Source organism: Venturia canescens, chromosome 3, assembly GCF_019457755.1.
Source record: "Venturia canescens isolate UGA chromosome 3, ASM1945775v1, whole genome shotgun sequence".
NCBI classification, from domain to species: Eukaryota; Metazoa; Arthropoda; class Insecta; order Hymenoptera; family Ichneumonidae; genus Venturia; species Venturia canescens.
In genome coordinates this window covers 22,845,196-23,844,065 of record NC_057423.1, presented here as the reverse complement: position 1 = coordinate 23,844,065, position 998,870 = coordinate 22,845,196, and the positions used below count along the sequence as shown (strand labels likewise).

The 998,870-nt window shown below is 39.0% G+C and overlaps 10 protein-coding genes and 2 long non-coding RNA genes across 15 annotated transcripts; 4 read left to right on the top strand and 8 right to left on the bottom strand.

The window, feature by feature from the left end:
* Positions 1–192,363: 192,363 nt before the first annotated feature.
* Positions 192,364–194,310, bottom strand: LOC122408494 (uncharacterized). The gene has a single exon (XM_043415287.1). It carries the CDS (start codon positions 194,308–194,310, stop codon positions 192,364–192,366), a length of 1,947 nt encoding a protein of 648 aa, XP_043271222.1.
* An 18,688-nt stretch (positions 194,311–212,998) lies between these two features.
* LOC122408493 (uncharacterized) lies at positions 212,999–215,072 on the top strand. Its single transcript, XM_043415286.1, has 3 exons — positions 212,999–214,320; positions 214,410–214,740; positions 214,928–215,072. Exons 1-3 carry the CDS (start codon positions 214,317–214,319, stop codon positions 215,070–215,072), a joined length of 480 nt encoding a protein of 159 aa, XP_043271221.1. The 5' UTR covers positions 212,999–214,316.
* Positions 215,073–217,333: 2,261 nt separating this feature from the next.
* LOC122408492 (uncharacterized) lies at positions 217,334–219,936 on the top strand. Its single transcript, XM_043415284.1, has 2 exons — positions 217,334–219,439; positions 219,850–219,936. Exons 1-2 carry the CDS (start codon positions 217,334–217,336, stop codon positions 219,934–219,936), a joined length of 2,193 nt encoding a protein of 730 aa, XP_043271219.1.
* Positions 219,937–223,425: 3,489 nt separating this feature from the next.
* On the bottom strand, positions 223,426–224,091 carry LOC122407800 (uncharacterized). Its single transcript, XR_006260289.1, has 3 exons — positions 224,020–224,091; positions 223,839–223,897; positions 223,426–223,765 (listed from the first exon to the last, which is right to left on the bottom strand). It is a non-coding gene; the product is annotated as an uncharacterized lncRNA (long non-coding RNA).
* A 46,820-nt stretch (positions 224,092–270,911) lies between these two features.
* Positions 270,912–271,395, top strand: LOC122407796 (uncharacterized). Its single transcript, XR_006260288.1, has 3 exons — positions 270,912–270,983; positions 271,106–271,164; positions 271,238–271,395. It is a non-coding gene; the product is annotated as an uncharacterized lncRNA (long non-coding RNA).
* An 11,403-nt stretch (positions 271,396–282,798) lies between these two features.
* On the bottom strand, positions 282,799–284,292 carry LOC122408491 (putative nuclease HARBI1). The gene is given in 4 exon segments (XM_043415283.1): positions 282,799–282,819; positions 282,938–283,470; positions 283,551–283,837; positions 284,198–284,292. Coding segments are annotated over 4 exon segments (936 nt in total).
* Positions 284,293–299,118: 14,826 nt separating this feature from the next.
* Positions 299,119–300,393, bottom strand: LOC122407620 (uncharacterized). Its single transcript, XM_043413952.1, has 2 exons — positions 299,980–300,393; positions 299,119–299,886 (listed from the first exon to the last, which is right to left on the bottom strand). Exons 1-2 carry the CDS (start codon positions 300,005–300,007, stop codon positions 299,189–299,191), a joined length of 726 nt encoding a protein of 241 aa, XP_043269887.1. The 5' UTR covers positions 300,008–300,393; the 3' UTR covers positions 299,119–299,188.
* Positions 300,394–322,489: 22,096 nt separating this feature from the next.
* Positions 322,490–324,029, top strand: LOC122408490 (uncharacterized). Its single transcript, XM_043415282.1, has one exon. It carries the CDS (start codon positions 322,575–322,577, stop codon positions 324,027–324,029), a length of 1,455 nt encoding a protein of 484 aa, XP_043271217.1. The 5' UTR covers positions 322,490–322,574.
* A 1,150-nt stretch (positions 324,030–325,179) lies between these two features.
* Positions 325,180–327,383, bottom strand: LOC122408489 (uncharacterized). Its single transcript, XM_043415281.1, has 5 exons — positions 327,091–327,383; positions 326,738–326,837; positions 326,070–326,631; positions 325,726–325,988; positions 325,180–325,641 (listed from the first exon to the last, which is right to left on the bottom strand). Exons 1-5 carry the CDS (start codon positions 327,234–327,236, stop codon positions 325,180–325,182), a joined length of 1,533 nt encoding a protein of 510 aa, XP_043271216.1. The 5' UTR covers positions 327,237–327,383.
* Positions 327,384–331,460: 4,077 nt separating this feature from the next.
* Positions 331,461–333,704, bottom strand: LOC122407710 (uncharacterized). Its single transcript, XM_043414093.1, has 4 exons — positions 332,383–333,704; positions 331,963–332,293; positions 331,635–331,775; positions 331,461–331,548 (listed from the first exon to the last, which is right to left on the bottom strand). The coding sequence occupies exons 1-4, from the start codon at positions 332,384–332,386 to the stop codon at positions 331,521–331,523; spliced, it is 504 nt and encodes a 167-aa protein (XP_043270028.1). The 5' UTR covers positions 332,387–333,704; the 3' UTR covers positions 331,461–331,520.
* Positions 333,705–353,147: 19,443 nt separating this feature from the next.
* LOC122407504 (laccase-2-like) lies at positions 353,148–931,017 on the bottom strand. 4 transcript variants are annotated; one of them, XM_043413763.1, is made up of 8 exons: positions 930,767–931,015; positions 857,587–858,272; positions 705,580–705,784; positions 681,577–681,764; positions 681,036–681,237; positions 579,973–580,188; positions 484,092–484,322; positions 353,148–353,481 (listed from the first exon to the last, which is right to left on the bottom strand). In XM_043413763.1, exons 1-8 carry the CDS (start codon positions 930,912–930,914, stop codon positions 353,252–353,254), a joined length of 2,106 nt encoding a protein of 701 aa, XP_043269698.1. In that variant the 5' UTR covers positions 930,915–931,015; the 3' UTR covers positions 353,148–353,251. The 4 variants fall into 4 exon arrangements, with proteins under 4 accessions (XP_043269698.1, XP_043269700.1, XP_043269699.1 ...); XM_043413764.1 differs by lacking the exon at positions 353,148–353,481 and adding an exon at positions 471,842–471,966 and having other exon boundaries at positions 930,767–931,017; XM_043413765.1 differs by lacking the exon at positions 579,973–580,188 and having other exon boundaries at positions 930,767–931,017.
* LOC122407505 (uncharacterized) lies at positions 842,801–843,283 on the bottom strand. Its single transcript, XM_043413767.1, has 2 exons — positions 843,195–843,283; positions 842,801–843,108 (listed from the first exon to the last, which is right to left on the bottom strand). Exons 1-2 carry the CDS (start codon positions 843,280–843,282, stop codon positions 842,855–842,857), a joined length of 342 nt encoding a protein of 113 aa, XP_043269702.1. The 5' UTR covers position 843,283; the 3' UTR covers positions 842,801–842,854.
* Positions 931,018–998,870: the final 67,853 nt, after the last annotated feature.

Below are 998,870 nucleotides of genomic sequence, written 5' to 3'. Positions count from 1 at the left end.
GTTTTTCTCTCAATAGTCGTTTCCCCCTCTGAATCGCACGAGCCAATGGCGATCGGCGTTAGAGAGGACAAGAATTGACATGCACATGCGCCTTAACGCTTCATGTTGCATTTACTTCACACGCTTCCGTAAACGTTCACCAGTGTAGCCTCCAATCCTCGGGGGCCTATAAAAGTTTAAAATGAAAAAAAAAATTGTGCAAATTTGTTTCAGTTTTTATTCCTATTTATATTTCTCTCACCTCTGAAGAGTAGCGAAGCGTAGCGTGGCCGAACGATGAAAATACAATAGTTACGTTCGAGAACGCTACTGTACAGATGGCGCCACTATACTTTTGCCGGAACGACGCGCTCCGAAGCTTCGAGAATGCGCCACTCTTGGGCTGGCTGGCCTGACCGGGCAGTCTGAGCACAGGACTGGAAGAGAGCGGACGCGTAATCTTCCGAATAGTGCAACATTAAATAAAATATTTCGAGGACGCGTGCAGTTTTGGAGTACAATCCCATCGGTCTCTGATAGCTTCGTGGTCTCGGTACGTCTGAGCGTAAAAAGACTAGATCACGACGAGATCCTACATTTTCCCTGTGCCAGTATAAAATCCAAAAGAATCGCTTGTTACTTTTTAAGCGAACGTCTGATTGAAAAAGAGTTTTTGGTTTTTGTTTGTTACAGAAAATGGGGAAACCACTCGTCTTCGTGACTGGAAATATAAAGAAACTAGAAGAGGTCGTATCAATATTGGGGAAGAATTTTCCCCGTGAGATCATAAACAAAGACATTGATCTAGCGGAATATCAAGGGGATGCGGATGATATAAGCATAGCAAAATGTCGTGCAGCGTATGAAATCGTAAAAGGTCCGGTGATCATCGAGGATACGTGCTTATGTTTCGACGCGATGAACGGTCTACCGGGTCCTTACATTAAATGGTTCTCGGACAAGCTAGGACCCGATGGACTGCACAAAATGCTAGATGGTTGGAAGGATAAAGGTGCTGAAGCAATATGCACGTTTGCTTACACGAACGGAGACTCGGACGGATCTGTCATCCTTTTCAAAGGTCGTACAAGAGGAACAATCGTCAGTCCAAAAGGTCCCCGGGACTTCGGTTGGGATCCCATTTTTCTTCCAGACGGTTACGACCAAACTTATGCAGAATTACCGAAATCGGTAAAAAATGAAATCTCACACAGACACCGAGCATTAGAAAAATTGAAGGATTATTTTAACGGCAAAGAAACTCTCGTACATTGCAATTAATTTTTTACATATTATATGTTAAACAAATGTACCATCATTAAAATTTCATTTTCAAACACGATCATTATTTTAACGGCTTATTTATTCAATCCCTCGAACCTCTCTCTTTCTCACCTTTTTTCGCTGTCTCTCTCCATCTCTCTCCATCTTTCCATTTCTCTATGTATCAATTCGCTCTATTTCGTTATTCCTCTATATATCTATCTATCTTTCTAAATTTCTATCTTTTTCTATCCCACTCTAACTATCTCTTTCTAACTTCGCTTTGTTATCTCTCTTCGTCACTTCATTTCTCTTTTTCCATCTTTGCATTTCCCTTTCTCTCTATCTTTTTCTGTCACCTTACCACTACCTACCATCTCTCACCGTCTCTCTCGCTCACCGTCTCTCTCTCTCTCACCGTCTCTCTCTCTCTCTCTCTCTCTCTGTCCCTCTCTCTCTCTTTCTCTCTCTCTTTCTCTCTCTCTCTCGCCGTCTCTCTATTTTTCTCTTTCTCTCCCTCTCTCTCTCTTTCACTGTCTGTCTGTCTCCCTCTCTCTCTCTCTTTCTTTCCATCTCTCTCTATCTTTCGATTTTTGTATCTCTTAATTCGTTCTATTTTGTTATCCCTCTAACTCCCGATATCTATCTATCTTTCTATCTCTCTATTTCTTTCTATCCCTCTCTCACTATCTTTTTCTTACTTCGCTTCTATATCTATCTTTGTCTCTTTATTAATCACTCTATCTCTGCGTCTCCCGTTCTCTCTATCTTTATACCTATTAACTATATCTATCCCTAACACCGAAAGTTTTTCTCTCAATAGTCGTTTCCCCCTCTGAATCGCACGAGCCAATGGCGATCGGCGTTAGAGAGGACAAGAATTGACATGCACATGCGCCTTAACGCTTCATGTTGCATTTACTTCACACGCTTCCGTAAACGTTCACCAGTGTAGCCTCCAATCCTCGGGGGCCTATAAAAGTTTAAAATGAAAAAAAAAATTGTGCAAATTTGTTTCAGTTTTTATTTCTATTTATATTTCTCTCACCTCTGAAGAGTAGCGAAGCGTAGCGTGGCCGAACGATGAAAATACAATAGTTACGTTCGAGAACGCTACTGTACAGATGGCGCCACTATACTTTTGCCGGAACGACGCGCTCCGAAGCTTCGAGAATGCGCCACTCTTGGGCTGGCTGGCCTGACCGGGCAGTCTGAGCACAGGACTGGAAGAGAGCGGACGCGTAATCTTCCGAATAGTGCAACATTAAATAAAATATTTCGAGGACGCGTGCAGTTTTGGAGTACAATCCCATCGGTCTCTGATAGCTTCGTGGTCTCGGTACGTCTGAGCGTAAAAAGACTAGATCACGACGAGATCCTACATTTTCCCTGTGCCAGTATAAAATCCAAAAGAATCGCTTGTTACTTTTTAAGCGAACGTCTGATTGAAAAAGAGTTTTTGGTTTTTGTTTGTTACAGAAAATGGGGAAACCACTCGTCTTCGTGACTGGAAATATAAAGAAACTAGAAGAGGTCGTATCAATATTGGGGAAGAAATTTCCCCGTGAGATCATAAACAAAGACATTGATCTAGCGGAATATCAAGGGGATGCGGATGATATAAGCATAGCAAAATGTCGTGCAGCGTATGAAATCGTAAAAGGTCCGGTGATCATCGAGGATACGTGCTTATGTTTCGACGCGATGAACGGTCTACCGGGTCCTTACATTAAATGGTTCTCGGACAAGCTAGGACCCGATGGACTGCACAAAATGCTAGATGGTTGGAAGGATAAAGGTACTGAAGCAATATGCACGTTTGCTTACACGAACGGAGACTCGGACGGATCTGTCATCCTTTTCAAAGGTCGTACAAGAGGAACAATCGTCAGTCCAAAAGGTCCCCGGGACTTCGGTTGGGATCCCATTTTTCTTCCAGACGGTTACGACCAAACTTATGCAGAATTACCGAAATCGGTAAAAAATGAAATCTCACACAGACACCGAGCATTAGAAAAATTGAAGGATTATTTTAACGGCAAAGAAACTCTCGTACATTGCAATTAATTTTTTACATATTATATGTTAAACAAATGTACCATCATTTAAATTTCTTTTTCAAACACGATCATTATTTTAACGGCTTATTTATTCAATCCCTCGAACCTCTCTCTTTCTCACTCTTTTTCGCTGTCTCTCTCCATCTCTCTCCATCTTTCCATTTCTCTATGTATCAATTCGCTCTATTTCGTTATTCCTCTATATATCTATCTATCTTTCTAAATTTCTATCTTTTTCTATCCCACTCTAACTATCTCTTTCTAACTTCGCTTTGTTATCTCTCTTCGTCACTTCGTTTCTCTTTTTCCATCTTTGCATTTCCCTTTCTCTCTATCTTTTTCTGTCACCTTACCACTACCTACCATCTCTCACCGTCTCTCTCGCTCACCGTCTCTCTCTCTCTCACCGTCTCTCTCTCTCTCTCTCTCTCTGTCCCTCTCTCTCTCTTTCTCTCTCTCTTTCTCTCTCTCTCTCGCCGTCTCTCTATCTTTCTCTTTCTCTCCCTCTCTCTCTCTTTCACTGTCTGTCTGTCTCCCTCTCTCTCTCTCTCTCTCTGAGACTGAGATAGTGTCGAAAATTTCTGTCATGTTTAAAGTTATATTTACAAGTGTTTAATTTATGAATTAAAATAGTTAACTGGTCAATATATATTCTATGAACTGTTTACTTTATGTGGTGATAATCATACATAGATATTGTACTACTTTTAATTAATAATTTGTTGATAGAAACTGTGAGTGTGCATTGTGCTGGGATTGCCACCGTCAAAAGTGGCTATTGGACGGCTTTAAAGAGTGACTTTGACATTTTAAGAAGACCTGTTCTATTTCACTTTATGTGCGATTCCTGTTATAAAATATTTTGGACATTGTGAGCTGTAAGCTATTAATCTACTAGTTATTTATTTATCTATGCACCATTTCTGGTGTATGAATTCAATGAACACGCTTTTCCGGAACATTATGTTTCATAACCTAAAACTGTCATTGCTTCGTTTCATCGATTCATTCTATTGATCGAAACTATCAGAGGCCCCGGCAGTTTCGTATGAGTGGCACTCCCTGAAATTTGCCACAACGGAGATCATTTTTCATCGCTCTTCTTTATCGATCGCTGATCACTAGGGATCTTCTCTGGCTGTTTTACCATACGATCTCGTTAGTCATTCTTGAGAACAACTACGATGGCTCAAAAGAAATGTCCATTATGCGCTAAGCTTGCAAAAAATGACGTCATCGTGTGCAAGGGCAAATGCAAGGGAACATTTCACTTAAATTGTGCCTCTGCGGAATTTGAACTTGACGTGCATGATACTGATGCTCTAAATTGTTTTCGATGTGGTCCATGTTGCCTTCAATCACCATCTTCGAATCGAAACACTGCTTCCGCGTCCTCTCAATCAACAGCAATATCACTTGATGCAATAATGAGACAAATGCAGATAAACTCCGATCAAATAAATTCTAATCTTGCGACATTTCAAAATGCAATGACTAATAGATTTGAATCGCTGTCTGAAACTCTAAATGGTGTTGTCAATGATATTTCTCAACTACGCAGTGAAGTTTCAAACTTAACAACCTCACATGAAAATGTGGCATCAGAAGTGACCACCTTACGATCTGATTTCGTCACTCTTGATGATCGTACGGTCAATTTGATGACTGAAAATGCACAGCTCAAATCGTCGTTACAAGTTTTTTCCTCTACGGTAGCGGATCTGAAGGCTGAACTCCATTCACCTGGAATTTTAGTTCGCAATCTACCAGCTACGATTCCAGATTCGCCGAGAACCATGGTCGAAAAAGTTTTGATTGCTCTTGGAGTTCCTGAGTTATCATCTGACATTCTAGACATTCGTACTATCAACAAACAATCCATGAATGCAATTGGTGACAAACCTGGTAGCTCGACTCAAACTCGTTCGCTAACGTACTTAGTCTGCTTCAGGTCGACAGCTGTGCGTGATCATGTGATGTCTAAAAAACGAATAAAAAAGATTCTTTCTATCAGTGAGGTTTTTTCATCGAATATTGCTGGAAATATCACAATCAAGGAGTTCCTACCGCCTAACATCTACAAACTGCTTGACAAAACTCGTTCTGTCACCAAGCAAAAGGGGTGGAAACACGCCTGGGGTACGTCGAAAGGAGTATTTGCAAGGAAAACGGATGGCTCGGAAATTGTTTCCATCGACACAGAGGCAGATCTGGAAAAAATCATCTGACTGGCTCGAAATCTCACTTTAAGTCAACCGTCATCATCACAAGAACCAACGGAACAGCAAGCTACACGTCCTTATAAAAATAACTCCATTATAATCTCTCAATTTAATGCAAACTCCCTATTGGGACACATGGATCAAGTTAAAGCTCATTTTTCTCTACAATTCTCACATATAATTTCTGTCTCTGAAACCTGGTTGCATGCCCGTGTGTCTAATGATTTAGTTGATCTAAAAAATTACGCTCTTATTCGTAATGATAGAGAGGGGAAATCGGGAGGTGGTGTTGCATGCTATATTCATGAGTCACTCAAGGTTAAAATTTTGGCTAGCTCACCATCGCAATTCTCAAACTCACCGGAATATCTTATTCTAGACATTTCCACTACTTCCAATATTTCCCTTCTTTTCATTACAATGTATAGGAGACCAAAAGGCCTCCTTTTTCATGCTTTTTTAAATGATTATCTTCGTTTTGCGCCTTTCTATGAAAACATTATTATCAGTGGTGATCTAAATTGTGATCTATTAAGTAGCAGCTTTGAGTCGAATTACTTGAAAGAACTTGTCTTTTCGCAAGCACTACATATTGTTGATTCAAAAGCAACTCACCACACAAACTACAGTGATTCCTGGCTTGATGTGTTTATTGTGGACAATCAAAATAAAATTCTTTCATTTCTTCAGTCTGAGTCACCTTTTATTGGTGGCCATGACATGCTCACAGTAACATATGATATTCCTCTAAAAGCTGCTACTACACGAACCGTTACTAGACGCTCTCTGAAAAATTTTAACATAAATGCTTATAATGAAACCCTAGAATTACTCTTAGAAACTAATAATCTCACGCGATCCAGAATATATTCATCTACCTATGAGCTTGAAAATTCAGCACAATCTCTATGTACCCAAATTGAAGAATCTTTGAATACTCATGCACCACTCAATACTTTTAATGTTAGTAAACCTCTGGCGCCATGGCTAACAAATGAAATTAAAGCTCGCATAAAATTAAAGAATACCTTATATAAACAGGCAAAAAGATCTGGCAATCTATTAGCCATAGAGATCTACAAGAAATTCAGAAATGAACTTGGCCTTTACATTAAGCAAATAAAAAATGAATATTATCTTGCAAGATTATCCTCAACATCTAACATTTCATCATTATGGCGTGAACTTTCTAATCTCGGCTTAATCAGAACAAACTTCCTGTCACCATTTACATTTTTTTCACCGGATATACTAAATCAATTTTATGCTCAAATATCTTCTACGACTCCGCCCTGTAATTTTATCACACTATTAAGTACTTTAAATCCATTATGTGAGAATAAGCCGGTCTTTGAATTCTCTCAAATCACAGCTGGTTCACTACTCAAATCACTGTCTGCCAAATCCTCTACCTCTCTACAGGCTGGTCCTGATGGTATTTCTCCTTTTGCTCTTAGAAATGGATCAACAAAAGTACTGCCCATACTTGTAGATCTCTTTAACGACTGTCTCCGCCTCTCATATTTTCCATCGATCTGGAAGAGAGCCTATATACGACCTCTTATCAAAGCTACTCCTCCAGCATCACCTTCTGATACTCGACCAATCGCGAATCTTAGTGAACTGTCGAAATTACTTGAACGCTCAGTATTTGATCAACTCTACTCCTTTCTTATAAAACATAGTCTACTTGATTCGAGACAATCGGCGTATCGCATCGGTCACAGTACTCAAACTGCATTATTAAGACTGAATCATGACATTAGGCAGGCAGTTGATAACAGAAAGATTACAATCCTTATTTTGTTTGATTTCAGTAAAGCCTTTGATACTGTACCTCACCATAATTTATTATCTAAACTTCGCAACTTCGGACTTACTGATGAAACTTTACATTTCTTTCATTCCTACCTTTCGGGAAGATCGCAAGCCTGTATTGACAGCTCTGGAAATTGCTCTGACTGGGCTATCACCACCTCTGGAGTGCCACAGGGCTCAGTTTTGGGACCCTTACTATTCTCTCTTTACATCAATGATATTGGGGGGGTATTGTCGAATACTAGTCACTTAATTTTCGCTGATGATATGCAGATATATCGCAGCTGTTTTCCCTCCAGTATCATTGATGAGTTAAATCTCGTTGCTCAGGATGCTCAAGCGATTTCCAACTATGCTGTTGCAAATGGTCTCAAACTCAATCTCAGTAAGTCCAAAGTGCTTATATTAGGCAGTAATAAATTTATCAGTCGACTTGATTTTTCAGTGCTTCCTCCCATTATGATTGATGGAGTTGCTCTTCCTTTTGTCAATGATGCCCGTAATCTGGGGGTGATTATGTCGTCTAACCTCTCCTGGAATAAACATGTTAACAGTATTTCAAGCAAGGTTAACCTAGTGCTTTACCGATTGCGATATCACCGAGCTGCTCTACTGCCACAAACCAAGGCCATGTTAGTCGTTGCTCTCATTTTTCCACCCATTGATTATTGCTGTGCTGTGTACACTGACCTCTCTCAAGAACTTAATAACAAACTTGAAATATTACTTAACAGTGGAATCCGTTTCATCTTTAACCTAAGAAAAGACGAGCATATTACACCTTATAGGAGACAGTTAAGATGGCTAACTGCGAGATCGCGGAGACTTTATTTTGTAGGGATCATGATATTTCGAATATTTAACAATCAGGCTCCTAACTATTTGATTGAGCTATTTCCTAGAATAAATCAGTTACAGAGATCTAATATACGTCGTGAACCAGAGGTTTTTCGTATACCGAATCATCGTACTACCACCCTCCGGAATTCATTTGTTCTGACCTCAATGTATTTCTGGCACTCACTTCCAATGGAAATACGTTGTGCAACAACTATTGATACTTTCAAAACTCGCTTATTCTCACATCTTTTTGATCTTGAGGATCCGAACAATGAACGCATAATGAATTAAATGTGAATTTCATTACCATGAACGTGATCAACCCTATTGTTAATGTCTACAGAGTCTATTTTATTGTTGCGCACTATGCTGCCTTCTCATGTTAAATTTTATTTAAGATTTACATATACCTATTATTATTGCACCACATTATTTGTAAAAAACATATTGTACAAACTTGTATATAACTTTTTTTATTGTTTTTGGCCCTACGGATCTATCCAGGGCAAATATATATATCAATCAATCAATCTCTTTCTCTCTCTCTCTCGCCGTCTCTCTATCATTCTCTTTCTCTCCCTCTCTCTCTCTTTCACTGTCTGTCTGTCTCCCTCTCTCTCTCTCTTTCTTTCCATCTCTCTCTATCTTTCGATTTTTGTATCTCTTAATTCGTTCTATTTTGTTATCCCTCTAACTCCCGATATCTATCTATCTTTCTATCTCTCTATTTCTTTCTATCCCTCTCTCACTATCTTTTTCTTACTTCGCTTCTATATCTATCTTTGTCTCTTTATTAATCACTCTATCTCTGCGTCTCCCGTTCTCTCTATCTTTATACCTATTAACTATATCTATCCCTAACACCGAAAGTTTTTCTCTCAATAGTCGTTTCCCCCTCTGAATCGCACGAGCCAATGGCGATCGGCGTTAGAGAGGACAAGAATTGACATGCACATGCGCCTTAACGCTTCATGTTGCATTTACTTCACACGCTTCCGTAAACGTTCACCAGTGTAGCCTCCAATCCTCGGGGGGCCTATAAAAGTTTAAAATGAAAAAAAAAAATTGTGCAAATTTGTTTCAGTTTTTATTTCTATTTATATTTCTCTCACCTCTGAAGAGTAGCGAAGCGTAGCGTGGCCGAACGATGAAAATACAATAGTTACGTTCGAGAACGCTACTGTACAGATGGCGCCACTATACTTTTGCCGGAACGACGCGCTCCGAAGCTTCGAGAATGCGCCACTCTTGGGCTGGCTGGCCTGACCGGGCAGTCTGAGCACAGGACTGGAAGAGAGCGGACGCGTAATCTTCCGAATAGTGCAACATTAAATAAAATATTTCGAGGACGCGTGCAGTTTTGGAGTACAATCCCATCGGTCTCTGATAGCTTCGTGGTCTCGGTACGTCTGAGCGTAAAAAGACTAGATCACGACGAGATCCTACATTTTCCCTGTGCCAGTATAAAATCCAAAAGAATCGCTTGTTACTTTTTAAGCGAACGTCTGATTGAAAAAGAGTTTTTGGTTTTTGTTTGTTACAGAAAATGGGGAAACCACTCGTCTTCGTGACTGGAAATATAAAGAAACTAGAAGAGGTCGTATCAATATTGGGGAAGAAATTTCCCCGTGAGATCATAAATAAAGACATTGATCTAGCGGAATATCAAGGGGATGCGGATGATATAAGCATAGCAAAATGTCGTGCAGCGTATGAAATCGTAAAAGGTCCGGTGATCATCGAGGATACGTGCTTATGTTTCGACGCGATGAACGGTCTACCGGGTCCTTACATTAAATGGTTCTCGGACAAGCTAGGACCCGATGGACTGCACAAAATGCTAGATGGTTGGAAGGATAAAGGTGCTGAAGCAATATGCACGTTTGCTTACACGAACGGAGACTCGGACGGATCTGTCATCCTTTTCAAAGGTCGTACAAGAGGAACAATCGTCAGTCCAAAAGGTCCCCGGGACTTCGGTTGGGATCCCATTTTTCTTCCAGACGGTTACGACCAAACTTATGCAGAATTACCGAAATCGGTAAAAAAATGAAATCTCACACAGACACCGAGCATTAGAAAAATTGAAGGATTATTTTAACGGCAAAGAAACTCTCGTACATTGCAATTAATTTTTTACATATTATATGTTAAACAAATGTACCATCATTAAAATTTCATTTTCAAACACGATCATTATTTTAACGGCTTATTTATTCAATCCCTCGAACCTCTCTCTTTCTCACTCTTTTTCGCTGTCTCTCTCCCATCTCTCTCCATCTTTCCATTTCGCTATGTATCAATTCGCTCTATTTCGTTATTCCTCTATATATCTATCTATCTTTCTAAATTTCTATCTTTTTCTATCCCACTCTAACTATCTCTTTCTAACTTCGCTTTGTTATCTCTCTTCGTCACTTCATTTCTCTTTTTCCATCTTTGCATTTCCCTTTCTCTCTATCTTTTTCTGTCACCTTACCACTACCTACCATCTCTCACCGTCTCTCTCGCTCACCGTCTCTCTCTCTCTCACCGTCTCTCTCTCTCTCTCTCTCTCTCTCTCTCTCTCTCTCTCCTCTCTCTCTCTCTCTCTCTTCTCTCTCCTCTCTCTCTCCTCTCTCTCTCTCTCTCTCTCTCTCTCTCTCTCTCTCTCTCTCTCTCTCTCTCTCTCTCTCTCTCTCTCTCTCTCTCTCTCTCTCTCTCTCTCTCCTCTCCTCTCTCTCTCTCCTCTCTCTCTCTCCTCTCTCTCTCTCTCTCTCTCTCTCTCCCTCTCTCTCTTTTTCACTGTCTGTCTGTCTCCCTCTCTCTCTCTCTTTCTTTCCATCTCTCTCTATCTTTCGATTTTTGTATCTCTTAATTCGTTCTATTTTGTTATCCCTCTAACTCCCGATATCTATCTATCTTTCTATCTCTCTATTTCTTTCTATCCCTCTCTCACTATCTTTTTCTTACTTCGCTTCTATATCTATCTTTGTCTCTTTATTAATCACTCTATCTCTGCGTCTCCCGTTCTCTCTATCTTTATACCTATTAACTATATCTATCCCTAACACCGAAAGTTTTTCTCTCAATAGTCGTTTCCCCCTCTGAATCGCACGAGCCAATGGCGATCGGCGTTAGAGAGGACAAGAATTGACATGCACATGCGCCTTAACGCTTCATGTTGCATTTACTTCACACGCTTCCGTAAACGTTCACCAGTGTAGCCTCCAATCCTCGGGGGCCTATAAAAGTTTAAAATGAAAAAAAAAATTGTGCAAATTTGTTTCAGTTTTTATTCCTATTTATATTTCTCTCACCTCTGAAGAGTAGCGAAGCGTAGCGTGGCCGAACGATGAAAATACAATAGTTACGTTCGAGAACGCTACTGTACAGATGGCGCCACTATACTTTTGCCGGAACGACGCGCTCCGAAGCTTCGAGAATGCGCCACTCTTGGGCTGGCTGGCCTGACCGGGCAGTCTGAGCACAGGACTGGAAGAGAGCGGACGCGTAATCTTCCGAATAGTGCAACATTAAATAAAATATTTCGAGGACGCGTGCAGTTTTGGAGTACAATCCCATCGGTCTCTGATAGCTTCGTGGTCTCGGTACGTCTGAGCGTAAAAAGACTAGATCACGACGAGATCCTACATTTTCCCTGTGCCAGTATAAAATCCAAAAGAATCGCTTGTTACTTTTTAAGCGAACGTCTGATTGAAAAAGAGTTTTTGGTTTTTGTTTGTTACAGAAAATGGGGAAACCACTCGTCTTCGTGACTGGAAATATAAAGAAACTAGAAGAGGTCGTATCAATATTGGGGAAGAATTTTCCCCGTGAGATCATAAACAAAGACATTGATCTAGCGGAATATCAAGGGGATGCGGATGATATAAGCATAGCAAAATGTCGTGCAGCGTATGAAATCGTAAAAGGTCCGGTGATCATCGAGGATACGTGCTTATGTTTCGACGCGATGAACGGTCTACCGGGTCCTTACATTAAATGGTTCTCGGACAAGCTAGGACCCGATGGACTGCACAAAATGCTAGATGGTTGGAAGGATAAAGGTGCTGAAGCAATATGCACGTTTGCTTACACGAACGGAGACTCGGACGGATCTGTCATCCTTTTCAAAGGTCGTACAAGAGGAACAATCGTCAGTCCAAAAGGTCCCCGGGACTTCGGTTGGGATCCCATTTTTCTTCCAGACGGTTACGACCAAACTTATGCAGAATTACCGAAATCGGTAAAAAATGAAATCTCACACAGACACCGAGCATTAGAAAAATTGAAGGATTATTTTAACGGCAAAGAAACTCTCGTACATTGCAATTAATTTTTTACATATTATATGTTAAACAAATGTACCATCATTAAAATTTCATTTTCAAACACGATCATTATTTTAACGGCTTATTTATTCAATCCCTCGAACCTCTCTCTTTCTCACCTTTTTTCGCTGTCTCTCTCCATCTCTCTCCATCTTTCCATTTCTCTATGTATCAATTCGCTCTATTTCGTTATTCCTCTATATATCTATCTATCTTTCTAAATTTCTATCTTTTTCTATCCCACTCTAACTATCTCTTTCTAACTTCGCTTTGTTATCTCTCTTCGTCACTTCATTTCTCTTTTTCCATCTTTGCATTTCCCTTTCTCTCTATCTTTTTCTGTCACCTTACCACTACCTACCATCTCTCACCGTCTCTCTCGCTCACCGTCTCTCTCTCTCTCACCGTCTCTCTCTCTCTCTCTCTCTCTCTGTCCCTCTCTCTCTCTTTCTCTCTCTCTTTCTCTCTCTCTCTCGCCGTCTCTCTATTTTTCTCTTTCTCTCCCTCTCTCTCTCTTTCACTGTCTGTCTGTCTCCCTCTCTCTCTCTCTTTCTTTCCATCTCTCTCTATCTTTCGATTTTTGTATCTCTTAATTCGTTCTATTTTGTTATCCCTCTAACTCCCGATATCTATCTATCTTTCTATCTCTCTATTTCTTTCTATCCCTCTCTCACTATCTTTTTCTTACTTCGCTTCTATATCTATCTTTGTCTCTTTATTAATCACTCTATCTCTGCGTCTCCCGTTCTCTCTGTCTTTATACCTATTAACTATATCTATCCCTAACACCGAAAGTTTTTCTCTCAATAGTCGTTTCCCCCTCTGAATCGCACGAGCCAATGGCGATCGGCGTTAGAGAGGACAAGAATTGACATGCACATGCGCCTTAACGCTTCATGTTGCATTTACTTCACACGCTTCCGTAAACGTTCACCAGTGTAGCCTCCAATCCTCGGGGGCCTATAAAAGTTTAAAATGAAAAAAAAAATTGTGCAAATTTGTTTCAGTTTTTATTTCTATTTATATTTCTCTCACCTCTGAAGAGTAGCGAAGCGTAGCGTGGCCGAACGATGAAAATACAATAGTTACGTTCGAGAACGCTACTGTACAGATGGCGCCACTATACTTTTGCCGGAACGACGCGCTCCGAAGCTTCGAGAATGCGCCACTCTTGGGCTGGCTGGCCTGACCGGGCAGTCTGAGCACAGGACTGGAAGAGAGCGGACGCGTAATCTTCCGAATAGTGCAACATTAAATAAAATATTTCGAGGACGCGTGCAGTTTTGGAGTACAATCCCATCGGTCTCTGATAGCTTCGTGGTCTCGGTACGTCTGAGCGTAAAAAGACTAGATCACGACGAGATCCTACATTTTCCCTGTGCCAGTATAAAATCCAAAAGAATCGCTTGTTACTTTTTAAGCGAACGTCTGATTGAAAAAGAGTTTTTGGTTTTTGTTTGTTACAGAAAATGGGGAAACCACTCGTCTTCGTGACTGGAAATATAAAGAAACTAGAAGAGGTCGTATCAATATTGGGGAAGAAATTTCCCCGTGAGATCATAAACAAAGACATTGATCTAGCGGAATATCAAGGGGATGCGGATGATATAAGCATAGCAAAATGTCGTGCAGCGTATGAAATCGTAAAAGGTCCGGTGATCATCGAGGATACGTGCTTATGTTTCGACGCGATGAACGGTCTACCGGGTCCTTACATTAAATGGTTCTCGGACAAGCTAGGACCCGATGGACTGCACAAAATGCTAGATGGTTGGAAGGATAAAGGTGCTGAAGCAATATGCACGTTTGCTTACACGAACGGAGACTCGGACGGATCTGTCATCCTTTTCAAAGGTCGTACAAGAGGAACAATCGTCAGTCCAAAAGGTCCCCGGGACTTCGGTTGGGATCCCATTTTTCTTCCAGACGGTTACGACCAAACTTATGCAGAATTACCGAAATCGGTAAAAAATGAAATCTCACACAGACACCGAGCATTAGAAAAATTGAAGGATTATTTTAACGGCAAAGAAACTCTCGTACATTGCAATTAATTTTTTACATATTATATGTTAAACAAATGTACCATCATTAAAATTTCATTTTCAAACACGATCATTATTTTAACGGCTTATTTATTCAATCCCTCGAACCTCTCTCTTTCTCACTCTTTTTCGCTGTCTCTCTCCATCTCTCTCCATCTTTCCATTTCTCTATGTATCAATTCGCTCTATTTCGTTATTCCTCTATATATCTATCTATCTTTCTAAATTTCTATCTTTTTCTATCCCACTCTAACTATCTCTTTCTAACTTCGCTTTGTTATCTCTCTTCGTCACTTCGTTTCTCTTTTTCCATCTTTGCATTTCCCTTTCTCTCTATCTTTTTCTGTCACCTTACCACTACCTACCATCTCTCACCGTCTCTCTCGCTCACCGTCTCTCTCTCTCTCTCACCGTCTCTCTCTCTCTCTCTCTCTCTGTCCCTCTCTCTCTCTTTCTCTCTCTCTTTCTCTCTCTCTCTCGCCGTCTCTCTATCTTTCTCTTTCTCTCCCTCTCTCTCTCTTTCACTGTCTGTCTGTCTCCCTCTCTCTCTCTCTTTCTTTCCATCTCTCTCTATCTTTCGATTTTTGTATCTCTTAATTCGTTCTATTTTGTTATCCCTCTAACTCCCGATATCTATCTATCTTTCTATCTCTCTATTTCTTTCTATCCCTCTCTCACTATCTTTTTCTTACTTCGCTTCTATATCTATCTTTGTCTCTTTATTAATCACTCTATCTCTGCGTCTCCCGTTCTCTCTATTTTTATACCTATTAACTATATCTATCCCTAACACCGAAAGTTTTTCTCTCAATAGTCGTTTCCCCCTCTGAATCGCACGAGCCAATGGCGATCGGCGTTAGAGAGGACAAGAATTGACATGCACATGCGCCTTAACGCTTCATGTTGCATTTACTTCACACGCTTCCGTAAACGTTCACCAGTGTAGCCTCCAATCCTCGGGGGCCTATAAAAGTTTAAAATGAAAAAAAAAATTGTCCAAATTTGTTTCAGTTTTTATTCCTATTTATATTTCTCTCACCTCTGAAGAGTAGCGAAGCGTAGCGTGGCCGAACGATGAAAATACAATAGTTACGTTCGAGAACGCTACTGTACAGATGGCGCCAGAATACTTTTGCCGGAACGACGCGCTCCGAAGCTTCGAGAATGCGCCACTCTTGGGCTGGCTGGCCTGACCGGGCAGTCTGAGCACAGGACTGGAAGAGAGCGGACGCGAAATCTTCCGAATAGTGCAACATTAAATAAAATATTTCGAGGACGCGTGCAGTTTTGGAGTACAATCCCATCGGTCTCTGATAGCTTCGTGGTCTCGGTACGTCTGAGCGTAAAAAGACTAGATCACGACGAGATCCTACATTTTCCCTGTGCCAGTATAAAATCCAAAAGAATCGCTTGTTACTTTTTAAGCGAACGTCTGATTGAAAAAGAGTTTTTGGTTTTTGTTTGTTACAGAAAATGGGGAAACCACTCGTCTTCGTGACTGGAAATATAAAGAAACTAGAAGAGGTCGTATCAATATTGGGGAAGAATTTTCCCCGTGAGATCATAAACAAAGACATTGATCTAGCGGAATATCAAGGGGATGCGGATGATATAAGCATAGCAAAATGTCGTGCAGCGTATGAAATCGTAAAAGGTCCGGTGATCATCGAGGATACGTGCTTATGTTTCGACGCGATGAACGGTCTACCGGGTCCTTAAATTAAATGGTTCTCGGACAAGCTAGGACCCGATGGACTGCACAAAATGCTAGATGGTTGGAAGGATAAAGGTGCTGAAGCAATATGCACGTTTGCTTACACGAACGGAGACTCGGACGGATCTGTCATCCTTTTCAAAGGTCGTACAAGAGGAACAATCGTCAGTCCAAAAGGTCCCCGGGACTTCGGTTGGGATCCCATTTTTCTTCCAGACGGTTACGACCAAACTTATGCAGAATTACCGAAATCGGTAAAAAATGAAATCTCACACAGACACCGAGCATTAGAAAAATTGAAGGATTATTTTAACGGCAAAGAAACTCTCGTACATTGCAATTAATTTTTTACATATTATATGTTAAACAAATGTACCATCATTAAAATTTCATTTTCAAACACGATCATTATTTTAACGGCTTATTTATTCAATCCCTCGAACCTCTCTCTTTCTCACTCTTTTTCGCTGTCTCTCTCCATCTCTCTCCATCTTTCCATTTCTCTATGTATCAATTCGCTCTATTTCGTTATTCCTCTATATATCTATCTATCTTTCTAAATTTCTATCTTTTTCTATCCCACTCTAACTATCTCTTTCTAACTTCGCTTTGTAATCTCTCTTCGTCACTTCATTTCTCTTTTTCCATCTTTGCATTTCCCTTTCTCTCTATCTTTTTCTGTCACCTTACCACTACCTACCATCTCTCACCGTCTCTCTCGCTCACCGTCTCTCTCTCTCTCACCCTCTCTCTCTCTCTCTCTCTCTCTGTCCCTCTCTCTCTCTTTCTCTCTCTCTTTCTCTCTCTCTCTCGCCGTCTCTCTATCTTCCTCTTTCTCTCCCTCTCTCTCTCTTTCACTGTCTGTCTGTCTCCCTCTCTCTCTCTCTTTCTTTCCATCTCTCTCTATCTTTCGATTTTTGTATCTCTTAATTCGTTCTATTTTGTTATCCCTCTAACTCCCGATATCTATCTATCTTTCTATCTCTCTATTTCTTTCTATCCCTCTCTCACTATCTTTTTCTTACTTCGCTTCTATATCTATCTTTGTCTCTTTATTAATCACTCTATCTCTGCGTCTCCCGTTCTCTCTATCTTTATACCTATTAACTATATCTATCCCTAACACCGAAAGTTTTTCTCTCAATAGTCGTTTCCCCCTCTGAATCGCACGAGCCAATGGCGATCGGCGTTAGAGAGGACAAGAATTGACATGCACATGCGCCTTAACGCTTCATGTTGCACTTACTTCACACGCTTCCGTAAACGTTCACCAGTGTAGCCTCCAATCCTCGGGGGCCTATAAAAGTTTAAAATGAAAAAAAAAATTGTGCAAATTTGTTTCAGTTTTTATTCCTATTTATATTTCTCTCACCTCTGAAGAGTAGCGAAGCGTAGCGTGGCCGAACGATGAAAATACAATAGTTACGTTCGAGAACGCTACTGTACAGATGGCGCCACTATACTTTTGCCGGAACGACGCGCTCCGAAGCTTCGAGAATGCGCCACTCTTGGGCTGGCCGGCCTGACCGGGCAGTCTGAGCACAGGACTGGAAGAGAGCGGACGCGTAATCGTCCGAATAGTGCAACATTAAATAAAATATTTCGAGGACGCGTGCAGTTTTGGAGTACAATCCCATCGGTCTCTGATAGCTTCGTGGTCTCGGTACGTCTGAGCGTAAAAAGACTAGATCACGACGAGATCCTACATTTTCCCTGTGCCAGTATAAAATCCAAAAGAATCGCTTGTTACTTTTTAAGCGAACGTCTGATTGAAAAAGAGTTTTTGGTTTTTGTTTGTTACAGAAAATGGGGAAACCACTCGTCTTCGTGACTGGAAATATAAAGAAACTAGAAGAGGTCGTATCAATATTGGGGAAGAATTTTCCCCGTGAGATCATAAACAAAGACATTGATCTAGCGGAATATCAAGGGGATGCGGATGATATAAGCATAGCAAAATGTCGTGCAGCGTATGAAATCGTAAAAGGTCCGGTGATCATCGAGGATACGTGCTTATGTTTCGACGCGATGAACGGTCTACCGGGTCCTTACATTAAATGGTTCTCGGACAAGCTAGGACCCGAAGGACTGCACAAAATGCTAGATGGTTGGAAGGATAAAGGTGCTGAAGCAATATGCACGTTTGCTTACACGAACGGAGACTCGGACGGATCTGTCATCCTTTTCAAAGGTCGTACAAGAGGAACAATCGTCAGTCCAAAAGGTCCCCGGGACTTCGGTTGGGATCCCATTTTTCTTCCAGACGGTTACGACCAAACTTATGCAGAATTACCGAAATCGGTAAAAAATGAAATCTCACACAGACACCGAGCATTAGAAAAATTGAAGGATTATTTTAACGGCAAAGAAACTCTCGTACATTGCAATTAATTTTTTACATATTATATGTTAAACAAATGTACCATCATTTAAATTTCATTTTCAAACACGATCATTATTTTAACGGCTTATTTATTCAATCCCTCGAACCTCTCTCTTTCTCACTCTTTTTCGCTGTCTCTCTCCATCTCTCTCCATCTTTCCATTTCTCTATGTATCAATTCGCTCTATTTCGTTATTCCTCTATATATCTATCTATCTTTCTAAATTTCTATCTTTTTCTATCCCACTCTAACTATCTCTTTCTAACTTCGCTTTGTTATCTCTCTTCGTCACTTCATTTCTCTTTTTCCATCTTTGCATTTCCCTTTCTCTCTATCTTTTTCTGTCACCTTACCACTACCTACCGTCTCTCACCGTCTCTCTCGCTCACCGTCTCTCTCTCTCTCACCCTCTCTCTCTCTCTCTCTCTGTCCCTCTCTCTCTCTTTCTCTCTCTCTCTCGCCGTCTCTCTATCTTCCTCTTTCTCTCCCTCTCTCTCTCTTTCACTGTCTGTCTGTCTCCCTCTCTCTCTCTTTCTTTCCATCTCTCTCTATCTTTCGATTTTTGTATCTCTTAATTCGTTCTATTTTGTTATCCCTCTAACTCCCGATATCTATCTATCTTTCTATCTCTCTATTTCTTTCTATCCCTCTCTCACTATATTTTTCTTACTTCGCTTCTATATCTATCTTTGTCTCTTTATTAATCACTCTATCTCTGCGTCTCCCGTTCTCTCTATCTTTATACCTATTAACTATATCTATCCCTAACACCGAAAGTTTTTCTCTCAATAGTAGTTTCCCCCTCTGAATCGCACGAACCAATGGCGATCGGCGTTAGAGAGGACAAGAATTGACATGCACATGCGCCTTAACGCTTCATGTTGCACTTACTTCACACGCTTCCGTAAACGTTCACCAGTGTAGCCTCCAATCCTCGGGGGCCTATAAATGTTTAAAATGAAAAAAAAAATTGTGCAAATTTGTTTCAGTTTTTATTCCTATTTATATTTCTCTAACCTCTGAAAAGTAGCGAAGCGTAGCGTGGCCGAACGATGAAAATACAATAGTTACGTTCGAGAACGCTACTGTACAGATGGCGCCACTATACTTTTGCCGGAACGACGCGCTCCGAAGCTTCGAGAATGCGCCACTCTTGGGCTGGCTGGCCTGACCGGGCAGTCTGAGCACAGGACTGGAAGAGAGCGGACGCGTAATCTTCCGAATAGTGCAACATTAAATAAAATATTTCGAGGACGCGTGCAGTTTTGGAGTACAATCCCATCGGTCTCTGATAGCTTCGTGGTCTCGGTACGTCTGAGCGTAAAAAGACTAGATCACGACGAGATCCTACATTTTCCCTGTGCCAGTATAAAATCCAAAAGAATCGCTTGTTACTTTTTAAGCGAACGTCTGATTGAAAAAGAGTTTTTGGTTTTTGTTTGTTACAGAAAATGGGGAAACCACTCGTCTTCGTGACTGGAAATATAAAGAAACTAGAAGAGGTCGTATCAATATTGGGGAAGAATTTTCCCCGTGAGATCATAAACAAAGACATTGATCTAGCGGAATATCAAGGGGATGCGGATGATATAAGCATAGCAAAATGTCGTGCAGCGTATGAAATCGTAAAAGGTCCGGTGATCATCGAGGATACGTGCTTATGTTTCGACGCGATGAACGGTCTACCGGGTCCTTACATTAAATGGTTCTCGGACAAGCTAGGACCCGATGGACTGCACAAAATGCTAGATGGTTGGAAGGATAAAGGTGCTGAAGCAATATGCACGTTTGCTTACACGAACGGAGACTCGGACGGATCTGTCATCCTTTTCAAAGGTCGTACAAGAGGAACAATCGTCAGTCCAAAAGGTCCCCGGGACTTCGGTTGGGATCCCATTTTTCTTCCAGACGGTTACGACCAAACTTATGCAGAATTACCGAAATCGGTAAAAAATGAAATCTCACACAGACACCGAGCATTAGAAAAATTGAAGAATTATTTTAACGGCAAAGAAACTCTCGTACATTGCAATTAATTTTTTACATATTATATGTTAAACAAATGTACCATCATTAAAATTTCATTTTCAAACACGATCATTATTTTAACGGCTTATTTATTCAATCCCTCGAACCTCTCTCTTTCTCACTCTTTTTCGCTGTCTCTCTCCATCTCTCTCCATCTTTCCATTTCTCTATGTATCAATTCGCTCTATTTCGTTATTCCTCTATATATCTATCTATCTTTCTAAATTTCTATCTTTTTCTATCCCACTCTAACTATCTCTTTCTAACTTCGCTTTGTTATCTCTCTTCGTCACTTCGTTTCTCTTTTTCCATCTTTGCATTTCCCTTTCTCTCTATCTTTTTCTGTCACCTTACCACTACCTACCATCTCTCACCGTCTCTCTCGCTCACCGTCTCTCTCTCTCTCACCGTCTCTCTCTCTCTCTCTCTCTCTGTCCCTCTCTCTCTCTTTCTCTCTCTCTTTCTCTCTCTCTCTCGCCGTCTCTCTATCTTTCTCTTTCTCTCCCTCTCTCTCTCTTTCACTGTCTGTCTGTCTCCCTCTCTCTCTCTCTTTCTTTCCATCTCTCTCTATCTTTCGATTTTTGTATCTCTTAATTCGTTCTATTTTGTTATCCCTCTAACTCCCGATATCTATCTATCTTTCTATCTCTCTATTTCTTTCTATCCCTCTCTCACTATATTTTTCTTACTTCGCTTCTATATCTATCTTTGTCTCTTTATTAATCACTCTATCTCTGCGTCTCCCGTTCTCTCTATCTTTATACCTATTAACTATATCTATCCCTAACACCGAAAGTTTTTCTCTCAATAGTAGTTTCCCCCTCTGAATCGCACGAACCAATGGCGATCGGCGTTAGAGAGGACAAGAATTGACATGCACATGCGCCTTAACGCTTCATGTTGCACTTACTTCACACGCTTCCGTAAACGTTCACCAGTGTAGCCTCCAATCCTCGGGGGCCTATAAATGTTTAAAATGAAAAAAAAAATTGTGCAAATTTGTTTCAGTTTTTATTCCTATTTATATTTCTCTAACCTCTGAAAAGTAGCGAAGCGTAGCGTGGCCGAACGATGAAAATACAATAGTTACGTTCGAGAACGCTACTGTACAGATGGCGCCACTATACTTTTGCCGGAACGACGCGCTCCGAAGCTTCGAGAATGCGCCACTCTTGGGCTGGCTGGCCTGACCGGGCAGTCTGAGCACAGGACTGGAAGAGAGCGGACGCGTAATCTTCCGAATAGTGCAACATTAAATAAAATATTTCGAGGACGCGTGCAGTTTTGGAGTACAATCCCATCGGTCTCTGATAGCTTCGTGGTCTCGGTACGTCTGAGCGTAAAAAGACTAGATCACGACGAGATCCTACATTTTCCCTGTGCCAGTATAAAATCCAAAAGGATCGCTTGTTACTTTTTAAGCGAACGTCTGATTGAAAAAGAGTTTTTGGTTTTTGTTTGTTACAGAAAATGGGGAAACCACTCGTCTTCGTGACTGGAAATATAAAGAAACTAGAAGAGGTCGTATCAATATTGGGGAAGAATTTTCCCCGTGAGATCATAAACAAAGACATTGATCTAGCGGAATATCAAGGGGATGCGGATGATATAAGCATAGCAAAATGTCGTGCAGCGTATGAAATCGTAAAAGGTCCGGTGATCATCGAGGATACGTGCTTATGTTTCGACGCGATGAACGGTCTACCGGGTCCTTACATTAAATGGTTCTCGGACAAGCTAGGACCCGATGGACTGCACAAAATGCTAGATGGTTGGAAGGATAAAGGTGCTGAAGCAATATGCACGTTTGCTTACACGAACGGAGACTCGGACGGATCTGTCATCCTTTTCAAAGGTCGTACAAGAGGAACAATCGTCAGTCCAAAAGGTCCCCGGGACTTCGGTTGGGATCCCATTTTTCTTCCAGACGGTTACGACCAAACTTATGCAGAATTACCGAAATCGGTAAAAAATGAAATCTCACACAGACACCGAGCATTAGAAAAATTGAAGAATTATTTTAACGGCAAAGAAACTCTCGTACATTGCAATTAATTTTTTACATATTATATGTTAAACAAATGTACCATCATTAAAATTTCATTTTCAAACACGATCATTATTTTAACGGCTTATTTATTCAATCCCTCGAACCTCTCTCTTTCTCACTCTTTTTCGCTGTCTCTCTCCATCTCTCTCCATCTTTCCATTTCTCTATGTATCAATTCGCTCTATTTCGTTATTCCTCTATATATCTATCTATCTTTCTAAATTTCTATCTTTTTCTATCCCACTCTAACTATCTCTTTCTAACTTCGCTTTGTTATCTCTCTTCGTCACTTCGTTTCTCTTTTTCCATCTTTGCATTTCCCTTTCTCTCTATCTTTTTCTGTCACCTTACCACTACCTACCATCTCTCACCGTCTCTCTCGCTCACCGACTCTCTCTCTCTCTCTCTCTCACCGTCTCTCTCTCTCTCTCTCTCTCTGTCCCTCTCTCTCTCTTTCTCTCTCTCGCCGTCTCTCTATCTTTCTCTTTCTCTCCCTCTCTCTCTCTTTCACTGTCTGTCTGTCTCCCTCTCTCTCTCTCTTTCTTTCCATCTCTCTCTATCTTTCGATTTTTGTATCTCTTAATTCGTTCTATTTTGTTATCCCTCTAACTCCCGATATCTATCTATCTTTCTATCTCTCTATTTCTTTCTATCCCTCTCTCACTATCTTTTTCTTACTTCGCTTCTATATCTATCTTTGTCTCTTTATTAATCACTCTATCTCTGCGTCTCCCGTTCTCTCTATTTTTATACCTATTAACTATATCTATCCCTAACACCGAAAGTTTTTCTCTCAATAGTCGTTTCCCCCTCTGAATCGCACGAGCCAATGGCGATCGGCGTTAGAGAGGACAAGAATTGACATGCACATGCGCCTTAACGCTTCATGTTGCACTTACTTCACACGCTTCCGTAAACGTTCACCAGTGTAGCCTCCAATCCTCGGGGGCCTATAAAAGTTTAAAATGAAAAAACAAATTGTGCAAATTTGTTTCAGTTTTTATTCCTATTTATATTTCTCTCACCTCTGAAGAGTAGCGAAGCGTAGCGTGGCCGAACGATGAAAATACAATAGTTACGTTCGAGAACGCTACTGTACAGATGGCGCCACTATACTTTTGCCGGAACGACGCGCTCCGAAGCTTCGAGAATGCGCCACTCTTGGGCTGGCTGGCCTGACCGGGCAGTCTGAGCACAGGACTGGAAGAGAGCGGACGCGTAATCTTCCGAATAGTGCAACATTAAATAAAATATTTCGAGGACGCGTGCAGTTTTGGAGTACAATCCCATCGGTCTCTGATAGCTTCGTGGTCTCGGTACGTCTGAGCGTAAAAAGACTAGATCACGACGAGATCCTACATTTTCCCTGTGCCAGTATAAAATCCAAAAGAATCGCTTGTTACATTTTAAGCGAACGTCTGATTGAAAAAGAGTTTTTGGTTTTTGTTTGTTACAGAAAATGGGGAAACCACTCGTCTTCGTGACTGGAAATATAAAGAAACTAGAAGAGGTCGTATCAATATTGGGGAAGAATTTTCCCCGTGAGATCATAAACAAAGACATTGATCTAGCGGAATATCAAGGGGATGCGGATGATATAAGCATAGCAAAATGTCGTGCAGCGTATGAAATCGTAAAAGGTCCGGTGATCATCGAGGATACGTGCTTATGTTTCGACGCGATGAACGGTCTACCGGGTCCTTACATTAAATGGTTCTCGGACAAGCTAGGACCCGATGGACTGCACAAAATGCTAGATGGTTGGAAGGATAAAGGTGCTGAAGCAATATGCACGTTTGCTTACACGAACGGAGACTCGGACGGATCTGTCATCCTTTTCAAAGGTCGTACAAGAGGAACAATCGTCAGTCCAAAAGGTCCCCGGGACTTCGGTTGGGATCCCATTTTTCTTCCAGACGGTTACGACCAAACTTATGCAGAATTACCGAAATCGGTAAAAAATGAAATCTCACACAGACACCGAGCATTAGAAAAATTGAAGAATTATTTTAACGGCAAAGAAACTCTCGTACATTGCAATTAATTTTTTACATATTATATGTTAAACAAATGTACCATCATTAAAATTTCATTTTCAAACACGATCATTATTTTAACGGCTTATTTATTCAATCCCTCGAACCTCTCTCTTTCTCACTCTTTTTCGCTGTCTCTCTCCATCTCTCTCCATCTTTCCATTTCTCTATGTATCAATTCGCTCTATTTCGTTATTCCTCTATATATCTATCTATCTTTCTAAATTTCTATCTTTTTCTATCCCACTCTAACTATCTCTTTCTAACTTCGCTTTGTTATCTCTCTTCGTCACTTCGTTTCTCTTTTTCCATCTTTGCATTTCCCTTTCTCTCTATCTTTTTCTGTCACCTTACCACTACCTACCATCTCTCACCGTCTCTCTCGCTCACCGTCTCTCTCTCTCTCATCGTCTCTCTCTCTCTCTCTCTCTGTCCCTCTCTCTCTCTTTCTCTCTCTCTTTCTCTCTCTCTTTCTCTCTCTCTCTCGCCGTCTCTCTATCTTTCTCTTTCTCTCCCTCTCTCTCTCTCTTTCACTGTCTGTCTGTCTCCCTCTCTCTCTCTCTTTCTTTCCATCTCTCTCTATCTTTCGATTTTTGTATCTCTTAATTCGTTCTATTTTGTTATCCCTCTAACTCCCGATATCTATCTATCTTTCTATCTCTCTATTTCTTTCTATCCCTCTCTCACTATCTTTTTCTTACTTCGCTTCTATATCTATCTTTGTCTCTTTATTAATCACTCTATCTCTGCGTCTCCCGTTCTCTCTATCTTTATACCTATTAACTATATCTATCCCTAACACCGAAAGTTTTTCTCTCAATAGTCGTTTCCCCCTCTGAATCGCACGAGCCAATGGCGATCGGCGTTAGAGAGGACAAGAATTGACATGCACATGCGCCTTAACGCTTCATGTTGCACTTACTTCACACGCTTCCGTAAACGTTCACCAGTGTAGCCTCCAATCCTCGGGGGCCTATAAAAGTTTAAAATGAAAAAACAAATTGTGCAAATTTGTTTCAGTTTTTATTCCTATTTATATTTCTCTCACCTCTGAAGAGTAGCGAAGCGTAGCGTGGCCGAACGATGAAAATACAATAGTTACGTTCGAGAACGCTACTGTACAGATGGCGCCACTATACTTTTGCCGGAACGACGCGCTCCGAAGCTTCGAGAATGCGCCACTCTTGGGCTGGCTGGCCTGACCGGGCAGTCTGAGCACAGGACTGGAAGAGAGCGGACGCGTAATCTTCCGAATAGTGCAACATTAAATAAAATATTTCGAGGACGCGTGCAGTTTTGGAGTACAATCCCATAGGTCTCTGATAGCTTCGTGGTCTCGGTACGTCTGAGCGTAAAAAGACTAGATCACGACGAGATCCTACATTTTCCCTGTGCCAGTATAAAATCCAAAAGAATCGCTTGTTACATTTTAAGCGAACGTCTGATTGAAAAAGAGTTTTTGGTTTTTGTTTGTTACAGAAAATGGGGAAACCACTCGTCTTCGTGACTGGAAATATAAAGAAACTAGAAGAGGTCGTATCAATATTGGGGAAGAATTTTCCCCGTGAGATCATAAACAAAGACATTGATCTAGCGGAATATCAAGGGGATGCGGATGATATAAGCATAGCAAAATGTCGTGCAGCGTATGAAATCGTAAAAGGTCCGGTGATCATCGAGGATACGTGCTTATGTTTCGACGCGATGAACGGTCTACCGGGTCCTTACATTAAATGGTTCTCGGACAAGCTAGGACCCGATGGACTGCACAAAATGCTAGATGGTTGGAAGGATAAAGGTGCTGAAGCAATATGCACGTTTGCTTACACGAACGGAGACTCGGACGGATCTGTCATCCTTTTCAAAGGTCGTACAAGAGGAACAATCGTCAGTCCAAAAGGTCCCCGGGACTTCGGTTGGGATCCCATTTTTCTTCCAGACGGTTACGACCAAACTTATGCAGAATTACCGAAATCGGTAAAAAATGAAATCTCACACAGACACCGAGCATTAGAAAAATTGAAGGATTATTTTAACGGCAAAGAAACTCTCGTACATTGCAATTAATTTTTTACATATTATATGTTATCAAGTGTACCATCATTAAAATTTCATTTTCAAACACGATCATTATTTTAACGGCTTATTTATTCAATCACTCGAACCTCTCTCTTTCTCACTCTTTTTCGCTGTCTCTCTCCATCTCTCTCCATCTTTCCATTTCTCTATGTATCAATTCGCTCTATTTCGTTATTCCTCTATATATCTATCTATCTTTCTAAATTTCTATCTTTTTCTATCCCACTCTAACTATCTCTTTCTAACTTCGCTTTGTTATCTCTCTTCGTCACTTCGTTTCTCTTTTTCCATCTTTGCATTTCCCTTTCTCTCTATCTTTTTCTGTCACCTTACCACTACCTACCATCTCTCACAGTCTCTCTCGCTCACCGTCTCTCTCTCTCTCACCGTCTCTCTCTCTCTCTCTCTCTCTGTCCCTCTCTCTCTCTTTCTCTCTCTCTTTCTCTCTCTCTCTCGCCGTCTCTCTATCTTTCTCTTTCTCTCCCTCTCTCTCTCTTTCACTGTCTGTCTGTCTCCCTCTCTCTCTCTCTTTCTTTCCATCTCTCTCTATCTTTCGATTTTTGTATCTCTTAATTCGTTCTATTTTGTTATCCCTCTAACTCCCGATATCTATCTATCTTTCTATCTCTCTATTTCTTTCTATCCCTCTCTCACTATCTTTTTCTTACTTCGCTTCTATATCTATCTTTGTCTCTTTATTAATCACTCTATCTCTGCGTCTCCCGTTCTCTCTATCTTTATACCTGTTAACTATATCTATCCCTAACACCGAAAGTTTTTCTCTCAATAGTCGTTTCCCCCTCTGAATCGCACGAGCCAATGGCGATCGGCGTTAGAGAGGACAAGAATTGACATGCACATGCGCCTTAACGCTTCATGTTGCACTTACTTCACACGCTTCCGTAAACGTTCACCAGTGTAGCCTCCAATCCTCGGGGGCCTATAAAAGTTTAAAATGAAAAAACAAATTGTGCAAATTTGTTTCAGTTTTTATTCCTATTTATATTTCTCTCACCTCTGAAGAGTAGCGAAGCCTAGCGTGGCCGAACGATGAAAATACAATAGTTACGTTCGAGAACGCTACTGTACAGATGGCGCCACAATACTTTTGCCGGAACGACGCGCTCCGAAGCTTCGAGAATGCGCCACTCTTGGGCTGGCTGGCCTGACCGGGCAGTCTGAGCACAGGACTGGAAGAGAGCGGACGCGTAATCTTCCGAATAGTGCAACATTAAATAAAATATTTCGAGGACGCGTGCAGTTTTGGAGTACAATCCCATCGGTCTCTGATAGCTTCGTGGTCTCGGTACGTCTGAGCGTAAAAAGACTAGATCACGACGAGATCCTACATTTTCCCTGTGCCAGTATAAAATCCAAAAGAATCGCTTGTTACTTTTTAAGCGAACGTCTGATTGAAAAAGAGTTTTTGGTTTTTATTTGTTACAGAAAATGGGGAAACCACTCGTCTTCGTGACTGGAAATATAAAGAAACTAGAAGAGGTCGTATCAATATTGGGGAAGAATTTTCCCCGTGAGATCATAAACAAAGACATTGATCTAGCGGAATATCAAGGGGATGCGGATGATATAAGCATAGCAAAATGTCGTGCAGCGTATGAAATCGTAAAAGGTCCGGTGATCATCGAGGATACGTGCTTATGTTTCGACGCGATGAACGGTCTACCGGGTCCTTACATTAAATGGTTCTCGGACAAGCTAGGACCCGATGGACTGCACAAAATGCTAGATGGTTGGAAGGATAAAGGTGCTGAAGCAATATGCACGTTTGCTTACACGAACGGAGACTCGGACGGATCTGTCATCCTTTTCAAAGGTCGTACAAGAGGAACAATCGTCAGTCCAAAAGGTCCCCGGGACTTCGGTTGGGATCCCATTTTTCTTCCAGACGGTTACGACCAAACTTATGCAGAATTACCGAAATCGGTAAAAAATGAAATCTCACACAGACACCGAGCATTAGAAAAATTGAAGAATTATTTTAACGGCAAAGAAACTCTCGTACATTGCAATTAATTTTTTACATATTATATGTTAAACAAATGTACCATCATTAAAATTTCATTTTCAAACACGATCATTATTTTAACGGCTTATTTATTCAATCCCTCGAACCTCTCTCTTTCTCACTCTTTTTCGCTGTCTCTCTCCATCTCTCTCCATCTTTCCATTTCTCTATGTATCAATTCGCTCTATTTCGTTATTCCTCTATATATCTATCTATCTTTCTAAATTTCTATCTTTTTCTATCCCACTCTAACTATCTCTTTCTAACTTCGCTTTGTTATCTCTCTTCGTCACTTCGTTTCTCTTTTTCCATCTTTGCATTTCCCTTTCTCTCTATCTTTTTCTGTCACCTTACCACTACCTACCATCTCTCACCGTCTCTCTCGCTCACCGTCTCTCTCTCTCTCACCGTCTCTCTCTCTCTCTCTCTCTCTGTCCCTCTCTCTCTCTTTCTCTCTCTCTTTCTCTCTCTCTCTCGCCGTCTCTCTATCTTTCTCTTTCTCTCCCTCTCTCTCTCTTTCACTGTCTGTCTGTCTCCCTCTCTCTCTCTCTTTCTTTCCATCTCTCTCTATCTTTCGATTTTTGTATCTCTTAATTCGTTCTATTTTGTTATCCCTCTAACTCCCGATATCTATCTATCTTTCTATCTCTCTATTTCTTTCTATCCCTCTCTCACTATCTTTTTCTTACTTCGCTTCTATATCTATCTTTGTCTCTTTATTAATCACTCTATCTCTGCGTCTCCCGTTCTCTCTATCTTTATACCTATTAACTATATCTATCCCTAACACCGAAAGTTTTTCTCTCAATAGTCGTTTCCCCCTCTGAATCGCACGAGCCAATGGCGATCGGCGTTAGAGAGGACAAGAATTGACATGCACATGCGCCTTAACGCTTCATGTTGTACTTACTTCACACGCTTCCGTAAACGTTCACCAGTGTAGCCTCCAATCCTCGGGGGCCTATAAAAGTTAAAAATGAAAAAACAAATTGTACAAATTTGTTTCAGTTTTTATTCCTATTTATATTTCTCTCACCTCTGAAGAGTAGCGAAGCGTAGCGTGGCCGAACGATGAAAATACAATAGTTACGTTCGAGAACGCTACTGTACAGATGGCGCCACTATACTTTTGCCGGAACGACGCGCTGCGAAGCTTCGAGAATGCGCCACTCTTGGGCTGGCTGGCCTGACCGGGCAGTCTGAGCACAGGACTGGAAGAGAGCGGACGAGTAATCTTCCGAATAGTGCAACATTAAATAAAATATTTCGAGGACGCGTGCAGTTTTGGAGTACAATCCCATCGGTCTCTGATAGCTTCGTGGTCTCGGTACGTCTGAGCGTAAAAAGACTAGATCACGACGAGATCCTACATTTTCCCTGTGCCAGTATAAAATCCAAAAGAATCGCTTGTTACTTTTTAAGCGAACATCTGATTGAAAAAGAGTTTTTGGTTTTTGTTTGTTACAGAAAATGGGGAAACCACTCGTCTTCGTGACTGGAAATATAAAGAAACTAGAAGAGGTCGTATCAATATTGGGGAAGAATTTTCCCCGTGAGATCATAAACAAAGACATTGATCTAGCGGAATATCAAGGGGATGCGGATGATATAAGCATAGCAAAATGTCGTGCAGCGTATGAAATCGTAAAAGGTCCGGTGATCATCGAGGATACGTGCTTATGTTTCGACGCGATGAACGGTCTACCGGGTCCTTACATTAAATGGTTCTCGGACAAGCTAGGACCCGATGGACTGCACAAAATGCTAGATGGTTGGAAGGATAAAGGTGCTGAAGCAATATGCACGTTTGCTTACACGAACGGAGACTCGGACGGATCTGTCGTCCTTTTCAAAGGTCGTACAAGAGGAACAATCGTCAGTCCAAAAGGTCCCCGGGACTTCGGTTGGGATCCCATTTTTCTTCCAGACGGTTACGACCAAACTTATGCAGAATTACCGAAATCGGTAAAAAATGAAATCTCACACAGACACCGAGCATTAGAAAAATTGAAGAATTATTTTAACGGCAAAGAAACTCTCGTACATTGCAATTAATTTTTTACATATTATATGTTAAACAAATGTACCATCATTAAAATTTCATTTTCAAACACGATCATTATTTTAACGGCTTATTTATTCAATCCCTCGAACCTCTCTCTTTCTCACTCTTTTTCGCTGTCTCTCTCCATCTCTCTCCATCTTTCCATTTCTCTATGTATCAATTCGCTCTATTTCGTTATTCCTCTATATATCTATCTATCTTTCTAAATTTCTATCTTTTTCTATCCCACTCTAACTATCTCTTTCTAACTTCGCTTTGTTATCTCTCTTCGTCACTTCGTTTCTCTTTTTCCATCTTTGCATTTCCCTTTCTCTCTATCTTTTTCTGTCACCTTACCACTACCTACCATCTCTCACCGTCTCTCTCGCTCACCGTCTCTCTCTCTCTCACCGTCTCTCTCTCTCTCTCTCTCTCTGTCCCTCTCTCTCTCTTTCTCTCTCTCTTTCTCTCTCTCTCTCGCCGTCTCTCTATCTTTCTCTTTCTCTCCCTCTCTCTCTCTCTCACTGTCTGTCTGTCTCCCTCTCTCTCTCTCTTTCTTTCCATCTCTCTCTATCTTTCGATTTTTGTATCTCTTAATTCGTTCTATTTTGTTATCCCTCTAACTCCCGATATCTATCTATCTTTCTATCTCTCTATTTCTTTCTATCCCTCTCTCACTATCTTTTTCTTACTTCGCTTCTATATCTATCTTTGTCTCTTTATTAATCACTCTATCTCTGCGTCTCCCGTTCTCTCTATCTTTATACCTATTAACTATATCTATCCCTAACACCGAAAGTTTTTCTCTCAATAGTCGTTTCCCCCTCTGAATCGCACGAGCCAATGGCGATCGGCGTTAGAGAGGACAAGAATTGACATGCACATGCGCCTTAACGCTTCATGTTGCACTTACTTCACACGCTTCCGTAAACGTTCACCAGTGTAGCCTCCAATCCTCGGGGGCCTATAAAAGTTTAAAATGAAAAAACAAATTGTGCAAATTTGTTTCAGTTTTTATTCCTATTTATATTTCTCTCACCTCTGAAGAGTAGCGAAGCGTAGCGTGGCCGAACGATGAAAATACAATAGTTACGTTCGAGAACGCTACTGTACAGATGGCGCCACTATACTTTTGCCGGAACGACGCGCTCCGAAGCTTCGAGAATGCGCCACTCTTGGGCTGGCTGGCCTGACCGGGCAGTCTGAGCACAGGACTGGAAGAGAGCGGACGCGTAATCTTCCGAATAGTGCAACATTAAATAAAATATTTCGAGGACGCGTGCAGTTTTGGAGTACAATCCCATCGGTCTCTGATAGCTTCGTGGTCTCGGTACGTCTGAGCGTAAAAAGACTAGATCACGACGAGATCCTACATTTTCCCTGTGCCAGTATAAAATCCAAAAGAATCGCTTGTTACTTTTTAAGCGAACGTCTGATTGAAAAAGAGTTTTTGGTTTTTGTTTGTTACAGAAAATGGGGAATCCACTCGTCTTCGTGACTGGAAATATAAAGAAACTAGAAGAGGTCGTATCAATATTGGGGAAGAATTTTCCCCGTGAGATCATAAACAAAGACATTGATCTAGCGGAATATCAAGGGGATGCGGATGATATAAGCATAGCAAAATGTCGTGCAGCGTATGAAATCGTAAAAGGTCCGGTGATCATCGAGGATACGTGCTTATGTTTCGACGCGATGAACGGTCTACCGGGTCCTTACATTAAATGGTTCTCGGACAAGCTAGGACCCGATGGACTGCACAAAATGCTAGATGGTTGGAAGGATAAAGGTGCTGAAGCAATATGCACGTTTGCTTACACGAACGGAGACTCGGACGGATCTGTCATCCTTTTCAAAGGTCGTACAAGAGGAACAATCGTCAGTCCAAAAGGTCCCCGGGACTTCGGTTGGGATCCCATTTTTCTTCCAGACGGTTACGACCAAACTTATGCAGAATTACCGAAATCGGTAAAAAATGAAATCTCACACAGACACCGAGCATTAGAAAAATTGAAGAATTATTTTAACGGCAAAGAAACTCTCGTACATTGCAATTAATTTTTTACATATTATATGTTAAACAAATGTACCATCATTAAAATTTCATTTTCAAACACGATCATTATTTTAACGGCTTATTTATTCAATCCCTCGAACCTCTCTCTTTCTCACTCTTTTTCGCTGTCTCTCTCCATCTCTCTCCATCTTTCCATTTCTCTATGTATCAATTCGCTCTATTTCGTTATTCCTCTATATATCTATCTATCTTTCTAAATTTCTATCTTTTTCTATCCCACTCTAACTATCTCTTTCTAACTTCGCTTTGTTATCTCTCTTCGTCACTTCGTTTCTCTTTTTCCATCTTTGCATTTCCCTTTCTCTCTATCTTTTTCTGTCACCTTACCACTACCTACCATCTCTCACCGTCTCTCTCGCTCACCGTCTCTCTCTCTCTCTCTCACCGTCTCTCTCTCTCTCTCTCTCTCTGTCCCTCTCTCTCTCTTTCTCTCTCTCTTTCTCTCTCTCTCTCGCCGTCTCTCTATCTTTCTCTTTCTCTCCCTCTCTCTCTCTCTCACTGTCTGTCTGTCTCCCTCTCTCTCTCTCTTTCTTTCCATCTCTCTCTATCTTTCGATTTTTGTATCTCTTAATTCGTTCTATTTTGTTATCCCTCTAACTCCCGATATCTATCTATCTTTCTATCTCTCTATTTCTTTCTATCCCTCTCTCACTATCTTTTTCTTACTTCGCTTCTATATCTATCTTTGTCTCTTTATTAATCACTCTATCTCTGCGTCTCCCGTTCTCTCTATCTTTATACCTATTAACTATATCTATCCCTAACACCGAAAGTTTTTCTCTCAATAGTTGTTTCCCCCTCTGAATCGCACGAGCCAATGGCGATCGGCGTTAGAGAGGACAAGAATTGACATGCACATGCGCCTTAACGCTTCATGTTGCACTTACTTCACACGCTTCCGTAAACGTTCACCAGTGTAGCCTCCAATCCTCGGGGGCCTATAAAAGTTTAAAATGAAAAAAAAAATTGTGCAAATTTGTTGCAGTTTTTATTCCTATTTATATTTCTCTCACCTCTGAAGAGTAGCGAAGCGTAGCGTGGCCGAACGATGAAAATACAATAGTTACGTTCGAGAACGCTACTGTACAGATGGCGCCACTATACTTTTGCCGGAACGACGCGCTCCGAATCTTCGAGAATGCGCCACTCTTGGGCTGGCTGGCCTGACCGGGCAGTCTGAGCACAGGACTGGAAGAGAGCGGACGCGTAATCTTCCGAATAGTGCAACATTAAATAAAATATTTCGAGGACGCGTGCAGTTTTGGAGTACAATCCCATCGGTCTCTGATAGCTTCGTGGTCTCGGTACGTCTGAGCGTAAAAAGACTAGATCACGACGAGATCCTACATTTTCCCTGTGCCAGTATAAAATCCAAAAGAATCGCTTGTTACTTTTTAAGCGAACGTCTGATTGAAAAAGAGTTTTTGGTTTTTGTTTGTTACAGAAAATGGGGAAACCACTCGTCTTCGTGACTGGAAATATAAAGAAACTAGAAGAGGTCGTATCAATATTGGGGAAGAATTTTCCCCGTGAGATCATAAACAAAGACATTGATCTAGCGGAATATCAAGGGGATGCGGATGATATAAGCATAGCAAAATGTCGTGCAGCGTATGAAATCGTAAAAGGTCCGGTGATCATCGAGGATACGTGCTTATGTTTCGACGCGATGAACGGTCTACCGGGTCCTTACATTAAATGGTTCTCGGACAAGCTAGGACCCGATGGACTGCACAAAATGCTAGATGGTTGGAAGGATAAAGGTGCTGAAGCAATATGCACGTTTGCTTACACGAACGGAGACTCGGACGGATCTGTCATCCTTTTCAAAGGTCGTACAAGAGGAACAATCGTCAGTCCAAAAGGTCCCCGGGACTTCGGTTGGGATCCCATTTTTCTTCCAGACGGTTACGACCAAACTTATGCAGAATTACCGAAATCGGTAAAAAATGAAATCTCACACAGACACCGAGCATTAGAAAAATTGAAGAATTATTTTAACGGCAAAGAAACTCTCGTACATTGCAATTAATTTTTTACATATTATATGTTAAACAAATGTACCATCATTAAAATTTCATTTTCAAACACGATCATTATTTTAACGGCTTATTTATTCAATCCCTCGAACCTCTCTCTTTCTCACTCTTTTTCGCTGTCTCTCTCCATCTCTCTCCATCTTTCCATTTCTCTATGTATCAATTCGCTCTATTTCGTTATTCCTCTATATATCTATCTATCTTTCTAAATTTCTATCTTTTTCTATCCCACTCTAACTATCTCTTTCTAACTTCGCTTTGTTATCTCTCTTCGTCACTTCGTTTCTCTTTTTCCATCTTTGCATTTCCCTTTCTCTCTATCTTTTTCTGTCACCTTACCACTACCTACCATCTCTCACCGTCTCTCTCGCTCACCGTCTCTCTCTCTCTCACCGTCTCTCTCTCTCTCTCTCTCTCTCTGTCCCTCTCTCTCTCTTTCTCTCTCTCTTTCTCTCTCTCTCTCGCCGTCTCTCTATTTTTCTCTTTCTCTCCCTCTCTCTCTCTTTCACTGTCTGTCTGTCTCCCTCTCTCTCTCTCTTTCTTTCCATCTCTCTCTATCTTTCGATTTTTGTATCTCTTAATTCGTTCTATTTTGTTATCCCTCTAACTCCCGATATCTATCTATCTTTCTATCTCTCTATTTCTTTCTATCCCTCTCTCACTATCTTTTTCTTACTTCGCTTCTATATCTATCTTTGTCTCTTTATTAATCACTCTATCTCTGCGTCTCCCGTTCTCTCTGTCTTTATACCTATTAACTATATCTATCCCTAACACCGAAAGTTTTTCTCTCAATAGTCGTTTCCCCCTCTGAATCGCACGAGCCAATGGCGATCGGCGTTAGAGAGGACAAGAATTGACATGCACATGCGCCTTAACGCTTCATGTTGCATTTACTTCACACGCTTCCGTAAACGTTCACCAGTGTAGCCTCCAATCCTCGGGGGCCTATAAAAGTTTAAAATGAAAAAAAAAATTGTGCAAATTTGTTTCAGTTTTTATTTCTATTTATATTTCTCTCACCTCTGAAGAGTAGCGAAGCGTAGCGTGGCCGAACGATGAAAATACAATAGTTACGTTCGAGAACGCTACTGTACAGATGGCGCCACTATACTTTTGCCGGAACGACGCGCTCCGAAGCTTCGAGAATGCGCCACTCTTGGGCTGGCTGGCCTGACCGGGCAGTCTGAGCACAGGACTGGAAGAGAGCGGACGCGTAATCTTCCGAATAGTGCAACATTAAATAAAATATTTCGAGGACGCGTGCAGTTTTGGAGTACAATCCCATCGGTCTCTGATAGCTTCGTGGTCTCGGTACGTCTGAGCGTAAAAAGACTAGATCACGACGAGATCCTACATTTTCCCTGTGCCAGTATAAAATCCAAAAGAATCGCTTGTTACTTTTTAAGCGAACGTCTGATTGAAAAAGAGTTTTTGGTTTTTGTTTGTTACAGAAAATGGGGAAACCACTCGTCTTCGTGACTGGAAATATAAAGAAACTAGAAGAGGTCGTATCAATATTGGGGAAGAAATTTCCCCGTGAGATCATAAACAAAGACATTGATCTAGCGGAATATCAAGGGGATGCGGATGATATAAGCATAGCAAAATGTCGTGCAGCGTATGAAATCGTAAAAGGTCCGGTGATCATCGAGGATACGTGCTTATGTTTCGACGCGATGAACGGTCTACCGGGTCCTTACATTAAATGGTTCTCGGACAAGCTAGGACCCGATGGACTGCACAAAATGCTAGATGGTTGGAAGGATAAAGGTGCTGAAGCAATATGCACGTTTGCTTACACGAACGGAGACTCGGACGGATCTGTCATCCTTTTCAAAGGTCGTACAAGAGGAACAATCGTCAGTCCAAAAGGTCCCCGGGACTTCGGTTGGGATCCCATTTTTCTTCCAGACGGTTACGACCAAACTTATGCAGAATTACCGAAATCGGTAAAAAATGAAATCTCACACAGACACCGAGCATTAGAAAAATTGAAGGATTATTTTAACGGCAAAGAAACTCTCGTACATTGCAATTAATTTTTTACATATTATATGTTAAACAAATGTACCATCATTAAAATTTCATTTTCAAACACGATCATTATTTTAACGGCTTATTTATTCAATCCCTCGAACCTCTCTCTTTCTCACTCTTTTTCGCTGTCTCTCTCCATCTCTCTCCATCTTTCCATTTCTCTATGTATCAATTCGCTCTATTTCGTTATTCCTCTATATATCTATCTATCTTTCTAAATTTCTATCTTTTTCTATCCCACTCTAACTATCTCTTTCTAACTTCGCTTTGTTATCTCTCTTCGTCACTTCGTTTCTCTTTTTCCATCTTTGCATTTCCCTTTCTCTCTATCTTTTTCTGTCACCTTACCACTACCTACCATCTCTCACCGTCTCTCTCGCTCACCGTCTCTCTCTCTCTCTCACCGTCTCTCTCTCTCTCTCTCTCTCTGTCCCTCTCTCTCTCTTTCTCTCTCTCTTTCTCTCTCTCTCTCGCCGTCTCTCTATCTTTCTCTTTCTCTCCCTCTCTCTCTCTTTCACTGTCTGTCTGTCTCCCTCTCTCTCTCTCTTTCTTTCCATCTCTCTCTATCTTTCGATTTTTGTATCTCTTAATTCGTTCTATTTTGTTATCCCTCTAACTCCCGATATCTATCTATCTTTCTATCTCTCTATTTCTTTCTATCCCTCTCTCACTATCTTTTTCTTACTTCGCTTCTATATCTATCTTTGTCTCTTTATTAATCACTCTATCTCTGCGTCTCCCGTTCTCTCTATTTTTATACCTATTAACTATATCTATCCCTAACACCGAAAGTTTTTCTCTCAATAGTCGTTTCCCCCTCTGAATCGCACGAGCCAATGGCGATCGGCGTTAGAGAGGACAAGAATTGACATGCACATGCGCCTTAACGCTTCATGTTGCATTTACTTCACACGCTTCCGTAAACGTTCACCAGTGTAGCCTCCAATCCTCGGGGGCCTATAAAAGTTTAAAATGAAAAAAAAAATTGTCCAAATTTGTTTCAGTTTTTATTCCTATTTATATTTCTCTCACCTCTGAAGAGTAGCGAAGCGTAGCGTGGCCGAACGATGAAAATACAATAGTTACGTTCGAGAACGCTACTGTACAGATGGCGCCAGAATACTTTTGCCGGAACGACGCGCTCCGAAGCTTCGAGAATGCGCCACTCTTGGGCTGGCTGGCCTGACCGGGCAGTCTGAGCACAGGACTGGAAGAGAGCGGACGCGAAATCTTCCGAATAGTGCAACATTAAATAAAATATTTCGAGGACGCGTGCAGTTTTGGAGTACAATCCCATCGGTCTCTGATAGCTTCGTGGTCTCGGTACGTCTGAGCGTAAAAAGACTAGATCACGACGAGATCCTACATTTTCCCTGTGCCAGTATAAAATCCAAAAGAATCGCTTGTTACTTTTTAAGCGAACGTCTGATTGAAAAAGAGTTTTTGGTTTTTGTTTGTTACAGAAAATGGGGAAACCACTCGTCTTCGTGACTGGAAATATAAAGAAACTAGAAGAGGTCGTATCAATATTGGGGAAGAATTTTCCCCGTGAGATCATAAACAAAGACATTGATCTAGCGGAATATCAAGGGGATGCGGATGATATAAGCATAGCAAAATGTCGTGCAGCGTATGAAATCGTAAAAGGTCCGGTGATCATCGAGGATACGTGCTTATGTTTCGACGCGATGAACGGTCTACCGGGTCCTTAAATTAAATGGTTCTCGGACAAGCTAGGACCCGATGGACTGCACAAAATGCTAGATGGTTGGAAGGATAAAGGTGCTGAAGCAATATGCACGTTTGCTTACACGAACGGAGACTCGGACGGATCTGTCATCCTTTTCAAAGGTCGTACAAGAGGAACAATCGTCAGTCCAAAAGGTCCCCGGGACTTCGGTTGGGATCCCATTTTTCTTCCAGACGGTTACGACCAAACTTATGCAGAATTACCGAAATCGGTAAAAAATGAAATCTCACACAGACACCGAGCATTAGAAAAATTGAAGGATTATTTTAACGGCAAAGAAACTCTCGTACATTGCAATTAATTTTTTACATATTATATGTTAAACAAATGTACCATCATTAAAATTTCATTTTCAAACACGATCATTATTTTAACGGCTTATTTATTCAATCCCTCGAACCTCTCTCTTTCTCACTCTTTTTCGCTGTCTCTCTCCATCTCTCTCCATCTTTCCATTTCTCTATGTATCAATTCGCTCTATTTCGTTATTCCTCTATATATCTATCTATCTTTCTAAATTTCTATCTTTTTCTATCCCACTCTAACTATCTCTTTCTAACTTCGCTTTGTAATCTCTCTTCGTCACTTCATTTCTCTTTTTCCATCTTTGCATTTCCCTTTCTCTCTATCTTTTTCTGTCACCTTACCACTACCTACCATCTCTCACCGTCTCTCTCGCTCACCGTCTCTCTCTCTCTCACCCTCTCTCTCTCTCTCTCTCTCTCTGTCCCTCTCTCTCTCTTTCTCTCTCTCTTTCTCTCTCTCTCTCGCCGTCTCTCTATCTTCCTCTTTCTCTCCCTCTCTCTCTCTTTCACTGTCTGTCTGTCTCCCTCTCTCTCTCTCTTTCTTTCCATCTCTCTCTATCTTTCGATTTTTGTATCTCTTAATTCGTTCTATTTTGTTATCCCTCTAACTCCCGATATCTATCTATCTTTCTATCTCTCTATTTCTTTCTATCCCTCTCTCACTATCTTTTTCTTACTTCGCTTCTATATCTATCTTTGTCTCTTTATTAATCACTCTATCTCTGCGTCTCCCGTTCTCTCTATCTTTATACCTATTAACTATATCTATCCCTAACACCGAAAGTTTTTCTCTCAATAGTCGTTTCCCCCTCTGAATCGCACGAGCCAATGGCGATCGGCGTTAGAGAGGACAAGAATTGACATGCACATGCGCCTTAACGCTTCATGTTGCACTTACTTCACACGCTTCCGTAAACGTTCACCAGTGTAGCCTCCAATCCTCGGGGGCCTATAAAAGTTTAAAATGAAAAAAAAAATTGTGCAAATTTGTTTCAGTTTTTATTCCTATTTATATTTCTCTCACCTCTGAAGAGTAGCGAAGCGTAGCGTGGCCGAACGATGAAAATACAATAGTTACGTTCGAGAACGCTACTGTACAGATGGCGCCACTATACTTTTGCCGGAACGACGCGCTCCGAAGCTTCGAGAATGCGCCACTCTTGGGCTGGCCGGCCTGACCGGGCAGTCTGAGCACAGGACTGGAAGAGAGCGGACGCGTAATCGTCCGAATAGTGCAACATTAAATAAAATATTTCGAGGACGCGTGCAGTTTTGGAGTACAATCCCATCGGTCTCTGATAGCTTCGTGGTCTCGGTACGTCTGAGCGTAAAAAGACTAGATCACGACGAGATCCTACATTTTCCCTGTGCCAGTATAAAATCCAAAAGAATCGCTTGTTACTTTTTAAGCGAACGTCTGATTGAAAAAGAGTTTTTGGTTTTTGTTTGTTACAGAAAATGGGGAAACCACTCGTCTTCGTGACTGGAAATATAAAGAAACTAGAAGAGGTCGTATCAATATTGGGGAAGAATTTTCCCCGTGAGATCATAAACAAAGACATTGATCTAGCGGAATATCAAGGGGATGCGGATGATATAAGCATAGCAAAATGTCGTGCAGCGTATGAAATCGTAAAAGGTCCGGTGATCATCGAGGATACGTGCTTATGTTTCGACGCGATGAACGGTCTACCGGGTCCTTACATTAAATGGTTCTCGGACAAGCTAGGACCCGAAGGACTGCACAAAATGCTAGATGGTTGGAAGGATAAAGGTGCTGAAGCAATATGCACGTTTGCTTACACGAACGGAGACTCGGACGGATCTGTCATCCTTTTCAAAGGTCGTACAAGAGGAACAATCGTCAGTCCAAAAGGTCCCCGGGACTTCGGTTGGGATCCCATTTTTCTTCCAGACGGTTACGACCAAACTTATGCAGAATTACCGAAATCGGTAAAAAATGAAATCTCACACAGACACCGAGCATTAGAAAAATTGAAGGATTATTTTAACGGCAAAGAAACTCTCGTACATTGCAATTAATTTTTTACATATTATATGTTAAACAAATGTACCATCATTTAAATTTCATTTTCAAACACGATCATTATTTTAACGGCTTATTTATTCAATCCCTCGAACCTCTCTCTTTCTCACTCTTTTTCGCTGTCTCTCTCCATCTCTCTCCATCTTTCCATTTCTCTATGTATCAATTCGCTCTATTTCGTTATTCCTCTATATATCTATCTATCTTTCTAAATTTCTATCTTTTTCTATCCCACTCTAACTATCTCTTTCTAACTTCGCTTTGTTATCTCTCTTCGTCACTTCATTTCTCTTTTTCCATCTTTGCATTTCCCTTTCTCTCTATCTTTTTCTGTCACCTTACCACTACCTACCGTCTCTCACCGTCTCTCTCGCTCACCGTCTCTCTCTCTCTCACCCTCTCTCTCTCTCTCTCTCTGTCCCTCTCTCTCTCTTTCTCTCTCTCTCTCGCCGTCTCTCTATCTTCCTCTTTCTCTCCCTCTCTCTCTCTTTCACTGTCTGTCTGTCTCCCTCTCTCTCTCTTTCTTTCCATCTCTCTCTATCTTTCGATTTTTGTATCTCTTAATTCGTTCTATTTTGTTATCCCTCTAACTCCCGATATCTATCTATCTTTCTATCTCTCTATTTCTTTCTATCCCTCTCTCACTATATTTTTCTTACTTCGCTTCTATATCTATCTTTGTCTCTTTATTAATCACTCTATCTCTGCGTCTCCCGTTCTCTCTATCTTTATACCTATTAACTATATCTATCCCTAACACCGAAAGTTTTTCTCTCAATAGTAGTTTCCCCCTCTGAATCGCACGAACCAATGGCGATCGGCGTTAGAGAGGACAAGAATTGACATGCACATGCGCCTTAACGCTTCATGTTGCACTTACTTCACACGCTTCCGTAAACGTTCACCAGTGTAGCCTCCAATCCTCGGGGGCCTATAAATGTTTAAAATGAAAAAAAAAATTGTGCAAATTTGTTTCAGTTTTTATTCCTATTTATATTTCTCTAACCTCTGAAAAGTAGCGAAGCGTAGCGTGGCCGAACGATGAAAATACAATAGTTACGTTCGAGAACGCTACTGTACAGATGGCGCCACTATACTTTTGCCGGAACGACGCGCTCCGAAGCTTCGAGAATGCGCCACTCTTGGGCTGGCTGGCCTGACCGGGCAGTCTGAGCACAGGACTGGAAGAGAGCGGACGCGTAATCTTCCGAATAGTGCAACATTAAATAAAATATTTCGAGGACGCGTGCAGTTTTGGAGTACAATCCCATCGGTCTCTGATAGCTTCGTGGTCTCGGTACGTCTGAGCGTAAAAAGACTAGATCACGACGAGATCCTACATTTTCCCTGTGCCAGTATAAAATCCAAAAGAATCGCTTGTTACTTTTTAAGCGAACGTCTGATTGAAAAAGAGTTTTTGGTTTTTGTTTGTTACAGAAAATGGGGAAACCACTCGTCTTCGTGACTGGAAATATAAAGAAACTAGAAGAGGTCGTATCAATATTGGGGAAGAATTTTCCCCGTGAGATCATAAACAAAGACATTGATCTAGCGGAATATCAAGGGGATGCGGATGATATAAGCATAGCAAAATGTCGTGCAGCGTATGAAATCGTAAAAGGTCCGGTGATCATCGAGGATACGTGCTTATGTTTCGACGCGATGAACGGTCTACCGGGTCCTTACATTAAATGGTTCTCGGACAAGCTAGGACCCGATGGACTGCACAAAATGCTAGATGGTTGGAAGGATAAAGGTGCTGAAGCAATATGCACGTTTGCTTACACGAACGGAGACTCGGACGGATCTGTCATCCTTTTCAAAGGTCGTACAAGAGGAACAATCGTCAGTCCAAAAGGTCCCCGGGACTTCGGTTGGGATCCCATTTTTCTTCCAGACGGTTACGACCAAACTTATGCAGAATTACCGAAATCGGTAAAAAATGAAATCTCACACAGACACCGAGCATTAGAAAAATTGAAGAATTATTTTAACGGCAAAGAAACTCTCGTACATTGCAATTAATTTTTTACATATTATATGTTAAACAAATGTACCATCATTAAAATTTCATTTTCAAACACGATCATTATTTTAACGGCTTATTTATTCAATCCCTCGAACCTCTCTCTTTCTCACTCTTTTTCGCTGTCTCTCTCCATCTCTCTCCATCTTTCCATTTCTCTATGTATCAATTCGCTCTATTTCGTTATTCCTCTATATATCTATCTATCTTTCTAAATTTCTATCTTTTTCTATCCCACTCTAACTATCTCTTTCTAACTTCGCTTTGTTATCTCTCTTCGTCACTTCGTTTCTCTTTTTCCATCTTTGCATTTCCCTTTCTCTCTATCTTTTTCTGTCACCTTACCACTACCTACCATCTCTCACCGTCTCTCTCGCTCACCGTCTCTCTCTCTCTCACCGTCTCTCTCTCTCTCTCTCTCTCTGTCCCTCTCTCTCTCTTTCTCTCTCTCTTTCTCTCTCTCTCTCGCCGTCTCTCTATCTTTCTCTTTCTCTCCCTCTCTCTCTCTTTCACTGTCTGTCTGTCTCCCTCTCTCTCTCTCTTTCTTTCCATCTCTCTCTATCTTTCGATTTTTGTATCTCTTAATTCGTTCTATTTTGTTATCCCTCTAACTCCCGATATCTATCTATCTTTCTATCTCTCTATTTCTTTCTATCCCTCTCTCACTATATTTTTCTTACTTCGCTTCTATATCTATCTTTGTCTCTTTATTAATCACTCTATCTCTGCGTCTCCCGTTCTCTCTATCTTTATACCTATTAACTATATCTATCCCTAACACCGAAAGTTTTTCTCTCAATAGTAGTTTCCCCCTCTGAATCGCACGAACCAATGGCGATCGGCGTTAGAGAGGACAAGAATTGACATGCACATGCGCCTTAACGCTTCATGTTGCACTTACTTCACACGCTTCCGTAAACGTTCACCAGTGTAGCCTCCAATCCTCGGGGGCCTATAAATGTTTAAAATGAAAAAAAAAATTGTGCAAATTTGTTTCAGTTTTTATTCCTATTTATATTTCTCTAACCTCTGAAAAGTAGCGAAGCGTAGCGTGGCCGAACGATGAAAATACAATAGTTACGTTCGAGAACGCTACTGTACAGATGGCGCCACTATACTTTTGCCGGAACGACGCGCTCCGAAGCTTCGAGAATGCGCCACTCTTGGGCTGGCTGGCCTGACCGGGCAGTCTGAGCACAGGACTGGAAGAGAGCGGACGCGTAATCTTCCGAATAGTGCAACATTAAATAAAATATTTCGAGGACGCGTGCAGTTTTGGAGTACAATCCCATCGGTCTCTGATAGCTTCGTGGTCTCGGTACGTCTGAGCGTAAAAAGACTAGATCACGACGAGATCCTACATTTTCCCTGTGCCAGTATAAAATCCAAAAGGATCGCTTGTTACTTTTTAAGCGAACGTCTGATTGAAAAAGAGTTTTTGGTTTTTGTTTGTTACAGAAAATGGGGAAACCACTCGTCTTCGTGACTGGAAATATAAAGAAACTAGAAGAGGTCGTATCAATATTGGGGAAGAATTTTCCCCGTGAGATCATAAACAAAGACATTGATCTAGCGGAATATCAAGGGGATGCGGATGATATAAGCATAGCAAAATGTCGTGCAGCGTATGAAATCGTAAAAGGTCCGGTGATCATCGAGGATACGTGCTTATGTTTCGACGCGATGAACGGTCTACCGGGTCCTTACATTAAATGGTTCTCGGACAAGCTAGGACCCGATGGACTGCACAAAATGCTAGATGGTTGGAAGGATAAAGGTGCTGAAGCAATATGCACGTTTGCTTACACGAACGGAGACTCGGACGGATCTGTCATCCTTTTCAAAGGTCGTACAAGAGGAACAATCGTCAGTCCAAAAGGTCCCCGGGACTTCGGTTGGGATCCCATTTTTCTTCCAGACGGTTACGACCAAACTTATGCAGAATTACCGAAATCGGTAAAAAATGAAATCTCACACAGACACCGAGCATTAGAAAAATTGAAGAATTATTTTAACGGCAAAGAAACTCTCGTACATTGCAATTAATTTTTTACATATTATATGTTAAACAAATGTACCATCATTAAAATTTCATTTTCAAACACGATCATTATTTTAACGGCTTATTTATTCAATCCCTCGAACCTCTCTCTTTCTCACTCTTTTTCGCTGTCTCTCTCCATCTCTCTCCATCTTTCCATTTCTCTATGTATCAATTCGCTCTATTTCGTTATTCCTCTATATATCTATCTATCTTTCTAAATTTCTATCTTTTTCTATCCCACTCTAACTATCTCTTTCTAACTTCGCTTTGTTATCTCTCTTCGTCACTTCGTTTCTCTTTTTCCATCTTTGCATTTCCCTTTCTCTCTATCTTTTTCTGTCACCTTACCACTACCTACCATCTCTCACCGTCTCTCTCGCTCACCGACTCTCTCTCTCTCTCTCTCTCACCGTCTCTCTCTCTCTCTCTCTCTCTGTCCCTCTCTCTCTCTTTCTCTCTCTCGCCGTCTCTCTATCTTTCTCTTTCTCTCCCTCTCTCTCTCTTTCACTGTCTGTCTGTCTCCCTCTCTCTCTCTCTTTCTTTCCATCTCTCTCTATCTTTCGATTTTTGTATCTCTTAATTCGTTCTATTTTGTTATCCCTCTAACTCCCGATATCTATCTATCTTCCTATCTCTCTATTTCTTTCTATCCCTCTCTCACTATCTTTTTCTTACTTCGCTTCTATATCTATCTTTGTCTCTTTATTAATCACTCTATCTCTGCGTCTCCCGTTCTCTCTATCTTTATACCTATTAACTATATCTATCCCTAACACCGAAAGTTTTTCTCTCAATAGTCGTTTCCCCCTCTGAATCGCACGAGCCAATGACGATCGGCGTTAGAGAGGACAAGAATTGACATGCACATGCGCCTTAACGCTTCATGTTGCACTTACTTCACACGCTTCCGTAAACGTTCACCAGTGTAGCCTCCAATCCTCGGGGGCCTATAAAAGTTTAAAATGAAAAAAAAAATTGTGCAAATTTGTTTCAGTTTTTATTCCTATTTATATTTCTCTCACCTCTGAAGAGTAGCGAAGCGTAGCGTGGCCGAACGATGAAAATACAATAGTTACGTTCGAGAACGCTACTGTACAGATGGCGCCACTATACTTTTGCCGGAACGACGCGCTCCGAAGCTTCGAGAATGCGCCACTCTTGGGCTGGCTGGCCTGACCGGGCAGTCTGAGCACAGGACTGGAAGAGAGCGGACGCGTAATCTTCCGAATAGTGCAACATTAAATAAAATATTTCGAGGACGCGTGCAGTTTTGGAGTACAATCCCATCGGTCTCTGATAGCTTCGTGGTCTCGGTACGTCTGAGCGTAAAAAGACTAGATCACGACGAGATCCTACATTTTCCCTGTGCCAGTATAAAATCCAAAAGAATCGCTTTTTACTTTTTAAGCGAACGTCTGATTGAAAAAGAGTTTTTGGTTTTTGTTTGTTACAGAAAATGGGGAAACCACTCGTCTTCGTGACTGGAAATATAAAGAAACTAGAAGAGGTCGTATCAATATTGGGGAAGAATTTTCCCCGTGAGATCATAAACAAAGACATTGATCTAGCGGAATATCAAGGGGATGCGGATGATATAAGCATAGCAAAATGTCGTGCAGCGTATGAAATCGTAAAAGGTCCGGTGATCATCGAGGATACGTGCTTATTTTTCGACGCGATGAACGGTCTACCGGGTCCTTACATTAAATGGTTCTCGGACAAGCTAGGACCCGATGGACTGCACAAAATGCTAGATGGTTGGAAGGATAAAGGTGCTGAAGCAATATGCACGTTTGCTTACACGAACGGAGACTCGGACGGATCTGTCATCCTTTTCAAAGGTCGTACAAGAGGAACAATCGTCAGTCCAAAAGGTCCCCGGGACTTCGGTTGGGATCCCATTTTTCTTCCAGACGGTTACGACCAAACTTATGCAGAATTACCGAAATCGGTAAAAAATGAAATCTCACACAGACACCGAGCATTAGAAAAATTGAAGGATTATTTTAACGGCAAAGAAACTCTCGTACATTGCAATTAATTTTTTACATATTATATGTTATCAAGTGTACCATCATTAAAATTTCATTTTCAAACACGATCATTATTTTAACGGCTTATTTATTCAATCACTCGAACCTCTCTCTTTCTCACTCTTTTTCGCTGTCTCTCTCCATCTCTCTCCATCTTTCCATTTCTCTATGTATCAATTCGCTCTATTTCGTTATTCCTCTATATATCTATCTATCTTTCTAAATTTCTATCTTTTTCTATCCCACTCTAACTATCTCTTTCTAACTTCGCTTTGTTATCTCTCTTCGTCACTTCATTTCTCTTTTTCCATCTTTGCATTTCCCTTTCTCTCTATCTTTTTTTGTCACCTTACCACTACCTACCATCTCTCACCGTCTCTCTCGCTCACCGTCTCTCTCTCTCTCACCGTCTCTCTCTCTCTCACCGTCTCTCTCTCTCTCTCTCTCTCTCTCTCTCTCTCTCTCTCTCTTTCTCTCTCTCTTTCTCTCTCTCTCTCGCCGTCTCTCTATCTTTCTCTTTCTCTCCCTCTCTCTCTCTTTCACTGTCTGTCTGTCTCCCTCTCTCTCTCTCTTTCTTTCCATCTCTCTCTATCTTTCGATTTTTGTATCTCTTAATTCGTTCTATTTTGTTATCCCTCTAACTCCCGATATCTATCTATCTTTCTATCTCTCTATTTCTTTCTATCCCTCTCTCACTATCTTTTTCTTACTTCGCTTCTATATCTATCTTTGTCTCTTTATTAATCACTCTATCTCTGCGTCTCCCGTTCTCTCTATCTTTATACCTATTAACTATATCTATCCCTAACACCGAAAGTTTTTCTCTCAATAGTCGTTTCCCCCTCTGAATCGCACGAGCCAATGGCGATCGGCGTTAGAGAGGACAAGAATTGACATGCACATGCGCCTTAACGCTTCATGTTGCACTTACTTCACACGCTTCCGTAAACGTTCACCAGTGTAGCCTCCAATCCTCGGGGGCCTATAAAAGTTTAAAATGAAAAAACAAATTGTGCAAATTTGTTTCAGTTTTTATTCCTATTTATATTTCTCTCACCTCTGAAGAGTAGCGAAGCGTAGCGTGGCCGAACGATGAAAATACAATAGTTACGTTCGAGAACGCTACTGTACAGATGGCGCCACTATACTTTTGCCGGAACGACGCGCTCCGAAGCTTCGAGAATGCGCCACTCTTGGGCTGGCTGGCCTGACCGGGCAGTCTGAGCACAGGACTGGAAGAGAGCGGACGCGTAATCTTCCGAATAGTGCAACATTAAATAAAATATTTCGAGGACGCGTGCAGTTTTGGAGTACAATCCCATAGGTCTCTGATAGCTTCGTGGTCTCGGTACGTCTGAGCGTAAAAAGACTAGATCACGACGAGATCCTACATTTTCCCTGTGCCAGTATAAAATCCAAAAGAATCGCTTGTTACATTTTAAGCGAACGTCTGATTGAAAAAGAGTTTTTGGTTTTTGTTTGTTACAGAAAATGGGGAAACCACTCGTCTTCGTGACTGGAAATATAAAGAAACTAGAAGAGGTCGTATCAATATTGGGGAAGAATTTTCCCCGTGAGATCATAAACAAAGACATTGATCTAGCGGAATATCAAGGGGATGCGGATGATATAAGCATAGCAAAATGTCGTGCAGCGTATGAAATCGTAAAAGGTCCGGTGATCATCGAGGATACGTGCTTATGTTTCGACGCGATGAACGGTCTACCGGGTCCTTACATTAAATGGTTCTCGGACAAGCTAGGACCCGATGGACTGCACAAAATGCTAGATGGTTGGAAGGATAAAGGTGCTGAAGCAATATGCACGTTTGCTTACACGAACGGAGACTCGGACGGATCTGTCATCCTTTTCAAAGGTCGTACAAGAGGAACAATCGTCAGTCCAAAAGGTCCCCGGGACTTCGGTTGGGATCCCATTTTTCTTCCAGACGGTTACGACCAAACTTATGCAGAATTACCGAAATCGGTAAAAAATGAAATCTCACACAGACACCGAGCATTAGAAAAATTGAAGGATTATTTTAACGGCAAAGAAACTCTCGTACATTGCAATTAATTTTTTACATATTATATGTTATCAAGTGTACCATCATTAAAATTTCATTTTCAAACACGATCATTATTTTAACGGCTTATTTATTCAATCACTCGAACCTCTCTCTTTCTCACTCTTTTTCGCTGTCTCTCTCCATCTCTCTCCATCTTTCCATTTCTCTATGTATCAATTCGCTCTATTTCGTTATTCCTCTATATATCTATCTATCTTTCTAAATTTCTATCTTTTTCTATCCCACTCTAACTATCTCTTTCTAACTTCGCTTTGTTATCTCTCTTCGTCACTTCGTTTCTCTTTTTCCATCTTTGCATTTCCCTTTCTCTCTATCTTTTTCTGTCACCTTACCACTACCTACCATCTCTCACAGTCTCTCTCGCTCACCGTCTCTCTCTCTCTCACCGTCTCTCTCTCTCTCTCTCTCTCTGTCCCTCTCTCTCTCTTTCTCTCTCTCTTTCTCTCTCTCTCTCGCCGTCTCTCTATCTTTCTCTTTCTCTCCCTCTCTCTCTCTTTCACTGTCTGTCTGTCTCCCTCTCTCTCTCTCTTTCTTTCCATCTCTCTCTATCTTTCGATTTTTGTATCTCTTAATTCGTTCTATTTTGTTATCCCTCTAACTCCCGATATCTATCTATCTTTCTATCTCTCTATTTCTTTCTATCCCTCTCTCACTATCTTTTTCTTACTTCGCTTCTATATCTATCTTTGTCTCTTTATTAATCACTCTATCTCTGCGTCTCCCGTTCTCTCTATCTTTATACCTGTTAACTATATCTATCCCTAACACCGAAAGTTTTTCTCTCAATAGTCGTTTCCCCCTCTGAATCGCACGAGCCAATGGCGATCGGCGTTAGAGAGGACAAGAATTGACATGCACATGCGCCTTAACGCTTCATGTTGCACTTACTTCACACGCTTCCGTAAACGTTCACCAGTGTAGCCTCCAATCCTCGGGGGCCTATAAAAGTTTAAAATGAAAAAACAAATTGTGCAAATTTGTTTCAGTTTTTATTCCTATTTATATTTCTCTCACCTCTGAAGAGTAGCGAAGCCTAGCGTGGCCGAACGATGAAAATACAATAGTTACGTTCGAGAACGCTACTGTACAGATGGCGCCACAATACTTTTGCCGGAACGACGCGCTCCGAAGCTTCGAGAATGCGCCACTCTTGGGCTGGCTGGCCTGACCGGGCAGTCTGAGCACAGGACTGGAAGAGAGCGGACGCGTAATCTTCCGAATAGTGCAACATTAAATAAAATATTTCGAGGACGCGTGCAGTTTTGGAGTACAATCCCATCGGTCTCTGATAGCTTCGTGGTCTCGGTACGTCTGAGCGTAAAAAGACTAGATCACGACGAGATCCTACATTTTCCCTGTGCCAGTATAAAATCCAAAAGAATCGCTTGTTACTTTTTAAGCGAACGTCTGATTGAAAAAGAGTTTTTGGTTTTTATTTGTTACAGAAAATGGGGAAACCACTCGTCTTCGTGACTGGAAATATAAAGAAACTAGAAGAGGTCGTATCAATATTGGGGAAGAATTTTCCCCGTGAGATCATAAACAAAGACATTGATCTAGCGGAATATCAAGGGGATGCGGATGATATAAGCATAGCAAAATGTCGTGCAGCGTATGAAATCGTAAAAGGTCCGGTGATCATCGAGGATACGTGCTTATGTTTCGACGCGATGAACGGTCTACCGGGTCCTTACATTAAATGGTTCTCGGACAAGCTAGGACCCGATGGACTGCACAAAATGCTAGATGGTTGGAAGGATAAAGGTGCTGAAGCAATATGCACGTTTGCTTACACGAACGGAGACTCGGACGGATCTGTCATCCTTTTCAAAGGTCGTACAAGAGGAACAATCGTCAGTCCAAAAGGTCCCCGGGACTTCGGTTGGGATCCCATTTTTCTTCCAGACGGTTACGACCAAACTTATGCAGAATTACCGAAATCGGTAAAAAATGAAATCTCACACAGACACCGAGCATTAGAAAAATTGAAGAATTATTTTAACGGCAAAGAAACTCTCGTACATTGCAATTAATTTTTTACATATTATATGTTAAACAAATGTACCATCATTAAAATTTCATTTTCAAACACGATCATTATTTTAACGGCTTATTTATTCAATCCCTCGAACCTCTCTCTTTCTCACTCTTTTTCGCTGTCTCTCTCCATCTCTCTCCATCTTTCCATTTCTCTATGTATCAATTCGCTCTATTTCGTTATTCCTCTATATATCTATCTATCTTTCTAAATTTCTATCTTTTTCTATCCCACTCTAACTATCTCTTTCTAACTTCGCTTTGTTATCTCTCTTCGTCACTTCGTTTCTCTTTTTCCATCTTTGCATTTCCCTTTCTCTCTATCTTTTTCTGTCACCTTACCACTACCTACCATCTCTCACCGTCTCTCTCGCTCACCGTCTCTCTCTCTCTCATCGTCTCTCTCTCTCTCTCTGTCCCTCTCTCTCTCTTTCTCTCTCTCTTTCTCTCTCTCTTTCTCTCTCTCTCTCGCCGTCTCTCTATCTTTCTCTTTCTCTCCCTCTCTCTCTCTCTTTCACTGTCTGTCTGTCTCCCTCTCTCTCTCTCTTTCTTTCCATCTCTCTCTATCTTTCGATTTTTGTATCTCTTAATTCGTTCTATTTTGTTATCCCTCTAACTCCCGATATCTATCTATCTTTCTATCTCTCTATTTCTTTCTATCCCTCTCTCACTATCTTTTTCTTACTTCGCTTCTATATCTATCTTTGTCTCTTTATTAATCACTCTATCTCTGCGTCTCCCGTTCTCTCTATCTTTATACCTATTAACTATATCTATCCCTAACACCGAAAGTTTTTCTCTCAATAGTCGTTTCCCCCTCTGAATCGCACGAGCCAATGGCGATCGGCGTTAGAGAGGACAAGAATTGACATGCACATGCGCCTTAACGCTTCATGTTGCACTTACTTCACACGCTTCCGTAAACGTTCACCAGTGTAGCCTCCAATCCTCGGGGGCCTATAAAAGTTTAAAATGAAAAAACAAATTGTGCAAATTTGTTTCAGTTTTTATTCCTATTTATATTTCTCTCACCTCTGAAGAGTAGCGAAGCGTAGCGTGGCCGAACGATGAAAATACAATAGTTACGTTCGAGAACGCTACTGTACAGATGGCGCCACTATACTTTTGCCGGAACGACGCGCTCCGAAGCTTCGAGAATGCGCCACTCTTGGGCTGGCTGGCCTGACCGGGCAGTCTGAGCACAGGACTGGAAGAGAGCGGACGCGTAATCTTCCGAATAGTGCAACATTAAATAAAATATTTCGAGGACGCGTGCAGTTTTGGAGTACAATCCCATAGGTCTCTGATAGCTTCGTGGTCTCGGTACGTCTGAGCGTAAAAAGACTAGATCACGACGAGATCCTACATTTTCCCTGTGCCAGTATAAAATCCAAAAGAATCGCTTGTTACATTTTAAGCGAACGTCTGATTGAAAAAGAGTTTTTGGTTTTTGTTTGTTACAGAAAATGGGGAAACCACTCGTCTTCGTGACTGGAAATATAAAGAAACTAGAAGAGGTCGTATCAATATTGGGGAAGAATTTTCCCCGTGAGATCATAAACAAAGACATTGATCTAGCGGAATATCAAGGGGATGCGGATGATATAAGCATAGCAAAATGTCGTGCAGCGTATGAAATCGTAAAAGGTCCGGTGATCATCGAGGATACGTGCTTATGTTTCGACGCGATGAACGGTCTACCGGGTCCTTACATTAAATGGTTCTCGGACAAGCTAGGACCCGATGGACTGCACAAAATGCTAGATGGTTGGAAGGATAAAGGTGCTGAAGCAATATGCACGTTTGCTTACACGAACGGAGACTCGGACGGATCTGTCATCCTTTTCAAAGGTCGTACAAGAGGAACAATCGTCAGTCCAAAAGGTCCCCGGGACTTCGGTTGGGATCCCATTTTTCTTCCAGACGGTTACGACCAAACTTATGCAGAATTACCGAAATCGGTAAAAAATGAAATCTCACACAGACACCGAGCATTAGAAAAATTGAAGGATTATTTTAACGGCAAAGAAACTCTCGTACATTGCAATTAATTTTTTACATATTATATGTTATCAAGTGTACCATCATTAAAATTTCATTTTCAAACACGATCATTATTTTAACGGCTTATTTATTCAATCACTCGAACCTCTCTCTTTCTCACTCTTTTTCGCTGTCTCTCTCCATCTCTCTCCATCTTTCCATTTCTCTATGTATCAATTCGCTCTATTTCGTTATTCCTCTATATATCTATCTATCTTTCTAAATTTCTATCTTTTTCTATCCCACTCTAACTATCTCTTTCTAACTTCGCTTTGTTATCTCTCTTCGTCACTTCGTTTCTCTTTTTCCATCTTTGCATTTCCCTTTCTCTCTATCTTTTTCTGTCACCTTACCACTACCTACCATCTCTCACAGTCTCTCTCGCTCACCGTCTCTCTCTCTCTCACCGTCTCTCTCTCTCTCTCTCTCTCTGTCCCTCTCTCTCTCTTTCTCTCTCTCTTTCTCTCTCTCTCTCGCCGTCTCTCTATCTTTCTCTTTCTCTCCCTCTCTCTCTCTTTCACTGTCTGTCTGTCTCCCTCTCTCTCTCTCTTTCTTTCCATCTCTCTCTATCTTTCGATTTTTGTATCTCTTAATTCGTTCTATTTTGTTATCCCTCTAACTCCCGATATCTATCTATCTTTCTATCTCTCTATTTCTTTCTATCCCTCTCTCACTATCTTTTTCTTACTTCGCTTCTATATCTATCTTTGTCTCTTTATTAATCACTCTATCTCTGCGTCTCCCGTTCTCTCTATCTTTATACCTGTTAACTATATCTATCCCTAACACCGAAAGTTTTTCTCTCAATAGTCGTTTCCCCCTCTGAATCGCACGAGCCAATGGCGATCGGCGTTAGAGAGGACAAGAATTGACATGCACATGCGCCTTAACGCTTCATGTTGCACTTACTTCACACGCTTCCGTAAACGTTCACCAGTGTAGCCTCCAATCCTCGGGGGCCTATAAAAGTTTAAAATGAAAAAACAAATTGTGCAAATTTGTTTCAGTTTTTATTCCTATTTATATTTCTCTCACCTCTGAAGAGTAGCGAAGCCTAGCGTGGCCGAACGATGAAAATACAATAGTTACGTTCGAGAACGCTACTGTACAGATGGCGCCACAATACTTTTGCCGGAACGACGCGCTCCGAAGCTTCGAGAATGCGCCACTCTTGGGCTGGCTGGCCTGACCGGGCAGTCTGAGCACAGGACTGGAAGAGAGCGGACGCGTAATCTTCCGAATAGTGCAACATTAAATAAAATATTTCGAGGACGCGTGCAGTTTTGGAGTACAATCCCATCGGTCTCTGATAGCTTCGTGGTCTCGGTACGTCTGAGCGTAAAAAGACTAGATCACGACGAGATCCTACATTTTCCCTGTGCCAGTATAAAATCCAAAAGAATCGCTTGTTACTTTTTAAGCGAACGTCTGATTGAAAAAGAGTTTTTGGTTTTTATTTGTTACAGAAAATGGGGAAACCACTCGTCTTCGTGACTGGAAATATAAAGAAACTAGAAGAGGTCGTATCAATATTGGGGAAGAATTTTCCCCGTGAGATCATAAACAAAGACATTGATCTAGCGGAATATCAAGGGGATGCGGATGATATAAGCATAGCAAAATGTCGTGCAGCGTATGAAATCGTAAAAGGTCCGGTGATCATCGAGGATACGTGCTTATGTTTCGACGCGATGAACGGTCTACCGGGTCCTTACATTAAATGGTTCTCGGACAAGCTAGGACCCGATGGACTGCACAAAATGCTAGATGGTTGGAAGGATAAAGGTGCTGAAGCAATATGCACGTTTGCTTACACGAACGGAGACTCGGACGGATCTGTCATCCTTTTCAAAGGTCGTACAAGAGGAACAATCGTCAGTCCAAAAGGTCCCCGGGACTTCGGTTGGGATCCCATTTTTCTTCCAGACGGTTACGACCAAACTTATGCAGAATTACCGAAATCGGTAAAAAATGAAATCTCACACAGACACCGAGCATTAGAAAAATTGAAGAATTATTTTAACGGCAAAGAAACTCTCGTACATTGCAATTAATTTTTTACATATTATATGTTAAACAAATGTACCATCATTAAAATTTCATTTTCAAACACGATCATTATTTTAACGGCTTATTTATTCAATCCCTCGAACCTCTCTCTTTCTCACTCTTTTTCGCTGTCTCTCTCCATCTCTCTCCATCTTTCCATTTCTCTATGTATCAATTCGCTCTATTTCGTTATTCCTCTATATATCTATCTATCTTTCTAAATTTCTATCTTTTTCTATCCCACTCTAACTATCTCTTTCTAACTTCGCTTTGTTATCTCTCTTCGTCACTTCGTTTCTCTTTTTCCATCTTTGCATTTCCCTTTCTCTCTATCTTTTTCTGTCACCTTACCACTACCTACCATCTCTCACCGTCTCTCTCGCTCACCGTCTCTCTCTCTCTCACCGTCTCTCTCTCTCTCTCTCTCTCTGTCCCTCTCTCTCTCTTTCTCTCTCTCTTTCTCTCTCTCTCTCGCCGTCTCTCTATCTTTCTCTTTCTCTCCCTCTCTCTCTCTTTCACTGTCTGTCTGTCTCCCTCTCTCTCTCTCTTTCTTTCCATCTCTCTCTATCTTTCGATTTTTGTATCTCTTAATTCGTTCTATTTTGTTATCCCTCTAACTCCCGATATCTATCTATCTTTCTATCTCTCTATTTCTTTCTATCCCTCTCTCACTATCTTTTTCTTACTTCGCTTCTATATCTATCTTTGTCTCTTTATTAATCACTCTATCTCTGCGTCTCCCGTTCTCTCTATCTTTATACCTATTAACTATATCTATCCCTAACACCGAAAGTTTTTCTCTCAATAGTCGTTTCCCCCTCTGAATCGCACGAGCCAATGGCGATCGGCGTTAGAGAGGACAAGAATTGACATGCACATGCGCCTTAACGCTTCATGTTGCACTTACTTCACACGCTTCCGTAAACGTTCACCAGTGTAGCCTCCAATCCTCGGGGGCCTATAAAAGTTAAAAATGAAAAAACAAATTGTACAAATTTGTTTCAGTTTTTATTCCTATTTATATTTCTCTCACCTCTGAAGAGTAGCGAAGCGTAGCGTGGCCGAACGATGAAAATACAATAGTTACGTTCGAGAACGCTACTGTACAGATGGCGCCACTATACTTTTGCCGGAACGACGCGCTGCGAAGCTTCGAGAATGCGCCACTCTTGGGCTGGCTGGCCTGACCGGGCAGTCTGAGCACAGGACTGGAAGAGAGCGGACGAGTAATCTTCCGAATAGTGCAACATTAAATAAAATATTTCGAGGACGCGTGCAGTTTTGGAGTACAATCCCATCGGTCTCTGATAGCTTCGTGGTCTCGGTACGTCTGAGCGTAAAAAGACTAGATCACGACGAGATCCTACATTTTCCCTGTGCCAGTATAAAATCCAAAAGAATCGCTTGTTACTTTTTAAGCGAACATCTGATTGAAAAAGAGTTTTTGGTTTTTGTTTGTTACAGAAAATGGGGAAACCACTCGTCTTCGTGACTGGAAATATAAAGAAACTAGAAGAGGTCGTATCAATATTGGGGAAGAATTTTCCCCGTGAGATCATAAACAAAGACATTGATCTAGCGGAATATCAAGGGGATGCGGATGATATAAGCATAGCAAAATGTCGTGCAGCGTATGAAATCGTAAAAGGTCCGGTGATCATCGAGGATACGTGCTTATGTTTCGACGCGATGAACGGTCTACCGGGTCCTTACATTAAATGGTTCTCGGACAAGCTAGGACCCGATGGACTGCACAAAATGCTAGATGGTTGGAAGGATAAAGGTGCTGAAGCAATATGCACGTTTGCTTACACGAACGGAGACTCGGACGGATCTGTCGTCCTTTTCAAAGGTCGTACAAGAGGAACAATCGTCAGTCCAAAAGGTCCCCGGGACTTCGGTTGGGATCCCATTTTTCTTCCAGACGGTTACGACCAAACTTATGCAGAATTACCGAAATCGGTAAAAAATGAAATCTCACACAGACACCGAGCATTAGAAAAATTGAAGAATTATTTTAACGGCAAAGAAACTCTCGTACATTGCAATTAATTTTTTACATATTATATGTTAAACAAATGTACCATCATTAAAATTTCATTTTCAAACACGATCATTATTTTAACGGCTTATTTATTCAATCCCTCGAACCTCTCTCTTTCTCACTCTTTTTCGCTGTCTCTCTCCATCTCTCTCCATCTTTCCATTTCTCTATGTATCAATTCGCTCTATTTCGTTATTCCTCTATATATCTATCTATCTTTCTAAATTTCTATCTTTTTCTATCCCACTCTAACTATCTCTTTCTAACTTCGCTTTGTTATCTCTCTTCGTCACTTCGTTTCTCTTTTTCCATCTTTGCATTTCCCTTTCTCTCTATCTTTTTCTGTCACCTTACCACTACCTACCATCTCTCACCGTCTCTCTCGCTCACCGTCTCTCTCTCTCTCACCGTCTCTCTCTCTCTCTCTCTCTCTGTCCCTCTCTCTCTCTTTCTCTCTCTCTTTCTCTCTCTCTCTCGCCGTCTCTCTATCTTTCTCTTTCTCTCCCTCTCTCTCTCTCTCACTGTCTGTCTGTCTCCCTCTCTCTCTCTCTTTCTTTCCATCTCTCTCTATCTTTCGATTTTTGTATCTCTTAATTCGTTCTATTTTGTTATCCCTCTAACTCCCGATATCTATCTATCTTTCTATCTCTCTATTTCTTTCTATCCCTCTCTCACTATCTTTTTCTTACTTCGCTTCTATATCTATCTTTGTCTCTTTATTAATCACTCTATCTCTGCGTCTCCCGTTCTCTCTATCTTTATACCTATTAACTATATCTATCCCTAACACCGAAAGTTTTTCTCTCAATAGTCGTTTCCCCCTCTGAATCGCACGAGCCAATGGCGATCGGCGTTAGAGAGGACAAGAATTGACATGCACATGCGCCTTAACGCTTCATGTTGCACTTACTTCACACGCTTCCGTAAACGTTCACCAGTGTAGCCTCCAATCCTCGGGGGCCTATAAAAGTTTAAAATGAAAAAACAAATTGTGCAAATTTGTTTCAGTTTTTATTCCTATTTATATTTCTCTCACCTCTGAAGAGTAGCGAAGCGTAGCGTGGCCGAACGATGAAAATACAATAGTTACGTTCGAGAACGCTACTGTACAGATGGCGCCACTATACTTTTGCCGGAACGACGCGCTCCGAAGCTTCGAGAATGCGCCACTCTTGGGCTGGCTGGCCTGACCGGGCAGTCTGAGCACAGGACTGGAAGAGAGCGGACGCGTAATCTTCCGAATAGTGCAACATTAAATAAAATATTTCGAGGACGCGTGCAGTTTTGGAGTACAATCCCATCGGTCTCTGATAGCTTCGTGGTCTCGGTACGTCTGAGCGTAAAAAGACTAGATCACGACGAGATCCTACATTTTCCCTGTGCCAGTATAAAATCCAAAAGAATCGCTTGTTACTTTTTAAGCGAACGTCTGATTGAAAAAGAGTTTTTGGTTTTTGTTTGTTACAGAAAATGGGGAATCCACTCGTCTTCGTGACTGGAAATATAAAGAAACTAGAAGAGGTCGTATCAATATTGGGGAAGAATTTTCCCCGTGAGATCATAAACAAAGACATTGATCTAGCGGAATATCAAGGGGATGCGGATGATATAAGCATAGCAAAATGTCGTGCAGCGTATGAAATCGTAAAAGGTCCGGTGATCATCGAGGATACGTGCTTATGTTTCGACGCGATGAACGGTCTACCGGGTCCTTACATTAAATGGTTCTCGGACAAGCTAGGACCCGATGGACTGCACAAAATGCTAGATGGTTGGAAGGATAAAGGTGCTGAAGCAATATGCACGTTTGCTTACACGAACGGAGACTCGGACGGATCTGTCATCCTTTTCAAAGGTCGTACAAGAGGAACAATCGTCAGTCCAAAAGGTCCCCGGGACTTCGGTTGGGATCCCATTTTTCTTCCAGACGGTTACGACCAAACTTATGCAGAATTACCGAAATCGGTAAAAAATGAAATCTCACACAGACACCGAGCATTAGAAAAATTGAAGAATTATTTTAACGGCAAAGAAACTCTCGTACATTGCAATTAATTTTTTACATATTATATGTTAAACAAATGTACCATCATTAAAATTTCATTTTCAAACACGATCATTATTTTAACGGCTTATTTATTCAATCCCTCGAACCTCTCTCTTTCTCACTCTTTTTCGCTGTCTCTCTCCATCTCTCTCCATCTTTCCATTTCTCTATGTATCAATTCGCTCTATTTCGTTATTCCTCTATATATCTATCTATCTTTCTAAATTTCTATCTTTTTCTATCCCACTCTAACTATCTCTTTCTAACTTCGCTTTGTTATCTCTCTTCGTCACTTCGTTTCTCTTTTTCCATCTTTGCATTTCCCTTTCTCTCTATCTTTTTCTGTCACCTTACCACTACCTACCATCTCTCACCGTCTCTCTCGCTCACCGTCTCTCTCTCTCTCTCTCACCGTCTCTCTCTCTCTCTCTCTCTCTGTCCCTCTCTCTCTCTTTCTCTCTCTCTTTCTCTCTCTCTCTCGCCGTCTCTCTATCTTTCTCTTTCTCTCCCTCTCTCTCTCTCTCACTGTCTGTCTGTCTCCCTCTCTCTCTCTCTTTCTTTCCATCTCTCTCTATCTTTCGATTTTTGTATCTCTTAATTCGTTCTATTTTGTTATCCCTCTAACTCCCGATATCTATCTATCTTTCTATCTCTCTATTTCTTTCTATCCCTCTCTCACTATCTTTTTCTTACTTCGCTTCTATATCTATCTTTGTCTCTTTATTAATCACTCTATCTCTGCGTCTCCCGTTCTCTCTATCTTTATACCTATTAACTATATCTATCCCTAACACCGAAAGTTTTTCTCTCAATAGTTGTTTCCCCCTCTGAATCGCACGAGCCAATGGCGATCGGCGTTAGAGAGGACAAGAATTGACATGCACATGCGCCTTAACGCTTCATGTTGCACTTACTTCACACGCTTCCGTAAACGTTCACCAGTGTAGCCTCCAATCCTCGGGGGCCTATAAAAGTTTAAAATGAAAAAAAAAATTGTGCAAATTTGTTGCAGTTTTTATTCCTATTTATATTTCTCTCACCTCTGAAGAGTAGCGAAGCGTAGCGTGGCCGAACGATGAAAATACAATAGTTACGTTCGAGAACGCTACTGTACAGATGGCGCCACTATACTTTTGCCGGAACGACGCGCTCCGAATCTTCGAGAATGCGCCACTCTTGGGCTGGCTGGCCTGACCGGGCAGTCTGAGCACAGGACTGGAAGAGAGCGGACGCGTAATCTTCCGAATAGTGCAACATTAAATAAAATATTTCGAGGACGCGTGCAGTTTTGGAGTACAATCCCATCGGTCTCTGATAGCTTCGTGGTCTCGGTACGTCTGAGCGTAAAAAGACTAGATCACGACGAGATCCTACATTTTCCCTGTGCCAGTATAAAATCCAAAAGAATCGCTTGTTACTTTTTAAGCGAACGTCTGATTGAAAAAGAGTTTTTGGTTTTTGTTTGTTACAGAAAATGGGGAAACCACTCGTCTTCGTGACTGGAAATATAAAGAAACTAGAAGAGGTCGTATCAATATTGGGGAAGAATTTTCCCCGTGAGATCATAAACAAAGACATTGATCTAGCGGAATATCAAGGGGATGCGGATGATATAAGCATAGCAAAATGTCGTGCAGCGTATGAAATCGTAAAAGGTCCGGTGATCATCGAGGATACGTGCTTATGTTTCGACGCGATGAACGGTCTACCGGGTCCTTACATTAAATGGTTCTCGGACAAGCTAGGACCCGATGGACTGCACAAAATGCTAGATGGTTGGAAGGATAAAGGTGCTGAAGCAATATGCACGTTTGCTTACACGAACGGAGACTCGGACGGATCTGTCATCCTTTTCAAAGGTCGTACAAGAGGAACAATCGTCAGTCCAAAAGGTCCCCGGGACTTCGGTTGGGATCCCATTTTTCTTCCAGACGGTTACGACCAAACTTATGCAGAATTACCGAAATCGGTAAAAAATGAAATCTCACACAGACACCGAGCATTAGAAAAATTGAAGAATTATTTTAACGGCAAAGAAACTCTCGTACATTGCAATTAATTTTTTACATATTATATGTTAAACAAATGTACCATCATTAAAATTTCATTTTCAAACACGATCATTATTTTAACGGCTTATTTATTCAATCCCTCGAACCTCTCTCTTTCTCACTCTTTTTCGCTGTCTCTCTCCATCTCTCTCCATCTTTCCATTTCTCTATGTATCAATTCGCTCTATTTCGTTATTCCTCTATATATCTATCTATCTTTCTAAATTTCTATCTTTTTCTATCCCACTCTAACTATCTCTTTCTAACTTCGCTTTGTTATCTCTCTTCGTCACTTCGTTTCTCTTTTTCCATCTTTGCATTTCCCTTTCTCTCTATCTTTTTCTGTCACCTTACCACTACCTACCATCTCTCACCGTCTCTCTCGCTCACCGTCTCTCTCTCTCTCACCGTCTCTCTCTCTCTCTCTCTCTCTCTGTCCCTCTCTCTCTCTTTCTCTCTCTCTTTCTCTCTCTCTCTCGCCGTCTCTCTATCTTTCTCTTTCTCTCCCTCTCTCTCTCTCTCACTGTCTGTCTGTCTCCCTCTCTCTCTCTCTTTCTTTCCATCTCTCTCTATCTTTCGATTTTTGTATCTCTTAATTCGTTCTATTTTGTTATCCCTCTAACTCCCGATATCTATCTATCTTTCTATCTCTCTATTTCTTTCTATCCCTCTCTCACTATCTTTTTCTTACTTCGCTTCTATATCTATCTTTGTCTCTTTATTAATCACTCTATCTCTGCGTCTCCCGTTCTCTCTATCTTTATACCTATTAACTATATCTATCCCTAACACCGAAAGTTTTTCTCTCAATAGTCGTTTCCCCCTCTGAATCGCACGAGCCAATGGCGATCGGCGTTAGAGAGGACAAGAATTGACATGCACATGCGCCTTAACGCTTCATGTTGCACTTACTTCACACGCTTCCGTAAACGTTCACCAGTGTAGCCTCCAATCCTCGGGGGCCTATAAAAGTTTAAAATGAAAAAAAAAATTGTGCAAATTTGTTTCAGTTTTTATTCCTATTTATATTTCTCTCACCTCTGAAGAGTAGCGAAGCGTAGCGTGGCCGAACGATGAAAATACAATAGTTACGTTCGAGAACGCTACTGTACAGATGGCGCCACTATACTTTTGCCGGAACGACGCGCTCCGAAGCTTCGAGAATGCGCCACTCTTGGGCTGGCTGGCCTGACCGGGCAGTCTGAGCACAGGACTGGAAGAGAGCGGACGCGTAATCTTCCGAATAGTGCAACATTAAATAAAATATTTCGAGGACGCGTGCAGTTTTGGAGTACAATCCCATCGGTCTCTGATAGCTTCGTGGTCTCGGTACGTCTGAACGTAAAAAGACTAGATCACGACGAGATCCTACATTTTCCCTGTGCCAGTATAAAATCCAAAAGAATCGCTTGTTACTTTTTAAGCGAACGTCTGATTGAAAAAGAGTTTTTGGTTTTTGTTTGTTACAAAAAATGGGGAAACCACTCGTCTTCGTGACTGGAAATATAAAGAAACTAGAAGAGGTCGTATCAATATTGGGGAAGAATTTTCCCCGTGAGATCATAAACAAAGACATTGATCTAGCGGAATATCAAGGGGATGCGGATGATATAAGCATAGCAAAATGTCGTGCAGCGTATGAAATCGTAAAAGGTCCGGTGATCATCGAGGATACGTGCTTATGTTTCGACGCGATGAACGGTCTACCGGGTCCTTACATTAAATGGTTCTCGGACAAGCTAGGACCCGATGGACTGCACAAAATGCTAGATGGTTGGAAGGATAAAGGTGCTGAAGCAATATGCACGTTTGCTTACACGAACGGAGACTCGGACGGATCTGTCATCCTTTTCAAAGGTCGTACAAGAGGAACAATCGTCAGTCCAAAAGGTCCCCGGGACTTCGGTTGGGATCCCATTTTTCTTCCAGACGGTTACGACCAAACTTATGCAGAATTACCGAAATCGGTAAAAAATGAAATCTCACACAGACACCGAGCATTAGAAAAATTGAAGAATTATTTTAACGGCAAAGAAACTCTCGTACATTGCAATTAATTTTTTACATATTATATGTTAAACAAATGTACCATCATTAAAATTTCATTTTCAAACACGATCATTATTTTAACGGCTTATTTATTCAATCCCTCGAACCTCTCTCTTTCTCACTCTTTTTCGCTGTCTCTCTCCATCTCTCTCCATCTTTCCATTTCTCTATGTATCAATTCGCTCTATTTCGTTATTCCTCTATATATCTATCTATCTTTCTAAATTTCTATCTTTTTCTATCCCACTCTAACTATCTCTTTCTAACTTCGCTTTGTTATCTCTCTTCGTCACTTCGTTTCTCTTTTTCCATCTTTGCATTTCCCTTTCTCTCTATCTTTTTCTGTCACCTTACCACTACCTACCATCTCTCACCGTCTCTCTCGCTCACCGTCTCTCTCTCTCTCACCGTCTCTCTCTCTCTCTCTGTCCCTCTCTCTCTCTTTCTCTCTCTCTTTCTCTCTCTCTCTCGCCGTCTCTCTATCTTTCTCTTTCTCTCCCTCTCTCTCTCTCTCACTGTCTGTCTGTCTCCCTCTCTCTCTCTCTTTCTTTCCATCTCTCTCTATCTTTCGATTTTTGTATCTCTTAATTCGTTCTATTTTGTTATCCCTCTAACTCCCGATATCTATCTATCTTTCTATCTCTCTATTTCTTTCTATCCCTCTCTCACTATCTTTTTCTTACTTCGCTTCTATATCTATCTTTGTCTCTTTATTAATCACTCTATCTCTGCGTCTCCCGTTCTCTCTATCTTTATACCTATTAACTATATCTATCCCTAACACCGAAAGTTTTTCTCTCAATAGTCGTTTCCCCCTCTGAATCGCACGAGCCAATGGCGATCGGCGTTAGAGAGGACAAGAATTGACATGCACATGCGCCTTAACGCTTCATGTTGCACTTACTTCACACGCTTCCGTAAACGTTCACCAGTGTAGCCTCCAATCCTCGGGGGCCTATAAAAGTTTAAAATGAAAAAAAAAATTGTGCAAATTTGTTTCAGTTTTTATTCCTATTTATATTTCTCTCACCTCTGAAGAGTAGCGAAGCGTAGCGTGGCCGAACGATGAAAATACAATAGTTACGTTCGAGAACGCTACTGTACAGATGGCGCCACTATACTTTTGCCGGAACGACGCGCTCCGAAGCTTCGAGAATGCGCCACTCTTGGGCTGGCTGGCCTGACCGGGCAGTCTGAGCACAGGACTGGAAGAGAGCGGACGCGTAATCTTCCGAATAGTGCAACATTAAATAAAATATTTCGAGGACGCGTGCAGTTTTGGAGTACAATCCCATCGGTCTCTGATAGCTTCGTGGTCTCGGTACGTCTGAACGTAAAAAGACTAGATCACGACGAGATCCTACATTTTCCCTGTGCCAGTATAAAATCCAAAAGAATCGCTTGTTACTTTTTAAGCGAACGTCTGATTGAAAAAGAGTTTTTGGTTTTTGTTTGTTACAAAAAATGGGGAAACCACTCGTCTTCGTGACTGGAAATATAAAGAAACTAGAAGAGGTCGTATCAATATTGGGGAAGAATTTTCCCCGTGAGATCATAAACAAAGACATTGATCTAGCGGAATATCAAGGGGATGCGGATGATATAAGCATAGCAAAATGTCGTGCAGCGTATGAAATCGTAAAAGGTCCGGTGATCATCGAGGATACGTGCTTATGTTTCGACGCGATGAACGGTCTACCGGGTCCTTACATTAAATGGTTCTCGGACAAGCTAGGACCCGATGGACTGCACAAAATGCTAGATGGTTGGAAGGATAAAGGTGCTGAAGCAATATGCACGTTTGCTTACACGAACGGAGACTCGGACGGATCTGTCATCCTTTTCAAAGGTCGTACAAGAGGAACAATCGTCAGTCCAAAAGGTCCCCGGGACTTCGGTTGGGATCCCATTTTTCTTCCAGACGGTTACGACCAAACTTATGCAGAATTACCGAAATCGGTAAAAAATGAAATCTCACACAGACACCGAGCATTAGAAAAATTGAAGAATTATTTTAACGGCAAAGAAACTCTCGTACATTGCAATTAATTTTTTACATATTATATGTTAAACAAATGTACCATCATTAAAATTTCATTTTCAAACACGATCATTATTTTAACGGCTTATTTATTCAATCCCTCGAACCTCTCTCTTTCTCACTCTTTTTCGCTGTCTCTCTCCATCTCTCTCCATCTTTCCATTTCTCTATGTATCAATTCGCTCTATTTCGTTATTCCTCTATATATCTATCTATCTTTCTAAATTTCTATCTTTTTCTATCCCACTCTAACTATCTCTTTCTAACTTCGCTTTGTTATCTCTCTTCGTCACTTCGTTTCTCTTTTTCCATCTTTGCATTTCCCTTTCTCTCTATCTTTTTCTGTCACCTTACCACTACCTACCATCTCTCACCGTCTCTCTCGCTCACCGTCTCTCTCTCTCTCTCTCACCGTCTCTCTCTCTCTCTCTCTCTCTGTCCCTCTCTCTCTCTTTCTCTCTCTCTTTCTCTCTCTCTCTCGCCGTCTCTCTATCTTTCTCTTTCTCTCCCTCTCTCTCTCTCTCACTGTCTGTCTGTCTCCCTCTCTCTCTCTCTTTCTTTCCATCTCTCTCTATCTTTCGATTTTTGTATCTCTTAATTCGTTCTATTTTGTTATCCCTCTAACTCCCGATATCTATCTATCTTTCTATCTCTCTATTTCTTTCTATCCCTCTCTCACTATCTTTTTCTTACTTCGCTTCTATATCTATCTTTGTCTCTTTATTAATCACTCTATCTCTGCGTCTCCCGTTCTCTCTATCTTTATACCTATTAACTATATCTATCCCTAACACCGAAAGTTTTTCTCTCAATAGTCGTTTCCCCCTCTGAATCGCACGAGCCAATGGCGATCGGCGTTAGAGAGGACAAGAATTGACATGCACATGCGCCTTAACGCTTCATGTTGCACTTACTTCACACGCTTCCGTAAACGTTCACCAGTGTAGCCTCCAATCCTCGGGGGCCTATAAAAGTTTAAAATGAAAAAAAAAATTGTGCAAATTTGTTTCAGTTTTTATTCCTATTTATATTTCTCTCACCTCTGAAGAGTAGCGAAGCGTAGCGTGGCCGAACGATGAAAATACAATAGTTACGTTCGAGAACGCTACTGTACAGATGGCGCCACTATACTTTTGCCGGAACGACGCGCTCCGAATCTTCGAGAATGCGCCACTCTTGGGCTGGCTGGCCTGACCGGGCAGTCTGAGCACAGGACTGGAAGAGAGCGGACGCGTAATCTTCCGAATAGTGCAACATTAAATAAAATATTTCGAGGACGCGTGCAGTTTTGGAGTACAATCCCATCGGTCTCTGATAGCTTCGTGGTCTCGGTACGTCTGAGCGTAAAAAGACTAGATCACGACGAGATCCTACATTTTCCCTGTGCCAGTATAAAATCCAAAAGAATCGCTTGTTACTTTTTAAGCGAACGTCTGATTGAAAAAGAGTTTTTGGTTTTTGTTTGTTACAGAAAATGGGGAAACCACTCGTCTTCGTGACTGGAAATATAAAGAAACTAGAAGAGGTCGTATCAATATTGGGGAAGAATTTTCCCCGTGAGATCATAAACAAAGACATTGATCTAGCGGAATATCAAGGGGATGCGGATGATATAAGCATAGCAAAATGTCGTGCAGCGTATGAAATCGTAAAAGGTCCGGTGATCATCGAGGATACGTGCTTATGTTTCGACGCGATGAACGGTCTACCGGGTCCTTACATTAAATGGTTCTCGGACAAGCTAGGACCCGATGGACTGCACAAAATGCTAGATGGTTGGAAGGATAAAGGTGCTGAAGCAATATGCACGTTTGCTTACACGAACGGAGACTCGGACGGATCTGTCATCCTTTTCAAAGGTCGTACAAGAGGAACAATCGTCAGTCCAAAAGGTCCCCGGGACTTCGGTTGGGATCCCATTTTTCTTCCAGACGGTTACGACCAAACTTATGCAGAATTACCGAAATCGGTAAAAAATGAAATCTCACACAGACACCGAGCATTAGAAAAATTGAAGAATTATTTTAACGGCAAAGAAACTCTCGTACATTGCAATTAATTTTTTACATATTATATGTTAAACAAATGTACCATCATTAAAATTTCATTTTCAAACACGATCATTATTTTAACGGCTTATTTATTCAATCCCTCGAACCTCTCTCTTTCTCACTCTTTTTCGCTGTCTCTCTCCATCTCTCTCCATCTTTCCATTTCTCTATGTATCAATTCGCTCTATTTCGTTATTCCTCTATATATCTATCTATCTTTCTAAATTTCTATCTTTTTCTATCCCACTCTAACTATCTCTTTCTAACTTCGCTTTGTTATCTCTCTTCGTCACTTCGTTTCTCTTTTTCCATCTTTGCATTTCCCTTTCTCTCTATCTTTTTCTGTCACCTTACCACTACCTACCATCTCTCACCGTCTCTCTCGCTCACCGTCTCTCTCTCTCTCACCGTCTCTCTCTCTCTCTCTCTCTCTCTGTCCCTCTCTCTCTCTTTCTCTCTCTCTTTCTCTCTCTCTCTCGCCGTCTCTCTATCTTTCTCTTTCTCTCCCTCTCTCTCTCTCTCTTCCAACGCGTGAAGACGTGTGAAAAATCGCTCCTGTAAATCATCAAATTATTGAGAGAGGTGTTTTCCTGTTTTTAATCATATCACGACGAAGAATAGTCAAATACGCAGTGAATCGTTTCTAAGTGAGAAAAGAGCTAAACCGTGACATTTTAAGTGGTGAATATTGTGAATTTGTTTCTGATTCATTCCAACGTGCTAAAAGTGAGCGGCCATTATACGCTTGTACTCGTGTCAACGGACTTGTGAATTTCCGATATCACTGTGTGTTTTCGCCCTCGTTTTTCCGTCGGATATTATCTGGCTAATGATATTAATTCACTAAATTCAAGCCTCATCGAAAATTTTTCATCATCAGTGATTAGTGATTAAACTGAAATCATTATTTAACAAAGTTTTTAAAGGTTGAAACTCAGTGGTTCATATGTCTTTCAAGCATTGAGCATTTTCTATTACTCGAGCAAGAAATATTGGCCGTGTTATTACTTGTGTGCTTCTGATTTTTCCACTATTACCACCAATCCGTTATCTCTACATCTTGTCATCGCTGTACTTATCCAACACATCTAACGCTGAGGCACTGTTTACAAGCTCACTCCATCTCTGTCTACCAAATTTAGTGTGGCACGATATCCATCTGACCACCTCTGTCGATCACTACGCATATCTTTGCGCTTTTATGAAGACACCTATCCTGTCGTCTCTCATTTTCTTCTGTTTCATCGTCCTGCTCACAGCTGTTTCAACTTCTACTGACATCTCTTCGCAACCACAACAACTACATCTATTTCTTGTAATTATAGTACTAAAATTGTCTTATATTTTATCATTAGTAGAAATTATATTTTCATGCCTCGCTGCTTCAAATGCAAAAGCAATATTGCGACAAGAATTTTAACCTGTAATGATTGTTCTCGGGTGTTTCACCCAGGTTGTGGACTGAGTCACATTAAAAATAAATCGGCTAACGAGTGTTGCGTTATAAACTTCTCGAACGAATCTGCAATTTCTGAAATACAGAGTAGTACTAATTTTACATCAGAAATTATGATGCAACCGGTCACTCTCGAGGCCATTATGGCCCAATTAAAAAATTCCGAATCAAATTTTGCGTCTTTTGTCAACGAGCAACGACAGGCTGTAAGCAATATCAATACAACATTATCTGAATTACCAAAATTTTTTCAAGCTGTTCATCAAAATACTGCGAATATCACAGTGCTCGAAAACAAATTAGAATCTGTAACGAATACTGTATCCACTGCATTAGCCGAGATCAATGCTAAAATCGATAAGATTGAAAACATCGAAAGTTGCAAGCTTGAAAATTCCAATGAACTTATCATTGCGGGTCTTCCTGAGGGTTTATCCATTGCTCCGTATGATATTGTGAAACATTTATTCTCTTCACTTGGTCTCGACCATTTAGTTAATCATATTATTGCTGTTCGAACTGTTAACAAGAAGACTACTAGTGCAACTGGCGTTAACTCTGTAAGCTCGGCAACTAACATGCCCACCCGTGTCACGTTCTCACTTATCACGACGCTCACTTCTCTGTCAGTTATCAAGGCAGTTATAAAAGCAAATAAAAATCGCAAATTTCTTAATGCCTCCCAACTATTTGGCAAAGAGTTCATGGGCAACATCTATATTAAGCGAATGTTACCGCAACCAACCTACAAACTCTTACGTGAAACTCGTATTAAATCTCGGGAGGCATCCTTTAAGTACTGCTGGCACGATGATAATCTTAACATTTTCATTCGAAGAACGGATACGACTGATCGAATACAAATCAAATCCATCCAAGATCTTAGCGATTTAACCACATGACTTGGATTTTCAAATGATGCGTCAAATCACGCAATATTGTCTACGAATTGCAAGAAAAGTATTAATTCCTCTTGTCTAAAGATTGCACAACTGAATGCCAACTCTCTTTTAGCCCATATTGATCAGCTTCGTATCTACTTTCAAACAAATTTTTTCCACGTTATATCTATTTCGGAAACCTGGCTCCACAGTCATATTCATGATGAATTAATCAATATCGATAATTATTTTATTCTAAGGAATGATCGTGAAGGTAAAGAAGGAGGTGGCGTAGCATGTTACATTCATGATTCACTTAAAGCAAATATTTTACATTCTTCTCCATGCCACTACTCAAATTCTCCTGAATTTTTGTTAATTGATATACTTCTATCGGACGGCGAAAAAATACTTTTTACATCAATGTATAGAAGACCTAAAGGGCAACTTTTTGATGATTATATAGCTATTTTAACAAGATTCTCGCATGCCTATAAAAATATTATTATAGCAGGTGATCTAAACTGTAATTTATTAACTAAGAACTTTGAATCACAGTATCTGATGGAATTTGTCGAATCGCATTCGCTCTTTCTTGTACCGTCTGATGCAACTCACCACACACAATACTCTAATTCTTGGCTCGATGTATTCATTCTTGATTCTGATGGCAAACTATTGTCCTATAACAAATCTTCTACTCCATTTATTGCCGGGCATGATATCCTTCATCTTGATTACAAACTTGACACTCTACCTATTGCTACTCGTCAAATCACCAGAAGATCTGTAAAACACTTTGATCATGAAAGTTATAAGCATTATATCTCGACTCGCCTGCATGATTTTGACTTCACTGCGTTAAATTGTAATAATACTGAATTAATTGATCTCGAAGTGAATACCATTACCAACATTTTACGCAATGCACTCGATCTATATGCGCCTCTAAAAACCTTTGAGGGTTCTAGAAAATCACTGCCTTGGGTTACCACTGAACTTAAAAATCTGATTCGTGAACGAAATAAATTATATAAACAAGCACGACGCTCTCAAGACCTCTTGGCTTTTGAGATATTTAGAAACTTTCGAGATCAGGTCACCAAAATCATAAGAATCACCAAAAATAATTATCTATACAATAAATTATACAACATAAGTGACTCGTCTCGTTTATGGAGAGAATTGAGTAATCTTGGATTAGTAAAGCCGACTAACCCATCACCTTTACACTTTTTCTCGCCTGATCAGCTGAATTCATTTTATGCGTCTATTTCTAACACACATCAACCGGTGTACTTTGCAGATCTAGACAGAGAACTCAAAAATCTCACTATTACTCTACCTCCTTTTGATTTTTCGTTGATAACAGCTGATGAGGTTTCCAAGCAACTATTTTCTCTAAAATCCTCTTCACTCACAGCAGGATCAGATGGTATTTCAGCCTTTGCAATCAAAAATGCACACTCTTCTCTTATTGGCTATCTTACCAAGTTATTCAATGATTTGATCTCACTTTCTATTTTTCCATCGTCATGGAAACGAGCTTTCATCAAACCATTGTCAAAGGTTAAGTTGCCTGTATCACCAGCTGATACTCGTCCTATTGCTAATCTGCCTGACTTGTCAAAATTATTTGAGAAACTCATTTTTTCTAGAATATATGAATATGCTACTCTTAATAACATATTGGACCCTTTTCAATCCGGCTATAGGCGCTCGTTCAGTACTCAAACGGCTCTCTTGAAAGTAATCGAAGACACGCGTGCCGCTTCTGATATGGGCAACTTAACTGTTTTGGTCTTATTTGATTTTAGCAAGGCTTTCGATACAGTACCGCATTTAAACCTATTACTCAAATTAGCTCGAATGGGCTTTCATTCTAGAGCTTTAAAGTTGTTTTGGTCATATCTCTCTGAAAGACAGCAAGCAGTTGTGGATAGAAACGGTATAAGTTCGAATTGGCTAAGCGTTACGGCTGGAGTGCCACAAGGTTCTGTTCTCGGGCCCCTCCTTTTTACGCTATACATCCATGATATTGGAGTAAACTTACGATACTGTAAAAGAATGCTTTTTGCTGACGATACTCAAATTTATATACATTGCAAACCCTCTGATTTAAATCAAGCCATAGCAAAAATCACATACGATTCTAATATCATAGCTGAGTTTGCTCATATCAATGGTCTGTCTTTAAATGTACGTAAATCTGCGGCTTTAATTATTGGTAGTAATTCATATATTCGTAAAATTGATCTATCAACTCTCCCTCTAATACATGTGGATGGATCACTGCTAAATTTCACCTCCGAAGCCAAAAATCTTGGGGTGCATCTTCGATCTGATTTGTCCTGGAAGAAACATGTTCTGTTTATTTGTCAAAAGGTAAATGGCATTTTACATAAGCTTAAATATCATAAAAATTCTCTTTCGGTGCTCCTTAGAACAAAATTGATTACGACTCTGATTCTGCCACATATTGATTACTGCTGCTTGGTATACCATGGTCTTACAGATGAGCTTAACACTCGATTGCAAAGGCTTGTTAATTCTTGTATTCGGTTCATATTCAATCTTAAACGAGACGAGCATATTACTCCGTATAGAAAGCAATTAAATTGGTTATCTGTTGAAAACAGAAGGCTTTATTTTCTTGGGATCATTGTATATCGTAGGCTATTCTTAAACGTTCCGGACTATATTAAAGATCTACTCCCTGTTGCTACGCAATCGCAAAGAAGATCTTCGCGTCTTAGGGGATCCGAAAATTTCAGTATTCCTATACATAGAACCACCAGATATCATAATGGGTTTAGACTATCTGCAGCCTATTTTTGGCACTCTTTACCTCACGATATCACTAATGCGTCATCTTTGCCCACCTTCAAAACTAAACTTCTTTCGTTTCTGCGGAGCTCTGAGATGTAAAATGAACAAATTGTGAAATGAACAAATGTATTCAAAAGATCTCTAGATATTAAGTGATAGCGTTATCGAATTATCGATTTATTCATATAAACTTGAATTGTATGCTACTGAACGGTGTATATTCTTTAATCTTAAGTTATTGAAGCATTGCGTGTATACACAATAGTTTTGCTCACATAACTGTGATCATAAGTTCTACTCGTCTTATTTTTACTTTTTATTTTTGTTTCTATTTTTGTTCTTGTTTTTGTTCTTATTTTTATTTTTATTTTTATTTTGTATTCTTATTGTATCTCACTCTTATAATTTTTGTGTACATCACTCTGTATTCATTTTTTGCCCCATAGCGTAGCTAGGGCATAATAAATTATCTATCTATCTATCTATCTATCTCTCACTGTCTGTCTGTCTCCCTCTCTCTCTCTCTTTCTTTCCATCTCTCTCTATCTTTCGATTTTTGTATCTCTTAATTCGTTCTATTTTGTTATCCCTCTAACTCCCGATATCTATCTATCTTTCTATCTCTCTATTTCTTTCTATCCCTCTCTCACTATCTTTTTCTTACTTCGCTTCTATATCTATCTTTGTCTCTTTATTAATCACTCTATCTCTGCGTCTCCCGTTCTCTCTATCTTTATACCTATTAACTATATCTATCCCTAACACCGAAAGTTTTTCTCTCAATAGTCGTTTCCCCCTCTGAATCGCACGAGCCAATGGCGATCGGCGTTAGAGAGGACAAGAATTGACATGCACATGCGCCTTAACGCTTCATGTTGCACTTACTTCACACGCTTCCGTAAACGTTCACCAGTGTAGCCTCCAATCCTCGGGGGCCTATAAAAGTTTAAAATGAAAAAAAAAATTGTGCAAATTTGTTTCAGTTTTTATTCCTATTTATATTTCTCTCACCTCTGAAGAGTAGCGAAGCGTAGCGTGGCCGAACGATGAAAATACAATAGTTACGTTCGAGAACGCTACTGTACAGATGGCGCCACTATACTTTTGCCGGAACGACGCGCTCCGAAGCTTCGAGAATGCGCCACTCTTGGGCTGGCTGGCCTGACCGGGCAGTCTGAGCACAGGACTGGAAGAGAGCGGACGCGTAATCTTCCGAATAGTGCAACATTAAATAAAATATTTCGAGGACGCGTGCAGTTTTGGAGTACAATCCCATCGGTCTCTGATAGCTTCGTGGTCTCGGTACGTCTGAACGTAAAAAGACTAGATCACGACGAGATCCTACATTTTCCCTGTGCCAGTATAAAATCCAAAAGAATCGCTTGTTACTTTTTAAGCGAACGTCTGATTGAAAAAGAGTTTTTGGTTTTTGTTTGTTACAAAAAATGGGGAAACCACTCGTCTTCGTGACTGGAAATATAAAGAAACTAGAAGAGGTCGTATCAATATTGGGGAAGAATTTTCCCCGTGAGATCATAAACAAAGACATTGATCTAGCGGAATATCAAGGGGATGCGGATGATATAAGCATAGCAAAATGTCGTGCAGCGTATGAAATCGTAAAAGGTCCGGTGATCATCGAGGATACGTGCTTATGTTTCGACGCGATGAACGGTCTACCGGGTCCTTACATTAAATGGTTCTCGGACAAGCTAGGACCCGATGGACTGCACAAAATGCTAGATGGTTGGAAGGATAAAGGTGCTGAAGCAATATGCACGTTTGCTTACACGAACGGAGACTCGGACGGATCTGTCATCCTTTTCAAAGGTCGTACAAGAGGAACAATCGTCAGTCCAAAAGGTCCCCGGGACTTCGGTTGGGATCCCATTTTTCTTCCAGACGGTTACGACCAAACTTATGCAGAATTACCGAAATCGGTAAAAAATGAAATCTCACACAGACACCGAGCATTAGAAAAATTGAAGAATTATTTTAACGGCAAAGAAACTCTCGTACATTGCAATTAATTTTTTACATATTATATGTTAAACAAATGTACCATCATTAAAATTTCATTTTCAAACACGATCATTATTTTAACGGCTTATTTATTCAATCCCTCGAACCTCTCTCTTTCTCACTCTTTTTCGCTGTCTCTCTCCATCTCTCTCCATCTTTCCATTTCTCTATGTATCAATTCGCTCTATTTCGTTATTCCTCTATATATCTATCTATCTTTCTAAATTTCTATCTTTTTCTATCCCACTCTAACTATCTCTTTCTAACTTCGCTTTGTTATCTCTCTTCGTCACTTCGTTTCTCTTTTTCCATCTTTGCATTTCCCTTTCTCTCTATCTTTTTCTGTCACCTTACCACTACCTACCATCTCTCACCGTCTCTCTCGCTCACCGTCTCTCTCTCTCTCACCGTCTCTCTCTCTCTCTCTCTCTCTGTCCCTCTCTCTCTCTTTCTCTCTCTCTTTCTCTCTCTCTCTCGCCGTCTCTCTATCTTTCTCTTTCTCTCCCTCTCTCTCTCTCTCACTGTCTGTCTGTCTCCCTCTCTCTCTCTCTTTCTTTCCATCTCTCTCTATCTTTCGATTTTTGTATCTCTTAATTCGTTCTATTTTGTTATCCCTCTAACTCCCGATATCTATCTATCTTTCTATCTCTCTATTTCTTTCTATCCCTCTCTCACTATCTTTTTCTTACTTCGCTTCTATATCTATCTTTGTCTCTTTATTAATCACTCTATCTCTGCGTCTCCCGTTCTCTCTATCTTTATACCTATTAACTATATCTATCCCTAACACCGAAAGTTTTTCTCTCAATAGTCGTTTCCCCCTCTGAATCGCACGAGCCAATGGCGATCGGCGTTAGAGAGGACAAGAATTGACATGCACATGCGCCTTAACGCTTCATGTTGCACTTACTTCACACGCTTCCGTAAACGTTCACCAGTGTAGCCTCCAATCCTCGGGGGCCTATAAAAGTTTAAAATGAAAAAAAAAATTGTGCAAATTTGTTTCAGTTTTTATTCCTATTTATATTTCTCTCACCTCTGAAGAGTAGCGAAGCGTAGCGTGGCCGAACGATGAAAATACAATAGTTACGTTCGAGAACGCTACTGTACAGATGGCGCCACTATACTTTTGCCGGAACGACGCGCTCCGAAGCTTCGAGAATGCGCCACTCTTGGGCTGGCTGGCCTGACCGGGCAGTCTGAGCACAGGACTGGAAGAGAGCGGACGCGTAATCTTCCGAATAGTGCAACATTAAATAAAATATTTCGAGGACGCGTGCAGTTTTGGAGTACAATCCCATCGGTCTCTGATAGCTTCGTGGTCTCGGTACGTCTGAACGTAAAAAGACTAGATCACGACGAGATCCTACATTTTCCCTGTGCCAGTATAAAATCCAAAAGAATCGCTTGTTACTTTTTAAGCGAACGTCTGATTGAAAAAGAGTTTTTGGTTTTTGTTTGTTACAAAAAATGGGGAAACCACTCGTCTTCGTGACTGGAAATATAAAGAAACTAGAAGAGGTCGTATCAATATTGGGGAAGAATTTTCCCCGTGAGATCATAAACAAAGACATTGATCTAGCGGAATATCAAGGGGATGCGGATGATATAAGCATAGCAAAATGTCGTGCAGCGTATGAAATCGTAAAAGGTCCGGTGATCATCGAGGATACGTGCTTATGTTTCGACGCGATGAACGGTCTACCGGGTCCTTACATTAAATGGTTCTCGGACAAGCTAGGACCCGATGGACTGCACAAAATGCTAGATGGTTGGAAGGATAAAGGTGCTGAAGCAATATGCACGTTTGCTTACACGAACGGAGACTCGGACGGATCTGTCATCCTTTTCAAAGGTCGTACAAGAGGAACAATCGTCAGTCCAAAAGGTCCCCGGGACTTCGGTTGGGATCCCATTTTTCTTCCAGACGGTTACGACCAAACTTATGCAGAATTACCGAAATCGGTAAAAAATGAAATCTCACACAGACACCGAGCATTAGAAAAATTGAAGGATTATTTTAACGGCAAAGAAACTCTCGTACATTGCAATTAATTTTTTACATATTATATGTTAAACAAATGTACCATCATTTAAATTTCATTTTCAAACACGATCATTATTTTAACGGCTTATTTATTCAATCCCTCGAACCTCTCTCTTTCTCACTCTTTTTCGCTGTCTCTCTCCATCTCTCTCCATCTTTCCATTTCTCTATGTATCAATTCGCTCTATTTCGTTATTCCTCTATATATATATCTATCTTTCTAAATTTCTATCTTTTTCTATCCCACTCTAACTATCTCTTTCTAACTTCGCTTTGTTATCTCTCTTCGTCACTTCATTTCTCTTTTTCCATCTTTGCATTTCCCTTTCTCTCTATCTTTTTCTGTCACCTTACCACTACCTACCATCTCTCACCGTCTCTCTCGCTCACCGTCTCTCTCTCTCTCACCGTCTCTCTCTCTCTCTCTGTCCCTCTCTCTCTCTTTCTCTCTCTCTTTCTCTCTCTCTCTCGCCGTCTCTCTATCTTTCTCTTTCTCTCCCTCTCTCTCTCTTTCACTGTCTGTCTGTCTCCCTCTCTCTCTCTCTTTCTTTCCATTTCTCTCTATCTTTCGATTTTTGTATCTCTTAATTCGTTCTATTTTGTTATCCCTCTAACTCCCGATATCTATCTATCTTTCTATCTCTCTATTTCTTTCTATCCCTCTCTCACTATCTTTTTCTTACTTCGCTTCTATATCTATCTTTGTCTCTTTATTAATCACTCTATCTCTGCGTCTCCCGTTCTCTCTATCTTTATACCTATTAACTATATCTATCCCTAACACCGAAAGTTTTTCTCTCAATAGTCGTTTCCCCCTCTGAATCGCACGAGCCAATGGCGATCGGCGTTAGAGAGGACAAGAATTGACATGCACATGCGCCTTAACGCTTCATGTTGCACTTACTTCACACGCTTCCGTAAACGTTCACCAGTGTAGCCTCCAATCCTCGGGGGCCTATAAAAGTTTAAAATGAAAAAAAAAATTGTGCAAATTTGTTTCAGTTTTTATTCCTATTTATATTTCTCTCACCTCTGAAGAGTAGCGAAGCGTAGCGTGGCCGAACGATGAAAATACAATAGTTACGTTCGAGAACGCTACTGTACAGATGGCGCCACTATACTTTTGCCGGAACGACGCGCTCCGAAGCTTCGAGAATGCGCCACTCTTGGGCTGGCTGGCCTGACCGGGCAGTCTGAGCACAGGACTGGAAGAGAGCGGACGCGTAATCTTCCGAATAGTGCAACATTAAATAAAATATTTCGAGGACGCGTGCAGTTTTGGAGTACAATCCCATCGGTCTCTGATAGCTTCGTGGTCTCGGTACGTCTGAGCGTAAAAAGACTAGATCACGACGAGATCCTACATTTTCCCTGTGCCAGTATAAAATCCAAAAGAATCGCTTGTTACTTTTTAAGCGAACGTCTGATTCAAAAAGAGTTTTTGGTTTTTGTTTGTTACAGAAAATGGGGAAACCACTCGTCTTCGTGACTGGAAATATAAAGAAACTAGAAGAGGTCGTATCAATATTGGGGAAGAATTTTCCCCGTGAGATCATAAACAAAGACATTGATCTAGCGGAATATCAAGGGGATGCGGATGATATAAGCATAGCAAAATGTCGTGCAGCGTATGAAATCGTAAAAGGTCCGGTGATCATCGAGGATACGTGCTTATGTTTCGACGCGATGAACGGTCTACCGGGTCCTTACATTAAATGGTTCTCGGACAAGCTAGGACCCGATGGACTGCACAAAATGCTAGATGGTTGGAAGGATAAAGGTGCTGAAGCAATATGCACGTTTGCTTACACGAACGGAGACTCGGACGGATCTGTCATCCTTTTCAAAGGTCGTACAAGAGGAACAATCGTCAGTGCAAAAGGTCCCCGGGACTTCGGTTGGGATCCCATTTTTCTTCCAGACGGTTACGACCAAACTTATGCAGAATTACCGAAATCGGTAAAAAATGAAATCTCACACAGACACCGAGCATTAGAAAAATTGAAGAATTATTTTAACGGCAAAGAAACTCTCGTACATTGCAATCAATTTTTTACATATTATATGTTAAACAAATGTACCATCATTAAAATTTCATTTTCAAACACGATCATTATTTTAACGGCTTATTTATTCAATCCCTCGAACCTCTCTCTTTCTCACTCTTTTTCGCTGTCTCTCTCCATCTCTCTCCATCTTTCCATTTCTCTATGTATCAATTCGCTCTATTTCGTTATTCCTCTATATATCTATCTATCTTTCTAAATTTCTATCTTTTTCTATCCCACTCTAACTATCTCTTTCTAACTTCGCTTTGTTATCTCTCTTCGTCACTTCGTTTCTCTTTTTCCATCTTTGCATTTCCCTTTCTCTCTATCTTTTTCTGTCACCTTACCACTACCTACCATCTCTCACCGTCTCTCTCGCTCACCGTCTCTCTCTCTCTCACCGTCTCTCTCTCTCTCTCTCTCTCTCTCTTTCTCTCTCTCTTTCTCTCTCTCTCTCGCCGTCTCTCTATCTTTCTCTTTCTCTCCCTCTCTCTCTCTTTCACTGTCTGTCTGTCTCCCTCTCTCTCTCTCTTTCTTTCCATCTCTCTCTATCTTTCGATTTTTGTATCTCTTAATTCGTTCTATTTTGTTATCCCTCTAACTCCCGATATCTATCTATCTTTCTATCTCTCTATTTCTTTCTATCCCTCTCTCACTATCTTTTTCTTACTTCGCTTCTATATCTATCTTTGTCTCTTTATTAATCACTCTATCTCTGCGTCTCCCGTTCTCTCTATCTTTATACCTATTAACTATATCTATCCCTAACACCGAAAGTTTTTCTCTCAATAGTCGTTTCCCCCTCTGAATCGCACGAGCCAATGGCGATCGGCGTTAGAGAGGACAAGAATTGACATGCACATGCGCCTTAACGCTTCATGTTGCACTTACTTCACACGCTTCCGTAAACGTTCACCAGTGTAGCCTCCAATCCTCGGGGGCCTATAAAAGTTTAAAATGAAAAAAAAAATTGTGCAAATTTGTTTCAGTTTTTATTCCTATTTATATTTCTCTCACCTCTGAAGAGTAGCGAAGCGTAGCGTGGCCGAACGATGAAAATACAATAGTTACGTTCGAGAACGCTACTGTACAGATGGCGCCACTATACTTTTGCCGGAACGACGCGCTCCGAAGCTTCGAGAATGCGCCACTCTTGGGCTGGCTGGCCTGACCGGGCAGTCTGAGCACAGGACTGGAAGAGAGCGGACGCGTAATCTTCCGAATAGTGCAACATTAAATAAAATATTTCGAGGACGCGTGCAGTTTTGGAGTACAATCCCATCGGTCTCTGATAGCTTCGTGGTCTCGGTACGTCTGAGCGTAAAAAGACTAGATCACGACGAGATCCTACATTTTCCCTGTGCCAGTATAAAATCCAAAAGAATCGCTTGTTACTTTTTAAGCGAACGTCTGATTGAAAAAGAGTTTTTGGTTTTTGTTTGTTACAGAAAATGGGGAAACCACTCGTCTTCGTGACTGGAAATATAAAGAAACTAGAAGAGGTCGTATCAATATTGGGGAAGAATTTTCCCCGTGAGATCATAAACAAAGACATTGATCTAGCGGAATATCAAGGGGATGCGGATGATATAAGCATAGCAAAATGTCGTGCAGCGTATGAAATCGTAAAAGGTCCGGTGATCATCGAGGATACGTGCTTATGTTTCGACGCGATGAACGGTCTACCGGGTCCTTACATTAAATGGTTCTCGGACAAGCTAGGACCCGATGGACTGCACAAAATGCTAGATGGTTGGAAGGATAAAGGTGCTGAAGCAATATGCACGTTTGCTTACACGAACGGAGACTCGGACGGATCTGTCATCCTTTTCAAAGGTCGTACAAGAGGAACAATCGTCAGTCCAAAAGGTCCCCGGGACTTCGGTTGGGATCCCATTTTTCTTCCAGACGGTTACGACCAAACTTATGCAGAATTACCGAAATCGGTAAAAAATGAAATCTCACACAGACACCGAGCATTAGAAAAATTGAAGAATTATTTTAACGGCAAAGAAACTCTCGTACATTGCAATTAATTTTTTACATATTATATGTTAAACAAATGTACCATCATTAAAATTTCATTTTCAAACACGATCATTATTTTAACGGCTTATTTATTCAATCCCTCGAACCTCTCTCTTTCTCACTCTTTTTCGCTGTCTCTCTCCATCTCTCTCCATCTTTCCATTTCTCTATGTATCAATTCGCTCTATTTCGTTATTCCTCTATATATCTATCTATCTTTCTAAATTTCTATCTTTTTCTATCCCACTCTAACTATCTCTTTCTAACTTCGCTTTGTTATCTCTCTTCGTCACTTCGTTTCTCTTTTTCCATCTTTGCATTTCCCTTTCTCTCTATCTTTTTCTGTCACCTTACCACTACCTACCATCTCTCACCGTCTCTCTCGCTCACCGTCTCTCTCTCTCTCACCGTCTCTCTCTCTCTCTCTCTCTCTGTCCCTCTCTCTCTCTTTCTCTCTCTCTTTCTCTCTCTCTCTCGCCGTCTCTCTATCTTTCTCTTTCTCTCCCTCTCTCTCTCTTTCACTGTCTGTCTGTCTCCCTCTCTCTCTCTCTTTCTTTCCATCTCTCTCTATCTTTCGATTTTTGTATCTCTGAATTCGTTCTATTTTGTTATCCCTCTAACTCCCGATATCTATCTATCTTTCTATCTCTCTATTTCTTTCTATCCCTCTCTCACTATCTTTTTCTTACTTCGCTTCTATATCTATCTTTGTCTCTTTATTAATCACTCTATCTCTGCGTCTCCCGTTCTCTCTATCTTTATACCTATTAACTATATCTATCCCTAACACCGAAAGTTTTTCTCTCAATAGTCGTTTCCCCCTCTGAATCGCGCGAGCCAATGGCGATCGGCGTTAGAGAGGACAAGAATTGACATGCACATGCGCCTTAACGCTTCATGTTGCACTTACTTCACACGCTTCCGTAAACGTTCACCAGTGTAGCCTCCAATCCTCGGGGGCCTATAAAAGTTTAAAATGAAAAAAAAAATTGTGCAAATTTGTTTCAGTTTTTATTCCTATTTATATTTCTCTCACCTCTGAAGAGTAGCGAAGCGTAGCGTGGCCGAACGATGAAAATACAATAGTTACGTTCGAGAACGCTACTGTACAGATGGCGCCACTATACTTTTGCCGGAACGACGCGCTCCGAAGCTTCGAGAATGCGCCACTCTTGGGCTGGCTGGCCTGACCGGGCAGTCTGAGCACAGGACTGGAAGAGAGCGGACGCGTAATCTTCCGAATAGTGCAACATTAAATAAAATATTTCGAGGACGCGTGCAGTTTTGGAGTACAATCCCATCGGTCTCTGATAGCTTCGTGGTCTCGGTACGTCTGAGCGTAAAAAGACTAGATCACAACGAGATCCTACATTTTCCCTGTGCCAGTATAAAATCCAAAAGAATCGCTTGTTACTTTTTAAGCGAACGTCTTATTGAAAAAGAGTTTTTGGTTTTTGTTTGTTACAGAAAATGGGGAAACCACTCGTCTTCGTGACTGGAAATATAAAGAAACTAGAAGAGGTCGTATCAATATTGGGGAAGAATTTTCCCCGTGAGATCATAAACAAAGACATTGATCTAGCGGAATATCAAGGGGATGCGGATGATATAAGCATAGCAAGATGTCGTGCAGCGTATGAAATCGTAAAAGGTCCGGTGATCATCGAGGATACGTGCTTATGTTTCGACGCGATGAACGGTCTACCGGGTCCTTACATTAAATGGTTCTCGGACAAGCTAGGACCCGATGGACTGCACAAAATGCTAGATGGTTGGAAGGATAAAGATGCTGAAGCAATATGCACGTTTGCTTACACGAACGGAGACTCGGACGGATCTGTCATCCTTTTCAAAGGTCGTACAAGAGGAACAATCGTCAGTCCAAAAGGTCCCCGGGACTTCGGTTGGGATCCCATTTTTCTTCCAGACGGTTACGACCAAACTTATGCAGAATTACCGAAATCGGTAAAAAATGAAATCTCACACAGACACCGAGCATTAGAAAAATTGAAGGATTATTTTAACGGCAAAGAAACTCTCGTACATTGCAATTAATTTTTTACATATTATATGTTAAACAAATGTACCATCATTAAAATTTCATTTTCAAACACGATCATTATTTTAACGGCTTATTTATTCAATCCCTCGAACCTCTCTCTTTCTCACTCTTTTTCGCTGTCTCTCTCCATCTCTCTCCATCTTTCCATTTCTCTATGTATCAATTCGCTCTATTTCGTTATTCCTCTATATATCTATCTATCTTTCTAAATTTCTATCTTTTTCTATCCCACTCTAACTATCTCTTTCTAACTTCGCTTTGTTATCTCTCTTCGTCACTTCATTTCTCTTTTTCCATCTTTGCATTTCCCTTTCTCTCGATCTTTTTCTGTCACCTTACCACTACCTACCATCTCTCACCGTCTCTCTCGCTCACCGTCTCTCTCTCTCTCACCGTCTCTCTCTCTCTCTCTCTCTCTCTCTCTCTGTCCCTCTCTCTCTCTTTCTCTCTCTCTTTCTCTCTCTCTCTCGCCGTCTCTCTATCTTTCTCTTTCTCTCCCTCTCTCTCTCTTTCACTGTCTGTCTGTCTCCCTCTCTCTCTCTCTTTCTTTCCATCTCTCTCTATCTTTCGATTTTTGTATCTCTTAATTCGTTCTATTTTGTTATCCCTCTAACTCCCGATATCTATCTATCTTTCTATCTCTCTATTTCTTTCTATCCCTCTCTCACTATCTTTTTCTTACTTCGCTTCTATATCTATCTTTGTCTCTTTATTAATCACTCTATCTCTGCGTCTCCCGTTCTCTCTATCTTTATACCTATTAACTATATCTATCCCTAACACCGAAAGTTTTTCTCTCAATAGTCGTTTCCCCCTCTGAATCGCACGAGCCAATGGCGATCGGCGTTAGAGAGGACAAGAATTGACATGCACATGCGCCTTAACGCTTCATGTTGCACTTACTTCACACGCTTCCGTAAACGTTCACCAGTGTAGCCTCCAATCCTCGGGGGCCTATAAAAGTTTAAAATGAAAAAAAAAATTGTGCAAATTTGTTTCAGTTTTTATTCCTATTTATATTTCTCTCACCTCTGAAGAGTAGCGAAGCGTAGCGTGGCCGAACGATGAAAATACAATAGTTACGTTCGAGAACGCTACTGTACAGATGGCGCCACTATACTTTTGCCGGAACGACGCGCTCCGAAGCTTCGAGAATGCGCCACTCTTGGGCTGGCTGGCCTGACCGGGCAGTCTGAGCACAGGACTGGAAGAGAGCGGACGCGTAATCTTCCGAATAGTGCAACATTAAATAAAATATTTCGAGGACGCGTGCAGTTTTGGAGTACAATCCCATCGGTCTCTGATAGCTTCGTGGTCTCGGTACGTCTGAGCGTAAAAAGACTAGATCACGACGAGATCCTACATTTTCCCTGTGCCAGTATAAAATCCAAAAGAATCGCTTGTTACTTTTTAAGCGAACGTCTGATTGAAAAAGAGTTTTTGGTTTTTGTTTGTTACAGAAAATGGGGAAACCACTCGTCTTCGTGACTGGAAATATAAAGAAACTAGAAGAGGTCGTATCAATATTGGGGAAGAATTTTCCCCGTGAGATCATAAACAAAGAAATTGATCTAGCGGAATATCAAGGGGATGCGGATGATATAAGCATAGCAAAATGTCGTGCAGCGTATGAAATCGTAAAAGGTCCGGTGATCATCGAGGATACGTGCTTATGTTTCGACGCGATGAACGGTCTACCGGGTCCTTACATTAAATGGTTCTCGGACAAGCTAGGACCCGATGGACTGCACAAAATGCTAGATGGTTGGAAGGATAAAGGTGCTGAAGCAATATGCACGTTTGCTTACACGAACGGAGACTCGGACGGATCTGTCATCCTTTTCAAAGGTCGTACAAGAGGAACAATCGTCAGTCCAAAAGGTCCCCGGGACTTCGGTTGGGATCCCATTTTTCTTCCAGACGGTTACGACCAAACTTATGCAGAATTACCGAAATCGGTAAAAAATGAAATCTCACACAGACACCGAGCATTAGAAAAATTGAAGGATTATTTTAACGGCAAAGAAACTCTCGTACATTGCAATTAATTTTTTACATATTATATGTTAAACAAATGTACCATCATTAAAATTTCATTTTCAAACACGATCATTATTTTAACGGCTTATTTATTCAATCCCTCGAACCTCTCTCTTTCTCACTCTTTTTCGCTGTCTCTCTCCATCTCTCTCCATCTTTCCATTTCTCTATGTATCAATTCGCTCTATTTCGTTATTCCTCTATATATCTATCTATCTTTCCAAATTTCTATCTTTTTCTATCCCACTCTAACTATCTCTTTCTAACTTCGCTTTGTTATCTCTCTTCGTCACTTCGTTTCTCTTTTTCCATCTTTGCATTTCCCTTTCTCTCTATCTTTTTCTGTCACCTTACCACTACCTACCATCTCTCACCGTCTCTCTCGCTCACCGTCTCTCTCTCTCTCACCGTCTCTCTCTCTCTCTCTCTCTCTCTCTCTCTGTCCCTCTCTCTCTCTTTCTCTCTCTCTTTCTCTCTCTCTCTCGCCGTCTCTCTATCTTTCTCTTTCTCTCCCTCTCTCTCTCTCTTTCACTGTCTGTCTGTCTCCCTCTCTCTCTCTCTTTCTTTCCATCTCTCTCTATCTTTCGATTTTTGTATCTCTTAATTCGTTCTATTTTGTTATCCCTCTAACTCCCGATATCTATCTATCTTTCTATCTCTCTATTTCTTTCTATCCCTCTCTCACTATCTTTTTCTTACTTCGCTTCTATATCTATCTTTGTCTCTTTATTAATCACTCTATCTCTGCGTCTCCCGTTCTCTCTATCTTTATACCTATTAACTATATCTATCCCTAACACCGAAAGTTTTTCTCTCAATAGTCGTTTCCCCCTCTGAATCGCACGAGCCAATGGCGATCGGCGTTAGAGAGGACAAGAATTGACATGCACATGCGCCTTAACGCTTCATGTTGCACTTACTTCACACGCTTCCGTAAACGTTCACCAGTGTAGCCTCCAATCCTCGGGGGCCTATAAAAGTTTAAAATGAAAAAAAAAATTGTTCAAATTTGTTTCAGTTTTTATTCCTATTTATATTTCTCTCACCTCTGAAGAGTAGCGAAGCGTAGCGTGGCCGAACGATGAAAATACAATAGTTACGTTCGAGAACGCTACTGTACAGATGGCGCCACTATACTTTTGCCGGAACGACGCGCTCCGAAGCTTCGAGAATGCGCCACTCTTGGGCTGGCTGGCCTGACCGGGCAGTCTGAGCACAGGACTGGAAGAGAGCGGACGCGTAATCTTCCGAATAGTGCAACATTAAATAAAATATTTCGAGGACGCGTGCAGTTTTGGAGTACAATCCCATCGGTCTCTCATAGCTTCGTGGTCTCGGTACGTCTGAGCGTAAAAAGACTAGATCACGACGAGATCCTACATTTTCCCTGTGCCAGTATAAAATCCAAAAGAATCGCTTGTTACTTTTTAAGCGAACGTCTGATTGAAAAAGAGTTTTTGGTTTTTGTTTGTTACAGAAAATGGGGAAACCACTCGTCTTCGTGATTGGAAATATAAAGAAACTAGAAGAGGTCGTATCAATATTGGGGAAGAATTTTCCCCGTGAGATCATAAACAAAGACATTGATCTAGCGGAATATCAAGGGGATGCGGATGATATAAGCATAGCAAGATGTCGTGCAGCGTATGAAATCGTAAAAGGTCCGGTGATCATCGAGGATACGTGCTTATGTTTCGACGCGATGAACGGTCTACCGGGTCCTTACATTAAATGGTTCTCGGACAAGCTAGGACCCGATGGACTGCACAAAATGCTAGATGGTTGGAAGGATAAAGGTGCTGAAGCAATATGCACGTTTGCTTACACGAACGGAGACTCGGACGGATCTGTCATCCTTTTCAAAGGTCGTACAAGAGGAACAATCGTCAGTCCAAAAGGTCCCCGGGACTTCGGTTGGGATCCCATTTTTCTTCCAGACGGTTACGACCAAACTTATGCAGAATTACCGAAATCGGTAAAAAATGAAATCTCACACAGACACCGAGCATTAGAAAAATTGAAGGATTATTTTAACGGCAAAGAAACTCTCGTACATTGCAATTAATTTTTTACATATTATATGTTAAACAAATGTACCATCATTAAAATTTCATTTTCAAACACGATCATTATTTTAACGGCTTATTTATTCAATCCCTCGAACCTCTCTCTTTCTCACTCTTTTTCGCTGTCTCTCTCCATCTCTCTCCATCTTTCCATTTCTCTATGTATCAATTCGCTCTATTTCGTTATTCCTCTATATATCTATCTATCTTTCTAAATTTCTATCTTTTTCTATCCCACTCTAACTATCTCTTTCTAACTTCGCTTTGTTATCTCTCTTCGTCACTTCATTTCTCTTTTTCCATCTTTGCATTTCCCTTTCTCTCGATCTTTTTCTGTCACCTTACCACTACCTACCATCTCTCACCGTCTCTCTCGCTCACCGTCTCTCTCTCTCTCACCGTCTCTCTCTCTCTCTCTCTCTCTGTCCCTCTCTCTCTCTTTCTCTCTCTCTTTCTCTCTCTCTCTCGCCGTCTCTCTATCTTTCTCTTTCTCTCCCTCTCTCTCTCTTTCACTGTCTGTCTGTCTCCCTCTCTCTCTCTCTTTCTTTCCATCTCTCTCTATCTTTCGATTTTTGTATCTCTTAATTCGTTCTATTTTGTTATCCCTCTAACTCCCGATATCTATCTATCTTTCTATCTCTCTATTTCTTTCTATCCCTCTCTCACTATCTTTTTCTTACTTCGCTTCTATATCTATCTTTGTCTCTTTATTAATCACTCTATCTCTGCGTCTCCCGTTCTCTCTATCTTTATACCTATTAACTATATCTATCCCTAACACCGAAAGTTTTTCTCTCAATAGTCGTTTCCCCCTCTGAATCGCACGAGCCAATGGCGATCGGCGTTAGAGAGGACAAGAATTGACATGCACATGCGCCTTAACGCTTCATGTTGCACTTACTTCACACGCTTCCGTAAACGTTCACCAGTGTAGCCTCCAATCCTCGGGGGCCTATAAAAGTTTAAAATGAAAAAAAAAATTGTGCAAATTTGTTTCAGTTTTTATTCCTATTTATATTTCTCTCACCTCTGAAGAGTAGCGAAGCGTAGCGTGGCCGAACGATGAAAATACAATAGTTACGTTCGAGAACGCTACTGTACAGATGGCGCCACTATACTTTTGCCGGAACGACGCGCTCCGAAGCTTCGAGAATGCGCCACTCTTGGGCTGGCTGGCCTGACCGGGCAGTCTGAGCACAGGACTGGAAGAGAGCGGACGCGTAATCTTCCGAATAGTGCAACATTAAATAAAATATTTCGAGGACGCGTGCAGTTTTGGAGTACAATCCCATCGGTCTCTGATAGCTTCGTGGTCTCGGTACGTCTGAGCGTAAAAAGACTAGATCACGACGAGATCCTACATTTTCCCTGTGCCAGTATAAAATCCAAAAGAATCGCTTGTTACTTTTTAAGCGAACGTCTGATTGAAAAAGAGTTTTTGGTTTTTGTTTGTTACAGAAAATGGGGAAACCACTCGTCTTCGTGACTGGAAATATAAAGAAACTAGAAGAGGTCGTATCAATATTGGGGAAGAATTTTCCCCGTGAGATCATAAACAAAGACATTGATCTAGCGGAATATCAAGGGGATGCGGATGATATAAGCATAGCAAAATGTCGTGCAGCGTATGAAATCGTAAAAGGTCCGGTGATCATCGAGGATACGTGCTTATGTTTCGACGCGATGAACGGTCTACCGGGTCCTTACATTAAATGGTTCTCGGACAAGCTAGGACCCGATGGACTGCACAAAATGCTAGATGGTTGGAAGGATAAAGGTGCTGAAGCAATATGCACGTTTGCTTACACGAACGGAGACTCGGACGGATCTGTCATCCTTTTCAAAGGTCGTACAAGAGGAACAATCGTCAGTCCAAAAGGTCCCCGGGACTTCGGTTGGGATCCCATTTTTCTTCCAGACGGTTACGACCAAACTTATGCAGAATTACCGAAATCGGTAAAAAATGAAATCTCACACAGACACCGAGCATTAGAAAAATTGAAGAATTATTTTAACGGCAAAGAAACTCTCGTACATTGCAATTAATTTTTTACATATTATATGTTAAACAAATGTACCATCATTAAAATTTCATTTTCAAACACGATCATTATTTTAACGGCTTATTTATTCAATCCCTCGAACCTCTCTCTTTCTCACTCTTTTTCGCTGTCTCTCTCCATCTCTCTCCATCTTTCCATTTCTCTATGTATCAATTCGCTCTATTTCGTTATTCCTCTATATATCTATCTATCTTTCTAAATTTCTATCTTTTTCTATCCCACTCTAACTATCTCTTTCTAACTTCGCTTTGTTATCTCTCTTCGTCACTTCGTTTCTCTTTTTCCATCTTTGCATTTCCCTTTCTCTCTATCTTTTTCTGTCACCTTACCACTACCTACCATCTCTCACCGTCTCTCTCGCTCACCGTCTCTCTCTCTCTCACCGTCTCTCTCTCTCTCTCTCTCTCTGTCCCTCTCTCACTCTTTCTCTCTCTCTTTCTCTCTCTCTCTCGCCGTCTCTCTATCTTTCTCTTTCTCTCCCTCTCTCTCTCTTTCACTGTCTGTCTGTCTCCCTCTCTCTCTCTCTTTCTTTCCATCTCTCTCTATCTTTCGATTTTTGTATCTCTTAATTCGTTCTATTTTGTTATCCCTCTAACTCCCGATATCTATCTATCTTTCTATCTCTCTATTTCTTTCTATCCCTCTCTCACTATCTTTTTCTTACTTCGCTTCTATATCTATCTTTGTCTCTTTATTAATCACTCTATCTCTGCGTCTCCCGTTCTCTCTATCTTTATACCTATTAACTATATCTATCCCTAACACCGAAAGTTTTTCTCTCAATAGTCGTTTCCCCCTCTGAATCGCACGAGCCAATGGCGATCGGCGTTAGAGAGGACAAGAATTGACATGCACATGCGCCTTAACGCTTCATGTTGCACTTACTTCACACGCTTCCGTAAACGTTCACCAGTGTAGCCTCCAATCCTCGGGGGCCTATAAAAGTTTAAAATGAAAAAAAAAATTGTGCAAATTTGTTTCAGTTTTTATTCCTATTTATATTTCTCTCACCTCTGAAGAGTAGCGAAGCGTAGCGTGGCCGAACGATGAAAATACAATAGTTACGTTCGAGAACGCTACTGTACAGATGGCGCCACTATACTTTTGCCGGAACGACACGCGCCGAAGCTTCGAGAATGCGCCACTCTTGGGCTGGCTGGCCTGACCGGGCAGTCTGAGCACAGGACTGGAAGAGAGCGGACGCGTAATCTTCCGAATAGTGCAACATTAAATAAAATATTTCGAGGACGCGTGCAGTTTTGGAGTACAATCCCATCGGTCTCTGATAGCTTCGTGGTCTCGGTACGTCTGAGCGTAAAAAGACTAGATCACGACGAGATCCTACATTTTCCCTGTGCCAGTATAAAATCCAAAAGAATCGCTTGTTACTTTTTAAGCGAACGTCTGATTGAAAAAGAGTTTTTGGTTTTTGTTTGTTACAGAAAATGGGGAAACCACTCGTCTTCGTGACTGGAAATATAAAGAAACTAGAAGAGGTCGTATCAATATTGGGGAAGAATTTTCCCCGTGAGATCATAAACAAAGACATTGATCTAGCGGAATATCAAGGGGATGCGGATGATATAAGCATAGCAAGATGTCGTGCAGCGTATGAAATCGTAAAAGGTCCGGTGATCATCGAGGATACGTGCTTATGTTTCGACGCGATGAACGGTCTACCGGGTCCTTACATTAAATGGTTCTCGGACAAGCTAGGACCCGATGGACTGCACAAAATGCTAGATGGTTGGAAGGATAAAGGTGCTGAAGCAATATGCACGTTTGCTTACACGAACGGAGACTCGGACGGATCTGTCATCCTTTTCAAAGGTCGTACAAGAGGAACAATCGTCAGTCCAAAAGGTCCCCGGGACTTCGGTTGGGATCCCATTTTTCTTCCAGACGGTTACGACCAAACTTATGCAGAATTACCGAAATCGGTAAAAAATGAAATCTCACACAGACACCGAGCATTAGAAAAATTGAAGGATTATTTTAACGGCAAAGAAACTCTCGTACATTGCAATTAATTTTTTACATATTATATGTTAAACAAATGTACCATCATTTAAATTTCTTTTTCAAACACGATCATTATTTTAACGGCTTATTTATTCAATCCCTCGAACCTCTCTCTTTCTCACTCTTTTTCGCTGTCTCTCTCCATCTCTCTCCATCTTTCCATTTCTCTATGTATCAATTCGCTCTATTTCGTTATTCCTCTATATATCTATCTATCTTTCTAAATTTCTATCTTTTTCTATCCCACTCTAACTATCTCTTTCTAACTTCGCTTTGTTATCTCTCTTCGTCACTTCGTTTCTCTTTTTCCATCTTTGCATTTCCCTTTCTCTCTATCTTTTTCTGTCACCTTACCACTACCTACCATCTCTCACCGTCTCTCTCGCTCACCGTCTCTCTCTCTCTCACCGTCTCTCTCTCTCTCTCTCTCTCTCTGTCCCTCTCTCTCTCTTTCTCTCTCTCTTTCTCTCTCTCTCTCGCCGTCTCTCTATCTTTCTCTTTCTCTCCCTCTCTCTCTCTTTCACTGTCTGTCTGTCTCCCTCTCTCTCTCTCTTTCTTTCCATCTCTCTCTATCTTTCGATTTTTGTATCTCTTAATTCGTTCTATTTTGTTATCCCTCTAACTCCCGATATCTATCTATCTTTCTATCTCTCTATTTCTTTCTATCCCTCTCTCACTATCTTATTCTTACTTCGCTTCTATATCTATCTTTGTCTCTTTATTAATCACTCTATCTCTGCGTCTCCCGTTCTCTCTATCTTTATACCTATTAACTATATCTATCCCTAACACCGAAAGTTTTTCTCTCAATAGTCGTTTCCCCCTCTGAATCGCACGAGCCAATGGCGATCGGCGTTAGAGAGGACAAGAATTGACATGCACATGCGCCTTAACGCTTCATGTTGCACTTACTTCACACGCTTCCGTAAACGTTCACCAGTGTAGCCTCCAATCCTCGGGGGCCTATAAAAGTTTAAAATGAAAAAAAAAATTGTGCAAATTTGTTTCAGTTTTTATTCCTATTTATATTTCTCTCACCTCTGAAGAGTAGCGAAGCGTAGCGTGGCCGAACGATGAAAATACAATAGTTACGTTCGAGAACGCTACTGTACAGATGGCGCCACTATACTTTTGCCGGAACGACGCGCTCCGAAGCTTCGAGAATGCGCCACTCTTGGGCTGGCTGGCCTGACCGGGCAGTCTGAGCACAGGACTGGAAGAGAGCGGACGCGTAATCTTCCGAATAGTGCAACATTAAATAAAATATTTCGAGGACGCGTGCAGTTTTGGAGTACAATCCCATCGGTCTCTGATAGCTTCGTGGTCTCGGTACGTCTGAGCGTAAAAAGACTAGATCACGACGAGATCCTACATTTTCCCTGTGCCAGTATAAAATCCAAAAGAATCGCTTGTTACTTTTTAAGCGAACGTCTGATTGAAAAAGAGTTTTTGGTTTTTGTTTGTTACAGAAAATGGGGAAACCACTCGTCTTCGTGACTGGAAATATAAAGAAACTAGAAGAGGTCGTATCAATATTGGGGAAGAATTTTCCCCGTGAGATCATAAACAAAGACATTGATCTAGCGGAATATCAAGGGGATGCGGATGATATAAGCATAGCAAGATGTCGTGCAGCGTATGAAATCGTAAAAGTTCCGGTGATCATCGAGGATACGTGCTTATGTTTCGACGCGATGAACGGTCTACCGGGTCCTTACATTAAATGGTTCTCGGACAAGCTAGGACCCGATGGACTGCACAAAATGCTAGATGGTTGGAAGGATAAAGGTGCTGAAGCAATATGCACGTTTGCTTACACGAACGGAGACTCGGACGGATCTGTCATCCTTTTCAAAGGTCGTACAAGAGGAACAATCGTCAGTCCAAAAGGTCCCCGGGACTTCGGTTGGGATCCCATTTTTCTTCCAGACGGTTACGACCAAACTTATGCAGAATTACCGAAATCGGTAAAAAATGAAATCTCACACAGACACCGAGCATTAGAAAAATTGAAGGATTATTTTAACGGCAAAGAAACTCTCGTACATTGCAATTAATTTTTTACATATTATATGTTAAACAAATGTACCATCATTAAAATTTCATTTTCAAACACGATCATTATTTTAACGGCTTATTTATTCAATCCCTCGAACCTCTCTCTTTCTCACTCTTTTTCGCTGTCTCTCTCCATCTCTCTCCATCTTTCCATTTCTCTATGTATCAATTCGCTCTATTTCGTTATTCCTCTATATATCTATCTATCTTTCTAAATTTCTATCTTTTTCTATCCCACTCTAACTATCTCTTTCTAACTTCGCTTTGTTATCTCTCTTCGTCACTTCGTTTCTCTTTTTCCATCTTTGCATTTCCCTTTCTCTCGATCTTTTTCTGTCACCTTACCACTACCTACCATCTCTCACCGTCTCTCTCGCTCACCGTCTCTCTCTCTCTCACCGTCTCTCTCTCTCTCTCTCTCTCTGTCCCTCTCTCTCTCTTTCTCTCTCTCTTTCTCTCTCTCTCTCGCCGTCTCTCTATCTTCCTCTTTCTCTCCCTCTCTCTCTCTTTCACTGTCTGTCTGTCTCCCTCTCTCTCTCTCTTTCTTTCCATCTCTCTCTATCTTTCGATTTTTGTATCTCTTAATTCGTTCTATTTTGTTATCCCTCTAACTCCCGATATCTATCTATCTTTCTATCTCTCTATTTCTTTCTATCCCTCTCTCACTATCTTTTTCTTACTTCGCTTCTATATCTATCTTTGTCTCTTTATTAATCACTCTATCTCTGCGTCTCCCGTTCTCTCTATCTTTATACCTATTAACTATATCTATCCCTAACACCGAAAGTTTTTCTCTCAATAGTCGTTTCCCCCTCTGAATCGCACGAGCCAATGGCGATCGGCGTTAGAGAGGACAAGAATTGACATGCACATGCGCCTTAACGCTTCATGTTGCACTTACTTCACACGCTTCCGTAAACGTTCACCAGTGTAGCCTCCAATCCTCGGGGGCCTATAAAAGTTTAAAATGAAAAAAAAAATTGTGCAAATTTGTTTCAGTTTTTATTCCTATTTATATTTCTCTCACCTCTGAAGAGTAGCGAAGCGTAGCGTGGCCGAACGATGAAAATACAATAGTTACGTTCGAGAACGCTACTGTACAGATGGCGCCACTATACTTTTGCCGGAACGACGCGCTCCGAAGCTTCGAGAATGCGCCACTCTTGGGCTGGCTGGCCTGACCGGGCAGTCTGAGCACAGGACTGGAAGAGAGCGGACGCGTAATCTTCCGAATAGTGCAACATTAAATAAAATATTTCGAGGACGCGTGCAGTTTTGGAGTACAATCCCATCGGTCTCTGATAGCTTCGTGGTCTCGGTACGTCTGAGCGTAAAAAGACTAGATCACGACGAGATCCTACATTTTCCCTGTGCCAGTATAAAATCCAAAAGAATCGCTTGTTACTTTTTAAGCGAACGTCTGATTGAAAAAGAGTTTTTGGTTTTTGTTTGTTACAGAAAATGGGGAAACCACTCGTCTTCGTGACTGGAAATATAAAGAAACTAGAAGAGGTCGTATCAATATTGGGGAAGAATTTTCCCCGTGAGATCATAAACAAAGACATTGATCTAGCGGAATATCAAGGGGATGCGGATGATATAAGCATAGCAAAATGTCGTGCAGCGTATGAAATCGTAAAAGGTCCGGTGATCATCGAGGATACGTGCTTATGTTTCGACGCGATGAACGGTCTACCGGGTCCTTACATTAAATGGTTCTCGGACAAGCTAGGACCCGATGGACTGCACAAAATGCTAGATGGTTGGAAGGATAAAGGTGCTGAAGCAATATGCACGTTTGCTTACACGAACGGAGACTCGGACGGATCTGTCATCCTTTTCAAAGGTCGTACAAGAGGAACAATCGTCAGTCCAAAAGGTCCCCGGGACTTCGGTTGGGATCCCATTTTTCTTCCAGACGGTTACGACCAAACTTATGCAGAATTACCGAAATCGGTAAAAAATGAAATCTCACACAGACACCGAGCATTAGAAAAATTGAAGGATTATTTTAACGGCAAAGAAACTCTCGTACATTGCAATTAATTTTTTACATATTATATGTTAAACAAAGGTACCATCATAAAAATTTCATTTTCAAACACGATCATTATTTTAACGGCTTATTTATTCAATCCCTCGAACCTCTCTCTTTCTCACTCTTTTTCGCTGTCTCTCTCCATCTCTCTCCATCTTTCCATTTCTCTATGTATCAATTCGCTCTATTTCGTTATTCCTCTATATATCTATCTATCTTTCTAAATTTCTATCTTTTTCTATCCCACTCTAACTATCTCTTTCTAACTTCGCTTTGTTATCTCTCTTCGTCACTTCATTTCTCTTTTTCCATCTTTGCATTTCCCTTTCTCTCTATCTTTTTCTGTCACCTTACCACTACCTACCATCTCTCACCGTCTCTCTCGCTCACCGTCTCTCTCTCTCTCACCGTCTCTCTCTCTCTCTCTCTCTCGTTAAGGTAATGTAATGTTCGCATAAATGTGAGAATATGTAAAAACGAAACTGTAAATATCAAATTATACTACCTATTGTATTTATATTGGCCCTGCTATAAGCAGTAGTAGCTGATGAGCTAAATAAACCATATCAATCAATCAATCTCTCTGTCCCTCTCTCTTTCTCTCTCTCTTTCTCTCTCTCTCTCGCCGTCTCTCTATCTTTCTCTTTCTCTCCCTCTCTCTCTCTTTCACTGTCTGTCTGTCTCCCTCTCTCTCTCTCTTTCTTTCCATCTCTCTCTATCTTTCGATTTTTGTATCTCTTAATTCGTTCTATTTTGTTATCCCTCTAACTCCCGATATCTATCTATCTTTCTATCTCTCTATTTCTTTCTATCCCTCTCTCACTATCTTTTTCTTACTTCGCTTCTATATCTATCTTTGTCTCTTTATTAATCACTCTATCTCTGCGTCTCCCGTTCTCTCTATCTTTATACCTATTAACTATATCTATCCCTAACACCGAAAGTTTTACTCTCAATAGTCGTTTCCCCCTCTGAATCGCACGAGCCAATGGCGATCGGCGTTAGAGAGGACAAGAATTGACATGCACATGCGCCTTAACGCTTCATGTTGCACTTACTTCACACGCTTCCGTAAACGTTCACCAGTGTAGCCTCCAATCCTCGGGGGCCTATAAAAGTTTAAAATGAAAAAAAAAATTGTGCAAATTTGTTTCAGTTTTTATTCCTATTTATATTTCTCTCACCTCTGAAGAGTAGCGAAGCGTAGCGTGGCCGAACGATGAAAATACAATAGTTACGTTCGAGAACGCTACTGTACAGATGGCGCCACTATACTTTTGCCGGAACGACGCGCTCCGAAGCTTCGAGAATGCGCCACTCGGGGAGTAAACACGTTCGTGATCTTAAAAACTAAATAATTAACGAATCCATAACAAAAATACAGAATCGTTCACGGTCAAAAACACATATCACAACTAAACAACAAGAGCGATCGTGTCAAAATAAAACACATATATATTTATTACCTCTTATCAATATACATTAGTGAATACTGCTCCGAATACGAAAAGCAGCACGCAACCTGCCGGGACAGCCATCTTCCAGCATCGACCCACATGCTCTCCACGTGGCTGCGATCCGGAAATGGATGAACAACACGGTCGTAATAAATAAATAATTTACTTCATAACGTCTCCTAAATTACAAAATAATAGTGGATATTTAGCGTGAAAGCCAAAATAAATTAATAAAGCACCCGGTAATAAATATTAAGAGAACTTTTGGAGTTTACTCCGCTTTTCTTTCTCTCTATGACGTTAGCATTCTGTCTTCCCGACTCTGTAGTCTCTTGTCAATAATCTCAGATAGCCACAAGCTATACATTTGTATCTATTGTAAATGAGTTAAAGTCAAGACATATCGAAGGCACGATTTATAATTTTAACTATAATCAGACGAGCCCAAATATGGTAGAAATTAATATAGATTTAAGCAAAACGAATAGTGACTCCATAAATGAAATCATCTTTGGATCTCAAAATTTTGAGCCGCTTCAATCTATGAGGCGGAAGAAAAGAAAAAACGTTCCCATGGAGGCCGGACTCCCAAGCCCGGAAAAAGTACCAGGAACGTTTCCAGTCGCTCATCCATCTAGCGAACCGGCCCCAAAGAGAAAAAGAGAGTATCTTCGGAGTTTCAAGGAAAGGAAGAACAGGTATACAGAAAAGGCTGAGGAACCATATGTAGTTTTAATCTCCCAACTTACAAGCCCCTATGTCTCAAATACCCCAGAAAACATGGTCAATAGCAAACCGAATGACAAAGAAAATAACTTAAAGGATTCCCGTCATCAAAAAGGAATCGGAGCGATCCACCCCATGATCGTAGGCAAAAAGCTAAAAAACTGGAGTAAATCCATAAAAGAGATAAAAAGAAAAGGCAGAAATCTCGTCGAGATTAAATTACACTCCTACCAAGAAGCTAATAAATTGATTGACGCCCAAGAATCGCTATTACCCGATTCCTGGAAAGCTTACATACCCGATAGTAAAATCTCAAGGTTAGGAGTAGCTAGTGATATCGACCCTACACTAACAGAAACAGAAATCTTAGAGGGCATAGAATGGCTCAGCCAACCTACACGAATTCTAAAAATAGAAAGAATCATGAAAGTCTCAAAAGATAGTAACAATAGAATAAACTTGACTCCCACTAACTCAGTAAAAATTAGTTTTGAGGGGAATGCACTACCAGAAAAAATAATTATCTACAAAACAAGAGTAACAATATCCCCTTTTGAGCAGCAAATAAGAAGATGCTCAAACTGTCAACGGTTTGGGCATTTATCAAAGCAATGCCGAGGCTCTCAAAGGTGCACTTTTTGCGGTGGCAATCACCATCAAACGGAGTGCAAGAGCACAAAACCAATCTGTGCCAACTGTGGCGAATCCCACCCAGCTAACGATACCAAATGTATAACTTACATAAAATTAAAAATCACCAACAAACTTAAAGCGCTACTTAATATTGACAGAGAAGAAGCTCTAGAAATTATTAAGAAAAATCGCCTAGATAACTTATACCGCTTGGAATCGTGGCTCCAAAAAAGAACAGAAAGTCAGCCCCTTTTGACGAGAAACGAATGGTTCATAACACCCCGAATCACGAAAGAATTTGCAAGCAAATTCCCTTCTTTGGAAGAAGGGGAAAGAAGCACTGAGTACAAAAAGAAAACTAAATTTCATCAAAACAGTTCGTACATAACACGAAGGAAAATTCCAAAGAAAAACAATCACTAATCAAACACAATTCCTATCAGGACTCTTCTAACAATAGCATTGGCAATTTTTCAGGCGAAGAGAAAGAGGAAACCCTCGACCGCTCGACAAACGAAAAACAAAAAAAGGTCACCGTCCCAGAAAAGCGAGCTCCTGAAGAATTCTCACCATGGGATGTCCTGCCAACTCATCAACCCGATGAAACCTTCAATGTGGCTAACCCATCTTGTACGTCTAGCCCCAATGCCTCCCAAAGCAAAATTACTAACAATAAAAAACAATCCAATTCTAAAGCTCATACACCTTCAGAACAAAGTAACAATACCACAAAGATATCTCAAAAAGCATTCAATTGATTTACAGACTTTGTGTGAATACCTCTGTCCAAAATATTCTAAACCAGACCCGCTAAAATGTATTTTATTTTAAAAAGTAAATAATTGTTCCCACAAAATGGCTCAAAAAAACATAACAATCGCCCAATGGAATTGTAGAGGCCTGAGAGGTAAAGCACACGAAATCCCAGCACTTATTAATAATAAAGATATCCTAATTCTCTCCGAAACTTGGCTACACCCCAACATCCCATTTAAAATCCCTGGTTTTCATATCGTTAGAAAAGATCGTCCTATTGGTATGTTTGGTGGAGGAGTAGCCATAGGCATTAGACAAAACCTTAACTTCGAATTACTCCCACTCGATAAGTATAACTGGCAACAGAACGAACTAGAATCAATTGCTATTGAACTCAAACTCCAAAACAATGATAAAATTATAATTACAAGCAGCTATAAACCACCACAAATAAATCTCTCACAGAAAACCTGGAGCACCTTCCTTGAAAACATCCTTTCCCTTAACAAAAAGTGTAACAAATTTCTAATAGGAGGAGACTTCAATGCAAAGTCTTCCTCGTGGGGAAGCAGAGTCAATAACTCGAGTGGAAAAATACTGGATAGAATAATCAGCAACTTTGACCTAGTCCCTCTAAATAACAACTCTCCTACGTACCTTCACGGGAATACGAACTGGGACGTGCTAGATATTTCTCTTGCAAGCGCCAGTCTGACCCCCTTTTGCCAATGGAAAGTACTGGATGAAAACCTAGGAAGCGATCACCAGGTAATAGAAATTGAAATCTTTGGACACAATATGTCTAATAAAAATCGTAGACCGTCTATAGTAACAAAAAAAGTCGATTGGGAAAAATTTACGAAATCCCTGAATGAATTAACCCCAGTAGGCCCCATAACGAATAAAAATCTCTTTGATAAGTACAAAGATATGTATAACGCGATCATCCAAAGTCTGAACGAAAATGGAGCTATCCATAGCGAAACTATATCTCATATCAACCCATGTAGATACCAGAAAAAAATTTGGTGGTCCCAAGAATGTGACAAAGCCATAGCTCAAAGAAGGGAAGCCTTTAAAAAATATAAGAAGAACATGAACCGAGAAAACTTGGAGTCATGGATTCGAAAAGACGAAGAGACAAAAAAATTCCTTAAAAAAACCAAGAGAGAATCTTTTAAAGATTTTGCATCTAGCATCAACATGAACACGCCGATAAAAAAAGTCTGGGACACTGTGAGGAGCTTTAGCGGTTTTCATAATTCATCCCCTCAGTTAACAAATAGCGAGTCAGGGCATAAAAAGACAGAAGAAATTGAAAAATGTATAAATAAAATTGCTCCCCCATCTGCCTTTATACCACCGAATATTAACCTAGTTGAAAGAAGCACTTCCAAAAATATTTGGCACCCTTGTTCATACAAGGAACTAGAAATCATTATTAAAAATCTGAAGCCAAGATCAGCAGCTGGCAAAGACCGAATAAACAATAAGATGATCAAAGCGTTTCCACGCAAAATGATTGAACTCTTGAGAAAGATGTTTAATAAAATCATGTATAGCGGATTAGTACCGGCCGACTGGAACTTTTACGAGGTATGTCTAATAGCTAAACCCAAAGGAGGCTTCAGGCCGATCTCGTTAGCATCGTGTTTGTTAAAAATATTCGAAAGGTTCATTAAGAACAGGCTAGAATATCTTTTGGAAACTGACTTCGCTATACCTAACACCCAATACGGATTCAGGAAGACTCGCTCTTGCCTAGATAATATACTAATCCTTAGCACTGACATTATCAATACCTTTGCAAAAAGAGAAAATGTAGTGGCCATATTTTTGGATTTGGAAGGGGCATACGATAAGGTGATCCCTAATGTACTCATAGCAAATTTGAGCGAACTAAAAATTCCGGCATATATAATAAGACTAATAGCGAACCTCATCGCTAAACGAAAAATCGACTTCTATGAAAACGGATCCCTCCTAGAATGCAGAAATGTGGATCGAGGCCTTCCGCAGGGTTCGGTTCTAAGCCCAATACTATTCAACGTTTACTTGAGGGAAATAAACAAAAACATAGGGAGTGAATGCACGTCACTCCAATATGCGGATGATATTATAATCTACTCAAGAGAAAAGAACGTTGATGAAGGAATCAAAAAGTTAGAAACGGCGACCGAAACTTTGTTAATATGGCTGAAAAATCTTGGGCTAAACGTAAGTATAGCCAAAAGTAAATTCATTATTTTTAGTAAGAAAAAAATTAATCTAGAAGAAAAATCCATTAAAATCAGTGGAACTCGAATCAGGAACAATAAAAATGCCACATTCTTGGGAGTGCGTATGGACACCAAACTCAATTGGAAAACTTTTATCCAGGAAACAAAAAACAAAGCGCAAAAAGGGATCAACATAATAAAATCACTAGCGACCAAATCATGGGGGGCCCACCCCTCCACCCTCCTAACCGTATATAGAGGACTGATCAGAGCCCGGCTAGAGTGGGCGATAACGTGCTCTAGCTCGGCGGCTCCCTCATACTTTCAGCCACTCATCACCTCGCAATACGCCGCTCTCCGTAATATACTAGGATGCTTCCGCTCAACCCCGACAAATATACTCCTAGACCTGGCAAAAGATCAGTCCCTAGTAAGCAGAGCCCAGATACTAACAATAAGATACCTCGCCAAGACATACTCTTATAGAAAGCACCCTTTGATCCCAAAATTAAAATTGTCAGAGAGAGTCCTCAACCAAAGAGGTAACGCTCCCCCTGAATGCCTTCGCTCCATGACATACAAAATGTGGACGAAATATAAAGACACATTAGCCCTTATAAAAAGAACGGATATCATCCCTTGCTTCGAAACGCCGCTTCTTCCTCAACTCACAGCCATCGAGCCGGTCTTAGATATTGGCAAAAAAATCTTACCTGAAAACAAAATAAAGTCAAATCTGATCTTTAACAAAGAAATAAAAAACATCTTAGACGGAAACCACAAAAACTTTATCTCAGTTTACACAGACGGCTCAAAAATGGAAGATGCCGATTTTGTTGGATATGCATACCTCATTCCCGAACTCAACTCTAGCGGCAGTTTTAAAACATCTAAATCGGCAAACATTTTTGAAGCAGAAGCCAGTGCAATCATAGAAGCTCTAAAATTTTTAAAAAATAAAATAACACACAGAAACATACTTATAATAACAGACTCTCTTAGCGTTCTTATGGCCCTTGATGACGCAGGGATCAACGCAAAAATGCATCCTCTTTGCCTTGAAATAAAATCTCTCTTCTCCCGAATGACTTTAGGAAAGAGGAATATAAAATTCATCTGGTGCCCCTCACACCGAGGAATTCTCGGCAATGAAAAAGTAGATAATCTAGCAAAAAAAGCAACAACTGAAGGATTATATAGAGAGTATACCATAACAGCAAAATCCACAGCCCAAAACATACAGACAATTATAGAGGCAGAAGAACAAACAAATTTAACAATCTCGTTTGTTAATAAAGGTTTAATATATAATAAACTACGTAAAGCACATACAAAATCGAGAACTCCATGGTGGAAGGGTCTCAACCTACAGCGAAATGCCATATCCCTCATAAATAGGATCCGATCAGGACACTTAGGTACCAGAGAGCATTTATGCAGAATGGGCTTAGCGGACTCTGAGATGTGTCCATGCGGCCCCTTCATTCAAGACATTAACCACGTTTTCTGGGCATGTGATCTTCTCAGAGCAAGCACTTCAATTCTGTATTCTACCTTGAGATCACTAAAACAGTTTCCACCCTATGAAGTACGAAGCCTAGCCTTTTCGAGCTCCGAAGATATCCTCAATGCTCTAGTAAAATTTACACAAGAAATTAAAGAAATCATAGACTTAATGTATTAATACCACAAGCTCTTCTTTATCACTGGATTTAGAAAATTTAACCATCTTGGAATGCAAAATTCGACAGACGAGTCAATACTATGGAGTCACTAGACGGAGAGAAAAAATAAAAATAAAAATAGACAACAAAAAAAAATAAATAAATAAATAAAATAAAATAGAATAAAATATACAAAATAAAAACAAAAATAAATAAATAAATAAATATATGCGGAAGGCAGAATGGGGGATAGAACTATGGAGTGACGAAGTTTATTCCGGTTAAGCTTGACTTAATTTGCAAACAAATATACGGAACAGCGAAAAAAAAAAAAAAAAAAAAAAAAACAATAAGTAAATAAATAAATAAATAACTAAATTAAAAAACTAAAAGAAACTAACCGAATGGATAAAAACCCACGTACGCAAACAGGAGTCAAAAAAAAAAAAAACAAACAAACACCCAGGATCCCTAACCACAAACATACATAATCGAACATTGGCCGATGCGGTTGATACCAGTGGCCAGGCTAGCCTCACGGATTTGGTGCGTGAGTCTAGCCAAACGGAAAAAGAAGAAGAAGAAGAATGCGCCACTCTTGGGCTGGCTGGCCTGACCGGGCAGTCTGAGCACAGGACTGGAAGAGAGCGGACGCGTAATCTTTCGAATAGTGCAACATTAAATAAAATATTTCGAGGACGCGTGCAGTTTTGGAGTACAATCCCATCGGTCTCTGATAGCTTCGTGGTCTCGGTACGTCTGAGCGTGAAAAGACTAGATCACGACGAGATCCTACTTTTTCCCTGTGCCAGTATAAAATCCAAAAGTATCGCTTGTTACTTTTTAAGCGAACGTCTGATTGAAAAAGAGTTTTTGGTTTTTGTTTGTTACAGAAAATGGGGCAACCACTCGTCTTCGTGACTGGAAATATAAAGAAACTAGAAGAGGTCGTATCAATATTGGGGAAGAATTTTCCCCGTGAGATCATAAACAAAGACATTGATCTAGCGGAATATCAAGGGGATGCGGATGATATAAGCATAGCAAAATGTCGTGCAGCGTATGAAATCGTAAAAGGTCCGGTGATCATCGAGGATACGTGCTTATGTTTCGACGCGATGAACGGTCTACCGGGTCCTTACATTAAATGGTTCTCGGACAAGCTAGGACCCGATGGACTGCACAAAATGCTTGATGGTTGGAAGGATAAAGGTGCTGAAGCAATATGCACGTTTGCTTACACGAACGGAGACTCGGACGGATCTGTCATCCTTTTCAAAGGTCGTACAAGAGGAACAATCGTCAGTCCAAAAGGTCCCCGGGACTTCGGTTGGGATCCCATTTTTCTTCCAGACGGTTACGACCAAACTTATGCAGAATTACCGAAATCGGTAAAAAATGAAATCTCACACAGACACCGAGCATTAGAAAAATTGAAGGATTATTTTAACGGCAAAGAAACTCTCGTACATTGCAATTAATTTTTTACATATTATATGTTAAACAAATGTGCCATCATTAAAATTTCATTTTCAAACACGATCATTATTTTAACGGCTTATTTATTTAATCCCTCGAACCTCTCTCTTTCTCACTCTTTTTCTCTGTCTCTCTCCATCTCTCTCCATCTTTCCATTTCTCTATGTATCAATTCGCTCTATTTCGTTATTCCTCTATATATCTATCTATCTTTCTAAATTTCTATCTTTTTCTATCCCACTCTAACTATCTCTTTCTAACTTCGCTTTGTTATCTCTCTTCGTCACTTCATTTCTCTTTTTCCATCTTTGCATTTCCCTTTCGCTCTATCTTTTTCTGTCACCTTACCACTACCTACCATCTCTCACCGTCTCTCTCGCTCACCGTCTCTCTCTCTCTCACCGTTTCTCTCTCTCTCTCTCTCTCTGTCCCTCTCTCTCTCTTTCTCTCTCTCTTTCTCTCTCTCTCTCGCCGTCTCTCTATCTTTCTCTTTCTCTCCCTCTCTCTCTCTTTCACTGTCTGTCTGTCTCCCTCTCTCTCTCTCTTTCTTTCCATCTCTCTCTATCTTTCGATTTTTGTATCTCTTAATTCGTTCTATTTTGTTATCCCTCTAACTCCCGATATCTATCTATCTTTCTATCTCTCTATTTCTTTCTATCCCTCTCTCACTATCTTTTTCTTACTTCGCTTCTATATCTATCTTTGTCTCTTTATTAATCACTCTATCTCTGCGTCTCCCGTTCTCTCTATCTTTATACCTATTAACTATATCTATCCCTAACACCGAAAGTTTTTCTCTCAATAGTCGTTTCCCCCTCTGAATCGCACGAGCCAATGGCGATCGGCGTTAGAGAGGACAAGAATTGACATGCACATGCGCCTTAACGCTTCATGTTGCACTTACTTCACACGCTTCCGTAAACGTTCACCAGTGTAGCCTCCAATCCTCGGGGGCCTATAAAAGTTTAAAATGAAAAAAAAAATTGTGCAAATTTGTTTCAGTTTTTATTCCTATTTATATTTCTCTCACCTCTGAAGAGTAGCGAAGCGTAGCGTGGCCGAACGATGAAAATACAATAGTTACGTTCGAGAACGCTACTGTACAGATGGCGCCACTATACTTTTGCCGGAACGACGCGCTCCGAAGCTTCGAGAATGCGCCACTCTTGGGCTGGCTGGCCTGGCCGGGCAGTCTGAGCACAGGACTGGAAGAGAGCGGACGCGTAATCTTTCGAATTGTGCAACATTAAATAAAATATTTCGAGGACGCGTGCAGTTTTGGAGTACAATCCCATCGGTCTCTGATAGCTTCGTGGTCTCGGTACGTCTGAGCGTAAAAAGACTAGATCACGACGAGATCCTACATTTTCCCTGTGCCAGTATAAAATCCAAAAGAATCGCTTGTTACTTTTTAAGCGAACGTCTGATTGAAAAAGAGTTTTTGCTTTTTGTTTGTTACAGAAAATGGGGAAACCACTCCTCTTCGTGACTGGAAAAATAAAGAAACTAGAAGAGGTCGTATCAATATTGGAGAAAAATTTTCCCCGTGAGATCATAAACAAAGACATTGATCTAGCGGAATATCAAGGGGATGCGGATGATATAAGCATAGCAAGATGTCGTGCAGCGTATGAAATCGTAAAAGGTCCGGTGATCATCGAGGATACGTGCTTATGTTTCGACGCGATGAACGGTCTACCGGGTCCTTACATTAAATGGTTCTCGGACAAGCTAGGACCCGATGGACTGCACAAAATGCTAGATGGTTGGAAGGATAAAGGTGCTGAAGCAATATGCACGTTTGCTTACACGAACGGAGACTCGGACGGATCTGTCATCCTTTTCAAAGGTCGTACAAGAGGAACAATCGTCAGTCCAAAAGGTCCCCGGGACTTCGGTTGGGATCCCATTTTTCTTCCAGACGGTTACGACCAAACTTATGCAGAATTACCGAAATCGGTAAAAAATGAAATCTCACACAGACACCGAGCATTAGAAAAATTGAAGAATTATTTTAACGGCAAAGAAACTCTCGTACATTGCAATTAATTTTTTACATATTATATGTTAAACAAATGTACCATCATTAAAATTTCATTTTCAAACACGATCATTATTTTAACGGCTTATTTATTCAATCCCTCGAACCTCTCTCTTTCTCACTCTTTTTCGCTGTCTCTCTCCATCTCTCTCCATCTTTCCATTTCTCTATGTATCAATTCGCTTCATTTCGTTATTCCTCTATATATCTATCTATCTTTCTAAATTTCTATCTTTTTCTATCCCACTCTAACTATCTCTTTCTAACTTCGCTTTGTTATCTCTCTTCGTCACTTCATTTCTCTTTTTCCATCTTTGCATTTCCCTTTCTCTCTATCTTTTTCTGTCACCTTACCACTACCTACCATCTCTCACCGTCTCTCTCGCTCACCGTCTCTCTCTCTCTCACCGTCTCTCTCTCTCTCTCTCTCTCTGTCCCTCTCTCTCTCTTTCTCTCTCTCTTTCTCTCTCTCTCTCGCCGTCTCTCTATCTTTCTCTTTCTCTCCCTCTCTCTCTCTTTCACTGTCTGTCTGTCTCCCTCTCTCTCTTTCTTTCTTTCCATCTCTCTCTATCTTTCGATTTTTGTATCTCTTAATTCGTTCTATTTTGTTATCCCTCTAACTCCCGATATCTATCTATCTTTCTATCTCTCTATTTCTTTCTATCCCTCTCTCACTATCTTTTTCTTACTTCGCTTCTATATCTATCTTTGTCTCTTCATTAATCACTCTATCTCTGCGTCTCCCGTTCTCTCTATCTTTATACCTATTAACTATATCTATCCCTAACACCGAAAGTTTTTCTCTCAATAGTCGTTTCCCCCTCTGAATCGCACGAGCCAATGGCGATCGGCGTTAGAGAGGACAAGAATTGACATGCACATGCGCCTTAACGCTTCATGTTGCACTTACTTCACACGCTTCCGTAAACGTTCACCAGTGTAGCCTCCAATCCTCGGGGGCCTATAAAAGTTTAAAATGAAAAAAAAAATTGTGCAAATTTGTTTCAGTTTTCATTCCTATTTATATTTCTCTCACCTCTGAAGAGTAGCGAAGCGTAGCGTGGCCGAACGATGAAAATACAATAGTTACGTTCGAGAACGCTACTGTACAGATGGCGCCACTATACTTTTGCCGGAACGACGCGCTCCGAAGCTTCGAGAATGCGCCACTCTTGGGCTGGCTGGCCTGGCCGGGCAGTCTGAGCACAGGACTGGAAGAGAGCGGACGCGTAATCTTTCGAATTGTGCAACATTAAATAAAATATTTCGAGGACGCGTGCAGTTTTGGAGTACAATCCCATCGGTCTCTGATAGCTTCGTGGTCTCGGTACGTCTGAGCGTAAAAAGACTAGATCACGACGAGATCCTACATTTTCCCTGTGCCAGTATAAAATCCAAAAGAATCGCTTGTTACTTTTTAAGCGAACGTCTGATTGAAAAAGAGTTTTTGCTTTTTGTTTGTTACAGAAAATGGGGAAACCACTCCTCTTCGTGACTGGAAAAATAAAGAAACTAGAAGAGGTCGTATCAATATTGGAGAAGAATTTTCCCCGTGAGATCATAAACAAAGACATTGATCTAGCGGAATATCAAGGGGATGCGGATGATATAAGCATAGCAAGATGTCGTGCAGCGTATGAAATCGTAAAAGGTCCGGTGATCATCGAGGATACGTGCTTATGTTTCGACGCGATGAACGGTCTACCGGGTCCTTACATTAAATGGTTCTCGGACCTGCTAGGACCCGATGGACTGCACAAAATGCTAGATGGTTGGAAGGATAAAGGTGCTGAAGCAATATGCACGTTTGCTTACACGAACGGAGACTCGGACGGATCTGTCATCCTTTTCAAAGGTCGTACAAGAGGAACAATCGTCAGTCCAAAAGGTCACCGGGACTTCGGTTGGGATCCCATTTTTCTTCCAGACGGTTACGACCAAACTTATGCAGAATTACCGAAATCGGTAAAAAATGAAATCTCACACAGACACCGAGCATTAGAAAAATTGAAGGATTATTTTAACGGCAAAGAAACTCTCGTACATTGCAATTAATTTTTTACATATTATATGTTAAACAAATGTACCATCATTAAAATTTCATTTTCAAACACGATCATTATTTTAACGGCTTATTTATTCAATCCCTCGAACCTCTCTCTTTCTCACTCTTTTTCGCTGTCTCTCTCCATCTCTCTCCATCTTTCCATTTCTCTATGTATCAATTCGCTCTATTTCGTTATTCCTCTATATATCTATCTATCTTTCTAAATTTCTATCTTTTTCTATCCCACTCTAACTATCTCTTTCTAACTTCGCTTTGTTATCTCTCTTCGTCACTTCGTTTCTCTTTTTCCATCTTTGCATTTCCCTTTCTGTCTATCTTTTTCTGTCACCTTACCACTACCTACCATCTCTCACCGTCTCTCTCGCTCACCGTCTCTCTCTCTCTCTCACCGTCTCTCTCTCTCTCTCTCTCTCTCTCTCTCTGTCCCTCTCTCTCTCTTTCTCTCTCTCTTTCTCTCTCTCTCTCGCCGTCTCTCTATCTTTCTCTTTCTCTCCCTCTCTCTCTCTTTCACTGTCTGTCTGTCTCCCTCTCTCTCTCTCTTTCTTTCCATCTCTCTCTATCTTTCGATTTTTGTATCTCTTAATTCGTTCTATTTTGTTATCCCTCTAACTCCCGATATCTATCTATCTTTCTATCTCTCTATTTCTTTCTATCCCTCTCTCACTATCTTTTTCTTACTTCGCTTCTATATCTATCTTTGTCTCTTTATTAATCACTCTATCTCTGCGTCTCCCGTTCTCTCTATCTTTATACCTATTAACTATATCTATCCCTAACACCGAAAGTTTTTCTCTCAATAGTCGTTTCCCCCTCTGAATCGCCCGAGCCAATGGCGATCGGCGTTAGAGAGGACAAGAATTGACATGCACATGCGCCTTAACGCTTCATGTTGCACTTACTTCACACGCTTCCGTAAACGTTCACCAGTGTAGCCTCCAATCCTCGGGGGCCTATAAAAGTTTAAAATGAAAAAACAAATTGTGCAAATTTGTTTCAGTTTTTATTCCTATTTATATTTCTCTCACCTCTGAAGAGTAGCGAAGCGTAGCGTGGCCGAACGATGAAAATACAATAGTTACGTTCGAGAACGCTACTGTACAGATGGCGCCACTATACTTTTGCCGGAACGACGCGCTCCGAAGCTTCGAGAATGCGCCACTCTTGGGCTGGCTGGCCTGACCGGGCAGTCTGAGCACAGGACTGGAAGAGAGCGGACGCGTAATCTTCCGAATAGTGCAACATTAAATAAAATATTTCGAGGACGCGTGCAGTTTTGGAGTACAATCCCATCGGTCTCTGATAGCTTCGTGGTCTCGGTACGTCTGAGCGTAAAAAGACTAGATCACGACGAGATCCTACATTTTCCCTGTGCCAGTATAAAATCCAAAAGAATCGCTTGTTACTTTTTAAGCGAACGTCTGATTGAAAAAGAGTTTTTGGTTTTTGTTTGTTACAGAAAATGGGGAAACCACTCGTCTTCGTGACTGGAAATATAAAGAAACTAGAAGAGGTCGTATCAATATTGGGGAAGAATTTTCCCCGTGAGATCATAAACAAAGACATTGATCTAGCGGAATATCAAGGGGATGCGGATGATATAAGCATAGCAAAATGTCGTGCAGCGTATGAAATCGTAAAAGGTCCGGTGATCATCGAGGATACGTGCTTATGTTTCGACGCGATGAACGGTCTACCGGGTCCTTACATTAAATGGTTCTCGGACAAGCTAGGACCCGATGGACTGCACAAAATGCTAGATGGTTGGAAGGATAAAGGTGCTGAAGCAATATGCACGTTTGCTTACACGAACGGAGACTCGGACGGATCTGTCATCCTTTTCAAAGGTCGTACAAGAGGAACAATCGTCAGTCCAAAAGGTCCCCGGGACTTCGGTTGGGATCCCATTTTTCTTCCAGACGGTTACGACCAAACTTATGCAGAATTACCGAAATCGGTAAAAAATGAAATCTCACACAGACACCGAGCATTAGAAAAATTGAAGGATTATTTTAACGGCAAAGAAACTCTCGTACATTGCAATTAATTTTTTACATATTATATGTTAAACAAAGGTACCATCATAAAAATTTCATTTTCAAACACGATCATTATTTTAACGGCTTATTTATTCAATCCCTCGAACCTCTCTCTTTCTCACTCTTTTTCGCTGTCTCTCTCCATCTCTCTCCATCTTTCCATTTCTCTATGTATCAATTCGCTCTATTTCGTTATTCCTCTATATATCTATCTATCTTTCTAAATTTCTATCTTTTTCTATCCCACTCTAACTATCTCTTTCTAACTTCGCTTTGTTATCTCTCTTCGTCACTTCATTTCTCTTTTTCCATCTTTGCATTTCCCTTTCTCTCTATCTTTTTCTGTCACCTTACCACTACCTACCATCTCTCACCGTCTCTCTCGCTCACCGTCTCTCTCTCTCTCACCGTCTCTCTCTCTCTCTCTCTCTCGTTAAGGTAATGTAATGTTCGCATAAATGTGAGAATATGTAAAAACGAAACTGTAAATATCAAATTATACTACCTATTGTATTTATATTGGCCCTGCTATAAGCAGTAGTAGCTGATGAGCTAAATAAACCATATCAATCAATCAATCTCTCTGTCCCTCTCTCTTTCTCTCTCTCTTTCTCTCTCTCTCTCGCCGTCTCTCTATCTTTCTCTTTCTCTCCCTCTCTCTCTCTTTCACTGTCTGTCTGTCTCCCTCTCTCTCTCTCTTTCTTTCCATCTCTCTCTATCTTTCGATTTTTGTATCTCTTAATTCGTTCTATTTTGTTATCCCTCTAACTCCCGATATCTATCTATCTTTCTATCTCTCTATTTCTTTCTATCCCTCTCTCACTATCTTTTTCTTACTTCGCTTCTATATCTATCTTTGTCTCTTTATTAATCACTCTATCTCTGCGTCTCCCGTTCTCTCTATCTTTATACCTATTAACTATATCTATCCCTAACACCGAAAGTTTTTCTCTCAATAGTCGTTTCCCCCTCTGAATCGCACGAGCCAATGGCGATCGGCGTTAGAGAGGACAAGAATTGACATGCACATGCGCCTTAACGCTTCATGTTGCACTTACTTCACACGCTTCCGTAAACGTTCACCAGTGTAGCCTCCAATCCTCGGGGGCCTATAAAAGTTTAAAATGAAAAAAAAAATTGTGCAAATTTGTTTCAGTTTTTATTCCTATTTATATTTCTCTCACCTCTGAAGAGTAGCGAAGCGTAGCGTGGCCGAACGATGAAAATACAATAGTTACGTTCGAGAACGCTACTGTACAGATGGCGCCACTATACTTTTGCCGGAACGACGCGCTCCGAAGCTTCGAGAATGCGCCACTCTTGGGCTGGCTGGCCTGGCCGGGCAGTCTGAGCACAGGACTGGAAGAGAGCGGACGCGTAATCTTTCGAATTGTGCAACATTAAATAAAATATTTCGAGGACGCGTGCAGTTTTGGAGTACAATCCCATCGGTCTCTGATAGCTTCGTGGTCTCGGTACGTCTGAGCGTAAAAAGACTAGATCACGACGAGATCCTACATTTTCCCTGTGCCAGTATAAAATCCAAAAGAATCGCTTGTTACTTTTTAAGCGAACGTCTGATTGAAAAAGAGTTTTTGCTTTTTGTTTGTTACAGAAAATGGGGAAACCACTCCTCTTCGTGACTGGAAAAATAAAGAAACTAGAAGAGGTCGTATCAATATTGGAGAAAAATTTTCCCCGTGAGATCATAAACAAAGACATTGATCTAGCGGAATATCAAGGGGATGCGGATGATATAAGCATAGCAAGATGTCGTGCAGCGTATGAAATCGTAAAAGGTCCGGTGATCATCGAGGATACGTGCTTATGTTTCGACGCGATGAACGGTCTACCGGGTCCTTACATTAAATGGTTCTCGGACAAGCTAGGACCCGATGGACTGCACAAAATGCTAGATGGTTGGAAGGATAAAGGTGCTGAAGCAATATGCACGTTTGCTTACACGAACGGAGACTCGGACGGATCTGTCATCCTTTTCAAAGGTCGTACAAGAGGAACAATCGTCAGTCCAAAAGGTCCCCGGGACTTCGGTTGGGATCCCATTTTTCTTCCAGACGGTTACGACCAAACTTATGCAGAATTACCGAAATCGGTAAAAAATGAAATCTCACACAGACACCGAGCATTAGAAAAATTGAAGAATTATTTTAACGGCAAAGAAACTCTCGTACATTGCAATTAATTTTTTACATATTATATGTTAAACAAATGTACCATCATTAAAATTTCATTTTCAAACACGATCATTATTTTAACGGCTTATTTATTCAATCCCTCGAACCTCTCTCTTTCTCACTCTTTTTCGCTGTCTCTCTCCATCTCTCTCCATCTTTCCATTTCTCTATGTATCAATTCGCTTCATTTCGTTATTCCTCTATATATCTATCTATCTTTCTAAATTTCTATCTTTTTCTATCCCACTCTAACTATCTCTTTCTAACTTCGCTTTGTTATCTCTCTTCGTCACTTCATTTCTCTTTTTCCATCTTTGCATTTCCCTTTCTCTCTATCTTTTTCTGTCACCTTACCACTACCTACCATCTCTCACCGTCTCTCTCGCTCACCGTCTCTCTCTCTCTCACCGTCTCTCTCTCTCTCTCTCTCTCTGTCCCTCTCTCTCTCTTTCTCTCTCTCTTTCTCTCTCTCTCTCGCCGTCTCTCTATCTTTCTCTTTCTCTCCCTCTCTCTCTCTTTCACTGTCTGTCTGTCTCCCTCTCTCTCTTTCTTTCTTTCCATCTCTCTCTATCTTTCGATTTTTGTATCTCTTAATTCGTTCTATTTTGTTATCCCTCTAACTCCCGATATCTATCTATCTTTCTATCTCTCTATTTCTTTCTATCCCTCTCTCACTATCTTTTTCTTACTTCGCTTCTATATCTATCTTTGTCTCTTCATTAATCACTCTATCTCTGCGTCTCCCGTTCTCTCTATCTTTATACCTATTAACTATATCTATCCCTAACACCGAAAGTTTTTCTCTCAATAGTCGTTTCCCCCTCTGAATCGCACGAGCCAATGGCGATCGGCGTTAGAGAGGACAAGAATTGACATGCACATGCGCCTTAACGCTTCATGTTGCACTTACTTCACACGCTTCCGTAAACGTTCACCAGTGTAGCCTCCAATCCTCGGGGGCCTATAAAAGTTTAAAATGAAAAAAAAAATTGTGCAAATTTGTTTCAGTTTTCATTCCTATTTATATTTCTCTCACCTCTGAAGAGTAGCGAAGCGTAGCGTGGCCGAACGATGAAAATACAATAGTTACGTTCGAGAACGCTACTGTACAGATGGCGCCACTATACTTTTGCCGGAACGACGCGCTCCGAAGCTTCGAGAATGCGCCACTCTTGGGCTGGCTGGCCTGGCCGGGCAGTCTGAGCACAGGACTGGAAGAGAGCGGACGCGTAATCTTTCGAATTGTGCAACATTAAATAAAATATTTCGAGGACGCGTGCAGTTTTGGAGTACAATCCCATCGGTCTCTGATAGCTTCGTGGTCTCGGTACGTCTGAGCGTAAAAAGACTAGATCACGACGAGATCCTACATTTTCCCTGTGCCAGTATAAAATCCAAAAGAATCGCTTGTTACTTTTTAAGCGAACGTCTGATTGAAAAAGAGTTTTTGCTTTTTGTTTGTTACAGAAAATGGGGAAACCACTCCTCTTCGTGACTGGAAAAATAAAGAAACTAGAAGAGGTCGTATCAATATTGGAGAAGAATTTTCCCCGTGAGATCATAAACAAAGACATTGATCTAGCGGAATATCAAGGGGATGCGGATGATATAAGCATAGCAAGATGTCGTGCAGCGTATGAAATCGTAAAAGGTCCGGTGATCATCGAGGATACGTGCTTATGTTTCGACGCGATGAACGGTCTACCGGGTCCTTACATTAAATGGTTCTCGGACCTGCTAGGACCCGATGGACTGCACAAAATGCTAGATGGTTGGAAGGATAAAGGTGCTGAAGCAATATGCACGTTTGCTTACACGAACGGAGACTCGGACGGATCTGTCATCCTTTTCAAAGGTCGTACAAGAGGAACAATCGTCAGTCCAAAAGGTCACCGGGACTTCGGTTGGGATCCCATTTTTCTTCCAGACGGTTACGACCAAACTTATGCAGAATTACCGAAATCGGTAAAAAATGAAATCTCACACAGACACCGAGCATTAGAAAAATTGAAGGATTATTTTAACGGCAAAGAAACTCTCGTACATTGCAATTAATTTTTTACATATTATATGTTAAACAAATGTACCATCATTAAAATTTCATTTTCAAACACGATCATTATTTTAACGGCTTATTTATTCAATCCCTCGAACCTCTCTCTTTCTCACTCTTTTTCGCTGTCTCTCTCCATCTCTCTCCATCTTTCCATTTCTCTATGTATCAATTCGCTCTATTTCGTTATTCCTCTATATATCTATCTATCTTTCTAAATTTCTATCTTTTTCTATCCCACTCTAACTATCTCTTTCTAACTTCGCTTTGTTATCTCTCTTCGTCACTTCGTTTCTCTTTTTCCATCTTTGCATTTCCCTTTCTGTCTATCTTTTTCTGTCACCTTACCACTACCTACCATCTCTCACCGTCTCTCTCGCTCACCGTCTCTCTCTCTCTCTCACCGTCTCTCTCTCTCTCTCTCTCTCTCTCTCTCTGTCCCTCTCTCTCTCTTTCTCTCTCTCTTTCTCTCTCTCTCTCGCCGTCTCTCTATCTTTCTCTTTCTCTCCCTCTCTCTCTCTTTCACTGTCTGTCTGTCTCCCTCTCTCTCTCTCTTTCTTTCCATCTCTCTCTATCTTTCGATTTTTGTATCTCTTAATTCGTTCTATTTTGTTATCCCTCTAACTCCCGATATCTATCTATCTTTCTATCTCTCTATTTCTTTCTATCCCTCTCTCACTATCTTTTTCTTACTTCGCTTCTATATCTATCTTTGTCTCTTTATTAATCACTCTATCTCTGCGTCTCCCGTTCTCTCTATCTTTATACCTATTAACTATATCTATCCCTAACACCGAAAGTTTTTCTCTCAATAGTCGTTTCCCCCTCTGAATCGCCCGAGCCAATGGCGATCGGCGTTAGAGAGGACAAGAATTGACATGCACATGCGCCTTAACGCTTCATGTTGCACTTACTTCACACGCTTCCGTAAACGTTCACCAGTGTAGCCTCCAATCCTCGGGGGCCTATAAAAGTTTAAAATGAAAAAACAAATTGTGCAAATTTGTTTCAGTTTTTATTCCTATTTATATTTCTCTCACCTCTGAAGAGTAGCGAAGCGTAGCGTGGCCGAACGATGAAAATACAATAGTTACGTTCGAGAACGCTACTGTACAGATGGCGCCACTATACTTTTGCCGGAACGACGCGCTCCGAAGCTTCGAGAATGCGCCACTCTTGGGCTGGCTGGCCTGACCGGGCAGTCTGAGCACAGGACTGGAAGAGAGCGGACGCGTAATCTTCCGAATAGTGCAACATTAAATAAAATATTTCGAGGACGCGTGCAGTTTTGGAGTACAATCCCATCGGTCTCTGATAGCTTCGTGGTCTCGGTACGTCTGAGCGTAAAAAGACTAGATCACGACGAGATCCTACATTTTCCCTGTGCCAGTATAAAATCCAAAAGAATCGCTTGTTACTTTTTAAGCGAACGTCTGATTGAAAAAGAGTTTTTGGTTTTTGTTTGTTACAGAAAATGGGGAAACCACTCGTCTTCGTGACTGGAAATATAAAGAAACTAGAAGAGGTCGTATCAATATTGGGGAAGAATTTTCCCCGTGAGATCATAAACAAAGACATTGATCTAGCGGAATATCAAGGGGATGCGGATGATATAAGCATAGCAAAATGTCGTGCAGCGTATGAAATCGTAAAAGGTCCGGTGATCATCGAGGATACGTGCTTATGTTTCGACGCGATGAACGGTCTACCGGGTCCTTACATTAAATGGTTCTCGGACAAGCTAGGACCCGATGGACTGCACAAAATGCTAGATGGTTGGAAGGATAAAGGTGCTGAAGCAATATGCACGTTTGCTTACACGAACGGAGACTCGGACGGATCTGTCATCCTTTTCAAAGGTCGTACAAGAGGAACAATCGTCAGTCCAAAAGGTCCCCGGGACTTCGGTTGGGATCCCATTTTTCTTCCAGACGGTTACGACCAAACTTATGCAGAATTACCGAAATCGGTAAAAAATGAAATCTCACACAGACACCGAGCATTAGAAAAATTGAAGGATTATTTTAACGGCAAAGAAACTCTCGTACATTGCAATTAATTTTTTACATATTATATGTTAAACAAAGGTACCATCATAAAAATTTCATTTTCAAACACGATCATTATTTTAACGGCTTATTTATTCAATCCCTCGAACCTCTCTCTTTCTCACTCTTTTTCGCTGTCTCTCTCCATCTCTCTCCATCTTTCCATTTCTCTATGTATCAATTCGCTCTATTTCGTTATTCCTCTATATATCTATCTATCTTTCTAAATTTCTATCTTTTTCTATCCCACTCTAACTATCTCTTTCTAACTTCGCTTTGTTATCTCTCTTCGTCACTTCATTTCTCTTTTTCCATCTTTGCATTTCCCTTTCTCTCTATCTTTTTCTGTCACCTTACCACTACCTACCATCTCTCACCGTCTCTCTCGCTCACCGTCTCTCTCTCTCTCACCGTCTCTCTCTCTCTCTCTCTCTCGTTAAGGTAATGTAATGTTCGCATAAATGTGAGAATATGTAAAAACGAAACTGTAAATATCAAATTATACTACCTATTGTATTTATATTGGCCCTGCTATAAGCAGTAGTAGCTGATGAGCTAAATAAACCATATCAATCAATCAATCTCTCTGTCCCTCTCTCTTTCTCTCTCTCTTTCTCTCTCTCTCTCGCCGTCTCTCTATCTTTCTCTTTCTCTCCCTCTCTCTCTCTTTCACTGTCTGTCTGTCTCCCTCTCTCTCTCTCTTTCTTTCCATCTCTCTCTATCTTTCGATTTTTGTATCTCTTAATTCGTTCTATTTTGTTATCCCTCTAACTCCCGATATCTATCTATCTTTCTATCTCTCTATTTCTTTCTATCCCTCTCTCACTATCTTTTTCTTACTTCGCTTCTATATCTATCTTTGTCTCTTTATTAATCACTCTATCTCTGCGTCTCCCGTTCTCTCTATCTTTATACCTATTAACTATATCTATCCCTAACACCGAAAGTTTTACTCTCAATAGTCGTTTCCCCCTCTGAATCGCACGAGCCAATGGCGATCGGCGTTAGAGAGGACAAGAATTGACATGCACATGCGCCTTAACGCTTCATGTTGCACTTACTTCACACGCTTCCGTAAACGTTCACCAGTGTAGCCTCCAATCCTCGGGGGCCTATAAAAGTTTAAAATGAAAAAAAAAATTGTGCAAATTTGTTTCAGTTTTTATTCCTATTTATATTTCTCTCACCTCTGAAGAGTAGCGAAGCGTAGCGTGGCCGAACGATGAAAATACAATAGTTACGTTCGAGAACGCTACTGTACAGATGGCGCCACTATACTTTTGCCGGAACGACGCGCTCCGAAGCTTCGAGAATGCGCCACTCGGGGAGTAAACACGTTCGTGATCTTAAAAACTAAATAATTAACGAATCCATAACAAAAATACAGAATCGTTCACGGTCAAAAACACATATCACAACTAAACAACAAGAGCGATCGTGTCAAAATAAAACACATATATATTTATTACCTCTTATCAATATACATTAGTGAATACTGCTCCGAATACGAAAAGCAGCACGCAACCTGCCGGGACAGCCATCTTCCAGCATCGACCCACATGCTCTCCACGTGGCTGCGATCCGGAAATGGATGAACAACACGGTCGTAATAAATAAATAATTTACTTCATAACGTCTCCTAAATTACAAAATAATAGTGGATATTTAGCGTGAAAGCCAAAATAAATTAATAAAGCACCCGGTAATAAATATTAAGAGAACTTTTGGAGTTTACTCCGCTTTTCTTTCTCTCTATGACGTTAGCATTCTGTCTTCCCGACTCTGTAGTCTCTTGTCAATAATCTCAGATAGCCACAAGCTATACATTTGTATCTATTGTAAATGAGTTAAAGTCAAGACATATCGAAGGCACGATTTATAATTTTAACTATAATCAGACGAGCCCAAATATGGTAGAAATTAATATAGATTTAAGCAAAACGAATAGTGACTCCATAAATGAAATCATCTTTGGATCTCAAAATTTTGAGCCGCTTCAATCTATGAGGCGGAAGAAAAGAAAAAACGTTCCCATGGAGGCCGGACTCCCAAGCCCGGAAAAAGTACCAGGAACGTTTCCAGTCGCTCATCCATCTAGCGAACCGGCCCCAAAGAGAAAAAGAGAGTATCTTCGGAGTTTCAAGGAAAGGAAGAACAGGTATACAGAAAAGGCTGAGGAACCGTATGTAGTTTTAATCTCCCAACTTACAAGCCCCTATGTCTCAAATACCCCAGAAAACATGGTCAATAGCAAACCGAATGACAAAGAAAATAACTTAAAGGATTCCCGTCATCAAAAAGGAATCGGAGCGATCCACCCCATGATCGTAGGCAAAAAGCTAAAAAACTGGAGTAAATCCATAAAAGAGATAAAAAGAAAAGGCAGAAATCTCGTCGAGATTAAATTACACTCCTACCAAGAAGCTAATAAATTGATTGACGCCCAAGAATCGCTATTACCCGATTCCTGGAAAGCTTACATACCCGATAGTAAAATCTCAAGGTTAGGAGTAGCTAGTGATATCGACCCTACACTAACAGAAACAGAAATCTTAGAGGGCATAGAATGGCTCAGCCAACCTACACGAATTCTAAAAATAGAAAGAATCATGAAAGTCTCAAAAGATAGTAACAATAGAATAAACTTGACTCCCACTAACTCAGTAAAAATTAGTTTTGAGGGGAATGCACTACCAGAAAAAATAATTATCTACAAAACAAGAGTAACAATATCCCCTTTTGAGCAGCAAATAAGAAGATGCTCAAACTGTCAACGGTTTGGGCATTTATCAAAGCAATGCCGAGGCTCTCAAAGGTGCACTTTTTGCGGTGGCAATCACCATCAAACGGAGTGCAAGAGCACAAAACCAATCTGTGCCAACTGTGGCGAATCCCACCCAGCTAACGATACCAAATGTATAACTTACATAAAATTAAAAATCACCAACAAACTTAAAGCGCTACTTAATATTGACAGAGAAGAAGCTCTAGAAATTATTAAGAAAAATCGCCTAGATAACTTATACCGCTTGGAATCGTGGCTCCAAAAAAGAACAGAAAGTCAGCCCCTTTTGACGAGAAACGAATGGTTCATAACACCCCGAATCACGAAAGAATTTGCAAGCAAATTCCCTTCTTTGGAAGAAGGGGAAAGAAGCACTGAGTACAAAAAGAAAACTAAATTTCATCAAAACAGTTCGTACATAACACGAAGGAAAATTCCAAAGAAAAACAATCACTAATCAAACACAATTCCTATCAGGACTCTTCTAACAATAGCATTGGCAATTTTTCAGGCGAAGAGAAAGAGGAAACCCTCGACCGCTCGACAAACGAAAAACAAAAAAAGGTCACCGTCCCAGAAAAGCGAGCTCCTGAAGAATTCTCACCATGGGATGTCCTGCCAACTCATCAACCCGATGAAACCTTCAATGTGGCTAACCCATCTTGTACGTCTAGCCCCAATGCCTCCCAAAGCAAAATTACTAACAATAAAAAACAATCCAATTCTAAAGCTCATACACCTTCAGAACAAAGTAACAATACCACAAAGATATCTCAAAAAGCATTCAATTGATTTACAGACTTTGTGTGAATACCTCCGTCCAAAATATTCTAAACCAGACCCGCTAAAATGTATTTTATTTTAAAAAGTAAATAATTGTTCCCACAAAATGGCTCAAAAAAACATAACAATCGCCCAATGGAATTGTAGAGGCCTGAGAGGTAAAGCACACGAAATCCCAGCACTTATTAATAATAAAGATATCCTAATTCTCTCCGAAACTTGGCTACACCCCAACATCCCATTTAAAATCCCTGGTTTTCATATCGTTAGAAAAGATCGTCCTATTGGTATGTTTGGTGGAGGAGTAGCCATAGGCATTAGACAAAACCTTAACTTCGAATTACTCCCACTCGATAAGTATAACTGGCAACAGAACGAACTAGAATCAATTGCTATTGAACTCAAACTCCAAAACAATGATAAAATTATAATTACAAGCAGCTATAAACCACCACAAATAAATCTCTCACAGAAAACCTGGAGCACCTTCCTTGAAAACATCCTTTCCCTTAACAAAAAGTGTAACAAATTTCTAATAGGAGGAGACTTCAATGCAAAGTCTTCCTCGTGGGGAAGCAGAGTCAATAACTCGAGTGGAAAAATACTGGATAGAATAATCAGCAACTTTGACCTAGTCCCTCTAAATAACAACTCTCCTACGTACCTTCACGGGAATACGAACTGGGACGTGCTAGATATTTCTCTTGCAAGCGCCAGTCTGACCCCCTTTTGCCAATGGAAAGTACTGGATGAAAACCTAGGAAGCGATCACCAGGTAATAGAAATTGAAATCTTTGGACACAATATGTCTAATAAAAATCGTAGACCGTCTATAGTAACAAAAAAAGTCGATTGGGAAAAATTTACGAAATCCCTGAATGAATTAACCCCAGTAGGCCCCATAACGAATAAAAATCTCTTTGATAAGTACAAAGATATGTATAACGCGATCATCCAAAGTCTGAACGAAAATGGAGCTATCCATAGCGAAACTATATCTCATATCAACCCATGTAGATACCAGAAAAAAATTTGGTGGTCCCAAGAATGTGACAAAGCCATAGCTCAAAGAAGGGAAGCCTTTAAAAAATATAAGAAGAACATGAACCGAGAAAACTTGGAGTCATGGATTCGAAAAGACGAAGAGACAAAAAAATTCCTTAAAAAAACCAAGAGAGAATCTTTTAAAGATTTTGCATCTAGCATCAACATGAACACGCCGATAAAAAAAGTCTGGGACACTGTGAGGAGCTTTAGCGGTTTTCATAATTCATCCCCTCAGTTAACAAATAGCGAGTCAGGGCATAAAAAGACAGAAGAAATTGAAAAATGTATAAATAAAATTGCTCCCCCATCTGCCTTTATACCACCGAATATTAACCTAGTTGAAAGAAGCACTTCCAAAAATATTTGGCACCCTTGTTCATACAAGGAACTAGAAATCATTATTAAAAATCTGAAGCCAAGATCAGCAGCTGGCAAAGACCGAATAAACAATAAGATGATCAAAGCGTTTCCACGCAAAATGATTGAACTCTTGAGAAAGATGTTTAATAAAATCATGTATAGCGGATTAGTACCGGCCGACTGGAACTTTTACGAGGTATGTCTAATAGCTAAACCCAAAGGAGGCTTCAGGCCGATCTCGTTAGCATCGTGTTTGTTAAAAATATTCGAAAGGTTCATTAAGAACAGGCTAGAATATCTTTTGGAAACTGACTTCGCTATACCTAACACCCAATACGGATTCAGGAAGACTCGCTCTTGCCTAGATAATATACTAATCCTTAGCACTGACATTATCAATACCTTTGCAAAAAGAGAAAATGTAGTGGCCATATTTTTGGATTTGAAAGGGGCATACGATAAGGTGATCCCTAATGTACTCATAGCAAATTTGAGCGAACTAAAAATTCCGGCATATATAATAAGACTAATAGCGAACCTCATCGCTAAACGAAAAGTCGACTTCTATGAAAACGGATCCCTCCTAGAATGCAGAAATGTGGATCGAGGCCTTCCGCAGGGTTCGGTTCTAAGCCCAATACTATTCAACGTTTACTTGAGGGAAATAAACAAAAACATAGGGAGTGAATGCACGTCACTCCAATATGCGGATGATATTATAATCTACTCAAGAGAAAAGAACGTTGATGAAGGAATCAAAAAGTTAGAAACGGCGACCGAAACTTTGTTAATATGGCTGAAAAATCTTGGGCTAAACGTAAGTATAGCCAAAAGTAAATTCATTATTTTTAGTAAGAAAAAAATTAATCTAGAAGAAAAATCCATTAAAATCAGTGGAACTCGAATCAAGAACAATAAAAATGCCACATTCTTGGGAGTGCGTATGGACACCAAACTCAATTGGAAAACTTTTATCCAGGAAACAAAAAACAAAGCGCAAAAAGGGATCAACATAATAAAATCACTAGCGACCAAATCATGGGGGGCCCACCCCTCCACCCTCCTAACCGTATATAGAGGACTGATCAGAGCCCGGCTAGAGTGGGCGATAACGTGCTCTAGCTCGGCGGCTCCCTCATACTTTCAGCCACTCATCACCTCGCAATACGCCGCTCTCCGTAATATACTAGGATGCTTCCGCTCAACCCCGACAAATATACTCCTAGACCTGGCAAAAGATCAGTCCCTAGTAAGCAGAGCCCAGATACTAACAATAAGATACCTCGCCAAGACATACTCTTATAGAAAGCACCCTTTGATCCCAAAATTAAAATTGTCAGAGAGAGTCCTCAACCAAAGAGGTAACGCTCCCCCTGAATGCCTTCGCTCCATGACATACAAAATGTGGACGAAATATAAAGACACATTAGCCCTTATAAAAAGAACGGATATCATCCCTTGCTTCGAAACGCCGCTTCTTCCTCAACTCACAGCCATCGAGCCGGTCTTAGATATTGGCAAAAAAATCTTACCTGAAAACAAAATAAAGTCAAATCTGATCTTTAACAAAGAAATAAAAAACATCTTAGACGGAAACCACAAAAACTTTATCTCAGTTTACACAGACGGCTCAAAAATGGAAGATGCCGATTTTGTTGGATATGCATACCTCATTCCCGAACTCAACTCTAGCGGCAGTTTTAAAACATCTAAATCGGCAAACATTTTTGAAGCAGAAGCCAGTGCAATCATAGAAGCTCTAAAATTTTTAAAAAATAAAATAACACACAGAAACATACTTATAATAACAGACTCTCTTAGCGTTCTTATGGCCCTTGATGACGCAGGGATCAACGCAAAAATGCATCCTCTTTGCCTTGAAATAAAATCTCTCTTCTCCCGAATGACTTTAGGAAAGAGGAATATAAAATTCATCTGGTGCCCCTCACACCGAGGAATTCTCGGCAATGAAAAAGTAGATAATCTAGCAAAAAAAGCAACAACTGAAGGATTATATAGAGAGTATACCATAACAGCAAAATCCACAGCCCAAAACATACAGACAATTATAGAGGCAGAAGAACAAACAAATTTAACAATCTCGTTTGTTAATAAAGGTTTAATATATAATAAACTACGTAAAGCACATACAAAATCGAGAACTCCATGGTGGAAGGGTCTCAACCTACAGCGAAATGCCATATCCCTCATAAATAGGATCCGATCAGGACACTTAGGTACCAGAGAGCATTTATGCAGAATGGGCTTAGCGGACTCTGAGATGTGTCCATGCGGCCCCTTCATTCAAGACATTAACCACGTTTTCTGGGCATGTGATCTTCTCAGAGCAAGCACTTCAATTCTGTATTCTACCTTGAGATCACTAAAACAGTTTCCACCCTATGAAGTACGAAGCCTAGCCTTTTCGAGCTCCGAAGATATCCTCAATGCTCTAGTAAAATTTACACAAGAAATTAAAGAAATCATAGACTTAATGTATTAATACCACAAGCTCTTCTTTATCACTGGATTTAGAAAATTTAACCATCTTGGAATGCAAAATTCGACAGACGAGTCAATACTATGGAGTCACTAGACGGAGAGAAAAAATAAAAATAAAAATAGACAACAAAAAAAAATAAATAAATAAATAAAATAAAATAGAATAAAATATACAAAATAAAAACAAAAATAAATAAATAAATAAATATATGCGGAAGGCAGAATGGGGGATAGAACTATGGAGTGACGAAGTTTATTCCGGTTAAGCTTGACTTAATTTGCAAACAAATATACGGAACAGCGAAAAAAAAAAAAAAAAAAAAAAAAACAATAAGTAAATAAATAAATAAATAACTAAATTAAAAAACTAAAAGAAACTAACCGAATGGATAAAAACCCACGTACGCAAACAGGAGTCAAAAAAAAAAAAAACAAACAAACACCCAGGATCCCTAACCACAAACATACATAATCGAACATTGGCCGATGCGGTTGATACCAGTGGCCAGGCTAGCCTCACGGATTTGGTGCGTGAGTCTAGCCAAACGGAAAAAGAAGAAGAAGAAGAATGCGCCACTCTTGGGCTGGCTGGCCTGACCGGGCAGTCTGAGCACAGGACTGGAAGAGAGCGGACGCGTAATCTTTCGAATAGTGCAACATTAAATAAAATATTTCGAGGACGCGTGCAGTTTTGGAGTACAATCCCATCGGTCTCTGATAGCTTCGTGGTCTCGGTACGTCTGAGCGTGAAAAGACTAGATCACGACGAGATCCTACTTTTTCCCTGTGCCAGTATAAAATCCAAAAGTATCGCTTGTTACTTTTTAAGCGAACGTCTGATTGAAAAAGAGTTTTTGGTTTTTGTTTGTTACAGAAAATGGGGCAACCACTCGTCTTCGTGACTGGAAATATAAAGAAACTAGAAGAGGTCGTATCAATATTGGGGAAGAATTTTCCCCGTGAGATCATAAACAAAGACATTGATCTAGCGGAATATCAAGGGGATGCGGATGATATAAGCATAGCAAAATGTCGTGCAGCGTATGAAATCGTAAAAGGTCCGGTGATCATCGAGGATACGTGCTTATGTTTCGACGCGATGAACGGTCTACCGGGTCCTTACATTAAATGGTTCTCGGACAAGCTAGGACCCGATGGACTGCACAAAATGCTTGATGGTTGGAAGGATAAAGGTGCTGAAGCAATATGCACGTTTGCTTACACGAACGGAGACTCGGACGGATCTGTCATCCTTTTCAAAGGTCGTACAAGAGGAACAATCGTCAGTCCAAAAGGTCCCCGGGACTTCGGTTGGGATCCCATTTTTCTTCCAGACGGTTACGACCAAACTTATGCAGAATTACCGAAATCGGTAAAAAATGAAATCTCACACAGACACCGAGCATTAGAAAAATTGAAGGATTATTTTAACGGCAAAGAAACTCTCGTACATTGCAATTAATTTTTTACATATTATATGTTAAACAAATGTGCCATCATTAAAATTTCATTTTCAAACACGATCATTATTTTAACGGCTTATTTATTTAATCCCTCGAACCTCTCTCTTTCTCACTCTTTTTCTCTGTCTCTCTCCATCTCTCTCCATCTTTCCATTTCTCTATGTATCAATTCGCTCTATTTCGTTATTCCTCTATATATCTATCTATCTTTCTAAATTTCTATCTTTTTCTATCCCACTCTAACTATCTCTTTCTAACTTCGCTTTGTTATCTCTCTTCGTCACTTCATTTCTCTTTTTCCATCTTTGCATTTCCCTTTCGCTCTATCTTTTTCTGTCACCTTACCACTACCTACCATCTCTCACCGTCTCTCTCGCTCACCGTCTCTCTCTCTCTCACCGTTTCTCTCTCTCTCTCTCTCTCTCTGTCCCTCTCTCTCTCTCTTTCTCTCTCTCTTTCTCTCTCTCTCTCGCCGTCTCTCTATCTTTCTCTTTCTCTCCCTCTCTCTCTCTTTCACTGTCTGTCTGTCTCCCTCTCTCTCTCTCTTTCTTTCCATCTCTCTCTATCTTTCGATTTTTGTATCTCTTAATTCGTTCTATTTTGTTATCCCTCTAACTCCCGATATCTATCTATCTTTCTATCTCTCTATTTCTTTCTATCCCTCTCTCACTATCTTTTTCTTACTTCGCTTCTATATCTATCTTTGTCTCTTTATTAATCACTCTATCTCTGCGTCTCCCGTTCTCTCTATCTTTATACCTATTAACTATATCTATCCCTAACACCGAAAGTTTTTCTCTCAATAGTCGTTTCCCCCTCTGAATCGCACGAGCCAATGGCGATCGGCGTTAGAGAGGACAAGAATTGACATGCACATGCGCCTTAACGCTTCATGTTGCACTTACTTCACACGCTTCCGTAAACGTTCACCAGTGTAGCCTCCAATCCTCGGGGGCCTATAAAAGTTTAAAATGAAAAAAAAAATTGTGCAAATTTGTTTCAGTTTTCATTCCTATTTATATTTCTCTCACCTCTGAAGAGTAGCGAAGCGTAGCGTGGCCGAACGATGAAAATACAATAGTTACGTTCGAGAACGCTACTGTACAGATGGCGCCACTATACTTTTGCCGGAACGACGCGCTCCGAAGCTTCGAGAATGCGCCACTCTTGGGCTGGCTGGCCTGGCCGGGCAGTCTGAGCACAGGACTGGAAGAGAGCGGACGCGTAATCTTTCGAATTGTGCAACATTAAATAAAATATTTCGAGGACGCGTGCAGTTTTGGAGTACAATCCCATCGGTCTCTGATAGCTTCGTGGTCTCGGTACGTCTGAGCGTAAAAAGACTAGATCACGACGAGATCCTACATTTTCCCTGTGCCAGTATAAAATCCAAAAGAATCGCTTGTTACTTTTTAAGCGAACGTCTGATTGAAAAAGAGTTTTTGCTTTTTGTTTGTTACAGAAAATGGGGAAACCACTCCTCTTCGTGACTGGAAAAATAAAGAAACTAGAAGAGGTCGTATCAATATTGGAGAAGAATTTTCCCCGTGAGATCATAAACAAAGACATTGATCTAGCGGAATATCAAGGGGATGCGGATGATATAAGCATAGCAAGATGTCGTGCAGCGTATGAAATCGTAAAAGGTCCGGTGATCATCGAGGATACGTGCTTATGTTTCGACGCGATGAACGGTCTACCGGGTCCTTACATTAAATGGTTCTCGGACCTGCTAGGACCCGATGGACTGCACAAAATGCTAGATGGTTGGAAGGATAAAGGTGCTGAAGCAATATGCACGTTTGCTTACACGAACGGAGACTCGGACGGATCTGTCATCCTTTTCAAAGGTCGTACAAGAGGAACAATCGTCAGTCCAAAAGGTCACCGGGACTTCGGTTGGGATCCCATTTTTCTTCCAGACGGTTACGACCAAACTTATGCAGAATTACCGAAATCGGTAAAAAATGAAATCTCACACAGACACCGAGCATTAGAAAAATTGAAGGATTATTTTAACGGCAAAGAAACTCTCGTACATTGCAATTAATTTTTTACATATTATATGTAAAACAAATGTACCATCATGAAAATTTCATTTTCAAACACGATCATTATTTTAACGGCTTATTTATTCAATCCCTCGAACCTCTCTCTTTCTCACTCTTTTTCGCTGTCTCTCTCCATCTCTCTCCATCTTTCCATTTCTCTATGTATCAATTCGCTCTATTTCGTTATTCCTCTATATATCTATCTATCTTTCTAAATTTCTATCTTTTTCTATCCCACTCTAACTATCTCTTTCTAACTTCGCTTTGTTATCTCTCTTCGTCACTTCATTTCTCTTTTTCCATCTTTGCATTTCCCTTTCTCTCTATCTTTTTCTGTCACCTTACCACTACCTACCATCTCTCACCGTCTCTCTCGCTCACCGTCTCTCTCTCTCACCGTCTCTCTCTCTCTCTCTCTCTCTCTCTCTCTCTCTCTCTCTCTCTCTCTCTCTCTCTCTCTCTCTCTCTCTCTCTCTCTCTCTCTCTCTCTCTCTCTCTCTCTCTCTCTCTCTCTCTCTCTCTCTCTCTCTCTCTCTCTCTCTCTCTCTCTCTCTTTCTCTCTCTCTCTCGCCGTCTCTCTATCTTTCTCTGTCTCTTTCTCTCTCTCTCTCTTTCTCTCTCTCTCTCGCCGTCTCTCTATCTTTCTCTTTCTCTCCCTCTCTCTCTCTTTCACTGTCTGTCTATCTCCCTCTCTCTCTTTCTTTCTTTCCATCTCTCTCTATCTTTCGATTTTTGTATCTCTTTATTCGTTCTATTTTGTTATCCCTCTAACTCCCGATATCTATCTATCTTTCTATCTCTCTATTTCTTTCTATCCCTCTCTCACTATCTCTTTCTTACTTCGCTTCTATATCTATCTTTGTCTCTTCATTAATCACTCTATCTCTGCCTCTCCCGTTCTCTCTATCTTTATACCTATTAACTATATCTATCCCTAACACCGAAAGCTTTTCTCTCAATAGTCGTTAGCCCCTCTGAATCGCACGAGCCAATGGCGATCGGCGTTAGAGAGGACAAGAATTGACATGCACATGCGCCTTAACGCTTCATGTTGCACTTACTTCACACGCTTCCGTAAACGTTCACCAGTGTAGCCTCCAATCCTCGGGGGCCTATAAAAGTTGAAAATGAAAAAAAAAATTGTGCAAATTTGTTTCAGTTTTTATTCCTATTTATATTTCTCTCACCTCTGAAGAGTAGCGAAGCGTAGCGTGGCCGAACGATGAAAGTACAATAGTTACGTTCGAGAACGCTACTGTACAGATGGCGCCACTATACTTTTGCCGGAACGACGCGCTCCGAAGCTTCGAGAATGCGCCACTCTTGGGCTGGCTAGCCTGACCGGGCAGTCTGAGCACAGGACTGGAAGAGAGCGGACGCGTAATCTTTCGAATAGTGCAACATTAAATAAAATATTTCGAGGACGCGTGCAGTTTTGGAGTACAATCCCATCGGTCTCTGATAGCTTCGTGGTCTCGGTACGTCTGAGCGTAAAAAGACTAGATCACGACGAGATCCTACATTTTCCCTGTGCCAGTATAAAATCCAAAAGAATCGCTTGTTACTTTTTAAGCGAACGTCTGATTGAAAAAGAGTTTTTGGTTTTTGTTTGTTACAGAAAATGGGGAAACCACTCGTCTTCGTGACTGGAAATATAAAGAAACTAGAAGAGGTCGTATCAATATTGGGGAAGAATTTTCCCCGTGAGATCATAAACAAAGACATTGATCTAGCGGAATATCAAGGGGATGCGGATGATATAAGCATAGCAAAATGTCGTGCAGCGTATGAAATCGTAAAAGGTCCGGTGATCATCGAGGATACGTGCTTATGTTTCGACGTGATGAACGGTCTACCGGGTCCTTACATTACATGGTTCTCGGACCTGCTAGGACCCGATGGACTGCACAAAATGCTTAATGGTTGGAAGGATGAAGGTGCTGAAGCAATATGCACGTTTGCTTACACGAACGGAGACTCGGACGGATCTGTCATCCTTTTCAAAGGTCGTACAAGAGGAACAATCGTCAGTCCAAAAGGTCCCCGGGACTTCGGTTGGGATCCCATTTTTCTTCCAGACGGTTACGACCAAACTTATGCAGAATTACCGAAATCGGTAAAAAATGAAATCTCACACAGACACCGAGCATTAGAAAAATTGAAGGATTATTTTAACGGCAAAGAAACTCTCGTACATTGCAATTAATTTTTTACATATTATGTGTTAAACAAATGTACCATCATTAAAATTTCATTTTCAAACACGATCATTGTTTTAACGGCTTATTTATTCAATCCCTCGAACCTCTCTCTTTCTCACTCTTTTTCGCTGTCTCTCTCCATCTCTCTCCATCTTTCCATTTCTCTATGTATCAATTCGCTCTATTTCGTTATTCCTCTATATATCTATCTATCTTTCTAAATTTCTATCTTTTTCTATCCCACTCTAACTATCTCTTTCTAACTTCGCTTTGTTATCTCTCTTCGTCACTTCATTTCTCTCTTTCCATCTTTGCATTTCCCGTTCTCTCTATCTTTTTCTGTCACCTTACCACTACCTACCATCTCTCACCGTCTCTCTCGCTCACCGTCTCTCTCTCTCTCACCGTCTCTCTCTCTCTCTCTCTCTGTCCCTCTCTCTCTCTTTCTCTCTCTCTTTCTCTCTCTCTCTCGCCGTCTCTCTATCTTTCTCTTTCTCTCCCTCTCTCTCTCTTTCACTGTCTGTCTGTCTCCCTCTCTCTCTTTCTTTCTTTCCATCTCTCTCTATCTTTCGATTTTTGTATCTCTTAATTCGTTCTATTTTGTTATCCCTCTAACTCCCGATATCTATCTATCTTTCTATCTCTCTATTTCTTTCTATCCCTCTCTCACTATCTTTTTCTTACTTCGCTTCTATATCTATCTTTGTCTCTTCATTAATCACTCTATCTCTGCGTCTCCCGTTCTCTCTATCTTTATACCTATTAACTATATCTATCCCTAACACCGAAAGTTTTTCTCTCAATAGTCGTTTCCCCCTCTGAATCGCACGAGCCAATGGCGATCGGCGTTAGAGAGGACAAGAATTGACATGCACATGCGCCTTAACGCTTCATGTTGCACTTACTTCACACGCTCCCGTAAACGTTCACCAGTGTAGCCTCCAATCCTCGGGGGCCTATAAAAGTTTAAAGTGAAAAAAAAAATTGTGCAAATTTGTTTCAGTTTTCATTCCTATTTATATTTCTCTCACCTCTGAAGAGTAGCGAAGCGTAGCGTGGCCGAACGATGAAAATACAATAGTTACGTTCGAGAACGCTACTGTACCAATGGCGCCACTATACTTTTGCCGGAACGACGCGCTCCGAAGCTTCGAGAATGCGCCACTCTTGGGCTGGCTGGCCTGACCGGGCAGTCTGAGCACAGGACTGGAAGAGAGCGGACGCGTAATCTTTCGAATAGTGCAACATTAAATAAAATATTTCGAGGACGCGTGCAGTTTTGGAGTACAATCCCATCGGTCTCTGATAGCTTCGTGGTCTCGGTACGTCTGAGCGTAAAAAGACTAGATCACGAGTAGTAAGGCTACGCCGGTTCTGGCTCAAATGGGGGCGAGGGGGGAGCGGTGTGCGGGGAAGCGCCAGGGCCAGAGGGGGACAGCGAAGGGGGAAGCCGCGCGCCGTAGGGCCGTGTGTGTGTGTCGCACACATTCTCGCGGCCCTTGAAAAAGAAGGAGAGATAGAGCCGATGGTGAGTGTGAGAGAGATGGAATGAGAAAAATCGTGTTAATTTATGACCAGTGCGTTACGGATTTGTCTTCGCCTCGGATGCAGATAAGGGAGGGGAGGGGGGGCATAACGAAGGGTCTGCCGTTGGAGAGAGAGAGGTGTGAGAGAGATAGAATGACCGTAGAGAGCAAAAGCATGAGAGAGACGGAGTGAACGAGAAAAAATATTCTCTAAGAGTTTTGAACTCTGGGTGTATGTCGAGATGTAAACATTCAGTTTGAAATGCCACTGATTCGTCATCGCTCATGTGCGGGCCGGATAGGGAAGGGTCTGCAGCAAAATTATTCTACAATAATTCTATAAGAGGTCTCAAGATTTTTTTTCGACATTTTGTTGTTTTTTTTTTTTTTTCAAGACTTCAGTATGAAAAGTATTCTCAAGATGGATAGATGTGCGAGTATGTATGCGATCCATCCGTTGAAAGAACATTGGATGCTGACTAAAAATGAACTCGAATCAATTCCTAAGATTCTGCTCATAAAATATTATGGTAAATTCATTCCATCGCTATGGGATCGATTACCTGAACATTTGAAGAGTGATAGTGAAGTTCAGTCTTATCAATATTGTCACGATCATTTTAATCCACCGTGGATGTCGACTCATATTGATGCTCTAGGACCAATACGTCGAGAGTGTGAAAAATGTTGGATCATGGAACAGCTAGTGAATATTTATGCAATTTATTGTATACGGAGCCCTCGTGAAATGACGGCGGAAGAACTCCTCATTATATCACCATCAACGTTCAAGAAATATTTCAGTGACTTTACGGATGTTTTGTGGGAGCGTTTTCCATATTACTACAAATCCGACGTTGAAATTCAATCGTTGCGTCGATGCCATGATCATTGGAATACGTCTTCGATGGAAGATCACATTGATGCTCCGGCCCCTCTACGGAAAAATTGTAGAAAATGTCGGGAGAGGGAGGACATGCATGAGGTAGAGGGGGAATAACCCTAAAAATTCAAGAGAAATCGAGAGCAACGTCGTCGTCGTCAGTCAGCTGCTGCATTAGTTCGAGAGCAGACGAGAAAAAAAAATCACTCTTCAAAAATGGAGTTTACATCTTTGAACAAAGTTGCCACGCTGGAAAACAACATACCAACGAAGAAGCTGATTGAACTTGAGGTCGGGACTGATCATCCAATTCATCATATTCGATCGGTGAAAACGAAATTTGGAAAACGATACATCGCCAACATCGGAGGTCAATTCATGGTTTTTCTACCGGGGAGACTTTCCGAGGCTTTCGACCAAGACGAGGATGAATTCAAAAAGCTGTTGGAGGCGGCTCAAGCGAGAGAACTCTACATGGAAACGTTTGCCGACAAGTGGAGTAAAATTTTGTTCAAACATATTCCAAAATCTTCGTGAAGAGAAAAAAATGTATAATTGTGATCATTATTGAAAAATCATACTAATAATAGTAATAATAATATGAAATATTGTAGACTAATTGGAGGAGGAGGAGGAGGAGGAGGAGGAGGGCTTGCAATAAAAATATGGAAAAAGTCTCATCGTAGAAATGTTTTGTTTATTTGAAAATCCCTCGTTCACACAATGCTAGATATACATATAACCAACTTCTGAGCGATTTCACATTCGCATTCGCACAATTGTATTTCGGATTGTTATGGTGATGGTGAGGACAATCGAGGCGACTTTTCGGCAACTTCTGCAACGATGGGCAGTCCAGAGTCTCCATATCGATAATTTCCGATGACAGATCCAAGAAATTCTTCAGCCACAAAGACTTTTCGCTCCCTTTCACGTATATAGCACGAGCTCGTTGTAAGATTGTTTGAATGATTATTTTCGCTGTTTTGTATGGTAGACCCTCATAGTCCCATGAAATCCCGTGAACATTTCGTTCCAACCATTTGTTTGTTATTTTATATCGACCGGGTAGCGCGTCCCAAGTACATGGTGATTTGAAGAACAGCGTTAGAGGTTTATAAATTTTGTCGTTGGCTCGAATAATTGATATTTCTTTCGGAATAAATTCATTGCGTGAGCCCTTAAAACCCTGGAGATCAACGATAAAGTCCATCTCGACTGACGATTAGTAAAATCATCACCATGACTTTATACCAATTTTTTCACCCCACCACTCACAGGATTGTATTCAACGTTGCGATCGTGTAGAATGAGACAGTATGCGCATGTTTGAGCAGGAATATTTGTGCTTGTTTCAAATTCAAGGCGTACATCAACAGGCCCAGACTTGAGAGAATCGTTCTGCTTCGAGCAGTCAACCACAATGAGAGGAGCATATTTGAGAAAATCCGTTTTTGTAAGCCACGGTTCGGCCTCCTTATTGTAGTACATCGGTTGAAAGTTTGTATACATATCGTATAGTACTGCATATTGATTTTGCGGTATATTCAAATTCATGTTACCATAGGGATAACATTGTGAATTTAAGTATAATTTTACATCGGTAACATTGCAATGATCAAAATTGCTCGCATTTTGCCTTTTAACGCTCTTTCGTCCTGTTTGGAACGCCAGGATCACATATCGAGGTTTTTCCAGCTGTGTGGATGTCTTGACAGACCACACGTGTTTCGATGTCGCTGGTAACATTGGATATTCATACAATTCCCACGTACGAAAACTCATTGGAATTGGAGTATCTTTGGCGATGAATTTCAACAGTTGAATTTTCCGTTTATCTGCCACGGTGACGTATGGAACGAGCCATTCAATTTTTCGTAGTGTAATTTTATAATCTTCAGCGGCTGCTTGAACTATTGCATTATCATCGGAACGTGATCCAGTCAAGATCAATTCGTGTTTTGCATTCACCACCACTTTTCGATAATCTTCAGCAAATCCCAGCAGCATGCTCAGTGGTATGCATACGTCAAAGTTGCCTGCTACGTCTACAATTTGTTGAGTCTCCTCAACATCGAGCCAACCGGTGTTCTCAAGCATTGCACTTCTCGCCGACGAATGAGATGTATATCCTTTGATGAGAGATGTGATTCCCACATTTTTATTACGATCGATTTCAACTGCGTTAAGTTCATAACGCACCTCCTCGAATAAATGACAAATGGCATTGTTGACGAGGCTCGTTGCAGCTAACGCTGTACCATCCGCCTTTGTCAGTTTACCGCAAATGTGAATTGAACTTTTGCTCGGTAAAATTGATAAATCTTGATGTTGGATTGAAATACGTATTTCATCACTATTGTTGTATGTTGACGATGCGTATGGTTGATGAGCATGAACCTCATAATGTATGATGGATTCGTCAAACATGACGGGTGTCTGGATGTTTATGATTTCTTCCTCCATCGCAAGCAGCAAATGCACAACATATAATTTCTCACACGGCAACTCCACGAATTTTGAGACCCAAACTCTTTAATAGAAGAAGGTTTTGAGGTGTTAACGCTTTCAGCGTCGTTCGACGACTGGTGGTTTCGTAATCCCATGTTGGCTTATTAATATTGCCAATACGGTGATTGTAAATTATCCCCATCGAGATTTTATATGAAGTCTTATGGTGATTACTTCGCCGCGAAAATTTATCAAATCTCCGTCCTGATCAACAATACGAAGTTGTATATTGTCAATTCGCCGATTTGTGATTGGTAGATAAATGACACTCGATGGTACTTCGATGATTTTATAGCCAGCCGGTACAGATGGAAAAAATTCATGAATTGTGTGAACTTTTCGTCCGTTGATGTATGCACCAGTTGTTATGTTACACTCGACTCGGATGGCGTTCACTTTGATAATGGATACCGGCAAATCAGACACGTGTCTTTTATTGGGTTCCAATCGACGCGATGTAAAACCCAAAAGAGGTCCAATAGAATTGTTCGATGTAAAATCAATCGATTGATTACACTCAATTTCACTACGTAGCGTATAATTATTCGGCTTAAGCTGAATTTGTATGTTTGTCAACTGAGCTTTCAAATATTTTTCAATATCTTCAATTTCATAGCTGCCCGTTGGAATGGTCAACACTTGCGTTCCAACATGAAATTCATTGCAACCAATGTCAATATTTGGAATTGAATTGAACGTGAGCAGCTCGACGAGTCCAAGAGTATAATTTTTGTCGGGCGATAGTTCGATGGGTGGAAAAAATTGTGCTTCGAGTATGGAGGATGTGCCAGTGATGGTAATAGTTAAACTATCATCCATGATGCTCGCAACTTTAGAACTAAACACATAGCTCCATAATCTTTATTTATATAGTTTATAATTGTCTCGCCGATTCAGTTGATTACACAAAAATTTTAAACATAAATGTCCACATATTATCGTGTCATATTCTTGATATTTTTTATAATTATATTTCACGCTACCAACATTAAAGTATTTCATGAGTTCGGGTGGAGGTGGCAGATTGCCAAAGCTGTCAAAGTATGTGATTCCTCGGCCAGATTTTTTATAAGCAACCCAGTGTGTACCAGGTCCCACATTATCATCCAAATTAACGATTGCTGATTCTTGCTCGAGTGGTCCGTCCGCAGGTAAAGTGTCACGCATGAAAACACCGCGAAAGTTACGAATTTTCATGGCTCCCGCATATTTTAGCAGATCGATGTCGGTGAGTGGTTGATGTGGTAGCGTGATTATACGTTTTTTGACCCGAGGTAAAGACCCAAACCCTGTTTGTATGGTTTCAAGTGTAAACCTTTACCCAAAGCGATGGCCTCGAGTGTTCGATTATGACGCTTACGTTCGTCCAATTCCTTTTTAGCCGCTTGAGCAGCATTTACAGCTTTGACTATTGCAGCACTGCCACCCGACAATGCTCCAACAGCGCTAAGACCGGCAAAGATGGGTACGAGGAAGGGTAATAAACCGCCGGTTTTTTGAGGAACAGGTAGAATCCTAGGCGTGCGTACTTTAACGCCCTTTACACCAGCTCGCGCACCTTTCAGTGCAGACATTACGACTTTACGAGAATCATCACTACGTATCATTGCTTTCTTCGCAGCACCGATAATCTTTTTCAGGCAAACACTTTTCGGGCGTTTCATACCCAATCCAAATTTCCTCTTAGTCTTCATAATGTTCGTCACAGCCCAAGCACTTGCTCTTTCACCGAGACTCGCGTCTTTCGAGGTTACACGCTTCCAAGCTTGTTCAGCCAAAACTTTATCCGCCAAATGTCTTGCTTCCAAATTGTCGCGATTTTTCGAATATGCGATATCGTGCTGTTTGCAAGCTGCGTCCAGCGGATTTATACCTGGATCACCACGAGCAAGACGTTTGGCCAATTTTGTGCCAGGTCCACAATATTGATAGCCTGGTAGATGCAATTCCACCGGGAGATTGTTAATTAGACTGTTGACAAGACCTTTGCCATGCACAATCATTACCACGCGGTGGTCGCAATACGACTGATCAGTATTATATTATAAAGTCGCATTTATATGATTTTTTCAATCAGTAGCATGCGCGATGAAGATGAAGAAACAAGGTGGTCAACTTCCCGTAATAAATTTCGATGAACTCGTAGGTGATGCAAAGAAAGTGAAGCGTCATGGGAACATACTACCTAGTAGCATTCGTGCCGTGTTTTGTGGACCATCGAATTGTGGAAAAACGAATGCTCTACTTACGCTCCTGATACATCCAAACGGTTTGAGATTCGAGAACATTTATCTCTACTCGAAATCGTTGAAACAGCCGAAATATCGACTTCTCGAGCAAATGCTCAAACCCGTGAAAGGAGTGGAATTTTTCCCATTTAACGAGCATGAACAAGTTGTGGCCCCCAGTGAAGCTCGACCAAACTCAATATTTATCTTTGATGATATAGCATGCGAAAAGCAGGATAATGTGAGAGCATTTTTTTCCATGGGGAGACATGAGATTGTGGACAGTTTTTATCTATGTCAAACGTATACCCGTATCCCGAAACATCTTGTGAGAGATAATGCAAATTTTGTTGTACTATTCAAGCAAGACGATATGAATCTAAAACATGTGTATAATGACCATGTGAATACTGATATGACTTATGCGTGCTTCAAAAACATGTGTATAAAGTGTTGGAAGTCGGACAAGTATGGATTCATCACGATTGACAAGGAGAGTGAATTGAATGCTGGAAGATATAGAAGAGGATTTGATTCCTTCCTCACCGTCGATGATAAATGATTGTTCTTTCAGTTTTAAAGACAGTCTAGAGTCTGACTTGCATACGTCAACATGAAGAGCAAAGAACTTTTAAGGGAGAAGGCTGTATTGAGCGAACTTGCCAAGGCAAGTGATGCAATCAGACGGAAACATCGAATGTTGAAAAGTGGACGTGATAGTGCTCAGCAGAGAATGCAAGATGTGTTTAAACCGATTGTCGAACCATTAGAGGAGCTAGTTTCGTATACGAAAAAACCGAAAATTAAGAGTGAACGTATGAATGTTAAGAAGGAGGAGGAGGAGGAGGAGGAGGAGGAGGAGGAGAAGGAGGAGTCTCCAAATTTCGGAGAAAATAGCATGCAGCAAGATATTTCTTTCAAAGACGATATTTGGCATGATGCAATTACTGATGAGAATGTCGATGTATCCGTAACTAAAAATAATGATAATCATGATGATGATGACGATAATTTGGAATCATCTGAAGATGTTGATAATTTGATACGTGAATATTTGGGTCTACTGCGTAGTAATAACAAAACAAGATTAGATGGCTTGTATGGAGTACGAAATCTCGCTCAAAACAGATTAATGATTGGTGATTCACCGATTCATTTCGAACTCGATCATATAGTGGTTGGAGATGAAAAGTATCCCAAAAGTATTGGCTTGGTGGAACTGTTGTTTAAAAAAGAGCCTGAACTCAAATATATAACTCCAAATGACTTGGAGAAATATCAGAAAATTGTCATTACAACGAATGCTCATAAAAAATTTTATAAACGCACGGGTGCAGTACGTCAGGATAAAAATAGTAAATTCAAAAATTATATATCCCACATGCTGCGTAGCAACGATAAGAAGGGTGGTGCTCTGCCCCAGTACAAGGTAGCACAAAAGCATACTTCTATCGACTATGTTTATTGGGATGATCCGTATATTGGGATAACGTATATAATAGAACTGTGGATGGGGAGAAACCAGCAAAATTCAAAATTGGCGATAAAGTACGCATAAGTAAATTTAAGAATGTATTTGAGAAAGGTTATACGCCAAATTGGACAACGGAAATTTTTACAATATATCGAGTGAGAAAAACTAATCCAGTTACTTATAATATAAAAGATTATCAAGAGGAGCCCATCGCAGGTGGTTTCTACGAGCATGAGCTGCTTCGAACAAAAAATCCCGACACGTATCTAATTGAAAAAGTGTTGAAGAAGCGTGGCAGTCAGTTGTTTGTGAAATGGCTAGGTTTCGACAATACACACAATAGTTGGATAAGTAAGGATGATTTGTGAACAATAAAGATGAAAAATTCAAAGTCTGGTTTATTTTAACGACCTTTCCCCCACGAACAGCAGATTCGAAGGAAAAAGAATGACAGAGATTCACAAAAAATTTTATTTTACATCAATTACAAATGTACAAGTTTTTGAGGAAAATTCCTCTCTTACAGAATTTTCTTATTTCGTATAAATGTCCTCACTCTCACAATTTTTTTTTTTTTTTCGCCTTCAATATACTCTTAATCTCCAACACTCGTAAGCACACATTCACAATGCCTCCATAGCTTCTGAAAATTCGGGAATACTGTAATGGCCCCATGGCAACGTGTCTACCGTTCCAGGTATAACATAGCGCTTGTCATCGTGTGGACTTAGAGCGATTTTCGTCTCCGTGATCGTATAGACATTATGTAATGTTGAGCGAATTGAAGATTGACAACGCTTCATTTCAATCTGCTCACCGAGGCATTTCACATAATCGTCGAATGTTATGGTTCTCGCAACAACATTACTCTTGACTCCTTTAGCTTTTTTAACATCGTTCTTGCCCTCAACTCGCGTCGCATACATTTTCGATCTCAATCCAACGAATTCAGTCATTATGGCCCCATTGTTCTCATCCTTCATGAGACCCGGGACCTTTTTGTTCACAAGCGGTATGCCATAGACGTTGTCTGGGGGATAGTCACTGGTATCATATTTGTCGAGATTACATTTCATGTCCTCATATGCATCTTCACACTCAATATGGTAAATTAAACTATCAGTATCTGTATACATGACTTTACATTTATTCTGATACGTCGGCATCATGAATTCGTGATGGAATTCATATAAACAAGTTTTTGAAATATCTAAAATGGACATGCCAACATATATCGGTTTGTTAAACATGACTTGGAGATTTCGCAACTCTACAGCGATTAAATTTTCCGCAAAAATACTTCGACTGTGAAAGTTAGATTTAGCAATCATAGCTTCTGCTCCGTATCGACCTGCCCATTTCGTTAAAAGTTTAACTTGAACGTGACTACGAACATCCTCCATGGTTTTTCCAAACACAGCATTATTCATTAATTTGAACAGATTTTTTTCAAAATCATTTTTCGCACGTGTACGAAACTGTGTATTCAAATCAATGTATGTTTTGAGCCAGGAAGATTGCTTAAACTTCAAGACTCTGTGTATTTTTGTGATTTTCAAACCATGTTTCAAACACTGCTGCAATGCACGATAGTGTATGACATATCGTTTTTTCGCATTCACCGTTGCAAGAAGCTTCTCTTGCTTCGTGCCCGGAGGTTTATCATGCGTTGGACAAAATGGCAAATCACTATGTGCATCGTGCAAGTGTTTTGGATATTCCAAATCAACCTCCAGTATATAACCAATTTCAGAGTCAAGTGGATGAGACTCGATGTTGAAGTTTGCAATGTCTTCAATCCATTCGAAATCTGCATAAGGCAGTGGTTGACTCATTGCCCATCCATACAAATTGTTCACATCAAAATACATCAAGTATGACGATGGAATAGATGGATCATACGAGTTCATGTACTTGTTATTGGCACGGGCATGTCTTTTGGAGCATTGACTAAGACCACCTCGAATACCTCTCTCCACGAACAATACCATATCAATGTCTGTGAGCAATTCAAACTTTACTTTGGTATATTTCATCATGGCATCCCAGGTATATCCGGGGAGAGTGTAGTAAAACGCAGGGTCAAGACCATAACTTTTTAGACAAGTATCGCGGAAATTCTCAAAGATATCGGCTAATAGTAATACGTCAGTCTTTAAGTATAAATCGCTGTATTCACCGAGCGTTCGCGTTGAAAATCGTTCCCATACATTTTTCGCATGTGCATACTCCTTTTCGGAGACTGTTGAATCAGTTAAAGAGCTGTGAAATGCTTCCCGCGGTGGAAGCTCCGTTTCATTCAACTTTTCAAAGCTATCAATATACTCGTACGGGAAGACACCTTTCCGCGTTAATAAATGAAAATGGTCTACATCTTGAAATTGTGATTTTAACGTTACGAGTTTGTCGGCAGTTAAAAAAGATGCTAATTTATCGAGACTCGTATTGAGAAATCTGAAAGAGTCGATGAAACGTAATTTTATATTTTTCCGCGTGTCTTTGCCTGTTTGAACCGTTTTCGAGAAGGAGATGTACTTTTCTTTTGTTATCGGAAGCAAATCGATTTTCCCCGCGAACGCAGTTGCAACTTCTTTTATGATGAAATGCGCGTCATAACCGGATAAATTATGAAAAATTATTGGCATGAAAAACGAATTTTGATAGTTTAAATTACAATTTGAATGAGCCGGACCTCTGAATTGGCCTGTCAGGTGGCAATGATCGCGAACACGCTCATCACCCTCGACAAAAGGTTTCTCGCAAATATGACACTCTTTGTCTTCCCGAAATTTTTTCCACTCTTGCGGAGTCAATTGTTTCATTGGAATGTTCGTTAGGAGAATTTTTTCAACGCGCAAAGCTAATTGTTTTAGTTCTTCGACGAACCATTCCACACAGTCCTCACCTCGGCGCTCGTGATATCCCGATAATGAATCATCGTAAGAGCACTTTACGTAATATCCAACGCTGAAGACGCGATGATGTTGGATCTTGTTTTTCTCTCTCTCTTCAGCGCTGGTCTTCTCCAAGATACACTCGAGATCGGCGTATACCACGAACGGGAGACGCTCCTTCCGATTGGCGTTCGTGAATTCTAGCCATTTGTCGTTTTCACCCGGTAGTCGAACAGCACAATCGTTGAGTACGCCGCAATCCACCTCATGTGACTGCAGCTTTTCGATGGTTGCGAAGTAATGGAGGCATCTGTAAAATTTCAAATTCTTTTTAATATTTTGTCACAATTATAAAGGGGAAAAGAAGTACACTCGTATAACAATTTACTTACCGATCGCAAACGTATTTCCGGTGCTCATTAGTATTGAGTTGTGAGCTGACGAGCCGAGATAAATTCTTGATGTAAGCAAAGTGTCCAATTCCACATTCTGACACGTCTTCGACGTAAAGCAAGTTGACATGTCGCTCTTTCTTCTCCTTGCTCACCCGCACTGGCAGAATCACATCCTTCTTCTCGCTATACACATTGATTGAGAGATTATTTAATTTTTCAAATCTCCCAATTTGATCCAACGTCATAGGAAATTTGATGCCTTGGAGATTAAATATCGTCGAATAATGTGGATATGAAGATATGCGATCACTGTTTTGTTCTGCTGGATGAAGTGCAGCAGTCATTGCCCATCCGAAACACGCATTATCTCGTGATTTCACATTAACGACTGCTTTCTTCAAGAGTATGCGTTTCGCCAATGGAATGTGACATCCCGCACGCAAAGCATTGTACTTGTTGATGTTCACTGTTAGATTGGTTATTGATGTTAGGGTCCAGCCACTGTCACTCTCCTGGAACTCCTCGAGCGATTTCAGAGTTGGCTCCACGACTCGCTTCTGATACCACTCTCTCAGATCCGATGTTGTAAAAAGTTCAACATTTCCCGTGTTGATACTTTTATTCGCCCGCTTATCACCCACGCTGAACTCTCCATTGAACGAAGTGTTCACTTTAATGCTGCTATACTTGCGTATATGAGCACTCACTTGTTTTTCAACAAGTTCAAATGCATCCAGTAAGAACTTCCGTGGGTCGATGTGATCACGATTAATTACAGCCCCGGTTGACAAGCGATTTCCGAATGCGCTCTCGATTTCTCGCCATATTAATCCACAATCATTCGATACTCCGCCGCCCCAATGTATGAAGCGTTGACGTGTTACCTGCTTCAAACATTCGAGACGTAAGATTTGCGAAGTGATTGCGTGGTGCCATCCCAGTCGTGATTGCTTCAATCGAACTTGCGCCTCTAACGATTCGATAAGTGTATCACACTGGTGTTCCCACACCAAATATTGCTCCAACGTCCGAAGAAGCGTTGCTTGCATACGCAGCAATTGCTCTGTAGCAACGTCGGTGACCAGAGACATGATGCGTTGATGTCGAGTTTTACGATAGAGTCATTCTCAAGTTATCTCGTCGTGTTGACTCTTTCGGGGTTCGATACTTACTAACTAGTCAAGCCAAAGATTCAGCCCTTTTCGGAAGCATCGACGGAAGTCGCTTTTGGTCATTTAGATTTAAATATGGAAGGGAGGGAGAGATATGATGGACAGAAAAAGGATTTCTCAGAGTTTTCGAGTTCACTACAGCATCTCAGATCATAAATTGTTTCGACTCGCGGCCATCTTTTTTCGTGACACCAAATATCGCTCCAACGTCCGAAGAAGAGTCGCTTGCATACGCAGCCATTGCTTCGCGTAGCAACGTCGGTGACGAGAGACATGACCAAATATTGCTCCAACGTCCGAAGAAGAGTCGCTTGCATACGCAGCCATTGCTCCGCGTAGCAATAACGTCGGTGACGAGAGACATGATGCGGTCGAGTTTTACGACACAGTCCCTCTCGTGTTTACTCTTTCGGACTTAATAGTCAAACTGAAGATTGAGCCCTATTCGGGAGCATCGCTGGGAGTCGTCGTTTTTTGCTCATCTAGATTTAAATATGAGAGAGAGAGAGAGAGAGAGAGAGAGAGAGAGAGAGAGACTTTTAAATGTTCAGGTAATCGATCCCATAGCGATGGAATGAATTTACCATAATATTTTATGAGCAGAATCTTAGGAATTGATTCGAGTTCATTTTTAGTCAGCATCCAATGTTCTTTCAACGGATGGATCGCATACATACTCGCACATCTATCCATCTTGAGAATACTTTTCATACTGAAGTCTTGAAAAAAAAAAAAAAAAAAAAAAAAAAAACAACAAAATGTCGAAAAAAAATCTTGAGACCTCTTATAGAATTATTGTAGAATAATTTTGCTGCAGACCCTTCCCCATCCGGCCCGCACATGAGCGATGACGAATCAGTGGCATTTCAAACTGAATGTTTACATCTCGACATACACCCAGAGTTCAAAACTCTTAGAGAATATTTTTTCTCGTTCACTCCGTCTCTCTCATGCTTTTGCTCTCTACGGTCATTCTATCTCTCTCACACCTCTCTCTCTCCAACGGCAGACCCTTCGTTATACCCCCCCCCCCCTCCCTTATCTGCATCCGAGGCGAAGACAAATCCGTAACGCACTGGTCATAAATTAACACGATTTTTCTCATTCCATCTCTCTCACACTCACCATCGGCTCTATCTCTCCTTCTTTTTCAAGGGCCGCGAGAATGTGTGCGACACACACACACGGCCCTACGGCGCGCGGCTTCCCCCTTCGCTGCCCCCCTCTGGCCCTGGCGCTTCCCCGCACACCGCTCCCCCCTCGCCCCCATTTGAGCCAGAACCGGCGTAGCCTTACTACTATCACGACGAGATCCTACATTTTCCCTGAGCCAGTATAAAATCCAAAAGAATCGCTTGTTACTTTTTAAGCGAACGTCTCATTGAAAAAGAGTTTTTGGTTTTTGTTTGTTACAGAAAATGGGGAAACCACTCGTCTTCGTGACTGGAAATACAAAGAAACTAGAAGAGGTCGTATCAATATTGGGGAAGAATTTTCCCCGTGAGATCATAAACAAAGACATTGATCTAGCGGAATATCAAGGGGATGCGGATGATATAAGCATAGCAAAATGTCGTGCAGCGTATGAAATCGTAAAAGGTCCGGTGATAATCGAGGATACGTGCTTATGTTTCGACGCGATGAACGGTCTACCGGGTCCTTACCTCGGACCTGCTAGGACCCGATGGACTGCACAAAATGCTTGATGGTTGGAAGGATAAAGGTGCTGAAGCAATATGCACGTTTGCTTACACGAACGGAGACTCGGACGGATCTGTCATCCTTTTCAAAGGTCGTACAAGAGGAACAATCGTCAGTCCAAAAGGTCCCCGGGACTTCGGTTGGGATCCCATTTTTCTTCCAGACGGTTACGACCAAACTTATGCAGAATTACCGAAATCGGTAAAAAATGAAATCTCACACAGACACCGAGCATTAGAAAAATTGAAGGATTATTTTAACGGCAAAGAAACTCTCGTACATTGCAATTAATTTTTTACATATTATGTGTTAAACAAATGTACCATCATTAAAATTTCATTTTCAAACACGATCATTGTTTTAACGGCTTATTTATTCAATCCCTCGAACCTCTCTCTTTCTCACTCTTTTTCGCTGTCTCTCTCCATCTCTCTCCATCTTTCCATTTCTCTATGTATCAATTCGCTCTATTTCGTTATTCCTCTATATATCTATCTATCTTTCTAAATTTCTATCTTTTTCTATCCCACTCTAACTATCTCTTTCTAACTTCGCTTTGTTATCTCTCTTCGTCACTTCATTTCTTCCTTTCCATCTTTGCATTTCCCGTTCTCTCTATCTTTTTCTGTCACCTTACCACTACCTTCCATCTCTCACCGTCTCTCTCTCTCACCGTCTCTCTCTCTCTCTCTCTCTCTCTCTCTCTTATAGGAAATATATGGAAATATATCTTATAGGAATATATAAATATATATATGGAAATAACTTAACAGCGTATACGAGATGTATTATTTATAAAGCAATCATAGCACCTCATTTCGATTACTGTGGTACGATATTATTGAATATGGGGGAAACAGAATTGGATCGCTTGCAAAAAGCCCAAAACAGAGCGATGCGAACTATACTTCAAGTTAGTAAATACACTAGGATTAATGAAATGCTTGAAGTACTCGGATTTATGTCGATTAGAGAATGACTGAAATATAATGTTAGTGTCTTTATTCATAAAGCACTCCATAATATGCTACCGACTACAATTAAAGAAAAACTCATACCTGTTGGCAGAAGAGAAGGGGTGTCCACAAGACAAGTCTTAAATGTAAGAACAACTGCCTGGAGAACAACGAGTGCGCAAAAAAGCTTAATGTATAAAGGAATAAAATTATATAATGCTTTACCGGGCAATATAAAGAATACGGATGACATTCGTGCGTTCAAAAGAGATATCAAAATACATATTTTGGAGGCAAGAAGGCGGCATCTACAATAAACAAATTAACCTTTTAAGCGGCACAACCAATTCGCCTCATAGTGCCTAAAATGCGGGAAAAAAAAAGTATTCAGATTGTTACGAAATTTAGTACTCGGAGGTTTTTGGGGTCGCTGATTACGAATCCGCTCTCAAAATTTCGAAATTCAAAATGGCGGATTCAATATGGCGGCCGAAAATAAAAAATTCGTTTGAATCGGGTAAAAATTGGTACTCGGGGGTTTTTGGGGTCATCGATTACGAATCCGCCCTCGAAATTTCAAAATTCAAAATGGCGGATCCAATATGGCGGACGAAAATGAAAAATTCATTTGAATCGGATAAAAATTGGTACTCGGGGGTTTTCGGGGTCACTGATTACGAATCCGTCCTCAAAATTTATAATTCGAAAACAATATCTCATATGCCGACCATGCACGGGGCAATTTTGAATAGTATTTGTGTTACATTTATTCACATATAAAACTTGAAAAACTCAGGGTTAATATAAAATCAATATGAAGAGAAAGGTGCCATTGCAAAAATTTTACATGATCAATTCATATGTGTCATAGAGAATCTTCTATTTTCAATTTATATACTCCGTAATCAGCGACCCCGAAGAATACTAAATTTCGACCGATTCAAATGAATTTTCGGATTTTTGACCACCATATTGGATCCGCCATTTTGAATTTCGAAATTTCGAGGGCGGATTCGTAATCAGCGATCCCGAAAACCCCTGGAATGCCAATGCCTATCCGATTCGAGAGAATTTTTGCATTTTCGGCTGCCATATTGGATCCGCCATTTTGAATTTCGAAATTTTGAGGGCGGATTCGTAATCAGCGACCCTAAAAACCCCCGAGTACCAATTTTTATCCGATTAAAATGAATTTTTAATTTTCGGCCGCCATATTGGATCCGCCATTTTGAATTTCAAAATTTTGAGAGCGGATTCGTAATCAGCGACCCCGAAAACCCCCGAGTACCAATTTTTACCCGATTCGAATGAATTTTTGCATTTGCGGCCGCCATATTGGATCCGCCATTTCGAATTTCGAAATTTTGAGAGCGGATTCGTAATCAGCGACCCCAGAAACCCCCGAGTATCAAATTTGGTGATAATTGATTGACTTAATCACGAGATAATCGATGTGCGCCATATGGCGTCATTGCCGCTTTGGGCCCAGAAAAAATGTGCGCCATATGGCGTCATTGCCGCTTAAAAGGTTAACGCGAAGACTGAATAAAATGAGGCAATTGTAAAACGTCAAAATGTAAATTCTTTAATAGCCAAAGGGCTAAATAAAGTAAATCAATCAATCAATCAATCTCTCTCTCTCTCTCTCCCTCTCTCCCCCCCCCCCCTCTCTCTCTCTCTCTCTCTCTCTCTCTCTTTCTCTCTCTCTCTATCTCTCTCTCTCTCGATCTCTCTCTATCTTTCCATTTCTCTATCTCTCAATTCGCTTCATTTCGTTATTCCTCTATCTATCTATCTATCTATCTTTCTATATTTCTATCTTTTTCTATCCCTCTCTAACTATCTCTTTCTCAATTCGATTTGTTATCTCTTTTCGCCACTTCATTTTTCTCTCTCCATCTTTGCATTTCCCTTTCTCTCTATCTTTTTCTGTCACCATACCACTACCTACCATCTCTCACCGTCTCTTTCTCTCTCTCGCCGTCTCTCTCTCTCTCTCTCTCTCTCTCTCTCTCTCTCTCTCTCTCTCTCTCTCTCTCTCTCTGTTAACTATCTAACTCTGTTAACCATTAATGATACAATTGTTAACCATTAATGATAATGCGTACAAGTGCATGCATTGTATCTATACGATGAACTGCACAAATTCATTTTCAACATTACACACAAGCTTGGCGTGCATGGTTTTCAATCGGAAGCTCGGGAAGAGACAATTGTTCAAATTTACTATGAAAACAATAATTAATTAGAATTGTATGAACGAGTAGGAAAAAACCGATCCCCCAATAAAATAAGAGGGGCCCTGTTATATAATGATTTGGTAAACAATACAGATGGGTGAAATTTGTGGATAAAATTGAACAATTAAACGAACGGATAAAGAAATGAAATCAATCAATGCCTTTATATGCCTTTATCTTGTACGGATAGATACGGCCATTCTTTCATGCCCATACGCATTTTAATTTATCCACGCGTCACTTTCACTCGTTTGTCCGTACACTCTTTTTTTTACCAAATGGGCAGATGATTGGATGAATTACACAAGTATTGAAATGGATGAACAAAGAAGTAAGCTGTGTAAACATTGATTTGAGAAAAGAAAATGCGTTGAATACGAAACATTTGGAGTAATGAATTTATCAGTCAAACTAGTCAAGAATAGATATTTTTCTTTGTGTACACAGCGCGGGATCTCACGTCGAACTACTCAATAAAATAGTTGGATGGAAAAGGGATGGCAAATTAAAAAACAATTACATGAGAGGATCATCAAGTTTTCTTCAAATATATGGACGGATGAGGCATTCCTTCGCCGAGCTTCCGATTGAAAACCATGCACGCCAAGCTTGTGTGTAATGTTGAAAATGAATTTGTGCAGTTCATCGTATAGATACAATGCATGCACTTGTACGCGTAAACTGTTTTAAGTTTATAACCCGAGCTAGCATAAAAACAGATGATAATCTCTTAATAATTGCAGAATCATTCGAGAAACCTTTGTTGCTCTGTGACGTTTGCTGGACAATTTTTCTGAATAAGTGAGAGATTAGGGCTAAAAGTGTACACGAATGAATTCCACAAGAACCTTAATTCATTCACTGTACTTGGCTACGTTAGAAAATGATCTCATTTTTTTTTATTTCCAAAATTCAGATTCCCTACAGAAAACGTAATTCATTCACTGAATATGTTACAATAGATCTCATATTTTTTCACAGTTAAACATTTTTTAAAATTTATTTATTGACAATGCGAATATAGAAAATCATTTAAAACGACGGTCACGACCTTTTAATACTTGGCGTGCCTTTTTTACTTTTTGAAGTTTTAATATTTACTGATTTCACTTCTTTTTGCGAGACGTGACAACTATATAGGAATCGTATTTCATTCACTATATTTGTCAACTTCAGAAAACGATCTCATTTTTTTTTTATATTTTAAAGTTTTTTATTGATAATGCAAATATAGAAAATTATTGGAAACTACGGTCGCGACCTTTTAATAATTGGCGTTCTTTTTTTACTTTGTCAATTATTTTTTTTTCTAATTTAGCTTATTTTTTAGAGGCGTGACAATATTTACTTAAGAAAAAAAATACATTCCTCGTCTTCGACGAAAATTTTTAAAACGATTTGTTTCAAGTTGAGTGCTTTTCTCTATGTGCCAAAAGCAATCGACACAGCCAATTTTTCTATGTAGACGGACGAAAACTGTGCGGTTATGTTCATGTGAGTTGAAACCTTTTACAAGCAATAATGGTGACGATTTTGATTATCCATTCAGCAAATCGAATTTTCCAATGAAAGATTGGGAAATACCTATGCAATGGGATGATATTTTCATTTTCTATTCCTTTTTTTGAAAAGCTCCACTTGTTTACTTGGAAAAATGATTTTTGAAACTATCTTCTTTTCATTCATGGATTCCATGTTGACATGGATACTGTCAATGGTTTGCAATGTCCAAGGAGATGTTTCCATGGTATTCAATGTCTAAGACCACAGCTTTATGGTTATTGGTGTCCAGTGATATTTTTTCATGGTCTTCTGTAACGTCTGAACCTGCCTCGTCAATGCAAACTATTAAATCGCAGATCTAGATATCGATAACTATGAGGAAATATATCGTAAACCATTGCACCGTTTACCTAAATATCGGGAAATATAAAATTGTCGAATATATATTGAAAAATACGAAGGCATCCACCTAGACATCGAAAACTATAGAGCCGACGACCTAGATATCGAAAACCTTAGAAAAACTCACCACACTATCGGAAACTATGGAGCCATTGACTTTCATATCGGGAACCATGGACAAATTCACCTTAACATCGGAAACTATGGAGCTATCGACCGGGATAGTGAAAACTATGAAGTCGTCAACCTAGTCCACGAAAACAATGGGAAAACATACCTGGACATTGAAAACTACGGAGCCGTTGATCTAGACCTCGAAAAGCATGAAAAAACATACCAGCACGACGGAAGCCATGGAGAAATATACCTAGCCATCGAAAACCATGGAGCTGTCGACGTAGACATCGAAAACAATGGAACCGTCGACCTAGACCATGAAAACCATGGAGAATCATAACCAAACATCGAAAACTATGGAATTGTTGACCTAGCATCAAAAGCCATGACGGAATATACCTGGACCACAAAAACCATGAAGGAACATACGTAGACATTTAAAACTATGAAGAAATATACCTGGACATCCAAAACCATGGAGGAATATACCTAGACATCCAAACCCATGGAGGAATTATCCTCGACCACGAAAACCCGAGAGTAACATACCTGGACATCGAAAACTGTGGAACCGTCGACCTCGACTACGAACACCATGAAGAAACATACCTAGACCACGAAAACCATGGAGGAATCTACCTACACCGAGACAACCATGGAGGAATATACCTGGATGACGAAAATCATGAAGGAACATGCCTAGACATTGAAAACCATGAAGAACCGTACCTAGACCACGAAAACCATGGAGGAATATACCTGGACCACGAAAACCATGAAGGAACACGTCTAGACATTGAAAACCATGAAGGAATATACCTAGACATCAAAACCCATGGAGAAATTATCCTAGACCACGAAAATCATGGAGAAACATACCTAGACATCGAAAACTGTGGAACCGTCGACCTCGACCGCGAAAACCATGAAGAGACATACTTAGACCACGAAAACCATGGAGAAATATACCTTAGACATCAAGAACTATGGAGAAATACACCTGGACATTAAAAACTATGGAGAAATACACCTGCACATCAGAAACCATAGAGGAATATATCTGGACATAAAAAACTATGGGGTCGTCCACCTAGAAATCGAAGTTCGCGATAGAATGTACCTAAACCTAGTCCTCCAAAACCCATGATCTATCGCCCTAGACATCCTCGAAAAATCCAGCGGCGTCGACCAGAATTTTATATTTTTTTATTTTTATTATTTATTATTTAATGTTATTTGTATTATTCAATTTTTTGTTTTATTATATTATTATCATTTTATATTATATATTGTATAATATAATATATATACTATATTATATATTAATTATAATAAAATATTTATTATAATAATATTTTATTATTAATTAATATTAATAAATAAAATATATATTATATAATAATTATATACATATTTTATGCGCAAACCAGGAGTTGGTATTGCCCCCGCTGTGCGCCCATTCTCTGTCTCTCTCGCTCGGCGACGCAGAAGGAGAGGGGGTAGCCGCGTTCAGCGTAGTGCGTGACGTAGAGTGTGACAAAAGTAAGAAATCGTGCAAAGGACGTAAGTCCAAATGTAAACAAGCGTAACTTACGCCCCTCTGTCTCTAAGAAAATGAAAATCCCGAAATGATGGATTTTAAATCACTAACGTTACATATCTCAGGATCTACTGGACGGATTTACTTGCAACAAAGACCAAGGAAAGAGAAAAATCGAAAAAAAATCGTCACAAATTTTCAAGTTCTTTTATGAAATGGTTTATTTGTGAGAGCCATTTGAAAATTCTATGACGTCATAAAACCGGCATATTCGCGTATATAAGAGTAGCGGCAGGGCTCGCGCTGGCTTTTCTTTTGCGCTGCAGTTTTTCCTTTTAATACTTGGCGTCGAGCCGCTACCGCGTCTCTTGATAAAATTATATAATGCTTTACCGGGCAATATAAAGAATACGGATGACATTCGTGCGTTCAAAAGAGATATCAAAATACATATTTTGGAGGCAAGAAGGCGGCATCTACAATAAACAAATTAACCTTTTAAGCGGCAGAACCAATTCGCCTCATAGTGCCTAAAATGCGGGAAAAAAAAAGTATTCAGATTGTTACGAAATTTAGTACTCGGAGGTTTTTGGGGTCGCTGATTACGAATCCGCTCTCAAAATTTCGAAATTCAAAATGGCGGATTCAATATGGCGGCCGAAAATAAAAAATTCGTTTGAATCGGGTAAAAATTGGTACTCGGGGGTTTTTGGGGTCATCGATTACGAATCCGCCCTCGAAATTTCAAAATTCAAAATGGCGGATCCAATATGGCGGACGAAAATGAAAAATTCATTTGAATCGGATAAAAATTGGTACTCGGGGGTTTTCGGGGTCACTGATTACGAATCCGTCCTCAAAATTTATAATTCGAAAACAATATCTCATATGCCGACCATGCACGGGGCAATTTTGAATAGTATTTGTGTTACATTTATTCACATATAAAACTTGAAAAACTCAGGGTTAATATAAAATCAATATGAAGAGAAAGGTGCCATTGCAAAAATTTTACATGATCAATTCATATGTGTCATAGAGAATCTTCTATTTTCAATTTATATACTCCGTAATCAGCGACCCCGAAGAATACTAAATTTCGACCGATTCAAATGAATTTTCGGATTTTTGACCACCATATTGGATCCGCCATTTTGAATTTCGAAATTTCGAGGGCGGATTCGTAATCAGCGATCCCGAAAACCCCTGGAATGCCAATGCCTATCCGATTCGAGAGAATTTTTGCATTTTCGGCTGCCATATTGGATCCGCCATTTTGAATTTCGAAATTTTGAGGGCGGATTCGTAATCAGCGACCCTAAAAACCCCCGAGTACCAATTTTTATCCGATTAAAATGAATTTTTAATTTTCGGCCGCCATATTGGATCCGCCATTTTGAATTTCAAAATTTTGAGAGCGGATTCGTAATCAGCGACCCCGAAAACCCCCGAGTACCAATTTTTATCCGATTCGAATGAATTTTTGCATTTGCGGCCGCCATATTGGATCCGCCATTTCGAATTTCGAAATTTTGAGAGCGGATTCGTAATCAGCGACCCCAGAAACCCCCGAGTATCAAATTTGGTGATAATTGATTGACTTAATCACGAGATAATCGATGTGCGCCATATGGCGTCATTGCCGCTTTGGGCCCAGAAAAAATGTGCGCCATATGGCGTCATTGCCGCTTAAAAGGTTAACGCGAAGACTGAATAAAAAAACAGCATGAGTGCTGTAAAAAAATTGGAGACAAGTACATTTATGTTTTATGTAACCTCGACTGATGAATGAAACCCGACGTGTTACTCGTGTAGTCCAAAAAATAAATGCTCGATGATTTATAAGAAGTTGTTCGATCTATTCTCTGGAAACTTGCTTCAATAATGAGCAATTCATTACTAAAGGTTATAAAAAAAAACTATTTCAAACGTAATGAATAAAAAAAATGAATCTGTTAAATCTTGGTAATGTATGAAAAACATTTGGTTCAAAGGAACAAAAGGTTGTCAAATAAATGCAAAAGGGACGAGTACATCGGATGACGAATAGACAAAATTTTTAACATAATGGTATGTAAAAAAAATTACGAAACCAACTGTGTTTGAATAAAACAATTAAGAAAAGCTTTCACAAATCATGAAAAAACATTATATTAAAAAAAATAAAAATCTGGAATTATTTTGTAAAGGAAAAAAAAATCAAATAGAACGTGAAAAATTCATTCTTACGGGAAGTATCCGGAACTTGAGAAAGTTCTAAAACTTGCTTCAAATGAGCAATTCATTACTAAAGGTTATAAAAAAACCATTTCAAACGTAATGAATAAAAAAAATGAATCTGCTAAATCCTGGTAATGTATGAAAAACGTTTGGTGTTCAAATGAACAAAACGTTGTCAAATAAATGCAAGTGACGAGTACATCGGATGGCGAATGAAAAAAATTAAAAACATAATGGTATGTAAAAAAAATTATGAAACCAACTGTAAATAATTTCAACAACACAATTAAGAAAAGCTTTCACAAATCGTGAAAAAAATATTATATTTAGAAGAAATACAAATCCGTAATTATATTGTAAAGGAAAAAAAAATTCAAATAGAACGTGAGAAATTCATTCCTACGGGAAGCATCCGGAACTTGAAAAAGTTCTAGTGAATCAAAAAGTTACCAAAAAATCGCATCAAAGGTAAAAGTCATTTGTTACTCTATGGTGACACATACTTAGAAGAAAATCGATTCTTCTCAGACTTTCAGGATCCCTTGGTATTCACAATATTCAATGTCGATTTCGTGTCGGTACAAATTATGTTTAAATATGTGCTAAAAGTACTTGTCCGGCCCATCACTTTTCATTCAAATTGCTCATTCAAATAAAAATCAGGGCTCTTTTAGATCTAATGGATCATATGTATGCCTACAGAGGGAATTGAGAAAATTATCTCCAAGAGATTTTAACTTAATTGCATTCAATTTTTTTGTAATATACAAGAGATATTATTGTGTATTGATGAAAAAATACCCTTCGGACGATAAAAATTGTCAAGCTTCCAAATTAACTCTCCAGTTTATATTGAAATGACGGCAATTTTTACTTCACATTTCCTTCTTCAACCGAATTTTATTTGTTATAGCAACTAACCTATTCAATTACTGAAGATATTCAACTGATAATAGATCCTGAAAGTCTGAGAAGAATCGATTTTCTTCTAAGTATGTGTCACCATAGAGTAACAAATGACTTTTACCTTTGATGCGATTTTTTGGTAACTTTTTGATTCACTAGAACTTTTTCAAGTTCCGGATGCTTCCCGTAGGAATGAATTTCTCACGTTCTATTTGAATTTTTTTTTCCTTTACAATATAATTACGGATTTGTATTTCTTCTAAATATAATATTTTTTTCACGATTTGTGAAAGCTTTTCTTAATTGTGTTGTTGAAATTATTTACAGTTGGTTTCATAATTTTTTTTACATACCATTATGTTTTTAATTTTTTTCATTCGCCATCCGATGTACTCGTCACTTGCATTTATTTGACAACGTTTTGTTCATTTGAACACCAAACGTTTTTCATACATTACCAGGATTTAGCAGATTCATTTTTTTTATTCATTACGTTTGAAATGGTTTTTTTATAACCTTTAGTAATGAATTGCTCATTTGAAGCAAGTTTTAGAACTTTCTCAAGTTCCGGATACTTCCCGTAAGAATGAATTTTTCACGTTCTATTTGATTTTTTTTTCCTTTACAAAATAATTCCAGATTTTTATTTTTTTTAATATAATGTTTTTTCATGATTTGTGAAAGCTTTTCTTAATTGTTTTATTCAAACACAGTTGGTTTCGTAATTTTTTTTACATACCATTATGTTAAAAATTTTGTCTATTCGTCATCCGATGTACTCGTCCCTTTTGCATTTATTTGACAACCTTTTGTTCCTTTGAACCAAATGTTTTTCATACATTACCAAGATTTAACAGATTCATTTTTTTTATTCATTACGTTTGAAATAGTTTTTTTTTATAACCTTTAGTAATGAATTGCTCATTATTGAAGCAAGTTTCCAGAGAATAGATCGAACAACTTCTTATAAATCATCGAGCATTTATTTTTTGGACTACACGAGTAACACGTCGGGTTTCATTCATCAGTCGAGGTTACATAAAACATAAATGTACTTGTCTCCAATTTTTTTACAGCACTCATGCTGTTTTCACGGTTTGATTTGACTACTTTTTGTGCACTGTGAACTTGAAAAAAATTCACAGGCCATGTTACGACACAACTATTATCATTAATTCATTTTTTTGTTCGTTCCAAGAAATACACATAACTATTCGTGGCGTTTCTCGGCCAACTTCTTTTTTCGACCTTAGCATCATCAGCAAAAACCCATGACGTACCAGATCTTAACATGTTCTTATAATGCCCTTCAAATACTGTTCGATCATGATGGAAAATAGCACTATTGACTTTATATTTTTCGCCGCAAACAGTAACTACAGCGGATGGAATACCTTTAATACTAAAATCAATCTTTGAAAGTTTCATAGTTTTTTCATCTATAGATAATATTAAAAGTTGAAGAATCAAAACGCCTTGAACAGTTGATAGCGAAGTTTTTGTTAAGAGTGTTCCCATTCCGCCACAAGCATTGCACTGATGACCTTCAATCGGATTCCACTGAGACAAACTATGTTCGATTAATTCCTGTAACGTAAAAGCTTTTTTAACACGCGGAAAGCTCAAAACTAGTATATTATTTGCTTGTTCATCTGTGGTCGTATATTGACAAGCTTTACATCGAACTTTAATAATCAATTTATGTTCTACAGCATTTTGAAGTAAATCAGATTTTTTGCAGATTCCCATGAAAAATTCAGAAACGTCGTGGTGTTTTTTTTTGAATAAACGATTCTCCTACATATTCTCTTACAACGCATGAACTCACTGATTTATTTCTTTCCACATAAGACCGAAGTAAAAGAGGTATAGGATTTTCTTTCTCCTCCGAAGTTCTGAAAAATTCTTCCCTAAGAGGTTTGCAATTGAAAATACATTGTATAATAGAATTAGCATAACACAAAACACCATCCGTATTGGTTAATCCGTTAATAGACCAGGAGCTCATATTTTTCCATTCACTTGCCGCTGATTGACACTCCATAACATTTTTGGATATAGCCCAAACAAAATCTGGAATTTTGGGAGCCCATTGTTTGGCAAACTTTATGAGGACAAGATCTGTACGAAACTTCTGTCTGAGACGATTGTATTCCCTTATAGCTAACTCATCTGCTTTTACAGAATGGGGATCGAAATTGATTAAATGTAGTCCGTCTAAGGTAGTAACACGAGAAAGACCGACATAAGTCTGTCCACAAGTGAATATAGAATTTCCTGCATTATAATTATTACCTATCAGTGTATTCGGAAAAATTTTTAATTAATAAAATAGATTTTTAGTTTCCCTACCTTGGAAATTTTTTAAAAAATTCCCTGCCTCATTGAAAGAGAAAAATATATCAAATTACGGCTAATAAAAATTCCAGATAACGCGATATTGAAAATCCAACTTACACAGAATTAGTTTTTTTGAAAAATCATTTTATTATACATTAAAGTTGTTTTAAGTACTATACAGCCAAACAAACATGCGCGCGCATATTTTATTTCCAACTTAAATTTTACTTTGTTCGATTAAAAATCATCAATACTTTCGAATAGTCTGTTATGCGGTTACAAATTCAGCGCCATTTTCTAAATTATCAAGAATTCCATCAACGCCCTCATAAATTTCTTCTCCAACCCCATTGACTCCTGAATTAACGAGTCAGAGCAAATTTCAAAATGGACCATATTTTTTACCAAAATACATTAAGCAAACTCGTTTCTGAAAAACACGATGAACCAAGCCACAAGTCCGTAACTTCTTATCAGCAACAACGAGGAAAACTGCAAAAAACGTAAATATATATATATATATATATATATATAACGTATAATACATAGGTTTTATACGTATTATACGTTTCATACGTATTATACGAAGGAAACTACTCGCAGCGCCAATTTGCCCAACCCTGCTTGAGATAAGAGCATCTGTTTTCGGGACTCGTGGGAAACGCGAGTCTCGGAACGCATCTCTGGAATTTTGTGTGGATTTAGGAAATGCTGCATTGATAATAAATTCAAGGATAGGAAATCGGTCTTGGAGTGTTTATTTCTGGTTTTCCGTGCTCGTCTTGTAGGATTATTTATGGCGCCGGAACGTCGGGGAGAGTCTAGGGCACGCGTTGTGAGTGTTTAAAGAATGGACAGTTGAGGAAAAAAATATGTGCGAGCGCCGAGTGTCTCGCAGGATGTATTTGTTATGGATGGTCTGGATACGCTCTGTGTTTATATATATTCTTAGATACGAACTATGTATCGACAAATGATGATAAAGGTTAGGAATATACTCGTGATAGCGTTTGAGTTGAAGAGAAAAAGTGAGGGGCGTTTAGCGTAATGCTAGGACGTAACAATGTAACAACTCAAGTGAATATATCTATGCATTTACATGGCCCAAAGATTTTTCAAAACTTGGGTGTATGAACAAGCAATCATGAAGGCTTTTTGTTATAAATATTTCAAATTATCTTGTTGAAATTAATATAAAAAAATAGAAATACGAATATCTCTCGTATTGTCTGGAGAACAAATAGAAATTGGTATGACAATACACTGTAAGCTAAGGAGGTGGAAAAAAGGGACCGGTGAACACAGCCAAACTAAATGAAAGAAATTATGACAACAATACATTGAATTACTTGACCAAAGTTTTTTAAAATTTATTTGAATTCGTTTACACACAACCATCCACCTCTTTCTTTAATGTAATTACACAACATAGAATTTTTGTTTGGAAAGAACGTTTTAGAGGTTATAATGAACGAACGTTTTTTTTCTCATTGTTATTATTATTATTATTATTCAACACTAATTAGTCACGTCATTAATAATATCGATTCCTTCCACTTTTCAATAACCACTTTTATTTTTCTACACTCTGCACGCAACAGCACTCCGGCGGTCATAACCTCAAACGTCAACATGACGCGAAATCTTGCAAATTTGCTATCTATGTATATATTACGATATCGAAGTAGAATAGATAATTCTTAATTTTCACGACACACATTATTCACGTTTTCACTTCTCAACATTTTACTCACTCTCTGTACACTGTATGAGATCAATTAATCCACTTTTGAGGTTTTATTTATTATAGATATTATTGTTGTAAATTGGGCTCGAAACTTATTGAAACTTCTTTTATGAAAAAAATAAAATTGATTATATCCACTGCTATTTCCAATAATGTTTTATTTATTTAAACGAAATTTGCAAATCTTGCACCGTTGATCCACGGGGCTACGATCGCAATCACTTTATAATAACAGAACAGACGATAACAGACGGTATACAAGAAAACATTGAGGACTATCAGAAACTTTCTCATCGGCGATTGGTCGAGACGGATAGATTCTCACCGGTGATTGGTTATGATGGGCATCAAGAAGCCCTTGTATGTATCGGTCTGAACCCATATACGAATACGTCAGCTGCGTAAATGTGTTGGTACTTTTTGCATAATCTTGAGCCCGTGCAAAGTTTTTTCTCAGCAATTACGCCACCGATCATGCTGATTTTGGGCGCAATCGAAAGAGAATTTCTTAATTAGCTGAAAGTTCAATTTTCAAAGTCGTACATAACTCATAGGCTTCGCAATTAAAGAAAATCACATGCCAATTTTACCCCCACCACCGCGAATCGTTTTATTCAGAGAAAGTATAGTCTCGGCGAGAGTCTCGGGCCAGCAGACGACAGGGCTGTCAATGTACTTGTCCCGAGACTCTGCCGAGTCTCTTGATATACAGACACATAAATTTTTGAATGTGTTGGTAACTTTTGCAAATCTTGAGCCCGTGCAAAGTTTTTTCTCAGCAATTACGCCACCAATAATGCTGATTTTGGGCTCATTCGATAGAGAATTTCCCAATTAGCTGAAAGTTCAATTTTCAAAGTCGTACATAACTCATAGGCTTCGCAATTAAAGAAAATGACATGTCGATTTTACCCCCACCACCGCGAATCGTTTTATTCAGAGATAATATAGTCTCGGCGAGAGCCTCGGGCCAGCAGACGACAGGGCTGTCAATGTACTTGTCCCGAGACTCTGCCGAGTCTCTTGATTTATGTTTTGACGACTATATAATTTTAATTTTAAGTTCTATGAATTATTTACGATTTAATGCTCGTAACATTGGTTTCCACGAAAAAAGACCTATTTTTCAACAAAATTGTACTGGAAATATTTCGTCACAGGTCTATCCTTGGACTTTGGCGATTTTTTTCCTTGTACTCTAATATGTTTTGACAATTAGGAACCCAAGAGCATAGTGGAAAGCAGGTTGGAAGCCGAGATATGATTTTGGCTTGTAACATCTGATTCGTCGAAAAAAGACTGATACCGCACAATCAGTATACTAGTGAAGAGTATTATACACGAATGCTGTAGGATTGTAATATATTTGATATTTTCTTACGGTTCGAAATCATTTTCGTTGTGTGACTTAAGAAGTTTTGTTTACATTCTTTATGGTGTAATAAGAAAACGGGCGATCATCAATGCAATTGTCCAAATTTTTTTTCTCCGAGTGAGGATTTTTACGGCTTGATATCAAATCTTTTTTCTATGGCAGTTCTAAACGACAAAAAATATTCTTAAATAAGATTTTCTAAAGTTAACCAATGTTTCTATTGTGATATTTTAAAATAAGTTCTCCAATGATTTTCTTTAAGTTTTGTACAATTTATAACAGTTTGATATTCTTCGAATGTTTCAAGTGATACCCTCAATTTTTCAACTATTTCGAATGTGTCCATAATTTTGTGGGATTAAAATCATATTCCGTAAGGTTTTTCAATATTTTGTATCATTGTGGAATTTTCCCCCGTCATTTATAAATTTTGTTTTCAATAGTTTTGATGAAATCATTGTGAATAAAGAAAATATGAAGATTTTTCAATGAAATGAATTTTTTGATTGATTTTCTTTAAAATTGGATAGAAGGAGAAAGAAAAAAATATATACAATGTTCACCAAGTCCACCAAAATTCGCAATTTTCACATATGTTTATTGAATTGTAATGCTACCAATTTTTATTTCATTAAAAAACGTGTTTCCAAGGACTTTTTGAAGCAATCTTTTTCATTCGTACTATCATACCCAGAGATAAAAGTTGACACACCCACGTCGATGCACAAAATTTTTAAACTCTGCATGTAGCCACCAAGGTTCAACCGGACAAAAGATAAACTATGAAGTGCGTCAAGACCAATAGAATTGCTTATTTATTAATATGTCCATTGCATTTTGAAAACATAACTTCTTATGTCATTCCTAAATAGGCGATCGCTGACTTCTTGTATCATTTATCATTATTTTGAGTTATTTATTACTAGTAATCCATATCGTCATTCTATAATTCTTCTACAATTTTTATTAATTGTAAGTATCCATATTTCATAATCAAAAATAGGAAGTGCTAATACCTAGCGTGCATGTCAATACACAGAATTTTCAAAGTTTGCAAGTATCCGCTGCGATTTATTCATCTAAATTTTGACTCTTGGGAAAAAAAGGTTGGGACAAGTACATTGATGGTCCCTTGTTTCCGGATGACATAGAAAAAAAAATCAGAACCACGAAAAAAATTCTATAGAAATAATAAACGAAAAATTGTTAAGTTCAAAAAAATTCAACAATAAACAACAATCGAAAAAAATTCTCTAAAGAAAAATAAAATTTTTCAAAAAAATTCACAAATATTGAACAAATTGAAAAATGTACTATCCAAGTTACATGCAGTATAAAAATGTCTGATATCAATTAGAGGCCAAGTTTTTATTGATAATTTGGAATATTTATTGAACAAATCGGAAACTTTAATTGAAACTCATGATAATTATTTTCAAGAAAAAAGTTAATGAAAAAAAGTCATAACGGAAGTTACGTGCAGTACTAAAATATATTATATCAATCCGAGGTCAAGTATTTATCAGTTATTCGAAATATAATCTCCGGCGACAAATGAGCGTTGAGAATCCTTGTCGGGCTCACAAAGTTTTATCAAAATTACTCAAAAATTAATGGAAATGAAATCATTCAAAATTCACATGAAAGTCATTCGTTACTTCAACAAGGTACATACTTTAAAGAATCGATTCCCCTCCGATTTTCAGGATCCCCTGGTATTATTCACAACATTCAACTTCGATTGGATCGGTACAAATTATGTTCAAATACGTCTTAAACGTACTTGTCCGGCCCATCACTTTTTATTCAAATTGCTTATTCGAAAACAAATCAAAAACAAAGTTAATGCATGTGTTAATATTAAGGAACAGTAATTCCCGAGGAAATAATTTTCCTTCGAATCGCTCTTGTTAAAATGAAACCAAAATGAAAGATAAAGTTGATTAATCTATTTATATCATCCAAAGTTTGCAAGTGGCCGCTGAAGTCCAATTATCCACAGTTTGATAGTTGCTGAAAAAAAGTACCCGAAAACTTCTAACATTTATTATGCCAGAACTCAAAGCAGCAAAAAAACTAAGCGAACTTAATTCAGCGGAGCAACAGAATTCAAAGACGTTTAAGGTACCTGCATTGGTTTTGGAGGAAAACCATTTCAGGACAATTCAGAAATCAATTTAGAAATTCAAAAACTCAGAATAGAGTAGAAAAAGGAAAATTGAAGTATTTAGGAAAGCGGCAGACTTTTGTGATGAATTTTCTAGATTACATGATACGGTTGGAGTAAATGATTTGAATGATTGGCACACATGCTGTAACACAGAAATATCAAAGTTTGGAAGTATTCGCTGTATATCAGTCATATAAACTTCAATACTATTTGAAAAGGAACACTTAAAAGCTTGCCGAACCAAGTTCTATTATATATTACCATAATCAAAGATAAGGGGTGATCCGTCGCATATATATTTATCCAGAGAAATTTCAGAGTTCGCAGGTATCTGCTGCGGTTCAATGTATCTGCGCAATGAGCTTCGAAAACAGCAATTTCAAATCTATCCATAAATGAGCAACTGAAGACTTTTATAATCAATTTTTTTATTAGAATAACTACACACTATACCAAGACCAGATTTTTTTTTGAAAATCTGATTTATAAAATGTGCAATTGAAGATCATGGTTAGAAACCTCTCGAATCATGTTACCACAATCATCATGAAGGAGTAGAAAATCATAGGACACATATTAGGGAACGAATTAATAATATGAATCGATCCGCTGCAAACTGATGGGGTGAAAACAAGGATTGGAGAGGGCAGAGCCAAACTGAATATCAAGCAAAATATGGGGATGTTTAAAAATAATGATATGACAAGATGTAAATTAGAAAACATTTATTCAATTAAAGTTACTAATATCATTCTAACAGTTGCGTGTATTTTAGTTCTATTTATTCGTATATACAACCTTGACATATAACCACGCCACTGACGATATATTCGCACTGGACAATATTTCTCATACTCTGGTTTAATTGAAGGATTATATCAGTTAACACTTATTTCCAATCGAACGAAATAATGAAATCTTGAAAAGTTTCGTTGACATATGCATCGCGCATTTTTTATATTCTTTTTCACACACACATCACAGACTACATTTAAGCGGCCGCTTTGATACCGGTTTAATATATCACAAATAACAACATAAATAGTAATCTGCACTTCTTTAGATGATGAAAATTATTTTTTTATTTATCCCGCACGCACTTCGTAATGTCGAAACTCTATTATTACGATCAAAAACTGACACATGGTTTGTACTCATATATATATATTGAGACGATCCAGACGGGTCGATAAAATAGTTATCGGACGTACCGATTAAGTAGAGCGCGGTGCGACAATCAATCAATCGAGGCGCCAGCGCCTGGGCTCGCGTATCGACCCACCTCGCATCGATCATACACGTTAACTATCTCGTTAAAATTCACTTAAATAAATTCAATCGTCTGACATGAAAATATTTGAAACTTAAGAAAGAATTAGGGAAAATTAGGAAGGTGGAAATCTCACAGTAAAAGCACTTACAAATTGAAGAAATTTTACAATATCAAACAACTCGGGTAAATTCAAATTCAAATGTACTTCGCGCGCTTCAGAGAACAAGCACACATTCGCCAATCAAAAGATCCGACCAATGCGAAACTTTCAAGAACAACGAATTAAGAAATCATTCACTGATAATTGGCACAACGAAGTGTCGCGTTTGCGCGTCGCTGAAACTCCGAAAAAAGGCATTGGTTCGAACCAATCGACCAATAGCAAAGAACATACGACACAAAATTTAACCAATCGGGTTATTTAAGAAGGTTTGAGATTAACTTGATTGGTGAATGGGCGTAATTGTCGCAATGCGACAAAATTATTATGATGGTTGGTCGTTGTTTCGCGCGAGTATAAAGAGGCCATGGAAACTGATCTCAGGAGCCAGTCTAGTCCTCATCACGCTAGACCCGCTGTCACTAGCCGATTTCGAGACTCGCAACTCGGATCCGCATTACGCAAACTAGCCGACTCTGGCCTAGGAAACCAGAGCCCGCTTTACGCATAAAAAAGAAATATCGCTCAGGAAGCACCCTTAATCATATACCACCGACTCATGCTGACAGGGTGGGCCCCATTCGATTTCGTTTGGGTTCAGGATTGTCAGTGTGGGGCACCGATCTAGTCAGGAGGGCGGGGATGGTTCGATTTCGTTCCGTCTGAAGATTTCTGGCTAGATTACCTATTCCTTGTCTGCCAAGAGGGAGGTGATCGTTCGGCTTCGTTCGATCAAAAGATTCTTGGTGGATTCCTCTCACTCATGCCAGGAGGGCGGGGACAGTTCGATTTCGTTCTGTCTGAAGATTCCTGGGTGGGTTCTAATCCTTAAAAAAAAATCTCTTTTTGGCTTCCTGAGCTCAAGTAGAGTCCATTTAAAAGTTATTGAACAAACATTTTTTACGAATCCAAATTAATTTGCGAATCAATCAGAACTATCGAATCATTTTGCGAAACACTAAATTTTATTTTCGAAACACTAAATTTTATTCTCGAAACACTAAGTCATTTAGGAAATATAAATTGTATTTGCGAAACACTAAATCATTTACGAAACACTAAATCATTTTGCGAAACATCACATTTCATTTGCGAACATTAAGTCATTTTGCGAAACACTAAATTATCTTGTGAAATATAAATTATTGTGTGAAATATAAATTATTGTTCAAGTCACTATGCGAAAGACTGAAATATTATGATATTCATTTGCGAAACCCTGATCGAGTTATATTGCGAGACATCTGATAGTGTGCAGACTTAGAATCATTTGCGGTAAAAGAAATTAATAGAAAATTATTTTGCGAATCTAAGAATTATTTTAGAAATCATTTAGAATCTATTGGCGAAACATAAATTATCAAGAGCGATTGATGAGGATCAAATTAAATTTATGGCGAACCTTTTTGCGAATGAATAAAAAACATCAATGCGGTCAAATTATTTTGCGACATTTATACTAAAGGTAATTGCGAACTAGAAATCAATTCTTTCATTTTGTTAAATTATTATACGAGGCAGACCTATTTGCGAACTATTAATTTGGAAAGACTTCAAAAGGAAAGGTGCTGAGATTTTTTACCCAAACAAGACATCGAAAACAACAAACAAACATTGAATAAAAGTTTTTTTTGGTTTATTTTGACATTACTTTGAGTTGACTCTTGTTTTTCTTTCATACCTGCTCCTTTTATTCATAAGAAGCTCGAATTCACGCGTAACGGGGTGTTCTGTCGCCGTCGTACCGTTACAATATGTATATCGATTGATTTATGACTGCTGTTACCAGCTGTGCTGCGCCGTGTGCTACGTTCTGAAGTTGACGTCATATATATTGTACATTCATAGTCAGTACTGAAATGCACATGCTATATGCTTGCGCATGCCATTTCAAACTTTGATGTAATTGGCCTAGGATTTTTTTCATTGCTCATTGGTTGGAACAAGAATATTCTCACCGGGGATTGGTGATCATGGGGGCCAAGGAGCCTATGCTTGTAGCGGTCAGAGTACACGTATACAGATACGTCGAATCCCCAATGTGTTAGTAACTTTTGCATAATCTTAAGCCCGTGCAAAGTTTTTTCTCAGCAATTACGACACCGATTATGCTGATTTTGGGCTCATTCGACAGAGAACTTCTCAATTAGCTGAAAGTTCAATTTTCAAAGCCGTACAGAACTCATGAGTTTCGTAATTAAAGAAAATCGCATGCCAATTTTACCCCCACCACGGCGAATCGTTTTATTCAGAGAAAATATAGTCTCGGCGAGAGCCTCAGGCTAGCAGACGACAGAGCTGTCAATGTACTTGTCCCGAGACTCTACCGAGTCTCTTGATACAGAAAGAAAAAATTGCCACCGATTCATAAAATTCATTATGCCAAAACTAAAAGGAAAAAAGACAGCGCACTTCAAAGTGAACAGAACTCAAAATTGTTTCATGTATCTTCGTTTATATATTGCAGTCGGAACCAAAAAGTGAAAAGATTGGCACACCTACGCTTCACAGAAATATCAAAGTTCATAGATATTTGCTGCATACCAGTAATACAAACTTTGGTGCTATGGGGCAAACCACTTCAAAATTCCATGAACCACATTCTTGAAACTTATTATGTCACATTCAAGAAAAAAAGTGACAGATACGCTGCATGTTGAAGCAAGCAAAATGCTGTTTTTCTGTATGTCTCCATGGTTATACGCAGACAAAATATTTGATCACATCCAAAAATTATCAGACGTAGACTTACACACATGAATTTTTCAACCCATGATGCCAATCGCAAACATGGTCTGGAAATACTCAACATACATGTCGCTTCATGAGTTTGTCGCACTTTAGAGGTGTTCATTGCATTTCGAAGATACGATTTTGATATCATGAAAATTAACCACCCAATGACTTATTGAAAAAAATTTCCAAATTCATTATGCAATAACTCAAGTGAATATATCTATGCACTTACATGGCCCAAAGATTTTTCTAAAACTCGGGTGTATGAACAAGCAATCATGAAAACTTTTTGTTATGAATTTTCCAATTTATTGAAATCAATATGAGGGAATAGAAATACAAAAGTTACTCGAATTAAATTGATATGGATATACTGTAAGCTAAGGAGGTGGAAAAATTAAAGGGGCCGGTGAACACAGCCAAACGAAATGAAAGAAAATATGACAACAATACAATGAATTAGACACTTACTTGACCAAAGTTTTTCAAACTTTATTTGCATTCATTTACATACAACCACGCAAATTTTTTCTATAATGTAATTACACAACATAAATTTTCTGTTTTTAAAGAACGTTTGAGAGGTTATAATGAGCGAAAGTTCTTTTTTCTCACATAACTCCCGTTGAAAATGTTTAAAGAACCAGAACCAGGATTGCAACAAAATTATGTCATAAATAAACGTAAAATCAAAGAATTTGTACAAGAAGAAATTTCCCAATACTAATATATGTCCTATATAACAAATACTCGCGAACCGATTGCGATGAGGGTAAACTAACCCACATGGTTTTCACAAAACTTACATAACATTTTTTTTTATAGTCATATAAGAATTTTGAATACAGCTCGCACGGTTTCTCCGAAATTTTATCATTTAGATCGCTGTTGCTATTAATTTGATCATGCCATCAAAAACTGACAGATGGTTGAACAATATATCACGCCAAAGTCACTATATATCTGGTTTTCGTAATACACTACATGTATAACACCACATACCACTACTTTGAATAAAATAAATACATATTGAACACTTGATTAGATGAAAAATATTTTTTTTTCACGCCGCACTTCGTAATGTCGGAAATCCGATTATTATAACATCAAAAGCTGACAACTGACTGATGGGATTGTATATATAGGTATATATTCATAAACTTTATTCCGCTGGAACGGTACAGCGAGTATCCTGACCAATCACAACTCATTATTTCTGTAGCCGGGATCCCAGGACTCGAGCTTCCATAGAAATGGGTTATAGCTGGCATCAAGAGGCCTTTGATGGTGTTCTGTACAGACACGGCAAATCCTTAAATGAGTTAGTAACTTTTGCATAATCTTGAGCCTGTGCAAAGTTTTTTCTCAGCATTCACGCTACTGATCGTGTTGGTTTCGTGCTCATTTGAAAGGGATTTTGAAAATTAGTCTCCAAACCAATTTTTGATTTATAAAAAATCTCCTGAGCTCTGCAATTTTAGAAAATGACATGCCAGTTTTACCCCCTCCACCGCGAATCGTTTTATTCAGAGAAAGTATACTCGGCGAGCCTCGGGCCAGCAGACGACAGGGCTGTCAATGTACTTGTCCCGAGACTCTACCGAGTCTCTTGATAAATATCGCTTACATACGGAGCAAGCTGTAAAGGGAAATATAAGCGACAGAAACAAACGAGTCGCTCTCTTCTTACTTATCTTTTTGACAAGCAATATACCCTCCAGATCTTGGTGAAAATCAAGGTAAGAAAATCAGACTTGGTCATGCTCGAGCACGGCAGTCCCGGATTCCTCCGAGATTGAGTGAAGAAGCTCCTGTGAGACGACCAAGTCAGATTGTTCCTTAAAAATAGGGCTATTTCACACAATTCGTGGATGAGGAGGAGTGAAACAAAAATTGCGGTAGTTACGTCGACCGGTCGTTCCTGGGCTGCTTCGCTTCCGTAGCTGTTGTCCCAGGAAAACCTGCCAGGGGATATCAAATAGATTTATAAACCAAATGAAAAAAAAGTACAATCTAGTCACAGTACCGCAACCCTGAACCTGGCTCAAAAGTAGGGAGTAGGGCAGCGTTACATAAGATCGAAGAATTTATGGAAATATGAAGGGAAGGAGATTTTGGATTGATACCCAATAATTACACGGAAAACCTGGATTCGGGAAAATAAGCACGGGAACTCAGAATGAAAAACTTGTGATCGGTATCACTGCTCACTATCCAGCACCGTATAACAATACACATGAAACAGTTAATTTAAGAAATATTCGCAAAGAAATTTATAATTTATTTTGCGTTGTCACGGAACTAATTCGTAAAAGATTCACACATCAACACTGTCAAGCGCGGCCATATTGTTAACAAGCACATCGAATAGCTGTCATGAAATTTGGCAAATTACGCGACATTACACACCACGCGGTGGAAACAAAAACTAAACACATGTAAGTGTGGATAATCACGAGATCGAAGTGAGACAGAAAATTAGCTTATAAGACAAAGAAATACTAGAAATTATAGACGGTGAAATTCATCACTGATATCACTGGTCAACTTCCGAACACAGAATCCGAGAGCGAGAAAACATATAACTAAGTCGATTTAAGAAACACTTACAAAACAAAGCGTCATTCTAAATTTACATTTAATTCACTTTGCGTTCACACCAAAGTAATTGCTAACGCATTCACACATCAGAACTGCCGAGCGCGGCCATATTGCGAGCACCTACATCGATCAGCCGTCACGAAATCGTACGAGTGACGCGCTACTATATCATTGCGATCGGGACGTCAACCCACCACACGTTCCTGTCGATAAGTCAGAAACCTCGCGAGACCTAAGGCAAGACGGTGTCGGTAAAATCGTGCACAGGGATACAAATAACACCGGCACACAAAAAAAAGTGGTAAGTACCTAGAACCGGACCCATCAATCTCTACGTATTTTGGCCCGCTGAATCCAAATCCGGGGTCAGATTGGCCAATATACCTCCAAAATTTTGAGTAAATTCCAAAAAACCGCAAAAATTGCGAAAAATCGCTGTTAAGAGCATAATAAAAGTTCCCTTCGTCTTATGCGGGGGTGTTTTTTATGTAATTTGACGCACTGAATCTAAATCGAGGGTTACAATCACTGATACACCCCCAAAATTTTTAGTAAATTTCAAAAAACCGCAAAAATGATGGAAAGTTGCTGTTTAAAGTATGATAAAAGTTGTCTTCAACCTTATTCGGAGGTGTTTTTTTATGTAATTTGATGCGCTGAATCTGAATCTGGAGTCAGATCGGCTGATATACCCGCAAAATTTTGAGTAACGGAAAAATCTCTTAAAATGGGTCAAAATCGCTACCATGGGTAGAAGAAGAGTTTTATTGATCTAAATCGAGTACGCTCCTTTTGTATTTTGATGCGCTGAAACTGAAACCGGGCGTCTATTTTAACTCGTACCTCTCCAAAATTTTGCTTCCATGGAAAAAACCGCCTAAAATTGTTCTTTACGAATTTGTTCTTTACGAAATGTTCTTTACGAATCTTTACGGTTCTTTACGAATCTTTAAAATTGTTCTTTACGAATTTCGAGCAGCTCAATCTGAATCCAGTAGCTAGTAGTCGCGATCATACATACTTCGGTCGAAGATCATTAAAAATAACTAAAAATAGCAATAAAAACGTCAAAAAATAGTTTTCTGAATGATTTACATATGCATGATTCATCTTAAACTGTACACAAATAAAAAGATCTATATATTCTGTATGCAATAAACTAGAAACTGGGGAAAATTGTATAAAAAACTTGAATATCAAGAGACTCGGTAGAGTCTCGGGACAAGTACATATATACTTTCTCTGAATAAAACGATTCGCGGTGGTGGGGGTAAAATTCGCCTGTGATTTTCTTTAATTGCGAAGCTCATGAGTTATGTACGGCTTTGAAAATTGAACTTTTAGCTAATTAAGAAGTTCTCTGTCGAATGAGCCCAAATTCAGCATGCTCGGTGTCGTAATTTCTGAGAAAAAACTTTGCACGGGCTTAAGATTATGCAAAAGTTACTAACACATTCAGGATTTGACGCATCTGTATACGCGTACTCCAACCGCTACAAACATAGGCCCCTTGGCCTCCATAATCACCAATCCCTGGTGAGAGAAATTTTGTTGCAACCAATGAAAGGTGAGAGAATTTTTAGGCCAATGACATTCAAGAAAAAGAGCAAGGAAGTTTGGCGGAAAGCTGAAGAGTTCGGAGGTCGAGAGCTCGAAAGTACTCGAAAGTCACCAGCCGAAGTTTCACGTCATGTTGACGTTTGTGGTTATGATGTTATTAAGTGCGTGCGGGAAAATAAAAATGATTTTCGCGTCATGTAACGAAGTGCATATTAATATTTATTTTATTAAAATTTGTGGTATACTAAACCGCTATAAAAGCGGCCGCGTAAATGTAGACTGTGATCTGTGTGTGAAAATAAAAAGTATAAAAAAAATGCGCGATGCATATGTCAACGAAACTTTTCAAGATTTCATTATTTCGTTCGATTGGAAATAAGTGTCAACTGAGATAATCTTTCAATTAAACCAGAGTGCACCGAATATTGTCCAGTGTAAATATATCAGTTGCGTGATTATCAAGAGACTCGGTAGAGTCTCGGGACAAGTACATTGACAGCCCTGTCGTCTGCTGGCCCGAGGCTCGCCGAGTATACTTTCTCTGAATAAAACGATTCGCGGTGGAGGGGGTAAAACTGGCATGTCATTTTCTAAAATTGCAGAGCTCAGGAGATTTTTTATAAATCAAAAATTGGTTTGGAGACTAATTTTCAAAATCCCTTTCGAATGAGCACAAAACCAACACGATCAGTAGCGTGAATGCTGAGAAAAAACTTTGCACAGGCTCAAGATTATGCAAAAGTTACTAACTCATTTAAGGATTTGCCGTGTCTGTACAGAACACCATCAAAGGCCTCTTGATGCCAGCTATAACCCATTTCTATGGAAGCTCGAGTCCCGGGATCCCGGCTACAGAAATAATGAGTTGTGATTGGTCAGGATACTCGCTGTACCGTTCCAGCGGAATAAAGTTTATGAATATATACCTATATATACAATCCCATCAGTCAGCTGTCAGCTTTTGATGTTATAATAATCGGATTTCCGACATTACGAAGTGCGGCGTGAAAAAAAAATATTTTTCATCTAATCAAGTGTTCAAAATGTATTTATTTTATTCAAAGTAGTGGTATGTGGTGTCATACATGCAGTGTATTACGAAAAACAGATATATAGTGACTTTGGCGTGATATATTGTTCAACCATCTGTCAGTTTTTGATGGCATGATCAAATTAATAGCAACAGCGATCTAAATGATAAAATTTCGGAGAAACAGTGCGAGCTGTATTCAAAATTCTTATATGACTATAAAAAAAAATGTTATGTAAGTTTTGTGAAAACCATGTGGGTTAGTTTACCCTCATCGCAATCGGTTCGCGAGTATTTGTTATATAGGACATATATTAGTATTGGGAAATTTCTCCTTGTACAAATTCTTTGATTTTACGTTTATTTATGACATAATTTTGTTGCAATCCTGGTTCTGGTTCTTTAAACATTTTCAACGGGAGTTATGTGAGAAAAAAGAACTTTCGCTCGTTATAACCTCTCAAACGTTCTTTAAAAACAGAAAATTTATGTTGTGTAATTACATTATAGAAAAAATTTGCGTGGTTGTATGTAAATGAATGCAAATAAAGTTTGAAAAACTTTGGTGAAGTAAGTGTCTAATTCATTGTATTGTTGTCATATTTTCTTTCATTTCGTTTGGCTGTGTTCACCGGCCCCTTTAATTTTCCCACCTCCTTAGCTTACAGTATATCCATATCAATTTAATTCGAGTGACTTTCGTATTTCTATTCCCTCATATTGATTTCAATAAATTGGAAAATTCATAACAAAAAGTTTTCATGATTGCTTGTTCATACACCCGAGTTTTAGAAAAATCTTTGGGCCATGTAAGTGCATAGATATATTCACTTGAGTTATAGCATAATGAATTTGGAAATTTATTTTAATAACGCATTGGGTGGTTAATTTTCATGATATCAAAATTCGTATCTTCGAAATGCAATGAACACCTCTAAAGTGCGACAAAGTCATGAAGCGACATGTATGTTGAGTATTTCCAGACCATGTTTGCGATTGGCATCATGGGTTGAAAAATTCATGTGTGTAAGTCTACGCCTGATAATTTTTGGATGTGATCAAATATTTTGTCTGCGTATAACCATGGAGACATACAGAAATACAGCATTTTGCTTGCTTCAACATGCAGCGTATCTGTCACTTTTTTTCTTGAATGTGACATAATAAGTTTCAAGAATGTGGTTCATGGAATTTTGAAGTGGTTTGCCCCATAGCACCAAAGTTTGTATTACTGGTATGCAGCAAATATCTATAAACTTTGATATTTCTGTGAAGCGTAGGTGTGCCAATCTTTTCACTTTTTGGTTCCGACTGCAATATATAAACGAAGATACATGAAACAATTTTGAGTTCTGTTCACTTTGAAGTGCGCTGTCTTTTTTCCTTTTAGTTTTGGCATAATGAATTTTATGAATCGGTGGCAATTTTTTCTTTCTGTATCAAAATTTAGATGAATAAATTGCAGCGGATACTTGCAAACTTTGAAAATTCTGTGTATTGACATGCACGCTAGGTATTAGCACTTCCTATTTTTGATTATGAAATATGGATACTTACAATTAATAAAAATTGTAGAAGAATTATAGAATTACGATATGGATTACTAGTAATAAATAACTCAAAATAATGATAAATGATACAAGAAGTCAGCGATGGCCTATTTATGAATGACATAAGAAGTTATGTTTTCAAAATGCAATGGACATATTAATAAATAAGCAATTCTGTTGGTCTTGACGCACTTCATAGTTTATCTTTTGTCTGGTTGAACCTTGGTGGCTACATGCAGAGTTTAAAAATTTTGTGCATCGACGTGGGTGTGTCAACTTTTATCTCTGGGTATGATAATACGAATGAAAAAGATTGCTTCAAAAAGTCCTTGGAAACACGTTTTTAAATGAAATAAAAATTGGTAGCATTAGAATTCAATAAACATATGTGAAAATTGCGAATTCTGGTTGACTTGGTGAACATTGTATATATTTTTTTCTTTCTCCTTCTATCCAATTTTAAAGAAAATCAATCAAAAAATTCATTTCATTGAAAAATCTTTATATTTTCTTTATTCACAATGATTTCATCAAAACTATTGAAAACAAAATTTATAAATGACGAGGGAAAATTCCACAATGATACAAAATATTGAAAAACCTTACGGAATATGATTTTAATCCCACAAAATTATGGACACATTCGAAATAGTTGAAAAATTGAGGGTATCACTTGAAACATTCGAAGAATATCAAACTGTTATAAATTGTACAAAACTTAAAGAAAATCATAGGAGAACTTATTTTTAAATATCACAATAGAAACATTGGTTAACTTTAGAAAATCTTATTTAAGAATATTTTTTGTCGTTTAGAACTGCCATAGAAAAAAGATTTGATATCAAGCCGTAAAAATCCTCACTCAGAGAAAAAAAAATTGGACAATTACATTGATGATCGCCCGTTTTCTTATTACACCACAAAGAATGTAAACAAAACTTCTTAAGTCACACAACGAAAATGATTTCGAACCGTAAGAAAATATCAAATATATTGCAATCCTACAGCATTCATGTATAATACTCTTCACTAGTATACTGATTGTGCGTTATCAGTCTTTTTTCGACGAATCGGATGTTACAAGCCAAAATCATATCTCGGCCTCCAACCTGCTTTCCACTATGCTCTTGGGTTCCTAATTGACAAAACATATTAGAGTACAAGGAAAAAAATCGCCAAAGTCCAAGGATAGACCTGTGACGAAATATTTCCAGTACAATTTTGTTGAAAAATAAGTCTTTTTTCGTGGAAACCAATGTTACAAGCATTAAATCGTAAATAATTCATAGAAATTAAAATTAAAATTATATAGTCGTCAAAACATAAATAAGGAACTTTCGAGAAAAAAGACGTGATATCAAATCATAAACTTCCCCTAGGGAAAAAAAGGTTGGGACAAGTACATTGATGGTGTCGTGTTTGCTGATAATTCCATCCATAAAAAAAACTTAGAAACCGATGCCTCTTTCTTCTTATTTGATTCGAACAGCTAAATCAATTGAAAAAAAATTCATCTTATTTACGTGCAGCATTAAAATTTATTATATCAATTCGAGGCCAAGTATTTTCTAATGAATTAAAATAAGTTACCACTTGAATTACGTGCAGCACTAAAATTTGTGATATCAATCGGTGGACAAGTATTTTATTAGTAACTTCAAAGTTGAACATTATGGAATTGTTCTAAGAAGCTTTTAAATCCAAAAATATCACATGCAAGCTAATCATTTCTTGCTCTATGGTGGCAGAGACTTATAAGAAAATCGATTCTTTTCAGACTTTCAGGAGCTTCTGATATTATTCACAATATTCGACGTCGATTGGATCGTTACAAATTATGTTTAAATATGAGTTAAAAGTACTTGTCCGGCCCATCACTTTCCATTAAAATTGTTTATTCAAATAAAAATCAGGGCTTTTCTAGAACTGATGGAGCACAAATATTCATGCAGAGGGAATTTAGAGAGTTATCTTCAAGTAATTTTCCCTCAAGTGCACTAATTTAATAAGAATGGAAACGAATTGTCCTGTACTATACAAGGGATGTATTTGTGCATCGATAAATAAAAAACATTATGCACATTAAATATGTTCAAGTTTACAAAAATAACTCCCCAGTTTGTATTGGAATGACGGCAATTTTTACTTCTCACTTCTTCCAGCGAACGAATTTCATTCGGTATAACTAACCTATACTATTATTAAGAACATTAAACTAATAATAAATCGCATTTCAATACATTTTTAACCGGATTCTGCCGTACAATTTCGTTTTTTTATGATTAATTTTTATTTCAATAAATAGTGATGGGCCGGACAAGTACTTTTAACTCATATTTAAACATAATTTGTAACGATCCAATCGACGTCGAATATTGTGAATAATATCAGAAGCTCCTGAAAGTCTGAAAAGAATCGATTTTCTTATAAGTCTCTGCCACCATAGAGCAAGAAATGATTAGCTTGCATGTGATATTTTTGGATTTAAAAGCTTCTTAGAACAATTCCATAATGTTCAACTTTGAAGTTACTAATAAAATACTTGTCCACCGATTGATATCACAAATTTTAGTGCTGCACGTAATTCAAGTGGTAACTTATTTTAATTCATTAGAAAATACTTGGCCTCGAATTGATATAATAAATTTTAATGCTGCACGTAAATAAGATGAATTTTTTTTCAATTGATTTAGCTGTTCGAATCAAATAAGAAGAAAGAGGCATCGGTTTCTAAGTTTTTTTTATGGATGGTATATCATGTGTAATAATGTAGGTTATATATACGAGTTCCCTTTGATAGCTGTGTGGTAACGAACCAGCCGGGGTTTGACGTTACGAAGTGCGGGACAAATGTAACAAACGTTCGCATAGTTAGTGAATAATATAAATACGGCAAATCAGTTTATCAAAAATAGGTCTGGAAGTTGTAAGGAAAAATGTTCGTCAACCTATAACGTCAAATTTTCTTTTTGCGATCTGAAATATTATGGTTGATAAAATAAAACAAGAACACACGGAACTGTTAGTGTATAATGTGAGAAACTCCAATCAAATAAATATTTTCTAATTTATTTCTTGTGTCATCATTATTTTCGAATATTCCCATATTTTGCTTCCTATTGAGTTTGGCTCTGCTCTTTCCGATCCTTTTTTTGACTCTATCGGTTGGCAGTGGATGGATACATATTATTAATTGGTTGCCTAATATGTGTCCTATGATTTTCTACTATTTCTTCATGCTGATTGTGGTAACGTGATTTAAGAGGTTTCCGACTATGATCATCAATCGAACATTTTGTACATCAGATTCTCAAAACAGTTTCTGGTCTTGATATAAGGGTAATTATTCTTTTTCCACCTGGTCTGTCGAGTAATAAATTTTGAAACTTGTTCCAAAAAGTCTTTGGATGCTTTTTTTTTTGCTGATAATATGAAAAGTTGAATCTTTGGAATGCGGTAGGCAAACACAAATTTTGACAACAATACTTATGAAATAACGTGTATGTTGAGTATTCCTACTCCGCAAACTGCAAATGTGGAATTATTGGTGAAAACATTCATTATGATAAGTCTACAGTTGCTCAGTTTTGGATGCAATTAAGTATAATGCCTACCAACATTATGGAAACCTACAGAATTTTTGAATGTTATGTGCGCTATGTCATTTTAATGTAACAACATGAGTTCTAACAACTTTTCACTGTAATACTATAGATTTGGATAATTGAAATACAGCAAAAATCTGCAAACTATAAAATTTATATACTGTGCCATTCATTTTATTTTTTGACTCTCACCGTAACATAAATATGAAGTGAAAAATTCATTACAAAAGTCCTCAGTTGCTCATTTGTGGATGGATTTGAAATTGCTGTCTTCCAAACTCATTGCGGAGATACATTGAATCGCAGCAGATACCTGCAAACTCTGAAATTTCTGTGGATAATTATAGGTGCTAACAATTAGCATTGTATGCGCGAGATCAATGTACTCACCCCCCTGGCCTGGGACGACAAATTCTATCGGTGAATCATCCGTCAGCGATGAGATTGGTTTGTAGTATGCAGAGTGTGTCCTCTCGATCGTTGTCTGGGTTGGCGGTAATGAAAATAATTCAAGCTCCGACTTAGGACACTCGCACGAGTGCACGTGTAGGAACGCCATTTTTCAGAGCGCAGTTTAAGCAAAAATATCCGTCACTGTTCTTGGTTTCTTGTTACGTCTCGTGACGCGTGGTTTAGCCGATGATCTTCTACCTCTCACAGCCTTCTTCCTCTTCTTAACACACTTCGTTCTCGCGCCACCGCCGCTTGAACGTTTTCGTGATTGCACTGCCTTTCTTTTCACAGAGTTGCGCCGTGATACGCTCCCCGCAGCAGAATGCATCAGTTTATTAATTTTGCTGCCTTTATAGCCGGAGCCCTTCATGAGCGATGTAATTTTTTCCTCAGCTTTACGCCTCAGGTTTTGTCCTGATTCGCGCAGGCGCGTTTGAAACGCTTCTCTCGGTTGTATGCCGGACTTAACGACATCAGAGGCCATGTTAATCCCCAAGCGAAGCGCCTCTCTACCAACAGTCCGAGGCCCCTGTTTCAAGAGAGGTATGATACGTCGAAAGAGACCCCCTAAAAAACTTCCAATACCATGATCTCGCTGGTTTGGTGAGCCGATATACACATGGCTGATACCGCCATAGCCAGTTCGAGCCCCACTCCCCGTTTGCATGTCGAAGTACTCGTCATAGTAATCCATTGTAGATACACCCAGGTCAGTCTATACGTTTGAACTGTAGCGTCACCGTCAGCGTCCCGTGCTCGAATGGTATTGGCTCGCCAAACTCATCCCTTATATCAATGGTTATTGTTTGAAAACTAGTATGTAGTAAGGGAATATAACGCGGTGGCGAGAAACTTCTTATCCTCACAGATCCGTAATTATGGGTATCGGCGATAGCAACAGGCACAATACGTAGCAATGGTGTGCGAACATCACCGGTAATATAGGGTTCACAGATATCGGTATAAACGTACATCATGTTCGGGGTCCCGTTGGCTAAATTGGCAGGCCTCTGAGCAGTGTATCCTCCACGGGGTACTTACTACGCCTCCTGTTTCGGTGAACCCTAAAACCTTGCTCAGTACGTCGGAGAAAAAAAAGGCATGCTCCAGGTTCTTACAGGATTCGCAGACGCGCTTCACCGTCACATACCCGTTGCGGGCGTACTTGAATTTCAAATGGCCCGTGACATAAGGTATTTCGTTAATAGCCTCGAGCAATGTCCCTATCCTATGGTATACGTCGGGCGGCACACAGGCGTTATCTTCCTTAAAAGCAAACGCCGTTGAAACACCGGCCGCCAACTCGCGCTCGATAGGCACGTACTTCACCGGGGTACCAGCAGGCTGCCTCGTTGTCACACTCAGGAGGTTTCGCGCGCCCTCGACAGGTACGTACTTCGTTGAGATACCAACCGCTTGCTCCGTTGTCATATTCAGAAAGTACCGCTTGCCATCGGTAGGCACGTGTAAAATGGTTGCGGGTATATGGATCTCAGCTAATGAAACAGCCCAACTACCGTGAAGAGACATACGCTGCGGTAGATGTGTGGTATACCGTGTTGTTACATTATCGGGATAATAATCCACCTAGGGAAAAAAAAGGTTGGGACAAGTACATTGATGGTCCCTCGTTTGCTGATAATTCCACCCATAAAAAAAACTTTAAAAAAAATTTTTTTTTAATTGTAAAAAAAATTATTTCATAAAAAAAAATACAGAACAATTCGAAAAAAATTTTACAAATCTTGAAAAAACGTTATATTAAAAAAAAAACTAATCTGCATCTATTTTTTAAAGTGTCAAAAGAATCAAATAACAAGTAAAAAATAATAAACCGAAAAATCGCCCTTGAAATCATTTTGGAAACCGATGCCTCATTCTTCTTATTTGATTCGAACAGCTAAATCAACTGAAAAAAAGTCCATCTAATTTACGTGCGGCATTAAAATTTATTATATTAATTCGAGGCCAAGTATTTTCTAATGAATTGAAAAAAGTTACCATTTGAATTACGTGCAGCATTAAAATTTATGATATCAATCGGTGGACAAGTATTTTATTAGTAAATCCAAATTTTGACATTATTAAATTCTTCTAAGAAGCTTTTAAATCCAAAAAAATCACATGAAAGCTAGTCATTTCTTACTCTATGGTGGCAGAGACTTATAAGAAAATCGATTCTTCTCAGACTTTCAGGATCCTCCGGTATTATTCACAAAATTCGACGTCGATTGGATCGATACAAATTATGTTTAAATATGTGTTAAAAGTACTTGTCCGGCCCATCACTTTCCGTTTAAATTGTTTATCCAAATAAAAGTCAGGGCTTGTCTAGAACTGATGGATCACAAGTATTCATGCAGAGGGAATTGAGAGAATTATCTTCAAGTAATTTTTACTTAATTGCACTAATTTAATAAAAAAAGGAAACAAATTATTCTGCAATATAGAAGGGATATTATTGTGCATCGATAAATGAAAAAAATTGTACATAATGTATATGTTCAAGCTTCCAAAATAACTCTGCAGTTTACATTCGATGACGGCAATTTTTACTTCCCACTTATTCTTCCAGCGAACGAGTTCCATTCGGAATAAGAACTAACCTATACTAATATTAAGAACATTAAATTTCAACAAACTTTTAACGAGATTCTGCCGTGCCATTTCGTTTTTTTATGATTGATTCTTTATTGAATGAATAGTGATGGGCCGGACAAGTACTTTTAACACATATTTAAACATAATTTGTATCGATCCAATCGACGTCGAATTTTGTGAATAATACCGGAGGATCCTGAAAGTCTGAGAAGAATCGATTTTCTTATAAGTCTCTGCCACCATAGAGTAAGAAATGACTAGCTTTCATGTGATTTTTTTGGATTTAAAAGCTTCTTAGAAGAATTTAATAATGTCAAAATTTGGATTTACTAATAAAATACTTGTCCACCGATTGATATCATAAATTTTAATGCTGCACGTAATTCAAATGGTAACTTTTTTCAATTCATTAGAAAATACTTGGCCTCGAATTAATATAATAAATTTTCATGCCGCACGTAAATTAGATGGACTTTTTTTCAGTTGATTTAGCTGTTCGAATCAAATAAGAAGAATGAGGCATCGGTTTCCAAAATGATTTCAAGGGCGATTTTTCGGTTTATTATTTTTTACTTGTTATTTGATTCTTTTGACACTTTAAAAAATAGATGCAGATTAGTTTTTTTTTTAATATAACGTTTTTTCAAGATTTGTAAAATTTTTTTCGAATTGTTCTGTATTTTTTTTTATGAAATAATTTTTTTTACAATTAAAAAAAAATTTTTTTTAAAGTTTTTTTTATGGGTGGAATTATCAGCAAACGAGGGACCATCAATGTACTTGTCCCAACCTTTTTTTTCCCTAGGGGAAGTTTATGGTTTGATATCACGTCTTTTTTCTCAAAAGATCCTTATTTATGTTGAGATGACTGTAAGATTTTAGTTTAAATTTCTATGAATTGTTTATAATTTTCGGCGTATAACATTGGTTTTCACGAAAAAAGACCTATTTTTCGTCGAAATTGTACTGAAAATATTTCGATAGAGGTTTAGTCTTGGACTTTTGTGATTTTTCTCCTTGTCTTCTAATATGTTTCGTCCATTGGGAACTCAAGAGCATGGAGCAATGCGTGTTGCGGGCCGAGATATGATTTTCGGCTGATAACGTTAGGAAAAAGAAAGGAAAAGAGGAAAGATACATCAAATTCAAGACACAACATATCCAACAGAATTGGCCCTTTTTAAATGTTGCTTTTGCATTCTGAATCTAGACATTTTCGTGTCATTCAAAACGTGTCCCCGATGAAATATATTTCCAAAGTTTGCAAGTGGCCGCTGAGATCCAATTATCTAGTTTGATAGTTGCAGAAAAAAGGCACCCGGAAACATTTATTATGTCAGAACTCAACGAAGCAAAAAAAACTGAGCGTACTTAATTCAACAGAGCAACCGAATTCAAAGACGTTTAAGGTACCTGCGCATTGGTTTTGGAGAAAAACAATTTCAGGAGAATTTAAAAATGAATTTAGAAATATAAAAACTCAGAATAAAATAGAAAACGGAAAATTTAGGAATTTAGAGAAGCTGAAGACGTTTGTGATGAATTTTTGAGATTACATGTTACGGTTGGAGTAAAGAATTTAAATGATTGGCACACATGCTGCGACACAAAAATATGAAAGTTTGGAGGTATTCGCTTCATACCGCAGTAATACAAACTTCAATAGTATTTGAAAAGAAATACTTTAAAACTTACTAAACCAAGTTCTATTACTCATTCTCATAATCAAAGATAGGGGGTGATACTTAACACACATATTTATGCACAGAAATTTCAGAGTTCGCAGGTATCTGCTGCGATTCAATGTATCTGCGCAATAAATTTTGAAGACAGCAATTTAAAATCTATCCATAAATGAGCAACTGAAGACTTTTATAATCAATTTTTTACTTCATATATATGTTACGGTTAGAGTCAAAATGTAAAATGAATGGCACAGTATATAAATTGTATAGTTTGCAGATTTTCGCTGTATTTCAATGATCCGAATTATAATGAAAATTTGTCAAAAGTCATGATGTTGCATTAAAATGACATAGCGCACATTGCATTCAGAAATTCTGTAAGTTTCTGGGGATGTTAGTATGCATCATATTTGATCACATCCAACACTGAGCAACTGTAGACGTAGCTTAATGAATCTTTTCACTAATAATTCCACATTTGTAGTTTGCAAAATGAGAATACTCAATATTACCATAATTAAAGATAGGAGGTGATACTTAGCACATATATTTATCCACAGAAATTTTAAAGTTCGCAGCTATCTGCTGCAATTCAATGTATCTGCGCAGTGAGTTTGGAAAACAGCAATTTCAAATAAAATTTCAAAGCATAAATGAGCAACTGAAGACTTTTCTAATGAATTTTTCACTTCATATTTATGTTGCAGTGAGAGTCAAAAAGTAAAATGAATGGCAAAGTATATAAATTTTATAGTTTGCAGATTTTTGCTGTATTTCAATGATCCAAATCTATATAGTATTATAGTGAAAAGTTGTTCAAAGTCATGATGTTACATTAAAATGACATAGCGCACATAACATTTAGAAATTCTGTAGGTTTCCATGATGTTGGCAGGCATTATACTCAATCGCATCCAAAACTGAGCAACTGTAGACATATCGTAATGAATGTTTTCACCAATAATTCCACATTTGCAGTTTGCGGAGTAGGAATACTCAACATACACGTTATTTCATAAGTATTGTTGTAAAAATTTGTGTTTGCCTACCGCATTCCGAAGATTCAACTTTTCATACTATCAGCAAAAAAAACATCCAAAGACTTTTTGGAACAAGTTTCAAAATTTATTACTCGACAGACCAGGTGGAAAATGTATAACTACACTTATATCAACACCAGAAACTGTTTTGAGAATCAGATATACAAAATGTGCGATTGATGATCATAGTCGGAAACCACTTGAATTACGTTACCACAATCAGCATGAAGAAATATTAGAAAATCATAGGACACATATTAGGAAACCAATTAATAATATGTATCCATCCGCTGCAAACTGATGGGGTGAAAACAAGGATCGGAGAGGGCAGAGCCAAACTCAATAGGAAGCAAAATATGGGAATATTCAAAAATAATGATGATATACGAAATAAATTAGAAAACATTTATTCAATTGGAGTTTCTAACATTATACTAACAGTTTCGTGTGTTCTTGTTTTATTAATTATCAACCATAATATTTCAGATCGCAAAAAGAAAATTTGATGTTATAGGTTGACGAACGTCTTTCCTCACAACTTCCAGACCTATTTTTGATAAACTGATTTATGTATTTATTCACCTTATTTATATTATTCACTAACTATGCGAACGTTTGATACATTTGTCCCGCACTTCGTAACGTCAAACCCCGGCCGGTTCGTTACCACACAGCTATCAAAGGGAACTCGTATATATGATCTACATTATTACATATGATATGTTATCACGCAACTGATGATACATTTACACTGGACAATATTCCGCGAACTCTGGTTTAATTGAAAGATTATCTCAGTTGACACTTATTTCCAATCGAACGAAATAATGAAATCTTGAAAAGTTTCGTTGACATATGCATCGCGCATTTATTTATATTTTTTAGCACACACAGATCATAGTCTACATTTACGCGGCCGCTTTTATACCGGTTTAGTATACCACAAGTTTTAACAAAATAAATATTAACCACTTTTCACTAACCATTTTCATTTATTAATTAGAGTCTGCACACAACAGCACTTTGGGGATTATAACCTCACCTGTCAAAATGACGTTCAGTATGAAAACAAGTTTCAGGTGGTTTCGGATGTGCGTATCGATGTATTGATATCATATAACCTATTTACAAATGATATAAATGATAAACTTATTTTCAGTCAAACGAATTAATGAAATCTTAAAAAGTTTCGTCGACATACATTTCATTTTTATTTTATTCTTTTTCACACACAGATCACAGACTACATTTACGCGACTGCTTTTATACCGGTTTAGTTTAGCATTCCACAGGTTTTAATACTATGCACTTCGTTAGATGACGAAAGTTTTTTTTATTTATCCCACACGCATTCCATAGTGTCAAAACTCTGTTTTTTTATACGATGATCGAAAACTGACACATGGTTTATATATATATATATATAATATAATTTTCACGGACTCTGAGCGCGGTCGGGGTAAGACTCAATAGTTAGAAGGCCTAAAATGGCGAACAGGCATTCTGTATAACGCATATATAGATATACAGAATGCCTGTTCGCTATTTTAGGCCTTCTAACACTTGAGCCTCACCCGCGGTCGGCCTAGCAGCTGGAGGAGCCGACATCGTTGAGCCAATCAGAATGCGTAGAGGCAACAACTCTACTACTACTAACTACGTCAAAACGCGTATACGTATACGTCGAACTCGTGATGTGTCAGTAACTTTTGCATAATCTTGAGCCCGTGCAAAGTTTTTTCTCAGCAATTACGCCACCGATCGTGTTGATTTTGGGCGCAATCTAAAGAGAATTTCTTAATTAGCTGAAAGTTCAATTTTCAAAGCTTTAGATGACTCATAACTTCGGTAATTCAAAAAAATCACTTGCCAATTTTACCCCCACCACGGCGAATCGTTTTATTCAGAGAAAGTATACTCGGCGAGAGCCTCGGGCCACAGACGACAGGGCTGTCAATGTACTTGTCCCGAGACTCTACCGAGTCTCTTGATACTACTATTGCTAAGCAAAACCATGTAAAACTCGTCTTTCATTTTAACGCCCGCTGTTTAACCTGCTTTGTTTGCACTCTCGATAGCTCGGGCTCATAAAATATACCATCAATATCCTCGTCGTGGAGATCGCGCAGGAAGTATACCGCAGGGCAAATGCCGAACGACACACGGTGAATCTTGAATAGCTCGCTACTCCAGCCACCTTCGTAACCTTTTGCAAAGGCCGCCTTCGCGCTACTGATACGCACAATGTCACCCACCTTATATTTAGGGAGACAATGCTCTGGTCTTTTGTATCGCTGTATCAGGTTATTCCGAGCCTTAGCGGCTGTAGCAAACGTCACGGAGACGGGATTCATTTTTATAGCGCTATGCGTAGAGTTGTTGTATGCTGAAACAATGCTCTGTAGAACGTCGAGGTAGCGTTTTTGCGCGGAATACGTGAAATAGCGCCACATTCTCTCTTTCAGTGTTCTATTGAATCTCTCGACAATAGCCGCTTTGATATCGGGGTTTCTCGCAATGCGAAACTGTATGTTTTTTTTCTTTAAGAAATCCTGAAACGCAGCACCTACGAATTCTTTACCTCTATCCGTCTGCAGATAAACGGGTGATCGACCGTTGCTATTTTTCTTAGACAAGATAAGATTAAACGCTTTAGCCACAGATGCGGCAGATTTGTCGCGTGGAGGTTGAACCCATGCGAATTTACTGAGAGTGTCTATCACAACGAGTAGATAAACATAACCGTCGTTATAATCTTTAATTGAGCGAAGATCTACCAGATCAGCTTCCCAAAAGTCATCAATGTTCCGTACGTTATAAAAACGTCGCGGAAAGTGCTGTCGCACGGGTTTGTGTTTCGTGTAAGCATCCTGTCCCTCAAGCCACTGCAGAGTCTTCGTACTGGATACTTTTTTTCTGACGTGCCAGACGTAGCAGTTTAGTAGCACCTGAAAACGATGCTTCATGGGATGGATTAAAATACACTTTTTTCAACGTTTTCATATTTATAATTTGAGGTTAGCCCAGGTTACATGTCTTTTCTTATGATATTTATTAGGATAACCGTTGCCGCTCTGCCCTGCGTTATCTGATTTGCTATCGCGGCCGCTGAAGAACGGCGACTGACTCGTCGCACCTGTACTGTCTCTGTTTGTACTGCTGTTGCTGCTCTCCTCGAGCTGCGACGGTCGTAGCGTTGAATTGGCCCTTGTCTCCTGCCACAACGCGTCATTGCCGATGAACTCCCGCGGTGTCTGTATTGCTCTCAGAAATTTAGCGAAAGCACCACGCCCCGCCGGTTTAGATATTTTTCTAGCTCTCATGGCGTCGTTCACAAGATCAACAATATTCGAGTCCTGAATCGGGCTAACCTCAATCGATACGACTCCTCCGGAATCCCAAGAAAAATTGCTGCGTGGTGCCTCATGTAAACGGCGGAGCAGCAACTTCGCTTTAGTGCGATATTTGGCTGGTATGCTTTCAATTATGACAGAATCGTTCATGCCGTTACGAGTTTCTCCTTTTTCACTTTTATCATAATTAGACGTCGTTGCATGGTCGTTCTTCAAAAGATCGCTGTGTTGTCGAGCTCTCTCGTCATCAGAAAAATGCAGATAACGCTGTAGCACAACCAGGTACGCTGTCCATTTTTCCCTCTCATTCTTGTAGGTATTAGAGTTCAAAATTTCATTCATCTCCGCGTCCAGTCTGGATAATACGGTATCAGTAGATTGTGGCGGTTGTGCCGAGGCGTTCCAGCCGGCCGTTGGCTGTCTCTGGTTTTGCATGCCCAGCTGTGCCACATGCTCCTCAGGGATAAGAACCATTTTTCTCGCGTGCTCCATCATCCCCGTCCGCCAATCAGGCTCGATAGAACAGTGCCTAGTATCGGTGCTAGTAGGAGCGGTAGAAACCCGCCGCACTGGATAACAAAACGTTTTTTACTTTTCCAGCAGCCTTTTTTCGCGGCTAAACGACGGAGAGCGGGAGCGTGTCGTCGTAGCTTTTTTCGCTGTCCAGCCTTCAAAGGAACGTTACCGCAAAGAACGTTCAAGGCACACTCGCAGATACAGCGGACGATGCTTGGGTCCGCTTTACGCAGGACAGCCTCGCGTTGCCCTTTATTGAGATACTGAAGAGCCCGTAGTATCGTCACGTGCTTTTTACAGAGCGGTGCACCGTTTCGCTCCATTACGCCTGTCAAACTGTCTAACCTCTCGACGTATCGCCCCTTTTAGCCGATTTTTTCGACCTATAGGGATGGGGGGTAGCGGTGCCTTTAAGAATATACCACACGCATAGACCAATACAATAATAAGGGTGGGAGGTGTTTCCACAGGTGCTGGGTCCTTGCGTTATCTTGTTAGCTCGCTGAAGTGCGCTCAAAACGATCATGCATTTATCACAGTACGATAACCCTTTGGGCGCCATTACATGCGCTGAACTGGTAATTCACCAGCATTGCATCCGCTTTTAAACTTTTTCCGCGGCACGTAGACAAAATGATGGGGGTCGTCGGGAAAAATACAGGTACGGAATCTACAGTTGTCAGGCGTCGATTGTTTCAGGTCGAGTAGCAAATAATCGTGCGGCTTGGATGTTGCGTGGTGGTACGCCTCCTGTAGGAAACGCGGGTTTTCAGGATATACCTGTCGCGCGAGATGCTGAATTTGAGCACGATCACGGGGATTTTTGAAAATCACTATATAGTTGGCATTCAGCGAGATATCTCGCTGGCCGTGTCCTTAATGGAATAAGTTCTGGGTAATAAAAATAACGCTCAGATTTTTATGATGACTGCCTTTGATGAAAAGGTCCACAACATTGTTGTTAGACGCCTCGCGCATCAAATCATCGATTATGAGAAGTTTTGCGCGAGGGTCGTTAGCATAATCAGCACTCTGAGGTAGACCCTCGTGGAACTCTATTGATTCACCATACTCCGTGTACGCTGACTGCCACTCGGAGTAATAGAAAATGACTCTCTCAAACGGCTCACTGTTCATCCGTGAAATAAACTTTAAAAACTTTTTTACAAAGTTCGTTTTACCGCAGCCTGTGGGACCACAGATCATTGAGGTCCAGGGATGCTTCCACCGTACATCCATCTGCACGAATGACCACGTTTCCTGCGGGGCGGTATAATATAAAGAATTCGAACAGTTGAAACATGTATAGAGATTTTATTTTCCGGTAACAGTATCAAGAGACTCGGTAGAGTCTCGGGACAAGTACATTGACAGCCCTGTCGTCTGCTGGCCTGAGGCTCTCGCCGAGACTATCTTTTCTCTGAATAAAACGATTCGCGGTGGTGGGGGTAAAACTGGCATGTCATTTTCTAGAATTGCGGAGCTCAAGAGATGTTTTGTTAAGCGAAAATTAGTTTGGAGACTAAATTTCAAAATCTCTTTCGAATGAGCCCGAAACCAACACGATCAGTAGCGTAATTGCTGAGAAAAAACTTTGCACAGGCTCAAGATTATGCAAAAGTTACTAACACATTTAGAAATTTGACATGTCTGTATATAATACCATCAAAGGCCTCATGTCCCTCGGTCTAACTTCGCGGCGGTGTCGCGGACTGACGTCACATGCCGAGAGCTCGAAAGTCACCAGCCGAAGTTTCACGTCATGTTGACGTTTGGGGTTATGATGTTATGAAGTGCGTGCGGGATGACTAAAAATAATTTTCGTCATCTAACGAAGTGCATATTACTATTTATTTCGTTAAATTTTGTGATATACTAAACCAGTATCAAAGCGGCCGCGTAAATGTAGTCTGTGATATGTGTGCGAAAAAGGATATAAAAAATGCGCGATGCATATGTCAACGAAAACTTTTCAAGATTTCATTATTTTGTTCGACTGGAAATAAGCGTTAACTAAAGTAATCTTTCAATTAAATCAGAGTGCGAGAAATATTGTGCAGTGTAAATATATCGTCAGTAGGCTAGGTTATATATATGAAGGCGTCAGATTATATATATGAATAAATACAACAAAAACACACAGAACTGTTAGAATGATGTTGTAAACTTTAATTGAATAAATGTTTTCTAATTTATTTCTCATGTTTCCCATATTTTGCTCATATTCAGTTTGGCTCTGCCCTCTCCGATCCTTGTTTTCACTCCATCGGTTTGCAGCGGATCGATACATATCATTAATTAATTGCCTAATATGTGTCCTATGATTTTCTACTATTTCTTCATGCTGATTGTGGTAACGTGATTCAAGAGGTTTCCAGCTATGATCATCAATCTCACATTTTGTACATCAGATTCTCAAAACAGTTTCTGGTCTTGATATAAGTGTAGTTATTCTTTTTCCACCTGGTCTATCGAGTAACAAATTTTGAAACTTACTCCAAAAAGTCTTTGGATGCTTTGTTTGCTGATCATATGAAAAGTCGAATCTTTGGAATGCAGTAGGCAAACACAAATTTTGACAACAATACTTATGAAATGACATGTATGTTGAGTATTCCCACTTTGCAAACTACAAATGTGGAATTATTAGTGAAAAGATTCATTACGCTAAGTCTACAGTTGCTCAGTTTTGGATGTGATCAAATATAATGCCAGCTAACATCCATGGGAACATACAGAATTTCTGAATACAATATTCGCTATGTCATTTCAACGTAACATCATGACTTTTGCCAACTTTTCTCTATAATACTATAGATTTGGATTTTTGAAATACAGCAAAAATCTGCGAATTATAAAATTGATATACTGTGCCACTCATTTTACTTTTTAAAACTAACTGTAACATATATATGAAGTAAAAAACTCATCACAGAAGTCCTCAGTTGCTCATTTATGGATAGATTTTAAATTGCTGTCTTCAAAATTTATTGCGCAGATACATTGAATCGCAGCAGATACCTGCGAACTCTGAAATTTCTGTGCATAAATATGTGTGTTAAGTATCACCCCCTATCTTTGATTATGAGAATGAGTAATAGAACTTGGTTTAGCAAGTTTTAAAGTATTTCTTTTTAAATACTATTGAAGTTTGTATTACTGCGGTATGAAGCAAATACCTCCAAACTTTCATATTTTTGTGTCGCAACATGTGTGCCAATCATTTAAATTTTTTACTCCAACCGTAACATGTAATCTCAAAAATTCATCACAAACGTCTTCAGCTTTTCTAAATTCCTAAAGTTTCCGTTGTCTATTTTATTCTGAGTTTTTAAACTTTTAAATTCATTCCTGAATTCTCCTGAAATTGTTTTTCTCCAAAACCAATGCAGATACCTTAAACGTCTTTGAATTCCGTTGCTCTGTTGAATTAAGTACGCTCAGTTTTTTTTGCTTCTTTGAGTTCTGACATAATAAATGTTTCCGGGTGCCTTTTTTCAGCAACTATCAAACTGTAGATAATTGGATCTCAGCGGCCACTTGCAAACTTTGGAAATATATTTCATCGGGGACACGTTTTGAATGACACGAAAATGTCTAGATTCAGAATGCAAAAGCAACATTTAAAAAGGGCCAATTCTGTTGGATTTGTTGTGTCTTGAATTTGATCTATCTTTCCTGTTTTCCTTTCTTTTTCCTAACGTTATCAGCCGAAAATCATATCTCGGCCCGCAACACGCATTGCTCCATGCTCTTGAGTTCCCAATGGACGAAACATATTAGAAGACAAGGAGAAAAATCACCAAAGTCCAAGAATAAACCTCTATCGAAATATTTTCAGTACAATTTCGACGAAAAATAGGTCTTTTTTCGTGAAAACCAACGTTATACGCCGAAAATTATAAACAATTCATAGATATTTAAACTAAAATCTTATAGTCATCTGAACATAAATAAGGATCATTTGAGAAAAAAGACGTGATATCAAACCATAAACTTCCCCTAGGGAAAAAAAGGTTGGGACAAGTACATTGATGGTCCCTCGTTTGCTGATAATTCCACCCATAAAAAAAACTTTAAACAAAATTTTTTTTTAATTGTAAAAAAAATTATTTCATAAAAAAAAATACAGAACAATTCTAAAAAAATTTTACAAATCTTGAAAAAACGTTATATTAAAAAAAAACTAATCTGCATCTATTTTTTAAAGTGTCAAAAGAATCAAATAACAAGTAAAAAATAATAAACCGAAAAATCGCCCTTGAAATCATTTTGGAAACCGATGCCTCATTCTTCTTATTTGATTCGAACAGCTAAATCAATTGAAAAAAATTCCATCTAATTTACGTGCAACATTAAAATTTATTATATCAATTCGAGGCCAAGTATTTTCTAATGAATTGAAAAAAGTTACCATTTGAATTACGTGCAGCACTAAAATTTATGATATCAATCGGTGGACAAGTATTTTATTAGTAACTCCAAATTTTGACATTATTGAATTGTTCTAAGAAGCTTTCAAATCCAAAAGAATCACATGCAATCTAGTCATTTCTTACTCTATGGTGGCAGAGACTTATAAGAAAATCGATTCTTCTCAGACTTTCAGGATCCTCTGGTATTTTTCACAAAATTCAACGTCGATTGGATCGATACAAATTATGTTTAAATAAAAGTACTTGTCCGGCCCATCACTATCCATTCAATAAAAAATCAATCATAAAAAACGAAATTGTACAGCAGAATCTGGTCAAAAATTTATTGAAATGCGATTCATTATTAGTTTAATATTCTTAATAATAGTATAGGTTAGTTCTTATTCCGAAATGAATTCGTTCGCTGGAAGAATAAGTGGGAAGTAAAATTTGCCATCATTGAATATAAACTGGAGAGTTATTTTGGAAGCTTGAACATATATATTATGTATAATTTTTTTCATTTATCGATGCACAATAATATCCCTTGTATATTGCGGAACAATTTGATTACGTATTTTATTAAATTAGTGCAATTAAGTAAAAATTACTTGAAGATAATTCTCTCAATTCCCTCTGCATGAATACTTGTGATCCATCAGTTCTAGACAAGCCCTGATTTTTATTTGGATAAACAATTTAAACGGAAAGTCATGGGCCGGACAAGTACTTTTATTTAAACATAATTTGTATCGATCCAATCGACGTTGAATTTTGTGAAAAATACCAGAGGATCCTGAAAGTCTGAGAAGAATCGATTTTCTTATAAGTCTCTGCCACCATAGAGTAAGAAATGACTAGATTGCATGTGATTCTTTTGGATTTGAAAGCTTCTTAGAACAATTCAATAATGTCAAAATTTGGAGTTACTAATAAAATACTTGTCCACCGATTGATATCATAAATTTTAGTGCTGCACGTAATTCAAATGGTAACTTTTTTCAATTCATTAGAAAATACTTGGCCTCGAATTGATATAATAAATTTTAATGTTGCACGTAAATTAGATGGAATTTTTTTCAATTGATTTAGCTGTTCGAATCAAATAAGAAGAATGAGGCATCGGTTTCCAAAATGATTTCAAGGGCGATTTTTCGGTTTATTATTTTTTACTTGTTATTTGATTCTTTTGACACTTTAAAAAATTGATGCAGATTAGTTTTTTTTTAATATAACGTTTTTTCAAGATTTGTAAAATTTTTTTAGAATTGTTCTGTATTTTTTTTTATGAAATAATTTTTTTTACAATTAAAAAAAAATTTTGTTTAAAGTTTTTTTTATGGGTGGAATTATCAGCAAACGAGGGACCATCAATGTACTTGTCCCAACCTTTTTTTCCCTAGGGGAAGTTTATGGTTTAAATATTTTACAGTAATAACATAGATATTTTACAACGCTGCTTAACAATGTTTAAAGCGAGAGTTTTTATAAACTGTTATTTGTAGCCGTAAGGGAGCGAGCCGTATTCGCCATCACGTCTTCGCTTGACGTTCAGAGGCATGCACGATTTCTTTTCGGGTCGTGTGACAACCTGGTGGAACGGCGTACGACGTATTGAATCAAACTGTAGCACAACAGGATTTTCTCTCTCACCTATTATAAATGACAGTATTGATTCGTAATTTATCAGCGAGCTGTTTGCGTAATTCAACGTTATGCCTTTAACCTTGCAAACCTCGCTTTCCGCGCCACTCGGTGTATTAACTATGAAAGAATAAAATTTAGGGCCGCCTGAGATGAAAGACTTAATGTAACTGCCCTCGCCGTAAGAGCTTAGCTTGTCGGTTAAATCCCCTAGCAATTGACCCGTTGGCGGTTCATACTCTCCAGGCTCTTTTCTCGTGACATAAATAACGGAATCGGTGTCGCAGTACAGAGCACGCTTACCCAGCGGTTCGAGATAGGTGTAAAGTTTTAAACGGGCTTGGGCTGTGGCGTATGCAGCTATGACAGTATTTGCTATATTAGACGGTATTACAGCATCATCCGTTTTCGTATAATTAACATACAGCACCTGGTTGTTAACAGGTAGCATACCAGTGATCTCGTGCTCGGGGCTGTTTAGCAACTCCATAAGTTTTTCGCGTGTCGACACTATTTCTGTTTGTGGTAAATTTTCGCGTTGTCCAAATTTACCCCAAAAGGAGTTAAGACAAAGTTTGGCTACCGAGCGCAGCCCCGGGTTTTTCGCTACCGCACCCCGCTCCAGCTGAACCCCTTCGGCTGTCTTAAAAGAAGTTATATAACGCTCTTGGGCAGCCTCGTCACCTGTATAACCCTCGGGCCAACCGCTAGCCTCTTGTTTGATTTTAAGAAAAGTGTTTATGTACCCGGTGAAAAGGCCCCCCTCCTGTGTATCGCGGTTGTACTGCGTTATCTCATACTGCCAAATCTCGCTCACGGTTAATATTTTATACACGCACGCAATAGCTTTTCGCAATTCATCCACCACCCAAGTACCGCTAAATACACGCTCCGCGGGGTCTTCATGAGGACACGCGTCCTGGTTCATTGTTTCGCAGCAGCTACGACATAACCCGAATAACAAGCGCTGGTGCATTCGCACCGGCAGCACCGGATGATAAAGATTTTGCGGTGGAAGCACTGTACATTTAACAAAGCCCTCGACGCGGGAAAGACTGATATTATTTTCGGGACCTGTCAGCGCCCTGCACTCGTCGCCGACGTATACCGTTGGATGGCCCACCGGATATTTACCGTACTTGCAGATGTATGGGTACAAAGAGCAAACGTCAACATATCGTATCTGCTCCCCGTCTTTCACATCGTACAGAGTGACCATGTTTTCCGTGCGACCACCGAAAAAAGCATCGCGCGGATTGAGAGGCTCCGCTCGAACCAGAGGGTGATCACTCACAAAAGCGCTCATCTCTAAATCTGTTTTTATCATCCGGTCATACGCGCACTCCCAAATCTCGGTTAACGTGTAGCCGCTTGAGCGGATTCTCTGCGATATAGCGTTTGTTCTCTCGAGACGCTCGTTCAATGTATCACCGTCGCTTTGTGCACGGTCTCTGTTTACAGTGAAACAGCTCAAGCACCCGTGCCAATAGCAACCGTGAAACTGTAACACGTGGGTTGAATCAGGTGTTTTGTAGTAACCGTCTACTAATAAATTTTGAAGCAATTTAAACTCGCGCGAGCGTCCTGCGTGAATGATACGACGATTTAAAGAATGCTCCATCCACACGAGCCAAGAGATCGCTTTTTTTGACTGATTGTGAGCCCATCTGTAACCACCCGTAGGTATAATACCGATCGTGTTAGGTTTTAAAAAATTTTTTCGAAAGATTTGAAAGCAGGCGGACGCGATTGTTGTGTTTTCGCTAAACGGGCAAACGCGTCCGCTGTCCATGAACATTTTCCGGAAAACCACACAAGCCTGTCTCAATATCGTAACGTCGTTTTTACAATAGGTTATGAGCTCGTTTGAAAAGTTAAATACATAAGAGGCATTCTTTAACGCGTTATACCATACAAAAAAACGCTCGCGTTCCTCCGGGCGCATAGTGTCGGGAGAGTAATCGGCTGCGGGCGGCATCGGCCCAATATATAGGGCTGCTGCGATTTACACGTTTTACAGAAACCCTCCCCGCACACATGCGTCTTTTTCTCTAAAGGTCTTATCGCGCGAAAGCAGTTACGGCACCGCTGAAGAGACTCGCAAACAGTGTTTACCCTGCGTTTACGACGGATGGAATAGCCCTGTGATTTTCTAAACATTGTTCCCCAAAAAAATCGCGGTTACATGTCTCGCATCTGATCGCGGCAGCTGCGCCCAGAGCGCAGGGCGGTGCTTGAAGGCAGCGAGGGCATTTCTTTTTTAAACATCTATGATCCCGACGAGAACGGGTGTTACAGATTGCGCAGAAGTTTAAGCTGCCTACAGCACCACGCAGATTCAAGATAGGCTGGAAATTATGCGACCGCTCATAATACAGAATGTATAACGTGTGCCGGACTGAGCCTACTGTATCCATAACCGTCTGTGTACCGTCAAACACCGGTCTTTCGCGTCGCCCCAAAGTCAAAAACTCGAAAATCACGATAGCTAACCCCTCGCGAGCCAAATAATTCTGGTATATAGCAATTTCGCGCATACCACAGCCAGCGGGCTGTATAACAACATTTGCGCTTCTCGTGAGCTCAAGCGCCGCCTCTTTTTGAAGCGACCCGTTAATCTGTCGTATACGCTGCTATCTAGAATGCAGAGCCCCCCAACGTATCTCACCCCTTTCCGCGTACGCGCGTGCTGTTACTAACGAGCGCGGTAGACACAGATTGTCGGTATTTCGAATCGTTAAAATTGATTTTTTAGCAACGCCCTCGTGTGTCAAACCTTTTCGCCCCCTACCCTCCAAACCTTTAACGATACATCAAGAGACTCGGTAGAGTCTCGGGACAAGTACATTGACAGCCCTGTCGTCTGCTGGCCTGAGGCTCTCGCCGAGACTATCTTTTCTCTGAATAAAACGATTCGCGGTGGTGGGGGTAAAACTGACATGTCATTTTCTTGAATTGCTGAGCTCAAGAGGTGTTTTGTTGAGCGAAAATTAGTTTGGAGACTAACTTTCAAAATCTCTTTCGAATGAGCCCGAAACCAACACGATCAGTAGCGTAATTGCTGAGAAAAAACTTTGCACAGGCTCAAGATTATGCAAAGTTACTAACACATTTAGAAATTTAACATGTCTGTATATAATACCATCAAAGGCCTCATGTCCCTCGGTCTAACTTCGCGGCGGTGTCGCGGACTGACGTCACATGCCGAGAGCTCGAAAGTCACCAGCCGAAGTTTCACGGTTTCACGTCATGTTGACGTTTGGGGTTATGATGTTATGAAGTGCGTGCGGGATAACTAAAAATAATTTTCGTCATCTAACGGAGTGCATATTAGTATTTATTTTGTTAAAATTTGTGATATACTAAACCGGTATCAAAGCGGCCGCGTAAATGTAGTCTGTGATCTGAGTGTGAAAAAGAATATAAAAAATGCACGATGCATATGTCAACGAAACTTTTCAAGATTTCATTATTTCGTTCGATTGGAAATAATAAGTGTCAACTGAGATAATCTTTCAATTAAAACAGAGTGCGCGGAATATTGTCCAGTGTAAATATATAGTCAGTTGCATGATTATATATCATGTGTAATAATGTAGTTTATATATACGAGTTCCCTTTTATAGCTCTGTGGTAACGAACCGGCCGGGGTTTTTGACGTTACGAAGTGCGGGACAAATGTAACAAACGTTCGCATAGTTAGTGAATAATATAAATAAGGTGAATAAATACATAAATCAGTTTATCAAAAATAGGTCTGGAAGTTGTGAGGAAAGACGTTCGTCAACCTATAACATCAAATTTTCTTTTTGCGATCTGAAATATTATGGTTGATAATTAATAAAACAAGAACACACGAAACTGTTAGTATAATGTTAGAAACTCCAATTGAATAAATGTTTTCTAATTTATTTCGTATATCATCATTATTTTTGAATATTCCCATATTTTGCTTCCTATTGAGTTTGGCTCTGCCCTCTCCGATCCTTGTTTTCACCCCATCAGTTTGCAGCGGATCGATACATATTATTAATTCGTTGCCTAATATGTGTCCTACGATTTTCTGCTATTTCTTCATGATTGTGGTAACGTGATTCAAGAGGTTTCTAGCTATGATCATCAATCGCACATTTTGTACATCAGATTCTCAAAACAGTTTTTGGTCTTGATATAAGTGTAGTTATTCATTTTCCACCTGGTCTGTCGAGTAACAAATTTTGAAACTTATTCCAAAAAGTCTTTGGATGCTTTGTTTGCTGATCATATGAAAAGTCGAATCTTTGGAATGCGGTAGGCAAACACAAATTTTGACAACAATACTTATGAAATGACGTGTATGTTGAGTATTCCTATTCTGCAAATTGCAAATGTGGAATTATTAGTGAAAAGATTCATTACGATAAGTCTACAGTTGCTCAGTTTTGGATGCGATTAAGTATAATGCATGCTAACATCATGGAAACCTACAGAATTTCTGAATGTTATGTGCACTATGTTATTTTAATGTAACATCATGACTTTCAACAACTTTTCACTATAATACTATAAATTTGGATCATTGAAATACAGCAAAAATCTGCAAACTATAAAATTTATATACTTTGCCATTCATTTAACTTTTTGACTCTCACTGTAATATAAATATGAAGTGAAAAATTCATTGCAAAAGTCTTCAATTGCTCATTTATGGATGGATTTGAAATTGCTGTCTTCCAAACTCATTGCGCAGATACATTGAATCGCAGCAGATACCTGCGAACTTTGAAATTTCTGTGGATAAATATATGTGCTAAGTATCACACCCTATCTTTGATTATGGTAACATGTAATGGAACTTTGTTCAGCAAGTTTTAAAGTATTCCTTTACAAATACTATTGAAGTTTGCATTACTGCGGTATGAAGCGAATACCTTCAAACTTTCATATTTTTGTGTCGCAGCATGTGTGCCAATCATTTAAATTTTTTACTCCAACCGTAACATGTGATCTCAAAAATTCATCACAAACGTCTTCAGCTTTTCTAAATTCCTAAATTTTCCGTTTTCTATTTTATTCTGAGTTTTTGAACTTTTAAAATCATTCCTGAATTCTCCTGAAATTGTTTTTCTCCAAAACCAATGCAGATACCTTAAACGTCTTTGAATTCCGTTGCTCTGTTGAATTAAGTACGCTCAGTTTTTTTTGCTTCTTTGAGTTCTAACATAATAAATGTTTCCGGGTGCCTTTTTTCAGCAACTATCAAACTGTAGATAATTTGATCTCAGCGGCCACTTGCAAACTTTGGAAATATATTTCATCGGGGATATGTTTTGAATGACACGAAAATGTCTAGATTCAGAATGCAAAAGCAACATTTAAAAAGGGCCAATTCTGTTGGATTTGTTGTGTCTTGAATTTGATCTATCTTTCCTCTTTTCCTTTCTTTTTTCTAACGTTATCAGCCGAAAATCATATCTCGGCCCGCAACACGCATTGCTCCATGCTCTTGAGTTCCCAATCGACAAAACACATTAGAAGACAAGGGGAAAAATCACCAAAGTCCAAGAACAAACCTCTATCGAAATATTTTCAGTACAATTTCGACGAAAAATAGGTCTTTTTTCGTGAAAACCAATGTTATACACCGAAAATTATAAACAATTCATAGAAACTTAAACTAAAATCTTATAGTAGTCTGAACATAAATAAGGATCTTTTGAGAAAAAAGACGTGATATCAAACCATAAACTTCCCCTAGGGAAAAAAAAGGTTGGGACAAGTACATTGATGGTGTCGTGTTTGCTCATAATTCCACCCATAAAAAAAAATTCAAACAAAATTTTTTTTTAATTGTAAAAAAAATTATTTCATAAAAAAAATAGAGAACAACTCGAAAAAAATTGCACAAATCTTGAAAAAACGTTATATTAAAACAAAAAACTAATCTGTATCTATTTTTTAAAGTGTCAAAAGAATCAAATAACAAGTAAAAAAAAAAAAAAACCGAAAAATCGCGCTTGAAATCATTTTGGAAACCGATGCTTCATTCTTCTTATTTGATTCGAACAGCTAAATCAATTGAAAAAAATTCCATCTAATTTACGTGCAACATTAAAATTTATTATATCAATTCGAGACCAAGTATTTTCTAATGAATTGAAAAAAGTTACCATTTGAATTACGTGCAGCACTAAAATTTATGATATCAATCGGTGGACAAGTATTTTATTAGTAACTTCAAATTTTGACATTATTTAATTGTTCTAAGAAGCTTTCAAATCCAAAAGAATCACATGCAAGCTAGCCATTTCTTACTCTATGGTGGCAGAGACTTATAAGAAAATCGATTCTTCTCAGACTTTCAGAATCCTCTGGTATTATTCACAAAATTTGACGTCGATTGGATCGATACAAATTATGTTTAAATATTTGTTAAAAGTACTTGTCCGGCCCATCACTATTCATTCAATAAAGAATCAATCATAAAAAAACGAAATGGTACGGCAGAATCTCGTTAAAAGTTTGTTGAAATGGGATTCATTATTAATTTAATGTTCTTAATAATAGTATAGGTTAGTTCTTATTACGAATGGAACTCGTTCGCTGGAAGAATAAGTGGGAGTAGACTACATACAGGTATGGCGCCCCCCACTCCTATCCCCACTCCTTCCCCCACCACAACACCTACCCACTCCAAGCTATTTTTTCCCACTCCACAGGTAAATAGCTTGGTGGACAGGTGTGAGGGGGGAAGGAGGGGGATAGTGTGAGAAGTACCATACCTGTATGTTTTTCTACTTTTTTCTTTTTTTCTCTTTGGGAGTAGTGGGTCGAATAACACTGTTGAATACATTTAAATTGTTTTTTTTTTATTTTTCACTCATATTCTAAATACATTAATGGTTTACAAAATATTTAAAAGAAACCCGCATATTTATTAGGATTACAATATTGTTTATGGAGTTGACGCGCTGCATTCTTTTATCTACGCGTACAGCACCTTTGTGTACAAGCAAATCTACGATCCGTGAAACTACCACCACCACCACTCATCATATCATTTTTACGAACACTGTTATTTATCCGACGGGATGCGAAGGCTTTATAATATTGACGCACTATTTCATCATTTTTTCGGGGATTATCAGAGAAGAGATTGTTGAATTTATCCATACCAAAACCACAAGACATAAGGTGCAAAAAAATAACACAAAATTGGCCACAAACGTCTGAAGAATCACTTTGGAGTTGCTTAACGTTGAAACGGAAGAACTTGCAATTTCTCCGGAGTCGTTCGAGGTGTTGTGGAATGATTGGTGGTAATCCGTAACTATCGAAGTACCATCCGCTTCCATTTCGATCGACGTACATTGCGACCCAGTGCTCGCCAGGTTTTGAGTGTTCATCTGTGTTCACAATTATTCCAGCAGGCCTTGTCCAAGTACGAGGAATTTCATCAGCCGGAAATACTCCAGTAGTCGCAATCGGTAAATAACGTAGAGCGTCTCGAATTTGTTGTGTGTTCATGCTCCGTTAGCAAATTGAAGAATGGTGAAAAGATATACTTTTTCACTTTATATCTGAATTCATAACAGAGGCATATCGCAGAGTTATAATGCTCATGAATAGTTTCTATTCCTTCAAATGAGAACTTCGTTTTGAGGAAAATTTATACAGGGGAAGCAGCTCATAAATGAATCTTCACTCTTGTCGTCCGTTTCTGGATTTTTTTTCTCCTCCTCTGGAAGTACGGTGACAGGTACTTGATTATTCATCCGTAGGATAAATTTTTTCAACATGAGGGCCTGCGTTAATGCACAACGATTCGTAGGCTTCACAGCACCCAAACTATGTCGCAGACATCTACTGCGTGACGTGGATAATTTTTTGAATCCTGGGCATCCCCATTCCGGTTTTTCGAGATCGTTGATTTCTCGCGTAATTACATGGCTCAATAAATCGGCTTTTTCGTGACCGCGCGTCCAAATAGTTTTTGCATGCCGTGCTATTTCACGCAAATTGGCATAAAGTTGTTTACAGGAGACATCGCCCTCGTACCATTCCAATCCATGGTGATGAAGAGTCAAAATTTGATTCTCGTGACGTATTATGCTGGGGAGTTCGTGAAATGCGTATGGAGGAGAAACAATCCAATGCATGGTGAAAGGTTGATTTAGAGCAACGACGGCAACTTCTTTCGGTAAAAAACGATGCTCTCTATCACGCATTCCCTGAATGTCGATGATTATTTCCATTTTTTACGTCCGTACTGAACAGCGGCGCGCGATGAACTGACTTGTTTTCTCTCCAAAATCCAATTCTCCGTCGAAAAGACGAACGACGAATGCAGAGTAATCTGACACCTGCTTTTTCTTGAAGTTCAACCGCTGAAGTCAGCAATTACTTGACGCGAGGCATCGATCTCCAGAACATTATCATATTCTGCATATACTATACAATTTACAGTAGAAGCGAGTGCCTCGGCAAATCGTACCTCGATTCTCACACTTCCATGTTTCACTAAATTCCAATGCGAACTGGTATTCGCGGAAAGATCAGGTGTCAAGTCAAATGCGAAGAGACAATAACCCTTTGGATAATTTTCTCGATTGATTGAGTTACCCTCGTTCAAAAAATGTATTCCTGTACCAGAAAATAATGTATGATAGGCATCAATGTAAAGATTATTTTGGGTGAAATCAGGTTGCAGAGGTCGAGAAGGTACTTGCGCCCCATCCACATATAATGAGAGGTAATTGATTTTATAGTTTTGAAAATTGAACGGATTCATTTGAACGTTTCCATTATATGCTCGATTATCGACAAATCCGATTATGATTCGTTTTGGAAGTTGCCCAAGCACGATGTTGTCAATCGTTTCTCCATGCACTCCTCCATGTAGCGAAATGGCTTTAACTTCAACGCGTGTAAGAGGGTATTTTGCTGTTGTTTTTGCCAATGCACGAGCATGAGAGAGTAAAACTCCTGGTGCAATTTTTGTTCGTCTTACTAATAATGTAGCTTCGCTTATATTCAAGCCACATGAAATATCCGGTTGAGAGCTCATTAGACAAAACGAGTCTCTTGCTCTCACAAGTCGCAGACGCATTTCTACACCATTTAAAAGGAAACGTTCTTGATTGAAAATATCACAATGTAAATGTCCAATTAAATCGACTGTTTTTCCAGCTGATAGTAGTTTTGCTCTTTCTCGCAAGCCGATATTATTTTTAAAACTCGTATCATCCATTTTCCCTGGAGTATCATCACTCCATAAAACGGAAGTCAAGTGAGATTTTTTGGCCGCAGGCCCATAATTTAACAATGTTTCTATGTAAGCACGGTATGCATAAGCGTTATTCGGTGGTGAAACGAGTTTTTGATTTAAATACACATCCACTTGATTAAACATGGAGTGTAGTAAATTGTTTACAGGGGCAATTTCTGGTAATTCCTCGGGCGCATCTTTCGATCCTTCAGCTTGCAAAGAGGTAGATGGAGTTTTTATTTGCACACGAAGACTTAACATGGTATGAGCGAGATCGATGTACTCATCACCTTGTCCGGGAACGACGAATTCTATCGGAGAATCATCTGTTAGAGAGGAAATAGGCTTATAGTGCACCCAATTTGATCCCTCGATCGTAGTTTGCGTAGGTGGTAGCGAAAAAAGTTCGAGCTCAGATTTTAAACATTCGCGTGAGTGTGTATGTAAGAAAGCCATGTTCGCTGTATTCCGAACGATCTCTTATGCAAATATATCAGCTACGCTACGATAATTTCTCCTTTTTTTCGTCGTTTTCCTCCGTTTGTTAGTCGGTTTCTTCTTAGTTTTCTTTTTCGTTTTAGCACTTTTCTTCTTTTTCTGAGCGGTTCGTCTCGTTCCACGGCCACTGAGAGAATGACCAGATGACGCTGTTTTCCTCATTTTATAGCCCGCGCCCGTCATTAATTTATCTATTTTTTCCTCAGCTTTCCGTTTTAAATTATTACCAGATTCGCGTAGTCTGGTATGAAATGATTCCTTCAAATTCATATTATTTCTGACGACATCAGATGCGATATTGGCACCTGTGCGAATAGCTTCTTTACCGATCGCAGCAGCTCCTTTTCGTAGAAGCGGTAATACACGACGAAAGAGTCCTCCCAAAAAACTTCCGATTCCGTTTCCTCGTTGGTTTGGGGCACCGACATAGACGTGACTGATTCCACCATAGCCGCGACGCCCATATTCCAGCAGAGCATCCTCGTCGTCGAAGTAATGTTCCATCAGTTATTTATTGTAAGCGCTTAAAATGTAGCGTCACGGTCAACGTCCCCTCCTCGAATGGAATTGGTTGTCCAAATTCGTCTCTTATATCGATTTCGATCGTGTGGATTTCATGACGTATAAGAGGGATGTATCGTGGAGAAGGGAAGTGTACAGTTCTGTTCGCTCCATAAACATATTCATCTTCGACTTCTATGGAAACTTTTGATAATAATGGTGCTTGGACGTCTCCAATTATATAGGATTCGCAAATATCTGAGTATACGAACAGACTATGCGGGATTGCACGAGCTAGAGACGCAGGGCGATAACCTTTATACGGATGTTTAAAACTGATACCTTTTCCCTCCTCAGTAACTTCACCGAATCCTAACATTTTTGCAATCGAAGGAGACATACGAAACCCGTGGTACCTCGGCTCATCACATTTTCGCGAAACTTTAACGTATCCATTATGTTCTTGGGTAAATTCTAAATGTTCCATTATACAAGGTAAATTATTTATCGTATCAAGCAAAGTGTTGATAGTACGATACACGCCGCTCGGAATAATATCCGTTTCTTCTAAACGTTTACTATGATCACTGCGACCAGATTTATCATAATCACCGTGTTCAAAAGTTACAGTATGCGGAGTTCGCGGAACGTGATAGAAACTCATTGGATAACTTATTTCTTTGACAGCTACTCCCCATACGCCATCTAGGTGAAGATGGCGTGGTAACTTAGTGTTGAATTTTGTAGGGGCATTGCTAGGAAAATATCGTGTACTGCTGTTACTAGGCAGTACGACGAAGAAAAATTCTTTGTCTCTAAAATTCATTTTGCAGAGTCAGCAATTTTAGAATTTCGTTATTCCGAACGAACGCGAGATAATTCTTGCGAGTAAAAGATTCCGTCAATGGGCTCGTTGTTTAAATCGTGTAAAATATATACGACTGGATGACGGTTCCTTGATATTCGCTGTATTTTGAATATCTCTCGAGTCCATCCACTTTCGTAACCTTTCGCGAACGCGGCTTTTGCACTACTGATACGCACCAAGTCTCCTACACTGTATTTAGGCAATTCAATATTTAATTTTTTTCTCGAAGAATTATATCGGTGCGCGAGATTTTCACGAGCTAGGCTAGCATTTTCTAAAGTCACTTCAGAAGGTCGCATTCGTGTGCCAGAGTGACGCGACTGATTGTACGCATGTGCGAATTTTTGCAAAACATCGATATAACGCTTGTTTCGCGTGTATGTAAAGTATCGCCACATTCGATTTTTAAGTGTGCGATTGAATCGTTCAGCAATCGATGCTTTGATATCGGGATTACGCGCTGTACGGAAATTAATTTTTTTTTGTGCTAAAAAATGTTGGAATGGAGATCCCGTGAATTCTCGTCCGCGATCTGTTTGTAAAAGAAGGGGAAATCTAGGATTTGAGCGTGAAAGTACCCGTGCAAACCCCTGAGACACACTTCCGCATGTTTTATCACGCAGCGGCTCGATCCAGGCAAATTTACTCAACACATCGATTACAACTAAAATATATTTGTAGCCATCGTTGTATGTCGCGATAGAACGGAGGTCCGCCAGATCAGCTTCCCATACATCATCAATATTATTCACATTATACGTACGTCGAGGAAATCGACGTCGGATGAGCCGATGTCTGGTATAAGCGTCTTGAGTCTCTAACCACGGCTCGACTTTATTTTTGTCAATACCTTTTACGTTTTTCAAATTTTCAGCGTTAGAAAAGGATGCAGGGTGGGAGGGATTATAATAGATCGATTTGAATCGTTTCATAGTTTTAACGATCTCCAAATAATTCGTTTTTTACTCGAGCGGCCACGTCCTTGTTGAAACCCAGTTGCGTCCGTCTCCTCGTACTCACTACTACTTGTATCTGAAGTTATATCAGCAATCTCTGGGGAGATGACGCGTTTACGGGGCGTTGATGCTTCGATGATTGTAGGCTCTTGAAGTACCTCAGGGTTACCAATAAATTCTCGAGGCATCTGTATCTTTCGGAGATGTTCAGCGAAATGAGCACGACCCGTCGGTTTAACTCGTTTTCTAGCACGCATCGCATCATTGATGAGATCAACAATATTGGAATTAGGAATTCTGGTACCACCTATAGATACCACGCCGTTCGCATCCCAACTCATTCTTTTTGAGGGTGAGGTATTTCTATGAAGATTGCGCAATAACATTTTAGCCTTTGGGTGAAATTTTTTTGGAACACTGTCGATAATAAGAGTGTCGTTTAATCGCGATCTCATCTCAGCTGATTGTTCCGATGTATCATGATCTTCATCCGCAGCCATTTCATGTTTTTCCGAAGTTTCATCCGTTTTTGCGGAAGTATTCAATTTATTTTTCTCATCGTACTTTGAATGTGAAGTGAGATTCAGATATCTATGTAAAATCTGTAGATATGCTGTCGATTTATCTCTATCACTAGCATACGATGTAGAATTCAAAATTTCAGCCATTTCGGAGTCCAAACGAGAAAGAGGAGTTCCCCTCGTTTGAACACTGCTCAGAGATGTTGTTAGAGGAGGAGAAAGCGTTTCGTCAGTGGATTTCTGTTGTTTTTCTCCAAGACGATGTAGATTATCATGTGGAATGAGAACCATTTTCCTCGCGTGTTCCATGCTCAAAATATTTCAATACCGGAACAAGGAGAAGCTTGAGAAAAGCAGTACAGCGATTGATGATGAAACGTCTTTTAGTTTTCCAATTTCCTCGTTTTTCAGCTAAGCGGCGAATCAATACTGCATATTTTCGCAGCCGACGTCTTTCACTAGTTTTGAGGTTCACATTACCGAGCAATACATTGAGCGCACATTCACAGATTATCCGGATTAATGCTGGTTCGATTATTCGTAAGATCTGACGTAGTTGATTTTGTGTAAAGTAGCAAAGTGCTCGTAAAATTATAACATGTTTTTTACCGAGACTTCCTCGCGCTGCCATTACAAACGCATTACTGGAACATCGCGAGATGTGTCGCGCGTTTTTATTTCTTTTTTTGGTAAATAAACGTAATTATATTGGTCATCAGGAAATACGCATGCGCGAAATCGGCAATTATCGGGTGTCGATTGTTTGAGATCGAGTAATAAATAGCCATGAGGGGCAGACGTAGCATCAAAATATACTTCTTGCAAAAAACGAGGATTTTCTGGATAAACCTGCCTGGCAAGATGTTGTATTTGGGCGCGGTCTCGAGGATTTTTAAAAATAACGATATAATTCGTGTTTAAAGAAATATCTCTCTGTCCGCGTCCTTGATGAAATATGTTTTGAGTTATGAAAATGACGCTCAGATTTTTATGATGACTCCCCTTTGTGAATAAATCTACAATGCTATTATTTGAGGCCTCACGCATTAAATCATCGATCACAATAAGTTTAGGACGCTGATCTGCTGAATAGTCACCAGATTGCGGTAATCCCTCGCGAAATTCGATTTTATTACCATACTCTGAATAACCAGGTTGCCATTCAGAGTAATAAAAAAGTATTCGATCGAAACGAACGTCAGCCATTTCGTGAATGTATTTGAAAAATTTTTTTACGAAAAAAGTTTTGCCACAACCAGTAGGCCCGCAAATTATGGAGGTCCATGGATGTTTCCACCGCGGATCCATAATGAGAAATGATTGTCAAAATCGAATGCTTTATATTTATATTCGTTCACGTTCATAAAAACAAGAATAAAAAATGTTAATCTGAATGACTTTCTTAAAAAGTAACCTGATTTTTTTTTCTATTAACTTTTGGAATAACAATCAGAATTATGTTAATAAACAATAATTATTACTCTTCGTTCATTATTATTTATACTAGCTATTTTTTTGAAAAATCTCATAGTCTTCATTACCTTTTTGGAGTGTGAGAGATCGCCTTTTACCTTTTTCTTCTCAGCATAAAAATAATAAGGAAATAACAGACAATCTTCTGAAGAATTCATTATTCAGACATGCTAAGAAATAATATCCGTCCTTCGGAAGAATTCAAGATAACAACTGTAGCGAAGCCAGGTCTTTAAACCTGAGGTGTAAAATAGCTAGCCGCGAGATAATGTCCAGCCTTCGAAAGAATGCGAAGTGTCAGGTGTAATGGAGTAAGGCCTTTTTACCCACGATGCAAAATGAAGCCCTGTGGATGGTAGAGTAGAACAAGGTCTCTTTACCCTACACGCCAGAGCTAGACGCAAAATAATATTCATTTTCGAGAGAATATGGAATTCCGTTGTGTCACCGCAAAAACTTTATCTTCTAAGATGGAAAAAGAAGGAAGGCGCAATTTATTTCCGTAAACATACATAAAAATAAAGTTCACCATTTTTATTAAACGTTATCGCAGTATTTTTTTCATTACAAAACTGTACATAATTTTTTCTATTATAAAATTAAACAATAAAAATATGATAATACTAATCCCATTTTTTTCTTTTTTTTACACCCTATATTAATATTTTATTACTCAATTCACATTCATACCGTTGTTCGAACAAAACCGTAGGGTAGGGTACAATATTCTCTATCCTGTTGACGTTTTACACTCACTGGGGCGCAAGACTTAGTTTCTTCGCGTGAAATTACATGATGGAATTCGGTACGTCTTATTGCATCGAATTTCAAAACGATTGGTGCACTCCTTTCTCCCGTCACAAATGAGCGAATCGTTTGATAATTTATTTGTTGACTATTTTGAAAGTTCAACGTGATACCTTTAACTTTACATACTTCTACAGTGGTACCATCAGGTTTACGCACAATAAAAGAATAGAATTTTGGTCCACCCGACACAAACGAAGTGATGTATGAACCATCTCCGTACGCACTTAACTCGTCAGTCAGATCTCCGAGAAATTGTCCGACGGGAGGCTGGTATTCATCACTTCGTTCGTGACTTACATAAATGCACGAGTCGGTGTCACAATACAACACGCGACGACCAAGTCCCTCCAAATATTCATACAGTTTGAGCCGCGCCTGTGCTGTCGTGTATGCAGCAATTACAACATTAGCTGTAAGCGATGGTCGAATAGCCTCATCAGAGTTTTTGTAATTTACGTACATAATTCTATGATTTACAGGTAAGATTCCTGTAATTTCAATTTCTGGACTTGTTAGTAAATCCATGAGCTCTACACGCGTAGAAATAATCAAAGTATTAGTTTGATTTTCACGCTGTCCAAATTTTCCCCAAAAAGAATTGAGAGCGAGTTTGGCAAGCGAACGAAGACCCGGGTTGAAATCTATAGCATTTGCATCAAGCACGACTCCTTCTGCATTTTTATAATCGTCGATGTATTGTTGCATCGCTTCAGGATTCCCAACACAATTCGTTGGTGCTCCGCTGGCTTCTTGTTTGATTTTTAGGAAAGTATTTATATAATCTGCAAAAAGACCTCCGCTTCGAGTTAGAGGGTCGTAGCGTGTAATTTCGTACTGCCAAATTTCGTCTACGTGTAATACAGTATAGCCTAGTGAGATCGCTTTCCTCAATTCATCGACAACCCATGTACCGTTGAAAGCACGGTCTTCTGGATTTTCATGCTCGCAATTCCCATTTGTATCTAAATTCAGACAGCATGATTTACATAAAGCAAATAACAATTTTCCATGAGCTCGAAACGGTAAAACCGGAAAATACAAATCACGAGGGGGTAAAACGGTACACTTGACCAGGCCCTCAACACGCTCTAAAGAATTATTTTGGCCAATGAGAACGCGACACTCCTCACCGACGTACACTTTAGGATGACCTATTGGAAATTTTCCAGTTTTACATACCCATGGATATAATGAGCATACATCTACATATTTTATTTTTTCACTTTCTTTTACTTCGTACATATTTACAAAATTTTCCGTTCTTCCTCCAAAAAATGCTTCACGCGGCTCAAGCGGTTCTGAAATCACCATAGGGTGATTTTTCACAAATTCAGCCATTTCATCATTATTTTTCAACATAGCATCATATTCGCATTCCCATATTTCTGTTAGTAAAAATCCCTGCTCTTTAATTCGTGCTGATATCGTAACAGTACGCTCGTATCGCTGATCCATTGTATCATCACAACGCATTCGTTTGTCTCTATTTATACGAAAGCAACGTTTACATCCATGCCAATAACAACCATGGAATTGCAAGACGTGACGAATATTGTTCTCCTCGTAATATCCGTCTACTGGAGGTAAGCCCAGGGGTAAACGCTGCTCTCGTGTGCGACCAGCGTGTGTGATAATAATACCTTTTTCTCGCTCAAGCCATACGAGCCACGAAACAGCTTTACGAGATTGTTTATCAGCCCATCGATAACCTCCAGGGGGTAATAGTGCAATTTTATCCGCTGTTAGGAAGTTTTTGCGATATACTAATGAACATGCTGATGCTATTGTACAACTTTCAGCAAACGGGCAAACTTTACCGCATTGGATAAATAATTTACGAAAAGCTAAGCATGCTCGACGTAGCACTGATACATCATCGCGACAATATCGCAAAAATTCCTCAGCAAAATTAAAAATATATCCAGAGTCACTCGTTTCTTGGTACCATGCCATGAACCGCTTACGTTCCGCAGTAAACATTTTGTCAGGAGAATAAAAGTGCAGAGCTGGTAACGATCCGATATAATTTTGATTTTCTGGAGTGTTGAACAGATGAGGAAATGTACCTTTTGTCACAATATCATCAAATCCGAATGCTTTCGGTAGCGCACTGAGAGACATTGGCAAATAATTCAAACTATCGAGAAAACAGATTTTTCCTACTCTCATGGAAATTATTTTTGTTCCTCTCATTATCAGTGTAGGCATTTGAGTTTTTTGATCTTCAATGAGATAACGAAGTATGAATTGACCGTCAAATCCTCGAGCGTTATGAGCTATGCAAATTATTTTCTCGAATTTTGAATTAATAGTCAATTTCACAAGATTTCCTACTGGGTCGTCGGGAAATACAAATTCTCTCTGGCCACAAACTTCGCATTCATTTTCTATGATTTCATCGCTTAAACACGAGAGGCAAACACGTTGAGCTACACAGAGATTTGGTTCATGAACACGAGAAGAATTATCTCCTCGTAAACGTGTATGCTGTTGCGTTTCGAAATCATAGAAAATAAATTGCAACACTAAATTTTTTCGTTCCGTTGATTCTTTCCGTTCAAATGATTTAATTTTCAACGGAGCAATATAACAATTATGCGATGTGGGGCGTACGCGTTTGCATGTTTTACAAAACGACACTCCACATTCGTGAGGTGTTTTGCACCAGCTTTTAATAAGTCTAGAACAAGAGCGACAAATTTTCAACATTTCGCAAACGCTAGATTCTTGCTTATTTTTACATCCTCGGACTTTACGAGCTCTAGCTTTTTTATGCAACTCGAAACACTGTACTCCAAAAAATGAACGATTGCAGTCATTACACTGGGTGAGTGGCTCGCCATTACCCCTACATTCTACTGATTTACAGCGTGAGCATTCTTTGGAGCACCGATGTTCGATCGCACGAGTATATCCGGTGTTGCATAATGCACAAAATCCTCGACTTCCGAGAGCTCCGACTAGATTTAAAATCGGTTGAAAATGTCGGGAACGCTCGTAATAAATTATGAACAAAGTATGCTTTATTCGACCGAACTCTGAAATAACATTTTCTCTTCCATCAAACAACGCGGGGGTACGTTTTCCGAACGAAAGAAATTCGTAAACTACGATGGCAACACCTTCGCGAATAAAATATTTTTGAAACAATTTTATTTCGCGTAGCCCGCATCCGCGCGGTGGAATTTGGATGTGAGCTTTTTGCACTAGTTTTAATGCCTCAGAGCGCTGATATTCTCGTCGGGAATCGCGTATTTTTTGCCAATTTTTATGTAATTCTCCTGTACGCAATTCTCCTCGATCAGCGTAAGCATATGCAGTGACAAGTGATCGAGGTAAACATAAATTATCGCGATTATCTATATGTAGAATTGAGCGTTTAGCTACCTCTTCGTGAGAGAGAGGAGTGCCCCCACGACCGCCGCCCTGAACGCCGCGAACGATACACATTTTTATTTCTAACGAGTCATCAACTATTCTAAACTCACGGGCGCTTTGTGAAATATCGTTGATCAATTTCCAAATATCATCGAGCGAGAAGTCGCGTACTGGACGAAAGGATAGCCACGCAGCTCCTTGAGAAAACCCTGGTGAATTGATTTCCAATCCAGCGTAATCGTGAGGTTCGCATGATTCCGTGAGATGAGTCATTACATCTCGCATTGCCCCCTGAATCCAAGAAAACTGATCCGTGTTTTCTGGAGGTTTCTTTAGTTTCAACACAATTTCGCGTCCTCGTGTCTTGAAACGACGGAAGTAGCGTGCCCTCTCGCTAATGATTTGGAAACGATGCCCAGGAGGTAAAATATTTCCCCATTTTTCTTCTTCTCCTCCTCCTCCTCCACCGATTTGGTATGCTGAAAATGAAAAACAAGGAAATTAGTATCGTCATCATGTAAAATCAAATAAATAGTAAAACATGCGGAAAAAAAGTTACGATTACTAACAAAAAATTCTCTACTCCGTCTCATCATCTTCAGATGTTTCCAATCTCTCTAGGAGCCATTCAGCATTGAAAAGACGCCTATCGACTTCCCGAAAAAACGCGTCCTCGTGTAAATTTTCATTCTCCCCGGAAAAATACCCTGGATTTTTTTTTTTTTCAATTGTCGTTATATAGATCGGATTATACAATGGACCACGCAATTAACAAGATAGTTGTATTTTACAAAAAATTTTTTTTTGGTTCTCACCTGAATCTGCTTCAGAAGTTTCAGAAGCGTCAGAAACTTGTTCCTCGTCGTCGTCTTCCCACGCAATTCGTGCCAATTCATCATCAGTCTCTTCATTATCGTGAACAGATTCTTCTTCTTCTTCTTCTTCTTCTTCTTCTTCTTCTTCCTCGCTACTGCTACTACTGCTGCTACTGTCGCTGCTAGATTCGCTGGTTTCAAAATTGAGACGGCGAACTCCAGATGTTCTAGCGATTCCTGAAGGTCCTGCAACTGCCTCATCCCCTATTTCATCGTTATCAAAACGATACGATGGACCCGTTATCCTGATGTCCGAGGGGTTTATCACGTTCGGGGCACGTGTATCGATCCAACAATCGGTTTTCGGGCGACCTTCGACACCCGGATTATCATCCATATCATGGTCATCGGAATCAGTGCGTCCTTCTTCATTAAAATTGTAACGCTCCTCTTCGCTACATAGTTCCTGGTATCGACGCACTGTACACACGATCATTTTTTGAAAATTCAAATTTCATACACTCTCACTCACTCGTATTCCCACACTCACTCTCGCTATCAGAAATTCTTTGATACTTACCCCTCTCGGCAAATATCCCGGCTAACTCGGGGTCATCACCCCATCCTCGACGACGTATCACCCTGACGACTGAATCGATCAGAGGAGTCGCATGAAAATACCCCGTCCTCCATCCGTATATAAGATCTCGTTTGGATAAATCTAATAAAACGCCACGAATTTTTCGAAGCACTACACTTGAAGGTAAATGATACATCATTTCCTTCTGTTTCGCCTCCGTCCATCTTGAGGCTAAACGCGGTACACGTCGCACCAAAAACTTGAACAATTCACCCAACAAATATCGCGGAATAACTCGAGACATTTTAACCGAACGAACTCTTTGAACGTCAGAAATCGAATGAAAGATTTTCAAAGGAGTTCTTCGGTATTTTAATAGATTGAAAAATTCCACTCGTTGCATCTCGATATGATACCAACGAGGTATAGGAAAAAGAGAGGGGTAGAGTGAAAAAATAATTCGCAGGGGTTCATATTCACCGAAGAATATCACGTGAATATAAGGATAAAATGCTGATCGAGTTCCGCTCACACTATTTGAACTTAAATCGAAATACAAAAAGTAAAAAATTTCCATCACACTCCCGCGCATTCTATCGAGCCTAATGCGGAGTAGAACGGATGTGAAGGATCAAGTTCGGTTATCAAAGTTGCCTGGTGAGCACAGAGATTCTGCATATTTCACTAAAAACGTGGTAAACCGGCAGGTCGATATTTTTGTATTCATTTTTTTTCTCTTTCGAGGAAAATAACGTTGACGTTGCATTTTTGCACGTGCGCTCGAAAAAAATTCAGGAGACTTCTGTCTCCAGGTGCGAGCATGTGAGTAGGTATGAGAATGTGTATATATGAATATATGAGAGTATATATAACAGATATATGTATATATTACCACAAAAACGGAGGCGGTGTTTGACCTCGAAAAATAATTATGAAAATACAATTTTTTTATCCAATCATATAGTGATTGAGACGGTGAGAGGTGGGGGAAAATATATAAATCGGAATTTTTTTCCGATCTGCTATCATTATTTCAAGTGTCTATAAACCTGAAGCATCGAAGAAATGGAGTATACCGGAACAATGACGGAGGTGCAACGTGTTTCATCATCGTCATCTCAACTCGTGATGGGAGTTGTTTACGGAATGAATAATTCATTCGGAAAAATAATTGCATCGGGTTTTGAGCTTTCTCCTAAAACCGGAATTCTTACGCCAACCATCAAATTATTGACAAATTCTTTCATCGGAGTAACTCTCAATATCGAGGGATGGCAAAGTTTTAAATCGGACTACGATCGAATTTCGCATTATTTTGGAGGGCCACGCTGGGACGCTGAAAGAATGCTTGGAACAAAAATCGTTCATGGATCGCATTGCACTGTTTTTACCTCCTGCTTTCAACAATCAGCAGTCTGCTTCAGCAACACTAGTATGCCAGCAATTGGAGAGGTTCCCACCGGAGTTCGACAGTGCAATATTATCCTACAGGGATCGACCTTCAAGAAGTTGAAAGAAGTCAGCAAGTGCATCGACGCTCATGTACAAAAACTTGAGCGTGAGAGTGCAGCAGTAAATATGTGTGTGACCATCATAATCTCCACCACCCATGATCTCCACATTGCAAGCGGCGGGCAGCAGGATGTAATGCGAATCCTAGAGACAGAAGACTACTTGGGAAAAATAATGAAAGAAACTCGGGAAAAAATGGATGAACAATACCCTGATTTCGTTCGAAATTCGATGGAAGCAGTGATTTCTGAAATCACAACACTGTTCCGATTTGAAATTTGTCAACTCGTAACAGTCTACGACGGAAAATCTCTTTAAATTTCTTGGAAATAATTTTTAGTTGTAAGATTTCATCAATAAGCGGCTGAAAATAAAAATACTAGCATAACTTTACATATAAATTTTTTCATCGTTACGCGTATAAACGGGTAAATCTCTTCAAGTAAAAACTCAAGTAAAAAAAAGATAGCAGCACGAACCCGAATCCTGGTGTCAGCGTGGGACTGAAGCTAAGACATGAAATCGAAGATTCAGCAGAAAAAAGGAGTGGGGAAAAACCATCCATCCCGATGAGACTGACGATCTAGAGCTCATTAACAATTCTGCTTCCAAAGTGCACGAGTAGAGTGAAAAAAACTTCAAAAAATGAGTAAGTTGAAAGTTTAAAAAAATAGTGAAGGTGAAAAATAAAAAGTTTTAATGTGAGATCGTAATTCATTTCTTGTTTTTTCGCTCTAGCTCTGTACTACGAGGATTATGTGTCACCATCGGACCCTTTACCTCATGTGGAATTGAGGGTTTATGTGACGGATGGTGTAAGGCGGGTGGAATTGGTGTATGACGACACCATCCACGATCATTACCAGCATCATCAGCGAGATTGGACGAGGGTGCAGCAATATCGTCGGGGGGCAACGGAGATCGAGCGTCGGGAGAACGCCGCACGTTCTCGAGCCCTGAAGAAAAGAAGGGAAGCAAAAAAGCTCCTCAAGCGAAAAGCTGAACCGTCCTCGTGGATCGACGTGACGTTTCCAAAAAGAAATAGAAGTGATATGGACCTCGTGGAACGGTGAGTTTATTTTTCTAGTATTATTCCACAAACGTTTGTTATTTTTAAATATTGAACATACAATTTTTTGTAATTAACATAAATTTGAAAATCGTGAAAAAATTATTTGATTTGATCGTTTTCTAAATTTGTTCTATATTATTTACGTATGCAGTATTTTTAATATCTCGTTTTTTAAATTTTTCAGGGAGGAAAAAAAGAAATTGAAATGGAGGCTTATACCCTTCGATTTCGAATCTCCACGCCCTCCAAATATACGACGATTAGAGAATGAGTTGAAGAGAGTGGCTATTCTAGAAAGCGATGAAGAAGCAGAAGAAGAAGACCCGTAAGTATAAGTTTGCTTAAAACATGAAAACCTCCTTCATCGAAACAAGAAAGTATATTTAAAAAAATTGGTTTTCTCGGTTTCAGGAGAAAGAAGAAGAAGCGGAACGAATAAAAATAATTTCCAATCGAATTAAAATCAATAAAATTCCTGTAATATTTAAATTCAGCTGCAAAAAAAAATAAAGTAAAAAATCTTAAATCTACACGTTTTTCAGAAAAAAATTATTACCCCCCCATAGTCATTCGTCATCCTCATCATCATCATCATCATCGTCATCATCATCATCATCATCATCATCATCATCATCATCATCATCATCATCATCATCATCATCATCATCATCATCATCATCATCATCATCATCATCATCATCATCATTATCATCTTCATCTTCACCTTAATTAATAAGGTAAACGCATAAAAAAGTAGAAAACATACAGGTATGGTAGTTCTCGCACTATCCCCACTCCTGCCCCCCCTCACACCTGTCCACCAAGCTATTTACCTGTGGAGTGGGAAAAAATAGCTTGGAGTGGGGAGGTGTTGTGGTGGGGGAAGGAGTGGGGATAGGAGTGGGGGGCGCCATACCTGTATGTAGTCTACTAGTGGGAAGTAAAAATTGCCGTCATCGAATATAAACTGCAGAGTTATTTTGGAAGCTTGAACATATACATTATGTACAATTTTTTTCATTTATCGATGCACAATAATATCCCTTCTATATTGCGGAATAATTTGTTTCCGTTTTTTATTAAATTAGTGCAATTAAGTAAAAATTACTTGAAGATAGTTCTCTCAATTCCCTCTGCATGAATACTTGTGATCCACCAGTTCTAGACAAGCCCTGACTTTTATTTGGATAAACAATTTAAACGGAAAGTGATGGGCCGGACAAGTACTTTTAACACATATTTAAACATAATTTGTATCGATCCAATCGACGTCAAATTTTGTGAATAATACCAGAGGATTCTGAAAGTCTGAGAAGAATCGATTTTCTTATAAGTCTCTGCCACCATAGAGTAAGAAATGGCTAGCTTGCATGTGATTCTTTTGGATTTGAAAGCTTCTTACAAGGAAAGTCTTTCCGCTGTCCCCCTCCGATTTTAATGAAACTTGAATATGTTATTCTACATCAAAATCTAAGAGACACGTATTTTTTTTTATCGGCGGAAAAACGTTTCTAGGGGGTGAAATCATCCCTTGAAGTTGAGACCTCCGAGGGGTACTTTTCAGGTTTCACCTATTTCCACTTGAGATAATCGAATGCACCCAAATGGATAATTACCTTAATGATAAACGATGAAAAATGCAACTGGTTTCACATCGGGGGGTTGCATAAGAAAAAAGTTATAGGGGTTGAAATTCACAAAATCGTTATAACAAAAAAACTATTGCACCTATCTCGATGAATTCAATTGCATTTTGAAGAGGGTAAAAAAATAGTAGATACGGGTTTTTGCGTTTTCCTCGCAAATCAAGTTAAGGGGGTGAACTACCCCTATGTATGTTTACGCTTAATCTCAATCAAACGGCAGTAATTCTTTTTTTTCTTGTTTCCTCTCCTCGTAATACGTTTTTTCTTCAAATTTACAACATCCACATATCAACAGATGGATGGATTTTTCCTGCAATTACATTTTCCTAACTGGTGAAAGTGATAGAACCCAAAGTATGCGTCCAATCTTAATGGTTTGTTTTTTATTTGAAGGCATTTTGAGACTCTTCTAGTTATACTTAAAAGATTCTATTCAAAATTTATTTAAACAATGGATTTGATCTACTTGAGCAAGGAAAATTGGAAAAAATCGAATTTTTCCGTTGAAAATTCTACCATTTTATGAATTCTTTATTTTTTGTAACTTTTTACGGTATTCATACGAATTACATCCATAGTTTAAAAGAATTCACTTTATTATTTTTTCCGCGAAAAATTGTAGATTGGATAACTTTTACGAATAACAATTTTTTTTATTAGTTAATAATGAATAAACCACGATGTTCATACTAGGGCTTGGTTATGTGCGAGTTGGTAGCCCTGTAAATGAGGAGATCGAGGCACCACTGGGGGATTGAGAAAAGATGGCGACGAGTGAGCAACGAGTGAGCATCAAGGCGTCGCTCGCTCTATCAAAATATTAAAGTATTCTTCTAACTAACAAGCTAATTGTGTGTTATTATCACCCCGATCAAAACATTGGCGCCCAAGTGTTTGACCCGCTTGGTTTGATAGCGCCGTTACTGATAAACGGGAAAATAATAATGCAGCGACTATGGTTGTTCGATATCGATTGGGATCAGAGTCTGCCGGAGGAATCCCGGACCGCCTGGGAAAGTTACTACGCCTCTCTGTCGAGAATCAATGAGCTACGAATTCCAAGAAACGTCGTACCAGGAAACTCGTCCGATAAATTCGACATTTTTGGATTCGGCGACGCGTCGGAGACAGCTTTCGGAGCGTGTTTATACGCGGTGAGTCGTGACGACGAAGGGAACATCCACTCCCACCTCATTTGCTCGAAAACAAAGGTTGCACCGTTAAAAACGATTTCGATGCCTCGTTTGGAATTAGAAGCGGCTCTGCTCCTCGCAAAACTTTATACGACAGTAAAAACAGCGTACGGAGAGCGTCTCAAGGACGTCAAATTGTGGAGCGATAGTACAATCGTTCTAGGCTGGCTCAAGACGTCGCCAAACGCAATGAAGACTTTCGTAGCGAATCGAATTTCGAAAATTCAAACTCTCACAAAGGCAACGGATTGGTACCACGTCCCATCGGAAGACAATCCCGCTGACATGCTGTCGCGAGGAATCACGGTCGAACGATTGATCGAGGACAAACTGTGGTGGCATGGACCGCCGTGGCTGACGCAGGAGGAGCCGTGGCCGAAAAACATGAGGAAACCGGACACAGAATTACCGGAATTAAAGCCAGTGACCGTCACTCTGACGACAATCACCGTATCGAGCATTCTCGAGAAATTTAAGTCATACCGCAAATTAATGCGTGTTATCGCCTACTGTCTTCGCTGGAGAAATCGAAAAAATCCGTCTAAGAATCGAGCACTCACCGTCCAGGAGCTCGACCGAGCAGAAAAAGCCATAGCAAGAATGGTTCAACACGAAAGATTCGCGCAAGAAATTCGCGACCTTGAGAACAAAAACGAGATACATCGCAAAAGCCCGCTTCGAGCACTGACCCCCGTGTTGGACGACGAAGGTTTGCTCCGAGTCGGAGGACGACTCAGGAATGCAGAATTGTCTGAGGATCAAAAGCACCAGATAATTCTCCCGGCGAAACATTTCGTTACAACGTTGATATTGAAAGAGGAACATTTGCGTTTACATCACTGCCCTCCGATGCAAATATTGCACTCAGTGCGGCACAAATTCTGGCCTTTGAGCGGCCACAGGGAGACGAAAAAGATAGTAAAAGCGTGTCTCCCCTGTTTTCGATTTCGCCCGAGCTTTCCCGAGGTGAAGATGGGCGATTTACCCGCGCAACGAGTCTGTGGATTCGTGCGACCGTTCGTGACAACTGGCATCGACTACGCTGGCCCGATACAAATTCGTGAGAGCCGCCGTCGTGGAAGGATTCACGTCTGCAAGGGTTACATCGCAGTTTTTACCTGTTTTAGCACAAAAGCTGTGCATTTGGAACTCGTGACAGAACTCACGACCGAGGCATTCTTGGCCGCGCTGCGTCGTTTCACCGCCCGGCGAGGTGTCTGTTCACAGCTGTTCTCTGATAACGCAACGAATTTTGTCGGCGCCGCCCGCGAACTCAAAGAAATTTATGAGTTTCTCGAAAAAGAAAAAACCGAGATAGAAAACAATCTCGCGAACCAGCGCATTCAATGGAATTTTATTCCACCCCGAGCCCCGACGTTTGGCGGCTTATGGGAGGCGGCCGTAAAAGTCGCGAAAAAACATCTGTATACAATGACACGAGGCTTGACCTTGACATATGAAGAGTACAGCACGCTCTTAACTGAAATCGAGGCAATTCTAAATTCCCGACCCCTGACCCCCTTGTCCAGCGATCCAGCTGATCTATCCGTGCTCACCCCTGCCCATTTCCTTGTTGGCGATTCACTTTTTCAGCCTGTGCAGCACGATCTTCGGGAGACGCCGGATAATCACCTATCACGGTGGGAGCACCTGCAGAAAATTCGTCAAAAGTTATGGCGAAGATGGCAGGACGAGTATCTACAAGAGCTTCAAAAACGAAGCAAATGGAGCAAAAACGGAGCAAATATCGAGGTCAACACAGTTGTCTTGCTCAAGGACGATAACGTATCACCCCTTCATTGGGCGCTTGGCAGAATTGTCGAGCTTTTCCCGGGTCCGGACGGCGTCGTACGGGTCGTGAGTGTGCGAACTCAGACTGGCATTTTTAAGAGAGCCGTTCGCAACCTGTGCCCTATCCCGAGGGACGAATCTCCGGACGTCGAAGGCGACGCGAAGAAAGAAGAAATTATCGTCGATTCGAAAAATTGAAACTTGAATAGCTTAGTTTTATTTTGTTTGTCAAACACAAAACTCTAAAGTATGATTTGTTGTCAAACGCGAAAAGTCTCGCGTATTATTTGTTTGCCATGCGATTTTCTATTAATTTATCTAACGTTAATTATTAAAAGCAATTCATATACTTATTGTTACAGTAGCCTCCGTTAAATGAGAAAGAAAGTTTTGTTTTGTTTTTCTTCTCTTCAAAATGTAAAGAGATATAACTTTGTTTTGCATTTGTAACCGAAATATTGAAAGGTTCTTTCAAGGGAGGCGGAATGTTCATACTAGGGCTTGGTTATGTGCGAGTTGGTAGCCCTGTAAATGAGGAGATCGAGGCACCACTGGGGGATTGAGAAAAGATGGCGACGAGTGAGCAACGAGTGAGCATCAAGGCGTCGCTCGCTCTATCAAAATATTAAAGTATTCTTCTAACTAACAAGCTAATTGTGTGTTATTATCACCCCGATCAAAACACACGAGATAAATTAAAAAATATGTATTTCTTATACTTTTCACAAAAATTTCGTAAATACTGACGTATTTTCATAGTTATCATATCTCCCCCCTTTACTTGACGGTGTTATTTCGGAGTGACTTCTGTCCGGTCTGTGACTCGCTCCCAAAATTAGGTTTGAAATACGACGCAGAAGCAGTGATAAAACTGCGATCGCGGAATGTATTCACCACAGTCAGTTATTTTTATTTTACACAAAAGAAGTGCCTTACAATTCGAGACTATTTAAAACAAAGTTGCAAGTATTAATCAAAATGAAGATAAATCCTTTGAACGTTATTAGAATGCTTCTCGCAACTTTTGAAGTTATGCGTTTACCGGATTCGCCAGTGAATAACGATGAAATACAGTTGAAAGAAAACATTGAAAATATTTTGTTGACTGCAATAAACGAATACAGTGGTTTCGACATGGTAGAAGAAAATTCTTTGCATTTTGAAGAACCATTTAAGGATCGGGAAATGGAAATTGTTGAAGATCAAGAATGGGCAGACGCCCTGCATGAACCAGAACTTCCGCCTGATACATGCACTCGTGATGACGAAGACTTATCTTACGAGTACAAATTAAGGGCCGTTGAGTATTGGCGCAGCGGGAAGACAGGAAATTTAGGTTTGGGAAGTGTTAAACAAAAGTTCAAGAAAGTGTAATCTATACGACAGTTGCGGCGGTGGGCCCACAATTTGAACAAGGGGGGGACATACAATAAAAAATTAGCACGAATTTGTGGATACACTTTGGAAAATTTCAAAGCTGTTGTGGATGCTGGTTTAATAGTGCACGATTCCGATTTAAAAAAATGGGCCTTGCATGCTCAAAAAGAAGTAGGGCATACTGATTTTCGTTTCAAAGCATCTCGTACGTGGATAAACTCATTCAAAGCAGCTCATCGTATCGTATCGAGAAAAATTAATAAATTCATTACATCCAAAACAATTGAAGATGGAAAAGTCTTGGAACAACAAAGTCAAAAATTTTTCTATGACGTAAAGCAAAATATTAGAACGTACGAATTGTCAAATAAATTTAACGCAGATCAGAGTGGCTTCCAACTAGAAATGCATTCAGGAAGAACTTTAGCGATCGAAGGAGAAAAGCAAGTACAATGTCTTGTACAATCAGTCTCTTCTACGACTCACAGTTACACTATTCAGCAGACTATATCAGCTGACGGCAAGCTGCTATCTCCTCTATTTTTAGTTTTAAAAGAACCAACTGGCAAGATTGGTCCATTAGTGGAGAAAACGCTTTTCAGACCCGATAATGTGTACATAGAAGTATCCAAGTCTGGGAAGCTTACTTCAGGTATAAATTACATCCACTGTTTTTGTGTAAACATTTTTTCGATTGAAAAAATAATACGTTTTTCTATTTTCAGATCATTTTAAAATTTGGTTGGAGCATGTATTTTTCCTGAAAGTTGGCCCAAAATCATTATTACTGATTGATTCTTGGACTGGATACTGTCCCCAAGCTGTACTTGATGTGAAACCTTCAAATAGAGATGTGAAAGTAATGATTATACCTAAAGGAACTACCGGAAAAATCCAACCCCTCGATGTTTTTGGATTCCGAATATGGAAAAATTTTGTTAGACATTTTTCTGATAATTGTCTTTTGATGAATTATGATATTAATTTGCATTTGAGAAACAATATCATAAAGCTGCAATCACTCGTTCATAACCAACTGTCGTCACCACGTTATATCGATCTTTTCAAATATTCTTGGTACAAAAGTGGTTACATAGAAGAAATACCTGCGAATTTTGAGAATCCTGTAGATTTTGCATTTGGAGATTCCTGCAACTCACATTGTGAAGTTCCAGGATGCGAAAATGTTGCTATTGTTCCTGGTGCAAAAAGTCGCTATGTTTTAAACACTTTTTCGATGATTATCATTACTGCAGTACTTACAACGGTTAATAGAGCACACCATTATATGTTCCCTTCTATTTATCGCTATAGTGATTATTTTGTTAGACTGTTGACATATTATTAATAAAAGATATAAGCATATTGTACACTTTTTTTTACTCGACTATGTAGTTTTTCTATACGTCATCCCAAAACTTGGTCTTATCAACCGGAACGAATATGAGTATATGTGTAAGCGCTTATCGTATGCCTATGTTATTATCTAATTGCCAAATATAAATCGGTCAGAATTATCGATAAGTCAGATATAAATACTTTTCCATCTGAAGATTCACCTATAAATAAGTTGGCATTTAGATAAAATCGTTCATTGAATGGTATATCCGCAACATTGTTGTTGTAAATTTGAAGAAAAAACGTATTACGAGGAGAGGAAACAAGAAAAAAAAGAATTACTGCCGTTTGATTGAGATTAAACGTAAACATACATAGGGGTAGTTCACCCCCTTAACTTGATTTGCGAGGAAAACGCAAAAACCCGTATCTACTATTTTTTTACCCCCTTCAAAATGCAATTGAATTCATCGAAATAGGTGCAATAGTTTTTTTGTTATAACGATTTTGTGAATTTCAACCCCTATAACTTTTTTCTTATGCAACCCCCCGATGTGAAACCAGTTGCATTTTTCATCGTTTATCATTAAGGTAATTATCCATTTGGGTGCATTCGATTATCTCAAGTGGAAATGGGTGAAACCTGAAAAGTACCCCTCGGAGGTCTCAACTTCAAGCGATGATTTCACCCCCTAGAAACATTTTTCCGCCGATAAAAAAAAATACGTGTCTCTTAGATTTTGATGTAGAATAACATATTCAAGTTTCATTAAAATCGGAGGGGGACAGCGGAAAGACTTTCCTTGTTAGAACAATTAAATAATGTCAAAATTTGAAGTTACTAATAAAATACTTGTCCACCGATTGATATCATAAATTTTAGTGCTGCACGTAATTCAAATGGTAACTTTTTTCAATTCATTAGAAAATACTTGGTCTCGAATTGATATAATAAATTTTAATGTTGCACGTAAATTAGATGGAATTTTTTTCAATTGATTTAGCTGTTCGAATCAAATAAGAAGAATGAGGCATCGGTTTCCAAAATGATTTCAAGCGCGATTTTTCGGTTTTTTTTTTTTTTTTACTTGTTATTTGATTCTTTTGACACTTTAAAAAATAGATACAGATTAGTTTTTTGTTTTAATATAACGTTTTTTCAAGATTTGTGCAATTTTTTTCGAGTTGTTCTCTATTTTTTTTATGAAATAATTTTTTTTATAATTAAAAAAAAATTTTGTTTGAATTTTTTTTTATGGGTTACTTTTATATGGAAAGAATCATCAATATCCAGAGACGCTGCACTTTGAGCTATGTTTGTTATTAATTGACAGATATCTACAAATGTATAGGCGCGGACAGGACGGAATGAAAGCCAGACGGGGCCGTGCGCTAAGCAGCTCGCGGAGAACGAGATCCCCGCGTAGTCACCACCCTCACAGTGACTCGTGAGATGCGTCAGAAGATCGCGGAATGCTCCTTCAAGCCATGTTGTCACGTTTGCGCCAGCGTGAGGTTGGCGGATACGCAATGTTATCTCCCGACCACGTAGTTGAAAACGTTTTAAATAACGGGCTGTATCGTGCGTGATGATGATCCGCCCTCCCGGGGGTTGCACATCCCCGAAAGCCTCGTTCCCCTGTGTATTGCGTGTTCTTCCCCCGCCCGTTTGTATATCTGTAATCAAACAAAGGCGTGAGTTATAGAGTAGAGATCGCCGATAAAAAGGCATATTGTAACTTTAGTGTACCTCGTACTAATCGCGGTACGCCAATAACGAGTCAGCTGACGAGTCAACTGACGAGTACCCTGTGGTAAATATAATAAAGCCTTTTAAACATGTCCTGCATATACCGCAAGGGCTAGTGATAAAGAGAGAGAAAGCGTGCGAGTGAGGGAGAAAGAGAGAGAAGACGTTATTATTTCTTTACCTGAATCACACTCCATCAGCTCTTGAAACCATAGGGCGAAGCGTCTAGCTTCTAATCGCTCCTCGTTTATACGCTCCTCCTTCTCCTCCTCCTCCTGTTGAGCATCCATCGGATACACCCCCAGCTGATTCTCGGGCTGTACGAGGTCATCTTCCTGCTGACGATGGTGGTGATACGATGGACCCGCTATCGCTCCGTCGTCATCGTTTGCTCTGGCTTGCCGGTACACAGCTGTTTGGGTTATTTCATAATTTCTGTTTATTAACGCGGTTTATTTTTATTTTATTATCACTGTACGACTATGCTTACACAGTATATCAGACCGATCGCTAAACATCAAGGAGGGGTTGAGAATAGTCGACGCCTCGTCGTCATCAGACGCGGGCTGCAGCGGTATCGGTTCGGCCGATGCTGCCGAGGTGCTCGCCCTAGGCTCTTCCTCAACCCTCTCCTCATGCTGCGGTTCTGAAAAAATACCGCTCCAGTAGTTTTTATATCTAAAACGAAAATCGAGGATAATAAGGCCAAAACAGAGCTGAATACGTACGGTAAAGGGCGGTTTGATGCTCTAGATCCGCTTCCTCCACAGCTCTCGTCGCCTCAGCGAGAGCCTCTTCTTCTTCGTCGCTCACCGCATCGTAAAACTGCCGATAGCCTATGGTGAAATCCTGCGGTATCGGCTCGGCCGGGGCTGCCGAGGTGCTCGCTCTAGGCTCTTCCCCTACCCCCTCCTCATGCAGCGGTTCTGAAAAAATACCACCCCCCAGTAGTTTTTATGTCTAAAAACGAAAATCGAGGGTAATAACGCCAAAACAGAGTTGAATACGCACGGTAGAGGGCGGTTTGACGCTCTAGAGCCGTTTCCTCCACAGCTCTCGTCGCCTCAGCGAGAGCCTCTTCTTCGTCACTCCCCGCATCGTAAAACTGCCGATAGCCTATGGTAAAAATAACTGCTGTATTGCTAACCGCCAACAACAGTGATTTATCGAGATAATGGTACTTACATCTGATTTCATCGACAAGGCCTCTTACGCGGGGAGCTTCTAAAACACCGCGGCGCTGTAACTCCTCATACACAACACCCAGCACTCGTTGACCACTTAATATGCCTCTGTTATAGGCCACCACTAGAGCGCGTAAAGGGGCCCACCAGATTACGTATTTAAGTCTGTTCACGAGTCGATCACCCGATAAATGCAGCAGCTCGTAACACCATAGATCATTACACCGACGTCTCAGCTGAGCGCTATGCGGTTTTGTTAGACGTAAAAGACCCAAAATACAAGAACGCACTGATTCATCCGACATTGTAAGGGGTAATCGTTAAATACCGCTCTATATGACGGTTGAATCGCTACTGACATATCTCGAGCGAGAAGATAGGTGTGAATCATAATTAAAATGCTACCGATACTTTTTTCAAGACAGCAAAGGAGCAGTCGCTGAAGTTTAACAGTACTCTGCATGGTCCCCGGTGTTTGCGTGAAAAAGCACGCGCACGAGTGAGACAGTTTTGTTTATGTCTGCAAGCATATTTCCGAGCATATTGCTCCATCTCCTGTATAGCATCTTCTCCCGAAGACCGAGCTGTGTCTTTAGCCCTCGGAGATACTCCCTTCATAAGTGAATCGGTTGAATCCGCAAAAATAGCATATAATAAAGAATATATATCGGTGGGGTTTGTTTAGAGGTATCAAGAGGCTGCAGCCGTATGCGTCGTTTTGACAGCTCTGTATAAAGCATCGCGTCTCACGGGAGAGCGAGAGAGAGGATTGCTCGCTAAAGGATCGGTGTGATGAGAGCGAGCGAGACGGTATATGGTATCACTGCTACAACTCTGAAGCGCTGTACCTCTACATCTAGCGAAAGAGCGAGTGAGAGAATGCACGGTGTCGCGAGTGTGAGCGAGAGGGCATAGGCTGTTGCTGCTGCTCTCGCGCTCGTGCGCTTCACAAGAGAGAGAGAGTGAGCGAGAAAATGTATCATGTCTCCAGGTGTGGGCGAGAGGCTGTGCTCTATTCTCGTTACAGCTCTGGAGCTCTCGGCCGATGCACGTGCAATTCTGATGACGCTGCACGACGACGTCGCGAGAGCGCAGGGCCTCGCTTCTCATGAGAGAGCGAGCGAGAGGGTTTATCACGGCACGGGTGCGAGCGAGATAGCATGCGCTATCATTGCCATAACTCTCAAATGCTCGAGTATTGTGCCTCACGAGAGAGAGAGAGAGAGAGAGAGGATGTACCATACCGTTGGAGCGAGCGAGACGGTATATGCCTTCGCTGCTGGCTGCTGCTTAAAGAACCAGCGACTTAAGGTCAATGCTACGATGACGTACTCCCCCGCCTGCTTAGAGGCTGTGCACGGTGAGCGCGAGGTATCGCATCTCAAGAGAGAGCGAGCGAGAGCGTATACGTTGACGCGTATGCTAGCACGAGAGCGAGTAAGAGGGTGTACGTCGTCGAGATTGCAGCCACGTGCAGTTTTGATGAAGCAGCGAATACCTCAAGCTCTCGCGAGGCATCGCGCCTCGCGAGCGGCCTTATCTAAGCGTGAGAGTGAGTGTGAGGGCATGTGTGAATCCTTTGCCCCTATACGAGGATGACTGCATCGAGCCGAGGTGCCAGCTGTTTTACACCCCTCCTGTCCTTCTTTTGCCCCTGCACTGATATGCTCATCATAAGCACGTATTTGCATAAACGTCTTAGCCTCTTCTCCCATCAGTCTTCAACCGAAACGCGCGCGAGCATCTCATCCCGGTCACACTTATATTCTGTCCCTCTACAAGTTTTTTCTTTTTTTTTTTGTTTTTTGCTTCAAAATGTATCCACGCTACCGCTATTACGAATTTCTGTGTCGTTCATTTACGTGCCGCGTCATGCGGTTGTTGAGCGTTGCGTCCCTGTACATCCGTACCGACGCTCTAGAACAATTGTATCTCCACGTGGTAGATTTAATGCATAGCGAGTTTATAGACAGGAGGTTGGGCCGACCCATCCAAAGCGAGGAGGCAACGCCGGGCGTGAACTGTGTGGTGGTGCTGCGGGGCTCGCGTATTGCGTACCGTGGGGAAATCGTATACCGTGATAGCGGTGATTTTGTTGAGGTGTATCTGGTGGACAATGGTGACAGTGAATTTTACGACCTAAACTGTCTCTACCACCCCTCACCGGCATTAGAGGCGATACCGGGGCTCGTGATAGAGTGCTCCCTCCACAGCCTCGCCTACTTAGAGGCTTTTCATTATCCCATCCATGAGATGGAAGCGCTGTGCGAGGGGCCTCTTACGGCTATGGTCATGAGCCCTCCTATACGTCACCCCCTGAGCATCCAGCTGTTTGCTGAGGACGGCCGGGATCTCGGGGGTGTTCTCACGAGCTGCCGGCCGACTATCACGGTTACGACTATCACGGTTACGACGAAGGGGTTGAAGACGGGCTCCTCGGCGTTTGGTCAACGTGTGTGACCAAGACACGTTGACCAAATTTGTGACCGTAATTTTGAGTTTTCGTTATTATTTCTTTATTTTCCGTGGTCACAAAACTCCTCGCTCACCTTTCCACCGATTTTTTCCCGTGGGCGCCAGTCGCTGAGCGACTCGGTGGAAAAAGAAGAGAGAGAGAGACTGCTTGCCGGCTGGCTGTAGCGGGTAGGGGTGGGCGAAAGGAAGAATAACTCGACTATTCTCAAGGTTTAAATTCAAGTTACGATTAATCACACTTGGTTTATTCGTTAATTATTATTGGAGTCAGTTCTTATCAATTACTACAAAATTTATTCACACGAATTTACGCGGGTGAGAATACAACGGGACTAATACGTTCGATTCGGGGAAAACGTCGCGAATCTTACTCACTCGCAATCGATCGGGATTTTCATTCCTTACAATCGCTTTTTCCGAGCTCGTTTCATCCTTTCACGGACCTACTCGTGGTCAGGGAATTAGTCCATTTAGGTGTTACTCATTATCACGGGATAAAAGAAATGAGCCCCCGCTATTCGGTTACTAAGCCGAGCTGTTCCCATCGCACGCGTACGCGATCCCGATCCACTCGCCCTTTCTCACTCACACTCACACTTATTCCCGACACTTTCCCGCGAATCAACTACGATTATTACAACACGGAGATTTTTCGCGCACGGCCACGCAAGCTAAACATTTAATCTATTGAAATTTTATTTCGAAAAACCCACTTCGCTAGCTGGGAACGCGGGCTCGAATGAAAAATACGAAACTCTAGGCTTGTATCAAAATCGCGAGGCGAAGCCGTCGCCGTGACCGTATTTCTCGACTTGTTTGGCTCTTTTGACGGGATATTTTTATTCTTTAATTTTCCGTTGCGACGATTACACGACTCGACGCATTTCTGATTTCTTTTTTTCTTTACGGGAATAAAAATCAAGAGTTCAAAGACTACAAGACGATGACAGAAAGGGTGGACTCACAGTACACTCTTTAGCTCTCGATGATCCGTCCGGCCTGCTCGATACTTCGCGAAAATCTGCCGAAATCGATCACCGTCACACAGTACGTTACCGCTCTTCTCTCTCCCCTTTCTTCGATCTATGTTCGCCCTATGACAGGTGCGTGACATGAATTATGCTCGTGGGGCGTTAGACGGGGCCCCGAATTTTCATGGGAACAATTAATTGGTTCTTTATGATGTGAATTAACCCCTGGCCCGATTATAACGACGATGGATATTTTTATGACGGGAGGAAAAGAGATTTTTCATATTACGAATTACGATACTGCCGATGATTTTTATATTTCCTAAGGGTGAGACGCCCCTCTTGACGGGACTCCCCTGATGTCGCGATGTACGACGTCGCTGATTTCCCAAAATTCCAAATTTCGAATACTCTCGAGCCTTCGAGAACATTCGACGACGGTTTTGTGCGAGTTGGTGTGCGTGTGTTGTATGTGTGAGTGTCCATGTGTTGTGTACGAGCCCTGCTCGAAGTACACCGACGTTGTGAGTGTGATTTTTTTTTTCTTTTCTTTAAGATTGATTTCGGGGACGGCTCGCATGAAAATAAAGAAAATAAATTGCGTATCTTAATTTCTCTTATAATTATTATTATTTCTGCTCTATAAAAGGTTTGCGTGGTCGTGTGTGCCTGAAATACCGAGCGAGCGGGACGGGTGTGATTTTTCTCGAGTGTTGCACTCGGAAATCTTGACTTGTGACATGTCGAAAAATAAAACTGTCACAACACTCCCCTTCCAGACATTGACCGTCCCGGTCAATGAACTCTTGAAATTTTCCAAGATTAATTCAAATAAGTTTACCAAAATGTCACAGCTACGACTCCTTACTCACGCAAAGCTTCCATAGAGTAAAAAAAAGAAAGACAGCAAAAAAAATATTCAGGTATTCTTCACGACTCTCGTTGACACTCGACTGGACTGAACGGACATTACAACCAAAGACAACACAAACGAACAGAGATATCGGAATGGGAGAAGGAAGATTGTCCTGTGTCTGCTTACTGTTTAATCTGTTTTTTTAATTCTCACAATATAAGAGGCAATATAAAATTATTCCGTATTACGGGAGAATCGATATACCAAAACATTTCGTAGTGAAGGGTGTATGATATAGTTTTCTGCATTAACTATCAAAGTAATAAGCTTATTATTTGTAATTAACAGGAGAACGAGAAAGAGAGAACTTAGATTTACGAGTCTTCAGATAGTCGAATTTTTAGTCAACTAGATCTTAGTAATTAAAATTGTAAGAGAGTGAAAAATGATTCAAATCAAGAAAAGAGAAGGAAAGACAAAAAAAAAACAATCGGGATATTTAATGCCGACGAGGAGCTAGAGGGCCTCCCTCTGCCAACCACATCGCTCGACAATTGGGGCAAGTACGCATAGTAACCTTGCGTTTCCCGCACCCATAACAATACTGAGCGGTACTTTTTGGCTCCGGGCATTGTGGACGACGATGTCCGAGTTTTCCACAGTTCCAACAAGCTCGTGGATCGCGAAGTTCGATAAATTGGTCCCAACAAGGAGGAGGAACATTATTAATTCCCTGTTTTTCTTCGGGAATCTTAGCTTCTAGGGCTCTTTCCAGTTCCAACTCTGGAGAAGGATCCACCGTATCTACGACAACATATTCCTCTGGGGAAACTTCATCGGGAACTTCCTCAAGTTCTTCTTCGGAATCGGAGCGATCATTTTGTCGAGATAGCTCTACCTCTAGTTCCAACACACGTTCCCGTGTGTCTTCCATTCGTATCACTCGTTTCCAAGCCTCTGTGATGACACCTGAAGTCTTCTGAAGCCTTTCGTCCTGCTCCTGTTTTTGAGCCTTTAAAGTCCAGTTCTCATACTCGTTCACCATTTCCTGTGCGAGTTCTCGCGGCCTGTTAACCGTCGGGTTCCCCGAACACTTCTCCAAGGTCCTGGCAAGGATATGACCCAGCAGGGAAGCTATCAACTTCTCCACGCTCATTTTCGGGATCTAAATCATCAATACGACGGGGATCATAATACCTTTTCAAATCGGCAATTGCTACTTTCGGGACTTTGGTTCCATCATCCGCAACTAACTCAACAACCACTGGCGAAATAACTCTACTGACTCTATAGGGACCCTGATAACGTGGAGCAAGTTTTGCTGCAATATGTTGAGATGACGAGGACAAAATTCGTTGTCTTCTTAATACTTGATCACCGACTTTAAATGAAATTATATGGCGATGTTTGTTATATTGTCTAGCCTCCTTCTGATATGCTTCTTCTAAATCGTATTGAACCCTATTTCGTAATTCTGTTAACTTCTTCATATGTTCCGACCACTGTTCTACGGGGAGAGGAAGAATCTCTTCAACCCCACCAACAATTCTTCGACGATAAAAATTATGTGGTTTTGGAACTCGACCTGAGTTAAGATATTCCGGACTACAACCAAGGACTGAATGATGAGCGGTGTTATAAGCGTATCTGAAATCGGGAAGGTAAACATCCCATGCGCGGTGATCGTCTTCTAAGAATGATACTATCATTGTTTTAAGAACGCGATTAACTCTTTCTACGGGATTGGCTTGTGGGTGATACGGAGGAGTCGTAGTATGTAAAATACCCTTGTCCTGTATCCAAGTTTCGAGAGCGTGATTCACGAATTCCGTGCCATTATCTGTCAAGATAACGTCAGGCGTTCCATGTCTACACACAACGAAATCATTGAGTTTTTCTTGTATTGCCTTCCCGGTAGCTTTTCGTAATGCACAACATTCGATGTATTTCGTAAAGAGATCTTGGATTACTAAAACGTATGCAAATCCGGCTCTACTGGGTGGAAATGGTCCCATGATATCAGTGGCGACCACCCCCCAAGGTTTTTCGATTACTCTCCTACCCAACAATCCATTTGGCGGGGCTTGCACGACTTTCGTACGTTGGCAAGTATCACATTTTCTTACATATTTTGCTAAATCATAAAAGAGGTGTGGCCAAAAGTAGGAAGTTACTACACGCTGAAAAGTTTTGTCGATACCCAGATGACCAGCTTGGGGTACGTCATGACACTCATAAATGATTCTATTCCGTTCTTGTTTGGGAATTACTAACTTCCATTCTAAATCTTCATCATTTTCAGGAATCGTTCTTATGATTCGACGTCGTACATACAACCTATCCTCTACTATTTTCCAATCGGGAAAACAAGCTGGGTTAGCTCTTACGTCTAACCACCACCTTGAATACCATCTATCGGCGACAAAAGGCAATTGTGGACCAATCTCAGCAACATCTACGTCCAACACTGGCAAAATCATTTCGGGAAACTCGTCTTGCAGAGTGTCAGCAGGAATATTTGGTTTTTCAGACTCATACATTCGAGACAAAGCATCCGGGACGTGATGTAATGCTCCTTTCCTATGTTTAATTTCAAAATCATATTGCATCATCTGCAGAGCCCACCGTGCAAGTCTGCCCTGCGGATCTTTTAAGGACTTTAGCCACGTTAAACTATTATGATCGGTAATCACGGTGAACGAATAACCCTCAAGATAGCCTCGGAATTTTCGTATTGACCATAAAATCACCAAACACTCTTGTTCGGTGACAGTATAGTTCCGTTCAGTATCTGATAGGGTACGACTGGCATACGCTACTGGATGTTCCACACCACCCTCTGCATGGGTCAAATCTGCACCAATACCAAAAGAGCTTGCGTCGGTTTGCAGAGTAAATGGCTTTGAAAAGTCGGGACGAGCTAGAGTTGGCGGCTCGATTAGAGCATGTTTTAGATAATCCATCGCCTTCTGCTGTTCACTCTCCCATTTCCATGAATTTTTCTTTTTTAACAAGCGAGTTAGGGGTTCAGCAACCGTGGCAAAAGCCGCTATAAAGCGTCGATACCATGACGTCATGCCTATAAATCTTCGAAGTTGAGGAATATTAATTGGAGCGGGAAAATCACGAATCGATTCGGTTTTTGCCGGGTCGACCTGTAATCCTTTCCGATTAATTAAGAATCCTAAGTATTTCACCTCCGAACAACAAAACTCGCATTTCTCGGGATTGATAAGGAGACCAGCTCCGCGAATCCGATCTAAAACCTTCTTCAGCCACGGGAGATGTTCTTCAAAAGTCTCTGTTAACACAATTATGTCATCCAAATATGCAAACGAGTGCGGTTCCATCTCGGGACCAATCAATTTATCTAAGAGACGCTGAAAAGTAGCTGGAGCGTTCGTAAGGCCAAATGGCATCCTTTGGAATTGAAACAGTCCTCTTCCCGGGACCGTGAAGGCTGTAATTTCTCGAGAAGATTGTTCGAGTGAAATTTGATGAAAGGCCTGACTCAAGTCGATGGTGGAAATATACTTGGCGGATCTTAATTTGTCCAAAATATCGTCCATGTGAGGAAGAGGATACGCATCCTTCTTAGTCACAGCATTCACTCTCCGGAAATCAAGACAGAAACGATATGTGTTGTTTGGCTTTTTGACCATCACAATAGGGGTACTCCAGTCACTTTTAGATTCCTCAATGACTTTTGCTTCGAGCATACGATCTACTTCTTTATAAATCGCATCTCTAACAATTGGAGTCACGGGATAATATCGTTGTTTGATAGGAGCGTTATCCCCGACGTCGATTACATGTTCTATCAAAGGTGTTTTTCCGGGAGCTCTCGACATCAACGGAATCTCAGTCGACAAGAATTCGTCAAGTCGGCTGGACTCATCAATAGTTAACTCAGAAAGAGCAGTGCAGATATCCAATTTGTCTAACATGTCAGCGGATTGAAATTGATATTCAACCTCAGGATAGCCTGTAAAATGCCAAGTTCGTTTATGGTGGTCTATTACTAGCTTGAAACTATCTAACGTATCTAAACCTAAGAGTAAAGGAACTGGGAGACTTGAGAACACTCGTGCTACTATTGTGCGACTCCTACTCTGGATGTTTATTGGAAAGACTACTTCCTCATTACAAATGATTTGTTCGCCATTCGCTATGATACTCGGTCGTTCCGGGATTTTATTTCTAAGAAAACCCAATCTGGCAACTAACAAAACTCCTTCAGGACCGATGTAAGTACAAGTCGATCCACTATCGATCATGGCTGAAAGTTTATGACCTCGAATCTCTATTTGGATCGCTAAAATTGACTTTACTCCCATATCTTTTGATACCATACAAAAATCGTGAATTGACCTTCGATTAATAGAATGACAAAAGAGTGGGGCCAATGGTGAATGTACGGGAGTCGTATCGGCCCTTAGTTCCGACTCCGGTTGGCATTTCCCGGGCAACTATGTTCATTTCGGGTTGTCACACCCGATTTTCCACAACGATAACAATGAAGGGTTCGAGGTCCTTGGCATTCACGAGATATATGTCCTGATTTCTGACAATTCCAACACACTTGATCTTTCTTTGATGTTGAAAATGGTTGGGTACTACTGTCACTACTTTTAGAGGGTAGATTCTGTTGCGAGGGAATAGCCGATCTCGGAGCGGGGCGATTCGGCGTAGAAGACGGTATCGACCTCCGGAAAGATGGAAAATGTTGTTGTTTTTCCCCTGATGCGTTCGGAACAATAGCAAAGTTTACCGACTTTTTATTGGATTCCAACCGAGGTGGTTTATAGGCCAAATCAGGGAATACAAATTTTTCCGGCGGGATAGGAGCTATCTCCTCCGTTTCATAGCTACGTTCAAGTTCTACTGCGGTTTCTTCTAATTCATCCATAGTCGACAAAGTTTTCCGACGAATTAATACTCGTAATCGGGACTGGAGGTTGTGGTGTGCATAACTCACCCGTTCTTGTTCTCCCATAGGTGGTACGACTCTATCAAACATGGTGCGCATGCAAGTTAAATAATTTGCAACCGACTCCAATTCCCCTTGGCGACGACGCGTTATTTGATCTCGCAAGGTAAACTGAAAATTTGGGTCTCCAAACCGAACACGTAATGCCGTGACACATTCCGTCCAGGATTTCCATAAATGTTTCTTATTCCTATACCAATGGATAGCAATTCCCCCTAAAAATGTCGGGAGACAATTCAGCAAATCACGATCAGAGACAGCTACCATTGCACGTCGTTCTTCAATTTGAACTAATAAGGTTTCTATATCCTCCCCCACTGAACCCGAAAATGACAAATTCCATTTCCGAATTATATCGTACGCAGGGCGGGATGCTACCGTTAAATCATGTGGTTCAGCCGTTACCGGTGTTGATTGATGAGCGTGCTGGAAGTCGTTGTTTATCGGGAGTGGTTCGGGCCACTCCACATTTGCGTTGTTTATTGTGCGGGGTATGGCACCTTGCTTGGTGTAACCACTTGACATAATCATACTAGTAGCCTGAGTCGTATGTGCAGAAGTAGAGGTAGCATTGACATAATAACTGGAACTAGGAAAATTATTGATCAACGATGGAATTGACGGGATATTAGAACCTACTCCCGAATCTATGTTTCTATTTTCATGTTCCGTAGGTATTGTTATTCTGACTGAATCGTTCATACGATCAGATTCAATATCAGTACTCGCGGGAGGGTATCTGAAACTGACCCTATAACGTGAGGTAGAGTTGGGAGCCTCCATACTATGATTTGATCGATTCAAAATCATTGAACGAACTCGAGGATCGTATGCAAGATCTAATGCGTTGCGAGCATGCCATTGTGTGAAACCGGTCTCATCATATTCGGGACTAAACGGTCGCCGAATGAGGTAACGCAACCGACCCAACAATTCCTCCCGATTTCCTTCTGTCGAAGCATTTCGTCGAGTCAACTCAGCTCGAATACTTTCATCTGATAATTCGTCTAAAGATCTAACCGAATAGATTCCTTCCCGTTGTGCCATTTTAATTCCCGAAGTTGTTCCTCCAAAAAGGTTAATTATATTTTGCAAGATTACTGCCCAATCGGCTATAAAAATTATCTAAATCGCCAGTGGTTAATGTTAAAATGAGGGAACCGAAATGGTAGAAACCATACATCCACTTTCGAGAATATCACAAAAATAATAACAGATAATTCAAAAGAAAAATAAATAACACAAATAAATAACAACAAATTTTCACTAACTAACCAGATACTAGGCAGCGATATTCCGCGCCACAAGTATTCCCTAACTATCGTTCGAACGATCTAAATTTTTTTTTTTTTTAACCTAATTATGGCCATAAATCTCAATCTCAACTACCAATAACCGGGAGAATTTTCAAATAAATAACTAAACGTTTAATCATTGAGTATGTTCCCCGATTCGCAACACAATACCAAAAAGCGCTTTACCAAAAATTCCAAAATTTCGCAAAAATTTACCACAATAATGCAACACCAAAACGCGAAGTAATAATCAGGCGTGATTCAAATCCCAAATTTTTCTAAACTTATTTTTAGTCCTTTGAACATTCCCGTTATCTCAAAATTAATCCACTTAGATCAAATCGACAGAAATAATTCACTCGAAAAAAAATAGATAACTAAAATTGCTGCAGTAAACTCAAAAGAAAGTAACTAGAATATTTTAAATAATTGGTTCTACATTATCGGCTAAATTGTTGAATTTCGAAATTTCATTTAACACCCAAAAAAAAATGTCGATTGTAAGGAATGAAAATCCCGATCGATTGCGTGTGAGTTCTGCGACGCCCACCGCGGGCGTCGCTAGCTCGCGGGCTCGGGAATTCGGGAAACGTGAGACAACGGGCTTTTCGTGCTCCAGTTCTCACGCTCTCGCGGGGGGTCAGCACGTACTGGACACGCAATTCGGGCGTGGTCGACGCGACGTGGGGCGCATGCCCACGGCGCGCCTTCATCGATCTCCATATTGATTGACTAGTCTAGATCCGGTCGTTCAGCGTGCTGACGTGCTTCTCCGTTCAAGGTTAACTTTCGGCTAAATCTCTCCGGTAATTACGGGGTTTCACCAAAAATACTTCGCTCAAGATCTTTAGGACATTCACGGGAACAAATTGGACTACTCATTCGGACTTTTCTCTCATTGATTGCGGGTATTTCTCACGATAACTATCGGGCACGCGAAAGCACGCTTCGAGCGCTCCTCGTAGCTTCGTCGAACGAGCCTCGTTCGACGTTGACCGGCTCTTCTCACTCGGGTAATCTGCATCGGTTCGGGTGTATTTTCAATAGTGGGCATACTGTCCACGTCACTCTACGAGCAATAAAACCATTTTTTACACTTTTATCCCGCCACGCATTGTGTCATTTATTTTCTCCCCACCAACACCAGATCCTTCACGCAACACTAGGGAAAATAAGATTGGGAAAAGTACATTGAAGGTCCCTTATTTGCTGATAATTTCATGAAAAAGATTATCCCATAAAAAATGTTGGTATGAGAATGGAATCTATAAAAATGTACTAAGCAAATAATTCATAGAAATTTATACTAAAATCCTATAACGGTCATAACATAAATGAGGAACTTTTGAGAAAAAAGGCAAGATATCAAACCATAAACTTCCCCTAGGGAAAAAAAGGTTGGGACAAGTACATTGATGGTCTCTTGTTTCTGGATGACATAGAAAAAAGATTTAGAACCAGGAAAAAAATTCTATAAAAATAATAAACGAAAAATTGAAAAGTTCAAAAAAATTCAACAAAAATAAAAAACAATCGAAAAAATTCTGTAAAGAAAAATAAAATTTTTCAAAAAAATTCATAAATATTGAAGACATTGAAAAATGTACTATCCAAGTTACATGTAGTATAAAAATGTATGATATCAATTGGAGGCCAAGTTTTTATTGATAATTTGGAATATTTATCGAACAAATTGGAAACTTTAATGAAATTCATGATAATTATTTTCAAGAAAAAAGTTAATGAAACAAAAGTCATAACGGAAGTTACGTGCAGTACTAAAATGTATTATATCAATTCGAGGTCAAGTATTTATCAGTTATTCGAAATATAATCTCCGGCGACAAATAAGCGTTGAGAATCCTTGTCGGGCTCACAACATTTTATCAAAATTACTAAAAAATTAATGGAAATAAAATCATTAAAAATTCACATGAAAGTCATTCGTTACTTCAACAAGGTACACACTTTAAACAATCGATTCGCCTCCGACTTTCAGGATCCCCTGGTATTATTCACAACATTCAACTTCGATTGGATCGGTACAAATTATGTTCAAATACGTCTTAAACGTACTTGTCCGGCCCATCACTTTTTATTCAAATTGCTCATTCGAAAACAAATCAAAAACGAAGTTAATGCATACAATTCCATTTTTTCATGATTGATTTTTATTTAAATGAATAGTGATACGCTGGACAAGTACTTTTAACACATATGTAAACATAATTTCTATCGATCCAATCGACGTCGAATTTTGTGAATAATACCAGAGGATCCTGAAAGTCTGAGAAGAATTGATTTTCTTATAAGTCTCTGCCGCCATAGAGTAACATATGACTAGCTTTCATGTGATTTTTTTGGATTTAAAAGCTTCTTAGAAGAATTTAATAATGTCAAAATTTGGAGTCACTAGTAAAATACTTGTCCACCGATTGATATCATAAATTTTAATGCTGCACGTAATTCAAGTGGTAACTTTTTTCAATTCATTAGAAAATACTTGGCCTCGAATTAATATAATAAATTTTAATGCCGCACGTAAATTAGATGGAATTTTTTTCAGTTAATTTAGCTGTTCGAATCTAATAAGAAGAATGAGGCATCGGTTTTCAAAAACATTTCAAGACCGATTTTTCGGTTTTTTTATTTTTTACTTGTTATTTGATTCTTTTGACACTTTGAAAAATAGATACAGATTAGTTTTTGTTTTAATATAATATTTTTTCAAGATTTGTGAAATTTTTTTCGAATTGTTCTGTATTTTTTTTATAAAATAATTTTTTTTACATTTTAAAAAAAAATTTTTTTCAAGTTTTTTTTATGGATGGTAATTCTTTGGGTAGTATACACTGAAGAGATCGGAAATATCTGTTGTTTGCTTACATGCCTCGATTAATAATCGTTCGAGTTGTCTCAATTTTTGTCTTATCATGTCGTAAAAGTGTGGGTCCTTATATTTTTGGCAAAGCTTGTTACCAAAAAGAATTACGAGATGATCGTATCGTTTCGCTTTCACGATTGCGTCTTCTTTCATCGTAGGGAAAACTTGTTGACGCAAAACATTACTAGCTGCGTGGTGAATGCGACCTGTCTTGGCTTTGGAACCTATCATTATGTCTCTCCGAGTTTTGTCTCTATTTTTTAAGCATCGTCGAACATGGTGGCGTAACGACGTTTTCGCGTAGTCCCCTGAATAGCCTGGACACGTTGCGAAATCGGTAGCTTTTTTATAATACCGAGCATTTGGCCTTCTTATTACTTTTCTCTCTCCAGTATTTAAAGCTCGATTTGTGTTGTATGCGAACAATTCCTTTTTGCGTATAACCCCCATAATGTGTTTCCTTTCGATGGAGCCCTTCTCGTATGATAAAAATTCAGCAACTTTTTCTTCGAATTTATGTTTTCGCACTACGTGGCGACTAAGCTTCACTTGTTGCGTGTTACAATAATAACAAAAATCCTTTTTCGATCCTGACTCTGCCGTTTTAACGACTAACTCTTCGTCATCTGGAGCACTATATCCCTCAATATTAATACTTTGTGAAAACGTATGTGCTGTGGTATTGGTTGAGTCGATAGAATTGTTGGTACGATTATTCAATGAAAGATTTTCTTCATCATTGCCTTCGTTTTCATCACTCTCATCCGCTGAACTAAGATCAGGGACGAAGTCAGGATCGTCAACATCGCTATTTTCTTCGTTTCTCGGGACAACGTCTTCAAATTCGCATTCTGAAAAAGTTGCATTCACTTAGAATATTAAGATCAAGAGACGCGGTAGCGGCTCGACGCCAAGTATTAAAATATTTCATAAGCAAATTCGTGGTTATTGTGTCCATACATTTTTTTCATAAAAAAAATTCTCTACGTACGTTGCAATTTCCATAAATTAACTTAAATTGTAAACAATGAACATGCATCAAGAGATATAAATACCTTCTTTATTCATTAATATAGAAGACTGAACGGTAATATTTTCCGACTGGTGAGAGTGCCTGGTGATGAGTAAAACAAGGGATCAAGAAGTTGTGCAAATAACTGAACATTATCCAATCGTTAGCCGTTTAGGAAATGAAAATATTATTTACGTACATTTTATTTTCAGATGGAACGCTATCAGTAGCATTTTTTACACTACTTGGGCATTTTTCAGAGAGAACGTTATCCCAAAATAACTCGTCGGCATTTATCAAAACTTGTGCTGCTTCGTTGAGAGACTCGCTTAGTTCTATAAACAATATTACACATCAAGGTGAGTAGTAGGTGGTGCACTATGGCGACCCCCACTCCTATCCCCACTCCTTTCCCCCACTAGGCCGAGCAGCCGGCGTTGTGGGTGAGAGGTTTGCGGGTGTGCGGAGGGGGGATGAGCGTGTCGCCATAGTGCACCATCGTTTTTTCCAGTGTATATATATTAGGGTGTGCGGAAAAAAAACGATATTTTTTTTTTACTTTGCATCCAGCCGAAAAAGGTGATTCAAGGTGAAAAAAAAAGAATCCCAGAAGGAGAGCTCACCAAAAAATTTTTTCGAATGGCGCTTTGCGTTTGAAGATTTTCCATAAGAATAACCCAGGAAATGATTGAGACCTCCGATCATTGTATCATAACTCTTCAGGAAAAAATCGCACAAAACCGACAATGATATGTTTTTATAGAAAATCGATTCCCCTACAAAAAAAGTCCTTATGAACATTTAGCTTGGAGCAACCATTCTCGTGCTATCACCCTTCGAAGTTGGATCGATAGAAAAAAAATTTTCATAAAACTATCGAAATCAAATTTTTCGTTTCACAAACAAACTTCTAGGAACTTATTCGTAGAAAATTACTTGCTCTTTTAGAAAATCGTTATTATTATTCGAATTTTATAATTTGAATAAAATTACTTATTTTTTATGATTTTCATTAAATTATTGTAAACATGTTTCGTGCTTGGTTTCCATAGGATAACAATGATTACCACTAAAAAACTCTTAAATATAAACTTTCCATCTCGTTTTCATTACAATTGGGTATGAAACGAAATAATAAAAGAAACGACGTTTATCAATAATCGGGTTTCAAAAGTTTTTACTTTTTGCCATGATTTTTTTTCACCCGGTATCATACATAAAATTACAAATGAGGTATATATAAAATTACAAATTAACCCTTTTGCTTACACGAGGTAAGATTAAATAATACTCATTGCTATTTTTAAGTGTGCGTTTATTGCAATTGGAGTATTTTTGACGATGAGCTTGCATTATTTTCAATAAATATTGTAACTGCTCTTCGTTTTTGGTCAATGAACCGTTGTAGGCTTCTATCAAAGCGATGCCATTAGTCATGTCATTGACAATTTTCAAATTAAAAAAAAAAATCTAAGCAGCTTAAATAACTGGCATTTTCAGGCAATAAGTCCATATTTACCCTCAGTCATGGGGTAAATTAATTTGGTTGAAAAGGAATAAGGATTCTTGTGTGACGCAATATCCTTTGAAAGCAACGTTTTGTGTAATCACTTTTTTCAATGATTACTCGCTCTGAAGGAATTTTAGATTTTGCTCGAGATTGCAACATTTTAGCCTTCACACTAACTGGCACAGCATTGTCGAAAAGAGCATTGTTCGAATAATAATAACGATTTTCTAAAAGAGCAAGTAATTTTCTACGAAAAAGGTCCTAAAAGTTTGTTTGTGAAACGAAAAATTTGATTTCGACAGTTTTATGAAATTTTTTTTTCTATCGATCCAACTTCGAAGGGTGATAGCACGAGAATGGTTGCTCCAAGCTGAATGTTCATAAAGACTTTTTTTGTGGGGGAATCGATTTTCTACAAAAATATATCATTATCGTTTTTGTACGATTTTTTTCTGAAGAGTTATGATGCAATGATCGGAGGTTTCAATAATTTCCTGGGTTATCCTTATGGAAAATCTTGAAACGCGAGGCGCCATTCGAAAAAATTTTTTGGTGAGCTCTCCTTCTGAGATTCTTTTTTTTTCACCTTGAATCACCTTTTTCGGCTGGATGCAAAGTAAAAAAAAAATATCGTTTTTTTTCCGCACACCCTAATATATATATATATTAATTTTATTTTTAAAATGAATAAAAAAATAAAAAAAAATAAAAAATAAAAAATATATATTGAAAAACTCACCAGGGTGACACGTCAGTAGTAGGTGGTGCACTATGGCGACCCCCACTCCTATCCCCACTCCTATCCCCACTCCTTTCCCCCACTAGGCCGAGCGGCCGGCGTTGTGGGCGAGAGGTTTGCGGGTGTGCGGAGGGGGTGAGCGTGTCGTCATAGTGCACCATCGTTTTTTCCGGTGTATATTTTTTTATTTTATATTTGTAAAAAATATAAAATAAAAAAATCTCTCTTTCTCTATACATATAAATTTTATTTTTAAAACGGGTAAAAAAAAAAATCAAAAAAAAAAATTAAAAAGAAAAAATAAAAATAAAAATAAAATAAAATAAAAAATATATATCGAAAAACTCACCAGGGTGACGCGTCTCTCTCTGTCCCCGATCCAGGCTCCACGACGCTGTCTCGTGCACCATTGTTTTTCACGCGCACACAAACACACACACACACACACACACACACACACACACACACACACACACACACACACACACACACACACACACACACACACACACACACACACTACTCTGCAGGGTCGTCCGGGGCGGCAGCAACGCCGAGGAGCCCGTCTTCAACCCCTTCGTCGTAATCGGGATAGGCGGCCTGCAGCTCGTTCACGAGAACACCCCCGAGATCCCGGCCGTCCTCAGCAAACAGCTGGATGCTCAGGGGGTGACGTGTAGGAGGGCTCATGACCGTAGCCGTAAGAGGCCCCTCGCACAGCGCTTCCATCTCATGGATGGGATGGTGAAAAGCCTCTAAGTAGGCGAGGCTGTGGAGGGAGCACTCTATCACGAGCGCCGGTATCGCCTCTAACGCCGGTGAGGGGTGGTAGAGACAGTTTAAATCGTAAAATTCACTGTCACCGTGGTCCACCAGATACACCTCGACAAAATCACCGCTATCACGGTACACTATTTCCCCACGGTACGCAATACGCGAGCCCCGCGGCACCACCACACAGTTCACACCCGGCGTTGCCTCCTCGCTTTGGATGGGCCGGCCCAACCTCCCGTCTATAAACTCACTATACATTAAATCTACCACGTGGAGATACAATCGTTCTAGAGCGTCGGTACGGATGTACAGGGACGCAACGCTCAACAACCGTATGACGCGGCACGTAAATGAGCGAGACAGAAACTCGTAATAGCGGTAGCGTGGATACATTTTGAGGGAAAACAAGAAAAAAAGAAAAAACTTGTAGACAGACAGAATATGAGAGTGACCGGGACGAGATACTCGCGCGCGACTCGATTGAAGACTGATGGGCGAAGAAGGCTAAGACATTTATGCAAATACGTGCTTATGATGAGCACATCATTGCGGGGGTAAAAGAAGGACAGGAGGGGCCGTAAAAACAGCCGACACCTCGGCCCGATGCAGTCATCCTCGTATACGGGGCAAAGGATTCACACATGCCCTCTCGCTCACTCTCACGCTTAGATAAGGCCGCTCGCGAGGCGCGATGCCTCGCGAGAGCTTGAGGTATTCGTACCTTCATCAAAACTGCACGTGGCTGCAACCTCGACGGCGTACACCCTCTTACTCGCTCTCGTGCTAGCATACGCGTCAACGTATACGCTCTCGCTCGCTCTCTCTTGAGATGCGGTACCTCGCGCTCACCGGGCACAGCCTCTAAGCAGGCGGGGGAGTACGTCATCGTAGCATTGACCTTAAGTCATAGCATCGCGCTGGTTCTTTAAGCAACAGCCAGCAACGATGGCATACACCATCTCGCTCGCTCCAACGTCATGATACATCCTCTTTCTCTCTCGTGAGGCACAATACTCGAGCATTTGAGAGTCGTGACAATGATAGCGCATGCTATCTCGCTCGCACCCGTGTCGTGATAAAGCCTCTCGCTCGCTCTCTCATGAGATGCGAGGCCCTGCGCTCTCGCGACGCCGTCGTGCAGCGTCATCAGAATTGCACGTGCATCGGCCGAGCGCTCCAGAGCTGTAACGAGGATAGAGCACAGCCTCTCACCCACACCTGGAGACATGATACATTTTCTCGCTCACTCTCTCTCTTGTGAAGCGCACGAGCGCGAGAGCAGCAGCAACAGCATATGCCCTCTTGCTCACACTCGCGACACCGTGCATTCTCTCACTCGCTCTTTCGCTAGATGTAGAGGCACAGCGCTTCACAGTTGTAGCAGTGATACCGTATACCGTCTCGCTCGCTCCAACGTCATGATATATCCTCTCTCTCTCTCTCTCTCTCTCTCTCTCTCTCTCTCTCGTGAGGCCCAATACTCGAGCATTTGAGAGTCGCGGCAATGATAGTGTATGCTATCTCGCTCGCGCCCGTGCCGTGATAAACCCTCTCGCTCGCTCTCTCATGAGATGCGAGGCCCTGCGCTCTCGCGACGCCGTCGTGCAGCGTCATCAGAATTGCACGTGCATCGGCCGAGCGCTCCAGAGCTGTAACGAGGATAGAGCACAGCCTCTCGCCCACACCTGGAGACATGATACATTTTCTCGCTCACTCTCTCTCTTGTGAAACGCACGAGCGCGAGAGCAGCAGCAACAGCATATGCCCTCTCGCTCACACTCGCGACACCGTGCATTCTCTCACTCGCTCTTTCGCTAGATGTAGAGGCACAGTGCTTCAAAGTTGCAGCAGTGATACCATATACCGTCTTGCTCGCTCTCATCACACTGATCCTTTAGCGAGCAAACCTCTCTCTCGCTCTCCCGTGAGACGCGATGCTTTATACAGAGCTGTCAAAACGACGCATACGGCTGCAGCCTCTTGATATCTCTAAACAAACCCCACCGATATATATTCTTTATTATATGCTATTTTTGCGGATTCAACCGATTCACTTATGAAGGGCGTATCTCCGAGGGCTAAAGACACAGCTCGGTCTTCGGGAGAAGATGCTATACAGGAGATGGAGCAATATGCTCGGAAATATGCTTGCACAGGCATAAGCAAAGCTGTCTCACTCGTGCGCGTGCTTTTTCACGCAAACACCGGGGACCATGCAGAGTACTGTAAAACTTCAGCGACTGCTCCTTTGCTGTCTTGAAAAAAATATCGCTAGCATTTTAATTATGATTCACACCTATCTTCTCGCTCGAGATATGTCAGTAGCGATTCAACCGTCATATAGAGCGGTATTTAACGATTATCCCTTACAATGTCGGATGAATCAGTGCGTTCTTGTATTTTGGGTCTTTTACGTCTAACAAAACCGCATAGCGCTCAGCTGAGACGTCGGTGTAATGATCTATGGTGTTACGAGCTGTTGCGTTTATCGGGTGATCGACTCGTGAACAGACTTAAATACGTGATCTGGTGGGCCCCTTTACGCGCTCTAGTGGTGGCCTATAACAGAGGCATATTAAGTGGTCAACGAGTGCTGGGTGTTGTGTATGAGGAGTTACAGCGCCGCGGTGTTTTAGAAGCTCCCCGCGTAAGAGGCCTTGTCGATGAAATCAGATGTAAGTACCATTAGCTCGATAAATCACTGTTGTTGGCGGTTAGCAATACAGCAGTTATTTTTACCATAGGCTATCGGCAGTTTTACGATGCGGGGACTGACGAAGAAGAGGCTCTCGCTGAGGCGACGAGAGCTGCGGAGGAAACGGATCTAGAGCGTCAAGCCGTCCTCTACCGTGCGTATTCAACTCTGTTTTGGCGTTATTATCCCCGATTTTCGTTTTTAGACATAAAAACTACTGGGGGGTGGTATTTTTTCAGAACCGCTGCATGAGGAGGGGGTAGGGGAAGAGCCTAGAGCGAGCACCTCGGCAGCCCCGGCCGAGCCGATACCGCAGGGTTTCACCATAGGCCATCGGCAGTTTTACGACGCGGTGAGCGACGAAGAAGAAGAAGAGGCTCTCGCTGAGGCGACGAGAGCTGTGGAGGAAGCAGAGCATCAAACCGCCCTCTACCGTGCGTATTCAGCTCTGTTTTGACGTTATTATCCTCGATTTTCGTTTTTAGACATAAAAACTACGGGGGCGGTATTTTTTTTCAGAACCGCAGTATGAGGAGAGGGCTGAGGAAGAGCCTAGGGCGAGCACCTCGGCAGCATCGGCCGAACCGATACCGCTGCAACCCGAGTCTGATGACGACGAGGCGTCGACTATTCTCAACCCCTCCTTGATGTTTAGCGATCGGTCTGATATACTGGGTAAGCATAGTCGTACAATGATAATAAAATAAAAATAAACCGCGTTAATAAACAGAAATTATGAAATAACCCAAACAGCTGTGTACCGGCAAGCCAGAGCAAACGATGACGACGGAGCGATAGCGGGTCCATCGTATCACCACCAGCGTCAGCAGGAAGATGACCTCGTACAGCCCGAGAATCAGCTGGGGGTGTATCCGATGGATGCTCGACAGGAGGAGGAGGAGGAGGAGGAGGAGGGGGAGCGTCTAAACGAGGAGCGATTAGAAGCTAGACGCTTCGGCCTATGGTTTCAAGAGTTGATGGAGTGTGATTCAGGTAAAGAAATAATAACGTCTTCTCTCTCTTTCTCCCTCACTCGCGCGCTTTCTCTCTCTTTATCTCTAGCCCTTGCGGTATATACAGGATATGTTTAAAAAGGCTTTATTATATTTACCACAGGGTACTCGTCAGCTGACTCGTCAGCTATCTCGTTATAGGCGTACCGCGATTAGTACGAGGTACACTAAAGTTACAATATGCCTTTTTATCGGCGATCTCTACTCTATAACTCACGCCTTTGTTTGATTACAGATATACAAACGGGCGGGGGAAGAACACGCAATACACAGGGGAACGAGGCTTTCGGGGATGTGCAACCCCCGGGAGGGCGGATCATCATCACGCACGATACAGCCCGTTATTTCAAACGTTTTCAACTACGTGGTCGGGAGATAACATTGCGTATCCGCCAGCCTCACGCTGGCGCAAACGTGACAACATGGCTTGAAGGAGCATTCCGCGATCTTCTGACGCATCTCACGAGTCACTGTGAGGGTGGTGACTACGCGGGGATCTCGTTCTCCGCGAGCTGCTTAGCCCACGGCCCCGTCTGGCTTTCATTCCGTCCTGTCCGCGCCTATACATTTGTAGATATCTGGCAATTAATAACAAACATAGCTCAAAGTGCAGCGTCTCTGGATATTAATGATTCTTTCCATATAAAAGTATGTATCGTTAAAGGTTTGGAGGGTAGGGGGCGAAAAGGTTTGACACACGAGGGCGTTGCTAAAAAATCAATTTTAACGATTCGAAATACCGACAATCTGTGTCTACCGCGCTCGTTAGTAACAGCACGCGCGTACGCGGAAAGGGGTGAGATACGCTCGGGGGCTCTGCATTCTAGATGGCAGCGTATACGACAGATTAACGGGTCGCTTCAAAAAGAGGCGGCGCTTGAGCTCACGAGAAGCGCAAATGTTGTTATACAGCCCGCTGGCTGCGGTATGCGCGAAATTGCTATATACCAGAATTATTTGGCTCGCGAAGGGTTAGCTATCGTGGTTTTCGAGTTTTTGACTTTGGGGCGACGCGAAAGACCGGTGTTTGACGGTACACAGACGGTTATGGATACAGTAGGCTCAGTCCGGCACACGTTATACATTCTGTATTATGAACGGTCGCATCATTTCCAGCCTATCTTGAATCTGCGTGGTGCTGTAGGCAGCTTAAACTTCTGCGCAATCTGTAACGTCCGTTCTCGTCGGGATCATAGATGTTTAAAAAAGAAATGCCCTCGCTGCCTTCAAGCACCGCCCTGCGCTCTGGGAGCAGCTGCCGCGATCAGATGCGAGACATGTAACCGCGATTTTTTTGGGGAACAATGTTTAGAAAATCACAGGGCTATTACCATCCGTCGTAAACACAGGGTAAACACTGTTTGCGAGTCTCTCCAGCGGTGCCGTAACTGCTTTCGCGCGATAAGACCTTTAGAGAAAAAGACGCATGTGTGCGGGGAGGGTTTCTGTAAAACGTGTAAATCGCGGCACCCCTATAATCGCCTGTGCTATATGAGGCCTATTCGCGTCGATGAGAGGCCAAAAGAGAACATATTCATATTCTATGATTTTGAAACGCAGCAGTGTACCCCTGTAAAAGGTGATCCTACAACGCGCGTTCACGAACCGAATCTTTGCGTAGCTCAACGTGTCTGCACCAAGTGCTGCGATAATGCTTCTATAGACGAGCCGTGCGAGCATTGCGGGGATCACGAGTTTATATTTAGGACGAACCCTGTGTGTCAACTTGTGGAGTTAGCCATACAGAGTATGCCGGGCTTCTCTCACATATTTTTAATAGCCCATAACGCCGGTGGTTTCGACGCCCAGTTTATCCTGCGCTACTTCATCGAGGAGAAAAAAACGCAGCTCCCGTCTTTAATAATGAACGGCACTAAAATCATCACAATGCGCGTTGGCAAACTCGTGTTTCTCGACAGCTTGAACTACTTTCACATGCCTCTGAGTGCACTGCCTAAATCTTTCGGTCTAAAAACTGCTCTCGCCAAAGGATCTTTTCCGCATCTGTTCAATAGACCCGAGAATCAAAATTATATTGGGCCGATGCCGCCCGCAGCCGATTACTCTCCCGACACTATGCGCCCGGAGGAACGCGAGCGTTTTTTTGCATGGTATAACGAGTTAAAGAATGCCTCTTATGTATTTAACTTTTCAAACGAGCTCATAACCTATTGTAAAAACGACGTTACGATATTGAGACAGGCCTGTGTGGTTTTCCGGAAAATGTTCATGGACAGCGGACGCGTTTGCCCGTTTAGCGAAAACACAACAATCGTGTCCGCCTGCTTTCAAATCTTTCGAAAAAAATTTTTAAAACCTAACACGATCGGTATTATACCTACGGGTGGTTACAGATGGGCTCACAATCAGTCAAAAAAAGCGATCTCTTGGCTCGTGTGGATGGAGCATTCTTTAAATCGTCGTATCATTCACGCAGGACGCTCGCGCGAGTTTAAATTGCCTCAAAATTTATTAGTAGACGGTTACTACGAAACACCTGATTCAGCCCACGTGTTACAGTTTCACGGTTGCTATTGGCACGGGTGTTTGAGCTGTTTCACTGTAAACAGAGACCGTGTACAAAGCGACGGTGATACACTGAACGAGCGTCTCGAGAGAACAAACGCTATATCGCAGAGAATCCGCTCAAGCAGCTACACGTTAACCGAGATTTGGGAGTGCGCGTATGACCGGATGATAAAAACAGATTTAGAGATGAGCGCTTTTGTGAGTGATCACACTCTGGTTCGAGCGGAGCCTCTCAATCCGCGCGATGCTTTTTTCGGTGGTCGCACGGAAAACATGGTCACTCTGTACGACGTGAAAGACGGGGAGCAGATACGATATGTTGACGTTTGCTCTTTGTACCCATACATCTGCAAGTACGGCAAATATCCGGTGGGCCATCCAACGGTATACGTCGGCGACGAGTGCAGGGCGCTGACAGGTCCCGAAAATAATATCAGTCTTTCCCGCGTCGAGGGCCTTGTTAAATGTACAGTGCTTCCACCGCAAAATCTTTATCATCCGGTGCTGCCGGTGCGAATGCATCAGCGCCTGTTATTCGGGTTATGTCGTAGCTGCTGCGAAACAATGAACCAGGACGCGTGTCCTCATGAAGACCCCGCGGAGCGTGTATTTAGCGGTACTTGGGTAGTGGATGAATTGCGAAAAGCTATTGCGTGCGGGTATAAAATATTAACCGTGAGCGAGATTTGGCAGTATAAGATAACGCAGTACAACCGCGATACACAGGAGGGAGGGGGGCCTTTTCACCGGGTATATAAACACTTTTCTTAAAATCAAACAAGAGGCTAGCGGTTGGCCCGAGGGTTATACAGTTGACGAGGCTGCCCAAGAGCGTTATATAACTGCTTTGAAGACAGCCGAAGGGGTTCAGCTGGAGCGGGGTGCGGTAGCGAAAAACCCGGGGCTGCGCTCGGTAGCCAAACTTTGTCTTAACTCCTTTTGGGGTAAATTTGGACAACGCGAAAATTTACCACAAACAGAAATAGTGTCGACACGCGAAAAACTTATGGAGTTGCTAAATAGCCCCGAGCACGAGATCACTGGTATGCTACCTGTTAACAACCAGGTGCTGTATGTTAATTATACGAAAACCGATGATGCAGTAATACCGTCTAATATAGCAAATACTGTCATAGCTGCATACACCACAGCCCAAGCCCGTTTAAAACTTTACACCTATCTCGAACCGCTGGGTAAGCGTGCTCTGTACTGCGACACCGATTCCGTTATTTATGTCACGAGAAAAGAGCCTGGAGAGTATGAACCGCCAATGGGTCAATTGCTAGGGGATTTAACCGACGAGCTAAGCTCTTACGGCGAGAGCAGTTACATTAAGTCTTTCATCTCAGGCGGCCCTAAATTTTATTCTTTCATAGTTAATACGCCGAGCGGCGCGGAAAGCGAGGTTTGCAAGGTTAAAGGCATAACGCTGAATTACGCAAACAGCTCGCTGATAAATTACGAATCAATACGGTCATTTATAATAGGTGAGAGAGAAAATCCTGTTGTACTACAGTTTGATTCAATACGTCGTACACCGTTCCACCAGGTTCTCACACGACCCGAAAAGAAATCGTGCATGCCTCTGAGCGTCAAGCGAAGACGTGATGGCGAATACGGCTCGCTCCCTTACGGCTACAAATAACCGTTTATAAAAACTCTCGCTTTAAACATTGTTAAGCAGCATTGTAAAATATCTATGTTATTACTATAAAATATTTATACTGTTACCGGAAAATAAAAGCTCTATACATGTTTCAACTGCTCGAATTCTTTATATTATACTGCCCCGCAGGAAACGTGGTCATTCGCGCAGATGGATGTACGGTGGAAGCATCCCTGGACCTCAATGATCTGTGGTCCCACAGGCTGCGGTAAAACGTACTTTGTAAAAAAGTTTTTAAAGTTTATTTCACGGATGAACAGTGAGCCGTTTGAGAGAGTCATTTTCTATTACTCCGAGTGGCAGTCAGCGTACACGGAGTATGGTGAATCAATAGAGTTCCACGAGGGTCTACCTCAGAGTGCTGATTATGCTAACGACCCTCGCGCAAAACTTCTCATAATCGATGATTTGATGCGCGAGGCGTCTAACAACAATGTTGTGGATCTTTTCACCAAAGGCAGTCATCATAAAAATCTGAGCGTTATTTTTATTACCCAGAACTTATTCCATCAAGGACACGGCCAGCGAGATATCTCGCTGAATGCCAACTATATAGTGATTTTCAAAAATCCCCGTGATCGTGCTCAAATTCAGCATCTCGCGCGACAGGTGTATCCTGAAAACCCTCGTTTCCTACAGGAGGCGTACCACGACGCAACAGCCAAGCCGCACGGTTATTTGCTACTCGACCTGAAACAATCGACGCCTGACAACTGTAGATTCCGTACCTGTATTTTTCCCGACGACCCCCATCATTTTGTCTACGTACCGCGGAAAAAGTTTAAAAGCGGATGCAATGCTGGTGAATTACCAGTTCAGCGCATGTAATGGCGCCCAAAGGGTTATCGTACTGTGATAAATGCATGATCGTTTTGAGCGCACTTCAGCGAGCTAACAAGATAACGCAAGGACCCAACACCTGTGGAAACACCTCCCACCCTTATTATTGTATTGGTCTTTGCGTGTGGTATATTCTTAAAGGCACCGCTACCCCCCATCCCTATAAGTCGAAAAAATTGGCTAAAAGGGGTGATACGTCGAGAGGTTAGACAGTTTGACACGCGTAATGGAGCGAAACGGTGCACCGCTCTGTAAAAAGCACGTGACGATACTACGGGCTCTTCAGTATCTCAATAAAGAGCAGCGCGAGGCTGTCCTGCGTAAAGCGGACCCAAGCATCGTCCGCTGTATCTGCGAGTGTGCCTTGAACGTTCTTTGCGGTAACGTTCCTTTGAAGGCTGATCAGCGAAAAAAGCTACGACGACACGCTCCCGCTCTCCGTCGTTTAGCCGCGAAAAAAGGCTGCTGGAAAAGTAAAAAACGTTTTGTTATCCAGAGCGGCGGGTTTCTACCGCTCTTACTAGCACCGATACTAGGCACTGTTCTATCGAGCCTGATTGGCGGACGGGGATGATGGAGCACGCGAGAAAAATGGTTCTTATCCCTGAGGAGCATGTGGCACAGCTGGGCATGCAAAACCAGAGACAGCCAACGGCCGGCTGGAACGCCTCGGCACAACCGCCACAATCTACTGATACCGTACTATCCAGACTGGACGCGGAGATGAATGAAATTTTGAACTCTAATACCTACAAGAATGAGAGGGAAAAATGGACAGCGTACCTGGTTGTGCTACAGCGTTATCTCCATTTTTCTGATGACGAGAGAGCTCGACAACACAGCGATCTTATGAAGAACGACCATGCAACGACGCCTAATTATGATAAAAGTGAAAAAGGAGAAACTCGTAACGGCATGAACGACTCCGTCATAATTGAAAGCATACCAGCCAAATATCGCACTAAAGCGAAGTTGCTGCTCCGCCGTTTACATGACGCGCCACGCAGCAATTTTTCTTGGGATTCCGGAGGAGTCGTATCGATTGAGGGTAGCCCGATTCAGGGCTCGAATATTGTTGATCTTGTGAACGACGCCATGAGAGCTAGAAAAATATCTAAACCGGCGGGGCGTGGTGCTTTCGCTAAATTTCTGAGAGCAATACAGACACCGCGGGAGTTCATCGGCAATGACGCGTTGTGGCAGGAGACAAGGGCCAATTCAACGCTACGACCGTCGCAGCTCGAGGAGAGCAGCAACAGCAGTACAAACAGCGACAGTACAGGTGCGACGAGTCAGTCGCCGTTCTTCAGCGGCCGCGATAGCAAATCAGATAACGCAGGGCAGAGCGGCAACGGTTATCCTAATAAATATCATAAGAAAAGACATGTAACCTGGGCTAACCTCAAATTATAAATATGAAAACGTTGGAAAAAGTGTATTTTAATCCATCCCATGAAGCATCGTTTTCAGGTGCTGCTAAACTGCTACGTCTGGCACGTCAGAAAAAAGTATCCAGAACGAAGACGCTGCAGTGGCTTGAGGGACAGGATGCTTACACGAAACACAAACCCGTGCGACAGCACTTTCCGCGACGTTTTTATAACGTACGGAACATTGATGATTTTTGGGAAGCTGATCTGGTAGATCTTCGCTCAATTAAAGATTATAACGACGGCTATGTTTATCTACTCGTTGTGATAGACACTCTCAGTAAATTCGCATGGGTTCAACCTCTACGCGACAAATCTGCCGCATCTGTGGCTAAAGCGTTTAATCTCATCTTGTCTAAGAAAAATAGCAACGGTCGATCACCCGTTTATCTGCAGACGGATAGAGGTAAAGAATTCGTAGGTGCTGCATTTCAGGATCTCCTAAAGAAAAAAGACATACGGTTTCGCATTGCGAGAAACCCCGATATCAAAGCGGCTATTGTCGAGAGATTCAATAGAACGCTGAAGGAGAGAATGTGGCGCTATTTCACGTATTCCCGGCAAAAACGCTACCTCGACGTTCTACAGAGCATTGTTTCAGCATACAACAACTCTACGCATAGCGCTATAAAAATGAAGCCCGTCTCAGTGACGTTTGCTACAGCCGCTAAGGCTCGGAATAACCTGATACAGCGATACAAAAGACCAGAGCATTGTCTCCCTAAATATAAGGTGGGTGACATTGTGCGTATCAGTAGCGCGAAGGCGGCCTTTGCAAAAGGTTACGAAGGTGGCTGGAGTAGCGAGCTGTTCAAGATTCACCGTGTGTCGTCCGGCATTTGCCCTGCGGTATACTTCCTGCGCGATCTCCACGACGAGGATATTGATGGTATATTTTATGAGCCCGAGCTATCGAGAGTGCAAACAAAGCAGGTTAAACAGCGGGCATTAAAATGAAAGACGAGTTTTACATGGTTTTGCCTAGTAATAGTAGTATGGATTATTATCCCGATAATGTAACAACACGGTATACCACACATCTACCGCAGCGTATGTCTCTTCACGGTAGTTGGGCTGTTTCATTAGCTGAGATCCATATACCCGCAACCATTTTACACGTGCCTACCGATGGCAAGCGAAACTTTCTGAATATGACAACGGAGCAGGCGGCTGGTATCTCAACGAAGTACGTACCTGTCGAGGGCGCGCGAAACCTCCTGAGTGTGACAACGAGGCAGCCGGCTGGTACCCCGGTGAAGTACGTGCCTATCGAGCGCGAGTTGGCGACCGGTGTTTCAACGGCTTTTGCTTTTAAGGAAGATAACGCCTGTGTGCCACCCGGTGTATACCATAGCATAGGGACATTGCTCGAGGCTATTAACGAAATACCTGATGTCACGGACCATTTGAAATTCAAGTACACCCGCAACGGGTATGTGACGGTGAAGCGCGTCTGCGAATCCTGTAAGAACCGGGAGCATACCTTTTTTTTCTCCGACGTACTGAGCAAGGCTTTAGGGTTCACCGAAACAGGAGGCGTAGTAGTACCCCGTGGAGGACTGCTCAGAGGCCTGCCAATTTAGCCAACGGGACCCCCAACATGATGTACGTTTATACCGATTTCTGTGAGCCCTATATTACCGGTGATGTTCGCACACCATTGCTACGTGTTGTGCCTGTTGCTATCGCCGATGCCCATAATTACGGATGTGTGAGGATAAGAAGCTTCTCGCCACCGCGTTATATTCCCTTACTACATACTAGTTTTCAAACAATAACCATTGATATAAGGGATGAGTTTGGCGAGCCAATACCATTCGAGCACGGGACGCTGACGGTGACGCTACAGTTCAAACGTATAGACTGACCTGGGTGTATCTACAATGGATTACTATGACGAGTACTTCGAGATGCAAACGGGGAGCGGGGCTCGAACAGGCTATGGCGGTATCAGCCATGTGTATATCGGCTCACCAAACTAGCGAGGTCATGGTATTGGAAGTTTTTTAGGGGGTCTCTTTCGACGTATCATACCTCTCTTGAAACAGGGGGCTCGGACTGTTGGTAGAGAGGCGCTTCGCTCGGGGATTAACATGGCCTCTGATGTCGTTAACTCCGGTGTACAACCGAGAGAAGCGTTTCAAACGCGCCTGCGCGAATCAGGGCAAAACCTGAGGCGTAAAGCTGAGGAAACAATTACATCGCTCATGAAGGGCTCCGGCTATAAAGGCAGCAAAATTAATAAACTGGTGCATTCTGCTGCGGGGAGCGTATCACGGCGCAACTCTGTGAAAAGAAAGGCGGTGAAATCGCGAAAACGTTCAAGCGGCGGTGGTGCAAGAACGAAGTGTGTTAAGAAGAGGAAGAAGGGTGTGAGAGGTAGAACATCATCGGCTAAACCACGCGTCACGAGACGTAACAAGAAACCAAGAACAGTGACGGATATTTTTGCTTAAACTGCGCTCTGAAAAATGGCGTTCCTACACGCGCACTCGTGCGAGTGTCTTAAGTCGGAGCTTGAATTATTTTCATTACCGCCAACCCAGACAACGATCGAGGGGACACACTCTGTATACTACAAACCAATCTCATCGCTGACGGATGATTCACCGATAGAATTTGTCGTCCCAGGCCAGGGGGATGAGTACATTGATCTCGCGCATACAATGCTAAGTATACGCGTTAAGATAGATGCCCCAGATTATAAAAAGACAGGGGGGTGAGAGGGCGTATCACCCGATGTAGGACCTGTCAATAATCTCCTACACTCAATGTTCAGCCAGATCGATGTATTTTTGAATCAAAAACTAGTGTCTCCTCCTAACAATGCTTATGCTTATAGAGCTTATATTGAAACTCTGTTGAACTACGCGTACGCCGCGAAGACCTCGCATATTACGAGCGCTTTATGGTATAGCGATACAGAAGGAGCAATGGATGATAAGGGCGATGGTAACAAAGGCCTTGTAGAGAGACGGGGTGCGTTAGGCAAGGATAGAACGATCGATCTTCTTGGACATCTGCATTGCGATATCTTCAATCAGGAAAGGTTTTTGCTGAACGGTGTTGAGATGCGTTTGCGACTCGTGCAGAACAATAGCGCTTTCTGTCTCATGACTGATTTGAAAAACTGTAAAATCCGCATTACAGAAGCATCGCTAATCGTGCGACGCGTTAAGATAGCGCCCGGTATACTCCTGTCTCATGCGAGAGCTCTGTCTAAATCCACAGCAAAATATCCGCTGACGCGTGTCGAGGTTAAAGCTATATCAATGCACGCCGGAATACACGGCGATACTCTTGATAACGTCATACTGGGCCAACTACCAAAACGTATAATAATTGGTTTTGTCGATAATAAGGCTTTCAACGGTGATTATGGTAAAAATCCGTTCAATTTTCACCACTACTCGATCAATTATCTTTCTTTATATGTAGACGGCCAACAGATACCGTCAAAACCCCTGCAGACAGACTTCACAGATAGTAATATGTATGTGGATGCATATCACACGTTATTTTCTGGCTCGGGTATTCACTTTCTCAACGACGGTAATTGTATCTCGCGTTTGAACTACCCATACGGCCATTGCCTTTTCGCGTTTGATCTGACACCCGATCTCTCTGCTAATAGCAGCACCCACTGGAATCTGGTGAGGCATGGCAGCGTGAGGATAGAAGTACGCTTCGCGGGGTCTTTACCTACAACGATTAACTGTATTGTGTACGCTCAATATGATAATGTGCTTGAGATTGACTCATCCAGACAGGTCATCGTAGATTTCAGCGGTTGATGAGCGAGAGAGAGAAGCACCCTCAGTTTTCACTGACAAGGAAAGGTACTTTAGTGTCCGCCTCTGATTTTGATAATTTTTTTCTATGTTATAGTCCATCCAAATATAAGAGACACGTATTTTTTTTTATCGGCCGAAAGTTATTTTTAAGGGGTAAAATCAACCCTCAAAGTTCGGCATGTTTTGCATCTGGTAGAGTGTTTCAAATAGAAGCACTCAACCGATCGAAACGAAACCAATTGCAAAATGTTCGGCTTGTCAAATAACCTATATGACATGTCCAACTTCTTATGCACCCTTACGGCAAGGGGGTGAACCACCCCTGAATATTCAGAATTTTTTCGTTTAACAAAAATTTACTATCCGATTTTAATAAAACAAACGCCATTTTGCAGAGCAAAAAAAAATAAAATCGACGTGTTTTCGGGTTTTCCTCAGATCAAAAAAATTAAGGGGGTAAGACACCCTTAAAATGTCAAATTTTGTTTTGAGCACTGGCCCCTTCCAATTTTAGTATTCTTTCCATAGAATGTAGCTTATCAAAAAATAAGAAACACGTATTTTTTTTTATCGGCCGAAAGATATTTTTAAGGGGTGAAATCAATCCCCAAAGTTGGGCATGTTTTGCATCTGGTAGAGTGTTTCATATGGAAGCACTCAACCGATCGAAACAAAACCCATTGCAAAATGTTCTACATGTCAAATAACCTATATGACATGTCCAACTTCTTATGCACCCTTACTGCAAAGGGGTGAACCACCCTCGAATATTCAGAATTTTTTCGTATAATAAAAACTTACAATCCGATTTTAATAAAAGAAATGCCATTTTGCAGAGCAAAAAAATAAAATGGACGTGCTTTTTGGTTGTCCTCGGATCAAAAAGATTAAGGGGGTAAACCAGTCCTAAAATCTTGAATTTCACTTTGCGCATCGAAATGTTGACATTCAATTCATATGGTTCCTTTATCATTGCGTATCGACTTATATGTTGAATAATATTTATTTCACATATTCATTGGCTGACATCATAATCGTATAGAGAATCGAATACTTTGACATGCTTTACGTGAGAAGTGTTAGTTTTCGTTCTACAGGTTCTACTATGACATCTTTAAACGGTTCTTGAACATCTAATGTCGTATCTTCCACGATTTCTAACCGATCGAACTCTGCCATAGAAGCCTTCAGAATTCTCTCGAAACTTTCTTTCAATTCCACCTCATTATTGTTAACAGGACTGTCAGGAATGTTTATTACTTCAAATGTAAGAAGCAACAGTCTTATTACGTTCATTGGGTTGATAGACATGTTCATAACAATACGTTATTCACAATAACGGACACGATAGTGACAGATAAACAATCAAACAGCAACTAAACTTCTGGAGTAATATAAAGTCAGTCTTAGCTTCTTCATCTTGAGTGGGTGGCTTAATCCGACATCATCACAAAAACAGATTTTTTTATTTTTTCGGATATCTCTCAAGCATTGGGCTGAGCGAGCTGGCTTTTTTAGGAATACATGGCTACGAGCCGCTATAGCGATTCTTGATATGAATAAGAATATGGCAAGGCTTGAGTCAGCTTTGTTTGCCTTCTGGGCGGGGAATTGTCGATGCGACTCTCGATATTTGAGTTTTATTTTGTTTTCGTAAATCATACAAAATAGAAACTTATATAAATAGAACGAAAGCTAACACTTCTCACGTAAAGCATGTCAAAGTATTCAATTCTCTATACGATTATGATGTCAGCCAATAAATATGTGAAACAAATATTATTCAACATATAAGTCGATACGCAATGATAAAGGAACCATATGAATTGAATGTAAACATTTCGAAGCGCAAAGTGAAATTCAAGATTTTAGGACTGGTTTACCCCCTTAATTTTTTTGATCCGAGGAAAATCAAAAAACACGTCCATTTTATTTTTTTTTTACTCTGCAAAATGACATTTCTTTTATTAAAATCGGATTGTAAGTTTTTATTATACGAAAAAATTCTGAATATTCGGGGGTGGTTCACCCCTTTGCAGTAAGGGTGCATAAGAAGTTGGACATGTCATATAGGTTATTTGACATGCAGAACATTTTGCAATGGGTTTTGTTTCGATCGGTTGAGTGCTTCCATATGAAACACTCTACCAGATGCAAAACATGCCCAACTTTGGGGGTTGATTTCACCCCTTAAAAATAACTTTCGGCCGATAAAAAAAAATACGTGTCTCTTATTTTTTGATAAGCTACATTCTATGAAAAGAATACTAAAATTGGAAGGGGCCAGTGCTCAAAACAAAATTTGACATTTTAAGGGTGTTTTACCCCCTTAATTTTTTTGATCTGAGGAAAACCCGAAAACACGTCGATTTTATTTTTTTTTGCTCTGCAAAATGGCGTTTGTTTTATTAAAATCGGATAGTAAATTTTTGCTAAACGAAAAAATTCTGAATATTCGGGGGTGGTTCACCCCTTTGCCGTAAGGGTGCATAAGAAGTTGGACATGTCATATGGGTTATTTGACAAGCCGAACATTTTGCAATTGGTTTCGTTTCGATCGGTTGAGTGCTTCTATATGAAACACTCTACCAGACGCAAAACATGCCGAACTTTGAGGGTTGATTTCACACCTTAAAAATAACTTTCGGCCGATAAAAAAAAATACGTGTCTCTTATTTTTGGCTGGACTATAACATAGAAAAAAATTATCAAAATCGGAGGCGGACACTAAAGTACCTTTCCTTGTGAGCATTCAAAGAGTGACGGTCAATTAAAAAAGACGGCATCATGTATATTGTTATTGATGTGCAGGGCGTGAGAGGTAGAGATAACCAGTTTATACCTAAAGAAGTAGCCGTCGTATCGGTAAAAACTGAAGACTATGGTCACTGGATTGTAAAGCCACCCTATACGGACGATAACTTGCCAGTCTTTGTGAGACGTCAAAATATGTGGCTACGCGATAATGTCCATGGTATAGAATGGTCTAAAGGCGATACATCGCTACAAGCGTTGGAGACAAATCTGAAAAGGATTGCGGGTCAGGCGACACGGATTTTCACGCGCGGCTCTGACAAATCATCGTATCTGGCGCAACTCACGGGCTATTTTATTATAAATTTAGAAGATGATGAAGAGGCTCCTTCATTACGTCAGCTACCTCGAAGCGACGCATGCTGTATGCACCACCGCGTCGCAAATCACAGACAGGCCTACAGATGCGCCCTGAACAACGCTATGAGAATCAAAGCCTGGCTCTGTCAAAGCGAACGGATTACCTCCTTATCGGAGTATAGGACTACCACGTCGTGGAGCATTGGTATGTCTGAGGCCAGGACCGTGGAGGAAAAAGAACCCCCGAATCATGAACAGTCTTCAGATCTTACAATCTCTCAAAAACATAAAGGAGCATGCTATAGGCGTCTACCCGGCCGATCGTATCCCGAAGGTGTGGACGAAACCGACGGCATTCGTGGTTAACACCGATGGATACAAACGCCCAGGGGCCCACTGGGTCGCCATGTACGTCGATCGAAATGGACACGGATGGTTCTTCGACAGTTACGGCCTACCTCCAATCATCCCACAGCATCGCGCGCGTCTCCGAAGAAACTGTCGACTCTTCCGTTGCAACACGGTTCAACTCCAGGGCCCTAATTCGCAGTGTTGTGGACAGTATTGTGTTATGTTTCTTCATTATATGGCTACTGGTCTCGGTATTCAACGATTTAGAGATGTTTTTTCGCATGATTTGCAGCGAAACGATAAAATAGTTCATGAGTATTATAATGCGTATAGCAGCAAGGGTGGTAAATCTAAGGGTGTGGTTTCCGATACAGATGACTGTATCGGCAGGGGTTATAGGATTAAGCATTTACATTGTATACAGCACTGTTGCTCTCGTTCTCGGTAATCACATGCTAATAAAATTTTAAATGCTACTTCTAACGACTGTCTCGTTGCTTTCAACAAGAATCACACGTGCCGTTTTAAAATCCTGTGTCTGTCTCCTATCCCGTTTCTTTCGGCGAAAATTGTACGAGTGGTGACGGGGGCCGGATATCAGATTTCGCTGACGATCAGCGCTGTTGTCTCTATGCAGCTGCAGAGCGTTCAACGCTCATCGTCAGTCGGCGCTCAAGGCTTGAGACTTTACGTCGGTCGGGAGGCATCATGAACATCGTCGTTGATATACAAGGCCTGAAGGATAAATATAATAACTTCGTGCCTAAAGAAATTGCCGTGGTCTCTGTGAAAATATCTTACTTAGCACACTGGGTCATATCACCGCCTCACGCTTATAGCGTACTGCCTCCTAGTGTGAAACGACAAAACACGTGGCTAAAGTGCAATCATCACGGTATAGACTGGTCCGAGGGTGAAACACCTTTACGTGCGGTCGAAGCTGCTTTAAAGCAAATCGCGGTACAATCCGATCGCCTGTTTACAAGAGGGTCTGATGCAGCCGCATATTTGGCACAGCTAACAGACTGCTTCGTTATAAATCTAGAGGAGGACAAAGAACCACCGTCTCGTAACCTCCCCGAGAGCAGTACTTTTTGCATATTTCACGGCTTACTACATAAAAATACCTCGTTCAAGTGTGCTCTCAACGGCGCTGTGAGGTTAAAAAAATGGCTTTCTCATAACGATCGCTCCATCGCCTTGTGGGAGTACAGAACCACCACGTCCTGGACTGCTGGCTTATTAACGGTGGCACAGCGGGAGGCGGGAAAAGCAACCGGTATCAAAAAATCATCCTCGTAAAGACGCGCATTGCCGCTGATCTCATCCTCACATTTCATTATTTTATAAATGCTGACTTATGCTAGCGACGGTCGGGACCATGGTAAACCAATACCTCCGCCAAGGTATTGTCGGATTTCTCCCACCACTGCCACCCTGTGGTGGGAGATGCTGCATCAAAAGATTGTTGTCAGCTCTTTTCTGCATTCGAGGTAGGGATATGAATCTACCAAACAGGAGGTTTAAATCATTTGAGTTCTCTGATGATCAGACAGTGCTCCCAAGCCGCCGTATGAGTAAACGACGTGAATTGAAAGTACGCTTAGATCTCTTTTTGCACGATATTGCAACGTTTAAAGCCAGAATACGCGACATATCAGAACTCCGCGCTTTAACAGTGGCCATAAAAAAACTCGATCTGAACAATGGATTTCACGCTCGTCAATCAAACAGGCCTTTTGGAGTCCTTCCTCCCCGTCAAAAAACTGACCGAGCTTGAACTCGCCAAAGAATACCGCGTCACCTGTATCCGTGTCGTCGAAACGAAATGGGGCAAGCGAATTGCCATGGACGTGGACAGCACATTTACATGCTTCCTGCCGGCAAGATTCGTCAAAGTTTTCGAAGATAAGAGCAGTTTATTCCAGCAGATGTGCGAAGCGGCCTCAAACAAAAACTTAATCATGCTGTACCACGGCACGAAACTCAACAGACTGGAGTTCAAACCTGCTGAAGAATGATCATAAACAGGTATGGGACAAAACTTATTTATCAGCCATCTGAACACTCTCAAACGCACACGAACCTCTCTCACATTATGGTGTCTCTATCGGCCCTGTTACAGCATCGTCTGACCATCTAAGCAGCACACCCCGTAAACCACCGCTCCATGGTCATCGACGCCGTCGTGAAAACGAACGAAAATCCAAAAATATCCACAAAAAAAATACCCCCCTACTACTATATGTATTGTGAATTATATGCCATATTACAACCAAATTTGTAAAATTAATAAGAGCTGAAATATATATATACGGAGAAAAATAAAAAAAAAAAAAAGTGGTGCGCTATGGTGACACGCTCATCCCCCTCCGCACACCCGCAAACCTCTCGCCCACAACGCCGGCCGCTCGGCCTAGTGGGGGGGGAAAGGAGTGGGGATAGGAGTGGGGGTCGCCATAGTGCACCACCTACTACTCACGTCTCTCTCTCCCCGATCCAATCTCCACGACGTTGTCTCGCGCACCATCGTTTTTCACGCGCGCGCGCACGCACACACACACACACACACACACACACACACACACACACACACACACACACACACACACACACACACACACACACACACACACACACACGCACGCACGCACGCACGCACGCACGCACGCACACACACACACACGCACGCACGCACGCACGCACACACACACACACACACAATCTATTCTTCGGCACCGGCCGGGGTGTTGACAACGTCGACGAACCCGTCGTCGTCGCCCCCCTCGTCGTACCCGTGATAGCCGACGGGTACCAGCAGCTCGTTCACGAGTACACCTCCGAGATCCCGGCCGTCCTCAGCAAACAGCAGGACGCTCAGGGGGTGTCGTGTAGGAGGGCTCATAACGATGGTCGTAAGAGGCCCCTCGCACAACGCTTCCACCTCGTGGATCGAGTAATAATACTCATCCAAGTAGGCGAGGCCGTGGAGGGAGCACTCTATCGCGAGCGCTGGTATCGCCTCTAATATCGGTGAGGGGTGCTACAAACAGTCTAAGCTGTAAAACGCGCTGTCACAATGGTCCACCAGATACACCTCGACGTAATCGTAGCTATCACGGTGCACGATCTCCCCACGGTACACAATCTGTGAGTGCCGCAGCACCACCACACAACTCACGCCCGGCTCTGCCTCCTCTCTCTGGATAGGCCTGCCCAGCCTCCTGTCTATGAACTCCCTGTTCATTAGGCCCACCACGTGTAAGAACATTTGCTCTGGAGCGTCGGTACGCGCGTACAGCGACGCAACGCTCAGCAGCCGTATGACGCGACACGTAAACGACGCACCGAGAAACTCATAATTCCGGTAACGCGGATACATTTTTGAGGAAAAATAAAAAAGAAAAACTTGTAGAGGGACAGAATAACAATTCGAAAAAAAATTCACAAATCTAGAAAAAACATTATGTTTAAAAAAAAAATATTCTGTATCTATTTTTTAAAGTTCAAAAAAATCAAATAACAAGTAAAAAATAAAAAACCGAAAAATCGCGTTTGAAATCATTATGCAAACCGATGCCTCATCCTTCTTATTTGATTCGAACAGCTAAATGAATTGAAAAAAATTCCATCTAATTTACGTGCAGCATTAAAATTTATTATATCAATTCGAGGCCAAGTATTTTCTAATGAATTGAAAAAAGTTACCACTTGAGTTACGTACAGCACTAAAATTTATGATATCAATCAGTGGACAAGTATTTTATTAGTAACTCCAAATTTTGACATTATTAAAATGTTCTAAGAAGCTTTTAAATCCAAAAAAAATCACATGAAAGCTAGTCATTCGTTACTCTATGGTGGCAAAGACTTATAAGAAAATCGATTTTTCTCAGACTTTCAGGATCCTTTGGTATTATTCACAAAATTCAACGTCGATTGGATCGATACAAATTATGTTTAAATATGTGTTAAAAGTACTTGTCCGGCCCATCACTTTCCGTTTAAATTGTTTATCCAAATAAAAATCAGGGCTTGTCTAGAACTGATGGTTCACAAGTCACAAGTATTCATGCAGAGGGAATTGAGAGAATTATCTTTACGTAATTTTTACTTAGTTGCACTAATTTAATAAAAAACGGAAACAAATTATTCCGCAATATACAAGGGATTTTATTCTGCATCGATAAATGAAACAAATTGTACATAATATATATGTTCATGCTTCCAAAATAACTCTCCAGTTTATATTCAATGATGTCAATTCTTACTTCCTACTTATTCTTCCAGCGAACGAATTCCATACGGACTAAGAACTAACCTCTACTATTATTAAAAGCATTAAACTAATAATGAATCGCATTTCAACAAATTTTTAACCAGACTCTGCCGTACAATTTCATTTTTTTATGATTGATTTTTTATTGAATGAATAGTGATGGGCCGGACAAGTACTTTTAACACATATTTAAACATAATTTGTATCGATCCAATCGACGTTGAATTTTGTGAATAATACCAAAGGATCCTGAAAGTCTGAGAAAAATCGATTTTCTTATAAGTCTTTGCCACCATAGAGTAACGAATGACTAGCTTTCATGTGATTTTTTTTGGATTTAAAAGCTTCTTAGAACATTTTAATAATGTCAAAATTTGGAGTTACTAATAAAATACTTGTCCACTGATTGATATCATAAATTTTAGTGCTGTACGTAACTCAAGTGGTAACTTTTTTCAATTCATTAGAAAATACTTGGCCTCGAATTGATATAATAAATTTTAATGCTGCACGTAAATTAGATGGAATTTTTTTCAATTCATTTAGCTGTTCGAATCAAATAAGAAGGATGAGGCATCGGTTTGCATAATGATTTCAAACGCGATTTTTCGGTTTTTTATTTTTTACTTGTTATTTGATTTTTTTGAACTTTAAAAAATAGATACAGAATATTTTTTTTTTAAACATAATGTTTTTTCTAGATTTGTGAATTTTTTTTCGAATTGTACTGTATTTTTTTTTTATAAAATAATTTTTTTGACAATTTTTAAAGAAAATTTTTTTTAAAGTTTTTTTATGGATGGATTTATTAGCAAACGAGGGACCATCAATGTACTTGTCCCAACCTTTTTTTTCCTAGGGGAAGTTTATGGTTTGATATCACGTATTTTTTCTCTAAAGTTCCTTATTTATGTTCAGTTGACTATAGGATTTTAGTTTAAATTTCTACGAATTATTTATGATTTTCGGCTTATAACGTTGGTTTTCACGAAAAAAGACCTATTTTTCGTCAAAATAGTACTGAAAATATTTCGTCACAGGTCTGTCCTTGGACTTTGAGGATTTTTTTCCATGTACTCTAATGTGTTTTATCAATTAGGAATCAAAGAGCACGGTCGAAAGCGGGTTGGAGGCTGCGATATGATTTTCGGCTTATATCGTTAGTTTCCACAAAAAAAAGACCTATTTTTCGTCAAAAATGTACTGCAAATATTTCTTCACAGGTCTGTTCTTGGACTTTGGCAATCTTTTTCCTTTAACTCTAATATGTTTTGTCAATTAGGAACCCAAGAGCACGGTGGAAAGCAGGTTGGAGGCCGAGATATGTTTTTCGGCTTGTAACTTTGGTTTCCACGAAAATAGACCTATTTTTCGTCAAAATTGTATTGGAACTATTTCGATAGAGGTTTGTTCTTGGACTTTGGTGATTTTTCTCCTTGTCTTCTAATATGTTTTGTCCATTGGGAACTCAAGAGCATGGAGCAATGCGTGTTGCGGCCCGAGATGTGATTTTCAGCTTATAACGTTAGAAAAAAGAAAGGAAAAGAGGAAAGATAGATCAAATTCAAGACTCAACAAATCCAACAGAATTGGCCATTTTTAAATGTCGCTTTTGCATTCTGAATCTAGACATTTTCGTGTCTTCCAAAACGTACCCCCGACGAAATATATTTCCAAAGTTTGCAAGTGGCCGCTGCGATCCAATTATCTACAGTTTGATAGTTGCCGAAAAAAGGCACCTGGAAACATTTATTATGTTAGAACTCAAAGAAGCAAAAAAAACTGAGCATATTTAATTCAACAGAGCAACGGAATTCAAAGACGTTTAAGGTACCTGCATTGGTTGTGGAGGTAAACAATTTAATTTCAGGATAATTTAGAAATAAATTTAGAAATTCAGAAATTCAGCATAGAATTTAGAAAAAGGAAAATTAAGTTAATTAGTAAAGCTGAAGACTTTTGGGATGAATTTTTGAGATTATATGTTACGGTTGGAGTAAAAAATTTAAATGATGGGCACACATGCTGCGACACAAACATATGAAAGTTTGCAGGTATTCGCTCCATACCGCAGTATTGGCACACATGCTGCGCCACAAAAATATGAAAGTTTGAAGGTTTTCGCTCCATACCACAGTAATACATTTTCAATACTATTTGAAAAGAAACACCTTAAAACTTGCTGAACCAAGTTCCATTACATATTACCATAATCAAAGATAAGGGGTGATCCGTAGCATATATATCTATCCACAGAAATTTCAGAGTTCGCAGGTATCTGCTGCGGTTCAATGTATCTGCGCAATGAGCTTCGAAGACAGCAATTTCAAATCTATCCATAAATGAGCAACTGAAGACTTTTATAATCAATTTTTTACTTCATATATATGTTACGGTTAGAGTCAAAATGTAAAATGAATGGCACAGTATATAAATTGTATAGTTTGCAGATTTTCGCTGTATTTCAATGATCCGAATCTACAGCATTATAATGAAAAGTTGTCAAAAGTCATGATGTCCCATTAAAATGACATAGCGCACATTGCATTCAGAAATTCTGTAAGTTTCTGGGGATGTTGGTAGGCATTATATTTGATCACATCCAAAACTGAGCAACTGTAGACTTATCGGAATGAATTTTTTTTATAATAATTCCATATTTGTAGTTAGTTTCCAAATTTATCACTCGACAGACCTAATGGGAAAAGAATAACTACCCAGTATACCAAGACCAGAAATTTTTTTGAAAATCTGATTTACAAAATGTGCAATTCAAGATTATGGTTAGAAACCTCTCGAATCATGTTACCACTATCATCATGAAGAAGGAGTAGAAAATCATAGGACACATATTAGGGAACGAATTAATAATATGTATCGATCCTCTGCAAACTGATGGGGTGAAAACAAGGATCGGAGAGGGCAGAGCCAAACTGAATATCAAGCAAAATATGGGAATGTTTATATATAATGTTGACACAAGAAATAAATTAGAGAACATTTATTCAAGTAAAGTTTCTAATATCATTCTAACAGTTCCGTGTGTTTTTGTTCTATTTATTCGTATGTATAACCTATTTACACATGATATATAACCACGCCAGTGACGATATATTCGCACTGGACAATATTTTGTAATCTGGTTTAATTGAAGGATTATTTCAGTCAACACTTATTTCCAATCGAACGAAATAATGAAATCTTGAAAAGTTTCATTGACATATGCATCGCGCATTTTTTATATTCTTTTTCACACACACATCACAGACTACATTTACGCGGCCGCTTTGATACTGATTTAATATATCATAAATTTTAACAAAATAAATAGTTATATGCACTTCTTTAGATGACGAAAATTATTTTTTTATTTATCCCGCACGCACTTCGTAATGTCGAAACTCTGTTCATGCGATCAAAAACTGACACACGGTTTGTATTGGTTTGTATATATATATGTATATCGATCGAATTTATGACTGCTGTTACCAGCTGTGCTGCGTCGTGTGCTACGTTATGAAGTTGACGTCAGATTTCCAATCATCAACAACTAATTTCAACAACCAATCACAACGTCTAAAAATGGATGTCGTCAGATCCAACCAATCAGAAACTCGATAGCATCAAAGTGCCTTTGATGGTGTTATACTATAATATACAGACACATAAATTTTTGAATGTGTTCGTAACTTTTGCATAATCTTGAGCCCGTGCAAAGTTTTTTCTCAGCAATTACGCCACCAATAATGCTGATTTTGGGCTCATTCGATAGAGAATTTCTCAATTAGCTGAAAGTTCAATTTACAAAGTCGTACATAACTCATAGGCTTCGCAATTAAAGAAAATCACATGCCAATTTTACCCCCACCACCGCGAATCGTTTTATTCAGAGAAAGTATAGTCTCGGCGAGAGCCTCGGGCCAGCAGACGACAGGGCTGTCAATGTACTTGTCCCGAGACTCTACCGAGTCTCTTGATAAGGGTGACCGGGACGAGATGCTCGCGCGAGATTCGATTGAAGACTGATGGGAGAAGAGGCTAAGACGTTTATGCAAATACGTGCTTATGATGAGCATATCATTGCAGGGGCAAAAGAAGGGCAGGAGGGGTGTAAATCAGCTGGCACCTCGGCTCGATGCAGTCATCCTCCTATACAGGGCAAAGGATTCACACATGGCCTCTCGCTCACTCTCACGCTTAAATAAGGCCGCTCGCGAGGCGCGATGCCTCGCGAGAGCTCGAGGTATTCGCTGCTTCATCAAAACTGCACGTGGCTGCAATCTCGACGACGTACACCCTCTTACTCGCTCTCGTGCTAGCATACGCGTCAACGTATACGCTCTCGCTCGCTCTCTCTTGAGATGCGATACCTCGCGCTCACCGTGCACAGCCTCTAAGCAGGCGGGGGAGTACGTCATCGTAGCATTGACCTTAAGTCGCTGGTTCTTTAAGCAGCAGCCAGCAGCGAAGGCATATACCGTCTCGCTCGCTCCAACGGTATGGTACATCCTCTCTCTCTCTCTCTCTCTCTCTCGTGAGGCACAATACTCGAGCATTTGAGAGTTATGGCAATGATAGCGCATGCTATCTCGCTCGCACCCGTGCCGTGATAAACCCTCTCGCTCGCTCTCTCATGAGAAGCGAGGCCCTGCGCTCTCGCGACGTCGTCGTGCAGCGTCATCAGAATTGCACGTGCATCGGCCGAGAGCTCCAGAGCTGTAACGAGGATAGAGCACAGCCTCTCGCCCACACCTGGAAACATGATACATTTTCTCGCTCACTCTCTCTCTTGTGAAACGCACGAGCGCGAGAGCAGCAGCAACAGCATATGCCCTCTCGCTCACACTCGCGACACCGTGCATTCTCTCACTCGCTCTTTCGCTAGATGTAGAGGCACAGTGCTTCAAAGTTGCAGCAGTGATACCATATACCGTCTTGCTCGCTCTCATCACACTGATCCTTTAGCGAGCAAACCTCTCTCTCGCTCTCCCGTGAGACGCGATGCTTTATACAGAGCTGTCAAAACGACGCATACGGCTGCAGCCTCTTGATACCTCTAAACAAACCCCACCGATATATATTCTTTATTATATGCTATTTTTGCGGATTCAACCGATTCACTTATGAAGGGAGTATCTCCGAGGGCTAAAGACACAGCTCGGTCTTCGGGAGAAGATGCTATACAGGAGATGGAGCAATATGCTCGGAAATATGCTTGCAGACATAAACAAAGCTGTCTCACTCGTGCGCGTGCTTTTTCACGCAAACACCGGGGACCATGCAGAGTACTGTTAAACTTCAGTGACTGCTCCTTTGCTGTCTTGAAAAAAGTATCGCTAGCATTTTAATTATGATTCACACCTATCTTCTCGCTCGAGATATGTCAGTAGCGATTCAACCGTCATATAGAGCGGTATTTAACGATTACCCCTTACAATGTCGGATGAATCACTGCGTTCTTGTATTTTGGGTCTTTTACGTCTAACAAAACCGCATAGCGCTCAGCTGAGACGTCGGTGTAATGATCTATGGTGTTACGAGCTGCTGCATTTATCGGGTGATCGACTCGTGAACAGACTTAAATACGTAATCTGGTGGGCCCCTTTACGCGCTCTAGTGGTGGCCTATAACAGAGGCATATTAAGTGGTCAACGAGTGCTGGGTGTTGTGTATGAGGAGTTACAGCGCCGCGGTGTTTTAGAAGCTCCCCGCGTAAGAGGCCTTGTCGATGAAATCAGATGTAAGTACCATTATCTCGATAAATCACTGTTGTTGGCGGTTAGCAATACAGCAGTTATTTTTACCATAGGCTATCGGCAGTTTTACGATGCGGGGAGTGACGAAGAAGAGGCTCTCGCTGAGGCGACGAGAGCTGTGGAGGAAACGGCTCTAGAGCGTCAAACCGCCCTCTACCGTGCGTATTCAACTCTGTTTTGGCGTTATTACCCTCGATTTTCGTTTTTAGACATAAAAACTACTGGGGGGTGGTATTTTTTCAGAACCGCTGCATGAAGAGGGGGTAGGGGAAGAGCCTAGAGCGAGCACCTCGGCAGCCCCGGCCGAGCCGATACCGCAGGATTTCACCATAGGCTATCGGCAGTTTTACGATGCGGTGAGCGACGAAGAAGAAGAGGCTCTCGCTGAGGCGACGAGAGCTGTGGAGGAAGCGGATCTAGAGCATCAAACCGCCCTTTACCGTACGTATTCAGCTCTGTTTTGGCCTTATTATCCTCGATTTTCGTTTTAGATATAAAAACTACTGGAGCGGTATTTTTTCAGAACCGCAGCATGAGGAGAGAGTTGAGGAAGAGCCTAGGGCGAGCACCTCGGCAGCATCGGCCGAACCGATACCGCTGCAGCCCGCGTCTGATGACGACGAGGCGTCGACTATTCTCAACCCCTCCTTGATGTTTAGCGATCGGTCTGATATACTGTGTAAGCATAGTCGTACAGTGATAATAAAATAAAAATAAACCGCGTTAATAAACAGAAATTATGAAATAACCCAAACAGCTGTGTACCGGCAAGCCAGAGCAAACGATGACGACGGAGCGATAGCGGGTCCATCGTATCACCACCATCGTCAGCAGGAAGATGACCTCGTACAGCCCGAGAATCAGCTGGGGGTGTATCCGATGGATGCTCAACAGGAGGAGGAGGAGAAGGAGGAGCGTATAAACGAGGAGCGATTAGAAGCTAGACGCTTCGCCCTATGGTTTCAAGAGCTGATGGAGTGTGATTCAGGTAAAGAAATAATAACGTCGTCTCTCTCTTTCTCCCTCACTCGCACGCTTTCTCTCTCTTTATCACTAGCCCTTGCGGTATATACAGGATATGTTTAAAAGGCTTTATTATATTTACCACAGGGTACTCGTCAGTTGACTCGTCAGCTGACTCGTTATTGGCGTACCGCGATTAGTACGAGGTACACTAAAGTTACAATATGCCTTTTTATCGGCGATCTCTACTTTATAACTCACGCCTTTGTTTGATTACAGATATACAAACGGGCGGGGGAAGAACACGCAATACACAGGGGAACGAGGCTTTCGGGGATGTGCAACCCCCGGGAGGGCGGATCATCATCACGCACGATACAACCCGTTATTTCAAACGTTTTCAACTACGTGGTCGAGATAACATGCGTATCCGCCAACCTCACGCTGGCGCAAACGTAACAACATGGCTTGAAGGAGCATTCCGCGATCTTCTGACGCATCTCACGAGTCACTGTGAGGGTGGTGACTACGCGGGGATCTCGTTCTCCGCGAGCTGCTTAGCGCACGGCCCCGTCTGGCTTTCATTCCGTCCTGTCCGCGCCTATACATTTGTAGATATCTGTCAATTAATAACAAACATACCTCAAAGTGCAGCGTCTCTGGATATTGATGATTCTTTCCATATAAAAGTATGTATCGTTAAAGGTTTGGAGGGTAGGGGGCGAAAAGGTTTGACACACGAGGGCGTTGCTAAAAAATCAATTTTAACGATTCGAAATACCGACGATCTGTGTCTACCGCGCTCGTTAGTAACAGCACGCGCGTACGCGGAAAGGGGTGAGATACGTTCGGGGGCTCTGCATTCTAGATGGCAGCGTATACGACAGATTAACGGGTCGCTTCAAAAAGAGGCGGCGCTTGAGCTCACGAGAAGCGCAAATGTTGTTATACAGCCCGCTGGCTGTGGTATGCGCGAAATTGCTATATACCAGAATTATTTGGCTCGCGAGGGGTTAGCTATCGTGGTTTTCGAGTTTTTGACTTTGGGGCGACGCGAAAGACCGGTGTTTGACGGTACACAGACGGTTTCCTACAGGAGGCGTACCACGACGCAACATCCAAGCCGCACGGTTATTTGCTACTCGACCTGAAACAATCGACGCCTGACAACTGTAGATTCCGTACCTGTATTTTTCCCGACGACCCCCATCATTTTGTCTACGTACCGCGGAAAAAGTTTAAAAGCGGATGCAATGCTGGTGAATTACCAGTTCAGCGCATGTAATGGCGCCCAAAGGGTTATCGTACTGTGATAAATGCATGATCGTTTTGAGCGCACTTCAGCGAGCTAACAAGATAACGCAAGGACCCAGCACCTGTGGAAACACCTCCCACCCTTATTATTGTATTGGTCTATGCGTGTGGTATATTCTTAAAGGCACCGCTACCCCCCATCCCTATAGGTCGAAAAAATCGGCTAAAAGGGGCGATACGTCGAGAGGTTAGACAGTTTGACACGCGTAATGGAGCGAAACGGTGCACCGCTCTGTAAAAAGCACGTGACGATACTACGGGCTCTTCAGTATCTTAATAAAGAGCAGCGCGAGGCTGTCCTGCGTAAAGCGGACCCAAGCATCGTCCGCTGTATCTGCGAGTGTGCCTTGAACGTTCTTTGTGGTAACGTTCCTTTGAAGGCTGATCAGCGAAAAAAGCTACGACGACACGCTCCCGCTCTCCGTCGTTTAGCCGCGAAAAAAGGCTGCTGGAAAAGTAAAAAACGTTTTGTTATCCAGAACGGTGGGTTTCTACCGCTCCTACTAGCACCGATACTAGGCACTGTTCTATCGAGCCTGATTGGCGGACGGGGATGATGGAGCACGCGAGAAAAATGGTTCTTATCCCTGAGGAGCATGTGGCACAGCTGGGCATGCAAAACCAGAGACAGCCAACGGCCGGCTGGAACGCCTCGGCACAACCGCCACAATCTACTGATACCGTATTATCCAGACTGGACGCGGAGATGAATGAAATTTTGAACTCTAATACCTACAAGAATGAGAGGGAAAAATGGACAGCGTACCTGGTTGTGCTACAGCGTTATCTCCATTTTTCTGATGACGAGAGAGCTCGACAACACAGCGATCTTATGAAGAACGACCATGCAACGACGCCTAATTATGATAAAAGTGAAAAAGGAGAAACTCGTAACGGCATGAACGATTCCGTCATAATTGAAAGCATACCAGCCAAATATCGCACTAAAGCGAAGTTGCTGCTCCGCCGTTTACATGACGCACCACGCAGCAATTTTTCTTGGGATTCCGGAGGAGTCGTATCGATTGAGGGTAGCCCGATTCAGGGCTCGAATATTGTTGATCTTGTGAACGACGCCATGAGAGCTAGAAAAATATCTAAATCGGCGGGGCGTGGTGCTTTCGCTAAATTTCTGAGAGCAATACAGACACCGCGGGAGTTCATCGGCAATGACGCGTTGTGGCAGGAGACAAGGGCCAATTCAACGCTACGACCGTCGCAGCTCGAGGAGAGCAGCAACAGCAGTACAAACAGCGACAGTACAGGTGCGACGAGTCAGTCGCCGTTCTTCAGCGGCCGCGATAGCAAATCAGATAACGCAGGGCAGAGCGGCAACGGTTATCCTAATAAATATCATAAGAAAAGACATGTAACCTGGGCTAACCTCAAATTATAAATATGAAAACGTTGGAAAAAGTGTATTTTAATCCATCCCCTGAAGCATCGTTTTCAGGTGCTACTAAACTGCTACGTCTGGCACGTCAGAAAAAAGTATCCAGAACGAAGACTCTGCAGTGGCTTGAGGGACAGGATGCTTACACGAAACACAAACCCGTGCGACAGCACTTTCCGCGACGTTTTTATAACGTACGGAACATTGATGACTTTTGGGAAGCTGATCTGGTAGATCTTCGCTCAATTAAAGATTATAACGACGGCTATGTTTATCTACTCGTTGTGATAGACACTCTCAGTAAATTCGCATGGGTTCAACCTCTACGCGACAAATCTGCCGCATCTGTGGCTAAAGCGTTTAATCTCATCTTGTCTAAGAAAAATAGCAACGGTCGATCACCCGTTTATCTGCAGACGGATAGAGGTAAAGAATTCGTAGGTGCTGCGTTTCAGGATTTCTTAAAGAAAAAAGACATACAGTTTCTCATTGAAAGAAACCCCGATATCAAAGCGGCTATTGTCGAGAGATTCAATAGAACGCTGAAGGAGAGAATGTGGCGTTATTTCACGTATTCCCGGCAAAAACGCTACCTCGACGTTCTACAGAGCATTGTTTCAGCATACAACAACTCTACGCATAGCGCTATAAAAATGAAGCCCGTCTCAGTGACGTTTGCTACAGCCGCTAGGGCTCGGAATAACCTGATACAGCGATACAAAAGACCAGAGCATTGTCTCCCTAAATATAAGGTGGGTGACATTGTGCGTATCAGTAGCGCGAAGGCGGCCTTTGCAAAAGGTTACGAAGGTGGCTGGAGTAGCGAGCTATTCAAGATTCACCGTGTGTCGTTCGGTATTTGCCCTGTGGTATACTTCCTGCACGATCTCCACGACGAGGATATTGATGGTATATTTTATGAGCTCGAGCTATCGAGAGTGCAAACAAAGCAGGCTAAACAGCGGGCGTTAAAATGAAAGACGAGTTTTACATGGTTTTGCCGAGCAATAGTAGTATGGATTATTATCCCGATAATGTAACAACACGGTATACCACACATCTACCGCAGCGTATGTCTCTTCACGTTAGTTGGGCTGTTTCATTAGCTGAGATCCATATACCCGCAACCATTTTACACGTGCCTACCGATGGCAAGCGAAAGTTTCTGAATATGACAACGGAGCAGGCGGTTGGTATCTCAACGAAGTACGTACCTGTCGAGGGCGCGCGAAACCTCCTGAGTGTGACAACGAGGCAGCCGGCTGGTACCCCGGTGAAGTACGTGCCTATCGAGCGCGAGTTGGCGACCGGTGTTTCAACGGCGTTTGCTTTTAAGGAAGATAACGCCTGTGTGCCACCCGGTGTATACCATAGCATAGGGACATTGCTCGAGGCTATTAACGAAATATCTGATGTCACGGACCATTTGAAATTCAAGTACACCCGCAACGGGTATGTGACGGTGAAGCGCGTCTGCGAATCCTGTAAGAACCGGGAGCATACCTTTTTTTTCTCCGACGTACTGAGCAAGGCTTTAGGGTTCACCGAAACAGGAGGCGTAGTAGTACCCCGTGGAGGACTGCTCAGAGGCCTGCCAATTTAGCCAACGGGACCCCCAACATGATGTACGTTTATACCGATATCTGTGAGCCCTATATTACCGGTGATGTTCGCACACCATTGCTACGTGTTGTGCCTGTTGCTATCGCCGATGCCCATAATTACGGATCTGTGAGGATAAGAAGCTTCTCGCCACCGCGTTATATTCCCTTACTACATACTAGTTTTCAAACAATAACCATTGATATAAGGGATGAGTTTGGCGAGCCAAGAACAGTGACGGATATTTTTGCTTAAACTGCGCACTGAAAAATGGCGTTCCTACACGCGCACTCGTGCGAGTGTCTTAAGTCGGAGCTTGAATTATTTTCATTACCGCCAACCCAGACAACGATCGAGGGGACACACTCTGTATACTACAAACCAATCTCATCGCTGACGGATGATTCACCGATAGAATTTGTCGTCCCAGGCCAGGGGGATGAGTACATTGATCTCGCGCATACAATGCTAAGTATACGCGTTAAGATAGATGCTCCAGATTTTAAAAAGTCAGGGGGGTTAGAGGGCGTATCACCCGATGTAGGACCTGTCAATAATCTCCTACATTCAATGTTCAGCCAGATCGATGTATTTTTGAATCAAAAACTTGTGCCTCCTCCTAACAATGCTTATGCTTATAGAGCTTATATTGAAACTCTATTGAACTACGCGTACGCCGCGAAGACCTCGCATCTTACGAGCGCTTTATGGTATAGCGTTACAGAGGGAGCAATGGATGATAAGGGCGATGGTAACAAAGGACTTGTAGAGAGACGGGATGCATTAGGCAAGGATAGAACGATCGATCTTCTTGGACATCTGCATTGCGATATCTTCAATCAGGAAAGGTTTTTGCTGAACGGTGTTGAGATGCGTTTGCGACTTGTGCAGAACAATAGCGCTGTCTGTCTCATGACTGATTTGAAAAACTGTAAAATCCGCATTACAGAAGCATCGTTAATCGTGCGACGCGCTAAGATAGCGCCCGGTATACTCCTGTCTCATGCGAGAGCTCTGTCTAAATCTACAGCAAAATATCCGCTGACGCGTGTCGAGGTTAAAGCTATATCAATGCACGCCGGAATACACGGCGATACTCTTGATAACGTCATACTGGGCCAACTACCAAAACGTATAATAATTGGTTTTATCGATAATAAGGCTTTCAACGGTGATTATGGCAAAAATCCGTTCAATTTTCACCACTACTCGATCAATTATCTTTCTTTATATGTAGACGGCCAACAGATACCGTCAAAACCTCTGCAGACAAACTTTACAGACAGTAATATGTATGTGGATGCATATCACACGTTATTTTCTGGCTCGAGTATTCACTTTCTCAACGACGGTAATTGTATCTCGCGTTTGAACTACCCATACGGCCATTGCCTTTTCGCGTTTGATCTGACACCCGATCCCTCTGCTAATAGCAGCACCCACTGGAACCTGGTCAGGCATGGCAGCGTGAGGATAGAAGTACGCTTCGCGGGGTCTTTACCTACAACGATTAACTGTATTGTGTACGCTGAATATGATAATGTGCTTGAGATTGACTCATCCAGACAGGTCATCGTAGATTTCAGTGGTTGATGAGCGAGAGAGAAGCACCCTCAGTTTTCGCTGAGCATTCAAAGAGTGACGGTCAAATAAAAAAGACGGCATCATGTATATTGATGTTGATGTGCAGGGCGTGAGAGGTAGAGATAACCAATTTATACCTAAAGAAGTAGCCGTCGTATCGGTAAAAACTGAAAACTATGGTCACTGGTTTGTAAAGCCGCCCTATACGGGCGATAACTTACCAGGCTTTGTAAAGCGTCAAAATATGTGGCTATGCGATAATGTCCATGGTATAGAATGGTCTAAAGGCGATACATCGCTACAAGCGTTGGAGTCAAATCTGAAAAGGATTGCGGGTCAGGCGACACGGATTTTCACGCGTGGCTCTGACAAATCATCGTATCTAGCGCAGCTCACGGGCTATTTTATTATAAATTTAGAAGATGATGAAGAGGCTCCTTCATTACGTCAGCTGCCTCGAAGCGACGCATGCTATATGCACCACTGCTTCGCAAATCACAGACAAGCCTACAGATGCGCCCTGAACAACGCTATGAGAATCAAAGCCTGGCTCTGTCAAAGCGAGCGGATTACCTCCTTATCGGAGTATAGGACTACCACGTCGTGGAGCATTGGTATGTCCGAGACCAGGACCGAAGAGGAAAAAGAACCCTCGAATCATGAACAGTCTTCAGATTTTACAATCTCTCCAAAACATAAAGGAGCATGCTATAGGCGTCTACCCAGCCGATCGTATCCCGAAGGTGTGGACGAAACCAACGGCATTCGTGGTTAACACCGATGGATACAAACGCCCAGGGGCCCACTGGGTCGCCATGTACGTCGATCGAAATGGACACGGATGGTTCTTCGACAGTTACGGCCTACCTCCAATCATCCCACAGCATCTCGCGCGTCTCCGAAGAAACTGTCGCCTCTTCCGTTGCAACACGGTTCAACTCCAAGGCCCTAATTCGCAATGCTGTGGACAGTATTGTGTTATGTTTCTTCATTATATGGCTACTGGTCTCGGTATTCAACGATTTAGAGATGTTTTTTCGCATGATTTGCAGCGAAACGATAAAATAGTTCATGAGTATTATAATGCGTATAGCAGCAAGGGTGGTAAATCTAAGGGTGTGGTTTCCGATACAGATGACTGTATCGGCAGGGGTTATAGGATTAAGCATTTACATTGTATACAGCACTGTTGCTCTCGTTCTCGGTAATCACATGCTAATAAAATTTTAAATGCTACTTCTAACGACTGTCTCGTTGCTTTCAACAAGAATCACACGTGCCGTTTTAAAATCCTGTGTCTGTCTCCTATCCCGTTTCTTTCGGCGAAAATTGTACGAGTGGTGACGGGGGCCGGATATCAGATTTCGCTGACGATCAGCGCTGTTGTCTCTATGCAGCTGCAGAGCGTTCAACGCTCATCGTCAGTCGGCGCTCAAGGCTTGAGACTTTACGTCGGTCGGGAGGCATCATGAACATCGTCGTTGATATACAAGGCCTGAAGGATAAATATAATAACTTCGTGCCTAAAGAAATTGCCGTGGTCTCTGTGAAAATATCTTACTTAGCACACTGGGTCATATCACCGCCTCACGCTTATAGCGTACTGCCTCCTAGTGTGAAACGACAAAACACGTGGCTAAAGTGCAATCATCACGGTATAGACTGGTCCGAGGGTGAAACACCTTTACGTGCGGTCGAAGCTGCTTTAAAGCAAATCGCGGTACAATCCGATCGCCTGTTTACAAGAGGGTCTGATGCAGCCGCATATTTGGCACAGCTAACAGACTGCTTCGTTATAAATCTAGAGGAGGACAAAGAACCACCGTCTCGTAACCTCCCCGAGAGCAGTACTTTTTGCATATTTCACGGCTTACTACATAAAAATACCTCGTTCAAGTGTGCTCTCAACGGCGCTGTGAGGTTAAAAAAATGGCTTTCTCATAACGATCGCTCCATCGCCTTGTGGGAGTACAGAACCACCACGTCCTGGACTGCTGGTTTATTAACGGTGGCGCAGCGGGAAGAGGGAAAAGCAACCGGTATCAAAAAATCATCCTCGTAAAGACGCGCATTGCCGCTGATCTCATCCTCACATTTCATTATCTTATAAATGCTGACTTATGCTAGCGACGGTCGGGACCATGGTAAACCAATACCTCCGCCAAGGTATTGTCGGATTTCTCCCACCACTGCCACCCTGTGGTGGGAGATGCTGCATCAAAAGATTGTTGTCAGCTCTTTTCTGCATTCGAGGTAGGGATATGAATCTACCAAACAGGAGGTTTAAATCATTTGAGTTCTCTGATGATCAGACAGTGCTCCCAAGCCGCCGTATGAGTAAATGACGTGAATTGAAAGTACGCTTAGATCTCTTTTTGCACGATATTGCAACGTTTAAAGCCAGAATACGCGACATATCAGAACTCCGCGCTTTAACAGTGGCCATAAAAAAACTCGATCTGAACAATGGATTTCACGCTCGTCAATCAAACAGGCCTTTTGGAGTCCTTCCTCCCCGTCAAAAAACTGACCGAGCTTGAACTCGCCAAAGAATACCGCGTCACCTGTATCCGTGTCGTCGAAACGAAATGGGGCAAGCGAATTGCCATGGACGTGGACAGCACATTTACATGCTTCCTGCCGGCAAGATTCGTCAAAGTTTTCGAAGATAAGAGCAGATGTGCGAAGCGGCCTCAAACAAAAAATTAATCATGCTGTACCACGGCACGAAACTCAACAGACTGGAGTTCAAACCTGCTGAAGAATGATCATAAACAGGTATGGGGCAAAAACTTATTTATCAACCATCTGAACACTCCCAAACGTACACTAACCTCTCTCACATTATGGTGTCTCTATCGGCCCTGTTACAGCATCGTCTGACCATCTAAGCAGCACATCCCGTAAACCACCGCTCCATGGTCATCGACGCCGTCGTCAAAACGAACGAAAAACCAAAAATATCCACAAAAAAAAATACCCCCCTACTACTATATGTATTGTAAATTATGTGCCATATTATAACCAAAATTGTAAAATTAATAAGAGCCGAAATATATATATATACGGAGAAAAATAAAAAAAAGGTGGTGCGCTATGGTGACACGCTCATCCCCCCTCCGCACACCCGCAAACCTCTCACCCACAACGCCGGCAGCTCGGCCTAGTGGGGGAAAGGAGTGGGGATAGGCGTGGGGGTCGCATAGTGCATCACCTACTACTAAAGTGTGATCCTAATTTTTACACATTGTAAATTTGTATTTATATATTTTGAACATACCATCTCCAGGTGAAATCGCAGTATGTATTAGTGGCGAACTAGCTATACAATTATTTTTTTTCTACATTTTTAATCTTCGTTGGAAACACCAAACTCAGACCTTTTGCTTGAATGATGTCGCGAACATCTATAATTTGGTCATCAACTATAGTCAAGAGACTCGGTAAAGTCTCGGGACAAGTACATTGACAGCTCTGTCGTCTGCTGGCCTGAGGCTCTCGCCGAGACTATCTTTTCTCTGAATAAAACGATTCGCGGTGGTGGGAGTAAAATTGGCATGTCATTTTGTTCAAATACGAAATTCATAAGTCATCTGAGGCTTCGAAAATTGAACTGGAGATTAATTAACAAATTCTCTTTCGATTCCGCCCAAAATCAGTATGATCGGTGGCGAAATTGCTGAGAAACAACTTTGCACGGGTTCAAGATTATGCAAAAGTTACTGACACATTACGAGTTCGACGTATACGTATACGCGTTTTGATGTGATTTAGTGCTAGTAGAGTTGTATCTCAACGCATTCTGATTGGCTCACTCCATCTGACCGACCACGTTTAGACTCCATAAACGTATCCAACGGTCAGATTCCATGAACGTAACCACGTTCAGACTTCGTCAACGTATATAGGTACAACCATCTGTCAGTTTTTTATAGCATCATGAAGAAACGTAGTTTCGACATAACAAAGTGCTGTCTAAATTTAATTTTAAAAAATGTTCGTTGTTTAGTGGAGTGCATAATATTTATTATTTTAATAAAAATAGTGATGTGGTGTCATAATATTAACAAAACCAGTCTTTAGTGAATTAAACCGGTATAAAAGCGGCCGCGTAAATGTAGTCTGTGATCCGTGTGTTTTAAAAAAGTGGGTGATGCAGATTTTATTATTTCGTTCGATTGGAAATAAGTTGGGCGGGTTGTTCCAACTGACTATTTAACTGCCAGTTAACTATCTGTCAGATACGTTTAACCGGAAAGTTTATCGATCACTTTTTTTCCAGCGTTGTTCCACGAAATTTATCCTAAAGATAATAACCTAGCGATATATTTCGATTGTGACTTCCGGAAACGCTAGCGACTGTGTTCATGTGTAAACAAAATACTGCGCCCGATTCGAAACTGCATTTTTACCGTTTCCGCGATGCATAACGCAATTTTGTTCTTCGCAATCGCAAAATGTAAGTACGATATAAACTATAATATGAAAGTTTTGTTATGAGAAAGTTAATTGAATGCCGCTTCTATCGGTACAATTCGAACATTTGGTTTAATTTTTGATATATTGATTTGAGATCATACGGATTGAGGTTAAGGTTCAAATAACACGTTGAAGAAAGTGACCTGAATTGTTGCAACAAAGTACTAAATGATTAATTTTTAATTCAATTTATTAGATGGCCGAATCAATGAAAATGAAAAGGGAACGAGGCGCGAATTTTTCAGGTGAAGAAATAAACACTCTAGTGGCAATAATCGAAGAACATAAAAGCGTAATTGAATGCAAGCAAACCGATGGAGTAACATGGCGTGAAAAGGATAAAACTTGGGATTTAATTACTGCATCATTCAATGCTTGTAATTCGATACCACGTACGAAAAAAAATTTAAGGGCTAAATACGACGATCTGAAAAAAAATTTTAGAAAAAAAATGCTCATAATAAAATGGAATTATTCAAAACTGGTGGTGGTCCAGGAAATCTCCTCCAATTCACCGCAGCTGAGCAATCTATAATGTCCTTTATGGCATCGTCCGTAGACGGAGAACCATCTTATTGGGACAGTGACAAGCCATTAGGTAAGACAAAAAATTTTCACTATTCCAAATCAACACTCACTTTTTCTACATAAAATTTTCTAATCTCAGAGGGATCACTCGAAGAAACTTCGATAATTCACCCGACCAATGTTCCTTCGGATGATATTAATGCAGAAGTTGTACGTATACATTTGTGGGCAATAAATATTTTGAATCACCTAGCAGAATAACAATGTGATTATTTTTAAACAGGAAGCATATTGCAACCTTGAATACTTGGAAGATAATGGAAACAAGCAAGAACCCATTCAAGAAGAATCGAAATTAATGCTTGAACCTTCTCGTAAGGGCATTACGCTCTTGAGAAGTAAGAAATCGCCAGAAATGAAGGCTGCAAAAAGGGTGAGACGAACTCTTTCAGTTGAAGAAAAACGTGATGAGGAGCGAAAGGAGGAGCTATTTCAAATGAGGATGGAAGTTCTCCAAAAAGAGCTTGAGATTAATGACGCTCGCTTGAAAGCTGCCAATCTCGATGTAGAGATCAAAATACTGCAAAAACAAGCTGAAGAGGCCGAACTAACAAAGTATTAAAATAACTATTTGAATAAAAATATGCGTTATTTTTTTGTGTTTATTATAAGTTTGTTTAAACAATGTTATAATAACGAAAAAAAATTTGGTATTTTTTTGCGGTTGACCAAAGAGAAAATTAAAATGATCATTCGAATTTTATTACATAGTTTATTAAAAATGTTGTTAAAGTAATGTTATCATTACTAATAAACATATATCATAAAAAATTACAATGATTGACTGACTATATATTCAACTTTATATTTTCCAAGTAAGTTTGGACCATATTCCTACTGGAAAAATTAGCTGCGATCGTTGTATCGCAAAAATTATCGTTTATGACTTTACCGAACAAGTCTGTAAAAGAAATGTATAGAAGTATCGTTTAGATATCATATGTATAGACGTAGCTTCAATATTAAATAAGTAAAAAAAATCACCTTGAAAAATAAGTATCAATTAACAATCCTCGTACATTAGCATTTTCGACACTATTATGCACATTATCTGGAGCAACTTCTAATGCTTGTAGAGCTTCTATGAAATCCGCATCAACGGATGGTTCAGGATCATTTGCCTCTAGCGCAATGTTCTGAAGAACAGCTGTTGCAACTATTACTGCTTAAGCAAATTCAGGCTGCATCCCCAATCCAAATGCCAGAGCTGGGAACCTCCGTTTCCATGCCCCAAATGCTCTTTCAATAACGTTTCGAGTACGGATGTGTGACTCATTATAAAGTTCTTGCGCTCGAGTATTTGTTTGCAGCAATGGCGTTAATATGATGTTAGAACACGCATATCCACCATCACCAAGTAGTATTGCATTGCGTATTTCTCCATTAATAAATCGTGCTCGCACTCTACTTGCATTGAATATAGTGGAATCATGGCTTGAACCGGGCCACCGTGCCACAATGTCCAAAAATTGTAGCTTGCTGTTGCATACTGCCTGCACGTTTAAAGTGAATATCCCTTTTCTATTTCTAAATATCTCAGGATATTCTCCTCCTATATATAAATTGATATCATTTATACTATACCTATTATATTATTTCCATAATATATATTTGATTAGATTAAACATGAACCTGGTGATTGAAGTTTAATGTGGGTACAATCAATAGCACCCAAAACTCTAGGAAAACGAGCAATGTTGTAAAAGCCGGCTTTGATATGTCTTTGGCCCTCATTAGTAGCTGGGAATTGTATATACAATGGTAAGAGTGAAGCAATGGCTTCAGTAACTCTTCTTATTATTCGACAAACTGTTGACTTGTGGATGCCACCTAAATCGCCAATAACTGCTTGAAATGTTCCAGTTGCGTAATACCTTAGTGTCAATGGTAGTTGGTGGGCCGGTCTTACAGCATGATTTCTGTAACACAAGAAATCTTTTTGCAAAGAATATTGACGGTCATGTTGTAAAACATAAAAATCCACTTTTATTATCTTTTGATACGAATGGAAAACATAATAGTAAGTGCATGAAAACTGAAACATAACCTCTAAAATAAACAAGTCATTGGTGTTATACTCAAGTAGTAGGTGGTGCACTATGGCGACCCCCACTCCTATCCCCACTCCTTTCCCCCACTAGGCCGAGCGGCCGGCGTTGTGGGCGAGAGGTTTGCGGGTGTGCGGAGGGGGGTGAGCGTGTCGTCATAGTGCACCATCGTTTTTCAGGTATATATATATATATATATATATATATATATAAACAGAGTAGGATTCTAACCTCACAATATTATCCAAACAAATCAAATAAATCCATCGCATCGTCGTTGTCAATGTTATCATCATCGAGTGTAATCGGATATTCTCATGATTCATGAGTAGTAAGGCTATACCAGTTCTAACCCATGGGGCTCTCAGGGGGGAGCGGGGACGGGGGAGCGCGCGGACCGTTGCGGGGCTGCACGGCATGTGGAGGGGAGGGTTCTCGCACAGCGGGGGTGCGGCGGCACTTTGAAGAGACAAAAGATTTTTTTACACCCTCCAATGACTGATTTATGTTTCCGGTATATCAGATTGAACGGAATTTTCTTTTTAAAGTGCTCTTGCCGAAGATGATCTTAATTATCGGACTCCGTGACGAAAGATGTTTACATGTCACACTAATGACAAATGTATTGTGGCGCAAGTTCCGACAAGATTTCTTTTTCAAAATGCCCCTCCCCCAATTTTTGCTTAGAGGAATATATTGTTTTTTTCTGAGAAAATATGAAAGTTTGCATCAGACTGGAAGTATTTGCTCTCAATGACAGATTTATGTGTCCTGTGTTACATTCCTGAGATGGCGATTTCTTTTTTCAAAATGCCCCTCCCTCGACAAATTTATGTGTCCTGTATTGCATCTTTTGTATTCCTGAGGTGGTACAATTTTCGACGAGATTTCTTTTTTCAAAATTGGATCATTACTGAAGTCGAGGTCGAGATGGAAAGATGTGCAAGTATGTATGCTATCCACCCGGCGAAACATCCATTGGCATTAACAGCAAATGAACTTGAATCATTACCGAAGGCTTTGCTTTTGAAGTATTATAGTGCATTCATTCCTGTTTTATGGAATCGTTTACCCAAGTATTTGCAGTGTAATAGTGAAGTGCAATCATATCAATTGTGCTACGATCATTTTAATCAACCCTGGCTACATACGCATATTGATTCTTGTAGACCTAAACGTCGAGATTGTGAAAAGTGTCACATAATGGAACGACTTGTGAATATCTATACGACTCTACGCATAAAAAATCCCTGTGAAATGACATCGGAGGAGCTTCAAATTATATCTCCTACCGTCTTTAAACAATGTTTTAGTGAATATACAGATATTCTGTGGGATCGTTTACCCGAATATTACAAATCCGATAGTGAGATTGCATTATTACGTCGTTGCGTTGAACATTGGAATGTATCATCGATGGATGACCATATTGACGGTCCTGCTCCACAACGTCGAAATTGTAGGAAATGCTGTGAACGTGTTTGAACAAGTTTAGAATGCACGTGTTCATAACGTCGGCGGAATCGAAGAGCCTGTACAGAAAAAAGGACCACCGGAGGAGATTGCATCGATTTTAATATAGATCACGTTTGAACTTGTTTGAAAGCGTGTGGAAGGGGATGATCCAGTTTTGGGGTAGGGATAGATGGAAAAACTACAAATAGCAGAGTCCAGAAGAAAAAAGCATCACTTCACGTCTTCGTAAAGTTGAGTCAAGACTTGCTCTTTAAAGAAAATCTCAAAAACTATATCCATAATGGAGTTCTCCGCCATCAACAATATCATCGCAAAGTCAGAGTATCTCCCTGCCAAGAAGCTGAAAGAACTTCAAGTCAACGAAGAATATCGCGTCTCGGACGTGAGGACAGCAAATACCAAATGGGGAAAAAGATACGTCGCCGAAATCAGGAATGAATTCACCGTATTCCTGCCACCGCGAGTTGTCAAGGCATTCGATCAGAATCCAGCGGTATTCCAGAAACTTCTGGAAACGGCTCATTGTGGACAACTATACATGGAATATCTCGGTGGTGATTGGAACGCTATTGAATTTTCTCAAAGAGATTTCTAATATTCTCAACGCAAAAATGTATATATCTGAATCACCGATGAAATGTATGTTGAAGGAGGAGGAGGAGGAGGAGGAATATTGTATAAATAAAATTACACATTTATGAAAATTTGTTTTGTTTATTCCAAGATCCCTCTATTACATAATGCATGATATACGTATAACCAGCTTTGCAAAGATTTTACATTCTTCGTTGCACAATTAAATTTCGATTCGTTGGTGTGGTGGTGATGGTCGCAATTCGATGGACTTTTCGGCAGTTTTTTCAACGATGGGCAGTCCAAAGTCTCCAAATCGACAATCTCCGTTGACAGATCCAAAAAGTTCGTCAGCCATAAAGACTTTTCGCAGCCTTTTACGAAGATGGTATGAGCGCCGCGTAAGATAGTTTGAATTATTCCTCTTGCTGCATCGTATGGTATAACACCAAAATCCCATGACAATCCATGAAAATTACGTTCCAGCCATTTGTTTGTCGTTTTATACTTTGTGGGCAGAGAATCCCATGCATACGGTGGTGCGAAGAAAAGTGTGAGAGGTTCAGCATTCTTCACGTCCGCACGAATGATTGAAATTTCTTTGAGTATAAACTCATTGATGGGTCCTTTGAAGCCTTGTAGATCGATGACAAAATCCATGATGACTGTTGGCCGAAGAAGTTGATGGTACGGTTTTATACCAATTTTCTCACCCCACCACTCACAGGATTGTATTCAACGATGCGATCGTGTAGAATGAGGCAGTATGCGCATGTTTGTGCTGGAATATTTGTGCTTGTTTCAAATTCGAGGCGCACATCAACAGGTCCAGACTTGAGAGAATCGTTCTGCTTCGAGCAGTCAATCACAATGAGAGGTGCAAATTTGAGAAAATCCGCTTTTGTAAGCCATGGTTCGGCCTCGTTATTGTAGTACATCGGTTGAAAGTTTGTATACATATCGTACAGTACTGCATACTGATTTTGTTCTATATTCAAATCTAGAGTCGCGGTAGCGACTCTGAGACAAGTACATTTATGTATGACGAGTCGCTTCCAGAGAGTCTTTACCGGAGCGAGAGTGTTTTTCAGCTGTTTTCGATAACACTCAAAATTTATTTCTTTAATAACTGAATAATTACAGTATTCCAAAGAATCCTGCAAGATGACGTATTTTTTATTTTTTTTTATCTTTCGATCGCGACCTCTACGAACTCTGTAGCTTAACGCATTGAAAAGATATTAATTATTTATTTTTTAATTTCATCAAAAAATGTTGCATTTTTTCGCACACATTTTTGATGTTTATTTGTTTTTTCTTTAGTGACAAATCTGGTGCCATAATACATTTTATATATCTATATATTTTTTTCTGGTGTCATAATACAAATTGTATACCTATATATTTCCATGAATCTGTTCATGCTTCAAAAATTTGGAAAGTGACAGTTCCCCGTTGTATTCAAAATTTAAGCTGTCAATTTCACGAAATGTTATCGAATCATTCAGAGATTAAAGGATACCACATGTTCGTTTTACCAAGAAATCTGAGTCACGTATTGTGGCCGAATCTTTTTTTTAATGTTCTTTTAGTCGGTGTGATGCTATCGTTTAATGTTCTTTTAGTAGGTATGATGCTATCGAGTAAATCGTTGGATTGGGCTTTTTTTTACTCGTGTTTATCGTTGATGATAAGCATTGGAGTGAATTTAAGTGAAGAATGCGCCAAATATACATTCGTACATTCTTTATTTTTTGTATGAGCAAAACTTGCAGGAAAAAAATAATTACGCGCGTCATCGTACGAGGTTAGAATGATGTGTCGGTGCATACGCAGTAGAGAAACGATCTCGACCCCTTTTCACCAAGGGCACAAGCAAAATCCATCTCTCGTAGGTGGCTTGATAGTTTTTTCTAGGTCGACGGCTCCATGGTTTTCGATGTCTAGATAGATTTCTCCCAGGTTTTCGAAGTCTAGGTCGACAGCTCCATGGTTTTCGATGTCTAGATAGATTTCTCCCAGATTTTCGAAGTCTAGGTATATTTCTCCATGGTTTTCGATGTCTAAGTATATTTCTCCACGATTCTCAATGTCTAGGTCGACGGCTCCAAGAATTTCGATGTCTAGGTCGATGGGTCCGTAGTTTCCGATGTCTAGGTATATTTCCTCATGGTTTTCGATGTCCAGGTATATTTGTCCATAGTCTTCGATGTCTACGTATATTTCTCCATAGTTTTCGATGTCTAGGTATATTTCTTCATGGTTTTCGATGTCTAGGTATGATTCATGATAGTCGTTGCCATTCACATCGACGGCTTCATAGATTTCGACCCTAGGTATATTTCTTAACGGCTTTTGATGTCTAGGTCGACAGCTCTATGGTTTTCGATGTCTAGGTCGAAGGCTCCATGGTTTTTTATGTCTAGGTCGACGGTTCCATGGTTTTTGATGTCCAGATCGACGGCTCCATAGTTTTCGATATCTAGGTCGACGACTGCAAGGTTTTCGAGATTTAAGTCGGCGCCTCCATAGTTTTCGATGTCCAGATATATTTCTTCATGGTTTTCAATGTCTAGGTATATTTTTTTCCACTGTTTCCGTTATCCAGGTCGTCGGCGCTATAGTTTTTAATGTCTAGGTATACTTCTCCATGTTTTTCGATGCCTAGGCATATTTCTCCATGGTTTTTCATGTCCAGGTATAGTTCTCCATAGTTTTCGCTATCCCGGTCGACAGTTCCATAATTTTCCATGTCTAGCTATGTTTCTCTACGGTTTGCGATGTCTAGGTTGATGGATCCATGGTTTTCAAAGTTTGGGTCGATAGCTCTATAGTTTTCGATGTCCAGGTCGACGGCTCCACAGTTTTTGATGTCTAGGTATTTTCCCCGTAGCTTTCGATGTCGAGGTCGATGACTCAATGGTTTGCGATGTCTGGATATATTTCATCATGGTTATCGATATCCTGATCGAAGACTCCATGGTCTTCAATAACAGGGGAGATTTCAAGAACCCAGAATATCGTGAATAAATATCACCGGACACTGATAAACATGAAACTGTCAATCTAGATACTGGAACCTAATGAAACATGATACGAGATGAAAAAGATAATGAAACATGGAAACGTCCTCTCAAACATCGAAAAACAATGACAATAACAGTGTTAACATGGTAATCATTGAGAGATTGTTCTCGACCCCATAAACTACAGCGACCTAAATATCGAAAACTATGGAGCCGTTGACCTCGCCATCGAAAGCCGTAGAGAAATATACCTAGACATCAAAAACTCTTGAGAAATATACCTGGACATCGAAAACTATGGAGCCATCCCCCTGTACTCCTGTTTATTCTTATTGAACTGCTTCAAGATTGGTGGGCTTGAAGACGCTGTTGCAATAAAAGTAGCGCTGCAGCGCTACAAGAAAACTATTCACACGCTTAATCGCACGGAATGCACCCTAGTTCGGAATAAATTTTCAAATAAAATGTATTGTGTATGATATAAATATTGAATCCAAACGGAAATGTGTAGAATTGAATTGAATATTATAGATGGGTATATTTGTTGAATATATCTATTTTTACAATAATTCAATTTAACACATTACATTTTTGATTCTTTATTCAATTCTCATGGAAAACATTTTATTTAATAACAAATGAAGAATTTATATTCGTCTACGATATTTGTTTGATTATATACTCAGATTTCAATTCCCTACACATTTCATTTTCGTTTCATTTGTTATATCATATGGAAAACATTTTATTCAATAATTCACGAGAAATTGGTTTTTAAATATCCTTTTACATTTTAAAGGAGATTTAAATAAATAAATAAATCCATGCCTCTGCATCTTTGTCATGGCGACAATTTTCATCAGCTCTCCAAAATTGAATATTATCAGATTTGTAGATGATCATTATCATTTTCATTATGCTATTTTATCAAAAATTGGATAGATTCCATTGAAAAATATAAATAAAATAACCCAAGATAGGAGTGACGAATAAGATCAAGGACTACAAAAATATCTACCGAAGAAGCAAACCCATTGTATGGAAAAACACTAAGAAAGTTTAATTCTAGTCAAGGGCTCGACGCATTGAGAAAATTTCTGGTGGTCTGAAAAGAAAATGATGATAGAGATCTTGCGATTGTAATTGCATACGTACAAGCTGGTGACAATGGTTTTGAAATTCTCAGACTTTTGGATACTTCTATAAAAAAATGTTAATAATGCCTGTGCTGTGTGTTCTGCCGTGTAGTTTATGGTTGTCAAGTAAGCAGAAAAATGTTCATTATTGACTTGAATTTAAAGAGAACTTTTAAAAGTCTTACGACTATTGGATGGAATCAAATCATTTGAAATGTCATTTATGATTAAAAGATTTTCTGATAAACGTTTTTCCAAAGTAAAACAGTAATTGCATGTTTTCGATTGCAGAATCTTGTAACAATACGAGCCGCTACCGCGTCCCTTGATCCCCAGTGCTGATAAATGTGGAAGAGGCTTGTCGCAGCTTCACTATTTCTCATTCGTCATTTATTCATGGTATGCTATCGAGTCAGAGCAATGTCAGATGGTTCCGCTTGGTGGTATTTTTCATTTCACACAGAAGTTTTGGAGACTTTGTCGTAACGAACCAAGCTCATGGATTCCCAAAGTATTAGAACTTGTTACGTACACTTTATACTCGCTTTTCTTGTGGAAGGTCATTCCTCGGTCATTCGAGCTTTACTCGACGGACAGGGAATTATTTCTTGTATTTTCCTCGAGTTGACATATTATTTTCACACCACCGTTCATTTCGTCCTCGACACCGCGAAATCTTGGGTTTTTGAAAATTCAGCCATAGCAAAACTAATGCGTGTTTTTTTTTTCGTTTCCGGTCTTGCAGAGTCTTGTTTCGCGGTACAATAATAGGAAGGGACCCGGAAATTTGCCTGGTTCAAAAGCAAAACAGGCAAACGAACCGGCAAACATTTTGTTAATCCGAAAGAAGGAGTGATAAAAACGTTGTATTCATCATTTTTAATCATTACCTTTTGATAAAACATCCTAAAACAGAATATAAACTGCACAACTGATAAACTCGTTTAGCGTCATGTTCAATTTTAATTAAAATTCTACAGTCAATTGATTTCTGAAGTAATATTCAAGTTTCAATTCGATTTTTTGACGTCGATAGATTTTGCAGTGGAAAGGGTGCACAATTTCCTAATAATACTTTTAACTTCAAACCGATACGGAGTGATTTTCTACGATCGCAATATTGGTACATCTGTTCGGAAGAACAAAATCAATTGGTCAACATGGTTTTACAAAGTCTCGGGTGCCTCATGGAAATATTCCAAGCTTTTGGACCTCATAATAAAAATTCTCATCGCTTGTCCAGATTGTGTGAAATCTCAACTGATTCATACCAAGACATTCCTTGAGCCAGGGGCTTCAAATATATAAGTGGATACTGACAATGAGATTCATGGGTCACTTGTGAGAATCGAAAAATCCGAAATATTGTCTGAAACCTTGTTTATCAGAACTTTCGAAAAACACGAGAAACATTCTAGATTTAGGTCAACAAAATTTTGCTCAACGACCATTTTTCGCAATTTTCACCTATTTTCACGGTATTTTGGAATTCGGCTTCAGCATGTCAAAATAAATATATAGAGAGAGATGGGTGTAGGTGAATATATAAACTGCTTTATTGGGTGATCAGATGTTTCAATTTTATGATCATTATTTCAATTTTTCAATGTATCCCATAAAATTTCAGATTTCGAGTACACAAAAAGTCGTCAAATAAACCTGCAACACAGCACGAATGCTGTAAAAAAACTAGAGACAAGTACATTTATGCCCTCTGGGAAGTCATCTGTAAAATCATGGAAATCAATGGTCGTAAGACTTTAAATCCAAGAAACAAAACGTTGTTAAATAAATGCAGAAGTTGCCGAGTACATCGCACTACGAACAAAAGAATTACAAAAGAAGAAAAATAGGACACAACAAATTACAACCACAAAGAATACAAAGACAAAACATTACAAAAACAAATTGCGACTAAAATAAATTAAGATCATAAAAATTTTAAATAAATTACCCACGGAAAAAAATTATATACCAAAAAATTGAAACAAAAAAAATTTGGCCGTTGTACTTGGCGTTTTACTCGACTTTCGAATTTGTGAGTATAAGATACAGGTAAATTAGATAATATTAGCTAGAAAAAAAACGCCAAGTACAACGGCCAAATTTTTTTTGTTTCAATTTTTTGGTATATAATTTTTTTCCGTGGGTAATTTATTTAAAATTTTTATGATCTTAATTTATTTTAGTCGCAATTTGTTTTTGTAATGTTTTGTCTTTGTATTCTTTGTGGTTGTAATTTGTTGTGTCCTATTTTTCTTCTTTTGTAATTCTTTTGTTCGTAGTGCGATGTACTCGGCAACTTCTGCATTTATTTAACAACGTTTTGTTTCTTGGATTTAAAGTCTTACGACCATTGATTTCCATGATTTTACAGATGACTTCCCAGAGGGCATAAATGTACTTGTCTCTAGTTTTTTTACAGCATTCGTGCTGTGTTGCAGGTTTTCATATTACCATAAGGATAACATTGTGAATTCAAGTATAATTTTACATCAGTAACGTTGCAATGATCAAAATTACTCGCATTTTGCCTCTTATTATTCTTTCGTCCTGTTTGGAATGCCAGGATCACATATCGAGATTTTTCCAGCTGCGTTGATGTCTTGACTGACCACACGTGTTTCGATGTCGCCGGTAACATTGGATATTCATACAATTCCCACGTACGAAAACTCATTGGAATTGGGGTATCTTTGGCGATGAATTTCAACAGTTGAATTTTCCGTTTATCGGCCACGGTGACGTATGGAACGAGCCATTCAATTTTCCGTAGTGTAATTTTATAATCTTCAGCGGCTGCTTGAACTATTGCATTATCATCGGAACGTGATCTAGTCAAAATCAATTCGTGCTTTGCATTCACCACCATTTTTCGATAATCTTCAGCAAATCCCAGCAGCATGCTCAGTGGTATGCATACGTCAAAGTTGCCTGCTACGTCTACAATTTGTTTAGTCTCCTCAACATCGAGCCAACCGGTGTTCTCAAGCATTGCACTTCTCGCCGACGAATGAGATGTATATCCTTTGATGAGAGATGTGATTCCCACATTTTTATTACGATCGATTTCAACTGCGTTAAGTTCATAACGCACCTCCTCGAATAAATGACAAATGGCATTGTTGACGAGGCTCGTTGCAGCTAACGCTGCACCATCCGCCTTTGTCAGTTTGCCGCAAATGTGAATTGAACTTTTACTCGGTAGAATTGATAAATCTTGATGCTGGATTGAAATACGTATTTCATCACTGTTGTTGTATGTTGACGACGCGTATGGTTGATGAGCATGAACCTCATAATGTATGATTGATTCGTCAAACATGACGGGTGTCTGGATGTTTACGATTTCTTCCTCCATTGCAGGCAGCAGATGCACAACGAGCAAAGCAGATAATTTCTCACACGCGAACTCCACGAATTTTGAGACCCAAACTCTTCAATAGCAGAAGGTTTTGAGGTGTTAGCTCTTTGAGCGTTGATCGACGACTGCTTTCGCGATCCCATGTTGGCTTATTAATATTGCCAATACGATGATTGTAAATTATGCCCATTGAGATTTTATATGAAGTCTTACGGTGATGACTTCACCGCGGAAATTGATCAAATCTCCGTCTTGATCGACAATACGAAGCTGTATATTGTCAATGCGACGAGTTGTGATTGGTAGATAAATGACGCTCGACGGTACTTCGATGATTTTATAGCCGGCCGGTACAGATGGGAAAAATTCGTGAATTGTATGAACTTTTCGCCCGTTGATGTATGCACCAGTGGTTATGTTACACTCGACTCGAATGGCGTTCACTTTGAGAATGGACACGGGTAGATCGGACACATGTCTTTTATTGGGCTCCAATCGACGCGACGTAAAACCCAGCAAAGGTCCAATCGAATTTTTGGATGTAAAATCAATCGATTGATTGCACTCAATTTCACTGCGTAGCGTATAATTATTCGGCTTAAGCTGAATTTGTATGTTTTTAGATGCCAACTCAGTTTTCAAATATTTTTCAATATCTTCAATTTCATAGCTGCCCGTTGGAATGGTCACCACATGATTTCCAACGTGAAATTCATTGCAACCAATGTCGATATTTGGAATCGAATTGAATGTGAGCAGCTCGACGAGTCCAAGAGTATAATTTTTGTCGGGCGATGGTTCGATGGGTGGAAAAAATTGTGCCTCGAGTATGGAGGATGATCCAGTAATGGTGATCGTCAAACTATCATCCATGATGCTCGCAGATTTAGAACTAAACACGCAGCTCCATAGTCCTCATTTATATAGTGCATAATTGTCTCGTCGATTTAGTTGTCCACACAAAAATTTCAAGCATAAATGCCCGCATATTATTGTATCGTATTCCTGATACTTTTTATAATTGTATTTCACGCTACCAACATTGAAGTATTTCATGAGTTCGGGTGGAGGTGGGAGATTACCGAAGCTGTCAAAGTATGTGACTCGTTGACCATTCTTTTTATATGCAACCCAGTGTGTTCCAGGGCCCACATTTTCATCCAAATTCACTATTGCTGATTCTTGTTTGAGTGGTCCATTTTCAGGCAAAGTGTCACGCATGAAAACCCCACGAAAGTTACGAATTTTCATGGCTCTCGCATACTTTAGCAGATCGATGTCGGTGAGTGGTTGATGTGGTAGCGTGATTATACGTTTTTTGTCCCGAGGTAAAGACCCAAACCCTGTTTGTATGGTTTCAGATGTAAACCTTTACCCAAAGCGATGGCCTCGAGTGTTCGGTTGTGACGTTTACTTTCCTCCAATTCCTTTTTAGCCGCTTGAGCAGCATTTACAGCTTTGACTATTGCAGCACTTCCACCAGACAGTGCACCAACGGCGCTAAGGCCGGCAAAGATGGGTACGAGAAAGGGCAATAAACCGCCGATTTTGCGAGGTACAGGTAGAACCCGAGGCGTGCGTACTTTAACACCTTTAACACTGGCACGCGCACCTTTCAATGCTGACATGACGATTTCACGGGGGTCACCACTACGAATCATGGCTTTCTTTGCGGCACTAATGATCTTTTTCAGGCAAACACTTTTTTTGGTCCTTTTCGTCACTCGTTTCATACCTAGACCAAATTTCTTTTTCGCCTTCATAATGTTTGTCACGGCCCAAGCACTTGCTCTTTCACCAAGACTTGCGTCTTTCGAGGTTACACGTTGCCAGGCTTGTTCAGCCAAAATTTTATCCGCCAGATGTCGTGCTTCCAAGTTTTCACGATTTTTCGAATATGCGATATCGTGTTCTTTACACGCAGAGTCCAGCGCGTTTATACCAGGATTACCACGAGCAAGACGTTTGATCAATTTCGTACCAGGTCCACAATATTGATAGCCCGGTAGATGTAGTTCCACGGGGAGATTGTTGATTATACTGTTTACCAAACCTTTACCAGGTTTATCATGTACAATCATCACTCTGCAGTGATTACAACTCGACTGACTATTCCAACATTATAAAGTTGCATTTATATGATTTTTTCAATCAGTCGCACGCGAGATGAAGTCGAAGAAACAAGTTTCGAGCGGTCAACTCCCCATAATAAATTTCGATGAATTTATTGTTGGAGCGGGTAGTGTGAAGAAGCGTCATGGAAACTTACTACCTAACAGCATTCGAGCCGTATTTTGTGGCCCCTCGAATTGTGGAAAAACGAATGCCTTACTCACGCTCCTAATACATCCAAATGGTTTGAGATTTGAGAATATATATCTATACTCGAAATCGTTGAAGCAGCCTAAATACCGATTGCTCGAGCAAATGCTTAAACCTGTGAAAGGAGTGGAATTTTTTCAATTTAACGAGCATGAACAAGTTGTGGCACCTAGTGAAGCTCGCCCAAACTCCATATTCATCTTTGACGATATAGCGTGTGAGAAACAGGACAACGTGAGAGCATTTTTTTCCATGGGAAGACACGAGATTGTGGATAGTTTTTATCTCTGTCAGACGTATACTCGTATTCCGAAACATCTCGTGAGAGACAATGCAAATTTTATAGTGCTATTCAAACAAGATGATATGAACCTCAAGCATGTATATAATGATCATGTCAATACGGATATGACTTATGCAAGTTTCAAAAAAATGTGTGTCAAGTGTTGGAAATCGGACAAGTATGGATTCATCACGATTGACAAGGACAGTGAGTTGAATGCTGGAAGATATAGAAGGGGATTTGATTCTTTCCTCACTGTCGATGATGATGATGATGATGATAAATAATAGTTCCCCTGGATTTTACAAGGCAGTCTAAAGTCTGACTTACTCGTGTCAACATGAAGCGCAAAGAACTTTTAAAGGAGACGGCTGTATTGAGTGAACTTGCCAAGGCGAGTGATGCAATCAGACGAAAACATCGAATGTTGAAAAGTGGACGTGATAGTGCTCAGCAGAAAATGCAAGATGTGTTTAAACCGATTGTTGAACCATTAGAAGAACTAGTTTCATATACGAAAAAACCTAAAATTAAGAATGAACGTGTAAATGTTAAAAAGGAGGAAGAGGAGGAGGAGGAGGAGAAGGAGGAAGAGTCTCCAAATTTTGGAGAAAATAGCATGAAGCAAGATATTTCTTTCAAAGATGATATTTGGCATGATGCAATTACTGATGAGAATGTCGGTGTACCCTTAACTAAAAATAGCGATAATGATATTCATGAAGATAATAATAATGATGATGATGAGGACGATGATAACTTGGAATCATCTGGAGATGTTGATAATTTGATACGTGAATATCTGGGCTTACTGCGTAGTAATAACAAAACAAGATTAGATGGCGTGTATGGAGTACGAAATCTCGCTCAAAACAGATTAATGATTGGTGATTCACCAATTCATTTCGAACTCGATCATATAGTGGTTGGAGATGAAAAGTATCCCAAAAGTATTGGCTTGGTGGAACTGTTGTTTAAAAAAGAGCCCGAACTCAAATATCTAACACCAAATGACTTGGAGAAATATCAGAAAATTATCATCACAACGAATGCTCATAAAAAATTTTATAAACGCACGGGTGCGGTACGTCAGGATAAAAATAGTAAATTTAAAAATTATATATCCCAAATGCTTGGTAGCAACGATAAGAAAGGTGGTGCTCTGCCTCAGTATAAGGTAGCACGAAAGCATACCTCTGTCGACTATGTTCATTGGGATGATCCAAATGAGCTGGTAGATCGTCTTCGCTTATTGCTCGCATCGCAAGCTGCTGGAAATTCATCACATTCGAATGAAATTATATCGATTATCGAGGAGTTGCGTGAAGCTGAAATCATTTATTAACATGTGATGGCTTGCTTTCATCCACATTCCCAACATGAGCGTCGATGTGTTTGGACGAAAGTTGAGTAGACGTGGTGCAGGTCCTCCGGGTAAACCAGGTGCTGGATTCAAAATTACATCGGACGGTCATTACGACTTGGAACGAAAACGACTGAGCAACGTTGGTGAGCCAGTAAATGCTCGAGATGTTGTAACACTCGGTGCATTCAGCAAACACATTCATTCTATAACTCATAGTGTGACTCATACAACGAATCAAAAGTGTGAATCGAATGTGGCGGCTGCAGAAAAGCGTGTGAGAACCGAGCTCGCCTATCTCCGTGAAAAAATTGATAATGTAAAGAGAGAAATCTCAGAACTTCATGATGATATGAAGTTTTTACGAGATCATCTAATGATAAGTCAGTGAAAAATCCTCCAGACTCTTATCTTCTGCAATTGATGAGGACCGTGGGGGGGAGAAGAAAAAATGAGTGAAAAGAAGCTTGCGGTGGTTGAAGAACTGCATAAGCCAGCTCGGCGGAATTATCCACGTCGACATGTGGATATACGTGGCCTGGATGAGACTTGGCAAGCTGATCTTGTAGATATGTCTGCATATGCACAACGCAACTCCAACCATAAATTTCTCCTCACCGTCATCGATATATTCTCCAAATTCGCCTGGGCCGCACCGTTGAAGAGTAAAAGTGGAAAAGATGTGAGTGCTGCAATGGAGACGATTCTCAGCAAAGGACGCATACCGAAAAATCTTCACGTCGATCGAGGAAAAGAATTTTATAATATGAACTTTAAGGCTTTGATGAAAAAGTATAATATACACTTGTATTCTACATTTAGTAATTTGAAAGCATCAATTTGTGAGCGCTTCAATCGTACACTTAAGAATAAAATGTGGATTCAATTTAGTTTTCGCGGAAACTGGAAATGGATCGATATTCTCGATACATTAATTATAAAATATAATGATACATTACATCGTACGATAAAAATGAAACCGAAAGATGTGAACGCTGAGAATAAAAAACAATTATTGCACAATGTATACAATAGATCTGAAGTAGGAAACCAAGCAAAATTAAAAATCGGCGATAAAGTGCGCATAAGTAAATTTAAGAATGTATTCGAAAAAGGTTATACACCAAACTGGACAACTGAAATTTTCACAATATATCGAGTGAGAAAAACTAATCCAGTTACATATAATATAAAAGATCATCAAGATGAGCCCATCGCAGGTGGTTTTTACGAGCAAGAGCTGCTTCGAGCAACATATCCCGACATATATCTCATTGAAAAAGTGTTGAAGAAACGTGGTAGTCAGTTGTTTGTAAAGTGGCTAGGTTTCAACAAAGCACACAATAGTTGGATAAATAAAAATGATTTGTAAACGATAAAGATGGAAAATTCAAAGTCTGATTTATTTTTACGACCCTTTCCCAATTAAGTTCTCCGCACGAAGAGCAGATTGAAGGAAAAAGAATGACAGTTTCACAAAAAAATTTATTTAACATCAATTACAAAATATATATATTCCAAATGTACAAATTTTTGAGGAGAAAAGTCCTCCATTACAGAATTTTTATTACAATGTATAAATGTTGAGAACAAGTTCCCACTCTCACAATTTTTTTCGCATTCAATGTACAAATATATTCTCTCAATCTTTAACACTCATGAGCACACATTCGTATGATCTATGACTCCATAGCTTCTGGAAATTCAGGAATACTGTAATGGCCCCATGGCAACGTGTCTACCGTTCCAGGTATGACATACCGCTTGTCATCGTGTGGACTTAGAGCAATTTTTGTCTCTGTGATGGTATAGACATTGTGTAATGTCGAGCGAATTGAAGATTGAGAACGTTTCATCTCGATCTGCTGATTAAGGCATGTCACGTAATCCTCAAATCTTATGGTTCTCGCAACAACATTACTTTTTACTCCTTTTGCTTTTTTAACATCGTTCTTACCTTCAACTCGCGTCGCATACATCTTCGATCTAAGTCCAACGAATTCAGTCATTATGGCCCCATTGTTTTCATCTTTCATGAGACCCGGGACCTTTTTGTTGACTAGCGGTATACCATAGATGTTGTCATGGGGATAGTCACTAGTGTCATATTTGGTAGGAGCACTTGACATAATATCCAACGCTGAAGACACGATGATGTTGGCTCTTATTTTTCTCCCTCTCATCAGCGTTGGTCTTCTCCAGGATACATTCGAGGTCGGCATATACCACGAACGGGAGACGCTCCTTACGATTGGCGTTCGTGAATTCCAGCCATTTGTCGTTTTCGCCCGGTAGTCGAACAGCACAATCGTTGAGTACGCCGCAATCAACCTCATGAGACTGTAGCTTTTCGATGGTTGAAAAGTAATGCAGGCATCTGTAACAATAAAATAAATTTCAAATTTTTAAAAACGTTTCATCATTATCGCAACGAATGAAATTTTTTACAGTTGTATATTAATTTACTTACCGATCACAGATATATTTCTTGTGCCCATCAGTATTAAGTTGAGAGTTGACTAGTCGGGATAAATTCTTGATCCACGCAAAGTGTCCAATTCCACATCCCGACACGTCTTCAATGTACAGCAAGTTGATGTGGCGCTCTTTTTTCTCCTTGCTCACGCGGACTGGTAAAATGACTTCCTTGTTCTCGCTATAGACGTTGATTGAGAGATTATTCATCTTTTCAAATCTCCCAATCTGGTCCAACGTCATAGGGAAGTTGATGCCTCGGAAGTCGAATATCGTCGAATAATGCGGGTAAGAAGATGTGCGATCGCTGTATCGGTCTACCGGATGAAGAGCAGCAGTCATTGCCCATCCAAAACACGCATTATCCGTCGATTTCACATTCACCACCGCTCTTTTCAACTGTATCCATTTTACCAATGAAACATGACATCCTGCACGTAAGGCATTATATTTGTTGATGTTCACTGTTAGATTGGTTATGGATGTCAAGGTCCAGCCGCTGTCACTCTCTTGGAACTCCTCGAGCGATTTTAGAGTCGGCTCCACGACTCGCTTCTGATACCACTCACTCAGGTCCGATGTTGTGAAAAGTTCAACATTTGCCGTGTTGACACTTTTATTCGCCCGCTTATCACCCACGGTAAACTCTCCGTTAAACGAAGTGTTCACTTTGATGCTATTGTGTTTACGAATATGAGCCTGCACTTGTTCTTCAACAAGCTCATACGCATCCAATAGAAACTTTCGTGGGTCGATATGATCACGATTAATCACAGCGCCAGTTGACAAGCGATTCTCAAATGCGCTGTCAATTTCGCGCCATGTTAATCCGTGATCATTTAATCCTCCGCCCCAATGTATGAAGCGTTGGCGTGTTGCCTGCTTCAAACATTCGAGACGCAAGATTTGCGAAGTGACCGAGTGGTGATATCCCAGTCGTGGTCGTTTCGATCGAACTTGCTCCTCCAACGATTCGATGAGGGTATCACATTGGTGTTCCCACACCAAAAATTGCTCCAACGTCCGCAGGAGAGTTGCTTGCATACGCAGCAATTGCTCGGTAGCAATGTCGACGGTGAGAGACATGATGCACTGAACGGAATTTGACTCGTAACTGTTACGTCGTCTCAACAGAGTCTGGACCTTCCTCAAAATTGTTTCATTTTATATACGCGTTTTTTTTCGGTTCTGAGGTGGGGATGAGTAGGAGGGAGGAAAAATCTTGACTTTTCTGGAAACTCGAATGTGATTCCCAAGATCTAATCGAGAAAGTGGAGGAAGTGCGGTTGACTTCAAAAAATCCCTTCTTACACTTTTTGAGAAATGCCTCTGCAGGTTAAAAAATGTGCAACAGCGAACACATAAATCTGTCATTGTGCATCTCTGTAAAGATTTCTAGTCCAATGTGAAAATTTTTATAGTTTTTCTCGGAAAACATTCTTCTTGACAACTTTCAAGCTGAAAATGGGTGGGAAGGCAGGCGCATTTCCCAAAGAAATCTCATTGCCTTCTCAGGAATGTAGCACAGGACACATAAATCTCGCATTAGGGGTCTCCTTCGTCACGGATACCAATAATTGAGAACACTTTTCGTCTCAACTGACTTTTCTATGCAGGAAACATAAATCTGTTATTGGGCATCAGCGAATTCTTTTTTCCTCGAATATACTTTTGTCTATGCAATGCCGCAAGCAGGACCACTGCATCCCCCCTTCACTTCCTCACTACCCTGAGGACCTTCACACAGCCCCCGCAACGCACTCCCCCTGAAATCTCTGAGTTAAAACTAGTTTTTGAAAAAAAGAAATCTCGTCGAAACTTGTACCACCTCAGGCATACAAAAGATGCAACACAGGACACATAAATTTGTCGAGGGAGAGGCATTTTGAAAAAAGAAATCGCCATCTCAGGAATGTAACACAGGACACATAAATCTGTCATTGAGAGCAAATACTTCCAGTCTGATGCAAACTTTCATTTTTTCTCAGAAGAAAACAATATATTCCTCTAAGCAAAAATTGGGGGAGGGGCATTTTGAAAAAGAAATCTTGTCGGAACTTGCGCCACAATACAAAATACGTAACACCGGACACATAAATTTGTCATTAGTGTGACATGTAAACATCTTTCGTCACGGAGTCCGATAATTAAGATCATCTTCGGCAAGAGCACTTTAAAAAGAAAATTCCGTTCAATCTGATATACCGGAAACATAAATCAGTCATTGGAGGGTGTAAAAAAATCTTTTGTCTCTTCAAAGTGCCGCCGCACCCCCGCACCTTAGTAGAGAAGCTAGGAGAGAGCTGGACCAGGGATCTCAGGGGGGTGCGGGGACGGGGGAGCGCGGGGTCTGTTGCGGGGCAGGGTGAGCTGTGTGGAGGGGGAATTCGGAGGTGCGTGAAGGAGATGGGAATCTCAGGGGGGGTGGGGGAACGGGGGGAGCGCGGGGTCTGTTGCGGGGCAGGGTGTGGAGGGGGAACCGTTGTGGAGGTGAGTGGAGGGGATGGTCAGAGAAAGAGGCTGCTGGCAAGGGGTTGGGGGGATTATTATTATTCACGATTAAGTGAACATTTCTTATTTTATTCCTATATCTAAGTACATTTTTTTTTTTTCTTCATGAATCTATACAAAACCAATTTTATTCTAAATCTATATACTTATACAATTTTTTTATTATTAATTTCAAAACTATTTTCAAACGTCCCCCTGCAACAGAAAAAAAAACCCCAAAAATTCTTAATTTTTTCATTTAGTATAGCTAAAATCGTGTGTAAATGAAAGATAACTCACCATCACTTCATGCATATTCTGCACATTGCGTGGGCGATGAACACCGATAGCGATCTGCCGCAGTTGCTACACCACCGATCGTCCAAGATGTCATACCTCCCCCTCAGGTGGGTGAAGTGGGCGGTGACTCGCCCATAGACTTCCGGGTCCTTTACAAAGCAGCCTGTGCAGACCCAGAATTCGCGATCATCCGCGTAGAACGATTGGATGCGGCAAATCTCCGTCATCGGGGTCAAGTTTACCGCCGATTCCGGACGCCGCATCATGTCCAGCCAGGAATCACTCGAGTATTCATACGGCGACACAGCACGATCACATGAAAGTTCTTCTACATCATCATCATCATCATCATTTTCGTCTCCATGAGTGAGGTCGACGATTTCACGCACTCCAGAGTGATCGGCATCCAGCTCATAATTGGGCGACGCACGCGAATCATTTTCATATTCTGAGCAGTCTATGTCAGTTCCATAATCGGGTAATTCAGATCTATTCCGATATAATTGGAACTCTTCATAGAGGCCTAAATCATCCTCGGTATCGTAGTTTTCGATACTCAAAGATTCTTCACTTGCACTTTGAACACTTGCAATTTCAATGATTTCAATATTCGAATCAACTTCACCACTACCACCACACTCATTTTCAACAACATCCTCAATTGTGAGGTCGATAATTTCAATATGAGACATGATGTATTATTTTTCGTGATAAGGTTTCGCGAACTTCGAAACAAAACTTCGATGAGTCAGAAGAGACGTAGAGAGCAGAATGATCTTCCTCATGAGAAAAATACCCTTTTAACTCTTCGTAGAAAAACAGAACAAGAGGGAGGATTCCGCATACTCTAACACTTCAACTAATGGCGAGCATTGAATCCCCTCCAACGACTTTCCACCAAAAATTAGAAAATGTACAACTGAACTTTTCCAGCAAAAAAAAAAACTTCTACTGCGGGGACAAAAAATCTAAGGACCCGCAATGACCTGCGAGTGAGGAACGAAAAGGAGCGGAAGTTTTTTTCAACCATTTCAAAGTACCCATGAAATTCATAATCAAATTTATGACATTCGAAGTATGTCGAATATCCACCATGGTGTAACTAACTAAGATTTACTGACACTGAAAAAAAGTGTTTCGAAAACTTTCTACGGAAATGCCCACCCACGCAACTTTTCTCAAACCAGATTTATCTTGATCACTTAATGAGTTTTTAGGGGGACGGAGTATTAAAAAAATATATCATGAAATGATTTGGGGTAGTAGAACGGAAATTCTAGTGATGAAAGTGGGGAGGGAAATATTTAAAAGACATTGGAATAAAAAAAAATGGGATCATTTCTGAAGTCGAGGTCGAGATGGAGAGGTGTGCAAGTATGTATGCTATCCACCCGGCGAAACATCCATTGGCATTAACAGCAAATGAACTTGAATCATTACCGAAGGCTTTGCTTTTGAAGTATTATAGTGCATTCATTCCTGCTTTATGGAATCGTTTACCCAAGTATTTGCAGTGTGATAGTGAAGTGCAATCATATCAATTGTGCTACGATCATTTTAATCAACCCTGGCTACATACGCATATTGATTCTTGTAGACCTAAACGTCGAGATTGTGAAAAGTGTCACATAATGGAACGACTTGTGAATATCTATACGACTCTACGCATAAAAAATCCCTGTGAAATGACATCGGAGGAGCTCCAAATTATATCTCCTACCGTCTTTAAACAATGTTTTAGTGAATATACAGATATCCTGTGGGATCGTTTACCAGAATATTACAAATGTGATAGAGAGATTGCATTGTTACGTCGTTGCGTTGAACATTGGAACGTATCGTCGATGGATGATCATATTGACGGTCCTGCTCCTCAACGACGACATTGTTGGAAATGTTGTGAAGGCCCGAACGTGTTTGAACAAGTTTAGAATGCAGGTGTTCAAAACGTGTTCGATCAAGTTTAGAATGCACGTGTTCATAACGTCGGCGGAATCAAAGAGATGACCCGTCTGAGCCTGTACAGAAAAAAGAACCACCGGAGGAGACTGTATCGATCACAATATAGATCACGTTTGAACCTGTTTGAAAACGTGTGGAAGGGGATGATTCAGTTTTGGGGTAGGGATAGATGGAAAAACTACAAATAGCAGAGTCCAGAAGAAAAAAGCATCACTTCACATTTTCATAAAGTTGAGTCAAGACTTGCTCTTTGTGGAAAAATCTCAAAAACTATATTCATCGTAAAATGGAGTTCGCTGCAATAAACGACATCATCGCAAAGTCCGAATATCTTCCTACTAAGAAGTTGAACGAGCTCGAAGTCGATGGGGAATATCTCGTCTCGGATGTCAGGATCGCAAACACCAAGTGGGGCAAAAGATACGTTGCCGAAATCAAGAATGAATTCAACATATTCCTGCCGCCACGAGTCGTAACGGCATTCGATCAGCATCCTGCCACATTCAAGAAACTCCTGGAAACAGCTCATAACGGGGAACTTTATATGAAGTATCTTGGTGGCGATTTGAAGGCCATCAAATTTTGTCAAAGAGAAGTTTAATGTTTCTCAACAAATAGAAAAAATGTAAATAGTATATGTAAATCTTCGATGAAGTGTGAGTAATGTTGAAAGAGGAGGAGGAGGAGGAAGAGTATTATATAAAATAAAAAAAAAAACACACACACTCATATATGGAAAAAATGTTTTGTTTATTCAAAAATCCCTCGTTTGCACAATGCATGATATACATATAACCAGCTTTTCAAAGATTTTACATTCATCGTTGCACAATTAAATTTCGATTCGTTGGTGTGGTGGTGGTCGCATTTCGATGGACTTTTCGGCAGTTTTTTCAACGATGGGCAGTCCAAAGTCTCCAAATCGACAATCTCCGTTGACAGATCCAAAAAGTTCGTCAGCCATGAAGATTTTTCGCAGCCTTTTACGAAGATGGTATGAGCGCCGCGTAAGATAGTTTGAATTATTCCTCTTGCCGCATCGTATGGTATTACACCAAAATCCCATGATAATCCATGAAAATTACGTTCCAGCCATTTGTTTGTCGTTTTATACTTTGCCGGTAGAGAATCCCATGCATACGGTGGTGCGAAGAAAAGTGTGAGAGGTTCAGCATTCTTCACGTCCGCACGAATGATCAAGAGACTCGGTAGAGTCTCGGGACAAGTACATTGACAGCCCTGTCGTCTGCTGGCCTGAGGCTCTCGCCGAGACTATCTTTTCTCTGAATAAAACGATTCGCGGTGGTGGGGGTAAAACTGGCATGTCATTTTCTAGAATTGCGGAGCTCAAGAGATGTTTTGTTAAGCGAAAATTAGTTTGGAGACTAAATTTCAAAATCTCTTTCGAATGAGCCCGAAACCAACACGATCAGTAGCGTAATTGCTGAGAAAAAACTTTGCACAGGCTCAAGATTATGCAAAAGTTACTAACACATTTAGAAATTTGACATGTCTGTATATAATACCATCAAAGGCCTCATGTCCCTCGGTCTAACTTCGCGGCGGTGTCGCGGACTGACGTCACATGCCGAGAGCTCGAAAGTCACCAGCCGAAGTTTCACGTCATGTTGACGTTTGGGGTTATGATGTTATGAAGTGCGTGCGGGATGACTAAAAATAATTTTCGTCATCTAACGAAGTGCATATTACTATTTATTTCGTTAAATTTTGTGATATACTAAACCAGTATCAAAGCGGCCGCGTAAATGTAGTCTGTGATATGTGTGCGAAAAAGGATATAAAAAATGCGCGATGCATATGTCAACGAAAACTTTTCAAGATTTCATTATTTTGTTCGACTGGAAATAAGCGTTAACTAAAGTAATCTTTCAATTAAATCAGAGTGCGAGAAATATTGTGCAGTGTAAATATATCGTCAGTAGGCTAGGTTATATATATGAAGGCGTCAGATTATATATATGAATAAATACAACAAAAACACACAGAACTGTTAGAATGATGTTGTAAACTTTAATTGAATAAATGTTTTCTAATTTATTTCTCATGTTTCCCATATTTTGCTCATATTCAGTTTGGCTCTGCCCTCTCCGATCCTTGTTTTCACTCCATCGGTTTGCAGCGGATCGATACATATCATTAATTAATTGCCTAATATGTGTCCTATGATTTTCTACTATTTCTTCATGCTGATTGTGGTAACGTGATTCAAGAGGTTTCCAGCTATGATCATCAATCTCACATTTTGTACATCAGATTCTCAAAACAGTTTCTGGTCTTGATATAAGTGTAGTTATTCTTTTTCCACCTGGTCTATCGAGTAACAAATTTTGAAACTTACTCCAAAAAGTCTTTGGATGCTTTGTTTGCTGATCATATGAAAAGTCGAATCTTTGGAATGCAGTAGGCAAACACAAATTTTGACAACAATACTTATGAAATGACATGTATGTTGAGTATTCCCACTTTGCAAACTACAAATGTGGAATTATTAGTGAAAAGATTCATTACGCTAAGTCTACAGTTGCTCAGTTTTGGATGTGATCAAATATAATGCCAGCTAACATCCATGGGAACATACAGAATTTCTGAATACAATATTCGCTATGTCATTTCAACGTAACATCATGACTTTTGCCAACTTTTCTCTATAATACTATAGATTTGGATTATTGAAATACAGCAAAAATCTGCGAATTATAAAATTGATATACTGTGCCACTCATTTTACTTTTTAAAACTAACTGTAACATATATATGTAGTAAAAAACTCATCACAGAAGTCCTCAGTTGCTCATTTATGGATAGATTTTAAATTGCTGTCTTCAAAATTTATTGCGCAGATACATTGAATCGCAGCAGATACCTGCGAACTCTGAAATTTCTGTGCATAAATATGTGCGTTAAGTATCACCCCCTATCTTTGATTATGAGAATGAGTAATAGAACTTGGTTTAGCAAGTTTTAAAGTATTTCTTTTTAAATACTATTGAAGTTTGTATTACTGCGGTATGAAGCAAATACCTCCAAACTTTCATATTTTTGTGTCGCAACATGTGTGCCAATCATTTAAATTTTTTACTCCAACCGTAACATGTAATCTCAAAAATTCATCACAAACGTCTTCAGCTTTTCTAAATTCCTAAAGTTTCCGTTGTCTATTTTATTCTGAGTTTTTAAACTTTTAAATTCATTCCTGAATTCTCCTGAAATTGTTTTTCTCCAAAACCAATGCAGATACCTTAAACGTCTTTGAATTCCGTTGCTCTGTTGAATTAAGTACGCTCAGTTTTTTTTGCTTCTTTGAGTTCTGACATAATAAATGTTTCCGGGTGCCTTTTTTCAGCAACTATCAAACTGTAGATAATTGGATCTCAGCGGCCACTTGCAAACTTTGGAAATATATTTCATCGGGGACACGTTTTGAATGACACGAAAATGTCTAGATTCAGAATGCAAAAGCAACATTTAAAAAGGGCCAATTCTGTTGGATTTGTTGTGTCTTGAATTTGATCTATCTTTCCTGTTTTCCTTTCTTTTTCCTAACGTTATCAGCCGAAAATCATATCTCGGCCCGCAACACGCATTGCTCCATGCTCTTGAGTTCCCAATGGACGAAACATATTAGAAGACAAGGAGAAAAATCACCAAAGTCCAAGAATAAACCTCTATCGAAATACTTTCAGTACAATTTCGACGAAAAATAGGTCTTTTTTCGTGAAAACCAACGTTATACGCCGAAAATTATAAACAATTCGTAGATATTTAAACTAAAATCTTATAGTCATCTGAACATAAATAAGGATCTTTTGAGAAAAAAGACGTGATATCAAACCATAAACTTCCCCTAGGGAAAAAAAGGTTGGGACAAGTACATTGATGGTCCCTCGTTTGCTGATAATTCCACCCATAAAAAAAACTTTAAACAAAATTTTTTTTTAATTGTAAAAAAAATTATTTCATAAAAAAAAATACAGAACAATTCGAAAAAAATTTTACAAATCTTGAAAAAACGTTATATTAAAAAAAACTAATCTGCATCTATTTTTTAAAGTGTCAAAAGAATCAAATAACAAGTAAAAAATAATAAACCGAAAAATCGCCCTTGAAATCATTTTGGAAACCGATGCCTCATTCTTCTTATTTGATTCGAACAGCTAAATCAATTGAAAAAAATTCCATCTAATTTACGTGCAACATTAAAATTTATTATATCAATTCGAGGCCAAGTATTTTCTAATGAATTGAAAAAAGTTACCATTTGAATTATGTGCAGCACTAAAATTTATGATATCAATCGGTGGACAAGTATTTTATTAGTAACTCCAAATTTTGACATTATTGAATTGTTCTAAGAAGCTTTCAAATCCAAAAGAATCACATGCAAGCTAGTCATTTCTTACTCTATGGTGGCAGAGACTTATAAGAAAATCGATTCTTCTCAGACTTTCAGGATCCTCTGGTATTTTTCACAAAATTCAACGTCGATTGGATCGATACAAATTATGTTTAAATAAAAGTACTTGTCCGGCCCATCACTATCCATTCAATAAAAAATCAATCATAAAAAACGAAATTGTACAGCAGAATCTGGTCAAAAATTTATTGAAATGCGATTCATTATTAGTTTAATATTCTTAATAATAGTATAGGTTAGTTCTTATTCCGAAATGAATTCGTTCGCTGGAAGAATAAGTGGGAAGTAAAATTTGCCATCATTGAATATAAACTGGAGAGTTCTTTTGGAAGCTTGAACATATATATTATGTATAATTTTTTTCATTTATCGATGCACAATAATATCCCTTGTATATTGCGGAACAATTTGATTACGTATTTTATTAAATTAGTGCAATTAAGTAAAAATTACTTGAAGATAATTCTCTCAATTCCCTCTGCATGAATACTTGTGATCCATCAGTTCTAGACAAGCCCTGATTTTTATTTGGATAAACAATTTAAACGGAAAGTCATGGGCCGGACAAGTACTTTTATTTAAACATAATTTGTATCGATCCAATCGACGTTGAATTTTGTGAAAAATACCAGAGGATCCTGAAAGTCTGAGAAGAATCGATTTTCTTATAAGTCTCTGCCACCATAGAGTAAGAAATGACTAGCTTGCATGTGATTCTTTTGGATTTGAAAGCTTCTTAGAACAATTCAATAATGTCAAAATTTGGAGTTACTAATAAAATACTTGTCCACCGATTGATATCATAAATTTTAGTGCTGCACATAATTCAAATGGTAACTTTTTTCAATTCATTAGAAAATACTTGGCCTCGAATTGATATAATAAATTTTAATGTTGCACGTAAATTAGATGGAATTTTTTTCAATTGATTTAGCTGTTCGAATCAAATAAGAAGAATGAGGCATCGGTTTCCAAAATGATTTCAAGGGCGATTTTTCGGTTTATTATTTTTTACTTGTTATTTGATTCTTTTGACACTTTAAAAAATAGATGCAGATTAGTTTTTTTTAATATAACGTTTTTTCAAGATTTGTAAAATTTTTTTCGAATTGTTCTGTATTTTTTTTTATGAAATAATTTTTTTTACAATTAAAAAAAAATTTTGTTTAAAGTTTTTTTTATGGGTGGTTGAAATTTCTTTGAGTATAAACTCATTGATGGGTCCTTTGAAGCCTTGTAGATCGATGACAAAATCCATGATGACTGTTGGCTGAAGAAGTTGATGGTACGGTTTTATACCAATTTTCTCACCCCACCACTCACAGGATTGTATTCAACGATGCGATCGTGTAGAATGAGGCAGTATGCGCATGTTTGTGCTGGAATATTTGTGCTTGTTTCAAATTCGAGGCGCACATCAACAGGTCCAGACTTGAGAGAATCGTTCTGCTTCGAGCAGTCAATCACAATGAGAGGTGCAAATTTGAGAAAATCAGCTTTTGTAAGCCATGGTTCGGCCTCCTTATTGTAGTACATCGGTTGAAAGTTTGTATACATATCGTAGAGTACTGCATACTGATTTTGTTCTATATTCAAATTCATATTACCATAAGGATAGCATTGTGAATTCAAGTATAATTTTACATCAGTAACGTTGCAATGATCAAAATTACTCGCATTTTGCCTCTTATTATTCTTTCGTCCTGTTTGGAATGCCAGGATCACATATCGAGGTTTTTCCAGCTGCGTTGATGTCTTGACTGACCACACGTGTTTCGATGTCGCCGGTAACATTGGATATTCATACAATTCCCACGTACGAAAACTCATTGGAATTGGGGTATCTTTGGCGATGAATTTCAACAGTTGAATTTTCCGTTTATCCGCCACGGTGACGTATGGAACGAGCCATTCAATTTTCCGTATTGTAATTTTATAATCTTCAGCGGCTGGTTGAACTATGGCATTATCATCGGAACGTGATCTAGTCAAAATCAATTCGTGCTTTGCATTCACCACCATTTTTCGATAATCTTCAGCAAATCCCAGCAGCATGCTCAGTGGTATGCATACGTCAAAGTTGCCTGCTACGTCTACAATTTGTTTAGTCTCCTCAACATCGAGCCAACCGGTGTTCTCAAGCATTGCACTTCTCGCCGACGAATGAGATGTATATCCTTTGATGAGAGATGTGATTCCCACATTTTTATTACGATCGATTTCAACTGCGTTAAGTTCATAACGCACCTCCTCGAATAAATGACAAATGGCATTGTTGACGAGGCTCGTTGCAGCTAACGCTGCACCATCCGCCTTTGTCAGTTTGCCGCAAATGTGAATTGAACTTTTACTCGGTAGAATTGATAAATCTTGATGCTGGATTGAAATACGTATTTCATCACTATTGTTGTATGTTGACGATGCGTATGGTTGATGAGCATGAACCTCATAATGTATGATGGATTCGTCAAACATGACGGGTGTCTGGATGTTTACGATTTCTTCCTCCATTGCAGGCAGCAGATGCACAACGAGCAAAGCAGATAATTTCTCACACGCGAACTCCACGAATTTTGAGACCCAAACTCTTCAATAGCAGAAGGTTTTGAGGTGTTAGCTCTTTGAGCGTTGATCGACGACTGCTTTCGCGATCCCATGTTGGCTTATTAATATTGCCAATACGATGATTGTAAATTATGCCCATTGAGATTTTATATGAAGTCTTATGGTGATGACTTCACCGCGGAAATTGATCAAATCTCCGTCTTGATCGACAATACGAAGCTGTATATTGTCAATGCGACGAGTTGTGATTGGTAGATAAATGACGCTCGACGGTACTTCGATGATTTTATAGCCGGCCGGTACAGATGGGAAAAATTCGTGAATTGTATGAACTTTTCGCCCGTTGATGTATGCACCAGTGGTTATGTTACACTCGACTCGAATGGCGTTCACTTTGAGAATGGATACGGGTAGATCGGACACATGTCTTTTATTGGGCTCCAATCGACGCGACGTAAAACCCAGCAAAGATCCAATCGAATTTTTGGATGTAAAATCAATCGATTGATTACACTCAATTTCACTGCGTAGCGTATAATTATTCGGCTTAAGCTGAATTTGTATGTTTTTAGATGCCAACTCAGTTTTCAAATATTTTTCAATATCTTCAATTTCATAGCTGCCCGTTGGAATGGTCACCACATGATTTCCAACGTGAAATTCATTGCAACCAATGTCGATATTTGGAATCGAATTGAATGTGAGCAGCTCGACGAGTCCAAGAGTATAATTTTTGTCGGGCGATAGTTCGATGGGTGGAAAAAATTGTGCCTCGAGTATGGAGGATGATCCAGTAATGGTGATCGTCAAACTATCATCCATGATGCTCGCAGATTTAGAACTAAACACGCAGCTCCATAGTCCTCATTTATATAGTGCATAATTGTCTCGTCGATTTAGTTGTCCACACAAAAATTTCAAGCATAAATGCCCGCATATTATTGTATCGTATTCCTGATACTTTTTATAATTGTATTTCACGCTACCAACATTGAAGTATTTCATGAGTTCGGGTGGAGGTGGGAGATTACCGAAGCTGTCAAAGTATGTGACTCGTTGACCATTCTTTTTATATGCAACCCAGTGTGTCCCAGGGCCCACATTTTCATCCAAATTCACGATTGCTGATTCTTGCTTGAGTGGTCCATTTTCAGGCAAAGTGTCACGCATGAAAACCCCACGAAAGTTATGAATGTTCATGGCTCTCGCATACTTTAGCAGATCGATGTCGGTGAGTGGTTGATGTGGTAGCGTGATTATACGTTTTTTGTCCCGAGGTAAAGACCCAAACCCTGTTTGTATGGTTTCAGATGTAAACCTTTACCCAAAGCGATAGCCTCGAGTGTTCGGTTGTGACGTTTACTTTCCTCCAATTCCTTTTTAGCCGCTTGAGCAGCATTTACAGCTTTGACTATTGCAGCACTTCCACCAGACAGTGCACCAACGGCGCTAAGGCCGGCAAAGATGGGTACGAGGAAGGGCAATAAACCGCCGATTTTGCGAGGTACAGGTAGAACCCGAGGCGTGCGTACTTTAACACCTTTAACACTGGCACGCGCACCTTTCAATGCTGACATGACGATTTCACGGGGGTCACCACTACGAACCATGGCTTTCTTTGCAGCACTGATGATCTTTTTCAGGCAAACACTTTTTTTGGTCTTTTTCGTCACTCCTTTCATACCTAGACCAAATTTCTTTTTCGCCTTCATAATGTTTGTCACGGCCCAAGCACTTGCTCTTTCACCAAGACTTGCGTCTTTCGAGGTTACAGGTTGCCAGGCTTGTTCAGCCAAAATTTTATCCGCCAGATGTCGTGCTTCCAAGTTTTCACGATTTTTCGAATATGCGATATCGTGTTCTTTACAAGCAGCGTCCAGCGCGTTTATACCAGGATCACCACGAGCAAGACGTTTGATCAATTTCGTACCAGGTCCACAATATTGATAGCCCGGTAGATGTAGTTCCACGGGGAGATTGTTGATTATACTGTTTACCAAACCTTTACCAGGTTTATCATGTACAATCATCACTCTGCGGTGGTTACAACTCGACTGACTATTCCAACATTATAAAGTTGCATTTATATGATTTTTTCAATCAGTCGCATGCGAGATGAAGTCGAAGAAACAAGTTTCGAGCGGTCAACTCCCCATAATAAATTTCGATGAATTTATTGTTGGAGCGGGTAGTGTGAAGAAGCGTCATGGAAACTTACTACCTAACAGCATTCGAGCCGTATTTTGTGGCCCCTCGAATTGTGGAAAAACAAATGCCTTACTCACGCTCCTAATACATCCAAATGGTTTGAGATTTGAGAATATATATCTATACTCGAAATCTTTGAAGCAGCCTAAATACCGATTGCTCGAGCAAATGCTTAAACCTGTGGAAGGAGTGGAATTTTTTCAATTTAACGAGCATGAACAAGTTGTGGCACCTAGTGAAGCTCGCCCAAACTCCATATTCATCTTTGACGATATAGCGTGTGAGAAACAGGACAACGTGAGAGCATTTTTTTCCATGGGAAGACACGAGATTGTGGATAGTTTTTATCTCTGTCAGACGTATACTCGTATTCCGAAACATCTCGTGAGAGACAATGCAAATTTTATAGTGCTATTCAAACAAGATGATATGAACCTCAAGCATGTATATAATGATCATGTCAATACGGATATGACTTATGCAAGTTTCAAAAAAATGTGTGTCAAGTGTTGGAAATCGGACAAGTATGGATTCATCACGATTGACAAGGACAGTGAGTTGAATGCTGGACGATATAGAAGGGGATTTGATTCTTTCCTCACTGTCGATGATGATGATGATAAATAATTGTTCCCCTGGATTTTACAAGACAGTCTAAAGTCTGACTTACTCGTGTTAACATGAAGCGCAAAGAACTTTTAAAGGAGACGGCTGTATTGAGTGAACTTGCCAAGGCGAGTGATGCAATCAGACGAAAACATCGAATGTTGAAAAGTGGACGTGATAGTGCTCAGCAGAAAATGCAAGATGTGTTTAAACCGATTGTTGAACCATTAGAAGAACTAGTTTCATATACGAAAAAACCTAAAATTAAGAATGAACGTGTAAATATTAAAAAGGAGGAAGAGGAGGAGGAGGAAGAGTCTCCAAATTTTGGAGAAAATAGCATGAAGCAAGATATTTCTTTCAAAGATGATATTTGGCATGATGCAATTACTGATGAGAATGTCGGTGTACCCTTAACTAAAAATAGTGATAATGATATTCATGAAGATAATAATGATGATGATGAGGACGATGATAACTTGGAATCATCTGGAGATGTTGATAATTTGATACGTGAATATCTGGGCTTACTGCGTAGTAATAACAAAACAAGATTAGATGGCGTGTATGGAGTACGAAATCTCGCTCAAAACAGATTAATGATTGGTGATTCACCAATTCATTTCAAACTCGATCATATAGTGGTTGGAGATGAAAAGTATCCCAAAAGTATTGGCTTGGTGGAACTGTTGTTTAAAAAAGAGCCCGAACTCAAATATCTAACACCAAATGACTTGGAGAAATATCAGAAAATTATCATCACAACGAATGCTCATAAAAAATTTTATAAACGCACGGGTGCGGTACGTCAGGATAAAAATAGTAAATTTAAAAATTATATATCCCAAATGCTCGGTAGCAACGATAAGAAAGGTGGTACTCTGCCTCAGTATAAGGTAGCACGAAAGCATACCTCTGTCGACTATGTTCATTGGGATGATCCAAATGAGCTGGTAGATCGTCTTCGTTTGTTGCTCGCATCGCAAGCTGCTGGAAATTCATCACATTCGAATGAAATTATATCGATTATCGAGGAGTTGCGTGAAGCCGAAATCATTTATTAACATGTGATGGCTTGCTTTCATCCACATTCCCAACATGAGCGTCGATGTGTTTGGACGAAAGTTGAGTAGACGTGGTGCAGGTCCTCCGGGTAAACCAGGTGCTGGATTCAAAATTACATCGGACGGTCATTACGACTTGGAACGAAAACGACTGAGCAACGTTGGCGAGCCAGTAAATGCTCGAGATGTTGTAACACTCGGTGCATTCAGCAAACACATTCATTCTATAACTCATAGTGTGACTCATACAACGAATCAAAAGTGTGAATCGAATGTGGCGGCTGCAGAAAAGCGTGTGAGAACCGAGCTCGCCCATCTCCGTGAAGAAATTGATAATATAAAGAGAGAAATCTCAGAACTTCATGATGATATGAAGTTTTTACGAGATCATCTAATGATAAGTCAGTGAAAAATCCTCCAGACTCTTATCTTCTGTAATTGATGAGGACCGTGGGGGGGTGAGAAGAAAAAATGAGTGAAAAGAAGCTTGCGGTGGTTGAAGAACTGCATAAGCCAGCTCGGCGGAATTATCCACGTCGACATGTGGATATACGCGGCCTGGATGAGACTTGGCAAGCTGATCTTGTAGATATGTCTGCATATGCACAACACAACTCCAACCATAAATTTCTCCTCACCGTCATCGATATATTCTCCAAATTCGCCTGGGCCGCACCGTTGAAGAGTAAAAGTGGAAAAGATGTGAGTGCTGCAATGGAGTCGATTCTCAGCAAAGGACGCATACCGAAAAATATTCACGTCGATCAAGGAAAAGAATTTTATAATACGAACTTTAAGGCTTTGATGAAAAAGTATAATATACACTTGTATTCTACATTTAGCAACTTGAAAGCATCAATTTGTGAGCGCTTCAATCGTACACTTAAGAATAAAATGTGGATTCAATTTAGTTTTCGCGGAAACTGGAAATGGATCGATATTCTCGATACATTAATTATAAAATATAATGATACATTACATCGTACGATAAAAATGAAACCGAAAGATGTGAATACTACGAATGAAAAACGACTGTTGCGTAACGTATACAATAGATCCGAAGTTGGAAACGAAGCAAAATTTAAAATCGGTGATAAAGTGCGCATAAGTAAATTTAAGAATGTATTCGAAAAAGGTTATACACCAAACTGGACAACGGAAATATTTACAATATATCGAGTTAGAAAAACTAATCCAGTTACTTATAATATAAAAGATCATCAAGATGAGCCGATCGCCGGTGGTTTCTACGAGCAAGAGCTGCTTCGAGCGAAAAATCCCGACATATATCTCATTGAAAAAGTGTTGAAGAAGCGTGGCAGTCAGTTGTTTGTGAAATGGCTAGGTTTCGACAATACACACAATAGTTGGATAAGCAAGGATGATCTATGAATAAAGAAAATGGACAAGGAAACGTTTCGACTCTGTGTTTTTTTTTTTTTTTTTTTTTTATGACCACTCCCTATACATGCAGCGGAGCTTGAAACATAGCAGGTATAAGAAAAAAAGGACACATTGAGCTTGGTCGGAGATTTTTTTTTTTTTTTTTTTATTTCACTTCCAATGTACAAACTCTCTCTCGCTCTCACCCACTCATACTTATTTACATCGCTTTCAAAGACATTATGGAATGTCACGATGACCCCATGGCAAAGTATTCACTGTGCCAGGAATAATGTAGCGCTTGTCGTCATGCGGACTTAGAGCTATTTTTGTTTCCTTAATAGTATATACATTGTGTAAAGTAGATCTAATCGATGCTTGAGTGCGTTTCATCTCAATTTCCTCATTCAAACATTTAGTATAATCGTCGAAAGTTATAGTTCGCGCTACAACATTACTACTAACACCCTTGGCTTTTTTTACATCATTCTTACCTAAAACTCGTGTTGCGTACATTTTTGATCTAAGTCCCACGAATTCGGTCATAATAGCCCCGTTATTCTCATCTTTCATGAGACCGGGTACTTTTTTATTAACTAGCGGTATATTATATTTATTATCGATGGGATAATCGCTTGTATCATACTTATTAAGATTGTTCTTCATATCATTATATACATCATCACATTCAATGTGATATATTAAACTATCGGTGTCAGTGTACAATATTTTACATTTATTCTGATATATCGGAGACATGAATTCGTGATGAAACTCATACAAACATGTTTTCGATATATCTAGAATTGACATTCCAACGTATATCGGCTTATTAAACTTGACCTGCATGTTCCGTAGCTCTACAGCAATTAAATTTTCAGCGAAAATACTACGGCTATGAAAGTTGGGTTTCGCAATCATGGCTTCGGCACCAAATCTTCCTGCCCATTCCGTCAAAAGTTTCACTTGAACATGACTTCGAACATCTTCCATCGTTTTCCCAAAAACCGCATTGTTCATTAGTTTAAACAGATTTTTTTCAAACTCATTCTTGGCATTTGTTCGAAACTGGGTATTCAGGTCGATATATTTCTGAAGCCATGATGATTGCCTAAATTTCAAAATCCGATGTATTTTCGTGAGTTTTACACCGTGTTTTAAGCATTGCTGTAATGCGCGATAGTGAATGATGTACCGCTTTTTCGCCTGCAGTGAAGCAATGAGCTTCTCGTGCTGTTTACCCGGAGGTTTTTCGTGGCTCGGACAGAATGGTAAATCACTATGGATATCATGTAGGTCTTCTGGATATTCTAAATCGACCTCAAGCAGATAACCATGTGTACCATTCAATGGAATCGATTCTACATCGAAATTCTCAACATTTTCAATAAACTCAAACTGATCGTAGGGCAATGCTTGGCTCATTGCCCATCCATATAAATTATTAACATCATAATACATTAAAAACGTGGACGGTTCTGATGGATCATACGATGGCATGTATTTATTATTGGCGCGGGCATATCTACCACTGCATTGGCTGAGACCCCCCCGAATGCCCCTTTCTACAAATAAGACCATGTCAATATCTGTGAGCAATTCGAATCTGATCTTTGTGTATCGCATCATTGCATCCCAGGTGTATCCAGGAAGTGTATAATAATATGCGGGATCAAGACCGTAACTTTTCAAACAAGTGTTACGAAAGTTTTCAAAAATGTCAGCTAGTAATAAAACATCGGTTTTCAAATACAAATCACTGTATTCGCCAAGCGTTTGAGTGGAAAACCGCTCCCAAACGGTTAAAGCATGAGCATACTCACTTTCCGATACCGTTGAATCGGTTAAAGAACTATAGAATGATTCTCGCGGTGGAAGTGCCGTTTCCTCCAGTCTGTCAAAACTATCGATGTACTCGTATGGGAATACACCTTTTCGCGTTAGCAGATTGAAGTTATCGGTATCTCGGAATTCAGATTTTAAAACCGTGAGTTGATCATGAGTCAAGAAAGATGCCAATTTATCAAGACTTGTGTTCAGAAATCTATATGAATCAATGAAGCGCAACTTAATATTTTTCCTATAATCCTTCGAAGTTATAACGGTTTTCGAAAAAGAAATATACTTTTCTTTCGTTATGGGTAGTAAATCGGTTTTTCCCTCAAACGCTGTAGCTACTTCTTTTATAATAAAATGAGCATCATAGCCCGACAAATTATGGAAAACTATGGGGATGAAGAATGATTCTTGATATTTTAAATTACAGTCCTGGTGCGCTGGACCTCTGAATTTGCCTGTTAAATGGCAATGATCGCGTACTCGAATATCACCCAGTACGAATGGTTTCTCACAGATATGACATTCCGTATTTTCTCGGAATTTTCGCCACTCTTGTGGAGTCAATTCTTTCATCGGAATGATGGTATATAAAATGGTTGCTACTTGTTTCGCCAATTGTTCTAATCTACGTACGAACCATTGAACGCAGTCCTCGCCCCGATGTGTGTGATACCCTGACAATGATTCGTCATACGAGCAGTTGACGTAGTATCCCACGCTGAAGACTTGGTGATGTTGATATTTATTGCGGTCCATATCTTCAGCCGTGGTTTTTTTCAAAATGCACTCGAGGTCGGCATACACGATAAACGGTAGAAGCTCCTTTCGATTCACGTTCTTGAATTCCAACCATTTGTCATGTGCGTTCGGCAGCAGAATCGCGCAATTATTCATCTCGCCACAATCCACCTCATGTGATTGGAGCTTCTCATGAGATGAAAAATAATGCAGGCATCTATGAATGAGCAGAAAAAAGAAACATTTTTTTTGATTACCCACAAATCTTTATTATATTTTTAAAATCTTTATATATAGTAGTATACTGATATCACTTACCGATCACAGATGTATTTTCGACCATTGTGAGTATTCAGTTGCTTGCTCACTAAATGGGAAAGATTTTTAATCCATGCGAAGTGTCCCACATTTGTACCCATCACATCTTCTATGTACAGCAAATTGATGTGTCGCTCCCTTTTTTGTTTACTCAATCGAATAGGTTGAACAACATCATTCGGTGCACTATATATATTTATCGAGAGATTGTTGAGGCTCTCAAATTTATTTATTTGATCTAAAGTCATGGGGAAGTTGATACCCGCAAGATTTAAGATCGTTGAGTAGTGTGGATATGATGATGAGCGATCACTATGATTGGCGGCGGGGTGGAGGGCCGCAACGATCGCCCAGCCGAAACACGCGTTATCATTAGATTTCACATTGATCACTGCTTTTTTCAATCTAATGTGTTTTGATAATGTTATATGACAACCCGCACGCATAGAATTATATTTATTAATGTTCACAGTTAAATTCAAAATTGAACTTAATGTCCAACCACTATCACTTTCTTGAAATTCATCGAGGGATTTTAGCGTTGGCTCAACAACATGATTTCGATACCATTCGCTTATATCACATGTTTCGAGCAGTGCAACTGTCTTTGTAATTATACTTTTATTTGCATACCTGCCATTCACCGTGAACTCGCCATTAAATTCGGTATTAACTTTTATGCTGCTATGTTTGGAAATATTGTCCACCACTTGCAATGCCACCAAGTCGTATGAGTCTTGAAGGAATTTTCGTGGATCGATGTAATTTTTATTAATTACAGCACCGGTTAGCACACGATTTCCAAACGCTGTGTCGACTTCACACCACACCAAGTTTCGATCATTTAGCCCATCACCCGTGTGAATGAATTGGGAACGGGTTGTTGTTTTCAAAGTTTCTAAACGTATAATTCGCGCAATTAATGACCGTTGTGATGCTATATTCAATCGAGCACGTTTGGAAGAATTTTCGCCACTCAACGATGCGATAAACGCATCACACTGTTCTTCCCACGCAATATATTCTTCCACCGATTGTAACGAAGCCGCACGATCACTTAAAAACTTTTCCATATCATCAACATCATTGACGTCTGCCATGGTGATGAGGAGAATATGAAACTAAACTTCGATGTGGACTCGAAGAAAACTCGATCCCGAATGTCTCGATTTTTGAAATCATCTCGACAAAATTAACATCATCCCTCCAAACTTTTTCCCAATAGTTAACTTTTTTCTAGGAGAGGGGGTGTATATGAGAAGTGTATATGTGAGGGTTGAAACCTGTCGGCATTTCTTTTACATATTCCCATGATTACTCTAGATCGATGTTAGGAAAAAAATGCGGGTGGGCGAAAATTTTTTAAGAGGAAAAACTTAAAGACATCTTTTGCGGAAACAATGGGTCAATCATGAACAAGCAGGTGCATGCACTCCTGTCGATTATAGCGTGAAAGTCGGTCCCTAACTCAAAGACATCTTTATTACTTTAACGTTTCGTTACACCCCCACGGATCGACATCTTTCTTTTAAACTATCCTTTTACCAAGTATGATGTAAGAATCGAATATACGAAGATGACAATCTATTAGTAGGTATTTCTTCGAAATGATAATATCAGTAACCAAGCTCGGGAAAAATTGTGGGTGGGCGGCTATTCGGAGAAAAAACCTAGGAGACATCTTTTTCGGAAACAATGTCGTGTAAATGCAGGTGCTCCTGACTTTACCATACCGTGAAAAAGCCTTTTTGCCGAAAGACTTAATTAAAGACGTTATGGATGACGATCGAATTTCTTTCCAGAGTTTCACGAAAAACCCAGAGGACATATTTTTCGGGAACAATGGACCAGTCGTGGGAATGCAGGTGCTAGTAATTCTGAATCTTGGAAACGTACAAGTCGGTTCCCCCTTTTTTTCATGACTTAAAATTAATTAGGAAACGTCATGGCCATCTTGCAATGCTCGAGACAAATCTCTCGTTTCGGAGGTCATAAATCCTATACTTTATTACTACCGCACAGGTTGCTGCTGTTTCTTAGGGATGAAGCCATGATTGACTTCTCCTTTGAAAAAAAACCCTGTGTGAAAGTTCATGTGAAAAAAAAACCATTGTTCAAAAACTCTTGCTAAAAGTTATAAATTTTATTGTCTCACTCCCTCTCTCGCACCCTCCACTTGACCATTACCCATCCTCTCACTCCGCGTCGCCACTACCCTCATCCTCTCTCTGACCATTCCCTCCACATACCTCCGAGTTCCCCCTCCATACCCTACAACAGACCCCGCGCTCCTCCGTCCCCGCACCCCCCTGAGATTCTCATCTCCTTCACGCACCTCCGAATTCCCCCTCCACACAGCTCACCCTGCCCCGCAACAGACCCCGCGCTCCCCCGTCCCCGCACCCCCCTGAGATCCCTGGTCCAGCTCTCTCCTAGCTTCTCTACTCACCTTCCCCTCCACATGCCGTGCAGCCCCGCAACGGTCCCCGCGCTCCCCCGTCCCCGCTCCCCCCTGAGAGCCCAATGGGTTAGAACTGGTATAGCCTTACTACTTTCATGATACGTTTTATATAGAAAAATAAGATTGGTAACGAAAATATACGGATATTTTACTTTTATTTAGATTCAGATATTAGATATTGCAATGGATATTGACTTTTTATTTTTACTTCTTCAGATTGAATGATGAATGCATCCTCTACAGGAATCAAACGCGGCATCATTAAACGTTCGCATTCTGATTCGGACGATGCAATTGATTTGGCTCTAGCCAAATTTTTCTTCGGCTGCAATGTGTCATTCAATGTTATCGAATCTGAAGTATTCAAGAGCTTCATACATCTTGTCAAACCGGATTATAAGATTCCATCAAGAAAAAAACTATCCACTCATTTGTTGGACAAGGTTCACAATGAAGTAATGTCGAAATCTGTAAAACAAACTGAAACCACAGGTGTATTGTTGATTGATGGTTGGAAAAATTCTGCTGCAAATACTAAACTGGTTGCCTGCACAATACATACAGTGACGGAAGGCAGTTTGTATCTCAATTCATGGGACTTGACAGGCTTCAAAGAAACAGGAAATGCATTGGCAAAAATTGTGGATGAAGCAACAGAGATCGCTCGGACCAGATACAACATTTCTATTTATGCAGTTGTATCAGACAACGCTTCTGCCATGCTGCTAATGGGGAACTTGGTGAACTTGTGGCATGTTACCTGTGCTAGTCACAGTGCTAATTTATTAGCAAAGTCGTTGGTGGATGCCAATTTTGCAGAATCCATAAATAAATTATTAAGGCGATTCAAGCAGTCAGGTCCAGAAAAGGAAATCATAAAAAATGGAGGACAAAAAATAATTTTAGCATGTGAAACTCGGTGGTGCAGCTACAGAGATGCATTTCGCTGTTGCTTACGAAATTTGACGATTATGCGTGAAATGGTGAAAAATGAGAAAATTACCCTCAAGAATGATATATCAGAAATATTGTGCAGTAAAGACTTTGAACAGACGCTACAGAATTACATTATGATATTTGATCCTGTGTGTGAACTAATAAATAAATGCCAACGATCTGAAACCAACATCGCCGATGCCTGTGAAGAGTGGTTCAAATTAAGACTACCAACGGTTGATGATGGCTATGAAAAAATAATCGAGGAAAGACTAAAAAAAGTCCTGAAACCAGCCATCTTGACTGCAAATTTTCTGCATCCAGTTTACAAAGGTAAACGTTTCATGCATCAAGAGGAGTATCGCGACGAGGTCCACAACTTCCTGAAGAAAGAATTGAGGGCGGAGAACCTCCGTGATCATTTTGGCGTACAGTCGTTTCTCGATTGCAAAGGCATTTTCCAGACTTTAAATACGAAAAATCTTACTTCTCCTCAAACGTATTGGTTTTTAATTGAAAAACAGTATCCTGATTTAGCCAATTTGGCACAGAAATTATTGAAAATTCCATCATCCTCAGCTGAAATCGAACGTTTATTTTCACATTGGTCTTTCGTTCATTCTGATATACGAAATCGATTAACCATTGAGCGGTCACAGAAACTCATCCAGATATATTATTCAATGAAGACGATGGATAAATTGCACGGTCACGATGATGACGACTTTGATTGTGTTTAAAAAACCAATTCAAATAGAAAATCCATTGCAAACTTTATATTAGATATTAGATACTTTGGAAATAAAACGTACGTTTATTACAGTTTTTGTGAATTTATTAACCCAACATATTCCTTTCGATTTTTTCCTTACAAAAATACGAAACAGTTTAGACTAATTTAAAAGTCATAAATGTGAGGTACTATAGTATTTTATTTTTGTCAACAGAAAATAATAATGTTACGCGAAGCAACATTTTAAGGCTCTAGATATTTGTTACTTAAAAACGAATTAATTTGAATACAGCTTCTAACGACAATAACAGAAAACTTGAAATTTTTATTAATTTTTGTCTATCTGTTAAGCATTAAACAATGATGAGATCAGCGATGTATTTCCGATGTATTCAATATTTGTTTCGATACTAGTTTTACATTCGTTTTGTTATATATGTACACCGTTTATCAACAACGGCTTCACGCAAATTTTGGTCAATAAACATGGAGACCGATGTTTTCGCCGTTTATCAACAACGATTTCACACGAATTTCAGTCAATAAAAGTAGAGATCGATATTTTCAATATCGTAATTAACGTTTCTGCCAGTTGCCATTAATTAGCAGTAATTTCATCATAACTGATGCAGGAACATGTGCAATTCAAGTTTTATCTACTTGTAATGGAAACTATTATCTAATTTCATATTCATTCTTCATATACAACGTTTCGACGATCAATCAAATAGTCATGTCAGAATTCATATTGTTACCATTATTTGACTATTATTTGGCTGTGATTTCATTTTTACAACTGAAGCAAGAAGCGCTATTGTTTTAATTTCTCTCACTTTTGATTAAAAAAGACTATAACTAGTTCCATTTTATCTAATTTCATATTCATTATTTATATATAACATTGTGACTTGTGACAACCAATCAATTATTTGTCAAAATTCATATTATCACCATTTTCACGATGATTTCATTCTTTCGACTGGAGCAGAAACTGCTATTATTTTAATTTTATTCACTTTCGATTTTATACGACTAACTAGCTGCGTTTCAGTTACTCGAATAATAAGTTAAAGTACGACAGCTTAAGAGAAAGCATCCCATATTCTTGTGGTTCAAATTTTTTCATAAATTCATATTTTCCAACAATCTCTTATTATCTAATATTTATCCGTTATATTATCGTCTTGAAGTTTTAATCGATAATAGAGCTCAACCATCATATTATCCTTCTCGATATCATTGCCACTAATTGACTGTAATTTTAACTTGACTACTGAGGCCGGTACTCTTATTAATTTTTTTGCAATATTGGCGAGCGTTGGATACTTTTTTTGGGCGAAATCCCAATATATTTCTGCATCTTTGATTTGACGTGCTTCGAGTTTTTCGAAAAGTCCCTTTTTGTTGGAAAATTCATAAAACTCATCGAGTCCTTGATCATCCAAGATCGTCAACAAGTATTCGAGGACCATCACATTTCGTTCTGCATTATTTGCAAATGTCAATCCTCTATAAGCCGGATGAAAGTTATTTGCTACTATTGATATCGGGGACAGAATAGTAGGAATTTGATTTTTGATTGTAGCTAATCTGCCATTTTCACTGAGCAGTGATTCAATCTGTAGCCATCGCTCAATCATGTCACACATCGTTGAAGATGGACGTTGACATTCGGAGTTAAGGTAATTAAAATGCTCACTTACAACAATAAATTTTTGTAACTCTTCCTCAAATGAAGTGGCAGACATTGAAGACAAAATCTCAAGCGCGTTTTCCGGTACATTGAATACATTTTCGCTCACAATGTCATGAAAGATGCTTTGATTTTTCAAACAATTCGTGAACATGTCTTTAAGTGAAACGATGGATGCCTCATCGTCTGCTACTTCAATTTCGACACCCCCACGACTTATAACCTCTTCTCTCAATCGAGGGGTTTGAAAGGCTCTTAATATGCTTCGAACATCTAAGATGAACCGAACATTTTTAAAAGAGTTTATCATTTTCTCAACAATTGTTGTTTGGCATTTAAAAACCCAAAGCTCACGACAGTCGTGGTCCGATGAAATGGAAAAATCATCAGTAGCTATCACGGCGTAAATGATCACGTTGAATTCCTCCTTGGATATTTGTATTGCTTCCTTAACGATGTCTGTTATGTCCGTTTCATTCTTTGGAATTGACCAAATTTTAAGATGGAAAACCCCTTGAGGTGTTCTGTGAACGATTCCAAGAACGTATTTCAAATCCACAGTTTCACCCATCAATTCCGACATCATTAATACTCCATCTGATGATTCTTGAGATGTTGAAGAATGTGCCGTCACTTCCTGGTACACTGAATTCAAGAGATTGTTGTTGACATCTTGCGTAGAGGGAACGTCATAGGCTGGTCTTAACAATGTCATAAAATTTTTGAAATGTGTCGAATTCAAAACTTCAAGAGGAATGTGACATCCACACAAAAACTTTATCAGCTTGGTGTCAAGTGTTGTTTTTTCTACCAACGACATCCGATCGAAGAATGCATCAAGCCGTTTTCTTTTTTTGTACGGCAGAGCTTTTTTATTTCCATCGTTGTTGTAGTTGTTAGCATTCGTCTCAGCAACCTGTATAATAATTCCATATATATCATTTCGAAAAGCAAGCAATACCAATATGCATGTTGTTATTACGAGCTCACCACTTTTTTTTAATTAAAGATTCAATACGTACAGGTGTAGTAATGGGTGCAGGATTGAAAGCAACGTTTTCATCAATTTCGTCGGTTTCGTCTTCCACACTCTCTACAGTAAGCAGACCTTGACAAAATTTTCTGAAATTAAAAATCTATCATCAATAACCCATAATTGTGAATATCTTAATTATGAAGTTATACTAAATTAAAAAGCTAATGGCCGTTTTCTCCGACGTGATTTAAACTCAGTTCAACTTTTTTCATAGTTTCGACATAGGATGAACTGATTTCAAACTTAGATTAATGTTGGAGAAAACGGGCATAACATACGTAACCTCTAACCGATAACCAAACAAAAAATTATGCCACAAAATCTATCGTATGTACGTACCTATGATCTCTAAGCCTGCGTTCAGCGGAATGTCGAATTGTTTTGTTACACACTTGACAAAGAGCGAAAAGTTTTTTATTTTCGTAAACTTTTTTGAAATTCCCTTCAATCCAATACCGATGTGAAGGCCTGCCTCCTCGATTCATTTTTTTTAAGACACTGACAATTGACAATACTGACGTCTGACGTTACTGAGTGAGTAGTTCTTCCTCATTTTTAAAAAAATTGTCGGTTAATTTGCCTACGCAGGCGCACAGCGCACAGTGTGTAGATAGTGGCGCCATCTCGGTTACGTATTATACATTGATGAAACATTGCATGTATTATACAGAGTTTTATCCATGTAACATACCTATGTACAATACATCATGTATAATACTCGCCCAACCCTGATCTCAAGTGCAACACGTGCACATCTCAGAACTCCGCTCAACACACTTTCCCTAATTCTAAGAAATCTCGAGCGACTTTTCCTCCAATCATATCTCCGGAAAAGTCTCCCCCATATTCAAATCCAATCATCAAATCAGACGATACTTTTTACCCAATCCAAACTAAAAAATCACAGAGAACAAACCCCCTCTACAGCATCGTACCCCCAAAAAAACACATCCTCCTCTCGAACTCTAACTAGGCTAAGAATCTTAGTTGTTAGTTAGTTAGCAGCGAACCTCGAAACAATTAAGATCGGAGAACTCTCCCTCTCTAATCCAAAATCACTTGGGAGAACTCTGTCATAATCGCTAACTCAAAAGTACATAAAAAAACATTTCAATTTCAAAGTGTAAATAAGTGTAATAGTCAATCAATAAATTCATCAATATATTTTGTAGTGAACAAAATATCATCGCATACACTTATTTCGCGAAGCCTTCGACACCGCTCAACAATTGGAAAATCCTTCCAATTCGCGGGCACAACCTCAATAAAAAGGTCACGTATACCTGAAAATATAGTATATGTTCTCGGGCCTCGCACAAGTCCCAAAGAAGACTCACTGGCAGAGGTACTCAACGTACACTCTGCTTCTCTAAATCGGCGACTGTGCGCCCCCAACTAATCCTCCCTCCTGGGACGTAACAACAGATTGTGAATTTTTTTCCCTCGATGAATGAGAGTCCCCAGCACAAACTGATGATTTTAATGATTTTTTCTTACTTGTCGATGGTCGCTCAATATCGCTGAGATTAGAACAAGACTCTTCGGACAGATCACAGCGATGATCAGAACTTGATGATGAAGCTAAATAATGAATATAATTCATATAAATATATATTCATTTTATATAACTTTATTATTTCAATTCAAATATTAAAAACAAAAAAATTTACCGGACATAAAAAGTTAACTATATCAAATTGCGGAAAGTCACCCTCACGTTCGACTCGGATAACAAACCATAGTTGAATATAGTCTTTTTTCAATTTCCACAGAAACAACAAAAAGTTGAACTACCGCAGAGGTCCGGTGAAAAATAATATCTCGACTAAACTACGTTAAACATTCAAAAGTTCTACAGCACAACGATTGTGCAACACTAATTCAAAAAAAAGAAAAAAAACCAAAAGTAGCTCGAAAAAAACTCGTTACAAATAATTATTAAAAACTTACACATAACTGTGAATCATAAATCCTGAATAAATCCTGTTCAACAAATAAGACACAATCTGTAACACGTGCAAAAATTTGAGGTTAGTGAAGTCATGCAAGCAGAAAAAAAGAAAAAATATAAATTTTATTGAAATTTTTATACATAAAATTGAGAAAAAATTTACCTGGCAAAATAATGAACCAATTCTGAATTGAGTATTACTTTTTAATTTATTAATCACTCGAACAATTTTTTTCACAAACACCGGCGACAATCAACAATGCCTTTTTGCGCGCAAATCGTACAAATGTAACGACGCAGTCATACGCAATGCGCATGCGTGAAAACAATTCGACAAACACAACGCCGCCGACGCCCTGTGCCAAACATATAAAACATAAACATGCTTATCGATATATTTATATATAAATGACAGTACGAATAACTAATCGTACGGTTAACAGTACGGCTAGCCACTCCGAAACAGTTTCTGGTCTTGATATAAGTGTAGTTATTCTTTTTCCACCTGGTCTGTCGAGTAAGAAATTTTGAAACTTGTTCCAAAAAGTCTTTGGATGCTTTTTTTGCTGATAATATGAAAAGTTGAATCTTCGGAATCCGGTAGGCAAACACAAATATTGACAACAATACTTATGAAATGACGTGTATGTTGAGTATTCCTATTCTGCAAACTGCAAATGTGGAATTATTGGTGAAAACATTCATTACGATAAGTGTACAGTTGCTCAGTTTTGGATGCGATTAAGTATAATACCTGCCAACATCATGGAAACCTACAGAATTTCTGAATGTTATGTGCGCTATGTCATTTTAATGTAACATCAAGACTTCTAACAACTTTTCACTCTAATACTATAGATTTGGATCATTGAAATACAGCAAAAATCTGCAAACTATAAAATTTATATACTGTGCCATTCATTTTATTTTTTGACTCGCACCGTAACATAAATATGAAGTGAAAAGTTCATTAGAAAAGTCTTCAGTTGCTCATTTATGGATGGATTTGAAATTGCTGTCTTCCAAACTCATTGCGCATATACATTGAATTGCAGCAGATACCTGCGAACTTGGAAATTTCTGTGGATAAGTATATGTGCTAAGTATCACCCCCTATCTTTATGGTAATATGTAATGGAACTTTGTTCAGCAAGTTTTAAAGTATTTCTTTTCAAATAGTATTAAAGTTTGTATTACTGCGGTATGGAGCGAATACCTTCAAACTTTGATATTTTTGTGTCGCAGCATGTGTGCCAATTATTTAAATTTTTTACTCCAACCGTAACATGTAATTTCAAAAATTCATCACAAAAGTTTTCAGCTTTACTAATCATCTTAATTTTCCTTTTTCTAAATTCTATGCTAAATTTCTGAATTTCCTAATTTATTTCTAAATTATCCTGAAATGAAATTGTTTTCCTCCACAAGCAATGCAGTTACCTTAAACGTCTTTGAATTCCGTTGCTCTGTTGAATCAAGTACGCTCAGTTTTTTTTACTTCTTTGAATTCTGACATAATAAATGTTTCCGGGTGCCTTTTTTCTGCAACTATCAAACTGTAGATAATTGGATCTCAGCGGCCACTTGCAAACTTTGGAAATATATTTCATCGGGGCCATGTTTTGGATGACACGAAAACGTCTAGATTCAGAATGTAAAAGCGACATTTAAAAATGGCCAATTCTGTTGGATTTGTTGTGTCTTGAATTTGATCTGTCTTTCCTCTTTTCCTTTCTTTTTTCTAACGTTATAAGCCGGAAATCACATCACAGCCCGCAACACGCATTGCTACATGCTCTTGAGTTCCCAATGGACAAAATATATTAGAAGACAAGGGGAAAAATCGCCAAAGTCCAAGAACAAACCTTTATCGAAATATTTCCAGTACAATTTTGACGAAATTTAGGTCTTTTTTCGTGGAAACCAACGTTATAAGCCGAAAATCATATCTCGGCCTCCAACCCGCTTTCCATCATGCTCCTTGGTTCCTAATTGACAAAACATATTAAGGTACAAGGAAAAAAATCGCCAAAGTCCAAGAACAAACCTGTGACGAAATATTTCCAGTTCAATTTTTACGAAAAATAAGTCTTTTTTAGTGGAACCCAACGTTATAAGCCGAAAATCATATCCCGGCCTCCAACCCGCTTGCGGCCGTGCTCTTGGGTTCCTAATTGACAAAACATATTAGAGTACAAGGGAAAAAATCGCCGAAGTCCGAGGACAGACCTGTGACGAAATATGTCCAGTACAATTTTGACGAAAAATAGGTCTTTTTTCGTGAAAACCAACGTTATAAGACGAAAATCATAAATAATTCATAGAAGTAGACTACATACAGGTATGGCGCCCCCCACTCCTATCCCCACTCCTTCCCCCACCACAACACCTCCCCACTCCAAGCTATTTTTTCCCACTCCACAGGTAAATAGCTTGGTGGACAGGTGTGAGGGGGGGCAGGAGTGGGGATAGTGCGAGAACTACCATACCTGTATGTTTTCTACTTTTTTATGCGTTTACCTTATTAATTAAGGTGAAGATGAAGATGATAATGATGATGATGATGATGATGATGATGATGATGATGATGATGATGATGATGATGATGATGATGATGATGATGATGATGATGATGATGATGATGATGATGATGATGACGATGATGATGATGATGATGAGGATGACGAATGACTATGGGGGGGTAATAATTTTTTTCTGAAAAACGTGTAGATTTAAGATTTTTTACTTTATTTTTTTTTGCAGCTGAATTTAAATATTACAGGAATTTTATTGATTTTAATTCGATTGGAAATTATTTTTATTCGTTCCGCTTCTTCTTCTTTCTCCTGAAACCGAGAAAACCAATTTTTTTAAATATACTTTCTTGTTTCGATGAAGGAGGTTTTCATGTTTTAAGCAAACTTATACTTACGGGTCTTCTTCTTCTGCTTCTTCATCGCTTTCCAGAATAGCCACTCTCTTCAACTCATTCTCTAATCGTCGTATATTTGGAGGGCGTGGAGATTCGAAATCGAAGGGTATAAGCCTCCATTTCAATTTCTTTTTTTCCTCCCTGAAAAATTTAAAAAACGAGATATTAAAAATACTGCATACGTAAATAATATAGAACAAATTTAGAAAACGATCAAATCAAATAATTTTTTCACGATTTTCAAATTTATGTTAATTACAAAAAATTGTATGTTCAATATTTAAAAATAACAAACGTTTGTGGAATAATACTAGAAAAATAAACTCACCGTTCCACGAGGTCCATATCACTTCTATTTCTTTTTGGAAACGTCACGTCGATCCACGAGGACGGTTCAGCTTTTCGCTTGAGGAGCTTTTTTGCTTCCCTTCTTTTCTTCAGGGCTCGAGAACGTGCGGCGTTCTCCCGACGCTCGATCTCCGTTGCCCCCCGACGATATTGCTGCACCCTCGTCCAATCTCGCTGATGATGCTGGTAATGATCGTGGATGGTGTCGTCATACACCAATTCCACCCGCCTTACACCATCCGTCACATAAACCCTCAATTCCACATGAGGTAAAGGGTCCGATGGTGACACATAATCCTCGTAGTACAGAGCTAGAGCGAAAAAACAAGAAATGAATTACGATCTCACATTAAAACTTTTTATTTTTCACCTTCACTATTTTTTTAAACTTTCAACTTACTCATTTTTTGAAGTTTTTTTCACTCTACTCGTGCACTTTGGAAGCAGAATTGTTAATGAGCTCTAGATCGTCAGTCTCATCGGGATGGATGGTTTTTCCCCACTCCTTTTTTCTGCTGAATCTTCGATTTCATGTCTTAGCTTCAGTCCCACGCTGACACCAGGATTCGGGTTCGTGCTGCTATCTTTTTTTTACTTGAGTTTTTACTTGAAGAGATTTACCCGTTTATACGCGTAACGATGAAAAAATTTATATGTAAAGTTATGCTAGTATTTTTATTTTCAGCCGCTTATTGATGAAATCTTACAACTAAAAATTATTTCCAAGAAATTTAAAGAGATTTTCCGTCGTAGACTGTTACGAGTTGACAAATTTCAAATCGGAACAGTGTTGTGATTTCAGAAATCACTGCTTCCATCGAATTTCGAACGAAATCAGGGTATTGTTCATCCATTTTTTCCCGAGTTTCTTTCATTATTTTTCCCAAGTAGTCTTCTGTCTCTAGGATTCGCATTACATCCTGCTGCCCGCCGCTTGCAATGTGGAGATCATGGGTGGTGGAGATTATGATGGTCACACACATATTTACTGCTGCACTCTCACGCTCAAGTTTTTGTACATGAGCGTCGATGCACTTGCTGACTTCTTTCAACTTCTTGAAGGTCGATCCCTGTAGGATAATATTGCACTGTCGAACTCCGGTGGGAACCTCTCCAATTGCTGGCATACTAGTGTTGCTGAAGCAGACTGCTGATTGTTGAAAGCAGGAGGTAAAAACAGTGCAATGCGATCCATGAACGATTTTTGTTCCAAGCATTCTTTCAGCGTCCCAGCGTGGCCCTCCAAAATAATGCGAAATTCGATCGTAGTCCGATTTAAAACTTTGCCATCCCTCGATATTGAGAGTTACTCCGATGAAAGAATTTGTCAATAATTTGATGGTTGGCGTAAGAATTCCGGTTTTAGGAGAAAGCTCAAAACCCGATGCAATTATTTTTCCGAATGAATTATTCATTCCGTAAACAACTCCCATCACGAGTTGAGATGACGATGATGAAACACGTTGCACCTCCGTCATTGTTCCGGTATACTCCATTTCTTCGATGCTTCAGGTTTATAGACACTTGAAATAATGATAGCAGATCGGAAAAAAATTCCGATTTATATATTTTCCCCCACCTCTCACCGTCTCAATCACTATATGATTGGATAAAAAAATTGTATTTTCATAATTATTTTTCGAGGTCAAACACCGCCTCCGTTTTTGTGGTAATATATACATATATCTGTTATATATACTCTCATATATTCATATATACACATTCTCATACCTACTCACATGCTCGCACCTGGAGACAGAAGTCTCCTGAATTTTTTTCGAGCGCACGTGCAAAAATGCAACGTCAACGTTATTTTCCTCGAAAGAGAAAAAAAATGAATACAAAAATATCGACCTGCCGGTTTACCACGTTTTTAGTGAAATATGCAGAATCTCTGTGCTCACCAGGCAACTTTGATAACCGAACTTGATCCTTCACATCCGTTCTACTCCGCATTAGGCTCGATAGAATGCGCGGGAGTGTGATGGAAATTTTTTACTTTTTGTATTTCGATTTAAGTTCAAATAGTGTGAGCGGAACTCGATCAGCATTTTATCCTTATATTCACGTGATATTCTTCGGTGAATATGAACCCCTGCGAATTATTTTTTCACTCTACCCCTCTCTTTTTCCTATACCTCGTTGGTATCATATCGAGATGCAACGAGTGGAATTTTTCAATCTATTAAAATACCGAAGAACTCCTTTGAAAATCTTTCATTCGATTTCTGACGTTCAAAGAGTTCGTTCGGTTAAAATGTCTCGAGTTATTCCGCGATATTTGTTGGGTGAATTGTTCAAGTTTTTGGTGCGACGTGTACCGCGTTTAGCCTCAAGATGGACGGAGGCGAAACAGAAGGAAATGATGTATCATTTACCTTCAAGTGTAGTGCTTCGAAAAATTCGTGGCGTTTTATTAGATTTATCCAAACGAGATCTTATATACGGATGGAGGACGGGGTATTTTCATGCGACTCCTCTGATCGATTCAGTCGTCAGGGTGATACGTCGTCGAGGATGGGGTGATGACCCCGAGTTAGCCGGGATATTTGCCGAGAGGGGTAAGTATCAAAGAATTTCTGATAGCGAGAGTGAGTGTGGGAATACGAGTGAGTGAGAGTGTATGAAATTTGAATTTTCAAAAAATGATCGTGTGTACAGTGCGTCGATACCAGGAACTATGTAGCGAAGAGGAGCGTTACAATTTTAATGAAGAAGGACGCACTGATTCCGATGACCATGATATGGATGATAATCCGGGTGTCGAAGGTCGCCCGAAAACCGATTGTTGGATCGATACACGTGCCCCGAACGTGATAAACCCCTCGGACATCAGGATAACGGGTCCATCGTATCGTTTTGATAACGATGAAATAGGGGATGAGGCAGTTGCAGGACCTTCAGGAATCGCTAGAACATCTGGAGTTCGCCGTCTCAATTTTGAAACCAGCGAATCTAGCAGCGACAGTAGCAGCAGTAGTAGCAGTAGCGAGGAAGAAGAAGAAGAAGAAGAAGAAGAAGAAGAAGAAGAATCTGTTCACGATAATGAAGAGACTGATGATGAATTGGCACGAATTGCGTGGGAAGACGACGACGAGGAACAAGTTTCTGACGCTTCTGAAACTTCTGAAGCAGATTCAGGTGAGAACCAAAAAAAAATTTTTTGTAAAATACAACTATCTTGTTAATTGCGTGGTCCATTGTATAATCCGATCTATATAACGACAATTGAAAAAAAAAAAAATCCAGGGTATTTTTCCGGGGAGAATGAAAATTTACACGAGGACGCGTTTTTTCGGGAAGTCGATAGGCGTCTTTTCAATGCTGAATGGCTCCTAGAGAGATTGGAAACATCTGAAGATGATGAGACGGAGTAGAGAATTTTTTGTTAGTAATCGTAACTTTTTTTCCGCATGTTTTACTATTTATTTGATTTTACATGATGACGATACTAATTTCCTTGTTTTTCATTTTCAGCATACCAAATCGGTGGAGGAGGAGGAGGAGAAGAAGAAAAATGGGGAAATATTTTACCTCCTGGGCATCGTTTCCAAATCATTAGCGAGAGGGCACGCTACTTCCGTCGTTTCAAGACACGAGGACGCGAAATTGTGTTGAAACTAAAGAAACCTCCAGAAAACACGGATCAGTTTTCTTGGATTCAGGGGGCAATGCGAGATGTAATGACTCATCTCACGGAATCATGCGAACCTCACGATTACGCTGGATTGGAAATCAATTCACCAGGGTTTTCTCAAGGAGCTGCGTGGCTATCCTTTCGTCCAGTACGCGACTTCTCGCTCGATGATATTTGGAAATTGATCAACGATATTTCACAAAGCGCCCGTGAGTTTAGAATAGTTGATGACTCGTTAGAAATAAAAATGTGTATCGTTCGCGGCGTTCAGGGCGGCGGTCGTGGGGGCACTCCTCTCTCTCACGAAGAGGTAGCTAAACGCTCAATTCTACATATAGATAATCGCGATAATTTATGTTTACCTCGATCACTTGTCACTGCATATGCTTACGCTGATCGAGGAGAATTGCGTACAGGAGAATTACATAAAAATTGGCAAAAAATACGCGATTCCCGACGAGAATATCAGCGCTCTGAGGCATTAAAACTAGTGCAAAAAGCTCACATCCAAATTCCACCGCGCGGATGCGGGCTACGCGAAATAAAATTGTTTCAAAAATATTTTATTCGCGAAGGTGTTGCCATCGTAGTTTACGAATTTCTTTCGTTCGGAAAACGTACCCCCGCGTTGTTTGATGGAAGAGAAAATGTTATTTCAGAGTTCGGTCGAATAAAGCATACTTTGTTCATAATTTATTACGAGCGTTCCCGACATTTTCAACCGATTTTAAATCTAGTCGGAGCTCTCGGAAGTCGAGGATTTTGTGCATTATGCAACACCGGATATACTCGTGCGATCGAACATCGGTGCTCCAAAGAATGCTCACGCTGTAAATCAGTAGAATGTAGGGGTAATGGCGAGCCACTCACCCAGTGTAATGACTGCAATCGTTCATTTTTTGGAGTACAGTGTTTCGAGTTGCATAAAAAAGCTAGAGCTCGTAAAGTCCGAGGATGTAAAAATAAGCAAGAATCTAGCGTTTGCGAAATGTTGAAAATTTGTCGCTCTTGTTCTAGACTTATTAAAAGCTGGTGCAAAACACCTCACGAATGTGGAGTGTCGTTTTGTAAAACATGCAAACGCGTACGCCCCACATCGCATAATTGTTATATTGCTCCGTTGAAAATTAAATCATTTGAACGGAAAGAATCAACGGAACGAAAAAATTTAGTGTTGCAATTTATTTTCTATGATTTCGAAACGCAACAGCATACACGTTTACGAGGAGATAATTCTTCTCGTGTTCATGAACCAAATCTCTGTGTAGCTCAACGTGTTTGCCTCTCGTGTTTAAGCGATGAAATCATAGAAAATGAATGCGAAGTTTGTGGCCAGAGAGAATTTGTATTTCCCGACGACCCAGTAGGAAATCTTGTGAAATTGGCTATTAATTCAAAATTCGAGAAAATAATTTGCATAGCTCATAACGCTCGAGGATTTGACGGTCAATTCATACTTCGTTATCTCATTGAAGATCAAAAAACTCAAATGCCTACACTGATAATGAGAGGAACAAAAATAATTTCCATGAGAGTAGGAAAAATCTGTTTTCTCGATAGTTTGAATTATTTGCCAATGTCTCTCAGTGCGCTACCGAAAGCATTCGGATTTGATGATATTGTGACAAAAGGTACATTTCCTCATCTGTTCAACACTCCAGAAAATCAAAATTATATCGGATCGTTACCAGCTCTGCACTTTTATTCTCCTGACAAAATGTTTACTGCGGAACGTAAGCGGTTCATGGCATGGTACCAAGAAACGAGTGACTCTGGATATATTTTTAATTTTGCTGAGGAATTTTTGCGATATTGTCGCGATGATGTATCAGTGCTACGTCGAGCATGCTTAGCTTTTCGTAAATTATTTATCCAATGCGGTAAAGTTTGCCCGTTTGCTGAAAGTTGTACAATAGCATCAGCATGTTCATTAGTATATCGCAAAAACTTCCTAACAGCGGATAAAATTGCACTATTACCCCCTGGAGGTTATCGATGGGCTGATAAACAATCTCGTAAAGCTGTTTCGTGGCTCGTATGGCTTGAGCGAGAAAAAGGTATTATTATCACACACGCTGGTCGCACACGAGAGCAGCGTTTACCCCTGGGCTTACCTCCAGTAGACGGATATTACGAGGAGAACAATATTCGTCACGTCTTGCAATTCCATGGTTGTTATTGGCATGGATGTAAACGTTGCTTTCGTATAAATAGAGACAAACGAATGCGTTGTGATGATACAATGGATCAGCGATACGAGCGTACTGTTACGATATCAGCACGAATTAAAGAGCAGGGATTTTTACTAACAGAAATATGGGAATGCGAATATGATGCTATGTTGAAAAATAATGATGAAATGGCTGAATTTGTGAAAAATCACCCTATGGTGATTTCAGAACCGCTTGAGCCGCGTGAAGCATTTTTTGGAGGAAGAACGGAAAATTTTGTAAATATGTACGAAGTAAAAGAAAGTGAAAAAATAAAATATGTAGATGTATGCTCATTATATCCATGGGTATGTAAAACTGGAAAATTTCCAATAGGTCATCCTAAAGTGTACGTCGGTGAGGAGTGTCGCGTTCTCATTGGCCAAAATAATTCTTTAGAGCGTGTTGAGGGCCTGGTCAAGTGTACCGTTTTACCCCCTCGTGATTTGTATTTTCCGGTTTTACCGTTTCGAGCTCATGGAAAATTGTTATTTGCTTTATGTAAATCATGCTGTCTGAATTTAGATACAAATGGGAATTGCGAGCATGAAAATCCAGAAGACCGTGCTTTCAACGGTACATGGGTTGTCGATGAATTGAGGAAAGCGATCTCACTAGGCTATACTGTATTACACGTAGACGAAATTTGGCAGTACGAAATTACACGCTACGACCCTCTAACTCGAAGCGGAGGTCTTTTTGCAGATTATATAAATACTTTCCTAAAAATCAAACAAGAAGCCAGCGGAGCACCAACGAATTGTGTTGGGAATCCTGAAGCGATGCAACAATACATCGACGATTATAAAAATGCAGAAGGAGTCGTGCTTGATGCAAATGCTATAGATTTCAACCCGGGTCTTCGTTCGCTTGCCAAACTCGCTCTCAATTCTTTTTGGGGAAAATTTGGACAGCGTGAAAATCAAACTAATACTTTGATTATTTCTACGCGTGTAGAGCTCATGGATTTACTAACAAGTCCAGAAATTGAAATTACAGGAATCTTACCTGTAAATCATAGAATTATGTACGTAAATTACAAAAACTCTGATGAGGCTATTCGACCATCGCTTACAGCTAATGTTGTAATTGCTGCATACACGACAGCACAGGCGCGGCTCAAACTGTATGAATATTTGGAGGGACTTGGTCGTCGCGTGTTGTATTGTGACACCGACTCGTGCATTTATGTAAGTCACGAACGAAGTGATGAATACCAGCCTCCCGTCGGACAATTTCTCGGAGATCTGACTGACGAGTTAAGTGCGTACGGAGATGGTTCATACATCACTTCGTTTGTGTCGGGTGGACCAAAATTCTATTCTTTTATTGTGCGTAAACCTGATGGTACCACTGTAGAAGTATGTAAAGTTAAAGGTATCACGTTGAACTTTCAAAATAGTCAACAAATAAATTATCAAACGATTCGCTCATTTGTGACGGGAGAAAGGAGTGCACCAATCGTTTTGAAATTCGATGCAATAAGACGTACCGAATTCCATCATGTAATTTCACGCGAAGAAACTAAGTCTTGCGCCCCAGTGAGTGTAAAACGTCAACAGGATAGAGAATATTGTACCCTACCCTACGGTTTTGTTCGAACAACGGTATGAATGTGAATTGAGTAATAAAATATTAATATAGGGTGTAAAAAAAAGAAAAAAATGGGATTAGTATTATCATATTTTTATTGTTTAATTTTATAATAGAAAAAATTATGTACAGTTTTGTAATGAAAAAAATACTGCGATAACGTTTAATAAAAATGGTGAACTTTATTTTTATGTATGTTTACGGAAATAAATTGCGCCTTCCTTCTTTTTCCATCTTAGAAGATAAAGTTTTTGCGGTGACACAACGGAATTCCATATTCTCTCGAAAATGAATATTATTTTGCGTCTAGCTCTGGCGTGTAGGGTAAAGAGACCTTGTTCTACTCTACCATCCACAGGGCTTCATTTTGCATCGTGGGTAAAAAGGCCTTACTCCATTACACCTGACACTTCGCATTCTTTCGAAGGCTGGACATTATCTCGCGGCTAGCTATTTTACACCTCAGGTTTAAAGACCTGGCTTCGCTACAGTTGTTATCTTGAATTCTTCCGAAGGACGGATATTATTTCTTAGCATGTCTGAATAATGAATTCTTCAGAAGATTGTCTGTTATTTCCTTATTATTTTTATGCTGAGAAGAAAAAGGTAAAAGGCGATCTCTCACACTCCAAAAAGGTAATGAAGACTATGAGATTTTTCAAAAAAATAGCTAGTATAAATAATAATGAACGAAGAGTAATAATTATTGTTTATTAACATAATTCTGATTGTTATTCCAAAAGTTAATAGAAAAAAAAATCAGGTTACTTTTTAAGAAAGTCATTCAGATTAACATTTTTTATTCTTGTTTTTATGAACGTGAACGAATATAAATATAAAGCATTCGATTTTGACAATCATTTCTCATTATGGATCCGCGGTGGAAACATCCATGGACCTCCATAATTTGCGGGCCTACTGGTTGTGGCAAAACTTTTTTCGTAAAAAAATTTTTCAAATACATTCACGAAATGGCTGACGTTCGTTTCGATCGAATACTTTTTTATTACTCTGAATGGCAACCTGGTTATTCAGAGTATGGTAATAAAATCGAATTTCGCGAGGGATTACCGCAATCTGGTGACTATTCAGCAGATCAGCGTCCTAAACTTATTGTGATCGATGATTTAATGCGTGAGGCCTCAAATAATAGCATTGTAGATTTATTCACAAAGGGGAGTCATCATAAAAATCTGAGCGTCATTTTCATAACTCAAAACATATTTCATCAAGGACGCGGACAGAGAGATATTTCTTTAAACACGAATTATATCGTTATTTTTAAAAATCCTCGAGACCGCGCCCAAATACAACATCTTGCCAGGCAGGTTTATCCAGAAAATCCTCGTTTTTTGCAAGAAGTATATTTTGATGCTACGTCTGCCCCTCATGGCTATTTATTACTCGATCTCAAACAATCGACACCCGATAATTGCCGATTTCGCGCATGCGTATTTCCTGATGACCAATATAATTACGTTTATTTACCAAAAAAAGAAATAAAAACGCGCGACACATCTCGCGATGTTCCAGTAATGCGTTTGTAATGGCAGCGCGAGGAAGTCTCGGTAAAAAACATGTTATAATTTTACGAGCACTTTGCTACTTTACACAAAATCAACTACGTCAGATCTTACGAATAATCGAACCAGCATTAATCCGGATAATCTGTGAATGTGCGCTCAATGTATTGCTCGGTAATGTGAACCTCAAAACTAGTGAAAGACGTCGGCTGCGAAAATATGCAGTATTGATTCGCCGCTTAGCTGAAAAACGAGGAAATTGGAAAACTAAAAGACGTTTCATCATCAATCGCTGTACTGCTTTTCTCAAGCTTCTCCTTGTTCCGGTATTGAAATATTTTGAGCATGGAACACGCGAGGAAAATGGTTCTCATTCCACATGATAATCTACATCGTCTTGGAGAAAAACAACAGAAATCCACTGACGAAACGCTTTCTCCTCCTCTAACAACATCTCTGAGCAGTGTTCAAACGAGGGGAACTCCTCTTTCTCGTTTGGACTCCGAAATGGCTGAAATTTTGAATTCTACATCGTATGCTAGTGATAGAGATAAATCGACAGCATATCTACAGATTTTACATAGATATCTGAATCTCACTTCACATTCAAAGTACGATGAGAAAAATAAATTGAATACTTCCGCAAAAACGGATGAAACTTCGGAAAAACATGAAATGGCTGCGGATGAAGATCATGATACATCGGAACAATCAGCTGAGATGAGATCGCGATTAAACGACACTCTTATTATCGACAGTGTTCCAAAAAAATTTCACCCAAAGGCTAAAATGTTATTGCGCAATCTTCATAGAAATACCTCACCCTCAAAAAGAATGAGTTGGGATGCGAACGGCGTGGTATCTATAGGTGGTACCAGAATTCCTAATTCCAATATTGTTGATCTCATCAATGATGCGATGCGTGCTAGAAAACGAGTTAAACCGACGGGTCGTGCTCATTTCGCTGAACATCTCCGAAAGATACAGATGCCTCGAGAATTTATTGGTAACCCTGAGGTACTTCAAGAGCCTACAATCATCGAAGCATCAACGCCCCGTAAACGCGTCATCTCCCCAGAGATTGCTGATATAACTTCAGATACAAGTAGTAGTGAGTACGAGGAGACGGACGCAACTGGGTTTCAACAAGGACGTGGCCGCTCGAGTAAAAAACGAATTATTTGGAGATCGTTAAAACTATGAAACGATTCAAATCGATCTATTATAATCCCTCCCACCCTGCATCCTTTTCTAACGCTGAAAATTTGAAAAACGTAAAAGGTATTGACAAAAATAAAGTCGAGCCGTGGTTAGAGACTCAAGACGCTTATACCAGACATCGGCTCATCCGACGTCGATTTCCTCGACGTACGTATAATGTGAATAATATTGATGATGTATGGGAAGCTGATCTGGCGGACCTCCGTTCTATCGCGACATACAACGATGGCTACAAATATATTTTAGTTGTAATCGATGTGTTGAGTAAATTTGCCTGGATCGAGCCGCTGCGTGATAAAACATGCGGAAGTGTGTCTCAGGGGTTTGCACGGGTACTTTCACGCTCAAATCCTAGATTTCCCCTTCTTTTACAAACAGATCGCGGACGAGAATTCACGGGATCTCCATTCCAACATTTTTTAGCACAAAAAAAAATTAATTTCCGTACAGCGCGTAATCCCGATATCAAAGCATCGATTGCTGAACGATTCAATCGCACACTTAAAAATCGAATGTGGCGATACTTTACATACACGCGAAACAAGCGTTATATCGATGTTTTGCAAAAATTCGCACATGCGTACAATCAGTCGCGTCACTCTGGCACACGAATGCGACCTTCTGAAGTGACTTTAGAAAATGCTAGCCTAGCTCGTGAAAATCTCGCGCACCGATATAATTCTTCGAGAAAAAAATTAAATATTGAATTGCCTAAATACAGTGTAGGAGACTTGGTGCGTATCAGTAGTGCAAAAGCCGCGTTCGCGAAAGGTTACGAAAGTGGATGGACTCGAGAGATATTCAAAATACAGCGAATATCAAGGAACCGTCATCCAGTCGTATATATTTTACACGATTTAAACAACGAGCCCATTGACGGAATCTTTTACTCGCAAGAATTATCTCGCGTTCGTTCGGAATAACGAAATTCTAAAATTGCTGACTCTGCAAAATGAATTTTAGAGACAAAGAATTTTTCTTCGTCGTACTGCCTAGTAACAGCAGTACACGATATTTTCCTAGCAATGCCCCTACAAAATTCAACACTAAGTTACCACGCCATCTTCACCTAGATGGCGTATGGGGAGTAGCTGTCAAAGAAATAAGTTATCCAATGAGTTTCTATCACGTTCCGCGAACTCCGCATACTGTAACTTTTGAACACGGTGATTATGATAAATCTGGTCGCAGTGATCATAGTAAACGTTTAGAAGAAACGGATATTATTCCGAGCGGCGTGTATCGTACTATCAACACTTTGCTTGATACGATAAATAATTTACCTTGTATAATGGAACATTTAGAATTTACCCAAGAACATAATGGATACGTTAAAGTTTCGCGAAAATGTGATGAGCCGAGGTACCACGGGTTTCGTATGTCTCCTTCGATTGCAAAAATGTTAGGATTCGGTGAAGTTACTGAGGAGGGAAAAGGTATCAGTTTTAAACATCCGTATAAAGGTTATCGCCCTGCGTCTCTAGCTCGTGCAATCCCGCATAGTCTGTTCGTATACTCAGATATTTGCGAATCCTATATAATTGGAGACGTCCAAGCACCATTATTATCAAAAGTTTCCATAGAAGTCGAAGATGAATATGTTTATGGAGCGAACAGAACTGTACACTTCCCTTCTCCACGATACATCCCTCTTATACGTCATGAAATCCACACGATCGAAATCGATATAAGAGACGAATTTGGACAACCAATTCCATTCGAGGAGGGGACGTTGACCGTGACGCTACATTTTAAGCGCTTACAATAAATAACTGATGGAACATTACTTCGACGACGAGGATGCTCTGCTGGAATATGGGCGTCGCGGCTATGGTGGAATCAGTCACGTCTATGTCGGTGCCCCAAACCAACGAGGAAACGGAATCGGAAGTTTTTTGGGAGGACTCTTTCGTCGTGTATTACCGCTTCTACGAAAAGGAGCTGCTGCGATCGGTAAAGAAGCTATTCGCACAGGTGCCAATATCGCATCTGATGTCGTCAGAAATAATATGAATTTGAAGGAATCATTTCATACCAGACTACGCGAATCTGGTAATAATTTAAAACGGAAAGCTGAGGAAAAAATAGATAAATTAATGACGGGCGCGGGCTATAAAATGAGGAAAACAGCGTCATCTGGTCATTCTCTCAGTGGCCGTGGAACGAGACGAACCGCTCAGAAAAAGAAGAAAAGTGCTAAAACGAAAAAGAAAACTAAGAAGAAACCGACTAACAAACGGAGGAAAACGACGAAAAAAAGGAGAAATTATCGTAGCGTAGCTGATATATTTGCATAAGAGATCGTTCGGAATACAGCGAACATGGCTTTCTTACATACACACTCACGCGAATGTTTAAAATCTGAGCTCGAACTTTTTTCGCTACCACCTACGCAAACTACGATCGAGGGATCAAATTGGGTGCACTATAAGCCTATTTCCTCTCTAACAGATGATTCTCCGATAGAATTCGTCGTTCCCGGACAAGGTGATGAGTACATCGATCTCGCTCATACCATGTTAAGTCTTCGTGTGCAAATAAAAACTCCATCTACCTCTTTGCAAGCTGAAGGATCGAAAGATGCGCCCGAGGAATTACCAGAAATTGCCCCTGTAAACAATTTACTACACTCCATGTTTAATCAAGTGGATGTGTATTTAAATCAAAAACTCGTTTCACCACCGAATAACGCTTATGCATACCGTGCTTACATAGAAACATTGTTAAATTATGGGCCTGCGGCCAAAAAATCTCACTTGACTTCCGTTTTATGGAGTGATGATACTCCAGGGAAAATGGATGATACGAGTTTTAAAAATAATATCGGCTTGCGAGAAAGAGCAAAACTACTATCAGCTGGAAAAACAGTCGATTTAATTGGACATTTACATTGTGATATTTTCAATCAAGAACGTTTCCTTTTAAATGGTGTAGAAATGCGTCTGCGACTTGTGAGAGCAAGAGACTCGTTTTGTCTAATGAGCTCTCAACCGGATATTTCATGTGGCTTGAATATAAGCGAAGCTACATTATTAGTAAGACGAACAAAAATTGCACCAGGAGTTTTACTCTCTCATGCTCGTGCATTGGCAAAAACAACAGCAAAATACCCTCTTACACGCGTTGAAGTTAAAGCCATTTCGCTACATGGAGGAGTGCATGGAGAAACGATTGACAACATCGTGCTTGGGCAACTTCCAAAACGAATCATAATCGGATTTGTCGATAATCGAGCATATAATGGAAACGTTCAAATGAATCCGTTCAATTTTCAAAACTATAAAATCAATTACCTCTCATTATATGTGGATGGGGCGCAAGTACCTTCTCGACCTCTGCAACCTGATTTCACCCAAAATAATCTTTACATTGATGCCTATCATACATTATTTTCTGGTACAGGAATACATTTTTTGAACGAGGGTAACTCAATCAATCGAGAAAATTATCCAAAGGGTTATTGTCTCTTCGCATTTGACTTGACACCTGATCTTTCCGCGAATACCAGTTCGCATTGGAATTTAGTGAAACATGGAAGTGTGAGAATCGAGGTACGATTTGCCGAGGCACTCGCTTCTACTGTAAATTGTATAGTATATGCAGAATATGATAATGTTCTGGAGATCGATGCCTCGCGTCAAGTAATTGCTGACTTCAGCGGTTGAACTTCAAGAAAAAGCAGGTGTCAGATTACTCTGCATTCGTCGTTCGTCTTTTCGACGGAGAATTGGATTTTGGAGAGAAAACAAGTCAGTTCATCGCGCGCCGCTGTTCAGTACGGACGTAAAAAATGGAAATAATCATCGACATTCAGGGAATGCGTGATAGAGAGCATCGTTTTTTACCGAAAGAAGTTGCCGTCGTTGCTCTAAATCAACCTTTCACCATGCATTGGATTGTTTCTCCTCCATACGCATTTCACGAACTCCCCAGCATAATACGTCACGAGAATCAAATTTTGACTCTTCATCACCATGGATTGGAATGGTACGAGGGCGATGTCTCCTGTAAACAACTTTATGCCAATTTGCGTGAAATAGCACGGCATGCAAAAACTATTTGGACGCGCGGTCACGAAAAAGCCGATTTATTGAGCCATGTAATTACGCGAGAAATCAACGATCTCGAAAAACCGGAATGGGGATGCCCAGGATTCAAAAAATTATCCACGTCACGCAGTAGATGTCTGCGACATAGTTTGGGTGCTGTGAAGCCTACGAATCGTTGTGCATTAACGCAGGCCCTCATGTTGAAAAAATTTATCCTACGGATGAATAATCAAGTACCTGTCACCGTACTTCCAGAGGAGGAGAAAAAAAATCCAGAAACGGACGACAAGAGTGAAGATTCATTTATGAGCTGCTTCCCCTGTATAAATTTTCCTCAAAACGAAGTTCTCATTTGAAGGAATAGAAACTATTCATGAGCATTATAACTCTGCGATATGCCTCTGTTATGAATTCAGATATAAAGTGAAAAAGTATATCTTTTCACCATTCTTCAATTTGCTAACGGAGCATGAACACACAACAAATTCGAGACGCTCTACGTTATTTACCGATTGCGACTACTGGAGTATTTCCGGCTGATGAAATTCCTCGTACTTGGACAAGGCCTGCTGGAATAATTGTGAACACAGATGAACACTCAAAACCTGGCGAGCACTGGGTCGCAATGTACGTCGATCGAAATGGAAGCGGATGGTACTTCGATAGTTACGGATTACCACCAATCATTCCACAACACCTCGAACGACTCCGGAGAAATTGCAAGTTCTTCCGTTTCAACGTTAAGCAACTCCAAAGTGATTCTTCAGACGTTTGTGGCCAATTTTGTGTTATTTTTTTGCACCTTATGTCTTGTGGTTTTGGTATGGATAAATTCAACAATCTCTTCTCTGATAATCCCCGAAAAAATGATGAAATAGTGCGTCAATATTATAAAGCCTTCGCATCCCGTCGGATAAATAACAGTGTTCGTAAAAATGATATGATGAGTGGTGGTGGTGGTAGTTTCACGGATCGTAGATTTGCTTGTACACAAAGGTGCTGTACGCGTAGATAAAAGAATGCAGCGCGTCAACTCCATAAACAATATTGTAATCCTAATAAATATGCGGGTTTCTTTTAAATATTTTGTAAACCATTAATGTATTTAGAATATGAGTGAAAAATAAAAAAAAAACAATTTAAATGTATTCAACAGTGTTATTCGACCCACTACTCCCAAAGAGAAAAAAAGAAAAAAGTAGAAAAACATACAGGTATGGTACTTCTCACACTATCCCCCTCCTTCCCCCCTCACACCTGTCCACCAAGCTATTTACCTGTGGAGTGGGAAAAAATAGCTTGGAGTGGGTAGGTGTTGTGGTGGGGGAAGGAGTGGGGATAGGAGTGGGGGGCGCCATACCTGTATGTAGTCTACTCATAGAAATTTAAACTAAAATCCTATAGTCAACTGAACATAAATAAGGAACTTTTGAGAAAAAAGACGTGATATCAAACCATAAACTTCCCCTAGGAAAAAAAAGGTTGGGACAAGTACATTGACGGTCCCTCGTTTGCTGATAATTCCATCCATGAAAAAAACTTTAAAAATATTTTCTTTTTAAATTGTCAAAAAAATGATTTTATAAAAAAAAATACAGAACAATTCGAAAAATTTTCACAAATCTTGAAAAAACACTATCTGTAAAAAAAACTAATCTGTATCTATTTTTTAAAGTGTCAAAAGAATCAAATAATAAGTAAAAAATAAAAAACCGAACAATCGCGCTTGAAATCATTTTGGAAACCGATGCCTCATTCTTCTTATTTGATTCAAACAGCTAGATCAATTGAAAAAAATTCCATCTAATTTACGTGCAGCATTAAAATTTATTATATCAATTCGAGGCCAAGTATTTTCTAATGAATTGAAAAAAGTTACCACTTGAGTTACGTGCAGCACTAAAATTTATGATATCGATCGAAGGACAAGTAATTTATGAGTAACTCCAAATTTCAACATTATGGAATTGTTCTAAGAAGCTTTTAAATCCAAAAAAATCACATGCAAGCTAGTCATTTCTTACTCTATGGTGGCAAAGACTTATAAGAAAATCGATTCTTTTCAGACTTTCAGGAGCTTCTGATATTATTCACAATATTCGACGTCGATTGGATCGATACAAATTATGTTTAAATATGAGTTAAAAGTACTTGTCCGGCCCATCACTTTTCATTTAAATCAAATAAAAATCAATCATAAAAAAACGAAACTGTACGGGAGAATCCGGTTAAAAATTTATTGAAATGCGATTTATTATTAGTTTAATGTTCTTAATAATAGTATAGGTTAGTTATACCGAATGAAATTCGTTCGCTGGAAAAAGTGCGAAGTAAAAATTGCCGTCATTCCAATACCAACTGGGGAGTTATTTTTGGAAGCTTGAACATATTTAATGTGCAAAATGTTTTTTATTTATCGATGCACAATAACATCCCTTGTATAGTATAGGACAATTCGTTTCCATTCTTATTCAATTAGTGCAATTAAGGGAATATTACTTGAAGATAACTCTCTAAATTCGCTCTGCATAAATATTTGTGCTCGATCAGTTCTAGAGAAGCCCTGATTTTTATTTGAATAAACAATTTTAATGGAAAGTGATGGGCCGGACAAGTACTTTTAACTCATATTTAAACATAATTTGTATCGATCCAATCGACGTCGAATATTGTGAATAATATCAGAAGCTCCTGAAAGTCTGAAAAGAATCGATTTTCTTATAAGTCTTTGCCACCATTGAGTAAGAAATGACTAGCTTGCATATGATTTTTTTGGATTTAAAAGCTTCTTAGAACAATTCCATAATGTTGAAATTTGGAGTTACTCATAAGTTACTTGTCCTTCGATTGATATCATAAATTTTAGTGCTGCACGTAACTCAAGTGGTAACTTTTTTCAATTCATTAGAAAATACTTGGCGTCGAATTGATATAATAAATTTTAATGCTGCACGTAAATTAGATGGAATTTTTTTCAATTGATTTAGCTGTTAGAATCGAATAAGAAGAATGAGGCATCGGTTTCCAAAATGATTTCAAGCGCGATTTTTCGGTTTTTTATTTTTTACTCGTTATTTGCTTCTTTTGACACTTTAAAAAATAGATACAGATTAGTTTTTTTTACACATAATGTTTTTTCAAGATTTGTGAAAATTTTTTCGAATTGTTCTGTATTTTTTTTTATAAAATCATTTTTTTGACAATTTAAAAAGAAAATATTTTTAAAGTTTTTTTCATGGATGGAATTATCAGCAAACGAGGGACCATCAATGTACTTGTCCCAACCTTTTTTTTCCTAGGGTATGGAATTATTATAAAAAAAATTCATTCCGATAAGTCTACAGTTGCTCAGTTTTGGATGTGATCAAATATAATGCCTACCAACATCCCCAGGAGCTTACAGAATTTCTGAATGCAATGTGTGCTATGTCATTTTAATGCAACATCATGACTTTTGACAACTTTTCATTATAATGCTGTAGATTCGGATCATTGAAATACAGCGCAAATCTGCAAACTATACAATTTATATACTGTGCCATTCATTTTACATTGTGACTCTAACCGTAACATATATATGAAGTAAAAAATTGATTATAAAAGTCTTCAGTTGCTCATTTATGGATAGATTTGAAATTGCTGTCTTCGAAGCTCATTGCGCAGATACATTGAACCGCAGCAGATACCTGCGAACTCTGAAATTTCTGTGGATAAATATATATGCTACGGATGACCCCTTATCTTTGATTATGGTAATATGTAATGGAACTTGGTTCAGCAAGTTTTTAAGTGTTTCTTTTCAAATAGTATTGAAGTTTGTATGACTGATATACAGCGAATACTTCTAAACTTTGATATTTCTGTGTTGCAGCATGTGTGCCAATCATTCAAATCATTTACTCCAACCATATCATGTAATCTAGAAAATTCATTACAAAAGTCTTCAGCTTTTCTAAATACTTTATGAATACTTCAATGTTCCTTTTTCTATTCCTTTCTGAGTTTTCGAATTTCTAAATTCATTTCTAAATTGTCTTGAAATGGTTTTCCTTCAAAACCAATGCAGGTACGTTAAACGTCTTTGAATTCCGTTGCTCTGTTGAATAAAGTTTGCTTAGTTTTTTTTGCTGCTTTGAGTTCTGGCATAATAAATGTTAGAAGTTTACGGGTACTTTTTTTCAGCAACTATCAAACTGTGGATGATTGAACCTCAGCGGCCGCTTGCAAACTTTGGAAATATATTTCATTGGGGGCACGTTTTGCATGAGACGAAATCTCTAGATTCAGAATGCAAAAGCGACATTTAAAGTGGGCAAATCTGTTGCATTTTTCGTGTCTTGAATTTGATCTATCTTTCATTTGAATTTTGAAGAAAAGGGATAAATAAAATCTGTTCTATTAAGAAAATCTTTACGTCAGTTCTTTCTTGGTATGAAGACTTGGAAAAAATCGCCAAAGGCCACGGACAGACCGGTGACGAAATATTTCCAGTACAATTTTGATGAAAAATAGATCTTTTTTCACGGAAACCAACGTTATAAGCCGAAAATCATATTACAGCCCACGAAACGCATTTTTTCACACTCTTGGGTTCCTAATACACAAAACATATTAGAAAATGAGGGGGAATATTACCGACGTGCAAGAACAAACCAGTGCCGAAATATTTCCAGTATAATTTTGATGAAAAATCGGTCTTTTTTCGGGGAAACCAACGTTATAAGCCGAAAATCATATTACGGCCCACAACACGCATTTCTTCATGCTCTTAGGTTCCTAATAGACAAAACATATTAGAAGACAAGGAGAAAAATCACCATAGTCCAAGAACAAACCAGTGCCGAAATATTTTCAGTACAATTTTGAAGAAAAATTGGCCTTTTACGTGGAAACCAACATTATAAACCGAAATTCATTTCTCGGGCCTCATCCCGGATTCCTGCATGTTGTTGGGTTCCTAATAGGCATAACATATTAGAGTATAAGGAAAAAATCGTCGAAGTTCAAGGACGGACTTGTGACAAAATATTTTCACTACAATTTTTACGAAAAATTGGTCTTTTATGGTGGAAACCAACTTTATAAGCCGAACATCATACCCAGGGAAAAAAAGGTTGGGAAAAGTACATTGATGGTTCCTTATTTGCTGATAATTTCATAAAAAAGATTATACCATAAAAAATGTTCGTATGAGTATGGAATCTATTAAAATGTACTAAGCAAATAATTCATAGAAATTTAAACTAAAATCCTATAGCCATCATAACATAAATGAGGAACTTTTGAGAAAAAAGGCGTGATATCAAACCATAAACATCCCCTAGGGAAAAAAGGTTGGGACAAGTCCATTAATGGTCCCTTGTTTGATGATATAGAAAAAAGATTCAGAACCAGGAAAAAAATTCTATAGAAATAATAAACGAAAAATTGTTAAGTTCAAAAAAATTTACAGAATAGTACATTTTTCAATTTGTTCAATATTTATGAATTTTTTTGAAAATTTTTTATTTTTCTTTACAGAATTTTTTCGATTGTTTTTTATTTTTGTTGAATTTTTTTGAACTTAACAATTTTTCGTTTATTATTTCTATAGAATTTTTTTCCTGGTTTAAGGAACTTTCGAGAAAAAAGACGTGATATCAAACCATAAACTTCCCCTAGGGAAAAAAAGGTTGGGACAAGTACATTGATGGTGTCGTGTTTGCTGATAATTCCATCCATAAAAAAAACTTAGAAACCGATGCCTCTTTCTTCTTATTTGATTCGAACAGCTAAATCAATTGAAAAAAAATTCATCTTATTTACAAGCAGCATTAAAATTTATTATATCAATTCGATGCCAAGTATTTTCTAATGAATTGAAAAAAGTTACCACTTGAATTACGTGCAGCACTAAAATTTGTGATATGAATCGGTGGACAAGTATTTTATTGGTAACTTCAAAGTTGAACATTATGGAATTGTTCTAAGAAGCTTTTAAATCCAAAAATATCATATGCAAGCTAATCATTTCTTGCTCTATGGTGGCAGAGACTTATAAGAAAATCGATTCTTCTCAGACTTTCAGGATCCTCTGATATTATTCACAATATTCGACGTCGATTGGATCGTTACAAACTATGTTTAAATATGAGTTAAAAGTACTTGTCCGGCCCATCACTATTTATTGAAATAAAAATCAATCATAAAAAAACGAAATTGTACGGCAGAATCCCGTTAAAAATGTATCGAAATGCGATTTATTTTTAGTTTAATGTTCTTAATAATAGAAATCAGTTTCAGAAAAGCCCTGATTTTTATTTGAATAAACAATTTTAATGGAAAGTGATGGGCCGGACAAGTACTTTTAACTCATATTTAAAAATAATTTGTAACGATCCAATCGACGTCGAATATTGTGAATAATATCAGAAGCTCCTGAAAGTCTGAAAAGAATCGATTTTCTTATAAGTCTCTGCCACCATAGAGCAAGAAATGATTAGCTTGCATATGATATTTTTGTATTTAAAAGCTTCTTAGAACAATAATGTTCCATAATGTTCAACTTTGAAGTTACTAATAAAATACTTGTCCACCGATTGATATCACAAATTTTAGGGCTGCACGTAATTCAAGTGGCAACTTTTTTCAATTCATTAGAAAATACTTGGCCTCGAATTGATATAATAAATTTTAATGCTGCACGTAAATAAGATGATTTTTTTTCAATTAATTTAGCTGTTCGAATCAAATAAGAAGAAAGAGGCATCGGTTTCTAAGTTTTTTTTATGGTTTAAATTTTCCCTTTTGTTTGTTAACTTAGGAACTTAATGATTTGTAATTATACTTATTATTGTTACTAATGTTTATTTGCTTTTACAGGTTAACTGGTAGATAGCACCAGGGATATGATTTCGAGCTCTTGCACGTATCCTACCGTTACAATACATTTGTACAATAAAACCGTTCACTATCATGTTTATTATTCAAGTAAAGATCTTTTTAACAGTTCTATAGTTAAATTTGAATTGAAAATTTTCTTTTCCCCATTTTTTGTTTAGATTTTTTCATAGGAAAAGCTCTCCGCATAATTTTGGAAGGCCTTGAGGATCTCTTGACCGTTGCTGTATTTTCGTAGCGTTTTTTGCGACACAGGTGGCATAAAGTTTCCACACTGAGGAAAGTTCGTCGGTGTTGGAGGTAAGTGCTCATCATTACCCACACGAAAGATGACCATCATACCTGCGGCCATGTGGAACAAAAAATGACAATGGAATAGCCAGTAACCTGAAAAGTCAAATCCAAAAAATTACATTAAATCTAAATAGAAGTTAAATGAAAGTGGAATCCACATCATTAAGGAGTTTCGGTACAGGCGATACAATGTTGCAATGCTAAACCATGCTAAAAACATAAAAAATTTTAAAAAGTTCAGAATTTTATAAAATTTGGTGAACATATTCTTTAGTGCCAAATTTCACAATACAAATTTTTTAAGATTTTTCTTCTACACAGTTATCGAGTAATTGATCACTAAAGTTCACGTGTATAAGCATAGCGTTTCCATATATATGGGTACCCCTAGGGAAAAAAGGTTGGGACGAGTACATTGATGGTCTCGTGTTTCCTGATAATATCGCGAAAAATGTAAAAAAAATCCATAAAAAAATTATCAAACCAAGTGTAAGTAATTTCAACACAAGAATTCGAAAACAATTTTACAAATCATGAAAACCATATTTAAAAAATACAAATCTGTAGTTATTTTTTAAAGTGTCAAAAAAATTCAAATAACACGTAAAATTCATAACACAAGAAATAAGAAACCGAAAAATCGCGTTTGAAATTATTTTGGACATCGATGCCCCATTCTTCTTATCTCAATCTAACAGATTAATCAATTGAAAAAAAGTCAATCTAAGTTACGTGCGGCATTAAAATTTATGATATCAATTCGAGGCCAAGTACTTAATAGTAAATCGGAATATTTATTCATATAGGGACCAACAGGAACTTGAGAAAGTTCTAATGAATCAAAACAGTTATTATTTGAGTTATGTGCAGCACTCAAAATTTATGATACTGTTCTGTGTGGGCGTACTAGTAATAGTCAACTCGTACTCTCTCTCTCTCTCTCTCTCTCTCTCTCTCTCTCTCTCTCTCTCTCTCTCTCTCTCTCTCTCTCTCTCTCTCTTTGCCATGCTCTTTGCCGACGACCTTCAGATCTACTTGAGTTGCGTACCTTCTAACTTGAACGATGCTCTTTTGAAAATTAAAATTGATGTAAATGCGATTGCGGAATTTGCTTTGAGGAACGGGTTGAAACTAAATCTATCTAAATCTAAAGTCATCTTATTGGGTAGTCCTGCGTATATTAATCGTATTGACTTAAATTCGCTTACTCCAATTATTATTGATGGCCAATCAATCCCGTTTGTCAATGAGGTGCGGAATCTGGGTGTAATTATGAACTCGAATCTTTCTTGGAACAAACAAATTATGTCACTTTCGAAACGTGTTCATTTTGTTCTCTACAAATTAAAATATCATAAAGTTGCGTTATCGTTCAAACTTCGCACTACATTGGTCACTACTTTAATTTTTCCCATTATTGATTATTGCTGTCTAGTTTTTAATGATCTAACTGATGAGCAAAATACTACTCTTCAGCGTGCTCTGAATTGTGCTATCCGCTTTATTTTTGACCTGCGTCGCGATACCCATATTACCCCTTATAGACGTCATCTTGGTTGGCTTAGCCTGCAGTCACGTCGTCGCTACTTCTTAGGCATCAGCATGTTCCACGTGGTCAACGGCACTGTGCCTATCTATTTGAGTGAGCTTTTCACTCGTGTTCCTCCTCCTCTACGCCCGACTCGACAAATTTTACCTCCCACGTTCATGATTCCTCATTTCAGAACGTCCACTCTTCGTAACTCTTTTGCCTTTTCGGGTGCTTACTTTTGGCATTCCCTACCTCTCTCTATTACCTCCTCGGTTACTCTCTCATCTTTTAAAACGAGACTTTTCAAGTTTCTTTTTGATTATGATTTATGATGCAAACCTTATTACTTTTCTTTTCCTTCCTCTTGTCTGTTCGGATGTTTCATGGGTATCTCCAGTTTACTGTTCGCTGACTTTCGCGCAATTATACTTTATTTGTCTTCGTACTTTATCTCTACTCATTTGCTCTACTTATTCGCTTATATTTACTTTATTACGCTTGTATTTACTTAGTTTAGTTTAGGTACGTTACTAGTCTAACGAGCTTGTCATTCTTTTAATTTTAGGCTATTATGCACTACACGCAAATATTGTTACTTTTGAATCTTTATTTCTTTTATTATTTACTTTTCACTTATTTTCTTACTTCGTTTTATTCTTGTTTTATGCTATTTGTTATTCTTTGTACCCTGTGCCCCATAGCTTTGCTAGGGCATAAATATATTAATCAATCAATCAATCAATCAATCTCTCTCTCTCTCTCTCTCTCTCTCTCTCTCTCTCTCTCTCTCTCTCTCTCTCTCTCTCTCTCTCTACTGGTGAGTACGCTAGTCACGTTTTTCTTCGAGCTGTCACTTTTAAACTCTTTACTGCCAAGAAACTGCCTTCGGGCGCTTTGTTACAGATCTGAAGCACGCTACCTATTGCTTTTCACCTTTCTGCAAAATCTCTCATTGATTGCTTGGGTGCACTGCAATATTTTTATGGATTTGTTGTGGGCAAAAATTCACCAAATTGTCATATTTTCCACCGGCTGATTTCATTACAAGTACGCGCATGCGTGGCCCGCGCTGACGGATGGACTACACCTGCTCTGCTACTCATCGAAGCACTTACACTACTGTAATCGGTCATTGGCCTCTCAACGCTACTAGACGAATTTCTTGATCACTTATCTGCGCATGCTTCGACGATCTCCCTCGTACATCCACGATCTTGCCCGAGACTTACTCATATTGCTGCCAACTACACGTCAACCTAGCAGTCCATGTTATGATCTGGTGTATCGTGAGTTTTTCATCGAATTGCCGAGTCAACGATAATATTTCACACATACACACACACATACACACATTGTGCCCAGCGTATTATCTCACTCACATTGCGCCTGTCAGCTCTATTACGTATAACTGATTCCGACGTATGCCTACGATGCCTCTCGCATGCTTTAAGTGCGAGCGTAATATTGCGTTAACTGCACACACGTGTCCAGACTGTGATCGCTCCTTTCATCCTGGATGCATCTCTGGATATCTCCAGTCCCGCAACGCCTTAGTTTGTTGTTCTAATTCGCTCGTGAATATCTCACAGTCTGTTACGCAGCCTACTATGCAAGGTACTCCTTCCAATGCAACAGCTGATTTCTTAAACTCCACGCTGGCTTTTTCGCAACCCCTCACATCTACTAATAATGCACAGACGTCACCTGCTGACACTATGCTTGCGCAAATTTTGAGCAAACTCGAATCGACGGAAGCTAAACTTGATTTATTTAGCGAACGCCAACGAGCAACAAATGAGGATTTTCGTACAATTCTTGAAAGAATCCCTGCATTAGAAGCTCTGTTAAGTGATCAATCTGCTCGCGTAGATCGACTTGAACAAGAGAATCGCTTACTCAAAAACGAGATTCGTAATCTTAAATCAGACAGCAACAACAGACTTCCTTCGAGTAATCATCTCACTGAATTCAAAATGTCCGGAATTCCTTCTAATGCAGCTGTCTCGCCCTATGACATTGCTTCGCGTATTTTTGATTTACTTGGTATTACTAACCTTATTCCACACATTCTTTCGGTTCGTGCCTTACCTCGCAAATCACAAGCTCAATCTGACAGCTCTCCGTCTAACTCTACTGCAACATATGTTGTCGCCTTAACATCTGGCTCTGTGAGAAACATTGTTCTCGAGAAAAAACGTGCAAAGAAGATCGTACTCCGTTCTGATGTAATCGAAATCTGCTCACCCAGTACTTCTAATTTACACCTAGGGAAAAAAAGGTTGGGACAAGTACATTGATGGTATCGTGTTTGCTGATAATTCCATCCATAAAAAAAAACTTGGAAATCGATGCCTCATTCTTCTTATTTGATTCGAACAGCTAAATCAATTGAAAAAAATTCCATCTAATTTACGTGCAGCATTAAAATTTATTATATCAATTCGAGGCCAAGTATTTTCTAATGAATTGAAAAAAGTTACCACTTGAGTTACGTGCAGCACTAAAATTTATGATATCAATCAGTGGACAAGTATTTTATTAGTAACTCCAAATTTTGACATTATTAAATTGTTCTAAGAAGCTTTTAAATCCAAAAAAAATCACATGAAAGCTAGTCATTCGTTACTCTATGGTAGCAAAGACTTATAAGAAAATCGATTTTTCTCAGACTTTCAGGATCCTTGGTATTATTCACAAAATTCAACGTCGATTGGATCGATACAAATTATGTTTAAATAAGTGTTAAAAGTACTTGTCCGGCCCATCACTTTACGTTTAATTTGTTTATCCAAATAAAAATCAGGGCTTGTCTAGAACTGATGGTTCACAAGTCACAAGTATTCATGCAGAGGGAATTGAGAGAATTATCTTCAAGTAATTTTTACTTAGTTGCACTAATTCAATAAAAAACGGAAACAAATTATTCCGCAATATACGAGGGATTTTATTCTGCATCGATAAATGAAACAAATTGTACATAATATATATGTTCAAGCTTCCAAAATAACTCTCCAATTTATATTCAATGATGTCAATTTTTACTTCCTACTTATTCTTCCAGCGAACGAATTCCATAAGGAATAAGAACTAACCTATACTATTATTAAAAGCATTAAACTAATAATGAATCGCATTTCAACAAATTTTTAACCAGATTCTGCCATACAATTTCGTTTTTTTATGATTGATTTTTTATTGAATGAATAGTGATGGGCCGGACAAGTACTTTTAACACTTATTTAAACATAATTTGTATCGATCCAATCGACGTTGAATTTTGTGAATAATACCAAGGATCCTGAAAGTCTGAGAAAAATCGATTTTCTTATAAGTCTTTGCTACCATAGAGTAACGAATGACTAGCTTTCATGTGATTTTTTTTGGATTTAAAAGCTTCTTAGAACAATTTAATAATGTCAAAATTTGGAGTTACTAATAAAATACTTGTCCACTGATTGATATCATAAATTTTAGTGCTGCACGTAACTCAAGTGGTAACTTTTTTCAATTCATTAGAAAATACTTGGCCTCGAATTGATATAATAAATTTTAATGCTGCACGTAAATTAGATGGAATTTTTTTCAATTGATTTAGCTGTTCGAATCAAATAAGAAGAATGAGGCATCGATTTCCAAGTTTTTTTTTATGGATGGAATTATCAGCAAACACGATACCATCAATGTACTTGTCCCAACCTTTTTTTCCCTAGGGGAAGTTTATGGTTTGATATCACGTCTTTTTTCTCGAAAGTTCCTTATTTATGTTTTAATGAATATATAATTTTAATTTAAATTGCTATGAATTATTTACGATTTACTGCTTATAACGTTGGTTTCCACGAAAAACGACCTATTTTTCGTCAAAATTGTGCTACTTTGGCGATTTTTTTCCTTGTATTCTAATATGTTTTGTCAATTAAGAACCAAAGAGCATGGTGGAAAGCGGGTTGGAGGCCGAGATATAATTTTCGGCTTATAACGTTGGTTTTCACGAAAAAAGACCTATTTTTCGTCAAAATTGTACTGGAAATATTTCGTCACAGGTCTGTTGTTGGACTTCAGCGATTTTTTTCCTTGTACTCTAATATGTTTTGTCAATTAGGAACCCAAGAGCACGGTGGAAAGCGGGGTGGAGGCCGAGATATGATTTTGGCTTGTAACATCTGATTCGTTGAAAAAAGACTGATACCGCACAATCAGTATACTAGTGAAGAACATTATACACTAATGCTGTAGGATTGTAATATATTTGATATTTTCTTACGGTTCGAAATCATTTTTGTTGTGTGATTTAAGAAGTTTTGTTTACATTTTTTGTGGTATAATGCGAAAACGAGCGATCATCAATGTAATTGTCCAAATTTTTTTTTCTCCGAGAAAGGATTTTTACGGCTTGATATCAAATCTTTTTTCTGTGGTAGTTCTAAACCACAAAAAATATTCTTAAATAAGATTTTCTCAAGTTCTCCAATGTTTCTATTGTGATATTTAAAAATAATTCTCCTTTCTCCAATGATTTTCTTTAAGTTTTGTACAATTTATAACAGTTTGATATTCTTCGAATGTTTGAAGTGATATCCTCAATTTTTCAACCATTTCGAACGTGTCTATAATTTTGTGGGATTAAAATCATATTCCGTAAGGTTTTTCAATATTTTGTATCATTGTGGAATTTTCCCCCTTCATTTATAAATTTTGTTTTCATCTGTTTTGATGAAATCATTGTGAATAAAGAAAACATGAAGATTTTTCAATGAAACGAATTTTTGGATTGATTTTCCTTCAAATTTGACAGAAGGAGAAAGAAAAAAATATATATAATGTTCACCAAGTCCACCAGAATTCGCAATTTTCACATATGTTTAATGAATTCTAATGCTAGTTATTTTTATTTCATTAAAAAACGTGCTTCCAAGGACTTTTTGAAGCAATCTTTTCCATTCGTATTATCATTCCCAGAGATAGAAAGTTGACGCACCTACGTCGATGCACAAAATTTTCAAACTCTGCATGTAGCCACCAAGGTTCAACCGGACAAAAGAAAAAGTATGAAGTGCGTCAAGACCAACAGAATTGCTTACTTTTTAATATGAGCATTGCATTTTGAAAACATAACTTCTTATGCCATTCATAAACAGGCCATCGCTGACTTTTTGTATCATTCATCATTATTTTTTATTATTGATTATTATTTATAATCCATTTCCAAATCCTATAATTCATGTATAATTTTTATTATTTGTAGATATCCATATTCCATAATCAAAAAAAGGAAGTACTAATACCTGGCATGCATGTCAATACACAGAATTTTCCAAATTTGCAAGTATTTGCTGCGATTTATTCATCTAAATTTTGGTACAGACAGAAAAAATTACCACCGATTCATAAAATTTATTATGCCAAATCTAAAAGGAAAAAAGACAGCGCACTTGAAAGTGAACAGAACGCATAATTGTTTCATGTATCTCATTCATATATTACAGTTGGAACCAAAAAGTGAAAAGATTGGCACACCTACCGCTTCGCAGGAATATCAAAGTTCATAGGTATTCGCTGCGTACCAGTAATACAAACTTTGGTGCTATGGGGCAAAAAACTTTAAAATTACCCGAACCACATTTTTGAAACTTATTATGGCATATTCAATAAATAAAGTGACAGATACGCTGCATGTTGAAGTAAATCAAATAGTGTAAAAAGTGACAGACAGATACGCTGCATGTTGAAGTAAATCAAATAGTGTAATTTAGTATGTCTCCATGGTTATACACAGACAAAATATTTGATCACATCCAGAAATGATCAGGCGTAGACTCACACACATGAATTTTTTAATCCATAATGTCAATCGTAAACATGGTCTGGAAATACTCAATATACGTGTCGCTTCATCATGTTGTCAAACTTAAGATGTGTTCATTGCATTTGGAAGATACAAATTTTGATATCACGAAAAATAAGTAACCAATGACTTATTGAAATGAATTTCCAAATTCATCATGCAACAATTCAAGTGAATATCTATGTATTTACATGGCCCAAAGATTTTTTAAAACTCGTGTTTGTAAACAAGCAATCATGAAAACTTTTTGTTATGAATTTTCCAATTTATTGACATCAATATGAGGAAATAGAAATACGAATGTCACTCGAATTGTCTAGAAAATGAATAGAAATTGGTATGGATACACTGTAAGCTAAGGAGGTGGGAAAAAGGGCCTGGTGAACACGGCCAAACGAAATGAAAGAAAATATGACAACAATACATTGAATTAGACACTTCTACTTGACCGAAGTTTTTCAACATTTATTTGCTTTCATTTACATACAATCACGCATATTTTTTCTATAATGTAATTACACAACATGAAATTTCTGTTTGGAAAGAACGTTGGAGAGGTTATATAATGAGCGAAAGTTTATTTTTCTCACATAACTCCCGTTGAAAATTTTTGAAGAACCAGAACCAGGATTGCAACAAAATTATGTCATAAATAAACGTAAAATCAAAGAATTTGTACAAGGAGAAATTTCCCAATACTAATATATGTTCGATATAACAAACACTCGCGAACCGATTGCGATGAGCGTAAACTAACCCACATGGTTTTCACAAAACTTACATAACATTTTTTTTTTATAGTCATATAAGAATTTTGAATCGAATTCATACAGCTCGCACTATTTCTCCGAAATTTTATCATTCAGATCGCTGTTGCTATTAATTTGCTCATGCCATCAAAAACTGACAGATGGCGATGTACTATATATCACGTCAAAGTCACTATATGTCTGGTTTTCGTAATACTGTATGACACCACATACCACTATTTTTAATAAAATAAATACATATTTAACACTTTATTAGATGAAAAATATTTTTTTGTCACCCCGCACTTCGTAATGTCGAAAATCCGTTTGTTATAACATCAATAACTGACGGCTGACTGATGGTCTTGTATATATATTCATAAACTGTATTCCGCTGGAACGGTACAGCAAGTGTCCTGACCAATCACAACTCATTATTTCTGTAGCCGGGATCCCGGGACCCGAGCTTCCATAGAAATGGGTTATAGCTGGCATCAAGAGGCCTTTGATGGTGTTCTGTACAGACACAGTAAATCCATAGATGTGTTAGTAACTTTTGCATAATCTTGAGCCCGTGCAAAGTTTTTTCTCAGCAATTACACCACCGATCGTATTGATTTTGGACGCAATCGAAAGAGAATTTCTTAATTAGCTGAAAGTTCAATTTTCAAAGTCGTACATAACTCATAGGCTTCGCAATTAAAGAAAATCACATGCCAATTTTACCCCCACCACCGCGAATCGTTTTATTCAGAGAAAGTATAGTCTCGGCGAGAGCCTCGGGCCAGCAGACGACAGGGCTGTCAATGTACTTGTCCCGAGACTCTACCGAGTCTCTTGATTAACATTAATGAAATGCTTTCTCCGATCACTCACAAGCTTTACTCAGATGCACGCGCTAAAGCTAAGGAGTTAGGCATCAATTATATTTGGCTGCGCAATGATACTGTTTATGCACGTAGAACGGATGGGGATACTAGTCGTAAGATAAACTCACTGAAAGACCTTGATGAGATTCTGTGACTTTATTCTTCGCCAATTACGCGAAATCCTCGCTCTGACAGTAGGTTACACTCTTATGTTTCGCAGCCAAATGTAAATATAAATACTTTCTTATAAATTGCACACTTGAATGCAAATTCCTTACTCGGCCACTTTGAGCTGCTTGTGGCACACTTGTCGTGCCATTTTTATCATATCATTGCTATTTCGGAAACCTGGTTACATTCGAATATTCCGACTATTCTGTTTCCTTACCAAATTTCATTCTTATACGTCATGATAGACTTTGTGCTAGGGGTGGAGGCGTTGCTGTCTATATCCATGAGTCCTTGAAGGCGACTGTACCAGAATTGTCTGACAATGAACTTATTATTGCCCCCGAATTTTTAATTCTTCGATTGGCCTGTGAACAGCAAACCATTCTATTTGCAGTCATCTATAGACGGCCAAAAGGTCTGCTCTTTTCATCTTTTATTGATGCTTTTGCTCGCCACTTATTTGCGTATAACAACATAATTATCACTGGTGATCTCAACTGCAATCTTTTAAGCAATAATTTTGAAGCCGGGTTTCTCAAGCAATTAGCTAAATCACTGTCTCTACACATTGTTGAATCTAAGCCAACGCATCATACTGCCACTTCCGATTCATGGCTAGACGTTTTTATCTTAGATAATTATGATAAACTCATTAGATATAAGAAATCGGAATCCCCGTTTATTGCCGGTCATGATCTTATTGAGATAGATTATGCTTTCGATTCCAAACTACAATCTGAACGAGTAATATGTAGTCGCAAATTTGTAAATTTTGATTTAACAGAATTTCAATCGTCAGTGGAAACCACTATCCAGAATACCTTCCCTTCTAACTCTGACACTTCTCAAAACTTGGTTGATGTTGATCCTATGCTTGCGATTATTAATAATGCACTTCTCAATGCACTGGATGTTTCTGCTGTATTCTATTGTAGATTAGTTTAGTTTAATTTTAAGTTATTTTTATACATTACATGTAATGCGAATGTCCAGCTCGGCATATTGTAAGCGAACTGGACTTTACTTCTCTTTCTACTTACTGCCTAACAGATGTTCTAAGGCAAATAAACAAATCATCATCATCATCATCATCTCTCTCTCTCTCTCTCTCTCTCTCTCTCTCTCTCTCTCTCTCTCTCTCTCTCTCTCTCTCTCTCTCTCTCTGTAAGTACGCTTGGACGTGTTTCATATCGCCTGTCATTTTTGGACCTATTTCTGCTGGTTTCTGCCTTCGGGCGTCTTGTTACAGATACAAAGCACGCTCAATTTTCTGTTTTGCACCTTCTACCGTAATTGAAACTTGGTTTGCTGGTGCATCTTGGCAGAAACTGTAGATTTTCAAGTGAAAATTTTTCACATCACCATCGAATTTTCTGGTCTCAACATTCTGTCGGCTCTCTCCTGCGCATGCGTTTCCCGCGCTTAATCACTCACACTGTCTCACTGTCGTTATTCGGATTCACACCGTCACCAGGATACGATAGACTGTTCATCGATCGTTCTTCTTGTTGATCTTGCTGATCTTGGCTGGCAGAGCCCTGGGTCTGCGTGCGCACCTTTTCTTGACGTCACCGACTTCTACTAGCGCGCGTTCGTAACAACATCTACGTAACCAGGCATTAATGCATAGTACATCCACATCAGTGATCATACATCGTACATACAACGTCTACAGCGAGTTATCAGACGCCCTCTCCATCCATCGCGAGTTTCATTACCCCACTCGGCGTGCCGTCTCCTACCACTTGCGACGAACAGCATTACTTCTGCCTTGCTTTTCGGTGACGTATTGACTCTGTGTTTACTCTTACAGCTTACACATACATTTGAAGCCTTTGTGTTTTTCGTGACAGTTCAAGTGCTTGTGTGAAATAGTGAGAGTCCATACTATAACATCGCGCTGTCGATCGTGGCTACACATACTTATGCTAATTTTCGCATGCTACATCGCGCACTACGTGTCGTCAGTTTTTCTTTTTCCTATACTGACTCATCGAATATTTGACATTTCCGAGCCATTTTCAATATTTTGTGTCATATTGTGAACTGGTGAAACCTCACATCACTATGACAAATCGTTGTGCTTCTTGTAACAAATTTTTTGGCAAATCTGATACTCTTATTTGCTCGGGTGACTGTAACCGCGCATTTCATGCACCATGCGCTATTAAGGATTTCAAGTTACAGCTGAACAGTCTTATAAACGGAGAATCGTTCTTTTGTGATTTGTGTTCGACCCATGCTTCTCATACGAAGCGTCGTGTAATTCTTGACTCTTCTGAAGTAAGCATGAGTGAAAATCGTGCTGTTCCGTCACAACAGCATTCACTCATTACCTTGAATGATATCATGCAGAGGATTCAATCACTCAATGCCTCTACTTCCGCTCAAATTCAGGGCTACAGTACATCAACCAACACACATCTTGAGTCGATTCAGAATGCGCTTACAACAGTTGGAAACAATTTGTCTGACAAGGAAAGTCTTTCCGCTGTCCCCCTCCGATTTTAATGAAACTTGAATATGTTATTCTACATCAAAATCTAAGAGACACGTATTTTTTTTTATCGGCGGAAAAACGTTTCTAGGGGGTGAAATCATCCTTGAAGTTGAGACCTCCGAGGTCACCCTTTTCAGGTTTCACCCATTTCCACTTGAGATAATCGAATGCACCCAAATGGATAATTACCTTAATGATAAACGATGAAAAATGCAACTGGTTTCACATCGGGGGGTTGCATAAGAAAAAAGTTATAGGGGTTGAAATTCACAAAACCGTTATAACAAAAAAACTATTGCACCTATCTCGATGAATTCAATTGCATTTTGAAGAGGGTAAAAAAATAGTAGATACGGGTTTTTGCGTTTTCCTCGCAAATCAAGTTAAGGGGGTGAACTACCCCTATGTATGTTTACGCTTAATCTCAATCAAACGGCAGTAATTCTTTTTTTTCTTGTTTTCTCTCCTCGTAATACGTTTTTTCTTCAAATTTACAACATCCACATATCAACAGATGGATGGATTTTTCCTGCAATTACATTTTCCTAACTGGTGAAAGTGATAGAACCCAAAGTATGCGTCCAATCTTAATGGTTTGTTTTTTATTTGAAGGCATTTTGAGACTCTTCTAGTTATACTTAAAAGATTCTATTCAAAATTTATTTAAACAATGGATTTGATCTACTTGAGCAAGGAAAATTGGAAAAAATCGAATTTTTCCGTTGAAAATTCTACCATTTTATGAATTCTTTATTTTTTGTAACTTTTTACGGTATTCATACGAATTACATCCATAGTTTAAAAGAATTCACTTATTTATTTTTTCCGCGAAAAATTATAGATTGGATAACTTTTACGAATAACAATTTTTTTTATTAGTTAATAATGAATAAACCACAAGATAAATTTAAAAATATGTATTTCTTATACTTTTCACAAAAATTTCGTAAATACTGACGTATTTTCATAGTTATCATATCTCCCCCCTCTACTTGACGGTGTTATTTCGGAGTCACCTCTGTCCGGTCTGTGATTCGCTCCCAAAATTAGATTTGAAATACGACGCAGAAGCAGTGATAAAACTGCGATCGCGGAATGTATTCACCACAGTCGGTTATTTTTATTTTACACAAAAGAAGTGCCTTACAATTCGAGACTATTTAAAACAAAGTTGCAAGTATTAATCAAAATGAAGATAAATCCTTTGAACGTTATTAGAATGCTTCTCGCAACTTTTGAAGTTATGCGTTTACCGGATTCGCCAGTGAATAACGATGAAATACAGTTGAAAGAAAACATTGAAAATATTTTGTTGACTGCAATGAACGAATACAGTGGTTTCGACACGGTAGAAGAAAATTCTTTGCATTTTGAAGAACCATTTAAGGATCGGGAAATGGAAATTGTTGAAGATCAAGAATGGGCAGACGCCCTGCATGAACCAGAACTTCCGCCTGATACATGCACTCGTGATGACGAAGACTTATCTTACGAGTACAAATTAAGGGCCGTTGAGTATTGGCGCAGCGGGAAGACAGGAAATTTAGGTTTGGGAAGTGTTAAACAAAAGTTCAAGAAAGTGCAATCTATACGACAGTTGCGGCGGTGGGCCTACAATTTGAACAAGGAGGGGACATACAAAGAAAAATTAGCACGAATTTGTGGATACACTTTGGAAAATTTCAAAGCTGCTGTGGATGCTGGTTTAATAGTGCACGATTCCGATTTAAAAAAATGGGCCTTGCATGCTCAAAAAGAAGTAGGGCATACTGATTTTCGTTTCAAAGCATCTCGTACGTGGATAAACTCATTCAAAGCAGCTCATCGTATCGTATCGAGAAAAATTAATAAATTCATTACATCCAAAACAATTGAAGATGGAAAAGTCTTGGAACAACAAAGTCAAAAATTTGTCTATGACGTAAAGCAAAATATTAGAACGTACGAATTGTCAAATACATTTAACGCAGATCAGAGTGGCTTCCAACTAGAAATGCATTCAGGAAGAACTCTAGCGATCGAAGGAGAAAAGCAAGTACAATGTCTTGTACAATCAGTCTCTTCTACGACTCACAGTTACACTATTCAGCCGACTATATCAGCTGACGGCAAGCTGCTATCTCCTCTATTTTTAGTTTTAAAAGAACCAACTGGCAAGATTGGTCCATTAGTGGAGAAAACGCTTTTCAGACCCGATAATGTGTACATAGAAGTATCCAAGTCTGGGAAGCTTACTTCAGGTATAAATTACATCCACTGTTTTTGTGTAAACATTTTTTCGATTGAAAAAATAATACGTTTTTCTATTTTCAGATCATTTTAAAATTTGGTTGGAGCATGTATTTTTCCCGAAAGTTGGCCCAAAATCATTATTACTGATTGATTCTTGGACTGGACACTGTCCCCAAGCTGTACTTGATGTGAAACCTTCAAATAGAGATGTGAAAGTAATGATTATACCTAAAGGAACTACCGAAAAAATCCAACCCCTCGATGTTTTTGGATTCCGAATATGGAAAAATTTTGTTAGACATTTTTCTGATAATTGTCTTTTGATGAATTATGATATTAATTTGCATTTGAGAAACAATATCATAAAGCTGCAATCACTCGTTCATAACCAACTGTCGTCACCACGTTATATCGATCTTTTCAAATATTCTTGGTACAAAAGTGGTTACATAGAAGAAAAACCTGCGAATTTTGAGAATCCTGTAGATTTTGCATTTGGAGATTCCTGCAACTCACATTGTGAAGTTCCAGGATGCGAAAATGTTGCTATTGTTCGCTGTTCCTGGTGCAAAAAGTCGCTATGTTTTAAACACTTTTTCGATGATTATCATTACTGCAGTACTTACAACGGTTAATAGAGCACACCATTATATGTTCGCTTCTATTTATCGCTATGGTGATTATTTTGTTAGACTGTTGACATATTATTAATAAAAGATATAAGCATATTGTACACTTTTTTTTACTCGACTATGTAGTTTTTCTATACGTCATCCCAAAACTTGGTCTTATCAACCGGAACGAATATGAGTATATGTGTAAGCGCTTATCGTATGCCTATGTTATTATCTCATTGCCAAATATAAATCGGTCAGAATTATCGATAAGTCAGATATAAATACTTTTCCATCTGAAGATTCACCTATAAATAAGTTGGCATTTAGATAAAATCGTTCATTGAATGTTATATCCGCAACATTGTTGTTGTAAATTTGAAGAAAAAACGTATTACGAGGAGAGGAAACAAGAAAAAAAAGAATTACTGCCGTTTGATTGAGATTAAACGTAAACATACATAGGGGTAGTTCACCCCCTTAACTTGATTTGCGAGGAAAACGCAAAAACCCGTATCTACTATTTTTTTACCCCCTTCAAAATGCAATTGAATTCATCGAGATAGGTGCAATAGTTTTTTTGTTATAACGATTTTGTGAATTTCAACCCCTATAACTTTTTTCTTATGCAACCCCCCGATGTGAAACCAGTTGCATTTTTCATCGTTTATCATTAAGGTAATTATCCATTTGGGTGCATTCGATTATCTCAAGTGGAAATGGGTGAAACCTGAAAAGGGTGACCTCGAAGGTCTCAACTTCAAGCGATGATTTCACCCCCTAGAAACATTTTTCCGCCGATAAAAAAAAATACGTGTCTCTTAGATTTTGATGTAGAATAACATATTCAAGTTTCATTAAAATCGGAGGGGGACAGCGGAAAGAGCTCAGAACTGACGTAAACAACCTTGCTTCCTCTCACAATTGTCTTGTTGAAAAAGTCAATGTACTTGAATCGGAACTTGCAGCTGTCAAGTTTGATTCCGCATCTCTAAGAGAGGAAAATCGATTACTCAGTCAACGCCTATCTGATGGCTTTAATATCTCTAATAATCCTAGCAATAAATTTATGTCCGAAATTATTGTTTCGGGTATTCCGTCATCATTTTCTGAGTCTCCACGTGACACAGTTCGCAAGGTCTTCGATGCTCTCAACGTTCCTGAACTCATGAGTGACGTCTTTGACATTCGAAAACTGGTAAAAAAACTACCCAGTAATGTGGGTGACCGTACCTCTTCTCGGGAAAAAGCACCTGTTACGCGTATTTCGTTTATAGTAACTTTCAAATCTCAGCTCATACGAAATCATATTTTGTCAAAAAAGCGTGAACATCGTGATCTTATGACTGAAGACATTTTCGGATCGAATTTTAAAGGTAGAATCTTCGTTAATGAGTGCCTTCCGTCCAACATTTATAAATTATTACGTCTTGTACAGAATAAGCGTAAGGAACTTGGTTTTGAGGCTGTGTGCCATCTTCTGACTGCGTTAACGTTCGCAAATCAAGTGGTTCGCCTGTCATTAAGCTTTTCAATGACTCTGACCTCTCTAAATTGAATTGACAAGCGTTAGAAACATTTTCTACTAATGACAAAGTTAAATCTGCTTCTATATCGAATAACTGCTTATCATCTAGAACCATTAACGTTGCTTGCTTTAACGCTAATTCTCTTCTTGGTCACATTGACGATATCAGGACTTATTTTACTGACTCCACCTTTCATGTTATAGGTGTATGTGAGTCATGGCTACATCCTTTGATATCAGATGACCTAGTAAAACTTGAAAACTACTCTTTAGTCAGGCATGATAGACATGTAAGGCGAGGGGGCGGAGTCGCTTGTTATGTACATAACTCTCTTAAATATAAAGTTTTGGCAAAGTCTGAGGGTGTTGACGTGAATTCGCCAGAATTTCTTATACTTGATCTGCGTACTACCACTGGTGAATCGTTATTTTTTACATATATGTACAGACGTCCCAAAGGACACTTATTTAATGTTTTCGCGGATTTTTTCTCTCGTTTTTCTTTTTCGTATGAAAATATTATACTGTGTGGTGACCTAAATTGTAATCTGCTTGGTTCGAGCTTTGAGGCAACCTATCTAAAAGAATTCGTGAACTCTTCGTCACTTAGTATAGTTGAATCGGCACCGACTTTTCACACTACTACATCTGACTCGTTACTAGATGTTTTTATTATTGATAATCTGAATAAGCTTGTAAGTTTCTCTAAATCTGACACTCCGTTTATAGCGGGACACGATCTACTAACTCTTAGTTATGCTTTTCCAGCCCCTTTGATTCGACATCGCACTATTACACGTAGACAAACAAAATTTTTTGATCAAGCCTCTTTCCTGGATACTTTTAGTACGCGTTTGAATGAAGAGACTATCAATATTCCTGACAATATTATTTCTTCAATAGAAACTGATCACCTTACTGATACTATTCGATGCGTCTTAACTGAGACCCTCGATCTTCATGCTCCATTTCGAACTTTTAGTGTGCGAAGAAATCTGTCACCTTGGGTTACTGAACAACTCAAGGCTCGAATTAAGCAGAGAAGCGTCTTGTATAAGCGAGCGAAGAGATCAGGATCGATTCTCGCGCGTGCTATCTATAAACAATTCAGGGATGAGCTCTCGGCTGATTTAAAGACTGCTAAAAATGAATATTATCAACATCGATTGACGTTAGCATCCAATCCCAACGCTCTCTGGAGAGAGCTTTCTTCTCTCGGTCTCGTCAGATCTGTGCCCTCATCACCTTTCACCTATTTTTCTCCTGATCAACTGAATACTTTCTTTGCTGCCATTTCAAACAAACGTCCACCTTGTCGATGGATCGACTTCATCGAGCAAGTGGCGGTACTGCAGTCACCCTTTCCTGAATTTAATTTTTCTCCGGTCGCTTCTTCGGAAATTGTTTCTATGATTAGTTCTTCGCCCTCAGCGTTTACTGAAGGACCTGATGGAATTTCGCTTTTTGCACTCCGTAATGCTCTTCCAAAACTTGCTCCCTATCTGACGGCTCTTTTTAATCTATCTTTTGCTTCCAAACATTTCCCAAATGCTTGGAAGTGAGCCTATATTCGACCTCTTTTGAAAGCAACACCTCCTCAAACCGAGTCTGACTGCCGTCCCATTGCCAATTTGTGCGAGATGTCGAAATTTCTTGAGAAGATTGCTTTAAATCAAATCATGAATCATCTGCAATCACTCGATATATTGGACTGCCGTCAGTCTGGCTATAGAAAGAGTTTTTCTACTCAGACTGCTCTTTTGCGCATCTGTTCTGATGTGCGAAGGGCTGTCGATGAGAGAAAATTAACAGTTTTAGTTCTCTTCGATTTCAGCAAGGCCTTCGATACGGTACCTCACTTAAACTTGCTAATGAAGCTACGAAACCTTGGTTTTTCGGTTGATGCACTTACCTGGGTCCTCTCTTATCTCACAGAGCGTTCTCAGGCTGTCATTGACAATGATAGGAACTGCTCTGACTTTATTCGCACGTCAACTGGAGTGCCTCAAGGGTCTGTATTAGGACCCCTTTTGTTCACCTTGTTTATTAATGACATAGCCAGAGATTTGCGTTATTGTCAGCACATGGTATACGCTGACGACACCCAGATTTATCTATCTTGTCTGCCATCTGATTTAATTTCTGGTCTCGAACGTGTTGCACATGATGTTGATATTATTGCAAGTTATGCAGAGTCGAACGGTCTTGATCTCAATCTTAGCAAAAGTAAAATTCTGATTCAGGGGAGCTCTGCATATATAAATAAAATTGACTTTCACGATCTTCCTGCAATATCTGTAAAGGGTGTTAACCTTGAATATGTTAAAGAGGCCAAGAATCTGGGTGTTGTTATGACGTCCAATTTATCTTGGCACAATCACATAGCGCTAATCTCTCGGAAGGTGCATTTCTCATTGTACAAACTGAGTTACCGTGGAAAGGCCTTGCCGCCCTCCGTAAAGATCACGGCAGTCAAATCCTTAATCTTTCCTATTCTCGATTATTGTTGTCTTGTTTATAGTGATTTGACCGATGAGCAGAACAAAAAACTCCAGAGGCTTATGAACTCGGCAATCAGATTTATTTTCAATCTGCGGCGTGATCAGCATATCACACCTTATCGGAGACGCTTAGGCTGGCTGTCGGTTGAATCTAGGAGATTATATTTCTTGGGCATCACTGTTTTCAATATCCTCAAAAATAATGCACCTTCGTACATCCTGGACCTATTTATTCGCACAACTCCATCTGCTCGTCCTATGCGTAATCATATCCCTGAAACGTTTCTAATTCCACAACATCGCACGTCGACCTTCCGAAACTCTTTTCCATTAGCATCGATTTATTTTTGGCACTCGCTTCCTTTGAATATTATGTCGTCTTCCTCTTTAACTACCTTTAAACCGCTTTTATACGCCTATCTGTTTGACCGTGAGTTGAATCTTTCTTCTTGAGCTTTTATTTATATAAATATATAGTTTTAAATATTATTTGCATAACTGGAAAGTCTTTAATTTCTCGCCCTGCGCTATCTCATAACTACTCCTTATCGCATTAATGCGTATACTTTAATCTGCACATGTAAATCTGTATTGTGTTAATCATGTATTTTCTAAGCACCTCTTCAAATCTTGTACAATATGCGATTTACATTTTTCTGAGCCTTTTTCATATAACAGAAACGCTATAGGAAGAATTTTTCTGCTTGTTACTATTGTTTTTAACTTGCGCTTGTATTTATGCTATTTACATTGTTATTATTTGTCGTATTGTTTGTTTTTCTAATTTTGGTATATCACTATTATTATTTTATTTTTATCATTATGTTTCATCTCTTTTGGTTTTTCTCTGTTGAAAATTTTATGTATGATCATTGTATCATTATTTCTATGTAGCCTCAATAGGCACTACTGTTTTCTGAACTTTGCCCAATGGATATTTCATCCGTGGCTTAATAAATTAACCATTCATTCATTCATTCATTCTCTCTCTCTCTCTCTCTCTCTCTCTCTCTCGTATATTCGTGAGCTATTCCCTCGTGCGCTTCCTTCGTCTCGTCCCCCCCGTAATCGTCTCCCAGATACCTTTCTTGTCCCTCATCATCGAACCTCTACCTATCGCAACTCCTTCACTCTTGCCTCAATTTACTTCTGGCATTCTCTTCCCTCCCACATTTCTTCTGAGAGCTCCTTCTCCTCTTTTAAATCTTTGCTCTACTCCTACCTTTTTGAATTGGATGGCTTGCACTAATTTTGTTCACTTATTTTTGTTCAATACTCCTCTGCTCTTCTTCAGACACTATTTACTGTTCACTTTTCCCCTTTCTTTTTGGCCTGATCTCGTTCTCTGCCGCTGTGCTTTTTAGCTTACACTTTTTCTCTATCTGATTTTCTTTGTGTATCGCTTCACTTTTCCTTCATTACATATTTCTCTATCTTAGTTTGTAGTTTATAGTTTTTAGTATTAGTTCTAGTTTTAGTTATATCATAATCTGGATTGTATCGCTTCTACCACACTTCACTTGTATACTTTACGCGTTATTATTCTGTTTTCTCATCGCTTGTAGCCTTTTCTGGCAATTTATGTTCAATTTCCTGTTGTTTTTGTGCTTTTTGCCCATTGGATTGTGTTCCGCGGCATAATAAACTTTATCATATCATCTCTCTCTCTCTCTCTCTCTCTCTCTCTCTCTCTCTCTCTCTCTCTCTCTGATAGAGGGAAGTCGAACATTATTTCGCTCCGTATTTATTCGAATTTACAAGTGGTAATCTCATAAGTATTCCTCAGAATTGTGATATCATTGAGTCTTTTAAATTTTTCTGTGTTCATGGTGGTATAAATTTGTGTTCCAGTGCCCTAATCACATCGCAGTTGCCATTTATCTCACCGTCACCGCTATTTCCAAAGTTTCGCCCGGTTCACACCGTTGTGTGAACTTTGTGACTTACAGCGACTACTGTTGTGCTTGTGTGACGCCTGTCAGTTTTCGCCAACTGCTTGTCAAACATTTTTCACTGTTTCGTCGTGCTTCATTGACTCATACAGTGCTCCGGAACTGATCTGTATTGATTTTTGATTATGAAAGAGCAGTATTATGCGAGGAAATCGTAATTTCTCTGACAATTGGGCATTTTCACACACACACACACACACACACACACACACACACACACACACACACACACACACACACACACACACACACACACACACACACACACACACACACACACACACACACACACACACACACACACACACACACACACACACACACACACACACACACACACACACACACACACACACACACACACACACACACACACACACACACACACACACACACACACACACACACACACACACACACACACGCACACACACACACACACACGCACACTCTCAGTGAGCCTCGTGTCCAGTATCATTTTGAGCGCTAAACTGAATCACGTTAATTACGTAATTGTGCTATGGTCACTTCTTATCATCTATCTGAAGTTAACTGCTGTGTAACATCGATCTACTCATCTGTTTTACCATTGGTTGATAACCAATCAACCAGTCACTGCTACTCCAGCTCAAATTTACCGACTGATCGATCGTCTCTACGATAACTTACCATCTCATATTACACCAACTATCAATGCGAGTCGTCAATATTTTTTCATCATGACTAAACGCTGCTCTATTTGCAATAGACTGGCCAAGAACGACGTCATTATCTGTACTGGAATATGCAAGGAATCTTTCCATATTAATTGTGCGTCTACAAAATTTGAGCTCGACCTCAATAACTCTGCATCCTTCAACGATTTTTTATGTGGTCCTTGTATGCTCAAATCTGCCGCCAATATCACAGCCGAACCAATGGCCAGTTCCTCAACGCAAAATAACGATGTACCATCGGAACATATTCCTGGGACAATAACTCTTAATGAAATTATGCATCAAATGCAGATCAATACTCAAATTATCAACACTAATCTATCAGCCTTTCAAGATTCTATGTCTAATAGATTTGAAACGATATCACTATCATTAGATGGAGTATTGAATGATTTGTCTGAACTTCGCTCTGAAGTCGCCGGATTGGCTTCCTCTCAGACATCTATGTCACGAGAGATGTCAACTTTTCAAACCAGCCTCACCACCCTCGATGACAGAACGACTACACTTTCCAACGAAAACACTGCTTTAAGAGCCGATATCAACACCATCACACAAACGGTTTCAAACCTTGTCTCCGAAATACACACACCGGCAGTTCTGATCCGAAACTTACCTGCGTCACCTGAGGAATCGCCGCATAGCTTAGTTGGAAAAGTTCTCTCTGCACTGGGAATTCCTCAAATAGCTGCTGACATCTTTGATATTCGTGATTTCTCCAAGAAAACACCTAATACTATTGGTGATCAACAAAATACCCGGCTTCGCAAATCCATCACACTTTTGGTCCAATTTAAATATCCTGCTGCCCGTGATCAAGTCATGGCGAAGAAACGTTCCAAACGAATCATTTCGGTTCGGGAAACTTTTGGAATGAATGTGGATGGAAACATCATTATCACGGAATTTCTACCACCGCAGCTCCACAAGCTTCTTAACCTAACTCGAAGTATTGCTAAAGAATGTGGCTGGAAATACTGTTGGGCCACAACTCGTGGAGTTTTCGCACGAAAAACAGATGCCTCAGACATCTTGCACATTCAATCTGAATCTGATTTCGTCAAGATCATCTGACTGACCCCACACACTCGTTCAACACCAACTTCAACTTCAAACAAGAAATCACTGTTGTCAGCAAACACGGTTCATAATATCAATTCCATTACAATTACTCAAATTAATGCTAACTCATTATTATCACATATCGATCTCTTAAAAACCCATCTAAATTCCAATTTTTCTCACATCATTTCAATCTCAGAAACTTGGTTACACTCACATATTTCTAATGATCTAATAACTTTAAATAATTACACCTTATTCTGTAACGATAGAGAAGGAAAGCAAGGTGCAGGCGTTGCATGTTATATCCACAATACTTTGAAGCCAAAGATTCTAGCATGCTCTCCATCACTTTTTTCAAACGCGCCCGAATATTTGATTATTGATATCCGTACTGACACTACAACGCCGCTATTATTTATCTCGATGTATAGAAGACCGAAAGGACGCCTCTTTCATGCCTTCCTCGAAGATTTTGATAGGTTTTCTCAACTTTATGAAAACATTATTATAGCGGGTGATCTAAATTGTAATTTGCTGAGTGACAACTTTGAGGGAAACTCTTTAAAAGATCTTGTACATAGTCAGGCTCTACATATTGTAAATTCTATTGCGACTCACCACACATCTACTTCTGACTCTTTGTTGGACGTGTTCATAATTGATAACCAAAGTAAAATTGACTCCTTTTCACAATCTCAATCTCCTTTTATCGCAGGTCATGACCTCATTTCTCTTTCTTACAAATTTCCCACTAAAGTCGTCACTCAACGCACCATTACTCGGCGTACTCTGCGGTACTTCGAAGATACTCAATATGCCCTTACTTTAAGAACGCTTCTTTCACAATACGATCTTAACCTTCTACGTACTTATACTTCTAATGATGATCTCGAAAACACTGTTATTCAACTAAACGATAGTATTATTGCAGCACTCAATGTAAATGCTCCACTTCGCACATTCAATGTCAATCGGCAAATAGCACCATGGGTCACTGACGAACTAAAAGTAAAAATAAAAATGAAAAACACTATGTATAAAGAGGCCAAACGTTCCGGGAACGTCTTAAATATGGCTCTTTTCAAGCAATTTAGAAACGAATTGTCCACACGCATAAAAGAAGTTAAAAATCAATACTACCTTAACCGAATCACAACAACTACGAATCCCTCATCACTCTGGCGTGAATTATCAAACTTAGGTATTGTACGACCATTCTCTCTATCACCGTATACATTTTTCACACCCGATGAACTCAACTCTTTTTATGTTAAAGTTTCTAACTACCTATCGCCACCCTCCTTCAGCGAATTCTCCAATACCTTATGTACTCCACTACTCAGTCACCCAACGTTCACGTTCTCTACAATCACAACCTGCAGTCTGTTAAAGTCTTTCATGACTAAGTCCTCAACATCGCTTTCAACTGGACCTGACAATATCTCTCCATTTGCAATAAAAAAGAGTCTCCCTGAAATCTTACCACTACTAGCTTCTGTGTTTAACAATTGCCTCTTGCTATCTTACTTTCCTTCAGTTTGGAAACGCGCATATATCAAACCGCTTCTAAAATCACAATCTCCCCAGTCTCCCGCAGACACGCGACCAATTGCTAACCTCTGCGAACTTTCCAAATTATTCGAACGTGAGGTTTATAACCAAATTACGACATTTCTCAATGAGTATAATCTCCTAGATCCTCGTCAATCTGGATATCGCGTTGGCTTTAGCACCCAAACTGCACTACTGCGTTTAAATCAAAACATCCGCCAAGCTGTTGACGATCGTAAAATAACTATACTGATTCTGTTCGATTTCAGCAAAGCTTTTGATACTATACCGCACATGAAACTACTTGCCAAATTGTATCAGTTCGGGTTTCCGACTAGTGTGTTAAAATTTTTTTATTCGTATCTCACCGCAAGAACGCAGGCGTGTGTCGATCGAACAGGCAGTCGTTCGGGTTGGGCAAAAACTTATGCAGGAGTACCACAAGGCTCTGTACTTGGTCCCTTATTGTTTTCAATGTACATTAATGATATAGGCAATGTTCTTACCCACACTGAGCATCTCATTTTTGCAGATGATACTCAAATTTACCGAACCTGTCTTCCCTCAAACATTACAGCTGAGCTTAATTTAATATCACAAGATGTTCTAGCTATTTCCAATTATGCAAAAATAATGGTCTCAAACTCAATCTCTCTAAAACCAAGATTATGATCCTTGGTAGCAACAAATTTATCAGTCGACTCAATTTTGACACATTGCCAATGATCGAAATTGATGGCATCACACTTCCTTATGTAAATGAAGCCCGCAACCTCGGAATTGTAATGACATCGAATTTATCGTGGAATAAGCAAGTTAACTGCATGTCAAGTCGGACAAATTGTGTCTACCACCGACTGAAATATCATCGAAATGCTTTAACAACCGAAGTCGAAATTATTCTAATCTCATCTTTTGTTTTTCCCATCCTCGATTACTGTTGTGCAGTTTATAACGATCTCACCAATGAACAAAATCAAAGATTAGAAGTACTACTCAACTCTGGCATCAGATATATTTTTAACCTTAAACGAGACACTCACATAACTCCTTATCGTAGGAAACTGCGTTGGCTGACTGTACGATCACGAAGACTGTATTTCATTGAAATAGTAACCTATCGAGTAGTCAACAATCAAGCTCCTCATTACTTAACTGAACTTTTTCATCACGCTCCTCCATCTGCTCGTGAAATCAATCGGCGGGTACCTGATGTATTTCGTATCCCAAATCAACGAACATCATGCCTTAGCAAATCATTTGTTATAACAGCAATGCAGCTCTGGCATTCGCTTCCAATCGTTATACGGTCTTCTTCATCAATTGACATTTTCAAATCTCACCTCTTCTCTCACATCTTTGCGTCAGAAGACCCCTTTTTATCATAAATTTATCATAAATGTGTTATCTTTTATACTACTATATCAAATTCTACCACTACAACTTACTATAACATTATAAATTAACTTTAAGATCGTCAACCATTACATTATAAGTTATCTTTAAGATTGTCAATTTTTCACTTACTGTATTTTCTAAATCTTTCATATCACATTGTAATTCGAATATGTTACTCATGCCTTACGGATTCATCCTAGGCAAAATATACTATCAATCAATCAATCAATCTCTCTCTCTCTCCCTCTCCCCTCCCCCCCGTGTGTGTGCGTGCGTGCGTGCGTGCGTGCGTGCGTGCGTGTGCGTGCGTGCGTGCGTGCGCGCGTGCGTGCGTGCGTGCATGCGTGCGTGCGTGAGAGAGAGAGAGAGAGATTCATTGGTTGATTGATTAATTGATATTTATTAGCTTTCTCAGCTATTTGTAATACATTTCTTTACATATTTCTTAAATCTATATCTTATTTTACTGTAGTGTAACGAAACGCTCTTGCCGACCTGGCCTGAACGCCGCCACGCGTCGGTTCGAGCAACCTTAATAATAAGAAGCAGGTATGAAGGAAAACGCGGAAACCAAGAATTCTTGTGGAAAATTAAAATAATCAAATTTATTCAAATAACTGATCGAGTTTTGACAAAAATAAAAAGCCTCGCGATTGCTTTTGATGATTTAAACAGTTTGGTGTTTTTGTTTCTATATTGTCTTGCGTTGTTTTACCGGATCAGGCGAGAGAAAGACCCGAAAGACCCGAAAACGTTGCAAATTTTCTGTCTGAGAAATTTTAAGTTTCTCAATTTTCGAATTTTAAAGTGTACAAAGAAAAATCTGTTTTTTATTAAAATCGCGAAAAATCCGAAAATCAATGTCTACCGCACGCTGTAATTCGCGAAACTCAATCTTCCCGATGTCCTGTCACGCTTGTTTTTCTTTTTTTTTTTTTTTAATGAATCCAAGAGGATCTCTTTGCTTTTACAATTTTTCAATTTTGTTTTGACTCGATATAATTTTAACTCGACCTATCGCCTCTTGGACTTCTGCTAATTTACTAATTGGGTTAGGTCTCCGTACCAGACCAATTCGGACAAGATTTTTATTATCCAATTTGAACTTGAAATATTAATTTACAAAATTGTTTACAGCTGTGCCCTTAACGATCATAAAAAGACAAAATAGAATCTACTATGGAATATGACAGGATAGCGTAGACCACAGGCTCTGGGATTGAAACGTCACCGAATCGCTCCGAGATTCCAGGCATCCAGGAAAATTTGGAAAGGAATTTATGAATATTGTACTTGGTCAGTGTTGTCAGAGAGAGAGGTCCTAGTTGATCCTTGAGGCAGGGAGAACTAACTGCCGAATGAGTCGCGCAGCGCTTCTTATACCCCGTTCCCCACCATGAAATTCTCGAGCGCCGAGAATCTCCGTTTTCGACCGGTTCTGCGCATCAACTTGTAACGCCTTCTCAGATTGGCCCGTTGCCATGATTCGAGCTCGCCCGTTGGTCGAGCGGGCTAACATACGATGCGCGGACTACCGCTTTTCATAATTTTCAGCTTTATGCGATGTTCACATAACAAAAACTTCAATCTAATCAATTATTATTCAATTTTTTCTTGAATTTGGCATCGTTACTTTGTTAAATACGATTCGAATAATTACAATTGCTAAAAGTCACGTACGCGTCCTATAGCCCATCAACGCTCTGCTCGCGCATGCGTAGCAGTCGATTTGTACATTTTTTTGTTTGTGATTAGATTTTATGTTATTGATTTGACTTATAATCATTTTTCTTAAACTCGTGTTATTTTTCTGGTAATCTTGATTGTAATTACGTGCTTGGGCGACTTAAAATAACAAATTACGAAAAGAATTGATTTCCGAAAAATATAGCGCGGCGAAGTTCAGAGCGGTGTCGGTTGCCCCACTGGGGCTCATGCCTACCGGCCTAAGATGGCCGCCACCTGTCAACAACGACGAGCGTGGTCGCCGCGATGTTTTGTCCGCGATCTAAAGATCGCGGAGTTTCGTTAGTTTCGACGGGCTCGGGCCGTCGCGCGAGTGTTTCGTCACAATAGATACAATGAATTCCTTCGCCATATACTTAAATTGCACTAGTCGCTCACAATTTTTAACATCAACGGGTAACGCGTTATACATTTTTATCCCTTTATAAAATAAACTTTTTTGTGCACTCCGCGTTTTACGAAAACGTATCGCAATGTTACCAGTCTGCCGTGTGATTCTATCGGTATTCATTCCAAGAACTTGCAGTTTGCTTTTTATTTGTCTAGGTAGTAAGTTTCTTACAGCTTTGAAAATAAATACACACACATTATAGTTCAACCTCTGTCTTACGGACTCTTGTCGCATATCATCCACCTTTGTATACCTGTCGCATTGTAATATGACTCTCATCGCCCGATTTTGCGATATCTGCAGTTTATTCAACTCAGTTTCGCCCATACCAATTAGCAGCGTTGCACAATATTCGAAATGTGGGGCAATAATTGCTTTATATACCATACATCGGGTATATGCTGACAAGTACTGACCTACTCTATTTAAGAAACTTATTTTTTTCCCAATCTTTTTCAGGATGTATTCGCAGTGGTCACTAAATCGTAATTTATTATCAATAATTATTCCTAAGTATTTCATAGTTTCCACTTGTTGCAGTTTGGTACCATCTAGGCATCGTACTCATTTGATATTCCCTCATCCGTACCTCTCTTCTTTGGAAGCCCCATGTCTATCTTTTCAAGATCCTCTACGCTTACGGTCTCAAAACTTTTCATTATACGCTGATCATCTAGACCACTTCCCAGTAGTATTCTTCTTCTGGTCGAGCTTCCGATCACGTCGTTCCCAATCGTATCTACTATACTCGCAATGCTTTTAACATAATATTCATTAAATTTATCAGCTATGTTTTTTCCTGCCACTTCTTGCAATATTTCAAAACTATATCTTCCGATTCTTTTTTAGCCATATTCTCCCCCCTGATTATTTCTTTCAAGGTTTTCCATAGTTTTGCTGGGTCTTTATTGTTACATTAAATTAATAATGAATCGCATTTCAACAAACTTTTAACGAGATTCTGCCGTACCATTTCGTTTTTTTTATGATTGATTCTTTATAGAATGAATAGTGATGGGCCGGACAAGTACTTTTAACACATTTAAACATAATTTGTATCGATCCAATCGACGTCAAATTTTGTGAATAATACCAGAGGATCCCGAAAGTCTGAGAAGAATCGATTTTCTTATAAGTCTCTGCCACCATAGAGTAAGAAATGGCTAGCTTGCATGTGATTCTTGTGGATTTGAAAGCTTCTTAGAACAATTCAATAATGTCAAAATTTAGAGTTACTAATAAAATACTTGTCCACCGATTGATATCATAAATTTTAGTGCTGCACGTAATTCAAATGGTAACTTTTTTCAATTCATTAGAAAATACTTGGCCTCGAATTGATATAATAAATTTAATGTTGCACGTAAATTAGATGGAATTTTTTTCAATTGATTTAGCTGTTCGAATCAAATAAGAAGAATGAGGCATCGGTTTACAAAATGATTTCAAGCGCGATTTTTCGGTTTTTTTTTTTACTTGTTATTTGATTCTTTTGACACCTTAAAAAATAGACCCCTAGGAAAAAAAAGGTTGGGACAAGTACATTGAGGGTCCCTCGTTTGCTAATAAATCCATCCATAAAAAAACTTTAAAAAAAATTTTATTTAAAAATCGTCAAAAAAATTATTTTATAAAAAAAATACAGTACAATGAGAAAAAAATTTCACAAATCTAGAAAAAACATTATGTTTAAAAAAAAAATATTCTGTATCTATTTTTTAAAGTTCAAAAAAATCAAATAACAAGTAAAATATAAAAAACCGAAAAATCGCGTTTGAAATCATTATGCAAACCGATGCCTCATCCTTCTTATTTGATTCGAACAGCTAAATCAATTGAAAAAAATTCCATCTAATTTACGTGCAGCATTAAAATTTATTATATCAATTCGAGGCCAAGTATTTTCTAATGAATTGAAAAAAGTTACCACTTGAGTTACGTACAGCACTAAAATTTATGATATCAATCAGTGGACAAGTATTTTATTAGTAACTCCAAATTTTGACATTATTAAAATGTTCTAAGAAGCTTTTAAATCCAAAAAAAATCACATGAAAGCTAGTCATTCGTTACTCTATGGTGGCAAAGACTTATAAGAAAATCGATTTTTCTCAGACTTTCAGGATCCTTTGGTATTATTCACAAAATTCAACGTCGATTGGATCGATACAAATTATGTTTAAATATGTGTTAAAAGTACTTGTCCGGCCCATCACTATTCATTCAATAAAAAATCAATCATAAAAAAATGAAATTGTACGACAGAATCTGGTTAAAAATTTGTTGAAATGCGATTCATTATTAGTTTAATGCTTTTAATAATAGTAGAGGTTAGTTCTTAGTCCGTATGGAATTCGTTCGCTGGAAGAATAAGTAGGAAGTAAGAATTGACATCATTGAATATAAACTGGAGAGTTATTTTGGAAGCATGAACATATATATTATGTACAATTTGTTTCATTTATCGATGCAGAACAAAATCCCTTGTATATTGCGGAATAATTTGTTTCCGTTTTTTATTAAATTAGTGCAACTAAGTAAAAATTACGTAAAGATAATTCTCTCAATTCCCTCTGCATGAATACTTGTGACTTGTGAACCATCAGTTCTAGACAAGCCCTGATTTTTATTTGGATAAACAATTTAAACGGAAAGTGATGGGCCGGACAAGTACTTTTAACACATATTTAAACATAATTTGTATCGATCCAATCGACGTTGAATTTTGTGAATAATACCAAAGGATCCTGAAAGTCTGAGAAAAATCGATTTTCTTATAAGTCTTTGCCACCATAGAGTAACGAATGACTAGCTTTCATGTGATTTTTTTTGGATTTAAAAGCTTCTTAGAACATTTTAATAATGTCAAAATTTGGAGTTACTAATAAAATACTTGTCCACTGATTGATATCATAAATTTTAGTGCTGTACGTAACTCAAGTGGTAACTTTTTTCAATTCATTAGAAAATACTTGGCCTCGAATTGATATAATAAATTTTAATGCTGCACGTAAATTAGATGGAATTTTTTTCAATTGATTTAGCTGTTCGAATCAAATAAGAAGGATGAGGCATCGGTTTGCATAATGATTTCAAACGCGATTTTTCGGTTTTTTATATTTTACTTGTTATTTGATTTTTTTGAACTTTAAAAAATAGATACAGAATATTTTTTTTTTAAACATAATGTTTTTTCTAGATTTGTGAAATTTTTTTCTCATTGTACTGTATTTTTTTTATAAAATAATTTTTTTGACGATTTTTAAATAAAATTTTTTTTAAAGTTTTTTTATGGATGGATTTATTAGCAAACGAGGGACCCTCAATGTACTTGTCCCAACCTTTTTTTTCCTAGGGGAAGTTTATGGTTTGATATCACGTATTTTTTCTCTAAAGTTCCTTATTTATGTTCAGTTGACTATAGGATTTTAGTTTAAATTTCTACGAATTATTTATGATTTTCGGCTTATAACGTTGGTTTTCACGAAAAAAGACCTATTTTTCGTCAAAATAGTACTGAAAATATTTCGTCACAGGTCTGTCCTTGGACTTTGAGGATTTTTTTCCATGTACTCTAATGTGTTTTATCAATTAGGAATCAAAGAGCACGGTCGAAAGCGGGTTGGAGGCTGCGATATGATTTTCGGCTTATATCGTTAGTTTCCACAAAAAAAAGACCTATTTTTCGTCAAAAATGCACTGCAAATATTTCGTCACAGGTCTGTTCTTGGACTTTGGCAATTTTTTTCCTTTAACTCTAATATGTTTTGTCAATTAGGAACCCAAGAGCACGGTGGAAAGCAGGTTGGAGGCCGAGATATGTTTTTCGGCTTGTAACTTTGGTTTCCACGAAAATAGACCTATTTTTCGTAAAAATTGTATTGGAACTATTTCGATAGAGGTTTGTTCTTGGACTTTGGTGATTTTTCTCCTTGTCTTCTAATATGTTTCGTCCATTGGGAACTCAAGAGCATGGAGCAATGCGTGTTGCGGCCCGAGATGTGATTTTCAGCTTATAACGTTAGAAAAAAGAAAAGAAAAGAGGAAAGATAGATCAAATTCAAGACTCAACAAATCCAACAGAATTGGCCATTTTTAAATGTCGCTTTTGCATTCTGCATCTAGACATTTTCGTGTCTTCCAAAACGTACCCTCGACGAAATATATTTCCAAAGTTTGCAAGTCGCCGCTGCGATCCAATTATCTACAATTTGATAGTTGCCGAAAAAAGGCACCTGGAAACATTTATTATGTTAGAACTCAAAGAAGCAAAAAAAACTGAGCGTACTTAATTCAACAGAGCAACGGAATTCAAAGACGTTTAAGGTACCTGCATTGGTTGTGGAGGTAAACAATTTAATTTCAGGATAATTTAGAAATAAATTTAGAAATTCAGAAATTCAGCATAGAATTTAGAAAAAGGAAAATTAAGTTAATTAGTAAAGCTGAAGACTTTTGGGATGAATTTTTGAGATTATATGTTACGGTTGGAGTAAAAAATTTAAATGATGGGCACACATGCTGCGACACAAACATATGAAAGTTTGCAGGTATTCGCTCCATACCGCAGTATTGGCACACATGCTGCGCCACAAAAATATGAAAGTTTGAAAGTTTTCGCTCCATACCACAGTAATACATTTTCAATACTATTTGAAAAGAAACACCTTAAAACTTGCTGAACCAAGTTCCATTACATATTACCATAATCAAAAATAGGGTGTGATACTTAGCACACATATTTATGCACAGAAATTTCAGAGTTCGCAGGTATCTGCTGCGGTTCAATGTATCTGCGCAATGAGCTTCGAAGACAGCAATTTCAAATCTATCCATAAATGAGCAACTGAAGACTTTTATAATCAATTTTTTACTTCATATATATGTTACGGTTAGAGTCAAAATGTAAAATGAATGGCACAGTATATAAATTGTATAGTTTGCAGATTTTCGCTGTATTTCAATGATCCGAATCTACAGCATTATAATGAAAAGTTGTCAAAAGTCATGATGTCCCATTAAAATGACATAGCGCACATTGCATTCAGAAATTCTGTAAGTTTCTGGGGATGTTGGTAGGCATTATATTTGATCACATCCAAAACTGAGCAACTGTAGGCTTATCGGAATGAATTTTTTTTATAATAATTCCATATTTGTAGTTAGTTTCCAAATTTATCACTCGACAGACAGGGAAAAGAATAACTACCCAGTATACCAAGACCAGAAATTTTTTTGAAAATCTGATTTACAAAATGTGCAATTCAAGATTATGGTTAGAAACCTCTCGAATCATGTTACCACTATCATCATGAAGAAAGAGTAGAAAATCATAGGACACATATTAGGGAACGAATTAATAATATGTATCGATCCTCTGCAAACTGATGGGGTGAAAACAAGGATTGGAGAGGGCAGAGCCAAACTGAATATCAAGCAAAATATGGGAATGTTTATAAATAATGTTGATACAAGAAATAAATTAGAAAACATTTATTCAAGTAAAGTTTCTAATATCATTCTAACAGTTCCGTGTGTTTTTGTTCTATTTATTCGTATGTATAACCTATTTACACATGATATATAACCACGCCAGTGACGATATATTCGCACTGGACAATATTTTGTAATCTGGTTTAATTGAAGGATTATTTCAGTCAACACTTATTTCCAATCGAACGAAATAATGAAATCTTGAAAAGTTTCATTGACATATGCATCGCGCATTTTTTATATTCTTTTTCACACACACATCACAGACTACATTTACGCGGCCGCTTTGATACCGATTTAATATATCATAAATTTTAACAAAATAAATAGTTATATGCACTTCTTTAGATGACGAAAATTATTTTTTTATTTATCCCGCACGCACTTCGTAATGTCGAAACTCTGTTCATGCGATCAAAAACTGACACACGGTTTGTATATATATATGTATATCGATCGAATTTATGACTGCTGTTACCAGCTGTGCTGCGTCGTGTGCTACGTTATGAAGTTGACGTCAGATTTCCAATCATCAACAACTAATTTCAACAACCAATCACAACGTCTAAAAATGGATGTCGTCAGATCCAACCAATCAGAAACTCGATAGCATCAAAGTGCCTTTGATGGTGTTATACTATAATATACAGACACATAAATTTTTGAATGTGTTGGTAACTTTTGCATAATCTTGAGCCCGTGCAAAGTTTTTTCTCAGCAATTACGCCACCAATAATGCTGATTTTTGGCTCATTCGATAGAGAATTTCTCAATTAGCTGAAAGTTCAATTTACAAAGTCGTACATAACTCATAGGCTTCGCAATTAAAGAAAATCACATGCCAATTTTACCCCCACCACCGCGAATCGTTTTATTCAGAGAAAGTATAGTCTCGGCGAGAGCCTCGGGCCAGCAGACGACAGGGCTGTCAATGTACTTGTCCCGAGACTCTACCGAGTCTCTTGATACAGATTAGTTTTTTGTTATAATATAACGTTTTTTCAAGATTTGTGAAATTTTTTTCGAATTGTTCTGTATTTTTTTCATGAAATAATTTTTTTTACAATTAAAAAAAAATTTTGTTTAAAGTTTTTTTTATGGGTGGAATTATCAGCAAACGAGGGACCATCAATGTACTTGTCCCAACCTTTTTTTTCCCTAGGGGAAGTTTATGGTTTTTTAAGTTTTCTTCAAATATATGGTCGGATGCGGCATTCCTTCGCCGAGCTTCCGATTGAAAACCATGCACGCCAAGTTTGTGTGTAATATTGACAATAAATTTGTGCAGTACATTGCATAGATACAACGCATGCACTTGTACACGTATTTGCGCTTTTCTTTATAAAAGGTTCTTGTATCATATTGTGTAAAATGTTTTAAGTTTATAACCTGAGCTAGCATAAAAGCAGATGATAATTTCTTCAAAATTGCAGAATCATTCTGAAATCTTTTGTTGCTCTGTGACGCTTGCTGGAAAATTTTCCTGAAGAAGTGAGTGCTTAGGGCTAAAAGTGTACACGAATGAATTCCACAGGAACCTTATTTCATTCACTGTACTTGGCTACGTTAGAAAATGATCTCATTTTTTTTTATTTTCAAAGTTCTGAATTCCTACAAGAAAAGTAATTCATTCACTGTATATGTTACAATAGATCTCATGATTTTTCATAGGTCATAATACAATATACAATATAGTGCGGTAACATCAGCTAAAGGGTAATGTGATGATAAAAGCGATTTTTAACCCATATTTAATAATAATTAATAATAATTCATATCATAGCGTAGACTAATTATTCAGATCTTCACGCTCAAATAAATAGGTGAACAGTCTAGATTTGAAAATAGGTAGTGAAGAAGCTGAGCAAAGTTCGTTAGGAAACTGATGCCAAAAATGCATGGCTTTTATAACAAATGAATTTTGAAACGTGGTGGTTCGCACATTAGGTATTTGAAAAACATCAGGACAGCGTTTATTGTTAGCTCGTATACGGTTAGCGGCCGGAATGAATAGGTCACACAAGTATAGTGGAGCATCACCATTAACAATTTTATATGTTATAATGCCGATAAAATACAGTCTTCTAGACTTAACAGTAAGCCATCTCAATCTCCTCCGAAACGGCGTAACATGTTCATCTCTCCTTAGCCCAAAGATATAACGGATGCCTGTATTTAAAAGTATTTCAAATTTGACATTAAGTTCATTCGTAAGATCATTATAGACCACACAGCAATAATCGATGATTGGGAAGACAAACGAAGTGACAAGCATAGTTTAACTGATTGAGTCAAGAGATTACGGGAATATCGCAGTCGATAGAATACAAAATTTGCTTTGCTAGAAATACTATTGACATGTTTGCCCCATGAGAGATTGGAAGTCATGATAATACCCAGATTTCGTGCTTCACTTACATATGGAATAGTAACTCCATCAATAGTGATGGATGGTAGTTCGTCGAGATTAATACTGTTAACATATTTGTTGCTTCCAAGTATCATAACCTTAGATTTTTTCAAGTTACGCTTCAGACCATTCAGTGTAATGTTTTTCGAAACCGCTTGAACATCAAGTGAAATAACCTCAAGTTGCAATGTCAGAAGGAAAATATTTAGAGTAGATTTGCGTGTCATCAGTAAAAATAAGATGATCAGTATGATGTAGAACATTGCCGATGTCATTGATATAGAAAGAAAAAAAGTAGTGGACCTAGAACAGAACCTTGAGGAACTCCGCATGAGGTTGCTGCCCAGTTAGAACAATTTCCTGAATTATCAATGCAGGCTTGAACTCTACCCGTAAGATAAGAGTGAATTAGTCTGAGAGCCTTTCCCGAAAAACCAAAGTCTCGAAGTTTAGATAGCAATTTCTCATGAGGCACTGTATCAAACGCTTTGCTAAAATCGAATAGTATTAGAATTGTTACTTTTCGTTCATCTACAGCTTGTTTTATAAAATGGTTTAAACGCAAAAGTGCGGTTTGAGTACTAAATGATCTGCGATATCCCGATTGCATCGGATCAAGTAAATTAAATTCATTTATGAAAAAATAAATTTGATCAAATAAAATTCGCTCACACAGTTTGGATTCTTCACAAAGATTAGCTATGGGCCGAGTATCAGAAGGAGCAATCGGAGGATGAGATTTTATGAGCGGTCTAATGTAGCTCCGTTTCCATGTAAAAGGAAAGTGAGAAAGCATGATACAGCTATTGAAAATAGAAAGTAAAATAGGCAGTATTTCTGGTGAACTCTTACGTAAAACAAACGGTGAAATGTTATTAGGACCAGAGATAAAAGAAGTCGAGGTTTTAGACAATAATAGCATAGACAAACCTCTGTCATTATTTCAGAAAAAACAAAGACTGGTCGATTATCATTAATATGTGGTAATGTGTTCAAGAAAGTGTTGAGATCACACGGCGGATGTGAGTTTGAGACCAGAACATAAAAATTATTAAGCCCATCTGGTGTGAAGAAAGTAAACGGAGACGATAGTTTAGATCTAACTAAATTTGAAAGTTCACGCCATAGTATTGATACGTTCGATGAGGAAAGTATTATATTGTAATAGAAATCATTCTTAGCCGATTTTATTTTCTGAGACAGCTCATTACGGTGTTGTTTGTAAATCGCTAAGGCCAAAACGCTTCCTGATCTTTTTGCATTTTTATACAAAGAATTTTTTATTTTAATACAAGATTGAAGTTCATCAGTTAGCCAGGGAGTGTTTCGAAAAGTGCCTAGTTCGCCGTTCTCACGCGTGAGGCCCTCAGTCGACGGTTGGTCTCTCGCTTGAGCTCGGCGGTGCTGTGCACCTCTGCGCGCGCTCCACTCCCCTCGTGCTACGCATGCCGGGAGCGACATGCGTAGCACGTCTTCGCGCTCCCTTCCTCGTGGATCGTGAAACGGACCGGTTCTGTCTCTTCGTCACGATTCTCAGTTTTTCTTGTATAACTGGGAAATATTCTTTTGCTATCGGTAAAAAGCTGCGTAGCTCACGTGGTAGAGTTGTCGCGATTTACAACCGTGTCACCAAACTACACAGTTCGGTTTTCCACGGTTCACTTCTCGGCTTTTAATTTTTCTCGGACAGTCTTCGAAATTCAGTCATTGTGCGACTCTAAATCTTCGGTGAATCTCAGGGTTAATGCGAATCGGGGTACTTCGCAGACATTACGTCAGCATACTACGTACCAACAATTGTACTCTCCGACCAATAAACCTGTGATATTTTTGACGATTATTTTTTCCACGGAACACTTCGCTTTCAACTTCTTTATTTTTCCTGGCAATCCAAATTCTCCACATTCGCAGACTCACAAACGGAAATCCTCTCAAAAAATAACAGGGAGCTAACTGTTTGCTTACATTAAACGTACGGAGAGGAGCATGTATATCCAGAGATGCTATTAGTTGATCATTTAGATTTGCCACATTAAAGTCTAACACATCAGTAGAAGAGGCCAAGACAGAAGGAAGCAAATTATTTGACACAAGCAAAGACTTTACTGTTTGAAGAAATTGTGAATCATTAAAGTCTTTGAGTGAGCGCCTGGTTATAGACCTGCTAGTAGACACTTTTTCAGGAAATTTATATGATAATTCCAAGAGGTCATGTCCAGCAATAAAGGGAGACTCAGATTAAGTATACAAAACAACCTTATCTGCATTGTCTATAATAAAAACGTCTAGCCATGAATCTGCGGAGTCAGTGTGATGAGTGGCTGTGGAAGGAACTATATAAAGAGAATTAGAAAAAGCAAGATCTTTCAGATAATTTCCTTCAAAATTTGCACTCAGGAGATTACAATTTAAATCACCACATATTATTATATTTTCATAGAAAGGAGAAAATCGTAGAAAGTCATTTAAAAATGTGTGAAAGAGAAGCCCTTTCGGTCTCCTGTACATAGAGACAAAAAGAAGCGAAACAGTATCAGTAGGAGAGATTTCCAATATAAGATATTCTGGAGAGTTCGAAAATTCAGATGGGGATGAAGCAAGAATCTTGACTTTTAACGATTGATGCACATAACAGGCAACACCACCACCTTGTTTACCTAATCTATCATTGCGAATGAGAACATAATTATTGAGAATAATCATGTCATCAGTAATAAGTGAATGCAGCCATGTTTCAGAAATAGATATGATGTGACAATTTTGAGTGGAAAAATGTGCTCTTAACAGATCGATATGACTTAGTAATGAATTCGCATTTAACTGATAAATATGAAGCGTGTGAAGATCGTTGTTGGAACCAATGAATCATGATGATGAATTGTATGCCGATTGTGAATTGGACTTGGTGGATGGTTGTTGTCAGATTATTTTCGCAAAACCAGACTCCGAATTGATGCAGAGAATTTCCGAACCATCAGTTTTTCGCACAAAAATACCACGAGCAGAGCCCCAGCAGTATTTCCAACCCTTATTTTTAGTAATTTGTCTGGTTTTTTTCAAGTAGGTTATGAATGTGTTGGGGTAGAAATTCTTTCATAATGATATTGACGTCACTGTTGACAGAGAAGACATCACGAACGGAAAGTGTTTTCTTAGCACGTTTTTTTATCAAAATATGATCTCGTACAGCTGGTGATTTGAAGCAAACCAGTAAAGAAGAAGCTTGAAAACGAGTCACTTGCTGACTTCCTATGGTGCTTTGAGTTTTCGTTGGAAGTGGACGAATATCATAAATATCAGACGACAGTTCTGAAACACCCAAAGCATTGAGAACTTTCTCAACCATATTACGTGGAGTGTCTTGAGAGTGATTGGCAAGTTACGAATCACTATGCCCGGAGAGTGAATTTGAGAGCTGAGGCTCGCAACAGTGGATATGACGTTGTTCATAAGAGAATTCAGGTGTGAATTATCATTTCTTATCTCAGTCGCTTCCGTTCTCAATTCGGTGACGTCAGTTTGTAGTGTAGAGATGTCTTGGGCCATGATGTTTTGAGAAGAAACCAGACTCGATACATCCGAACGAAGATCATTGATGTTACTGACCGCTCCATTTAAGGTATCCGAGAAAGTTGCAAACTGATCTGTTACAGTAGCTTGAATGGAGGCTAAACTGTTGTCAAGCTTAGACGTCATTTCTTCACGAAAAGCATTTATAGTAGAGCTGACAAATTCAGCATTAGCTCGAAGCTGTCTCATGATATCATCCAAGGTAATAGACGATCTGGTGTTAGTGGATAGTACATTAGAAGCAACTATTGGCATGGGCTGTAATCCAGTGACCGAAGAATCAGTTGGTGTATTTAGCTGATTGAGAAGACACGGCCCGCATAAAAATTTTTGGATAGCGACAGCGTCGTGAAGGTCAATCGCAAATCTTTCAGATGCACAATTTATATGGAAAGTTGAATTGCAATTTCCAGTATAGGCAATGGTGTCTTTTCTTGCAACACGCTTACAAATTGCACAGTGTTTAGTCATGTTGGAAATATATAGTAATATCGGCCAAAGATTCAAGGTAAAGATCGCTGCACTGAAATTAAGATAGTTCAGATCGATAAAACAGTTGAAAGAATTTTTACAATGACAGTGATAGGTTAGCTGCAGTTGGTAATGAAGAGCAAGTGTATTGGCGGAGATGAGCACAAGAGTGATAACTCACTAATCTATAATGAGGTGCCCACTATCACTTGTTTCGTAGATCGATGACCGAGATAGATAATATCGCTGAGCAGCATATACGCTCACATATAAAAGTCTATGTGAATATATCAGTTAAGAGTCAGTGAGACTACTCATAACAACATATGTACGATGTTATATCAGGAACTTTGCAGAAATATGCCAATTTGTTTCTTTTACAGTATAGAAAATATACAACCAATATAACATCAGGAAATAAAACAATTATCTGACAGGTAACTTAAACAACAACTGAATACAGTCATAGCACAACACGTAGTCAACTGTCACAAGTGTTATGTAACACAGCAGTTCACTGATGTCTTGATCGATGAAAAATTCTCAACAGAGATTGATTGATTGATATTTATTTTGCCCTGGAACAAGATCCATGGGGCATTATTTACAATAATCTTTAGATTTATCAGTGGACAAGAGTATAATGATATAAATCGATTAATACAATAAAGAAATAGTAAATTAATATAAATGAAATTACAAGTAGTAACATAACGTAAACGCAGCTTGATATAATAGCTAGACATGAATAATTACAAATAAATAATTATGACTAATTGTACATAATGAAGTAGAACAAGCTTAGAATAGAAAATGTTGCTTAACTTATAAAGAGAAAGCATGCTCTATGGTAACTGAAGCATAGCCATTGATGCTGAAGTGGGATCTTCACACTGATATAAATAAGTAAAACAACGTGATTTAAAGATTGGTAGTGAAGGCGCGGAGCGTATGTCAATCGGAAGCTGATGCCAAAAATAGATAGCTGTTATTACGAATGACTTTTGGAAAGTAGAAGTACGTAGCTTAGGTATATAGAACACTTCAGGTGTCCTTCTACTGTTTGAACGTGCTGAGTTAATGGCAGGAATAAAAAGTTCTCGCAAATAAAAAGGAGCATCACCATTGATAATTCTGTGAGTCATAACGCCTATAAAATAAAGTCTCCTAGATTTAACTGTGAGCCATCCCAATCTCCTTCGAAACGGTGTAATATATTCATCTTTCCTAAGCCCAAATATGTAGCGAATACCTGTATTTAGAAGTATTTATAATTTGGAATTTAATTCACTCGTAAGATCATTATATACCGCGCAACAATAGTCAATGATTGGAAAAACAAACGAAGTGACAAGCATGGTTTTCACAGATTGAGTTAGAATATTACGAGAATATCGTAGTCGACAGAACACAAAATTGGCTTTACTCGAAATACCATTTACATGTTTGCTCCATGAAAGATTTGAAGTCATAGTGACTCCTAAATTACGAGCTTCAGTAACGAATGGAAGAGTAACACCATCAATGGTAATTGATGGTAATAGATCGATGTTAATACTATTGACATATCTGTTGCCACCAAGTATCATAACCTTGGATTTTCCTAAATTGAGCTTCAAACCATTGCATGCCGTATATTCAAAGATTGCACGAACATCAAGCGAAATAAGCTCTAACTCAGTTACTATAGCAGAGGGAAGACATTTGCGATAAATTTGTGTATCATCAGCGAAAATAAGGTGGTTACTGTATTGTAAAACTTTGCCTATATCATTTATGTATAATGAGAAAAGTAACGGACCAAGAACAGAGCCTTGAGGTACTCCACATGAGGTAGCAGCCCAATTTGAACAGTTTCCTGCGTTATCAATGCAGGCTTGAACTCTATCAGTAAGATAAGAGTGAATTAATTTGAGAGCTCCATCAGAAAAACCAAAGTCACGAAGCTTGGCTAACAATCTATGATGAGGAACAGTGTCAAAAGCTTTACTAAAATCAAATAGTATCAAAATCGTAGTTTTTCGCTCATCTACAGCTTGTTCAATGTCATGATTTAGGCGTAAGAGTGCCGTTTGAGTGCTAAAAGATCTGCGATATCCCGTTTGCATCGGATCAAGCAAATTGAACTCATTAATAAATGAAAAAATCTGATCAAACCGAACTCGTTCAAATAGCTTGGATTCCTCACAAAGATTAGCAATGGGTCTGATGTCAGAAGGTGTGGTAGGAGGTAAAGATTTGATGAGTGGTCTAATATAGCTTTGTTTCCAAGACGAAGGAAAGTGAGAGAGCGAGATACAGCTGTTAAAGATTGAGAGCAGTACTGGCAATATTTCAGATGAACTCTTACATACAACGAACGGTGATAAATTGTCTGGGCCAGTAATAAGTGATGTTGAAGTTTTGGACCGTAGTAGCATTGACAGACACTCCAAAGTTATTTCAGAAAAGGCAAAAACTGGTTGATTTTCATTAGGACGAGGTACAGTGTCAAGAAAAGTGTCTAAATCGCATGATGGGTGTAGATTGGAAACCTGAACATAAAAATTATTGAGTTCATCAGGTGTAAAAAAAGAAAATGGTGATGAAGATTTCGATCTAACCAGTCCTAAGTTTGAGAGTTCACGCCAAAGGTTCGACGAATTCGATGCAGAAAGTAATCTCCTTTGATAATAATCATTCTTTGCTGCTTTAATCAGTATCGATAACTCATTTCTGTGTTGCTTATAAATCGCCATAGCTAGAACGCTACTAGATCTTTTTGCATTCTTATAAAGAGTGTTTTTTAATTTAATGCGAGCTTTAAGATCAGCAGTTAGCCAAGGAGCTAACTGTCGCTTGACAATAAATGTACAGAGAGGAGCATGAATATTTAGAGACAATATTAGTTGATCACGCAATTTAAGGACACTGGAGTCAAGCATATCAGTAGTAGAGATCAAAGTAGACGGAAGCAAATTATTACATATGAGTAAAGATCTTACAGTTTCAAGAAACTCCAAATCATTAAAATGTTTGAGTGTGCGTCTTGTTAAAGTTCTGCAAGTGGAAACTTTGTGCGGAAATTTATACAGAAGTTCAATAATATCATGCCCAGCTATAAAGGGAGAATCAGACTGCATATACGAAGCAACCTTGACAGCATTATCAACAATAAATACATCTAGCCATGTATCCGAGGTATCGGTATGATGAGTAGCGCCTGATGGAACAATATGTAGAGCATTCGAATATACAAGATCTTTTAAGTAACATCCTTCGAAGTTACCACTCAGCAGATTACAGTTTAAGTCACCGCTTAAGTAAGAGAGCTATGGGGATTCTGGACCAAGTGGCGGCGAGGGGGGAAGCGGTGCGGGGGGACCCCGCGCCGCTTCCCCCCTCGGCCCCTCCACTTGATCCAGAATCCCCATAGCTCTCTTACTATAGCGTGTTCCCCCCCCGCAACCGAGGGTCCCCGTGCGTTCAGTTGACCTGTCTGTAGGTTCGGCGGGAGGGGGAAGGGAGGTGTGAAAAAGAGAGGGATAGTTAGAAAGATGGTAAGTGTAAGAGAGGGATGGATAGATCAGTATGAATGAATAGAAAATGCATTTTATGTATCGTTTTTTTCATAGAATAATCATTTCCAAAGTAGATTTCAAAATGGATAGATGTGCAAGTATGTATGCAGTCCATCCGTCAAAAGAGCCGTGGTTACTGACAAAAAATGAACTTGAATGGATTCCCAAGGCTTTGCTTGTAAAATATTATAATAAATATATTCCCGTTCTATGGGATCGATTGCCTGAACATTTGCAAAATGATAGTGAGGTGCAGTCATATCATTGGTGTCAAGATCATTTTAATCCTCCATGGGTACGAACTCATATTGATGCTCCATGGCCTATACGTCGCAATTGTGAAAAGTGTTACATGATGGAAGAACTTATGAATATATATGTGGTTTATTGCATTCGAGATCCTAGTGAAATATCGTCTGAAGAACTTCAAATAATATCGCCAACAATGTTTAAGAAATATTTCAGCGACTTTACCGACATATTGTGGGAGCGTTTGCCTGAATATTACAAATCTGACAGTGAAATTAAATTTTTTCGTCGATGCTATGAACATTGGAATACCAATTCGGTGGGCAATCATATAGATGGTCCTGCACCTCTACGTCGAAATTGTAGAAAATGTAGAGAAGAGAGTGAAGAGTCTAACTGAGCTCAAGTCAATATCTTTGTAGGGAAAAGTATATAAATGGAGACAAAGAAGAAAATCCAAGAAAGTGGAAAAAAACCTGTTTTCCCGAGCCGTATTATGATAACGATGGGTGCGAGATGTGGAGGTGGAAGTTTGGTGATATGTTTGAACCTGCGCATCGAGAAGGTGGAGGGGGAGCGGAAATGGATGATTTTGAAAATGAAAAAGGGAATCGAGAGCTTTGTCATTCAGCCTGTACATCAGCTCCGAGTTGGACGTTAATCTCACTCTCGCTCACAATCTTTTTAACTCTTCGAAAAAAAAAAGAAAATGGACTTCAAATCTCTGAACAAAGTTGCCACATTGGAGAATCTACCGTGGAAGAAGTTGATCGAGCTTGAAGTTAAAACAGATTATCCAATCCACAATATTCGATCGGTGAAAACCAAATTTGGCAAACGATACGTCGCTGACATCGGAGGCGAGTTCTCAGTCTTTCTACCTGGACGACTTGCCGAGGCTTTTGACCAGGATGTGGAGGGATTCAATCAATTGTTGGAGGCAGCTCGTTCAAGGGAACTCTATATGGAAACATTTGCCGACAAGTGGAGTAAAATTGAGTTTAAACATATTGCAAAATCTTCAGAGTGAAAACAGGAGAAGAAGTGTATCATCGTTGTGAATAATCTTAATAAACATAATATTGTATGCTACGCTGATGAGAAGGGAGTTGATAATAAAAACGAAGAAAAGTCACATATTATCATCGGAAAAAAATGTTTTATTTTTCATTGAAGAATCCCACGTTCACATAATGTTAGATATACATATAACCAACTCCTTAGAGATTTCACATTTTCATTCGCACAGTTATATTTTGAATTTTCATTTCGGCGGTGGTGGTGGTGGTGGTGGTGGTGGGGACAATTGACGTGAACTTTTGGCAACTTCTGCAGCGATGGACAGTCCAGAGTCTCTAAATCGATAATCTCCGTTGATAGATCCAACAAACTTTTCAGCCACAAAGATTTTTCACATCCTTTCACATATATTACTCGGGCTCGTTGTAAGGTGGTTTGAATTATAACTTTTGTTGTATCATATGGTAGATTTCCATAGTCCCATGATATTCCATGATAGTTTCGTTCCAACCATTTGTTCATTGTCTTATATTTAGCTGGTAGAGTATGCCATGCATATGGCGATTCGAAGAATAATGTAAGAGGTTCAGCATTTTTGTCGTTAGCACGAACAATTGATATTTCTTTGAGGATAAAGTCGTTGGTGGGCCCCTTGAAACCTTGTAGATCCACGATAAAGTCCATCGCGACTGATGTTTAGTCAACTCGTAACAATGATCTTATACTAATTTTTTTACCCCACCACTCAAGGGAGTGTATTCGACGATACGATCATGCAGTATGAGGCAGTATGCACACGTTGACGCTGGTACATTTTCCTTCATTTCAAATTCGAGTCGTACATCGACAGGTCCAGACTTGAGAGAATCATTTTGCTTTGAGCAGTCAATGACTATGAGAGGAGCATATGTCAAAAAATTTGCTTTCGTCAGCCACGGCTCAGCCTCCTTATTATAGTACATCGATTGAAAATTTGTATACATGTCATAGAGCAATGCATACTGATTTTGTGCTATATTTAGATTCATATTGCCATAAGGATAACATTGTGAATTGAGGTATAATTTCACATCGCTCACGTTGCAATGATCAAAATTACTTGCATTCTGCCGTTTATTATTCTTCCGACCTGTTTGAAATGCCAAGATTACATATCGAGGTTTCTCCAGCTGTGTCGATGTCTTAACAGACCATACATGTTTCGTTGTAGCAGGTAGCATCGGATATTCATACAATTCCCAGGTGCGAAAGCTCATTGGAATTGGCGGGTCTTTAGCGATGAATTTTAAAAGCTGAATTTTTTTCTGGTCTGCTATGGTAACATACGGAACAAGCCATTCGATTTTTTGTAGAGTAATTTTATAATCCTGCGCAGTCGTTTGAATTACTGCATTATCATTGGAACGTGATCTCGTTAAAATCAATTCATGCTTTGCATTCACAACCATTTTTCGATAATCTTCAGCAAAGCCCAGCAGCATACTCAGCGGTATGCATATGTCAAAGTTGCCCGCCGCATCTGCAATTTGTTTCATCTCCGCAACATCAAGCCAACCGCTGTTTTCAAGCATTGTACTCCTCGCCGACGAAAGCGAGGTGTATCCTTTTATGAGGGATGTAATACCCACATTCTTATTACGATCGATTTCAACTGCATTAAGTTCATAACGCACCTCCTCGAATAAATGACAAATGCCGTTGTTAACGAAATTTGTTGAAGTTAACACTGCTCCATCTGGCTTTGTCAATTTTCCACAAATGTGAATAGAACTTTTGCTCGGTAGAATTGATAAATCTTGATGTTGGATTGAAATACGTATTTCATCACTATTGTTGTATGTTGATGACGCATATGGTTGATGAGCATGAACCTCATAATGTATAATGGATTCATCGAACATTACGGGTGTTTGAATGTTTACAATTTCCGCTTCCATTTCACACAACAGATGCACAATGCACAAAGTAGATAATTCTTCACACGCGTAGCCCACGAACTCTGAGACCCAAATTCTTCAAGAGTAGACGATTTTGCGGTGTTAGCGCTTTGAGCGATGATCGATGACTGATTCTGCAATTCCATGCCGGTGGCTTATTAATATTGTCCACTCTATTGTAAACTATGCCCATCGAGATTTTATGTGCAGTCGTACGGTGATGATTTCTCCGCGAAAATTTACCAAATCACCGTCTTGATCAACAATACGAAGTTGTATATTGTCGATTGAACGAGTTGTAATAGGTAGATATATGACGCTTGATGGTACTTCAATGATTTTATAGCCTGGCGGTACAGATGGGAAAAATTCATGAATTGTATGCACTTTTTGTCCGTTAATGTAAGCACCAGTGGTTATATTGCACTCGACTCGTATGGCGTTCACTTTGAGAATGGATACTGGCAGATCAGACACATGTCTTTTATTGGCTTCCAATGAGCGCGATGCAAAGCCCAGCAGGGGTCCAATCGAGTTTTTAGATGGAAAATGTATAGGTTGATCACACTCCAGTTCACTGCGTAGTGTATTATTATTCGGTTTGAGCTGAATTTTTATGTTTTTACGAGTTAGTTCAGATTTTAAGTAATTTTCAATGTCCTCTATTTCATAACTACCCGTTGGTATGATCAATGTATGTGGTCCAACATGAAACTCATTCGAGCCAATGTCGATATTGGGAATTGAATTGAATGTGAGTAGCTCAACGAGGCCGAGAGTATAATTTTTGTCGGATGATAGCACGATAGGTGGAAAGAATTGCGCCTCGAGAACAGATGACGATCCAGATATGGTGATTGTTAAGCTATCATCCATGATGCTTACAAATTAGAACTAAACTATTAGACTTGTATTCCTCATTTATATAGTGTGTATTTGCCTCGACGATTCAACTGACCACACAAAAATTTTAAACATAAATGACCGCATATTACGGTATTATATTCTTGATATTTTTTATAATTATATTTCACGCTACCAACATTGAAGTATTTCATGAGTTCGGGTGGAGGTGGGAGATTTCCAAAACTGTCAAAATACATGATTTTCCCACCAGTTTTTTTGAAAGCAACCCAATGCGTGCCAGGACCAACATTTTCATCCAAATTCACAATGGCAGATTCGCGTTTCAGTGGTCCACTCGCAGGTAGAGTATCTCGCATGTAAACTCCTCGAAAATTTGAAATTTTCATGATTCTCACATACTTTAGTAGATCATGATTGGTGAGTGGCCGATGTGGTAGCGTGATTATGCGTTTTTTTTTGGTGAAATATGAAGGCCCAAACCCTGCTTAAATGGTTTCATTACTAAACCTTTGCCCAAAGCAATCGCCTCGATGGTTCGATTATGACGTTTGTTTTCTTCCAATTGTTCTTTAGCCGATTGAGCATTATTCACAGCATTTGTTATTGCGGCCGCACCACCAGACAAAGCACCTGCAGCGCTGAGGCCGGCAAAGATTGGAATGAGAAAGGGTAGCAGACCCCCGGTTTTCGGGGGAACAGGTAACACTCGAGGTGTGCGTACTTTGACACCTTTCACGCTGGCACGAGCCCCTTTTAGTGCGGACAAGACCACGTTACGAGGATCATCACTTCGAATCATAGTTTTTCGTGCTGCACTAATGACCTTCTTCAAGCAAACACTTTTTGCCGCAGTTTTTCTCGTCTTCTTCTTCTTCTTATTCAACGACTCCATGCCCATACCGAATTTTCTTTTCGCCTTCATAATGTTCGTTACTGCCAAAGCGCTTGCTCTCTCACCGATACTAGCGTCTTTTGCGATGACTCGTTGCCACGCTTGTTCAGACAAAACTTTGTCGGCCAAATGCCTCGCTTCTAAATTATGTCGATTTTTCGAGTATGCAATATCGTGCTCTTTGCAAGCTGTATCCAGCGGGTTTATTCCAGGATCACCACGCGCAAGACGTTTGACCAACTTTGTGCCAGGTCCACAATATTGATAGCCCGGTAAATGTAATTCTATGGGAAGATTGTTGATGAGATCGTTGATTAAACCTTTACCCGACTTATGATGTATGATCATCACCGTTGGACAGGTCGTTCTTAACTGATCATTGCAGATGTTATAATGGTGTATTTATAGGGTTTTCAATTAGTCGCGTATGAGATGGTGCCCAAGAAACAAGTTTCAGGTGGTGGTGGTGGTGGTGGTGGTGGTGGTGGTGGTGGTGGTGGTGGTGGTGGTGGTGGTGGTGGTGGTGGCGGTCAACTCCCCATCATAAATTTCGATGAATTTGTCGTTGGAGCGGGTGCGGGTGTGAAGAAGCGTCATGGAAATCTACTACCCAACAGTATTCGCGCCATATTTTGTGGACCATCGAATTGTGGAAAGACCAATGCATTACTCACGCTACTAATACATCCAAATGGTCTGAGATTTGAAAACATTTATCTCTACTCCAAATCGTTGAAGCAGCCAAAATATAGATTGCTTGAGCAAATGCTTCAACCCGTGGATGGAGTGAAATTTTTTCCTTTCAACGAGCATGAACAAGTCATTGCACCAAATGATGCTCGACCAAACTCAATATTTATCTTTGACGATATAGCATGTGAAAAGCAGGATAATGTGCGAGCATTTTTTTCCATGGGGAGACATGAGATTGTAGACAGTTTTTATCTATGTCAAACGTACACGCGTATCCCGAAACATCTTGTGAGAGATAATGCAAATTTTGTTGTGCTGTTCAAGCAAGACGACATGAACCTCAAACATGTGTATAATGATCATGTGAATACCGATATGACTTATGCATGCTTCAAAAACATGTGTATAAAGTGTTGGAAGTCGGAAAAGTATGGATTCATCACGATTGACAAGGATAGTGAAATGAATGCTGGAAGATATAGAAGAGGATTTGATTTCTTCCTCACTGAGGATGATAATGATGATAATAAATGATTGTTCTTTAGTGTTTATAGAACAGTCTGAAGTCTGACTTGCTCATGTCAACATGAAGAGCAAAGAACTTTTAAAGGAGAAGGCTGTATTGAGTGAACTTGCCAAGGCAAGTGATGCAATCAGACGGAAACATCGAATGTTAAAAAGTGGACGAGACAGTGTTCAGCAGAAAATGCATGATGTGTTTAAACCGATTGTTGAGCCGTTAGAAGAGCTAGTGTCATATACAAAAAACCCAAAAGATAAAATTAAAAAGGAACGTGTGAATGTTAAGGTGGAGAAGAGGGGTGAAGAGGAGCCTCAAATCTTTGAAAAAATACAAGACAACATGTTACACAACATTTCTCCAAAATATGATGATGATGATGATGATGAATGGCATGATGTAATTGTCGATGAGAATGTGCCCTCAACTAATAATAATGATGATGATAATGAAGATAATGATAATGATGATGATGATGATGATGATGAATCATCTAAAGATGTTGATGAGTTGATAAATGAATATTTGAGTTTACTACGTGGAAATAACAAGACGAAATTAGACTGCTTGTATGGTGTACGAAATCTCGCTCAGAATAAATTGATGATTGGCAATTCACCAATTCATTTTGAACTCGATCATATAGCAGTTGGAGCGGAAAAGTATCCAAAAAGTATTGGTTTGATCGAATTATTGTTTAAAAAAGAGCCTGAGCTCAAATATTTAACACCAAATGACTTGGAGAAATATCAAAAAATTATTATTTCAACGAATGCTCATAGAAAATTTTATAAACGTAATGGTGCAGTACGCCATGATAAAAGTAATAAATTCAAAAATTATATATCCAATATGCTGCATAGCAATGGTGGATATAAAAAAGGTGGTGGTGGGGGTGATAGTGTTGGTCTGCCCAAGTATAAGGTGGCACGCAAGCATACCTCTATCGACTACGTGCATTGGGACGATCCGAATGAACTAGTGGATCGTCTTCGCTTATTACTCGCATCGCAAGCAGCCGGAAACTCATCGCATTCGAATGAAATTATTTCAATTATTGAAGAATTGCGCGAAGCTGAAATCATTTATTAACATGTGAGGGCTTGCTTTCATCCGCATTCCCAACATGACAGTCGATGTGTTTGGACGAAAGCTGAGTAGACGTGGTGCAGGTCCTCCGGGTAAACCAGGTGTTGGATTCAATAAAACCCCAGACGGTCATTTTAATTTGGAACGAAAACGATTGGGAAACGTTGGCGACCCAATAAATGCCAGAGATGTTGTAACACTCGGTGTATTAAGTAAACACATTCATTCTATAACTCATGGTGTGACTCATATAACGACGCAAAGGTGCGAATCGAATGTGGCTGCTCTAGAGAAGCGTGTAAAAGATGATCTCACCACTCTACGCAAGGAGATGAAAAATTTGGAAAATGCGATCGCGAAGCAAATAAAAGATGATCTCCCCATCCTGTTAAAGGAGATGCAAAATTTGGAAAGTGCAGTTGCAAAGCTTAAAAGTGACTTCAAAATTTTACAATCAAACTGAAGTGAAACGATCGAAGAAAAAGCCAACAATACTCAATCATGAAGATGTGGTAAGACGTGTTGCGACTGACGAGAGAAAATGAGTGATAAGAAGCGTGCCGTGGTGGAGGAGCTGCATAAGCCAGCTCGACGAAATTATCCACGTCAACGAGTGGATATACGCGGCCTGGATGAGACTTGGCAAGCTGATCTTGTGGATATGACCGCATACGCACAATACAACTCCAAGTATAAATTTTTACTTACCGTCATCGATATTTTCTCCAAATTCGCCTGGGCCGCACCGTTGAAGAGTAAGAGTGGGAAAGATGTCACCGCCGTTATGGAATCAATTTTCCGCAAAGGACGTGTACCGAAAAATCTTCATGTCGACCGTGGCAAAGAGTTTTACAATACGGACTTTAAGAATTTAATGAAAAAATATAATATAAATTTATATTCAACATTTAGCAATTTAAAAGCTTCGATTTGCGAACGCTTCAATCGCACACTCAAAAATAAAATGTGGCTACAATTTAGTCTTCGCGGCAATTGGAAATGGTTAGATATTCTTAGTACTTTAATTAAGAATTATAATAATACTACTCATAGTACGACAAAAATGAAGCCGAAAGATGTTAACATCGCGAATGAAGAACGACTTTTACATAGCGTTTATAGCCGAATAGAGGTGGTGAAAAAACGAGCAAAATTTAAAATAGGTGATAAAGTGCGTATAAGTAAGTTTAAAAATGTTTTCGATAAAGGTTATACGCCAAATTGGACAACTGAAATATTTACCGTCTCCCGTGTAAGAAGAACTAACCCAATAACTTACCATTTAAAAGATTACCAAGACGAGGTCATTGCCGGCGGTTTTTACGAGCATGAACTTTTAAAGGTGAAATATCCTGATATTTATCTCATAGAAAAAGTAGTTAAGAGGCGTGGCAATAAGATATTTGTAAAATGGCTCGGTTTTGACGATAGCCAGAATTCATGGATTGATGCTGGTGCAATAAAATGAAATGAAAAAAAAAGGAAAAGTGCCCCACAGTTTTTCCTTTTCTATGTATCTCTCCCCTCTCTCGCTCACTCCCTTTACACAGTCCTTTCCCTCGGATGGTGCAGGTAATTTTCTTATTCTTCTCTCTCTCTCGCGTTCTACCTCACTCGTTTTCACGTTGACTTGAAATTACTAACTGGGAGGGAGATATATTGGAGTAGTAAATAAAAAAATGACTCGGAGACAGGCTTATTATGTTTTTTGGATATTAGATTTTATTATTTTTATTAAGAAAAAATATTTCATGAAAAATATATTTTGACAAAATATATGAAAGGTTATCAACAATATAATACACACACACACACACACACACACACACACACACACACACACACACACACACACACACACACACACACACACACACACACACACACACACACACACACACACACACACACACACACACACACACACACACACACACACACACACACACACACACACACACACACACACACTTTTTTCTTCAACATAAGTCGATGGAATTGTCGGAGTCACTAGCCTCTTCCTCCTCCTCCTCCTCCAACATTGGTATTTCCAACACACCCCATTGTTGAAGGAATCGGATTTCCTCGGGATGCATTGGTGGTGCCCTCAAGTTATCGTCCTCCTCCTCCTCCTCCTCGCCCGCTGCCATCGCGTCCATCTCCTCTTCTTCCAAGTCGAAATTTAACCACATATCATCATCGTCATCAAACAATGATATCTGGTCATCTGCATCACCAACTGGATGAGTTCCATCATCATCATCATTATCCTCACCATTCGCGAAGTTAGCAAATTTGTTAGTTTGCTCATATACGCTGCAGAACCACGATCCTGCAGCAGCAAACTCGAATGGTGTCGTGTCGTTGGATTTTCGACCAGCTGAGAGGCTGTAAACGAGATCGACATAGTCGATGCGTTCGTCCGGGTCCTCCGAATTTTTTATGAGCCGTCCCCACACTGCATCGGTGTTGGTTTCCTCTTGTGATATTTCAAGAGTTCAGCCGACACCTTTAATCGCTGCATCAACACTCTCGATGTGTAATGGTTCATAGTCCACACCAATCGGTCCAATGCCACGGATCCCACACACTACCGCCTGATATGGCACTTCGAATGTCCATCTTGGTGGTGTGAAAAGTTCATTGATTTTCACCATGATTTCGAAGCCATAATCACCGAGCCAAACAATCACATTATCCACTCCCGCTCGGCGGATGACCGTGGCCCGATAATGTGTTATTTCCTCCTCACGATAGAGAAGAGCCTTCCCCGGGTACACCTCTTCCTCGAGAATGGGATGAACCTCTGCATGATCAAGGGGTATATCGTTGACTGCTTCCAACACTCGATGCACTAAACTGTTGTCTTCACCGAATATATGAACACACACTTGGCTCGGATTGAGCACGCTGGAAATGCGTACATAATGATATGGTCCGACCAACTTGTCAGTATTGAATTTTTCATAATACATGATGAATACTTTTTTGAGATGGATGATTTGAAAAGATTGCGAAACGTACTGTGGTGAGTACTACGGTTGAATGAGGGAAGTTTTTCTTTCCAAAATTTTCTCTCCCTGAAAAATTTTTTTCCCCAAAAAACAATGTGAATGGGGGATAAGAGTGGGAAAAAATGGGTAGTGTATCCTCCTAATGAGTAAAAAAAATTGTAGAAAGTAAGGAAGAGAACTGCGAGAAGAAGGGTATGTGGGGAGATGCGGAAAAAGGCAAACGTTAAACAACGCAGATTTTGAACCTTAGGCATCATCCTAGCCTGAGCAGGTGCCTCAGTCATTTTAATCTTTCTCTCTCTGGCCCACTCTTCGAATGTGTTGAAAGCTTAACCGTTCCCCAGGTTGGAAACGTGAGCAGGTATCGATGGTCTGTCAAAGGAAAACGTTTTGGTATTTTATATGAAAAAATACCATGGGAAATTTATCCTGAAATAACATCATGTGTTAACATGCTCTGGGTCTGGAAAAACTGCTAATTGATAGAAAAAAGAGGAAACATCAATGGTTTGATAAAACTATTTTTATTATGTGTGAAAAATATACAGGAAATGTACATTAGATATCACTACACTCTCGCTCTCTCTCTCTCACTCTCTCGCTTTCATGACTTTCCTTAAGCTATTATTTACAATGGCACTCGATAATGTCCCCATGGTAGAGTTTGTACACTTCCTGGAATGATATATCGTTTATCGTCGTGAGGACTCAGAGCAGTTTTTGTCTCTGAAATTGTATATACCTGATGTAAAAATGATCTTATACAAGACTGACTACGAGTTATTTCAATATCATGCTCTAAGCATTTCATATAATCGTCAAAGGTTATTGTTCTAGCGACAACATTACTCTTCACTCCCTTCACCTTTTTCGTTTCTTTTTTACCCTCCACGCGTGTTGCATACATTTTAGATCTAAGGCCCACGAATTCAGTCATAATAGCCCCATTGTTCTCATCTTTCATGAGACCTGGGACCTTTTTATTGACCAACGGGATTTCATATACATTATCACTTGGATAGTCGCTCGAGTCAAATTTTTCAATATTTCGCTTCATATCCTCATATACATCTTCACAGTGAATGTGATATATAAGACTATCAGTGTCTGTATACAAAACTTTACACTTGTCATGATATAATGGAACCATAAAATCATGATGAAATTCATACAAGCATGTCTTTGAAATGTCCAAAATCGACATTCCAACATATATAGGCTTGTTGAATTTCACCTCGAGATTACGCAATTCCACTGCGATGAGATTTTCAGCGAATATGCTGCGACTATGAAAATTTGGCTTTGCAATCATTGCCTCTGCACCATATCGACCATCCCATTGCGTTAGAATTTTCACTTGTACATGCGTGCGTACGTCTTCCAGTGTTTTGCCAAACACCGCATTGTTCATCAATTTGAACATTGTTTTTTCAAATTCGTTCTTCGCTTGAGTTCGAAAATACGTATTCAATTCAATGTATGATTGAAGCCAGGGGGATTGCTCGAATTGCAATATTCGATGGATTTTTGTAATTTTCAATCCATGATCTAGACACTGTTGTAAAGCACGATAGTGAATTACATAACGCTTTTTTTCATGGACCGTTGCAAGCAACTTTTCCTGCTTCTTACCCGGAGGTTTATCATGTGTTGGACAAAACGGTAAGTCGACGTGTGTATCATGTAAATTCTCAGGGTATTCTAAATCAACTTCGAGGATGTAGCCGATTGGTGAATCTGCAGCGATCGATTCAATGTTAAAATTTGTAATATCAGAAACCCACTGAATCTTAGAATGAGGCAAACATTCCGTCATTGCCCATCCATACAAGTTATTCACATCATAATACATTAGATATGATGAGGGTTCCGATGGATTGAACGATTTCATGTACTTATTATTTGCTTTCGCATACCTGCAAGAGCATTGACTCAAACCTCCTCGTATACCCCTCTCAATGAATAGCACCATGTCAATGTCCGTGAGTAACTCGAATTTAATCCCCGTTTTTTTCATCATTGCATCCCAGGAGAATCCGGGAAGCGTATAATAATGTGCTGGATCGAGAGTATATCTTTGTAGGCATGTATCACGAAAATTTTCAAATATATCAGCTAATAGAAGAATATCCGTCTTTAGATACAAATCGCTGTATTCACCGAGCGTTCGAAGTGAAAATCTCTCCCACACATTTTTCGCGTGTGCATACTCTGAATCATTGATTGTCTCGTCAGTCAATGAACTATAAAATGCACCTTGAGCTGGAAGACAGGTCTCATCTAATTTTTCCATACTATCAATGTACTCATATGGAAATACTCCTTTTCGAGTCAAGAGCATGAAATCATCTGCGGATAAACTTTGAAATTGAGATTTTAAAATTTTGAGTTTATCTATGGTTAATAGTGATGCTAGTTTGTCTAGACTTGTGCTTAGAAATTTGAAAGAATCAATGAAGCGCAGTTTTACATTCTTCCGTGTGTCTTTCGATGTCTGCACGGTCTTTGTAAATGAAATGTATTTTTCTTTTGTCAGGGGGAGAACGTCAACTTTCCCCGCGAATGCAGTGGCCACTTCTATGATGATAAAATGAGCATCGTACCCTGACAAATTGTGAAATACTATCGGAATGACGAAGGAATTTTGATAATTTAAATTACAATTAGAGTGTGCTGGACCTCTGAATTGCCCCGTTAGATGGCAATGATCACGCACACGTTGCTCTTGTTTTTCGAACGCTTTCTCACAAATATGGCAATTCCTATCCTCACGAAATTTTTTCCATTCAGCCGGTGTTAACTCATTCATGGGGATCGTGCGCAATAAAATTTTCTCCACTTTCAATGCCAAGTCTCTCAACTCCTTTACAAGCCATTCTATACAATTACTACCGCGATGAGAATAATAACCCGACAATTTTTCATCGTATGAACAGCTTACATAATATCCAGCGCTGAATGCCCGATGGTGTTGTTTTTTCTTCTCTTCATCTTCAGTCTTCATGAGGATGCACTCCAGATCTGCATAAACGACAAATGGATGTCGCTCTTTTCGGTTGGTGTTTGTGAAACTTAACCATTTGTCAAGTTCGTTGGGCAGTTTCACAGCGCATTCATTCAATTGACCGCAATCTATTTCATGCGAGTGTAGTTTCTCAATCGATGGGAAATAGTGTAGACAGCTGTAAAATTGAAAAATTATTGATTATATGTTTTTCAAGATCTATGATTAAAATTTATCTCCACTCCTTTTCACAACTTACCGATCACAGATGTATTTGCACGACCGATGTTTGCTTAAACTCGAGCCCACCAGACGAGCTAGATTCTTTATCATCGCATAGTGTCCAATGTCGCCAGGATGTTGATCTTCAATATACAGCAAGTTCACATGCCTATCCTTCTTATTAGATGTTACATGAATTGGTGCCACCGTATCCTTTTTCATTCCATATACGTTTATCGAGAGATCGTTAAGTTTTTCAAATTTTTTCACGCGGTTCACGGCTACGGGGAAAGAAATCCCGGCTAAATTCAACACTGTGGAGTAGTGGGGGTATGACGCTGTTCGGTCGCTGTGACTCTCTGCTGGATAGAGAGCGGCCACCACGGCCCAAGCAAAACATGCATTGTCTTGAGATTTTACATTGACAATTGCCTTCTTCGAGGCTATATGTCGTGGCAATCTAATGTGGCATCCCGCACTCAAAGGTTTATATTTATTAATATTAACTGTTAGATTTAATATGCGAGTTAAAGACCACCCACTGTCACGTTCTTGAAATTCATCAAGCAAAGTCAATGTAGGCTCAACAATATGTTGAGCATACCACTCACTCAAATCAGATGTTTTGAAAAGTTCTACATTTCGCGTATTTATGCTTTTATACATTTGTTTTTCCCCTGTCGAGAAATCACCGTTGAATAGCGTATTCACTTTCACAAAATCATGTTCAGCAATGAAGTTTTGCACTTTTTCAATAACAATTTCACCTGCGTCTGAGAGGAAGAGTCTTGGATCAATGTGTTTTTGATTGATCACAGCACCGGTTATCAAGCGATTTGCGAATGCACTCTCCGTCTCTCGCCAGATTAATCCATTATAATTGCCCGCACCAATGTGGCTAAAACGTTGACTCGTCACATGTTTTAAACCTTCCAAACGCATAATTTGAGCCGCCACATATTGATAATAACCAAGTCTCAATCGTATACGTTTCACCTGAGATTCCGCTTTCAGTAAATCAATCAAATCATCACATTTCTTTTCCCAAGCAGTATATTCTTCTATTGAACGAAGCGATGCAGCTTGCTCACACAAGTTCTTCTCTTCTCCCGCAAAAGCCATGGGTGCGAAGCACTAAAATTTTATTGAAGTACAAGCAGGACAACTACCTGACTAAAACTATGATACTTCTCGATGAGCCCTCAGAATAAAAACCTTCTGATTTATCTCTATGTGGGGAAAAAGTGATTTTTCTCACCAATAGAGAAGAAGAAAAGTTAAAGTAATTGTGAAGGAGAGGGGGAGCGGGGGAGGTGCTACAAGATTGAGCCTCCCTTATCGGTCGAGATGATGCTGATGAGTTTTGAAAATATTTGGAAATGTCGTTGGAGCTCTTCAAGATAATAAACTCGAATATATTGACCATGTTCCCTTTCATCAGAAACATCCGGCATCGTCAGTATGCTATACAGGTATATGTTGACGAAAATGGTTTGGACCTCCATGACGTCTGCTAAGACACCCTTTGCGGCGTGGATTTTTCCCCCCAAAAATTGTGTGGGAAAAAACACTTTTTTCCGCCATAGCACCTAGCAAAAAATTATCTGAGGATGGGAGGGGGGAGATGAGGGAAATACTGAGCTTCATCAAAATTTTAAACTCCACTCATTAGTCTTCAGACATTTTCCCGAGCGAGTCGAGCAAGGGTATAATCATCGGACTACCTGAAACAATTCCATGTGAATAGTTTTTGCTTGTTATAAGCATTTTAACAATAAATTTGTGAGGGTGAAAAAAATATTCTTGAAAAACAGTAAAAAAAAAAAAAAAAATGAGTGAAAACTGTGAATCAAAAAAAATTAAGCGTGTGTTCAGTGAGGAGCAAAAAAATGCTCTTGACCGCACATCTGAAATTTGCGCAATCTCCGTATATTATAAGGCCGAACGTGGAGAAAAACTGTGTGGTGTCTGTATCTTGGAAATTGGTGGAGATCGCTTTTCCATCCTTTCAATCACCCGTAAACATGAGCGTGGTTCTTATGACGCGCTTTCCGTTGGATATTGCGAAGACTGCGGGACCCGACTCTTTCAACTCATAACACAAGAGATTTGTCCGGATTGCAATCAGTTGTAACGAAAAGTAAGTATGATCTTTTCCACATATTCTCATTGTTTTTGAGAAATTTGTGACTCAAAGTTTCTTTTTCTTTTAATCTGTTTCAGAAAACAGACAATCACCATTAAGAAGAAAAAACTCATAGTTTTAAAAATTAAGCGTTAAAATTAATTCTAGATGTATTTTGTCATTATAATATAAAAATTGATTGATACAATGAATCATTCTTTTTTCATTACCATCTTTCCTCAGTTTTTGACAATCCTTCTCTATCACTCTCCTCATTATTCTCGATTTAACCATCTTTCTTTTTCTCTCTCACCCCAATACTTTACCCTCTAAGTCTATAGCAAGATCTCTGCTGAGTTGTATGATTTTGCGGGAGGGGGGGACTCTGTTGCATAGAACATGCTATACATAAAATACATTTTCTATTTATTCATACTGATCTATCCATCTCTCTCTCTCTCTCTCTCTCTTACACTTACCATCTTTCTAGCTATCCCTCTCTTTTCTCACCTCCCTTCCCTCTTTCCGAACCTATAGGCAGGTCAACTCATGGCACGGGGACCCTCGGTTGCGGGGGGGAACACGCTATAGTAAGAGAGCTATGGGGATTCTGGATCAAGTGGAGGGGCCGAAGGGGGAAGCGGCGCGGGGTCCCCCCGCACCGCTTCCCCCCTCGCCTCCACTTGGTCCAGAATCCCCATAGCTCTCTTACTCGCTTATTATTATATTTTCATAGAATAAAGAATAACGCAAAAAATCGTTTAAAAAGACATGAAAAAGAAGTCCTTTTGGTCTACGATACATGGAAATAAAAAGAAGCGAGACAGAATAAACAGGAGAGATTTCCAGAATGAGATATTCAGGAGCATTAGAAAATTCTGATGGAGAAGACGCAAGAATTTTGACTTTCAACGATTCATGAATATAACAGGCTACACCACCACCTTATTTGCCAATTCTGTCATTGCGAATAAGAATATAATTATCAAGTGAAACCATGTCATTGGTAATAAGTGAATGTAGCTCTGCAAAATCCACCCCTACGTCCGAGATTTCTCACGTGCAGGGCGGGCAACGTGTGCTTTTGCACACGGCTAACAGGGCTCTGGTCACACACACACACACACACACACACACACACACACACACACGCAAACACTCATACGCACACGTCCTTTGACAAACCGGGGAGGTGAATGCTCGGTGACCCTATAAACGGGTCTTACCGAAAAGCGAATGTCCGGGGACTTCTATAAACGGAGTCGCCCGTAAGCGAGTGAAGGGGATCCCTATAAACGGGCTCTCCCCATGAATGAAACCCGGTTTGTCATTACGGGAACCCACACTCACGCACACTCTACAGGGGGGAACACAGAACCCACAGGGAGAGGGGGGGGACCTCAGGGGCCGTGCCTTGTCCCAGCGCGGTTCGTGGAGTCGCGACCACGAGGGACCCGTAGCACGATGGGACAAACAAATATGGAAATGCACAACAAAAACACTGACTTACCTCAGGTGGTAACCCCTTCTCAGGGGGAATCCACCCCAGGTTCCGATCGGGTGAAAGCCCCGATGGCCACGGGCAGCGGCATGGATTCTGAGGGCCGCAACTTGTGCACGGTGACAAGGAGGACGAGACGAAACAACGACACGAACAAGACGTTACTTAACTTACCGAGACGAAACAGGACGGACAGCGTATCTAGCGGGAGCAGCGCGGCAAGCTATGCTTCCGCCGTAGAGAACGCGCTACTGACGACGAAACAAACAGCCACAACGACAAGCAACAAACGAGACTTGACAGAACTGCTTCGGCTCATCCACGAGACGGCGACGAAAATGACCGAAGCAGCAAACGTTCAGAAAAACATGAACATGACTGTCAAGACGGGAATCAAGACGATCCTCGAGACCGCGGACATTGCACTGCACATGCAGTCCGAAACGGCCTCCAAGGGACGTCTTGTAGACACTAACAAGACAGTGACGGGTACAAACAACAGCGAAGAGACGCCACGCACGAAACGGAAACGTTCGTCGAACGGATCCACGCCGGAGTCCTCCCAAAAGAGGCCTCCGACGATGGGACCGCCCACAGACTGGCAGACCGTTACAAAGACAAACAAGGACAAAACAAAAAAGAAAACGGACGCAAAGACTCGAGCTGACCAGAGCGGCCCGGCCCCCCGGAAACGGGGACTGGCTGTCCTGGTCAAAGCGGGCACAGACACGACGTACTCGGACATAGTACGAAAAATACGGACGACGATCGATCCAAAGGAGAGTCACGTGCAGGTGACGACCATGAGGAACGACCTGACGGACGCGATGCAGGCCGGAGGGGGTCTCTCCGACCTGCAGTTCGGTTTCAGGAGGGGTCGATCGACTATTGGAGCAATCCAAAAGGTGGTCGACTCTTTCCTGGAGCTGGGCAGACACTGCCATGCAGCTCGACCTATCGTGCTGCTGGCGACACTGGACATCAGGAATGCTTTCAACTCGGCTAGGTGGGTGGATATCTTGGAGGCGCTTAACGGCAATTTCGGGATTCCACCATATCTGGTCCGGGTTGTGGAGGATTACCTGAACAACAGACGGATAACGTACGAGACGATCGAAGGACAGGTAACGAGACAGATCACCGCTGGGGTTGCCCAGGGGTCGATACTGGGACCTGACTTCTGGAACGGTTTATACGACAGCTTGCTTAGGCTGGAGATGCCGCTCGGAGTGATCCTCGTCGCTTACGCTGATGACGTAGCGGCGGTGATTACAGAGCGATCTCCGGAACTAGCACAGTTGAAGTTGAACCAAACCATGAGACGAGTTGGACGTTGGATGACGGACCACGGATTGCAACTCGCAACAGAAAAGACGGAACTGACGCTCCTTACGAGAAGACGCATACAGACGATACTGCCCATGAGAGTGGGGGCACACGAGACGGAGACCAACGGGGAAGTCAAGTACCTTGGGGTAACCCTTGATACGAAGATGACCTTCTGGCCTCACATACAGAAGACGGCCCAGAGGGCGGCAGAGAGGATAGCATCCTTGAGCCGCCTGATGGCAAACACGACGGAACCGAGACCGGGGAAACGGCGACTGTTAATGGCGACAGCTCACTCGATCCTCCTATACGGTGCGGAGATCTGGACAGACTCCCTGAAGACAAAGAAGTACTGCAAGACGATGACGATGGTACAGCGACAAGGAGCGCTGCGAATCGCTTGCTCCTACCGGACAGTCTCTGCACAAGCTGTTCTGGTGGTGGCGGGCGTAATTCCCGTGGATCTCCTTGCGTTTGAGCGTAAGAGGATCTACGGGAGCAGCGCGGACATAGGACGAAAGAACGCGGCAATTGCCGAGCGCGAAAGGACGATAGACACTTGGCAAGGACGGTGGACAAACGGAAACGATGGTAACTGGACGAGACGACTTATACGGGACCTGAGGCCGTGGCTCGGAAGGAAGTTCGGGGACGTGAATTTTTACGTTACCCAGCTCTTGTCGGGGCACGGTTACTTCCGACGGTACCTCCACAGAATGAACAGAGTACGGACACCTGACTGTAAGTACTGTGGACATGAACGAGACGACGCGGAACACACGTTTTTCGTGTGTGACCGCTGGACGAGACAGAGACAAGAACTGGAAATAACAGTTGGCAGTATTACCCCGGAGAATATCGTCGGGGTAATGCTGCACGAACCCGAATGGTGGTGCTTAGTCGCCACCTACACGGAAACGATACTGCGACGTAAGAACGCGGACGGCTGCTTGACGGATGACTGAGCAGACGGAGTGACGCGACGTAACGATAGCGGTGGGACAGAACGGACGAACGAACACAGACAGAACCCCCAGTCAGAAGTAATATCAACATAGTCCCTGACTGGGGGGAAGGACAACAAGGAGGTGGCGGTTTTAGTGGGTAGGCCTATTTTTTTTTGGGAGTCCCACATACCCATGTAGTCCGTAAGACTACATGGAATCCGTAAAAAGGATTTCCGCAACTCCTTGGTAAAAAAAAAAAAAATAATAAGTGAATGTAGCCAAGTTTCAGAAACAGAAATAATATGAGGATGATGAGAAGAAAAATAAGCTCTTATCATATCAATGTGACCAAGCAATGAGTTTGCATTTAACTGGGTAATTTGTATCGCGTTGTGATCATTACTAGCATCAATTCGACGTTTTGAAGAGTCGAAAGTAGATTGTGAATTAGACTGAGATAAGGATGGTTGTCAGATTATTTTTCCAAGATCAGATTCCGAGTTGATACTGAGAATCTCAGAGCCATCTGTTTTCCGGACGAAAACACCACTCGAAGTTCCCCAGGAGTATTTCCAGCCTTTCTGTTTAGCCATCTGTCTTGCTTGCGAGAGTAGTTTGTTGATGTGCTGGGGTAAGAATTCTTTAACAATGATGTTTAAGTCACTGTTAATAGAAAAAACTTCACGAATGGAAAGTATCTTCTTCGTGCGTTTCTTCAGCAAGATGTGATCTCGTACAGCCGGTGACTTAAAACAAACCAATAGAGAAGAGGATGAAGTATGGCTAGTTTGTTGTCCTCCGATGATGCCCAGTGATTTCTTTGGAAGTGGACGAATATCGTAAATGTCCGATGATAGTTCATGCACTCCCAGCGCGCCAAGAACCTTCTCCACCATTTCTCTCGAACTATCATTAGGAGTAATTAGTATATTACGAATTACTAAACTTGGCGAGTGAATTTGTGAGATGATACTCGCAACTGTAGATGAGACTCCGCGATCACAGAATTCAGAGACGAATTATCAGTCCTTATATCCGTAGCCTCGGTTCGCAATTCAGTAAAATCAGCACGTAAAGTTGCGATGTCTTGAGCCACGTCGTTTTGGGAAGAAACTAAATTAGAGACTTCAATACGAATGTCATTCATGTTGGTAACTACTCCGTTTAACGTATTGGTGAAAGTAGACAACTGATCAGATACAGTGGTTTGAATAGAGGCTAATTTATTGTCAATCATAGATGTCATTTCTTCACGAAATGTATTGAGGGTTGAGTTAACAAATTCAGCATTAACTCGAATCTGTCTCATGATATCATCAAGAGTGATAGTTGATTCCGTATTAGACGATGATCTATAAGATGTCACCGGCTGTGATTCAGTACCTTGAGATCCCGATGGAGGATTTGGTTGGCAGAGACGACACGGTCCACACAAAAAATTGCGAAAAGTATCAGCATCATGAAGATCAGTTTCAAATTCAGTTGACGGACAATTAATGTGAAATGCAGAATTGCATTCACCAGTACAAACTATGATATCATTTTTGGCGACACGCTTATTGTTCGGGAATTAGCGAGGCTTCGGTGCTGGCGAGCGCTCTCGGGCTCGAGTGCTCGCCCCACCGCGGGCGTCGCTAGCTCGCGGGCTCGGGAATTCGGGAAACGTGAGACAACGGGCTTTTCGTGCTCTAGTTCTCACGCTCTCGCGGGGGGTCAGCACGTACTGGACACGCAATTCGGGTGTGGTCGACGCGACGTGGGGCGCATGCCCACGGCGCGTCTTCATCGATCTCCATATTGATTGACTAGTCTAGATCCGGTCGTTCAGCGTGCTGACGTGCTTCTCCGTTCAAGTTTAACTTTCGGCTAAATCTCTCTGGTAATTACGGGGTTTCACCAAAAATACTTCGCTCAATATCTTCAGGACATTCACGGGAACAAATTGGGTTACTCATTCGGACTTTTCTCTCATTGATTGCGGGTATTTCTCACGATAACTATCGGGCACGCGAAAGCACGCTTCGAGCGCTCCTCGTAGCTTCGTCGAACGAGCCTCGTTCGACGTTGACCGGCTCTTCTCACTCGGGTAATCTGCATCGGTTCGGGTGTATTTTCAATAGTGGGCATACTGTCCACGTCACTCTACGAGCAATAAAACCTTTTTTACACTTTTATCCCGCTACGCATTGTGTCATTTATTTTCTCCCCACCAACACCAGATCCTTCACGCAACATTTTGGTCCTTCGAGCCGGATCTGGTGGGTGGCACAGTGCAAACAGTGATACAGAGTGTGTGAAGTGGTTTTTTTTGAGTGGACTCGTTCGGGACTTTGGAACTTTTCATCGGGAATTGGACATTTTTCATCGGGTCTCGACGCGTCGCAGTGGGCTCCACGTGCTTCGCTCACACGGCGGCCATCTTGAGACGCTCTCGCTCACGGGTACCGGCGTTCGACTCGGACTCTCAACCGCTTCGTCAACCATACTGGTGAGTCTCATACGATTTTTTGGGTCACGCGAAAAAATTCAAGTGCGCTTCCGTTGAATTGCGGAGAACATTGTTCGGTGCACGATAATTCGGTTCTTCGAGCTCATTCTAAACGAACAGTGTCGGGTGTTCGGGCTCAACGGGGAGCGTCACATTACCGGGACTTGAATTTTCGGTCGCGGCGCTCCGTGGCGCGAGTTTACGGTGCTAGTAGTGACTTTTCTCGGTTTCCTCGGGCCGCACGGTGCATCTTTCGGGACATTTTCGCGGGCATTGTGCGGGTTATTCATACGTGTGTCCGGGTTTCTCCGTATTTCAGCCGGGTTCAGCGGGGGTGACGCGGAATGTCCGACAGTGAAATTCACATCGGGAAGGTGGAGGAGGGAGACGATTCGGGAGCATCACCCGGCGTACCATCGTCGGTATCGCTGGCTCCCCCCCCTTCCAGCGGGCACCACGCGCCGGGAACGGTCTCCGGGCGCGGAGTCGCAGGGCAAACGGGGCTCGTCACGCGACAACTCACCGGGAAATTCGGGCAAACGGCCGTCGGGCTCAGTCGCTCTTCTGGCAGCGACTCAAGCGGCGCGGATACGGCTGTTGGGGGCCATATTCGAACGGGTTTGTGCCGTGGACGTCGGGAATACTTCCGTGGCCCAGCTCGACGGGTTTCTCTCAAATGCCAAGGACCTTTGGGGTAAATTCAGCCTCATGCACGACTCCATACTGGAGAACAGCACGGACGACTTCCTCCAGGATGAATACTTCACGGAGGACTCGTACTCTCGGGCCTTCACGCTCTTTGGCGACATCACCGAGCAGGTGGCAGTGCTGAAGGCCGGGATTCAGCATCGCGATCGGGAACGGGCGGGAGCACCCTCATTCGATACGAGCGTGGCAACGGGAGACAGATCATACCTGCCAAAAATCGAGCTACCATCATTTTCCGGGGAGTATACTCAGTGGATATCGTTTCGGGATCTGTTCACTTCGCTCGTCATCAATAATCGGGCCCTCTCAGATGTCGAGCGGATGCATTACTTACGGGCGTCAACCACGGGTGAAGCCGCGAAGCTGACCGCCAGCATGGCGATCGAAGCGGACTCCTTCTCAACGGCCTGGAAGACTCTTACAGAGCGCTACCAGAACGATCGGGTTTTGGTCACTTCTCATCTCGACACGCTCTTCAAAACAGCGGTGATCACTCCTCGCTCGGCTCGGGATCTCCACGCGCTCGTACACAGCATCACCGAGTCGTACAACTCACTTCGGGTGTTGGGCGCTCCTATAGAGCATTGGGACTGGGTGCTTGTGTACCTCATTGCCAGACGTCTCGACCCTGGGACTCGGGAGCCGTGGGAGCTCAGGACCGGGCAATCTAAAGTTCCCCCGTCATTCACGACACTGCGGGAATTTCTGGGTCACCGAGCTCGTGCATTGGAGGGAGCGGGCGTCGGGACTATCTCCACCCCAAAATCGGGCCCGGGCAAGGAGAGTACGCAGAGGAATACTTCCTCTCGCGTACATGCAGCCACGTCGGGTGGCGGGACAACCTCACAAGCTTGTGCCTTCTGCCAGGAGAAGCACTACGTTGCCGTGTGCCCCAAGTTCAGGCAGTTGTCTCCAGAGGCGCGTCGGGGCGAAGTACAGAAACTCAAACTGTGCTTCAACTGCTTGGGCCGGCACAACGTCAACGCGTGCAACATCGCTACGCGATGCAAGGAGTGTGGGCGCAAGCACCACACGATGATTCATACCGGGTGGTCCAAATACGGGGATGCAGCCAAGGGTACGGGAGCCCCCTCAACATCGGGCGGCCAGCAGGCCAACTCTGGGGACGCAGGCGCGTCAACATCGGGTACTTCTCAATGAGATACGGCGGCATTGACTTGCGCGATTACGGGAAGTGCACGAACAGCGGTGCTCTTGGCGACGAGCCAGGCGCTTCTCATCACCAACTTCGGAGCTGCTCATCGGGTACGAATGCTGCTGGACTCGGGGTCCGAGTTGTCCCTCATCTCTGACAAACTCGTTCAGCGGCTCAAACTTCGTCGGGAATCTTCCTCTATCTCAATCATCGGGATCGGCGGGATTTCATCGGGTCACACTCGCGGGATGGTCTCATGCACACTTCGCTCAATTCACACCACGGATTCTCTCTTAATAAAAGCATTTATTATCCCCAAGTTAATGCCAACTCTGCCTTCATTCTCTATTTCGCACCCCCACTGGCCTCATTTACAGGGTATTCCTCTAGCGGATCCAGATTTCTCAGTTCCGGATACGGTGGATCTCATACTTGGCGCAGATGCATACGGGAAACTGGTACGTTCTCAAATTCGACGCGGGTCCCCTGAGGAACCCATCGCACAAAATACGATATTCGGGTGGGCCATATTCGGGCCCTGCAACGAAGCTCACAATTCGTCGGGTTGGGTACAGCATGCCGCTGTCGATCACGGGTTTCAGGCTCTCCAGGACCTCTTCGCGCAATTCTGGGTGCAAGAGGAGGTGCCAGTGCAGTTCGGATCGGATCTCACACCGGAAGAGCAAGAATGTGAGGCTCACTTCGTTGCTACACATTCTCGGGACAATTCGGGTCGATATATCGTTCGGTTGCCTCTTCGGTCGTCCGCAATCCAGCTCGGTCAGTCGTTTCATACGACGCACGTTTGCCTCAATCGGCTCGTACGAAAGCTCGACCGGGACTCTTACTACAAGGGACTTTACGACACATTTCTCGGGGAGTACGAGTCCCTCGGGCACATGTCGCGGGTGCGGGACGACGAGGTCGGTCGGGATCGGGTCTATTATCTCCCTCATCACGGGGTCTTGACGACAAAACTTCGGGTAGTGTTCAACGGGTCGTGTAACACGGATTCCGGGACCTCATTAAACGATCTTATGCACACGGGCGCCAAATTACAAAAGGACATTTCGGATGTTCTCCTCTGGGCACGGCGCCACCGATTCATTTTCGCGACTGACATAGTCAAAATGTTTCGGCAAATTCGGGTTCATCGGGACGATTGGGATTTACAACGAATTCTTTGGGTGGATGAAAACGGGAACACGGCTCATTATCACCTGACTACAGTCACCTACGGGACACGGTCAGCTCCGTTTCTCGCGGTACGGGTGCTACTCCAACTGGTAGCAGACGAAGGGGAGAAATATCCGGCCGCAGTCGCTCCTCTTACAATGGGGCGATATGTGGACGATATTTACGGGGGGGCTGACCAAATTTCGGAACTTCTCACCCAGGCGCGACATCTCATCGGGATTTGCACGGCGGGCGGCTTCCCGCTGGCAAAATGACAGAGCAACAGTCCGGCCTTACTCACAAATCTGGGGTTCGGGTCGAGTCCGGAGGATTCACGCTCATTCGACGAGTCCGAAACAAAAGTTCTCGGGCTCGCATGGTTTCCGGGGCCGGACGTCTTCAAATTCACCTCACTTCCGTACACGGGCGGGCAAAGCATTACCAAACGGGTCATACTCTCGGAAATTGCTCAGATCTACGATCCTCTCGGGTTCCTCTCACCGGTGGTCATTCGGGCAAAAATCCTTCTACAACGGTTGTGGCTGGAAAAACTCGCTTGGGACGACCCCGTATCCACGGAGGTCGGGAAATCATGGGTCACATTTCGTCACGATCTGGCTCACCTCGGGAACATCGCGGTTCCGTGGTGGCTCAACATAACCTCGGATTCCACCGTCGAGATTCACGGGTTCTCTGACGCCTCACAGTTGGCAATGGGTGCGGTCGTGTACGTTCGGGTTACGGGTCCGGGAAAGAGCACCAGAACCGCGCTGGTCTGCTCGAAAACGAAAGTCGCGCCGATCAAACGGCTCACCATTCCGCGGTTAGAGCTCGCCGCCGCGTTATTGGTCGCCAAACTCGCGAAATACGTTCGGGATACGTTGCAACTCCGGGATTCGCGGGTATATCTGTGGACGGACTCCACAGTCACGCTTACATGGGTCACCTCTCATCCTTCACGATGGAAGGATTTCGTTCGGAATCGGGTATCCTCAATTCAAGAGCTCATTCCTCAGGGTCAATGGAGATTCATTCCCGGGCGGGACAATCCGGCGGATTGTGCTTCACGGGGACTAACCGTCTCTCAGCTCGAGCAATTTCAATTATGGTGGAACGGGCCACACTGGTTAGTCAAATCATCCTCACATTGGCCAACTCATTTCACCGGGACGGCAGATTCAGCGGCGCTCGAAGAGCGGCCAGGTCTTACGCTCACTGTCTCAACGCAACCCTCACCGGTCTTCGACCTCATTCATCGGTATTCCTCCCTCACCAGGCTGTTGAGAATTACTTCATTACTTTTCAAGGCGCTTACAAACCTGAAAGGTGCGGGTCAGGATTCATCGGGCTCACTCCTCACACCGGGCGACCTGGAACACTCACAACAATACTGGGTCAAGGCAATTCAAGGGGCCTACTTCGCGACGGAGCTCAAGATTCTCTCGGCGTCCGAAGTCGCATCCATTCACACGACTTACGGCGTTCATTGATTTTCACGGGACCATCCGGGTGGGGGGACGGTTGAAGCTCTCAGCCTTACAACCTGAGAGCAAACATTCAGCCATCCTCCCGCGGGACTCACCACTCACGCGTCTACTCATCACGGACGCTCACACGCGCACGCTACACGGGGGAACGCAGGCAACTCTGGCGTTTCTGCGCCAGCGGTACTGGATAATCGGAGGTCGGGCCCCGGTTCGTTCCTTCATACTGCGATGCGTGCATTGCGTGCGCTTTCGGGCGCATCGGGCACAGCAACTCATGGGCCAGCTGCCTTCAACACGGGTCACTCCAGCACGGGCTTTCTTATTCACCGGCGTCGATTACGCCGGGCCAGTCTCTCTCAGGAGCTGGCGGGGACGCGGGCACAAGACTTATAAAGGCTGGCTGTGCATCTTCGTCTGCTTCACCACTTCGGCGATGCATCTCGAGGTCGTAACTGACTCCACCACTGACACATTCATCGCTGCATTCCGCCGTTTCACCGGGAGACGGGGTCATGTGCATACACTGTACAGTGACTGCGGAAAGAATTTTCAAGGCGCGGATGCAGAGTTGCGGAGACTTTTCAACGGCGGGACTCGGGAATCGCAACAGCTGGCGCAGTTACTGACCAACGACGGGACAAGTGGGTTTTCAACCCCCCGGGCGCACCTCATATGGGCGGGAAATGGGAAGCAGCGGTGAAATCGGTCAAGTTTCACCTTCGGCGGACGCTTCGGGAGACCAGCCTCACGTTCGAAAAACTTACAACTCTTCTTACGCAAATCGAGGCTGCGCTCAACTCACGACCGCTGCAACCACTCTCGGAAGATCCGGACGATCTCTCCGTACTCACCCCCGGGCACTTCCTCATCGGGGACGCACTCACGGCTATACCTGAGCCATCACTTCGGGATGTGAACCTCACTCGGCTGGCACGGTGGCAACTCATCCAGGAACGGGTCCAATACTGTTGAGAGCATTGGTCATCGGGTTATCTCCAGCAGCAGCAATCCATCTCCAAATGGCATCACCCCTCTCACCAAATCCGGGTTGGTACAATGGTGCTGCTGACTGACGAGAGTCTACCTCCGCTCAAATGGCCACTGGCACGGGTGGTCGACGTTCATCCGGGACCGGACGGGCTCATTCGGGTCGTCACCATTAAGACGGCGACCACAACACTCATGAGGTCGATCGCCAAACTAGCGGTCCTGCCAATTCATCCGGGAGATTAATCGACAGCACGGCTGCCGATGGCGGGCGGAATGTTCGGGAATTAGCGAGGCTTCGGTGCTGGCGAGCGCTCTCGGGCTCGAGTGCTTGCCCCACCGCGGGCGTCGCTAGCTCGCGGGCTCGGGAATTCGGGAAACATGAGACAACGGGCTTTTCGTGCTCTAGTTCTCACGCTCTCGCGGGGGGTCAGCACGTACTGGACACGCAATTCGGGTGTGGTCGACGCGACGTGGGGCGCATGCCCACGGCGCGTCTTCATCGATCTCCATATTGATTGACTAGTCTAGATCCGGTCGTTCAGCGTGCTGACGTGCTTCTCCGTTCAAGTTTAACTTTCGGCTAAATCTCTTCGGTAATTACGGGGTTTCACCAAAAATACTTCGCTCAATATCTTCAGGACATTCACGGAAACAAATTGGGTTACTCATTCGGACTTTTCTCTCATTTATTGCGGGTATTTCTCACGATAACTATCGGGCACGCGAAAGCACGCTTCGAGCGCTCCTCGTAGCTTCGTCGAACGAGCCTCGTTCGACGTTGACCGGCTCTTCTCACTCGGGTAATCTGCATCGGTTCGGGTGTATTTTCAATAGTGGGCATACTGTCCACGTCACTCTACGAGCAATAAAACCTTTTTTACACTTTTATCCCGCTACGCATTGTGTCATTTATTTTCTCCCCACCACCACCAGATCCTTCACGCAACACTTACAGATTGAGCAACGTTTAGTCATGATGGAAATGACTAAATTGATAGTTCAAATGATTTACCTCGGTGCTCAATATACACAATCAATGAATCAGATCGGTAAAACAGTGATAAAATTTTCAATGACGCTGAACAGTTAGCAGCAGTTGGTAAAGAAGGACAAGCGACCATGTAAAGACAAAGAGATAGTGAGCAACTTCAGAGTTAGCACATAAGTGGCTGCTATCATATATTTACGGCCGTTTTCTCCAAGGCGGTTTAACTTTTAAACTGAGATTAAACTCAGTTCATTTTATTTTTCGTTTCCTCCAACGACCAAGACGCGGTGATCGCTGAATGATCGCCGTTTAACTTGAACGCCGGATTTCGACCGTTCAACGTATTGAACTTGGTTCAAAGTATAATAGTGTTGTATTCGTGTGACGAGAAATGGGGTTCGACGTATGTCAAATGACTTTGAGGAATTGGACGACATTGAATTCCAAATGCGATTTCGATTACGAAAACAAACAGTTGTCTCATTGCTCGACGAAATACGACAATTTTTAAAATTTCCATCAAATAGGTAGGTATGGTAATGTAATGAACAGTCTTAAAATAATAATCGATGCCTGATAATTATAATTTTTTGTAGAAATAATCCAGTATCGCCAATGAATCAGTTGTTGCTTACTTTGAGATTGTTTGCAACGGGATCTTTCTACGTATCGGTCGGAGATTTTATGGGTGTCAGTACAACCACCGCACATCGTATTACATCTCGTGTAACCAACGCAATTGCAAGTTTAAGACCACGCTTTGTTAAATTTCCTTCGATGATACCAGAAATTCGTCGTCAACAAGCACAGTTTTATATGATTGCTGGCTTCCCAAAAGTCATTGGCTGCTTAGATTGTACACATATTCGGATACAATCATTTGGTAAGCATGTACATTTTTTTTCTTTCAAAGCTGAAGTCTATGCGGAATTTCGATGTTGGAGGTCTGAATTGATTCAAAGAAATTTTCCATAATTCCAAATTACAAAATATTGTTATTAAATATATTAATGAATTTGCTAAAATCCAGAGTTACCACAAACAAGTAACAATATATTTGATATATTATTCTTGTCTGAAATAAAACCCTCTCACGTTACGTACTTAAATAATGCGAATTTCAATGACACATTGTGTTCTGAGTATTTTGGGTTTTCCGAAACTGCTTTTTCTTGATTGAAGTTTTCAAAACCAGTGCATAAGATCAGCGAATGAATGTTCAAGCAGTCACCAATGCAAATTTGGAAATTACAAATATCGTTACTCGGTGGCAAGGGTCAGTACATGACAGCACAATTTTTAATAATAGCCGACTGTGCAAATTTTGAAGCAGATCATTATGGAGATGCCATTTTGCTTAGCGACAGCGGTTATCCACTAAAACCATATTTATTAACCCCTGTTCTAAATCCACAAAATGCATCAGAAGAACAATATAATCGAGCTCATATCCACACCAGAAATACCGTGGAACGAATGTTTGGAGTTTGAAAAAGAAGATTTCCCATATTATCCCTCGGAATACGATATTCAATTGAAAGAACTATGAGCACTATCGTAGCTGCAGCAGTGTTGCACAATATAGCGCGTCGTAATGCAGATCCTTTGCCGTCATTGGACTTGGATATTAATTTGCCTTCGAATTGGGATCATCTTCTCGAATATAGTGATATTCCTACGTTCATTTCAGAGGAACCGAGGGCGCAAAATGCATTTGTGCGCCGTAATATTATAAATAACTATTTCAATACGTAAATTTAGAACATATATTTCCTAGTTCATGGCATGACACCAACAGTGCTACACCATAATTTTGAAATTACTGGAGATATCTGTGCAAAATTTTATACGCTGATTTTTGTGTTCTCTGTAAAATAATTATTTGTATAATATTTTTAGAATATTGAATTGTATAAAAAATAATATTGAATATTTTGGAAGTATTTTATACTCTATACACGCATGTACAAAAACATGAACTTTTGTTCATGATGTCAATAACGAAAACTTCGTTTTTAAAACATTACTTGAACACATGCCGAAATTCATCTCAACAATGAAAGGCACGACAAAAATCATTGTTCTTCATAACTATGATCTAGTTCAGGTCATTAACAGAAATTGTTTGTGGAAGAAAAATAAAATCTATAATTATGTATTACAATTAATCTTTATTATAATACATCCTTGTATATTCATGAGACTTTTCTCGATTCAAAATAGATTTTTTAATTTCAAGCTCGACTTTTTTAATCTCCAATTCCGTATTTTTTATGTTCATTTCCACTTGTTCTTTAGCCAATCTCTGTTGTGCTATTGCCATTTCGATAGCGTGTCTTTCTTCTTCGTGCGTCAACAACTTTTCACTCAAGGCTGTTTTTGATTTTTCCATATTTATGAATTCTTCTGTTTTGTTTTTGCTGCGATCTCCCGTAATCTTTTGCCTGGCCGATATAAACCGACTTCGTTTATTTTCTTTATTCGTAATCCCATTGCTCTTCCTTTTCCGGTTGGTAGAACATTTTGATGTCTCATCAATGAAAATAGTTTCCTCATCGCTTTTAGATGAGACATAGCCTTCTTTTTGTTGGTTAGTTGAAGATTTTAATGTTGTATCTATAAAAATCTCTTGCACATATTCAGTCGGGCTATCCTCTTCACTCAAAAACTCGTCAGAAAGTTGTCCAGAGTTCACCCCAGCAAGAGAATCATCATCATAGATATTTGTTAAACCATCCACCGAAGGCTGAATAAATTCTTTTGCTTTGTTCAGCATTCCATTTTCAGCAAAACAACATTGTCCTCCACCTATAATTTCATTCAATCAGCAATATATATTCGATATTTCTTATGCTTTTTTCACATACGTTTTTATAAATATAAAATGTTACAATTTTTGCTCTCAATAAGAATATTCATTATGACAAAAAAACATTTATTGTTGTAGAGAATTTGTAGAGAATACAGTAATGAATTTCTTACCGGTTTTGTATAGTTCCTTATTTTGTTCGGCAAAATGTTTTTTCGTGCGCTTTTTGATGTTTTCTCAACAATTCCGAAGACACTTTGATGTTCGTGGGTTACTTGAAGCACTATTAAATTTTTTGGTTATTTCCTCCCAAATTTTATCTTTGAGAAAAATTGATTCACTGTTAGTTTGCTTATTTTCTAATATCTGTTTATTTTCTGAAATCAAATCAACGAGAAGCGTTTTTTCGATGGACTGATGGACTGACGTGAGATTGACCAATCACAGATGAAGATCCCGATTTATTTCGAATAAGGTATAGGTTCTGCTGAACGAACCTCCTTGATGCTTGGAGAAATGCACCATCTGTTGAACTAAGATTAAACCGAGTTCTGATTTGAACGCTGTTTAACTAAACGTTGAGTTGATCGACGTTGGAGAAAACGGGCCTTAGTCAATCAATGATTAAGTTCAATAACACAACTGAACAGCACATTGATTGATCGATACGAAATATGAGAGTGTGTGAGTAATGCTCTAATATGGCGAATGAATCTGCGTATGTGTGATAATATATCATGCAGTAGCAGAAAAATGTCTGTTTCATATTTTGAGTCAAGACAAAAAAGAAAAACTCAGTTTAACACACACGATCAAATGAAATTGTTAGATTGAAAAACTATAGGCATATACACTAGAGTGTCTCAAAAAAATCGAAGGTTTTTTTTTTTTAAAGAACATTGAAAAATCGTCAGAGTACCTCTAGAAAAAGAGCCTCTGTAAATATGAGCCCTTAATATTAATATTTAGAGGTGGCGCTTTGTAATTTTCTATTTCCCATTTAAATAACATGGGAAAACTTTTTTTCAAACTTTGGAATTTTGTAACCTGATAACGAGCTACTTTATAAGTAAGACAAAATCAGTCCTTATAGGAAATCGAATGCTCTACAAAAAAGGTCTGATTGACATTTTTCGTAAGTCAAGCCGTTTCAACGATATCGAGCCTCAAACTTCACATTGTATAAATTTATGCTTTGTTTTTTACTTAAACACAAAAAAAAGTCAATTTTTATGTATTAAAAGCCCAATATTATTAACTTGACAGTAAAAATGTGCATATATTTGATAAAATGCAGATCCAAAATTTTTAATAATTTGACAAATGATCATTTTTATAGATTTTTAGCAAAAAATATTTACTTACCTAAAAAATATGACAGAGATTTATTAGAAATTTATCCATATTATGTATCAATAACGAATTTTAATTAATAATAATGGATTTATTGCCTTTTTAATACATTAAATAATAATAACAATACAAAATAAAAATACAAGATCTGTTGAAACATTTTTGGTTAACTTCTTCGCAGTACGATTTACAATAAATTTTTTTTCTTACAGTTTGGATAATCTTGTCGATGTTTTTTCACAGTTTGTAACAAACTTTGGAACTGTTCCTCATCTTTAGTAAAACGTTGGTTGTATTGGGAAATTAACGCAATATTTCTTTCAGCAACGTCATTTACAACTTTTAATGAATTGAAAAATTGAAGATTATTTTGAAAGCTTTCGTGAGTAGGCCATGAAGTTATTTCTACATCAAGAAAATCGGTACACAAACCAAACCTTTCAAATTAAACCAAAGATTTTTTAGATACAAAGTTGCTTAAATCGTTTTTTAATAATGTTTTTAAGTTTTTGTCTTGTATTTGAAAACGCTTTTTATTCATAATTATGCCTTCATTAGATTTGAAAGCTGTAACCATTTTTTTTTTAATTGCTGGCGAGACACTCGTGTCAAATAATGACAGAGCAGCTAATTCCTCTGAGAGGTACCACAAATGCTTAGCCATTTCTGTCAGTTACATTGGCACGATCAAGTGCACTAGCAAGTAGAGGTGTCATTATGTCCTTTTTTTTTGGCTGTTGCGATAACTTAACATTTTCTTCATAATCAGAAATTGAGTATGAAGTTCGACTAAGACTGGAATCCGTTTTTTGACTTAAGAAGCTGGTATCGTTGAAAGTAGACTGATTTTTTTCTGTAAAATATTTAAAATTTCAATTCAATTCTCAAAATAATCCGAAATTTTAAGCGCGAAAGAAAATAAAAACTAAAACTTTATAAATGATATATAAAAACTTGGCTTTGATATTTCAAGATTCGTTAAAACATTTTAGCAATTTTTTGGACACAAATTAAAAATGTTAATGAACTTAAACTTTTATATTCTTTGTATCTTCATAATCTTCAAGGGTACTAAAAAACTTTTGAAATAGCTAGAATCACAAATGAAAAAGAAAAGTCTATTGATAAAGAGAAAATTCAAAAAAATCATTTCTTATTATCTTAGAAATAATGAAGTTAAATATTTTGAAGTTTTTGAGAAATGAAGAAAATGCATGATTTAAAAGTGAACGATTTTCTATATAATTTGTATGTAAAAGTTACCCAAGATTGCGAAAAAGAATAACAACACTTACCAGTTTCATTTGGTTGATTTACATCACTATCTGATATCACATCAATTTCCATATCATTTTGAGGATTAACATTAATAAAACCTCGTCGATTCGATTGCCGTTGGCCTTGTAAAAATAACTTTTTATCTTCATCAATAAGTTTCGTTGCATTACGATGGGCAACGTCAAACAACTTTTCAATTATTACACGAAAATATGTTTTTTTGCGAGACTGCTTCTTATTTTTATTTTTTACCAAACATTTCCACAAAGTATGATAGCGAATAAGCTTTCTTATCGCAGAACTTTTGGTGTACGTCGGAATTCCAGCTTTAGCCCATAACTCAAAAACATTTTCGATCGTCAATAATGCACTTTTGTTAATTGGCAATCTCTGAGAGCTATGATAATGGAAAAAAAGAGACATAACCTCTTTTAAACACGGTAGGTTATGTCCCACAAATTTTGTTATTTGGCAGCCAATTAAACCCATAAAAAAAACTTTAAACAAATTTTTTTTTTAATTGTAAAAAAAATTATTTCATAAAAAAAAATACAGAACAATTCGAAAAAAATTTTACAAATCTTGAAAAAACGTTATATTAAAAAAAACTAATCTGCATCTATTTTTTAAAGTGTCAAAAGAATCAAATAACAAGTAAAAAATAATAAACCGAAAAATCGCCCTTGAAATCATTTTGGAAACCGATGCCTCATTCTTCTTATTTGATTCGAACAGCTAAATCAATTGAAAAAAATTCCATCTAATTTACGTGCAACATTAAAAATTATTATATCAATTCGAGGCCAAGTATTTTCTAATGAATTGAAAAAAGTTACCATTTGAATTACGTGCAGCACTAAAATTTATGATATCAATCGGTGGACAAGTATTTTATTAGTAACTCCAAATTTTGACATTATTGAATTGTTCTAAGAAGCTTTCAAATCCAAAAGAATCACATGCAAGCTAGTCATTTCTTACTCTATGGTGGCAGAGACTTATAAGAAAATCGATTCTTCTCAGACTTTCAGGATCCTCTGGTATTTTTCACAAAATTCAACGTCGATTGGATCGATACAAATTATGTTTAAATAAAAGTACTTGTCCGGCCCATGACTTTCCGTTTAAATTGTTTATCCAAATAAAAATCAGGGCTTGTCTAGAACTGATGAATCACAAGTATTCATGCAGAGGGAATTGAGAGAATTATCTTCAAGTAATTTTTACTTAATTGCACTAATTTAATAAAATACGTAATCAAATTGTTCCGCAATATACAAGGGATATTATTGTGCATCGATAAATGAAAAAAATTATACATAATATATATGTTCAAGCTTCCAAAATAACTCTCCAGTTTATATTCAATGATGGCAAATTTTACTTCCCACTTATTCTTCCAGCGAACGAATTCATTTCGGAATAAGAACTAACCTATACTATTATTAAGAATATTAAACTAATAATGAATCGCATTTCAATAAATTTTTGACCAGATTCTGCTGTACAATTTCGTTTTTTATGATTGATTTTTTATTGAATGGATAGTGATGGGCCGGACAAGTACTTTTATTTAAACATAATTTGTATCGATCCAATCGACGTTGAATTTTGTGAAAAATACCAGAGGATCCTGAAAGTCTGAGAAGAATCGATTTTCTTATAAGTCTCTGCCACCATAGAGTAAGAAATGACTAGCTTGCATGTGATTCTTTTGGATTTGAAAGCTTCTTAGAACAATTCAATAATGTCAAAATTTGGAGTTACTAATAAAATACTTGTCCACCGATTGATATCATAAATTTTAGTGCTGCACGTAATTCAAATGGTAACTTTTTTCAATTCATTAGAAAATACTTGGCCTCGAATTGATATAATAAATTTTAATGTTGCACGTAAATTAGATGGAATTTTTTTCAATTGATTTAGCTGTTCGAATCAAATAAGAAGAATGAGGCATCGGTTTCCAAAATGATTTCAAGGGCGATTTTTCGGTTTATTATTTTTTACTTGGTATTTGATTCTTTTGACACTTTAAAAAATAGATGCAGATTAGTTTTTTTAATATAACGTTTTTCAAGATTTGTAAAATTTTTTTCGAATTGTTCTGTATTTTTTTTTATGAAATAATTTTTTTTACAATTAAAAAAAAATTTTGTTTAAAGTTTTTTTTATGGGTGGAATTATCAACAAACGAGGGACCATCAATGTACTTGTCCCAACCTTTTTTTCCCGAGGGGAAGTTTATGGTTTGATATCACGTCTTTTTTCTCAAAAGATCCTTATTTATGTTCAGATGACTATAAGATTTTAGTTTAAATATCTACGAATTGTTTATAATTTTCGGCGTATAACGTTGGTTTTCACGAAAAAAGACCTATTTTTCGTCGAAATTGTACTGAAAGTATTTCGATAGAGGTTTATTCTTGGACTTTGGTGATTTTTCTCCTTGTCTTCTAATATGTTTCGTCCATTGGGAACTCAAGAGCATGGAGCAATGCGTGTTGCGGGCCGAGATATGATTTTCGGCTGATAACGTTAGGAAAAAGAAAGGAAAACAGGAAAGATAGATCAAATTCAAGACACAACAAATCCAACAGAATTGGCCCTTTTTAAATGTTGCTTTTGCATTCTGAATCTAGACATTTTCGTGTCATTCAAAACGTGCCCCCGATGAAATATATTTCCAAAGTTTGCAAGTGGCCGCTGAGATCCAATTATCTACAGTTTGATAGTTGCTGAAAAAAGGCACCCGGAAACATTTATTATGTCAGAACTCAAAGAAGCAAAAAAAACTGAGCGTACTTAATTCAACAGAGCAACGGAATTCAAAGACGTTTAAGGTATCTGCATTGGTTTTGGAGAAAAACAATTTCAGGAGAATTCAGGAATGAATTTAAAAGTTTAAAAACTCAGAATAAAATAGACAACGGAAACTTTAGGAATTTAGAAAAGCTGAAGACGTTTGTGATGAATTTTTGAGATTACATGTTACGGTTGGAGTAAAAAATTTAAATGATTGGCACACATGTTGCGACACAAAAATATGAAAGTTTGGAGGTATTTGCTTCATATCGCAGTAATACAAACTTCAATAGTATTTAAAAAGAAATACTTTAAAACTTGCTAAACCAAGTTCTATTACTCATTCTCATAATCAAAGATAGGGGGTGATACTTAACGCACATATTTATGCACAGAAATTTCAGAGTTCGCAGGTATCTGCTGCGATTCAATGTATCTGCGCAATAAATTTTGAAGACAGCAATTTAAAATCTATCCATAAATGAGCAACTGAGGACTTCTGTGATGAGTTTTTTACTTCATATATATGTTACAGTTAGTTTTAAAAAGTAAAATGAGTGGCACAGTATATCAATTTTATAATTCGCAGATTTTTGCTGTATTTCAAAAATCCAAATCTATAGTATTATAGAGAAAAGTTGGCAAAAGTCATGATGTTACGTTGAAATGACATAGCGAATATTGTATTCAGAAATTCTGTATGTTCCCATGGATGTTAGCTGGCATTATATTTGATCACATCCAAAACTGAGCGACTGTAGACTTAGCGTAATGAATCTTTTCACTAATAATTCCACATTTGTAGTTTGCAAAGTGGGAATACTCAACATACATGTCATTTCATAAGTATTGTTGTCAAAATTTGTGTTTGCCTACTGCATTCCAAAGATTCGACTTTTCATATGATCAGCAAACAAAGCATCCAAAGACTTTTTGGAGTAAGTTTCAAAATTTGTTACTCCATAGACCAGGTGGAAAAAGAATAACTACACTTATATCAAGACCAGAAACTGTTTTGAGAATCTGATGTACAAAATGTGAGATTGATGATCATAGCTGGAAACCTCTTGAATCACGTTACCACAATCAGCATGAAGAAATAGTAGAAAATCATAGGACACATATTAGGCAATTAATTAATGATATGTATCGATCCGCTGCAAACCGATGGAGTGAAAACAAGGATCAGAGAGGGCAGAGCCAAACTGAATATGAGCAAAATATGGGAAACATGAGAAATAAATTAGAAAACATTTATTCAATTAAAGTTTACAACATCATTCTAACAGTTCTGTGTGTTTTTGTTGTATTTATTCATATATATAATCTGACGCCTTCATATATATAACCTAGCCTACTGACGATATATTTACACTGCACAATATTTCTCGCACTCTGATTTAATTGAAAGATTACTTTAGTTAACGCTTATTTCCAGTCGAACAAAATAATGAAATCTTGAAAAGTTTTCGTTGACATATGTATCGCGCATTTTTTATATCCTTTTTCGCACACATATCACAGACTACATTTACGCGGCCGCTTTGATACTGGTTTAGTATATCACAAAATTTAACGAAATAAATAGTAATATGCACTTCGTTAGATGACGAAAATTATTTTTAGTCATCCCGCACGCACTTCATAACATCATAACCCCAAACGTCAACATGACGTGAAACTTCGGCTGGTGACTTTCGAGCTCTCGGCATGTGACGTCAGTCCGCGACACCGCCGCGAAGTTAGACCGAGGGACATGAGGCCTTTGATGGTATTATATACAGACATGTCAAATTTCTAAATGTGTTAGTAACTTTTGCATAATCTTGAGCCTGTGCAAAGTTTTTTCTCAGCAATTACGCTACTGATCGTGTTGGTTTCGGGCTCATTCGAAAGAGATTTTGAAATTTAGTCTCCAAACTAATTTTCGCTTAACAAAACATCTCTTGAGCTCCGCAATTCTAGAAAATGACATGCCAGTTTTACCCCCACCACCGCGAATCGTTTTATTCAGAGAAAAGATAGTCTCGGCGAGAGCCTCAGGCCAGCAGACGACAGGGCTGTCAATGTACTTGTCCCGAGACTCTACCGAGTCTCTTGATAAATTTCTTTTTCCATATTTAATACTTGATTAATAAACTTAATTCTTTGAAAATTAATAAATAAACAGTTAACTGAAATAATTATCGAAATAAAACGTAATCAGCAACGTAATGATACGAGAAGAGACGTATTGGGAACTCAAGAACGGAGCCATGACATCTGGTGGGGAAATTTGGTATCAACGGACTAATACTCGTGCGATGTCAGCACTTGAGTTCACAAAATAGTACAAAAGCTTGGAAGGAACTCATGTGCAATAACAGGTAGAGGGCGCAAATAACAATTGTATGATCAATCCTACAGAAATTAGAACTACCGGTTCACTTAAATCAGTAGATAACAGAAAAAATTGATATACAGTGAAATGGACTATTAACACAATAGTATATATGAATATCGAACCGCTACCGCGTCTCTTGACCATATAATCAGTAAATATATTATTGATACATAATATGGATAAATTTCTAATAAATCTCTGTCATATTTTTTAGGTAAGTAAATATTTTTTGCTAAAAATCTATAAAAATGATCATTTGTCAAATTATTAAAAATTTTGGATCTGCATTTTATCAAATATATGCACATTTTTACTGTCAAGTTAATAATATTGGGCTTTTAATACATAAAAATTGACTTTTTTTGTGTTTAAGTAAAAAACAAAGCATAAATTTATACAATGTGAAGTTTGAGGCTCGATATCGTTGAAACGGCTTGACTTACGAAAAATGTCAATCAGACCTTTTTTGTAGAGCATTCGATTTCCTATAAGAACTGATTTTGTCTTACTTATAAAGTAGCTCGTTATCAGGTTACAAAATTCCAAAGTTTGAAAAAAAGTTTTCCCATGTTATTTAAATGGGAAATAGAAAATTACAAAGCGCCACCTCTAAATATTAATATTAAGGGCTCATATTTACAGAGGCTCTTTTTCTAGAGGTACTCTGACGATTTTTCAATGTTCTTTAAAAAAAAAAACCTTCGATTTTTTTGAGACACTCTAATGTATATATTACGATATCGAAGTAGAACAGATAATTCTTAATTTTCACGACACATTATTCACGTTTTCACTTCTCAATATTTTACTCACTCTTAGTACACTGTATGAGATCAATTAATCCACTTTTGAGGTTTTATTTATTGTAGATATTATTGTCGTGAATTGGGCTCGAAACTTATTGAAACTTCTTTTATGAAAAAAATAAAATTGATTATATCCACTGCTATTTCCAATAATGTTTTATTTATTTAAACGAAATTTGCAAATCTTGCACCGTTGATCCACGGGGCTACGATCGCAATCACTTTATAATAACATAACAGACGATAACAGACGGTATACAAGAAAACATTGAGGACTATCAGAAACTTTCTCATCGGCGATTGGTCGAGATGGATAGATTCTCACCGGTGATTAGTTATGATGGGCATCAAGAAGCCCTTGTATGTATCGGTCTGAACCCATATACGGATACGTCAGCTGCGTAAATGTGTTGGTACTTTTTGCATAATCTTGAGCCCGTGCAAAGTTTTTTCTCAGCAATTACGCCACCGATCATGCTGATTTTGGGCGCAATCGAAAGAGAATTTCTTAATTAGCTGAAAGTTCAATTTTCAAATTGCGACATAACTCCTGAGCTTCGCAATTCAAGAAAATGACATGTCGATTTTACCCCCACCACCGCGAATTGTTTTATTCAGAGATAATATAGTCTCGGCGAGAGCCTCGGGCCAGCAGACGACAGGGATGTCAATGTACTTGTCCCGAGACTCTACCGAGTCTCTTGATATGTAATATTGAGCATAATATAAATGGGGAAACTATGTAAGGTGAACAAAAACTCGGCGCTGGAGATCTTGACTTTAAATTTACATTTTTCATTCCTCACGTGAAAAAAGATAGTTGTGCAAGGCACTCTTAAAAATTGGGAGGGAGTGAAGTCTGGTAATGTGTGGTGGGAGCGAATGCCAGAATTTTACGGCGGATAGGAGGAAAGAGTTATCAAAGAGAGAGAGAGAGAGAGAGAGAGAGAGAGAGAAAGAGAGAGAGAGAGCGAGAGATAAATTTATTATGCCCTAGCAGCGGTATGTGGAAAAGAAGGAATACAAATTAAAGTTTACAAAATCTAGATTCAATTATAATTAGAATAAGATTAAAACAGTATCAATATACAGAGTTCAGTCTGACTTACTAGACAGCTGTAAATGAGTTCGCATAATGAGTGATCGTTAACTCATTACGATATCTTAAAAATAATAAGAATACAGTAGTTTAAATATTAAGCAAAAATAATAACTGCGATAGAAACCATTAGCATAGTTCAATTTATCTAAACGTGATTACTAATTACGATATTGCGTATATAGATTAGAATCAGCATATCATATTTCAGAGTTGAACAAAAATGTGAACAGTTTCGACTTGAAAATATTCAATGACGAAGCATTAATAATTTCATGTGGTAAAGAATGCCATAAATATGCCGAAGACAGCCTAAAACCATTATGCAAACGTGACGTTCTGTGAATCGGAATACTGAAGATTTCGGTTCTCTCTAAACGCGATGACCTTCGCTCAATGTGATTTGCAAGAGGAAGCAACTCATTTATATAATTCGGAACTGTTAATAATAGTCTACGATACACAATAATTTCAAGAAAATAGCGTCTTCTGTTTTCGACAGTCAGCCATTTTAATTTCTTACGATACTGAGTTATTCGCTCGTCTCATTTAAGGTTAAATATGAATCTAATGCAGGAATTAAGCAACCGTTGTAGTCGAGTATTTAACTCCTCAGTGAGATCATGATATACTAAACAACAATAGTCAATGTGTGGTAGAATGAGAGTAGTAGCCAGTTTTGTTCTAAGCGGTACGGATAATGAATTACGGTAATACTTGAGTTTATATAAAATACCATTTACTTTCTGCGAGATAAAAAGGACGTGCTTTCTCCAAGACAAATCAGATCTGACAAAAACACCAAGGTTTTTAGCTTCATTTGTAAAATTTAGTGGCAAACCGTTTACATATATTTTAGGTAGAATAGATAGATCAATTTGAATCATAAGCGATTTTTGTTAAAGCATGATTTAGTTCGGAAGGTTTACAGTGTAGGTAAATTTGAGTATCATCTGCGAAAAGCATTTTTTTTGGAATAACGAACGTTTTTACCAATGTCATGAATGTATAACATAAAAAGGAGTGGTCCGAGAACAGATCCTTGTGGTACATCAGAAGTTATATTTGACCAATTCGAAGTTTTACCATTTTCATCAATAACTGCCTGTGATCTATTTGAGAGATATGACAGAAACCAATTTAAGGTATTATTTCGGAAACCAAGTCTAGCAAGTTTTAGTAATAAGTTAAGATGAGACACCGTATCAAAAGCTTTACTGAAGTCAAATAAGACTAAAACGGTTAGGTAACCCTCCTTAGATGCAGCTCTGGAATCTTCAACGACGTTTAAGAGAGCAGTTTGCGTCCTGAAAGAACGCCTGTAGCCCGATTGAAAAGGATAGAATATGTTGTTTAGTACAGCATGGTCGTAAGTTCTCGAAAAGATAAGTTTCTCGAATATTTTTGAGAAGTCTGGTAAGTTAGCAATAGGATGTGTATCCGCAGGTGAAAGTGGCAGCTTAACTTTTGACAGAGGTTTAATAATTGCACGCTTCCATCGCGAAGGAAAAATAGAATGCGTAAGATATAGATTGAATAGTTTAGTAAGATGAACTATTAGAGAGGGATTCGCATTCTTTATACTGAGGTGCTATCGGACCCTGGTTCAAGAGATGAAGATTTTATTCCGTTTAGTTGTCTAGAAACTTCAACTTCAGTTATAGGAGAAAACTCGAAAAATGGATGAGTCACTGTGAGATCATTCAGTTCCCTCACCAGATCAGTCGATGACACTGATAAAGGTACATTGGAAACAGAAGCATAGAATGAATTCAACTGATCAGGTGAAAAAACCGAAATGGAGAAGGATTTGTCGATTTCACTAACCGCAGACAACTCAATTCCTTCCCCAAACGAGACGAATCAGTAATATTCTCTAATTTTTATTATATAAATAATCATTCTTTGTGTTTCTAATAGTAGTAGTAACATAATCACGAAAACTTCTATATATCTCAAATGCTAAGAGATCTTGAGTGCGTTTGGCATGCTTGTATAACCTGTTCTTTTTTCTAATCATGTCTTTTAATTCATTGGTTACCCATGGTAACGATTTTTTGGTGCTAACGAATGTTTTTAAAGGTGCATGAAGATCAATTGCATCCGATAGGATGTTAGTAATAATGTTTACGTGATGATCGATAAGATCCTTACTATTGTAATTGAGTATAGAAAAATCGTAGCTTTGTAGACAGAAAGATATATAATGGTTATAATTTTCTCGGTTAAAATTTTTCACAGATCTTCTGTTGATCCGACGAGAATTTGTAAAAGAGCAGTCTAGTTTATATTCGAGTTGCAATAGATCGTGGCCAGCAATAAATGCAGCAGCAGATTTTTTATACGGAAGTAATTTATCCTCAGAGTCAAATATAAATACATCGAGCCACGAGCCGGAGTGTTGTGTATGATGAGTTGCCAAGGATGGTACAAGAAAAAAAGCATGTGATTCAATAAATTCGGTCAAATGCTGTGATTCGAAATTTGTAGAAAGTAAATTATAGTTCAGATCACCAGCTATAATTATATTTTTGTACGCATGAGAAAACCTTGCTAGAATTGACCTATAGTTATCAAAAAGTTGACCTTTAGGACGTCTATACATAGAAGTAAATAATATGGATTCACCACCTGGTTGAAAAATATCAATTAGTAGAAAGTCAGGTGAATTAGAGAATTGACTTGGCGAACTATGTAAGATATTTGCTTTAAGAGACAAATGGATACCACCTCCTTCCCTACCCTCACGATCATTTCTAAGGATAAAATAATCATCAATTCATCGCGAATATGGCTGTGCAGTTGTGCAGCCACGTTTCAGAGATAGAAATAATATGAAAAAAATGTGTTTGTAGATAAATACGAAGCTGATTAATGTGGGCAAGGAGAGAGTTAGCATTTAATTGAGCTACTTTTAAATTACTTATTAAGGTGAGACCATTAGCTTTTCTATTTAGAATAGACTCGACAGTTTGTAATTCGAGTCACGCAATAATGTTTACAAGATCATGAGAAGTTTTTATAAGAATACGATCATCTTTTTCAGATTTACGAATGTAAATATTCAGATCATCATCATGCCAGCAATATTTGAAAGAAGCTTGACGAGATTTACTTTTTGTTTTACGAAGCAGTTTATAGACAGATTTTGGCAACATTCGTTTGATATAAATATTACCCATGAACTTATCGCCAAATAATTGAGTGGCATTCAAGTATTTGTGAGTTTTATTGGATCTGATAACAGCTTTGATGATCGATAGAGATGTGAGCGTCGCAACAAGAGAATACGTAATGCGAGTTGATGCGTTGAGTCCAGAACTCGAGGCATTTTCATTAGCAGGATTCGAAGACTTTTTCTTCATAACATGTACTGCGATTATGTGATTGATCGAATAATCAAGGCCAAGTGATGAGAACAGTAGCTTCATGATGTCGTACGGTGCAATAGATAGGCCATCCGGAAGACCAGCAATGATAAGTTCATTGGGTTCATTGAGTTGTCGATTTTCCATTTTTTTAATTTTGTCGATTTTCGAATTAATCTCTGCCAATGCCATTAAAAAATTGTTTGTGAAAGAGTCAAGCTTTTTATCAAGTGCAGTAATATTCGCTGTATTCTGATGAACGGCTTGATCAAATTTAGGCAGTTCACTTAATGTGGAATTGATGTTATTAATGGCTAGCCTTTGTTCATTTACGAAGGATGTAAAATTTGATTCAGAATTTTTTGGTTAAGCCATCATGGCTTCCAGAGTGACCGGTTGCATATTTGAAAATGTAGATTTAGTGTCAATCGTAGTGTCGCATAATTCGGATAATTCGGAGTGGTGAGAGAAATTTGTAACACAGCATTCGTTCGCCGTTCTGTATTTGATGTAACTCACACTACAATCAGGATGAAACGTTCGGGAACAATCTTGACACGTGAGAGTTTTCGAAGCCATATTACATTTACATTTAAAGCAGCGCGGCATGAAATGAGCTTTCTGCTGACATATAATTGGGAATAATTGAATTTCAATCGATATATGTAGTTGAAAAGTTCTCCACAATTGCCAAGAGATGTCCGTAGCGGTATGATTTGCTTTACACTGCCAACACGTGAATAACAACAGACAGAGATAGAGCAGTATCGAAAAGATCGTAGCGCCACAGCTGATAAGATTCGTAGCGCAAGCGTAGTATCGTCATATAATCAATAAGAGAGATAATAGCGATGACACAATCTCTCACTTCGATGGAAAGAACTTAAAAAGTTTCTATTAAGCCTAGCTGGTATTGAAGACGTTGATTATGATGAGAGAGAGAGAGAGAGAGAGAGAGAGAGAGAGAGAGAGAGAGAGAGAGAGAGAGATTGATTATATATTTCGGCCCAAGCAATGTACAGGGCGCATACTAAAAGAATACAGTAAGTAACAGTAAGTAAGAGTAATTAACAGAGATAGAAATTAAAGCGATGAGAGCTAAGAAAAATACAATATAAAAAATTAAAAATAAAATTTTAAATTAAAAATAAAAATAAACCTTAATGCTAACAAGGAAACATAGGGAGGTCGACCCCTCCGATTTTGATCTAATTTATATATGTTGTAGTACATCGAAAACTAAGAGACACGTATTTTTTCTTATCGGCCCATAAACGGTTTAACGGGGTGAAAACAACCCCCGAAGATGGGCACCTCACGGGGTGGTTTCTCAGTTTTGCATATAAGCGCTTTATGTATTTGAATGAAACCAACGCTAAAATATTTTGTGACGTGACATTTTGCCCCGCCACTCGTACGAACCGTGTCGACCAGTGGACCGGGTTTGCGGCCCATTTTGACGCCACGTCGACTCGTCGGGCGATGTTCGGAACGAGACTCACTGCTACGTAATGTTAAGCTTTAGTTTAAGAATTCGCGCCTATAATCTGTTGCGCGACAATTACCTTTTGTTTTACCTATTCCCGGCCCGTGTTGGGAAGAGAGAGAAAGAGTTCAGTTTTCGTGAGTTACCTTGATTACAATATTTCAGAAATCTACCGTAGTTTCCGAGGTTTGGCCCTGCCTCCGCCACGCTGGACCGAGCGCATCGCTAATTTATACCTCCCGCACTACCTCGCTGTTCAAACCGATCTCGTCCGCGGGGAGCACCCTTCTCACATTGTCTTCGAGCTTCGAACATCACTCTCGACCTGCGGACGGCTGAGAGGACACGCTGGCATAGGCCATCCGTTGAACGCCGCCCGTGCCTCTCCCGCCGTAGCAACCGAGAGTTGCACCGTCCGCACAGCTGTGAATTCGGGTGCCACGGTCCGTGCAATACGGCGCCTCGGTCGGTGGGATTCGGGGGAGTTTCCTGGAGGAGAGGTGCTGCAATTGCCTGGTGGCTTATCGTCGTGGGCCCACCGTGATTTCATGACGTCTGGAGTCATGAGGGAGGCCTCCCCTCTGCCTTTTCAGAGATGCCCGCCGGATCCCCAAGAGGAAAGGCACTCGGATCACAGCCATTTAGTCGGGAGGAGCGTTTCACGTGGGCGGAAGAGGCGAGAGCAGCGAGGAACATCGTGCAATTAAGAATAGCGTAAAAGCGGTGCGGAAAGTAATTTCCGTACGCGCTTCACTTTTGAATTTCCCGCGAATACGCGAGCCGGGAGGCCGAACGCGAGTTCGCGCCCGGCGTGTGAGCGCTGCGGTGCTGGGTCCGAGTGGTGGGGAGAGCGCCGAACACCGAGGACCGCTCGCACGCACAATCAGTCTAATTCCGAGCACCGTACTGACGAGTCTGCGTTCCGGCGAACACCACCAAGCCTTTCCTTTGTGCGGCGAGTTGGATCCCTCGGTAAGTCCGTTCTTTATCTCCCCGAATCGTTTGTCTTGTTGAGCTTTCATGTTTTTCTTTTTCGGAATCTAGTTCCGAGTTTTAGTTCAGATTTATATGGCGTTTCGAGAGACTTACGAGTCGAAGTATCGTGCGAGATTGCGGCCGATACTTCCCGGGTCTCGAATTTTGATAAAGTAACGCTCAACTAGGCAAATCGATTCCTTCAAGTTGGTTCAATAATTTCGCGCATTCAATTCCGTAAAATTGTCGTTATTAGAATTATATCCTTTGAGTTTTTCGTTTTGTGAAGGCGTTGAATATAACGCGCAATATCTTTCGAGTACCTCTGTCTCTCTCTCCTTGCACGCGCCGAGGGCTCTAGCGAGCGCGCCCGGTCGCGCGATGTTTTCGTGCTTTCTCTCTCGTACTTGTTGTCGCGCTACGGACTATACGGCGGTTAGTTGCGTTCGCGTTTATTTTTATATTTCGTTCCTTTCTTCTGTATCGCGTGTTATTGTTCTCTCGTAGTTTAACCGACGTGCGACGTATTACCGTTTTCCGATACCTTATTCTTTTATTACGTTAACTATTACTTAAATTATTTATCAGTCCGTCATTACCTTGTCGCTCGCATTTTCTCACACTAGTACTTTACCTTCGGCCTTTGCCGCCGTTTACCTCGTACCTATGCGTTACCTACAGTCTTCGCGACTGATTAATTTTACCTACAGTCCTCGCGACTGATTAGCTTTACCTGCAGTCCTCGCGACTGACGACTAGTTTTACCTACAGTCCTCGCGACTGATTAACTTTACCTACAGTCCTCGCGACTGATTAATTTTACCTACAGTCCTCGCGACTGATTAATCGTACCTCCAGCCCTCGCGGCTGATGAACTTTACCTGCGCATTACCTACGGTACTTGTTACCGGTTACCTTTTACCTACAGCCCTCGTGGCTGATTAATCGTACCTCCAGCCCTCGCGGCTGATGAACTTTACCTGCGCTTTACCTACGGCCCTTGCGGCTGGTTACGTGTTACCTGCGTTTACCTGAGACACTCAATTCGTGGGTGTCGAATAACGAATGTGAGGCGTGCGAATATGCGAAGCGACAGATCAGTTCCATTATTTTCATTATCCAGATTCTACCCGTCACTTGTATTATATGGCTTGAACTTATGTCCGATCATTAAAATTTACCGAATCGCGTATTTGATTATTTTATCCTCGATTGTTCACGGCGTTCAATGTTAATGTCTTTCTTGTGACTTTACGCGTCGTCAGGGAGTTGAATAAATTGTGAATATTTTGTCAAATTACTAACTTGTGTCGATTATGTTATTTTGCGTCCCTGATTGCTACTTTTCCCCAAGGATCCCCCCCTCTACCTTCTGTATCTCAGTTTGAGCTGAGTAGCCGGACCGTCCTCGGTCACTCGTGTCTCTCGCGCACTCTGAGTATCGTGATCTGTTGGCGTTACCATCGTAGAGAGTGAATAAAATTAAAGTCGAGTAATCGACGGTACTTCGTACCTGGCGCCCAATTCACTCTCGGGGCCGGAGAGTCGTGCGAGCCGACGAGACGGGTGAGCCGAGAAGGGACCAATCGTACCCTCGCGGGGAAAATTGCGTTACAAATGGCGCCCAACGTGGGGCCCGAAAAGTAGTAATTTATTAGAATCCAGAATGTTGTAATGTTGAATTTTGATTCCGTATTTCGTGTTTCGCGTTTTTCGCTGCGATATATTTTTCGGTAACCATTACGCCGTGGATCCGTTTAGCCCGCGTCGAGAAATTTCGATCTATTTTGGCGTTGAGTTTGGAAACATTTTTTTTGCGATATAGAGACCTCGACGTGCTGGGAGATCTTGAGAGATTTTGATCTTTTGTTTCTTATTCTGACTTCTCGGAATATTTCGTATTATTGTGTTTAGCGGACACTCCCGAGAACAGAGGCGTTGTTATTGTGGTGTGACCAAATAAAATTTGTTTTTCCCTTTTACCTCTCGTGTGACTACGATATAGTTTTCTGACAAAGTATTATTGCGATTTCTTTTGTACGCACTTTGTATTGACCTGGTACGCTACCAGCCGTATTAACTTCTCGCCTTATTTACATTTTTTTTCTCTCACCGCTTCTGCCTCAGTACCTCTATTGTGCCGCTTAACCTGTGCTTTGTTTAAATATCGTGTTTCCTAGTCGTAAGAAATTCTGCGTATTTCTGGTGCTTGTGTACTATATCATTTACCTCTCCTAATCCCTTGTGTCATCGGTGAACATATTGGCTTGGTCGAACTGTTTTGGATTTGACTCGACCGGTTGCCCCGTACTGTCGCCTCGCGTAAGAGGGCATAAGACCAACGTTTCTAATGCGTAGTGTAGAAGCCTACGTTGTTGGCAGTTAGCCCCCGGAAAGTCAACACTCGCATCGCGAACGAGGGCATAAGCCCGATACCAAGAACTCGTGCCGCCTGAACGTACGAGATCGGCAGTTAGCCCCGCCCAACCATGTAAACAGTGCCTCTATTGTTCCGTTTAGAGGACTCAAAATCATCCACGCGTGAGCTGTGTCAGTAACGGGATATTATCGCGATAATCCGTCATCTCTCGCAAAAACGTTAATCCGGTATTTACGTCGACCGTGTCGAACTGCGAAAAATAATTTTTTTGGAAATCGGACGATTCACGGATTATCCCCACTTATCACCGACACCGAGCGAGGGGGGAGCCACCTGGTCGACTCAGCCGACAAGCGCCATTCGTCGAGTATCCGCGTCAGTGAACGGTTCAATCACTAATCGATCCCGATCGTTAACCCGTGTACTCGTATTATTAACTGCATTTCGAATAATCGACTCATCTTTCGCGCTCCGGTATTTATTTCGGAACATTTAATTCCCCTTGGCGCTAACGTACCGCGCATTGCCGCCCGAGTTGAGCCGTGACTCCTTTTCACGAGCCTGTTGGTTTGGCGTTTGGCGGAAGTACCGGGAATTCGAGCAAGCCCCAGCATCTATAAGATCTGTTTACCTTGTACCTGACGAATTACGCGTCGCTTTCCGCCGCCACCAATTCGTCTTTAATTTACGGTTGCTCCGGTTTTCTCCAACGCGACGAGTTTGATTTCGTATATATTACCTTAGGAATTTGAATCCTTACCTGTTCATCGGATTCAAATTCTTACCAGTTACCTCGCGGAGTTGAATCCTTACCTATTACCTGCCGAATCTGGATTCGTCCAAATTCGAGTTACCTTCGGATTCAACCCCGCGCCTATTACCTTTCGAAGTCAAACTCTTACCTTGCTCTTCCGTTATTTGCCTCACTTAATCGGTCGATCCTGCGGCGCAAACTCGAAGTCGCGAACTCGCGACGCGGTGTATCTCGGGAGATCTATTGGCCCCGTTATCTGTGTCGGAAATACCTTTCGTTTTAGTTGGCGACTTACTTACCTGGAGGTTTCGCGAGCTCGCGCAGTCTCAGTTTCCTTCGTATCCGACCCGGAACCGATCCGCGTCGAAAATCGCTGCGTCGTTCCGACTCGCGCTTAGCCGTTTCGTACCGCGTACACCCGGTTGCGTGCCGTCATGCCGGAAGGGAACCGGGACGGTTCACCGAAATTCGGTGAGGGCCCGCAACGTACCTCTTCCCCTCCGCCCGCGGGCGCTGAGGGGGGCGAAAAGGGGACATTCGAGGTCGACCCGCGAGTACGTGACGCCCCGCCCGTCTGCGGCGCGGCTGGATATGACTCCGGTATGGGGCATACCTTGCCACCCGAGGACGGATCGAGCTTGTCCTATGCCTGGCCCGGGGACACCACCCGAATCACGGGCAGTTTCCAAGGGCCGGTCATGACGGCCATGGGAGCGAGTGGCGGACCGTTCGAACCTCCACGCGGGCCGGAACAACCCGGCCACCCGGAGATCTGGTCGAGGGTACTCCACCACGGCCCGAATCTCGGTCCCGGCCCCCTAAACCATCAACCGTGGACGGGACTTCCCACGAATACGCCGCCCAGGCCAACGGGCGCCCGCCCACGCACCGATCGCTCTAGAGGCCCGAACCAGCCCGGAATCCACCCCGGTCACGATCCACTAACGGGTACCAGTGAACATTTCCAAGGCGGACGAGGACCTCCTCACCATTATGCCACCCCAACGGTTAACGAACCCAGGTCAGTATATGAGCCGCCTCCGCGTGTAACTACGGAGTATTCTCACTCGCGTGCACCGATCTCTCCGTCCGCGGTATTACACCTGATGAGAAAATGGAACATCTCTTTCTCTGGGAAACGGGGGGAAGATGTCGACACTTTTCTCACGCGTATCTCGGAGGGCCGCGCCCTCGTACCGGTATCAGACACCGATTTAATCCGCTGCATTCCCTTCTTCCTAAATGGGGTCGTCCTTCAGTGGTTCCGAAACGACCACGATCGCTGGAATACCTGGGCGGAATTCGCGTCCGCTTGTCGTTTGCGTTTCGGGGACCCCGACTACCAATATGCGCTTCGGGAAGAAATTATGCGTAGGACCCAAGGATTAGACGAGCCAGTCGCGGACTACCTAACATGCCTTCGGGGATTATTTAATCGTCTCCAACCTCCCTGGAGCGAGTCAGAGCAGGTCCAGTACGCGCACCGTAACTTGATCCCGCGACTTCATATCGCTATCCACCGGGACGATTTATTTGACTTCGATTCGTTCGAGCATATCGCCGTCCGGGTAGAGAAAAGTTTTGCCGTCTCGCGCACCTATCGCGCCCCACCAGCTCCGAACCAGTCTCTGTGTCCGGAACTGGCCTATCGCGGCTCTAAAACCTTCCCTAACAACCCCGGCCGCAAATTATTCGCGGCGGTAGAAACGTGGCCAGAGCTAGACGGCGGGAACGAAACGTCTGCCGAAAGGCCCCCCGAATCGAACGAGTCAAACGACTCGGACTCGACCCCAGTTCTCGAGAGCGTAAACGCCGCGCAACAAGCCCCGAATCCTCCCCGAAGACGACGTAAGACAGTATCCAACGCGACTACCGGAACCGCGCCGAAACTCAACGCTACCGCGGAACCACTACGTTCATTAAACCCGTTCCTCGATGCGATGCCTTCCCCTGGCGGAAACAACCCTGCCCCGAGCAACGCCGCAGCCCAACCGCGACCACCTACTTGCTGGAATTGCGGAAAACCCGGACACCGGTTTAATGCATGCGGAGAAGCTCGAGTCGTATTTTGTTACCGCTGCGGGCGCCGAGGCCAAAAATCAACCGAATGCTCGTGTGCGGGAAACCGCTGAAGGCGGGTCCGGGACATATTTTAGTGGAACCCGCCGAAATCGTCAGTTTACCTCGCGAAACACCTGCTGCGTCTCGCGAGTTACCTTGTACCTCCTCGCATTCGAATGACGGGCCATCTCGCGGATTACCTTGTACCTTCTTGCATTCGGAGGATGAGCCATCTCACGAATTACCTGCCGCGTCTCGCGAGTTACCTTGTACCTTCTCGCATTCGGATGACGAGCCATCTCGCGAATTACCTGCCGCGTCTCGCGACTTACCTCGTACCTCCTCGCATTCGAAGGACGCGTTGCCTCCCGTTTTACCTAATACCTCGCCACGGGACGCCGAAACTATCCGGTGCGGTACCGTCCAAACGGAAGAAAGCCCCACCGCGTTTTTCGTGACGTTCACTCTCCAAGGCCACCCGGTGAGAGCACTATTCGATTCCGGTTCAAGTCGCACGTTTTTCGGCCCCCTCGCGATCCAATGGGTCGACAACCTGGGCATCCCGAGGGAGCGCTGCCGCCCTCGCGGTGTAGAGATGGCTGGCGGTCAAAAGGCCATCGCGAGTGAGGTCGTCAACCCCGTCATGTACCTAAACGGTCGGCCCTTCCGTTTGACCGCGTACCTGTTACCTGTATTGGTGTTACCTTGCATCTTGGGCCTCGACTTCATGCGCGCGGCCCACTGGGTTGTCGACTTCGCGAGCGGAAAATGGTTCAGTTGGTTCGAGCCTCAACGCGTACATTCCTTCGAAGCCCAGATGAGCCCATCTACAGTCCATTACCTTTGCGGCGGGCTACAGATTCTCACACCCGACCAAGACACTACCCTAAAAACTCTCGTGAGCCAGGAAATACCGAAACCTCCCGAAAAACCAGGCTGCACTTCTCTGACAGAACACCACATTGACGTGGGAGGGCATACCGCGATCAAACAGCGTTACTACGCCGTCTCACCAGCCATCGAGAAGGCGATTCACGAGGCGGTTCGAGAGATGCTCGCGGACGAAATTATAGAACCGTCCGTCAGTGATTGGTCTAGCCCCATAGTCATGGTCAAAAAGCCCAACGGGAAGTTGCGATTCTGTCTTGACTTTCGAAAGGTCAACGAAGTGACTAAAAAGGACGCGTACCCGATACCCTTGATGAATAGCATTTTAGATCGGCTGCGGCAAGCAAATTATATTACCACCCTCGACCTCAGCCAGGCGTATTTTCAAATCCCGCTAGCAGAGAAAAGTCGCGAAATCACAGCTTTTACCGTCCCGGGAATGGGTTTGTTCCAATTTCGTCGCATGCCGTTTGGATTAACCAACGCGCCGGCCACATTCCAACGGTTGCTCGACCGCCTTATCGGTCCTGAAATGCAACCCCACGTTTATGTCTACCTCGACGACATAATTATCGTGACTGCCACTTTCAAAGAACACCTTGAATGGCTACGCCGCGTGTTGACCAAAATTCGAAACGCGGGTTTAACCATCAACCCCGATAAAAGTGAGTTCTGTCGGTCGGAAGTTAAATACCTCGGCTTCTTAGTGAATCGCGACGGTCTACAAATCGACCCGGAGAAAGTCGCGCCCGTAGTCAATTATCCGGCGCCGCGAAATATCAAACAACTTCGTCGTTTTCTCGGCATGGCATCGTGGTATCGTCGATTCATCCCGGCTTTCGCGACGCTAGCCAACCCGCTCACTTCTCTATTGAAGAAGACAGCCACCTGGTCCTGGGGAGCCCCTCAGCGCGAAGCCTTCCGAGAGATTCGCGAGCGTCTATCTACCTCACCTACCTTAAGTTGCCCCGATTTTGAGTTACCTTTCGTTCTGCAAACAGACGCCAGTAGCGTAGGCCTTGGCGCCGTCTTAACACAGACCGTCGACGGCGTGGAGCACGTAATCGCCTATGCGAGTCGCGCGCTGATCGCCGCCGAAAGAAATTACACGACCACCGAACAGGAATGCCTCGCCGTTATTTGGGCGGTACGGAAATTCCGCTGCTACCTGGAAGGTTATTATTTCACCGTGATAACCGACCACTCCAGCCTACGGTGGTTGCATAATCTCAAAAATCCCTCCGGTCGTTTAGGACGCTGGGCCCTGGAGCTCCAGGAGTATAACTACCAGATTATTCATCGGAAAGGTGCGTTGCATCATGTGCCTGACGCCCTTTCCCGCATCCCCGAGGATTCGTGTGCCCTGCTTCTACCTTCCCCCGAAAGTCAAGACCGGTGGTACAACCGCAAATTCCGCGCCGTCCGCAGAGCGCCGGACCAATATCCTGATTGGCGTTGCGAGGACGATCGCCTTTACCACCATCGTCCCCCGCGATTTCCGGCCCTCGAGGTCGTTGACTTGGAGGCGTGGAAACTCGTATTACCGTTCGAACGTCGGCAACAAGCGTTGTTCAACTCCCACGATGTTCCGCAAGCCGGTCACCTGGGAGTTGAAAAGACATTCCACCGTCTCAGTCTTCGGTATTACTGGCCGAATATGTTCCGCGATGTTGTCAAGTACGTTCGTAGGTGCGCCGTGTGCCAGCGGTGTAAGGTAGAGCAAGCCACTCCCGTCGGTCTTATGGGAAAACGAATTCTAGAGCAACCGTGGGATATAGTTGCCGGAGATGTCATGGGCCCCTTACCTACCAGTAAAAGCGGGTTTACCTACGTCCTCGTTCTCCAGGATTTGTTCACGAAATGGATCGAAATAGTCCCCCTCCGGAAAGCTACCGGTAAGAAAATCGCGGAGGCTGTCGAAAACGAAATCGCGTGCCGCTGGGGTCACCCTCGCATTTTCCTCACAGATAACGGAACCGAATTCGTCAACCGCGATATCCGAGCGCTGACCGAACGGCTAGGCGTCCGACACCAGACTATCGCCCCGTATCACCCCCAGGCAAATCCCGTCGAACGGGTTAATAGAGTCATCAAGAGTATGATAGTTTCATACCTCGGTCCGGACCATCGCGAGTGGGACGTACACTTACCTGCCCTCCGTTTCGCGTATAATACCGCTTATCATACGTCCATTCAGGCGAGCCCGGCCTACCTGAATTACGGGCGCGAACCGAAGCCCCCGCATCGTCTACTCCCGGAAGGGCCGGGGACCGAATCTCACACACCTCAATCCTGGGTCGAACGCATGAAACAATTGGAAACCGTGCGCCGACTCGCCCGAATCGCGATTACCGAGGCTCAGGAACGACAAGCTCTTTATTACAATCGCAAGCACCGCGACCGCGATTATCGGGTAGACGACTTAGTGTTAAAAAAGCAACATGTCTTGTCATCGGCGACTCAACACGTGGCCGCTAAACTAGCCACCAAATTCCATGGCCCCTTTATCATTCGGAGGAAAATTTCTCCGGTGGTCATGGAACTGTCGAATTTGGAAGGGACCTGGAGTGGGAAAATTCACGTGCAGGACCTCAAGCCCTACGTGAATTGACCGAGCCAGTGTCTCAATAGCATTGACACACCCCAACCTTTTGCGTCCTCACTTCGCTTCCTTCTTCACACTCCCGGACCTACCTTTGTCGCCACCCTGCCCGCTTGTTTGCTCTGTGCTTAAATGTTCTTTCTGGTGTGCTTTACGTTCCACAGCTTCGCATGTACCTCCGACGCTTCGTACCTAAATACCTGCCATTAGTACCTAGTACCTTGTACCTCGCCTCGCTCAACGATTACCCCGACATTACCTTGGACCCGTACCTGCTTACCATCATCGTTACCTCCCACCGGGCACCACCGCTACCTCAGCTGTATCTACGGACTGTACCTTATTACCTGCGACTCGGCCTCCATCGCGTTCCCCGTCGGGACCCCGTCGTCAAGTCCCCCCGGAGATACTCTCGGTACGTACCACTCACGCCACGACATGAGCGCACCCCCTCCACCCATTATCAAAATGGAAATTTCCTCATCGTCAGAAGGGGATAGCGACGACTCGTTCCCCTCGCTGCCCGAGATAGACCCGGGAAGCGAGACCGAAGACGAGTTACTCCGAGACCCCGACGAGAGAAGAACACCTCCTCAGCGGAGACGATCTTCGACGGCACACCGGCGATCACCTCAACCAACCTCGGCCGAGTCCCGGGATCGATCACCTCGCTCTCCCCGGCGGGTTCCATCCGAGACGAGATATTCGCCTTCGCGGGACCCCTCCCCCAACGAGCCAAGATCGAACCCACGTCGCACTCAACCACCACCGCCGCGTTCCCCAGCGCCAATGGAGATTCTAGAGGAGTTGTTGGAAGCTCTGGATCGGCAGGAACCCTTCGGAGTGGACGACAATCCGGTGTTCGACAACATCCGCCCGTACGCACCCCTGCTGGCAGCAGGAGAATTCGTGCGCCCAGGGTTCCTCGACGCTCTAATCGGCTTGATACGAGCGCTAACGCACCGCCGCTCCGGGTATTGCCCGATTGCGGAGGGGCTCCAGCACCCGCGGTCCATGGGGTCCTCGGCGACGATCAAGGCGTTCCCCCCGACTCGAGACGCCTCCTCCCAGACTACCCACTCGGCAGTACGGGAAGTCGCCAGCCAAACCGAACCACCGACCGCTGGCGATACGAGCAGCCAGACCAACCCGCCGACGGCACGCGACGTGAGCGTCAGCTGTCAACGCCACAAGAACCCGAGGGAGAAGGCACAGCCCCAGCTTCAGAGGCAGGCCGACAAAGAGAGCGACCCCGTGAACAACGCACCTACGGGAGGGGCACATCCTCGGCGCAACCACCAGCCCCCACGAAACCGCACGGAGGAGAATACCGGACGGCGAATCGATCCGCAGGACCCAGGGCCCCCAGAGGTAGGGGAGTGGCCCCGAACAACCCCGCCCCACCCGCTACCACGGCGACCACGAAAGCTCCAGAGGTCCCGCCGAAACCATCAGGGCGGCAAGAGTCCACTTCTCGATATGGCCGGTGCTTCAACTGCGGGAGCGCCTCTCACCGACGACAAACCTGCACCCAGCCGCCACGCCAGTTTTGTTTCCGATGCGGGGAGCTGGATGTCACGGTTCGGACCTGCCCGAAGCACGGCTCCGCTTACGAAAAGGAAGAACCCTGGAACTGGAACCGCCGATAACGGGTCCCGCGGGATCACCGTACCTGCTCGCCGCGGATCAGACTCCACCTACCTTCCACCCCCCTGTTTACCTAACACCTGCGTGGATGGCCTAATGCTTCACCGCGGCTAGTACCTAGCTGTCCTAGTTAAGAATCCGTCACCTTTAATCTTAAGTCAACCGATTTTCGGGTTGCTCCCTCCCCGGTGAACTTCTTTTGGTTTGTGTTTTAGTTTTGCTCGGAGGAATCGGTTCAGAACGCCCAAGCGTTTATGGGCCCAAAGGCCAGGCAATGGAGGGCTATCCCCATTGGTTTCCCTTGGTTCTGTCTCTTTGTTTTTTTTGTCCTTTGTCTTTCTTTTTTTTGTTCTTTTTTTTTTTTCTTTTCTCTCCTCGTTCTCTGAGTGAGTTTCGGCAAGATAGCCGAGCATCTGAACCGAGTACCTTTCGCAGGAAGGATTCCTGTCGCAAGAGCGTTACCTTTCACTTTGTTAATCTTTCCATTTATAATTATTAGCCTTAAGTAAACTTACCTCAAAGACAGGGTATGACCATTGTTCCGCTATGCTAGAGTAAACCTATTAAAGACTACGTAATTCCTGTTAAATCTCGTTTTATTATTGCATGTCACACCCCAATTTCACCTTCGCCTGTCTTCGTGGAGTCGTCCGCGACACTTCGTGTGGAGTGCGTGTTGCTTCGCGGTGCAGCCTTCTGCTGGAGTCCGAGAACGTATTGAGTTCCTTCTTTTTTTTTTTTCTTTGTCGTATTGAACCAAATTAATGTGGAGATGGAGCACGCGTAAGGCGTGGAGGACGGTTGAAATCTGGGCTCCGTGGAGAACGAGCCGAGGGAGCCAACTTTGTTTCAGATCGAACACCCTTGGCCATTCGGGAAGCCGGGAGACACGTTCGTGCGAGTGGGCACCGAGAGAAGTCACCCGAAGGAAGCACAACATCGCCCACCACCCATCGCCGACATCGTCGAGTGTCACCCATCACCGAGACAAGCAAATTCTGGGGTGGAGGTTTGTGACGTGACATTTTGCCCCGCCACTCGTACGAACCGTGTCGACCAGTGGACCGGGTTTGCGGCCCATTTTGACGCCACGTCGACTCGTCGGGCGATGTTCGGAACGAGACTCACTGCTACGTAATGTTAAGCTTTAGTTTAAGAATTCGCGCCTATAATCTGTTGCGCGACAATTACCTTTTGTTTTACCTATTCCCGGCCCGTGTTGGGAAGAGAGAGAAAGAGTTCAGTTTTCGTGAGTTACCTTGATTACAATATTTCAGAAATCTACCGTAGTTTCCGAGGTTTGGCCCTGCCTCCGCCACGCTGGACCGAGCGCATCGCTAATTTATACCTCCCGCACTACCTCGCTGTTCAAACCGATCTCGTCCGCGGGGAGCACCCTTCTCACATTGTCTTCGAGCTTCGAACATCACTCTCGACCTGCGGACGGCTGAGAGGACACGCTGGCATAGGCCATCCGTTGAACGCCGCCCGTGCCTCTCCCGCCGTAGCAACCGAGAGTTGCACCGTCCGCACAGCTGTGAATTCGGGTGCCACGGTCCGTGCAATACGGCGCCTCGGTCGGTGGGATTCGGGGGAGTTTCCTGGAGGAGAGGTGCTGCAATTGCCTGGTGGCTTATCGTCGTGGGCCCACCGTGATTTCATGACGTCTGGAGTCATGAGGGAGGCCTCCCCTCTGCCTTTTCAGAGATGCCCGCCGGATCCCCAAGAGGAAAGGCACTCGGATCACAGCCATTTAGTCGGGAGGAGCGTTTCACGTGGGCGGAAGAGGCGAGAGCAGCGAGGAACATCGTGCAATTAAGAATAGCGTAAAAGCGGTGCGGAAAGTAATTTCCGTACGCGCTTCACTTTTGAATTTCCCGCGAATACGCGAGCCGGGAGGCCGAACGCGAGTTCGCGCCCGGCGTGTGAGCGCTGCGGTGCTGGGTCCGAGTGGTGGGGAGAGCGCCGAACACCGAGGACCGCTCGCACGCACAATCAGTCTAATTCCGAGCACCGTACTGACGAGTCTGCGTTCCGGCGAACACCACCAAGCCTTTCCTTTGTGCGGCGAGTTGGATCCCTCGGTAAGTCCGTTCTTTATCTCCCCGAATCGTTTGTCTTGTTGAGCTTTCATGTTTTTCTTTTTCGGAATCTAGTTCCGAGTTTTAGTTCAGATTTATATGGCGTTTCGAGAGACTTACGAGTCGAAGTATCGTGCGAGATTGCGGCCGATACTTCCCGGGTCTCGAATTTTGATAAAGTAACGCTCAACTAGGCAAATCGATTCCTTCAAGTTGGTTCAATAATTTCGCGCATTCAATTCCGTAAAATTGTCGTTATTAGAATTATATCCTTTGAGTTTTTCGTTTTGTGAAGGCGTTGAATATAACGCGCAATATCTTTCGAGTACCTCTGTCTCTCTCTCCTTGCACGCGCCGAGGGCTCTAGCGAGCGCGCCCGGTCGCGCGATGTTTTCGTGCTTTCTCTCTCGTACTTGTTGTCGCGCTACGGACTATACGGCGGTTAGTTGCGTTCGCGTTTATTTTTATATTTCGTTCCTTTCTTCTGTATCGCGTGTTATTGTTCTCTCGTAGTTTAACCGACGTGCGACGTATTACCGTTTTCCGATACCTTATTCTTTTATTACGTTAACTATTACTTAAATTATTTATCAGTCCGTCATTACCTTGTCGCTCGCATTTTCTCACACTAGTACTTTACCTTCGGCCTTTGCCGCCGTTTACCTCGTACCTATGCGTTACCTACAGTCTTCGCGACTGATTAATTTTACCTACAGTCCTCGCGACTGATTAGCTTTACCTGCAGTCCTCGCGACTGACGACTAGTTTTACCTACAGTCCTCGCGACTGATTAACTTTACCTACAGTCCTCGCGACTGATTAATTTTACCTACAGTCCTCGCGACTGATTAATCGTACCTCCAGCCCTCGCGGCTGATGAACTTTACCTGCGCATTACCTACGGTACTTGTTACCGGTTACCTTTTACCTACAGCCCTCGTGGCTGATTAATCGTACCTCCAGCCCTCGCGGCTGATGAACTTTACCTGCGCTTTACCTACGGCCCTTGCGGCTGGTTACGTGTTACCTGCGTTTACCTGAGACACTCAATTCGTGGGTGTCGAATAACGAATGTGAGGCGTGCGAATATGCGAAGCGACAGATCAGTTCCATTATTTTCATTATCCAGATTCTACCCGTCACTTGTATTATATGGCTTGAACTTATGTCCGATCATTAAAATTTACCGAATCGCGTATTTGATTATTTTATCCTCGATTGTTCACGGCGTTCAATGTTAATGTCTTTCTTGTGACTTTACGCGTCGTCAGGGAGTTGAATAAATTGTGAATATTTTGTCAAATTACTAACTTGTGTCGATTATGTTATTTTGCGTCCCTGATTGCTACTTTTCCCCAAGGATCCCCCCCTCTACCTTCTGTATCTCAGTTTGAGCTGAGTAGCCGGACCGTCCTCGGTCACTCGTGTCTCTCGCGCACTCTGAGTATCGTGATCTGTTGGCGTTACCATCGTAGAGAGTGAATAAAATTAAAGTCGAGTAATCGACGGTACTTCGTACCTGGCGCCCAATTCACTCTCGGGGCCGGAGAGTCGTGCGAGCCGACGAGACGGGTGAGCCGAGAAGGGACCAATCGTACCCTCGCGGGGAAAATTGCGTTACAATTTATATTGATAAATCATCGAAAACGCGCCCAAGACTTTTTAGGGGAAAGGGTTTTTAAGGGGTGAACAACCTCTAATTCGAAAATTTTATTCTGTACCATAAAAACTATTCTTCCGATTCGAACGGTACCAATTGCATTTTGTAGAGGTCGAAAAATTAGTCGATACGTGTTTCGGGGTTTTTCGGAAAAATTCGCTTTTAAGGGGGTAAATCACCCCTTTCGTCGTAATACCTTATATCATTATAAAGACATTTTTATTCTTAATTATATTGTTGTACGGTAGCACAACCACTTATATATATTATTGGAATGTCTTCAAACTCGAAAATAAGTTTACCTTTGACCATATTTCTACGCGAGATCATCCCCGTATCGATCATTTCCACATCGCCCCTTTGTGAGTTACGATTTATTTATTATGAAGGAAATAAAGCATAGATTTAAATGTGATAAGCTATAGACCATAGAATGTTGTACATTCGAAAGGAATTCCTGCCGCAGAGCCCCGTTCAGAAAAATATAGAAAATTAGATTTAATTATAAAGTATAGTATGTATATCCATATTAAATGATGTGAACACTCCATGCTACGCTCTGTAAATTTATATAAAGAAGATGGATCAGTCGGTATATCGCAACCGTGAGTGCGAGAGAGATAGCTGCAAATTTCGAAATCGAAATTCTTTGACACAGTTTGACCGATTAAAAAAAGACTCTGTCAGTCGATTTTTGTCATCGCTCTGCGTAGGCTGACAGAGCCTTTTTTTAATCGATCAAACCGTGTCAGAGAATTCCAATTTCAAAAATTCCAAGTGAGGTTAGTCGACTGATCCATACTCTTAAATGATACATCAGAGTGCAACGGAATAAAAATATCACGGCCTTGATATCCATCGCCGATTACCAAACTCCAAAGTATCTTAATCGTGATTTTATCGTGATATGACTGTTATTCGGAAGATAGATATGTGCGTAGTTATAGTTGTGCGTAGGTTGTAGCCTTGTGCCATCTGTCTCCTTGTTTATCCTTCTGCCAAGCGTGCTTATCTGGCTTGGGTGTTGCGTATATTTTCCTATTCCTCAAAGCAATTTTTGGAGACAAATATCAGTTCGTCACGGGATATTCAAGTGAAATATACACCGCTATTGCACGCGTAATACAAAATGATTGTAAATCCATTAAATGTTATACGACTTTTATTGATCACGTTTGAAGCGATGAACATTGCTGAAAGCCCAATCAATAATAAAGAGCGGGAATTGAAAGAAAATATCGAAATATTTTTACTGCAAATATGCAAGATTTTACCGGAATGGAATATATTGAAGAAAATACTTTAGATTTTCAAGAGCCTAATAAAGAGTGTGAGGCGAATCCTATAGAAGATAATGCGATGGAATGGAGTCGTGGAACACCATACGATACATGTTCGGCCGATGAAGAAGATTTGAGCTATGATTATAAAAGAAGAGCAGTTGAATTTTGGAGGAGCGGAAAGAAAAAGAACTTAAGCGTAGACACTGTTAAACACCGATTCAAAAAAGTGACATCTAAAAGTTAATTAAAACGTTGGGCTCATCAATTCAACAAAGGTGGAACATACATGGAAAAACTAGCTCCCATTTCTCAATATACATTGGAAAATATGAAGAGTGCTGTTGATGCCGGCTTAATTGTTCATGATGTGGATCTTCGGAGGTGGGCCCTACAAGCACAAAAAGACATGGGATTTGAAGACGCTGGGAGTTCAAGGCTTCCGATTGGTGGTTGTTGAAATTTAAGAAAGCACACCGTATAACATCTCGAAAAATTAACAAATTTGTAACCCGAAAAACTGTAGAGGAAGGAGCAGATTTGCAAAGAGATGCAGATAACTTCGTTAATGAAATTAAATCTCTTCTTGAACAATATGGTTTACAAAAGATATACAATTCAGACCAAAGTGGGTTTCAATTAGAAATGCATTCAGGACGAACATTGGCAGTAGAAGGCACAAAACAAATCGAATGCCTTGTGCAGTCAGTGTCTTCGACAACTCACAGCTACACTATACAGCCCACAATATCTGCAGAGGGAAAATTACTATCGCCACTTTTCATTGTTTTGAAAGAACCTTCCGGAATATTTGGACCAATTATAGAGACGACCTTATTCAAACCAAGTAATATCTTTTTGACTGCTTCCAAGTCAGGAAAATTCACTTCAGGTATTTGTGTACCCTACCTTCTTTTGTATTTTCAGCTATAAGAAAAAAAAATTGTTTCAAAATCTGTCAATCCTACATATGCAAAGAAAAATTAAAACAAACGTTATCTTGAATTTTGCAGATCACTTTAAGATGTGGCTGGAAAAGGTCTTTTTCCCTAACATCGGTTCAAAAAGCGTACTTTTGATAGATTCATGGAATGGACATTGCACACAAGTAGTCAGGCAGGTTACACCGATTGGAAAAAGCATCAAAACAATGATCATACCAAAAGGTACAACCGGAAGGAGTCAACCACTCGATGTATATGGATTCAGAATATGGAAGAATTTTGTTCGACATTTTTCAGACGCTGTCTTGTTACTCGATTATGATCTCAAACTACTTTTAAGAAATAATATAATCAAATTGCAATCTTTATCTCATAATCAGTTATGTTCTCCAAGGTATCAAAATTTGTTTCGATATGCTTGGTACAAAAGGGGTTTACAAGCGATAAAACTGAAGAATTTGTCAAGCCTGTCAAATTTTCTTTCGGACTATCATCGAGACCTCAATGTGATGTTCAAGGTTGTGAGAAATTGGCAATAATAAGATGTTCGTGGTGTAAGAAATTACTTTGCTTACAACACTTTTTTGATGAATACCATTACTGCACGGACTATAAAAACTAATAATAATCTGAAAACTATATTAACGTATTATGATGGTAGTTGAATATGTATTTTTGAGTTTGAACACATTCCAATAATATATATAAGTGGTTGTGCTACCGTACAACAATATAATTAAGAATAAAAATGTTTTTATAATGATATAAGGTATTACGACAAAAGGGGTGATTTACCCCCTTAAAAGCGAAAATTTTCGAATTAGAGGTTGTTCACCCTTTAAAAACCCTTTCCCTTAGAAAGCCTTGGGTGTGTTTTCGATGATTTATCAATATAAATATTTTAGCGTTGGTTTCATTCGAATACATAAAGCGCTGATATGCAAAACTGAGAAACCACCCCGTGAGGTGCCGATCTTCGGGGGTTGTTTTCACCCCGTTAAACCGTTTATGGGCCCATAAGAAAAAATACGTATCTCTTAGTTTTCGATGTATTACAACATATATAAATTAGATCAAAATCGGAGGGGTCGACCTCCCTATGTTTCCTTATGAGTCGGTTTGGAGCAAGAACGGGCGGCCATATAGATATTCGAAAAATTTTCGTACGCCAAATACGATTGCGAGCCCCTCTTTGTCGAGGTGTGTATAGTTTTTCTCGGCAGCCGCGAGAGAGCGGTTAGCGAAACAGATGGGGGGATCGAACCCCGATTCGTCTCGATGGGCTAGTACTGCGCTTATACCGTACGGAGACGCGTCGCATGTGAGAACTGTTTGTTTATTGGGGTCAAAGTATATCAAAATTTGTTCGGAGGTGAGCTCTTTTTTTATTCCTTCGAATGCTGCGTTGCAACTCTCATTCCAATCAAATTTATCTTTTTCCAGGCACGCGAAAAGGGGCTTCAATTTGTGAGCCATATGTTCGATAAATCTCCCGTAGTAATTTATTGACCCCAAAAAACTTCTTAGTTCCGATACGTCTTTTGGTCGCGGTGCGTCTATTACGGTTTCGATTTTTTTCCGCAGTGGTCTGATACCCTCTTTGTTTATTCGAAACCCCAGGTAACAAACTTCATCTTTCAAGAATTTACATTTTTCGAATTTTAATCTGAGTCCCGCATCGTTCAATCGTTTAAATACCTCGCGCGCTCTTTTTAGATGCTCCGTTACGTTCGGCGCTGATATTATAATATCGTCGATGAGTACTACCGTACCCGGGACACCCAGCAATAGTGAGGCCATTATTCTTTGAAAAGACCCTGGTCCCGTGGAAACCCCGTACGGGAGCCGGTGATACTTGAATAACCCGATATGCGTACTAATAACAACTAGTTTCTGTGAATCGCAGCGATAGCGGTAGTTGCTGATAGGCCTCCGAGAGGTCTAATTTAGTAAAAAATTTTCTCCCTCTTAAAGACTCTAGCACCTCTTCTACCCGAGGGAGCGGGTATCGAACTACTTTGAGATATCTGTTTAAGGTGGCTTTATAGTCTCCGCAAAGTCGGATCGAGCCGTCGTTTTTAAACACCGGCACGACCGGTGTCCCCCAATCCGAGAATTCGACCGGCGAAATAATGTTTAAGTTTTTTAATCTCGATAGTTCCGTTTCGACTTTATCGCGGAGTGCCCAGGGTATTTTTGTCGGTTGTATGAACTTGGGGCGCGCCTCTTCCACCAAACTGAGCTTTAATTCCCCTTTTGTGAACTTACCGATCCCCGGTTCAAAAACCCCCGGAAACTCCTCCCGAAATTTTTGAGTTTCGATGCTGATTTGTTCGCGTCCGATGAACTTCTGACTCGACGTTGTGTTGTTTACTTGTAATCTCGGTTTACTTATTTTATTTTTGAGTGATAATGGCCACATCCCAAATTCATGCCACCAAATTCGACCGATTATCGGTTTCCCCCTCTTTTCAACGACGTACAATTGTTCTTTTATTCTCGTTTCGTCTATTTCGGCTTGAACCGGAATGTACCCCATGACTGGTAATTTCTGCTTGTTGTACGTGCGTAGTGAAATCTTTGACACTTCTATCGGCGTTTTAGAGAAGAATTTCTCGTAATATTCTTTTGAAATGACAGAGACGTCCGCGCCGGAGTCTACCTCCATTTTTAACTCGCTTTGGTCTGCGTCGGTGGCCCGCACTGAGTAGAAATCGCTGTTGAAACGACCGTCGTCGGATGTCCCTCCGTCGTCGTCGTTCCCTTCGGATAACTCGTCGGCTTGGAGGTGGTTCTGGCTTCGGGTTGTCCCTTGGTTCCCCGCTTCGTTCCTGCGTCGACACATTTTATAGATATGTCCTTTCGATCCACATTCTCTGCAGTACTTATTGCGTAACGTACATTCTGATTTAATGTGGTTCTGTCCCCCACAACAGTAACAAATGTGTGGGCGTTCCCCGTCCTCTTGAATATACTCGAAAATTCGTGTTTCTCTTTCTATCGTCGTTCGCTGCTCCGAAATGCCTCGATTGTATGGCGTGTACCTCGATTGTGTCTGTTGTCACTTGCTCGCTTTGTTTACTTTGCGTCGTCTTCTCGCTGTTCTTCGCCCCGAGCCCCGCTGCCTTGGAGCCGGCTAGTTCCACTATTTTCGCCAACTTGATCACCTCATCGAGCGAGGTGTCACCTGATGTTTTCAATAACTCGTATCTTACTTTTTGGTTGTGAACTCCCGTTATAAATTGATCCTTGAGCTGGCTATCCCTCTCCGTGGCCCCGAACTGGCATTTCAGAGCTAACTTTCTCAAAGCTGTTATAAAATCTTGAATCGACTCGTTCGTCTGCTGTTTCCGGTCGCGAAATATGAATCTCTGTAACTGCTTATTTGGCGCTGGATTATAATGCTTTTTTAATCTTCCCTTTAATACGTTGTATTCCAAGTTTAACGGTGCCTCATTTTCGCAGATTGCTGGTATTTCGGCGAATATTTCTTGCGAAACTTGGGTTAATAGGAGAGCCGTTTACTTTTCTTCGCTTACTCCATTTAGCTGTATGAATGCTTCCAATTGCTGTACAAATGCGCTCCAGTTACCTCCCTTCCGGAATGGTTCGATGTTTCCTAACCACGTGGCCATCACGTCGCAATTTCCGCGTTCTCGAATATCCACTTTTATTTCTTTCAGGAGCTGTACAAACGGACCGCGCTCTCTTACGAAGCTTGCTACTTTACTTCGAACAATATCTATTGGTTTGTCTTCACTTCCGTCGAGTTGAAATTCCTCACAAATTTCTAATAATTTCGTCTTTGGTAATGTGTACACCCACGAGGTTTTTCCACTGTATACGAGCGGATTGATTATTTCCCAATCTATTTTTTTACTGCTCATAGCACTCCACATTTTTTTTTATTTCGATGGATCCCATCCCCGTCGCCAGTGTTGAATAATTACACACGCGAGATGTACGCTTTTCTTTTTACAATTTTTATGTTTTTGATCGCTTTGATGCTATACAAACTCTAATCTTACCGTAGCCTCTTGAATTAATGCTCTTATTCGCTTTTTTATTCGTTTTTATTTAATTATAATTTGTTAAGTGATTTATTTCGACTTTGGTGTCGTATAATGGCCCAAATGGACAACGGATTATTGAATTATTCAATTCATAATTGATTCTGATTCTAATTAGTTCGTTTAACCCAACCAAATCAGATAAATTTCACAACAATCTTGAATGTAATAACATTAAATCATAAAATCACCTATTTATTGCCATTATTCTCAATAAACCCAAAAAATGCTAGGTGGAAAGTTTGTGCTTGACCACGGGCCTCAAACGTCGCTGAATGGCGGCAATGTTCAAAACACAAGACAGGTTAGGATGTGAACCCCAGACCACGGGCTCGATACGTCGCCGAGTCTCGCCAATGTCCTGAGCATTCACTAGGTTAGGTAATTTTTGCCCACGGACCACGGGATCGATACGTCACCGAGTCTCACCAATGTCCGGTGCGACGAAAATTCGAAAGTTTTTTAGGTTCTTTGGAATGGACCCTGGACTACGGAATCGATACGTCGCCAAGTCTCACCAATATCCCAGGCATCCAAAGGAAAAAATAGGAAAAAGGATTTTTAGGTTATACCAGAATAGAGTGTATTTTTCTATTTTAGTTAGGTCTAGTTCTTCTAGGAGATCGGAGTTGGTTTTAGAGGTAGGGTGAACTGCCTCTCGAATGAGCCGTGCACCGACTCTTATACCCCGTTCCCTACTCTAAAATCTCTCAAATGCCGATTTTCCCTGTTTCGGACGTGTTCTGCGCATTCTCTTGTAACGGGCTTCTCTATTGGCTCTTTGCCATGATTCGCGCCTTGTTATTGGCTGATCGCTATTATGCCCGATGCGCTGAATTCCGCTTTTAATGATTTTCAGCTTATTATTCCATTGAAATGATCAAAACGTGATGACAATTGTTATTATTTAATTTTCTGATCCCTTTTGCTTTATTATTTCATTTAATCTTGTTTCAATTGAGTTTATTCGGATAATTGAAATCAGTCACGTTCGGGTTCCTATAACCCATGAACGGTTACCCCCGCGCATGTGCCGTGAATACGCATCTCGCTCTATTTGAAATCATACAAATTTTTTAGAAGATTTAACCTTTTCTTTAATTTTCTTCGGTAGCGGCTATTTTTCCCGACATTTTGAGCCTAATTACGCTCATATTAATTCATAAAAGGATTGAAAACAATTAAAAGAATAAAATATAATTATAGTATGATTTTTCGTCAAGTGGCGCTGTTCAGAGCGTTGCCCGCCAGCTCGCTCGGGCCTTTGTATCAGTAGCCAAGATGGCCGCCGGTTGGGACGTACGCCTGACCATCGCTCCGCGATGTTTTGTGTTCGCGTAGTATTCGAGAGTTCGAGCGAATTCGGGCCGCTCCGCGGGCGTTACGTTTCAGTATATTGAGTATTGTCAGATCATGTTTGTGATTGGCATCATGGGTTGAAAAATTCATATCTGTAAGTCTACGCCGTTATTGTATATCTACGTGATCAAATATCTTGTCTGCGTATAACCATGGAGACATACAAAATTACAGTATTTTGCTTGCTTCAACATGCATCGTATCTGTCACTTTTTTTCTTAATTGTGACATTATAAGTTTCAAAAATGTGGTTCAGGTAATTTTGAAGTGTTTTTCCCCATAGCACCAAAGTCTGTATGACTGGTCCATAGCGAGTACCAATGAAATCTGTTGGTCCAGACAAACTTCACACTTTTTCTTTCTCTGATTGGAACTCAGTGGCTACATGCAGAGTTTAAAAATTTTGTACATCGACATGTGTACATCAACTTGATATCTCTGGGTATGGTAATATGATTTGAAAAGAATCCTTCAAAAAGTCATTGGAAGCACATTTATTAACCTCTAAAGGACCGGAAAGCCGATATATCGGCTCACCCTTGAAAAGTGCTCAAATTAGTATCGGGTATCATGTATCAACTATATAAAAAGTTCATATCACAGGGTGAGCCGATTTATCGGCTTTCCGGTCCTCTAGAGATTAATGAAAAATTCTATAAAAATAATAAACGAAAAATTGAAAAGTTCAAAAAAATTCAACAAAAATAAAAAACAATCGAAAAAATTCTGTAAAGAAAAATAAAAAAATTTCAAAAAAATTCATAAATATTGAAGACATTGAAAAATGTACTATCCAAGTTACATGTAGTATAAAAATGTATGATATCAATTGGAGGCCAAGTTTTTATTGATAATTTGGAATATTTATCCAACAAATTGGAAACTTTAATGAAATTCATGATAATTATTTTCACGAAAAAAGTTAATGAAAAAAAAGTCATAACGGAAGTTACGTGCAGTACTAAAATGTATTATATCAATTCGAGGTCAAGTATTTATCAGTTATTCGAAATATAATCTCCGGCGACAAATGAGCGTTGAGAATCCTTGTCGGGCTCACAACGTTTTATCAAAATTACTAAAAAATTAATGGAAATAAAATCATTAAAAATTCACATGAAAGTCATTCGTTACTTCAACAAGGTACACATTTTAAAGAATCGATTCCCCTCTGACTTTCAGGATCCCCTGGTATTATTCACAACATTCAACTTCGATTGGATCGGTACAAATTATGTTCAAATACGTCTTAAACGTACTTGTCCGGCCCATCACTTTTTATTCAAATTGCTCATTCGAAAACAAATCAGGGCTGTTCTATAATGACAAATATAATAAAATGGATAGAAATAAAAATAATATCTCCAAGTAATTTGAACTTGATTGTTCGCAAGTTCGTATAGCAATATCCACTTCTCATTTTCTTCAGTGAACACATACCATTCGGTAAGAACCAATGAAAATGAGAAATAATCAGGCGCATTACTAGAAATTTTCGAACCTACTCAGCCATGCAATGTTTTTTTTTCTATAGTCACGTACACATTTTGATAAATATCACTAGTCGAGTACGACACGTGGATTCCTGGAATTTGTAGAAAAATGATTTTGTTGTGAATTATGACTCCATATAATATAAATAGATTAATCAACTTCATCTTTCATTTTCGTTTCATTTTGACAAGAGCGATTCGAAGGAAAATTATTTTCTCGGGAATTACTGTTCCTTAATATTAACACATGCATTAACTTCGTTTTTGATTTGTTTTCGAATGAGCAATTTGAATAAAAAGTGATGGGCCGGACAAGTACGTTTAAGACGTATTTGAACATAATTTGTACCGATCCAATCGAAGTTGAATGTTGTGAATAATACCAGGGGATCCTGAAAGTCAGAGGGGAATCGATTCTTTAAAATGTGTACCTTGTTGAAGTAACGAATGACTTTCATGTGAATTTTTAATGATTTTATTTCCATTAATTTTTTAGTAATTTTGATAAAACGTTGTGAGCCCGACAAGGATTCTCAACGCTCATTTGTCGCCGGAGATTATATTTCGAATAACTGATAAATACTTGACCTCGAATTGATATAATACATTTTAGTACTGCACGTAACTTCCGTTATGACTTTTTTTTCATTAACTTTTTTCGTGAAAATAATTATCATGAATTTCATTAAAGTTTCCAATTTGTTGGATAAATATTCCAAATTATCAATAAAAACTTGGCCTCCAATTGATATCATACATTTTTATACTACATGTAACTTGGATAGTACATTTTTCAATGTCTTCAATATTTATGAATTTTTTTGAAATTTTTTTATTTTTCTTTACAGAATTTTTTCGATTGTTTTTTATTTTTGTTGAATTTTTTTGAACTTTTCAATTTTTCGTTTATTATTTTTATAGAATTTTTTTCCTGGTTCTAAATCTTTTTTCTATGTCATCCAGAAACAAGAGACCATCAATGTACTTGTCCCAACCTTTTTTCCCCTAGGGGAAGTTTATGGTTTGATATCACGCCTTTTTTCTCAAAAGTTCCTCATTTATGTTATGACGGTTATAGGATTTTAGTATAAATTTCTATGAATTATTTGCTTAGTACATTTTTATAGATTCCATTCTCATACGAACATTTTTTATGGGATAATCTTTTTCATGAAATTATCAGCAAATAAGGGACCATCAATGTACTTTTCCCAATCTTATTTTCCCTAGGTATGATGTTCGGATTATAAAGTTGGTTTCCACCATAAAAGACCAATTTTTCGTAAAAATTGTAGTGAAAATATTTCGTCACAAGTCTGCTCTTGAACTTTGGCGATTTTTTTCCTTATACTCTAATATGTTATGCCTATTAGGAACTCAACAGCATGGAGGAATCCGGGATGAGGCCCGCGAAATGAATTTCGGTTTATAATGTTTGTTTCCACGTAAAAGACCAATTTTTCTTCAAAATTGTACTGAAAATATTTCGGCACTGGTTTGGTCTTGGACTTTGGTGATTTTTCTCCTTGTCTTCTAATATGTTTTGTCTATTGGGAATCCAAGAGCATGAAGAAATGCGTGTTGTGGGCCATAATATGATTTTCGGCTTATAACGTTGGTTTCCACGAAATAAGATCTATTTTTCGTTAAAATTGTACTGGAAATATTTCGTCACAGGTCTGTCTTTGGACTTTGGCGATTTTTTTCCTTGTACTCTAATATGTTTCGTCTATTTGGAACCCAAGAGCATGGGGAAAAGTGTGTTGCGGGCCGAGATATGATTTTCGGCCTATAATGTGGGTTTCCACGAAAAACAACAAATTTCTCGTCAACATTGTACAGAAAATATTCCGTCACAGGTCTGTCCATGGAGTTGGGCTATTTTTTTTCTTCTACTCTAATTTGCTATGCTTATTGGGAACCCAAGAGAGTGGTAGAAAGCGGGTTGGGGCCGAGATATAATTTTCGGCTTATAACGTTGGTTTCCACGAAAAAGGACCTATTTTTCGTCAAAATTGTACTGAAAATATTTCGTCACCTGTCTGTCCTTGGCCTTTGGCGATTTTTTCCAAGTCTTCATCCCAAGAAAGAACTGATGTAAAGATTTCCTTAATAGAACAGATTTTATTTATCCCTTTTCTTCAAAATTCAAATGAAAGATAGATCAAATTCAAGACACGAAAAATCCAACAGATTTGCCCATTTTAAATGTCGCTTTTGCATTCTGAATCTAGAGATTTCATTTCATCCAAAACGTGCCCTCAATGAAATATATTTCCAAAGTTTGTAAGTGGCCGCTGAGGTCTAATTATCCACAGTTTGATAGTTGCTGAAAAAAAGTACCCGAAAACTTCTAACATTTATTATGCCAGAACTCAAAGCAGCAAAAAAAACTAAGCGAACTTAATTCAACAAAGCAACAGAATTCAAAAACGTTTAAGGTACCTGCATTGGTTTTGGAGAAAAACCATTTCAGGACAATTCAGAAATTAATTTAGAAATTCGAAAACTCACAATGGAGTAGAAAAAGGAAAATTGAAGTATCTAGAAATGCGGAAGACTTTTGTGATGAATTTTCTAGATTACATGATACGGTTGGAGGAAATGATTTGAATGATTGGCACACATGCTGCAACACAGAAATATCAAAGTTTGGAAGTATTCGCTGTATATCAGTCATACAAACTTCAATACTATTTGAAAAGGAACACTTAAAAACTTGCCGAACCAAGTTCCATTGCATATTACCATAATCAAAGATAAGGGGTGATCCGTCGCATATATATTTATCCACAGAAATTTCAGAGTTCGCAGGTATCTGCTGCGGTTCAATGTATCTGCGCAATGAGCTTCGAAGACAGCAATTTCAAATCTATCCATAAATGAGCAACTGAAGACTTTTATAATCAATTTTTTACTTCATATAGATGTTACAGTTAGAGTCAAAATGTAAAATGAATGGCACAGTATTTGAATTGTATAGTTTGCAGATTTTTGCAGTATTTTAATGATCCGAATCTACAGCATTATAATGAAAAGTTGTCAAAAGTCATGATGTTACATTAAAATGACATAGCGCACATTGCATTCAGCAATTCTGTAAGTTTCTGGGGATGTTGGTAGGCATCATATTTGATCGCATCCAAAACTGAGCAACAGTAGACTTATCGGAATGAATTTTTTTTATAATAATTCCATATTTGTAGTTTGCAAAGTGGAAATACTTAACATACATGTCATTCTATAAGTTTTGTTATCAAAATTTGTGTTTGCATACCGCATTCCTAAGATACGACTTTTCATATCATTAGCAAAAAAAGCATCCAAAGGCTTTCTGGAAAAGTTTCCAAATTTATCACTCGACAGACCTAATGGGAAAAGAATAACTACACACTATACCAAGACCAGATTTTTTTTTGAAAATCTGATTTACAAAATGTGCAATTCAAGATCATGGTTAGAAACCTCTCGAATCATGTTACCACAATCATCATGAAGGAGTAGAAAATCATAGAACACATATTAGGGAACGAATTAATAATATGAATCGATCCGCTGCAAACTGAGCGGGTGAAAACAAGGATCGGAGAGGGCAGAGCCAAACTGAATATCAAGCAAAATATGGGGATGTTTAAAAATAATCACGACACAAGAAATAAATTAGAAAATATTTATTCAATTAAAGTTTCTAATATCATTCTAACAGTTGCGTGTATTTTTGTTCTATTTATTCGTATATATAACCTATGTACACATGATATATAACCACGCCACTGACAATTTATTCGCACTGGACAATATTTCTCGTACTCTGGTTTAATTGAAGGATTATTTCAGTTAACACTTATTTCCAATCGAACGAAATAATGAAATCTTGAAAAGTTTCGTTGACATATATGCATCGCGCATTTTTTATGTTCTTTTTCACACACACATCACAGACTACATTTACGCGGCCGCTTTGATACCGGTTTAATATATCACAAATAACAAAATAAATAGTAATATGCACTTCTTTAGATGACGAAAATTATTTTTTTATTGATCCCGCACGCACTTCGTAATGTCGAAACTCTGTTCATACGATCAAAAACTGACACATGGTTTGTACATATATATATGTATATCGGTCGAATTTATGACTGCTGATACCAGCTGTGCTGCGCCGTGTGCTACGTTCTGAAGTTGACGTTAGATTTCCAATCATCAACAACTAATTTCAACAACCAATCACAACGTCTAAAAATGGATGTCGTCAGATCCAACGAATCAGAAACTCGAGAGCATCAAAGTGCCTTTGATGGTGTTTATAAATACAGACGCATAAATTCTTGAATGTGTTGGTAACTTTTGCATAATCTTGAGCCCGTGCAAAGTTTTTTCTCAGCAATTACAACACCGATCATGCTGATTTAGGGCGGAATCGAAAGAGAATTACTCAATTGGCTTAAACTTCAATTTTCAAGTTGCTAAATGGCTCCTGAGCTTCGTAATTCAATAAAATCACATGCCAATTTTACCCCCACCACGGCGAATCGTTTTATTCAGAGAAAGTATAGTCTCGGCGAGAGTCTCGGGCCAGCAGACGACAGGGCTGTCAATGTACTTGTCCCGAGACTCTACCGAGTCTCTTGATAAACATTTCTGGCATTAGAGTTCAATACACATATCTGAAAATTGCGAATTCCGGGGGACTTGGTGAGCATTATATACATTTTTTTCTCTCTTCTTCTGTCAAATTTTACGGAAAATCAATCAAAAAATTCGTTTCATTGAAAAATCTTCATATCTTTTTTATTCACAACGATTTCATCAAAAAAATTGAAAATAAAATTTATGAATGACGGGGGAAAATTCCACAATAATACAAAATATTTATAAACGTTACGGAAAATGATTTTAATCCCACAAATTTGTGGGCACATTCGGAATCGTTGAAAAATTGGGAGGATGACGTCAAACATTCGAAGAATATCAAACTGTTATAAATTACACAAAACTTGATGAAAATCATTGGATAAATTATTTTTAAACATCATAATAGAAACATTGAAAAACTTTCGAAAACCTTATTCAAAAATTTAGAACTACCACAGAAAAAAGATTTGATATCAAGCCGCAAAAATCCTCTCACGGAGAAAAAAAATTTGTACAAATACATTGATGATCCCTCGTTTTCGAATTATACCACGAAAAATGTAAACAAAAATTCTCATACCTTGGAATAAAAATTATTTTAAACCCTGAAAAATATTCAAATACATTACAATAGCGCAGCATTAGTGAATGATATTATCAAGAGACGCGGTAGCGGCTCCACGCCAAGTATTAAAAGGAAAAACTGCAGCGCAAAAGAAAAGCCAGCGCGAGCCCTGCCGCTACTCTTATATACGCGAATATGCCGGTTTTATGACGTCACAGAAACTACTAATATACCCGTGGGATGCAGTGATTAGACGTGATTCCACGCTTCAGCGATCGGATCAAGACTGAGGAATCAATCATGGAGATCGATGAAGAAGCCCCGCGCACATATGCGGTGTGCTTCCCCGGTCCCGTGCTAATTGCTGCCCAGGAGGTGGCGACGTCCCCGTAAGCGCGTGAAACGAGCACCCCGCTGCTCTAATTGCACGCGCTCAAAATGTCCGAACCCGAGAACTGGCGACGCCAGCGGTGGGGCGCGAGAGCCCGGCCCGAATTCACTCGCGTTACCGTCGAGGCCTCGCTCAATCCTGAACAAGCGTTTAAATCCATAAAAAATGACATCAAAGGTATAGTAATTTGTTACACTATGGTGGCAGAGACTTGGAAGAAAATCAATTCTTCTCAGACTTTCAGGATTCCCTGGTATTATTCACAAGATTCGACGTCGATTTTAGATCGGTACAAATTATGTTTAAATATGTATTAAAAGTACTTGTATATTACAGGACAACTCATTTCCATTTTATTAAATTGGTGCAATTAAGTGAAAAATATTTGGAGATAACTTCCTAAATATCCGCTGCATGAATGTAAGTGCTCCCTCAGTTCTCGAAAAGCCCTGATTTTTATTTGAATGAATAGTGATGGGCCGGACGAGTATTTTTAACTCATATTTAAAAATAAATTTTATCGATCCAATCGACGTCGAATATTGCGAATAATACCAGAAGTTCCTAAAAGTCTGAAAAGAATCGATTTTCTTATAAGTCTCTGCCACTATAGAGTAAGAAATGACTAGCTTGCATGTGATTTTTTTGGATTTAAAAGCTTCTTAGGCCAATTTAATAATGTCAAAATTTGAAGTTACTCATAAATTACTTGTCCTTCGATTGATATCATAAATTTTAGTGCTGCACGTAACTCAAATGGTAACTTTTTTCAATTGATTAGAAAATACTTGGCCTCGAATTGATATAATAAATTTTAATGCTGCACGTAAATTAGATGGATTTTTTTAAATTGATTTAGCTGTTCGAATCAAATAAGAAGAATGAGGCATCGGTTTCCAAAATGATTTCAAGCGCGATTTTTCGGTTTGTTTATTTTTTACTTGTTATTTGATACTTTCGACACTTGAAAAAATAGATACAGAATAGTTTTTTTTTTAAACATAATGCTTTTTCAAGATTTGTGAAATTTTTTTCGAATTGTTCTGTATTTTTTTTTATAAAATAATTTTTTTGACAATTTGTTAAAAAAATTTTTTTTAAAGTTGGAATTATCAGCAAACGAGGGACCATCAATGTACTTGTCCCAACCTTTTTTTTCCTAGGGTAGTAGCTTTTGCATAATCTTGAGCCTGTGCAAAGTTTTTTCTCAGCAATTACGCTACTGATCGTATTGGTTTCGGGCTCATTCGAAAGGGATTTTGAAAATTAGTCTCCAAACTAATTTTCGCTTAACAAAACATCTCTTGAGCTCCGCAATTCTAGAAAATGACATGCCAGTTTTACCCCCACCACCGCGAATCGTTTTATTCAGAGAAAAGATAGTCTCGGCGAGAGCCTCAGGCCAGCAAACGACAGGGCTGTCATGTACTTGTCCCGATACTCTATCGAGTCTCTTGATATGGTTAATTGACAGAACGTTTTGGATCAATTGAAAAATTTCCAATTGGCAATATCTCCTGCATTCAATGGAAATTGGTTGGTCAATTGGCTGTATCTCCTCCACGAATTGGAAATTTTTCGTCAATTGGTAATATCTCCTCCATCAATTGGAAATTGGTCGGTCATTTGACAATATTTTCTCAACCAGTTGGAAATTTTTCGTCAATTGGTAGTATCTTCTCCATTAACTAGAAATTGGTTGATCAATTGACAATGTAATTTGTAATAATTAATGATTTTTAATCAATCGATAATAACAATGTTTGCAATGTGCATTTTTGATCAGTTTAAAAATGAGAAATGAAAAATTTTTTTTGCCGATCTCTGGCTCAAACACGGTTTGGTACGCCGGTAAAAAAATTTCCGTGTTTCTGGTCTATTACCTACATTGTTATATACGATTTTTTCTCCGCTTCGTAATGCATTTTAATTGATTATCTTACTAATTGGAACTCAAAATTCAAATTGCTAATCAATATGAATATTTAAAGGTCGCTCGAAACAGAAAAATTTAAGTATACAAAAATTAAAATGAATTTTAAGCGACCTTTTAAAATGAATATTTTGAGTTTAAAATTTCAGAAACTCATTGGTTTTTTCAGTACAAAATTTCGCTGTATTGAGCAAGAAAATTTTTAAAATAAAGAAGTCAAATTTTGGATATTTTTGGAATTTATAAAAATCTTGAGCGACCTTTAAAAAAAATTTTTTTGAGCTGATTTTTGGAGGGGGCTCTTGAAACATGATAAATTAACATATTTTCATAGGAGACCCTGAAAAAAAAATAGTCTATTTTTTTGCGCCATCCTAATATAGATAGGGTAATATGGGGCAAAATGGATACATAGGGCAAAACGGACACAGTGTCCATTTTGCTCCATAAAGTTGAATTCCGGGGCAAAACGGACTTTCCCAAAACTGAAATTTCATAAAATGCATAAAATTTTTTTTTCGGTTCCAAATCATGTCCTGACCATAAATCATGGTAAATTGTTGAATTTCACGGTAACATCCCCAAAAAATTCAAGTTTCAGAGCAAAATAGATCCCCAACTACTTTCTCACTATCTATTCGCTTTTTTGACTTATTTTTAAAAACCACAATAGTAATCAAAGTACGAATAAGGAAAAAAGGTTTTTTATTACTCATAGTTGACATTTTCGTCTTCAACAATTGTACACAAGGTGTGTGCCCATTTTTTACATGTTACACAGGAAATCCAATCTTCGGAGGACGACGAATATATAACCCTTCGCAAAAAATGCAAGAAACGTCTTCAAAAGACGAGGACATTAGAAATTCCGGAAACTAGGACCATGAATCATTGGTGGGACTCCGATATAGTGCGAACACCAAATATACCCTAACACGATGGACCCAAAGTTGATTTTTTGCATACCTCAAAAACATGACAGAAATGGGATATAAGATTTGACTCATTTTTTTTCATTTACATCCAAGGAATGGAGCCTGAGCGGTCCCATTTCTTTTCCCATATTACCGAGTTGACATTCTGTTCGATAAGAGTCGCTTGGAACGGCTGTATTTCGAAAAATGTCGGTTTTTCGATTTTTATGCTTCTGAGGGGCTGTGTCCGTTTTGCCCTGAAATTTTTTTTTTACAAAATTCGGGAAACAAGGACTGGGCATCAATTTTGGGACTCAAAAATAGTTGAAAGACCATATCAATGAAACTTGCTCATCAATGAAACTTGCTTAAATCCTTAAGTGTCCATTTTTCCCTAAATTACCCTATATATTGTACATTCATAGAGTCATGCTTTGAAACGATGATTAAGCTCGAAAGTAGGTTATGTTTCAGTTTTATTTTCGAAGAATAATATATTTGAGAACTCGGAGAGTTTCGATCACACCATTGACACTTTTCACATCGAAGTTACTAGGACGACCAGTTTTCATAATATTATGACACCACACCATCATTTAAAATAAATAAATAATAAAATAATAGATATTATATGCACTTCACTAGACGACGAATTTTTTTTAAATTTATACCGAGTTTCGTTAGTTTTCGTTATGTCAAAACTGCTTTTGTTCATTAATAACATACCGCACTTCGTTATGTCCGGAATAACGTTTGTTATAAATATATAAACTTTCGTAGAGTCTGAACGTGGTCGGTCAGCTAAAGTGCTAAACGTTAGGCCCGCTACACACGGTCAATAACATTGCGCAATATAGGTGATTGCATAATATTATTGAACGTGTAGATGTAGTATTGAAATATTGCGCAATTGCAATCATTGAATAGAAGTATGAGCGATCTTAAATTTATGGCCCGCTACACTCCATACAAATTTATCGTGCAATATTATAGTGCAACATTATTGACTGTGTGTAGCAGGCCTTATAGAGCTTGAACGTGGCCGGTGAGCTGGATTGAGCCGAGATCGGAGAGCCAATCAGAATGCGTTGAGACACAACTCTACTACCAGTAACCTACGTCGAACGCGTATACGTATACGTCAAATCTGTGATGTGTTAATAACTTTTGCATAATCTTGAGCCCGTGCAAAGTTTTTTCTCAGCAAATACGCCACCGAGCATGCTGATTTTGGGCTCATTCGACAGAGAACTTCTTAATTAGCTAAAAGTTCAATTTTCAAAGCCGTACATAACTCATGAGCTTCGCAATTAAAGAAAATCACATGCCAATTTTACCCCCACCATCGCGAATCGTTTTATTCAGAGAAAGTATAGTTGCGGCGAGAGCCTCGGGCCAGCAGACAACAGGTCTGTCAATGTACTTGTCCCAAAACTCTACCGAGTCTCTTGATACATTTAATGAGGTAGTGCACATTTTATTTGATTAATACGACGCAAATTATGATCGCTAAACACGATTTTAGACATGATGAGGGCAACGCATTCTCCCGCGGAGGGGTAGCAGAATGTAAAAATGTATGTATAGTGGAAGAAATTTTCAATCGTGAAATTATGGCTCCTTATTTTTACAACTGTTAAACCAAATCCTATCATCTCATAATGTAGTTGTACTTCCGTTTTTTTTTCACCGGATCAATCTTCTGCCAACGGTGACCACTTCAACTTTACAAGTCAGGGGAAATTAACTAATCTCGAATACAGATACGCTGCCTGTATTACCTCGCTTCGACAAGCCTATAAAGTATATAGTTGGATTTGAACATCGGAATACCATCTGAAATAACCGAGCACATAAGTAAGGTTCTGTCTGATGGTTATTTATCACTACCATTAAGAATGTTTCTGAAGCCATGTCAATATCAACTTTATATATGATGTGAGTATAACTTTCTTTTTAATTCTTCCACTCATTTTATAATATATGATTTTTTTCAATATGGTTTTTATATCGCCCTAAATTCCATTGAAGCATAATTTATTTGATCGATTATGATCAAATTCATCATTCCATCGTGACTTTCCTCATTGACCATCCTCATTAACCTAATGAGCCATGAACTTGATTAAATTAATGACAACCTAGGGAAAAAAAGGTTAGGACAAGTACATTGATGGTCTCTTGTTTCTGAATGACATAGAAAAAAGACTCAGCACCAGGAAAAAAATTCTATAGAAATAATAAACGAAAAATTGAAAAGTTCAAAAAAATTCAACAAAAATATAAAACAATCGAAAAAAATTCTGTATAGAAAAATAAAAAATTTTCAAAAAAAATCATATATATTGAACAAATTGAAAAATGTACTATCCACGTTACATGCAGTATAAAAATGTATGATATCAATTGGAGGCCAAGTTTTTATTGATAATGTGGAATATTTATCGAACAAATTGGAAACGTTAATGAAATTCATGATAATTATTTTCACGAAAAAAGTTAATGAAAAATAAGTTATAACGGAAGTTACGTGCAGTACTAAAATGAATTATATCAATTCGAGGTCAAGTATTTATCAGTTATTCAAAATATAATTTCCGGCGACAAATGAGCGTTGAGAATCCTAGTCGGGCTCACAACGTTTTATCAAAATTACTAAAAAATTAATGGAAATAAAATCATTAAAAATTCACATGAAAGTCATTCGTTACTTCAACAAGGTACACACTTTAAAGAATCGATTCCCCTCCGACTTTCAGGATCCCCTGGTATTATTCACAACATTCAACTTCGATTGGATCGGTACAAATTATGTTCAAATACGTCTTAAACGTACTTGTCCGGCCCATCACTTTTTATTCAAATTGCTCATTCGAAAACAAATCAAAAACGAAGTTAATGCATGTGTTAATATTAAGGAACAGTACTTCCCGAGAAAATAATTTTCCTTCGAATCACTCTTGTCAAAATGAAACGAAAATGAAAGATGAAATTGATTAATCTATTTATATTATATGGAGTCATAATTCACAACAAAATCATTTATCTCCAAATTCCAGGAATCCACGTGTCGTACTCGACTAGTGATATTTATCAAAATGTGTACGTGACTATAGAAAAAAAAACATTGCATGGCTAAGTAGGTTCGAAAATTTCTAGTAATGAGCCTGATTATTTCTCATTTTCATTGGTTCTTACCGAATGGCATATGTTCACTGAAGAACATATGCCATTCGGAAAAAACAATCAAGTTCACAGAAGAAAACATCACAGAAAAAACAAACAAGTTCAAATTACTTGGAGATATTATTTCTATTTCTATCCATTTTATTATATTTGTCATTATATAACAGCCCTAATTTGTTTTCGAATGAGCAATTTGAATAAAAAGTGATGGGCCGGACAAGTACGTTTAAGACGTATTTGAACATAATTTGTACCGATCCAATCGAAGTTGAATGTTGTGAATAATACCAGGGGATCCTGAAAGTCGGAGGGGAATCGATTCTTTAAAGTGTGTACCTTGTTGAAGTAACGAATGACTTTCATGTGAATTTTTAATGATTTTATTTCCATTAATTTTTTAGTAATTTTGATAAAACGTTGTGAGCCCGACTAGGATTCTCAACGCTCATTTGTCGCCGGAAATTATATTTTGAATAACTGATAAATACTTGACCTCGAATTGATATAATTCATTTTAGTACTGCACGTAACTTCCGTTATAACTTATTTTTCATTAACTTTTTTCGTGAAAATAATTATCATGAATTTCATTAACGTTTCCAATTTGTTCGATAAATATTCCACATTATCAATAAAAACTTGGCCTCCAATTGATATCATACATTTTTATACTGCATGTAACGTGGATAGTACATTTTTCAATTTGTTCAATATATATGATTTTTTTTGAAAATTTTTTATTTTTCTATACAGAATTTGTTTCGATTGTTTTATATTTTTGTTGAATTTTTTTGAACTTTTCAATTTTTCGTTTATTATTTCTATAGAATTTTTTTCCTGGTGCTGAGTCTTTTTTCTATGTCATTCAGAAACAAGAGACCATCAATGTACTTGTCCTAACCTGTTTTTCCCTAGGGGAAGTTTATGGTTTGATATCACGCCTTTTTTCTCAAAAGTTCCTCATATTATATATAACCTATACTCCTATAACCGTCATGTTGTGACGGTTATAGCATTTTAGTATAAATTTCTATGAACTATTTGCTTAGTACATTTTTATAGATTCCATTCTCATACGAACATTTTTTATGGGATCATCTTTTTCATGAAATTATCAGCAAATAAGGGACCATCAATGTACTTTTCCTAATCTTATTTTTCCTGGGTATGATGTTCGGCTTATAAAGTTGGTTTCCACCATAAAAGACCAATTTTTCGTAAAAATTATAGTGAAAATATTTCGTCACAAGTCTGCCTTTGAACTTTGGCGATTTTTTTCCTTATACTCTAATATGTTATGACGATTAGGAACTCAACAGCATGAAGGAATCCGGGATGAGGCCCGAGAAATGAATTTCGGTTTATGATGTTGGTTTCCACGTAAAAGACCAATTTTTCTTCAAAATTGTACTGAAAATATTTCGGCACTGGTTTGGTCTTGGACTTCGGTGATTTTTCTCTTTGTCTCCTAATATGTTTTGTGTAATAGGAACCCAAGAGAGTGAAGAAAGGCGTCTCGTGGGCTGTAATATGATTTTCGGCTTATAACGTTGGTTTCCGCGACAAAAGATCTATTTTTCGTCAAAATTGTACTGGAAATATTTCGTCACCCGTCTGTCCTTGGCCTTTGGCGATTTTTTCCAAATCTTCATACCAAGAAAGAACTGACGTAAAGATTTCCTTAATAGAACAGATTTTATTTATCCCTTTTATTCAAAATTCAAATGAAAGATAGATCAAAATCAAGACACGAAAAATCGAACAGATTTGCCTACATTAAATGTCGATTTTGCATTCTGAATCTAGAGATTTCATTTCATCCAAAACGTGCCCCCAATGAAATATATTTCCAAATTTTGCAAGTGGCCGCTGAGGTCCAATTATCCACAGCTTGATAGTTGCTGAAAAAAAGTACCCAAAAACTTCTAACATTTATTAAGCCAGAACTCAAAGCAGCAAAAAAAAACTAAGCGAACTTAATTCAACAGAGCAACAGAATTCAAAGACGTTTAAGGTACCTGCATTGGTTTTGGAGGAAAACCGTTTCAGGACAATTCAGAAATGAATTTAGAAATTCGAAAACTCACAATGGAGTAGAAAAAGGAAAATTGAAGTATTTAGAAAAGCGAAAGACTTTTGTGATGAATTTTCTAGATTACATGATACGGTTGGAGTAAATGATTTGAATGATTGGCACACACGCTGCAACACAGAAATATCAAAGTTTGGAAGTATTCGCTGTATATCAGTCATACAAACTTCAACACTATTTGAAAAGGAACACTTAAAAACTTGCCGAACCAAGTTCCATTTACATATTACCATAATCAAAGATAAGGGGTGATCCGTCGCATATATATTTATCCACAGAAATTTCAGAGTTCGCAGGTATCTGCTGTGGTTCAATGTATCTGCGCAATGAGCTTCGAAGACAGCAATTTTAAATCTACCCATAAATGAGCAACTGAAGACTTTTATAATGAATTTTTTACTTCATATAGATGTTACAGTTAGAGTCAAAATGTAAAATGAATGGCACAGTATTTAAATTGTATAGAATGCAGATTTTTGCAGTATTTTAATGATCCGAATCTACAGCATTATAATGAAAAGTTGTCAAAAGTCATGATGTTACATTAAAATGACATAGCGCACATTGCATTCAGCAATTCTGTAAGTTTCTGGGCATGTTGGTAGGCATTATATTTGATCGCATCCAAAACTGAGCAACAGTAGACTTATCGGAATGAATTTTTATTATAATAATTCCATATTTGTAGTTTGCAAAGTGGAAATACTCAACATACATGTCATTCTATAAGTTTTGTTATCAAAATTTGTGTTTGCATACCACATTCCTAAGATACGACTTTTCATATCATCTGCAAAAAAAGCATCCAAAGACTTTTTGGAACAAGTTTCAAACTTTATTACTCGACCGACCAGGTGGAAAAAGAATAACTACACTTATATCAAGACCAGAAACTGTTTTGAGAATCTGATGTAAAAAATGTGCGATTGATGATCATAGTTGGAAACCTCCTGAATCACGTTACCACAATCAGCATGAAGAAGTAGTAGAAAATCAGAGGACACATCTCAAGCAACGAATTAATAATACGTATCGATCCGCTGCAAACAATGGAATAAAAAACAAGGATCGGAAAGAGCAGAGCCAAACTCAATAGGAAGCAAAATATGGGAATATTCAAAAATAATGATGACACAAGAAATAAATTAGAAAACATTTATTCAATTGGAGTTTCTCACATTATATACTAACAGTTCCGTGTGTTCTTGTTTTATTAATTATCAACCATAATATTTCAGATCGCAAAAAGAAATCTTGACACATTATAGATTGACGAACATTTGTCCTTACAACTTCCAGACCTATTTTTGATAAACTGATTTGCCTTATTTATATTATTATTCACTAACTGTGCGAACGTTTGTCACATTTGTCCCGCACTATTCGTAACGTCAGACTCCGGCCGGTTCGTTACGACACAGCTATCAAAGGGAACTCGCATATATAACCTACATTATTACACATGATATATAATCACGCAACCGACGATATATTTACACTTGAAAATATTCCGCGCACTCTGGTTTAATTGAAAGATTATCTCAGTTGACACTTATTTCCAATCGAACGAAATAATGAAATATTTAAAAGTTTCGTTGACATAAGCATCGCGCATTTTTTTATATTTTTCATTTTCACACACAGATCACAGTCTATATTAACGCGGCCGCTTTTATACCGGTTTAGTATACCATAAATTTTGACAAAATAAATATTAGTATACACTTTGTTAGATGACGCGAAAATTATTTTTATTTTCCCGCACGCACTTCCTAACATCATAACCCCAAACGTCAACACGACGTGAAACTTCGGCTGGTGACTTTCGAGTGATTAGTGATTTCGAGCTCTCGAGCTCCTCAGCTTTCCGCCAAACTTCCTTGCTCTTTTTATTGAATGTCATTGGCTCAAAAATTCTCTCACCCTTCATTGGTTGCAGCAAAATTTCTCTCACCAGGGATTGGTGATCATGGGGGCCAAGGGGCCTATGTTTGTAGCGGTTGGAGTACGCGTATACAGATGCGTCAAATCCTGAATGTGTTAGTAACTTTTGCATAATCTTAAGCCCGTGCAAAGTTTTTTCTCAGAAATTACGACACTGATCATGCTGATTTTGGGTTCATTCGACAGAGAACTTCTTAATTAGCTAAAAGTTCAATTTTCAAAGCCGTACATAACTCATGAGTTTCGTAATTTAAGAAAATCACAAGCGAATTTTACCCCCACCACCGCGAATCGTTTTATTCAGAGAAAGTATAGTCTCGGCGAGAGCCTCAGGCCAGCAGACGACAGGGCTGTCAATGTACTTGTCCCGAGACTCTACCGAGTCTCTTGATGGTCTAGTATTATACAACTTGATGTTTGTTAAATATGTTTATGTTTGTATTGCCAAATTCAAAAAGAAATTATATCCCCATAAAAAACTTTTTAAAAGTAAAAAAAATTACACCAAGTATAAAAAGTGCAGCCTTGTTTATAATAATATTTATTATATTTTTCCCTCTAATTATTTATTCCGTTTCTTTGGTAAAATATAATCATATCAATATACTCAAGCCAAGTACTAGTGATGTTTTTTTTTTTATTATTTGAATTACAAATTAAAAAAAAAAAACTCAAGCTTTTGAACAAAAACTTGGCGTGCATGGTTTTTCAAACTAATAAGTGTTCAAATTAATTTCCGTAAATAAACTCCTCATAAGCCTGTGCTAGCAGCGACTTTATAGAGCTTTCTATTCCATTTAAATAAACGTTAAATTCAGAAAAATGAAAGTTGAATACAAAATATAGTATAGTAAAAACGAAAGTAATCAAATATCATATGATAAGAAAAAACTCCCTTCAAATATAAGCAGAAGTTTGAATATCCAAAAAAAACTAATAAACTTGTTTCAATCGGCGTACTATTTAGTCCTTAGATTTAAAAAATCACAGACACGAGGTTAGATGCATGTATACACGTGTACCTATGTATGCAATTGAATTAAAGTCATTTTCAATTTGCCTCCGATACAGGGTAATGGAAAGCATCCTCACCCAACTCATTTGGATTGGAAGGAGCAAGAGCAACAAAAAGAATGTAAAATAGCCAAATTCGAGAAACCAGTGTACATGGTTTATTTGGGTGTATACTTCGGTCTATTTTGAACAATGAGAGGATTGGGAGACGAAAGAAAAACAAGAAGAACCTAAAATAGCAAAAATTTGAATACTGGTGTGCATTGTTCATTTAGGTACATTTTGAAAAACCATGCACGCCGAGTTTTTGTTTAAAAGTTTGAGTTTTTTTTCTAAATGTGTAATGCAAATAATAAAAAGCAAACATCACTAGTACTTAGCTTGATTAAATTGATATGATTATATTTTTCCAAAGAAACAGAATAAATAATTAGAGAGAAGAATATAATAAATATTATTATAAACAAGGTTGCACTTTTTAATACTTGACGTAATTTTTTTACTTATAAAAAGTTTTTTATGGGGTACACTGACACTCGTCTTTCGATCAAAATTATGTCTATTGTTACGTGCTATATCTTTTTTAAATGTCTGCTGTGCTACCGTGCTACGTTCTGATGTTGTTGTCAGAATTTCAATCATCAACAACCAATTTCAACAACCAATGATAACATCTAAAAATCATCAGATCCAACTAATCAGAAACTCGAGAGCATCAAAGTACCTTTGATGGTATTATAATATACAGACACAGAATTTATTAATTAGTCTCCAGTTCAATTTTCAAAGCCTCAGATGACTCAGAAGTTTCGTAATTCAAAAAAATCACTTGCCAAATTTACCCCCACCACCGTGAATCGTTTTATTCAAAGAAAGTATACTCGGCGAGAGCCTCGGGCTAGTAGCAGATGACAGGGCTGTCAATGTACTTGTCCTGAGAGTCTACCGAGTCTTTTGATACATTCCGGGCATAAGAAATCTGCTTTAATGCGTAATTACTTTATAATTAAGTAGAAGAAAATTTTGAAAAAAATTGTGTTTTTGCATTTGATGTTGAAGAACATTATCACCAAATTTGATAAATTTCTTAATATTTAAATTTCTGTACCGAAACTCCTTAAAGCAAAATATTATTCGAATTTTTACTTTTATCACCACATATATTGAAAGAAATCATTACCAGGATTATTTGCGACCATTCGAATTATAGTGAACCCGTTGTTAGGCACGGCATAAGTATCTTTAGATGGTGGACGTGAAAGATGCCTTTCCATCTTTCCATCCTGATCAAGCTGCTTGGCTATGTCGACATCGATGCTCGTGATATTATACTCAGAGGCACACCCTTGACCAATTATGTAGAAAGAATGACCGTGCAAATGGAAAGGATGCGACATTCCAGGAATTTGAGCTGAAAGTGAGAATAGTGAAATTTTATATTAAATTGACAATCGGACTACAATGTGGATCATTTTCAACTCCCGACTGCTCGCACGGGCAAAAAGCCGGGAGTTATGCGTTTGACCACGATCAGCTGATTTTTATAAATTTTTCATGCAGAATGTTTATCCAAACTGCAAAACATCACTTACCAATTTTGAAATGTGAGGGGTTCTCTGTTGAACCGGCCACTTTTTTTCGACCATCTCAGATCTAACCCATAACTGGTTATATCAAAGTACTACTAAAAAGCACTATATGTGAATTTTTTCAGATATTTAAATTCATAAATTTAGAAAATACCGTTCCTTTCGAATGAATATATTTCGAAAACTTTACGTAACTGAAAAAAAATATTATCACATAAAAGTTGTAATGTCGTGTTAGCTTTCGAGCGGATGACTCAAAATAATTTTTACGTTCTGGTAACGATGTTTTTTTACGGGAAAAGGCGGGAATAAAAGGAAAATAAAAAAAATGAAATCACACAAATTAATTTTTTTATACCGGTACCTCGATCTGGCGATTTTTTCACGAGATCATCAAACATACTGAAAGACTCTGTAATTTTTTCAGTCAAAAACGACTGGCTGTTTTTGAATTAAAAAAAAATAATTTTTGTGATTTAATTTTTTTTACCCTAGAACCTCGATCCGTGCCACTCTGGCAATTTTTTTGCGATATCGTCAGACATATTGGAAAAAAGTGATTTTTTCAGCCAGAAAAAAATAGCTGTGTCTGAATAAAAAAAAAATTCCCCCTTCTATCGGTAAAAAAATCATCGTTACAAGAACGGAAAAATTAATTCGAGTCGTCCGCTCGAAAGCTAACACGAAACTACAACTATTATGTGATAACATTTTTTTTCAGTTACTTCAAGTTTCCGAGATATATTCATTTGAAAAAAACGGTATTCTCTAAAATTATGAATTTAATAATCTGAAAAAATTTACATAGAGGGTTTTTTAGTAGTACTTTGATATAACGAGTTATGGGTTAGATATGAGATGGTCGAAAAAAAAAGTGGCTGGTTCGACAGAGAATTCCTCATATAGCGGTTTGTTGAATTTTACTTAGAAATTTCACAACTCTACAGATATTAAAAATCTCAAAAATTCCCCTAGGAAAAAAAAGGTTGGGACAAGTCATTCATGGTCCCTTGTTTCCTGGTCATGTCACGAAAAGTATAAAAAAAATTATAAAATCAAGTGTAAATAGTTTCAACAGAAAAATTCGAAAAAAATTTCACACCGATGCCCCATTCTTTTTATTTTATTCTAAAAGGTAAATCAATTAACAAAAAATTCCATCTAAGTTACGTGCAGCATTAAAATTTATGATATCGATTCGAAGCCAAGTATTTACGGGTAATTCGGAATATTCATTTTATGGGGAACCATCAGGAACTTAAGAGAGTTCTAACGAATCAAAAAAGTTACCATTTGAGTTACGTGCAGCACTAAAATTTATGATATCAATCGAAGGAAAAGCGTTTTATTAGTAATTCCGAGTTTTAATATTATGAAATTGTTCTATGGAGCGTTTGAATAAAAAAAATCAGATCAAAGGTATTGTAATTTGTTACTTTATGGTGGCAGAGATTTAGAAGAAAATCGATTCCTCTCAGACTATCAGGATCCCCTGGTATTATTGACTATATTGGACGTCAATTTTGGATGGGTACAAATTATGTTTAAATATGTGTTACAAGAACTTGTCCGGCCCATCACTGTTCAATTGAATTTTTTATTAAAAAAAGAAAAAACGATTATTTCTGAAAATTTTATTTATTCTAGCATATATGGCAGAGTATTACTCGATAGATCGACCAATGTTTCATCTTCACATTCCACACTCTGTTAATTTCTGTTATAGAGTTGATGAATAGTTACATAAGATCAAGTTACATAAGATGAAAGAGAGTTTTTTACTATTACGACTTTTTCTTACCTACTTATAGACAATTTCTTCTCAATTTTGCAAAACAAATAGGTAAGCAGTAAGGAGGTACAAGAATATATCGATGTAACGGGTACTTTTGTCTCGTACGTGAACATTTGTTAAAAGATTGCTAGAATAAAATTTTTAATTTTCTGATCGTAGAGTATATAGTTTTTATTTTTATTTTTTGCACTCAGCGTGATTGATCATCGTTAGCTCAGCTTAATTTAACCCGAAAAACAAGATTGCAGAACTTTTGAGAAAAAAGACGTGATATCAAATTTGTAAAATTCCCCTAGAGAAAAAAGGTTGGGACAAGTACATTGATGGTTCCTTATTTCCAGATCATATCTCGAAGATGTGAAAATAAATTCCATAAAAAGAATGATTAAACCAACTGTAAATAATTTCCATAGAAATATTCGAAAGAAAATCCACAAATCATGAAAAAAACATTACATTAAAAAAAAAAAACAAATCTGTAATTATTTTTTAAAGTGTCAAAAACTCCTAATAAAAGGTAAGAAATAAAAAAAAATCAAAACGATAAAAAAAACAATTGAAAAAAATTTTCATCTAAGTTACGTCCAGCATTAAAACTTATGATATTAATTCGAGGCCAAGTATTTAATGAAAGTTTGGAATATTTATTCCTACGGGTACCATCAGGAAATTGAGAAAGTTCTTATGAATCAAAAAATTACTATTTGAGTTACGTGCAGCACTAAAATTTATTATATTAATCGGAGAACAAGCGTTTAATGAGTAATTTCGAGTTTTAATATTATGAAATTGTTCTATGGAGCGTTCGACTAAAAAAAATCACATCAAAGGTATTGTAATTTGTTACTTTATGGTGACAGAGATTTAGAAGAAAATCGATTCCTCTCAGACTTTCGGGATCCCCTGGTATTATTCACAATATTCGACGTCAATTTTAGATCGGTACAAATTATGTTTAAATATGTGTTAAAAGTACTTGTCCGGCCGATCACTATTCATTTAAATAAAAATCAATTATGAAAAAACGAAATTGTACGACAGAAACCGGTTAAAAATTTATTCAAATGCGATTTATTATCAGTTCAATGTTTTCTTAGTGTGAGAAGTAGAAATTGCCGTCATTGCAATACAACCGGGGGGGGGGGGGGGGTTATTTTGAAAGCTTAAACATAATTATTCTGGAAAATTCTTTTCATTTGACTATGCACAATAATACCCCTTGTATATGTTGTGACAGATTTTTTTTAACACGGTGCCACAAAATCGTTCTTTCTCTCATACGTCAATTTATTTATTTGGGCGCCAGTCGTAAAACGAGTCAACGATGAGAGAGAAAGAAAGATATTGACCCAGCTAATTCTGTGGGATGGGCGGGGTGAAGGTTGAAAATAATCGAGTTCGAACGACAAGAATGCAGGAAAAATATATAAATCGTTTAATAATGTTATTTTGCGCAGGATTATAAATGATATAACTCTGAGCAAACGGGAAACAAATTACAAAATCAAATCACAGGAAAATATCGCTACGAAATAATAATACAATCGCACGTTTCCAAAATACGAGATAGAAAGATCGTCGAATCCAAATTACGTCACACCGGCCGAAACCCTACGCACACGTTACAATTTATTTCGAGCTCTTGTACCTATTCGCCGCGGAACTACTCACGTACGGGAGGAAAGAAATCGTTCTTTGTATTCTCAATAATTATCCCCGAGACCCCGATAGGCGGTTACCCGGTCGGGCTTTATAAATTCACGGGATTCGTTTCGGCCCAAGCACTCAATTTTCACTCACACACATCCGATTCATATCATTCCACGATCTTTCATTCCCGCTTTCAAAAGAAAAGAGTTTAACGTTAATCGGAGATAATTTCAACAATACGATACGACAGATTTTCACTTATAACCACGGCTCAAAGTTATTCGCGATCTGTTTCCGGAAAATTTCAAGGATACGCGAGTCTGAGCGATAGAAGAAAAATGGCAAGCCACGAGACAGAACCACTGACAGTATGCTGACAGTAGTACAGCTATGCTGACTCCGCCCCATGTAGGAATCTACCTTACCGACCGTCGGTAAAGTAGATTCCCTGCTCAAAACCATACAAACCCAAACGGTCGGTAATAAAGTTGGCCGCCCAAACCCAAACGGCCGGTAATAAAGATGGCCGCCCAAACCCAAACAGTCGGTAATAAAGATAGCCACTCTAACCCAAACAAACCCAAACATCGAACTGGGCTCAAACCCAATCAAACCCAAACAACCCCAACATGTGATCGAACTGAGCTCAAACCCAAACAAACCCAAACATGTAATCGAACTGAGCTCAAACCCAAACAACCCCAAACATCGAACTGACAAGGAAACATAGGGAGGTCGACCCCTCCGATTTTGATCTAATTTATATATGTTGTAGTACATCGAAAACTAAGAGACCCGTATTTTTTCTTATCGGCCCATAAACGGTTTAACGGGGTGAAAACAACCCCCGAAGATGGGCACCTCATGGGGTGGTTTCTCAGTTTTGCATATAAGCGCTTTATGTATTCGAATGAAACCAACGCTAAAATATTTATATTGATAAATCATCGAAAACACGCCCAAGGTTTTCTAGGGGAAAGGGTTTTTAAGGGGTGAACAACCTCTAATTCGAGAATTTTATTCTGTACCATAAAAACTATTCTTCCGATTCGAACGGTACCAACTGCATTTTGTAGAGGTCGAAAAATTAGTCGATACGTGTTTCGGGGTTTTTCGGAAAAATTCGCTTTTAAGGGGGTAAATCACCCCTTTCGTCGTAATCCCTTATATCATTATAAAAACATTTTTATTCTCAATTATATTGTTGTACGGTAGCACAACCACTTATATATGTTATTGGAATGTCTTCAAACTCGAAAATAAGTTTACCTTTGACCATATTTCTACGCGAGATCATCCCCGTATCGATAATTTCCACATCGCCCCTTTGTGAGTTACGATTTAATTATTATGAAGGAAATAAAGCATAGATTTAAATGTGATAAGCTATAGACCATAGAATGTTGTACATTCGAAAGGAATTCCTGCCGCAGAGCCCCGTTCAGAAAAATATAGAAAATTAGATTTAATTATAAAGTATAGTATGTATATCCATATTAAATGATGTAAACACTCCATGCTACGCTCTGTAAATTTATATAAAGAGGATGGATCAGTCGGTATATCGCAACCGTGAGTGCGAGAGAGATAGCTGCAAATTTCGAAATCGAAATTCTTTGACACAGTTTGACCGATTAAAAAAAGGCTCTGTCAGTCGATTTTTGCCATCGTTCTGCGTAGGCTGACAGAGCCTTTTTTTAATCGATCAAACCGTGTCAAAGAATTTCAATTTCAAAAATTCCAAGTGAGGTTAGTCGACTGATCCATACTCTTAAATGATACATCAGACTACAACGGAATAAAAATATCACGGCCTTGATATCCAGCGCCGATTACCAAACTCCAAAGTGTCTTGATCGTGATTTTATCGTGATATGACTATTATTCGGAAGATAGATATGTGCGTAGTTATAGTTGTGCGTACCTTGTAGCCTTGTGCCATCTGTCTCCTTGTTTATCGTTCTGCCAAGCGTGCTTATCTGGCTCGGGTGTTGCGTATATTTTCATATTCATCAAAGCAATTTTTGGAGACAAATATCAGTTCGTCACGGGATATTCAAGTGAAATATACACCGCTATTGCACGCGTAATACAAAATGATTGTAAATCCATTAAATGTTATACGACTTTTATTGATCACGTTTGAAGCGATGAACATTGCTGAAAGCCCAATCAATAATGAAGAGCGCGAATTGAAAGAAAATATCGAAATATTTTTACTGCAAATATGCAAGATTTTACCGGAATGGAATATATTGAAGAAAATACTTTAGATTTTCAAGAGCCTAATAAAGAGTGTGAGGCGAATCCTATAGAAGATAATGCGATGGAATGGAGTTGTTGTGCCCGTACATCGCACTCCTAAAATAAAGAGTATATAAATTAAGCGTTCTCAGCATAAATGCATCGACGGCGAAATATCGACGTTCCCGAACGAGCGCATCGACCCTCGATGTCATCACCGAAACTTCGAGAAAGAATATCACGCCATATTGTCGCGAGAGGGGGAAAAACCCCCAAGTCTATAAATTTACCAACTAACCAAAATTCGACAGTCTTTGACGAGAATTGTAACGATCGGTCTCGAGGCAATAAAACCTCGAATTTGTAACTTCTTAAATAAACTTATTGTTAACTTGTTGTAAAAGTATCGAGTTGGAGTTCAGCTCTTTTGGCCTAAATCCCTTAAATACTCATCCTTGATAACTCGTCCCTTCGCGACGGTCTTCGCGGACACAACATTGGTGGCAGCGGTGGGATAACCACTACTCGAGAAACCCGACACGTCTACGATAGTCAAACGGAAGGAACTCAAATTGCTGAGGAGGACCGATAATTCTAGAAAAGTCGATATATCGAACGGACGTTCGATCACCGATCATCGCATCCAAGGCAGACCGATCTACGTCAAGATTCAACCCAAAATACGACTGGAGCTGGAGCGGAAGAAATTCAACACGACAACAAATCCGAACATCATGTTAGCGATCATCTTACTGTAAGTGACGGAACATTATTAAATAACATTGTAATCCGCCAAAGCCAGATCGTATATAAAAATCTATATGTCAGACGACGAGTACGCTGAACGTCTCAAATTACCGGGCGTAAGCACTATTTCGCGTTCGCTCAATTCATTTTTCGACGATAAACTCGACTACAATCGCGAAAGAAAAAACGAAATCACCTCGCAAAGCAGAAGGCGACGAAGTAGCGCCCAATCTTTAAATCGATCTCCGACATCGGAAGACGATTATTTAGACGCGGAAAATACGCCGGAAAATTCGGTAGTAGAAACAACAGATCCTTTAGTATCAACAATGGTCGAAACAGTAAATTTAGACACAACGGGAGATAATCAGAATTCCGGAAACCCCGGAAATAGTCGAAATAATAATCCCGGAAACCCTGGAAATAATGGCGAAAATAATAGAGGAAATAGTTCTCAAAATTCCTCTCCAAATCACTCGCGAACTAACAGACTTCGAGGCTCAATGTCTCTTAAAGAAGCGCGTAGTTTAATTCCTCGATTCGACGGTTCAAAACCGGAAGAAGCGCGAGAACTTGTAGATTCTTTTGCTCACGTCAACAAACATATTTTAGAGGAGGACCAAGAGATCCTCCTAGAATCAGTGTTAACTACTAAATTAACTGGTAAAGCTCGAGCAGAAGTACGATATAAAAATATTCCAGATTTTGAAACGTTTAAATCCGTTATGCTAGAAATATTCTGCGGTACGAGAACCGTAGGAGCCCTTCAAACAGAGCTGTATTCTTGTCGACAGAAATTTAACGAATCAGTAAAAGAATTCGGAAGAAGAATAGAAGACACAATGATGGAATTAATTGATGCAAGCATAAAAAAGCACTCGACAATGATCGAACAAATGGCGGTAGAAAAACACATACGCGAAGTAGCCCTTTTGAGTTTCGCTCAAGGTCTCAAACGCGAATATCAAACAATTATTAAAGCTAGGGCATATCCAACCCTCAACGAAGCTATCACAGCCGCGATCGACGAAGAAAAGATACAACAAGGAACTCGTAGAGAACCTGGAAACACGACTATTTGCAGTAAGTGTAATAAGAAGGGTCACTTTGCGCGCGACTGTAGAAGCTCAGGGAATAAAAACGGTTATAACGGTAATAATGGTAACTACAATCAGTCTAACCAAAATAAAAGCATAAATTCAGTCTTCTGTAATTATTGCAAAAAACCAGGTCACGTATATGACGATTGTTGGAATAGAAAAAATAGAAATGGTAACCAAGGAAATAATAGTAATAATGGAAATCAAGAAAATCGTGGAAATCAAGGAAACAGAAGCAGAAATAGAGGTTATCAAGATAATAGACAACAGAATAACGGTCAAAATAACAGTCAAGAAAACAATCAAGATAATAACCAAAATTCGAATCAATCGAACAACGGGAATGCGGAAGAAAAGAAAACAATAGGGTCGCTGAACCTCAGTCTCCTCGCGCGAACGGCTGAGCGAAAAAATGCGCACGTTAGCTGTGTGGAGGCTAAGCGAGCTACCGGCTCGAATGCACATGTCGTGAAACCCAAAACAAAATTCGTAATTAATTCGATCGGTTCCTGGGGAATGGCTAGCGACTTTTATATCACATCACCGCACGCAATAGATTCAGCTCTCCTCTTGAAAGTTGACACGGGAGCTCAATGTTGCATAATAAAAAGAAATGCTCTAAGAAAAAATACAGAAATAATCAATGAAACAGTCGAATTGACAGGCGTCGGAGGAAAACCCTTCAATGCCCTATGTAAAGTAATCCTCGAAATCGAAACACCCGCCGTCAAAATTCTTCATGAATTTTTCGTCGTCGATAACGACGTTCCAATCAAAACAGACGGAATATTGGGACTCGATTTTATTAAAAAACACAAGGTCGACATTCTAGGTGGCCGCATAATCAAATTGTATGGTCACGTCGAGCCTTTGGTGAACGGTTCGGAGAAACTACAATCCCGTTCCGAGAGCATCCACTACGTAAAAGCAAAAAATTTAGCGGTAGGATGTTTATCAGCCCGCAAAATTAAAAAAGGAGTAAAAATAGAGCAAGGAATAGTTCCGGAAAAAAGAATGACTTCTCCAATCATGTTTTTAAATACCTTAGATCAGGAAGTCTCAAGAGAAAGGCCGACAGTCGAAATAGAAGAAATAGAAAGCGATCACAAACAAAAACAAATAGAAAAAATTGAAGTTAAAAACTCTCCAGGCAAGGAAGAATACACTTACAGAATTGAATATAATGAAGGAAAAAGGAATACAAATGCTGACGCGCTGAGTCGCATATACGCGATCACGCTCGATCAGAATGAAACCACTGATCAGCTGGAAAAAAGGGGGAAAGAAAGAACGCGTAAAGTCATGAACGACGCGTTTTCATCTTCTTCAACAACTACAGCCTCCTCGGAGAATCGGTCCATCCCCAATTATAATGGCCGACTTGATAATCAACCGAGTGCGGCTGAAGATAAAAATGAGATGCCCATAGAGGACAGCGACGAAGGCGATAACGAGAGTGAAACCGAACACCTCGACTCTGACGCGACGAACCTGTCAGAGAAAGACAGAAAAACAATACTACGAGAGTACCACGACACGGCCCACGGAGGACACCCCGGAGTAAAAAGAATGACTCAACGAATTCAAGAAAAGTATCGTTGGTCAGGAATGAAAAAGGAAATAAAGAAATATGTAGAAAAATGCGACAAATGTCAGAAAACCAGAAGAAAAAGTAGCAAGAGCATTGACCACACGGATCATTTGCCAACATGGACCTCCCCAAACCATTCTTTCCGATCAATTACTAATTTAATCGAAAAAAAAAAAAATTATTCCAGATTTTGAAACATTCAAATCCGTTAAGGAACGAATTTTCTGAGCGACGTTTTTAAAGAAACGTGCAAATTATTACGCATTAAGAAAATTCAAACGACCGCATATCACCCAAACAATTAATTAACTACTCAACAAAAGCAATTCTTCACATTACTAAACTTTTAAACTTTCCAACAAACATTAAAAGTAGCGAAATGACTAACCTATTAAAAACCGCAGAAATTACTAGCTACACAACAGAACTACGATTTGTTCTAATCATAAAATTTCCTTTGATCGAAAATTCTATGCTAAAAATCTACAAAGTCTACCCACTACCAACAAAAATCGATGAAAATCAGTTCCAGTTCATAGAAACTACATCGAAAATAATAATCGTAGATAATTACAAAAGAATGTATACAGGATTACTGGCTTTGGACGGAAAATGTTCCGCCACATCAATTAATTTTCAATTCTTTTCTTTAAATGAACTACGACAAAATCAATTTATAATATATGTACCACTATTTAATCTAACAAATGCGATTGGAATGGTAAACGCTAATCACCCAATTTTCAATTACAGCGTACCATCAAAAATAATTACTAATCCACTGGAAACGAATAAATTAGGCGAACAAATTGAATTTCTTAAGCAAAAACTAAAAGAAGAACCGAATATTTGGGCACATCCTTATCACATAATTGGAAATTACTCTCTAAGTGCCATTAGCATGACTGTGATCATTATAATAATTATCATTTTAACAATTTTTAAAGCTAAACATTGTCAAAGAGTTCGATTAATACAACAAACTAATGATATTGAACTAGCCCCGACTTTCGTGGCAAGACCAAAAATCATAGAAGAACTTGCATCTAGATCTACTGATGATAAAATTTACATAACTAATGCACGCCCAAAAAACAAAAATAATGCCACACAAAACGCTTCATTATAACCTAAACATAATCCTACTAAAAGTGGAAAAGGAATTAAAAAGGGAAAGCATATTCAAGTTTCACACAGATTTAATTATTTTATTCCGTGCGAAAAAGTAGCCGAAATGAATTTCGTCTCCCGAAGGGGGGAGGGATGTTGTGCCCGTACATCGCACTCCTAAAATAAAGAGTATATAAATTAAGCGTTCTCAGCATAAATGCATCGACGGCGAAATATCGACGTTCCCGAACGAGCGCATCGACCCTCGATGTCATCACCGAAACTTCGAGAAAGAATATCACGCCATATTGTCGCGAGAGGGGGAAAAACCCCCAAGTCTATAAATTTACCAACTAACCAAAATTCGACAGTCTTTGACGAGAATTGTAACGATCGGTCTCGAGGCAATAAAACCTCGAATTTGTAACTTCTTAAATAAACTTATTGTTAACTTGTTGTAAAAGTATCGAGTTGGAGTTCAGCTCTTTTGGCCTAAATCCCTTAAATACTCGTCCTTGATAACTCGTCCCTTCGCGACGGTCTTCGCGGACACAACAGAGTCGTGGAACACCATACGATACATGTTCGGCCGATGAAGAAGATTTGAGCTATGATTATAAAAGAAGAGCAGTTGAATTTTGGAGGAGCGGAAAGAAAAAGAACTTAAGCGTAGACACTGTTAAACACCGATTCAAAAAAGTGACATCTAAAAGTTAATTAAAACGTTGGGCTCATCAATTCAACAAAGGTGGAACATACATGGAAAAACTAGCTCCCATTTCTCAATATACATTGGAAAATATGAAGAGTGCTGTTGATGCCGGCTTAATTGTTCATGATGTGGATCTTCGGAGGTGGGCCCTACAAGCACAAAAAGACATGGGATTTGAAGACGCTGGGAGTTCAAGGCTTCCGATTGGTGGTTGTTGAAATTTAAGAAAGCACACCGTATAACATCTCGAAAAATTAACAAATTTGTAACCCGAAAAACTGTAGAGGAAGGAGCAAATTTGCAAAGAGATGCAGATAACTTCGTTAATGAAATTAAATCTCTTCTTGAACAATATGGTTTACAAAAGATATACAATTCAGACCAAAGTGGGTTTCAATTAGAAATGCATTCAGGACGAACATTGGCAGTAGAAGGCACAAAACAAATCGAATGCCTTGTGCAGTCAGTGTCTTCGACAACTCACAGCTACACTATACAGCCCACAATATCTGCAGAGGGAAAATTACTATCGCCACTTTTCATTGTTTTGAAAGAACCTTCCGGAATATTTGGACCAATTATAGAGACGACCTTATTCAAACCAAGTAATATCTTTTTGACTGCTTCCAAGTCAGGAAAATTCACTTCAGGTATTTGTGTACCCTACCTTCTTTTGTATTTTCAGCTATAAGAAAAAAAAATTGTTTCAAAATCTGTCAATCCTACATATGCAAAGAAAAATTAAAACAAACGTTATCTTGAATTTTGCAGATCACTTTAAGATGTGGCTGGAAAAGGTCTTTTTCCCTAACATCGGTTCAAAAAGCGTACTTTTGATAGATTCATGGAATGGACATTGCACACAAGTAGTCAGGCAGTTTACACCGATTGGAAAAAGCATCAAAACAATGATCATACCAAAAGGTACAACCGGAAGGAGTCAACCACTCGATGTATATGGATTCAGAATATGGAAGAATTTTGTTCGACATTTTTCAGACATTGTCTTGTTACTCGATTATGATCTCAAACTACCTTTAAGAAATAATATAATCAAATTGCAATCTTTATCTCATAATCAGTTATGTTCTCCAAGGTATCAAAATTTGTTTCGATATGCTTGGTACAAAAGGGGTTTACAAGCGATAAAACTGAAGAATTTGTCAAGCCTGTCAAATTTTCTTTCGGACAATCATCGAGACCTCAATGTGATGTTCAAGGTTGTGAGAAATTGGCAATAATAAGATGTTCGTGGTGTAAGAAATTACTTTGCTTACAACACTTTTTTGATGAATACCATTACTGCACGGACTATAAAAACTAATAATAATCTGAAAACTATATTAACGTATTATGATGGTAGTTGAATATGTATTTTTGAGTTTGAACATATTCCAATAATATATATAAGTGGTTGTGCTACCGTACAACAATATAATTAAGAATAAAAATGTTTTTATAATGATATAAGGTATTACGACGAAAGGGGTGATTTACCCCCTTAAAAGCTAATTTTTCCGAAAAACCCCGAAACACGTATCGACTAATTTTTCGACCTCTACAAAATGCAGTTGGTAACGTTCGAATCGGAAGAATAGTTTTTATGGTACAGAAAAAAATTTTCGAATTAGAGGTTGTTCACCCCTTAAAAACCCTTTCCCCTAAAAAGTCTTGGGCGCGTTTTCGATGATTTATCAATATAAATATTTTAGCGTTGGTTTCATTCGAATACATAAAGCGCTTATATGCAAAACTGAGAAACCACCCCGTGAGGTGCCCATCTTCGGGGGTTGTTTTCACCCCGTTAAACCGTTTATGGGCCGATAAGAAAAAATACGTGTCTCTTAGTTTTCGATGTCCTACAACATATATAAATTAGATCAAAATCGGAGGGGTCGACCTCCCTATGTTTCCTTGTGAGCTCAAACCCAAACAGTCATTAAGGCAGTTTTCCCAAACAGTCATTAAGGTTACCAAACAGTCATTAAGGCAGTTTTCCCAAACAGTCATTAAGGTTCCCAGACAGTCGTTAAGGCAGTTTTCCCAAACAGTCATTAAGGTTCCCAAACAGTCATTAAGGTTCCCAAACAGTAATTAAGGCTCCCAAACAGTCATTAAGGTTCCCAAACAGTCATTAAGGCAGTTTTCCCAAACAGTCGTTAAGGTTCCCAAACAGTCGTTAAGGTTCCCAAACAGTCATTAAGGCAGTTTTCCCAAACAGTCATTAAGGTTCCCAGACAGTCGTTAAGGCAGTTTTCCCAAACAGTCACTAAGGTTCCCAAACAGTCATTAAGGTTCCCAAACAGTCATTAAGGCTCCCAAACAGTCATTAAGGCTCCCAAACAGTCATTAAGGTTCCCAAACAGTGATTAAGGCAGTTTTCCCAAACACATTCGCGAGACCGCTTCGAAGTGTGCCTGGGGATAGCCGCTGGCAACTATCAGGATGGCCAACTGTCGGGAGTTGCGGCCGCTATGGCGATTCAAACCCAGTGCTCAAACCTAAACAGTCGGTAATGCAGATTTTCAAAGAGCTGCAGATTCTCGAACGGTCGGCGATTCTGCATTACCGGGAACCCGATGGAATTCGGTAAACTATTGAAATACTTCGAGTCGACTATCGGAATCGGTAACTAGCGAAAAAGTTAGGATAGTTAAAAAATCGGAATAGTCAACGCGGTTGACTGGTTCATTGTTTACAACCCAAACGTGGGTAAAAAAGGACGCCTACTCAAACCCAAACTGAGCTCAAACATTCAAAATCCCGCGCGCCGATAGATGGCGATCTGGCTAGTGGAGATCTCGTGTGCGGAGTCACGGCTCACCGAGCATATAAGGCAGCGAGTAGCGCTTGGATTTCGTGGAGCGACTATGGTAAGTATATCCCATAATAATTCTCTCATGTACCTTTTTGGTCTTTTACAGGTGTGGTGGCCACGAGTGGGCCCCTCGCTTGGCCGCGGTCAGTTATAAAGATGGCCGCTCGACGAATCGGTGGTCCGGTCGACTGGATAGTCTGCTCCACCTGTCGGTAAAAGAGATTCCTCGGTGGGAGATTTTAACCCTGTAGTTTTGGCGGGAAATTTGAACTGTGTAGTTTTGGCGGGAGATTCGAACGGTGTATTTTTGGCTGGACATTTGAACTCTGTTATTTTGGTGGGGAGATTCGAAAGCTGTATTTTTGGCGGGACTTTTGAACTCTGTTATTTTGGTGGGGGAGATTCGTTCGCTATGTTTTTGGCGGGGGCGTTGGACCTCTATAGTTTTGGCGGGAGATTCGAACGCTGTATTTTTGGCGGGACATTTAAACTCTGTAGTTTTGGCGGGAAATTCAAACTCTCTATTTTTGGCGGGACGTTGAACTTTGTTATTTTGGTGGGGAGATTCGAACGCTACGTTTTTGGCGGGGCATTTGACCTCTATAGTTTTGGCGAGAGATTTGAACTGTGTAGTTTTGGCGGGAAATTTGAACTGTGTAGTTTTGGCGGGGGAGATCCGAACGCTGTATTTTTGGCGGGACTTTTGAACTCTGTTATTTTGGTGGGGGAGATTCGTTCGATATGTTTTTGGCGGGGCATTTGACCTCTATAGTTTTGGCGGGAGATTCGAACGCTATAGTTTTGGCGGGAAATTTGAACTGTACAGTTTTGCCGGGAGATTCGAACGCTATAGTTTTGGCGGGAAATTCAAATGTTTTGGCGGGAACTCGAACTGTCAGTCACTAAAATTTTTTACTCTGTTGTTTCGGCGGGAGATTCAAATGTTTTGACGGGGGTCCGAACTATCAGTAACTAAAACCCCAGACTGTTGGTTAGTCAGCTGTCACGATAGTTGAGGTTAGGATAGTCACGATAGTTGAGGTTAGCCAACTGTCAGGTAAGAATAGGCACGAGCGGGAAATTCAAAGTGCAGGCTATTTGTCGTCAATGGCCCACCAAAGGGCGGAATCCCATTGGGGGAGACACGAACAGAATCTGATTGGCGGAGGCCCAGGGCAGAATCTCATTGGCGGAGACACGAACCCACCGTCGGAATGGTCTAACGTGTGGTGGGGGTTCGGCTATCGGGAATGCAGATTCCACACCCCCCCCCCCTCCCGATAGAACTGTGGCGAACACTGCAGCGGGAGATTCGAAGTATTGGCGATCGGGTCAAAATAACCAGGATAGTTGGGTGAGTATAGTCAACCATCTGGATAGTCAGCGATCAGAATAGACAGCTATCAAGATGGCCGACTAACGATCAGGGATAGCCAACCCACTGTCGCCTACCGAACGAATCCCATTGGTCGACAGCGAACCCAGATCCCATTGGTGGACGGCGAATCCCATTGGTGGACCGTCGGAATAGCTGCAGTCACGTGGTGGGGACAGTCGGAATACTCAGGTGGACTTCCCCCATCCGATTCCACGCCCCCCACCCGATAGAGCCAACTGTGGAGACGCTCCTGCGGCGCGATCAGGTTAGCCAATTATGAGAGTAGCTGGAATACTCAATCGGCAACCATCTGGATAGTCAACGATAAAGATGTCCAAACACAGATGTTCGAACGGTGGGAATATCAGGGATGAGGATAGCCAACTGGCGCCTACCAAACGAATCCCATTGGTGGACAGCGTCTCCAGAGCAGAATCCAATTGGGGCCAACTATCGCGTTAATCGAGGTTAGGATCGGGGTCGCGGGTAGTTCCACTTATCTGCTGCGCAAGCATACGAGAGATAGCCGGGAGGAGAAATTCGAGCATACAGCCAGCACTGCTGTCCGGATAGTTGATTCGAGATCACCCTCTGAGTGGTGACTCTTTTCCGGTGCTGCCAGGATAGCCGGGTGTCAGGATAACCGAGTGTCAGGATAGCCGAGTGTCAGGATAGCCGACCGTCAGGATAGCCAACTATCGAGATAGTCAACTATCAGCCTAGTCAGCGATCAGGGCAGCCGAGTGTTGGCTGACATGACCCGATCCTAACCGAAAGTTAAATCCCGTTGAAGGAAATCCCAGTGGTGAAAAACCCAGCGACCTAACGTTAAAGTGAACTATCAGAATAGTTGGAGTTAACTATTGGAATAGTTGAAGTTGACTATCAGAATAGTTGGAGTTAACTATTGGAATAATTGGAGTTAACTATCGGAAATGTTGAACGCATTAGGTTTCAGCGGATTGTACAACCGACAAAATATTCATTTATTGAAAAATCGACATACATGTTAGGCTCGTAGAACCCAATGGGCCGCTTTGTGTTTGGTAATTCATGTTGTTGCTATGTGACCGGACTCGCGTAACTCCTCGATGATCGAGGCGATCTCGTCGACGTCGGCCGATCCCTCGGCTAGCAGCAGACGCAGACGATCGACCAACTCGTTCGGATCGTCCCAGTACACGTAATCCATTCGCGTGTCCCTTTGCGTGACCTTGTATCGTGGCAAGGCACCACCAGTCTTCTGCTCTACGAAGGGTGCCACGTAGTCCTTGTACTTGCTGCTTTTTTGCTTGCGTATATCCTCGTCCGGACTGTAGTGTTTCTTGTAAGCGCTCGTGCTTTGCAGGATCGTTCCGTAGGTGTTCCGATCCTCCGCGCTAACGAGACGAGAGTCCGGCTCCTTTCGGAAGAGCGGGGAGAGTACGATTTCCGAGGCGCCAAGATTTGACGATTGATTCTTTATATTTCGACCATTCTAAAACGAATTACAAGAATAAAATTTTTGCGTATTCGGCTTCCTTAAGGAGTTATGACCATTTGAAGTTGAAAAAAAGTGTTTTTTTGGCTATTGATGATAAATTTCTAACGCACGCGAATACGTGAGGGTATTAATATCTTGCGTTGAAATGATTTTTCGAAGTATAAAATAGTATTTTTAATAGTGTTTCAATGCCGTATTAAAACATTGCGCCTTGATTTTCAAAATGTGTGCGCTAAATTGCAGACTATTAGCGTAACCCGGAAAACACCACGTGGAGGTTGTGTTGTTGTGTTGTTGTGTTGTGTTGTTTACCATCTCCTGTTTCAATTTGCGTTATATTGTTTATTTGGCAGTATAAGCGAACATTGTTACAAAATATAACTTCAATTCATTGGGGAAAGTATGATTTCGGATGCGCCAAGATTTAACGATTGATTCCGCACACACATCGGAAGTGCTTCAAACCCACCCAACGATTCCGCGCACACATCGCAGGTGTTTCAAACCCGTTCAACGATTCCGCACACACATCGAAGGTTCTTCAAACCTACCCAACGATTCCGCACACACATCATAGGTGTTCCAATCCCGCCCAACTATTCCGTACACACACCGAAGGTGCTTTAAACCCACCCAACGATTCCTCACACACATCAAAGATGTGTCGAATGGAGAAATGAATTTCAACATTTTTATAAATTAAAAAAAAAAACACGCCTCAACGTTACAAACCCTATTGAGTGATGTTCCGGACCCACCCAAAAATCAAAAACAGTATTTCTAACGAGTTTTCGACAAATTTTCAAAGGATTGTGATTCAATGAATTGTGATTCGACGAATTGTTTACGACGAATTTTCCCCAAATCACCGTTCCACCCCCTTAAATTTTTTTATTTTTTTTAATTTTGATTTTCATTTTACTGCAAAATAGTATCATTTCCGATAAAAAAAAAGGGCGCTACATGGTCCAAATTAGGGAGCATACACATCATAATGATACTTCAACTTTCAACCCCCCGTTTCACCCCCTTAAAGGCAAAATTTCGATTTTTTTTACTCTTGAAAAACATCTTATTTTGGGCTAATTATGAAGACTGCCTAGTCAAAACTTGGCGCCTCGGAAATCGTACTCTTGCCGGAAGAGCAGTTCGAACAAGCCGATGCTCGATTGATACTTCTTGTCACCCACGATGACGCTCCCCTTCTCGAAACGAATCGATGAGTCTCCGATCATTGATCCACCGTCCGGCAGTTTTCGAACTCCGTAAGTCGTGTCGAGATACTTCTTCCTGTTCGTGTTGAGCATGTGAAGATATTTGCTGACCTCCGGTACTTCTTCCTCCGGCACGTCGTCGCCTGAATCAGCTGCAGAACTCTGCCCGCATGGATCAGCGGAACTGTGTGGGCTGAGTCTAGGCGAATATTCGCTGCGAGCCTCGTGTCGTTGACGCCATTCACCGACTGCGGGACTCTGTTTGGGTGCAGGACTCTCGCCGATTGCTGGGCTGCGAGCCTCGTGTCGTTGAAGCCATTCATCGACTGCGGGACTCTGTTTGGTTGCGGGCCATTCAGCCGGCTCCGACCACTCTTCCGCATCGTAGTAGGCAGTTTTGAAAGAATTTTCCATCTCATTAGGCTCCTTACTTGCATTAACAAGACGTTCGAGCGGCTCGACGATTGGTTTGAATGTTTCGGTGAGAGTTCTCTCCCTCGATTGTTTATCCGCCATCTGGATCATGTACTTGCGTTTAACAGCATCTCTTATCTTTTCCAGCTGGCTGAGCGTTCGTTTTATACGACGGAACTCGTCGCTTCGACCAACCATGATGAACTGCGCAAAGTCACGCAGTGCCCGGTATATATATATCAAAACCGGTCAGGTGCGCTTTCACGGTCCGTTTCTTAACTATTCCGATAGTTCCCTTTAACGTTAGGTCGCTGGATTTTTCGCCACTGAAATTTCCTTCAACGGGATTTAACTTTCGGTTAGGGTCATGTCAGCCAACACTCGGCTGCCCTGATCGCTGACTAGGCTCATAGTTGACTATCTCGATAGTTGGCTGTCCTGACAGTCGGCTATCCTGGCAGCACCGGAAAAGAGTCACCACTCAGAGGGTGATCTCGAATCAACTATCCGGACAGCAGTGGCGCTATGCTCGAATTTCTTCCCCCCGGCTATCTCTCGTATGCTTGCGCAGCAGATAAGTGGAACTGCCCGCGACCCCGATCCTAACCTCGATTATCGCGATAGTTGGCTGTCCATTCTGCTCTGGAGATGCTGTCCACCAATGGGATTCGTTCGGTAGGCGACAGTTGGCTATCCTCATCCCTGATATTCCCACCGTTCGAACACCTGTGTTTGGACATCTTTATCGCTGACTATGCAGACGGTTGCCGATTGAGTATTCCAGCTACTCTCATAATTGGCTATCCTGATCGCGCCGCGGGAGCATCTCCACAGTTGGCTCTATCGGGTGGGGGAAGTCCACCTGAGTATTCCGACTGTCCCCACCACGTGACTGCAACTATTCTGATGGTCCACCAATGGGATTCGCCGTCCACCAATGGGGATCTGGGCTCGCTGTCCACCAATAGGATCTGGGTTCGCTGTCCACCAATAGGATTCGTTCGGTAGGCGACAGTTGGTTGGCTATCCCTGATCGTTAGTCGGCCATCTTGATAGCTGTCTATACTGATCGCTGACTATCCTGATGGTTGACCATCCTCGCCCAACTATCCTGGTTATTTTGACCTGATCGCCAATACTTCGAATCTCCCGCTGCAGTGTTCGCCACAGCTCTATCGGGAGGGGGGGGGGGGGGGTGTAGAATCTGCATTCCCGATAGCCGAATCCCCACCACACGTTAGACCATTCCGACGGTGGGTTCGTGTCTCCGCCAATGGGATTCTGTTCGTGTCTCCGCCAATCAGATTCTGTTCGTGTCTCCCCCAATGGGATTCCGCCCTTTGGTGGGTCATTAACGACAAATAGCCTGCACATTGAATTTCCCGCTCGTGCCTATTCGAACCTGACAGATGGCTATCCTAACCTGTTGTGACAGCTGACTAACCTCAACTATTGAGACAGCTGACTAACCTCAACTATTGTGACTATCCTAAGCTCAACTATCCTAACCTCAACTATTATGACAGATGACTAACCTCAACTATCCTAACCTCAGTGACAGCTGACTAACCTCAACTCTTGTGACTTTCCTAACCTCAACTATCGTGACTAACAGAACAGTGCCCCAGCGTCCGCCCCTAGCGTCTCCGGGATATCCCGTACGGATTCGGGGTTTCCCCTAGAGGCAGTCGTTAATGCAGGACGCTGGCTGGAGATGCGCACGGGTCTGCATATTCCGATAGTTAAGTCATCACCGCTAAGATCGTTCGAGCACTTTCAGTCTCGACTTGTTTTGACTCGTTTGTATCGGCTCATCCTCCAACAATCTGGGGTTTTAGTTACTGATAGTTCGGACCCCCGTCAAAATATTTGAATCTCCCGTCGAAACAACAGAGTAAAAAATTTCAGTGACTAACAGTTCGAGTTCCCGCCAAAACCTTTGAATTTCCCGCCAAAACTATAGCGTTCGAATCTCCCGGCAAAACTATACAGTTCAAATTTCCCGCCAAAACTATAGCGTTCGAATCTCCCGCCAAAACTATAGAGGTCAAATGCCCCGTCAAAAACATATCGAACGAATCTCCCCCACCAAAATAACAGAGTTCAAAAGTCCCGCCAAAAATACTGCGTTCGAATCTCCCCACCAAAATAACAGAGTTCAAATGTCCAGCTAAAAATACAGCGTTCGAATCTCCCGCCAAAACTACACAGTTCAAATTTCCCGCCAAAACTACAGGCTTAAAATCTCCCACCGAGGAATCTCTTTTACCGACGGGTGGAGCAGACTATCCAGTCGACCGGACCACCGATTCGTCGAGCGGCCATCTTTATAACTGACCGCGGCCAAGCGAGGGGCCCACTCGTGGCCACCACACCTGTAAAAGACCAAAAAGGTACATGAGAGAATTATTATGGGATATACTTACCATAGTCGCTCCACGAAATCCAAGCGCTACTCGCTGCCTTATATGCTCGGTGAGCCGTGACTCCGCACACGAGATCTCCACTAGCCAGATCGCCATCTATCGGCGCGCGGGACTTTGAATGTTTGAGCTCAGTTTGGGTTTGAGTAGGCGTCCTTTTTTACCCACGTTTGGGTTGTAAACAATGAACCAGTCAACCGCGTTGACTATTCCGATTTTTTAACTATCCTAACTTTTTCGCTAGTTACCGATTCCGATAGTCGACTCGAAGTATTTCAATAGTTTACCGAATTCCATCGGGTTGCCGGTAATGCAGAACCACCGCACGTTCGAGAATCTGCAGCTCTTTGAAAATCTGCATTACCGACTGTTTAGGTTTGAGCACTCGCCGTAGCGGCCGCAACTCCCGACAGTTGGCCATCCTGATAGTTGCCAGCGGCTATCCCCTGGCACACTTCGAAGCGGTCTAGCGAGTGTGTTTGGGAACCTTAATGACTGTTTGGGAACCTTAATGACTGTTTGGGAGCCTTAATGACTGTTTGGGAACCATAATGACTGTTTGGGAGCCTTAATGACTGTTTGGGAACCTTAATGACTGTTTGGGAAAACTGCCTTAATGATTGTTTGGGAAAACTGCCTTAATGACTGTTTGGGAAAACTGTCTTAATGACTGTTTGGGAACCTTAATGACTGTTTGGGAAAACTGCCTTAATGACTGTTTGGGAAAACTGCCTTAATGACTGTTTGGGAAAACTGCCTTAATGACTGTTTGGGAAAACTGCCTTAATGACTGTTTGGGAAAACTGCCTTAATGACTGTTTGGGATCCTTAATGACTGTTTGGGGAAACTGCCTTAATGACTGTTTGGGATCCTTAATGACTGTTTGGGAAAACTGCCTTAATGACTGTTTGGGTTTGGGAAACTGCCTTAACGACTGTCTGGGTTTGTTTGGGTTTGTTTGGGGTTGAGCTCAATTCGATGTTTGGGTTTGTTTGGGTTATGCGGCCATTTTTATTACCGACCGTTTTGGATCTTTATTACCGACTGTTTGGGTTTGAGCTCAGTTCGATGTTTTGGGTTGTTTGGGTTTGAGCTCAGTTCGATCACATGTTTGGGTTTATTTGGGTTTGAGCTCAGTTCGATCACATGTTTGGGTTTGTTTGGGTTTGTTTGGGTTTGAGCTCAGTTCGATGTTTGGGTTTGTTTGGGTTAGAGTGGCTATCTTTATTACCGACTGTTAAGGTTTGGGCGGCCATCTCTATTACCGGCCGTTTGGGTTTGGACGGCCATCTTTATTACCGACCGTTTGGGTCTGTTTGGGTTTGAGCAGGGAATCTACTTTACCGACGGTCGGTAAGGTAGATTCCTGCATGTGGCGGAGTCAGCATAGCTGTACTACTACTGACGTGATCGAATTTCTCGAGTTTTAATTTAGAACGATGTCACCTTAAATAATTTAATCGGGACCGCGGATCTCAGCAAACCAAATTAGTTTCGACAACGGGATGTAATATCGAACTCACAACCGAATGAGAAAGTGAAAGTACAGTGAACTTATCGATATTCAATTGATGATCCCGGGACGTCCGTCCTACTCGATACTTCGCGAAAATCTAGCGACAGCGAGAGTCGTACGACGGTCAGTGGGCTTCCCCCCCTCTAATTTCGAATATTCCCGAAGTGATGGACAGGTCCGTCGCGTGAGAATAATGGGTAAGCGTGAGACAGGGCTCCGAAAAATTACAAATATCGGGAGTTTTCTTTAACTCATGCCCCTAGCTCGGTTGTTTAACATTCACTGCGAATGACGGACTTTAATTTCTTCAAAATTTCGAACCTTTTAATATCTGGGGATAATTCATGTCGAATTATTTTAGACAGCTATGGGAAAATAGTTTTCAACGAAGAATTTGACTATTGGCAGGCGTATGGATTGGTACTGCCCTGGCTATCTTCCTTCTTTGAACACGAAACGATCGATGGTGATAACCGGCGATGTTCCAACTGTCAAAGTTTCCCAAAATGCTTCGTGGTTCGACGTTTTCCTCAGAAGCTTTGATGATGGAATATTCGTACAGGAGGCCGCACAGGAAGAAATGATCCTGATTATAAGTTTTGGCTGGAAATGGATGTGATACAATAACGATTGATTTTCCTTCTGATCCGCTCTCCAATCTAGACTTCCCATCTCGGTTGGAACTCGTAAAATACTTCAAAAAAGTAAAAAAAGAACGCCAAGTATTAAAAAACCGCCCCTCTAGTTTCGAATGATCTTTACTATATTTTCAGTAAATGAAAAATTTCCTTACCCATTATTTATTGCTAAAATGACATAGTAGGATGATCAAGATAAGAAAAAAAATATGAGATCATTTTAGCATAGCCAAGGATTTTGAATAAATTTCTATTTCTGGAAAGAATCATGTTACACCTCCAACTGTACTGGCTAAAGAGTTTTGTGACTTCAAGCGTTCCCAGAATGATTTTGCGATTAAGATATTGTTATTCTAATTTAATCCACAAATTCACTGTCAAAATTACACACAAACTTGGCGTGGATGGTTTTCAAATGGAAGCTCGGGAAGACACGATTGATCAAATATACTATTCAAAATTAATGGTTTGATGAATAAAATAGATTCCTGAGATAGTGTATAGATGAAAGAGATTAATGAAGAAAATAAAATAATTAGCAAATATGAATGATTTAATGAATTATTACACAATAAATATCCAGGCGAATGGTTTAAATTATTGAATCAACAAACGAATAGAATGTGGAGAAAGTATGGTTTTAGGAATAAAAGAAGTAGACAATCTGGTGAATGAATCAGAGAATGGGATACAGAATACTTGTGATGAACCAGTATATGGATAGGTAGACAAGTAAAAAATTCATACGTGGCTGGATGAAGGATAACGAAATAAGAAACAAATGAATTAGTGGGCATTGAAATTCGCTCTAGATGCAGACGGATGGAGCATTAGCATTCCTTCGCCGAGCTTCCATTTGAAAACCATCCACGCCAAGTTTGTGTGTAATTTTGACAGTGAATTTGTGCATTAAATTAGAATAACAATATCTTAATCGCAAAATCATTCTGGGAACGCTTGAAGTCACAAAACTCTTTAGGCAGTACAGTTGGAGGTGTAACATGATTCTTTGCAGAAATCAAAATTTATTCAAAATCCTTGGCTATGCTAAAATGATCTCATATTTTTTTTCTTATCTTGATCATCCTACTATGTCATTTTAGCAATAAATAATGGGTAAGGAAATTTTTCATTTACTGAAAATATAGTAAAGATCATTCGAAACTAGAGGGGCGATTTTTTAATACTTGGCGTTCTTTTTTTACTTTTTTGAAGTATTTTTATAGTGATTTCGCTTTTTTTTTTTAGAAGAGTGACAATTAGTAAATATTTTGGAAAATTATACATTTTTTCTTATCTCCAAAAAATTTTTTACAAATGATTTGTTTAAAGTTGAGTAACTACCTTCAGATGGCGAAAGCAATCAACGCTACTAAATATTTATTTTTTCTATGTTGACGGACAAAAACTGTTTAGTCAATTTCAAATGATGTAAATCGTGTCTATATTAGAATGGTCTTATATTTTTTTTCCCTATCATGAAACAAATAATGAGAAAGAAAATTTCAAATTAACAATGATAATATGTGAAGATCATTCAAAACTAAGGTTGCGGTCTTTCAATATTTGTCGCGCTTTTTTTTTTTACTTTTTTTCAAGTGTTTTCACTACCGAAGAAAAATTTCCGAATAAAAGACCAAAAATGTTCCGCGCTCTTTTTTCTTCTACTAGGCCACTGGTTTAGATCTCGGATGCAAGAAGGAGCATTTTAAAGGGAAGAGCTTACTTTGGTTTATTTTGGTTTACTTTGGTTTATTCGAAAAGTCATTACGACCCTTTTTACGGGTGCTACGTCATTTCGAAAGATGTTGATTTTTGGTTTGTTGGATTCCCCTTTCAATTGGACCGCGTTTTCACATGAAATTTTTTCTCCTCAATTCTACGAGCGAATCCTCAAAAGTTGAGGTTTTAGATTCATTTTTTTTATTGGAAACGATTTTTTCGCTCAATCATCGCGTTTTTAGCAAAAAAAAAAATTTTGAAAATTCCCGCGTATCGCGAGAAATATTAAATTTCATACGATATTTCAAGCGTAAAAAGAGTCGCGTCAGCGATTGTTTATTCACTAAATTTTTTTTAACATTTTCCGCCATGCAATTTTCAGTGAAACTTCAAGTACCTCGATTGTCGTAACTCTGAAACAATGAGGTTTTTTAATGAAATTTGAAGGAAAAGTTTTACCTTTTATTCAATTTCAGCTCATGGGAATGATATCAGATTTTTTTAATTTTTTACTTCAAACAGTTATGGATTGATCTAGGTTTTTCGAGAATCATGAAGTCGTATTAGAATATTCAACGTAGAAAAAGTGTCATTTTTGCTTTTGAATTTTTTATTGATCGATTTCTTTATAATAAGACATGGCACGAAACACTGAAATGCATTCTTGAGAAACTCATAGAAAAAATACTGTGAATTGTGTAAAAAGTACTCATAAAATGTTTGTCTCATATCAAAGAAACTACCTTTGGTGTACAGCACTTTTTTTCACAATTCACGAAATTCACAAGTTTTTAAAAAACGAGCATTGGCACCTCATACCACGTATTCGCTCTGTGTACGTGGGCGGAGCCAAAAATCTAATACTACTGCACTAATAGTATTAGTGTATTCATGCATACTGCCAGCACCACCGTAAATGGAACTCGGGCGTTTTTGGGGGAACACGTATACACGACACACGCTCGCACTTTCAAAGTAGTGCGAGCGCACTACTTTACGCGCACGGAGCGAATAACCTGTTGACTGGTATATACAAACAAAGTCGGGTCAGTTCTGGTAATAATGTATGATATGCGTACATATTGAAATCTTGTTTTAAATTTTTAACCGATTCCGATGAAAAAGGGTTTACAAGGATTTTTTGTGTTGCCAAATCGACTTCCGGGCTTAATTTTCACCTTGAAAGAGGTGAAAATCGAGCGTTAAGGCTAACATTGTTAGATTTTTCAATGGAAAGTTATTATGCGATATTACCCGAAAATTCCAAGTTCCACACTAGACTCTTTTGTCGAAATAGAACTAAATTCACTATCTTCGAAGAAATTAAAAATAAGGGTTGGGGTGAAATTTTCAGATTTTTCAATGGGAAGTTCTTATGCTATATTACATAAAAAGTATTCGTTTTTGAGGATACCAGATTCTTTTATCGAAATAAAATAAAATTCACCACCCGCGAAAGGATGAAAAAAAAGAGTTGGGGGTGAAATTTTCAGATTTTTCAATGTGAAAGTTTTTTACATTACATGAAAATTGCAAGTTTTTTAGGACACGAAACTCTTTTATTGAAATGAAAAAAAAATCACTATTCCTTAAGGGGTGAAAAATAAGGTTTGAGGGTGAAATTTCCAGATTTTTCAACGAGAAATTTTATGCTTTTCTACATAGAAACTGTATGTTTTTTGTAGAGCATGAACGTCCTTTATCGAAATAAACCAAAACTCCCGATCTGCCAAGGGGTGAAAAATGAGGGTTGGGGGTGCATTTCAATAGAAGAGTCTAGTGTTCTAAAAAACTCAGAATTTTCATCTAATATAGCACAAAAACTCCCTATTAAGAAATCTAAAAATTTCATCCCCAAACCTTATTTTTCACCCTTTCGCAGGTAGCGAATTTTATTTTACTTCGATGAAAGAATCTGGTACCCTCAAAAACGAACATTTTTTATGTAATATAACGCAAAAATTTCCCATTGAAAAATCTGAAAATTTTACCTCTAACCCTCATTTTTCACCCCCTCGGGGATAGTGAATTTTATTCATTTTCATCCTAAAAAATTTGGATTTTCCATGTAATATAACATAAAAACATGCCGCTAGCAAATCAGAAATATTCACTTCCAACCCTTATTTTCATCCTTTTCGAAGGTAGCTACATGAAAATTAAGATTGGGAATGAAATCAGCAACCTCGAAAATCCCAAGAAACAAATTTTCATGTATTTCGGTAATTTATTGACTCGTGCCAGTTTTGGCACGAAAACCAGAAAAAAAAGCTTACTAGTCAACCGGTTAATAATAAAAAATCAAAAGTAAAAATGAAATTTTTTCCACTCTGTATATTCTAATACGGCTCCACAGTTCTCGAAAATTCCAGATCAATTTATTAACGTACCATGTAGAAATTTTTAGTTGACAAAAATTAGCAAAAAAATCTGATAAAATTTGAATGTGTTGGAATTGAAGAAGAAAAATTTTTTCTCTCCGAATTTTCCAAAAAACCTCATTGTTTTACTACAGTTACCACAATCAATGTACTCGAGGTTCCGCTGAAAAAAAAAAATATATATATCGAAAATTGAGGAGACAAATTGTTTTATCTGAACTTGCGGCCCAGTTGAAAAAGAAATCAAACGAACGAAAATATCAATGTTTGTTGAAACGATGTAGTACCCGTAATGAAAGTCGTAGAGACTTTTCGAATACACCAAAGTAAAGCTAAATGTCTTCTCTTCAAAATGCGCCTTGTTGCATCCAAATATCTAAACCAGCGGTGCAGTAGCATTAAAAAGAACGTGAGAACATTTTTGGATATGCGTATAGATCTCTCGCCACGCTACGACGAGTGGGAGAGAGAGGGAACGAGTCTTCGCGCGCTGTCTCTCGCGCTCAATCGGGCGCGAGTAGAGGGGATATCGCGTTCAGTGGACTGGGCGAAACGAAACGGGACAAAAGTAACGTTTCGTGCAAAGGACGTATGTCCAAAGGTAAACAAACGCTACTTAAGTCTTTCTGACTCCAAGCGACTAGAGCGTACCGAAACATTCGATTTTAATTGCTTAAATCATCATATCTCGGGATTGAGTAAACGGATTTACTTGCAATAAGGATCAATTCAAAGAGAAAAATCGAAAAAAAATTATCACTAATTTTCAGATTTTTAACTACAATGGTTTATCCGTGAGAACGGTTTGAAAAACGTTATGACGTCATAAATCGACATATTCGCGTATATAAGAGTGCGGCAGGGCTCGCGCTGACTTCTCTTTTACACTTTCGTTTTTTTTTTTAATACTTGGCGTCGAGCCGCTACCGCGTCTCTTGATGAAAAAGAAATAAATTCGAGATCGGGACGCAATCAATAATATTTCTAGAAAATTCTCCTTCTAAGCAAATCCTACGAGGCCGAGCCGTGGTGCGAGTATCGAGGAGGATGGACGGAGGTGAATTCCTCCTCTTGTATTGTTTAATCGACGATCAGAAATAAAAACCCGTCACAATGTATACAGAACTTTCTTGAAAATAACTTTCCTAATTTTCTCAGTACGCATACTTATGATACATCAGTTCTAGAAAGGACCTTATTTTTATTTGAATAAACAATCTAATTAAAAAATGATGGGCCGGACAAGTACTTTTAACACATATTTAAACATAATTTGTACCGATCTAAAATTGACGTCGAATATTGTGAATAATACCAGGGGATCCTGAAAGTCTGAAAAGAATCGATTTTTTTCCGAGTCTCCAACATAGAGTAACAAATTACTAAACATATACAGTGAATGAAATACGTTTCCTGTAAGAATTCAGAATTTTGGAAATAAAAAAAAATGAGATCATGTTTCTAACGTAGCCAAGTACATTGAATGAATTAAGGTTCCTGTGGAATACATTCGCGTACAGTTTTAGCCCTAATCACTCACTTCTTCAGGAAAATTTTCCAGCAAGCGTCACAGAACAACAAAGGTTTCAAAATGATTCTGCAATTATTACGAAATTATCATCTACTTTTATGCTAGCTCAGGTTATAAACTTAAAACATTTTACACAATATGATACAAGAACCTTTTATAAAGAAAAGCACAAATACGCGTACAAGTGCATACATTGTATGTATGCATACTTTATATACATCGTACCAATAAAAAAAAATTTTAAACAAAATTTTTTTTTAATTGTAAAAAAAATTATTTCATAAAAAAAAATACAGAACAATTCGAAAAAAATTTTACAAATCTTGAAAAAACGTTATATTAAAAAAAAACTAATCTGCATCTAGTTTTAAAGTGTCAAAAGAATCAAATAACAAGTAAAAAATAATAAACCGAAAAATCGCCCTTGAAATCATTTTGGAAACCGATGCCTCATTCTGCTTATTTGATTCGAACAGCTAAGTCAATTGAAAAAAATTTCATCTAATTTACGTGCAACATTAAAATTTATTATATCAATTCGAGGCCAAGTATTTTCTAATGAATTGATTAAAAAAACTCCCGACTGAAAAAACCGTATTGCGTATTGAATGAAAATAAAATGAAGTCGAGAAAACGAAATGTTTAAAAACATTAAAAAAACTCCCGACTGAAAAACCGTATTGCGTATTGAATGAAAATAAACTGAAGTCGAGAAAATAGAAGTAAACTTCAAAAAAATATTTAAAAAAAACACTAAAAAAACTCCCGACTTAAAAATCATATAGCGTATTGAAAATAAAATGAAGTCGGGAAAAAAATAAATGTTAGAAAGAAACACCATTGTAAAACAGATATGCATTTTCAGAACATAATTTATCTTTAAACTCTTTTTCTTAGGAAAATAGCAGTAAACTTGAAAAACACTGAAATAAAATAGATGAAATATAATTAAGATAGATAAGAAACCATTTAATTGTTAAATACTACTCCCTCGAGATTCGATTCCTATGGATATTATTGATTGTCTCTAATTCTTTCTTGATGATTTGATTAGAGACGTCTCCCGACGAAAAATTAAATTCCATTATCTTTATAATATATTTTGGTTTTTTGTGAGATTACATTTTTTTTTATTATCACCTTTATTCCTTGTGCAATCATTCAACTTCAACAATTATAATAAAAATTTTATTTTGTATATAAATACTTACCTACCATCAATCAATAATATCCATAGGAATCGAATCTCGAGGGAGTAGTATTTAACAATTAAATGGTGTAACGAAACACACGCGCGACGGCCCGAGCCCGTCGAAACGAACGAAACTCCGCGATCTTTAGATCGCGGACAAAACATCGCGACGATCACGCTCGTCGTTGTTGACAGGTGGCGGCCATCTTAGGCCGGTAGGCATGAGCCCGAGCGGGGCTACCGGCGCCGCTCTGAACTTCGCCGCGCTATATTTTTGGAAATTAATTCTTTTTGATTTTTATTATTTTAAGTCGCCCGAGCACGTAATTACGATCAAAATTTTCAGAAAAATAACACGAATTGAAGAAAAATGATCACAAGTCAAATTAATAACATAAAAACTGATCACAATGAAAAATGTAAAAAGCGACTACGACGCATGCGCGGGCAGAGCGTTGATGGGCTATAGGACGCGTACGTGACTTTTAGCGATTATAATTTTACGAATCATATTAAAACAAATAAAAATGCCTAATTGAAGAAGAAATTAAGTAATATTTGATCAGATTGAAGTTTTTACTGTTTAACATCGTAATAAGCTGTAAATCGTCTGCGCATCGTATGCTAGCCTGCTCGACCAACGAGCGATCGCGAATCATGGCAACGGGTCAATCGGAGAGGGCGTAACAGGTTGATGCGCAGAACCGAGCGAAAACGGAGATTCTCGGCGCTCGAGAATTTTATGGTGGGGACACGGGTATAAGAAGCGCTGCGCGACTGATTCGGGAGACAGTTCTCCCTGGCTAAAGAATCAACTCGGACCTCTCTCAGTACATCAGCCTCAGCAATACTACACCTATCCTCAAAATTTTTGGGGTTCCCGTAGCGCGGACTCTCGGATCGACTCGGTGACGTCTCGATCCCATAGCCCGTGGACGGTGAATTGCCTATTTCCTTGGATGCCTGGATTCTCGGAGCGACTCGGCGACGTCTCGATCCCATAATCCAGGGTCCACACCTAACCTCTAAAAAAAATTTCCGGCTTTCCGTTGCACGGAGTTCTCGGATCGACTCGGTGACGTCTCGATCCCATAACACGTGGACGGAGGGTTACCTCTACCCTGTAAATGCACGGACTCTCGGAGGGATTCGGTGACGTTTCTATCCCATAGCCCGTGGTTTGCATCCTACCTTTTAACGTTTTATTTCTTTCTTATTGTTGAGGAGAATTAAAAATTCATCTTATTATCAAAAATTAAATTCACGTTTGAAAAACATTGTCCGAGGTGGTCCTGGTAGGGAGATCTAGACCCATTTAGAAAATAATCCAAGAAACGATAGTTGAAAATAGATTTTATATCGAGTAAAAAGAAATTCAAAATTGTAAAAGCGAGCAATATTCTTGGATTCACTTATTCTTAGAGCTAATGTAACAGGACATCGGGAAAATTAAACTTTGCATTTATAGCGAATTTTTAGGGTTAAGGCGTGTCGAAAATACAAGACAAAAGCGTTAATTAGAATAAAAACAAATTTTTTTTTTATTTGTTGATTTTGTACAATTAAATTCCGAAAATTGAGAAATTAAAAATTATCTCAGACAGAGAATTTGCAACGTTTTCGGGTCTTTCGGGTCTTTTTCTCGCCAGATCCGATTAAACAAAGCAAGACAATATTAAAATCAAAATACAAATTTTATTTTCCGCGAGCCAAAGTGCTAAAACTTCTTTATTTTTGTTAAATATCGATCAAAATTGAATAAAATCGATTATTTTATTATTTTCACAAAATTAACGGTGTCCGCGTTTCCTTCATACCTGCTCCTTATTATTGAGGTTGCTCGAACCGACGCGTGGCGGCGTTCAGGCCAGGTCGGCAAGAGCGTTTCGTTACAATGGTTTCTTATCTATCTTAATTATATTTCATCTATTTTATTTCAGTCTTTTTCAAGTTTACTGCTATTTTCCTAAGAAAAAGAGTTTAAAGATAAATTATGTTCTGAAAATGCATATCTGTTTTACAATGGTGTTTTTTTCTAACATTTATTTTTTTTCTCGACTTCATTTTATTTTCAATACGCTATATGATTTTTAAGTCGGGAGTTTTTTTAGTGTTTTTTTAAAACATTTTTTTGAAGTTTACTTCTATTTTCTCGACTTCAGTTTATTTTCATTCAATACGCAATACGGTTTTTCAGTCGGGAGTTTTTTTAATGTTTTTAAACATTTCGTTTTCTCGACTTCATTTTATTTTCATTCAATACGCAATACGGTTTTTTCAGTCGGGAGTTTTTTTGATGTTTTTAAACATTTCGTTTAAAGATTTTTAAATATTTCGTTTGAAGTTTTTTTCCAATGTATTTTTTTAAATATTTTGTTTAAAGGTTCTTTTCAACGTTCTTTTTTAAATATTTCGATTAAAGTTTTTTTCCAATGTTTTTTTTGAAACATTTCGTTTAAAGTTTTTTTCCAATGTTTTTTTTGAAACATTTCGTTTGAAGTTTTTTTCCAATGTTTTTTTGAAACATTTCGTTTAAAGATTTTTAAATATTTCGTTTACAGTTTTTTTCCAATGTTTTTTTTGAAACATTTCGTTTAAAGTTTTTTCAATGTTTTTAAACATTTCGTTTAAAGATTTTTAAATATTTCGTTTAAAGTTTTTTTCCAATGTTTTTAAACATTTCGTTTAAAGTTTGTTTCCAATGCTTTTTTGAAACATTTCGTTTAAAGTTTTTTATCAATGTTTTTACTAATTAAACTCAAGACAAAATTACCATCATTCGGTTTTATGATTTTCAGCGACAAACGTGATGATCCTCTTGAAATGGGAAAAAAAAGCCTGATTCGTTGTATTTTTTTTATTATTAATTTGTATTTCCTTATGATTTACTAATAAATTATATTTTACTAATAAAAAAAAAATACATAAAAACACAATGGAATTTTTTTCGTCGGGAGATGTCTCTAGTTCTTACTTAATAATGATTTGATTAGACATTACATTTTTTTTTTATTATAACTTTTTTATTATAACTTTCAGGCTCAATAAATTATATATAGATATTCCCCGCCGTTGTACGATCGCGAATGATATATCCATCGATATATCTGTATATAGTGTAGAGTTCACACACTTGGCCGCCACGCCGCCACTATCGAGTTGGGACCCTACCGTGAAAACAACAGCTCAAAGTGAAAGTAGCAGCGCAAAACTGTGTGAAGTTGTTGATAATCGAGCACTACGGTTGATTCGATATGGAAAAATAAGTTTAAACGTAAATCTTAGTTTTCTAAGCGAGTTCACCATAGATTTTAACAAACTATGTCTAAGAACACAGTCCGTCACATGTAGAAAATACGAACAAAAATTGGTCAAGACAAGTGTGACCGTTCCAGAGAAAAGTTGCCTCAAAGAAATCCCCCCTATCAGCTGATCGCAGTGAAACGCATAACTCCCGTCTTTTTTCCCTGCGGGCAGTCGGGAGTTAAAAAATTTGTGAAAAATTACATGCGAGCTAGTCATTTCTTACTCTATGGTGGCAGAGACTTATAAGAAAATCGATTCTTCTCAGACTTTCAGGATCCTCTGGTATTATTCACAAAATTCGACGTCGATTGGATCGATACAAATTATGTTTAAATATGTGTTAAAAGTGCTTGTCCGGCCCATCGTTATTCATTCAATAAAGAATCAATCATAAAAAAACGAAATGGCACGGCAGAATCTCGTTAAAAGTTTGTTGAAATGCGATTCATTATAAATTTAATGTTCTTAATAATAGTATAGGTTAGTTCTTATTCCGAATGCAACTCGTTCGCTGGAAGAATAAGTGGGAAGTAAAAATTGCCGTCATCGAATGTAAACTGCAGAGTTATTTTGGAAGCTTGAACATATACATTATGTACAATTTTTTTCATTTATCGATACACAATAATATCCCTTCTATATTGCGGAATAATTTGTTTCCGTTTTTTATTAAATTAGTGCAATTAAGTAAAAATTACTTGAAGATAATTCTCTCAATTCCCTCTGCATGAATACTTGTGATCCATCAGTTCTAGACAAGCCTTGACTTTTATTTGGAGAAACAATTTAAATGGAAAGTAATGGGCCGGACAAGTACTCTTAACACATATTTAAACATAATTTGTATCGATAAAATCGACGTCGAATTTTGTGAATAATACCAGAGGATCCTGAAAGTCTGAGAAGAATCGATTTTCTTATAAGTTTCTGCCACCATAGAGTAAGAAATGACTAGCTTGCATGTGATTCTTTTGGATTTGAAAGCTTCTTGGAACAATTCAATAATGTCAAAATTTGGAGTTACTAATAAAATACTTGTCCACCGATTGATATCATAAATTTTAGTGCTGCACGTAACTCAAGTGGTAACTTTTTTCAATTCATTAGAAAATACTTGGCCTCGAATTGATATAATAAATTTTAATGTTGTACGTAAATTAGATGGAATTTTTTTCAATTGATTTAGCTGTTCGAATCAAATAAGAAGAATGAGGCATCGGTTTCCAAAATGATTTCAAGCGCGATTTTTCGGTTTTTTTTTTAATTTTACTTGTTATTTGATTCTTTTGACACTTTAAAAAATAGATACAGATTAGTTTTTTGTTTTAATATAACGTTTTTTCAAGATTTGTGAAATTTTTTTCGAATTGTTCTGTATTTTTTTTATGAAATAATTTTTTTTATAATAAATAATAAAAATAATTTTTTTTATAATAAATAATAAAAATAATTTTTTTTATAATAAATAATAAAAATAATAAAAAAAAAATTATTTCATAAAAAAAATACAGAACAATTCGAAAAAAATTTCACAAATCTTGAAAAAACGTTATATTAAAACAAAAAACTAATCTGTATCTATTTTTTAAAGTGTCAAAAGAATCAAATAACAAGTAAAATTAAAAAAAACCGAAAAATCGCGCTTAAAATCATTTTGGAAACCGATGCCTCGTTCTTCTTATTTGATTCGAACAGCTAAATCAATTGAAAAAAATTCCATCTAATTTACGTGCAACATTAAAATTTATTATATCAATTCGAGGCCAAGTATTTTCTAATGAATTGAAAAAAGTTACCACTTGAGTTACGTGCAGCACTAAAATTTATGATATCAATCGGTGGACAAGTATTTTATTAGTAACTCCAAATTTTGACATTATTGAATTGTTCTAAGAAGCTTTCAAATCCAAAAGAATCACATGCAAGCTAGCCATTTCTTACTCTATGGTGGCAGAGACTTATAAGAAAATCGATTCTTCTCAGACTTTCAGGATCCTCTGGTATTATTCACAAAATTCGACGTCGATTGGATCGATACAAATTATGTTTAAATATGTGTTAAAAGTACTTGTCCGGCCCATCACTATTCATTCCATAACGAATCAATCATAAAAAAACGAAATGGTACGGCAGAATCTCGTTAAAAGTTTGTTGAAATGCGATTCATTATTAATTTAATGTTCTTAAGAATAGTATAGGTTAGTTCTTATTCCGAATGGAACTCGTTCGCTGGAAGAATTTTGTTTGAAGTTTTTTTTTATGGGTGGAATTATCAGCAAACGAGGGACCATCAATGTAGTTGTCCCAACCTTTTTTTTCCCTAGGGGAAGTTTATGGTTTGATATCACGACTTTTTTCTCAAAAGATCCTTATTTATGTTCAGATGACTATAAGATTTTAGTTTAAATTTCTATGAATTGTTTATAATTTTCGGTGTATAACGTTGGTTTTCGCGAAAAAAGACCTATTTTTCGTCGAAATTGTACTGAAAATATTTCGATAGAAGTTTGTTCTTGGACTTTGGTGATTTTTCTCCTTGTCTTCTAATACGTTTCGTCCATTGGGAACTCAAGAGCATGGAGCAATGCGTGTTGCGGGCCGAGATATGATTTTCCGCTGATAACGTTAGAAAAAAGAAAGGGAAAGAGGAAAGATAGATCAAATTCAAGACACAACAAATCCAACAGAATTGGCCCTTTTTAAATGTTGCTTTTGCATTCTGAATCTAGACATTTTCGTGTCATTCAAAACGTGTCCCCGATAAAATATATTTCCAAAGTTTGCAAGTGGCCGCTGAGATCGCATTTTGATAGTTGCTGAAAAAAGGCACCCGAAAACATTTATTATGTCAGAACTCAAAGAAGCAAAAAAAACTGAACGTACTTAATTCAACAGAGCCACGGAATTCAAAGACGTTTAAGGTATCTGCATTGGTTTTGGAGAAAAACAATTTCAGGAGAATTCAGGAATGAATTTTAAAGTTTAAAAACTCAGAATAAAATAAAAAACGGAAAATTTAGGAATTTAGAAAAGCTGAAGACGTTTGTGATGAATTTTTGAGATTACATGTTACGGTTGGAGTAAAAAAACAAGTAAAAAATAACAAACCGAAAAATCGCCCTTGAAATCATTTTGGAAACCGATGCCTCATTCTTCTTATTTGATTCGAACAGAAAAATCAATTGAAAAAAATTCCATCCAATTTACGTGCAGCACTAAAATTTATGATATCAATCGGTGGACAAGTATTTTATTAGTGACTTCAAATTTTGACATTATTGAATTGTTCTAAGAAGCTTTCAAATCCAAAAGAATCACATGCAAGCTAGTCATTTCTTACTCTATGGTGGCAGAGACTTATAAGAAAATCGATTCTTCTCAGACTTTCAGGATCCTCTGGTATTATTCACAAAATTCGACGTCGATTGGATCGATACAAATTATGTTTAAATATGTGTTAAAAGTACTTGTCCGGCCCATCACTATTCATTCAATAAAGAATCAATCATAAAAAAACGAAATGGCACGGCAGAATCTTGTTAAAAGTTTGTTGAAATGGGATTCATTATTAATTTAATGTTCTTAATAATAGTATAGGTTAGTTCTTATTACGAATGGAACTCGTTCGCTGGAAGAATAAGTGGGAAGTAAAAATTGCCGTCATCGAATATAAACTGCAGAGTTATTTTGGAAGCTTGAACATATACATTATGTACAATTTTTTTCATTTATCGATGCACAATAATATCCCTTCTATATTGCGGAATAATTTGTTTCCGTTCTTTATTAAATTAGTGCAATTAAGTAAAAATTACTTGAAGATAATTCTCTCAATTCTATCTGCATGCATGAATACTTGTGATCCATCAGTTCTAGATAAGCCCTGACTTTTATTTGGATAAACAATTTAATTGGAAAGTGATGGGCCGGACAAGTACTTTTAACACATATTTAAACATAATTTGTATCGATCCAATCGACGTCGAATTTTGTGAATAATACCAGAGGATCCTGAAAGTCTGAGAAGAATCGATTTTCTTATAAGTCTCTGCCACCATAGAGTAAGAAATGACTAGCTTGCATGTGATTCTTTTGGATTTGAAAGCTTCTTAGAACAATTCAATAATGTCAAAATTTGAAGTCACTAATAAAATACTTGTCCACCGATTGATATCATAAATTTTAGTGCTGCACGTAAATTGGATGGAATTTTTTTCAATTGATTTTTCTGTTCGAATCAAATAAGAAGAATGAGGCATCGGTTTCCAAAATGATTTCAAGGGCGATTTTTCGGTTTGTTATTTTTTACTTGTTATTTGATTCTTTTGACATTTTAAAAAATAGATGCAGATTAGTTTTTTTTTAATATAACGTTTTGTCAAGATTTGTAAAGATTTTTTCGAATTGTTCTGTAGTTTTTTTTATGAAATAATTTTCTTTACAATTAAAAAAAAATTTTGTTTAAAGTTTTATTTATGGGTGAAATTATCAGCAAACGGGGGACCATCAATGTACTTGTCCCAACCTTTTTTTTCCCTAGGGGAAGTTTATGGTTTGATATCACGTCTTTTTTCTCAAAAGATCCTTATTTATGTTCAGATGACTATAAGATTTTAGTTTAAATTTCTATGAATTGTTTATAATTTTCGGCGTATAACGTTGGTTTTCACGAAAAAGACCTATTTTTCGTCGAAATTGTACTGAAAATATTTCGATAGAGGTTTATTCTTGGACTTTGGTGATTTTTCTCCTTGTCTTCTAATATGTTTCGTCCATTGGAAACTCAAGAGCATGGAGCAATGCGTGTTGCGGGCTGAGATATGATTTTCGGCTGATAACGTTAGGAAAAAGAAAGGAAAAGAGGAAAGATAGATCAAATTCAAGACACAACAAATCCAACAGAATTGGCCCTTTTTAAATGTTGCTTTGCATTCTGAATCTAGACATTTTCGTGTCATTCAAAACGTGTCCCCGATGAAATATATTTCCAAAGTTTGCAAGTGGCCGCTGAGATCCAATTATCTACAGTTTGATAGTTGCTGAAAAAAAGCACCCGGAAGCATTTATTATGTCAGAACTCAAAGAAGCAAAAAAAACTGAGTGTACTTAATTCAACAGAGCAACGGAATTCAAAGACGTTTAAGGTATCTGCATTGGTTTTGGAGAAAAACAATTTCAGGAGAATTCAAGAATGACTTTAAAAGTTTAAAAACTCAGAATAAAATAGAAAACGGAAAATTTAGGAATTTAGAAAAGCTGAAGACGTATGTGATGAATTTTTGAGATTACATGTTACGGTTGGAGTAAAAAATTTAAATGATTGGCACACATGCTGCGACACAAAAATATGAAAGTTTGGAGGTATTCGCTTCATACCGCAGTAATACAAACTTCAATAGTATTTAAAAAGAAATACTTTAAAACTTGCTAAACCAAGTTCTATTACTCATTCTCATAATCAAATATAAGGGGTGATACTTAACACACATATTTATGCGCAGAAATTTCAGAGTTCGCAGGTATCTGCTGTGATTCAATGTATCTGCGCAATAAATTTTGAAGACAGCAATTTAAAATCTATCCATAAATGAGCAACTGAAGACTTCTGTGATGAGTTTTTTACTTCACATATATGTTACAGTTAGTGTTATAAAGTAAAATGAGTGGCACAGTATATCAATTTTATAATTCGCAGATTTTTGCTGTATTTCAATAATCCAAATCTATAGTATTATAGAGAAAAGTTGGCAAAAGTCATGATGTTACGTTGAAATGACATAGCGAACATTGTATTCAGAAATTCTGTATGTTCCCATGGATGTTAGCAGGCATTATATTTGATCGCATCCAAAACTGAGCAACTGTAGACTTAGCGTAATGAATCTTTTCACTAATAATTCCACATTTGTAATTTGCAAAGTGGGAATACTCAACATACATGTCATTTCATAAGTATTGTTGTCAAAATTTGTGTTTGCCTACTGCATTCCAAAGATTCGACTTTTCATATGATCAGCAAACAAAGCATACAAAGACTTTTTGGAATAAGTTTCAAAATTTGTTACTCGACAGACCAGGTGGAAAAAGAATAACTACACTTATATCAAGACCAGAAACTGTTTTGAGAATCTGATGTACAAATTGTGAGATTGATGATCATAGCTGGAAACCTCTTGAATCACGTTACCACAATCAGCATGAAGAAATAGTAGAAAATCATAGGACACATATTAGGCAATCAATTAATGATATGTATCGATCCGCTGCAAACCAATGGAGTGAAAACAAGGATCGGAGAGGGCAGAGCCAAACTGAATATGAAGCAAAATATGGGAAACATGAGAAATAAATTAGAAAACATTTATTCAATTAAAGTTTACAACATCATTCTAACAGTTCTGTGGGTTTCAGTTGTATTTATTCATATATATAACCTGACGCCTTCATATATATAACCTAGCCACTGACGATATATTTACACTGGACAATATTTCTCGCACTGTGATTAAATTGAAAGATTATTTTAGTTAACGCTTATTTCCAGTCGAGCAAAATAATGAAATATCTTGAAAAATTTTCGTTGACATATGCATCGCGCATTTTTTATATCCTTTTTCGCACACATATCACAGACTACATTTACGCGGCCGCTTTGATACTGGTTTAGTATATCACAAAATTTAACGAAATAAATAGTAATATGCACTTCGTTAGCAGATGACGAAAATTATTTTTAGTTATCCCGCACGCACTTGATAACATCATAACCCCAAACGTCAACATGACGTGAAACTTCGGCTGGTGACTTTCGAGCTCTCGGCATGTGACGTCAGTCCGCGACACCGCCGCGAAGTTAGACCGAGGGACATGAGGCCTTTGATGGTATTATATACAGACATGTCAAATTTCTAAATGTGTTAGTAACTTTTGCATAATCTTGAGCCTGTGCAAAGTTTTTTCTCAGCAATTACGCTACTGATCGGGTTGGTTTCGGGCTCATTCGAAAGAGATTTTGAAATTTAGTCTCCAAACTAATTTTCGCCTAACAAAACATCTCTTGAGCTCCGCAATTCTAGAAAATGACATGCCAGTTTTACCCCCACCACCGCGAATCGTTTTATTCAGAGAAAAGATAGTCTCGGCGAGAGCCTCAGGCCAGCAGACGACAGGGCTGTCAATGTACTTGTCCCGAGACTCTACCGAGTCTCTTGATTTATTATATCAATTCGAGGCCAAGTATTTTCTAATAAATTGAAAAAAGTTACCATTTGAGTTACGTGCAGCACTAAAATTTATGATATCAATCGAAGGACAAGTAATTTATGAGTAACTCCAAATTTCAACATTATGGAACTGTTTTAAGAAGCTTTTAAATCCAAAAAAATCACATGCAAGCTAGTCATTTCTTACTCTATGATGGCAGAGACAATCGATTTTTTTCAGACTTTCAGGAGCTACTGATATTATTCACAATATTCGACGTCGATTGGATCGATAGAAATTATGTTTAAATATAAGTTAAAAGTACTTGTCCGGCCCATCACTTTTCATTTAAATCAAATAAAAATCAATCATAAAAAAACGAAACTGTACGGGAGAATCCGGTTAAAAATTTATTGAAATGCGATTTAGGTTAGTTATGCCGAATGAAATTCGTTCGCTGGAAGAAGTGAGAAGTAAACACTGCCGTCATAGCAATACAAACTGGGGAGTTATTTTGGAAGCTTCAACATATTTAATGTGCAAAATGTTTTTTATTTATCGATGCACAATAACATCTTTTGTATATTACAGGACAATTTGTTTCCATTCTTATTAAATTAGTGCAATTAAGAGAAAATTACTTGAAGATAACTCTCTAAATTCCCTCTGCATGAATATTTGTGCTCCAACAGTTCTAAAAAAGCCCTGATTTTTATTTAAATATAATAAGTTTAATGGAAAGTGATGGGCCGGACAAGTACTTTTAACTTATATTTAAACATAATTTCTATCGATCCAATCGACGTCGAATATTGTGAATAATATCAGTAGCTCCTGAAAGTCTGAAAAAAATCGATTGTCTCTGCCATCATAGAGTAAGAAATGACTAGCTTGCATGTGATTTTTTTGGATTTAAAAGCTTCTTAAAACAGTTCCATAATGTTGAAATTTGGAGTTACTCATAAATTACTTGTCCTTCGATTGATATCATAAATTTTAGTGCTGCACGTAACTCAAATGGTAACTTTTTTCAATTTATTAGAAAATACTTGGCCTCGAATTGATATAATAAATTTTAATGCTGCACGTAAATTAGATGGAATTTTTTTTAGTTGATTTAGCCCTTCTAATCAAATAAGAAGAATGAGGCATCGGTTTCCAAAATGATTTCAAGCGCGATTTTTCGGTTTTTATTTTTTACTTGTTATTTGATTCTTTTAACACTTTAAAAAAGAGATACAGTTTAGTTTTTTTTAAAGATAATGCTTTTTCAAGATTTGTGAAATTTTTTTCGAATTGTTCTGTATTTTTTTTATAAAATAATTTTTTTGCCCATTTTTTATAAAAATTTTGTTTTAAAGTTTTTTTCATGGTTTATATTATATGGAGTCATAATTCACAACAAAATCATTTTTCTTCAAATTCCAGGAATCCACGTGTCGTACTCGACTAGTGATATTTATCAAAATGTGTACGTGACTATAGAAAAAAAAACATTGCATGGCTGAGTAGGTTCGAAAATTTCTAGTAATGCGCCTGATTATTTCTCATTTTCATTGGTTCTTACCGAATGGTATGTGTTGTAACGCAATTTTCCCCGCGAGGGTACGATTGGTCCCTTCTCGGCTCACCCGTCTCGTCGGCTCGCACGACTCTCCGGCCACGAGAGTGAATTGGGCGCCAGGTACGAAGTACCGCCGATTACTCGACTTTAATTTTATTCACTCTCTACGATGGTAACGCCAACAGATCACGATACTCAGAGTGCGCGAGGGACACGAGTGACCGAGGACGGTCCGGCTACTCAGCTCAAACTGAGATACAGAAGGTAGAGGGGGGAATCCTTGGGGAAAAGTAGCAATCAGGAACGCAAAATAACATAATCGACACAAGATAGTAATTTGGCAAAATATTCACAATTTATTCAACTCCGTGACGACGCGTAAAGGTACAAGAAAGACATTAATGGGGATCGACGCAAACATTCGAGAACAAAATAATAAGATACGAGATTCGGTGAATTTTTAAGGATCGGTCACGATTTCAAACGATATAATACAAGTGACGGGTAGAATCTGGATAATGAAAATAATAGAACTGATCTGTCGCTTCGCATATTCGCACGCCTCACATTCGTTATTCGACACCCACGAATTGAGTGTCTCAGGTAAACGCAGGTAACACGTAACCAGCCGCGAGGGCCGTAGGTAAAGCGCAGGTAAAGTTCATCAGCCGCGAAGGCTGGAGGTACGATTAATCAGCCACGAGGGCTGTAGGTAAAAGGTAACCGGTAACAAGTACCGTAGGTAATGCGCAGGTAAAGTTCATCAGCCGCGAGGGCTGGAGGTACGATTAATCAGTCGCAAGGACTGTAGGTAAAGTTAATCAGTCGCGAGGACTGTAGGTACAATTAACCAGTCGCGAGGACTGTAGGTAAAATTCATCAGTCGCGAAGACTGGAGGTAAAATTAATCAGTCACGAAGACTGTAGGTAACGCGTAGGTACGAGGTCAACGGCGGCAAAGGCCGAAGGTAAAGTACTAGTGTGAGAAAATGCGAGCGACAAGGTAATGACGGACTGATAAATAATTTAAGTAATAGTTAACGTAATAAAAGAATAAGGTATCGGAAAACGGTAATACGTCGCACGTCGGTTAAACTACGAGAGAACAATAATACGCGATACAGAAGAAAGGAATGAAATATAAAAATAAACGCGAACGCAACTAACCGCCGTATAGTCCGTAGCGCGACAACAAGTACGAGAGAGAAAGCACGAAAACATCGCGCGACCGGGCGCGCTCGCTAGAGCCCTCGGCGCGTGCAAGGAGAGAGAGACAGAGGTACTCGAAAGATATTGCGCGTTATATTCAGCGCCTTCACAAAACGAAAACTCAAAGGATATAATTCTAATAACGACAATTTTACGGAATTGAATGCACGAAATTATTGAACCAACTTGAAGGAATCGATTTGCCTAGTTGAGCGTTACTTTATCAAAATTCGAGACCCGGGAAGTATCGGCCGCAATCTCGCACGATACTTCGACTCGTAAGTCTCTCGAAACGCCATATAAATCTGAACTAAAACTCGGAACTAGATTCCGAAAAAGAAAAACATGAAAGCTCAACAAGACAAACGATTCGGGGAGATAAAGAACGGACTTACCGAGGGATCCAACTCGCCGCACAAAGGAAAGGCTTGGTGGTGTTCGCCGGAACGCAGACTCGTCAGTACGGTGCTCGGAATTAGACTAATTGTGCGTGCGAGCGGTCCTCGGTGTTCGGCGCTCTCCCCACCACTCGGACCCAGCACCGCAGCGCTCACACGCCGGGCGCGAACTCGCGTTCGGCCTCCCGGCTCGCGTATTCGCGGGAAATTCAAAAGTGAAGCGCGTACGGAAATTACTTTCCGCACCGCTTTTACGCTATTCTTAATTGCACGATGTTCCTCGCTGCTCTCGCCTCTTCCGCCCACGTGAAACGCTCCTCCCGACTAAATGGCTGTGATCCGAGTGCCTTTCCTCTTGGGGATCCGGCGGGCATCTCTGAAAAGGCAGAGGGGAGGCCTCCCTCATGACTCCAGACGTCATGAAATCACGGTGGGCCCACGACGATAAGCCACCAGGCAATTGCAGCACCTCTCCTCCAGGAAACTCCCCCGAATCCCACCGACCGAGGCGCCGTATTGCACGGACCGTGGCACCCGAATTCACAGCTGTGCGGACGGTGCAACTCTCGGTTGCTACGGCGGGAGAGGCACGGGCGGCGTTCAACGGATGGCCTATGCCAGCGTGTCCTCTCAGCCGTCCGCAGGTCGAGAGTGATGTTCGAAGCTCGAAGACAATGTGAGAAGGGTGCTCCCCGCGGACGAGATCGGTTTGAACAGCGAGGTAGTGCGGGAGGTATAAATTAGCGATGCGCTCGGTCCAACGTGGCGGAGGCAGGGCCAAACCTCGGAAACTACGGTAGATTTCTGAAATATTGTAATCAAGGTAACTCACGAAAACTGAACTCTTTCTCTCTCTTCCCAACACGGGCCGGGAATAGGTAAAACAAAAGGTAATTGTCGCGCAACAGATTATAGGCGCGAATTCTTAAACTAAAGCTTAACATTACGTAGCAGTGAGTCTCGTTCCGAACATCGCCCGACGAGTCGACGTGGCGTCAAAATGGGCCGCAAACCCGGTCCACTGGTCGACACGGTTCGTACGAGTGGCGGGGCAAAATGTCACGTCACAAACCTCCACCCCAGAATTTGCTTGTCTCGGTGATGGGTGACACTCGACGATGTCGGCGATGGGTGGTGGGCGATGTTGTGCTTCCTTCGGGTGACTTCTCTCGGTGCCCACTCGCACGAACGTGTCTCCCGGCTTCCCGAATGGCCAAGGGTGTTCGATCTGAAACAAAGTTGGCTCCCTCGGCTCGTTCTCCACGGAGCCCAGATTTCAACCGTCCTCCACGCCTTACGCGTGCTCCATCTCCACATTAATTTGGTTCAATACGACAAAGAAAAAAAAAAAAGAAGGAACTCAATACGTTCTCGGACTCCAGCAGAAGGCTGCACCGTGAAGCAACACGCACTCCACACGAAGTGTCGCGGACGACTCCACGAAGACAGGCGAAGGTGAAATTGGGGTGTGACATGCAATAATAAAACGAGATTTAACAGGAATTACGTAGTCTTTAATAGGTTTACTCTAGCATAGCGGAACAATGGTCATACCCTGTCTTTGAGGTAAGTTTACTTAAGGCTAATAATTATAAATGGAAAGATTAACAAAGTGAAAGGTAACGCTCTTGCGACAGGAATCCTTCCTGCGAAAGGTACTCGGTTCAGATGCTCGGCTATCTTGCCGAAACTCACTCAGAGAACGAGGAGAGAAAAGAAAAAAAAAAAGAACAAAAAAAAAGAAAGACAAAGGACAAAAAAAACAAAGAGACAGAACCAAGGGAAACCAATGGGGATAGCCCTCCATTGCCTGGCCTTTGGGCCCATAAACGCTTGGGCGTTCTGAACCGATTCCTCCGAGCAAAACTAAAACACAAACCAAAAGAAGTTCACCGGGGAGGGAGCAACCCGAAAATCGGTTGACTTAAGATTAAAGGTGACGGATTCTTAACTAGGACAGCTAGGTACTAGCCGCGGTGAAGCATTAGGCCATCCACGCAGGTGTTAGGTAAACAGGGGGGTGGAAGGTAGGTGGAGTCTGATCCGCGGCGAGCAGGTACGGTGATCCCGCGGGACCCGTTATCGGCGGTTCCAGTTCCAGGGTTCTTCCTTTTCGTAAGCGGAGCCGTGCTTCGGGCAGGTCCGAACCGTGACATCCAGCTCCCCGCATCGGAAACAAAACTGGCGTGGCGGCTGGGTGCAGGTTTGTCGTCGGTGAGAGGCGCTCCCGCAGTTGAAGCACCGGCCATATCGAGAAGTGGACTCTTGCCGCCCTGATGGTTTCGGCGGGACCTCTGGAGCTTTCGTGGTCGCCGTGGTAGCGGGTGGGGCGGGGTTGTTCGGGGCCACTCCCCTACCTCTGGGGGCCCTGGGTCCTGCGGATCGATTCGCCGTCCGGTATTCTCCTCCGTGCGGTTTCGTGGGGGCTGGTGGTTGCGCCGAGGATGTGCCCCTCCCGTAGGTGCGTTGTTCACGGGGTCGCTCTCTTTGTCGGCCTGCCTCTGAAGCTGGGGCTGTGCCTTCTCCCTCGGGTTCTTGTGGCGTTGACAGCTGGCGCTCCAAGGTATCTCGCGGCCCGTCGACGGGTAAGGTTTGGCTGCTCACGTCGCGTGCCGTCGGCGGGTTGGTCTGGCTGCTCGTATCGCCAGCGGTCGGTGGTTCGGTTTGGCTGGCGACTTCCCGTACTGCCGAGTGGGTAGTCTGGGAGGAGGCGTCTCGAGTCGGGGGGAACGCCTTGATCGTCGCCGAGGACCCCATGGACCGCGGGTGCTGGAGCCCCTCCGCAATCGGGCAATACCCGGAGCGGCGGTGCGTTAGCGCTCGTATCAAGCCGATTAGAGCGTCGAGGAACCCTGGGCGCACGAATTCTCCTGCTGCCAGCAGGGGTGCGTACGGGCGGATGTTGTCGAACACCGGATTGTCGTCCACTCCGAAGGGTTCCTGCCGATCCAGAGCTTCCAACAACTCCTCTAGAATCTCCATTGGCGCTGGGGAACGCGGCGGTGGTGGTTGAGTGCGACGTGGGTTCGATCTTGGCTCGTTGGGGGAGGGGTCCCGCGAAGGCGAATATCTCGTCTCGGATGGAACCCGCCGGGGAGAGCGAGGTGATCGATCCCGGGACTCGGCCGAGGTTGGTTGAGGTGATCGCCGGTGTGCCGTCGAAGATCGTCTCCGCTGAGGGGGTGTTCTTCTCTCGTCGGGGTCTCGGAGTAACTCGTCTTCGGTCTCGCTTCCCGGGTCTATCTCGGGCAGCGAGGGGAACGAGTCGTCGCTATCCCCTTCTGACGATGAGGAAATTTCCATTTTGATAATGGGTGGAGGGGGTGCGCTCATGTCGTGGCGTGAGTGGTACGTACCGAGAGTATCTCCGGGGGGACTTGACGACGGGGTCCCGACGGGGAACGCGATGGAGGCCGAGTCGCAGGTAATAAGGTACAGTCCGTAGATACAGCTGAGGTAGCGGTGGTGCCCGGTGGGAGGTAACGATGATGGTAAGCAGGTACGGGTCCAAGGTAATGTCGGGGTAATCGTTGAGCGAGGCGAGGTACAAGGTACTAGGTACTAATGGCAGGTATTTAGGTACGAAGCGTCGGAGGTACATGCGAAGCTGTGGAACGTAAAGCACACCAGAAAGAACATTTAAGCACAGAGCAAACAAGCGGGCAGGGTGGCGACAAAGGTAGGTCCGGGAGTGTGAAGAAGGAAGCGAAGTGAGGACGCAAAAGGTTGGGGTGTGTCAATGCTATTGAGACACTGGCTCGGTCAATTCACGTAGGGCTTGAGGTCCTGCACGTGAATTTTCCCACTCCAGGTCCCTTCCAAATTCGACAGTTCCATGACCACCGGAGAAATTTTCCTCCGAATGATAAAGGGGCCATGGAATTTGGTGGCTAGTTTAGCGGCCACGTGTTGAGTCGCCGATGACAAGACATGTTGCTTTTTTAACACTAAGTCGTCTACCCGATAATCGCGGTCGCGGTGCTTGCGATTGTAATAAAGAGCTTGTCGTTCCTGAGCCTCGGTAATCGCGATTCGGGCGAGTCGGCGCACGGTTTCCAATTGTTTCATGCGTTCGACCCAGGATTGAGGTGTGTGAGATTCGGTCCCCGGCCCTTCCGGGAGTAGACGATGCGGGGGCTTCGGTTCGCGCCCGTAATTCAGGTAGGCCGGGCTCGCCTGAATGGACGTATGATAAGCGGTATTATACGCGAAACGGAGGGCAGGTAAGTGTACGTCCCACTCGCGATGGTCCGGACCGAGGTATGAAACTATCATACTCTTGATGACTCTATTAACCCGTTCGACGGGATTTGCCTGGGGGTGATACGGGGCGATAGTCTGGTGTCGGACGCCTAGCCGTTCGGTCAGCGCTCGGATATCGCGGTTGACGAATTCGGTTCCGTTATCTGTGAGGAAAATGCGAGGGTGACCCCAGCGGCACGCGATTTCGTTTTCGACAGCCTCCGCGATTTTCTTACCGGTAGCTTTCCGGAGGGGGACTATTTCGATCCATTTCGTGAACAAATCCTGGAGAACGAGGACGTAGGTAAACCCGCTTTTACTGGTAGGTAAGGGGCCCATGACATCTCCGGCAACTATATCCCACGGTTGCTCTAGAATTCGTTTTCCCATAAGACCGACGGGAGTGGCTTGCTCTACCTTACACCGCTGGCACACGGCGCACCTACGAACGTACTTGACAACATCGCGGAACATATTCGGCCAGTAATACCGAAGACTGAGACGGTGGAATGTCTTTTCAACTCCCAGGTGACCGGCTTGCGGAACATCGTGGGAGTTGAACAACGCTTGTTGCCGACGTTCGAACGGTAATACGAGTTTCCACGCCTCCAAGTCAACGACCTCGAGGGCCGGAAATCGTGGGGGACGATGGTGGTAAAGGCGATCGTCCTCGCAACGCCAATCAGGATATTGGTCCGGCGCTCTGCGGACGGCGCGGAATTTGCGGTTGTACCACCGGTCTTGACTTTCGGGGGAAGGTAGAAGCAGGGCACACGAATCCTCGGGGATGCGGGAAAGGGCGTCAGGCACATGATGCAACGCACCTTTCCGATGAATAATCTGGTAGTTATACTCCTGGAGCTCCAGGGCCCAGCGTCCTAAACGACCGGAGGGATTTTTGAGATTATGCAACCACCGTAGGCTGGAGTGGTCGGTTATCACGGTGAAATAATAACCTTCCAGGTAGCAGCGGAATTTCCGTACCGCCCAAATAACGGCGAGGCATTCCTGTTCGGTGGTCGTGTAATTTCTTTCGGCGGCGATCAGCGCGCGACTCGCATAGGCGATTACGTGCTCCACGCCGTCGACGGTCTGTGTTAAGACGGCGCCAAGGCCTACGCTACTGGCGTCTGTTTGCAGAACGAAAGGTAACTCAAAATCGGGGCAACTTAAGGTAGGTGAGGTAGATAGACGCTCGCGAATCTCTCGGAAGGCTTCGCGCTGAGGGGCTCCCCAGGACCAGGTGGCTGTCTTCTTCAATAGAGAAGTGAGCGGGTTGGCTAGCGTCGCGAAAGCCGGGATGAATCGACGATACCACGATGCCATGCCGAGAAAACGACGAAGTTGTTTGATATTTCGCGGCGCCGGATAATTGACTACGGGCGCGACTTTCTCCGGGTCGATTTGTAGACCGTCGCGATTCACTAAGAAGCCGAGGTATTTAACTTCCGACCGACAGAACTCACTTTTATCGGGGTTGATGGTTAAACCCGCGTTTCGAATTTTGGTCAACACGCGGCGTAGCCATTCAAGGTGTTCTTCGAAAGTGGCAGTCACGATAATTATGTCGTCGAGGTAGACATAAACGTGGGGTTGCATTTCAGGACCGATAAGGCGATCGAGCAACCGTTGGAATGTGGCCGGCGCGTTGGTTAATCCAAACGGCATGCGACGAAATTGGAACAAACCCATTCCCGGGACGGTAAAAGCTGTGATTTCGCGACTTTTCTCTGCTAGCGGGATTTGAAAATACGCCTGGCTGAGGTCGAGGGTGGTAATATAATTTGCTTGCCGCAGCCGATCTAAAATGCTATTCATCAAGGGTATCGGGTACGCGTCCTTTTTAGTCACTTCGTTGACCTTTCGAAAGTCAAGACAGAATCGCAACTTCCCGTTGGGCTTTTTGACCATGACTATGGGGCTAGACCAATCACTGACGGACGGTTCTATAATTTCGTCCGCGAGCATCTCTCGAACCGCCTCGTGAATCGCCTTCTCGATGGCTGGTGAGACGGCGTAGTAACGCTGTTTGATCGCGGTATGCCCTCCCACGTCAATGTGGTGTTCTGTCAGAGAAGTGCAGCCTGGTTTTTCGGGAGGTTTCGGTATTTCCTGGCTCACGAGAGTTTTTAGGGTAGTGTCTTGGTCGGGTGTGAGAATCTGTAGCCCGCCGCAAAGGTAATGGACTGTAGATGGGCTCATCTGGGCTTCGAAGGAATGTACGCGTTGAGGCTCGAACCAACTGAACCATTTTCCGCTCGCGAAGTCGACAACCCAGTGGGCCGCGCGCATGAAGTCGAGGCCCAAGATGCAAGGTAACACCAATACAGGTAACAGGTACGCGGTCAAACGGAAGGGCCGACCGTTTAGGTACATGACGGGGTTGACGACCTCACTCGCGATGGCCTTTTGACCGCCAGCCATCTCTACACCGCGAGGGCGGCAGCGCTCCCTCGGGATGCCCAGGTTGTCGACCCATTGGATCGCGAGGGGGCCGAAAAACGTGCGACTTGAACCGGAATCGAATAGTGCTCTCACCGGGTGGCCTTGGAGAGTGAACGTCACGAAAAACGCGGTGGGGCTTTCTTCCGTTTGGACGGTACCGCACCGGATAGTTTCGGCGTCCCGTGGCGAGGTATTAGGTAAAACGGGAGGCAACGCGTCCTTCGAATGCGAGGAGGTACGAGGTAAGTCGCGAGACGCGGCAGGTAATTCGCGAGATGGCTCGTCATCCGAATGCGAGAAGGTACAAGGTAACTCGCGAGACGCGGCAGGTAATTCGTGAGATGGCTCATCCTCCGAATGCAAGAAGGTACAAGGTAATCCGCGAGATGGCCCGTCATTCGAATGCGAGGAGGTACAAGGTAACTCGCGAGACGCAGCAGGTGTTTCGCGAGGTAAACTGACGATTTCGGCGGGTTCCACTAAAATATGTCCCGGACCCGCCTTCAGCGGTTTCCCGCACACGAGCATTCGGTTGATTTTTGGCCTCGGCGCCCGCAGCGGTAACAAAATACGACTCGAGCTTCTCCGCATGCATTAAACCGGTGTCCGGGTTTTCCGCAATTCCAGCAAGTAGGTGGTCGCGGTTGGGCTGCGGCGTTGCTCGGGGCAGGGTTGTTTCCGCCAGGGGAAGGCATCGCATCGAGGAACGGGTTTAACGAGCGTAGTGGTTCCGCGGTAGCGTTGAGTTTCGGCGCGGTTCCGGTAGTCGCGTTGGATACGGTCTTACGTCGTCTTCGGGGAGGATTCGGGGCTTGTTGCGCGGCGTTTACGCTCTCGAGTACCGGGGTCGTGTTAGAGTCGTTTGACTCGTTCGATTCGGAGGGCCCTTCGCCAGACGTTTCGTTCCCGCCGTCTAGCTCTGGCCACGTTTCTACCGCCGCGCATAATTTGCGGCCGGGGTTGTTGGCGAAGGTTTTAGAGCCGCGATAGGCCAGTTCCGGACACAGAGACTGGTTCGGAGCTGGTGGGGCGCGATAGGTGCGCGAGACGGCAAAACTTTTCTCTACCCGGACGGCGATATGCTCGAACGAATCGAAGTCAAACAGATCGTCTCGGTGGATGGCTATATGGAGTCGCGGAATCAAATTACGGTGCGCGTACTGGACCTGCTCTGACTCGCTCCAGGGAGGTTGGAGACGATTAAATAATCCCCGAAGGCATGTTAGGTAGTCCGCGACTGGCTCGTCTAATCCTTGGGTCCTACGCATAATTTCTTCCCGAAGCGCATATTGGTAGTCGGGGTCCCCGAAACGCAAACGACAAGCGGACGCGAATTCCGCCCAGGTATTCCAGCGATCGTGGTCGTTTCGGAACCACTGAAGGGCGACCCCATTTAGGAAGAAGGGAATGCAGCGGATTAAATCGGTGTCTGATACCGGTACGAGGGCGCGGCCCTCCGAGATACGCGTGAGAAAAGTGTCGACATCTTCCCCCCGTTTCCCAGAGAAAGAGATGTTCCATTTTCTCATCAGGTGTAATACCGCGGACGGAGAGATCGGTGCACGCGAGTGAGAATACTCCGTAGTTACACGCGGAGGCGGCTCATATACTGACCTGGGTTCGTTAACCGTTGGGGTGGCATAATGGTGAGGAGGTCCTCGTCCGCCTTGGAAATGTTCACTGGTACCCGTTAGTGGATCGTGACCGGGGTGGATTCCGGGCTGGTTCGGGCCTCTAGAGCGATCGGTGCGTGGGCGGGCGCCCGTTGGCCTGGGCGGCGTATTCGTGGGAAGTCCCGTCCACGGTTGATGGTTTAGGGGGCCGGGACCGAGATTCGGGCCGTGGTGGAGTACCCTCGACCAGATCTCCGGGTGGCCGGGTTGTTCCGGCCCGCGTGGAGGTTCGAACGGTCCGCCACTCGCTCCCATGGCCGTCATGACCGGCCCTTGGAAACTGCCCGTGATTCGGGTGGTGTCCCCGGGCCAGGCATAGGACAAGCTCGATCCGTCCTCGGGTGGCAAGGTATGCCCCATACCGGAGTCATATCCAGCCGCGCCGCAGACGGGCGGGGCGTCACGTACACGCGGGTCGACCTCGAATGCCCCCTTTTCGCCCCCCTCAGCGCCCACTGGCGGAGGAGACGAAGTACGTTGCGGGCCCTCACCGAATTTCGGTGAACCGTCCCGGTTCCCTTCTGGCATGATGGCACGCAACCGGGTGTACGCGGTACGAAACGGCTAAGCGCGAGTCGGAACGACGCAGCGATTTTCGACGCGGATCGGTTCCGGGTCGGATACGAAGGAAACTGAGACTGCGCGAGCTCGCGAAACCTCCAGGTAATTAAGTCGCCAACTAAAACGAAAGGTATTTCCGACACAGATAACGGGGCCAATAGATCTCCCGAGATACACCGCGTCGCGAGTTCGCGAATTCGAGTTTGCGCCGCAGGATCGACCGATTAAATGAGGCAAATAACGGAAGAGCCAGGTAAGAGTTTGACTTCGAAAGGTAATAGGCGCGGGGTTGAATCCGAAGGTAACTCGAATTTGGACGAATCCAGATTCGGCAGGTAATAGGTAAGGATTCAACTCCGCGAGGTAACTGGTAAGAATTTGAATCCGATGAACAGGTAAGGATTCAGATTCCTAAGGTAATATATACGAAATCAAACTCGTCGCGTTGGAGAAAACCGAAGCAACAGCAAATTAAAGACGAATTAGTGGAGACGGAAAGCGACGCGTAATTCGTCAGGTACAAGGTAAACAGATCTTATAGGTGCGGGGCTTGCTCGAATTCCCGGTACTTCCGCCAAAGGCCAAACCCACAGACTCGTGAAAAGGAGTCACGGCTCAACTCGGGCGGCAATGCGCGGTACGTTAGCGCCAAGGGGAATTAAATGTTCCGAAATAAATACCGGAGCGCGAAAGATGAGTCGATTATTCGAAATGCAGTTAATAATACGAGTACACGGGTTAACGATCGGGATCGATTAGTGATTGAACCGTTCACTGACGCGGATACTCGACGAATGGCGCTTGTCGGCTGAGTCGACCAGGTGGCTCCCCCCTCGCTCGGTGTCGGTGATAAGTGGGGATAATCCGTGAATCGTCCGATTTCCAAAAAAATTATTTTTCGCAGTTCGACACGGTCGACGTAAATACCGGATTAACGTTTTTGCGAGAGATGACGGATTATCGCGATAATATCCCGTTACTGACACAGCTCACGCGTGGATGATTTTGAGTCCTCTAAACGGAACAATAGAGGCACTGTTTACATGGTTGGGCGGGGCTAACTGCCGATCTCGTACGTTCAGGCGGCACGAGTTCTTGGTATCGGGCTTATGCCCTCGTTCGCGATGCGAATGTTGACTTTCGGGGGGGCTAACTGCCAACAACGTAGGCTTCTACCCTACGCGTTAGAACGTTGGTCTTATGCCCTCTTACGCGAGGCGACAGTACGGGGCAACAGGTCGAGTCAAATCCAAAACAATTCGACCAAGCCAATATGTTCACCGATGGCACAAGGGATTCGGAGAGGTAAATGATATAGTACACAAGCACAAGAAATGCGCAGAATTTCTTACGACTAGGAAACACGATATTTAAACAAAGCACAGGTTAAGCGGCACAATAGAGGTACTGAGGCAGAAGCGGTGAGAGAAAAAAAATGTAAATAAGGCGAGAAGTTAATACGGCTGGTAGCGTACCAGGTCAATACAAAGTGCGTACAAAAGAAATCGCAATAATATTTCGTCCGAAAAATATATCGTAGTCACACGAGAGGTAAAAGGGAAAAACAAATTTTATTTGGTCACACCACAATAATAACGCCTCTGTTCTCGGGAGTGTCCGCTAAACACAATAATACGAAATATTCCGAGAAGTCAGAATAAGAAACAAAAGATCAAAATATCTCAAGATCTCCCAGCACGTCGAGGTCTCTATATCGCAAAAAAAATGTTTCCAAACGCAACGCCAAAATAGATCGACATTTCTCGACGCGGGCTAAACGGATCCACAGCGTAATGGTTACCGAAAATATATCGCAGCGAAAAACGCGAAACACGAAATACGGAATCAAAATTCAACATTACAACATTCTGGATCCTAATAAATTACTACTTTTCGGGCCCCACGTTGGGCGCCATTTGTAACGCAATTTTCCCCGCGAGGGTACGATTGGTCCCTTCTCGGCTCACCCGTCTCGTCGGCTCGCACGACTCTCCGGCCACGAGAGTGAATTGGGCGCCAGGTACGAAGTACCGCCGATTACTCGACTTTAATTTTATTCACTCTCTACGATGGTAACGCCAACAGATCACGATACTCAGAGTGCGCGAGGGACACGAGTGACCGAGGACGGTCCGGCTACTCAGCTCAAACTGAGATACAGAAGGTAGAGGGGGGAATCCTTGGGGAAAAGTAGCAATCAGGAACGCAAAATAACATAATCGACACAAGATAGTAATTTGGCAAAATATTCACAATTTATTCAACTCCGTGACGACGCGTAAAGGTACAAGAAAGACATTAATGGGGATCGACGCAAACATTCGAGAACAAAATAATAAGATACGAGATTCGGTGAATTTTTAAGGATCGGTCACGATTTCAAACGATATAATACAAGTGACGGGTAGAATCTGGATAATGAAAATAATAGAACTAATCTGTCGCTTCGCATATTCGCACGCCTCACATTCGTTATTCGACACCCACGAATTGAGTGTCTCAGGTAAACGCAGGTAACACGTAACCAGCCGCGAGGGCCGTAGGTAAAGCGCAGGTAAAGTTCATCAGCCGCGAAGGCTGGAGGTACGATTAATCAGCCACGAGGGCTGTAGGTAAAAGGTAACCGGTAACAAGTACCGTAGGTAATGCGCAGGTAAAGTTCATCAGCCGCGAGGGCTGGAGGTACGATTAATCAGTCGCAAGGACTGTAGGTAAAGTTAATCAGTCGCGAGGACTGTAGGTACAATTAACCAGTCGCGAGGACTGTAGGTAAAATTCATCAGTCGCGAAGACTGGAGGTAAAATTAATCAGTCACGAAGACTGTAGGTAACGCGTAGGTACGAGGTCAACGGCGGCAAAGGCCGAAGGTAAAGTACTAGTGTGAGAAAATGCGAGCGACAAGGTAATGACGGACTGATAAATAATTTAAGTAATAGTTAACGTAATAAAAGAATAAGGTATCGGAAAACGGTAATACGTCGCACGTCGGTTAAACTACGAGAGAACAATAATACGCGATACAGAAGAAAGGAATGAAATATAAAAATAAACGCGAACGCAACTAACCGCCGTATAGTCCGTAGCGCGACAACAAGTACGAGAGAGAAAGCACGAAAACATCGCGCGACCGGGCGCGCTCGCTAGAGCCCTCGGCGCGTGCAAGGAGAGAGAGACAGAGGTACTCGAAAGATATTGCGCGTTATATTCAGCGCCTTCACAAAACGAAAACTCAAAGGATATAATTCTAATAACGACAATTTTACGGAATTGAATGCACGAAATTATTGAACCAACTTGAAGGAATCGATTTGCCTAGTTGAGCGTTACTTTATCAAAATTCGAGACCCGGGAAGTATCGGCCGCAATCTCGCACGATACTTCGACTCGTAAGTCTCTCGAAACGCCATATAAATCTGAACTAAAACTCGGAACTAGATTCCTAAAAAGAAAAACATGAAAGCTCAACAAGACAAACGATTCGGGGAGATAAAGAACGGACTTACCGAGGGATCCAACTCGCCGCACAAAGGAAAGGCTTGGTGGTGTTCGCCGGAACGCAGACTCGTCAGTACGGTGCTCGGAATTAGACTAATTGTGCGTGCGAGCGGTCCTCGGTGTTCGGCGCTCTCCCCACCACTCGGACCCAGCACCGCAGCGCTCACACGCCGGGCGCGAACTCGCGTTCGGCCTCCCGGCTCGCGTATTCGCGGGAAATTCAAAAGTGAAGCGCGTACGGAAATTACTTTCCGCACCGCTTTTACGCTATTCTTAATTGCACGATGTTCCTCGCTGCTCTCGCCTCTTCCGCCCACGTGAAACGCTCCTCCCGACTAAATGGCTGTGATCCGAGTGCCTTTCCTCTTGGGGATCCGGCGGGCATCTCTGAAAAGGCAGAGGGGAGGCCTCCCTCATGACTCCAGACGTCATGAAATCACGGTGGGCCCACGACGATAAGCCACCAGGCAATTGCAGCACCTCTCCTCCAGGAAACTCCCCCGAATCCCACCGACCGAGGCGCCGTATTGCACGGACCGTGGCACCCGAATTCACAGCTGTGCGGACGGTGCAACTCTCGGTTGCTACGGCGGGAGAGGCACGGGCGGCGTTCAACGGATGGCCTATGCCAGCGTGTCCTCTCAGCCGTCCGCAGGTCGAGAGTGATGTTCGAAGCTCGAAGACAATGTGAGAAGGGTGCTCCCCGCGGACGAGATCGGTTTGAACAGCGAGGTAGTGCGGGAGGTATAAATTAGCGATGCGCTCGGTCCAACGTGGCGGAGGCAGGGCCAAACCTCGGAAACTACGGTAGATTTCTGAAATATTGTAATCAAGGTAACTCACGAAAACTGAACTCTTTCTCTCTCTTCCCAACACGGGCCGGGAATAGGTAAAACAAAAGGTAATTGTCGCGCAACAGATTATAGGCGCGAATTCTTAAACTAAAGCTTAACATTACGTAGCAGTGAGTCTCGTTCCGAACATCGCCCGACGAGTCGACGTGGCGTCAAAATGGGCCGCAAACCCGGTCCACTGGTCGACACGGTTCGTACGAGTGGCGGGGCAAAATGTCACGTCACAGTGTTCACTGAAGAAAATGAGAAGTGGATATTGCTATACGAACTTGCGAACAATCAAGTTCAAATTACTTGGAGATATTATTTTTATTTCTATCCATTTTATTATATTAGTCATTATAGAACAGCCCTAATTTATTTTCGAATGAGCAATTTGAATAAAAAGTGATGGGCCGGACAAGTACGTTTAAGACGTATTTGAACATAATTTGTACCGATCCAATCGAAGTTGAATGTTGTGAATAATACCAGGGGATCCTGAAAGTCGGAGGGGAATCGATTCTTTACAGTGTGTATCTTGTTGAAGTAACGAATGACTTTCATGTGAATTTTTAATGATTTTATTTCCATTAATTTTTTAGTAATTTTGATAAAACGTTGTGAGCCCGACAAGGATTCTCAACGCTCATTTGTCGCCGGAGATTATATTTCGAATAACTGATAAATACTTGACCTCGAATTGATATAATTCATTTTAGTACTGCACGTAACTTCCGTTATGACTTTTTTTTCATTAACTTTTTTCTTGAAAATAATTATCAAGAATTTCAATTAAAGTTTGCGATTTGTTCGATAAATATTTCAAATTATCAATAAAAACTTGGCCTCCAATTGATATCATACATTTTTATACTGCATGTAACTTGGATAGTTTATTTTTCAATTTGTCCAATATTTATGAATTTTTTTGAAAATTTTTTATTTTTCTTTACAGAATTTTTTCGATTGTTTTTTATTTTTGTTGAATTTTTTTGAAGTTTTCAATTTTTCGTTTATTATTTCTATAGAATTTTTTTCCTGGTTCTGAATCTTTTTTCTATGTCATCCAGAAACAAGAGACCATCAATGTACTTGTCCCAACCTTTTTTTCCCTAGGGGAAGTTTATGGTTTGATATCACGCCTTTTTTCTCAAAAGTTCCTCATTTATGTTATGACGGTTATAGGATTTTAGTATAAATTTCTATGAATTAATTGCTTAGTACATTTTTATAGATTCCATTCTCATACGAACATTTTTTATGGGATAATCTTTTTCATGAAATTATCAGCAAATAAGGGACCATCAATGTACTTTTCCCAATCTTATTTTCCCTGTGTATGATGTTCGGCTTATAAAGTTGGTTTCCACCATAAAAAACCAATTTTTCGTAAAAATTGTAGTGAAAATATTTCGTCACAAGTCTGCCCTTGAACTTTGGCGATGTTTTTCCTCATACTCTAATATGTTATGCCTATTAGGAACTCAACAGCATGGAGGAATCCGGGATGAGGCCCGAGAAATGAATTTCGGTTTATAATGTTGGTTTCCACGTAAAAGACCAATTTTTCTTCAAAATTGTACTGAAAATATTTCGGCACTGGTTTGGTCGTGGACTTTGGTGATTTTTCTCCTTGTCTTCTAATATGTTTTGTCTATTGGGAATCCAAGAGCATGAAGAAATACGTGTTGTGGGCCATAATATGATTTTCGGCTTATAACGTTGGTTTCCACGAAATAAGATCTATTTTTCGTCAAAATTGTACTGGAAATATTTCGTCACAGGTCTGTCTTTGCACTTTGGCTTTTTTTTTCTTCTACTCTAATATGCTATGCTTATTGGGAACCCAAGAGAATGGTAGAAAGCGGGTTGGGGGCCGAGATATGATTTTCAGCTTATAACGTTGGTTTCCGCGACAAAAGATCTATTTTTCGTCAAAATTGTACTGGAAATATTTCGTCTCCTGTCTGTCCTTGGCCTTTCGCGATTTTTTCCAAGTCTTCATACCAAGAAAGAACTGATGTAAAGATTTCCTTAATAGAACAGATTTTATTTATCCCTGTTCTTTAAAATTCAAATGAAAGATAGATCAAATTCATAACACGAAAAATCCAACGGATTTGCCCACTTTAAATGTCGCTTTTGCATTCTGAATCTAGAGATTTCATTTCATCCAAAACGTGCCCTCAATGAAATATATTTCCAAAGTTTGCAAGTGGCCGCTGAGGTCCAATTATCCACAATTTGATAGTTGCTGAAAAAAAGTACCCGAAAACTTCTAACATTTATTATGCCAGAACTCAAAGCAGCAAAAAAACTAAGCGAACTTAATTCAACAGAGCAACAGAATTCAAAGACGTTTAAGGTACCTGCATTGGTTTTGGAGGAAAACCATTTCAGGACAATTCAGAAATGAATTTAGAAATTCGAAAACTCACAATGGAGTAGAAAAAGGAAAATTGAAGTATTTAGAAAAGCGGAAGACTTTTGTGATGAATTTTCTAGATTACATGAGACGGTTGGAGTAAATGATTTGAATGATTGGCACACATGCTGCAACACAGAAATTTAAAATTTTGGAAGTATTCGCTGTATATCAGTCATACAAACTTCAATACTATTTGAAAAGGAACACTTAAAAACTTGCATTTACCTTACATATTACCATAATCAAAGATAAGGGGTGATCCGTCGCATATATATTTATCCACAGAAATTTCAGAGTTCGCAGGTATCTGCTGCGGTTCAATGTATCTGCGCAATGAGCTTCGAAGACAGCAATTTCAAATCTATCCATAAATGAGCAACTGAAGACTTTTATAATCAATTTTTTACTTCATATAGATGTTACAGTTAGAGTCAAAATGTAAAATGAATGGCACAGTATTTAAATTGTATAGTTTGCAGATTTTTGCAGTATCTTAATGATCCGAATCTACAGCATTATAATGAAAAGTTGTCAAAAGTCATGATGTTACATTAAAATGACATAGCGCACATTGCATTCAGCAATTCTGTAAGTTTCTGGGGATGTTGGTAGGCATCATATTTGATCGCATCCAAAACTGAGCAACAGTAGACTTATCGGAATGAATTTTTTTTATAATAATTCCATATTTGTAGTTTGCAAAGTGGAAATACTCAACATACATGTCAATTTATAAGTTTTGTTATCAAAATTTGTGTTTGCATACCGCATTCCTAAGATATGACTTTTCATATCATCAGCAAAATAAGCATCCATAGGCTTTCTGGAAAAGTTTCCAAATTTATCACTCGTCAGACCTAATGGGAAAAGAATAACTACACACTATACCAAGACCAGATGTTTTTTTGAAAATCTGATTTACAAAATGTGTAATTCAAGATCATGGTCAGAAACCTCTCGAATCATGTTACCACAATCATCATGAAGGAGTAGAAAATCATAGGACACATATTAGGGAACGAATTAATAATATGAATCGATCCGCTGCAAACTGATGGGGTGGAAACAAGGATCGGAGAGGGCAGAGCCAAACTGAATATCAAGCAAAATATGGGGATGTTTAAAAATAATGACGACACAAGAAATAAATTAGAAAACATTTATTCAATTAAAGTTTCTAATATCATTCTAACAGTTGCGTGTATTTTTGTTCTATTTATTCGTATATATAACCTATGTACACATGATATATAATCACGCCACTGACAATATATTCGCACTGGACAATATTTCTCGTATTCTGGTTTAATTGAAGGATTATTTCAGTTAACACTTATTTCCAATCGAACGAAATGATGAAATCTTGAAAAGTTTCGTTGACATATGCATCGCGCATTTTTTATATTCTTTTTCACACACACATCACAGACTACATTTACGCGGCCGCTTTGATACCGGTTTAATATATCACAAATAACAAAATAAATAGTAATATGCACTTCTTTAGATGACGAAAATTATTTTTTTATTGATCCCGTACGTACTTCGTAATGTCGAAACTCTGTTCATACGATCAAAAACTGACACATGGTTTGTACATTATTATATGTATATCGATCGAATTTATGACTGCTGTTACCAGCTGTGCTGCGCCGTGTGCTACGTTCTGAAGTTGACGTCAGATTTCCAATCATCAACAACTAATTTTTCAACAACCAATGACAACGTTTAAAAATGGATGTCGTCAGATCCAACCAATCAGAAACTCGAGAGCATCAAAGTGCCTTTGATTGTGTTGTAAATATAGACGCATAAATTCTAGAATGTGTTGGTAACTTTTGCATAATCTTGAGCCTGTGCAAAGTTTTTTCTCAGCAATTACGCCACCGATCATGCTGATTGTGGGTGGAATCGAAAGAGAATTTATTAATTAATCTCCAGTTCAATTTTCAAAGCCTCAGATGACTCAGGAGTTTCGTAATTGAACAAAATGACATGCCAATTTTACCCCCACCACCGCGAATCGTTTTATTCAGAGAAAAGATAGTCTCGGCGAGCTCGGGCCAGCAGACGACAGGGCTGTCAATGTACTTGTCCCGAGACTCTACCGAGTCTCTTGATTAAAATGATTGGCACACATGCTGCGACACAAAAATATCAAAGTTCGAAGGTATTCGCTCCATACCGCAGTTATACAAACTTCAATACTATTTGAAAAGAAACACTTTAAAACTTGCTGAATCAAATTCCATTACATATTACCATAATCAAAGATAGGGTGTGATACTTAGCACATATACTTATCCACAGAAATTTCAAAGTTCGCAGGTATCTGCTGCGATTCAATGTATCTGCGCAATGAGTTTGGAAGACAGCAATTTCAAATCCATCCATAAATGAGCAATTGAAGACTTTTGCAATGAATTTTTCACTTCATATTTATATTACAGTGAGAGTCAAAAAGTTAAATGAATGGCAAAGTATATAAATTTTATAGTTTGCAGATTTTTGCTGTATTTCAATGATCCAAATTTATAGTATTATAGTGAAAAGTTGTTGAAAGTCATGATGTTACATTAAAATAACATAGTGCACATAACATTCAGAAATTCTGTAGGTTTCCATGATGTTAGCATGCATTATACTTAATCGCATCCAAAACTGAGCAACTGTAGACTTATCGTAATGAATCTTTTCACTAATAATTCCACATTTGCAATTTGCAGAATAGGAATACTCAACATACACGTCATTTCATAAGTATTGTTGACAAAATTTGTGTTTGCCTACCGCATTCCGAAGATTCAACTGTTCATACTATCAGCAAAAAAAGCATCCAAAGACTTTTTGGAACAAGTTTCAAAATTTATTACTCGACAGACCAGGTGGAAAAAGTATAACTACACTTATATCAACACCAGAAACTGTTTTGAGAATCTGATATACAAAATGTGCGATTGATGATCATAGTCGGAAACCACTTGAATCACGTTACCACAATCAGCATGAAGAAATAGTAGAAAATTAATGGACACATATTAGGCATGAATTAATAATACCCCTAGGAAAAAAAAGGTTGGGACAAGTACATTGATGGTCCCTCGTTTGCTGATAATTCCATCCATGAAAAAAACTTTAAAAATATTTTCTTTTTAAATTGTCAAAAAATGATTTTATAAAAAAAAGTACAGAACATTCGAAAAAATTTTCACAAATCTTGAAAAAACATTATCTGTAAAATAAACTAATCTGTATCTATTTTTTAAAGTGTCAAAAGAATCCAATAACAAGTAAAAAATAAAAAACCGAAAAATCGCGCTTGAAATCATTTTGGAAACCGATGCCTCATTCTTCTTATTTGATTCGAACAGCTAAATCAATTGAAAAAAATTCCATCTAATTTACGTGCAGCATTAAAATTTATTATATCAATTCGAGGCCAAGTATTTTCTAATGAATTGAAAAAGTTACCACTTGAGTTACGTGCAGCACTAAAATTTATGATATCAATCGAAGGACAAGTAATTTATGAGTAACTCCAAATTTCAACATTATGGAATTGTTCTAAGAAGCTTTTAAATCCAAAAAAATCACATGCAAGCTAGTCATTTCTTACTCTATGGTGGCAAAGACTTATAAGAAAATCGATTCTTTTCAGTCTTTCAGGAGCTTCTGATATTATTCACAATATTCGACGTCGATTGGATCGATACAAATTATGTTTAAATATGAGTTAAAAGTACTTGTCCGGCCCATCACTATTCATTCAAATAAAAATCAATCATAAAAAAAACGAAATTGTACGGCAGAATCCGGTTAAAAATGTATTGATATGAGATTTATTATTAGTTTAATGTTCTTAATAATAGAATAGGTTAGTTATACCGAATGAAATTCGTTCGCTGGAAAAAGTGAGAAGTAAAAATTGCCGTCATTCCAATACCAACTGGGGAGTTATTTTTGGAAGCTTGAACATATTTAATGTGCAAAATGTTTTTTATTTATCGATGCACAATAACATCCCTTGTATAGTACAGGACAATTCGTTTCCATTCTTATTCAATTAGTGCTATTAAGGGAATATTACTTGAAGATAACTCTCTAAATACGCTCTGCATGAATATTAGTATTAAAGCTATGAGAGTTCTGGACCAGTGATCTCAGGGGGGTGCGGGGACGGGGGAGTGCGGTTGCGGGGCAGGGTCCGTTACGGGGCAGGGTCCGTTGCGGGAGGGGGAACCGTTGCGGTGTGTGGAGGGGATGGTCAGAGAGATGGAAGAGGGTTGTTCTGGGTAGGGGATTTTAGGAAAGATTTTTAATGAGATGAAATCGATATAATTCTATTTATTCTTAAAACTAGTTACACTCTTTTAATAATGTAGATAAAAAAAAACGAAAAAAATATTTTAAACAAAAATAATATTGTCCTAGGTTAATATAAATTTTACATGTAAATTAGAAATTATAATTTTTCTTATTATTATAATAGCTGATGATCTGCAACAAAAAAAAAACCCAAAAATTCTTAATTTTCAATTTCATCAGTCTATAAAATTTATATATAAGAATGACTTACCATCAAAATCCGGATCCATTGGACATATATCCATCGGACTCCTCATCACTTGGTTCCGGTGCCGCCATTAATCCCCACTGAACTCTCCAATTGATCTCGTCGGGTGTTAATACTTCTTGGAAGTCTTCCTCTTCTTCTCCCGCATCTTCATGACTCCATCTTTCTTCATCACTCACACTTGATCGACTGGAGGTTTCGTCTACTCCTCGTGCATGGATAAATTCGTGCGAAAAATTTCTGAATTTCGCCTCGTGTTGTTCGGCACTACAATAGACGAGGCCCGTCGTTTGAAACTCAAATGTACTTTTTTTCTCGGACTTGCGGGCTGCTCCCAGAGCTCGCATAAGTTCCGTATATTTTAAAGTTTCATTTGAGTTTTCAATTTTTAAATGGAGATTTCCCCATATCGCCTCTGAACATGGCCCTTGTTCTGTTATTTCCAAGGTCCATTTCTCGTTCCGGGCGAATTCGACAACAATTTTCGAATGTTTCGAGCTATATCGCCTCTTTTTAGGCTCTAACCCTTTAATTCCACATATAATAACTTGATATGGAGCTTCAAAGGTCCACCTTGGAGGCGTATATAGCGATTCCTGGCTCGTTGTATATTGTAATCCATAATCTCCCAAATACACGTTTACCTCAGTGCCATTTTTTTCGGTAATCGTTCCTCGAAAGGATGCGGGTGCGTCTCCGTCGTCTTCTTCCAAATATAGCACAGGTTTTCCCGGGTACAACTCTTCCTCCATGAGCATATGCACTTCAGGATGGTCTTTCTTGATTGCATTTATTGTAAACAATAATCGCTCAGTAAATTGATCTTCTCGAGGAATATACAGGCACAATTGTTCCGGGTTTATTACACTCGCGATTTTCACATCTTTATACGTTCCAATAAGATCACTAGTGTTATAGTTTTGAAAATACATTTTTTTTGTGGTTTTTTCGCGAGAAAATAAAATCAAGAGTAACGAGACTGGTAAGTCTTCGACGGTTTTTGAAGGACTAGATTTTTCTTCTGGGAAAAATTGTCCTCAAGTCTTTGCAGAAAGAAAAAAAGAGGGATTTCGCATACCCTTGATACTTCTTCAACTAATGGCAATCCCCTCCAATGACTTTAACCCAAAATTTGAGGATATATATATATTTTTTTACTACAGCGAAAATCTGTACCTGCAATGACCTGCGGAGACGTGACGAGGAACGGAAAGGAACGAAAATTTTTTTTGACCGTTACAGATATCATATGAGATCATGCATGACCTTTTTAAGTCTTACGGCAAAAAACAGGACTGACTTTTTTCATGACGTAGTTTAGAAGGTTAGGGAAATGTGAGCTGATTTATGGCTTCCCAAACTCTAAGTTTTTTTTTTCTCCAGAGCAGGAGCCCAGCCACATTTTTTTTCTTCACGCTATAATCGACAGGATCGGGAAAAATGCACGCACGTGCCCATGATTGACTTATAGTTTCCGTAAAAAGATATCTTCAAGATGTTCTCCCTCAAAAATGCTCGCCCACCCAACATTTTTTCCCCGACTGAAGTTAATCTAGAGCAGTAATATGAATATGTAAAGGAGAGACGGTGATAGATTTTTACAACCACTACATTTTCAATTCTCACATACACCCCCCCCCCTCTACCAGAAAAAAGTTAACATTTGGGGAAAAAAGTTTGGAGGGATGATGTAAATTTTGTCGAGATGATTTCAAAAATCGAGACATTCGGGATCGAGTTTTCTTCGAGTCCACATCGAAGTTTAGTTTCATATTCTCCTCATCATCATGGCAAACGTTAATGATGTTGATGATGTGGAAAAGTTTTTAAGTGTTCGTGCGGCTTCGTTACAATCGGTGGAAGAATATATTGCGTGGGAAGAACAGTGTGATGCGTTTATCGCATCGTTGAGTGGGGAATATTCGTCAAAACGTGCCCGATTGAATATAGCAGCACATCGTTTATTAATTGCGCGAATTATACGTCTAGAAACTTTGAAATCAACAACCCGTTCCCAGTTTATTCACACGGGTGATGGGTTAAATGATCGAAACTTGTTGTGGTGTGAAGTCGACACAGCGTTTGGAAATCGTGTGCTAACCGGTGCTGTGATTAATAAAAATTACATCGATCCACGAAAATTTTTACAAGACTCATACGACTTGGTGGCATTACAAGTGGTGAACAATATCTCCAAACATAACAGCATAAAAGTTAATACCGAATTTAATGGCGAGTTCACTGTGAACGGCAGGTATGCAAATAAAAGTATAATTACAAAGACGGTTGAACTGCTCGAAACATGTGATATAAGTGTTTGGTATCAAAATCATGTTGTTGAGCCAACGCTAAAATCCCTCGACGAATTTCAAGAAAGTGATAGTGGTTGGACATTAAGTTCAATTTTGAATTTAACTTTGAACATTAATAAGTATAATGCTATGCGCGCGGGTTGCCATATAACTCTATCAAAACACATTAGATCGAAAAAAGCAGTGATCAATGTGAAATCCAATGATAACGCGTGTTTCGGCTGGGAGATCGTTGCGGCCCTCCATCCCGCCGCCAATCATAGTGATCGCCCATCGTCGTATCCACATTATTCTACAATCTTGAATCTTGAGGGTATCAACTTCCCCATGACTCTGGATCAAATAAAAAAATTTGAGAACCTCAACAGCATCTCAATAAATATATATAGTGCACCGAATGATGTTGTTCAACCTATTCGCTTGAGCAAACAGAAAAAAGAGAGACACATCAATTTGCTGTACATAGAAGATGCGATGGAAATAAATGTGGGACACTTTGCGTGGATTAAAAATCTATCCCATCTAGTGAGCAAGCAACTGAATACTCGCAATGGTCGAAAATACATCTGTGATCGGTAAGTGGTATCAGCATATCACAATATATATATATATATATATATATATATATATGAAATGAATATAAGATATGTTAAAATGTTTGTTTTTCTTCATAGATGCCTTCACTATTTTATATCTCATGAGAAGCTCCAAACACATGAAGTGGATTGTGGTGAAATGAATGATTGCGCAATTCTACTGCCAAGCGAACGTGACAAATGGTTAGAATTCAAGAATGTGAATCGGAAGGAGCTTCTACCGTTTATCGTGTATGCTGACCTTGAATGCATTTTGAAAAAAACCACGGCTGAAGATATGGATCGCAATAAATATCAGCATCACCATGTCTTCAGCGTGGGATACTATGTTAATTGCGCATATGAAAAATCACTGTCGGGATACTATGCATATCGGGGCGAGGACTGCGTTCAATGGTTCGTACGTCAACTAGAACAATTGGCGAAACAGGTAGCAACCATTTTATACACCGTCATTCCGATGAAAGAATTGACTCCGCAAGAGTGGAGAAAATTTCGAGAAAATAAGGAATGTCATATCTGCGAGAAACCATTCGTAGAGGGTGATATCCGAGTACGCGATCATTGTCATTTAACAGGCAAATTCAGAGGTCCAGCCCACCAGGACTGTAATTTGAACTATCAGGAGTCTTTTTTCATTCCCATAGTTTTCCATAATTTGTCGGGCTATGATGCTCATTTTATTATAAAAGAAGTAGCTACGGCGTTCGAGGGGAAAATCGATTTACTACCCATAACAAAAGAAAAGTATATTTCTTTTTCGAAAACCGTTATAACTTCGAAAGATTATAGAAGAAATATTAAGTTGCGTTTCATTGATTCATATAGATTTCTGAACACAAGTCTTGATAAATTAGCATCTTTCTTGACTCCTGATCAACTCATCGTTTTAAAATCTGAATTCCGAGACACCGATAATTTCAGTCTGTTAACGCGAAAAGGTGTATTCCCATACGAGTACATCGATAGCTTTGACAGACTGGAGGAAACGGCACTTCCACCGCGAGCATCATTCTATAGTTCTTTAACCGATTCAACAGTAACGGAAAATGAGTATGCTCATGCTTTGACCGTTTGGGAGCGGTTTTCCACTCAAACGCTCGGAGAATACAGCGATTTGTATTTGAAAACCGACGTTTTATTGCTAGCTGACATATTTGAAAATTTTCGCAACACTTGCTTAAAAAGTTACGGTCTTGATCCGGCATATTATTATACCCTTCCTGGATATACCTGGGATGCAATGATGCGTTACACAAAGATCAGATTTGAATTGCTCACAGATATTGACATGATCTTATTTGTAGAAAGAGGCATTCGTGGTGGTCTCAGCCAATGCAGTGGTAGATATGCCCGTGCTAATAATAAATATATGCCATCTTATGATCCGTCTGAACCGTCAACATATTTAATGTATTACGATGTCAATAATTTATATGGATGGGCAATGGACCAAGCATTACCGCAAGAGGAGTTTGAATGGATTGAGAATGTTGAAAATTTTGATGTAGAATCAATTCCATTGAATGGTACACATGGTTATCTGCTTGAGGTGGATTTAGAATATCCAGAAAACCTACACGATATCCATAGTGATTTACCATTCTGTCCAAGCCACGAAAAGCCTCCCGGTAAAAAGCAGGAGAAGCTCATTGCTTCACTGCATGCGAAAAAGCGTTACATCATTCATTATCGTGCATTACAGCAATGCTTAAAACACGGTGTAAAACTCACGAAAATTCATAGGATTTTGAAATTTAAGCAATCATCCTGGCTTCAGAAATATATTGACTTAGATACCCAATTTCGAAAAAATGCGAAGAATGAGTTTGAGAAAAATCTCTTCAAATTAATGAACACTGCGGTTTTTGGGAAAACTATGGAGGATGTTCGAAGTCATGTACAAGTGAAACTTTTGACGGAATGGGCAGGAAGATATGGTGCTGAAGTCATGATTGCGAAGCCCAATTTTCATAGCCGTAGCATTTTTGCTGAAAACTTGATTGCTGTAGAGCTGCGGAACTTGCAGGTACGGTTTAATAAGCCAATATATGTTGGAATGGCAATTCTAGATATATCGAAAACATGTTTGTATGAGTTCCATCATGAATTCATGTCCCCGTTATATCAGAACAAATGTAAAATCTTGTACACTGACACCGATAGTTTAATCTATCATATTGAGTGTGACGATGTATATAATGATATGAGGAATAATCTTAGTAAATACGATACAAGCGACTACCCCATCGATAATAAATATAATATACCACTAATTAATAAAAAAGTACCCGGTCTCATGAAAGATGAGAATAACGGGGCTATTATGACTGAATTCGTCGGACTTATGTCAAAAATGTATGCAACACGAGTTGTAGGTATGAATGATGTAAAAAAAGCAAAGGGTGTTAATAGTAATGTTGTAGCGCGAACTATCACTTTTGACGATTATACTAAATGTTTAAATGAAGAAATTGAGATGAAGCGCACTCAATCATCAATTAGGTCTACTTTACACAATGTATATACTATTAAGGAGACAAAAATAGCTCTAAGTCCGCACGCCGATAAGCGATACATTATTCCTGGCACAGTGAATACATTGCCATGGGGTCACCGTGACATTCCGTAATGTCTTTGAAAGCGATGTAAATAAGTATGAGTGAGTGAGAGCAAGAGAGTTTGGATATTTGGAAGTGAAATGAAAAAAAAAATCTCCGACTAAGCTCAGTGTGTCCTTTTTTTTTCTTATACCTGATATATTTCAAGCTCCGCTGCATGTATAGGGAGTGGTCATAAAAAAATTTAAAAAACCCAGAGTCGAAACGTTTCCTTTTCCATTTTCTTTATTCATAGGTCATCGTTGCTTATCCAACTATTGTGTGTATTGTCGAAACCTAGCCATTTTACAAACAACTGACTGCCACGCTTCTTCAACACTTTTTCAATGAGATATATATCAGGATATTTTGCTCGAAGCAGCTCTTGCTCGTAGAAGCCACCGGCGATGGGCTCATCTTGATGATCTTTTATATTATAAGTAACTGGATTAGTTTTTCTAACTCGATATATTGTAAATATTTCCGTTGTCCAGTTTGGTGTATAACCTTTTTCGAATACATTCTTAAATTTACTTATGCGTACTTTATCACCGATTTTAAATTTTGCTTGGTTTCCAACTTCTGATCTATTGTATACATTACGCAACAGGCGTTTTTCATTCGCAGTGTTCACATCTTTCGGTTTCATTTTTATCGTACGATGTAATGTATCATTATATTTTATAATTAATGTATCGAGAATATCGATCCATTTCCAGTTTCCGCGAAAACTAAATTGAATCCACATTTTATTCTTAAGTGTACGATTGAAGCGCTCACAAATTGATGCTTTCAAATTACTAAATGTAGAATACAAGTGTATATTATACTTTTTCATCAAAGCCTTAAAGTCAGTATTATAAAATTCTTTTCCTTGATCGACGTGAAGATTTTTCGGTATGCGCCCTTTGCTGAGAATCGTCTCCATTGCAGCACTCACATCTTTTCCACTTTTACTCTTCAACGGTGCGGCCCAGGCGAATTTGGAGAATATATCGATGACGGTGAGGAGAAATTTATGGTTGGAGTTGTGTTGTGCATATGCAGACATATCTACAAGATCAGCTTGCCAAGTCTCATCCAGGCCGCGTATATCCACATGTCGACGTGGATAATTCCACCGAGCTGGCTTATGCAGTTCTTCAACCACCGGAAGCTTCTTTTCACTCATTTTTTCTTCTCCCCCCCCCACGGTCCTCATCAATTGCAGAAGATAAGAGTCTGGAGGATTTTTCACTGACTTATCATTAGATGATCTCGTAAAAACTTCATATCATCATGAAGTTCTGAGATTTCTCTCTTTATATTATCAATTTCTTCACGGAGATGGGCGAGCTCGGTTCTCACACGCTTTTCTGCAGCCGCCACATTCGATTCACACTTTTGATTCGTTGTATGAGTCACACTATGAGTTATAGAATGAATGTGTTTGCTGAATGCACCGAGTGTTACAACATCTCGAGCATTTACTGGCTCGCCAACGTTGCTCAGTCGTTTTCGTTCCAAGTCGTAATGACCGTCCGATGTAATTTTGAATCCAGCACCTGGTTTACCCGGAGGACCTGCACCACGTCTACTCAACTTTCGTCCAAACACATCGACGCTCATGTTGGGAATGTGGATGAAAGCAAGCAGTCGCACGTTAATAAATGATTTCAGCTTCACGCAACTCCTCGATAATCGATATAATTTCATTAGAATGTGATGAATTTCCAGCAGCTTGCGATGCGAGCAATAAGCGAAGACGATCCACTAGTTCATTCGGATCATCCCAATGAACATAGTCGACAGAGGTATGCTTTCGTGCTACATTATATTTGGGAGAGCACCACCCTTCTTATCGTTGCTACCGAGCATTTGGGATATATAATTTTTAAATTTACTATTTTTATCCTGACGTACCGCACCCGTGCGTTTATAAAATTTTTTATGAGCATTCGTTGTGATGATAATTTTCTGATATTTCTCCAAGTCATTTGGTGTTAGATATTTGAGTTCGGGCTCTTTTTTAAACAACAGTTCTACCAAGCCAATATTTTTGGGATACTTTTCATCTCCAACCACTATATGATCGAGTTCGAAATGAATTGGTGAATCACCAATCATTAATCTGTTTTGAGCGAGATTTCGTACTCCATACACGCCATCTAATCTTGTTTTATTATTACTACGCAGTAAGCCCAGATATTCACGTATCAAATTATCAACATCTCCAGATGATTCCAAGTTATCATCGTCCTCATCATCATCATTATTATCTTCATGAATATCATTATCACTATTTTTAGTTAAGGGTACACCGACATTCTCATCAGTAATTGCATCATGCCAAATATCATCTTTGAAAGAAATATCTTGCTTCATGCTATTTTCTCCAAAATTTGGAGAATCTTCCTCCTTCTCCTCCTCCTCCTCCTCCTTCTCCTCCTCCTCCTCCTCTTCCTCCTTTTTAACATTTACACGTTCATTCTTAATTTTAGGTTTTTTCGTATATGAAACTAGTTCTTCTAACGGTTCAACAATCGGCTTAAACACATCTTGCATTTTTTGTTGAGCACTATCACGTCCACTTTTCAACATTCGATGTTTTCGTCTGATTGCATCACTCGCCTTGGCAAGTTCACTCAATACAGCCGTCTCCTTTAAAATTTCTTTGCGCTTCATGTTGACACGAGTAAGTCAGAATTTAGACTGTCTTGTAAAATCCAGGGGAACAATTATTTATCATCATCATCATCATCATCATCATCATCATCATCATCATCGACAGTGAGGAAAGAATCAAATCCCCTTCTATATCTTCCAGCATTCAACTCACTGTCCTTGTCAATCGTGATGAATCCATACTTGTCCGATTTCCAACACTTGACACACATTTTTTTGAAACTTGCATAAGTCATATCCGTATTGACATGATTATTATATACATGCTTGAGGTTCATATCATCTTGTTTGAATAGCACTATAAAATTTGCATTGTCTCTCACGAGATGTTTCGGAATACGAGTATACGTCTGACAGAGATAAAAACTATCCACAATCTCGTGTCTTCCCATGGAAAAAAATGCTCTCACATTGTCCTGTTTCTCACACGCTATATCGTCAAAGATGAATATGGAGTTTGGGCGAGCTTCACTAGGTGCCACAACTTGTTCATGCTCGTTAAATTGAAAAAATTCCACTCCTTCCACAGGTTTAAGCATTCGCTCGAGCAATCGGTATTTTGGCTGCTTCAACGATTTCGAGTATAGATATATATTCTCAAATCTCAAACCATTTGGATGTATTAGGAGCGTGAGTAAGGCATTCGTTTTTCCACAATTCGAGGGGCCACAAAATACGGCTCGAATGCTGTTAGGTAGTAAGTTTCCATGACGCTTCTTCACACTACCCGCTCCAACAATAAATTCATCGAAATTTATTATGGGGAGTTGACCGCTCGAAACTTGTTTCTTCGACTTCATCTCGTATGCGACTGATTGAAAAAATCATATAAATGCAACTTTATAATGTTGGAATAGTTAGTCGAGTTGTGGCCACTGCAGAGTGATGATTGTACATGATAAACCTGGCAAAGGTTTGGTAAACAGTATAATCAACAATCTCACCGTGGAACTACATCTACCGGGCTATCAATATTGTGGACCTGGTACGAAATTGATCAAACGTCTTGCTCGTGGTGATCCTGGTATAAACGCGTTGGACGCTGCGTGTAAAGAACACGATATCGCATATTCGAAAAATCGTGAAAACTTGGAAGCACGACATCTGGCGGATAAAATTTTGGCTGAACAAGCCTGGCAACGTGTAACCTCGAAAGACGCAAGTCTTGGTGAAAGAGCAAGTGCTTGGGCAGTGACAAACATTATGAAGGCGAAAAAGAAATTTGGTCTAGGTATGAAAGGAGTGACGAAAAAGACCAAAAAAAGTGTTTGTCTGAAAAAGATCATTAGTGTCGCAAAAAAAGCTATGATTCGTAGTGGTGGCCCCCGTGAAATCGTCATGTCTGCATTGAAAGGTGCGCGTGCCAGTATTAAAGGTGTTAAAGTACGCACGCCTCGGGTTCTACCTGTACCTCGAAAAATCGGCGGTTTATTGCCCTTCCTCGTACCCATCTTTGCCGGCCTTAGCGCCGTTGGTGCATTATCCGGTGGCAGTGCTGCAATAGTCAAAGCTGTAAATGCTGCTCAAGCGGCTAAAAAGGAATTGGAGGAAAGTAAACGTCACAATAGAACACTCGAGGCCATCGCTTTGGGTAAAGGTTTACATCTGAAACCATACAAACAGGGTTTGGGTCTTTACCTCCGGTCAAAAAACGTATAATCACGCTACCACATCAACCGCTCACCGACATCGACCTGCTAAAGTATGCGAGAGCCATGAAAATTCGTAACTTTCGTGGGGTCTTCATGCGTGATACTTTACCTGAGAATGGACCACTCAAGCAAGAATCAGCAATCGTGAATTTGGATGAAAATGTAGGTCCTGGAACACACTGGGTTGCATATAAAAAGACTGCGCAACGAATCACATACTTTGATAGTTTCGGCAATCTCTCACCTCCACCCGATCTCATGAGATACTTCAATGTTGGTAGCGTGAAATACAATTATAAAAAGTATCAGGAATATGATACAATAATATGTGGACATTTATGTTTGAAATTTTTGTGTGGACAACTAAATCGACGAGACAATTATGCACTATATAAATGAGGACTATGGAGCTGCGTGTTTAGTTCTAAATCTGTGAGCATCATGGATGATAGTTTGACGATCACCACTACTGGATCATCCTCCATACTCGAGGCACAATTTTTTCCACCCATCGAACTATCGCCCGACAAAAATTATACTCTTGGACTCGTCGAGCTGCTCACATTCAATTCGATTCCAAATATCGACATTGGTTGCAATGAATTTCACGTTGGAAATCATGTGGTGACCATTCCAACGGGCAGCTATGAAATTGAAGATATTGAAAAATATTTGAAAACTGAGTTGGCATCTAAAAACATACAAATTCAGCTTAAGCCGAATAATTATACGCTACGCAGTGAAATTGAGTGCAATCAATCGATTGATTTTACATCCAAAAATTCGATTGGACCTTTGCTGGGTTATACGTCGCGTCGATTGGAGCCCAATAAAAGACATGTGTCTGATCTACCCGTGTCCATTCTCAAAGTGAACGCCATTCGAGTCGAGTGTAATATAACCACTGGTGCATACATCAACGGGCGAAAAGTTCATACAATTCACGAATTTTTCCCATCTGTACCGGCCGGCTATAAAATCATCGAAGTACCGTCGAGCGTCATTTATCTACCAATCACAACTCGTCGCATTGACAATATACAGCTTCGTATTGTTGATCAAGACGGAGATTTGATCAATTTCCGCGGTGAAGTCATCACCATAAGACTTCATATAAAATCTCAATGGGCATAATTTACAATCATCGTATTGGCAATATTAATAAGCCAACATGGGATCGCGAAAGCAGTCGTCGATCAACGCTCAAAGAGCTAACACCTCAAAACCTTCTACTATTGAAGGGTTTGGGTCTCAAAATTCGTGGAGTTCGCGCGTGAGAAATTATCTGCTTTGCTCGTTGTGCATCTGCTGCCTGCAATGGAGGAAGAAATCGTAAACATCCAGACACCCGTCATGTTTGATGAATCCATCATACATTATGAGGTTCATGCACATCAACCATACGCATCGTCAACATACAACAATAGTGAAGAAATACGTATTTCAATCCAGCATCAAGATTTATCAATTCTACCGAGTAAAAGTTCAATTCACATTTGCGACAAACTGACAATGCCGGATGGTACAGTGTCAGCTGCAACGAATTTCGTTAACAATGCCATTTGTCATTTATTCGAGGAAGTGCGTTGCGAACTTAACGCCGTTGAAATCGATCGTAATAAGAATGTGGGAATCACATCTCTTATGAAAGGATATACATCTCATTCGTCGGCGAGAAGTACAATGCTTGAGAACACTGGTTGGGTCGATGTCGATGAGACGAAACCGATTGTGGACGCAGCAGGCAACTTTGACGTATGCATACCACTGAGCATGCTGCTGGGATTTGCTGAAGATTATCGAAAAATGGTGGTGAATGCAAAGCACGAATTGATTTTGACTAGATCACGTTCCGATGATAATGCCATAGTTCAACCAGCCGCTGAAGATTATAAAATTACACTACGAAAAATTGAATGGCTCGTTCCATACGTCACCGTGGCGGATAAACGGAAAATTCAATTGCTAAAATTCATCGCCAAAGATACCCCAATTCCAATGAGTTTTCGTACGTGGGAATTGTATGAATATCCAATGTTACCGGCGACATCGAAACACGTGTGGTCAGTCAAGACATCAACGCAGCTGGAAAAACCTCGATATGTAATCCTGGCATTCCAAACAGGACGAAAGAATAATAAGAGGCAAAATGCGAGTAATTTTGATCATTGCAACGTTACTGATGTAAAGTTATACTTGAATTCACAATGCTATCCTTATGGTAATATGAATTTGAATATAGAACAAAATCAGTATGCAGTACTCTACGATATGTATACAAACTTTCAACCGATGTACTACAATAAGGAGGCCGAACCATGGCTTACAAAAGCGGATTTTCTCAAATTTGCACCTCTCATTGTGATTGACTGCTCGAAGCAGAACGATTCTCTCAAGTCTGGACCTGTTGATGTGCGCCTCGAATTTGAAACAAGCACAAATATTCCAGCACAAACATGCGCATACTGCCTCATTCTACACGATCGCATCGTTGAATACAATCCTGTGAGTGGTGGGGTGAGAAAATTGGTATAAAACCGTACCATCAACTTCTTCGGCCAACAGTCATCATGGATTTTGTCATCGATCTACAAGGCTTCAAAGGACCCATCAATGAGTTTATACTCAAAGAAATTTCAATCATTCGTGCGGACGTGAAGAATGCTGAACCTCTCACACTTTTCTTCGCACCACCGTATGCATGGGATTCTCTGCCGACAAAGTATAAAACGACAAACAAATGGCTGGAACGTAATTTTCATGGATTATCATGGGATTTTGGGGTAATACCATACGATGCGGCAAGAGGAATAATTGAAGCCATTTTACGCGGCGCTCATACCATCTTCATAAAAGGCTGCGAAAAATCTTCATGGCTGACGAACTTTTTGGATCTGTCAACGGAGATTGTCGATTTGGAGACTTTGGACTGCCCATCGTTGAAAAAACTGCCGAAAAGTCCATCGAAATGCAACCACCACCACCACCACACCAACGAATTGAAATTCAATTGTGCAACGAAGAATGTAAAATCTTTGCAAAGCTGGTTATACGTATATCATGCATTATGTAATAGAGGGATCTTGGAATAAACAAAACAATTTTTTCATAAATGTGGAATTTTATTTATACAATATTCCTCCTCCTCCTCCTCCTTCAACATACATTTCATCGGTGATTCAGATATATACATTTTTGCGTTGAGAATATTAGAAATCTTTTTGAGAAAATTCAATAGCGTTCCAATCACCACCGAGATATTTCATGTATAGTTGTCCACAATGAGCCGTTTCCAGAAGTTTCTCGAATACCGCTGGATTCTGATCGAATGCCTTGACAACTCGCGGTGGCAGGAATACGGTGAATTCATTCCTGATTTCGGCGACGTATCTTTTTCCCCATTTGGTATTTGCTGTCCTCACGTCCGAGATGAGATATTCCTCGTTGACTTGGAGTTCTTTCAGCTTCTTGGCGGGGAGATACTCTGACTTTGCAATGATATTGTTGATGGCGGAGAACTCCATTATGGATATAGTTTTTTGAGATTTTCTTTAAAGAGCAAGTCTTGACTCAACTTTACGAAGACGTGAAGTGATGCTTTTTTCTTCTGGACTCTGCTATTTGTAGTTTTTCCATCTATCCCTTCCCCAAAACTGGATCATCCCCTTCCACACGCTTTCAAACAAGTTCAAACGTGATCTATATTAAAATCGATGCAGTGTCCTTCGGTGGTCCTTTTTTTTCTGTACAGGCTCTTCGATTCCGCCGACGTTATGAACACGTGCATTCTAAACTTGTTCAAACACGTTCACAGCATTTCCTACAATTTCGACGTTGTGGAGCAGGACCGTCAATATGGTCGTCCATCGATGATACATTCCAATGTTCAACGCAACGACGTAATAATGCAATCTCACTATCGGATTTGTAGTATTCGGGTAAACGATCCCACAGAATATCTGTATATTCACCAAAGTATTCCTTGAAGATGGTTGGAGATATAATTTGGAGCTCCTCCGATGTCATTTCACAGGGATTTTTTATCCGCAAAGTCCCATAGATGTTTACAAGTCGTTCCATAATCGAGCACTTTTCACAATTTCTACGTCTGGGTCTAACTGAATCAATATGAGTTCGCACCCAGGGTTGATTGAAATGATCGTAGCAATATTGATATGATTGTACATCAGCATCACACTGCAAATACTTGGGTAAACGATCCCATAACGTAGGAATGGAATTACTATAATGCTTTAAAAGCAAAGCCTTCGGCAATGACTCAAGTTCATTTTCCGTTAATGTCGATGGATGTTTCGCCGGGTGGACCGCATACATACTTGCACATCTCTCCATCTCGACCTCGACTTTAGAAATGATCTTATTTTTTCTTTCCAATGTCTTTTTGAAAATTTCCTTTCTTCACACGTCTATCATTGGAATTTTCTTATGAGCCGTTTATACTCTATCCCTTAAATCTATTCATATATGTGGTTAAGAGGAATCTAGATTGGGAAAAATGATGTGGGTGGTCATTTCTGTAAAAAGTTGCTGAAATACATTTTTTTTTTTTTCTTCAAGTGCTCGTAAATCTCTATCTGGTAGTTACTATGGGTAAGGTTTCACATCCTGCCTAAGTCGTAAATTTGATTATGAATTTCATGGGTAATTCGTAACGGTTAGAAAAAAACTTCCGCTCTTTTCCATCTCGTATTACGGTTCCGCAGGTCATTGTAGGTATGAATTTTCCCCGCAGTAAAAGAATATAGACTTTCTGTTGGAAAAGTTTAGTTGAGGATTTTACAAATTTTGGAGGAAAGTCGTTGGAGGGGGGATTCAATGCTTGCCATTAGTTGAAGTGTCAAGAGTATGCGAAATCCTACCACCCTCTTTTTTTTCTTCCTGCGAAGACTTGAAAAGGACATTTTTTCCACGAGAAAAATCATTCTATCTTCAACAAGTCGTCAACGATACATCAAAGTTTTTTGAAACAAAGTTTGCGAAACCTTATTAAGGAAAAAAAAACATAATGTCTCATATCGAAATTATTGACCTTACAATTAAGGATGTTGTTGAAAACAAGTGTGGTGGTAGTGGTGAAGTTGATTCCGATGTTGAAATCATTGACATTAAAAGTGTTAGAAGTGAACGTGAGGAATCTTCAAGTATCGAAAACTACGATACTGAGGATGATTTAAGTCTCTATGAAGAGTTCCAATCATATTGTAGTCGATCTGCGTCACTCAATTATGGTACTGACGTAGGCCACTCGCAATATAAAAATGATTCGCGTCTGACGATGAAAAAACATCTTGAATCGGTGGTGAATATAACACCAATGTCTGAAATTTGTCGGATTCAATCTTTTTACGCCGATGATCGGGAGTATTTCGTCTGCTCGGGCTGCTTCGTGCAAGACCCCGAGGTTTACGGGCAGGTAACTGCCCAATTCACACATCTGCGGGGACCGTATGACCAGCTAGATGATCGGTGGTGCAGTAATTGTGGGAAATCACTCTCACTGTTCGTAGCAGATGGAATGTGCGGAATATGTATGCACTAATGGTAAGTTATTTCTTTTATATGTATATAAATTTTGTCCAAAAATTGAAAATTAAGATTTGTTTTTTTTTTTTTGTTGCAGGATACTACCCCACGATGCAAAAATAATAATAAGAAAAAAATTAAATTGTTAAAATATGTATAGACCTAGAGATAGTCAACATTATTATTTTTGTTGAAACATTTTTTTCATTTTTCTTTCTCAATCTTTATTATAAAAATGTAACTAGTTTTAAGAATAAATAGAATATATCGATTTCATCTCATTAAAAATCTTTCCTAAAATGCTCTCCCCAGAACAACCCTCTTCCATCTCTCTGACCATCCCCTCCACACACCGCAACGGTTCCCCCTCCCGCAACGGACCCTGCCACGCAACGGACCCTGCCCCGCAACCGCACTCCCCCGTCCCCGCACCCCCCTGAGATCCCTGGTCCAGAACTCTCATAGCTTTAATACTAATATTTGTGCTCGATCAGTTCTAGAGAAGCCCTGATTTTTATTTGAATAAACAATTTTAACGGAAAGTGATGGGCCGGACAAGTACTTTTAACTCATATTTAAACATAATTTGTATCGATCCAATCGACGTCGAATATTGTGAATAATATCAGAAGCTCCTGAAAGACTGAAAAGAATCGATTTTCTTATAAGTCTTTGCCACCATAGAGTAAGAAATGACTAGCTTGCATGTGATTTTTTTGGATTTAAAAGCTTCTTAGAACAATTCCATAATGTTGAAATTTGGAGTTACTTATAAATTACTTGTCCTTCGATTGATATCATAAATTTTAGTGCTGCACGTAACTCAAGTGGTAACTTTTTCAATTCCTTAGAAAATACTTGGCCTCCAATTGATATAATAAATTTTAATGCTGCACGTAAATTACATGGAATTTTTTTCAATTGATTTAGCTGTTCGAATCAAATAAGAAGAATGAGGCATCGGTTTCCAAAATGATTTCAAGCGCGATTTTTCGGTTTTTTATTTTTTACTTGTTATTTGATTCTTTTGACACTTTAAAAAATAGATACAGATTAGTTTATTTTACAGATAATGTTTTTTCAAGATTTGTGAAAATTTTTTCGAATTGTTCTGTATTTTTTTTTATCAAATAATTTTTTGACAATTAAAAAGAAAATATTTTTAAAGTTTTTTTCATGGATGGAATTATCAGCAAACGAGGGACCATCAATGTACTTGTCCCAACCTTTTTTTTCCTAGGGGAAGTTTATGGTTTGATATCACGTCTTTTTTCTCAAAAGTTCCTTATTTATGTTCAGTTGACTATAGGATTTTAGTTTAAATTTCTATGAATTATTTATGATTTTCGTCTTATAACGTTGGTTTTCACGAAAAAAGACCTATTTTTCGTCAAAAGTGTACTGGACATATTTCGTCACAGGTCTGTCTTCGGACTTTGGCGATTTTTTTCCTTGTACTCTAATATGTTTTGACAATCAGGAACACAAGAGCACGGTCGAAAGCGGGTTGGAGGCCGGGATATGATTTTCGGCTTATAACGTTGGGTTCCACTAAAAAAGACTTATTTTTCGCAAAAATTGAACTGGAAATATTTCGTCACAGGTTTGTTCTTGGACTTTGGCGATTTTTTTCCTTGTACCTTAATATGTTTTGTCAATTAGGAACCAAAGAGCACGATGGAAAGCGGGTTGGAGGCCGAGATATGATTTTCGGCTTATAACGTTGGTTTCTACGAAAAAAGACCTATTTTTCATCCAAATTGTACTGAAAATATTTCGTCACAGGTCTCTCCTTGGACTTTGGCGATTTTTTTCCTTGTACTCTAATATGTTTTGTCAATTAGGAACCAAAGAGCACGGTGAAAACCAGGTTGTAGGTTGTGATATGATTTTCGGCTTATAACGTTAGTTTCCACGAAAAAAGACCTAAATTTCGTCAAAATTGTACTGGAAATTTTTCGATAGAGGTTTGTTCTTGGACTTTGGTGATTTTTCTCCTTGTCTTCTAATATGTTTTGTCTATTGGAAACTCAAGAGCATGTAGCAATGCGTGTTGCGGGCTGAGATATGATTTCCGGCTTATAACGTTAGTGAAAAGAAAGGAAAAGAGAAAAGATAGATCAAATTCAAGACACAACGAATACAACAGAATTGGCCATTTTTAAATGTCGTTTTTGCATTCTGAATCTAGACATTTTCGTGTTATCCAAAACATGCCCCCGATGAAATATATTTCCAAAGTTTGCAAGTGGCCGCGGAGATCCAATTATCTACAGTTTGATAGTTGCAAAAAAAAGGCACCCGGAAACATTTATTATGTCAGAATTCAAAGAAGTAAAAAAAACTGAGCGTACTTGATTCAACAGAGCAACGGAATTCAAAGACGTTTAAGGTACCTGCATTGGTTTTGGAGGAAAACAATTTCATTTCAGGATAATTTAGAAATAAAGTAGGAAATTCCGAAATTTAGCATAGAATTTAGAAAAAGGAAAATTAAGATAATTAGTAAAGCTGAAAACTTTTGTGATGAATTTTTGAAATTACATGTTACGGTTGGAGTAAAAAATTTAAATAATTGGCACACATGCTGCGACACAAAAATATCAAAGTTTGAAGGTATTCGCTCCATCCCGCAGTAATACAAACTTTAATACTATTTGAAAAGAAATACTTTAAAACTTGCTGAACAAAGTTCCATTACATATTACCATAATCAAAGATAGGGGGTGATACTTAGCACATATACTTATCCACAGAAATTTCCAAGTTTGCAGGTATCTGCTGCGATTCAATGTATCTGCGCAATGAGTTTAGAAGACAGCAATTTCAAATCCATCCATAAATGAGCAACTGAAGACTTTTGTAATGAATTTTTCACTTGATATTTATGTTACGGTGCGAGTCAAAAAATAAAATGAATGGCACAGTATATAAATTTTATAGTTTGCAGATTTTTGCTGTATTTCAATGATCCAAATCTATAGTATTAGAGTGGAAAGTTGTTAGAAGTCATGATGTTACATTAAAATGACATAGCGCACATAACATTCAGAAATTCTGTAGGTTTCCATGATGTTGGCAGGTATTATACTTAATCGCATCGAAAACTGAGCAACTGTACACTTATCGTAATGAATGTTTTCACCAATAATTCCACATTTGCAGTTTGCAGAATAGGAATACTCAACATACACGTCATTTCATAAGTATTGTTGTCAATATTTGTGTTTGCCTACCGCATTCCGAAGATTCAACTTTTCATATTATCAGCAAAAAAAGCATCCAAAGACTTTTTGGAACAAGTTTCAAAATTTATTACTCGACAGACCAGGTGGAAAAAGTATAACTACACTTATATCAAGACCAGAAACTGTTTACAGAATCTGATGTACAAAATGTGCGATTGATGATCATAATTGGAAACCTCTTCAATCACGTTACCACAATCAGCATGAAGAAATAGTAGAAAATCATAGGACACATATTAAGCAACCAATTAATAATATGTATCGATCCACTGCAAACCAATGGAGTCAAAACAAGGATCGGAAAGAGCAGAGTCAAACTCAATAGTAAAAAAAATATGGGAATATTCAAAAATAATGTTGACACAAGAAATAAATTAGAAAACATTTATTCGATTGGAGTTTCTCACATTATACACTAACAGTTCCGTGTGTTCTTGATTTATTAATTATCAACCATAATATTTAATATCGCAATAAGAAATTTTGACACATTATAGATTGACGAACATTTTTCCTTACAACTTCCAGACCTATTTTTGATAAACTGATTTGCCTTATTTATATTATTCACTAACTATGAGAACGTTTGTTACATTTGTCCCGCACAACATCAAACCCCGACCGGTTCGTTATTACCACACAGCTATCAAAGGGCACTTGTATATATAACCTACATTATTACACATGATATATAATCACGCAACTGATGATATATTTACACTGCACAATATTCCGCGCACTCTGGTTTAATTGAAAGATTATCTCAGTTGACACTTATTTCCAATCGAACGAAATAATGAAATCTTGAAAAGTTTCGTTGACATATGCATCGCACATTTTTTTATATTTTTTATTTTCACACACAGATCACAGTCTACATTTACGCGGCCGCTTTTATACCGGTTTAGTATTCCACAAGTTTTAACAAAATAAATATCAATATGCACTTCGTTAGATGACGTGAAAATTATTTTTATTTTCCCGCACGCACTTCATAACATCATAACCCCAAATGTCAACATGACGTGAAACTTCAGCTGGTGACTTTCGAGTACTTTCGAGCTCTCGAGCTCTTAGCTTTTCGCCAAACTTCCTTGCTCTTTTTCTTGAATGTCATTGGCCCAAAAATTCTCTCACTTATCATTGGTTGCAACAAAATTTCTCTCACCAGGGATTGGTGATCATGGGGGCCAAGAGGCCTATGTTTGTAGCGGTTGGAGTACGCGTATACAGATACGTAAAATCCTGAATGTGTTAGTAACTTTTGCATAATCTTAAGCCCGTGCAAAGTTTTTTCTCAGAAATTACGACACCGAGCATGCTGATTTTGGACTCATTCGACAGAGAACTTCTTAATTAGCTAAAAGTTCAATTTTCAAAGCCGTACATAACTCATGAGCTTTGCAATTAAAGAAAGTCACATGCCAATTTTACCCCCACCACCGCGAATCGTTTTATTCAGAGAAAATATAGTCTCGGCGAGAGCCTCAGGCCAGCAGACGACAGGGCTGTCAATGTACTTGTCCCGAGACTCTACCGAGTCTCTTGATATATATATGAAGTAAACACTCATCACAGAAGTCTTCAGTTGCTCATTTATCGATAGATTTTAAATTGCTGTCTTCAAAATTTATTGCGCAGATACATTGAATCGCAGCAGATACCTGCGAACTCTGAAATTTCTGTGCATAAATATGTGTGTTAAGTATCACCCCCTATCTTTGATTATGAGAATGAGTAATAGAACTTGGTTTAGTAAGTTTTAAAGTATTTCTTTTTAAATACTATTGAAGTTTGTATTACTGCGGTTTGAAGCGAATACCTCCAAACTTTCATATTTTTGTGTCGCAGCATGTGCGCCAATCATTTAAATTTTTTACTCCAACCGTAAAATGTAATCTCAAAAATTCATCACAAACGTCTTCAGCTTTTCTAAATTCCTAAATTTTCCGTTTTTCATTTTATTCTGAGTTTTTAAACTTTTAAATTCATTCCTGAATTCTCCTGAAATTGTTTTTCTCCAAAACCAATGCAGATACCTTAAACCTCTTTGAATTCCGTTGCTCTGTTGAATTAAATACGCTCAGTTTTTTTTGCTTCTTTGAGTTCTGACATAGAAAATGTTTCCGGGTGCCTTTTTTCAGCAACTATCAAACTGTAGATAATTGGATATCAGCGGCCACTTGCAAACTTTGGAAATATATTTCATCGAGGACACGTTTTGAATGACACGAAATGTCTAGATTCAGAATGCAAAAGCAACATTTAAAAAGGGCCAATTCTGTTGGATTTGTTGTGTCTTGAATTTGATCTATCTATCCTCTTTTCCTTTCTTTTTCCTAACGTTATCAGCCGAAAATCATATCTCGGCCCGCAACACGCATTGCTCCATGCTCTTGAGTTCCCAATGGACGAAACATATTAGAAGACAAGGAGAAAAATCACCAAAGTCCAAGAACAAACCTCTATCGAAATATTTCCAGTACAATTTTGACGAAATTTAGGTCTTTTTTCGTGGAAACCAACGTTATAAGCCGAAAATCATATCACGACCTACAACCTGGTTTTCACCGTGCTCTTTGGTTCCTAATTGACAAAACATATTAGAGTACAAGGAAAAAAATTGCCAAAGTCCAAGGAGAGACCTGTGACGAAATATTTTCAGTTCAATTTTTGCGAAAAATAAGTCTTTTTTAGTGGAACCCAACGTTATAAGCCGAAAATCATATCCCGGCCTCCAACCCGCTTTCGACCGTGCTCTTGTGTTCCTGATTGACAAAACATATTAGAGTACAAGGAAAAAAATCGCCAAAGTCCGAGGACAGACCTGTGACGAAATATGTCCAGTACACTTTTGACGAAAAATAGGTCTTTTTTAGTGGAACCCAACGTTATAAGCCGAAAATCATATCCCGGCCTCCAACCCGCTTTCGACCGTGCTCTTGTGTTCCTGATTGACAAAACATATTAGAGTACAAGGAAAAAAATCGCCAAAGTCCGAGGACAGACCTGTGACGAAATATGTCCAGTACACTTTTGACGAAAAATAGGTCTTTTTTCGTGAAAACCAACGTTATAAGACGAAAATCATAAATAATTCATAGAAATTTAAACTAAAATCCTATAGTCAACTGAACATAAATAAGGAACTTTTGAGAAAAAAGACGTGATATCAAACCATAAACTTCCCCTAGGGAAAAAAAAGGTTGGGACAAGTACATTGATGGTCCCTCGTTTGCTGATAATTCCACCCATAAAAAAAACTTTGAACAAAATATTTTTTTAATTGTCAAAAAAATTATTTTATAAAAAAAAATACAGTACAATTCGAAAAAAATTTCACAAATCTAGAAAAAACATTATGTTTAAAAAAAAAATATTCTGTATCTATTTTTTAAAGTTCAAAAAAATCAAATAACAAGTAAAATATAAAAAACCGAAAAATCGCGTTTGAAATCATTATGCAAACCGATGCCTCATCCTGCTTATTTGATTCGAACAGCTAAATCAATTGAAAAAATTCCATCTAATTTACGTGCAGCATTAAAATTTATTATATCAATTCGAGGCCAAGTATTTTCTAATGAATTGAAAAAAGTTACCACTTGAATTACGTACAGCACTAAAATTTATGATATCAATTGGTGGACAAGTATTTTATTAGTAACTCCAAATTTTGACATTATTGAATTGTTCCAAGAAGCTTTCAAATCCAAAAGAATCACATGCAAGCTAGTCATTTCTTACTCTATAGTGGCAGAGACTTATAAGAAAATCGATTTTTCTCAGACTTTCAGGATCCTTTGGTATTATTCACAAAATTCAACGTCGATTGGATCGATACAAATTATGTTTAAATATGTGTTAAAAGTACTTGTCCGGCCCATTACTTTCCGTTTAAATTGTTTCTCGAAATAAAAATCAGCGCTTATCTCGAACTGATGGTTCATAAGTATTCACGCAGAGGGAATTGAGGGAATAATCTTCAAGTAATTTTTATCTAATTGCACTAATTTAATAAAAAAAACGGAAAAAAATTTTTCCGCAATATACAAGGGATATTATTCTCCATCGATAAATAAAAAAAACTGTACATAATATATATGTTCAAGCTTCTAAAATAACTCTCCAGTTTATATTCAATCATGGCAGTTTTTACTTCCCACTTATTCTTCCAGCGAACGAATTCCATTCGGAATAAGAACTAACCTATACTATTATTAAGAACATTTAACTAATAATGAATCGCATTTCAACAAATTTTTAACCGGATGCTGCCGTACAATTTCGTTTTTTTTATGATTGATTTTTTATTGAATGAATAGTGATGGGCCGGACAAGTACTTTTAACACATATTTAAGGTTGATCCTCTGCGACAGCCCCAACCAAAAGTTATGTACTGTCTGCATATTAAAAGGCTTGATAATTCGTTCGGATCGTAATCAATAACTTTGTAAAGACCCTATATACGTACTCGGTGCCAGCAGATATAGTACAAATATCATTTGCTTTCGTAAAATTTATTCTAAAAGTATTTTTGATGCGACATCGTGAGTAAATTTTTTGACGGAACTATCCAGGTTACGCTTCAACACACAGAAAAGGTTGTCTATACAGACGACATTCGCTAGTTCGCTTGCAAAATATATCGTATGCAGCCTAAACCTTCGTACTTCTCGAGGCTATATCTGTCAAACTAGATGGTCAATCACCTTGATTTTTTTTCACAATATCTGTGATATCCTGCTCTAACTCCTCCTCGTTTTTTATAAACTTCCTAATTTTAGTACTAGCGGTAGAATTAATAATGTGTCGTTTGCTTATGCATGGTCCATATGTTACGTGTTAATTGAGTCAACTTCAATTACATATATCTCGGGTTCGGGATGGTGAAACTTGTTAAAATTTTATAGAGGTGTTGTTCATATGTTAAACAATACGTATGCCAAATTTAAATAATTTCCTAATATAACTGTCTCGTGGAGGAACCACCTTAAACATAATTTGTATCGATCCAATCGACGTTGAATTTTATGAATAATACCAAAGGATCCTGAAAGTCTGAGAAAAATCGATTTTCTTATAAGTCTCTGTCACCATAGAGTAAGAAATGATTAGCTTTCATGTGATTTTTTTTTGGATTTTAAAGCTTTTATAGAAAAATTTAATAATGTCAAAATTTGGAGTTACTAATAAAATACTTGTCCATCGATTGATATCATAAATTTTAGTGCTGCACGTAATTCAAGTGGTACCTTTTTTCAATTCATTAGAAAATACTTGGCCTCGAATTGATATAATCAAGAGACTCGGTAGAGTCTCGGGACAAGTACATTGACAGCCCTGTCGGCTGCTGGCCCGAGGCTCTCGCCGAGACTATACTTTCTCTGAATAAAACGATTCGCGGTGGTGGGGGTAAAATTGGCATGTGATTTTCTTTAATTGCGAAGCCTATGAGTTATGTACGACTTTGAAAATTGAACTTTCAGCTAATTGAGAAATTCTCTATCGAATGAGCACAAAATCAGCATTATTGGTGGCGTAATTGCTGAGAAAAAACTTTGCACGGGCTCAAGATTATGCAAAAGTTACCAACACATTCAAAAATTTATGTGTCTGTATATTATATTATAACACCATCAAAGGCACTTTGATGCTATCGAGTTTCTGATTGGTTGGATCTGACGACATCCATTTTTAGACGTTGTGATTGGTTGTTGAAATTAGTTGTTGATGATTGGAAACCTGACGTCAACTTCATAACGTAGCATACGGCGCAGCACAGCTGGTAACAGCAGTCATAAATTCCATCGATATACATATATATATGTACAAACCATGTGTCAGTTTTTGATCGCATGAACAGAGTTTCGACATTACGAAGTGCGTGCGGGATAAATAAAAAAATAATTTTCGTCATCTAAAGATGTGCATATTACTATTTATTTTGTTAAAATTTGTGATATATTAAACCGGTATCAAAGCGGCCGCGTAAATGTAGTCTGTGATGTGTGTGTGAAAAAAAATATAAAAAATGCGCGGTGCATATGTCAACGAAACTTTTCAAGATTTCATTATTTCGTTCGATTGGAAATAAGTGTTGACTGAAATAATCCTTCAATTAAACGAGATTACGAGAAATATTGTCCAGTGCGAATATATCGTCACTGGCGTGGTTATATATCATGTGTAAATAGGTTATACATACGAATAAATAGAACAAAAACACACGGAATTGTTAGAATGATATTAGAAACTTTACTTGAATAAGTGTTTTCTAATTTATTTCTTGTGTCATCATTATTTTTAAACATCCCCATATTTTGCTTGATATTCAGTTTGGCTCTGCCCTCTCCAATCCTTTTGTTTTCACCCCATCAGTTTGCAGCGGATCGATACATATTATTAATTCGTTCCCTAATATGTGTCCTATGATTTTCTACTCCTTCTTCATGATGATTGTGGTAACATGATTCGAGAGGTTTGTAACCATAATCTTGAATTGCACATTTTGTAAATCAGATTTTCAAAAAAATTTCTGTTCTTAGTATACTGGGTAGTTATTCTTTTCCCATAGGTCTGTCGAGTGATAAATTTGGAAACTTGTTCCAGAAAGCCTTTGGATGCTTTTTTTGCTGATGATATGAAAAGTTGTATCTTCGGAATGCGGTGTGCAAACACAAATTTTCATAACAAAACTTATGGAATGACATGTATGTTGAGTATTTCCACTTTGCAAACTACAAATATGGAATTATTATAAAAAAAATTCATTCCGATAAGTCTACAGTTGCTCAGTTTTGGATGTGATCAAATATAATGCCTACCAACATCCCCAAAACTTACAGAATTTCTGAATGCAATGTGCGCTATGTCATTTTAATGCAACATCATGACTTTTGACAACTTTTCATTATAATGCTGTAGATTCGGATCATTGAAATACAGTGAAAATCTGCAAACTATACAATTTATATACTGTGCCATTCATTTTACATTTTGACTCTAACCGTAACATATATATGAAGTAAAAAATTGATTATAAAAGTCTTCAGTTGCTCATTTATGGATAGATTTGAAATTGCTGTCTTCGAAGCTCATTGCGCAGATACATTGAACCGCAGCAGATACCTGCGAACTCTGAACTTTCTGTGGATAAATATATATGCTACGGATCACCCCTTATCTTTGATTATGGTAATATGTAATGGAACTTGGTTCAGCAAGTTTTTAAGTGTTTCTTTTCAAATAGTATTGAAGTTTGTTTGACTGATATACAGCGAATACTTCTAAACTTTGATATTTCTGTGTTGCAGCATGTGTGCCAATCATTCAAATCATTTACTCCAACCGTATCATGTAATCTAGAAAATTCATTACAAAAGTCTTCAGCTTTTCTAAATACTTCCATGTTCCTTTTTCTATTCCTTTCTGAGTTTTCGAATTTCTAAATTCATTTCTAAATTGTCCTGAAATGGTTTTCCTTCAAAACCAATGCAGGTACGTTAAACGTCTTTGAATTCTGTTGCTCTGTTGAATAAAGTTCGCTTAGTTTTTTTTGCTGCTTTGAGTTCTGGCATAATAAATGTTAGAAGGTTACGGGTACTTTTTTTCAGCAACTATCAAACTGTGGATAATTGAACCTCAGCGGCCGCTTGCAAACTTTGGAAATATATTTCATTGGGGGCACGTTTTGCATGAGACGAAATCTCTAGATTCAGAATGCAAAAGCGACATTTAAAGTGGGCAAATCTGTTGGATTTTTCGTGTCTTGAATTTGATCTATCTTTCATTTGAATTTTGAAGAAAAGGGATAAATAAAATCTGTTCTATTAAGGAAATCTTTACGTCAGTTCTTTCTTGGTATGAAGACTTGGAAAAAATCGCCAAAGGCCACGGACAGACCGGTGACGAAATATTTCCAGTACAATTTTGACGAAAAATAGATCTTTTTTCACGGAAACCAACGTTATAAGCCGAAAATCATATTACAGCCCACGAAACGCATTTCTTCACACTCTTGGGTTCCTAATACACAAAACAGATTAGAAAACAAGGGGGAATATCAGCGACGTGCAAGAACAAATCAGTGCCGAAATATTTCCAGTATAATTTTGACGAAAAATCGGTCTTTTTTCGGGGAAACCAAAGTTATAAGCCGAAAATCATATCTCGGCCTCCAACCCACTTTCCACCGTGCTCTTGGATTCCTAATAGACAAAACATATTAGGAGACAAGGGGAAAAATCACCGAAGTCCAAGAACAAACCTGTGCCGAAATATTTTCAGTAAAATTTTGACAAAAAATAGGTCCTTTTTCGTGGAAACCAACGTTATAAGCCGAAAATCATATCTCGGCCCTCAACCCGCTTTCTACCGTTCTCTTGGGTTCCCAATAAGCATAGCATATTAGAGTAAAAGAAAAAAAATCGCCCAACTCCATGGACAGACCTGTGACGGAATATTTTCTGTACAATGTTGACGAGAAATTTGTTGTTTTTCGTGGAAACCAACGTTATAGGCCGAAAATCATATTACGGCCCACAACACGCATTTCTTCATGCTCTTGGGTTCCCAATAGACAAAACATATTAGAAGACAAGGAGAAAAATCACCAAAGTCCAAGACCGACCCAGTGCCTAAATATTTTCAGTACAATTTTGAAGAAAAATTGGTCTTTTACGTGGAAACCAATATTATAAACCGAAATTAATTTCTCGGGCCTCATCCCGGATTCCTCCATGCTGTTGAGTTCCTAATAGGCATAACATATTAGAGTATAAGAGAAAAAATCGCCAAAGTTCAAGGGCAGACTTGTGACGAAATATTTTCACTACAATTTTTACGAAAAATTGGTTTTCTACGGTGGAAACCAACTTTATAAGCCGAACATCATACCCAGGGAAAATAAGGTTGTGAAAAGTACATTGATGGTCCCTTATTTGCTGATAATTTCATGAAAAAGATTATCCCATAAAAAAATGTTCGTATTAGAATGGAATCTATAAAAATGTACTAAGCAAATAATTCATAGAAATTTAAACTAAAATCCTATAACCGTCTTAACATAAATGAGGAACTTTTGAGAAAAAAGGCGTAATATCAAACCATAAACTTCCCCTTGGGAAAAAAAGGTTGGGACAAGTACATTGATGGTCCCTTGTTTCTGGATGACATAGAAAAAAGATTCAGAACCAGGAAAAAAGTTCTGTAAAGAAAAATAAAAATTTTCAAAAAAATTCATAAATATTGAACAAATTGAAAAATGTACTATCCAAGTTACATGCAGTATAAAAATGTATGATATCTATTAGAGGCCAAGTTTTTATTGATAATTTGGAATATTTATTGAACAAATCGGAAACTCTAATTGAAACTCATGATAATTATTTTCAAGAAAAAAGTTAATGAAAAAAAAGTCATAACGGAAGTTACGTGCAGTACTAAAATGTATTATATCAATTCGAGGTCAAGTATTTATCGGTTATTCGAAATATAATCTCCGGCGACAAATGATCGTTGAGAATCCTTGTCGGGCTCACAACGTTTTATCAAAATTACTAAAAAATTAATGGAAATGAAATCATTAAAAATTCACATGAAAGTCATTCGTTACTTCAACAAGGTACACACTTTAAAGAATCGATTCCCCTCCGATTTTCAGGATCCCCTGGTATTATTCACAACATTCAACTTCGATTGGATCGGTACAAATTATGTTCAAATACGTCTTAAACGTACTTATCCGGCCCATCACTTTTTATTCAAATTGCTCATTCGAAAACAAATCAAAAACAAAGTTAATGCATGTGTTCATATTAAGGAACAGTAATTCCTGAGAAAATAATTTTCCTTCGAATCGCTCTTGTCAAAATGAAACGAAAATGAAAGATAAAGTTGATTAATCTATTTATATCATATGAAGTCAGAATTCACAACAAAATAATTTTTCTCCAAATTCCAGGAATCCACGTGTCGTACTCGACTAGTGGTATTTATCAAAATGTGTACGTGACTATAGAAAAAAAAACATTGCATGGCTGAGTAGGTTCGAAAATTTCTTGTAATGTGCCTGATTATTTCTCATTTTCATTGGTTCTCACCGAATGGTATGTGTTCACTGAAGAAAATGAGAAGTGGATATTGCTATACGAACTTGCGAACAATCAAGTTCAAATTACTTGGAGATATTATTTTTATTTCTATCGATTTTATTATATTTGTCATTTTAGAGCAGCCCTGATTTGTTTTCAAATGAGCAATTTGAATAAAAAGTGATGGGCCGGACAAGTACGTTTAAGACGTATTTGAACATAATTTGTACCGATCCAATCGAAGTTGAAGATTGTGAATAATACCAGGGGATCCTGAAAATCGGAGGGGAATCGATTCTTTAAAGTGTGTACCTTGTTGAAGTAACGAATGACTTTCATGTGAATTTTTAATGATTTCATTTCCATTAATTTTTTAGTAATTTTGATAAAGCGTTGTGAGCCCGACAAGGATTCTCAACGATCATTTGTCGCCGGAGATTATATTTCGAATAACCGATAAATACTTGACCTCGAATTGATATAATACATTTTAGTACTGCACGTAACTTCCGTTATGACTTTTTTTTCATTAACTTTTTTCTTGAAAATAATTATCATGAGTTTCAATTAAAGTTTCCGATTTGTTCAATAAATATTCCAAATTATCAATAAAAACTTGGCCTCTAATTGATATCATACATTTTTATACTGCATGTAACTTGGATAGTACATTTTTCAATTTGTTCAATATTTATGAATTTTTTTGAAAATTTTTATTTTTCTTTACAGAATTTTTTTCCTGGTTCTGAATCTTTTTTCTATGTCATCCAGAAACAAGGGACCATCAATGTACTTGTCCCAACCTTTTTTTCCCAAGGGGTAAATTTTAATGCTGCACGTAAATTAGGTGGAATTTTTTTCAATTGATTTATACATATTTTATGCGCAAACCATGAGCTGGTATTGCCCCCGCTGTGCGCACATTCTCTGTCTCTCTCGCTCGGCGACGCAGAAGGAGAAGGGGTAACCGCGTTCGGCGTAGTGCGTGACGTAGCGTGTGACAAAACGTAAGAAATCGTGCAAAAGACGTAAGTCCAAATATAAATATGCTTAACTTACGCCCGTCTGTCTCTAAGAAATTAAAGTTCCCCAAATGATGGATTTTAAATCACTAACGTTACGTATCTCAGGATCGGCTGGCCGGATTTACTTGCACCAACGACCAATAGAAAGGGAAAAATCGAAAAAAAATCATCTCCCATTTTCAGGTTCTTTTGTAAAATGGTTTGTTTGTGAGAGCCGTTTGAAAATTCTGTGACATTATAAAACCGGCATATTCGCGTAAGAGTAGCGGCAGGGCTCGCGCTGGCTTTTCTTTTGCGCTGCAGTTTTTCCTTTTAATACTTGGCGTCGAGCCACTACCACGCTTGTTCTCCGATTAATGTCATAAATTTTAGTGCTGCACTCAACTCAAATGGTAACTTTTTGATTCATAAGAATTTTCTCAAGTTCCTGATGGTACCCGTAGGAATAAATATTCTAAACTTTCATTAAATACTTGGCCTCGAATTAATATCATAAGTTTTAATGCTGGACGTAATTTAGATGGAAATTCTTTTCAATCGTTTTTTTTTTTATTTTTCGTTTTGATTTTTTTTTATTTCTTACGTTTTATTAAAATATTTTGATACTTTAAAAAATAATTACAGATTTGTATTTTCTTTTAATGTAACGTTTTTTTCATGATTTGTGGATTTTTTTTCGAATATTTCTGTGGAAATTATTTACAGTTGGTTTAATAATTCTTTTTGTGGAATTTATTTTCCCATTTTCGAGATATGATCAGGAAACAAGGAACCATTAATGTACTTGTCCCAACCTTTTTTTCCCTAGGTGGTATATTACATGAAAACTTGAAGTTTTTTAGGACACTAGACTCTTTTATCGAAGTAAAACAAAATTCACTATTCCCAAAAGGCGGAAAAATAAGGGTTAGGAGTGAAATTTTTAGATGCAAACATAGCTAGCAAACTTATGATTTTTATTATTTATTAAGTTCTTAGTCCTGTAGAATGATTCTAAGTAGTATTTTTCTCCTATTGATAAGGTTATATTTTCTGCTTAAATTCGTGACCTATCGTGTAGAAATGAATATTTCGAAATATTAATAATTACTTGGCCTCGAATGAATATCATTTATTTTGGGTCGTTGCACGGAATTCAGATCGTAACTTTTACACATCATTTTTAACTCCATTAATTGTTTCTTCGTCAGAATAAAATTAGAAGGATCAAGCATCAGGTTTTGAAATGTTTCTGAGCGCAGCTTTTGGATATTATAGGATCAGAATGTTTTAGAGTGGTGCATTTGATTTTTTTTTTACCTTTTAAAATAATTTTCGGTAAATCTAGGGAATTTTTTGGTGCAATTATGTGTTATAATGCGGGAACGGGGAATCAGACTTGTCCATCTGTTTTTTCCCCTTAGAGGGGGTGTAATTTTTTGAAGGAATATTTCCTGATTTGTGAGGATGGGAATCTGCAGATTTGTATTGCCGGAAAGAAATAACTGAAAACGAAGGCGAAGTATTCCGTGTAAAAATAATAAAAAATATCACAGATTTTAGTGTCGAAGAGTTCACAATGTTAGTATGGTGTCGAAGCCATCGAAGTAAGCCGGTTTTGAAATAATTTCCGAAGAGAGAATTCCACGAAGTTGAAATAATCAATATTGGAGCAAATTCTCGGACTTCAGAGCTCGGTGTACCAAAAATGACGTGGTTGTAAGTCGCGGCTCTCCCGATCACTTTGATATGAAGTAGGGCGAACAGAAAAAGAATACTCCCGAAACTTGAAAGATAGAATCGTGATGAAGGTATCGATCTATTGCGTGTTACCGAGCTCAAACGAGAGACCAACCGTCGACTGAGGGCCTCACACGAGAGAACGGCGAACTATGCGCTTTTCTGAACAGGGGGTTTTTTATGATTTTCTTAAATATCACCCTTGAACTGTCTGAAAATTAGAGCAAACATTGGAAATAATGCTAAATTGGGATCTTACAAAGAGATTCAAAGAAATGATTTTGTGTGCGATAAAAAATCTGTGACATATGATTCACCAGATTAAGACAAGTGTCAGAAACACGGCAAAGCCGTCAATCAAAAATATCTTTATGAAACTCATTGTTTAATTAATAGATCGAATAATTTTTTGGCCAAGCGTACCTTCGTCAACGAGAACGATTTCGATTATTGCTCCCAAAGGAAGTTCTTCGACGTGTGTACATTCACAAAATTCCGCACTTTTACATCTTGCAGGTAAGTCAGTTGAAGAACAAATTTCGGTCTCAGGTATATCTTTTCTTTGAGTGAGAAGTGGAGAAACTGGCAAAACATTCGCAATATTCGCTACCAGACCAACTGTTTCGGTTCCACCAGCAACTATAAAAATAATATGTGTTAATAAAATATGCATACCCTAAAGCTAGAAGCACGTACAGCAGCATGATCAATTGAACACTCGTTGTCATATTGAGAAAGCGATTAATGGTGGATCAATACACGAGCTCCCAGACAGGGGTGCAGAGAGGAGAGTAGCAAAAAGACAGAATTTCAATGATTAAATTGTGAGATAGAATCATTATAAAATTGTAGATAGTCAAGATATAGGTAATCAATATTTTACCAAGTGCGCCAGATGCATATTTCAAAAAAGTTAATGAATTATAAATAAGTTCATCATTTTTAAACCATTATTAAAAATATATTAATACAATGAAGGATAAAAGATAAAATGAGACAAAAGATCTTTACTAGCTATACTAGCCTTTCATTCTATTTCAGTCAATGACAATTATAAAAAAACGAAATTTTACGGCAAAATCCGATTGAAAATTAAGTGAAATGCGATTTATTATCAATTTGATGTGCTCAATAAGAGTATAGGATAGTTCTTATACCGAATAGAATTCGTTCGCTGGAAGAAATGAGGAGTAAAAATTGCCGTCATTGCAATATACACTGGGGTTTATTCTAGGAGCTTATACATATTTGTTGTGCAAAATGTTTTCCATTTATCGATGCAAAATAATGATACGAGTCGATATTGCCATACGACTTAGTGAGCCATATACCCTACCAAAAGTCAGTCGCGATTAAGGTAATTCTATCACCAGGCTTAGTTCATAAGATTAAAAAAAAAAAAAAAATACGCTGTACTTAAACTTTTAATAAAGGGCTGTGTAAAATTTCAGAATCGGTTACCGACCTAATTTCAGAGAAATTAATTATTAAAATTGGTGGTTTTCGTGAAGGAATTTCAAAACAACATACAAAAACCTAACTTCCGGTTGCTACAAAAGGGCCTAGAAATCCATGAAATTCTGGAAAAAACTGCAATTCATATACTTAACACTTGTAGTAATCTAATACCCCCAAAAAAAGTTGCCCTTATCGGCCTATTTTTTACGGAATATTAAGTTTAATTTGAACTTCCGGCATTGGATTTCCTACGACTCGCTATGATAAAGAGATATGACAGTAAGGCATCAGCTGACAAGGAAACATAGGGAGGTCGACCCCTCCGATTTTGATCTAATTTATATATGTTGTAGTACATCGAAAACTAAGAGACACGTATTTTTTCTTATCGGCCCATAAACGGTTTAACGGGGTGAAAACAACCCCCGAAGATGGGTACCTCATGGGGTGGTTTCTCAGTTTTGCATATAAGCGCTTTATGTATTCGAATGAAACCAACGCTAAAATATTTATATTGATAAATCATCGAAAACACGCCCAAGGTTTTCTAGGGGAAAGGGTTTTTAAGGGGTGAACAACCTCTAATTCGAAAATTTTATTCTGTACCATAAAAACTATTCTTCCGATTTGAACGGTACCAACTGCATTTTGTAGAGGTCGAAAAATTAGTCGATACGTGTTTCGGGGTTATTCGGAAAAATTCGCTTTTAAGGGGGTAAATCACCCCTTTCGTCGTAATACCTTATGTCATTATAAAAACATTTTTATTTTTAATTATATTGTTGTACGGTAGCACAACCACTTATATATATTTTTGGAATCTGTTCAAACTCGAAAATAAGTTTACCTTTGACCGTATTTCTACGCGAGATCATCCCCGTATCGATAATTTCCACATCGCCCCTTTGTGAGTTACGATTTATTTATTATGAAGGAAATAAAGCATAGATTTAAATGTGATAAGCTATAGACCATAGAATGTTGTACATTCCAATGGAATTCCTGCCGCAGAGCCCCGTTCAGAAAAATATAGAAAATTAGATTTAATTATAAAGTATAGTATGTAAATCCATATTAAATGATGTGCACACTCCATGCTACGCTCTGTAAATTTATATTAAATTATACATCAGAGTATAACGGAATAAAAATATCACGGCCTTGATGTCCAGCGCCGATTATCAAACTCCAAAGTGTCTTGATCGTGATTTTATCGTGATATGACTATTATTCGGAAGATAGATATGTGCGTAGGTATAGTTATGCGTAGGTTGTAGCCTTGTGCCATCAGTCTCCTTGTTTATCGTTCTGCCAAGCGTGCTTATCTGGCTTGGGTGTTGCGTATATTTTCATATTCCTTAAAGCAATTTTTGGAGACCAATATCAGTTCGTCACGGGATATTCAAGTGAAATATACACCGCTATTGCACGCGTAATACAAAATGATTGTGAATCCATTAAATGTTATACGACTTTTATTGATCACGTTTGAAGCGATGAACATTGCTGAAAGCCCAATCAATAATGAAGAACAGGAATTGAAAGAAAATATCGAAAAATTTTTACTGCAAAGTATGCAAGATTTTACCGGAATGGAATATATTGAAGAAAATACTTTAGATTTTCAAGAGCATAATAAAGAGTGTGAGGCGAATCCTATAGAAGATAATGCGATGGAATGGAGTCGTGGAACACCATACGATACATGTTCGACCGATGAAGAAGATTTGAGCTATGATTATAAAAGAAGAGCAGTTGAATTTTGGAGGAGCGGAAAGAAAAAGAACTTAAGAGTGGACACTGTTAAACACCGATTCAAAAAAGTGACATCTAAAAGTCAATTAAAACGTTGCGCTCATCAATTCAACAAAGGTGGAACATACATGGAAAAACTAGCTCGCATTTCTCAATATACATTGGAAACTATGAAGAGTGCTGTTGATGCCGGCTTTATTGTTCATGATGTGGATCTTCGGAGGTGGGCCCTACAAGCACAAAAAGAGATGGGATTTGAAGACGTTCGGTTCAAGGCTTCCGATTGGTGGTTGTTGAAATTTAAGAAAGTTCACCGTATAACATCTCGAAAAATTATCAAATTTGTAACCCGAAAAACTGTAGAGGAAGGAGCAGATTTGCAAAGAGATGCAGATAACTTCGTTAATGAAATTAAATCTCTTCTTGAACAATATGTATGGTTTACAAAACATATACAATTCAGACCAAAGTGGGTTTCAATTAGAAATGCATTCAGGACGAACATTGGCAGTAGAAGGCACAAAACAAATCGAATGCCTTGTGTAGTCAGTGTCTTCGACAACTCACAGCTACACTATACAGCCCACAATATCTGCAGAGGGAAAATTACTATCGCCACTTTTCATTGTTTTGAAAGAACCTTCCGGAACATTTGGACCAATTATAGAGACGACCTTATTCAAACCAAGTAATATCTTTTTGACTGCTTCCAAGTCAGGAAAACTCACTTCAGGTATTTGTATACCCTACCTTCTTTTGTATTTTCAGCTATAAGAAAAAAAAAATTGTTTCAAAATCTGTCAATCCTACATATGCAAAGAAAAATTAAAACAAACGTTATCTTAAATTTTGCAGATCACTTTAAGATGTGGCTGGAAAAGGTCTTTTTCCCTAACATCGGTTCAAAAAGCGTACTTTTGATAGATTCATGAAGTGGACATTGCACACAAGTAGTCAGGCAGGTTACACCGATTGGAAAAAGCATCAAAACAATGATCATACCAAAAGGTACAACCGGAAGGAGTCAACCACTCGATGTATATGGATTCAGAATATGGAAGAATTTTGTTCGACATTTTTCAGACGCTGTCTTATTACTCGATTATGATCTCAAACTACCTTTAAGAAATAATATAATCAAATTGCAATCTTTATCTCATAATCAGTTATCTTCTCCAAGGTATCAAAATTTGTTTCGATATGCTTGGTACAAAAGTGGTTATACAAGCGATAAAACTGAAGAATTTGTCAAGCCTGTCAAATTTTCTTTCGGACAATCATCGAGACCTCAATGTGATGTTCAAGGTTGTGAGAAAGTGGCAATAATAAGATGTTCGTGGTGTAAGAAATTACTTTGCTTGCAACACTTTTTTGATGAATACCATTACTGCACGGACTATAAAAACTAGTAATAATCTGAAAACTATATTAACGTATTATGATGGTAGTTGAATATGTATTTTTGAGTTTGAACACATTCCAATAATATATATAAGTGGTTGTGCTACCGTACAACAATATAATTAAGAATAAAAATGTTTTTATAATGATATAAGGTATTACGACGAAAGGGGTGATTTACCCCCTTAAAAGCGAAAATTTTCGAATTAGAGGTTGTTCACCCTTTAAAAACCCTTTCCCTTAGAAAGCCTTGGGCGTGTTTTCGATGATTTATCAATATAAATATTTTAGCGTTGGTTTCATTCGAATACATAAAGCGCTTATATGCAAAACTGAGAAACCACCCCGTGAGGTGCCCATCTTCGGGGGTTGTTTTCACCCCGTTAAACCGTTTATGGGCCGATAAGAAAAAATACGTATCTCTTAGTTTTCGATGTACTACAACATATATAAATTAGATCAAAATCGGAGGGTCGACCTCCCTGTTTCCTTGTGAGTGTAGTCCTAACCTCAATTTGACAGATCAACAGAAAAGGGGTTAATCACTCACGAGTGGTCGAGTAGAAAAAGACGGAGAGAACCGGTGTTGCCAAACGTAAACCTGGGGATACTACGTAAATCGTTGGACAAACTTTTTTTTAATTTTTATATTTCAGTAGGGTCATTCATTTAAAGGATTACATATGGAAAATTTTACTTATAAGAAATGGTTTTTTTTCCATATGTCAATAATATTAATTACTATAAGTCTTAACTATTAGCAGTGGTATGACTAGACTGAAGCGATAAAGAAATAATGAAAACAAACTTGAAGAGGCTACGAGGCAAGACCATACGCTCGAGCGCAAAACGGAAGTATCAGGTGGTTCGCGCCGAAAAATAGAGCAGTGATATAAATATAGCCGCTATCCACTCCAGCTTTGCATTAAACGAAAATAATTTTTTCCTCTAATTTTGATAATTATTGTCAATTGATTAAAAATCAGTAATTATTCCAAATTGCATTATCAATTGACCAAATAATTGGTAATTGATAGAAACTTCATTGACAAATGATGATTCATTTTCCAATTGATGGAAGAGATATTACCAAACGACGAAAAATTTCCATTTGATAAAGAAAATATTGTCCATTGACCAACCAATTTCCAATTGATGGAGGAGATATTACCAATTGACGAAAAATTTCCAATTGATGGCGAAATCATTGTCCATTGACCAATAAATTTCCAATTGATGCAGGAGATATTGCCAATTGACGAAAATTTTTCAATTGATCCAAAATGTTCTGTCAATTGACCATATATAATTCAATTCTAGAGAGACTTCCGTTTCCGGTGACAGTGGGGAAACAGTGGAGAAAAGTGAGGTGCGGGAAATAAAGGGAAAGAGAGCAAAGAAACAGTGTGGGGAGAGAAAGTGAGGGTGGAAAAGTGGGGAAGAGCGGTGGTAAGAGTGTGGAGGGCAAAAGAGCGTAAGTGGAAGGTGGGGGAAGAAGTGAAAAAACCGAGGATAAAAAGGGGACGAAAAGATAGAGGTTAGAGTGGCTTAGGGTGAAGTAGGTAGAGAGTGAGGTGTGAGAAGTTGGGAGTAAGCGAGCGAGGAAAAGTAAGTCAGCGGCGTGTGGAGAACGGCGAAAGTAAGAAAGAGGAGCAGGTTGGTAAGGTAGAGGCGGGATAGGTAAGGTAGGAATGAAAGGATAAAGAAGGAAATAGAGAAGGAGAGTGGAGATAGTGGATATAAGGGAAATGAGTGAGCAGAGTAAGAGAGGAATGGGGGACGGGGTAATGAGAGTGAGGAGCATGGGGGGGGGGGGAAGAGCGAGTAGTGTAGGGAATATAATGGAAGCGATTCTGGCAGGGGACAGGAAGAAGAGGGAAAGGGAGGAAGGAATGGCGAGAGGGGAAGACGGGGGGGAGGTGGAGGCGTTTAAGAGAAGTAGAAAAGTGGTGAGGTCGCCGGAGAGAGAGGAGGGAGAGGCAGACGAGATAGTAAGAAGGGTAGGGGAGATGATGAAGGAGTTGTTGAAGCAGGAGTTAAGGCAAGAGTGTGGGAGAATAGAGAGTAAGGTGGACAGGTGGGCGGAAGAGGTGAGAAAGGAGCATGATGAGATGAGAAGGCAGTGGGGAGAGGAGAGGGAAATGTTCAAATAGAAAATTGAGGAATTGGAGCGAAAAGTGGAGGTACTGGAGAAGGAAAGAGGGGAGGGGGGAGAGGGAGGGGAAAGGATCGGGAGAAGAGTGAGGGAGGTGGAAAAAGAGCTGGAGAGGAGAGAAAGGGAGGAAAGGAGAAACAATATAGTGGTGAGAGGGGTGAATGTGGCGGAAGGGGTGGAGTGGGAGAGGGAGATAGAGAAGATATGGGAGAGATTAGGAGTGGAAGGAGGCAGGAAAGAGATGAGAAGAATAGGGAGGGTGGATGAGGGAGGGAGGGGGATGGTGTTAATAAGGCTGGAGGGAAGGGAGAAGAAGATGGAAATAATGAAAGCGAAAGTAAAGCTGAGAGGGAATAGAGAAAGGATAGAGGATGATCTGACAAAAGAGGAAAGGAGAATGAAATGGCTGGTAGAAGGGCAGGCATATGAGGAGAGGAGGAAAGGAAAGAGGGTGAGGGTAGGATATATGAGGATGTGGGTGGATAGAAAGGTATTGGTGTGGAATGAGGGAGAGGGGAGGTGCACGGAAAGTGTGGGAAACGAATGAGGGAAAGGGACGGGGGGGAGGCCAGGGGAGCAGTCAAAAGAAGGGGGAACGTGGTGAGAGAAAGCAAAATAGAAGAGGTATATAAATTGGGATTTTGGAATGTGGCGGGGGTGATGAATAAGGTCGAGGAGTTCTGGGAGGGTATAAAGCGATGGGATGGTGTCACGTCAAAATAACACTGCGACAAAATAACTGGACAAAATAACATTCGTCAAAATAACATAACGACAAAACAACATTCGTCACAATAACATGAAGACAAAATAACATACGATAAAATAACACAAATGATACAAAAAAAACACATTTCACAAAATTAGGTGAAAAATATTGGAATTAGATGATATTGATAATATATATATATATATTTGAAAACTCAAAATACAATTATAACGTTGGCTCCATCACAGAGAAGTATTAGATTTTAAGATTGTGAGCTATTCCTTTTAAATAATCGATGTAATCAACATTCGGCTTGTAATCTTCAACACATCTCTGTAGCCTTGTGTCGAGATCGCGGTATGTTTTTCTTTTATTTGATGTTATGATTCGACGAGCCTCATGTTGCTCCCACATGAATTCGGTAGTTGCTTGTTCATTCTTCAAGGCGTTGATGAATTTCCCCATTTGCACGTGAGTTCTCGTGACTCGGTCATTAAAGGCGTTATGCCAGCCTTCTACAGAATTGTTAGTGCGCGGTTCGTTGTTTTTAACCGCTGCATAACAGTTCCAAACCTCGATTGGGAACAGAGGTGGGCGTTGTCGGTTGCGCAATTTCACTCCAATCCATGTTTCGGAAAAATAGCTGATAATTCCTTTCAGGTCCTCGCTATTTTTTTCATAGAATCTACTACTCGTGAGGGCTTTGAATGCATCACCTACGCTTTCAGGTGGAATGAATGCCAATGCAATTAACATTTTGATGTTTAATGCAACTTCATCATCTTTTGTGTAGCGTTTCTGCAATCCACACTCTTGGACGTGGCGCCACACGCTTTGGCCAAAATGAAAATGGCATCCACGAATTCCTCCCATTGGAAATATTGCTTGAGCCGCACTCATGAGGGCTTTGAGCATGCTCAAGCAGGGCTTGAGCCCTGCTCAAAGTCCGTAATAATCATTTCCGGATTCAACCGCGGTTCCATTTCCTTCAGGTGTTCCGGAATTGACCGGTACAACTTTTCTTTTTTACTTGGAGCCAAAATGAACACAAATGGAATTGTCTTTCCGTCAACCATTCCATGGATTGTATAGAGTTGTAAGAAAATTTTAGGAACCGACCGAAAAGTTCCATCACAAAACCAGTGTGTGCATTGTGCCAAACGTTCTAAGTTTTTGTCGGTTGCAAAAATTAAAAATCTATTTTTATCGCCGTTGTTGTCGTAATACAAAAAATTGTCTCCTTTCAATGTTTTCGTATAGATTTCAGGAAGTTTTAATTCTTCACGAGTTGATGGTGTAGCCAACTGTGGGTTTTCTGCGGCCCTTGTTCTCTGCACTGTACGTGATAAATCCGATATGCTTGGAAGCTGCGCTGCCGTGCTGGCTGACGTACAAGCAATGTTGGCAGTTACTATATTGCGTGTGATCTCAGTAGAATTTTTCGCGCGGGTTTTAATTTTTTGTATTACTTTCCGAGCGTTGATGGCAGCAGCATCAGAAGTATGATTATGCTCTTTAACTGTAATTACTGAACCTGTAATCAATGAAGAACTGTTTGGGTTTGTTTGTTTGTTTGTTCGTTTATTTGTTTGGGATTGTTTGGGTTTGTTTGGGTTCGTTTAGAGTATTTTGAAAAATAAACTTACCGGTTTTCTCTGCCGATGTTGTTGTAATTGTAGCACAACATTTATTTGGTCGATGATATTCCACACAACGCCATGTTATATGTTCTTTATTAACACGCAGTTTTTGATATATATACTTTTTATAGAGTAGCATTGGCTTTCCTTTCTGACTTAGTATAAAGTGCAGCGGCATTTCTATTACATTCGTCACTGGATTTAATCGAATTTTAATTTTGATATAATTACCGCTTACCGATTCACTCTGATAACCGTTTCAAATCAGGCGTTCTGCTCGACTGGCTCAGAATAATGTATAGCAAATCGTTGGCCGATTTCTTCATCATAGCATAGTTTTCGCAAATCAACAACTTCATTCTCACCTATACATACATATATATTTTCATATATATGTACCTATACATTCGGAACGAGTAAATTAAAGTAGATTCGTCGTCGGCTGTGTTCTAGACATATTAAAATATATATATATGAGTGTTATTTTGTCGTGTGTTATTCTGTCGTGTGTTATTTTGTCTTCGTGTTATTCTGTCGTGTGTTATTTTGTCCGGTTATTTTGTCGCAGTGTTATTTTGACATGTAACCGATGGGATGTGGTGGTTATGTCGGAAACGTGGGCAACGGAGGAGGGGTGGGGGGCGATAAGGGAAGGATGGAAGAAGGGATTCAGGTGGGTGATACAGGGAGCGAAGAGAGGGAAGGGAAGGGGAAGGGCGAAGGGTGGAATGGCGTTCGGGGTGAAGGAAGAGATCGAGGAAGAAGAAGGGGGGACAGAGCTGGGGGAGGAAGGATGGATGGAAAGAAGGGTGAAGTTGGGGACGGAGTGGTGGATGATAGTGGGGGTGTATGTAAACGGGGACATGGAGAGGAAAAAGGAGCTGATGAGCCGGTGGATGGAAAGAGCAGGGGGGGGGGGGAAGGTGGTGATTGGGGGAGATATGAACGTGAGAACTGGAAGGGAAGGCGGAGGTTGGGACGGATGGCGGGTAGGGGAGAGGGAAGCGGTGAGGAGTTCAAGGGACGAGATAGTGACGAAGGAAGGAAAAGAATGGTGCAAGTTCGTGAATGAGAGAGGATGGAGGATAGTGAATGGAAGTGTGGAGGGGGATAGAGAGGGGGAGTGGACGTTTGTGGGGGGAAGGGGTAAGTCGGTAATTGATTACGTGGTAGTGGGGGAGAAAGTGTGGGAAAGAGTGAGGAAATTGGAAGTGGTGAGTAGAGTGGACTCCGACCACATGCCGGTGGTAGTGTGGCTCAAGGGGAGGGGGGGAAGAAGAGGGGCGAGTAAGAAGGGAGTGGGGAAGAGGAAGGAGGGAAGAGGAGTGTGGACAGAGAAGGGAGTGGAGAAGTTTCGAGAGGAATTTGGGAGATGGGAATGGGATACAGAGGGGGTAGAAGAAGGATGGGAGGAAATGAGGGGGAGAATAAAGAGGGCGATGAGAAAGACTGAGGAAGAGCGGGCGGAGGGGCAGAGTGGGGGATGGTGGGATGAGAAATGTAGAAGGGCAAAGGAAGAGGCGAGAAGGGAGCTGGAGAGGTGGAAGAGAGAGGGAAAAGGAGAGGAAAGGTACAGGAGAAAGAAGAGGAAGTTCAGGAGAATATGTGAAGAAAAGAAAATGAAGGAGAGGGAAAGGTGGGAAAGAGAGATAGAGGAGATAAGGACGGAGGGTCAGGTATGGGAGGTAGTCAATAGGGGGAGGAGGAGGAGAAAGGGGGTGAATAAAAAGATAAGAAGAGAAGAATGGGATAGGTACTTTAGAGAGGGGCTGGGAGGGATAACAGAAAGAAGGGTGAGACTGGGGGAAATGAGGAGGGAAGGGGAGGACGAAAAAGAAACGGTGATAACAACGGAAGAGGTGAAGAAGGCTATAAGGAAGTTAAAGGACAGAAAAGCGATGGGGGGGATGGAATTCCGAACGAAGTGTGGAAGTACGGAAGGGAGAGGGTAGTGAATAGCCTGAAGAGGATGTGCGAGAAGGTGTGGAAGGGGAAAGGGTGGCTGGAAGGTTGGAAGGAAGGGATAGTGGTGCCAGTAGTGAAGAAGGGCGAGGGGAAAAGGGTAGAGGAATATAGGGGGGTGACTCTAACGCAAACGGCGTATAAGGTGTACGTAGGGATACTGGCGGAAAGATTGAGGATAGAGGTGGAGGGGAAGGGGATGATGCCAAGGAGTCAGGCGGGATTCAGGGAAGGTATGGGAACAATGGATAACGTATACGTACTGAACTATTTGATAAATAGGGAAATAACGGAAAGGAGGGGAAAGGTGGTGCTGCTGTTTGTTGATTTGAAGGCGGCCTTCGACTTGGTGGATAGGGCGAAGCTGGTGGAGAGTATGAGGAAGAGAGGGGTAAGGGAGTGGCTAATTGAGAGGTGCGAGGAGGTGATGAAGGAGACGTATGCGAGGGTGAAGGTGGGTGGGGAAAAAGGGGAGAAGTTTTGGACAGAGAAAGGGGTTAGGCAGGGGTGTCCGCTGAGCCCGCAGCTATTCACGCTGTTGCAGGCGGACATGGATGAAGAGCTGGAAAAAGGGCGGTGGGGAAGGGTGAAGCTGGGGGGTGAGGGGAAGGTATATTCGCTGGCGTATGCGGATGATGTGGTGTTGTTGGCGAAGGATGAGGACGAGATGAAGGGGATGATAAGGACGTTGGAGAGGTACATAGAGGGGAAAGGGCTGGAGGTGAATACGGGAAAGACGAAGGTGATGAGGTGTAGGGTGGGAGGGGGAAGAAAAAGAAAGGTGGTATGGCAATGGGGAGGAGTAAGGATAGAAGAGGTGAATAGGTATACGTACTTGGGTTATGTGGTGAGAGCGAATGGAAGTCAGGAGGAGCAGGTGAAGGAGAGGGTGATAAAGGCGGCGAAGATAATGGGGAAGGTATGGGGGATAGGGAAAAATAAGTTTGGTAGCGATTGGGGAAGGAGAGTGTGGCTTTTCGATAAGTTGGTGTGGCCAGTAGTGGGTTATGGAGTGGAGATTTGGGGGTTGAAGGGAAGGGAGATAGTAGAGAGGCTGCAGGAAAGGTATTTAAGATGGGTGCTGGGGGTGTCGAGAGGGGCGGCGGGGTATATGGTGAGGGAGGAACTGCAAAGGGATAAGCTGGAGGTGCGAGCGGGGATGAGAGCATGGGGATACGAGAAGAGATTGGAGACGGGGAAGGGGGGAGAATTGGCGAGAAGATGTAGGGGTGAGATGAAGAGAAGGGCAGGAAGAAGGCAGGAAGCAGGAGGATGGGAGAGTGAAAGGAAGGAGTTTTACTTAAGGATGGGATGGGATCTGGAGGAGGTGGAGAGGAGATGGGAAAGTGGGGATATGAAGGGGGAGAATATAGTGAGGGAGGAGAGAGTAAGGCAGGAGGAAGGGAGATGGGAGAGGATAATTAAGTCAAGGAGTAACAGGGATTACAAGTTTGTGAAGGAGAGAGGGATCCCGGGATATTTGAAAAAGGGGTGGAAGGAGGAGAGATGGGGGAGGGTAGCCAGGTTCAGGCTAGGGGACGAGATGAGAGGGGGGAGGTACTGGGAGCAGAGGGAAGGGAGGGAGTGTAGGATGTGCACGAGTAGCAGGGAGACGTGGGAGCACGTGATGGAGAAATGTACGGGATGGGGGGCGGAGGAGGGTTGGCAAAGTATGAGGGAAGAGGTGTTGGGAGGGGAGGGTCAAGGGGAGGAGTGGATGAAGAAGATTGAGGAGTGGAGAGGGTAGAAGGGAGGGAGTAAAAAAGGTGCAGCGAAAACGGCAGGGTGTCAGTTGGACACCGTGCAATTCTCCATCGTGGCATTTGCCCCGTGCTATTCTCCACTGTGTAACTCTCCTACTGTGTCATTTGCCCCCGGTGCCAAATGCCCAACCGGGCATTTGCCCCGTAGTTCTATTGACCACCGTAGCAGTTCGACATTTCCCCGACGCTCAAGTATTCCCACTTTTCGCACCGCCAGGCTCAGCCATCCCCACCATGCCCGATATGCCTTCGTTGTACATCCCCTCTACTGTGGCAATTGGACACCGTGGCAAATGCCCAACCGTGCATATGCCCCGTAGGACTATTAGCAATTCGGCATTTTCCCAACTCACAGATGTCCGTATTCCCTATCAGCTGTACTTTCCGAATAGAATCACCCGTACCCGATGAAAAACGTTATTCGCGAGAAAATAGAAAAATTTTATCGTTTAGTAACGATTAAGAACACATCCTAGGCAAAGTATTGTTCACTTAATAAAAAGAATTGGCAAGTCATGGAAAGATCGTGTGAGAAGAAAATTGTTTGACGAATAACTGGAAAATTATTTATTGTCATTAGACATGAAATTATATTTCGTAAAAGGATGCTGGATTCTTTTTTGAATTTCTTTCGACTATCAACTTATTTTGAAGTGTTTGTGCAATAATGTATGCAAAATAAAAAATTTTCCTCTATTGAATTTTTTGCAAAATTTTGTAATCAACTTTTGAACCAATAATATTCCGTATGATAATTTACAAGAAATTTACTTCATGGAACGATTAGTAATTAAGATTTTTTAAAATATTCTTTATATGTAGAAAATCAAATTAGAAATGAAACCATTATAAAAATATGCAGAAGCTCTGTGAAAATCACAGAACCACGAAGGTTCATGCGTACTTTTTGAACGCGAATTAATCTTTACAAATCTTGAAAATTGCACGACCTTCTGGTATTTTTCCTCAATTGTCCTTCAATAGTTGAAAATTATTCTTCGTCAATGAATTTTTTTTATAATCAATTTCAAACCATTACGCGGTATCGTAGAAACCGTTTCAAAGTCTGGCAAACTACTTTGAAAAAGAGGGCAGACTATTTTTTTTTTACATTAGAGGTTGCAATAGCAATCAAGTTATGGGACAAAAATGGTTACGGAAAGTTCAAGTCCTCGTTGCAAACGAACAACGTACAAGCATCTTCATCAGCAGAATCTTGCAAAAAATTTTCTTATACCAATCAATGAAATACTTTGGCTCGTATTCGTCAACTAAACACTAAAGGAAACTGGATTTATGAATAAACGGATTGATGCGGAATTTTTGTTCATACTCGTGATTTATTAATATTCAACTCTTTTGAAATGTTCACAACCGTTTCAGACTTTGAATACATTTTTTAAATGAAATAAATAAGAATCTGATCACATGTTTACCGCCATTTCAGCATTTTTTTTCGAACTACATTTTACAAAATCAATATATAGTTCTTTTCGCGTGTTCAAAGCTTTTTCAGCGTCGATGCGTTTTTTAAATATTAGTTATTAACAAATATTTTATATATATACATATATATATATATAGGTCAGACGGCAGATTCCAGGACATATTTCAGTTTTGAGGACAATTCTGGAATTTTTTTTAGTAACACGGATGGCAAACGTTGCGCTCCTTGGCTGGGCTACTCCGGGGATTTTGACCTAAAAATTCCGTCTCTCCGGCGCGAAGCGCCGGAGAGACCCACCCATTTACTTCTCAAGAATTTTCTTTTTTCTTTGTTCAAATTTAAAAAATTGAAAAAAAAAAATTCTTAAAAAGTAAATGGGTGGGTCTCCCCGGCGCTTCGCGAAGCGCCGGAGAGACGGAATTTTTAGGTCAAAAACCCCAGAGTAGCCCAGCCAAGGAGCGCAACGTTTGCCATCCATTCTATTAAATGGGTTCCAGGACTGTCCTGGAACCTGCCAAATGTCTCGGTAAACACCGTGATAAACATATAAATGTCCTGGAATCTGCCGTCACATCTACATATATTTTTCTATATAAATTATATATTCAGTCTTATAAAGCTCAGTCCGTTGAACAATAAATATTACATCTTACAGGATTCATCGAACATCATTAAGTGCTATCAGCGTTTAAAAAAAATAAATATAGCTCTTTTCGCGTGTTCAAAGCCCTTTCATAGTCGATGGTTTTGAATATTAATTATCAATAAATATGTTATATAACATGAATAGAAATAAACATCTGTTCAGTCTTTAATAAATATCATTATGCGCTATTAATACTTGTTTACTCACAGCCACTTGAGCGTTGACTTTTGTATGATTGGTTATCAATAAGCATATTATAGGTTGAACATTTTTTTCAACATTTTTCTGAAGCTCAACCTGTTGATGAACATATTTGATATGTATCACGGTTGCTCGACGACTATCAACCGTTGATGATATTCTTATGAAATAAATGATAAATGGATAAGAACTTCAAACCACGTGTGCATCGCGGTGAGTTAAAAAGAAAGTTTTCTTCAGTAAAATATGAATTTAAAATTTGTATGAAAGCACATACGAAAAATTGATTTTCAGACAAAAGAGAGAGTACGGTGTAAAGAGAATGTTGCATCACCTCCGCAATGTTATTACACTGCGAAAATGATGTTAGATTTTGGTGTTGATACATTCGTAAAACTGTTTTATGGGAACCATATTTTGATGGCGGTCGTGAACGGATGGCGGCAAATTGGGCAAGTTGCCGCCATTGGCCGTGCATAATCTTCGACATCTATTACAAAATTGTTAAAAAAATTTGCCTCGTTTTGTGCCCGAACCGCGTTCATTCGCTCGTAGCATGTTTCGCAGAAGGCTAAATGTCCGCACGGGACAAATGCCATCACCGGTCGAGCCGCCATACACCCCCGACACGACTGAATGGAATAAACTGGATTTCCTTCCTCATCCAGTTGCCCTCTTGATTCTTGCTCCACATGAACGGGCGGTGCATTGGGTAGTCCTCCGTATATCCCGATTTCTGGAACTGCTTGAATTTACATACAACAATATTAAAAACATTCGATTACCACATTTTTCAATGTTGTTATTGAACGACAATTTGTTGGTACGTACCGATATTCTGTTCATTGAGCCCAATTTCTTGATAAATTGGCGATTCCTCGTACTGAGGAACCAGCTCTCCGTGGACCGCGTCATTGTTGAACGAGTTTTGCGGAACCACCGGCGGTACGTGGACATCTGCTTGAACTGCTTAAATTTACATACAACATCATTAAAAACATTCGAATAGCACATTGTCCAGCGTTGTTAATAAACGATAATTTGTTGGTACGTACCGATGTTCTGTTCATTGAGCCCAATTTGTTCATAAATTGGTGGTACCTCGTACTGAGGAGCATGTTCTACCTGGACCACGTCATTGTTGATCGGGTTTTGCGGAACCACCGGTGGTACGCGTACATCTGCTTGAACTGCTCGAATTAAAATACAACAATAGAATAAATTCTCGTACTATATAATAGTTTATCGTTTTTACTAACCAACAACTTGTTATTACGTACCAATGTTTTGTAGCGCAGGTGGCAATTCTTCCCGGTTGTCGTTCTCTGTAAATAAAATACAGTTAAATAGTGTTATCTTTGTGTGCATACGCGCACATATGCCGAAACACACAAACGCATGTAACAAAAATTCAAAAATTCTTACGTTGTAAAACAACGTCGTAGTTGTGAATCACAATACGTTGACGTTGTTCCACGACGGTTCGCATGAAATCCTTCATGGTATATCTGAAATTATACTCATGATAAAACGTGACGAAAAATATTAAAATTCGAATCTTCGATAATTATAATGAGAAAATATTCAAAATTATCAATAGCAACCTCCCAGACGCAAGTCTTTCCTGGGCAGCGAGAATTCGCGCGTCCTCCTTTAATTGGGCGTCACACTCGCGCCGTCTCGGATTCAATCCCGCGGATAACTGCTGAAATTTGACATCTTCGATCTGTATCAATTTTTTCAGTTTATCTGCAATTCAAAACCATTATATTTTTTCATGAGTATATACGCGGGTTTGCACATAATGCAAAAATCATGAGGATTATTTACCGCAAAACTTCCACGCGTGACCATGAACACCCCCTAACCGAGCGATAACGTGGCGGTTGAAAGTTTCCGCAATGTTGTTTGTACGTACAGGACTCCCGGAAACTGTAAGGATAGCTGCCCGGGGTACCCATTGCTGCTGCAAATAGCGAACGAAGCGATCGACGAAGGGATATTCGTTCGCAATAAGGTCCGAAGCGTCCCTTATCACGGCTATCCCTTCGTTTAGCCTTTCGGCTGGAATCAACGGGAGCGCCATAGCCATCCATAAAACCTCTTCCGAGACTGCGTTTGTTGGCCGTAGTTTTCGCCACTTGCGATAAACAGCCTGAAACACCGGTATATTTCTTTAGTTACACTGTCAAATTGATCATCATTTCATTCCTAATATCCTTTCAGTGCAAACAAAATTTCGATTACAGTTGAAGATACTCGCAAACAGAGAAGAGAAGAGAAGAATCTCCTCTCGCTAAAAATATTGACCGATGATGAATTTGCAATTTTTTTCTCAGTGCAGAAATTTTATGTGTGTCGAAAAATTCCAGCACTCTCGAAATGAAAAAAAAAGGAACTTTGTTGGTACTCTCACATTCGTTAACCATAAACTAAAACAGCTACGTATTTATACACTCTGTCTATTTTCCTTTGTTTTTTTTTTTACTTTTTTTGAACTCTTGAAAAATCTTCCCACAATTGATAACAACCACGTGCTACTGCTCCAGCAGCCATCATTAAAAATCGGAAATTTTAAAGACGACTAAGAAAAATATGACGCCATTCATCGCAAACTTTTTTTAAAGCAATGTGTTCAGGATTATTTAAATATATTCATTTGTCCTAGCAATGTTCGTATCATACGCAAATCAATTAGATTTTATCAAACTTTTTGCGAACCATAAAATTTTAAAATTTTAACAATAAAAAATAATCGACATGGATGTGTGGGTTATGCACACACAATTAAAAAATAACGACCTCATTTGAAAAAATCTGATTCAATCAATCATAGTTTAATATATGGATAAAATGTTATTACTTGGGTGAAATGAAACCAGCAGCCGCGAACGCGCGTTGTCGGCAAACATCTATGGACCGATGTAATAATGGCTTGTTCAAAGTCCGATATCACAGTTTCCAAATTCACTTGCACGTTTGGAGCTAGTTGAAACAGCTTTTCCCATATTTTTTCGTACATTTCTGTTGTACGCTCCTCGCACAAAATATTGACATCTGCGAAACCCTGTAAGTTACCATTTCATTAAATCCTACGACTCATATTATTGCAATTATTGAAATACTGCTGAACTCACTTTGTCTGCGAATCTAATATGAATCGTCAGCAATTGCGCTATCGCTGGACGACTTGGTACCACCTGCAAACATATATACATCTCTTTAATATGTATCATTGTAAAGAGATCATTCAAAAGCAGAATAGAGATTTTTGTGGCTTTTATTTTACCTTGAACGTGCCATCCACGTGTATCTCCCGCGCTTTATCCAGCTCTGCGAGCATCAGATCCGACGCGAAAAAAAGCGCAGCTTTACCGCGGCACGTCGTTGCGTAGCCACGAAAGAAATCCCTCAGGGAATTGTAATTTTCGAGGGCAATTCCGAAAGAAAGTAGAGTTTGTGGGATCACCGGCCAACCTTTCGTTCTTTCCCGGTGGAGCGTCGAGCGTACAGACTCGTACGTTACTTCTAACGCGGCTCTCGCGAATCTATAACCAATGCCAATTTAGTATTAATTCATTTTTTTTTTATTTTCGTCATACAAAATCTGTTATGCTCAAAAATGTATTTAGCTGGAACCTTGGATCCAGGCAGACGGAATCATAAATCATTTTCAACTGCATGTCCGGATCTTGCGCCATTCGTCGCATTTCCGATATCATCGCGATCCGCTCCTCTTCAAAAACATTAGCGATGTGGCTGTGGACATGTTTTTCTAAAACCGTCCCATCTTCTTGAACGGTAACACTGCCCAGGCAGTTGAGCTTCGTCCTTCTTTGTGCACATCGATAGACCCCCTTCACTTGATCCAAGTGGTACGAATAACCGGCATATAAATACCGTGCGGTATTCGGCCTTCGTCCAGGAAGTTTTAATATCTGCAATGAAGTATTACTTAAAAACAACCGAACTCCCATATTTCATTCAGTAAACTAATTGCACCGGTATGCAGCCACTCATGTACATCCTGACCAATAATTTGAATCCTATTTTCAAAATTCTATATAAATATTGCAGACGAGGAAAATCTTTTTTTAAGCTCATACGTAGCGAGGGTACGTGCACCTTCTACGAGAAAGGATATATATGTGCAACAGTACGGCAGGGCTCGCGTCGGCGATTTTTGCGCTCGGCGTCGAGCTGCTGCCGCGATTTTCGGTACTTAGTACAGCAATAATTCTTTTTCGTTGTACTTACAATGATAGAACACTGAACCTTCAATGTATATACAGTTTTGCGCAAAAGCGTCCCAATTTTTACTATACTAAACACACACACACACACACACACACACACTTGTACACTACGGATAAACTACAAATACTAAATATTATCTAATTGACTAGCACGATTCAATACTCGATAAAAAACAAAGGTAAAAATGTAATGAAATTATGTTCAACGGTAAACGTTAAAATAATTTCACATAATAAACTACAGATAAAAAAATAACTCTCTACGAAATAAATAATACACACGAATAATATCGTAGATACACGTATGTATGCGTAAGATAAAAATCGGTAACACTTGTAACGCACGCAAGGGTGGTCAAAGGCGATATGCTAAAGATGGAAGGCGTATACGAATTAAGAAGGAGGGAAGAAGCCTCCCTTTTTTCGTTTTTTTACTGCTTTTGGAAAAACCTGAGCTGGTGGCATAGGAGTGACACTAGATATCGGCTGTTTTATGACGATACAGGTGTGCGAGCGTGGGAGGTTACAGGTGCCCTTTGCTACCAGCTCAGGTTTTTCCGATTTTGGGGTTTATTTGGGTTTCGTGACGCTTTGGCGCCAAGAGCCACCAGCTAAAATATGAGTTTATGGCGTCTTGTAATTCCCCACACTCGCGCACCTGTATCGTCATGAAACAGCTCATATTCATTATCGCCCCTGTGCCACCAGCTCAGGTTTTTCCAAAAGCAGTAGCACAGGGGCGATAATGAATATGAGCTGTTTCATGACGATACAGGTGCGCGAGTGTGGGGAATTACAAGACGCCATAAACTCATATTTTAGCTGGTGGCTCTTGGCGCCAAAGCGTCACGAAACCCAAATAAACCCCAAAATCGGAAAAACCTGAGCTGGTAGCAAAGGGCACCTGTAACCTCCCACGCTCGCACACCTGTATCGTCATAAAACAGCCGATATCTAGTGTCACTCCTATGCCACCAGCTCAGGTTTTTCCAAAAGCAGTAAAAAAACGAAAAAAGGGAGGCTTCTTCCCTCCTTCTTAATTCGTATACGCCTTCCATCTTTAGCATATCGCCTTTGACCACCCTTGCGTGCGTTACAAGTGTTACCGATTTTTATCTTACGCATACATACGTGTATCTACGATATTATTCGTGTGTATTATTTATTTCGTAGAGAGTTATTTTTTTATCTGTAGTTTATTATGTGAAATTATTTTAACGTTTACCGTTGAACATAATTTCATTACATTTTTACCTTTGTTTTTTATCGAGTATTGAATCGTGCTAGTCAATTAGATAATATTTAGTATTTGTAGTTTATCCGTAGTGTACAAGTGTGTGTGTGTGTGTGTGTGTGTGTTTAGTATAGTAAAAATTGGGACGCTTTTGCGCAAAACTGTATATACATTGAAGGTTCAGTGTTCTATCATTGTAAGTACAACGAAAAAGAATTATTGCTGTACTAAGTACCGAAAATCGCGGCAGCAGCTCGACGCCGAGCGCAAAAATCGCCGACGCGAGCCCTGCCGTACTGTTGCACATATATATCCTTTCTCGTAGAAGGTGCACGTACCCTCGCTACGTATGAGCTTAAAAAAAGATTTTCCTCGTCTGCAATATTTATATAGAATTTTGAAAATAGGATTCAAATTATTGGTCAGGATGTACATGAGTGGCTGCATACCGGTGCAATTAGTTTACTGAATGAAATATGGGAGTTCGGTTGTTTTTAAGTAATACTTCATTGCAGATATTAAAACTTCCTGGACGAAGGCCGAATACCGCACGGTATTTATATGCCGGTTATTCGTACCACTTGGATCAAGTGAAGGGGGTCTATCGATGTGCACAAAGAAGGACGAAGCTCAACTGCCTGGGCAGTGTTACCGTTCAAGAAGATGGGACGGTTTTAGAAAAACATGTCCACAGCCACATCGCTAATGTTTTTGAAGAGGAGCGGATCGCGATGATATCGGAAATGCGACGAATGGCGCAAGATCCGGACATGCAGTTGAAAATGATTTATGATTCCGTCTGCCTGGATCCAAGGTTCCAGCTAAATACATTTTTGAGCATAACAGATTTTGTATGACGAAAATAAAAAAAAAATGAATTAATACTAAATTGGCATTGGTTATAGATTCGCGAGAGCCGCGTTAGAAGTAACGTACGAGTCTGTACGCTCGACGCTCCACCGGGAAAGAACGAAAGGTTGGCCGGTGATCCCACAAACTCTACTTTCTTTCGGAATTGCCCTCGAAAATTACAATTCCCTGAGGGATTTCTTTCGTGGCTACGCAACGACGTGCCGCGGTAAAGCTGCGCTTTTTTTCGCGTCGGATCTGATGCTCGCAGAGCTGGATAAAACGCGGGAGATACACGTGGATGGCACGTTCAAGGTAAAATAAAAGCCACAAAAATCTCTATTCTGCTTTTGAATGATCTCTTTACAATGATACATATTAAAGAGATGTATATATGTTTGCAGGTGGTACCAAGTCGTCCAGCGATAGCGCAATTGCTGACGATTCATATTAGATTCGCAGACAAAGTGAGTTCAGCAGTATTTCAATAATTGCAATAATATGAGTCGTAGGATTTAATGAAATGGTAACTTACAGGGTTTCGCAGATGTCAATATTTTGTGCGAGGAGCGTACAACAGAAATGTACGAAAAAATATGGGAAAAGCTGTTTCAACTAGCTCCAAACGTGCAAGTGAATTTGGAAACTGTGATATCGGACTTTGAACAAGCCATTATTACATCGGTCCATAGATGTTTGCCGACAACGCGCGTTCGCGGCTGCTGGTTTCATTTCACCCAAGTAATAACATTTTATCCATATATTAAACTATGATTGATTGAATCAGATTTTTTCAAATGAGGTCGTTATTTTTTAATTGTGTGTGCATAACCCACACATCCATGTCGATTATTTTTTATTGTTAAAATTTTAAAATTTTATGGTTCGCAAAAAGTTTGATAAAATCTAATTGATTTGCGTATGATACGAACATTGCTAGGACAAATGAATATATTTAAATAATCCTGAACACATTGCTTTAAAAAAAGTTTGCGATGAATGGCGTCATATTTTTCTTAGTCGTCTTTAAAATTTCCGATTTTTAATGATGGCTGCTGGAGCAGTAGCACGTGGTTGTTATCAATTGTGGGAAGATTTTTCAAGAGTTCAAAAAAAGTAAAAAAAAAAACAAAGGAAAATAGACAGAGTGTATAAATACGTAGCTGTTTTAGTTTATGGTTAACGAATGTGAGAGTACCAACAAAGTTCCTTTTTTTTTCATTTCGAGAGTGCTGGAATTTTTCGACACACATAAAATTTCTGCACTGAGAAAAAAATTGCAAATTCATCATCGGTCAATATTTTTAGCGAGAGGAGATTCTTCTCTTCTCTTCTCTGTTTGCGAGTATCTTCAACTGTAATCGAAATTTTGTTTGCACTGAAAGGATATTAGGAATGAAATGATGATCAATTTGACAGTGTAACTAAAGAAATATACCGGTGTTTCAGGCTGTTTATCGCAAGTGGCGAAAACTACGGCCAACAAACGCAGTCTCGGAAGAGGTTTTATGGATGGCTATGGCGCTCCCGTTGATTCCAGCCGAAAGGCTAAACGAAGGGATAGCCGTGATAAGGGACGCTTCGGACCTTATTGCGAACGAATATCCCTTCGTCGATCGCTTCGTTCGCTATTTGCAGCAGCAATGGGTACCCCGGGCAGCTATCCTTACAGTTTCCGGGAGTCCTGTACGTACAAACAACATTGCGGAAACTTTCAACCGCCACGTTATCGCTCGGTTAGGGGGTGTTCATGGTCACGCGTGGAAGTTTTGCGGTAAATAATCCTCATGATTTTTGCATTATGTGCAAACCCGCGTATATACTCATGAAAAAATATAATGGTTTTGAATTGCAGATAAACTGAAAAAATTGATACAGATCGAAGATGTCAAATTTCAGCAGTTATCCGCGGGATTGAATCCGAGACGGCGCGAGTGTGACGCCCAATTAAAGGAGGACGCGCGAATTCTCGCTGCCCAGGAAAGACTTGCGTCTGGGAGGTTGCTATTGATAATTTTGAATATTTTCTCATTATAATTATCGAAGATTCGAATTTTAATATTTTTCGTCACGTTTTATCATGAGTATAATTTCAGATATACCATGAAGGATTTCATGCGAACCGTCGTGGAACAACGTCAACGTATTGTGATTCACAACTACGACGTTGTTTTACAACGTAAGAATTTTTGAATTTTTGTTACATGCGTTTGTGTGTTTCGGCATATGTGCGCGTATGCACACAAAGATAACACTATTTAACTGTATTTTATTTACAGAGAACGACAACCGGGAAGAATTGCCACCTGCGCTACAAAACATTGGTACGTAATAACAAGTTGTTGGTTAGTAAAAACGATAAACTATTATATAGTACGAGAATTTATTCTATTGTTGTATTTTAATTCGAGCAGTTCAAGCAGATGTACGCGTACCACCGGTGGTTCCGCAAAACCCGATCAACAATGACGTGGTCCAGGTAGAACATGCTCCTCAGTACGAGGTACCACCAATTTATGAACAAATTGGGCTCAATGAACAGAACATCGGTACGTACCAACAAATTATCGTTTATTAACAACGCTGGACAATGTGCTATTCGAATGTTTTTAATGATGTTGTATGTAAATTTAAGCAGTTCAAGCAGATGTCCACGTACCGCCGGTGGTTCCGCAAAACTCGTTCAACAATGACGCGGTCCACGGAGAGCTGGTTCCTCAGTACGAGGAATCGCCAATTTATCAAGAAATTGGGCTCAATGAACAGAATATCGGTACGTACCAACAAATTGTCGTTCAATAACAACATTGAAAAATGTGGTAATCGAATGTTTTTAATATTGTTGTATGTAAATTCAAGCAGTTCCAGAAATCGGGATATACGGAGGACTACCCAATGCACCGCCCGTTCATGTGGAGCAAGAATCAAGAGGGCAACTGGATGAGGAAGGAAATCCAGTTTATTCCATTCAGTCGTGTCGGGGGTGTATGGCGGCTCGACCGGTGATGGCATTTGTCCCGTGCGGACATTTAGCCTTCTGCGAAACATGCTACGAGCGAATGAACGCGGTTCGGGCACAAAACGAGGCAAATTTTTTTAACAATTTTGTAATAGATGTCGAAGATTATGCACGGCCAATGGCGGCAACTTGCCCAATTTGCCGCCATCCGTTCACGACCGCCATCAAAATATGGTTCCCATAAAACAGTTTTACGAATGTATCAACACCAAAATCTAACATCATTTTCGCAGTGTAATAACATTGCGGAGGTGATGCAACATTCTCTTTACACCGTACTCTCTCTTTTGTCTGAAAATCAATTTTTCGTATGTGCTTTCATACAAATTTTAAATTCATATTTTACTGAAGAAAACTTTCTTTTTAACTCACCGCGATGCACACGTGGTTTGAAGTTCTTATCCATTTATCATTTATTTCATAAGAATATCATCAACGGTTGATAGTCGTCGAGCAACCGTGATACATATCAAATATGTTCATCAACAGGTTGAGCTTCAGAAAAATGTTGAAAAAAATGTTCAACCTATAATATGCTTATTGATAACCAATCATACAAAAGTCAACGCTCAAGTGGCTGTGAGTAAACAAGTATTAATAGCGCATAATGATATTTATTAAAGACTGAACAGATGTTTATTTCTATTCATGTTATATAACATATTTATTGATAATTAATATTCAAAACCATCGACTATGAAAGGGCTTTGAACACGCGAAAAGAGCTATATTTATTTTTTTTAAACGCTGATAGCACTTAATGATGTTCGATGAATCCTGTAAGATGTAATATTTATTGTTCAACGGACTGAGCTTTATAAGACTGAATATATAATTTATATAGAAAAATATATGTAGATGTGACGGCAGATTCCAGGACATTTATATGTTTATCACGGTGTTTACCGAGACATTTGGCAGGTTCCAGGACAGTCCTGGAACCCATTTAATAGAATGGATGGCAAACGTTGCGCTCCTTGGCTGGGCTACTCTGGGGTTTTTGACCTAAAAATTCCGTCTCTCCGGCGCTTCGCGAAGCGCCGGGGAGACCCACCCATTTACTTTTTAAGAATTTTTTTTTTTCAATTTTTTAAATTTGAACAAAGAAAAAAGAAAATTCTTGAGAAGTAAATGGGTGGGTCTCTCCGGCGCTTCGCGCCGGAGAGACGGAATTTTTAGGTCAAAATCCCCGGAGTAGCCCAGCCAAGGAGCGCAACGTTTGCCATCCGTGTTACTAAAAAAAATTCCAGAATTGTCCTCAAAACTGAAATATGTCCTGGAATCTGCCGTCTGACCTATATATATATATATGTATATATATAAAATATTTGTTAATAACTAATATTTAAAAAACGCATCGACGCTGAAAAAGCTTTGAACACGCGAAAAGAACTATATATTGATTTTGTAAAATGTAGTTCGAAAAAAAATGCTGAAATGGCGGTAAACATGTGATCAGATTCTTATTTATTTCATTTAAAAAATGTATTCAAAGTCTGAAACGGTTGTGAACATTTCAAAAGAGTTGAATATTAATAAATCACGAGTATGAACAAAAATTCCGCATCAATCCGTTTATTCATAAATCCAGTTTCCTTTAGTGTTTAGTTGACGAATACGAGCCAAAGTATTTCATTGATTGGTATAAGAAAATTTTTTGCAAGATTCTGCTGATGAAGATGCTTGTACGTTGTTCGTTTGCAACGAGGACTTGAACTTTCCGTAACCATTTTTGTCCCATAACTTGATTGCTATTGCAACCTCTAATGTAAAAAAAAAATAGTCTGCCCTCTTTTTCAAAGTAGTTTGCCAGACTTTGAAACGGTTTCTACGATACCGCGTAATGGTTTGAAATTGATTATAAAAAAAATTCATTGACGAAGAATAATTTTCAACTATTGAAGGACAATTGAGGAAAAATACCAGAAGGTCGTGCAATTTTCAAGATTTGTAAAGATTAATTCGCGTTCAAAAAGTACGCATGAACCTTCGTGGTTCTGTGATTTTCACAGAGCTTCTGCATATTTTTATAATGGTTTCATTTCTAATTTGATTTTCTACATATAAAGAATATTTTAAAAAATCTTAATTACTAATCGTTCCATGAAGTAAATTTCTTGTAAATTATCATACGGAATATTATTGGTTCAAAAGTTGATTACAAAATTTTGCAAAAAATTCAATAGAGGAAAATTTTTTATTTTGCATACATTATTGCACAAACACTTCAAAATAAGTTGATAGTCGAAAGAAATTCAAAAAAGAATCCAGCATCCTTTTACGAAATATAATTTCATGTCTAATGACAATAAATAATTTTCCAGTTATTCGTCAAACAATTTTCTTCTCACACGATCTTTCCATGACTTGCCAATTCTTTTTATTAAGTGAACAATACTTTGCCTAGGATGTGTTCTTAATCGTTACTAAACGATAAAATTTTTCTATTTTCTCGCGAATAACGTTTTTCATCGGGTACGGGTGATTCTATTCGGAAAGTACAGCTGATAGGGAATACGGACATCTGTGAGTTGGGAAAATGCCGAATTGCTAATAGTCCTACGGGGCATATGCACGGTTGGGCATTTGCCACGGTGTCCAATTGCCACAGTAGAGGGGATGTACAACGAAGGCATATCGGGCATGGTGGGGATGGCTGAGCCTGGCGGTGCGAAAAGTGGGAATACTTGAGCGTCGGGGAAATGTCGAACTGCTACGGTGGTCAATAGAACTACGGGGCAAATGCCCGGTTGGGCATTTGGCACCGGGGGCAAATGACACAGTAGGAGAGTTACACAGTGGAGAATAGCACGGGGCAAATGCCACGATGGAGAATTGCACGGTGTCCAACTGACACCCTGCCGCGGAAACGGAGGTCGCGCGCGGCGTGCAATGGTGTAAGAGGAGTGAGGAATGTGTGTGGGTGTGAATGTTCTCTCTCTCTCTCGAATTGGAGCGTGTATAGGTTAAGGGCGAGAAGGCAAATAGGCTAAAGAGAAGAAGGGTGTAGAATAAGGAAATGTGTAAATTATGTGTAAATTATGTATATCGAGAAATGTAAAAAGGTGTAAAAATGGAATGTTAAGGAAGTCGAGCTGTAACCCGAAAGGGAAAAATAAAGGCTATATTATTAATTCAATTCTAGAAAATTTTTTGGCCAATTGGTGGCTTATCCAATGTCGATCCGGGCGATACCAGCGCCTGGTTTACGCATACATAGCATGCGATACGTCCGTGAAGATCTTCTTCGATGCTTATTAGGTCAACGGCTCCATGGTTTTCGATGTCTAGGACAACAGATCCATGGTTTCCAATGTCTAGGTCGACGGCTTTATGGTTTTCGATGTCTAGGTCGACGGGTCCATGGTTCCGATGTCTAGGTCGACGGGTCTATGATTTGCAATGTCTAGGTCGACGGCTCCATGGCTTTCCATCTCTAGGTCGACGGCTGCATGATTTTCGATGTTTAGGTATATTTCTCCATGGTTTTCGATGTCTAGACAGTACGCAGAAAATTTTCCGAAAACAATTTCCCGAAAAACAATTCCTCGAAAACAATTGCCCGAAAACAATTTCCCGAAAAAACAATTTCTCGAAAACAATTCCCCCAAAATACAATTTCCCGAAAATACATTTTCCCGAAAACAATTTCCCGAAAATACAATTTCCGGAAAAAACATTTTCCCGAAAAAACATTTCCCGAAAACAATTCCCGGAAAATACAATTTCCCGAAAAACAATTCCCCGAAAATACAATTTCCCGAAAAAATATTTCCCTGAAAATAATGTCCTGAAACAACATTTGTTCAGAAATAGTACCATAAAAAAAAAACTTGGAAATCGATGTCTCATTCTTCTTATTTGATTCGAACAGCTAAATCAATTGAAAAAAATTCCATCTAATTTACGAGCAGCATTAAAATTTATTATATCAATTCGAGGCCAAGTATTTTCTAATGAATTGAAAAAAGTTACCACTTGAGTTACGTGCAGCACTAAAATTTATGATATCAATCAGTGGACAAGTATTTTATTAGTAACTCCAAATTTTGACATTATTAAATTGTTCTAAGAAGCTTTTAAATCCAAAAAAAATCACATGAAAGCTAGTCATTCGTTACTCTATGGTGGCAAAGACTTATAAGAAAATCGATTTTTCTCAGACTTTCAGGATCCTTTGGTATTATTCACAAAATTCAACGTCGATTGGATCGATGCAAATTATGTTTAAATAAGTGTTAAAAGTACTTGTCCGGCCCATCACTTTCCGTTTAAATTGTTTATCCAAATAAAAATCAGGGCTTGTCTAGAACTGATGGTTCACAAGTCACAAGTATTCATGCAGAGGGAATTGAGAGAATTATCTTCAAGTAATTTTTACTTAGTTGCACTAATTTAATAAAAAACGGTAACAAATTATTCCGCAATATACAAGGGATTTTATTCTGCATCGATAAATGAAACAAATTGTACATAATATATATGTTCAAGCTTCCAAAATAACTCTCCAGTTTATATTCGATGATGTCAATTTTTACTTCCTACTTATTCTTCCAGCGAACGAATTCCATACGGAATAAGAACTAACCTATACTATGTAACGCAATTTTCCCCGCGAGGGTACGATTCGTCCCTTCTCGGCTCACCCGTCTCGTCTGCTCGCACGACTCTCCGGCCACGAGAGTGAATTGGGCGCCAGGTACGAAGTACCGTCGATTACTCGACTTTAATTTTATTCACTCTCTACGATGGTAACGCCAAAAGATCACAAATGCCCAGAGTGCACGAGAGACACGAGTGACCGAGGACGGTCCGGCTACTCAGCTCGAACTGAGATACTGACGGTAGAGGGGGTGGTCCTTGGGGAAAAGTAGCAATCAGGAACGCAAAATAACATAATCGACACAAGATAGTAATTTGGCAAAATATTCACAATTTATTCAACTCCGTGACGACGCGTAAAGGTACAAGAAAGACATTAATGTGGATCGCCGCAAACAATCGAGAACAAAATAATAAAATACGAGATTCGGTAAATTTTTAAGGATCGGCCATGATTTCAAACGATATAATACAAGTGACGGGTAGAATTTGGATAATGAAAATAATAGAACTGATCTGTCGCTTCGCATATTCGCACGCCTCACATTCGTTATTCGACACCCACGAATTGAGTGTCTCAGGCAAACGCAGGTAACACGTAACCAGCCGCAAAGGCCGTAGGTAAAGCGCAGGTAAAGTTCATCAGCCGCGAGGGCTGGAGGTACGATTAATCGGCCACGAGGGCTGTAGGTAAAAGGTAACCGGTAACAAGTACCGTAGGTAATGCGCAGGTAAAGTTCATCAGCCGCGAGGGCTGGAGGTACGATTAATCAGTCGCGAGGAATGTAGGTAAAATTAATCAGTCGCGAGGACTGTAGGTAAAGTTAATCAGTCGCGAGGACTGTAGGTAAAATTAATCAGTCGCGAGGACTGTAGGTAAAATTAATGAGTCACGAGGACTGTAGGTAAAGTTAATCAGTCGCGAGGACTGTAGGTAAAGTTAATCGGTCGCGAGGACTGTAGGTAAAGCTAATCAGTCGCGAGGACTGTAGGTAAAACTAATCAGTCGCGAGGACTGTAGGTAAAACTAATCAGTCGCGAGGACTGTAGGTAAAACGCAGGTACGAGGTAATCGGCGGCAAGGGCCGCAGGTAAAGTACTAGTGTGAGAAAATGCGAGCGACAAGGTAATGACAGAATGATAAATAATTTAAGTAACAGTTAACGTAATAAAAGAATAAGGTATCGGAAAGCGGCAATACGCTGTACGCCTGTTCAACTACGAGAGAATAATAATACGCGATACAGAAGAAAGGAACAAAATATAATAATAAACGCGGACGCTACTAACCGCCGTATAGTCCGTAGCGCGACAACAAGTGCGAGAGAGAAAGCACGAAAACATCGCGCGACCGGGCGCGCTCGCTACAGCCCTTGGCACGTGCAAGGAGAGAGAGACAGAGGTACTCGAAAGATATTGCGCATTATATTCAGCGCTTTTACACAACGAAAACTCAAACGGAAACTTACGGAATTTAATGCATGAAATGATCGAACCAACTTATTAAAGGAATCGATTTGTCTAGCTGAGCATTACATCCTCAAAATTCGAGACCCGGGAGGTATCGGCCGCAATCTCGCACGATACTTCGACTCGTAAGTCTCTCGAAAACGCAAAATAGAGCTACTAAAACCCGGAACTATATTCCGAAAAAGAACACACGAAAAAGCTCAACAAGACAAACGATTCGGGGAGATAAAGAACGGACTTACCGAGGGATCCAACTCGCCGCACAAAGGATAGGCACGATGATATTGGCCGGAACGTGGACTCGCCAGGACGGTGCTCGGAATTAGACTAATTGTGCGTGCGAGCGGTCCTGGGTGTTCGGCGCTCTCCCCACCACTCGGACCCAGCACCGCAGTGCTCACACGCCGGGCGCGAACTAGCGTTCGGCCTCCCGGCTCGCGCATTCGCGGTAAATTCGAAAAGGGAAGCGCGTACGGAAATTACTTTCTGCACCGCTTCCATGCTACGCTTCCTGGCATGATTTCCTTCGCTGTTCTCGCCTCTCCCGCCCACGTGAAACGCTCCTCCCGACTAAATGGCTGCGATCCGAGTGCCTTTCCTCTTGGGGATCCGGCGGGCATCTCTGAAAAGGCAGAGGGGAGGCCTCCCTCATGACTCCAGACGGCATGAAATCACGGTGGGCCCACGACGATAAGCCACCAGGCAATTGCAGCACCTCTCCTCCAGGAAACTCCCCCGAACCCCACCGACCGAGGCGCCGTATTGCACGGACCGCGGCACCCGAATTCGCAGCTGTGCGGACGGTGCAACTCTCGGTTGCTACGGCGGGAGAGGCACGGGCGGCGTTCAACGGGTGGCCTATGCCAGCGTGTCCTCTCAGCCGTCCGCAGGTCGAGAGTGATGTTCGAAGCTCGATGACGATGTGAGAAGAGTGCTCCCCGCGGGCGAGATCGGCCAGAACAGCGAGGCAGTGTGGGTGGTATAAATTAACGATACGCTCGGTCCAACGTGGTGGAAGCAGGGCCAAACCTCGGAAACTACAGCAGATTTCTGAAATATTGGAATCAAGGTAACTCACGAAAACCAAACTCCTTCTCTCTCTTCCCAACTCGGGCTGGGAATAGGTAAACAAAAGGTAATTGTCGCGCAACAGATAACATGGGCGAATTCTTAAACTAAATCTTAACATTACGTAGCGGTGAGTCTCGTTCCGAACAGCGCCCGACAATTCGAAGTGGTGTCAAAATGGGCCGCAAACCCGGTCCACTGGTCGACACGGTTCGCACGAGTGGCGGGGCAAAATGTCACGTCACAACTATTATTAAAAGCATTAAACTAATAATGAATAGCATTTCAACAAATTTTTAACCAGATTCTGCCGTAGAATTTCGTTTTTTTTTGATTGATTTTTTATTGAATGAATAGTGATGGGCCGGACAAGTACTTTTAACACTTATTTAAACATAATTTGTATCGATCCAATCGACGTTGAATTTTGTGAATAATACCAAAGGATCCTGAAAGTCTGAGAAAAATCGATTTTCTTATAAGTCTCTGTCACCATAGAGTAAGAAATGATTAGCTTTCCTGTGATTTTTTTTTGGATTTAAAAGCTTCTTAGAACAATTTAATAATGTCAAAATTTGGAGTTACTAATAAAATACTTGTCCACTGATTGATATCATAAATTTTAGTGCTGCATGTAACTCAAGTGGTAACTTTTTTCAATTCATTAGAAAATACTTGGCCTCGAATTGATATAATAAATTTTAATGCTGCACGTAAATTAGATGGAATTTTTTTCAATTGATTTAGCTGTTCGAATCAAATAAGAATGAGACATCGATTTCCAAGTTTTTTTTTATGGATGGAATTATCAGCAAACACGATACCATCAATGTACTTGTCCCAACCTATTTTTCCCTAGGGGAAGTTTATGGTTTGATATCACGTCTTTTTTGTCAAAAGTTCCTTATTTATGTTTTGATGAATATATAATTTTAATTTAAATTGCTATGAATTATTTACGATTTACTGCTTATAATGTTGGTTTGAACGAAAAACGACCTATTTTTCGTCAAAATTGTGCTAGAAATATTTCGTCACAAGTCTGTCCTTGGACTTTGGCGATTTTTTTCCTTGTATTCTAATATGTTTTGTCAATTAAGAATGAAAGAGCATGGTGGAAAGCGGGTTGGAGGCCGAGATATAATTTTGGCTTGTGACATCTGATTTGTCGAAAAAAGACTGATACCGCACAATCAGTATACTAGTGAAGACTATTATACACGAATGCTGTAGGATTGTAATATATTTGATATTTTCTTACGGTTCGAAATCATTTTTGTTGTGTGATTTAAGAAGTTTTGTTTACATTTTTTGTGGTATAATGCGAAAACGAGCGATCATCAATGTAATTGTCCAAATTTTTTTTTCTCCGAGAAAGGATTTTTACGGCTTGATATCAAATCTTTTTTCTGTGGTAGTTCTAAACGACAAAAAATATTCTTAAATAAGATTTTCTAAAGTTCTCCAATGTTTCTATTGTGATATTTAAAAATAATTTCTCCAATGATTTTCTTTAAGTTTTATACAATTTATAACAATTTGATATTCTTCGAATGTTTGAAGTGATACCCTCAATTTTTCAACCATTTCGAACGTGTCCATAGATTTGTGGGATTAAAGTCATATTCCGTAAGGTTTTTCAATATTTTGTATCATTGTGGAATTTTCCCCCGTCCTTTATAAATTTTGTTTCCAGTTGTTTTGATGAAATCATTGTGAATAAAGAAAATATGAATATTTTTCAATGAAACGAATTTTTTGATTGATTTTCTTTAAAATTTAACAGAAGGAGAAAGAAAAAATATATATTGAAGCGAAACACACTCTTAAACACTTATTTCGACGACATGGCACGCACGAGTGTTTACACCGGCGGCTATGTTGAAAAACTGTCACTTCGCGAAGCGGCGCTCGGGAAGTGAGGCGCTCAGCGCTGCCAACTCAATTTCATTTTACCAAAACTCCCTAGATTCTCAAAGTTCTTGATTTTATTCAATTTCAATTAAATAAACTCTTTCTTATTGAAAATAATGATGCGGATTGTTAAAGAAACGTATTGTGGACAATTTGGTGAAAATTTCAGATTAAAATTATTTAAAAACTTAAGAAAACTTTTCTTTTATAGATCGAGCGTGCACAGTGCGCATGCGCGATGACCTACTTTCAGCAGGCACGTGCAAGAACGTGGCTTTCGGCAAATTAATGAATAAAATCAAATAAAAATAATCTTGTGAACAGAATCAATAGAAAACAAAATCAAATAATAGAAGAAGACTTAAAAGGGATAAAAATCGATCCAAAATTCATTTTATTAAATTTTATTGAATTCTTGCACATGCGCAGTGTGACTGCAGCTCGACTCGGCAAATTGGGACCCACGCGGGGGAGTTAGCGCACCAATCAGAGAATTTAGAGGGGGAGTCCCTGGTTCGAGATTAAGTCGCGCAGCGAATTGGAGTAAGGGACAAAGTCCAAGCGCGTTATTATTATTATTTCCTTTGTTCGGGAGAGTATAAAAACCCGAGCGCAGAAGCTCCGGGTGCTTGTCTCATATCGAATCTCGCCACGCTAGGAGCCAGTCACGTCTCGAATCCCTGAGAGCTGGACTCGCATGCCATAACCAAAAGCCAGTCTTGCCTCCGGATCTCGCCGCGTGAACTCGCCCAAATTTAAAGAATAAAGAAACATAGAATTTTCACTCATTTCAAAAATAGCTCTAAAAACAAAGAGCAAAATAACATCGCTATTATCCCACTCAGAATTCAAACAGAATAACACCTTTCCTCTCTCACGCTAAGAGGGCCGGGTTCATTCGATTTCGTTTGAACTCAAGATTCTTAGGTGAGAGTTTCCGATCTATCCAGGAGGGCCGGGACAGTTCGATTCCGTTCTGTCTCAAGATTCCTGGTAGATTTCCTATCCTTTTTCTATCCAAGAGGGCCGTGGCCATTCGATTTCGTTCGGTCACAAGATTCTTGGGTAGGACTCCTACCTTTCCACGCCAGAGGGGCCGGGACAGTTCGGGTTCGTTCTGTCTCAAGATCTCTGGGTGGATTCTTTTCCATCAATGAGTTATTGTTTTCTGAGTGGTGATCAAATTCAGTAGAAATCATAAAATCAAACAAATTTTCTTTATTCTCAAAACGAGACAATTTCGAGTCATTTATCATTTTGAGCTAAATAAATTATTCAAAACAAATTTAACTCACTGAAAACAATTTATTTGAATTATATCGAGTCAAAAGAGTGAGATCGATCAGAAAAATCCACTCGAACAATTAATTTGGATTGTATAGAGTCAAAAAGTGAGTTTCTAAGAATTATAGCTCAATTATCAATTTATCAAATGATCGAATTATCAAACAAAATTAATTAAAAATTTATCAAGACCAGCGTTGGCGAGAATTATTGAATTATTATTATTGCAAGCGAAACTATCATTATTCGAATAAAAGCGAGCTTAAATTCATTGCGAAATTCATCATAATTAATTCTGCGAAAATTATTTTCTTTTTGTGTGGAGAAAAATACCGGAAATAAAATTTTACATGCGATTAAAATAAAGCGGAAAAACTCGAGTTCAAATAACAAGCCTTTATTTTTGTAATTTGGTTTAAAACAATTAAAAATTGAATAAAACATTTGTCATTTCAATCTAATTTTATTTTACTTTTGTTTTTCCTTCATGCCCGCTCTTCTTTATTATAGAATTGCTCGAATCTTGGCGTGACGGTGTGCACAAGCACAAACGTACCGTTACAATATAATGTTCACCAAGTCCATCAGGATTCGCAATTTTCACATATATTTATTGAATTCTAATGCTAGCAATGTTTATTTCATTTAAAAACGTGCTTCCAAGGACTTTTTGAAGCAATCTTTTCCATTCGTATTATCATGCCCAGAGATAGAAAGTTGACGCACCCACGTCGATGCACAAAATTTTCTAATTCTGCCTGTAGCCACCAAGGTTCAACCGGACAAAAGAAAAAGTATGAAGTGCGTCAAGACCAACAGAATTGCTTACTTTTTAATATGAGCATTGCATTTTGAAAACATAACTTCTTATGCCATTCATAAACAGGCCATTGCTGAATTTTTGTAACATTTATCATTATTTTTTATTATTGATTATTATTTATAATCCATATCCAAATCCTATAATTCATGTATAATTTTTATTATTTGTAGATATTCATATTCCATAATCAAAAATAGGAAGTACTAATACGTGGCGTGCATGCCAATACACAGAATTTTCCAAGTTTGCAAGTATCCGCTGCGATTTATTCATCTAAATTTTGATACAGACAGAAAAAATTACCACCGATTCATAAAATTTATTATGCCAAAACTAAAAGGAAAAAATTCAGTAAACTTAAAAGTGAACAGAACTCATAATTGTTTCATGTATCTCATTCATATATTACAGTTGGAACCAAAAAGTGAAAAGATTGGCACACCTACCGCTTCGAAGGAATATCAAAGTTCATAGGTGTTGCGTGAAGATCTGGTGTTGGTGGGAAAATAAATGACGCAATGCAGGTCGGCGTAAAACGTGTAACAAGGTGGTGCTTTATTTGATGTCGATGGTAAAGTAACAATAAAGGAATGTCCCGACAATAAATGATAGGCCCGAAATATTAGCCCGGTGAGAAGGAACACGTGAGAAGTGACCCGGTCGTCGTCGTCGAACGCACGTTCGACGATGCCGTAAGGATAGCCGACGCGTGCTGGCGCTTGCCCGAACGATAATCCCGAAATATATGAGGAATTCCGCGGTTATAGGTCCCGTAAAATGTGTCAACTTGTAGCAGATAATGTCCGGAATGCGTTGAGCACAATATTTTTAGAATAGCGCCCGAAATGTGTGAAATGTTGCCAAAAGAAAGATGAAGAACACGGAGCACATCAGCACGCTGTACGACCGGATCAAAGACTAATCAATCAATATGGAGATCGATAAAGACGCGCCGTGGGCATGCGCCGCACGTCGCGTCGATCGCGCCCGAATTGCGTGTCCAGTACGTGCTGACTCCCCGCGAGAGCGTGAGAACTAGAGCACGAAAAGCCCATTGTCTCTCGTTTCCCGAATTCCCGAGCCTGCGAGCTAGCGACGCCCGCGGTGGGGCGAGCGCTCGATCCCGAAAGCGTTCGCCGGCACCGAAACCTCGCTAATTCCTGAACAATAGGTATTCGCTGCGTACCAGTAATACAAACTTTGGTGCTATGGGGCAAAAAACTTTAAAATTACCCGAACCACATTTTTGAAACTTATTATGGCATATTCAAGAAATAAAGGGACAGATACGCTGCATGTTGAAGTAAATCAAATAGTGTAATTTAGTATGTGTCCATGGTTATACACAGACAAAATATTGGATCACATCCAGCAATGATCAGGCGTAGACTCACACACATGAATTTTTCAATCCATAATGCCAATCATAAACATGGTCTGGAAATACTCAATATACATGTCGCTTCATCATGTTGTCAAACTTAAGAGGTGTTCATTGCATTTCAAAGATACAAATTTTGATATCACGAAAAATAAGCAACCAATGACTCATTGAAATAAATTTCCAAATTCATCACATCAAGTGAATATCTATGTATTTACATGGCCCAAAGATTTTTTAAAACTCGGGTTTATGAACAAGCAATCATGAAAACTTTTGTTATGAATTTTCCAATATATTGAAACCAATATGAGGAAATATAAATACGATTGTTACTCGAATTGTCTAGAGAATGAATAGAAATTGGTATGGATATACTGTAAGCTAAGAAGGTGGGAAAAGGGCCCGGTGAACACAGCCAAACGAAATGAAAGAAAATATGACAACAATACATTGAATTAGACACTTTCACTTGACCAAAGTTTTTCAAAATTTATTTGCATTCATTAACATACAACCACGTATATTTTTTCTGTAATGTAATTACACAACATAAAATTTCTGTTTGGAAAGAACGTTTGAGAGGTTATAATGAGCGAAAGTTTTGTTTTCTCACATAACTCCCATTGAAAATTTTTAAAGAACCAGAACCGGGATTGCAACAAAATTATGTCATAAATAAACGTAAAATCAAAGAATTTGTACAAGGAGAAATTTCTCAATACTAATATATGTCCTATATAACAAATACTCGCGAACCGATTGCGATGAGGGTAAACTAACCCACATGATTTTCACAAAACTTACATAACATTTTTTGTTATAGTCATATAAGAATTTTGTATCGAATTCACACAGCTCGCACTGTTTCTCCGAAATTTTACCATTTAGATCGCTGTTGCTATTAATTTGCTCGTGCCATGAAAAACTGACAGATATGGTTAAACCAAAAACTGACAGATATCACGCCAAAGTCACGATATATCTGGTTTCCGTAATACACTGCATGTACAATACCACATACCACTATTTTTAATAAAATAAATAGATATTGAACACTTTATTAGATGAAAATTTTTTTTTTTCACCCAGCACTTCGTAATGTCGGAAATCCGTTTGTTATAGCATCAAAAACTGACGGCTGACTGATGGCATTGTATATATAGGTATATATTCACCACCCATAAAAAAAACTTTAAACAAAATTTTTTTTTAATTGTAAAAAAAATTATTTCATAAAAAAAAATACAGAACAATTCGAAAAAAATTTTACAAATCTTGAAAAAATGTTATATTAAAAAAAAACTAATCTGCATCTATTTTTTAAAGTGTCAAAAGAATTAAATAACAAGTAAAAAATAATAAACCGAAAAATCGCCCTTGAAATCATTTTGGAAACCGATGCCTCATTCTTCTTATTTGATTCGAACAGCTAAATCAATTGAAAAAAATTCCATCTAATTTACGTGCAACATTAAAATTTATTATATCAATTCGAGGCCAAGTATTTTCTAATGAATTAAAAAAAGTTACCATTTGAATTACGTGCAGCACTAAAATTTATGATATCAATCGGTGGACAAGTATTGTATTAGTAACTCCAAATTTTGACATTATTGAATTGTTCTAAGAAGCTTTCAAATCCAAAAGAATCACATGCAAGCTAGTCATTTCTTACTCTATGGTGGCAGAGACTTATAAGAAAATCGATTCTTCTCAGACTTTCAGGATCCTCTGGTATTATTCACAAAATTCGACGTCGATTGGATCGATACAAATTATGTTTAAATATTTGTTAAAAGTACTTGTCCGGCCCATCACTTTCCGTTTAAATTGTTTATCCAAATAAAAGTCAGGGCTTGTCTAGAACTGATGGATCACAAGTATTCATGCAGAGGGAATTGAGAGAATAATCTTCAAGTCATTTTTACTTAATTGCACTAATTTAATAAAAAACGGAAACAAATTATTCCGCAATATAGAAGGGATATTATTGTGCATCGATAAATGAAAAAAATTGTACATTATGTATATGTTGAAGCTTCCAAAATAACTCTGCAGTTTACATTCGATGACGGCAATTTTTACTTCCCACTTATTCTTCCAGCGAACGAGTTCCATTCGGAATAAGAACTAACCTATACTATTATTAAGAACATTAAATTAATAATGAATCGCATTTCAACAAACTTTTAACGAGATTCTGCCGTGCCATTTCGTTTTTTTATGATTGATTCTTTATTGAATGAATATTGATGGGCCGGACAAGTACTTTTAACACATATTTAAACATAATTTGTATCGATCCAATCGACGTCGAATTTTGTGAATAATACCAGAGGATCCTGAAAGTCTGAGAAGAATCGATTTTCTTATAAGTCTCTGCCACCATAGAGTAAGAAATGACTAGCTTGCATGTGATTCTTTTGGATTTGAAAGCTTCTTAGAACAATTCAATAATGTCAAAATTTGGAGTTACTAATACAATACTTGTCCACCGATTGATATCATAAATTTTAGTGCTGCACGTAATTCAAATGGTAACTTTTTTTAATTCATTAGAAAATACTTGGCCTCGAATTGATATAATAAATTTTAATGTTGCACGTAAATTAGATGGAATTTTTTTCAATTGATTTAGCTGTTCGAATCAAATAAGAAGAATGAGGCATCGGTTTCCAAAATGATTTCAAGGGCGATTTTTCGGTTTATTATTTTTTACTTGTTATTTAATTCTTTTGACACTTTAAAAAATAGATGCAGATTAGTTTTTTTTTTAATATAACATTTTTTCAAGATTTGTAAAATTTTTTTCGAATTGTTCTGTATTTTTTTTTATGAAATAATTTTTTTTACAATTAAAAAAAAATTTTGTTTAAAGTTTTTTTTATGGGTGGAATTATCAGCAAACGAGGGACCATCAATGTACTTGTCCCAACCTTTTTTTTCCCTAGGGGAAGTTTATGGTTTGATATCACGTCTTTTTTCTCAAAAGATCCTTATTTATGTTCAGATGACTATAAGATTTTAGTTTAAATTTCTATGAATTGTTTATAATTTTCGGCGTATAACGTTGGTTTTTACGAAAAAAGACCTATTTTTCGTCGAAATTGTACTGAAAATATTTCGATAGAGGTTTATTCTTGGACTTTGGTGATTTTTCTCCTTGTCTTCTAATATGTTTCGTCCATTGGGAACTCAAGAGCATGGAGCAATGCGTGTTACGGGCCGAGATATGATTTTCGGCTGATAACGTTAGGAAAAAGAAAGGAAAAGAGGAAAGATAGATCAAATTCTAGACACAACAAATCCAACAGAATTGGCCCTTTTTAAATGTTGCTTTTGCATTCTGAATCTAGACATTTTCGTATCATTCAAAACGTGTCTCCGATGAAATATATTTCCAAAGTTTGCAAGTGGCCGCTGAGATCCAATTATCTACAGTTTGATAGTTGCTGAAAAAAGGCACCCGGAAACATTTATTATGTCAGAACTCAAAAAAGCAAAAAAAACTGAGCGTACTTAATTCAACAGAGCAACCGAATTCAAAGACGTTTAAGGTATCTGCATTGGTTTTGGAGAAAAACAATTTCAGGAGAATTCAGGAATGAATTTAAAAGTTTAAAAACTCAGAATAAAATAGAAAACGGAAAATTTAGGAATTTAGAAAAGCTGAAGACGTTTGTGATGAATTTTTGAGATTACATGTTACGGTTGGAGTAAAAAATTTAAATGATTGGCACACATGCTGCGACACAAAAATATGAAAGTTTGGAGGTATTCGCTTCATACCGCAGTAATACAAACTTCAATAGTATTTAAAAAGAAATACTTTAAAACTTACTAAACCAAGTTCTATTACTCATTCTCATAATCAAAGATAGGGGGTGATACTTAACACACATATTTATGCACAGAAATTTCAGAGTTCGCAGGTATCTGCTGCGATTCAATGTATCTGCACAATAAATTTTGAAGACAGCAATTTAAAATCTATCCATAAATGAGCAACTGAAGACTTCTGTGATGAGTGTTCACTTCATATATATGTTACAGTTAGTTTTAAAAAGTAAAATGAGTGGCACAGTATATCAATTTTATAATTCTGAGATTTTTGCTGTATTTCAATAATCCAAATCTATAGTATTATAGAGAAAAGTTGGCAAAAGTCATGATGTTACGTTGAAATGACATAGCGAACATTATATTCAGAAATTCTGTATGTTCCCATGGATGTTAGCAGGCATTATATTTGATCGCATCCAAAACTGAGCAACTGTAGACTTAGCGTAATGAATCTTTTCACTAATAATTTCACATTTGTAGTTTGCAAAGTAGGAATACTCAACATACATGTCATTTCATAAGTATTGTTGTCAAAATTTGTGTTTGCCTACTGCATTCCAAAGATTCGACTTTTCATATGATCAGCAAACAAAGCATCCAAAGACTTTTTGGAATAAGTTTCAAAATTTGTTACTCGACAGACCAGGTGGAAAAAGAATAACTACACTTATATCAAGACCAGAAACTGTTTTGAGAATCTGATGTACAAAATGTGAGATTGATGATCATAGCTGGAAACCTCTTGAATCACGTTACCACAATCAGCATGAAGAAATAGTAGAAAATCATAGGACACATATTAGGCAATTAATTAATGATATGTATCGATCCGCTGCAAACCGATGGAGTGAAAACAAGGATCGGAGAGGGCAGAGCCAAACTGAATATGAAGCAAAATATGGGAAACATGAGAAATAAATTAGAAAACATTCATTCAATTAAAGTTTACAACATCATTCTAACAGTTCTGTGTGTTTTTGTTGTATTTATTCATATATATAATCTGACGCCTTCATATATATAACCTAGCCTACTGACAATATATTTACACTGGACAATATTCCTCGCACTCTGATTTAATTGAAAGATTATTTTAGTTAACGCTTATTTCCAGTCGAACAAAATAATGAAATCTTGAAAAGTTTTCGTTGACATATGCATCGCGCATTTTTTATATCCGTTTTCGCACACATATCACAGACTACATTTACGCGGCCGCTTTGATACTGGTTTAGTATATCACAAAATTTAACGAAATAAATAGTAATATGCACTTCGTTAGATGACGAAAATTATTTTTAGTTATCCCGCACGCACTTCATAACATCATAACCCCAAACGTCAACATGACGTGAAACTTCGGCTCGTGACTTTCGAGCTCTCGGCATGTGACGTCAGTCCGCGACACCGCCGCGAAGTTAGACCGAGGGACATGGGGCCTTTGATGGTATTATATACAGACATGTCAAATTTCTAAATGTGTTAGTAACTTTTGCATAATCTTGAGCCTGTGCAAAGTTTTTTCTCAGCAATTACGCTACTGATCGTGTTGGTTTCGGGCTCATTCGAAAGAGATTTTGAAATTTAGTCTCCAAACTAATTTTCGCTTAACAAAACATCTCTTGAGCTCCGCAATTCTAGAAAATGACATGCCAGTTTTACTCCCACCACCGCGAATCGTTTTATTCAGAGAAAAGATAGTCTCGGCGGCGAGAGCCTCAGGCCAGCAGACGACAGGGCTGTCAATGTACTTGTCCCGAGACTCTACCGAGTCTCTTGATAAACTTTATTCCGCTGGAACGGTACAGCGAGTGTCCTGACCAATCACAACTCATTATTTCTGTAGCCGGGATTCCGGGACCCGAGCTTCCATTAAAATGGGTTATAGCTGGCATCAAGAGGCCTTTGATGGTGTTCTGTACAGACACGGTAAATCCATAAATGTGTTAGTAACTTTTGCATAATCTTGAGCCTGTGCAAAGTTTTTTCTCAGCATTTACGCTACTGATCGTGTTGGTTTCGTGCTCATTCGAAAGGGATTTTGAAAATTAGTCTCCAAACGAATTTTTGCTTTACAAAACATCTCCTGAGCTCTGCAATTTTAGAAAATGACATGCCAGTTTTACCCCCACCACCGCGAATCGTTTTATTCAGAGAAAGTATACTCGGCCAGCCTCGGGCCAGCAGACGACAGGGCTGTCAATGTACTTGTCCCGAGACTCTACCGAGTCTCTTGATATGTTATGCTTATTGGGAACGCAAAGAGCACGGTGGAAAGCGGGTTGTAGGCCGTGATATGCTTTTCGGCTTGTAACTTTGGTTTGCACGAAAAAAGACCTATTTTTCGTCAAAAGTGTATCGAAAATATTTCGTCACAGGTCTGTTCTTGGACTTTGATGATTTTCCCCTTGTCTTCTAATATGTTTTGTCCATTGGGAACTCAAGAGCATGGAGCAATGCGTGGTGCGGGCCGAGATATGGTTTTCGGCTTATAACGTTAGAAAAAAGAAAGGAAAAGAGGAAAGATAGGTCAAATTCAAGACACAACAAATCCAACAGAATTGGCCATTTTTGAATGTCGTTTTTGCATTCTGAATCATTTTTGAATTCTGAATTGCATTTTCGTGTCATCCAAAACGTGCCCCGATGAAATATATTTCCAAAGTTTGCAAGTGGCCTGCTGAGATCCAATTATTTTCAGTTTGATAGTTGCAGAAAAAAGACACCCGGAAACATTTATCATGTGAGAACTCAATGAAGCAAAAAACCTGAGCGTACTTAATTCAACAGACCAACGGAATTCAAAGACGTTTAAGGTACCTGCGCATTGGTTTTGGAGAAAAACAATTTCAGGAGAATTTGAAAATGAATTTAGAAATTTAAAAACTCAGAATACAATAGAAAAAGGAAAATTTAGGAATTTAGAAAAGCTGAAGACGTTTGTGATGAATTTTTGAGATCTTATGTTACGGTTGGAGTAAAAAATTGAAATGATCGGCACACATGCTGTGATACAAAAATATGAAAGTTTGAAGGTATTCGCTCCAAACCGCAGTCATACAAACTTCAATATGAAAAGAAACACTTTAAAACTTGCTGAACCGTGTTTCATTACATATTACCATAATCAAAGATAGTGGGTGATACTTAGCACATATACTTATACACAGAAATTTCAAAGTTCGCAGGCATCTGCTGTGATTCAATGTATCGGCGCAATGAGTTTGGAAGACAGCAATTTCAAATCCATCCATAAATGAGCAACTGAGGACTTTTGTAATGAATTGTTCACTTCATATTTATATCAGGTGAGAGTCCAAAAGTAAAATGATTGGCACAGTATATAAATTTTATAGTTTGCAGATTTTTGCTGTATTTCAATGATCTTAATCTATAGTATCATAGTGAAAAGTTGTTAAAAGTCATGATGTTACATTAAAATGACATAGCGCACATAGCATTCAGAAATTCTGTAGGTTTCCATGATGTTGGCAGGTATTATACTTAATCGCATCCAAAACTGAACAACTGTAGGCTTATCATAATGAATGTTTTCACCAATAATTCCACATTTGCAGTTTGCAGAATAGGAATACTCAGCGTACACGTTATTTCATAAGTACTGTTGTCAAAATTTGTGTTTGCCTACCGCATTCCGAAGATTCAACTTTTCATATTATCAGCAAAAAAAGCATCCAAACTTTTTGGAACAAGTTTCAAAATTTATTACTCGACAGACCAGGTGGAAAAAGAATAACTACACTTATATCAAGACCAGAAACTGTTTTGAGAATCTGATGTACAAAATGTGCAATTGATGATCATAGTTGGAAACCTCTTGAATCATGTTACCACAATCATCATGAAGAAGTAGTAGAAAATCAGAGGATACATCTCAGGCAACGAATTAATAATATGTATCGATCCGCTGCAAACCAATGGAGTCAAGACAAGGATCGGAAAGAGCAGAGCCAAACTCAATAGGAAGCATGATATGGGTATATTTAAAAACACAAATCTTGAAAAAACATTATATTAAAACAAAAACTAATCTGTATCTATTTTTTAAAGTGTCAAAAGAATCAAATAACAAGTAAAAAATAAAAAACCGAAAAATCGGTCTTGAAATCATTTTGGAAACCGATGCCTCATTCTTCTTATTAGATTCGAAAAGCTAAATCAACTGAAAAAAATTCCATCTAATTTACGTGCGGCATTAAAATTTATTATATTAATTCGAGGCCAAGTATTTTCTAATGAATTGAAAAAAGTTACCACTTGAATTACGTGCAGCATTAAAATTTATGATATCAATCGGTGGACAAGTATTTTATTAGTAACTCCAAATTTTGACATTATTAAATTCTTCTAAGAAGCTTTTGAATAAAAAAAAATCACATGAAAGCTAGTCATATGTTACTCTATGGTGGCAGAGACTTATAAGAAAATCAATTCTTCTCAGACTTTCAGGATCCTCTGGTATTATTCACAAAATTCGACGTCGATTGGATCGATACAAATTATGTTTAAATATGTGTTAAAAGTACTTGTCCGGCCCATCACTATTCATTTAAATAAAAATCAATCATGAAAAAATGGAATTGTATGGCAGAATCCGGTTAAATATTTATTGAAATGCGATTCATTATTAGTTTAATTTTCTTAATACTAGTATAGGTTAGTTCTTATTCCGAATGGAATTCGTTCGCTGGAAGAATAAGTGAGAAGCAGAAATTGCCGTCATTGAATACAATTGAAGAGTTATTTTTTAAACTTGAACATATATATAATGTACAATTATTTTCATTTATCAATGGACAATAATATCACTTGTATATTGCGGAACAATTTCTTTGCCTTTTTTATTAAATTAGTGCAATTACGTAAAAATTAGTTGAAGATAATTCTCTCAATTCCCTCTGCATGGATACTTGTGATCCATCAGTTCTAGACAAGCACTGATTATTATTGGGATGAACAATTTAAACGGAAAGTGCTGGGCCGGACAAGTACTTTTAACACATATTTAAACATAATTTGTATCGATCCAATCGACGTCGAATTTTGTGAATAATAGCAGAGGATCCTGAAAGTCTGACATGAGAAGAATTGATTTTCTTATAAGTCTCTGCCACCATAGAGTAACATGTGACTAGCTTTCATGTGATTTTTTTGGATTTGAAAGCTTCTTAAAAGAATTTAATAATGTCAAAATTTGGAGTTACTAATAAAATACTTGTCCACCGATTGATATCATAAATTTTAATGCTGCACGTAATTCAAGTGGTAACTTTTTTCAATTCATTAGAAAATACTTGGCCTCGAATTAATATAATAAATTTTAATGCCGCACGTAAATTAGATGGAATTTTTTTCAGTTGATTTAGCTGTTCGAATCTAATAAGAAGAATGAGGCATCGGTTTCCAAAATGATTTCAAGACCGATTTTTCGGTTTTTTATTTTTTACTTGTTATTTGATTCTTTTGACACTTTAAAAAATAGATACAGATTAGTTTTTTTTACAGATAATGTTTTTTCAAGATTTGTGAAAATTTTTTCGAATTGTTCTGTATTTTTTTTATAAAATCTTTTTTTTGACAATTTAAAAAGAAAATATTTTTAAAATTTTTTTTATGGATGGAATTATCAGCAAACGAGGGACCATCAATGTACTTGTCCCAACCTTTTTTTTCGTAGAGGAAGTTTATGGTTTGATATCACGTTTTTTTTCTCAAAAGTTCCTTATTTATGTTCAGTTGACTATAGGATTTTAGTTTAAATTTCTATGAATTATTTATGATTTTCGTCTTATAACGTTGGTTTTCACGAAAAAAGACCTATTTTTCGTCCAAATTGTACTGAAAATATTTCGTCACAGGTCTGTCCTTGGACTTTAGCAATTTTTTTCTTTGTACTTTGATATGTTTTGTCAATTAGAAACCCAAGCAAACGGTCGCAAGCTGGTTGGAGGCCGGGATATGATTTTCGGCTTATAACGCTGGTTTCCACGAAAAAGGACCTATTTTGCGTCTAAATTTTACTGGAAATATTTCGTCACAGGTCTGTTCTTGGACTTTGGCGCTTTTTTTCCTTGTATCCTAATATGTTTTGTCCATTGGGAACTCAAGAGCATGTAGCGATGCGTGTTGCGGGATGAGATGTGATTTCCGGCTTATTACGTTAGAAAAAAGAAAGGAGAAGAGGAAAGACAGATCAAATTCAAGACACAACAAATCCAGCAGAATTGGCCATTTCTAAATGTCGCTTTTGCATTCTGAATCTAGATGTTTTCGTGTCATCCAAAACATGCCCCCGATGAAATATATTTCCAAAGTTTGCAAGTGGCCGCTGAGATCCAATTATCTACAGTTCGATAGTTGCAGAAAAAAGGCACCCGAAAACATTTATTGTGTCAGAACTCAAAGAAGCAAAAAAAACTTAGCGTACTTAATTCTACAGAGCAACGGAAATCAAAGACATTTAAGGTACCTGCATTGGTTGTGGAGGAAAACAATTTCGTTTCAGGATAATTTAGAAATAAATTTAGAAATTAAGAAATTTAGCATGGAAATTAGAAAAAGGAAAATTAAGTTAAATATTAAAGCTGAAAACTATTGTGATGAATTTTTGAAATTACATGTTACGGTTGAAGTAAAAAATTAAAATGATTGGCACACATGCTGCGACACAAAAATATCAAAGTTTGAAGGTATTCGCTCCATACCGCAGTAATACAATCTTCAATACTATTTGAAAAGAAACACTTTAAAACTTGCTGAACAAAGTTCCATTCCATATTACTATAATCAAAGATAGGGCCCGGGATGATACTAGCACATATACTTATCCACAGAAATTTCAAAGTTCGCAGGTATCTGCTGCGATTCAATGTATCTGCGCAATTAGCTTGGAAGACAGCAATTTCAAATCCATCCATAAATGAGCAACTGAAGACGTTTCAATGAATTTTTCACTTCATATTTATGTTACGGTGAGAGTCAAAAAGTAAAATGAATGGCACAGTATATAAATTTTATAGTTTGCAGATTTTTGCTGTATTTCAGTGATCCAAATATCAAGAGACTCGGTAGAGTCTCGGGACAAGTACATTGACAGCCCTGTCGTCTGCTGGCCCGAGACTCTCGCCGAGACTATACTTTCTCTGAATAAAACGATTCGCCGTGGTGGGGGTAAAATTGGCATGTGATTTTATTGAATTACGAAGCTCAGGAGCCATTTAGCAACTTGAAAATTGAAGTTTAAGCCAATTGAGTAATTCTCTTTCGATTCCGCCCTAAATCAGCATGATCAGTGTTGTAATTGCTGAGAAAAAACTTTGCACGGGCTCAAGATTATGCAAAAGTTACCAACACATTCAAGAATTTATGCGTCTGTATTTATAAACACCATCAAAGGCACTTTGATGCTCTCGAGTTTCTCATTCGTTGGATCTGACGACATCCATTTTTAGACGGTGTGATTGGTTGTTGAAATTAGTTGTTGATGATTGGAAATCTGACGTCAACTTCAGAACGTAGCACACGGCGCAGCACAGCTGGTAACAGCAGTCATAAATTCGACCGATATACATATATATATGTACAAACCATGTGTCAGTTTTTGATCGTATGAACAGAGTTTCGACATTACGAAGTGCATGCGGGATCATTAAAAAAATAATTTTCGTCATCTAAAGAAGTGCATATTACTATTTATTTTGTTATTTGTGATACATTAAACCGGTATCAAAGCGGCCGCGTAAATGTAGTCTGTGATGTGTGTATGAAAAGGAATATAAAAAATGCGCGATGCATATATGTCAACGAAACTTTTCAAGATTTCATTATTTCGTTCTATTGGAAATAAGTGTTAACTGAAATAATCCTTCAATTAAACCAGAGTACGAGAAATATTGTCCAGTGCGAATAAATTTTCAGTGGCGTCGTTATATATCATGTGTACATAGGTTATATATACGAATAAATAGAACAACCATACACGCAACTGTTAGAATGATATTAGAAACTTTAATTGAATAAATATTTTCTAATTTATTTCTTGTGTCGTCATTATTTTTAAACATCCCCATATTTTGCTTGATATTCAGTTTGGCTCTGCCCTCTCCGATCCTTGTTTTCACCCGCTCAGTTTGCAGCGGATCGATTCATATTATTAATTCGTTCCCTAATATGTGTTCTATGATTTTCTACTCCTTCATGATGATTGTGGTAACATAATTCGAGAGGTTTCTAACCATGATCTTGAATTGCACATTTTGTAAATCAGATTTTCAAAAAAAAATCTGGTCTTAGTATAGTGTGTAGTTATTCTTTTCCCATTAGGTCTGTCGAGTGATAAATTTGGAAACTTTTCCAGAAAGCTTTTGGATGCTTTTTTTGCTAATGATATGGAAAGTCGTATCTTAAGAATGCGGTATGCAAATACAAATTTTGATAACAAAACTTATAGAATGACATGTATGTTGAGTATTTCCACTTTGCAAACTACAAATATGGAATTATTATAAAAAAAATTCATTCCGATAAGTCTACTGTTGCTCAGTTTTGGATGCGATCAAATATGATGCCTACCAACATCCCCAGAAACTTACAGAATTGCTGAATGCAATGTGCGCTATGTCATTTTAATGTAACATCATGACTTTTGACAACTTTATATTATAATGCTGTAGATTCGGATCATTAAAATACTGCAAAAATCTGTAAACTATACAATTTAAATACTGTGCCATTCATTTTACATTTTGACTCTAACTGTAACATCTATATGAAGAAAAAAATTGATTATAAAAGTCTTCAGTTGCTCATTTATGGATAGATTTGAAATTGCTGTCTTCGAAGCTCATTGCGCAGATACATTGAACCACAGCAGATACCGGCGAACTCTGAAATTTCTGTGGATAAATATATATGCGACGGATCACCCCTTATCTTTGATTATGGTAATATGTAATGGAACTTGGTTCGGCAAGTTTTTAAGTGTTCCTTTTCAAATAGTATTGAAGTTTGTATGACTGATATACAGCGAATACTTCCAAACTTTGATATTTCTGTGTTGCAGCATGTGTGCCAATCATTCAAATCATTTCCTCCAACCGTATCATGTAATCTAGAAAATACATCACAAAAGTCTTCCGCATTTCTAGATACTTCAATTTTCCTTTTTCTACTCCATTGTGAGTTTTCGAATTTCTAAATTAATTTCTGAATTGTCCTGAAATGGTTTTTCTCCAAAACCAATGCAGGCACCTTAAACGTCTTTGAATTCTGTTACTTTGTTGAATTAAGTTCGCTTAGTTTTTTTTGCTGCTTTGAGTTCTGGCATAATAAATGGTAGAAGTTTACGAGTACTTTTTTTCAGCAACTATCAAACTGTGGATAATTGAACCTCAGCGGCCGCTTGCAAACTTTGGAAATATATTTGATTGAGGGCACGTTTTGGATGAAATGAAATCTCTAGATTCAGAATGCAAAAGCGACATTTGAAGTGGGCAAATCTGTTGGATTGTTCGTGTCTTGAATTTGATCTATCTTTCATTTGAATTTTGAAGAAAAGGGATAAATAAAATCTGTTCTATTAAGGAAATCTTTACATCAGTTCTTTCTTGGTATGAAGACTTGGAAAAAATCGCCAAAGGCCAAGGACAGACAGGTGACGAAATATTTTCAGTACAATTTTGACGAAAAATAGATCTTTTGTCGCGGAAACCAACGTTATAAGCCGAAAATCATATTACAGCCCACGAGACGCATTTCTTCACTCTCTTGGGTTCCTATTACACAAAACATATTAGAAGATAAGGGGGAAAATCACCAACGTGGAAGAACAAACCAGTGCCGAAATATTTCCAGTACAATTTTGACGAAAAATAGGTCCTTTTTCGTGGAAACCAACGTTATAAGCCGAAAATCATATCTCGGCCCCCAACCCGCTTTCTACCATTCTCTTGGGTTCCCAATAACCATAGCAAATTAGAGTAGAAGAAAAAAAATAGCCCAACTCCATGGACAGACCTGTGACGGAATGTTTTCTGTACAATGTTGACGAGAAATTTGTTGTTTTTCGTGGAAACCAACGTTATAGGCCGAAAATCATATCTCGGCCCGCAACACACTTTTCCCCATGCTCTTGGGTTCCAAATAGACGAAACATATTAGAGTACAAGGAAAAAAATCGCCAAAGTCCAAAGACAGACCTGTGACGAAATATTCCCAGTACAATTTTAACGAAAAATAGATCTTATTTCGTGGAAACCAACGTTATAAGCCGAAAATCATATTATGGCCCACGACACGCATTTCTCCATGCTCTTGGATTCCCAATAGACAAAACATATTAGAAGACAAGGAGAAAAATCACCAAAGTCCAAGACCAAACCAGTGCCCAAATATTTTCAGTACAATTTTGAAGAACAATTGGTCTTTTACGTGGAAACAAACATTATAAACCGAAATTCATTTCGCGGGCCTCATCCCGGATTCCTCCATGCTGTTTAGTTCCTAATAGGCATAACATATTAGAGTATAAGGAAAAAAATCGCCAAAGTTCAAGAGCAGACTTGTGACGAAATATTTTCACTACAATTTTTTCGAAAAATTGGTCTTTTATGGTGGAAACCAACTTTATAAGCCGAACATCATACCTAGGGAAAATAAGATTGGGAAAAGTACATTGATGATCCCTTATTTGCTGATAATTTCATGCAAAAGATTATCCCATAAAAAATGTTCGTATGAGAATGGAATCTATAAAAATGTACTAGGCAAATAATTCATAGAAATTTATACTAAAATCCTATAACCGTCATAACATAAATGAGGAACATTTGAGACAAAAGGCGTGATATCAAACCATAAACTTCCCTTAGGGAAAAAAAGGTTGGGACAAGTACATTGATGGTCTCTTGTTTCTGGATGACATAGAAAAAAGATTTCGAACCAGGAAAAAAATTCTATAAAAATAATAAACGAAAAATTGAAAAGTTCAAAAAAATTCAACAAAAATAAAAAACAATCGAAAAAATTCTGTAAAGAAAAATAAAAAATTTTCAAAAAAAATCATAAATATTGAACAAATTGAAAAATGTACTATCCAAGTTACATGCAGTATAAAAATGTATGATATCAATTGGAGGCCAAGTTTTTATTGATAATTTGGAATATTTATCGAAAAAATTGGAAACTGTAATGAAATTCATGATAATTATTTTCACGAAAAAACTTAATGAAAAAAAAGACATAACGGAAGTTACGTGCAGTACTAAAATGTATTATATCAATTCGAGGTCAAGTATTTATCAGTTATTCGAAATATAATCTCCGGCGACAAATGAGCGTTGAGAATCCTTGTCGGGCTCACAACGTTTTATCAAAATTACTAAAAAATTAATGGAAATAAAATCATTAAAAATTCACATGAAAGTCATTCGTTACTTCATCAAGGTATACACTTTAAAGAATCGATTCCCCTCCGACTTTCAGGATCCCCTGGTATTATTCACAACATTCAACTTCGATTGGATCGGTACAAATTATGTTCAAAAACGTCTTAAACGTACTTGTCCGGCCCATCACTTTTTATTCAAATTGCTCATTCGAATACAAATCAGGGCTGTTCTATAATGACAAATATAATAAAATGGATAAAAATAAAAATAATATCTCCAAGTAATTTGAACTTGATTGTTCGCAAGTTCGTATAGCAATATCCACTTCTCATATTCTTCAGTGAACACATACCATTCGGTTAGAACCAATGAAAATGAGAAATAATCAGGCGCATTACTAGAAATTTTCGAACCTACTCAGCCATGCAATGTTTTTTTTTCTATAGTCACGCACACATTTTGATAAATAGAACCAGGAAAAAAATTCTATAAAAATAATAAACGAAAAATTGAAAAGTTCAAAAAAATTCAACAAAAATAAAAAACAATCGAAAAAATTCTGTAAAGAAAAATAAAAAATTTTCAAAAAAAATCATAAATATTGAACAAATTGAAAAATGTACTATCCAAGTTACATGCAGTATAAAAATGTATGATATCAATTGGAGGCCAAGTTTTTATTGATAATTTGGAATATTTATCGAAAAAATTGGAAACTGTAATGAAATTCATGATAATTATTTTCACGAAAAAACTTAATGAAAAAAAAGACATAACGGAAGTTACGTGCAGTACTAAAATGTATTATATCAATTCGAGGTCAAGTATTTATCAGTTATTCGAAATATAATCTCCGGCGACAAATGAGCGTTGAGAATCCTTGTCGGGCTCACAACGTTTTATCAAAATTACTAAAAAATTAATGGAAATAAAATCATTAAAAATTCACATGAAAGTCATTCGTTACTTCATCAAGGTATACACTTTAAAGAATCGATTCCCCTCCGACTTTCAGGATCCCCTGGTATTATTCACAACATTCAACTTCGATTGGATCGGTACAAATTATGTTCAAAAACGTCTTAAACGTACTTGTCCGGCCCATCACTTTTTATTCAAATTGCTCATTCGAATACAAATCAGGGCTGTTCTATAATGACAAATATAATAAAATGGATAAAAATAAAAATAATATCTCCAAGTAATTTGAACTTGATTGTTCGCAAGTTCGTATAGCAATATCCACTTCTCATATTCTTCAGTGAACACATACCATTCGGTTAGAACCAATGAAAATGAGAAATAATCAGGCGCATTACTAGAAATTTTCGAACCTACTCAGCCATGCAATGTTTTTTTTTCTATAGTCACGCACACATTTTGATAAATAGAACCAGGAAAAAAATTCTATGAAAATAATAAACGAAAAATTGAAAAGTTCAAAAAAATTCAACAAAAATAAAAAACAATCGAAAAAATTCTGTAAAGAAAAATAAAAAATTTTCAAAAAAAATCATAAATATTGAACAAATTGAAAAATGTACTATCCAAGTTACATGCAGTATAAAAATGTATGATATCAATTGGAGGCCAAGTTTTTATTGATAATTTGGAATATTTATCGAAAAAATTGGAAACTGTAATGAAATTCATGATAATTATTTTCACGAAAAAACTTAATGAAAAAAAAGACATAACGGAAGTTACGTGCAGTACTAAAATGTATTATATCAATTCGAGGTCAAGTATTTATCAGTTATTCGAAATATAATCTCCGGCGACAAATGAGCGTTGAGAATCCTTGTCGGGCTCACAACGTTTTATCAAAATTACTAAAAAATTAATGGAAATAAAATCATTAAAAATTCACATGAAAGTCATTCGTTACTTCATCAAGGTATACACTTTAAAGAATCGATTCCCCTCCGACTTTCAGGATCCCCTGGTATTATTCACAACATTCAACTTCGATTGGATCGGTACAAATTATGTTCAAAAACGTCTTAAACGTACTTGTCCGGCCCATCACTTTTTATTCAAATTGCTCATTCGAAAACAAATCAAAAACGAAGTTAATGCATGTGTTAATATTAAGGAACAGTAATTCCCGAGAAAATAATTTTCCTTCGAATCGCTCTTGTCAAAATGAAACGAAAATGAAAGATGAAGTTGATTAATCTATTTATATTATATGGAGTCATAATTCACAACAAAATCATTTTTCTACAAATTCCAGGAATCCACGTGTCGTACTCGACTAGTGATATTTATCAAAATGTGTACGTGACTATAGAAAAAAAAACATTGCATGGCTGAGTAGGTTCGAAAATTTCTAGTAATGCGCCTGATTATTTCTCATTTTCATTGGTTCTTACCGAATGGTAGTAGATATACAAGGCCGGTTCTGGATACTTTTTTGCTGAGTCATTGTCACGATGACGTCATCATTTCGAACGTTCTAGAACGATGACGTCATCATTTCGAATGTTCTGGAACGATGACGTCATCATTTCGAAAATTCTGGATACTTTTTTGCTGAGTCATTGTCACGATGACGTCATCATTTCGAATGTTCTGGATCTTGCGGGGTAATGCGATTCACCTAACGAAGCGAGTCAGAACCTTCGAGAACGTTCTAGAACGATGACGTCATCATTTCGAAAGTTCTAGATCGATGACGTCATCCTGTAAGAAAAAGTACTTTGTGCACGGTGTGATGACATACGTGGATCAATTGAGATTATATACAAACATGTTCGCAGCTTACGCCGTGATATGGAGAATTTGAAAGAATTTGTAGAGATAATTGCTAATGAAGTAATAATGTAACAAGAATAAAAAAAAAACACATGAAAACTCATTGTTTTTTATTTATCCTTAAACATTTTCGAACGTTTCTAATTAAATTTTATAATTTGATCATGTAAATGCGGGTGTTTGGGACGGAAAATAATCAATTCCAAGAATTCCTTGATTTTTTTTCATAAAAAAATTTTACATTTTATTAGATTCGATAATACACAAATTATACCAGTTTCTTAACATTGCCACTTATTGGATTATATTCAATAATTCGATCATGTAGAATCAAGCAATATGCTGCGGTTTGAGCTGGAAAAGCACCTGCTGATTCAAATTCCAAACGTATATCCACTGATCCTGATTTCAGAAACTCGTTTTGTTTCGAACAATCAATCACATTGAGTGGAGGGTATTTAATAAAATCAGCTTTGTTCAACATCGGTTCAGGCTCTTTACCATAATAGGAGGCCTGAAAGCTCGTATACATATCGTACAATAGAGTGAATTGATTATGAGCAATGTCAAGATTCAAATTTCCGTAAGGATAACATTGAGAATTTAGAAATAGTTTAACGTCTCGAAGGTTACAATGATCAAAATGACTCGCGTTTGCATTAGCAGTGCTTTTTCTCGCTGTTTGAAATCCTACTATGACATATCGAGGTTTTTCAATATGGGTCGATGTTTTAACGACCCACACGTTTTTTGACGTCATGGGTAGTAGTGGATACTCATACAATTCCCATGTTCGAAAACTCAGTGCTATTGGTGGATCCTTTGCAATAAAGTTGAGTAATGAAATTTTTCGTTGGTCTGAAATTTTTATGTACGGTACCACCCATTCGATTTTCAGCAATGTGATTTTGAATTGCTCAGCTGGAGGAGTCTGCACAACGGCATTGGTATCGTTATTTGATCTCGTGAGAATCAGTTCATGTTTAGCATTAATGATGATTTGATTATAATCCTCAGCAAATCCCAGTATCAATGACAATGGAATACATAGGTCAAAGTAACCATCATTATCGATTAATGTACTCTCATCGTTACTCAACCAACCAGCATTTTCCATCACAGACATTTGTTCAGGACTCTGAGACACGTAATTCTTCATAAGTGTTGTGAGACCGACATTTTTGTTACGATCAATTTCAATAGCATTGAGTTCATAACGTATTTCTTCGAACATATGGCAGATGGCGTTGTTAACTAATTTTGTATTTTGAACAGCATTTCCATCAACTTTCGTTAGTGTACCATAAACATGTAGAAAGCTTCTACTTGGTAGGAGACACAAGTCCTGATGTTGAACGGCGATTCGAATTTCATCGTTGTTATTAAAAGTTGCCAATGCGAATGGTTGATGTGAGTGAAGTTCATAGTGCGCGATAGATTCATCAAAGATAATAGGTTTCTGTATTTCTAGAATTTTCGCCATGGTACAAAGCAAACTACAATAACACCGCAGATATGAATTTTTACTTTTCTCTTCTTCCAACTGCTCGAATTGTCAGACCCAATTTTTTCAGAAACTGAATGTTTGGACGTGTTAGATTTTTGAGAGATCTTGGGATTGGTTCTCTCGGATGTGTAACCGTCTTGAGAGATGTTCGATGACTGATTGTTTCTCGACATCTTGATTCACTCTTATAGTTTCGTACAACTCTTGTATCAATAACTATTCCCATTATGCTGATTTTACATGTAATCGTATTGTTATAATTTCTCCTCGAAAATTTACCAATTGACCGTCTTGATCCACAAGTTTAAGTTGTAGATGATCTATTGACTGTACGGCTATTGGAAGATAAATGACGTGTGACGGTACTTCAACGATCTTATATCCCGGTGGAACGACTGGGAAAAATTCATGGATCGTATGCACTCGTTGTGCATTGATATATGCACCCGTGCTAATGTTGCACTCGACTCGTAGCGAATTAATTTTGAGAATCGTTACCGGTAACTCTGATTTGTGTATTTTATTGGCTTCTAGTCTGCGTGGGGTGAAGCCTAGCAGACGCCCAATCGAATCATTGAGTATAAAATTGATTTGTTGATTGCACTTGATCTCGCTGCACAGAGTATTGTTGTTCGGTCTTAGACTAATGGAGATATTCTTATCTGAAAGTGTACTTTGTAAGTAACGCTCGATGTCCTCAATTTCATAGCTCCCAGTGGGTATTGTGATGACTTCCTGCCCTACATAAAATTTGTTATTCCCCACATCGATATTGGGAATTGAGTTAAATGTGAGCAGTTCTACGAGCCCGAGAGTGTAGTTCTTGAATGGTGATAGTTCAATAGGTGGGAAATAGTGAACCTCTAGAATAGAGCTCGTTCCCGAGAGAGTCAATGTGAAAGAATCACTCATGATAGTTGACGTTTAACTGGTACTTCACGTATTGTGAGATACTTTTTATAGTTCATTATTAAGAAATTTAAGACACAGGTGACCACACACCACTGTATCATAATCTTGATAATTTTTATAATTGTATTTGACAATGCTACCAACACCGAGATATTTCATGAGATCTTGCGGTGGTTGAAGATTTCCAAAGCTATCAAAGTAAACGACGTTATGATTGATTTTTTTGTATGCAACCCAGTGTGTGCCAGGACCATACTTATCATCCAAATTGACAACGGCAGATTCGTACTTTCGTGGTCCATTCCGTGGTAACGCGTTTCTCATATAAACTCCACGGAAATGTGGAATTTTCATAGCTTTGGCATATTTTGTGATATCTGTATCGGTGAGTGCTCGGTGTGGTAGCCGTATAGGTTTTTTGTTGGGTAGGGTTTCAGATGCAATCCCAGACCTTTTTTGTAGGGTTTCAGGTAGAGTCCTTTACCCAAAGCAATAGATTCCATAGTCTCATTGTGTCGTCTACTTTCTTCCAATTGACGTTTCGCAGCTCGCGCATCATTTATGGCTTTTGTTATACCCGCTGCACCCCCCGCAAGAGCCCCTGTTGCACTTAGCCCAGCAAACAGTGGTATGAGAAATGGTAGCAAACCCCCAATTTTCTCGGGTACTCGTAGGATCCGAGGTGATTGAAATTTGTTCTTTCCACCCGCTTTTTTCACAACATCACGAGCACTTTTTAGTGCCGTTCTGATAGGATCAACCGTCCCAGGACGTATTGACATTTTAGCTGCATCAACGATCCGTTTGAACGCTATCTTTTTCTTATTAGGTTTCACTTGCATCCTCTTTGCACCTGGACTGAATGTCCGCCCCTTCACACCCAGACCGAGTTTGGTTTTAGCCTTCATGATATTCGCAACGCCCAAAGCTGCAGCTTTTTCACCGAAATTTGCGTCTTTTGCAAAAACACGCTGGTAAGCTTTGTCATGGAGTACTCTGTCCGCTGCGTGTCGAGCGTCGATGTTTTCTCGATTTTTCGAATACGCAATGTCGTGCTCTTTGCAAGCCGCGTCGAGCGCATTAATTCCCGGATCACCTCGTTCGAGTCTCTGTTTCAGTTTAGTACCAGGACCACAATATTGATAGCCAGGTAAATGTAGTTCAACCGGAAGTTTATTGATGAGATCGTTGATAAGTCCTTTTCCACGTTTCTTCCGACGCTCGATCATTACTGAGGAGATACCGTTTTTAGACATCCTATTTATACTTTTTTTTCTCATCACCTACTGCACCATATTTTCCGGGCTGAACGCTTCCTGAAAATGGCTTACTGCCTGTTATTGTTTTAGCTTCCCAGTGAGATTTCTTAGTTCCACGATAAAATTGATCTTTCAAGTATTCCTTCATGCTCTGAGTTATGGGATTTTTATCTCGATTATCCATTTTCGTGTGTATGTATCGAAAGTTCGATGACAACTGAGAAATGTCTTTATAAGCGACGTACTTATACCTATTTCGCTCAGTCATGATCATGATGAGGTTTAATAATCAACCAATCAAATTATCTATAAAGAATTTTGATGAGTTCGTGCAACACGATGCTAAGAATAAACGTCATGGGGAGCTGTTACCAAGTAGTATACGTGCAGTATTTTGTGGTCCATCGAATTGTGGCAAGACCAACGCGCTTCTCACCCTCATTACACATCCCAACGGTTTGAGATTTGAGAATGTGTACGTGTACTCAAAGTCTTTGAATCAGCCAAAGTACATATTTCTCAAACGCTTACTCGAATCTGTGCAAGGAGTGAAATATTTTCCCTTCACCGATCACGAGCTAGTAATCAAACCGGAAGAAGCTCAACCAAATTCCCTCATGATTCTCGATGATATCGCTTGTGAAAAACAGGACAATGTGAGAGCATTTTTCTGCATGGAACGACACAAAGACGTAGACTGCTTTTACCTCTGCCAAACGTATGCACGTATCCCAAAACATCTCGTTCGTGATAATATCAATTTACTGGTTATTTTTAAGCAAGATGAAATGAATTTGAAACATATATACGATGATCACGTAAATACCGACATGTCTTACAAACAATTTAAAAGTTTATGTTCAAAGTGCTGGAATGATAATAAATATGGGTTCGTGGTAATAGACAAGGATAGTGAATTGAACAAGGGTCGTTACAGGAGAGGATTCGATTGCTTTATATATTTGTAATTTCAAACTTTATCGCACAGTTGAAATGCAACCTTAAAAGTGTGAATATGCACAGAGCCGAGCTGAATAAGGAAAAAAACATTTTACGCCGAATCGCCAGCGCGAGCGATGCGATTCGACGGAAACACAAAATGTTGAAATTGGGGAAAATGACGGCTGAGAAAGCCATGAGTGAAATTTTCAAACCCGTAATGAATCCTTTGGAGAAGTTGGTTGATCAGTCAGTAAAACAGGAATCAGCTATCAAGAAAGAACCGAATGAGGAGTCTTCCGTGAAAAAAAGAAGATGAATTTATCGATAACGAAGATGATGAATTCGAACGTTCGTTTCAAACGGCTCACGGGGATATCTCGGAAGAGGATATTAGTTTTGAGGATGATGATAGTATTAAACGTGATGATTTGTCTCAAAATTACTTAAATATGTTTGACACGGTGGAAAAGAAAGAGCTGGATACATCGTATGGAGTACGAAAATTACAGGAAAATCGTTTAATGATCGGAAATTCACCAATTACGTTTGAGCGAAATATTATTCGTATCGGTGATAAGACTTTTGATCAAAGTGAGGGTTTATTGGAATTGCTGTTTAAAAAATCCCCCGATGAATCTCGAATAACGACTAACGATAGAGAAAATTATCGCAAAATTCTCAATTCGACAAACGCTTATAGAAAACATTATATTCATGATCACGCAATTCGCAATGATAATAGTAGAAAATTCAAAAATATAATTGCTCAAATGATTGATTCACCGATGAGAAAATCCTCACCAACGCGACACTCGGAACGATTGGGTAAAAGCTTACCGCGGTATAAAATTTTCAAAAGAAATAGTACCCTGGATTACGTTTATTGGGATGACCCTAATGAGCTGGTTGATAGACTGCGTCTTCTTTATGCTTCACAAGTTGCAGGCAATGCAAGTCATGTCAATGAAATAATTTCCATCATCGAGGAATTGCGTGAAGCTCAAATTATTTATTAGGTAGTACACACACTACTCGAGTTCAGTTAAATCATGAGTATCGACGTGTTTGGACGACAATTGTCGAATAAGAGTGTTTCTCCGGGGAGCCGTGGTCCTCCTGGTAATGGATTTAAAATTACGCTCGATGGTCAATATGATATAGATAATAAGAGATTGTGTAATCTTGCTGAGCCTAAACTCGAGAATGATGCTGTTACTGTACGATTAATGCAAAATTTTGTTAAACAAGAAGTACGTCTCGTGTATACAATTACATCTTCCATGCGAAACCAGCTGGATGATCATGAAACCATGATTCGAGCTCTCGAAAACAATTTTAATGACAACTTAAACACCCAACGTATTAATCAGGATACACTAGCAGAATTGACGATGCGTAATTCTGAAATCATTGCACAATTGGAAGACAGACTGATAGCATTGGAAAAAATCCATAATATAAGCCAAAAACATCGAGTTGATGATAGCGAACTTTCAGACAAAAATAAACGAGAAACGAATCGTGAATCCGAGCATTTCGCAATTTTCAAGTAATTTTGGACCAACGCACTAGAATGAGTGAGAAGAAAAGAGTGGTGGTGGAAGAGCTTCACAAACCTGCCAGAAGAAACTATCCTCGTCGTCGTGTGGATATTCGAGGATTAGATGAAACTTGGCAGGCAGATCTCGTGGATATGACTGCGTATGCGCGATACAACAACGGTTACAAATATTTACTTACGATCATTGATATATTTCCAAAGTATGCTTGGGCGATGCCGATCAAGAGTAAGAATGGCAGAGATGTATCGAATGCTCTAGCAACTATACTTGCCGAGGGTCGCGTACCAAAAAAATTACATGTCGATCGTGGTAAAGAATTTTATAATAATGAATTCAAAGCCCTCCTACAACGTTATAATATTAAATTATACTCTACATTTAGCAATATGAAAGCATCAATATGCGAACGTTTCAATCGCACCGTGAAAAGTAAAATGTGAAAACAATTTAGTTTGCGAGGTACGTATAAATGGATAGACATTTTGGATGATCTGATTTCAAGTTACAATGACAGCAAACATCGAACAATAAAGATGAAACCTAAAGATGTAAACGTTCAAAATGAGAAAAAAATTCTACGCAATATTTATGGAGTTTATCGCGTGAGTGGTACGCAAAAAGTAAAGTTTAAAGTTGGTGATAGAGTCCGAATCAGCAAGTACAAGCATGTTTTCGAAAAAGGTTATACACCCAACTGGACAACCGAAATATTTACCATAAGTATGATACAAAATACCGATCCTGTTACATATAAACTTGTGGACTACCAGAATCAACCAATTGAAGGTGGTTTCTATCAAGAAGAGCTCACAAAAGTCAAATATCCGGATATTTACCTTGTGGAAAAAATAGTGCGAAAACGTGGAAATAAACTGCTCGTCAAATGGCTAGGTTTCGACAATTCACACAATACATGGATAAATGAATCAGATTTGTAAAGGTTTTTTGAATAAATACACACACACACACATACAAAAATGAGTTTTTTTTATTTTTTCTTATAACCATATGGTACAGTGTCCGTTGTGTGAGGTAACAGAATTCTTTTATCATCTTGCCAGCTCAGAGCTAATTTTTTCTGTTTTATCGTATAAACCTCATGTTTCTGACTCTGAATTAAATATTGATGTTTTATCGAATCGTGGTGATCAAATAAACATTTTTTATAATCTTCAAATGTTATTGTTTTCAATGTTGATCCTTTAATTCCTTTAGCCTTCTTTCTATCCCCATTCTCACTGAAAACCTTAAATGCGTATAATTTCGCTCGTAATCCAATAAATTCCTCGATTATTTTACCATTCATTTCGTCTTTCATCAAACCAAGAACTTTTTTATTCACTAGAGGAATTCCATAAACGTTATTGCTGGGGTAATCAGAAGTGTCAAATTTTTGCAAATCTTGTTTGATATAATCATAAATGTTAGGAACAGTGAAATGATATAGAAGACTATCTGTATCGGTATACATGAGCTTTGCTTGATTTCCGAATGTTTTCTTGATATAATTGTAGTGGAAATCGTAAATGTATGTTTTCGATAGATCGAGAACTGAAAATCCAACGTAAATGGGTTTATTGAAAAGTACTTTGGTGCGATCCATCTCGATTATAACCATATCATTGTCAAATACTGTACAACTATGGAAATTTGGTTTTGCAATGAGAGCTTTTGCTCCATACCTTCCCTCCCACTTTGTCACGATTCTTACATCTTTATGTTTTCTCACATTTTCCATTGTTTTTCCAAAAACTACGTTGTTCATTAATTTATAAAAGTTTTTTTCAAATTCATTATTGGATTTTTTTCGCAATTCTGTATTTAAATCTATGTATTTTTTCAGCCATGGGGCTTGGTTAAATTTTAGAATTCTGTGAATTTTGGTTAGTTTCATTCCCAGGTTTAAATATTGTTTTAAATTTCGATAATGTAGTATATATCTATGCTTGGAATGAAGTGTCGTTATCAATTTTGATTGTTTACTATTGGGTGGTGTGTAATGTTCCGGACAAAGTGGGAGATCTTTATGTAGCTCGAAAAGTCCTTCAGGGTATTCCAAGTCTACTTCGAGTATGTAACCAATAGGCGAATCATCTGGAACGTTGAATATATCTATATGTGATATCCATTCGAAACCATCATAGGGTAAAAACAGACTCATAGCTCCACCGTAGAGATTATTCACATCAAAGTACATGAGATATGTTTCCTCTTTGCTTGGATCGAATTTTTCATTCATGTATCTATTGTTTGCTTGAGCATATCGGTTCGAGCACTGTGCTACTCCACCGCGAAGACCACTCTCGATAAATAAAATTTTCTCAACATCAGTGAGAAGCTCAAGCTCCACCCCGGTACACTTGAGCATCGCATCAAAAGCAAGCCCCGGAGCCGTGAAATAATGCAGAGGGTCCAATTTGTAAGTAGAAAAGCAGTTGCGTCGAAAATTTTCAAATATGTCAGACAAAAGCAGTACATCAGTTTTCAAATATAAATCCGAATATTCAGCTAATGAGGTGATTTTGAACGCATTCCAAACTTTCATTGCATGATCGTAGTCTTGGTCGGAGATTTCCTCGTTGTTGAGTTTTGAATAAAAATGCTCTTTTGATGGCAACTGCTTTTCATCGAGTTTTTCCCAAGAATCAATGTATTCATAAGGAAATACTCCCTTTCTTGAGAGCATTTTGAACTCCTCCACACTATTACAGTGTTTTCGGGTAATCGATTTATCATGGTCATTCAGGTAAGATGACAATTTGTCAAGACTGCTTGGCATGAACCTGAATGAATCGATGAAGCGTAAATTTACATTTGTGCCTGAGACGTATTTTGTGAAAGAAATATATCTATCTTTATTAATTGGAAGAAGTTTAACCGAACCATCGAATCGTGTAGCCAGAGATTTAATGAGAAAATGTGAGTCGTAGCCGGAGAGATTGTGAAAAACTATTGGAATGGTGTGGGACTTGGTATAGTTCAAATTACACCCTTGATGCGCAGCACCGCGATACTTACCAGTAAAATGACAATGATCACGGTGCTTCACATCAGTGTGAGTGAATGGCTGCTCACAGATATGACACATTTCAGCATTTTTATACGCTATTTTTTCGTCGGTTGTGAGCGGTTTCATAGGCAAGATATTATTCACACGAGAATCAACCATTTGCGCTATTAACAATAATTGATCGATGAACCACTCGATACAATCAGATCCACGTTTTATTGCAAAATTTGAGAGCGTCTCGTCAAAGGCACATTGTAAATAATACGCTACACTGTGTGGGACATGCTTTTGACACTGTATATCATTTCCAGTTGGTTCGAGAATACTCTCGAGATCGGCATACACAACGAATGGTACTGATTCTTTGTACCGATAATTTTTGAATTTCAATATTTTGTTTTCTTCGTCCGGTAACACCATTTTCGCCGTATTTAGACTCAAGCAATCGCGTTTATGATTTTCAAAAGAACTTTGCAGTTTGAAGTGATTCAAGCAGTTATCACAGAACCATGTGCGTTTATCATAGTTTGTTACCTGTGAACTCAGTAGACGTGACAAATTACGAATCCAAGCAAAGTGATAAATTGGTTGGAAATTGTTCTCATCATCCACTTCCATACCAATATTACTCGCCACCATGAGAAGGTGAATCGTTGGTTTTTCCGATTTATTTTTGCTCAAGTATAACGGTACAATTTCACTTTTTTGTTTGCATTTTTCAATACCATATACGTTGATTGTCAAATTATTCATTTTTTCAAATTTAGGAATACTGTTTAAGGTAATTGGAAAGTTTATACCGTCATGCTTGAGCTCTGATAAATATTGGGAGTATGAACTAAGTTTATCTACATTCTTATGCATTGGATGAAGGGCTGCTGTCACAGCCCACAGAAAACAAAATTCATCATCGTTTTTTATATTTACGACAGCCTTCTTCTTCTGTATGTCGTGAGGCAACGTAACAAATGTTGACAAAGCTCCACGCAACGGTGAGTACTGATTGATATTGACTACGAGGTTTATGATTTCACGTAACGACCAACCGGAATCACGTTCTTGAAAATCCTCGATTTTCGTCAACAGCTGATCCGTTACATTTTCATCGAACCATCTTTTAATGTCTGTAGCGGCGAGGATTGCTTCATTTCTCGTATTGAAAAATTTCTTCTCTTCGATTATTTCACCATTTTTCATTGTAGAAAATTCACACGCCAATACAACGTTCACTTTCAGATTTCCCACTTTTTGTATTAAATTTGCTAATCTTTTAACTGTGGATACTTTTGCATCATACAGGAATGATCTCAGATCCTTGTGAAGGAGATTCACCACTGCACCGGTTCGGATACGACTGTTAAAAGCTGTTTCGAGATCTACCCAGCGAATACGATCAGTCGTTTTTTCACGCGCGCCAATATTTCCACCACGTCTCTGATCATTCTTGAATTTTTCACGCAATGATATGAGCAATGATATAGTTGTTTGAATTTTCGTTTTTTCACCACTCGATAGATCACAATTTTTCAATATTTTATTTAATAATTTGATATTACGAGTTCCATATTTCATCCATTTATCTACTTGATCACCGGATGCATTTTTTAATAATTTATAGGCTTTTTTCATCAAGCTTATTAGTTGCAAACACTTTTTTGATTCCATTGTGTATAGATCGTAATTGTGCACAGGTTAGGAAATCAATGAAAAATCACACGAGTACCGCTCTATTTATACTCGAGCATGAGCAGAGATTTCAATGGAAAAATGATTCACCGAAAAAAAAAATTCAAGCAATAATCCTTATCTGATTAGTATATTCCAGAATGTGCGAGTAGATGGCAGCATTCACGATGGAAAATATAACTCATGATAAATAATATCAATAGAGTATTCTGGATCATTCGGGATAGATGATGTCATTCAGAAAAAATTCAGGGAGAAGGGGTAGATGAGTATAAAAGGCTGAATTTTTCATGAAGTCCATCAGTCAAATGCGAGATCGAAATAAGGATCGTCGAGAGTTAAAAACGAGAATCGAATTATTTTTGAAAAATATTCAAGAACTTCGAAAGCTCATTCAATTGAAAAGTGATACAAATAATCTCACAAGAAAGTTGTCACAATTATATTTATATCAAGAACAGTGATCTCAGTAATATGGATTTGTCGGTAATCAACAAAGTCAGTCGCATGGATAATTTCCTGCCAACGAAGAAGTTCGTAGATTTGGAGCCTGGAAAAATCTACAAAATCACCGGGTTGAAGCAAATAAATACAACATTCGGAGGACAAATCACAATGGAACTTGAGAGCGAATTTCAAGTATTTCTACCAGCCAGAATCACCAAAGCATTCCAAGAACATCCTGAGGAATTTCAAAAAATGACTCAAGCATCTATCGAAAATCATCTTCATGTGCGCCCTTTGGGTGGAAAATATAATCAGTGTGAATTTATTTATATGTAAAAACATTTATTTTCATGTAAACATTTTTATTTCCATGCAAAATTGTTGAAAAATGTATAACAACAATCAACGAATAAAAATGTAAAAAACATATTTTCGTATTAACTTTTTTTTAAACTTTATGTGTAAAAATATTTACGATTTGAGTTAATTGGTTGGCATACTGTGAGAAAAATATATTTATTGAATTGTTTAATAGAAAACTGGGCTCTGAAAATATGAGATCGAGTAAAAAGAATAAGAGAATGTTGAACTCTCGATCGACGTGCCGAATGTTCCATGCTGGTGTGCGTGGAGCACACGAGTACGACTTGATTTCTTCTTCTCACATGGACACGAAATTAGATATATTTTAGTTATGATTATTTTCTGAGTCAGAATGTGAAACGTATCGTCAATCGAACATGCAGAAAGGGAGTGAGGCAGGTCAGCGCGAAATAAAGAAAATACAAGAAATTATAGATCGTCCGTTTATTCGAGAAATAAAGTGTTGTTACAGAGAATGCAGAAGAGAAGCTTCTGTCCGCTGAAACGCGCAATTCCCTACAATAAACGAGAGAAAATACTTCGTAAAATTCATAGACGAATTTATCCAAAGATCGGGTTACAGGGTTCCACTACGGAAACATATGTGTTATAAACGTTCGCAGGTAATAATTTCAAATTTTTTCTTGGATCATAGAGCAAACTTATTTCGCGTCACTCGGTGACCCAGAAAAAAATAAATAATTATTACGTGGCTGGCTCCGCAGAGCATCATGTTACAAGCATGCTCGAACTATCACGGATTTGTTGTTCTGTAGTGCGGCTCATAACTGATGTCATATTTGAAAGATGAGTTATTTTCTTTCTTAATCAGTAATTGATATTTCTCTCTTTTTATCAGCACTATTGTTAGATTTCAAAAACTTGAAAACATTTATGTATATTCATCATACAGATTTTCAGAAAAAAATTGACATTTGAGACAATTTATGATTAACGGTATAGGTCCATCGAATTCGTCGGTATCCGTTTTTTGATAGTGTTTTCGACATCGGCGATAACTCATGAAATGCTCATCGATGCGCCATTCTTTAGGAAGTCTGTCCCATACGTCGTCAATGTCCTTCCATGCATAAGTTAGAATAAATTCTTGAGGAAGACAAGCGATATCCTCCGTCTTCATTGCTCTCAGACTTCCCAATGTAGCGAAGATTCTTAAGGATCGTGGAAATGATGAATTTTCAACACCATGCTTCAAATACCATTCCTTCAAACGTTGAACATTTTCAAAGGCACAATTGTATTCGCGTACCCCATTGTGATACTTGTAATGCTGATATATTGGCGTGGGTAATTTTCGCAATGCGGGGCAACCCAAATCCTCCATATTAATGATCAACTTTGAATCTCCTATAATATCTGTGATCCATTGCTGTTTTTCCAACCCTTTCACATAAACTAAATTCACATTTTTTAAAATAATGTCAAATACGTTCTTTAATTCATCATAAGGAATATCACCAGCATTCCATGGGATACCGTGATGGTTACGTTCACACCACTTATTCTGACTCTTATATTTGGCTGGCAAACTATCCCATTCACATGGAGGCTTAACTAGAAAGCATCCAAACTCCTCGTAAGCTTCCGCACTGGGATAAATTTTAATGACGGCTAGCTCTTTCAATACGAAATTATTGATAGGCATCTTGAAACCTTGCAAATCTAAAATGGCTTCCATTGCTCAGCTTATTTTTTACAGTATCGTAATGCTCAAGGGTACAGCATAAAGTGACGATGAGGGGTAAAATCTCCTTTTATAGGATACACCCCCACTATGACACACATTTTTCCAGAATTTTAAAATCGGGATGACGTCATCAATCAGATTTAAAAATTCTTGGAATGTATCAGGAGCGACTATTAGCTGTGACATCTATGATTCCAACATTTTTCCGAAATTTTCAGTCGGTAAAACAGGAAATGGTGTCTCATAGAATATTTTGAAATGACGTTCTATAACTTTCGAAATGACGTCATCGTTCTAGAACGTTCGAAATGATGACGTCATCGTTCTAGAACGTTCTCGAAGGTTCTGACTCGCTTCGTTAGGTGACTCGCATTACCCCGCAAGATCCAGAACATTCGAAATGATGACGTCATCGTGACAATGACTCAGCAAAAAAGTATCCAGAATTTTCGAAATGATGACGTCATCGTTCCAGAACATTCGAAATGATGACGTCATCGTTATTTTCGAAATGATGACGTCATCGTTCCAGAACATTCGAAGTGATGACGTCATCGTGACAATGACTCAGCAAAAAAAGTATCCAGAATTTTCGAAATGATGACGTCATCGTTCCAGAACATTCGAAATGATGACGTCATCGTTCTAGAACGTTCGAAATGATGACGTAATCGTTATTTTCGAAATGATGACGTCATCGTTCTAGAACGTTCGAAATGATGACGTCATCGTGACAATGACTCAGCAAAAAAGTATCCAGAACCGGCCTTGTATATCTACTAATGGTATGTGTTCACTGAAGAAATTGAGAAGTGGATATTGCTATACGAACTTGCGAACAATCAAGTTCAAATTACTTGGAGATATTATTTTTATTTTTATCCATTTTATTATATTTGTCATTATAGAAGAGCCCTGATTTGTTGTCGAATGAGCAATTTGAATAAAAAGTGATGGGCCGGACAAGTACGTTTAAGACGTTTTTGAACATAATTTGTACCGATCCAATCGAAGTTGAATGTTGTGAATAATACCAGGGGATCCTGAAAGTCGGAGGGGAATCGATTCTTTAAAGTGTATACCTTGATGAAGTAACGAATGACTTTCATGTGAATTTTTAATGATTTTATTTCCATTAATTTTTTAGTAATTTTGATAAAACGTTGTGAGCCCGACAAGGATTCTCAACGCTCATTTGTCGCCGGAGATTATATTTCGAATAACTGATAAATACTTGACCTCGAATTGATATAATACATTTTAGTACTGCACGTAACTTCCGTTATGTCTTTTTTTTCATTAACTTTTTGCATGAAAATAATTATCATGAATTTCATAAAAGTTTCCAATTTGTTGGATAAATATTCCAAATTATCTATAAAAACTTGGCCTCCAATTGATATCATACATTTTTATGTACATGTAACTTGGATAGTACATTTTTCAATGTCTTCAATATTTATGAATTTTTTTGAAATTTTTTTATTTTTCTTTACAGAATTCTTTCGATTGTTTTTTATTTTTATTGAATTTTTTTGAACTTTTCAATTTTTCGTTTATTATTTCTATAGCATTTTTTTCCTGGTTCTAAATCTTTTTTCTATGTCATGCAGAAACAAGAGACCATCAATGTACTTGTCCCAACCTTTTTTTCCCTAGGGTAGTACCTTTCGAGCGACAATTTACTAAGTCTAATAACCGTTACCTTTTACCTCGGTGCAAGGAAGAGAGAAATTCTTGATTGTTTAATTTTGAGTTTGATGAAGTTTCCTTTTGACTATTCCGTTTGTTTTTTGAGAGATTTAGTGTTTACTTCACCACATTGGTCCCCGCGAGCATTATTTATTTGACGATACTTTCCTACTGTTCGAGCCGATATCGCTCGCGAGAATCATCCCTTTCACGCCGTCTTCGAGTACCGAAGTACATTCTCGACCTGCGGGCGGTTGAAAGAGCACGCTGGCATAGGCCATTTATTGAACGCCGCCCGTGTCTTTCCCGCCATAGCAACCCAGAATTGCACCGCCCGCAATACCGTGAATTCGGGTGTCAAAGTCCGTGTGAACCGGTGCCTCGTCAGGTGGGGTCTGGGGGAGTTTTCTGGAGGCGAGGTGCTGTTCTTGCCTGGTGGCTTATCTTGTGGGCCCACCGCGACATCCGGAGTCGTGAGGGAGGCCTCCCCTCGTCCTTTCAGAGCTGCCCGCCGGATCCTCAAGAGGAGAGACACCCGGATCACGGTCATCTAGTCGAGAGGAGTGTTTCGAGTAAGCGGGAGAGGTGAGAGCAGCAGAAGGGTAATTATTGCGATATTGGGTAAAGAAGCGTAACGGGAATTATCCTCCGTACACGCTCCCTTGTTTTGAGTTTCTCGCGAAAGCGCGAGCAAAGACTCTGTACTCTAGTTCGCGCCTAGCGCGTGAGCGCCGTTGTGCATGGGCCTAGTGGTGGGGAGAACGCCGAATCTGGAGGACCGCTCGTACGCACTATCAGTCTTCTTCCGATCACCTCACCGGCGAATCACCAATACCTCCCGATCATCGAGGTTCCTTTGTTTTTCGGCGTGCGACGAGCTGGTTCCTCGGTAAGCCCTTTCCCTTTCTCCCCGAATGATTAATGGAGTTGAGCATTTTGAGTTTCGGAATTTAGTTCCGGTTTATTTGGCGTTTCGGGGAACATGTGTGTCGAAGTTTCGAGCGAGATTGCGGCCGATACTTCCCGTGTTCCCAAATTTTGTAGTTTTGCGGCTCAGCTCCACTAATCCATTCGATATTAATTTGGGTCCATTCAGTATAGTTTATTTGACGTAATCCTGTTGCGCATTAATTAATTAAGTTGAGTTTTGTGATGTCGAATTTTTGATATCGAATTTTGGTAGTACGCGCTGGAATATTCCACGCAGCTGCGTTTCTCTCTCTCCCTGCACGCGTTGAGGCTCTCTAGCGAGCACGGTCGTTCGCGCGATGTTTTCGCTCTGTCTCTCTCGCACTTATTGTCGCGCGTCGTCTGTACGGTGATTTATTCTATCTTTTGTATTGCATATTTTTCAACCGTTCCTTTTGCGTTCGTATTTATTTCCTTTTCTCTATTTCGTGACGATCGCATCATTTTGCGTTTCTTTATGACGAATTATCTTACGGCACCCGTCCGTTACCTATGTTACCTCTTCAAAAATTACCTTGCTATTAGTTTCTATGATTTATTTTATTGTATAACGCCGCTACCTTCGTATTATTATACTGATCGTTCGGGAATTTCGGTGTTACCTCGCGCTTGGCCGAAAGTCGCTTCACTATTCACCTTCGATTACCTTTCGTCGCGTATCTTCGAGTTTCTCTTGCGGCCGAGAACTCATGTAGGGAATTACCTAGCGTCAATTACCTTGCCTATGTTGCCTATGACGCTCTCGCGAGTTACTTTAGGGTTACCTGGTGTCGATTACCTTTTATCTGAATTTACCTAAGACACCGGTTGTTCTGGCGTTGGTTACCTTTTATCTGAATTTACCTAAGACACCGGTTGTTCTGGCGTTGGTTACCTTTTACCTGTTACCTAAGGCATCTGCTCGTCAGATCGCTGATTATCTTTTACCTACAATGCCAGAGCGTCGGCCGTCGATTACCTACGACACCCGCGAAATTGCGATGCGATTACCTATTACCTGAATTACCTGATGAATTCGAGTAAGCCGCGCGCCGAAACCGCGTTGTCGTCCGATGCGTATTGGCCATGCGATTCTAGCGAGCCGTAAATTGAATTTCCTTTTCAACTCTTATTTTATGTAGAATCCAATCTCGCGAGTATTCATCTTTTCTTGTACTTTTGTTTATTTGAATAAATTGTTAATCTTTTCTGAATCTTCTGTCTGTGTCGATTATTTGCTTTGCATTGTGAATTGCTACTTTTCCTCAAGGATCCCCCCTTCTACCTTTTGTATCTCAGATGAGCTGAGTAGTCGGACCGTCCTCGGTCATTCGTTCCCCTCGTGTACTCTAAATTCTAGTTTTGCGTTGCGTTACGATCGCGAGAATCGACGAAAATAAAGTCGATTAATTCGACGGTACTTTGTACCTGGCGTCCAGTTCATTCTCGCAGCCGGAGAGTCATACGGGAAGGAGCGGGTGAGCCGAGACGGGACTGGATCGTACCCTTGCGGGGAAAATCTACGTTACAAGACATACTTTGATTGGTAGTCGATGTTGTTCTCGGAGTTCCTTCATGTGCATATTGCAGATCGTAGAAAAAATAAGGAAACAGTTGCAACACATTCGATCGCGATCGTGTCAGATAAATTTATTTAGTGACATAAGAGTGAAGTGATGGAGTCATTTAGAAAGAGTGATCTTACGCAATTACTATTCGACCGTAAGTACCGTGATTTTTGCAATGATCTATTAGAAACAATAGTCCCAAGTAATATTTTTATTTAAAAAGTGTTAAAACAATTAAAGACTAGTGCGTGCTTGCGCGCGCGGTAACCCTAGTATCACAAAAAGTGTAAAAAAAATTCTATAAAAAAAGTTACGAAACAGACTGTAAATGATTTCTACATAACAATTTAGAAAAAATTTTACAAATCTTGAAAAAACATTATATTAAAGAAAAATAAATAAAAAATATTCTATAAAAAAAATTGCGGTACCGACTGTAAATAATTTCTGCATAATAATTCAGAGAAAATTTTACAGATCATGAAAGAACATTAATACCTAGGGAAAAAAAAGGTTGGGACAAGTACATTGATGGTCCCTTGTTTCTGAATGGAAAAGAAAAAAAAATTCAAAACCAGGAAAAAAATTTATATGAATAAAAAAAAATAAAAAACAATCGGAAAAAAGTCTATTAATAAATAAAAAAATGTAAAATAAAAATTTTTTTTAAATCAATTGCAAAGAATTTCCATCTAAGTTTTGTCCAGCATTAAAACTTATGATATCAATTTAAGGCCAAGTATTTAATGATAGCTTAGAATATCTAGAGTCGCGGCAGCGACTCTGAGACAAGTACATTTATAAGATATGACGAGTTGCTGCCAGAGACTCTTTACCGGAGCGATAGCGTTTCCAATTGTTTTCGAAAATTTTCAAAATTTGTTTCTTCAATAATTAATTAACTATATCATTTCGGAGAATATTATACGTTGACATATTTTTTATTATTTTTTTTCTTTCGATTGCGACCTCTTCGAACTCTGTAGCTTGACGCGTTGAAGAGATATTAATTATTTATTTGTCAATTGCATCAAAAAATGGGTCGGATTTTCGCACACATTTTTGATGTTTATTTGTTTTATATCTAGTGACAAATCTGGTGCCATAATACATTTTATATACCGATATATTTTTTTTCTGGTAACCAATATATATCTATATATTTTCGTGTCGTATGACGTATGGTGTGTTGTTTATGCTGGTAGATGATGAGGTTATAAAGATCGCGAATTTGACAGTTCACCGATATCCCGGTCGGTAGTACAAGTATATACCTATATATTTCCGTTATGATATGACGTATGGTGTGTTATTTCAATGCTAACTAAATGAGGTTATAAAGATCGCGAATGTTACAATTCACCGAAACTGTTCCAATTTTTTCCGGTTCTATAGAAAATAAATAAAAGCAGTACAATGTTTTAGTGAAAGTGGTGAGAAAAAAGTGAAGAAGAAAGAGATAAAGACCGAGGAATCCAAGAGTGTTGTGTAATGGAAAAAAAAACGAAAATTGTCAACAACGTTCAGATTGATGGTAAAAAAATTTAGAAAGGTTAGAGATTTTTTCTATATATATCTTGAGATGTAGTCCGGATTCTGAAACATTAGAAATAAAAATCCATGCCTCCGCTCTTTCTCATCAGCTCTCTCTGATTGTATCATCAAACTTGTCGATGTTTGTTATTGCAGAATATCTAAACACGCGGCATCGTCTTGTAATAAAATAACCCAAAACAGGAATGACGGAAAAGAGCCAGGGACTACAAAAATATAGAAAGGCAGAATAATCGCATTGTCTGTAAACGTATAACAGACTATTCGAAAGTGCTTGATTACAAAATTTCTATTGGCAAATCGAAACTGAGGCAATCAGTATTTTTTTCATTTTGCATTGGTGGAAATTTTTTCATCAAAAAGACTAAATTGATAATCACGGAGAGTTTTCACTTCAATTCCAACAAAGTAAAATTTAAGTTCGAAATAAAATATGTCCGTATATGTGTGTATTAGGGTGGTCGTTATTTGGGGTCTTTTAAAACAATGCTTAACCCTCGACCATGCGGGTTGAAGTTTTCCGTTTAAAATACATGGAATTTTTCTGCGTCTATGGTCACGGTTTTACTGTGGGCCTCAATACGTTTGGAAAATCTTGAAATTTTCAGAAATTATTTTACAAGCATGTTGCTACACGGAAAAAATTTTCAAAGCTCCTATCCTTAAAATGTTGTATAGCATCATCATACTAACCCATTAATGCACAAAACGATATTTTTGGACACACAATTTCAAGTACGCAGTTTTGACTGAAAAACAAAAGAAAAATTCTCCAAAATCTGATATAGGGGGTTTTTGAGGGTGCTCTTTCAGAACCTGGCGTTTATTTTTTAAAATTAAATCAAAATCTTCATTATTTTTGCGTTTTGAATTGGAAAGTCAAAAATTTTGAACGTTTTTTTCCCTCAAATCGATTTCCGTTACTGTTGCTGCACTCAAATAACCATATTAAGGCCAGCAAAAGTGTTTTCAATGTCTGACCTTTCCAGAACATTGGTTATAACCAGTATTTTTCTCGAAAGACTCAACAAAGAAATGTAACAGAACAAAAAGTGTTGAGAATCATCTAAAGAATACGCCTGATTTTTTTCAAAAATTTTCTAGCTAGTTTTGTATTTTGCAATTTCGATTAATTTTGTAAAATTTTTGAAGTTCTGAAAAGATTCACACGCATTCTTCGGATGATTCTAAACAATTTTTGTTATATAATTTTTTTGTAAAGTTGAAACTTTTTGAAAAAAAAATTATTTTCCATCGAATAATAAATAGGTTCATAATTTTCTTCTTAAAAAGTTTCAACTTGAAAAAAAAAATTATATAACAAAAATTGTTTAGAATCATCCAAAGAATGTGAATCTTTTCAAAGATTTTAAATATTTTAAAAATTTATCGAAATTGAAAAATACAAAAGTAGCTAGAAAATTTTTGAAAAAAATCACACGTATTCTTTAGAAGATTCTCAATACTTTTTGTTCTGGAACATTTCTTTGTTATGTCAAGACTTTCGAGAAAAAAAATCATACAGATTTTCATCATGCTGTTTTGCAAAAGCCGCCATTATGCAAAAACTGAGTAAGAAAAAAGTGTTTATAACCAGTGTTCTGGACTCGTCAGACCTTAAGAACATCTTTGCTGACGATAATATGGTTATTTGAGAGCAGCAACAGTAAGGGAAATCGCTTTGAAAAAAAAAATGTTAGAAAATCTTGACTTTTCAATTAAAAACGAATAAATAATGAAGATTTTGATTTAATTTTACAAAATAAATGCAAGATTCTGAAAGAGCACTCTCAAAAACCCCCTATATCAGATTTTGTTCTTTAGTTAAAACTGCGTACTTGAAATTGTGTGTCCAAAATTGTCGTTTTGCGCATTAATGGGTTCTTATAGTGATGCTATACAACATTTTAAGGGTAGGAGTTTTGAAATTTTTTTTCGTGTAGCAACATGCTTGTAAAACAATTTATGGAAATTTCAAGATTTTCCAAATTTATTGAGGCCCACTGCATAATCGTGACCACAAACGCAGAAAAATTCCATGTATTATGAACAGAAAACTTCAACCCCCATGGTCGAGGGTTGAGCATTGTTCTACAAATCTGACAAAATTACAGCATTACTTTTTATGTATTTCGAACCAATTTAGGGGGCGAAAAGGGTAAAATAAATTTGATCCCAAATAACTACCACCCTAGTGGGTATTAAAATACCTAAAACAACTTGCATGCATAATAAAACGATTTTTATTTTCAAAAAAACTGATTCGGCTTGAGGAGGTCACCCCCCATGGCAGCCGCATTTTTTGGGGTTTCCTCGATTTTTTGCGACGAGAAAAAAACACACACTTAAAATTTAAAGAGTTTATTCATTGGTTTCAACTTTCATTCAACTTTATGATAGAATTTTTTAACTCTGATGTCTCGAGTTAATTCCGTGTAAAATTAATCCACAGGATCCCATATGCTTCTCCATGGTGTCCACGATTCCCGGGGGTCCCGTTTATCTGCGATCAAAAAACCGAGGAGCGTTTTGATTTGTAAAGCAGTGGGCTATTGCCTGAACTAAAATCATACAGAAATATCGAAATTGAAGGATTATTGAGCTATGCAACATTTTGAAAAATTGAAATAAGGTTTTTCTAAACGGAAAAATCCTTCAATGTTTAATATTTCTGTATAATTTTAATTCAGGTGATAACCACTGCTTTACTAATCCAAACGCTCCTTGGTTTTTTGATTTCAAATAAACCGATCCCCTGGAATCGTGGAGACTATGAAGAAACATATAGGTTCCTGTGGAGTAGCTTTACACCGAATCTACCAGAGATATCAGAGTTAAAAAATTCTACCATCGAGTTGAAATACCATTGAATAAACCCTTTAAATTTCAAAAGTCTATGTTTTTTTTCTTTGCCGCAAGAAAATTGCGAAAAAACCGTACAAAATTCGGCCGCCATGCGGGGTGACCCCCTATGTTGGATTTAATTATTCCAATCGATCAGTATCGCGTTATCTTGAAAAAAGATTCGAGTGCCTTAGTCATTGAAATCCTGTCGTAATTTAACGACATTGAAATTTATTATTCGTTTTAATATTTTGAGTTTTTAAATAAATTAGCCGTAATTTGATTAAAAAATTTTTGTTTCCTTTTTTTTGATTGATTGACAGGGAATAATTTTAATTAAAAAATTTTTCAATAAATGTTTTTTCGCAAGTACACTCTGATGGGTGATAATATGATCATTACATCTGAACGGTAGCTCAGTGAATAAACCCTACATATATGCTACTCATACATGTAGTGTGCATTTCTTGGTACGAACAAAAAATGAATTAACAATAACAGAATGTCATCTACATTGTGCCCTAACATGAAGAATTTGCTTTTCCAATATCCTGTAAAATTTTTTCAAGTTCACAGTGCACAAAAAGTAGTCAAATCAAACCATAAGTAACAGCACGAATGCTGTTAAAAAATTGGAGACAAGTACATTTATGTTTGATGTCACCTGGACAGTAGTCTCAGTGAAACCCTATGTGACACTCATGAAGTTCAAAACACGAATGCACGATGATTTATAAGAAGTTGTTCGATCTGTTCTCTCAAAACAAGCTTCAAATGAGCAATTCATTACTAAAGGTTATAAAAAAAAACCATTTCAAACGCAATGAATAAAAAAATGAATCTGTTGAATCATGGTAATGCGTGAAAAACGTTTGGTTCAAAGGAACAAAACGTGGTCAAATAAATGCAAAAGTGACGAGTACATCGGATGACGAGTGAAAAAAATTCAAAACATAATGGTATGTACAAAAAATTACGAAACCAACTGTAAATAATTTCAACAAAACAATTAAGAAAAGCTTTCACAAATCATGAAAAAATATTATATTAAAAAAAATACAAATCTGTAATTATATTGTAAAGGAAAAAAAAAATTCAAATAGGACGTGAGAAATTCATTCTTACGGGAAGCACCCGGGACTTGAGAAAGTTCCAGTGAATCAAAAAAGTTACCATCTGAGTTATGTGCAGCACTACAATTTATGGCATCAATCGGAGGATAAGTATTTTATTAGTATATAATACATAATTTTTCACAATATGAAATTGTTCTGAGAAACGTTCAAATCCAAAACAAAATCGCATCGAAGGTAAAAGTCATTTGTTACTCTATGGTGGCAGAGACTTACTTAGAAGAAAATCGATTCTTCTCAGACTTTCAGGATCCCCTGGTATTCACAATATTCGACGTCGATTTCGTATCGGTACAAATTATGTTTAAATATGTGCTAAAAGTACTTGTCCGGCCCATCACTTTTCATTCAAATAAAAATCAAACTAGACGTTAATTTCTGCGTTATTTTTATGGAACTAGCATTAACGCTGCTACACGCCCACTTGAATTTGGACATCATTCCACATATGCTCGGCGGCAACTATCTCTTCGCAACAATTCATGGCATCGAATAAACAAAACCATTGCAACGGATAGAGGCTTTACATTCCGATATATCGAAAATTTTTTTTTAAGAAAGGGTATATAGTAATACACTAGGGAATCACTTTTCATCGAATTTCAAGAAATGCCCGTGTCGCACTCATTTTTTAATGTTGATTTCAACAAAGTGCAATTGTGTACGTGACCATAAAAAAACGAAATTGTACAGACGAATCTGCTCGAAAATTTATTGAATTGCAATTTATTATCAGCTGAATATCTTCAGTAATAGAATAGATTAGTTGCTATAACGAATAAAATTCGATTGAAGAAGAAAACGTGTAGTAAAAATTGCCGTCATTTCAATATAAACTGGGGAGTTAATTTGGAAGCTGGACAATGCTTATCGTGCGAAGGATACTTTTTCATAAATACGCAATAATATCTCTTGGATATTACAGAAAAATTTGTTTGCATTTTTTTATAATGAATGCAATTAAGTTAAAATCTCTTGGAGGTAATTTTTTAAATTCCCTCTGTTTCCCTCTGTACGCATAGATGTGATCCATCAGATCTAGAAGAGCCCTGATTTTTATTTGAATGAGCAATTTGAATGAAAAGTGATGGGCTGGACAAGTACTTTTAGCACATATTTAAACATAATTTGTACCGATAAGAAATCGACGTCGAATATTGTGAATACCAGGGGATTCTGAAAGTCTGAGAAGAAACGATTTTCTTCTAAGTAAGTCTCTGCCACCATAGAGTAACAAATGACTTTTACCTTCGATGCGATTTTTTTTTGGATTTGAACGTTTCTCAGAACAATTTCATATTGTGAAAAATTATGTATTATATACTAATAAAATACTTATTCTCCGATTGATGCCATAAATTGTAGTGCTGCACATAACTCAGATGGTAACTTTTTTGATTCACTTGAACTTTCTCAAGTTCCGGGTGCTTCCCGTAAGAATGAATTTCTCACGTCCTATTTGAATTTTTTTTTTCCTTTACAATATAATTACAGATTTGTATTTTTTTTAATATAATATTTTTTCATGATTTGTGAAAGCTTTTCTTAATTGTTTTGTTGAAATTATTTACAGTTGGTTTCGTAATTTTTTTTACCATCCATAAAAAAAACTTAGAAACCGATGCCTCTTTCTTCTTATTTGATTCGAACAGCTAAATCAATTGAAAAAAATTCCATCTAATTTACGTGCAGCATTAAAATTTATCATATCAATTCGAGGGCAAGTATTTTCTAATGAATTGAAAAAAGTTACCACTTGAATTACGTGCAGCACTAAAATTTGTGATATCAATCGGTGGACAAGTATTTTATTAGTAACTCCAAAGTTCAACATTATGGAATTGTTCTAAGAAGCTTTTAAATCCAAAAATATCACATGCAAGCTAATCATTTCTTGCTCTATGGTGGCAGAGACTTATAAGAAAATCTATTCTTTTCAGACTTTCAGGAGCTTCTGATATTATTCACAATATTCGACGTCGATTGGATCGTTACAAATTATGTTTAAATATGAGTTAAAAGTACTTGTCCGGCCCAACACTATTTTATTGAAATAAAAATCAATCATAAAAAAACGAAATTGTACGGCAGAATCCGGTTAAAAATGTATTGAAATGCGATTTATTATTAGTTTAATGTTCTTAATAATAGTATAGGTTAGTTATACCGAATGAAATTCGTTCGCTGGAAGAAGTGAGAAGTAAAAAAGTCATTCCAATACAAACTGGGGACTTATTTTTGGAAACTTGAACATATTTAATGTGCAAAATGTTTTTTATTTATCGATGCACAAAAACATCCCTTGTATAGTACAGGACAATTCGTTTCCGTTCTTATTAAATTAGTACACTTGAGGGAAAATTACTTGAAGATAACTCTCTAAATTCCCTCTGCATGAATATTTGTGCTCCATCAGTTCTAGAAAAGCCCTGATTTTTATTTGAATAAACAATTTTAATGGAAAGTGATGGGCCGGACAAGTACTTTTAACTCATATTTAAACATAATTTGTAACGATCCAATCGACGTCGAATATTGTGAATAATATCAGAAGCTCCTGAAAGTCTGAAAAGAATAGATTTTCTTATAAGTCTCTGCCACCATAGAGCAAGAAATGATTAGCTTGCATGTGATATTTTTGGATTTAAAAGCTTCTTAGAACAATTCCATAATGTTGAACTTTGGAGTTACTAATAAAATACTTGTCCACCGATTGATATCACAAATTTTAGTGCTGCACGTAATTCAAGTGGTAACTTTTTTCAATTCATTAGAAAATACTTGCCCTCGAATTGATATGATAAATTTTAATGCTGCACGTAAATTAGATGGAATTTTTTTCAATTGATTTAGCTGTTCGAATCAAATAAGAAGAAAGAGGCATCGGTTTCTAAGTTTTTTTTATGGATGGAATTATCAGCAAACACGACACCATCAATGTACTTGTCCCAACCTTTTTTTCCCTATGGGAAGTTTATGGTTTGATATCACGTCTTTTTTCTCGAAAGTTCCTTATTTATGTTTTGACGACTATATAATTTTAATTTTAATTTCTATGAATTATTTACGATTTAATGCTTATAACATTGGTTTCCACGAAAAAAGACCTATTTTTCGTCAAAATTGTACTGGAAATATTTCGTCACAGGTCTATCCTTGGACTTTGGCGATTTTTTTCCTTGTACTCTAATATGTTTTGTCAATTAGGAACCCAAGAGCATAGTGGAAAGCAGATTGGAGGCCGAAATATGATTTTGGCTTGTAACATCTGATTCGTCGAAAAAAGACTGATACCGCACAATCAGTATACTAGTGAAGAGTATTATACACGAATGCTGTAGAATTGTAATATATTTGATATTTTCTTACGGTTCGAAATCATTTTCGTTGTGTGACTTAAGAAGTTTTGTTTACATTTTTTGTGGTATAATAAGAAAACGGGCGATCATCAATGTAATTGTCCAAATTTTTTTTCTCCGAGTGAGGATTTTTACGGCTTGATATCAAATCTTTTTTCTATGGCAGTTCTAAACGACAAAAAATATTCTTAAATAAGATTTTCTAAAGTTCTCCAATGTTTCTATTGTGATATTTAAAAATAAGTTCTCCAATGATTTTCTTTAAGTTTTGTACAATTTATAATAGTTTGATATTCTTCGAATGTTTGAAGTGATACCCTCAATTTTGCAACCATTTCGAACGTGTCCATAATTTTGTGGGATTAAAATCATATTCCGTAAGGTTTTTCAATATTTTGTATCATTGTGGAATTTTCCCCCGTCATTTATAAATTTTATTTCCAATAGTTTTGATGAAATCATTGTGAATAAAGAAAATATGAATATTTTTCAATGAACCGAATTTTTTGATTGATTTTCCTTAAAATTTGACAGAAGGAAAAAGAAAAAAATATCTACAATGTTCACCAAGTCCACCAGAATTCGCAATTTTCACATATGTTTATTGAATTCTAATGCTAGCAATTTTCATTTCATTAAAAAACGTGCTTCCAAGGACTTTTTGAAGCAATCTTTTTCATTTGTATTATCATACCCAGAGATAAAAGTTGACACACCCACGTCGATGCACAAAATTTTCAAACTCTGCATGTAGCCACCAAGGTTTAGCCGGACAAAAGATAAACTATGAAGTGCGTCAAGACCAACAGAATTGCTTATTTATTAATATGTCCATTGCATTTTGAAAACATAACTTCTTATGTAATTCATAAATAGGCCATCGCTGACTTCTTGTATCATTTATCATTATTTTGAGTTATTTATTACTAGTAATCCATATCATCATCCATAATAGTAATCCATATTGTATCATTTATCATTATTTTGAGTTATTTATTACTAGTAATCCATATCATCATCCATAATAGTAATCCATATTGTATCATTTATCATTATTTTGAGTTATTTATTACTAGTAATTCATATCGTAATTCTATAATTCTTCTACAATTTTTATTAATTGTAAGTATCCATATTTCATAATCAAAAATAGGAAGTGCTAATACCTAGCGTGCATGTCAATACACAGAATTTTCAAAGTCTGCAAGTATCCGCTGCGATTTATTCATCTACATTTTGATACAGAAAGAAAAAATTACCACCGATTCATAAAATTCATTATGCCAAAACTAAAAGAAAAGAAGACAGCGCACTTCAAAGTGAACAGAACTCAAAATTGTTTCATGTATCTTCGTTTATATATTGCAGTCGGAACCAAAAAGTGAAAAGATTGGCACACCTACGCTTCACAGAAATATCAAAGTTCATAGGTATTCGCTGCATGCCAGTAATACAAACTTTGGTGCTATGGGGCAAACCACTTCAAAATTCCATGAACCACATTCTTGAAACTTTTTATGTCATATTCAAGAAAAAAAGTGACAGATACGCTGCATGTTGAAGCACGCGAAATGCTGTATTTTTGTATGTCTCCACGGTTATACGCAAACAAAATATTTGATCACATCCAAAAATTATCAGACGGAGACTTACACACATGAATTTTTCAACCCATGATGCCAATGGCAAACATGGTCTGGAAATACTCAACATACATGTCGCTTCATGACTTTGTCGCACTTTAGAGGTGTTCATTGCATTTCGAAGATATGAATTTTGATATCATGAAAATCAGACACCCAATGACTTATTGAAATAAATTTCCAAATTCATTATGCAATAAGTCAAGTGAATATATCTATGCACTTACATGGCCCAAAGATTTTTCTAAAACTCGGGTGTATAAACAAGGAATCATGAAAACTTTTTGTTATGAATTTTCCAATTTATTGAAATCAATATGAGGAAATAGATACAGAAGTCACTCGAATTGTCTAGAGAATGAATAGAAATTGGTATGGATATACTGTAAGCTAAGGAGGTGGGAAAAAGGGCCCGGTGAACACAGCCAAACGAAATGAAAGAAAATATGACAACAATACATTGAATTAGACACTTTTACTTGACCAAAGTTTTTCAAAATTTATTTGCATTCATTTACATACAACCACGCATATTTTTTCTATAGTGTAATAACACAACATAAAATTTATGTTTGGAAAGAACATTTGAGAGGTTATAATGAGCGAAAGTTTTTTTTTCTCACATAACTCCTGTTGAAAATTTGTAATGAACCAGAACCACGATTGCAACAAAATTATGTCATGAATAAACGTAAAATCAAAGAATTTGTACAAGGAGAAATTTCCCAATACTAATATATGTCCTATATAACAAATACTCGCGAACCGATTGCGATGAGGGTAAACTAACCCCATGGTTTTCACAAAACTTACATAACATTTTTTTTTATAGTCATATAAGAATTTTTAATCGAATTCATACAGCTCGCACTGTTTCTCCGAAATTTTATCATTTAGATCGCTGTTGCTATTAATTTGATCATGCCATCAAAAACTGACAGATGGTTGAACAATATATCACGCCAAAGTCACTATATATCTGGTTTTCGTAATATACACTGCATGTATGACACCATATACCACTATTTTGAATAAAATAAATACATATTGAACACTTGATTAGATGAAAAATATTTTTTTTTCACCCCGCACTTCGTAATGTCGGAAATCCGATTATTATAACATCAAAAGCTGACAGCTGACTGATGGGATTGTATATATAGGTATATATTCATAAACTTTATTCCGCTGGAACGGTACAGCGAGTATCCTGACCAATCACAACTCATTATTTCTGTAGCCGGGATCCCGGGACTCGAGTTTCCATAGAAATGGGTTATAACTGGCATCAAGAGGCCTTTGATGGTGTTCTGTACAGACACGGCAAATCCATAAATGTGTTAGTAACTTTTGCATAATCTTGAGCCTGTGCAAAGTTTTTTCTCAGCATTCACGCTACTGATCGTGTTGGTTTCGTGCTCATTCGAAAGGGATTTTGAAAATTAGTCTCCAAACCAATTTTTGATTTATAAAAAATCTCCTGAGCTCTGCAATTTTAGAAAATTATATGCCAGTTTTACCCCCACCACCGCGAATCGTTTTATTCAGAGAAAGTATACTCGGCGAGCCTCGGGCCAGCAGACGACAGGGCTGTCAATGTACTTGTCCCGAGACTCTACCGAGTCTCTTGATACCAGTATGTTTTGAATTTTTTTCACTCGTCATCCGATGTACTCGTCACTTTTGCATTTATTTGACCACGTTTTGTTCCTTTGAACCAAACGTTTTTCACGCATTACCATGGTTTAACAGATTCATTTTTTTATTCATTGCGTTTGAAATGGTTTTTTCTTATAACCTTTAGTAATGAATTGCTCATTTGAAGCAAGGTTCGAGAGAACAGATCGAACAACTTCTTATAAATCATCGTGCATTCGTGTTTTGAACTACATGAGTGTCACATAGGGTTTTTATTCTTACGGGTACCATCAGGAAATTGAGAAAGTTCTTATGAATCAAAAAAGTTACCATTAGAGTTACGTGTAGTACTAAAATTTATTATATTAATTGGAGAACAAGCGTTTTATTGGTAATATCGAGTTTTAACATTATAAAATTATTTCTAGAAGCGTTTAAATCCAAAAAAAAGCACATCAAAGGTATTTCGTGTGCTCTATGGTGGCAGGGACTTGGAAGAAAATCGATTGTTCTCAGACTTTCAAGATCCCCTGGTATTATTCACAATATTCGACGTCGATTTTAGATCGGTACAAATTATGTTTAAATATGTGTTAAAGTACTTGTCCGGCCCGTCACTATTAATTCAAATTATTTGTTTCAAATTGGGCCCTTTTTTCCATCTCCTTAGCTTACAGTATATCCATACCAATTTCTATTCATTCTCTAGAAAATTCGAGTGACATTCGTATTTCTATTCCCTCATATTGATTTCTATAGATTGGAAAATTCATAACAAAAAGTTTTCATGATGGCTTGTTTATAAACCCGAGTTTTAAAAAATCTTTGGGCCATGTAAATACATAGATATTCACTTGAATTATTGCATGATGAATTTGGAAATTTATTTCAATAAGTTATTGGTTGCTTATTTTTCGTGATATCAAAATTTGTATCTTTGAAATGCAATGAACACCTCTTAAGTTTGACAACATGATGAAGCAACATGTATATTATGGATTGGAAAATTCATGTGTGTGAGTCTACGCCTGATCATTTTTGGATGTGATCAAATATTTTGTCTGTGTATAACCATGGAGACATACTAAATTACACTATTTGATTTATTTCAACATGCAGCGTATCTGTCACTTTATTTCTTGAATATGCCATAGAAAGTTTCAAAAATGTGGTTCAGGTAATTTTGAAGTGTTTTGCCCCATAGCACCAAAGTTTGTATTACTGGTATGCAGCGAATACCTATGAACTTTGATATTTCTGTGAAGCGGTAGGTGTGCCAATCTTTTCACTTTTTGGTTACACCTGTAATATATGAACGAAGATACATGAAACAATTATGAGTTCTGTTCACTTTCAAGTGCGCTGTCTTTTTTCCTTTTAGTTTTGGCATAATAAATTTTATGAATCGGTGGTAATTTTTTAAGTCTGTATCAAAATTTAGATGAATAAATCGCAGCGGATACTTGCAAATTTGAAAAATTCTGTGTATTGACATGCATGCCAGGTATTAGTATTTCCTATTTTTAATTATGGAATATGGATATCTACAAAAAATAAAAATTATACATGAATTATAGGATTTGGATATAGATTATAAATAGTCATCAATAATAAAAAATAATGATGAATGTTACAAAAATTCAGCAATGGCCTGTTTATGAATGGCATAAGAAGTTATGTTTTCAAAATGCAATGCTCATATTAAAAAGTGAGCAATTCTGTTGGTCTTGACGCACTTCATACTTTTTCTTTTGTCCGGTTGAACCTTGGTGGCTACATGCAGAGTTTGAAAATTTTGTGCATCAACGTGGGTGCGTCAACTTTTATCTCTGGGTATGATACTACGAATGGAAAAGATTGCTTCAAAAAGTCCTTCCAAGCACGTTTTTTATTGAAATAAAAATTGCTAGCATTAGAATTCAACAAACATGTGAAAATTGCGAATTCTGGTGGACTTGGTGTACATTATATATATTTTTTTCTTTCTCCTTCTGTCAAATTTTAAGGAAAATCAATCAAAAAATTCGTTTCATTGAAAAATCTTCATATTTTCTTTATTCACAATCATTTCATCAAAACAATTGGAAACAAAATTTATAAATGACGGGGGAAAATTCTAAAATGATACAAAATATTGAAAAATCTTACGGAATATGATTTTAATCCTACAAAATTATGGATACGATCAAAATTGTTGAAAAATTGAGGGTATCACTTCAAACATTTGAAAAATATCAAACTGTTATAAATTGCACAAAACTTAAAGAAAATCATCGGAAAAATTATTTTTAAATATCATAATAGAAACATTGGAGAACTTTAGAAAATTTTATTTGAGAATATTTTTGTCATTTAGAACTGCCACAGAAAAAAGATTTGATATCAAGCCGTAAAAATCCTCTTTCGGAGAAAAAAAATTTGGACAATTACATTGATGATCGCCCGTTTTCGCATTATGCCACAAAAAATGTAAACAAAACTTCTTAAATCACACAACGAAAATGATTTCGAACCATAAGAAAATATCAAATATCTACAATCCCACAGCATTCGTGTATAATATTCTTCACTAGTATACTGATTGTGCGGTATCAGTCTTTTTTCGTGGAATCCAACGTTAGAAGCCGAGAAACATATCTCTGCCTCCAACCTGCTTGCGACCGTACTCTTGGGTTTCTAACTGACAAAACATATTAGAATACGAAGAAAAAAATTGCCAAAGTCCAAGGACAGACCTGTGACGAAATAATTTCAGTACTATTTTGAAGAAAAATAGGTCTTTTTTCGTGAAAACCAACGTTATAAGCCAAAATTCATAAATAATTCATAGAAATTTAAACTAAAATCCTATAGTCAACTGAACATAAATAAGAAACATTTGAGAAAGAAGACGTGATATCAAACCATAAACTTTCCCTAGGAAAAAAAAGGTTGGGACAAGTACACTGATGGTCCGTCGTTCGCTGATAATTCCATCCATAAAAAAAATCTAAAAAAAATACGGAACAATTCGAAAAAAATTTCACAAATCTTTAAAAAACATTATCTTAAAAAAAACTAATCTGTGTCTATTTTTTAAAGCGTCAAAAGTATCAAATAACGAGTAAAAAATAAAAAACCGAAAAATCGTGCTTGAAATCATTTTAGAAACCGATGCCTCATTCTTCTTATTTGATTCGAACAGCTAAATCAATTTAAAAAAATTCCATCTAATTTACGTGCAGCATTAAATTTTATTATGTCAATTCGAGGCCAAGTATTTTCTAATAAATTGAAAAAAATTGAAAAAACTTACCATTTCAGTTACGTGCAGCACTAAAATTTATGATATCAATCGAAGGACAAGTAATTTATGAGTAACTCCAAATTTCAACATTATGGAATTGTTCTAAGAAGCTTTTAAATCCAAAAAAAATCACATGCAAGCTAATCATTTCTTACTCTATGGTGGCAGAGACTTATAAGAAAATCGATTCTTCTCAGACTTTCAGGAGCTTCTGATAATATTCACAATATTCGACGTCGATTGGATCGATACAAATTATGTTTAAATATGAGTTAAAAGTACTTGTCCGGCCCATCACTATTCATTCAAATAAAAATCAATCATAAAAAAACGAAACTGTACGGCAGAATCCGATTGAAAATTTATTGAAATGAGATTTATTATTAGTTTAATGTTATTAATAATAGTATAGGTTAGGTATGCCGAATGAAATTCGTTCGCTGGAAGAAGTGAGAAGTAAAAACTACCGTTATTGCAATACAAACTGGGGAGTTATTTTGGAAGCTTCAACATATTTAATGTGCAAAATATTTTTTATTTCTAGATGCACAATAACATCCCTTGTATATTACAGGACAATTCGTTTCCATCCTTATTAAATTAGTGCAATTAAGGGAAAATTACTTGAAGATAAGTCTCTAAATTCCCTCTGCATGAATATTTGTGCTCCATCAGTTCTACAAAAGCCCTGATTTGTATTTGAACAAACAATTTTAATCGAAAGTGATGGGCCGGACAAGTACTTTTAAATAATATTTAATCATAATTTGTATCGATCCAATCGACGTCGAATATTGTGAATAATATCAGAAGCTCCTGAAAGCCTGAAGAGAATCGATTCTCTTCCAAGTCTCTGCCACCATAGAGTAAGAAATGGCTAGCTTGCATGTGATTTTTTTGGATTTAAAAGCTTCTAAGAACAATTCCATAATGTTGAAATTTGGAGTTACTCATAAATTACTTGTCCTTCGATTGATATCATAAATTTTAATGCTGCATGTAATTCAAATGGTAACCGTATGTAATTGATTAGAAAATACTAGGCCTCGAATTGATATAATAAATTTTAATGCTGCACTTAAATTAGATGGAATTTTTTAAATTGATTTAGCTGTTCGAATAAAATAAGAAGAATGAGGCATCGGTTTTCAAAATTATTTCAAGCGTGATGTTTCGGTTTTTTATGTTTTACTTGTTATTTAATGCTTTGGAAATATGTAATGGAAATTGATTCAGCAAGTTTTAAAGTGTTTCTTTTCAAATAGTATTGAAGTTTGTATTACTGCGGTATGGAGCGAATACCTTCAAACTTTGATATTTTTGTTTCGCAGCATGTGTGCCAATCATTTTAATTTTTTACTTCAACCGTAACATGTAATTGCAAAAATTGATCACAAAAGCTTTCATCTTTATTATTTAACTTAATTTTCCTTTTTCTAAATTCCATGCTAAATTTCTGAATTTCTAAATTTATTTCGAAATTATCCTGAAATAAAATTGTTTTCCTCCACAACCAATGCAGGTACCTTAAATGTCTTTGAATTCCGTTGCTCTGTTGAATTAAGTACGCTCAGTTTTTTTTGCTTCTTTCAGTTCTGACATAATAAATGTTTTCGGGTGCCTTTTTCCTGCAACTATCAAACTGTAGATAATTGCATCTCAGCGGCCACTTGCAAACTTTGGAAATATATTTCATCGGGGGCATGTTTTGGATGACACGAAAACGTCTAGAGTCAGAATGCAAAAGCGCCATTTAAAAATGGCCAATTCTGTTGGATTTGTTGTGTCTTGAATTTGATCTGTCTTTCCTCTTTTCCTTTTTTTTTTCTAACGTTATAAGCCGGAAATCATATCTCAGCCCGCAACACGTATTGCTACATGTTGTTGAGTTCCCATTGGACAAAACATATTAGAAGACAAGGGGAAGAATCGCCAAAGTCCAAGAACAGATCTGTGACAAAATATTTCCAGTACAATTTTGACGAAATTTAGGTCTTTTTTCGTGGAAACCAACGTTATAAGCCGAAAATCATATCCCGGCCTCCAACCCGCTTTCGACCGTGCCCTTTGTTTCCTAATTGACAAAATATAAAAGTACGAAGAAAAAAATTGCCAAAGTCCAAGGACAGACCTGTGATGAAACATTTCTAGTAACATTTTGACGCAAAATAGGTCCTTTTTCGTGGAAACTAGCGTTATAAGCCGAAAATCATAAATAATCCATAGAAAATCAAACTAAAATCCTATAGTCAACTGAACATAAATAAGGAACTTTTGAGAAAAAAGACGTGATATAAAACCATAAACTTCCCCTAGGAAAAAAAAGGTTGGGACAAGTACATTGATGGTCCCTCGTTTGCTGATAATTCCAACTTTAAAAAAAAATTTTTTAACAAATTGTGAAAAAAGTCATTTTATAAAAAAAAATACAGAACAATTCGAAAAAAATTTCACAAATCTTGACAAAACATTATGTTTAAAAAAAAAACTATTCTGTATCTATTTTTTCAAGTGTCAAAAGTATCAAATAACAAGTAAAAAATAAAAAACCGAAAAGTCGCGCTTGAAATCATTTTGGAAACCGATGCCTCATTCTTCTTATTTTATTCGAACAGCTAAATCAATTTTTAAAAAATCCATCTAATTTACGTGCAGCATTAAAATTTATTATATCAATTCGAGGCCAAGTATTTTCTGATCAATTGAAAAAGTTATCATTTGAGTTATGTGCAGCACTAAAATTTATGATATTAATCGAAGGACAAGTAATTTATGAGTAACTCCAGATTGTGACATTATTAAATTGTTCTAAGAAGCTTTTAAATCCAAAAAAATCACATGCAAGCTAGTCATTTCTTACTCTATGGTGGCAGAGGATTATAAGAAAATCGATTCTTTTCAGACTTTCAGGAGCTGCTGATATTATTTACAATATTCGACGTCGATTGGATCGATACAAATTATGTTTAAATATGAATTGAAAGTACTTGTCCGGCCCATTACTATTCATTCAAATAAAAATCAATCATAAACAAACGAAATTGTACGGCAGCATCCGATTAAAAATTTATTGAAATCCGATTTATTATTAGTTTAATGTTCAGTTTAAAATTGAACTAATTAATAAATTCTCTTTCGATTCCATCCAAAATCAGCATGATCGGTGGCGTAATTGCTAAGAAAAAACTTTGTACGGGCTCAAGGTTATGCAAAAGTTACCAAACTTTCAAGAATTTATGTGTCTGTATATTATAACTCCATCAAAGGCACTTTGATGCTATCGAGTTTCTGATTGGTTGAATCTGACGACATCTATTTTCAGATGTTATGATTGGTTGTTGAAATTGTTTGTTGATGTTTGGAAATCTGACGACAACTTCAAAACGTAGCACGGCAGCACAGCAGACATTAAAAAAGACATAGCATGGTAACAGCAGTTATTGACTACGTTAACACGGCCCTCTTATTCCGGTTTTGTATATACAGACGGGTATATTTATATATAAAGATAGATATGCATTTTGTATATCTATATTGATATAACTAAACCGGAGTAAGGGGGCTGTGTAAACGTAATCATAATTTCGATCGAAAGGTGAGTGTCGAGATATTAATTGCAATATGGATGGTAAAATTCAGTAAGGTTTATTCCAACATGGATATGATAGAGTATTCCATATTTTTCATATCCAAAACAAGTTACTTATAAAGTTACTTGCATTATCTGATCATTGTGAGGATTTTTACCACGATTGTTAGTTACTTTTAAATAACACGTGGTCATTTACACCATAAGAATCACATGTTTTGATGATCATGACAGATATAGTAGCAGCAACCACTGCTTTTTTTCTCGACAATGTCCGCAAAAAATACGAGAAAAAACATTCACTATCTAATCGGAATTAAATCGAAAAAATGAACTGAAAACAAATTACCGAATATTCCGAATGTTCTGATAACAAATTATCTGAATTGGAAATTAAAAATTTTGATTAAAACAAAATTACAAGACCGTGTATTCAATGTTCTTAACATCACAAAAGGTATTAAAAGAAAATTCTATGGCTATGGAAAAATTTCCTAGAACATTTATGCGTAAAATATATCTTGAGCTCACGTCAGTCGTGAAAGGTTTCATATAAAATTTTCATTTACGATATCTTTAAAAATCAGTCGAGAAGTAGATTTAAACACATGTTTTCATCTAAAATTCGTTTTGAATAGTAATAGTTCGGAAACAGTTGACTTGGACGTTTCCTGTCAGAGGACTTTTTTTTTAGCCAATTCAATTTTCTACAAAAACTCACCCACACAACCCCACGATATGAAATCGGACTGAGAAATACCAATACCAATGAAAGGATGCACATTTTCAATGTTATTTAAATGGGAAAACTATAAGGCCGATGATGAACCTCTAAATATTTTTCAACAGCGTTCTCCTTTCGCGACAATTTTTTTTTTTATGTATAAACTGAAGATTTTTGAGTGAGCACCTGAAAAAAAATGTTGCCCTGAAATGACACACCCTAATATAAAATGAATAAATTACGTTTCCTGTAGGAATTCAGAATTTTGGAAATAAAAAAAATGAGATCATTTCCTAACGTAGCCAAGTACAGTGAATGAATTAAGGTTCCTGTGGAATTCATTCGTGTACACTTTTAGCCCTAATCACTCACTTCTTCAGGAGAATTTTCCAGCAAGCGTCACAGAGCAACAAACGTTTCTAGAATGATTCTGCAATTATTCAGAGATCATCATCTGCTTTATGCTAGCTCAGGTTATAAACTTGATACATTTTACACAATACGATACAAGAACCTTTTATGAAGAAAAGCACAAATACGCGTACAAGTGTATGCATTGTATCTATACGATGTACTGCACAAATTCATTGTCAACATAACACATAAACTTGGCGTGCAATGTTGTTTTTTTATGATTGATTTTCATTTGAATGGAAAGTGATGGGCCGGACAAGTTCTTCTAACACATATTTAAATATAATTTGTATCGATCCAATCGACATCGAAATTTGTAAATAATACCACAAGATCCTGAAGGTCTGAGAAGAATTGATTTTCTTATAAGTCTCTGCCGCCATTTAGCTTTCATGGGATTTTTTTGGATTTAAAAGGTTCTTAGAACAATTTAATAATGTCAAAATCTGGAGTCACTAATAAAATGCTTGTCCACTGATGGATATCATAAAAGGGACCATCAATGCACTTGTCCCAACCTCTTTTCCCTAAGTATATAAATTAGATCAAAATCGGAGATGCCATTTTGCTCTGCAAAATGGCATTTCTTTTATTAAAATCGGATTGTAAGTTTTTATTATACGAAAAAAATCTGAATATTCGGGGGTGGTTCACCCCTTTGCAGTAAGGGTGCATAAGAAGTTGGACATGTCATATAGGTTATTTGACATGCAGAACATTTTGCAATGGGTTTTGTTTCGATAGGTTGAGTGCTTCCATATGAAACACTCTACCAGATGCCAAACATGCCCAACTTTGGGAGTTGATTTCACCCCTTAAAAAAAACTTTCGGCCGATAAAAAAGAATACGTATTTCTTATTTTTTGATAAGCTACATTCTATGAAAAGAATACTAAAATTGGAAGGGGCCAGTGCTCAAAACAAAATTTGACATTTTAAGGGTGTTTTACCCCCTTAATTTTTTTGATCTGAGGAAAACCCGAAAACACGTCGATTTTATTTTTTTTTGCTCTGCAAAATGGCATTTGCTTTATTAAAATCAGATAGTAAATTTTTGTAAAACGAAAAAATTCTGAATATTCGGGGTGGTTCACCCCTTTGCCGTAAGGGTGCATAAGAAGTTGGACATGTCATATGGGTTATTTGACAAGCCGAACATTTTGCAATTGGTTTCGTTTCGATCTGTTGAGTGCTTCTATATGAAACACTCTACTAGACGCAAAACATGCCGAACTGTGAGGGTTGATTTCACCCCTTAAAATTTTTCGTATAATAAAAACTTACAATCCGATTTTAATAAAAGAAATGCCATTTTGCAGAGCAAAAAAAAATAAAATGGACGTGTTTTTTGGTTTTCCTCGGATCAAAAAAATTCAGAGGGTAAACCAGTCCTAAAATCTTGAATTTCACTTTGGGCATCGAAATGTTGACATTCAATTCATATGGTTCCTTTATCATTGCGTATCGACTTATATGTTGAATAATATTTATTTCACATATTCATTGGCTGACATCATAATCGTATAGAGAATCGAATACTTTGACATGCTTTACGTGAGAAGTGTTACTTTTCGTTCTATTTTATTTTTTTGCTCTGCAAAATGGCGTTTGTTTTATTAAAATCGGATTGTAAGTTTTTGTTATACGAAAAAATTCTGAACATTCGGGGGTGGTTCACCCCTTTGCCGTAAGGGTGCATAAGAAGATGGACATGTAATATGGGTTATTTGACATGCCAAACGTTTTGCAATTGGTTTCGTTCCGATCGGTTGAGTGCTTCTGTATGAAACACTCTACCAGACGCAAAACACGCCGAACTTTGAGGGTTGATTTCACCCCTTGAAAATAACTTGCGGCCGATAAAAAAAAATACGTGTCTCTTATTTTTGGATGGACTATAACATAGAAGAAAATTATCAAAATCGGAGGCGGACACTAAAGTACCTTGTCAGTACCTAGAACCGGACCCATCATTTCTACGTATTTTGGCCCGCTGAATTCGAATCCGGGGTCAGATTGGCCAATAAATATACAAAATTTTTAGTAAATTCCAAAAAACCGCAAAAATGGCGGAAAATTGCTGTTAATAACATGATAAAAGTTGTCTTCGACCTTGACCCTCTCGGACCGTATGTTGCTTCTACGCAACACTATTTCCATCAAGCAAGGTTAGATTGCACCATAAATACTTCTAAATCAAGAGATAAACTGCTGTATATACTCGAATAGGAGCATATACAGGGTGTCCCATTTTAATCTTACACCTGACTTTTCTCGGAAAATATTGCTCGTATCAAATATTGTGTGGAACAAAACTTTTAGGGGTTGAAGGGGGACGTTTGATAAAATATGGTTTGTGGATCCAAAATTCAAAATGGCGGCGTTAAAATGGCCAACATGTTTTTTTCGAATGGAAACGTAACTTTTTTTCATCACCAAAAAATTTTTCAGCGCAAAACCAACAACTTTGGTTGGAAAAATTTTTTGATTAAGTTGATATTTTTTAAGTGAGAACATCATTTTCAACTATTTTAGAGGTATCCAGGATGCACCGCGAAGAGATCTTTAACGTACCAAGTGCAAGTGCGTTTGCGTGTGCGTCTGCATATGCGTACATACGTGGAGGTGTATGTGTGTGTGTTTTTTATTTTCATTTTATTTTTCAACTTTTTTTAAAAAGAGGGGCATGCAATGCCTTTATGCCCTGTGACGATTTTTTTATTTTGACTAAAGAAGATGAACGAAAATTAAGAGATGACACAAATGTCCTCCCGTCCGTTTCGTTCGATGCTTCGGCCACGCAACGATTCCGCAAAGATTTCTGTGGGACCTCGTTAAGAGAAAAAGAATATTTGATTTATTTGTCGATTTAATTATTCCATGTAAATCGGGAGAGTCGAATCCGAATTAGGAGGAAGGCCAATCGTCGTTGACAATGTATTTCGAGCAGGACTCATGCGTTTGGCCGTCTTCCCATGAGAAATGGAACAAGGGAAAGATTCGAAGAAGGACGAAAACATCTAACGTCGGCATACTTCGAGCAGGGCTCGTACGCATCAACACAATTACACCACACCGACACACACACAAACAGGGTGGTCACTGTAGAACGTTCCCGAAGGTCCGAGAAATTCGAAATTTCCAACGATCGAGAAGTGATCTACATCGATATTGCGCAGGGGAGTCCCGTTAAAAGGGGCGTCAGACCCTATAAAGTTGGAGGATTTTTATCCCGTAATTAAAAATGTGACTCGAAACAATTACTCTTTTGTCGTTGCTCATATTGTAATCATCGATATTCTTGGGCCAGGGGTTATTTTTTTTTGTAACATCGAGAGATAAATAAATGTTCCCGCGAAAATTCAGGGCCCCGTCTAAGGCCCGTTAGAGAGAATAGATGCGACGCACCTGTTACTGGACAGTGGAAAATTGGGGAAAGAGGGGCGATAACGCGCTATGTAACGAGGATCGATATCCTCAGATTTTCGGGGAGTATCGAGCGGACCAGACGTGCGATCTTGGGGAATCAGTCACACACGCCGTAAGTCCAACCTTTCGTTACTCGTTTCGGTCGGTGGACTCTTATTCGAATCGAATTTTCCCGTGGGATAATTGATATCATTTCATCACATTTTATTTTGTGATTTTGCCCGTTCTAGTAATTTGAAGTCTCGAGTAAACGTGTCACGGCGGCGGTTCTACCCCGTATAAAGTCGGCTTTCATTTTCCCTGTAACCCGCGTTCTGATAACTCGGGATAGAAAAGTAAAGTTGGATAAATTCTTAGTTGCGTAGCCATACTCGGAAATCTCAAAATTTAGTGTAATAATAGTTCGAGAAAAGTCGTGGGAAAGAGTCGGGAAGAAGCGTAGAAGTGTGAGTGAGAAGGAATGAGTGGATCGGGATTGCGAACGCGTGTGACAGGTAATAGCTCGGCTGAGTAACCGAATATCGGGGGCTCAGTAATTTCATTCGTCCCGTAATTATTTGTCATTGAATTTTCCGTCTTAAATAATTGTCTGACCACGAGTAGATCCGTGACAGAAAAGAACGAGCTCGGCATAATTTATAGTGAGTGTAGGATCCCGATCGATTGTGTGTGAAGATTGTAGTGCGAGTTCGCGACTTTTTCTCCCGTCTTTATTTTGCGGTCCTCCCGGTAAATTCTCATCGAGATTTGATTATTGTAATTTTGAAAAGTGATTGTTAAATAATAATTAAGATATCATCCATTTAACAATTTTTGGTTTTGCCAGTTATTCTCCCGTTCACCCCGCCCATTCCGCTGCAAGCCAAGCCGGCAAATCATCATTTCCCTCCGATCATACTATGTCACTTCGGTGGCTGGCGCCCACGAGAATAAGAACTGTTCTCGAAAACATAAAATAGTATGAGCGGAAGAATTTGATTTTGTGGCACTTGAAAAATCGGTCACAGCCCATAGGTACGAGCTCACAAGGATTAGGTCTCTGCGGTTCGTCACTACCGCAGTATTTTCGGACTCCAAACCCTCCTTGTGAGTGTACTCTGATCACTCCCTAGAGATGTTCAAAGATCCCTCCATTCATGTTTAAACATGCCTGAACTCTTCTCTCAAAATCATCAACTGTGCGTAGGAGAACATCTCTCGGGATCGCACGGCAGGCAGCTCTTATCCGCTCCTTCATGTTCTCTCGTGTTGTTGGAGCTTGACGGTAGACAGCGTCTTTTAAGTACCCCCACAAAGAGAAATCAGGAGACGTAAGATCTGGTGACCTTGGAGGCCAATTTACAGGACCGTCTCGACCAATCCACCGTTGACCAAATGTTGTATCCAGATGATTTCGAACAACATGAGCCCAGTGAGCGGGTGCACCGTCTTGCTGAAACCACATCTGTTGACGTGTTTCCAAATCCAGATCTTCTAGCAAAAGAGGCAGTTCATTTTGTAGAAAATCAAGGTAACGGACAGAGTTCACATTTCCCTCGAAAAAATGGGGGTTTATTAATTGCCCGTTCACAATACCACACCATACGTTCAAACTCCATCGATGCTGGTTATCGATCTGTCTCAACCAATGTGGATTCTGATCAGGCCAATACCGAAAGTTCCATCGGTTCACTTGACCACGGTTGTTGAAAGTGGATTCATCACTGAACATAACGTATCGAAAAAAGTCCCTGGATCGCTCGATTTGTCTCAACGCCCACCGACAAAACGCCACCCTTCGCAACGGATCTGGATTAGGAGTGTCTTGGTGGAATTGTAGTCGGTACGGGTGAAGTTTCGCATCTCTCAATACACGGTGCACTGTCGATTTGGGAAACCCCAGTCGTTCCGAGATCACTTTGGCACTCAAATGAGGATCAATTGCTATCATGGCTAAAATAGCCATGTTTCGGGCTTCACGCAATCCACCAAAATTATTGACGTTTGGGAAATGTCGACGGTGGCGGATCATCCGACCTGCCCTCGCTCGCTGCTCAAGGGTTCGGATTGTCTGCCGTGATGGGTGACGACGATCAGGATATTCACGTCGATACAAATTTTCAGCTCGGAAGTAATTGCCCCGACACCTCCCTAAAATAAGGAGCATATCAACGATTTCGTTGGGACTGAAATCAGCCATTGTTGCTAATTTTCAGAATTTTCCTCTAATTTAAGAACTTTTAAAAATTTCGAGAATCAAGAATTTTTCTCTGATTTCAGAACCTTTACAAATGTTTGATTTCGTCTCTTGCTAATGGCTGCGGAGTCAGAAGATAAACGTTTCAATTAATTTTTCATCCGTGGGCGATCACAATGACTTCTAAAATAAAAAATTCTTCTCTGATTTACAACTCAAAAGTAGGCGTAAGTCTCGCTTACGTGAACTTATCTTTAAGCGTAAGCCTCGCTTGCGTGTACTTATCTTTAAGCGTAAGCCTCGCTTACGATTAAAGGTAAATTCACTTTGTAAGAGATTAAAGAAAACATCATTGGTAGTACTGACGTAGTCTGACTTTGCGTAGTTCTCTTACTTTAGAGTTTTGAATCAGAGAAGAATTTTTTATTTTAGAAGTCATTGTGATCACCCACGGATGAAAAATTGATTGAAACGTTTATCTTCTGACTCCGCAGCCATTAGCAAGAGACGAAATCAAACATTTGTAAAGGTTCTGAAATCAGAGAAAAATTCTTTATTCTCGAAAATTTTAAAAGTTCTTAAATTAGAGGAAAATTCTGAAAATTAGCAACAATGGCTGATTTCAGTCCCAACGAAATCGTTGATATGCTCCTTACACGCAAACGCACTTGCACTTGGTACGTTAAAGATCTCTTCGCGGTACATCCTGGATACCTCTAAAATAGTTGAAAATGATGTTCTTACTTGAAAAATATGAACTTAATCAAAAAAATTTTTCAACAAAAGTTTTTGGTTTTGCGCTGAAAAATTTTCTGGTGATAAAAAAAAGTTATGTTTCCATTCGAAAAAAACATGTCGGCCATTCTAACGCCGCTATTTTGAATTTTGGATCCACAAACCAATTTTTATCATACGTCCCCCTTCAACCCCTAAAAGTTTTGTTCCACACAATATTTGATCCGAGCAATATTTTCCGAGAAAAGTCAGGTGTAAGATTAAAATGGGACACCCTCTATGTTTCTGTTGTGGAGTGGAACGGATTTGAGACTTCTTTTTGACGAATCAATGAAGAGTCTCTACTGGTCGTTTTTGCATATGTTCGGTTTGAATTATCTTTGAATTTATTTTTGCTGGTTTCTGCACTGGGAACATTGGCATATACAATTTTACTTCTGGAATTTTTCATGAAACCAGTAATGTCGGTCATACAAAAATAGCAAATCTCTTGACCTATCGGTGCAGACCGTATCATAGGTTTTGTGAATTGCAGGGACTCTTGCTTTCTGGACTTATTCCATTGTGTCAACATTGTCTTACACCGACCATAAACTGTATGTGGTATTCAGTTCGCATTCCAGTCTACTATTATAATACCGATGTAAACTTCATACAAGGATTTTTAATCATGCCTGCGATTCAAGTTTTTTATATAATTTTCCCCAGTTTCTAGTTTATTGTATACTGAATATACAAATCTTTTTTTTGTGTACAGTTTAAGATGAATCATGCATGTATAAAACATTCAAAAAATTATCTTTTGACGTTTTTTTTTGCTATTTTTTTGTTATTTTTAACGATCTTCGACCGAAGTATGTATGATCGAGACTACTAGCTACTGGATTCGGATTGAGCTGCTCGAAATTCGTAAAAATTAATTTTAGTCGGTTTTTTCCATGAAAGAAATATTTCGGAGATGTACGAGTTAAATAGATGCCCAGTTTCGGTTTCAGCGAATCAAAATACAAAAAGAGCGTACTCGATATAGATCAATAAAACCTTTCCTTTACCCATGCTCCCGATTTTGATCCATTTTTAGCGATTATTGCAGTTTACTCAAAAATTTTCGGGTATATCAGCCAATCGAACTGCAGATTCAAATTTAGCACATCAAATTTCATAAAAAACACCCCCGATTAAAGTCGCAGACAACTTTTATCATGCTGTTAACAGCGATTTTCCGCCATTTTTGCGGTTTTTTGGAATTTACTTAAAATTTTGGAGGTATATTGGCCAATCTGACCCCGGATTCGGATTCAGCTCGCCAAAATACGTAGAGACTGATGGGTCCGGTTCTAGGTATTGAGCACTTTTTTCAAAAAACCGCTATTTTTTCGGTTTTGTGAAATGTACTCAAAATTTTGGGGATGTATCAACCAATCTGACCTCAGATTCAGATTCAGCGCATCAATCTACATAAAAAAAAAACCCCGGGTAAGATCAAAGACAACTGTTATCATGTTTTTATCTGCAATTTTCCGCCATTTTTGCGGTTTTTGGAATTTACTAAAAATTTGGGTGGTATATTTGCCTACCTGACCCCGGATTCGAATTCAGCGGGCCAAAATACGTAGAAACAGATGGGTCCGGTTCTAGGTACTGAGCAGTTTTTTTTGTGTGCCAGTGTTATTATATGACGGATTCAAAACTAAATTGATCACAAAACGAAAAAAATGACAAACTTCAGTGGAAAACAGTGCATTCAAAATCTGGAGGCTATTTCACGCGTGATGGCAATAGCGGTATTCGAGTACTTTTGGTCAAAATCTAGTAATTTTAAAGCTACATTGCTTGGCCTTCAACCCTTCGGAGGACGCATGTGGTTGGAATACTAACCAATACCAATATTATTAATGGGCGCATCGTAGGGTTTCTAGACTGAGATGGCTTCCAAGGTTTATTTCGCCATCGCAAAGGCTTTAAACAACATTTAAAGGAAGCTTCTTCATTATTCTACGAATTAAATTCATCTATAACTATATCCTATCATCTATTTACTTAAGCATGAAACACATTTACACTGCAACCCCTAAACGCGTAAACTCTCAAAACGTAAGTTCCCCACTATAAGCTGAATATCGATCGACATAGGTGGTAGTGGAAGAACGGCCAGGGCCCTCACGGCATTGTTACCAGCAACGTCTCCTGCGCGGTACCCGCTTTTGAGCAGTTTGCGCAATATTCTATATTTATAAGTACCATGTGGACGTGGTCGCTCTGACGTTTTTAGAGGTCGTAGAGTACCTTTTGCTAAACAAAACTTCATACCTAAAAACCGCCGATATTGCCCAGATTCAAAAGCAACATCTTGTGAGTAATCGTAAAAGTTTATGGGCATATATAATCGAACATCGGGCTCCGCCTTGATAATATTCGAATCTATAGGTCGGGCATTTCTCAGGTTACTAACACATAACGTATGTGGAGAAGAATTCGCGTCATTGCATTGAACGTTCAACTGATTGAGAACCTGAAACCGAAGAGAAAAAATTTATGAATTTATAAAAAGTCATGTCATGAATAGTCTTATTAAATCAAAAAGAAAAAAATAGTATATTGAACGCCTAGGGAGGGAAAGTAAACTACTTCAAACCGCGGGCAGAATTGTCACCCGAGCCGATAGCGAGGTTCTGCCCGCGGTTTGAGGTGATCTAATTTCATTCCCGTGGAGTGTATACTATTTTTCACTACACATGCACCGAAAATTCAACCTTCCGATTTCGAAAAGTTGAACTTTCGGCGCATGTGTGGTGAAAACTTAGTTATTTTTCGCATAGTTCAATGCATTCATGAGTCTCTCCAGACTTACAAGTCCAAACTTAATACCCTTCTCGTATGTTGGTCGCTTGTTCGATTTAGTATGCTTGGTAGTAGAAATATAACGGAGAATTCCGAGTTGTTGAATTTCTCTGTCCGCGCACTCACCGAGCCCGCGAGCTTGGATCCAGTAATTACGAGATTTCTTATCCGTGGTGATAATGAAGTCGTATCGTTCAGCTGTAAAAACATAAATAAATTGATGAAAATTGTTAAAATCAAAGGAAGCTCTATTAAACTAGCTCATTGCAGGAAATCAATTTTCAACTTAATTTTTTAAATAGTTATGTGAATTTCTGACAAAGTAACAAAGCTATCGAACCCAGTCGGAAAAAAATCGTTTTTTTGGGGAGACTTCTGAAAAGCTGGTAAACTGCCGATTTGTTTCAAATTTTATACAGACTTTCTGGCTACTTTCAGTTCAGTTTGCCTACTTTTTCGAAAATCAAGGGAAGACATTTTTTTTAGCATAGACGGCTCCGATTAGTTACCATTGATGATATTTTGTCGGGGCCGGCTAATAGTTTCCATAAAAACCATGTGTTATGGGGTTTTGAAGGTGTTGAAAAAATATGACGAAATAGGGTATATTTGAATATTTTAGAGTTCACAACAGGACAGGTGCACGCGCCACACACGCTCGCACGCACGCATGCACGCACATACGCACGCATGCACAGGCACACGCACCCCGGTCTGTTTGTTTTCCGACGAAAGCTATGGTCTTGTAGAATTAAAATAAGGTAATAATGTCGAACGACGAAGTTTGTTTTGATTTCCGCACTCACACGCTCATAGCAATTTTACCTCACATGAATATTTTCAAAAGAATTGAAGTAACAGAAACTGATATCAGTCTTCGTTCTGTCGTGAAAAATATTACACGTAGCTTGAAAATGAATTGCGTTCATTGCTCATACGGATTACGTCAATTTCACCAATTGTGCGGGGACGGCGAACGGATCGATACATATTATTAATTGGTTGCCTAATATGTGTCCTTTAATTTTCTACTATTTCTTCATGCTGATTGTGGTAACGTGATTCAAGTGGTTTCCGACTATGATCATCAATCGCACATTTTGTATATCAGATTCTCAAAACAGTTTCTGGTGTTGATATAAGTGTAGTTATACTTTTTCCACCTGGTCTGTCGAGTAATAAATTTTGAAACGTGTTCCAAAAAGTCTTTGGATACTTTTTTTGCTGATAATATGAAAAGTTAAATTTTCGGAATGCGGTAGGCAAACACAAATTTTGACAACAATACTTATGAAATAACGTGTATGTTGAGTATTCCCATTCTGCAAACTGTAAATGTGGAATTATTGGTGAAAACATTCATTACGATAAGTCTACAGTTGCTCAGTTTTGGATGCGATTGAGTATAATGCCTGCCAACATCATGGAAACCTACAGAATTTCTGAATGTTATGTGTGCTATGTCATTTTAATGTAACATCATGACTTCTAACACCCTTTCACTATAATACTATATAGATTTGGATCATTGAAATACAGCAAAAATCTGCAAACTATAAAATTTATATACTTTGGCATTCATTTTACTTTTTGACTCTCACTGTGACATAAATATGAAGTGAAAAGTTCATTAGAAAAGTCTTCAGTTGCTCATTTATGGATGGATTTGAAATTTCTGTGGATAAATATATGTGCTAAGTATTACCTCCTATCTTTGATTATAGTAATATGTAATGGAACTTGATTCAGCAAGTTATAAACCGTTTCTTTTCAAATAGTATTGAAGTTTGTATTACTGCGGTATGGAGCGAATACCTTCAAACTTTGATATTTTTGTGTCGCAGCATGTGTGCCAATCATTTAAATTTTTTACTCCAACCGTAACATGTAATTTCAAAAATTGATCACAAAAGTTTTCATCTTTACTATTTAACTTAATTTTCCTTTTTCTAAATTCCATGCTAAATTTGTGAATTTCTAAATTTGTTTCTAAATTATCCTAAAATGAAATTGTTTTCCTCCACAACCAATGCAGGTACCTTAAACGTTTTTGATTTCCGTTGCTCTTTTGAATTAAGTAGGCTCAGTTTTTTCTGTTTCTTTGAGTTCTGACAATAAATGTTTCCAGGTGCCTTTTTTCTGCAACTATCAAGCTTTAGATAATTGGATATCAGCGGCCACTTGCAAACTTTGGAAATATATTTCATCGGGGGCATGCTTTGGATGACACGAAAACGTCTAGATTCAGAATGCAAAAGCGACATTTAAAGATGGCCAATTCTGTTGGATTTGTTGTGTCTTGAATTTGATCTATCTTTTCTCTTTTCCTTTCTTTTCACTAACGTTATAAGCTGGAAATCATATCTCAGCCCGCATCTCTTGTATTCCTGATTGACAAAACATATTAGAGTACAAGGAAAAAAATCGCCAAAGTCCAAGAACAGACCTGTGGCGAAATATTTCCAGTTCCATTTTTACGAAAAATAGGTCTTTTTTCGTGGAAACCTACGCTATAAGCCGAAAATCATATCCCGGCCTCCAACCCGTTTGCGGCCATGCTCTTGAGTTCCTAATTGACAAAACATATTAGAGTACAAGGGAAAAAATCGACAAAGTCCGAGGATAGACCTGTGACGAAATATGTCCAGTACAATTTTGACGAAAAATAGGTCTTTTTTTCGTAAAAACCAACGTTATAAGCCGAAAATCATATCCTGGCCTCCAACCCGCTTTCGACCGTGCTCTTTGGTTCCTAATTGACAAAATACATTACAGTACGAAGAAAAAAATTGCCAAAGTCGAAGGACAGACCTGTGACGAAATATTTTCATTACAATTTGGACGAAAAATCAAGAGACTCGGTAGAGTCTCGGGACAAGTACATTGACAGCCCTGTCGTCTGCTGGCCCGAGGCTCTCGCCGAGACTATACTTTCTCTGAATAAAACGATTCGCGGTGGTGGGGGTAAAATTGGCATGTGATTTTCTTTAATTGCGAAGCTCATTAGTTATGTACGGCTTTGAAAATTGAACTTTAAGCTAATTAAGAAGTTCTCTGTCGAATGAGCCCAAAATCAGCATTCTCGGTGGCGTATTTGCTGAGAAAAAACTTTGCACGGGCTCAAGATTATGCAAAAGTTACTGACACATCACGAGTTCGACGTATACGTATACGCGTTTTGACGTAGTTAGTGGTAGTAGAGTTGTGCCTCTACGCATTCTGATTGGCTCAACGATGTCGGCTCCTCCAGCTGCTAGGCCGACCGCGAGTGGGGCTCAAGAGTTAGAAGGTCTAAAATAGCGAACAGGCATTCTGTATATCTATATATGCGTTATACAGAATGCCTGTTCGCCATTTTAGGCCTTCTAACTTTTATGTCTTACCTCGATCGCGCTCAGACTCCGTGAATATTATATATATATATAAATCATGTGTCAGTTTTCGATCATCGTATAAACAAACGGAGTTTTGACATTATGGAATGCGTGTGGGATAAATAAAGAAAACTTTCGTCATCTAACGAAGTGCATAGTACTAAAACCTGTGAAATGCTAAACTAAACCGGTATAAAAGCCAGTCGCGTAAATGTAGTCTGTGATCCGACGTGTGTAAAAAAGAATAAAATAAAAAAATACGCGGTGCATGTCGACGAAACTTTTTAAGATTTCATTAATTCGTTTGACTGAAAATAAGTTTAACTTATATATGATTTGTAAATAGGTTATACGATATCAATACATCGATACGCACATCCGAAACCACCCGAGACTTGTTTTCATACTGAACGTCATTTTGACAGGTGAGGTTATGATCCCCAAAGTGCTGTTGTGTGCGGACTCTAATTAATAAATGAAAATGGTTAGTGAAAAGTGGTTAATATTTATTTTGTTAAAACTTGTGGTATACTAAACTGGTATAAAAGCGGCCGCGTAAATGTAGACTGTGATCTGTGTTTGCAAATAAAAAATATAAAAAATGCGCGATGCATATGTCAATGAAACTTTTCAAGATTTCATTATTTCATTCGATTGGAAATAAATGTCAACTAAGATAATCTTTCAATTAAACCAGAGTGCGCGGAATATTGTTCAGTGTAAATATATCGTCAGTTGCGTGATTCTATATCATGTGTAATTATGTAGGTTATATATACGAGTTCCTTTTGATAGCTGTGTGGTAACGAACCGGCCGGGGTTTGACGTTACGAAGTGCGGGACATATGTAACAAACGTTCGCATAGTTAATGAATAATATAAATAAGGCAAATCAGTTTATCAAAAATAGATCTGGAAGTTGTAAGAAAAAATGTTCGTCAACTTATAACGTCAAATTTTCTTTTTGCGATCTGAAATATTATGGTTGATAATTAATAAAACAAGAACACACGGAACTGTTAGTATATATAATGTGAGAAACTCCAATCGAATAAATGTTTTCTAATTTATTTTTTGTGTCATCATTATTTTTGAATATTTCCATATTTTGCGTCCTATTGAGTCTGGTTCTGCTATTTCCGATCCTTGTTTTAACTTCATCGGTTTGCAGCGGATCGATACATATTATTAATTGGTTGCCTAATATGTGTCCTTTAATTTTCTACCATTTCTTCATGCTGATTGTGGTAAGCTGATTTAAGTGGTTTCCGACAATGATCATTATTCGCACATTTTGTATATCAGATTCTCAAAACAGTTTCTGGTGTTGATATAAGTGTAGTTATACTTTTTCCATCTGGCCTGTCGAGTAATAAATTTTGAAATTTGTTCTAAAAAGTCTTTGGATGCTTTTTTTGCTGATAATATGAAAAGTTAAATCTTCAGAATGCGGTAGGCAAACACAAATTTTGACAACAATACTTGTATTGAATGAAATAACGTGTATGTTGAGTATTCCTATTCTGCAAACTGCAAATGTGGAATTATTGGTGAAAACATTCATTACGATAAGTCTACAGTTGCTCAGTTTTGGATGCGATTGAGTATAATGCCTGCCCACATCATGGGAACCTACAGAATTTCTGAATGTTATGTGCGCTATGTCATTTTAATGTAACATCATGACTTCTAACACCCTTTCACTATAATACTATATATTTGGATCACTGAAATACAGCAAAAATCTGCAAACTATAAAATTTATATACTGTGCCATTCATTTTACTTTTTGACTCTCACCGTAACATAAATATGAAGTGAAAAATTCATTAGAAAAGTCTTCAGTTGCTCATTTATGGATGGATTTGAAATTGCTGTCTTCCAAACTAATTGCGCAGATACATTGAACCTAGGGAAAAAAAAGGTTGGGACAAGTACATTGATGGTCCCTCGTTTGCTGATAATTCCACCCATATAAAAAACTTTAAACAAATTTTTTTTTTAATTGTAAAAAAAAATTATTTCATAAAAAAAAAATACAGAACAATTCGAAAAAAATTTTACAAATCTGGAAAAAACGTTATGTTAAAAAAAAACTAATCTGCATCTATTTTTTAAAGTGTCAAAAGAATCAAATACCAAGTAAAAAATAATAAACCGAAAAATCGCGCTTGAAATCATTTTGGAAAGCGATGCCTCATTCTTCTTATGAGATTCGAACAGCTAAATCAACTGAAAAAAATTCCATCTAATTTACGTGCGGCATTAAAATTTATTATATTAATTCGAGGCCAAGTATTTTCTAATGAATTGAAAAAAGTTACCATTTGAATTACGTGCAGCACTAAAATTTATGATATCAATCGGTGGACAAGTATTTTATTAGTAACTCCAAATTTTGACATTATTGAATTGTTCTAAGAAGCTTTCAAATCCAAAAGAATCACATGCAAGCTAGTCATTTCTTACTCTATGGTGACAGAGACTTATAAGAAAATCGATTCTTCTCAGACTTTCAGGATCCTCTGGTATTATTCACAAAATTCGACGTCGATTGGATCGATACAAATTATGTTTAAATATGTGTTAAAAGTACTTGTCCGGCCCATCACTATTCATTCAATAAAGAATCAATCATAAAAAAACGAAATGGCACGGCAGAATCTCGTTAAAAGTTTGTTGAAATGCGATTCATTATTAATTTTATGTTTTTAATAATAGTATAGGTTAGTTCTTATTCCGAATGGAACTCGTTCGCTGGAAGAATAAGTGGGAAGTAAAAATTGCCCGCATCGAATGTAAACTGCAGAGTTATTTTGGAAGCTTGAACATATACATTATGTACAATTTTTTTCATTTATCGATGCACAATAATATCCCTTCTATATTGCGGAATAATTTTTTTCCGTTTTTTATTAAATTAGTGCAATTAAGTAAAAATTACTTGAAGATAATTCTTTCAATTCCCTCTGCATGAATGCTTGTGATCCATCAGTTCTAGACAAGCTCTGACTATTATTTGGATAAACAATTTAAACGGAAAGTGATGGGCCGGACAAGTACTTTTAACACATATTTAAACATAATTTGTATCGATCCAATCGACGTCGAATTTTGTGAATAATACCAGAGGATCCTGAAAGTCTGAGAAGAATCGATTTTCTTATAAGTCTCTGCCACCATAGAGTAAGAAATGACTAGCTTGCAAGTGATTCTTTTGGATTTGAAAGCTTCTTAGAACAATTCAATAATGTCAAAATTTGGAGTTACTAATAAAATACTTGTCCACCGATTGATATCATAAATTTTAGTGCTGCACGTAATTCAAATGGTAACTTTTTTCAATTCATTAGAAAATACTTGGCCTCGAATTAATATAATAAATTTTAATGCCGCACGGAAATTAGATGGAATTTTTTTCAGTTGATTTAGCTGTTCGAATCTCATAAGAAGAATGAGGCATCGCTTTCCAAAATGATTTCAAGCGCGATTTTTCGGTTTATTATTTTTTACTTGGTATTTGATTCTTTTGACACTTTAAAAAATAGATGCAGATTAGTTTTTTTTTAACATAACGTTTTTTCAAGATTTGTAAAATTTTTTTCGAATTGTTCTGTATTTTTTTTTATGAAATAATTTTTTTTTACAATTAAAAAAAAAATTTGTTTAAAGTTTTTTTTTATGGGTGGAATTATCAGCAAACGAGGGACCATCAATGTACTTGTCCCAACCTTTTTTTTCCCTAGGGGAAGTTTATGGTTTGATATCATGTCTTTTTTCTCAAAAGATCCTTATTTATGTTCAGATGACTATAAGATTTTAGTTTAAATATCTATGAATTGTTTATAATTTTCGGCGTATAACGTTGGTTTTCACGAAAAAAGATCTATTTTTCGTCGACATTATACTGAAAATATTTCGATAGAGGTTTATTCTTGGACTTTGGTGATTTTTCTCCTTGTCTTCTAATATGTTTCGTCCATTGGGAACTCAAGAGCATGGAGCAATGCGTGTTGCGGGCCGAGATATGATTTTCGGCTGATAACGTTAGGAAAAATAAAGGAAAAGAGGAAAGATAGATCAAATTCAAGACACAACAAATCCAACGGAATTGGCCCTTTTTAAATGTTGCTTTTGCATTCTGAATCTAGACATTTTCGTGTCATTCAAAACGTGTCCCCGATGAAATATATTTCCAAAGTTTGCAAGTGACCGCTGAGATCCAATTATCTACAGTTTGATAGTTGCTGAAAAAAGGCACCCGGAAACATTTATTATGTCAGAATTCAAAGAAGCAAAAAAAACTGAGCGTACTTAATTCAACAGGAGCAACGGAATTCAAAGACGTTTAAGGTATCTGCATTGGTTTTGGAGAAAAACAATTTCAGGAGAATTCAGGAATGAATTTAAAAGTTTAAAAACTCAGAATAAAATAGAAAACGGAAAATTTAGGAATTTAGAAAAGCTGAAGACGTTTGTGATGAATTTTTGAGATTACATGTTACGGTTGGAGTAAAAAATATAAATGATTGGCACACATGCTGCGACACAAAAATATGAAAGTTTGGAGGTATTCGCTTCATACCGCAGTAATACAAACTTCAATAGTATTTAAAAAGAAATACTTTAAAACTTGCTATACCAAGTTCTATTACTCATTCTCATAATCAAAGATAGGGGGTGATACTTAACACACATATTTATGCACAGAAATTTCAGAGTGCGCAGGTATCTGCTGCGATTCAATATATCTGCGCAATAAATTTTGAAGACAGCAATTTAAAATCTATCGATAAATGAGCAACTGAAGACTTCTGCGATGAGTTTTTTACTTCATATATATGTTACAGTTAGTTTTAAAAAGTAAAATGAGTGGCACAGTATATGAATTTTATAATTCGCAGATTTTTGCTGTATTTCAATAATCCAAATCTATAGTATTATAGAGAAAAGTTGGCAAAAGTCATGATGTTACGTTGAAATGACATAGCGAACATTGTATTCAGAAATTCTGTATGTTCTCATGGATGTTACCAGGCAATATATTTGATCGCATCCAAAACGGAGCAACTGTAGACTTAGTGTAATGAATCTTTTCACTAATTATTCCACATTTGTAGTTTGCAAAGTGGGAATACTCAACATACATGTCATTTCATAAGTATTGTTGTCAAAATTTGTGTTTGCCTACTGCATTCCAAAGATTCGACTTTTCATATGATCAGCAAACAAAGCATCCAAAGACTTTTTGGAATAAGTTTCAAAATTTGTTACTCGACAGACCAGGTGAAAAAAGAATAACTACACTTATATCAAGACCAGAAACTGTTTTGAGAATCTGATGTACAAAATGTGAGATTGATGATCATAGCTGGAAACCTCTTGAATCACGTTACTACAATCAGCATGAAGAAATAGTAGAAAATCATAGGACACATATTAAGCAATTAATTAATGATATGTATCGATCCGCTGCAAACCGATGGAGTGAAAACAAGGATCGGAGAGGGCAGAGCCAAACTGAATATGAAGCAAAATATGGGAAACATGAGAAATAAATTAGAAAACATTTATTCAATTAAAGTTTACAACATCATTCTAACAGTTCTGTGTGTTTTTGTTGTATTTATTCATATATATAATCTGACGCCTTCATATATATAACCTAGCCTACTGACGATATATTTACACTGGACAATATTTCTCGCACTCTGTTTTAATTGAAAGATTATTTTAGTTAACGCTTATTTCCAGTCGAACAAAATCATGAAATCTTGAAGTTTTCGTTGACATATGCATCGCGCATTTTTTATATCCTTTTTCGCACACATATCACAGACTACATTTACGCGGCCGCTTTGATACTGGTTTAGTATATCACAAAATTTAACGAAATAAATAGTAATATGCACTTCGTTAGATGACGAAAATTATTTTTAGTTATCCCGCACGCACTTCGTAACATCATAACCCCAAACGTCAACATGACGTGAAACTTCGGCTGGTGACTTTCGAGCTCTCGGCATGTGACGTCAGTCCGCGACACCGCCGCGAAGTTAGACCGAGGGACATGAGGCCTTTGATGGTATTATATACAGACATGTCAAATTTCTAAATGTGTTAGTAACTTTTGCATAATCTTGAGCCTGGGCAAAGTTTTTTCTCAGCAATTACGCTACTGATCGTGTTGGTTTCGGGCTCATTCGAAAGATATTTTGAAATTTAGTCTCCAAACTAATTTTCGCTTAACAAAACATCTCTTGAGCTCCGCAATGCCAGAAAATGACATGCCAGTTTTACCCCCACCACCGCGAATCGTTTTATTCAGAGAAAAGATAGTCTCGGCGAGAGCCTCAGGCCAGCAGACGACAGGGCTGTCAATGTACTTGTCCCGAGACTCTACCGAGTCTCTTGATCGCAGCAGATACCTGCGAACTTTGAAATTTCTGTGGATAAGTATATGTGCTAGTATCACCCCCTATCTTTGATTATAGTAATATGGAATGGAACTTTGTTCAGCAAGTTTTAAAGTGTTTCTTTTCAAATAGTATTGAAGTTTGTATTACTGCGGTATGGAGCGAATACCTTCAATCTTTGATATTTTTGTGACGCAGCATGTGTGCCAATCATTTTAATTTTTTACTCAAACCGTAACATGTAATTTCAAAAATTCATCGCAAAAGTTTTCAGCTTTACTATTTAACTTCATTTTCCTTTTTCTAAATTCCATGCTAAATTTCTTAATTTCTAAATTTATTTCTAAATTATCCTGAAATGAAATTGTTTTCCTCCACAACCAATGCAGGTACCTTAAACGTCTTTGATTTCCGTTTCTCTGTAGAATTAAGTACGCTCTGTTTTTTTGCTTCTTCGAGTTCTGACACAATAAATGTTTTCGGGTGCCTTTTTTCTGCAACTATCAAACTGTAGATAATTGGATCTCAGCGGCCACTTGCAAACTTTGGAAGTATATTTCATCGGGGGCATGTTTTGGATGACACGAAAACGTCTAGATTCAGAATGCAAAAGCGACATTTAAAAATGGCCAATTCTGTTGGAATTGTTGTGTCTTGAATTTGATCTGTCTTTCCTCTTTTCCTTTCTTTTTTCTAATGTTATAAGCCGGAAATCACATCTCAGCCCGCAACACGCATTGCTACATGCTCTTGAGTTCCCAATGGACAAAACATATTAGGGTACAAGGAAAAAAATTGCCAAAGTACAAGGACAGACCTGTGACGAAATATTTTCAGTACTATTTTGACGAAAAATAGGTCTTTTTTCGTGAAAACCAACGTTATAAGACGAAAATCATAAATAATCCATAGAAATTCAAACTAAAATCCTATAGTCAACTGAAAATAAATAAGGAACTTTTGAGAAAAAAGACGTGATATCAAACCATAAACTTCCCCTAGGAAAAAAAAGGTTGGGACAAGTACATTGATGGTCCCTCGTTTGCTGATAATTCCATCCATAAAAAAAACTTAAAAAAAATTTTTTTTTAAATTGTAAAAAAAATTATTTGATAAAAAAAAAATACAGAACAATTCGAAAAAAATTTCACAAATCTTGAAAAAACATTATATTAAAACAAAAACTAATCTGTATCTATTTTTTAAAGTGTCAAATGAATCAAATAACAAGTAAAAAATAAAAAAACGAAAAATCGGTCTTGAAATCATTTTGGAAACCGATGCCTCATTCTTCTTATTAGATTCGAACAGCTAAATCAACTGAAAAAAATTCCATCTAATTTACGTGCGGCATTAAAATTTATTATATCAATTTGAGGCCAAGTATTTTCTAATAAATTGAAAAAAGTTCCCATTTGAGTTACGTGCAGCACTAAAATTTATGATAACAATCGAAGGACAAGTAATTTATGAGTAACTCCAAATTTCAACATTATGGAATTGTTCTAACAAGGAAACATAGGGAGGTCGAACCCTCCGATTTTGATCTAATTTATATATGTTGTAGTACATCGAAAACTAAGCGACACGTATTTTTTCTTATCGGCCCATAAACGGTTTAACGGGGTGAAAACAACCCCCGAAGATGGGCACCTCACGGGGTGGTTTCTCAGTTTTGCATATAAGCGCTTTATGGATTCGAATGAAACCAACGCTAAAATATTTATATTGATAAATCATCGAAAACACGCCCAAGACTTTTTAGGGGAAAGGGTTTTTAAGGGGTGTACAACCTCTAATTCGAAAATTTTATTCTGTACCATAAAAACTATTCTTCCGATTCGAACGGTACCAACTGCATTTTGTAGAGGTCGAAAAATTAGTCGATACGTGTTTCGGGGTTTTTCGGAAAAATTCGTTTTTAAGGGGGTAAATCACCCCTTTCGTCGTAATACCTTATATCATTATAAAAACAGTTTTATTCTTAATTATATTGTTGTACGGTAGCACAACCACTTATATATATTATTGGAATGTGTTCAAACTCAAAAATACATATTCAACTACCATCATAATACGTTAATATAGTTTTCAGTTTATTATTAGTTTTTATAGTCCGTGCAGTAATGGTATTCATCAAAAAAGTATTGTAAGCAAAGTAATTTCTTACACCACGAACATCTTATTATTGCCAATTTCTCACAACCTTGAACATCACATTGAGGTCTCGATGATTGTCCGAAAGCAAATTTGACAGGGTTGACAAATTCTTCAGTTTTATCGCTTGTAAACCTCTTTTGTACCAAGCATATCTAAACAAATTTTAATACCTTGGAGAAGATAACTGATTATGAGATAAAGATTGCAATTTGATTATATTATTTCTTAAAGGTAGTTTGAGATCATAATCGAGTAACAAGACAGCGTCTGAAAAATGTCGAACAAAAGTCTTCCATATTCTGAATCCATATACATCGAGTGGTTGACTCCTTCCGGTTGTACCTTTTGGTATGATCATTGTTTTGATGCTTTTTCTAATCGGTGTAACCTGCCTGACTACTTGTGTGCAATGTCCACTCCATGAATCTATCAAAAGTACGATTTTTGAACCGATGTTAGGGAAAAAGACCTTTTCCAGCCACATCTTAAAGTGATCTGCAAAATTCAAGATAACGTTTGTTTTAATTTTTCTTTGCATATGTAGGATTGACAGATTTTGAAAGAATTTTTTTTTCTATAGCTGAAAATACAAAAGAAGGTAGGGTATACAAATACCTGAAGTGAATTTTCCTGACTTGGAAGCAGTCAAAAAGATATTACTTGGTTTGAATAAGGTCGTCTCTATAATTGGTCCAAATGTTCTGGAAGGTTCTTTCAAAACAATGAAAAGTGGCGATAGTAATTTTCCCTCTGCAGATATTGTGGGCTGTATAGTGTAGCTGTGAGTTGTCGAAGACACTGACTGCACAAGGCATTCGATTTGTTTTGTGCCTTCTACTGCCAATGTTCGTCCTGAATGCATTTCTAATTGAAACTCACTTTGGTCTGAATTGTATATGTTTTGTAAACCATACATATTGTTCAAGAAGAGATTTAATTTCATTAACGAAGTTATCTGCATCTCTTTGCAAATCTGCTCCTTCCTCTACAGTTTTTCGGGTTACAAATTTGTTAATTTTTCGAGATGTTATACGGTGAGCTTTCTTAAATTTCAACAACCACCAATCGGAAGCCTTGAACCGAACGTCTTCAAATCCCATCTCTTTTTGTGCTTGTAGGGCCCACCTTCGAAGATCCACATTATGAACAATTAAGCCGGCATCAACAGCACTCTTCATATTTTCCAATGTCTATTGAGATATGCGAGCTAGTTTTTCCATGTATGAACCTTTGTTGAATTGATGAGCCCAACGTTTTAGTTAACTTTTAGATGTCACTTTTTTGAATCGGTGTTTAACAGTGTCTACGCTTAAGTTCTTTTTCTTTCCGCTCCTCCAAAATTCAACTGCTCTTCTTTTATAATCATAGCTCAAATCTTCTTCATCGGCCGAACATGTATCGTATGGTGTTCCACGACTCCATTCCATCGCATTATCTTCTATAGGATTCGCCTCACACTCTTTATTAGGCTCTTGAAAATCTAAAGTATTTTCTTCAATATATTCCATTCCGGTCAAATCTTGCATACTTTGCAGTAAAAATTTTTCGATATTTTCTTTCAATTCCCGCTCTTCATTATTGATTGGGCTTTCAGCAATGTTCATCGCTTCAAACGTGATCAATAAAAGTCGTATAACATTTAATGGATTTACAATCATTTTGTATTACGCGTGCAATAGCGGTGTATATTTCACTTGAATATTCCGTGACGAATTGATATTTGTCTCCAAAAATTGCTTTGATGAATATGAAAATATACGCAACACCCGAGCCAGATAAGCACGCTTGGCAGAACGATAAACAACTAGACAGATGGCACAAGGCTACAAGGTACGCACAACTATAACTACGCACATATCTATCTTCCGAATAATAGTCATATCACGATAAAATCACGATCAAGACACTTTGGAGTTTGGTAATCGGCGCTGGATATCAAGGCCGTGATATTTTTATTCCGTTGTACTCTGATGTATCATTTAAGAGTATGGATCAGTCGACTAACCTCACTTGGAATTTTTGAAATTGAAATTCTCTGACACGGTTTGATTGGTTAAAAAAAGGCTCTGTCAGCCTACGCAGAACGATGGCAAAAATCGACTGACAGAGCCTTTTTTTAATCGGTCAAACTGTGTCAAAGAATTTCGATTTCGAAATTTGCAGCTATCTCTCTCGCACTCACGGTTGCGATATACCGACTGATCCATCCTCTTTATATAAATTTACAGAGCGTAGCATGGAGTGTTTACATCATTTAATATGGATATACATACTATACTTTATAAGTAAATCTAATTTTCTATATTTTTCTGAACGGGGTTCTGCGGCAGGAATTCCTTTCGAATGTACAACATTCTATGGTCTATAGCTTATCACATTTAAATCTATGCTTTATTTCCTTCATAATAATTAAATCGTAACTCACAAAGGGGCGATGTGGAAATTATCGATACGGGGATGATCTCGCGTAGAAATATGGTCAAAGGTAAACTTATTTTCGAGTTTGAAGACATTCCAATAATATATATAAGTGGTTGTGCTACCGTACAACAATATCATTGAGAATAAAAATGTTTTTATAATGATATAAGGGATTACGACGAAAGGGGTGATTTACCCCCTTAAAAGCGAATTTTTCCGAAAAACCCCGAAACACGTATCGACTAATTTTTCGACCTCTACAAAATGCAGTTGGTACCGTTCGAATCGGAAGAATAGTTTATATGGTACAGAATAAAATTTTCGAATTAGAGGTTGTTCACCCCTTAAAAACCCTTTCCCCTAACAAGTCTTGGGCGCGTTTTCGATGATTTATCAATATAAATATTTTAGCGTTTGTTTCATTCGAATACATAAAGCGCTTATATGCAAAACTGAGAAACCACCCCATGAGGTGCCCATCTTCGGGGGTTGTTTTCACCCCGTTAAACCGTTTATGGGCCGATAAGAAAAAATACGTGTCTCTTAGTTTTCGATGTACTACAACATATATAAATTAGATCAAAATCGGAGGGTTCGACCTCCCTATGTTTCCTTGTTAGAACAATTCCATAATGTTGAAATTTGGAGTTACTCATAAATTACTTGTCCCTCGATTGTTATCATAAATTTTAGTGCTGCACGTAACTCAAATGGGAACTTTTTTCAATTTATTAGAAAATACTTGGCCTCAAATTGATATAATAAATTTTAATTATTCACGTATATTAGATGGATTTTTTTTTCAATTGATTTAGCTCTTCGAATCAAATAAGAAGAATGAGGCATCGGTTTCCAAAATGATTTCAAGCACGATTTTTCGGTTTTTTATTTTTGACTTGTTATTTAATTCTTTTGACACTTAAAAAAATAGATACAGATTAGTTTTTTTTAAAGATAATATGTTTTAAAGATTTGTGAAATTTTTTTCGAATTGTTCTGTATTTTTTTTTATAAAATAATTTTTTTGACTATTTGATAAAAAATTTTTTTTTAAGTTTTTTTTACAGATGGATATATCAGGAAACGAGGGACCATCAATGTACTTGTCCCAACCTTTTTTTTCCTAGGGGAAGTTTATGGTTTGATATTACGTCTTTTTTTTCAAAAGTTCCTTATTGATGTTCAGTTGACTATAGGATTTTAGTATGAATTTCTATGGATTATTTATGATTTTCGTCTTATAACGTTGGTTTTCACGAAAAAAGACCTATTTTTCGTCAAAATAGTACTGTAAATATTACGTCACAGATCTGTCCTTGAACTTTGGCAATTTTTTTCGTTGTACTCTAATATGTTTTGTCAATTAGAAACCGAAGCGTACGGTCGCAAGCTGGTTGGAGGCCGGGATATGATTTTCGGCTTATAACGCTGGTTTCCACGAAAAAGGACCTATTTTGCGTCAAAATTTTACTGGAAATATTTCGTCACAGGTCTGTTCTTGGCCTTTGGCGCTTTTTTTCCTTGTACCCTAATATGTTTTGTCAATTAGGAACCAAAGAACAGGGTGAAAACCGGGTTGGAGGCCGAGATCAAGAGACTCGGTAGAGTCTCGGGACAAGTACATTGACAGCCCTGTCGTCTGCTGGCCCGAGGCTCTTGCCGAGTATACTTTCTCTGAATAAAACGATTCGCCGTGGTGGGGGTAAAATTGGCAAGTGATTTTTTTGAATTACCGAAGTTATGAGTCATCTGAGGCTTTGAAAATTGAACTTTCAGCTAATTAAGAAATTCTCTTTCGATTGCGCCCAAAATCAACACGATCGGTGGCGTAATTGCTGAGAAAAAACTTTGCACGGGCTCAAGATTATGCAAAAGTTACTGACACATCACGAGTTCGACGTATACGTATACGCGTTTTGACGTAGTTAGTGGTAGTAGAGTTGTTGCCTCTACGCATTCTGATTGGCTCAACGATGTCGGCTCCTCCAGCTGCTAGGCCGACCGCGGGTGAGGCTCAAGTGTTAGAAGGCCTAAAATAGCGAACAGGCATTCTGTATATCTATATATGCGTTATACAGAATGCCTGTTCGCCATTTTAGGCCTTCTAACTTTTGAGTCTTACCCCGACCGCGCTCAGACTCCGTAAATATTATATATATATATAAACCATGTGTCAGTTTTCGATCATCGTATAAACAAACGGAGTTTTGTCATTATGGAATGCGTGTGGAATATATAAAAAAAACTTTCGTCATCTAACCAAGTGCATAGTACTAAAACCTGTGGAATGCTAAACTAAACCGGTATAAAAGCAGTCGCGTAAATGTAGTCTGGTGTGTGAAAAAGAATAAAATAAAAAAATACGCGGTGCATGTCGACGAAACTTTTTAAGATTTCATTAATTCGTTTGACTGAAAATAAGTTTATCATTTATATCATTTGTGAATATAGGTTATAAGATATCAATACATCGATACGCACATCCGAAACCACCCGAGACTTGTTTTCATACTGAACGTCATTTTGACAGGTGAGGTTATGATCCCCAATGTGCTGTTGTGTGCGGACTCTAATTAATAAATGAAAATGGTTAGTGAAAATTGGTTAATGTATATTTTGTTAAAACTTGTGGTATACTAAACCGGTATAAAAGCGGCCGCGTAAATGTAGACTGTGATCTGTGTGTGCAAATAAAACATATAAAAAAATGCGCGATTCATATATATGTCAACGAAACTTTTCAAGATTTCATTATTTCGTTCGATTGGAAATAAGTGTCAACTGAGATAATCTTTCAATTAAACCAGAGTTCGCGGAATATTGTCCAGTGTAAATATATCATCAGTTGCGTGATTACATATCATGTGTAATAATGTAGGTCATATATACGAGTTCCCTTTGATAGCTGTGTGGTAACGAACCGGCCGGGGTTTGACGTTACGAAGTGTGGGACAAATGTAGCAAACGTTCGCATAGTTAGTGAATAATATAAATAAGGCAAATCAGTTTATCAAAATAGGTCTGGAAGTTGTAAGAAAAAATGTTCGTCAACCTATAACGTCAAATTTTCTTTTTGCGATCTGAAATATTATGGTTGATAATTAATAAAACAAGAACACACGGAACTGTTAGTATATATATAATGTAAGAAACTCCAATCGAATAAATGTTTTCTAATTTATTTCTTGTGTCATCGGTATTTTTGAATATTCCCACATTTTGCTTCCTATTGAGTTTGGCTCTGCTCTTTCCGATCCTTGTTTTGACTCCATCGGTTTGCAGCGGATCGATACATAGTATTAAATGGTTGCCTAATATGTGTCCTATAATTTTCTACTATTTCTTCATGCTGATTGTGGTAACATGATTCAAGTGGTTTCCGACTATGATCATCAATCGCACATTTTATATATCAGATTCTTAAAACAGTTTCTGGTGTTGATATATATGTTGTTATACTTTTTCCACCTGGTCTGTCGAGTAATAAATTTTGAAACTTCTTCCAAAAAGTCTTTGGATGCTTATTTTGCTGATGATATGAAAAGTCGTATCTTGGGAATGCTGTATGCAAACACAAATTTTGATAACAAAACTTATGGAATGACATGTATGTTGAGTATTTCCACTTTGCAAACTACAAATATGGAATTATTATAAAAAAAATTCATTCGAATAAGTCTACTGTTGCTCAGTTTTGGATGCGATCAAATATAATGCCAACCAACATCCCCAGAAACTTACAGAATTGCTGAATGCAATGTGCGCTATGTCATTTTAATGTAACATCATGACTTTTGACAACTTTTCATTATAATGCTGTAAATTCGGATCATTGACATACTGCAAAAATCTGCAAACTATACAATTTAAATACTGTGCCATTCATTTTACATTTTGACTCTAACTGTAACATATATATGAAGTAAAAAATTGATTATAAAAGTCTTCAGTTGCTCATTTATGGATAGATTTGAAATTGCTGTCTTCGAAGCTCATCGCGCAGATACATTGACTCTGAAATTTCTGTGGATAAATATATATGCGACGGATCACCCCTTATCTTTGATTATGGTAATATGTAATGGAACTTGGTTCGGCAAGGTTTTAAGTGTTCCTTTTCAAATAGTATTGAAGTTTGTATGACTGATACACAGCGAATACTTCCAAACTTTGATATTTCTGTGTTGCAGCATGTGTGCCAATCATTCAAATCATTTACTCCAACCGTATCATGTAATCTAGAAAATTTATCACAAAAGTCTTCCGCTTTTCTAAATACTTCAATTTTCCTTTTTCTACTCCATTGTGAGTTTTCGAATTTCTAAATTCATTTCTGAATTGTCCTGAAATGGTTTTCCTCCAAAACCAATGCAGGTACCTTAAACGTCTTTGAATTCTGTTGCTCTGTTGAATTAAGTTCGCTTAGTTTTTTTTGCTGCTTTGAGTTCTGGCATAATAAATGTTAGAAGTTTTCAGGTACTTTTTTTCAGCAACTATCAAACTGTGGATAATTGGATCTCAGCGGCCACTTGCAAACTTTGGAAATATATTTCATTGGGGGCACGTTTTGGATGAAATGAAATCTCTAGATTCAGAATGCAAAAGCGACATTCAAAGTGGGCAAATCTGTTGGATTTTTCGTGTCTTGAATTTGATCTATCTTTCATTTGAATTTTGAAGAAAAGGGATAAATGAAATCTGTTCTATTAAGGAAATCTTTACGTCAGTTGTTTCTTGGTATGAAGACTTGGAAAAAATCGGCAAAGGCCAAGGACAGACCGGTGACGAAATATTTCCAGTACAATTTTGACGAAAAATAGATCTTATTTCGTGGAAACCAACGTTATAAGCCGAAAATCATATTACGGCCCACAACACGCATTTCTTCATGCTCTTGGGTTCCCAATAGACAAAACATATTAGAAGACAAGGAGAAAAATCACCAAAGTCCAAGACCAAACCAGTGCCGAAATATTTTCAGTACAATTTTGAAGAAAAATTGGTCTTTTACGTGGAAACCAACATTATAAACCGAAATTCATTTCTCGGGCCTATCATCCCGGATTCCTCTATGCTGTTGAGTTCCTAATAGGCATAACATATTAGAGTATAAGGAAAAAAATCGCCAAAGTTCAAGGGCAGTCTTGTGACGAAATATCTTCACTACAATTTTTACGAAAAATTGGTCTTTTATGGTGGAAACCAACTTTATAAGCCAAACATCATACCGAGGGAAAATAAGATTGGGAAAAGTACATTTATGGTCCCTTATTTGCTGATAATTTCATGAAAAAGATTATCCCATAAAAATTGTTCGTATGAGAATGGAATCTATAAAAATATACTAAGCAAATAATTCATAGAAATTTATACTAAAATCCTATAACCGTCATAACATAAATGAGGAACTTTTGAGAAAAAAGGCGTGATATCAAACCGTAAACTTCCCCTAGGGAAAAAAAGGTTGGGACAAGTACATTGATGGTCTCTTGTTTCTGGATGACATAGAAAAAAGACTCAGAACCAGGAAAAAAATTCTATAGAAATAATAAACGAAAAATTGAAAAGTTCAAAAAAATTCAACAAAAATAAAAAATAATCGAAAAAAATTCTGTAAAGAAAAATAAAAAATTTTCAAAAAATTCATAAATATTGGACAAATGGAAAAATGTACTATCCAAGTTACATGCAGTATAAAAATGTATGATATCAATTGGAAGCCAAGTTTTTATTGATAATTTGGAATATTTATCCAACAAATCGGAAACTTTAATTGAAATTTATGATAATAATTTTCAAGAAAAAAGTTAATGAAAAAAAGTCATAACGGAAGTTACGTGCAGTACTAAAATGTATTATATCAATTCGAGGTCAAGTATTTATCAGTTATTCGAAATATAATCTCCGGCGACAAATGAGCGTTGAGAATCCTTGTCGGGCTCACAACGTTTTATCAAAATTACTAAAAAATGAATGAAAATAAAATCATTAAAAATTCACATGAAAATCATTCGTTACTTCAATAAGGTACACACTTTAAAGAATCGATTCCCCTCCGACTTTCAGGATCTCCTGGTATTATTCACAACATTCAACTTCGATTGGATCGGTACAAATTATGTTCAAATACGTCTTAAACGTACTTGTCCGGCCCATCACTTTTTATTCAAATTGCTCATTCGAAAACAAATCAAAAACGAAGTTAATGCATGTGTTAATATTAAGGAACAGTAATTCCCGAGAAAATAATTTTCCTTCGAATCACTCTTGTCAAAATGAAACGAAAATGAAAGATGAAGTTGATTAATCTATTTATATTGTATGGAGTCATAATTCACAACAAAATCATTTTTCTCCAAATTCCAGGAATCCACGTGTCGTACTCGACTAGTGATATTTATCAAAATGTGTACGTGACTATAGAAAAAAAAAACATTTCATGGCTGAGTAGGTTCGAAAATTTCTAGTAATGTGCCTGATTATTTCTCATTTTCATTGGTTCTTACCGAATGGTATGTGTTCACTGAAGAAAATGAGAAGTGGATATTGCTATACGAACTTGCGAACAATCAAGTTCAAATTACTTGGAGATATTATTTTTATTTCTATCGATTTTATTATATTTGTCATTATAGAACAGTCCTGATTTGTTTTCGAATGAGCAATTTGAATAAAAAGTGATGGGCCGGACAAGTACGTTTAAGACGTATTTGAACATAATTTGTACCGATCCAATCGAAGTTGAATGTTGTGAATAATACCAGGAGATCCTGAAAGTCGGAGGGGAATCGATTCTTTAAAGTGTGTACCTTATTGAAGTAACGAATGATTTTCATGTGAATTTTTAATGATTTTATTTTCATTCATTTTTTAGTAATTTTGATAAAACGTTGTGAGCCCGACAAGGATTCTCAACGCTCATTTGTCGCCGGAGATTATATTTCGAATAACTGATAAATACTTGACCTCGAATTGATATAATACATTTTAGTACTGCACGTAACTTCCGTTATGACTTTTTTTCATTAACTTTTTTCTTGAAAATTATTATCATAAATTTCAATTAAAGTTTCCGATTTGTTGGATAAATATTCCAAATTATCAATAAAAACTTGGCTTCCAATTGATATCATACATTTTTATACTGCATGTAACTTGGATAGTACATTTTTCCATTTGTCCAATATTTATGAATTTTTTGAAAATTTTTTATTTTTCTTTACAGAATTTTTTTCGATTATTTTTTATTTTTGTTGAATTTTTTTGAACTTTTCAATTTTTCGTTTATTATTTCTATAGAATTTTTTTCCTGGTATGATTTTCGGCTTTTAACGTTGGTTTCTACGAAAAAAGACCTATTTTTCGTCCAAATTGTAATGAAAATATTTCGTCACAGGTCTGTCCTTCGACTTTGGCAATTTTTTTCTTCGTACTGTAATATATTTTGTCAATTAGGAACCAAAGAGCACGGTCGAAAGCGGGTTGGAGGCCGGGATATGATTTTCGGCTTATAACGTTGGTTTTTACGAAAAAAGACCTATTTTTCGTCAAAATTGTACTGGACATATTTCGTCACAGGTCTGTCCTCGGACTTTGTCGATTTTTTCCCTTGTACTCTAATATGTTTTGTCAATTAGGAACTCAAGAGCACGGCCGCAAGCGGGTTGGAGGCCGGGATATGATTTTCGGCTTATAGCGTAGGTTTCCACGAAAAAAGACCTATTTTTCGTAAAAATTGAACTGGAAATATTTCGTCACAGGTCTGTTCTTGGACTTTGGCGATTTTTTTCCTTGTACTCTAATATGTTTTGTCAATCAGGAACACAAGAGATGCGGGCTGAGATATGATTTCCAGCTTATAACATTAGTGAAAAGAAAGGAAAAGAGAAAAGCTTTTAAATCCAAAAAATTCACATGCAAGCTAGTCATTTCTTACTCTTTGGTGGCAGAGACTTATAAGAAAATCGATTCTTTTCAGACTTTCAGGAGCTTCTGATATTATTCACAATATTCGACGTCGATTGGATCGATACAAATTATGTTTAAATATGAGTTAAAAGTACTTGTCCGGCCCATCACTATCAATTCAAATAAAAATCAATCATAAAAAAACGAAATTGTACGGCAGAATCAGGTTAAATTTCTATTGTTATTATTTATTGTTTACGATTTATTATCAGTTTAATATTCTTAATAATAGTATAGGTTAGTTATGCCGAATGAAATTCGTTCGCTGGAAGAAGTAAAAAGTAAAAATTGCCGTCATTGCAATACAAACTGGGGAGTTTTTTTGGAAGCTTGATCTTATGTAATGTGCAAAATGTTTTTTATTTATCGATGCACAATAACATCCCTTGTATATTACAGGACAATTCGTTTCCATTCTTATTAAATTAGTGCAATTAACGGATAATTACTTGAAGATAACTCTCTAAATTCCCTCTGCATGGATATTTGTGCTCCATCAGTTCTAGAAAAGCCCTGATTTTTATTTGAATAAATAATTTTAATGGAAAGTGATGGGCCGGACAAGTACTTTTAACTCATATTTAAACATAACTTGTATCGACCCAATCGACGTCGAATATTGTGAATAATATCAGCAGCTCCTGAAAGTCTGAAAAGAATCGATTTTCTTATAAGTCTCTGCCACCATAGAGTAAGAAATGACTAGCTTGCATGTGATTTTTTTGGATTTAAAAGCTTCTTAGAACATTCCATAATGTTGAAATTTGGAGTTACTCATAAATTACTTGTCCTTCGAGTGATATCATAAATTTTAGTGCTGCACGTAACTCACATGGGAACTTTTTTCAATTTATTAGAAAATACATGGCCTCAAATTGATATAATAAATTTTAATGCTGCACGTATATTAGATGGATTTTTTTTCAATTGATTTAGCTCTTCGAATCAAATAAGAAGAATGAGGCATCGGTTTTCAAAATGATTTCAAGCACGATTTTTCGGTTTTTTATTTTTGACTTGTTATTTGATACTTTTGACACTTAGAAAAATAGATACAGATTAGTTTTTTTTAATGATAAAGTTTTTTAAAGATTTTGGAAATTTTTTTCGAATTGTTCTGTATTTTTTTTATAAAATAATTTTTTTGACAATTTCTTAAAAAAATTTTTTTTAAAGTTTTTTTATAGATGGAATTATCAGCAAACGAGGGAACATCAATGTACTTATCCCAACCTTTTTTTTCCTAGGGTATATTTGCCTAAAAAAACCTTCTAGAACCCGCGCGTAGCGCGCGCCTATACTCGTTATTATAAATGGTGGAAACTGTAATAGTTGGAAAATCTTTTGATGCCCTCCACACGTTCTTCGAATGCGAAGAATGGAGAGTGTGGAAGGCCCATTGGAGGAAAAGTACGGGAGCATAACTCTGAATAACATCGTCGGGGTTATGCTCCTGGACGAAGAAGCTTGGGCGGAGGTTGACCTTTTTGTCGAGGTCATCCTCCGCTGCAAGTGGGACCTTGTGGAGGATGGGGAACCCTAAGGGGCGTCAAGGGAGATCGAGCGCCGACTTGAAATAATGCGAAAGTAATGCATTTTCCCTATCCTCGGTATACAATTTGAAAAAAAAAAATAGTTTGAAAATGTACTTGAGTGTTTGTATCAATACATTACCAGAAAGCGATACAATACTGTCCACCAAAACGGGTTCAATGTTCTCTCCATCAGTTGCTATAACCATAAGTCTGTGTTCCTCTACACTCAGCATAATAGGGCATGTCATAGTGCATGCATTGATCATACGGAAGCGATAACGATGGCCTTTTTTTACAGTGAATTCAGCTAGGGGTACATCAGTCGTGTTTCCAGAAACAGGATCCTATGTACAAAAAATAAATATATATATATATATACAAGCAATGTGTGAGTGAGAGAAAGAGAGAGAGTACATTATTTAGTTTGCGGTGCGGACGATGGGTATGATAGCACTACTAGTCAGTCTACGTAGAGCACCAGCGAACACGAGTCAAAATACTTTTTTCCAACATTCAATCTGTTTTTCTATATCAAGAGACTTGGTAGAGTCTCGGGACAAGTACATTGACAGCCCTGTCGTCTGCTGGCCCGAGGCTCGCCGAGTATACTTTCTCTAAATAAAACAATTCGCGGTGGTGGGGGTAAAACTGGTATGTCATTTTATAAAATTGCAGAGCTCAGGAGATTTTTTATAAATCAAAAATTGGTTTGGAGCCTAATTTTCAAAATCCCTTTCGAATGAGCACGAAACCAACACGATCAGTAGCGTGAATGCTGAGAAAAAACTTTGCACCGGCTCAAGATTATGCAAAAGTTATGGATTTGCCGTGTCTGTACAGAACACCATCAAAGGCCTCTTGATGCCAGCTATAACCCATTTCTATGGAAGCTCGAGTCCCGGGATCCCGGCTACAGAAATAATGAGTTGTGATTGGTCAGGATACTCGCTGTACCGTTCCAGCGGAATAAAGTTTATGAATATATACCTATATATACAATCCCATCAGTCAGCTGTCAGCTTTTGATGTTATAATAATCGGATTTCCGACATTACGAAGTGCGGGGTGAAATAAAAATATTTTTCATGTAATCAAGTGTTCAATATGTATTTATTTTATTCAAAATAGTGGTATGTAGTGTCATACATGCAGTGTATTACGAAAACCAGATATATAGTGACTTTGGCGTGATATATTGTTCAAGCATATATAGGACATATATTAGTTTAGTATTGGGAAATTTCTCCTTGTACAAATTCTTTGATTTTACGTTTATTTATGACATAATTTTGTTGCAATCTTGGTTCTGGTTCTTTAAACATTTTCAACGGGAGTTATGTGAGAAAAAAAAACTTTCACTCATTATAACCTCTCAAACGTTCTTTCCAAACAGAAAATTTATGTTGTGTAATTACATTATAAAAAAAATATGCGTGGTTGTATGTAAATGAATGCAAATAAAGTTTGAAAAACTTTGGTCAAGTAAGTGTCTAATTCAATGTATTGTTGTCATATTTCCTTTCATTTCGTTTGGCTGTGTTCACCGGTCCCTTTAATTTTCCCACCTCCTTAGCTTACAGTATATCCATACCAATTTCTATTCATTCTCTAGACAATTCGAGTGCCTTTCGTATTTTTATTCCCTTATATTGATTTCAATAAATTGGAAAATTCATAACAAAAAGTTTTCATGATTGCTTGTTTATACACCCGAGTTGTAGAAAAATCTTTGGGCCATGTAAGTGCATAGATATATTCACTTGAGTTATTGCATAATGAATTTGGAAATTTATTTCAATAAGTCATTGGGTGGTTAATTTTCGTGATATCAAAATTCGTATCTTCGAAATGCAATGAACACCTCTAAAGTGCGACAAAGTCATGAAGCGACATGTATGTTGAGTATTTCCAGACCATATTTGCGATTGGCATCATGGGTTGAAAAATTCATGTGTGTAAGTCTACGTCTGATAATTTTTGGATGTGATCAAATATTTTGTCTGCGTATAACCATGGAGACTAGGGTGCTTTTTTTTCAGCAACATTTTTTTTTTTCACTCCCATCTCGCCTTTTTGTAGGGAATACCTTAAAAAAAAATCCCTGAAAATTTGAGCCCTTAATATTAATTTTAAGTACTCGACCAAGGCGTACAAAGATTTCCCCTTTAAAATACACGTAAAGTTCGATTTTTCTTCTTAAAAGTTCTACAGCTCAGAGGCATTTAATGGTACAACCTTGGTCGATGAGCGGATTTATTCAGAATTAAATGCTCCACAAAAGTGTCCATTGTGGCGTAAGTGTAACTCGAACTGGCGAGGTCGTAGAGGTCACTCAACCCAATTTTTTCATGAAATTCTCGTTTTTTTGCCTCTATCTCGTAAATGACAAGAGCTACAGAAAAAATGGGAATGACAAACTTGGAGGAAATTCAATTTCCTACAAAAAAGTATTCAAGCACCAAATCGCTAACATCGATATTTCTTGAGATATTGGGCTTTTAAGTTGAGGTAGTATGGAATTTTCATGAATTATTGAGCTAAATTGTATAAGTTGTTAATTTATTATTCTTTATTGTCACTTAAATCATCAACTATTTATTTGTTAAGTTGCAAATGATTAAAAAGTTGAATAACTCAACGTTTTGAAACTGAAATTCGAAAAAAAAAACATTTTCAAAGTGCTTAGATTTTTTTTTTTACTTTTCACGAATTTTTCAATTGATTTTCCCCTGATTCTTCGAATTTATTTACCAGTCATTGAATACCGATAAAGTTCTAGTTGAAAATATGTTATATATAAGCAAGACAAGATATATAGATATAAAATAATATTGAAATATTTTGCGTATATACAACATATTTTCAACTAGAACTTTATAGGTATTCAATTACTGGTAAATAAATTCGAAGAATCAGGGGAAAATCAATCGAAAAATTCGTGAAAAGTGAAAAAAAAATTTTTAAGCACTTTGAAAATGTTTTTTTTTTTCCGAATTTCAGTTTCAAAACGTTCAGTTATTCAACTTTTCAATCATTTGCAACTTAACAAATAAATAGTTGATGATTTAAGTGACAATAAAGAATAATAAATTAACAACTTATACAATTTAGCTCAATAATTCATGAAAATTCCATACTACCTCAACTTAAAAGCCCAATATCTTAAGAAATATCGATGGTAGCGATTTGGTGCTTGAATACTTTTTTGTAGGAAATTGAATTTCCACCAAGTTTGTCATTCCTATTTTTTCTGTAGCTCTCGTCATTTACGAGATAGAGGCAAAAAAACGAGAATTTCATGAAAAAATTGGGTTGAGTGACCTCTACGACCTCGCCAGTTCGAGTTACACTTACGCCACAATGGACACTTTTGTGGAGCATTTAATTCTGAATAAATCCGCTCATCGACCAAGGTTGTACCATTAAATGCCTCTGAGCTGTAGAACTTTTAAGAAGAAAAATCGAACTTTACGTGTATTTTAAAGGGGAAATCTTTGTACGCCTTGGTCGAGTACTTAAAATTAATATTAAGGGCTCAAATTTTCAGGGATTTTTTTTTAAGGTATTCCCTACAAAAAGGCGAGATGGGAGTGAAAAAAAAAAATGTTGCTAAAAAAAAAAGCACCCTAATGGAGACATACAAAAATACAGCATTTTGCTTGCTTCAACATGCAGCGTATCTGTCACTTTTTTTCTTGAATGTGACATAATAAGTTTCAAGAATGTGGTTCATGGAATTTTGAAGTGGTTTGCCCCATAGCACCAAAGTTTGTATTACTGGTACGCAGCGAGTACCTATGAACTTTGATAGTCCTGTGAAGCGGTAGATGTGCCAATCTTTTTACTTTTTGGTTCCGACTGCAATATATAAACGAAGATACATGAAACAATTTTGAGTTCTGTTCACTTTGAAGTGCGCTGTCTTTTTTCCTTTTAGTTTTGGCATAATGAATTTTATGAATCGGTGGTAATTTTTTCTTTCTGTATCAAAATGTAGATGAATAAACAGCAGCGGATACTTGCAAACTTTGAAAATTCTGTGAATTGACATGCACGCTAGGTATTAGCACTTCCTATGTTTGATTATGAAATATGGATACTGAAGCGAAACACCGACTCGAGAACTTTATTTCAACGACATGGCACGCGCGAGTGTTTACAGCGGCGGCCATGTTGAAAAACTGTCACTTCGCGAAGCGGCGCTCGGGAAGCGAGGCGCTCAGCGCTGCTGCAATTTCGATTCCACAAAATTCCCTAGATTCGTGAAAGTCTTTATTTTATTCAATTTTAATTAAATAAACCTTTTCTTGTTCAGAAAATTAATGCGGATCATTAAAGAAACGTCTTTTGAACAAATGGGTGAAAATTTCAGGATAAAATTATTTAAATTTTTAAGTAAACTTCTCCTTGCGAGATCGAGTGCTCAGTGTGCATGCGCGATGACCTACTTTCCATAGGTACGTGCAATAGACGCAATTACGATTGAATAATTAATTAAAAGGAAATAAAAGCTTTGTTATTGGGAAAATCAATTAAAAATAAAGCAGAATAATTCAAAAAGACACAAATTGGGCATAAAGGCAATAAAAATTGATTTCATTAAATTTTATTAAATTCTCGCACATGCGCAGTGCGACTACGGCTCGACTCAGCCAATTGGGACCCACGCGGGGGAGTTAGCGCACCAATCAGAGAATTTAGAGTGGGAGTCCCTGGTTCGAGATTAAGTCGCGCAGCGAATCAGAGAAAGGGACAAAGTCCAAAAGTATTATGATCATTATTTCCTTTGTTTCAACGGGTATAAAAACCCGAGCGCAGAAGCTCCAGCAGCTAGTCTCGTCTCGAATCTCGCCACGCTAGGAGCCAGTCACGTCTCGAATCCCTGAGAGCTCGACTCGCATGCCATAACCAAAAGCCAGTCTTGCCTCTGGATCTCGCCGCGTGAACTCGCCCAAATTTCAAGAATAAAGAAACATAAAATTTTCGCTTATTTTCAAAATCGCTCATAAAAACAAAGAGCCAAATAACATCGCTGATATCCCACCCAGAATTCAAATAGAATAACACCTTTCCTCTCTCACGCTAAGAGGGCCGGGTTCATTCGATTTCGTTTGAACTCAAGATTCTTAGGTGAGAGTTTCCGATCTATCCAGGAGGGCCGGGACAGTTCGGCTTCGTTCTGTCTCAAGATCTCTGGGTGGATTCTTTTCCAACGAATCATTGTTTTCTGAGTGGCCATTCAATTAATTAAATTCATTAAAATTTATTAAAACCGACCAAGTTTCTTTATTCTCATAACGAGACAATTGCGAGTCATTTATTATTTTGAGCCAATTAAATTATTCCAAAAAGCGAAATATCTCACTAAAAAAAAAAAATCATAATTTGAATTATATCGAGTCAAAAGAGTGAGATCAACCACAAAAATCCACTCGAACAATCAATTTGTATTGTACAGAGTCAAAAAGTGAGTTTCTAAGAATTATAGCTCAATTATCAAATTATCAAGTGATCGAATTATCAAACAAAATTAATTAAAAATTTATCAAGACCAGCGTTGGCGAGAATTATTGAAAAATTATTATTGCAAGCGAAACTATCATTATTCAAATAAAAGCGAGGTTAAATTCATTGCGAAATTCATCATAATTAATTCTGCGAAAATTATTTTCTTTTTGTGTCGAGAAAAATACCGGAAATAAAATTTTACATGCGATTAAAATAAAGCGGAAAAACTCGATTTCAAATAAAAAGCCTTTATTTTTGTAATTTGGTTTAAAATAATTAAAAATTGAATAAAACATTTGTCATTTCAATCTAATTTCATTTTACTTTTGTTTTTCCTTCATGCCCGCTCTTCTTTATTATAGAATTGCTCGAATCCAGGCGTGACGGTGTGCACAAGCACGAACGTACCGTTACAATACTTACAATTAATAAAAATTGTAGAAGAATTATAGAATTACGATATGGATTACTAGTAATAAATAACTCAAAATAATGATAAATGATACAAGAAGTCAGCGATCGCCTATTTAGGAATGACATAAGAAGTTATGTTTTCAAAATGCAATGGACATATTAATAAATAAGCAATTCTGTTGGTCTTGACGCACTTCATAGTTTATCTTTTGTCCGGTTGAACCTTGATGGCTACATGCAGAGTTTAAAAATTTTGTGCATCGTCGTGGGTCTGTCAACTTTTATCTCTGGGTATGATAATACGAATGAAAAAGATTGCTTCAAAAAGTCCTTGGAAGCACGTTTTTTAATGAAATAAAAATTGCTAGCATTAGAATCAATAAACATATGTGAAAATTGCGAATTCTGGTGGACTTGGTGAACATTGTATATATTTTTTCTTTCTCCTTCTGTCAAATTTTAAGGAAAATCAATCAAAAAATACGTTTCATTGAAAAATCTTCATATTTTCTTTATTCACAATGATGTCATCAAAACTATTGAAAACAAAATTTATAAATGACGGGGGAAAATTCCACAATGATACAAAATATTGAAAAACCTTACGGAATATGATTTTAATCCCACAAAATTATGGACACATTCGAAATAGTTGAAAAATTGAGGGTATCACTTGAAACATTCGAAGAATATCAAACTGTTATAAATTGTACAAAACTTAAACAAAATCATTGGAGAACTTATTTTTAAATGTCACAATAGAAACAGTGGTCAACTTTAGAAAATCTTATTTAAGAATATTTTTTGTCGTTTAGAACTGCCATAGAAAAAAGATTTGATATCGAGCCGTAAAAATCCTCACTCGGAGAAAAAAAATTTGGACAATTACATTGATGATCGCCCGTTTTCTTATTACACCACAAAAAATGTAAACAAAACTTCTTAAATCACACAACAAAAATGATTTCGAACCGTAAGAAAATATCAAATATATTACAATCCTACAGCATTAGTGTATAATGTTCTTCACTAGTATACTGATTGTGCGGTATCAGTCTTTTTTCAACGAATCAGATGTTACAAGCCAAAATCATATCTCGGCCTCCACCCCGCTTTCCACCGTGCTCTTGGGTTCCTAATTGACAAAACATATTAGAGTACAAGGAAAAAAATCGCTGAAGTCCAACAACAGACCTGTGACGAAATATTTCCAGTACAATTTTGACGAAAAATAGGTCTTTTTTCGTGAAAACCAACGTTATAAGCCGAAAATTATATCTCGGCCTCCAACCCGCTTTCCACCATGCTCTTTGGTTCTTAATTGACAAAACATATTAGAATACAAGGAAAAAAATCGCCAAAGTAGCACAATTTTGACGAAAAATAGGTCGTTTTTCGTGGAAACCAACGTTATAAGCAGTAAATCGTAAATAATTCATAGCAATTTAAATTAAAATTATATATTCATTAAAACATAAATAAGGAACTTTCGAGAAAAAAGACGTGATATCAAACCATAAACTTCCCCTAGGGAAAAAAAGGTTGGGACAAGTACATTGATGGTATCGTGTTTGCTGATAATTCCATCCATAAAAAAAAACTTGGAAATCGATGCCTCATTCTTCTTATTTGATTCGAACAGCTAAATCAATTGAAAAAAATTCCATCTAATTTACGTGCAGCATTAAAATTTATCATATCAATTCGAGGGCAAGTATTTTCTAATGAATTGAAAAAAGTTACCACTTGAATTACGTGCAGCACTAAAATTTGTGATATCAATCGGTGGACAAGTGTTTTATTAGTAACTTCAAAGTTCAACATTATGGAATTGTTCTAAGAAGCTTTTAAATCCAAAAATATCACATGCAAGCTAATCATTTCTTGCTCTATGGTGGCAGAGACTTATAAGAAAATCGATTCTTTTCAGACTTTCATGAGCTTCTGATATTATTCATAATATTCGACGTCGATTGGATCGTTACAAATTATGTTTAAATATGAGTTAAAAGTACTTGTCCGGCCCATCACTATTTATTAAAATAAAAATCAATCATAAAAAAACGAAATTGTACGGCAGAATCCGGTTAAAAATGTATTGAAATGCGATTTATTATTAGTTTAATGTTCTTAATAATAGTATAGGTTAGTTATACCGAATGAAATTCGTTCGCTGGAAGAAGTGAGAAGTAAAAATTGCCGTCATTCCAATACAAACTGGGGAGTTATTTTTGGAAACTTGAACATATTTAATGTGCAAAATGTTTTTTATTTTATACTGTCTTTTTATATAACGCTCTCGGCGACCTGGCCTAAATGCTATCATGCGTTGATTCCAGCTGCCTTTCAAGAGACGCGGTAGCGGCTCGACGCCAAGTATTAAAAGGAAAAACTGCAGCGCAAAAGAAAAGCCAGCGCGAGCCCTGCCGCTACTCTTATATACGCGAATATGCCGGTTTTATGACGTCACAGAATTTTCAAATGGCTCTCACAAATAAACCATTTCATAAAAGAACTTGAAAATTTGTGACGATTTTTTTTCGATTTTTCTCTTTCCATTGGTCTTTGTTGCAAGTAAATCCGTCCAGTAAATCCTGAGATATGTAACGTTAGGGATTTAAAATCCATCATTTCGGGATTTTCATTTTCTTAGAGACAGAGAGGCGTAAGTTACGCTTGTTTACATTTGGACTTACGTCCTTTGCACGATTTCTTACTTTTGTCACACTCTACGTCACGCACTACGCTGAACGCGGCTACCCCCTCTCCTTCTGCGTCGCCGAGCGAGAGAGACAGAGAATGGGCGCACAGCGGGGGCAATACCAGCTCCTGGTTTGCGCATAAAATATGTATATAATTATATAATATATATTTTATTTATTAATATTAATTAATAATAAAATATTATTATAATAAATATTTTATTATAATTAATATATAATATAATATATATATTATATTATACAATATATAATATAAAATGATAATATTATAATAAAATAAAAAAATTGAATAATACGAATAACATTAAATAATAAATAATAAAAATAAAAAAATATAAAATTCTGGTCGACGCCGCTGGATTTTTCGAGGATGTCTAGGGCGATAGCTCATGGGTTTTGGAGGACTAGATTCAGGTACATTCTATCGCGATTTTCGATTTCTAGGTGGACGACTCCATAGTTTTTTATGTCCAGATATATTCCTCCATGGCTTTCGTCGTCTAGGTATGTTTTTTCATGGTTACCGAGGTCTGGGTCGACGGCTCCTTAGTTTTCGATGTCCAGGTATGTTTCTCCATGGTTTTCGTGGTCTAGGATAATTCCTCCATGGGTTTTGATGTCTAGGTATATTCTTTCATGGTTTTGAATGTCTGGACATGTTCCTTCATGGTTTTCGTGGTCCAGGTATATTCCTCCATGGTTTTCGATGTATGGATATGTTTGTCCATGGTTTTCGTGGTCTAGGTACATTGCTCCATGGTTTTCGTGGTCTAGGTAGATTCCTCCATAGTTTTCGTGGTCTAGGTAGATTCCTCCATGGTTTTCGTGGTTCAGGTATATTCCTCCAGGGTTTTCGATGTCTGGATATGTTTTTCTATGGTTTTCGTGGTCTACGTAGATTCTTCCATGGTTTTCGTGGTCTAGGTATGTTTCTTCATGGTTTTCGCAGTCGAGGTCGACGGCTCTACAGTTTTCAATGACCAAGTATGAAGGACCACGAAAACCATGTTCCTTCATGGTTTTCGTGGTCCAGGTATATTCCTCCATGGTTTTCAATGTCTAGGCATGTTTCATCATGGTTTTCGTGGTTCAGGTATATTCCTCCATGGTTTTCGATGTCTGGGTATGTTTCTCCATGGTTTTCGTGGTCTAAGTTGATGGTTCCACAGTTTTCGATGGCTAGGTCTGAGTTTCCATAGTTTTTGTTCTCTAGGTATATTTCTTCATCATTTCCGCGATCTAGGTCGATGACTCCATACTTTTCGATGTCTAGGTATGTGTCTACATATTTTTCAATGTCTAGGTATATTCCTCCATGGTTTTGGATGTCCAGGTATATTTCTTCATAGTTTTAAATGTCTACGTATGTTCCTTCATGGTTTTCGTGGTCCAGGTATATTCCGTCATGGCTTTTGATGCTAGGTCAACATTTCCATAGTTTTCGACGTTTGGTTATGGTTCTCCATGGTTTTCATGGTCTAGGTCGACGGTTCCATTGTTTTCGATGTCTACGTCGACAGCTCCATGGTTTTCGATGGCTAGGTATATTTCTCCATGGCTTTCGTCGTGCTGGTATGTTTTTTCATGCTTTTCGAGGTCTAGATCAACGGCTCCGTAGTTTTCAATGTCCAGGTATGTTTTCCCATTGTTTTCGTGGACTAGGTTGACGACTTCATAGTTTTCACTATTCCGGTCCATAGCTCCATAGTTTCCGATGTTAAGGTGAATTTGTCCATGGTTCCCGATATGAAAGTCAATGGCTCCATAGTTTCCGATAGTGTGGTGAGTTTTTCTAAGGTTTTCGATATCTAGGTCGTCGGCTCTATAGTTTTCGAAGTCTAGTTTGGCGACTATAGAGTTTTCGATGTCTAGGTGGATGCCTTCGTATTTTTCAATATATATTCGACAATTTTATATTTCCCGATATTTAAGTAAACGGTGCAATGGTTTACGATATATTTCCTCATAGTTATCGATATCTAGATCTGCGATTTAATAGTTTACATTGACGAGGCAGGTTCAGACGTTACAGAAGACCATGAAAAAATATCACTGGACACCAATAACCATAAAGCTGTGGTCTTAGACATTGAATACCATGGAAACATCTCCTTGGACATTGCAAACCATTGACAGTATCCATGTCAACATGGAATCCATGAATGAGATGAAGATAGTTTCAAAAATCATTTTTCCAAGTAAACAAGTGGAGCTTTTCAAAAAAAGGAATAGAAAATGAAAATATCATCCCATTGCATAGGAATTTCCCAATCTTTCATTAGAAAATTCGATTTGCTGAATGGATAATCAAAATCGTCACCATTATTGCTTGTAAAAGGTTTCAACTCACATGAACATAACCGCACAGTTTTCGTTCGTCTACATAGAAAAATTGGCTGTGTCGATTGCTTTTGGCACATAGAGAAAAGCACTCAACTTGAAACAAATCGTTTTAAAAATTTTCGTCGAAGACGAGGAATGTATTTTTTCTCTTAAGTAAATATTGTCACGCCTCTAAAAAATCAGCTAAGTTAGAAAAAAAATAATTGACAAAGTAAAAAAAGAACGCCAATTATTAAAAGGTCGCGACCGTAGTTTCCAATAATTTTCTATATTTGCATTATCAATAAAAAACTTCAAAATATAAAAAAAAAATGAGATCGTTTTCTGAAGTTGACAAATATAGTGAATGAAATACGATTCCTATATAGTTGTCACGTCTCGCAAAAAGAAGTGAAATCAGTAAATATTAAAACTTCAAAAAGTAAAAAAGGCACGCCAAGTATTAAAAGGTCGTGACCGTCGTTTTAAATGATTTTCTATATTCGCATTGTCAATAAATAAATTTAAAAAAATGTTCAACTGTGAAAAAATATGAGATCTATTGTAACATATACAGTGAATGAATTACGTTTCCTGTAGGAATTCTGAATTTTGGAAATAAAAAAAAATGAGATCATTTTCTAACGTAGCCAAGTACAGTGAATGAATTAAGGTTATTGTGGAATTCATTCGTGTACACTTTTAGCCCTAATCCCTCACTTATTCAGAAAAATTTTCCAGCAAACGTCACAGAGCAACAAAGGTTTCTCGAATGATTCTGCAATTATTAAGAGATTATCATCTGTTTTTATGCTAGCTCGGATTATAAACTTAAAACAGTTTACGCGTACAAGTGCATGCATTGTATCTATACGATGAACTGCACAAATTCATTTTCAACATTACACACAAGCTTGGCGTGCATGGTTTTCAATCGGAAGCTCGGCGAAGGAATGCCTCATCCGTCCATATATTTGAAGAAAACTTGATGATCCTCTCATGTAATTGTTTTTTAATTTGCCATCCCTTTTCCATCCAACTATTTTATTGAGTAGTTCGACGTGAAATCCCGCGCTGTGTACACAAAGAAAAATATCTATTCTTGACTAGTTTGACTGATAAATTCATTACTCCAAATGTTTCGTATTCAACGCGTTTTCTTTTCTCAAATCAATGTTTACACAGCTTACTTCTTTGTTCATCCATTTCAATACTTGTGTAATTCATCCAATCATCTGCCCATTTGGTAAAAAAAGAGTGTACGGACAAACGAGTGAAAGTGACGCGTGGATAAATTAAAATGCGTATGGGCATGAAAGAATGGCCGTATCTATCCGTACAAGATAAAGGCATATAAAGGGATTGATTGATTTCATTTCTTTATCCGTTCGTTTAATTGTTCAATTTTATCCACAAATTTCACCCATCTGTGTTGTTTACCAAATCATTATATAACAGGGCCCCTCTTATTTTATTGGGGGATCGGTTTTTTCACACTCGTTCATACAATTCTAATTAATTTTTGTTTTCATAGTAAATTTGAACAATTGTATCTTCCCGAGCTTCCGATTGAAAACCATGCACGCCAAGCTTGTGTGTAATGTTGAAAATGAATTTGTGCAGTTCATCGTATAGATACAATGCATGCACTTGTACGCGTAAACTGTTTTAAGTTTATAATCCGAGCTAGCATAAAAACAGATGATAATCTCTTAATAATTGCAGAATCATTCGAGAAACCTTTGTTGCTCTGTGACGTTTGCTGGAAAATTTTTCTGAATAAGTGAGGGATATAAAATAACAGGTATAAAAGAGTTATGAGAACGCGGAATCTGAATTTTGGAAAATTCTATGCAGCAATATTATACAATGTTAAGCGATTTTCACACAGTAATTTGTTTCTTTTTATTTTAGTTAAAAATTCGCTATCGCCGATTATCGATAACTGGATTTCGCTCGCGGTTCTAAATTATATTATATTTTAACTTGTTTCAGAATTAAAATGACAAAAATTCAAATAATTTGATAATACAGAATGTTGAAAGTCCAGATGCAAAAAAATTGTAGTGAGACGAAGTCAATAATGTAATGCAACATAGTAAAGAAAGTGAACAACGCGGACTTTAGAATTCTACCTAGCAATGTCCGTGCGAATCCAGCGATGTCGTCGGCAGGAAAGGTAAGTAGGTAAGGTGGGTATAGGTAAGTAACCTTTTGATTGATTTTTTTTTATTTTTGTTTTGTTTTTGTGCTTGTTTTTGGTTTTTTTTTGTTTTTTTAGGATTTTTTACCGTATTATTTTGGGTTTCAGGGTTCTGGGAATTGGAGAGGATTTAGTTCAACTCCGGCATATCCGCTGCGTTTTCCCCACTCGGTCCGGACGATGGTGTTAGAGAGACCTCTACGAGAACTCGGGCCAATGACGATCGCGGAGGAACGTTAACGCTTCGCTTTGTAAGAGGGACGGTTTGAATGCGCTTCCATAGGGTTACGTCACTGACCACCTTCGGCCTTTTTCGCGGTGGTTCTTCTCGCGGCCCCTGTTTTCTCTAAAGCCTTCAATTCATTAATAATCTCCTGAAAGGCGCGATCTGGAGGAGGGAGCGGTTGTGACATAACCCGGTCGAAGAGATCGTCAAACTTATCTTTTGACTGCACGTAGATGAGGAAGGATTTAGGTAGAAGAGCTTTCGGAGGCTGAGAGAGAGAGGTTGTAGAAATTTGAACTCTGACGCGTGGTTGTTGTTATGCTGGCTATGGTTTTTTTTATTGTTCTCAGTCTGGTTGTTGATTTGAAATACCTTTTGTACTTTCTTAAACTTAGAGAAAAACTCCTTGCAAATCGGAGCACTTGGAGGATCGCATCCCGTCCGGGTGACGGTTACGTCCGGGGTGTTAGAACTCTTGTAGAGTCGTCGTTACGCACGCATACGGTTACTCCGGTTATGTTTTTTGGGCATCGAAGATGTGAAAATAAAACTGTTGAAACTGATTTTAATTATGTTACGTCCCGAGAGGGAAGATTAGGTGGGGACGCACAGTCGCCGATTTAGAGAGGCAATGTGTACTTTTGAGTACCGCTGCCGGTGAGTCTTCCTTAGGACTAGTGCGGCGCCCGAGGACACACGTTATATTTTCAGGTATACGTGACCTTGTGAAGACGCTGTGCTCGTGAATTAGAAGAGGTTTCTAATCACGGAGCGGTGTCGAAGGCTTCACGAAATAAGTGTTTGCGATGATATTTTGTTCACTATAAAATATTGTAACGGTACGTTTGTGCTTGTGCACACCGTCACGCGTGGATTCGAGCAATTCTATGTTAAAGAAGAGCGGGCATGAAAGAAAAACAAAAGTGCAATGAAATTAAATTGAAAGTAACATATTATTTATTAAATTTTGAATATTCATGGATCAAATGACAAAAATAAATGAATTTTGTTTTGCCTGTGAATTGTGTTTTATTAGATTTTATTTCGCATGAATAATTTTATTTCCGGTATTTTTCTTGATAATACTTAATTTTTATTGAAATTTCGCGATAATCCAATTTTTCGAAATTATAATAATTATTATCTCGCATGAAGGAATTCGTTTTTAATGTCAAATTTCTAATATTTCTCGCAATTATAACAATAATAATCTCGCCAACGCTGGTTTTGATAAATTTTTAATTAATTTTATATGATATTTGATAATTGAGCTCTAATTCTTAGAAACTCACTTTTTGGCTCGATATAATAAAAATTTGATTGTTCGAGTGGATTTCTTGCTGATCTCACTCTTTTGACTCGATATAATTCATATATTTTTAGTGAGTTAAATTGGTTCTGCATAATTTAATTAGTTCAAAATAATAATTGACTCGAAATTGTCTCGTTTTGAGAATAAAGAAAACTTGCTTGGTTTTAATAATTTTGAAAGAATTTGATCACCACTCAGAAAACAATGATTCGTTGATGGAAAAGAATCCACCCAGAGATCTTGAGACAGAACGAAGCCGAACTGTCCCGGCCCCTCTGGCGTGGAAAGGTAGGAGTCCTACCCAAGAATCTTGTGACAGAACGAAATCGAACTGTCCCGGCCCTCCTGGATAGATCGGAAACTCTCACCTAAGAAACTTGAGTTCAAACGAAATCGAATGAACCCGGCCCTCTTAGCGTGAGGAGGAAAGGTGTTATTCTATTTGAATTCTGAGTGGTATAATATCGATGTTATTTTGCTCTTTGATTTTAGAGCGATTTTTAAAATGAGTGAAAAATTTGATGTTTCTTTATTCTCGTTTTAATGGCAAGTACACGCGGTGAAATCCGGAGGCAAGACTGGCTTTTGGTTATCGGCATGCGAGTCGAGCTCTCAAGGATTCGAGACGTGACTGGCTCTTTGTCTGCTCAGTGAGCGTTGTTGCTTTAGCGAGTCTAGCGTGGCGAGATTCAAGACGAGACTAGCTCCTAGCGTGGCGAGATTCGAGACGAGACTGGCTCACGGAGCTTCTGCGCTCGGGTTTTTATACTCTCTCGAACAAAGGAAATAATAATAATAACGCGCTTGGACTTTGTCCCTTTCTCTAATTCGCTGCGCGACTTAATCTCGAACCAGGGACTCCCACTCTAAATTCTCTGATTGGTGCGCTAACTCCCCCGCGTAGGTCCCAATTGGCTGAGTCGAGCTGTAGTCACACCGCGCATGTGCAAGAATTCAATATAATTCAATAAAACAGTTTTTTGATCAATTTTAATTCATTTTATGACTTTCTCCATTATTTTGTTTTATTTTCTATCAATTCTGTCCATAAGATTATTTTTATTTTATTTTATTCACAAATTTGCCGAAAGTCACGTTCTTGCACGTGCCTGTTGAATGTAGGTCATCGCGCATGCGCACTGTGCACGCACGATCTTTCAAAGAAAAGTTTTCTTAAATTTAAAAATGATTTTACTCTGAAATCTTCACCCATTTATTCAAAATATATTTTTCTAACGATCCGCATTAATTTTCTGAACAAGAATAATATTATTTAATTAAAATTGAATAAAATCAAGAATTTTGCGAGTCTAGGGAATTTTGGTGAAGCGAAATTGAGTTGGCAGCGCTGAGCGCCTCGCTTCCCGAGTGCCGCTTCGCGAAGTGACAGGTTTTCAACATGGCCGCCGATGTAAACACTCGTGCGTGCCATGTCGTCGAAATAAGTGTTTAAGAGTGTGTTTCGCTTCAATATATTGATGAATTTATTGATAGACTAGAACACTTATATACACTTGAAATTGAAATGTTTTTACTACGTATTTTTGAGTTAGCGATTTAGACAGAGTTCTCCTAAATGATTTGGATTAGAAAGGGAGAGTTCTCCGATCTTAAATGTTTCGAGGTTCGCTGCTAATTGACTGAAAACTAGAGTCTTTTTGACTTGGTCGGAGTTAGAGGATGGATGCTGTATAGGGGAGTTTTTCTACCATAAAAAAAAACTTGGAAATCGATGCCTCATTCTTCTTATTTGATTCGAACAGCTAAATCAATTGAAAAAAATTCCATCTAATTTACGTGCAGCATTAAAATTTATTATATCAATTCGAGGCCAAGTATTTTCTAATGAATTGAAAAAAGTTACCACTTGAGTTACGTGCAGCACTAAAATTTATGATATCAATCAGTGGACAAGTATTTTATTAGTAACTCCAAATTTTGACATTATTAAATTGTTCTAAGAAGCTTTTAAATCCAAAAAAAATCACATGAAAGCTAGTCATTCGTTACTCTATGGTAGCAAAGACTTATAAGAAAATCGATTTTTCTCAGACTTTCAGGATCCTTGGTATTATTCACAAAATTCAACGTCGATTGGATCGATACAAATTATGTTTAAATAAGTGTTAAAAGTACTTGTCCGGCCCATCACTTTCCGTTTAATTTGTTTATCCAAATAAAAATCAGGGCTTGTCTAGAACTGATGGTTCACAAGTCACAAGTATTCATGCAGAGGGAATTGAGAGAATTATCTTCAAGTAATTTTTACTTAGTTGCACTAATTCAATAAAAAACGGAAACAAATTATTCCGCAATATACGAGGGATTTTATTCTGCATCGATAAATGAAACAAATTGTACATAATATATATGTTCAAGCTTCCAAAATAACTTTCCAGTTTATATTCAATGATGTCAATTTTTACTTCCTACTTATTCTTCCAGCGAACGAATTCCATACGGAATAAGGACTAACCTATACTATTATTAAAAGCATTAAACTAATAATGAATCGCATTTCAACAAATTTTTAACCAGATTCTGCCATACAATTTCGTTTTTTTATGATTGATTTTTTATTGAATGAATAGTGATGGGCCGGACAAGTACTTTTAACACTTATTTAAACATAATTTGTATCGATCCAATCGACGTTGAATTTTGTGAATAATACCAAGGATCCTGAAAGTCTGAGAAAAATCGATTTTCTTATAAGTCTTTGCTACCATAGAGTAACGAATGACTAGCTTTCATGTGATTTTTTTTGGATTTAAAAGCTTCTTAGAACAATTTAATAATGTCAAAATTTGGAGTTACTAATAAAATACTTGTCCACTGATTGATATCATAAATTTTAGTGCTGCACGTAACTCAAGTGGTAACTTTTTTCAATTCATTAGAAAATACTTGGCCTCAAATTGATATAATAAATTTTAATGCTGCACGTAAATTAGATGGAATTTTTTTCAATTGATTTAGCTGTTCGAATCAAATAAGAAGAATGAGGCATCGATTTCCAAGTTTTTTTTTATGGATGGAATTATCAGCAAACACGATACCATCAATGTACTTGTCCCAACCTTTTTTTCCCTAGGGGAAGTTTATGGTTTGATATCACGTCTTTTTTCTCGAAAGTTCCTTATTTATGTTTTAATGAATATATAATTTTAATTTAAATTGCTATGAATTATTTACGATTTACTGCTTATAACGTTGGTTTCCACGAAAAACGACCTATTTTTCGTCAAAATTGTGCTACTTTGGCGATTTTTTTCCTTGTATTCTAATATGTTTTGTCAAATAAGAACCAAAGAGCATGGTGGAAAGCGGGTTGGAGGCCGAGATATAATTTTCGGCTTATAACGTTGGTTTTCACGAAAAAAGACCTATTTTTCGTCAAAATTGTACTGGAAATATTTCGTCACAGGTCTGTTGTTGGACTTCAGCGATTTTTTTCCTTGTACTCTAATATGTTTTGTCAATTAGGAACCCAAGAGCACGGTGGAAAGCGGGGTGGAGGCCGAGATATGATTTTGGCTTGTAACATCTGATTCGTTGAAAAAAGACTGATACCGCACAATCAGTATACTAGTGAAGAACATTATACACTAATGCTGTAGGATTGTAATATATTTGATATTTTCTTACGGTTCGAAATCATTTTTGTTGTGTGATTTAAGAAGTTTTGTTTACATTTTTTGTGGTATAATGCGAAAACGAGCGATCATCAATGTAATTGTCCAAATTTTTTTTTCTCCGAGAAAGGATTTTTACGGCTTGATATCAAATCTTTTTTCTGTGGTAGTTCTAAACCACAAAAAATATTCTTAAATAAGATTTTCTCAAGTTCTCCAATGTTTCTATTGTGATATTTAAAAATAATTCTCCTTTCTCCAATGATTTTCTTTAAGTTTTGTACAATTTATAACAGTTTGATATTCTTCGAATGTTTGAAGTGATATCCTCAATTTTTCAACCATTTCGAACGTGTCTATAATTTTGTGGGATTAAAATCATATTCCGTAAGGTTTTTCAATATTTTGTATCATTGTGGAATTTTCCCCCTTCATTTATAAATTTTGTTTTCATCTGTTTTGATGAAATCATTGTGAATAAAGAAAACATGAAGATTTTTCAATGAAACGAATTTTTGGATTGATTTTCCTTCAAATTTGACAGAAGGAGAAAGAAAAAAATATATATAATGTTCACCAAGTCCACCAGAATTCGCAATTTTCACATATGTTTAATGAATTCTAATGCTAGTTGTTTTTATTTCATTAAAAAACGTGCTTCCAAGGACTTTTTGAAGCAATCTTTTCCATTCGTATTATCATTCCCAGAGATAGAAAGTTGACGCACCTACGTCGATGCACAAAATTTTCAAACTCTGCATGTAGCCACCAAGGTTCAACCGGACAAAAGAAAAAGTATGAAGTGCGTCAAGACCAACAGAATTGCTTACTTTTTAATATGAGCATTGCATTTTGAAAACATAACTTCTTATGCCATTCATAAACAGGCCATCGCTGACTTTTTGTATCATTCATCATTATTTTTTATTATTGATTATTATTTATAATCCATTTCCAAATCCTATAATTCATGTATAATTTTTATTATTTGTAGATATCCATATTCCATAATCAAAAAAAGGAAGTACTAATACCTGGCATGCATGTCAATACACAGAATTTTCCAAATTTGCAAGTATTTGCTGCGATTTATTCATCTAAATTTTGGTACAGACAGAAAAAATTACCACCGATTCATAAAATTTATTATGCCAAATCTAAAAGGAAAAAAGACAGCGCACTTGAAAGTGAACAGAACGCATAATTGTTTCATGTATCTCATTCATATATTACAGTTGGAACCAAAAAGTGAAAAGATTGGCACACCTACCGCTTCGCAGGAATATCAAAGTTCATAGGTATTCGCTGCGTACCAGTAATACAAACTTTGGTGCTATGGGGCAAAAAACTTTAAAATTACCCGAACCACATTTTTGAAACTTATTATGGCATATTCAATAAATAAAGTGACAGATACGCTGCATGTTGAAGTAAATCAAATAGTGTAAAAAGTGACAGACAGATACGCTGCATGTTGAAGTAAATCAAATAGTGTAATTTAGTATGTCTCCATGGTTATACACAGACAAAATATTTGATCACATCCAGAAATGATCAGGCGTAGACTCACACACATGAATTTTTTAATCCATAATGTCAATCGTAAACATGGTCTGGAAATACTCAATATACGTGTCGCTTCATCATGTTGTCAAACTTAAGATGTGTTCATTGCATTTGGAAGATACAAATTTTGATATCACGAAAAATAAGTAACCAATGACTTATTGAAATGAATTTCCAAATTCATCATGCAACAATTCAAGTGAATATCTATGTATTTACATGGCCCAAAGATTTTTTAAAACTCGTGTTTGTAAACAAGCAATCATGAAAACTTTTTGTTATGAATTTTCCAATTTATTGACATCAATATGAGGAAATAGAAATACGAATGTCACTCGAATTGTCTAGAAAATGAATAGAAATTGGTATGGATACACTGTAAGCTAAGGAGGTGGGAAAAAGGGCCTGGTGAACACGGCCAAACGAAATGAAAGAAAATATGACAACAATACATTGAATTAGACACTTTTACTTGACCGAAGTTTTTCAACATTTATTTGCTTTCATTTACATACAATCACGCATATTTTTTCTATAATGTAATTACACAACATGAAATTTCTGTTTGGAAAGAACGTTTGAGAGGTTATATAATGAGCGAAAGTTTATTTTTCTCACATAACTCCCGTTGAAAATTTTTGAAGAACCAGAACCAGGATTGCAACAAAATTATGTCATAAATAAACGTAAAATCAAAGAATTTGTACAAGGAGAAATTTCCCAATACTAATATATGTTCGATATAACAAACACTCGCGAACCGATTGCGATGAGCGTAAACTAACCCACATGGTTTTCACAAAACTTACATAACATTTTTTTTTTATAGTCATATAAGAATTTTGAATCGAATTCATACAGCTCGCACTATTTCTCCGAAATTTTATCATTCAGATCGCTGTTGCTATTAATTTGCTCATGCCATCAAAAACTGACAGATGGCGATGTACTATATATCACGTCAAAGTCACTATATGTCTGGTTTTCGTAATACTGTATGACACCACATACCACTATTTTTAATAAAATAAATACATATTTAACACTTTATTAGATGAAAAATATTTTTTTGTCACCCCGCACTTCGTAATGTCGAAAATCCGTTTGTTATAACATCAATAACTGACGGCTGACTGATGGTCTTGTATATATATTCATAAACTGTATTCCGCTGGAACGGTACAGCAAGTGTCCTGACCAATCACAACTCATTATTTCTGTAGCCGGGATCCCGGGACCCGAGCTTCCATAGAAATGGGTTATAGCTGGCATCAAGAGGCCTTTGATGGTGTTCTGTACAGACACAGTAAATCCATAGATGTGTTAGTAACTTTTGCATAATCTTGAGCCCGTGCAAAGTTTTTTCTCAGCAATTACACCACCGATCGTATTGATTTTGGACGCAATCGAAAGAGAATTTCTTAATTAGCTGAAAGTTCAATTTTCAAAGTCGTACATAACTCATAGGCTTCGCAATTAAAGAAAATCACATGCCAATTTTACCCCCACCACCGCGAATCGTTTTATTCAGAGAAAGTATAGTCTCGGCGAGAGCCTCGGGCCAGCAGACGACAGGGCTGTCAATGTACTTGTCCCGAGACTCTACCGAGTCTCTTGATAAGGTTTTTCAGTTTGGATTGGTTAATAGGTCGTAAAGCGAGTGGTCTGACTTGGTGATTGGATTTGAATATGAGGGAGACTTTTCCGGAGATATGATTGGAGGAAAAGTCGCGCGAGATTTTCTCAGAACTAGGGAAAGTGTGTTGAATGGGGTTTCTAAGATCTGCACGTGTTCCACTTGAATATGGAGCATGCGTTTTCGGGATTCGTGAGGAACATAACTTTCGAAACGCAGATGTGGAGTTTTCGCGTGAGTTTGGAAAATGTTGGGTAGGCTAATAACTTGGAGATAAGGACTGTTTATTATTTCCAGTACTGGTCCTGTAGTTTTAGTGGCGACTGAGAGTCGCGGAGCGTCTGGGGTGCACCTGCGTTTCGAAGAATTTGGGAAAATGGAAAGTTAAAGAAAAAAAAGGGTATGCGATAGCATCCAGAGTCTTACAGGATGTATCGGTTTACAATCCATGTATTATTCTGGGGTGGTTCATCACTGTAAAAAAAATCTGTATTGGAATTAATATAAAAGTGTAGGAAGTCTTTTTACAGATACCGTTTATTAATTTTAATATTGTCGTCTGAAAATCAATGCCCTGCTTTTGGAATGTCTAATAATCGTTTAGTAATATCCCAACACTTAAGTACTGGAAAAATCATATACACTGTAAAAAATTTCTGTATGAAAATTAATATACATGAATAGGAAGTTCTTACGCGGACACGGTGTTGTTAATGTAGCTAAAGATACATCGAAAAAAATATTATTTTATCAATTGAAAAATTATTTTTCACTACCCGTGATGGTCATCACAATTTCTGGTACCTCTAGAATCATTTTATTTGAAGAAAAATTCCTACCTACATGGGGGATTCGTTCCGATCTACCTACCTACCTACATATTTCTAACTACGCACGCTACCAACTACACTACCACGACATTGGTAGATGTAAGCCAAAAAGGCATTATATAAGTTTTGTGACTTAACTCTTTAAGTTAGAAATGTTTCGTCTGCACCGATTTTGATAAAAATTGGTATCCGAAAGTTTTTGGAGTCGCTTACTACGAATCCGATTACGGATTTTCAAAATTTTCTAAATTAAAAATGGCGGATTTAATGACAGACTACTTGTTTGAAAATCGATCCAATTGGCCTGAAATTTGTTACTTTTACGGGGTCACTATTCACAAATCTGGTATAGATAGTTTTTTATTTAAAAGAAAAAAAAACAACAAACAAATTGAAAAAAAAATTGGATTAGTGTTCTGTGTTCTGCTCTCCGTGGATGATCTTGGGAACTACGAATTTGTATGCGAATTGGAGTAAAAATTGACAGGATTTGTAATTGTCAATAACAAAAACCCTAGAGTAATCACTTTCATGGGCATAGATCCACTTTCTTCTTTTTTTGACCGCCATTTAGAATATTCAGAAAACTAGCATCGAATTCATAATTATGCAGCATCCTCGGAAACTCTCAAGTATTTATTGTTATGAGCGTATTAAATCCATTTTTGAAGTTACGAATTTTTTAAATTTGACATCGAGTTCAGAAATCGACGAAAATTGCGTTACTATAAAAAAAGTCGGGACTGAAAGGATTAAAAACTTGATTACGAATCCGGCATTAGATTTTTAAAATTCAAAATGACGGTATCAATATGGTGGCAGTCAAATTCTAAAATCTCCTCAATATTTTTAAAACTCTGAACCTAGGGGTTTGCGGTGTTACAATTACAAAAAAAATGTGTGGCAAATCTATTGAAGAGTTCATAATATAATTTTTGACCGTGTATATTAATTTTTGTTTCTTATTCTCGTTTAGCATTTTTGAAAGGTCATAGTTGGAACCACAAATCGCGCATATGCTGAAATTCAACTTCATATGTATATCATTTCCCAAACACCTGCAAATAAATTTCAAAGTTGTACTGTATTTTTAATGTTTTGTTTCCGACAGGTGGATTCATATACAAATGTTGTAATTTCCAATTAACAATATGGGATATTACATCACTAGTTCGAAAAATTCTCAAACCTGTTTTGAATATTGATTATCATGTATTGTAAATTTCATACCAGTTATAGGAATGTAGAATACTGTTTTAAATTTACCACACAAGTATATTAATTTTCATTTCATATACCCAGTTTGTAAAGTTCATACACCGCTGTATTGTAAATTTCATAACATTTTTTACAGTATGTTTCTGCCACCATAGAGTAACAAATGACTAGCTTTCATGTGATTTTTCTTGGATTTAAAAGCTCCTTAGAACAATTTAATAATGTCAAAATTTGGAGTTACTAATCAAATACTTGTCCACCGATTGATATCATAAATTTTAGTGCTGCACGTAATTCAAGTGGTAACTTTTTTCAATTCATTAGAAAATACTTGGCCTCGAATTGATATAATAAATTTTAATGCTGCACGTAAATGAGATGGAATTTTTTTCAATTGATTTTAGCTGTTCGAATCAAATATGAAGAATGAGGCATCGGTTTCCAAGTTTTTTTTATGGATGGAATTATCAGCAAACACGATACCATCAATGTACTTGTCCCAACCTTTTTTTCCCTAGGGGAAGTTTATGGTTTGATATCACGTCTTTTTTCTCGAAAGTTCTTTATTTATGTTTTGATGACTATATAATTTTAGTTGAAATTTCTATGAATTATTTACGATTTACTGCTTATAACGTTGGTTTCCACGAAAAAGGACCTATTTTTCGTCAAAATTGTGCTGGAAATATTTCGTCACAGGTCTGTCCTTGGCGACTTTTTTCCTTGTACTCGAATATGTTTTGTCAATTAGGAACCCAAGAGCACGGCGGAAAGCGGGTTGGAGGCCGCGATATGATTTTCGGCTTATAACGTTGGTTTCCAAGAAAAAATACCTATTTTTCGTCAAAATTGTACTGGAAATATTTCGTCACAGGTCTGTCCTTGGACTTTAGGGATTTTTTTCCTTATACTCTAATATTAAAACTTCAAAAAGTAAAAAAGACACGCCAAGTATTAAAAGGTCGCGACCGTAGTTTTAAAAATGATTTTCTATTTTTGCATTGTCAATAAAAAAATATGAAAAAATTATTATCTATGGAAAAGTATGAGATCTATTGTATCATATAGAGTGAATGAATTTCGTTTCCTGTAGGAATTCAGAATTTTCGAAATACAAAAAAAATGAGATCATTTTCTAACGTAGCCAAGTAAAGTGAATGAATTAAGGTTCTTGTGGAATTTTCGTGTACACTTTTAGCCCTAATCACTCACTTCTACAGGAAAATTTTCCAGCAAGCGTCACAGAGCAACAAAGGTTTCTAGACTGATTCTGCCATTATTAAGAAATTATCATCTGCTTTTATGCTAGCTCAGGTTATAAACTTGAAACATTTTACACAATATGATACAAGAACCTTTTATAAAGAAAAGCGCAAATACGTGTACAAGTGCATGCGTTGTATCTATGCGATGTACTGCACAAATTCATTGTCAATATTACACACAAACTTGGCGTGCATGGTTTTCAATCGGAAGCTCGGCGAAGGAATGCCTCATCCGACCATATATTTGGAGAAAACTTGATGATCCTCTAATTTAATTGTTTTTTAATTTGCCATCCCTTTTCCATCTAACTATTTTATTGAGTAGTTCGACGTGAGATCCCGCGCTATGTACACAAACAAAAATGTCCATATTCAATAAGTTCGACTGATGAATTCATTACTCCAAATGCTTCCTATTCAACGCAATTTCTTTTCTCAAATCAGTTTTTAGACAGCTTACACGTTTGTTCATCCATTTCAGTACTTGTGTAATTCACCCAATCATCTGCCCATTTGGTAAAAAAATAAGTGTACGGACAAACGAGCAAAAGTGACGTGTGGATAAATTAGAATGCGTATGCGCATGAATGACTGGCCGTATCTATCCGTACAAGATTAAGGCGTATACAGGGATTAATTCGTTTCATTTCTTTATCGGTTCGTTTGATTGTTCAATTTCATCCATAAATTTCACCCATCTATATTGTTTGCCAAATCATTATATAACAGGGCCTCTCTTATTTTATTGGGGGATCGGTTTTTTTCACAATCGTTTATAAAATACTAATTAATTATTGATTTCATAGTAAATTTGAACAATTTTCTCTTTCCGAGCTTCCGATTGAAAACCATGCACGCCAAGTTTGTGTGTAATATTGACAATGAAAGTGCAGTACATCGCATAGATACAACGCATGCACTTGTACACGTATTTGCGCTTTTCTTTATAAAAGGTTCTTGTATCATATTGTGTAAAATGTTTTAAGTTTATAACCTGAGCTAGCATAAAAGCAGATGATAATTTCTTGAAAATTGCAGAATCATTCTGGAATCCTTTGTTGCTCTGTGACGCTTGCTGGAAAATTTTCCAGAAGAAGTGACTGCTAAGGGCTAAAAGTGTACACGAATGAATTGCACAGGAACCTTATTTCATTCACTGTACTTGGCTACGTTAGAAAATGATCTCATTTTTTTTTATTTCCAAAGTTCTGAATTCCTACAAGAAACGTAATTCATTCACTGTACATGTTACAATAGATCTCATGATTTTTCATAGTTAGAAATTTTTTCATATTTTTATATTGACAATGCAAAAATAGAAAATCAGTTTTAAAACTACGATCGCGACCTTTTAATACTTGGCGTGCCTTTTTTACTTTTTGAAGTTTTAATATTTACTGATTTCACTGCTTTTTGAGAGACGTGACAACTATATAGGAACCACATGTCATTCACTGTATTTGGCAACTTCAGAAACCGATCTCATTTTTTTTTTATATTTTCAAGTTTTTTATTGATAATACAAATATAGAAAATCATTGGAAACTACGGTCGCGACCTTTTAATACTTGGCGTTCGTTTTTGACTTTTTCAATTATTTTTTTTCTGAATTCCCTTATTTTTAAGGAGCGGGACAATATCTATTTAGGAAAAAAAATACATTTCTCGTTTTCAATGAAATTTTTAAAAATGATTTGTTTCAAGTTGAATGCTTTTCTCTATGTGACAAAAGCAATCAACACTATTGTACAGCCAATTTTTCTAAGTAGACGGACGAAAACTGTGCGGTTATGTTCATGTGACTTGAAATCTTTTACAAGCAATAATGGCGACGATTTTGATTCCCATTTTAATCTTACACCTGACTTTTCTCGGAAAATATTGCTCGGATCAAATATTGTGTGCAACAAACCTTTTAGGGGTTGAAGGGGGACGTTTGATAAAAATTGATTTGTGGATCCAAAATTCAAAATGGCGGCGTTATAATGGCCGACATGTTTTTTTCGAATGGAAACATAACTTTTTTTCATCACCAAAGAATTTTTCAGCGCAAAACCAACAACTTTTGTTGGAAAAATTTTTTGATTAAGTTGACATTTTTTAAGTGAGAACATCATTTTCAACTATTTTAGAGGTATCCAGGATGCACCGCGAAGAGATCTTTAACGTACCAACTGCAAGTGCGTTTGCGTGTGCGTGTGCATATGCGTGCATACGTGGAGGTGCATGTGTGTGTGTTTTTTATTTTCATTTTATTTTTCAACTTTTTTTAAAAAGAAGGGCATGCAATGCCTTTATGCCCATAGGTACGAGCTCACAAGGATTAGGTCTCTGCGGTTCGCCACTACCGCAGTATTTTCGGACTCCAAACCCTCCTTGTGAGTGTACTCTGATCCCTCCCTAGAGATGTTCAAAGATCCCTCCATTCATGTTTAAACATGCCTGAACTCTTCTCTCAAAACCATCAACTGTGCGTAGGAGAACATCTCTCGGGATCGCACGGCAGGCAGTTCTTATCCGCTCCTTCATGTTCTCTCGTGTTGTTGGAGCTTGACGGTAGACAGCGTCTTTTAAGTACCCCCACAAAGAGAAATCAGGAGACGTAAGATCTGGTGACCTTGGAGGCCAATTTACAGGACCGTCTCGACCAATCCACCGTTGACCAAATGTTGTATCCAGATGATTTCGAACAACATGAGCCCAGTGAGCGGGTGCACCGTCTTGCTGAAACCACATCTGTTGACGTGTTTCCAAATCCAGATCTTCTAGCAAAAGAGGCAGCTCATTTTGTAGAAAATCAAGGTAACGGACAGAGTTCACATTTCCCTCGAAAAAATGGGGGTTTATTAATTGCCCGTTCACAATACCACACCATACGTTCAAACTCCATCGATGCTGGTGATCGATCTGTCTCAACCAATGTGGATTCTGATCAGACCAATACCGAAAGTTCCATCGGTTCACTTGACCACGGTTGTTGAAAGTGGATTCATCACTGAACATAACGAATCGAAAAAAGTCCCTGCATCGCTCAATTTGTCTCAACGCCCACCGACAAAACGCCACCCTTCGCAACGGATCTGGATTAGGAGTGTCTTGGTGGAATTGTAGTCGGTACGGGTGAAGTTTTGCACCTCTCAATACACGGTGCACCGTCGATTTGGGAAACCCCAGTCGTTCCGAGATCACTTTGGCACTCAAATGAGGATCAATTGCTATCATGGCTAAAATAGCCATGTTTCGGGCTTCATGCAATCCACCAAAATTATTGACGTTTGGGAAATGTCGACGGTGGCGGATCATCCGACCTGCCCTCGCTCGCTGCTCAAGGGTTCGGATTGTCTGCCGTGATGGGTTGTAATATGTGGAATTTGTGTATTTAAATGTACCGCGTTGCGAGCATCCCTTCCCGGACTGAGAGAGGGGATCATCGGCTTTCCGAGCGAGGGATCTCATCGATCAACGAAATAATAAGAAATCTACTGGTGGTCAATCGAGAAAGACGTGTGCCGGTGATCAGATTCTGGATATCAGTCTCCGTGTACATCCATCGATAGCCCAGGCCTGGCATCAGGAGAACACCAGATAAGCGATCACCATTTTTATACACACGTAGATCCATATTATTCTCGCGAAATCAAGTATATACATACATAAGAAATAAATAAATCAATAAAAAAAAAGAAGAAAACAAAAATAAAATTTATTCTCGATATATTCGAAGGAAATAATTTTACATTTGGCGCCCAACTCGCTGGCACGACACACGTAGCCGTTGATTATATCTATATAACTTCATAAATAAAGACAGTACGAATAATGTTCACAAATAAAAACAAAATTGAGTAAAAAAAAAAAAAAAAGATCATTCGCCTAAGTCACATGCATTACCATCGTCGCGCATAACCCGATCAAATTCATCGATAATTAGTGAGCCACACCCAAATACGATCTCAATTTTGCAAAGAAAGCGCAAAGGTATATTATCATCGCCTAAAATTGTTAACAAGAAAAGAAATATTGAAATCGTTACCAATATTAGCAAACAGAAGAAAACCAGACAAATGGCTGAAGGCGGAGAGGTACAGCGAAATATCGAAGAGGAATGGCAAAAAATAAGAGAGGAGCGGCAACGGCTTCTCGAAGACCGTATCGAGTGTGAAAGACTCCGAACGGAACATCGAACAAATTATCCGCCACAACAACAACAAATCGATCGAAACCAACCGCTAATCCAGCCTGCGAACGAAAATAACGACACAGACGGGGAATTGGTAAATGGACTCGTGTCACATCTTCGAAATCTGCACATAAATATAGGTATGCCGAAATTTAATGAAGACAATAATCCGCTAGAATACTTGGAGGAGGTCGAGCGATACTTTAGAGTAAAGAATGTTCGTAACGAGCAGAGACTGTTCCTAATCGAAAACATAATAGAAGGGAGAGTAAGAACATGGTATGAAGCCACCAAAGACTCGATAAAAACGTTCGAAGCCTTCAAACAGTCATTTAGAGAGGAATTTTATTCGATTCCCGAGAGAGTCCGTTTCAAAAATAACTGGTCGTTTAGAAAATATAAATCCGCTGACGGAAGTATGCATACATATTTTTACAAACAAATCAAGGAATCGCGTTATTTCGAGCCCCCATTGACTCCATATGAAATAAATTTCACAATTGTTCAGCAGTTTCCACCTCGCGTACGTTCAAGTTTAGCTACAATAAATTATAATGATAGCAGTCTCATAGCTCAGGCGCTCTCACAGTTAGATCTCGCCCAAGAAGATTTTATCCGTCAGAAGGAATCTCGAACACAATTCAAATCACAGCCACACGTCATAAATAGTGTACAGTGTTTACAATCAAATCAAAGAAAACGTAATAACACAAATAATTCGTACCGTTATTCCAACGAGTACGACGAACGAAATATGAGAAAAAATTATTATCAGAGATCAAGTAGCAAACAACACCCGCAAAGTCATCAATACAGCTATCCACGATACGATAATCCGCAGACACTAAACACAAATAATTACAATCACCAAGATCGAAATAATGTCCCCGCGGTACCATGTTTACCTGACTTTCGTTTCCCCCCACCCAACGTTCAACCAATTCAACATCAAAACAATTATAGCGATGAGATGAGAAATTTAAACTGAGCAAAGGCACGTTACATAATGGTCCATCCACGTGCCGTAAGATTTTCGATTTTGTAAAGGACCTACAAGAAGAAATTGAAGGAAATAGTTCACCAACAGCTCAAGTAAATGTAACGGTTCAACATTGTCCGCACATAAGACTGACGCTGGGGGATAGTTTAGAAAAAGTATTAGTTGATACCGGCAGTCAGATTACATGTGTATCGGAAGAATTGTATAAAAAGTTAAAACGATGGAAAAATTTTCATGAATTACCAGTAACTAATGTATCTGTATCAACAGCCGTGCGAAAGAAATCGAGTACGGTCAAACGGCAAATTTTATGTCAAATAATAATTGGTGAGCAGACGCTCCAATACATATTTTTAGTGATTCCATTTCTTACATCGCCATGTATATTAGGCAGTGATTGGCTTCATGAGAATAGAGGAATTATAAATTATAGAGACAAAACGATCAGTATACAGGGAAGAGTTTTAGACCATGACTCGGTGACGTTCGACGGAAATTTTGCACAGAGGCTACAAGTGAGTAAAATCGAAGGAAAGACTCACATTGATATAATTGAAATGGAAGATATTAAAAACGACGATAATAAAAAAAAATAGACAATTGATGAACAATGCGAAGAATATTGGAAGTGATATGGATCGTAACATGATCTTGGTTAACCGTCAAAAGGAAGTGCGATCGTGTCAAATGTATAAAATTCACAATGATATTGAAAGTAGACTAACCAAAAGAACTATAAAAGATTACGAGATTGAAGATATTAAACGGGCAACAAATAACACAAATAATTTGAATGTTGCATATGCGTGCGGTGAGATACAAAGAGAAACATCCGCGAAATCGGAAGCGGGTACAATCTCGAGCAGTAGTGTCAAGATTAACGAAATTAAGAACACAGAATTGTATAAGAAAGGCGCGAATGGGGTAGCACGCGATCATTTACACTACCAAAACGTTGCAACGGGCGAGGGGGGAACGATACTAAATGAGAACGAACGGGAATGGGCCAAATCCGTGAAAATTCAGTCTCGCTCGTTGACCTCGCTAGGAAAAACTCGCGCTGATGCAATTGTGAAGTTGATTCACAAATATAAATCTGTTTTCTCAGAAAAAGCCGGATTGACGCAGGTGTATGAGCATGAGATAAAGTTGTTGGAAAATAAACCGGTATCCTATCACTCTTATCCAGTGCCCATTCACCTGCGAGAGGCGGTAAAAAAGGAAATCAGATATATGTGTGAATCGGGAATAATCGAAAAGGCTAGTCCATATTGCAATCCGTTGCGCGTCGTTAAAAAGAAAGATGGGGGGGTCAGAGTGTGCCTCGACGCACGATATCTTAACGCGATAATCGAAGGGGATAGTGAATCTCCTCCAATTATTAGTAAGCTAATGCAAAAACATAACGGCAAGTCCTGTCTCTCCACTCTCGATTTGACGCAAGGTTATTGGCAAATACCCCATGCGAGCTCCTCCCGGAAGTATACAGCGTTTTTGTTCGAAGGAAATGTGTATCAGTTCAAGGTCGTTCCATTCGGATTAAAAACTGCAGGGAGCGGATTTATTCGTGCATTGGATCGGGTATTTGGGGACGAGTTTTCCTCCTTTTTAACGTATTATATAGACGATTTGTTAATTGCGTCGGAAAATTTTGCTCAGCATCTGGTCCACCTCGAGAAAGTTTTTGCGAAACTCGCACAATACAATTTCACGTTGCGTCTGAATAAAGCTTCTTTCTGTAAAGGATCGGTTCCGTTCCTAGGGTTTATCCTGTCGTCTCATGGAATTGTACCAGATCCGGCAAAAATCGATGTCATAATAAATTTTGAAGAGCCCCAAAATAAACAACAACTGCAGAAATTTCTCGGGATATGTAATTATTACCGACAATTCAGTGTAAACCATGCACAATATGTAGAGCCTTTGAGATCATTGCTGAAAAAGGATGCGCGATGGGCGTGGTCGGCTACACATGCAGAAGCATATAAAAATTTGAAAAATCATTTCAAGCGTACTGTCGAGCTCGCGCATTATAGAGCCGATCAAACGTTTTATTTACAGACGGACGCATCAGATAAAGGAATTTGCGGGATTCTCTTTCAATTAGACGATAACGGAGATAAAAGGGTCATTTCTATTGTAAGTCGAGGCCTTACGCAACCCGAATTGAATTATACAACAACAGAGAAGGAGCTTCTCGCTATTGTATATTCGATTTTGAAGTTTCGTATATACTTGCTCGAACGCCCATTTATAATCGTCACGGATCATCAAGCCCTTACATTTATTAACAAAACGCAATTTCAAACCGCGCGAATTAGTCGGTGGCTCTTGCTAATACAAGAATACACGTTCAATACTGCAAAGGGCGAGATAATTTAGTGGCTGACTTCTTTAGTCGCAATCCGCGTGGAAGATTTGAGGTTGAGGAGCCTGAGAGACTGATCATATCGAACCTCGTGTTGTGTGCAATTGATGATTCCCCCGGGATTATAAATGATGGTTTGATTATGATTAGTCAGCTCGAACTTGATCCTTATTTTAAAGAAGAACTAAAACATCTGGGTAAATTACAGAGCGAAGATGATTCTCTGATGCAATACATTCGTAATTATGAAAGAGAACGCTCCGATGAAATTCAGCAGTATAATGGTATATGATTTTGTAGAGTTGCGAAATCCCTGCATTGGAGTATTCTCATACCCTTAAGATTGAGAGACCTCGTGATTAAATCGGAGCACGAACGAATGGGACACTCAGGAGTGTGTAAAACGTTGTCTCATCTGAAAAGGTTTTTTCATTGGAGGGGTATGCAAAGCGATGTCAAACGGCTCGTATTGAGCTGCGATTTATGCCGGCGCGTGAAGTACTTACAGCGAACCATGGAAGGGGAATATTGCCACGTGAGCTCCGATCGTCCGGGCGATCTCGTGACGGTAGATTTCTATGGGCCGTTGCCAAAGTCGGTAGGCGGAGTACAGTATATTTTTGTAGTAATGGATGCGTTCTCTAAGCTCGTCAAACTCTACGCGGTAAAAAGAGCCACTGCGAATATCGTTGTTAAAAAAATCTTAGAGGACTATTGCGAGAAAGTTGGCACCCCGCGTAAAATTCTATCGGACAATGGGTCCCAGTTTACAGCAAAAATTTGGAAAGAAGCATTGAACAAGGCGAACATTAAGGTCGTGTTTTCCTCAATTAGACACCCCCAGTCGAATCCGACTGAACGCGTCATGAGAGAATTGGGAAAACTCTTCCGAATATTCTGCTCCGAACAACATACGCGATGGGCAAAGCACCTACCCGAGATGGAAACCTTGCTGAATAATACAGTTCATAGTAGTACGGGCTTTGTTCCCGTGGAGTTGCATTGGGGATCGAAACCACCGGACGAAATTTCGAAAGTTGTTAGATTTCCGGATGAGGACGAGCAAACGCATGAACGAAAAATTTTCTTAGCTAAAGATCGATTGTGTGAAGGTTTCGAACGTCGGAAACGGATGCAGAAAACATTTTCTAAAGTAGTGTTAAATATCGGCGATAAAGTGTTGCTCAAAGTCCCCCACATCTCTAAAAATAGTGATCGAGTTGTCAGTAAATTTTTTCATATATATGAGGGCCCGTTTAAGATAATCGGTATGAAAGGGCCGAATGCTTTTGTTCTGACAGAATTGAACGATAAACAGAGGGTGAAAGGCACCTATAACCGTGCTAGCTTGCGAAAATATCACGAGTCCAGTAAACAATAAACCGTCGGTAGTAAATGACAAGAATATACCTTTCATAAGAATGTTAGTGACAAATTTGCTTATTTGGAATGTAACTATGTAAAATTCAAATTTTGCGCTTTATGACGACCCCGTGTGGATGAATGAATGAGTTAAAGGAGAATATTGTTTAGGACGAGACCCTTCGAGGGGTGGAGTCAAGTATGAGTGTTCTGTGGAATGGGATATGAGTGGCGCGATCGAGTGAGTGGTAATTTTGTGTTTCGGCGTTGCTGGCAACACAAAATTAGGGGGATAATGTAATATGTGGAATTTGTGTATTTAAATGTACCGCGTTGCGAGCATCCCTTCCCGGACTGAGAGAGGGGATCATCGGCTTTCCGAGCGAGGGATCTCATCGATCAACGAAATAATAAGAAATCTACTGGTGGTCAATCGAGAAAGACGTGTGCCGGTGATCAGATTCTGGATATCAGTCTCCGTGTACATCCATCGATAGCCCAGGCCTGGCATCAGGAGAACACCAGATAAGCGATCACCATTTTTATACACACGTAGATCCATATTATTCCCGCGAAATCAAATATATACATACATAAGAAATAAATAAATCAATAAAAAAAAAGAAAAAAAACAAAAATAAAATTTATTCTCGATATATTCGAAGGAAATAATTTTACAGGGTGACGACGATCAGGATATTCACGTCGATACAAATTTTCAGCTCGGAAGTAATTGCCCCAACACCTCCCTAAAATAAGGAGCATATCAACGATTTCGTTGGGACTGAAATTAGCCATTGTTGCTAATTTTCAGAATTTTCCTCTAATTTAAGAACTTTTAAAAATTTCGAGAATCAAGAATTTTCCTCTGATTTTAGAACCTTTACAAATGTTTGATTTCGTCTCTTGCTCTTGGCTGCGGAGTCAAAAGATAAACGTTTCAATTAATTTTTCATCCGTGGGCGATCACAATGACTTCTAAAATAAAAAATTCTTCTCTGATTTACAACTCAAAAGTAGGCGTAAGTCTCGCTTACGTGAACTTATCTTTAAGCGTAAGTCTCGCTTGCGTGTACTTATCTTTAAGCGTAAGCCTCGCTTACGATTAAAGGTAAGTTCACTTTGTAAGAGATTAAAGAAAACATCATTGGTAGTACTGACGTAGTCTGACTTTGCGTAGTTCTCTTACTTTAGAGTTTTAAATCAGAGAAGAATTTTTTATTTTAGAAGTCATTGTGACCGTCCACTGATGAAAAATTGATTGAAACGTTTATCTTCTGATTCCGCAGCCATTAGCAAGAGACGAAATCGAGAATTTGTAAAGGTTCTGAAATCAGAGAAAAATTCTTGATTCTCGAAATTTTTAAAAGTTCTTAAATTAGAGGAAAATTCTGAAAATTAGCAACAATGGCTGATTTCAGTCCCAACGAAATCGTTGATATGCTCCTTACACACAAACGCACTTGCACTTGGTACGTTAAAGATCTCTCCGCGGTACATCCTGGATACCTCTAAAATAGTTGAAAATGATGTTCTTACTTGAAAAATAAGAACTTAATCAAAAAATTTTTCCAACAAAAATTGTTGGTTTTGCGCTGAAAAATTTTTTGTGATGAAAAAAAGTTATGTTTCCATACGAAAAAAACATGTTGGCCATTCTAACGCCGCCATTTTGAATTTTGGATCCACAAACTAATTTTTATCAAACGTCCTCCTTCAACCCGTAAAAGTTTTGTTCCACACAATATTTGATCCGAGCAATATTTTCCGAGAAAAGTCAGGACTCATTGTGCACGATATCGATCTGCAAAGGTGAGCGTTACAGGCGAAAAAATTAATCGGACACGAAGATGTGCGTTTCAGCGCATCCCCTACATGGATTAAAAATTTTAAAAAGTTCATCGAATAACAAGTAGAAAAGTTAATAGATTCATAACGAGGAAGACCCTCGAATACAAGAAAGAATTACAAAACCTTGCTCATAAATTCGTGTCTGAAGTTCACTTAAAAATTAAGGAGAATGGCTTGAAAAACATTTATAATTCCGATCAAAGTGGATTCCAATTAGAAATACATTCAGGACGAACTTTAGCAGATGAAGGTACAAAACAAGTGGAATGCCTTGTACAATCCGTTTCAGCGACTAATCATAGCTATACCATACAGCCAATAATTTCCGCGGAAGGAAAATTGCTGTCACCACTTCTTATAATTTTGAAAGAGCCTTCTGGACGGTTGGGACCGATCGTACAGCAAACCATTTTTCAACCTTCCAATGTCTTCATAAGTGTATCGAAATCTGGCAAGGCAACATCAGGTACGTATACTTTGATTGTGAAAAATAGATCTGCTACTTATATTAAATGCATTTGTTTACAGAACATATCAAAACGTGGCTTCAAGAAGTGTTTTTCCCAAACGTCGGTGAGAAAAGTGTCCTTTTGATTGACTCTTGGAGTGGACATTGTCCCAGAGTTGTCGACGAAGCTACACCGCGTAGTAAAGAGATTGTTACAATGATTATACCAAAAGGGAGGACGGGAAATATTCAGCCCCTCGATGTTTTCTTCTTTAGAATTTGGAAAAATTATGTCAGACGTTTTTCCGACAGTGTCATGTTACTTGATTATGTCAGATATTTTTCCGACAGTGTCATGTTGCTTGATTATGATTTGAATCTACAGTTACGAAATAATATAATCAAACTGCAGTCTCTAGTACATAATCAATTATCATTTCCGAGGTACAAAAATTTATTTCGATATGCCTGGTTCAAAAGTGGGTATATTGAAGAACGACCTGAGCATTTCGAAAACCTCATTGAATTTGCTTTCGGTATGTCATCCCAAACTCAGTGTTAAATGAACGGGTGTACAAATGTAGCCGTAATAAGATGTTCATGGTGTATAAAGTCCTTGTGTTTCAAACATTTTTTCGAAGAATATCATTACTGTTCAAATTATGATCAATAAATAAATGTAGGAATGACAATTGAGATGGACGTACGAAGTGAAACTTATTATTCCTATATGAAAATTCTATCGTCTGTGCTAAATGATATGGGTGGCTTAATCTGACATCATCACAAAAACAGATTTTTTTTGTTTTCGGATATCTCTTAAGCATTAGGCTGAACGAGCTGGCTTTTTTAAGAATACTTGGCTACGAGCCGCTATAGCGGTTCTTGATATGAATAAGAATATGGCAAGGCTTAAGTCAGCTTTATTTGCATTCTGGGCGGGAAATTGTCGATGCAACTCTCGATATTTGAGTTTTATTTTGTTTTCGTAAATCGTTCAAAATAGAAACTTATATAAATAGAACGAAAACTAACACTTCTCACATAAAGCATGTCAAAGTATTTGATTCTCTATACGATTATGATGTCAGCCAATGAATATGTGAAATAAATATTATTTAACATATAAGTCGATACGCAATGATAAAGGAACCATATGAGTTGAATGTAAACATTTCGATACGCCAAGTGAAATTCAAGATTTTAGGACTGGTTTAAACCCTTTATTTTTTTGATCTGAGGAAAACCCGAAAACACGTCGATTTTATTTTTTTTGCTCTATAAAATGGCGTTTGTTTTATTAAAATCGGATTGTAAGTTTTTGTGATACGAAAAAATTCCGAATGTTCGGGGGTGGTTCACCCCTTTGCCGTAAGGGTGCATAAGAAGTTGGACATGTCATATGGGTTATTTGACATGCCGAACATTTTGCAATTGGTTTCGTTTCGATCGGTTGAGTGCTTCTATATGAAACACGCTACCAGACGCAAAACATGCCTAAATTTGAGGGTTGATTTCGCCGCTTAAAAATAAATTTCGGCCGATAAAAAAAATACGTGTACCTTATTTTTGGATGGACTATAAAATAGAAAAAATTATCAAAATCGGAGGCGGACACTAAAGTACTTTTCCTTGTCAGTCGTACTTAGCGTGACTAATTTTTGTCTTTGCGAAGACCAAGAAACGGTACCGTTCACGAAAGTAAAGACGAACCCGGAGAAACCCATGTGCTCCGGCTCGCTACCGCCGCTTGCATACTTGATCCCGAGACTCGAGGTACCTATCAAATACTTGAAAATACGCTTCACCGCGTTCCAATGATCGTTGTTGTGTTTGTTTAAGTGTCGACTAACCGCGTTGACTGCGAACGCGATATCTGGACGCGATACCGCCGAAATGAAGACGAGAGAACCGACGACTTCGCGATAGGGCACGTTCGCCTGTTCATCATCGCTCTCGAACGGCGAGAGCGCCACGTGCGGATCGGCCGGCACGCTGACGGCTTTTGCGTTCGACATTTCGAACTTTTCGATCGTTTTCCGTATGTACTGTGACGTGACATTTCTGCCCCGCCACTCGTACGGACGTTGTCGACCAGTGGACCGGGTTTACGGCCCTTTTGACGCCCCTCGACTCGTCGGGCGATGTTCGGACTGAGACTCAGCACCACTTAGCTCTTAAGTTTAGCTTAGAATGCGCCTATATTACCGACCGAGCGTTAATTACCTTCTGTGACTACCTTTTACCTCTGAGTGCAGGGCGGAGAGAGAATTTTAGTTTGCCTCTTTTTGAGTAATCATGACATTGCGTTTTGACAGTGGAGTTCGATATTGGAACGAGTTGGTGTTGTCGCTGCCACAGGGGCCTAGCCATTAAAACTTGTCGGCTGTCTCTCCGGCTGCTCGAGCCGATCTCGCTCGCAAGAACCCGTCCTCCCACACCGTCTACGAGCACCGAAAAACAATCTCGACCTGCGGGCGGTTGAAATAACACGCTGGCATTGGCCATTTCATGAACGCCGCCCGTGTATTTCCCGCCGTAGCAACCCCGAGTTGCACCGCCCGCACTACCGTAGATTCGGGTGTCAAAGTCCGCGGGAACCGGCGCCTCGTCAGGTGGGATCTGGGGGAGTTTTCCGGAGGTGAGGTGCTGTTTTGCCTGGTGGTTATTTTGTGGGCCCACCACGCATCCTAGACGTCAGGAATCGTGAGGGAGGCCTCCCCTCAGCCTTCCGGAGCTGCCCGCCGGATCCCCAAGAGGAAAGACACCCGGATCACGGTCATCTTGTAGGGAGGAGTGTTTCGAGTAAGCGGGAGAGGTGAGAGCAGCGGAGGAGTCAGTATTCGATACGATCGTGCAACAAACGTAACAGCAATTACGACTCTGACGCAATCCCCGTTTGAAAATCCCGCGCGGCAGCGCGAACCCCGAGTTCGCGCTCGGGTTCGCGCCTAACGCGTGAAGCGCTGCAGTACCTGGGCCTCGTGGTGGGGATAGCGCCGAATCGCGAGGACCGCTCGCACGCACCAATTAGTCTTTCTTCGAGCATCGTTACGACGAGTCCACAACCAAGCCTTCCCAGAGTCGAGTTTTCATGGTCCTGGTGCGGCGAGCGTGTTCCTCGGTAAGTCCACGTCTCTTTCTCCATCGAGTTCGTTAGATAAGTCGAGCCCTTTTTGAGTTTCGGAATATAGTTCCGGTTTTGTAGAGTTCTTCTGTTTTGGCCGTTGTAGTCGGGCACGGGGCCGAAGTATCGAGCGAGATTGTGGCCGATACTTCCCGTGCTCATTCTTTAGTACGGCAGTTTTGCGTGGCTCGGCTTGACTATCGAACTCACAGTCCATTTGGTCTTCGCGTTAATTAATTAAAGTCCTGTTCGTTCCAATATTTCGAAAATATCGAGTTCAAGTCCGATGTAATGTAGTATTAAGCGCTGGAACTTTCCACGCAGTTACGTTGTTCTCTCTCTCTCTCTCTCCCTGCACGCGCTGAGGCTCTCGCCGGCCGGTTCGTTCGCGCCTTTGTTTTCGTTCCGTCTCTCTTGCTCGCGTGGTCGCGCGTCGTTTCTACGGCAGTACCTATTAGCTTTTGCGTTGAATATTTCTTGAGTTTTTCTTTTGCCTGAGCCTTCACGCTACGATGTCTACTGCGTGTCGTATTTCGATCACTTTCCGATATATTTTTGCGAGCGGCGTTACGCCCTAAATTTCAATCCGTTCTCACATCATCTCGATGTTAATTTTTCTAGTACTTTATTCTCTAACCCCCTCTCGATCGACCGGGTGCCGCTACCTTTTGCCTTGCATTACCTGCGACACCGTTCGTTCTGACGTGGGTTATCTTTTGCCTATTACCTCCAGCCCCGCTTGTCGGGTTACTGGCTACCTGTTACCTGCCATGTCAGAGCATCGGTTGTCGTCTATCTACGGCACCTGTGAGATCGCGGGGCGAATCGCTAATCGTTTTCACCCGGCGGGTTCGCGCCCGCCGTACGCGAATTTCCATCGTCGCGGCGCAAGACCTAACCGTTGTACGCTCGGACTCGGTAGCGACTTACTTCCCCCCGTTTTTGTTTTATATCGCATCCACTCTATTTCTAATATATCTCTCGCTGTATTCTGGCTTTCGAATAAAATTGTGAAACCTTTTCTGAATTACTTGATTTGTGTCGGCTATATTTTTTTGTTGCGTTATGAATTGTTACTCTCTCCCAAGGATCCCCCCCTCTACCTTTTGTACCTCAGCTGAGCTGAGTAGCCGGACCGTCCTCGGTCACTTGTTTCCCTCGTGCTCTCTACATTCTAATTTTGCCAGACGTTACCATCGCGAGATCCGACGAAATTCAAGTCGATTCATTCGGCGGTACTTTGTACCTGGCGCCCAGTCCGTTCTCGCAGCCGGAGGGTAGCGCGAGGCGAGGTGAGTGAGCCGGGAAGGGACGAATCGTACCTCCCCGGGAAAAATTCGTTACAAATGGCGCCCAACGCGGGGCCCGAAAGTAACAATTTATTAGAGTTTCGCGAATTTTAATGTCGACTTTCGATTTCCGCTATAACCTTTTTCGTTGTGATTTATTTTTTTTCAACGGCTACGCCGAGGATTCGCGTCCAGCCGCGTCGAGAAATTTCGATTGACCCTGTCGTGTATTTGTACTGTTTTTTTTTTGTTTTGCGCGAAAGAGAGACCTCGACGTGCTTGGAGAGATTGAGAGATTTATAGAGTATTTTTCTTTCTAGCTATTGTGAGTATTTCATAGATTATTGTGCTTAGCGGATACTCCCGAGAACAGAGGCATGGTTGGTAGAAGGTGCCCGAATAACTTTGTTTTTTTTCTTTTACCTCTCGTGTGACTACGAGAGATTTTGCTGTTGAAATATTCGTACACCCTGTGTCGGGCCCTGATATATTGCCCGTAATAATAACTTCTCCGTTTGTTTACATTTTTTTTCTCTACTGCTTATCGCTTGTGCTTCCGACCACTCTGTCATGCCGCTTAGACTAAGCTATATTTGCGTCTCCTGTTTCCTAACTAGAAGAAATTACCTCGAATCCTTGTGCCTGTTTCGATATCTTGTGTCTTTTCCCTAATCCTTTGCGTCATCGGCGGATAGTATTGCGTGGCCGAGCGGCGCGAAGTCGTGTTGTCCCGTACGATTGCCTCGCGCAAGAGGGCATAAGACCAACGGGTCGAACTCAAACCACGTTGGCAGTTAGCCCCAACGTAAACAATTCTCGCGACCGAGGGCATAAGACCCCCTCTCGAACTCGCCCCGCTGAAGCGTACAAGGTTGGCCGTGAGCCCCGAACATGTAAACAGAGTCTCTATTGTTCGTACAGAAGACTCGAAATCACTCACGCGTGAGCCATCAACGTTACCGGGAAGATTATGTCGACATTCGTTCGCCTTCCGCGAAGCGCTAATCCGTTGTTTACTTCGACTCGAGCGGTTTCTCGAAAACAATTTTTTTTGGGAGTCGAGCGTTCGGCAAGTCCCCTCCTCCTACCACCCCGGAAGGGGGAGAGCGGGCGCTCGCCAGTTGACTCGTCCGGCACAGCCATTCTTCGAGTACTCGCGTTAGCGAACGGTTCATCTTTCGACTCGCCACTATCGTTAACTCGGTTACTCGTATCACCGTCAGCTTTCCGCATTATTAATTCTTATTTACGTTCGGTACCCAGTTCGCAATACCCTAGTACCAATTTCGCGGACGTGCTACGCCGCGAGGCAAACATCGTTCAGTCATTCCCTGGTACTAAAACTGCGTTGAGCTCGAGTACGCGTCGGCTACTACGGCATTATTTTGTGGGGTACTTCTCCTAATTTTGACGAACCTGAACATTACGTGAAATTCTTTGACGTAATCAGGCGTCTTTATTTTTTTTCTCTCCGACGAGTTCGATTCCTTACCTTTTACCTAGCGGAGTTGAATTCTTACCTATTACCTTTCGAATTTGGAGTCATTCAAATTTGAACCACCTTCGGATTCAAACTCTCGCTTACTCTCTTCGGAATCGAATTCTTTCCCAGTACCTATCTGACTAATTCGAATCATTACCTATTACCTTCGGACTCGAGTTCTTACCTACCAAATCGGACTCGAGGCCGTGCTTACCGGGTTCGAATTTTTCAGTCCTATCTTGGCGTTTATTCTTTTCTTTCTTTCGTTCACTCCCCGCTTCCTGATTACCTGGTGAATTTGAATTCGTACCTATTCTCTGGAATTCAAATTCCCTCCCTCCCTGACGTTTACATTTTTTTTTGGGGTAATAATTTTGGGTCCCGTGCGCGGCGCTGCCCGAGCTCTCGTAGTTAACCATTCGGAAGTTTTTTTTGGGGAACGGCCCCGGAATAATTCAGCATTCGACTCATTCGCCGAAATTCGTCACTCGGACCGCGTGCACCCTATAACGTCTCGAACTTATACCCGGTTGGTTTCGTGCGTGCGTGGCCCCTATTTCCCGTGACTACACGCCCCGGCGGCCCCGCGTACATTTTCTTCAGTGGCGCTACACGTCGCGGATCGCAATATCTTTTGTCTTAATTGCCGGGATGCCGCAAGAAAACCGTAACGGCTCCCAGAAATCCGGCGAAGGCCCACCGCGTACGTCCTCCCCTCCGCCAGCGGGCGCCGAGGGTGGAGAGAATTTGACGTTCGGCACCGACCCGCGGATATCTGATATTCAATCGATCCCCGGCCTGGCCGAAATGGACTCCGGCATGGGTCGTACCCTGCCGCCGGAAGACGGATTGAGTGCATCGTACCCGTGGTCCGGCGACTCGACCAGAGTCACGGAAAGCCTTAAAGGCCCGATTACATCGGCAACGAGAGTGAACGGCGGCCAGCCCGAACCGCAGTTGGGGCCGGAGCGATCCAGCCACCAAGAGATCTGGACTCGGTTGATCCACGCGGGAACCAACCTAGGCCCAGGCCCGCTAAATCACCAGCCGTGGATGGGACTCCCCGCGAGCACTCCTCCCACGCATACCGGCGCACGGCCACGTACCCAAACGTCGGTGGGTGCGAACCATCCGTCCGGGAGCCATCTTAGCGGCGATCCACGCTTTCGAACCGGCGAACACTCCCTCGGCGGACGAGCGCCTCCACATTATACCGCCCCCACCACCGGCGAACCAAGGTCAGTATACGAGCCACCCCCTCGGCATAATTCAGAGTCCACCCATGCCCGCGCGCCCGTCTCCGCCGCTCCTGTATTGCATCTAATGAAGAAGTGGAACATTTCGTTCGCGGGACGGCGAGGCGAGGACGTAGACACGTTTCTAACCCGTATCTCGGAAGGCCGCGCACTAGTGCCTGTCGGCGACACCGAACTAATTCGTTGTATTCCCTTTTTCCTAACCGGTGTCGCCCTACAGTGGTTTCGTAACGATAGCGACCGTTGGAGCACGTGGGCGGAATTCGCGTCCGCCTGTCGCGTACGATTCGGAGACCCCGATTATCAATACGCCCTGCGAGAGGAGATCATGCGTCGAACGCAAGGTCTAGACGAACCCGTCGCCGATTTTCTCACCTGTCTCCGGGGACTGTTTAATCGCCTCCAGCCTCCCTGGAGCGAATCGGAGCAAATCCAATACGCGCACCGAAATCTAATCCCCAGACTACACATCGCTATCCACCGAGACGACGTCTTTGACTTTGATTCGTTCGAACACATCGCCGTGAGGATTGAGAAGAGCTTCGCTGTCTCTCGCACGTACCGCGCCCCACCCGCTCCAAACCAGTCTCTTTGCCCAGAATTAGCCTACCGGGGAACGAAAAACCAGTCTAACGGCCCCTCGCGAAAGCTATTCGCCGCGGTAGAGACCTGGCCGGAGGTAGAGGACGAAGACGCCCCTCCCCTCGCGGTAGAATATCGGTCGGACGATCCCGACAACACCCCGACCTCGGAGAGGGTCAACGCCGTACAGAAGACCGCGAAGAAACCTTCACAACGACGCAGGGAACCCCCTAAAGCGACCGGGTCACCGTCGCCGAAACCGAGCGCGACCGCAGAGCCCCTCCACTCGCTAAACCCGTTCCTGGACCCCCCTCCGTCCAACGAGGGAAACGCCGCGACTAACCCACGACCGGCGAACTGTTGGAATTGCGGGAAACCAGGCCACCGTTTTAATTCGTGTGGAGAGCCCCGAGCCGTATTTTGCTATCGCTGCGGACGCCGGGGTCAAAAATCGAACGAGTGTCCGTGTTCGGGAAACCGTTGAGGGCGGGTCCTCTGAAAGCTCGAAAGGTACCCGCCGTTACCGCTGAAATACCTTCTGCCTTACCGTCTTCGAACGACGAATTACCGCGCGAAATACCTTCTGCCTGGTCGTCTTCGAACGACGAATTACCGCGCGAAATACCTTCTGCCTTACCGTCTTCGAACGACGAATTACCGCGCGAAATACCTTCTGCCTGGTCGTCTTCGAACGACGAATTACCGCGCGAAATACCTTCTGCCTTGTCGTCTTCGAACGAAGAATCACCGCGCGAATTACCTTCTGCCTCCCCGCGGTTGAATGACGAGCTACCCCGAACGCCCCTCAAGCGGACGCCGCGTGACGGCGAAACCATCTGGTGCGGAACCGTCCAGACGGGGGAAAGTCCGACTGCCTTCTTTGTAACTTTCACCATCCAAGGGCATCCGATACGAGCATTATTCGATTCCGGCTCCAGCCGTACCTTTTTCGGCCCCCTCGCGATCCAGTGGGTCGACAACCTGGGAATATCAAGGGAACGTTGCCGCCCGCGAGGCGTAGAAATGGCCGGCGGACAGAAAGCCATCGCGAGCGAAGTCGTGAGCCCCACTATTTACCTAAACGGCAGCCCCTTTCGTTTGACGGCGTACCTATTACCTGTATTAGTATTACCTTGTATCTTGGGGTTGGACTTCATGCGCGCCGCCCATTGGGTTGTCGATTTCGCAAGCGGGAAATGGTTTAGTTGGTTCGAACCGCGTCGCGTCCACTCTTTCGAGGTCCAAATGAGCCAGGCCGCGGTCAATTACCTTTGTTGTGGGCTAAGAGTCTTAACACCCGACCAGGACGCCACCTTGAAGGCGCTAGTTAATCGAGAAATACCGCGACCCCCCGAAAAACCCGGTTGCACCTCCCTGACGGAACACCACATCGACGTGGGCGGACACGCCGCGATCAAGCAACGTTATTACGCCGTCTCGCCAGCTATCGAGAAAGCCATTCACGACGCGGTCCGAGAAATGCTGGCAGACGAGATAATAGAACCATCTAGCAGCGATTGGTCCAGCCCGATCGTCATGGTCAAAAAGCCTAACGGTATATTACGATTCTGTCTCGACTTCCGGAAAGTCAACGAGGTAACGAAGAAAGACGCGTATCCCATCCCATTAATGAACAGTATTTTAGACCGATTACGTCAAGCGAATTATATCACCACCCTCGACCTCAGTCAGGCGTATTTTCAGATCCCGTTAGCGGAGAAAAGTCGTGAGATCACCGCCTTTACGGTCCCCGGAATGGGCCTGTTCCAGTTCCGCCGTATGCCGTTCGGTCTGACCAACGCGCCCGCGACCTTTCAACGGTTGCTCGATCGGCTTATCGGTCCCGAAATGCAACCCCACGTCTACGTCTACCTCGACGACATAATAATCGTAACCGCGACGTTCGAAGAACACCTGGGATGGTTACAGCGCGTGTTGGCGAAAATCCGTAATGCCGGGCTAACCATAAACGCGGACAAGAGCGAATTTTGCCGGTCGGAGGTGAGATATCTCGGGTTCCTAGTCAACCGCGACGGGTTACAGATCGACCCCGAGAAGGTCGCGCCGGTCGTGAATTACCCCGCGCCGCACAACATCAAACAACTCCGTCGTTTTCTCGGTATGGCGTCGTGGTACCGCCGTTTCATTCCCTCGTTCGCGACTTTAGCCAACCCGCTCACCTCCTTGTTGAAAAAGACGTCAGCTTGGTCCTGGGAAGCCCCTCAACGAGAAGCGTTCAAAGAAATTCGCGCACGGTTGTCCACCTCTCCGACCCTGAGTTGCCCCGATTTCAACTTACCTTTTGTCTTACAAACCGACGCCAGTAGCGTGGGTTTAGGAGCCGTTCTAACTCAGACCGTGGACGACGTAGAACACGTGATCGCGTACGCGAGTCGCGCTCTCATAGCCGCCGAGAGGAATTACACAACCACCGAGCAGGAGTGCCTCGCCGTCATTTGGGCGGTGCGAAAATTCCGATGCTACCTGGAAGGTTACCACTTTACCGTGATAACCGACCACTCGAGCTTACGGTGGCTGCATAATTTAAAAAACCCCTCCGGGCGTCTTGGACGCTGGGCTTTGGAACTCCAGGAATATAATTATCAAATCATTCATCGGAAGGGTGCTCTGCACCATGTGCCCGATGCCCTTTCACGCATCCCGGAAGAGACCTGTGCCGCGCTTGGCCCTCCTCTCGAGAGTAAAGATCGGTGGTACAATCGAAAATTCCGTACCGTCCGCCGAGCGCCCGACCGCTACCCAGACTGGCGTTGTCAGGATGACCGCCTGTACCACCACCGCCCCCCTCGATTTCCAGCCCTCGAAGTTGGGGACTTAGACGCCTGGAAACTCGTGCTACCGTTCGAACGCCGACAGCAGGCTCTATTCAATTCTCACGATGTCCCGCAGGCCGGACACTTAGGCGTGGAAAAAACCTTCCACCGCCTTAGTATCCAATATTACTGGCCCAATATGTTTCGCGACGTGGCCAAGTACGTGCGGAGATGCGCGGTTTGCCAGCGGTGTAAAATTGAACAAGCCGCCCCGGTTGGCCTCATGGGCAAACGCGACCTCGAGCAACCCTGGGACATCGTTGCCGGCGATGTTATGGGACCTTTACCCCCCAGTAAAAGTGGGTTTGCCTACGTGCTCGTCCTCCAGGACCTGTTCACTAAGTGGATCGAAATCGTCCCTCTCCGCAAAGCGACCGGAAAGAAAATCGCGGAAGCCTTCGAGAACGAAATAGCGTGCCGCTGGGGCCACCCTCGCGTCTTCCTCACGGATAATGGTACCGAATTTGTCAATCGCGATATCAGGGCGCTCACGGAGCGGTTGGGGGTAAAACACCAGACGATCGCCCCGTACCACCCGCAATCTAACCCCGTCGAGCGTGTCAACCGCGTCATAAAAACCGTGATCACGTCCTACCTCGGTCCGGACCATCGTGAATGGGACGAACACCTACCCGCGCTGCGTTTCGCGTATAATACCGCCCACCACACGTCGATTCAGGCGACTCCCGCGTATTTGAACTACGGGCGGGAGCCGCAACCTCCGCGCTACCTTTTGCCTCCGGACGGCCAAGGACGGGTGCCCCACACCCCACAGTCCTGGGCCGAACGTATGGAAAACGTGGAAGAGTTGCGGAGACTCGCGCGGATCGCGATCGACGAAGCCCAAGAGCGTCAGGCCCTATACTATAACCGGAAACGCCGCGATCGCGATTATCGAGTCGAAGACCTGGTCCTTAAAAGACAGCACGTGCTATCCTCCGCGACGCAACACATAGCCGCAAAACTAGCGACCAAGTTCCACGGCCCCTTCATCGTTCGGAGAAAGGTATCCCCAGTAGTCCTGGAGCTATCGAACTTGGAGGGAACGTGGAGCGGGAAAATCCACGTGCAGGATCTCAAGCCTTACGTGGAGTGACCGCCCGCGCTTGACACAACCTTTTTTGTTTCCGCTTTCTCCTGGTCCCCGCACAAGACATCGCCATGCTTGTCGGAGCGGCGCCTAATCGTTGGTTTTGGGTTCGTTTGTTAGTTCACAGCTACCTATTCACTCCTGCCTTGCCTTATCTGTTTGTTCTACCTGCTACCTTCTGCCTGAGTTTCGGCAGACCCGACTCGAGTCTGTCCCCTGCCCCAACGCCGACAAGCCTTCAACCCGAGCCGAGCTTAACGGGACATGGGCCCTCGCCGTCCACCTCATCGCGGCTACCCCAGGGACGGATCGTCGTCGTCCGAGGAAGAGCACGGGTGCACCACGGGGTCGAGTCCCGTCCCCACCGTGGATTTGGGCAGCACCACCGAGGAGGAGCTACTGCGAGACTCAGACGCGGAGCCATCGCCACCGTCGACTCCGAGAACCCGTCGCCGCCGGCCGCATCGAACATCACCTCCGTGGTCTCCACGGGACCGATCACCAAGGTCACCGCGCCGAAACAGGCCGACCTCGTCAACCCCTCGACCCCACAGGAAACCCACGGCCGCCCACAGGCGCGGTACCGCACCATCTCACCGGCAGTACGCGGACGCCATGGACTTGGTGGACGAGCTGATCCAGGCCATGGAAGGGCAGGACTTTCTCGACATCGACGACAACCCCATCTTCGACGCCATGCGGCCCTATTCCAACCTGTTGGCCGCATGCGACTATGTGAAACCGGGTTTCCTGGAGGCCCTGGCGAATTTGATTCGGGCACTCGCACATCGGTCCTCGGGGTTCTGCCCTATCTACGAGGGTCTCCGCCACCCCCGCTCGATGGGCTCGTCCGCAACAATAAAGGAGTTCCCGACCACGCGGGAAGCCACCACACAGACCTCGGGTCGCGCGACGAGCGACGCGGAAGCCCAAACCACAGCGGTGGATTCCCTCCGGGAAGCACTGGAGCACTTGGTCGCCACCACGCTGAGGCCAACTGGTGAGCGAACACCCGGGGAGTTGGCCGCGAGCCCCCAACCAGCGCCGCCGCCAGAGCCCGCGGGGCCCGCCGGTCCGTCGAACGCGCCTGAGCCAGCCACCCGCCGCGAAACCCCGGACCATGAAGAGAACGACACTCCGGGGTCCCGTTTCGGCCGGTGCTACAATTGTGGCAGCACCTCCCACCGCCGCCAAGCGTGCAACCAGCGACCCCGAGTGTTCTGCTTTAAGTGCGGGAAGTTGAACGTCACCGTCCGGACCTGCCCGGCTCACGGCGCACTGTACGCAGAGGAAAACCGGCGCCGAAAGAAGCAACGCTGAACCCCGGGCCCTGCCCCACCAAAGACCACATAGGGCCTCCCTGGACTCGCTAAACTGTTCCTTTTTTTTTCCTTCTTTTTCTTGGTCCCGGTTTTGTTTTTTTTGCTGTTTTTTTTGTTTCTGTTTCTCCTTGCTTTTCTCTTTGTTTCCCTTTTGCCTTGTGCCTCCATTCACTTTGTGCCCCTACTGATCACGGCGGACTTACCTATTAAACTTAATGGCGTTGGTTAAAACCTGGTGTGTTAATTCTATGGAACCCGTATTCCCCTCTGTCTTCGCGTCGAGGAGCAGTCCGCTATCGTTCCGGGCGAAGCGAATTTCGCGTTCGTTGAGCCCGGACGTCGTTAACTTTCGCATCCTTCTTCAGAGCTCAGCCTGTCGGCTATAGTCTCGTTGTCGTTTTGAGTTTCTTTTATGTCGTTTCCGGACCAAATTGTGATGGAGATGGAGCACGCCTACGGCGTGGTGGACTGGTAAAATCTGGGCTCCGAGAAGGGCGAGCCGAGGAACTAGCTCTGTTGCAGATTCAGCACACCAGGCCAATTCGGGAGCAGGAAGACACGTTCGTGCGAGTGAGCCACCAGTCAAGTCACCCGAAGGAAGGACGACCTCGCCAACCACCCATCGCCGTCATCGCGGAGCGTCGCTCAGCACCAAGCCAAACAAATTCTGGGGTGGGGGTTTGTGACGTGACATTTCTGCCCCGCCACTCGTACGGACGTTGTCGACCAGTGGACCGGGTTTACGGCCCTTTTGACGCCCCTCGACTCGTCGGGCGATGTTCGGACTGAGACTCAGCACCACTTAGCTCTTAAGTTTAGCTTAGAATGCGCCTATATTACCGACCGAGCGTTAATTACCTTCTGTGACTACCTTTTACCTCTGAGTGCAGGGCGGAGAGAGAATTTTAGTTTGCCTCTTTTTGAGTAATCATGACATTGCGTTTTGACAGTGGAGTTCGATATTGGAACGAGTTGGTGTTGTCGCTGCCACAGGGGCCTAGCCATTAAAACTTGTCGGCTGTCTCTCCGGCTGCTCGAGCCGATCTCGCTCGCAAGAACCCGTCCTCCCACACCGTCTACGAGCACCGAAAAACAATCTCGACCTGCGGGCGGTTGAAATAACACGCTGGCATTGGCCATTTCATGAACGCCGCCCGTGTATTTCCCGCCGTAGCAACCCCGAGTTGCACCGCCCGCACTACCGTAGATTCGGGTGTCAAAGTCCGCGGGAACCGGCGCCTCGTCAGGTGGGATCTGGGGGAGTTTTCCGGAGGTGAGGTGCTGTTTTGCCTGGTGGTTATTTTGTGGGCCCACCACGCATCCTAGACGTCAGGAATCGTGAGGGAGGCCTCCCCTCAGCCTTCCGGAGCTGCCCGCCGGATCCCCAAGAGGAAAGACACCCGGATCACGGTCATCTTGTAGGGAGGAGTGTTTCGAGTAAGCGGGAGAGGTGAGAGCAGCGGAGGAGTCAGTATTCGATACGATCGTGCAACAAACGTAACAGCAATTACGACTCTGACGCAATCCCCGTTTGAAAATCCCGCGCGGCAGCGCGAACCCCGAGTTCGCGCTCGGGTTCGCGCCTAACGCGTGAAGCGCTGCAGTACCTGGGCCTCGTGGTGGGGATAGCGCCGAATCGCGAGGACCGCTCGCACGCACCAATTAGTCTTTCTTCGAGCATCGTTACGACGAGTCCACAACCAAGCCTTCCCAGAGTCGAGTTTTCATGGTCCTGGTGCGGCGAGCGTGTTCCTCGGTAAGTCCACGTCTCTTTCTCCATCGAGTTCGTTAGATAAGTCGAGCCCTTTTTGAGTTTCGGAATATAGTTCCGGTTTTGTAGAGTTCTTCTGTTTTGGCCGTTGTAGTCGGGCACGGGGCCGAAGTATCGAGCGAGATTGTGGCCGATACTTCCCGTGCTCATTCTTTAGTACGGCAGTTTTGCGTGGCTCGGCTTGACTATCGAACTCACAGTCCATTTGGTCTTCGCGTTAATTAATTAAAGTCCTGTTCGTTCCAATATTTCGAAAATATCGAGTTCAAGTCCGATGTAATGTAGTATTAAGCGCTGGAACTTTCCACGCAGTTACGTTGTTCTCTCTCTCTCTCTCTCCCTGCACGCGCTGAGGCTCTCGCCGGCCGGTTCGTTCGCGCCTTTGTTTTCGTTCCGTCTCTCTTGCTCGCGTGGTCGCGCGTCGTTTCTACGGCAGTACCTATTAGCTTTTGCGTTGAATATTTCTTGAGTTTTTCTTTTGCCTGAGCCTTCACGCTACGATGTCTACTGTGTGTCGTATTTCGATCACTTTCCGATATATTTTTGCGAGCGGCGTTACGCCCTAAATTTCAATCCGTTCTCACATCATCTCGATGTTAATTTTTCTAGTACTTTATTCTCTAACCCCCTCTCGATCGACCGGGTGCCGCTACCTTTTGCCTTGCATTACCTGCGACACCGTTCGTTCTGACGTGGGTTATCTTTTGCCTATTACCTCCAGCCCCGCTTTTGGGGTTACTGGCTACCTGTTACCTGCCATGTCAGAGCATCGGTTGTCGTCTATCTACGGCACCTGTGAGATCGCGGGGCGAATCGCTAATCGTTTTCACCCGGCGGGTTCGCGCCCGCCGTACGCGAATTTCCATCGTCGCGGCGCAAGACCTAACCGTTGTACGCTCGGACTCGGTAGCGACTTACTTCCCCCCGTTTTTGTTTTATATCGCATCCACTCTATTTCTAATATATCTCTCGCTGTATTCTGGCTTTCGAATAAAATTGTGAAACCTTTTCTGAATTACTTGATTTGTGTCGGCTATATTTTTTTGTTGCGTTATGAATTGTTACTCTCTCCCAAGGATCCCCCCCTCTACCTTTTGTACCTCAGCTGAGCTGAGTAGCCGGACCGTCCTCGGTCACTTGTTTCCCTCGTGCTCTCTACATTCTAATTTTGCCTGACGTTACCATCGCGAGATCCGACGAAATTCAAGTCGATTCATTCGGCGGTACTTTGTACCTGGCGCCCAGTCCGTTCTCGCAGCCGGAGGGTAGCGCGAGGCGAGGTGAGTGAGCCGGGAAGGGACGAATCGTACCTCCCCGGGAAAAATTCGTTACAGTACGCTTCCTGATGCACCATCAACGACTTTTCCGCGCGATTTCGAACTATTTGCATACCCACGTACACTTTCGCGTCGCTTACGGTTATCTTGAACGCTTCGCTTAATCGATTAATGATATAATCTAGTGTATCAATATTGTTCGATGCTAATAGGCCATCATCGACGAATAAGGCGAGATGGATTATCTCTCGCCCTTGCACTGACTCACGAAAACACACTTGTCGGCCGCGCACTCAGTAAACTCGAAAACGCTTAGGAATTTTGTGAACTTCTGATTCCAACACCGGGGTGCCTGTTTAAGGTCGTACAACGAATTTTCGAGCATACATACGACACTTTTATTTTCTTTCACTCTTCCTCTGATGTCGAGTCCCTTCGGTGGTTCCATAAAGATGTCCTCATCGATGTTTCCGTATAAGAACGCCGTCTGGACGTTGAATTGTCGGATTTCGAAATCTCTTTGAGCCACCATGACAAGAAAGACTCGTAATGAGTCATACCTAACTACTAGCGCGAACGTCTCATTGAAGTCGATTCCGTAACGCTGTTGAAAACCTCTTGCCACGAGTCTCGCCTTGAAACGATGCGTAGTTCCTTCGGAATTGGATTTTACTCGAAAAACCCATCTCTAGTCAATCGTTTTCATCTCTGAGCGTTTCGGTACCAATGACCACGTGCCATTCTCCGCGTGAGACTGCAACTCGCTGTCGATCGCTTCTACCCATCGTGTGGCATCGTTTCCACTCGTTACCTCTTCATACAAGTTTGGTATTTGCTACTCAGCTACGTCGGCAGGGTCCCAGCTGTGTCCCGGGCAACCGTGGATCGTGTCAACTGTACCGGGCATCCAACTCTCGGAGCAATTCTCCACCCGTAGCAAGTCTATTCTGTCTCAAGTGTGGATCGTGTCAACTGTACCCAGAGCCAGCTCTAATCCGTGCGAGCCCGACATTTCTCCGCCGCTCACTTATCCCCACTCTTTGCCGTCTCTACAAGAAACGAACCGGGTAAGTCCCTATTGTGTCAACCGTTCCAGCGGGCATCTCGCCACCGTCGCAAGTCTCCAAGTGTGTTAACTGTACCCTGCACCAGCTCGGCATTACCCCCACGTTCGCGCATCCTCACTCTATACCGCTTCTCGAATATACATTGGATACATAATTTATATAGAAGAAAAATTCCTCTTAAATCGCAAGCGGGCGGTAGTCTCATGGTTAACGTGCTCACCGGTAGCATCTATGGTCTCGGGTTCGAGATTCGGCAACATTAATTTTTTTTATTTTCAATAAATTTTTACAAAGTCCTCGACAGATGTCGATCTATTTGATTTTGTCAACAACTTGATATTATTTTAAAATTTAGTAGTTTTTGTAATGTATATGTGCAGTCTTGTCAACGGTTTGCTTAAAAATGACGCGTATGAAAAATAATTTGTATATCAAGAGACTCGGTAGAGTCTCGGGACAAGTACATTGACAGCCCTGTCGTCTGCTGGCCCGAGGCTCTCGCCGAGACTATACTTTCTCTGAATAAAACGATTCGCGGTGGTGGGGGTAAAATTGGCATGTGATTTTCTTTAATTGCGGAGCCTATGAGTTATGTACGACTTTGAAAATTGAACTTTCAGCTAATTGAGAAATTCTCTATCGAATGAGCCCAAAATCAGCATTATTGGTGGCGTAATTGCTGAGAAAAAACTTTGCACGGGCTCAAGATTATGCAAAAGTTACCAACACATCCAAAAATTTATGTGTCTGTATAGTATATTATAACACCATCAAAGGCACTTTGATGCTATCGAGTTTCTGATTGGTTGGATCTGACGACATCCATTTTTAGACGTTGTGATTGGTTGTTGAAATTAGTTGTTGATGATTGGAAATCTGACGTCAACTTCATAACGTAGCACACGGCGCAGCACAGCTGGTAACAGCAGTCATAAATTCGATCGATATATATATATATATATATATGTACAAACCATGTGCCAGTTTTTGATCGCATGAACAGAGTTTCGACATTACGAAGTGCGTGCGGGATAAATAAAAAAATAATTTTCGTCATCTAAAGAAGTGCATATTACTATTTATTTTGTTAAAATTTGTGATATATTAAACCGGTATCAAAGCGGCTGCGTAAATGTAGACTGTGATGTGTGTGTGAAAAAGAATATAAAAAATGCGCGATGCATATGTCAACGAAACTTTTCAAGATTTCATTATTTCGTTCGATTGGAAATAAGTGTTGACTGAAATAATCCTTCAATTAAACCAGATTACGAGAAATATTGTCCAGTGCGAATATATCGTCACTGGCGTGGTTATATATCATGTGTAAATAGGTTATACATAAGAATAAATAGAACAAAAACACACGGAACTGTTAGAATGATATTAGAAACTTTACTTGAATAAATGTTTTCTAATTTATATCTTGTGTCATCATTATTTTTAAACATCCTCATATTTTGCTTGATATTCAGTTTGGCTCTGCCCTCTCCGATCCTTGTTTTCACCCCATCAGTTTGCAGAGGATCGATACATATTATTAATTCGTTCCCTAATATATGTGTCCTATGATTTTCTACTCCTTCTTCATGATGATTGTGGTAACATGATTCGAGAGGTTTCTAACCATAATCTTGAATTGCACATTTTGTAAATCAGATTTTCAAAAAAATTTCTGGTCTTGGTATACTGGGTAGTTATTCGTTTCCCATTAGGTCTGTCGAGTGATAAATTTGGAAACTTGTTCCAGAAAGCCTTTGGATGCTTTTTTTACTGATGATACGAAAAGTCATATCTTCGGAATGCGGTGTGCAAACAAAAATTTTGATAACAAAACTTATGGAATGACATGTATGTTGAGTATTTCCACTTTGCAAACTACAGATATGGAATTATTATAAAAAAAATTCATTCCGATAAGTCTACAGTTGCTCAGTTTTGGATGTGATCAAATATAATGCATACCAACATCCCCAGAAACTTACAGAATTTCTGAATGCAATGTGCTCTATGTCATTTTAATGCAACATCATGACTTTTGATAACTTTTCATTATAATGCTGTAGATTCGGATCATTGAAATACAGCGAAAATCTGCAAACTATACAATTTATATACTGTGCCATTCATTTTACATTTTGACTCTAACCGTAACATATATATGAAGTAAAAAATTGATTATAAAAGTCTTCAGTTGCTCATTTATGGATAGATTTGAAATTGCTGTCTTCGAAGCTCATTGCGCAGATACATTGAACCGCAGCAGATACCTGCGAACTCTGAAATTTCTGTGGATAAATATATATGCTACGGATCACCCCTTATCTTTGATTACGATAATATGTAATGGAACTTGGTTCAGCAAGTTTTTAAGTGTTTCTTTTCAAATAGTATTGAAGTTTGTATGATTGATATACAGCGAATACTTCTAAACTTTGATATTTCTGTGTTGCAGCATGTGTGCCAATCATTCAAATCATTTACTCCAACCGTATCATGTAATCTAGAAAATTCATCACAAAAGTCTTCAGCTTTTCTAAATACTTCAATGTTCCTTTTTCTATTCCTTTCTGAGTTTTCGAATTTCTAAATTCATTTCTAAATTGTCCTGAAATGGTTTTCCTTCAAAACCAATGCAGGTACGTTAAACGTCTTTGAATTCTGTTGCTCTGTTGAATAAAGTTCGCTTAGTTTTTTTTGCTGCTTTGAGTTCTGGCATAATAAATGTTAGAAGTTTATGGGTACTTTTTTTCAGCAACTATCAAACTTTGGAAATATATTTCATTGGGGGCACGTTTTGCATGAGACGAAATCTCTAGATTCAGAATGCAAAAGCGACATTTAAAGTGGGCAAATCTGTTAGATTTTTCGTGTCTTGAATTTGATCTATCTTTCATTTGAATTTTGAAGAAAAGGGATATATAAAATCTGTTCTATTAAGGAAATCTTTACGTCAGTTCTTTCTTGGTATGAAGTCTTGGAAAAAACCGCCAAAGGCCACGGACAGACCGTTGACGAAATATTTCCAGTACAATTTTGACGAAAAATAGATCTTTTTTCACGGAAACCAATGTTATAAGCCGAAAATCATATTACAGCCCACGAAACGCATTTCTTCACACTCTTGGGTTCCTAATACACATAACATATTAGAAAATAAGGGGGAATATTACCGACGTGCAAGAAAAAACCAGTACCGAAATATTTCCAGTATAATTTTGACGAAAAATCGGTCTTTTTTCGGGGAAACCAACGTTATAAGCCGAAAATCATATCTCGGCCGCCAACCCACTTTCCACCATGCTCTTGGGTTCCTAATAGACAAAACATATTAGGAGACAAGGGGAAAATTCACCGAAGTCCAAGAACAAACCTGTGCCGAAATATTTTGAGTAAAATTTTGACGAAAAATAGGTCCTTTTTTGTGGAAACCAACGTTATAAGCCGAAAATCATATCTCGGCCCTCAACCCGCTTTCTACCGTTCTCTTGGGTTCCCAATAAGCATAGCATATTAGAGTAGAAGAAAAAAAATCGCCCAAATCCATGGACAGACCGGTGACGGAATATTTTCTGTACAATGTTGATGAGAAATTTGTTGTTTTTCGTGGTAACCAACGTTATAAGCCGAAAATCATATTACGGCCCACAACACGCATTTCTTCATGCTCTTAGGTTCCTAATAGTCAAAACATATTAGAAGACAAGGAGAAAAATCACCAAAGTCCAAGAACAAACCAGTGCCGAAATATTTTCAGTACAATTTTGAAGAAAAATTGGTCTTTTACGTGGAAACCAACATTATAAACCGAAATTCATTTCTCGGGCCTCATCCCGGATTCCTGCATGTTGTTGGGTTCCTAATAGGCATAACATATTAGAGTATAAGGAAAAAATCGTCGGAGTACAAGGACGGACTTGTGACAAAATATTTTCACTACAATTTTTACGAAAAATTGGTCTTTTATGGTGGAAACCAACTTTATAAGCCGAACATCATACCCAGGGAAAAAAAGGTTGGGAAAAGTACATTGATGGTCCCTTATTTGCTGATAATTTCATAAAAAAGACTATCCCATAAAAAATGTTCGTATGAGAATGGAATCTATAAAAATGTACTAAGCAAATAATACATAGAAATTTAAACTAAAACCCTATAGCCATCATAACATAAATGAGGAACTTTTGAGAAAAAAGGCGTGATATCAAACCATAAACTTCCCCTAGGGAAAAAAAGGTTGGGACAAGTCCATTGATGATCCCTTGTTTGATGATATAGAAAAAAGATTCAGAACCAGGAAAAAAATTCTATAGAAATAATAAACGAAAAATTGAAAAGTTCAAAAAAATTCAACAATAAAAAACAATCGAAAAAAATTCTGTAAAGAAAAATAAAAATTTTCAAAAAAATTCATAAATATTGAACAAATTGAAAAATGTACTATCCAAGTTACATGTAGTATAAAAATGTATGATATCAATTGGAGGACAAGTTTTTATTGATAATTTGGAATATTTATCGAACAAATCGGAAACTTTAATTGAAAAATTGACGTTTTATGCATAGGAACCACTAATCATTCATGATAATTATTTTCAAGAAAAAAGTTCTTGAAAAAAAAGTCATAACGGAAGTTAAGTGCAGTACTAAAATGTATTATATCAATTCGAGGCCAAGTATTTATCAGTTATTCGAAATATTATCTCCGGCGACAAATGAGCGTTGAGAACCCTCGTCGGGCTCAGAACATTTTATCATAATTACTAAAAAATTAATGGAAATAAAAAATCGCAAAATCTTTCTTTCGAATAATAAGAACGATGTCAAACCATTTCTTTTTAACCAGACCTTATAAAAATCGTTAAAAATTCACATGAAAGTCATTCTTTACTTCAACAAGGTACAGACTTTAAAGAATCGATTCCCCTCCGATTTTCAGGATCCTCTGGTATTATTCACAACATTCAACTTCGATTGGATCGGTACAAATTATGTTCAAATACGTCTTAAACGTACTTGTCCGGCCCATCACTTTTTATTCAAATTGCTCATTCGAAAAAAAATCAGGGCTGTTCTATAATCCCAAATATAATAAAATGGATAGAAATAAAAATAATATATCCAAGTAATTTGAACTTGATTGTTCTCAGGTTCGTACAGCAATATCCACTTCTCATTTCCTTCAGGGAACACATACCATTCGGTAAGAACCAATGGAAATGAGAAATAATCAGGTACATTACAAGAAATTTTCGAACCTATTCAGCCGTGCAATGTTTTTTTTTCGATAGTCATGTACACATTTTGATAAATATCACTAGTCGAGTACGACTCGTGGATTCCTGGAATTTGGAGAAAAATGATTTTGTTGTGAATTATGACTCCATACAATATAAATAGATTAATCAACTTCATCTTCCATTTTCGTTTCATTTTGACAAGAGCGATTTCAAGGAAAATTATTTTCTCGGGATTTACTGTTCCTTAATATTAACACATGGATTAACTTCGTTTTTGATTTTTTTTCGAATGAGCAATTTGAATAAAAAGTGATGGGCCTGACAAGTACGTTTAAGACGGATTTGAACATAATTTGTACCGATCCAATCGAAGTTGAATGTTGTGAATTATTTTCAAGAAAAAAGTTCTTGAAAAAAAAGTCATAACGGAAGTTATGTGCAGTACTAAAATGTATTATATCAATTCGAGGCCAAGTATTTATCAGTTATTCGAAATATTATCTCCGGCGACAAATGAACGTTGAGAATCCTCGTCGGGCTCAGAACATTTTATCAAAATTACTAAAAAATTAATGGAAATAAAAAACCGCAAAATCTTTCTTTCGAATAATAAGAACGATGTCAAACCATTTCTTTTTAACCAGACCTTATAAAAATCGTTAAAAAATCACATGAAAGTCATTCGTTACTTCAACAAGGTACAGACTTTAAAGAATCGATTCCCCTCCGACTTTCAGGATCCTCTGGTATTATTATCATGAATGATTAGTGGTTCCTATGCATAAAACGTCAATTTTTCAATTAAAGTTTCCGATTTGTTCGATAAATATTCCAAATTATCAATAAAAACTTGTCCTCCAATTGATATCATACATTTTTATACTGCATGTAACTTGGATAGTACATTTTTCAATTTGTTCAATATTTATGAATTTTTTTGAAAATTTTTATTTTTCTTTACAGAATTTTTTTCGATTGTTTTTTATTGTTGAATTTTTTTGAACTTTTCAATTTTTCGTTTATTATTTCTATAGAATTTTTTTCCTGGTTCTGAATCTTTTTTCTATATCATTAAACAAGGGATCATCAATGGACTTGTCCCAACCTTTTTTTCCCTAGGGGAAGTTTATGGTTTATATCATGTGTAATAATGTAGGTTATATATACGAGTGCCCTTTGATAGCTGTGTGGTAATTACGAACCGGCCGGGGTTTGATGTTGTGCGGGACAAATGTAACAAACGTTCGCATAGTTAGTGAATAATACAGGGTGTCCCATTTTAATGTTGCACCTGACTTTTCTCGGAAAATATTGCTCGGATCAAATATTGTGTGGAACAAAACTGTTAGGGGTTGAAGGGGGACGTTTGATAAAAATTGGTTTGTGGATCCAAAATTCAAAATGGCGGCGTTAGAACGGCCGACATGTTTTTTTCGAATGGAAACATAACTTTTTTTCATCACCAAAAAATTTTTCAGCCCAAATCCAACAACTTTTGTTGCAAAAATTTTTTGATTAAGTTCATATTTTTTAAGTGAGAACATCATTTTCAACTATTTTAGAGGTATCCAGGATGCACCGCGAAGAGATCTTTAACGTACCAACTGCAAGTGCGTTTGCGTGTGCGTGTGCATATGCGTGCATACGTGGAGGTGTATGTGAGTGTGTTTTTTATTTTTATTTTATTTTTCAACTTTTTTTAAAAAGAGGGGCATGCAATGCCTTTATGCCCATAGGTACGAGCTCACAAGGATTAGGTCTCTGCGGTTCGTCACTACCGCAGTATTTTCGGACTCCAAACCCTCCTTGTGAGTGTACTCTGATCACTCCCTAGAGATGTTCAAAGATCCCTCCATTCATGTTTAAACATGCCTGAACTCTTCTCTCAAAATCATCAACTGTGCGTAGGAGAACATCTCTCGGGATCGCACGGCAGGCAGCTCTTATCCGCTCCTTCATGTTCTCTCGTGTTGTTGGAGCTTGACGGTAGACAGCGTCTTTTAAGTACCTCCACAAAGAGAAATCAGGAGACGTAAGATCTGGTGACCTTGGAGGCCAATTTACAGGACCGTCTCGACCAATCCACCGTTGACCAAATGTTGTATCCAGATGATTTCGAACAACATGAGCCCAGTGAGCGGGTGCACCGTCTTGCTGAAACCACATCTGTTGACGTGTTTCCAAATCCAGATCTTCTAGCAAAAGAGGCAGCTCATTTTGTAGAAAATCAAGGTAACGGACAGAGTTCACATTTCCCTCGAAAAAATGGGGGTTTATTAATTGCCCGTTCACAATACCACACCATACGTTCAAACTCCATCGATGCTGGTGATCGATCTGTCTCAACCAATGTAGATTCTGATCAGACCAATACCGAAAGTTCCATCGGTTCACTTGACCACGGTTGTTGAAAGTGGATTCATCACTGAACATAACGAATCGAAAAAAGTCCCTGCATCGCTCAATTTGTCTCAACGCCCACCGACAAAACGCCACCCTTCGCAACGGATCTGAATTAGGAGTGTCTTGGTGGAATTGTAGTCGGTACGGGTGAAGTTTTGCACCTCTCAATACACGGTGCACCGTCGATTTGGGAAACCCCAGTCGTTCCGAGATCACTTTGGCACTCAAATGAGGATCAATTGCTTTCATGGCTAAAATAGCCATGTTTCGGGCTTCATGCAATCCACCAAAATTATTGACGTTTGGGAAATGTCGACGGTGGCGGATCATCCGACCTGCCCTCGCTCGCTGCTCAAGGGTTCGGATTGTCTGCTGTGATGGGTGACGACGATCAGGATATTCACGTCGATACAAATTTTCAGCTCGGAAGTAATTGTCCCGACATCTCCCTAAAATAAGGAGCATATCAACGGTTTCGTTGGGACTGAAATCAGCCATTGTTGCTGTTGTGTCCGCGAAGACCGTCGCGAAGGGACGAGTTATCAAGGACGAGTATTTAAGGGATTTAGGCCAAAAGAGCTGAACTCCAACTCGATACTTTTACAACAAGTTAACAATAAGTTTATTTAAGAAGTTACAAATTCGAGGTTTTATTGCCTCGAGACCGATCGTTACAATTCTCGTCAAAGACTGTCGAATTTTGGTTAGTTGGTAAATTTATAGACTTGGGGGTTTTTCCCCCTCTCGCGACAATATGGCGTGATATTCTTTCTCGAAGTTTCGGTGATGACATCGAGGGTCGATGCGCTCGTTCGGGAACGTCGATATTTCGCCGTCGATGCATTTATGCTGAGAACGCTTAATTTATATACTCTTTATTTTAGGAGTGCGATGTACGAGCACAACATCCCTCCCCCCCTTCGGGAGATGAAATTCATTTCGGCTACTTTTTCGCACGGAATAAAATAATTAAATTTGAATCATTTCGTAGTTATGTTTGTTTTCTAGTTCCCTGTTTAATGTAAGTTTTTTTTTTTTTGAGGTTACAATGAGCCATTTTTGTTTGCGTTTTTCGATTTTACTTTTCTGATGACAATTTTGTCGTTAGTAGATTCAGATGCGAGTTCTTCTATAATTTTTGGTCTTGCCACGAAAGTCGGGGCTAGTTCGATATCATTAGTTTGTTGTATTAATCGAATTCGTTGACAATGTTTAGCTTTGAAAATTGTTAATATGACGATTATTAAAATGATCATAGTCATGCTAATGGCACTTATAGAATAATTTCCGATTATGTGATAGGGATGTGCCCAAATATTTGGTTCTTCATCTAGTTTTTTCTTAAGGATTTCGATTCTTTCTCCTAATGCGTTCGTTTCTAGTGGATTGATAATTACTTTTGATGGTACGCTGTAATTGAAAATAGGGTGATTAGCGTTTACCATTCCGATTGCGTTCGTTAAGTTATATAATGGTACATATGTTATAAATTCATTTTGTCGCAGTTCATTTAAAGAAAACAATTGAAAATTAATTGATGTGGCGGAACATTTTCCGTCCAAAGCCAGTAATCCTGTATTGTGAATTATTTCGTGTGTCGTAGACTTATTTTTACAATCGATTCTAATATTTTCGGGTTTTGGGGCTACGAATAGCCATCTACCTTCTTTTCTAGTGCGATTATTAATGTTTTTTCGATTTTTACAATTCATTGATTACGTGACAATTTTTCGGGATTATTTCCTAAATAAATCGCTATTTTGCATGATGTATTATCGCTTATTGTTTGCAGTGATTGCTTAGGTTTGTAATAATAGATGTTGTCAACTTTTTTCGCATCGTTTAAATCTTCTTCAGTCATTATTAAATACGTTCTTTTGTAATTATCCACAATTATTATTTTGGAAGTGGTTACTATAAATTGGAATTGTTTTTCATTAATTTTTGTTGTTAGTGGATAGACTTTGTTGACTTTCAATATTTTTAAATAATTATTATTATTATTAATTTTTTCGTTCGGATTATAATTTATTTATTTATTTCGTGTTATTATACACGTTCCGTATTATTCGTTTCGTTCTGTTTATTATTTTTGTATTTATTTTCGTATTTTTTTTGTATATTTAATTTCTTTCTTCATATTTCAATTTTATATTTGTTCTTCTATCGTTTTTGTACATTCTCTTTTGTTTATTTGCTGTAATACCGGCAAGGCTCACTGCGATCGGCTAAAGGGTAACGTAGGGCTTGATCCGCTCTACGTGAACTCGAACAGTTTTGCGTCCCTTGTCGATGCTGTAGTTTACCGGTGAATCTTTACTTTTGATTTCAAACGGTCCTGTCCATTTTGGCGTTAATTTCGCTGACCTGCCTCGACGAACTGTTGGGTCGAGCAGCAGTACTTTATCGCCAACGCAATATTCGGTGTTTTTTGCAGTTTCCCATTGTTTTTCCGCTATTTTCTCCTTTTTTTCCATTAATTTTTCTCTCGCGACTTGCCAAGTCGCCCTGAGTCGTTCTCGAAGTTCGGCTGCATAGTCGTCGTACGAGTATGTGGTTCTCGGCGGCTCTTTGAGTGCAGTTGGTAACACAGGTTTTTGACCATACCTCAATTCATACGGGGTGAATCCTGTAGATGAGTGAGGTGTTGTATTGTATGTATACATGGCGTATGGTAGCCATAAATCCCAATCCCTTTGATCCTCTTGAACAAAATATTTTAAATATTCTGCCAGAGTGCGATGGGATCTTTCTAATGCTCCGTTTGATTGTGGATGATATGCGGTTGTTTGAATTTTCTTGATGCGTAATAATTTGCACGTTTCCTTAAAAACGTCGCTCAGAAAATTCGTTCCTTGATCGGAAAGAATGGTTTGAGGAGGTCCATGCTGGCAAATGATCCGAGTGGTCAATGCCCTTGCTACTTCTTGTGCCTCCTGATTTTCCAATGGAATTGCTTCGGAAAATTTTGTTAATAAACATTGTGCTGTTAGAATATATTTATTTCTCCGGTCGGTTTCGGGTAGAGGTCCTACTATATCGACCGCGCATTTTTCAAATGCTCTTTCTGGAGTGTCGGTGATAATCATCGGTGCTCGATTTAGCTTCGTTACTTTATTCTTTTGACATTTGTCGCATTTCGCTACGTATTCTTTTATTTCCTTTTCCATTCCCGGCCAACGATACTTTTCTTGAATTCGTTGAGTCATTCTTTTTACTCCGGGGTGTCCTCCGAGAGGCGTGTCGTGATACTCTCGTAGTATTGTTTTTCTGTCTTTCTCTGACAGGTCCGTCGCGTCGGAGTCGAGGTGTTCGGTTTCACTCTCGCTATCTCCTTCGTCGCTGTCCACTATATGCGTCTCATTTTTATCTTCAGCCACACTCGGCTGATTATCAAGTCGGCCATTATGATTAGGGCTGGACCGATTGTCCGAGGAGGCTGGTGTTGTTGAAGAAGATGGAGTCGCGTCGGCTCTGATTTTTCGCGGCCTTCCTCTTCCTTCTTTTTGCAGCTGATCTGTGTTTTTGTTTTGACTGCGCGTGATTGCGTATATGCGGCTCAGTGCGTCAGCATTAGTGTTCTTTTTGCCTTCTTTATATTCAATTTTGTATGTGTATTCTTCTAATTTTATTCTCCACCGCATTAGTCTGGAGCCTGGATCTTTTACGTTGAATAACCAGGTGAGGGGTTGATGATCGGTAACGATAGTGAATTTCGTTCCATAAATGTACGGGCGAAACTGATGTACAGCCCAAATTATTGCCAGCATTTCCTTTTCCGTTCCTGAGTAGTTTCTTTCCGCTTTGTTTAGCGTTCTGCTCGCATAACAAATTGGTAGATCTTCCCCTACTTTTCCCTGTGATAAGATAGCTCCGATTGCCTTGTCCGATGCGTCGGTGGTGACGACGAACGGCTTCGTGAAGTCGGGATATTGAAGTATTGGTGCGGTGCTGAGTGTTTCTTTTAACGTCTCGAACGCTGCCTGCGTATGCTCGTTCCACTCGAATTTTCTGTCCTTTTTTATCAGCTCTGTTAATGGTTTTGCGAGTTTTGAAAAATCTTGAATGAATTTCCTGTAGTATCCTGCGAGTCCCAGGAATGATTGGACTTCTTTAACATTTTTTGGTGAAGGAAAATTTTTTACAGCTTTGATTTTCTCCGGATCGGGTTTCACTCCCACTTCTGTGATGATGTGACCCAAATATTGCGTTTCTTTTCTCAGAAATTGGCATTTCTTCGGTTGCACTTTTAATTGAGCTTCTCTCAACCGTTTGAAGACATCTCGTAGTCGTTCGTTGTGTTCCTTGAAACTTGATCCGTGTATTACGATATCGTCCAGGTAAACGTAACATTTGAGACCTTGAAGACCTGCTAAAACAGCATCCATCAATCTTTGGAAAGTCGGTGGTGCGTTTTTTAATCCGAAAGGCATTCGATTGTATTCGTAGTGGCCCAACGGAGTTGAAAAGGCAGTTTTTTGTTTGTCTTCTTCCGCCATCGGAATTTGATGAAATCCAGAGGCAAGATCAAGTGTGGTGAAGTACTTTGCTTTTCCCAATTGATCCAAGATCTCTGTGATATTGGGCAGAGGGTAAGAATCTCCCTCGGTGACCTCGTTCAATTTTCTGAAGTCAACTACGACTCTCTTCTTGACGTTACCTTGAGCGTCTGCTTTTTTAGGAACGACCAGTAATGGCGCGTTCCACGGACTTCTGCTTGGCCTAATTATTCCGGCTTTAAGCATTTCCTGCGTCTGAGTCATCACTTCTTGTTTGTGATTCTCGGGCAGTCGGTACGGTCGAATATTGACTGGTACGGTGTCCTTTTTCGTGTAGATGCGATGTTCTACTAAGCTCGTATTTCCTAAAGATTCTCCTTCCAGGTGGAATACATCTCCGAATTCCTGGCAAAATTCTTGTAGAAATTTTTCTTCCTCTTTGTTGAGGTGCGAATGTTCACCAATTTGCATCATTATTCGACTTACTCTGTTACCTTTTTCTTCGGCGTTGGTGACGTAGATTTCTTCCTTGGCTGGACCGCTCGCCGTTTCGCCTGTTTCCGTTTGATTTTGTTCTTGGACGCTTCCTATTTCTTCGATTTCGACCGTCGGTCTTTCGATCGAGACTTCCTGGTCTAACGTGTTTAGAAAAGATATGGGGAAAATCATACTTTTTTCGTGAACCGTCCCTTGTCCTATTTTTATTCCTTTTTCAATTTCTCTGGCTGCTACGCATCCGATTGCCAGTTTTTTTGCTTTCACGTAGTGAATACTCTCAGAACGGGGGGGTAATTTTAATTTCTCCGAACCGTTCACCAAAGGCTCGACGTGACCATATATTTTGATTATACGGCCACCCAATATGTCGACCTTGTGTTTTTTCATGAAATCGAGTCCCAGGATTCCGTCTGTTTTGATTGGAACGTCGTTGTCGACGACGAAAAATCCGTGAAGAATGTTGACGGCGGGCGTTTCGATCTCGAGTATGACTTTACACAGGGCGTTGAAGGCTTGTCCTCCGACGCCAGTCAGTTCGACGGTTTCGTCGATTATTTCGGTATCTTCTTTTAGGGCACCCCTTTTAATTATGCTGCATTGGGCTCCCGTATCAGCTTTCAAAAGGAGAGCTGAATTTATAGCGTGCGGTGACGTGATATAAAAATCGCTAGCCATTCCCCAGGAACCGAAAGAATTTATTTCGAGTTTTATTCGCGTTTGGTTTGCCTGAGGTGTGGGTGAGCCTGTGGCTCGCTCGGCCTCCAAACAGCTGACGTGCGCGTTCTTTCGCTCGGCCGTACGTGCAAGGAGACTGAGGTTCAGCGACCCTATCGTTTTCTTTTCTTCCGCGTTACCTGACTGATTTTGAGACTGATTTTTATTTTGAATATTTGGATTATTATTTGGACCGTTATTTGGTCTATTATTTTGATAACCTCTGTTTTTACCCCTGCTTCCCTGATTTTCGCGATTATTTTGATTATTATTATTTCTTCTGTTTCCTTGATTTCTATTTTGGTTATTCCGATTATTTCCTCTTTGATCGCCGTTTTTATTTTTCCTGTTCCAGCAGTCATCATAGACATGACCTGGTTTTTTGCAATAATTACAGAAGACTGAATTTATGCTTTTATTTTGGTTATACTGATTGTAGTTACCATTATTACCGTTATAACCGTTTTTATTCCCTGAGCTTCTACAGTCGCGCGCAATGTGACCCTTCTTATTACACTTACTGCAAATAGTCGTATTTCCAGGTTCTCTACGAGTTCCCTGTTGTATCTTTTCTTCGTCAATTGCGGCTGTGATTGCTTCATTAAGTGTTGGATATGCCCTAGCTTTAATAATGGTTTGGTATTCGCGTTTGAGACCTTGCGCGAAACTCGAAAGGGCTACTTCGCGTATGTGCTTTTCTACCGCCATTTGTTCGATCATTGTCGAGTGCTTTTTTATACTTGCATCAATTAATTCCATCATTGTGTCTTCTACTCTTCTTCCGAATTCTTTTACTGATTCGTTAAATTTCTGTCGACAAGAATACAGCTCTGTTTGAAGGGCTCCTACGGTTCTCGTACCGCAGAATATTTCTAACATAACGGATTTAAATGTTTCGAAATTTGGAATATTTTTATATCTTACTTCTGCTCGGGCTCTACCAGTTAGTTTCGTTGTTAACACTGATTCCAGGAGAATCTCTTGGTCCTCCTCTAAAATATGTTTGTTGACGTGAGCAAAAGAATCTACAAGTTCTCACGCTTCTTCCGGTTTTGAACCATCGAATCGAGGAATTAAACTACGCGCTTCTTTAAAAGACATTGAGCCTCGAAGTCTGTTAGTTCGCGAGTGATTTGGCGAGGAATTTTGAGAATTATTTCCTCTATTATTTTCGCCATTATTTCCAGGATTTCCGGGATTATTATTTCGACTATTTCCGGGATTTCCGGAATTCTGATTATCTCCCGTTGTGTCTAAATTTACTGTTTCAACCATTGTTGATACTAAAGGATTTGTTGTTTCTACTACCGAATTTTCCGGCGTATTTTCCGCGTCTAAATAATCGTCTTCCGATGTCGGAGATCGATTTAAAGATTGGGCGCTACTTCGTCGCCTTCTACTTTGCGAGGTGATTTCGTTTTTTCTTTCGCGATTGTAGTCGAGTTTATCGTCGAAAAATGAATTGAGCGAACGCGAAATAGTGCTTACGCCCAGTAATTTGAGACGGTCAGCGTACTCGTCGTCTGACATATAAATTTTTATATACGATCTGGCTTTGGCGGATTACAATGTTATTTAATAATGTTCCGTCACTTACAGTAAGATGATCGCTAACATGATGTTCGGATTTGTTGTCGTGTTGAATTTCTTCCGCTCCAGCTCCAGTCGTATTTTGGGTTGAATCTTGACGTAGATCGGTCTGCCTTGGATGCGATGATCGGTGATCGAACGTCCGTTCGATATATCGACTTTTCTAGAATTATCGGTCCTCCTCAGCAATTTGAGTTCCTTCCGTTTGACTATCGTAGACGTGTTGGGTTTCTCGAGTAGTGGCTATCCCACCGCTGCCACCAATGTTGTGTCCGCGAAGACCGTCGCGAAGGGACGAGTTATCAAGGACGAGTATTTAAGGGATTTAGGCCAAAAGAGCTGAACTCCAACTCGATACTTTTACAACAAGTTAACAATAAGTTTATTTAAGAAGTTACAAATTCGAGGTTTTATTGCCTCGAGACCGATCGTTACAATTCTCGTCAAAGACTGTCGAATTTTGGTTAGTTGGTAAATTTATAGACTTGGGGGTTTTTCCCCCTCTCGCGACAATATGGCGTGATATTCTTTCTCGAAGTTTCGGTGATGACATCGAGGGTCGATGCGCTCGTTCGGGAACGTCGATATTTCGCCGTCGATGCATTTATGCTGAGAACGCTTAATTTATATACTCTTTATTTTAGGAGTGCGATGTACGGACACAACATTGCTAATTTTCAGAATTTTCCTCTAATTTAAGAACTTTTAAAGAGAGAGAGATCTGCGGAGTCAGAAGATAAACGTTTCAATTAATTTTTCATCCATGGGCGATCACAATGACTTCTAAAATAAAAAATTCTTTTCTGAATTACAACTCAAAAGTAGGCATAAGTCTCGCTTACGTGAACTTATCTTTAAGCGTAAGCCTCGCTTGCATGTACTTATCTTAAAGCGTAAGCCTCGCGTACGATTAAAGGTAAGTTCACTTTGTAAGAGATTAAAGAAAACATCATTGGTAGTACTGACGTAGTCTGACTTTGCGTAGTTCTCTTACTTTAGAGTTTTAAATCAGAGAAGAATTTTTTATTTTAGAAGTCATTGTGACCGTCCACTGATGAAAAATTGATTGAAACGTTTATCTTCTGATTCCGCAGCCATTAGCAAGAGACGAAATCGAGAATTTGTAAAGGTTCTGAAATCAGAGAAAAATTCTTGATTCTCGAAATTTTTAAAAGTTCTTAAATTAGAGGAAAATTCTGGAAATTAGCAGCAATGGCTAATTTCAGTCCCAACGAAATCGTTGATATGCTCCTTACACGCAAACGCACTTGCACTTGGTACGTTAAAGATCTTTTCGCGGTACATCCTGGATACCTCTAAAATAGTTGAAAATGATGTTCTCACTTAAAAAATATGAACTTAATCAAAAAATTTTTTGGTGATGAAAAAAAGTTATGTTTCCATTCGAAAAAAACATGTTGGCCATTCTAACGCCGCCATTTTGAATTTTGGATCCACCAACCAATTTTTATCAAACGTCCCCCTTCAACCCCTAAAAGTTTTGTTCCACACAATATTTGATCCGAGCAATATTTTACGAGAAAAGTCAGGTGTAAGATTAAAATGGGACACCCTGTATAAATAAGGCAAATCAGTTTATCAAAAATAGGTCTGGAAGTTGTAAGGAAAAATGTTCGTCAACCTAAAACGTCAAATTTTCTTTTTGCGATATGAAATATTATGGTTGATAATTAATAAATCAAGAACACACGGAACTGTTAGTGTATAATGTGAGAAACTCCAATCGAATAAATGTTTTCTAATTTATTTCTTGTGTCAACATTATTTTTGAATATTCCCATATTTTTTTTCCTATTGAGTTTGGCTCTGCTCTTTCCGATCCTTGTTTTGACTCCATCGGTTTGCAGCGGATCGATACATATTATTAATTGGTTGCCTAATATGTGTCCTATGATTTTCTACTATTTCTTCATGTTGATTGTGGTAACGTGATTCAAGAGGTTTCGAATTATGATCATCAATCGCACATTTTGTACATCAGATTCTGAAAACAGTTTCTGGTCTTGATATAAGTGTAGTTATTCTTTTTCCACCTGGTCTGTCGAGTAATAAATTTTGAAACTTGTTCCAAAAAGTCTTTGGATGCTTTTTTTGCTGATAATATGAAAAGTTGAATCTTGGCAATGCGGTAGGCAAACACAAATTTTGACAACAATACTTATGAAATGACGTGAATGTGGAGTATTTTTATTCTACAAACTGCAAATGTGGAATTATTAGTGAAAAGATTCATTACGATAAGTCTACAGTTGCTCAATTTTGGATGCGATTAAGTATAATACCTGCCAACATAATGGAAACCTACAGAATTTCTGAATGTTATGTGCGCTATGTCATTTTAATGTAACATCATGACTTCTAACAACTTTTCATTCTAATACTATAGATTTGGATCATTGAAATACAGCAAAAATCTGCAAACTATAAAATTTATATACTGTGCCATTCATTTTATTTTTTGACTCGCACCGTAACATAAATATGAAGTGAAAAATTCATTACAAAAGTCTTCAGTTGCTCATTTATGGATGGATTTGAAATTGCTGTCTTCCAAACTCATTGCGCAGATACATTGAATGGCAGCAGATACCTGCGAACTTGGAAATTTCTGTGGATAAGTATATGTGCTAAGTATCACCCCCTATCTTTGATTATGGTAATATGTAATGGAACTTTGGTCAGCAAGTTTTAAAGTATTTCTTTTCAAATAATATTAAAGTTTGTATTACTGCGATATGGAGCGATACCTTCAAACTTTGATATTTTTGTGTCGCACCATGTGTGCCAATTATTTAACTTTTTTACTCCAACCGTAACATGTAATTTCAAAAATTCATCACAAAAGTTTTCAGCTTTACTAATTATCTTAATTTTCCTTTTTCTAAATTCTATGCTAAATTTCTGAATTTCCTAATTTATTTCTAAATAATCCTGAAATGAAATTGTTTTCCTCCACAACCAATGCAGGTACCTTAAACGTCTTTGAATTCCGTTGCTCTGTTGAATCAAGTACGCTCAGTTTTTTTTACTTCTTTGAATTCTGACATAATAAATGTTTCCGGGTGCCTTTTTTCTGCAACTATCAAACTGTAGATAATTGGATCTCCGCGGCCACTTGCAAACTTTGGAAATATGTTTCATCGGGGGCATGTTTTGGATGACACGAAAATGTCTAGATTCAGAATGCAAAAACGACATTTAAAAATGGCCAATTCTGTTGGATTCGTTGTGTCTCGAATTTGATCTATCTTTTCTCTTTTCCTTTCTTTTCACTAACGTTATAAGCTGGAAATCATATCTCAGCCCGCAACAAGCATTGCTACATGCTCTTGAGTTTCCAATGGACAAAACATATTAGAAGACAAGGAGAAAAATCACCAAAGTCCAAGAACAAACCTCTATCGAAATATTTCCAGTACAATTTTTACGAAAAATAAGCCTTTTTTAGTGGAACCCAACGTTATAAGCCGAAAATCATATAGCGGCCTCCAATCCGCTTTCGACCGTGCTCTTGTGTTCCTGATTGACAAAACATATTAGAGTACAAGGAAAAAAATCGCCAAAGTCCAAGAACAGACCTGTGAAGAAATATTTCCAGTTCAATTTTTACGAAAAATAGGTCTTTTTTCGTGGAAACCTACGCTATAAGCCGAAATTCATATCCCGGCCTCCAACCCGCTTGCGGCCGTGCTCTTGGGTTCCTAATTGACAAAACATATTAGAGTACAAGGGAAAAAATCGCCAAAGTCCGAGGACAGACCTGTGACGAAATATGTGCGGTACAATTTTGACGAAAAATAGGTCTTTTTCGTGAAAACCAACGTTATAAGACGAAAATCATAAATAATTCATAGAAATTTAAACTAAAATCCTATAGTCAACTGAACATAAATAAGGAACTTTTGAGAAAAAAGACGTGATATCAAACCATAAACTTCCCCTACGAAAAAAAACAAGGGACAAGTACATTGTTGGGACAAGTACATTGATGGTCCCTCGTTTGCTGATCAAGAGACTCGGTAGAGTCTCGGGACAAGTACATTGACAGCCCTGTCGTCTGCTGGCCCGAGGCTCGCCGAGTAAATTTTCTTTGAATAAAACGATTCGCGGTGGTGGGGGTAAAACTGGCATATCATTTTCTAAAATTGCAGAGCTCAGGAGATTTTTTATAAATCAAAAATTGGTTTGGAGACTAATTTTCAAAATCCCTTTCGAATGAGCACGAAACCAACACGATCAGTAGCGTGAATGCTGAGAAAAAACTTTGCATAGGCTCAAGATTATGCAAAAGTTACTAACACATTTATGGATTTGCCGTGTCTGTACAGAACACCATCAAAGGCCTCTTGATGCCAGCTATAACCCATTTCTATGGAAGGTCGAGTCCCGGGATCCCGGCTACAGAAATAATGAGTTGTGATTGGTCAGGATACTCGCTGTACCGTTCCAGCGGAATAAAGTTTATGAATATATACCTATATATACAATCCCATCAGTCAGCTGTCAGCTTTTGATGTTATAATAATCGGATTTCCGACATTACGAAGTGCGGGGTGAAAAAAAAATATTTTTCATCCAATCAAGTGTTCAATATGTATTTATTTTATTCAAAATAGTGGTATGTGGTGTCATACATGCAGTGTATATTACGAAAACCAGATATATAGTGACTTTGGCGTGATATATTGTTCAACCATCTGTCAGTTTTTGATGGCATGATCAAATTAATAGCAACAGTGATCTAAATGATAAAATTTCGGAGAAACAGTGCGAGCTGTATGAATTCGATTCAAAATTCTTATATGACTATAAAAAAAAATGTTATGTAAGTTTTGTGAAAACCATGGGGTTAGTTTACCCTCATCGCAATCGGTTCGCGAGTATTTGTTATATAGGACATATATTAGTATTGGGAAATTTCTCCTTGTACCAATTCTTTGATTTTACGTTTATTCATGACATAATTTTGTTGCAATCGTGGTTCTGGTTCATTACAAATTTTCAACAGGAGTTATGTGAGAAAAAAAAACTTTCGCTCATTATAACCTCTCAAATGTTCTTTCCAAACATAAATTTTATGTTGTGTTATTACACTATAGAAAAAATATGCGTGGTTGTATGTAAATGAATGCAAATAAATTTTGAAAAACTTTGGTCAAGTAAAAGTGTCTAATTCAATGTATTGTTGTCATATTTTCTTTCATTTCGTTTGGCTGTGTTCACCGGGCCCTTTTTCCCACCTCCTTAGCTTACAGTATATCCATACCAATTTCTATTCATTCTCTAGACAATTCGAGTGACTTCCGTATCTATTTCCTCATATTGATTTCAATAAAATGGAAAATTCATAACAAAAAGTTTTCATGATTCCTTGTTTATACACCCGAGTTTTAGAAAAATCTTTGGGCCATGTAAGTGCATAGATATATTCACTTGACTTATTGCATAATGAATTTGGAAATTTATTTCAATAAGTCATTGGGTGTCTGATTTTCATGATATCAAAATTCATATCTTCGAAATGCAATGAACACCTCTAAAGTGCGACAAAGTCATGAAGCGACATGTATGTTGAGTATTTCCAGACCATGTTTGCGATTGGCATCATGGGTTGAAAAATTCATGTGTATAAGTCTCCGTCTGATAATTTTTGGATGTGATCAAATATTTTGTTTGCGTATAACCATGGAAACATACAAAAATACAGCATTTCGCGTGCTTCAACATGCAGCGTATCTGTCACTTTATTTCTTGAATGTGACATTGTCACGTCCCGCGTGCGTTAGGGCACATCCGCGGGGCGTGACGACGCTCTTGAGACTTGGCAACAGAGCGACCTTGGCTCGACCTCTGTGCGTCGCCTTGTGCCGTCGCGAGTTGTGGGCCTCGGAATCCGCTGGCTCAGCATCGCCTGACCCGGGTTTCGAGGAGGAATATCCTTGGGTGCGACCAGGGTGCTGACGGCGCGGGAATATCACGCCACGACGATCGCTTTCGAGCAATCGTCGCCGTGGCTGATATTCTCGGCCTTAGTTCCGTTTGATCTTCTCAGACACTCGGTCGTCAAGTTAAGTAAAACCTGAAATAAAGGTGAAACCGCACAGAGGTCGTCAGCCTAACTTTCGTTAATAACGCGTAGTGAGCAACGCACTGCCTCTTGCCTCACGGACGTTCTGTTGCCGAGTCTTGCAGACTCTTGTGTGCACCCCTCTATCAATCTTCTCTCACTTTTCATAATTTTTCGTTATTTCCCTTCGGTGTGTGTGTAAGCGTGTGAGACCACCGCGCGTCAATTGTAGCGCGGTGCTGCGGTGTGCAAGAGTGGAAAAGGGAGGGGAGAATTATCCCCTCAAAACCGATAACTGTAAGTTTCTATTTTCTGTTCATGTTCTACGTTTCTCACTATTTTCTTACTTTCAATAAATTTGCACTATTTGTTCAATAAATTACAAGCAATAAACTGTCCGAGTTCTATTGACACCTTGAGCGTTCCCGTCAACTTTCCCCGGGGCCCGTACGGGACCATAGGCGAATCTAAAATCTCGTGAAATCCTACGCTTCACGTAGGTTGGTGGCAGCACTACACATAGACCGTCTCAGATAATCATCATCTTTGTTCGTCCCTTCTGGACGTAACAATTTGGTGGCAGCGGTGGGATATCGTTGCCTATACCACGCTCTCCGTGGTTGATTGGTTCGCTCAAAGTATCAAAATTTTCTACTTTAAACTTCACTTCATAAACAACTTATTCCTGGGTATTTCCGATTCGTTGTGTATCGAACTTTCCGTTTCCACTGCCTTTTCGTTATAAACCGGTCCACGATGCCGGACGGTAACGCAGATCGTACGCTCAATAATAGCGCGTTGAACATCTCCGCCGCGGAGATGTCGATCGTTCTCAGTGGGTTGCACTTGACCAACAAGTTAGCTTCTGTGCCGGAATTTGACGGTGTAACTCCGCCTCTCGGAGATTTCCTCCAAAACGTTCAGAATGCCGCCGCGTTCGTCGGAGAGTCCCAGCTCCCCGAGTTTATTACGGGGGTATTGAGTCGTTTGCATGGGCAGGCACGAGCGTGTGTACAGGGCATGACATTCCGGACAATCGAGGAACTAGTCGTCGCGTTACGCGAGGGCTTAGCCCCGTACAGAAGTCTAAACTCGTGTTTAGACAGAATTTATGAAGTCCGGCTCCGTCAAGGGGAAACTCCGCGGGAGCTCTACCTTCGAATTCAAGTGTTAATGAGTATAGCTCGCGCTGCGTGGAAAGAAGAGCGGCGCCCAGAGTTGGGTGCCGACGGCAATGATACCATAGCCGTTTGGGGTTTCGCTGCGTTCCGTCGGGCGCTGCCTGACAAGCTAAGCGAAATGATCTTCGTTAAGGGCGCGACTACATTGAAGGAAGGGCTCTCCGTCGTAGAAAAATATATGGCGGAGGTACCCAGTGCAAGTCCGAATCCGCTAGCTGATTTAAAACCCACAGCTTCCATCGGCGAGGTCCTGGCCCTTATGGCTAAGGGGGCCGCGAAGTCTGACTCGCGTTCCGATTCCCCCGCTCCGAAGGATGACAGATATCGCGAGAATGATCGCTCATCGCGTCGATCGGAACGATCGGAACGATCGGAACGATCGGAACGATCGGAACGGTCAGAGAGATCGGAGCGATCGGAGAGACCCGAGCGACCGGAGAGACCCGCACGCTCGGAGAGATCGGAGCGTTCGGGCCGCCCCGAGCGCTCGGATCGCTCGGAGAGTCCGAGACCGTCGGGCATCCTCAAACGACAGGACGAAGGCCCGCGTCCCCGGTCCCAGTCACCTCGAAGGGGGTGCACAAACAGGTATTGTTGCATGCGCGGATCAGGTTGTGGTTGCTGTCCCTGGTCGAGAACACCGGATTACTATCGCAAAGGGGGAGGGTGTAACTTACGTTACTGTTGCGCGTACGCGTACGGTTGTATGTGTTGCCCGTGGTCGACTCCCGTGGTACAGTATAGCCGTGAATCCTCGCGCGCGTCGTCTCCCGATGGTCGTCCCAATAACCGTTCGTCTTCATCGCCGTCTGAGTCTTTAAACTCTCAGGGGGCTCGTCGGCGGGAGCTGGCGAGCCCACCTCCGTCGCCGGCGATAAACGACCGACGGTCCGTGAAGTTTCAGGACGAAAGGCGGTAGAAAGGACATCCCCTCCCAAATCGATTTCCGAGCTTAAAATCGCTCTATCGGAAGTCGAGGAGGAGGTCGAAACTCCGGTGGTAAAATTAAAGGCCCCGGAGCTTGTCAACGGATCGGATGAATTTTTCTGTGATTCCGGTTCGGGTCTAAATTTCATCAAAGTCAAGGCGCTTCACGCCGACGTCCCGTTCGACGCGTCTCAGTCGTGCGAATTTACCGGCCCGTCGGGTGAGAAGGCGAAATCCTTGGGAACCGTCACTCTAACGATCAACGATCGGCCCCATACTTTCCACGTGGTGAAGGAATTTGTCACAAAAAGTAATGGGCTGCTCGGTAGACCGTTTCTGTGGAAGGAAAGGGCGGAACTGTCCTTCCATCACCGTTCCCTCGCGCTGGAGAGTGACCCAGTGCGCCCTCGCCCTTTTCTAACGGGTGATACTCAGCCGTGGCTTTCGCGATCAAATAAAAATGTCTGTTTGATCAGAGCTCGTACGCGTCGCCCGATAGCTTTTGCGGTCACGAACCCCGAGTTGAAAGAGGGCTACCTGCCGCGAATCAAGACCGAACCCGGATTATACATCGGCGATGCATTAGTGTCGCAGGACAACGGAATAAGTCATGTGCTCGCGATTAACACACTAGATCGCGACGTAGAAATTGAAGTCTCGCCTCAGGAATTATTGCCGTTTGAATTGTACCGGGGTGATGTAATCTCGGGTAGCGAGTCGTCTGACGACGATGCCCCTCCCCCGGTTGATCGCGTCCCTGCGATCATGAAAGCTTTGCGTTTGGATGCTCTGAACGAAGTAGAGCAGATGTGTGTTCAGCGTATCGTCGAGGAAAACCCGATGCGGTTCAAACTCCCAGGCGATAAGCTGCCCTGCACGAGCCTCGTGTCTCACAGGATCCCGACGGAAAGCGATCTGCCGGTTAACACTCGCCAATACCGGTTTCCTTCCATTCATCGAGATGAAGTACAGTCACAGGTTGACAAGAAGCTCGATAATGGAATAATTGTGCCGTCGCAGTCCCCGTACAATTCTCCGGTATGGATCGTACCAAAAAAACCCGACTCTCAGGGTAGACCGAGGATGCGTATGGTCATAGATTTCAGGAAGTTGAATGAGAAGACCATCTCGGACGCCTACCCCCTGCCCAATATCTTAGATATATTGGACCAGTTGGGAGAGGCGCAATACTTCTCGACCTTCGACCTGGCGAGTGGATTTCAGCAGATCCCGATGGATCCGAGTGACAGCGCGAAGACCGCTTTCTCCACGATCAATGGCCACTACGAATACGTTCGTATGCCGGAGGGTTTAAAAAACGCTCCGGCTACCTTTCAGCGATTGATGGATACAGTACTGCGAGGCCTTCAAGGTGTCGAACTGTTCGTATACCTTGACGACATCGTTGTATTCGCTAAATCGTTGGAAGAACACGAAACGAAGGTCCGACGGTTAATGAATCGTTTGGAGATGGCGAATCTCGTGCTGGAGCCGGACAAATGCGAATTCCTGAGGAAGGAAGTGTGTTATCTCGGCCACATTATCGGCCGGGAGGGGTTGCGCCCCGATCCCCGGAAAATCGAAGCGGTCCGACATTTTCCGCACCCCACTACTGCCAAGAATATCAGGCAGTTCTTAGGGCTCGCGGGGTACTATCGGAGGTTCATCAAAAACTTCTCCGGCGTTGCCAAGCCGCTCTCTGACCTCCTAAAGAAGGGGGCAAGATTCGATTGGGGATTGGCGCAGCGGCGGAGCTTTCGAAAATTGCGGAAAGCTCTGTACCGCGAACCCATTCTACAGTATCCCGACTTTGATCGTGCCTTCGCGCTCACCACGGATGCGTCAGATCACGCGGTGGGGGCCGTATTAAGTCAAGACCATGATGGCTTCGACCTACCAGTGGCCTACTTCTCTCGTATACTCCTCCCAGCCGAGGTGAACTATGGCACGACCGAGAAGGAGTGTCTCGCGGTCATTAAAGCTTTGGATCATTTTCAACCGTACTTGTATGGACGGAAGTTCAGGCTCGTGTCGGATCATGAGCCTCTTAAATGGATCGGTTCCATGAACGACCCAGGTAAGAGACTCGTCCGGTGGAGACTGGCTCTCCAAAATTACGATTACACGTTTGAATATAAACCTGGGAAGCTGAATGTGAACGCGGATGCTCTTTCCCGTAACCCAGTAAGTACGATATCCTCATCAACTGACTCGTCGACCGACTCGGATTCGCATGAGTCGGAGGCGGGGAGCAAGCCGACAATGGTACTCCCTATAGATAGCAGTAAACGGCGACCGATCCCCGCTCCCCAGTCAACTCGCTCCGCGCCTCGAAATCCTAGGCGCCCCGACCCGGCGGTCAGGAGCCCGATAGCCTCTCGCACCCGACGTCAAACCGCTGGTGGTGGGGTGACGGCCGCTCCGAACTACGCCGAGTCGTCCGAGGCTAGCTCGGGAGAGGAGAGACGGCCCATACAACGACTGAGTCGTAGCATGCTTCCGACCCCTCTCCTTCCCCCGAAACGCATCCTAAAGAGACCACCGAAGCCATCAGCTGGGCAGACGGCGGTCGACTCGACTAATAACGATAATAATGATGCTTCGGGGGCATCAAATATCCCGAGCCCTGGACGTCCCGCACTTGAATCGCTGGTGTTGCTGGACGCGCCGCCGAGCGATTCTGAGGATAGCACGGTCGTCGAAGAATTACTCCCGAATGAGAAACTACGTGAGCCTCTTCGAGTAACGTTTGAGCGATTCGACGAATCCCTGCGTGCTCTCGAGGAGAAGTTCAACGGTTCTGGAACGGGGCCAGACTGTGTTGAGGTCGACCTGCCCGATCATGTATCGGATGGAGCTGAAGTTGACGAGGAGACTCGTGAGGCTCTCTCGGAAATGGACCCTATCCAAGGTAGGGACGATCGGGTATTGACGCAACGACTGGAGAAATTAACGCAGCGCTTTCGGGAAGTCCCGGAAAGCGAGCTGCTGCGTAGGGTCAGCTTGACGGGACCTAATATGTCCCGTGCGAGCGAGCGAGACAGCGAGGCGGACGACGAGGGCGACGCCTTGGAAAACCCTGTGGCAGCCTCAACGCTCTTGCATGAGTCTGCTATAGAGAGAGATAGTCGGCGCTCCGACTCCTTCCCGCGCCCCTCGCCCGGCCCACAAGCCCCTCGCGACGCGCTGGCTCCCGAGGCCCGTTCCTCGCCCCCGCGCGCTCCAGTCACTGAATCCCCTCAGCCGGCTAGTACCCCTCCCCGAGCCCCTCCGCTGGCGCACCGACGGTCAACGAGACTGTCGCCTGTTGCGGAGAGGGAGGAGGTAGCGTCGGGTTCTCCACGTGGTCGGACGTTGCTAGGCAACGTTGGCCGCACGAATAATATGGAGATTCCCGCGGTGACGTACGAACCGTACCTTGATGTATGGGACGTTCCAACTCCAAAAGCCGCCGCTCCTTCCGAAGTAGAGACTCGCTCCAATATAGTGGGAGATCGCGAGAGTCTCACGTATAAAATGGATAATTATGTACATTTTATTTCATCTGACGGTGAGATTGTCACCCCGATCGGTAGGCTTCTGCTCGACCTGGGATTAATCGACCCGGTCGCCTTGAAGGCTAGAAACCTGGCGGTCGGCCAGATTGCTCTGACGCGATCCGGTCGGCGCAGGATTTTCAGTGTCGTAATCAAATCCAAATATTACGACCGTACCGACCCTAAAAAAATATGGTGCGGGCTCAGGAGTTTGGAACGAGAATTCGCTCGTTTAAAACTGTCGTCTTTCCGAATTTCTAGGCACGGCGATTTTACAGATGAATTGGCCCCCGAAGAATTGGTCTCGATGATTCAGTCCTTATTTGAAAATAAGGGCATGAACATCGCGATTTGCTACGGGAAGGCCCAGATACCTGCATCGGAATTAAGGGAGGGAATAGTAAGAGAAGCTCATACGAGCCTTATAGGTGGACACAAAGGCGTGACCAAGACCTATAGGCGCATCCGAGAGCGCTTTTACTGGCCCACCCTTAAAAACGAAGTGCAGAATTTCATTCGTAGCTGTAAAGGGTACCAAGAGCAGAAACTCGTGCGGGTGAAAACTCGTGAACCGATGCTGATTACTGACACACCCGTAGATACTTTCGACAAAGTGTCCCTCGACACCGTAGGCCCACTGCCTGTCACTCCGCACGGAAATAGACATATTTTAACAATGCAGTGCGGCCTGTCGAAGTATATAATGGTGGAGGCAATCCCCGACTTAAAAGCGACGACTATCGCCGAAGCGCTAGTCCGTCGGATATACAATGTCCATGGGGCCCCCCTCGCCATCCTCACGGATCGGGGTGCATCGTTCGTGAGCGGGCTATTGCACGAGGTTTCTCGGTTGTACAAGATAGCCCATGTGACTACTTCGGGCTACCGTCCTCAAACCAATGGGTCGTTAGAGCGTAGTCACATTGTCTTGACAGAGTACATTAAGCACTACGCCAACAGCTGCGACGATTGGGACCGACTCCTGGGATACGCTGAATTTTCCTATAACACCAGTGTACATGAGGCGACGAATTTTACGCCGTACGAAGTGGTGCACGGGAAGGTTGCCAGACAACCGAGTGAATTTCCGTCCGGAGAAAAATTAGCAACGTACAGCGCGTTCGTGGCCAGCCTAATAAAACGATTAAGCGAAATCCGTGAAATTGTGGGGAAAAACTTGAACCAGGCGAAAGAACGCGCTAAGGGCTATTACGATCGCAAAAGCCATCCGTTCACAGGCAGAGTCGGTGACCAGGTATACGTTCTAAAGGAACCAAAAAAGGGAAAGTTCGATAGGCAATACCACGGCCCATACACCATAAAATCTGTCACCGACAAACACAATGTTATCCTCGAGACATCCACCGGCGAGCGGTTCGCAAAACATGTGGACAAAATTAAAATCGCATATGTTTAGCCGCTGGTCGATGTGCCGGGGAACCAAGCTAGTATGTTAGAACTAGTGTAGTATGTTAATGCATGAATGTCTTTTCCGAAAGAAAAACAGCTTAAAGATGCTAGGACTCGTGTGCATGCTGCTTCTCCCCGTCGGTGTACTCCTTCTCAACCCGTCATCTGAGAGTTTATACCGCGTGAACAAGTTCGACGGTAATGCGGGCCTGTACTACGAACATGAAGGCCCCATACAACTACAGCGTGCAGATTGGAGGATAACCCTTCACATCGACTACTATAAATTCATATCATCTGTTCCGAACGAGCTCGCGAACATCGAGCGGGTCGAAGAGGAGTGCCGGCGCTACAATAGTCACTTCGGGTGCGAACAACTGCTTCGGAAAGCCTATATCCTGGCTCGACAGAACCGCGCGCACGATGTGGTCGCCGAGCTCTGGGCGATTACCGGGCGTCAAGATATCCGCGTCGGAACACAGCCGCTCAAAACGATCAAGAAACGCGCGGCGCCGTTCGGGTTCGTCGGGAGTATTAGCAGGTCTCTTTTTGGTACCGCTACCGAGGAAGATGCTGCGTATTTATCCAGCCAAATCGATCGGCTGTTCGCGGACCAGAAAAGAACCATCCACCTCCGCGATAAACAGATGCACATCGTGGACGCTAAGCTCCAGGACTTGCATAACGAGCACGTCGCTGAAGTCCAGCGCGTGAAGGACGTTTATCGCTTCGTAGCGGAGATGCACGCAGAACTACGCGAGCTTGCAAACCACTCTGCTATCGCGCATTATAATCTGACGATCATTGATTACGGAAACCGTGTCATTAATCAGATCGAGAATTTCATTCGCGCGGGCGAGAAATACATCTCGATAATCGGTTCCGCGATAAACGGTCGATTCGATCCCAGCGCGATTTCTCGATCTCAGCTCGTCGATATCGCACACGAAGCCCAAGCACACGGGGGCGGACTGGAATTTCCGTACCCGGTTTCCTATCTGCGACCAGAAAATTTAGTGCACCTCGCGCGCACCGACATCCTATCACAAGAGTCACGGGTCATCATTATCGTCCATATACCACTGTTGGACCACTCGGTATATGATCTTTACCGAGTCATGCCGTGGCCGGTGCCCCAACGCTTTCACAATGGTAGCGGCTCCGCCAGCGTTGCCCCTTCTTCCCCTTACATCGCTCTCGCTAGAGACCGCCGGACCTTCTTCCTCGCGGAAGGAGAGTATGTGACGCAATGTAAGCTAAGCGGGGAACGCCGGCTTTGTTCTGGCGGAATCCCGGTGCTTGACGTCACCATGGACGTGTGTGAACTCCGAATGCTCATAAATCCGTCTCGAGAAGCGTTGCGTGTGTGTGACATACGCCTACATAGTAGCCCCCTCGAGTATTGGAGCTATTTACCTACTCACGGCGGATGGTTATTCTCCATCACTAACACCATCAAGCTCCGTATCGCATGCCTACACGGCCCGACGCAGGAGATCCCGATGAGCGGGATGGGAGTGTTGCAGTTGGAAACGAACTGTGTGGGAACGACACCAACGACCACACTCTCGGGCTTACGTACATACACCAGCAAGAATATATATTATTACGAGCCGGGTATTACGTTGAATATTTTGTCGGTCGCTCCCACACTAGATCAGCACGGGTTCGTTCCCAAGCTCGGACCGAGCTCGTTCACGTCGAGCGATAAGGAGCGCGCCGCGAGCGGTAACCCGATCCTGGGAGATAAGGCCGGCGAGTCGTTGCTCGCCGTGGAGAAAGAGCTGAAGATCATCGGCAAGCATAAGAGAGAGAAAGAAGAACAGCACTTTCTCACTCTGACCAGTTTCTTTGGCCAGGCAGGTCTACTAGGCTTATTCATCGTCTACGCTTCGAGAGGTTGGCTGTCCTTTTTGCTCTTAGGAGTATGGAAGCGGCTATGCTGTCGGCCGAAGAAAACGTCGTCAAGGGTGGAGCGGGGTTCCCACTCCACTCCAGATATTGGGCTTAGCCTTTCTGCACGTGTCGACGGACTCGACGGGGAGGGGGGCAGCTCGACGCCGGCCACTCGGGCCGAGCTACACAATAGCCTGCCCTGTATCCTCTACACCCCTCCACGTCACGTCCCTCGCCAGGAAATGTGCGTGTGACAAAGTAGCTCGGACGAATTCAATTACGCCCGAGTCCTCGTGCTTGAAACATCCTTCGCGCGTGCTCTCTCGTTCTATTCTAAATTCCGAGATTGAATTTTCCAAAACTATAAATCGAAGTTCTAACAGTGTTAACAAGTGAAAGTGGTGAATTCGTCACGAACCGAACCTAAACTAATAAAAAAAAAAAAAAAAAAATATATATATATAAAAAAAAAAAAAGGGGAAAAATAACTGTGCGCGATTATAAAATGCAGGCCGTCGTTGCTCGATATATTCGTCGCCGTGAATGCCCAGTGTGCGCGCTATCCATCGCGGAGTGTCGGGACCTGTTCCTGTGTTTGCACGGGTTCCGTCGTCAACGGACGCTGGACGGGCTACCCGATTGGTGTCCCCTCTGCGATATGGTGGGTGACGATAGCCACGTGTCATCGTGCTTTAGAAAATTCCGCGTCTTGGTGTACATAGAGGCGCGGGACCGCAAGGAGGTGCTGGACCACGCCGGGTCGCGCGAGAAATACCTCGAGGACGCTGCGGCGGAGGTGGATTCTATCCCAGCGGCTCGCAGATTCATCATCTCCACCCGCCCCGTCACGCCCCTCGTGCAGGCTCCGCTCCCTGGGCCCTCTCGGCTTCCTCCCGGCGTGGAAATACAATTGGAAGGAGTGGCGGTCACACCAATCGGCCCCACCGGCCCCCCCGCGCCGCCATCGTCAACAGAGTGCCCGGTTTGTGGGAAACGCCGCGGATGCCCGGGGGTGGCCGCGTGTCTGGAATCGAGTGTCGCCCGGTTATCCCGGAGGAAGGGCAAGGTGGCCTGCCCCCTGTGCGGTGTATACGTGCAGGGGGAAGCCTTCGCGAGACACACCGGCGGGTGCCTCTCGCGCTGGGAATCTAGGGGTCAAGCCACGCAGTCGGCGCCCCAGATACGCGCGCGAGCTCACGCAGGCGAGCCCGCTCGCCCAGCGACGCGTTACACCGCTGCTTCGCCGGTACTCATCGCTGCGCCGCCGATAACGTCGAGAGCGACCGTAGCACCGGCCGGAGCTACACGACCTGCGGCACCGACAATGCGAGATACAACGGTGGCTCTCCGGGCCCGGGTGGCGGCACAGCCAGCCGCAAGTCACCCCGCCCCCGCGCCGGTGACTAGTATGGAGACCCCCACCCCATCAGCGCGCATGGAGCAGCTGGGTGAGCTGCTCCTCAACGCCATGAGCGACGGAGGACCAAGTACAGCCGAACTCGGTCAGCTGACGGCCGTGCTGCTGCGGAAGATGCGGGAGAAGTAGCGCCGCATCCACGTTCGGTCTTTACAATTACTCATTATTTTATAATTACATACATTACTAATTGTCCATATGACTTCGTGGTTTATACTGGGTTACCCTATTTCCTCTTTGTTTTTTTTTCCCTCTCTCTTCCCTTTATTTCTCCTTTACTATACTCTTTTCTCCATGTTCCACTTCAATTTCACGTTCATCGAGGACGATGAAAGACCCCTAGGGGGGGGTGGGTGTCACGTCCCGCGTGCGTTAGGGCACATCCGCGGGGCGTGACGACGCTCTTGAGACTTGGCAACAGAGCGACCTTGGCTCGACCTCTGTGCGTCGCCTCGTGCCGTCGCGAGTTGTGGGCCTCGGAATCCGCTGGCTCAGCATCGCCTGACTCGGGTTTCGAGGAGGAATATCCTTGGGTGCGACCAGGGTGCTGACGGCGCGGGAATATCACGCCACGACGATCGCTTTCGAGCAATCGTCGCCGTGGCTGATATTCTCGGCCTTAGTTCCGTTTGATCTTCTCAGACACTCGGTCGTCAAGTTAAGTAAAACCTGAAATAAAGGTGAAACCGCACAGAGGTCGTCAGCCTAACTTTCGTTAATAACGCGTAGTGAGCAACGCACTGCCTCTTGCCTCACGGACGTTCTGTTGCCGAGTCTTGCAGACTCTTGTGTGCACCCCTCTATCAATCTTCTCTCACTTTTCATAATTTTTCGTTATTTCCCTTCGGTGTGTGTGTAAGCGTGTGAGACCACCGCGCGTCAATTGTAGCGCGGTGCTGCGGTGTGCAAGAGTGGAAAAGGGAGGGGAGAATTGTCCCCTCAAAACCGATAACTGTAAGTTTCTATTTTCTGTTCATGTTCTACGTTTCTCACTATTTTCTTACTTTCAATAAATTTGCACTATTTGTTCAATAAATTACAAGCAATAAACTGTCCGAGTTCTATTGACACCTTGAGCGTTCCCGTCAACTTTCCCCGGGGCCCGTACGGGACCATAGGCGAATCTAAAATCTCGTGAAATCCTACGCTTCACGTAGGTTGGTAGCAGCACTACACATAGACCGTCTCAGATAATCATCATCTTTGTTCGTCCCTTCTGGACGTAACAACATAATAAGTTTCAAGAATGTGGTTCATGGAATTTTGAAGTGGTTTGCCCCATAGCACCAAAGTTTGTATTACTGGCATGCAGCGAATACCTATGAACTTTGATATTTCTGTGAAGCGTAGGTGTGCCAATCTTTTCACTTTTTGGTTCCGACTGCAATATATAAACGAAGATACATGAAACAATTTTGAGTTCTGTTCACTTTGAAGTGCGCTGTCTTCTTTTCTTTTAGTTTTGGCATAATGAATTTTATGAATCGGTGGAAATTTTTTCTTTCTGTATCAAAATGTAGATGAATAAATCGCAGCGGATACTTGCAGACTTTGAAAATTCTGTGTATTGACATGCACGCTAGGTATTAGAACTTCCTATTTTTGATTATGAAATATGGATACTTACAATTAATAAAAATTGTAGAAGAATTATAAAATTACGATATGGATTACTAGTAATAGATAACTCAAAATAATGATAAATGATACAATATGGATTACTATTATGGATGATGATATGGATTACTAGTAATAAATAACTCAAAATAATGATAAATGATACAATATGGATTACTATTATGGATGATGATATGGATTACTAGTAATAAATAACTCAAAATAATGATAAATGATACAATAAGTCAGCGATGGCCTATTTATGAATTACATAAGAAGTTATGTTTTCAAAATGCAATGGACATATTAATAAATAAGCAATTCTGTTGGTCTTGACGCACTTCATAGTTTATCTTTTGTCCGGTTGAACCTTGGTGGCTACATGCAGAGTTTAAAAATTTTGTGCATCGACGTGGGTGTGTCAACTTTTATCTCTGGGTATGATAATACAAATGAAAAAGATTGCTTCAAAAAGTCCTTGGAAGCACGTTTTTTAATGAAATGAAAATTGCTAGCATTAGAATTCAATAAACATATGTGAAAATTGCGAATTCTGGTGGACTTGGTGAACATTTTATATATTTTTTTCTTTCTCCTTCTGTCAAATTTTAAGGAAAATCAATCGAAAAATTCGGTTCATTGAAAAATATTCATATTTTCTTTATTCACAATGATTTCATCAAAACTATTGGAAATAAAATTTATAAATGACGGGGGAAAATTCCACAATGATACAAAATATTGAAAAACCTTACGGAATATGATTTTAATCCCACAAAATTATGGACACGTTCGAAATGGTTGCAAAATTGAGGGTATCACTTCAAACATTCGAAGAATATCAAACTATTATAAATTGTACAAAACTTAAAGAAAATCATTGGAGAACTTATTTTTAAATATCACAATAGAAACATTGGAGAACTTTAGAAAATCTTATTTAAGAATATTTTTTGTCGTTTAGAACTACCATAGAAAAAAGATTTGATATCAAGCCATAAAAATCCTCACTCGGAGAAAAAAAATTTGGACAATTACATTGATGATCGCCCGTTTTCTTATTACACCACAAAAAATGTAAACAAAACTTCTTAAGTCACACAACGAAAATGATTTCGAACCGTAAGAAAATATCAAATATATTACAATTCTACAGCATTCGTGTATAATACTCTTCACTAGTATACTGATTGTGCGGTATCAGTCTTTTTTCGACGAATCAGATGTTACAAGCCAAAATCATATTTCGGCCTCCAATCTGCTTTCCACTATGCTCTTGGGTTCCTAATTGACAAAACATATTAGAGTACAAGGAAAAAAATCGCCAAAGTCCAAGGATAGACCTGTGACGAAATATTTCCAGTACAATTTTGACGAAAAATAGGTCTTTTTTCATGGAAACCAATGTTATAAGCATTAAATCGTAAATAATTCATAGAAATTAAAATTAAAATTATATAGTCGTCAAAACATAAATAAGGAACTTTCGAGAAAAAAGACGTGATATCAAACCATAAACTTCCCCTAGGGAAAAAAAGGTTGGGACAAGTACATTGATGGTGTCGTGTTTGCTGATAATTCCATCCATAAAAAAAACTTAGAAACCGATGCCTCTTTCTTCTTATTTGATTCGAACAGCTAAATCAATTGAAAAAAATTCCATCTAATTTACGTGCAGCATTAAAATTTATCATATCAATTCGAGGGCAAGTATTTTCTAATGAATTGAAAAAAGTTACCACTTGAATTACGTGCAGCACTAAAATTTGTGATATCAATCGGTGGACAAGTATTTTATTAGTAACTCCAAAGTTCAACATTATGGAATTGTTCTAAGAAGCTTTTAAATCCAAAAATATCACATGCAAGCTAATCATTTCTTGCTCTATGGTGGCAGAGACTTATAAGAAAATCGATTCTTTTCAGACTTTCAGGAGCTTCTGATATTATTCACAATATTCGACGTCGATTGGATCGTTACAAATTATGTTTAAATATGAGTTAAAAGTACTTGTCCGGCCCATCACTTTCTATTAAAATTGTTTATTCAAATAAAAATCAGGGCTTTTCTAGAACTGATGGAGCACAAATATTCATGCAGAGGGAATTTAGAGAGTTATCTTCAAGTAATTTTCCCTCAAGTGCACTAATTTAATAAGAACGGAAACGAATTGTCCTGTACTATACAAGGGATGTTTTTGTGCATCGATAAATAAAAAACATTTTGCACATTAAATATGTTCAAGTTTCCAAAAATAAGTCCCCAGTTTGTATTGGAATGACGGCAATTTTTACTTCTCACTTCTTCCAGCGAACGAATTTCATTCAGTATAACTAACCTATACTATTATTATGAACATTAAACTAATAATAAATCGCATTTCAATACATTTTTAACCGGATTCTGCAGTACAATTTCGTTTTTTTATGATTGATTTTTATTTCAATAAATAGTGTTGGGCCGGACAAGTACTTTTAACTCATATTTAAACATAATTTGTAACGATCCAATCGACGTCGAATATTGTGAATAATATCAGAAGCTCCTGAAAGTCTGAAAAGAATCGATTTTCTTATAAGTCTCTGCCACCATAGAGCAAGAAATGATTAGCTTGCATGTGATATTTTTGGATTTAAAAGCTTCTTAGAACAATTCCATAATGTTGAACTTTGGAGTTACTATTAAAATACTTGTCCACCGATTGATATCACAAATTTTAGTGCTGCACGTAATTCAAGTGGTAACTTTTTTCAATTCATTAGAAAATACTTGCCCTCGAATTGATATGATAAATTTTAATGCTGCACGTAAATTAGATGGAATTTTTTTCAATTGATTTAGCTGTTCGAATCAAATAAGAAGAAAGAGGCATCGGTTTCTAAGTTTTTTTTATGGATGGAATTATCAGCAAATACGACACCATCAATGTACTTGTCCCAACCTTTTTTTCCCTAGGGTAATTCCATCCATAAAAAAAACTTTAAAAATATTTTCTTTTTAAATTGTCAAAAAAATGATTTAAAAAAAAAAATACAGAACAATTCGAAAAAATTTTCACAAATCTTGAAAAAACATTATCTGTAAAAAAAACTAATCTATATCTATTTTTTAAAGTGTCAAAAGAATCAAATAACATGTACAAAATAAAAAACCGAAAAATCGCGCTTGAAATCATTTTGGAAACCGATGCCTCATTCTTCTGATTTGATTCGAACAGCTAAATCAATTGAAAAAAATTCCATCTATTTTACGTGCAGCATTAAAATTTATTATATCAATTCGAGGCCAAGTATTTTCTAATGAATTGAAAAAAGTTACCACTTGAGTTACGTGCTGCACTAAAATTTATGATATCAATCGAAGGACAAGTAATTTATGAGTAACTCCAAATTTCAACATTATGGAATTGTTCTAAGAAGCTTTTAAATCCAAAAAAATCACATGCAAGCTAGTCATTTCTTACTTTATGGTGGCAAAGGCTTATAAGAAAATCGATTCTTTTCAGACTTTCAGGAGCTTCTGATATTATTCACAATATTCGACGTCGATTGGATCAATACAAATTATGTTTAAATATGAGTTAAAAGTACTTGTCCGGCCCATCACTTTCCATTAAAATTGTTTATTCAAATAAAAATCAGGGCTTCTCTAGAACTGATCGAGCACAAATATTCATGCAGAGCGAATTTAGAGAGTTATCTTCAAGTAATATTCCCTTAATTGCACTAATTGAATAAGAATGGAAACGAATTGTCCTGTACTATACAAGTTATGTTATTGTGCATCGATAAATAAAAAACATTTTGCACATTAAATATGTTCAAGCTTCCAAAAATAACTCCCCAGTTGGTATTAGAATGACGGTAATTTTTACTTCTCACTTTTTCCAGCGAACGAATTTCATTCGGTATAACTAACCTATACTATTATTAAGAAAATTAAACTAATAATAAATCGCATGTCAATAAATTTTTAACCGGATTCTGCCGTACAATTTCGTTTTTTATGATTGATTTTTATTTGAATGAATAGTGATGGGCCGGACAAGTACTTTTAACTCATATTTAAACATAATTTGTATCGATCCAATCGACGTCAGTAGTAAGGCTATGCCAGTTCTAACCCACGGGGCTCTCAGGGGCGAGCGGGGACGGGGGAGCGCGGGGACCGTTGCTGGGCTGCACGGCATGTGGAGGGGAAGGTTCTCGCACAGCGGGGGTGCGGCGGCACTTTGAAGAGACAAAAGATTTTTTTACACCCTCCAATGACTGATTTATGTTTCCGGTATATCAGATTGAACGGAATTTTCTTTTTAAAGTGCTCTTGCCGAAGATGATCTTAATTATCGGACTCGGTGACCAAAGATGTTTACATGTCACACTAATGACAAATTTATGTGTCCGGTGTTACGTATTTTGTATTGTGGCGCAAGTTCCGACAAGATTTCTTTTTCAAAATGCCCCTCCCCCAATTTTTGCTTAGAGGAATATATTGTATTTTTCTGAGAAAAAATGAAAGTTTGCATCAGACTGGAAGTATTTGCTCTCAATGACAGATTTATGTGTCCTGTGTTACATTCCTGAGATGGCGATTTCTTTTTTCAAAATGCACCTGCCCCTCCCTCGACAAATTTATGTGTCCTGTGTTGCATCTTTTGTATTCCTGAGGTGGTACAAGTTTCGACGAGATTTCTTTTTTCAAAAACTAGTTTTAACTCAGAGATTTCAGGTGGAGTGCGTTGCGGGGGCTGTGTGGAGGTCCACAGGGTAGTGAGGAAGTGGAGGGGGGATGCAGTGGTCCTGCTTGCGGCATTTCATAGACAAAAGTATATTCGAGGAAAAAAGAATTCGCTGATGCCCAATAACAGATTTATGTTTCCTGCATAGAAAAGTCAGTTGAGACGAAAAGTGTTCTCAATTATTGGTATCCGTGACGAAGGAGACCCCTAATGCGAGATTTATGTGTCCTGTGCTACATTCCTGAGATGGCAATGAGATTTCTTTGGGAAATGCGCCTGCCTTCCCACCCATTTTTAGCTTGAAAGTTGTCAAGAAGAATGATTTCCGAGAAAAAAAAATTTTCACATTGGGCTAGAAATCTTTACAGAGATGCACAATGACAGATTTATGTGTTCGCTGTTGCACATTTTTTAACCTGCAGAGGCATTTCTCAACAAGTGTAAGAAGGGATTTTTTAAAGTCAACCGCACTTCCTCCACTTTCTCGATTAGATCTTGGGAATCACATTCGAGTTTCCAGAAAAGTCAAGATTTTTCCTCCCTCCTACTCATTCCCACCTCTGAACCGAAAAAAACGCGTATATAAAATGAAACAATTTTGAGGAAGGTCCAGACTCTGTTGAGACGACGTAACAGTTACGAGTCGAATTCCATTCAGCGCATCATGCCTCTTACTGTCGACATTGCTACCGAGCAATTGCTGCGTATGCAAGTAACTCTCCTGCGGACGTTGGAGCAATTTTTGGTGTGGGAACACCAATGTGATACCCTCATCGAATCGTTGGAGGAGCAAGTTCGATCGAAACGACCACGACTGGGATATCACCACTCGGTCACTTCGCAAATCTTGCGTCTCGAATGTTTGAAGCAGGCAACACGCCAACGCTTCATACATTGGGGCGGAGGATTAAATGATCACGGATTAACATGGCGCGAAATTGACAGCGCATTTGAGAATCGCTTGTCAACTGGCGCTGTGATTAATCGTGATCATATCGACCCACGAAAGTTTCTATTGGATGCATATGAGCTTGTTGAAGAACAAGTGTAGGCTCATATTCGCAAACACAATAGCATCAAAGTGAACACTTCGTTTAACGGAGAGTTTACCGTGGGTGATAAGCGAGCGAATAAAAGTGTCAACACGGCAAATGTTGAACTTTTCACAACATCGGACCTGAGTGAGTGGTATCAGAAGCGAGTCGTGGAGCCGACTCTAAAATCGCTCGAGGAGTTCCAAGAGAGTGACAGCGGCTGGACCTTGACATCCATAACCAATCTAACAGTGAACATCAACAAGTATAATGCCTTACGTGCAGGATGTCACGTTTCATTGGCAAAATGGATACAGTTGAAAAGAGCGGTGGTGAATGTGAAATCGACGGATAGTGCGTGTTTTGGATGGGCAATGGCTGCTGCTCTTCATCCGGTAGACCGATACAGTGATCGCACATCTTCTTACCCGCATTATTCGACGATATTCGACTTCCGAGGCATCAACTTCCCTATGACGTTGGACCAGATTGGGAGATTTGAAAAGATGAATAATCTCTCGATCAACGTCTATAGCGAGAACAAGGAAGTCATTTTACCAGTCCGTGTAAGCAAGGAGAAAAAAGAGCGGCACATCAACTTGCTTTACATCGAAGACGTGTTGGGATGTGGAATCGGACACTTCGCGTGGATCATGAATTTATCCCGGCTCGTCAACTCACAACTGAACATGAATGGGCACAAGAAATACATCTGTGATCGGTGAGTAAATTAATATAAACAACTGTAGTCATTTCTTTTTTTCACCATTATGATGAAATATTTAAAAAAGAATTTGAAATTATTATTGTTACAGATGCCTCCATTACTTCTCAACCATCGAAAAGCTGCAGTCCCATGAGGTGGATTGCGGTGTTATCAACGATTGTGCCGTTCGACTACCAGCTGAGAACGACAAATGGTTGGAGTTTACCAACGCGAATCGGAAGGAGCGTCTCCCGTTCGTGGTATACGCCGACCTCGAATGCATTCTGGAGAAGACCAGCGCTGAAGAGAGGGAGAAAAACAAAAACCAACATCATCGTGTCTTCAGCGTTGGATATTATGTAAAGTGCTCCTATGATGATTCGTTGTCAGGATATCACGAACGCCGAGATGAGGACTGCGTGGAATGGTTCGTGGAAGAACTGAAACAATTAGCTTTGCGCGTTGAAAAAATTCTTCTAACGAACGTTCCGATGAAAACATTGAGTCCGCAAGAGTAGAGAAAATTTCGGGAAGACAAAAAGTGTCATATTTGCGAGAAACCTTTTGTCGAGGGTGATGAGTGTGTCCGCGATCATTGCCACCTGACAGGACAATTCAGAGGTCCAGCTCATTCAGATTGCAATTTAAACTATCAAAACTCTTTTTTCATGCCAATAGTGTTTCATAATTTATCCGGTTATGACGCGCATTTTATAATAAAAGAAGTAGCAACTGCGTTCGCGGGGAAAGTTGATTTGCTCCCGATAACAAAAGAGAAGTACATCTCCTTCTCGAAAACTGTTCAAACATCTGAAGACACGCGGAAAAATATAAAATTATGTTTCATCGACTCTTTCAGATTTCTCAATACAAGTCTCGATAAACTAGCTTCATTTTTAACTGTGGACAAACTCTTAACCTTAAAATCACAATTTCAAGATTTAGACCATTTTCATTTATTAACACGAAAAGGTGTCTTTCCATACGAATACAGTGATAGTTTGGAAAAGTTGGATGAAACGGAGCTTCCACCGCGAGAAGCATTTTACAGCTCTTTAACTGATTTAACAGTTTCCGAAAAGGATTATGCACATGCGAAAAATGTGTGGGAACGATTTTCAACGCGAACGCTCGGTGAATACAGTGATTTATACTTAAAGACTGACCTGTTACTTTTAGCCGATATCTTTGAGAATTTCCGCGATACTTGCCTGAAAAGTTACGGTCTTGACCCTGCGTTTTACTATACTCTCCCCGGATATACCTGGGATGCCATGATGAAATATACAAAGGTAAAGTTTGAATTGCTCACTGACATCGACATGGTATTGTTCGTGGAGAGAGGTATTCGAGGTGGTCTTAGTCAATGCTCCAAAAGACATGCTCGTGCCAATAACAAGTACATGAACTCATATGACCCATCTATTCCATCATCATACTTGATGTATTTTGATGTTAACAATTTGTATGGATGGGCAATGAGTCAACCATTGCCTTATGCAGATTTCGAATGGATTGAAGATCTTGCAAACTTCAATGTTGAATCTCTGCCATCAGACTCTGAAATTGGTTATATACTTGAAGTTGATCTGGAATATCCAAAACACTTGCACAATGCACATAGTGATTTGCCATTTTGTCCAACGCATGATAAACCTCCGGGCTCGAAGCAAGAGAAGCTTCTTGCAACGGTGAATGCGAAAAAACGATATGTCATACATTATCGTGCATTGCAGCAGTGTTTAAGACATGGTTTGAAAATCACGAAAATCCACAGAGTCTTGAAGTTTAAGAAATCTTCCTGGCTCAAAACATACATCGATTTGAATACACAATTTCGTACACGTGCGAAAAATGATTTTGAAAAAAATCTATTCAAATTAATGAATAATGCTGTGTTTGGAAAAACCATGGAGGATGTTCGTAGTCACGTCCAAGTTAAACTGTTAACGCAATGGGCAGGTCGATATGGAGCAGAGGCTATGATCGCTAAACCTAACTTTCACAGTCGAAGTATTTTTGCGGAAAATTAAATCGCTGTAGAGTTGCGAAATCTTCAAGTTATGTTTAACAAACCGATATATGTTGGCATGTCTATTTTAGACATTTCAAAAACTTGTTTATATGAATTCCACCACGAGTTCATGATGCCGATGTATCAAAATAAATGTAAAGTCATGTATACGGATACTGATAGTTTAATTTACCATATTGAATGTGAAGATGTGTACGAGGACATGAAATGTAATCTCGACAAATATGACACTAGTAACTATCCCCATGACAACATCTATGGTATACCGCTAGTCAACAAAAAGGTCCCGGGTCTCATGAAAGATGAAAACAATGGGGCCATAATGACTGAATTCGTTGGACTTAGATCGAAGATGTATGCGACGCGAATTGAAGGTAAGAACGATGTTAAAAAAGCAAAAGGAGTAAAAAGTAATGTTGTTGCGAGAACCATAAGATTTGAGGATTACGTGACATGCCTTAATCAGCAGATCGAGATGAAACGTTCTCAATCTTCAATTCGCTCGATATTACACAATGTCTATACCATCACAGAGACAAAAATTGCTCTAAGTCCACACGATGACAAGCGGTATGTCATACCTGGAACGGTAGACATGTTGCCATGGGGCCATTACAGTATTCCTGAATTTCCAGAAGCTATGGAGTCATAGATCATACGAATGTGTGCTCATGAGTGTTAAAGATTGAGAGAATATATTTGTACATTGAATGCGAAAAATTGTGAGAGTGGGAACTTGTTCTCAACATTTATACATTTTAATTAATTATACATTTATACATTGTAATAAAAATTCTGTAATGGAGGACTTTTCTCCTCAAAAATTTGTACATTTGGAATATATATATTTTGTAATTGATGTTAAATAAATTTTTTTGTGAAACTGTCATTCTTTTTTCCTTCAATCTGCTTTTCGTGCGGAGAACTTGATTGGGAAAGGGTCGTAAAAATAAATCAGACTTTGAATTTTCCATCTTTATCGTTTACAAATCATTTTTATTTATCCAACTATTGTGTGCTTTGTCGAAACTTAGCCACTTTACAAACAACTGACTACCACGTTTCTTCAACACTTTTTCAATGAGATATATGTCGGGATATTTTGCTCGAAACAGCTCTTGCTCGTAAAAACCACCTGCGATGGGCTCATCTTGATGATCTTTTATATTATATGTAACTGGATTAGTTTTTCTCACTCGATATATTGTGAAAATTTCAGTTGTCCAGTTTGGTGTATAACCTTTTTCGAATACATTCTTAAATTTACTTATGCGCACTTTATCGCCGATTTTTAATTTTGCTTGGTTTCCTACTTCAGATCTATTGTATACATTGTGCAATAATTGTTTTTCATTCTCAGCGTTCACATCTTTCGGTTTCATTTTTATCGTACGATGTAATGTATCATTATATTTTATAATTAATGTATCGAGAATATCGATCCATTTCCAGTTTCCGCGAAAACTAAATTGAATCCACATTTTATTCTTAAGTGTACGATTGAAGCGCTCACAAATTGATGCTTTCAAATTACTAAATGTAGAATACAAGTGTATATTATACTTTTTAATTCATCAAAGCCTTAAAGTTCATATTATAAAATTCTTTTCCTCGATCGACGTGAAGATTTTTCGGTATGCGTCCATTGCTGAGAATCGTCTCCATTGCAGCACTCACATCATTTCCACTTTTACTCTTCAACGGTGCGGCCCAGGCGAATTTGGAGAATATATCGATGACGGTGAGGAGAAATTTATAGTTGGAGTTGTGCTGTGCATATGCAGACATATCTACAAGATCAGCTTGCCAAGTCTCATCCAGGCCACGTATATCCACATGTCGACGTGGATAATTCCGCCGAGCTGGCTTATGCAGTTCTTCAACCACCGCAAGCTTCTTTTCACTCATTTTTTCTTCTCCCCCCCACGGTCCTCATCAATTGCAGAAGATAAGAGCCTGGAGGATTTTTCACTGAATTATCATTAGATGATCTCGTAGAAACTTCATATCATCATGAAGTTCTGAGATTTCTCTCTTTATATTATCAATTTTTTCACGGAGATGGGCGAGCTCGGTTCTCACACGCTTTTCTGCAGCCGCCACATTCGATTCACACTTTTGATTCGTTGTATGAGTCACACTATGAGTTATAGAATGAATGTGTTTGCTGAATGCACCGAGTGTTACAACATCTCGAGCATTTACTGGCTCGCCAACGTTGCTCAGTCGTTTTTGTTCCAAGTCGTAATGACCGTCCGATGTAATTTTGAATCCAGCACCTGGTTTACCCGGAGGACCTGCACCACGTCTACTCAACTTTTCCAAACACATCGACGCTCATGTTGGGAATGTGGATGAAAGCAAGCCATCATATGTTAATAAATAATTTCAGCTTCACGCAACTACTCGATAATCGATATAATTTCATTCGAATGTGATGAATTTCCAGCAGCTTGCGATGCAAGCAATAAGCGAAGACGATCTACCAGCTCATTTGGATCATCCCAATGAACATAGTCGACAGAGGTATGCTTTCGTGCTACCTTATACTGAGGCAGAGCACCACCTTTCTAAACGTTGCTACCGAGCATTTGGGATATATAATTTTTAAATTTACTAGTTTTATCCTGACGTACCGCACCCGTGCGTTTATAAAATTTTTCATGAGCATTCGTTGTGATGACAATTTTCTAATATTTCTCCAAGTCATTTGGTGTTACATATTTGAGTTCGGGCTCTTTTTTAAACAACAGTTCCACCAAGTCAATACTTTTGGGATACTTTTCATCTCCAACCACTATATGATCGAGTTCGAAATGAATTGTTGAATCACCAATCATTAATCTGTTTTGAGCGAGATTTCGTACTCCATACACGCCATCTAATCTTGTTTTGTTATTACTACGCAGTAAGCCCAGATATTCACGTATCAAATTATCAACATCTCCAGATGATTCCAAGTTATCATCGTCCTCATCATCATCATTATTATCTTCATGAATATCATTATCACTATTTTTAGTTAAGGGTACACCGACATTCTCATCAGTAATTGCATCATGCCAAATATCATCTTTGAAAGAAATATCTTGCTTCATGCTATTTTCTCCAAAATTTGGAGACTCTTCCTCCTTCTCCTCCTCCTCCTCCTCTTCCTCCTTTTTAACATTTACACGTTCATTCTTAATTTTAGGTTTTTTCGTATATGAAACTAGTTCTTCTAATGGTTCAACAATCGGTTTAAACACATCTTGCATTTTCTGCTGAGCACTATCACGTCCACTTTTCAACATTCGATGTTTTCGTCTGATTGCATCACTCGCCTTGGCAAGTTCACTCAATACAGCCGTCTCCTTTAAAAGTTCTTTGCGCTTCATGTTGACACGAGTAAGTCAGACTTTAGACTGCCTTGTAAAATCCAGGGGAACAATTATTTATCATCATCATCATCATCATCATCATCATCATCATCATCATCATCATCATCATCATCATCATCATCATCATCATCATCATCATCATCATCATCATCATCATCATCATCATCATCATCATCGACAGTGAGGAAAGAATCAAATCCCCTTCTATATCTTCCAGCATTCAATTCACTGTCCTTGTCAATCGTGATGAATCCATACTTGTCCGATTTCCAACACTTGACACACATTTTTTTGAAACATGCATAAGTCATATCCGTATTAACATGATCATTATATACATGCTTGAGGTTCATATCATCTTGTTTGAATAGCACTATAAAATTTGCATTGTCTCTCACGAGATGTTTCGGAATACGAGTATACGTCTGACAGAGATAAAAACTATCCACAATCTCGTGTCTTCCCATGGAAAAAAATGCTCTCACGTTGTCCTGTTTCTCACACGCTATATCGTCAAAGATGAATATGAAGTTTGGGCGAGCTTCACTAGGTGTCACAACTTGTTCATGCTCGTTAAATTGAAAAAATTCCACTCCTTCCACAGGTTTAAGCATTCGCTCGAGCAATCGGTATTTTGACTGCTTCAACGATTTCGAATATAGATATATATTCTCAAATCTCAAACCATTTGGATGTATTAGGAGCGTGAGTAAGGCATTCGTTTTTCCACAATTCGATGGGCCACAAAATACGGCTCGAATGCTGTTAGGTAGTAAGTTTCCATGACGCTTCTTCACACTACCCGCTCCAACAATAAATTCATCGAAATTTATTATGGGGAGTTGACCGCTCGAAACTTGTTTCTTCGACTTCATCTCGGGTGCGACTGATTGAAAAAATCATATAAATGCAACTTTATAATGTTGGAATAGTCAGTCGAGTTGTAACCACTGCAGAGTGATGATTGTACATGATAAACCTGGTAAAGGTTTAGTAAACAGTATAATCAACAATCTCCCCGTGGAACTACATCTACCGGGCTATCAATATTGTGGACCTGGTACGAAATTGTTCAAACGTCTTGCTCGTGGTGATCCTGGTATAAACGCGCTGGACGCTGCGTGTAAAGAACACGATATCGCATATTCGAAAAATCGTGAAAACTTGGAAGCACGATATCTGGCGGATAAAATTTTGGCTGAACAAGCCTGACAACGTGTAACCTCGAAAGACGCAAGTCTTGGTGAAAGAGCAAGTGCTTGGGCCGTGACAAACATCATGAAGGCGAAAAAGAAATTTGGTCTAGGTATGAAACGAGTGACGTAAAAGACCAAAAAAAGTGTTTGCCTGAAAAAGATCATTAGTGCCGCAAAGAAAGCCATGATTCGTAGTGGTGACCCCCGTGAAATCGTCATGTCAGCATTGAAAGGTGCGCGTGCCAGTGTTAAAGGTGTTAAAGTACGCACGCCTCGGGTTCTACCTGTACCTCGCAAAATCGGCGGTTTATTGCCCTTCCTCGTACCCATCTTTGCCGGCCTTAGCGCCGTTGGTGCACTGTCTGGTGGAAGTGCTGCAATAGTCAAAGCTGTAAATGCTGCTCAAGCGGCTAAAAAGGAATTGGAGGAAAGTAAACGTCACAACAGAACACTCGAGGCCATCGCTTTGGGTAAAGGTTTACATCTGAAACCATACAAACAGGGTTTGGGTCTTTACCTCGGGACAAAAAACGTATAATCACGCCACCACATCAACCACTCACCGACATCGATCTGCTAAAGTATGCGAGAGCCATGAAAATTCGTAACTTTCGTGGGGTTTTCATGCGTGACACTTTACCTGAAAATGGACCACTCAAACAAGAATCAGCAATCGTGAATTTGGATGAAAATGTGGACCCTGGGACACACTGGGTTGCATATAAAAAGAATGGTCAACGAGTCACATACTTTGACAGCTTCGGTAATCTCCCACCTCCACCCGAACTCATGAAATACTTCAATGTTGGTAGCGTGAAATACAATTATAAAAAGTATCAGGAATACGATACAATAATATGCGGGCATTTATGCTTGAAATTTTTGTGTGGACAACTAAATCGACGAGACAATTATGCACTATATAAATGAGGACTATGCAGCTGCGTGTTTAGTTCTAAATCTGCGAGCATCATGGATGATAGTTTGACGATCACCATTACTGGATCATCCTCCATACTCGAGGCACAATTTTTTCCACCCATCGAACTATCGCCCGACAAAAATTATACTCTTGGACTCGTCGAGCTGCTCACATTCAATTCTATTCCAAATATGGACATTGGTTGCAATGAATTTCACGTTGGAAATCATGTGGTGACCATTCCAACGGGCAGCTATGAAATTGAAGATATTGAAAAATATTTGAAAACTGAGTTGGCATCTAAAAACATACAAATTCAGCTTAAGCCGAATAATTATACGATACGCAGTGAAATTGAGTGCAATCAATCGATTGATTTTACATCAAAAAATTCGATTGGACCTTTGCTGGGTTTTACGTCCCGTCGATTGGAGCCCAATAAAAGACATGTGTCCGATCTACCCGTGTCCATTCTCAAAGTGAACGCCATTCGAGTCGAGTGTAACATAACCACTGGTGCATACATCAACGGGCGAAAAGTTCATACAATTCACGAATTTTTCCCATCTGTACCGGCCGGCTATAAAATCATCGAAGTACCGTCGAGCGTCATTTATCTACCAATCACAACTCGTCGCATTGACAATATACAGCTTCGTATTGTCGATCAAGACGGAGATTTGAACAATTTCCGCGGTGAAGTCATCACCATAAGACTTCATATAAAATCTCAATGGGCATAATTTACAATCATCGTATTGGCAATATTAATAAGCCAACATGGGATCGCGAAAGCAGTCGTCGATCAACGCTCAAAGAGCTAACACCTCAAAACCTTCTACTATTGAAGAGTTTGGGTCTCAAAATTCGTGGAGTTCGCGTGTGAGAAATTATCTGCTTTGCTCGTTGTGCATCTGCTGCCTGCAATGGAGGAAGAAATCGTAAACATCCAGACACCCGTCATGTTTGACGAATCCATCATACATTATGAGGTTCATGCTCATCAACCATACGCGTCGTCAACATACAACAACAGTGATGAAATACGTATTTTAATCCAGCATCAAGATTTATCAATTCTACCGAGTAAAAGTTCAATTCACATTTGCGGCAAACTGACAAAGGCGGATGGTGCAGCGTTAGCTGCAACGAGCCTCGTCAACAATGCCATTTGTCATTTATTCGAGGAGGTGCGTTATGAACTTAACGCAGTTGAAATCGATCGTAATAAAAATGTGGGAATCACATCTCTCATCAAAGGATATACATCTCATTCGTCGGCGAGAAGTGCAATCTTTGAGAACACCGGTTGGCTCGATGTTGAGGAGACTAAACAAATTGTAGACGTAGCAGGCAACTTTGACGTATGCATACCACTGAGCATGCCGCTGGGATTTGCTGAAGATTATCGAAAAATGGTGGTGAATGCAAAGCACGAATTGATTTTGACTAGATCACGTTCCGATGATAATGCCATAGTTCAACCAGCCGCTGAAGATTATAAAATTACACTACGGAAAATTGAATGGCTCGTTCCATACGTCACCGTGGCCGATAAACGGAAAATTCAACTGTTGAAATTCATCGCCAAAGATACCCCAATTCCAATGAGTTTTCGTACGTGGGAATTGTATGAATATCCAATGTTACCGGCGACATCGAAACACGTGTGGTCAGTCAAGACATCAACGCAGCTGGAAAAACTTCGATATGTGATCCTGGCATTCCAAACAGGACGAAAGAATAATAAGAGGCAAAATGCGAGTAATTTTGATCATTGCAACGTTACTGATGTAAAATTATACTTGAATTCACAATGTTATCCTTATGGTAATATGAATTTGAATATAGAACAAAATCAGTATGCAGTACTGTACGATATGTATACAAACTTTCAACCGATGTACTACAATAAGGAGGCCGAACCATGGCTTACAAAAGCGGATTTTCTCAAATTTGCACCTCTCATTGTGATTGAATGCTCGAAGCAGAACGATTCTCTCAAGTCTGGACCTGTTGATGTGCGCCTCGAATTTGAAACAAGCACAAATATTCCAGCACAAACATGCGCATACTGCCTCATTCTATACGATCGCATCGTTGAATACAATCCTGTGAGTGGTGGGGTGAGAAAATTGGTATAAAACCGTACCATCAACTTCTTCGGCCAACAGTCATCATGGATTTTGTCATCGATCTACAAGGCTTCAAAGGACCCATCAATGAGTTTATACTCAAAGAAATTTCAATCATTCGTGCGGACGTGAAGAATGCTGAACCTCTCACACTTCTCTTCGCACCACCGTATGCATGGGATTCTCTGCCGACAAAGTATAAAACGACAAACAAATGGCTGGAACGTAATTTTCATGGATTGTCATGGGATTTTGGGTGTTATACCATACGATGCAGCAAGAGGAATAATTCAAACTATCTTACGCGGCGCTCATACCATCTTCGTAAAAGGCTGCGAAAAGTCTTTATGGCTGACGAACTTTTTGGATCTGTCAACGGAGATTGTCGATTTGGAGACTTTGGACTGCCCATCGTTGAAAAAACTGCCGAAAAGTCCATCGAATTGCGACCATCACCACCACACCAACGAATCGAAATTTAATTGTGCAACGAAGAATGTAAAATCTTTGCAAAGCTGGTTATACGTATATCATGCATTATGTAATAGAGGGATCTTGGAATAAACAAAACAATTTTTTCATAAATGTGTAATTTTATTTATACAATATTCCTCCTCGTCCTCCTCCTTCAACATACATTTCATCGATGATTCAGATATATACATTTTTGCATTGAGAATATTAGAAATCTCTTTGAGAAAATTCAATAGCGTTCCAATCACCACCGAGATATTTCATGTATAGTTGTCCACAATGAGCCGTTTCCAGAAGTTTCTCGAATACCGCTGGATTCTGATCGAATGCCTTGACAACTCGCGGTGGCAGGAATACGGTGAATTCATTCCTGATTTCGGCGACGTATCTTTTTCCCCATTTGGTATTTGCTGTCCTCACGTCCGAGACGCGATATTCTTCGTTGACTTGAAGTTCTTTCAGCTTCTTGGCAGGGAGATACTCTGACTTTGCGATGATATTGTTGATGGCGGAGAACTCCATTATGGATATAGTTTTTTGAGATTTTCTTTAAAGAGCAAGTCTTGACTCAACTTTACGAAGACGTGAAGTGATGCTTTTTTCTTCTGGACTCTGCTATTTGTAGTTTTTCCATCTATCCCTACCCCAAAACTGGATCATCCCCTTCCACACGCTTTCAAACAGGTTCAAACGTGATCTATATTGGAATCGATGCAATCTCCTCCGGTGGTCCTTTTTTCTGTACAGGCTCTTTGATTTCGCCGACGTTATGAACACGTGCATTCTAAACTTGTTCAAACACGTTCACAGCATTTCCTACAATTTCGACGTTGCGGAGCCGGACCGTCAATATGATCGTCCAGCGATGATACATTCCAATGTTCAACGCAACGACGTAATAATGCAATCTCACTATCGGATTTGTAATATTCGGGTAAACGATCCCACAGAATATCTGTATATTCACTAAAACATTGTTTAAAGACGGTAGGAGATATAATTTGGAGCTCCTCCGATGTCGTTTCACAGGGATTTTTTATGCGTAGAGTCGTATAGATATTCACAACTCGTTCCATTATGTGACACTTTTCACAATCTCGACGTTTAGGTCTACAAGAATCAATATGCGTATGTAGCCAGGGTTGATTAAAATGATCATAGCACAATTGATATGATTGCACTTCACTATCACACTGCAAATACTTGGGTAAACGATTCCATAAAACAGGAATGAATGCACTATAATACTTCAAAAGCAAAGCCTTCGGTAATGATTCAAGTTCATTTGCTGTTAATGCCAATGGATGTTTCGCCGGGTGGATAGCATACATACTTGCACATCTTTCCATCTCGACCTCGACTTCAGTAATGATCCAATTTTGAAAAAAGAAATCTCGTCGAAACTTGTACCACCTCAGGAATACAAAAGATGCAACACAGGACACATAAATTTGTCGAGGGAGGGGCAGGTGCATTTTGAAAAAAGAAATCGCCATCTCAGGAATGTAACACAGGACACATAAATCTGTCATTGAGAGCAAATACTTCCAGTCTGATGCAAACTTTCATTTTTTCTCAGAAAAATACAATATATTCCTCTAAGCAAAAATTGGGGGAGGGGCATTTTGAAAAAGAAATCTTGTCGGAACTTGCGCCACAATACAAAATACGTAACACCGGACACATAAATTTGTCATTAGTGTGACATGTAAACATCTTTGGTCACCGAGTCCGATAATTAAGATCATCTTCGGCAAGAGCACTTTAAAAAGAAAATTCCGTTCAATCTGATATACCGGAAACATAAATCAGTCACTGGAGGGTGTAAAAAAATCTTTTGTCTCTTCAAAGTGCCGCCGCACCCCCGCTGTGCGAGAACCTTCCCCTCCACATGCCGTGCAGCCCCGCAACGGTCCCCGCGCTCCCCCGTCCCCGCTCCCCCCTGAGAGCCCCATGGGTTAGAACTGGCATAGCCTTACTACTGACGTCGAATATTGTGAATAATATCAGAAGCTCCTCAAAGTCTTAAAAGAATCGATTTTCCTATAAGTCTTTGCCACTATAGAGTAAGAAATGACTAGCTTGCATGTGATTTTTTTGGATTTAAAAGCTTCTTTGAACAATTCCATAATGTTGAAATTTGGAGTTACTCATAAATTACTTGTCCTTCGATTGATATCATAAATTTTAGTGCTGCACGTAACTCAAGTGGTAACTTTTTTCAATTCATTAGAAAATACTTGGCCTCGAATTGATATAATAAATTTTAATGCTGCACGTAAATTAGATGGAATTTTTTTCAATTGATTTAGCTGTTCGAATCAAATAAGAAGAATGAGGCATCGGTTTCCAAAATGATTTCAAGCGCGATTTTTCGGTTTTTTATTTTTTACTTGTTATTTGATTCGTTTCACAAGTTAAAAAATAGATACAGATTAGTTTTTTTTACAGATAATGTTTTTTCAAGATTTGTGAAAATTTTTTCGAATTGTTCTGTATTTTTTTTTATAACATAATTTTTTTGACAATTTTTCTTCTTATTTGATTCGAACAGCTAAATCAATTGAAAGAAATTCCATCTATTTTACGAGCAGCATTAAAATTTATTATATCAATTCGAGGCCAAGTATTTTCTAATGAATTGAAAAAAGTTACCACTTGAGTTACGTGCAGCACTAAAATTTATGATATCAATCGAAGGACAAGTAATTTATGAGTAACTCCAAATTTCAACATTATGGAATTGTTCAAAGAAGCTTTCAAATCCAAAAAAATCACATGCAAGCTAGTCATTTCTTACTCTATGCTGGCAAAGACTTATAAGAAAATCGATTCTTTTCAGACTTTCAGGAGCTTCTGATATTATTCACAATATTCGACGTCGATTGGATAGATACAAATTATGTTTAAATATGAGTTAAAAGTACTTGTCCGGCCCATCACTATTCATTCAAATAAAAATCAATCATAAAAAACGAAATTGTACGGCAGAATCCGGTTAAAAATTTATTGACATGCGATTTATTATTAGTTTAATGTTCTTAATAATAGTATAGGTTAGTTATACCGAATGAAATTCGTTCGCTGGAAAAAGTGAGAAGTAAAAATTGCCGTCATTCTAATACCAACTGGGGAGTTATTTTTGGAAGCTTGAACATATTTAATGTGCAAAATGTTTTTTATTTATCGATGCACAATAACATAACTTGTATAGTACAGGACAATTCGTTTCCATTCTTATTCAATTAATGCAATTAAAGGAATATTACTTGAAGATAACTCTGTAAATTCGCTCTGCATGAATATTCGTGCTCGATCAGTTCTAGAGAAGCCCTGATTTTTATTTGAATAAACAATTTTAATGGAAAGTGATGGGCCGGACAAGTACTTTTAACTCATATTTAAACATAATTTGTATTGATCCAATCGACGTCGAATATTGTGAATAATATCAGAAGCTCCTGAAAGTCTGAAAAGAATCGATTTTCTTATAAGCCTTTGCCACCATAAAGTAAGAAATGACTAGCTTGCATGTGATTTTTTTGGATTTAAAAGCTTCTTAGAACAATTCCATAATGTTGAAATTTGGAGTTACTCATAAATTACTTGTCCTTCGATTGATATCATAAATTTTAGTGCAGCACGTAACTCAAGTGGTAACTTTTTTCAATTCATTAGAAAGTACTTGGCCTCGAATTGATATAATAAATTTTAATGCTGCACGTAAAATAGATGGAATTTTTTTCAATTGATTTAGCTGTTCGAATCAAATAAGAAGAATGAGGCATCGGTTTCCAAAATGATTTCAAGCGCGATTTTTCGGTTTTTTATTTTGTACTTGTTATTTGATTCTTTTGACACTTTAAAAAATAGATACAGATTAGTTTTTTTTACAGATAATGTTTTTTCAAGATTTGTGAAAATTTTTTCGAATTGTTCTGTATTTTTTTTATAAAATCATTTTTTTGACAATTTAAAAAGAAAATATTTTTAAAGTTTTTTTTATGGATGGAATTATCAGCAAACGAGGGACCATCAATGTACTTGTCCCAACCTTTTTTTTCGTAGGGAAAGTTTATGGTTTGATATCACGTCTTTTTTCTCAAAAGTTCCTTATTTATGTTCAGTTGACTATAGGATTTTAGTTTAAATTTCTATGAATTATTTATGATTTTCGTCTTATAACGTTGGTTATCACGAAAAAAGACCTAACATAGAAAAAAAATTCAGAACCACGAAAAAAATTCTATAGAAATAATAAACGAAAAATTGTTAAGTTCAAAAAAATTCAACAATAAAAAACAATCGAAAAAAATTCTGTAAAGAAAAATAAAATTTTTCAAAAAAATTCATAAATATTGAACAAATTGAAAAATGTACTATCCAAGTTACATGCAGTATAAAAATGTCTGATATCAATTAGAGGCCAAGTTTTTATTGATAATTTGGAATATTTATTGAACAAGTCGGAAACTTTAATTGAAACTCATGATAATTATTTTCAAGAAAAAAGTTAATGAAAAAATAGTCATAACGGAAGTTACGTGCAGTACTAAAAAGTATTATATCAATTCGAGGTCAAGTATTTATCAGTTATTCGAAATATAATCTCCGGCGACAAATGAGCGTTGAGAATCCTTGTCGGGCTCACAACGGATTATCAAAATTACTAAAAAATTAATGGAAATAAAATCATTAAAAATTCACATGAAAGTCATTCGTTACTTCAACAAGGTACACACTTTAAAGAATCGATTCCCCTCGGACTTTCAGGATCCCCTGGTATTATTCACAACATTCAACTTCGATTGGATCGGTACAAATTATGTTCAAATACGTCTTAAACGTACTTGTCCGGCCCATCACTTTTTATTCAAATTGCTCAAGTTAAGTGTCAAGCGAAGACGTGATGGCGAATACGGTTCGCTCCCTTACGGTTACAAATAGCCGTTTATAAAAACTCTCGCTTTAAACATTGTTAAGCAGCATTGTAAAATACCTATGTTATTACTGTAAAATATTTATACTGTTACCGGAAAATAAAAGTTCTATACATGTTTCAACTGCTCGAATTCTTTATATTAATACCGCCCCGCAGGAAACGTGGTCATTCGTGCAGATGGATGTACGGTGGAAGCATCCCTGGACCTCAATGATCTGTGGTCCCACAGGATGCGGTAAAACGTACTTTGTAAAAAAGTTTTTAAAGTTTATATCACGGATGAACAGTGAGCCATTCGAGAGAGTCATTTTCTATTACTCCGAGTGGCAGTCAGCGTACGCGGAGTATGGTGAATCAATAGAGTTCCATGAGGGTCTACCTCAGAGTGGTGATTATGCTAACGACCCTCGCGTAAAACTTCTCATAATCGATGATTTGATGCGCGAGGCGTCTAACAACAATGTTGTGGACCTTTTCACCAAAGGCAGTCATCATAAAAATCTGAGCGTTATTTTTATTACCCAGAACTTATTCCATCAAGGACACGGTCAGCGAGATATCTCGCTGAATGCCAACTATATAGTGATTTTCAAAAATCCTCGTGATCGTGCTCAAATTCAGCATCTCGCGCGACAGGTGTATCCTGAAAACCCGCGTTTCCTACAGGAGGCGTACCACGACGCAACATCCAAGCCGCACGGTTATTTGCTACTCGATCTGAAACAATCGACGCCTGACAACTGTAGATTCCGTACCTGTATTTTTCCCGACGACCCCCATCATTTTGTCTACGTGCCGCGGAAAAAGTTTAAAAGCGGATGCAATGCTGGTGAATTACCAGTTCAACGCATGTAATGGCGCCCAAAGGGTTATCGTACTGTGATAAATGCATGATCGTTTTGAGCGCACTTCAGCGAGCTAACAAGATAACGCAAAGACCCAGCACCTGCACAAACACCTCCCACCCTTATTATTGTATTGGTCTATGCGTGTGGTATATTCTTAAAGGCACTGCTACCCCCCATCCCTATAGGTCAAAAAAATCGGCTAAAAGGGGCGATACGTCGAGAGGTTAGACAGTTTGACATGCGTAATGGAGCGAAACGGTGCACCACTCTGCAAAAAGCACGTGACGATACTACGGGCTCTTCAGTATCTCAATAAAGAGCAACGCGAGGCTGTCCTGCGTAAAGCGGATCCGAGCATCATCCGCTGTATCTGCGAGTGTGCCTTGAACGTTCTTTGCGGTAACGTTCCTTTGAAGGCTGATCAGCGAAAAAAGCTACGACGACACGCCCCCGCTCTCCGTCGTTTAGCCGCGAAAAAAGGTTGTTGGAAGAGTAAAAAACGCTTTGTTATCCAGAGCGGCGGGTTTCTACCGCTCCTACTAGCACCGATACTAGGCACTGTTCTATCGAGCCTGATTGGTGGACGGGGATGATGGAGCACGCGAGAAAAATGGTTCTTATCCCTGAGGAGCATGTGACACAGCTGGGCATGCAAAATCAGAGACAGCCAACGGCCGGCTGGAACGCCTCGGCACAACCGCCACAATCTACTGATACCGTATTATCCAGACTGGACGCGGAGATGAATGAAATTTTGAACTCTAATGCCTACAAGAATGAGAGGGAAAAATGGACAGCGTACCTGGTTGTGCTACAGCGTTATCTCCATTTTTCTGATGACGAGAGAGCTCGACAACACAGCGATCTTATGAAGAACGACCATACAACGGCGTCTAATTATGATAAAAGTGAAAAAGGAGAAACTCGTAACGGCATGAACGACTCCGTCATAATTGAAAGCATACCAGCCAAATATCGCACTAAAGCGAAGTTACTGCTCCGTCGTTTACATGACGCGCCACGCAGCAATTTTTCTTGGGATTCCGGAGGAGTCGTATCGATTGAGGGTAGCCCGATTCAGGGCTCGAATATCGTTGATCTTGTGAACGACGCCATGAGAGCTAGAAAAATATCTAAACCGGCGGGGCGTGGTGCTTTCGCTAAATTTCTGAGAGCAATACAGACACCGCGGGAGTTCATCGGTAATGACGCCTTGTGGCAGGAGACAAGGGCCAATTCAACGCTACGACCGTCGCAGCTCGAGGAGAGCAGCAACAGCAGTACAAACAGCGACAGTACAGGTGCGACGAGTCAGTCACCGTTCTTCAGTGGCCGTGATAGCAAATCAGATAACGCAGGGCAGAGCGGCAACGGCTATCCTAATAAACATCATAAGAAAAGACATGTAATCTGGGCTAACCTCAAATTATAAATATGAAAACGCTGGAAAAAGTGTATTTTAATCCATCCCATGAAGCATCGTTTTCAGGTGCTACTAAACTGCTACGTCTGGCACGTCAGAAAAAAGTATCCAGAACGAAGACGCTGCAGTGGCTTGAGGGGCAGGATGCTTACACGAAACACAGACCCGTGCGACAGCACTTCCCGCGACGTTTTTATAACGTACGGAACATTGATGACTTTTGGGAAGCTGATCTGGTAGATCTTCGCTCAATTAAAGATTATAACGATGGTTATGTTTATCTACTCGTCGTGATAGACACTCTCAGTAAATACGCATGGGTTCAGCCTCTACGCGACAAATCTGCCACATCCGTGGCTAAAGCGTTTAACCTCATCTTGTCTAAGAAAAATAGCAACGGTCGATCACCCGTTTATCTGCAGACGGATAGGGGTAAAGAATTCGTCGGTGCTGCGTTTCAGGATTTCTTAAAGAAAAAAGGCATACAGTTTCGCATTGCGAGAAACCCCGATATCAAAGCGGCTATTGTCGAGAGATTCAATAGAACGCTGAAGGAGAGAATGTGGCGCTATTTCACGTATTCCCGGCAAAAACGCTACCTCGACGTTCTACAGAGCATTGTTTCAGCATACAACAACTCTACGCATAGCGCTATAAAAATGACGCCCGGCTCTGTGACGCTTGCTACAGCCGTTAGGGCTCGGAATAACTTGATACAGCGATACAAAAGGCCAGAGCGTTGTCTCCCTAAATATAAGGTGGGTGACATTGTGCGTATCAGTAGCGCGAAGGCGGCCTTTGCAAAAGGTTACGAAGGTGGCTGGAGCAGCGAGTTATTCAAGATTCACCGTGTGTCGTCCGGTATTTGTCCTGTGGTATACTTCCTGCACGATCTCCACGACGAGGATATTGACGGTGTATTTTATGAACCCGAGCTATCGAGAGTGCAAACAAAACAGGTTAAACAGAGGGCGTTAAAATGAAAGACGAGTTTTACAGGGTTTTGCCTAGCAATAGTAGTATGGATTATTATCCCGATAATGTAACAACGCGGTATACCACACATCTACCGCAGCGTATATCTCTTCACGGTAGCTGGGCTGTTTCATTAGCCGAGATCCATATACCCGCAACCATTTTACACGTGCCTACCGATGGCAGGCGAAACTTCCTGAATATGATAACGGAGCAGGCGGCTGGTATCTCAATGAGGTACGTACCTACCGAGGGTAGGCGAAACCTCCTGAGTGTGACAACGAGGCAACCGGCTGGTACCCTGGTGAAGTACGTACCTATCAAGAGCGAGTTGGAGGCCGGTGCTTCAAAGGCGTCTGCTTTTAAGGAAGATAACGCCTGTGTGCCGCCCGGCGTATACCATAGCATAGGGACATTGCTCGAGGCTATTAACGAAATACCTTATGTCACGGGCCATTTGAAATTCAAGCACGCCCGCAACGGGTATGTGACGGTGAAGCGTGTCTGCGAATCCTGTAAGAGCCTGGAGCACACCTTTTTTTTCTCCAACGTACTGAGCAAGGTTTTAGGGTTCGCCGAAACAGGAGGCGTAGTAGTGCCCCGTGAAGGATACACTGCTCAGAGGCCTGCCAATTTAGCCAACGGAGCGCCCAACATGATGTACGTTTATACCGATATCTGTGAGCCCTATATTACCGGCGATGTTCGCACACCATTGCTGCGCGTTGTACCTGTTGCTATCGCCGATGCCCATAATTACGGGTCTGTGAGGATAAGAAGCTTCTCGCCACCGCGTTATATTCCCTTACTACATACTAGTTTTCAAACAATAACCATTGATATAAGGGATGAGTTTGGCGAACCAATACCATTCGAGCACGGGACGCTGACGGTGACGCTACAGTTCAAGCGTATAGATTGACCTGGGTGTATCTACAATGGATTACTATGATGAGTACTTCGGCGTGCAGACGGGGAGTGGGGGTCGAACAGGCTATGGTGGTATCAGCCATGTGTATATCGGCTCACCAAACCAGCGAGGTCATGGCATTGGAAGTTTTTTAGGGGGTCTCTTTCGACGTATCATACCTCTCTTGAAACAGGGGGCTCGGACTGTTGGTAAAGAGGCGCTTCGCTCGGGGGTTAACATGGCCTCTGATGTCGTTAACTCCGGCATACAACCGAGAGAAGCGTTTCAAACGCGCCTGCGTGAATCAGGCCAAAACCTGAGGCGTAAAGCTGAGGAAAAAATTACATCGCTCATGAAGGGCTCCGGCTATAAAGGCAGCAAGATTAATAAACTGATGCATTCTGCTGCGGGGAGCGTATCACGACGCAGCTCTGTGAAAAGAAAGGCAGTGAAATCGCGAAAACGTTCAAGCGGCGGTGGCGCGAGAACGAGGCGTGTTAAGAAGAGGAAGAAGGCTGTGAGAGGTAGAAAATCATCGGCTAAACCGCGCGTCACGAGACGTAACAAGAAGCCAAGAACGGTGACGGATATTTTTACTTAAACAGCGCTCTGAAAAATGGCGTTCCTACACGCGCACTCGTGCGAGTGTCTTAAGTCGGAGCTTGAATTATTTTCATTACCGCCAACCCAGACAACGATCGAGGGGACACACTCTGTATACTACAAACCAATCTCATCGTTGACGGATGATTCACCGATAGAATTTGTCGTCCCAGGCCAGGGGGATGAGTACATTGATCTCGCGCATACAATGCTAAGTATACGCGTTAAGATAGATGCTCCAGATTATAAAAAGACAGGGGGGCTAGAGGGCGTATCACCCGATGTAGGACCTGTCAATAATCTCCTACACTCAATGTTCAGTCAGATCGATGTATTTTTGAATCAAAAACTTGTGTCTCCTCCTAACAACGCTTATGCTTATAGAGCTTATATTGAAACTCTATTGAACTACGCATACGCCGCGAAGACATCGCATCTTACAAGTGCTTTATGGTATAGTGATACAGAGGGAGCAATGGATGATAAGGGTGATGGTAACAAAGGACTTGTAGAGAGACGGGATGCATTAGGCAAGGATAGAACGATCGATCTTCTTGGACATCTGCATTGCGATATCTTCAATCAGGAAAGGTTTTTGCTGAACGGTGTTGAGATGCGTTTGCGCCTTGTGCAGAACAATAGCGCTTTCTGTCTCATGACTGATTTGAAAAACTGTAAAATCCGCATTACAGAAGCATCGCTAATCGTGCGACGCGTTAAGATAGCCCCTGGTATACTCCTGTCTCATGCGAGAGCTCTGTCTAAATCTACAGCAAAATATCCGCTGACACGCGTCGAGGTTAAAGCTATATCAATGCATGCCGGAATACATGGCGATACTCTTGATAACGTCATACTGGGCCAGCTACCAAAACGTATAATAATTGGATTTGTCGATAATAAGGCTTTCAACGGTGATTACGGAAAAAATCCGTTCAATTTTCACCACTACTCGATCAATTATCTTTCTTTATATGTAGACGGCCAGCAGATACCATCAAAACCTCTGCAGACAGACTTCACAGATAGTAATATGTATGTGGATGCATATCATACGTTATTTTCTGGCTCGGGTATTCACTTTCTCAACGATGGTAATTGTATCTCGCGTTTGAGCTACCCATACGGTCATTGTCTTTTCGCGTTTGATCTGACACCCGATCTCTCTGCTAATAGCAGCACCCACTGGAACCTGGTGAGGCATGGCAGCGTGCGGATAGAAGTACGCTTCGCAGGGTCTTTACCTACAACGATTAACTGTATTGTGTACGCTGAATATGATAATGTGCTTGAGATTGACTCATCTAGACAGGTCATCGTAGATTTCAGCGGTTGATGAGCGAGAGAGAAGCACCCTCAGTTTTCACTGAGCATTCAAAGAGCGACGGTCAAATAAAAAGACGGCATCATGTATATTGTTATTGATGTGCAGGGCGTGAGAGGTAGAGATAACCAGTTTATACCTAAAGAAGTAGCCGTCGTATCGGTAAAAACTGAAGACTATGGCCACTGGATTGTAAAGCCGCCCTATACGGGCGATAACTTGCCAGCCTTTGTAAAGCGTCAAAATATGTGGCTATGTGATAATGTTCATGGTATAGAATGGTCTAAAGGTGATACATCGCTACAAGCGCTGGAGACAAATCTGAAAAGGATTGCGGGCCATGCGACACGGATTTTCACGCGTGGCTCTGACAAATCATCGTATCTGGCGCAGCTCACGGGCTATTTTATTATAAATTTAGAAGATGATGAAGAGGCTCCTTCATTACGTCAGCTACCTCGAAGCGACGCATGCTGTATACACCACTGCGTCGCAAATCACAGACAGGCCTACAGATACGCCCTGAACAACGCTATGAGAATCAAGGCCTGGCTCTGTCAAAGCGAGAGGATTACCTCCTTATGGGAGTATAGGACTACCACGTCGTGGAGCATTGGTATGTCCGAGACCAGGACCGAAGAGGAAAAAGAACCCTCGAATCATGAACAGTCTTCAGATCTTACAATCTCTCGAAAACATAAAGGAGCATGCTATAGGCGTCTACCCAGCCGATCGTATCCCGAGGGTGTGGACGAAACCGACGGCATTCGTGGTTAACACCGATGGATACAAACGCCCGGGAGCCCACTGGGTCGCCATGTACGTCGATCGAAATGGACACGGATGGTTCTTCGACAGTTACGGGCTACCACCAATCATCCCACAGCATCTCGCGCGTCTCCGAAGAAACTGTCGACTCTTCCGCTGCAACACGGTTCAGCTCCAAGGCCCTAACTCGCAGTGCTGTGGACAGTATTGTGTTATGTTTCTTCATTATATGGCTACTGGTCTCGGTATTCAGCGATTTAGAGATGTTTTTTCGCATGATCTGCAGCGAAACGATAAAATAGTTCATGAGTATTATAATGCGTATAGCAGCAAGGGTGGTAAATCTAAGGGTATGGTTTCCGATACAGATGACTGTATCGGCAGGGGGTATAGGATTAAGCATTTACATTGTATACAACACTGCTGCTCTCGTTCTCGGTAATTACATGATAATAAAATTTTAACAAGAATCACACGAGCCGTTTTAAAATCCTGTGTCTGTCTCCTATCCCGTTTCTTTCGGCGAAAATTGTACGAGTGGTGACGCGGGTCGGATGCCAGATTTCGCTGACGATCAGCACTGTTGTCTCTAATGCAGCTGCAGAGCGTTCAACGCTCATCGTCAGTCGACGCTCAAGGCTTGAGACTTTACGTCGTTCGGGAGGTATCATGAACATCGTCGTTGATATACAAGGCCTGAAGGATAAATATAATAACTTCGTGCCTAAAGAAATAGCCGTGGTCTCTGTGAAAACATCTTACCTGGCACACTGGGTCATATCACCGCCTCACGCTTATAGCGCGCTGCCTCCTAGTGTGAAACGACAAAACACGTGGTTAAAGTGCAATCATCACGGTATAGACTGGTCCGAGGGTGAAACACCTTTACGTGCGGTCGAAGCGGCTTTAAAGCAAATCGCGGTACAATCCGATCGCCTGTTTACAAGAGGATCTGATGCAGCCGCATATTTGACACAGCTAACAGACTGCTTCGTTATAAATCTAGAGGAGAACGAAGAACCACCGTCTCGTAACCTCCCTGAGAGCAGCACTTTTTGCGTATTTCACGGCTTACTGCACAAAAATACCTCGTTCAAGTGTGCTCTCAACGGCGCTGTGAGATTGAAAAAATGGCTTTCTCATAACGATCGCTCCATCGCCTTGTGGGAGTACAGAACCACCACATCCTGGACTGCTGGTTTATTAACGGTGGAGCAGCGGGAAGAGGGAAAAGCAGCCGGTATCAAAAAATCATCCTCGTAAAGACGCGCATTGCCGCTGATCTCATCCTCGCATTTCGTCATCTTATAAACGCTGACTTATGCTGACGGCTGTCAGGGTCATGGTAAACCAATACATCAGCCAAGACATTGGCTGATTTCTCCCACCACTGCCCCCTGCGACAATGGCGGGAGATGCTGCATCAAAAGATTGTTGTCAGCTCTTTTCTGCGCTCAAGGTAGGGATATGGATCTGCCGAACAGGAGGCTTAAATCGTTCGAGTTCTCTGATGAGCAGACAGTACTCCCGAGTCGTCGCATACGTAAACGCCGTGAATTGAAAGCACGCTTAGATATCTTTTTGCACGATATTGCAACGCTTAAAGCAAGAATACGCGACATATCAGAACTCCGCGCTTTAACAGTGGCCGTAAAAAACTCGATCTGAACAATGGATTTCTCGCTCGTCAACCAAACAGGCCTTTTGGAGTCCGTCTACCCCGTCAAAAAACTGGCCGATCTTGAACTCGCCAAAGATTACCGCATCACATGTATTCGGTTCGTCGAAACGAGATGGGGCAAACGAATCGTCATGGACGTGGACAACTCGTTTACATGCTTCCTACCGTTAAGATTCGTGAAAGTTTTCGAAGATAAGAACGTTTTATTCCAGCAGATGTGCGCTGCAGCCTCAAACAATAAATTAATCATGGTGTACCACGGCACGGAATACAACAGACTGGAGTTCAAACCTGCTGAAGAATGATCATAAACAGGTATGAGGCAAAACCTTATTTATCATAAATCTGAACACTCCCAAATGTACACGAGCCTCTCTCTCACATTATGGTATCTCCGTCACCCTCGTTACAGAATCGTCCGACCATCTAAGCAGCACACCTCACAAGCCGCCGCTCCATGGTCATCGGTCCCGTCGTGAAATCGGCCGAAAACCAAAAAATATCCACAAAAAATACCCCCCTACTACTATATGTATTGCGAATTATGCACCATATTATATATGTACGGAGAAAAAAATAAAAAAAGGTGGTGCACTATGGTGACACGCTCATCCCCGCTCCGCACACCCGCAAACCTCTCACCCACAACGCCGGCCGCTCGGCCTAGTGGGGAAAGGAGTGGGGATAGGAGTGGGGATAGGAATGGGGGTCGCCATAGTGCACCACCTACTACTCACGTCATATCATAAGTATTGTTGTCAAAATTTGTGTTTGCCTACCGCATTGCCAAGATTCAACTTTTCATATTATCAGCAAAAAAAGCATCCAAAGACTTTTTGGAACAAGTTTCAAAATTTATTACTCGACAGACCAGGTGGAAAAAGAATAACTACACTTATATCAAGATCAGAAACTGTTTTGAGAATCTGTTGTACAAAATGTGCGATTGATGATCATAATTGGAAACCTCTTGAATCACGTTACCACAATCAGCATGAAGAAATAGTAGAAAATCATAGGACACATATTAGGCAACCAATTAATAATATGTATCGATCCCCTGCAAACCGATGGAGTCAAAACAAGGATCGGAAAGAGCAGAGCCAAACTCAATAGGTAACAAAATATGGGAATATTCAAAAATAATGTTGACACAAGAAATAAATTAGAAAACATATTTATTCGATTGGAGTTTCTCACATTATACACTAACAGTTCCGTGTGTTCTTGATTTATTAATTATCAACCATAATATTTCATATCGCAAAAAGAAAATTTGACGTTTTAAGTTGACGAACATTTTTCCTTACAACTTCCAGACCTATTTTTGATAAACTGATTTGCCTTATTTATATTATTCACTAACTATGCGAACGTTTGTTACATTTGTTGCGCACTTCATAACATCAAACCCCGGCCGGTTCGTTATTACCACACAGCTATCAAAGGGCACTCGTATATATAACCTACATTATTACACATGATATATAATCACTCAACTGATGATATATTTACACTGCACAATATTCCGCGCACTCTGGTTTAATTGAAAGATTATCTCAGTTGACACTTATTTCCAATCGAACGAAATAATGAAATCTTGAAAAGTTTCGTTGACATATGCATCGCGCATTTTTTTATATTTTTTATTTTCACACACAGATCACAGTCTACATTTACGCGGCCGCTTTTATACCGGTTTAGTATTCCACAAGTTTTAACAAAATAAATATCAATATGCACTTCGTTAGATGACGTGAAAATTATTTTTATTTTCCCGGTTGGAGTACGCGTATACAGATACGTAAAATCCTGAATGTGTTAGTAACTTTTGCATAATCTTAAGCCCGTGCAAAGTTTTTTCTCAGAAATTACGACACCGAGCATGCTGATTTTGGACTCATTCGACAGAGAACTTCTTAATTAGCTAAAATTCAATTTTCAAAGCCGTACATAACTCATGAGCTTTGCAATTCAAGAAAATCACATGCCAATTTTACCCCCACCTCCGTGAATCGTTTTATTCAGAGAAAATATAGTCTCGGCGAGAGCCTCAAGCCAGCAGACGACAGGGCTGTCAATGTACTTGTCCCGAGACTCTACCGAGTCTCTTGATGAGGCATCGGTTTCCAAAATGATTTCAAGCGCGATTTTTCGGTTTTTTATTTTTTATAACCTCTAAAACGTTCTTTCCAAACAGAAATTCTATGTTGTGTAATTACATTAAAGAAAGAGGTGGTATGGTTGTGTGTAAACGAATTCAAATAAATTTAAAAAAACTTTGGTCAAGTAATTCAATGTAGTGTTGTCATAATTTCTTTCATTTAGTTTGGCTGTGTTCACCGGTCCCTTTTTCCCACCTCCTTAGCTTACAGTGTATTGTCATACCAATTTCTATTCATTCTCCAGACAATACGAGAGATATTCGTATTTCTATTTCTTCATATTGATTTCAACAAGATAATTTGAAATATTTATAACAAAAAGCCTTCACGATTGCTTGTTCATACACCCAAGTTTTGAAAAATCTTTGGGCCATGTAAATGCATAGATATATTCACTTGAGTTGTTACATGATAAATTTGGAAATTTATTTCAATAAGTCATTGGGTGCTTAATTTTCATGATATCAAAATTTGTATCTTCGAAATGCAATGAACACCTCTAAAGTTCGACAAAGTGATGAAGCGACATGTATATTTGTTTGAGAATGCGTCTCGTCGTCAGGCGAGTCGCTCTTCTTGGACTGGCCACTCGCGGCAGCACCTACTGGACGCTCTCAGGCACGCTACGGGGCTCACGAGCACGGCTCGTTGCACTCATCTTGTTTCACTCATGTAATAAGTAATTAAACTCACGGGAACTCATCTAGCGATTGATCCACGCGGGGACAATTTGCATAAACTTTAAAAAAGGTGCATCATCATTTGGGAAACACTCATCTCACCTCGTGGCAGCGCCGACGCCACGTGTCTTTCTTTCTCATCGGGCCACTCGAGGCATTCACGAGTGTATTAATATAATCTCTCGTGAAACAAAGGTGCTCATAGATTCATATATTCGCTCATCATACAAATTCATAATCGCAGAACATTTTGCACTCATCTTCATTATTATTTGGTGCTGTGAATAAAATACGTGTTATAGTATTAGTGAAGAAACTCGTGTGTGTTGCCTCAATTGATTTCGCCCACCCGTGTCGCTATCCCCTTCCACCCGGCAAAATCTTTTCTACGTTATTTCTCAAAGATTGTGTCGCCTGCGATTGACTCTTGAGTGTGAACTCAACAGGCAATCGCGTCGGTGAGTTTCTTCGGAGAGTGCGGGTTCCTCCGGTATTTCCACTCCGAATATTTCCAGACCATGTTTGCGATTGGCATTGTGGGTTGAAAAATTCATGTCTGTAAGTCTACACCTGATCATTTTTGGATGTGATCAAATATTTTGTCTGCGGATAACCATGGAGACATACAAAATTACAGCATTTTGCTTGCTTCAACATGCATCGTATCTGTCACTTTTTTCTTAAATGTGTCATAATAAGTTTCAAAAATGTTGTTCAGGTAATTTTGAAGTGTTTTTCCCTATAGCACCAAAGTCTGTATAACTGGTACGTAGCAAGTACCTATGAACTTTGATATTTCTGTGAAGTAGCAGGTATGCCAATCTTTTAACTTTTTGGTTCCGACTGGAATATATTAACGAAGATATTCATTACTAAAGTCTTCACCTACTTATTTCTGAATAGGTCTGAAATTACTGTCTTCAGAAACTAATGCACAGATACATGAAACAATTTTGATTTCTGTTTTCTTTCAATTGCGCTGTCTTTTTTCTTTTTAACTATGGCATAATTAATTTCATGAATCTGTGGTACTTTTGTCTGTCTGTATCATAACGTAGATGAAGAAATTGCAGCAGATACTGGCAAACTTTGAAAATTCTGTGTTTACACTTGTGCGCCAAGTATTAGCACTTCCTATTTTTGATTATGGAATATGGGTATATATAAATTATGAAAATTATTAAAAAATTATAGAATATGGTAATACATAAATAATAAATAATTCAAAATGGTACAAAAAGTCAGCGGTGGCCCATTTATGATTGGCATAAGAACTTATGTTTTCAAAATAGATATATATTAAAAAATAAGCAAATCTGTTGGTCCTGACACACTCAATACTTTTCATTTCTCTGATTGGAACTCAGTCGCTACATGCAGAGTTTAAAAATTTTATACATCGACATGTGTACATCAACTTGATATCTCTGGGTATGATACTGTGAATAGAAAAGAATGCTTCAAAAAGTCACTGGAAGTTTCCTGGTGGACTTGGTGAGAATTATATATATTTTTTCTCTCTCTCTTTCTGTTAAATTTTACGGAAAATCAATCAAAAAAATCGTTTCATTGAAAAATTTTCATACCTTTTTTATTCACAACGATTTGATTAAAAAAATTGAAAATAAAATTCATAAATGAGGGGGGGGGGGGGGGGGGGGAAATTCCTCAATAATACAAAATATTCGTAAACGTTACGGAAAATAGTTTTAATCCCACAAAATTGTGGACACATTCGAAATCGATGAAACATGAGGGGATCATCGTGTTTCATCATCATCATCACCATCATCATGAGGGAAACATGAGGAAACATCAAACATTCGAAGAATATCAAACTGTCATAAGTTGCAGAAAACTTAACGGAAATCATTGGATAAATTATTTTTGATTGTCATAATAGAAACAGTGGAAAACTTTCGAAAACCTTATTTGAAAATTTAGAACTACCACAGAAAAAAGATTGGATATCAAGCCGCAAAAATCCTCCCTCGGAGAAAAAAAATTTGGACAAGCCCTAGCGGATTGTACTTTTTTTGACCAATCGTTACATTCGTTAGGGAGTACATTGATGATCGCCCGTTTTCGCATTATACCACGAAAAATGTAAACAAAAATTATCAAATTTCGCAATGAAAATTATTTTAAACCGTGAAAAATATTCAAATACATTAAAACCCGGCAGTATTAGTGAATAATTTATCCACTAATATACTGATTATCGCGGTATTTTCAACGTTAATAAGAGTTTTCAATTGAATTTCAAGCATTGGACACATGAAACAAATATCTAGAGTTTAAATTGTTGACTATAATTATTTGTCAAAATACGGCTTTCGATTTATTATTTGAAAACAATAAGAAAGAGATTATTTGCAAAAATTCAATTTATTCTAGCATACATGACATAGTATTCCTCGATAAATCGACCAATGTTTCAATTTCGCATTCCACACTCTGTTGATATTCGTTCTTGAGTTCATAAACAGCAAGTTACATGAGATAAAAGAGAATTTTTTACTATTACAACTTTTTCTTGCCTACTAATAGTCAATTGTTTTTCTTAATTTTTCAAAACAAATAAGTAAGGACATACATGAATATATGGATGTGACGAGTACTTTTGTATCGTATGTGAATATTTAAAAGCAAAGTGAATAATTAAAAGATTGGTTCTATAAAGTTTTCAATTTTCTGAACGTAGAGTATATAGTTTTTATTTCTTTCTTAACCCAGCGTGATTGTGCATGGTTAGCTCAGCTTAATGTAATCCGAAAACCAAGATTACCGAACTTTTGAGAAAAAAGATCTGATACAGAATATCAAAAATTCCGCTAGGGAAAAAAGGTTGGGACAAGTACATTGATGGTCCCTTGTTTCCTGATCATATCACGAAAAATGTGGAAAAACAATTCCATAAAAAAATTATTAAACCAACTGTAAATAATTTCAACAATACGTATAAACAAAAATTCACAAATCCTGAAAAAACATTACATCAAAAAAATACAAATCTGTAATTATTTTTTAAAGTGTCAAAAAAATCAAATAAAACATAAGCAATAAAAAAACGCCAAATAAAAAAAAGTTTTTTTCAAATCAATTGAAAGAAATTTCCATCCAAGTTATATCCAGCATTTAAACTTATGATATCAATTCGAGGCCAGGTATTTAAAGATAATTCATCATATTCATTCCTACGATATAATACCTTAAAATTGTCAATTCTGTTGGATTTGTTTTGAATTTTATTTATTTTTCGTCAAAAATCGCTCAAGTCTAGGGATAGATCTGTGCCGATAATTTTTTACATCAAATTTTACGAAAAATAAGTCTTTTTTCGTCGAAACCACAGTGATAAACCGAAAATCATATCTCGGCCTCCAACGCGCATTCCTCCGTGCTCTTGGATCCCCAACGAGCATAACATATTAGAGTACAAGGGAAAAAATCGCTGGACAAGTACGTTTAAGACGTATTTGAATATAATTTGTACCGATCCAATCGAAGTTGAATGTTGTGAATAACACCAGGCGATCCTGAAAGTTGGAGGGGAATCGATTTTTCAAAGTCTGTACCTTCTTGAAGTAACGAATGACTTTCATGTGAGTTTTTACCGATTTTCATATGTTCTGGTTAAAAAAAAGGTTGCTATCGATCTTATTATTCAAAAGGAAGATTCTGCAATTTTTTATTTCTATTAATTTTTTAGTAATTTCAATGAAACGTTCTGAGCCCGATGAGGATTCTCAACACTTATTTGTTGCTGGAGATTATATTTCGAATTACTGATAAATACTTGGCCTCGAATGGATATAATCAATTTTAGTACTGCACGTAACTTTCTTTATAACTTTTGCTTCATCAGCTTGTTTTTCCTCGAAAATAATTATTATGAATGATTAGTGACTCCTATGCATAAAACGACATTTTTTCAATCAAAGTTTCCGATTTGTTGGGTAAATATTCCAAATGATCAATAAAAACTTGGCCTTCAATTGATATCATACATTTTTAAGTTGCATGTAACTTGGATAGTACATTTTTCAATTTGTTTAATATTTATGATTTTGTTTGAAAATTTTTTAGTTTTTCTTTATAGAATTTTTTTCAATTGTTTTCAATTTTTGTTGAATTTTTTGAACTTTTCAATTTTTCGTTTTTTGTTTCCATAGAATTGTTTTCCTGGATTTGAATATTTTTTCTATGTCATTCCCAATATTCGACGTCGATTGCATCGATACAAATTATGTTAAAATAAGAGTTAAAAGTACTTGTCCGGCCCATCACTTTTCCGTTTAAATTGTTCATCCCAATAATAATCAGTGCTTTTCTAGAACTGATGGATCACAAGTATCCATGCAGAGGGAATTGAGAGAATTATCTTCAAGTAATTTTTACTTAATTGCACTAATTTAATAAAAACAGCAAAGAAATTGTTCCGCAATATACAAGGGATATTATTGTGCATCGATAAATGAAAATAATTGTACATAATATATATGTTCAAGTTTAAAAGAAAACTCTCCAGTTTGTATTCAATGACGGCAATAGTAGTAAGGCTATACCAGTTCTAACTCAGTGATCTCAGGGGGGAGCGGGGACGGGGGAGCGCGGGGACCGTTGCAGGGCTGCATGGTATGTGGAGGGGGAAGGTTCTCGGACAGCGGGGGTGCAGCGGCACTTTGATGACAAAAGATTGCCGCACTCCTCGAATGACTGATTTATGTTTCCGATGTTATCATCAGATTGCACATTGGACGGTATTTTCTTTTGAAAAAGTTACCTGCTCTTTTCAAAAATGATCTCAATTATCGTACCAAAGCACTACTCTAGTGACAAATTTATGTGTCTTACATATTTTTGCATTCCTGAGATGGTGCCAGTTTCCATGAGATTTCTTTTTGAAAATGCCCCTCCCCCGACTTTTCACTTGAGACTTGTATCTTTAAACAGATATATTATTATTCCGAGAATTGCACGTCACACGACGTCTAATGATAAAAGTCCGGTGTTACATATCTCCACATTCCTGAGATGGCGCAAGATCCGACGAGATTTCTTTTTCAAAATGCACCTCCCCCCCCCCCCCCCCCCTCCCCCTCGCCGCTTATCCTGATTGCTTTGAAAATGCACCTGCCCTTCTCCGAACTTTTGACTTGAGAGTTGTTTAAATGTTTTCCGAGAAAAAAAAAAGTTTTCATCGAACACTTATTCTGAAAGTAAACGTCATGGAAAGGTGTGCGAGTATGTATGCTATTCATCCAGCGAAAGATCCATCGACATTAACGGAAAATGAACTTGAGTCATTACCGAAGGCTTTGCTTTTAAAGCATTATAGTAATTCCATTCCTTCGTTGTGGGATCGTTTACTCAAGTATTTGCAGTGTGAGGCTGATGTGCAATCATATCAATTGTGTTTCGATCATTTTAATCAACCCTGGGTGCGAACTCATATTGATACAGTTAGAACCAGACGTAGAAATAGTGAAAAGTGCTCGATTATGGAACGACTTGTAAACATCTATGGGACTTTACGGATAAAAAATCCCTGTGAAATGACATCGGAGGAGCTTCAAATTATATCTCCAACAATCTTCAAAGAATACTTTGGTGAATAGCGTGTGGAAGGGGATGATTCAGTTTTGGGGTAGGGATAGATGGAAAAACTACAAATAGCAAAGTCCAGAAGAAAAAATCATCATTCCACATCTTCGTAAAGTTGAGTCAAGACTTGCTCTTTGTGAAAAAAATCTCAAAAACTACATCCATAATGGAGTTCTCCGCCATCAACAATATCATCGCAAAGTCAGAGTATCTCCCCGCCAAGAAGCTGAAAGAACTCCAAGTCTACGAGGAATATCTCGTCTCTCCGTTGACAATCCAAATCGACAATCTCCGTTGACAGATCCAAAAAGTTCGTCAGGCATAAAGACTTTTCGCAGCCTTTTACGAAGATGGTATGAGCGCCGCGTAAGATAGTTTGAATTATTCCTCTTGCCGCATCGTATGGTATTACCCCAAAATCCCATGATAATCCATGAAAATTACGTTCCAGCCATTTGTTTGTCGTTTTATACTTTGTCGGCAGAGAATCCCATGCATACGGTGGTGCGAAGAAAAGTGTGAGAGGTTCAGCATTCTTTACGTCCGCACGAATGATTGAAATTTCTTTTAGAATAAACTCATTGATGGGTCCTTTGAAGCCTTGTAGGTCGATGACAAAATCCATGATGACTGTTGGCCGAAGAAGTTGATGCTACGGTTTTATACCAATTTTCTCAGCCCACCACTCACAGGATTGTATTCAACGATGCGATCGTGTAGAATGAGGCAGTATGCGCATGTTTGTGCTGGAATATTTGTGCTTGTTTCAAATTCGAGACGCACATCAACAGGTCCAGACTTGAGAGAATCGTTCTGCTTCGAGCATTCAATCACAATGAGAGGTGCAAATTTGAGAAAATCCGCTTTTGTAAGCTATGGTTCGGCCTCCTTATTGTAGTACATCGGTTGAAAGTTTGTATACATATCGTACAGTACTGCATACTGATTTTGTTCTATATTCAAATTCATATTACCATAAGGATAACATTGTGAATTCAAGTATAATTTTACATCAGTATCGTTGCAATGATCAAAATTACTCGCATTTTGCCTCTTATTATTTTTTCGTCCTGTTTGGAATGCCAGGATCACATATCGAGGTTTTTCCAGCTGCGTTGATGTCTTGACTGACCACACGTGTTTCGATGTCGCCGGTAACATTGGATATTCATACAATTCCCATGTACGAAAACTCATTGGAATTGGGGTATCTTTGGCGATGAATTTCAACAGTTGAATTTTCTGTTTATCCGCCACGGTGACGTATGGAACGAGCCATTCAATTTTTCGTAGTGTAATTTTATAATCTTCAGCGGCTGGTTGAACTATTGCATTATCATCGGAATATGATCTAGTCAAAATCGATTCGTGCTTTGCATTCACCACCATTTTTCGATAATCTTCAGCAAATCCCAGCAGCATGCTCAGTGGTATGCATGCGTGAATATTGCCTGCTGCGTCCACAATCGGTTTCGTCTCATCGACATCGAGCCAACCAGTTTTCTCAAGCATTGTACTTCTCGCCGACGAATGAGATGTATATCCTTTCATAAGAAATGTGATTCCCACATTCTTATTACGATCGATTTCAACGGCGTTAAGTTCATAACGCACTTCCTCGAATAAATGACAAATGGCATTGTTAACGAAATTCGTTGCAACTAACACTGTACCATCCGCCGTTGTCATTTTGCCGCAAATGTGAATTGAACTTTTACTCGGTAGAATTGATAAATCTTGATGCTGGATTGAAATACGTATTTCATCACTATTGTTGTATGTTGACGACGCGTATGGTTGATGTGCATGAACCTCATAATGTATGATGGATTCATCAAACATGACGGGTGTCTGGATGTTTACGATTTCTTCTTCCATTGCAGGCAGCAGATGCACAACGAGCAAAGCAGATAATTTCTCACACGCGAACTCCACGAATTTTGAGACCCAAACTCTTCAATAGTAGAAGGTTTTGAAGTGTTGGCTCTTTGAGCGTTGATCGACCACTGGTTTCGCGATCCCATGTTGGCTTATCAATATTGCCAATACGATGATTGTAAATTATGCCCATTGAAATTTTATATGAAGTCTTATGGTGATGACTTCACCGCGGAAATTGATCAAATCTCCGTCTTGATCGACAATACGAAGCTGTATATTGTCAATGCGACGAGTTGTGATTGGTAGATAAATGGCGCTCGACGGTACTTCGATGATTTTATAGCTGGCCGGTACAGATGGGAAAAATTCGTGTATTGTATGAACATTTCGCCCGTTTATGTATGCACCAGTGGTTATGTTACACTCGACTCGAATGGCGTTCACTTTGAAAATGGACACGGGTAGATCACACACATGTCTTTTATTGAGCTTCAATCGACGCGACGTAAAACCCAGCAAAGGTCCAATCGAATTTTTGGATGTAAAATCAATCGATTGATTGCACTCAATTTCACTGCGTAGCGTATAATTATTCGGCTTAAGCTGAATTTGTATGTTTTTAGATGCCAACTCAGTTTTCAAATATTTTTCAATATCTTCAATTTCATAGCTGCCCGTTGGAATGGTCACCACATGATTTCCAACGTGAAATTCATTGCAACCAATGTCCATATTTGGAATAGAATTGAATGTGAGCAGCTCGACGAGTCCAAGAGTATAATTTTTGTCGGGCGATAGTTCGATGGGTGGAAAAAATTGTGCCTCGAGTATGGAGGATGATCCAGTAATGGTGATCGTCAAACTATCATCCATGATGCTCGCAGATTTTGAACTAAACACGTAGCTCCATAGTCCTCATTTATAGGGTGCATAATTGTCTCGTCGATTTAGTTGTCCACATAAAAATTTCAAGCATAAATGCCCGCATATTATTGTATCGTATTCCTGATACTTTTTATAATTGTATTTCACGCTACCAACATTGAAGTATCTCATGAGTTCGGGTGGAGGTGGGAGATTGCCGAAGCTGTCAAAGTATGTGACTCGTTGAGCAGTCTTTTTATATGCAACCCAGTGTATCCCAGGACCCACATTTTCATCCAAATTCACGATTGCTGATTCTTGCTTGAGTGGTCCATTTTCAGGCAAAGTATCATGCATCAAAACGCCACGAAAGTTACGAATTTTCATGGCTCTCGCATACTTTAGCAGATCGATGTCGGTGAGTGGTTGATGTGGTAGCGTGATTATACGTTCTTTGTCCCGAGGTAAAGACCCAAACCCTGTTTGTATGGTTTCAGATGTAAACCTTTACGCAAAGCGATGGCCTCGAGTGTTTGGTTGTGACGTTTACTTTCCTCCAATTCCTTTTTAGCCGCTTGAGCAGCATTTACAGCTTTGACTATTGCAGCACTTCCACCGGATAATGTGCCAACGGCGCTAAGACCAGCAAAGATGGGTAAAAGGAAGGGCAATAAATCCCCGATTTTGCGGGGTACAGGTAGAACCCGAGGCGTGCGTACATTAACGCCTTTAATACTGGCACGCGCACTTTTCAACGCTGACTTGACAATTTCACGGGGGTCACCACTACGAATCATGGCTTTCTTTGCAGCAGCGATGATCTTTTTCAGGCAAACATTTTTTTGGTCTTTTTCGTCACTCCTTTCATACCTAGACCAAGTTTCTTTTTCGCCTTTATAATGTTTGTCACGGCCCAAACACTTGCTCATTCACCAAGACTTGCGTCTTTCGAGGTTACACGTTGCCAGGCTTTTTCAGCCAAAATTTTATCCGCCAGATGTCGTGCTTTCAAATTTTCACGATTTTTCGAATATGCGATATCGTGTTCTTTACAAGCAGCGTCCAGCGCGTTTATACCAGGATCACCACGAGCAAGACGTTTGAACAATTTCGTACCAGGTCCACAATATTGATAGCCCGGTAGATGTAGTTCCACGGGGAGATTGTTGATTATACTGTTTACTAAACCTTTACCAGGTTTATCATGTACAATCATCACTCTGCAGTGGTTACAACTCGACTGACTATTCCAACATTATAAAGTTGCATTTATATGATTTTTTCAATCAGTCGCACGCGAGATGAAGTCGAAGAAACAAGTTTCGAGCGGTCAACTCCCCATAATAAATTTCGATGAATTTATTGTTGGAGCGGGTAGTGTGAAGAAGCGTCATGGAAACTTACTACCTAACAGCATTCGAGCCGTATTTTGTGGCCCATCGAATTGTGGAAAAACGAATGCCTTACTCACGCTCCTAATACATCCAAATGGTTTGAGATTTGAGAATATATATCTATATTCGAAATCGTTGAAGCAGTCAAAATACCGATTGCTCGAGCGAATGCTTAAACCTGTGGAAGGAGTGGAATTTTTTCAATTTAACGAGCATGAACAAGTTGTGACACCTAGTGAAGCTCACCCAAACTCCATATTCATCTTTGACGATATAGCGTGTGAGAAACAGGACAATGTGAGAGCATTTTTTTCCATAGGAAGACACGAGATTGTGGATAGTTTTTATCTCTGTCAGACGTATACTCGTATTCCGAAACATCTTGTGAGAGACAATGCAAATTTTATAGTGCTATTCAAGCAAGATGATATGAACCTCAAGCATGTAAATAATGGTCATGTTAATACGGATATGACTTATGCAAGTTTCAAAAAAATGTGTGTCAAGTGTTGGAAATCGGACAAGTATGGATTCATCACGATTGACAAGGACAGTGAATTGAATGCTGGAAGATATAGAAGGGGATTTGATTCTTTCCGCACTGTCGATGATGATGATAAATAATTGTTCCCCTGGATTTTACAAGATAGTCTAAAGTCTGACTTACTCGTGTCAACATGAAACGCAAAGAACTTTTAAAGAAGACGTCTGTATTGAGTGAACTTGCCAAGGCGAGTGATGCAATCAGACGAAAACATCGAATGTTGAAAAGTGGACGTGGTAGTGCTCAGCAGAAAATGCAAGATGTGTTTAAACCAATTGTTGAACCGTTAGAAGAACTAGTTTCATATACGAAAAAACCTAAAATTAAGAATGAACGTGTAAATGTTAAAAAGGAGGAGGAGGAGGAGGAAGAGTCTCCAAATTTTGGAGAAAATAGCATGAAACAAGATATTTCTCTCAAAGATGATATTTGGCATGATGCACTTACTGACGAGAATGTCGGTGTACCCTTATCTAAAAATAGTGATAATGATATTCATGAATATATCAATGATGATGAGGACGATGATAATTTGGAATCATCTGGAGATGTTGATAATTTGATATGTGAATGTCGTGAATTTGATACGGGTTTACTACGTAGTAATAACACATCAAGATTAGATGGCGTGTATGGAGTACGAAATCTCGCTCAAAACAGATTAATGATTGGTGATTCACCAATTCATTTCGAACTCGATCATATAGTGGTTGGAGATGAAAAGTATCCCAAAAGTGTTGGCTTGGTGGAACTGTTGTTTAAAAAAGAGCCCGAACTCAAATATGTAACACCAAATGACTTGGAGAAATATCAGAAAATTGTCATCACAACGAATGCTCATAAAAAATTTTATAAACGCACGGGTGCAGTACGTCAGGATAAGAATAGTAAATTTAAAAATTATATATCCCAAATGCTCGGTAGCAACGATAAGAAAGGTGGTGCTCTGCCTCAGTATAAGGTAGCACGAAAGCATACCTCTGTCGACTATGTTCATTGGGATGATCCGAATGAACTAGTGCATCGTCTTCTTTTGTTGCTCGCATCGCAAGCTGCTGGAAATTCATCACATTCGAATGAAATTATATCGATTATCGAGGAATTGCGTGAAGCTGAAATTATTTTTTAACGTGTGAGAGCTTGCTTTCATCCACATTCCCAACATGAGCGTCGATGTGTTTGGACGAAAGTTGAGTAGACGTGGTGCAGGTCCTCCCGGTGAACCAGGTGTTGGATTCAAAATTACATCGGACGGTCATTACGACTTGGAATGAAAACGACTGAGCAGCGTTAGTGAGCCAGTAAATGCTCGAGATGTTGTAACACTCGGTACATTAAGTAAACACATTCATTCTATAACTCATAGTGTGACTCATACAACGAATCAAAAGTGCGAATCGAATGTGGTTGCTGCAGAAAAGCGTGTAAGAACCGAGCTCGCCTATCTCCGTGAAAAAATTGATAATACAACGAGAGAAATCTCAGAACTTCGTGATGATATGAAGCTTTTAAGAGATCATATACCTAATCATAAGTCAGTGAAAAGTCCTCCAGACTCTTATTTTCTGTAATTGATGAGGACCGTAGGGGAGAAGAAGAAATGAGTGAAAAAAAGCTTGCGGTGGTTGAAGAACTGCATAAGCCAGCTCGGCGAAATTATCCACGTCGACATGTGGATATACGTGGCCTGGATGAGACTTGGCAAGCTGATCGTGTAGATATGTCTGCATATGCATAACACAACTCCAACCATAAATTTCTCCTCACCGTCATCGATATATTCTCCAAATTCGCCTGGGCCGTACCGTTGAAGAGTAAAAGTGGAAAAGATGTGACCGCTGCAATGGAGTCGATTCTCAGTAAAGGACGCATACCGAAAAATCTTCACGTCGATCGAGGAAAAGAATTTTATAATACGAACTATAAGGCTTTGATGAAAAAGTATAATATACACTTGTATTCTATATTTAGCAACTTGAAAGCATCAATTTGTGAGCGCTTCAATCGTACACTTAAGAATAAAATATCGATTCAATTTAGTTTTCGCGGAAACTGGAAATGGATCGATATTCTCGATACATTAATTATAAAATATAATGATACATTACATAGTACGATAAAAATGATACCGAAAGATGTGAAAACTGCAAATGAAAAACTCCTGTTGCGTAATGTATACAATACATCAGAAGTTGGAAACCAAGCAAAATTTAAAATCGGCGATAAAGTGTGCATAAGTAAATTTAAGAATGTATTCGAAAAAGGTTATACACCAAACTGGACAACTGAAATATTTACAATATATCGAGTTAGAAAAACTAATCCAGTTACTTATAATATAAAAGATCATCAAGATGAGCCCATCGCCGGTGGTTTCTACGAGCAAGAGCTGCTTCGAGCCAAATATCCCGATATATATCTCATTGAAAAAGTATTGAAGAAGCGTGGCAGTCAGTTGTTTGTAAAATGGCTAGGTTTCGACAATACACACAATAGTTGGATAAGTAAAAATGATTTGTAAGCAATAAAGATAAAAAAATTTCAAATTCTGATTTATTTTTACGACCTTTCCCCAACTAAGTTCTCCGCACGAAAAGCAGATTGAAGGAAAAAGAATGTCAGATTTTCACAAAAAAAAAATTTATTTTACATCAATTACAAAATATAATTACAAATGTACAAGTTTTTGAGGAAAAGTCCTCTCTTACAGAATTTTTATTACAGATCAATGTTGAGAATAAGTTCTCACTCTCACAATTTTTTTCACGCTCAATGTACAAATATACTCTCAATCTCTAACACTCATAAGCATACATTCGCATTTACAATGATCTATGCGTCCATAGCTTCTGAAAATTCGGGAATACTGCTAATGGCCCCATGGCAACGTGTCTATCGTTCCAGATATAACATACCGCTTGTCATCGTGTGGACTTAGAGCAATTTTAGTCTCCGTGATGGTATAGACTGTAACGAGATTTTTCCCCGCAAAGGGTCCAACCTGTCCCTTCTCGACTCACCTGACCCGCTAAAGGGTGGCGGCGTACCGGCGAGGTCGGGCTGGGCGCCAGGTACCGAGGTACTGTCGGAATACCGACTTATTTTTCACCCTACCTCGCCCAATACGACCTTCCGAGCCACCCGACACAGGTGACCGAGGACGGTCCGGCTACTCAGCTCCAACTGAGGTACGAAGTGGTAGAGGGGCTGGCCCAAGATGAGAGTAACAACACGGGGTAACATAAAAGGTCCAAAAGAGATACTCAACGCGTAATTATTTCAACTTAAAAATGCGGTTTATTAGTCGGAGGTAGTCGTGACTCGCAAACAATAATACAGGAAATAAGAACAAAATTGGCTCCGAGCGAATCGGTAAACAAAATAATAAAGAAACGAGATCGGCTATCGGATCAGCCGTACACGAGGAAAGAAGTTCCGCTAAAGAAAATCCGGAGTCGCCGCTGCGAGGTAGTCCAAGCTGGATAGGTAAGCAGCGGCGCGTCGTGGCTTGTAGGCAACTTGACGCCTCCATTTACACAAAATTAATATGACATAATGACGCAATAATCGCACGCGAGAGAAATAAATCGCGATAGCGAAAGTCTGGAATCACCGCTGCGAGGTAGTCCGAAACGGATAGGTAAGCAGCGGTGCGTCGTGGCTTGTAGGCAACTTGACGAATTCCATTTACAACAGAAAATATAATAACGTAATAATCGCACACGAAATAATCAAACCCGATAAAGAAAAATATGGAATCACCGCTGCGAGGTAGTCCGAAACGGATAGGTAAGCAGCGGTACGTCGTGGCTTGTACGCAACTTGACGAATTCCATTTACAACAGAAAATATAATAACGTAATAATCGCACACGAAATAATTAAACCCGATAAAGAAAAATATGGAATCACCGCTGCGAGGTAGTCCGAAACGGATAGGTAAGCAGCGGTGCGTCGTGGCTTGTAGGCAACTTGACGAATTCCATTTACAACAGAAAATATAATAACGTAATAATCGCACACGAAATAATCAAACCCGATAAAGAAAAATATGGAATCACCGCTGCGAGGTAGTCCGAAACGGATAGGTAAGCAGCGGCACGTCGTGGCTTGTAGGCAACTTGACGGATTCCATTTACAACAGAAAATATAATAACGTAATAATCGTGCGCAAAAGAATAAATCCCGACGAGGTAATAATGTTTCGCCAGGGATTCTCGACCACGGAAAATATAGAACAGAATACGCCGGAGCATAAGATAACGAAATCGGCTTGGAGATAGCCCGCGCGGCGAGCGCGAAGCGCCAGAAAAAAGGTAAACACGCGAGGACCACGCTGGCCTTGAGCGCGCGCTGAGAGAGAGACTGAGGCGAACCCGGTGGTTCGCAAACACGATATTACAAAATCGGGGAAAAGTACGACGCAATATTCATCGTACCATACCCGCAAAATTCTCACACAAAATATTTGAATAGTATTGAAGTAATTAAGAATAAAGGGGGACCGATTCGGATCGTGATTGTCCTCCCCCGTGATTCTCCAAACTCATAATTATTGCCACGCGGAGATGAACGCGAGACTATCGCAACAGATCATGATCGCGTGGCTTGCCAAAGAAAATATAACAAACGCCACAGTAATTCTAGAGGAAACGACAAATAATTGGAGAATCACGGGGTCGAACACGACAATGGAGAAAAAGAGGAACGAGCTCACCGAGAGTTCCTCCGAATCAGCCAAGACCAGCAAGGTAATCCAAAAGGGCACTTACACTTGACTCACGGCACCGATTATCGATCGTAGACTGGTGATCCCTCGCCTCGTTCGTAGGCAAGAGCTCCCGAATTCGCGCTATCTCCATCACTCATTACCCCCCACGAAGGGCCACGCGCCCGCGTCCCAGCACTGGATTATTCTCTATTTCTCTCGTTCTCACGCCTCACGTGGTATTTCGGAGTTCTTTGCGTATTGCGTTGGAATGTTATCCCCACTCCGATCCAGCGAACGAGGATCGATGTGGCTGATACGGTTCTCAAACCCCGCGCTCGAGTACAGGTCCTTCCAAATGATCGTTCCTTGGTCGCCTTCCTCTAGGGCCATCCGGCGTTCGTCTCCGGAAAGAGGGGAGGCCTCCCTCGTGAATCCAAGCGTCCCTGAATCCACGGTGGGCCCACTCTTAAACCACCAGGAAATTCAGCACCTCCAACTCGGAAACGAACCCGAACCCCATTAGACGAGGCGCCGATTTGACTCGGACCGCGGTTCCCAAGGATACGATGGTGGGGTTGCAACTCTTGATTGCTACGGTAGGAGGACTAGCGGGCGGCCACTGACAATGGGCCTTTTTCCGGCGCTAGTCCTTGACACCCACTCACAGATTTCGATGACTAAACCCGGAATACGGATCCGCACTCGAGCACGCGATTTAACCCAGAAAGATATTTTTACGAACGGTGCTGAAACGCTAGCGCGTTTTCCGCGCGAGGGCAACGACGTGGGGTGAAATGGGCCAAAGTGCAATAACAAGAAAATTATACGATTCAATTATTAGGCTCTAACTCTCTCAGTCTCCTCTCTCGACACACTCTCGACCGCGTTCACACGTTTTCGCGGGTTACGTGATGAAATTACATGCGTTTCGCCGAAGAGACAGAATCATACTTAATAAACTAAAACCAACTAAAATACTTCGCCTCTGCGCCAGTTGAGTCCCCGATCGTTCCAGCCCCGTGAGTCGGCGTGCGTCGGTCAAGTAGGACCGTAAATCCGGTCCACTGGTCGACACGGAACCGTACGAGTGGCGTGGCTCAAAATGTCACGTCACAAGACATTGTGTAATGTAGAGCGAATTGAAGATTGAGAACGTTTCATCTCGATCTGCTGATTAAGGCATGTCACGTAATCCTCAAATCTTATGGTTCTCGCAACAACATTACTTTTTACTCCTTTTGCTTTTTTAACATCGTTCTTACCTTCAACTCGCGTCGCATACATCTTCGATCTAAGTCCAACGAATTCAGTCATTATGGCCCCATTGTTTTCATCTTTCATGAGACCCGGGACCTTTTTGTTGACTAGCGGTATACCATAGATGTTGTCATGGGGATAGTCGCTGGTGTCATATTTGTCGAGATTACATTTCATGTCCTCGTACACGTCTTCACATTCAATATGGTAAATTAAACTATCAGTATCCGTATACATGACTTTACATTTATCCCAGTACATCGGCATCATGAACTCGTGGTGAAATTCATATAAACAAGTTTTTGAAATATCTAAACTAGACATGCCAACATATATCGGTTTGTTAAATTTCACTTGGAGATTTCGCAACTCTACAACGATTAAATTTTCCACAAAAATACTTCGACTGTGAAAGTTAGGTTTAGCAATCATAGCTTCTGCTCCGTATCGACCTGCCCATTCCGTTAACAGTTTTACTTGGACGTGACTACGAACATCCTCCATGGTTTTTCCAAACACAGCATTATTCATTAATTTGAATAGATTTTTTTCAAAAACATTTTTGGCACGTGTACGAAACTGTGTATTCCAATCGATGTATGTTTTGAGCCAGGAAGATTGCTTAAACTTTAAGACTCTGTGTATTTTAGTAATTTTCAAACCATGTTTTAAACACTGCTGTAATGCACGTTAGTGTATGACATATCGTTTTTTCGCATTCACCGTTGCAAGAAGCTTCTCCTGTTTGGTGCCCGGAGATTTGTCATGCGTTGGACAAAATGGCAAATCACTATGTGCATCGTGCAAGTGTTTCGGATATTCCAGATCAACCTCAAGTATATAACCAATTTCAGAGTCTAATGGTAGATTTTCAATGTTGAAGTTTGCCACATCTTCCATCCATTCAAAATCTGCATAAGGCAAAGGTTGACTCATTGCCCGTCCATACAAATTGTTAACATCGAAATACATTAAATATGACGATGGAATAGATGGGTCATACGAGTTCATGTACTTGTTATTGGCACGGGCATGTCTTTTGGAGCATTGACTAAGACCACCTCGAATACCTCTCTCCACGAACAATACCATATCAATGTCTGTGAGCAATTCAAACTTTACTTTGGTATATTTCATCATGGCATCCCAGGTATATCCGGGGAGAGTGTAGTAAAATGCAGGGTCAAGACCATAACTTTTCAGGCAAGTATAGAAGAAATTCTCAAAAATATCGGCTAATAGTAATACGTCAGTCTTCAAGTATAAATCGCTGTATTCGCCGAGCATTCGCGTTGAAAATCGTTCCCACACATTTTTCGCATGTGCATACTCCTTCTCGGAAACTGTTGAATCAGTTAAAGAGCTGTAAAATGCTTCCCGCGGTGGAAGCTCCGTTTCATCCAACTTTTCAAAACTATCAATATACTCGTACGGGAAGACACCTTTCCATGTCAATAAATGAAAATCGTTTACATCTTGGAATTGTGATTTTAACGTCGCGAGTTTATCTGCAGTTAGGAATGATGCTAGTTTATCGAGACTTGTATTGAGAAATCTGAAAGAGTCGATGAAACGTAATTTTATATTTTTTCGCGTGTCTTTAGATGTTTGAACAGTTTTCGAAAAGGAGATGTACTTTTCTTTTGTTGTCGGGAGCAAATCGATTTTCTCCGCGAACGCAGTCGCAACTTCTTTTATGATGAAATGCGCGTCATAACCGGATAAATTATGAAAAATTATTGGCATGAAAAACGAATTCTGGTAGTTTAAATTACAATTTGAATGAGCCGGACCTCTGAATTGGCCTGTCAGATGACAATGATCGCGAACACGCTCATCACCCTCGGCAAAAGGTTTCTCGCAAATATGACACTCTTTGTCTTCCCGAAATTTTTTCCACTCTTGCGGAGTCAATGCTTTCATTGGAATATTCGTTAGTGAATGTTCCAATGAATTGAGTTCTTCTACGAACCATTCCACGCAGTCCTCATCTCGGCGCTCGTGATATCCCGACATCGAATCATCGTAAGAGCACTTTACATAATATCCAACGCTGAAGACACGATGATATTGGCTTTTATTTTTTTCCCTCTCTTCATCGCTGGTCTTCTCCAGGATACATTCGAGGTCGGCGTATACCACGAACGGGAGACGCTCCTTCCGATTGGCATTGGTAAACTCCAACCATTTGTTGTTCTCAGCTGGTAGTCGAACTGCACAATCGTTGATAACGCCACAATCCACCTCATGGAACTGCAGCTTATCAATGGTTGGGTAGTAATGAAGGCATCTATAACAATAAAAAATTTCAAATATTTACAGTATATTATCATAATCGTAAAGAAATGTATACAGTTGTATATTAAAAATACTTACCGATCACAGATGTATTTCTTGTGCCCATCAGAATTGAGTTGTAAGCCGGGATAAATTCTTGATCCACGCGAAGTGTCCAATTCCACATCCCGATACGTCTTCGATGTAAAGCAAGTTGAAGTGTTGCTCTTTCTTCTCCTTGCTCACGCGGACTGGTAAAATGACTTCCTTCTTCTCGCTATAGACATTGATTGAGAGATTATTCATCTCTCAAATTTCCTAATCTGGTCCAACGTCATAGTTGGACCAGATTGGGAAATCAACGTGGACTAATCTGGTCCACGTTGATGCCTTGAAAGTTGAATATCGTTGAATAATGTGGGTAAGAGGATGTGTGATCGCTGTTTTTTTCTGCTGGATAAAGTGCAGCAGTCATGGCCCATCCAAAACACGCATTATCCGCCGATTTCACATTTACCACCGCTCTTTTCAACTGTATACGTTTCGCCAATGAAACGTGACATCCCGCCCGCAAAGCGTTGTACTTGTTGATATTCTCAGTTAAATTTTTTATTGATGTTAATGTCCAGCCAATGTCACTCTCCTGGAACTCCTCGAGCGATTTCAGAATCGGTTCCACGACTCGCTTTCGATACCACTCACTCAAGTCCGATGTTGTGAAAAGTTCAACATTTCCCGTGTTGACACTTTTATTCGCCCGCTTATCGCCCACGGTAAACTCTCCATTAAACGAAGTGTTCACTTTTATACTATTATATTTGCGAATATGAGCCTGCACTTGTTCTTCAACAAGCTCATACGCATCCAATAGAAACTTTCGTGGGTCGATATGATCACGATTAATCACAGCACCGGTTTACAAGCGATTTTCAAATGCGCTGTCAATTTCACGCCATGTTAATCCATGATCATTTAATCCTCCTCTCCAATGTATGATGCGTTGGCGTGTTGCCTGCTTCAAACATTCGAGACGCAAGATTTGCGAAGTAACCGAGTGGTGATATCCCAGTTGTGGTCGTTTCGGTCGGACTTGCTTCTCCAACGATTCGAATCACATTGGTGTTCCTACACCAAAAATTGCTCCAACGTCCGCAGGAGAGTTGCTTGCATACGCAGCAATTGCTCGGTAGCAATGTCGACGGTGAGAGACATGATGCGCTGAACGGAATTTGACTCGAAATGTAACTGTTACGTCGTCTCAACAGAGTCTGGACCTTCCTCAAAATTGTTTCATTTTATATACGCGTTTTTTCGTTTCAGAGGTGGGGATGAGTAGGGGGGAGGAAAAATCTTGACTTTTCTGGAAACTCGAATGTGGTACTCAGGATCTAATCGAGGAAGTGCGGTTGACTTCAAAAATCCCTTCTTGCGCCTTTTTGAGAAATGCCTCTGCAGGTTAAAAAATGTTCAACACCGGACACATAAATCTGTCATTGAGCGAGTGCATCTCTGTAAAGATTTCTAGTCCAATGTGAACATTTTTTTTTTTCTCGGAAAACATTCTTCTAAACATCTCTCAAGTTAAAAGTTGGAGGGAAGGGCAGGTGCATTTTTAAAGAAATCTCATCGCCATCTCACGAATGTAAAAATATGTAATACGGGACACATCAATTTCTCATTAGGGGTCTCCTTCGTCACGGATTCCAATAATTGAGAGCACTTTTCTTCTCAACTGACTTTTATTAAAATTCCACAGGAAACATAAATCAGTCATTCGAGGGGGGCATCTACGAGTTCTTTTTATTCCTCAAATTATGCTTTGTCTATGCAATGCCGCAAACAGGACTGCTGCATCCCCTCTCCCCCTCTTCGTTACCCTGAGAACCTCCACACACCATGCAACCCCCGCAACGCGCTCCTCCGTCCCCACACCCCCCTGAGAGCATTAGAACTGGTTTTGAAAAAAGAAATCTCGTCCGAACTTGCGCCACCACACGAATGTAAAAATATGTAACACAGGACACATAAATTTGTTATTAGTGTAACATGCAAACATCTTTAGTCATGGAGTCCTATAATTGAGATCATTTTTGGTTTCAAAAGAAAATTCCGTCCGGTGCAATCTGATATACCAGAAACATAAATCAGTAGCAAAAAAAATCTTTTGTCCCAAATTGTTTGTCTCTTCAAAGTGCCCCCGCACCCCCGCTGTCCGAGAACCTTCCCCCTCCACATACCATGCAGCCCCGCAACGATCCCCGCGCTCCGCCGTCCCCGCTCCCCCCTGAGATCCCGGAGTTAGAACTGGTATAGCCTTACTACTGGCAATTTTTACTTCCCACTTATTCTTCCACCAAACGAATTCCATTCGGAATAAGAACTAACCTATACTATTATTAAGAACATTAAACTAATAATGAATCGCATTTCAATAAATGTTTAACCGGATTCGGCCATACAATTCCATTTTTTCATGATTGATTTTTATTTAAATAAATAGTGATGGGCCGGACAAGTACTTTTAACACATATTTAAATATAATTTGTATCGATCCAATCGACGTCGAATTTTGGGAATAATACCAGAGGATCCTGAAAGTCTGAGAAGAATTGATTTTCTTATAAGTCTCTGCCACCATAGAGTAACATATGACTAGCTTTCATGTAATTTTTTTGAATTTAAAAGCTTCTTAGAAGAATTTAATAATGTCAAAATTTGGAGTTACTATTGAAATACTTGTCTACCGATTCATATCATAAATTTTAGTGCCTAAATTTAGTGCTTATTATAATTTTAGTGCTAAATTTAGAGCATAAATTTAGTGATATCATAAATTCAAGTGGTAACTTTTTTCAATTCATTAGAAAATACTTGGCCTCGAATTGATATAATAAATTTTAATGCCGCACGTAAATTAGATGGAATTTTTTTCAGTTGATTTAGCTGTTCGAATCTAATAAGAAGAATGAGGCATCGGTTTCCAATATGATTTCAAGCGCGATTTTTTCTTTTTTACTTGTTATTTGATTCTTTTGACACTTTAAAAAATAGATACTGTAACGAAACGCTCTCGCCGACCTTGCCTGAACGCCGCCACACGTCGGTTCGAGCAACCTTAATAATAAGGAGCAGATATGAAGGAAACGCGGACACCGTGAATTTTGTGAAAAAAATAAAATAATCGATTTTATTCAATTTAGATCGATATTCAACAAAAGTAAAGAAGATTTAGCGCTTTGGCTCGCGGAAAATAAAATTTGTATTTTTATTTTAATATTGGCTTGCTTTGTTTCATCGGATCTGGCGAGAAAAAGACCCGAAAGACCCGAAAACGTTGCAAATTCTCTGTCTGAGATAATTTTTAATTTTTCAATTTTCGGAATTTAATTGTACAAAAATAATAATTAGAAATAAAACAATCTTAAATTAAATGGTCGCGTTCGTTCTAATCTTTCGTTACGCCTCGAACTAAAAAACCTCTCGATTCGATGCTTCGTGCTATTAGACGCGGTTTTTCCGATGTCCTGTTACGCTCGCTTTTAAAATCAAATAAGAGTATTTCTCACTTTTACAATTCTTATTTCCTTTTTTTGATCCGATATAAATTCTAGTATTATCTATCGCCTCTTGGATGGTTATTTTCTAAATCGGTCTAGATCTCCCTACCTGGACCACCTCGGACAATGTTTTTCAAATGAGAATTTAATTTTTGATAATAGGATAAATTTTGATCCTCCTCAGCAATAAGAGAAAAATAAAATGTGAAACGGTAGGAAGTAGACCGCGGGCTATGGGATCGAAACGTCGCCGTATCTTTCCGAGAGTCCAAGCATCTACAGGGTAAAGGTAACTTCCCGTCCACGTGTTATGGGATCGAGACGTCACCGAATCGATCCGAGAACTCCGTGCAACGGAAAGCCGGAAATTTTTTTTAGAGGTTCGGTGCGGACCCTGGATTATGGGATCGAGACGTCGCCGAGTCGATCCGAGAGTCCGCGCTACGGGAACCCCAGAAATTTTGAGGATAGGTTTATTATTATTGAGGCTGATGTAGAGGTGAACTGAGAGAGGTCCGAGTTAATTCTTTAGCCAGGGAGAATTGTCTCCCGAATGAGTCGAGCAGCGCTTCTTATACCCGTGTCGCCACAACAAAATTCTCGAGCGCCGAGAATCTCCGTTTTCGCTCGGTTCTGCGCACCTTTCTGTAACGCCTACTCTGATTGGCTCAATGCCATAATTCACGCTCGCCCGTTGGTCGAGCGGGCTAACATACGATGCGCGGACTACCGCTTTTTATGTTTTTCAGCATATTTCGATTTTTAACAATAAAAACCTGAATTTGATCAATTGTTATTTAATTTAATCTTTGATTTGGCGTTATTACTTTGTTTAATCTGATTCAAATAATTATAATCGCTAAAAGTCACGTACGCGTCCTATAGCCCATCAACGCTCTGCCCGCGCATGCGTCGTAGTCGATTTTTACATTTTTTATTGTAATTGGATTTTACATTATTAATTTGACTTGTGATCATTTTTCTTAAACTCGTGTTATTTTTCTGAAAATTTTGATAGTAATTACGTGCTCGGGCGACTTGAAATAACAAAATGCAAAAGGAATTAATTTCCAAAAAATATAGCGCGGCGAAGTTCAGAGCGGTGCCGGTAGCTCCACTCGGGCTCATGCCTACCGGCCTAAGATGGCCGCCACCTGTCAATAACGACGAGCGTGGTCGTCGCGATGTTTTGTCCGCGATCTAAAGATCACGAAGTTTCGTTAGTTTCGACGGGCTCGGGCCGTCGCGCGAGTGTTTCGTCACAATACAGATTAGTTTTTGTTTTAATATAATGTTTTTTCAAGATTTGTGTAATTTTTTTCGAATTGTTCTGTATTTTTTTTATAGAATAGTTTTTTTACAATTTTTTTTTAAGTTTTTTTTTATGGATGGAATTATCAGCAAACGAGGGACCATCAATGGACTTGTCCCAACCTTTTTTTTCCTAGGGGATATGTTTTTCGGCTTGTAAATTTGGTTTCCACGAAATGAGACCTATTTTTCGTCAAAATTATTCTGGAAATATTTCGTCACAGGTCTGTTCTTGGACTTTAGCGATTTTTCCCCTCGTACTCTAATATTTTTTTTCAATTAGGAACCCAAGAGTACGGTTTTTTTCGTAAAAATTGTTCTGGAAATATTTCGATATAGGTTTGTTCTTGGACATTGATGATTTTGCCCCTGAACTTCTAATATGTTTTGTCCATTGGGAACTTAAGAGCATGGAGCAATGCGTGTTGCGGGCCGAGATATAATTTTCGGCTTATAACGTTAGAAAAAAGAAAGGAAAAGAGAAAAGATAGATCAAATTCAAGACACAACAAATCCAACAAAATTAGCCATTTTTAAATGTCGCTTGAGCATTCTGAATCTAGACATTTTCGTGTCACCCGAAACGTGCCCCCGATAAAATATATTTTCAAAGTTTGCAAGTGGCCACTGAGATCAAAAGGCCAAACGTGCCTTTTTAAATGTACGGAAACTTGAAAAAACAAATCGAAATTTTTCGAAAATTTTGGTTATTTTTTCTTTCTTTGTTTTTTAAATTTCGGCGATATTTGATGTGAAGTTGTAATAAAAGTGAACGAAAAGTCGTCTTTTTCATTTTACTAATGCTTGTGTCATTAGAGGCCCAGTAGTCGTGTTCCTTTAATGTTTTGCAAAACTTTAATCTCTCGGGGCAGAAAAACGGTTCGCCCAATCAACTTGCAAATTGGTAGAGTTATCGAGCTATAAAAATGATGCTTCACATGAGTGATTTCATTGATATTCGTAAATTTGCAGTCGATTTTCTGAACAGCTGTAAAAAACCATTTTTTTACTTTTTTTCAAATGAATATTGAGAATAGAACAATAGGAATTTCTTCATGATTAAGGTAAGCATTTCATAGTGCGTTCATTCAAGTTTCCAAAACCGTCCTTGGAATTACTGTGCGATGGTTTTTCGCTGAGATATCAATGATTCAATACGAAAATATCTTTTTTTATTCAACCATCAGTATCTCCGGAATAAAAAATCGTACGGAGACTTCTAAAAAACGAAATTGAAGGTCAATGAACAAGCTACTCGATGCTTATATTAATTTGGGTTGCAAAATTTTTTTCAATACTGTGCACACTGGGGAAAAATATTAAAAAATATGCAGATATTTTCTCTCGAGATATTTCATGAAATTCCTCAGTATCCACAATTTGTGAGTAAAAAATGGCCGGATATTTTCAAAGTCAAAGAACAAAGCTTAAAAATGCTTCTTTATTTATCGTGATATGACTATTTTTGACTGAGATACAGCCTTTCAAGTATTGGGAATAAATTGACGGAAATTTCTTGTTCCTTTAATTTTTTTCAAGTAGTGTATAACCTACATTATTACACATGATATATAATCACGCAACTGACGATATATTTACACTGGACAATATTCCGCGCACTCTGGTTTAATTGAAAGATTATCTCAGTTGACACTTATTTCTAATCGAACGAAATAATGAAATCTTGAAAAGTTTCGTTGACATATGCATCGCGCATTTCTTTTTATTTTTTATTTTCACACACAGATCACAGTCTACATTTACGCGGCCGCTTTTATACCGGTTTAGTATAACACAAGTTTTAGTAAAATAAATATTAATTAGCACTTCGTTGGATGACGCGAAAATTATTTTAATTTTCCCGCACGCACTTCATAACATCATAACCCCAAACGTCAACATGACGTGAAACTTCGGCTGGTGACTTTCAAGTGCTTTCAAGCTCTCGAGCTCCTTAGCTGTCCGCCAAACTTCCTTGCTCTTTTTCTTGAATGTCATTGGCCCAAAAATTCTCTCACCCTTCATTGGTTGCAACAAAAATTCTCTCACCAGGGATTGGTGATCATGGGGGTCAATGTTTGTAGCAGTTGGAGTACGCGTGTACAGATCCAGCAAACGTCACAGAGCAACAAAGGTTTCTCGAATGATTCTGCAATTATTAAGAGATTATCATCTGTTTTTATGCTAGCTCGGGTTATAAACTTAAAACAGTTTACGCGTACAAGTGCATGCATTGTATCTATACGATGAACTACACAAATTCATTTTCAACATTACACACAAGCTTGGCGTGCATGGTTTTCAATCGGAAGCTCGGGAAGAGACAATTGTTCAAATTTACTATGAAAACAATAATTAATTAGAATTGTATGAACGAGTGTGGAAAAAACCGATCCCCCAATAAAATAAGAGGGGCCCTGTTATATAATGATTTGGTAAACAATACAGATGGGTGAAATTTGTGGATAAAATTGAACAATTAAACGAACGGATAAAGAAATGAAATCAATCAATCCCTTTATATGCCTTTATCTTGTACGGATAGATACGGCCATTCTTTCATGCCCATACGCATTTTAATTTATCCACGGGTCACTTTCACTCGTTTGTCCGTACACTCTTTTTTTTACCAAAAGGGCAGATGATTGGATGAATTACACAAGTATTGAAATGGATGAACAAAGAAGTAAGCTGTGTAAACATTGATTTGAGAAAAGAAAACGCGTTGAATACGAAACATTTGGAGTAATGAATTTATCAGTCAAACTAGTCAAGAATAGATATTTTTCTTTGTATACACAGCACGGGATCTCACGTCGAACTACTCAATAAAATAGTTGGATGGAAAAGGGATGGCAAATTAAAAAAAAATTACATGAGAGGATCATCAAGTTTTCTTCAAATATATGGACCGATGAGGCATTCCTTCGCCGAGCTTCCGATTGAAAACCATGCACGCCAAGATTGTGTGTAATGTTGAAAATGAATTTGTGTAGTTCATCGTACAGATACAATGCATGCACTTGTACGCGTAAACTGTTTTAAGTTTATAACCCGAGCTAGCATAAAAACAGATGATAATCTCTTAATAATTGCAGAATCATTCGAGAAACCTTTGTTGCTCTGTGACGCAATGGGATGATATTTTCATTTTCTATTCCTTTTTTTGAAAAGCTCCACTTGTTTACTTGGAAAAATGATTTTTGAAACTATCTTCTTCTCATTCATGGATTCCATGTTGACATGGATACTCTCAATGGTTTGCAATGTCCAAGGAGATGTTTCCATGGTATTCAATGTCTAAGACCACAGCTTTATGGTTATTGGTGTCCAGTGATATTTTTTCATGGTCTTCTGTAACGTCTGAACCTGCCTCGTCAATGCAAACTATTAAATCGCAGATCTAGATATCGATAACTATGAGGAAATATATCGTAAACCATTGCACCGTTTACCTAAATATCGGGAAATATAAAATTGTCGAATATATATTGACAAATACGAAGGCATCCACCTAGACATCGAAAACCCTATAGTCGCCAAACTAGACATCGAAAACTATAGAGCCGACGACCTAGATATCGAAAACCTTAGAAAAACTCACCACACTATCGGAAACTATGGAGCCATTGACTTTCATATCGGGAACCATGGACAAATTCATCTTAACATCGGAAACTATGGAGCTATCGACCGGGATAGTGAAAACTATGAAGTCGTCAACCTAGTCCACGAAAACAATGGGAAAACATACCTGGACATTGAAAACTATGGAGCCGTTGATCTAGACCTCGAAAAGCATGAAAAAACATATCAGGACGACGAAAGCCATGGAGAAATATACCTAGCCATCGAAAACCATGGAGCTGTCGACGTAGACATCGAAAACAATGGAACCGTCGACCTAGACCATGAAAACCATGGAGAACCGTAACCAAACATCGAAAACTATGGAATTGTTGACTTAGCATCAAAAGCCATGACGGAATATACCTGGACCACGAAAACCATGAAGGAACATACGTAGACATTTAAAACTATGAAGAAATATACCTGGACATCCAAAACGATGGAGGAATATACCTAGACATTGAAAAATGTGTAGACACATACCTAGACATCGAAAAGTATGGAGTCATCGACCTAGATCACGGAAATGATGAAGAAATATACCTAGAGAACAAAAACTATGGAAACTCAGACCTAGCCATCGAAAACTGTGGAACCATCAACTTAGACCACGAAAACCATGGAGAAACATACCCAGACATCGAAAACCATGGAGGAATATACCTAAACCACGAAAACCATGATGAAACATGCCTAGACATTGAAAACCATGGAGTAATATACCTGGACGACGAAAAACATGGAGGAATATACCCGGACCACGAAAACCATGAAGGAACATGGTTTTCGTGGACCTTTATACTTGGTCATTGAAAACTGTGGAGCCGTCGACGTCGACTGCGAAAACCATGAAGAAACATACCTAGACCACGAAAACCATGGAAGAATCTACGTAGACCACGAAAACCATAGAAAAACATATCCATACATCGAAAACCATGGAGGAATATACCTGAACCACGAAAACCATGTAGGAACATATCCAGACATCAAAAACCATGAAGGAATATACCTAGACATCAAAACCCATGGAGGAATTATCCTAGACCACGAAAACCATGAAGAAACATACCTAGACATTGAAAACCATGGAGGAATATACCTAGACATCGAAACCCATGGAGGAATCTACCTAGACCACGAAAACCATGGAGCAATATACCTAAACCACGAAAACCATGGAGAAACATATTCATACATCGAAAACCATGGAGGAATATACCTGGACCACGAAAACCATGAAGGAACGTGTCCAGACATTCAAAACCATGAAGGAATATACCTAGACATCAAAACCCATGGAGGAATTATCCTAGACCACGAAACCATGGAGAAGCATACTTGGACATCGAAAACTGTGGAGCCGTCGACCTCGACCGCGAAAACCATGATAAAACATGGCTAGACATTGAAAACCATAGAGGAATATACCTAGACATCGAAACCCATGGAGGAATTATCCTCGACCACGAAAACCCGAGAGAAACATACCTGGACATCGAAAACTGTGGAGCCGTCGACCCCGACTGCGAAAACCATGAAGAAACATACCCAGACCACGAAAACCATGGAGAAACATATCCAGCCATCGAAAACCATGGAGGAATATACCTGAACCACGAAAACCATGATGAAACATGCCTCGACATTGAAAACCATGGAGGAATATACCTAGACATCGAAACCCATGGAGGAATCTACCTAGACCACGAAAACCATGGAGCAATGTACCTAGACCACGAAAACCATGGAGAAACATATCCATACATCGAAAACCATGGAGGAATATACCTGGACCACGAAAACCATGAAGGAACATGTCCAGACATTCAAAACCATGAAGGAATATACCTAGACATCAAAACCCATGGAGAAATTATCCTAGACCACGAAACCATGGAGAAGCATACTTGGACATCAAAAACTGTGGAGCCGTCGACTTCGACCGCGAAAACTATGGAGAAATATACCTTAGACATCAAGAACTATGGAGAAATACACCTGGACATTAAAAACTATGGAGAAATACACCTGCACATTAGAAACCATAGTGGAATATACCTAGACATTGAAACCCATAGAGGAATTATCCGAGACCACGAAAACCATGGAGAAACATACCTGGACATCGAAACCTGTGGAGCCGTCAACCTCGATCGCGAAAACCATGGAGGAATATACATCAAGAACTATAGAGAAATACACGTGGACATGAAAAACTATGGAGAAATACACTCGTACATCAGAAACCATGGAGGAATATACCTAGACACAGAAATCCATGGAGGAATTATCCGAAACCATGAACATCGCTTTTTTTATTAAATTAGTGCAATTACGTAAAAATTACTTGAAGATAATTCTCTCAATTCCCTCTGCATGGATACTTGTGATCCATAAGTTCTAGACAAGCACTGATTATTATTGGGATGAACAATTTAAACGGAAAGTGATGGGCCGCACAAGTACTTTTAACACATATTTAAACATAATTTGTATCGATCCAATCGACGTCGAATTTTGTGAATAATACCAGAGGATCCTGAAAGTCTGAGAAGAATTGATTTTCTTATAAGTCTCTGCCACCATAGAGTAACATATGACTAGCTTTCATGTGATTTTTTTGGATTTAAAAGCTTCTTAGAAGAATTTAATAATGTCAAAATTTGAAGTTACTAATAAAATACTTGTCCATCGATTGATATCATAAATTTTAATGCTGCACGTAATGCAAGTGATAACTTTTTTGAATTCATTAGAAAATACTTGGCCTCGAATTAATATAATAAATTTTAATGCCGCACGTAAATTAGATGGAATTTTTTTCAGTTGATTTAGCTGTTCGAATCTAATAAGAAGAATGAGGCATCGGTTTCCAAAATGATTTCAAGACCGATTTTTCGGTTTTTTATTTTTTACTTGTTATTTGATTCTTTTCACACTTTAAAAAATAGATACAGATTAGTTTTTGTTTTAATATAATGTTTTTTCAAGATTTGTGAAATTTTTTTCGGATTGTTCTGTATTTTTTTTTATAAAATAATTTTTTTTACAATTTAAAAAAAAAATTTTTTTAAGTTTTTTTTATGGATGGAATTATCAGCAAACGAGGGACCATCAATGTACTTGTCCCAACCTTTTTTTTCCTAGGGGAAGTTTATGGTTTATACATATTTTATGCGCAAACCAGGAGCTGGTATTGCCCCCGCTGTGCGCCCATTCTCTGTCTCTCTCGCTCGGCGACGCAGAAGGAGAGGGGGTAGCCGCGTTCAGCGTAGTACGTGACGTAGAGTGTGACAAAAGTAAGAAATCGTGCAAAGGACGTAAGTCCAAATGTAAACAAGCGTAACTTACGCCCCTCTGTCTCGAAGAAAATGAAAATCCCGAAATGATGGATTTTAAATCACTAACGTTACATATCTCAGGATCTACTGGACGGATTTACTTGCAACAAAGACCAATGGAAAGAGAAAAATCGAAAAAAAATCGTCACAAATTTTCAAGTTCTTTTATGAAATGGTTTATTTGTGAGAGCCATTTGAAAATTCTGTGACGTCATAAAACCGGCATATTCGCGTATATAAGAGTAGCGGCAGGGCTCGCGTTGGCTTTTCTTTTGCGCTGCAGTTTTTCCTTTTAATACTTGGCGTCGAGCCGCTACCGCGTCTCTTGATACGTCAAATCCTGAATGTGTTAGTAACTTTTGCATAATCTTAAGCCCGTGCAAAGTTTTTTCTGAGAATTTACGACACCGATCATGTTGATTTTGGGCTCATTCGACAGAGAACTTCTTAAATAGCTAAAAGTTCAATTTTCATAGCCGTACATAACTCATGAGCTTCGCAATTAAAGAAAATCACATGCCAATTTTACCCCCACCACCGCGAATCGTTTTATTCAGAGAAAGTATAGTCTCGGCAAGAGCCTCAGGCCAGTAGACGACAGGGCTGTCAATGTACTTGTCCCGAGACTCTAGCGAGTCTCTTGATGTCTACGTCGCTACGCTCTTCTCCGCTCATGCGGAACCACACCCTTAGCACAGGATTGGGATAATGCAAGCGAGCTACAAATAAACAATGGAAACGTTCGTCAGAACGGAAATGGTGGATGTGTTGAGGGAAATTGTAAGAGAGTTTTCTGGGATTAAGGAAGAATTAATGGTCAGGAATGTGATAATGAAAAGAATTACGAGGTTGGTTGACGGCAAGTGGAGAAAAGAACGAGAAAACGGGCAAGCGAGTGGAAAAGACGGAGAGAGAGTGCGGAAACAAAAAAATATTTTTAATGAAAAAAGAAAACGAATGGAAGGGAAGAGAGGGAAGTGAGGAGCCAGGAATAATGAAGAAAGGTGAGAATGAAAGGGGAAAGAAGGAAAGTAAGAATTAGCGGAGACGAAGAAGATAATCGCGTAGCGAAGGGGAGGAGAAAATTGGTGGAGAAAAACAAAGGAGCGGAAATGGAAGAGGTAAGAAAGGAGGACGGAGGTAAGGAGATAAGAAGGGCAGAACAAGGTGAGAAAAGTAGTAAAGAGGATGGAGTGTGGAGGGGAAAATGAGTACGCGGGAGAAGAAACGAGAAGAGCGGTACATAATGATGGACGTGAGATGAAAGGAAAAGCAGAGGAAACGAAAGTAGATTAGATAAAAGTGATGGAGGAGAAGAAAGAGGAAGAAAAGAAGAAAACTGGAAACAGCGTGAGAGGAAAAGGAAATAACACAAGTAAGAAAGGGGGGGCGTGAAAAGAGCAGCATGCGAAAGGTGTAGGAGTGAAGAAAAGTAGTGAAAAGAGGGAAGGAGCAGGAAAGGAAAGAAAGAAATAGGAGGAGCGAGAGAGAGGAGGAGCAAAAAAGAACGAAATTCAGAGGAAAAAGAAGGAAATTCAGAGGTACGAAAAAACTATGCGAAAGGGTAAAAGATGACGACAGGGAAAAGTGAGGTTAGGAAAAGCGCGGAAGAGGGGCAGGGGGAGGAGGAAAGAGAAAAAATGCGGGAACAAGAGTGCCGAAGAAGAACGAGTCGGTCCGAGTCGGCGCATAACGTGCACGGAAGAGAGAGGAAAGGGAAGGAGGAAGGCAACGGAGAAAAAGAGGATGGGCTACAGTTTCAAAGCAGGCGATAGAGGAGGAAACAAAGAAGAAAAGGGCTGAAAGAGAAACGGAGAATGAATGGTGACAAGAGCTGGCTAAGAGGGAAAATAGAAAAAGTAACGTATGCTTGAGAGAGCAAGGTAAAGTAGAGAGAATTGATGTGGCAGAGGTGGAGGAAACATGTAAAAGGGGAATGTCAAGAAGAATGAAGGTAAAGAAAATCATAAAAGAGATGGAAATGAGAGATGCGAATAGGGGAACAGGCAATGGTAATCGTCTAACTACAAGTTGAGGGACAGATAAAGTTTACGGAACACGCCGGAGGTAAAACGAAAGAATGGAAAGATAGCAAAATGAGATCGGTGAGGAAGAAGATAGAAATGGGGAATCCGAAAAGGAGAAGAGAAAAGAAGAAAAGAAAGACGACAGACCTGGGTAGCAGAAGAGAGCAGACGGAAAGATTAAGGAAGGGAGAGGGAAGACTTTATGGAAACAAAATGTTCGGGAAATGTATCTGAGTTACTGTATAAAAGGACGTTGCCTAAACTGAAAAAACAAGGGCGTCCGAATATGAATAAAACATAAAACGTGAGCCTGCAAATTAAAAAATATACGAGAAGCGCACGAAATAAATAAATTTGCTTCATTCATTCCAATAGTTTTTTTTTGAAAATCAAATCATATTCAATTTTTGTTGCATATTTTTTCGGTATAATTTTTGAAATATATTTCTCGCGTTACTCGCTTTCTCTTACATATCTGCGAAACAGCATATCGTTACAGTGCATTCACTAATTATGCATTCGGTATTAATAAATTTCAAACATGTTTTCCAGCAACGAAATGTCCTCTGTCCTCTATAAATTTAAAATTTGCTGAAATATCTCGTACATACTAAAACTTACCGTATACTGGCCCATGCCATTAATAAGGAAAGTGTCAGGACGCTGTCCATTTCGACGAACCAAAGTACCAGGATAATGTTCGGCGGCAGAATCATGGAGCCAATCATTGAGGAATATGACATTATTATAATGATCAAAATCCCAGAGATTTGCATTGGGTTCGACAGTTCTAGAAGTACGGACGATCAAGGAACCATCGAGACCTTCCGCTTTGTGAAGACCAGAATGTGCATGCCAAAAATGGGTGCCCGCGTTATTTGCTTGCCATTGGTATCTGAAGGTCGAACCTTCCTGAATTGGACACTGGGTAACAAATGGAACACCGTCATAATGCTGATATCCATTTTGATAGATTCCGTGCCAATGAATTGTTATTCCACTTCCAATTACGTGATTAAGCACGTCAACGACAACGTAATCGTGTAAGCAAACTTGTATTGATGGTCCAGGATGCATCCTGTTTGCGGTAATAATTCCTGATTTTTCGAAACCATCGGCCATTATGCACTGACAATCTTCGGTTAGAATATTTGTCGAGTTCGTACGACATAAATTACAGGCAGATGACATTGTTGTATAATATTCCACCGTGAAATGATAATAACATGTCTTTGGCTCAGCGCCGAATACGCATTCACGAGCGCATTCTTCCGGGGTTGACATTGTTTTCTCTTTTCTTCTCGAATCTGTATAATCATTTAAAAATTAACTGTTATATTTGGGCTGAAATTTGAATTAACAAAGAGATTTTGATTAAAAAAATTGAATACAAGAATGACTAATGAAAAAATGTTGAGTCAAAATGTTAAGGTTCGAGCATACTTTGTTTCCGAGAAAAAAATTACAAAAGATTCTCAAAATTAACACGGTCCCGTATGGGTTTCAGTGGTTTTCCCGTCTTTATATACTTTGCAAAAGTAAATGTAACGCCAAGTATTAAAAGTCAGTATCTTAAGTTGAAACAGATTTTCAAAAATTAATTTTTAAAGTGAACAAAAGGAATTTTTAAAATGAGGAATAGACAATTTAAACAGTATCTCTTCTCATTCGAAATTTCCACTCGTGTATGGGAAAATTGAATTTGCGGAATGGATAATCAAAATCGTTACTATTGCTTGCAAATAAAAAACTTTGAAAAAGTAAAAGTAACGCCAAGTGTTAAAAGTCTGTATCTTGAGTTGAAGAATATTTTCAAAAATCAATTTTCGAAGTGAACAAAAGAAGCTTTTAAAAAAAAGAATAGAAAATTTAAACAGTATCTCTCCGCATTCGAAATTTCCATTCTTACATTGGAGAATTGAACTTGCTGAATAAATAATCGAAATCGTTGCTATTGCTTGTAAAGAAAATAAAATTTTCATTGTATGAGAAGTCTTTAGTTTCTAAATTGATGGATCGAACTCGCCGAAAAATAATCTAAATCGTAATCCTTGCTTGGAGCCAAGAATCGGAAGCTTTGATTAATGCTTTCATTGGTTGGTATTATCGACCATGCACCGTTATTTGTTGCGATTGATCAGAGTTCTAACGGTTCCTGGACGTCTGTTGAGCTGCAATAACAAAACAAAAACTTGGCGTGCATAGTTAAGTAAAAAAGTGTGACGAAGAAATATCTCGTTTTTGTTATCAACAGTCGCAACATGCACGCGGAAAGTAGCAACATGATGTCATGCATTGAAAAAAAAATCATCGTTAACCGTGCCGCATTTCTTCATCATGGAATTTTATATGCATTCTTCATCCCGCTATCCTTCCCTACTCTATACTCTTTTTCTAGGTGTCTGGTTAAAAGACCCTGAAACAAAATATCCGATGCCAAAATATCCTCGAACAAAATATCCTCGGATCAAAAAATCCTCGGGTCAAAATATCTTGGTATAAAATATCCTGGGACAAAATATCCAGGAGTCAAAATATCCTAATGACGTACTATCCTTGATTTGGAAATATCCTACACTTGTAAGACCGAATGTTTTGGATATTTTTATCTCTGTTAATCAAGATAATTATTATTATTATTATTAACGAAACTATATTGGAACTTCAACCCTCCTTGAACCCTCCGTGTGTGTGTTTGGTTGTGTGCTTGTGTGTGTTGTGTGCGTGGGTGTGTGTGTGTGTTTGTCTGTATGTATGTGTGTTCTACTTCCCTGCGTGCCCGCAAATTATGGAGGGTATTGTGTCTCAAGACATTTAATTCCGGGGATATTTTGTCCTGGGACCTTTTGTCACGTAACCTTTTTCTACTACTACTCTTTTTCGGCGAGTTCGATTCATTAAGGAGTTTCGGTACAGTAAACCAAAATGCTTAGGTTATTTTGAAATTTTTTCCATATGTTCGTCGATAATGTCAAGGCTCACCTGCAAAAATTGAGATTGGTTCACAACACAGTTTTTGAGAAATACATTTTTTTTACGAATCATTTTAACACGGAATTAGATGGCACAAATCATATTTTTTTTGTCATAATTTAAAAAATGCTTACACATTAAAAAGAAAAACACCAACTTTCACGTTGTATTAAACTGATAATTGTGTCAAATTTTCAAAAAGTTTCTCTGCATAGTTTGTTAGATTTTCATAAAAACAAATTACTGAACTGCTCATTTTCCATCGACTCGCCACGGTCGAAGAAAGTAACGGCAACGTTGCATTATGTCAGGATCGGCGCGAAATTTCAAACAGTCAAGTGGAGTGGATGGATAAGGTTATGTGTATCGTATGAAACCGAACAATATTCATATTTTGTTCAGCCTCTGTCTGTTTCACTCTTTTATCATGAACAGCTTCGATCACCCATTTGCCTTTCCACCGTTTTCTTGGCACCATTACGATAATAACAAAAAAACAATTCAACACTACTGACAAAATGATCGCGAGGTTGAAACTTCGAGACCGAGGTTAGATTGCTCACACAGCTGTTCGAGAGGACCTGTCAACAGAGCAGACCGGCCACTACACGCGAAACGAAACACGACGGAGCAATACCGCGGTTGTCACGTTCGTGTCACATTTTTCGATAATTTTTAGAAATAACATAAAAAATATCTATAATATGTAAAGTAAACCATAACATTCATCATTACAGAAAATATGGATGGATACATAATTACACACATATTATTAATAATAAAACCTACTCTTAATAATTAAAAGTTAGAGTGTGGAAGTTGGCGCCCTGCTAGAATAGAACGGATTTGCCAAGCTGATGCCCCCCAAAGATAAGCTGTACCGATACTCCTTAATTTAAAAACTAAAGATTTCTCATACAAAGAAAATTTTATTTTCTTTAGAAGCAATAGCAACGATTTTGATTATTCATTCAGCAAGTTCAATTCTCCTATGCAAGAGTGGAAATTTCGAATGCGGAGAGATACTGTTTAAATTTTCTATTCCTTTTTTTAAAAGCTTCTTTTGTTCACTTTGAAAATTGATTTTTGAAAATATTCTTCAACTCAAGATACGGACTTTTAATACTTGGCGTTACTTTTACTTTTTTAAAGTTTTCAAAAGATCTTATTTCTTATTGGAAAACGAAACATAACGGCATTTTGATTTGGACCTGATGAAAAAAGTTTTACTTAAGTTTACACAATATTCCAATTGCGCACATTTCATTTTCGATTCAATAATCATGTCATATAAAAAAAATTTAATTTGAAAATAAATTCTTAATGAATTTTTAAATAAAACGTTTTCCATATGATATGATAATTAAATCGAAAATGAAATGTGTTGCGAATTGTAATGTTGTGAATAGTACATTGTATATCAAGGAGGCAAAGTGGATCTTTTACACCGAGCGCGATGTTTTTAGTACGAGTTGTAACCGAGCGCGCGCGGCAGCGCGCGAGGCGAAGACGAGACTTTTAACCCCTAGGAGTTAAAAGTGGTGTTTTACATACTCCTCATCACTAATCTACTTCAACAGTCGGTAAAACACTTACTTTGCGAACCGCCGGCAAGCTCGAAAAGCGAAGAAAACGTGGTTGCGTTACATAAAATATATATTGTAACGTCACGCCCTCCTGAACGACCCGAATCGACTAGAACCCGAACCTAACCTCGAAAAACATCGCGACGCGGCGTGATGTTATTGACCGAGCGCGCACAACGACCGGTGAGACGCGTCACTGCTGGCCGGCAGCGGCCGTACTGGTGGGCAATACAAAGGCATGATACAAGCGGCGGAGCGCGACACTAGCGGCGCCGCGTATTAAAAACTTGAACTATTATATTTTTTTGTTTTGTTAATTAAAATTCAACGCGATTTCGTAAAATATTGTAACTAGGCTCAAATGAAGCAGAAAATTATAATGAATCGAAGAAAAGTAATGAAAAGATTATTTCTTTTAGAAAATTGGTGTCAATTCAAATAAAACAAGACGCGTGTTTATGACGCATGCGCGGGTAGAGCGTTAATGGGCTATAGGACGCGTACGTAACTTTTAGCAATTGTAATTATTCGAATCATATTAAACGAAGTAACAATGCCAAATTAAAGAAGAAAATAAATAATAACGAATCAAATGGAAGTTTTTATTGTTAATAATCAAGTAGTAAGACTACGCCGGTTCTGGCTCAAATGGTGGCGAGGGGGGAGCGGTGTGCGGGGAAGCGCCAGGGCCAGAGGGGGGCAGCGAAGGGGGAAGCCGCGCGCCGTAAGGCCGTGTGTGTGTGTCGCACACGTTCTCGCGGCCCTTGAAAAAGAAGGAGAGATAGAGCCGATAGTGAGTGTGAGAGAGATGGAATGAGAAAAATCGTGTGTGACATTTAATTAATTTATGGCCAGTGCGTTACGGAGTTGTCTTCGCCTCGGATACAGATAAGGGAGGGGAGGGGGGGGGGGCATAACGAAGGGTCTGCCGTTGGAGAGAGAGGTGTGAGAGAGATAGAATGACCGTAGAGAGCAAAAGCATGAGAGAGACGGAGTGAACGAGAAAAAAATATTCTCTAAGAGTTTTGAACTCTGGGTGTATGTCGAGATGAAAACATTCAGAAGGGTCTGCAGCTCAAGAGCAAAATTATTCTACAATAATTCTATAAGAGGTCTGAAGATTTTTTCGACATTTTTCTATAAGAGGTCTGTCCGCTCAAGATTTTCGAAATTTAGTTATTTTTTGATATCCGATAGTTGCCGAGTGTAGGAGAGAGAGAGATGGGTGGTTTCAATAGGCTGAAATAGACTTTACTCAATTAGATTGAATTTATTGTGTATTTTACAGAAAACGAATTCTATAAAAAAGTTTATGCGTTTTATCAATAATGTCTGCTTTCCGATCGATGCTGGTACTGAAACAGATCAAGGTAAAAGTTTGAATAAGAATTTTCAAATCTATGCAAAAAATTTTGCTCATCAATGCTTTCTTGCGGACGAAAAAAAAGATGGCCGTGAGTCGAAACAATTTATGATCTGAGATGCTGTAGTGAACTCGAAAATTCTGAGAAATCCTTTTTCCTTCCATCATATCTCGAAGAAAAAGTCTCTCTCTCTCTCTCTTCCATATTTAAATCTAGATGAGCAAAAAACAACGACTTCCGTCGATGCTCCCGAATAGGGCTCAATCTTCGGTTTGACTATTAAAACCCGAAAGAGTAAACACGAGAGGGACTGTGTCGTAAAACTCGACCGCATCATGTCTCTCGTCACCGACGTTCCTACGCGGAGCAATGGCTGCGTATGCAAGCGACTCTTCTTCGGACGTTGGAGCAATATTTGGTGTCACGAACACCACACAATTTTTCGCCACGTTCGGTGCGGTAATATACCAAGACAATGCACACTCTCGATTTTTCACTCAAATTCAGTTTTTCTCCTTCAGTGAATGTACACCACACTTTTCCATATACATCATATGTTGAACTAGTGGATCGTCTTCGTTTATTGCTCGATAATCGATATGATTTCATTCGAATGTGATGAGTTTCCAGCAGCTTGCCCAAAAGAGTAAACACAAGAGGGACTGTGTCGTAAAACTCGACCGCATCATGTCTCTCGTCACCGACATTGCTACGCGGAGCAATGGCTGCGTATGCAAGCGACTCTTCTTCGGACGTTGGAGCAATATTTGGTGTCACGAAAAAAGATGGCCGCGAGTCGAAACAATTTATGATCTGAGATGCTGGATTGAACTCGAAAACTCTGAGAAATCCTTTTTCTTTCTATCATGTCTTTCCCTCCCTTCCATATTTAAATCTAAATGACCAAAAACGACTTCCGTCGATGCTTCCGAAAAGGGCTGAATCTTCGGCTTGACTAGTTAGTAAGCATCGAACTCCGAAAGAGTCAACACGACGATATAACTTGAGAGAGTCTCTATCATAAAACTCGACATCAACGCATCATGTCTCTGGTCACCGACGTTGCTACGGAGCAATTGCTGCGTATGCAAGCAATGCTTCTTCGGACGTTGGAGCAATATTTGGTGTGGGAACACAAGTGTGATACACTTATCGAATCGTTGGAGGCGCAAGTTCGATTGAAGCAATCACGACTGGGATGGTACCACGCAGTCACTTCGCAAATCTTACGTCTCGAATGTTTGAAGCAGGTAACACGTCAACGCTTCATACATTGGGGCGGCGGAGTATCGAATGATTGTGGATTAATATGGCGAGAAATCGAGAGCGCATTCGGAAATCGCTCGTCAACCGGGGCTGTAATTAATCGTGATCACATCGACCCACGGAAGGTCTTACTGGATGCATTTGAACTAGTTGAAAAACAAGTAAGTGCTCATATACGGAAGTATAACAGCATTAAAGTGAACACTTCGTTCAATGGAGAGTTCAGCGTGGGTGATAAGCGGGCGAATAAAAGTATCAACACGGGAAATGTTGAACTTTTTACAACATCGGATCTGAGAGAATGGTATCAGAAGCGAGTCGTGGAGCCGACTCTGAAATCGCTCGAGGAGTTCCAGGAGAGTGACAGTGGCTGGACCCTAACATCAATAACCAATCTAACAGTGAATATCAACAAGTACAATGCTTTGCGTGCGGGATGTCACATTCCAATGGCGAAACGCATACTCTTGAAGAAAGCAGTCGTGAATGTGAAATCACGAGATAATGCGTGTTTCGGATGGGCAATGACTGCTGCACTTCATCCAGCAGAAAAAAACAGTGATCGCATGTCTTCATATCCGCATTATTCGATGATATTTAATTTCCAAGGCATCAACTTTCCTATGACGTTGGATCAAATTGGGAGATTTGAAAAATTAAACAATATCTCAATCAATGTGTATAGCGAGAAGAAGGATGTGATTCTGCCAGTGCGGGTGAGCAAGGAGAAGAAAGAGCGACATGTCAACTTTCTTTACGTCGAAGACGTGTCAGAATGTGGAATTGGACACTTTGCTTATATTAAGAATTTATCTCGACTCGTCAGCTCACAACTCAATACTAATGAGCACCGGAAATACGTTTGCGTTCGGTAAGTAAATTGTTATACGAGTGTACTTCTTTTCCCCTTTATAATTGTGACAAAATATTGAAAAGAATTTGAAATTTTACAGATGCCTCCATTACTTCGCAACCATTGAAAAGTTATAGTCACATGAGGTGGATTGCGGTGTACTCAACGATTGTGCTGTTCGACTACCAGGTGAAAACGACAAATGGCTGGAATTCACGAACGCCAATCGGAAGGAGCGTCTCCCGTTCGTGGTATACGCCGACCTCGAATGTATCCTGGAGAAGACCAGCGCTGAAGAGAGAGAGAAAAACAAGATCCAACATCATCGCGTCTTCAGCGTTGGATATTATGTAAAGTGCTCTTACGATGATTCACTATTGGGATATCACGAGCGCCGAGGTGAGGACTGTGTGGAATGGTTCATCGAAGAACTAAAACAATTAGCTTTGCGCGTTGAAAAAATTCTCCTAACGAACGTTCCAATGAAACAATTGACTCCGCAAGAGTGGAAAAGATTTCGGGAAGATAAAGAGTGTCATATTAGCGAGAAACCTTTTGTCGAAGGTGATGAGCGTGTTCGCGATCTTTGCCATATGACAGGCCAATTCAGAGGTCCGGCTCATTCAAATTGTAATTTAAACTATCAAAATTCGTTTTTCATGCCAATAATTTTTCATAATTTATCCGGTTATGACGCGCATTTCATCATAAATGAAGTTGCAACTGCGTTCGCGGGAAAAATCGATTTGCTTCCGATAACAAAAGAAAAGTACATCTCCTTCTCGAAAACGGTTCAAACAGGCAAAGACACGCGGAAAAATATAAAATTACGTTTCATCGACTCTTTCAGATTTCTCAATACGACTCTCGATAAATTAGCATCATTTTTAACTGCCGACAAACTCGCAACGTTAAAATCACAATTTCAAGATGTATACCATTTTCATTTTTTAACGCGGAAAGGTGTCTTCCCGTACGAGTATATTGATAGCTTTGAAAAGTTGAATGAAACGGAGCTTCCACCGCGGGAAGCATTTCACAGCTCGTTAACTGATTCGACAGTCTCCGAAAAGGAGTATGCACATGCGAAAAATGTATGGGAACGATTTTCAACGCGAACGCTGGGTGAATACAGCGATTTATACTTGAAGACTGACGTATTACTATTAGCCGATATCTTTGAGAATTTCCGCGATACTTGTCTAAAAAGTCTTGACCGTGCGTTTTATTACACTCTCCCCGGATATACCTGGGATGCCATGATGAAATATACCAAAGTAAAGTTTGAATTGCTCACAGACATTGATATGGTATTGTTCGTGGAGAGAGGTATTCGAGGTGGTCTTAGTCAATGCTCCAAAAGACATGCCCGTGCCAATAACAAGTACATGAAGTCGTATGACCCATCTATTCCATCGTCATACTTGATGTATTTTGATGTGAACAATTTGTATAGATGGGCAATGAGTCAATCACTGCCTTATGCAGATTTCGAATGGATTGAAGACATTGCAAACTTCAACATCGAGTCTCATCCACTTGACTCTGAAATTGGTTATATACTGGAGGTTGATTTGGAATATCCAAAACACTTGCACGATGCACATAGTGATTTGCCATTTTGTCCAACGCATGATAAACCTCCGGGCATGAAGCAAGAGAAGCTTCTTACAACGGTGAATGCGAAAAAACAATATGTCATACACTATCGTGCATTGCAGCAGTGTTTGAAACATGGTTTGAAAATCACAAAAATACACAGAGTCTTGAAGTTTAAGCAATCTTCCTGGCTCAAAACATACATTGATTTGAATACACAGTTTCGTACACGTGCGAAAAATGATTTTGAAAAAAATCTGTTCAAATTAATGAATAGTGCTGTGTTTGGAAAAACCATGGAGGATGTTCGTAGTCACGTTCAAGTTAAACTTTTGACAAAATGGGCAGGTCGATACGGAGGAGAAGCTATGATTGCTAAACCTAACTTTCACAGTCGAAGTATTTTTGCGGAAAATTTAATCGCTGTAGAGTTGCGAAATCTCCAAGTCATGTTTAACAAACAGATATATGTTGGCATGTCCATTTTAGATATTTCAAAAACTTGTTTATATGAATTCCATCACGAGTTCATGATGCCGACGTATCAGAATAAATGTAAAGTCATGTATACAGATACTGATAGTTTAATTTACCATATTTAGTGTGAAGATGCATATGGGGACATGAAATGTAATCTCGACAAATATGAAATTCGAAAAAAATTTCTCAAATCTTGAAAAAAAATTATCTTCAAAAATAACTAATCTATATCTATTTTTTAAAATTTCAAAAGAATCAAATAACAAGTAAAAAATAAAAAACCGAAAAATCGTGCTTGAAATCACTTTGGAAACCGATGCCTCATTCTTCTTATTTGATTCGAACAGCTAAATCAATTGAAAAAAATTCCATCTAATTGACGTGCAGCATTAAAATTTATGATATTATTCGGTGGACAAGTATTTTATTAGTAACTCCAAATTTTGACATTATTAAATTTTTCTAAGAAGCTTTTAAATCGAAAAAAATGACATGAAAGCTAGTCATTTTTTACTCTATGGTGGCAAAGACTTATGAGAAAATCGATTCTTCTCAGACTTTCAGGATCCTCTGGTATTATTCACGAAATTCGACGTCGATTGGATCGATTCAAATTATGTTTAAATATATGTTAAAAGTACTTGTCCGGCCCATCACTTTCAGTTCAAATTGTTTACCCAAATAAAAATCAGGGCTTGTCTAGAACTGATGAGTCACAAGTATTCATGCAGAGGGAATTGAGAGAATGATCTTCAAGTAATTGTTACTTAATTGCACTCATTTAATAAAAAACGGAAACAAATTGTTTCGCAATATACAAGGGATATTATTGTGCATCGATAAATGAAAAAAATTGTACATAACATATATGTTCTAGCTTTCAAAATAACTCTCCAGTTTATATTCAATAACGGCAATTTTTACTTCCCACTTATTCATCCAGCGAACGAATTCCATTCGGAATAAGAAATAACTTATACTATTATGAAGAACATTAAATTAATAATGAATCGCACTTCAACAAATTTTTAACCAGATTCTGCCGTACAATTTCGTTTTTTTATGATTGATTTTTTACCAAATGAATAGTGATGGGCCGGACAAGTACTTTTTACACATATTTAAACATAATTTGGATCGATCCAATCGACGTCGAATTTTGTGAACAATACCAGAGGATCCTGAAAGTCTGAGAAGAATCGATTTTCTTATAAGTCTCTGCCACCATAGAGTAACAAATGACTAGCTTTCATGTCATTTTTTTCGATTTAAAAGCTTCTTAGAACAATTTAATGAGGATCCTGAAAGTCTGAGAAGAATCGATTTTCTTATAAGTCTCTGCCACCATAGAGTAACAAATGACTAGCTTTCATGTCATTTTTTTCGATTTAAAAGCTTCTTAGAACAATTTAATAATGTCAAAATTTGGAGTTACTAATAAAATACTTGTCCACCGAATGATATCATAAATTTTAATGCTGCACGTAAATTAGATGGAATTTTTTTCAATTGACTTAGCTGTTCGAATCAAATAAGAGGAATGAGGCAACGGTTTCCAAAATGATTTCAAGCACGATTTTTTGGTTTTTTATTTTTTACTTGTTATTTGATTTTTTCGAAACTTTAAAAAATATATATAGATTAGTTATTTTTAAAGATAATGTTTTTTCAAGATTTGAGAAATTTTTTTCGAATTGTTCTGTATTTTTTTTTGTAAAATAATTTTTTTTACAATTAAAAAAAAAAATTTTTTCAAGTTTTTTTTATGGATGGAATTATCAGCAAACGAGGGACCTTCAATGTACTTGTCCCAACCTTTTTTTCCTAGGGGAAGTTTATGGTTTTATGAAAATCGAAAGTAATTTATCCAATGATTTTCGTTAAGTTTTCTGTAACTTATAACAGTTTGATATTTTTCGAATGTTTGATGTTTCCTCATGTTTCCCTCATGATGATGGTGATGATGGTGATGAAACACGATGATCCCCTCATGTTTCATCGATTCCGAATGTGCCCACAATTTTGTGGGATTGAAACTATTTTCCGTAACGTTTATGAATATTTTATATTATTGAGGAATTTCCCCCCCTCATTTATGAATTTTATTTTCAATTTTTTTAATCAAATCGTTGTGAATAAAAAAGATATGAAAATTTTTCAATGAAACGAATTTTTTGATTGATTTTCCGTAAAATTTGACAGAAAGAGAGAGAGAAAAAATATATATAATGCTCACCAAGTCCACCAGGAAACTTCCAATGACTTTTTGAAGCATTCTTTTCTATTCACAGTATCATACCCAGAGATATCAAGTTGATGTACACATGTCGATGTATAAAATTTTTAAACTCTGCATGTAGCGACTGAGTTCCAATCAGAGAAATGAAAAGTATTGAGTGTGTCAGGACCAACAGATTTGCTTATTTTTTAATATATATCTATTTTGAAAACATAAATTCTTATGCCAATCATAAATGGGCCACCGCTGACTTCTTGTACCATTTTGAATTATTTATTATTTATGTATTACCATATTCTATAATTTTTTAATAATTTTCATAATTTATATATACCCATATTCCATAATCAAAAATAGGAAGTGCTAATACTTGGCGCACAAGTGTAAACACAGAATTTTCAAAGTTTGCCAGTAACTGCTGCAATTTCTTCATCTACGTTATGATACAGACAGACAAAAGTACCACAGATTCATGAAATTAATTATGCCATAGTTAAAAAGAAAAAAGACAGTGCAATTGAAAGAGAACAGAAATCAAAATTGATTCATGTATCTGTGCATTAGTTTCTGAAGACAGTAATTTCAGACCTATTCAGAAATAAGTAGGTGAAGACTTTAGTAATGAATATCTTCGTTAATATATTCCAGTCGAAACCAAAAAGTTAAAAGATTGGCATACCTGCTACTTCACAGAAATATCTAAGTTCATAGGTACTTGCTACGTACCAGTTATACAGACTTTGGTGCTATAGGGAAAAACACTTCAAAATTACCTGAACAACATTTTTGAAACTTATTATGACACATTCAAGAAAAAAGTGACAGATACGATGCATGTTGAAGCAAGCAAAATGCTGTAATTTTGTATGTCTCCATGGTTATCCGCAGACAAAATATTTGATCACATCCAAAAATGATCAGGTGTAGACTTACAGACATGAATTTTTCAACCCACAATGCCAATCGCAAACATGGTCTGGAAATATTCAATATACATGTCGCTTCATCACTTTGTCGAACTTTAGAGGTGTTCATTGCATTTCGAAGATACAAATTTTGATATCATAAAAATTAAGCACCCAATGACTTATTGAAATAAATTTCCGAATTTATCATGTAACAACTCAAGTGATTATATCTATGCATTTACATGGCCCAAAGATTTTTCAAAACTTGGGTGTATGAACAAGCAATCATGAATGCTTTTTGTTATAAATATTTCAAATTATCTTGTTGAAATCAATATAAAGAAATATAGAAATACGAATATCTCTCGTAATGTCTGGAGAACGAATAGAAATTGGTATGACAATACACTGTAAGCTAAGGAGGTGGAAAAAAGGGACCGGTGAACACAGCCAAACTAAATGAAAGAAATTATGACAACAATACATTGAATTACTTGACCAAAGTTTTTTAAAATATATTTGAACCCTAGGAAAAAAAAGGGTGGGACAAGTACATTGATGGTCCCTCGTTTGCTGATAATTCCATCCATAAAAAAAACTTAAAAAAAATTTTTTTTTAAATTGTAAAAAAAATTATTTTATAAAAAAAAAATACAGAACAATTCGAAAAAAATTTCACAAATCTTGAAAAAACATTATATTAAAACAAAAACTAATCTGTATCTATTTTTCAAAGTGTCAAAAGAATCAAATAACTAGTAAAAAATAATAAACCGAAAAATCGCCCTTGAAATCATTTTGGAAACCGATGCCTCATTCTTCTTATTAGATTCGAACAGCTAAATCAACTGAAAAAAAATCTATCTAATTTACGTGCGGCATTAAAATTTATTATATTAATTCGAGGCCAAGTATTTTCTTATGAATTGAAAAACGTTACCGCTTGAATGACGTGCAGCACTAAAATTTATGATATCAATCGGAGGACAAGGGATTTATTAGTCACTCCAAATTTTGACATTATTAAATTGCTCTAATAAGCTTTTAAATCCAAAAAAATCACATGAAAGCTAGTCATTTGTTAGTCCATGGTAGCAGAGACTTATAAGAAAATCGATACTTCTCAGACTTTCAGGATCCTCTGGTATTATTCACAAAATTCGACGTCGATTGGATCGATACAAATTATGTTTACATATGTGTTAAAAGTACTTGTCCGGCCCATCACTATTCATTTAAATAAAAATCTATCATGAAAAAATGGAATTGATGGCAGAATCCGGTAAAACTTTTATTGAAACGCGATTCATTATTAGTTTAATGTTCTTAATAATAGTATAGGTTAGTTCTTATTCCGAATGGAATTCGTTCGCTGGAAGAATAAGTGAGAAACAAAAATTGCCGTCATTGAATACAAACTGGAGAGTTATTTTTTAAACTTGAACATATATGTTATGTACAATTATTTTCATTTATCAATGGACAATAATATCCCTTGTATATTGCGAAACAATTTCTTTGCTTTTTTTATTAAATTAGTGCAATTACGTAAAAATTACTTGAAGATAATTCTCTCAATTCCCTCTGCATGGATACTTGTGATCCATCAGTTCTAGACAACCACTGATTATTATTGGGATGAACAATTTAAACGGAAAGTGATGGGCCGGACAAGTACTTTTAACACATATGTAAACATAATTTGTATCGATCCAATCGACGTCGAATTTTGTGAATAATACCAGAGGATCCTGAAAGTCTGAGAAGTATCGATTTTCTTATAAGTCTCTGCTACCATGGACTAACAAATGACTAGCTTTCATGTGATTTTTTTGGATTTAAAAGCTTATTAGAGCAATTTAATAATGTCAAAATTTGGAGTGACTAATAAATCCCTTGTCCTCCGATTGATATCATAAATTTTAGTGCTGCACGTCATTCAAGCGGTAACGTTTTTCAATTCATAAGAAAATACTTGGCCTCGAATTAATATAATAAATTTTAATGCCGCACGTAAATTAGATAGATTTTTTTTCAGTTGATTTAGCTGTTCGAATCTAATAAGAAGAATGAGGCATCGGTTTCCAAAATGATTTCAAGGGCGATTTTTCGGTTTATTATTTTTTACTAGTTATTTGATTCTTTTGACACTTTGAAAAATAGATACAGATTAGTTTTTGTTTTAATATAATGTTTTTTCAAGATTTGTGAAATTTTTTTCGAATTGTTCTGTATTTTTTTTTATAAAATAATTTTTTTTACAATTTAAAAAAAAATTTTTTTTAAGTTTTTTTTATGGATGGAATTATCAGCAAACGAGGGACCATCAATGTACTTGTCCCACCCTTTTTTTTCCTAGGGGAAGTTTATGGTTTGATATCACGTCTTTTTTCTCAAAAGTTCCTTATTTATTTTCAGTTGACTATAGGATTTTAGTTTGAATTTCTATGGATTATTCATGATTTTCGTCTTATAACGTTGGTTTCCACGAAAAAAGACCTATTTTTCGTCAAAATAGTACTGAAAATATTTCGTCACAGGTCTGTCCTTGGACTTTGGCAATTTTTTTCTTTGTACTCTGATATGTTTTGTCAATTAGAAACCCAAACGCACGGTCGCAAGCGGGTTGGAGGCCGGGATATGATTTTCGGCTTATAACGCTGGTTTCCACGAAAAAGGACCTATTTTGCGTCAAAATTTTACTGGAAATATTTCGACACAGGTCTGTTCTTGGACTTTGGCGCTTTTTTTCCTTGTACCCTAATATGTTTTGTCAATTAGGAACCAAAGAGCACGGTGAAAAGCGGGTTGGGGGCCGAGATATAATTTTCGGCTTGTAACGTTGGTTTCTACGAAAAAAGACCTAAATTTCGTTAAAATTGTACTGGAAATATTTCGTCACAGGTCTGTTCTTGGACTTTGGCGATTTTTCCCCTTGTCTTCTAATATATTTTGTCCATTGGGAACTCAAGAGCATGTAGCAATGCGTGTTGCGGGCTGTGATGTGATTTCCGGCTTATAACGTTAGAAAAAAGAAAGGAAAAGAGGAAAGACAGATCAAATTCAAGACACAACAAATCCAACAGAATTGGCCATTTTTAAATGTCGCTTTTACATTCTGAATCTAGATGTTTTCGTGTCATCCAAAACATGGCCCCGATGAAATATATTTCCAAAGTTTGCAAGTGGCCGCTGAGATCCAATTATCTACAGTTTGATAGTTGCAGAAAAAAGGCACCCGAAAACATCTATTGTGTCAGAACTCAAAGAAGCAAAAAAAACTGAGCGTACTTAATTCTACAGAGCAACGGAAATCAAAGACGTTTAAGGTACCTGCATTGGTTGTGGAGGAATACAATTTCATTTCAGGATAATTTAGAAAGAAATTTAGAAATTAAGAAATTTAGCATAGAATTTAGAAAAAGGAAAATTAAGTTAAATAGTAAAGCTGAAAACTTTTGTGATGAATTTTTGAAATTACATGTTACGGTTGGAGTAAAAAATTAAAATGATTGGCACACATGCTGCGACACAAAAATATCAAAGTTTGAAGGTATTCGCTCCATACCGCAGTAATACAAACTTCAATACTATTTGAAAAGAAACACTTTAAAACTTGCTGAACAAAGTTCCATTCCATATTACTATAATCAAAGATAGGGGGTGATAGTAGCACATATACTTATCCACAGAAATTTCAAAGTTCGCAGGTATCTGCTGCGATTCAATGTATCTACGCAATTAGTTTGGAAGACAGCAATTTCAAATCCATCCATAAATGAGCAACTGAAGACTTTTGTAATGAATTTTTCACTTCATATTTATGTTACGGTGCGAGTCAAAAAATAAAATGAATTGCACAGTACATAAATTTTATAGTTTGCAGATTTTATTTTTGCTGTATTTCAATGATCCAAATCTATAGTATTAGAGTGGAAAGTTGTTAGAAGTCATGATGTTACATTAAAATGACATAGCGCACATAACATTCAGAAATTCTGTAGGTTTCCATGATGTTGGCAGGTATTATACTTAATCGCATCGAAAACTGAGCAACTGTACACTTATCGTAATGAATGTTTTCACCAATAATTCCACATTTGCAGTTTGCAGAATAGGAATACTCAACATACACGTCATTTCATAAGTATTGTTGTCAATATTTGTGTTTGCCTACCGCATTCCGAAGATTCAACTTTTCATATTATCAGCAAAAAAAGCATCCAAAGACTTTTTAGAACAAGTTTCAAAATTTATTACTCGACAGACCAGGTGGAAAAAGAATAGCTACACTTATATCAAGACCAGAAACTGTTTTGAGAATCTGTTGTACAAAATGTGCGATTGATGATCATAATGGAAACCTCTTGAATCACGTTACCACAATCAGCATGAAGAAATAGTAGAAAATCATAGGACACATATTAGGCAACCAATTGATAATATGCATCGATCCGCTGCAAACCGATGGAGTCAAAACAAGGATCGGAAAGAGCAGAGCCATAGTTAAAAAGAAAAAAGACAGCGCAATTGAAAGAGAACAGAAATCAAAATTGTTTCATGTATCTGTGCATTAGTTTCTGAAAACAGTAATTTCAGATCTATTCAGAAATAAGTAGGTGAAGACTTTAGTAATGAATATCTTCGTTAATATTTTCCAGTCGGAACCAAAAAGTTAAAAGATTGGCATACCTGCTATTTCACAGAATTATCAAAGTTCATAGGTACTTGCTACGTACCAGTTATACAGACTTTGGTGCTATAGGGAAAAACACTTCAAAATGACATGAACCACATTTTTGAAACTTATTATGACACATTCAAAAAAAAAGTGACAGATACGATGCATGTAGAAGCAAGCAAAATGCTGTAATTTTGTATGTCTCCGTGGTTATCCGCAGACAAAATATTTGATCACATCCAAAAATGATCAGGTGTAGACTTACAGACATGAATTTTTCAACCCACAATGCCAATCGCAAACATGGTCTGGAAATATTCAATATACATGTCGCTTCATCACTTTGTAAAACTTTAGAGGTGTTTATTGCATTTCGAAGATACAAATTTTGATATCATGAAAATTAAGCACCCAATGACTTATTGAAATAAATTTCCAAATTTATCATGTAACAACTCAAGTGAATATATCTATGCATTTACATGGCCCAAAGATTTTTCAAAACTTGGGTGTATGAACAAGCAATCATGAAGGCTTTTTGTTATAAATATTTCAAATTATCTTGTTGAAATTAATATAAAAAAATAGAAATACGAATATCTCTCGTATTGTCTGGAGAACAAATAGAAATTGGTATGACAATACACTGTAAGCTAAGGAGGTGGAAAAAAGGGACCGGTGAACACAGCCAAACTAAATGAAAGAAATTATGACAACAATACATTGAATTACTTGACCAAAGTTTTTTAAAATTTATTTGAATTCGTTTACACACAACCATCCACCTCTTTCTTTAATGTAATTACACAACATAGAATTTTTGTTTGGAAAGAACGTTTTAGAGGTTATAATGAACGAACGCTTTTTTTTTCATTGTTATTATTATTATTATTCAACACTAATTAGTCACGTCATTAATAATATCGATTTCTTCCACTTTTCAATAACCACTTTTATTTTTCTACACTCTGCACGCAACAGCACTCCGGCGGTCATAACCTCAAACGTCAACATGACGTGAAATCTTGCAAATTTGCTATCTATATGTATATATTACGATATCGAAGTAGAATAGATAATTCTTAATTTTCACGACACACATTATTCACGTTTTCACTTCTCAACATTTTACTCACTCTCAGTACACTGTATGAGATCAATTAATCCACTTTTGAGGTTTTATTTATTATAGATATTATTGTCGTGAATTGGGCTCGAAACTTATTGAAACTTCTTTTATGAAAAAAATAAAATTGATTATATCCACTGCTATTTCCAATAATGTTTTATTTATTTAAACGAAATTTGCAAATATTGCACCGTTGATCCACGGGGCTACGATCGCAATCACTTTATAATAACAGAACAGACGATAACAGACGGTATACAAGAAAACATTGAGGACTATCAGAAACTTTCTCATCGGCGATTGGTCGAGACGGATAGATTCTCACCGGTGATTGGTTATGATGGGCATCAAGAAGCCCTTGTATGTATCGGTCTGAACCCATATACGGATACGTCAGCTGCGTAAATGTGTTGGTACTTTTTGCATAATCTTGAGCCCGTGCAAAGTTTTTTCTCAGCAATTACGCCACCGATCATGCTGATTTTGGGCGCAATCGAAAGAGAATTTCTTAATTAGCTGAAAGTTCAATTTTCAAATTGCGACATAACTCCTGAGCTTCGCAATTCAAGAAAATGACATGTCGATTTTACCCCCACCACCGCGAATCGTTTTATTCAGAGATAATATAGTCTCGGCGAGAGCCTCGGGCCAGCAGACGACAGGGCTGTCAATGTACTTGTCCCGAGACTCTGCCGAGTCTCTTGATTCGTTTACACACAACCATCCACCTCTTTCTTTAATGTAATTACACAACATAGAATTTCTGTTTGGAAAGAACGTTTTAGAGGTTATAATGAACGAACGTTTTTTTCTCATTGTTATTATTATTATTATTCAACACTAATTAGTCACGTCATTAATAGTATCGATTCCTTCCACTTTTCAATAACCACTTTTATTTTCCTACACCCTGCACGCAACAGCACACCGGCGGTCATAACCTCAAACTCAACATGACGCGAAATCTCGCAAATTTGCTATCTATGTATATATTACGATATCGAAGTAGAACTGATAATTCTTAATTTTCACGACACATTATTCACGTTTTCCCTTCTCAACATTTTACTCACTCTCAGTACACTGTATGAGATCCATTAATCCACTTTTGAGATTTTATTTATTATAGATATTATTGTCGTGAATTGGGCTCGAAACTTATTGAAACTTCTTTTATGAAAAAAATAAAATTGATTATATCCACTGCTATTTCCAATAATGTTTTATTTATTTACACGAAATTTGCAAATCTTGCACCGTTGATCCACGGGGCTACGATCGCAATCACTTTATAATAACATAACAGACGATAACAGACGGTATACAAGAAAACATTGAGGACTATCAGAAACTTTCTCATCGGCAATTGGTCGAGACGGATAGATTCTCACCGGTGATTGGTTATGATGGGCATCAAGAAGCCCTTGTATGTATCGGTCTGAACCCATATACGGATACGTCAGCTGCGTAAATGTGTTGGTACTTTTTGCATAATCTTGAGCCCGTGCAAAGTTTTTTCTCAGCAATTACGCCACCGATCATGCTGATTTTGGGCGCAATCGAAAGAGAATTTCTTAATTAGCTGAAAGTTCAATTTTCAAATTGCGACATAACTGCTGAGCTTCGCAATTCAAGAAAATGACATGTCGATTTTACCCCCACCACCGCGAATCGTTTTATTCAGAGATAATATAGTCTCGGCGAGAGCCTCGGGCCAGCAGACGACAGGGCTGTCAATGTACTTGTCCCGAGACTCTACCGAGTCTCTTGATAAATTACTTGTCCTTCGATTAATATCATAAATTTTAATGCTGCACGTAACTCAAATGGTAACTTTTTTCAATTAATTAGAAAATACTTGGCCTCGAATTGATATAATAAATTTTAATACTGCACGTAAATTAGATGGAAGTTTTTTTAATTGATTTAGCTGTTTAAATCAGATAAAAAGAATGAGGCATCGGTTTGCAAAATGATTTCAATCCCGATTTTTCGGTTTTTTATTTTTTACTTGTTATTTCATTCTTTTGACACTTTAAAAAATAGATACAGATTAGTTTTTTTGTAAATATAATGTTTTTTCAAGACTTGTGAAATTTTTGTCGAATTGTTTTGTATTTTTTTTTATAAAATAATTTTTTTTACAATTTAAAACAAAAATTTTTTAAGTTTATTTTATGGGTGGTTGTTTTATTCAGAGAAAATATAGTCTCGGCGAGAGCCTCAGGCCAGCAGACGACAGGGCTGTCAATGTACTTGTCCCGAGACTCTACCGAGTCTCTTGAACTATTGGCCCGGATTGAGTGTTCCTCAATTTTTTCCTTCAAATGTGTTTTAACTTAAAATGTTTGACACATAATCACTGATTTTTTGGAATTTTTTTCAGATTTTTGAAAACGAGCGGTTTTTGGATTTTTTTTCAATAATAGCTATTCGAAAAAATCTGAAAAAAGTAACGGTGTCTTTTAGACTGGATATAATTATATAAAATAAACTCGACCAAATTGGTGGGGGTCAGGGAAAAAGTCCGCCAGTCTTACATTGAATACCTCATGTAATATATTCTAAGAGGGGTCATTTAAAAGCAAAGAATTTTGCTTTTAGCTTGTATAGAAGAAAAGATTTTTCTGCTATACTAGCTCGATAATCTTTAGTTCAAATCTAAAAAAGCACCATGTCAAAGAAAGTCTGTATGGAAAAATAGTTGAAGATCGCTCAACGATATTGAAGTTTCCCGTTCAAAAAAAATATTCAAAGAATTTTTCTTGCCATTGTCATCACACTATTACGATTTCTTGCAACATTTTCTAAGGAACTCTTTATAGCAAATTCAATGTTTCTTCAAAGAGTCCTTTGAAACAATTTTCTAAATTCAATAATTTCGTAAATACTAATGATGAAAAACAATTTTCTGTAATATTCAAATAATTGTAGCATCTGAACTATTAAGAGACGTGACAACGGCTTCTTGAGTATATAGGAAAATTTGAGACGTAATACTCGCGCAGCGGCCCGAGCCCGTCCAAACGACCGATATATTGCGCGACTATGAAAAATCGCGGAGCGATGTACAGGCGTGCGTCCCAACCGACGGTCATCTTGGCTACTGGTACGACGGCTCGAGCGAGCCAGTGTGCAACGCTCCAAACAGCGCCACTTGACAAAAGTTGATACTAGAATAATATTTTTCATTTGGATTGTTTTCAATCGTTTTATTAACCAAAATGAGCGTAATTAGGCTCAAAATGTCGGTAAAAATCGCAGCTATCAAGAACAGTTAATGAGGAGTCCATTTCTTATGGAAATTTTGTATAAAACTAAATAAAGCGAGATGCGTGTTTACGACGCATGCGCGGCGAAGAGCGTTCATGGACTATAGGAACCCGAACGTGACTTTTTTCAATTTTCCCAATAAAATTAATTTGAATGAGATTAAATAAATGTGGGAACGGGTTCCCAGGGCTCAGGACTACGAGCCTGAGGGGCCAAGGATTGGGCGATGGAGGAGAAGGGGAGTTAGTCGAACAACGTCGAGCACCGTGTCAACGTCGCGTTTCTTAACGATTATTATCAAATCTCATAATTTTCATAATATTAATCATCTCTTTGAATAAAGTTTAACTTTTTTGATTTAATATTTCGCACTATCCTAAACCCACATAAATTAGCGGAGTCAAATGATTCAAATAATTAAATAATTACAATCCTTATCGAATCCTTATCATTTTAGTGGACCATAGGGCTATAAAACATGGAAAGCGGAATTCAGCGCATCGGGCAAAATCGCGATCAGCCAATAGAGAGGGGCGGATCATGGCAGCGAGCCAATAGCGAGTCTCGTTACTACAGAATGCGCAGAACGTGTCCGAAACCCGAAAATTCGGCGATTGAGACATTTTAGAGTGGGGAACGGAGTATAAGAGTGGGTGCATAGCTCATTCGGCAGGCAGTTCACCCTACCTAAAGAACCGATTCGGATCTCTTAGAGAACTCAACTAGCCTAGACTCTACAAGAATACACTCTATTCTAGTATAACCTAAAAATCGTTTGTCCTACTATTCCTTTGGATGCCTGGGTATTGGTGTGACTCGGCGACATTTCGATCCCGTAGTCCAGGATCCACTCAAAATAACCTAAAAATTTCCAAATTTTGTGCATGGGACATCGGTGAGGTTCGGTGACGTATTGATCCCGTGGTCCATGTACTATAAATTTACCGAACCTAGTAAATGCTCAGGACATTGGCGAGACTCGGCGACGTATCGAACCCGTGGTCTGGGATTCACATCCTAACCTGTCTTGCGTTCTTGGACATTAGCGCCATTCGGCGACGTTTGAAGCCCGTGGTCAAGCGCAAACTTTCCACTTTTCATATTTTGGGTTTGCTTAGAATAGAGGCGGTACATAATTGATTTTATGATTCATTTTTACTAAATTCAAGATTGTTTTAATTTTTGTCCAAATTGGTTAGGTGAAATAATTTAATTAACTTAAGAATCAGTTAATAATTAATAATTCAATAATTCGTTGTCCACTAGGGCCATCGTACGACACAAGAGTCGAAATAAGTTACACAGCAAGATCCAAATTCAACAAAATAGAGCCAAATAAAGGCAAATTAAAAGCGGAATCCAAGGGGCTGCGGTAAGACTCGAGTTTATATAGCGTCAAAGAGAATAAAAGGAAAAATTGTTATAAGAAAATGTAAAAGCATACGACACTCTTGGATTGACAGGTAGCATTAAAATTCAACTACAAGCGGTCAGGTATCCAGGACATCTCGATTGTCAATCAATTTAATGGCGAATATTATTTTTTGTTTTCAAATTTCATGCAAAGCGTGCGGGAAATAGGAGGAATAAGCGGAAACGCGACGAATGAATAAAGCGTTCTTTATTGTACAAATAAAAATTAAACAAATTGAAAATTCAATAAAGGAATTTCACACAGAAAAACGCTCCGTTTTTCCGGGTCTTTCGAGTTTTCTCTCGCCTGATTCAGTAAAACAACGCGGACAAACCAAATAAAAATCACAAACTCGAACCGACTCGTGGCGAAGTTCACGCCGGGGTCGGTAGAGCGTTACGTTACAATACTAATGATGAAAAACAATTTTCTGTAAAATATCGTATTCAAATAATTGTAGCATTTGGACTGTTAAGAACCGTGATAATGGCTTCTTGAGTATATAGGAAAATTTGAAAGATAGTTTTATAGAGAAACGAATATTGAATAAAAAAGTGTCATGTTCTTAAGCTCTAGATTCACTTCTTCCAAATGTATAGGCAATTAAAGGTGATATTGTAAACCACTCTTATTCTGTATTTATCAAATTCCATTTTTCAGTAAGCGTGTCAAATTTTATTTTTATCTAGAGTCGCGGCAGCGACTCTGAGACAAGTACATTTATGTTATGACGAGTCGCTGCCAGAGAGTCTTTACAGGGGCGATAGCGTTTCCAATTGTTTTCGAAAATTTTCAAAATTTGTTTCTTTAATAGTTAAATAATTACAGTACTTCAGAGAATACTATAAGTTGACGTATTTTTTATTGTTTTTGTCTTTCGTTTGCGACCTCTTCGAGCTCGGTAGCTCAACGCATTGAAAAGATATTAATTATTTATTTTTTAATAGCATCAAAAAACGGGTCAAATTTTCGCACACATTTTTGATATTTATTTGTTTTTTATTTAGTGACAAATCTGGTGCCATAATACATTTTATATACTTATATATTGATTTTCTGGTGCCATAATACAAGTATATACGTTGTGACCGATTTTTCAAATGCCACAAAATCAAATTCTTCCGCTCATACTACTTTATATTTTCGAGAAAAGATCTTATTCTCGTGGGCGCCAGTCACCGAAGTGACACAGTATGATCGGAGGAAAATGATGATTTGCCGGCTTGGCTTGCAGCGGAATGGGCGGGGTGAACTGGAGAATAACTGGCAAAACAAAAATTAAATGGATGATATTTTAATTACTAATTAACAATCACTTTTTCAAAATTCTATAATACTTAAATCTCGATGAAAATTCTACCGGGAGAACCGCAAAATAAAGACGAGAGAAAAAGTCGTGAACTCACACTACAATCTTCACACACATTCGATCGGGAGCCTACACTCACTATAATCTATCACGAGCTCGTATTTTCTGTCACGGTTCTACTCGTGGTCAGAAATTCGTTAAAGATGGAATACGATGACAAATAATTACGGGATGAATAAAATTACTGAGCCCCCGATATTCGGCTACTCAGCCGAGTTACTACCTGTCACACGCGTTCGCAATCCCAATCCACGCACTCTTTCTCACTCAGACTCTCTCACACATATTCCCGACCTTCCTCTCAACTTTACCAGAAACGAACGATTACTAGACAAAATTTGAGATTTTCGCGTCGGCCACATAACTGAAAATTTATTCGGCTTTACTTTTCTACCCCGAACTTTACGAAACGCGGGCAACAAGGAAATCAAAAGCCGACTGTCTACGGGACAGAGCCGCCGCCGTGACACATTTTCTCGATATTCAAACTGATTAGACCGAGCGAAATTTCACAATAACATGAAATGAATTATGCAATATTAATCCACGGGAATAATTATTCAAAGAGACCGAAACGAACAACGAAAGGTTGGACTTACGGCGTGTGAGACTGATTCCCAAGATCGCACGTCCAGTTCGCTCGATATTCCACGAAAATCTAAGGATATCGATCCTCGTTACGCAGTGCATTATCATCCCTCCTTTCCCTCTTCGCTCCAAATTTTCATACGCTACAGGACAGGTACGTCGCACGAAATCTTTACCATGGGCGTTAGACGAGGCCCCGAATTTACGCGGGAATAATTATTTATTCGATGATCAATGACATTATTTTAATTATAATAACCCCTAGCCCAGATTCGATGTTTACTATAGTGAACAATAACGGGAAGGAGGAATATTCCAACGTCATATCTCGAATTTTTGTCGAAGATCCTGAAACTCTCAAAAGGTCTGACGCCCCTCTAGACGGGACTCCCCTGAGTTTTCGATGTAGCGGTGTTGATGACTCCTTGCGAATTTGGAATCTCCGATCTTCTCGAACTTTCGAGAATATGGTGCGTGTCACTTGTAATTGTGTGTGTGTTGGTGTGACGTGATTGTATTTTGCGTACGAGCCCTGCTCGAAGTACGCCAACGGTTCAAATGTTCTGTCCTCCAAATTTGAATTCGACTCTCCCAAATTACATGAAATAATAAAATTAACGTATAAATTAAATAATGTTTTTCTTTAAACAAGGCTCTACGGAAATCTTTGTGGAATTGTTGCGTGGCTGAAGCATCGAGCGAAACGAACGGGAGAGCGTCCATGTCAGCTCTTTTATTTGCTTATTATTTTTCGTCCAAAATAAAAAATCGTCACAACCTATATATTTTCGTTATGATATGACGTATGACGTGTTGTTTAAATGCTAACTAGATGAGGTTATAAAGATCGCGAAAGTGACAATTCATCGACACTGTTCCAATTTTTTCCGGTTCTGTCGAAAATCGATAAAAACAGGACAATATTTTAGTGAAAGTGGTGAGAAAAAAGGGAAGAAGAATAAAAGAGAAATAAAGGCGAGAAAAAAACCCGAAAAACCCGAAAACGTTGCAAATTCTCTGTCTGAGAAAATTTCAATTTTCTCAATTTTCAAATTTCAATTGTACAAAAATAATAATTAGACAAAAAACAATTTTAAAATTAATGGTCGCGTTTGTTCTAATCGTTCGATACGCCTCAAACTTAAAAACCGCTCGATTCAATGCATCGTGCTATAATTCGATAGACGCGATTATTCCGATGTCCTGTTATGCTCGCTTTAAAATTAAATAAATCCAAGAGTATTTTTCATTTTTACAAATTCTTAATCTTGTTTCTTGGCTCGATATAAATTCGAGTACTATCTATCGCCTCTTGGATGATTATTTTTCTAAATGGGTCTAGATCTCCCTGCCTGGACCACTTCGGACAATATTTTTCAAATGAGAATTTAATTTTTGATGATTGGACAAATTTTAATCCTCCTTAACAATAAGAAAGAAAAAAAATGTGAAAAGGTGGGAAATACACCGCGGGCTATGGGATCGAAACGTCGCCGAATCTTTCCGAGAGTCCGAGCATCTACAGGGTAGAGGTAACCTCCCGTCCACGTGTTATGGGATCGAGACGTCACCGAATCGATCCGAGAACTCCGTGCAACGGAAAGCCGGAAATTTTTAAGGTTAGGTGTGGATCATGGATTATGGGATCGAGACGTCGCCGAATCGCTCCGAGAATCCAGGCATCCAAGGAAATAGGCAATTCACCGTCCACGGGCTATGGGATCGAGACGTCGTCAAATCGATCCGAGAGTCCGCGCAACGGGAACCCCAGAAATTTCGAGGATAGGTTTATTATTGTTGAGGCCGAAATAGAGATGTACTGAGAGAGGTCCGAGTTGATCCTTTAGCCAGGGAGAACGGTCTATCGAATGAGTCGCGCAGCGCTTCTTATACCCAGTTCCCCACCATAAAATTCTCGAGCGCCGAGAATCTCCGTTTTCAATCGGATCTGCGCACCTTTCTGTAACGCCTTCTCTGATTGGCCCATTGCCATGATTCACGCTCGCCCGTTGGTTGCGCGGGCTAACATACGATGCGCGGACTACCGCTTTTAATGTTTTTCCGCTTTGTGTGATTATTAACCCTCTCAGACCGAGACCTATTTCACGTTGACGGAAAATGATTCCCTTTATAATTTTATCTCAAAATACTTTCTAGTTTGCGAATCCATTGTGACATTTCAGTTTTTTTGTTGGGAAATATGAATTTTTGAATGTTCGCTGCGTGCAGCACCAGGTCCTTGGGGAGCAAAATCAGGAAAATTTACGAATGAATCTAGCACCGATTACCTTAAATACATAATATCAGCTTCCCTTTAAAAGGAAATAACGTTTGGAGTACGAAAAAAATATGTACTCACTTTTCTTTTGTGATTAACTAAAGCACCTTTTAACACAACGCCAACTCAACATGAAACGCCGACTTCATATTGATATTTCTATGGGTTAAAGCGGTTTATCTTTTGGTTTAGGAGTATCTATGGTGCTTGATGGAAATGGGCAGTTAGAACCCCAACCTCACTGATCGATGCAGTTTTATTGGGCCTGGAAGCGCGTGTTGCATAGAAGCAACAATCGGTCCGAGAGGGTTAACAATAAAAACTTCAATTTGATCAGTTATTATTTAATTTTCTCTATAATTCGGCACTGTTATTCAGTTTAATGCGATTTGGATAATTATATTCGCTACAAGTCACATACGCGTCCTATAGCCCATTAACGCTCTCCCCGCGCATGCGTCGCAGTCTATTTTTACATTTTTCATTATTAATTTATTTTTGTTCAGGATTGAGCGAGGCCTCGACGGTAGCGCGAGAGAATTCGAGCCGGGCTCTCGCGCTCCGCCGCTGGCGTCGCCAGTTCGCAGGTTCGGACATTTTGGGCGCGTGCAATTAGAGCAGCCGGGCGCTCGTTTCACGCGCTCACGGGGGGCGTCGCTACCTCCTGGACAGTAATTAGCACGAGACCGGGGAAGCACACCGCGCAGGTGCGCGGGGCTTCATCATCGATCTCCATGATTGATGCCTCAGTCTTGATCCGGTCGCTGAAGCGTGCAATACGGCTAATCACTGCATCTCACCTTCTCACCAGTTTCGGTATCAAATTCGGGTTCTCTTATTCATTTTCGGTTCGAATCATTACACGGACTCTGCGCATTTAACGGAACATTCTCTCGGACTCATTTTAACGGTATATCTCTAAAAATCATCGGGTTCTTTCTCACGAGCACGCTTCGGTCGTTCATTTTGTTCGTCTCACACGTGCTCGACGAACACCGGGTCAACTCGCATTTTCATCATCGGGCTACTCGCCGGGCTCTTTCTCAACAATTATCGGGACTCATTGTACGGCATCATCGGGAGTTGTCTCACAAATAAATCTACTTATAATTTTTTCTCTATTCTCCGCCGCATTTATTATTTGCCACCTACACCAGACTCCTTGCACAAACAATTTTTGTTACGTTGATTTAACTTGTGATCATTTTTCTTTAATTCGTGTAATTTTTGCGATCATTTTGATCGTATTTACGCATGCACGCTACTTAAAATATTGAAATGCGAAAAGAAATAATTTTTGTAATAATACGGCGTGGTGTAGTTCAGAGCGGTGTCGGTTGCCCCACTCGGGCCCATGCATACCGGCCTAACATGGCCGCCACCTGTCAACAACGACGAGCGTGGTCGCCGCGATGTTTTGTCAGTTTCGACGGGCTCGGGTCGTCGCGCGAGTGTATCGTTACAATATCTTGAGATGTAATCCGGATTCTGAAACATTAGGAAAAAAATCCATGCCTCCGCTCTCTCTCTCTCTCTCTCTCTCTCGAATTGGCCATAGAATTACTAGCACAATGGTTGATGAAAATCCCATTAGTACAAACAATAGCTCTACACCTGATGCAATGAATCAGTCAGTCTCTGCTTCACTTGAAACGATTGTTGCTCTTCTCAAAAAAACAGATGAGAAATTTACAGCACTGCATTCAGCATCAGATGCCAAACTCTCAGCGTTCATGGAAGAGCAGCGTGAAGCCATCAGGAATATCAACACAACGCTTGCTGACATTTCCGTACTCATCAATAATGTCGCCTTAAATTCTGAAAGAATTGATAGCCTGAACTCAAAAACCGATCAACTGAATGAAAAATTTGACCGAGAAATTTCATTCCTCAAGGCAGAACTTAAAAACATTACAACTCCACCAAAATCAGCACTAGATCCTTATTCAGATGAAATTATCATAAACGGATTACCGAACAGCGAATCAGTTTCGGCGAAAGAACTCGTTCATAAAGTATTCGATGCTCTTGAAACTACTGAACTTAAAGGCCACATAATGCGAGTTAGAGTGTTAGAGAAGAAAAAACAGCAGAAAATGTTCAAAGCAGTACTACGCAACAGGAGAGCATTGTACAGCGAATGCATTTCTCTGTCACTGTTACTCTCGCGTCAGCAAGAGCACGTGCGATTGTGATCGATGCTAAACGGAAAAAACGTGATTTACTCACTCAGGAAATCTTTGGAAACAACGTTCGAGGCAAGATATTCATTAATGAGCTCCTACCCCCTGACACTTACAAGCTGCTATTAGATACGAAAGCTGCAATTGCAAAGGCGGGTCATGATAAAAGAGCAGTTTGGCACTACAACTTCAATATCTACGTTCGCATCAAGCCAGGGCAGCAGGCCATACATGTTCGCACGCACGAGGATCTCACCAACATCTGACTAACATCGTCGCATTTGGATCCAGGAGCCTTATCGCCAAGTCTGTCACACAATTCTCAACCGGATATATCTTCTTCCCAGCACACTCTTAAGATCGCTTATTTTAACGCTAATTCACTACTAGCCCATATGGAGCAAACGAGGCTATTTCTTGAAACGAACTTTTTTCACGTTGTGGCCATAACGGAAACTTGGCTTCATTCTACGATACAGGATGAGTTGATAAACATTAAAGACTATTTTATTTTAAGGAATGATCGTGAGGGCAAAGCCGGTGGTGGTGTCATGTATTATATCAAGAGACTCGGTAGAGTCTCGAGACAAGTACATTGACAGCCCTGTCGTCTGCTGGTCTGAGCTCGCCGTCATCATTATCTCTGAATAAAACGATTCGTGGTAGTGGGGGTAAAATCGAAATGTTATTTTGTACAATAATGAAACTCAGGAGTCATTTCGCAACTTGAAAATTGAAGTTTAAGCCAATTAATAAATTCTCTTTCGATTGCGCCCAAAATCAGTATGATCGGTGGCGTAGTTACTGAGAAAAAACTTTGCACGGGCTCAAGATTATACAAAAAGTACCAACAAATTTACAGAGTTGACGCGTCTGTATATGGGTTTAGACCGATACATACAAGGGCCTCTTGATGCCCATCACAACAAATCACCGGTGAGAATATATCCGTCTCGACCAATCGCCGATGAAAGAATTTCTGCTAGTCCTCAATATTTTCTTGTATACCGTCTGTTATCGTCTGTTAGGCCCGCTACACACGGTCAATAATATGCACAGTAATAAAAATACACAATAAGTTTGTATGGCGTGTAGTGCGCCATAAATTTAAGATAGCTCAAACTTCTGTTCAATGATTGCGCAATGTTTCAATACTATATCTTCACGTTCAATAATATTGTGCAATCTCTTATATTGCGCAATATTATTGACAATATAAGAGTGTGTAGCAGGCCTTATGTTATTATAAAGTGATTGCGATCGTGGTGCAAGATTTGCAAATTTCGTTTAAATAAATAAGACATTATTGGAAATAGCAGTGGATATAATTTATTTTTTTCATAAAAGAAGTTTCAATAAGTTTCGAGCCCAGTTCACGACAATAATACATATAATAAATAAAACCTCAAAAGTGGATTAATTGATCTCATACAGTGTACTGCGAGTGAGTAAAATGTTGAGAAGTAAAAAAGTGAATAATGTGTTGTGAATTAAGAATTATCTGTTCTACTTCGATATCATTAAAACACGGTACAGTGATATCAAATCGAAACAATGACGTCAACACGAATGAGGTTAACCAAGCAACATTGCGATACATGCTTCTAGGAAAATTATAACAAATTCAAAAATGTAGTTTTTGTGACATGAGAAGGACAGACCTAATAATGTAGGTTATATATGCGAGTTCCCTTTGACAGCTGTGTGGTAACGAACCGGCCGGGGTTTGACGTTACGAAGTGCGGGACAAATGTAACAAACGTTCGCATAGTTAGTGAATAATATATCTAAGGCAAATTATTTATTATAATTATAAGGCAAATTAGTTATCAAGAGACTCGGTAGAGTCTCGGGACAAGTACATTGACAGCTCTGTCGTCTGCTGGCCTGAGGCTCTCGCCGAGTATACTTTCTCTGAATAAAACGATTCGCCGTGGTGGGGGTAAAATTGGCATGTCATATTGTTCAAATAAGAAACTCATAAGTCATCTGAGGCTTCGAAAATTGAACTGGAGATTAATTAATAAATTCTCTTTCGATTCCGCCCAAAATGAGCATGATCGGTGGCGTAATTGTTGAGAAAAAACTTTGCACGGGCTCAAGATTATGCAAAAGTTACTGACACATTACGAGTTCGACGTATACGTATACGCGTTTTGACGTGAGTTAGTGGTAGTAGAGTTGTATCTCAACGCATTCTGATTGGCTCACTCCATCTGACAGACCACGTTTAAACTCCATAAACGTATCCACGGTCACACTCCATGAACGTAACCAAGCTCAGACTTCGTCAACGTATATATGTACAACCATCTGTCAGTTTTTGATAGCATCATGAACAAACGTAGTTTCGACATAACAAAGTGCGGTCTAAATTTAATTTTAAAAAATGTTTGTTGTTTAGTAGAGTGCATAATATTTATTATTTTAGTAAAAATAGTGATGTGGTGTCATAATATTAAGAAAACCGGTCTTTTAGTGAATTAAACCGGTATAAAAGCGGCCGCGCAAATGTAGTCTGTGATCCGTGTGTTTTTGGGTAATGCAGATTTTATTATTTCGTTCGATTGGAAATAAGTATTAATTCCTTCAATTGAACCAGTGTGCGAGGGATATTGTCCAGTGTAAATATATCGTCAGTTATAGCGTGGTTATATGTCATGTGTGTAATTAGATTATGTATACGAGTTCGCTTTGATAGTTGTGTGGTAACGAATCAGCCGGCGTTTGACGTTACGAAGGCGCGACAAATGTAACGAACGTTCGCATAGTTGGTAAATAATATAAACTTGATAAGTCAAATCAGTTAATCGAAAAGAGTTCTAAAAGTTCAAAGTTGTGAGGAAAAACGTGCGTCAACCTATAACCTCAAATTTTCTTTTTGATCTGAAATGACATGGTTGATAAATAATTAATAAAACAAAAACACACGGAACTGTTAGTATGATGTTAGAAACTTCAATTGAATAAATGTTTTCTAATTTATTTCTTCTGTCATCATTATTTTTGAATATTCCCATATTTTGCTTCCTATTGAGTTTGGCTCTGCTCTTTCCGATCCTTGTTTTGACTCCATCGGTTTGCAGCAGATCGATACATAATATTAATTGGTTGCCTAATATGTGTCCTATGATTTTCTACTATTTCTTCATGCTGATTGTGATAACGTGATTCAAGAGGTTTCCAGCTATGATCATCAAACGCACATTTTGTACATCAGATTCTCAAAACAGTTTCTGGTCTTGATATAAGTGTAGTTATTCTTTTTCCACCTGGTCTGTCGAGTAATAATTTTGAAACTTGTTCCAAAAAGTCTTTGGATGCTTTTTTTGCTGATAATATGAAAAGTCGTATCTTCGGAATGCAGTAGGCAAACACAAATTTTGACAACAATACTTATGAAATGACGTGTATGTTGAGTATTCCTATTCTACAAACTGCAAATGTGGAATTATTAGTGAAAAGATTCATTACGATAAGTCTACAGTTGCTCAGTTTTGGATGCGATTAAGTATAATACCTGCCAACATCATGGAAACCTACAGAATTTCTGAATGTTATGTGCGCTATGTCATTTTAATGTAGCATCATGACTTCTAACAACTTTTCACTTTAATACTATAGATTTGGATCATTGAAATACGGCAAAAATCTGCAAACTATAAAATTTATATTCTGTGCCATTCATTTTACTTTTTGACTCTCACCATAACATAAAAATGAAGTGAAAAACTCATTACAAAAGTCCTCAGTTGCTCATTTATGGATAGATTTGAGATTGCTGTCTTCGAAACTCACTGCGCAGATACATTGAATCGCAGCAGATACCTGCGAACTTTGAAATTTCTGTGGATGAATATGTGCTATGTATCACCCCCTATCTTTGATTATGGTAGTATGTTATGGAACTTGGTTGAGCAAGTTTTAAAGTGTTTTTTTTCAATAGTATTGAAGTTTGTATTACTGCGATATAGAGCGAATACCTTCAAACTTTCATATTTTTGTGTCGCAGCATGTGTGCCAATCATTTAAATTTTTTACTCCAACCGTAACATGTAATCTCAAAAATTCAACACAAACGTTTTCAGCTTTTCTAAATATCTAATTTTTCCTTTTTCTATGCTATTGTAAGTTTTGAAATTTCTAAATTCTCCTGGAATTGTTTTTCTCCAAAACCAAGTATTTTCTAATAAATTGAAAAACTTACCATTTGAGTTACGTGCAGCACTAAAATTTATGATATCAATCGAAGGACAAGTATTTTATGAGTAACTCCAAATTTCAACATTATGGAATTGTTCTAAGAAGCTTTTAAATCCAAAAAAAATCACATGCAAGCTAGTCATTTCTTACTCTAGGGTGGCAGAGACTCATAAGAAAACCGATTCTTCTCAGACTTTCAGGATCCTCTGGTATTATTCACAAAATTCGACGTCGATTGGATCGATACAAATTATGTTTAAATATGTGTTAAAAGTACTTGTCCGGCCCATCACTATTCATTCAATAAAAAGTCAATCATAAAAAAACGAAATTGTACAGCAGAATCTGGTAAAATATTCATTAAAATGCGATTAATTATTAATTTAATGTTCTTAATAATAGGATAGGTTAGTTCTTATCCCGAATGGAATTCGTTCGCTGGAGGATAAGTGGGAAGTAAAAATTGCCTTCATTGAATATAAACTGGTGGGTTATTTTAGAAGCTTGAACATATATAATATATACCAATTTTTTTCATTTATCGATGCACAATAATATCCCTTGTATATTGCGGAACAATTTGTTTCCGTTTTTTATTAAATTAGTATAATTTAGTAAAAATTAATTGAAGATAATTCTCTCAATTCCCTCTGCATGAATATTTGTGATCCATCAGTTCTAGACAAGCCCTGATTTTTATTTGGATAAACAATTTAAACGGAAAGTGCTGGGCCGGACAAGTACTTTTAACACATATTTAAACATAATTTGTATCGATCCAATCGACGTCGAATTTTTTGAATAATACCAGAGGATCCTGAAAGTCTGAGAAGAATCGGTTTTCTTATGAGTTTCTGCCACCCTAGAGTAAGAAATGACTAGCTTGCATGTGATTTTTTTTGGATTTAAAAGCTTCTTAGAACAATTCCATAATGTTGAAATTTGGAGTTACTCATAAAATACTTGTCCTTCGATTGATATCATAAATTTTAGTGCTGCACGTAACTCAAATGGTAAGTTTTTCAATTTATTAGAAAATACTTGGCCTCGAATTGATATAATAAATTTTAATGCTGCACGTAAATTAGATGGAATTTTTTGACAATGATTTAAGTGTTCTAATGAAATAAGAAGAATGAGGCATCGGTTTCCAAAATGATCTCAAGCGCGATTTTTCGGTTTTTCATTTTTACTTGTTATTTGATTTTTCTGACACGTTGAAAAATAGATACAGATTAGTTTTTTTTTAAATATAATTTTTTTTCAAGATTTGCAAAATTTTTTCCGAATTGTTCTGTATTTTTTTTATAAAATAATTTCTTTCACAATTTTTTTTTATTTTTTTCAAAGTTTTTTTTATGGATGGAATTATCAGAAAACGAGGGACCATCAATGTACTTGTCCCAACCTTTTTTTTCCTAGGGGTACATGTATCTCTCAAAGTGCGCATTCTTGAAACATCACCGTCTTTATTTTCTAACTCGCCTGAGTATTTAATATTTGAAATTGCCTGTACTTCTCAAGAAAAATTAATGTTTACGTGTATGTATAGGAGACCAAAGGGACAATTGTTTGCCAACTTTTTAAATGCATTCAATCGACATAGTTTTGCTTATGAAAATGTAATTATTACAGGCGACCTGAATTGCAACTTATTTGTCGATAGCTTTGAGACTCTTGCATTGAAGGAATTGATCACTTCTCAAGCATTATTTCTTGTCCCTTCAACCGCTACGTATCACCAGTGGCGGACTAAGGGTGGGGCGGTGGGGGCGGTCCGCCCCGGGCCCCGTGGCCCTTGAGGGCCCGCTTTGGTTACGATCAGATTACATTTAAATCTGTTTTTCAAGATAGCTCTATTTTTTCCAAGTTTGTTTTTAGGATTTTTACTAAGTTTTACTGAAAAAACTGTATAGAGCAGTTTTGATAAACCGATGGATGTACGAATATCCTCAAATGAATGATATTGTTATTAAATGTTTAAAAAAATATATTCGAGCTTAATCATCTACTCCATAACATTTGGGTATATCAAGCGGCACTTATAACTCGCTACCATTTTCTGCCAATAATTCTTTAGGTTCGTTGATGGAACATTGGTTCACTGCTACGCTCACACTTCGGAGATCGTGCGTTCGATCCCACCGTCCAATGTTTTTTTTTTTTTCAATTTAATGAATATGTATTAATAATATTATGGGGACAATTGTTTTTCTCTAATCATCAAAGAAATATAGTATTATTAATTAATTATTGTTATTAATAATTAATTATTGGCTGATTCAAGTTTTGCGCTGTAGAAAGTAAGTGAGTGGGAGCATTGAGGAAATTTTGAGGGAGAACCTGGGAAAAGTTTGTACTGATATAAACAACAATTATATTTTTACCGAGCTTGTCTTGGAGTCTTGGATTGCTCCGAGAAAAACTTACAAAAACTGTGAGCGATCGACGCATAGCTGGTCGTAAATTTGCTAATTTTTCCGATTTATAAAAAGTACCCAAAATTCTAATACATTGTAAGCAACATTATTGCAGTATAGTCAGCTTACAGCGAGAAATATTATGTTGTATGCGTTTTCGGTAGCATTCTGCTTCACGTAGCGAAATTCAGTTAAATTAGTAGAGTTTTCGTGTTTGCATAGTTTGCATAGTATTAGAATTTCAATCGTTGGCACTCAATGGGAAATTCGGAAAATTCTTTCATATTCATCACAGCTTGATTTTTTTGGGTTCCCCCTGATTTTCTGCGCATCTTCATTTTATCGATCTGTCTTAGTTTTATTAGCCTAAACAGCGAATAATTTTTGTGCGCTACTAACAAAAAAAATCATTGTAATTCAGTACGGGTACTGAAGCAAATTTCAAAGCTATCAGTTTTAAGTGTTTACTTCTTTTGGAAAAGACATGTTGGATGACGACATGTGAAAATAGTTAATGTTTTCGTATACCCATTAAACCTTCATGCAGCGGCAGAGATAATAATGTCGTCAACGTAATTCTTTGTCATTTGTATTGGCAAGTATTTTCTCTGTGATAGCTCATATTAAAATAAGTAAGTATGAAAAAAGTAATACTTCACATAGCTGTTATTCCTTTCAGAAATACATTTTTCCTTACGTTCGACTTACTTGAAAGTTCGCATGCATAGATTTTTGAGGTCGCTAATTACGAATCTGAACGAAAATTTCAAAACTAACAAAATTTTTCAGTGAATATCAATGTCAATTTGTATCTAGCACAGGAACGATAGTATCTTTATTTTTTATTTTTTTTTTTTATAAATACCAACGTTAAATTATCAAAAAATTGCTAAAAAGGTGGGAGCTGAGCATTTCAATATATATTAAAGGGTTCATTCTCATTATATTATTGAATTTTTGAAATATTTTATTCCCAATCGGCATGTTCGTTTTTATATAGTGAAGAGACACAGTCCAAGTGGTTGTGAAAAACGGAAGTTGAAGAAAGCGAAGGCTGAAGAGGCCAACTTATTAGCAGGATCGCTTTCAAAATTTCTCATTGGAATCGGAGAATCGAGTCGTGCACAAAAAACAAAAGAGAACACAGAGTCTTCAGACGGTAAGTATTTCGGCGTACTATTAATAAAAAAAATGTTTTTATCTATTCCCCTGAAACATTGAGTATTATAAAAAACAAACATTGAGGGCATAACAGCTTCTAATCGTATTTAGCTAGACTTGGAATAATGACAGTAAATAAGATGCCTGATTTTAATTCCTATGGCCCTGCCTAGGTTCGATCCTTGGCACATATCACTAAATTTCGAATCTCAGAATTTGCGTCCGAATTCGTCACTGGGTCAGCAATAAATGAACATATTGCATGGTATATTTTTCCTTCGGAATTTGACATGGCGCAAATAAATAACTCCCCGATATTCTTAAACAAAATTATTTTTAAATTATGAATCTATAAAACTTACAAAATAATCGTGATATTTGCACAGTAACTTTTTTACCATACTTTTTAATTGGTTGACTGAAAAATAAACTATTTCATAATTAATAGAAATAGAGGTATGCTCCAACGTATCAGCATATAAGGCAGTTCAATGTAACTTCTCATGTAAGGAGAATCGATTGATGTTTCTGTATTTACAAGTATAACATAATAAAATCAAATATTTAACACTTTCTTGCTGCAGGAAAAGATTACAGTCGAGAAGAAGAACGACATGATAAATGAGTTGGACTAAAGACCGTCAGCGAAGAAGTGGACGCAATGATAGATACATACAGTGCTGCATCCGAAAATAACGACGAAAAGAAAAGGACAGGTCAAGTTTTAGACACTATTGAAGAAGAAGATACCGAAAATGAATGTACTTCTGCGGGTGTCAGTATTTATACTACAGATGCTGCTGATTGGCCGATGCCTGTACCAGATCATATCCGACTCGAAATCGTCAAGCAAGGTAGTGAGATATATCAACACAAAGAAGGACCTTTTGTTGCAGTTGAGAGACCTGGAGGACATGCTAAAGGATCACATCGGAACCTAACGACTTCCTGGTTTTATTTAACCTTAAAAAACGGAACAAAATATCTTCGGAAGTGGATGATATACTCTGCATCAGGAAATAAAATTCACTGCTTTTGTTGCCGAGTATTTGCATCCATAAATGATATGGATAAACAATTTGTTTCCGGTTTTCAACAATGGTGGAAATTAAATCCAAAGATTTTTGAACATAAATCTTCCTCGGAACATTTGTCAAATTTGGAAAAATGGAAAACTCTTGCAGGTAGACTCAAGTTGAATAAAACGATTGATAAAGAAAATCAGAATGTTATCAACCAAGAGGCAAAAAAATGGCGAGAGATTCTACATCGTCTCTTAGATATTACTCTGTTCTTAGCTTAACAAAATCTGGCATTTAGAGGCCATAGAGAAGATGTGCTCTCAAAAAACAGAGGCAATTTTTTAGAGTTGGTAAAATTGATGGCCAAATACGATCCTGTATTAAAAGAACACTGGTTGAAACTTCGAGAATCTGCAGGCGGAGTAAAACGAGTGCCTTCTTATTTATCAAAAACTATCCAAAACGAGTTCATTGCTCTGTTGGGTGATCATGTAAAAAAGAAAATCGTCGACGACATTAAGAAATCCAAATATTTTGGAATAATCTTCGATAGTACTCCAGATAACAGCCACACTGATCAAATGAGTGAAATAATAAGATATGTCCATATCGAAGGAGATGTTGTTGAGGTTCGAGAATCTTTCCTAGGTTTTTTCTCGTTCTCAGGAAAAACTGCAGCCGATATATCTGAGAGTATCTTAAAACAACTAGAAAAGGATGGGCTGAACATTGAAAATTGTCGAGCTCAGGGTTACGATAATGCGGCCTCAATGGCAGGGATACACGGCGGGGTTCAACAAAAAATCAAAGACATCAACCCTGAAGCCCTGTTTACTCCATGTGCAAATCACTCATTGAATCTTTGTGGAGTACATTCGTTTGGAAGCGTTCCTTCAAGTGTTACCTTTTTTGGCACATTAGAGAGATTATATTCTTTCTTTTCTGTCTCCACTCATAGATGGGAAATGCTTTCGCAAAAGGTTGGTAAGAGTGTCAAAAGACTATCCGTTACTCGCTGGAGTGCTCATCATGATGCTGTTAACGCTGTGAAAGGGAATGTCGAACAACTAGTAAACACTATCCAAGAAATGTGTGATCCCTCGAAAGAGAATTTGGATACCAGATCAGCAGCAAGTGTACTCATTCCCGCAGTATGTGACTTCACATTTTTGAGCTTTTTGGATTTTTGGGACGGTATTTTACAGGAAGTCGATATTACTCAAAAATATTTACAATTGCCGAAAATAACGTTGGATATGGGTTTAATTAAAATGAAAACTCTACAAGCGTTTCTTGTTGGAGAGAGAGAAACACTTGTCGATAAAGCTCTAAACTTCGGCACACAAAAGTGTGAAGCAATGGACGTGGGAGAAGGAAAATGAAAAAAAAACTGTTTGGAGAACAGAGTAGTGATGCTGGCTTGACACTGCAAGATGAGGTTCGTCGATCGATGTTTGAATGTCTCGATCGATTCATCCAGGAATTGTCTCGAAGGTTATTGGCAATGGAAAAAATTTCAAATACTTTCAGCATCGTTCAGTCGAAATTTCTAATTGAAGCTTCAGACGATGCACTACAATCAGCTGTAGCCAGACTCAACGTTATTTATAATGAGTTTGATGAAGAGCAAGTGGTCAAAAAAGTAAAAAGATTTCGACGGCACGTAGTCGCTACAAATACTTCGACAGAGGCCTGGCCAGCCAAAGAACTTCTCCAATTCATCGTCAAATGGGACTTCACAGAGTCTGTTCCGAATATTTATTTAATTCTACAATATTTCGTGACAGCCTGTGTATCTGTGGCCTCATGCGAAAGGAGTTTCTCGAAACTGAAGTTGATAAAAAATTACTTAAGATCGACAATGAATGACCAAAGACTGACGAGTTTGGCCCTCTTGTCAATAGAGAAGGATATTGCAGCGACTTTGGATTTTGACAATGTGATAGATAGCTTCAGCAAAGTCAAGGCTCGGAAGCATAATCTCAACGTCATTGAGTAATTCAATGATATTTATCACAATTTTGTTGTTTATCAATTATTTTGTTTTACGCGCATTTGCTAGAGTGCGATTAATGTATGCATATATGTAAGCGTTACCATAATTAATGAATAAATTTATTTCACGTAAAAGGGAGATGTTTTTCTTATAACATAGTTGCAATTTTTTAGCTGTAAAAGGGGCCCGGAAAATCACAAGCCGCCCCGGGCCTCAGTCGGTGTTAGTCCGCCACTGCGTATCACACTGCTCATAGCGACTCGTGGCTCGATGTAATTATTTTGGATAGCGAGGAAAAGCTATTTACATTTTCGAAATCACCCACTCCATTCATTGCAGGGCATGATGTCATTCACTTTTCATATAAAATGGGTCGACAGCTCAGTATTAATCGAACCATTACCCGAAGAAATTTGAAAAACTTAAATATTGATAGACTATGCTCTTTGCTTAACAATTCATTTCACTTGCCTGATATTCTAATCTTAACTTCATCTGTCTCTACTGCTGAGTTGGATCATCTCGTTGACCTTGTCACCTACGAAATTAACACCGCCTTTGATATTTGTGCTCCTATGCGTACTTTTACGCCACGTCGCCCGCGGTCACCATAGTTACCTGATGATTTAAAATTGCTACTTCGAGAGAAAAATAAACTATATGAACAAGCCGAGCGTACGAATAGTATACTTGATTACAGTATATATAGGCAATTCCGTAATGATCTAACGATCAAATTGAAAGAGGCAAAAAATAATTATTTTGCGGCTAGGCTGAAAACTTTAAATACGCCGGACAAAATGTGGAAGGAACTCGCCTATCTTGGCCTTGTCAAGCCCAGTATTACCTCGCCACTCCGATTTTTTACACCGGAGGAATTAAACAAATTTTATAATTCTATCTCGGGCAACTCTACTATACTTGAACACGAAACTTTCATACAGATGATAGCATCTGAGAGACGAGTTCATCCCACGTTTTCTTTTCAGCAAATAACTGATGAAAATGTCTTAAAGGTTTTACAAACAAACTTATCGTCTTCACACGGCACCGGACCTGATACAATTTCTTCTTTTTGCCTTTCCAAATGCAAAACATTAGTCTCTAAAATTTTAACATCCATCTTTAATAAGGCCATTACACTTGCTCACTTTCCGACTAGTTGGAAGCGAGCTTATATACGTCCGTTGCTCAAATTAAAAACACCTCTCTCTCCGTCGGATACCAGGCCTATAGCCAATCTTTCAGAAGCATCCAAAGTCTTTGAACGTCTGCTTCACGATCAAATTTCAAATCACTATAAAGGGCACCCCAATATTCTTGACTCCCGCCAATCAGGATATCGTGCATTCCACAGCACGCAAATAGCATTGCTGAGAGTTACTGAAGACATTCGACAGGGAATTGACCAGCGCATGCTCACGATACTCATTCTATTTGATTTCTCGAAAGCATTCGACACCGTGCCACATTTAAACCTCTTACAAAAATTAAAACAACTAGGCTTTGAAGATCGTGAGCTTGAACTGTTTATTCTTATCTCACGAATCGTACCCATGCTATAGTTGATGGACAGAAGTGTGTATCAGAATGGCTTCCGATTACTAGGGGTGTTCCTCAAGGATCGGTACTGGGACCGCTGCTATTCACTCTGTTCATCAATGACATTGGTGAAGGTTTGAGGTATTCTAGTCGCATGATCTTTGCTGATGATACTCAAATCTATTTGCACTCCCTACCATGTGACATCAATAATGCAATAGCTAAAATCACTTATGATGCTAACGCCATTGCTGGCTTTGCTCAATCTAACGGTCTGAAATTGAACATAAATAAATCTAAAGCTTTAATTATTGGTAGTAATGCTTCAGTGAGAAAGATTGACCTGGTTTAGTGTCCGAATATTAGAGTAGGTTCGAATATTCTACCGTTTACAACTGAAGCACGTAATTTAGGCGTAACATTCACCAACAATTTCACCTGGCGTAAGTATGTCATCCTGATTAGTCAAAAAGTCTATGCTGTCTTGTACAAGCTCAAGCACCTACGCAATTCACTATCAAGGCGTTTAAGAGCTAAGCTTATAGTCACCCTTGTGTTTCCTCATTTTGATTATTGCTGCCTTGTGTATAATGATCTCACTGAGGAATTAAATACAAAGCTGCAAAAGTTGCTAAACTGTTGCGTAAGATTTGTGTTTGACTTGCGACGAGATGAGCGTGTTACCCCATTTAGACTTCGCCTGAACTGGCTCTCCGTTAAAAGTCAACGTCTGTACTTCCTTGGAATATCAACCTATAAATTTTTAAACCTGTGCTATCCATCGTACATCAGTGAACTCCTACCGAGAGTCAATCTCGCTGACCGCTATTCGGCACGTATTCAATGTAGCGGTGATAGCACAGGTCATATATTCGCAATTCCTAATCATCTAACAGCGGCTCTGCATAACTCGTTCCGACTGTCCACAGCTTATCAATGGCATAGTCTGCCGAAGGAAGTGACATCTGCAAGCTCACTCACTATATTCAAATCGCGGCTCTTCTCACATCTTTTAAAAATAGAAACATTAAATTATAATGCATGAAAACTAGAATAGAAATGGTTTTCTTTGGTCGTTAAGCCTTTATAATTTACTTCACATTATTTTATATTACCTATCTTTGCTTCTACAGCAGACAAAATATAGAAACATCAAAATATTAATATTAAGCAACTTGTAACTAAAATTGTTAATTTGTCATAATTGGCCCCAAAGTTGTTACAATTAGGGCATAATAAACGAATCAATCAATCAATCAATCAATCAATCAATCTCTCTCTCTTCGCGGGAGTGCGGACGTGTTTAAAGTCGCTCCGTAGATAAACCGATATTTCCATGGGTAAAACTGGTCAAAAATTTCTAGAAAACAGCTAAAAAGTTGTATTTTATTAAAGAGAGTCATAATAGTGCAAATTTTGTGAAAATATCTTGTTGTTGCTATTATTTTATGAGTTAAAATCGATTTTTATTCTTCGTAATTTTGATCGGTGATAATTAATGACACGTACTCGCTATTAATTGCGAGGTGCCGAGCAGTGACCAAAAGTGCAACGTGGTTGTTAAGAACGTTGAACCCCGGGCGTGTGTAATACACGCCGCGGGCTTTAACTTTATGTGTTGTGATATAGGCGGTATTTTTTACCGGTATGAGTGTAAATGACTCATCTATAGTAGAGGTGACGGATTTTGATGAATTTAAGTGTTCTGCGTGTAAAAAAGATATCTCAACAAATGTGTTGAAGTGCAAGTTCTGCGTGAAACGATTCTTTCGCCCGAGATGTAAGTTTAAGCATAAAGTGCTAAATGAACAGAAAGAAGTAGTGCCATGCCCGGGACCATTTGAGCAAATTATTCAGAGGAAGGTAACAACGCCAACAATGGAACGGAAAAATAGTCGAGATAGATCATCATCGGTGGGAGGTAGCAGTGGTGATATACCATCAGCGGCTGGAGTGAAAATTGATTGGATAATTACGACTGTGAAAGAAATAAAGAACGAGATGGCATATAAGAATGAAATTAGAGAAATTATCACGGAGATAGTACGCGAAGAAATACAATATGTGATAGAGGAGTTTAAAAAGTTACTAAAGCAAGAAACGGGGCAATCCGCAACATCACCAACGGCATCATACAGCCAGGTTGTCAAAAAAACAGCAGAAAGAAAAGGTTATAATTATTAAACTTAACAAACAACAAGAAAGTGAGGCTACAAAAAAAGCAATAAAGGAACGAGTAGATGTCATGAATATGGCTGTGGGTGTAACAAGATTAAAAAAACGCAACCATGGAACGATGATTCTGGGTTGTGATACACGAGAAGAAATCGAAACTCTGAAAGCAACAATGCAGGATAAAATGGGCGAGGATTTCAAAGTGACAGAATCAAAACAGACGAAACCAAAATTGAAGATCATAAATATTGAAGAGGAAGAAATGCAACTGAAAGATGATCAACTCGTTGATACAATTAAGATGCAGAACAGAACTGAGTCACTCGAAGGATGTGAAATTCAAATTGTCAAAAGGATTTCTGGAAGAAAAGGACAGGTAATGAACGAACCGAGAAAAGGGAGAGATCGGGACAGGGGTGAAGAATCAATCATAATAGAAGTGGATGAGCAAACACATAATGTGTTACTAGCCAAAGGAAAACTCAATGTGGGATGGAAAAAATGTCTAGTTTTAATCATGTGACCGTGAAGAGATGGTACAAATGCTGGGGTTTTTATCATATAGCAAAGAATTGCACAAGAGAAGAAAAATGTAGTAAATGCGCAGGAAATCATAACGCGAAGGAATGTACACAGGTGAAAGCTCTATGTGTGAACTGTATGTTTAAAAATCAACAGTACGGCCTAAAAATAAACGAAGAACATACTGCGTTAGACCAGGAATGTCCTACGTATAAAAGGGCAATGTAAGAAGAAAAGAGAAGAGCAGGGTGGGTGGACTAGCAACTACAGAAGGAAGGGATAATATGGTATACGAATGCACAAAGTTACATGGCATACAAAGATGAAATACAGCACGAAATTTTCCTGAAGGAAAGACCCACAATCGTGGCGCTGTAGGAAACCCGAAGAATTGAAGAAATGGAGGATATCGAAGTGAGTGTACCGGGATACAAGGTTATAAGATGCGATGCAGAAAATAGAAATATGGGAGGTGTAATTTTATTTATTAGAAACAATATTAAACATGATTTGGTAAGAATCAGTAAAATCGAATCAAACTGCTGGTGCGTGGCGGTAGAAGTTAAAGATCAATTGTATAAAGGAATGATAATGGTCGTATATCATTCACCGAGTGCATCGGATGCAGAGTTTATAAGATTTTTAGAAGAAATAACTGAAGAATTGACAATAAAAGAAGAGTGTGTAATATTAGGAGATTTTAACATAGATATGAGTGTCGATACATTTTACAAGAAAAAACTAATTACAATGATGCAAAACTTTGGAATGAAACAGTACGTCAATGAACCGACGAAAATAGTGAAAGATAGCCAAACAATCATAGATCTGTTATTCTCTAATAAGAACATAGATTTAAAGGTGGTACATGAATCAAAAATCACGGATCATGCGTGGATAAAAATTGCTTTGAATCCAAAGAAAAACAGGATAATTATAGAGAAATTTGAACGAGAAGCTATAATAATAAGCTTAAAGAATAGTGAAAATCCCAATCGTATGGGAGGGCAAGAAATGGTTCTCCGATGAAATTAGAGAAGCAGTCGGAAGAAGAGACGAGGCGTATAGAGCAGCAATAAATAATAGGACAGACAATAAATGGAACCGGTTCAAAACTGAAAGGAATGCGGTAGTAAAATTGAATAGAACGAAGAAAAAAGAATATTATGAAAATAGTATAGATTGTAACAAAAAAGACCCAGCAAAACTATGGAAAACTATGGGGAGAATATGGGTAAAAAAGAATCGGAAGACATACATTTTGAAATATTGCAAGAAGTGGCGGGAAAAAACATAGCTGATAAATTTAATGAATATTATGTTAAAAGCGAGTATTGTAGATACGATTGGGAACGACGTGATCGAAAACCCGACCAGAAGAAGAATACTAGTGGGAAGTGGTCTAGATGATTAGCGTATAATGAAAAGTTTTGAGACCGTAAGCGTAGACGATCTTGAAAAGATAGTCATAGGGCTTCCAAAGAAGAGAGGTACGGATAAGGGGATACTAAGTGAGATTTTAAAAATAGGGTTTAGTGCAATTAAAGATGAATTCGTTAATATTATTAACGACTCACTAACGAAGGGCCACTGCCCAGAAAGCTGGAAAATCTTAACGATCATACCGATTCCAAAGACGGATAAACCAAAAAAAGCGAGTGAGTATAGGCCCATTAATATTATGATATATGAGAATGTTACTATGATATATGAGAAGGTACTCGAACTTGTAGTAAAAAAACAGACTGAAAATTATTTAGAAGCGAACGACACCATAACAGATTATCAGTCAGGATTCAGAAGACACTATTCGTGTGAAACAGCACTACAAACAGTTGTGCATGAATGGAAATTAGATATAAGTGAGGGTAATATGGTAGGGGTTATTTTCATGGATTTAAAGCGAGCTTTTGAGACTATAGATAAAGAAATATTATTAGAAAAATTATATCAGTATGGAATCAGAGGAAAGGCTCTGGAATGGTACCGTTCTCATATGCAAAATAGAATACAGCAGGTAAAGTTCAACGATGAATGGTCGAAACTGATAAATACGGTATATGGGGTGCCACAAGAGTCCGTGTTAGGACCTATATTGTTTATTTTGTATATAAACGACATAATTGCAATATGCCCAGAAGATTGCACAATTAAAATGTTTGCAGATGATACTTTAATTTATGTGAGTGGAGAAAGTAGTGTGGAACTCAAAAGGAAAATGAACATGGCTATAAGTGTAGTGGAAAAATGGATGAATAGAAATAAATTGAAGATGAACTCAACGAAAACAAAATATATGATTCTCAGGAGTATACGGAAAGAAGTGAGAGGGAATATTGCAGTATGGTGCCTAGATGGTACCGAACTGCAACAAGTGGAAACTATGAAATAATTGGGAATAATTATTGATAATAAATTACGATTTAGTGACCACTGCGAATACATCCTGAAAAAGATTGGGAAAAAATAAGTTTCTTAAATAGAGTAGGTCAGTACTTGTCAGCATATACCCGTTGTATGGTATATATAGCAAGTATTGCCCCGCATTTCGAATATTGTGCAACACTGCTAATCGGTATGGGGGAAACTGAGTTGAATAAACTGCAGATATCGCAAAATCGGGCGATGAGAGTCATATTACAATGCGACAGGTATATAAAGGTGGATGACATGCGACAAGTATACATGTGACAATGTATACATGTATATACAAAAGTATACATGTGACATGTATATTTATTTTCAAAGCTGTAAGAAACTTACTACCTAGACAAATAAAAAGCAAACTGCATATTGTTGGAATGAATACCGATAGAATCACACGGCCGACTGGTAACATTGCGATACGTTTCCGTAAAACGCGGAGTGCACAAAAAAGTTTATTTTATGAAGGGATAAAAATGTATAACACGTTACCCATTGATGTTAAAAATTGTGAGCGACCAGTGCAATTTAAGCATATGGTGAAGGAATTCATTGTATCTACAGTAAAATAAGACCCCTTGGGAAAAAAAGGTTGGGACAAGTACATTGATGGTCCCTTGTTTCTGGATGACATAGAAAAAAGATTCAGAACCAGGAAAAAAATTCTATCGAAATAATAAACGAAAAATTGAAAAGTTCAAAAAAATTCAACAATAAAAAACAATCGAAAAAAATTCTGTAAAGAAAAATAAAAATTTTCAAAAAAATTCATAAATATTGAACAAATTGAAAAATGTACTATCCAAGTTACATGCAGAATAAAAATGTATGATATCAATTAGAGGCCAAGTTTTTATTGATAATTTGGAATATTTATTGAACAAATCGGAAACTTTAATTGGAACTCATGATAATTATTTTCAAGAAAAAAGTTAATGAAAAAAAGTCATAACGGAAGTTACGTGCAGTACTAAAATGTATTATATCAATTCGAGGTCAAGTATTTATCGGTTATTCGAAATATAATCTCCGGCGACAAATGAGCGTTGAGAATCTTTGTCGGGCTCACAACGTTTTATCAAAATTACTAAAAAATTAATGGAAATGAAATCATTAAAAATTCACATGAAAGTCATTCGTTACTTCAACAAGGTACACACTTTAAAGAATCGATTCCCCTCCGATTTTCAAGATCCCCTGGTATTATTCACAACATTCAACTTCGACTGGATCGGTACAAATTATGTTCAAATACGTCTTAAACGTACTTGTCCGGCCCATCACTTTTTATTCAAATTGCTCATTCGAAAACAAATCAAAAACAAAGTTAATGCATGTGTTAATATTAAGGAACAGTAATTCCCGAGAAAATAATTTTCCTTCGAATTGCTCTTGTCAAAATGAAACGAAAATGAAAGATAAAGTTGATTAATCTATTTATATCATATAAAGTCAGAATTCACAACAAAATAATTTTTCTCCAAATTCCAGGAATCCACGTGTCGTACTCGACTAGTGGTATTTATAAAAATGTGTACGTGACTTTAGAAAAAAAAACATTGCATGGCTGAGTAGGTTCGAAAATTTCTTGTAATGTGCCTGATTATTTCTCATTTTCATTGGTTCTTACCGAATGGTATGTGTTCACTAAAGAAAATGAGAAGTGGATATTGCTATACGAACTTGCGAACAATCAAGTTCAAATTACTTAGAGATATTATTTTTATGTCAATCGATTTTATTATATTTGTCATTTTAGAGCAGCCCTGATTTGTTTTCGAATGAGCAATTTGAATAAAAAGTGATGGGCCGGACAAGTACGTTTAAGACGTATTTGAACATAATTTGTACCGATCCAATCGAAGTTGAATGTTGTGAATAATACCAGGGGATCTTGAAAATCGGAGGGGAATCGATTCTTTAAAGTGTGTACCTTGTTGAAGTAACGAATGACTTTCATGTGAATTTTTAATGATTTCATTTCCATTAATTTTTTAGTAATTTTGATAAAACGTTGTGAGCCCGACAAAGATTCTCAACGCTCATTTGTCGCCGGAGATTATATTTCGAATAACCGATAAATACTTGACCTCGAATTGATATAATACATTTTAGTACTGCACGTAACTTCCGTTATGACTTTTTTTCATTAACTTTTTTCTTGAAAATAATTATCATGAGTTCCAATTAAAGTTTCCGATTTGTTCAATAAATATTCCAAATTATCAATAAAAACTTGGCCTCTAATTGATATCATACATTTTTATACTGCATGTAACTTGGATAGTACATTTTTCAATTTGTTCAATATTTATGAATTTTTTTGAAAATTTTCATTTTTCTTTACAGAATTTTTTTCGATTGTTTTTTATTGTTGAATTTTTTTGAACTTTTCAATTTTTCGTTTATTATTTCGATAGAATTTTTTTCCTGGTTCTGAATCTTTTTTCTATGTCATCCAGAAACAAGGGACCATCAATGTACTTGTCCCAACCTTTTTTTCCCAAGGGGAAGTTTATGGTTTGATATCACGCCTTTTTTCTCAAAAGTTCCTCATTTATGTTATGACGGTTATAGGATTTTTGTTTAAATTTCTATGAATTATTTGCTTACAAGGAAACATAGGGAGGTCGACCCCTCCGATTTTGATCTAATTTATATATGTTGTAGTACATCGAAAACTAAGAGACACGTATTTTTTCTTATCGGCCCATAAACGGTTTAACGGGGTGAAAACAACCCCCGAAGATGGGCACCTCACGGGGTGGTTTCTCAGTTTTGCATATAAGCGTTGTATGTATTCGAATGAAACCAACGCTAAAATATTTATATTGATAAAAGTAGTAAGGCTACGCCGGTTCTGGCTCAAATGGTGGCGAGGGGGGAGCGGTGTGCGGGGAAGCGCCAGGGCCAGAGGGGGGCAGCGAAGGGGGAAGCCGCGCGCCGTAAGGCCGTGTGTGTGTGTCGCACACGTTCTCGCGGCCCTTGAAAAAGAAGGAGAGATAGAGCCGATAGTGAGTGTGAGAGAGATGGAATGAGAAAAATCGTGTGTGACATTTAATTAATTTATGGCCAGTGCGTTACGGATTTGTGTTCGCCTCGGATGCAGATAAGGGAGGGGAGGGGGGGGGGGGCATAACGAAGGGTCTGCCGTTGGAGAGAGAGGTGTGAGAGAGATAGAATGACCGTAGAGAGCAAAAGCATGAGAGAGACGGAGTGAACGAGAAAAAAATATTCTCTAAGAGTTTTGAACTCTGGGTGTATGTCGAGATGAAAACATTCAGTTTGGAATGCCATTGATTCGTCATCGCTCATGTGCGGGCCGGATAGGGAAGGATCTGCAGCAAAATTATTCTACAATAATTCTATAAGAGATCTCAAGATTTTTTCGACATTTTGTCGTTATTTTTTCAAGACTTCAATATGAAAAGTATTCTCAAGATGGATAGATGTGCGAGTATGTATGCGATCCATCCGTTGAAAGAACATTGGATGCTGACTAAAAATGAACTCGAATCAATTCCTAAGATTCTGCTCATAAAATATTATGGTAAATTCATTCCATCGCTATGGGATCGATTACCTGAACATTTGAAGAGTGATAGTGAAGTTCAGTCTTATCAATATTGTCACGATCATTTTAATCCACCGTGGATGTCGACTCATATTGATGCTCTAGGACCAATACGTCGAGAGTGTGAAAAATGTTGGATCATGGAACAACTAGTGAATATTTATGCAATTTATTGTATACGGAGCCCTCGTGAAATGACGGCGGAAGAACTCCTCATTATATCGCCATCAACGTTCAAGAAATATTTCAGTGACTTTACGGATGTTTTGTGGGAGCGTTTGCCATATTACTACAAATCCGACGTTGAAATTCAATCCTTGCGTCGATGCCATGATCATTGGAATACGTCTTCGATGGAAGATCACATTGATGCTCCGGCCCCTCTACGGAAAAATTGTAGAAAATGTCGGGAGAGGGAGGACATGCATGAGGTAGAGGGGGAATAACCCTAAAAATTCAAGAGAAATCGAGAGCAACGTCGTCGTCAGTCAGCTGCTGCATTAGTTCGAGAGCAGACGAGAAAAAAAATCACTCTTCAAAAATGGAGTTTACATCTTTGAACAAAGTTGCCACGCTGGAAAACAACATACCAACGAAGAAGCTGATTGAACTTGAGGTCGGGACTGATCATCCAATTCATCATATTCGATCGGTGATAACGAAATTTGGAAAACGATACATCGCCAACATTGGAGGTCAATTCATGGTTTTTCTACCGGGGAGACTTTCTGAGGCTTTCGACCAAGACGAGGATGAATTCAAAAAGCTGTTGGAGGCGGCTCAAGCGAGAGAACTCTACATGGAAACGTTTGCCGACAAGTGGAGTAAAATTTTGTTCAAACATATTCCAAAATCTTCGTGAAGAGAAAAAAATGTATAATTGTGATCATTATTGAAAAATCATACTAATAATAGTAATAATAATATGAAATATTGTAGACTGATTGGAGGAGGAAGAGGAGGAGGAGGAGGAGGAGGAGGAGGAGGAGGAGGAGGAGGAGGAAGGCTTGCAATAAAAATATGGAAAAAGTCTCATCGTAGAAATGTTTTGTTTATTTGAAAATCCCTCGTTTACACAATGCTAGATATACATATAACCAACTTCTGAGCGATTTCACATTCGCATTCGCACAATTGTATTTCGGATTGCTATGGTGATGGTGAGGACAATCGAGGCGACTTTTCGGCAACTTCTGCAACGATGGGCAGTCCAGAGTCTCCATATCGATAATTTCCGATGACAGATCCAAGAAATTCTTCAGCCACAAAGACTTTTCGCTCCCTTTCACGTATATAGCACGAGCTCGTTGTAAGATTGTTTGAATGATTATTTTCGCTGTTTTGTATGGTAGACCCTCATAGTCCCATGAAATCCCGTGAACATTTCGTTCCAACCACTTGTTTGTTATTTTATATCGACCGGGTAGCGCGTCCCAAGTATATGGTGATTTGAAGAACAGCGTTAGAGGTTTATAAATTTTGTCGTTGGCTCGAATAATTGATATTTCTTTCGGGATAAATTCATTGCGTGAGCCCTTAAAACCCTGGAGATCAACGATAAAGTCCATCTTGACTGACGATTATTAAAATCATCACCATGACTTTATACCAATTTTTTCACCCCACCACTCACAGGATTGTATTCAACGATGCGATCGTGTAGAATGAGACAGTATGCGCATGTTTGAGCAGGAATATTTGTGCTTGTTTCAAATTCAAGGCGTACATCAACAGGCCCAGACTTGAGAGAATCGTTCTGCTTCGAGCAGTCAACCACAATGAGAGTAGCATATTTGAGAAAATCCGTTTTTGTAAGCCATGGTTCGGCCTCCTTATTGTAGTACATCGGTTGAAAGTTTGTATACATATCGTATAGTACTGCATACTGATTTTGCTGTATATTCAAATTCATGTTACCATAGGGATAACATTGTGAATTTAAGTATAATTTTGCATCGGTAACATTGCAATGATCAAAATTGCTCGCATTTTGCCTTTTAACGCTCTTTCGTCCTGATTGGAATGCCAGGATCACATATCGAGGTTTTTCCAGCTGTGTGGATGTCTTGACAGACCACACATGTTTCGATGTCGCTGGTAACATTGGATATTCATACAATTCCCACGTACGAAAACTCATTGGAATTGAAGTATCTTTGGCGATGAATTTCAACAGTTGAATTTTCCGTTTATCTGCCACGGTGACGTATGGAACGAGCCATTCAATTTTTCGTAGTGTAATTTTATAATCTTCAGCGGCTGCTTGAACTATTGCATTATCATCGGAACATGATCTAGTCAAGATCAATTCGTGTTTTGCATTCACCAGCACTTTTCGATAATCTTCAGCAAATCCCAGCAGCATGCTCAGTGGTATGCATACGTCAAAGTTGCCTGCTACGTCTACAATTTGTTTAGTCTCCTTAACATCGAGCCAACCGGTGTTCTCAAGCATTGCACTTCTCGCCGACGAATGAGATGTATATCCTATGATGAGAGATGTGATTCCCACATTTTTATTACGATCAATTTCAACTGCGTTAAGTTCATAACGCACCTCCTCGAATAAATGACAAATGGCATTGTTGACGAGGCTCGTTGCAGCTAACGCTGCACCATCCGCCTTTGTCAGTTTACCGCAAATGTGAATTGAACTTTTGCTCGGTAAAATTGATAAATCTTGATGTTGGATTGAAATACGTATTTCATCACTATTGTTGTATGTTGACGATGCGTATGGTTGATGAGCATGAACCTCATAATTTATGATGGATTCGTCAAACATGACGGGTGTCTGGATGTTTATGATTTCTTCCTCCATCGCAAGCAGCAAATGCACAACATATAATTTCTCACACGGCAACTCCACGAATTTTGAGACCCAAACTCTTTAATAATAGAAGGTTTTGAGGTGTTAACGCTTTCAGCGTCGTTCGACGACTGGTGGTTTCGTGATCCCATGTTGGCTTATTAATATTGCCAATACGGTGATTGTAAATTATCCCCATCAAGATTTTATATGAAGTCTTATGGTGATTACTTCGCCGCGAAAATTTATCAAATCTCCGTCCTGATCAACAATACGAAGTTGTATATTGTCAATTCGCCGATTTGTGATTGGTAGATAAATAACACTCGATGGTACTTCGATGATTTTATAGCCAGCCGGTACAGATGGAAAAAATTCATGAATTGTGTGAACTTTTCGTCCGTTGATGTATGCACCAGTTGTTATGTTACACTCGATTCGGATGGCGTTCACTTTGATAATGGATACCGGCAAATCAGACACGTGTCTTTTATTGGGTTCCAATCGACGCGATGTAAAACCCAAAAGAGGTCCAATAGAATTGTTCGATGTAAAATCAATCGATTGATTACACTCAATTTCACTACGTAGCGTATAATTATTCGGCTTAAGCTGAATTTGTATGTTTGTCAACTGAGCTTTCAAATATTTTTCAATATCTTCAATTTCATAGCTGCCCGTTGGAATGGTCAACACTTGCGTTCCAACATGAAATTCATTGCAACCAATGTCAATATTTGGAATTGAATTGAACGTGAGCAGCTCGACGAGTCCAAGAGTATAATTTTTGTCGGGCGATAGTTCGATGGGTGGAAAAAATTGTGCTTCGAGTATGGAGGATGCGCCAGTGATGGTAATGGTTAAACTATCATCCATGATGCTCGCAACTTTAGAACTAAACACATAGCTCCATAGTCTTTATTTATATAGTTTATAATTGTCTCGCCGATTCAGTTGATTACACAAAAATTTTAAACATAAATGTCCACATATTATCGTGTCATATTCTTGATATTTTTTATAATTAAACATTAAAGTATTTCATGAGTTCGGGTGGAGGTGGAAGATTGCCAAAGCTGTCAAAGTATGTGACTCCTCGGCCAGATTTTTTATAAGCAACCCAGTGTGTACCAGGTCTCACATTATCATCCAAATTAACGATTGCTGATTCTTGCTCGAGTGGTCCGTCCGCAGGTAAAGTGTCACGCATGAAAACACCGCGAAAGTTACGAATTTTCATGGCTCCCGCATACTTTAGCAGATCGATGTCGGTGAGTGGTTGATGCGGTAGCGTGATTATACGTTTTTTGACCCGAGGTAAAGACCCAAACCCTGTTTGTATGGTTTCAGGGGTAAACCTTTACCCAAAGCGATGGCCTCGAGTGTTCGATTGTGACGCTTACGTTCGTCCAATTCCTTTTTAGCCGCTTGAGCAGCATTTACAGCGTTGACTATTGCAGCACTGCCACCCGACAATGCTCCAACAGCGCTAAGACCGGCAAAGATGGGTACGAGGAAGGGTAATAAACCGCCGGTTTTTTGAGGAACAGGTAGAATCCTAGGCGTGCGTACTTTAACGCCCTTTACACCAGCTCGCGCACCTTTCAGTGCAGACATTACGACTTTACGAGAATCATCACTACGTATCATTGCTTTCTTCGCAGCACCGATAATCTTTTTCAGGCAAACACTTTTCGGGCGTTTCATACCCAATTCAAATTTCCTCTTAGTCTTCATAATGTTCGTCACAGCCCAAGCACTTGCTCTTTCACCGAGACTCGCGTCTTTCAAGGTTACACGCTTCCAAGCTTGTTCAGCCAAAACTTTATCCGCCAAATGTCTTGCTTCCAAATTGTCGCGATTTTTCGAATATGCGATATCGTGCTGTTTGCAAGCTGCGTCCAGCGGATTTATACCTGGATCACCACGAGCAAGACGTTTGGCCAATTTTGTGCCAGGTCCACAATATTGATAGCCTGGTAGATGCAATTCCACCGGGAGATTGTTAATTAGACTGTAGACAAGACCTTTGCCATGCACAATCATTACCACGCGGTGGTCGCAACACGACTGATCAGTATTATATTATAAAGTCGCATTTATATGATTTTTTCAATCAGTAGCATGCGCAATGAAGATGAAGAAACAAGGTGGTCAACTTCCCGTAATAAATTTCGATGAACTCGTAGGTGATGCAAAGAAAGTGAAGCGTCATGGGGACATACTACCTAGTAGCATTCGTGCCGTGTTTTGTGGACCATCGAATTGTGGAAAAACGAATGCTCTACTTACGCTCTTGATACATCCAAACGGTTTGAGATTCGAGAACATTTATCTCTACTCGAAATCGTTGAAACAGCCGAAATATCGACTTTTCGAGCAAATGCTCAAACCCGTGAAAGGAGTGGAATTCTTCCCATTTAACGAGCATGAATAAGTTGTGGCCCCCAGTGAAGCTCGACCAAACTCAATATTTATCTTTGATAATATAGCATGCGAAAAGCAGGATAATGTGAGAGCATTTTTTTCCATGGGGAGACATGAGATTGTGGACGGTTTTTATCTATGTCAAACGTATACCCGTATCCCGAAACATCTTGTGAGAGATAATGCAAATTTTGTTGTACTATTCAAGCAAGACGATATGAATCTAAAACATGTGTATAATGACCATGTGAATATTGATATGACTTATGCGTGCTTCAAAAACATGTTTATAAAGTGTTGGAAGTCGGACAAGTATGGATTCCAAGTATGGCAGTCAGTTGTTTGTGAAATGGCTAGGTTTCGACAATACACACAATAGTTGGATAAGTAAGGATGATTTGTAAACAATAAAGATGAAAAATTCAAAGTCTGGTTTATTTTAACGACCTTTCCCCCACGAACAGCAGATTCGAAGGAAAAGGAATGACAGAGATTCACAAAAAATTTTATTTTACATCAATTACAAATGTACAAGTTTTTGAGGAAAATTCCTCTCTTACAGAATTTTCTTATTTCGTATAAATGTCCTCACTCTCACAATTTTTTGAGAGAAAACGTTGGGCTCATCAATTCAACAAAGGTTGAACATACATGGAAAAACTAGCTCCCATTTCTCAATATACATTGGAAAATATGAAGAGTGCTGTTGATGCCGGCTTAATTGTTCATGATGTGGATCTTCGGAGGTGGGCCCTACAAGCACAAAAAGACATGGGATTTGAAGACGCTGGGAGTTCAAGGCTTCCGATTGGTGGTTGTTGAAATTTAAGAAAGCTCACCGTATAACATCTCGAAAAATTAACAAATTTGTAACCCGAAAAACTGTAGAGGAAGGAGCAGATTTGCAAAGAGATGCAGATAACTTCGTTAATGAAATTAAATCTCTTCTTGAACAATATGGTTTACAAAACATATACAATTCAGACCAAAGTGGGTTTCAATTAGAAATGCATTCAGGACGAACATTGGCAGTAGAAGGCACAAAACAAATCGAATGCCTTGTGCAGTCAGTGTCTTCGACAACTCACAGCTACACTATACAGCCCACAATATCTGCAGAGGGAAAATTACTATCGCCACTTTTCATTGTTTTGAAAGAACCTTCCGGAACATTTGGACCAATTATAGAGACGACCTTATTCAAACCAAGTAATATCTTTTTGACTGCTTCCAAGTCAGGAAAATTCACTTCAGGTATTTGTATACCCTACCTTCTTTTGTATTTTCAGCTATAAGAAAAAAAAATTGTATCAAAATTTGTCAATCCTACATATGCAAAGAAAAATTAAAACAAACGTTATCTTGAATTTTGCAGATCACTTTAAGATGTGGCTGGAAAAGGTCTTTTTCCCTAACATCGGTTCAAAAAGCGTACTTTTGATAGATTCATGGAGTGGACATTGCACACAAGTAGTCAGGCAGGTTACACCGATTGGAAAAAGCATCAAAACAATGATCATACCAAAAGGTACAACCGGAAGGAGTCAACCACTCGATGTATATGGATTCAGAATATGGAAGAATTTTGTTCGACATTTTTCAGACGCTGTCTTGTTACTCGATTATGATCTCAAACTACCTTTAAGAAATAATATAACCAAATTGCAATCTTTATCTCATAATCAGTTATCTTCTCCAAGGTATCAAAATTTGTTTCGATATGCTTGGTACAAAAGGGGTTTACAAGCGATAAAACTGAAGAATTTGTCAACCCTGTCAAATTTTCTTTCGGACAATCATCGAGACCTCAATGTGATGTTCAAGGTTGTGAGAAATTGGCAATAATAAGATGTTCGTGGTGTAAGAAATTACTTTGCTTACAACACTTTTTTGATGAATACCATTACTGCACGGACTATAAAAACTAATAATAATCTGAAAACTATATTAACGTATTATGATGGTAGTTGAATGTAGTATAAGTAGTACAAGTGGTTGTGCTACCGTACAACAATATAATTAAGAATAAAAATGTTTTTATAATGATATAAGGGATTACGACGAAAGGGGTGATTTACCCCCTTAAAAGCGAATTTTTCCGAAAAACCCCGAAACACGTATCGACTAATTTTTCGACCTCTACAAAATGCAGATGGTACCGTTCGAATCTGAAGAACAGTTTTTATGGTACAGAATAAAATTTTCAAATTAGAGGTTGTTCGCCCCTTAAAAACCCTTTCCCCTAAAAAGTCTTGGGCGCGTTTTCGATGATTTATCAATATAAATATTTTAGCGTTGGTTTCATTCGAATACATAATGCGCTTATATGCAAAACTGAGAAACCACCCCGTGAGGTGCCCATCTTCGGGGGTTGTTTTCACCCCGTTAAACCGTTTATGGGCCGATAAGAAAAAATACGTGTCTCTTAGTTTTCGATGTACTACAACATATATAAATTAGATAAAAATCGGAGGGGTCGATCTCGGTATGTTTCCTTGTAAGGCAAATAAACGCTTATCATCATCATCATCTCTCTGATTGTATCATCAAACTTGTCGATGTTTGTTATTGGAGAATATATAATAAAATAACCCAAAACAGCAATGACGAAGGAGAGCGAGGGACTACAAAAATATAGAAAAGAAGTATAATCGCATTCCCTGTAAACGCATGACAGACTATTCGAAAGTGCTTGATTACAAAATTGCTATTGGCAAATCGAAACTGAGGAAATCCATATTTTTTTCGTTTTTTGGTTTTTTTTTTTCATTCATAAAAAAGACTAAATTGATAATCACAAAGAGTTTTCATTTCGATTCCAACAAACTAAAATTTGAGTTCGAAATAAAATATGTCCGCGTGTGTGTATGTGTGTGTATGTAAATACCTGAAACAACTTGAATGTATAATGAAACGATTTTTATTTTCAAAAAAACTTACCCCTAGGAAAAAAAAGGTTGGGACAAGTACATTGATGATGCCTAGTTTGCTGATAATTACATCCATAAAAAAAATCTGAAATTTTTTTTTTTTAATTGTCAAAAAAATTATTTTATAAAAAAAAATATAAAACAATTCGAAAAAAATGTCACAAAATTGGAATAAACATTATCTGTAAAAAAACTAATCTGTATCTATTTTTTAAAGTGTCAAAAGAATCAAATAACAAGTAAAAAATAAAAAACCGAAAAATCGCGCTTGAAATCATTTTGGAAACCGATGCCTCATTCTTCTTATTTGATTCGAACAGCTAAATCAATTGAAAAAAATTCCATCCAATTTACGTGCAGCATTAAAATTTATTATATCAATTCGAGGTCAAGTATTTTCTAATGAATTGAAAAAAGTTACCACTTGAGTTACGTGCAGCACTAAAATTTATGATATCAATCGAAGGACAAGTAATTTATGAGTAACTCCAAATTTCAACATTATGGAATTGTTCAGAAAAGCTTTTAAATCCAAAATAATCACATGCAAGCTAGTCATATGTTACTCTATGGTGGCAGAGACTTATAAGAAAATCGATTCTTTTCAGACTTTCAGGAGCTTTTGATATTATTCACAATATTCGACGTCGATTGGATCGATACAAATTATGTTTAAATATGAGTTAAAAGTACTTGTCCGGCCCATCACTATTCATTCAAATAAAAATCAATGTAAAAAATACGAAATTGTACGACAGCATCCGATTAAAAATTTATTGAAATGCGATTTATTATTAGTTTAATGTTCTTAATAATAGTATAGGTTCGTTATGCCGAATGAAATTCGTTCGCTGGAAAAAGTGAGAAGTAAAAATTGCCGTTATTCCAATACCAACTGGGGAGTTATTTTTGGAAGCTTGAACATATTTAATGTGCAAAATGTTTTTTATTTATCGATGCACAATAACGTCCCTTGTGTAGTACAGGACAATTCGTTTCCATTCTTATTCAATTAGTGCATTTCATAAGTATTGTTGTCTACATTTGTGTTTGTCTACCGCATTCCGAAGATTCAACTTTTCATATTATCAGCAAAAAAAGCATCCAAAGATTTTTTGGAACAAGTTTCAAAATTTATTACTCGACAGACCAGGTGGAAAAAGAATAACTACACTTATATCAAGACCAGAAATTGTATTGAGAATCTGATGTACAAAATGTGCGATTGATGATCATAGTTGGAAACCTCTTGAATCACGTTACCACAGTCAGCATGAAGAAGTAGTAGAAAATCAGAGGACACATCTCAGGCAACGAATTAATAATATGTATCGATGCGCTGCAAACCAATGGAGTCAAAACAAGGATCGGAAAGAGCAGAGCCAAACTCAATAGGAAGCATGGTATGGGAATATTGAAAAATAATGATGACACAAGAAATCAATTAGAAAACATTTATTCGATTGGAGTTTCTCACATTATATACTAACAGTTCCGTGTGTTCTTGTTTTATTAATTATTTCTCAACCATATCATTTCAGATCAAAAAGAAAATTTGAGGTTATAGGTTGACGCACGTTTTTCCTCACAACTTTGAACTTTTAGAACTCTTTTCGATTAACTGATTTGACTTATCAAGTTTATATTATTTACCAACTATGCGAACGTTCGTTACATTTGTCGCGCACTTCGTAACGTTAAACGCCGGCTGATTCGTTACCACACAACTATCAAAGGGAACCGTATACATAATCTAATTTCACACATGACATATAACCACGCTATAACTGACGATATGTTTACGCTGGACAATATCCCTTGCACACTGGTTTAATCGAAGGAATTAATACTTATTTCCAATCGAACGAAATAATAAAATCTACATCACCCACTTTTTTAAAACACACTAATTAATTCACTAAAAACTGGTTTTCTTAATATTATGACACCACATCACTATTTTTACTAAAATAATAAATATTATACACTCCACTAAACAACGAACATTTTTTAAAATTAAATTTAGACCGCACTTTGTTATGTCGAAACTACGTTTGTTCATGATGCTATCAAAAACTGACAGATGGTTGTACATATATACGTTGACGAAGTCTGAGCGTGGTTACGTTCATGGATTCTGACCGTGGACACGTTTATGGAGTCTAAACGTGGTCGGTCAGATGGAGTGAGCCAATCAGAATGCGTTGAGATACAACTCTACTACCACTAACTCACGTCAAAACGCATATACGTATACGTCGAACTCGTAATGTGTCAGTAACTTTTGCATAATCTTGAGCCCGTGCAAAGATTTTTCTCAGCAATTACGCCACCGATCATGCTGATTGTGGGTGGAATCGAAAGAGAATTTATTAATTAATCTCCAGTTCAATCTTCTAAGCCTCAGATGACTCAGGAGTTTCGTAATTGAACAAAATGACATGCCAATTTTACCCCCACCACCGCGAATCGTTTTATTCAGAGAAAAGATAGTCTCGGCGAGCTCGGGCCAGCAGACGACAGGGCTGTCACTGTACTTGTCCAGAGACTCTACCGAGTCTCTTAATCGGCGAGCTCGGGCCAGCAGACGACAGGGCTGTCAACGTACTTGTCCCGAGACTCTACCGAGTCTCTTGATAAGTTTCTATTTTGAACGATTTACGAAAACAAAATAAAACTCAAATATCGAGAGTCGCTTCGACAATTTCCCGCCCAGAATGCAAACAAAGCTGACTCAAGCCTTGCCATATTCTTATTCATATCAAGAATCGCTATAGCGGCTCGTAGCCAAGTATTCTTAAAAAAGCCAGTTCGCTCAGCCTAATGCTTGAGAGATATCCGAAAAACGAAAAAAACTGTGTTTTGTGATGATGTCAGATTAAGCCACCCACTCAAGATGAAGAAGCTAAAACTGACTTTATATTACTCCAGAAGTTTAGTTGCTGTTTGATTGTTGATCTGTCACTATCGTGTCCGCTATTGTGAATAACGTATTGTCATTAACATGTCTATCAACCCAATGAACGTAATAAGACTGTTGCTTCTTATATTTGAAGTAATGAACATTCCTGACAGTCCTGTTAACAATAATGAAGTAGAATTGAAAGAAAGTTTCGAGAGATTTCTGAAGGCTTCTATGGCAGAGTTCAATCGGTTAGAAATCGTGGAAGATACGACATTAGATCTTCAAGAACCGTTTAAAGATGTCATAGTAGAACCTGTCGAAGATAATGACATCGAATGGGGTTTTAGAGAATCTTCATTAAGCCTTGATACGTGTACTGACGATGAAGAAGATTTGAGCCATGAGTACAAACAAACAGCGGTAGAATTTTGGAGAAGTGCTAAAACGAAACGAAATAGGAAAATAGAAACAGTATAAAAGAGTTTCAAACTTGTCAAGTCGGCGCGCCAGTTGAGACGCTGGGCTCATCAACTGAATAAAGGCGGTCCTCACAAGGAGAAATTGTCGCGTATTTCTGAATATACAATTAATAATTTCAAAAGCGCCATAGACGCAGGACTCATTGTGCACGATATCGATCTGCAAAGGTGAGCGTTACAGGCGAAAAAATTTATCAGACACGAAGATGTGCGTTTCAGCGCATCCCCTACATGGATTAAAAAATTTTTAAAAGTGCATCGAATAACAAGTAGAAAAGTTAATAGATTTGTAACGAGAAAGACCCTCGAATCCAAGAAAGAATTACAAAACCTTGCTCATAAATTCGTGTCTGAAGTTCACTTAAAAATTAAGGAATATGGCTTGAAAAACATTTATAATTCCGATCAAAGTGGATTCCAATTAGAAATACATTCAAGACGAACTTTAGCAGATGAAGGTACAAAACGAGTGGAATGCCCCGTACAATCCGTTTCAGTGACCACTCATAGTTATACCATACAGCCAACAATTTCCGCGGAAGGAAAATTGCTGTCACCACTTCTTATAATTTTGAAAGAGGCTTCTGGACAGTTGGGACCGATCGTAGAGCAAACCATTTTTCAACCTTCCAATGTCTTCATAAGTGTATCGAAATCTGGCAAGGCACCATCAGGTACGATGTACATATATGATACTTTGATTGTGAAAAATAGATCTGCTACTTATATTAAATGCATTTGTTTACAGAACATTTCAAAACATGGCTTCAAGAAGTGTTTTTCCCAAACGTCGGTGAGAAAAGTGTCCTTTTGGTTGACTCTTGGAGTGGACATTGTCCCAGAGTTGTCGACGAAGCTACACCGCATAGTAAAGAGATTGTTACAATGATTATACCAAAAGGGAGGACGGGAAATATTCAGCCCCTCGATGTTTTCTTCTTTAGAATTTGGAAAAATTATGTCAGACATTCTTCCGACAGTGTCATGTTACTCGATTATGATTTGAATCTACATTTACGAAATAATATAATCAAACTGCAGTCTCTAGTACATAATCAATTATCATCTCCGAGGTACAAAAATTTATTTCGATATACCTGGTTCAAAAGTGGGTATATTGAAGAACGACCTGAGCATTTCGAAAACCCCATTGAATTTGCTTTCGGTATGTCATCCCAAACTCAGTGTGAAATGAAAGGGTGTACAAATGTAGCGGTAATAAGATGTTCATGGTGTAAAAAGTCCTTGTGTTTCAAACATTTTTTCGAAGAATATCATTGCTGTTCAAATTATGATCAATAAATGAATGTAAGAATGACAATTGAGATGGAAATACGAACTGAAACTTATTATTCCTATATGAAAATTCTATCGTCTGTGCTAAATGATATGTTTGGCTTAATCTGACATCATCACAAAAACAGATCTTTTTTGTTTTTCGGATATCTCTCAAGCATTAGGCTGAGCGAGCTGGCTTTTTTAAGAATACTTGGCTACGAGCCGCTATAGCGGTTCTTGATATGAATAAAAATATGGCAAGGCTTGAGTCAGCTTTGTTTGCATTCTGGGCGGAAAATTGTCGATGCGACTCTCGATATTTGAGTTTTATTTTGTTTTCGTAAATCGTTCAAAATAGAAACTTATACAAATAGAACGAAAACTAACACTTCTCACATAAAGCATGTCAAAGTATTTGATTCTCTATACGATTATGATGTCAGCCAATGAATATGTGAAATAAATATTATTTAACATATAAGTCGATACGCAATGATAAACGAACCATATGAATTGAATGTAAACATTTCGATGTGCAAAGTGAAATTCAAGATTTTAGGACTGGATTAACCCCTTAATTTTTTTGATCCGAGGAAAACCAAAAAACACGTCCATTTTATTTTTTTTTGCTCTGCAAAATAGCGTCTCTTTTATTAAAATCGGATTGTAAGTTTTTATTATACGAAAAAATTATGAATATTGGTGGGTGGTTCATCCCTTTGCAGTAAGGGTACATAAGAAGTTGGACATGTCATATAGGTTATTTGACATGCAGAACATTTTGCAATGGGTTTTGTTTCGATCGGTTGAGTGCTTCCATATGAAACACTCTATCAGATGCAAAACATGCCCAACTTTGAGGGTTCAGTTCACCCCTTTAAAATCACTTTCGGCCGATAAAAAAAAATACGTGTTTCTCATTTTTTGATAAGCTACATTCTATGAAAAGAATACTAAAATTGGAAGGGGCCAGTGCTCAAAACGAAATTTAACATTTTAAGGGTGTTTTACCCACTTAATTTTTTTGATCTGAGAAAAACCCGAAAACACGTCGATTTTATTTTTTTTTTGCTCTATAAAATGGCGTTTGTTTTATTAAAAACGGATTGTAAGTTTTGTGATACGAAAAATCTGAATATTCGGGGGTGGTTCACCCCTTTACCGTAAGGATGCATAAGAAGTTGGACATGTCATATGGGTTATTTGATATGCCGAACATTTTGTAATTGGTATCGTTTCAATCGGTTGAGTGCTTCTATATGAAACACTCTACCAGACGCAAAACATGCCCAACTTTGAGGGTTGATTTCACCCCTTAAAAATAACTTTCGGCCGATAAAAAAAATACGTGACTCTTATTTTTAGATGGACTATAACATAGACAAAAATTATCAAAATCGGAGGCGGACACTAAAGTACTTTTATTTGTCAGTGAATAAACCCTACATATGTTACTCATCTAGTGTGCATTCCTTGGAACGAACAAAAAATGAATTAACAATAACAGAATATTATCTATATTGTGCCCTAACATGACAAATTTGATTTTCCAATATTCTGTAAAATTTTTTCAAGTTCACAATGCACAAAAAGTAGTCAAATCAAATCATAAGTAACAGCACGAATGCTGTGGAAAAATTGCATACAAGTACATTTATGTTTTATCCCACCTGGACAGTACTCTCAGTGAAACCCCATGTGACACTCGTGTAGTTTAAAACACAAATGCACGATGATTTATAAGAAGTTGTTCGATCTATTCTCTCGAAACTTGCTTCACATGGCCAATTCATTACTGAAGGTTATAAAAAAAAAACCATTCCAAACGTAATGAATAAAAAAAAATGAATCTTCTAAATCTCGGTAATGTATGAAAAACGTTTGATTCAAAGGAACAAAACGTTGTCAAATAAATGCAATAGTGACGAGTACATCGGAAGACAAATGAAAAAAATTCAAAACATAAAGGTATGTAAAAAAAAATTACGAAACCAACTGTAAATAATTTCAACAAAACAATTAAGAAAAGCTTTCACAGATCATGAAAAAACATTATATTAAAAAAAATACAAATCCGTAAATATATCGTAAAGAAAAAAAATTCAAATAGAACGTGAGAAATTCATTCCTATGGGAAGCATACGGAACTTGAGAAAGTTCTAGTTAATCAAAAAAGTTACCATTTGAGTTATGTGCAGCACTAAAATTTATAACATCAATTGGAGAATGAGTATTTTATTAGTATATGATCCACAATTTTTCAGAATATGAAATTATTCTGAGAAGCGTTCAAATCCAAAAAAAATCAGGATGCCCTGGTATTCACAATATTCGACGTCAATTTCGTATCGGTACAAATGATGTCTAGAGTCGCGGCAGCGACTCTGAGACAAGTACATTTATAAGATATGACGAGTTGCTGCCAGAGACTCTTTACCGGAGCGATAGCGTTTCCAATTGTTTTCGAAAATTTTCAAAATTTGTTTCTTCAATAATTAATTAACTATATCATTTCGGAGAATATTATACGTTGACATATTTTTTATTATTTTTTTTCTTTCGATTGTGACCTCTTCGAACTCTGTAGCTTGACGCGTTGAAGAGATATTAATTATTTATTTTTCAATTGCATCAAAAAATGGGTCGGATTTTCGCACACATTTTTGATGTTTATTTGTTTTATATCTAGTGACAAATCTGGTGCCATAATACATTTTATATACCGATATATTTTTTTTCTGGTGCCATTGTTACGTCCGGAAGGGACGAACGATGATGGTTATTATTTCAGATATTATTTCAGATGGTCTATGTTTAGTGCTGCCACCAACCTACGTGAAGCGTAGGATTTCCTGAGATTTTAGATTCGCCTATGGTCCCGTACGGGCCCCGGGGAGAGTTGACGGGAACGCTCAAGGTGTCAATATAAGTCGGACAATTTATTAGTTGTAATTGCAAATTTATTGAACAGTAAGAAAATAGAGAGAAACATAGAACATGAACAGAGAATCGGAACTTACAGTTATCGGTTTCGAGGGGACAATTCTCCCCTCCCTTTTTCCACTCCTGCACACCGCAGCACCGCGCTACAACAGACGCGCGGTGGTTACACACGCTTACACACACACACCGAAGGGAAATAACGAAAGAATATGAAGAAGTGAGAGAAGATTGATAGGGGGTGCACACAAGAGTCTGCAAGACTCGGCAACAGAACGTTCGTGAGGCAAGAGGCAGTGCGTTGCTCACTTCGCGTTATTAACGAAAGTTAGGCTGACGACCTCTGTGCGGTTTCACCTTTATTTCAGGTTTTACTTAACCGCCGCGAGTGGCTAACTTACGGAGTTATCCGTGGGGACGACCGAGTGTCTGAGAAGATCAAACGGAACTAAGGCCGAGAATAACAGCCACGGCGACGATTGCTCGAAAGCGATCGTCGTGGCATGATATTCTCGCGTCGTCAGCACCCCGGTCGCACCCAAGGATATTCCTCCTCGGAACCCGGGTCAGGCGATGCTGAGCCAGCGGATTCCGAGGCCCACAACTCGCGACGGCCCGAGGCGACGCACAGAGGTCGAGCCAAGGTCGCTCTGTTGCCAAGTCTCAAGAGCGTCGTCACGCCCCGCGGATGTGCCCTAACGCACGCGGGACGTGACACCATAATACCAATATATATCTATATATTTTCGTGTCGTATGACGTATGGTGTGTTGTTTATGCTGATAGATGATGTGGTTATAAAGATCGCGAATTTGACAGTTCACCGATATCCCGGTCGGTAGTACAAGTATATACCTATATATTTCTGTTATGATATGACGTATGGTGTGTTATTTCAATGCTAACTAAATGAGGTTATAAAGATCGCGAATGTTACAATTCACCGAAACTGTTCCAATTTTTTCCGGTTCTGTAGAAAATAAATAAAAGCAGTACAATGTTTTAGTGAAAGTGGTGAGAAAAAAGTGAAGAAGAAAGAAATAAAGACCGAGGAATCCAAGAGTGTTGTGTAATGGAAAAAAAAACGAAAATTGTCAACAACGTTCGGATTGATGGTAAAAAAATTTAGAAAGGTTAGAGATTTTTTCTATATATATCTTGAGATGTAGTCCGGATTCTGAAACATTAGAAATAAAAATCCATGCCTCCGCTCTTTCTCATCAGCTCTCTCTGATTGTATCATCAAACTTGTCGATGTTTGTTATTGCAGAATATCTAAACACGCGGCATCGTCTTGTAATAAAATAACCCAAAACAGGAATGACGGAAAAGAGCCAGGGACTACAAAAATATAGAAAGGCAGAATAATCGCATTGTCTGTAAACGTATAACAGACTATTCGAAAGTGCTTGATTACAAAATTTCTATTGGCAAATCGAAACTGAGGCAATCAGTATTTTTTTCATTTTGCATTGATGGAAATTTTTTCATCAAAAAGACTAAATTGATAATCACGGAGAGTTTTCACTTCAATTCCAACAAAGTAAAATTTAAGTTCGAAATAAAATATGTCCGTATATGTGTGTATTAGGGTGGTCGTTATTTGGGGTCTTTTAAAACAATGCTTAACCCTCGACCATGCGGGTTGAAGTTTTGCGTTTAAAATACATGGAATTTTTCTGCGTCTATGGTCACGGTTTTACTGTGGGCCTCAATACGTTTGGAAAATCTTGAAATTTTCAGAAATTATTTTACAAGCATGTTGCTACACGGAAAAAATTTTCAAAGCTCCTATCCTTAAAATGTTGTATAGCATCATCATACTAACCCATTAATGCGCAAAACGATATTTTTGGACACACAATTTCAAGTACGCAGTTTTGACTGAAAAACAAAAGAAAAATTCTCCAAAATCTGATATAGGGGGTTTTTGAGGGTGCTCTTTCAGAACCTGGCATTTATTTTTTAAAATTAAATCAAAATCTTCATTATTTTTGCGTTTTGAATTGGAAAGTCAAAAATTTTGAACGTTTTTTTCCCTCAAATCGATTTCCGTTACTGTTGCTGCACTCAAATAACCATATTAAGGCCAGCAAAAGTGTTTTCAATGTCTGACCTTTCCGGAACATTGGTTATAACCAGTATTTTTCTCGAAAGACTCAACAAAGAAATGTAACAGAACAAAAAGTGTTGAGAATCATCTAAAGAATACGCCTGATTTTTTTCAAAAATTTTCTAGCTAGTTTTGTATTTTGCAATTTCGATTAATTTTGTAAAATTTTTGAAGTTCTGAAAAGATTCACACGCATTCTTCGGATGATTCTAAACAATTTTTGTTATATAATTTTTTTGTAAAGTTGAAACTTTTTGAAAAAAAAATTATTTTCCATCGAATAATAAATAGGTTCATAATTTTCTTCTTAAAAAGTTTCAACTTGAAAAAAAAAATTATATAACAAAAATTGTTTAGAATCATCCAAAGAATGTGAATCTTTTCAAAGATTTTAAATATTTTAAAAATTTATCGAAATTGAAAAATACAAAAGTAGCTAGAAAATTTTTGAAAAAAATCACACGTATTCTTTAGAAGATTCTCAATACTTTTTGTTCTGGAACATTTCTTTGTTATGTCAAGACTTTCGAGAAAAAAAATCATACAGATTTTCATCATGCTGTTTTGCAAAAGCCGCCATTATGCAAAAACTGAGTAAGAAAAAAGTGTTTATAACCAGTGTTCTGGACTCGTCAGACCTTAAGAACATCTTTGCTGACGATAATATGGTTATTTGAGAGCAGCAACAGTAAGGGAAATCGCTTTGAAAAAAAAAATGTTAGAAAATCTTGACTTTTCAATTAAAAACGAATAAATAATGAAGATTTTGATTTAATTTTACAAAATAAATGCAAGATTCTGAAAGAGCACTCTCAAAAACCCCCTATATCAGATTTTGTTCTTTAGTTAAAACTGCGTACTTGAAATTGTGTGTCCAAAATTGTCGTTTTGCGCATTAATGGGTTCTTATAGTGATGCTATACAACATTTTAAGGGTAGGAGTTTTGAAATTTTTTGAAACAATTTATGGAAATTTCAAGATTTTCCAAATGTATTGAGGCCCACAGTATAATCGTGACCACAAACGCAGAAAAATTCCATGTATTATGAACAGAAAACTTCAACCCCCATGGTCGAGGGTTGAGCATTGTTCTACAAATCTGACAAAATTACAGCATTACTTTTTATGTATTTCGAACCAATTTAGGGGGCGAAAAGGGTAAAATAAATTTGATCCCAAATAACTACCACCCTAGTGAGTATTAAAATACTTAAAACAACTTGCATGCATAATAAAACGATTTTTATTTTCAAAAAAACTGATTCGGCTTGAGGAGGTCACCCCCCATGGCAGCCGCATTTTTTGGGGTTTCCTCGATTTTTTGCGACGAGAAAAAAACACACACTTAAAATTTAAAGAGTTTATTCATTGGTTTCAACTTTCATTCAACTGTATGATAGAATTTTTTAACTCTGATGTCTCGAGTTAATTCCGTGTAAAATTAATCCACAGGATCCCATATGCTTCTCCATGGTGTCCACGATTCCCGGGGGTCCCGTTTATCTGCGATCAAAAAACCGAGGAGCGTTTTGATTTGTAAAGCAGTGGGCTATTGCCTGAACTAAAATCATACAGAAATATCGAAATTGAAGGATTATTGAGCTACGCAACATTTTGAAAAATTGAAATAAAGTTTTTCTAAACGGAAAAATCCTTCAATGTTTAATATTTGTGTATAATTTTAATTCAGGTGATAACCACTGCTTTACTAATCCAAACGCTCCTTGGTTTTTTGATTTCAGATAAACCGATCCCCTGGAATCGTGGAGACTATGAAGAAACATATAGGTTCCTGTGGAGTAGCTTTACACCGAATCTACCAGAGATATCAGAGTTAAAAAATTCTACCATCGAGTTGAAATACCATTGAATAAACCCTTTAAATTTCAAAAGTCTATGTTTTTTTTCTTTGCCGCAAGAAAATTGCGAAAAAACCCTACAAAATTCGGCCGCCATGCGGGGTGACCCCCTATGTTGGATTTAATTATTCCAATCGATCAGTATCGCGTTATCTTGAAAAAAGATTCGAGTGCCTTAGTCATTGAAATCCTGTCGTAATTTAACGACATTGAAATTTATTATTCGTTTTAATACTTTGAGTTTTTAAATAAATTAGCCGTAATTTGATTAAAAAATTTTTGTTTCCTTTTTTTTGATTGATTGACAGGGAATAATTTTAATTAAAAAATTTTTCAATAAATGTCTTTTCGCAAGTACACTCTGATGGGTGATAATATGATCATTACATCTGAACGGTAGCTCAGTGAATAAACCCTACATATATGTTACTCATACATGTAGTGTGCATTTCTTGGTACGAACAAAAAAGGACGTGAGAAATTCATTCTTACGGGAAGCACCCGGGACTTGAGAAAGTTCCAGTGAATCAAAAAAGTTACCATCTGAGTTATGTGCAGCACTACAATTTATGGCATCAATCGGAGGATAAGTATTTTATTAGTATATAATACATAATTTTTCACAATATGAAATTGTTCTGAGAAACGTTCAAATCCAAAACAAAATCGCATCGAAGGTAAAAGTCATTTGTTACTCTATGGTGGCAGAGACTTACTTAGAAGAAAATCGATTCTTCTCAGACTTTCAGGATCCCCTGGTATTCACAATATTCGACGTCGATTTCGTATCGGTACAAATTATGTTTAAATATGTGCTAAAAGTACTTGTCCGGCCCATCACTTTTCATTCAAATAAAAATCAAACTAGACGTTAATTTCTGCGTTATTTTTATGGAACTAGCATTAACGCTGCTACACGCCCACTTGAATTTGGACATCATTCCACATATGCTCGGCGGCAACTATCTCTTCGCAACAATTCATGGCATCGAATAAACAAAACCATTGCAACGGATAGAGGCTTTACATTCCGATATATCGAAAATTTTTTTTTAAGAAAGGGTATATAGTAATACACCAGGGAATCACTTTTCATCGAATTTCAAGAAATGCCCGTGTCGCACTCATTTTTTAATGTTGATTTCAACAAAGTGCAATTGTGTACGTGACCATAAAAAAACGAAATTGTACAGACGAATCTGCTCGAAAATTTATTGAATTGCGATTTATTATCAGCTGAATATCTTCAGTAATAGAATAGATTAGTTGCTATAACGAATAAAATTCGTTTGAAGAAGAAAACGTGTAGTAAAAATTGCCGTCATTTCAATATAAACTGGGGAGTTAATTTGGAAGCTGGACAATGCTTATCGTGCGAAGGATACTTTTTCATAAATACGCAATAATATCTCTTGGATATTACAGAAAAATTTGTTTGCATTTTTTTATAATGAATGCAATTAAGTTAAAATCTCTTGGAGGTAATTTTTTAAATTCCCTCTGTTTCCCTCTGTACGCATAGATGTGATCCATCAGATCTAGAAGAGCCCTGATTTTTATTTGAATGAGCAATTTGAATGAAAAGTGATGGGCCGGACAAGTACTTTTAGCACATATTTAAACATAATTTGTACCGATACGAAATCGACGTCGAATATTGTGAATACCAGGGGATCCTGAAAGTCTGAGAAGAATCGATTTTCTTCTAAGTAAGTCTCTGCCACCATAGAGTAACAAATGACTTTTACCTTCGATGCGATTTTTTTTTGGATTTGAACGTTTCTCAGAACAATTTCATATTGTGAAAAATTATGTATTATATACTAATAAAATACTTATCCTCCGATTGATGCCATAAATTGTAGTGCTGCACATAACTCAGATGGTAACTTTTTTGATTCACTGGAACTTTCTCAAGTCCCGGGTGCTTCCCGTAAGAATGAATTTCTCACGTCCTATTTGATTTTTTTTTTTCCTTTACAATATAATTACAGATTTGTATTTTTTTTAATATAATATTTTTTCATGATTTGTGAAAGCTTTTCTTAATTGTTTTGTTGAAATTATTTACAGTTGGTTTCGTAATTTTTTTTTACATACCATTATGTTTTGAATTTTTCATTCGCCATCCGATGTACTCGTCACTTTTGTATTTATTTGACAACGTTTTGTTCCTTTGAATCAAACGTTTTTCATACATTACCAAGATTTAGAAGATTCATTTTTTTTATTCATTACGTTTGGAATGGTTTTTTTTTATAACCTTCAGTAATGAATTGGCCATTTGAAGCAAGTTTCGAGAGAATAGATCGAACAACTTCTTATAAATCATCGTGCATTTGTGTTTTGAACTACCCGAGTGTCACATGGGGTTTTTCAATTATCTCGGCTATACAAATTTTTTATTTCTTTTATAGTTCTAAATTGGTGAGTGTAAAGAAAATTTTATTGTCAAAAGTTGACATTAAGAAGGAGTTCCAATCATAAAAAAAATTAATGTTCGATTACCCATGGCTCAATTAATGATCCCTAATCATCTCCTAACGACATTGCTGTAAATACTGACTTTCGTTTTTTTTCTAGATAGTTTGAAATTTGTGTTTGTGTTCCAGTGACACCAATGTACAAATATGATAAAAAGTCATTTGAGAGACACTATTAATTACTTTTGATGGCCTGTCGTTCTAACCCGAGCATCAAACATAATGTGAGAACGAAAAAATTGTTGTAACGTTTCTCTTGGTGTCCCAAGCACTTGAATTATCAGAAGAAAGTTCTAAAAATCGCCACAAATATATTGAACTTTACGTAAACAATCATTTTTGTAATATCACTCACGTTCATGATGTTTTCCACAAATAGCAAAATTTACGAAGCAAACCACTACAAAGACAGAAGTATGCTTAAAAAACAGTGGTCCCATGACGATCGTGACTGAATCTGCTCGCACAACAACTGGGTGTAAAATTATGCGAAGGAATGACATACTTCCAGTCGATTATACTTCTTTATATGATAATATTATCGAAATTTTGCGTCATGTAATTTTGTTACGACAGTTGGATCGATTGACATCCGTTCCGAAGTAAGAGGAGTCTTAACAGATACTACGAAATTTCATATACACAAACGTTTCATTGCAGACGGTCGAGAAAATCTGTCTTTATCCACACGCGTGAAATTATTTGAGTAAGCTACATCTGTATCGATTAAGGTTTAGTAAACTTCCCGTCATTCTCGTCAACGTATGTACCGTTTATTTACTTGATCAACATTTTAAATTGATTCAGCGAACAAAGTACATCGATCGGTTCTCCCTCGAGTCACACGAATGACTGCACCAGATACGAAAAAAATCCCATGCTGGCGAACGGTCGAAATAAAAAAAATCAATCAAACATGCAATATAATTGGTCAATCCTGTTCTCGAACAGTGAATAATAGTAATCAAGATATTTCTTGCTGACATGTATGAGGGATTCTCTATCGAACATGCCACTTTTTTTTCGACCATCTCAGATCTAACCCATAACTGGTTATATCAAAGAACTTTTAACACATATTTGAACATAATTTGTATCGATCCAATCGACGTCAAATTTTGTGAATAATACCAGAAGATCCTGAAAGTCTGATAAGAATCGATTTTCTTGTAAGTCTCTGCCACCATAGAGTCACAAATGACTTTAGCTTTCATGTAATTTTTTTGGATTTAAAAGCTTCTTAGAACAATTTCACGTTGTGGAAATTTAGAGTGATTCATAAAATACTTGTCCTCCTATTGATATAATAAATTTTAGTGCTGCACGGAACTAAGTGGTAACTTTTTTCAATTTATTTCAAGTTATTAAGAGACTCGGTAGAGTCTCGGGACAAGTACATTGACAGCCCTGTCGTCTGCTGGCCCGAGGCTCTCGCCGAGTATACTTTCTCCGAATAAAACGATTCGCCGTGGTAGGGGTAAAATTGGCAAGTGATTTCTTTGAATTACCGAAGTTATGAGTCATCTGAGGCTTTGAAAATTGAACTGAAGATTAATTAAACCAGGAAAAAAATTCTATAGAAATAATAACCAAAAAATTGAAAAGTTCAAAAAAATTCGACAAAAATAAAAAACAATCGAAAAAATTCAGTAAAGAAAAATAAAAAAATCTCAAAAAAATTCATAAATATTGAAGACATTGAAAAATGTACTATCCAAGTTACATGCAGTATAAAAATGTATGATATCAATTGGAGGCCAAGTTTTTATAGATAATCTGGAATATTTATCGAACAAATTGGAAACTTTAATGAAATTCATGATAATTATTTTCACGAAAAAAGTTAATGAAAAAAAAGTCATAACGGAAGTTACGTGCAGTACTAAAATGTATTATATCAATTCGAGGTCAAGTATTCATCAGTTATTCGAAATATAATCTCCGGCGACAAATGAGCGTTGAGAATCCTTGTCGGGCTCACAACGTTTTATCAAAATTACTAAAAAATGAATGGACATAAAATCATTAAAAATTCACATGAAAGTCATTCGTTACTTCAACAAGGTACACACTTTAAAGAATCGATTCCCCTCCGACTTTCAGGATCCCCTGATATTATTCACAACATTCAACTTCGATTGGATCGGTACAAATTATGTTCAAATACGTCTTAAACGTACTTGTCCGGCCCATCACTTTTTATTCAAATTGCTCATTCGAAAACAAATCAAAAACGAAGTTAATGCATGTGTTAATATTAAGGAACAGTAATTCCCGAGAAAATAATTTTCCTTCGAATCGCTCTTGTCAAAATGAAAGATGAACTTGATTACTCTATTTACATTATATGGAGTCATAATTCACAACAAAATCATTTTTCTCCGAATTCCAGGAATCCACGTGTCGTACTCGAGTAGTGATATTTATCAAAATGTGTACGTGACTATAGAAAAAAAAAACATTGCATGGCTGAGTAGGATCGAAAATTTCTAGTAATGCGCCTGATTATTTCTCATTTTCATTGGTTCTTACCGAATGGTATGTGTTCACTGAAGAAAATGAGAAGTGGATATTGCTATACGAACTTGCGAACAATCAAGTTCAAATTACTTGGAGATATTATTTTTATTTCTATCCATTTTATTATATTTGTCATTATAGAATAGCCCTGATTTGTTTTCGAATGAGCAATTTGAATAAAAAGTGATGGGCCGGACAAGTACGTTTAAGACGTATTTGAACATAATTTGTACCGATCCAATCGAAGTTGAATGTTGTGAATAATACCAGGGGATCCTGAAAGTCGGAGGGAAATCGATTCATTAAAGTGTCTACCTTGTTGAAGTAACGAATGACTTTCATGTGAATTTTTAATGATTTTATTTCCATTAATTTTTTAGTAATTTTGATAAAACGTTGTGAGCCCGACAAGGATTCTCAAAGCTCATTTGTCGCCGGAGATTATATTTCGAATAACAGATAAATACTTGACCTCGAATTGATATAATATATTTTAGTACTGCACGAAACTTCCGTTATGACTTTTTTTTCATTAACTGTTTTCGTGAAAATAATTATCATGAATTTCATTAAAGTTTACAATTTGTTCGATAAATATTCCAAATTATCAATAAAAACTTGGCCTCCAATTGATATCATACATTTTTATACTGCATGTAACTTGGATAGTACATTTTTCAATTCGTTCAATATTTATGAATTTTTTTGAAAATTTTTATTTTTCTTAACAGAATTTTTTTCGATTGTTTTTTATTTTTGTTGAATTTTTTTGAACTTTTCAATTTTTCGTTTATTATTTCTATAGAATTTTTTTCCTGGTTCTGAATCTTTTTTCTATGTCATCCAGAAACAAGGGACCATCAATGTACTTGTCCCAACCTTTTTTTCCCTAGGCGAAGTTTATGGTTTGATATCACGCCTTTTTTTCTCAAAAGTTCCTCATTTATGTTATGACGGTTATAGGATTTTAGTTTAAATTTCTATGAATTATTTGCTTAGTACATTTTTAGAGATTCCATTCTCATGTTACGTCCTAGCATTACGCTAAACGCCCCTCACTTTTTCTCTTCAACTCAAACGCTAACACGAGTATATTTCTAACCTTTATCATCATTTGTCGATACATAGTACTTATCTAGGAATATATTTAAACACAGAGCGTATCCAGACCACCCATAACAAATACATCCTGCGAGACACTCGGCGCTCGCACATATTTTTTTCCTCAACTGTCCATTCTTTAAACACTTACAACGCGCGCTCTAGACTCTCCCCGACGTTCCGGCGCCATAAATAATCCTACAAGACGAGCACGGAAAACCAGAAATAAACACTCCAAGACCGATTTCCTATCCTTGAATTTATTATCAATGCAGCATTTCCTAAATCCACACAAAATTCCAGAGACGCGTTCCGAAACTCGCGTTTCCCACGAGTCCTGAAAACAGATGCTCTTATCTCAAGTGCAACACGTGGACATCTCAGAACTCCGCTAAACACACTTTCCCTAATTCTAAGAAATCTCGAGCGACTTTTCCTCCAATCATATCTCCGGAAAAGTCTCCCCCATATTCAAATCCAATCATCAAATCAGACGATACTTTTTACCCAATCCAAACTAAAAAACGACAGAGAACAAACCCCCTCTACAGCATCCTACCCCCAAAGAACACATCCTCCTCTCGAACTCTAACTAGGCTAAGAATCTTAGTTGTTAGACAGTTAGCAGCAAACCTCGAAACAATTAAGATTGGAGAACTCTCCCTCTCTAATCCAAATCACTTAGGAGAACTCTGTCATAATCGCTAACTCAAAAGTACATAGTAAAACATTTCAATTTCAAAGTGTAAATAAGTGTAATAGTCAATCAATAAATTCATCAATATATTTTGTAGTGAACAAAATTTCATCGCATACACTTATTTCGCGAAGCCTTCGACACCGCTTAACAATTGGAAAATCCTTCCAATTCGTGGGCACAACCCCAATAAAAAGGTCACGTATACCTGAAAATATAGTATATGTTCTCGGGCCTCGCACAAGTCCCAAAGAAGACTCACTGGCAGATGTACTCAACGTACACTCTGCTTCTCTAAATCGGCGACTGTGTGCCCCCAACTAATCCTCCCTCTTGGGACGTAACAATTATACTTGGTGCACATGCCAATACACAGAATTTTCATAGTTTGCAAGTATCCGCTGTGGTTTACTCATCTACATTTTCTTATCACAAATTCATTAAAGTAGTCATGCCAAAACTAAAAGTAAAAAGACAGCGTACTGAAAAACGAACAGAACTTCAAATTGTTAAATGTATATGTGCATTGGCTTTCGACGACAACAATTTCAACCCTATTCGCTGAAGTAGTAAGCGGCTGAAGACTTTAGTAATGAATTTCTTTGTTTATGTACTACAGTTGAAACCAAAAAATGAAATGATTCGAACACCGGCCGCATTACAGAAACATCAAAGTTTAGAGGTACTCGCTGCATACCAGTAATACAAACTTTGATACTATGGAAAAAAACATTTCAGAATTTCCTGAGCCACATTTTTGAAAGTTATTATGACACATTTAAAAAAAAAGTGAAAGACATGGTGCATATTGATGCAGCAAGCAAAATGGAGTAATTTGTCTCTATGTCTCTATGTTTATACGCAGATTAAATATTTAAACGCATCCAAAAATGATCAAGTATAGACTTGCAAACATGAATTTTTCAACCCATAATGCCAATCGCAAACATGACGTGGAAATACTCAATATATACATGTCGCTTAATCATGTAGTCAAACTTGAGGTGTCCATTGCATTTCCAAGATACAAATTTTAATATCACGAGGAACAAATCACCCAATGGCTTATTAAAATAAACTTCAAAATTTATCATGTAACAACTCAAGTAAATATCTATGCATTTACTTGGCACAAAGATTTTTTTCAAACTGGGGTGTATAAATAAGTGATCAGATCGAACAAGAGTTATTGTCATAAATCTTCAAACTATGTTGATGAACTCAATGAGAGGAAATAGAAATACACAACACACATATAGTCCACAGAATGAACAGAAATTGGTGTGGATAAACTGTAAGCTGAAGAGCTAGGTGAAAAAAAGGGACTCCGGAGGGCACGGCCAAACTAAATTTAAGGAAATATGACAAAAATACATTGAATTAGACATTTTTATTTGATAAAAGTTTTAAAAAACTTATTGGAATTTATTTACATTCAACCAATTATTCATTTAAATAAATCTATGTTTAGAAAGAATTCACGGTAGAAAAGAATGACACAATCAATTGATTACCACGAATTTATCAAGCACACGATACACACATCCCGAACTTCGCATTGTCAAAACAACATAACCCTTTTTCATAATATCTCGGTTATCTATGTAGCGACGAGGTGGAGGTGCTGGCATGTGACGTCAGTCCGCGACACCGCCACGAAGTTAGACCCAGGGACATGAGGCCTTTGATGGTATTATATACAGATACGTCGAATTTATAAATGTGTTAGTAGCTTTTGCATAATCCTGAGCCTGTGCAAAGTTTTTTTTCAGCAATTACGCTACTGATCGTATTGGTTTCGGGCTCATTCGAAAGGGATTTTGAAAATTAGTCTCCAAACTAATTTTCGCTTAACAAAATATCTCTTGAGCTCCGCAATTCTAGAAAATGACATGCCAGTACATATTTATTGTACAAAATGTTTCTCATTTATTGATGCACAATTATACCCCTAGGGAAAAAAAAGTTGAGACAAGTACATTGTCGGTATCGTGTTTGCTGATAATTCCATCCATAAAAAAAAAAACTTGGAAATCGATGCCTCATTCTTCTTATTTGATTCGAACAGTTAAATCAATTGAAAAAAATTCCATCTAATTTACGTGCAGCATTAAAATTTATTATATCAATTCGAGGCCAAGTATTTTCTAATGAATTGAAAAAAGTTACCACTTGAGTTACGTGCAGCACTAAAATTTATGATAAACCATAAACTTCCCCTAGGGAAAAAAAGGTTGGGACAAGTACATTGATGGTCTCTTGTTTCTGGATGACATAGAAAAAAGATTTAGAACCAGGAAAAAAATTCTATAAAAATAATAAACGAAAAATTGAAAAGTTCAAAAAAATTCAACAAAAATAAAAAACAATCGAAAAAATTCTGTAAAGAAAAATAAAAAAATTTCAAAAAAATTCATAAATATTGAAGACATTGAAAAATGTACTATCCAAGTTAGATGTAGTATAAAAATGTATGAAATCAATTGGAGGCCAAGTTTTTATTGATAAATTGGAATATTTATCGAACAAATTGGAAACTTTAATGAAATTCATGATAATTATTTTCACGAAAAAAGTTAATGAAAAAAAAGTCATAACGGAAGTTACGTGCAATACTAAAATGTATTATATCAATTCGAGGTCAAGTATTTATCAGTTATTCGAAATATAATCTCCGGCGACAAATGAGCGTTGAGAATCCTTGTCGGGCTCACAACGTTTTATCAAAATTACTAAAAAATGAATGGAAATAAAATCATTAAAAATTCACATGAAAGTCATTCGTTACTTCAACAAGGTACACACTTTAAAGAATCGATCCCCCTCCGACTTTCAGGATCCCCTGGTATTATTCACAACATTCAACTTCGATTGGATCGGTACAAATTATGTTCAAATACGTCTTAAACGTACTTGTCCGGCCCATCACTTTTTATTCAAATTGCTCATTCGAAAACAAATCAAAAACGAAGTTAATGCATGTGTTAATATTAAGGAACAGTAATTCCCGAGAAAATAATTTTCCTTCGAATCGCTCTTGTCAAAATGAAACGAAAATGAAAGATGAAGTGGATTAATCTATTTATATTATATGGAGTCATAATTCACAACAAAATCATTTTTCTCCAAATTCCAGGAATCCACGTGTCGTACTCGACTAGTGATATTTATCAAAATGTGTACGTGACTATAGAAAAAAAACATTGCATGGCTGAGTAGGTTCGAAAATTTCTAGTAATGCGCCTGATTATTTCTCATTTTCATTGGTTCACTGAAGAAAATGAGAAGTGGATATTGCTATACGAACTTGCGAACAATCAAGTTCAAATTAATTGGAGATCTTATTTTTATTTCTATCCATTTTATTATATTTGTCATTATAGAACAGCCCTGATTTGTTTTCGAATGAGCAATTTGAATAAAAAGTGATGGGCCGGACAAGTACGTTTAAGACGTATTTGAACATAATTTGTACCGATCCAATCGAAGTTGAATGTTGTGAATAATACCAGGGGATCCTGAAAGTCGGAGGGGAATCGATTCTTTAAAGTGTGTACCTTGTTGAAGTAACGAATGACTTTCATGTGAATTTTTAATGATTTTATTTCCATTAATTTTTTAGTAATTTTGATAAAACGTTGTGAGCCCGACAAGGATTCTCAACGCTCATTTGTCGCCGGAGATTATATTTCGAATAACTCATAAATACTTGACCTCGAATTGATATAATACATTTTAGTACTGCACGTAACTTCCGTTATGACTTTTGTTTCATTAACTTTTTTCTTGAAAATAATTATCATGAATTTCATTAAAGTTTCCAATTTGTTCGATAAATATTCCAAATTATCAATAAAAACTTGGCCTCCAATTGATATCATACATTTTTATACTATATCTAACTTGGATAGTACATTTTTCAATGTCTTCAATATTTATGAATTTTTTTGAAATTTTTTTATTTTTCTTTACAGGATTTTTTCGATTGATTTTTATTTTTGTTGAATTTTTTTGAACTTTTCAATTTTTCGTTTATTATTTTTATAGAATTTTTTTCCTGGTTCTAAATCTTTTTTCTATGACATCCAGAAACAAGAGACCATCAATGTACTTGTCCCAACCTTTTTTTCCTAGGGGAAGTTTATGGTTTGATATTTTGCCTTTTTTCTCAAAAGTTCCTCATTTATGTTATGACGGTTATAGGATTTTAGTATAAATTTCTATGAATTATTTGCTTATTACATTTTTATAGATTCCATTCTCATACGAACATTTTTTATGGGATAATCTTTTTCATGAAATTATCAGCAAATAAGGGACCATCAATGTACTTTTCCCAATCTTATTTTCCCTAGGTATGATGTTCGGCTTATAAAGTTGGTTTCCACCATAAAAGACCAATTTTTCGTAAAAATTGTAGTGAAAATATTTCGTCACAAGTCTGCCCTTGAACTTTAGCGATTTTTTTCCTTATACTCTAATATGTTATGCCTATTAGGAACTCAACAGCATGGAGGAATCCGGGATGAGGCCCGTGAAATGAATTTCGGTTTATAATCAAGAGACTCGGTAGAGTCTCGGGACAAGTACATTGACAGCCCTGTCGTCTGCTGGCCCGAGACTCTCGCCGAGACTATACTTTCTCTGAATAAAACGATTCGCCGTGGTGGGGGTAAAATTGGCGTGTCATTTTATTGAATTACGAAGCTCAGGAGCCATTTAGCAACTTGAAAATTGAAGTTTAAGCAAATTGAGTAATTCTCTTTCGATTCCGCCCTAAATCAGCATGATCGGTGGCGTATTTGCTGAGAAAAAACTTTGCACGGGCTCAAGATTATGCAAAAGTTACCAACACATTCAAGAATTTATGCGTCTGTATTTATAAACACCATCAAAGGTACTATGATGCTCTCGAGTTTCTGATTCGTTGGATCTGACGACATCCATTTTTTAGACGTTGTGATTGGTTGTAGAAATTAGTTGTTGATGATTGGAAATCTGACGTCAACTTCAGAACGTAGCAAACGGCGCAGCACAGCTGGTAACAGCAGTCATAAATTCGACCGATATACATTGTGACGTTGTAGCCACTCCGTCACTAAGAGTCGTGGGGCCGTCCCACCACAGCGCTCTCACCCCCGACTAGCAGTCAGCCGAGCCCTATTTCCTTGTCAGCCCTCGGGCCAGACTCCCTCTGAGTCTTCGTCGTACCCCTAGCTGTAGTCCTAGCTGTAGTCCTAGCTGTAAGTCCTAGTTGTAAGCTCTAGCTGTAAGCCCCCGTCCTGAGCCTACGCACGCCGCCAACGATCAAGACCCGGACCACCGCAGCATCTGAAAAAGCACCACCAGAACTCAGCATCGAATCCAGCCACGCAAGAAGAGTCCCTGCCCCGCTCACTCAACCCTCAGTCCTCACCACTCCTACCCCGCAACAACACTCCTCCACCCAGCCCTCAAATTGCCCTCGCACTACACCCACCCGATACTCCCTAGTCCCCTCTAAATTCCCTCCGTAGCCCTACTCTAAGCCCCATCGACAAGGCGAAGAAAAAGGAACAACTCACCTGGGGTGAGAGAATGAATCCCTCACCGACTAAAGTCAGCGCGCAGCCCGAAGAACCGTCCCCGGAACGACAGGAGCCAAGTCGGAGGCCCCTAACCTCAAACGTCACTTCGGACGAGCAGCCACACGACTCCGAACGATTGCTCGTCGGGCCTCCGGCGTCGAGACTCCATCCCGGTGGATATCCCTCGTCGTCATAACACCGACACGGGCCCTCGAGAAAAAGTCACGTACGAGAAACAACACCTCGTCACTTTACACCGTATTTCCGTCGCCGTATTTCCGAGCTGTCAAACGCTCGCAGGAGCGAGCCGTTGGTCGTAGTACACCCTCCGGCCACGGTGGCGCCACTCAGCCGTACATCGACCCGTGGAGCCTCGCGGGGATCCGAGATCGAAGACCGGGTTATGCAATTCGCCACCGTGGCGCCTATAATCAGCCCCGTGACGCGAGGCGCCACACCGAGGATCAAGAATCTATTAAGTGTCGTGGCGTCACCACACCACACGCCAATCCAGCCCCGAGTTCAAGCCCTGTTCCTCTCCCCGCCCTGCCCCTTGCCACCGAATACTCCGCGATGCGCGGAATAACTTATCGCCATTGGACCTCCCATCGACGCGCGCATCGATTAATTATCGATCAACATTGCGCAACAAGGAAGAAGATTGCGAAAGCCGGCAGGAGACATCACTTCTTCACGACTCGGCGTGCGTACCGTGGCTCTCCGTACTTCCCCAGCGAGATCAATTATTGCAAGCGAAATTATACGACGACCAGAGCTTTTCCCCGGATTATTGAGTTGATTGATTATTGGATTGTCGATACCGGATTGTTTTTCGATTGTCGCCCTCGATCTATCAAGTAAGTCGATTTTGCTCTCTGTAAAGCCGCGACGAGAGAAACACGTGGCTGACGGCCATCTTTCCTCCCGGCTCCGTACGCACTCGCCGAAATCGTTCCCCTATTTCTTTCCCCTGACTGTTCTCCGAGCCCGTCGGGCTCGTTTGAACGAATCTATTTCAATTCGCCCCGGTTTTGCCCGATTATCTGCCCTAATAAAAAGTGCTGTGGTGGTGTTAATTTTTAAAGAATTAATTAGTGACGTGTGCGTGGGCAGCGGCCCTTGTCCCCGACCCCTCGTGATCGCGTACGACAGACCGCGTGGCCTCGCGTGTGAATCCGCCCCCGTGTTTCCCAGTAGATCAGTGCTCAGTGATCCCGAGGCATTTTGAACACTATTCGAATTATTTGCGTTTCCTTCTTTTTTTATTTTGTTCTGATTATTGTCGTACCGATCCCGGGAGTGTCGCGAATTCTTCCATTATTCTGCGAGTGTCGCATTTACCCCCCCCCCCCCTTCGCCCGTTTCGCACTAGTTCCGCGCCTAGTCCCCCGTATTAAATCGCCCCCTTCCTTTTTTCTTTTTTTTTGCGTATCACCAGTAAAATTCACGGGTATTGTAAGACGCCTGAGCGACAGGTGCCCACCGACCCGAGGATATTGAGTCTCTTGACCGTTTCTTATCTTTGCTAGTCCCCGTTCGATTAACATTCTACTATTTTGTTTTCTTGATCTCCCCCGCTACTATTGTTACCAGTCCCTCGACTACGGTTTATTGTTGTAATTTCGATAAAATCGAAGAAATAATTTTTGTTATTTTTTTTATAAAATTTAACTGGCGCCCAAAACAATCATCCACGAAATAAAGCCAAGTTTTGTTACCATTCTTTTTCTTTAATTAAATCTCGGTTTATTATTTATTTAATTTGTCCCTCCCCCCCGCTCCTCCTCGTTTCAGCGGTTAGTGGCGGCAAAATCCGTCACAACATATATATATGTACAAACCATGTGTCAGTTTTTGATCGTATGAACAGAGTTTCGAGATTACGAAGTGCGTGCGGGATCAATAAAAAAATAATTTTCGTCATCTAAAGAAGTGCATATTACTATTTATTTTGTTAATTTGTGATATATTAAACCGGTATCAAAGCGGCCGCGTAAATGTAGTCTGTGATGTGTGTGTGAAAAAGAATATAAAAAATGCGCGATGCATATATGTCAACGAAACTTTTCAAGATTTCATTATTTCGTTCGATTGGAAATAAGTGTTAACTGAAATAATTCTTCAATTAAACCAGAGTACGAGAAATATTGTCCAGTGCGAATATATTGTCAGTGGCGTGGTTATATATCATGTGTACTGTGACGTGGCAATTCTGCTCGTCACTTAAAAATGTATAATTCCTCAAACATGGCTCAGGGGAAGGCGTTTTTCGACGTTGTCAGAATTCCTCTCGAACGAATACTCCTCAAAAGTCTCAAGCGATAAAGAAACCAAAATTATGAATTTTATTTTATATTCTTTTTTTTTGTTTCACATTTAAACATTTTATGGGCGAGCGACGAGTTTCGTAAAATCAAGAAAGAAGCGAGAGCAGAGAAATTGGGCAGTTCAAATATAGAAGATCGTCCGTCATTTCATCGTTGGTCATCGAGTACGAGATTCAAAACATCGAGCGGTGGGACGCTAACTCAAAGCCCTCACCCCGAACCGTCGAACTCGCGGTGCGTCTACCAGCACCGAGATCCAACGTCGATATTGTCAACAACGAATTCTCGAACGTCGACAATTTGAAATAATGAGGGCGAAATTATTCGCGAAGATTCTCGAAGAACCCGTTAACAACTCGATCAAACGAGGAGGCTAAGGGTGGGGGGTTAGGTCCCATACGACCGCGTTATAGAAATTTCGAATCGATCTCGTTACTCGAAATCCGGACCACAACGAGGAAGGACGCATTCTCTTGAGCCTCATCTTTTGCCTTCGAGAAGCCAACGCTCCGAAATCGAATCGTAATTCCGAAGATAATTGCCGGAGTTACCCTTTCTGAAACCATTGCGGTGAGCCGTTGCCTCGTTCATAATTTTGTCTCGTTTTTGAATTATTTTGCGCGCAAATTAAAATCGGTGAAATATCGGAAAATTGAACGATATCGAATGGTTACTTTGTCGCACGAGTGAATTGAATTCTAACGTCCTTTTTGATTTATTTGGTCATCAATAGTAAATTTCTTATCGTTGCGGAATAAATAGAATTGCCGAGAGGAATTCATTAAATTAAAGATTTACATCCGGATCAGAGTCCTAGGTTAAGAATTATCGTAATTTCGTGTTCTGTCACCGAGAACCAGTGTATCGTAATTTCGTAGGCTACGCCTTACTTTCGTATCGTAAATTGTATCGTTTATTATATCCGAGAACAGATGTTCAACAGAAATGACAGTTGTTAACCAAATATTATATGACGGAATTATCAACCGGAAAATTTGGGAAATTTATAATATTATCTTTGTTTCTTATTTTATTTTCTAATAAATTGTATTTGTAATCCCAGCTCTGCATTCCCGTAATTATTTTCCTCTAGAAGGATCACGCCCCTCTACCGAGAATATCTAAAGCTAGTCCGGTCAATTCTCGAGCCTATTTCTTTTGTTTAAGATCTATAAAAATTTGTCGAGGAGAATCTCTCTCGGCTGGCGCCCCATTAGCAAAGGAATTGGGATAATTTGTCGCTTATCTGGGAAAAAGCGTTACAAATTTTTGGCGCCCAACGCGGGGCCCTTTCTGAGGAAATATTAAAATTCATTGTTCATTCTATCTAAAAATTAGTGAAAAATTATTTCGAAATCTATTCTAGAATCTATTATTACGTAAATTCAAATTAATACCGATCATATGATAACCGTCAAATTGAGGATTATATTATTCTGTCTTTCGTCTCTGTCGCTCCTGTTGAATATTCACTCGTATACTTCTCGAACACATTTAGGAAATTTCGAGATTTGTCGTATTATTGTGTTGTGTTTTTGCTGGAGTGTTGTGTTGTCCTTTGTCGTCGCGCCACGAAGATTTCGGGCACCTCTCCTACTACCCCTTCCACGACGCCGTTAGCGAGAGCGTTCGAACAGTCCTCAGTACTCGTTGAGCTATCGTAGCGAGGATTATTATTTTTCGATAACTTTCGAAAACGAGTGTTCCCGAGGATTATCCCGAGTTATTATGGCTAGTGGAAGAGAGGAATACGACGTAAGTTTTTCTTGATTGATTTGAAATATTCTTTGGATCGAAATTCGTAAATTTTTCTGTTTATATGACCTCGTATGAGAATTTTGTCGAGATTCCGCTGAATATTATTGTCGAGTTTATCAATTTGATTCCACTGGAATTTTAATTTATTTAACTGTTCATTCTTATTTATTGAATTATTTATTAAATTACAGATTATTCTTCAATGTTGACTTTCGTCATAATAATTTTACTGCTCGACTTGATTTACAATTCTATTTTATTTCTGTGGGACAATTTCTGGACTTTTGGTGCGATATTTATTAGTCACGTCATTGCATTAATTTTGACTTTGAATAATCTCGATTAAAATATCTATCGTTACGAAATAAATTTTATTCAGTTACAAAGAAACTCGGCAGAATAATCTCGATAAAACATTTCGTTTTTGCCCTCACCAACGGGCCGTCTTTGTTTGATTTCTTGCCCTCACCAACGGGCCGACTTTGTTTTGATACTTGCCCTCACCAACGGGCCAACCTGTCACTATATCGTGCTCTCTCTCGTCTCGCCCTCACCAACGGGCCTTGCTTGTATTTGTGTGTTCTCGACGAGATCGTGAAAGTGAAGTGCAAGTGTCTGTGTGTCGCGAAATTTCGAAAAGTGCGTGAACCGGTGTAAGTAAACCCGACGCGTAGCCTCGGTTCGAGTTTATTCCGCGTGTCATAATCAGAAAGAATAAATTTCGTTAAATCCCCTCGTAAAAATCATCGTCGTAAATCGTGAAGTAAATCGAATAGATAAGAAAATTCCGCCAAAATGTTCCCGTTTCTTCGTACGCCACCGAGACGAAGCGTGCCGGTGACAGCTGATCCGATAGCTTCGACTTCGCGCGGTCAGCTGAGCGACTCAAATCTGTCGCGTGGCTTACCGGATAGTGGAGTGGATACGAGGAACGGTACGCGAGAAAATTTCGTAAATCAAACTCAAGCTTTAGATTTTTCTAACCCCGCTTACAACCACGTAGTCGATCATTTAGAAGGAACGATAACGCGACAATCGCGAATTACAGAGAATTTGAGAGATGAAATACGATCGCGGAATGAAAATTTGACTGGTATCGAGACTCAAGCTCGTGCTATGTTACCGGTGGTGTACGAATCGCAAGAATTACAGGTCCCAAATCATTCGTCACCGCGAAATAATTATCGTTCTACTTCCGGAGCTGCCGCGATGCGTTCAACTTACGAAATGCTTCGAAAATGGGGAATTAGTTTTTCAGGAAAAATTGGCGAAGACGTCGAAAATTTTTTGTTATTAGTAGAGAGAGGCCGCCGAATGCTTCCGGCAAGCGATAATGATTTGTTAGATTGTTTAGAGTTTTTCTTACGTGATACAGCTTTGTGGTGGTATCGTACTAACCGCTCAAGCTTTTGTTCGTTACAAGATTTAGAATTCGCGATGAGAAATCGTTTCGGTAGCCCAAATTATCAGATGGCGCTAAGAGATGAAATCGCGAAACGTACGCAAGGGGCTCATGAGCCGTTCCCAGTTTATTTGACCTGCATGCGTGCGATGTTCGAGCGTGTTAGGCCGATGTTTTCGTTAGAAGAACAGCTCATGTATGTTTGGAAAAACATGCATTCGAATTTGAAATATTTTATTCAGTTCGGGACGGTGCGTGATTTTAATGATCTCGAGACTCGAGCGCGAGGAATTGAGCAGAGTGTGGAGGACGACAAATATCGTCAGCCACCTCCGCCGCCAGAAAGGGCTTTACATCCCGATTTTGCGTACCGCTCGCCTCCTAAGTCGTCCGGGAATCACGACACAACGTTAGCTACGATAGCTACATTAGATCAAGCCGCATCGTCATCAAACCCAGCGAATTCGAGCTCTCGCGGGAAACCGAAAGTTTCGACGAAAAATAGATCGGGAAATAAACCTCCTCCGAAACCTTCGAACAAACCGAGCGATCGTCCGGCGAAATCCGACTTTCGTTGCTGGAATTGTGGAGGGGAGAATCATCGAGCTTCGGGTTGTCTCGCCCCGCGTACGAAATATTGTTATCGTTGCGGCACCAAAGACGTTACCACCAAAGATCCTCATCCGTGTAAGGAAAACTCGACCGGGGAAAGCCAATGAGGGAAGGGGGGACCCCGGTAAATAATGAAAATATCGAGACCCTCAATTTTGTAAAAATATCGGAACGCACGAAAGAATATTTTTGTAGTCCGTTAAATGGTAGTAAATCGCGACCGATTTTGTTAGTTAAAGTTTCAATTAGAGGTCACACTATTCCGGCAATATTCGATAATGGTTCCACAAATACTTTTCTGGGTGAAGAAGCCTTGTTAGTGGCAGCTCGAGTGGGATTAGAGCGTCGTGCAACAACACCGCGAATGAGTACTATCGCAAACAATCAACAAATTGTTTGTAACGAAGAAATAGAATTTCCGTGTAAGTTGGAAAATCGAGAAAGCATTTTGACAGGTCGCGTACATCCTGATTTGCCTGTTCCATTATTACTTGGTTTAGATGCCCTCGATACTCTAGGAGTAGTTACCGATCATCGGAAAAACGTTTGGTATTTTAGTGGAGAACCGTCGCGTGAATTTAATTATTTATCAACCGAAAGCCCGGAATTTAATAACGTGTTACTTGGCATATCCGAACTAGCCAAGAGTGAAAGTTCTCGACTCGCTACATTTTTAGAACGAGAAATAAAAATTTTAAATACTGTTCCAGGAAAAACTAATTTGATTTCGCATAAAATTGAGGTCGGTAACGCAAGGCCAATTAAACAACGGTATTATCCAGTCACACCTATAATTCGTGAAGCAATCTACGCGGAAATTGATCGTTTAATAGAAGAAGATATTATTGAACCATCGAATAGCGAATGGTCAAGTCCGATAGTCATGATTAAAAAGCCGAATAATAAATATCGATTTTGTTTAGATTTTAGGAAGGTTAATGATGTTTCGAAAAAGGATGCGTATCCGCTTCCATTCATGACACAAATTTTAGATCGATTACGGGCTGCGAAATATATTTCTACGATAGATTTTAGCGCTGCTTTCCATCAAATACCAATGGATGAGAATTCGAAAGAAATTACTGCGTTCACGGTACCGAATAGGGGATTATTCCAATTCAAACGTATGCCTTTCGGTTTAACGGGAGCTCCAGCTACATTTCAGCCATTATTAGATCGAATTATCGGTCCCGAAATGGAACCTCACGCGTTCGCGTACCTAGATGATATTATCATTGTTACCGAAACCTTTGATGAGCATTTAAAATGGCTGAAACATGTCTTTGACAAAATAGTAAGCGCAGGGTTAAAAATCAACCCCGAAAAATGTGAATTTTGTTGCCACGAGGTAAAATATCTAGGCTTTATCGTGAACAGTAAGGGACTCCAAGTCGATCCTGAGAAAACGCTTCCGATTAGAGAATTTCCGATTCCTACGAGCATTAAACCGATTCGTCGCTTTCTTGGGATGAGTTCATGGTACCGTAGATTTATACCGCGTTTCGCTGAAATTGCCGAACCGCTCACCCGATTAACGAAGAAAAGTCAGCCTTGGAAATGGGGTAAAGAACAACAGACGGCGTTTGAAAAATTAAAAGATGCGTTGACGAAACCTCCTACGTTGTCATGTCCCGATTTTTCTGCGACGTTTGTTTTACAAACGGACGCGAGTATTACCGGAGTAGGAGCAGTATTGACTCAAGAAATTAACGGTTCTGAACATCCAATCGCGTACGCGAGTCGCACGCTCTCGACAGCCGAACGAAATTACACCACTACCGAACAAGAATGTCTAGCGATTATTTGGGCAATTAAAAAGTTCAGAGCTTATTTAGAAGGGTATTCGTTTGTCGTAATAACTGACCATCATAGTTTAACCTGGTTAAGAAATCTCAAAGAACCAACGGGTCGTTTAGCTCGGTGGGCTCTACAGTTAGCTCAATATAATTTTGAAATTCGGTATCGTAAAGGAGCACTTAACCATGTTCCTGACGCGCTTTCGCGAATGTTCGAAAAAGAGTCTAGCGAGACCGTGAAAATTATGATAGATACACCCGAATGTAACTTTCTGCTTCCCGTAAACGATAACCCTCCTACAGATGTTAGACGAATAATCACTGAAGATGATGATCCGTGGTACGTTCGGAGATTGCGTGAAGTTCTCGCGAAACCTAATCGTTATCCAACCTATAAAATTGTTGATGGGAGATTATATATTTTCCGTAGAGTTTCGCGCCGAACTGTCAATGATGATGAAGATTCGGAATGGAAATTAGTAGTTCCACGTTACGCACGTCGCGAGGTTTTACACGAATGTCACGATGAGTTTCAAGCTGGTCATCTTGGAATACAGAAGACGTATGAACGCGTATTTCATTCCTATTTTTGGCCGCGTTTATATCGAGACGTAGTGCGATACGTGAGACATTGTCAAGTTTGCCAAAGAGCTAAAGTAGAACAGCTGCCTCCAATGGGACTTATGGGTCGTCGTATCGTTGAAGAACCGTGGTCAGTTGTAGCTACCGATATTATGGGTCCATTTCCTCCGAGTCGAGTCGGTAACGTTTACGTTTTGGTCATACAAGATTTATTTACGAAATGGATCGAGATCTGTCCGCTTAAGAAAGCTACGGGAAAGAAGATAGGTGAAGCTCTCGAGGAACTTGTGTTTTCGCGTTGGGGTACACCCGAGGTCGTTTTAACCGATAATGGTACCGAATTTAACAACAATCATTTGAAACTTGTACTCTCAGATCGCGGAATATATCATACGACAACTCCACCTTATCATCCGCAGGCAAACCCGGTCGAGCGAGTTAATCGTGTAGCGAAAACTATGATCGTATCTTTCCTGGAAAATGACCATCGGGATTGGGATTTACATCTTTCGGAATTTCGATTCGCGTTTAATACCGCATATCACACTTCGATTCGCAGTACGCCGGCATATTTGAATTTCGGACGCGAATTAAAACCGCATAATTTTTTCCGCCGTCGAGTAGAAAATCCGAATGCAATCGAAGTGTTACCGTATGAGAGTTGGACTGAGAGAATGTGCCGTCTGAAAGAATTACGAACTCGAGTCACTCACGATCTCGAGGAAGCGTATCAACGTCAAGCGATACAATACAATAAACATCGACGAGAGCGTATATTTCAGGTAGGAGATTTGGTCTTGAGGAGGCAAAGAATTTTATCGTCGGCTGCTCAAAACATTGCTGCAAAATTAGCGACCAAATATTCCGGACCTTTCCGAATAGTTAAAGTATTGTCCCCTGTTGTATATGAGGTGCGTGATGAGAGAGGGGGACGAGTAGTAAAAGTATCAATAGAAGATCTAAAATCGTATCTCGAACCACTATAAGTAGAGTGATAGTCGTTGAATCTTTGTTCATTATTAGCCTGAAAACGATCATCCGTTCCCGCCTCCAATTCCGTGGACGGACGAAGAGTGGTCTTACATGAAGAATTGGGCAGGAAAAATGCTGTGGTTCATGTCAGAAGGAGTTCACGTAGAGAGGGCATGGATGGGAGCCCGAAAGGACATGGGACCCTTGCCGAAACTTCCTCATCCCTGTTACATCCCAACCTGTCGGTTTAGAAAAGAGGGAGAAGAAGGACCGGTAGAGCCGGTTAAACCAGATCATCGAATTAGAAGCGGGATTGAAATGGTTCTCGTAAAAAGAGAGGACAGAATTACAATTAACGATAACCCAGTAGAGAAGTCCGAAAAACCGATCGTTAAGAAAATTCCCTTGGAAAAGCCCCGAGCTACTCCCTGGTATGGTTGTTGGAATTGTGGAGGTAGCGACCATCGCCATCGCGTATGTCCCGAACCCAGGGTCCAGGGTGGCTATTGCTTTGGTTGTGGGTGGTTAGGACGAACGATGAAAGAGTGTCCCCGAATCAAAAACAAAGTTAATGCATGTGTTAATATTAAGGAACAGTAATTCCCGAGGAAATAATTTTCCTTCGAATCGCTCTTGTTAAAATGAAACGAAAATGAAAGATAAAGTTGATTAATCTATTTATATCATATGAAGTCAGAATTCACAACAAAATAATTTTTCTCCAAATTCCAGGAATCCACGTGTCGTACTCGACTAGTGGTATTTATCAAAATGTGTACGTGACTATAGAAAAAAAAACATTGCATGGCTGAATAGGTTCGAAAATTTCTTGTAATATGCCTGATTATTTCTCATTTTCATTGGTTCTTACCGAATGGTATGTGTTCACTGAAGAAAATGAGAAGTGGATATTGCTATACGAACTTGCGAACAATCAAGTTCAAATTACTTGGAGATATTATTTTCATTTCTATCGATTTTATTATATTTGTCATTTTAGAGCAGCCCTGATTTGTTTTCGAATGAGCAATTTGAATAAAAAGTGATGGGCCGGACAAGTACGTTTAAGACGTATTTGAACATAATTTGTACCGATCCAATCGAAGTTGTATGTTGTGAATAATACCAGGGGATCCTGAAAATCGGAGGGGAATCGGTTCTTTAAAGTGTGTACCTTGTTGAAGTAACGAATGACTTTCATGTGAATTTTTAATGATTTCATTTCCATTAATTTTTTAGTAATTTTGATAAAACGTTGTGAGCCCGACAAGGATTCTCAACGCTCATTTGTCGCCGGAGATTATATTTCGAATAACCGATAAATACTTGACCTCGAATTGATATAATACATTTTAGTACTGCACGTAACTTCCGTTATGACTTTTTTTTCATTAACTTTTTTCTTGAAAATATTTATCATGAGTTTCAATTAAAGTTTCCGATTTATTCAATAAATATTCCAAATTATCAATAAAAACTTGGCCTCTAATTGATATCATACATTTTTATACTGCATGTAACTTGGATAGTACATTTTTCAATTTGTTCAATATTTATGAATTTTTTTGAAAATTTTTATTTTTCTTAACAGAATTTTTTTCGATTGTTTTTTATTGTTGAATTTTTTTGAACTTTTCAATTTTTCGTTTATTATTTCTATAGAATTTTTTTCCTGGTTCTGAATCTTTTTTCTATGTCATCCAGAAACAAGGGACCATCAATGTACTTGTCCCAACCTTTTTTCCCAAGGGGAAGTTTTGTTGGTTTCCACGTAAAAGACCAATTTGTCTTCAAAATTGTACTGAAAATATTTCGGCACTGGTTTGGTCTTGGACTTTGGTGATTCTTCTCCTTGTCTTCTAATATGTTTTGTCTATTTTGAATCCAAGAGTATGAAGAAATGCGTGTTGTGGGCCATAATATGATTTTCGGCTTATAACGTTGGTTTCCACGAAATAAGATCTATTTTTCGTTAAAATTGTACTGGAAATATTTCGTCACAGGTCTGTCTTTGGACTTTGGCAATTTTTTTCCTTGTAGTCTAATATGTTTCATCTATTTAGAACCCAAGAGCATGGAGAAAAGTGTGTTGCGGGCCGAGATATGATTTTCGGCCTATAACGTTGGTTTCCACGAATAACAATAAATTTCTCGTCAACATTGTACAGAAAATATTCCGTCACAGCTCTGTCCATGGAGTTGGGCTATTTTTTTTCTTCTACTCTAATTTGCTATGCTTATTGGGAACCCAAGAGAATGGTAGAAAGCGGGTTGGGGGCCGAGATATGATTTTCGGCTTATAACGTTGGTTTCCACGAAAAAGGACCTATTTTTCGTCAAAATTGTACTGGAAATATTTCGGCATTGGTTTGTTCTTCCACGTTGGTGATTTTCCCCCTTATCTTCTAATATGTTTTGTGTAAAAGGAACCCAAGAGAGTGAAGAAATGCGTCTCGTGGGCTGTAATATGATTTTCGGCTTATAACGTTGGTTTCCGCGACAAAAGATCTATTTTTCGTCAAAATTGTACTGAAAATATTTCGTCACCTGTCTGTCCTTGGCCTTTGACGATTTTTTCCAAGTCTTCATACCAAGAAAGAACTGATCTAAAGATTGCCTTAATAGAACAGATTTTATTTATCCCTTTTCTTCAAAATTCAAATGAAAAATAGATCAAATTCAAGACACGAAAAATCCAACAGATTTGCCGGCTTTAAATGTCGCTTTTGCATTCTGAATCTAGAGATTTAATTTCATCCAAAACGTGCCCTCAATGAAATATATTTCCAAAGTTTGCAAGTGGCCGCTGAGGTCCAATTATCTACAGTTTAATAGTTGCTGAAAAAAGGCACCCGGAAACTTCTAACATTTATTATGCCAGAACTCAAAGCAGCAAAAAAAACTAAGCGAACTTAATTCAACAAAGCAACAGAATTCAAAGACGTTTAAGGTACCTGCATTGGTTTTGGAGGAAAACCTATTCAGGACAATTCAGAAATTAATTTAGAAATTCGAAAACTCACAATGGAGTAGAAAAAGGAAAATTGAAGTATCTAGAAAAACGGAAGACTTTTGTGATGAATTTTCTAGATTACATGATACGGTTGGAGTAAAATGATTTGAATTATTGGCACACCCGCTGCAACACAGAAATATCAAAGTTTGGAAGTATTTGCTGTATATCAGTCATACAAACTTCAATACTATTTGGAAAGGAACACTTAAAAACTTGCCGAACCAAGTTTCATTACATATTACCATAATCAAAGATAAGGAGTGATCCGTTGCATATCAAGAGACGCGGTAGCGGCTCGACGCCAAGTATTAAAAGGAAAAACTGCAGCGCAAAAGAAAAGCCAGCGCGAGCCCTGCCGCTACTCTTATATACGCGAATATGCCGGTTTTATGACGTCACAGAATATTCAAATGGCTCTCACAAATAAACCATTTCATAAAAGAACTTGAAAATTTGTGACGATTTTTTTTCGATTTTTCTCTTTCCATTGGTCTTTGTTGCAAGTAAATCCGTCCAGTAGATCCTGAGATATGTAACGTTAGTGATTTAAAATCCATCATTTCGGGATTTTCATTTTCTTAGAGACAGAGGGGCGTAAGTTACGCTTGTTTACATTTGGACTTACGTCCTTTGCACGATTTCTTACTTTTGTCACACTCTACGTCACGCACTACGCTGAACGCGGCTACCCCCTCTCCTTCTGCGTCGCCGAGCGAGAGAGACAGAGAATGGGCGCACAGCGGGGGCAATACCAGCTCCTGGTTTGCGCATAAAATATCTATATAATTATATAATATATATTTTATTTATTAATATTAATTAATAATAAAATATTATTATAATAAATATTTTATTATAATTAATATATAATATAATATATATATATTATATTATACAATATATAATATAAAATGATAATAATATAATAAAACAAAAAAATTGAATAATACGAATAACATTAAATAATAAATAATAAAAATTAAAAAATATAAAATTCTGGTCGACGCCGCTGGATATTTCGAAGATGTCTAGGGCGATAGATCATGGGTTTTGGAGGACTAGGTTTAGGTACATTCTATCGCGAATTTCGATTTCTAGGTGGACGACCCCATAGTTTTTTATGTCCAGATATATTCCTCCATGGTTTTCGCGATCGAGGTTGACGGCTCCACAGGTTTCGATGTCCAGGTATGTTTCTCCATGGTTTTCGTGGTCTCGGATAATTCCTCTATGGGTTTCGATGCCTAGGTATATTCCTGTATGGTTTCTGATGTGCAGGTGTATTTCTCCATAGTTTTTAATGTCCAGGTGTATTTCTCCATAGTTCTTGATGTCGAAGGTATATTTCTCCATGGTTTTCGTGGTCTAAGTTTGTCTCTTCATGGTTTTTGCGGTCGAGGTCGATGGTTCCACAGTTTTCGATGTCTAGGTATGTTTCTCCATGATTTTCGTGGTCTAGGATAATTTCTCCATGGGTTTTGATGTCTAGGTATATTCCTCCATGGTTTTCGATGTATGGATATGTTTCCCCATGGTTTTCGTGGTCTAGGTACATTGCTCCATGGTTTTCGTGGTCTAGGTAGATTCCTCCATGGTTTTCGTGGTTCAGGTATATTCCTCCAGAGTTTTCGATGTCTGGATATGTTTCTCCATGGTTTTCGTAGACTAGGTAGATTCCTCCATGGTTTTCGTGGTCTAGGTAGATTCCTCCATGGTTTTTGCAGTCGAAGTCGACGGCTCCACAGTTTTCGATGTCCAGGTATGTTTCTCTCGGGTTTTCGTGGTCTAGGATAATTCCTCCATGGGTTTCGATGTCTAGGTATATTCCTCTATGGTTTTCAATGTCTAGGCATGTTTCTTCATGGTTTTCGTGGTCTAGGATAATTCCTCCATGGGTTTTGATGTCTAGGTATATTCCTTCATGGTTTTCGATGTCTGGATATGTTCCTACATGGTTTTCGTGGTCCAGGTATATTCCTCCATGGTTTTCGATGTATGGATATGTTTTTCTATGGTTTTCGTGGTCTACGTAGATTCTTCCATGGTTTTCGTGGTCTAGGTATGTGTCTTCATGGTTTTCGCAGTCGAGGCCGATGGCTCCACAGTTTTCAATGACCAAGTACGAAGGACCACGAAAACCATGTTCCTTCATGGTTTTCGTGGTCCAGGTATATTCCTCCATGTTTTTCGTTGTCCAGGTATATTCCTCCATGGTTTTCAATGTCTAGGCATGTTTCATCATGGTTTTCGTGGTTCAGGTATATTCCTCCATGTTTTTCGATGTCTGGGTATGTTTCTCCATGGTTTTCGTGGTCTAAGTTGATGGTTCCACAGTTTTCGATGGCTAGGTCTGAGTTTCCATAGTTTTTGTTCTCTAGGTATATTTCTTCATCATTTCCGTGATCTAGGTCGATGACTCCATACTTTTCGATGTCTAGATATGTGTTTACATATTTTTCAATGTCTAGGTATATTCCTCCATGGTTTTGGATGTCCAGGTATATTTCTTCATAGTTTTAAATGTCTACGTATGTTTCTTCATGGTTTTCGTGGTCCAGGTATATTCCGTCATGGCCTTTGACGCTAGGTCAACAATTCCATAGTTTTCGATGTTTGGTTATGGTTCTCCATGGTTTTCATGGTCTAGGTCGACGGTTCCATTGTTTTCGATGTCTACGTCGACAGCTCCATGGTTTTCGATGGCTAGGTATATTTCTCCATGGCTTTCGTCGTCCTGGTATGTTTTTTTTCATGCTTTTCGAGGTCTAGATCAACGGCTCCGTAGTTTTCAATGTCCAGGTATGTTTTCCCATTGTTTTCGTGGACTAGGTTGACGACTTCATAGTTTTCACTATCCCGGTCGATAGCTCCATAGTTTCCGATGTTAAGGTGAATTTGTCCATGGTTCCCGATATGAAAGTCAATGGCTCCATAGTTTCCGATAGTGTGGTGAGTTTTTCTAAGCTTTTCGATATCTAGGTCGTCGGCTCTATAGTTTACGATGTCTAGTTTGGCGACTATACGGTTTTCGATGCCTAGGTGGATGACTTCGTATTTTTCAATATATATTCGACAATTTTATATTTCCCGATATTTAGGTAAACGGTGCAATGGTTTACGATATATTTCCTCATAGTTATCGATATCTAGATCTGCGCTTTAATAGTTTGCATTGACGAGGCAGGTTCAGACGTTACAGAAAAAATATCACTGGACACCAATAACCATAAAGCTGTGGTCTTAGACATTGAATACCATGGAAACATCTCCTTGGACATTGCAAACCATTGACAGTATCCATGTCAACATGGAATCCATGAATGAAAAGAAGATAGTTTCAAAAATCATTTTTCCAAGTAAACAAGTGGAGCTTTTCAAAAAAAGGAATAGAAAAGGAAAATATCATCCCATTGCATAGGAATTTCCCAATCTTTCGTTGGAAAATTCGATTTGCTGAATGGATAATCAAAATCGTCACCATTATTGCTTGTAAAAGGTTTCAACTCACATGAACATAACCGCACAGTTTTCGTCCGTCTACATAGAATAATTGGCTGTGTCGATTGCTTTTGGCACATAGAGAAAAGCACTCAACTTGAAACAAATCGTTTTAAAAATTTTCGTCGAAGACGAGGAATGTATTTTTTTTCTTAAGTAAATATTGTCACGCCTCTAAAAAATAAGCTAAATTAGAAAAAAAAATAATTGACAAAGTAAAAAAAGAACGCCAATTATTAAAAGGTCGCGACCGTAGTTTCCAATAATTTTCTATATTTGCATTATCAATAAAAAACTTCAAAATATAAAAAAAAATGAGATCGTTTTCTGAAGTTGACAAATATAGTGAATGAAATACGATTCCTATATAGTTGTCACGTCTCGCAAAAAGAAGTGAAATCAGTAAATATTAAAACTTCAAAAAGTAAAATAGGCACGCCAAGTATTAAAAGGTCGTGACCGTCGTTTTAAATGATTTTCTATATTCGCATTGTCAATAAATAAATTTTAAAAAATGTTTAACTGTGAAAAAATATGAGATCTATTGTAACATATACAGTGAATGAATTACGTTTCCTGTAGGAATTCTGAATTTTGGAAATAAAAAAAAATGAGATTATTTTCTAACGTAGCCAAGTACAGTGAATGAATTAAGGTTCTTGTGGAATTCATTCGTGTACACTTTTAGCCTTAATCCCTCACTTATTCAGAAAAATTGTCCAGCAAACGTCACAGAGCAACAAAGGTTTCTCGAATGATTCTGCAATTATTAAGAGATTATCATCTGTTTTTATGCTAGCTCGGGTTATAAACTTAAAACAGTTTACGCGTACAAGTGCATGCATTGTATCTATACGATGAACTGCACAAATTCATTTTCAACATTACACACAAGCTTGGCGTGCATGGTTTTCAATCGGAAGTTCGGCGAAGGAATGCCTCATCCGTCCATATATTTGAAGAAAACTTGATGATCCTCTCATGTAATTGTTTTTTAATTTGCCATCTCTTTTCCATCCAACTATTTTATTGAGTAGTTCGACGTGAGATCCCGCACTGTGTACACAAAGAAAAATATCTATTCTTGACTAGTTTGACTGATAAATTCATTACTCCAAATGTTTCGTATTGAACGCGTTTTCTTTTCTCAAATCAATGTTTACACAGCTTACTTCTTTGTTCATCCATTTCAATACTTGTGTAATTCATCCAATCATCTGCCCATTTGGTAAAAAAAAGAGTGTACGGACAAACGAGTGAAAGTGACGCGTGGATAAATTAAAATGCGTATGGGCATGAAAGAATGGCCGTATCTATCCGTACAAGATAAAGGCATATAAAGGGATTGATTGATTTCATTTCTTTATCCGTTCGTTTAATTGTTCAATTTTATCCACAAATTTCACCCATCTGTATTGTTTACCAAATCATTATATAACAGGGCCCCTCTTATTTTATTGGGGGATCGGTTTTTTTCACACTCGTTCATACAATTCTAATTAATTATTGTTTTCATAGTAAATTTGAACAATTGTCTCTTCCCGAGCTTCCGATTGAAAACCATGCACGCCAAGCTTGTGTGTAATGTTGAAAATGAATTTGTGCAGTTCATCGTATAGATACAATGCATGCACTTGTACGCGTAAACTGTTTTAAGTTTATAACCCGAGCTAGCATAAAAACAGATGATAATCTCTTAATAATTGCAGAATCATTCGAGAAACCTTTGTTGCTCTGTGACGTTTGCTGGACAATTTTTCTGAATAAGTGAGGGATTAAGGCTAAAAGTGTACACGAATGAATTCCACAAGAACCTTAATTCATTCACTGTACTTGGCTACGTTAGAAAATAATCTCATTTTTTTTTATTTCCAAAATTCAGAATTCCTACAGGAAACGTAATTCATTCACTGTATATGTTACAATAGATCTCATATTTTTTCACAGTTAAACATTTTTTAAAATTTATTTATTGACAATGTATATTTATCCACCGAAATTTCAGAGTTCGCAGGTATCTGCTGCGGTTCAATGTATCTGCGCAATGAGCTTCGATGACAGCAATTTCAAATCTATCCATAAATGAGCAACTGAAGACTTTTATAATCAATTTTTTACTTCATATAGATGTTACAGTTAGAGTCAAAATGTAAAATGAATGGCACAGTATTTAAATTGTAAAGTTTACAGATTTTTGCAGTATTTTAATGATCCGAATCTACAGCATTATAATGAAAAGTTGTCAAATGTCATGATGTTACATTAAAATGACGTAGCACACATTGCATTCAGCAATTCTGTAAGTTTCTGAGGATGTTGGTAGGCATCATATTTGATCGCATCCTAAACTGAGCAACAGTAGACTTATCGGAATGAATTTTTTTTATAATAATTCCATATTTGTAGTTTGCAAAGTGGAAATACTCAACATACATGTCATTCCATAAGTTTTGTTATCAAAATTTGTGTTTGCACACCGCATTCCGAAGATACGACTTTTCATATCATCAGCAAAAAAAAGCATCCAAAGGCTTTCTGGAACAAGTTTCCAAATTTATCACTCGACAGACCTAATGGGAAAAGAATAACTACACACTATACCAAGACCAGATTTTTTTTTTTAAATCTGATTTACAAAATGTGCAATTCAAGATCATGGTTAGAAACCTCTCGAATCATGTTACCACAATCATCATGAAGGAGTAGAAAATCATAGAACACATATTAGGGAACGAATTAATAATATGAATCGATCCGCTGCAAACTGAGCGGGTGAAAACAAGGATCAGAGAGGGCAGAGCCAAACTGAATATCAAGCAAAATATGGGGATGTTTAAAAATAATGACGACACAAGAAATAAATTAGAAAACATTTATTCAATTAAAGTTTCTAATATCATTCTAACAGTTGCGTGTATTTTTGTTTTATTTATTCGTATATATAATCTATGTACACATGATATATAACCACGCCACTGACAATATATTCGCACTGGACAATATTTCTCGTACTCTGGTTTAATTGAAGGATTATTTCAGTTAACACTTATTTCCAATCGAACGAAATAATGAAATCTTGAAAAGTTTCGTTGACATACATGCATCGCGCATTTTTTATATTCTTTTTCACACACACATCACAGACTACATTTACGCGGCCGTTTTGATACCGGTTTAATATATCACAAATAACAAAATAAATAGTAATATGCACTTGTTTAGATGATGAAAATTATTTTTTTATTGATCCCGCATGCACTTCGTAATGTCGAAACTCTGTTCATACGATCAAAAACTGACACATGGTTTGTACATATATATATGTATATCGGTCGAATTTATGCCTGCTGTTACCAGCTGTGCTGTGCCGTTTGCTACGTTCTGAAGTTGACGTCAGATTTCCAATCATCAACAACTAATTTCTACAACCAATCACAACGTCTAAAAAATGGATGTCGTCAGATCCAACGAATCAGAAACTCGAGAGCATCATAGTGCCTTTGATGGTGTTTATAAATACAGACGCATAAATTCTTGAATGTGTTGGTAACTTTTGCATAATCTTGAGCCCGTGGAAAGTTTTTTCTCAGCAAATACGCCACCGATCATGCTGATTTAGGGCGGAATCGAAAGAGAATTACTCAATTTGCTTAAACTTCAATTTTCAAGTTGCTAAATGGCTCCTGAGCTTCGTAATTCAATAAAATGACACGCCAATTTTACCCCCACCACGGCGAATCGTTTTATTCAGAGAAAGTATAGTCTCGGCGAGAGTCTCGGGCCAGCAGACGACAGGGCTGTCAATGTACTTGTCCCGAGACTCTACCGAGTCTCTTGATCAATCAGTGGACAAGTATTTTATTAGTAACTCCAAATTTTGACATTATTAAATTGTTCTAAGAAGCTTTTAAATCCCAAAAAAATCACATGAAAGCTAGTCATTCGTTACTCTATGGTGGCAAAGACTTATAAGAATTTCGATTTTTCTCAGACTTTCAGGATCCTTTGGTATTATTCACAAAATTCAATGTCGATTGGATCGATACAAATTATGTTTAAATAAGTGTTAAAAGTACTTGTCCGGCCCATCACTTTCCGTTTAAATTGTTTATCCAAATAAAAATCAGGGCTTGTCTAGAACTGATGGTTCACAAGTCACAAGTATTCATGCAGAGGGAATTGAGAGAATTATCTTCAAGTAATTTTTACTTAGTTGCACTAATTTAATAAAAAATGGAAACAAATTATTCCGCAATATACAAGGGATTTTATTCTGCATCGATAAATGAAACAAATTGTACATAATATATATGTTCAAGCTTCCAAAATAACTCTCCAGTTTATATTCAATGATGTCAATTTTTACTTCGTACTTATTCTTCCAGCGAACGAATTCCATACGGAATAAGAACTAACCTATACTATGTGACGGGGTTTTTCGTCACTGCTGGCTGAAATGGTTAAAAATAAAAGGGGAATAAAAATGAAATAAATAAGGAATCAGTATTTAGTAGAAAAAAAATGATAACAAAAAATAGGCTTTATTTCACCAATTTGGGCGCCAGTTAGTTTTTACAAAAAAGTAACAAAAATAAATCAGGTCGATCTCTTCGGATCTCGAATGTTAACAACAGAGGACTCAACTACTACGGCTAATGCGGGGGGAAATGTACAGAACGGGGCTAGCTCGGAGAAAGAAAAAGAAAACGGTGGAAAATGGCTCAATGCTTTTGAGACTCAATATCTTCGGGTCGATGGGCACCTGTCGCTCAGGCGTCTTACATATACCCGTGAGGTTGCAAACGATAAAAAGAAACAATTACAATAATGGTTCGGCGAAATACGATGCGCGACTCGACGACAAAGCCGGTGGGCTAGGAGCGGGGGGGGGGGGGGGGGGTAGATCACGCTAAAAAGGGGCTTAATACTAGCACCACAGCACTCACTCGCATTTAACGCAAAAAGAATAATCTCCAAGATAAATCACAACCAAGGGAGAATCGATCACGAGCCAGAAGGGCTGGGGGAAAATTCGACCATGAAACGTGACCGGCGAAATCGAGACGCGATCTACGACGAAGATGGCGAGACAACCACGTGTCTTCGTCGCAGAGTCAAGAGAATGAAAACGACTTACTTGGCGCTGAGATTATGCGTCGTACGGTTTTTCGGGCTCAAGATTGCCGCTATGGTCTCCAAGGATCAAGCCGGTGGTCGTTGGGACAAAATAACTGGGGTCGAACGAAACAAAACTACAAGTCAGATTGCAAGTACTGGGAACTGGGCCGTGGTACGCACGCCGGAGTCGTGATGGAAGTGAGTGATCTCCGTGCTCGCTCGTCGTTCTTCCTCGTTGCGCATAAATTATTGATTATTGATCCTTGCGCGCGCCGATGATCATCCAATCGGACTTTTCTATCTCGCGCAGGAGTAGCGACTCGGGGACGAGGGGGGGTGAGGAAGGAAAAGGGCTAACGACGAGGGCTATCGATTGGCGATTGATTGCTTGACGGCGCGGCGCTGTTATCAGCCGGCTCGATCGATGGCGCCGCCTGGACGAAGCTCGGCCCTGGGGCGCGAATTTTCGGTTCACTAATTCGTGATAACAGCGGGGCTGCTGCGTACCGGCCGGAGTTAACTCGGCTCTTGCTCGGAACCTCGACGCCAGGGAACTCGTACGATGATTTTCTCGAGTTGGAGACAATTCCTTCTCGAGATGACGTTCGATGATATTGATCGGTCCCATGACTCGGTTCTACTAGCCTTTATCCGATGTTTCAGCCTCTCGGGATTCGGGAAAGGGCTTTTTACAAGTGGGAGGGAATTGCTCGGGGCAGGGTTTGACGGGGACTCTCGTTCAGGGGGGAAAGGGGGATCGTAGTCGGTGAATTTCACGAGTAGACAATTGCGAGCGAGTGCCAAGACGGCCGAAGAACTTATGGCTAATAATAATGGTGATACAGAAAAATGACTGATTAAAATAACATAAGAATATGGTGCGATGCGCAATTAGTTGAAAATGCCAGAAAAATATAGCGATTTTTGACGCTTCAAAAGTGAGTGAGCGGTGTGGTGGATTCCACCACGACGCGGGGCGTTGCGGCTCTGCCACAACGTCACAACTAATATTAAAAGCATTAAACTAATAATGAATCGCATTTCAACAAATTTTTAACCAGATTCTGCCGTACAATTTCGTTTTTTTATGATTGATTTTTTATTGAATGAATAGTGATGGGCCGGACAAGTACTTTTAACACTTACTTAAACATAATTTGTATCGATCCAATCGACGTTGAATTTTGTGAATAATACCAAAGGATCCTGAAAGTCTGAGAAAAATCGATTTTCTTATAAGTCTTTGCCACCATAGAGTAACGATTGACTAGCTTTCATGTGATTTTTTTTGGATTTAAAAGCTTCTTAGAACAATTTAATAATGTCAAAATTTGGAGTTACTAATAAAATACTTGTCCACTGATTGATATCATAAATTTTAGTGCTGCACGTAACTCAAGTGGTAACTTTTTTCAATTCATTAGAAAATACTTGGCCTCGAATTGATATAATAAATTTTAATGCTGCACGTAAATTAGATGGAATTTTTTTCAATTGATTTTGCTGTTCGAATCAAATAAGAAGAATGAGGCATTGACTTCCAAGTTTTTTTTTTTATGGATGGAATTATCAGCAAACACGATACCGACAATGTACTTGTCCCAACCTTTTTTTCCCTAGGGGAAGTTTATGGTCTGATATCACGTCTTTTTTCTCGAAAGTTCCTTATTTATGTTTTGATGAATATATAATTTTAATTTAAATTGCTATGAATTATTTACGATTTACTGCTTATAAGGTTGGTTTCTACGAAAAACGACCTATTTTTCGTCAAAATTGTGCTAGAAATATTTCGTCACAAGTCTGTTGTTGGACTTCAGCGATTTTTTTCCTTGTACTCTAATATGTTTTGTCAATTAGGAACCCAAGAGCACGGTGGAAAGCGGGTTGGAGGCCGAGATATGATTTTGGCTTGTAACATCTGATTCGTCGAAAAAAGACTGATACCGCACAATCAGTATACTAGTGAAGAACATTATACACTAATGCTGTAGGATTGTAATATATTTGATATTTTCTTACGGTTCGAAATCATTTTTGTTGTGTGATTTAAGAAGTTTTGCTTACATTTTTTGTGGTATAATGCGAAAACGGGCGATCATCAATGTAATTGTCCAATTTTTTTTTCTCCGAGAGAGGATTTTTACGGCTTGATATCAAATTTTTCTTCTGTGGTAGTTCTAAACCACAAATAATATTCTTAAATAAGATTTTCTCAAGTTCTCCAATGTTTCTATTGTGATATTTAAAAATAATTCTCCTTTCTCCAATGTTTTTCTTTAAGTTTTGTACAATTTATAACAGTTTGATATTCTTCGAATGTTTGAAGTGATATCCTCAATTTTTCAACCATTTCGAACGTGTCTATAATTTTGTGGAATTAAAATCATATTCCGTAAGGTTTTTCAATATTTTGTATCATTGTGGAATTTTCCCTCTTCATTTATAAATTTTGTTTTCATCTGTTTTGATGAAATTATTGTGAATAAAGAAAACATGAAGATTTTTCAATGAAACGAATTTTTGGATTGATTTTCCTTAAAATTTGACAGAACGAGAAAGAAAAATATATATATAATGTTCACCAAGTCCACCAGAATTCGCAATTTTCACATATGTTTATTGAATTTTAATGCTAGTTATTTTTCTTTCATTAAAAAACTTGCTTCCAAGGACTTTTTGAAGCAATCTTTTCCATTCGTATTATCATTCCCAGAGATAGAAAGTTGACGCATCCACGTCGATGCACAAAATTTTCAAACTCTGCATGTAGCCACCAAGGTTCAACCGGACAAAAGAAAAAGTATGAAGTGCGTCAAGACCAACAGAATTGCTTACTTTTTAATATGAGCATTGCATTTTGAAAACATAACTTCTTATGCCATTCATAAACAGGCCATCGCTGACTTTTCGTATCATTCATCATTATTTTTTATTATTGATTATTATTTATAATCCATTTCCAAATCCTTTAATTAATGTATAATTTTTATTATTTGTAGATATCCATTGTAACGCTTTTTCCCAGGTAAACGACAAATTATCCCAATTCCTTTGTTATTGGGCGCCAGCCGAGGTTTTCTCCTCGACAAATTTTTGATATTAAACCAAAGAAATAGGCTCGAGAATTGACCGGACTAGCTGTCGATATTCTCGGTAGAGGGGCGTGAGCCTTCTAGAGGAAAATAATTACGGGAATGCAGAGCTGGGATTACAAATATAATTTATTAGAAAACAGAATAAGAAACAAAGATAATATTAAAAATTTCCCAAATTTTCCCGTTAGTAATTTCGTCAATATAATATTTGATTAACAATTGTCACTTCTGTTGAACATCTGTTCTCGGATATAATGCAAACGATACAATTTACGATACGAAAGTAAGGCGTAGCCTACGAAATTACGATACTCTGGTTCTCGGTGACAGAACACGAAATTACGATAATACTTAACCTAGGACTCTGATCCGGATGTAAATCTTTAAGTTAACGAATTCCTCTCGGCAATTCTATTAATTCTGCAACGATAAGAAATTTACTATTGATGACCAAATAAATCAAAAAGGACGTTAGAATTCAATTCGCTCGTGCGACAAAGTAACCATTCGATATCGTTCAATTTTCCGATATTTCACCGATTTTAATTTGCGCGCAAAATAATACAAAAACGAGACAAAATTATGAACGAGGCAACGGCTCACCGCAATGGTTTCAGAAATTGTAACTCCGGCAATTATCTTCGGAATTACGATTCGATTTCGGGGCGTTGGCTTCTCGAAGGCAAAAGATGAGGCTCAAGAGAATGTGTCCTTCCTCGTTGTGGTCCGGATTTCGAGTTACGAGATCGATTCGAAATTTCTATAACTCGGTAGTATGGGACCTAACCCCCCACCCTTAGCCTCCTCGTTTGATCGAGCTGTTAACGGGTTCTTCGAGAATCTTCGCGAATAATTTCGCCCTCTTTATTTCAAATTGTCGACGTTCGAGAATTCGTTGTTGACAATATCGACGTTGGATCTCGGTGCCGGTAGACGCACCGCAGCTTTGAGTTAGCGTCCCACCGCTCGATGTTTTGAATCTCGTACTCGATGACCAACGAGATCTACGATGAAATGACGGACGATCTTCTATATTTGAACTGCCCAATTTCTCTGCTCTCGCTTCTTCGTTGACTTTAGGAGACTCGTTGCTCGCCCATAAAATGTTTAAATGTGAAACAAAAAAGAATATAAAATAAAATTCATAATTTTTGGATTCTTTATCGCTTGAGACTTTTGAGGAGTATTCGTTCGAGAGGAATTCTGACAACGTCGAAAAACGCCTTCCCCTGAGCCATGTTTGAAGAATTATACATTTTTAAGTGACGAGCAGAATTGCCACGTCACACCATATTCCATAATCAAAAAAGGAAGTACTAATACCTAGCATGCATGTCAATACACAGAATTTTCCAAATTTGCAAGTATTCGCTGCGATTTATTCATCTAAATTTTGGTACAGACAGAAAAAATTACCACCGATTCATAAAATTTATTATGCCAAAACTAAAAGGAAAAAAGACAGCGCACTTGAAAGTGAACAGAACGCATAATTGTTTCATGTATCTCATTCATATATTACAGTTGGAACCAAAAAGTGAAAAGATTGGCACACCTACCGCTTTGCAGGAATATCAAAGTTCATAGGTATTCGCTGCGTACCAGTAATACAAACTTTGGTGCTATGGGGCAAAAAACTTTAAAATTACCCGAACCACATTTTTGAAACTTATTATGGCATATTCAATAAATAAAGTGACAGATACGCTGCATGTTGAAGTAAATCAAATAGTGTAAAAAGTGACAGATACGCTGCATGTTGAAGTAAATCAAATAGTGTAATTTAGTATGACTCCATGGTTATACACAGACAAAATATTTGATCACATCCAGAAATGATCAGGCGTAGACTCACACACATGAATTTTTTAATCCATAATGCCAATCGTAAACATGGTCTGGAAATACTCAATATACGTGTCGCTTCATCATGTTGTCAAACTTAAGATGTGTTCATTGCATTTGGAAGATACAAATTTTGATATCACGAAAAATAAGCAACCAATGACTTATTGAAATGAATTTCCAAATTCATCATGCAACAAATCAAGTGAATATCTATGTATTTACATGGCCCAATGATTTTTTAAAACTTGGGTTTATAAACAAGCAATCATGAAAACTTTTTGTTATGAATTTTCCAATTTATTGACATCAATATGAGGAAATAGAAATACGAATGTCACTCGAATTGTCTAGAGAATGAATAGAAATTGGTATGGATACACTGTAAGCTAAGGAGGTGGGAAAAAGGGCCCGGTGAACACAGCTAAACGAAATGAAAGAAAATATGACAACAATACATTGAATTACACACTTTTACTTGACCGAAGTTTTTCAACATTTATTTGCATTTATTTACATACAATCACGCATATTTTTTCTATAATGTAATTACACAACATAAAATTTCTGTTTGGAAAGAACGTTTGAGAGGTTATAATGAGCAAAAGTTTATTTTTCTCACATAACTCCCATTGAAAATTTTTGAAGAACCAGAACCAGGATTGCAGCAAAATTATGTCATAAATAAACGTAAAATCAAAGAATTTGTACAAGGAGAAATTTCCCAATATGTTCTATATAACAAACACTCGCGAACCGATTGCGATGAGCGTAAACTAACCCACATGTTTTCACAAAACTTACATAACATTTTTTTTTATAGTCATATAAGAATTTTGAATCGAATTCATACAGCTCGCATTATTTCTCCGAAATTTTATCATTCAGATCGCTGTTGCTATTAATTTGCTCATGCCATCAAAAACTGACAGATGGATGTACTATATATAACGTCAAAGTCACTATATGTCTGATTTTCGTAATACTGTATGACACCACATACCACTATTTTTAATAAAATAAATACATATTTAACCTATTTAACACTTTATTCGATGAAAAATATTTTTTTGTCACCCCGCACTTCGTAATGTCGAAAATCCGTTTGTTATAACATCAATAAATGACGGCTGACTGATGGCCTTGTATATATATATTCATAAACTGTATTCCGCTGGAACGGTACAGCAAGTGTCCTGACCAATCACAACTCATTATTTCTGTAGCCGGGATCCCGGGACCTGAGCTTCCATAGAAATGGGTTATAGCTGGCATTAAGAGGCCTTTGATGGTGTTCTGTACAGACACGGTAAATCCATAAATGTGTTAGTAACTGTTGCATAATCTTGAGCCTGTGCAAAGTTTTTTCTCAGCATTTACGCTACCGATCGTGTTGGTTTCGTGCTCATTGGAAAGGGATTTTGAAAATTAGTCTCCAAACCAATCTTTGATTTATAAAACATCTCCTGAGCTCTGCAATTTTAGAAAATGATATGCCAGTTTTACCCCCACCACCGCGAATCGTTTTATTCAAAGAAAATTTACTCGGCGAGCCTCGGGCCAGCAGACGACAGGGCTGTCAATGTACTTGTCCCGAGACTCTACCGAGTCTCTTGAGCTCCGGGAGTTTTCGAAGTACACATTTTGCCTTACGTGGGATTAGCTCAAAATTTTATACTTGGGGATTTTTGGGTCCGCTGATTACGATTCCGCCCTCAAAATTTCAAAATTCAAGATGGCGGATCCAATATGGCGGACTCAGAATGCAAAAATCGTTTGGTGAAAGCGAAATTTGGTACCCGGGGTTTCCAGGGTCGCTGATTATAAATCTTCAATCGAAATTTGGAAATTCAAGATGGCGGAACCAATATGGCAGACCAAAAATGCAAAAATCGTTTGATGAAAGCTAAATTTGGTACATGGGAGTTTTCAGGGTCGCTGATTACAAATCTTCAATCAAAATTCGGAAATTCAAGATGGCGGATGCAATATGGCCCACCCAAGAGGCAAAAACCGTTCGATGAAAGCAAAAGTGGGTACTCAGGGGTTTTTGGGGTCGCTCATCACAAATCTGCACTCAGAAGATGGGAATACAACATGCAAAAAGCGTTTTATCCCTTTGTGACCTCTTTTTTGTGAACTTTGTGTTTTATAACCATTTTCTAAGCAGTTTCGACCGAATTTTTGAACTTTTTTCGGTGTTTTAGCATCATTCGTGTATTCAAGAATGAGAATTAGTCGCCACTCGGGGGTCCAATAAAATTGACAATCTTGTGCACAAAGTTCCGCACTCAGTCAAAACCAGAGACACAAACGAGGACGTAGCGGTTGTTGTCTCCATTTTTTTGTTTTTTTTTGTTTTTTTTTAAATATATTTTTTGTTTTTTTGTTTTTCTGTTTTTTAAATATTTTTTTTCGTTTTTTTTTGTTCTTTTTATGTTTTTTTGTAGCTTTTTTCTCAGTTTTTGTGTATTTTTTACATTCATTCCTTTGTTTCATGTTTCTTGCTCAAACCTTCGCCATCCTCATTCTGAATATACACATTCATCATATTTGCACCGTTTTATGAAATTTTATCCGCCATATTTCGTCCATCATTTTGAATTTTGGAACTATGAAGCTGGAATCGTAATCAGCAATCCCGAAAACCCCCGAGTACCGAATATCATGCGATTCGAGTGAATTTTTGCATTTTCGGTCCGCCATATTGGATCTGCCATTATGAATTTTGAAATTTTGATGGTGGAATCGTAATCAGCGACCCCGATAACCTGCGAGTGCTAAATATCATGCGGTTCAAATGAATTTTGGCATTTTTGGCCGCCATATTGGATCCGCCATTACGAATTTCGAACTTTTGAGTGCGAAATTGTAATCAGCTACCCCAAAAACCCCCGAGTGCTAAATATCATGCGATTCGAATGAAATTTTGCATTTTTGGTCCACCATATTAGATCCGCCATTTGGAATTTTAAATTTTTTATGGTAGAATCATAATCAGCGACACCGAAAACACCCGAGTACCAAATATCATGCGATTCGAATGGATTTTTGCATTTTTGGTCCGCCATATTGGATCCGCCATTTTGAATTTTGAAATTTTGAGGGTGGAATCATAATCGGCGACCTCGAAAACCCCTGAGTGCCAAACATCATGCGATTTAAATGAATTTTTGCATTTTTTGCCGCCATATTGGATCCGCCATTTTGAATTTCGAATTTTTGAGGGCGGAATTGTAATCAGCCACCCCAAAAACCCCCGAGTACTAAATTTGAACCCGATTAGATCAAAAGAAAAATGCGTGACACAAAGGGTTATTATTACTAATATTAACTAATAATGAAATATAATAATAAAAATTTTATTCAAATGAATATATAATTCCACCCATAAAAAAAACTTTAAACAAAATTTTTTTTTAATTGTAAAAAAAATTATTTCATAAAAAAAAATACAGAACAATTCGAAAAAAATTTTACAAATCTTGAAAAAACGTTATATTAAAAATAAACTAATCTGCATCTATTTTTTAAAGTGTCAAAAGAATCAAATAACAAGTAAAAAATAATAAACCGAAAAATCGCCCTTGAAATCATTTTGGAAACCGATGCCTCATTCTTCTTATTTGATTCGAACAGCTAAATCAATTGAAAAAAATTCCTTCTAATTTACGTGCAACATTAAAATTTATTATATCAATTCGAGGCCAAGTATTTTCTACTGAATTGAAAAAAGTTACCATTTGAATTACGTGCAGCACTAAAATTTATGATATCAATCGGTGGACAAGTATTTTATTAGTAACTCCAAATTTTGACGTTATTGAATTGTTCTAAGAAGCTTTCAAATCTGAAAGAATCACATGCAAGCTAGTCATTTCATACTCTATGGTGGCAGAGACTTATAAGAAAATCGATTCTTCTCAGACTTTCAGGATCCTCTGGTATTTTTCACAAAATTCAATGTCGATTGGATCGATACAAATTATGTTTAAATAAAAGTACTTGTCCGGCCCATGACTTTCCGTTTAAATTGTTTATCCAAATAAAAATCAGGGCTTGTCTAGAACTGATGGATCACAAGTATTCATGCAGAGGGAATTTAGAGAATTATCTTCAAGTAATTTTTCTTAATTGCACTAATTTAATAAAAAACGTAAACAAATTGTTCCGCAATATACAAGAGATATTATTGTGCATCGATAAATGAAAAAAATTATACATAATATATATGTTGAAGCTTCCAAAATAACTCTCCAGTTTATATTCAATGATGGCAAATTTTACTTCCCACTTATTCTTCCAACGAACGAATTCATTTCGGAATAAGAACTAACCTATACTATTATTAAGAATATTAAACTAATAATGAATCGCATTTCAACAAATTTTTGACCAGATTCTGCCGTACAATTTCGTTTTTTATGATTGATTTTTTATTGAATGGATAGTGATGGGCCGGACAAGTACTTTTATTTAAACATAATTTGTATCGATCCAATCGACGTTGAATTTTGTGAAAAATACCAGAGGATCCTGAAAGTCTGAGAAGAATCGATTTTCTTATAAGTCTCTGCCACCATAGAGTATGAAATGACTAGCTTGCATGTGATTCTTTCAGATTTGAAAGCTTCTTAGAACAATTCAATAACGTCAAAATTTGGAGTTACTAATAAAATACTTGTCCACCGATTGATATCATAAATTTTAGTGCTGCACGTAATTCAAATGGTAACTTTTTTCAATTCAGTAGAAAATACTTGGCCTCGAATTGATATAATAAATTTTAATGTTGCACGTAAATTAGATGGAATTTTTTTCAATTGATTTAGCTGTTCGAATCAAATAAGAAGAATGAGGCATCGGTTTCCAAAATGATTTCAAGGGCGATTTTTCGGTTTATTATTTTTTACTTGTTATTTGATTCTTTTGACACTTTAAAAAATAGATGCAGATTAGTTTATTTTTAATATAACGTTTTTTCAAGATTTGTAATTTTTTTTTCGAATTGTTCCGTATTTTTTTTATGAAATAATTTTTTTTACAATTAAAAAAAAATTTTGTTTAAAGTTTTTTTTATGGGTGGAATTATCAGCAAACGAGGGACCATCAATGTACTTGTCCCAACCTTTTTTTCCCTAGGGGAAGTTTATGGTTTGATATCACGTCTTTTTTCTCAAAAGATTCTTATTTATGTTCAGATGACTATAAGATTTTAGTTTAAATATCTATGAATTGTTCATAATTTTCGGCGTATAACGTTGGTTTTCACGAAAAAAGACCTATTTTTCGTCGAAATTGTACTGAAAATATTTCGATAGAGGTTTATTCTTGGACTTTGGTGATTTTTCTCCTTATCTTCTAATATGTTTCGTCCATTGGGAACTCAAGAGCATGGAGCAATGCGTGTTGCGGGCCGAGATATGATTTTCGGCTGATAACGTTAGGAAAAAGAAAGGAAAAGAGGAAAGATAGATCAAAGTCAAGACACAACAAATCCAACAGAATTGGCCCTTTTTAAATGTTGCTTTTGCATTCTGAATCTAGACATTTTCGTGTCATTCAAAACGTGTCCCCGATGAAATATATTTCCAAACTTTGCAAGTGGCCGCTGAGATCCAATTATCTACAGTTTGATAGTTGCTGAAAAAAGGCACCCGGAAACATTTATTATGTCAGAACTCAAAGAAGCAAAAAAAACTGAGCGTACTTAATTCAACAGAGCAACGGAATTCAAAGACGTTTAAGGTATCTGCATTGGTTTTGGAGAAAAACAATTTCAGAAGAATTCAGGAATGAATTTAAAAGTTTAAAAACTCAGAATAAAATAGACAACGGAAAATTTAGGAATTTAGAAAAGCTGAAGAAGCGCGTTTGTGATGAATTTTTGAGATTACATGTTACGGTTGGAGTAAAAAATTTAAATGATTGGCACACATGTTGCGACACAAAAATATGAAAGTTTGGAGGTATTTGCTTCATACCGCAGTAATACAAACTTCAATAGTATTTAAAAAGAAATACTTTAAAACTTGCTAAACCAAGTTCTATTACTCATTCTCATAATCAAAGATAGGGGGTGATACTTAACACACATATTTATGCACAGAAATTTCAGAGTTCGCAGGTATCTGCTGCGATTCAATGTATCTGCGCAATAAATTTTGAAGACAGCAATTTAAAATCTATCCATAAATGAGCAACTGAAGACTTCTGTGATGAGTTTTTTACTTCATATATATGTTACAGTTAGTTTTAAAAAGTAAAATGAGTGGCACAGTATATCAATTTTATAATTGGCAGATTTTTGCTGTATTTCAATAATCCAAATCTATAGTATTATAGAGAAAAGTTGGCAAAAGTTACGTTGAAATGACATAGCGAACATTGTGTTCAGAAATTCTGTATGTTCCCATGGATGTTAGCAGGCATTATATTTGATCGCATCCAAAACGGAGCAACTGTAGACTTAGCGTAATGAATCTTTTCACTAATAATTCCACATTTGTAGTTTGCAAAGTAGGAATACTCAACGTACATGTCATTTTATAAGTATTGTTGTCAAAATTTGTGTTTGCCTACTGCATTCCAAAGATTCGACTTTTCATACGATCAGCAAACAAAGCATCCAAAGACTTTTTGGTATAAGTTTCAAAATTTGTTACTCGACAGACCAGGTGGAAAAAGAATAACTACACTTATATCAAGACCAGAAACTGTTTTGGGAATCTGATGTACAAAATGTGAGATTGATGATCATAGCTGGAAACCTCTTGAATCACGTTACCACAATCAGCATGAAGAAATAGTAGAAAATCATAGGACACATATTAGGGAACGAATTAATAATATGTATCGATCCTCTGCAAACTGATGGGGTGAAAACAAGGATCGGAGAGGGCAGAGCCAAACTGAATATCAAGCAAAATATGGGGATGTTTAAAAATAATGATGACACAAGATATAAATTAGAAAACATTTATTCAATTAAAGTTATTAATATCATTCTAACAGTTGCGTGTATTTTAGTTCTATTTATTCGTATATATAACCTTGACATATAACCACGCCACTGACGATATGTTCGCAGTGGACAATATTTCTCGTAATCTGGTTTAATTGAAAGATTATTTTAGTTAACGCTTATTTCCAGTCGAACAAAATAATGAAATCTTGAAAAGTTTTCGTTGACATATGCATCGCGTATATTTTATATCCTTTTTCGCACACATATCACAGACTACATTTACGCGGCCGCTTTGATACTGGTTTAGTATATCACAAAATTTAACGAAATAAATAGTAATATGCACTTCGTTAGCTGACGAAAATTATTTTTAGTTATCCCGCACGCACTTCATAACATCATAACCCCAAACGTCAACATGACGTGAAACTTCGGCTGGTGACTTTCGAGCTCTCGGCATGTGACGTCAGTCCGCGACACCGCCGCGAAGTAGACCGAGGGACATGAGGCCTTTAATGGTATTATATGCAGACATGTCAAATTTCTAAATGTGTTAGTAACTTTTGCATAATCTTAAGCCTGTGCAAAGTTTTTTCTCAGCAATTACGCTACTGATCGTGTTGGTTGCGGGCTCATTCGAAAGAGATTTTGAAATTTAGTCTCCAAACTAATTTTCACTTAACAAAACATCTCTTGAGCTCCGCAATTCTAGAAAATGACATGCCAGTTTTACCCCCACCACCGCGAATCGTTTTATTCAGAGAAAAGATAGTCTCGGTGAGAGCCTCAGGCCAGCAGACGACCGGGCTGTCAATGTACTTGTCCCGAGACTCTACCGAGTCTCTTGATAATATAATATATATTGTTACGTCCTGGAGATTCGTTTTGATTTTTGCCTAACAGAATCTATAGAAATATAATAAATAATTAACGTAGTAAATTACGTTAATAGAATAATTATTCGAAGAGGCGAACCGCTCGCGGTCCGTCTCACCTAGCGATAAGAAAACGCAAATCAGCAGCGACGAACGCCGTGAGACGGTTTGCCATGAGAAAATGCTGAAGCAGCAATCCAAGATCATGGGAACCTCGGCCTAAGCATTTTCGACTGACTCGGACAAGATAGCCGGAGTCAGTGGGAAAAATGAAAAAGGGCAGTTAGTCTGGATTCGCGAACTAAACCGATCGGTTCTCCTCCGGCTTTGGTCGCTCTGACAAAATATTAAAACGCCTTTAAAATTGTATCGCATCATTAACTCATTATTTTGAATATAATTTTATTGTTTTAAATACTTAACGCGCGGAGTTCCGTTTTTATTGCACCCGCGCGAATATATCCGCGAATAACGGATACGCCTGTTATCTAGAGTCGCGGCAGCGACTCTGAGACAAGTACATTTATAAGATATGACGAGTTGTTGCCAGAGACTCTTTACCGGAGCGATAGCGTTTCCAATTGTTTCCGAAAATTTTCAAAATTTGTTTCTTCAATAATTAATTAACTATATCATTTCGGAGAATATTATACGTTGACATATTTTTTATTATTTTTTTTCTTTCGATTGCGACCTCTTCGAAGTCTGTAGCTTGACGCGCTGAAGAGATATTAATTATTTATTTTTTAATTGCATCAAAAAATGGGTCGGATTTTCGCACACATTTTTGATGTTTATTTGTTTTATATCTAGTGACAAATCTGGTGCCATAATACACTTTATATACCGATATATTTTTTTTCTGGTGCCATAATACCAATATATACCTATATATTTTCGTGTCGTATGACGTATGGTGTATTTCCGTTATGATATGACGTATGGTGTGTTATTTCAATGCTAACTAAATGAGGTTATAAAGATCGCGAATGTTACAATTCACCGAAACTGTTCCAATTTTTTCCGGTTCTGTAGAAAATAAATAAAAGCAGTACAATGTTTTAGTGAAAGTGGTGAGAAAAAAGTGAAGAAGAAAGCGATAAAGACCGAGGAATCCAAGAGTGTTGTGTAATGGAAAAAAAAACGAAAATTGTCAACAACGTTCGGATTGATGGTAAAAATATTTAGAAAGGTTAGAGATTTTTTCTATATATATCTTGAGATGTAGTCCGGATTCTGAAACATTAGAAATAAAAATCCATACCTCCGCTCTTTCTCTTTCTGTACATATATATATGTATATCCGTCGAATTTATGACTGCTGTTACCAGCTGTGCTGCGCCGTGTGCTACGTTCTGAAGTTGACGTCAGATTTCCAATCATCAACAACTAATTTCAACAACCAATCACAACGTCTAAAAATGGATGTCGTCAGATCCAACGAATCAGAAACTCGAGAGCATCAAAGTGCCTTTGATGGTGTTTATAAATACAGACGCATAAATTCTTGAATGTGTTGGTAACTTTTGCATAATCTTGAGCCCGTGCAAAGTTTTTTCTCAGCAATTACAACACCGATCATGCTGATTTAGGGCGGAATCGAAAGAGAATTACTCAATTGGCTTAAACTTCAATTTTCAAGTTGCTAAATGGCTCCTGAGCTTCGTAATTCAATAAAATCGCATGCCAATTTTACCCCCACCACGGCGAATCGTTTTATTCAGAGAAAGTATAGTCTCGGCGAGAGCCTCGGGCCAGCAGACGACAGGGCTGTCAATGTACTTGTCCCGAGACTCTACCGAGTCTCTTGATTCGCCGTGGTGGGGGTAAAATTGGCAAGTGATTTTTTTGAATTACCGAAGTTATGAGTCATCTGAGGCTTTGAAAATTGAACTTTCAGCTAATTAAGAAATTCTCTTTCGATTGCGCCCAAAATCAACACGATCGGTGGCGTAATTGCTGAGAAAAAACTTTGCACGGGCTCAAGATTATGCAAAAGTTACTGACACATCACGAGTTCGACGTATACGTATACGCGTTTTGACGTAGTTAGTGGTAGTAGAGTTGTTGCCTCTACGCATTCTGAATGGCTCAACCAAGGAGACTATAGGTAAGGAGTGCAATCTCGGCGGTCGGGCACGTCCGTAAAAGTGTCGGGAAAGAGGGTTCCTCTCGAGCGGCGCTGTTGTAGTTTCGTACGGTGGCGCATGCGCACAATGTACGCGTTATTTACGCGCCGCCATAACGGTCAGTTTCACCAACGACATTGATTTATTACTATATATATAGCCGTACCAAACGACAATGCGACGCGTAGTGGCCGTTCCTCGAACCCGGGTTGCCCGACATTTTTACGGACGTTTTTCTAACAGGCGCCCAATACGGAGATTGCACTCCTTACCTATAGTCTCCTTGGGCTCAACGATGTCGGCTCCTCTAGCTGCTAGGCCGACCGCGGGTGAAGCTCAAGTGTTAGAAGGCCTAAAATAGCGAACAGGCATTCTGTATATCTTTATATGCGTTATACAGAATGCCTGTTCACCATTTTAGGCCTTCTAACTTTTGAGTCGTACCCCGACCGCGCTCAGACTCCATGGATATTATATTATATATATATATATTGTGACGGATTTTTCTTTATAACACGATGCCACAAAACTATTCTTTCTCCCGTACGTCGATTTATTTATTTGGGCGCCAGTCGTAAAACGACTCGACGATGTGAGAGAAGAAAAGATATTAACCCAGCTAATTCTGCGGGATGGGCGGGGTAAAGGTTAGAAATAATCGAGTTTGAACGACACGAGTATAAGAAAAATATGTGGATTATTTAATAAAATTATTTAACAATTATAATCTTAAATAGTCGGGAAAACAAATTACAAATCAGTTCACGGGAAAATATCGTTATCAAATAATAATATAATCGTTCATTTTCAAAATACGGGAGAGAAAGATCGTCAAGTAATCGAAATTTCAGCCTATGTCACACCGACCGAAACTCTACGCACGCGTTACACTTTACTTTGAGCTCGGGTGTCTTCTCGCCGCGGAACTACTCGCGTACGAGAGGAAAGAATCGTTCCTTTTGTTTGAAATGATAAATATACCCGAACTCTCGATAAGCAGTTATTCAATCGCGCTTTACAAATTCACGGGATTCGTTTCGGCCCAGACACTCAATTTCCACTCACATATTCGACCGATATAATTCTACGATCTTTTATTCCCGTTTCAAAAGAAAGGAGTCTAACGTTAACCAGAGACAATTACACAATACAATATGGCAGACTTTCGCTGATAACCACGGCTCAAAATATTCGCGATCTGTTTCCGGAGAATTTCAAGGATACGCGAGTCTGAACGATAAAGAAAAATGGTAAACTACGAGGCAGAACCATTGACGTGATCGAATTTCTCGAGTTTTAAATTTAGAACGACGTCACTGCAAATAATTTAATCGGGATCGCGGCTCTTTACAAATCAAATTAATTTCAACAACGGGACATAATTCCGAACTCACAACCGGATCAGAAAGTGAAAGGATAGTGAACTTACGGATATTCAATCGATGATCCCGGGACGTCCGTCCTACTCGATACTTCGCGAAAATCTATCGAGAGCGAGAGTCGTACGACGGTCAGTGGGCTCCCCCCTCTCTTTCTCTCTAATTTCGAATATTCCCGAAGTGATGGACAGGTCCGTCGCGTGAACATAGCACGTGAGCGTGAGACGGGGCTCCGGAAAATTACAATTATCGGGAGTTTTATTTAACTCCTGCCCCTAGCTCGGTTGTTTTACGTTCACCGCGAATGACAACTTTAATTTCGTTAAGATTTCGAATCTTATAACATCCGGGGATAATTGAGGTCGGATGATCTAGACAGCTACGGGAAAATAGTTTCCAACAAAGATTTTGATTATTGGCAGGCGTATCGATTAGTACTGCCCTGTCTTTTTTTTCGTCTTTGAGCACAGAAGGATCGATGGTGGTAACCAGCGATGTTCCAACTGCCAAAGTTTTCTCAAAATGCTCTGTAGTTCGATGTTTCCCTCAGAATCTTCGATGATGGAATATCGAACAGGAAGCCGCACCGGAAGAAATGGTCCCAATTATAAGCCTGACTTAAACTGAACGGGATACAACCACGACTGATTTTCCTTCTGATCCACCTTCCAATTTAGACTTTCCTTCCCGGTTGGAACTCGTATGAAAAAGAAATAAATTCGAATTCGGGATGCAATTAATAATATTTCTAGAAAATTCTCCTTTCGAGCGAACCTTGCGAGATCGAGCCGTGGTGCGAGTATCGAGGAGGATGGACGGAGGTGAATTCCTCCTATTATATTGTTTAGTCGACGGTCAGAAATAAAAAACCGTCACAATATATATAAACCACGCGTCAGTTTTCGATCATCGTATAAACAAACGGAGTTTTGACATTATGAAATGCGTGTGGGATAAATAAAAATAACTTTCGTCATCTAACGAAGTGCATAGCACTAAAACCTGTGGAATGCTAAACTAAACCGGTATAAAAGCAGTCGCGTAAATATAGTCTGTGATCTGTGTGTGAAAAAGAATAAAATAAAAAAATACGCGGTGCATGTCGACGAAACTTTTTAAGATTTCATTAATTCGTTTGACTGAAAATAAGTGTTAGAAAGGAAAGAGTTACTTTGCACATACAGTGCCGCCATCTGTCTGTTCGTTCACAGAATCACAGGTGCACACGCTCGGTCGTTTTTACTGTTGTTCAACTTCATCCTTTTTTCTGTGTAGAGCCGTTGTGCCGAGTGTTCTTGCTTTCTGTGTTCCTAACAATAAAAAGACGCTAAGAGTTTAATTATTTATTATTTAAGTCATCCTTCCTAGGCGTCCATTATTAAGATTTAAGTCCTACAGGTTATGGGCCCAGCACGCCTAGGACTCGTTTTCTTTCTTTAAAAGAGAGAAGAAAAGGGATTGGCTTTGTGTGGTTTAACGGGCCTTAACAAGTGTAATAAGGAAATCGAATAACTTGTGTCTGCTGCTACCTGATGTTCTTTTTTTCGCTTTATATTAAGGTAATGTAGACGAGTTGCAGTACATTGAAAAAACTTGCTCGAGAGGGAGAGGGAGACAGTGGGGAGGATTTTATATGTGTATCATTCAGTCGAGGTCAAAAGGGTCGAGCTCGCTTGGCTTAAGAGAGGTTCGATATAGCTATACACCGTGTGTTAGCTGTATACATCTCATAGAACAAAAGATCGCTTTTGGCGCGCTTGCGGGGCGGTATGTCTGTCTCTCGGGTTTTCGAGATTCGGAGGTTAAGTACATATTTTTTTCTCTCTTTTTTCTCCCGCTGTTCCCTTCTTCTTTTGTCACTCTCTTATTCGACGTTCAAGGTAGACATTGTAGATGAGAAGCGATAAACGAGTGATTATACTACATATATATAACAAGTTGATCTGCTGAAGACCTAGACCGTTCTAGTAAGGCGGACATTGTATAATAAAATATATAATTGTCACAAGAAAGGAAGAAGTTAGATGGTTAACCGTAAATAAATCGATTATTCGAAAGATATTCGATAAATTGTTGTCCCGAAGTAAAGTCTGTAGTACAGTACTGAGCTTTGTCTGCATGAAAGGCGGTCGTCTTTTTTTTCGGTGTGTTATCTGTGTGTCGCGCGTGTGCGTACGGCCATCCTCGACGGTCTCACTGAGCTGTGCTGTGTGTCTCAAGGTGGGAGGGAGCACATGTGGCACATGGTTGCGCGCTGGAGAGACGACTGGTTTCATTTCTCATTTGCAACTTGCAGTGCGGATGTGAATGGGTGTGAAACAATAAAGTTTCTGAATAAATTTGATATGTTTCAGGTGCTTAGATGTTTTAAGACGTATTTGAAAGAATAAGATGAGCAATCAGAACAATCAATCAACGCTCGAGAATACAGAAACTACGGATACTCCAACAGACGGGTCAATCAAAAGCACAGAAATAGGTAATTTTTTACCTTAGAAGGGATCCAACTTTTTTAGATTGTTTACTTTTTATTTAAAGTAATAAATGTGAATTTAGAAGAACATTATTGATTGGTAGAAGGTATTTCTTTGAAGTTACGTTATCTTATTAAAACGTAAAATAAAAACTAAGAATTCTGTTCATGGAAAAGGAACAGGAGTATCCGAATGCAGAGCAATGTCAACAACAAATAGGTCTTCAAACGCAGGAAATTCAACTGCAACTACCTTAATCCAGACAGATAGTGACCATGTCACTATAGACACGGAACAAACTGAACCGCCCCAGCAAAATTCACAATCCAACCGTGAATTGCAGCTGTTCTTAAATAAGCAAAGAGAGAACATCGAACTTCAGAACAAGGGTTTTGAATCAATGAAGATTCTGATGAACCATATTCAGAAGACATCTGAAACTTCCTGGCTGCAGAACGGCTTAGAATACAAAGCGGTCAAGGCAATTTACTAAACTCGACCTCGCTCTTAGATGAAACATCAGCACATGCGGGCAACGTATCAAACATTCAATCAACCACACAAGATATAAATGTAGAAGTTACTAAAGCGCTGAATGATTCAATTACTGCTTTGAAGTGTACGTTAGAATCAAACAAAAAATCTCATAATTATCAAATGCCAAGAAATTATGTGCTTAACCAAAAAGGAGACATCAACATATGGATGGACAAACTAAGATCGGAACTCACTTCAAAAGAGTTGTTAGATGTAATTGACTCAACGGTAACTGCTCCAAGCAACTTAGATGAAGTTACGTTGCTTAAAAGACAGCAAGCAGTAAGAGAAATTATCACCAGCCATCTGGACGATAAATATTATAAAAGGGTTCTAAACATTATAGATCCTGCAAAGATCATTCAGAATCTCAAAGAAGCTAAGAGGGTTGAAAATAATGTTACACATACTTCCGTCAGAACGAAGCTATACCAGTTGAGACTACAACACAAAGAGAGCATTGATAATTTTTGGAATCGATTCGACAACATCGTGTCAGAATATGAAAGCTGTGAGAACGCAGTACCGTTGTCTGATGAAGAGAAAAGATCAGCTTTTTACCAAGCTGTGTGCAATGTCATACCAGAAGTCCGAACTGCTGACCTAATTCACAGAAGAATTACAGGAAAGTCAATGAATCTGAATGAGTTGAAGTCTCATCTACTAGAAATGGAAGCTGAGAAAAAATCGGAAGAGTCTCAAGAAAATCAGAGTACGAGTGCAAATCAAGCAAAACGTTTTAAAGCACATCATGACAAGTGTTATCGATGCAATCAGATGGGGCACTACATGAGTAATTGTCCATTAGAAGCAAGTGGTGAATGGTTCTGTTATATTTGTAAAAGCAGAACGAATCACAATGCTAATACATGTCCGAAAAATGACAACGTGAGCCAAAGTTCAGGACAGTATGATTGCAACCGTGGCCGTGGCCGCGGTAGAGGTAGAGGTAGAGGTACTTTCAGAGGGAGTTCAACTTCGAGAGGAGCGTTCAATAGGAAATCCAGAGGATATCCAAAATCTAATCAGAAAACCGTTAAAAAGCATTCAGGCCCATCAAAGGAGCAGGTTACAAAAAAGCCCCAAGCACAACAAGCAGGTATGAATTTTGAAAGCATAAATAATATCGATAACATCACTTTTATTGCAGACTCCGGCGCAACTGAGCACATAATAAATAAAAGTTTGCTTTTAAGCAATTTCAAACATTGCACAGGTGAAGTAATAAAAAGTGCAAACAAAAATAAGTCAGCCGATATAGTGATAGATGGAGTTGGGGATTTGTACTTAAAGTCGAAATGTAATAAAGTAAAATTAACAAATGTACTTTCTGCAGAAAACATTGCAAACAATTTAATTTCTCTTAGACGCTTTGCTGATGCAGGACTGGGCATATTTCTAGACGATACAAAACTAAAAATATTTGACAAAGAAACAGGTGAGATTTGTTTGACAGGAAAATATGTTAGACCTAACTGGCTCATCACCTTTGAGGTAAAATCAGCTAAAGAGAACATTAAGTCTGACTATACAACGTACTCCTGTACTGCCGAAATTATTACTCCAAATGAATTTTCTGAACAATCTCAGACGGCATCGGTTGATTTGAAGTTACATGAGATGGAGGGAGAATTAGATGAGCTTTCTCACAAATCAATTTCGTCTGAGGTTGGGAGGGAGAATGAGAAAAGAAAATTCTTGGAGAAAGATGGTAGTATTACAGAAACAGATGTCACAGATTTTATGTTAGATGAACAAACATTGAACAGGAAAATTGTTGATTTCAACTCTGCAGATGCGTTAGATGAGTTTAATAACATTAAAAGTGCGGAAACGAATATACAGCAAATGAAAACTATTAAAATAGATGAAGGCATGTTATGGCACATAAGATTGGGTCATCCAAGCCTGAATTATTTAAAAGAACTAAAGAAAACTGAGCAGTCGTTACATAATGTAACATTTAAAGAAAACATTTTAGAGTGCGAAACCTGTATTCTGGCAAAAATGGAAAAATTGCCTTTCAAAGAATCTAGATTGATAGCAAACAGACCGTTACACACCATTCATATAGATACAATGGGACAGTTTAAAATAAATTCGTTCCCGGGTGCGTGCAAATACATTATTGTGTTTTTAGATGACTTCTCTAGATTCGCCCAAATCTATGCTATCAAAAACAAAAGTGAAGCAGCCAAATGTCTAGAAAGTTTCATAACAACAGCTAGGAACTTATTGGATAAAAATGAAAAAGTGTGTTATATCAGAACTGACAATGCCAGAGAGTTTACAGGTGGTGAATTTTTAGAGGTTATGCACAAAGAAAAGATAGAACCAGACTATGCTCCTCCCTACACTCCAGAGTTGAATGGTACAGCAGAGAGATTTAACAAAACAATACAACAGAAAACTAGAGCTCTGTTGTTTGGTTCTGGCTTACCGAAATCGATGTGGATATTGGCGGCTGAAACAGCTGTTAATATGTATAATCGCACACCGCATAAAACCAATGGTTTCGTTTCACCTTTAAACAAACTAAATGCGAAGATAAGCACACATATGGATAAAATTAGAAGATTTGGGTGTATTGCTTATGTTAAACTTCCAATAACAGAAACTAAGTTTTCCGAAAGAGCAATAAGAGCTACACTGGTAGGTTACTCACGTACAGGGTATGTTTTGTGGGAGCCTATTTCAGGCAAATTCTTAAACTCCAGACATGTCAGATTTAATGAGAAACTAGTTTACAAGAATGTATTCGAAATGAAAGATTGCACAGTTGAAACTTCTCCGATAACTGAAAAACAAATTGACGGAGAAGGAGATGAGAACCCAATTAATATCAAAATAGACACCGAAACTCCAGAAGTAAATACTCCCATAACGAAAGACTCGGATAAATATCTTGTTAAGGCAGACAAACCTACAAAACGTACATCAGATGAAAATGTACCAATGGACACTGAACCAAAAAAATTGAGAACTTCAAAGAGAAAGCCGAAGCCAAATAAAGATGAAAACTTTGTTTATGCTACGACAACAGAAAAGGTCAATACTCTAGAGGAAAATGAATTTATATATGACATGCTTGCCTCCATCAACAAAGATCCTAGCAGTTACAAAGAGGCTTTATTAAGCGAAAACAGGGTTGACTGGAGAAAAGCTGTTAAAGAAGAATTCAACTCAATAGAAAGTAATAAAGTTTACGAACTGGTAGACAGACCAGTGGATGTGAATGTGTTGAATTCGAGATGGGTCTTTAAAACCAAAATTAGCAAAACTGGAGAAATAATCTACAAAGCTAGAGTGGTAGTGAGAGGTTTTTTAGATAAAAACGAGTATGAATTGAAAGAGACGTACGCTCCAGTGTCGAGACTTCCAGTAATTAGGTCAGCACTGGCAATCATAAATAAACATGATTTAGAAGCAAAACAAATGGATGTCAAAACAGCTTTTCTGCATGGTACTTTGGAAAAGGCTGTTTTTATGGAAATCCCAGAAGGATATGAATGTAATGGTGAAACGAGAAAAACGATGGTTTGGAAACTTAATAAATCCCTATATGGACTGAGAGTCAGTCCAAAAAGATGGAATCAAAAGTTCACTGAGGAAGCGTTAAAACTAGGTTTAGAGAATGACATAAATGAGCCGTGCCTATTTACCTGGAGAAAAGAAGAAAAAGTTGCCATTGTAATTGTGTATGTAGATGACATGATTGCGGCCAGCAATGTACCAGAAAAATTAAACGAAATCGTAAATCATTTCCGTAACGTTTTCGAAATGAAAATATTGGGAGAACCTGAGACTTTTCTCGGAATGAGGATTTTCCGTGATAGAAGCAAACGCGAAATGGTTATTTCACAACCTGAATACACAAACAAAATCTTAGAAAGATTTAACATGAAAGAATGCAATGCTCAAGATACACCGATGATGACTAGACAGGTCAAAAATCGAAATATTAGAAGCAAAGAGAAATTAGACATTCCGGATGTTTTGACTAATGCACCATATAGAGAGGCTATAGGGAGTTTGTTGTATCTTGCTGGTGCAACCAGACCAGATATAGCGTATGCTGTTAATGTATTATCTAGAAGACAGAACAAGCCAACCGAAGAAGATTGGACGGAAGTCAAAAGAATCTTTCGATATCTTAGAGGAACAACAAATTTGGGTTTGTATTATAAAAGTGAAACAGAAGCTTTAGAAGCTTTGACTGATGCTAGCTTCAGAGACCAGGAAAATTTGACTTCAACGAGTGGGTACGTAATCCAACTGTATGGCGATACAGTGGCCTGGAGGAGTCACAAACAATCGTTCCCGGCTACATCTACGTGCCAGGCAGAGTATCTAGCGATGAGCGAATCTTGCAAAGAGATAATCTCCTTGGATAAAGCGATAAGAGATATGATAGGTAAGACTATGTATCCAGTCACTGTTAGATGTGACAATAAGTCTGCAGGTGACTGTACTCAAATGGAAGGCAGTCACAAGTTGAAAGATTTCGATGACGATGTGGAAAACATTAAGTCAAACCTGGTTGAAAGAGAAAAGACTGGTAAAAAACCTCAAATGGCCGATACTCACGGCGACTTTGTCAAATCTTGTGTCTTGGCAGGAAAAATAAAAGTTAAATGGATATCTACTAAAGAAAACAGCTCGGATATCATGACAAAACCCTTGCCCTCCACTTTACATATAAAATTCAGAAACAAAATAATGAATTTATAGACGACGAATTTTAGATACTGTGACTGAAAGAAGCTATGATATATTTTAAACAATAAATCTAATCCAACAATCATATGTTCTTTTACAGAATAACAATAACCAGTCTTAGCAGTGTGCGCAGTGGTGAGAGCAAGGGAATTCAAGAACCAGATCTTGGTTAAAATTTCTGACTTTTTGTATCTTACTTATAATATTTTACATAAGATGAGTTCATGATCGTATGTCGATCTTAGATTTAAAAACTTTATGTCAATTAAGCCTTTTTCTTTTCTAATGTGTATGTGCAAAGGGAGGGAGTGTTAGAAAGGAAAGAGTTACTTTGCACATACAGTGCCGCCATCTGTCTGTTCGTTCACAGAATCACAGGTGCACACGCTCGGTCGTTTTTACTGTTGTTCAACTTCATCCTTTTTTCTGTGTAGAGCCGTTGTGCCGAGTGTTCTTGCTTTCTGTGTTCCTAACAATAAAAAGACGCTAAGAGTTTAATTATTTATTATTTAAGTCACCCTTCCTAGGCGTCCATTATTAAGATTTAAGTCCTACAATAAGTTTATCATATATCATTTGTAAATAGGTTGTATGATATCAATACATCGATACGCACATCCGAAACCACCCGAGACTTGTTTTCGTACTGAACGTCATTTTGGCAGGTGAGGTTATGATCCCCAAAGTGCTGTTGTGTGCGGACTCTAATTAATAAATGAAAATGGTTAGTGAAAATTGGTTAATGTATATTTTGTTAAAACTTGTGGTATACTAAACCGGTATAAAAGCGGCCGCGTAAATGTAGACTGTGATCTGTGTGTGCAAATAAAACATATAAAAAACTGCGCGATTCATATATGTCAACGAAACTTTTCAAGATTTCATTATTTCGTTCGATTGGAAATAAGTGTCAACTGAGATAATCTTTCAATTAAACCAGAGTTCGCGGAATATTGTCCAGTGTAAATATATCATCAGTTGCGTGATTACATATCATGTGTAATAATGTAGGTTATATATGCGAGTTCTCTTTGATAGCTGTGTCGTGTCGTAACGAATCGGCCGGGCAGGATTACGATATCTGTGGCCCCAAGTTTTGACTATGTAGTCTTTATATTTGGCCGAAAATAAGACTTTTTTCAAGAATAAAAAAAATCGAAATTCGGCCTTTAAGGGGGTGAAACAGGGGGTTGAAAGTTGAAGCATTACAATGTTTGTGGTGCCTAATTTTGACGATACAGGGTCCATATTCGATCGAAAATCAGACTTTTTTTTAATATACTGAAGATCAAAGTTCAACCATTAAGGGGGTGATACAGTAGTTTCAAAGTTGCAGGGTTTTTATAACATATTATTTGTGGTCGCTACTTATGATCATGCAAACTTTTTAAAACAAAGATAATCGGAACTCAGCCTTTGAGGGGGAAAATGAGTGTCATGAAGTTTGCGTATCATATTATTTGGGGTACCTAAATTATTTTCAAAAAAATTTCAAATTAAATGTCTTTTCTCGGGGGGCTCCGCCCCCCGAACCCCCCGGGGGGCTCTGCCCCTACCCCCCGCCGGGGGCTCTGCCCCCGGACCCCCCGGGGGCTCTGCCCCTACCCCCCGCGGGGGGCTTCGCCCCCTCGACCCCCACCGGGGGGCTACGCCCCCCTGGGCCCCCCCGTTGGTGGTTGCAATCGCTGTTTCTTTTGCTAGCATCGAAACGTATTGTGGGGGAAAAAGTTCGCGAGGTTTTCGGGTTGCTTGGTTTGAAAGTGTTCAGCACTTCTATTATTACGTACATGGGATGGTTAGACAAGTCGTAATGACAGCAAATGTTTAAAGACATGGCAGGTTGATACAAGGGGTTCAAATTACGTTTTGGTATGAAGATCTGAAATATTTGGCGATGCACTTACAGGGAAACATTGAACAAAAAGACCGCGAACAATACTAAGCACTACCGCTAACGAAACAATTTTGTGCAACTTCCATAAATGATAGTAGATACAGGACTATACTTCTCGTAATTCATAAATTTTATAAAAGTTTAGCTAGTTACCATAAACGTCAGCTCTGCAATCAAGATTTTGAGTTCGAACAGGGAGTCAATACTCGAATATAAGAGGAGCGTTATTGCGATAACTGTTGTTAGCAAAAATCACTTCTGGGGTGAACAGCTTTTGTTCATCGTAATAAACGGCGATTAAAAGTAAGAGTAGTATAGGAATAATTCGCTAACTCTTTTTCGGACGGTGAACCTGATTTTGTCTAGCAAGTTTTATACGGCAATTTTGAATTCAATGGCGACAAAACAAGCGGAAACAATGGAAGCGGTACATCCTGCGATACATCCAAAATTGAAGCATTTTTCATATTTGTCTTCATTTCATTCGCTAATTTCAACTGATGCAGCGGCGATTGAGTTTTTGGAAGAAATTGGCCTCATCCCATCGAGATCGTCGACGCCACCGCAATGTTGCGGAAAACCGATGAAAATCGAAAATTATGCGGCCAAGAAATTCGGATGGAATTGGAGGTATTCCTCCGGGGGGGCCAAGAAAAAAGGCGCGAGAATTTGTAGAAGATTCGAAAACCCCAGCAACGGAACTTTTTTCTTCGGGGCGGACTGCCGAATAAAAATTCGCGAAGTTTTAGCAATTATAATTTGCTTCATTGGAAAAATGAAGGTGACAGAGCTCCATAAACACCTCACGGAATGGCGTCGCGAAGACGATAACGAAGAGCTCAGCATTTCGACCGTGGTCGATTACTATAGCTATTGTCGGGAGATAGCTGAAGTGATTGTTTCTCATGGTGAGATCCTCCTTGGCGGCGAAGGGAAAACCGTGCAAATTGATGAGACGTTTTTGACGAAACGGAAATACCATCGCGGACGGGTGACTGAACAGATGACGACGACGGTTCTGGGTCTTTTTTGTAAAGAGGACAAGGTCGGGCTTTTCTTCAAAGTCAACTCGAAGAGCAAAGCAGACTTGTGGTCGTATATTAGCAAATACGTTGCCAAGGATACGTGTCACCTTTGTACTGACAGTGCAAAGCAGTACTGTGGCGTTGAAAAACTATTTGATGAAGGGACGAGTCATAAGACGACGAATCACAGCATTGGCGAATACGTTTCGAAAGATGATAGGTCAAATACGATCAATGACCTTGAAAATCAGAACAAACTGATGAAACGTGCCCTTCTGTGCCGCAGAACCCCGAAGCTGGTCCATCAATATATGGCGCTTCATTTTTATCGGCAGCAGTATTTAGAAAAGAGCTACAAGTTACACCTTGGATCGCAGATCATGGTATTTTTGCTGGACATAAAACGGGTTTATCCCGGATTCGTGGACGGTGAAAAGGTTGCTGGGCTTGAGCTGCAGGAAATAGATCCTCCAACCATCGAATCCGAACAGCTTGAAGAGTTAATTCCTGCGAAACGTGCACGAATTAACAGCATCGACGAAGAGTTCGAAAATGCCGCCTCCGATAACGACGATGACGATAACGCCACGGATCCGGACTTCGCGTTCTAACGCGCGCGCGCGCACACACACACACACACACACACACGCGCACACACACACACGCATGCGCGCGCACACACATTGTAGAGAGGGTTTGGAGTCGAAAAATACTGCGGAAGTGACGAGCCGCGGGTCCTGATCTCTACAAGCGCGCGCGCGCGCACACACACACACACACACACACACACATTGTAGAGAGGGTTTGGAGTCGAAAAATACTGCGGAAGTGACGAGCCGCGGGTCCTGATCTCTGCAAGCGCGCGCGCGCGCGCGCACACACACACACACACACACACACACACACACACACACACACAAAACGGCTCTTATGAGGGCCAAGGGATTCCAAACAGACAACCTCCACGTGGTGAATTCCGGGTAACGCCAATAGTCTGAAACCTAGGCTCGTCACTATAATGACGAAGAACATTCATGAAATCACCCTCCTCGAGGGCTGAATTTCAGAGGATAATATGCTTCCCTTTAAATCCTTTTGTTCCCTCAAAGGTCAAGTTCCAACAAACTGCCGAATACTTGTTAAATTACTCATATTCTGGAATATAAACGTCGAATTTCAAAGAAACCCCCTGTTTCACCCCCTTAAAGGCCGAATTTCGATTTTTTTTATTCTTGAAAAAAGTCTTATTTTCGGCCAAATATAAAGACTACATAGTCAAAACTTGGGGCCACAGATATCGTAATATCCCCATCGGCCGGGGTTTGACGTTACGAAGTGCGGGACAAATGTAACAAATATTCGCACAGTTAGTGAATAATAATATAAATAAGGCAAATCAGTTTATCAAAAATAGGTCTGGAAGTTGTAAGGACAAATGTTCGTCAATCTATAATGTGTCAAGATTGCTTTTTGCGATCTGAAATATTATGGTTGATAATTAATAAAACACAAACACACCACTAACTGTTAGTATATATAATGTAAGAAACTCCAATCGAATAAATGTTTTCTAATTTATTTCTTGTGTCATCGGTATTTTTGAATATTCCCACATTTTGCTTCCTATTGAGTTTGGCTCTGCTCTTTTCGATCCTTGTTTTGACTCCATCGGTTTGCAGCGGATCGATACATAGTATTAATTGGTTGCCTAATATGTGTCCTATAATTTTCTACTATTTCTTCATGCTGATTGTGGTAACATGATTCAAGTGGTTTCCGACTATGATCATCAATCGCACATTTTGTATATCAGATTCTTAAAACAGTTTCTGGTGTTGATATAAGTGTTGTTATACGTTTTCCACCTGTTCTGTCGAGTAATAAATTTTGAAACTTCTTCCAAAAAGTCTTTGGATGCTTATTTTGCTGATGATATGAAAAGTCGTATCTTGGGAATGCTGTATGCAAACACAAATTTTGATAACAAAACTTATGGAATGACATGTATGTTGAGTATTTCCACTTTGCAAACTACAAATATGGAATTATTATAAAAAAAAATTCATTCGAATAAGTCTACTGTTGCTCAGTTTTGGATGCGATCAAATATAATGCCTACCAACATCCCCAGAAACTTACAGAATTGCCGAATGCAATGTGCGCTATGTCATTTTAATGTAACATCATGACTTTTGACAACTTTTCATTATAATGCTGTAAATTCGGATCACTGAAATACTGCAAAAATCTGCAAACTATACAATTTAAATACTGTGCCATTCATTTTACATTTTGACTCTAACTGTAACATATATATGAAGTAAAAAATTGATTATAAAAGTCTTCAGTTGCTCATTTATGGATAGATTTGAAATTGCTGTCTTCGAAGCTCATTGCGCAGATACATTGACTCTGAAATTTCTGTGGAAAAATATATATGCGACGGATCACCCCTTATCTTTGATTATGGTAATATGTAATGAAACTTGGTTCGGCAAGTTTTTAAGTGTTCCTTTCCAAATAGTATTGAAGTTTGTATGACTGATATACAGCGAATACTTCCAAACTTTGATATTTCTGTGTTGCAGCATGTGTGCCAATAATTCAAATCATTTACTCCAACCGTATCATGTAATCTAGAAAATTCATTACAAAAGTCTTCCGCTTTTCTAAATACTTCAATTTTCCTTTTTCTACTCCATTGTGAGTTTTCGAATTTCTAAATTCATTTCTGAATTGTCCTGAAATGGTTTTCCTCCAAAACCAATGCAGGTACCTTAAACGTCTTTGAATTCTGTTGCTCTGTTGAATTAAGTTCGCTTAGTTTTTTTTGCTGCTTTGAGTTTTAGCATAATAAATTTTAGAAGGTTTCGGGTACTTTTTTTCAGCAACTATCAAACTGTGGATAATTGGATCTCAGCGGCCACTTGCAAACTTTGGAAATATATTTCATTGGGGGCACGTTTTGGATGAAATGATTTCTCTAGATTCAGAATGCAAAAGCGACATTCAAAGTGGGCAAATCTGTTGAATTTTTCGTGTCTTGAATTTGATCTATCTTTCATTTGAATTTTGAAGAAAAGGGATAAATGAAATCTGTTCTACTAAGGAAATCTTTACGTCAGTTGTTTCTTGGTATGAAGACTTGGAAAAAATCGCCAAAGGCCAAGGACAGACCGGTGACGAAATATTTCCAGTACAATTTTGACGAAAAATAGATCTTATTTCGTGGAAACCAACGTTATAAGCCGAAAATCACATTACGGCTCACAACACGCATTTCTTCATGCTCTTGGGTTCCCAATAGACAAAACATATTAGAAGACAAGGAGAAAAATCACCAAAGTCCAAGACCAAACCAGTGCCGAAATATTTTCAGTACAATTTTGAAGAAAAATTGGTCTTTTACGTGGAAACTAACATTATAAACCGAAATTCATTTTCCGGGCCTATCATCCCGGATTCCTCCATGCTGTTGAGTTCCTAATAGGCATAACATATTAGAGTATAAGGAAAAAAATCGTCAAAGTTCAAGGGCAGTCTTGTGACGAAATATTTTCACTACAATTTTTACGAAAAATTGGTCTTTTATGGTGGAAACCAACTTTATAAGCCGAACATCATACCGAGGAAAAATAAGATTGGGAAAAGTACATTTATCAAGAGACTCGGTAGAGTCTCGGGACAAGTACATTGACAGCCCTGTCGTCTGCTGGCCCGAGACTCTCGCCGAGACTATACTTTCTCTGAATAAAACGATTCGCCGTGGTGGGGGTAAAATTGGCATGTCATTTTCTTGAATTGCGAAGCTCAGGAGTTATGTCGCAATTTGAAAATTGAACTTTCAGCTAATTAAGCAATTCTCTTTCGATTGCGCCCAAAATCAGCATGATCGGTGGCGTAATTGCTGAGAAAAAACTTTGCACGGGCTCAAGATTATGCAAAAAGTACCAACACATTTACGCAGCTGACGTATCCGTATATGGGTTCAGACCGATACATACAAGGGCTTCTTGATGCCCATCATTACCAATCACCGGTGAGAATCTATCCGTCTCGACCAATCGCCGATGAGAAAGTTTCTGATAGTCCTCAATGTTTTCTTGTATACCGTCTGTTATCGTCTGTTATGTTATTATAAAGTGATTGCGATCGTAGCTCCGTGGATCAACGGTGCAAGATTTGCAAATTTCGTTTAAATAAATAAAACATTATTGGAAATAGCAGTAGATATAATCAATTTTATTTTTTTCATAAAAGAAGTTTCAATAAGTTTCGAGCCCAATTCACGACAATAATATCTATAATAAATAAAACCTCAAAAGTGGATTAATTGATCTCATACAGTGTACTGAGAGTGAGTAAAATGTTGAGAAGTGAAAACGTGAATAATGTGTGTCGTGAAAATTAAGAATTATCTGTTCTACTTCGATATCGTAATATATACATAGATAGCAAATTTGCGAGATTTCGCGTCATGTTGACGTTTGAGGTTATGACCGCCGGAGTGCTGTTGCGTGCAGAGTGTAGAAAAATAAAAGTGGTTATTGAATAGTGGAAGGAATCGATATTATTAATGACGTGACTAATTACTGTTGAATAATAATAATAATAACAATGAGAAAAAAAACGTTCGTTCATTATAACCTCTAAAACGTTCTTTCCAAACAGAAATTCTATGTTGTGTAATTACATTAAAGAAAGAGGTGGATGGTTGTGTGTAAACGAATTCAAATAAATTTTAAAAAACTTTGGTCAACTAATTCAATGTATTGTTGTCATAATTTCTTTCATTTAGGTTAACTGTGTTCACCGGTCCCTTTTTTCCACCTCCTTAGCTTACAGTGTATTGTCATACCAATTTCTATTCGTTCTCCAGGCAATACGAGAGATATTCGTATTTCTATTTCTTTATATTGATTTCAACAAGATAATTTGAAATATTTATAACAAAAAGCCTTCGCATGATTGCTTGTTCATACACCCAAGTTTTGAAAAATCTTTGGGCCATGTAAATGCATAGATATATTCACTTGAGTTGTTACATGATAAATTTGGAAATTCATTTCAATAAGTCATTGGGTGCTTAATTTTCATGATATCAAAATTTGTATCTTCGAAATGCAATGAACACCTCTAAAGTTCGACAAAGTGATGAAGCGACATGTATATTGAATATTTCCAGACCATGTTTGCGATTGGCATTGTGGGTTGAAAAATTCATGTCTGTAAGTCTACACCTGATCATTTTTGGATGTGATCAAATATTTTGTCTACGGATAACCATGGAGACATACAAAATTACAGCATTTTGCTTGCTTCAACATGCATCGTATCTGTCACTTTTTTCTTGAATGTGTCATAATAAGTTTCAAAAATGTGGTTCAGGTAATTTTGAAGTGTTTTTCCCTATAGCACCAAAGTCTGTATAACTGGTACGTAGCAAGTACCTATGAACTTTGATATTTCTGTGAAGTAGCAGGTATGCCAATCTTTTAACTTTTTGGTTCCGACTGGAATATATTAACGAAGATATTCATTACTAAAGTCTTCACCTACTTATTTCTGAATAGATCTGAAATTACTGTTTTCAGAAACTAATGCACAGATACATGAAACAATTTTGATTTCTGTTCTCTTTCAATTGCGCTGTCTTTTTTCTTTTTAACTATGGCTCTGCTCTTTCCGATCCTTGTTTTGACTCCATCGGTTTGCAGCGGATCGATGCATATTATTAATTGGTTGCCTAATATGTGTCCTATGATTTTCTACTATTTCTTCATGCTGATTGTGGTAACGTGATTCAAGAGGTTTCCAATTATGATCATCAATCGCACATTTTGTACAACAGATTCTCAAAACAGTTTCTGGTCTTGATATAAGTGTAGTTATTCTTTTTCCACCTGGTCTGTCGAGTAATAAATTTTGAAACTTGTTCCAAAAAGTCTTTGGATGCTTTTTTTGCTGATAATATGAAAAGTTGAATCTTCGGAATGTGGTAGGCAAACACAAATATTGACAACAATACTTATGAAATGACGTGTATGTTGAGTATTCCTATTCTGCAAACTGCAAATGTGGAATTATTGGTGAAAACATTCATTACGAAAAGTGTACAGTTGCTCAGTTTTCGATGCGATTAAGTATAATACCTGCCAACATCATGGAAACCTACAGAATTTCTGAATGTTATGTGCGCTATGTCATTTTAATGTAACATCATGACTTCTAACAACTTTCCACTCTAATACTATAGATTTGGATCATTGAAATACAGCAAAAATCTGCAAACTATAAAATTTATATACTGTGCCATTCATTTGATTTTTTGACTCGCACAGTAACATAAATATGAAGTGAAAAATTCATTACAAAAGCCTTCAGTTGCTCATTTATGGATGGATTTGAAATTGTCGTCTTCCAAACTCATTGCGCAGATACATTGAATTGCAGCAGATACCTGCGAATTTGGAAATTTCTGTGGATAAGTATATGTGCTAAGTATCACCCCCTATCTTTATGGTAATATGTAATGGAACTTTGTTCAGCAAGTTCTAAAGTATTTCTTCTCAAATAGTATTAAAGTTTGTATCACTGCGGTATGGAGCGAATACCTTCAAACTTTGATATTTTTGTGTCGCAGCATGTGTGCCAATTATTTAAATTTTTTACTCCAACCGTAACATGTAATTTCAAAAATTCATCACAAAAGTTTTCAGCTTTACTAATTATCTTAATTTTCCTTTTTCTAAATTCTATGCTAAATTTCTGAATTTCCTAATTTATTTCTAAATTATCCTGAAATGAAATTGTTTTCCTCCACAACCAATGCAGGTACCTTAAACGTCTTTGAATTCCGTTGCTGTGTTGAATCAAGTACGCTCAGTTTTTTTTACTTCTTTGAATTCTGACATAATAAATGTTTCCGGGTGCCTTTTTTCTGCAACTATCAAACTGTAGATAATTGGATCTCCGCGGCCACTTGCAAACTTTGGAAATATATTTCATCGGGGGCATGTTTTGGATGACACGAAAATGTCTAGATTCAGAATGCAAAAACGACATTTAAAAATGGCCAATTCTGTTGTATTCGTTGTGTCTTGAATTTGATCTATCTTTTCTCTTTTCCTTTCTTTTCACTAACGTTATAAGCCGGAAATCATATCTCAGCCTGCAAGAAGCATTGCTACATGCTCTTGAGTTTCCAATGGACAAAACATATTAGAAGACAGGGAGAAAAATCACCAAAGTCCAAGAACAAACCTCTATCGAAATATTTCCAGTACAATATTGACGAAATTTAGGTATTTTTTCGTGGAAACCAACGTTATAAGCCGAGAAAGTTATCTCGGCTTCCAACCTGCTTTCCATCGTGCTCTTCGGTTCCTAATTGACAAAACATATTAGAGTACAATGGGCCGGACAAGTACTTTTAACTCATATTTAAACATAAGTTGTATCGATCCAATCGACGTCGAATATTATGAATAATATCAGCAGCTCCGGAAAGTCTGAAAAGAATCGATTTTCTTATAAGTCTCTGCTAGCGTAGAGTAAGCAATGACTAGCTTGCATGTGATTTTTGTGGATTTAAAAGCTTCTTAGACCACTTTAATAATGTCAAAATTTGGAGTGACTCATAAACTGCTTGTCCTTCGATTGATATCATAAATTTTACTGCTGCACGTAACTCAAATGGTAACTTTTTTCAATTTATTAGAAAATACTTGCCCTCGAATTGATATAATAAATTTTAATACTGAACATAAATTAGATGGAATTTTTTAAAATTGATTAAGTTGTTCGAATCAAATAAGAAGAATGAGGCATCGGTTTCCAAAATGGTTTCAAGCTCGATTTTTCGGTTTTTATTTTTTACTTGTTATTTGATTCTTTTGACACTTTAAAAAATAGATACAGATTTTTCTTTTTAAACATAATGTTTTTTCAAGATTTGTGAAATTTTTTTCGAATTGTTCAGTGTTTTTTTTATAAAATAATATTATTTACAATTTTTAAAAATAAATTTTTTCAAAGTTTTTTTTATGGATGGAATTATCAGCAAACAAGGGACCAACAATGTACTTGTCCCAACCTTTTTTTTCCTAGGGTGGTCCCTTATTTGCTGATAATTTCATGAAAAAGATTATCCCATAAAAATTGTTCGTATGAGAATGGAATCTATAAAAATATACTAAGCAAATAATTCATACAAATTTATACTAAAATCCTATAACCGTCATAACATAAATGAGGAACTTTTGAGAAAAAAGGCGTGATATCAAACCATAAACTTCCCCTAGGGAAAAAAAGGTTGGGACAAGTACATTGATGGTCTCTTGTTTCTGGATGACATAGAAAAAAGACTCAGAACCAGGAAAAAATTCTATAGAAATAATAAACGAAAAATTGAAAAGTTCAAAAAAATTCAACAAAAATAAAAAATAATCGAAAAAAATTCTGTAAAGAAAAATAAAAAATTTTCAAAAAAATTCATAAATATTGGACAAATTGAAAAATGTTCTATCCAAGTTACATGCAGTATAAAAATGTATGATATCAATTGGAGGCCAAGTTTTTATTGATAATTTGGAATATTTATCGAACAAATCGGAAACTTTAATTGAAATTCATGATAATTATTTTCAAGAAAAAAGTTAATGAAAAAAAGTCATAACGGAAGTTACGTGCAGTACTAAAATGTATTATATCAATTCGAGGTCAAGTATTTATCAGTTATTCGAAATATAATCTCCGGCGACAAATGAGCGTTGAGAATCCTTGTCGGGCTCACAACGTTTTATGAAAATTACTAAAAAAATAATGAAAATAAAATCATTAAAAATTCACATGAAAGTCATTCGTTACTTCAACAAGGTACACACTTTAAAGAATCGATTCCCCTCCGACTTTCACGATCTCCTGGTATTATTCACAACATTCAATTTCGATTGGATCGGTACAAATTATGTTCAAATACGTCTTAAACGTACTTGTCCGGCCCATCACTTTTTATTCAAATTGCTCATTCGAAAACAAATCAAAAACGAAGTTAATGCATGTGTTAATATTAAGGAACAGTAATTCCCGAGAAAATAATTTTCCTTCGAATCACTCTTGTCAAAGTGAAACGAAAATGAAAGATGAAGTTGATTAATCTATTTATATTATATGGAGTCATAATTCAGAACAAAATCATTTTTCTCCAAATTCCAGGAATCCACGTGTCGTACTCGACTAGTGATATTTATCAAAATGTGTACGTGACTATAGAAAAAAAAACATTTCATGGCTGAGTAGGTTCGAAAATTTCTAGTAATGTGCCTGATTATTTCTCATTTTCATTGGTTCTTACCGAATGGTATGTGTTCACTGAAGAAAATGAGAAGTGGATATTGCTATACGAACTTGCGAACAATCAAGTTCAAATTACTTGCAGATATTATTTTTATTTCTATCCATTTTATTATATTTGTCATTATAGCCCTGATTTATTTTCGAATGAGCAATTTGAATAAAAAGTGATGGGCCGGACAAGTACGTTTAAGACGTATTTGAACATAATTTGTACCGATCCAATCGAAATTGAATGTTGTGAATAATACCAGGAGATCGTGAAAGTCGGAGGGGAATCGATTCTTTAAAGTGTGTACCTTGTTGAAGTAACGAATGACTTTCATGTGAATTTTTAATGATTTTATTTTCATAATTTTTTTAGTAATTTTGATAAAACGTTGTGAGCCCGACAAGGATTCTCAACGCTCATTTGTCGCCGGAGATTATATTTCGAATAACTGATAAATACTTGAACTCGAATTGATATAATACATTTTAGTACTGCACGTAACTTCCGTTATGACTTTTTTTCATTAACTTTTTTCTTGAAAATAATTATCATGAATTTCAATTAAAGTTTCCGATTTGTTCGATAAATATTCCAAATTATCAATAAAAACTTGGCCTCCAATTGATATCATACATTTTTTATTGCATGTAACTTGGATAGAACATTTTTCAATTTGTCCAATATTTATGAATTTTTTTGAAAATTTTTTATTTTTCTTTACAGTTTTATTCTTTTTACACACGTCGGATCACAGACTACATTTACGCGACTGCTTTTATACCGGTTTAGTTTAGCATTCCACAGGTTTTAGTACTATGCACTTCGTTAGATGACGAAAGTTGTCTTTATTTATCCCACACGCATTCCATAATGTCAAAACTCCGTTTGTTTATACGATGGTCGAAAACTGACACATGGTTTATATATATATATATATATAATATTCACAGAGTCTGAGCGCGGTCGGGGTAAGACTCAAAAGTTAGAAGGCCTAAAATGGCGAACAGGCATTCTGTATATCGCATATATAGATATACAGAATGCCTGTTCGCTATTTTAGGCCATCTAACTCTTGAGCTTCACCCGCGGTCGGCCTAGCAGCTGGAGGAGTCGACATCGTTGAGCCAATCAGAATGCGTAGAGGCACAACTCTACTACCACTAACTACGTCAAAACGCGTATCCGTATACGTCGAACTCGTGATG

Bases quoted from the DNA above. Each gene is read 5' to 3' on its own strand.
- LOC122408492 (XM_043415284.1), top strand. From the start codon at position 217,334: ATGCAGCGACTATGGTTGTTCGATATCGATTGGGATCAGAGTCTGCCG. The intron at 219,440-219,849 runs GTGAGTGTGCGA...GGTTCTTTCAAG, and splicing joins CGGACGGCGTCGTACGGGTC to GGAGGCGGAATGTTCATACT.
- LOC122408490 (XM_043415282.1), top strand. From the start codon at position 322,575: ATGATGAATGCATCCTCTACAGGAATCAAACGCGGCATCATTAAACGT.
- LOC122408494 (XM_043415287.1), bottom strand. From the start codon at position 194,310: ATGTTCATGGACAGCGGACGCGTTTGCCCGTTTAGCGAAAACACAACA.
- LOC122408493 (XM_043415286.1), top strand. The intron at 214,741-214,927 runs GTGAGTTTATTT...TAAATTTTTCAG, and splicing joins GATATGGACCTCGTGGAACG to GGAGGAAAAAAAGAAATTGA.
- LOC122407710 (XM_043414093.1), bottom strand. The intron at 331,776-331,962 runs GTGAGTTTATTT...TAAATTTTTCAG, and splicing joins GATATGGACCTCGTGGAACG to GGAGGAAAAAAAGAAATTGA. The intron at 331,549-331,634 runs GTAAGTATAAGT...TCTCGGTTTCAG, and splicing joins GAAGCAGAAGAAGAAGACCC to GAGAAAGAAGAAGAAGCGGA.
- LOC122407504 (XM_043413763.1), bottom strand. From the start codon at position 930,914: ATGTCATTCCTTCGCATAATTTTACACCCAGTTGTTGTGCGAGCAGAT. The intron at 705,785-857,586 runs GTAAGTTTTAGT...TTTTGTACATAG, and splicing joins ATGGCATGGGCCAGTATACG to GATCCTGTTTCTGGAAACAC. The intron at 484,323-579,972 runs GTACGCTTGGCC...TCTCACTTTCAG, and splicing joins AATCGTTCTCGTTGACGAAG to CTCAAATTCCTGGAATGTCG.
- LOC122407505 (XM_043413767.1), bottom strand. From the start codon at position 843,282: ATGTGGAATTGGACACTTCGCGTGGATCAAGAATTTATCCCGGCTTAC. The intron at 843,109-843,194 runs GTAAGTATTTTT...TTATTGTTATAG, and splicing joins AAGAAATACATCTGTGATCG to ATGCCTTCATTACTACCCAA.
- LOC122407620 (XM_043413952.1), bottom strand. From the start codon at position 300,007: ATGGGCACAAGAAATATATCTGTGATCG. The intron at 299,887-299,979 runs GTAAGTAAATTA...TTATTGTTACAG, and splicing joins AAGAAATATATCTGTGATCG to ATGCCTGCATTACTTTTCAA.
- LOC122408489 (XM_043415281.1), bottom strand. From the start codon at position 327,236: ATGAATCGAGGAGGCAGGCCTTCACATCGGTATTGGATTGAAGGGAAT. The intron at 326,838-327,090 runs GTACGTACATAC...TTTTAATTTCAG, and splicing joins CGCAGGCTTAGAGATCATAG to AAAATTTTGTCAAGGTCTGC. The intron at 325,642-325,725 runs GTAAGTGAGCAT...CGATGGCTACAG, and splicing joins AGTTACAAAAATTTATTGTT to ATTGAATCACTGCTCAGTGA.